Source organism: Diorhabda carinulata, chromosome 8 (genome assembly GCF_026250575.1).
Source record: "Diorhabda carinulata isolate Delta chromosome 8, icDioCari1.1, whole genome shotgun sequence".
In the NCBI taxonomy this organism is placed as follows: Eukaryota; Metazoa; Arthropoda; class Insecta; order Coleoptera; family Chrysomelidae; genus Diorhabda; species Diorhabda carinulata.
The window spans coordinates 22,335,444-23,287,250 of record NC_079467.1 but is presented as its reverse complement, the minus strand read 5'-3'; the positions used below and the strand labels follow the sequence as shown (position 1 = coordinate 23,287,250).

The 951,807-nt window shown below is 32.2% G+C and overlaps 60 protein-coding genes, 4 long non-coding RNA genes and 1 other non-coding gene across 156 annotated transcripts; 36 read left to right on the top strand and 29 right to left on the bottom strand.

The window, feature by feature from the left end:
- The first annotated feature begins 4,041 nt into the window (after nt 1–4,041).
- LOC130896952 (epidermal growth factor-like protein 8) lies at nt 4,042–68,961 on the top strand. Its single transcript, XM_057805378.1, has 9 exons — nt 4,042–4,513; nt 56,470–56,589; nt 56,760–56,878; nt 64,534–64,641; nt 65,645–65,761; nt 66,092–66,313; nt 66,777–66,853; nt 66,978–67,094; nt 67,240–68,961. Exons 1-9 carry the CDS (start codon nt 4,206–4,208, stop codon nt 67,375–67,377), a joined length of 1,326 nt encoding a protein of 441 aa, XP_057661361.1. The 5' UTR covers nt 4,042–4,205; the 3' UTR covers nt 67,378–68,961.
- A 137-nt stretch (nt 68,962–69,098) lies between these two features.
- LOC130896955 (protein LLP homolog) lies at nt 69,099–69,747 on the bottom strand. Its single transcript, XM_057805382.1, has one exon. It carries the CDS (start codon nt 69,613–69,615, stop codon nt 69,166–69,168), a length of 450 nt encoding a protein of 149 aa, XP_057661365.1. The 5' UTR covers nt 69,616–69,747; the 3' UTR covers nt 69,099–69,165.
- A 577-nt stretch (nt 69,748–70,324) lies between these two features.
- On the top strand, nt 70,325–74,191 carry LOC130896958 (uncharacterized). The gene is made up of 2 exons (XR_009059637.1): nt 70,325–70,613; nt 71,738–74,191. It is a non-coding gene; the product is annotated as an uncharacterized LOC130896958 (long non-coding RNA).
- On the bottom strand, nt 72,669–78,653 carry LOC130896954 (caspase-1-like). Of its 2 annotated transcripts, none has more exons than XM_057805380.1 (5): nt 78,347–78,653; nt 78,041–78,291; nt 76,657–76,806; nt 76,447–76,599; nt 72,669–75,484 (listed from the first exon to the last, which is right to left on the bottom strand). In XM_057805380.1, the coding sequence occupies exons 1-5, from the start codon at nt 78,490–78,492 to the stop codon at nt 75,249–75,251; spliced, it is 936 nt and encodes a 311-aa protein (XP_057661363.1). In that variant the 5' UTR covers nt 78,493–78,653; the 3' UTR covers nt 72,669–75,248. The 2 variants fall into 2 exon arrangements, with proteins under 2 accessions (XP_057661363.1, XP_057661364.1); XM_057805381.1 differs by having other exon boundaries at nt 72,669–75,454.
- A 477-nt stretch (nt 78,654–79,130) lies between these two features.
- On the top strand, nt 79,131–79,866 carry LOC130896957 (histone H2A). Its single transcript, XM_057805384.1, has one exon. The coding sequence runs from the start codon at nt 79,212–79,214 to the stop codon at nt 79,629–79,631; it is 420 nt and encodes a 139-aa protein (XP_057661367.1). The 5' UTR covers nt 79,131–79,211; the 3' UTR covers nt 79,632–79,866.
- Nucleotides 79,867–80,984: 1,118 nt separating this feature from the next.
- On the bottom strand, nt 80,985–84,151 carry LOC130896956 (eukaryotic translation initiation factor 1A, X-chromosomal). The gene is made up of 4 exons (XM_057805383.1): nt 83,861–84,151; nt 83,178–83,365; nt 82,267–82,552; nt 80,985–81,304 (listed from the first exon to the last, which is right to left on the bottom strand). Exons 1-3 carry the CDS (start codon nt 83,874–83,876, stop codon nt 82,310–82,312), a joined length of 447 nt encoding a protein of 148 aa, XP_057661366.1. The 5' UTR covers nt 83,877–84,151; the 3' UTR covers nt 80,985–81,304; nt 82,267–82,309.
- On the top strand, nt 84,069–96,015 carry LOC130896948 (NAD-dependent protein deacetylase sirtuin-1). Its single transcript, XM_057805370.1, has 8 exons — nt 84,069–84,226; nt 86,780–87,066; nt 87,473–87,665; nt 87,719–87,947; nt 88,004–88,299; nt 88,363–88,624; nt 89,635–90,135; nt 90,193–96,015. The coding sequence occupies exons 1-8, from the start codon at nt 84,076–84,078 to the stop codon at nt 90,356–90,358; spliced, it is 2,085 nt and encodes a 694-aa protein (XP_057661353.1). The 5' UTR covers nt 84,069–84,075; the 3' UTR covers nt 90,359–96,015.
- Nucleotides 96,016–96,743: 728 nt separating this feature from the next.
- LOC130897610 (uncharacterized) lies at nt 96,744–104,052 on the top strand. Its single transcript, XM_057806544.1, has 12 exons — nt 96,744–97,021; nt 97,075–97,152; nt 97,210–97,317; nt 97,419–97,699; nt 98,400–98,567; nt 98,658–98,824; nt 101,823–101,929; nt 102,189–102,260; nt 102,357–102,437; nt 102,490–102,878; nt 102,971–103,141; nt 103,622–104,052. The coding sequence occupies exons 1-12, from the start codon at nt 96,961–96,963 to the stop codon at nt 103,793–103,795; spliced, it is 1,857 nt and encodes a 618-aa protein (XP_057662527.1). The 5' UTR covers nt 96,744–96,960; the 3' UTR covers nt 103,796–104,052.
- On the top strand, nt 103,869–106,965 carry LOC130897609 (tRNA-specific adenosine deaminase 1). The gene is made up of 4 exons (XM_057806543.1): nt 103,869–104,442; nt 105,066–105,390; nt 105,775–105,932; nt 106,940–106,965. Exons 1-4 carry the CDS (start codon nt 103,869–103,871, stop codon nt 106,963–106,965), a joined length of 1,083 nt encoding a protein of 360 aa, XP_057662526.1.
- Nucleotides 106,966–108,780: 1,815 nt separating this feature from the next.
- Nucleotides 108,781–118,271, top strand: LOC130896953 (glyoxal reductase-like). Its single transcript, XM_057805379.1, has 6 exons — nt 108,781–109,246; nt 111,287–111,367; nt 112,248–112,355; nt 113,499–113,788; nt 115,174–115,341; nt 118,045–118,271. The coding sequence occupies exons 1-6, from the start codon at nt 109,126–109,128 to the stop codon at nt 118,219–118,221; spliced, it is 945 nt and encodes a 314-aa protein (XP_057661362.1). The 5' UTR covers nt 108,781–109,125; the 3' UTR covers nt 118,222–118,271.
- A 1,218-nt stretch (nt 118,272–119,489) lies between these two features.
- LOC130896949 (choline transporter-like protein 1) lies at nt 119,490–137,497 on the top strand. Of its 5 annotated transcripts, none has more exons than XM_057805373.1 (14): nt 119,490–119,830; nt 125,421–125,467; nt 127,129–127,251; nt 127,353–127,516; nt 128,213–128,293; nt 128,725–128,815; nt 131,576–131,639; nt 131,691–131,799; nt 131,866–132,106; nt 133,478–133,710; nt 134,617–134,873; nt 135,837–136,003; nt 136,644–136,736; nt 136,813–137,497. In XM_057805373.1, exons 2-14 carry the CDS (start codon nt 125,426–125,428, stop codon nt 137,014–137,016), a joined length of 1,869 nt encoding a protein of 622 aa, XP_057661356.1. In that variant the 5' UTR covers nt 119,490–119,830; nt 125,421–125,425; the 3' UTR covers nt 137,017–137,497. The 5 variants fall into 5 exon arrangements, with proteins under 5 accessions (XP_057661356.1, XP_057661358.1, XP_057661354.1 ...); XM_057805375.1 differs by having other exon boundaries at nt 119,745–119,830; nt 125,424–125,467; XM_057805371.1 differs by lacking the exon at nt 119,490–119,830 and adding an exon at nt 124,295–124,413.
- Nucleotides 137,498–141,240: 3,743 nt separating this feature from the next.
- Nucleotides 141,241–159,905, top strand: LOC130896951 (choline transporter-like protein 1). The gene is made up of 13 exons (XM_057805376.1): nt 141,241–141,530; nt 145,415–145,458; nt 150,197–150,328; nt 150,652–150,791; nt 151,051–151,143; nt 152,662–152,819; nt 153,699–153,807; nt 153,989–154,202; nt 155,320–155,552; nt 155,632–155,861; nt 156,943–157,109; nt 157,190–157,279; nt 157,381–159,905. Exons 2-13 carry the CDS (start codon nt 145,420–145,422, stop codon nt 157,519–157,521), a joined length of 1,746 nt encoding a protein of 581 aa, XP_057661359.1. The 5' UTR covers nt 141,241–141,530; nt 145,415–145,419; the 3' UTR covers nt 157,522–159,905.
- Nucleotides 159,906–163,788: 3,883 nt separating this feature from the next.
- LOC130896947 (phospholipid-transporting ATPase ABCA3-like) lies at nt 163,789–190,616 on the top strand. The gene is made up of 21 exons (XM_057805369.1): nt 163,789–164,054; nt 169,199–169,496; nt 172,329–172,553; nt 173,374–173,501; nt 174,631–174,923; nt 176,520–176,763; nt 177,585–177,764; nt 178,551–178,760; nt 178,821–179,266; nt 180,602–180,767; nt 181,281–181,498; nt 182,167–182,324; nt 182,425–182,549; nt 183,382–183,731; nt 185,012–185,534; nt 187,098–187,223; nt 187,418–187,669; nt 187,732–188,162; nt 188,930–189,236; nt 189,315–189,754; nt 190,367–190,616. The coding sequence occupies exons 1-21, from the start codon at nt 163,967–163,969 to the stop codon at nt 190,403–190,405; spliced, it is 5,247 nt and encodes a 1,748-aa protein (XP_057661352.1). The 5' UTR covers nt 163,789–163,966; the 3' UTR covers nt 190,406–190,616.
- LOC130896960 (uncharacterized) lies at nt 173,304–176,751 on the bottom strand. Its single transcript, XR_009059638.1, has 3 exons — nt 176,673–176,751; nt 174,144–174,398; nt 173,304–173,950 (listed from the first exon to the last, which is right to left on the bottom strand). It is a non-coding gene; the product is annotated as an uncharacterized LOC130896960 (long non-coding RNA).
- Nucleotides 188,200–188,722, bottom strand: LOC130896961 (uncharacterized). The gene is made up of 2 exons (XR_009059639.1): nt 188,495–188,722; nt 188,200–188,307 (listed from the first exon to the last, which is right to left on the bottom strand). It is a non-coding gene; the product is annotated as an uncharacterized LOC130896961 (long non-coding RNA).
- Nucleotides 190,617–193,021: 2,405 nt separating the features above from the next.
- Nucleotides 193,022–216,165, top strand: LOC130897129 (phospholipid-transporting ATPase ABCA3-like). The gene is made up of 23 exons (XM_057805757.1): nt 193,022–193,336; nt 196,621–196,912; nt 196,996–197,196; nt 197,269–197,396; nt 197,836–198,113; nt 199,119–199,362; nt 199,438–199,617; nt 199,711–199,920; nt 199,980–200,192; nt 201,299–201,694; nt 202,537–202,754; nt 203,703–203,860; nt 204,478–204,575; nt 205,335–205,690; nt 207,204–207,396; nt 208,013–208,124; nt 208,182–208,396; nt 208,485–208,610; nt 210,703–210,963; nt 211,032–211,462; nt 213,191–213,497; nt 213,758–214,206; nt 216,011–216,165. Exons 2-23 carry the CDS (start codon nt 196,626–196,628, stop codon nt 216,053–216,055), a joined length of 5,106 nt encoding a protein of 1,701 aa, XP_057661740.1. The 5' UTR covers nt 193,022–193,336; nt 196,621–196,625; the 3' UTR covers nt 216,056–216,165.
- A 1,071-nt stretch (nt 216,166–217,236) lies between these two features.
- Nucleotides 217,237–220,250, top strand: LOC130897211 (MORN repeat-containing protein 5-like). Its single transcript, XM_057805955.1, has 5 exons — nt 217,237–217,569; nt 218,108–218,249; nt 218,324–218,424; nt 219,127–219,351; nt 220,158–220,250. The coding sequence occupies exons 1-5, from the start codon at nt 217,308–217,310 to the stop codon at nt 220,190–220,192; spliced, it is 765 nt and encodes a 254-aa protein (XP_057661938.1). The 5' UTR covers nt 217,237–217,307; the 3' UTR covers nt 220,193–220,250.
- Nucleotides 220,251–226,496: 6,246 nt separating this feature from the next.
- Nucleotides 226,497–243,394, bottom strand: LOC130897121 (luciferin 4-monooxygenase-like). Of its 2 annotated transcripts, none has more exons than XM_057805737.1 (7): nt 243,268–243,394; nt 237,481–237,717; nt 235,285–236,013; nt 234,905–235,198; nt 231,783–231,892; nt 231,450–231,628; nt 226,497–230,551 (listed from the first exon to the last, which is right to left on the bottom strand). In XM_057805737.1, exons 2-7 carry the CDS (start codon nt 237,607–237,609, stop codon nt 230,292–230,294), a joined length of 1,701 nt encoding a protein of 566 aa, XP_057661720.1. In that variant the 5' UTR covers nt 237,610–237,717; nt 243,268–243,394; the 3' UTR covers nt 226,497–230,291. The 2 variants fall into 2 exon arrangements, with proteins under 2 accessions (XP_057661720.1, XP_057661723.1); XM_057805740.1 differs by having other exon boundaries at nt 243,324–243,367.
- Nucleotides 243,395–245,182: 1,788 nt separating this feature from the next.
- Nucleotides 245,183–254,519, bottom strand: LOC130897117 (uncharacterized). Its single transcript, XM_057805733.1, has 8 exons — nt 254,477–254,519; nt 252,716–252,855; nt 251,258–251,561; nt 249,695–249,911; nt 249,090–249,249; nt 248,051–248,347; nt 246,468–246,713; nt 245,183–245,503 (listed from the first exon to the last, which is right to left on the bottom strand). Exons 1-8 carry the CDS (start codon nt 254,493–254,495, stop codon nt 245,231–245,233), a joined length of 1,656 nt encoding a protein of 551 aa, XP_057661716.1. The 5' UTR covers nt 254,496–254,519; the 3' UTR covers nt 245,183–245,230.
- A 2,697-nt stretch (nt 254,520–257,216) lies between these two features.
- On the bottom strand, nt 257,217–266,017 carry LOC130897116 (uncharacterized). Of its 3 annotated transcripts, none has more exons than XM_057805730.1 (8): nt 265,615–266,017; nt 264,917–265,056; nt 263,642–263,945; nt 261,888–262,104; nt 261,282–261,441; nt 259,525–259,821; nt 258,983–259,228; nt 257,217–257,572 (listed from the first exon to the last, which is right to left on the bottom strand). In XM_057805730.1, the coding sequence occupies exons 1-8, from the start codon at nt 265,631–265,633 to the stop codon at nt 257,300–257,302; spliced, it is 1,656 nt and encodes a 551-aa protein (XP_057661713.1). In that variant the 5' UTR covers nt 265,634–266,017; the 3' UTR covers nt 257,217–257,299. The 3 variants fall into 3 exon arrangements, with proteins under 3 accessions (XP_057661713.1, XP_057661715.1, XP_057661714.1); XM_057805732.1 differs by having other exon boundaries at nt 265,968–266,009; XM_057805731.1 differs by having other exon boundaries at nt 261,930–262,104; nt 265,615–265,751.
- Nucleotides 266,018–266,947: 930 nt separating this feature from the next.
- LOC130897115 (uncharacterized) lies at nt 266,948–274,386 on the bottom strand. 3 transcript variants are annotated; one of them, XM_057805726.1, is made up of 8 exons: nt 274,174–274,385; nt 273,443–273,582; nt 272,344–272,647; nt 271,140–271,356; nt 270,233–270,392; nt 269,877–270,173; nt 268,596–268,841; nt 266,948–267,828 (listed from the first exon to the last, which is right to left on the bottom strand). In XM_057805726.1, the coding sequence occupies exons 1-8, from the start codon at nt 274,190–274,192 to the stop codon at nt 267,556–267,558; spliced, it is 1,656 nt and encodes a 551-aa protein (XP_057661709.1). In that variant the 5' UTR covers nt 274,193–274,385; the 3' UTR covers nt 266,948–267,555. The 3 variants fall into 3 exon arrangements, with proteins under 3 accessions (XP_057661709.1, XP_057661710.1, XP_057661711.1); XM_057805727.1 differs by having other exon boundaries at nt 273,886–274,364; XM_057805728.1 differs by lacking the exon at nt 268,596–268,841 and having other exon boundaries at nt 274,174–274,386.
- A 626-nt stretch (nt 274,387–275,012) lies between these two features.
- Nucleotides 275,013–278,583, bottom strand: LOC130897118 (protein PFC0760c-like). The gene is made up of 3 exons (XM_057805734.1): nt 278,341–278,583; nt 276,504–277,760; nt 275,013–275,704 (listed from the first exon to the last, which is right to left on the bottom strand). Exons 1-3 carry the CDS (start codon nt 278,343–278,345, stop codon nt 275,623–275,625), a joined length of 1,344 nt encoding a protein of 447 aa, XP_057661717.1. The 5' UTR covers nt 278,346–278,583; the 3' UTR covers nt 275,013–275,622.
- A 2,735-nt stretch (nt 278,584–281,318) lies between these two features.
- Nucleotides 281,319–295,481, top strand: LOC130897114 (myosin-9). Of its 3 annotated transcripts, none has more exons than XM_057805723.1 (7): nt 281,319–281,376; nt 286,876–287,041; nt 290,550–291,067; nt 291,201–291,424; nt 291,932–292,293; nt 292,353–292,720; nt 294,403–295,481. In XM_057805723.1, exons 2-7 carry the CDS (start codon nt 286,894–286,896, stop codon nt 295,228–295,230), a joined length of 2,448 nt encoding a protein of 815 aa, XP_057661706.1. In that variant the 5' UTR covers nt 281,319–281,376; nt 286,876–286,893; the 3' UTR covers nt 295,231–295,481. The 3 variants fall into 3 exon arrangements, with proteins under 3 accessions (XP_057661706.1, XP_057661707.1, XP_057661708.1); XM_057805724.1 differs by lacking the exon at nt 281,319–281,376 and adding an exon at nt 281,383–281,503; XM_057805725.1 differs by lacking the exons at nt 281,319–281,376; nt 286,876–287,041 and adding an exon at nt 288,180–288,476.
- On the top strand, nt 283,880–284,978 carry LOC130897120 (mitoferrin-2-like). Its single transcript, XM_057805736.1, has one exon. The coding sequence runs from the start codon at nt 283,938–283,940 to the stop codon at nt 284,898–284,900; it is 963 nt and encodes a 320-aa protein (XP_057661719.1). The 5' UTR covers nt 283,880–283,937; the 3' UTR covers nt 284,901–284,978.
- A 456-nt stretch (nt 295,482–295,937) lies between the features above and the next one.
- On the bottom strand, nt 295,938–300,430 carry LOC130897119 (dnaJ homolog subfamily B member 12). Its single transcript, XM_057805735.1, has 6 exons — nt 299,948–300,430; nt 299,420–299,713; nt 298,162–298,427; nt 297,988–298,103; nt 297,747–297,910; nt 295,938–296,737 (listed from the first exon to the last, which is right to left on the bottom strand). The coding sequence occupies exons 1-6, from the start codon at nt 300,078–300,080 to the stop codon at nt 296,625–296,627; spliced, it is 1,086 nt and encodes a 361-aa protein (XP_057661718.1). The 5' UTR covers nt 300,081–300,430; the 3' UTR covers nt 295,938–296,624.
- A 410-nt stretch (nt 300,431–300,840) lies between these two features.
- On the bottom strand, nt 300,841–317,967 carry LOC130897112 (lysosomal alpha-mannosidase-like). 10 transcript variants are annotated; one of them, XM_057805721.1, is made up of 18 exons: nt 317,448–317,967; nt 311,668–311,807; nt 310,630–310,739; nt 310,497–310,574; nt 309,588–309,773; nt 309,286–309,491; nt 308,889–309,025; nt 308,283–308,416; nt 306,363–306,591; nt 305,636–305,835; nt 305,360–305,577; nt 305,103–305,299; nt 304,204–304,535; nt 303,825–304,095; nt 303,635–303,767; nt 301,816–301,937; nt 301,595–301,744; nt 300,841–301,162 (listed from the first exon to the last, which is right to left on the bottom strand). In XM_057805721.1, exons 2-18 carry the CDS (start codon nt 311,776–311,778, stop codon nt 300,872–300,874), a joined length of 3,105 nt encoding a protein of 1,034 aa, XP_057661704.1. In that variant the 5' UTR covers nt 311,779–311,807; nt 317,448–317,967; the 3' UTR covers nt 300,841–300,871. The 10 variants fall into 10 exon arrangements, with proteins under 10 accessions (XP_057661704.1, XP_057661696.1, XP_057661699.1 ...); XM_057805713.1 differs by lacking the exon at nt 308,283–308,416 and adding an exon at nt 308,446–308,579 and having other exon boundaries at nt 317,448–317,611; XM_057805716.1 differs by having other exon boundaries at nt 310,497–310,578; nt 310,634–310,739; nt 317,448–317,608.
- Trnag-gcc (transfer RNA glycine (anticodon GCC)) lies at nt 301,972–302,042 on the bottom strand. Its single transcript has one exon. It is a non-coding gene; the product is annotated as a tRNA-Gly (tRNA).
- Nucleotides 317,968–320,537: 2,570 nt separating the features above from the next.
- Nucleotides 320,538–324,970, bottom strand: LOC130897111 (uncharacterized). Of its 2 annotated transcripts, none has more exons than XM_057805710.1 (3): nt 324,687–324,970; nt 321,788–322,260; nt 320,538–320,752 (listed from the first exon to the last, which is right to left on the bottom strand). In XM_057805710.1, the coding sequence occupies exons 2-3, from the start codon at nt 322,210–322,212 to the stop codon at nt 320,578–320,580; spliced, it is 600 nt and encodes a 199-aa protein (XP_057661693.1). In that variant the 5' UTR covers nt 322,213–322,260; nt 324,687–324,970; the 3' UTR covers nt 320,538–320,577. The 2 variants fall into 2 exon arrangements, with proteins under 2 accessions (XP_057661693.1, XP_057661694.1); XM_057805711.1 differs by lacking the exon at nt 320,538–320,752 and adding an exon at nt 320,820–321,211.
- Nucleotides 324,971–327,970: 3,000 nt separating this feature from the next.
- Nucleotides 327,971–545,798, top strand: LOC130897163 (ankyrin-3-like). 43 transcript variants are annotated; one of them, XM_057805835.1, is made up of 33 exons: nt 327,971–328,215; nt 328,993–329,630; nt 381,273–381,374; nt 381,823–382,119; nt 382,576–382,731; nt 383,805–384,131; nt 384,194–384,470; nt 385,767–385,927; nt 385,991–386,194; nt 386,406–386,627; nt 386,761–386,985; nt 387,105–387,401; nt 389,687–389,873; nt 407,988–408,077; nt 412,622–412,886; nt 413,180–413,197; nt 417,663–417,887; nt 419,419–419,579; nt 419,653–419,864; nt 429,127–429,331; nt 440,149–440,308; nt 440,896–441,244; nt 441,429–441,724; nt 442,080–442,327; nt 443,114–443,656; nt 444,611–444,694; nt 502,521–502,595; nt 511,108–527,304; nt 528,493–529,050; nt 537,956–538,018; nt 540,936–541,040; nt 544,229–544,274; nt 544,851–545,798. In XM_057805835.1, the coding sequence occupies exons 2-33, from the start codon at nt 329,031–329,033 to the stop codon at nt 544,927–544,929; spliced, it is 23,034 nt and encodes a 7,677-aa protein (XP_057661818.1). In that variant the 5' UTR covers nt 327,971–328,215; nt 328,993–329,030; the 3' UTR covers nt 544,930–545,798. The 43 variants fall into 43 exon arrangements, with proteins under 43 accessions (XP_057661818.1, XP_057661823.1, XP_057661822.1 ...); XM_057805836.1 differs by having other exon boundaries at nt 328,015–328,215; nt 389,687–389,870; XM_057805845.1 differs by lacking the exons at nt 327,971–328,215; nt 328,993–329,630 and adding exons at nt 348,262–348,568; nt 355,064–355,187.
- On the top strand, nt 352,699–354,603 carry LOC130897165 (aquaporin-like). The gene has a single exon (XM_057805877.1). The coding sequence runs from the start codon at nt 353,745–353,747 to the stop codon at nt 354,480–354,482; it is 738 nt and encodes a 245-aa protein (XP_057661860.1). The 5' UTR covers nt 352,699–353,744; the 3' UTR covers nt 354,483–354,603.
- Nucleotides 545,799–547,533: 1,735 nt separating the features above from the next.
- Nucleotides 547,534–550,055, top strand: LOC130896996 (ubiquitin carboxyl-terminal hydrolase). Of its 2 annotated transcripts, XM_057805455.1 has the most exons (7): nt 547,534–547,691; nt 547,751–547,762; nt 547,820–547,948; nt 548,984–549,129; nt 549,312–549,465; nt 549,526–549,657; nt 549,763–550,055. In XM_057805455.1, exons 1-7 carry the CDS (start codon nt 547,659–547,661, stop codon nt 549,847–549,849), a joined length of 693 nt encoding a protein of 230 aa, XP_057661438.1. In that variant the 5' UTR covers nt 547,534–547,658; the 3' UTR covers nt 549,850–550,055. The 2 variants fall into 2 exon arrangements, with proteins under 2 accessions (XP_057661438.1, XP_057661437.1); XM_057805454.1 differs by having other exon boundaries at nt 547,751–547,948.
- Nucleotides 550,056–551,593: 1,538 nt separating this feature from the next.
- Nucleotides 551,594–557,180, top strand: LOC130897098 (zinc finger protein 26-like). The gene is made up of 7 exons (XM_057805689.1): nt 551,594–552,452; nt 552,506–552,843; nt 553,391–553,565; nt 553,659–554,216; nt 554,299–554,567; nt 554,646–554,842; nt 555,593–557,180. The coding sequence occupies exons 1-7, from the start codon at nt 552,021–552,023 to the stop codon at nt 555,751–555,753; spliced, it is 2,130 nt and encodes a 709-aa protein (XP_057661672.1). The 5' UTR covers nt 551,594–552,020; the 3' UTR covers nt 555,754–557,180.
- A 302-nt stretch (nt 557,181–557,482) lies between these two features.
- LOC130897050 (haloacid dehalogenase-like hydrolase domain-containing protein 2) lies at nt 557,483–558,951 on the top strand. The gene is made up of 4 exons (XM_057805556.1): nt 557,483–557,782; nt 557,837–558,139; nt 558,246–558,459; nt 558,701–558,951. Exons 1-4 carry the CDS (start codon nt 557,697–557,699, stop codon nt 558,866–558,868), a joined length of 771 nt encoding a protein of 256 aa, XP_057661539.1. The 5' UTR covers nt 557,483–557,696; the 3' UTR covers nt 558,869–558,951.
- Nucleotides 558,890–566,233, bottom strand: LOC130897047 (serine/threonine-protein phosphatase 4 regulatory subunit 4-like). Of its 4 annotated transcripts, none has more exons than XM_057805548.1 (13): nt 566,051–566,233; nt 565,916–565,995; nt 565,204–565,513; nt 565,025–565,137; nt 564,660–564,892; nt 564,096–564,325; nt 563,001–563,181; nt 562,577–562,902; nt 562,195–562,426; nt 561,405–561,710; nt 561,159–561,270; nt 560,096–560,771; nt 558,890–559,139 (listed from the first exon to the last, which is right to left on the bottom strand). In XM_057805548.1, the coding sequence occupies exons 1-12, from the start codon at nt 566,231–566,233 to the stop codon at nt 560,096–560,098; spliced, it is 2,982 nt and encodes a 993-aa protein (XP_057661531.1). In that variant the 3' UTR covers nt 558,890–559,139. The 4 variants fall into 4 exon arrangements, with proteins under 4 accessions (XP_057661531.1, XP_057661530.1, XP_057661533.1 ...); XM_057805547.1 differs by having other exon boundaries at nt 560,100–560,771; XM_057805550.1 differs by lacking the exon at nt 565,916–565,995 and having other exon boundaries at nt 560,100–560,771; nt 566,051–566,214.
- Nucleotides 565,914–576,705, top strand: LOC130897049 (cap-specific mRNA (nucleoside-2'-O-)-methyltransferase 1). Of its 4 annotated transcripts, none has more exons than XM_057805553.1 (13): nt 565,914–566,010; nt 566,451–566,575; nt 566,656–566,811; nt 567,817–567,984; nt 569,411–569,572; nt 570,478–570,780; nt 571,422–571,605; nt 571,726–571,960; nt 573,268–573,458; nt 574,231–574,362; nt 574,631–574,853; nt 575,691–575,917; nt 576,521–576,699. In XM_057805553.1, the coding sequence occupies exons 2-13, from the start codon at nt 566,471–566,473 to the stop codon at nt 576,640–576,642; spliced, it is 2,208 nt and encodes a 735-aa protein (XP_057661536.1). In that variant the 5' UTR covers nt 565,914–566,010; nt 566,451–566,470; the 3' UTR covers nt 576,643–576,699. The 4 variants fall into 4 exon arrangements, with proteins under 4 accessions (XP_057661536.1, XP_057661534.1, XP_057661535.1 ...); XM_057805551.1 differs by lacking the exon at nt 565,914–566,010 and adding an exon at nt 566,201–566,393 and having other exon boundaries at nt 576,521–576,705; XM_057805552.1 differs by lacking the exon at nt 565,914–566,010 and adding an exon at nt 566,215–566,393 and having other exon boundaries at nt 570,490–570,780.
- An 867-nt stretch (nt 576,706–577,572) lies between these two features.
- Nucleotides 577,573–591,005, bottom strand: LOC130897222 (DNA topoisomerase 2). 2 transcript variants are annotated; one of them, XM_057805973.1, is made up of 22 exons: nt 590,799–591,001; nt 589,876–590,152; nt 589,575–589,814; nt 589,200–589,483; nt 587,950–588,223; nt 587,526–587,792; nt 585,675–585,960; nt 585,314–585,561; nt 584,892–585,232; nt 584,383–584,761; nt 583,181–583,453; nt 582,824–583,019; nt 582,282–582,528; nt 581,414–581,546; nt 581,012–581,229; nt 580,724–580,738; nt 580,312–580,473; nt 580,070–580,214; nt 579,748–580,010; nt 579,229–579,610; nt 578,660–578,956; nt 577,573–578,230 (listed from the first exon to the last, which is right to left on the bottom strand). In XM_057805973.1, the coding sequence occupies exons 1-21, from the start codon at nt 590,811–590,813 to the stop codon at nt 578,664–578,666; spliced, it is 4,938 nt and encodes a 1,645-aa protein (XP_057661956.1). In that variant the 5' UTR covers nt 590,814–591,001; the 3' UTR covers nt 577,573–578,230; nt 578,660–578,663. The 2 variants fall into 2 exon arrangements, with proteins under 2 accessions (XP_057661956.1, XP_057661957.1); XM_057805974.1 differs by lacking the exon at nt 580,724–580,738 and having other exon boundaries at nt 590,799–591,005.
- Nucleotides 591,006–591,104: 99 nt separating this feature from the next.
- Nucleotides 591,105–595,547, top strand: LOC130897105 (N-acetylneuraminate 9-O-acetyltransferase). The gene is made up of 6 exons (XM_057805695.1): nt 591,105–591,700; nt 591,757–591,853; nt 591,911–592,156; nt 592,208–592,475; nt 592,823–593,058; nt 594,087–595,547. Exons 1-6 carry the CDS (start codon nt 591,574–591,576, stop codon nt 595,504–595,506), a joined length of 2,394 nt encoding a protein of 797 aa, XP_057661678.1. The 5' UTR covers nt 591,105–591,573; the 3' UTR covers nt 595,507–595,547.
- Nucleotides 595,548–595,628: 81 nt separating this feature from the next.
- LOC130897106 (condensin complex subunit 2-like) lies at nt 595,629–600,901 on the bottom strand. 2 transcript variants are annotated; one of them, XM_057805697.1, is made up of 11 exons: nt 600,391–600,901; nt 599,348–599,564; nt 599,017–599,257; nt 598,775–598,936; nt 598,567–598,685; nt 597,779–597,998; nt 597,464–597,631; nt 597,164–597,353; nt 596,727–596,828; nt 596,565–596,663; nt 595,629–595,909 (listed from the first exon to the last, which is right to left on the bottom strand). In XM_057805697.1, exons 1-11 carry the CDS (start codon nt 600,661–600,663, stop codon nt 595,694–595,696), a joined length of 2,007 nt encoding a protein of 668 aa, XP_057661680.1. In that variant the 5' UTR covers nt 600,664–600,901; the 3' UTR covers nt 595,629–595,693. The 2 variants fall into 2 exon arrangements, with proteins under 2 accessions (XP_057661680.1, XP_057661681.1); XM_057805698.1 differs by lacking the exon at nt 600,391–600,901 and adding an exon at nt 600,065–600,247.
- Nucleotides 600,902–601,882: 981 nt separating this feature from the next.
- Nucleotides 601,883–606,615, top strand: LOC130896924 (kinesin-like protein Nod). The gene is made up of 7 exons (XM_057805319.1): nt 601,883–602,134; nt 602,186–602,380; nt 602,669–602,831; nt 603,460–603,625; nt 603,871–605,154; nt 605,209–605,334; nt 606,373–606,615. Exons 1-7 carry the CDS (start codon nt 602,036–602,038, stop codon nt 606,485–606,487), a joined length of 2,148 nt encoding a protein of 715 aa, XP_057661302.1. The 5' UTR covers nt 601,883–602,035; the 3' UTR covers nt 606,488–606,615.
- A 530-nt stretch (nt 606,616–607,145) lies between these two features.
- LOC130897201 (uncharacterized) lies at nt 607,146–609,269 on the bottom strand. The gene is made up of 3 exons (XM_057805940.1): nt 608,933–609,269; nt 608,320–608,454; nt 607,146–607,335 (listed from the first exon to the last, which is right to left on the bottom strand). The coding sequence occupies exons 1-3, from the start codon at nt 609,169–609,171 to the stop codon at nt 607,182–607,184; spliced, it is 528 nt and encodes a 175-aa protein (XP_057661923.1). The 5' UTR covers nt 609,172–609,269; the 3' UTR covers nt 607,146–607,181.
- A 776-nt stretch (nt 609,270–610,045) lies between these two features.
- On the bottom strand, nt 610,046–610,835 carry LOC130897197 (transmembrane protein 223). Its single transcript, XM_057805934.1, has 2 exons — nt 610,422–610,835; nt 610,046–610,365 (listed from the first exon to the last, which is right to left on the bottom strand). The coding sequence occupies exons 1-2, from the start codon at nt 610,804–610,806 to the stop codon at nt 610,070–610,072; spliced, it is 681 nt and encodes a 226-aa protein (XP_057661917.1). The 5' UTR covers nt 610,807–610,835; the 3' UTR covers nt 610,046–610,069.
- A 5,178-nt stretch (nt 610,836–616,013) lies between these two features.
- LOC130897327 (actin, muscle) lies at nt 616,014–620,204 on the top strand. The gene is made up of 3 exons (XM_057806119.1): nt 616,014–616,141; nt 617,116–618,070; nt 619,414–620,204. The coding sequence occupies exons 2-3, from the start codon at nt 617,146–617,148 to the stop codon at nt 619,617–619,619; spliced, it is 1,131 nt and encodes a 376-aa protein (XP_057662102.1). The 5' UTR covers nt 616,014–616,141; nt 617,116–617,145; the 3' UTR covers nt 619,620–620,204.
- Nucleotides 620,205–620,746: 542 nt separating this feature from the next.
- On the top strand, nt 620,747–623,777 carry LOC130897328 (transcription elongation factor, mitochondrial). The gene is made up of 6 exons (XM_057806120.1): nt 620,747–620,977; nt 621,030–621,154; nt 621,279–621,531; nt 622,183–622,332; nt 622,392–622,645; nt 623,281–623,777. Exons 1-6 carry the CDS (start codon nt 620,909–620,911, stop codon nt 623,558–623,560), a joined length of 1,131 nt encoding a protein of 376 aa, XP_057662103.1. The 5' UTR covers nt 620,747–620,908; the 3' UTR covers nt 623,561–623,777.
- On the bottom strand, nt 621,394–625,705 carry LOC130897329 (uncharacterized). Its single transcript, XR_009059689.1, has 2 exons — nt 625,380–625,705; nt 621,394–622,042 (listed from the first exon to the last, which is right to left on the bottom strand). It is a non-coding gene; the product is annotated as an uncharacterized LOC130897329 (long non-coding RNA).
- Nucleotides 625,706–625,739: 34 nt separating this feature from the next.
- Nucleotides 625,740–686,059, top strand: LOC130897326 (probable E3 ubiquitin-protein ligase RNF144A). 4 transcript variants are annotated; one of them, XM_057806116.1, is made up of 8 exons: nt 625,740–625,963; nt 640,735–640,771; nt 649,894–650,183; nt 652,513–652,858; nt 659,180–659,450; nt 667,331–667,493; nt 668,411–668,763; nt 672,892–679,255. In XM_057806116.1, exons 3-8 carry the CDS (start codon nt 649,952–649,954, stop codon nt 673,135–673,137), a joined length of 1,611 nt encoding a protein of 536 aa, XP_057662099.1. In that variant the 5' UTR covers nt 625,740–625,963; nt 640,735–640,771; nt 649,894–649,951; the 3' UTR covers nt 673,138–679,255. The 4 variants fall into 4 exon arrangements, with proteins under 4 accessions (XP_057662099.1, XP_057662100.1, XP_057662095.1 ...); XM_057806117.1 differs by lacking the exon at nt 672,892–679,255 and adding an exon at nt 684,108–686,059 and having other exon boundaries at nt 625,800–625,963; XM_057806112.1 differs by lacking the exon at nt 625,740–625,963 and adding an exon at nt 627,208–627,445.
- A 4,875-nt stretch (nt 686,060–690,934) lies between these two features.
- On the top strand, nt 690,935–724,519 carry LOC130897199 (SPARC-related modular calcium-binding protein 2). 2 transcript variants are annotated; one of them, XM_057805938.1, is made up of 9 exons: nt 690,935–691,314; nt 717,425–717,639; nt 718,234–718,515; nt 718,595–718,842; nt 719,590–719,694; nt 720,301–720,437; nt 720,971–721,197; nt 721,396–721,631; nt 722,544–724,519. In XM_057805938.1, the coding sequence occupies exons 1-9, from the start codon at nt 691,255–691,257 to the stop codon at nt 722,618–722,620; spliced, it is 1,587 nt and encodes a 528-aa protein (XP_057661921.1). In that variant the 5' UTR covers nt 690,935–691,254; the 3' UTR covers nt 722,621–724,519. The 2 variants fall into 2 exon arrangements, with proteins under 2 accessions (XP_057661921.1, XP_057661920.1); XM_057805937.1 differs by having other exon boundaries at nt 721,393–721,631.
- Nucleotides 724,520–725,474: 955 nt separating this feature from the next.
- LOC130897301 (tRNA-dihydrouridine(16/17) synthase [NAD(P)(+)]-like) lies at nt 725,475–755,107 on the bottom strand. 2 transcript variants are annotated; one of them, XM_057806076.1, is made up of 8 exons: nt 754,900–755,107; nt 729,544–729,740; nt 729,307–729,466; nt 728,847–729,042; nt 728,246–728,494; nt 727,530–727,779; nt 726,437–726,592; nt 725,475–725,657 (listed from the first exon to the last, which is right to left on the bottom strand). In XM_057806076.1, exons 2-8 carry the CDS (start codon nt 729,703–729,705, stop codon nt 725,496–725,498), a joined length of 1,335 nt encoding a protein of 444 aa, XP_057662059.1. In that variant the 5' UTR covers nt 729,706–729,740; nt 754,900–755,107; the 3' UTR covers nt 725,475–725,495. The 2 variants fall into 2 exon arrangements, with proteins under 2 accessions (XP_057662059.1, XP_057662058.1); XM_057806075.1 differs by lacking the exon at nt 754,900–755,107 and having other exon boundaries at nt 729,544–729,900.
- Nucleotides 730,608–736,287, top strand: LOC130897302 (uncharacterized). Its single transcript, XM_057806078.1, has 3 exons — nt 730,608–731,597; nt 732,395–732,551; nt 735,204–736,287. The coding sequence occupies exons 1-3, from the start codon at nt 731,436–731,438 to the stop codon at nt 735,284–735,286; spliced, it is 402 nt and encodes a 133-aa protein (XP_057662061.1). The 5' UTR covers nt 730,608–731,435; the 3' UTR covers nt 735,287–736,287.
- On the top strand, nt 741,515–755,406 carry LOC130897300 (uncharacterized). The gene is made up of 8 exons (XM_057806074.1): nt 741,515–741,716; nt 749,124–749,335; nt 750,379–750,682; nt 751,150–751,398; nt 751,476–751,665; nt 751,720–751,950; nt 752,724–753,137; nt 755,269–755,406. The coding sequence occupies exons 1-8, from the start codon at nt 741,606–741,608 to the stop codon at nt 755,307–755,309; spliced, it is 1,752 nt and encodes a 583-aa protein (XP_057662057.1). The 5' UTR covers nt 741,515–741,605; the 3' UTR covers nt 755,310–755,406.
- Nucleotides 755,407–776,116: 20,710 nt separating this feature from the next.
- Nucleotides 776,117–794,295, bottom strand: LOC130896915 (annexin B9). Of its 4 annotated transcripts, XM_057805284.1 has the most exons (8): nt 794,072–794,295; nt 793,374–793,421; nt 784,743–785,124; nt 781,986–782,065; nt 781,171–781,417; nt 780,796–780,977; nt 776,835–776,934; nt 776,117–776,526 (listed from the first exon to the last, which is right to left on the bottom strand). In XM_057805284.1, the coding sequence occupies exons 2-7, from the start codon at nt 793,398–793,400 to the stop codon at nt 776,884–776,886; spliced, it is 969 nt and encodes a 322-aa protein (XP_057661267.1). In that variant the 5' UTR covers nt 793,401–793,421; nt 794,072–794,295; the 3' UTR covers nt 776,117–776,526; nt 776,835–776,883. The 4 variants fall into 4 exon arrangements, with proteins under 4 accessions (XP_057661267.1, XP_057661264.1, XP_057661266.1 ...); XM_057805281.1 differs by lacking the exon at nt 776,835–776,934; XM_057805283.1 differs by lacking the exon at nt 794,072–794,295 and adding an exon at nt 793,479–793,515 and having other exon boundaries at nt 776,117–776,934.
- Nucleotides 794,296–796,045: 1,750 nt separating this feature from the next.
- LOC130896912 (heat shock protein 68-like) lies at nt 796,046–798,312 on the top strand. The gene has a single exon (XM_057805277.1). It carries the CDS (start codon nt 796,147–796,149, stop codon nt 798,058–798,060), a length of 1,914 nt encoding a protein of 637 aa, XP_057661260.1. The 5' UTR covers nt 796,046–796,146; the 3' UTR covers nt 798,061–798,312.
- Nucleotides 798,313–798,944: 632 nt separating this feature from the next.
- On the bottom strand, nt 798,945–803,035 carry LOC130896913 (protein Pixie). The gene is made up of 10 exons (XM_057805278.1): nt 802,713–803,035; nt 802,366–802,582; nt 802,098–802,313; nt 801,839–802,046; nt 801,587–801,773; nt 800,575–800,696; nt 800,094–800,378; nt 799,886–800,001; nt 799,569–799,765; nt 798,945–799,388 (listed from the first exon to the last, which is right to left on the bottom strand). Exons 2-10 carry the CDS (start codon nt 802,576–802,578, stop codon nt 799,106–799,108), a joined length of 1,827 nt encoding a protein of 608 aa, XP_057661261.1. The 5' UTR covers nt 802,579–802,582; nt 802,713–803,035; the 3' UTR covers nt 798,945–799,105.
- A 29-nt stretch (nt 803,036–803,064) lies between these two features.
- LOC130896914 (prefoldin subunit 1) lies at nt 803,065–803,703 on the top strand. Its single transcript, XM_057805280.1, has 3 exons — nt 803,065–803,172; nt 803,223–803,335; nt 803,403–803,703. Exons 1-3 carry the CDS (start codon nt 803,143–803,145, stop codon nt 803,623–803,625), a joined length of 366 nt encoding a protein of 121 aa, XP_057661263.1. The 5' UTR covers nt 803,065–803,142; the 3' UTR covers nt 803,626–803,703.
- Nucleotides 803,704–804,090: 387 nt separating this feature from the next.
- Nucleotides 804,091–814,716, bottom strand: LOC130896909 (DNA-directed RNA polymerase III subunit RPC1). Its single transcript, XM_057805274.1, has 22 exons — nt 814,502–814,716; nt 814,152–814,287; nt 813,515–814,089; nt 812,966–813,055; nt 812,731–812,908; nt 811,836–812,171; nt 811,469–811,705; nt 810,390–810,587; nt 809,953–810,232; nt 809,400–809,508; nt 809,132–809,331; nt 808,742–808,855; nt 808,176–808,333; nt 807,642–807,750; nt 807,414–807,582; nt 806,943–807,218; nt 806,760–806,889; nt 806,551–806,669; nt 805,936–806,089; nt 805,030–805,214; nt 804,453–804,621; nt 804,091–804,387 (listed from the first exon to the last, which is right to left on the bottom strand). Exons 1-22 carry the CDS (start codon nt 814,543–814,545, stop codon nt 804,169–804,171), a joined length of 4,185 nt encoding a protein of 1,394 aa, XP_057661257.1. The 5' UTR covers nt 814,546–814,716; the 3' UTR covers nt 804,091–804,168.
- Nucleotides 814,717–814,755: 39 nt separating this feature from the next.
- On the top strand, nt 814,756–824,757 carry LOC130896910 (mediator of RNA polymerase II transcription subunit 24). The gene is made up of 9 exons (XM_057805275.1): nt 814,756–815,241; nt 815,327–815,559; nt 815,921–816,612; nt 816,663–816,978; nt 817,385–817,724; nt 817,961–818,091; nt 818,608–818,936; nt 823,708–824,143; nt 824,572–824,757. Exons 1-8 carry the CDS (start codon nt 814,931–814,933, stop codon nt 824,110–824,112), a joined length of 2,757 nt encoding a protein of 918 aa, XP_057661258.1. The 5' UTR covers nt 814,756–814,930; the 3' UTR covers nt 824,113–824,143; nt 824,572–824,757.
- On the bottom strand, nt 819,141–821,455 carry LOC130896911 (heat shock protein 70 A1-like). The gene has a single exon (XM_057805276.1). The coding sequence runs from the start codon at nt 821,178–821,180 to the stop codon at nt 819,237–819,239; it is 1,944 nt and encodes a 647-aa protein (XP_057661259.1). The 5' UTR covers nt 821,181–821,455; the 3' UTR covers nt 819,141–819,236.
- Nucleotides 824,758–824,921: 164 nt separating the features above from the next.
- Nucleotides 824,922–827,168, bottom strand: LOC130896908 (heat shock protein 70 A1-like). Its single transcript, XM_057805273.1, has one exon. The coding sequence runs from the start codon at nt 826,954–826,956 to the stop codon at nt 825,019–825,021; it is 1,938 nt and encodes a 645-aa protein (XP_057661256.1). The 5' UTR covers nt 826,957–827,168; the 3' UTR covers nt 824,922–825,018.
- A 1,338-nt stretch (nt 827,169–828,506) lies between these two features.
- LOC130897000 (heat shock protein 70 A1-like) lies at nt 828,507–830,598 on the top strand. Its single transcript, XM_057805458.1, has one exon. It carries the CDS (start codon nt 828,566–828,568, stop codon nt 830,507–830,509), a length of 1,944 nt encoding a protein of 647 aa, XP_057661441.1. The 5' UTR covers nt 828,507–828,565; the 3' UTR covers nt 830,510–830,598.
- A 1,304-nt stretch (nt 830,599–831,902) lies between these two features.
- Nucleotides 831,903–885,045, top strand: LOC130897552 (BTB/POZ domain-containing protein 8). Its single transcript, XM_057806474.1, has 9 exons — nt 831,903–833,180; nt 865,862–865,944; nt 866,917–867,265; nt 876,747–877,006; nt 878,273–878,426; nt 878,839–879,071; nt 879,155–879,301; nt 879,363–879,727; nt 880,538–885,045. The coding sequence occupies exons 1-9, from the start codon at nt 832,215–832,217 to the stop codon at nt 880,912–880,914; spliced, it is 2,934 nt and encodes a 977-aa protein (XP_057662457.1). The 5' UTR covers nt 831,903–832,214; the 3' UTR covers nt 880,915–885,045.
- Nucleotides 885,046–885,132: 87 nt separating this feature from the next.
- LOC130897553 (uncharacterized) lies at nt 885,133–894,936 on the bottom strand. The gene is made up of 8 exons (XM_057806475.1): nt 894,797–894,936; nt 894,614–894,733; nt 892,306–893,514; nt 891,810–892,048; nt 886,800–886,978; nt 886,310–886,590; nt 885,869–886,092; nt 885,133–885,394 (listed from the first exon to the last, which is right to left on the bottom strand). Coding segments are annotated over exons 2-8 (2,142 nt in total). The 5' UTR covers nt 894,616–894,733; nt 894,797–894,936; the 3' UTR covers nt 885,133–885,386.
- A 1,677-nt stretch (nt 894,937–896,613) lies between these two features.
- Nucleotides 896,614–902,960, bottom strand: LOC130897239 (ATP-dependent RNA helicase p62-like). 3 transcript variants are annotated; one of them, XM_057805994.1, is made up of 6 exons: nt 902,633–902,960; nt 900,232–901,341; nt 899,586–899,824; nt 898,063–898,241; nt 897,129–897,285; nt 896,614–897,023 (listed from the first exon to the last, which is right to left on the bottom strand). In XM_057805994.1, coding segments are annotated over exons 1-6 (1,695 nt in total). In that variant the 5' UTR covers nt 902,635–902,960; the 3' UTR covers nt 896,614–897,015. The 3 variants fall into 3 exon arrangements, 2 of the variants coding, with proteins under 2 accessions (XP_057661977.1, XP_057661976.1); XM_057805993.1 differs by having other exon boundaries at nt 896,614–897,285; nt 902,633–902,835; XR_009059676.1 differs by lacking the exon at nt 896,614–897,023 and having other exon boundaries at nt 897,142–897,285; nt 898,624–899,824; nt 902,633–902,835.
- A 135-nt stretch (nt 902,961–903,095) lies between these two features.
- Nucleotides 903,096–904,701, top strand: LOC130897238 (HIV Tat-specific factor 1 homolog). Its single transcript, XM_057805992.1, has 2 exons — nt 903,096–903,368; nt 903,422–904,701. The coding sequence occupies exons 1-2, from the start codon at nt 903,317–903,319 to the stop codon at nt 904,672–904,674; spliced, it is 1,305 nt and encodes a 434-aa protein (XP_057661975.1). The 5' UTR covers nt 903,096–903,316; the 3' UTR covers nt 904,675–904,701.
- A 2,602-nt stretch (nt 904,702–907,303) lies between these two features.
- On the top strand, nt 907,304–921,031 carry LOC130897519 (uncharacterized). 8 transcript variants are annotated; one of them, XM_057806423.1, is made up of 9 exons: nt 907,304–907,566; nt 907,723–907,813; nt 909,096–909,296; nt 909,979–910,184; nt 910,975–911,501; nt 911,605–911,800; nt 911,890–912,111; nt 912,663–913,136; nt 916,122–921,031. In XM_057806423.1, the coding sequence occupies exons 2-9, from the start codon at nt 907,779–907,781 to the stop codon at nt 916,424–916,426; spliced, it is 2,166 nt and encodes a 721-aa protein (XP_057662406.1). In that variant the 5' UTR covers nt 907,304–907,566; nt 907,723–907,778; the 3' UTR covers nt 916,427–921,031. The 8 variants fall into 8 exon arrangements, with proteins under 8 accessions (XP_057662406.1, XP_057662402.1, XP_057662404.1 ...); XM_057806419.1 differs by having other exon boundaries at nt 912,663–913,208; XM_057806421.1 differs by having other exon boundaries at nt 911,878–912,111.
- A 1,863-nt stretch (nt 921,032–922,894) lies between these two features.
- On the top strand, nt 922,895–930,847 carry LOC130897055 (venom allergen 5-like). Of its 2 annotated transcripts, none has more exons than XM_057805567.1 (5): nt 922,895–922,936; nt 927,644–927,802; nt 928,809–928,890; nt 929,713–929,863; nt 930,515–930,847. In XM_057805567.1, exons 1-5 carry the CDS (start codon nt 922,910–922,912, stop codon nt 930,774–930,776), a joined length of 681 nt encoding a protein of 226 aa, XP_057661550.1. In that variant the 5' UTR covers nt 922,895–922,909; the 3' UTR covers nt 930,777–930,847. The 2 variants fall into 2 exon arrangements, with proteins under 2 accessions (XP_057661550.1, XP_057661549.1); XM_057805566.1 differs by lacking the exon at nt 922,895–922,936 and adding an exon at nt 924,643–926,293.
- Nucleotides 930,848–933,231: 2,384 nt separating this feature from the next.
- LOC130897415 (uncharacterized) lies at nt 933,232–936,129 on the bottom strand. The gene is made up of 2 exons (XM_057806254.1): nt 935,782–936,129; nt 933,232–933,613 (listed from the first exon to the last, which is right to left on the bottom strand). Exons 1-2 carry the CDS (start codon nt 935,986–935,988, stop codon nt 933,410–933,412), a joined length of 411 nt encoding a protein of 136 aa, XP_057662237.1. The 5' UTR covers nt 935,989–936,129; the 3' UTR covers nt 933,232–933,409.
- Nucleotides 936,130–951,807: the final 15,678 nt, after the last annotated feature.

Here is a 951,807-nt window from a genome sequence, read left to right as displayed (position 1 = left end):
TATTTAAACGCTCAATTTTGAATGGTACATTCTCATAAATAATTCATGAGACGACCTGATGATCCAAGTCATCGATGTCGATCGATAAAAGTGGTAAATGTAGACGTAGATTTCGCATATACTGTCAAGAAGATAAGAAATATAAAACTGGAATAACTGACTACAAATTTAATAATTAGTATGTATTTATTATAAATAAGTAGATAATAAAAGATAATATATATCTTGGCGCAACATTTACGACATAATTACACACACCCATTCCATTCACGCAACTTGTTTAGTTCAATTTATCATTAAGTGCAATAAGCACAAATCTTCTCAATTCTACACTAATTAAATCTGTAGTTTCCTCTATTTCGTTATCATTATTTTTTGATAAACGATATAGCACCAGATTACTCTTCTCTTAGAAAACTTTCTCTATTCTTTTTGAATCTGGTTTGATTCTTTTGTAATTGTTAATGCTTTATCTTTCTTTTTAAACAATATTATTTTATCTCATGACCATAAAAACCTCAAATGATTCACATTTCCATTGATATCATTACTATTTTCTTACTATTGTGATGTAATGATTGTTAAGTAGCTTTAGTTTTAATGATTCACCGTTTAATAATAAAAATGAACGTTTAATTGTTCGAAAGCGTTCGTAGAAACCTAGAAAGTACAAAAAAACTGAAAGTAAGCTAAAAGTGCTGTTTAAAATAATCACAATCAAAGCTTTTTAATCAAGTTTTTGATAAATTTTTACATTTTGGTACTAAGAGTTAGATTTAGGGGTGATTCGCATTGTGCACTGAAATCTTATGAAAAGTAATATATTATACTTTCAAAAAGAAACTGTGAAACAACAGGGCTCGATTCTCTATTCTTCTTATCGAAGTTTTAACGAGAATAAAGAAACGGAATAGGATCACAAGGACTTTGGATGATGTTCATTATCTGTGGATTCATATAGAACTGATCCAGCTTCAGGCTTTATGTGTGTCGTTCATATTTTATTGTAAAGAACTACAGGTTGGCTACCATTTCTGTTGCTGATCAAATTGGGCATCTTACTAACGGCGACAATTAACTAATGAGAAGCTCGAGTTCAGTTTTTCAAACCAAAAGTTTATTTATTTTTAAATGTAAAGTTACTACATACTACTAGTAATAATTATTTGTATGCCAAGGACTGAAAGTGCTACTTTATAGGACGATTTTGAAAATTTATAACTCCAAACGCGGCGTACACAACATTTTTTAGACGACGCATAAGATCAAAAACTTTTCTCAATTACACTGAGGAAGGAAAATAAATAATAGAGAATCATAAACATCGAGAATGTAGACCATAAAGTAGAACCTTTTCAGATTTTGGATTTTCCTGAAAAATAAGCGAGCACTACGTTTTCCGTTGGGTTTTTCGTCTTTTTCTGGTGACACCACTTCATAAAGAGCTCGTACTGTTTTTCGTACCTTGCACGAATTAAGGTGGCGTGGATTCGAGTAACTCTTCATCGCTGATGTTTTCTTTTTCATCATCATTCATTGTTATTCATTAATTTAGACAAAACTTCGGATAAAACAAATAATGTCAGAAAATTAAAAATTTAAGGTTATGTAAAATCATCGAAGTGAAACGGTCAACTGTCGACATTAGTTAAAGTTAAAGTTAAAGTTGTGTACTCCGGAGCGTCCCGAAAGTGTTTTGCAGTACGGAACTGTCACTTTCACTACATGGAACACTCAAAACGCAACTTTCGGTATGTAAATGTATACAGAACGAACAACTTACAGAAAACAAATGGAACGATCGGGGGATAAGGACAACTACAAACTAAAGACCTAACAAAACAATGTTATTAAGAAACCTGAAATAACCTGAGATATTTTCAATGAAAGAGGTACTTATTAAAAAATTTTTTACACCATTATGAATATCGGTAGATCCGCTACTGACATTCACTTTCAGTGATATATAATGTAGGCGTAAAATTATTCCAATAATACAGGTGTTACACATAGTATCTTCTTTAGCTCGAGGGTTTTGAATAAAGATTACGAACCGAGGTTGTATTATTTCGCAAAGAGATCGTATCTTTCGCATTGTATTTAATTAAGAATTCCAGATCGGTCTCTGATAAAGCAAAAGTGATTGGTTGTGGGAGGAAGTTAGTTGTAAAGTGCCAGATTTCCAAATTGGGTACATGCTTATTTGTTTTAAGTGACACTGGTTCTCGATAATTTCATTAAAAATAAACAAAAATCTAAGCAATAAATATTACACTAAATAAAACAGGAATTGCGATAATAATTATTATTTGCATTATTTAATACAAGTTGCCACAAAGATTTTCCTGTGTATGCTATGAGGACGTGTTTAACTGGAACATACGGGATCGTGATAGATTTCACACCTGCCAATTAACATCCACTGAACTATGAAACTATAGTGATGTGGTCAGACCGCTATTAAGGCATTGAGCATTCAGGTCATAGAATCAAAAATGATCCTAAAAGAGCCCGTAGGAAAATCGATATTAGGAAGAGCAATAAGGTCGTTTGGGTCACTGGTAATTCGGAAAAGGAAATCAGAACGTCGATATACTTATAAAAGAAACCAAGAAACTGTTTGTAACATAGAAAAATGGACGAGAAGAAAGAATCACTTAATTAAAAAAGTTTTTGAACCTACTGCGACATCTCACTGGGTGTTAGCTACCTCAACAAGTACCTATGTGATAGTAAGTCTAGCTAAAAGAAAATATCAATCTAACGCGTAAATGTCGTAGGAGCGAAGACGTGTCTATAAGCTCTATAACTGAAAAGTGAGTGAGTGAGATGGTTGAACGCCGAGGGCAGCTCTAATAATAATAAAGACCAACTTCAATGTTTGCTATGTTTCTAAATTTACGGCAGCTATAATCATGCTTCTGGTGAAATTGGTAATAAACTAATAAAAATATGAAATGTTACGAATGGTACTCGTATATCTGGAATAAAACTTTTTAATGCTATGGTATATGTTATTGATTCAATCTCCGAGTTCTCTATTCTAGCAAATGTACTCGTACAATATCGAGTCGAGACAATATCGAAATAGGAATGTTCTTATTGAGAAGCAATTTACGTGCAGCTGTGCATTTATTTGTTTTCGCTAATATATTGTGAAAAACGAATATATGAGAAAGAAAACCTAAGAAAAAAGTGTTATGCTCAATTTGTGTGTTAGTGAAATTAGTTTATAAAAGCAGCCAGCATGAGCTTGGACTGGAAACCTACCATAAATCAAGTTCATAACTTTATTAAAAGCATTATCAACACTTTATTGATATAATAACCCATTTATATTCAATAAGCAATTAATTACAACACATTCTGAGTTATACTTTCAATTAGAGTATTGAATAAAAATTTCTAATCTTTCTTTTCTTGATTCGTTCTAGTGATTTTAGATTTGGTTAGTTTTAGTTAATTTTGGTTAGTTTTGTGGTTAGTTTTGTGGTTAGTTTTGTGGTTAGTTTTGTGGTTAGTTTTGTGGTTAATTTTTTATGATTTAATCAAATTAAGTTAGGACAATTTTATATAACTAATAATTGTGTTTAATCCCGGTGAGTATTAGTTTGTTTTAGTTTAAGCTGGCTTTGATAAGTTTTTGATCACTTTTAGACATTGTTGATTCATTTTGATCGTTTGAATAACTACGTTTGATTTATTCTAGTTTTGAACAGTTTTAAAATGCTTTAATTGCTTTATATTTTGTTAAGATATTACTCTACAAATTTACAAGTAGCCGTAATAATACAACAATACAACTGAATTCAAACCTAACCTAAACAAAACAAGTTTGTCTTGGCTAGAACATTATTTTGACTATGAAGAAATAACGATATTTATGCGGAGGAACATAAAATATCGTAAAGAACCATAAATCAAAACCAACTTTGGGTATCTTCATCTTGGTACGAATAATTTTCTTCATATTAATTCGAACACCCGGTACATTAATATGCATATGCAATTGCACCTAAAAAAATTAAATTGTATCCACTACCAAGCGGCATTCCCATCCTACTAGCCGTGCATTTCCCATTCACCGCTACGAAAACAAAACAAAACATAGATTGGTACGGTCGCTACGGTCACGTGATCGCGCACAGCCTCCTGAGACACCACGAAGACAGAAGGCGAAAGTGCTCACGTGCACGCGGTACAAGATGCACGCTACTTTAGCTGCGTTCTCCGGTCTTCTTATTTTCGTTCACGTGACGGCGGTAACCTACCCCAATTGGAACGGAAGTGATAGTAGGGTTCTAAGAAATTTTCCGGCACAGAGGAACCACAGCTCTACGCATAGACATTTAGGGGTACATAGGCACGGTTATAGGGCGGTTAATAAAAATGGTAACGGGGGGGATGAAGGACACAGGGTGAAAGGAGGTGTTAGAGATAGTGAGATGGAAAAAATGGTTGTAGACGCCAACACTGGTATACAGTATAACCCTTATGCTAAACATCATCCAGGGTAAGTTCAAAATAATTATTTTGAATAATTGTTTTTAATGTAGATTTTGGGAATTGTCGTACCGAGTTTTGAAAACACACCACTTTATATATAATAAGTATCAAAAAAGAATATTCACTTACATAATATGGAAAAGTAGGAATCTGTTTTATCACATATTCATTTTTAAAATTGTTCTACATAAGTTTTCTCACGACTGAATTATTTTGGTGATTAGAGAAACTAATAAAAGCATTTAACAGTTATTCATATTTTTAAAACCGGTATGGCCCATTAATGGAGTTTAGTAGATTTGTAAAAACCTCATCGACCTAAACCTGCTTAAAAAAATGGGTTTCCATATACTCCCAGCAAATATTATCTTAAACTGCTATTATCCGAAATAATAATTTTTCATTACATTATATTATAATAATAAATGTTTCACATTGTTCACATGATAATACGGATAAACAATAGTTTATTGCTTTCGGTGCTTTATTCAGTTATATATTATATATACTTAAAAAGTAAAGTGAAAAAAATAAAAAAAAAAAAAAGAATTAGGGTTAAAAACTTGAAAATTACGGCGGAATATTTCTGGAATTCATTTATTGAACTTAAACAGATAGGGAAATTGAGTCCAGAAAGTTGGTAACACTTCGCGATGTTGTCAAATTGACATTATTAAAATACTGCCATTGTTACTTACCATAATTGGTTCACATTTATTCATTATCATTCATTTCGTTTCATTTGGTTCTTTTATACTCATTGTTTTTATAAAAACAGTAATTTTTATTACTAAACAATTCTTTTTCGAGCTATTCATTGGATCTGCCGGCACTCAAGACATTTCAGATACATATGGAATAACAGGAAACGTTTTCAGTGATACTAAACTTTTATTTGAAAGGCGTTAGCGTAACCGAAATAAAAGCTGAACTAGATTTTACTTTGACCAAATGAGATGACTGGATGATTGGATTGAAAGTGGACAATTGGACACGAGAAAGCTTGTGTACAGCTCACGATGGAACAAAGAAGATGTTTCCATCAAATTTTTCACAGAAATAAACTTTTTGCACCGATTCATAAACAAAACGAAACAAAAGAACAATCAAAAGTGAGAACCGGCTTCGAAGAAGACAAAGACCGCAAGGTCATGGCGTCGGATTTTTGGGATGCGCGCTGTATAATTTTAATTAACGAATGAAATAAGTACGTGAATTTTTCTATGAATAAACATGTCGAGAAAACAATAAAGGTCAGTAACCCGATTATAGTTTTATGAATAGGACAGGTAAAATTGTAGTTTTAATGATCAAATTCATATACACAGTGAAAAAAATATGTATTTATAAATAGTGTATAAATATGTGAATCGGTCATAGGTGAAAAGACATTTTGCATAACAATCAGTTGGCTAATTTCAACTTTATCCCTCTGGAATTGTCCGATTACAAATATTGAGAGTATTTGGATTACTTTTGAAGTGTTTCTATCAAGCATCGTCTAAATTGACAATTTATTGCTTTAATTTGTTATAATCTTTGGTAGACTTTATAAAAATTCAAACAAACCATCATCATCATCACACCAATATGGGTTGTCATTAAGTAAGGATTTTTATATGATATTCATAAAATATTCCATCATAATATCCTGTGTTATTGAATGGCCGTTATGGTACTTTTTATAGTTGACTGTTGGCTTATTTTTATTATTTCCAATCAGGTGAAACTAATTTTCTTTTTCAAAACATCCACGAAACTTACTTTTCACTTGCGGCATTTGTTCAATGATGTCTACCAATCAAATATCAGTATGTTATACATTCAAAATTATTGATTCTAATAATAACCTCAAACATAACCTGATTAAACAGCCTTTTACTAATTCAACCCAATTTCCGTGTCCTCTAGTTATGCTTTTAGATTCTCTATCTTTTTTTAACAAAGAGCAGGTTGGTTTGCCTAACAAGCTTTCATATCGTTAGTCTTGTTGCGATTGAAACATTAAATTCATTAACAAATCATCATTTTTATTTTGTTTCAAGTCGTTAATTATAACATTTTACTACTGACTTTGATAATCGTGGCATTTTCAAAACATTCAATGTTGATTTAACTGTGTCAATAATGGATTTAAAATCAAAAGTGTCGCAATAATAGACAACATATATATTTCTGGTAACATTAATTAAACATCACATTACGAATAATAACATAAAAGAAATAGTCCGGGAGCTGGTAATACTGAAAGCTCTACTGACAGGCCGTACTAGAAAACGTAATTTTAGACTGTTAAATCATGGTGGAAAATGTGGAGAAAAATTTCTTTCTAGTTTTAAAAACGTCGTATTCGTTTTCAAGATGACGGACAATCTTTGCAATCACTTCTGGATATCCTGAGATAAAATTACGTTATATGTCATCGATGATACTAAACATAACCTTATTTGATCATTGGAAAAAACCTACATAATTAAACATAGTTTGAGTTTTTTAAATTTCTTGTTCATACCACAAATATTATACACATAACTCAAGAAAAAAGTAAAACTCTAAGTATTTAACTTATTTAACCGGAAACGAATGCAATGAGAAATAAATTATATGTTTACCTTTTTCACAGAAGATCAATAGCAAAATTTATTTCCTCCTTTTTATTAAAATGTATTCAAAAAACATTAAAACTTATTTAGTTAGACCGCAGGTTATCTAGACCTCCACGCTGGCAGAGAAAGTGGCAAAATGTCTGATCTAACTAACATCAAAACGACCTTACACGACTACGCACGATTATAATTTCCTTGGTCTGCTTTTAATGGTTCAAAAAGACATTAAAAGCATCCTCAACTGCTCTTAAATTTCGAAAAGAATTTAATAAGAAACTTATTTTGTAAGTGTATAAATTGGAATGGATTTTTGAAAAAAGGTATCCAGTTTTGAGGATATTCGAAAATCCTTACTGGTTGACGTTAGACCTTTCGCTAGAGAGAGAAGAAGCAGTCCATGTCAAAATCTTCATGACCCCTACCAGAAATTTTTTGTTTGGATGTTTATTACAATTCTCCAGAGCAATTACTTCGCCCAGGTCCATCTACTCTTGCTTAAAACTCGCCTGGAAGAATTAAGATGCCTGTTCCATGAAAGGAATACAATGTTGTGTATTTTAAACATTCTCTTAAGCTAGTTGCTCAAATAAAGAAACCATAACGGCTCCACAACTCTTTTAAAAACAAACTTGACTATGTACCGGCTAAACTGAATGTGGGCTTTCTTCGATTTTCGTTCCAAGGTAAGATTTACAATATTACCAAATCAATATTTTCATAATGAGAGATATGGAGAATACTCGTTTGGAATTTTCTGATTCGTGAAAATAAAAATTTCGTGATAATCTGTGAAAATTGGAAAAAACTCTGCCTGAATGCTATAAATTGTTGCAAATGGTCTATGGGGACAATTCTCTATCTAGCGCGCGTGTTTTTGCGTGGTGTAAGGACTTTAGTCAAGACCGAGAAAGCACTGAAGATGACCAGCGCCCAGGTCGCCCTGTGACTGTTCTAATTCCAGTAACAGTGACCAAAATGTGCGTGGGGATCGTCGAATGATTGCCGATGCTGTAAACCCCGATAAAGAAAAATTTCACACGAGAAATTACACATGACAAAAGTCTGTATGAAGTTGGTGCCAAAAAATCTGACTCCTGACCAAAAGCCATTGCGTGAACGGAGAGAAGACTTCCAGCACTGCTTCGATCAATGAAAAAAATGTATGGAAAAGTGTGTGGCGAGGGTAGGGGAGTATATTGAAGGGGAGCATTCGTATGTAGAATAATTTTTGTAATGAAACCTTTTTTCGTACCCAGTCTCGTTATTTAATAGCTGTATACCGCTCACAGTGTATATTCTTGAAATAAAGTAACCCATCACTCATAATATCTGAAAAAAAAATTTTTAAAGGCACTAATCACCAGCATATGTTTCTGCTATTGACACAAGTCGTTAGAGCAACGAATTCCAATGAAACAAAATTTGTTTAAACCGTGAAGTAAAAATTGAATTTATTAAAATACACAAGTAGCAAGTGGAGCAAAAAAAGTTCCATACGAAATTTTTCTTTATCTTTACGCTTTGTAATCTCAAATTACAATAACAATTGTGTCTTTACTTTATTTTGTTCTGTAAAATGTTTAATGATATTTGTCTATTTCATATTTGTATTCGTTATATTTGACCTTAAAACGATATAGTAAAGAATCGTATTGTTGAAGACTTTTCATTCATTTTTTCCTTTCTTCTTTTTTCTATAATCACAATGGTAAGCAAACTAACAAAAACTAATGTACCAACAAATAAATAAATAATTCATTCAATTATTTTATTTGGAAACGATTCCAAATTTAGCGTTGAAAATTTGTATAGATTTTAAATTTTATATATCAAAGACCACGCGTGTAAACTTCCGTTCTAAATTTAAGCACTATAATCAAATCTTTGTTTCTGATATAAATAAGATTCTATACATAAATATGTACGTCGAATTTCTACGCTGAGTGATGTATAACTTACAAAATATATTCAAAGGCAATAAAACAAAGAACTCCCCAACTGTAGAATTTTTGAAAATTATTTTAAGTGTATCGAAGAAACACTTCAGTCTATATATCAGAAGGCATTTACTTAACTAAGTTAACTGAATTGAGCAAAGTAAAACAAAGGTAAGATAATAGGCATCAGGGATGCGGGTTAACCACGAAAAATATAGGTCGAGATTGCCCGTACCAATTTAACCTAACCTAACAATAACGACTACAATGTATTCAATGCCTGTATGTTGTTTAAATAGCGTTTATTCAATGGAGAATTAATTATAATCCCAAGAATGAGAATTTGCACTCTCTGATGGTTTTTCCTCTTTACCACAGCTTAAGGTATCTGCGAGTAACCGCAGATAAGGATTCTGTCAGTGATTGAGAGGCTCCAAGCTCTCGTATGTCTCTTCTTGTAAAGAATAATAGTACCTAAAGATCCTTCTTCTATTAAACTTATTAGATATACAATTCTTTGCATCCACCATGTCGTTCAATTGTTGTTAGATCATCAGCCATTTTGTGAGGTTGTTGATATGCACCTAATAATTAGCCACTATTAACTTCTACTTGTAAACATTTTTTTCTGATTATCGTATCGTCGTTCGACACTTGCTTCGGTCGTTAGGACATTTTTACATAATCCTGCTTCTACAAGCGTGATTAGAATTGGCGTCCCTGATTTCCAAATCGATTAGTAGCAGCATCTACCTAACCTAACATAACCTAACCAATATTGGTGCAATTTAACTGTTTCAATTAGCATTATTAAAATTTTTTGTAGTTGTTTTCCGGAAATTTGGGGTTTCTTGCGTCAACTCTTTTGTGTATATATTTTAGTTTTTTTTTTACATTCTAAACCGGTTAATTTTGAAGAAGTTAAACGTACGTTGGAAGAATATAACGATGAAAAAGTATGTGGTAAAAGAAAATGGAGATTCTGAAAACGAAAAGGAGTTTAAGAGATAAAAGTGTTAAGGAAACTGAAGAAGAGAACGAACTACGTTTTTTTCCCTTTGGGAGCTATTTATGCTTTCCTAGGAAACACAGGTATTGTAAAAAATATCCAAAAAGTAGCTAATTTTTGAAATAATGAAACTAACAAGTAAAAAATCGTCGCACTCTCGGCGCGAGAAACTATAGCGCATTTTTCACCATTAGCAATGATATCAAACGACATGAATTTGACGTCCATTGTCATTTGATGTTGATCGATGTCTATTGATTTCGATTCATGTTATTTCAGGTCATCTGATCAATGGTGTCACAAATTAATGAATCTAATTAATTTTTTCCTAATAATACCCCACATTTCTACGGGAAAATTTTGTACCAAAGTTCAAAATCCTGTTACGTTGTTTTTAATGGTCCATATCGCAAAATGTGACGTATTATTTTGATGAATAATTTCTGCAATTTTCATTCTAAATAAATGTTAATAAATACGCGTTTCATTTACTCAAGGATATGAATGACGATAAAAGTTTATTTCAACTTTACGGAGTTACCTAAGAAGGATTATTTTGTCAATGTAACCCGCAAATTCAAATTCCAAAGTTGTCACGTATTTAAAACTCGTTTATATTATCATTGTGTCATGAAAGTAGAAAAAAAAAACAGATTTAAAAGCAGAACACGTTCCAGATTGACAATGTCTCATAAAAATTTTTACAAAAATTATACCGTTGCTTATTTGAATGATAACGAACGTTTGTAAAGTCTAAGCAGAAAACGTGACTGGTTACAAATTAACCTTCTTTTTAGAAACTTTCTTAGATAAATCCTTTTCATAATATGATATAACCTCTAAAATGACAAATCCTATTTGATGGAATGGATTCTTCAAGACTAAAAGAAGAAACATTCATATTTGATTTTTATATACAAAGGGGACTTAAGAAATGCGTAATCAGAGGGAGACAAATGATGCATCAATTTTAACGCACTTCGGCTAAGGGATAGTCACATTGTAGTGGTGGAAATGTCTTTAACAAATGCGGTGGTTTTTTATGATGTAAAACATTAAAACGTATCAGGGAATTAGCATAATATTTATCAGTTATCATTGATTAGTTAAAAACTATTTGCTATTCCAAAACACTTAACTTAATTTCTGGAAAAAATGACTTTCTTTATGTCATCTGATAAAGCTTATTATTTGCACCTTCACCTTCAATATACTCCACTTCCCTCGCCACACACTTTTCCATACGTTTTTTCCATTGATCGAAGCATTGCTGGAAGTCTTCTTCGGTGAGCGCCTTCGGGAGCTCTGACCTTTTTTGCTTTATCGCTACCATCGACTCAAATCGGGTCCATTTCAAAGCAGATCTTTTTCTAACCTTGCAAGAAAATCTTAGCAGATCCGTTGACGCAAAAGCTTTTGATCAGTAGTCAGATTTTTTGGCACCAACATCGCACGGACTTTGTAACTCCTCGTGTAAAATTCTTCTAACTGTTTTTGGTTACTGTTTCCGGAGTCGAAACAGTCACGGGGCGACCGGGGTGATGGTCATCTTCAGTGCTCTCTGGCTAAAGCGCTTACACCAGTCAAAAACCCGCGCACGAGATAGAGAATCCATGCCTCAAATTGAATCATACAACAATGTTTCATTTGGAATTAAAAATTTTGATCATGGAAACTGCTACCTACTTTTTGTCCGTAAGATATACCAGAAACCCCTGGTATTTTTTTGTTTATAAAATAAACATGTTATTTAAACAAACATTCGGAAAGCTACCTACTTATCAACTGATAAATTGATTGTCATCTCGACAGCTTCATTGGCGGAGATTGATTGCGAGTCGATGTTCTTCATATTTTTTTTCTTTTCAAATTTTAATTCAAGATCACAGCGGGTCAGACCTTTTTAAAAACTAATTTGTCAGAGGGAAGCTGTTTCTGATTGCAATTTTGTTCACATACAATTACTCGCCATTTGGTTGTCTGTTCGAGAATAAATAATTAATTCGATTTCGTTTTTATAATTGACAATTAATCTCTGGGTTAAACGTTTTGAATTTAAATACTTCGGTTATTGTTTGGGAGTTAACAAATTGATATGTAGTTGTATTTAAATAAGAAAAAGTTTTAACTACTAGTGAATAATAAAAAGCTTTAACATTGGAAATATTTTTCGATCGAAAATAGTTACACAATCTTCGTACCAGTAATTATCCAAGTTAATTGATCCAAAGCAATCATTAGGCAGTCAAAATGATTGACTTTTGGCTGTATCACAAAATAATGGACTATTTCGCATTCCAGCATATTACAAACCGTGTGTTTAATCTGATAGCTATTACCATTCGTAATGACGCAAGGATACAAATTACACAAATAGGTAGGTTGAGTGAAAAAATGTTCTGTATATAGGGCTTGAAATGAGTAATTACGTCCGAATGCTAGATAGACATTGTTAAATTCGTTATATTCAACTTACGATTAATACTACAAAAGAAAAACGAACATTTTGTGAAAACAGCCATTTATTTTTCAAACAAGTCTTCTTTTAGTTCGATCCAATTGACCCAGTATTGTTTTAACTTCTATATCCGTTTTCTCGAGGTCTGGAATGTAGCGATTACATCCTCCTTCGGCCCAAATTTCTGCCAAGTTTGGAAACAAAAACTTATCGCATGGGGTCAATTCTGGAGGTTAAGATGTATGGGGCTGCAGTACCTCCAATTTGAACAATTTAGCCGTGGTAAGGATAGGAGTTTGAGCCAGTGCGTTATCCTGATAAAACAGCACATCCAGGGGGCAAACCAGCAACAGTAGCCATCGTTTTTCTAGCCAATAGGGCAATCCTCGACTTCTTTGTTGTTTGGTTGTTTGGTCTCTAATGTATACCAGTGGATCCATGTTTCGTATGTCACCTAGAAACGTCTTCGAATTGCAATCAACATACTCAAAAGTAGTCACACAACTACGCCTGTTTTTCGGAGTAACCAATCGTAGCACCAGTGCCCTGTACAGCTTCCTCATATCCAAAATTTCATGCAAGATATGTTAGATAGCTAGCACATTCTTTTTTTCCATTTATGTGAAAATCCGATTCAGCTCCAGTAGCCATCTATAAAAATGTATTACACAATATTAAACTTCTCTAGAGATACTGGTGCCATCGAGCAATCAGACTACGGACTTAACGGACGGCCCTCGTATATTATATAGTGCTTCATTTAACTGCTGGGGTTTTACTACATAGGATGTGTTAAAAATATGGATGGAATGATTGGAATGGGAAGAAAATAATTCAATTTAACCCAACTAATTTAACCAATATCTGAAATCGTTGTTAAATAAGTACAACTTGAAAAAGTTTTACAAAAAATAACTGTACTCACAAAAAAAGTGGACCCAGATCGGTTTCCAATAATTTTTGACCTACTATTTTACTCCAAATTGAAATGGTATTGGTTACCATGACTAATTTCGAAGATTCTAAAAAAGTTATATAACGTCTTTAAAAGGTAATGAATCGCTTCGGAATAGCTTCAATTCTATAAATAATTAACAAACAAGCAATGAATGAACACTTGGTAGGTATTTCCAAAGGCTGATATTTCAATATGACTGATGACACCGATTATAAGGAGGCAGTTGTGATAACGATTCCAAATACATCAACGAATTTTTTGCAGAAAAAGTATTCTAAAGATTCTGATTGGAAACTATACCTATACATAGTGGATGCCAGAAAAGCTACAAGCGCTTCCAGAGAAAAGAAAAACGAGATCGTGTGGCATGACAACCCAGCAAACTTAGGCTTACCAGAAGTATCCAGTAAGTTTACTACAGAATAACACTCGAATCGATTGTTCTCAACTCCAAATCCGAATTGGGAGAAGTCAGGTTGAAGAATTGTCCAATAGGTATTCATCAACTCAGTAAATGGACACTCTTAGATGCGCAGATATCATGTTTCAAATTACTTTAATTTCTTACTGAATCTAAAATTTCTATTCGGTAGTAATCACATTAACATCATTATACGACAGAAACTACCAAGCCGTCAAATTTTGATCAATATTATCAATTATCAATATTTTTTGATTTGTAGATTTATTATAAAAAGCGATAGACGAAATTCATTATCATTTATTTCTGTTAATAAATAAATCAATGTTCGTACTGTTTATGTTAAAAGAGACATCAACCTTTTACCTTCCAAGGACATTTTTTGTACGTCGTCAGTTAAAACCGCATGTGAATTGCCTCATTTTCTTATTTTTTTCACCGAGACACAATAGCTTGAAGGGTTGAAGTCCAGTTTTCTTATTGTACAATTTAATTGTATATATATATATATATATATATATATATATATATATATATATATATATATCTATATAAACACAAGCCGCAACACATCAGAAATTTTACAAGGGTAATAATTTATTTCCGAAGATTGACAACATAAATTGTTAGTTTCCTCCATGTTTATGTGAAATTTTTACATAAATCTGACAGATTAATTTTCATATTCGTATGAAGAAAATTATTCTTGGTATTAGGTCATAATTGAACATTATTTTTCACACGAGAAAAAGTAAATGTTACACTGAAAGTACTCGGTTCCATGGAGTGATTCGTAGCTGGTCTTAAAAGTGATCGTATGAATACGGATGATGCTGATGCTGAAGAAAAACCTGGTTAATGTCATACTAATTTTGTTCTATTATGACAATACGCCTGCCCATTCGTTCAGTTTTGTTAGTTAGTTAGTTAGCTAAACTACGTTAATATTTATTCCCTGAGCCGCCATATTCGCCTCATTTAGCCCTCTCGTTTTCATTAGAAATCCACTATTCTGGTAATTCGCTTTCGTATACTGATTGTGAAAATTTAAAAATCGGAGATAATTTCAAAGTGAAACCCAAGCAAACTGGAGGGAAGTCATTAAACATCTTATTTTCATTTATTTATTCAAAAGGTCAACACAATATTAGAAAGTAACTAAAGAGAAACTAGAAACAAACTAACCTCAAGGTTTTCTGATTTTCCTTTCTGAGATCAGGTTTATTACAGAGTAATAAACAGATGTGCACTGTTCTAGTATTCTACAGATTCTATTTTTATTAATTTCTAAACTCTTTTACTTCTTCTTTTTCCTATCCAATACCTCAAAATTCTCTCAATCCCTCTTTTATTACCTTTCCAAGTTTTCCGAGTTTTGTCAATTTCATATTTCAATCAATGTCATCTTCTAAATTTATAAAAAATACTCCTAGTAAACATTTAAAAGCTCATATTGTATTAAATAATGTTTCAAGCAATTGAAATGTGAGCTTTTAGAAAGAAAGAAACGAGTAATATAGAAACCTTCCTAGATCAAAAGCCCCAAGTTCTTTGCATAAAATTTTGAGTGAATTGGAATAGTAGCCACGTCTTCTCAGGAAAACAATAAAACATGAAAACGTGCATTGACGTTATCACAGTAAATCGTGGCATCCGAAGTACTTACCTAGTACCGCGGGACCATTATTTCTGTCGCATAGTACTTGTATTGAATAAATACAATTATGCGCGACTGTCAGTTTGTCTTAAGAGAGTGTTGTCGCAGCAAGTCTTGTCGAAGAAGATGAAAATGGTTCTGGCCATGTCACGGTTACTTCTTCTTAGTGGCTATTTAATCGTTTACGTCATAATAATAATAATAACATATTCATTATTATTTATTCTTTTATTATTTATGACGTATAAATAATAAAGAAGAGGAGAGATACTTTGTTTATTATATAATTTGTGTTTTTCCTCACCTAATTCTTCTGGTTTAAAAACGTTTTTACTAATAAAATCTTCTGTTTTTGTCATATTTACATAAACCTAACAAAGCATAACAGATTATAACCTCAAAATCATAAAAACATTACTTGATAAAGCTGATTGATTTACACCTTCAATTTCAATTCCAATACATTTCAATCTGTGCGAAGCCTTAGTCGGGGGGTCGCCAACTGAAAGAAAAAGGCAAGGAACACAATAAGAACATAATTTTAGTGAGAAGAATGCGCTTGTTTATTTTTCAAAAGTTTATCAAATCGTGGTGTTATTTTTGAAACTTTAATAATCAAATCATTTTCTGATTGCAGTCTATTTCTCTTTTTAGTCTTAATGTCTGCCATTGCAGAAAACGTCAGTTCACACAAGTATGAAGTGGCGAATGGCACTAATAATTTTAGAGCTTCCCTTGCTAGCTCTGAATATTCGTGTTTTCTGTTCATCCAAAACACGTCGACACTTTGGGAATAAAATTCCATTTCAAGCATGCCATCAGCAGCTAAATCTAGAAGAGATTCATTCATAGTTGTGGTTGTGATGTGAAGTAATAACCTCTTTTTATATCCAGTCATTATATTTTCATCATATTAAAATAATATATAAAGTATTCGTCCGTTAACGTGTTCTTAGACACAATATTTCTCAGCATCTCTTCTTTTCCTCTTTCTTCGCGTGTTTCGATAGTATACTCAATTAGAATTAGTAATTTTTTCTTTAAACTTCACTTTTAAAGCTTTCAGTAATAACTTTTTTTCATATCCAGTCATTCTATTTTCATCATATTAAAATAATATATAAAGTATTCGTCCGTTAACGTGTTCTTAGACACAATATTTCTTAGCATCTCTTCTTTTCCTCTTTCTTCGCGTGCCTCGGTAGTATACTTAATTAGAATTAGTAATTTTTTCTTTAAACTTCACTTTTAAAGCTTTCAGTAATAACTTTTTTTCATATCCAGTCATTATATTTTCATCATATTAAAATAATATATAAAGTATTCGTCCGTTAACGTGTTCTTAGACACAATATTTCTTAGCATCTCTTCTTTTCCTCTTTCTTCGCGTGCCTCGGTAGTATACTTAATTAGAATTAGTAATTTTTTCTTTAAACTTCACTTTTAAAGCTTTCAGTAATAACTTTTTTTCATCTCCAGTCATTCTATTTTCATCATATTAAAATAATATATAAAGTATTCGTCCGTTAACGTGTTCTTAGACACAATATTTCTTAGCATTTCTTTTTTCTTCTTTCTTCGCGTGCTTCGGTAGTATACTTAATTAGAATTAGTAATTTTTTCTTTAAACTTCACTTTTAAAGCTTTCAGTAATAACTTTTTTTATATCCAGTCCATATATTTTCATCATATGAAATAATATATAAAGTATTCGTCCGTTAACGTGTTCTTAGACACAATATTTCTCAGCATCTCTTCTTTTCCTCTTTCTTCGCGTGTTTCGATAGTATACTCAATTAGAATTAGTAATTTTTTCTTTAAACTTCACTTTTAAAGCTTTCAGTAATAACTTTTTTTCATATCCAGTCATTCTATTTTCATCATATTAAAATAATATATAAAGTATTCGTCCGTTAACGTGTTCTTAGACACAATATTTCTTAGCATCTCTTCTTTTCCTCTTTCTTCGCGTGCCTCGGTAGTATACTTAATTAGAATTAGTAATTTTTTCTTTAAACTTCACTTTTAAAGCTTTCAGTAATAACTTTTTTTCATATCCAGTCATTATATTTTCATCATATTAAAATAATATATAAAGTATTCGTCCGTTAACGTGTTCTTAGACACAATATTTCTTAGCATCTCTTCTTTTCCTCTTTCTTCGCGTGCCTCGGTAGTATACTTAATTAGAATTAGTAATTTTTTCTTTAAACTTCACTTTTAAAGCTTTCAGTAATAACTTTTTTTCATCTCCAGTCATTCTATTTTCATCATATTAAAATAATATATAAAGTATTCGTCCGTTAACGTGTTCTTAGACACAATATTTCTTAGCATTTCTTTTTTCTTCTTTCTTCGCGTGCTTCGGTAGTATACTTAATTAGAATTAGTAATTTTTTCTTTAAACTTCACTTTTAAAGCTTTCAGTAATAACTTTTTTTATATCCAGTCCATATATTTTCATCATATGAAATAATATATAAAGTATTCGTCCGTTAACGTGTTCTTAGACACAATATTTCTTAGCATCTCTTTTTTCTTCTTTCTTCGCGTGCCTCGGTAATATACTTAATTAGAATTAGTAATTTTTTCTTTAAACTTCACTTTTAAAGCTTTCAGTAATAACTTTTTTTCATCTCCAGTCATTCTATTTTCATCATATTAAAATAATATATAAAATATTCGTCCGTTAACGTGTTCTTAGTCACAATATTTCTTAGCATCTCTTCTTTTCCTCTTTCTTCGCGTGTTTCGATAGTATACTCAATTAGAATTAGTAATTTTTTCTTAAAACTTCACTTTTAAAGCTTTCAGTAATAACTTTTTTTCATATCCAGTCATTCTATTTTCATCATATTAAAATAATATATAAAGTATTCGTCCGTTAACGTGTTCTTAGACACAATATTTCTTAGCATCTCTTTTTTCTTCTTTCTTCGCGTGCTTCGGTAGTTTGCTGTTATTGTCATCCTTACTAATTTATGAGAGGTTCATGTAATGGCGTCGGTAAAAAAACACGGTTTACAACGGGGGGTATTGGATATCTTAAATGAAATTGGAATTTTATGTGGGTATAAATAAAAATTTGTTGTTCAAGGTTTGTTTATAGAAATAAAATTTAGTTATACAAGTTTCATATTTTAAAAATAAATAGATTGTACTAAAATCATACTGTTATTTTCACTAAATAATTCGTCTATTTTCAGAAATGTGGGTGAATATAGCGAGAAACATATATTTAAAACTTTATTAGAAACAGTTCGCATTTAATGTCCAAGATGTTATATTACATCGTGATGCAGTTCGGGTACTAATATGCGGGTCAAGGAGTGCTTATCTCACAAGGATTCTTCGTGCTACAATTAAAAACATTCCACCAAAAGTTAGAAAACGAATAATTTATTTTATTAAAATTAATGATTAGTTAAAATTGCCACTACATTAATTCAGTTAGCTCGGGCTGAAATGTAAACAACTTTATCTTTCTCATATAAAATAAGTACCATACACAACGCAAAGAATATTTTTTCACTATCAAATAGTTGTTCACAACTGTTAACAAATTTTAAATTCTGGAAGTATATAGATAAAAAATTCCTCATCCTTTATCAGGAATAAACAATTTAATTTATATTTTATCGAATGTATCTGTTGGGGGAATTGCTTAGGCAACGTTTCATGGGAAATGTATTAAAATATTTGTACACTCGTATCGTTAGAATGATACGGAGGTTTATTAAAAACAGTGTCTACACCTGACAGGAAGTTAATAAATAGATTGAATGTTATTTTAGCAGTTTCAAGAGGCTAGTCTATAATTTGTAGATGACTTTTATGTCTGCAAATTGAAATGAATGCACATTACTCAATCGAAGCGTTTGCACGGGAAGTTGAGTCAATTTTCTCTATTCTAAATTAACAATATTGATATCATGTCAAAATGTATTTCCTATTTATAAATTAATTAAGGAATATTTTGAGAAACAATATAAAAGAAAGAAGTTGATTCGATCAAATCAGATCTGGTGCAGTTATAACCATTTGGAAATGGTTATAAGTTTTTGGCATTAGAATCAAGCGCAGTCTTGTTCAAACCATGGATTGTTGTTTTCAGAGTCCTTGGAGGAGTAAGGAATAGAGGCTTCCATACCTGCCAAGAATCTCGTTTGCACAAAATGAAGGATCATTGGATAATTCTTTACAAAATTGTGACTAATAAAATTGACTCTCCAGAATTGCTTTTTAACCAATATGTCCAAAACTGTTTGAATATTTTTTACAGTATTATTCCTAACGTAAATTTTCTTTTTTCGAATCTATATTATTAACATTTCATCTATGGGGTGGTGTAAATAAATATATAAATAAATACACCCTCACGTTCATTAATGGATATAGAAAAAGTTATTATGAAAGAAACTCACAAAAATCTGATAAATTATTGTGCAATTTGAACCACAATATAATCAAAACCAGCTGTATTTTTATAAAAAAAATCCCCTGTGTATTCCAGAAAATGATAAGCGCTTACAAAAAATGCCTATACTACTTCAATTTCGTAGAAAAAGGATTAATGTCCGCAAGGAAGAATTTATGCTTTCTTGAACGATTTTAAATTGCTGCAACGAAATTATCTTCTCAGAATTCAGTAATGTCTAGACAATAAAAAAGTACATGGGACGTAATTTACTTGATTATTATATGAACGATTAATAGATTTTTTTTTCAAGAGAAAGTCAAAATTTCATCTGGAACCATGACAAGATAAATTGCAGTCAATCAATTGACAGAACTTCGTCTGTATTGTGATCAGGTTGTACCACATGCAAATGGGGTTGTTATTTGATTACTATCACACATTCATGTCATTACATTCAATTTTCATCGTGTATTTTCAATTAAAACAATTCGTCGTGTGAAATATTCACATTCCTACACTTCTTACACGCAAACAAAAGAAGTTGTTTGAGTAAATGCAGTGCCAAAGGCAAGTTCGGCGCATTGGCAGATTTTTTTTAATGTAATATATGTGTCTAGGTTTACCTTAGGCTAACATCTCGAGCATCGAATGCTTTAGAATGCGGGAAAATAAGATATAAAGTGAATATTATCGGAAAATAACAAACTAAAAATGAAATTAGTCGGTACAAATACAAGGTTACGGATTTTATCAACCCTTTATGGAAAAGTTATCAAAGTAGATTGCTCAAAACAACTCACGTACGGGATTTCATGTTTGCACGATTCCTTAATGTTTTACAGAATATATCTTGCATGTAAGTTACAAATTTAAAACTGGGAAATTGTAAGCAGGTAATTCCACGTTTCCAAGCATAATTTACAAAGTTTCGAAACACTTACAAGTCAAGTTTATAATAAATATAAGGAGTTGACTAATTTCATTTTTATTTTGTTAAACTATAGTAAAGGTACTACGTATACGGAGACAAGTTAATAGTAAAATACGAAATTTGTTTAAGATAAAATAAACAAGTTTAGAAAGTATAAAATTTTTTCTTAATTTCCGAAAAAGTGCTCATGTAAAGTTACGAAACGATTTTCTAAAGGATAAAAATGTGTTAGATGGCACTTTTTTTATTTATTGATGACTCTACTCGCTAGAAGTTGTCACATATGTATAAAATGTCGACTATAAGGTGGGAGTTTGATCATATAAATGAAAATTCAAAATTAATAGCGCACGAAGATCCAAAAAAAAAAATGTTATCATTTAAAAATAACACCGAGACCCAAATGCATCTATTGGAGTGTGGAAATTATAAAAAAATAAAATATTAACAGAAATTACATTTATTTTAGGTGAGTGTTGAAGATTGACTCACAAGCAAAAAAACTACGAAGCGATTTGAAAAAAAAAACATGTACAAACGAATGTTTCTCAATATTTATTCCCACTAAATTAATTTTTTCATTATATGTTATAATGCAACATTTTTCTTATTTATTTAAACGATTTCTATTCTTGGGGTGAATTAACACTAACTTATAATAATTCACTATCACTATTACTTAACTAACTTAAATAATTTATTCAAATTCTTCGATTAGTTTGCTAACTCGTTCTGTTTACTAGGACTTTTTATTATAAACTGAATTAAAATGTGCTACATTAACTCCTAAAAGAATTCTAAAAACTTCTAGAAAATAAAGAAACAAAACAAATAGATAAATGGACCTTCCTCGAAATTATTCAAAAGAAACAGTATAAAAGAACCGCCTGCTATATAAAAAAACATCGAACGAATCTGGGTATTTCAAACGTAAATTAAAGGTTGCCGTCTTAAGGAACAATTTCGCGAACTTGTTCGTAGGAATACATCTAAAACATTAATTTCAACAAACAATTAGAGTATCAAAATCATTAGAGGTGATCCATATCTGGGTGATTCCGTTCTAACTGTGATTTTTTGTATTCAAAATTTCAAGATTTTAAAATTTAACTTTTCTAACTTTTTTATGCATATTATTCATCTATTTTACTGTAAAAATAAAACTCTAAGAGGAATTTACTACAACTTCAAAGTATCACGAGCAAGACACAAATGTCGGATTTTGAGTTCCACGGTACTGACTCATTTATCCACGGTACTGACATGGTAACTTAAGATATTAAACAACAAGTGCATCAATTTTCCTCAGTTTGATCATAAACATTAGAATTTATAAGGTAATTAGTTTAAATCATTTGTTACGACAAAAAAAATTAATAATTTATCGGTAAATTCTAGGAATGGACATGACACGGTACTGACATTCAAGTGATGTAGTATAAGTTTTCTTTAAGTGGCAAGTTATATTGTATAAAAATAATGTTTAAATATCTTAAGAAATATTCAATTAACACAAAATTTTTATTAATTGATTATTAATTAATGACTAGTACAAAAAAACAATACAGGACATTGAATATCACAGTTAGAACGGAATCACCCATCTACTAGGTATAGCCATCAAATGAGACTGGCATTTGCGACTGTGAAACATTCTATTACGAATACAGTGCCTCTCGCTACTATAAACAAATTAGTTTAGCCGTAGACTTTATTCTCGGAAGCATTGTATTTTTTAATTGTTCAGTATATAATCGAGGATCCAATTGTTGTTAAAACTTATAATTTATTTCTCACAGACCTGGTCTTGATATATGTTTTGATTGCCTCATCACTACTGAAGGCTATCGACTGAATAATGCTGAACAAATTCGACCTTATTTGGTTAGAGTTATAGACAATGCAGCATCTCAAGAAATTACAAACAAGTGCCTGAAGCTAACATGATAATTGGTTTCACGAAATAAATATATTTTCGAAATATTTTTTAGTTGGATGCGGTTTAGTGAAAAATTAGACGAGGTGGGCCCAAAATTTTATGCTCTACGACTTTTATTTCACCCAAAAATTATATTCCGTGGTAGTTATTAATTTAATTAAAAAGTTAAAAACTTTTCTACTCTACATACAGTTTGGTACTCAAAACACGTGTGTTGAATGAAAACTCTGTCCTGTCATCTATGGTACCATGTTCCAGAATTGTTGTTTGACAATTTAATCTTGATTCTGTCAGCGCCGGAACCATTGAAAGTGCGTCTATCTCTTACAGTATTTTACTTAGTTTTGACAAAATTTTGGGCCAAATTCGGTTACAAGTTTCTAGTCTTCTGATTCTATTCCATACTTTCACAAAGTTTAATAATAATGAAACGGAAATTATAAAAATTCAAGTTACCGAATTTTTATTTTAATAATTCAGGATCATACAACAGATGAAAAGATTTGACGCCGGTACTATAAGTAGAAATAATTAACAGGACTCTATTTTATCTTTGACAAGGGCTCTTTTTTTTTAGCACTTTTTTGAAGTGATGTTTTTTTTTTATCTTTATTCATCCAAACGTGCAGTTTCGCGCTACATTTCCCTACATTAGCGTATCTAATTGAGGTCAGGAGAATAATTAATTTTCATTCGTTAAACGAAAAAAAAAAGGAAAACTTTTCCATTCAATATTTTCCATTTAAAAACGTGTATTTTCAAGGAAAAATGCCATTTATATTTTAATGAGGATATATGTCGGAATATAAAAGCTTTGTAAAGTGGCTTTATGAAAAGTAACAATCTTTTTATTAGATTAATAGAGTGGCATTGAGAAAATATTTCATCATTTAAGCTGCATTTTGTTTTTCTTACAATAATGCATTTATCAACATTCTAGCATTTCTACGCTTTACAAAAAACCAACTATTCTTCTGACTTTATGTCTCTAGTCTCTCATTTTGAAGAAAAGTTTTTTAATTGAATCGGTTTTTTCTAAAAAGGCGTAAGTCCACTTCCTCTATGGCTTCTGGACTTTCGCCTGTTATATGCAGCCTTAATGAGGTTTACACTTTTCTTAATGAATACCTAAAATCAGTACTAACCCAATTCACTGAGCTACGTCTGTTCAGTGATAACTGTTCAAGCCAAAACAAAAACCAAGCGATGTCAAGGTTCAGCTTCAGAACGTTTTCAGAAGGTCAATTAGTATTTCCCTGTTCGCGGCCACAGTTTTTTCCCGTGCGACAGGGATTTCATATTAATATCTAAAGCTTTAAAGAAACATTTTTGATGTTCACTGTTCACGAGGTTACATCAAATGACAGTTTTAGATTTCAAGTTAAAAGGATGGTGTTAAAGCCTATCCTACACTAAATGGTATTATTCATCACAACTTTTAGGCTTACCAAGGTCGAGTGCCAATAAAAACTACGAAGATATTAAAAATCTGAGAACCTACATTCCGGACGAGCATCGGGGATTTTTGGGAGAAATTTATAACTGGTGAACTGGTGACAGATCTCAAGAGATTTCGAGGTCGAAGAAACCAACGATAAATCAGAAATATTGCCTCAAATCTACATCTTTGATTTTTTTCCGCTTTTAAAATCCTTTAAGTACTTTCCTAGTTTCTGCTTGAATTGATTTTTCTTAAAAGTTTTACATTTTTAGAGCTATATAACTAAATTATGGATAAAGATACGAGTGCAAAGTTTTGAATCTTGTTGTAAATTGAATTTCTTTACACGTTGACATTTTTTGTTAAATATTTTGATTTAAACATTTTTTTTTTTTTCGGTTTTCCGAGTTTACTTTCTTCGACTTACGTGAAGAAATGACATATATCTCCCTGAATTATTTTGATAATTATTGATTTCGATGCTAATAAAATCACAGGGGAATAGATAACTCAAAAATTGAAGTAGGAATCCAGCTTAGCTTACAGGAATTGAAAAAGTGTATAACCTTATTCTGTATCGTGTCAACTCAGAGTAGTTTTTGTTTTTATTCTAACGAAATTATTATTAATTTCGTTATTATATCGGGGTCGCCGTTTATTTATCAAAATATTTTGCAATCTTTGCGTTTCTACAGCAGCATGTTTACATTTGCCGCTATGATTGTAAACACAGCAAATTTGTTAAACAAAACGGTTGCAGTCGATGTGTAAAATAAAAAATTGTTGATAGTAGAATTGTGTCTTCAGGACAGGAGCTCGATTTTTTAAATAATAGTGGGAATTCTTGGAGCCCTTTTCATCCCAAAATCTTCTCGAATTTCAAATGTCAATTTCGAAAAAAACTTCGCGTTTCACAGATTTTTTCCAAAGTTTGACCCTTCATCTACTGAACTAATAGAGATAAACATCAAATTAAACGAACTAAGTGTTATTTATTCCGAGAGGCGTATATATCGTAAAAATTTAACGCTGTATACGCAATATTAATTCGAACGGCCATAACGTATTGGCTATAAAATTTGAAAAGACACTAAAATTTAAATTGGTACACGTTCTTCAAAGCATTATACTTTATATTAACAGGAAGCTCCGGTTGTCTTAAGACATCCATTCAATACAAACATTATTATTCAGTATAAATATATACAGTTCAGACTTTGTTTTAACAAATTTAATATTACACAAGTATAAAGAAATTCTAAATATTGTCGCAGATTATTAGCGACTCAGTTTGTTAAAATCAAATAAATACAGTCAAAAGTAAACCTCAATGTACTTTCCATACTAAAATTGACTATCCATATTTTATAAATCAGTTTTGAATCACCCTATATATTAGCCCTACAAGCCTATCTGATACTTGGTTTCAAAATATTCTTTTCTTTCAATTTTTTTTGTTTTTCTATTATTATAAATGATGATTTTCAAATTATATAAACATTTATAAACCTTAATAGTATTCTGGGATATTCTAGAAAAAAAAGGAGTTTCTAAAAAGGCTAATATGGTATTTCAGCTAATATAACAACTCGCTTTTATTAAAAAAAATGATAAAAAGGCTGTTAAAAGAATGTTTTTCGTGTTTTTGTGACTTATCTATTAAGAAAAATAATATAGGAACTTGTGATGGATGATGAACTTTATAATGAATAAAACTATTTTATCCTTTAATAAATCTTCTTCGGAAAGTCGTTGTAATGAACGTGAGAAATGAGTTGGGATCCCTTCAAAACCAATTTGCAATATATCACGAGATTGGTGTTGTATATAGATATTATTACAAATGAGAATAAGTATACGAGGGCGGTTTGTAGACTTTTCATTGAAAACAACACCTCTAATATATTGATAGTTTCCTCTACGTTTCTAATTCCATCTGTCAAAAACTTTAGAGAGCCTAAGAACTAAAAACTAAATATTTCTCTGATTTTATTTTTATATAGTGCTATTTTCAATAATTTATCATGAAGCTAGAATAGATCCAAAACGGGACATGATTTGAAACTAGTTTACACGAATGTATACCTAGATATATTACGAAATTTTTGATACCAATCTGATGAATAATTCGTATATAAGCCGACAAAACACCTGTCACTGATAATGACACAAACTTAACATCGAAAACCACTTTGTTACAACACTTTTTATATCTTTCAAGATAAGAAAAAAAAAATGACATTATTAAATTAAATTGTAATGTTGTAGAAATAATATCAAACAAGAATTTGAGGATGCAAGTTCTAGACTTTAAAATATTTGTATGGAAAGCTTAATAAACTATAAATTTATTATAGTAGAGAGATTTTGTCTTGGTATCAACGTTGATATTAATAACATCTTTAGTGAAATGACAAATATTTGACTCTTGTTTTCAATTTTTGAATATTTTAAAGCCATATTCTCTAATTAATTAAACGTTAATTACTACATCACATGATCCAAGACATCCCAACTACAAGATATCAGATATCTTCTGCTGTAGGGGTGCGTTTTGCCGTGTTATATCGAGATTTAAAAATCAAAGACAACTCCATGATAAAAATCTAGATATCGTGCTGTCCGTTTGCAATGGGCGCGAAAGCTTAGCTTGGAGATTAATTGGAGGATCTGGTGACAACTGAGTCGTCAACAGCGATTCAATTTTCCCTGCAAAATCACTTTCTACTAAGTGTGTACTCTAAGGTTCTAGAGATATGAGCGACATCGCTAGAGAAAGGTTCAGAACGCACAGGAAGTTGGATATATTAGAAGATTTAATTGGTCAGCCAACCATCCTGATATGAATCCGAACAAGTAGATCTATTCACAATTCTGTCAACCCACTTCATATTGCAGATGAGCTAGAGAAATCGAGAAACTATAAATCATTACACAAACATGAAAACATCGCTGGCTGGAATCACTGGAAATTAATGTGCAGATCTCCAGACAAAAGAAGCCTCCATCAATATTTTTGAAGTCTTAGTTTAGGTTGATAATAATCTCAAAAACCTCTTGACGCGACATAGGTACTTTTCACCAGTTCACTTCACGAGTCGTCCTGTCAGCCAAAGTTATTACTTTCCTCTGTCTGTCACGCAAATCCATTTTAATCTGAAACCCACCTCAAAGAGACACGTTCTGAGTACGTTGACATGTCACGTCTGACATGACAATGTCAGATATGACATATTCATATCAGTGTTGCCATATTTCAAAATTTAAGTATCACCCCTCGTACACTAAACTCGTTCTCATCAGAAACGTTTTGTTGTGCAGTTTTCACAATCTCATTATTCCACATATAGTGTAAAACGAAGTAGGTATTTTATTCATTCATTTTGATGTTGATTTCAGTATTTCTTATCATGGATATAATATTTCTTTGTCTTCTTAGATATAACTTTCTATTTTAATGTTCTAAACCTTTGTAATATCCTTGATTCCACGGCGTAGCAAACAAAATGTAGAATGAACATTTAATTAAGTTTGTTCTGTAGTGACAAGTTAGAGGTGGGAGCAATTATCAAATTTTGGAACCGTTCTACATTATTGACTTTTCATAACAATACAATACGATGTTCGATAATTTTTGTTCAGATGTTAAAATATGAAAAAATAACGAAAGTGGACACAAATTCATTGAAATCATATTCAACGCGTAGCATTACACGAAGTTTATTCACAAATAAAACTCATCATCTAAATGTTTTGAATACGATCTCAACATTTTCGAAAGTTCTATTTGCATTGGATTTATACTAATAAATAAATCAATTTACACATTATTCTAACTCAATAATACCTCTTAAACTGTTTATATTCTATACCTGAAAGCACTACTAGATCTTAGTAGATTTTTTCCAAGAACGAATCAAATCTTGTATGAGTTACTACAATCAACTAACCCTTGCCTGGTGATGTTTGAAACTTTGTTGATACAACTTCAAGAACAAATTTTTGATTGCTTGTGTCTACTCTTAGTTTTTGTTTGTTTTTTATCCAAAATATGGAAATTTTACGTATATAAATCGATTAATGCAGATTTTCTGTTAAACTTGGCAATAGTACATCATTGATAGCATAAAATGTGTCTTCATACATGAACCTCGCAACAACGCGTTCTTTACAATGTATAAATTCTATAAATGTTAAGTGATACATCTACAACGCAGCAGTGCTTATTAATTTGAAACTTATGTTTAATTATTTTGATTATTTCTTCAATATTGAAACAAAACTTAAGCCGTTGCAGCTGGCGATTGATTTCGAGTATTTTTAAGTCGTTAAAAAGATATTTGATCGGTTATTCGGTTCAATAGTTACAAAATGCGTCCTATCTCTAAACTACACATTGTAATGGAAACAATGAACGATGCATTGTTCTCTGCAGGTTTTTTTTTTGAATAAATACATCAGCTACAAAATAGATAGTTGCTAAAGAAAATAATTAATGAAGTTAATAAATGGAAAACTTCGCATTACGAATAAGCTACGATGAATTCTATTTATTCACTTTGATAACACAAATAACTTCCTAATCTTCAAAGCAAATGGAACGTGTAAACCCATATATTCAGTGTCTGGTTTGTGATGATCATCATAGGAAAGTATATGGACGTACTGGCGATCGATGTGCTCAAAATAATAGTTGGACTGTTCCTAAAGTAGCATCCACCTAAAGGTCTAGATAAACTACGATTTTTCCTTCGTTCGCGACCTGTAACCGTTATCGATCGTTGGCTACCATGTTGACTATCAGATTGACAATAAAACAAAACTAATTGGCGTATCTGCCGACCAACAAATCTCGCAATTGATACTCCCGCAGGCAATAACTTTTCCAAATCATAAAAACTTTTTGTATTATAGTTAAATAGATTGATATGTGGTTCTACTGGTTTATCGAATAAATTAAAGTGATTTAAGTCTTATAATCTCCAATTATGCTAACAGCCTCTTTAATGTCGATAACAAAAGTTTTTACGATCGTTCGAGCAATCATTAAACTACATTTTTGATCATTTTGTTGCCATATAAATTTCATGTACATGAAAGGGTATTTAAAAATACAGTGATGATTTGTTGATGCTGCCTTTATAATTAGTCTGACTGGCGAGTCAAACAAAGAGGCTTTTAGACCATTGGTGTTTTCATTTCATGTTCTTGATAAGTACTACAGGGTTATACAAATAAATACTTTTCTCAAATTACGTATGAATAAATATATAGTATAGTTTTTCTTTAGATTCCAAATAATATGAATTATATGACTGTAAATAATATATAAATAATAAATTAATTAAATTCGCCTCTAAAACAGAATTACTATTCATTCAATCCAAACTAAAATATTAGATAATAAGTAAACAATTATATACGATTTAATTCCGCATTCTATATCAAAATTATCAGTCTACTTCGTTATTAACGCCAGCCGAAATATTTGAAACGTTTCTAAGAAATACCTAATATGGATACTTTATGATTATGTATTTTTTAAACAGCTGGATCAAGATAAAATATAATCTATAATGTTTTCTATACTAAATTCAATTCATCCAATAATATCTGACGAAAAGAAATAAAAGAACTGCCAATATGTTCCACTATATTAGAGTCTGGTGGATATATAGCGATCGTTTTCGTGTTTGGTTACATTTCGTCCGACAGATCGTTAATTAAAAAGCCACAAACATGTCAATTTAAGACCATATTTTTGCGTGTAGCACAGTTGGATACGGTCCTGTTTTATTTATGCATGCGTGCTTGGGAAGTCGAGGAGAGTATCTCTAAATTAGCTAAACTATGCAAATTACATTGATATTGGTATGCATATTTTATTATTATATCCATTTTTATTACCATATAGTGAGAATGGTAATAAAATATTTGTGTAACAGTGCTCAAAGAATATGAATTTAATGCCCTGGAGCTTTGAGAGAAGAATTGACACACTCCAAAGACTTAGTCGTAAAATTTCATGTCGCTCGTTTAAAATATATCAGTAAGATGATAAACGTTCGCTAAGGAATTTCGGAAGTGGTTGACCACTACACCAAAAATTCAAAATTACACTGTTTGACATGCGTTTCGATAACCAAGTTATCGTCTTCAAAAAAAGAAGTTTAACAGCCACAAAATATGATTTTGTCGCTTAATTATACGTAACGAATTTCTCATAAAGAAAACATTCTACTAATTCTTAATCTATCAGTTTGTAAATCGATAATTCAATTAACAAAAACACAAGTTCGCGTCAATGGAATGGAAATACTGATAGCAATTTATGAAGCTCCAATATAAAAAAAAAATATTCCATATTCTCAAAAAGAATTACAATAAGCAAAAAGTTTACCACCAACTAAAGAAGCTTCAGAACGAATTTACAAGATAACAAATGGATGTCGAATGATTTACCCCCTGTAGAATGGGGAATGGGGAATACTTGGTGCTTTAAGGTAATTTTATACTTCCTTTCTTGACCTACATATAAAAATCTATCTGTAATGTATCCGCCTGATTTCTAATCAAAAGCTCACGTGCATTAAGAATCAAAACATCATAAAACATCAGAAACGAAAACAGTTATTATTATAAAAACTTATTTGGTTAATTTTTTGTAATTAACGTCGCTCTCTTAACGAAGAACTTGTTTCCAAAATAATGTACTCACATCGCGTATTATTCCGTTCGTATTGAATGTCGTACATATTACAAACAATACAAAAGTACTAACTACTACTGAATGACAAATAATGTTTTTTTAACTCAACATTGTCATGGACACTATGCGAATTAATGACTTGCATTGTGTATATTATGCTAACTGACTCAAAGTTTACGATTGAGATATTTCTGTCCCCATAAATACCAATTGAATGTAAATTCCCTAAGGTTAATAATGCCTAAGTGAACGAAAAGAAAATAAACTTTCTACGATATTAAATATGTGTGATGCGTCTGTTCAATTATCATTATAAAGTCATCAGCTTAAGAAAATATTCTCTTCTGTTTGTAGTTCTAAAAATAAAAATCGGGTACGGCTAGAAAAAACAGAAAATAATTTTTCAGTTAACGCACTTTCTATTAAAGGTCGCTTGACATGATGCCATACAACGTGCACTGCAATCCGAGACGCCATATTTGTTGCTCAAAAGCATGCGCAGATGAAATTCAGCTGATTGTTTCATACAAGAGGCAGTAGCGGTTAGTTCATTACCCTTTTTTTTTAATTCTATGAAATAATGTCATGCAATTTCTTGAACGTTTTCACCATGTCAAGCTCCCTTAATAAGTTGTACGACCATTAGTAAAATTCCTAACCTCAAATTTTGTTTAATATTTTGTGACCGATTTAAAAATGAGAATAACAAAACTAAGTAAGAAAAAAGAGGTCAATGGATCACCGTTGATGATTATATCTGCTGCTGCAATAAAAAAAAACATCAAATTTACTCGCAGACCGTGGACCTGGGTAAATACTCATTTGCATCAAGTTATAACTTATTTGACGTATAGAAGAGTTTTGAGGTTATGAAAATATTTAGATTTTGACATTCACTTTTAATACTGATTTAATAACGGCAAAAAAAGATTTAACACAAAAAGAACTAGAAGAAATATTAGAAAATAGTGATTTTTATAGCGATATTGACTCTGAGACAGAGCCAGTTCCATCGACAAGTAGATACATTGAAGAAGAGGTTGTGCTCGATGGATATGAGTGTCCATTATACAATTTCGTGAAGAACTGGTACTGGCTTTGACTGAACTAGATGACAGGACATCACAACGAACAGAAACTAATCACTGTCTCAAAGATATCAAGCAACGTGGAAGGTGTTCATCACGCTATAGAGATATTGCTAAAAAATTTGGACGGGCACGGGCTATGACTGGTGCTAAAAAAGTGTCCACAACCTGTATTTATTCCATGCAAAGATCTTAATAATTTTATATTTGTAGCAAATGTTTTTTTGCTACTCATACTGTTTCAGTCAAAAAGTTGGTACACATGAGCCTGTACAAAGTCAAACCGACTTTAACTCTCTTTAATTTTTTTAATTTATGTTTTACACATATTACACGTAAAGTTTTTCTTATCGAAACACGAAGCAAATAACATTTGGCAAAAATGAAAGCTCTATACTTTCGTCCTGTTAATTTTCTCTACGATTACCGATTTAGATAAATAACTATGAAATGACTTTGAATAGTAATTGCATCACATCACGCCGCCGTGTAGAATGCTTGTACCGTACCCGTACACCTACATTATGTATTTAGTGAACACAACAAATAAGATACGATATCCTGATCGGATCGAGAATCTTTCGACTTGTACTTGAATAACCATTATCCTACAGATTCACGATTTACAGGGTCGCTAATAAAACCTTTATAATATCTACTAGATTCCATTTAATCTGAGGTTTACCTGATACCGAGTATCATTGATAATATCAAATCGGAGTCCACCTATGGAGATGTCGACCACAGCTGCTGAAACCCTTTGCTCCGCTGGGAGCTATATGACGACGATGATAATCAATCTACAGATAAAGTCGTCAGCAGGTAGGACTCAATGTGACTGGTAAACACTTTGACGTCAGGTTTATTATAGCTTGTACTCATCCGGGGTCCATTGGAGTAACGTCATGAGATCTTATTACTAATTCAGGTCAATACATTTGAAATCGGGAGAACAGCATTCTCATAGTTGAAATCACACAGTTAATATCATCAGTGTTCAATTTCCTTGATATGTAGGGTGATTCTCTAGGTTTATCGATGCATTTACAACCCGACTGCGATATCTAATACTTTCGAGGTTCTTGGGAATTTTTTTGGTGTTCCGTTTTTGGCCAATGTAGTTATATGACTTTCCAGACTTCCTTTTTGTAACCCATAGCATGCAACACGTTTTATTGTTAGGATTCTCATGGATGGTGTAGTATTAAGTCCAGCTAAAGATAGAAGTTCTGTGAGTTGATCAAATTAGAAGTTGGGGAACACTTTTGTAAATCTCTCTAAGTATTCTTCATGTTTTATACTCTCCATATATAATTTAATTTAAAGTTGCGTTTACCTCTGAGTTCAGGATTTATCGTACCACGTTTCACCAAAGCATCTCTTCCTGATGAATTCCTAACGTGTAATTTCTTTTGACACCCCAGACGATCTGTATATGACGCGACCGTTTGATGCAACAATATCGAACATAAAAGTAAAAAATAGCCATGGCTAATCAACGAATTATCTCACTAATTCTGATGGGAACCACTAATCACCTAGTTAAGCGATGCAAGGTATACCTTATTTCACCTGCCATTAACGACCGCTCCTAATTGGAACCAACGTCAAAGTTAAGTGACTCAAAATGACACTTAAAGCTCCATTAACGTATCAAATTTGTAAGTTTTATTCCAACGACCATAGGATTAGTATTTAAGAGAGTATTTAAACACGCATAGTGTGTTCTAAATAGTCTTGACATCCAATGAGTACAGTAGTCAGATTATTTATTTATATTTTTTTGTTTGATAAACAGATTTTTTCAAAGTTGTGAGTGTTATTTAACCAGCTTGTTCCTATATTGGAAGGATAGTCGTAATTCTCCTTATAAGTATAATTACAAGTAACTTATTTCTAAAAATGTCTTGGTGAAAGAAAAATAGTTTATCATCGAGGATTAATGGATTTGCTGTAAAACGAACAAACAAAAATTAATCATCGAATCAATAAATTTAAAGACGTGACCATCGGAAATTATTTATTTATAAATTTCCCGGGGTTTTAGTAATGTTTGTTTTGTATTAAGTGCACAAACAATCGCGAAGAAAATATTTTGCTAAGGTTTTATGATTTATTGATGCCAAGAGACGGAATAAAATGATTAATCGTTAAATAACTTCACTGATGTTTGGAGATCTTCTAATATGGTTTATTCGGTAATAGCAGATAAATTTGATATAATAAACATTCATTTCACTTTTTACTTCTTAGAACTTTTTATGTGTCATTGGAAACGATGTTAATGGTTTGGCAGTCAACGCACTTCTTCATCCTCGCTCCTCGCTATGAGCTTTCTAAGCGGTGCTGAAAAGTACCCTGAATATTTCCCATAACGTCCACATGGAAAATTATATGGTTCATTTCGTTCTGACCAAAGTAAGTCATCAGAATCGAAATACAAAATATTTAGTTAGTGTTTTACACATGTTACATTTACAAAGACATCTAGACCAAGACATTTTAATAAAATTTATAGAAAACATCTTTTCCTTCATGTCACGTCAAATTGTTTATTTGTAAATTATCAAAATATGTTGTATTTATGTATATTCATTTATCCAAATCCATACAAATTGCACTAAAATTCAACTCAATGATATCCAGCAGTTTAGACAATTTTTTGTACTGAAAAAATTGATTGAATTGAATAAATAATTGTTACAATGATTTTAATTTCCAAATATGTTTACCGGTATTTAAGAAAGTTCGATTTAAATAATTGCTACTACTTTATAAAAAAGGCAATGAAGACGACGGTACCGAACTTTTTAAGAACACCTGCTGCACGTTTTAAAACATTAGAGACACGCAATCTAAGTACTAATTGGATCCCTAGTGTTCGAGTACCGGTCACGAAATACTTATAACGGGTGTTGTTGCTATATTCGAAAATAGGAAAGAAATGTTAGTTAGAGTTAGAAAGTTAATTCATAATACGCTTATTTTATTATTACTAACATCAATGTTTACTTTTGTAGATTGTTAATTCTTTTATTTGCAGAGCAGTTTCTTAAAGTCATCTACATAAATTCCTGTGGTTAGTTGCTTGCAAGTATTTTTTCAATTTAAGCCATAGACTTTCTATGGGCGATAGAGCTGGGCTGAAACCGATTCTAAAAATTGTGAATATAATTTTTATTTAATTAATATAAATTTTCGGTAATTATCTAGATTAGGTTACAACTCTTCGATTTCGTCAAAATTTTAGTGTGTTATAGAGAAAATTATGCTGAAAAATTTGATATGTACATATATGTAGGGCGCGGAAATTGTTTGTCATTGTTTAGCTTTGCATGTTTTCGTTACCTAATAATGACTACATGTATCATATCATAAAATTTGCAGAGAATTTAGTCTAGTTTGTTTACATACGACTATCGTTAGTAAATCTATCAATATAATGTTTTTTATTCGTGTTTGACCATGAAAAAGATAAAATTTTATGAATTTTTGTGTATTACTGTTTATTTATTGATATTATATCAATATTCTTAGTTAAAATTAGTGATTTGGTTAGGTTAGGTTGGGTTAGATTAAGGTTAGGTTAGATTAGGTTAGGTTAGGTTAGGTTAGGTTAAACATGCGAATCAAAACTATGATGTGTAAATTATTTTTATTTTTCTGTAACCTCAAAGTTGAAAAACTATGTGAAGAAATGATTTCCGGGCCCTACATATACGTACATATCAAATTTTTCATAATTTTCTCTATAACATAATAAATTTTTAACGAAATCGGAGGGGTGTAACCTAATCTAGATAATTACCAAATTTTCTAATTTTAGTAAATAGTAACTTTTAAAAAAATTGTACATATAAAAGTTTGTTTATTTATTATATTTCGTACAACAATTTTATTTGATTGACAATAAAAAAAAAAAAAGTGAAATATGTATTTGATTTTAAGTAATCGTTAACGTAATTGATATACACAATTTTTTTTTATTGTTAGTTCAATTTCTCTGTCTTGGAACCAACAACGAATTAGTTACAAGGTAAGTCACGAAGTTAGGCTACCCGCTATACAGGTGAACTGATCCCTTTACCACTGACCGGGAGCGTGCCGAGACGCACCCGCCTAATTATCGGAAATAGGACCTTGGGATTTTTTTAATCATTTTTTAATCCAAATTAATGTTAGATCAAATAATTTGTATCAAAAAACCTTTCCGTCAGAGCCAAAGGTTTATCTCAAATAGCCCCGTACTCAGTGATAATGTGTCAAAATGGCTATTGAATGGATTAAACGTGTCTCGTCCAGTTTGAAACGGTCCCGGAGGATAGCGTGACAACAATCCACGATCTCATATTGGCAGGGTCATATCCTATATGGAATTTTGGTCACGATAACTTTAGTGTTATATATATCCAAGGTTACAGACTGTACTCCCAAATTTAGCGAAGAAATCAGCGCTTTTCCACAACCTGCCTCACCACGACCAAATTGGACCTAGAACTACTGCCTCATTCACCGTATTCTCAAGATTTGTTCTCGTGTAACTTTTTTCTCTTCCGAAATTAATATTACAGATTGAAATATATGCCAAGAACTGCTTTTTGCTACATATTTTGAAACGAATAATAAATGAGAATCGGTTTTGTTGTCATTGTCATTGTCAACCTGAAACACTAGTCATTTATTTCACACTCGGAGTCCTGGATATCAATAGGCACATAAATGCCATCAACAAGAAACGAAATATTTCTCTAGGATATTTGCTGAGTTATTTGAGGAAAACGAAGACTCCTGTGGCTATCAAAAAGCTTTTGCTTAGAAAAATGTTCCTCCGATGTGGCTGTACTATATCGTTTTCCCAATGTCGTACCTAAACTAAAAAGGCTTCAGAATAACCAATATTTTAACAAAGTAAATAACAAAATCATACTGAGCTTATTATTTTTTCATCTTTACACCAACCTAATGACAAAATAAACACTCTGTATATCACGAAGCTATTCTCCCATATAGTTTTCGATCTCATTTCTACATTCGAGACTTGTCATTGCATTTTCTTTATCTCTGAACGGTGCGGTATTTAATTAAGACGGTGATTTCGACTTCCATTTCATTAAATTTCAACTTAATCAACAGTTCATTACTGTAACTACAATTTTTGTTCTTTGGTGATTTATATCGATACAGTTCATTGAAATGGAAAGCTTGAGGGCTGTCGACAAGATCGTACTAATTTATGGCGAAAATAGTATTGATAAATGTTTGTCGTCAAACCACACTCTCTTAAAATACTGAAGTGTCTTTGTTGAAGTTTGTTCTGTCTCTTGTACAATGTTGTCACAAATAATGATTAATAGAAATCATAAGTTATTATTATTAATTGGTCTTATGTGATCTATAACACAATATTTTTAGAATAACCCTAAATACAACTCTACGAACGTCCACTGTCAGTAATTGAATTCAAACTAGACGAGCCTCGAGTCCAAGAGGGCCCCATCATTTGAAAAACATTTTGTATTTTATGATGTGGTGATATCACAACCCATGATCGTATCTAATGTAATCTTTAGCACAAAAGAAATAAATAAGCAATCAAAAACGAAAATTGTATTGGTTTTTTAACCGTATAATTCACGGGAAAGCGTGCGCGTGAAATTAAGGATGCTTATCCGAATTCCTTAAAGGGGCTCCGTCATTATTTTAGCCCCGGGCCTTATAAATCTAAATCCGGCCCTGAAACTAGATCTTGTTCCTTACCAGGGTAATTACTAGTAAAATTCTCAACATTTAAGCGCCTCTTCGAAACTCGCCCCAGCGTATCAGTTTTGTGGAATTCTTTGATACTTTTTAAAATCCTTCAACTAAGAATAGGTTATTCATCTTACTCCATATAGAAATCTTGGAATAAATCCGTTTACAATATGATTCCAAATGGATATAATGCAAATCAGGAAAACAGAATCCCTGCGAGACTTCGAGGTTGTTGTGGTTCGTTACGACACCACTGCACAAATCGGGAGATATGGGCAAATTTTTTGAAAATACAAAGAAAAATAATAACTATTTTATTTGATTCTATTTTTAGTCCGTTTTAACGTTGTACTTACATCTGGTAGTTCAAGGTAGCACATTCAACCAACTAATATTTATTGCCGCTAACAAATTTACTTAACACTTAATAAAATTGTTAAAACAAACGTTGAAAGTTTGCTGTAAAATTAAACTACTGAGCGTTCCAAACTAAACAATTCTTCACTTACAGAATAGACCATTATTCCATTATTTCACTTACCAGGACACAATTACAGCAGACAAATATTAAAATTTGTAGAATAATTCAATTCCAAATTTCCAATATTCATATATGAGTAGAATAGAATATACTGTTTGATATCACAGCAAAGCACAATCCACTAAAATCGAGAAGAAAAGGTTACTGAGGAATGCAACAAGACAACAAGAAAATCGATCCATCAAAGTTAGAGGCTTCAATACAATTAACGATTCACGATACTTTTGGTTCCATTGAGATACACAAACAGTTTTCTCCCTCAAAACACAGTATACCTATTGTTTGATAATAAGATGGCCAACAAACGTTCAGATTCATCATCTTGTGATTTTTCGGAAGATAGAATTAGTTTTTATTCTAATATAAATATAAGTTGTACTGTAATAACAATAGAAAATATCGTTTATAAACATGAACGTGTGAATATCATCATATCAATTAAAAATGTTGATTATACTATGAAAATGGTAGAAAAGAATAGAGAAATTTTGAAAATATCATGAAACAAATGTGGGAAAATATATAGAAAAGCAATTTTAATCTAGATGTGGCTCAATATTTGTTCTATTAGAACCTTCAAATGAAAGAGGATGTTAAGTCAAGTCATTCTTCATATTGGAGCTGCTTTCATTATTTATACAACCCTGGTATGATTTTTTATTACAAAATTATAAAAATAATGTTCTCGGAAAGAATACAAACACGAAACAAAAGAAAACAGAAATAAAGAAATAGGAAAACAAACGCTTTATTGAAAATTTTAACGGAAATGCAGAGGAATCTACTAACAACAAAATGGTCTATGGAAGATGGTAAAGAAATATATGAAAAACATGGAAGAAACTTAACAGAATGATAAAAGAAATGATTAATAACGTAATACAAAATATATGACAAAAAATGACGAAAATAGATATAAATTTAGAAGATATCGAATTACAAATAAAAGAATCGAAAAAAAAATGCGCAGAAAAGTCAAAACATCAATTGTAATCAAGAGGTGGCTGTTCTTTGTTTCTTTAGAACTCTATTAAGAAAACTAAACAAAGAAATATATAAAAGATATAAAACAAACTGAATGATATAACAAAGATGATGAAAAGTATGAAGGAAATAGAAACTGCAGAAAGATATGAAAGTATCAGAGAAAAATTTGATAAAAAATAATGTAGGAAATGGCTAGATATCTAGAAAATATCAAGAGACAAACCGAAGAATTGAGTACACAGAAAACAATGAAAATGATACAAGTTGAGAAAATAAAAACCATCGAAATAGAAAATGGAAATGAAATGGAAAAAAAATAGATGGATCCTAACTAATAGGGCAAAGTGGCAAGACAAGAATTAAAAACGGATATGAATAATAACAGTCGTGTTGAAGCAATAGAAAAAAGAAGAGAAAATATTAGTTATGTAGAACCAGAATAAGAGTACTGGATTTAAAGTTAATACAGATGAAATTACATTCAAAAATATATTTATACTCATATGATTCGTTGCCTGAGAAAAATAGATTAAAGAAGTTAATGATTTTTCTGTCGATACAACTAAAACTTTTATTTGTTATTGATATGATAAAAACACACTGAATATTTTCAGTCATTATTTTTACAGTTTTAAATATCAGTGTGATGCTTAACCAATGCACCAATTACCATTATAACGCCTCAACATATGAGGAAGGAAACGATAAAATCATAACAATAAAAATAATATTTTGGCTCACGGTAGATTTGAATTTTTATTGTAAATTAGTATAACAAAATCTTGTGACACGTTTCCATATCTCATCACGGGTGTAACAACATGAAATATTTTTTACAAAGCAGCCAAATCTGACAGGTGGCCAGGTGGTCTCGATCCCTACCCACGTGCTAGTCCCAATAATCGACTTTTCAATTTCAAGACACTCCAGATCCAATCATCTTTTCAAAACTCTCTTAATGAATCTGTTTGAATACCTAATTCATTTTATATGTACAAATGTTTATTGAATTGATAAGCGAATGATTAATGAAAACAAACGATAGATAAAATGATTGGTAAGGATCAAATAGTTTGTTGATTGATGCGTGGAAATGGGCCGACTGAGAAAGGTTATGGGAAAGTATACGTTCAACTAAAATATAGGGTGTGTGTAAAAACGAAATAAATCGCTTGATAATATTCTCGGAATCCTTTAGATTATTAAATTAATTTTCAGGTAATACGAGGTGTGATCTATAAATAATTTTATTAATAACAATATTTCAATTCACCTATCACGTTCCATCCGCGACAAGAATCATTTATGGAGCTATAAGTCTCATGATATTAAATCTGGTAAAAAGAAGGATGATTATTGAAGCCATTTAGTAATGTATACATCATCACCCGAGGCATTTACGGCCTATAGTTCAATCCTTCCATACGTGAACTATTTCCTGTCCTCTTATAAACCTTCTTAAGTGCTGTTGTTCGATCAGGTACCGCAAAACTCAAACTGTATTGCCTGCGATCATCATATTTGCCATTTCGTGAATTCCATCGTGAAGTCTATAATTTCTTTATAATCATTTTCGCATTAGCAAATGACCTGGACCAATAAAAAAACTGTATTATACCAAAATACTCACCCGGTTGATTGGTGAACACTTCCCTTGTTTGGGTTTTTTGAAAGGTAATAATCACTTAATCAACAGGTAACAATAAACCAGGACAACGAAAAACATTAAATCGAGAAGATAAAAAATGGTTTACACACGATAGGCACTTAGATTTGATGGAAGTTGGCTGTGGTTGTTGATGAATTGTATTGTGGACTTGGATCAGCATGCACTGCATTAGCAATGGGTTTTTTCATCATTTTGCGTGAAAAAAAATCGATTTTTTTGGCACTTAGATTGTCCCGGAACGCTCCAAGTTGTTATCAATGTTTCTCAAATAAGCAAAAGTCTGTTTATATATATATTTTTTAACAAATATCTTAGTAACCTAGAAATATAATCATTATGACTGCCATTCAAATAAACTTAATGACAGAAATCAAAGTGTTCCTTTAACTTTTTCAACACGCATTCAAACTCATCTAAAACTCATTTCGAAGCAATGCAAACACACCTCATTTCGTTCCATCCCATTTTAACACGTCTAAATTCTCAATTTCTCATATATCAACAACATTGTAACTGTCTGAAGTGACTGCAATTACACAACGCCTTACATCGTTGTCTCGTATGTACCGATGAAAAAACACATATGGAAAATACGGTTTGTATTGAATTTCGTAACAACATCCCGAGGCATTAGATTTTAAACAAAAAAATAACAACGGTATGATGACTGGCATCATACCAATGAATTAAAATAAGATGAACATCACTTATAGAACGATTAATTTAGAATTTCATTAAGGTAATATATAAATTATATTACAGTTATTTACAGGATCTAATAACGCCATGAGATATACAGGATGTATTTATTACTTGTTTTCGAAGGACAGATATGTTAAAAATAACAAGGACTACTGTATTTACGTTTATACTAGACTGAATACCTATGATGTTTGTCTTTACTTTTACTATGTCTTAGAGAGCCCATTTTATTTCCAAGTCCCACTTTTGTAAAGAATGGTTTTTAAACTATGTGATAATAATCAGGACATTTCATAAAAGCAGTTTAACACAAAGCAAAGTAATGGTTGATTTCTTGCAATTGCACTGGTTTTACGCCATTTTTATTATCTGTCAGTGATTTAAGAATCAGTCAAATGTCAGTCTAACTATTTCCGTAGTAAATCTGATTTCTTATTGGTGATTTTTATTGCTGGCCATTAGACAACTTACTCGTCATTTTCGACGAGCTACAAACGAGGGAAAAGGGTTAGTTTTGGTTAGCAGGAACCTTCAATAATGTCAAACAGCGTCAAGTCTGTCCTTATAAAGAAGTACATGCATTCTTGAAAGAACTCCTTCAGCCCAGCCACCACACAATATATTCTTGTTAGGCCAAGTAATATTCCGTAATTGTCCGTGATTGCACTTTGTTTCTGATATTCTTTAAGATAAAGCCCTGCTTTAGTTTGTGGGGGATACTAAGAATCACTCAGCTTGCTACCAACCACATAGAAGATATGTTCTTTTGGAGACAGATTTCGAGATATTTATGACCAAGATGTGAATAAATTCTCTAACAACTAATGACCAATAACTAATTAGCCAACACCTGTAGTATATTGGGTAAAGATCTGTTGATCCTATTGGAAACTTTTCGTAGCTAACAAAAGTTCTGTAAGTATTTTTGACATATATTAAATTGTGACGAAACTGTAATTTTATAAAAATGACAACTAGTCTAAGTATGAAAAGTGTGATGATTTTTCGTTCAAATATAGACTAAAGAAATGAAATTACTTTCCATGTAAAATCTATTAAATGAAAAGTTATTTGTTGGTATGTGATAACTATCATTCAAGAACACGTTCATGAATATATATCAAGGCCATTTGCCGATGGTCATGTTCAATTTCTGTACCGTGGTGTTGTTGATAAATAATAGTCAGAACATGAATAATATTGACATAGGTTATTCGCGGACATGGATTTCAATCTCTATACCCACTCAGAAAATACAGGCACATATCGAACCAGTTACAATGGTCGTCATTTTTCAAAAAAACAACCTTATAACGTCAAATACGAGGGTTATTCAAGAACTAAGAGTCGTAAATTACATATTACAGAATGTATCATTTCACAAATAAGCTATAATTGAAATGTGTTATGTGCTAAACTAAACTAAATCATCACACATAATAATCTAGACATCATCAATCCGTTTAGAACAAGCTACTCCACATAATTTTAGTGAAAGAATGTCGAAATGATAAATACTGACCGAATCACTAAACCATAAAAATCGATTCATAAACTTATACGTTCACGCACGCGCTGAAGCCCTCGCTCGCGTTACGTTCGACTTCAAGTTCGCGTTGGAAACTATTTATTTCCAACTTTTCTTGATCGCAGACTGCACCGACATTCTAATACCTTTTCGGTCGTGATTACTGAAAGTTGAAAACATATATAACACCGAGGTACATCGCACCAGACAGAAAATGGTTAAATTTGGTTATTGCTACTTCAAATGGCCTGTTTTCATTGGCTAGGCGCTGGCTCGCGAGCTTCGAACGTAAAAATTGATCATTTCCCAGCGCGAACTCGACGCAATCTTGAATGCGATCACTCTTTTATTTAATTCATGCTCAAGTCGAACAAGGGCGTCAACTCGGGTGCAAAAGTAAAAGTTTACAAATTGACCTTCATTTTATACAAAAAAAGACAATAGGTGACACAGGGCTGAATCAATTTTCTAATTAAGTTCAGAGCCCTAGATGGATCTGCCAGTATAAGTAGATATTATCTGTCAAGTTGTGGAATTTGACACAATAGACATAATATATGACAAATAATATACATTTCATTCAAGTTTTATTTTCATCTCAAAATAAAAATGAAGAATAATGTATATCTGGATAAAATGATTGTCATCGAAACAGTGAATATAAAACTAAACACTCGTAAAACACATCATTTGTTTTTCAAATATTTGCAGCTTACACATTCTATTTTTCAGTTTGCAGAATGACCGAGTAGACAAAACACCATTGCGTGAAACAGCCGCAACGTATACAAACAATGAAACAGGGCAACAATCATTCATATATGTAATAATAATTCCACTTGGCAAGTGTATACATAGGTATCTTATTTTTATCTATAGTTGTATTTATTATTGCGGCATTCGTTTGAGAGGATAATATCTACTGAAAGTTCAAGCTGTCAAATCGATTGTGAAATACTTTAGAGGTGGGTGTTGTTGTCTCTAAAATTAACAGTTCCATTGTTGCGAGTTAATTTCTATTTTTAAAACAACAGTTGTTTGTTTGCATACAGGGTGCGCGCATTTTGATTTGAGTCAGTGATCGACGCCCTTTTGTGGAGCGTTCAGTTTTAGTAGTAATACACCGTTCGAAATCGTGTGTATTTCAAATCGTTTCATTCGTTTCTTTTTTCGGAGAAACGCCACAGATAAATGTCACTTGAATGAACAAGCGGTATTGTTGCTTTTTGGCAGCTAAAAATCCACTTTAGAGTCGTCTAGTATGTCGAAAATTCATATCATGATTAAGTATGATTTTAACAGGATAAACCTACAGATATAAAACATATAAAAGTCGTTAGAGGAATTTTTCCACTGGATTTCATTCATGGTTCGATCATCTCCATTGACCTACACTGTCGCCGTATTTATAGCACGAGACTTTTTTGAAATTCTGACAAAATTCACTTCGAAATTTGAGAAAAGATTTTCAAATTGTATAAAGGTAGTTTGAAAAGATGTTTCCGGTGTTATTTGCATAGATTTATTGAGTATTTTGTATTTCTGATCAATTCCCAAATTTGTTTGGTGATATAATTTTCAAATGAACAAAATTCATTTATTATAGTATTTTTGCAAACAGTTATTATCATTTAGAATAATTATCAAATCGTATTTTTGTTTGTTTCAGTTGTTTCCATTAATTAAACCATCCCCTACAAAAAGCTCTGTAACCAACTGCTTCGCACTCCAAACAGGGGATTATAAATATTATAAACGTGCTTTGCTTGTATAACTTTAATTTGAAAAAAAAAAAATGAATGAATATATATATATATAAACCCACACGTCGGATTAACTTCGGTTTCAAGTACATTGAAAATCCTTTCTCACTGTTTAGGACCAAATTTATTTATATTTTGATTTCCATATAAGGGATTGTGTGCAGTATAAATTCTGTACGTTAATTCTTATAGCACTAGCACTAATTTATTTAAAAACACCAAATTCTTTACTGACTACCCTGCTGCTAGAGACTTTCTATATACTTACATCACTTTCTGGAATCTTCGATTTCCTGGAACTCTCTATTTTGTCGTAATCAAAACAGATAGACCTTCTTAAAAAATAGTAAGGAACCAATAGGAAACAAAATAGTTTAAACTAGTACGATAAAGAAAGGAACATGGACTCCTGAATTGTGAATTCGGATAAACATTTTGTAACTTCTACGGATTAAGCTAGAGTTTAGAATCCAAGTATAGATTCCGAATCTATGTATGCAGATTGCTTTATTTAGCAATCACTAATCATCATCATCATTTAGCAGCCGTTCTGCTTTGACTTAGGTATCTTGGATCCTTTTGTCGTTCAGAAAAATGTACATTTCTTTTTTATATAATAGATTATTATAAAAGAAAAAACACAACCCCCTGTATTTCAACATTTATTTGCTCTGAAATATATATAATGAAAATATGGAAGTATCTTGAATACGACACACATTTATAATATCGAGTTACATTTTAATTATTGTTAAATAATAAATTTGACTCGATGAACAAACTTTTAAAACGCTAATTAATTATTTTCGATATCAAAGCAACGAAGAAATATAAATGTATCCATCTGAATTTATCAAATCTGGGTTATGCTCTTGAAAAACAATTCATCTTAAAATCCAACCTTATTGCCAAGTTTTGGTTCTATAAATATTCACTTTCTAGTCTGTTCTTAGATGTAGTAACCTTAATTTAAAACTTTCTGCCTAGTCACTATAACTAAACACCGTTTGTTTCGCTAGCTATTTCATTTTATTTCATCCCCAAATCCTTAAATTTAATTCAATTATTTATCGGGTGGCGGAATCACACACCGAGCAAACGCTACTCAAGAAAAATTAGAAATCATTCAAATACTCGTGTAGGATGTTTATAGCACTTGTGGAAATGCCGATCTGAGCTGCAATTTCTTTTATATTTAGGCGCAGGTCACTTTGAACAATTTTTTCTACTGATTTAATGTTTTTTGGAGTCACAGGACCTCCTGCACAAGGGTCAACTTCTAGTGATTTCCGTCCCCAACGAAACAACTTAGACCAATTTGTTTTGGAGTTAATTGAGAGGTCGTTCGAGCTCTATACGACGAGTACTCATGGAGTATATTTGGAGTACAAATTTACTAACATCGATTCAATAACATAAATATATTTTATTTACATATTTCATAGAATAAAAAAGTGATGAGGCCCATTATATTTCAACAAATAATATAATTGTTAATATGGTAAATAAAAAACCCTCATCTCTTATTCTGTTGTCCGTTTGTATCAAATATATCGATCTATAGACGGCAGTAAATAACTTAATAACAATTCATCATCAGGTATAGCACATACCGTGGTATTGGAAGATATCAAGTTTGAAATCTTAATTGCCTCTTGAGGCCAGTATGACTCCTCTAATAACTCTATCTGAATTATAGAAAGTATGTTTCGTAGGCCAGCTCAAGAACGTACAATTTCGAAAAAAAATCAATGCCCGTTCAAAAAATATTTAACTAAACCACTTTTTCAAAGATCGTTTTCATTTTCGGGGAACCCAAAAGACAGCCAGAGAGACTTTAGGGTTGATTAGTACGAGCAATCCAGATCTAGTATTGTCATTGTTCACTTGAAGACCTGAGACTTTTGGTATGGAATATGGTCATGATATTTTTCTTTGCATACCGTTTTACAAATATTGTAGTACCCCAATAACCTCATTGAACTAACAAGTTTGTCCACTTTCAACATTTTTCCATCTGTTTTTGATATCAGAGAACTTCTTGACACTTGCTTGTACTTAACTGACTTGATACGATTTTCAAATCGCTTTTATCACTAGTAAACATTCTCCAAAGTTACTACATTACCTCCATAGACAAATTTTGATAGCTTTCGAGCTTCCTTCGCTCTTTTTAGTCATAAAACAAAAAATTGTTTATTCACTTAGAAAGTTCTGATAGTTGTTTTACCTTAACTGACTCATTTCCATTTTTGGAGATTTTGGAAGATGGTTGTGAGGCGTATGCAATTACAACTGAGAGATTTAAGAAACTCTACATCAAGAAAGTGTGAACAGAAAAAAATCCGTAGATTTGTTCATTGTCGATATCTGATTGAAGATTGAGAACAACTTCGCCTAAAACATTGACTAAGTTACTAAGACCCATCTAATGGGGTTCCTACATTAAATCGTTTTGAAATCCAAACGTATTAAATGTAAACGTACTGTTTATATAATAATTTATAACGAATTAGTTACTCATTCACTTATCCAAAGAATCATGGAAATTAAATTTGAATTTACAATATTTTTTTTTCTGATTCTCATTTTTAATATCGATTTTTAGTTTGTAACTGTTTGTCATCGTAACTGGCCTAAATCATAACATTAATAACAGAATTATTTTATGGGAATTCGGTCGTAGAATTGAACAACCGACATAAATATTATTCGTTATCTGTAACTTACGGTTGTGAGAAGGTTATTACCATAGTTATCACAGAAAAACATTAGTTTTCCGATATTGGTGACAATACTCTTTTTTACTTTCCATTCTAGTAATTATTCATAACCTTTTTAATCTTTATTTTGAGGTACTATACTCCACAGACGCTGGTACCTTATTCTGAACGTTGATTGAGAAAACAGTATTGCTAGAGATGGTCATATTATTGTAAATCATAATCTCATTCTCCCCAATTGAGCTTTGAAGTTTACAAAAGTTTCTACAACTGCTCTGAGTAATCTGCAAAACTCTGTATTTGAACTAAACCATTCGCTAATGTTCTATGAGCGGTCTCAGTATTTTATTGTTGATTGGGGACTATATTACTAATAGTTTCCATCTACCTGGTCCGTCAAGGAACTCTTGACGAGCGCGTCTACGTGGGCATGAAGAGATTGATCGGTGTCGAGACGGCTCATGGCTTAACGCCTCCGGATCCCAAGGCTGCTTCGATCTCCACCGCTCCTCAACACTGGGCTTCTAGCCCAGAGGCCTATTTATATAGCCCAACGAGTTGGATCTAGAAACCGTTAAACTGTATGCCCAGTAAAACTCTATGCTAGTTACGCGAAATCGGAGGGATGTTTCATAGATGCGGAACTATGTCACCACAGTTTGTATCTCTTCTACTGGTTATGAATCATATCGTATAAAGGTGAAAGCGACTCATTGATTTTGCAAAAGACATCGACCTTTGGAAATTTCAAGTGAAGCACGACGGGCCTTGGTTGTCCACTATACTACTATGAGCCCACCTAATTTTCCTTTTGGGACTTTAAGGTAAATCAAATTTTCTTCATCTACTGAACGATGGCGTCCAGCAAGTCATCTGTAAAACCCAGTACTTAAATAAACCTTTTGTTAATGTACTACTAGTCGAAATTCAACAAGTCTGACCGCCATTTCGAGAGCCAGATTAAATTGTGTACATGAAATGGCGTCGCATCAAACAATGTATCATAAAAGTTATTCTACACCTTATAAACTTACTCGATGCTTTTATTGAAAAAATGTTGAAATTTTAGTTTGGAAAAACGAAGGATTTGACAACAATGTAAATTCCGAAATCCTTACAAACCAGATACGGAATTCCATCGTTAAGTTTCTAGTTAATTTATTACCATTTCCAAAGCATATTTTATAATATACCTATTTGTTTATATTAGGGTGAAGAATAAGCTCGTAATGATTGTTATTTAGCATTAATAAATCGAATTCACGGCCTCATTAGATTTCTTAAAGAAAAAGATTTATTCGTTGGGTAGGTCTTGTAGGATATAACGATCATGATACAAAAGGGATACTTTGAAGGTTGGATAAGTTATGGAGATTGATGGTACAAATCTAAAAGAATGGTTGGAGGTTATACTCGGCACGTTTTGAATTTAAAACAGGATAAGATATAATCTAGCAGGTTTAAGTTGTTTTAACGCCAGCCGTTTAAATAACTTTTAGATCAAAGTATGAACGTTAGTTAATTCTCAAACCGCGTTTGAGGCTAATAAAACAGAAATTATTTCAATCCTAGTGCACGTGTATTAAAAAAAAATTGTTTAGCTAGAAAAACCGGTCTCAGACACACACTTATATAAAAATAAGTAGCTACAAGTCCACCTAATAATATTTAATTATTGAATAGGTGCTAATAGCACTTGGTGTAGTGGTATAACATTGCAGGTCATGTTTTTATTGCGTTGATGGTACACTTTAATAACTGTCTCGTTTGATACGCATGAGCAGTAAAATAATTTACCGTTTCTACGCATTAGTGCCGCTGGCTGTCAAGTCTAAAAACCAATTTTATCGATATCACGGTCCATTATGCAAAGCTACGTCATTGATGTATTTACTAGTCATAATATTAGCGCAAATCCATTTCTTATCGCTTAATAATCTACATGCAGGTGATTGATACCCGTGAAGATGCATTAAAGAGCAGGCAATACACAAAAGACAATGAGTGTAAATTGAAAACAGATTGGATTCGAACAATATTTAACATAGGCGTGGTACATGAATTTAAATCTAAATGTTAGTTTTAAAACGACAACATAAACTGAATTAAAACGTTATATCAATCCAGCCTCAATGTTTTACATTATCTTTATCTAACCTCACAGTCTTACAACGTTGACAACTAATTTTATAAATCTTTGTAATGTAATTGAATAGTTCTAAAGTCTTCTTCACATTTCTAACCTCAAATAACTTCTGCGTTTGTACCAGTGACCCCACAGTTAAATTTGGAACTTGAACATACTAGTTTTTGGAGGACATATTTGTAATATAGTAACAAATACTCATATAATTGAACCATTTTAGTTAAACATTAAGCCGGTACCAAACGATGCTTCTAATATTGGACGCTGATATGATTGGACGCATCGTATGGTCGTAGTGCGCATGTCATTCGACGAATGTTCTCCTTTCAACGTTGGCCATAGAAAGTCGTGAGAATGCTACGTGTTTAATATGAAAAACCAAAGTTGTCAGTGTCACGCAGTTTATTTTAAAAGAATTTATATCTGGCGTATGCTGTTCATCATTTTTGTTGATACGTTTTTTATTTCTTTAACACGTTGAGCTCCAGTACGGTCCATAGGCCCCAACTGCCCTGAGCTGTCCTATGGACCGAACGACGTATTTTATTTCGAACCTTCTCCGCGGCTCAAGGAACTATATTAAAATGTGTTTTACAGTTTGGTTGAACTGTCCTTGGTCCTTGAAATATTACCTTACACTTGGTCCTTTTGTTTTTTTCAAGATTTTTATACTGTACCCTACACAATCTTTGCTTACCTTGTGACTTGGACCTTCTTTCTTCACTAGGCAATGGGTTGTTTGGTTTCGGCGTCTCTTAATCATCAGCAGCCTTAGTTTCTTTCGTCGATAACTTCTTTGCTACCAACACTGATTTGAGAATCAGTGATTGTTATATTCTTTTTTGTTATTCTTTTATAAAGTTTATTGGCATTTTACCATGTCTGTACCAAATAACAGCTCAATAGCAATTTTCCTATACCTCTTCAACGTCCTTCTCAAAGAAGTGTTGTAGCTTGGCATTTGATCAGACAGATCTACATTCATTTCTGATCGTCTGTCAATGCTTATTGTTTCATCAGCATACTTTGTAGAAAGCATCATTATTCTTCCATTTTCGTATTGTTATTCCTTTATCGTTTTCTTTGCTAGTACAGCTTCTTTTGAACAATGTCTTTCTGGCTAACTCCAAACTTGTATAATACACACAAAAAACATCATTTTTTGCACTTGCACACCCCATATGAACCCTGGGGAAACTTTATCAATTTTGGTTGGGGCTCAACGTGTTAAGAAAGTTTAGGTACGGTTCCAGCCTTCGGAAAAGTTCATTTTTCGACCATTTTCAATTATCAACTACCTCAATAAAACAAAATTTCTCCGCCATCCGACTGAAAGAGGCTTGGTAAAGGTTGCCTTTCTTTTATATCCTCTCCAATATACTTCGTAGCACGTTTCAGGACAAAGCAACATAACAACGTCTTTCTACCTTCCACGCTATTTCATGACACATCTTGAACGATACTCGAACTACGCCGCTAGATGTTTGGCACTACTTCGACAAGTTTAATTTAACACTTTGTAGTCGCTTGAGTTTTACGACAACTTTGGCTTATTGAAACTTCATTTAATAAACGAATTTTATGTATTTAATTGAACTGTTATTATTTTATTACTCCTTCACAATTTTATATTGAAACTTCCACATTCCAATACTGTGTAGTTTTATGTTTTCTGGGACATTAACAAAAACTTATAAATCAAATACTTCAGCTCGGTCTTAAAATGACACACCCTTCTAGGAATGTCAAGTATTTTTCTATAACATGAATTTGTCTACCAGCGATGGAAACTGCATTATAAATTCAATTCCCTTTATGTAAAGGCATCAACTTAAGAGCTTAAGGAATTTGCTTTGCGGCAGCTTGCGATTTTGTACTTTTTATTATTTTTAAGTTGTTTTTGATCTGTGCGTGACGGTTTGTTGTATACAACGACTTCGTCAAGTGTTGGCGGAGTTCCAATTTTTACTGTCGGTCGTTCTATTATTGTAAGCGAATAATTGCAAGTTTAGAAATATACAGGGTTTCACCATTCACCGAAGAAAGCATATAATGAAAAATTACACGATAAAAACGGTTGTGTTCATTTATTAACATTAATTTAATACTGTCACAAATTAATTTGATGAATGGTACTCGTATTAACGGGCAAGGTTAAAGTGATCGGATTTCGAAGCAGTAAAATCGTTCATTTTACTATCTATCAAATAAGTTTATCACAAATAAATAATTTGTATGGCAAACAACAGAAAACGTAAAGACAGATATTCCTATTGCGCATGTTTGTGACAAATTTAAAGTTAAACAAAAAGAAATAACTATAAGCTTCCACTGTCGGTAAAAAAAGATAGAATGTATACAGACAAGTGACGTATTGTAAGTATGGGTTCCTAGTGACAATAAAAAAGGATAGAATGTATAATGACAGGTGACGTACTGTAAGTCTGTGTTTTAACCATGAACAGTTATTAACGTCAAACAATAAGGATGTACATAATGTTTATTTTGTAATTATGTTCTTATTTTAAATAAACGTTTCATTATTATTTATATACAGTCGATAACATAAACACTGTCAAACGTTGCAACAAGGACGGCATTCCATCTTATTAATAGCAAAGCTGAAAAAAATTTAGTTCAACAAGACGTATTGATAAGATATATATTTTGTCTTGTTTATGTTGATTCTAATATAATATATTTCGATAATATGATTCTAAAAAGGCTAATTACTATTATCGCCCAAATTGTTACCCCTCATAAATTATAAAAATGGAAAATAATTGAAATGAACAACGTGAATAGAATCATCCTGTAATAGCTGCAAATCTTTCTGTCTTCTACTTCGCGAGTTAATTTGAAGCCGACGAGAATGCTCTTCAAAAATATTTACTAGGAAATTTCAATGGTATGCAACAACAAATTGGGCGTGTCCAAAGTTGTCCCGCTTGAGTTGAAAAAATTACGATATTTGACATAAAAAATTACGTGTTAAATGAGAATGAGGTGTTTTTAACATTAATTTCACTTAATTATATATTTAATTTATTGTGGATGTGCGAAGAAATCTTACTAACTTGTCAACAAGAATGCACATCAAATGAATTTCAAGTTTGAAATGATACGTAAAATATTTTGTTTAATTTTCTCTTTACAAAATATTTTTATCAAAGTCCAAACTCAAGGTTCACTGATTAGTCAATCCAAACCATCCTTATTACGGTGTTTTGTATAATTTGATATATTAATTGGTGCACGTGCACCCCAGAATACAATTCTGCATATTATCAATGTCGATTGCTCAAAAAAAACCTTTCGTACTGGATAAGGTTTGTAGGTTACATCTTGCATCTAAGTTACAAGTTATAAACTTCGAAATGGCAGGCAAGACAACAGAAAGTTTTTATTTGGTGAGATATGGAAAGAAGCGCATACAAAAGAATTTCAGTAGTAATTAAAGTCAACCTTAATCTCGTAAATCGGTTTTAAATTGTATTGAAATTCATGTCTGCAGCTATTTTGAACAGGAATTATCTATAATATAATGTGCCAACTATTTTGTATAAAATATTGATTGATGGCTCAAACATTATTGATAGCGCCGAAATACCCTTTGGACTACTGAATGAAGGTACTCAACGGAGCCTAAAAAAAGATGTTAGGAAGTACAAGGAGCAATTCTCAAGAAAAAACTCGCGAAAATTAACATTAGAAGACTAAATATATTATATGAACCAAATAAAAAGGAATAAATCTCTGATTAAGATTTCACTTACTTAATGCTTTGGACTTTTCCAACTTTTATCGATCTTACGGATGTGTGCATCAATTAAGCATGTGATTAACTAAGAAAAACACATTTGTTTGCAAGAAATCGATTTTTTCATCAGTGCAATCTCCTTACAGTGCAATGCAATCATTCCAAAGCTTCTCTAACTTCTCGATGACGAGCTTGTAGAGAAAGATTTGTCTTTTGCCTCAAAGTAGGCAATTGCTTCTTCATTTGAGCTGAACGGCTCGCGGACGAGAATTTTTTTGAGATGAGCCAGATCTAGAATACCATCGTTGCCATCGACTTGTGAATCGTTGCATTCTCTAGGTTGAAGCAGTGCTTTTTTCTTCGATATTTGAGGCCGTTTTTCCTTGATTTTCGCATTCAAACAATCCAAGCGTTCGCTATTGATTGTCTATCCCATTTGGAGATAGTCGATGAAGAATATTTCACGCGCATTCCAAAGTACTGAAGCCATAACCTTCCCAGCTGACTGTTGTGCCTTTGGATGCTTCGGAGGAGGTTCACCGGCTACAGTCCATTCAGATGATGATAGTTTTGATTACGGACTGAAGTGATGAATCCATTGTCGTATATAGACGCAAAAAATCTGATTTATTATGTGTAAACATGGCCAAACACTGCACACACTCCAGTTTGCACACAAAAAAAATGAATTTCACATATGTAATTTGAAGTGGCTTTGCCATATTTAATATTGATGGTTTTCCTAAATGTAATTTTGTCAAAAAATGGATTCTTCGGAATTTATTTGAAAAAAAAGTGGCATATACGGCATTTTAATCTTATTTTATCAAAAAATGTCTTTTCCCGGTCTAGAAACGCTTTTCCCGGAATTTATTTTGACCAAATAAATTTCAACAAAACGGGGTTTTCTAAGTTTTTAAATTTATTTTGTAAAGAAATGTTTTTCCTAATCTTTTTCAGAACTTATTTGTATGGTAAGCGGATTTTATAAATTCAGTTTGGACATCGACTGGCTTTAACAAATTTAATTTCCACCGAAAAAGGAATTTATAAATTTATTTAGACAAAACATTTCCCGCATTCTATTTATACATAAATTTAATTTTGTTAACAAATAACTTTCCTATAAGTAATTTTTTCAAAAAATGACTATGTCATAAATTATCTGGATAAAAAAACGCTTGTCCGGTTTTCATTTAAACAAAAATGGATTTTTCATATTCATTTTATCAAATATCGTTCTCTGAAATCTATTTTTGACAAAAAAACACTTTTCGCAGAATTTATTTCAACCAAAAGAGGCTTCTGCAAATTCAATTTGGTCAAAAATGGCTTTCCCAAATGATCTTTCAAATTTCTTTTATTTCTAGTAGCGGGTTTTCCAATAAGAGGTGTTATTTTGATATTCAAAGAAAAATGCCATTTTTTGAGATAAATGATCGGGTGTTTATTTCATTATAAAGAGGAAGGTATGCCGTTAATAATGGAACACAACATCAGCCAAATGGCCACCACGACTGCGCTTACAGAACCATATCCTTTTCATGAAATTTTCCGTAACCAAACCGCAAAGCGGCTGCCCTATGTTCTCGATAACCTCACGAATTCCATCTTTGAGGTCTTGAATCGCTGGACAGTTGGCGTAGACCTTATCTTTCACGTGACCCCAAAGGAAAAAGTCGCAAGGTGTTAAATCACAAGATCTGGGTGGCCAATTGAGATAACACGGTCCGGAAATTTTTCCCGTAAAAGATCGATGGTTTCGTTGCTTGTGTGTCACGTAGCGCCGTCTTGTTGAAAGTAAACGTTGTCCAAATCTATACCATCCAATTCCGGCCATAAAAAATCATTAATCATCTTTCGATAGCGCAATCCATTCACCGTAACTGTTGCTCCAGCCTCATTTTCGAAAAAGTAAGGTCCAATGACACCGCCAGACCATAAACCGCACCAAACAATTACGCGTTGAGGATGGAGAGGATTTTCAACAATAACTCTTGGGTTTTCCGAGCCCCAGATTCGACAATTTTGTTTATTGACGTAACCACCAAGGTGGAAACGCATTTCAAGGACCCAATCAGCAAAGACACGACGTTGTTGATGATCGACCGGCTTGAGTTCTTGTGTTAACTGTCTTTATGCAAAATACTGTGTAATGACGTTTGTCGAATGGCTAATTCAAAAGAACGACGAGGAATGGACAAACCTGGGTTTTCTTCAACACTTTGGGCTACAGCAGCAATATTCTCAGTTTGTTCTTGGGCGACGTCCACCAATTTCTGTATTGCGGTCCGAGATGGTGCTTCACGTCGACCCAAAAATGTTTTAGTTTTACGAACCGTCTCTGCCAAACTTTCACCGTTTTTGACTTTTTTAGTGACTTTTAATAATTTCAATGCGTTGTTGAAGCGTGTATCGTTCCATTTTCATTAATGGCGTAGTTTCTACTTGTCAAATGTCAAAAAATGACAGCTTCAAAAGTGACATTTACCGAAATAGCGGGCTGTTCAAAATAACACCTCTTATTGGAAAACCCTTTATTAAAAGAATTTGTTTTCTCCAAATCTAGTTTTGACAAAACGCTTCTACAGCTTCTACATATCCAGATCTAATCATCAGATCGTTTATCAGAAGTTTCGAATTAAGGTTGATTGCGCTAATATTTTTAAAATTTCAAACTAATTTTATTTCCTGATTAATGAACTGATTTCATATCATTATTTCAATTTGTAGGAACAGCTTTGACCTGTATCAAAAAATATTGCGAATATTGATGTAAAATAGTTTCTAAAATGGTAAAATTTCACTTTCTATTGCAGACGCCATGTGTGTACCCGACATTCTGAAAAACCAGTTAAATCCAAACAACCTTATTGTAAACCTACATTCAAAAACTATGTGATACGATGCCAAGGCAACCAAATTTGTAAGGGTGTGAGGTGAGACAACGATATAAGTATTTTTTAGTATAATTAAAACCCGTAAGTTGTTTTATTTCTTATCAAATTAACAAAATATTTTATTTTGACGCAATAATCAAAAAATCCGGTTCATCATCTTGTTTGTATCTACCCATTGACATCAATAGATGTTTTATTTTTTATTCTAGATTAGTTTATGAGACACATTATAAAGATGTAGTTACAACAAAAAGTTCTAGCGATATGGTTTTTACGTGCTGCCCAGGATGGACCCAAGCTACCAACAAAAGTAACGGATGTAACAAAGGTAGGATCTTGATAAACAATTCAAATAGTTAGTTGAATATTTTCGTACAAATATAGCATGAATATTGTTATTATATTCATAATGATGCATCTTCTCAACTCTTCTTTTATTTTCATAACACATCCTATCATTACAATCAAGTAAATGTCATAGAAGTGACGTAATTGCAGCTACTGACTAAAACCAGTAACATGAACTCTTTCTTTTCGAGGGATGAATTAATAAACATTGTCTCTTACGTACTTCATTTATTTACACAATATACAATACACTTAACTAATTTACTTATAGATATCACTTAAACAATTTCTACGATTACTTTTAATAATTCGTTCATTTAAAACTAAATAACTGCACTACATAAACATATTTATATACCACAAATAGAATTATACAAAGTTCAAGAACGAAAAGAAATAAATAAATAGGCTTTCCTTGAAATTATTTAGAAGAAATACTGTAAATTAACCGCCTTCGATAATAAAAAATTCATCAAAGGCACATCTCCCATTTATAAAAAACAAATGAATTCGCCGAATTTTAAAATTCCACTGTAGCTGAACAGGGCCGGCCTAAGGACCCATTTCGCGAGTTTGTTCGTAACAATATGAATAAGTAAAACAAAACGCAGGTGTGAACTAAAACGTACGTCAAAATTTAAGCCACGAACTTACATCGTCGGTGTTGCAGGTTTTCTGCGGTTTCCCTACAACCTGTTGAACAGGTTCCCTATCAAAATGGCCGACGATACGAAATAACGCAGAAGCGGCAAATTTAAAAACTCCAAAAACCAAAAAGAAACTCAAACCGAGAAGAATAGTTTTTGCTTGCAAGCTCTCTTTTCGTTTTGTTCTAGCCAAAAATTCTAAATCTCCGCTTTTCCTCCTCTAGAAAAGTTAGCAAACACAACCCCGGAACCAGAGGATCAATTCCTAATAATAATTATCATTTCCACAAGTAATAAATTGTCATGAATAAAAGTAGCTACTACGCAATGTAATATTTGAAAGTGTTTTATGATGTAAGTATCCCTAGATAGCAGCGCCGCGCCATATCAATTCCATGAACTTGAAATTTGTACAACATTAGAACCACGCCGCTCTGTAGAAATTGGTTTCGGTTTCATGACCTAAATGTAAGACCGCGACTTTAAAGTGCACGCGATACCTCATTTAAATGTCAAATTTTAATAATAACACTAGTTTACATGGTTTTCATACCTCATCTGAAAGGTATTCTAGAGAATGTCTCATAAATAATTACATATTACCCGACAACGAAAACAGTATTCTTTATAAAACCGTTAAAACTAACGTACTTGTCAAATTCATGTAATTTTGACAGATGACATCAAAAGTATGGCGGAAACTAACAATACAAACATCGTACACTCATACACTACGGCGACTTTTACGATTATTTACAGTTTTTTGTATTCTACCGAACATAATATTTACGAGTAATTTTATGAGGTCGTTAAAGGCAATTTCTTGTCATGAAAAAATATTATAAACAAAAAGAATAGCTTGCTATGTGATTTATTACTTGTTCACGACAAAAAATATTCTTTAAAAAGAAGAAGAATCTTCGTAAAGAAGATAAACCGGGTATCTAATACACAACTCATATATAATAGACCAATTGTGACATTGACAACGTAATAGAGCGGCATTCTTTTCAATTTTCATACAATTTTGTATCTATAAGAGGTTAACTAATAGTAATAAAAGACGAATTATTATACGGGTAGTAGGAGACGAGAAATATAAGTTTATAACTTCTCAAATTTCATTTGAGATTCATTTAACAGCAATAAGTGACCAATCTTACCTCTTTCTCTTTGATGACGAGTATTTATTTGAGCTCCATGGAGAATATCGATCAACAACTTTGGAAACAACAGTAATAAACAAAAGAGAAGAAGAAGAACTTAAAAGAAAGATAATGAGAACTATAACAGGCCCAAAAATAACACAAGAAGGAGAAAGAAGGGCAAATAAAAACGAAGAAATAGAGAGGGAAACTGGTGAAGGAGAATTTAGTGAGAAACATAAAAGCGCAGAGGCTCAACTGGGCCGGGCACATAATGAAAATAAAACCAATTGAAACAATCAAAAGAATAACGCAATGGAAACCATTGTGGCAAAGATAAGAGAAAAACTTGGAGAAACGAAATAGAGGAAGACTCGATATTGAAAACTGGAGACCAAAATGGCGGAACCGAAAAGAAATAACACAACAAAAGCTGCCAAAACAAACGACAAACTATAAAGAAAATAAAAACTAGAAAACGAGGAGTAATCCACCTCAAAAAAAGGATTGAAAGGCTTGATGATGATGATTCTCCATACCTACATCTTGTCCAATATTTAGCAAATTGTATCTCTTCAATCTTCCACATTGTTTAGATGAAAGTATATCTCCCGATTCACGTAATATTTGTTCTTCTATAAAATAATTTATAGAGTCACCTTCCAAAATAAATGTAGATCTATTATGACACCTTCCTATTCAAACCAGCCTCAAAAATTTCTCGTATATCTATCATAGAGGCGTTCACAGAACAAATCTGGTGTGTTATGTGGATGCTTTGCTTTGCTTCGAGCCTCTTTAGCGTTACGCAACAATCTTTGTTGTCAAATCGTGTTACGGGAATTGCTAATTTACCCAAAACGGGTTCTGTGTAGTACGCTACGTATAGTGATCGAAATAATATGGATAAATTTACGAGTTGTAGATAATATTGTTCTAATTCGTCAATTGTGTACAACGTATACATAACAATTTTTTGTTTTTCTTTCGTCAACTAAATGACAACTTTAGTGGAATACTCTGTTTCGATGCGTTCATGTGTTTCATAAACCAAACAACTTCCTTCGTTGTGCAATTAAAACTTTATACTATAATAAAATTTGAATAGAAATTACATACTTGGTCACTATTAAAACAAGTCAATAAATTTGATTATTGCACTCGGCTAGATAACTAACAAAAACTGAATTTACTATTAGTAGTATTAACTACAGGAACCTTTGATCTCTGTAAAATGAATAGTCCATATCTAATTGTACAAGAAATAAATATTTACCTTCATCACTATGTACGAGGGGAATTTTTGAAATTAGTACTACTTGCTCAAAAAGTTTCTTAATGCACCTTAATACTAGTCCAAGCGCTGTAGCCAAAATTTTACTAAAAACATTACATCAAAACCAAAAGTAGTGATTTTTGACACACAAGTGGTTTTTGAAGAAAATTTTAAAAAGCGAGCAGCCATGGAAAATGGAAAAACCACCGTTACCACTGGTATTTCGTCAATAACGTGGAAGAAATTGAGAAATTCGATCCACGTATTTAGAACGAGAAAATTCTCACTCTCTCTTCATGTTTTTTAGAAAAATAGTCAATTTTGGAGATACGTGGATCCGAATTGTTGTTTATCAGTAATGAACCCCTGGTGCGACAGTTGCGGCGCGCATGCTCAAGTTAATTCGGCTCTAACTGTGTGATTTAAGTTTACCGAAATCAGATCTTCATATTAATTGTTATAAAGTTGATTTTCCGATCATCCAAAATTGATATTTGTGAACTCGCTTCCCGATTCCGAAAACCTTTGAGCTTTGACATGCTTTGACAGTTAGAATCATTTATTTTTGACTTAACAGTATTCCAAAAAATTTCAAAAAAATCTTCTATTATTTATAGTTCCACATCGATTAAAATAAATTTCTTAAAAGTGTGAGACCGAAGATTATAAGATATTGGAATTTTCGAACTGGAAGATGTGTTAATTAAACTCAACCGATTTAAGTGTTCAGAAACTCAAAAGAAAGAAGGTTTTTCAGCGAGTGTTCTTAAACCAAAACGAACTCTGTAGCTATATTAGAACCTGAGATATAGATCTTTGAATGTAGAAAAATTGCCAAAAAGCTACAAAAATCCATAACTCCACCTTGAATGTCCGCGCCTAGCTCCTCTCCAACTCAACCGATTTAAGTGTTCAAAAACTCAAAAGGAAGAAGGTTTTTCAGCGAGTGTTCTTAAACCAAAACGAACTCTGTAGCTATATTAGAACCTGAGATATAGATCTTTGAATGTAGAAAAATTGCCAAAAACCTACAAAAATCCATAACTCCGCATTGAATGTCCGCGCCTAGCTCCTCTCCAACTAAACCGATTTAAGCGTTCAAAAACTCAAAAGAAAGAAGGTTTTTCAGCGAGTGTTCTTAAACCAAAACGAAGTTTCTATCTTGAATAGAACCTGAGATATTGCGGATAGAACGTGTGTATGTGAAAAACTCCCACAAGTAAATCGCATTTGAGTATAACTTGAGAATGGTGGAAATTAGATGAAATCTGATGGTGGATGGCTGATCTGTGCATCAATACCTTTCATTAAAAAAAAAAAATTAAGCAAATCGGTTGGGTAGAACGCCTGGAAGGACTCGGAATGGAAATCATCAATTTTTTTAATATGTATATAAAGATTAACCAACACTCAGGCTATTCCGAAGCAATTTGTTTTATTCTCGAATTTACTGAATGGAGATTTACAAAATTTCAAATGGTGGAGAGGTGCAAATTCGTAGTTTCCCGAGAAGTTGATGTTTGAGTAGATATCGTAGGAAATCATAGAGTTGCACCTGTTTTTTTAGAGACTAATTCAACTTGTGAGAATTATCTGCAGATGCTGCCAAATCCAATAGAACCTGAATTTCATCAGGTAGATACTTAATTGACGAATTTCAATGCCATAACTAACTTGATTACGAGACCTCACACTAAACTGTTGTCAAAATCTCGTCTTGTTCGGAGAACCAAATCGAGATCGAGACTAGAAGATTCACGAGCTTGTGTTAAACCCTAATTCAATTGTACTAAACATTTGATTCAGAATATGAATGAAGTTATCACTAGACAAAGTAAAAAAACAATTCATCGGGAAAATTTGTCATTTCCTTTCAATGCACTCCACGCCACTGACTTTATTAGTCTACAAATCACTTGCGGCCGCCTAAAGACAGACACACCATACTACAAGATGATTTACTTAGCTTCGGGTTTCATAAAAAAAAGATTTCGGCAAAAACTCCCCGATATTATTCGATACTGACTACTTATTCTTTTTGTCGCTGAAGGCGGGCTCCACTTGTTACTTTTTAATACGAAGATGATTTAGTCCGATAGCATTAAGCGAGCAATACTGTCGAAAGTTAAAAAAGGTAAATATATGAGGTTCCAAATGGAAAAACTTTTTGCCATTGTTATACTTTGTTCGTGACAGGAGAAAACCTTTTTTCAATAGTCCTTTCTCGATCAATACAAACTCTTATATATAACAGATCTTGTTATCCTTTCTAGAAAGTAATTTTTCTTATAATTTGAAACAATTCCAATAGAGACAAACATTCCAGATCAAAAAAACAAGTACGACCAAAAAAAATGAAATTATGATTAAATTTTAAAAACACTTGTCTGACTCTAGAGAATCAATAGGAAGTCAAATAATACTGACAAGCTGGTCCATCAAGTGAAACAGTGAAATCGTCTAACAAAACAAAAATTAATGAGACGGAACACTACAAGCAAAGAATCAAATGTAGAAGAATGGTAGACCACCAAAATATAAATATTTTAAATAAAACACTGGAAAATGTATAGAAATATATATTCCTGAGCCAATGAATACACAAATCAGAATCTCAGTTTTCAAAAGTTAATAAATAAGTCAAAAAAGAAGATTACAATTCAATATTCCTACTTTACCTCAAGAAAAATCCTGTCTTTCACAAGTGAAACTTGGAAATTAAAAAAGATATTGTAAAGAAAAACTACATGTTTTTATACAATCTAAAATTAGGTTGGTATTCACTTTTTTTATCTAAGTTGTCAGTACTGCTGTAAGTGGATGTGTCATCAGGTGGGTGAGACAACGACACGGAAGAATGTTTTAGTTTTTTCAATTAATCTTGTTCTATAGTAAAAATAAATTGAATATTTACAATTACTATTAATAAGGCTAAACAACAAGGTAACTCTAACTATGGAGAGAATAATAAAAAGAATCGAGTGAATAAGACCGAATTTATAGGCCCAGATATAACCAGGCGAACAGTTTTTACCACCGGTCACTTTTTTTTATAATTTCACTGGAGTAAAAAATGTTATCCGCATCACCATATTTTTATGCCAACAATAAAATGATGGATGAATTTGATACATGCTGTAAATCTGTTTTATGCACGGTAATGCTTTAAAACTCAGTTATGATATGAAGAAAATAAATTAGTGAGTGGACGATTAATATCTATTATTTTGACATGATGCATATAAACCAGCTGAGGAGGATAATCATGTTTATTTCTTTAAAATTATACGTAAAATACGTGCAGTAGTATGAGATCCATTTACCTATATATTGGATTTATGAATTTAAACAACAGGTAAAAAATTAAACGACTTTTTTCATATGCTACGCCGACCATAATAATAATATTATTAAATACATCCCCAAAAACGATGACTGGATCCCAACTCTGGGTCAATAACCCAGTACAAAGTTATAGATTTTGTTTTAACGTACAATATTGAGTGTCAGATTTACTTCACCTGATAAAAATTGGACTTTATTTGGAGAAATACTTCGTTGTGGTAGATTGCAGGAAAATAATTATTAAATACAACTTCCACAATATATATATATATATATATATATATATATATATATATATATATATACAGTTTTTGTAGTGGGATTCGGTAATATATTAGATTTAGTACACTATGGTATTCATTTTCGCCACAATCCCACTATGAAAACTCTCATATCTAGCTGGCAAATCACAACAATAGTTGACAACGTCATCTTCACCTGCGTCATTACCCTTTCAGATGCACTCTTGCTACTAATATATTTATAATAGTGACAATTGAAAAAAGTATACGTTTATGAAAAGAAAAATATTTGTGTCAACATAAAATCGAAATAATTGTACCCAAAATTCCACGGTTTTGATGACTTAGTTCCGATTTTATGGAATATCATGCTTTATGAATATCCTTGTTGGTGTAGTCTCTCCTTCATTTCAAAATAGTCAAAATGTAAACTGTATAATCTTTGAAATTAATTGTAAGTCGAGTCTTACTCCTAGTGTAGATTTAGTGATATTGTTTTCAAAAAATGTTAATAAGCATCCACTTATGGAAAGATCTTGCATTGTATCTAAAAAAAATTTATGTAAATCCAAAAGTATCTTTCTACGGGTAAACAAAATTGAGGTTATGTTATGTATGAATATCAGCTGCTTTTAATTTACATTCAAGTGATCTAAGACACTCAGTTATGTATCTTATACTCAGATACCCACAGCAAAAGAAACGACATAACTAAAATAATATTTATTTATAATAGTATTCACATCCATTACTGTTTGTAATAATTTAATATTATGTGATTACTTGCTTGTCCTCAACCTCACTTTCAATCTGAGTTCACAAAGCACAAGGTCTCAAACTTGAGCAGATTGCGGGTAAAACACAGTTAGTTCTCACTTGTGAGACTAAAAAGGAACGCGCATTGAACTGAGTTATGACGTTTCAAGTGAAAATAATCTGAGTTTATGTTTATATTCAGTTAATATGTATTTCCTTTTTAGCAACATGTAGCAAACCTTGTCTAAATGGTGGTAAATGCGTAAAACCAGAAAAATGTGCGTGTCCAAAAGGATTTGCAGGACTACAATGCGAAATTATTGTTAATAACCGTAAGTATTATGCAAAATTCACCAGAACTGTTGGCCTTTATATTTATCCAGTTCAATAATTTTTAATTATTCCTTTTCATCTTTGCATAGAGCTCTGGAGTCCTTTCTAATTTATTAACTTGATAAAATTATCTATTAGACAATGTTATCGAATTTAATAGCGCAAATTGCTGCAAAAACCAGGCGTAAAAGGATCAAATTCCACAAAATAACACCAGAAATGGCTATTTTAATCAATTGATTTTAAGCATATGTTTTACAGCAAATTTTTTCACTTTTAATAAAATAACAGGGACTTCATTTTATATTGTATTATTTTACAAAAAATGCAATAAAAAACGTAATTGTAGGTTTATAGTCCAGTCAATTTAGACATTCGAGGTTACATAAATGCCCACCAAGATGAAAATCAGTAAAATTGTTTAAAATAAATGTGTAAATGCCAGAGAACAAAACAGTCCGACTTTTTTGCATCCCTTTTTGCAGTTGCAAAAAATTGTGTTCGGCAGACCAACATCCAGTCTGTAGGGTCTAGCTGATAACCAAGCTACACTTAAACTTGGTAATATACCTGAAAAAGATGTTGATGAACAGCAACTGCATATCGTTACTGATCTAAACAGGTAGTTTTTCATGAGCTACGTACATATTCCACCTTACAGTTATGGAGCTTCAGAGATTGTATTTGCTAATAAAATGCTTAATCGATTTTCTACTTTTCACAATATCCTTCCCATTTCCATATCAATGTATTTGTAAATCATTGATACGAATAGTGAGAATCCTAAACCTAAGCACCAAAAATCACTGCATAGTTCTGAAGTATGTGTAATATTCTACGGAACTTGAAAGTTGAATGATACTGAATTCTAAAACTTGGCTTCGACGAGACGGAGTGAACAGTCACACGTCAAATGATAGAATTCAAAAATATACATTTACGAAGACTCATCAATACTTGTGAAGACTTCTCTGATAAAATTAATTAATGTTAATGTTCCAGCTGACTGCCGAAAACATTGTTTCAACGGAGGGCAATGCTTAAAAAGAGATTCAATAGATATATGTAATTGTCCAAAAGGTTTCGATGGTCCCCAATGTGAAATTAATTTGAATAAACGTAAGTTTTTCTTACAATTTCCACATTTTTATATAAAGAAGTAAACTTTGCCGGATCTAAAATATTAATAATGAAGTATCTAAATCTATGATGTTTATAGTAAATTTTCAATGTTTTTTGAAAAATTTATCAATAATATAAGCCATTTTTCTAATTGAGATTACCATAGAATATACACAAGTAACATGTGGAAGAAAAATAACTTCACAAAATGCTTCATTCACTATAAAGCTGCCTAATAAAAAAATTCTTTGTTTATAGTACAAGAATCAAAATCAGTTAATTTGACCTAGTATTGAAATAACCAATAACATTGATTATATTTTTTAGCTTATTGTACAAACGGTTGCGAAAATGGAGGAATTTGCATACGACATGAATTATGTCTCTGCACAAGGGGATTTACAGGAAAACGATGTGAAATTGATATAGATGAATGTAGAGAACAAAAACCTTGCGATCAAATATGTTATAATACACCTGGTAGTTATAACTGTCAATGTAAAGAGGATTTTATACTGCAGACGGATGGACAGAGCTGCAGGAAAGAAGGTATTATCATCATAAATATCTCTCCCTGATCGTTCCCTCAGTCATTGGGGCTGTTACCTCTTTGGAATGTTTCTATTCTTTTTTTTTTATTGTATCCTTCCATGTTTCCCCATCTTTAGCCTGATGTAACGATACGTGAAAAGGTTGTTCTGTCACTTGTCATCTCGTCTTCTATCTACATGTCCAATTGCAACAATTTCTTCATGAGTAATAATGACAATCTAGTGGTCACACTTGACTCTTCCAGTATCGACTGATTAATTATGTTCGCAGTTCAGGGAATATCTTGTAGCTTTTCTTTTCAAAAGAATTCATCAGTGGGCGAGTTCTAACATAACTTGCTCATAAATATACTTGTTGCTAATGCTACCCTTTCTACCAAGTAGCATAAGGCGTTTTATGGATCGAACTATAATGAAAACATCACTGAAAAAATTAGATTAGATTTAAAAAATTTTTTTAGATGATGGAGATGTCGGTTTGGAAGCTAAAGATTTAGAATTCGAAATACTGGATAAGAGGCTATTGAAACTCGAAACCGTAAGTCAACTGCTCTAATTTATAACAAATATAATACAAACTGATAAGAAATGGAGACTGGGTCTGTATTAAGTTAAATAAATTTTATTTACATCAAATATTATTGTAAACATTTATCTTTTAGATGATGGATGAAAGTCACAAAAACGATGTATCAAAAGATGATTTGCAACACTTATACCGAGATATGAATTCGATTTCTCAAGATATAAGCAGTTTGAAGAACAAAATCAATGATGTAGTGAGTATATAGATATTGAACTGGAATAAAATATGTATAAAATCATATTTAGGTATACTTCGATCTATATGTACGACGTTGTTATTTAATTACAAATCCATCTCTTTCTTTTTGCTGCTTATTTGTATTCAAATTTTATTTTTAGGAGAATTACAAAAACGATATGTATGTGTTCAAAAATAAATTAACCACGATAGAGAAGAAAGCTGAAAAAGTAGACGAACTAATGTTGAAATATGACAGGATGAAAAAATGTGCTTTTTACAACAAAATATGTATGTGAGAAGTTCTGACTGATTATTTTAAGCTAGAAAATACTCTGTGTATATGTAAATCTTTAGTTAAGTTAGAGGAAATATTTTAAATTCAAAATATTTTTTGAACCTTACTTATATTTTGAGAAGCCTCGTTACAATATGAATCTACCAGTACTTAGTAAAAATTATATAATTTGTCTTAACTTAATTAATAGTAAACAGCATTTATATACCATCATAAATGGAAAAAAACTTAAATTGACAATATTTCATTCGAATCTGTTTGAATTTAAAAGTTTTCCTTATAATTATCCTTGTCCAGTGATATTTTTATATAAGTACATATAGGATACATACCTACTGAAATAATAAATAAAATTAGACAATAATATCAACAGAAATAATAAAACTGTGGGTGATTTATGAAAAATAAAATTGTGAGATGACTAACGACAAGTTAACATGTTTTTCAACCCCTATAATATAGTATATTTCATTAGGAGAGTAGTACAAAATAACCTAGTAAAGCTACTTTGAGATAATGCTGAATGTTAATTAATTATTCTGAATTTCTAGAAAGAAAGTGCCAATTATCACTTCTTTCTTTCTCTGTTCTTATTCTTGAATTTCTAGCGCTTTATTTTAAAATTTACATTCATGCGATAGTAGCGCCTCCCTAACGTAAAGAATTTTATGGACACTCTGTAGCACAGAGATGGTTCTCCTTACCTCTACCCTCCCTACTTTAATGTAAGATATATTACAAGCAATATTCGAAACATATCGATAATTAAATTTCGATTCCTGAAACTTTTCGATTATAGTAGTTATACAACACTTATAAGTGTAGTACCGTAATGTAGGTCTCCCTATTTTAACTTAATTTTCTGTTTCAATCGCCTAATAAATACTGTGTTATATATAAGAATATTTTGAATATACGTAGTTATTAAAGCAAGTCGAAATAATATGAATGTTACTCAATTTCCTATTCGGATTTAAATATATCAATTCCTTGCTTTAAATAATTTGACAAAGTGAGTATATTCTTTGTTGCTGAAATTAGGCCATCAAACTATAAGAAATTTTCGTAAACTATGGTCGCATAGCATAGCGCTACTAGTACCTACCGAAACCTTAACTTGGTAACTTATTATATTTTTTTTAATATCAAATTGAACTATCCAAATATTTATGTAAGTTGAAAAACTTTTACCCTTAAATTAAATTTTCTACGGATGACAAATCAATAAGACCAACTGACCTTTTATGACCAATTTCTGGCCTTTCAATGATATAATTGTATACTTTTGAGATAGGGAACATGTTAACAATCGTTAATACAATAAATTTTAATGCATTATAATTTAATTTTTTAGTATTTTTCAAATCAATTAACTAAATTGTTAGTTAACACAAAATTTGAAATATTGAATCAGTTCTATAGATCTGTACTTCTTGCAAACAGTCCCTTAAGTTTGCTTAAAAATCCTTCAAATTCTTGAATACATTTGATTACGCGTCTTGTAGTTATGTATACCCATTTTAATACTTATTATACCTACTGCCACTGTAATATTTGATTTTTAAATAAATTTTATAATAAGTTGTGATTTTATTTCTTTTTACCCATAAACCTGTATCAAATCGAATTGAATAAAAGATCAATAAAACTTTATTGTTACACTGAGCAGAAAGATCTGTAGGTATACTTATTAAATGTGTAGAAAATATTCTGTACAAAAAATCATAGTTTGAATTTTCTATTTATTGAACTAATATAAAATATTAACACATCATTAGAATCTACAAACTTAAGATTTTGTAATAGTTTTCTCGATTATTCCTTTCTTTATTTTCTTAATAATTCTGCCTTTGTTGGTTTTCTTACTTTTCCGTTTATCTTTATTCGATTTTTTACATTTCCTAATCTTACGTGGGTGTACCCAAATTGGATAAGCCCCGTTGTCGTTCATCAAGGTTTTAGAATTAAATTTTTTCAAATCATCTACTGTACTCTGATCCATTACATCTCTTTCGTTTTGATTCTCTTGATTCTTTTTCTTTATTTCTTCAGCTGTAGTAAAATTAATAACCTCTGACAATTCGGACATATTAACATCAACAGTATTTGATGCTCCTTGTCCTTGAGTATCTTCAATACCTAGAGTTTTCTTCAATCTTTCCAGCTCTTTTTTGCCATATCTTTCGCGTTTAACTTGACGCATTTTTCTCTTCCATTTACTTCTTAAACTCTTCGCCATGTTGAAAGTGAAATGTAATTTTTGATAATGTTAGCACGAAAGTTCACACAAGCAAATATTTACGTGAATCAAAACGGAAAACTTTTTGTTATTTGCAAACATGAGCACATTGATTTTAACCTAAAAATTTGAGAGATTGTAGGTAATATTCGAAACATATCGATAATTAAATTTCGATTCCTGAAACTTTTCGATTATTCTATTTATGCAACACTTTTTACGTTGTAGCATCGCTGATTGTCAAAGGTAGCAATACCATTATGCGGGTTTCTCTATTATAACTTAATTTTCTGTTTCAACCACCTAATAAATTTTGTGTTCTATACAAAAATATATTTTAATATATACGTAGTTATTAAAGCAAGTCGAAGTAATATAAATCTAAGATTATATACCCGATATAAATGTTACTTCAATTTCGTATTCAGATATAAATCTATCGATTAGTAGTATCGATACGTTGCTTTATATAATTTGACATATTATATATGTTCTTTGTTGCTGAAATTAAGCCATCAAACTATAAGAAATTTTCGTAAACTATGAAAATATTGAACGATCGCAGTCAAGACACCTACTTTTATATGTATATAAAAATGTTTCTTATCTTCATAAACGAATTCAATTATATTTATTCTAAGAAAGGTTACAACTTGACGTTTAATCACAGAACACATTCTAATTAACAAATTTCTCTCCCGCTACCACTACCTATCACAAATTAAAAGCATTCCGAAACATGATGTTCGCCCCAAAACGTGTTTGTAGTGTATGTATCACCGAACGATCCCGTTAGGGTTCTACAACATTTGCACAACGGCTTCGTCCGCTGAATGCGACGTAAGAGTGGGTTAACCCCATCATGATCTGAATATACGAAAAGTAATCCGGATCCCGTTTACTGTTGTTTGGAAAATGTACGAAATCATGGAGCGACACCATACGATCATATAATTAATATTACATCTAGAGAATGCGAGGAATCGGAGTTGGTTCAAGTGAGTCCAACTGATCCTAGTGAGAAAACGTACATCGGTTTATCACTTTTTATTTCAGTACATAGATTTAATATGTATTATTTGAAGAGAGAAAGAGCGTCGCTTTGCCTCTCTAATCGCTTTTGAGCAATCTAACGAATTGTCAAAAACAGCTGATGCCTATTTAAAAATGGGTAAAAAACGCCGTGGGGTAAACAAATGCTTTTGCCAAATTATCTGTGTGATTTGTGAAGTTACTTGTTGGTTTTAGACCTTATTATTTCGAAGTGGCTTCTTAAAGAGTTGCTGCTCGAAAAAGTACGAAATTTTCTCTAGAAAACGCGGCTTTATTAACACAGTTGCCACAATTTTGATGTAGATCAGCTTTTTTCTGAGGTTGCTTAATTAAAATCAAAATTTGTTTTTCTCCTTTGCTGTTCTAACCACTAGAAACTTCGATTTTATGGCAATGCAATCAAAATAAATCAGCAATTCGTGCCCTCTCAAACCTGGCTCTCACTATCTTTAACTTTAACCCTATGACAAGTTTTGATTTGAATATCGGATGATGTGTCTCTCTGCTTCAATAGTACTATGCCACTTACATAAATCTCTCCATCTTTAATATTAAATCTATGAGCCTATACCAAACATTCTAGTATGGCATTAGGTGATGGGTTTTATAGTGAATCTTCAAAAAAAAGTTTTGTCAGGAATTAAAGGAAACACTGTCATTTTTTTATAATTTTATTATTTGGAAAATGAGCAAGTATCTGGCTAAATCATTTAAAATAAGTACAAAAAACTAGCATAAATCAATTGGTTTTAAAACATTCAATAAAATACAATAAATTTCATATCAAATATAGCGACCAGTGAAAACCAATCAGTTGGTACTAAATGTATCCAAAAATATAATTATTAAAATTGTTTTTCCAAAAGTAATAATATGTTTTAAAAAGGTAAATACCTTATTCTATTGTACGTATATAATATATAAAACATGTAAATATATATATAAAATGCGCGCATATAAGTGAAAACTTTCACAGTTTTGTAATAAGCACATATGTCAGCAAAATATAATCGAAACATGTATAGTGATGTCTAAGAAAGACAAATTTGATATGTTATTTCGTTTATAGATAATAATACTACTTATTGGAATAAAGTATGCAAACCTAAGAAACATACAGGAAGAATAATTTAAAACTCAACGGAAGATCTAGAGGTATCTTATTAAAGAGGAACAGCATCAGAGGTTTTCGGGAAGAATAGATTTGTTACACTAAAAATTCCAGAAAAAAATCCAAACTCATTACAGAAATTGTTTAAAGGGACCTACTACATTTTTCTATGGAAGAGTAAAGGCAAACGAAACAAGTTAATGAATCGAATAACTTTAAAATAAATAACACAGATCTACTAATTTGTATTTTGTTGCTGTTTTCAAAATTATTTGTAATTTTTTGCCCGATTCTCAAAAATTATTATCTGTGAATAGTTTCCACTTTTTTCAGCATAAAAAATATTCTCGCAGGTTATCACATTGCACCAAAAAACATTCTACATTATATTTTCAAATTTATTTTGTCCAGGTTTTTAAAAACACATACAGGCTTTGTTAGTGAACCTAAAGGAACAGAAAACTACTACATTTCAGATTGTGATCTAATAAGGGAGAGAGGAAATAGAAAACAGTTGCCCTAGATGAAATGGAGAGATTGGCAGAAAACAAGAAGGAATGGAAATATTGAACAGAATCCTCTTCCAATAACTGAAAATGTAGAAGGAAAATGAAGATTCTTTGTATACTTTTTTTACAAAATCTCTATTATCAGAAATTATCTATGAATAGTTTTCAAGTTTTCAAAACATTCTACATTATTTTCTTGTTAATTTTGTATAGTATTGTAAAAAATGACTTTGGGACAGAGAACATATAAATTTGATGAGGTCAGATTCAAATATGTAAGGGAAATAGGGGATAAATAATAACCCTAGATGAAATAAAGAGATGGGCAGGGGACAGGAAGGAATGGAAACATTCAACCAAAGCAGTCTTTCGACAAACAATTAAACCGCTAAAAAATTATATTGAACATATTTTACAATTTAGCTATAATGTCATAATTGCCAAACAGTTTTCAGAATTATAAAATACAAAATCTATTAATTTCTATAAAAAAATCACCATAATAGGAATCAATTTTGGTATCCTACAAGCCCTTACTAAATCACAAATTTGATTCTTTACTAACTTTCAACCTATGTGATTAAAATGTATGCTAACGCAGACAAAATAAATCCATCACACATCTTTTGAAATAATAAAATTACTACTAAGATAATGGCAGTTAATCTAAATCCTTTTCATTGGTTTTTGCAAACATAAGCTGAAGAGTGTAAATAAAAAAGGTACTAAGTGTCATTTTAAAAACAATATTTTTGTAAATGCTACAACTGAAATATAAAGTTGTGGTGGGGTTGTGTTGATTTTCCTTAGAAAAGTACTAACAGAAAGCCGATCATTAACTGCAGTTGTTCTCTGTTGTACAGTGAGATTTGAAAGAAACTTGAAAGTTGTTTAGAAACAACTCAGATGTTTAACTAAATAAGAAGCAATTTTCAAAGGACTAGTAGATGAGCCTGCTGGATATGAAATCAACTGATGTTAACGCCTAGGAAGCAGATGGCTAGTTCCACGATTATTTCAGATCTTTTATTTTTTGAAACTTAGTCCTTTTTTATTTCGGCTCTTCATCTTCATCATCTGATAATTTTTCATAAAGTTAATAACCTGAAAACCCCAATTATATCTAATATTAGTTATAAACCATAATCAGTTCTACATAGCCAATAGGCAAGGCAAGTATTCTAAATTTATAAACTTTTTTTTTTCTGAAAAATATGTTTTAATTCCAGCATATACTCAAATAGAAAATAATATTAATATATTAAAAAACTATTGAACCAGCAGTTGATAAAATATACAGAGCATCTCAACTAAACTATAAATATGTTTTTCGTGATGAGTCGTCTCAAATTTTAGGTCTCTTTTGATAGGAAAATAATATGTAACAATTGACGTTTCCACTTATTTCAGTCTTTATCAAAACGAAAAACATATAAAAAGCTTCAAGAAGTAAAAAGTTAAAAAAAACTATAAATATGTACAGAAAAAATTTAACTAAGCTGTTAAATCTATCATCATATGGAAGCTATCAAATGAAATTTATGAATTTGACAACAAATCAACAGATCAACTGTTTATTCTGTGCCAAATTGATCCAATGATTCTAAAGATTTTTTTGGTACAATAATTTTAATGAGGTTACTAGTACCAACAAAAAAAAATAGTGTTAAGAATTAACTTTGTTGTATAATGTAATCTATATAATAGAAAATCGAAGTAAAATAAAAATGAAACCATTTAGTTTTATATTTATATCAAAATTTTAGTCAGAGTTTACTTTGCAGTGATAATCATCTCATACTGAACGATACTCCGTATATTCTCAATCGCACTCTACTACACATGTTTTAATATCACTTATTGTTATTCTGGATTACAAATTAAATTGATTTATAAATTGCAATCAAGTTTTTCATTTACCCAGATGGTATGATACCTAATTTCATATGAAACTTGGTTTTAGAAAAGGAATTAAGCTATTTTGGTACTATAAATGAAAAAAAAAAATACCTAAAACTATAATAATTATTTATATGTGTACTTATAAAGGAACCTATGTAAACATATACATCAGATAAAATAGTTCAAAATCAAAATTAAGATTCAATGCTTCTATTAAAAATAAACATATCAGAATTCAATTCTCTCAAGTGAAACTTCAATCAATTAAGTTTACCATTCTTAATATTGACAATATTAGTACAGTGCAATCTCTTTAATCTGAACGCCACCCTTATGATGACATACTTCAACATATAATCCTGGAATTAATTTGAAGAGGTCATTTCTTTTGTTTTTCATATGTTTTACTACACTTTTCCTAACCTAGAATAAAAGATGCCCAAAAGAAAACACCAACGAGTTTCAAGGAAGTTGGCTTTTGAAATATGATAGATTAAATATCCTTTTTTTAATTAATATTTAATAATCAGAATACTTTTCTATAATAGACTGTTCGGGTTTAAAGCGGTCCTACTTTATATGATTTGTGTAAAATCTTTGCGAATAAGAATAAAAAATTATAACAAATAATTCTAAAATTATATATTGAATATAATAAGTGATAGTTTGCTGCAGATCCCTGATTTAGAAGCATTATTTCTCCATTTGATTTATAATAACAAAACATTCAAATATTCCAACATTAAAAAACTCCGTTAAGGAATTCATTGCGAAAAAGTTTTATTTATAATTAATATTTACACAATAAAAAGTTACAAGAAATTAAAACTTGTCATGGCAGTCATGGATGTAATTAAAAGGAAAAAAAAGTAAAATAATAATTTGTTACGTTACATGCAAACATAACACAATTTTCAAAATAATAGTACCATGTATATGTCAATATAAAACATTATTGATTAATACTATTATTAATTTTTTTTAATTCTTATATTGTACACAACCCCATGTAACCAAATAAAGAATAAAACTTTTTCATAACAAAATCATCTTATTTTTTATATTGGTTTAAACTGAATTAATCTAGTGAGCATACTCATAATGCACGGTATTTGTTTTTGGCGATGCATAGTGATGTTGTCCGGGACGTTGCTCTCAAAATCTAGCGCTACACGTTGAGATACAAAAGTAAGTATAGTCAACAGATCCAGCTCGAAGGCTTTTGTCTTCAATTCTTGGCACAGGGATTGAATGAACCACGATCCTTTGGTTGTGTTACGCCAAGAGTAATAGCCTTAATTAAAATGTTATTTGATAAAAATGATATGATTATGAATAATATGAACAGGGAAAATTACAGTTTTTAATTTATGCATTATTGGGGATAATTATTACAAATTATTTTGGACTTTTGTTATATTATCGAGATTTAAAGATGTAGATATTTTTTTCTAATTTTTATCGGTAATATTATCAAATACCTATATTACACTATTTTCAAAATGTTTTCTGAAATAACCAAGAGCGGATTTAAGGTGGGGCCGTCGCTTCCCCAAGCGAACCATCACGATATAAAAAAAAATTAGAATAAATGATATTAATAAGTATTATTATTTCATAAAAGTTATCACATACTCTATTTCTTTCCCAAACTATAACCCCCCATTCCGGTCAGTCAGTAAGATATATAAAAAAAAACATTTTAGTAGGCCGCTCAGTTGAAGCAAGAAACAAAATTCACTAAACGTGTGATAAGATTAAACCTGTGCAAGCACAAGCTGATTTTTGTTGACAGATGCTTATAATTGTAGTTCTTGTTGCGTTAATTGGTTTTGACAGAAATAATGAGTGTAATAATTAAATAATGGGAACAAAAAGAAATCCAGAAAAGCCTGCAAATAAAAAACCATTTCTCAAATAAAAACAAACACTTGTATCTGATTTTTCCTTCAAAGTCAAAATGGTACAGAAAGGCTCTATTAAGTATTCATCTTGACATAGAGTCAAACCTATAAAATAATATTGACACATTTGCTCAGAATAAACACTCTACCCTAAAATACTAATTTTTTTTTTCATTTATACCTTCTCGTTTAACTTACAAAGAATATCAAAACAGAGTTATATTCTCTTTGAAAGATCTCTGGATCCGCCCCTGGAAATAACTGTACTGGAAAAGTCTCTGTGTGAACTGTTTTAATAAGTTTGTGAAAGATGGGGAGTTAAAATGATATAATAAATATGTTAAAGACATACCCTTTACTGTAGAATAGACTATGAGAAAATCAGCTTGCACTGGTATTTTGTAGGTATTATGGATTTCCCCATCAGTCTCTGTTTTTGAGAGGTTGACGCCTCCATCAAGTTTGTCACCTTGACAGGCTTGCAGGAAAAATATTTTTGGTTTACCTAAAATGCGATTAAAGCAAAAACAACACTATAGGATTAGATATGAAAAAAACAAACCTGCTAAAGAAGGACACCTATCTGCAGTAAATTGCACCCATAGGTGGTCAGGTTTGTATGGCGTATCTTTTGCATAAATAATTCCCGATTCTCCATGTGATAGAATAGAAATTATAAGGCAGTCATTATCACTATGATCCATACGAGCAGCTGGTAAAAAAAAAACAATAACCAACAATTAGAAACACAAAAATAATTGTACAGAATGTGACCTTTTCAAATGTCATAGAAAAATCACAAACTTTGGGTGTTATAAGTGATTTTATGGCATAGATTCTGATAAAGTCAATCCCTGGAGTATGGAAAAAATAATTAAAATATTCAAATGACCTAAGCTTCGAGATATTAAAGGTTCAAACTCGAAAAATCTTTAATGCCAACGCCTTAAGATATGAAAGCTGAAACATTGATAAATTGAAGAATCCAATGATTCATTTCTTACGTTTTCGTGAAAATGATTAAACAAGTTTGAGTTACCTTCTTTTTGATATATTGAAGGTTAAAAGTCAAATAACCGGTTTTTTATAGTTTATTTATTATTTAAGTGGTTTTAAGCATTACTTTAGAACTGCTGTACAGATGCTCAACACCCATATATTGCTTTGTGCTATCTATACCTATACAGATCGTATCTGGATCAACATACTTACTTTTGAAGGACAATATAAACCTTGAAGAAAAGACCGATCTTGTCCTCTTTGTAGTACAACTATTATCATCTGCTCAATAATTCACCCACAGTGGTACTTCCGTTTTATCAGAAATATTTAGTCTACCTAGACTGTCTTGTCATTTCCAACAAGTTTAATATCTGCCTAATCTAACTTAATGTTGAAATCATTCAAATTTAATAACTCATTTACAAGTTTAAACCTTTGACATCGTGAAGCATAGAGTTTTTTTAAATTATTTTACTCCCAATTACTATTAAAAACAATAGTCATATTTATGAACTACAGAAATTGTAATCTATCTGTACATTCTATAAGCCTGAGGAATAAATTGTTGATTATTAACCTTAGTTTTGTATTTCTGTATGTAAGTAAGTACAAACTTGGATAGTAAATTTGATAAAAAAATTGTAATTTCAATTTTTCCATACAAATTTTACAGTAACATTTAATGATTTTAGTGATCTTTATAAACTTTGAAAAAATATTTTTATAAAATTGTGTTCTAGCAATTTAGTTTTAGACAAATTTATCAATTATTTATAGCTATTATATACAAATGTATTGATTATTGTTCTACCTTATCAATACATATCCTTATCAGTTAATAAACTGTCTTTAAAATAAAAAAATATTGCAAAAACAAAAAGATAATGCTAATAATAAAAAGTTCATTTTCATATCAGATTGTTTGGAATATATTAATTATTTACCTTTCTTTATATGCAATTCTATATCAGAATAATTTAGATCTTTAAATACATGCACATCAAACCCTAGAGCAATAAGGCACTCCTTAAGATTTCTGCAGTCTTCATTGGTACCGCCTCTTGGTTTTAAACTACCAACTTCAAAGAACTCGTGATTAAATATGTAAGCTAAACCTCTCCTCTTGTGGTTCATTTTATAATGCGTTGAATACTTTGCTACTGGCATTTTCGCATATAGCTCTCCAGTAGCATTACTTGAAAAACAGATTATGAGTATTCGTAATTGATGTATAGTAGAAAATATTTTACCCTGGTTTTCCTAGTGCATCTCGTTCATCTCTTTTACCATTACTCATTTGGCCAAAACACTGACCATCTTGGGCATCCTCAAAAGTCTCTTCAGCTGTGCTAAATCCATTACCCACTTGATCTGTACCTTTATTATCCATTTTCATGTAAACATTAAATGATAAAAATGGTTAAACAAGCGCTAATACAATTATAGTTCACACAAAGGAATTTGAAAAAGAGCGATAGTACTCCAAACAAAAATAAACTACTTATTACTGATAATCTACAGTTACCAACATAATTCTAAAAGTCCAACTTCAACAATATACCTGTAACCAATAAGATTATAATATTTAAATCATGTGATAAACAGTGTCCAATGATAGAAGTACTACAGTCAAGTTTTAGAAATTCGTTAATCCCCTATTCAAGAGGCAAATTTTGACGAAGCCTTTTGAAATACCGTTAAGTCTAATATCCTTAGCTAATACATTTTCAATTATTCTTAAGATGATTTCACAGTGGTTATGTCTTAAAACGCATTGATGTGAGAATAAACAAAAATGGGTATTTTCACATCCTTTGTCATTATTATTAATAAAATTGGGCTTTAATGTAATTTGGCGTTATTCGTTATAATAATTCAATTTTTAACAATTTGTTGTTGCGCTTGTGAAATATTTTTCTATCTAAATGCAATGCAATTGAAAAATGAATATACGTCATATAAAGCTACCATAATCATCCCTTCTACAAATTTCTCTAGCCATGCTTTTGACTTTGACGTTTTGTTTTTATTTCCCGCCTATAAGTTGACCGTTAATCAAGCTGAAAGGTTAGCATTCATTTGTTGGTGATTTGAATCGAATTTTTGCCATAAAAAATGTCAGGACGTGGCAAAGGTGGAAAAAGTAAAGCAAAATCGAAGTCCCGTTCAACCCGTGCTGGACTCCAGTTTCCTGTGGGAAGAATTCATAGATTATTGCGTAAGGGGAATTATGCAGAACGCGTTGGGGCAGGAGCTCCTGTCTATCTCTCAGCTGTTCTGGAATATTTAGCTGCAGAAGTTTTAGAATTGGCTGGAAACGCCGCCAGAGACAATAAAAAAACAAGAATCATTCCGAGACATTTACAACTAGCTATAAGAAATGACGAAGAATTGAACAAACTCTTATCTGGTGTTACTATCGCACAGGGTGGTGTTTTACCAAATATTCAAGCAGTTTTGTTGCCAAAGAAATCGGGAACTGCAACTACAGCAACTGGTGGAAAATCAACGAAGACACAGTCTCAGGATTACTAGTAATTTACTTATAATTTGTATGTTAGTGTTCATTTTTTTTGACTACTTAGCATAAACTTTGTCAGATTAACTTGTTTAATGTAAAGCATCTATTTTGCCAAAACTGGAAGTTCATTAACAGTTATTGGAATCGTTTAAGACAGAATCGTTTTTGATCCCTTCCTTAATAGATTAAACATTCAGGCTAGGTTTATGCTTATTAGAAATGTCTTTTAATAAATAATAATGTTATGAAGTGTTTGCTTTTCAAATATATATCTCACTATTCCTATTCTTCAAAATGTACGGAGGCTTGTAATTTTTCATTTTGTTGTATCTAGTTCTACACAAGTATTTCCAACAACCAATGAAAAATATTAAGTATTTTATGTTAGTTTTCTAAAAATAATATTCTCGGGTGATTAAATGCATGCAGATTTTAATACTCAGAAATGCTGATGCACAAACTGTCCACTAAAGCAAGAATTAATGAAGATTAAAGAATAATTGTTGTGAGTAGAGGTTCACAGTGAATTTAAGCGGGAATAGCTCTATCAAGAAGAGATTCTTGAAGGATGCAATTTAAACAGATACTAAGAACACGAGAATTAGATTTATGCAGTTTGTAAAAAGATCCTTTGAAATTTTTGGGTCTGACGGTAGTGTTCTAGCAGGGGTCAAAAAAGGAAAGCATATGTATTGTGGTTTCAATTGAACATATATAAAGATCTATGACAATTATTACTTGTTTTCTTGGAAAACGTTTTGACAAAATCTGTAGGAAGGTTTGAAACTTTTTGAGATCCAACCAAAAGCAACAATTGGACAAAATCTTTCTTAAATACTCATTTCTCGCACAGTCTAAAGTATAAAATGTTGAAGTAGTCAGATTCATCTTTTAATTTTTCACCATAACATACTGCCTCTTAAAGTCCAGCTCTAATTCTACATCAATTTCATTTTAGCCTAACCAAGATTTGCATAGTTGTTACTGCGTACAATACTTCAAAATGCGCGTTATTCTTTTTGTCCTCATCTTGCTGAAGCAGTGTTGCGACAGGAAAGTTTTCAAATTTAGACCACTGGCTCATCAAAATTCTATCAGTGAATCGAAATTTGCTGATACAACTTCCATTTGAGATTGAAGAATCTACATTCTTTAAGAATTTTCTATCAACAATGGATGAAAAGGCCTTAAGGGCCCCCTCAGACTGGAACACTTTGTGATCGGTGACCTGGAATTCATTCATACATGTTTTGAGTCTAATACACACTAAACTTTTGATCATTTGTCCGAGGTGTTTTCTTTGTGTAATTCCCATAACTTTGAATAAAAATTGAAATCTTATAAGGAAATAAATGAAACAACTGGCATAAATTTTGTTCTTTTAATTATGCTTTTACAATTTTTTTTGGGTGTCATTAAAAAAAAGAAAAACCGAATTGTACAAAATATTACACATATATAACAAGTCTAATCCTAGAAGGATAACCTTCCACAGAAATAACATCTATAAATAACAGTTCGACACAATTTAGTTATAATCGGATTTTGTTAAATTTAATGAAAAAAAAAATTGTTAGAGGGAGAATTATTTTTGTATACTATTTTTTAAAGTAGATCAGGTTAAATGTCCATTTGTTCCACTTAATTTCAATTTACTGTTATACTTTGGAAAAAGATAATTCGATAGCTGAAAAAGAAGAATTTATTAGAAAAATTACAAATGCCATTAGACAAAATTTAAACATGAAATATTGAGATTTTGTAAAACATGTGAAACAAAATTCTATTTTATTAGCACATAGTTTATCTTCTGGCAGATTAACAGCTTACGTGAATCTGATGACAATCTATTAGAGCTTAAAGTAACTATCAAACACATTCAAAACTACATTGACATTAGTGTCATTAGCTAACTATATTTCATACATTCATTTCAAGGTAATTATCGACTATAACCATCATTGTCATGCACGGAGAGAGAAATTTTCTTCTACAAAAGTTATGACTCCTCTTTCAGTTATTACCATATCGATGTGGCCCTCTATACCTCTTCTGATCCTTCATCAAATGTAACTTTGGTTGTATGCAGCATTGCTTAAACCTTTTGCTCTTTCTTCTGTACACTGGGACATAAAGATCATTGTGAAATAAGATAAAATGTGTATTCATTCAGACTTTAAATCACTGTAGGTCCATCCAGTCCAGTTCTTTGATGTTCTTGGGTTAACAAAGGTCCATTTGTTGTAGGCACTCCAGATGTCAAATTGAACTCTTGAAGTCGTCTCCATATTGTACCTTTATCTCTTGTTGATAGAACCACACAAAATTTTAGCAAAAGAAAATAAACATAAGAAATGTTTTTCTTTGTGCTTAATTCTGACTTTATTTCCTGGAACCTTCTCAATGCTCTACGAAGTTAGAAATATTGTATTTGGGTCCTAAACTTTCAAATATTGTTCGCGGTAGATTTGATGATTATCTTTCTGCTTTAAAAGAATGACACTCTGCGATTATGTGCTTTATAGTAAATTTGTCAAATTTAGAAAAGCTTCATCTCTGAGATTTTTGTGGCACTGACTATGGTTTCACAGAGTATTTCACTTCACAAAGCTTGTATGTTGATATATTGATTTAAAGAAACTGAATCACCTGTATATATATAAGCCTGATCTACCAGTGATTGGCTATATCATCATATACCATCAACAGGGTCAGCTTCATCTGCCGAACTGATATCGTCACCAAATTCAATATCTTCATCAAAACCTTCTTCAACAAATGTGACGGTTTCATTAATCCTAACAGATTCTGGAAATTCTCCATATGTTTTCAAGTTACGTGCCTCGTCTGGTGTATATTTTAGAATAACATCCGCTTTGGCGTCTTGATAATCCCTTAAACCTATGAGGATTATATCACCTTGATTTATCCAAACCTAAGAAAAAAAAACATCAAAAACTTATACACTACAAGTTATAAAATGATCAACAAAACAATAGTATACAATCAAAGAAAAAAAATAATTAATTTCAAAACATTTTAGTAATTTGCATTTTCAAAACAGAGAATTGTTTGTATAAAATGCATACAAGTATCCAAGAAAATGAACAGACCCAACTGAGTTTGGAGGAGCATTTCTGTGGTGTGGGACAATGGATTTATATAAAAAAGCTAACTTAAGAATAAAACAGCTTAAAAGCATAGCGAAAAATTTCGTAATATGGCACTCAATTTTCTACTTATTGTTTTATCTGTCGGCTCATATTGCTCTGCTAATTGTTTTCAGTATTATCAAAATATGAACAAAAAAACATGAGAACATGGAATGTTGAGAGTGAAGCTTGAAAAAATCAAAATCCTGCTGGATGCTGAAATAATGCTATTAAAAATGGAGTTCTATTAAGCACTGATAAGAAAAAAGAATAAATCTATATAAAATTGGTCTCATGCTGTGGACACATGAACATTAAGAACTTGGAAATAAAAAATACATTAAGATGTATGGAGGGCAACTGCCCAAAGTTTTTATTACATTCTTAATACAATTTTTCATAATTTACCTTCTTCCTAAGTTTTCCTCTAATGTGACATAACCTCTTAACACCATCAAAGCACATAGCTTCTAGCCTTCCATTACCTAGCATTTTTGTAACTTGTGCATACTCCTGTCCATCTTCTTTGAAAACCAACTCACGTTTCTCTGTTTCATTTTCATTCTTCCCTCTTCTGCGGTTCTTACCTCCTTTTCCTAAAATACCACAAAACTCCTTTCATAATATATTGTTATATCCTCAATAACTAGTATCATTAGTATTGAAAGCAATGATTCAATTATATACTATAGTTATTGACCATTACATTTCTAATCTATTTCTGAGCCTAGTAGAAATCTTCTATATAAGATTATATTAGTGGTTTAACTTCGAATCGAATAATATATTGAAGTTTAGTAAACAAAATAAAAGTATTCTAGTCGAATTACCTGTCTACATCAATTTGTTCTTAATTCACCAACTTTTAGGTTATGTTACAACTTTTAATGATGGAAAACTCAATGAATTCCATTATTAACGACCAAAATGCATACAATTATACATATATGATTATAGAGTGGCAAATTGTTAATGTTTTTCAGAAAATTATTTTTCAAAATGTCAATAGGGGTGCAAGATTCCAATATGCCATTGGAAAAGTTTACAGTGCATATGGAATATAAAATGGTATATTAAAGATTAAATTTTACCTTTATTCTTCGGCATTTTGGTTTTTTAACAATATCACTTTAATTTGTATGAAAAATTTCAATTTTTTGACTTTTTCCAGTAATTGTTGAAAATATAAGCCAGACCCCTGACTTGACAGGCAACCAGAATGAAAGAATTCTATGATCGCGCGCGCATACGTCTCTTCCGGCTACTTGCTTTTCAGATCTTGAAATGATTTTTATTCGTGTCAAAGATGGATTCCTATCCTGACGTACAGGAACACGAATCTTGTGCAAAAAGAATTAAACTTGATGTTGGCGAGTCTAATATAGGTGAATTGTGCAAAGGAATAGGATTTTCCTGTTTTTCCACATCATCAACGGGCCCGATTGACATTACTGAAGGTAAAATTTGTAAAATATGTTTGGTTGTTTAGGGAATAATTTTCTTCCAATATGGCGACCAGAAACAAAGGCGAACTGCGGACATTTTGTAGGCGTGGTACACTTGGATTTCAATTTGACTTTTACAAAAAGTTCGATTTTTCATATTTTTTCCACAATTAAACATCATTTCAAAACATTTTTTCGTATCAATTTCAATTATAAAAGTAATACTGAAGTAATAAATTTCGAATATTTTTATAATTTTGTGTTTTTATTTACCTCTTTTTCAAGGACATAAATGACAATAAATAATTTTAATCTATCAGTGTTTGCCTAATGATTATTAGTCGCCTTCATAGAATAAATAAAAAGTATTATTTTTCATGAATCATTTAAAAAAAGTACCAACACAGTGTCATGCGCACAAATTTGCTGTCAAATTGTTATGATTTTATATTTAAAATTTGCAAATTAAATTTTTAAATAAAAAAGTAGATAGATTTTATTATACATATTCCTATACTAAAAACAGTTCGCGGCGAGTATTAAAACATATTTTTGCATATTTTGAAATTTTAAATATACATTTTTTAACCCAAGTGAAAGAATTGTTTTTAATTGCAAATATTTTCAAAAAAAGAGGCTTTGCATATTTGGTTGTCTAGTTACAGGCATTTGAAAGGCAAATTAGTCTGATATATAGTTACTTATGTTTTTGAAATGGCAGTTTAAGTTCTAAATCATTTAAATAATCAAGTTTAGTGAAGATGTATTTGTATATATTCCTCATGCACATATATATGCAGGTTTAAAAGAAAACAACCATTTACTCTTACTATTTGTAGAATATATTAAAAGAGTTAATATCTCATGACATCCATCCACTTGATATCAAAATTTATCCACCTCTACTCAAAAATTCTTTAAAATATATCATCTGAACAGATAAATGGTAAAACATATTTTATTAATAGTTTGCAATGACTATTCGGTCAAAGACTGTCATTCATTATTTTTTTTGATATTTTTGAACTACTTGGATATATGAGTGTATATTTTTTGTTCTTCATTCTTCAGAGAAGAAATTATTTAAACAGTATAATAAGATTGAATATCTAATGTAATGTTTTATGTCTTATATTTTTTAATCCCCTAATATATATAATTTTGTGAATTCTGAAGTAGGAATTGTTTAGTTGAAAATTTTAAAATCAAAACAAACATAAATAAGCACTTTGGAAGACCAGAAGTTGGACAATAAAAATAAAAAGTCTTTATATCAATAGAATGAAATAATTACACAAATTTCAAATAAAAAAGTTAAATTTACATGTAGATTCAAAAATTAATAATGAGGTTTTTTACAAAGAAAAGTGTAGGATGCTGTACATAAATAATATAAAATGATTCCTACAAACCCTTTAAATGCCAATTTATATCACAGAATTTAATCCTTTATAACCTAAAATCAGAAAATGAAACATTTAATTAATTGATTAATACAATTGCCTATCAACTAAAATTGTTAATACAATTACAATGTACAAATAGATGCTGAGGTTTAAAAATTAAAACTTACAATTTTTGTTTGATTTCACGTAATATGTATGAAGCTTTACTCTGTTTTATGGAGTGAAAAGAATAAATATACATTGGAAAATACCTTGCAGAAAATTTATTCTAAATTTAGATAAACCTTGAAATAATTGGCTGTATTACTGTATAATCTTCGGTAATCTGGGTTAAAAAATATTTATAAGAAAATGACTTGAATTTAACAATAATGAAAAACAAAAGAAATAGATCAGTTCTTTATATTTTATATTAAATAATTTATTTATTCCCAAACTTACCAGATCTTTTTATCACAACTTGAAATTTAGTGAATATTTTACAAGTATACTGGAAAAAACCTTATCTAATCATTGCTTGATATATTTATAGAGATTATTAGTCAAATATGTTGAGTTTGGTCACGTTTTTTCTCAATCACTTAAATTGTTAGGCTAGTCACATGCACTCCTCACATTATTTATATTCAAACTTCAAAACCGTTTGGAATGTTTGGAAATATATATAAAATAAAAACAAACTTGATTTGCTATTTTAAACAAATAATGCAATTATTAACAAACCAAAATTTGACAGGATCATCATAATGAAGCTGTTAAATCCTTGCAGATTTTTACTAATTCATCCATTTATTGAAAGGGATTATTCAACTGCTTATATTTCTCCAATTTTCACATTTATTTATATTTTCTTTTCATTTCCTTCTATTACATTTTCCCACTCTTTGTCTAGCCCAAATTGTGATCTTTCATTTTCCTGATTATTTTTTTGTGCCTCTATAAATCCCACCTTCTAATATTTCAAGACTAGTTTTTATTGTACTTTTTTTTTTTAATTTTTTTAATGTGTTCACTTTTCATCACTGTTGCAGGTTAATCCATTTTTTTCCATATCCAGTTGATCTGGAGGATTTTTCTGTTTCAACATCTTTATAAAAAATAATAAGAGGGATTATTGAAAAAAGTTGTAATTTTATGATTTGTTTGCTTTACTTTACAGGTATATCAGCAGATTGCGACTCAGGATATGAAGCCTCTACACTAGAATCAATGCCCACTCCCCTTCATCACACATCCCCTCGAACAGATCCAGGAGATATTCAAGAAAGTATGTCAAGCATTTCCGAGTCCTTCACACAAACACCGACTCACACAGATCAACACGACGTATCCCAGGATAGCCTGGAAATTGAAGATGACGATAACGCTTCCACTGTCAGTGAATTAAGCGGCCTATCCGAATTATCTGGTCAAGATTGGAAACCCATGGCTGGAAGTATGATCTGGGTAAGTTGGGGTAATATATCAACAAACCAATAAGAGTTGTAGATATTTATTTAGATGAATAGCTTTGTGGGAATTCTTGATCAACATACATACAATAAATAACAAGGTTAACAATTTTATACTGTTTTTCTTTTAAATTTTCCTATGAACAAATAATTTCAAATATTCCTTACAATGTTATTTACTATTCTTCGAATCCTCCTAATATCCAAAATAAGTTGGAATTTATTGAAAAGTTTTTTGATATTCATATTGAATACAATCACTCTCATCCAAACTAACAATGAACTGTCTTGTGTACGTTTGATAACCAAGTTATCATCATCAGGTGCTAAAAACCAACAAAATGATAAATTGATTATTAAAACGATGATTTAGTGCAGTATAACAAAAGTATCAATTTTAGATTCAACAACAAATGCAAAAAGGTGTTAATCCTAGAGAAATTTTGGCAGAACTAGGAGTGGATGGACAAATTCCTGACTATGTAGATGATCTTACAGTATGGAAACTTATCATTAACATGTTATCTGAACCTCCACGTAGAAATAAACTTAGACATATCAATACGTTGGATGATGTTGTTAGATTATTAAGGGGTACTTATTAGATGTTTTGACTTTATGAATTGTACTAACATGATATTTTTTAGGCGCACAGAATATTATAGTCTTGACAGGAGCAGGAGTATCGGTTTCATGTGGTATTCCTGACTTCCGTTCTAGGGATGGTATTTATTCCAGACTAGCTATCGATTTTCCAAATCTCCCAGATCCTCAAGCTATGTTTGATATCAGTTATTTCAGTCAAGACCCCAGACCTTTTTTCAAATTCGCCCGAGATATTTACCCAGGAAAATTCCAACCCAGTCCTTGTCATAGGTAAGTAACTAAAAGAAGTTTGAATTTTACATTTGTTGTAATAAATATGTTTACAGGTTTATTAAATTATTAGAAAAACATAAGAAACTCCTGCGAAACTACACCCAAAACATTGATACTCTTGAAAAGGAAGCAGAGATCGAGCGAGTAATAGAATGCCACGGTTCTTTTGCCACAGCTACATGTACAAAATGTGGACATAAAGTAAGAGCTGATCAGATTAGAGATCACGTTTTGGCCCAAAAAATACCTCTGTGTCAAGAATGTCATCCTAATGTGGAAAGTTATGTATCTACCGATGATGTCAGGACAAATCAAGAGGGTATGGACTACAGAGAACTTGTTCAATCAGGTTTGTAACTCTATTTTTCGCTAAATTTTGTTTTTTATTTAAATCAAAAATATAATTTTGTAGGTATAATGAAACCGGATATAGTTTTCTTTGGCGAAGGTCTTCCAGATACATTTCACGAAGCAATGACAGAAGATAAGTCACAGTGTGACTTATTATTAGTTATAGGAAGCTCTTTGAAAGTCCGACCGGTGGCGCTGATTCCTAGTAGTCTACCCTCGCATGTTCCACAGATTCTAATCAATAGAGAACCCCTGAATCACTGTCATTTTGATGTAGAGTTATTAGGAGATTGCGACGCTATTATAAACCACCTCTGTAGACTGTAAGTATGAAGAACTTCGTTAATGAAGATATATTCGATTGTAATAAATTAATTGACAAAATTAGATTATAAAAACTTCTGTATAATGCACTGAGACACAATTCATTTTAAGCTACAAAAGGCTGGTTGATAAACTTTAAAAAGCACCTGGACCCTGGATTCAAGAATATTAGTTGTGAGAAAGCAAATGTGAATAACAAAATTTGTGTTTACTAAAGGATTATGAAATAAACGAAGTGTTTAATGCCAACGAAACTGGACTATTTTTGGGCTGTTCTTACCTGATAAAACGCTTATTGTTAAAAATAAAAATCGTCATGGAAGTAGCACTGGAAAGAGCAATTAACAATATTGTTAGCAAGAAATATGACAGTTCAAAGAACTTGATTCATTGCTTATAGAAAAGGCTAAAAAAACCTAGTTGTTTTGCTATTTCTAAATTTCTACCACTGGACTGTGATGTTAATAAGGAAACCCGCACAACATCAAAAATATATGAAGGATGGCTCATTATTAAAGTTGAGAAGAAAATTATTAAAGAGAAACGTTTATTTTACATAGACAATTGAGACAGCTCACAATTTAATTGCTCTATTGAAAGCTGTGGAAGTAAATTCTTACCACGCAATATAACATCTAAACTTCAACCTTTAGAATCTTTGAATCAAACCTGTTATGAAAAGGAAGTTAATAATTGTGATAATTATTAGAAAACTAGGACTACAATAGATTGTTGTTCTTGTACATGTTTTAAATTATACAAGGTTATGAATATTTTGTCAACCAGTGGTTATAACTTTTGAAATGCCCTTTATAACATATTTCACAATTGCATTGGTGTAAAGTGAAAGTGAAGAGAATGTTGAATTCAAAAAAATACAAAGATTTTAATTTTTTTAAATGTGCAGCTTAAAGTTAAAAAAAATTATAACTAACAGTTTGATATATCATTTAACAACAGATATAAAAGCTGGTAATTTACTAAATTAATGAATTTAATGCTTTTCTAGTTTGGGAAGTAATTGGGAAGAAGGTGTCTACTCTTCCCAAGTCTTGAAGCTAACGAATACACTTCTACCCCTAGAAGACCCGCCTCCATTGGAGGTGCAACATAAATCATCAACACTGGACTTTACCCGCCCTATAGAATCAGAATCCTCCCGATGTTTATGTACGAGTACAAACAGTAGTTCCTTAAGTACAGAAGCGAATGCAGAATCGCATTGCACATGTTTTCACTACAAGTCAATTAATCATGATAGCGAATTAGAAACTAAGATTGTTAAAGAGAGACATATGAGTATAGATTCAGCGAAAGATTCCGGTATTGGAGACAATTCCAATTTCACCGATAAATACGATGAATCAGATGAGAATGGAGAAGAGAAGAGTAGTAGTTTTTGCTTGGAAATATGTAACGAACCATCCACGTCTTCGGAGAATTTTAGAAAAAACACATCAGATTTGAGAGGATACTGGCAACCGAAAGTTAAGAAGAGCTTAGCCGATAGGTAAGTAAATGCCGGGTTTGAATTTTTATATGATTAATAATTTCTTTAATCATTTAGGTTACCAGAAAATTCGTTCCATCTAATACCCCCGTGCCGATATATATTTCCCGGAGCGGAGGTTTACTACGATCCAGACGAAAAACTACATTACGAAGGTCATTCATCAAATTCGGAAGAATCAGAAAACGGATCAGAGTGCGGAAGTCAACTTGATTCATTGTAGTCTTTTTCACTTTCCCGTTTTTATTATCTTTAAGTATTCCCTCGTTGTTATTTTTATATTTTTTATGAAAGGAAAAAGTCGTAAATGTGCTCATGGTGTATTTGTTGTTAGTAAAGAGGTTATGTATATTTCGTGTGTGAGTTACGAGAAAGTCTTGTCCCATAAAAAGTGATACAGTATAAGTAATTACCCGAATTTATGTAGTGCAAACCATAATACGAACATTGGTTAGTTCTTTACTAAGCTACAGGTTGATTAAGTATATTTTACTGTGATATTGAATCAGTCGCCTTCTAAATATGAATTAGAAGATGTGAGAGGAGTAATTATATTCATAAGAATTTCCACACTTTTTGTCGCTTAAAACTATCTAAAATAGTCCATTTTGGCATTTGATCAAATTTTGAAAAAAATAAGCTGAAAGATTGAACTGTTTGAAGTTTAGAGCTTTCAACAAGTTTTTAACAAATATTTGCAGATACATGTTGGGAGGTTTTGAACTAGTTTGTCTTATGAAATGAGGACAAATTTTGAGGAACACCGACGGAAAAATTGAAGCTTTTCAAACAGGGGGTATCAAACTACTCATTCACATAAATATTCGAAGCATTTATGGAGACATGTCTGTTGAAGGGTATTAAACTAATAAATCTTTAATAGAGGGCCAAAATTTGATGTTTGAAACTATTGAAAATATTTGAAGAATATATTAGTAGGATGTATTTAAATAATTTCTTTTTGATAATAATAATTGAGGCAAAAAATTGAAGCGTTTCAAATCAAATTGATTTATAACATTTTTTTTCTAATTTCAAATTTATATTTGATATTTTATTTTGCTTCCTATTTCCGATTCTTTTTTTTTTTTCTACCTAAGCTATAAATTTATCGAGAAATAGAAAAAATATCGAAAACAGTTTCTCTTATCCATATATTGAAAAAATTCATTACAAAAAAGTAAAAGTTGTCAAACTAGAATTCGTCATGACTACTCCTCAAAATATTGAATCATATAGTTCAGGGTCCATTGGAACACGTAGTTGTTGGTTCAAAATATATGGGTGAAAATAGGGATTTTCACGTAAAACACACACTTTGTTTACTGTGGCACTTTATGATTATTGTTTTTCTGTTATTTTTTGTAAGTGGCTGTTGTACGGAAGCCTTTTTTTCTAAATATACAATAAAAGGCACTCAATTTGGTAAATGAAAATACAAATTATCGAAATTCTGTATAAACAAAAAAAATTAGTTGTAAAAAAACCTCGTTGATCTCTTTAACAAAATGTGAAATTATTCCGTTTTCTTTTTTTTTTTTTTTTATTTTCTTCGATTTTTGTTGAATGAATCGGTGACGTGATTGATTATTTATTGGAAACGTGTAAATGGTTGAGAGCCGGGACTACTAGGAACCATTTAATTTAGGCGGATATCCTTTTGATGTCCCGCTCCTAAGAATGATTGCAAATGATGTGTACCTTATTTTTTATGTATAAAGGATAGGATATTGATAGGTCTTGATTTATCAGGATAATTCCTGGAAAATCTTGTTGCATTTATATTTCAAAACAGGGTGTTGCAGCATTTTGATATATTTGTTCGACTAAGTTGGAATTTATGGAACCGTTGATTATATTACTACTGAACACACTGTTTACACCAACACTCAATAACTACACTGTGTGACACAGTTTACTTTCAGTCTCTGATGACGATAACTTGGTTATCAAAACGCGCGTCAGACAGTGTAATTGTGAGTCTTGATGTAAACTGTGTGTTCAGCATCGAAATAGAACAAAATTGTGATTTTCAACGTTTACTATAAATTTAAACTTAATAAATAAAAATGTTAACTACAATAGTTGATTTGTAAAATTTACTGACTCCATTCATCTCGATTTGTAACTAACTAGTGAAATTAATTAATTAGTCTAGTTCACTAGTTCTAAATTGTAAAAAATGAAGGTAAAGCTTATAAAAATAGGAATTAACAGGTCCTCTAATTGGTTTCTTGTTCTTTTTAGTGTTGGTCTTCATCCGATCAGTTTTCCTGGGAATGCCTGGTCAGTTTGTTTTTTTCGGTTATATTCAAAATGAACTAAAAGACTGAATCTTTTTTTAAATCACCCTGTAAATGTATAACTATGTTTAGTTCGATATAAAATTTGTTGCGTCACTTTTAATAATATTTAATCGATATGATTTTAATCAAAATAATGTTGCAACGCCTCGTTTAATTGTTAGTTATAAAAATGATCTTAGATGCAAGGTTTCAGGTTTATTCGAAATTTTGAAAACAATCTCACAAATATGAAAGTTATTTATACGTTGAATTTATCTATGTTACAGTTAAAATCCGTTTTCATTTAATTCTAGTCACACGAATTTTAGAATGTTTGAATCCCTACGTCCTTATCATATGTTATCACATTTTAATAATCCCCTCCCCACCTTGATAAGTTTATGCATATATTTAAGAAACAAACTACTAGTTAACAAAAATAAACGACTAATTTAATTGGTAGTAGACATGTGACATCACAAAACTTCCCTCCTGGGTCCTTGTCATACATTGTCACATTTCGGTGATACCCTCCCTCCACATTTACGTGTGACCACAAAGGGAAGATTAGTTATAACAAACCCATTCCGTTAAAACTTGTTTTTATAAGTCAAAACTAGTTTTTCTACATTTTTCACTAGGAAATACTAGAATTTGCTAGTTTTTTTCCATTTAATAGAATGTCCAGTTGAAACTAGCTTTCTTTGAGGAATTTGGCTTAAGGAAAACAATGTTTCCGGTTGAAAAATTTATTGTTTTAAATTTTTTTCCTAGTAGAACACTGAAAAGTCAGAATTTTTGAAATTTTTGTACAAACCGCGATTATAAACAGGAACATATTGCCTTCCACCTGAGTCTGTAGATGATTTTTCAGTAGCACTGCGAAGTTATATCTGGGACTCCATCCAATGGTAGAAATACCTCTGTATATGCAATGAATTTAGACCTATAATAAGGACTATAAAATTTTATTTCAATTGACTGTAGTTTTCACTACCCGATGAAAAGATGTAGTTAACTCTAGTTTGACTAGTAAAAGCTAGTTTTAACTGAAGAAGTTTGTTTCCCTAGTTAAAACTAAAAAGGGTTTTAACTGTAACATCTAATATATCAGCTTTAATTTGATTTTTTTCTATTTATGTTGTAAAAATTTTTTTGAAAGTTACAAAAAAGTCGTTATCTGCTTAAAAGCTGCATTCTCAAGTATGTATCATTAAAACTATTGCATCTAAGGATTTTGTTACTTTTTATTGTATTATTGTTCATCTGGATATTCCTTATTTTTTTAAAATACATGTCATGTCCCTGTTTTTTTTTTTCGAAACTTCAGTGACTATACTAGTTGATACGCCATCTCTCAACATTTCTTGAAAAATGTAATGATGAATATAACTACACTTTTAAATTTCATTATATAGAAGAAATAATTAGTTCGGTCAATTTGAACATACAAGAATATGGAATTAGCTTAAAGATAAAAATTTGTGAGAATGTTAAGGATATAAATGAATGATGAAAATCTAGAAAATATTTATTCCATGCTATAGGTCTCAATAATGGATTTTTCAATTTTTAGAATCGTTATATCTCAAAAACTTAGTTACTTTTAGAAAAAAATGTTGAGACATTTTTGTAAATAAACAACAATTTGTGTCTAACTTAATTTCATGATAAAACGTTTTACTTAAAAATGAAAAAACTCGATTTATCAAATCTGATATTTAAAAAGTTGTTTTCCGGGTACGGTATCGTTGGGGATAGATTTTTGTAACCCTTACTATCATTTTAAGGGGTAATTGGATCGGATTGATGGGCCAATAAAATGAAGATTCGAATTATAGTACGAAAGCATGTATTTTTTAATATGAATTGATTTCAGAATACATTACAAGGTTTTATAATAAAAAAATGTTGAATTTTATTGGGGGATGGAAAAATAATTAAATAATGACTAAAAACATCTTGAAAAAAAGTTTCAAACAAAGACTTTAGACTTTACTAAGAATAATTTCAGAGATGTAATTATTGGTTTTATTAATTCATGAAAAGTTATAAGCATTCATATTTGATTTCACCGTTTATTGAAAAATGGAGTAGTTTGTTTCTTTCTCTCAAATAAAATTCAATATTTCATTTATAAATTCCATGACTTTTTGTTGAAAACGACTTTTATAGAAAAATACAGGCTTGTCATTTTTTAACTGTTATTTTATTGGACTATAAATTCAAGATACGAGCCCCTCGTCGCATACTCTGTCACGCTTTCTAAGTTGATAGCCGTCATGATAATATTCGCGATTACTGCTCTGCTGCTCTACAAATTTATCTTGAAAAAAACGTTGCAAACGAAAATTTAGGTTCCCCTCTTCATAAAAAAAGGAAATTGAACTTTCCATCTGTCATTTATTTATTTCCTTTGCTTTTTTCCCAAGTTTTTATTATTAATAGGCTACTATGTTACTGCTGAAAATATTTGATCCGCTATTCGTTGCTTGTGCATTACTTTCATTTTTTTTTAAAGGTATACAAGTTCATGATGTATATTAATAGTTCATAATTGTTAAAAACGTATTCTCAAAATTATATTTTTATAAAAAATTTGATGTTAAATACACTCCCAAATTTTCAAAAATGTCGATTGTAAACATGGAAAAATTGTAACATTATATTTTCTTTGAGGCAATTTTGATAACCCACTGTAGAAGAGTGTTAATTTATAAGTACAGGGTGAACCAATTTTTTTATCAAAATATTCATTTTATTTTATTAACTATATTGTTAAACATAATAAATTTTTATAATTTTTCCTCGTTATACGACATTTTAAAGCACCTCTAAAGATGTAAAAAAGGAATTTGGTTATAGTTTAGGAGAATGAAAGTTAATATTTTTGAATAACAAAAAAGTAATTGTAAAAGCATAAACCCAGTTTTTAGGTTCGAAAAGTCCAGTCATTCCAAAAGATCTCGATAACATATCAATTTTATTTTAGATGTTAATTTATTTAACAGTCGATTCCGTTCATTGAGTTGTAAAAAACAATTTTTCCATATCTGAGTCTAGATCAAATTCTCAATTAAATCCGGTGATATATGTAAAACTTTCATTCTCCACATTGTATATGTATATGAAAATTCGAAAACCCATTAGTTTACATTGGTTATCTATAAATAAAAATATCCAATGCTAACTGCAAAAATTAAAAACAAATAATAGATTTTTGTGATTGGGGTTCAGGTTTTAAAAATTTCAGTTCTTGATACCAGATTTTGGTTAGGCTTCAACCTATTTTTGAATTTTCAATAACATTTCTCAGTATGAACAATAATTCATTGTATTTTTCATTCAGATTTAAAAAATTACTTGACTTTTTTATGTAAATTCCCTACAGTAGTAAGTATATTTTTTAATATTATTTTTGTACAAGTATTTATTTAAATGTCAAGTCTTTTTATTAAATAAAGAGTTGTTAGTTCACTGATATTATGGACCCTATCCTTTGAAATATATTTTGTAATAATTTTTCTATTATTTCTTATTTGTGTGTACATATTAATGGTACTAAAGCAATAAAATACATTTGTTTCTTATAATACTGGTTGTTTTTATTAAATACCTATTTTACGAACCCAAGTTTTAAGAAAAAAAATGTATCCTAGAGATTTTCTTAGTAAAAAACTTTTTGAAATCTAATACTTGAAAAATCTACCAAAATATGGTGTCTTAATTGTATGAGAGGTAAAAAAAAATTCGTTGGGTTCTTCGTGGATGGGATTAGGACATGGCCCTGATATAGAATAGATTCCTCTGCAGAGCTAGAGTTATGAGGAAGGTTTGTACTGCAATAGGCTGAAAGACAAAAGAAGAGTGAAAATGAAAGAACCGCTCGACAAGAAAAAATATGGAAATAAGATTTCTATACAGTAATAAAAGCCTAGAAGTACATTCAAATATTTGAATATATGTTGACATATTTTTAGAACCTATAATTTAGTTATATGACAGTGTGACCAACACAATACATGTCTATATACAGAGCTTATCTTGTAATATTCACTTCATTAATGAAATATCCATTGATCTAATTTATTATGCTAGAAGTAGAAAAATAGTTTTGTTGTCACTCACGGACCAATCACATTTACTTCATGTAAAAGTTTTTCTTTCGATCATACATAAAATTCAAGATAAAAGAGAATTTTCTTTCTCTAGATATTAGTAAATTAGAATAAAAATAAAATCAAAAATGTAAAAAATACATTAGATAATCATTAGAAATACGCTCATTTGCTCATTTAGTACTAATGACTGATTTTGACAAATAGGCATGACTCATGACGTTGGATATAACCTTAAATTGAACTTGGAAACAAATGTAAACACAAAAAATATCCCTGAAAAGTACCTATCACCAGATTAGAATATAATTCTGTGGAGTTGTCTAATTTTAAGTGTTTCTACATAAAAAAATCTTTTTAATGTTGATACACTCACATAAGTGTAACTTTCATATTAACATCTCTTGAAATTTCCTTTAAAAATGTCTCTAAAAGATTTAAAATATACTCTCAATAATGGTAATACGCTATTTGCTGTTGGATGTAAGTATTCATTTAACATAATGAAATTTTAATGTTCAGCCATTGCTATTTAGTAGGAACATGGTTGTTGAAAGGAGATAGTTTATTGAAAGCAATGGATATTGCATTGGAAGCTGGATATCGCCTCTTTGGTAAGATATAAAATATTATACCAAATTGTTCTATTTTTAAACTTATTTTGTGTTTAGACACAGCTGCTATGTATGGTAATGAGAAAGATCTGGGAGAAGCATTGAAAAAACTGCTGCCAAAACATAATTTAAAAAGAGAAGATGTTTTCATTACAACAAAATTATGTGAGTAGATTCAACATTAATGTTTTGATATTACATCAATCTCCATTATCGTTTTGTTTTAGTAATTTATTGTAATATTTTTGTTTGTTCATAATTTTCAGATCCATCTGAACAAGGAGATAAGGCATTCAATGCCATTAAAGAATCCTTGGATAAATTAGATTGTCAATATATTGACTTGTATTTGATTCACTGGCCTGGCACTTATGGGGTCAGTTCTAATAGTAAAGAAAACGCAGTTTTGAGAGATTTGAGTTGGCAACACATGGTGAAAGCTGTAAATTTAGGACTAATAAAGAATATTGGCGTCTCTAATTATACGACTAAACATTTAAAAGAATTGTTGAATAACAATCATGGCATAAAACCAGTTGTGAACCAAGTAAATCATAATTTATTATTTGCTCCATTTTTTCAATGACCTTAATGTAATGTACACATATTTCAAGCTGCTTTGTCATTGATTATTGAAAGGAGAGTGGATAGTCAAAATTACAGGAAAATCCTTAGTAGTCATTCAAAGTTTGTGTATGTGTCGAATATACTGCTCATAGGTAAACTCCTCAGGTGTTAGTGGTTCTATAAGGCATCTACTAAGGCTAAATACTTTTTGCATCTAATGGTACCAAAATTCCGAATGAAATTTTTGGAGTAAAGCACCATATCAGAATGCTTCTCTTTCTGTTTCTTCCTTCTTCTGAATCTTTCATTCAATGATTTTCATGCATCACAGAAGCCATTGAGGCCAAATAATTTTTACATCTAGTGCTACCAAAATTCCAAAGAAACGCTCCTCTGAACCTCTTCATCTGTGTGATAAGGAATCCAAACTTAAGAGACTCTTGTTATTCTAACCTATTTCTTTGGAACTCCTATGTCAGCATTAAGTCTATGACCTGGGATCTAGGTGCTTTTGTAGATACTTGAATATTGGAATGAATCACTATGTAACATTTCTGATAGTTTCTTTTCATGCATCCTCAATTATAAGCATTTATATCTATAAAATTCTCACTATATCTTCACTCTTTTTGGATCATTTTCTAATTTTGTTAATTTCTTAATTAGGATGATTGTTTTAGATTGAATGGCACCCTTATTGCCATCAGAAAATATTGTATGACTTCTGTAAAACTGAAAATATACAATTGCAAGCATATCAATCACTTGGAGGTGAAGGTAATAATGATCTTTTGGAAAACAAAGTTATCAAAGATATTGCAGCAAAATTGGGAAAAACTACAGGGCAAGTAAGTGTAACCAACGTATTTATAGTAAATATTTATTTCATACATAAAACAGCCAAAATCAATGCCATTTTAATTTATTTTTGGTTTTAGTTACTCCTACGTTGGTCCATCCAACAAAACATTGCCATTATTCCAAAGTCAAAGACGAAAGAAAGGATAATCGGAAATATGGAATTAGATTTCAATATTCCTGAAGAAGACATGAAAACTTTATTTAGTTTTAAGCAACAAAAGTATGATTGGGACCCAGAAACCATATTTTGAAATTATGAAGCACAATAAAATAAAAAATAATCTAATATTAATGAAGTACCTCCAAATTTATTATACATTTCTTTTTATTTTATATATTGTTAATTATTTGTTACATAAAAATTATTAAACAACCTCAGTATTTATAGTTTTATTAATCATCACCTAGATTCATAAATATACAATGTGATTCATAAAAAATTGATGTTTCCAAATGAATTGGTATTGTAGGGAGCGTACACATATGATTTCATCAATTTTTTACAAAAAATTTATAAACTTGATGTTTCATTGCCGTTTTGAAAGAAAATAACATATTTTCATAAACTAAAAGGTTTAAAGTATTTAAATAAAATACTTAATGGCATTCTAAAAAAAAGTTCATACAGCAATATCAACTCTAATTTCAAATTAAATATGGTAAAATGGAACATGTAAATCGGCTACTAAATGAAATAAATGTAGATTTTGAAGCTCAGCAGTCTTCCAGGACCCCATACAAGCCTTCAACAAAGTATGGCTGAAGGATTATACTACAAACACAAAATTATCTACCCTAACCTCAGTAGGACTTATAAAATACTACCTTGCTAATTGCATTTCCTGGTAAAATACAATAACAAACTCACTACTCTCTATCCAATTCCCCAAGGAAGTGCCATAGGACCTGTTTTGTAATTAATCTTTACAGCTGACCTACTAGCAGTTTAATCTAAACAAGATCAAGATTTGGCTCAAAAAATAGCCCGTTAAACTCAAGTAAACAAAGGTAGTACATATCAGTTTACCTTCATTCTCTGAAGACGATAACTTGGTTATCGAAACGCGCGTCAATGTAATTATGTGTTGGTGTATGAATGAATGAAATCTTATATACTAACTGTGCTAAATAACTATGACTTCACTAAGATCCAAGACTAACTTAACACAAAAATATATTCACCAAGTGGGAAAAGTTATAATTTGAACTAAACCAAATTTACGTGCGTCACGTCAACTGCGTCAAAAACATAAATTCAGTTATTTGGAAAACAACAAAATCAAAGAGAACATGAACCTGTAAAAATATTGGAAGGAAAAAGTAATAAAGATTAATTTTTTAAAAATTGTATTTATTTACTTGTAATAATATCCATTTCGCCTAAAAACTTGATAAGTTTCTTGGGTTATTCATATGATACTTATTATAAACTTCTAAAGTAAGATTAAGGATTTATTTCAAGATTAGCTCTGACTGCAATTGGTACGTTTATATATTAGCACTTATTATTCAATACACAAATAATACACCCAACATCAAAAGATTCAAAATACAAACTGAACGCTGAATGATATAAAGTTTGGCACGTTCTTGACGCACACTTTCTAACCATGCGCCGGATGCGGAATTCAGTGACGCATGCGTCAAGGTGCTGATTGGCTCCGTTGAACGGAGTCCGTTCGCAAAACGCTTAGGGCAGATTGTTAAATAAAATTTCATAATTTGCAACGAGATGTTGAAATGAAAACTCAACATTTTATATTCTTATTTAATGATAAGTAGATGGATAAAGATTGGATGTAATTGGCAATATCACACTGTATTCAATCATTTTAATATTTAAATCCTAATAACATTGAGTAATAAAAAATCTACTCGTTATAAAATTTCAAATAATACTTGTATAATGATATGTCAATTCAGTTTGCAAAATGTTATAGATCTAATTTCATTTTAATTCCCATTAATATACTGTATTCAGGATAAAAAAGCGTCAAGGTTATAATCAGAAATAATCTCATAAATATACACAGTGAAGATTTGAAGTTTTGAGAATAAACTAAGCTCATAAACTACAAAAACTACAGCAAGGTGTATAAGACAAACCACAAGAATACAAGCGGTTACATACAACTTATTCTATTTTATTCAATCAAATAAGATGTTTGTACAGCTTCATAAGTTCAATACTCTCGAATATAGTTGTAAAAGAAGTAAACATGAGAAATACTAACTCGAATTTTTTTTAAAAAAATCCTTATCTCTCACAAGTTGCTTTAAATATTGACTCTGCATCTCGAAAAATATTTTATAACATAATAAAGACAAATTAACCAGAACAGAGTTTAAATTCTTTCAAATGCTTGTCATAAACAAACTAACCCGATCAATAAATCAATATTAGCTTAGTTCGCTGGTAGATAATTGAAAACATTTCGAATGTATTCTGGACGTGTCAAATGCGCATGTATTGTTCAGACTATGTTCTGAACATACATTCTTCCACGAACGATTTAAAAACATCTATATTTGATTTAAATAGTTCTAAATAGAGAAATACGAATGTACGTTATTTTTTTTTTGTAATAAATTTATCTTAATTTGAATAAATTATTACGTGTACATATGTATTTTTATTTATTTATTACTAAGAAAGTTGACTAAGAATACATAAAAGAGAGCAAAAAATAAGGGAAGTAAATCAATTAACTATTAGTTTTCATAATCCTACTCTATCCGAGCAAGGTCGACTTAATTGCTTTTTGGGTACTTCTTTAACTTTTCCTCGACAATACACGAAATTTAGCTTCATCCAATAAAAGTATAATAAATACCTGCATAACCTTATTAATAAAAAAGACGATTTATAAGACAAAATAGTTATACAAAAAACCAAAAAGTTCTTAAATACCCACTTAACACACACAATACAATAAAACAGAAATCACAAGAAAGATAAAATAGAAAAAACGAAGTGAAACTGTGAAGTAAATAAACAATGAGACACGCAGTGACATCAAAAATATAACCTCAAAATGTAGGTATTTTTCCTATGTATTGAAAACTTGAGAAAATAAAGTTTATTCTGTAAATCTTTTATTTCAAAATATTATATAATAAGTTTATTCTGGTAACACTCTATTAAAAAATTTTTTTGTCCGTACATAAAATAAAAACAAAATATAAAATGTCACTAGTCAATTGACTATTCTTCATATACAATACAAACATATAAAGTGAAGAACCAACTACCATATTTTACTAGTTAAAAAAGCATTAAGAAAAACTATTGTTTATACTGTAATTACCTTATCAGTATTTTATAAAGTATATTTTTATTTGAAAATAAGTATGTATAATATCTATTTTATTTAAATTTTTGCCACCCTATGTATATATTCAAATGGCTTAAAACCAATTAAGTTATCATGTATTTATTGAATAAATTTTCTGATGACTTGTTTACCTTGGAAACAAGAATATATAGATAGAATTGTTCACTTACATTAGCCATTAGTTCTTTTGCTTCCTATTCTCTTTAACCATGATAAAAACTTGGGTTTATTTAGTCCCCCTCTTTTTGTTCACGTTTGATGTAACGTTTTCAGAACAAAAGAATCAATTAGCAAAAGATATGAAGTTTACTCTGCATAGTGGTGATTTAATGCCCATGGTCGGATGTAAGTCAATTTTTTAATAGTTAGGTCTAGTTAAATACATTAGTATTTTCCCTTTCAACATGAATAAACTTCTAAACTTATAACCTTACTTTTTAGTTGGAACTTACCTTATTCGTGGAGACGATTTGATAAAAACAACGTTGGATTACGCGTTGGGTGCTGGGTATAGACTGATAGGTAATTATTAAAAAAAATCTAATTAATTTTGTAAAAAATCTTTTTTAATTAGATAGTGCCGCTGTTTACGGTAACGAAGAATCTATTGGTAAAGCATTAAAAGAATTGTTACCCAAGTACAATTTGACTCGTAAAGATATTTTTATTACAACGAAATTAGCTCCTAGTGATCAAGGAGAAAAAGCTTATAGTGCCCTCCAAAAATCTCTTAATAATTTAGATTGTGAATATCTCGATTTATACCTCATCCACTGGCCAGGGGCGCAAGGTATTAAAAGTGAAGGAAAAAATAATTCTGTACTTAGAGATGAAAGCTGGCAACAAATGGTTAAAGGCGTGAAAAACGGATTAGTGAGAAATATTGGAGTTTCAAATTATAATGTTAATCATATGAAACAGTTGCTAAATAATAATCATGGTATTAAACCAGCAGTAAATCAGGTAAGTAATTATTAAAATTATTGTTTTTAATACAAAATAAACTATTTTAGTTTATATCAGAAATGAAATATTTTAGTGAAAGTTATTTTTAGGTTGAATGGCACCCTCATTACCATCAAGACGACTTACAAGAGTTATTGAAAAAAGAAGGAATTTTGCTTCAAACTTATTCGTCTTTGGGAGGTAATGATAATAAGCAACATTTATTAACGGATCCAGAGGTTATAAAGATTGCCACCAAATTAGGAAAAACTCCTGCTCAGGTTAGTTAGACTTGGAGTCGTTTTACTCCTTCCCTCCATCTATTATTGTTCATGACAACTTCAGCCAGTTCTCAATTCCTATCATTTTAAAATCTCCCTACATGCTTTTATCCATTTTTTTTCTTTTTGCTCCCCAACAAGGATCTTTTCACTATCTTTGATCTTTATGACTATATGTCCTATAGAACCGTAATCTGTAAGCAACATTAAATCGCCACCATCAATACTGTTCTTGAAAACATTCTGAAGTGGATCTGATTGGGTTTAATATGGCAAAGGCCAAGGCTGCTGTTTTCACAACAAACAAGAACCGGGAGTGGAAAATAAAAGCAAAAAAATAGGGAATCACTTCCAAGCTATGGGCCTACAATCTTGATTTTGTTTATTATTTATTGGTGTAGTATTCTGATGGAATATTATGAATTTTTACTAATTTTTTAGTCTGTTTGTTGATTGTTATTTAATTGTTATTATCTGTAGGTTTTACTGCGCTGGGCTCTACAACAAAATCTCGCCGTCATTCCTAAAGCTCGTTCTAAGAAACACATTGAAGAAAACTTTGATCTCGACTTTACCATTCCAGAGGAAGATATGAAGATTTTAAGCAATTTCAGTCAATCGAAATATGCTTGGGATCCGGATACAATTGCTTGAATTCTACTTACTTATTATTATTATTTACTAACATAGGCTGTAAGATAATTTAACTAATTTTCTCGTTTTCAACATGAGTACAAATATTCATGACAAAGTAGCAAAATTAAGTTTGGACTGTTTTAAAATATTGCCTAAATCTGGTAAACCCATAAGTACGGAATGGACTGTATTATCTTGTATAGTACAAGATATTGATGGCGAATTGACAGTTGTAGCCTTGGGAACCGGATCCAAATGTATAGGAGCTTCAAAAATGTCTGAAAAAGGAGATATTTTGAATGATTCCCATGCGGAAGTTATGTGTAGACGATCATTTCTTAGATACATTTATGATCAGATGAGTTTGGAGTCTAAAATTATTAAATTCAACAAGGATGTTTCAAAATTTTTGCTGGATCCTCGGGTCAAATTTCATTTTTTCACTACAATGGTACCTTGTGGAGATGCAGCTATTTTTCCAATGTACGATAGCAGTGAATTGGGTGATATAGTTGAAGATAATGAAGACGATCTAAATCCAAATAAAAGAAAAAAAATTGATATTTTCAGAACTGGTGCGAAATGTTTAGAATCAAGTGATAAAATTGACCCAAAGCTACCAGGGTCAGATTTCCATGTCACAGGAGTCGTGAGAACAAAACCGGGTAAGTTTTAATTCCAATTTTATAAATCTTTTGTAATATAATTTCTCAAAATTCAATTTGATGGAAAAATTGGTTTATTTTGTAAAGAATTTGTTTCTTTATGTTAAATTTGGGGAACAATTGGCTTTTCCACTTGAATTGTGATATATGGATTTCCTGAATTCAAATCAATCAGAAATTGACTTTTCTAAGTTTAATTTTACTTTTTATTTGTCTAATTTGGTCAAAATTTGACTTCTCTCAATTGCTTTTGATCAAAAACTTGTTTTCTCAGTTTAGTTTCATCAAGAATTGTCTTTGACTTTCAGTTTTATCAAAAAATGGCTTGTGTAGGTTTTTATTTGGTCAAAATTTACTTTTCATAGTTTCCTTTGATAATAAATTGTGTGTTTTTACTTATAATTTCATGCAAAATGATTTTTTAAAATTTAATTTGATAAAAAATTGATTTTTGATAAACGATTTTGTATCTAGTTAATGATTGGATTAGAAAGTCTTGAGGGACTGCAAACCATTAAGATCGAATATATGAATATATTTAACATAACACGTCTCTTGTTAATAATCATTCAATCAATCACTGGACTAATCTAATGCGATAGTTTATTATTGAAATGTTTCAGGAAGAGGAGACCGAACCCTGTCTGTATCTTGCAGTGACAAACTGGCCAAATGGCTTCATTTAGGCGTTCAGGGTGCGCTTCTCTCAATTCTCTTAGACAGTCCGATTTATCTTTCCAGTTTCACATATCCATCTAATACGCCATTTAATAAAGAGGCATTGGAAAGAGCATTTTATGATAGATTCGGATTAGTACATTTTAAGGATCCTTACAAGCAAAACAAAATTATTTTCGGTAAAAGTTCAGTTCATTTTGATTTTTTTAAAGATGACTCTAAGCAACCGTGTCCTTCGAGTATATCATGGTATCTAGGCAAAGGGAAAAGGTAAGCATTCAACTTAGTTTTTTAACTGATTGTCAATTCAACAATTAATATTTTGTTAAATTATACAGAAATTGTATTTTTCAAGTTGATTCGATCAAAAAATGGCTTTTCAAATTTATTTTGTACAGCAATTTAGTCAAAAGTTGGAGTCTATGTATAATTTGATAAAAAATTGGCCTTTTGAATCTTTAAATGTGAATAAAATAGGCCCGTCTACATTTAATTTGATGAAAAATCACTATTCGAAGGTTTTAGTTACATCTAGAATAGGTTTCTCAATATAATAAAGTCAAAAATAACATAATAATTACTTTCCAATGTTTTCGTGATACTTCTGTTGTAAAGTAAAAACAATTCACTAAAATTAGATTTTCTATGTTACAGACTGGAAGTAGCAGTTGAAGGCAAACGTCAAGGAGTTACAAAGAAAAAATTGAACAACAAAGCTGGACGCCTGAAGATTTGCAAGCTGGAACTATTCAAAACTTTCATGGATATTTGCGAAACCAGAAAAATCCAACTCAAACCCGACTGTGATAACCGTACTTTGTGTTATAAATATGTTAAATTTTTAAATCAGGATTATCAACAATCCTGGCGATACCTTAGGCAATGCTTTAAAATGTGGCCCGCCAAAAATGACGTTTTATTAAATTTTTTAGCAAAATAAAATATTTTCCATTGTTGACTTTTTTCAATTATATCACATCTGTTGTTTTTTATGGTGAGTTGCAATTTCTGGAACCCTCAAAATTACATTATGTGTTGCGCGTTTCGAGAACCAAGTTATCATCTTCAGAGTAGTGGTAATAGTAAATAGTGTGTGCAGTATTCCACGTTAAATCATGTCACCACCTCAGAAAAAGGAATACATTTTTCAATTTATCTTTAAAATGCTTAAAATATGTTTCATATTTATGTAATATAAGAAAATAATGTTGAAAACATCAATTAGGACTATAATTGAACTATAACTTCAACGATTGAGGCATTTTGATGTTCATTTCTGATTCTTCTAAAACAATGAAAATTGTTTTCAATTCTTGCGAAACAATCTAAAACAATCTTCGACCAATAAAAGTTTTGAAATCTTTTTGGAGTCGTTAAAAGGACACAAGAAAATATAGATTCCTGTATAGTCATTTAAGGTTAATCCTTTTAGGTGTTCTGCTACTTTCTAGGTCGAAGTAGGAGTCATGTAACTGTTTAGTCTGATAAATGGCTACTACACCACCCTATTATATGGATTTAACTACTAGTGAAGAATATTTATTGTTTTCAAACTTGAAATGGCTCGCTGAAAAGAGATATGAAAACCTAGACCACGAAAAAAGGGGAAAAATAAACGTCGAACAAATTTTATGAAGCTGGAAAGGAAATTGTGTTGAAAAATAAATGTGTAATGAAAAAAAATCTGTGTTTTATTTAAAAACTCACGAACTTTTTCACTCTCCTTTATGATGGATTTTACTATGTAATATTAATTAATTATGTCTGATACAGAAACTTTTATGTTTAACTTGGTTAAAATTTGCTTTTCTATTTTTAGTTTTATTACAAATTTACTTTTGGTAAAAAATGGGCTTACCTATGTATAATTTTGACAAAAGTTTGTTTTTCCGAATTCACTTTGGTAAAAAATTGATTTTTTATGTTTAACTTTGTCAAAATTTGATTTTCTATGTTTAGTTTGGTCAAACATTATTTATTTTTGAGAGTAAATTGGTTAAAAATTGACTATTTCGTTTATTTTGTTAAAAAATTGGTTTTCTCATATATAATTTGGATAAAAATTTGTTTTATCAAATTCAGTTTGGTCAAAAATTGGCTTTTTTATGTTTAACTTGGTCAAAATTTGATTTTCTATGTTTAGTTTGGTCAAAAGTTGGCATTTCAATTCAAATTTGATTAAGAATTGGCTTATCTAAATTTTTATTTGATGAAAAATTGACTTTATAAATTCTAGTTTAGTTAAAAATTAACTTTTCCAAGTTTTGTTTGTTGTTTGTTCACATTTCGTTTGCTACATTTAGCTTTGTCAAAAATTTGCTTTCCTACGTTTAACTTGGTCAAAATTTGCTTTTCCACGATTGGCTTTGTCACAAATTTGATTTCTGTGTAGTAAAAAAAATTACTTTTGAAAATGTAGGTTGGTTAAAAATTTTTACACCAAGCCTAATCTTTTTTTGATGTTATTTTCAGCATCTTCTTTTGTACCATCCTGCTTTTAAAATAAAATTGCCCGACTTGCTTTATTTCTCTACTGCTGTTTCGTAATATTTTCGTTTTTTTTTCTGTTTATGTTCAGTCCAACTAGTGTTCTATTTCTTGTTATTACACTTAAGTCATCCGTGAATTCAAGTTCTTTCAGTATTTCATATAAGTTCTAGTCTATTTATCTGGTAGTCTATACGATTATAGGATTTTTCACATTACTATGTTTATCGAGTCGAATGCTTTTTCGAAGTCTCTAAAATTAACCAGATATCTTCGATTTGCTTCAATATTATTCCCAATGACGTAGTAATACTTGACTGCGAATCAATTAAATTCGAGCTCCAATATTTGAACGAGATACAAAGAAAGTTAGTTATAGTTATGTTTGTCAAATGTTAGAAGCATTCCTTGTATTGCACAGCTTCCAACAAAATAATTCTACTTTAGACCTGAGACTGTTTCTTTCTAAACTATATGAATCACCCAGTCAAGTTTTATTATGTCTTTGTTTAACACTAATCTAACCTGATCTTACTAAAACTAAATCACGTTACTTAAGCCGTTGCTGTTTATTCTGGAACTATGAAATGATTATTAACAGTTAACACTATAGGAAATATATGCCTCGCCCAGCTTAAAACTATTAGCGGAGTACTAATAAACAACCCTTAATGCAGGAAAAAAATTTTATTGGAGCCCCACTAACTACTAAATATTCACCATTGCAAAAACAATTGTATATAACTTTACCCAAATATGTATAACTATTAAATGGTTTTCATTGATGACAGTTTTCATTCGATTTACAATACGAGAAGATTCTAACCTATAAACTGGAATTTAAATAGAATATTTTGCCTCATCGTCAATTTATAATATTGTACTTTTTATTTCGTCTTACCTACGTTCTAGTTCTCCAACATCATCTTACGATGTCAGTGAACTTTAAATTAACAAAATCAATATCAACAAATCCGGTTTAACAGGATTGCGTAATGTAAAAGAAATATATATATACAGAGTGGAACCACCAAAACGGATTAAATAATTATTGAATTTCGAAGCGTGAAAATTTTATCCACTTGTCGTATTCTTTTTCTTAAAAACAAAATACCGTCTTCCATGCCGAAGTATTCGCTGTGATGGAATCTGATCGAGTGGTAATTGGTCGAAGCCATAGAGCAGAGCTGCTATAAAAGCCGTAAGGAGGAAGAGAATGCAGACGTCATCAGTGATTTTCCAGCATTCACATGTGTGGGGTTCAAACACTTGGTCAAGCCTTACCATTTGCCGTGTGTCGTTGATAGATTTAAGTTGTGGTGGAGTATTTCTATTTAAAAATGACATTCGACGTCTTAATGTCTGACTGAAATTGATATTCTACCAAATAAGCTGTTCCACGCTGTATTATTGAAATCATATTAAAATGTGCGAGGTGGTATGGACAGTATAAATATAAATAAGCTTTGCATTTAAGTTTTATCATTCAACCAGTCTAATAACGTTTCTAATTCAAAAATGATTGAAAAATTTGTGAAGTTGTTATCGTTTATTTTATTAATTTATCCAAGTAATGGGTTATTGACTAAAGATCTCAAAGCTACGTTGCCTAGTGGTGATCAGATGCCGATGATCGGTTGTAAGTATATAAATAGGGATCTCATGTATTTATGTTTTATTAGGTATTAGTTTGAATTATGTTTGATTAAGTAAAAGCGAAAAATAAATCCTTTGAATCAAGGTGCAGAACTGGCCAATGACTTACTAAGTGTCAATCTACATTACTAAGAATTTAATACAATTCAACAAAGAAATCATATTTTTTTATAGATTTTTTGAAATATTTTTGTAAAAAGCGATGAAATGAAACCATTTTTGAGGATTTCCAGTCTTTGCTCCTTTAGGAAATCGAAAAGTTATATAGTAACTGTATAAATATGAGTTTTTTTTATGTAAAACGTCTAATAATTTCAATATAGTATTAGTTTGTCACGTTTGGAAATCGTAAAGGTCTAATATCACCCTTCTGACCTATTGTTCTTAAGAATTTTTCAAATAATGAAGCACGTCCTGTATCGTTCTCTCCCTCCTCCGACCGTTCCAGTTAGTTCTGCGCATCTTTTGCGTGCACGAAGCATGCGCAGTATAGTCAGTCCTTGCACCTTGGGAATCAGACTCAGATGTATTAGTTATAAAAGTTAGTTTTAAATTTTCATAGAAAGCACCCCGAGTATTAATTATAGTGATATTAATTTTTTAACCAGTAATTTGATTATCATTGAAATCTCTTTTTTATTGAAACATCGCTCCATTTCGTTATTTTTATATGCAGTTTTGGTACACTATTCATTGGAAATGACGCTTGGGAACACAAACTCTCGTTTTCCCGCACTCAAGTAAACCTTTATTCCGTATATATATATATATATATATATATATATATATATATATATATATATATATATATATATATATATATATATATATATATATATATCGATATTTTTAAGTCGATTGAAACCATTGAGGTTTGTATTATAAACGATTCTGTTTGGTCCGTTGTGAACCGTTTCCAGGACGGTATTTTTGATATTTGGATGATAGCACGTGCAGTTACAAGAAACAGATTGCACAAAAATGTCATTTAAATGTTTCCAATAACTGTTCCAAGAACGATTCCGATTAGTAGGTTAGAATAAACATAATATAATTTTGAATGTACACAGACCCCTAATACGCAAATAACGAAATTAAAAAAAAAATGTACTCTAGACCTTCATTCAGCTATACAATTACGATATACAATAATTGAATTGTATATTTTAATATAAACAAAGTTAAATATGAGAAATGTTACGCGTTTAATTGGAAAATAAATTTATTTGATACTTACATAACATATATGCAAATTTCAGGTAATAAAATATTTTTTCATTGTAATCAAGTTATTACTAACAAATATCTATAACTATAAATATCAACTACGCAAAAACAATAAACAAGAGTTCCTTATTATACCGGGTGATTCACTTCAAGAAAAAATATTGGTAGTATCACCACCCGTAGTAATTCTTGATCTACTGTGGATTCTTCAGTACTACTCTTGCAAACTAGTTACTCCAGTATTGCTTATAAATTAAATAGATTCACCTAGGGACCTTTGGTTATTTTGTTTATTCATCAAGTTCTGTATGTATGTTTATCTATATATCTATAAGATATTTACTAGCCATATTTTCCAGTTTAGACTATCATAAAACGAGTTATATTATTTATATATTGTATTTTTGGCTATATTTAGTAACTATGTATTAAATATTAGGATGAAACATACTTTTATGGCCTATTCATAAGCTTAACTTTCCGTTACCGTTGACGTCTGAAATGCATAAGATCTTTCATAGTTGACGTTTGATGTCAATGTTTGCTGACAGGTCTGCCTTAGGTGATTCTCAGCACAAGCGTTATCTTTTTCCGTCCGTCGTTCGTAGTAACTTTCGTAGCAAAAGAAAAAAACTAATCACGTTTGTCCCAATAAAAATATCACGAAAAATAAAAGCAGTACACACGTCAAAAAGAATAAATAAACGGCTGTAACGTCAACTTTATAAATAGAGTGTAGAATTTGCTACGAACGTCAAGTCAAAGTCAAGCTTATGAATCGGCCTTTAATCTTTAGTAGGAACCAGCAGAATTAGAGGAATAGGTAATGTTAGAAATGCAATAGATGACGCTTTAGCTGTTGGATACAGACTTTTTGGTAAGTATTTGTGATATTAATTTCTATATTTAGATTAATGAGTCTTTATTAATGAATACATAAAACAGATCACCTTTAATTAAATGATTTTATGCCCATATTATTTATTATGACCGTGTTGACGACATCTAATGGTCTAAAGCTTAACTACTAATTTGACATCCCTTACGAAGATGTGAATATTATTAATAGTGTGAAATTTGAAAGTTAGGTAAGGTTAATCACCAATAACACAGAACAATTAATTTTGTTCAAAATAGTTTTAAGTTACATATTTATATACGAGGGTTGCTACTAAAGTTTTAAGATATGGCAACACTAATGTAAACAATGCATAATAATAATCATGTTCGTCTACTCCGTATACCGTTCGGTTGTTTGCAGTATAATTTTAAATTCAAATTAAAATTATAATCTCATTTAGAATAAATAAATATGATAATTCTATCTGCAAAAACAAGACAAGTTGTAAAAGGTTAAAGTGTGTTTTCAAGGAAGATTTTAATCTTTATATAATTTTGCATCCATAATATGGGAACAATTCGCTATTCTGCTATTATCAGTTTCAATGAGAATAGTTTCTAAATGACTCAGATAAAGGTTGCGACAACATTTTTATGAACTGTAAGATAGGAAAACCACTTGAAATTGAATTAGTATTTTAAAGTTCATAATAGTTTAACGGTTATCCAACAGTAGATGGAGCAACCCACTATATTTTATAGTTGGCGTGCGGCTGTGTATCCGTCACTGTATGAATAAAATTAACAGTACCGGAGATCCCATGAGTAAATTTCGATATATGATTTTGTTGTCACAATTAATCTTTATTCTAATTTAAAAAAAAATTGATATGAAAGCAGACCTTTTGGCATTTTAGATACCGCAGCGTTTTACAAAAATGAAGAAGATCTCGGAAAGGCCTTTAAAGAACTTTTGCCTAAATATAATTTAACACGTAAAGATATTTTTATAACATCGAAATTAGGTAAGTTATTATGTGAGGTGTTTTGGGGAATAATCTTTTTTATAGAAATTAGTTTACAAGACGACTTGGAAACCATCTGTTCTTAGAAATTTAGTACATAATATACATAATACGAATAAACTATAGCAGTATTTAAAAAAAATCATCATTATGATAAAAATAACAAAATAGATTTTACAAATTATGACATTATTTGTAGTGACTTCAATTGCAACTAAATTTGAAATGGGTGGAGGTGATAAATGGTTGTTGTGGAATCTGGGTGAAGGATATTTAATATTTTAGGGCTGACGCTCAAAGTATAGTGTCCTACAAACCAATTAATTATAAATAATTTTGTTTTTATATCTCTATTCATTCAAAATTAAAGGTACACTACACTCATGAAAGTAAAATGGTTTTACAGAATTGAAAACCTCAAAATTTTGTATTTACACACACGTACACACTTAATTTTTAAACACACCTTGATCAAATCAACCCCTTCTTAATTGCCAAAATTTAGTGGAAGCGTCCGACTATCCATCGACATTTATGAGAGTGGAAAACGATTGAGAAGACGAATGAGTGGCCGTCTACTCAATAGGCTCGTTAACCATGTAGATGCACAAAACATACCTAATCTTAGGGTATGTTCTGTGGTTATATTTAATGGTACTTTTGTTCAAAATGTTTGTAGCAAATCTTGTCATTGCTAGATGGCACCCAGTTAGCAATCTTGAGATTATTAATCCAAGAAAAACGTTTCAGAGGATTTTTCAATGGCATTAATGACATTTCTCGTTAGTGTGGCCCCAAAGTAAGATGTACTCAGTATTCCAGCAAAACAGTTGATTTTTTTTAGAAAATAATGACTCAGACTTATTCAATCAACGACAACTGACAAAGTTGTATCAGTTTCAATAAATTCATCCGCGTATAATTCAGTTATTGCAGAAACTGAATGAAGAAATAGATTAGTGACATTCCACATGTTTATAACCTCGAAATAAGATAAAATAACCTGTAAGGAATCAAAACCTTTTTTAAACCAGGATATTTTACAATTATTTGATATAATAGTTACACCTTCGGGTACGTTTTCGTTGGGAAACTTTCTTTACGAATAGATGTTGGAATTATAAAATTATTAATCAATTTCAGCGCCGACCGAAGAAGATTTTGGGAAACACGCTTATAGCGCGTTGGAAAAATCGGTAAAAACAATCGGCTGCGATTATTTGGATCTTTATTTGATTCATTTTCCTGGAATACCTAGTGATAGTGGAAACAATTCGAGAAATTTCTCCCAATCACGAAACGAAATCTGGCAACAATTAGTTAAGGGTGTTAAAAATGGTTTGACAAGAAATATTGGCGTATCTAATTATAACGTCAGACACTTGACAGAATTGGTAAATAACGATCATGGAGTTAAAGTAGCTGTAAATCAGGTAAATTATTGAGAATATCAAGTTTGATTGAACAATTGTTTTGTTTTAAACTGTGATTTAACATTATTACTCGTCGACAAAAGCTGTCTTATAGTCGTCAGGAATCGAGTTTAGTCCAGGCTGAAACTATTTTGGTTCAGTCTAACCCAGTTTTTCGAAAACAAGCGGGCTTTTATTCACAATTTTCTAAATAATGGTGCTCCAATTTAGAATAAATGTATGTATCACCGACCTCAAAACTCAACAACATGAAACACCACAGAAATCAGTGATCAGTTAACTTTATTCCTCATAATTATCAACAATGAGTAACAAATAGAAACCAATAAAAGTCAGACTCTACTCAGATGATCTCGGCATGTACGTTGAAGTCAAAATCTATCAACAATCTTCTAATAATAATCTCACTTCTTTGTAGCTTTGACTAACCTAACCTAAAACCACTTCTCGAACTAAATGGTGGTTCCACAGAAAATATCCTAAAAAGAAACGCAAACTAAACAATATGGCTGATTTTCGATGCCAGTACCCTCGATGGTACGTGGCAGAATTAATCTATTTTCGCGGTTCATTTAAATATACAACCCAGAATTATCTACTGTACTTCGACGATCATATCAGTGTCTATTAAATCTGTATTTACACAATAATAATGTTCTTGGTTTATGTGATATGTGATTTTTATAAATGGAAGTAGACGATAGATGGTATAGCTTTTGTGAAATCACATAATTTGACGTTGAGCATTGAATTTTGCAAAATTCTTCCCATTTACAGCACACATCAAGAAAGCGTTTGGAAAACTGAAAGAATGTTTATTTATCTTGACAATTGACAGTAATGACACATTTTTATTATACTAGCGCCACGATTGGGAAGTGGCAGAACTAAATTTGTGATGCCGAAATTTACGTTTTTTGGGTGGCTTTCTTTTCGCACACATCTCTTGTAACGATATTCGACAATTAAATTCGAATGAACACATTAAGAATCTATTCGTCAGATGTCAGATCGAGAGACTCTTGATCTACAGGCAACTTATTAGATTCAAGATGGTTTATAGGTTCATTTCCTAAGTACATGTTAAAATGTTTAGATGCTAAAATAAATCAAGCATAGTCCATCATCTTGGGAGCTTACAGAAAATCTCCAGTCGAAAGCTTACAAGTAGAAATAGAAGATTATATTAAGAAGGACCTTTCTTTGTTCCCAATTATTTTCGAGGCCTCAAATGATTGCATTTTAGCATTTACAATCCTGGTAAATTGTTTCATTATCTTTTAGTTTTTTTTTACGTTAATGCTAGTCATTATTATTATCGATCTATCTTTTCTGTATTTTTGCTATTTTGAACAATTAATAGGTTAAATATAAACCTTTTTTAGGTGGAATGGCATCCATATTATCATCAGGACGATGTTTTACAATTTTGTAAAAATCATGGAATATTACTCCAAGCATATTCGTCGTTAGGAGGAAGTGGAAATGCAGATTTGTTTAACGATACCACAGTAAAGGCAGTAGCTGAAAAGTTGAATAAACCTCCAGCCAAGGTGAATATTAAATTGTTCTCTAATTTTCACTGTTTCCGTATTCTTTATACTCTAAAAACTCTCGAATATTTTTATAGCATTTGTTGTGATTTTTATCGGAATGGAATTTCTTTCTACATTCACATTCACACAATTAGGGGCACGGATTTTCGAAATTTTGGGATTTGAAACTCAAAAACGTGAATAACATGAAAATTTTGATTCGAGAAAAGCTGCCGTAACAAAAAATATAGAGTACGAAACTCTGTATAAAAAAGTATCCCAGGCATTTGTTCCTAACCTCAACATTTTCACTTTAAAATGGGTTTATACACTCAAAAATATGTTGAATCGCGAATAACTCGAAAAATACGAGGATTTCGACACAAACTGCCTGGACAAAAAATGTGGAACAGAACATTCTGTACAAAAAAAGGTTACAATTCTTTTCCTAACCTCAAAATTTTCACCTTAAAATGGGCTTATACGCTCAAAAATATGTTAAATCGCGAATAACTCGAAAAAACGAAGAATTCGAAAAAAAAGTGTTGAAGCAAAAATGTACAGCACAAAATTCTCTACAGATTGGTCTTCAAGCATTTTTTTCTAACCTCAAAATTTTTACCGTATAATGGGTTCATGTACTAAAAAACATTTTGAATCGCGAATAACTCGAAAAATACGAGGATTTCGACACAAACTGCCTGGACAAAAAATGTGGAGCAGAACATTCTGTACAAAAAAAGGTTTCAATTCTTTTCCTAACCTCAAAATTTTCACCTAAAATGGGCTTATACGCTCAAAAATATGTTAAATCGCGAATAACTCGAAAAAACGAAGAATTCGAAAAAAAAGTGTTGAAGCAAAAATGTACAGCACAAAATTCTCTACAGATTGGTCTTCAAGCATTTTTTTCTAACCTCAAAATTTTTACCGTATAATGGGTTCATGTACTAAAAAACATTTTGAATCGCGAATAACTCGAAAAATACGAGGATTTCGACACAAACTGCCTGGACAAAAAATGTGGAGCAGAACATTCTGTACAAAAAAAGGTTTCAATTCTTTTCCTAACCTCAAAATTTTCACCTAAAATGGGCTTATACGCTCAAAAATATGTTAAATCGCGAATAACTCGAAAAAACGAAGAATTCGAAAAAAAAGTGTTGAAGCAAAAATGTACAGCACAAAATTCTCTACAGATTGGTCTTCAAGCATTTTTTTCTAACCTCAAAATTTTTACCGTATAATGGGTTCATGTACTAAAAAACATTTTGAATCGCGAATAACTCGAAAAATACGAGGATTTCGACACAAACTGCCTGGACAAAAAATGTGGAGCAGAACATTCTGTACAAAAAAAGGTTTCAATTCTTTTCCTAACCTCAAAATTTTCACCTAAAATGGGCTTATACGCTCAAAAATATGTTAAATCGCGAATAACTCGAAAAAACGAAGAATTCGAAAAAAAAGTGTTGAAGCAAAAATGTACAGCACAAAATTCTCTACAGATTGGTCTTCAAGCATTTTTTTCTAACCTCAAAATTTTTACCGTATAATGGGTTCATGTACTAAAAAACATTTTGAATCGCGAATAACTCGAAAAATACGTGGATTTCGACACAAACTGCCTGGACAAAAAATGTGGAGCAGAACATTCTGTACAAAAAAAAGTTTCAATTCTTTTCCTAACCTCAAAATTTTCACCTAAAATGGGCTTATACGCTCAAAAATATGTTAAATCGCGAATAACTCGAAAAAACGAAGAATTCGAAAAAAAAGTGTTGAAGCAAAAATGTACAGCACAAAATTCTCTACAGATTGGTCTTCAAGCATTTTTTTCTAACCTCAAAATTTTTACCGTATAATGGGTTCATGTACTAAAAAACATTTTGAATCGCGAATAACTCGAAAAATACGAGGATTTTGACACAAACTGCCTGGACAAAAAATGTGGAGCAGAACATTCTGTACAAAAAAGGTTTCAATTCTTTTTCTAACCTTAAAATTTCATAACTCAAAATCGATAGTAAATGGTTCTAAGTAAATTTTATAAGAAATGAGAATTTCGAGCTAAATCTCTTCTCGGTCTCTTGTCGTTTCGCTAACTCGGATATAAGACAACGAGAAATGAATCAACATTGAAATAATCACTAGCAACCATTCCAATATCTTCATTAAGTGTTCAATCAAATTTTTTTGTTGTCTTTTTTTCGTTTCTCTAGAATATTCTTTCTATACGCTCAACACCATCGCTTTTTCTTAAAATTATCTCGTTCTGCTCCTCAAAACTCATCTTTCCAGCTCGAGCAATAATTTTTTTTTATCTAATGCATCGAGATAAAATTTGCTAACTAAGTTACAGCCTGTTGGTGAATTCACCACTGCTCAATTGTACTGCAGATATCTTGTAATTCCATAGGAAACAATGACACTTCGGTTCTTCAAGAAACAAACAGGTTGACTTTGATTAATCTTGCGTTTTTGAGGATTCCATTGAAATATTTCTATAGAGTTCTAGATTAAGAAACTTCACAAAGGTCTAAAAGTGGTTTTTACCTTGCAACTCAGAGGTTTCCATATCTAAAAATTACTGGATCAGAATATTTATTTCATTTATAGGAATTTCTCTCATCCAGTTTTTGCTGATTTAGGTATAATTATATGTGGTAGACTTTTTACTGACACTTTGTTCAACAAACGATAGTAGGGGTATTGTTTTAGATACTTCTACGATGGGCACTACAACAAAATTTAGCGATCATTCCAAAATCAATCAAAAAACAAAATATGGAGTCTAATCTAGACTTAAATTTCGAAATCCCCGACGAAGATATGAAGCTTTTGAGTAATATACCTCAAACGAAAAAATATAGATGGGATCCAGACATTATTATATAAAAAATCAAATACTGAAGTCTAATTATCGTAATAAAATGTTTACTTTGAAATTGATTGTATAATTTGCATCCTTATCCTTAACAAAGTAATTTGGTACTTACATATCGTAAATTTGAGGTCTGGCTATTCAATAACGAGAGGTTTATTATAAAAATTTATTCCCTTCCCTAACCACACACCTTTCCAAACGTTTTTTCCATTAATCGAAGCAGTGCTGGAAATCTTCTTTGGTGAGGGCCATTTTTTGCTTTACCGCTTCCATTGTCTCAAATCGGGTCCTTTTCGAAGTATATATAAAAAAAATCGCACGGTGCCAAATTTATTGATAATTGATTATTTCTTTATTGTGTTTCATATCTCAAAACTTTAGTAGCAGCCCTCGTATATGCAACAAACACAAAAAGAAGCGATAAATTCGCATAATTCAGTTCCACAAATTCAGTTTATTGTTTGTTTTAAACAGTATTTACTTACAACTAAAATTTCATAGCATCAAATAGAAACCATGATGTAAAGACTACAAGGTGTGTTCTTACCGAAGACCAATTTACGACCTCTACTGCGCAGTCTCACTTTCCGCCATATTGGTTGTCACCAGCTGACTGACTTATATTTATTTACATTGAGTGTATAGTTATTGAAATTAAAATGTCTTATGCACAAATACAATACGAATTGTAGAGGTGAAGATATCAGCTTCCATAGATTTCCTATAAAAGATATCAAATTACTCAACGAATCGAAAAAAAATTGTAGAGAAAGACATGGTAAGTGGTAAAGATGTCACTCTTATAGTGAGAGAGAAATCGAAAAAACAGTAACACGTTTTGTATCACATTCGCTGCTTAACGTTTCGTTCATAACAATCTTAAAACGAAAAGATTCAAATTCCCGCATTGAATTTATTGGCCAGAAGAACAATATGGCCGATAGTGGGAAAGGCCTCTCATTGACAGTGGCTAACCGGCTGCGCAAGAACACACCTTGTGGTCTTTACATCATGATAGAAACTATCAAAGTCTCTCTGTAGTTGTAGCTTATTATTTGTTTTTGTTGATATATCGTCTCACTTTTAGGTATCTTCTTATTAAAAACTGTTATGCAGTGAATTAACTTATTCATTGAAAAGTCATTCTTCCTTCATACTTTCCTCGTATAGTAAACACTCGTTACATCTTTTATACCCGGAAAGATAAAATTTGTTAAATAAAACTGAATGAAGTTTAATTTATGTAGTTAATATGAATATGAATAAACTGGCCGCATTCGAATTAATTTTTTTCCTAATACATACACCACGTTTCCATAACAATGTGTATATTGTTTATACAAGCGCCCTTCGTATTTCCTTACCCGACGCTATCATTTTCCCTAGTGTTTATGTATATACAAACATAGTGTTGAAAATACATTGCATTACCAACTACCTTAGAAAACAGATGTGATTTTATTCAATTGACAAAATGATGGAAATTTTAAAAGACGAAAATGTGATTACCAACCCACGACATGTAGTTTAGCCGTTTAAATATCTTTCAGTCGACATTGTGTTCTACATGGGATTTTCTAGTTGATTACTTGTATTCATCGTACTGTTTTTTTACTAAAGGTAAGGGTGTGTGTAAGTGTGTTGATTGAATTAGAAATTTTTTTATTTTAGCCACAATAAATAATTGAAATAAAGCACTATTTCCACGCGAAAATGAATATTTTTTAACAAACATAAACATAACACTTTTATTTTTAAATTACGAAAACGATAAATGAAACATACAAAAAATTGACACAAATATAATGGCTTCTATAGACAACTGGAAGATCAAGATATTATGGGAAGTGTTAATTATTTTTCCATAAAAATCTTTGAAGAATTACTTAAAATCTTAGTTTTTTTTCTTTTGTTGTAAGTTTTCTACAACGAAATTGTGATTTGAGAATATTATAGAAACATCAGGTAGATGGCGCAGGCTACGCCGTTTGCGTATATGCTTGAATCTAGAATACTAACCTCTTGATTTTAAAGTAAATTTAGGAAGGTTTTGATTTATAGTGGGGAAGGCAGATTATAAATTTAATTTGTTTAGATATTATGTAAAGTGTTCATTAGTTGAATATAAAAATCCTTGAAATATTACATAAAATCTTAGTATTTTTGTTTTGTTGTAAGTTTTGTACAACGAAATTGTGATTTGAGATACTATAGAAACATCAGGTAGATGGCGCTAGTTACGCCGTTTGCGTTTATGGTTGAATGTAGAATACTTAAGCTTCTTAAATTATATTAGCAAGTTTTTGATTTGTAGGAGGGGGAGGGAGATTTTAAATTCAAATATAAAACTGAAATAAATCACAATGTCATACTACCTAAAATATAATAATATGTCAAAGAAAGACAAGTTTTTTCAATGTATAATAAATTAAAATAGTTTTCTATGCAACAAATGTGTAAAGTAGCATTTTTTCAACGATTGTGAAAATTGCGTCAATAACATGTGACTTTTTACTTTTAAAAGTATAAAATATATTATATATTTATAAAGATTTTGAACATTTTAATCAAGATTAGAGCTAGTTAACAAAACAACAGGGGAATTAGTAGTAAATAAATGATAGTAAAAAAAAAGTAGCATCAGTGGGATTTGAACCTTGGACCTCCTTCATGTAAGCCTCATACTCAAGCCACTTCACTACGGAAACCTTCAAAATACAACATCTACGCACTTCTACTTAAAGTATGTTTCTTAAATGAGTAAATTGAGTGGTATAGTTTGTGATTTTGTGAGCTAAACTGAATTATTTATTAGTAAATTTACAAAATGGTAAAATTAACAAAAAAGTTTCTTATTCGTGCTTTCAGCTCTTCAAAATTTACCGGTTTCTTCTTAGACCTTCTTCGAAAAACCCAAAAAATTGATATATGGGTATCTCAGTGGTCATTAAATAATATCTCTTTTATCTTTCCTCCATCTGTCTGGAGATACAGCATCTAGATAATCGAGGATAATCAGGATTATCTTCAAATAATTCCTGTGGGATTATGGAGTTGCTAAAGATACATTTATGAATGAAGACTACTGTCAAATGAAAGAAATTGATGTTTTATTGATAATTTTATTTGTATTAGTATTAATCATCAGTTCAAGATCAAAATAATTAGTGCTGTATAAGTAAAATCATTCAAGAGCTAATTAAATATGTAATTGAACGTTACCAAATGATTTATTAGGTAATTAAGTGAGATATAAACTTAAAACTATTAAAAAGAAATGGTAAAGATTGAGAATACTACTTGTTATTGTTTTTTGACATATACACAATACCGCTACTATGTATTGAATAATTCAAATAATAAACAATTTATTGAATAACTACATGTAGTAAGGATGAAGATTTTGACTGATTAATTCGTTTCGTTAAATTGAAAGCTTGATATTTTAAAAACGTGAACGTGTGAACTCTATTCAAGGTTACTAAGACGATGCAGTGTCTAGAAAGTGAATAATCACACCTTATTTCGATCAACGAAAATATATTCTACTTGAATTATAAACAAAATAATTTACATATTCATCATTTTCAATATTAGCTAAATAACAAGATTCACTTTTAATTTATACAGTTATTTAAACGCCAAATTATATAAAAATCAAAATGTTTCAATAAATTCGAGTATAAACTATAAAAAGAAGAATATTTAGAACCTAACCTAACCTAACCAATCACTTAACTAAATGAAAAAAATGAACACAACAGTGAAAACGAAGTCTCTACCTTAGGTTTTTCGGAAACTATGAAGTCAGGTAGATTATATATCAGCTGATTATGGATCTTAACCCAGAACCAGATTTGGATCACAGTTTCCGAACGTCGCGTTCAATTTTCGGTTGAAATTTCAAACATTATCTACAAAAATTTTTTATAGTTTTATTACTTTTTTCTGCGTTAATTTTTGCATGATATTTATTTAGTTGAATAGATGTTTAATAATTGTTTCAAAGGACGTGTTTGCGTTAAGTTCTTTTTTAGGTTGATTAGATTTTTTTGTTATAACATTTTTTTGGGTATTTGACATATCGATGTATGAAAATCGGGATGATTTTGTTTGTTTGTAAATCCACTTGAAAATCCAGAAAAAACAAATATAAAGTTCCACAGAAATAGCTAACATTTTTGAGAATGAAAAAGTAAAAGTGCAAAATAGCAAAAAGGAGGGATTTTTTTTTTAGAAAATGAAATTATACGTCCGAAGATTGTTTATTAAAAAAATTTTGATATAATCTTCTCCTAAAATCCTTGAAGCCCAACTGTCGATACAACTATGTATATTCAAAAAATTATATTTTTGTATATATACCTATGAAAGCAACAAATTGCTGTAATTTCAGTATCTAGTTGATTGTTCGTGCGAGGTATGACATCATTAAAAGGACATTGCTCCATTGTTTGCTATAGATTGTATGAAATATGTATTTTCTATAAAGGGTAGTTTCCCTACATATATCAATACTTTCGAAGGTTAAAAGGAAATATCGAGGTTTAAATTGATTATAAAAATAAATGGAAAATATGAATAGCTTTAATTTCCGGACCATTTACTATAATTACAAGGGGAACTGTTTAAAGATGCTAATGATAAATAATATTTCATTATTTGAAAGGTTGCAATTAGGAAAATTTCCAATTCTAGAATTACTAAAAATAATAATGAACTGTTAGTATGGGTTTTGTTTCTATCAATAATAGTATCAGTCCAGTTACCAAATGGTAAAAATAGGATATTACCTCGCAATTTTTTCGAAAAACATCGATTTGTATAAAAAATTGGAATTAAGCTTATTTTATAATCATTTTATAAACCAAATATCACTCAAATGAATAAAATAAATATTACATAGTACACGTTAAGTATTCCTTTATATTTCAGAGTGAAAATTATGATTTTTTTTGAGCAAATTAACCAATGGAAAATCCACCATTAAGTGAAATTTTAAAGAAAAAATTCATATTTAAACTCAAAATATCTTAACAGAGTAGTAATAATGAATATTACACTTTTTAAACCACCCTTATTGCTTAAATATTGTGAAAATTATACAAAATATTTTTTATTAAAAGTTATAATTGTTTTAAACTGTTATATATGTTGTTAAATGTATGTTATAGTTTTCAAGTTTATCAAGTTTTAACACGTGTTCATTCTTTCGATTTTGGGTATAAACTGGATCCTAAATATACATAAAACTATTCTTCTCAGAATTTAACACACATTCAAAGTTTATCTGTTGAGAAACAGTAGCGTAGAGAAGCCGTAGCGATTTATGTATATATAAATAAAACTATGGAATTGGAATTAAGAGCTCTATATTAAGCTATATTAAGTCCAAACTTTCGGAAATTTTTCTTCCTATCATCAGTAAAACTACAATATAAAACGAATAGAATGTTTATTTTGAAGGAAGTGAATCAGTACAGGTAAGTTTTACAAATAGCACCACCAGGTACTTTCCAAAACCGTCAGCGAGAAGATATGAAGTGACTAAGCATCTATGGGTATCGTAGACACGAAAAAAATGTTCGGTTTAATATTGCACAAACTTTTTTGGTCATAAGCAGGGCCGGATTAAGCTAGGGGCTTGGGGGGGGGCTATAGCCCCGGGCCCCAGGTCCAAGAGGCTCCCATCATTTGGAAATCATTCTGTATTTTTCGATGTGTTGATACCACAAATCTAACGTATTGATATTATTTTGTGAATTTTTCCGGGTTTTCCAATTCCTTAATCATTATTTTAGCCCCGGGCCTTATAAATCTTAATCCGGCCCTGGTCATAAGTCCCGAATGAGAGTTATGTTTTAACAAATAAACTATATATTGCTTTATAATCCTGTATGGATTAAATCTCAAATAAAGTAGTCTGTTTGCAAACAAAACTTGTATGTATTAAAAAACTGCTACTACACGAACTATTTCTGTTTCAATTGTTAAAATGACTACTCGTTTTATCTCAAATTCATTCTTTTTATCAATTTCCTTTTTCCTCAAATGTGTATTATTTAAAGAAATTGTGATAAAAAATTCAGTTTTGCTTTCTAACTTGTGAATATACTGTCGAGTTTCTTTATATTAAAAAAATAATCAAAAAGAGTGGTTATGTGTAACTGTTGTGGTGATTATTGAATTTTTAAGATATCTAAGTAAGCAATTTCTTTGGTTTTCAATATATTCGGAATTATTGGGTCTATAACTTAATTCGTGCGGTTTTTTTTTTCAAAATTTGAACGTTTATTTACGAAAAACGTGTACAATGGTATTATTCAAAGTATTGTCCATCTGAAGCTATGACCTTTTCCCATCTTTTTTGAAATTTGTGGATCCCATCCCAATAGAACTGCGCCGGCTTGGCAGCCAAGTATGGGAAATGGTTACTCGCATATTAAATAATTTTTCTACGCCCATGTCTGTAAACGTCAAAAATCGCACTGTCAACATTCCTTGCAAATGACATTTAACAATAACGTGGATGTCATAACATACACGTGCGTTTTGAGAAGAAAACTTCTTGGTTTAATTAAATTATAATAAAATTTTTATTTACGTAAGACTTTATTTACTCTATTTACACGAATTTAGTCAATTAAAAAACATAAAAACTTTTAGCATTAGCGAGATATATTTAGGATTGAAAGAGTGATGCCCCTAAATGTAGGCAGCACATTATGCAATTTCTTTAAAAAGAGGACACGTTTTCTTAAGTAGCATGCATGAATGGGCGTAGAAAAAGTATAGTACGTTACACAAGTTGTAGAATACACTATTATTTCCAACACTATGAATTTGTTTGTTCGAGATATTTTAAGCGACAAATAAAATAAAAATTAAAACAATAAAAACTGTTTCGTAATTTTTGTTTTTAATTTCTAATCCATAATTTAGTTATTCACTGTATATTTTAGCTATCACATTAATGAATGTTATGATTAATTTATAGTAAATAATATTGTAATTTGATTAAAGTTAGCAGGAACGGAACTCCATATCCTGATTTTGATAAGTTTTCGAATCCCTGATATTATTCACAAAAATATTGCTAAAACAAAGTTCGTTAGGTAAAAGATGTTGATAACGATCTGAATGTTTTCATTGTGCTTTATGATATATGTAAATCGAACTTTATAGAAACCTAATTTTTTGCTTTTATTAGCAGATATGGGCGGTGGATTTAGCAGCGATAGAGTGCAACCTGACGAAGTAAGTTTTTTAACACAATGTATGAATAAAAATGTATTACAAATATCTACTTTTATGGACACTATATTGTTTAAAAAAATAATAATTATTACTTTCAATTTGAAGTGATTAGTTGGCCTAAATCATAATTTTTATCACCTTCCGAAATTAATGGATTTCCCTTCATGATTTTACTGTTAATTTTTATCTCCTTCCGGAAGGATAATTCGCTGGAATGTTTATACATTTTCTGTTGAAAAATATACGAAAAAGTATTCCCTTATAAATCTAATTATTTCAAAGGACTTTTAGTTTGGAAGCTTTGATGTTTGTCTCTAAAGAATTGCGTGATGTGGTTAGTTGTTTGGTCGAAAACTACCAACGCTTTGTGTCCAGTTTGTATCCAGTTGCAACTACATTTCTTTCTCTTCAATTTAATTAAATTTATTAATTAGAGGTTTTTTGAGTTTGCAGGATATACGCAACTTTTTTATTACGAAAAAATGTTGTTTCTCATAAAAAGTTCTGCTTTTAGTAATATCGGAAATTATTATGATGAGAATTGTTGAAAATTTTACGAAATAAACTTTTTGTTATTGGAAATTTGATTACTTTCAAATATTGCAAACTTGTAATGTACAATTATTTGCATAAATATTCTTACAAACAACTCAAATTAAATAATTCACGGTAACTGAATCTGGCAACCATTCTAGCCAAATATTTATAATAATCAATGATTTTTTAAGAGGTATAGGATTTTATTTTGAAAATAACCACAAAAAATTGATGAAATCTTTATTGGAATAGATAGAACGATCAGTATAATTTAATTTTTGAATTTTGAAGGCAAATATTGGCCGCGGCTGCGCTTTAGATAGCCCATACGTAAGGTCCAATTCTTCCATCGTTCCATCGTTCGTAACGTTCCGGCCATCGTCGCTTTTGAAGATGATGCCACCGGACCATAACCCACACCAAACAGTGACTTGCTATGCTTCTGGCTGGTCTTCACTCCAGATGCGGCAATTTTAGTTGTTGACGTATCCATTTAACCAGAAGTGAGGTTTGTCGCCGAACCCAATTTTTCGATAAAAAAGTCCAATTTTGTCAGCGCCCATTCATCAAATATTAGACGTTGTGGGAGACCGTGTGGATTCAATTCTTATAAGGTTTTAGACCCAAATCCTTTCGCAAAATTTTCACGGTCATCAGTAACACTGACGGATACAACCGCAATATTTTCTTCGGTCCTCACTGTACGTTTGCGTGTTAGTGGTTTAATGTCCAATAGTGTAAACTGGGTCCGAAATTTAGCTTCGGAATAGTTCCCCAGTAGACCGGCCAAACTACCTATAAATTAGAAGAATTGCATGAATTTCGATGGTGAAATTCAATAATTTGCAAGCGTTGTTCGTTCGTAAATCGATTCGTGGTTAAATTATAGACCAAACAGAACAAGTTTGACAATGACACATGACACGTTTGACGCGTGAACAGTGTTGCCAGCAAAAAAATCACTCGTTAAAATAAAAAAACGATATCTTCATCTTTAAGGAGACGTATCCTTTTCTTGATAAAAAAATTATGTAAATATCATCAATTTATAATGAAAAATTTGATAATTGTTAATTGTTTATCAGAGTTGACTTGATTACTCTTAATTTAAACTATTTTTTTAGGTAAATCCAAGCGAAAATTTGAAAAAATCGGAATCGGAAGAAACCGAAAATTTTCAAATCAAAAATCGATCGTCTACAGATGTTTTCTTTTTGATAGTTTTTTTAATTTTTTTAACGGCTTTGGTAAGTTTAAATATTGGATCTCTTATACGAGGTGTGATGAAAAGTAGTGTTTCATGTCCTCGTGTGTTTCAAACTATTTGAATGATTTTATGAAATTTTAGATTTGCTCTCTAAGCTATTGTTTCTTTTATGGCGACATCTATAGAGTAATAAATGGATATGACAATTGCGGAAATATTTGTGGAAGAGATAACAAAAATCTCAAAAATCAAAACGATGGTAAAAAATCACCACAGTGTTTGGGAACTGATAAAGTTAATGAACCGTGAGTATTTCTTTTGGAATTTTTTCTATTTCTATAAAAAAATTACCTTGAAACTTGTCATGATAGATGTCGCCACTCGGTACATTTGACGAAATTTCCTACAAGTTATTCTAACAAGCCAACTCTAATTATTGATTAACAATTTCATTCCTAAAATGACACGATCGTTAAAAACTTTTAAACCTTTGATATATTATACAAAATTTGGAATTAAAACCTTGTCAACTAGTTTATGAACGTGATTGTTATGGGATTGTGGTAATTAAACTCCAAAATGTACTTTTTTAAATACGTTTTAAATGCTCGATTAATTAATTTGAGGAATTGATCAAATTCGGGTATCTTTATACGCGTATATAATAGTTATATTTCGACAATATGCGGTTGCGGTTTCATTGCCACAATCGCACAATTACCAACAATTATTTTTAATACAAATAACCCCTGATGAGCAAAAGTTATTACATGCTTTTGAAAAATCGACACGTACTAAGTCGGTATAAGAAAGTGCGAACCCTCTTACTTAATCTGTTCGCAATCCTGGACCCTTCCATGTTATGGAAATCACTGGATTGCTATTGCTTCTACGTACATCAAGATATTAAAGATTGTGGTTCATTGATGAAGCAAATTTTTATGAATAAGTGTATAAGAAAATCTTTCAAATGAAATTTACTCTTTAAAAAATTATTTTAGGTATCACATAGTTTTACAACAACAATCGTCCAAAGGGATGAATAGAATTTGTACTTCAGACTGTAACCAATATCCAGGATAGTAAGTATATTGATCTGAAGGAACAATTATTGACAATTGATTTTATTACTAGTTATGACTCATACGGATGACAATTTGTTATAATTCCGTTTAGCACCATCAATAATTTAAATACAGATGATCCTAGTACGGACCTGTATACTTGGAAAAAAATCCTAGACTTTCCTATTTGCAATCATAAACTACTTTATACGCAATTAGTTATATTTATTTCTGTTTTTATCTATTTCTTAATCTATTATTCACGAGGGGTGATAAAATTTACATAATCAAATTCCTAAATCATTTCTTACTACTTGTAACCAAATTTTTCTTAAAAAGCTTTGTTCGTTATTTGGTTTATTTCTTCCATATGAGATTGTTTCTATTTTTGTTATAAACGAATTGTTTTCATTCGCAGGATGTAAACAAAAATTTCATTTGTATTTTAGCAGAAAATTCTTCAATAGATGTATGCCGAATCAAAGCGAAGCTGTTGTTAATAAAGTATTTTCCAGGACTGGACTTAGTAATTTTTTCACTGTAAGTATACACAAAAGGTTCCAAATCTGGTACTAGAAATTCATATATAAATTCATACCTGCAAGATTTTTATTTACTGCAAGTAAAATCAAATTGGAAACTGTTACTAGGACAACAAACTTAGCAATCTGGAATTAAACAAAAAGACGGTTTTGTTGTGGTTTTTAATAAGTAATCAAATCTGTGGACGTATAGACGTAAAAGTAGAAGTATGAGACAGAATGTTGGTCATCATGGGGTTTTTAGTCACAAAATAGCTGACCAGATCAACTATGGACATAAAAGTAGTAGTATGAGACATAATGTAGATCATCATGGGGTTTTTAGTCACAAAATAGCTGACCAGATAAACTATGACCGTAAAAGTAGTAGTTCAAGGCATAATGTAGATCATCATGGGGTTTTTAGCCACAAAATAGCTGACCAGATCAACTATGGACATAAAAGTAGTAGTTCAAGACATAATGTAGGTCATCATGGGGTTTTTAGTCACAAAATAGCTGACCAGATAAACTATGACCGTAAAAGTAGTAGTTCAAGGCATAATGTAGATCATCATGGGGTTTTTAGCCACAAAATAGCTGACCAGATCAACTATGGACATAAAAGTAGTAGTTCAAGACATAATGCAGATCATCATGGGGTTTTTAGTCACAAAATAGCTGACCAGATAAACTATGACCGTAAAAGTAGTAGTTCAAGACATAATGTAGATCATCATGGGGTTTTTAGCCACAAAATAGCTGACCAGATCAACTATGGACATAAAAGTAGTAGTTCAAGACATAATGCAGATCATCATGGGGTTTTTAGCCACAAAATAGCTGACCAGATCAACTATGGACATAAAAGTAGTAGTTCAAGACATAATGTAGATCATTATGGGGTTTTTAGCCACAAAATAGCTGACCAGATCAACTATGGACATAAAAGTAGTAGTTCAAGACATAATGTAGATCATTATGGGGTTTTTAGCCACAAAATAGCTGACCAGATCAACTATGAACGTAAAAGTAGTAGTATGAGACATAATGTAGGTTACCATGGGGTTTTTAGCCACAAAATAGCTGACCAGATCAACTATGGACATAAAAGTAGTAGTATGAGACATAATGTAGATCATCATGGGGTTTTTAGCCACAAAATAGCTGACCAGATCAACTATGGACATAAAAGTAGTAGTTCAAGACATAATGTAGATCATCATGGGGTTTTTAGTCACAAAATAGCTGACCAGATCAACTATGGACATAAAAGTAGTAGTATGAGACATAATGTAGATCATCATGGGGTTTTTAGTCACAAAATAGCTGACCAGATAAACTATGACCGTAAAAGTAGTAGTATGAGACATAATGTAGGTTACCATGGGGTTTTTAGCCACAAAATAGCTGACCAGATCAACTATGGACATAAAAGTAGTAGTTCAAGACATAATGTAGGTCATCATGGGGTTTTTAGTCACAAAATAGCTGACCAGATCAACTATGGACATAAAAGTAGTAGTATGAGACATAATGTAGGTCATCATGGGGTTTTTAGTCACAAAATAGCTGACCAGATCAACTATGGACATAAAAGTAGTAGTATGAGACATAATGTAGATCATCATGGGGTTTTTAGCCACAAAATAGCTGACCAGATCAACTATGGACATAAACGTAGTAGTTCGAGACATAATGTAGATCATTATGGGGTTTTTAGCCACAAAATAGCTGACCAGATCAACTATGAACGTAAAAGTAGTAGTATGAGACATAATGTAGGTTACCATGGGGTTTTTAGCCACAAAATAGCTGACCAGATCAACTATGGACATAAAAGTAGTAGTATGAGACATAATGTAGATCATCATGGGGTTTTTAGCCACAAAATAGCTGACCAGATCAACTATGGACATAAAAGTAGTAGTTCAAGACATAATGTAGATCATTATGGGGTTTTTAGCCACAAAATAGCTGACCAGATCAACTATGAACGTAAAAGTAGTAGTATGAGACATAATGTAGGTTACCATGGGGTTTTTGGCCAAAAAAATTACATCAAATATGAACGTTAAGGGAGTAATATTGTACAGGATGTTTGTATTCATGAAGCTTTGTCCAGAAAATATCTGAGCTACGGACATGTACAATGATTAGTATAGTACATAATGTAGTAAGTAATCATTAAATACTTGGTCAAAAAACAGCTGAATGGATAAATTATGAACGCAAAAGGAATAGTATGGGACAGAATACTGGTCATCATAAAGCGTGTGTGAACGTTAACATTTTTTATTTTTGCTAATTTGCAGCTGCTAGACCACGGTTACAGAATAACCAGGATCGCTGTTGGTCCTCGAGAAACTCAAATTCCAAAGTCTCCAGTCGGAGATATAATACAAAATTGAAAACATTGAGCTGTGTGAGATAACTCTAGCCATATTTTGTGCTTGAAATGAAAGTTAATAAACCATATTTCCAGAATTAAAATTGATGTCGAATAGTTCCTACAGTATTTATATGGGTTATTCGTGATGTTGTAGTATATAGTCTGCTGTCAAAACCAATGAAACAGAGTTCAAATTTAGACAGGAGTCAAATAACAAACGCCTGTTGACAAAAACAGTGTTGCCGTTTCACTTAAGCGGCGGGAAAACTTAAAAAGTGACGGACTTGACCCCATTTTCATTTATTTACATATCAATACTGTAGCTTTTCCGAAACCTATAACAGCTAGAGTTATAAATTATATTTAAAATTGAAATTATATTTTCAGGAAGTATCAGAAGACTTTCAAATATGTTGGACTGAAATTTGTTACCTTTGCCTTATTGCTCTAGGTAAACTTATAAAAATTATCGCGGTTTATATTTAAAAAAACGTATTTTTAGTATTATCATGTTTACTTCTGGCACTATTCAGATTCCTTGTGGGATTTGTTGTTTGGATAGTTCTGATGGGATCATTATCAGCATGTGTAATAGCAACAGTTGTTTTATGGTGTGTAAGCGTTCTACAAGGGCTTCAATACGGATCTTTGTGGTACACTTTTCTCTATTTTTTCAGGATATTATGGAAACATTCCAAGAACTATATGGACGATATACCCGATAACCTTGTACCTGATGTTGACGCAAGAAAAACCAATACTTACTTGGTATTCGCCATTTTGACGACAATAGCTACAGTTATTATAAGTCTTATTATTTTTGTAATGAGAAAAAGAATCGAATTGGTTGTTCAGTTATTCGAGGAATCTGGAAAAGCGATTGCCGCTATGCCCATTTTATTATTCCAACCGATTCTTGTGAGTAATAACTTGAAAATACATTCAATAATCGGTAAAATACCAATCTAAAGTTAGTTTATTCATCTTCATTTTCTTTAATCATTCATTTAGTAAAAGAATCAGTCCGGCCTCATTATTCCCTGAGGTTTACCGAGCTCTGAGGTTTTATCTCCATGAAGTAATTGAGTTGGCATATTACACTGGTTTAAGGCGATGCTAAACATACAACCCGAAACAAATTAATCAATGACCGCCAACCATGAGTCAATAAAGATATTCCGCAAGGAGCTGGAATGGGAATTTTTCATTCAAAAGCACTTTTACAATAAGTAACCCTAGTGAGGCTACCGGGGTATACCCAGCAAAAAGAAGCGGGCAGCTTTGCCAAAAAGTAGCAAGGATTCAATATTTTGGACAAAATTTCATGTGATATCAAATCAACAACGAACTAATGGATGGCGGATAGATCAGTCTTACTGGAGAAATATTTCAGACCTATGACAACCCGAAAAATTCTTAACCATATCAACTAAAACGTCTGAGGAATTTCTTGGAATGTCATGAAGTCACTTAAGATACTAAGCATGGCAGAGAACTACAACTACAACCTTTAGTCTAGATTTCTTTTTCAAAAAAGTGGATATCAATGAGAAAAAAACTTCTGTAACGTTTTCCACTTATAATAATTTACTTAAATAATTTATTTTTACTTATTCGTCCTTTTCACCACGACTTTTTCTTAAAAACAAACTGCGTATAAACAAATCATTTATACACCTAAATAAAATTCTACGAAGTTCTAGAACAAAAAGAAAGAAAAGAAATAAATAAACATCCTTAGAAGTTATTTAGAAGAAATAAAAACATAATTATATACAAAAAAACATTTAACGAGTGAAAGACGCCGCCCGAAAAACGCCGCGCGAATTCGCCGAATTTTTACAATTTCGGTAGATGGACAGGGCCGGCCTAGGGAACCATTTTGCGAACAAGTTTTGAGAGAAACTCGTTATATTTATATGAAGAAAAACCAACTATTTTGTCATGACCAGAAAGGACGTAATTAGCAGAATGGTGTTTGCTTCCATCCTGCTTTTGATTTTTTTCTTTGTTCTCGAACGAAAGAAGGATATTTCAAATGGTTCTTTTTCTGACACATTTTTGATCATAACCAAAATACGGGTTTATATGAAAAAAAAAGCATGAATTAGTATGAAGATGGGTTTGGTAGCAGGGATGACGCAAATGAAAACGTGAACGGATATCCAATAGTTTCGGTTCTCAGGTAGTATTCTACTCCACTAAAGGTGTGAAAAAAAAATATGTTTTGAATTAGAGATGATTTATTGGTTGGATTAATTTTTATATAAATAGCAATTTTCATTTCAGACTTTCCTCTCATTAGGCACAGTCGTTGCACTATGGTTCATATTTTCTCTTTTAATAGAAAGTTCTGGTACATTAAGTGAGTATCGTCTTAACGTTTTTTTCTACGAAAAAGACGCTTGGATGAAATTTACAAGATGGTACAACTTTATCGCGATGTTATGGATGGTGCAGTTCATAATTGGTTGTCAGCATATGATTATAGCCGGAGCTGTCAGCATTTGGTACTTCAAACGGTAAACATTGTTTTCACTATAATTTTGTTTGTTTGCTTAACGCAACCAATTTATTTGATGATGATATTTCTTCTTGTTATGTCAATAGTTACCAGTTGACAAAAATCAATGGAAATTGTTAATATTATTCTATTATTTTTACTGTAAATTGATTATTTTTTATAAATACCTTTGTTAGACAGAATGCTCCAAAGTTTCCGAATATTAATATTAGTTAGGTCGAGTTAATATACAGTGCGTCCATGAAATAACGCGTACATTCATTATCAGCTAAAAAAACAATCATTTTCGGAGTGTATTTTTAATTTTCTGCTTAGTTTGGCATTGTGTACAATAAAATTGTGGGGCCTATTCTTTTGGAATGAGTTTTTTCTGCTGAAGCATTGAAATATCGCCTCCGTATAGATTTGATCTTTGGATTGATTATGGTGCATGGCCATCGCATAATCTGGATTTGACACTGCTGGAAAAGCAAGAGTAAGACGGTTGGGACACATATGGGGAGCTGGACTGGAAGCTGAGGAAAAGAAAGAGAAAGACAGTGGTAGAGAAGGATTTGGAAAGATTAAGGGTGAAAAACTAGAAACAATTAGCTTTGGATAGGCAGAAATGGAGTAGGTGTAAGAAGAGTGGTGGGTCTTCCCTGAAAAGAGCTTCGCAAAGCGACCAAATTTCACATGATAGAGGTCATGTTATTGTCTATACATATATCTATAACAATTTTAAAATGAAGAGGCAATTAATCATGAAAACCCCATTATAATATTAGTAAATATATTATTGTAACTTTATTTTACTATATTTTAATTACAATTCTTATTTTTTTATTCTGAATACGAACCAAATTATCACTATACACTCCTATTCAACAAAAAATAAAGTAACAAATTAATTTTTACTTTCTAGAGACAAATCTTCTTTGGGTACACCTGTTATACAGAGTACTGGAAATTTGATAAGGTTCCATTTAGGATCTGTAGCTTTAGGTTCATGTCTTATTGCAACTGTACAATTTATCAGAATGTTGATGAAGTTACTTGAAAAGTTTTTGCGAAATAGGGAGGGAAAAATCGTCGACTGTTTATTAAAGTGCTGTCACTGTTGTTTGTATTGTTTCGAAAAGATACTGAAATATTTAACTAGAAATGCTTACATTGAAGTTGGTAAGTACATATTTATTTAGCTTATCTATAATTTATTCAATAAATCACGAATCGCGTTCAATTTCTTGAAATAGTAAATTATTTGACACCTTATCCTAAATCCTAACCTAATTGTTCGTGGTTGATTCGTTTGGTTGTTGAAACAAATTCATTGCGTTGCTTTATAATTCGTGAGTGGTATTAAATAAACAGTTCAGTATAAATATCTAAGAACACTTAGATTTGAACAAAAATTCAGAATACCGATTTAGCTGTCATGTCTGGGCGTGTACAAGATGCCCGTGGGGACAGCTAAATGTCCCGCTTTAAAAGTTTGATTCAAATTTTCATATGAAAATATTCATTTATTATACATAGCTAAGATCGTTTTAAAAGGTATATAAAAAAATAATCTCTCAACTAACAGAGAGTGTGATGTTTGAAATGCATTACATCGTGAAAAATATATGCGTCGGTGTAGTTTCATGAACAATATACTCATAAATTGGTATTATATTCTGTTTGGGTTTGATTACAAACTCTGCTTTACAATATAAATTACTTTTTGTAGCAAACTTCAGCTTTGGTCCCAAAATTATGACCACCTTAATCAAAATAAGTATTTGGAGGTAAAGTTATTTTGAATATGAATGAATATAAGTTTAGATGAAATATTTTGGTATAATTCTACAATAATTATTCGTTTACTTACCTTAAATCTCTCAATTAAATGAAATATTATCTCCGTTTTGTATAATTCTGTGTTAAATTTATTTGCTTGGAATTCGGACACTGACCTACACTAACTTTCTACATCACGCTAGTCATAATTTATGAGGCAAATTTCAGCAAAATATTTTGACGCTAAACTTCAAGTGTATCCTATTTTATAGGTAAAAATTTCATTTAAAGTAATTATATGAGTTAATGATTTTATTTTAAACATTTTTCAATTGGAATATTTTAAAAATAAATTACTTTCAGCTATTTTTGGACTTCCTTTTTGTAAAGCAGGACAGCAAGCCTATAAGCTCCTTACTGCAAATATATTGCGAGTGGCAGCAATCAATTCTGTTGGTGATTTCGTATTATTTTTGGGAAAAGTTGTAGTGGTCATAGCAACTGTTCTAATAGGAATCAAAATACTTCAAGTAGGTCATGTTTTTGTGAAATTCCTGTTTATTTATTTTAAGTAGACAAGATAGAAACAAAAGCACGCCCGTGTCATTTCGTACGCACGTGAACCACGGAAGCGAAACCATAGAACAGGACTGTACTTTATAATAGAATATGAGTTTTTTATAATGCTATAGTTGAATTCGATATAAACATCCGCAGAAAAACAGCATAATATATAAACTTTTGAAAAATAAAACTACTCACTTCACTATTTATTTATATGATTGAAATCGATAGAACTACATTATCTGTACACCTTTAAAAATTATTCGTCTCTCATTCAGTATGTCATTATTGATACCAAATAATTAGATTGGATTGTTTGGTAAGTCGTTTTGACTTTCCAGCTGTGCATAGTAGATGCATTGCACTTCTGGACATCTCTAGAAGTTTCTCGGTCGACTTGAATTTATACACACGGTGTATCTTACATAATTTATTTATACACTAACTATTCACTAACACTTACACGCTAAATTATTTACTAATATTTGTGTACATACTAAAAACTTCATCATAAACCAAATTTTATTTTCCTATCAATAATACAACATTTTTATTCTAATAATTCAATTTCTTGATGAATTATTTGAATAATTAATCATATTTTAGGATAAAGAAGGTCTTCAGCACATGTGGGTACCAATTACATTATCTGGTTTATTTGCATATTTTGTCTCACACTGTTTTATGACAGTATATGAAGTGAGTATTTCGAAAAATATGATTGAAATAAAAAAAATGAACTTGACTCAAATCAACTGTACTATTTTTTTTTAAGATGGTGATAGACACAATTTTTTTGTGTTTCTGTGAAGACTGCGAGAAGAACGACGGCGAAAACAGACCGTATTTTATGTCAAGAGGTTTAATGGAATTCGTGGAAAATTCAAAAAGGGCGTTAGATTCTAAAAAGAAATCGTCCACCGTAGAAGCGACTATACCTTCCATAAGTGAAGATGTTAGTAGAAATTTTTCGGGATAACTTCCAACGACTGATTTAAAAGAATAATAATTGCACTTCAATATAATTAGATTCAAAATAGTAGATATTAAATACCTAGGACTTTATTTGACTTTAGTTAACGACACTGATGCTAGTTTATTTTATTTGTGATTAATCAATTACACATTACAAAATACTGGACAATTATCCTCTCTAATGAAAACATCTTACTGTTGATACTGAAGATACAATAACGTGGATTTATTATCAAAAATATATAAAAGTCTTTGCCTTAAGAATTTCAATATGACAACATTGCTTTTGTCGTTAGTGTGGGGGTTATTAAAAAAGAATAGAAAATAGCAATAACCGTAAGGTAGAGAGAGATATGTATCATTCAAAGAGACTATTTCCTAGGTCCTCGTAACATTCAGTAGCGTATCATTATATTATTTATATCAATGTAAATGTAATATGACGATTAAATTGTAATTCAAATAAATGATGAATTGATTAAATATTTATCGAAATACACTCAATAACGGAGAGAAAATAATATCTACTCCATCTTTCAAAAGATTCCCAGAATTTTTATTTGTGTTCCAAAAAGTATTATTTTTTCGGTATTATTTTGATTTGATAAAATTAGCCAATAGAAATTAACGAATTGATCATATTTACCGCGAATAAATAAGTGATTATACACTTGGCAACGTGGTTTTTACCAATATCACAGTTTTAATGCATCTAGATGTTCTTGATTTTAGGTCTCTTCTATTTTAAAATTAGGTTTTTTTATAGTTTTAAGCATTAATATAAAAAAGGTCTAAGAAATAAGAAATAGAAGAAATTTATCACAGTTTTTCGGTGGGCCCAACCATATATGTTGCTATAGTAACCACTTTTGAAGCTTCTCAAAAAGTCGTCTTAAACTCGCAGTTAATCATTTCAGAATAGCTTCCAAGTTTAGATATAAGCAAATCAAATTGATCTTTAATGCCGCTGAGCAAGCAGAAATGCGTTTGGAAGCAGTTTTCTTTATTTTTTGGGGAGAGAAAGTTCTTTATTATATAATGGTAACGAATACCGCCCGAGCAATCGAAAATAATCGATTATTTTCTAACCTCTTGTGCTTATGAATGATTATTTTCCACCCACAAAATTTTGAATTGAAGGAAAGTTCGATGGTTAAAAATTTTATTTGAGAAATCAGAATGTAATTTTTTTGGTGGTAGACTCTAACAATAAATAATCAGGAATCAAAAAGCAAAATAGAGAAGACATAAATGAAATTTCTAAGAGAAATTAAACAAGATACGACAAAATAAAGAATAACATTATGAGAGAAAATTTTAATTTGAAACCAATTCGAAACAAAATCCAGGAAAAAAACTAAAATATCTCAGCCACGTAAGGATAATGGGATAAACATATATATTCTTACAAAAACAAGAAAGGAAGACTGAGAAGAAGCTGGACAGAGGCAAAACGAGGAATAACACGCAAGAAATAAAACAAAAGACACAGGATAGGCAAGAGCTGGAACAGCTGTAGAAAAAGGAAGCCACGAAATGACTCAACTCCAGCAAGCCTTACTCCTGAGCAGGTAGAGATGTATCAGGATTCAGAATTTACTTCCTTCCTTCCCATTTATAACATGATATTCGAATCGAAACGTCCATTATACTAACTTGATCCCACATGTTGTCTTCTTCGTTCATAGTAAGTTCAATGTAATTTTTCCAAGACTTTGGCATTTGCTTTTTCTTTACCTAACACATCCTTCCCCTCGTTTATTCCTCGTTTATTCACGCCATTTGATTCATATCACCTCATTAAGATTCGACTCACATCGATAAGGAGGGATGTAATTCACAATTATAATCTCGAAGAACCATATTTCGTCGATAACATATTTTTTTAAACTGTGTCCTTGTTATATTTACTAAATACACGTTGAACATAAATAATTTATCAATATTAATATAAATACAATATCAATTCAATAAATGACCTTCTATTCATTATATCAAATTTACATACGCCACTGGAATAACGTGAGTCATCACCATTATTCCTGAAGATTTAGTATCTACTATTTAACAAACATTCTGTAGCACAAAATATATATTAACCACAGCTAGAGATAAGTTATATAATATTTTGTTTTTATTCTATAGATGTTATGCACAAATGTTATTTATTTCTATTATATATGAAATTTCCATGAAACAGAATTTCTAGTTTTTATTTCCCTTAAAAACTGAGATGACTACAGTCGAATACTACAAGCAATGTTGCCACAACCTTGTTATTTTAAAGAAAGTTCACCTTTGTATTGCTTATTGCGTATATTGCGGTTCGTGATGATCCTGACCTTCCTATACCGAAGCGTGAATAGATCATCATTATTATTTGGGGCTGCACATGTCAACTTACAAAAAGTGCCAGAACTGTTGTGTTCGAGCCACATGTGGCAACACGGTTTACGATTTTAGAGGCGTAGTGAATGAGTTTTATTTTTAAGTTTGCCCTTTGCGGGTTTGAGAAGAAAGGAAATAGAGAAGCCACAGACGTGCGGACATAGTTAAAAAATAATCTTCATCATTTTAGAACGGATCGGTTATCACCAAAATTATTTTCTAATTTAAAAGGTGTAAATAACTTATTTGAAAATATAAAAAACTTCATTTTAATCTACATAATTACTTAAGGGTCATCAATACTATCTTCACCTATAGTTTATTCTTAAACCCGACTGTGCAATAAATTAATCAGTTACCCATTTTCCATAAACGTATTAAATATGATTTTTACAATGATTTTTCTCTATTTTGATATTAGATTAACGTTTTTCTCGCACTCATTTTCTTAAACGATTTTTGGTAATTTTCTGTATTGGTTAGGTCTCTGAATAACAGTTTCATTTTGACATCTGACTGGACGATGCTTTATTCGGTCATGTGAGGTTATTTCAATTTTAAGATATTATTTACATTCAATGTAATGAGTTTCTAGGAAAAGTGAATGTATTCATGAAATATGGACAAAACATAGAAATCTACAGTAATGAAATTTCTTGAAGTCATCTAACCTTGAAATGAATATGAATAATAATTTACCTCTGTGAAAAGGTAAATTATTTATCGTGGAAGGGGCTACGTCTCGTAATTCTATTGGTGTAAAATCAAATAATATTTCTAAAGTCAACTGTCAAACATGAATCAGTGCTACCAACCGAACACCTAAGTTACGGTGTAATTTCCCTATATATATATATATATATATATATATATATATATATATATATATATGGATATTTTTAAATTTTTCGATTAAGAAATAGTGTGAATATAAGCCGAAACAGAGAAAATAGTATAAAACCTCGTAACAGAAGGCCATTCCACCATTCCTTTCATTGGAACTCTTGCTAGAATGAAAAGCGTTCTGTTATTCATTGTCAATATATAATGATGTATTCAAAATATTAATTTCATTCTTACTCGTCCAAGTTAGGTGTTCAAACTAGTTATTTACAAGTGTTTTATTTTTGTTCACTCCGAGCTGAATAACTGAATGCGGCTCTGGATATCGGCGTCTTCTCATTTCGTTGGCCGATGGTGTTTGGGTTTATTTAGAGGTGTGTTAACATAATTGCAGTTACACTCTACACCATCGTGAATATACGAAAATATTACGTAATTTATAATTTGGCGCCAATATTTCGTAATCAAATAATACGATTCCTTTAAAGGATCAAGGTTGATTTCGCTGAAAATGATTAATTAATCTATTCAATTATTTACAAACTGATAATATTAATTATTGTTTCGAAACTTATTTTGGTTTTTTACAGCTAATGGACCATGTTACCCTTATTGATTATTCTTTTGACATTAATGTCTAGATACCTCCATCTTTTTTATTAATATCGACCTTAGAGTTCCAACTTCCTCCGGTTATGTTTGAAAATACCATAACAAAAAAACTCCAAGATATTCTTATTAATCTATGAAAAATATATTATTTTAATAATATATTTAATATTATTTAATAAGTTACAATACCACAGCGTTCTTGGTTCGTGATTTAATTGAGATTTTGAACTATTTTCTTATTTCTAATCTCGTCTCCAGTGATGTCATATTTAATACTCATGATTATTGATCAGTGAGGATAAAATACCTATTAAAGAAAGCCTAAAGTAACCGTAGATTAATATAGAATCCAAATTAGATTATTAAATTATTCAGCAGATTTGTTTTCTTAATACTTTTTTAGTTAATCCTCAATTTATTTTGCTGTAAAATTTAGAAAAGTCTGTACTTTATTTATCAGTATTAAGCCGAAAAATCCGGCAACAGCGCGAAAATAGCTTTCCATCTGCTGCCCTCTTTGTATTGGTTTTTGGTATCTTGGCTTGTTCGGTTCTGAATGTGCGCGTTTATGTTGAACGCGTTGTTGAATTAGTTTCGAAGTCGAATCTAAAAAGCTGAAGTAGCGTCATAGTTGTGTTTAGTTGTTTGCCACAAAAGGATATTGGTTAAAAACCGGTAAGTCAAACATCACTTCAATTCAAGTAAGCGTGTATTTCAATGTATTATTACGTTTCTGAATAAATATTTTTGATAAATTGTTAATATAATGGTAAAACTCAAAAGTTTTATAACAAATGGCTCATTTAATGTTTGTACATACGTCATATTTTGAAAACCAGTTTTTTTAATAGTGGGCCTCTGGTTTCTTTAATGTACAGATTTTATTTTAAAATTTAAAAGAGAGAAAATTTAAAGAACCGCTAATCGGTCTATATTTGCCAATAAATTTACATATAAATACAATTATAAGAAGGCTGGGTAGGTATAAAACTTGATTGGTTTACAGCTTCCTATATTATTGATTCTAACTGTTCTATTTGTGTCATTAGTTCCAATAATTTCGATAATGTTAACTTTTTCGTTAACTGAAAAAAAATTGACACAGTAGTATGCAGTTGCTTTTGTAAAAACCCGTCATTATGTTTTTACTATTTATTTCAACTATGTTCTATTTTTGAATTTATGAAGCTATCGAAGTAAAAATAGGAGATAGAATTGAATTTCAAATTTATATGTGGATATTATTGTAAGCTGTAGAAATGCAGCGTGTGTACTGTTGATATGTTCTTTCAACATAGAAAGTTCCAACTTCCGTTATTCTTACTCCTAGTAGACAGTTGATTTGGTTCAACATAAATGAGAGGTTTAGATCGAAGGCGTCTGAGTTTGAATCGGGTTTAATAGACTTTTTATTGGGAAACTCACGAAAAAAATATTATTACCTATAAATTGGAAAGAAAATATTTACTTTTGTAGTAAACTTATCTGTTATGGCCTCTAGTTTATTTTTGTGGAAAATTAATTATCTAGTTAATGTTCATAGAATTACTGTAATTAAAAAACCATTATTTGTACATGCTGGAAACAAATAGAATAATTATTATCGCATGTTTGTTTTGATAAGTTCGTTATTTTTGATTATTTAAAATATTTATTTGGATATAAAATACTTACTGTTTGATAAAGATATTACTGCTATCGAGATTTTTAATTTTTCCGAACCTGATGGAACCACCCATTTTAATTTACCTCGCTTGGTTTGTTCACGCGGTTAATTTCTATGTAAATTCAATTTTAAATATTTAGTAACATAGTAAATCAAAGATGGACGCTGCCATAAAATGGCGGTTAACACATTTTTTCCACCACCCTCTAATATGTGTGTCAAATAAAATAATTTATTTGAGAAAATGTACTAACAATATAAGTTTTAAAATATATGAAATAAATAAGAAAACTTTTACATCTAAATGAAATTATGTTGTAGAGAGCGTGCTAAAAGTTTCAGTTTATTCGAAAATGCATTAAAGCAAAGGACAAGGACTTTGCAGGGCTTTCAAAAAAATTGAGGACTTAATTAGTACTCATCGAAAAGAAATTCTTCTTCGTAGTCGACTTCTAATACCTTAATACGCAATTTAATAAAGTCGACCAGTTGCATAATGCAGTATTAATATTCATCTGGTATACGTGAACTTGTTACTTGTTATGCGCTATCTTTTCATGACCTCTCCGTAAATTATTTCTCGGTTGCGAATTTTTTACGAAATATCGCACTTTTCGGAAATAATTGAAGCTTGTGTAAATTTAGGTTTATATTATTAAATGTCAATTAAAAATCAATTTAAAAACTTCTGATTCGTTATTCTGTGTTGAAAGCTTATTAGAAAATTTGTGAACATGATTTGGTGTGAATATATGTTCGATAAGGAACTTGAAGGCATCCATCTTGTCAACGTGAACCTTTTCAAAGTATGTCGTAATGTCTGGGAGACACTACGATTCCAATTGTGAGTCATACAACTAGACAATGCTGTAACTTCTACTGACTAAAAACACGGTAGTTTCTTGTAGGTTAAGTAGTACTTTGGGGAATTTCACTTGATAATTATACATTAATTTAACGATACATCTTACCAACTTTAACTTTATTTAGATAATTTAAATAATAAATGTTTTATTACGCCGTGTACTGGCGGGCTATAAGAGATCTGCTACATATTATAAATTAAAATGTGTTTGTTATATTTGCATTTCAGTTTTATTCAAGGACGATCTAAACACTTTGTATCTGCCTACTAATCGCCCATGTTATCTTTTTATTGCTCGTATTGCTGTTCGATAAAAACTTTTGTAATACTCAAATGCCGTTTGCGACCTTTACTTTGCCGCCTTCAGCTGCGTCTTTCCCGATATAAATTGACGTATGTTTTTGATCACTCGTTCCAAATCAGGATTAAAAAAAGCAATAATGATGCAGCGTAAATTTAAGTTTCTTTTAATTTGTTCTTAATAAAATAATTCGCAGTATTTTTTGATCCTACCTCGTACGTGCAGTGCAGTGTTGCCATATAAAAATTCTCAGTTGATTGAAGGTAAAGATAATTTGGAAAGATTTCTTATCATACATTTATTACTATGAAAATGTTTTGATTCGTGAAATTATCAGTCCTTGAAATGATTTTTTCACTAATTTATAGCTGAAAATGGAATCGACATTAAAACCTGCCCTAGTTTACTCACGGCGACCTTTAAATGCTTCGTTTGATATTTCAATCATAAATTCTACGCAAAGTTGTAGCAATTACATTAAACTAAAACGTACAGGTATATCTTTTTTATTTTACTTTTTCCTCGACCTAAATTTAATACTGGAACACGAACACTAGGATCGAATCTAAAATTAAACCAGCCAAACCCATAAGTACAGTTGAAACAAAGTATTCTACTTTTCTTTATACACACAATCTTTTCTCAATAATTTTATATTATCGACGGCATACAGAGTCCAAACCAAATAAATTTACGGTATTTTCTATAGTTTTCAGTTCTGTCACATTGTGAAAATTAAATATTTGTATAAAATTGGACAGGAATTAGGGATGGGAATTTCTATTGTCCATTTTTAGTTTATCAAATCACGAAAAATTGTTTGATATACATCCGGATAATTTTTTATTGTTTTACGTAACTCAACATTTGCTCCCTATATAATATTTTCCGTTACAATGAATTCCATTAATGTAGCATACCGGAAAAGGAAGTGCAAGCGTCCAATGGAATTTTTAATACCTGTACAATTATGTAAAAAAGTGTGAGGTGTGATCACAACAATCTTTTCTATTTTGAAGTCAAGGTAAACAAAATGACGAATCAAATATTATTGTTTATTATTTGATAACAACACAATTTGAATATATATGATACAAAGGGCCAAAAAACTGAATTAGATATTATAAAAATATCTTAATCTAAGTAAGGAAAATTGAAGTACGTATTTATATGTAAATTTATATTTTCAAATTTGTACAAATACAACTAAATTTGAAAATAATGAAAGAAATGTCAACTAAAAGTTAAACACTATCAAGTAATAACATTTTTCGAAATGACTCTTAACATAACCTAATATGTGACATTTCTTGGTCGAATTTACCTTTGAATTTGAAACAATCTTCGAGATATCGTAAGACAAGTAATTAATTTAGTCTAATTTACATCCTCCGTTATGAAACTATCAACGATTTTGTCGGTGCGCACGCGCAACGATATCGCTGCGAATAACAAAGTGGACGGCATTTTGTAAGTAGAGAATTTAGAAATCGTACTTAAAAAAAAAGAATGTGAAGAGGATAGAATGATTACAAAGTGGTAAATGATAGGAGTGCCGTTTGGTATTAGTGGGTAAAGAGCGGTTAAACAACATGTACGTTACGTGTGAACGTATTTACCGAGGGATTCTAAAATATACGGATAGATGTCATGTATGTCATACACTGATGGCATAAACAGATGTATTTACCAATATGATTGACACATTAAGTTTCCATCTATTTCAGGTACGATGGGAGAAGGTCTCAGTAAAGCTGTCCAACCGGAGGATGTAAGTAGAACTTAGACTATTTTTTTATTTCATTTTTTTCTCTTATTTTTTGCTGTCAATATATTTTACAAAAATTCTTATTCTAATCACAACTTAAAATACGATCTGGATGCCATAGATTCCTAGAATTCTAAGAAACCAATTCTAGAATTTTCTAATATTTGGAAATTAACAATCAGCATCTATTGCTTTTGTTATTTTAGCAACCGTAAACGTGTCTCAAAATATAATTAATCAATCAGATATGTTGTTAATGCAATAAAACGACCAGTTTATTGAGAATTTTTATTGGGATAAAGCAGATTAAATAACAAAAATATTTTACAGATAAAAACGACTTGTCGGAAAGTTCTACATAACCATATAATCACTGTACTTAGTTAACAGTTAGTTGGTCTGATCACAAAATAAGAATTGTCAGTATTATCAACAAGATATTGATACTGATTCTCTTTTTTGGATTTCAGTCAATAGATTGTGAGATATTTCCGCGAAATTTATTTTTATTAATCGTGAAATTTTTTTAAATCGAATTGAACGTCGATGAAAGTCAACCGTATACCCAAAAATAGCACTTGTTGTCTAGACTACTGTATACATTTCCATGATTTTATTTGAGTTATCGGCAACATTGTAAATATATTGATTACGAATTAAATGTCTATTTTTGATACAAAACGTTAAAAAATTTATCGACTTGGTTGTTTCCTTGGTAATACAGATTATATATTGGTAGTTAATTTATGTTTTGATTTTGCCGGCAAATATTTAAATTTGGTGATATAACAAAACACAATAAACACAAAATCTGTTTCAAATATCAAAATTCTGTAATTTGTAATTAATTAAGAATTTAAAAATTATCAATCTTGCATCATTTTGCCTTTTACAAACAAATTGTGGACATATGGAAGTTTTTACTATATAAGAAAGTGACTAGCCTCCAGATAGAATAGACTCTACCCTTATATTTATACCTGACCCCAACAGGGTCGGATTATGTATGGAGACTGTGTAGAAAAAATCAGAGAAACAAAGAATCTTCAATTGAATCAGTTTCCGATATAAACGTCATTTGAAGCAAGGCGGATTGACATGATGCAATACAACGTTATTAAAAGCATGCGCAGATGAAATTCATATGATTGTTTCATACAAGATCTTCACATTATCGGTTTTGTACCACTTTTATTGCATGCAAGTTACAATCTACTAACTTTTGGCTTAACAGATCAGCTGACTTTCGTAAAACTTTTTTATTTTCATTGTTAAACTGTGCACAAATTATAAGATCAAATTTGAGGTTAAGAATTTGTTTACTTTTACTGTTTATTTGCATGCAATTTGTTGGGCGTTGTATTGCATTATGTCAAGCGGCTATCACGACCATTTCGTAGTAGACGTAGCGAGCAACTGAATAAATCGAGTGTGAATTCAGTGTTGCCACAATTTAAAAGCTGAATGTAAAAATTGAACTAGAAAATGTACTAGATTGTACCAACAAATTTAATAAAATTATATAGATGTATAAACATACGTTTAAATTAAAATTTTTTTTCCAAAATGTTATAGACTGTGTCAATTATTATTTTAAGGATGAAAAATTTATATAAAGTTTACCGATAAAATTAGCAATGCAGTACAAAAATCACACGCTCTAAATATAAATCAACTTGGCTCTGTTTTCTAATTATTGTTACGATCTAGTACAATTTCTAGTTTATTTTATTAAACGAAAATATAAAATCACTTTATATTTGCGAACGCAGGGAAAATGTATTAGAAAAAAGGAAAAATGTACTTGCGTATAAAATGTACTAAAATTGTACAATTGTACTAGCTCTGGCAACACTGTGTGAATTGCTAGAGCACTTTTTTCGTCTCGTGTCAGAGCGTCTAGGAGGCGTCTTGCGTTTACTGGATCGAGCATAAAATGTAAAACAGTAATTCCAAAAACCTAAGTATACGAAAATTGTGTTATTTAAATTTAGGTAATTTATTTGTTTACGTTAAAACTATTCATAAAAACTGTATTAAAACGACAATATCTATAATTAAACACAGATAATATAATTTTTTAAAAATTACATTCGTAGTTATTAAGAATCTTGCGTAATACTTGGAATAAAGGAGCTTGTTTAATTAAGACGGGTTGTATAAACAATTAAGGCAATTAAACAAATTGAGATGCAATGTACAATACAGCTGTTTTTTCATTATTTATCTCATTTTAGATGAAAATGTCGCCACATAAAATTTGAATTATACTATTTTTATCTAGTTCAATTTGTCTTATTTAGGTAATATACTGGATGTTTCATTTATAGATTTCAATTTCTTTTGAATTAAATTCCCACTCGATCATATAAACAGGAAACGCAAAAACTAGTTCCAAGGTTTTATTATTTACTAAACAATAAATCACTCGAGTGCCATGTAAAATAAATTGTTGAGCTTCTGTGGTGGAAGGTTTACATTTCTGTATCTTACTTTTAAACGTCACTCATTTTCTATGGCGGTTACCGTGCTTCAAGATTAACTACTAGCTATATTTTTAACAGAATCTTGAATAAAATATAAAAAAATGCTATTGCACAAGAAAAATTTTGTACAGATTTGGACATATTAACAAAAAGACGTAAGGACTAACTACTTTTCGTGTTGGAGATTGATAAATAGTTTTGCATTATTGCGCCAGAAATATAAATAGCAACATTCGTAAAGTATAAAAATACAGAATGTTAACTGTTTTGTAAATTCCTCCACGAACGATTTATAAACATCTAAAATTATAATTTGAATTCAAAACTAGCTAGGAGAGTAAAATGTATACATTTAGTTAACTGGCCGAAGGTTTATTATTGGTATTTGTTAGTATAAAGTCAACTAGCACGTTTTATTAAATACAATTACATAGAAAACCACTTAGGTTAGAGGTTATTTCGCGGTAAATATCACATAAATGATGAATGCACATGCGCCAGATTAAAAATCCTTCCCAATGTCCGAGGATATATTGGAGGTAATCGGAGCACGTTGGGAATTACAAATTTTTTCTCAACGAACACAGGATTTCAACTCCTGAACATGTTTTATTAGCGCCGCGAACGCATCATTTCAAACTGCGCATGAATCTGGTGACAGAACATGATAGGTTATCTACCGCGAACAAATTACTGTGTAAATATAGCAACCAATAGAAAAAAGTAAACAAGACATTCATAAACAAGTTTTTACATACATAAACACAATAATAACTATTTGTCAAGGGCGTTTAATACAACAAAACCCGTTTACTGGAATTGATAGTTGTCGATGTCTCTCGATACTCATATAAAATATTGATAAAAAGATACAATTACAAATTATTTACATTTGCACATTTATCATATTAAGTACAAAAATTATTAAGTAAAAAGTCTCAAACCCAATAAATAGTACATGTAAATTTTCTGAATCTTAAATCTCGATGATCTGGCGAGAATCTAAAAACTACGATGATGGTTTTTTTACGTTGTTGATATAAAACTATAAATGCATACGCCCGCAACTAGTAGATTCATTCAAATAAACTAACTACACGACAAACTTTGTTAACTAGCTAAATTTTATAGCCTATTAACATATTTATATTTTTAATAGCTAACCAGATTATAGGAAACTGTAAATGCAAGATGTTCCAATGAAGCATTAATAAATTTTATGTTTATTTTTTATAGTTTTAATGCTTGTTTTTCGAAATTTAAACCAAAACCCTGACCAGTGGTTATGTCGTAAATTGACGCTATATTGATAAATTTATTCGGAAACGTTGGCCTGTACTGTCTACGTCATATTCATTGACAGCTTTCTACGCGGGTAAAATTAACGCTCCATTCTGAATCTAGTGGTAACCAATTTAGAATCGTTGTAATGCACATATATAATATGTTGATTTATGGTGAACAATGGAAAATAAACCAAAGAACACAGAACTCAGAATTCAGAACTGAGTTGACTGTGAACGACAATTTTGAAAGTGCGCATGCGATTGGTATATAAACTAATTCGGACCCTCGAACAAAGTATTACTACGCCTATGGTCGTATTTGTTTACAACATTGTGAAATATTCAAAGTAGGGCTCTTAAAGTTACAAATGTAGTAACGAAAAATTTTGAATTGTAATCTTTGTCAAAAGTATTGAGAGTAGAGAGAACAATTTGTGCATATGATAAAGTGTGTTTAATAAAGGTAACGCTATATTAGCATCAAGGTAAATTTAAAAAACTATATTCACGCTCTGGACAACTTTTTACACATTTGTCAAACGCAAGTTGTGAAATTCTCAATAATGAACATTGATATAATTCCCTGTATCACATTATATGGTAATAGCTACAAGCCGTATCATTTTAAAACACAGTAAAAAAAGTCACTACTAAAATATTGTTTATGGCTGTACGTCACATGTCGTTTTTCACCAGTACAATATGGCGTCAATTTTTGAAAACATTACATGGCAAACAAACTATTTATAGTTCTCTCATTCTTATAACTTTTATTCTAACAAGAATCAATAAATAAATACGATATACATTTTTCCAATAAGTGGTTATTCATATCATAATGTAATTTTAAGTTAATGCATAGGAATGGTTGACTCTTCTATTTTAAAAGGTCTATTATAAAAACAAATGAGCATATGATCAAAATAAAGTGTTTTATGAGATTTTTGAGGTATTGTTTTTTGTTTTCAGTTGGCTGTATTCAAAAAATTACCAGCGAATCATAATTTGCTGGAAAACATCCAAATTCCAGAAAAGCCCGAAAATAGAAGACCAACTGATCGAAAGTTTCTCATTGTATTTATAGTAATAGTATTACTACTAGTAAGTATTTTGATTCTATATATTATTACAATACTACTAATATATTAGATGTATCAACCTATTTTATTATATTACTATTTGTTATTTTTTTTTATTTTTACGTTTGAACTGATCTGGTACATTATTGATGAATGGTTTTTCTTTATTTCCTGTTTTTTTAATTGAAACAAATTAAGAATTTTGGGTTTATTACATCCCTCCTTCGAATTAGTGTATGTTACAATATAAAAATTAACAATAGCTTTCATGGATTCATTAATTCAGCTTTTCAAATGTTAAACTGCTATTATACATACATCTTTCACGTTACTTTCCTCTTTCAGTTTCCATTTTTGATATATACTTTAGTTAACTCAGACTGGGACCGAATTAGAGGATATGATCAATGCGGAAATGTTTGTGGCGAAAACAATACTAAATATAAAGAATGGCCTTGCACAGGAAAAGATGAAACCCATAATGTGTGAGTATTTGTGTGTCTGTTTATGAATCAATTGAGATGACAACCAAAATAACTCGGAAATTCTTCGTTTGTTACGTAGGTGATCCAGTGGATCTTGAGTATTCATCTATAAAGCTACATAGTAAAATGTCCAGTAATTACTACTGTGGTTTTCTGGATTGAATATTTCGTGAATTTTACTATCTTGTTTTTTATTTTTCTGTATTGATCCTTGATCAAATCGCCAAATGTGAAACTAATAATCTCATATCTTTTTTAGGTACTTGCAAATTGACACTACCGATGATACCAAAACTTTCCAAGATCTTCTATTTTATCCTAGAAAATGCGTTCGTAGATGTGATTTCGACTAGTGAGTTTGATTTATGTCAATTTATTTATTATATATCATATCTAAAGAATTTTTAAAACAAACAGAAACCAGAGAAAGACTATCTAGAGTTATGGATAAAGGGGATATAGAAGATATCCGTAAGGCACAATGATGATATTTGTGCAGAAATTGGTGAATCAAAAATGGTCAGCGGAGATGTTCGTTGAAAAAGAGCCTAATAAATTGTCCTGGATTTGTAACATTGAGAAGTGATGTCTGAAAAGAAATTAAGCTCAAGATTATGAGTTTGTAATATATTATGAAAAATGGGCAACAATTATGTTCATTTAAACAGAACCAAATAAACATGTACAGGAATTGGTGACTTAAAAATGGACAATTGTTGATTGAAAAAGAGCCTATTAAACAAAAATGAAGGTTATAATGTACCCTTTACATTTATCGAATTCAGCCCATGTTGTACATAATTTATATTTGGAAAACAAGAAAGGCTTCAGAAAGAATAATGAGTGAAAAGAAAAAAAGAATAGGATCTAAAGATCTAAAGAAAAGAAACCTCTCATTCAAGAAATGGATAAAACTAAATTCTTACCGAGCCTAGAACAAAATTATCTATCGCTTTCAATAAAGGTTGTACGAAAAGTATTTGTACGGCACAAGGACTGTTGATAGGTGCAGAAGAATTGAGAAAAAAGGCCAACCTGAACAGAAACATAAAAAGACTAAATAATTCGTTAATAATAGAAAATCCTCATTGATTGAGTAATATTTAAGAGACAAAAACCAGAAGAAGACAAAACTAGATTGAGTTGAATAACTAATTATTAATATAATTTTTATATAGTTGGATTGTTGCTGTGCATTCTAACAAATCTGTAATAATTTTAAAATTCACACTATAAAAAAGAAAAATTATATTAAATGAGAAATTGAAGAATGATTCACTTGATTAGTTATCAAAACAACTGGAATATTAAGTGAAAAATAAGTGATATTATTAACAATCATTTTTAGACTATTAAATCAGCTTTTCACTTACGTATGATTGAGAAATGTTTTAAAATTAGAAAGTTCTTTTCTGTAATTATCTCTTTTTACATTAAAAATGCTTTTTTAAGTTAGTTGTTGTAGTCACATTAGTCATTTAATCACACATTTGCAAAAGTTCTAAAATATTTAAGTACTTTTAAACTGTTCTTGAATTATGACTGAGTTAGAATATTAACTAACCAAGAAAAACGTTTTTTAATTATTTTTATTAACTTATTATTCAATAGGAATAATTATATTTCAAGCTTTTAATATAGATCCTTCAATTGTGTTACTATTTTGACGTGCAGACTACTATTTTGAAACTCAGAGGCTACTAAAGCAACTCTTTTAGTATTTTGTTGAGATTATTCCCTAATTCTAGTAAATATAAGTAGAATACCTTTCAAAAATTTTAAATTTGTGATACTGAACATATGAATGAGCATATTGTTGAAAAAACTAAACAGAAGGATCTAATATTTGAAATTGTTGTGTATTTTTTAGCCATCTGTCATTTGGGAAATGTTTCAAAGACAAAAGTGATTCATCAAGATATCCAAGAGATGTAGATGGCGTATCAGAAAAGGTTGGCTCTAAAAGCGTATCCGAATATCTGAATAAAGTAGCCTGGAGGATTGTTTTGGCATGTGCTTTATCTCTGGGTGAGTTTTAAATACAGTTCTTAATACTTATTAATATATTGTTCTTATATGATCGTTTTTGGTTATTCAAATTTATTCCATCACCCATAAAAACCTATGAAACTTTAAAAATATGGTGACTTATTAAAAATAAAGTATGAAGGTAGCATAAACTTTTTACAAGTGTATTTATTCAAGACTGTAATAACAATGACTTTCATCTACCCTGTTGCTATCTTCTAAATAACAGGAATGGTGTCAAAACGTTTCCATTTTTCCATATTTTTATTTTCTGTAAGAGGCAGAAGTACTAAATCTGGATGGACAAGCAAAAATACTGTAAACAGCCAAAAACAATCAAAATTGAGTTAAAGCTAGTATGGAATAGTACACAAGAGAAAATCAAACACATAAAATCCCATGTCTGAAAGAAAGAGATGGACTGAATCCTAAAGGTTCTTTCATCAAGAAAAAAGGAGTTGAAAGAACATTTTTGCTCATTTTTTCAGGAGTTACTAGTATGCACACTGGATGCTGTTTGCTGATGTACCACCTAAAGAACATTGGAGAAACTTCCGTCAGCTCTCAAGGAAATAAAGGAAACAGCCGAGTACCTCCTCTGTGAGTGCGAGGCAGTCCATCGACAAAGTTTACGGTACTTACACTTCTTAAAACCAGTTGTAGCAAGTCGCCAAGCTCATTCTGCAAAGTCGCTAGTACCTAACCGGTAAACAGTCTGGGATATACCATAGATTAATTGAAGGTCTTTACGCCTTAGCTTAATCTTATAGAACACAAATGAACATGCTTGAGCGATTTCAGCAGTTATTAAATCCACCAATTCAATCTTCTCGGGCTACTTAGAGAGTCTCATATTTATTTTTCATTATTTTCTTTCAGCTGTTGGAATAGGAATGTTGGTTCTTTTCAAAGTTGCTACAGCGGCTGTGGTTTGGGGAATGATAGGAGGTGTTCTTATCTTTGGTGGCATAGTTACAGGGTTAATGTGGTAAGTTCCATATAACAGCTAATTTATATTTCAAAACAACATTGTAGAATAATTTGAACATTTTCCAAAGTCTTGAAAGATACATAAATGAAGGATTTGTACATAGTTCATAATTTTTATTACAGTATGGTTTACAATAGATATTTAGAATGGTTGTGTTGAACATTCTTTTTAATTACAGGTATGGATACTTCACTGCTGACAAATGGAATCAGAAAGATCCAAATTCCAAAAAAATGTTATTATTTTTTGCGATTTTCCTCACAGTTGTCTTACTGATTCTTTTTTGCATCACAGTATTTATGTTCAGGAAGATTCAATTGATTATTCAATTATTTAAAGAAACCACTAAAGCAACTTTTGCTATGCCAGCACTGATATTTGTTCCCGTACTTGTAAGTATTTCTTTAAAAGGGATATCGATTCATTTTTGAAATGGATATTATTTTACATAAACTTGAAAATGATAATTTCATGAAAAATTATATAAAAAAACTGCACAAATAAAAATAATTTTCAAAATTCTGGCCAAAACGATCCACAATATCACCCATACCGTCATAGTTGAATAATTTCTTAGGAATAGCTTGAATAAAAGCATTAAACGGTTCAAATGTGGCACAATTAAAGAGGAAGAGTTCTTAATAGATCACCTAGGAGTAAATACATTTTCTGGTTTCTAATTTTGGTCAATATCACGAAATGATGAACAATCAGTTACAATTACTTCCTTTGTTTTGATAAATTCACTGCCCATTGTGATAAAAATCGTTAATATTCCTTGAGTACTTAATTTTATTAGCATCAAATTAAGTATGTGGAAACTACAGAAATGAGAATTATTCAAATGTTGAAGATTATTTGTGAAAACATATATCACAAAATCCAAATAATCCACTTTTAGTTGAACAATATCCGATGCCTGGATAATTTTTTCCTTCAAATCATAAAGATTCAAAATCTTTCAAATCCTTGTCGATAAACATTGGTTATTTTAGTTACCGCTTATTTCTCAGTAATTTATACACTTTGTTGGAATCCCTTTATTTTGGAATCAGAATTATAAACCAGATTTGCCATTAGTGAAGTTATCGAGGTCTCTACGCACAGTCTATACTGTGAACACAGACTTGCGTCAGGGAGACCCACTAGCGACAACACTGTTCAATTTCTCACTGGAAGTTACCACAAGGAGCATCCTAACGAATCCTGGAGGAACTATTTGCAATAGGTTCACACACCAACTCGCGGATGATGTTGACATCATGGTACCACTTCGGCTCTTTCAGGAGCGGTTGAGGAATTGAAACGAGCAACTCGAGCTCCTCAAAATTAGTACTTGAGTACCTCAGATAAACTCAGCCTACAAAATGCCTTTTTTGAAGATTAGTCCGAGGTGGCCTTACATATTATTAAATTTTCTGGAGAAACCGAAATAAATATGTTCCCAAATTGACACTTTGCTTGACAAAATTTTTCTTATGAAGATTTTTTACTTATCATATTTTTCAGACATTCTTAGTGGAACTAATAATACTAGTACTATTAATAATAACGACATCATTGATTTATACATCCGGTATATTAACAGAAATAGCTCCAGAATATTTAGCTTACAAATCAAATGTAGTAATGCAAATTACATTGATCTTAAACATCATAGTTGCATTCTGGGCTACGCAGTTCGTTATTGGCGTTCAATATATGATCATTGCTGGAGCAATAGCCAAATGGTATTGGGCAAAGTAAGTGCAATTCTAATTAATTCGTCTATTCTAGTCTCATTATTAATTTGAGAAATAACTTATTGCTCATTTGTTTTAGGAACAAGAACTTTTTGGACAGTCCCATTGGTACAAGTGCGAAGGTTGCTTTCAAATTTCATTTAGGCAGTGTCGCATTTGGATCTTTGATCATAACTATTATTGCCATCATCCGATCTATTTTACAATCTCTCACTAAAAACAAAGCTGTCAAAGCTGTTGTGGATGCTTGTATTGGGGCTCTTGAAAGTTTTCTCAAGTTCTTATCGAAGAATGCGTATATTTTGATTGGTAAGTATTGGTGACCAATCTATCAATCTCATTATATATTTCAAAAATCAATGAGGATTTCGAAGAAAGAATAGTGTAGATCCTTCCATTTTTTGAGACTTAATTGAATAACGATTTCTTCTTCTATAGATTCTTTCATACTATTTTCTCTTTTTCTTTTTTTATCCATTTTTACCACTCTTTTGTTTTTTTCTTTCTTCTTTCTGTACCACTTGTTCTAACCAAGTTATACTACGTTTCCATTCCCCTTTTTGTGCCTTTTTGCTTGTCTCTTTTCTTATGAGGTTTTGAGATGCTTTTCTCTCTATGTATACCGTACCAGTTTGAACATTTTTATATTATTTTGTTTCCTATAGGAGGCTTTTCCTTTTCCCTGCTGCTATCATCTACTCTGTGTCATTTTTTTCATTACCCAGGTTTCACTTCCATGTAGTCAGTCTCATTATTTGTTCTTTGTCCTTTCATTATTATATCTACCTCAAGCTTCTTTTTTTGTTGATTTAATACCATTCTGTTACATTTTTTGATACTATTTTCCATTCTTCAATTATCTTTATCCATTTCTCTGCATTTTCTTAAATGTATCTGCTACTATTACTATATTGTTTGCATATTCTAATTCTGTAAACAATCAGTTTATAATTCTTTGATCTTCTTCCATCTATTTCAATCTTCTGTCTTACACTTTCATATATATTTCTGTTATCTCTATTATTTTTTCAGGGATTCCTATTTTTCTCATACTATTCCATATCATTATTCTGTCTATTGAATCGGATGCTGATTTTGAATCAATAAATGTAATATGTAATTCTTTCTGTTGCTTTATTTTTCTGTATATTAAGCTCCTTAATATGTATATTTCGTCTATAGTTTGTTTCCTTTTTCTGTTTGTACTTTATTCCACCTTTATTTCCTCACCTTCATCTCTTTGATTCTCGTTTATATATTCAAACCAACTGAAGATAAACATGTTACTGACGTAGTTGAATTGATAACAAGACATGAAAGGAATTTTCTATATTTTATTTTCAGTAGAACAACTGAATTCTGCCAATATAATATTTTTTTTTCATTTTAGCTATGCATGGTAAACCCTTCTACAAATCTGGTAAAAGAGCAGCTAAGATCATTTTTCAAAATGCCGTTAGCATAGTATCGATTAATTATGTTGGTGACTTTATTTTGGGAATGGCACATCTGTTGGTCATATTGATTTCTATGATGATCACTGTTGGAATTATGACCGTAAGTATCAATGTGAAATATGTATAAATTTTAATATATATGTATAAGAATAATTTCTTCAATTTTCATTTTTGTTACAGGGCGCAGACACAGAATATTCCTTCATTGTATACCTAATCGTATTTTTAGTTTCACTCTTTGTTGCAATGACTTGTTTCTCAACATTTGAGGTAAGCTACTATCCATTGAATAGTGCAGGTTTTGTTTCCTCGATTAATTTTGATGTGATGTTTGGGAAATGTATCGTTTTTCATTCTAATTTCTTTTACAGACTGCTATTGACACAATCTTCCTTTGCTTTTGTGAAGATAGTCTTCTAAATGATGGCATGGCCCGTCCGTATGCCATGTCTCGGGATCTTATGGAATTCGTAGAGAATTCAAAGAAATTGTACGGAGAGAAAAAAGAATAAAACAAACATATTTAAATATATGTTTTGTTGACTCAACAAAACTAATTTAACACAAAATAATGCACTATTGTACAACGAACAATGTAAGCTAAGTAATCTAAATGTTTTTTGGACGAGGTGTATTGTATATTCTGATACAATATTATTATGTACAAAATAACCAAAATTGCAAAGAACTGATATTATTTTCACCAAATTTCCTAAATACTTTATTGTAATGAGTAAAGAAAGAAACTACAAAGTGTCGAAAAATAACATCAATTTGACACATACCACAAAGTAATATTTCCGGCTTCAAAGTATTATTGACTGAAAATTGAATTTCCGAACTGCATCTTTTATCCATAATCTTTAGAATGTACATTTGACGAATGTAAATTAACGAAATTTTTAATACAAACTTATTACTAATAATTAGTAAAAACTATGGTATTAAAAATAATCATCAATAGAAAAATGTTGATAATAAAAAATTAGAACACCAGATTTGTGTGCCTTTTAAGTTGGATGGATGGTTGTAACCATTGACTGTTGTTCAAATGTACAATAATTGCACTTGCACTGCTAACTACTTTTGTGTACGGTAGTAAACTTTGATTTAATGTGACGCGAAATGCCTTATTTATTTTTTGCCTTCCTTCGAATTCTCTTTTAATTGCTATTAGTAAAAACAAAAGTAGTAACAATGATAGTCACTAAGTTTATACTAAAAGTTGGAAATTAAAAAACTAGACCATCAGATATATGTGCCTTTGAAGTTGTTACCATTGATAGTAGTTCAAATGTACAATAAATGGATTGTTTTAACACTCTTCTAACTATTTTTATTTACAGTAGAGAAACTTTAACAAATAGTGTTATTATAATGCTACATCATTCGTTGTTTGCCCATAAACTTTTATTTAATGATTTTTTTATTAGTAGGAAACATGATTATCAACAAAAAAATGTTAATCTTGAAAAACCAGATTTCAATAATTGTCGGTTGTCACTATTTCTAGTAGTTCAAATGTACTACACTATTTTTTCATTTAGTAGAGAAATTCTAATTAAATTTACATTTAGTTATTAATTAGTCATACAACCATTAATTTTGAGTCAAATTGTTTTATATCCAATTAACAAAATAGTTCTCTTTATCAAAAAAACCTCCACTAATTACATAATAAAATTGTGGAAAAAAAGTGCCAATAAAGGAAGGGTGAACTGTCACTCAGTGATGTCTATGTATATCATAATAGAGGTATAAGGGGTGTAACTTTGTATTGGGGTAATTACACTGGCTTATATTTAAAATATTTGTAATTTTGGTGATTTTGTACAACACATCGCATTTATATATATATATACATATATGAATTGAAATATGTTTTAATTTTGAAGTCTTCTCAGGAATTATATTTTTATGAACAATTTATTATATCTTTACTTATAAATATATATAATTTACAAGCATTGAATTGTCAAAAGTAAATATATTGAATAGATATTGTTTTATTAGGTAAATAAAATTGTAAACTTATTAATGTGTTGGTAAAACAGTGTCTTCCAAAAATGTTTTAATCAATCACACGTACTATTGAGATTAAGGCCCACCGCTCAAGTTGCAAATGTTTTGAAAAAAAAGTTGCAAACCAGTTGATCTTGCATCGGTTTGGCCAACTCGGTAACATATAACAGCGGGGAGACGCACACTAGGTGATTGATTGCAAAACTGTTGCAAGCTCAACTGGTTTGCAACTTTTGTTTCAAAACAGTTGCACTGTGGGCGGTTGGCCTGAATTGTTGATATTGGTATATAAATGTTTTTGATGTGGCTTTTGCATTATCTTATTATTCTGGTTCCTATATTGGAGCTTATTGTTAAGCCAAAACGTCCGATGTGATAACTTTGAGACTAACGGAGGCATTGTGGAAGACTAGTATTTTATAGTCCAGTTAAATATAGAGTTCATAGTAATAAATAAGTAATTGATAATGATGCGCCACTGTGATAAGGGCCACTTTGAATCACATAACTCTATTTTTCAGCTCTTTGGGAATTTATGCAAAGGTGGACTTTTATTTTGACTGGGCTATTGAATGATTTTAAATTTTATGGTTTTGGCAGCCTTGATTGTAACTTTCGCTTTTATTTGTATACATGTTTGCTACTATTTTAGCTTTTATTGTCAAATGTGTATTTGTTACTCATATACAACAACATTTTTTTTCATTTAGAATTAGTTTTAATTTTTTTATATAAGATGTTCTTCCCATATTTTTGACAATAATGGCGGACTGAAAAAGATGTTTTATTTCAGGACACCTTTTAATTTTTTTATATGTTCACTTGAATAGTTTTGTATATTCAATAAATTTCCAAATAAAGTTCTAATGTGTGATAGTTTTTTTATTTTGTTTAAAACCTTATCTATCCAATTCGATTTGAGTGGTAGTTGAACACAGCTGGCCACGTTGTTCTCAGTACTACAAATTGTGAATTTCGTTAAAGAAAATCGAAGTTACACTGAAAAATCAACGATATTTTTTAATATATCCTCAAAATTAGCGTGTATAAATGAAATACTTTTACCCCACACTGTATGTATAATTATTTTCATTTTAATTGATTCTGAACTAACGAATTGTGAATTTTGGTAAATAAAACAGATGATACACTGAAAAAACAACGTTATTATTAAACATATCTTCAAAATTGGCGTCTACAAACGAAATACTTCTACCCCACTCTGTATGTATAATTAATTACATTTGAATCAATTTTAAAATAAAGAATTGTGAATTTGATTTAATAAAACGGAAGATATATTGAAAAAACGTTATTATTCAATATATTCTTAAAATTGGTATCTATAAACGAAATACTTTTACTGGACCCTGTATGTACAATTAATTACATTTCAATTGATTCTAAACTAACCAATTGTGAATTTTATTAAAAAAAAATGGAAGTTACACAGAAAAAACAATGTAACACGTGGATAAAAGAAAAATATTGAAATCTAAGTAGAAGTGAAATTATTTCTACTGTACCTCTGTTAAATATTAAGGCAAAAAAACATTTCTAGTACAATGAAATACAATTTTTCAACTTTTCAGAAAGTAAGTAAATACCAAAAATGTAAAAAGAGAATGCAAAATACTTTGGAATTTATTTGGACTGACCACTAACCTGGAGCACATACATACTAACCAGGAGAAAGAAATTGGGCCTTAAATTCATTAAAGTTTAATAGATCGAAGATCCCAACTAACAATCAACAATAAGCTGCTAATATACAAAGTCAACCTAAAACCCGTCTGGAAAAATGGGCTAATAAAAAATTTCGTATGTGATCTATTTCATTATTCATATTTCTCTTATCTGTGTTTTAATTATCATTTGTTATTAAGTAGTATGTTACATGAATACGCATCTTCTTCAAACTTCACTTAAACATCATACTTTTCAGTTTATCTGTGGATGTTAGCTTTTTCTCTACAAACACACTGTTGTACTAGAACAGAACATACCCTAAGAAAATATAACGCCATGGATACATTGACAAATATCATGATTCAATTTTGATGGTAGTTAAAACTAACATTTTTCTTCATAATCATTATATTGCAAAGTTAATGGGGTTTTCTCGAAATTAAGAGGCTTAAGTGGTATTGACTCAAGCATTAATGCAAACGACGTAGCTATAGCAATCTACCAAAAAATTTTGAAATCTTCTTAAACATAGAAAATTGAAACACTATGAATTAACAACTATCTATGACTTGGTATGTTCTGTGGGTACTAGTGTTGCCAAACTGCTTCATGAATACTATTACGTTACACGTACCATTTTAAGCCACTGAATATGTCTAAAAATTGTGTATACTATAAACAAATCTGACAATAAATTTGAGTAGTACTTTCTCATACCACAAAGCAACAACAGCTACTTTATTTTGTTTTTCTTGTCTATTGGTTTCATGTTAATTAAACATGACATCAGTGCTGAAATTAATTTGATGTAGTGTATATATCTACGATGCCTCAGATTTAATGAAGCTCATAAAAAATCAAGGCACCAAGCTACGTGCAATATGTCCCATGTCTCAAATAGAACTAAACGATAACCCATAAATATAAGCTTCAATTATCTGTGATTAAACATTTTTTACCGGAATGAAAATCTATTTTTTAGAAGCCCCCTAATATCTGGGAGGTCATAAATTTGTTTTAGGTACAAACCAGATGTGAACGATTTGACTTTTGTGTTTTTTATTGAAAATATTTACTTTACTGTACGTCTGGTTTTTACCAGCGGCGTTCGAAAGTCAAGTAAAAATATTGAGAAAAATTTGTAAGACAACAGCAATTTAATAGTGATATTGAAATAAGTTTTTTCAATTAAAATTATTAAATTAAAGCATTTAAAACAGACAATATGAGAGGGTCTAATGAAATTCAAAACTTTTTTTTTTAAATGTAGAAGTGACAATGTATTCTATTACATATTCAATCTTGGGGTGTTGAAATATACTCAATTTTTTTCTTTATTTTTTATAATATAAATACTATATTAAGTAAGATATTTTTTTGCATGTATTTTCTTACCAAAGTCAATCATTAATATTCGACATATTAAACTTATTGTTTTATGGGAAAAATTGATCGAAATCACGTTAACATTTTTTTCAGTTTGGGAGCTTTTCACGGTCAATTTTCACTTTCAGGAGCGCACGCGTTTCAGATCTGCATCCAGGTCGACCTAACCTCTGAAAATCATTACATTATTTTAGAAAAAAACGTTACTATTTATTGTTTTCGACCCGGTCACTATTCAATCGGTTTGAAGTGATGTTTTAATTTATTTATAGTGATACATTTTACAATAAGATTCTGAATTACAAGTAAGTTCATAGTGCTATTTATTTCAGTTACGAATATCAGGGATCTTTTGGTAGGATGATTTGCGTTTATTTTCATATTTCATATCTTATTTTGAATAAATTATATTGATTATAGGTATATATTAATAATTAACTTGATTAAAACGTTTTTAATTGAAATAGATCAAGGTGATTTATTCAAGATAAGTCCATAAAAAATGTCTAAGACGTGAGAGATGGAAAAATTATTCTAAAAATAGTTTTATCCTATGAATTTTTTAAAACGCATTGTTACTACATTTTAAATCTAATAATAGTTTTTTTAATATAGTTGATTTAAATAATTCAAATATATAACAATTAATATTGATATCATCTTCTTGAAGACAGATTCGTACCCCTAAAAATATAAAATCTATTTATCGAAGAAAAATAGTAAACCAAAATATTTTCACGCACAGTGCACGTGATCAGTGTTATTTATTTATAATAAGGGGCTCAACTTGCACATCACTATTTTGGTTTCAATTTCGAACACTTCGTCATCATTTTCTTGCATTTCATTTTTATAAATATTCACAATCATTTGTTTTTCGCTAGCGTTAAAATGAAGCTTTTTAGTTCTCTTCTTACACTACAGGCAAATATAAACATTCTCTCGGCAGTACGATTCCCACCCTGTACTACACCTGAACCAACAGCTACTTCAGCGATGTGGCGCTCCGCCTCCCACGCGGATTTTTACTTGTGCCGCGTTTCGCCCGGGATAATCACGTGCTGATCACGTACTTATCATTATTTTGATTTACTATTTTTTCCCCTTTCAGAGGGATGAATCAAATAGTTTCTTCGACGTCGCCTATCTAGCACTTAGAAAGCGGAGGGTCGTACTGTCCCGAACAATATTAGGGATTTAGATATAGGATATAAATAATTATAATTGTCACTTACCTATGAAATATTACATGATAAAATGATTTTGATCACTTGATCAATCTTACCATTAACTAACAAATTCCTTTGGATTGCTCTTAAACACTGCCCTAATGTGGTTTCACATTCGTTATTCTTCTTCGGATTGAGTAAACACGGCACCATCGCATCGACAACGGATCCGTTAAGTACTTATCGGACTGTCCACGTATTTTTAACCTACATGATTGATTTATACCTTCGATTCTTTTTCATACAGTTCGAAAAATTTTCAATTTAGTTTTAAATACAATTCGGGAAGTAATTAGTTTTCGGTAAAATTTTTATTCGGTGTGAGCAGACTATATAACATTTTATTGTTTTATTATATATTATTATCTCTAAACAATTTCTGTTCGCGATAATAACAGTTGAGCAAACTAATCAATGTTCTGACCTTGCGATTTTAAAACTCTCGTTTCCTGGAGCAACAAACAGTTAAAACCCAATGATTCAGCAAACCATACACATGGTCGTGGCAGGTGGGAAAATGTCAGTGCGTCAGTCGATTCTCGTGATTCTCTCTTGAAAATGTAAAGAATTTCTAACAGTATTCATTGATTTAAACGTTTGCTGTAATCGGTTAAAGTGCTTTAAATCATTTATGATGAGTACATCCAAGTTTAATAGGAGACATTCTCCTTATACCTTGGTTAACGATGGAAATCATGTTGGATATGATATACCGCAAGGTAAATATTAACAAAACTCTATGGTGAATAGCGCGAATGATACATAACAATATGTAGGTAGATATAGAAAGCGTTGCCATATTTCCAATTTGGATAATAATGAACGACTGAATAAAATATGAAATGAAGATATTACAATAAATTATAAGCGAGTAGTTATTTTATTTGAGAAACAATATTTAAATAAAGCACATTTCGTAAACGAATTTGAATTTATATATACATACCAAATAATTAAGTCATGAAAATATAGATCTTTTAATTAACATATTGTGGTACTATTTGAACGATTTATCTTTGACCTGGCCTTGACTCTTTAATATTTGTCTAGCATGCAATTCTAAAAAGAAACTAAATACAAAAAATATTTATAGGAGAAAGAAGTTTTGATTAAGAAGAAATTTATTGTGTTAGCACACAAAAAACTTCTGAAACAATAAATTATTGAATTAATTAACTCGAAGTAATAAAAATAAGGTTAGATTTCATGAATTATTACTGCCCTTTTTAATAATGTGGAAGAATTTATTGTAATTTCTGGATGATAATAATAGTATTGCCCATAATACCTACCTTCTGAAGAACATGGTTAGTTGGATAGATACATTAAATAATTGACTTTATTATTTAATAAGAGCAAATAACAAAGAAAATAAAACTATATCTCAGATTTTTCTGTAAATAGCTTCAACTCCATGTTTTAATTCAGAGGAATTTAAAAATAATTAAAACCTTCGAGAACGAAGGGATCCGAGAATTGAAATTTAGTTCTATGTACTTAGAATCAAGAATTTCTCTCCATGCATCTAAAACTGTCATTAAATTATGAACTACGAAGATGCGTTCAGTTCATACAGGTGATAATTTATTACTGTCAAATTTTTTTATAATATGACCTTCAAGTTTTAAATACGTAAAGAATCGGCACTTTTGTTATAAAGAAAACTGTTACCGAACGACTTCTTTTCTGTTTATAAAATTTATTATTATTCAATTATTTATCTCTATTTGACCTTGACACAAGCTTATTAATACGTAATATATCCATGATGCGCAACCTCTATTAAACACAAACGGACATATTATGACAATCGCTGTTGCCGCTGTTTTCTTCTTTTACTACGACATTGTAGGAATTTTATAGTCTAGTCAATCTAGTGATTGATATAATGTAAAAAAATAATATATTAATGTAGCTTTAACTGAAATGACGAAATGAAAGTATTGTAAACAAACTAAACGGAAGGGGTGAACAATTAATAATAAATTGGACGCCAATGAAGATTAAATAAACTAAAACTATCACCGAACATTATTATCCAAATTAATATTTATTGCTGTGAATAATAGCAACAAATAAATTTATTGAAAAAATAATGAATTCACATTAACGACGACATTAAATAGTGTAACGATTAAAAAGCGGTTGTAAATTGAAAACAACTCAGATTTATTGAGAATATTAAAAATAAGAGAGGGATTAATCTATGGAAATCTAGGATGGTTACTGAATTCCCAAATGTCGTAGTTGAATTTGATGCTTGTGATGGGGCACCGGTTTAATTCCATTGTTGTGGTTGAAACTGTCAACCTGGCAGCTGTAGAAATGCGGAAAATAATTAAAAAAAGAAGGAAACGGGAAGACAGATAGAAATTAATAAAGAAGAAACGAGTAGAAAGAACAGATTTGAATAAAAAGGAGCATATGCTGTAACATATAAAATATAAATATAACCAAACAAGAATCTGTTTTGGTTAAAACAAAAGAAAATTAATAAAGATAAACGGAATTTTTGTGAATACAATAATAAGAAAACAAAGTTGAAAAAAAGCTTACTAGCTAATATAAATAATGAATTTACTTTGATTTAAAGGAGTGTAGATAGGTAGAGGACGATTTAGAATACATTCAGAGATTTTATTAAATTTCTCGATTGGAGTAGGAGGTCGATAACAAATTAATTTCTTCAAAAAATGTCAGAATATATGAAACAGAAGTGACTACTGTGCCACAATACGTGAACTAAGGAATATTCAAAATGTTTAAAGAAAAACGAAACAAGCCGAATGGCATGTTACATTATGTTTTAGTAGTTTTTAAAGATACAAGGAGATTTTCAAAACGTTATTTAAACAGATGTTAATCGCCCTATATAAAATTATAAATTAAACGGTTATAAACGAATATACGTTGAAATTATTGAAATTAATTAATCATTTGACCTTATTTAGCAAGATTTGCACTATTTGCCTATTGCCATCTTGGAGTTTGTTTGTGAGTAATTGGTGTGAAAAGATATTGCAGGTACTTAGCCTTCTTACATTTAATATTATTTTTTGTACATAAAAATATGTATTTTTTTCCTATATAAATATTTTGATACCATTTGATAGGTAATTTCTAAACGCATCTAGCAGGAAAACTCGTAAATACTTCAAAAATATTTTACAATCTAAAAGCTTTATTTGTTTCTCCTCAATAATTTTTTCGAAATTTGATATCTGGCCGATATTTCAACCCTTTATTAAACAAAAAAACAGTTCTTCATTCAATTTTTTTCATTCCACTGTAAAATTGGGTGTCAAGAAGTTGCGATGTTTGAGACTTGAGGGCCAGTTTTTCTGCCAGTTGTCACAAATATAAACAAAATTTTTATGGTATTTGTTTTAAAGTTTAATTGTTTAAGAAAATTGTATTAACAAATAACAAAAAATTCGTGCAATTCCTATGAAGTATTACTTTTGGTTAACCTTGTGAAGAAATACAAAGAAACAATCGAAAATTGGGAGAAATTGGCAAGGGAATTTAATGATGAAAATAACAAAACCGGTCAGGTTTTTGATGGGACAATTTTAAAATTCGCTCTTCGAATAACTTTTTGTTTTCTCGACGCATCCACAATGTTCATAATTTCTTCGTCATCATCGTCGAGTTCATGAAATATAAAGTGCGAATCTTCAATCATTCTCCCAAACTCTTCATAATATTGTAAAAAAGTAAATTATAAGAAAAAGGTTCGAATCCTCCGTTTTATGTTAAACTGAAGTTTTAATTACTCCCAGACCACCAGTAACCGAAGCTTGTTTGTAAACGCCATCTATAGAACGGTAGCTTCCACTGGAAGGTCTTAGAAAGGACTCTTCCACAAACAATTGTTTGATCCTGTAATACCTCTCGTTGTTGTAAGGCAACAGGAATACAAAATTTGCCGTATAACTTACTGAACCGACTAAGTTTAGAAAAATAATACATAAAAGAATTCTAGCAGCAAAATACTATGCTCAATTCTCGAATGAAAATTTTAACCATTGTGATCTTGTCAATGTCACCAAGATTAAAGCTTTCGTACGATGGCTGTAATTTGTGAAATCACAAAAGTGGATTGTGTGGGATTAATGAAAGTAGAATGTCATATTCTTTGTAGAAGAATCCTTGCGCAGAAACGACGTTATTTATAGATCCAAATTGACCAAAGGAAAAACTTGCTGTTAAAAAAAATGAAAACTCGTTTTGTAAAACAAACTCCTAATTTACAAAAATATTATAAAGCCAATTTGGTTGTGGTCTTATCCGAAGAAGCCAATCTCAAATCTACGTATGAAAACAAACGCCCCCTGGTAGGTTTCAAACCAGACTTTTCACGAAATCTTCTACATACAAAAAGTAAATACAGAAAAAACACTATAAAGACTAGAGTTGCGCGTCAATGTCATACTCTATCCACTCTTAAAACCCCGTACGGACAAAAAACTAAAAAGAAACAATCCCGCTGACCTGAAAGATGATTAAAGAGGCCCTATCATTGGAGATGAGCTTATCACGCCAATAGAAGCTTAACAGTACACAAAGCAATCAATTAGCTTATAGAACTATTGTGAAGTTTGTAATGCATAGTGTGATAAGTTTGATTTTTTCACTTATTTTATCCACGAAATTCCCTTCAATGCATTTAAACAAACTTCAAATATTTCACAGAGGAAATAATTGAAAATGAGTTGTATTTATATTGATTGACTTTGACATTGTATCAAAGTAATGTTCTGTTAAGGGCGTTTCGTACAATATTCAATTATGTTTTTATCATATACGTGGGTTTCGGATAAAAAAAAAAAAAACATTAAATTTTAATGCCGTTCTCAAATTTATCGTCGTAGTTGATTCGCTGTGCCCATTTCAAATTTATCTACTGGCCTTTTGTGTCGTTTAAGCTGAACATATTCTCTACTAGTGTAAATGTAATTAATTGCTCATTAGAAAAATTTCAACTCCTCTGCAACATGTTCGTGCCGCAAGATAAAGCAAAATATTTTTTTAATAAAGGTGTCTATCGTTTAGCAAAAGGTAAGAAACATTCTAATTTGTTAATCAAAATTTGTATTTTATTTTGATTAAACCTTTTTTGCCTTTGTCTTTGTGACATAATAAAAATCTTTGGTTATGTTAACGTACTGAAAGGTTCGTTTCGAAATCTAAAGCATCGTACTAACGTCTACCGAACATATTAAGCACCATCTATCCTTTAACATAATTATTTTTCTTTACAATATGTTCCAAGTATGAAGAACTACGAATTCTCTTGTGAATAAAGTAACGTCTACGTACCTGCTTTACTTGATCTTGTCTCCAATCGTTTACGGTTTAGTGAAGTAGTTAGATCTTGGTACAACGCATTCTTTATTTTTGTTTATATCAAGTGGAAACACCTAGCAACAGGCAAGCTTGTAGATGGAATCCAAGCGTTTGTTGCGACTTGGATCTTGTGGACGGTTGCTAAACTCTTACTTCTCTTTGTCTCTGTATCACTGTCATCATCATCTTCTGTTTTATTCATACGTATATACTGATCAGTAATGGTTTGTTGTGGGATTAATTTGAAGGCTCATTTGACCTTGTTGGAATAGATTGGGGGCTTACAACACAAGGACACTTTCTTTTATGCATGATAATGTTGAGCGAAACTTAATTGTGTGGTGATATTTTTAAGGGGCTAGAATTCCAGCCATGATTTGGGAACTTTGTAGTTTTCTGTGGGCTTTTCTCGACATTTAATTTTATTTGGATATATGAAAATATCGAAATAATTGTCAAGTGTTTTAACAGACTATTATTGTTTATTTAGAAAGTATTTAATTAATATTTGCAGGACCGATGGCGGAGAAACTAGACAAGTTTTTACTCCTCATGTGGAAGAACTGGCTGCTTCAATATCGGAAACCAGTCCAAACTGCAGTCGAAATAATTGCACCTGTTTTGTTTTCAATATTACTGGTGGTAATAAGGAGTCTGGCAGATCCGGAGCTCCACAAGCCTATTGTATATCCGCCGTTTTGTACTATTCCTTTAGGTATAAAAGATAACCAATCTGGAAAAGCTTTATGTCCAGCTTATGATGGAATACCGTATATCGGACAAAAGATGTTGGAAAATTTGAATCCCTATGAGTAAGTATTATTTAAATTGTTACCACAAAATCGTGTTCCGCATAAAAGTGGTACAATTTACATTACGTTGAGTCAGAAGATGGTCTAAAATCGTTTCAATTCTTCTTCAATGAAATTTGGAATGTTGTAGAAACTCTGTATGGCATTTACCTTCGTTTATTTGAGTTTTCAACTTCTTGTAGTGGTGTCAAAAAAAAAATTCATTGGAATTCTTAGAATTGTAGACCCAGAATCTTCATTTACTTATGATTACTTTCGAATCAAACTACCATTTATTTTTGACAAATGTTACTTTAGATTTTTCCGTAAGAAAATTAAGAATTTCGTTCATTATTGTGCAGTATTCATTTCTATTATGTAGCCACTTCCAAGGTCTATACCAGAAATATTGTTAAACTGGATGAAAGAACATAACCTCACAAATCTTATTTTCCCCCTAAACTTGCAATGCTCTATTGTTATAATATGTTAGATGTATGGACTTGAAAATTCGACTTAGGAAGTGTTAAGAGTAGTTAAAACACGTTTAGATAAAACGTTTCCAGTTTCGTTACTGTTCTCACATACGTCGTCGTTATTACACAAACTGCTTTTCGTGATTTATGTTCTTTGTTCATTCAAAAAAAGGGTTGTGTGTTAACGATGGTGAGGGTGAGGAATCTACTTATTAAAATAAAAATGATTGATAGAAATTGAATACACTATTGAATATTTAATGTTTTAATAAAATTATTGATAATTTAGCGAGGAAAGTCCACGTAGGAAACGAGATTTAGAATATACTACGTCGGATACAAGGTTTAGGTATGATGTTTTTTGAAAAAAAGCAAAGACTGTACATCACTATCACTTTATTTGTATATTTAGTTCTAGTCATTGTGCAATTCACCAATTATACCACCATCACTTAACTCGTAGCTTTTTGTATTTGCTTTTGAAATAAATATTGTTTTTATATCATAAATCTGTGATTAAACGTATTTTGTAACGAATTTCTTAAATTTTAAGTTATCATAACTTTGTTAAAAATTATTTGAAAGCATTCTGAATCCTGTAGCGTGGATGTTTTTTTACATAAACAAATCTCTAATAATAATATGAATTTTTGTAGTCAAATGTATTATTTAATAATGTTAATAATAATTATTTATCCCTGGAAATAATTTTGTTCCATTTCGACTGTTTTGTAAATGTATTGAATTTACCGACCTCAAGGTTGTTTGCAACCCATACAATTCTTTGCAATTTATAAATAAAAGTTAAAATTCACAATTCAAATAGTCGAAGGAGGTACTAAGACTTCGTTCTTATGGAAAAGAATCTACATCAAAAAAATTTCTTATGTGAACATATTACAACCTATCGGTCAGTTTCTATATTGCTGATTTGATTTAGATAAGCCACCGAGCTACAAAAGCAGGTCAACAAGTCCACGATTTATCTGATTTCCCGCCTCTTGTCAAAAGGTGTCTGTCATTTAACTCCTGTCAAAATGTGTGTCGACACACCTTAGTTGACATCCATTAATATATTCGTAATTTGAGGTTATTTGTTTTTTTCATATTTTAATTTATCAACATAACTTTGAAACAATAATCAATTATATATTTACGTTTAGATCGACTGTCTTGTTTCTAATAATAATATAATTATTATTATATAATTTTTCATCAATCAAATTTCGTCATTATTTTTAAGAATACAAAAAAATCAAATGAAACATTTGATTGCAAACAATCAGACCAGGCAAACTTTTAAATTTGAAAATGTTTCCCACAGTTTTCCTTCCGCTATTTCATTGCAAATCTATACCATTAATAGATATTTACAAACCAATTTAATTGTCTCCCTATAATATTTGTATTTGTGTTGGCTTATTATAATTTTATATTTTTCCTTTCTTTTCCAAATAAATTCCATTTCCATGATTATTTTACTTTGATCCTTTTTTTAATCTGCCTTTTGTGTCTAAACTACGCTACTGTCACAAATAATAATATTTAAGCTGTTTGCCCAATATCGAGGTTTTTAAGCACTGTAATGATTTAGGTCAAGATTGAGAATCTTATGAGCTTTACTCCATTAAAGACTCCAGTCAGATGGATTCAGTACATCATTACAACTGACCTGGAAGATATCTTCCATAGAAAAAAGTTAAAGATTATTAAAAACTACTTAAGAAACGATATGAAGCAGGATCGACAATCATTCGAAGTCCATTTGGCAGCAAAAATTAATTGTAAATCCTTATTATAGGACTTCAATAAAGCAAAAAACCATTTTCCAATCTACATATATGCTTTTTAATATCATGAGTGGGTGGGCAAGCCGTAACAAAGCGTGTTTGGGAAGATCAGGGCCGGATTAAGCTAGGGGCTATAGCCCCGGGCCCCATCATTTGGAAATTATTTTTTGAGGTGTTGATACCACAAATTTAACGTATTGAAATTATTTTGTGAATTTTTCCGGGTTTTCGAATTCCTTAAGGGGGCCCCGTCATTATTTTAGCCCCGGGCCTTATAAATCTTAATCCGGCCCTGGCGGATGCGACTCTGCCCACGTCTATTTTAGTTCACGCTATTCTACTTTGATTCAGAATGATTTACGGGGCTCATTTTGTATCTACCAGCACTTTCACATATTTAATATTTCCGTCGTTTTTTTTTTAAATAATTCACTGCTAAATTTTATTTTGTCATTTATTGAGTCAAATCGGACATTTCGCTTTTAATTTGTTATATATATTTCGATGTAATATTTTATGTTACCGAAGAGTTTTCATCTGTATTTTCTCAACTTTAATATATGAAATTGATGTTCTAATTATTTCAGGAAATTTGTTTTGGTCTATTCACCAAAAAATCCCGCAATTGACCAAGTGATGCACTACTTTCATATCGCCTTTAAAAATATAATTCCTTTCAATAATTCCCACGACTTGGAAAATTATTTCGTTACAAATGCAACAAATATGACGTTCGCCGGTATACAATTTGATGATTCTTACAAAGATATAAAAAATTTGAGCGAAATTAAACATATGGATATCTCAATAAGGTAAGAGTAACATCAGAAATTTGAGTTTTCTTTAAAGACGCTTTACTTATATTAGACTTTCAGTTGACTTTCAGCTGACTCATAGTCAGCTTGCACGATCTGCGGTCTTGTCCATGCGAGAGACCCTTTGGTTTATTTTTAATTGGAATAGAGACATTTTTGTGTAAGATATGGACATTTTTAGGAATGGCTCTGATATAGGAAAACTTTTCTTCTGCAGCGCTGGAATTAGATTATAGGAGAGTTGTGTAATGTCTCGACGAACTAACTCATTGGAGGGCGTGATAGATTTTGTTTCTTGTGCGGGTACAGCTGCTTCTGTCGACCATTTGGTTAATGAACGGGTTTATCAGGTTACAGGAACAACGAGTAGGCGAGGTAGACAAGGTAATTTTCCTGGAGATCTTCGAAGGGCGACGCTAGAAGCTTAAGAGGGAGATAAGGAAGTTTCTTCTCTGTGAGAGAGATCAACTTAATTCCAATATTCTTTTATAAGATATCGCGATAAATTTTAATAAATTTATGGTGTTTGATGGAAAACCAAAAAAAGAGGCATTGGAATATTTGGAAACAACAAAAATTAATTACTCCTTCAGATATTTGCTTCCAACATGCTAAATTATCAGGTTAATTTCCAAATGATCTTCTTTGGGATAATTTGAGCAAAATTTTTGGTTTAGAAACTAAACAGCTGAGAGAAATGAGGTTATCTCTGCATCTCCAAAAGCAAGGCAGTCAAAGAATGGAGTATTGATCCTTTAGAATAATTTAATTGAATTCCTTTCAATACAATATATCATTGATATAAACTAATTTTCAGGTTTCCAGGCGAAACTAGGTTTAAAATAGATCCATTTAATATTAATAACTGGAGGACCAATCTTGTTTTTCCTTTATACCAGTTTCCTGGTCCTAGACTGTATAATTATACAACTGGAGCTGCTCCTAGTAAGTAAAATACTATTTAGAATAAATTCAAACAAGGTTCGTTTTTTGTTTTTGTTTCTTTTACCACTTGATACATCCCTCTTTCTGTTATATACATATTGTCTTTTTTTAATCTATAGGAAAACTTTCAATGCCTTTTTCCAGCTCTTTTCCCGTTTTATTTCAATACTCCGGATCCGCTTGGACTGCAATCTCAGTTCCCATGAATTCAAAAGGCATATACTAAAAATAATATGTGTCAAGACTAAATTAATCATCAGATGTTTACATAAACTGCGATTCAAATATCTTCAGACAAACTGAGGTCTTCCCAGTAGTTCATTCCAATCTTCACAGTTTCTGATACAACTTGTCAACGTTTTGTTGCTTTAGCCGATTCCACCTACTACCATTTCGAGATATTTGTTTGATTTAGACTTTACCAACCGGGTAGTAAAATTGTATTGGAGCTGAAAGTAGAAATGAACCGTTTGAGATGAAGAAGATGTGACTATGCACACGAATCAGATTCAAAACAAACGGAAAATCAAATACTAAACAGCAAATTGAAGACTTTGATGTATAAAAAGAACAGATAGGTACTGATGAAGCAATGAGGCTCCAATATTGTATAAATAGTGCTGAATAATCACGAAGACTCACTCGCCAGACTGGGATCTGCGAATCCACCAATGGGCGGGCTCGGCAAAGATGGATAGAGACGCCTGGTATGAGACAAGCTAAGACCTGACCATGTCTTCTCCACACCATGAGCATCAAGGACGATCCGGAGTGCCGTTGGTGCATGGAGGAGAGGACGTTATCTGTGAGAGCCCTGCACTCATACGAACGCGATTCGAACCTCGGAACTTGCCGAATGACATCAAAGAGTTCAGCCAAATTTCAATTTATAGAGACCTAAAATAAAATTTATCAACAAAATCAACATAATATCAAATTGTCCTATTGTCCTATAGGCTCTTAATAAATATTAGCCCAGGACGAATTGACGTACATTTTTCAGGTACATATGGAAGATGTAGTTTTCCATAAAAGTGTTTCAAAGGACGTTAATGTGAAAATGAAATAAAAGTTTTTTTCGTATTCGTAAGGTTTTTGGTAAATAATAAAACTAATAATTTATTTTTAGGTTACTACAGAGAAGGATTTTTGGGCATTCAATACTTTTTAACGTTAAGCATACTATTAGCAAAAAATAATGTTACATACGCCACAGATGATTTTTTTGATTTAATAAGTTGGTTAATAAATAATGAGTTTCCTCTAGTTAACATGCGACGATTTCCATACTCAGAATGGTATGAAGATATTTTATTGACGGCATTAAAATCGATGATTGGCATTATTATCATGTTGAGTTTCGTTTATACTTGTATAAATACCGTTAAATGCATCACTACAGAAAAGGAGAAACAATTAAAAGTAAGAATAATGATTATCACCAATATTGTTTGGTTAGAATAGAAATTAGAATACAATAAAAACTACTGCAGCTCCAGAGCTACAACCTCCGAAGTTCACTGCATTACATGTTATATTAGATACTTTCGTATGTGTTTTGGTCTTGAACAAGTTTTTAACCACAGCAGCAATATATTACCCTGAACGACTTTTCATAGAAAAGACTAAAGAAAAATTGTTTAAGAGAAAAATGTCGAGAGATACAAGAGCTGGAACGGAGACATGACAGCTTTAACTTACAAGAGTCAGCTATACTAACAGGAAAAGACAGGTCGGAATGTTGGTACACGACGAAAACAACAAGATCGTTATAGACAAGGAAGAGCGATTGGAGATATGGGAAACCTCCATCTGTTTACCGATGATCGTCATGCAATGAACACTCTTGATCTGGACGGACCCGAGATAATGAAAAGTGAAGTAATAAAAGCCATAGAACAAACAAAAGATGGGAAAGCAACAGGATGCAATGAAGTACCGGTTGAATTTTTGAAAGTTATCGATGAGAATAATCTGAATATCGTGTTGAGTCCCACCCTGAAGCTATGAGACACGGGATCTCCTCTTTGCGATGCGGGGCGAACTTGATTCAAAAATACCTAATTAACAAAAAGATATTTATGCTTGCTTTATTGATTACGAGAAAGCATTTGTCACTGCCGACTACGACAAACTTATAGAACTATTATATCGTTCAGGACTCGACACCAAGGATATTCAGATTATAAAATATCTGTATTGGAATTGAACAGCACTTATCCAATAAGGAGACGTGAAAAGCCAGGGCATAGGTATTGCTAGAGGAGTTGCTATTCAACTTGTACCCGGAGCACATATTTATAGAGGCACTTGAAGAATGTGATAAGGGCATCGAAATTAACTGTGTACCAATCAACAATCAACAATGATACATCGAAGATCTACAGATGATTCTCAATAGAGTAACTACAATGGGGGACAAAGCTGGTCTAGAGATCAACAGAAAAAAAAAACCAAATTTTTGTTGATTAGTAAGAGAAAAGATCCCATTGAGAGAGTACACCGCTTCAAATACTTGGGTTATACAATAAATGATGAATGGACGCCCTATTTAGTAATTAAGATTAGAAATGAGAAAGTTCTTGAGCAACCGCAACTTGAGTTTTGGTACCCGATGGCGGGTCACGAAATTACGGTGTGGATGTGGGGACACTAAAAGGAGCAACAATGATAGAATTAGAAGCTTTTGAAATGTGGTTGTATAGACTGATAGAGTTACCAAACGGAGGTACTAAGAAGGATGGCTAAAGATTTTTAGAATTGCTTGTGACTATTAAGAAAACAAAAGCGTCCTGCTCAGGTCACATATTTCGGAATGAACAATTCGCTACAGCTTATCGTGGAAGGCAAGATCTCAGGTAGGAGAGGGTTAAGTAGAAAGAAAAAATCTACACGAATGGTTCCAAATACCAGAAGCTTCGAATATAATTCATGCGACACTGAAAGGAAAAAAAAAAAGAATGACCTAGCCACGCGACTCTTTTAAAAAATATTCAATAACAACTTTAGTATTTTTAGGAAGCTATGAAAATAATGGGTCTGCCTAATTGGTTACACTGGACAGCATGGTTTGTGAAATGTTTTATTTTTCTTCTGATATCAACAATACTGATGGTCATACTGTTGAAAATGAAATGGTACACTAACACAGATTTCACTGTTTTTACTTACGCCAATCCTTTTGTGTTACTGCTGTTTTTGATGGTCTACAATTGTGCCACCATCACATTTTGTTTTGCAATCAGCGTCCTGTTTAATAAAGGTAATTAAAAATATATATATAACTTGTATCTTGTAGAAAAATTTTAGTTGCAAAAAACTTTTTTCAAAATCTAATTTCCATTAACTCCTTTACCATGGAATTTCATGAACAGAATGAATCTGTCTTTCTTCTAAAGTACTAAAATACGAAATAATTGAATACCCCTCAGTTGACTCACATAGTATACAATAATTTCTTTTTTCTAGTCAATAACATCAAAATATTGATCATCAATTTTTATGTTCTTAATTCTTTTTACTGTTTATACTGTTTATCAATAGTTATTTCTATATTTAACACCAGTTTCCGTTGGTAAACAAAACCGATAGTGTTATAAAAGATAAAGAGAGCGGAATGTGGAATTATACTATTGGAAGAGAGATAAATATCTTCGGTTTCGACATCATGGCGATTCAATTATAATAAAGAGAGATAAAGAATAGTCTACCCATATATGTAATCCTCCTATTTGGACAGTTGGTATGGGAAAAAAAGTCGCTACGTTACGGTACCGACAGTATTCATTTTCTCTCTCGTTCGAGACGCTTTATCTATACTGCGCATGCTTGAGAATGAGCAGAACCGAGCTGGAACCTCGGAGGATAGAGAAATCGTTGTCATTCTATCTTCCTTAGTCGGAACAACTTCCACTTATAAAAACTGTCCATATAGGAGTATACCGATGTTTTTTCTCACTCTTTCAGCAGTTTGGAACCACTAGAATAATATCTCACCTTGCTCACTTTATATTTAATATTATTTGTATGACAAAACCTCACAGTGATACTGTAAATTCGTAAAGAATTCATTTTCTTTTATAGCAAACACTGCAGCAACTATTGCAGGTTTAGCCTGGTTTGTATCGTATGCACCATACTTGTTTATGCAAGAAATATATGACACTTTATCTCTCTCTTCAAAATTAACAGCAAGTTTGGGCTCCAATACTGCTATGGCATTTGGATTTCAAGTCATATTGATGTACGAAGGAATAGGAGAAGGTACAGTATACGAATTATCGTTTATATCTCAATAGAAACCGAACAAAGTACTCGGGTCATTGCTAAATGATATGAGACTTTGAATGAGAGTTATAAATCAGATGGAAGGAACGCAACGCCAATTTTAAGTTGCTTTTGATTATTAAATGATGACATTTTATTTTCATTTAACTGAATTGATTTCAACACTGTGATTTTTACGAACATTTACCCCACCTCACCCTTTAACTAGATACAGAAAAAAATTAGACATTATTCAATTAATATATAATTTATCGAAGCGCAAAAAGCGATGTTTTTAAATAGATAAACTATAACTTGTTCAATTGTTATATGGTTAAAAATAAACAGCAAGGGTAACAAAGATTTGTTTTAGATAAATGAAATTCGGCAACATTGTCAGCATAATCGCTCGTCAAATAAATTATGACTGTTGAAGTTCAAAGTCTTGTTTCATCAAGAACTTCAAAATATTAGACTTTGTGGAATAAATTAAAGCAATTTCAAAGAAAATATAAACCGATTTGATAAGTAAAATCAGTATCTTTTTCTGGGTTCTATAGTATATGATAAAAAATGGTTGATACACAAGACCAGATTTTAATTTAACTTGAAGATGAGTTATTAAAGCAAAGAATTGATACTGACTCATTTCTTTGTTGTTCTATTGGCCATTCATTCAACCATCTAGTGAAAGTTTGATCAAGCAAATAAAACTGATCCCAGCAAATATTATCTGAAGACTTATTTTAGTATTTTGAAATATGTAGGTTATGTTTAATTCAGGTATTCAATGGGGAAATATCTTCAGTCCTAGTACGCCAGATGATTCACTAACTTTGGGTATGATAATGTTGATGTTAATATTGGATTCCATAATATATTTATTATTCGCTCTCTACATTGAAACTGTATTTCCTGGAGAATACGGCGTTGCACAGCCCTGGTACTTCCCATTCACCTCACAATTTTGGTGGGGTATACCAAGATACAAAGGTATGTAAAAGTAGTCAAAAAGTATAATGTGAAAATGTAGTGATACCTTCCAACTTTTAGGTGTCGAAGACTTTCATGACACAACTTCGCAGGGGGAGTATTTCGAAAGGGATCCAGAAAATTCGATACCTGGTATACAAATCAGTAACCTCAAAAAAGTATTTAAAACTAAAGTAGCAGTTCGTAATTTATCTCTTAATATGTACGAGGATCAAATAACCGTATTACTAGGTCACAATGGTGCAGGAAAGACAACGACCATGTCAATGTTAACCGGAATGATAACACCAACTTCTGGTACTGCCAAAATAAGCGGATACGATATCAGAACCGATATGGACGGTGTTAGGAAAAGTTTGGGGTTATGTCCCCAACATAATATCATTTTTGACGAACTGACGGTTGCCGAACATATTTATTTTTTCAGTAAACTTAAGGGGTTAAAGCGAACAGAAACTGATAGAGAAATTGATAAATATGTTGAACTATTGGAGCTGGAACCTAAAGTAAGTTCTCAATTGATAGTTTGATTTCGAGAAATCTAGGCAGGTGGTGATTAAAAGTCGTTTTTTGAGCAATTCTATGAAAACCTTCGCTTTCTTGTCTCGACGGTAATCGCCAATTTGTTTTGATTCTAAGAGACAAGTCATCAGAATAATAAAATGTCCACCTTAACCGGGAGGATCATTTGATCCAGTGGACAGCCATTATGAATGATCTGCTCTGAGAGTTGTAATGTTCTATGGACACATTATTTACATTATTGCTTGCATTAATCCAATTATTCACAAATGACTCCAGATGAATCTTCTAGTATCCATGGCATAATTGACGGAGGTTTACACAAATTTATAAAGTAATATCTAACCTCCAAAATTTTGGAAATATGGTGAAAATCTAGTAGTCCACCGAAATAAGGAATAATACCAGAAAAAAGTTTGCTCCCGAGATTTGGGATGTTGAAAAAATTTAAATAGATTTTTGTAATTGAAACTTTTATTTCTTGAGATAATGGCTTAAAAATTGGGTTAAATCATATTAGAAATAAATTTTTTATAAGTCAACATCTGTATACTACCACAAGCAATCAATATTTTCTCTGTGTACGAAGTCTGGCTATTAAATAACGAGACTGGTTACGAAAAAAGTTTTCATTACAAAAATTATTCTACATTCGAATGCTCCCCTTCAATATACTCCCTTCCCCTCGCCACACACCTTTCCATACGTTTTTCCTTTGATCGGAGCAGTGCTGGAAGTCTTCTTTGGTGAGCGCCTTTAGGAGCTCTGCCATCGACTCAAATCGGGTCCCTTTCACAACAGATTTTATCTTCGGAACCAAAAAAAATCGCGCGGTGCCAAATCTGGCGAGTCCGGTCAAATACTGCTTCACAGATAGCGCGTTATGGGCAGGTGCAAAATCGGGCCGTTTTTTACAAACTCGTTCTCGCAGTGTTGCCAAAAATGATGAATAGTAAGTCTGGTTGACAGTCCGATCCTTTGGAACCCATTCAGTCAACACGATACCGTTAATGTCGAAAAAAACGATCAACATTGCCTTGAATTTCGATTTGCTTTCTCGGTCTTCACTAAATCGCTTACACCACTCAAAAACACGCGCACTAGATAGAGAATTGTTTCCATAGACCTCTTGCAATAATTTATAGTACTCAGTCGGAGTTTTTTTTTCAATTTAACGAGACGGAAACTTATTTTCGAACGTACATAGACAAGATATCTAGATATCCAATTATTTAATAACCAGACCTCGTAGATCCAATTTTCTCTTTTTATAACATTTTCGACAAAAGAATAGATCAAAAATTTTTATATTGCTCTAGAGGAATTCACAATCAAGAACTTTGTCTGGTGGAATGAAAAGGAAATTATGCGTAGGGATAGCGTTGTGTGGTAACTCTAAAGTTGTAATGTTAGATGAACCCACCGCAGGAATGGACCCTGCTGCAAGAAGAGCCCTTTGGAATTTATTACAAACCCAGAAAGACGGTGAGTCCGAGAATCTTTTTGTCTATTTGTATGTTAAATAAATGGAGTAAAAAAATACTAGGTGAAAATCTGATGTATTAGGTAGTTATGTTTTATGATATCAAAAAACTAATAACTTCCACACAGTATTATTGTCGGCGCTTTTATACTGTTTAACATTATTCATTTCATTGTTAGTTGTTACATTTTCAAGAGATCTAATTATACAAGTGAGTGAATTCGAAACTTCATCTCAGGGTGTTGAAAACGAGAAAAACTTTGATGTTCCATAATCTTTCAAGTAGCTTAGAACAAGGTTGAATATGAATCTACTTCAAAATAGTTGATCCAACTTCCCCTGGTTACTTTATGTTTCCAGATTAAAAAAAATCCTTTCTGGAAAGCGATTTTGAACGAATGAAGAAGATAGTAACTCGTTGCACTAAGTAGAGTGTTTTTTCACAGTTACTTTTCCGTCAAACCAGCCTCATATTACATCATAGTGATTTAATAACTATAAATTTATGTTTGTAGGACGAACTATGCTTTTAACAACTCATTTCATGGATGAAGCAGATCTTTTGGGAGATCGGATAGCCATCATGGCTGGTGGTGAGTTGCAATGTTGCGGTTCAAGCTTTTTCCTCAAGAAAAAATACGGTGCTGGATACAGTCTTATCATGGATAAGTCGCAGGAATGTGATATTGGAAAAATAACTCTACTATTGAAACAATTTATTCCCGACATTGAAGTGAGTAAATTACATAGTACCTTTCCACTTCCACCATACGAAATTATTTCCTATAACTTGATTTATAGCGTTCTTCCATGCTAATGGTGTAGCTTCATCTATTTCACTATGTAGCAAACACTTAATACGTAATCAAACAATTGAATGGAATTTGCTCATATTTATATATTTAACACCAATTCAGCTTTGATTGCAGTATCATTGTATCCAATCCTATTTTTCTCTGGAGATCCTCTTCCACTTTCTATATGAGTTACTGTCTGCCGCTGTTAGTCTTATAGCCATCTTGTTAACTCATCAAAGGTAACGTACATTTTGGAGTGGGATACCATTTGTGAGAGATGTCATTAAAGTTCGAAGTTGCAAACACCACGACAGAAAGGAAAATCACCCAAAAGTCCTATTACAACCACTACTGGAATGAAACAGTCTTTGCAGACTACAAAAGAAGCAGACCCTGACTTTTTTCCAACTATTAAATAAAAATAAAATTATTGTCCTCATCTTTCAAATATTTAACTGTTTCATTAAAAAACAAATAACAAAATATAATCAAAGCAAAATCTATTTATCGTTACAGTACTTCGATTCGATTGTTTTTATGTACCGATGATTACTGATTAATTTCATTTTTAGTTTGTTAGATTTGATTTGAATTTACTTCACAGGTTTATAGCAATGTAGGTTCGGAATTGACGTACCTTTTAGTTGAAGATCAGGTCCGTGTATTTGAACCAATGCTTCGACAATTAGAAACAGAATCAGAACGATTGGGTATAAGAAGTTATGGAATCTCATTAACAACATTAGAAGAAGTATTTATGAAGTAAGCTGAATAGATAAGAATCATGATTATGACATTCACATTATCTCCACGATAAATCTGTGTGGAATATATACATATATTAGTTTTTAATCTTATTTAGAGTTGGAGCTGATCACGGTCAAGAAGAAATGTATGACGCGGCAAATAGAAATGCGGTACTAAATGGTGGATTACAAAATGGATTTTTGCAACTTCAGAATGGAAGTACAAAGAAAACAAATACCTGTAGGTACTTCTGTAAATTATTCATACTCTATTTACGTGGGTATTTTTTTGAGTAATGAAGTAGGAGAAAATTTGGTTACAAATGTAAAACTTATGACCAACTAAAACGTAAATATTTAAGTCGTCGTATCTCATCATCAAAGAAATCTAATGCCTAACCGTTAAACTAGTTTTATTTAACTTATCATCATTCGGCGAATTTTTTCACCAATTTTTTGTCTTTTTTCAATTAAAAAGTTTAAACATAATATAAACTTCAATAAGCTACTTCTATTTTTCTGGACGTAAATCTTGGTAAACAATGATTTAAATAATAGATGATGAAAGATGACAAAGTTGAAAAAGTATATTGTGAACATAAAGGTACAGAAATGTAAAAGAAATTTAGTCACATATTGACTGTTGCTACTAATTAGAAGGAAACTCTGCTATTGAGTAAAGTTAAAGTGGGATAAAATTTAAGATGTAAATCTTAACCAAAACAATTCACTTTTTGTTGTTTAGAAATTTTAATCATTCCTAAGACAGATAAGTGCTACTTAAATTGATCTTGAATTGTACATGAATTGAACTAATTAGTATTTCTATAAATTTTAAGAATAAAAACTGGCACTGCTTCATGGCGTTATATTGGGGTCATAAATATCCATTTTATAATAAAATATAGTTAAAACATAAGAATAAAAGAGGTATCTCATTCTGGAAGCTTAGAAGGACGATATATATCAAAAAGTAGATGTGATAATTAATTCTTACTTTAAAAGACAACACTCGTACATTTTAATCAGAAGTTAAAATCAATAATTGAAAATTAAAAAATTTTTCTTTGCAGGTCATGTTTCTATGGCACCCACCTACTCAGGAGGAATAACCCTTCTGGTTAATCAAATCTTAGCAATGCTAATGAAGAAAATTGTTTCGACTTACCGTTCTTGGATACTTCTTGCGATTCAAATAGCAATGCCAATGTTATTTTTAATAATAGCATTTGTAGTGAACCGTACTCATAAATTCACTGGACCACTTCCACCTATGCCATTAACTTTGAACAAATTTGAAAATCCTGTGACATTTATGGAGAAAACTAATTCTAGTTATGCTCAATATTATACTAAAGTTTTGAAAGATTATGGATATTCGGTTAATGTTGTGGATAATCTCACAGACACCTTGTTACAAGTAGTAAGTTCTGGATTTGTTTTTATTCCTTGTAAAAATCACATCGACCTATTGTTTGTCTAATTAAGTGATAGAGCTCTATTTCTGAGACTATTTAATTTCCACTTGAAGCTCATAACGTCCTTGACTGATGAAATTCAACTTATACAACCTAGCCACATTTTTTTTATTTTTTAAAACCAGACCCAAAAAGTGGTTAAACAAATCAAACATCTAATTTTTTAAATGGAACGTCCTATATTTGATCACATTTTCAAATTTTGTTTATCTGTAACCCAGATAGACAGCATTGGATTTCTATTTACAATTTATATATTAGTGAAACATTTTATAAGCGATGACCAAAATTGCCATGGATTTATTTCTACAAGTTTTCTAATACCTATGTTACTACATTCTATCATCTACTAACCTCAAAAACATAAGTCAAATTCTTCTTTTTCTGTTGACCACAGAATTATAGTTAATAAGAGAAGCATGCACTTAGTAAAAAATGAATCTCATAAAAATACTTGCATGTAAATAGGTTTTTACTCTTTTCAAAGTAGATGCTTGCATTGATTCGTTTATTGGATTGTATTTTACAATATGTCTGATATCTCGATTGATATTCTGATTGATTAATTGTAGTTGAGACTGGAAATTTAATATCTGTTAATTTAACCTTTATTTTTACGTCTCTGTTTTTCGACTTCTCTTTTACAACAATCCTGAAGGAATAGAATCAGAGATTCTTGAAGTTTCTTACTACCAGCATTAAATCGATCTAAAATTACATTCCAAACAAAGACTCGAATGGCTGTTTCTAAATGGTGAAACTTTCGCCGTAATCCCGCAAATTCAGATCGTGTATTCAGTTTCTCATCTCTACTTCTAGCATTAAATTCCAGTGCATCAGTTATTGCAGACCATTCTTTTTCTAACGTGTATAATGTCGAGCAGATCAACGAGTTCGAGAAAGACTTTTAAATTTGTAAGCCGCACCAATATTTCCAAACCATAAATTAATTTTATTTTTTAATGTCTTTTTTGCCATCCCTCTAGTCACGCCTTAGGCCCGGGCGTCGCGAATCCATCACTGGTTCTATGATTATATCTGTTGTTGTACTACTTATTATCTTTGATTTGTTCACGTTTATCGTTTATTCAACATTCTTTGCTGCCCTGTTAAGTTTACCAATAGCACTTGAAATTGGCATGTTTGTGGTGATCTAATTTTAATGTTTTATATGACGTCTTCTGAATATAGAAAAATCCAACTTTACCCAGTTATTTTTTTATAGACCAAGAATCATCCGATTCTAGTTCGGCGAAACTACGTAGCAGGAGCAACATTTGGTGAAACATCTCCTTCTGCTTTGCCGTTTACTTTACCAAATTTAACAGCTTGGTTTAATAACGACCCTTACCACACACCCGGAATATCTCTGTCACTCGTATTAAACAGTATTTACCGAAAATTAGGAGGCTGTGATGATTGTACTATAGAATTTACGAATAGACCTTTGGCATACAGTGTAGAGACGCAAGTGACGCAATTATTAAACGGACAGAGCACCGGGTTCCAACTTGCTTTTAATATTGCCTTCAGTATGTCCTTTGTGGCATCGTTCTATGTTTTGTTTGTAGTGAAAGAAAATTATTGCAAATCTAAACATTTACAATTCGTATCCGGGGTTAAAGTTTATATATTCTGGATGACATCAGCATTTTGCGATATGTTAACCTATTTGCTTACCATTTGCGTACTGATGATCACTATGGTTCTGTTTCAAGAAAACGGATTTAAAACCGCTGATGATATTGGTAAGTTAATTCAGATTCTAAATTTATGTGAATGTAATATTACAAGAGCCTAACCAAACTTGATTTAACCATGATCAATACTTGCTTGAAATAATGATTGGGATGTAAAAATACATTGAAATTAATTGATCAAACACAAAAGTAATTAAAAATATAGCTGACAGCTATATTGTTGTGTACACAAAATAAATACGTAATACTTTATAACTACGACAATTATTCTGATAAACAAATAAATATGTAGCATTTGATAATAAGAAAAATAATTAGTTTGATGAAATTGAATATACATATAAGAGCAATGAAAACTTACCTTCACTTAATTATTAAGAAAAAAACAGTTTTAAAAAAGCACTCGTCAAAGTCTGTGTGAATATGAATAAACAAGGAATAACTATAAAAATAAAAAGAATAAACTTTAGACTTCAAAATTATGAATCATTTAAACTGTCAAAAGTTAAAATCAGCTGATTTTGAGCCTTGCATTCCGAACAAAGGACTTTTTATTAGGCCGCCTTTAGTGAATTAAGCATTTTGTGAGGTTAATTCGGTATTATTGGAATTAATTTTTTGTAGTTTTATAAAATGTGGTAACAATAAAGTCAGGGTTGTTGTATTAGGGAGAAAAAAGAAGCAACGTTGTTTCTCGTTCAAGAGTTTATAGAAGACTATTCACAAAAATCAAATCACATAACGGAAAATAGATAAACTTGTTGTCATAAGACAGTACAGTTTACAATACTCTCAACTAAACTGCTTCGGTAATATACACATAGACTGCGCTACTACTACTACTACATTAATTTTAATTGTTGATACAATTGGCGAAAATTACGAAGTGGGGCGACATCTGTTGGTTTTCTTTCAAACTTCAATATAGGTGAGAAACAAAGCCTGAGTACGAACCAATTTTTATAAACAATAGAAAGTGTTATTTGAAATTTTAGCCTAAATAGGCAGATAATATAAGTATACAAAATGCTTTTCTGATATAAAAACAACTACACATGCATAAGGTACACTTCGAAAAGAATAAAAACGTGGTGAAAATTGTATTCTTGTGTCCAATATAACTCTTGTATCCCTTTTTGGTAGTTTCCTGTAGATATTCAATTCTCTTCCTCCCGTCTTACATGAACAAAAGTATTTCCAATATTTAAATATATAATTCAGATTAATTGTTATCTCATGAGGTTGAAAAATTAGAGCTGACGTCTGTAGACACAAACCTTTAATAGTTTTCAAAATTGCACCTTCTAGTCCACATAATACTAGGTTTCACCTTCTTTTAACATGATGTTAAAAAAGGGTTGCTTCAATTTTCGTCATTTTAGACAGATTTTTAACCACAACTTTTTGTTATAACCAAATAAACACGTTTAGGGAATAACGGTAGTTAGGTTAGGTTAGGTTGAATTTAAATATACCCTATTATTTAAATTATTTGTTGTTTTGATTATTATAAACAAACGTATAAATACAAATATTTATTAATACTACCGACTTTTTTTATGTATAAAATCTTATTATAGACATAAGGATGATTTTTGAAATTGTTTTCAGGTCGAATGTTTTTAATTTTGTTTTATTTCGGATGGGCCTTTTTGCCGTTATTCTATTTATCATCTTATTTCTTCGAAGTTCCTTCTACCGGATATACCAGGATGACTCTTATCAGTATTTTTGGCGGTAAGTATTTTAAATGACAAATTTATGACTAGTTTTCATGAAAATATTTTATAATTACGCCTAATCACTACTCGCATTTATGTTTCATTATCAATAAAGAAACCTTAACGTAATGCATAATCATTATTTTCGAAATATAAACGTTTTTGTTTTTTAAAGATAGTTTGCTTAATTTTTGTGTCACCAATTTTTAGGCAACGCCGCTTTTCTTGTCATCCAAGTATTACAGACTCCAGGTCTCGATTTAGAATATATCGGAAATGGTTTACATTGGATTTTCCTCATATTTCCTCATTATTCTTTAGCTACAGGAATTAATGAGAGTTACAAAGTTTATATGTTCCACTCTATATGCACGACAATTTTTAAAACATGCGAAGAACAACATATATCGAAAAAAATGTGCATGTCCTCGTTAAACCAAAGAATTCGCGATATATGTGAAGGTAATAATCTTACAAAAGTAATTGATATCGAATATTGTGATGATGGTTCTAATTATTTTCAGATCCAGACTTGAATTATTGGAAATGGAAAGCTCCAGGTATCGGAAGGAACTTACTGTATTCGTTCCTAACAGGATTATTTCTTTTTGCTTTATTAATCGCCGTGGAGTACAAATTATTTTCGAGATTATCTTATTCGATTTCACAGAAACTTTTCACGAAACGTCCTAAAACTGTATTAAATGAAGATGATGATGTTATCGAAGAAAAAGAACGAATGCATGTGGCAACCGAGAGTGGAATTAAACAGAATTATACTTTAGCAATTAAAGATTTGACGAAGTATTACAAAAATCACCTGGCTGTGAATGGATTGTGCCTTGGAATTAGAAAGTTTGAGTGTTTCGGATTGTTGGGTGTAAATGGGGCAGGTAAAACTTCAACATTCAAAATGATGACTGGGGATGAGAACATTTCCTACGGAGATGGTTGGGTGAGTACTTTATCGTATTGAAAAGGACCCCATACAATTTATTTTAGTGATTTTATTAATATTTATAACAATACAAAACTGTACTTAGTAAATGTTAATGGGTTGCAGGACTAAAATACCTAAACTTCGAGTCCCAATCAGTTTCCTAAAATTGATAATATATTAAAATATAGAGAATAGTAGGTTAGGTTAGGTTTTCTCAAATTTTGAAAGTACAAAATGGCTGCCGCAATCGACAGAAAAGGTTGTCGATATTAAATGGGTTTTCAAGAACTACACATTTTGCAAAAAAAAATTATACTATACATATTGCCTACATCACATTTACTTACGTTTCGATAACCGAGTTTTCTTCTTCGGAGACTTTTCCCGCAAGACAAATTCTATCGTTTGAGTTTGTTGGGTTGTTGAATCCAATCTGTTGTGTTGCTCCGTCCACCACGACCGACGCTTAACCGCCGCCCCACTATACTATCGTTACGAACGCTAAGACAACATTCGCATCTAGTAGTTTTATTAAATATATTTACGTTATATATTATATAGTGTTATAAATATAAATGAACCGTGAAAATATATTAGTTCTGCCATCTATCATCGAGGGCATTGACATAAAAAATCCGCCATGTTGTTTCCACTTAACAATAAAGTTTGTACAGTACAACAGGATTTCCTTAAAGTTTGGACAGTTGATTTTAATTTATTGCGACGTTCTAATGGAAATTTGTATGCCGCCCTCCAATGTGATGATAGTATTTTCATTTTAGGTAAATGGTTACAGTATTAAACGCCAACTTAAACAAGTTCAACGTATCATTGGATATTGTCCGCAATTCGATGCCCTTCTAGATGATATGACAGCTGAAGAATCAATTATTATGTTTGCTTTGTTGAGAGGAGTTAAATTGAAAGATACCTTCAAAATTGCAGATTATCTATCGAAGGACTTCGATTTTCATAGGCATTTACATAAAAAAGTAAAGGAATTGAGTGGCGGAAATAAAAGAAAATTAAGTACAGCGATATCGTTAATTGGAGATCCTCCTTTGTTGTATTTAGACGAACCTACAACTGGTAAATTATTTTTTGTTATATATATATATATATATATATATATATATATATAAAAAAATCATGAATAATTCCTTTTAGGTATGGATCCAGCAACCAAGCGACATCTATGGAACGCTCTATGCAAATTACGCGATCGTGGAAAATGTATAGTATTAACGTCCCACAGCATGGAAGAGTGCGAAGCGCTTTGCACGCGTATAGCCATTATGGTTAACGGTAACTTCAAATGCCTCGGATCAACACAACATCTCAAAAACAAATTCGCCGAAGGCTATACGTTAACTATAAAATTGAAAAAACTGTCAGAAAATACAATTTCTGATACTGAATCGATAGAACAATTCATTCACTACAATTTTCCTGGAGCTCAACTCAGGGAAAAACACCAGGAGTTACTGAATTATTATATAACTGATAAGTCAGTTCCTTGGTCGAAGATGTTCGGAATATTAGAAGAGGGTAAACGACGCGATCTCGATATAGAAGATTATTCCTTAGGTCAATGTAGCTTAGAACAGGTGAGCCTCCAATTATTATAAATATAATTAATTTTTACAGACAGATTTCGATGATCAAATATTGATTGACTGATGTAACGGCTTTGTTCATAGTCTTTAAGTGTATTTAACAATCTCTATCTTATATACCAATCGCAACTTCTAAGTTCCTGACAAGAAACTCATATTTGGTTAAAGTTGAAGAACTTACAACAAAACAGTGCTATAGTAAAACAACAACTCTCTCAAGGGTGGTAATAAATTTTCAAAGGAATCCTCTTGGATTCCAAATATTAGGATAACTTTCCTCTGGGTGGTTATAACAGTTTGAATACTTTCTAATTTACCAAAATAACATTTCTTAGAGAAAAGGAAAAAGTCAGTGGTACTTATGTTAAGTGAGTAAGGAGGCTGAGGAGCAACAGGAAAGTTTTTATTGAGCAAAAATTCGTTTATTAGTATTATGCAAATTTATGATTCTCAATTTATTAGTCAAAATTTTATTAACTATGCTAGACTCATATTCAAATGTTCCCTGGTTAGGGATTCTATCAACATTTTGATCGGTTCTTGTAGTTGAAGACTTTTTGCTGCTTTGTTCACTTTCTATTTAATTTTGTTTTTGGGTTACAGGTGTTCCTGACATTCACCAAACACTCTAATACTTCTTAAATTTAGTTAGTCTCACTAATTTTGTGCCTTTTTCTGTGTTATTTGTTTATTGTGATATATTTACACTATTTTTTTTTTTCAAATTATATGAATACTTTTTTTTATTTGGTACCACCAAAGAAAACTTGTATTGTATAGAATGAAACTGAAAAATGTAAGAAATAAGATATTTTTTTCTGTATTATTTTAATAAAAATATTTATTTGAAAAATGTCTTTTATTTGATTTTTTGAAAGGTTTATACATCACTATCATCCATTTTTAATTTACTACTTTTAGTCACCAGATAAGATAAAATAATGATTACTAATCTTCTAAAAAAGATAATTTATTGGAGGACTTTCAAATAAGTTTTGGTAGCCATATAATAATATATTACTAGAGATTATTAATAGATTATTTATTGACAAAATTTATTATATTACTATGATAATAATTTACCTCAAGTGGTTCAAATGAGATTCACTTTTGTGTCAGGGGGATGTATTGAATGTTAAGACACAAATGATATAAATGTCCTCCAATGTACATCTACAGAGAAATCAAAAATATTTGAGCATCATGATATTGATAGTTTACGACCAATTTCCATAATCCCTAATTGGAACTTTAACTAAAAGTTCCATAAAATTAACGAGCCCTTTAACTTAGTCTATAAAGTAATCCCATAACCAATCTGTGAATGCTCCTTTAAGGCTTTAAAACAATGTTAAAGATGAGAAAGAACTAACTACTTACGATAAGTAAATATTCTAGGTTTCTATATTTAAAACTATACCTGGTTTCATGGGTCGAAAACCTACGAAATAAATAAATTCTTTACAAGACAATGTGTTTACCATAACTGTTTCCAAATAATTTTTTCGATGTCGATATATTTTTCATCTTCGGACAATAATATTTTCCTCTTCAGATGAGCTTGAGCTCGAACTTAATGTAGCACGATATCTAGCCGTTGTGCCGTAAGCCTTTTAATTTTTAAACTTATTAAAAAGATACATCGGCCAGCTTAGAATTCAAACATAACCAAAGTTTGCATTTGACGTTTGACGCTAAAGGAGACTTTAATCTGCTGACTTCCGACTTTACCATAAAGTTCAAATTAAAAGAACATTTAGGGTAATTTGAAGGAATACCAAGAGTATGTTAATTGAATATTAAAAATCCTTACATTTAAAAGACTGTAGTGTTGTAACAAAAAACTTCCGATTTGAATTATTTATAGAGACACTTCACATTGAAATACCAGTCATACTTTTACAAGCGATTATTTGAAGGGGTTTTTAAACTCTGTACAAATTTTACTAAAGTTAAAGCAAATCAATGGAGTAAAAATGTGAAAACTTTGAGGTCTTTTGGAATAGACCTCGCTTGAAAGTTGTATGAGATCATAAAAATCACTATCACAGATCATCTATATAATACATAGGCGTGGTTACAATAATACTTGGGAATCGAGCCTATTGGGTATGCAACCATTCATATTTTCATTTAAGTCATCTTCATGTCCAATGAAATCTCAACTTTAAAATTTTTTACTCATTCAGATTTTGTTCTTGCTGGAACTTCTCAAATTACTTCACCTGTGCATATCCCATTATTACTAATTACTGACAATCGGAAGACCAAGTCGCTCCTAATTGTTGTTCATCCCATCACATGAAAGCAGTCCAGAACTGGAGAATCCTCCATGCCTGTGTTTGCGTTGTTCCGCAATCTATGAATAATGTTAGGTTGGATTATTAGTAAACTTGATCTAACATAACCTTACATAATTCCTAATTTATAAAAGCTTGTCGCGGGCTTTAAGAATCGTCACCTGAGCTGTAATTTCAATTTATGTGTTTTTTTTGGGAAATTTATATAGTGTGTGAATAAAAACATCTCTAAATTTTGTCTTTTTAATTATTTAGTCCCTACAGTTTGCATTAATTAATTATAGAAGCCTCTACGGTAAAATATAGAGTTGTGGGTTTGAATTTTTACTAGGATTTCACTAAAAATTGAATCGCTACAATTTTTACATTTTTACAGCAGCACTGAAACTGTTTCTTTAGGAAAATACGCCCAAAACCCAACAAGCTATCGACTATAGGTTCGAGTTAAAACTGAAAAAGAACTAGACAGTGATGCCATGCTCTGACTAAATTCCTTGAACTCATTGCTATACTTATATAAATATATAAATTATCTAGCGAATTGGTTTGGGGGGATAAAAATATCAAATCGTTAAGTACATTCCTACTCACTAAAAATACACACATATTTAACTTATTATTATAAAAGAAAGATAAGGTCAAAGTAAATATATTATGGAAATATGACGCTGGGATTATTATTGTGTGTATAAGGATGTACATTATTTATTTAAGTAATTGCTTTTTCGTAACATGGTATTTAGCATTGAATATTTCTACTTATGTTTTAAAATAAACGTCACAAACATTTATATGTAAAAAAATTTTGTAATTCATTTGAATAGGAAATGTGTTTGGTTCAGTACATAAATATTTTTGGCAACAATCGATTTTGATATTTTGACTCCTTTTTAAATGCTTGTGTTTGCAATTTCAAATGTGCTCTCAGGCGTAGAATCTAGTGACATTTCTTCGAAGTAGTCAAAGTCAAAAAATGCGAAACGCAAAGTCAATTGCAGTTTCGACTTTCTAGAGTTTATTTTCTGAATCACAATGATATTTAAGTTCTTTTTTGGGTAATATTTTATTAATTGAACTGTCGAATTATCATGTCTGGCAGAGTATTATAATAGATTTTTGAGAAGAATACGAATAAACGTTTATATTTATCAGAATATTATCAGTTTCTCTTATCTATTTAATTAGATCGATATTCATGTGAATTTATTTTCTCTGGCATTGAATAGTAGAGTGAGCCAAATATTTCTAGTGGTATTGGTGAAAAAATTTGCAGGTGAAGTAATTTATATTAATTCATATTTAATTATAATATTCAAAAAAAAAAACATTGCATTTAAAACAAGAAATATACCATATTGTGTCCAGAAATACATTTTAAAAGAAATTTATAACACAGGAAAGATACAGTGAATAAATTCATTTCTTCATTCATATATATTTCAAATGCAATTGAGGAATCATAAAATTCATCAAACTACAATTTTTTAATGAATTACCCCTTCAATTCTTAAGGGGTGATATTTAACAGAATCATAAATTCCAATAAAAAGGTTGACACGTGATAACTGATGTTAAAGGATTTGAAATTCTGGACGCGGAGTAAACGGCCCTCAAAAATTGAGGAAATTTATTGTCGATTCCAAAATTTAGAGCAACAAAATTTTAAAGGGCAAAATATTTTTTAACTGTTAAATACTAAAAACGGATCATCAAATCGTTTTTTCCATCTTTTTTATCTTAGAATGAAATTAAGCGCTATTATAGATTGATAAAACAACAAAAAATAATAAAAAAGGATGTTGAAACAACGGTTAATATCCTGAATACACAGTTTACACCAACACTCACGATTATACTGTCTGACGCGCGTTTTGAACTTAGTTCACCTTCAGTCTCTGAAGACGATAACTTAGTTATCGAAACGCGCTTTAGACAGTGTAATCGCGAGTGTTGGAGTAGACAGTGTATTCAGTATGAATATCGTCAGCGGTTCCAGAAATTCCAACTCAACAATTAATATCCTTTGTGACCTCTATTTGCACCTAACACAGCATCGCATCTCGATATGCTTTTAACCAAGTTGTCGAATAAATTTTGTGCGATATCTGCCCAAAGTTGTGAACGAAGATTTCTTAGTTCTTGTATTGTTTCTGGTTTCTATTTTATAAAAAAAAAATAATAGAAAACAATAAAATAATCCTGGAAAGTCATCTCCCGTCGCTTCTTGCTACAAAACCTTGGAAGATGCTCGATTTCGGTATCAGATGTTTGGTTTTAGTTTGTCCCATATATTGATTTGAATGTTGGCTAACCCATTACTGCGAAATCAATATCTTGAAAGAAAATTTTCACTGTATAATGCTTGGTATTATCCCGCAAGAATCAGAATTCATCGTAAATGTGCCGGAATATGAAAACACTTGCTCTTCTGAAATATCTTCCACCGAACGGGGGCTTCTATTTTTGCATAGTGTGAAATTTCTCCCGTGCACCTGCAGAATACCTCCGTAAGCAGTTGTTTCCTCTATCCAACAATGTGCCAATCGTTTTTTAGCACGACTGTAAATTCTTTTACGTCTATCATTTCCATGAAGGCATTTTCTGGTTTCGTCAATTGTCAATTGCTGAATAGTGTACTTGACATGTTACCTGAGAAAATGAAGTCTAATTTGTCGTCCCAATATGACAGAAACATTTCTTTCTGAAGTGGCAGCTGTAATGGAATAGCATTGTTTCTCCGATTTCTCCGACTTAATACCAAAGATTCATTTTCTCGGCCGATAGTTGCTGACTCCGACTTACTTCTTAAGAGGCTATCGCTTGAGCTGCTCTTATTGTTTGTTATGATATCTTATTCAACTTTTATATGTGAACTATCAGAAATATTCCATTGAAATGTGATAAAAAAAGGATCAAAAAAGGAAACAAAAGTCACACGTGAAAGTGAGTTATTATTGTCGCGGTTTATTGAAGTCTGGATAAGGATCTAAAGATCAACATTCCAGGTGATAAAAGCTTTATCCATACCTTTTGTTTACGAGAATTCTCAATAAGAAAGAGTGTCACCGGATACTGAATCGGCATTTAAGTTTGAGGATCTCAAAAGAATATTCTGATATTCTCCCAATTATTCTCATTTCGTTCTCTTTTATTATAACTGGAAACGCATTATATTCAAATTAACGAGATAATTCGTCATTCACGTCATATATTTGCCGATTGTTATCGAATTTGATAAGATCTAAATCAATTAAATGTGATACCTTGACCGGGAGTAAATCAAACACCCTTCAAGTATAATGAATTCGTAGTATCAGTAAATAAATTTATCTACAACTATCACATAAAATGTGTATTATTAAGGAAATTATTAACAACTAATAAGAGTTTTTACTCTTGTCAATTCAATAAAATTGTGTACAAGATGAATACTTTAACAATTGTCGAAGGTTACACCTACGATAACATAAATAACAAAAAAAAAACTGTGAAGTAATTAACATGAACAGTTGACAATGTTGACAATTCACAAGAATTAATAATATATTGTGTTTTTTCTGAGGGCGTACCAAGAATAACTGCTAATCTATTTATAAATATGAAGAAATTCCTTAATCCTTTCTTATAAATAAAAAAGGCAATAATTGATCCCATATAAGCTCAGATAAAGAATAAAAAAAAGTAATTTTGTAATTTAAATTATAGATAAAGAAACGCGCACAGAAATTTCAAAACGTACACGTGGATAGGAGATTATTGCGGTATCTGAATCTGAATAAATGTGTTTCCTTTGGGAATTGAGTTTTATATGATTCGTATTTGCCACTCCTTGCAATTTTGTACATTTGCAGACGTCTTTATATTCTGCAGCATAGAAACAAACTTGCGATTTCTGGAGAAACCCATAAGTTTTTTAATTGCATCGGCAACCGGCAAATATGTTCAATGGGATTCATATCAGGAAATAAAGCAGACCGGTACAAATAGTTGATCCCTTCAGTTCGTATGATAACGATGATGATATCGAGTGTTATAGTTCATAATAATGGATGGAAACACATAATCCAGAATTCTTCCGGTAGATCTATGATTCGGCAAATTTAGTGCTCATGTTTCACTTTGAAAAAAAGTTAATTACGAGCCCTAAATTGGGAAAGGCTGGATTTTTCTATTCAGTAATCATATGTCCTTTACTTGATTTTTGGTCGTCACTAGAAATATTTTGTTCGTTGATTATTTCCTTATAAATATTTTATCCTGTGTGTCCGTTTGGATATGTTTCTTTGTTAGTTTTAAATGCTGATATTACAATGTTAAGTAAGTTGGTTGCATTATTTAATATTTTCAGGAGGAGTCCTTGTACCCTGTCTTCATTATTTGCGACCAAAATCTTTATTTTTTTGACTCCATCATACCAATAAACGTACCGAAAATTTTAAATTTTATTTGTTTGTTGTTTTAATAAGTTTCGATATTAAAGGTGCCTCTCAGGATAAAATCCTACATGTATACAACAAATGTTTCTGTATATTTAATATTTTTGATTAATATTTTCAGATATAATGGGGGAGAAAGTGGATAAATTTCTCCTTTTGATGTGGAAAAACTGGATTCTACAATATAGAAAACCGATTCAAACTGCAATAGAAATTTTGACACCAGTGATATTTTCTATTCTTCTAGTTCTTATAAGAAGCTTATCGACACCAAAACTTGAACACGAAAGAATATATGATCCTTTTTGTACATTTTCTACCGCCCTTTCGGATTTTTCTATCGATGGTTGTGCAAATCCCGATGGTAATGATGCTACGTATGCGGGTTTATTGGATTCGATTGGATCTGAACCGTAAGTATGTTTATTACATGAAAACAAACTGAACTATGGACGAATCGGGCAAAAAAAGTATAGAATATATTTATTAATTTTAGTGGTCCAAACTTAACGATAATTTACACACCAGTAAATAGTAGTTTTGATCAAGCTATGAACTATCTGAACTTTACTTCCTTAATCGAAGTAATAGGCGTGGAAACAAGTCAGGAACTTGAAGAAGCTGCCTTAAGCCAAACGTCGTCGTACTTTGGTATTGAATTCGAAGGTGATCTCGACGATCCGAAAGTAGCAATAAGGTAGAGATCGTAAAAATGCACGCAATTGAATATTATAGTAATATAGGATATCTAATTTTCGGCATTTTCTAGATTTCCAGGCGAAACTACTTTCCAGTTAGATTCTATAGGTTTCAAGAATTGGAAGACAAACTTAGTTTATCCCATATTTCAAAGTGCAGGTCCTAGGTCGCCTGATAACAATACTGGTTCGGTTCCAAGTAAGCAACAAATACTTTAACTTCACCCATCGGTGTATGTATGCATACTCGTTTTTTCTACAACTGAACTAAGGAAGCGAAATTTTCAAAAAGTCTCACATCTCGCGGGTAAAACGGTCTGGCTTCAACTAGATTCTAGTAAAAGTAAAGAAAAAACCTTGGTTAGATGGATAATTTAGTGTAGTAATTACCAAAGAATTGTTGGGGAATTTTTGAGGGATAAAAGCAACAAAAGATTTCGTTTTAAAATCTACATAAGACCATGAGAGATTCTCTAGAAATTTCTTTTGTAATTTCTTCATGTTCTGATTTGCGGTCCATTTTTAAATCCATGACTAATGTTGATTTCAGATTTCAGATGTTTTTTATTTTGATATTTCTTGGATTTGTCCTAGTCCAACTAAAATTTATTTCATCTTACTATTTTTTTAATTCGTAGATTACAACGCTGAGGGATTTTCATTCATTCAACATCTAGTAACTATCACTTTAATTCTTGCTAAGGAAAATGTTTCCTCGGACAATGCCATTGAGTATCTTTCAGAAAATCTATTACCAATAATATATATGAGGCGATTTCCAGTAGCTTCTTGGTATTCGGATCTTCTTATACAGGCATTGTCTACTTTACTTGGAATGATAGTTATGCTTAGTTTCGTATATACCTGTATAAATACTGTTAAAATGATAACAGCGGAAAAAGAGAAACAACTAAAAGTAAGTTAACATAATTTTCCTTATTATATTCTTATAAAAGCAATCTAACAGTTTTTCAAATATATGAAGAAAGAGAAATGTTGTTTTTTATATTTTCCATTAATCGATTTCATATTTCAAATGCTCTATTAATATTATTTTTCTTTATATCTTGGTCGAAAGTATGCATCAATACAGGCAGAAAGTTAAATATTTGTGCTTTGGTGAAGCTGCAGCTGTCACTACACGGGCAAAAGTTTAACAGCTACTCGAAACTAAACTAACCATCCGGTAGTACCTGGTAACATTTGAATTTGTACAAACTTTTTGATGGTCGTTTGAAGTTTGATCTCTACATCTTAATTGCTTTTTCTGGCGTTATTCACTATGGAAAAAGAGTTTAGCAACAAATTCGCTTGAACTTTCATGTTTCCAATGGAGTTTAGGCTACGGTATACGCGGGAGGTTTCTTTACCGCAAACACAAAGTATTCAGTGAGGGAAAAATTGGAGGAAATGATGCTGGAAAATCATTGTGTCAACATCTGAGAGATAGCAGAGACTCTCAACATCTCTTATGGATCGACATATTTTGGTTTATGTTCTGGGTATGAAGCGGAGCAAACCAAAAGACCTGAATATTTTATAAAACAACGACGTGCAAAGGTCGTGACGATACGTAGTTTTTTTTCAATAACTGGGATGTGGTTCACCATAAACTTGTTCCAGGTGGTTGAACGTAGTCAGAGGAGTAGTACTCGGCCGTCCATGTCAACCAATTCGTCGTAAACGACCAGATTCTAGCATGATTGTGATTGTCATCGCTTAGTCCCCGTATTCGACAGATTTGGCTTTCCGTGATTTTTTCGAAGATCAAAAGTCCATTGAAGCAATCCTAGTCGAGGTTTACAACAATTGTATGAAAAATTGGATTCGCCTAAAATTTGAATATGAACTGATTTAAGGCATACAAAAATTTGTGATTTTATTGTAATCCATATAATGATGAGATTTTATTCAATTTTAGGAATCGATGAAAATAATGGGTCTTCCAAATTGGTTACATTGGTTGGCGTGGTTCATAAAATGTTTCGTATTTCTTTTAATATCAGTGGTTCTTATGGTAATTCTTCTCAAAGTTAGATGGTATCAAAATACAGAGTTTACGGTATTTACACACGCGGATGCATCAGTGCTTCTTGTATTTTTATTGTTGTATGCATGCTCTACCATAACATTTTGTTTTGCAATAAGTGTGTTTTTTTCCAAAGGTGAGTTTATTCTTTTCAAGCGATTCTTAATACTCAAAGACGCACTTTGTACAATTTGTACATTTTCTTTTGTAGCAAACACAGCAGCAACCCTGTCAGGATTAATCTGGTTTTTGACATTTGCTCCTTATGCTTTCATGCAGAATAATTACAGTGAAACTAAGTTTTGGAATAAATTATTACCCTGTTTGTTAACTAATACGGGAATGGGCTTTGGTTTCCAGATAGTTATAATGTATGAAGGTACAGGAGATGGTGAGTAGGTTTTTGATAACTTAATTTGAATGTTGAAAAAATTTTGAACTTATTCAATTTAGCGGTAATATATTTCTGATTTTATTCCTATAGGAATCCAATGGAGTAATTTGTTCAAACCAAACACACCTGACGACGACATGAGTTTAGGTCTCGTATGGATAATGTTGGCACTCAGCTCATTACTTCATATGCTTATTGCTCTTTACGTAGAAGCGGTTTTTCCAGGAGAATATGGTGTACCACAAAAGTGGTACTATTTCGTTACCAAGAAGTACTGGTTTGGTGACGATGAAATTTTGGGTGAAGAAAATATTTATAAATCACCAATATTAATAAATAATCGATAATTTCGTTTCTAGATAATTCAAGCATGTCTAAAGAAAATTTTAGCGAATTCATTGAAGAAGAACCAAAAAATCTCAACGTTGGTATAAAAATATTCAATCTTCGAAAAACGTTTGGTAAAAAAACAGCCGTTAGAGATTTGTCACTTAATATATATGAGAATCAGATTACAGTATTACTAGGACATAACGGAGCTGGAAAAACTACAACTATGTCAATGTTAACAGGTAACTGAATATGATAATATAAAATACTAATATCGTTTTATCTGCAAAACAAGTACTATTTTTAAAATTTCACCTTCTTTTTTCTCTTTTCATTACTTATTTTTACAGAATAAGAACAATCAAAGTCATTCAATTAAAGAAATTATCACTAAATTCGATGAAACAAAAGTTTACTACATAATAAGTAGATAATCGAGAATAAATTACAATAAGCAATTTTAGAATTAAACATTTCACATCTTGTCGTCTGCTAACTCGTCAAGCATATTGATAGGATTTGGTCTACACTACACTAATCAAATTCCGGGCCAGATGTGATCTATGGAGCTCATGTGTGGTGACCAGGCAGTTCATTCCTTTTTGCCAATACCGCGAAGCTCTAATCTTTCTGTCACAAAGCGTGCACAAGAGAATCGTCATTAATTAAAAAGAAATTGTCGCCTATTGCACCCGCAAATGGCCTAATAATTGGGTCAACGTTTTTATATCTGTATATCTCTAAGCGGTCTTTGTGGTATCAAGCGGCTATTGGAACAAATTCCATCCTAAATGCTGATAGAACTTCTTATTTATTCATTATATATATCTGTAAAGATACATCGCAGTACTCAGATGGAGCCTGGGCTCCTCTTCAATAAACAATTTCTCTATTCATTGATGGTCCAGTCGTGCTTCCTAGGAATCCGTGAATGTAGTACATTCCTTTTTGCCATTAAATCAGTCATACGAAACCTTCTGACAGTTCCTTTCGAAATTATTGAAGAGAGAAGCATGCAGTAATACGCAGACAACGGTCCTAACATTTGAAGCTACATAATTTGTCACATAGTGATTGCACGTGCCGCTTAGTATACTTAGCGCTAAATTCAAATGTATAATTTGATGCGTATGGGTGGGTTTTAAGTGATTTTGAAGTATATTTTACGAAAACTAATGCTTACCACCAGAGTTTTTATCAATTTTTTAGTAAATATGATAAAAACATCCTAGATATGAGATTTCTTTGATTGTTGAAATAGTTTAGTGAAGCTCTAACTTTCCTACCAATATAGATTAGCGAGATTTATATTTTGATTCAGTTCTTTTGATAAAAAAATTGTTTTTAGGTATGATAACACCTAGTGAAGGCACTGCAATTATAAACGGATGCGACATAAGGACAAATATAGCTGGAGCTCGTGCCAGTTTGGGGCTTTGTCCACAACATAACATTATCTTCGACGAATTAACAGTTGCGGAACATTTTTACTTTTTCAGTAAATTGAAAGGATTATCAAAAAGTGAAATTAACCAAGAGATTGATAAATACGTTAAACTTTTGGATTTAGAATCGAAAAGAGATGCTAAATCTGCAACTTTATCTGGAGGAATGAAGAGGAAGTTGTGCGTAGGTGTGGCGTTGTGCGGCAACTCTAAAGTTGTCATGCTGGACGAACCCACAGCTGGAATGGATCCATCGGCAAGAAGAGTGCTATGGGAATTGTTACAAAAACAAAAAGATGGTAAATGATGATTTCTGATACAAATTTTGATATTGTTAATAGAAATAATTTTGTTTTGTTGTATTACTAGTTTCCGATCTAAAACAGTTTTTTTTTAAACGGTATGTTTATCAAGTATTATATTTTAACCTGGAAAGGTTTGCTCGATGGAGCAAAGGCTATTGAAAAGTTTTATAGCGTCTTTTACCCTGAAAACTCCAACATCATTGATTGGTATGTTTAGAGTCAATTGTACAGAAACCAATGATAATCAACGATGAAGTTAGACCAAAAAACATCAATAAACTCCTGAGAATAGTTATAGAATTAGAAGAGGTAGTAGATATCATCAAGATATCATATGGACCCTTTCACATGAGCGTATCACCTTGAACAATTTTTTCTAACAATAGATTCATAGTGCTCATTGAAGATCATCCAAATAAAAAGTATGTTTGGCATCAATATGAGACCAAGGACACAATCTGCTACCCACCATTGAAAACCTGAATCAAAACGATACTCATTCTAGTGACCTGCATCTGGTGAAAGCCATAAGAAGCATGCAAAAACATAATAATCGAATCTGCATTTTAATAAACACAATTTGGAAAAAGGCAAAACAGTTAACAGTGATTTTTACTGAAGATTATTGGTCAGAACGAAAACGTAAATCACATCTCATTTGCTCTCTTTCAGCAAGATAATATACCGTGACTAAGTCGAAGAAAACCTTTGGAATTTGACTAAAAAGCTTATTTTTTAGACACTAAATCGGGGACTATCATAATAATAATAATGCAATATGCAAAAGGTATAATTTAATTATAAAAAAAGAAAACTGAAAATTTTGTTTGTTAAAGATCGAACTATTCTTCTGAGTACCCATTTTATGGATGAAGCTGATCTTCTTGGCGACAGAATTGCTATTATGGCTGGAGGTGAACTACAATGCTGCGGTTCTAGTTTTTTCCTTAAGAAGAAATATGGCGCCGGTTATAGTTTGATAATGGATAAAACGAGGGAGTGCAATCCACATCAAGTTACCGAATTATTAAAGAAATTTATTCCGGATATTGAAGTAAGAATACTATTTTTCATATACTGTCAAGAAAAATCGTTAACTTTTATCGTACTATATCCCGAATCTTCAGATTGTCTCTTATAGCTTTGCTTCTTATTTGATCTCTTAGGCTCAATCCCTCAATTGTTTTTAATGTTTCGATCTCTGCTGCTCTCATCATGTTCTTCGTTTTCTTAACATTAATTTTAACTGCGTATTAAGAGATCACCACGAACACAAAGTTGTTTTCGATAAAAAACAACGTTGAGTGAAAAGAAACGGAAGTTATCTGAGGAAAGTCAGTTTGGTTGCTGCCTTCACTTGTGCTTTAAGTTGGTGAAGATGCCGACATTGATGACGTAAAAGTATAAGCTTGGTTGATATATGACAGATTGACCAACTTTCCAGATTAAGAGCACAGGGTCTTGCTTGGTTCCATTCAACCCACACCATCTTTATTAATTGATCACCAAGTTTTTCTTTGAGTCTTCTCTCAAGACTTCTAGAACATATTTCCTTGTTTTTTATAAATCAGCATTATTATTTGAGTTCCCCCAGCTCGATGGGTATCTTTCATGAAGAGTTTGTCTCCCAAATCTTCCATGTATTTAATTAATTATTCCGATGGCCTCCTGTAGCTCATTGAGTGATATCTTTTGGTCTTCTACTTGTTCAATAACGTTGCTATTAGTATCTTTATTATTTTCATTCGGTATTTGAATTGAAATACCGCTTGCAAGAAGTATTATTTCCACCTGCTGTTATTTGATTTTTTTTTTCGATATCGAGATTTGAATTCGATTTATCTCATTTTTTGGAAAATATCTCGGTTAGTAATAAATTTGCAGAGCCGGTTATGGTCTCAAATTGAAGTAATTTTTTTTTATATATGAGAAACTATCTGAAAATTCATAATTTCCTCAGACTGTGTCAATTTTTTTGACATATCGTTTTACTTATTCGTAGATACAAAGCAACGTTGGTAGCGAATTGACTTATCTCCTGACAGAAAGTAATGCACCTGTATTTGAAGCAATGTTAACACAATTAGAACTGGAATCGAAAAAATTGGGAGTTCGGAGTTACGGCATATCACTTACGACCATGGAGGAAGTATTTATGAAGTTAGTTCATTAATTATGTTAAGCAACTCGAGTGAATTCTATTGCAGGGATTTTTCTTTTATATTAATTTTGATATTCTCTATTTTGGAACGCTTTAGAAAGCATTTTATCTCACTAAGTCTTTTTTTGTTTGATAAGCACTTTCGATTACACCAGATAGGAAACACTGGAGAGAAGATCTTCTCTATGCTACAGTGTTACAAGGAAAAGTCATACTAGGCTTCGGTGATAGGACACATACTAGGACAATCAAAAATATATAATATCCAAGAGGATGTTAACTTGACCAACACATTTACCATAGTCTGAGTACCTTAGTGATCTGTTAAATGAAGAGGCCGATATTTTAGCCACAGCAGAGCATCAACACATATTATTTTATTTTCAAGAAAAGCCACAAGCTAGAATTAGAAAGGATTCGTTATCTAAGCATATTATTTTGCTTCTGTTATTTTTTGTTATCATTTTTATTGCTTGTTATTTATGCTCTGATTGTGGTCAAAAAGTTTACCATACATTGGACTCAGTTTTCAGACGTGATGGTTTTATACGGTATTAGTTGTAGTTACTATAATAATAATCATAGATAGTTTCGTATTCATCTGAAACACTTTTAGAGTTGGGGCTGATCATGGTCAAGAAGAAATGTACGATGAAAAAGAGAATGGAATGAATCAAAAAAAGGCATTATCCTCCGAGGGAACGATTCTCGTAGGTAAGGATGCTCTAATGAATACATTATTACATTAGAAAGTTGGGTTATTAGTTAATAAATAAGAGAATTGCCTCAGGTGTAGCACTTGACAGTTCCGTAGTCTTTCACACTTCACCGATTAAGGCGGTAATGCAACGACACGACTCCTGTCAATATTAATAGTATTATTCTTGCTTAGATTGATACATTCAATATTGATTATGTTGATTATAGGTTTGGCTGTCTCAATCCGCCTAGTAATTTATCATTCTTCTGTTCCAGTATTAGATTTCACAGAAGGGTTAAGGTTTATCCGGTTTATTTTAACAATTAAATAGTCCAGGAATTTTTTAACCACCTGGGTTCTTATGAGCTCAAAATCCTTAATGGTTGATTGGCTATCGGACAAGATAATAATTTCCTATCTGAGATAATTCGTGTTTCAAATTGAACATAATTTTCGATTGGAAATATTGTTGCTTCGTGTATTATACAAGAGAGTTTGGTTCTTGGTCCATACTCTAGTTTTATTTGCAGTTTTGGAACAGCCAGCGTACGATTTGATGGCGTTTATGTTCATTTCTAATACGTTGTTTTGATCTCATTTGCTTCAACAGCTTAGTTTCCAGGTAAATTTTCTATCGAGACTAAATTTTTTCGCTATTTCGTTATATCTCAGATTGAATCAATTGAGGGAGTTTGAGCCTATTCCTGATATAACAATAAGTAGCAGAATTAAATTTGTGTTTAATCTTTCAGTGATTTCACTTATTATTACAGATTCTGTGTCTTTACAACCAGTTTATACGGGCGGTTTTGATTTAGCAGTCAACCAATTTTTGGCTATGCTTCTAAAAAAAGTAATCGGAACTTACAGATCATGGATTTTGATAACAATAATGATATTGTTTCCTGTTATTAATATGATAATTGTTATGACTATACCAAATTCTTCAAGTACAACTATTCAGCCCGAGATGCCACTCGATTTAACCAGATTCACCGACCCTGTAACTTTAGTTGAATTTGACGAAAATGAGTCTTCTTACAGTTACGTTGATTGTTATAATGACGTTTTGAAACAATATGGATTGTCAACGACTAAAAAAAATATAACAGACGAAATGCTTTATTTGGTAAGTAAAAATTATTATGTTTAAGAATTTAAATACACGATGCATTTTTTAAGACTGAAATATAACGTGAAAAATCTATTACAAAACTAGATTTGGTCTGGACATGTATGCTACTTGAGACGATTTCAAGGAGGTAAATTTCCTCACTTTAGATCTTGGTCAAACCTAATAACCGAGCAGGGGTATCTGTTTTATGTTTCTTATCCCAAGGTGTCATTAGAAACCCTGTGAGAATGCGAAGGGTTATTCGATCTTTTAAGCTTATGTTTCATGGGTTTAGCATTCTTGCAAAGATTAAGCAATACGTCGATCTCGTAAAATCACAATTTTTTACAATTTATAACCGATTATCTATGGCTAATTGTGAGTTTAGAAAGAAAATATCTACCATACAAGCGATTAGTGAAGCCTTATTACTACGAAACAAATGATGCACTCATCACCTCATACGTGAAAAATGCTTCCAACTCAGCACCATATGCTCAGTTTCAGATCTTCTCTGTGGAGGCATATGAAATTTTAAAATTGTTGTTCACGTCCAAACCATACCAACCAAGGAAACGAAATATCTTGTGGACAAGTTATTTCTTATAATCCTGGAACTTATTGAAGCGGAGATGCAAAAGGTTCCAATGAATTGGACTTTAATTGAAATATAACCTTAAAAGAAGTGAAACGGAAATTTTAATGGCCACGGACATAACAAAAATCACTCCAAATCCAAGAAAATTGGTTCCACATAAATTAAAACAAACAAGATAATCTATTACAAACTTTGTGAAGTGACTGTAGCGAAACAGACCATCACATAGAGCCCTATTTGAGTTCATTTCTATCTTCAATTTGAACATTTTCAATTTTAGCGGCCTCAGGTCTCTAAAAAACTTATTTTGGTTAGGTTAGGTTAAGTTAGGTTAGGTTGAATGAATTTAGAAGTTTAACGTTAATGGTAGTTCTACAAAAAACATTTTATGACATTTATGTTAAAACTGATTTCATTTTCACGAAATAAAACATCACTTTCAACACTCACATCATAAGCGACTATTTTTCTGTCGTCGACGCCAAAAATTTTAGTCTCCAAATTATCTTGTGTCAGCATCATATGCTTGCTTGTATTTATAGAATGTCGTAATTGTTTTTTCTTCGAACTAGACGATAATGCAACATTTTGCACCTCTTCTACTCTTCATCCTGTTGATTTTCACGAATTATACTGAAATTTGTTGGTCTGGAATCTAGATAATGCCAATGCGTTGTGTTTATGATACTTCAACGCGCTTCGAAACTTCTTCGTTTTAATGATATCAAGATATTAATGTCGTATTAGAGGTAAGATTTATGCTAACGATACAAGTGGTTGATTCACATGTGCCGTAATATTTTATCTAGATAACATAAGGAAGAAATAAAATAAACGTTGAAGGCATTCGAGGAAGGGAAATCGAAAAGCATTCGTAGGAATAATTTATTAACAAATCTAACTCTGCAACTAATGATTTTTTTATTTAAGACTAGAACGAATCCCAACTTAGTTCGTCGGCGGTATTTGGTGGGTGCATCATTCGAAGAGCAAAGCATTCCATCAATCAATGAACATTATCCCAAGATTACAGCCTGGTTCAATCATGATCCGTACCACACGCCCGGTATAACCCTCAGTTTTGTGTTATCTGCGCTATACAAACACCATACTAATGTTACAGGTAAATATACGTTAAGCAATTTGATGGAATGGTTTAGAAGTCCTTTTTGCGGGCAGTGATAAAAATAAAAAATAATGAAAATCACCTTTTTACTAAGGTACTTACTCCCCAATACTTACAAATACTTCCGGTGCTAAGAGAAGATTTGCTGAAACTAACAGAGTCATTCCAAAAGATACGTAGACAGATTTAGAGATGTGGGCCCCCTGAAATAATTTTTCAAATACAATAAATTTTTTATAATGACTAGGGTCGGATTATGTATGGTCCCTCTTAGTGTCACTTCATTTCAAGCCATGGAATAGTGTGTATTAAAATCAAATAAATTTTCTAAAATTCAAATTTTTCTTTACACTTCCCCGTATTATAATATAATAGTGGCATAAGAAGAATTGTTAAATGAAAACTTATCAGCGAATATAAGGGATAATATCACAATTTACTAAAATTTACTTTTAATATTTGTTGAGCGTTGTAGGTAGAGGACGTTTTAGAATAGACACAAAGGTTTTATTGAACTTTTCGAATTGAGTGGGAAATAACAGGCCTGTCATAATATTAATGGCTATTATAATTTGCAGCTACACTAAATTATATAAAAATATTACGATTTTAGGTTATCTCAAATTTTCAAACAAACCGCTACCTTATAAAGCTGAAACACAATTATCTATGATTGTAACAGGACAATCTCAAGGATTCCAAGTGGCGTTCAATATTGGTTTCAGGTAATAATATTTAGGTACTCTTATATCAATTAGTTTGTGAATTATACTATTTTTTAGCATGGCGTTTGTGGCCTCATATTTTGTGATATTTGCGATAAGAGAAAACGTATCAAAGTCGAAACATTTGCAGTTTGTATCAGGAATAAAAACTCATATATTTTGGTTTGTTCATTATTTGTGTGACATGATAACTTATATAATTATCATCGGAGCTCTATTAATTACAATTGTGTGTTTCCAACAAGACGGATTTAAAACGGTGGCTGATATGAGTAAGTAAAAAATATATTTCGGTATAATGTAGTGTCCTGTTACAGTGGTATATTTTATTTCTACTGTTTTTAACTGTTTTCATTTTAGGTCGATTATTTTTGATTTTATTACTTTTTGGCTTTAGTGTCATTCCTCTTTATTATTTGGCTTCATTGGTATTTGTGGTTCCTTCAACTGGTTACACAAGAATGACAATGATTGGAATTTTTATAGGTAAGCCATATATATATTTTGAAATATAATTCCAATCCCTTTTTTTATATTCAATTTTCATAAATTTTCAAACGTGATATGCCGTTTACCACCGGTTTGGATATTTTTGTGTCTCATCAGAGCCGTTCTACTACATCTTCTCGTTCAGAATCTCCAATCCGAACTGAAGACAATGTCAAGTATCGCTACTATTTTGTTCATCTCTAACGCCATTTTAATATCCTACTGGAGCCCATCTTTACGAACCATAGACACTGATAACATGAAATTTCTGGTGTTAGAAATCACCTTTATTGTTTCGAACATAGACTGTCGTCGCTCGAAGGACATTTTTATCGAAAGGAATGTCCATATATATTACGAGGATATATTGAAAAATTCTTAGCCTACTATAGAACTAAACAATGTCAAAATATTTTATTACTCAACATATTCTCCTCTAAATTGGATACATTTATTACAGCGAACCTGCAGCGTCTCTAGACCTTTCAAAAAAATGTTTCTTCTTGCTCTGCAAACCATTACCTCCTCGTTGGAAGAAAATTTACGACCTTTTAAACTATTTTTCAGTTGAGGAAAGATGATAGTCGGACGGAGCCAAATCTGGTGAATAAGGGGGGTGTTCTAGTAATTCAAACCCTAAATCACGAATTTTTTGCATGGAAACATGAGATTTGTGTGCAGGGGCATTGTCCAGCGAAAACAAAATACCTTTGGATAGCTTTATGCGTCTTTTCTCTTCAATTTTTTCCCGTAAAGTGGTCATTGATCTCGAATAGTAATCTCCAGTTATTGTTCTACCCTTATAAAAAAAAATCAATTATGATTACTCCATGGCAATCCCAAAAAACTTTTCCAGTAGATTTTTGAACACGGAACTTCTTAAGTTCTGGAGAACCAGAGTGTCGCCATTCCATCGATTGTTGCTTTGTTTCTGGATCGTAGAAATTTACTCAAGTCTCATCCATAGTAACAATTCGGTTTAAGAAATCTACATCGTTTTCAAATCGAGCACAGATCGCAAGCGATGCTTCTATCCTTGCACGCTTTTGGTCAACATTAAGCATATCTTCGTAAATCTGCTCTACCTCTTAACCCTTTTAAATACAGGTACTTGATGATGGCTCGATACTCCAATTTTTCTATTTTCACAACTTCGGTGGACATCTTTTTTCTTTTAATTTATTGCATTTACTAGTTCACTTTTTTGACGTAAAACTTTACACTGACACTTCTAATAAGTTATTGTTCGTGGCTATGGTAACGCAATATTTTGTTTATGCACGGAACTGGTCTAGGCTAACTAGATATCAATACATCCTTATGTACGATAAGGTTTTATGACTGGAGTTTTTTTAAGTATTTTTGACTCTTCTTCTTTGTCTTTTAATAGAAACCTGTCTTGTTTAATTCTGAATATCTAGACTCCTACTGATTTCTTCCAGTGACACTGAGCTCCATCTCTCATATCAAATTGTTGGTGGTCTCCATGTGCTCGGTTTCTGGTTTTTTGCCCAACTGATTTCCTGCATTCGTTCTACAACCTCGTCCACGTCCTCTAAGTAAGTCATCTCATCACATTCTTCAACATCCTGATCTCTCATTATATTTTTAGCCCACAAAGTTCGTTTTAGATGAAACGTAATTAACAATGGTCAGTAAACTTATACTTTTTAAATAAATCTAACTTTGAAAAAAAGTTTTATCTAAAAATTCGAAACGGACATATCTTGTTGAATATGCAGGAGACTATAGTTTTGATTCCCACCAGTATAATCGACCACATTGCATCAACACTTTGATCAATTAATCTATTGTGTACCTCGAAGGGTTTACCATCTAGGTAGCAAAAACTTACCAGTTAGGTAGCTCACTTTGTAGGGTTACTTCTTTTAGTTTTAAGAGTACTAAATGTAAGTACCGTTTGTCATTGGAAAGTCTCGTTAATACATTTAACTCTCCTTAACTTGTCGTTACTTAATGAAAGGATATTTTGGGTACAGTTGGTTTTATTGCATGTTTGTGGTCTCATGAAAGGTTTTCAGTTGTTGTTCTATTTATAACCTAGGTAATAACTTGTTTCATTTTGTAGGAAACGCAGCATTTTTAGTAGTACAAGTATTAAATTCACCTGGATTAGATTTAGAATATATTGGAAAGGCATTGGATTGGGTATTTTTAGTTTCTCCTATATATTCGATGACATCCGCCATCTTCGACAGCTACTTAAAATATTCTTACCTCAACATTTGCGATAAATATTACTTTCCAATTTTACAACAATGTATTGAAAAAAATCCCGTAGAAGAATGTTTGGAAAAATTGGGAGCTGACATTGTAAAGATTTGTTCGGGTAAGAAGGATTCGATTATAAGACGATACTTTTTATCTATTAGTAGGAAAATAAATATTGTTTTCCAGACATTAACGATAATTATTTTGAGTGGCAATCACCGGGTATTGGAAGGAATATCGTATTCACTTTATTCACATGCTTTTTTTGGATACTACTACTTTTAATCGTAGAATATAAAGTATTCTCCAGATTGATCTATTATGTAAATCAAAAATTATTTCCACGTCATCCCATTGATATACAAGACGAAGATGACGATGTTGCGAGAGAAAAATTGAGGATACACAACTTAACGGATTCGCAAATCGTCAATAATCATTCTTTGGTATTGAAAGATTTAACAAAATATTATAAGAAGTTTTTAGCTGTCAATGGTCTAACATTAGGTATTGAAGGATCCGAATGTTTCGGTTTACTTGGTGTTAATGGAGCTGGAAAAACAACTACATTTAAAATGATGAGCGGAGATGAAAACATTTCATATGGAGAAGCATGGGTAGGTAGATAAACAAATTCAAATCTAGATTTAAGTTTCCATATTCCGATTCTTTCTCGATCTCACACTTTTCTTGTAAAATACATTTTATAGGAATCGAATAGTTGTTTCCGCTTTCTTCGGACTGGTTAAAAGCTGGCGAAAGGTACAAAAGCTCTTCTTGGTTTGTCCTAGAATTAAATTGTTCAAAGAAGATAAGGACAAAAGCCAAAAAATCTTTAATCAGTTAAAACTTCTATTTTATATTTATAACTTGTAAAAATGCTTTATTGGAAGGACTTGCAATATTAAACAGAGCTATTTTAGATACTAAATAAGTATACTTGGTGTGACCTCATCTCTGAGAATTGTAGATTAGAATATCATGTTTTCGAGATGCAGGGCATCGAAAAACAAAAATTTTATTCATTTCTTACCATTTTGCCCAAACTACTGGCAATATTGTTTTGAAGAATATGTTTTGGAATCTTAGTCATCCCATAAATTTGTTTTTTTATCTGACTTTCATAGAGGGCGCTAGCTGCACAGTTCGTACAAAGTAATATTGAACATAATTGCTGATTTCGGAATATTTTCATTTGAAAATTATGAATGAATAACCGATGCTGGTAAAAAGTAATGTTGAAATAATTATTTTATGTTATTATTGATTAGTATACAGTGAATTAGAAATTTTTCGTCGTGTGATAGAGATTTCTTTGATAAAACTATAATAAAATTTTTGAAACCTTGCTATCTGTAAAATTAGATATTGTTATTCAAAACATGTTGAATAAATGTTTAATTAACCGAAGCGAGTATTTAAGAAACTCTAACAGTTATGAGTTATGCAGGAAAGTTTCCTAGAAGGAACTTACCAAGTAAAAATTCATTTCGAACTATTGAACAATGTTTCTGAGAAACTGGAAACGACAGCCCAAAAAGATTTAGATTTGGCATTAGGAATATGGTGATGATCTACTGGTCAGAGTGGTTTTTTGTTAGATACTGCAAGAAATATTTTTAGGGATAAGGCTATCCAAACGCGTCAAGGTATTTGAGCTCTCTACTGGTGTGATTAGAATCCACAAGAAAAATATTCAACTGAAAATTTAAATAGTTATATACACTTGAATGGAGTTTCATCGCACTTTGATAGGAAGTGTCATTATTGGTTGAGTCATCATTTTCCGATTCGATGGATTGGTCGAAGTGCAGAAGCTGCGATTCATGGGCACTTCTTTGGATTACATAGTTTGGTCGTATCTTGAGAAAAAAGTTGTGGTGCACAGACGTTAAGAATTGTAAATTTTTGACTTCATAGCTGATCCCCGACCATTTAAAAAATGGATGGACTCTTTAAGAAAAATGATAGACTTATATGCGTGTCTATTAACAGCTTTCATGGCTTGGTAGGATGACACATCTAGTAGCAGCGTTCTGTGAAACCCATGATGAAGAAAGTATGGTTCTTCTTGCAAAAAATAGAAGATTGAAAGACACTGTTGTTACACAAAGTTAGCAGCGAAGCTAAGTTTACCAATTATTGCCTATTGTTTGGGCGAAGAATTTATATGTCAACATGGTGTCTTCACCAGCTTTGACGTGATTACGAAATGAATTTTTAAAAATTGGGATGTTGTGGTCTTTGAATATCGAATTCAATATTTGATCTATTAACTTTACAGCTCAATTTGATGAATGATTGAATAGAAGAATCGTATAGTTAAACGTAGAAATTATTTTTAGATTGGAGGTAAGAGCGTAAAAACAGAGTTAGAAGAAGTACACCGTAAAATTGGTTACTGTCCTCAATTCGATGCATTATTGGATGATATGACAGCTAAAGAGACTATAATCATGTACTGTTTATTGAGAGGTATTGAATTGAAGCGTGCAAAAATGACAGCTGTATATTTGTCGAGGGAGTTTGATTTCTTCAGACATTTAGATAAAAAAGTGAAAGAGATGAGTGGTGGTAATAAAAGGAAGCTTAGTACTGTTTTATCCTTAATTGGAGATCCTCCTGTTATATTTTTGGATGAACCCTCGGCAGGTACGTAGCAAAGAGTTGTTCTACGTACTAAAAATGACAAAAATTTCTAAAAAAAAGAAGGTGTTAAAGCCGGTATCACTGCATTTTATTAAAGTGTTTTAAATATATTTAAAGAAAATTAGTTTGAAGAAGAAGACACAACAATTCAATTGAAATCTCGTTCTTTGTAGTTCATTCCGATAATGTCTTGTCTTCTGGCTATTCCATTTCATTGAATAATGATCAAAAATAGAATAATATACATTAATTTGATATTCAAGGTATGGACCCCGCGACTAAACGGTATTTATGGAACTCTCTCTGTAAAATACGTGATAGAGGTAAATGTATTGTTTTAACGTCGCATAGTATGGAAGAATGCGAAGCTCTCTGTACCCGTATAGCTATTATGGTAAACGGTAATTTCAAGTGTCTCGGTTCTATCCAACACCTCAAAAACAAATTCGCCGAAGGATACACGTTGACTATTAAAGTTAAAAAACCACACGAAAGTTCGGGTTTACATCACACCGAAACCGAACCTATTGAAAGATTCATCAAAGATCATTTTCCTGGAGCTCAACTTAGAGAAAAACATCAAGAACTTCTTACTTACTATATAACCGATAAGTCGATGGCGTGGTCTAAAATGTTTGGTATTTTGGAAAGAGGCAAAAGGGGGAATTTAAATTTAGAGGATTATTCATTGGGGCAAAGTAGTCTTGAACAGGTAAGATCTTTGTGTTATAATTTTATTGAAAGAAAATTCCTACTAGGGAATTCGGGAAATAGTAAAAGGATGATAAAAAAATATTTTGATAAAATACCAAAAGCTTTCTAAATGGTGTGAAGAAAACATTATTCGTAATATAAATTATCAACTAACTACACAAACTAGCAGTCAAAATCGAGAGAAGAACAAGGTAGATGTGGCTATCTAAGATCCAAGCATCCATCAGCCGAAACACCATCATGATAAGGCTTGAGATCGTTTATGTGCCACTTTCCTGCTTTAGTTCCCTCAACATTAGTCAATTCACAAGCAACCTTGGAATATTTATTTTTAACAATAGAAAAAATATACTTTGAAGCTAGTTTTGCTGTAAACTTATTTGCAACAAAGAATTCAACATCTCTTTTTGAATTTTTCACATTAGCCTCTTTTTAACATCAGAAAACACATTTTTTTAAAGGTTCTATGTCCAAAACTAGGTCCCTCGCTTTTTAACGAAGGGAACTTATATCTACTTCTTCATCATCATCATCATCTATCAGCCATCTTCCATCCACTGCTGGATATAGGCCTCCTCTAGTTTAAACCATCTATATCTATCTTGAGCTGTATGTATCCAATTTCCTACAATTTTCTTTACATCTTGTTGGCGGCCTGCCTCTACTTCTCTTATCCATTCTTGGCCTCCACTCCAATATTCTTTTCGTCCATCTATTATCCGTCATTCGGGCTACATGGCCTGCCCATTTCCATTTCTTTTGGGCTATAATTTCAATAATGTCCTTAACGTTTGTTCTTCTTCTTATGTTCTCATTTGTAATTCTATCCCTTCTCGTAATTCCCAACATTGCCCTTTCCATTGCCCGTTGCGCCACTCTTATTAGAAGTCAATTAACAATTTTATATTCCAGAATTTTTGAAATCGGCGGAAGGCTCCTTTAGGCCGGCTAAATGCCGCTTCTCAAAAATCTCACGCTAGAACGATCGCTGACCAAAAAAACAAAGAAATATCACGACTTTTTGAGTAAAATCTAGCCAGGTGCAACAATAGCTCAATTTCGAAAACACCAGCTAACTCATCAAAACAACCTTTCAACGGACTGAACAACCAAAAATCAATATCCGCAAAATTTACAAAAATACTGCACGAATAACTTAATTCGGGAACAGTTCACTAGATGTTGCTCGAACCTTCTAAGGGGAAGCAACTTGGCTCTTACAAGCAACATAATTCTGCAACCACGTCTGGCAAATCTCGAATAACGCTTGCGTACTGTAGACCAAGACTTAACCTCAAAAGAAAGTAAACCAAACATTCAATTTGTTTATATAAAAATGATTCAACAAAAAGATAAATTAAACTGTGCTAAATAAATTCTAGGAACCCAGTATGTCACCAACAAGTACATATATACAAAACTACAAAAGGAATATGAAATATAATAAGTAAATATTTCTACTCAAAGATAATATGACAAAATATTTTATAAAGAAAATTATTTACAAAAATAAGTTGGTAGGTTTATGTCGTATAATGTTTATAACAACAAAAGTAACGCAGTGAAAACGTTACAATGGGAATATAAAAGTTAAATTTAATTATTTAATATGACTGAAATGATGAATGATAGACAGGTTGTAATGGACATTTCTAATAACAAAAGATCCAATAGAGATTTCTTGATGTGTGTGCGTGCTAACAATTTTTAATTTGTATAATCTTTATTGAAAGTTTAATACAATTTAGTAACTTTATCTTTTCCTTAAATCAGTGTTATCCAAATTTCATTTGTATTTTCAGGTCTTCTTGACATTCACAAAACATCAAAAACCAGAAGGCGAATAGAAAATTACAGGAGACACATTTTTTTTCACTATTTAACTTTATTATTTATTTTCTTATGTTTAACAATAATTAAATTGAATGCGTTAATAAATAATTTATTTATATTCTAATGATTGTTTTATTTATTTTTGTGTTTATATAAGCGCTACTCCTAACTGACAGTCCGTTGTCATACATGGTAGATTTGGAAGAGTTGATTTTGCAAAAACTTTCCTCAAGGAGCTATTTGGGATAAGCGAGATAAACTTCATTTTAATAGAAAGTATGTGGAAAACTTCTGACCAAACCACTTTCGCTGAACTAGCACACAAAAAGAAGATGTCAATGTAAAGACAACATTCCTTAATCTTAATTAATTATTGTTAAAGTTACAAAAGTTGTTGCCAGCTCCATAAAATAAACTTTGTATGAAGTCGAACCAAAGTTGTAAGGAAAATATTTAATTCTACCAATAGTAAACACCGTATACTCAAATTATTTATGAGGAAATAGTTTTATTATTAGAGAAATCATGCGACAAAATTCAGGATGATGTCGTCTTCTGAGGTCTTCATTTTTGTTGCTGCATGATCCTAGTCACATTCAAAATCGGATTAGATCATTTTGCCTTTTGTTTTGAGGTAAATAAATTTTGTAAAAGTCATATTCGTATGTCTTCATAATCCTCTGTGAGGTGCTTTCTTCAGCTACGTTTCTTAAGGTAAGTAAAGAGGTTAATAACGACATACGATAGCACTTCTCATTGTTGTGTGGTACATGGGGTTTCTATGGAAATGAGTGGCATTAACGAAAACGTTCTTTGTATAAACATCGTCTCTTAAAAACAAAATTGTTACTTCAATTCTGTGAATTTAAAACACATAAAGGCCTTAAGCAATTTTCCATCTTATAAGGATATTCAGGTTACTTCAAAACCAAAGTTATTTTCTTATCAAATTTCCGAAATATTGCCTGCATGACATAACTTGTATATGCCAGCAGACGCTGGGTAGAGTCCAAGAAGCATTTCAAGTCAAAAACTAGAACCTTCAAGAGACCTATCGTCTCATATGATACAGAAATCTCGGAAGACTCAATGAACATGAACAATCCAACGTTCTAATTTTCTAATTGGTGTAGATGTGTCATATTGTTACCATGTTTATCGATTTACCATAGGAAATCTATCCACGAATCTTTATTGTTGTTGATTTATACTGTCAAATTTAGACAGAATATTTTCGTTGAGTTTTTTACTGATAATTCAATTTTGATGCCCAGTTCGATTGATTTTAGCAAATGGCAGTGTACCATACCCAAGACAAGTATAAAGGTATTTGGAGATTTGTGCCATTTGCCTACCTTATTACCTATAATCGAACTTCCTTCGCATGAAGTCGATAGGAAAAACTGTACGAACAGCAGATATCGAGGAAAGGTTAACGACTTGGGTTTTACTGGTTATGGTAGATACGTGTACCCACACGGTGTAATCTATGAAGGTTATTTCAAGGAAGGAGAATTTGACGGAGAAGGTGAGTCATATTGAACATATTAATTTATGTATTGAGCTATTAAATAAAAAAAAATCCTCAAATTTTCTCTCTAAACTAAATTGTATGCTTAATATTATAGACAAAGTTCTAATACATTATTTTTCCATTTTCTTCTTTCCAATTAACATAATGTTCCTAGTTTTCCATAACACTTTGTTTTCATTTCGTCTTTTTCTCTATCAACATTTTCTGCTATATCATTTTTACATCTAACATGCCTCCAATGTCTCTGGGTTCTCATAATACTCACACCATATGATTTTTTTTTGTACAATATCCGGTACTCTAACTCTAATTGCTCTACTAATATGATTATTTAATTCAGATACACAAATTGGGATTCATTTGGAACTAATATTATTTAATTGTTGATATCGCGAAGGACAGTTTACTCGTGAAAATCCTAGGTGATCAAATCCTAATTTTTTTTGTGGCTACAAACTTTTTACCTCCCTCTTCAGTGTATATTCACACGAATACTTTGTTCTTCACATTCAAATATCGTGTAAAATTTCAGGTGTACTTATTTATCCTAAAGGACAATCTGTGCAAGGGATGTGGAAGAAAGGAAAACTCGTTGAAAGTATTTTCAGAACGAGCGATGGTCTAGAATATGATAAGAATAAACCTTATTTACAGATACCAGATAGAACTTACAGGTACCATTTCTCCTCAATAAGTATTATCAAACTAAGTTAAGCCCTTTTGAATTTATAATATTCAAAATTTAAAGGGACGAAGTTAGACCAGATGGTACTTTGAGAATTAGACTACCAGGAGAAATATCTACGAAAAAAGGCAAAGCAGATATACCAGAAGGAGCGTATGATACAGGTATGAAAGTTTTACTTTTCAGATGAGTCTTGCTTTTTATAACAAAACATTTTGTAGTACTCAATTTAGATTCCATATATTGGATACAAAAGTTGAACTTTTATTGAGCGACAGATAAACTGACATAAGAAGCACGTTCAAAACTTTAAATCTGTTTTCGCATTAGGTATATTCTTCGAATGAAGCTCTTCACTTCAACTACTTATAGATAATGGTTCTTTTAAAGTTGTATCGAACTTTGCGTTATCCAATTTAAGATATATGTGTTCAAAGCTCTAAAACATCACCGATCATATCTCCTTGAACGTTTTTTAAGAAATCAGTAGTTTGCCGTCAAGAAAATCTTCTGGGCTTCCAATATACAAGAAGATTGGCCTCAGTTCTTCATTTGATGGTGGATTTGGTCTGTCCAGGAATATTTTTAAATCGTGTTAGAACCGTAAATATTTTCTTCTTCAGGAAACAACATCCTGTTGGTTTATTTGGTATATTTTGCTTATCTAACTCATTTCTCTCAATAATTTCCACAATGTCTTGATTGTAATGGAGAATATTGTAGAAACGTTAGAGGAGAAATCTGTATGTAATTCAAAAACTCAATGCTATATTTAAAGATATAACAAAACATTTAATCATGGTTTTTATTCGTCTGGTAGTCATTTTTTTTCTGGTTGCAAATGTGATTATAAATATATTTTTCAGGAAATGGTTATTTCAGAGACAGTACTAAGTTAATCTACGATTTGGATCATAAAGCAAAAAGTATAGTTACCGATATTGATGAAAAAATCATCAAGAGACACTTCCGCAAAAATTCTGACGTACCGGTTAATTTCCTACCAGAGATTTACGAGTTTTGGACATCGGGTAGACAAACCGAGTACCAGAAGATAGTGAGAATCGTTGAAACACAAAAATCATATCGCCGTAAGCTTTATTTTGAAACATCTAACTCTAGATAAAGGGAAATTGAAAAACGATTATTCTGATTCATTTTTCTGACAGCTATGCTCTTCCATATATTCCATATATGATTCCAGTCTTGTTTCTAAAACTCTGATTGAATATATCAGTTTGTAGCTTGCATTTATCATCTATGCTATTTCTCATTTTTATTTCATTAATTGCGTTTCTAACTTCCTCTTCTATCTCATATTTTCATTCCAGCTTTTCTTTTGTTATTATCTTTTCACAATATTGTTTCTATGTAAATTTTATATTCTACTATTTTTATTTTCTATTTCGTCTTTTTATTTAGGCTTTCTTTTAAATTGTCATTAAATTCTATATCATTCTTGAATTCTGAAGATCTTAAATATGATTTGTACTCGTAATTTTTTTTTATTTGTTTTTTATGGTGATACTTTACTGCATTGCGTTTTATTCTTTCTCTGTTATCAAGAGTTTATTGTTTGTAGCTAGCAATTACTTGATTCTGTTTCAGATTAGTTTCTTATGTCTTCTGTATCATTTCTTACAAGCTTTCTATCTTTGCATCCTCAAATTGATTAACTGATTGATATAAATAACTTTGTCATATAGCTTGAGAAATTTCTTCCCATAAGATGTTTGCTGATTTATTCCCTATGTTCAATTTGAATTGATTAAACATAATTTATAATTCGAATACTCAAAAAACAAGCTACGTATTTGTTAATAATTTTCCTTAAATCATCCCTTTTGAAACTGCATGCAGTCATGAAGAATTTTATTAATCAATTAAAATTTTTCAGGTGCTAGTAAAAAACATAGCTTGAGGTCGTTTTAATTTGAGAATCTGTGTATATTAATCAATAATTACGTAAACAATAAAGTCTGTTGTGTAATTAGTTCTTTTATTTTATTCCCTCACATCGATTTCTCTTTCTATTGATAATTTTTCGTCAACATTAACCCTCGTATACTCTCTACAATCAATAATTGATTTTTAAATTATTTCTCTAGAGAAATCGATTCCTAAATACGATAAAAGAAGATTCATTATAATTTTCTAAACATATACATTAGAGTAATTTAATATCCATTTGTAATAATTACCAATATTTGATAATACCTAATGATCGAGAAGGAAAACTATACATAAATTTCCATTTGATAAATCGATAAATCGATTCAAGGTATTAACATTTGAAAATGACGTCGGACCTTTAGCCACCGCTACTATTTTAGATGACGTGTAATTTTGATTAATTTCAACGAGCTATGCTAGTCGCATGTTATTAACCTGCAAGGTGCTAGATTCTTAGCACAAACGTGTTTTATTAAGACATGTCCAATCGCACAATCCATTTGATTTTAATATTCTATATAGTTGTATTCGAGGGAGATGCAGCGATTTGTCTTTAGCCTTAAAAAGGGCTTCAATGTCGGCTATAACCGAGTAAAAATCTGACCTGCGAGCATCCTCTTGAGGTATGAGAACACAAAAAAGTCCCTGGGGGATAGATCTGGTCAATAAGATTCATAATCAAAGCCCAATTAATGCAGTTTCGTCATCGTTTCTATTAATTCGTGACACGATGCATTATCTTGATAAAATACACTTTTTTTTTCAAAACGGGCCGTTTTTCCGTAATTTTCACTTTTTTATTTTAGATAGTCGATAAACATTATCATCAAGCGCATCTCAAAATACTCATGCCATAACGTCACCAGCAGACTTTTACATCTTTCAACATTTTGGAGTCGGTTCATCACGTGTAATCCATTGGATTTATTTTCCTGTGCAAATAATGTTTATAAAGACAAGTTTCAGCATTAATAGTATTTTTTTTTTTTCCAAAAAGCAATGCTTTATCAACACACAAGATTCCTTTTAATCAATTTTTTTCAAATTAATCAAAGTTGCTTCACTCAAAATGTCACTTGTCACGTGTCAGAATGTCAGAGCTAACTGAAGCTAATTAACTGTAACGTTTTTCGTATTTATACATATTTTTGAGATGAATTTGAATACTGTCTCTTACGTTCTTAATTTATTTAAACACTACACAATGCACTAATAATATCACTTAAATAATTTCTGCGACTACTTTCGCTAATTTTTTCTTTTCAATATGCGTATTATATTTATTTAAAACTAACTAACTGTGTTTACACAAATCGTTTATATGTATACCTAAATAAAATTCTACAAAGTGCTAGAACAAGAAATAAATAAATAGACTTTCCTAGAAATCGCCGAATTTTAAGAAATCCATAGTAGTTGGACAGTGCCGGCCTAGGGAACCATTTCGCGAACATTTAATAGTAGTAGTACTATATATGTGTCAGCGTACGATTTTTAGGCCAACTAATAGATATAAGGATGTTTGTCACATGAGCTGATCACCTTGTATAATTTTTCTAATCAAACATCTAGTCAGAACGACCTCAATTACATTATTTGAATAGTGAGATACAACGTTACCGTGTTCCACTGATAATGGAATGGACAGATAATGATTTATAGTACAAAACGTGATTAAACAACGGCTATGGCGGATCTACATAACTGTATGCCATGTATTTTAAGACAAATATTTCCCATGGGTTTTCCTTTAGTAATGTATATAAGTTTATTTTGTCGGCATAATAGTTCTACCAAATATGCATACATAAAAAAATCACCGGCAATAATAATACATATGATATTCGCTGTTTGTCTCACGTTGGAATGTTCAGCTGTAATTCTAAGCATAGAGAAAATGAGTAGAATGTCGTCGATTAGAGAAATGTATTATGACGCTGCTGCAACAGGAATGGGTATAATAATAATTTCGGAAATGGTATATTTTATCATATTCTACAGAATACATTTTGAATATTTAAATATAACTATACGGTTAATAGAACATAGAAGATATTTCAATATCGAATCACTTTTAACCGAAACGTATGTTAGAAATTCTTTGAGATATGCGAAATTCATAATTGGTTATGAATTTTTTCATCACACGGGCTTCGGAATGTACAGAGTGTACTTGGACGCTTCGGCCGCTAATTGTATCATTCAAATCGGTAGAGCTATTTCTGATATAACATTCCATTTCATATTTGTCTATGGAGGTTCTTTGATAATAGCTTATAACGAAATGTTTAGAATTCTATTCAAATCTATAGAAACTACGTTGACTGATATACTGAACGGAGGAAAAGAGGAAAATAAGTTTAAATTCCAACAGTTACGTAATATGGTATTATATTATCTTTTTATGAAGAAAAATTTTCAACACCATGTTACTGAAATTGGATGTTTATGGGTGTATATTATCGGTTATGGGTTTGCTGTCGTATCACCGGCAACGTTTCTTATTGTACTTTATAACACGTTGGGCGACAAGAATACAAATTTGTTGCTTTTATATGATTTTGGGTATAATTTTCACATATTTTATAAATTTTGTGATTACTTTTATTTTCTGACTGCACAGAAGATTGGATTTTTGGTAAGTTTCGCTTTAATAGTTGAATTATAAGAGAGAAATGCTTTATTTTCAAAAAATTATCACAATTCGTAGACAAAAGTTTGTAAAAACTAAAAAACAAACATAAAAATAAATAAATAAAGATACAAAAAACAAAATCCCAAAATACAGAAGAAAACCATAACGAATAAGAAAATTATGGGTAATAGTAATAGATAATAATTAGTATATAAGTCTATAGAAAAATTAAACTAGTATGCAGCATGCTCGGAATTAAATATTATTATTAGGATAGTCGTTTACCTAGTAGAAGGCACTTTCCAGTCAATATGTCCTCAAATTATTGCGAAATGCAGAAAAAGATTATTTTATTTCAATTGGCAAATGATTGTACATTTTTTGGCATTGTAAAATATTGAGCCCGTAAATAATCTTTTGAGGAAATCCCTGCAGTGAGCCCTGCTGTTTAGTCCGAGTAAATATCTAACAGCTTTATTTTGTAGTTTGAAGATTCGCTCAAATTTAGTCGTACCACACGTACCTCAGAAGGGAAGGGCATATCGGAGATGTGACTCAATAAGGGCATAATAAACTGTTGGATAACTAATCAATAAATAAATAAACATTTGTAAAACATACTATCGAAATCACATTATTGGCATAAGGAAAAACTTGAAAGAGATTAATAATTATTTTTCATCTAGTAAGTTACTGTCAAATACGTGATATTCAATTAAAAATTGCAAATTAAATTGTCAATTGTCAATTATCACGTCGTATTAAAGTTTATATTTGGTGGAATTCACCTTTAGTGAATATGCCGACATGCATTTGATACAACTTTAACTACCTATAACTCAGAAACGGGGAAATTTTTTTATATCACAGCATTATTATCACGTCATCTACTCACCCTCGAATTTTTTGCATCAATCTTATCGTAAAATTAATATACCGTTAGTTGAAACTGATAAAAGATAACGATACAACCAAAAATGTAAAAATGTTGTATAACTTTAATCAATGCAATTTTAGTGTCAACAGTTGACATAATTCCTAACAAACAACGAACGTTACTGATTATGATTAAATATTTGTAGCTAAATTGAGACCAAACAGCAGTCGAACCAATGAGTTTCTTTCTCGAGTTGAATCAGTGGTTAAGATGGATATATTAACCAATAAAATTATCAGAACCGTTTTTTCATGTATAATCTACTAATAAATACTATGCCAACTTATTGCATAATTTAAATGTAGAATCGGAAAGCTGATCATATGAATTACGATAAGAATTCCTCTTTTATCCACTCTATTATCTGGATTTAGCTCCAAGTGAATATTTCTTGTTTACAAATTCGTTGCTCGGAACAACGGTGAAATCATCTCGAAATCTGTTACTCAAGTTGATAATCATAAGAATCATTTTTATCCGAAAATATGAATTTAGAAATAATTAGACAGTGTGGTATGTGAATAATAGTTCAACTGATTTTTAATCATTGCTCATTATTGAAATGGATAGTATCCAAAGAAAAATATTTTTTGTTTCAGAGTGAAGATTTGATATCATTTTTATACAAATATCCGTTAAGTAAACTATCAGAAGACGAAGCGTGTCAAGTGAGTTGAAGGGAAATCAACACATTTTCAAAGTTTTATGTTGAAATATTTATTTAACTTTTTCAGAGGATTATCTTATATCCTGGATATTATAATCGCTCATAAACTTATCCATAAGTGTCTGAAATAGTTCGTTCTTCAATTTTTTGACCATTCTTAATTCACATTCATTCTTCTTATTATTATTTTATTGGAAATATGTTTTTCAACTATCCTTGAATCCATATCTCATTATGGTTCATCCAATCAAGTTTTCAGTATTAAAAGAAATGGACTGATTATGGTTTTTATCGTACTTGCGTTTTTCAAGTTTGACCATTTTTTTCATTCTACTCGGCCAGATCCGTCCTTTTTAGAATGCCCACAATGTTCATTCTAGTGTACCATAATTATCCAGAAGAGCTCGGAAACTTTTAGTTATCATTTTTTTCCTAGGTAGAAATGGTGGTCACAACACTAGTTCTTGAAAAGCCCCAATTGAGGGCATCGAATATTTATAGTGTAGGAACGAATTTGATATCTTCGGTAAGTATAGTTTAATTATATTATCGAGATAATTATCGTAGTGATTCATTTTGATAAACATGATGAAACTGAAATGTCGGATCAGAATCATTTTTCTTCGCTATTCATGAGTCCTCTTCGTAACTTCTTGGTATTCATAAGTAAACAAGTTCAACAAATTCACTTTGGTGAAAATATAGCCACTAAATTTATTGAATATGCAGACTAAGCTGAAACATGAGGACTAGGCATAAAAGAATTACTATTTTCAGTGAGAGTCAACTGCAACTGACTGAGGGAGGAGCACAATAGACATTTTAGGTCTAATCGACGCACACATACCCAATTGTTCAAACAATTAATTTTTGGGAGTGGGAGATCACTTCGTTGGGCCACTAGAATAAACAGATCGGTCATGAAACCTTCCATCTCTGGATTTTATAGTGGGAGTATATTAACAGCGTACAAAAACCTCCATGAAATCTACCTCAACTTCTTAGACAACTCTTCCATATCCATAAGATAAAACCCTTTCCCACTCACTTCGTCGATCGTTGGGGGTAGCAGTTTTTCTACGGTTTCCCTGTAGTCTAGTGAACTATCCCCAAACCGAGAACAAGCGTTTTTTACTTATCTAGAGCTCTCTTTTCGTTCTCTTCCGACCAATGGTCGATCGTTTTTCCTCCTTTCAGCTAGGACAACACAACCCCACGCAACCACCACAACCCCAGCCCTGCAGAGGAGCATGAAAATTTTTCCTTATCCAATCAAACACCATCCAAAGAATTTCTATTCCTCTATTTTGAATGAAGTTCTATTGCAGACTGGATCACTTTTCTAAATGTGATTTTTGGAATAGAATGATAAAATTTAATTCTTTACCTAATTATTTTATTTTTATTATTTTATAGATATCTGGAAATGTTGTTAGTTACGTCTTGGTTGCAGTGCAATTTAACGCTGCTTTTTCGCAATAAAATTGTTTCAAGGATTTCAAGGACGACGGTTATGTTAAATAAACAAGCTTTAGTATTGATTTATACATATACAACGTCTTTTTCACAACACATCATTTGTTTAAATTGATTTTTTATTCAGTTGTAAATGATGGTTTATCCTTCACTAATAAATATTTACTTTTGAGGTGGTCCTTTGTGTTTTGAATATATATGTATAATACAGTTATTTTGTGCGTATCTTTTATCTATGACTGCGACGTTGTACGATGTCCGATACTTTAACGAAATCGTACGACACAGACAGACACAGATTGCTGCAGTACAACACCGTCAATTGCAAAGATTTTTTATGCGCTAACCGGTTCATTCTTGTAGAAATATTAAATATTGTTTTGTCGTGCGTATAATCATTGCGAAAAATGGCGTATACGAAGAATTTTTTGAACTGTACCAATCATTTGGATGCGAAGCGAGAAACGATAAAAAAATTTCATTTTGGTCTGATTTGACTGAAGACTGCGGCTTCTCGTACTTCTCTTTATTTTGTACTTTTCGTTTATAAAATAATAGAATATAGAACTGGTGATTTGAATATTTTATTTATAATAATACGAATACGAAAGTTAATAAATATGTTTATGCTACAGATTAGGTTAAAACAAGTTAAACTAAATATTACCCGGTCAAGATCAAAATAACATTTTTAGTTGGTTAATTTCATAATATGGAATAGTATAATAGACTTGGATACTCTTAAATAAAAGAAGAATGACAATTTGAATATCTAATTACTAACTCAAATTACGATTTTCAATAATTATAGAATAAATGAAGTTATTTTATGAACATACTGTATAATGGACATTCAGCTGGAGCTAAATAAAGATATAAAATTTGCAAATTTTATTTAGAAAAAAAGGCGCGATATTATTTATTGAAACTTGTCATGGGCGATTGTCATGTTTATTTTTTTTTCTAATTTGACAAAAAAACTAGAGGTGAGTCAGCAATTTGGTTTAAATATAACCTTAACGTTACATTTCTGTTAATTTCTATATTAACCGGATAATATTCACATTGTTCAATTTTTATGTTTTACCAAAAAACTTATATAACAAATTTTCGTTCTTTCTTTTTATTAACGACGTCATTAGCCGTGTCCAAGTGGAACAAATTATTAATATTAAATTTTATTAGAGTCATCCATAAATTACGTCACACGAATTTCATGATTTTTTGCCCCTACCTTCGTCCTGGTCACATTTTTGAGACTCCCTTGGTGTGGCGTCACATATTTTGAAAATTACATTTAAAAATTATTGAATGGAAACAGCGGTTCCGAAATCACTTTTATTTCCATTATAAATTATTGTTCAATCAAATTAACATCAAATCTTCAGTCTTATGTATTATTTATAACTGGTATGGCAGCCATTTCGTTATCGTTTGAATTGTTAATATCGGCATCATCGTCATCATCCACTCAAAGTTTTCTGGCACGTCCGGCAGCAATTCTTTAAGGACGATAGGTAAAACTCCTTGTTGCCTCTTATGTTGATTATTAACTTTGTATGATGCAAAATATAATTTACAATAAAGAATACCTAAATTAATTTTTTTATTCAATTTTGTTGAATATGTTGTTGAGGTTTTCGTAAAGTAATAGTTTGAAGATTTAGTTTCTAATAGATTTTGAAACGTGACGTTGAGAAATTTAGGACCGTTTCCACCCCTTTGTCAATGTTAAAATTCGCAGACCCCCCTCCGACCCCCTTAACATGCGACATAATTTATGGATGGCCCCATAGCTATATCGAATTGATGTAGGTACTGCTAATTGCGTTAATAAATCCGACTAGATCTTAAGTACATCAGATGATTTCGTTTATCCTTTGAAACATATTAAGTATTAAATTTAGAGCTTATTTTAACGAGTATTTTAGTTTATTTTATCAAATTCCTATGTAATTAATTTTATCTAAACGAGGTTACCTTTATCATGGATGTTTGTATAGATCAAATTTTTAAATTAACTTCATTTAAGTAGGAATTAATAACAAAAAGGGTGAATTGTAATTATTACGGGACCCTTTTGTTTTACTTTCAATATATAATTAAAAAAATATAATATTAAGAGTATTCCCACTACAGGGTAATTATCGGAATTGGGATTTGCTTTTTCTCAAATTAATGATACTGATAATTTTGTATATTTCGTGCAAAAGCAATGATTATAATATGTTTTGAAATACGTAGTGAAATTAGCAGAAAAATATATATTTCGAGATTTACTTATTATGAAATATAAGTACTTATTTTTTCAGAAACATTTTTTAATCTTAATGATCTTAGTGATGTTTTTTCCTAGAATCAATAGAATCAGATAAGAAAAAACATACAAGATCTCTATTGTTTTTATTCTCAAAGTATTGCATTTAAAATCAATTTTTTATTTTATCCAAGTGAATTAATAATGAATATGGTAAACGTTTCTAATTAATAGAAATTTTTGAAAACTACCAAATTCGCAAAATTTACAAAATTTCAGGAGAACAAACTTACATCGTAGAAAATAATATCTCCAAAGGAAGTGGAATGAGGAAATTTTTTTATAATTATATATATATAATTTTGAATCTATGTTGTTTGCGTTATTAAAATGCTTTACAATAATTTACAAGATCAATTTTCTAACGAAAAGATATTACATTGAAGTTGCTTACTCAAATTTCATTACAAAAAGTCATGACTTAAAAAATCGTTAAATTCAAATTATCGAAACAACTATTTAAAAGAGGTGCTCGAAAATTTCACTATGCTAATAGCATCAATAAATTTTGATCCATTAAAATCATACTACCTCTGGGTGTGGCATGTAACGTTATTACAGATTTTGCAAGGTAAGGACTTTGCGACGTCTTAAAAATAATCGCTACGATTTTATAAAAGTTAAAATCGGCGTTATTCACATGTCTACGGATTAGTTTAACATGAAGAAGCGACAACAAATAGGTTTCAACTTATTATTATTTTTTTCATTTGTCAAAATAAGGAAGTTTACTAAAATCAGGCACATAGTTGTTTTCTATCAAACAATATTACTTTAGATTGAGTACGTTTACAAGTTGATTTGACGAAATAAAAATTAAATCATCAAGTCTTTTTCACACCTAATCTTTCAACAAAATAATATTTTATGTAGTTATAACTGGAACAATTTTACTCACTAATTTTTTTTTCATGAGAAATCATATTTGCACCACATTAATTGACTATATTCCTATTGTGTAATATAAGATACAAATTTACTAAGTAGGTACTACAGAAAAATCGTTGTTTTATTGCAGAAATTTCAATTTTAATGAATAAATTTGTAACACGTCATTCGGCTTGTTACTTTTGACTTCAAACGTTCCTTTGTTCACGTATTGTGGCCCAGTAGCCACTTCTGATTTATTTAGTAAACTTACCAGTCTACGAAGAAGCCAAAATAACAAGAATTGAAGAATCTGAATGGGAAGATTAAGAAGAAAAAAACATATATGTTAACAAGAGCTGCTTTTTTTGCTACAACTTTGTTATTATCGATATAATAATATAAATGTTAATCTCGTAAATCCAATACTAAGTTGGACCGGTAAACTTAACCAAGATATGAAATGTTTAACACTTCCATAAAATATACGGTTGAAAATTGAAATGTTAAACATCTTAACGATAAGATACGAAAGGAAACTATTTACATAATTCATGAAATCACCTTTCATGAATTCATGACCTTTAACTATACTAGAACAGCCTCGCGATTGGTGTCTTAATGTAAACTAATACAATTTCTTATTTGACTAAAAATATGTCTGTTTATACAAACATACATAAAGAAAGATAAAAAAGCATTGAGAATACAACAAGGCAAGAAATGAAGTGGGAGGTCGATAACAAATTAATTTCTTCAAAAATTCGAATGTCAGAATGATTGAAATAGAAGTGACTACTGTGCCACGATACGTGAACAAAGGAATATTCAAAATATTTGAAGAAAAACGTAACAAATCGAATGGTATGTTAGAAATTCTTTCTTCAATTGTCATTTGAATGAATAAATTGTAAAGTTCAAATTCAAACAAACAATTATTCTCGTTCTTGTTTTTTGATTTGATATTCTTTTTAACTTTGAACATTTTATTATACTGTCATTATTTTCGTTGGATTGTTTCGTGTAATAAGAAAAATATCATATCGTCCATTTAAAATAAATAAATAGAAAATGATATATCATAAAATATAGTGTAAAATACTCGTTATCAGCTCCAAAACTATATAAATTCTCCGTGACTTTTATCGTTTTAATATGGTTTGCTGAGTAATTCATATTTTACGAGATCGATGGTCTTTTAGCATATTTCCAACAGTGATGTTCGTTCGCGAGTACTTTAAGTTCTTTTCTTTTCACCTTGCCAGATGGAGTTAAAGGTATACTGTCGATAAACATAATCCCTCCTCTCAGCCTCTGCTTATCTTGCACCCTACTCTCGATGTATTTTTCAATTTCTTCTTCAGTTATTTTACCTTTGTAGCTTTCTTCTAGAACTATTAGTGCCATAGGGTGGTCTCCATCTTCTTCATGCTTCCTTCCTATAACAGAAATAAGACAATTTTATATCCGAATTTTTGTTTTGCCCGAAAAACTAGATACAGTGTCAACAAATCACACACCCATGAACACAAATATGCATAGAAAATAGTATAAATTCAACTAAAATAAAAAATCTGTCTTAATTTTCTTCAAAGTACTACCCTTTCGTGGCCTGGAATGGTAACATTTTCTGTGACATAAATCACATAGTGCTACATATGCCGAATGAAGTAGTTGTGGATAAACAGAAAGACTTTTAGTTGTCAAAAAATGGCTAAGCAAATACGACTTGTAGAAAAAATAGGTGTCACAAGAAAAAATTAAGCAGTTTGCCCACTTTTTATGGCATTTTTTCCGCACACCGTTTCGCAACCCCCTTTGTAACACCTAGCAGGTAACTGAAGTTCTCTTAGAACAAACTCTAACCTAAAATACCCTCACAATTAAAGGAAAACATCACGTGATTTAAATATGATCGTTATAAACCAAATTTGTATTCCCATTTTCACTCACTTTGAGGTTAGGTACGTTTTAATATCCTACGCTATTTTCGTTTTGTTTTAAAGTGAAAAATGCATGCTATTTTGATTGAAAAAGGAGCTGGGTATTATTTATTTACTAAAATATTTCAATTTCAAAACTTGGGACTCCAAAATATTTATATTGATTCGGTATAGATTTATTGTAGATAAACAACTTTAAACAACGTGTGTTATATGCAGAAAGTAGTGTATGTTGGAAAACTTCGAAATTTTATGCCACTTAATACCGTGTAGTCAAAATTTGAAAGCCACACGTTTATTAGATCAGCTAAATATAACTTTTGTGACATATTATACCAAGTTAAAGAATATTCAAAGCTTTCCTATTATTTAAATTAGAATGATGTTAAATTACCTATTACTACTGATTGTCGTACTGCAGGAAGATGTGATAATTCCAGCTCCAAAATGGCCGGCGGAATATGCCACCCTCTATATTTCAACATTTCTTTCAGTCGATCTACTACGTAGAAATAGCAGTTTTCATCATACATTACAACGTCACCAGTTCGGAACCAATTATCTTTGTCGTATCTTGAAAAAATAGAATGGAATTTGTACAAGAATTTTATAAAATTATTCTTCATACCAAGATCTCTGAAGATGACTTGGTTATAAAAACTTATTTTACAAATTTATAAACATAATATTTGTTGGATTTTCAGTTTAGATGTTTGTGTAGAATTACCTATTTGAAAAATCTCTATTGTAGTAACCGTTCATGACGGTTTTTGCTTTAACTCGTAGTTCTCCCGGTTGATTTGGACCAAGAATTTCTTCAGTTTCCGGATCTACCACCTATAAAAAATAAAAAATAATTCATATGCGTATTTCGAACCAAAGGATTGTAAATAATTTCCAAAGGAAGGCAGTCGAATCCGTACCTGACCTCTTCGAGAGGTGCCAATTGTTTGTACTAATAAGTCCCGTTGAAACTACTGAATATTTTTTAGTTTCAACAGAACAAGATAGAGAAACGATTACTATCTATTTCTTAGTTAAAAAAAATAAAAGGATAAGGCTCTGAAACTATTTGTACAACTGAATATATTGGATAAAAACAAAATTTACCAAAAAATCCTTGTTTCTTTTATAAATCCAAAAATGCGAGTGGTACTAAACATGACAATTGCGTAAATTTTCTTTTATTTTTGCACCTCTCATTCCTTTTCGTTCGGGTGTTCAATTCTGTAGCTTATGTCATGCTTTATTTAATGACGAGTTAAAACTCAGTTTTTCTTGAACTATTAGCAATCTTGTTGAGTTTTTAGATTCAGGAAGATCAACTGTAGGATTTTTTAGTACTTTAGTAGAGTCGTGAATATAGCCCATATTACTCGTCGATAATATAGATTTTCATTAGTGAAAAAACAAATCTTCTCTCTTTATAATTTTCGTATGAATTAAAAAAGTTAAAATTTCAAATTTTCTATAGGGTATTTCCAGAAAGTACCTTCAACACTTTTGTAGCCTTTATATAAAATAGTTATTTATGCAACAAATAAGTGAAAAAAAGTTAATTTACTCACGAGTTCCATACAAATTTTTTTCTACGTCCATGGACTTTATTTTGTAATAGTAATATTCCAACGGTCCAACTGTGAGCATTATTAATTTGAATCACTATTACTACCTACTTGAATTGGCAACATTTAACGAGTTCAAAGAAATACCATCGTCTATAGTTGTATTACTACTTATTGGATTGTTGATAGGATCGTGAACATTTACAATATTGCTTCAAGTCTAACTACGGTTTTGATGCTTTTTGACCGATTCAGAAATTACATTCTTATTATGAATGCAAATGAATGAAAAAAAAAAACGTGAATATTATAACGGACGTAGAAAAATATTATTGTGATTCACTTTCTAATGATTTGCGATTTTATAATCAAATTCCTACAATGATTTGCAATTTTCAAGAATCTTATCTCTAGGAAAATACTTTTGACAAAAAAATCATTTTTATGATCTGTCATTGGTACGTATGAAAGCTTATCAAGTATTTATATGGTATCACGTATTTTTGATAAAATTAATTTATTTCTAGATAAGTTTGAATTGATTTTCCGAAAAGAATACGTATTTGAAAATCAGAAAATTTATTGCGTTAGAATTAATAAAAATTTTAAAAAAGAGAGGACATCGAATGAAGTTAATACAACAGAAACTTTTTTAAACAATAGACAATTCAAGTAGATAACACTGACATAGAAAAAATTCTGCAAAATTTGAAAAATACTTGCACGAAATCTTAAAATGCATATGTGCAAAATGATTTGAGTCTGTCGGATATATTTCATCACATTTTCATACTTTCCCTTCAAAGTACCATATTTCGAATGATATCCGTAAAATTTTGAGCTCATTCACACCAATAATTCATCCGCGATACATTTTGTAAATAACAATTTTCCAGTTTTTTTAAACAAAGAAGACAAATCAATTCTGTTTGTTGACGAAGCTTTGTTTTGTAACAGAAAAATTACTATTTGAAGAAAAACATTTGAGTGTATTAATATGGTAATTGAACACTATAAAAAAGTCATGAAAATTGTGAAGGAAAAGTTCAAAGTGGGTGGTAGTAGACAATACGAAAATATCTGATTATTTATTACATTTCAAATTGGCATACGACCGTGAAAAAGCTGCATGTCTGATTCAGAACGTTGCTTGGAACGGCTTAGATAAAATAGAAATGATTTATTGCTTGGATTCATCACTACATACCATCAAAATGCTACTCATGTTAAAGGCGAACAAAAAACTTTTAGCAAAGGTTACGGATTCTGCATTCGGAATATACCTGATATATTTTCTACCGATTATTTGATATATGAAAAACTAATGACGAAAACAATGACCAAATTAAATTAATTGAATTCGTAATTCCTCACGCAGATCTTTCCGCCAACAATACTATTTTCACACCTGAATAAATTAATCATCTTAAAAGCGTTTGACTAATTGTATTTGTTTGGTTGAAAAACTTGTTTTCTGTTTACTAGAGCGGAATTATTTATCGATATGGTTTAATAAGCGAAGCTAAAAAATATATTTTGAACACTAATTAACTGTCGGGGTTTTCGGGTGAACTTGGGAAGTTATTTGCTTTTAGAATCCAACATATACTGAAGGAAATAATGTATCAATCAATAATTAGAGGAATTAGAGTCATCATTCTCTAAATCGTAAGATTCTTTGTTTCCAAAAAAGTAAATCCATGTATTTATTAAGAGACAGGTCACACAAAAAACAAATCCAGGAATATCAAGGCTAGTTAGAATAAAAACCAATATATTGAAGGTTGCAGCAAATTTTGGAAAATGATAAGCTTCGATATATTGTGCCGAGCACACAATTATGAAAAGGACTAAAACAAGTATGCGGCGTATTACCCACATCTTTCAATATATAAATTGAGCAGGCCTTAAAGAAATGAAACAAGAAATTAGAGATAACAAAAAAAAATATTTCGAAGCGTAATACAGATTGTCAACTTATATGGGAAAAAAGTATAAACCAATGACAACAACAATAAGAAACGAAATCAGGACAGTCGCGAATTTGATTATATGAGAACGTGTCTAAAAGTCACAAGAAAAGTCACAGAAATGAAGTGGGAGTAGAAACAAGACCGTTTGGATGGTATGGTCACAAAGTATGTCAGAGCACCGGAGGCTCAAGCAAATACTGGATTGGGAACCTCCAGAGAGATGATGACACATGCATTGCACATGCGATAATAAATTTAGATCTGAGAGTAGAAGATTGGAATGAAAGAGGATAATAGCGGATAATACTCACTTTGTACCAAATTCCTCTCATCGGCAATCCAACAATATCGGGATTGCTTTTATACAATTCTCTTTGAGTTTTATTATGAAGTTGAAAACTAGTTAGAACACCTATTTCCGTTTGTCCGTACGTCGGTACTATATCGGTTTCCGGAAGAATTTCCTGCAAAGCGAAAATATATTTTTTGGATAAAGCCGCACCTCCTGTTGAGATTCTGACTAATGTATCACAGCTAGCGTCTTCGGGTTTACCGCATTTCACCAGTTCTGTTACTTGAAAAGGGGTTAAGAATACCCCCGAGACCTGTCAATATAAATAATTTGATAAGTTCCCTTCGTTAAGAGACAAAAACCAAAATATATTACGTAAAAATATGGTTTATAACTTACTCTATATTTGTCAACCAAGTACCAAAATTCCTTAGCGTCGAAAGTGCTGCACAAAAGTCTAGTAACTCCAGTAATAGCAGACAAAAATAATCCTGCACCAGAAGAATTCCAATATAGAGACCCATATGTTAAGAAACTAGTACCAGATTTTTTTATGTTCATTTCATATATTTGTCTCAGTTTATCCACATCGTTATTTTGAGCTGGCGGAACTAGCGGCGAATGATGAAAATAGTAATAATGATTCAAACATATACCTTTAGGGAAGCCGGAAGTACCGCTACTGAAATATATAGCGGCGGTTTCCATGGGATCTTTGATAAATATAGGTTCGAACTCATGCTCTTCTTCTTGCGGTTCTATAAACTCAGAGAATGCTGTGAATTCCTCCGTAGGACCGAAAACTACTATTTCCGTTTTCAATTCCAATTTTTTCGTAAAATATCTGATTTCTTTCAAAGTACTTTGTACTGTAAAAATAATTTTCGGCTTTACATCCGAAATTAATTTCTCAAGTTCAATGTTAGATAAAGTTGGATCCAGAGAACAAGGAATGGCTCCGATCATGTGAGAAGCAATTATCGGAACGCATGCGTCCAGATGGTTATCTGAGCATCCTGTGACTATGTCTCCTTTTTTTATTCCTTTTTTCCGTAAAACAATGGCCGTTCTTATACATCTTTGAAGAAGCGAATCAAAAGTGTCTTTCTCTCCCGTTGGTGCGTATATCTAAAACGGTAATGGCAGAAGCAATTTATATGAAAGATTGACAATATTATACCCCTTATAAAAGAATTTTTTTGTTAACAACAACGGTAAATATCTCATTATAGCAGCAACTAAGTTACTTTACATTTATTTTGTGTTGCAAATTGACAAAAAATTTCTTAAGACTACACGAAATGCTGAAATTTGTCTATGGTGATAAAGAAGTGATATGTTTGATTTAAAAGAGAAAAGGAATAATTTGAGGACGAGCAACAGTCTTTCGATTTCAAAAACAGATGAAAAAACGTACAAAAATTAGAAAAACTCGTTACATCAGATTATTTGAGAAAATTCTCAATAGAAAACCAATGTGACTTGAATATGCGCGTCAATCAAAGACATCATAGTTTTCTTCGAAGTAGAGAGAGATTGGGAGTTGATTCCAACGAGATACGTGCACGAAACAATGTGCACATCTGTATAAAATGTGCCTACAGATAACATTTCTGACACTGAGAGGCGCGTCAATTAAAGTCTTCATAGTTTTCTTCAAGAATGGGGACAGATTGGGAATTGATTCCAAGAAGATACGTTTACAATTAATTTAGACATCTGAAGAATATCAACGAATACCATTTTTGACAATTTTATGTTACATTTGAAACTTAACTTAACATAACTGAATGTTGAGAAGAAAATTACCACTTGTATGGAGCGGAAAGTGATCTCGTTACTGCGATGCATATTTCGAAGACATATCAAATGCATTTTTAGGTTATTGTGATTTGTGAATTTTGGTTGAAATGGCAAGCAAATTGATCGGGTTTAGAGAAACTCTCAAAGTCCATTAACCAGCTTTGATCGATCATCCAAAAACATTTGCAACAGATTGACAAAGTAAGCAAAGGTTTAGGTCCTCCATAATCTTTTTGAATAGAACAAAGCCAACAGATCCATCACACGCAAAGTATTGCAATATACAGAATCGTTTTTTGATCACTCGTTCTTAGTAGTCTCTCTCGAAGTAACGCGAAGCCGGATTTCCATCTCAAGAAGACATATTCTCGAGATATGGTACACAAAAACCGATTGATTTTTATCGATCCGGGGTTGAAAATTTGCACATTAGATGGCAAAATGTTGTGATACTTATAAAAAATGAAAATAATGTATTCAATGTAATCAAGCTTTCATGCTTACCTTAATATGGGTGTTTTCCCATAAAAAAAAACTAATGAAATATTGTAAACATTAGAACACTTGGTTTCTCTCAGATAAGGACAAAAAATAGTGTATCACTGGGGGGTTTTTCAACACTTAGAGATCGTTATTTATAGAGGATCTCACGCGGAGATTGGTGTATCATTTATAAGGGTGAAAATGTTAATTTGATGAATTACCAGGGACTCGTTATTATAATCATCAAAAATGATGGATTTCTTGCTTATCCAGAATTACTTTCACTTTAATTAAATACTTAATACTTACCTGCGCAACTTTGGATCCGTTCTGTTTCATTCGTTGAAAAAATACATTTCCTATTCCACCCAAGTGATCGGCGGTAAAATTAACATCCTGTGTTTTAATAATATTGCCTTCTATCCAATAGTTACTCATTTTTTTGATAATATTATGCAAATAGTGAGTGAATTGAACAACACTTTCAACGTAAATATGCAGCTTAATTTTCAACGAGTTGACTTGAAAACATAACGTTGACTTAACCTTGAATATTTAATAATTTATTGTTGATGATTAGAATACAGTGTAAATGATACAAAAATGGGAGATAGTACCATCTACGCGTAAATATTCGTTGGTAAACAATTTCGTTTTGAAAATAGAAAAAAATTATATTTTTAGAATGGATGATGCCTGTGGTTGTACCATAAATAATTTTGTGTGAATGTTTAAAACGCGCCAACTATTTGAAAAACAAAACATTTATAAGTTTATTAAAATGTTGAATATTTTCTTAAATAAATATTTTATAAAAGATTTTGGAGCTTGACCTTCACAAACATATAACTTCACATTGACAACCCTAACATATAAATTAATCACTTATATTTTAAAGATATTCGTCGAAATTTCATTTTTTTTGTGTACTAATAAGATTCATAAATAGAAATTGAAACTTTGTTAGAATTATTCATGGCCTTGTTATTATTAATAGTTGTTTTTTTTTTTATTTTAATGCAGTTTTATCGTTTTTATAACTTCTTATTCTATTTTCTAAACATTGCGATGTCTGTCCAATGTTAACAGCAACACAATTATTACAAGGAACCTCATACATGTTATTAATCGATTTTTCTTCCAATACAGTTCTGCTTTTCCATCATATAAACTCAGATTACTTCGTTAAATAGTTCAATTTGTATTATACAATTCTGCTTTTTGTTTTTGTTGATTTTGTATACTGTGACATCAAAAAATTATTTTGTTCATTCCAGATTATCTATTTTATGGTAATAATTGGATATTTGGATTCTTTTTGGTATAGTATGATATTTATTTTGCTTCTAAGATGTTTTATTACAAAATTATTTGGATGCTCCCATGGCTAAGCCATCAATTTTTGTATATTTCATTCTCAAATTTGAAGGGACTATTCAATTCAAATTATATGAAATTGGATTTATCCCATGAACTTATTTTTGATGTAGTTAAAATATTGTGTAAAGTAGTTTGCAAATGATTACGTAGATGAGTAGCCTACGTTTCAATTCCAATTGATCGAAGATGTTAAGTTCAATATGGGAACCATTCTATTTTAGACGATTTTTTTAAAGTTTTACAAATGTTGGTTGAATAAAAATTGTTTGCTTATTTCCGATTCGAATTCCTAGGGTCCTGTTTTTTTGTAAGCTGTCTACATTAATCATTATATAAATAAAATATTGTGTTTTATTATTATTTTATTATATCATTTTCTCAATATTTCTTGAATATACATAGGGCAGACATCCCAATATCTAGAAAATGGATTAAGAAGTCATCAATTCGACAAAAATGAATGAAACTGCATTAAAAAACGTCTAAATAGCACAAAAAATTCTTTCGGGCCCCACTATATATAACTAATTATTTCAATTAAGCATTAAACAGTTAGTAAAGGTGATAAAAACTTGATAATGAAGATAATTAAAAACAATGGATTTGTAAAGGATAATTCTATCAAAAAAAAAGCGAAGCAGTGAGGGTTTGAGTTTAAATGAAGAGAAAAAAATATTCATTGGTTTGCGGTATCGAATGATACCAAAGGGAGTAGTTGCCAAATAACGTCTTAATAACAGAACCAAATGGTGCACTCAACTTTGATTAGCTCATTCAAAAGCAACATTTATATAATAGTATCTAAATAGTTAGGTTAGGTTCGGTTAGGTTATTTGTACTAACATCAAAATTTTAAATCTTCACATACGTTTCAATTTGACATTTTATAACTTTCCAAGGAATGTGTAGCGCAAAAGGAAGACGTAAATTTTGTATGAAACGATTCCCAACGATTAGTCATTCTTGTAACCGAGATACATGTCATTTGTAGGGACCCTTGAATTCAACGCGATAAATAAATGTTTATAAGTTGGATAAATACGTATTACGAAACATTTTTCAGAAATTATTTCAAAACAATTGGGAAAAACTAGTTTCCTATCGATAAAAGATTAAACCATATTTGTTTCTTTATTGTGTGATTAGTTTATTTACTTAATGTATCAGTGATATTGCAAAAAATACCCGAATGATAATTTGTAGTCAGTTGTCGGTTATTTTTCAAAATTGACTTTCTTAATCTCTCTCCAAAGACAGTTCATAGTGAGATATGGTTTCCACAAATTAGATTTTTCGCTCAAAGCAGGTTTATTATATCTTTTATAGCAATAAAAGGTTTTTACCTGTTAAATTTAATGCACTAATAAGTGATTTAGTTAATCACTTATCCCTAGAAGGATATTCCACAATAATTGATAAAAAAAATGATGTTTCGATCGTGATTTGAAATAAATTAAAATACATTATAACATTTTTATACGATTAAGACCACGTTGTGACTAATAAAATTGGTTCTCAGAAAACTCACATTTCTCGGTACAGAGGCACAGAGTGATAATCACAAATGCAAGTAACAAAGGGCACTGAAAAAAAAATACAACTGTCTACCTAAAGCTTAATAAATATTGTTTGACCTAGAGGAGGGACAAGGTTTGACCAATCCCGGTGAATAGCGTTTAAAGTCAATTGCATACCGAGACTCGCAACATTGGGTATAATGTTATAGCTGGATATGTGAAGAGCCTAGGGCAGGTTCGGCACGTTTTTAATGAAAGGGCTAATAGCTGAGAGAGAAATTTCATTTTCTACTTTAATTTATGCCGAAGAGACATTGTGTTAACAGCTTGAAAAACAGTTTGGATATATGTATAATAGGACGTAATGAAAAAAAAACAGACTGGAACCAATTTGTTCGATTACTTTGAAAACACGTTTTGATGATTTAACAATATTGTGTACGAGTATTTTGTATATAGTAAGAAAATTTCGTTCGGAATCATTTTTTTTTTGTTCGTATAAGACAGGTTAACATAACATAAATTTGCCTGTACCAGGATACACTCGAGTTTATTGTTTCAGTGAATCTGCATTTGAATTTTGAGGTACTTTGAGGCACGGAACATTATTGTTTTGTTTTATCTTTATTCCATTATTTTAATGTTTGTTTTTTAGTTTTTACAAGCTTTTGTCTACAAATTGTAACAATTTTTTTAATAATAAGCATTTCGTTGTCTCTTTCTCTATTCTCATAAATACCGTCAGTTTTAACTGTCAGTTCATATATTCCCGGGTAGTTTCTACTAAACAAAAATCAAAACATTGCAAATTATTTTCCAAAATGTTAATTACTAAGATAGCAGTGAGTATTCAATCGTCATATCAAAAGTTTTGCCATGGGCATACAAATTGATATGTTTCTAAAAGGTGGGAAGTAGCTGCCGAAGATTACTTCGACGACAACGTAAATAACAATTCATAGCGAAGAAAAAATATTGTGGAAGTATTAACAAATAATAACGGTAACATACAAATGATGAAAATATATAATGTATTGTGTACTGTTACTATTAGTTGAATAGTTAAAGAATTCTTTACATGTTTGTATGTATGGATATATACAATGCGACCCAAAGAATCTATTATGTCCCCCTTTATTGGTGCGATACCGGAGAACCCAGATTCTTTACATTCAATTTATACGAGAACTGGTTTTTCTTGTTTATTTTCTGCCCATTTGATCCGGCATTCCATATTTAATTTATTAATATGATCAGTTTTCACCAAGTTATGTTTAGAACTTAGAACAGTTTCTCTTTCATGGGGGTTATTTTTATATGTTGTAAGAACACAATTTGTGATTTATGATTTATATAGAGGAATGAAAAAAGTGAGGCATTTTATCTTTCTATTATTTAGCTGCTTTCTGTAATTTCTTCTGATGGTGTCAATTGGTTTTGTTTTATTTTCTTCAATATCTTCGTCGGGAGTGACTAGTGAAGAAGTTATTAATTTCTTTGATAGCTTTTTTATGACTGGACAAGTTTTAGAACGCAATTAAATAAAAGTCATTTGAAAACTCAAATTTTCATTCATTGTTATTTCTTTTGGGCAAAATTTGTCCAACTTCAATAATATAGAATAATAAGAATGATTGAAAAAAAATTTTATATGGTGTTATTTCCAAAATGAACACGACAAAAAAAGACATAACGACTGAGATTTCTCGAATAATTGTTGCAAATGTCATTTTTATCTAGGAACATTTAAAACCGAAGTAGATTATGATATTTTATACAAAACCCAATAGATTTGAGAGGCCTTTTTGCGGTTGTGTCTCCTTATTTTCCTTTAGAAATACTTGTATATCTTTTTCTGTGGAATTTCTGTGAAGTAAGATTAATAATTTCGCATTATTCATAATTTTTATGCTACTTATCAATCGAACAATTTTTAAAACAATCTAGGGACAACTAGTATAGAAATCTGTGGATTATATTGTTAATATGCATTTGAGATATCTCACATTATGTGAATGTATCCTTCAAGCCAACAATAACAAGTACTTTTATAGAAAAAGTACGAGTAAGTGCCGACAAAAATATTTATATTCTCATTTAGTATGCGCCAAAATACGTCATGAGTTTGGGTGCAAACAATCCATTGAGGACTTGTATATAGAATTAGTATTCACATTGAATTTTTACTATGGTATTAATAATATACAATCCACAACTAAAACGCACGAACCCTGGTCTCCCAGATGCACACGAAATTGTTTCATTTGTGTAAAAAATATAACGAGTGGCGCAAAAAGAACGCATGAATTTGAGTTTAGTAATTGTAGGGCGGTTAGGGCGTCCAGTTTTAGTAGCAATGGCGCGCTTTCGTTGTTGAAAATTTTGCGCACAGAGTTCAATGTTCCTCGAAATGGTTGGCTTACTTCTTTTCGCAAAACTGGATTAGTTATAAAGCATGATTGTCAAATGGAACGGAAAACTTCGAAGAAAGACTTTTGCTGTGTATCGACGCGGAAAGACGCCATCTGTCTGATGTAAAGTCATAAATTGGATAATCTAAACAATGTATTCATGTGAGACGATTTTGTATGTATGTAAAAAGCAAATTATACTGGTTTTCAATTCGTGCGATTTTTTGGCGCCACTTTTTAATAGTATTCGGCCAATTATGGATTCAAGCAGTATTTCCGACCGTTAAACTTATTCTTCTTCTTCTTCATCGTATTAAGACTTAGTGTTTGTATCATCAATGGTTACCTAGCTGCAGCTGGAATGATGGAAACCAGTTTTCATACCAATTTGTTGGTGGTCGTCCTGGTTTTCGGGATGTATTCGGTTTTTCATTCTTTGCAATCTTTGCCAACCTGTCATCTGCATTCTGTCCACGTGGTCTCTCTATTCCCTTCGCCGATTTCTCGCCCATCTCACTACATCTTGGATGTCACATATCTCCCTTATTTCACAAACTTGTATGAGTTTTGTCAATACAGTTTTTTCAAGTGAATAAAAATCTTGTTAAAATAAGGAATTTAACATAAAAATGGCCAAAAATTCTTACGATTCACTAACATTCGTGTTTTATGCTTCCTTTGAGGTATAAAATCCACATTTAGGAATAAATTATCATTTTTCGGAAATCGTATTTAAAATCGTTTTCTAATCTATACAATTCACATATAAATTTTGTTTGTTTGCTTACCTATTTATAGAAAATTATTATTCACACATTACGTGATATTTAAACTTTCTACTCACGTTTATTCGATTTACCTACATCAGAGCATGATTACATGTTTTCTGGCTCTGACATAGAAATATCAATGAATTATATTTAGAGAGAAAACTTATATAAATCCATATTCCAGGAACGTATTTCATGAAATTTTGAACAAACGCATTTTTAGATATTATTATTTTGTAACAAAAATATCACCACCGGAGGCAGCTAGTTTATATCTAACGCAGCATCAGTTTTGATAAATATTTCCTATTTCCCAGTAACGATTTGAAAAAAAAAACATTACTCGGAGAACTATAAAATTATTAATTTGAATAATCCTTTAAATCTGTCTGCCTATCCAAGGACGTCCAACTGAAAAACTGTAAAGTGTCTAATACGTCATTTGTCCAATCTTATAATTGAGTAAATATAATACGTGGGACAAAAATAGTGTCAAGTTAAGCTAAAAAATCTACTAACAAATCTAGCTTCTTCGCAAAGAGTGTTAGAGACTGTGGTTTTCCTATAGAATTTGTTTTGTTCAATTTTTCTCTTTTCTTAAACTACTAAATTTTATTTCACTCTACATAGTTTACGGACACACACATACACTGAGCCAGTACCACACAAAAAAACCCAAATCTAGCTCTCCAAATTATTTTTTTTCTTTATCGGGATCTTTCCAAAAGAAGCTGTATCCCATATAAACATCCCGCCATTTTCTTAAAAAAAAAAAATAAACAAATCACAAGAGATTGTCTTTCTGTCCTCTGATCTCATCTTTGCAAAGTAATGATATGCGTTTATTCATTTGCAAATTCTTCATTTTTGAACAGAAATAAGAGCTTAAAGCATCAGGAAAGCTCTTGATGTCAATGTGTTAACTAAAACTCAAGCCGGCCAAAGAAAAATCATTCTTATTTTGTCTACTACTTCGTTAGTTTAATCAGCTACAAAGACGTGTTATTCTGTAGGAAAGAAAAACGCCGGAAACATGTTAAAGACTCATAAGTTCGAAAGGACAAAATTCGTGATATTTTAAATGAAGCAAAAGATGTTCAGATTATTGAACAAAAATGAACAGAGAGTATTCGCAAAAGGAGTTTAACAATCGATCGTTTTTCTGGACCAATACGATATTGAAAGAAATTGTTAAGGAAAGATTGGACTAGAGAAACTACGACCAGTAGAAACCTGAAGAATGCCTTAAGCTTATCTGTATGAAGAGTTTTAACAGATGTTACACACCACGTTACTGTAAGGAATAGACAAACTCCTTAATTCCAGCGATTCGTCTCTGCTTTCAAAATGAACTACAACATAGTTGGATTGGTTTTTAAATAACAGCGCGTCTCTGGTTACCACCCAACATCATCGGTTTAGTTTGAATCAGGAAGGCTGCATTTATATATTAAATGAATACATCAATATTCGGATTTTTGTGATGAGAGTTCTGTTGAACTTAATCCCATCTTATCATATTTGTGTTGTGCACGGTTAATTGAACTATTTCAAATGTGATACAGATAATAAATTAACTAGTACAACCCTGAACTTCATTGTGTAATAAAACTGATAACACATAAAGATATAATATCAAGATCATTGTCATTATAAATATTATAATAGTTATAAAATCAAAAAATACTTTTGTAGTTCTTAATGTTTATAATAATAAATATATAGAAGTCTCGACGCGTTGTACTGAATATGGAATATGCAAGTTTTTACAAGTAATTTTACAGGTAACAGTCGATTAATAAAAATGAGGATTGAAGCTGGCGAAATGGGTGAAGGTATACTATTAGTATGTGGATATTCCCCACGTCCTTATCTCCCAACAAAATTTTCTAATCCAAGTGGAAAGTGAGAAAGTTTGAACAATAAAATTAACTTTTTTGTTATTATACGACAACCTTTATTAATAATTCATACAATTTTTCTAATTCTCTCCTTTTAATATCATATGTTTCAATTCAACTCTCTTAATTTTTCCTGAAGGAGTCATTGGAAAACTATTAACAATTTTAATGCCCCCCCTGAGCTTCATTCGATCCGGTACACGTTCTTCTACAAAGTTTATAATATCATTTTCATCGATATTTCCAAGATATGATTCATTTGGTATTATAACTGCCATCGGATGATCACCATCTTCGTCGTGGGGTTTGCCTATCACAACTACTTGGGACACCGCAGGGTGGTTCACTATAATCTAAGAACGGAAATAATTTTTAGAAATACTTTAATCATATAAATAAATAATATATCATAAAAATTAACTTTAAAAACCACATAAGTGCACTAAAAAGTGCAAATAAGGATAGGGTAGGAATCGTGGTGGTTGATACGTCAGAAGTATAATATCTTGAGTAGCTTTGTCAAATGATTTCAGTTTTTCTTTGCATGTTTTTCGGTTCTATAAATGATCCACCGCAACCCTTTCGTGACTACAAAATTTATTTACTATAGTTAATTCAGCAAGTCTTATTATAATTGCAAGATCAGATTGCTGAATATTCTCCTTTTTTAAACATTCGAATGTATTTAAAATAACTTGCTGTGTTTGTATATCTAAATCTTTATTATTGAATTCATACCTGTCTTTATTCTCACTACACTGTGCAATTTCATTGTCTTCATTCGCATGATCTAAAGAACGTCATATTTCTATTTATTTAAAGATATTTATGAATTAAATTAATGTCACCAAGCCACGCCAATGCTTATCGCAGACTGTCTAGCAGGAATATTGCGAATAAATTGTGTACATACGCCTTCCGACAACTTCGGCCAATAGAAATGCATTTATGTTTACGATTCGATGATTTTATTGGTAAAAAGTGGTGATGATGAATTTTGTCACACATTCATCAAGTCCACGTGGACGGAAGGTTTGTTAGATGTTTACCGAATTTTATACGGGGAGTAAACTTTATTTTTCATTCTTATAACAATACTAAAAGTGCTGTCGCTTTGTGAGAGGATATAAGACAACATATACTATTCTTGATACAGGTCACACGTACCAATCTTGTTTGCCAAGACTGTACTGTTCAATTTTCGCGAATATCGTCAATTTTTTGGACTCCCACCACCTTAGTCGTTTCACATTATCTAGTTTTCTTCCTTGTTTTATAAACTTTTATTTTGAAGTGTAAAAAACAATGTATACATACCTCCTCCAACATAGCCGGGCCTATATGCCAGAGTTTATATTTGAGCAGTTCTTTAATTCTATCGACAATGTAGAAACAACTGTCATTGTCGTAATAAACAATATCACCGGTCTTAAACCAACCGTTCGAGTCGAAAGATTCGGAACAGTCTCGGTTATAAAAACCGTTCATGATTGATTTTGTTTTTAATCTTAGTTCTCCTTGTTCATTGGGTCCACATGTTTTTCCAGTATCTACATTCACAACCTATGAAATGTATCATCTTTATAAAAACTTACATGTATCTTCAATAGATTATAATGCACATATTTTCTTAACAATGTTGCTTGCAGTATAATTTACTAATCTATCATGAATAAATGCTGGAAGAGTTGAATTTTGGTTTTTATATTTTTATAGATATAAAGAAGTAGTCTTTTAGTTCTTTAGTTTTAATATGGTTCACTTTATTTATCTGTGGGTTGTGATATCTATGATAGATCTGTCATGGATGTCACAAATGTCACTGTCACAAGTGTCAATTTTGATTGATAAGAATAAGATAATACAGGTTAATTAATGTAGGTCAAGAAATATTGCTTATTTAAGAAAGAGCTGAAGAAATAAACATTAAATGTCGTTTCCTTGTTTTTTAGGTAAGATTTAGTTATGTAATATAAAACAGTTTACAATTATTTTCACTTATGTAGTGCATTTGTCATAAAAATAAAATCTTTGTTTTTCAGAGCAACACATTTGTTTATTTCAATTAATTTGAAAATCATCTTATATACAATCGAAAATGTCGATACAAATTTAAACAATAAATTATCCTACTCAAAATTTATAGATGATTTTTATTTCAAAATATCAGTTTCTGCAAATATATTGTGTGAGGATATTCGGCGAACAACGATTTTTTCGACTGATTGTGTGATTAAAGAAACAAAAAAAAATATTGCCCAATCAAAAATGTTTGTTTGACATTATATACAAGATTCTCGCATTACATAATGGCTACAACTAACCAAAACTAACCCCTCTTCTGTATGGCTGACAAACCTCTACAATTAAAGTAAATACCTAAATGTTAGAGTTAAGTAATCCAAAACAACCCTTTTCACAGCAGCGCATCATTATCATCATCAATTACTTATTTATTATTATGAATTTTAGCCTCATTAAGTTATCATTACTATAAATTGTATGTCAGTTTTATAGATTTATCTTCAACCCCATTAAGGTATTGTTTTCAATTATTTATTATTTAATTATTATTAATTAATTTTATAATTATTATTGTATAAGATCAGAACTAATATATAAAGAAGCTCGTAAAACCAATACTTGATTCATTCAATTTGATATTCGTCTAGTACGCCAGTCAGATTAATGTAACTACTTGTAACTTTAAATTATTAAATCCTCAGTTTAATTCTAGTAACACATATAACGAACTCATAAGGTTAGTTTCCCCAGAAGGGATGAAATTGTATATTGAAATTGTACATGAGTGCCAATGGATCAGTTTATATGATTGAACCATTTTTCATATTAATAATCAAAAAATTTTATAAAAGGAAAACAAATTGGCCTATACTCACTTTACACATAATATTAGGTAAAAGCATGCCGACCGAGTTGGGTTTGTTATGTAGACACAGCGTTTGTTTCACATTTTTCACATCAATCCAAGTTGCAGACCCAGCAATTTCTGTTTGTCCATATGTTTGAGAAACAACAGTTTCAGGTACAAGATCCCTGAGTTTGAAAAAGTATGCCTTTGGTATTGGCGCTCCGGCAATCGAAAATGTTAACAAATTGCTAGTATCAATATTTTCAGGGCGACCTGTTTTCGCTAATGATATTGCGGCGTAGGGTGGGGGAAAGAGGTCCGTTACCTGCCAATAAATAATTTAATAAAACTAAAGTGGGGTTCAATACAGTAGAATCAGTTCTCAGCGACCCTGTAACTATTATAAATATTTGAACTGATTAAAGCTAGGCATTGGTAAATTTTTAGTATAGTTCTTCCAATATCAATAGCAGAAGACGAATCAATATTTCATCAACACGCACGGCACTCATACCAAATTAAGAAATGGAAAATAATATTTGGTCCCCGTATAAAATCAGGTAAACATCTTGTCAGACCACGTGGACTCATCATCTCCCAAGCTTTGGAAAAAATCTGTTGCACATGTTATCAAAGAAGAAGATGAGTCTGTGGTATCACCCTGTTCACAACCCATCATAATTCAATCAAATGATGACTGTAGTTCAGACGATTCTTTTTTTTTCTTTTGTTTTATTTGCAAATAATTTATTTTCCTTTATGGTTTTTGCTTTGGAATTTCTTTTTCCAGAAAAAAAAAACGAATTGGTCACAAAAAGAGCTGAATTCACGTCTGGTACCCTGTTTAAACCAAACGCCCTTACAGGCAGGTACATTTTACTCGTCTATTTACATTTTATAATTTAATATTCAGTTGTAGCAAGTTAACGAGGAATAATAATGATTTTTTTTAAATTCCAAGGACTACTATTAAGTGCAGATCAAACAATATTGTCGGCAAGGGTTTCGAACCGGTTTTTATAATCTGCAATTGATATTGGAAGAACTATACGTACGATTGAGTCTACCTTATACTTATCAAGTAAACGCCAACATTCATGAGGATCGAATTTTGAGACCATGACATTGGCTGCTCCTATTTTATATAATGCGGTTAAAGACATTATTCTTGTTATCCAATGGAATGAAGCATACGATAAATAGACTCTGTTTATATTATTCGTATGTCTACAATAGAGGAATGTTGAAAATAATTTGGAGAAAGTCCAAGCAGTGTTTTATGACTAAAGAAAGTTGTGAGCTTTCATTGAGTACTTTATACTTTTATTTACCAAAGTTTATTTATTATATCTGGAATGAAGTATTTGTTGATTCCAAAAATTAGAAAAAGGACGAGAGTGAATAATAGAAAGTATCAATTTGAGCATGTTTCATTACGTATTTTAAACTTTTATTGGGTCGTTATATTTTGTTACTTTTTTATTAAAAGAGAAGTCACGTTTAAGAAAATAAAATATAAAAATACGTTAATTCTTTTTAAAACCAAAAAAAGAGTGGTGCTAACCATGAAGATGAACATGTACTTTTCGATATTGATTTGATTTTGATGTACTTATAACAACTACTCTACAACTTTCTCAATCACCTTATACTTTCTTATCTGATTATTTACATTAAATTAGCTGCTTGTGACATTATAGCGTAATGACTCAACATAATTCCTTTGGGGAAACCAGTCGTACCGCTACTCATCAGAATCACCGCTGTATCAAATATATTATCAACTTGTTTCGGTTCAAATGTATCTTCATCTGGATGAGGTTTCAAAAAACTTGAAAATGTTTTGTATTGATCTGATTCGCCAATAACTATTATTTCTGTTCCAATTCCTGGAAACAAAATAATTAAAACAAAGCGTAAAGATTTCGAAATCCACCAAAATTTCTGATTTACCAGTTCAAATTTCACAAAACTCTGATAGCTCAATACTATGTTGGTATCTACTTTACTCAGAGATTATAGATTCCAAAAATCAAATTTGGGATATTGTATCAATTTTTGTAAATTGGTTCAACAAAATAGGTGCTGTATACGAGGATGGTTTCAGAAGTACCTGGCCCAACAAAGAAAACACAAAAATTTTGGCAATTTTCAATAACTTCAACACTCTTTTTATAATAAAAATCGTCAAGCTCCTCAAAATTGTCATTAACTGACGGCATCATTTTGAAAAGTCTTTAACCATCGAGCTATTTTTTCAAGTCTAAGAAAAGAAAATAATCCGAGGGTGCTAAATCTGGTGGATAGGAAGTATTAGGAAGCAATTGAAACTTTAATTCATTAATTTTGGCCATTGCAATAACGGATGTGTGAGGTAGTGCATTGTCTTTATGAAACAACACTTTTTTCTCGGCCTAATGCGGCCGTTTTAGCTTAATTTCTTCGCCCAAACTTTGCGATAAGTTCGCAATGTACTCGCCGTTGATAGTTTTTCCTTTTTCAATATAGTCAATGAAAATTATCCCACGCGCATCACAAAAAACCGACGCCATGGCCTTGCCTGCAGATGGAACGGTTTTTGCCTGTGCGAACTAATGGACTCACGTTTCCTCCATGGTTATGAAATTGCGTAAACATTCGGCTTTATTTCTGTACAACATTGCCAAACACTCGATGGAAACATCTTCACGATGCTGTTTTTTTTATATTGTGAGCAAACGCGGCATCCATCTTGCGCACAGCGCTGTCCAAATTTTCAGTTAATATGCGATGTACCGCACTTTTTGAAATTCCTACTAAGTCTGCTAGCTCACGCGCTTTCAGTCGACGATCATTGTCCCACTTCAGCTTTAGAGGCGCTGATAAACCTGCTACCTTCTTCTTTTTGTGGTAAAAGAGGCATTTAGCGGGGTCTAGACAGAAAAAATGAAATCATGAAATCTGAAAAGTCATCTAGGAATTCTAGAATTGATAAAGCTAAAAAGCAGAGATCGTAATCATGATGCGAACTTCAAGAACACTATGAGAAACACTGTATTCAATTCAAGTGCTGAATTAATTCATTCAATCAATATCAAGAAAGTTTATCGTAATAAGATGAATTAAGGGAGTTTAAAAAAATTGTTGCTAGGAAAATTAATTTCTTAATGTGTGTGCTAGTAAGTCCTCATCATTCACGTCTTTGTCCCGTTGTGTTACCTGTATCTAAGTATATAATAATGTATTAACGACTCACCTTCATTTTGCTTTGAGGTTTCTATTTTATCAACCACTTCAGGTATAACAAATATAATCTTCGGTTTGATTTCTTTTAATAAATAATTAAACTCTAAAATTGACAACGTCGGATCTAAAGTAGATACAATTACATTTAGAAATAAACTTGCTATAAAGGCAACAACAGTGAATTGATTGTTGTTTGAACATATAAGAATGACATCTTCTTTTGTCAAATTTCTATTATTCAGATGAAGGGCAGCTCTAACACAACGTTCCAATGTTTCTTGGTATGTATCTTCTTTTTCCGTATCGGCAATATACTGAAATAGACTCTTTTTCATAATATAAGAAAGGTAACATGACAATCATAAAACCATAACCAAAACAATTATTTATTAGAAGGAATACTGGAAATTAGTGAAGCAAGGATGTGAGGTGTTTAGAGAATTTATTGGTTATACATGTGATAAAGTACTAACCTGGAGTTTTGGTGGGCAAAACTGTCGATATTTATATGATATGAAAATATTTTATGAGTTCATTCGAATAACAAAAACTGCTAAAGAAGTACGAGAAGAACTATTACGAATCAACGTGGTGGGTTAATTAGTCTTTAACGTATTTTGACAACGACAAATTTGGGAAGTTGTAATTCGGTATAAGAATGTGTAAACAGGAACTTTGAATTAAACAACAAATCATTTGCTGCATTTTTACGGGTGAACAGGTACAGGAACTGATGATCATGAGGATTGGAAGTTTTGCCACAACTTACCATAAATATGCTACAAAATGTTAATATTTAACAAAGCTGATAAAAAATCTGTAGCATTATACGTTGGAACCAACCGTAGGAATTATTCTGATTCTAAAATCGTCAGCAAAAAAAAAATGGTAGTCAAAATATTTTAAGTGCTTATTCTGTTAAAGTATAGATATTTTGGATTAAATCAGATAAATGATGGAAAATCAGAATTCATTTCTTTTTTTCCTAGGTAAAAATGTGACAACTGAGACATTCGACGATAAAAATCTACCACTTAACATAAACTAGAAACGTAACGAATTAAGATGTTGACTATCGATTAGTCAAAGTCATAAAAGGCATAAAAATTTGCATGTTCAAAGCCTCACCAAACATATTAAAATTGGCCATAATTTTTTTTGGGAGGAAATTAGTAAAATAAACTTTAAAGTACGCGTATCAATCAATCAAGATTATAGCAAATTTATTGGTGAAGCCATTGGAAGGAATTTAATTTTCAAAATGGATTAGAAAACTAGAACTTATTTTACAATCTTGCAATATTGATAACGGGTGTCGATGGTTTTAATATTATTAATTTTTTTTTACCTTTATCCAAAATAATAAATAGCAAGATATTCGATTCAGATCGAGGAAAAATGTATATTCATAAATAAAAAGATTGAATTATAGAAATTTCTTAAAATTTGATTTTGATATAATACATACTTGATTAATCTTATGACTGTGTTTTCGCATGTATCTGAAGAAATGATATCCTAATCCACGTTCCTCACATTCAAAATCTGAGTGTTTGAAGAATATATGATTTTCTTCGTCTGCTGCATAATTGGTCCTCAATTGTATTTCTAAAATTTTAGTTACTCGTGTATACTGAATAATATATTTCACGTAGAATATAATGTTTTAGATACTTCTAATGGTATTATTATTTAAAATAATATACGTCGTCTTAAAAAATAAAATATCTGGTGACTAATCTTTGGTAAAGAGCGACTGAAGGCTCTAATAGAAGTATAGAGGTTTCCCCGGATTATTTTTGATATTTACTAGAAGCTATAAAAATGATTTTTACATAACTTTGTTTTATCTAAAATATTGAATGAGCTCTCAATTCTTCTGCTGTTAACGCTGGTAATTATTCATTTATTACAATATTCTCCCGAACATTTATGAATAGTTCTGTAACTTTAGAAAAATTACATGTTACAGACAAACATTTCATAACTTTCGCAGTCAACATTGACTGTTGTCTTAACATCTTAAGACTTGTTGGCAATCTAGAAACTTGGACAGCTTATAACATACAAGAAAGGTTGCTCGCACTGGGTATCTAGTGATAATTGAAAATCAAATTCCCTGGTATTTTTCCAGGTTGGCACTCACTTTTATGATGATGAATATTTATCCAATCACAGGCAAGGCTGGACACGTGACAAACGAATAGAGATCGGGAATATCCCGGTAAATCAGTAAATCGGGACAATTGGTATGAATTATTTCAAGTGCGGATAAGGTAATTGAATTTTTTGACAAACAGGTATGTTTTCTAGTCATTTTACTGAACTGGATTCCGAAGGGAACATCGAGCAACAACTAATGGATAAGAATATTCCTCGTTTGGAAGGACTGTCTTTGAACATGCCCTAAAGCTAGGCAACTATAGATACGTGAGTGCAGTCACGAGGGAGGTTCAATATGATGCGATTTTCGAGGTCAGTCGGAAGGTTTTTGAGCTGTATACCAACATCAACTTGCAATGCCTGGCAGACATTCTGTAACCTGACTCAGTTCCATTGATAGTACCACGACAGATACCCTTCCGAACTATTCAACATAATCCCACCTATAGCAGAGTACTTGCAAGACCTACTTGATAAACAGACGCGGCTCATGAATGCCGAGTTTGCCTGCCGACGATTAGAACGTATCGAGACTCCTTCCTTTGGAGAAGAGCAAACCTGGGGAATCATCTGCCATGAACGTTTTCAAAACTACAACCTATAGAAGTTCAATATACACAAGTATTGACAATAGTCGACGACTTTTCGACCCTGTTTCGGTTTAACTCATTGGAAACAACTCTTGAAGTATCTCACTGCGTTTTCAAACAGATCTACTTTATATCTACGCGACCCATCTCTGAAAATTCGCCTCTAAAGGTTTATTATTATTTTTAATTTATACAGTATTTAATAATGGATTTTTTCGTTAATTTTGGAAATCCAATTTTACCGTGTAGTTTGACTAGCTTATTTTTGCTACTGAGATATTCAAAAAGATATTTCATATCTTCTCTAATGATTAGTGAGCTGTATTCGTGATTAAATTGAAAATTTTTTACAAATTGAAATAATATTTTCACTTTTTTTGCCTAAAATTTTCTATAATAATTTCAGCAACGATAATTATGTTACTTGATACGACTTAGCTGCCAAGTATAAATCTAAGTAATCAATGCTAACTTACCTTTAATGAAGCTAACCATTTGGATATTTTCCTACAAATGGAATAATACCCACAGTCCTTGTAATATTTGTAATAGTTATGATAAGAGAAATAATTACAATAATGAACGCAAATATTATAATGTTTACCTAATTCCGGTACGTATTAAATAGAGAATATATTAAAATAAATAAAAATTTATACCATTGAAAAAATTATAATTGAATTGAATTTTTATATTTCATGGTTCGTTAATGCAGCTCTATTTTTTTTATCGTATAGATGACCTCTTAGTCTATTTTCTAAATACTGAGATGTCTGCCCTATGTAGACAGCTTCACAATTAGTACAAGGCACTTGATGTATAATATTAGTTCTTTTGTTTTTTGGTGTTTTAGATTTTAATGTAGTGAAATATTTGGATAATGTATTATGTCCTCTATGACTTATACTAATATCATATTTATTGAAATAATTCGATAATTGTTGGGAAAGTCCTTGTACATATGTTAAGGAAAAATGTTTCATGTTTTGATGTTTCGTTTCCGTTTTGTTTTTTAATTGATTGTAGTAACTGTTTATCCTTCTCTTGAATATGTTATTTATCATTTTTTTCGGATAATTATTTTCTTTCTGTTTTTCCTTTTTTTTACCTAAGTATCTAATTCAGGTTCTGATAGTTGGATAGATCTATCAGCCAAACTCATTATCACTAATCTTGTTTTGACATAGGATGACACGAATTGAAGTTTAAATATCTTGAGGACCAAGGTCTTCTTGACTTAAAGAAAAGTCGAAACGTCAATTTTCATCTATCTTTTAAAAATTATTATAAAAAACTAATTTTGAAACAGAAGCAACCTAAAATAAAGAACATTTAGAAATCGCATCCCGCATTTCGTTCGCCACACTTTTCTATTTATCCACTTGTTTTCCCGGATAGCTCTGTCTTTCATAATTTGTTAAATTCTTTTCTTCTGGGTCCTTGAGGGTGTTCCTCGTTTTCTTCTATCTTTTGGTTGACGCATCAATGCTTTCTTCGGACACCTTTCTGCTCCATCCTCATCATATGTCCGTACCAGAGCAGTTGCTTAATCTGTATTCTCTCTGAGGTCGTTTATACTCGACCAGTTCTTCGTTATATATTTTCATTTCGTATTTGCTCAGTTCTGTAATTATGGGAAAGCGAAAAATTCGTGCCAAAAAAGGGGAGCAGTTAAGTAAAGAGGCGCTGAAATTGTTAGCATCGGGAGAGTTTTCGGATATTTCATCGGATGAATCTGATTCGGAATTTTCGGAGAAGCCTTCTAGCAGCGCAAGTTGTTAAATATTAATGTTATAATATATCTACTTAGTAATAAGCACAATTCATTATATTATGTAATTAAATATATTATACCTGAAAAAAACGTATTTTCTGGCACCAATATACCTTTTTTTTAGGAAAATTTTTTCTCTTATCCGCCATTTTGTATTTTCAAAATGCAATTTCATTTTTACAGTTAAAAAACAGTAACCAGCATAAAAAACCCAATATTAAAATAAAAAATCCATTTTATAATATAAATGGCAGCCATTTTGGGTCCGCCATTTTGAATTTTGAAAAACAAATTGCATTTTCGAAATCAGCGACCCGAAAAACATAAATAAACAAATTTTCATAAAAAGTGTTTTTGGCCACGAAATCGGGAAAAGGAAACACTGTGCGGCACCGTATAGGCCTTGTAGAGATCGACAAATATGAGGTGAGTGGCTAATTTCCTGGCTTTGCGTTTCTCCATGTTACAGGAATGTATTGTAATGTTTTTGAAGAAATAAATTAATAGAATTTCTTAGAAATTACTTAAAAGAAATACTTTGAATAAGCCGCCGTCTATTTATAAAAAATAGTTGAAAAGGCGCCGCGCGAATTCGCCCAATTTTAAAACAGGGCCGGCCTAGGGACATATTTCGTGTATTTTTTCGAAACAATATTATCAATATATGAGCGTCCTGCACGAAATCAGTTCTTCTATATCAATCATATTTTTTTCACTTCAAATTTTCAAAACTTTGTCGTACAACCTTCCCATCGAGCTAGTTACACTAATGCCATTATAATTGCCACACTTTTTCTTACAACATTCTTATCTAAAACTGCACCTATAACATTCTTCTGCTTATCGTGAAATATGAAATAAGAATTTGCAAATAAATCGCTGATGTAACGAATAACTTGTGCAATTGTTTTGTTTAGAAACAAACATATCTCAAATCGTGAAAGAAAGTGAATATAAAAATAAAACAAGTCATAGAAATTTCAATAATAAAACGGGCGAAAGAAATTTTGAGTTTCAAAGCTTGGAAACGTATTTTGACCGAAATAGAAACAATATTTTTCCAGAGAAGTACCACGGGTAGAAAGCGAAAAGATTTGAGGGAAGATAACAATAAGTCGTATCATTTGAATAATTTAGATATTTCCCTACATTATAATTTATATTAAAGAGGAGTAGAAGTAGGTTAAGTGAAACGAAATGTATAAAAATGAATTAACTAATTGACTTACTAACTGATAAAGTTATAATTTAAATATTACTAACTAGAAATTAGGTAAAATATGTATGTATAATTGAAGTTTACAAAAGTTTTGGTATACGTATAAATGAACAAATAAATAATTTACATTAAGTTGGGAATTTTTTTAAAATCCGTAGACAACCAATAACACCGACTAGATACTTCTGGATACTGAGTAATGTCAATTTAATAAAATATATAATTTATGCTATTGCAGATCTACATCTATTATTAATAAATTAGTCATAAAATTTCGTACAATCGTTTGTAATGTTTATTTATATCTCAAATCTCTCCATTCAGTATCATAGATTTTAATAGAACTCTTTTAATTTTTCCAGAAGGAGTCATTGGAAAACTATTAACAATTCTAATGCCCCCCCTGAGCTTCATTCGATCCGGTACACGTTTCGCTACAAAATGAACAATATCATCTTCATCGATAATTCCAAGATACGATTCATTTGGTATTATAACTGCCATTGGATGATCGCCATCTTCATCATGAGGTTTGCCTATTACAATTGCCTGCGACACTGCTGGATGTTTCTCTACAATCTATATAATAATAATACATAAATGTCACATAATTTATACAAATATACTATATAAAAATAATTGAATGAGTTCTGTAGTAAAATATGTATATAACAATAATGTCTCGTTAGTATGATAATAAGTAATCGTCTTTATAGATTGAAGATAAACTAAAACCTATTCACTTTTTAACAAATTTTCCCACAATTGAACTTCTTATCCCTAAAAGCACTTTCGGCAGAAAATTTCACAACCAAAACTTAACTAATAAACTAAAAAGAGCTGTAAGGAGAAGGTCATTTGTCTCTACTTTTCTCTTTTTACATTTATCAATATCAGTGCTTTCAAATGTATTCGAAAATTTATAGTTTAATATATTTTTTAACAATTTTATACTTATTCACATTTATTTTATGATTATGACCGACAAAGACCCGATTTTTCTATTTGTGCATATTTTAAATGAGCTATGTGCTCTTTAGACCGGAGATAAACAAACCTATTAGTCGGCCCGATATTTATACCTTTGTATTTATGAAATTAGCTGTAATGATTGTAACAAGCACTATATTGGGTAGACTAAGATGTCTTGTGAATGATCAGTTTAAAACGTATCAACATCATCAAAAATATAAACAAGCACGCTGCCAGTCAAAGTAGTAGAATCAATGTAAATATATTGTTATCATCAAGATTTGGCTGCACCTTGGACGGCTAGATTGAAAAACGAAGAAATTCTGAGACGTATCGGCAAACAACGTGATATATTTGAATTAATTAAGAAGAGAAAAACGGCGTACCTAGGACAGATTATGCGAAATATCAATTTTTGCACCTACTGAAGGTAAAATTTAAAGAAAGGGAGGGGTCGGAAGGAAGAAAATATCTTGGCTGTAAAACACACAGGCAGTGGACAATAATACACGATATACAATCCTTAAAACACATCGTAAGAAATAGAAGAAGAAGAATGTAAAATTGTTGATTGTTGAAAATTGATGGATACATTTGAATGCAGTGTAATTGTGAGTGTTGTTGTAGTGGTAGTGTAAACACTGTGTTCAATATGAATAAAACCAACGGTTCAAGAAATTCCAAGTTAAACGTCATCGTAGACCACATTTAAACGGGTGACTTTTTGATCATTTTCAAATAAAAAAAAAATGAGTAACACACGAAAGAAATGATCGATTTTTGTCTTGGATTTTTCGTCTTTGTATCCTAAACTAGTAGTAGTACTTGAAGTATATTGAAACCCAATTTATACCTCTTCCAATATAGCTGGTGCTACATGCCAGTTTATATTCGACCATTTCTCTAATTTCGCCACGATGTGGTAATAAGTAATATCGTGTGTCGTCAACCAATCACCCGAGTCAAAAGGTTCGGATTATTTCTTAATTTTAGCACAGACAAATTATTTGTACCTACCTTTTCTAACATGGCTGGGGCTACATGCCACGATTTGTATTTGAGCATTTCCTTAATTCTATCGACTATATAAAAAAAACCGTCTTCGTCGTAATAACATACATCGCCTGTTCTCAACCAACCATTCGTATCAAAAGAATCGGAACAGTCTCGGTTATAAAAACCGTTCATGATTGATTTTGTTTTGAATCTAAGTTCTCCTTGTTCGTTAGGACCACATGTTTTTTCAGTATCTACATTTACAACCTATGAAATTTATTATTTTATTTATTATTTTTACGTAAACTTAACCCTTGAATCGTTTGCAATAATCCTATATTTTCAACAATGTTGCTGGCAAAATAATTTGAAAAACTATGCTCAAAGTTACAATTAGAAATATCCAGATATTTACCTAGATATAATATAGGTAATTTCTTGTATTGGAATTTTTAAATTATTCATTTTGAAGTCTAATTCCTTTTTAGTAAACTATATTTGTGGCAATATCATTGAATTTATCTTAATGAACAACAATTGACAACGAGATAACATATACTTACTTTACACATAATATTAGGTAAAAGCATGCCGATAGAGTTGGGTTTGTTATGTATATACAAAGTTTGTTTAACGTTTTTTACATCAATCCATGTAGCACATCCTGCAATTTCTGTTTGTCCGTATGGTTGAGAAATAATAGTTCCAGGTAACATATCCCTAAGTTTGGAAAAATATGCCTCTGGCATTGGCGCACCGGAAATTGAAAGGGTTATCAGGTTACTAGTATCAATATTTTTCGGACGACTAGCTTTCACTAATGATATTCCGTAAGGGGGCGGTAAAAAGGTATCAGTTACCTGCCAATAAATAAATGAAGGGAATTGCGTTTAATTTTCTTAATATTTAGTATACGTTAATTGAGTACTACAGACCTAATAACACAAGAGACAAAATACTTCATTGATTAAATGCATCAAAAGGCGATCTAACATCGTGAACAACTAATGAGTGCAAAAAGCAGAGGGTTATCTTTGTCAGCTTAGATTCGTTTTCCGGCTGCAGGATATGTACCTTCTCATGCCGCCAGTGATGTACTGATTAACGACCAATTTTACCATAAATAAAACATTTTGTTTTTTTTTTTAATCTTTCGATCGAGCTAAGGAAATAATCTTATGTCGAGACTAGGTTAGTTGACTAAATTTGAGAACGGCTAATTATTTTCTATTATATCTATTTTATTTCAAAAAAACTATATTTAAAAAAAAAGCAATATTTATATCACGTATTTCGTATCTAAAAATAACAATTTAGAATTCCCTCGGAAACGCTGATTAGTGTCATGGCGTCTTGAATAACGTCATGGCATGCAAAACAAAATTGTTCACATCAACTGTCAAGTGTAAACGGTTTTCTAAAAATGAATCCCCGTTTTACAAGTATTGTATTATGCCTCAGTGTAGTACTACACACAATATTATCTACTTAGGTAATGCAAATGTAAAATAAAACTAATGTATTTTGTCTAAGAATATACAAAAATGCTAAAAACGTAAAACAGTACGGGGTACCCTGCTCTGTTAGGTTAGGTTAGGTTAGGTTAGGCTCTGTTGTATGAAAATGTCAACAGCAACAATGATGTCTTGTGTGACATAACACTTTGATTGGTCGTCGCAGTCAAGTGACTTAATACCTATTTTCATCATCGAATTTATTTTCTTAAAATATTAATAATCATTGATTTTTAAGAGGAGTAGACTGTTTTTTTCTTACCTACGTCCCTTCATTTATAATTAGAAACTCTAAACCAAGAAATTCGGTATTGCATAACCTAAGATATCTACTTTAAAAAGGAAAGTAAAAGTATTAAACTAACGAGATTTATTAAAAAAAATCTCGAGGATAATTCCTTGATTAAAAATCATAGGAAATATACACACTAAATATCATTTTTTCTGGCCAACAAAAATATCCAAGAAACTGGTATTAATGATATGAGGTAAAAAACTATTTCAATAATAGTAACAACGAAAATAGCCCGCGACAATTTGAACTCTTCTGTTATTAGGTCTGCGTTGAATACTAATTCAAAATATCATAGTTTAAGTAGTTATTATTTTCTTCTCCACCTTTCTAGCAAGTATTTTTCAGGTTGGTACACTTCACTCATATACATTGAAACCAATGTAAATTATAAGCAAAGTAGGTTATAATGTCAATAAATTCGGTTGAATATAATAGAGTCATTGAAACTATCTCTATCTCTGTGATTCACTATTCTAAATAATCTGATTTTAGTAATGAGAATTGATTTTACCTTATACTTATCAAGTAAATGCCAACATTGTTGAGGATCGAATTTTGAGACCATGACATTGGCTGCTCCTATTTTATATGATGCAGTTAAAGACATTATTCTTGTTATCCAATAAAATGAAGCATACGATAAATATACTCGGTTTAAATTATTCGTGTATCTACAATAGAAGAATGTTAATGTCAATATAGTAAAGCGGGTTTGAGAGAGTCCAAGCAGTGTTATGTGACTAAAGAAAGTTTTATGAGCTTTTTTCATTGAGTACTTTCAAATTTGATTGACCTCTTTAGGGTTATACTGAACACACTTTTTACACCAACACTCACAGTAATCGTGAACAGTTTGTTCAGTATAAATATCACCAACGGTTTCAGAAATTCTAACTTAGTCACTTTAGGATTATTCCATTTTAGTTGTTTTGTTAATTGTTTATTAATTTCAAAAATAAAATAAAAGAAAAATTAGAACCGAAGTCACTCAACTACTTATAACAACTACTTTGGAAAGTACTATATCTTTACAAACGGTTACATTTCTCTCAATAACCTTATTCTTTTATAAAAATCAAAACAATTCAATAATTTTTCTCGTTATCTGATTATTTACATTAAATTAACTGCTTGTGACATTAAAGCGTAATGACTCAACATAATTCCTTTGGGGAAACCAGTCGTGCCGCTGCTCAGCAGAATCACCGCTGTATCAAATATATTATCAACTTGTTTCGGTTCAAATGTATCTTCATCTGGATGAGGTTTCAAAAAACTTGAAAATGTTTTGTATTGATCTGATTCTCCGATAACTATTATTTCTGCTTCAATTCCTATAAATGAAATATAATGGAAATATTCCGAAATTATTAAAAATGCTATTATATGTATTAGTTGAAATTTCAGCGAACATAAACAGCTTAATACTATGAGGAAATTTAGTCTCACTTCATTTAAACTAGCAGCGTAGGAGTGTAAGCAACTTCTAAATGCACTAATTAACAGGAAAAAAGTGACTCTAATATCTCTACCAAGCTCCAGGGTAGATTGGGCAATGATGAAATAGACAGAATGTCTGAGTAAATTTTAGAGGTTTCTAGAAACGAAATTAAACTGGTAGTCGGTCTTCTGACAAGTCACTGTCCTGTTATACGAGGATGTATTGATATCTAGTTAGCCTAGACCAGTTCCATGCATAAACAAAATATTATATAAACTTATTAAAAGTGTCAGTGTAAATTTTGACGTCAAAAAAGTAAACCAGAGTTAAGCAATAAATTAAAAGGAAGAAGATATCCACCGAAATTGAGAAAATCGAAAAATTGGAGTATCGAGTCATCATCAAGTACCTGTATTTAAAAGGGTTAAGAGGTAAGCACGTTTACGAAGATATGCTCAATACCCTTGGTGATCAATGTCCTTCGTGTGCGACCGTGAAACATTGGACTGCAAGCTTCAAAAGAGGTAAATTTTCCATTGAAGATGATGACCGATCGGGAAGGCCAGTTTCTGTATCAGTCCTCAAAAATATCGATGCAGTTCTTGATATGATTTTATCAGATCGTCGAATTGGTCTAAAACGGATATCTCAAACACTAAATATTTCATACGAACGCGTTCATCATTTAGTTCACGTCAATTTGGACATGAGAAAAATTGCTGCAAAATGGATCCCCAAATGTTTGGATGTGGACCAAAAGCGTGCAAGGGTAGAAGCATCACGTTCGATCTGTGCTCGATTAGAAAACGATGTAAACTTGCTTCAGTTTTTTGGGATTGCCGTGGAGTAATGATGATTGATTTTTTGGTTAAAGGTAGAAAAATAACTGGAGATTACTATTCGACAATACTGATCACTCAACGGGATCACTACGGGAAAACATTAAAGAAAAAAGACGCGGAAAGCTATCCATAGGTGTTTTGTTTTTGCAGGACAACGCCCATGTACACAAATTTCATGTTTCCATGCAAAAAATTCGTAATTTAGGATTTGAATTACTAGAACACCCCCCCTTATTCACCAGATTTGGCTACGTCCGACTATCATCTCTTTCCTCGACTAAAAAAAAGTTTAAATGGTCGTAAATTTTCTTCCAACGAGGAGGTAATAAAAGCTGTGGAGGTCTGGTTTGCAGAGCAAGAAGAAACATTTTTTTTGAAAGGTCTAGAGACGTTGCAGGTTCGCTGTAATAAATGTATCCAATTTAGAGGAGAATATGTTGAGTAATAAAATATTTCGAATGCTTAATTGTTCAAAGTCCGTGCTAGTAATTGACAATGCTGTTCTTAAAGTTAAGGTCTAAGAGTCCTCATCATCTTGTTCTGTTATTTGCAAGTATCTATCTTTGTAATCATCTTTTAACGACTTACCTGCATTTTGCATTGAGGTTTCTATTTTATTAACAACTTCAGGTATAACGAAAACTATTTTCGGTCTGACTTCTTGTAATAAATGATTAAAATCTAAAATTGCCAACGTCGGATCTAAAGTAGATATCGGTACATTAAGAAATAAACTTGCTATGAAGGCAACAACAGTGAACTGATTGTTGTTTGAACATATAAGAATGACATCTTCTTTTGTCAAATTTCTATTATTCAGATGAAGAGCAGCTCTAACACAACGTTCCAAAACTTCTTGGTATGTATCTTCTTTTTCCGTATCAGCAATAAACTAAAATAGATGGAAGATGTTCGCTTTTTGTACACCTTTGTTTGTGTATATGTCATAACATGAATTCAACAATCGCTTAAGAATTACTTGGGGATATACAAACAACGGTAACATGATAATCTTACAAGCACGATAAAAACAAGAATTTACAAGCGAAAGTACTGAAAAGTAGTTAAGCAATACTTATCATGACGGATGATCATGGGGATTGAGAGTTCTGTTACAACTGACCGGCAGGATCTATCAATATTCAAAGGAGCTGATCAAAAATCAGTATCATAAATCAAAATCTTCGGTAAACAAAAAAAAACGGAAGTCAAAAGTGTCTATTCTCTCAATAACTATGGACATTTTGAATCAACTTTATAGGCTCGGGAAAAACCAGAAAATTTTTGGTGTCTATATTCAGGGTGTCCTGCATCTGATATCACACATGAATACGTTACGAAAGCTTATCATAACTGAGACAATCGGTAACAATAATCTGCCACAACATAAACTAGAAACATAATGAATCAATGATGTTCACTATCGATTAGACAAAGTGACAGAAGATTTGTGACAACAAAAAACAATGATTAGTAACATTGTTAATTAATGACAGGGAAATAGCAATTCGAAAATCCTTATTGTTACATTAGATGAAGAAATTGTTGGATATTAACCATTCATCAAATATACTTATGCTGGCGATCATTTTTTGGGGAAGATAATTAATAAAATAAAGTGTCTCCTATGTACAAACTAAAAAGTAGATTTGAACAAGAAGCCATTGTAGAATATTTTATTTTCAAAATGTATATATGAAGTCAATTTAAAATATTTTTCGAACTAATTTTAAACAGTATTATTTTAGTGACCTTCACCTAAATTATTACATTGTATAATATTATATTTGGATTAAGATAGAAATTTATATACACAAATAACAAGATGTGTTTTTAAATTAAACTAATTTCTTCAATACATACTTGCGCAATCTTATTACTATGTTTTCGCATGTATTTGAAAAAATGAAACCCCAAACCACGTTCCTCCAATTCAAAATCTAAAGGTTTGAAGAATATATGATTTTCTTCATCTGCTGCATATTCTGTCCTCAATTGTAAATCTATGATAGGAAAATAATATTTTTTAATTAGAATGGAATATTTTTGATCCTTTTGATAATAATATTATTAAAGAGTGACTGAAAATTCTAATGTTCTAATTGAAAGCTATAAAGAAGTAACTAAGAGAATTCACAAAAAAATAATTCATTATCCGACGCTTTTATGTAACACCCTGTAACTATATAATTCCCTCATGCGTAATAAGAAAATCTAAACGAAGAATTACAATTGATAATCAAAATAAAAAAATTCTGGTTACTTAATGGAGATTTTGAAATATAGACCAAACACAATATTAAAAAACTGCAGTCATTTTTTCGATTAATATTATTTAGATACGTTCATTCTACGATATTTTATTCATTTTTTTAATTACTTTCTATTATTTTAATGCGATACATAAAGTGCTCGATTCACCACAAAAATTGACGTTTAATTGGTGAAAACTTCGAAAATGAATATTGAGATATATGCGTGGTATAAAGTATGCCTATAAATTTTTGCATTTATTTTTAATTTCATATATAAATTGAAATAGGTAATCAATGCTAACTTACCTTTAATTACGTCAACCATTCTGATATCTTACAACAAATAAAATAATATCCAGAGTAATTACAAATTATGTCAATGTTCTGAAAAGAATCTCCACTCTACAGATATCGATGTTTTGAGGTCAAATAAACAGTTAATGATTTGCAACAATTTATACACTCAACTCTGATTCTTATCAGATAAAGAAACATAACATAACCAAAAAAATTATAACCAATTAAAAAATGATAATGACTAAAATATATTCCTCATAGTGGAATACTAACAGAGAATTTGTAAATAAATGAAAAATAGTTTATGCTGAACTAACCTTGCTAATTGTTTAAGAAATGTCGATGTTTAAAAACAAACATACCTCAAATTGCGAAGAAAAGATACAGTAGTCGTATTATTTGAATAATTTAGAAGATATTAAACGTTTGGCATCCTAATCGATCTGAATTGATATATTAGAATGTCAGGTTCGAGTGATTTTTCAAAATATACACTATTTTTTTATGAAATTTGTAAAAATCTGGGTATCTTGAGATGTAAAGACATCAGTGAAAACAACTCTTGTTTCATAGTGTTCAGATTTTTGGAATTTGATTGATAACGATATTTAAAGCATCTTAAACGATTTTTATAACTGTTCAACGTAAGTATCACGATTTAACCGATTTATAACCTATCGTTCGTAACCTTTTCGAGTACATTTGTTAATAGATTCTATACGCACGTTTGAGTTTTTTATTAAATTCAGTCTAGTAAATTAAAAAAAAAAAAACATTTCAGCATTCACATCATATCTTGTATGTTTTTTTATAATAAGTATATTTTCTTTCATTTTCTATTTAGGTGGATGTTTGTTCTCTATTAATTATTTAATATATTGTTGTTAAGGTTTGAAATCAACGTGTTACCCGCTCCCGATTCCCCGGTTTACAATAGGAAAAGTGTGTTCAGTAAGTCCAGAGAAACTCGACCAGGTTTACTTGGAACACAGAGTAACCCGTCAGGCAGTTTTAAGCCTTGATCAACTACAACGTTTCCATAGGAAGTTTAGTAAACCTTGAAGATCCCTGTTCGGTCGGACTAACGGCCCACTCCCTCTTAATTGAAGGGTAACAGATATATCTGTCTTAAATTTGATGTTGAAAGGAAGGAAGCAGTTATTTCTCATTCAAACAGCTTCTGAGATAACGCATCATATTTAGATTGCTCTTTTTTGATTTACTAAACGGCTGAACATTAAACTACAGTTAGAAGATACTTCTGTTAAGTATTATAATGTTTTTCGTATTTTTTATATATTTATACTCTTTCCATTCGCGGGGTGAATTAATAAACACCGTCTTTTACGTTCTTAATTTATTTACACACATACAATACACTTAACTTACAATAATTTACTTATAGATATTCTTTTCACTACGACTATTTATTTAAAGCTAACTCACTGCGTTTATATACCTAAATAAAATTTTACAAAGCTCTAGAACAAAAAAGATACATTAATATATTTTCCTAGAAATTATTTAGAAGAAATACTGTGCATAAACTGCCTACTACTAGAAAAATTATATACAAATGACCATCAAATCAGTTCCGCCATTTAGAAAAAAAGAAAAAGCGCTGCGCGAATTCGCCTAATTAAAATTCCATAGTAGATGGACAGGGTTGGACTAGGAAACTTTTTTGTAACAGTTGGTTGATTTCTGATGGTGCTAATATACGATTCTTTTCCTCTGCACAGCTTGGTTGTGTGTTAAATTTTCCTAAATGGGGATGTTCCGCGTGCGAGGCTCCAGTGGTATGTTACATATGATATCCGCAGACAAGATTCTTCTGGAAACTGGATCATGCGAATTTAAAAAAAATAATACTCATTTATGCTATTGAAAAACTACATACATCTATTCTTAATAAATCAATTATAAAATTTATATATTTTCGTTCGTTTCTCAAATCTCCCCATTTAGTATCATTTTTTTTAATAAAACTCTTTTAATTTTTCCCGAAGGAGTCATTGGAAAACTATTAACTATTTTAATGCCCCCCCTGAGTTTCATTCGATCCGGTACACGTTCTTCTACAAAGTTAATAACATCATCTTCATCGATAACTTCCAAATAAGATTCATTTGGTATTATAACTGCCATTGGATGATCGCCATCTTCATCATGAGGTTTGCCTATCACAACTACTTGCGACACTGCTGGATGATTCACTAAAATCTAATAATTAAATTTTAACATATTGTTTACCAACTTTTGTTTTGTTTTGAATACTCGCAGTACAACAATTTTGTGAATGTTACTTCTGAAGGGATGAAGGTCATACACAGTGTGAAGAAAATGAAAATTGGATAGGGCTGGTGTTCTTGGGTATATTATTAGACCTTTAATCATTAAAAAGATCTACTTAATGAACTGTACTGACATTTGATGTAAGATATAATAGACTCCTAGTTGGCAAGAAGATCTTGTTAATGCCAATCGGATGGAATTCTACCACGTTACTTAGACAGTGAAAAAGAAGTACTAGAATGACCACTACGATAGCCCGACTTAGTACCTTTAGATATAAAAAGTATAACAGCTGTGCGTACATAAGTTTTTCGAACTAATAGAAAAAAAATTGTGAGTAGAACCCAATATTTGGAAAATAACGTGGAAAATTTCGAAAATTCGATAAAGCAACGTGTTTTTTATTATTTTTGTATGGATTCATATACGGTGTACAAAATTGATAAAAATTAAAATCGAGAATTTGTTATTTTCGAAAAGGTACTAACACTAAAATAACTTTTCAGCAATAATTCAATTGAAAACGCAATTCTATTCTATTCTATTCTACGCAAAAAACAATTGATAATTGTTGCGAAATACGCGACACGTTTTTATCTCAACTATGATTTTGTTAGTTTTGTAAACAAATCTCGACTGGTTATTTCTTTAGAACAAAATAATTATTCCATTTCAGGAGCTCGTTTTGTACAAACCTTCTCTAACATAGCTGGGGCTACATGCCACGATTTGTATTTGAGCATTTCCTTAATTCTATCGACTATGTAGAAACATCCGTCTTCGTCATAATAACAAACATCCCCTGTTTTCAACCAACCGTTTGTATCAAAAGAATCGGAACAGTCCCGATTAAAGAAACCATTCATAATCATTTTCGACTTGAATCTGAGTTCCCCTTGTTCATTGGGTCCACATGTTTTTTCGGTATCTACATTTACGACCTGCAATTGTGGGTTGCTTAAGACCGCTTGACATGACAATACAACGTGCAATGCAATACGCAATATTTATTTATCAAAATCATGCGCAGATGAAGTTCATCTGATTGTTTCATCTAAGATCTTGACATTATCGGTTTTGTGCCATTTTTCTGGCATCTAGTTACTTACATTAGATAAAATTTGAGGTTAGGAAATTGTTTACTTTCACACTTTACAGAGACTTGCATGCAATTTCTTGCACGTTGTATTTCATGATGTCAAGCGGTTTTACTTATTATATTGGTGCGTTTCTACGGGACGTGAATTACACTTTCGTGAAAAACGTTTCTTTGGAAAGCCAAGATGTCTTTACAACAACGTGAAGTTATAAAATTTAATAGCAATGAAAGATGTTGAAATGAGATTTGAAACTCTCTAAAATGTATTCAAATTGAGATTAAGTCATACGTATAATGTTTCCAAAATTATATGGAAAATTGCTTTTTAATTCTGTATCGACCAAATTTGATGCTTCTTAAATTTTTCTTCGCAGTATTCATTTTCTAACCTTAAAGTGTCATTTTTCGTTTTTTATCAACTAGCTCTCGTGAATCACATCCCTTGGGAGCACACCATTTTATTTTTTTTTATATATTACAATCTTATTTAGTCCAATATTGTTAATACAGAATCTTGGGAATATTTATTCTCAAAACTATATAACATATTTGTGAAAATTAATAACTAAAAGTTAGGATGTATCAGTTTAGCCTTCATCCTGCAGCATATGGATATTTAAATGTTTTTTCTGTATTGAAGATAATTTATGGCAAATAGAATGGACGTTTTATTATATTTTCCATACATTTTATAATGTAGTATCAGCAAAGCGAAGCATTTAAGCCTTCATATCACGTCAAAATTTATCCATTAAGAAGATTATAGAAACACCACTAAAATGTTATCAAAATAATACCACCCTAGAAACTTTTAAGCTCCATTGTATGCTATTGTTGTTTATTGTAGAATACGTGAAAAACTTGTTTCCTTACTTACCTTACACATAACATTAGGTATCGGTAGACCAACAGAATTGGGTTTATTGTGCAAATACAAAATTTGTTTAACATCGTTCACGTCAAACCAATTTCCGGCTCCAGAAATTTCCGTTTGTCCGTATGCTTGATAAATAAAAGCACCTGGTAGTAAATCTCTAAGTTCTAAGATATATTCTTGCGGGAGTATAGCACCACCAGTTACGAAAGTTAATAAATTGCTAGTATCAATGTTGTCCGGACGACCAGCTTTTATTAAAGATATTGCTCCAGAAGGCGGGAGAAAAAGATTGGTTACCTATTAAAAAACTGGATTCAATTTCTATGAAATTAAGGGAAGTTAGATAGAAAAATTACCTTATACTTATCAAGTAGAAGCCAACATTCTTGAGGATCAAATTTTGATACCATAACATTAGCCGCTCCGATCTGGTACGTAGCAACCAAGAACATCACTCTTGTTATCCAATAGAGCGATGCATAAGACAAATAAATCTTGTTTATATTATTTGATAGTCTAAAAGACGAAAGGAATTAATAGGGTGGTTAACTTTTCTGGTTTCTACCAACGAACAATATTTTCAAATATTAACATTTGTTATTTGAGAAGGTCAGCTAAAATCAGTTTTGATTCAGTGAAATATCGATGCTGTGGGCAACATTATTAAAGAAGACTCACTTGTGATTTACAGATAGAAGCGTCTCTTCAGCTTTTAGTTTTGAGAAAGATATCTTCTAGATGGATTTTGCATGCCAGATCTTCCAAAGAACGTCAAAAAACTGATTATTCGACGAACAGTAGAAAAACTAATAAATAAGACCAAATCAGCTGATCCACCAAAAACCAAGAAATTTGTGAAAACTATATAATTGATTCATGTACGATTAAAATAGACAAAAAGTCAGATTGAATATTATAAAATTGAGATCCATGAGAAAAAATTGTTCGTAGGAAAGATGAAACCAGAAACCAAATATTTCAAGAAAAATAATAACTAGAAAGAAAACTGTGTAATAAAGATTAATAAAATGGTTGAAATACCAATGGATTTTAAAAAATATTCTAAACAAGAAAAGTAGAAGAGACGAATATTAGTCTACGGGATTAAGTTATTTGAAAGAAAACCAAAATAATGGACAAACTCCCAAGTGATTAAAAAGCAGTCATCATCACTTTGTGCAACAGAAGATTGCGGAATTAGATAGAAGCTTTAATTAAATGATTAGGTCAAGATTCTATACCATATTTTATGATAGTATTTACATTGTAACGGCTGCTTGGGCCATTAAAGCGTAATGAGAAATCATAATTCCTTTCGGCAGACCAGTAGTGCCGCTACTGAATAAAATAACTGCTGTATCAAATACGTTTTCTACAAGTTTTGGTTCAAATGTTTCTTCATCCGGATGAGGTTCCAAGAAACTTGAAAATTCTGTGTACACATCCGATTTTCCTATAAGTATTATTTCTGTGATGATTCCTAAAAATTGAATGTTATATAAGGAAAAATGTCTAGCCTGTACGCTGGGTACATTAATCTAGAACCACGAATCCATCTATCTGAATGTGCTGTTTGACAGAGAGGAAAAATAGAGTTTACTTTCTTTATTTATTTTAATGGTTTAATATAGCATTTCACCTGAGATGTTTATCTCCGAAATTTTCAAGTTATGAGAGGGAATGAAAGAAAAAACTTGTTTTTGATGGTTTTGCAAAACTGCAATAATAGGTATAAACATATATTGGTTTGGATTCGACCGTATTCGGAATTCATAAACAAATTCTGCACAAAATGAAGAAGACACCGACAATTTCGAGCTTTAGTTTCACAAGATTATTAAAAATAATTTCCCGATGAAAGCACTTCATGTAAATACGTAGATAAATGTTGAAAATAAGCAATTTAAAAAATTAGAAACCAGAGACTAATTTTTTCTTCAGTAAAGCTGCTGTAATTCTTATCATTTTATCACATTTATTCTTCTTTAGCTGATCTATGTTTCTCGAGGGCACCATGGAGTATGACGTCTTTTCGAAATCACTCTGTCTGGAAAGATTTTTTTCACAACCACCATGGATCCATTTGATGTGTAACTGGTAGCTTCGCAACCTATAATTTACTATTTTCGAAATTTCAAGCTCTGGAGCCAATTATTGCAACATAGCGTTCGGTATTACCAGTTAATAATATTATGCCCAGGCGCTTTCCCATAGCAAAAAGGGCCAATTAATTCTCTGCCCGATATTGCTGCCCATACTGTTACTTTAAGACTTTGCAGAGGTTTCTGGTTCTTGAGTTTCTGATTCTCATTGTTTGTAACGAAAAATTTGATAAGGATATTTTTTGTTTTATGTACGTTGCATATTCAGAACGTATTTATTGTTACAAATATGAAGATTTTGCCAAAAACGAGTATATTTTAAATAATTTCTTTGTATATAAATATCAGCCTTAGTAATCACTTACCTGCATTTTGTAACGAAGTTTCCACCATTTCAACCACTTCTGGTATGATAAAAATAACTTTGGGCTTGACCTCTTTTAATAAATAATCAAAATCTAAACATGACAACGTTGGATCTAAAGTAGCTACCGGTACATTTAGAAATAGACTCGCTATAAAGGGAACGACAGTAAATTGATTGTTGGTTGAACAAATAACTATAATATCATCTCTTGTTAAATTTCTACTACTAAGATGTAGAGCAGTTCTGATACAACGTTCTAAAACTTGGTGGTAAGTATCTTCTTGTTCTTTATCAGCAATGTACTGAAATACCAAAATGTTTTACAATACCAATCGTTTGAGATTGGAAGTAGGATTTTCAAAAGAAAATTTAAACCCATAGATTCAATATTAGCGTATAGTTGGATAAACTTTAAGTGGAACCTTTAGAAACTAGAACTGAGACGCAACGTAACGACACCAGAAAATGCTGGAATGGTGAGGGTGGAAAAATTGTATCCCAACAAAACGTTGTTGAAACCAGAACTAAGATGACGTCGAATTTTCCTGCAAGCGAAATCACACACCTCAAATATTTCAAATACATTTCGTAGATACATACTTCAACGGTAGGTTATCCCACGTTTTGGAAACACTCAAAGACAACAGTGGCAGAAGAGAGATGACTTCAAAACGAGCTCATGCAGTTATATGAACAAAAGTCATCAAAACTGAAGACGTATAGTTTAGATAGAAAAGAAAAAGAACATGGAGATGTAGTTAGCACCTGATCACTGTAAACTTAACTTCATTGAAGTTATCTGAGGATAAACGAAAAAAAATATCGGTAGAAATAAATAATACAAGTGATCGTCAACTATTATGTGATTAGTGACAACTTGAAAAACTATGTAATAGCAAAGAGAATAATAGAAGAAGTTATTATTTTTGTTGGAAATGATGTCGAGGAAAACGACTAAATTATTTAGGTAGAAAGTGACTAATTATTATGATTAAAGGTTCGAGTTAATGTTGTATTATAAATCTGTTTAGTTAACAAAAAATTTTTATTTCCATAGAATTCAATTTCTACAAATAAGATTTTGTTGAAATACATACTTGTGCTACCAAATTACTATGTTGTTGCATGTATTTATAAAAATGATATCCCAAACCACGTTCTTCATAATCAATATCTGAATGTTTATAAAATATATGATTTTCCTCATCTGCTGCATATTCTGTGCTGAATTGTAAATCTATAATAGTAAAGAAAATTACTTTTTGATATATCGAACTAACAATGTATATTTGAAAGGTATTTCAAAATATAGCGATTACACATTCGAACACAAATTTAATTCAGAATATGTAATTCTCTTTGTAAGCCAAATAATACCACTGTGATAAAATAATATCGCATATAAGAAGACATATGTCCTTATATCTGACTTCACCTCTTGTCTTTATTTTTTTTTTCTCTCTGGTAATCTGAATGGTAATCTGAATTTAGTCATTTGGGGGACGTGTCCCAGTCATCTAACTCTTCGTGCCCTTATTACCTGGGGAATTGATGATTGATCTTATTAACCATTATTTCTTCATTTGTTCTTCTTCTACAGCCCCTTTCATCAGATTGAATTGCTCCAAAAATGTTTCTCAATGTTCTCCCAGCCAGTGTATTTGCAGCCACATTCGATAATATCCATAGTTCGCAGCAGTGGTTTAACTATTGGATGAATATCTATTTTATAAACTGTTATTTGCTGATCTTGATAATATCTAGGAATTTAACACTGCTATAAGTAGATACCTAAGAAAATTAAAGAGTTTTTATAGCACGTACTCACCTTCAATTACGTTAACCATTCTAATATACTAACTTTTACAAACTTTTTTAATATAATAACGGACCGTTTCAAGTTAGTTTCACACAATATTACATTACATGTTTTGAACGACTAAAATGGAGAAAATTCTACAATTCGATACTTATCCATTTTTAAATAACATTGATTCTAAGGTACACTGAAATAAAACGCTAATTCTAATCAAATAAACCTGACAAGCAATTTTTTCCGCTATTTATTCAATCTGATATGGAAACGCAATTTCATGGATACAGTAGATTCAATTCGAAATGCCGAAAACATATAAAAGTTCAAAGTAATCAGTCTCGATAGTACCTAATTATTTTCTACAATTTTCAATTATAAGAGAACTAATATTTATTGGAAAAGAAAAGTTACGATCAATCAAAGAAATTAGATTCGATATAAATTAGATTCAAGTCAATGTTGATCGTTTTTTTCGACATTAACGGTATCGTGATGACTGAATGGACTCCAGAGGATCAGACCAGATTTGTCAGTCTTGGCAACAGTGCGAGAACGAGTCCTTAAAATACGGCGCCGATGTTGCACCTGGACAACGCCCATAACGCGCTATTTGTGAAGCAGTATTTGACAAGTAAGCGCACCCCAGTCCTCGAACACCCGCCGTACTCACCAGATTTGGCACCGCACGACTTTTTTTGTTTCCGAAGATAAAATCTGCTGTGAAAGGGACCCGATTTGAGTCGATGGCAGAGCTCCTAAAGCCGCTCACCAAAGAAGACTTCCAGCACTGCTTCGATCAATGGAAAAAACGCGTATGGAAATGTGTGTGGCGAGGCGATATAATAAAACAATTTTTCGTAACCAGTATTGTTATTTAATAGCCAGACCTCGTATTTGAGACATCATAATTGGTTTTTATAAAGGCCTCTGCCAAAGGAAGGTGTGTAAGATTACAAATATTCAGAATATACGATTAATAACCATTTTTCGATAAAGTTCAACCTTGAAATTACTAGAAAGTAATAGCTGGAACCAATAAAAATAAAATGTGAAATAATGGGTGACAAAACTCAATAATTCCCGAAGTTGTAATCGCAAAATCAGGCAAAATCTATGACAAAACCTTTTCGACTCTCTTTCATATTCATACTCAGTTTAATTCAAGATTAATCTTTATTGCTTTCAAATGAATGGACTATAACAATAATTAATAAGAGTAATTAATACTTATATACATCTATATATATATATATTTTTTTTAATAAAAAGGATATTTTTGGTTATTACACTTTGGAAATTCGATAATTATTATTTAAAATCACAGACACTGTCATTTTTTGTTTTGGTATTGGGTAATGTAGAATTGAACTACTATCAATTATAAGTAAAAAGTTTTTTATGTATAACTTGTCCAATATTTTTTGTCGGACGTATTTCCACTATATTTTTTTCTACAGAAATTCAATAATCTTCTTCATCGGTATTAAAATGAAATCTTTTTGGAGGACCATCTTCATTCGAGTCCGTATCAGCGTCGTCATCTCTGTAAGTGGAATAAACTCTGATAATCAGAAAAAGACTGCTATGGATGTAAATAAAAATAACTGCCAATATTCAGGAATGATTTATATTAAAGAAAGGCTTGTTTTGAACGATGCAGAACCCAATTTGAACATATTGAAAGCAAAAATATTAATTTTTAAATTGGATAACGCCATCCCCCATTATCTTTAATAACCCTCGGAAAGAGGGATTCAGTGTATCACATGCCTTTTGTTTCCAATCACCTATTCAGAAAGATGTCTCAAGTTTTTTGTCCCTTATACTTTGAGGACACATGACAGCACTTTTCGCTCGCTCGTTTGCTCTTTCATAACCTCTGAAAAATTTGTACCACCTTAGATATGATAATCACTTCCCTAGTACCTCAAGAGCTTATTGATTGTCACAGCAGATTCCTCCCGAACTTTCTGAATGAACTATAGCAATAATGCATTATTGATAAAATAGATCATTGTGTAAATAATTATTTTGTACCGCGTGGCACCTATCGAGACGTGTCTTGGGGATATTAGTGCTAACCATCCACACTCTCGATTTATTCTTTATTCACATCGTTCTTAGACTCGAATCTGAGAGCTGACACGGAGCAGAGCGACAGGATGGCGAGCGCCATGTCCACTCACTTGTGTAGACTCGAGGAGAGTGTGGATCGGGCATGATAAATCTTATGGATACTAATAAATTGTTTAATTGAAGAATAAAATATGAGATCGTATAATATTGAAATTAAATGAAAACCAATTGAGTAGTTTTTTATCGAATTCATAATAAGTACTTACTGAAATTTTCTTTTCTTCAGCCTGTGGATTTTTCTCAGAAAATTGTCATCTTTATTAGTAGGATTTTTATTTTTCTCGTGACGATATTTCTTTATACTGATAATTTTTTTCTTACGTGAAAACTTTTCATTTTCTTCGTTACTGAAATCCTCTTCACTGTCACTATCGACAATTCGGTTTTCTGGTTTTCGCTTTTTATCTTCTTTAGACGTGTCTTCGTTGTCTTTATCTTCTTTAGCATCTCTTTCATTATTTTCATCAAAATAACTTTCATTATTATCGTCATTATTATCTTCATTTTCATTTTGTTCTTTGTCTTCGTTGTCATTAGTCTGCTCATCATCAGTTTCAACTGTAGCAAATTCCGATGATTCTTCACTTTCTGTTAAAAGCTTAAGCCCACTAGGATTTACAATATTTTTTTGCCATTTTTTATTTTTTCTATAATTAATTCCGTCATTTTCGTCAGAATTATTGCTATCTTGTTTTTTAAATTTTACTTGTTTTCTCATTTTACCTTCAATAGCTTTAACATTTCTGTTGTATTCTTGTTCCGCTGAATTTTCATCTGAATCATCATTATGAAACTTCAATTTATTTCTGGTATATTGTTTAGTTATCATTTGATCTTTTTTCTTTTCTTTCCCTCTATTTTTGTCTTCATTCTTCCTTCTTATTTTCTTGACTTCTATATTATACTTTTCGTCTTTCATATTATTATATTCTAGTACATCATTTTTCGCGAACTTTTTATCATCATCTTGATTAGAATCTTCACCAGAATCATATTTCTTTATATAGTTTTTCTTTTTATATTTATTGTCATCTCTGTCTTGCTTTTTATTATATTTATTTCTTATGGAATTAGAGCTACCATCATCTTCTGTATTTTCACTACTTTCATCGATAATTTGTTCAACATTTTTTTTATTTCCCTCATATCGATTACTCCCTTCTTTTTTATTTTTTGGTTCTCTATATCCTTCTTTTTCATTGTATTCATTTCGGTATTTAGCTTTGTTGAACTGTTTACTATATTTTGAAAATGTTTCATGGTGGTCTTCGTCGTTATCATATCGATCGTAATTTTGATATTTTTTACACTCTCTTCCATTACAAACTTGTTTTTGAGCATCTCTATCTGCAGCAGTTAATGATTCTACATCTCTCACATCCGATTCATACTTTTTGGTTTTTTTATTTTGAGCAGAAACTACGACCAATGCACTCAGCAAAACTAGAATATTTACAAAAAACCTAGAAAAATTAATATTTTCAGATTATCAGAATTATTTTGCTTAGGAGACAATTCAAACTGTCTTTTATAAAGTGAGTAAGCACGAATGCAAAAAGTGCCATGGCCATAGCGGGACATTGAAGGATGCGTGTAATTTATATTTGACCAATCATGTATTTACATATATGTTTAAAAGAAAAAAAAAGAGCAATCGTCTTTCTGGGCCTTTCTAGATGAGCCAAATTCAAATTTATTTGCAGAATAAGCATATCAGACAAGAGACAAGAGACATTATGACAATCCAATCTTTCACACATTTGATTTTTATCAGTGAGATGTGCAAGTTAATGGTTCATCCATCATACAGCCCTGATTGTGCACACACTGACTTTTATTTCTTCACTTATTCGCCGGATCTTGTACCGTGCGATTTCTATATGTTTCCTAGAGATTCCAAGGAACAAGATTTGAGACTGATAAAGATGTAAAAGAAGAGCGACAAGTAAGCTTAAATTGGAAAAGACTTCCAGTACTAAATGGAAGAATTAGAAATGGAGCACCAGGCACATCTCGTATATACAATGTTAATATTATACTTACCTCATTGTCTTAAGAAACTAACAAACTAGAAACCGGAAGATTCTTTTTAAGTGAATTACAAATTACATTTTTTAAGTGACACTATTGACAATCTATTAAAGCACGTGTTTATTATTTATCATTCTGTCGCGAGCCAATATTATTCATACGAATGATGTGTGAATTCAGATAAACTGATATGAAAAATCATTTTCAAAAAATTATTGCTGACGTAGGTCACATGGCGAGCGATATGTGTTAAATAATTTTATCCAGACTATTACTTTCCTTTACTCTTTACGAGCATTGAAATGAAATGGTGTTCGCTATATTTTTAAAATCTGGCACGTTTAAGTTGGCATCTCAGTGGCGTAACGGCTTTATAAATTATCTTTTATAAGAAAACGTTTTAATATATCGGTTCTTAGCTTAAATAGATCCCCTATAAACCTAGATAGAATCAGTTTAAAGGTTTATCGTATGGAAAGGCCGTTTATTTAAGCTTTAAGAAGAAGCTCAGATGATTGTGAGATCTCAAAAGACTAGATCTCGGAACCTGGAAGTCGACACCAACTTCCTCAACTGTTCAGCTCAATATATAGATGACGCTTTGATTTTCAAGCTACAAAACCTCCACTTTGAGAAAATAATTTTATTTATTTTCAAACTAATATCCACCTGAATAATTACCCTTCTCTAACCGAGGCACTCACAATTTGAAAACTGAAGGTCAGTCATATTTTGAAATGCTCCCTAAAATTTATGAATTGCTCCATCTGAATAACAACCAAAAGTATGAGACGAGGCTGACTCAAGAACAAGTTGATGCACCACATCAGTTTGCTGTAATTATTCTAATCAACTAATTCTGTACCAAGAAAAAAAATTGCGTATATTACTTTTTCAATAGATTTATGCTTTTTCGTTCTTGTTGTTCTTGGTGAATCCTCGTGAATCCGCACACGGTTCTTCTAGCGAGTAGGAATATCATCACTTGTTATTGCGTTACGTTTCCTCCACGAAGCCTTTTGGAAATAGTTGCACCCAACAGGCAACAACTTTTTTCACACGAAAATGACCATGTAAACTTGAAGTAACTGTTACGGATCCAATCCCTTCATAGGTGGTTCAATAGGTGCATCTTGGATCTTCTTCTATAAGACGGAAATTAGGATTTACCAGCAAGTGTTTCATCCCCTTTGAAATTCGGAACCAAATGCGCGCTGCAACCTCTTGTGACTTTGTGTTCGCTTAAACAGACTTTGAAATCATAGTAGATCATAGGGCGTACTTGTTCTCTTAACAAATTTATTTTTCGATAAGAAATCGCATATACAACTATTCAACTATTAACTCTGTTGTAGCAGCGACCCAATTGCAGCCAGATCATACTCGTTCAGAATGGTGGTTATAGCTCTAACTTCTCTAGTTCGATAAAATATATGAAAAAATTAAGATTTTTATTGATAAAACCTCCTATGAAAAAATATACTTCAACTTTGTTAATTCCTTTTTCAGTTTGTCAAGCAAAAAAAGAGATTTAGTTCTTAACGATCTAGATATCTCGGATACCAATAAATTTCTAGATAATAATTTTCTATAATAAGCTACCAAAACATATCGAGACTTGGTATGAGAATATTTTCGCAATATTAATCATATAATTGCTGTGTTGCGGACATTTTGTAGATATAAAAATTTTCACAGACAAGTCGCCAGTGGAATCTATTAAATTTCCATGAATGTTTTTGTTTTTTTTGCTATTCTTATGTCGAAATGCAAAAATAAATTCGGAATAGTTTACTTTTATTTCAAATTAATGAATTGGCAACGTCGTAGCCGTTGACACAAGTAGATAAAACGCCGTTGAATTTAAATAAAAATTGTCGAAATTGTAGAAATTCTTTATAACAGATTTTATTACGGATTTAACAAAAGAGTACTAGAAAAGTGGAGAAAAAGTAAACATTTACTTTCGCTCATTAACTATAAAGTTAATTTGACTGTTTTTTTTTTGTATAGAAACACATTCACGAAGACTATTTTCTTATGTGAGAAAAATATTTTGAAACGAACACTGATACGACAAAATTAAATGCATGGTTGTTGATAACCCAAACACTTGTGCGTCTTGAAAACTATAAATGTTGATTATAACATTTATTCCAAAACTGGATATATTATATCAGGTTTGTTCTTGGTAGCTGCACTGGCAGAACTATTTCAGGAAGTGTACACTAAAGCGTTCTTTTTAGCAGAACCAGCGCTAGTGTCGCTGTTCTTAGTAACAGTGCAAGAGAACTACTCCATCCAGTTCACTCCACTGCTTGCACTGGGTCTAGAGTCAGTTCTGCAAAGCTTCGACATCGGACGAATGTAAAATATCAAAAAGTTCTAAAACGTTTTCCATTATTGTTAATACTACAAGGCCTGAATCACATCAAATAACCTCAAATACTTCAGCACTGAATCGTTCTTTGTACTCGATCGAACTGATTCTCTACACTCATGAATTGGTCTGTACTGGTCCAGTTCAGTACAGTTTCAGTGCAGCTACCAAGAGTAAACCTACATTATCAGATTTCTTTAGTTTCTTATTTCTTAGACCCTCTCATATGTTTTTGTCGTTATATTAATCACTTATTCCAGTAATTACAGTAAATTTGAAAACATATTTGATTCTTCAGGTTCAATTATGTAAACGTGTAAATTAACTAAGCTAAATCGAAAATTTTTATTAGATAACCATCAAAATCATATTGTATGTGGAATATAACGCGATATAAATTTGAAAAAAAAAACGTCCAGACACCTTATTTGTTAGCTTAATTTTTTGACTAATTGAAAAGTCGTATGCGCTAGATACCAGAACAAACTTCTATTACATAATTTACACTGTTCCAAATATAATTAAGAATAAATCATTAGTTAATCCCTGGCAAAGGTAAGCGTTATATAAATAAACATTAAAAACCAGGTATTTGTTAAAATCCTACCGTCCTGTTTCACCATCCGCCATTGCTACTTCCTGACGTAGCTGTACATTATGAAAGCTATGTGAGTGTCTTATGCTAAAAATAACCTTTCTTTAAACTTCAATAAGCAAATCTATCTTTAAAATTTTTGTTTTAGTGCTACTTTCGCGTAAAACTAAAACGTTGAACTCGATAGTGTTTAATATTTTGTAAGTTTCAGTTTATTTTTCAATTCAAGTGCAGATTTAGATCCGAATCGATCGGTTGTTGTGAGTAAAAGTCTAAATCCAATAACCCAACATTGCAGTCTTCGCTATAGAAATATATTTTTATTAAATATTTTGATTAAAATAATAAACGTTGCTTTCTCTACTACTTACGTAAAAGTAATTTCGGGAGACGTTTCGTTCAGAAATATCAGCGAATTTGAATAGATTGTGCTACAGAGATTGGTATAAGTCAGATTTCATTAAAATAAATTACAAAAGGGTTCAAATTGATACCATCTTGATCAATGCATTTACATCAACGTTTCTCGATGGAGACGCAAGTCGGACGAAGCTTGCCACAAGCTGTCCGCGAAAAGTTTCGATGTTTATGTATTCTCGCGTTGATTCTATTTAATATAAATTGAATTTATTTATTTATTTAACTAATTTTGAATGTCTACCGTCGATGAGCTGGAATATTTTACCTACAAGAGTACAATAACCTCCTATCTGACCGATAGATGTCAACACAAAGTAAAGTTTTCTAAATTAATGTGTACTGTGATATGTATATTGATTGAAGCTAGACTTGGAAAGTATAATGGCCAGCAAAATCATTTACTGTTGTTGTTCAAACGTAGCTCTGTATAAGCTCGACTCTTAGGACGTCCAGAAGATGCGGTTGCACTAGGAAATGCGAAAAAAAAATAGTGATAAAACATTTGAAAGTATTGAGAACATTTTATGCTTATGAGTATGCAGATGTTGTGATTCAGGGCGCTGTTTAGAGCTGTTTATTCATAAGAGAATATATTTTTTGCCTCGAAATTTGATTACAGATGATACATGGATTCACACCCAAATCAACACCGTAAATATATAAGTGGACTGAACCTGTTGGGAGTCGTACAACTCCTCGGGTTAAAACACAATTAGATCAAATCTCATTTAAATTCTGCAGACCTGAAATAGTTTTTCCAAAGAAAAACAAATAATAAATTCGTCGTTGAAACAATTGAAAAAGGGAAGTACTGAGAATTTTTGCTGCACGATCAATTCGACGTATTGTAGTTTTAATGAATTTTTTGAAAATTGTTTTTTAAGGAAATTAATTTTATTGCGTACTAATGAATCTAAATCTACGTCGTTCAATTGTTTACTTCGGAAAATATTTTGTTTTCAGTCATTTACATGTTACTAAAGATTCTAGACTAAATCCAGAAATAAAACATCGCCAAAAATAGAATTTAATAATAAGTAACTACGTTTTGATACGCAAAAATAGAATTTTCTTTGTTGATTCCTACCAGACCGTACATTTGGTGCTTTATACCTATAAATATTTGTTTTAAACAGGGAAGTACAAATGGAGTTTTATCAATACCAAAGTTCTGACGCAAAATTCCAGTAAAAACATTTTTTAACTAAAAGTCATTAAAAGCAGGAAATAGAGAATCGTTTTGACGTTAATCCTTTTAGATGCTTTGCCATTTTATCTGTCAAAATATGAGACTATTTAGTCTAAGATTGTCATATAAATTAGACTAACACTCAACTTTTGACATGTGTCAGAAATATATTTGAAAACATATTTATTTTGTGTTAATTAATCTTATCTTATTATCTGTTTTTTTAAATAATTACTTCATAATTCACATATGACATCACATTTATAGGAAAAAATCAACAATAAGGTCTCTATGCCATGACCAGTATCGTGATACCTAACTTTTAGTATTTTGGAAGCGAAATTATACTGTTGTTTTTATTCCTATGTATTTAAACTGTTTTTAAAGGTGGGATAGATTTAAAAAAACGTTGTTTCTTGCTTGATTACGTAATTTATTTATGCACTAAGTACAGTACTATACACTATGACTTATTACTAAATATTAACATATTAATTTATTTAAAAAACATCAGATTATTTACCGACTTCTCGCTAATAAACAAGCGCTTATTTATACAAAGTTAATTTCTCGATAATTCGGTTTTAGAATGTGAACAAACAAAAACTGCAATAACAGTTTGTGAATAAATTACAAAAAACAATATCAAGACATTACCGCTGTGTACAAAGAAAACCTGCCCATCCGCCAAACTTTGGGTTCAATCAACATAATAGAAGAGGTCCGGCTTCACGATCTACATCAATAAACAAGACAAACTACTATCTTTTGACATTCAGTGACTTATTATTTACACAAGTTTGACAACACCAGCGCACTCTGACCGTATTTGTAAGCTAGAATTTCTGAAACCGTTCGTGATATTCATGCTGAACACACTGTTTTCGCTACCACTACACCAACACTCACAATTATATTATCTGACGCGCGTTTCTATAATCAAGGTAAACTCTTCTCTCACGACATAAACTCTGTGTGCATTATAAATGACATAAGTGACGTTTCCCGAATGTTAATAAAGGTTAATGCACGATATTATTTATAAGTACCCACAAAATACTCCAGTTTTATCTTATATTTTTCACGCCATATGTATGAGCGAAGACGAATATGAATCCATAAAACACGGCAGTTTTACTACTCATCTACTAGCAGGAGCTTCGGCGGGCATAATGGAGTTTTGCATAATGTTCCCAATCGATACAGTCAAAACCAGAATGCAATCAATATCGTTTAAGGCAAAGGAAAAAGTGATCCAATTCCTAATTAAAATGATAAGACAAGAAGGTCCTTTGAGTCCAATACGTGGTATGTCAGCTATAGCTATAGCAGCCGGTCCAGCTCACGGTTTATATTTCGCAAACTATGAATTAGTAAAAGATAAACTAAAACATTTCGTAAAAAATGATCAATATGATTCTATATGTCATGGTATAGCTGGATGTACGGCTACGTTCTTTCACGATTCTATAATGAATCCATCTGAAGTAGTAAAGCAAAGAATGCAAATGCAGAATTCCGTTTGTAGGAATACTTTCAAATGTGCCGTAGATATTTATAAGAACGAAGGAGTAAGAGCATTTTATAGATCATTTTTCACAACGCTGATCATGAATATACCATTCCAAAGTATACACTTTATGATTTACGAAATATGTCAAAATATATTGAATAAAGAACGGGCTTACAATCCTGGGACGCATGTTTTAAGCGGTGGAATAGCTGGGGGAGTAGCTTCGGCAGTCACCAATCCTCTAGATGTCTGTAAAACTCTGCTAAATACTCAAGAAGGAACAAAAAATGTGGAATCGCTGAAGCAAGCTGCGGGGATTGTATTTAAAACTAAAGGTCTTCTAGGTTTTCTTGGAGGTTTACAAGCTAGGATGCTTTATACGATACCATCAACTGCAATATGCTGGTTTACGTACGAATTTTTCAAGTTTTTCTTACAAAATAAAACACATATTGAACCAAAGAGAAAAGAATAATAAGTCATAAAAGATTTAGCAGTAATTTTTTTATACATTGAGTGTCTCTGTGTTATTTATTATTATAATATCAAGAAATTTTCTTTGTTATTATATTTCTTATCATGCCTTGGATATTTCTACAACTGACGGTATTGAACTTAAGGGAAAAAAATAAATTCTGCAAATAGAGAATCGAAGAATCTAAGAAAACCAGGTTTATTATAAACAACAATATTGAAGAGAAAAACGACATATTATATTTATATGGGTATATTTATCAGTTTTGTATTTGTGAAATTTTAATGTAACTGTCGAATTGAATTAAAAAGTTTTCTCGATGTAAATGAGTGACGTAAGTAACAAACATATAATTATCCGTTTTCCTGTATGATTTACAAAAGGTTACAAATTTGATTTCCCATAGACATTACCATATATAATTAAAGTAGTTTACAAATTAACAGTTTCCTTTCATTGTTCTTTATAAATTTCCAAAGAAAAATCGTTTTTTCTAAAAATAGAATACAGATTATACAAATTACCTAAAAATTGTAGTAATATAACCTTTTTAACGTCATTGGTAATTTCATAGACATAAATAATCGATAAGGTCAGACTTAAAGGAAGAACCAATGGAATTTTTCACATATTTATATATATTATATACGAAATTTTTGTGATAAACAATACAACAGTAGCTTTCGCGACTTAAATTCAAAACTATATTTAACAGCTCAAGAATCCAATCTGCTTTTAAATTGTGTGTGATAGTATCGACACTAAAGAAAAATAGTAAAGCAAAACAATGCTCAGTGCGTGATCAGGACGTGAACACCCCGAGCGAAACGCGACTTGGCATCGTCATTGGTCCAAATCGGTGGCACCTTAATAAACCACAAATAAAATGTCAAGTGGGAGAGGCCATAACGCTGAACAAGTCGTTAGATCAGATTTAGTACAGAGACGGCGTTGTGTGGTCCTGTTATATGCTCGGCTTTGGCGTTTACGGCCATGATAACGAGCACTATGCGTGAATATGTTTTGGTTCACTATTTTTCTTCGATGAATAGACTTTAACTTCCGCGAATAACAATAAAATACTTTCAAGAAAATAAATAACAGGAAAAATATGTATACGGCCCCAACAAAATTGCTTGCTACACCCTGTATCTTAACCAATAATAATAATATAGTGAAACTCACAAAAATAGTATACAATCATTTCAATTTATGTATCATTCAGTTACAACCACTTGCCAATAACACCTACGATTTCTCGTAAAATTATCAGTATGGATTCAAGGGAAAGCCAAAGAAATTAAGAATATTTTGGATGAATCATATCAAATAATATTTTTAGATTCAAACATTAAGATATTATCAAACAATAATATAAAATATGGCGTATACGTAATGAACACAATGATTTTTAGTTTTACATTGGCAGCGTCGCTAAAAACTAAAAGCTATAGATGAATAATAATTTGGTAATTTTTGCTACATTCTTCTTCTCGATTCATTTCACATTTCCAATCATTTCTTTCAACGTTATCTATCTTTCTTCTACTCTAAAAGTTTTATTTATTTGAATTGTCTTCTCTATTTCTTCTATTATTGGTTCTTGTTCTGTTTCTAATGCCTCCATAATTCGTCCAGCCCCACTCAGATTTCTTCGTTATTCTTCTTGGGTTGTTAATTTATTTTAATCACATGTTCCACTCACTCTGTATAAACAAATATTTCCAAACCTTCTAAAATTAATCTCATGGTAACATATAAATGTCAACGTTCTCAATTTGGAGCATTTTATTCATCCGGACTCTCCTTTTTTTTTAACTATTTTTCGATACAAAATCAATACCACCACTCCGAAGTATAAAGACGCCACTGTAAAAAAGCCAATACTCATGGGATATTTTTAGAGTTCACAATCGCCATTCTGTTTTCTCGTACGTGCTGGCAACTTTTCACGTCGAGATTTTTCTTTTTTCAGATTTCGTAAAGTGTAAACATGGGAAACGTTTCTAGTTCGTATTTCGAAGAAAAAAACGAAGACCCTTTTTGGTCCAACGACGCATCTAAATCGAAAATCGACGTAAAAAGTTCCACGAGTCATAATCCGATCAGTGCGAAAACGAACTTTAATGAAGCTGCAGCTGGTGAGTCATTTTTTATATGCATTTAACTGCAATTAGTCGACCAAATAGTGATTAGTGCGATATCCTTGCTTCGGATGTTTTTTTTTTTTAATTTAATATTTCATTTTCTAATTTTCGTTTCTTGGCTTCTTGGCTGTTTAACAAAATAGAAGTAAAAATTTATAGTATCACTGGAAAACTTACACTGTTTCCTTTTGACAACATTTTTCTTTTATTTTGGCTTTGGGGACTTTTTCAAAAATCGAGAATTGGTTCGTTGCTTTCGGCTCTTATTAGATTAGATTAGATGAGCTAGGACGTGAATGCAGTGATTTTTCAAGAAGAATTTAATTTCTCCAAACTTGCTCTGCAATGAATATATATAAAATTGTAAACAAAACTAACAACTATTTTACCAAAAACTTTTGGAAAAATATGGCTGGAACTTGGAATGAATTAGATCAGGATATCGCATGTTCAAGGACTAAGGATTTCCATCAAGAAATTTGCAGTCCTTGAGGTGACTCCCATCCTATTGAAACCGATTGTATCCATCGAATCCAATAGAATTATCGAGCTCTATCGAGTTATGGCCAAAACAAAAGGCAATGGAAAGCTGCCTAGATAGTGTGGCGGTTTAGTTCTGGCGAGGAAAGGATCTGTTTCGCGATTTTGCCAGAATGGGAACGTCTGTTAATGTAGATGAAACAGTCAGTTTCTTTGCTTTCTATATAACGAGTTATTGTAAACTGTTATTCCTCTCGCTAAATGATTTTTAATAGTCTCATGTCATCTCTTTAACGGAAAGCTTCGTATTCATGGTGGTTTTTTCTAATTCTAATTTATCAACCCAATAGCTAATTACAATCAATTCAATTACATTTTTCAAGTATGTTTGGATTCCATTCAGTTAGTGTTCATGTTTGTCCACTAAAAATTTGTTCAACTACATGAAACAAACACAACATTTGTTGATCAGCTAAAAAATTTTGCATAATATCCTTATCAATTTTAGCTTAGATTAGTAATTCAATATCTGAAACATTGAAAGCATACAAGTTTTTATTATTATTATTATCGCCAATCTGTATAACGGTGAATAAAATGAGGACAACCTGTACACACATCTATTCTCTTACTACCCGTTCCCAATGTAACCAAGTTTTTAAATGAATTTAACGAAAAAATAAGGCTTCTGTCACTTAATAAAGATTGATAGTCGTCAAGCAAATAGTTTTTCGTCTTATTTAGTTTTTAACGACCCTTTTTCTCTATGAACATAAAAAAATTATTTCAAAGGTCGGTAATTAGTTTACTGAAATTATTTGCAGTGGCCGTATCTCGAATTCTATTTGCATCTTCATAATATTTATGAAGCAGTTAATAAAATGTTTAATATTGTTCTCAAAATATTGGTTGTTGCTATTGTTAATCAATTTAACAACTAAAACTAAAGGTTAGTGATAATATTTATATATTATTTGCAATATAAATATTTATTATATGTAATTCTGCGACCATTCTACATTTTTTTCTATTAGAAAGGATATAAAAAAAAGTGTTTCCACACTTTTACAAGTTTCATATAATTTTCTTTTAAATGAAATTTTGCTTTTTCAATCTAGAAAAATTATTTCTTTTGTTGCGTAATAATTAGTAAAAGAATCGAAGAAATTCAATAACTATTCTTTTGTAGTTTTTATGTGTTTGAAATAAAAAAAGTCATTGAAACAAAAAATTAGATATATGGGAGACATTCGGCCAAAACTCATTAATATTTTTATAATGGACAGTATGGAATATGTTGTGGACATATTTTTCATTTCAATTAATTAATAATAGAATCGCGAATATTTAAGGTGAGGCGTAAAACGGTGGCTCTTGTAGACACGGAAATTTATATGAAAACGGATCAGAATGAAGGTTTTTTCCGTGTCTCTAAATCTTAGCATTTGATCCAAAATCACCACCCTCCACGGAAAAAACCGTGGTCTAATTTTAATCTTAGAAACACGGAAATTTTAAAACTAAACCAACCTAACCTAACCTTCTTCTTCTTCTTCTCATTCTGTCCTCTCATTGAAGGTTGGCGACCACGTTTTTAAATGCGTCTCTGTCCCTCGCAACATGAAACAATTATCCGACACGCTGAAATTTGTCCATTCTCTTATGTCACGGAGCCAGGATTTCTTCTTCTTGCCGATGCCTTGCCTCTACTCTGCCCTGTAATATGTTCTGTAGCAGTAGGTATTTGTCGTTGCACAAAATATGTTCTATGTAAGATGTTTTTCTTATCTTAATAATTGTCATCAGCTTTCTTTTGCGAACAATGCGTCTTAGTAGTTCGTCGTTGGTGATTCTGTCAGTCCAGGGTATCTTCATGGTGCGTCTATAGAGTCACATCTCAAATGCCTTAAGTTTTTTTGATCATTTGAGCTTTCTTGGTCCAAGTTTCCACTCTGTACACCAGTTTTTTCTGTTTGTAAACATTGAGGAGTTCTTGACAAATGCCTTTCGAGCCATTTCAATTCTGATCTTGATTTCTTTGACCGGATCCATTTCCTAACCTAACCTAATCATCTGTATCCAATTGTCACGGATATTAGTCACTCGTGTAACGTTGTGCACTATGAGCAAGCATAGAATAAGAGTCAGTGAATAAATTACGAGATATACATAGCACTATCATCAATTCATTATTACTAAGGCTACAATCAAATTATTTATTAATAATTTTTTTGTATAATTCGTTTTAAAAGGCAAATTTCATCTGTAAGTGGTGTTTATCCGTGGATAAAGCTTCATTCGGCGCATTTCTTTAAAAATGTGCGTGTCTCTAAAGTATATTAACCGCTTACAACACGTATTACGTACTATACTTTTTCTACGCCTATGTATCTTTTAGATTGAATAATAGTACTTTGGTAGATGCTTATAAAGGCGTTAATAATGAAGTAGACTGATAATTTTTATATACAATGTATAGAGAAGTTGTATTTAATCGCATACTTATTACCTGATATTTTAGTTTTGATAGAACATTAGTGCAGTAATTCTGTTTGTGTGCTATGACTTGAATTATTTTGTTTCATAATACATAATCGTCAATAGAATTTTTAGTGATGTAAAAAATAGATTTGGTTTATTTATCTGATGTACTTAAATGACCAAATGTACCAATAATTCATTTAATACGATGGTATTGTAATAGATCAGAAGAAAAAGTACTATGTATAAGAAAATAAAAAAAATCATGTGGTTTCTCATTTAAAAAAAACTGAAGTAACATTTAATACGTTCTTCATTTGCATATATTTAATTTTGTGATAAAATTTCTAATAAAAATAATTGATTCAGAGCTAATTTTGTGTCAAACATTTTCATTTATGTCTATTTATACCGAAATATTTGGTACAAAAGGTATCAACTTCACGAGGGTGTCTCTTTAGTTCAATTACAATTTCAACATCAACATTTTTGGAAAACCGAATTATCCATATTCATGTAAATAAAAAGTATTTTTTTACAGTTATAAAAAATATTTCCGAAGCAAACAAAGAAAAATTAAGTGAGTTCAAATTGGAATTGGGAAGAAAACACGAAAAAAGAAGAGAAATAATAGCTGGCAAACGAAAAGAAATGGGGGACTTACGAGCCGAAGTAGAAAGATTAAAAAAAGAAAATGAATCTTTGAAAGCGACTCGAGTAGATCCTTCTGACGATAATTTAACGAAATTCCGAGAAGAAATCGAGCGTCTTCGTCAAGAAAAAGCCGAAACCGATTTTTTACGCAAACAAAATGAAGAATTAAAAGAAATCGTTGAAGAGAAAACTGCACTTTTAGAAGAAAGTCAAAATATAATAGAGAAAAACAGAGAACTGAGAATAAACATTTCCGAGTTACAAAACGATCTTCAACGGCTTAATTCAGAAATATTAAACTTCGAAACAGAGAGAGAGGATTATAGAATTCATGTAGTAGCTCTTAAAGATGTTATTTCCGTTTCAAAACACATGTTACAGATAAGAGAAACACAATTAAAAGAAGTAAGTGAATTATCTTTTCAAATTGCTCATTACAGTCTTCAAAAAGTTAATCGTTTAATAATAATTAATGGTTTCCAGGTAAAGTAAACTCAATAGTTTGTTTTTTAAAGTATGTTTCCCATTTTCTTTTCAGTTGAAGGAAAAAGTGGAAAGCATCGAAAAAAGTCTATGTACTAGAGAAGCAGCCATTTTGTCTGAAGATCTTAGGAAAGAATACGAGCGACAGATTGAAAATATGAGAAATTTGAGGCTTTTGTACGAAGAAAGACAACGGGCCGAAAGAAAAGAGAAAGAAGAATTAAGATCACAATTAGCGGACGTGAAGAAAGATTTGGAACACGAACAGATGAAAAATGGGTAATTATTTCGAATAATCTAAGGTGTGCATATCAGCTCTCAATTTTTAAAGTTGAAGAAGTTATTTAACAAAAAAAATTTTTCTACGCCTACGCCAGTGAACGTCGACATTTCTTGTGGTATTAAAACAATAACATACACGTGCTTTTTGATAACAAAACTTATATTTCACGACTTAATCAAATGACAATCAAATTTTTATGTATTTACGACTTGGTCTCGTCTATTTACATTAATTTTGAAAACTTCATAACTTTACATTAGATTAAAAAGAGCCGTCCCCGAAATTCGACAACACATTAGACAATATCTCATAAAATAAATCTGCTTTTTAGCATGTTATGGATACATATATGCTTTGAATCAAATTATGAAGTCATTTTTTCTTTAATTCTTTATAAAGATACATTTTGTTCTCTCCTGTCCCGTATCCTTTGTTATGATCGATAAAATAAAAACGAGAAAACTAATAAAGTATTGCATGAAAACCTTAGAAATTTGTTTTAGTGAATTGGATGAAAGAATATCTCAGTTAGAATTAGATAATTCCAAAAAATACGACGAAATCAAAACATTAGAATCCAATCTTGGGCTGTCGAAAGCGGAAAATCGTGAATATCAAGAAGAACTAGCTGTAATCAATCAACTTTTCTCTGAAGCTTTACTAAGATATAATAAAGAAATAGATTTGGATAAGCTTCAAAAACACCTTGAAGAAAATCATGGTCTCTTAAAAGACATCGTTGTTAACGAAGTTTCATCAGAAGTATCGTATGCCTTACCGAAGGTTCTTCTAGAATTAATAAACCAATTGCATGAGAATGAAGAACAAGTAGGCGAAGAAAACGCGATATCGAAGTGCGATCGAGGTAAACGTATATCTCACATGTTTCAACTTGCATATATTTGTTTGTTAAATCGTTTATAGAAGGAACAAATAATTCAACCCGTCACCAAATGAGTAGTGCAGAAGAAATCGTAGAAAATCTACCAAAAGTATGGAAAGTGTTAATAGAACTTCTCAGTCATCAAATTGTTCCAACAAATAATCTAACCGATGAACAAAATAACGATAATCCCTGTTACAAGACCGTAGTAACTCCTAAAGGTACTAGCTTAGTATTAAGTGTAAGTCAAACGTTCATTAGACTCAAGGATCTCATATTGGAGAAGAAATCTCTAGAGAAAGAAACTGCACATTTGAAACATCTCAATTGTCACTTGGAAAACAGGCTTCAAGATCAAGAGAAGAGGTTAGAGGTGGTGCAGAGTGAATTATCAAAAACGTGGCTTGTCGTAAGTATCACTCTTTGGTATACGTTGTTCGAACTTAGTTGAAACTTCATGGATTTCTAGTTTCTTTGTAATATAATGAAAATAATTAAATAAAATATTTTGATTGTCCTTTTAATTGATTTGATAGAGTTTTAACAATCGTTGATGACAAAAGATTTCACTTTTTTCAACTAACTTAGATCATAACATGTTCATCGTCAGCTAACTAATTTTCTGTCACGACAAAGTTTATGTTAACTCTGATTAAATAATAAACTTAGTAATTACCTTCACTAAGATTCATAATATGTTGTATGTCAATCAAAAGATTGGTTTCAGCAATTATTGCGAGGTTCAGCTCGTTTTAGTGTCAAATCACTCGGAAATCAAGGGCAACAACGAGGCTAATTCATTCCATAGATTGGGATCCGCGATTGCTGCAACATCCAGCTATTTGATTGTCAATTCACTTGGAAAATAAGGTCTACAACGTGGCTAATCTGGTACAAAGATTGGGATCAGCGATTATTGCGATGTCTAGCTCATTTTAGTATCAAATCACTCGGCAAATTAGGGCAACAACGAGGCTACTTCACTCCATAGATTGGGATCAGCGATTGCTGCAAGATCCAGCTTGTTTGAGTGTCAAATCACTTGGAAAACAAAGGCTATATGGACTCTAATCCTCTCCAAAGATTGCTTTCAGCAATTATCGCGATGTCCAGCTCGTTTCAGTGTTAGATTACTCGGAAAAAAAGGGCAACAACGAGGCTAATTCATTCCATAGATTGGGATCAGCGATTGTTGCAAGATCCAGCTTGTTTGAGTGTCAGATCACTTGGAAAATAACGGCTATATGGAGTCTAATCCTCTCCAAAGATTGCTTTCAGCAATTATCGCGATGTCCAGCTCGTTTCAGTGTCAAATCACTCGGAAAAAAAGGGCAACAACGAGGCTAATCTGCTACAAAGATTGGGATCAGCGATTATTGCGATGTCCAACTCGTGTTAGTATCAAATCACTCGGCAAATAAGGGCAACATGGGGGTAATTCGTTTCAAAGATTGGGATTAGCGATTGTTGCGATGTCCAGCTCGCTTTGGTGTCATATCACTCGGGAAACAAGGGTACAAAAGAGGCTAATTCGCTTCAAAGATTGGGATCAGCGATTGTTGCAATCTCCAGTTCATTCAAGTGTCAGATTACTCGGACAGTAAACGAGATTATTTCGCTTGCTAGATTGAGATCCGCAAAAGCACCAGTAGGTTTACCGTCCAATCTTGGTGAAGCCAAAAGTGTAGCTTTCAGAGCTCTGAGAAGTCTGCGAGCAAGATTGAGATAAAAAAATACCTAGAATTAGTCAAGCTAAGGTACATGTAGATAGACTTTCTCTTGTCTTACTAATCAACTGCTCCGCTTAAACAGGTGCGAAATATGACTGGTCATTTATACGAACACGGTCACATAAGACGTCATCTTCGTGCTATAGGCATTACGGAAGATGAACTATGATTGATATGTTCATTGCAAAATCTTTCTAGCTTCTATATATTAGATGTTTGAGTGAGTTATTGGTCTTTTAAATATTTTGTATCTAAAAATTTGGAATCGAAAGTTTCATTTCTTTAGAACTCTTCTTGGTGGATTAAATATATCAACAAAATCTGTCTAGTTGCATCAATATTAACAGTATTTGTTCTTCAGGTCGGAAAACTTCAAAAACAACATCAATTGCTGCACACGCAAGAAAAAATTCTGCGTTACGAGCTCGCCCAGAAAAGAAAACTTCTGAACGAATTAAAAGAAGAATTAGAATATAGCAGAGAGAAATGGGCCCAAGCAAGAGAAAAAAACACCAGCACTGAGGAGCAATGGAGACAATTGAGAAGTGAATTTGCTAACAGAAGAAATACCACCACGGAAGACGTAAATAATAGCGCCGAAAGTGGATATAGTGACGATAGAGAGGGTTTAAGTGACGAAGAACCGGGATATGAGACTGATGTATCTGAATGTGCTCAAAAAACTGGAGAGGACGCTGATTTGAATGAAGATATTGTATCGATGAGTCAAATTGAGACTATAACCGATACTAACGAACAAAAGTCGGAAGAAGAAAATACACCGACTAATTTAGATAGTGAAAAGCAGCTGACAGATTTAAATAAAATTTCTGACATTGAACAGATTCACGAGGTGAATGGCGAAGAAAAAATATTGTCTTCCAATATAAATAACACAGAAATGCCAAGTACGTCAATTTCTAGATTGGAAGAATCGAGGAGAACATTCGAAGAAAGGTTAGCTAAAAGAGAAGAACGACTTAAACGGCTGGAAACCCAGGCCGAAAGTTTGGTAACTAAAACAGCTAACACAGCAAATAGAAGCGTAGAAATTTGTAATAAATTAGACGGTTTACACATAGCTTATGGTCAAAGTCAAGAAAGTATAGATACAACAACAGAAGACGACGTTGAACAAAATGATACCGAAAGTAGGCAACAAGCTCAAGATAAAGATGGTGGTGATTAAAAGAATTTTAGTGCTCGAGTGTCACATATCACGGAAACAAAGTATTTTTATAGTACCTAATATCAATTTTATGGTTACCTATAATTAGGTATTATTTTTCTATTGTTTTAGAATTTGTATTAATATTAATTTGAAGAATGTTATTATTATAATTTTGACATGTACTTAGACATATTTTATATGGAAATAAATTATATATTAATGTTGGAAATTCCTAAAAATTAAAAAAAAAAAACAATTTTACAACAGAAGGGAGAGTTTTTTGCTTATTGGTGATCCTTATTTGATGGACCTGCCAAAGGAGATTTATATCCTGAAATTTTGTCCAGACGAAGACACTAGTGTGCTACCGTCGGCGAAGCTAAAGATCGGATTTGTGATTTTGTCGAGTAGATCGTTGTTGTAAAGTAGAAAGAGAGTAGGTGACAAGATGCATCTCTGGGAAACGCCCGGATCAGTTTTTGAGAAAGCTACTAAACCAGTCGATGAGTGATCGTGTGATCTGAATTTATTTAGAAGGTTGACATGCTAAATCCTGTCAAAAGGCTGCGATTGCTCTGGAATTCCCCTCGTTCTTCTATAACTTCAGTCCATACTTTGATAACAAGGAGATCCCCGGTTGATCTATGTAGCCGTATTGATCACTTTCAATATTTTTTCTGCTTCGATCCAAATATTCTGATTCTTCACTTAAGAAAACGAAAATATTTTCCACTTACATTTATTAATAATATATTCACATAAATTTACAACAAATAAATAAATTTGACATTTTTAAAGAATTCCTGTGATATTTAACGAGATAAAACAATAAATAGTCAACAACCAGATATATCAACAAAACATTCATTACTGTCATTGTTGAAGATAGTTTGTAATTGTAATAATGTCATTGCAACGTCATTTTTCACAATATATATAAGAATGGTAGAGAATTTTTAAAGTCTTTCAACTTTGGTATACATTTCTTGAATTAATTATAAGAACTTCAACTGTAGGTTTAGTAGAGTTATAAGAATTCTTGTATATACAAAATTTTATTATTTATCTGGGATAACCTAAAACAGAAAACTCACACAAATTTAAACAAAAGTATTGAAGTCCGTGTCCGTAAAACGGCCACTGTACAGTGTATGATATTTGATAGAATATGATATATTTGAAAATTGACTAACAACTTCCTCTTATATTAATCCACTTGTGACAGTTTTAAATGTTAAAATTATTTTACACTCTTATCAAATATTTAACTATTCATACATAGACCTATATTTCTAAGACTTCCATAATAAAACCTCATAACGATTGGAAAAAATAAATAAGACTGTCGTTAAATAACCTCCTATAAATTGGTGAAGTAATATAATAATATATAATTCGTTATTTTATTTCAATTATCTATTCCTAAGGTTTTGTAGTTGTTCACAAGAAGGCATTTTCAAATTTTGGGCGTTATGGTATAGTTCTTGATCTCCGAAATTCCGTGCTTTCCATATCATCGATTCTTCTGCAAAAAAATAAAAAAATATATTTTACTTGGATCCTTGGGGTGCACGGCGACGCCACGCGAGGTCCATCTATTAAGCAATCATGACAACAAGGCGTCGGCCATGTTGTTGATGCGTTTCAAGGAGAGAGGACATTCCGGAGTATTACTAGTTATTATTGTTTGAAGAAGTAAAGGGGATATAGTGAGAAATTAACTCCTCATGAGCGTGAGCACTATCAGAAGAAAGTGTGGTTGTGACAAGTTTGAGCTGCGATACGAAGATATGGAGGAATATAAGGACCATTGGCCACCCTTGACTGAATTAGGACAGACTGAAGTACTTAGTTTCCGCACGAACTTTAAGAAGTTATAAAGAATTACATTTTCCAATGTATGCTTGTATACCTGAATTATTTGGAGCCCTACAAGTTGTTTCATGATTTTTGAAACTTTATATAAGGTCTCTCAAACAAAGTTTACCTTCACTTATTGTATGAATATTCAAAGGAGCGTGGGAGATATATATCAATCGGTAGGCTACCTCTTGGAAATTTAGTTGCTATTGAATTTTCTCGGGAGAAAACCGTACGTTGTGTGTGCGTGAGTTTTACTAAAACGATAATTCGTCGAGTATAAAGCAAAAAAAATGAAGTCAACTTTCTTTTCTATGCTTAATGTGAGGAATAATCTGTATTTTTATTCATTTGTCAATCCACTGAGAAAAGCAATCAGTTTACTCATTTCTCTTGAATAATAATTTATCCTTGCTTTCACTGTAACTTTTGTGATTTTCCATTTTTAAAGCATTTCAATTGTAGATATATAATAAAATAAAAGCTCATTCCGTTCAAATTCCTGTATTACCAAATATCACAGTTATTTATATCACAAAAAATAAATGGGTTTCTAATATTGATTCAATAGTTACTGCAATCATATTCCTGGGTTTTCAATATCTTGACAACAATTTGAACGAAACGAGTGATTCTCGAAAATATTTCATATATGACATAAAAAACGCAATTACTGTAGCTCTTTTCCCTGTAGCAGGCATGTTTTAACGTCTGTATATATTCTTCTTCCACTGACATCTCTAATCGTTTCACGGATCCTTGATATTCCAGATGGAAATTATCTTTTACGTAATAAGGTATGTTCAGATTGTATGTTTTCCGTAGTATGGGATATTTTCTGGAAAACAAAAGAGTTTCCTTAAAATTTGATAATATTATCAAAATAGCAGATTGATATGAGAAGATAATACTTACGAGCTGGCTTGTAAGCTATAAGCTGGATCAGAAATGAATAAACTTGATGCCATAGATAATAATATTGCCAACAAAATGGGTAACAGTTGAATGAATGCAGTATAACTACTTTGTTGCTAAAAACATATAAATAAAAACTTACTATACTACTTTTTCATTTTTCAAAGTTATTACCTCCCTGTGATGTCCATGATGTTCCTGATGTGACTGACTAGAAGTAGTTTGTCTTTGCCATCGGCCGCCTCTTCGAACATAAACATTTGAACCACTGAAACCTCCACCGAAAAACATATTGAATAACTCTTCGGCTGTCGCATCAGACTCAAATCCCCTCGTAAACGTATGATGATGTGAATGTGAGGATACCCTGTCTTCATCTGATCCATACAAGTCATACTGTTTTCTTTTCTCAGTATCTGTTAGAACGGCAACTGCATTTCCTGATAAGTTAAAAATGGTTAACACCTCAATAAATTCAGACAATCTTTGTAAGGCTACAGAACAGCTCTCTGTTTTTTTTATATCACTCAAAATCAGAAAAAACTTTATTGGCATGATTATTTTAACATCTCCTAATGGACTTTTTATTTCTTCTCACCAGCATGGCTAAGAGATTGTAAGTTAATTAGTTCATACTAAAGGAGTATAGTTATAGTTAGATTTTATATGATTCATTTCAATTAAAAAAAAATCAATTATTAGGACTACACCCTTCAATAAACTAATTTGCTGTGGATATTGTGTAATTACTTCTGTGTGACCATATACCCTGATGTATGATTCTGATTTCTGTGCCAATAGTATCTTCCAACAAATCCATTGGTAGTAGCACTGTAACTGCTTCTTTAGCATCCTTCTCCTTGCAGCCCTTTTTGCATTCATATGCAAGCTTATTTAGTGTCACAAAACTAGGAGAGTACCTCACAAAAGCTCATTAATTACCACTATCGATGCTATTGTTTTTGAGGCTGGCTGGCTATCCCTGTGGATTGTTGTATTTCTGATTGATTCAACACTTGTCAGCATCTTCAATAATATTAACTTCTATATGAAAGTTACAGCTTAGCAACATTTCGGTTTAGAACAAATTGAATATTTCACAAGACATATAAGATCCACATATTCCAATTTGTTATACACCCCTAGCCTTATTTTATTTTTACTTTCAGTGATATACTTGAATTACTGCTAGTTAGATTAAGATAATAAAAATATTTCATGTAAAATCTGCTATTCTTAGAAAGTATAAGAAAAGTCCGATATTCTGAGCAGTATTACATAGAAAGATAAAAAAAGTAACTCAAAATCAATTTTTAATTGTCCCTTTGGAAATTATAATTATTAAATATATATATATATATATATATATATATATATATATATATATATATATATATATATATATATATATATATTAAAATTTGTTACTTACCAACAGCTTTAAAAGCTTCAGATGCACCAGGACATTTATTTTTATCAGGGTGCATTTGCAGTGCCAATTTTTTATATGCTTTTTTAATTTCTGAATCAGTAGCATCTTTACTAACCCCTAAAATTTCATAATAATCTTTGCATTTTTTAATCCTCTTAACTGCTTCCTCCTGTTCTGGGGTATAATCAGGAGTTTTACTTTCTGTTTCTACTGGTTTCTGGGCTGTTGTTCTTTTTCTAGGTTGGGTATTTTCAGCATTACTCGGCGCCATTAGATTTATTTGAATCAAAAGATCTAGAAGTCACAAAGTTTCATCCTTGAATTTGGATTATTATTTAATTAGAATTAACTGTTTTTTCTTCATGTTTTAAACAAATAACTAGCTGCTTGTCATTGAAATACTCACCAAACAACTAAATCCCAAAAGTATCAAATATTTAACGATAAATATGCGAAATATGTATAAGGTTTTAGTAATTTGTTATTATAGATACATATATTTAATATGCAAATATTAGTAATAAATACCTTTGGCTTTATGCGTGGGGAACAATTTTTCGGCTTTCAACAAATATTTTTCAGCTTTTTCTCTGTTTTTATCTCTGATATATTTTTCCGCTAATTCAATACAATGTAGAGCTTCATCTTTATTTCCTTCCATTTTTAATATTAGTGGTTTGAAATGTTTTATTAGTACTTTTTGTGGATCAATTTAACATTTAACAGCTGATGTCATTCTTTTGATGTTGACAGATAGTTTATCTACTGACGTATTATACGCAAGCGTTATTGTTCAGTAAAAAAATTTTGTATTTTTTAATAAATTAAGCAAATTTTGATAACCAAGTAACCCACAAATTTAAATACTATGAAAATACTTGACATAAATCACATGACATTTCCAACATTTGCAACCTTTGGACATTAGACTATGGGTGCATTTCACTAAAACTCTTTTGTGACTACTATCGTTGTGATCGCGGCGAAATCGTCACTTTTGACGTCATGACTAACGTTCACGACGACCCATGACAAGAGAGCTTTGAAAGAATTAGAGAAATTTTTAAAATTCAAGCAACGCAGATTGCAACCATGAGTATCTATTTCATTATTTAATATGGGATATTATAAGTACTTTTGAAGCATTCTTGTGACGTACAACCAAATATTTTACCATCGCCGTAGAAGATATTTTCATTTTGCACCCTATTATATTTGTATATATCTGTTCATCTTTTAAATCGTAATATAGTTACCAATACGTAGACAACTCATTTTACAAATATGTGGGTGATGATTAGGCAACTCATTTTACAAATATGTGGGTGATGATTAGGCAACTCATTTTACAATTATCCTAGGGTACTAGGGTAGAATAACTTTAAAATACATTGTATTATTCTAGAATAAAACACGTAACATACGAGAAAAAATATATTTCATTCATCAAAATCATTTTTTAATATTTAAAATAAATGTACGAATCTGCATAGGATTAAGAAGAATTTTCAAATTATCAACATCGTCTGACAGATCTTTTGCTTCTGCTATAACGCGCTCCTTCAAATTTGCTTTCCATTTATTTTGCGCCCATTTTTGGTATTCGGAAATTTTTTCATCTGCCCACAAATCTTCAAGAGTTGAACCAACATTAAACTGAAGTCGGTGATTTTCTGATAACCATTGATTACCACCCAGAGTTGTTTCCTGCAGGTTTGATATTTCGAATGGTGCAAATAAGTCCTGAAATAAAAGACGTCAAGTGCAAATGAGTCATTATATTGAAAATGTGTCGTTTCACATTTGCTACAGGAATGGGGAATTTGCTACAGTAAAATCATGGATCCAAACATTTTGTAAACACATATAGTTTACAGTATTTTCGATATTATAAAAAATTAAGATACTTTACTGTTGACAATAATTCATATTTTTTTAAATCCCTCGTATACGGCTAAAAAAAATTTTAATAGCTGATGGCTGTTTTGGTGAATAATTATTTTGCTGCTAATCGAGATGGACACACTGCATGTACAAATCTCAGTTTGCAAAATACAAGAATGTATGAAACCTGTTTGACTTTTGAAGAATAAGGAATTAAGTCTATAAATAATAAAAATAATACAGGGGTAATATGAGTGTGTGTTATATTTCCAAAGATTTATTAGAACTTACTTTCAAATCAACTGTTACTGGTAAGGACAATTTAGCATCTTCGTGAATTTCTATCACGTGCTCTAGCCTTAATAAAAATGTGTCTGCTTTCCATGGTTCTAGAGTCAAAATTTGAACGTTATCTGGCAAACTTCGTTTCAATCCAGCATACTGAAAATGAAAAAGATAATTATTTTAATCCGAAATCATTCCCTCATTTTTGTATATATATATTTATTTACCTCCATGATATATTTGGTTTTATATTGTTCGAAAGATAAATTCTCCGTATCAGAGACAAATGTCCACGCTGATAATAATTTCTTTTGAATTAATTTTCTTTCTTGAGCTGAGGCTGTTTTACCTAAAATATATAATTATATATTTTAAAAAAAAATTGCATCGGCCGGGAATCGAACCCGGGCCGCCCGCGTGGCAGGCGAGCATTCTACCACTGAACCACCGATGCTGACGTTAGTTTGAGTGCATTAAAAATATTTATAGTCAAATTATTTAAATGTACCGTAGCATTTCAAAAACACGTCTGCAAAAACAAATTGTCGTCGTAAAATCAAAATTTCGTATTTTAAGTTAAAAAGTTAAGGGAATAAAAAAAGAAAAAATTATTTGGTTAGGTTAGAATAGGGCGGGGTGTGCTAAAAATTCAGAACAAATGTTCACATTTTCAAACTTTTCAAACACCCCCCGTGATTTTAAGAATGGTTTTGTTCAAAGAACTTTAATTATTACTTAATAAAAAAGTTACAAACGATTATATGTGAGAAAAGGTTAATTTTAAGAGAAATTGTTATTATTTTTAATTGTAAAAACATGATAAATCAACATTTTTGTATAATTTTTTTTCGATTTGTTCATTTTTGTGTAGATTATGAAATCGGATAATTTTTCGAGAGCCAAAAAACGAGGGGACCGCGAAAATATGAAATTACCAAAGAATTTTTCATCAGAGATTTTAGTTTGTTTGAAGAGTCGAATGTAAGCTATGAAGTTTATGAAAAACATTCAGTATCAGAAGAAGTAGCAAGAGCAAAAAAAACAGATAAGCTGAAGGCCATTACAGAAACATAAGTGCTTTCAAACTGTACAACTAGTACAAGCTGAAATTGTATATTTCAAACAAACACAAGCTTGTCATAATTACATCCTGTACAATTTTAAAATGAGGGAAAAGAAGGCCTCGTGAGAAGGCGCTTGAGGATGGTACAGGAAAATGGAATAGCCATATATTGGTGGAAACAAGAACCTTTGTGAAGAACCATTGCCCATGAAAAGAGATGAATCATCTACAATTTTTAAAAGCAGTTGATTACCACGGATTTTATAATCCCTTTGTTCACTAATTTCAATAAACTTTCAATTTAAAATAGAATCTAACTTAACGCAATGTATACCTGTTTGTTTTTTTATATATTTAACAAATAAACATTATTTTCTTCATTTTGTGTTATTGATTAGAACAATTTCATTCCCTTGCGTCTCATAAAGCTTTTAATTTTATAACATCGTATCTCCTATTTGTTTTTTTAGGAAAAGATAAAGTTTCCATTATTGACAAGGGTGGTATCAGCAGAAAAGAAATGTTGTTATTTGTTACACAGCAGTGTTGATTAAAATCAATCTAGGTCTTTATATACATTTTATTTACATCTTCATATATATACATCATCTATCACTTATATCTTATAAAACCAACCATGTGCTAAAAAACCCGGTAAAACCATATATTAACTTAACCTTACTTTTCTCAATAATACTCAACTACAAAAACAAAACTATGTACATAGAACATTAAACTACTATTTCTACAAATCAAGCGCCATCTCTATAAGAAAGCATTAACTTAAAATAACTCCTAAAGATTTCTATTATAACAAGAAAGATTATCGGAAAAGTGATCTCCGTGGCAGTGAGATGGAAATTAAAACGAAGAAAATATCATCAATTTGCTAAGTATAAAATACAGAAGCTTAGACCAATGCATACGACTTTTTGTAGCTAGCAGTATAAACATTTTTTAAAATTCTTATTTTGTGGACTTACCGTCTTTATTTTCGCGAACACTTCCCAAAGTAACATAGTGAGTACCTCTGGCAACTAAACCCTTACCAAATGCAGTTTCATTCAAAGCTTCACCAACACCAAAAGCATCATCGTGTAAACAATTTCTATGAATCTGTAAGAGAAATATTATTCCAATCTATATTTATAGATAACTTTTCTTTATACTTACCATTAGCTCAATTTCCCCATCTTTCAAACTGCTACCTCCTTCTGCTCTATCAGTTAGTATTGCTAATTGTACATTTTCATCCTTAATTGCTATTTTTGTCGTTACAGGATAATAATTTCCAGATACGTTTTCTTTTAATCTTAAATTCCATGTTGGTCTGAAGTTCCTTATCCTCATTATGGTTTCACGACCATTGGAATCAGTGTAGAAAGTCGAATTCGATTTTATTGAAGTTTTATATCTTGTAATTATCTCTTTACCATGCGAATCACTAAAATATTTGCAAAATGAATATATGAACTATAAATCGGGGTACATACCAACAGTTTATGTTGGTAACTGGTAATTATTTGTTGGTGCCTAGATATATATTACTTACTCAATTGGTATAGGTCCAATTAGCCAATCGAATTCAATATAGTTTTGTCCTTCGTATACTCTAATAATTTGACTTATCCAATCGCTGAATTTCTGATGAACCTCAGATACAATCGGACCTTTATGCACTTGGAATTCGGCTTTATTAGCTACCTTAAATGTGTCACCGTAAGGTCTAAAAATGTAGGCACCTGATGATCTATTGCTAAATATCGAATTGTTTCCTACAAATCCTTTGTAATAGAGGAATTCTTGAGCAAAATCTATCGTCAGACCGTTGGTGGTTATTTGAGTGATTAAACCTGTTTGAGGATCAATGTCGAATTCAGCTCCCTAAAAAGTATATAATAAATGAGAAACTTGTGGAATTATTTCATTATATTTTCACTGATTTTTGGATCTATATCCACTTTATTTACGTTTCTAGTAGACAGAGAAGTTTTTTCAACTGTTACATTTGTTTGATGTTGAAAAAAATTGACTAAATGTTGATATCTGTCTAGGGTTATCACCCCGAAACAATATTGTCTGAGTTTCCTCCGATAAATTCCAACTTAGTCATTGTGATCAAACGTGATTAAAGTTCGTACCAAAGGAAACAACTGCGACTTTTTAATCTTATATCCAAGAATCGCAATTGAAAAAGATTTCGAAGCTTTAACTTCAAGGCGCGACTTTGGACTACGATTAAATCAGCTTATTCACCTTATTGCCTCTGCAGTATCTCTTGAATTATCCTTATTCTCATTACCAATATTGTAATCATCTTTCTAACATTCCAAAACCCAGTTCTAACTTTTGTTTAAGCGTGTGTGTTTGTTTTGAATTAAATTTGAACAAAATCCCAGCATCCGCAAATTCCTTATCAACGTTTACGTATTCCTAATTTGCGTTACTTACTTCTGTTGTATCATTTTCAACGGATTGATATTTTGGTATATCGTTGCTTTCAATTGATTGTACGAAATATGACTTAAAACCAAGAGGTGGTATGTCTGCTGCCTGGAATACTAATTCGTTTTGAGCCCGGCTCTTTCTACCAGGTATTGTGAGAACCCCTTGGGAAACTGGAACTATTTGAGTTACTATTTCTGTACCTACAAGCGGAAATTTGCTTTATCAACTGGGAATCATCATGAGTTTTCAACAACAATTACCTTCTGGGTCCTTTACTGAATATTTATTACCAGTAATTGGTACTCTGATAAATTTATCAACGATTCTGCTCAAAGGATTGTATATTGTTACAACGAAATCATTGTTTGTTTCCGTAAAAGCGCATTGACTCATATTAACTAATGGACAAGTCGTAAATCGGGTTGCAGGTATTGGTCCATCACGCACATGGTTTTTGGTTTTCTGAACGACTAATTTACTACAAAAAAAAAAAAAGATAATTATTATCAATTTGTGTTTTAACGACTATTTCATACCTTAGAGCCGTTTTAGTTATCCATTCGCACTCTTGGAAACCATTTGATAAAATTCTAGTATAATCATTAGCGACATGTTGTTTTTCAGTACCTGTTATAGCGTCGTGATGTTGCATCACTCCCATCGCTTCACGAAGGACATTAAGATCTACTTTGTCGATAGGATCTAAGTCAGCTAAAGTATACAGTTGTTTGCATACCTATAAAAGCAAAAGGAAAATCAAGCATTAACTTAATAGAGTTTGATTGATTTTAATAACAATAGGTGATCCTTCTTTTTCTATTCTCCTGTGTCAACATGATATCATGCGCAAAACAAATAGACTCTTCCACTTATTCTTCGGATATGGTCGAAGTTATCCATTCTATATATCGCCCTCTCCTTTAGTTAAAAGAGTGAATGGTGTTCTCCGAAAAGAATCAGCAATGTAGACATACTACGAAATTGGTTTGATGAAAGTGGTTATTATATTGTTAGTTTCTGCGATACTTCCGATGTCATTTGTCAAAATTTTTATAACCATATAATGCTGATGAAAAGCACGCTCACATTGAAAATTCGAACATATTCCAAGTACATGTCACTTTTTCATTGAAAAATCTCTAGTACCCTTATAGGTAGGATACTAAGTATACTTAGTTGATAATAGCTGTAAATTTCTATTTATTTACGGTTATAAATATTGGGCACTAGAAAACTAAAGCGAGTCACATGTCAAATACTTACTTGTAAAAAGTTATTTCCTTCTCGTTCAAATCTTTTAATTGTTGGCCTTGAAGTGAAGTAACCAGTCCAGAAAGCGTGAGGATCGGATGCGTAAGGGAAGAAGTCGTCTTGTTTTTGGAACCATTTTTTCTTTCCATGGGTTTGATCATATATAGCTTTTATATAACAAGAAGGTGTGGAATAGAGTAAATTATATTTTGAGCCGTTAGCTTGTCTAGCGTTAGCATAACTAAAAATATCAATAACGTTGAATACGGAGCGAAAAAAATACAAAATGTCATTGATTAATTGAGCTGTTTCATTATGAATCCTTTCGATTGGAAACACACCAGTCCACCAAACTTATTTTTATAACAAAATATACCTCATATTATAGTTTGTATTTCTTTCTGCTAGTCCACTATCTACTTCGATCTTAGACTATTTTAAACAGATAGATAAAGTATTCGATTATTCAGATATAGATACTTTTAAAAAAATTCAAGATTGCTTGCAAAGACATCCATTAAACAACATTTTAAGCTTCAATTTATTTAAAAACTCAATTAGGTATTTATCTCTAAAATATTGGTATTAAATATAATAGTGTCCGCAATATCAAAAGAAAAAAATCATTGATATAATTTTAATGAAAAAATTCGGAATTTGTTAATTATTCTAAGCTCAATGCAAAGTGGAGACATTCCAGTTCCAAACGACAAATATTGATTTGTATTAAAATTTTTATTGTTGACGATTTATATAATGAAAGACGAAGCTGCCAATTTAAAACGTCATGTGTCAATGTCATATGTCTGCTAGTCTGGACCGTTCTTGGAACGATTATTGGAACGGTTCTTGTAACAGTACTTGCTATCAACCAAGTATCGAGAAGACCGTTTCGGAAACGGTTCACAAACGTACCTAAGTCGTTTGGAACATAAAACAATCGTTCGTATAACGGTAAATGCTCGGCTGGAACACGTAATCTCTATTGCGCAGAATCGTCACCGTACTAATGACAATCAAACCGTCTGAACTGATAACCATCCGTTTTTTTGATTTTAATGATTAATTGCTTTCAAATGTAAAAAAATACACTTTTCAGCATTCAATTATCTAAGAGTTCGATATGTTTTCAATTTAATAGCTCAACTATCGAGAGTGAGAACTGATAAAAAGTTTGACAATTGTAAATCTGAATTTATACACAACATCATATCAATTACTGGTTTTTACAGTGGGGAATATCAACTGCCAAAAATCAACCATTTTCTGATGTTACTACTACATCGGTAAACATCAATACTGAATATGATGATAATCGGTATAAAACATACCAGTCACTAGTTGATACTAAAACGATTTGTATGTCTTTTATTAAGTGACGGTTATAAAGTTATCTCCAAGAAATATATTTTTATTACCTTGTATTTAATCAAATTTTTAGCTATGATCTTAATTTATTGAAGATCATGTCTTAACTGATTCATTTATCATGGTATAGAAGAAACTACTGAAGCTATAATCACGAAATTTGGAGACTAGTATCCTTTCTATAACGTAACATGCAACAGAGAAAGAATTTTTGGTCAAATAGGAAACTTGTATGGGAGTCAATTTTGTTAGATCTTCCGATTTTATATTTGGGCTAAGCATTAAAAAAATGGTTAGGTCTTTGGTGTTTCCAAAAACAACTCTCAAAGTTTATTTTAAAATGTGTGTTTCCAATATAAATGCATATAATGGAGTGCGGTGATTAGAGTCTAAAGCCTGAAATGATACATAATCCATCTGTAGTTATCAAATTTTTTTACGTGCAATTACTCTTTTTTGTTTATAATGCAAATATAAAGATATGTAGTATATTATCGAAGCAATTGTTTAATAAGTAAAGCTAAAAAAATGGAAGCGGTATTTTTTTCTTTTTTTCTTACTTACGCAATCAACTTATCAATATTTTTGAACCAAGTATGGGCGTCTTGATAGTTAAAGTCTTCACCCATAGTAATAATAATATTGTTAGTATCATAAACTTTGGTAATATTATCGATCACTTCGAAGAACTCGGTAACCTGAAGAGGAAAAAAAAACAAATACAAACCTTATCAATTTGTCGAGATTTTTGAACCATGTTTCAGCATCTTGGTAGTTGAAATCTCCACCCATTGTGACTATTACGTTATTTGAATCGTAATAAATAAGTTGGCTGGTTATGTGGGCAAGAAATAGATCAACCTGATAAATTTTTTTCAATTGAAAATATTTTACTGTACAAGAATTAAACAAATATGGAATCTAAACAATTAATAACCTCACAATGTCTTTGTATCCATAATATCTCTTAAACAAAATGTATAGAAATCTTACGAGATAATTGGGATTCATTCTAAGTTCAAAATTTTATTTAAAGGAATTGAGCGCACTATGAAATATCTGAGATTGAGTTGCAATTAATCTTATGCAAAAGTGATTTTTCAAAAAATTCAATGATTGCTATGATGATATTTGCTAAATAATGTATTTATAAAATGTTTCTATGCTTACTCTTTTATCAACGTTGTAGTCAGGACTTTTTTTGTCATCTATGATGGGTTCATCTGAACATAATAGATCAAAACAAAATCCTCTGGGCGGAGAATATACATTGAACATAACTCCAGTGAACAGATCCGATTTTGATCCTAAAATTCATTTTGACTTTAACATGTACAAAAGAAAGAAAAAATGAGATATGTAAATAAATTTATTTTTCTAGCTATACCTACATTATTGAAACTTTATTGTTGACAAATGGCAAAATATGAATAACTACTAAATTTAAAAGGGTTTTTTCTTAATAGTTGATTTGCATTTCTGATAATGATTTTATTCATTAAATACGAGTGTATCACTGCAACAATTTTATTCGTAAACGTTCATCATACGAAAAACAGTTGATTACCTAAATTTTGACTTCCTCTCCATACCATCTCAGGTGTTCTTGTCGATAGTCTTTGAGTTTTGTCTTGATAATCAATTCGTCCAAATAATAAACCGTCAAATCCCAATTGTGCAAAAATTGAAGCCATTTCTCTGCTATGACCAAACGGATCGATCTGCCAGCCCATTTTTGGTCTACCACATTCTCCAAAAGAATCGTTCAACTTTCTGTAAACAAAAATAAAGTTGAAAAATTATACCTTTATTTTTATATTCATTATTCTTAATCTTGTTTAAGTGGAATATCATTCCACAATCCCCTACCGTAATCCCCAAGTCATTTGATCTATAATTGACTGATAATGAGTCGTAGCTTCATCATTCATACTCCAACCTCCACTTATAAATTCTAATTGTCCATTATTAACAAATCGTCTTACTCGTGCTTTGACGATATCATGTTGTTTTATCCACCATTTCCAGAAGAAAGCAGTTTCCACATAGATAAACCTGAAAACGCAGTAAATCTATTATTTTAATTAGAAATAAACACTGTAAAATGGAACAAATATGAAGAGCAAAAGCAAACAGCTTCTTTTCTATTTTGTACTATGTCATGTGTATTAATACCACCTTCAAACAACCCAAAAATATTTGATAATTTCAATTCTTCTTTAACATTTTTCAGTTGATAACAATCCACGGAAGTTGTGTAAAACAATGAATTGATCAAGCATGATTTTATTGATGAAGTTGAAAATAGACTAGACTCATAATGTCAGTACAAGTAGAAAGAAAGAAAATGTTTGTATTTAGCAAGACCGTGCTTTCTATACCTGTCATACTTCGATCTTTAACAATGCATTGAGTAGAAAAAAGTGCCAAAAAAACAATTGATAAACTTATTAGTTGGAGCAGGTGTTTTACCAATCGAGAGATTGGATTATTTGCAAAATTATATGGAAAGAAAGATGAATGAAAAATTGACCAACAGTTTATGTTTCGTGAGTTTCTGTCCTCTAAAAATAATCCACCAGATTTATCACTTCCAAGTCTTTTCGAACATTGAGAAGTTGCTAAAAGAAACATTAACATTATGAACGCCATAACAGTGTAGATGAAAGTCATTTCGAAAGAAGCATTCCAGAAATGTCTTGAATTCAGTGGTAGACACTGCTAGACATAGAAATTTGATGTACATATACACCTTATACATTTTATGAATTAACTAACCTTCTGTTTTCATCTTTTCTTAATGAATCCATAACCGAATCCAAAATATATTGAACTCCTGCGTTTTGAATGGTGTTTCTACCTTAAAAAGAATTGGTAGCTGCTTTTTGAACGAACAAATTTATTGGATTACTTACTGCCATAATAGTACTGATCCACCGTCTTCAGCCAACCGACATCATCATGTGTATGAGGAACAATATGGACATTGATAAAATCGCCATCTTTTATTGGATGACACGACTAAAAGTTAGAAGAAAATGTTATTTGAATAATCTGATGAGTTGATTCGAAATTTAAATTGAAAACAAAGTCATTGCTACTTGTTTCTGGTGAAGAGGCGTATTAATAATGGAAGGCAAAAAAAAAACAAACACAGGACACAATATGAAACAAAGCAAATGATAGATAAACATACGAAAGACAGAAATAACGAATGTGGGTGCGGTGCAGCAAATCGAACAACTGAGATGGTTTGAACACATAGTGAGAATGAAAGAGGATAGAATAGTTGAGGTGATGTAGTAGTGAACGAAAAGATAAAAAATAAAAGAAGACGCGAATTTTGAAGGCAATGTAATATCAGAAATAGCAAACAACCTGGAAAGGAAAGGATAAACTTGATTGGGGACAGGTCAAAGAAGAAGCAATGAATAGAACCAAATGGGGAAGGAATGTAACCTCTTCACCCATAGCAGACAAGGTTGCGGATTACAAAGTTAGTATAAATAAGCTTATTGGAATGCAATCGTTACTCCCTATTTTTTCATAGAGAAGTTTAATCCGAGGACAAGTAATTGCATCTAAAAAATGATCAGAAATCAAGGAGAACGTTGTTGTGATACCAACTTGGTTCTCACATAAAAAATAAACTAAGTATACCTACTAAATGTGCCGATTCGGGGCCGAATTTAGGGATAGAGCCCCTATCCCCCAAATAATTTATTATGAAATCAAATGGATTCTCTTAGAATTTAACAACCTTAAATTAATATGATAAACGATTTCGAGAAGTCACGAAAAATTTTTGATTTGAAAGTCTTTGTTGTGGAAGCCCTGTTTGGTGGAGTTATACAGAATTTGGAATCTTTATGATTCTTGTTATTAAATTGAGTTCAAAATTCGTCGATAGTGAATTAATGGTTATTTAAATTTTTTTTATGAAACTCACGTTATAACCACAATTAGTTTGAAACGTCGGTGGTGTAGGAGTCGTCAAAGGATTCGCATAAATCGCCGTTAGACCAATAAATACTGCCAAAAATAATAATAACGTCTTCATCTTTTCAGTAACTAAAATACAGGTTACATCTGGAATAGAGAAAAAATTTTATGACTATGAAACATCCACCTTTAATTAAAAAATTATTTATTTGATATAATGTGTGATGAAGCCATCATGAAATTTCTGAGATAGATTTTTGATTTATTCGAAATGCACTAACCTTTCCCTGAAAATTTTTGAAGGTTTCAATGATTCGACACAATGAATTTTAATACATTTTTTGTCGTATTTTTAGGGTTATAAACAGGAAAGTTGAGTATTGATTCTATTTTGCCGGTTATTGCGCACTTCATGTGAAAATTACATATCTCGAAATGTCCTTTCTAACATTATGAAGTCAAATATTTCTTCTTAATGATATCTTTCATTCACTTTGTAATTATATTGATTACTTTGATTAAATTTTGAGAAAAAGGAAAGTACATTTAAATTTTGTTATATATCTGCTCTGAAATATCTCAGTAAAGACAACTGCAATGGATATTGACTCGAGAATTCGAGGGATCTGGTCAAAAATAAAAGTAAAACATTAACTTTATTCTGTACACGAATTGCGTTGATTTATATAAAACATGAGTTACATACGAATATATATTTCCGATGAAATCTGTAAAATTTTGAAACGAATTTGACAAATAAGTCAGTTTTAATCTTCATATAAAGAAAAATGTTTTCGTTGTTGCATAAATATGGAGAAATTTACATATTTAACGAGAGAAACACATATCATTTTCTCGCGTGTCGTATACTATAATTTTTCTACGATTGCGTTTTTTTATGTGCGCAAAATGATCTTCAGAATTAAAATTCATAATATATATATATATCACATTATGTCATTGTTATATTTTAGTTAAAATTGTAAACAACAGTTTCTTCCTGTAGGTTTTTCGATTATTGAAACATTAGCCGACTTCGAAGTTAAAGTTGATTAGGAAACGTACTGCGCCTTATTGAATTCAGGTTTAAGTAGTGCTGGAAGCTACTATATTTATTGATTCGGTCATTTCGTTAATTATAAAATTAAGCAGCAATCCAATTCAGAGATCTGCAGTTGTATTAACTGAAATATTGGCAGGTGACCTTCAGAATCAGTGGCTTGTATATAATTCTGGATTCGGTAATTGCATGATCGAAACTTTGTATATTTTTTGTAAATTTAGTATAAATCCTCTCCTGTAACCTGTGTCGAATAGTTTTAATAAGAGGACAGAATTGAAATATTTCACATCAACAAGTTTTAATTTTAAAAATTCATCTCAACAGCATAAAAGCAAAAAAGCAAAAAACGAGCATAACTTTTTTAGAAAATACTTGTCGTCTTTTAGAATTTCTTCAGGAGTCAAGGTTTTTGATTATTTTGAAACAAGTTGTTCCGATTTTTGTTTTAAAAAGGTTAAAGTTGGTTATACCATCCAAAATACAGTCGTTTATATACACTCCATACGAAAAACGTGCTCTCAAGAAAGCAAAAAGTTGTTTTAGAAGTCCAAAGGTGTAATCTTTATTGATTATTTAGAAAAATAGAAAACGATAACTGACCAGTATTACACTGATGTGCCGACACGCTTTTATACCGAATTTAAAAAAGAAAGACCGCAAAACTTCCGAAATAAATAGAAAAAATTAGGACCTTGCTGGACTACGTATGTAGGGCTAAAATGAGATGTGGAAAAATGAAATATTTTTCATTGAAAAGTCACACAGTATTTTTGTAACAAAATATTGCATGTATACAATGGGAACTATTTTTATAACGTAGTAATATTTGCATTTTGCTTCCGAGAATAATTATTCTGATTTTATTAGCGGAAATATGAAACAATATTAGTCCTACCTATTATCTGCAGTCTTCTAATATGTCTTATAGGTATTAGTTGTTAAAAGGAGCGATCAAACTTGAAACACTAAACTACTGATTACCGACTACTCGGCTCATCGACAAATATACTAAACTGACAACTTGTTTGTAGCTTCTATAAAATTGATAACATTTGTATAACTGTCTTCGTCCCAGTAATTATTTCTACAGGATGTCAATCAATAGTTGTCTAAAGGTGGCTGTTTTAGATACTATTAGATACTTTCCCTCTTTGAAAAAAATTTCGTTCATGGATTTTTATTGTAAATGAAAGCTAGCAACAAAATTTATGGACCAACAAGGAAGATATATTTTCTACGGAGCATAGAGAAGTTCTATGAATAAATGTAATTTAATCGATCAGCTGATTTGATTGACTTTTGGATAAATGATATTCAAAAAGTAAGATCTCTTCTCAAAATTGCAACTTGCATGTAATCCATAATGGTATCAAGGACTTATCTTTTATGAATCAATGAATAGAGCTTCATTATAATCAAAACATATTATGTCTTAAGGCGCGTCCACACTGGAGCAACATTTTCCAACATAATACAACAGAAACTTGTTACAACATAAAATGTTTATATTTGTTAGAATATGTTGTGTTGCGTTGCATAAAGTTGGTGTTGCGATTCAAAATAAGTTGTAGTATGTTGCATAAATCCGTTTTTAGCGGTAAAGATCAAAGGATAATATGAAACAAAGTGAAACATTTGTCAACATTGCTTCGATGTGGACGGATTGTTGCAAGTTGAGACCTGCTGCAAATTGAGTGACTAGACTGTAGACAGACTGCCTTGTTTAAATTTACTTGACAATTATAGACAACATCCATGTATTTGGAATCCTAAAAATGTTAAATATAAATGTAGAGAATCAAAAAATGATGGTGCTCATCTCAAGGAGAGGCAAAAAGAAAAATCCGTAACTTGGTGGCTCAGTTTTATAAAGAGCGAAAAAAGTATCGCAGCATGAAAAAATCTGGAGCAGGCGCTCACTTTCATTCCAAGTGGTTTGCCTACGATGCATTAATATTTTTTCGAGACCAAAACAAAGTCCGCCCTTGCAAGGACAGTGAAGCCGTCCACCATATTCTTCCCTTTTCTTCAAACTTGGACGGACCCAACATTTACGCTTCCGTTTTCGTGAATCACCACACAAAATTAGAAAGCACGCGGTAGCAGTTAATAAGTCTTCCTCCATCATGACAAAACGTTGTCAAATATTCATTAACATTGTTTTATGTCAATGTTTAATGAATTTAATCATGTAGCAGCTTGTTGCAACATAAAATTGCTACAAGTTGGCACATGTTGCTTCAGTGCGGACATACCTTTACATTACATTGAACCTCGTCAAGCTTCAATGCACGCGAACTTTCCATGAGTTTCATCACTGTTTTGGGATTAGTGAGGAAATGTGATTCAGCCTAACACTTTTAGAGTTCAGTCAACATGACTTATTTGTCGATTTTAGATTTGTTCCAGCCGTCGATTTTGAGATCTCACTAAGAGATTAAGAAGTTACTTAGACGTTGTTGTGGGCAGTATCAGACTTTACATCATGTTCCAATGTAGCGTTATGAATACTAATACATTCGACTAGAATTAACAGATTTGCTTGATATATCGAAAATAAAAATATTAATTTGTTACAAATAAATTGGACCATGTACCAAAAAGACCGTTTGAAAAGTTCAGAACGACAAAATCAGAGTCCCACGAGCCGTCCATTTGCAATGAGGATATTTGGAATGAACCTCATATTTTTAGAATTTGCTTTAGAAGATAGAAAAAAGTAAAAAGTAAATTTTATTTTCGTTCTTCGTTGAGTTTTTAATCAATCGTTAATGTTCTTGCTCTGCCCTTGAACTATCCATGAATCAATCATAACGTTACATTCTTACCAATTATGTATACCTCACGCTGGAAACTGTCGAGCAGTGTCTACAGTAGGAGTCAATTTAAAAAAAAAATGTTCGTGAGTTCAATTGCAGTAAGAAGTAGAGTACAGACACCCACAATAGATGCTTCAACAATTCCGTGGACTACTGTTGCAAGTTCGACGTATAGTTTAATATAATGATCCCTCAAACCATTAGGGAAAATTTCGAGAGTAATCAGTCTTCGAATCTCACATAAAATTGATGATTCAAACTCGAATAATATACTTTATATCATTATTTACTGTCGAGGAATATACTACTGAATGCACACAATACAGCTAGAAACATTGAATGTATCCATCCTGTATAATACGCTTTATTGTATTATTATTTAACGATAAAGTTTGACCTCTGCTTACCAAACAAATTCTTCTTTATCTATTTCGTACTCAGATATTGTTATATCTTATGATATTTATATAATAAATATTTTTCTAGTTCAATAAACCGGCTAAAACTTCTAAACTAGTATTCTATTAATTTTTTTAACTTTGTATAGCGGTTGACACAAAATTAAATAGTAGTAAAACAGCATTTGTGAGAGCAAGACGTTTCAACAGAAAAAATATTTCTAACATCATCGTAATCAGACGTTCAGTAAACTTTGACACCACAGACATTGCATTCAGTCAATGGCCTTGAAAAACGTTACGAGGAAGCTGCGATTAGTTCACTCGCGTAATTGTGGACAGCAAAGAAAAATTGTAGATGTAGATAGTGTGATATTTACAATTTCAGCTTTCCTGAAAATAAATTTTGACAACCTATAAAAGAAACTAATGATTTAAAAGTACCAATGGATTCAATTATGAAAGCTTACTGACTTAAAATATTGCTTAAGTTTCCTCCAAAACAAATCGTCGCCAAATTGCTTAATTTTTGTTTAATTTCTACGTATATTGTAATAACTTTGTTACAATGCTGTGAATGAACTCGCAGTGGTTTTTCTTTTTGCCATAAACAACCTTCATTAGAAAGGAAATCACTTAATTTATGCTACCATGATGTCTTTTGGTAATCAGCACGGGAGTTGGAAATTTAGACATAAAATCAATGCATTTTGTACAAAATCGTCATTCCTTTAAGCAAGGAGAATCATTACTCGTTTCTTTCAGAGCAAGGAATATTTAAGAAACGATTTCTAGAATTATTAACCTCGTCTTACGTATCAAACTTCGTAAACATTCTGCTGTCAAGTTTTTTTATGTTCAAAATCACACTCTATCAAAACCCACTGAAATGTCTCTGAATATTTATAGTTATAATCAAGGTACGTACGCAATTTGTTCTCATATACAATGTATATATTACAGGAAAAGTGGATTCTCCAGTAAGAGTTGACTCTTCCTAGGTAAAGTCAACTCTTACTGGACTTTTTAGTAAAAGTTGATTAAAAGAGAAAAGTGATAAATTTTTGAACAACATTTACTAGACAGAGTTGACTAGACCTAGGGAAAGTATACTCTTACTGCCTTGAGTTAGTAAAAGTTGACTTTTTGCAAGGGGAAAACCGATTTGGCCTTGGTAAAGTCGACTCTTACTGATATTTTCAGGAAAAGTTGATTAAATGGAAACAGTGATGTTTTAATCAACAAGAAAGTTAACTATATCTAATGAAATTATACACTTACTACATTGAATTAGTGAAAGTTGACTTTCCGTAAGGAAAAACAGTCTTCCTAATAAATAAATAAAAAACAAATAAAAAAGCAAAAACTCCCAACCTAACCTTAAATTCGGAGAATCACGACACACATTAGGTAGATAACTTTACAACTTTAAACTACTTCGTTTACTGGGCTATTAATGAAGTTTTATAACAAACTGCAACTAATTATTGAAATGTAAACACTTAACTGAATCCTTGGTCGCTGTTGTTAATAGCATCAAATAGACACGTGAACGGGAAGACAACGGTAAAGACAGTAAACAACTAGAGCTGGAATAAACATAAACAAAACAAAAATATGCGCGCGCAGTTATATGAGAAGAGTAAAATCTCGGAATAAACTTTCACTAAACCACAGTAGGTACAGTTAAGTCTTCCTAGGTAGAGTTGATCTGTTTATTCTCATCCAACTTTTAGTAAGAGTCAAATCTCCCTAAAAATCTACTTTTCTTGTAATATGTACACTAAATTAGCTCTATAAAACTCATACACTAATTGTCCCCTAATGTAATTCCCGTCATAATCACCACAGCAAGTTCAAATATATTAGCCAAGTCATTATGTTTTAGTTTATCTTCAGTTTCGAACTTAATATTCCACTTATACAATCCGATAAAGAGGAAAATATGGAATTCAAGTTAATTGTTCAATCTGTTTAATAATAACAGCTGATCTGCATGCTCTTTACTAATTTTGTTATAATGTACTGAAAAATTAGTAGATCTAGAAACGTCGCTTCAGTACACAAGTTATGATGATGATCAACGACGTGATGTTATTTGCTCTGTTTGATTACGACAAATTGCATTTTCATTTTATCAATAAACAAACCAATCTAACTTTTATGACAAATAAAATACTGTTTGCTAAATCATAGATTCCTAAGAAATATTATCAATTTGACTAATCAATAATATAAATGATTATTTTGACATTATGAAATCTTATCTTTATTTACATTTTGAAATATAAAAAGTGCGGAATTCAAGTGTTATTTAAAAAAATTTCTGTCAATAGGGACTAGTATTTAATGTAAACAAACAATGACTATTTATTTGTATGCCAAGGACTGAAAGTGCTACTTTGTTTGACGAGTCCAAAACTTTTTCAATTACACTGAGGAAAGAAAATAAGTGATAAAGAACTCTTCATCGCTGATGTTTTCTTTTTCATCATAATTCATTATTATTCATTAATTTAAACAAAACTTCGGATAAAACGAATAATTTCAGAAAATTAAAAATTTATGGTTATGCAAAATCATCGAAGTGAAACTGTCAACTGTCAACATTGAAGTGGCTCGAGTCACATTTGAGGAAGTTAAAGTTGTGTACTCCAGAGCGTCCCGAAAGTGTTTTGCAGTACGGAACTGTCACTTTCACTACATGGAACACTCAAAACGCAACATACAGAACGAACAACAAATAAAAAAGTATTTTTATAATGTTGATTTGACAGCATCCTGGCTAGATAATACAGTATATAACATGTATATAAAATTAAAATTCGCAATATGCAAAGAATATACCATAAGTACCATATACATCCACGGGTATATATATAGAATGTCATCCGAATGTACAGAATGTACCAACTTTCTAGACTTAATTTCCCGTTCCATGAAGTGTTAAGCATCTTAGTTGTTATATACTTGAATACAAAAGCACTAAAAATATCATCGTCTTCTTAAATTTGTTTTATATCTATATCTATAAAATATTTTTCTAATATGTCTGAATAAATAAACAAGAAAGTTCATGAAAATAGTTTTTGTTTATTAATGAATAAACAGTTCAAATTTCAAAGGAAACGGCCAGCGTAAGAAAATAAGTAATGGAATTGAGATAAGTAAGTAATATAAATTCAGATTTGCTCTAATAAAGTTATTACTATCTAACCAATGATTAGAGTGGATTTATTCTACAAACTTTTTGTATTAATTACCAATAAAACCTTCTTCTTCTGTATGAAGATTTGCAGACTAGTCTTCCGTGAAGATAACCTTTCATTGAACTTTTTGCCCGCCCAGTAATTTGTCGGTTCCGAAACAAGAAGAAATCGGAAGGGACCATTTGGATGGTACAGTGAATAGGGTAATGGTTCCTAGTCCAGTTGGACACAATTTGAACGTAGCGAGAGTAGAGGAGTCAGCCGGGTTTGTTGTCTTGATGAAAAAGTACTAATTTCTTCATCAAATAGGGCAGTTTGTCTTTAATTCGGCGTTGAATCGCCACAACATCTTGTCGTAGCATAGCCCTGTGTGAATTCTAGAAAACAGTTGCCACTATCTTTCCCGACTTTTCCACCTTCGTTGGAGTACGTTATCCGGGTGAAATATGATGTTTGGACCAATGTATCAATGTTCCATGATACGATGCAAAAATTTCTTTTTAATTCGTTTAAACAGCGATAAGCACTGCCCTGAAATTGTCTCATGGTTGCGCTTGTTATCCGGATTGAAAAAACGCAACAATCATCACGCCAACACCTTTTTCTTGCAGGATATACCCCACGAGATTTTCTACAAATGTCTCCAATTATCTCGCGCAACTTTCCTCGGCACTCTGTCAATATGAGAAGAGCGATCACTTTGAAACTCGTTAAACCATTAAATCAATTTTTTTGTAGCTTCTTATATTGGACTGTTTTCAGATCCGCTTGCTTCAAAATGCTCTGAAGTCTTATCTCGCTGGAATTTTTACAGTAGTCGTCTTCATGAGTGACTAGAATAAACAGAAACGTGTATTTAAGTCTTTATTAACTGAAAAATATCTGGATACTGGAATGTGGTTTGAGAACATGCGCAGATGAGGCTGGTCAAATGTTTTATACGAAGATACAAATAAATAAATTCGACTTCTGCAGACAAATATTCTTGCGCTGCGTTATCATATAAACAAAAATGCTTAATAACATCCTATCTAGCACCATAGAAGTATCTCTTATGAGAAGAAATCTGAAAAAACGTGTAGTTGTATCCGATAAATAACTGTCCAAAAACTTTTCAGAATGGAGTTGATGTAAAGGGTAGCAATTGTAGATCAATTGAAGTAATCCGAGCTGAAAAATATAACTCAACAAAATTGTTATGAGAAAACATACACCCAGAATGATTTTATTTCGTATTTTCTCACTAATAATACTTGGCGTTTCCTTTAAAATTTACCCTGAACCTATTGCGGCTTACCCTTATTTCGATGGACACATTTCATATACGCAGATTTTTCTCTATTTTTCATAAGAGAATCTAAGTTTTGAAATGTAGTTTAATAAAGAAATTCAGTATACGACTCATAAAAATATATTATATTGCAAATTCTACGAGGTGAGGTTGATTAATAAATTCTTAAAATTATCCTGTCTATCAGCAGCTACTATAGCTAAAACAACAGTTAATACTATTATCACTACACATAATACAATCACTGTAACTAACAGTTTTCTCTCACACCGCGTCCTTTTAGCACAACAACAATATTGCTCACGAACGACCCTGAAAAAATATTTTTGTTTAGTGTTTTTATTACTAGCAAGGAAGGACCCAAAAATAAACAGAAATATTTTGAAAAAAATATTTAAATTCAAAGTATTATCCATTACAAATAATACATTCAACCTACTTGTACTTCGACTGTTCCAAATTTTTTGTAAATGGCAAATAATTTCTTCCTAGCTTTTTGTTTGCCACAAATCGGATCTTCTTTGACACAAACTTTCAAATAAAATGTTTGACGTTTTGACCTGGAGGAACAACACCGCAAATCTTTTTTGCTCAGTCAGAGCTCAAGATAATCTACATTTTCGTTAATTTGGACAGTCGATGGGCGTCCACAACCAGGTTTGTCATCAATCGACATCCAGCTAGTTTTAAAACGTGCAAACTACATGTACACTTGAGTTTTCCACGTAACCTCATCTTCTTAAACTATTTTCAACATTTCACAGCTGCATACTGTTGAGTTAAAATTGGCATTATGAAATATGAATTAAAATAAAATCAAAGTAGCTATTCTGGTTATTGTTGAGTCCCCGTAGTACTGCTATCTTAAATGGTTTCTTAGCATGAAAAACTAGAATTAACAGAGATCCAAAAACAAATTCTGCGGAAAAGAGAAAACATTTTATTTATTTCCAGGGTGAGTTATTTACTTATCTCGAACTTTATTGCCTGTTCTTGTTATCGCTCGGGCGAAAAATCGTTCTCGACTGCTAAACGTTACTTAAATCCCTTGTAGTATATGTTTAGAATAGTAGTTTCCACCCCCCAACGTATCATAGGTTATATCGAGTAAATTATAACAGATGAGACTCCTAAGCACGAAATTTTGCTGATTCTATTAGTTGAAAATGGAAAGATCAAAATATCCACAAAGACTGGGAAACATCCGTTAAGGTACTGAAAATATTTTGGAGAATATGAGAGATATGAGATAATTACTGATGATGTCTGCAAGATCCAAATTAGAAAAAAACATGGCCACTCGTTCGTTAAAGTTTATAAACAGAAATATATAATTTACATACGTACTCTAAACTTTGAACGCTAGGTTGCCTAGAAGATCCTGCTCTACTAGAAATACTCCTCTTATCTAAATTTCCTTCAAAAGCAGCGTTATCAAACGTATAAATAGATTTATCACTTTTTTTCGAAGATCTACTACTTCTTTTCTCATTTTCTAAAATAAATTGTTCTATTTTTCTTTCTGGTTTTGGAACAGGTTTTTTCGAAGAAGATTTATCTTCGCTCTCATTCTCTGACGATTCTAATATAACTGGTGAAAGTATTATTGCTTTTTTTAATTTTTTCTTTCCTTCTTGGTCATACCGGTATGATTGAGTATGTCGAAAGTTACTTTGCGCTTCTTCAGAACGATTGTGTTGTAAGCTGTGACGGTGGTGCATTGATTTAGCATTTACTGAATTAACATTGAAATTCTCTTTTTCTACAGACATTTTCTAGATCCACAACGTTCTCTTGTATCACAGGTCAATGGATCAACTCTGAAAATAAATAAATTTTTATTTCTTAGATATTTTTACATGTTTTTATTGATGAATCGTCGTAATTTTAGGTTTTTTCTAATTAAAAAAAATACATTCAATTATGAAAATTCGAATATTATTGAAACAGAATATAATTTTTAGAAATGGCATTCATATAAACGAAAAAAGTTATAAATTACTGACTAAATATGTAATACTATCGATATATTATGGTTTGTGTGATTTTCCGGACATTCATCACTAAAAATATCAATGACAACATTATCAACATCAAACTACACCATATTACGTAGCAGCAATACGAGTTTTTCCTTTTTAATGAATTGGTAGTGGCAAAATTTATATATAATTCAATGTGAAGCAGAAAATTTTAGTCAATACCAATTCTCAATTCAAACCCGTATATTGCAGCTCGGGTTTTTATCGATTGGAAGAAACTGTTATTAGATGAGTTGACTGAATATATTGCATCAAAAATGAAAAAATATGTGAGAGACTGATCACTATTCTATATTTATAACGGACTTTTCATTTGAAGAAGGCGACAATTGAAACTTCGTTATTTCTCGTTGCGCTAATTCAATGGATGGCTAAAACTTATCTAGCTTAGATATATGAGGATGGTCCCAGTATTAAAAAGTAAACAATCTATAAAGCATATGTCTCAAGTTTGAAGACGCTATGTTATTTGGCATCAATCAGCAGTAAAATAGTGTGTAGCAGAGTTTAAGTCAAGTCGCACGACCTGCGGAGACAAGCATCACAGTGGTCGACCAGAAATGTTGAAGAAAATCCACAAAGCAGTACTTGATGATCGTCGATTGAAAGTGCACGAGCTAGCAGGCATAGTAGGCATTTGAAAAATGCTGTACAATGCATATTAACTCAAAATTTGGCCATGAAAGAGCTGGGCGCAAAATAGGTGCTCACAATGGACCAAAAACTGCGCGGAGAAGATGTTTCCATCGAGTGTTTCACAGAAATAAAGCCGAATTTTTATATAACCATGTATGCGAAGAATAATTGTTTGCTTGGATAAAATTCTGATATAAACTTTGGAGAGAAAATCAATAATAATATTTTCGTGGTTTTTTAATTGTTATCTTATTGTGGAAATCAAGAACAAGTCCAATATTCGCATCAGAAACATAAGAGGTCTTCACAAAATTATCTTTTTCAAGAACAATTGATTATTTGTGAATTAATCAATGATAAAAATAATCAGCTCATGAGGAAAGAGATAATGTTTCTTATCGTTCAATAAATTTAATAAAAAACAAACATATGTCTTAGTTATACAAGTTCATGGTTATAATCCAATTTTATGCTAAGAATATTGCATTTACAGATAGCTACGTCACATTTGGGCTTCCTAAAGTCGAATAACTATAAACAAATGATCATGTCAACATGCCACCTTTCCTCTTTGGTATGGAACAACTTCTTTTGCGAAAAATTTGATCATTAATGTCCCATCCAAATTCTGAATTAAAATCCACTCTCTGACTTCTGTGTCCACAATTTTCGGGCGGTTATATGTCTGGGAAGTAGTCTGGTTACTTTCAATGGTCTAGATCGAATATGTTCTTCTAGAATGAGTTCGAACAGCTCAGACTATTATGGATCGATCAATTTTTTCATTGGTTACCCTAGCTCCACGTCTCTATTCAATACTGTTAGTTTCCTTAAGCACACTAAATTGATACGAGCCACAGGTGTAGTTCCGAAAAGACAATCCCTTCGATTTTGCAGAATTTTTTGCAATAGCTTGTCTTTGATTAGAGGAGATGATCTCTAGAAAGAATTTTGATCGTCGAGAACAAAGTTCTGGTGCAGCACGCCGGCAAGAGGGAGGGTGGCTAACTCTTGCTTACAAACTTGGAGGATATTGGGTTAGGTTAGGTTATGTTAGGATAGATTACGTTAGGTTACGTTAGATTACGTTAGATTACGTTTGATTACGTTAGATTACGTTAGGTTACGTTAGGTTACGTTAGATTACGTTAGGATACGTTAGATTACGTTGGATTACGTTAGATTACGTTAGATTACGTTAGATTACGTTAGTTTACGTTAGTCAATTTGACTATAGGTAAGTTCCTTTGGATCTAAAAGCTCAAAGAATAGGCTAACCTAAAAAGTCCAAATAACTTTTTTTGTAAAAAACTTAGAAGGGATCGTTGGTCGGTAAAAATTCTTTTCGTAACTTTATCCCTAACCACTTTGTAATCTAATATTGTGGGAAATTGTTGCAAACATTTTCAATTGGGGGCAATGGTGGAATAAATACAGATAAAATGTGCAAAAAACCAATCATGAAAATGATAAGTTTTAAAATTTAGGAGAGGTGTTTGAAGAAGTGGGTATAAAAAAATAGTGGAAATAAGTATTAATATTGAATTTAAACGAAACGAATAACTTACCATAAAATAAGAAACCAGAAACTTAATTTCATCGTTAAATCGTCCCACCAAAAGTATTTATTACCTTCATTGTAAACATTAACATACGCCAAATTGAATATTTAGCATGAGATAAAATTACACCCGATGCTTGCCCTCAAATTCAACTAAATCAGATCTTGTCGTATTTTATGTAGATGATAAGATAAGGTATAAACAACCATTTTCCGTAATAGTTCAGTATCAACTAAAGGTAAAACGTTTTTTTAACTTGTGATTGGATTATTTTATTGATTAGTTATGTTATGGTAGATAAATATTTAAAACTTTACATAGAACATTAGCAGTTCGAGACTTCTATATATCTATTCCAAATTATATCTACAATTCGATACCGTTTGAGAATATTTGAATTTTGAAAACTGGTTAAATTATTATCCAGAGATAATAAATTTTCATTCTTTGTCGTATTTATTAATCAAATCCCTTCTACACCATTTTGTAATCTTAATTTTCTCAATCACATTCCGTTTTTTACGTATACAGGAAACATCATTTTCTAATTTCTAAATTAAATTTAATTAAAAGCTAATTTTGAATCAAACGATACAGAGAAAACCTAAATTTCCGCAAAATTAAATTTGGAAAAGCTACTTAATTTCAAGTGGAAGAACCAGTTTTTGACCGAATAATATTAGAATAAGCCACTTTTTGGCCGATTTATCTCCAAATTATATTTGGAGAAGCTATTTTTTGATCAAATTTCGTACAGATTTACGTCCTTGGCCCCCATCTTTAAACTTTCGACACCATTCACGCAAAACACCATCACTCATACATACGACTCATTCTCCGATAGAGTTCTGCGGTACTATGGACTTCAGCCTGTAGAAAACGAATCACACTTCGCAATGTACACTTGGCGGGAGCATCAATAATGGCGGACATGCACAACGCCGACTGACGCCTGAATGTTAACAATGGCAAAGTGTGTAGTGCGAGAGCTTCGCAACCGCCTACAGCGCATGGCCGCTTCCTTCTGGTCGCGTAGCGTCGGTGCGGAGCGAGCGGAGGTTGAAAAAAAACGGCCCTCGTATATCTTCGAGATCCTCGTTAATTAACATCTGTGCCAGCTGATAACGAAGAAATAGATCGCTGAATAACTAACATGTTAAATAAAAACTATGAATTTCAATAGAGTAGATATAATTTAGAAAGGAATTATTATTTGAAATGTTGTCCATTTTGTATATTTTTCATTTTGTAATATTGTTGTAACAACGTTTAAAAAAATGATTTTATTTGGTACATCTTTTGCATAAACAACCGTTTTTCTTAATACAAATTTACGAGGGGGTTCAAATAAATGAATTTAGTACATTTGCCTTTTCCGTAGTGTATTTTTTTCGTTTTATATTTTATTCAAAAAAAGATTTAAATTTAATATTGTGAGATAAAACTGTCGTAAAGTGTTAAACAAATTTAGTAGACATAAAATTATTTGACCATTAATTTGATTCGTTAGTTTTCCAAATAATTGATTGCCACACGCAATTTGTACGTAATTTTCTGTCATAACGTTCAGTCAAAAAACATTAAGACGACGCTCATTTTTAATTAATTTCATTGTTGTTAGATTCGATTTGTTCAAAATGATTTCTCTCATACAAAATCCATCACAAAGTAATTACTACTTCAGAAATTTTGTTAAACTTGTAATTTTCGCGAAAAGTTTCATATGGTTTCATTTATGCCTGCATAGGCACCTCTAGGCGCCAAATACACATAAAAATTTTGGAATCTCCGTAGTTATGTCTAATAAAATTCTTAAAGAAAAAAGCAACAGAAAGATAGAAATTAAGTAAGTATATTTAATAATTATTAAGGTCCAGACTCGTTACCAGACAATCTTCTGCGCAAGTTACAACCCGGACATACCACAAACAGGGGCGTAGACGACAATATCGAATCGACATGTACGGACCCACTTGATTGTAGAGTGTCAAACCCTTGTGATTTTCAGTCAACTTTTACCTATGATCCTCCACTGAATAGGTATTGGTCCTGTACGGACAAAGCGAAAACAAGAGTGCGACTGGATAGAATCCAATGGCTCGCGTGTTTCAGTATCACAGGGTCCATGCGTATGGTCCCAACTGGGTCCCTTGACGTCCTACTGGTTCTCCTAACCTTGGATCTAGCGGTACAATTCGAAGCCATGAAGGCAGCAGCAGGCTAAGATCCACAAAGAACTGCAGGAGGAATAGCTTGGCCGGAGTAGTAGGCTTCTGCAGAGGATAGAGGTCTTCCAGGCCGAGATATTCAATTGCCATACAAGCTATAACGGTGCTTAAGAAAGTCCAACAGAATTTGATTAGTGATGACTGCAGATTCAGCTCGTTTGGTTGCCAGGTCATTCGGGCAAAAAAGGTAACGACGAGGCGGACTCACTCGCCAGATTAGTATCGGCTAACTCACCGATGAGCGTAGTACCCAGCTATCGCGTCTCTCAATGGTCTACTGATAAGGCGGGCTCCAGACAATGGGTAACGCGGACGATCTGGAGAGCCTGTCTAATGACATCATAGGGTTCAAGACAAAGCGCCTGATCGGCTTCTCAAAGGACATCGGCCTTTGGTAATATCAAGTGAGGCACGACGGTACTATATGAAGGTCTATATTATGCACAATGACCAATGTAATTATGAACTATGATGCCTTTCAAGTTTGTTTTGGCTGTTTTTGTCATTTGGATTAGGTTTTATCAGTAAATTCAATAGATTGCAAGTTTTGTAGATATTAGTTCGAAAGTGGTGGAAGCTAAAGTGAAGAATTTTCAAAAAAATTAAGTGGAAACGGTAAATTATTGCAGAATTAGGATGGATATCTATTGCAGCCTTGGCTTCTTAATTTAATATGAGATTTGATGCAACCTTCACCAAATTTTCGATTTGTCTATTTAGTAACGTAAATTAAACTGACTACTTGAAATATAAATACAGTAAATTGCCACTGACAACAGCTGATTTGTGTAGTGGTACTTAACAGATTACTCGGGACTTGCCCTCCGCGACATTTTTGATAACATGGTTAGAATAGTTTCAACGCAACTTGGCAACTTATATATAAAGTTCAAAGAACCAAGCGTCAATTTTCCTTGCCACTCAGCTATAAATATTCTGTGTTCCATTAACAGCTTTAAAAGAAGCTATTTTTCAAAACTTATAACGCCCTTATACATCCCTTAGCGCACCGCCCCTAGTCAAGTTCGTATTGATTGTAAGGTTAGGCGGGAAAATCCCAATATTTTGTTCCGGGAATGCTCCGGAGAGTAAAAACTCCGTTTCTCAGAGTCTGATTCTCATCTGTTCTCGGTCTTCTTGATATGGAGCACCTATCGGTTACTAAAATGAACTGAAGACAATAATTAAAATTACTAAGTTAATATTAATGTGAGAAATAACAATAAACTAAGAGAATTTAGTATAATTTTAGTGAATTGTTGCTGTTTTAGTGAAATATAGTGGATATTTTGTGACAAATTTATTGGGTAACAATTTTATATTAGATTTTTGGAAGTAGTTCTTTGAGATTTTTGCCGGAAAGGGCGCTGTCACCGATAAAAATCATCTAAAATTTTTTATTTTCATACTAATTTCTAATTTCATCAATCTGTCATGATCACATCTAATTTTATTTTTGAGGGTGTGAGATTATTCCACTTTGTTAATCCGTTTACTTAATACAATTCATTTTATTGTTGATTGCATACTAGGAACACTTCAATTTTATCATTTTTTTATTTATTTATTATCCTCAATAGATAACTAAACTCTCCAATTAACAGGAAAGTATAACTGCTCGACAATTTTGTCATTATATCGGAAATTTTCTCATTTTAGTAAAATAGTTTTGCGCTCATTGTTTGAGTAATTTCTTCTTCAAAAAATAGAGTCTAACCAATTTTGTTCTTCACGATTGTGAAAAAACCCTAGTGTTTGTTAAATTTTTCATCAATCTTCGTATAAAGTATATAGTATTTTTAACTATAGTTCAATTGTTAAATACTAATTGACTAGAATATTAAATCGTCTTATATTTCGCCTTTACACACTTGTCAATTTAAATAGATCCAGTTCTTTTGTTTGTGTACCGTCTAAAGACCGTAAGCAGCTAATTGCTATTACATAAGTTTGTCCAGAAGCATACAGACATAACGAGGAAGAAATAATTCAAACCTGATGATTCTGATAGGAAAAATTTTGATATAAAATTGAACTATTTTCCAAATTTTTTACTAACCAAAATATCCACCATTTTTCTTTAGAATTTCAACATGTTTAAGTAAGCTGTAACTTTTAAAAAATGGCGCAATTCGTCACCCACATCCAACCAACTTTGGTGGAATCTTCCCACCATCACGTTCCACATGTACATCATCACAAAGAACATCATAAAGAACACCATAAAGATCATCATCACCACGGAAAAGAACATGGTAAGGATCACGGAAAAGATAAAGAGCATCATCTATCAAAAAGTCCTCACAAATCAGAGCACCATTCCCATGAATATTACTTATCAAGTCATCACCGAGAATTCCCGGTACTTCCACAAGTTCCTGGTGACCATCACCACGAGGATCATCACCATCACATTAATGGGGGAAATAAGAGAGACTCTGAATATTACGAGCATAGTAACAGCAGCGGATCTAGTAAAAGAGATTCCGGTCATTATTTAGATTCGCACGGTATTTCCCATGAATTCGAATTGCATTTTATCGATTCTCAAGGTATTCATAGGGATTTTCACGGTCATGGAATTGATGAAGATCATCACATTATGGAGAAGGATAAACATCATAAGAGGAGCGATAAATCGCCTTACCGGGAAGAAGGTAGCAGACCTACGCCTCCTCAATTCATCAATATTCAACCAGTACATCTGGAGAACAAGTTACAGGTAAGAATTTTCAATGATAACATATTTTATGAGTAATAAAAATAAATTTAACATTAAAATAGCCTAATGCTTATATTGATTGTACGAATTTCAAATGTTATTGATACCAAAGTATAATTGGATTAGGGATACCATATGAATTTAATTCCATAGAAATAAACGAGATTTATTCATTATGTTCAATTGGAAAATTTGCAAATTATAAATAGTAATAAGGTCGATTTTTCATATTTTGCTTTGTGGTATATTTGCTGATGTTATTTCAAACCATTATAATAGTTAATATCATCGAATAAACCTGAAAAAATTGGATCTGGATAATTCTCTATCAGTTTATGATTAACTTGATGTCCATTTCTATTAAAATCGCAATCAAGAAATCGCGATACTAAAACATTAAACCAGTCATCTATCAAAACTATCCCTTTTGATTTGAATCAACTTGTATACTGACTGCCTTTATACATGTTATAAAAAGGTCTGGAAAGCATTGGTATAAACATAATAGAGGTTTGGAAGCGACCTTGATAACGACATTGTTGTTTTGCAACATCCTAGTAATAAAACTAGGGCACTTCTAGAAATGTTAGTGATGAAATTAGTGTGATAAGCTTGATGGAGCCAAGGATATTTTTCCATAAACAGGAAAAAGTCTCTGGCGGCTAGATCTTGGTGAATTAATAAAGTGTGAGAAGGGTGGTCATGATGGTAAAGCAAGTCGCTTTTCTGCAATTTTTCGTAATAATTTTCTAATATTGTTTCACCTTTTCGAAGATAGTCAATGAACACCATCCCATGACTATTCCAAAAACGGTGGCCGTCACTTTTTTCGGTAGGTTTGCTTTTTGCAATCTGCTGTTTTGACTGTTATATCGTTGTAGCGGTGGATCCAAGTTTTATCCGCAGTTATGAATCGACGAAAAAATCTAGCTGATCTACCACGCGGTAAGCAACGTTCGGATAGCTTATGTAAGCATAATTCTCCAGTCAGTATATGGAAAATGTGTTGTTTTGATATGACGATAGTCTCTTCTATATTTCTAACCTCAATTCGATGATCATCCAGTTCGTTAAACTTCGTTTAAAATTATCATGTTCTTATACTATTCTGATTATTTGTCTTACTGTTATTTTCTGCCTCTTTTATTATATTTCTTATTGGTGTTTATCATGTTATAAATAACCAGCCGCCATATTGTCTTGGAGGATGAATATAGCGTTATTTGTATTAAAATTATGGTTATATTGGTGTTTTCTTGTTTTTTGGCCAAATATATACATTTCAATAAAAAAAAACCGTTCTAAAAAATCAATTTTCTTTATACATTCTATATGAAAATGAGAGTTTTTGATTGTTCACCACGAGAAAATGGCCGACGTCTCAAATCATGTTACTCGAATATTAAATATACTCATATTTAACAGTGAATATATTCCTAGTCATAAATGTGTAAATATAATCAATTCTTTTTTCAAATTTTTCCAAGACACAAATTTATTTTATACATTAAATCAATTTTCACGTTCTAAGAGAAATTTTCCTATTGGCCTGATATAAAAAGTCAGTAGAAGGATAATGTGCCGTCAGTTAGTCGCCTGTATAAGGATAAATGACCTTTCCGAGGATGTAGCGTCGTAATGGCTGGCGTCAGACTGTCCAAATGGCGATAGTTTAACAGGGTGTTTGTTACATTGTCTTTAAAAATAGGACAATTACAAATATTCATTTATAATTTGAAAAATGATTGTTATATTTTAAATATTACGAAATGTTTTCAGTTTTGAGAATTGTGAAAGTAGTAGTAGTAGTACATCAAGCGCTTATTGTTCCGTACATGCTCAATAGGGTTTAAGTCCGGGTTGCGTAAGGGCCAGTCTAAAACTACTCTTGAAGGTACTGGTGTACATTCTACCGACATGGGGACGTATTTTATCATGCATTCACACGAAGTCATTGTCTATAAAAGGGGCATGAAGAACAGCATGTGGTTCTAAAATGTCTTTAATAGAGCCCTCACAACAAGATAAACAGGTATTCTGAAAAGTACATTAGCCCAATCTTGAATATTTCAGTTCGCACGTTCTCGACCGTTTCTAACCTAGCTGCGGTGTTTCTTACTCTGTTGAACAGCAGCGTCAGCTACTCTGGCTGTAATTCCGGCATTTCTTCTTTCTTATATTGGGGGCTTCAGCTAACTCTTGAAGCCATTACATGTCTTCGTCGTAAAGTTTGCAGTCTCGAAAATCTATTAATATGCAGATCGCTGACTATGCGTTTGATCTTTTATCAAATTCTCCTATCTTTCGATGTCTACTTACTACCCGGGACTCAACAATTATTCTAATAGTGTAACAAGAATAAAATTCCACAAACGCTGTTTTTGTAAGCAATGTTGCCAAAGTTCATTTCTTCTTTAACCGTTGCAACCATTTTGTAATGATTTTAACCTTTTGACCTTGTAGTGGTTCTTTACATAATTATCAGAAAATAATAATTCCTATGTGACTAACTTGTCTATAATTGAAATAATTCTAAAAAATCAATTGTGCCAAGGTGTAAGTTTTATTTTTTATTGCATTCTAAATAAAATATTTTAATTTCCAATTAATGAACTCGGTAGAATACTGAAATAAATCAAGTTCGTTTTTGTTTATAGTTTTTTATATAAAGAATTGCTGGAAGGAGGATTTGTAATTATTTTGATAAAATTTGTTATATACTATTAATAATTGCTTCATGTTAGTATATATATACTATTTCAAATAAATAGTTGATTCAATTTTTTAGAAAATGAGTCATAGTGTCATCTAAACTATAGCAGTAATAACACTTTATCGCCTATAGAGAAATCGATTTATTTTCAGTGCAGCTTTATTCTAACAGATGGCCATACTAGTGAATACACCAATTTCTCTAATAGATGGCCATAGTATATGCATCAACTTATAGCAGTGATCGATAACTGATGTATGTGAATCTTTTAATAAATTTTTATATGTAAATGCAATGCATTTATATTGGAAAATTAATTACCTTATAAGGCGAAAGTCGCAAAAAAAGATCTTTAGTTTAATAGAGTACTGTAGTTAGATTGATTATTATAACTTTAACATCAATAGAGCAGCAGACTATGAAGGAATAATATTTTTCACAGGTTCACAAAGTTATTCAAAGTAGTAAAACTATTTTTTTCATTAGTTGGGATAATAATTACAACAGAGAGAACAGACGAGAAGAAAGGATATATAAATGCAATTGTTTTTTGTTTCATAATGATTTTTTAAACAAATATGAATATTAGAAGAAATGATTTTTTGTGTATCACAATATACTTTCCGTCATTTACATGACAATACGTATTTTTGTGACCTGATTAAATTCTTTTCTATTTTTCAAAATTTGTTTATGCCGGTTGGGATGTAGGAAGTTTGCCAAGAACAATTTTCACAAAGAGAAATGTGCCAAAAAAAGCTTCTTCTCGTTTGTTTTCTGCTTCTCCGACTATTTTCGGTTCTTTTTATTGAAATTCGTGTGTTGAATTGGATACATTAGGCAACCTTCCAAAAAAGTCGAGAATTTGTGTACTGCAGAATTTCTGTTCGATGTATTATTCAGTTTATGGAAGAAATGTGCTAGAAGTAGGAACATGGGGTACGATTAACAACGTTTCTCGACCTATTACGCATGTATGGAAAAATAAAACGAATAATTACTATTGTATCAGTCGGTACTGTCAAATTTGAATATAAAATTTATGATAACCTCATCGGCATTTAATCAGAAATAACTTCCATAACTATCAGTTCCTTGTCTGTATTCAATCTTTAGAACAGAAAATTTGACTTCGCAAAGGTAGCCGTTGAAAACGTAGTAAAAATAAATTTTCATCAAAATTCAAAGCAAGGTTTATCACTAAACTCTCATTTGATTTAGTCGCTGATGCTACCGGTTTTTCATCTTCCATCTTTTGACATATTGACATAACTTTCTACAATCTAACTTAATCAAATCACATATGCATGAATGCTCCTTGGAGTTGCAGATTCAGAGTATTTAAATTGTCGAAACTTGTTCGAAATCTCGTTTCCTTCTAGAAAAGTGGCAGATAAGTGGCGGACAATAATAGCATTTGTAAAGGTGAGGAGTATAAGTTTACTCCAAACATAGTTTTAACGATTTCCATGGCAGTTATCTATATTGGAATTTTCTGGAACCGTTGGTAATATTAATACTGAACACTTACACTACACTACACTACACTACACTATACTCACACTGTATTTTTGTCGTTTCGACATCCAAGTTATGTTAAAAGTCTTCAGAGACTGAAGGTAAACTTTGGTTAAGAAAAGCAGATGTAATTGTGTATTGTTCCTAATTTGTTTTGAAATGATGTTTCCAAATTATGTTTATTAGATGTCATGTTGCCTTCTGCTACTCATCAAAGCTCCATCGTTGTTGAATACTTCCATAATATTCAAAATCATGGTGGAAATTGGGCAGGGTTGGAGTCGGGGTGAATCATAAAAAACATTATGACTAATTGAGGCCCAAAGGTGAATGAAGACGAACATAACAGATATTTTTTAATAAAATTAATTCTGGATATATTTATTTATTTCATTACTCATTGTAAATACTTTTTTGTTATTATGATTCCACTTAAACAACAACACTTAAAAGTGGATAAACTTACAGACTCCATCTAAACGATGGAGGAAATTAGTTTGTACAGATTCATTAAATTGAAAGTGAACATACTTATAAAATCGGCATAATCTTAGTGGTTTTATTGTGTAAAATGGATATTTACAAGATTATAGATATTTACACGAGAAATCGGATAGAAATTGAGGTTAGGTTAAAGCTATATATATATATATTTAGAAACGGCATGATGAATTTGAAGTATCTATTACTTATATACTTTCCAATCAAGCAATTTGAAAACTTTATTCACGTTTTTTGAAGATTCACTACATTTAAAAACAAAGTATTATAAAAATTAACCCATTTAAAACAATTTTTTTTGAAATATACACGCCGCTGTTATTTCAATAGCATTTTAACAACCTAGCTGCATAACATTTATGATTTTATTTCCTATAGAGAATAGTAATGCTGATGGATGGATAATAATACCACACAAAGCATCTTCAGGATCATAAAGAAACGAATAATACCACCATGCGTGAAAGGACAACTTTTATTTTATTTTTTATTAATGCCATTCTTGAAACTATTAAAAATAACAATGATATACCATTTCACCGCCGTCTGAAAATAAAAGTGACATAAATAATGCTCGGTAATTATTTTTAATAAATCAGAATTAACTCATGACCTATTTTTACGTCCAACTGGCCTACCTAACGAAGTAACGCCCAACTTTATCCGGAGTTTAATTAGTGAAGAATTGGAGGTATGCGAATAGGTCGCAAGGTTAATTGAGATACTTGCGTTTTATTTTATACGAAGCATTTATACCTCGAAGTGTAAATACAATACACAGGGTGTAACAAGTATGTGTTTCATAAATTGAAGGACATATTGTCTAAAATACATCCATCGAACAATTAGTTTATTGCATCTTTTTCTTACATTTTGCGTAACTTTTCTAAAACGTCAGATTTGATCGAGGTTGTTTTTCTTCTGGTAGCGTCTCTTTGGTCCGAATGTTGATGACTACCACGGCTATTTTAACTTTGTTGGAATCAGCCCGAAATATGGTAGAAACGACAAATCGTGGCCTTACCAAGAGTCCCAGTCCTCTATGGCCGTATATTTTGCTTTGAAAAATTAGCTGCTGCAGCATAACATACCCACTATTATTTCTTGTTATGTGAACCAAATAGTCTTTTCTTTTTTCGTCTAAATATTGATCCATCCATGGTATTCTATATATTCATACGAGATAGTTAGGTAATCACTTATTATTCACGTCAGGTAGTAGCGATTTGAAGAGTGAGCTTTTCTGGGGCCTATAGAGCTTACCTCTCCTGGTTTCAAGAATAGTAAATGCTAATTCCGTAGCCTATCACGATGTACACTCTCTCTGTTACAGAGGAAGCACTCGGCTGTTTCCTTATAAAAACGACAAAACTTATCGGGAATTTATTAGCATTTTTTCCTTCAAATGCGGTGCTTTCTTGCAATATCTCTTCCCCCCTTATCGATGAACACAAAAAGATAACTATCCCAAAAATAGTCGTCAACACTTTCCGAGCTATGAAACCGTCTTTGCTTTTTTCGAAGAAGGTTCGCCCTTTGCTATCTTGACTGTTTTTTCATTCCAGAAGTGTAGTGATGAATCCAAGTTCCATCTGCAATGATGGAACCCTCAAATTAAATCAATGGGGTGAAACCAATCTGATTGGATTGAGTTTAATGCAGTAAAGACCTAGGGTGCTATTTTTACAAAGAAGGCTGGCACTGCAGCTCAGAATTTGGTCAGCTTCTAATCCTCAACAGAATCGCCCATCTTTGGAATATTGTTCGCACATTTGGAGCTTGGCTGCCAAGCATTTCCTTAAAAAGCTCGACTCAATACAGACAAGAGTAGTAGTAGACTTATAGGCGATGCAGAGTTGACCAGAAAATTGGACACCTTAGAGCAAAGAAGAGAGGACCTGACTCTGTTTCGCATAGAGTAGTTTTTGCATGAACACCGAGATCACCTGCAGACGCCCAGAAAATCAATTTATCGTGACTTATTATGAGCAAGTCTCTGGAATCAGCTACCAAAGCACAACTTTCCCAAGCACTACAACCTACAGAAGCCAAGATCAATATCCACAAGCATCTCCACAGGGCAGGCAACACTCGAATTACTTGAGGTTAGAAAGGTTCACCCTCTTGTGTTTGCTTTTTACATAAAAAAATAAAAATAGTGTCAAAATTTTGATTGATAACGAATACGAAATTGTGGGGGACTACTAAGAATTTTATGGGGTGTATAGATTTTGTTGTTTGAAGTATATTTTTAAATTGAGGAAGCTATAAACCTTTTTGTATCATGAGAATATAGCACTACAGGAAATATGGGAAAATTGACTTTTGTTTTAAACTTTCCAATTCACATTTAGGTTATTCAATGTAGTCAATTTTGAAGCCATAATATATGTGGTTCAATTAATGACCTACTTTTTTGTCAGACCCTTTAGATCTAGATAATGTTTATTATGTTTTTTGCAATACTAGTAATGGATCGTTAGGGTGTTAGCTTGTAATTTAATGATAGAGCTTTCTGGTAATATAGTCGATTCAGCTGAGGTAAAATTAATTAAAACGTGATAATGATAAATTTGGATCAATATTTAGTAATCAATGTTGACTGTACATAGTAAAAGTATAATGATACTATTTTAAGATCGTAAATAATTAACTTTTTCCGTGAAAAAGATCTACTATTATTTCTACAAGACTGCTATGATTACACAGCTGAATTACACAGCTCAAATTCACATTGTCTCCTTAGTTATGATCATTGTTGCAAACTTTCGTCGTAACAGACATAATAAACTCGAATTTAGTCGCTCACTACGAAGGAATGCCAACCTAGAATTGCAGTTTGCTAGCAATAAGAAAATGGCACCAATCCGATGATGCTGCAAGTGCGAAATCTTGCAGGAAAAATCAGATGAACTTCATCTGCGAATGGTTTTTATCACGAAATATTGCGCCTTGCATTGCATCATATCAAGCGGTCTTAAAGATGTAGTATGTAGTAGTTTTCAAGCTCAAACAGGCGAAGAGCGGTTTATAATCCTTGTCTGAAATAACTTTGAGAAACAAATAATGAAGATATAGTTTTCTGTTTCTAATCAAGATACTGATTTAAACATACTTATGATTTTTTTAAATATGGAAGGGTAAAACATTAGCTAAAATTTGTAAAAAGGAATGTTTCCAGATATGAAAAGCAATTGAACATATTTACCACGTCAAAGGTCGTTATTTAATTCTTCCTAGTAAGAGTCAATTTTCTCATACAATTTACTTTGTTGTATGCAAGAATATATATGTTACAAGGACTTAATCGACTTTATTAGTGTCACTGAACGATTCGGTTAATCCATTTAAGATAATCTGCCGGATCAATTTCTCTACAGGAAAATCGAAAAACATATTAATTACGGCTTATTTTATGTTCTATACAAAGTATTCTTGCAATGGAAAAATATTTACTAATCAAATAATGAATAGAAAAACCTAAAAACTCAAAGACTCTCAGTTGTTCATTGAGGTTAGGCTAGAACTGAGAGATATAATAGAATAAAATTTCAAATCGTTCTCAGGGAGTAGTGTCACCGAAATTTGCCTGCGGTTCTAATGATATTTTTCTTGGGAAACTGTCCAATTCATCTCTATCTGAGGTCCTCGGAATATTATTTGGAATACTTGGAATATTTGGAGCCATTAATAATCATCAGAGCATCGATCTTCATGGTGCTTTGCAAAATCTAGAAATACTATTTCAAATAATTTATTATCTAGTAGAACTTTCACATAAATGTAGCATGAAATATGGTTGTTACCTCATTGTTCACTAAAGAATCAGATATGTCTTCTATGCATGTAAACTCCCAGAAAATTGCTACAACATAGATATTTTTATTTAAGGTTGTCCTAGAGAAATATTTTCACTCTTTCTGTAATAATTTCCGTTAATCTATTATGTATCAATGTCGAAATCTTAAAATGGATTATTGGACTAGTTGCGAACACTATATCCATGAACTACACATTAAGGTTTTGCAGAATTATGTTTCCAATCCCACTAAATTGGAAATTTAGTGGAAATTTAGTGGGATACCAAACGATACCTTTCCTAGTCTTTTAAAAGCTTTAGTAGCAAAATTGTTTTAAAATAATTGTGATTAAACCTTCAGATGCTCTTTTCCGTTTATTCTGAATCTAAAGCATGACAAAACATCTTTCAAAAATTGAATGCAATGTCTATATTCAGGACAAAAGCCTTTAATGCTATATTCATATAAAAAATAAGCGTACCAAAGTTATAAAAGAGACAATTTTAGGACTCAATATCTCACCATGCATCTTAAACAAATCATGCCTATAAACTAATTTGGATTTAGAAATATTAATGCATTAATAAATAATAGTTTCAGTGCAGTTATTTTTACAAACTCACGTTTAATTATCAAGAAACACTAGCTTTTACCCGCGGCTTCGCTCGCATCGAATCCATTAAATAAGTATCAGAAATCATTATAATAGAAAAAAACGAACTCTGTAGCTAGATTAGAACCTGAGATATAGATCTTTGCATGTAGAAAAATTGCCAAAAACCTACAAAAATCCATAACTCCACATTGAATGTCCGCGCCTAGCTCCTCTCCAACTCAACCGATTTAAGTGTTCAAAAACTCAAAAGAAAGAAGGTGTTTCAACGAGTGTTCTTAAACCAAAACGAACTCTGTAGCTATATTAGAACCTGAGATATAGATCTTTGAATGTAGAAAAATTGCCAAAAACCTACAAAAATCCATAACTCCGCATTGAATGTCCGCGCCTAGCTCCTCTCCAACTCAACCGATTTAATTGTTCAAAAACTCTAAAGAAAGAAGGTGTTTCAGCGAGTGTTCTTAGACCAAAACGAATTATGTAGCTAGATTAGAACCTGAGATATAGATCTTTGCATGTAGAAAAATTGCCAAAAACCTACAAAAATCCATAACTCCGCATTGAATCTCCGCGCCTAGCTCCTCTCCAACTCAACCGATTTAAGTGTTCAAAAACTCAAAAGAAAGAAGGTGTTTCAGCGAGTGTTCTTAGACCAAAACGAATTATGTAGCTAGATTAGAACCTGAGGTATTGAGGATAGAACGTGTGTTCTATATGTAATGTACAGGGGGAAATTGCATTTGAGTATTACTTGAGAATGGTGAAAATTAGATGAAATCCGATGGTTGATGGCTGATCTGTGCATCAATACCTTTCATTGAAAAAAAAAAAAATTAAGCAAATCGGTTGGATAGAACGCCTGAACGGACTCGGAATGGAAATCATCAATTTTTTTAATATATAAGATAAATATTCGTACTATGGTAAGTTTACGGTAGTCCAAAACATTTACTGAGAAAAACAGAAGACTTATTTTTGGGAAATAGATCAATTTACTATAACTGTAATAACTGTCAAACACATATTCACCCAACTGCTCCACTAAGATCAAGCAAGTTGAGAAGTCTTTCGATGTTAATGACGAAGTTAATGAATGTCGAGTCAAGTTAAACTTGAAACAAATAACGGACTTAAATTCTTTTCTTTATTCCTTAGCTCAATTAATTAAAATTGTGTGGTTTGAAAAAGGTTTTTCCTAAGACATGTGCGTGGGTTATATATTTTCATCCATCAAATGGGACATAACAGTCGTGACGCACCTTACTTCCCACGCTCAAACGAAATTCCATCCTTTCTAGCGCAAATCCTCGAAAAACAGCTGTTGAATTTCCTCAGACATTGATTATCCTTAGCTGTCCTTGATTCTTGTATAAAGGCGTGGTTTGGAAGGAGGAACAACCAATAAAAGCTAACTGGCAACTTACAATATATATCGGTGCCATATGGAAAATATTTTCAGTAATTCTAACAGAAATAGATCACAGTCTAATGTTAGTTTGTCAAATTTTTATTCGTTTATCGTAACGTAAGACTGTGCCAAAACTGGTTAATCACTGCAGTTAGTTTAGCTTCAGGCGCATTGCACCGGATACGGTTCACGTTGTAGCATTGGTTAGAGCGCGGACGTTAGTTTCGGTCCAAGATGTTAGTTTTTAAACTACTTCCCTACTGTGAAGACTGAATATTTCCGGGAAAATCATCACGCCCATTTTGGTATTTTGATAATGATTCCGAGATAGCGATTATGAATGATAACATTCAATTTGAAGTAAGTAGAAAAGTTTTTTTCTAATCTGTTGCTTTAATAACTTATATCATAAATTTAAATGAAATTGCAACAGTTTTTATAGCCCATACTTATATACAGTGTGTAAAAGCCGCATGGAATGAATTCCTATCTCTGTTACTGTACACATTCTTTAATGATCTCATTTAAGGGTAATGCGAGTCATTAATTGAGGATCATTAAGTGAAAAATTGCATTTATCAGAAAACATAACGTCTCCTAATTGGATAATATTCTCCTCCATTCGTTCACAAATATAAGTAGTTTTATCAAAATCGTCTTCCATGATCTCCTGAGTAGCTGTCAGTTCAAAAATTTGCATTCTATTTACTTTTAATGTGCTGTCGATGTATGGCTAATATTCATTGTGGTGTGTTCAATGAATGTGGGTTTTCATCAAACCTTAGCATCACATCTAATTTGATTTCAAGACAGTCTTAACAGCTGTTTGTTTTATTTGCCTCACATGACCAAATTCGCGAAGCTGCTTCTTCCTTTTACTTCTTTGGAATATGAGTAGTAAATCAGGAATTTTCTCATTAAATAGACCAATTAATTTCTGTTGCGTTTGGGATTTATCTCTGCCACCAGCTAAAACTGTTATTTTATACATTTCAGATAATCCAACTATTTTCCAGAATTGTTAACGTATTTTGAATTGAAGTTATAATACTGACAACTTGTAATTACAAAGCGTTGTAAGCAAAATAGAGAAATAGAAATAGAAATGCCTTTCAAACGATATACGAAGATAGCCTGAAAAGTTTGTTCTCTCGGAGAGGTATTGTCGGACTCTCACTGACTAAGCCCCCACTTTGCACTTTACAGCGGAATCCGCTCTCGCACTCCATCGTTGTAAATGACTCAACCTTAAGATGTCAGCATTTGGGAATTATGTTTGCACATTCGTTGAGATATTCTCTACGAAATTCTAGCCATTTTTGACGCTAGCTTTCTGTTTGACTTTCGTATGAATGAGTCACTTTAAATATTTTTTTGAAAGTGGAAAAAACTGAGTGTCGAGCTATCATTAAATTTTATGTTTACGAAAAGCTGTACGTCTACGCAAATAAGAAGCTGGATTACTACTCTTATTTTCTTCAAGAGAAACATTACTTATTAGGATTCTTTCCAGTTTCTGAACCATGAAAGCATCGAATACGCTTTTCAATTCATGTGTAATCATTTGAAACAAGCGATGCAATATAGATGTAGAATTCTCTCTAATGATGCAAGATTATTTTGATGTTAATCGTTTTATTTATTTATCGACCAAAGTAGGTATCAAGTAGGTCTGTATTATCTAATGCCTTGTATTCAAGTATGAAATCCACCCAACGACAAAACATTCTGTATTTTACGAAAAGTATTCATTCATTCGCTTTTTGGATTAAAATTTTTGAATTCAAATAACTCATATTAACGCATATATCTGAAATTTCTAAACAAACTCAGATTAACTTAGCCCATGATCTAAAAGTGCATCTTACTTTCGATTCCCATAATAAATTCCGGAAGACATATTCACAAATCAAAAATTAAACGACCAGAGAATTATTAATAGGCTCTGGGATATGGCTGAAGTATCTTTGAACTTTTCCAGACTACCTAACGATTCAAAGTGTTTTTTTCGGCATTTTGATATATTATAACGGGAGATGAGTATTTTTATTAGTAATAGTAAAAATAAAATGAAAATGTGAAGCTATTAACACATCCAGTACTTTCTTCAATAATAAACATGGAAAATCACAAAACTACACTTTGTGTAAATTATGTATAAACAAATATGTTATGTTTATATTCATTTCAAACATAAATAAAAAAATTAAATTTAGAAGAGAGGAATTCTGAGTACTACACATTTTTATTTATATGAATATGGAAGGAAAGCAAAAAACGTTCTTCTAAAAACTGTATTCAGAGTATCGAGATTTTTTTTTATTTTGGACAAACATGAGCACGGGGGAAAGTAGTTTCACCCTATTTTGTGTTAAATTAATGGAAAATTCCTACAATAAATGTGTAATAATAGTGTAAACAACTTTATAGAAAGTAAACATCGTCTGAAACATGTCAAATTCATCTCTTATTATTTAATAAACTATTATTTTTCGAAAATTTCATATTCATTGTATGATAAACATAAAATCAGTCGTTAATAGTTGAAAATAGTTTATTACTCTTCATATTTATTATGAAAAATGTCTTATTTATTAAATTTTACCTACAACTATAATGTTCAAGCTCCTCGACTAAATTTATGATCTATGCTTGTTCTAAATATTATGTTGCATAGCAGAGATGCAATTCACATATCCGCATTCAACAGATATAATGAACAGATTTAGACGAATTGCGATCATTACTCAAATTTTAACACGACCGATCATCGTACAAGATGAACTACGGTTAATTTAGAGCAGATATGTAAATTTTATGTGCAGTACGTTCATAGATAAATCGCGGAATGTTTCAGCAAATATATTAAAACTTTCTATTCATATCAATAAAATTAATTTAGCTTTGTTCTCTCCTAATATATATATATATATATATATATATATATATATATATATATATATATATATATATATATATATATATAAGTTTTGTCAAACAAAAATACAAACATACAAACAGTAGAGAGTGGAAAATGTGCAGTGTTCAGTCATCGTAAGCCTGATCCAGAATCTCCTCAAAGCTATACGAGAGTGTGGATGATTAACACTTATGCCTTCTGCACTCGTCAAGATTCGAAAGTTTCTAGGAAGCGAAATTTTGAAACGGGAAAGAATCCATATATAACTGTTATTATAAAAGGAATTCATACGAATATTCATACTTTATTTCTGTACCTTCAGCGTTGACGTAATTCGACTCCTGCGCCTTAAAAACGACTATCTAAAGAAAAAACTGCTCTATCAAGAAAATGAAGTCTCTTGACTTTATAAAGCTTCCCCAAACAGACCTGATTATCCTCAATACATTAAATTCAAAACGATTTATAATTCCAAGAATGAAGTCCGGTTCTCGAGAATTGCAACTCTCGTCGATTTTTCTGTGGTGTTCTTATATCCAAAGTTTATGCTTAACTAGCTAAAAATCTTCAAGACCTTCGATAAAAAATTGTTATTGGAATATTGTTGAATTGCTTCATAAATGCTGTGACAGATTAGAGAAACATTTGAGAACCAGTACTTTGAAAAATGAACATTACATAAATAATTTGTTTTTGTTTGAGTTTTCTTTCGCTATAATCTAAGCAGTCTCAAAAGTCCCAAAAGTGGAGGCTGTAAATGATATATTTGAAGATGATCATAATCGCAGAATGGCATTTTGTGAACTCATCACGCAAAAAGTAGATGCAGTGCCTCATTTTACAATTTAGCTAGTTTTTTCGCGATGAAACTTTTTAGATATATAGCATTAAATTTATTAGACTTTTCAGACAGCTTTTAAAAAAACGAAATGAAGGTTTACAATATATAGTATGGTTTAACTAATAATTCCGCGTTCTTCTTGATGAAATATTCAATTCTACTTTAACAGTTTATAGTGTTCTCTCTCTGTACTTCTTAATCTTGTGCTCAGACTAAAATATGATCAAGAGAGAAGAAAACTTAATGCTAAATTTGAATGGAATAGTGCTATTTGATAAATCTGTGGTTTGCTTAGTTTGTTCCAAACTATTTTAATTTTCGTTTTAAAATGAATATTCTGTATATTAAAATAACCATTCTTTTTTCTAACAATAGAGTTTTGAATTGAATTAGCCTATAAATTACATACATTGGCTAATACAATGCCCACTCATATTGAGATAACTACTATCATACTATTTCTAAACTATATTACATCATTTTTACCGTACAGTTGAGATCATCTGCAATTTTCAGCAATTTATATAAAAATTAAATCAGAAGGACAAATTACGAGGAGTATTTAAAAAAGTTCTACTTCTTTGCAATAAAAATTATAGCAGAGTTAGTAATTAGTAACGGTTGAGAACCAAATTTAATACATTCTACTTTTTTGTTAGTTTCGAATATCCTGTCAACGAAAAATTAGAAAACGTGGCTTTAAATCTTATTGCAATATTAAGAACAGGTTATTTTCCAATTTTGCGGAAGGTAGCCCAAATTATACTAATCCCTAAGCTAGAGAAATTCCTTGAAGACACTACTTCTCACAGACCAATAAGTCTATTGAGATAATAGAACAACATGCACAAAAAGTGTACCACCAATCTTTTGAAGATAAAGAATACTGTTCGACGGCCTTTTTAGATATCGCTCAGGTATTCGACAAGGTCTGGCAGCATACAAAATCAGGAAGAACCTCCCGCATTTTTCTAATACCTAAAATCCTACCTGCAGAACAGACACTTCAATTCATAATCTAAGAAGTGCACTTGGCACGATCCTCTATCTTATGTACACAGCTGATATACCCACACACAACAATGCATCTAACCAGGACGTTATTTCCTTGAGAATAAAAGTAAATGGATGTGCATGTTACCCACACCCAACGGAGAGGAACCTGCCCCACTCTAATACTAAACGGGCATCTTCCGCAGCAAAAAGAGAGTGCAAAAAACTTTGGAGTTCATCTGGACCGACGACTAACCTGGAGCACACACATAATAACCAAGAGAAAACAATTAGGTCTAAAACACAGCCAGCTGTAGTTATGGAGTTATGTTATTCAGCTAATTGGGGTACTGCATCCAACTCAAGTATAGCAATTCTAGAAAGATTTCAATCAAAAGTACAAAAGATTTATTGTAAACACTCCTTGATATGTACTCAACAGCATTATCGCTTGTGATCTCCAAATTAAGTCAGTTAAAGAAGAAATATCTTCCCCCAAAAATATTCTTACCTAGTATAGTAGTATAGGAAACCTATACTACTGTTGGCTCAACCTCTAATGAGGCCTCCCACGCAGCGAAGGCTTAGAAGGCACTTTCCGTGTGACCTGTGAGACAGATTTTAGTGTCATAGTGATGTGTTGTGTGGTTATCCCTCAATCAATCGATTTTAAACCATTTGCTAATTGTAAAATTTTACGGATTGCAAATAAAAAAGGGGTTTGAAAAAATCTCAACAGCCTTTCCCGTTCAAAATAGTAATCCTGCGAAAATTTTTCTTTTCACCTCAACTTTTTTCTCTGTCTAAAAAATTATTTGAATATTCCTCGTAATGCTTATCAAACAAAATGTAGGTTTGCCACAAGTGACCGTGAATGAACGTTATTTTTATTACAATTTTTAGTTTTTATAGCGGACGTGCTATGATGCTATACCATAATTTAATTAATTCACTTCGGTAAATAGCGTAATGACCAAGCTACAAATCAAGTTGTAATGAGAGTCACACACTACAGTTGGGATCACGTATTCGGGTAAAATGAAACTATCTAGTTGTTGCATATTAATTTTTCGGAAGTACGGAACTGTAAATATTTATTTATTCATTCAATGAGAATACATTATACGATTCAATTCAATTATTTGTAGGTAATTAGAAACTTATTGATTGAATTTAGCTTTTACACATTCACGTTTCCTTAACTAAGTTACTACATCAGAAATGATGTTCTTTCCTGTAACTTTTCTCTCATCATCCATGTTTCTATCGATTATTGCTGTATTACTTTCATTAGTACCGACTTTCCGACCATAATTTAAAACTGCGGGGTATATATCTTCAACACCTCATCTTTAACGTATTCGGTTTGTTCGGATGAAATTTTCTAATCAAATTTTCAAGATTTGATTAATCTTTTAAAGAAATGTCCAACAATAAAACGTAATTTAATTTGTTTCCTGAAACAGATTGCTATAGAACTTTTATATTGAATTTTAAAAATTCTCTAATAGATAGCGCTAGCCAAAATCAATATACCAGAGATAAGGAATCACATTTTACACAAGAATTTACAAATATCTGCTCGCATTCAGATCAGGAGGATCCTACTTAGATCCAGTATTTATCCTACGACAACTGGATGAGATGATGCACCTAAGACAAGAAACAAAAACACGAATTTACAAAGCAACGTTTGGAGACCTCAGAAATGAAAATTCTCAGACGAATCTCGGGTACAACACTACTACTAAACGGGAAAACATCAGACTATCATATGATGTAGATAAAATTAATGAATGGGCGAGAAGCAATGCAACCAGCATCTAAATCTGAAGACAGACGATAGACTGGTAGAGATAGCAAAGGTTAAATCTAGTAGAACTAGAGTACAGAGCGAATACGAAAGAGCTGAAGTGATAACCTAGAGCTAGGATGAGGATAGGTATTGAATTAGTAATAGGCTATAAACCTACAAGAATTAAAGATTGATAAGTCCACCAAAGGATAATTTTTTCAATTTCAAAGTTATATTTATTAAGAAAATTGAAATTATGGAAAATATTAATTATATTAATAGCATTGGCTTGATACGAGTTTTTATTGATTGTTGAAACTTCTTAATTTTATTAACTATGATTTCATATATGAATTTTGTCGCTCAACGATTATTTGCAGCTTTGCAGCATCTAGCATCTTCCCGGTATTCTGCAGGTATTACGAGGATTTCCATGAGATGTACGTTCCAGGTAACGATCATCAGTGGCAGTTGTTACTCTGGATTTTCCAGTTAATCGTTTAAGCATCCTCGTAATGACACTTAGAGTCATTATTAATTATCGTAGACCTATCTTATGTCAAGTAAATTTCTAAGTGAATACCGTCCTGGTCCATGTATTTTTTCTGTTGCTTTGGTATGTCTGCTATATCCCAGTTTCGTATTTTATATTTTTGATTGAAGATGCCAGATGCTGTACAGATGAGAAAATAAAAAATTTATGGAAATACCGCAATAAAAAATTGGTTGAAGTCAAATGTATTTAACCTGTACACACGAATTCTATTACAATATAAAGTAGGCATAAAATTTTAGAAACATAATTGTTTAATAATAACACCGAAGTGGGTAATTTATTTCACCTACACAGCTCAAAAGTTTGAAACGAATAAATAGACCAGTTATTGAGACAAAGAAATTAATTTCACACTATGTGATATGAAGAAGTGATCACTTTCTGAAATTTTCACTAGATGCTCACTCATATACACAAATTTGTGATAAGTAAATACAGAAAACAAAAATTTTTTCTATTAAATATATCGATATAGATCAAAGCCTTATTAACACAGTTTAAGCAAATTGAACCGGTTTTTTGCTTCAATTCATAATTTTTGTAGGACCTAAGGCATGCTAGGAATAACAGGCAATGCAGGGGTGGGTTGAAAAATTGGAAACAAATCGTAAATAATAGAAAGGAATAGAAAATCGCACTTCGAATTTATTAACCACCCACCGCATTTATCAGATCTAGTCCCCAACGACTTTTTCCTGCTTCCTGCTTCATAGAGTTTCACTTGCAGGAGAGATATTGCATACATACATTCGGAAATGCTTTATTTTACTTAAAATATTACATATTATGGAAATGCTTATCAAAAACTGAGATTTCAAAAGACAATATGTAGAACAATATATTTGATGATAACTTCTACAAGTTGCGTTTAATTGTATCCCAAACATAGGAGAGCGGATTGTTTTTTGTGGACTGGCCTATCGGCCTAATAAACATTCTTTTTTTCAACGTTAGACGAATAAAGTTCTGCAGTCGACATGAAGCTGCTGTCAATGATTACGAGTCCGCTATTCGCGGCCCGCGATATGGAAATAGATCTAGTGAAGCACCGCTAAAAATACTGGACGAGTTTTTTGCCAGTTTCCTTCTTACTGCGGCCTAACACTATAGCGGTCGGTTAGAAAGTGTTTTCTTTTTTGTTATTTTTTAATTTAAACATTCGAAAAGTGCGTGAAAATCGTAAATAAAACTCCGATCGAAATAGTGTGAATCTGTGGGAAAATTGAAATTTTCGTTGAATTATTTTTTACTTGCTTCATTATTTTTGTTCTATAAAGGTTTGAGCTACATAGATTTATTTTGTTTGGACGCTCCAATATTTTATTGTCGATCAACAAATTATTGAAAATTAGATTCAAATTTCCAATTTTTAGTTTTCAATCAGTCAATGCAAATTATTCTATTACTTAGAAAAAACGTAAAAACGTTTTTATTTTGGAATTGCTAGATATTTTTTATCAATCGATTTATTTGTGAATCAAATTTCATTTTCGTGCAAATATATGTGGGAATACTTTTTTGAGTCAATAAGGTTCGTAATTTAAATGGGTATTGTTTCGAATAAATTTTCTCACTCGTTTAAATAAAAGATTTCCAGTTACATTTCCACAAAATTAATTGATATATCAGCTAAAAATAGATGACCTAGTTGTTATTGCCTGTAGTAAAGAAAATTTCAAATAAAAGTTGGGTGGTTATGACAGATTCTTTTAAATATTATAATATACAAAACTCAGTAGCGTGCTAATTTTGGGATTTGGAACAATAATATTTTTAATATAGCATTGAACACTTTGATTTGTGTTTTATACGTTTTTTGTTATATTTGCTTGGATTTTGAAAGCTCCCTGTAAATATTTTGTAACCAGAAGTTACTTTGATTTCATTTTGTATTTCATTTTTAAATGTTTTCACTTTAAAGAATATGAAAAAATAAAAGTTTAATATATTACTAATATTTTTGGAGAAAGTCTAGTAATTCTTTGATTACTGCACAAAACACTTCAGATCTTTGACTAATTTCTAGTTTTCAGAATTTTCATTTCCTGTGATACATCAACACTGATAGTTTGTCCCTTTGAGCTGATTGGCTTGTGAATCTGTTACTATAGCCCATGGTATTGCGAAACACGGATTTTGAACAACGTATTAATTCAAACTTTGATTTCAAGTTAAAAAATATATATTTAAATCTATCTATAGTAACTTCGAGATCTGTTTATAAGTGCTATAAACTATTTATATGTGAAAATGAGTCAGTTAGGGACGAAGAACTGGAAGGACGTTCTTTTACCTCAAAAATAGATTTAATTCCACAAGTAGTTGTTGATTAGTCTCTGTTCAAAATCCGTCATGTAGATTATTTGGGCATTTTAGCAACTCTGCACCTATATCTAGAAGATATTTTGTACAAGATTCTGCATCTCATTGCTCTGCCTTCAAAATACGATTCTCATATTCCCAAGGTGTTAACCCTGCATCTTCGAGGTACCTAAGTCTTTGGATAAAATGGACAAGACATTCGCATGTTAAATACGACATCTATGGTTTGCTAATAGAATCTACAGTTGTCATTCTTTGCAATGCCTATTGTGTTTAGGTGATATTTGACGGAGCAGTAGCCTGTCAGAAAACTGGCCACCAGTTTATAAACATCACAAGATCCTCATACTGATATGGTCATGAATATTGTGGATTGTTTCAATTTTGAGTTTTTCTCCAGTGAAACTCCATCTGATTCTCTAGCTATCCGTTCAGTTCGTTTTGGTAACGTTACAACAAAGACTAATTTTGCTGTCTTCTACATATGTGACTGACTTATTAGCATTTTTGATTTTTGACCTCGACACATTCATACTTATCCATCTAAGAACAAAAACGCATACAATAATGTTTAAAGTAATGTCCAAATAAAAATAAAAAATTGGTAGATCAAATCAAATTTCGAAAACACTGGGTCCAGAGGTTTTGTCTAACTGTCATCTTTAGGATATAATCATCTATTTTCAGTAGCTTACATACATAAATAATTATTTCAAACGGGAATAAAAACTATAATTACAAACATTTGGGAATATAGATCTAATCCTCTTGAAGAAACTAATATTTCCTTTCTTCCTCAGTCCACTGGACCATCGCGAAGTAGAAATCTATCGTAATATTTTTGCCATAGAACTAATTTCTATCAAATAGTTATTCAGTCAGTTATGCGATGGCTTGGTTCGGAAAGATTGCAAAGAGAATTTGGAACACATAAATTAAATGTGTCTATTATGTCATGTGATAGTTAAATTAGGTTTGCTTATTACAAAACTCCTGCAAATATCTAAATATATCAACAATCATACCTGTACAATTACTATACATGCAGAACCGTATACAATACGAAAATATTCCATTCTCAAACATCTCAAACCAAACACAGCATAAATCTAAAAAAACAAAATGATCAAAAATCGCTTTCTCTGGAAATTTTTGGAAATTTATATTCTATTTACAAGTTTTAGATCCCGAGTTCGATAGATTCTAGTATTTTTCCTCCTTGTTGGTCAGTCCATCTTATAAATTAAAAAAATTGATGATTTCCATTCCGAGTCCGTTCAGGCGTTCTATCCAACCGATTTGCTTAATTTTTTTTTTCAATGAAAGGTATTGATGCACAGATCAGCCATCAATCATCGGATTTCATCTAATTTCCAACATTTTCAAGTTATACTCAAATGCGATTTACTTATGGGAGTTTTTCACATACACACGTTCTGTCCTCAATATCTCAGGTTTTATTCAAGATAGAGACTTCGTTTTGGTTTAAAAACACTCGCTGAAACACCTTCTTTTTTTTGAGTTTTTGAACACATAAATCGGTTGACTTGGAGAGGAGCTAGGCGCGGACATTCAATGCGGAGTTATGGAATTTTGTAGCTTTTTGGCAATTTTTCTACATTCAAAGATCTATATCTCAGGTTCTAATATAGCTACAGAGTTCGTTTGGGTTTAAAAACAATCGCTGAAAAACCTTCTTTTTTTTGAGTTTTTGAACACATAAATCGGTTGAGTTGGAGAGGAGCTAGGCGCGGACATTCAATGCGGAGTTATGGAATTTTGTAGCTTTTTGGCAATTTTTCTACATTCAAAGATCTATATCTCAGGTTCTAATATAGCTACAGAGTTCGTTCTGATTTAAGAACACTCGCTGAAAAACCTTCTTTCTTTGGAGTTTTTGAACACTTAAATCGGTTGAGTTGGAGAGGAGCTAGGCGCGGACATTCAATGTGGAGTTATGGAATTTTGTAGCTTTTTGGCAATTTTTCTACATTCAAAGATCTATATCTCAGGTTCTAATATAGCTACAGAGTTCGTTCTGATTTAAGAACACTCGCTGAAAAACCTTCTTTCTTTGGAGTTTTTGAACAATTAAATCGGTTGAGTTGGAGAGGAGCTAGGCGCGGATATTCAATGTGGAGTTATGGATTTTTGTCGGTTTTTGGCAATTTTTCTACATTCAAAGATCTATATCTTAGGTTCTAATATAGCTATATAGTTCGTTTGGGTTTAAGAACACTCGCTGAAACACTTTTTTTCTTTTGAGTTTTTGAACACTTAAATCGGTTGAGTTGGAGAGGAGCTAGGCGCGGATATTCAATGTGGAGTTATGGATTTTTGTCGGTTTTTGGCAATTTTTCTACATTCAAAGATCTAATATAGCTACAGAGTTCGTTCTTTTCTATTATAATAATTTCTGATACTTATTTAATGGATTCGATGCGGGTAAAAGCTAGTTCTGATATACTTCTCATAATAATGGTCAATTTTTGTTGGTAATTTGATAATAATTTATTATAAGTATTGTTTATTTGCTCTAATTCCCATTATGGATGCCCCTGAGTGAAAATAATCTATTTTGTTTTTCATAACTTTTTTATAGATCACTCAATTTCAAGTTATTGTTGTTACTTCCGTTGAATATTAGAGTTGGCAGCAATCAAATTTAGGTACCGGTTGAATGGATTAGAGTGCGGTTAAGCGAATAGTACCACAATGTATAATATAATGATTTGACTTAACCAAGATTTTATTTTTTATTTACCACCAATAATTCTGTTTGTGGTTATTATTTTCAATAAGTTATTACTTCTTACTACAATGCATATACACTGAAAATAAGTAAAAGCAAACTGGGACGATATAGTGCAGTTTTCAGGAAGTGAGGTTAAATAGGATAAATATGGCACACACAAACACTAGGAAAATTTTGGAACCCTTTCAAAATATGTAATAAAAAAATTTATCGCAGTTTTTTTGTCATTAGATTTCAAATTTTGAACAAAACAAATTATTCTGTACCAAAACTTGCGGTACGTGTCTAATTTTGTACGCACAATCCAAAATAACTGCCCCAACAGTCACAAGGTTGATTTCTGAACGTACCTTTCATCGAAAAATTGCTGCTACTTCTAATTGTTAATTTCCAGAAAAGACAGGACATATCTGTTAAACATCAATCGTGCAACCACATTACAAAAACATTTATAACTAAAACGATAAAAATTAAATGTAGTTACTGACGACAATATAAATAACAAGCTAGAACGAGAAAGAGGAATTAAAAAGATCGTTCATTGCTAATTGAATCAATTATAGTTTTAATCTAAATAAAATCAATATCAATTGTGGCTAAAAAATTGATTTCTAGTGACACAAAACCATTCATATTTATACATTTTTTAATATAAACATCGTTTCATTAAATCGTTTGCTCTATTTCAAGCACTCCAGCTACGTCCGATTTCAAATTGAAGATGTCAGCACTTATGAATTTTAGTTGGGATACATATATGCGCATGCGTTGAGAGATTTTCGATGGTATAAGGAGTCGTTGGGATTTTTTTGATAATGGAAACAACTGAGTAAGGAGCTGTGATTGAATATTTGTTTCTGACACTGACAATACGTCTACGCAATTGAAAGGGGAGTTAGAAATTGTGTACGGAGACTCTACACCATCATTTACGATCGTAACATTTTGGAACTCTTAATTAAAACACAAAACTACGACAACCATCGAAAAATTATAGAGATAGAGAAACTAATAACATATTAGAAGAGGGTATTTGCCACATATTGATTGAAGAATTATTCATAACATTTCCTAGGCCTTATTAATGCGTTTTACACAGATTTCTTTCATGGATTCATAACCTATCTTGTTTCTTTGTTAAATTGAAAACCAAATCCTCGTATATGAGCTCGTACCAAATCAATTTGAAAAGCATAAAAGACAATTGTCATTTCGATGTTAATTCCATTCGACCATGTATGGCAACTAAAATTCAAGGCTCTCTACATGATATTTTGACAGAAATATTTTTGACAAAATGTCATATGTGTTTATCGGCGTATTTATTTGGTAGTGCCTGTTAAATATTTTTTTCAATATTCAAAATAAAATTGAAAATGTGTGTAGACGATAAAAACGAATTCCCATCTCCGCTAATAATCGGACTATTCACAGAAACAATCGGAACTTTCATCATGATGTTCATAGGATGTATGGGATGTTTATTTCAATATGGTATCGGACCAGTTATCCCATCATTTGCATTCGCTTTCGCTATATTGGCCGCTTTGCAGATGCTCCACGCCGATGGACCCGTCCATTTGAATCCTGGCGTATCCATAGCGTTTCTAATAGTTCAGAAAATGTCCTGGAAGAGATTTTTGGTCTATGTAGTAGCACAATACATTGGGTGTTTTCTAGGATGGATCACACTATATGTAGTTGCACCCGACGAAAGTCAAAATATTTGTTTGTTACGTCTCAAATGGGAACTTTCACCTATACAAGGATTTGTCATCGAAATGCTAGGTGCAACCGTTTTGATCTGGATAGTACTCGGAGCTATAGATGCTAAAAATTCTGCTTTGAAAGATTCTCTACCAGTCAGAATTGCGTTGGGCGTTTGTGGTATAATTTTTGCTTTAGAACCATTGACAGGAGCAGGTCTCAATTCAGCCAGATCGTTCCCGCCTGCGGCATACTATAATAATTGGAAAGATCATTGGCTGTATGAATTAGCTCCGATATGCGGAACATCGATCGGTGCCGTTATTTACAGATTTATACTTGATGATGAAGATAAATATTCTTTACATAGTTACCTCAAGAAAGCTGAAGAAGGTGGTGAAGCTTGATGTGTCCTAACATATGCGAGATTTTCCAAATTTGACCAGTTTTTTTTTCTATTTATCATCAGAATTATTCAAAGGTAACAACCGTTATTATATGTTTTCATCTTTATATAAAAAGAATAAATCAAGATTTAAATCAGAGCACGAAATTTTCATGTTAAAATTGTTTATATTGACTCAAAAATTCTTTTTCCTATACTATCAAAATATTGATGATTATTTAGATACAATGAAAATATGGTACTTTTCATCAAACTGGAAATTAGCACTAATAATAACGATTTTAAAGGGATAGAAAGAACCTGGAAGCGTAAAGGCCTATTAGATGGTTGCTACAGAAGCTTATTTCGAAACCAAAGAAAAGTTATTGCATAATAATGCTAGAGAAATACGGAAAAAAAATTGTATCACTTCCTATAGTTTGATGATTAATACAAAATTTGGAAAATGTAGATTTTTGGACATTTCGGTGATCAATGAACAATAATTCACTTCATACTAATTATAATTATCATATTATAACGAAAAATTTGAATTTTTCCACAGATAATAATTTTGAATTTTATCAATTATCCCTTCCTTAGTAAATTATTATTTTTGACTATTATATTTGTGAAATAAGTGCGTTGGTTATCGTAATAAAATATTTAAAGGATGTCACAACTCATGAAAAGAAGATTCCCGTCCATAACCAGCATTGACGTTGAGGTAAGAATATTCTAATCAACAAGTTTATGTTGAATGTTTTATGTTACATAAAACTGTTATTTTATTAACGATTATGATGGGTTCAGCAGATTTTTTTCAGTATAAACTACCCACGTTTTATAATATAACATAGAGATGTCCATAACATATAACATTAACTCTTTTATTTAGTGAGTTTTTAACATTTTTGTATGAAAATACTAATTACAAATATCAGTAACAGTATCAAATCAAAATATTATAGTTAAGGGTCATCAGAGTTTACTCAAAATGGTTAAACTATTCACGTGAACAAATATAATTTCGAGATATAGTACGTGACAGATGACTCCTACGATCCAGAATATCCATTCCTGGACTCAGACTTTATTAAATAAGTCTTAGCAATCACAAGAGCTTATACTGAAATATGTGGCAGAATTTGCGAATACAAAAACTTTTTGTTTGAATATCGGAGGCTTTTGAATTTCCAATTCAAACCATTTCACGTTTGGTCAAAAAACCACAAAGTGACCATGCACAACGGTTTTTATTGCGTTATATCATCAAATAATTTATAACAATAATAATACCCGAGGTTAATCCAGTTAATCTTTTACCCAAATTCCTATTTTCTATTTCCTATGTCCTAGAGCAAGGCTGCTCAACCTTTTGAAGAGTCGGGCCAAACGGTGGATTCAGTCGGGCCACTTACATTTCCTGTTTCAGTTACTCTCAAGACAAGTGCAATAAAAACTTAATTATTAAGAAAATAAAATTGAATGGTAAAGCCCCTTTCTGCTCTAAAAATAGCGACACCTGCTCTCGCAAGTTGAAGAAATGTTTCAACATGCTGCGCCTTGAAAGCCATTGCACAACACAATGCAGTTGTAACTCTCCATATTCTCTGATTTCTTCTTCAACTAATAGCCTGAATTGACGTCTGTTAACGAGTTTTGCACGTATGAAATTTATGGTGCGTATTTTTAAACCACACGTGCGCGGGCCACAGTGTGGCCCGCGGGCCTAGGGTTGAGCAGCCTGGTCCTAGAGCTATGTTAGTCCAATTATTTCTTCTTTCGTCAACACACAAACAACACATGGTCATGTACTAATCACTTTTGAAGTACTGAGTACTGGAATTATTTAGAGCATGCTATGCAAATGTATATGTATAAGATATAGTTTTGATCTGACATTATAAAAATCAGTGACGTGAAGTTTCGTAAAATGGCAAATCGACTAATCGGTATATTTATTCTTGTTATTCATAAATAACTGGGAATTAAGCCAAGAGACGACAATAAAAACATGAAAGATTCCTAGCTGCATATGTTTTACAGTGTTTACAACTTATTGAATTGATATTAATATAACCAAAGATTATATTGCAGGAAGAAGTTAATATTTTTCTTCTGATATGAAAGGAAATTTTTATAACCTAAATACAATTTAATTAAAATTATCAGTTAGCAAAGAAAAGCCCATTCGTCATATCTAGACAGAAACAAGTTGGTATTTGTCGTAAATTGATGAATTGAATGGCCCTTTTTCGATTCACTGTACGTGGCGTTCCTTCCTGTGCTTTTTTTATTTTTATTTTTACTTTGCGACCAGCAACCGATTTATAATTTTGCAGCTATGTGAGAATATTAAAATTAAAAAAGATTAATCACGAAAATTCAGTAATAGCTGATTGAAAAGTGCCCAAAGGGGAACAAAGATACGAGGCGTGATGAAAAAATATAGTGAATTAATTATACTTCCAGGCTTGTCAGTGTACCATTATAGTCGCTTTTTTGAAATTTTGTTTATAGTGTCTTTTCTAAAACTTTAAACTTTCATTGTGGTTTGTTACAAATAGAATAGAAGCGTCAAGGCAACTCTGTGACTGTGTCAAAATGTCAAAATGAATAAGTTAACGATGAGAGACATCTTTTTACCTTATAAAACAGGTTAAAATATTCTAAAAGCCGACAAACTTTTGTTTAAATAGATAAATGGTGTGAATAAACATTATGAAAAATTTTTAAAAGGAGAGAGACTTGGAAAATCGGTTATTTCGGCAGTCGTCAATAACGAAGCAAATTGATAATTTTATATAGATTGGACAACTAAGTTTTAGTTTGGATAAGAGATAACAATTCTGTTTGTACTATGACTAGAATTTTTCTGTTGAATTATACAGAATAATCAATACATTTTCTATTAATGTCAAAGGAGGATTCAGGATTCAATCTGTTTAATTGATGTGCAAAAAAAATGTTATTTTAATGAGGTACTACAATTATTTTGTATAACTGAATACTAAGTTGAGGTTGCACAAAACAAAATATGATCTAATATGAAATCAACTTGTGTGAATAATAATATATGAAAAACAAAAACGAAGGAAGAGCTGGCACGCTTCCAGAATTTACACATCGAAAATATTGTGTCATCTTCATTAAATTTTCAAAAAATAACATATCCCTGAAAATTTGAGCGATCAAGTGGGTCATAGTCCAGGTATTCTACACAAACAATGTTTCACTGATTATTATTGTTTTTGATTTGCTTAACGAGCCCAACTATTTTATCTTGGTGCAAGCAATGGAAATAAAGACGGAATTTTATTAAAAACGAAAAAGACATTTGACATTTAAAAGAATATTCTATTTAGATGAAAAGTGGATGAAAAGCACACCCTCACAAATGTCTGGTAAGAAAAAGTAGTTGAATTCCGAGGAAGCTTTTTAGCGTATTACAAGCGTTTTGTTTTTCCGTCCGTATCAGGAATATCTCCTCTCAGAAAGCATGTAGCGAGGTCGGGATTTTTAAATTTAATTCCTGTATAACTGAAGATGTTATTTTTTGATTTCAATGCTACATTCCTCAATAGCGCTGGTCATTGATACACAAAACAGAAATATTGTTACAAAATTTCTTGGAATACATAAATTATCTTTTCTGATATATCTTGGTAACTTCGAGTAACTTCTATTAGGTCTTCTAAAGGTTAGTTTTCAGATTAAACTGATGGTATGCGGTATTTACTGCAGTGAGGATGTGCTTGATGGACAAAAGAATGTGACTAAACGACTCTTTGTGATCGAGGTATCTTTCACTCAAACATTTTGGGACAGGTGAGAATAGAGAAATGTATGTTATGTGGTGATGTCGTAGTCTTACTCTATATATTGCACCAGAGTCCTTAGATGAGGTTTCTGAAGTAAAGACCATTATCAAGAAAAACTAAGATTTCCGATTTCAATTTTTGTTAAATTATAAAAATAGTAAATGTACGATCGAGGAATACGTATGAACAAAAAAGTTTCTATAGAAAAGCGTATCGCTATATTTTTGAAATTTAAAGACAGATTTGAATACATTCCGTTCCGAAGGATCTTCTGTAACTATTTTTGTAACCGTAGGTAGGAACGATAGATTTCAAAATAAATTAACAGCAATTACAAAGCAAAACCTTGTATTACCTCAAATTCCATTTGAACAGTTCTATGACTCTTATTCAAATTCAAACGACAGTTGAACGAACGAATTTTATCAATTCTAATGTAATTATTGATAATTAATATTAAGATAAGTAAATGAACATCAAAATATTGTTTATTTTTTTTAATTTTATATACCTAGTTTTGGATAAAATATAGTATTCAACATGTGAATAATGGCTCTCTCGATACCCTGCTATTATTGATAAAATATTTTTACCAATATATTTCTGCAAACTAGTACATCTATAAACGAAGCGGACTCGACAGTAAGGCTATTTATAATTTAGGAATTTACAAAAACATAACCTAATTAACAGACATCTTTATTACCAATTTATGCCAAACAACGTGATCATTGTATATACTATCGAGTAATTCCCCATTTTATGAATCGATTCCAAATGCTTAGTCTATATACATCGGAAGCGTTGGGGTTGAGTGGTTTTAATTATTTATTTGACTAGGGAAATGACTGCAAACTCGTGTTTATAAATAAGTGTGATATTATTAAACTCATTATATGTTGAATTGAATAACATTTCCGGCCATTACCGTGTGAAATATAATTTAAGTAATAATAATCGAATTGGAATAATAAACAGGATTTATCTTTAAATTTAAGAATCGAAGATTATTACAAAAGTGAAAGATACGACGTTTCGCTTATTATTCCCGATAGCTGTTCCACGAGTCTTGGAATAATTATTCTACATTTAATTATGACCCATTTTTAAAACATGTAACATGCCATTCGGCACTTGTGGTGATTTTCTTCTTTCTTATTATTCTACAGCTGCAAAGTTGAAAGTTTCCACAACAATTACCAGACTACAAGATCAACCTCAACTTTAACATCTGGGAATCTAGTTGAGATCTGAAACCATCCCGGATTTCCCTACATAAGTCCCAGCCTTATCTTTCAATAAATATATTTGTTGCTGAAACTTTTTTACTGTTATTAGCAATAAATATCAATTTGGATAATCGTGTCCGGGAATAATTTTAACGTCGTTCATTGAAAAGCTGGTGGTATCCAATTTAATATCAATTGTTGACCCCATCTGAATTTTTATATACTTTTACTGAGGCCGAATACCAGTTCCTGAAGAAGATTCGGCGTTACAAAATTCTTAAAGAAATTCAGGAGCATTTTAGAAAAATATTCAGATCTCACAAGAATAAAATATCACGTACTTCTACATCAACTTATTCCAGAAAAAGTTTATTAATCATGGTAGAAATCGACCAAGCGATGTTTTTTTTGTGATCACAAGTGAGTTAGTTCTTAACTGTGAATTTTATTTATCGCTATGTTCCACTTTTCATACTGTCCATTTTCACTTAAACCATTTCGATATTAACTTGATTATGTAGTGTGTCTTCGAGGTGTTGATATCTACATTTAGTACATTGAGGTACCTGTGTTTTCAATTTGATATGAATCATCCACAAAACATGTCGTTTCAAAATTTTTGAACGGGACCTGTGCTAGTCGATCTGACAGTTGTTGTCTATATGTTTGGTTTTAAAATCTGCTTGTATCTAAGCAGTTTATTAAATGGAATTTTCTGTATATAATCCAATACATTGTTTTTTATATTTTTTATGTTTAGATCTCGGTTTAGAATTGAGAATCATTCCTAGATAGTTTATATCGAATCTCCGTTACATTAACTGATATTCACTGATTCATCAAATTCAATTCTCTACTTTTTGGATCAGTTGTTGAATCAATTATCGGTTCTTCGAATTTTTAGTGTTGCTTTTTCCTCATTTGCTGCTTTTGTAAGGAGATGCAATCTGCTAATTTGACGACTTTTACATTATTCATATATTTATTCTATACATAAGATTGGGTCTAGTACAAGTGCCGAGAATAGGGTTACAACGTTTATTTTCTTGCACATTTTCAACTTCGGGAAGATACAAAAATCGTATGGTGATTAATCTGGTGAAAAAGGCGGCTATTGATAGACAAAGAATGACTTTTATCAGCAGTTTTTAGTTGTTAATTTTATCGCCCCTCGTACACACGATCGACATGTAAATAAAACGGATCCATTTGATAGAACACCTACAAAAATAGTAACGAAAATAGATTGTTGTATTTGTTCGAAACATGTATTTCGGTAAAGTTTAGAAAACATGGAGTATCTCCCTTCCCCATAATCAAAATTCGTCGTGATGACGTGAAGGAAGAATAATAATTATCTACGTACCTGCCACGTGAGATAAACCAGCTGTTTTTTTTTTACTTCTAAGTGCACATAAACGTTACGTGAATCGGTATTTAAACGCCATGTTATTGTTTATCTTTATTTATACGAGCATCATTAAATATAGAACGAAATGATTTTTTTAGGATAGGGTTCATGCAAAACAAAATAATAGTGAACACCAATACAAATATACTCAGTTACGTTAGAAGAATTATCCTCAAAATTAATATCTTCAACTTGTCTATATTTAGAGAATATCATAGCCAATAATACATATGTTATCAGTTATTACGAATTATCTACATTAAGGAATATCATTATAGCTTTCAGATCTAAACCAGAAAAAGTCTACAGTGGGAATTAGGAGTGCCCTTCTGTAGTCTAACGCAAATAGTACTAAATACAAGAATTTTAATAAATTAGAAAGACTTTTCACTTAAAAACTGACGACACTAAAAGCCATCAGATGTAATGAAGAATTACAGCGTTCTTTCAACAAATTGATTTCTGTCCACCAATAGTTTACTGAATTGTCACCTATAGCACGGAAACCTAGTAGTTGAAGATTCAAAATTGTGACAAAACTCTAACTCTAAAACTCTAAAAGTTCAAGTTTATAGAGACCAACATTTTCTTGTTACAAAGATAAATTTCTTCAATTTTTTAGACTTCTTAGACCTTTTTTATATGGTTTTGTTGATAAATATTTTGGTAAAAACCGCAATAGTTTGAAATCGAGGTAATTTATCAACAAAAGCTATAAAGATAAATATACAGATGCCTCTAAATCGATTACAGGGTTATAGACAGCTAAAAAAACAATCACCTCATCCTCATAAACTCCCTCTATTCCCAACACTATTTTTCAGTACAGATTCAAGTAGAATAAATGTACTTAACCTGTTCCTATTAGCAGCCGAGGAAACGTCTACCTAGATATAGATCAAACTAATGTTTTTAGTGTTTCTTTCTTATATTCATATATATTTGATATTTATATTTGAAATTGTGATCAGTGAAACTATAATTAGTATTCCATAAACTTTTAGTTTTTGAGCTCAAAATTTATAACTTAAACTTTATATTCTTGCTGAATTGCTCCCGAATCCCCGAAACGTACATACGTAAAACTGAAAATCAAATCGTAATTATGTGAATCCTTATCCTTCATTTTATAAGTATAAAATTATGTACTTATATGAATCATACAAACTGTGCAATTTCTAATAACCAGATCTACAATTGAAGTAGCCAAATTTCTTTGTCAAAAACTTCTCTCTCGACCAATAAAACTTCCTCGAATGACGAAGGTCACACTTCGCTTAAAATAATAAAATCATTCTCTTTCTCATTCTCTTCTTTGCCAGGCAAACTCGACCTTCAAAATTTCTCAGAGGCGGACTTAATCATCACAATTATATAATAGTAGTCTAAAGCCTAAAACTACAATTTGTTTTATAATCTGCACCTTTTTGATGTGAACGTCTCACCAATTTTAATTATAAATTAGAAATAGTAACAGAAAGGATTTATGATGAAATTACAATAAAAATTGGTAATAATCACAGGTGTGATATTTGACATTGCAATTTAAACAAATATTTACATTCTTCTCTCCACGGCTTCATTGTTTGATTGTAAATGAATTCACAATCTCTCCACACAAGTCTCATTTGAATTTAAAGATACATAAACACATTAAATCCATCTCAAATTTGGAATAATTACTTTAGTTTTTGTTTCTAATACTTTATTTAGATTACCAAAGCTCGCTTTAGCCGCAATAATTAATTGCACTAATGCCACGTGAAACTGAAACTGAGCAAAGTTAGATACTTTTGATACTTCATATCAAGTGTTTTAATAAATTAGGAACCGAGCCGAAACTCATTACGAAATTAAGAAAACGATTCAAATTTTGCCGTAACCTTATTTCAAAAGATTTAAAATGTACAAAAAGTCTAGCATCATTTTTAGTAATAGTTCAATGTTTTGTGAGTTATTTATTATTTATTGAAATTATAACTGTTACGTAAATATTCCAATCTAATTTCCTTCCACCCTAAAAGCAATCAAATAGAAATATTATCTCTTAAAACAACCGATACCGAGCCTGTAACGTCAAAAAAATATTCCTGCTAGGAAAACTCTTTCCACGTCTTTTTGTTATCAAACCTACTTTCCGGTCGATACTAAGGGTTGCTAACAGCTATTGGCTCGCATCCCTTCCACACTTATTTCCATTTTCCATAGCTGCTCTTTCCAGTGGCAAAGAGCTAGTCGACATAGTTGGTCGCGCGACTGAATAATGCCGGTTTATATTAGTGAACATTCCTGAGATTTGCTCAATCTAATTGACTAATTGTCTGTCAGTTAAGGGGTTAGGTTTCTAAATACCAGCAATGGTTACAGAAAATGGACAGGTGAGTTTTAAAAGTTCTCTAATTCGCTATCGGAAAAACATGAAAATAAATTTTATATTGCAATAGATGAAGTTTGAAAAAAAAAAATATTAAAAATTACTACAATCAAATTTGTTTTACTAAATCTATCATACGTTAATAACTGATATTTTTATATGTAGTTGCAAGTTGGGATTGTATAAAGTTGCGTATAATACACCGGTAGTCGGGAACTATGTATCTGCAGTGAACCTGCATGATTAGATAATACTGTAGAGGTCGCTGCTGCTTGTTGCTCGTAGTTGGAAGTTTGTTGTAGTGGAACTATGGTTTCTATAAAGGGATTCTGGTGGTTATCCATTATATGGGTTTTTGAGTGCTTAAATCGGTGTAAAATTATCAAAGGTTTTTCGGACACTTATTTAAATGGAAGCATTTTCTTCATATAACACTTTTCAAACAGTTTGGAATGCTTAAACTTTGACTTGTAATAAATTTTAACAATAAACAACGGTAATTTTTAAGGAACTTAAATAAATAAACATCCAGATTGAACGTTTTACTTCACTCGCGTCGAAATTTTTTTTATTAAAATAAACAGTAGTTACCACGCGATTTATATTGAGACAAACAACTAACATGTTGTATAATATGTAAACAAAACATAAGTTATTTTAACACATTCTTTAGTCTATACTGCGAAAAATATAGAAATGGAAGTAATGCTTTTCTCAAACTGATGAAGTTCTGATGAACTACCTTCTACCTATGTAGAAATCTTCGACATTCCCTAAAGAGACTAAACATAATTAAAGCTCCCAGTTCCCTTTAATAGTTCAAAACTCATAATACTTGGTCCTCTTCACCGGAATGTATAATATGACGGAAATTTCCAAAAAAAGATATTGCCATACATAAAATTGGTAAATGGATGGAACTAGAGCTAGCACCTGAGAAAACGAAGGCAGCGCTACGGGTCAAAAATAAGACAGCTGGACGTGTCATTTTAAATGTGTTAGACACAGATATAACAGAGGTCAAATACATGAAGAGAGGTTGGAGCTTCCGGAATGGTTATTCGTTGAATTATACCAATCCGGGTTAGACCTACTTCTAAACGTGGTAACTCACTTATTTGCGCTGTATGGAGTAACAGTATAGAGCGAGGCTCTATACAAACTTTGTATAAACTGATATTCCTAGGTACTAATTGATATTCAGGCTGCAGAGTGAAAACCCACACATGGTAAAGACAAGATATCGATGAGGGTGAATAAAGAGAAGGAGATTGAAAAAACAACTGCTTCTAAGTCTACTCTGTTTACACCATTCTTTGTCTTTGAGCTGGTACTTTTCTTTCCAGCCTCACGACTAGCCTTTACATTGGAGCTAATCAGTCACCATTCTTCTTGAGATGATAATATCTTCTTTGTTTCTATACTGCTTCAATACCTGTCAGTCTCTTCGGTTCTATTCACTAGTAATAACTTTTCATAGACCTGTGACCGAACATTTTCATTTTCTGCGAAGATTTCATAATTGAAGCGTATCCTACACTTAAAAATGTTAACTTTACCAATTTAACTTTACCGTTTGGTAATTGGCGTCTCGAATATTCGAAAGAAGTCGAGTAAGGTTAGGTTATGTTAGGTTAGGTGCTTTATTTTATATATATCTGATTGGTAATGTAATATTTTTTCGTATTCCTTGTTCGCGAGTATTTCATACGTTTCCAAGCTCAAAAAGTTAGTTAAGAAAATGCAGGGCTCATGTAAGAAAACTCTTAAATAAATAATATATGGATGTAAAACTTAACGGAGAATATATTGGCAATAAACATAATAAAAACTAAGATAAATGATGAATTGTGGAGTGAAACAGCAAAACGATTGTGTTGTGGAAATTCAAGCTTAAATGAATAACAAAAAAAACCAAATATAAACCAGATTTGACGCTCCAACTGTTGGATATTTAGTACTGATCAAACCATATAGAAATTAACTCGTTATTTTGGTATTTCTTCCTGTTTACGAAGGTTTATTATTAATTACATCTAATTAAGAAAGACAATCGTATTGGTTTCATAAACTATGATCAAACGCCGTCTTTTTCTCAGAAAAAGAAATAAACAAATCCAGATTTTTTCACAATAAAATCTCCTAGACCTATTAGAAAATTCCCTGGATCTAAAATTAGATCTACATAGAATCGTAAATAACAAATCGGTATATCGCGTAATCGTTAGTTCGGAATCATCTCAAATTGATTGGTTATATTATAATGTGTATTATGAGTATACGAGATCTGTTTCTCAAGAAAGGTACGTTTGAAATAAAAATAACTACGACATTTTGTTTAAAAAAACATTCAATCAATTCCTCAAATGTAAATTGGAGATTTCGGGCTAGTTTCAGTTCCCCTTTTCTTTTTATCTAACACATTTGATCCCTTTTCGAGCGACAGAGAACTGAAGTTTCAGTTTTTATTCTCCTTTTATCTTCCACTGTTATTGAGTTGTACACCTGTTATATTTTCCCTGTTTCTTTTTTCCCCGAGGATTCAAATTATAGAAAAAGTTCGTTTTTAGCATTTACAGATACTCTGTTCTTAACGTCTAAAACGAGGTTGGCAGTTGACTTTTTAATTTTCTAGATGACTTTTTGCAGAATGAAATAGTTAATTAAACACGTTCTATTGAAGTTTACACTAGTAAACTCTCATTTTTTTCACTATTATTTTAATTATATATCTTCTCATTTTTTTTTGGGGGATTCAATTGGACAAATTGTAGTATGACCTGTCTACTTTTAGTTGCATGCAACCACATATTAAAATAATGAAATAAAAGGGTGCATTGATGTATCGTGTATGACATCATGTTTGTATTCAGTAGGTTCTTTGCGTGATAGTCTATAATAGAAGATTTCTGATAACCCTATGCTAAAATTAGGATAAAATTAATTTTATTACTAGTTTTTATCGACTTAAAAAATATATTATAAGAAGAAAATAAAACTTTCGAAGCGCTAATGATAAGCAGGCAGTTCATTCTAATATTTGGCAGCATTCTTTGAAGTTAATAATAATATTTACTCTAAGGGGGATTATACATATATGTCAACCACAATTAGTAGTATAAAAAAAATTCTTGGCATAAGAATAACATTACTGACGAGAAAACATAAATCCGTTTTCTATGACATTTTTAAACTAACTTTACGTTTTGTAACCAATAGATCTTAGTCTGATTCACAGTCAGGGTACACCTGAACATTATTTACTGAGTAGTTTATTCTACTTTTCACCATTTACCTAACTCACTCAAAATGTTGATATCGAAGTTTAGAAGTCAATGTCACTCGTTGTAGTTTTTACTAGTTCCATTTCTAAATCCAAAGTTGGTTCAAAAAAAATCATAGAAAGCACCTTACGTTTGATTATTGCTATTGGTGTGTTTTTTTGTTTCTTCAACTACAAATTATTTAGATGACGCGCTTCGCAATGTTTTTACTGTGTTTTTGGTTTTTGTTCAATTTGTGATGTTTATCCGTTTTTAATATTTATATAATATGTTGGGGGACTCCGGACTATATCTTTCTTACCTTCATACAAAGGATACGGAGAGAAATTTTTGAATCTTGTCACTCTTAGACAAGTGTATAAAGTTTAAATTTAATCTGATATTTTGAATTAAGACAAACTCGAGGAGAAAAATTGGTTATAAAGATGCAGTTGAAGCGAATTAATGAAACGCAAAGCGAATAGGTTGAAAATGCGTCATCTCAATAAATTAAGATATTTTGTGAATACTTTTGAAATGCTATATTCTATTGCGGAGCTATTTGAGACTATTTTCATATTTTTGAAAACGGGTGCAAAAGAAAAGCGAAGTGATTAAGTGCAATTTTAATTTCCTTTCATATAATTCGAACAAGTACCAACAATTAATTTTTTGTCGAAATTTACAGTGATATAAATTTATCTCGTTCAGTGGTTAAAAAAAGTTATATAGCATCATAATCCCGACTCAATTATTTTAAAAATTTCGCTGGAACTAAAATTAGATCTTCTTTAAGTTTACAACTTGCTTTACGACCACTGTGCTTTGGTACGGGAATTCCTGTTTGGCATACTGGAAATTCAAAGTTTTACAAGTTAATTAAAATTTTAATATTCTGGTTTTTTATTCAGACATAAATGTCATTTTTTTTGGTGGTTATTACAAGGCGAGGAAGTTGACATTTAGATTCCCAAAATTAGACCTTAAAATCATCCCAATAAAATCAAAATTGATTAAAAGACCAGACAGCAGTCGTTGAATAATAGATTTGAAACAGTAATAAGAAATCAAGGTTAGAGATTAAAGTCATTTTTGACTCTCGCCAAATTAGTGTATATAAAATCGAAAATATGATGTAGACTTCGGTATAGATAAAAACTCTACTTGAAACGTACGAACCATGACCAATAAAAAGTACCGCACCCATACTAAACTCGTCTCGTACTTAATAGGTTCCCCTAACTGTCAATTTAGTGGAATACGATGAGATTTCTTCAGTTTTTGACTGACTGACTATGTTTAACCGATACTACCACGGCAAATGCTCTTCTGAGCTGTCCAACATAATACCACCTATAAGCAGTATTTACAAGACCTAATCGCTAGACAGAAAAACCTAATCGACAGGCAGACGTGGCTCATAAGCACCTAGCAAGGCAAGATCAATATCCACAGACATCTCTACAAGGCAAGCACCACTTGAACTATACACGAGTGTAATAGGGTGCTTTTTGTTTACAAAAAAAGGCTACAATGAATTTTTTTGTTATAAAAAAATCTTATAAGTCATACTTTATTTGGAATGCATTAAAAATGAAAGTTTTGACGTCTTTCCCGAACACTACAATCTACAGAAGTTCAAGATCAATATCCACACGGCAGGTACCACTCGAACTACTCGATTGCTATAGGGCATACCCTCTTGTCATGCTTTTTACATAAAAAAAGTGATAATGTACAGATCTCATCCATAATATGAGAATCTAGATGATTGTTAAGGTTATGGTCTGCTATAAACGCCGTCGGCCGCGTACAGCGTCACGTCGTACGCCGCGTCACTACGCTTACTATAGAATTGTACTGTTGTGTTCTCTTTCACACGCTGACGTTGGCGTGTGGCACCATTCAAACGCTTTGCGCCGCGCCTCTAGTTATTTCGAACCATTGCAGCATAAACGTCGTATCTGGCGTCAGTAGAATATGTCGAAATTCGATAGGGAAAAAGACATTATTAAAAGAATCATTGTTATTGTGCATTATACAATAAAAGTGACAGACAACTTTTAATGTTTTAGAAACTGGACGAAAATATACGAAGCTTGATAAAAAAAATACGATAAATGAAGTTTTATAGGAGAAAAAGTAGCCCCTTGTCTTATCACACGTTTCTCAGGTAGCAATATTTGTATGTATAAATGTAAACAGATTTTGATACTCTTGTAGTTGGTAATTTATCAATTCATTTAATTTGATAAAAATCTAGAATTCTTTAAGCAAAGAAATGCGTTATTTATTAGAACAGACCTTATTCAATGTATTTAAGAAAATAAATATGAATAATATAACTTTCATGTTTACTGATCGCAATTTCTATTACTATTTTCATATATTATACTTTACTTTTGACTTTTATATCGATTTAAAACATCTGTAGATAAAGTATATGAAATAGAAACATTTTTTTTTGGATCTCTGAATCATCAATAACCTGTAATAACAAAATCTATAAATATAATTTTCGATTTTTTAATTGGCAAATAATCACGCCAAAAGATATTTGGCAAAATGCCAAGTGAATTGAGAATTCAAGAGCTTTGAATACATCTTATATAAACCGAATTGAATTTGAACATATATAAGTGTTTTTTTAGGTCACGGTGGTAAATCTTTTATGAAATACAAGTCTATAAAAACGAAAAACCAAAAATTGAAGTTTTGTCGATCAATAATTACGTATATACCTAGATGAACCGTTGCTTGGCCCCTGAACAATTTATGTATCAGAATAATAATTGATTCTTGAAGCAAAAATGTGGTAAAATGAAAAATTACAAACGATTTTGTCGCCTTCAAAGGAATCGCATTGTTAAAATAATACTTCTTTTGCTATCAACCTTTTCAGCGAAGAAGTAAAGAATTTGAATTAATAACATTATATTTGACATATTACATCCATTATATCAATAAACTATAGATTATCCCTTCATTGCTTCAAATCTTTGGTTCCGAAAGTTATTTGTTCCATTAAACTTTCAAAATTATTCTGGCCCCCTGCAGCTACATTAATACCAATTTCCAAATCTCGAAAAAAAGTAGATTATCTCTATTTTTGGACACTTGCGTTGTGTCTGAAGGATCAACAGTATTCGAAAAAAAAAAGGCTAGAATTGATTGTTTGATAGTGTTAATTATTTGATAATAAAATCAACTTAACAAATATTCAATTAAGACTTAATTGATTGTGCTGTGAGTGGATATGAAAAAAGCAAATTTGGCAAACCGAAAAATTACTCCATCCAACTTTTTTGAGATCCACAAGAACAAATACTCACCGCAGATGTTCAGTAAAAATTAATCATTTTGGATAATTGTTTCCGAAAACGACTGTATTAATTTTTGTTTTTACAAAACGGTTCTACAAAAACTTGTCAGTATTTTCTCAAATAAATCTTTACAGGAATGGTTTTTTGAAGGAAATCTCATGATATAGACCATAAAAAAGCATACAAATGATATAATTTCGTACATTAACACGAGATACTATTTGCCAGAGTTTTTGGAGCTCCTTTTTTTCTGAAGAGTTGGATCAAATAATTTGTCAATAAGAAGAAATACTCCCACACAGAGAGATAAATTTGATCTTTTGATTTGGTTATGGTGCCACCATTTTATGGTCATCAACTTATCTGGATTTAACGCCATTGGATACGTTTTTATGGCATTGGATCGAGAATTTATTAAGAACCACAATGTGGCATTTTTCAGCAATTTTTTAAGGATTAATCCATAGAGGAAAACACCTCCTGCGAGTTCTCTTTATCTTGAATCGTTAAAATATCCGAATTCCAATTAATGTATGTCAGAGGGGCAACGAAATATTTCCAGAAGGGTGGACTATTATTGGGGGTGGCGAAGAAACAACAGACGCGCCGCCGCGACGCAAGTATTGACCGATGACGTAAGAAGGCGTAGGCAACCAACGCATGGACTTCTTTGGGCCAGGGTGCATCCAGTGTAACCAGATATTTAACAATTGTTGTTAATTTCATATGACTGTGATTACGACGAGCTACTTCTTATTACTATTTTCATAAATTTCGAAATAAAGGTTTTTCCAAATTATATTTATATTGAATAGTGACTTTAGTCGTTTGTGTACCTGTTGAAATTTTATAAGATTTTTACAAACGGGATGCTGAGGAAGTTGAGATGCCGGAGAAGCATAGTGTGCTAGAATGAGGTGTTTTGTATAATGTCGTTGTGTTTAAAATTTCTACGGATGGTGAGTTTTTTTATCACATAATTTAGTAGTTGATGAAATATTTTTGTTATTATTGTATTAATTTTTAAATCTATCTCAACAAAGAAGGATAAATGATGACATTAGAGGATCATTAACTGCAAAACGATAAAATGGAATGAAAATAATTATAGTTGTAAAATTGAAATGAATCAAATTATAAATAAAATTATTAATAAATAAATTAAATATATGTTGAGATATTTACAGAACTTAACTAAAAAAATCTGTTATTCAGATGAAGATTGTTTTCACATAGTGTTAGGCAAAAAATTTTTTACCAATTTAAAAAAAAATTATCATTTAAAAGTTCCTTACATTTAAAAAACAACCTCACTTTTTGCAGGTTACGTACATAACAATCAAACACTATTAATATTTTATGAAAATAAAATATTATTATACGGTGATTTTTTGAATTTTTGTTTTGGTTTCTACATTTTTCTATTATTCAAAATATTCTCAAATTATGGCCTTTTCTTAAATAGACAAATTTATTATTCCCCATATGAATGATATCCATAAAAGCGACAACTATTATATGTTAGACATACCAATCTGATGTATACAACAAGTTATTGAAATCACTTCTCGACTTTTAGAAATTTTTTCCATGAATTATAAAGTTTTTTTTGACTTATCACCTCTTAAAAACTATAAATCTGTAATATCTGCTGAAATTTCATTCATTCAATCTATTATCATTCACTTAGAAATTTCCACATTTTTTTAAAGCCACGTCTCTTTTTCAATTCCAAATATACATGGAATAATGAACGAAAAATCATCCATAGACATTGTACTAATAGAGTGTGCACTTGATGACATTCTTGTTCCAATATTAGGACAAAATACAAAAAAACTTATGGTATAATTGTCTCTCTCCATTCCAAATGTGGAATGCTCTAACTACTCATATCTTTCTCTTTCGACTATTCTATTTTTAACTCAGACTAGATGATCTTCTAAAGTTGCCTATTGCCAAGGTCATAGAGAATGTCGTTGAACAACAAATTTTGAGTTATCTTGAGTCTAACATTATGGAGAAACTCATGCAATCGCTCTGGACAAATCGAAGGATTTTAATAAGGTCCGGCATTCCAACTTTCTAAATAAACTAAAATCATATTTCAGTTGGGTTTGAAATACATGCTGGTGTACATCTCGTTGACAATAACAGATCACTACCATCAATATAGATCCAGATACAGATACAGAAAATTCTGGAATTCAGGCTGCTGGTTTTACAAAGAAACAAGGTGTTGCGGCTCCGGATCCTGTCTGGACATAAAATTACACTATCACTGCAAATTAACCTGTTGGGTATTGAGGTTGGAAGTAATATGACCTGACATAGTCATGTGGTCCAAATTATTTAAATATTTTGGGATATTCTTCGCATAGAGTTGTTAAGATCTGTTGTTGATCTGCTTGTAATGAAACCAATTTGATATAATCCTAGATACTGCCTCATTTATCAGTATTATTGCATTTCAAAGATTGTTTTCAATAATGTAATGTCTCTATAGCTCTAGAGTTCTTGTTCAAAATGTATATTATACTCTGAAATGAAATGTTCACCTCGAAAATTAGACAAATTAAATGTAACAAATAATTTATTCAATAATGTAATAAATTATGTTATTTTTAACTCAGTAGTGTTAGTACTTCGTATAAAAATTAAATATTTTTCTCAATTATTGTGCCAAAAGGATCTGGATACATCACACTTGGGGAGCTATTTATAATCGATTTGTTTCAAATGCCTTCGCGTCATTGCGAATAATTCTGAATTTTATAGATTTTCAATATAATTTAAGTACATACAAAACGTTCGTTACTATAGAAATCAACGTTGCAAAACATTACGAAAATAACTGCTCAAGAGTTGAATTTCAAAATTTCTAATAATGCCAACAAAAACATCCATAAACCCAAACATAAACAACCTTAATTGAAATACACGTTTAAAGTCACGTTACATGAATTTTATTAGTTATTTTCTCAGATAAATCATCTATAGGTTAATCTTATGTGAAATAATATATAAACTATTTCATAAATTGTAAATAAACAAAGGATGTGTTCCTTAAGCTAACTTCCTTTAATTGAGAGAGAAGCGCCAATCTTTAGATTTATGAAAAACGTTTATCAGATTTTGATCCAAAATGTGTCTTAATCATAAAACGACATAAGTGTTTAATAAAGATTACTGATCTATATGAAATATTAAATGTTTTATCACTATCCTAACATAAACAAAGTAACATGTTCCAACCTCGGATACAGAATGGGCAACAAAAGAGTTAGTGTGGTATGCTACGCCGATGATGCAGCAATCAGAAACACAACTCTTCCAGTTCTTCTTAGTAAACCGCCAACTCAATATGAATATTTCTATCAGCAAAACCAAATGTATGACAATCGCGAAGGATCCGCTCAGATGTAAGCTGGTGGTGGAGGACAATCCCATAGAACAAGTTATGCAATTCAGATATCTAGGCATAGACATATCAAGTACCCACGACCCAGTTAAAGACCTAAGAAGCCAGATTAACAAAGCATCCGCACTATCAGGATCCCTACGAGATATAGTCTAGTCCAAACCGTACATGCGCGAAGATAGCAAAATTAGAATCTACAAGACTTGTATCAGACCCATCATGACGAAACAAATGCTGAGGGTGGCCGAGATGAAAATACTGAGAACAATAGTGGGGAAAACAAGAAGAGACAGAGTAAGAAATACAGATGTCAAAGAGCAATGCGGGATACAAGCCATTGTGAGATGGTACAACCATGTAAGACGAATGGACGAGAACAGACTTCCGAGAATAGTCCTAGAAAACAATCCGCCCGGCTCAAGGCCTCCCGGGAGACCACCTAAAAGGTGGAAAGATAGTTGGCAATCCACCTCTCAGGAAAAGATGCTGAGGCAGCTTCATAATTAACAGGTCGACAGATCTCCAAGAAGTAGAAGAAGAAGAAGACTATCCTAACAGCGTGTTATTGCTACAGAACAATTTAATCTCAAAATCGATAATTCCCTACTTATTCCATAAGTGACAATTGATTACTGCCAATGGCCAATGAATAATCCTTAAATTATTTCATTTGTATATATAAATAAAACAAATTCTTTCCGTTAATTCCTCAATTATTATGTAAATAAAGTACTTAAATTATTTTCATGGATTTGAATTTATTATCCCATTAAAAATCACTAATAGGCAATTAGCTCGAGGAAAATTAGGAGTGGAAAATAGGTCAAGAACGAGACTTAAATAGTGTGCAAATTATTATTATCTCATTTATTAAAAATTGAGTTCGACACGGACAAGGAATAATGAAAAACTACAAAAATATTGTGATCAACGCGGAGCCCAACCTTTATCTGCCTACCCCACGTTGAGAATTAGTTGAGGGCTCAATATTTTACAATGCAAAAAAATGCACAATCACTTGCCAATTGAAATCGAATCGATAGCATCTTTTCTCGCATTCCGCAATAATTTCAGGACACCTTTTACTATTACCTATAATTTTATTACTCATTGTCGTTTTTTCTATATATTGAAATTTCATTTTATTTGTATCTGATCCCACTTATTGAAAGTGAAAATCCTGAGAATGGAAAACGACTTATTAACATTGTCCTGGCGCAGGGTACAGCTACTAGCTCTTTGAATCATCTCGTATTTTTCGTATCCAATTTAAAATAGCTACATCATCATTTCCCATAAATCATCCACCAAATTGATACAGATGACAGATAATAGTCATCAAAAAAGCAACATTTTATATATGTAAGTCAGCTGCTTATATAGAGGAACCCTACAAAATGAAAGAGGGTTGCTGCTACACACCTCGAAAAGAGACTCAAATTATTTGTGTATTTTGTATCCCACGCAACAAAAAAACTGTTCTCAATTAGAGTAGTGTTAATTAATTTTAATTTATTGTACGAAACATGGTCTAAATACATTGACGGAGAAGGTATTCCTTTAATTATGCAAATTATACAGAGAGTTACGAAAATTTCTTGCAAAACGCAAAGCACAGATATTAGATATGATTTTATTTTAATCTACCTTACCAGAAGATAGTTTTTAAAGCTAATCTCAAAATAGTCGTACTGAAAAAACTTTGAACATATATAAACTTGTAGAGATAATGATTGCTTGTATTTTTAATTACCGTCTCAATATGAAAATAACTGGTGAATTCCATATAAAATTCATTGGTAAAATCCAGATCATTTAAGGTTCAAATATTGAGATTTATTCATTCAGTTTTACAACTTTGAATTGATTCAAATTGCACTGTTTAATATTTGTTTATTAATTTGAAAAGTGGTGGAAAGTTCTTGTAGGTCAATATGTCGGGCTATTTTATGTAGGTTTCTCAAACAGATACTTACATTCACCCATGTTCAATTTTTATCGTTTATAACTATACCTCAAACTATTTATAACATATTTTATTTTGATTTGATGTTTAATCGACATCTTTTATTTTTATATGTCAAAGTATCTGTTTCTAGAGCTTATCAATAACACAACTATAAAAGAAATGTTGTGAGTTATGAGATAAAGTTTATAGAGAGATATGATATGTTAGATAGAATTATCGTTCTAAAGAAAATTGAATAAAAACACGAGCAACACAGATTTATGAAGCAAGACATCTTGAAAGTAATTATATCTGTCAATATTCAGGTGGTATAGAGGTAGTTCATGGTACGTTATTAAATCCTCTGAAACCTCTACCTGGTAATGCCTCAACAGATGATAAGATAATATATGAGAAAGCCTTGAATGATTATAAGGGAGCAGATACTTTAGTAATCTTCTTATTCATATTAAATGTCACTCTAAACAGTTAGAGATATTAATAACATATCCAACCGCTAGAATAAAAGGTTCTAGTTCCATGGATTGTTCAATGGTCAAGCTAAAGATAAGAGATTGGAACTATATTGACAGTTCCTCTACTATCCTCGCAGATCAGTGGAAAAATCATCTCTAATGTTGTGTGACTTACTTTGAAAGAGACACCATTTAATTGTAATTTCCACATAAGTTAGATTATGTTTGTCACTCAATCGAAACTGACAAGCTATTGTTGTTCCTTTCGTATTGTGCTTTTCGAAAATTTTATTTGTTCCTGAATGTGTTGTTTACATCATGGAACAATAAATCGAAACTACAAGAAACAGCATAGCAACTAAGACAGGTTGTTGCAACAAGATGGATGTTTTTCTCTATTAAAGCAAAGAGCCACAATATTTTTTTCGTTGCGAATAGTTTGTTGATCTAGAGGAACTTGATTATAATCCATCTATTATAATAAATTTACACTTTGAACTTTGTATTAGCATAGATAAATTTAGTTTGCAATCGCGTGTAAATGAAGCTTCTAAGGAAATCATTCGGATAAAAAATTCATACCTAACTAGTGCCAAATGTCATTAGAAAATACGTGTCTATAAATAAATAATGGATGTCTGATAATCATTGTCGACAGCACGCGAGACAGTTTATTACCATCAGCATTAATTATAAATCAATCAAAAGATTGGTGTTTGGTCTGATCTAGTTGATTATTAAAATTTTATGACTTTCTATAATTAATTAGCTTGTAAAAAATAGATTTGAATGGAATTTTCATTAAAAGTATCACTTTTAATCGTAGATCCATTAATTTATCTAAATCTTTCTTGATGAGGAACTTGTTTTAGGTTAGAAAATTTCAAGTGATAAATCTAACTAAAACAAAATCACTCAACTTTTGAAACTATTTGAAATCACTACATCATAGGTTATGTTAAAATCTATCGTACTGCATGTGATTATTCGCATAAAATCCTAGTCGAATCAATACTTTCAAAAAAATGTGCCAAAATCGTAATGTGCCTTCTTCTTCTTCATAGCATGCCATATCAAGTCCCCTTGACGTTGACGATCAGCATGGCAGAACTCTCTCAATGTTGAGCTAGTCTAAATAACTTCAACCAAGAGGCTTGTTTCCTTCCAATTCCTCTACGACCCTAATGTATCTACAACTCTATTTTTTGTATATACAGGTATTCTTGTATAACCAATTGATGCAAGAAAAATATTTTCAATTATATTTTCAATGTCAGGTGCACCTGGCAATCACAATGAAGAGCTGATCCATGCCACTGCAAACAATTGTCATACAAACGTGAAGGGTCTGAAGGATTCCTAGCGAGTAACTGAATATTCAAATTCGTGAATGCTTCAATTGTGTAATCATTTTGCAAAAAACTGCTAAAGTACGAAATTCAGTTGGTGAAAAACTCCAAATTAACCAAATGAATTCCGGTAACGAGAAATTTTACCTTTAGGTAATATTATATTTAAAAAAAAAAAATTCATAGTTAATAAATTAGCATTAACAGTAAGAGTTGAGACTTTTATCGCCTTCATATCCCATCTGTACATTACGAAATCAATAGATTTATGTACTCAAATTTTCTGTGAACTTTTTATTTTGAATACTTGAGAAGATCTTTTTAGACCGCTCTGTATTTATACTGATATAATATAAATGTTCCAAATCCTACTATAATTTAATGAAAAACTGAATTGAATAGGAATCACGTGACTGATAACAAAAAAGCACTTGTTCAACTAACACCCGCTGAGGGTGGGAAGTATCTATGAGGGATCGAAGTCACCTATGCAAACGGGGTCTAAATTTTACGGAGGGTGATTTCGATCGAAGCGATATTGATGTATGAATCTGGAAAATCATTAAAAATATACAACTGACGTGATGAATTGGAAGCGTGATAGTGATTAGTCATTCGATAGTGTTGAGGGGAGACGCAGATATTTTATTTGCTTGTTTCATATGTTTAAATGTATTAATTTGTTTTAAAAAGTGAAAACGCATAAGAACATTTATAGTTGCCGTTTGCTGATCGGTCTACCGTTGGTGACTTTCAAAATGAACGAATTTTATCTTTATCCCGTCGGCCATTCGTAGCAATAGAAAAGAGCCAATAACATCCGTTTGCGTATGTCAAGTGATTTTGACGTATGACGTTAGAGCGTGATGTTGAGGTTATTTCTCTCTATGGTTGTTTCTTTATGGTGGTTTTTTCTCTTTGCTTGTTTTCTCTTCGTTATTTTCCATAATATCGACTATAAATACCTAATTACATACAAACATATCACGTCAAAAAAAAAAAATAACAAAATTTTTAGGTTAACGGCAGTAACGTCAAGTTTATGAATAGGATATAGAAGTGACGAATGTCAAACGGCAAACGTCACCAGCGAACGGCAACGGCTAAGTTTATGAATCGGCCTTTATAGTTATGAGAAGGAAATTCATACAAAAATTGGTGTAGTTTGGGTAGATAGAGTATTAGATATTGGCAGAGAGTCGAGTATATAGTAGGGACAACGATTGATTAAAATCTTTGAGTTTCTGAATCTCACTAAATTCCGTAAAACGTCAATGACAACAACATGATTATTAGTATCATTTTTTCATTGGTATATACCATATATATTACCACGTTGCTGGTAAATAGTGATTTAAATAAAAATTTTCTGCACTTAGTATAACATCTTTTAAGAAGTCGGTAAACACCGTACAGTTGTACCTGTTTTTCCAATCTGATACCAATTATCTTTGCACCTCGTCGGACATCTAAACTCTGCAATGTTTATGACGCAACCATCTCCAATAATAACGCCAACAATACTGGCACATAACCATAACACTTTTTATTATCGCACAAAATATTTGTTCACAATTCACTGGTTAAACTCACAAGATTCTAAGAAAATTCTATTAGAAATTTTTACACTTACTTCATCAGTGAAAAGTAAAATCGTCCTCGTATAGTGCAGGAAACTACTAATAAGTCTTAGGAAAAAGGAATTATTTTCCAAAAACATGATTTTGAAATATTTTGACTTCTTTTAACCTCGATTTTTGAAGAATTCTTCACGTACTCACCGGGAACGCCATCATCTTTCTGTATTCAGAATCTTGTCGAATTATGTTTTAGAAATAAATCTTCATGTACCATAATGTGATTCAGTTTCATTGGAAATTAAATAAAAAGTTGACTGAAAATTGGGAAAAGCAGAGAGAGAATCAGCAAGTAAATTATGTGATACCAAGACAATTTTATAACTACAAACTTTATTGGATACAATTGCTTTTTGAAATATTTCTGTAAAACGTGATTTTAATATTAAAAATGGTTCTCTATGTAAAAAAATAAATAAAAAATAAATAATTAAATGAAAAAAGTTGATTAACAAATTGAACATTAAACATTGAACTTAAAATAAACTCTGTACAAATGAAATCGGTCAAGATATTTGGTGGTGTATACGATGTTTCGGTTTGTCTGAGTTCGTCAACCATAGAACAGACAAATCGATCAAATATCGTGACTACCGCTTCCTGGCACAAAAATTTATTGTTGATTTATTCATAGACGGTGTATTGCGTTTACTGCATATGCAAATAAAAGATTTTTACGACTCCAACCAGTAACAATTTCCTTTTTTTATATTATGATATTCGAAAAAAAAATAATATAAATTCATATTTACAGACAAAAACAGAAAATTTAAATTCGCGTATTTCAAATATAATCAAAAAACAAATTTGATCAAAAATTATAAATTATAAATATTCAGGTTCTGTTGCATCCTACTGGTTTACACATATCAAATAATGCATTATATACACTGGCGGGTACATTTAAAATTTCCTAATAATTGTAAATATCATTCAGTTCTATGTAACATCTAGGATGTAGTGAGACGGGCGCAAAATCGGCGAAGGGAATGGAGAGACCACGTGGACAGAATGTCAGATGACCGGTTGGCAAAGATTGCAAAGAAAGAAAAACCGATTGCGTCCCGACCACCTACAAGATGGTATGAAAGCTGGTCTTCATGCAGCTGCAACTAGACAACCATCGATGCAAACATAGGACCAAGTCCTAACGTACGATGAAGAAGAAGAAGAAGAAGAAGATCATTCAGTACTCTTCTCTTTTATACTTTTTTGTTTCTGACCTTTGTGGTTAATGCTGCATCAAACAATAAAATCAAAAATACTCACATTGTTGTTGGAGTATTGAAGGTTATATATAATTTTTATTATGAAGCAAATCTTTATTATCTCAATAAGAATTTGAATATAAATGACCATAATTTTATGTTAATTTGGATAATAACATAATGTCTCTAATTGAAAGTTAAGACAATTGAAAAAAATCCAAATATAATATAATTTCCGAATTAGTATAATTACAACGATTAATTCATTAATCAAAATGTTACACAAGTGAAATGATTTTTGATACTATGCTGACGAAATGCTGATGAAAAAAGACAAGAAAAATGTTTATTCTTTGACGATTGTCAACGTCTCTCAGAAAATTTGAGACCGAATTCATTCTTATATAATGCTGTAAAAATTAAAAAAGTTATGAGTGAAATATTCTGCATTTTTCAGGAGATATTCGTTGGGTGTTTTTCACAACTTTTAGACGATTCATTATAACTAAAACCGACCCCAAATGGTTGATTCGTTTGATAAAGCTGATCCAAATTGAGATTCTGTCGATCAACTATTGAGCAAACTGTCTAATAGGTGATCCCTCTTGGTTCGTTGCTGTTTTATTTTCGTTCTGTATCTATTATGTAGTTCATCAACTATTATCGCTGTTGGAATGGGTGGTCGATTCTTAAAATATTGATCTGGTGATCCAACTACTGGATACTGATGTGCAAATAAGCATTCACTCATATTCTGCTGGGTTTTGGGCTTCTTACAATGACTTTTGACTGTGTATCCTCTTTTTATAGACAAATGATGAGGTTTCGATAGCTTTGAGTGTCTTCCGGTTAATTCTACCAGACCTCCTCTTGCCTATGTTGATCACTACTTGCTTGATGCTGATCTCCACCAGTCGCCAATTCTACTAACGGCTTTCCGAAGACTTTGGTGCTCTCGATGGCTAAGGCAGTGTTCCCTACGTAAAGGTCCGTTAGGTTTCTGTCCGTATTGGTGATATTCGCCGTGAAGATGCTATCGAGTATCGGAGGAAGATCTGATCTATGTAGTACAGCTACCTCGATCCATCTCTGCTCGTATTTGGTCCTGTTGAACTTGTTCTGGATTCGTTAGCTTTTGTTAGTATACTTTGTTGTTAGAAAAAAAACTTTGTCTCCTTTCCACTCTTCAATGTTATAAAATCGTTGCGTCAAGTTTTGAACTATACAAATAATACTATTTAACAATAATAGTACTATATATATAGTTAATAACAATATTATTCTTTTTGGACATGACATATGCTTTATTTATTGATATTCTGTATTTTGACTTTGTTATTTTTTTACAGTCTGACGGAAATACGTCTTTCCTGCGTGCAGCACGAAATGGCCAACTCGATAAGGTCCTAGAACATCTAAAATCGAATATTGACATTAACACAAGTAACTCTGTAAGTATTATTAAATCCCATTTTCCGTATTCAGTTGAATATCTACTTTATATTTTCATCAATACCATACGATAAATCATTTTTAAGTGTATAAATCTAGGGCGAGATTCCTTATATTGTACTCCGGTAATATCCTGTCTAATCCTTATATATCACAACTTCAAGTATCGTCATTCACACCTTTATCGAGTGGTTGCGAATTTGTAGATTGTTTGTGAAAACAAAAATTGAATAGCTAGTTTTTTATACAGTTTTTGTTGAAAATTCTCATATATATTTGTTAGTTTTTCATGACAGGAGTTTGATCCTTATTTTTTCCTTTATCAATCTCATTATTTGACTGTAACTAGCACTTTCTATTCGAAATACTAAATCCACTATTTCGTGATGAAATAGTATTCACATGAGCTTCCATATATCTTGATACTTGATAATTTTCTCATTCTAGAACGGCTTGAACGCTCTTCATCTAGCTTCCAAAGACGGCCACGTAACCATAGTCGAAGAATTACTTAAACGAGGTGCTGTCGTCGATGCGGCTACAAAAAAAGGCAACACAGCTTTACATATAGCTTCATTGGCTGGTCAAGAAGAAGTTGTTAAATTGTTAGTTCAGCATGGTGCCTCCGTTAACGTACAAAGTCAAAATGGTTTCACACCTCTATACATGGCCGCCCAAGAAAACCACGACAACGTTGTTAAATACCTATTGGCCAATGGAGCGAATCAAAGTTTATCTACAGAGGTAAATTTATATTTTACTGTTAGCGATGAACTTATGAACCTTTATGAAGTAAAGTGACATAAGATCTCAACTTCAATATGACCACATTTGTAATTAATATTGCTATTACAGTTTTCTTAAATAATCAGAAACTATTATCGAACGTATTTTTGAATACATATCTTCAAATATCTCCAAATACTAATGTCAAGTCTGATTCCAAATTTGAATAAAAATATTATTGTATTTTACTGAAAAAAAACACGCGTTGAAGCATTAGTGGTCCTTCTAAATACTCATAAAAAGGGAAAATTTCTCCTGCAACTAGAAAAATAATTATTGTAGAACAATTCAAAACATTTTAATGTACATTCAACTTCTTTGGTATGATTAGTTTCATGCGCAATTGGGAATTTCCTTTCAGTACATTTTCTTCTGTATATACTACTGCATCAAACACTTTTTTTTATTTTTCAGGATGGATTCACACCATTGGCGGTGGCTATGCAACAAGGCCACGATAAGGTGGTGACAGTTCTATTAGAAAATGATACAAGGGGTAAAATAAGACTACCAGCATTGCATATAGCAGCTAAAAAAGATGACGTCAAAGCAGCAAAGCTACTCTTAGAGGTATATACATAAAATAATTAGTATCGCTTTCTAAAAAAGCGAGAAATGGTTTTAATAGATATATTTAACAATGTCATTAATTTGAAGTGTACACACTTATCATCATTAAATGGCTTACGCAATATATCCATAACGCTAATCGTTTTCAATTTAAACCAGATTTGTGAAGGTTTTCATTGATGAGATCTGTGGATCTTCCACCACTCGAGTCTAGAAGTCGTTTCTGATGAAACCGAGCATCATCTTGAGCGCTTGTTTGACAAACTAAATCCGTTTTTCATGACACATTTCTTGTCACCAAAGCAATTTTAACTTGATATTCATTTATCAATGATTGATTCAGATCGTCATGATGTCAAGTAGGTTCTTCTATTGAAAGTATCACTATCCGTTGGTAAGTGGTAATATGTTCATCATAGTACGTGCTACAGATTAGTCGTAGACTATTATACTGAACCCTGTACAAATTCAAATCTGGTTTGTATCAAATTCCATCAATAAAACTCACATGGGCTCAAACCTATAGATAAAATAAAATTAAAATTGCCTAGATATCGATTTTCTCCTTGCTTCGATGTGAGTAAGTTTAGTCAGGTTAGTTTTCTCAGTACCAGATCCCTAAAACATCGATTTTTCACTTTATCGTTATGTTCCATCGAATAATTTAAAATGATTCCGTTATTTTTTTCCATTTCATTCATTGATTGATTTCTATCCACGTATAAATCTTTGATTTTATTCTTGACAGCATTAATACGTCGCGATATACAGAGATAAATTGCAAAATAAATATTGCCGCTATTTCCGTTATTATTTTTCTCTACCTCCATGGTTTGAAGAAGATAACTGAGATCTTAGTTGACGAACAGCATTGCTTATTATCACATCCAACATTTACATTGTTTGACCAACATTTCAAATAAGTCTGCACACAAATACATTTAATAAGAAAATTAACAAATAATTTGACCTTGTAATAAGCTTCACAGTTAGATCTCACCATTCTACAAATTGTAGAATACAAAGAAGTTATTATAATAATAGTCTCACAGTAGTAAATTCCAATATTTTAGAACGAACACAATCCAGATGTAACATCAAAATCTGGTTTCACACCTCTCCACATAGCTTCACATTACGGAAATCAACAAATAGCCAATCTTTTGATTCAAAAGGGCGCCGACGTCAATTATGCAGCTAAACATAATATTACTCCTCTTCACGTAGCTGCTAAATGGGGTAAAAGCAACATGGTGGCATTACTTTTAGAACACGCAGCCACAATAGATGCTAAAACAAGAGATGGTTTAACTCCATTACATTGTGCGGCAAGAAGTGGACACGAACAAGTCGTAGATATGTTACTAGAACGAGGGGCACCAATTAGTTCAAAAACTAAGGTGAGTAATGTTTAACATATTCATCAAATCCAGAATATTTATGTCTGATAATTCAATTTTAGAACGGATTAGCACCACTTCATATGTCAGCTCAAGGTGATCACGTTGACGCTGCGCGCATTCTCCTTTATCATCGAGCACCAGTAGACGAAGTAACAGTTGATTATCTCACTGCCCTTCACGTGGCGGCTCATTGCGGTCACGTGCGTGTTGCAAAGCTGCTTTTAGATAGACAGGCCGACGCGAACGCGCGTGCGCTCAATGGCTTTACACCGTTACACATAGCTTGTAAGAAAAATCGAATAAAAGTAGTGGAGCTGCTACTCAAACATGGAGCAAGTAAGTTGAAAATGTGATAAATAAAATACGGAAATTATTCAAAGTAGCAGTTATTTACGGATCCTCTGTCAACTATAGCAGACATCCTTTATACCCGTTCTAACTGTCCCTCTGTGTTTATCAAATATGGATCTTTAATAACATTTTTCACATCAAAAAGGCTACTACAGAATAGGAAACTATTCCGAAAGAAGCCTCTCATAGATACTTCCAGACATAGATTCAACAAAAGAATATAGAGCCCATGGAAGCTTAGAAATTTATCTACTCTTACCATTAGAGAGCTGTGGCGGTACAGTATTTGGTGTAGTTACAAAGAAAATTTAGTAGATGTTGATCATCAGTTGGCCGAATCATATTTACGCATAAATTTATACAACCGCTTTCTGATCAGGTCAGGGTAGGTACTATAAATTTAATGGTACGCAAAATCATGGTAATAATCTTCTAAGGGCTCTAAATTTTTCAATTCAACATTGGGAACATTTTTAATCAAGGATAGTTACAATGAAACACCTTAATTTACCTTTTTTATTTACTACTTACTGATATAATAATTACCGTATTTTTCACCTTACCTTGTATGTCGTGAAAAAATTAAAATAAAATATTAAATGAAAAACTCTTTCTCTATTCTTCGAATATAAAAAACCCCACTGTGTACTCTCCAAAATAAAACAAAAGATACTCGTAGTTATAAAGTGTCCTAGAGCTTTTTTGTTATTTATTCAGCCATTTTTCATTTTGTCATTGGCAGATGCAAAAAAAATTTAGAGGAATATGTTCTAGGGTCGTTGAAATTAGCATCTATTGTTTCAATAGAAATTCGTCACCCTCATAATTTAGGGGCACTTTTATTGTACAATGCGGTCTTTTTTCTTGGAATAAAGACCTAAAAGAAGATATAAGACTAAAACTCTACAATTTTCTGTTTTGAAATTGTGAACAAACACCATCACCTTTAAAATTTTTCCAATGGTTTCTATATCAAAACAAACATTCCGAATAATGAGTTTTATGAAGCAACTTACTCTTTTTTGATTATTATTATCCAGTTCTATTTTCATCACTTTCTAGCTCAATCCATATTTTTTCTGTCCCCATATTTCTATCAATAGTTTCTTCGTTCATTCCATTCAACAACACTCTCTAAAAACTTCGGGAGTCTTCTCTTGGACTTCAATTATCTGCTTCATTATTTGTAATTGTCCTTCTCGATTATAAATTAACGATTTCCCATTATTTTTACGTTTCCACGATGATTTCAAATTTGCTATAATATACACAATGTTTAAGGTATCGGCGCCACTACAGAAAGTGGTTTAACTCCACTCCACGTAGCTAGTTTTATGGGTTGTATGAATATTGTTATCTACTTACTCCAGCATGATGCTAACCCTGATGTTCCAACCGTAAGGGGCGAAACGCCGCTACATTTAGCAGCTAGAGCCAATCAAGTGAGTAATATCTAGTTGCCCAAATGAAAGTTGAAATAAAACATTTTCATTGTTTTTTTACAGACTGACATCATAAGGATTCTACTTCGAAATGGTTCTCAGGTTGACGCTAGAGCTAGAGAGCAGCAAACACCTCTTCACATAGCTTCCCGTTTAGGAAACGTTGACATCGTTATGCTACTTCTTCAACATGGGGCTAAGGTTGATAATACTACCAAAGATATGTACACTTCACTTCACATAGCAGCTAAAGAAGGACAAGACGAGGTATGTTATTTATTTTGAGCAGATCTGATCATATTCCAGTTAATATTTACTAATTTCTCATCGTTTTATTCTTTGGATCATTAAAAAAGTTTTAACTGTCGATCTTATTCTCAAAAAAACTTTATTTACTGAACTCTCACAACTGTCGGAGCAGATCTTGTTTGAAGACGAATAATTAGAGAACAATATTTATGTTTGTGATTGTCGACAGGTTGCAGGAGTTCTACTAGAAAACGGGGCATCGTTAGACGCCACTACCAAGAAAGGTTTCTCTCCTCTACATTTAGCTGCTAAATACGGACACCTCAAAGTTGCTAAGCTACTCCTCCAAAAAGAAGCTCCTGTAGATGCTCAAGGTAAAAATGGGGTAACTCCACTCCATGTAGCTTCTCACTATGATCACCAAAACGTCGCCCTATTGCTATTAGACAAGGTAATTCTTATCAACTATTTTCATCAGAATCCTAGATATTTTATCATGAATTACATATTGAGTTTTTGATTTTGTTCTAGGGTGCTTCATATTTTATCATGAATTACATATTGAGTTTTTGATTTTGTTCTAGGGTGCTTCTCCACATGCTGCAGCTAAAAACGGTCACACTCCTCTACATATAGCAGCACGAAAGAATCAGATGGACATTGCAAACACTCTCTTAGAATACGGAGCCAAACCCAATGCAGAAAGTAAAGCAGGGTTTACTCCACTACATCTCAGTGCTCAAGAAGGACATGCTGATATGTCTGCGCTACTTTTGGAACATAAAGGAGATGCTAATTATGAAGCAAAGGTGGGTATATATGTATAAATGATAGATTATTACACATATAAATGCCCCTAAATCCAAAAAACATTACAGAGCATTATGAAAATCATAACAGAATATTAATATGATATGTTTGATTCCAGAACGGTTTGACCCCTCTTCATCTCTGTGCCCAAGAAGATAGGGTACCAGTAGCGGAAGTACTAGTGAAAAATGGCGCGAATGTAAATTGTGCTACTAAAGGTGGCTATACCCCACTTCATATAGCCAGCCATTACGGTCAAGTAAACATGGTGAAGTTCCTTCTCAAAAATGGTGCTGATATCGAATCGAAGACGTCTCTGAATTATACACCGCTTCATCAGGCAGCCCAGCAAGGTCATGCGACCATCGTTAACATTCTTTTAGAGCATAATGCTGATCCCAATGCAGTTACAACGGTAAGAATCAAGATTGGTCAATTTCTACTATTGTTAACAATAGTGTTAACAATAGTAGAAATTTAGAAAAGGTTAATATATAAAAAAACAAAGCAAAACGAACTTTTGACATCTAAACTATAAACTAGACCAAACATTAGACTTTTTGAAAACCGTTTTCAACTGATCTGTCTGATTGACATATATTCTTCTTCGTTTGAGGCATTGCTCTGCTTTCTATCCTTTTTTATCTGGTTTTATCTCTTAAATGGAAAGTATCAAGCTTGAATCCCAAACTCCCGAGATACAAGAGTAGTCCGATATATACTTAGCCCCACCGTCCGATGGGAGAAAAGCAAAATTGGTTGATGATTATGTTAACCAATTCCAACGTAGTCACACGTCGGTTGTTAGTTGTTGGACACATCCAAGTACTCTGAAAACGGCTACTACGGAGGATAACATAACAAAAATCGACAAATTCGTATTAGTAGATTGTGCGCTTGATCTTCTGTATGAAATTTTGACTATCGGCGCGTTTGCTCATTCTAAGATCACTTCAGTATATTGTTTGACGTGCAATTTGAAGGACAAATCATGGATCCTCTTGTACATAGCAGAAACCAAAGAATAGTGGGTTTCACCCGATGAACGTACTACAAGGAAGTCGAAGACTGTCCTATCGGTCAGATAGCTACCGTTTTCTGGTATTTACAAGATGCAATTCGACGCCGAATTGAAAAAATACAGTCGTATTTGGTGAAGAAAAAAGTGCTCTGCCACTATGATAACGTTTTCTCCAGATTTTGCGTCGTGTGATTTATTTTCGTTTCCAAACTTGCAAATATTATCATCGGTCATCATCGCCACGAAGACCTACTTTGCAGACCTCTACTAAACAAATTTTTCAGACTTCAGACAGGTTGAAGAAGTTGGAAATTACTGGGTCAAGTTTATTGAACTAAAAGACGGCTATATTGTAAATATATCGCCTATTTTTCAACATTTTCGTTTCTGTTTTGTAGGCTACTTATCGGGCAACTCTTGTAAACGGATGATTTGTGTCATTTGAAAAAATTCCAACAATTTTTCATAAGGTAGCTCTGTATATAATCGTTAACCATCTATTATGTGAATCAATTAAAGTTTACACATCCATTAAATGGTCGTGCCAAATAACTATTACTAATATGGCGAGTTTGTAAACAGATACATCTAGAAAAAAATTGTGGTCCAAGGACTTACGATAATTAGATTTAATACAATTTGATACGTCGAAGTTAAAATAGAGAATAATTGTTTCTATTTTTTGTTAAAAAATTATATGGTGTGGAACAATTAAAGTAAAAAAACAAATCTACGCAAAAAATATGTCCAGTTTCCATACGAATCAAGTTTCTGAGAAATTCATGTTATAATGCCCGAGGGTTTTCCACAAAACATCGAATCACATGCAAGGATTTTTCATCACTAGTTACATTCCTTGGTCTACTAGTTTTAGGGCGATTTCAATTGCACACATTCTTCTTTCAGACAATTCTTCAAATCACAAGAGTTCTCTGAAAAGTTTTCGACCGACCAAAAATACCAAGAAATTGTTTTCCTGAATCATAATATAATTTTCCAGCATAATATCCTGCTAAAGTCCATATACCAATGCTCTAACCTGTATAACCCTCTAAATATTGAGTTTAGGAAACTAGTTGAAGTCGATGGGGGTCAGATCTGGTGAATATGGTGGGTGGTCAATCAATTTGGAGTTAAATTCGTAAAACGGGATGAACGAAGTGTCAGGAGGTGCGTTGTTTTGTGAAAAGCATTTAATTTTTCTCAATATGCGATCGTTTTTTTTAAATTTCTTCCTTTATCTTACCAAGCAATGATGCGTAATACTATTCTGTAATTGTCGAACACAATACTATGACTATCTCAAAAAACGATCGCCCTTTGTAATCCACTGTTGACTTTTCTTACGTTTTTGGAATGTAGTGGTGAATCCAGTATTCATCCACAGCTATAAATCAACGCAAAAATCCGAACTCTTTTTATTTAATTCAATATGGGGATTAATCCGAGGCTGGTTCAGTATAATTTGTTGAATTTTATCGATTATATCACAATCGCCTTTGAGAACCTCTCAACGTATGCGCAAATATTCAGGTTGAAGACTGAAACTTTTCAAATAACCTTTTAGCATAATTTGTAAATAAACTTGGCGTTACAGAAACTAACTTACAATGCATATATGCATATTGAGTATCAACGAAATTATTTAAAGACTTGAATTTGCCTTTCGATTATTGCAGAATGGACAGACTCCATTGAACATCGCCCAAAAATTAGGGTATATCACTGTGATCGAAACCCTGAAAGTTGTAACAACAGTAACCAATATTACAACAACTACAACTATCAATATCGAAGAAAAATATAAAGTACAAGCCCCAGAGCTGATGCACGAGACATTTATGTCGGATTCTGAAGAAGAAGGTGGTAAGCTTTTGTATTTTCATGTTGCGTTGTGTGCTGCTAATGCTATTTTTATATATTAGTTGAATTTCATGTGCATGTGCTCAATAGTCAGAGATGCAATAGTTTTTGTAAGTTGTAATCTTCTTCGTTATTGATAAAAAATGTGAATAATGAAAACATAAGCTATAAAAAACATTTAACTGATAAGAATCATCAAAATATAGCTTTCAAAAAGTTCCTAATTTATATATTAGCTCTTCAATTTAATATCCCAATATGTTGTATTTCTATCATTACAAAAATTATATTTTCCGAAATTTTGGTTTTGTAATATGGCCGATATAATAGTGTAAATATTGTTAGATCTTTCTCACGGAAAATGGCCCCATTTGAGGGAGAAGCAAGAGCTAAAAATTATACGATCATTGTATTCAATATGAAAATAAATTTCTATCAAAAATCAAAATATTTTCTATGCTATGCTACGCACTTTTCAGCTTACCCGTTATTGACGTTACTTCGAGAATTGACAAATTAGTTTTGTAGCCAGTGACTACCATTTTGGATCAATGGTTACGTAAGTTAATAGCATTGTAGATATTGGTGAACAAAACATCGCGAAAATCCTCGATTCAATTTCAATAATTTACATTCTAACTGAAATCGTATGGGCATGGAAAACAAATCTTCATATGTTTGTGTCATATTAGTAGATCATCCACATATCTGTACTACATTCAATGAATTTAATAATTAGAACGAGAATTTTGGATGATAATAAACTCTTTGCTTCGAGATTTCGATAGTGACATCATGAAAAACTTCTATGTAAAACATTTATAAAACATCGTTTGAATCAAGCTCTTTTACAAATTTCAAATACAAACCAAAATATACAACAATCGTGAAAGGCTTTTCGATATATTTCAGTTTTGATAAACTATAAACATAACTAATGATGAACTAATAATAAAATACGCGTTGCATAACAATTTATTACGTTCAAACAGACAACCTTGGGAATCTCTATTGTACATTTTTATATTCATCATTTATCCTTGACAGTAAATAAAAGAATCTTTATTGAAATCACTCATTCGGAAAGAATTTTGTTGTGTTCCAGTGGAATTGGCGCATCTTTATAATTACAATTCATTCGTTGAATAGTAAACAATATAAGCTGTTAGATTGTTAGATATTTAACGATTAGATTATGTGGAATCCAAAGTATTAAAAAATGATAAAAAAATCTTCTTTTTCCAGTATATTAGTAAGCAGATTAATTCACTAGCTGAACTATTATATGTAACATTATTCATTAAGAAATTATCAATCAAAACTAGTTTTGAAATGTGTATTTCTTTTTGTATTTACTAAATTGTGTTTAAGAGACTAGTATGGATGAAAATCTCATTTATTTACTTTGTGTTTTCAACTTAAAAACAACAAGTGTTTAACTACATATATGTGACTTTCAAGAATTTTGATGAATAAAGCATTATGAATTGAGCTTGTATATTTCCTCGGATTCTACTCAAGACGCGTATTTAAACACAAAGTTTTTTGTTTTTCGTAACTTCTTCAACTGTGGCGATTGACTTTATTTATTTTTACATTATGTATTGTTTTTATAATGCTATGTTTCCATCCAGAAGTTATTGATAAGCTGATACAAATCACCAATAATTCCTCAAAAACATTGGCATTAGCTTCGGTAACTATTTCAGAACAGCGTTCTTCATGGTTGCATCAACAAAACTGATAAAGATGATTTAGAAGCTCGGAAAACTTTATAGTGCTAGGTTGGATGATGATCTTCATGCATTCAATGATAAAAAGTCTACTTTTATAAATTCAGTTACGTTTCGCACATTTGAAGTTCAGTATTCAGTTCTTAACTATTGGTCAGTTGTGTGTGACTAACAGGAGTTTCATTGAATCACTTTGCGAAACTTTAGCCATCAGCTAGTTGATAACAATCGTTTGAATGTTTTCAATGCCACAAAATGACGTCTCTTCAGATGAGTTCTTAATGTAGAAAAGAGGAAAAGTCGAGAGACCTCACGTCTGATAAATGAGGAGGTTTTTTTTTTTAAATTTCTGAGCGATTAAGCCAATTTCATTACGCAATATCCAAGTATTCTTAATCATACTATTAATGTTGATTAACTCTGTGGCCTTGAGACACTCTTTGTGGATAATTATCTGGTTGACGAATGCTCACTCTTGCTTACTTTTTTTAAGAGTCGGGAACCATTCCATGTTATTTCTAGATAAAAAATCTAACTCTTGTCACCAGTGAAAAAAGGTATGATATAAGTGTAATTTTTAATCTATTCTGAGAAGTTGAGTTAGTCAACGATCTAAACGGATGAGCTATCAGATTCTATCGGCCTTTTCATAGGTTCTCGTAGTTAAAACCCTTCTACTGGGTGTTTCATCATCCATCGACTCTCGTCCTTATGAAAATGTGGAAAGAGAAAGATATAAACACATAACGAAAATGGTGTATAATCACGGAAGCTAACTCTTCACGAAACTCCTAGTATCCCTCACAGAACTAGAAGACTACGCGCGAAACATGGATGAAATGTCCTCTTTTGCACCCACTCGCGAATTTGGTGTGTTAGAATTTCCTTTATAATTCAAATTGATATTCATTAGTTATAATACTATTTACATTAGTCCCATATCTAACTTGAAACTAACACCCGTGCGTCGATCTTCATTAGATATAACAACCACTCGATTTTCCTACGACCCACATGTACATTATTTGTTAACATCCTAATTCCAAAGATCCAATTGTTCTCCACGCTTAAAGGATAAAAGCAACTCATGTGGTTATTTATAAAAATGTTGATACTAAAGAAATATTTCATTGGAGTGCTTTTTATTAGCAGGATCAGTAGAATACCAAGAACAGAGTGAGTAAAAATGATGTCATTTATTAAATATATAAATTTTATATCAATCAGTAGCGTTTCAAAATAGTTTATACTGAAATAAGAGGCATTGTTTGGGAATTAGAAAATGATTTTGACTTAATTGGGTTAAGATTCTGTGAGTAGTAAAGAAAAAAAATCAACTTGTGTAGGAGTACATCCTCTCTTAAACTAACTACAACTTTGAATGAATAAGGTACACAATAGATCCTTTGGAACGCAGTATCTATGACACCTTAAATTACCCACAAGAATAAATGGGACCTACGGTATATGATAGCATAAAAAACGTGTCAATCAAATCGGAACATTGAGGAACACAGTTCGTTCGTTCTTGGGAACACAACTGTGAACTCTGAACTTCGAAAGTACTGAAATGATGCCAACGACTCTCTTTTTCGACACGATAACCAGTTGTGTCAATTAACACTTTTGATACCCGAGTTTTTGGACTCTAAAAGTCTTCCTGTAAATCTAAATCTACTTTACTTACCAGATTTAGCATGTTTCGACACAAATTTCTTAAATTGAGAAAGTCATAACAAAGTGAATGAAAGCAATTTCGAATGAAGCCTTTTAAAAATACTTCTAGTCATGGATTATTATATTATTATAATAGTTTTTACTAAAACAGTTTTTCCATTACAACTCTCTATTCATTAATACATTCTTGAAACTATTTGTTTGTGCTACAATTAAATTTAATATCAAGGATAGTCTGCCACTGACCATATAAATGATGTAACAAATTGATTATATATAATTAGTAAGAGTAGATATCGATATCGAAATACGAGGCGTTTTTTTCATATAAAATAAGTGTTAATGTACTCTATAATCGTGCAGTTGGAATACGTGATTCTCAAACATAATCCTGGGAATGATGACATAAGTTTCTACTCTGGTCTGAATAAAGGATAAAAAAAGTATTGTTAAAGAGAAAAATAATATAGAATTAAAAATAAGAGTTTTATTTATCAGATTGTTGAATTAATGTTGCGAAGGCCGAAGTTTATTTTATAATTTTTGTCATCTTTCACCGTTAGAAAATGTAAATCAACCTAAAACATACCGTTAACCGTGTCTAGAATATAAAAATTTTGTGTGGTTAACTCAGATGATCTTAATGAACATATTTCGTTGCATTACTTTAGCTTCATCTGCGTTCCATGGCAAATCTTTCAGGTTTTGGTTGCATTTTACTGTTTAGGTCCCAGGGTAGTCCATGAAGTACCTGGCCCAACAATAAAACCAATATTTGAAAAAAATATACTAATTTCGGCTCTATACACTTTTCCCGGCGACGTCCAATAAGTTCGATATCCCTTTTATGATAAGAGTCGTCAATCAGTCGACATCACCTCTTCATTGTTGGAAAATCTTTTACCAATAACCTATTTTTCAAGTCTGGGTACATATAATAATCCGAGGGGGCTAATTTTGGCGAATAGGTGGCATGAGGTAGCAACTTTAATTCATAAATTTTGGCCATTGCAATAAGGTATGTGTGAGCTGGTGCGTTGCCTTGATCAAACAACCCTTTTTTCTTAGCCAAATGCTTGATATCTTCGCTCATACGTTGGCCAAAATACTCGCCGTTTATAGTCAATGAAAATTATTCCACGCTAATCCCAAAGAACCAACGTCATGACTTTGCCTGCGGATAGAACGGTCTTTGCCTTCCTTGGAGCCGATTCTCCCTTTTCACTCCATACTTTTGATTATTCTTTTGTTTCGGGTATGGAGTGATAGACCCAAGTTTCATCTATGGTTATGGAACGATGCAAAAAAACGGCTTATTTCTGTGAAACATTGCCAACCACTCGATGGAAACATCTTCACTACGCAGCTTTTGATATAAGCTTAATGATTTCTAACTCTGCAACTTTTTGAAAGCAAACATATAATAAATGTGTATAAAAATAACTCGAATCATTATATTATATTTTGAAATTTTCAACCTTATTATAAATTATACATATTTTTATAATCATTCATTATTCGCAGTTTATTTTGGCATTAATAATATATAACCAAGCCTATTTAAATTTATTTACATTCATAGTTACGTCCATTAAATATCTTAACGTTCACCAATATGTATTTGGTAATTTTATTACATAATTATCGCTGTACAGGATTTTTTAATTTATTGTGCCTACAGTCGTAATCAGAAGTAAAGATTTTTTAAAATCACATAAATTTGCAAACAATGTTTTAACCTTAAACTTGTACAATAATTTTTCTGATCATACGATCAAAATGTAAAAATAGTTGTTTCCATTAAAATGATAATAAATACAAATAGCAAAATTCATTTCTAAGTACGATGATGCATCAAATGATAAATATGATCTTTACTTTTGACTACGTCACTTTCAAATCCACAACATGTGGCCACCAAACTTCAAGATCGATTTCTTATCGTCGCTCAGCATGCATGTTCAAATAGCACGATTACTACTAGGTGTAGGCATATAATAGCAAGCTTATGCAGAACTGGCTTTTTCTCTAGCGGAATCATTTTTAATAGATATACAAGGTTCACTAGTCTGTATGAATCATCGCCATAATTAAACACTCTAACTATTACCTTAGAACGAAATTATAAACAATTTGTTTGTGTTCGCGTGAGATTTCAGTTTCGCGATTTCGTCAAGGGGAATCTGAAGCGGCTTCGAATATAGGATTGTGCGCATTTTTAAAATCGAATTAAAAATTTTTGAGCGTTATTTTTTTTTCTGATACTATTTTTATAGAATTCAAACGTAAATTCTGATTTATCTATAAACAAATCAGTGTTAACCAAGTTTTTTTAATTGTAATTTTTGGGTGAAAATGTGGATTTAGTGGAAATAGTTCACTTGGCGGAATATAAAAAAAGGAAGATGGTAAAGAAAACGGCGAAACAAATACATATTAGAAGAGTTTTGAGTAAGTTAATTGATATTGTATAACTCAACAGAGATTTACTAATTGTTTCGTCGCACTAGATCTATTAATAGTACAGTTAGTGTGAGATATTAACACTAATTACAAGATTTAACACGTTCTGTTTTAGACAAACATATTATCAAAAGAATAAGTTCAATAAATTCATCTGATCTCTTGAAACTTGACTTGAGCTAACATTCATTTCTAGTTTTCTGATTATTAAGTGACGATTGTATTGTTTCATCTTATATATTAAAAAAATTGATGATTTCCATTCCGAGTCCGTTCAGGCGTTCTACCCAACCGATTTGCTTAATTTTCTTTTTTCAATGAAAGGTATTGATGCACAGATCAGCCAACAACCATCGGATTTCATCTAATTTTCTCCAGTTATACTCAAATGCGATTTCCCCCTGTACATTACTTATCGGAGTTTTTCACATACACACGTTCTATCCTCAATATCTCAGGTTATATTCAAGATAGAGACTTCGTTTTGGTTTAAGAACACTCGCTGAAACACCTTCTTTTTTTTGAGTTTTTGAACAATTAAATCGGTTGAGTTGGAGAGCAGCAAGGCGCGGACATTCAATGTGGAGTTATGGATTTTTGTAGATATTTGGCAATTTTTCTACATTCAAAGATCTATATCTCAGGTTCTAATATAGCTACATAGTTCGTTTTGGTTTAAAAACACTCGCTGAAAAACCTTCTTTCTTTGGAGTTTTTGAATACTTAAATCGGTTGAGTTGGAGAGGAGCTAGGCGCGGACATTCAATGTGGAGTTATGGATTTTTGTAGGTTTTTGGCAATTTTTCTACATTCAAAGATCTATATCTCAGGTTCTAATATAGCTACAGAGTTCGTTTTGGTTCAAGAACACTCGCTGAAAAACCTTCTTTCTTTTGAGTTTTTGAACACTTAAATCGGTCGAGTTGGAGAGGAGCTAGGCTCGGACATTCAATGCGGAGTTATGGATTTTTGTAGGTTTTTGGCAATTTTTCTACATTCAAAGATCTATATCTCAGGTTCTAATATAACTATATAGTTCGTTTTGGTTTAAGAACACTCGCTGAAACACCTTCTTTCTTTTGAGTTTTTGAACAATTAAATCGGTTGAGTTGGAGAGCAGCAAGGCGCGGACATTCAATGTGGAGTTATGGATTTTTGTAGGTATTTGGCAATTTTTCTACATTCAAAGATCTATATCTCAGGTTCTAATATAGCTACATAGTTCGTTTTGGTTTAAAAACACTCGCTGAAAAACCTTCTTTTTTTGGAGTTTTTGAACACTTAAATCGGTTGAGTTGGAGAGGAGCTAGGCGCGGACATTCAATGTGGAGTTATGGATTTTTGTAGGTTTTTGGCAATTTTTCTACATTCAAAGATCTATATCTCAGGTTCTAATATAGCTACAGAGTTCGTTTTGGTTCAAGAACACTCGCTGAAAAACCTTCTTTCTTTTGAGTTTTTGAACACTTAAATCGGTCGAGTTGGAGAGGAGCTAGGCTCGGACATTCAATGCGGAGTTATGGATTTTTGTAGGTTTTTGGCAATTTTTCTACATTCAAAGATCTATATCTCAGGTTCTAATATAACTATATAGTTCGTTTTGGTTTAAGAACACTCGCTGAAACACCTTCTTTCTTTTGAGTTTTTGAACAATTAAATCGGTTGAGTTGGAGAGCAGCAAGGCGCGGACATTCAATGTGGAGTTATGGATTTTTGTAGGTATTTGGCAATTTTTCTACATTCAAAGATCTATATCTCAGGTTCTAATATAGCTACAGAGTTCGTTTTGATTTAAGAACACTTGCTGAAAAACCTTCTTTTTTTGGAGTTTTTGAACACTTAAATCGGTTGAGTTGGAGAGGAGCTAGGCGCGGACATTCAATGTGGAGTTATGGATTTTTGTAGGTTTTTGGCAATTTTTCTACATTCAAAGATCTATATCTCAGGTTCTAATATAGCTACAGAGTTCGTTTTGATTTAAGAACACTCGCTGAAAAACCTTCTTTTTTTGGAGTTTTTGAACACTTAAATCGGTTGAGTTGGAGAGCAGCAAGGCGCGGACATTCAATGTGGAGTTATGGATTTTTGTAGGTTTTTGGCAATTTTTCTACATTCAAAGATCTATATCTCAGGTTCTAATATAGCTACAGAGTTCGTTTTGGTTCAAGAACACTCGCTGAAAAACCTTCTTTCTTTTGAGTTTTTGAACACTTAAATCGGTCGAGTTGGAGAGGAGCTAGGCGCGGACATTCAATGCGGAGTTATGGATTTTTGTAGGTTTTTGGCAATTTTTCTACATTCAAAGATCTATATCTCAGGTTCTAATATAACTATATAGTTCGTTTTGGTTTAAGAATACTCGCTGAAACACCTTCTTTCTTTTGAGTTTTTGAACAATTAAATCGGTTGAGTTGGAGAGCAGCAAGGCGCGGACATTCAATGTGGAGTTATGGATTTTTGTAGGTTTTTGGCAATTTTTCTACATTCAAAGATCTATATCTCAGGTTCTAATATAGCTACAGAGTTCGTTTTGGTCTAAGAACACTCGCTGAAACACCTTCTTTCTTTTGAGTTTTTGAACACTTAAATCGGTTGAGTTGGAGAGGAGCTAGGCGCGGACATTCAATGTGGAGTTATGGATTTTTGTAGGTTTTTGGCAATTTTTCTACATTCAAAGATCTATATCTCAGGTTCTAATATAGCTACAGAGTTCGTTTTGATTTAAGAACACTCGCTGAAAAACCTTCTTTCTTTGGAGTTTTTGAACACTTAAATCGGTTGAGTTGGAGAGGAGCTAGGCGCGGACATTCAATGTGAAGTTATGGATTTTTGTAGGTTTTTGGCAATTTTTCTACATTCAAAGATCTATATCTCAGGTTCTACTATAGCTACATAGTTCGTTTTGGTTTAAGAACACTCGCTGAAAAACCTTCTTTCTTTGGAGTTTTTGAACACTTAAATCGGTTGAGTTGGAGAGGAGCTAGGCGCGGACATTCAATGTGAAGTTATGGATTTTTGTAGGTTTTTGGCAATTTTTCTACATTCAAAGATCTATATCTCAGGTTCTAATATAGCTACATACTTCGTTTTGGTTTAAGAACACTCGCTGAAACACCTTCTTTCTTTTGAGTTTTTGACCATTCAAATAGGTCGAGTTGGAGAGGAGCTAGGCCCGGACATTCAATGCGAAGTTATGGATTTTTGTAGGTTTTTGGCAATTTTTCTACATTCAAAGATCTATATCTCAGGTTCTAATATAGCTACAGAGTTCGTTTTGGTTTAAGAACACTCGCTGAAAAACCTTCTTTCTTTGGAGTTTTTGAACACTTAAATCGGTCGAGTTGTATAGGAGCTAGGCTCGGACATTCAATGTGGAGTTATGGATTTTTGTAGGTATTTGGCAATTTTTCTACATTCAAAGATCTATATCTCAGGTTCTACTATAGCTACATAGTTCGTTTTGGTTTAAGAACACTCGCTGAAAAACCTTCTTTCTTTGGAGTTTTTGAACACTTAAATCGGTTGAGTTGGAGAGGAGCTAGGCGCGGACATTCAATGTGAAGTTATGGATTTTTGTAGGTTTTTGGCAATTTTTCTACATTCAAAGATCTATATCTCAGGTTCTACTATAGCTACATAGTTCGTTTTGGTTTAAGAACACTCGCTGAAAAACCTTCTTTCTTTGGAGTTTTTGAACACTTAAATCGGTCGAGTTGTATAGGAGCTAGGCGCGGACATTCAAAGTGGAGTTATGGATTTTTGTAGGTTTTTGGAAATTTTTTCTACATTCAAAGATCTATATCTCAGGTTCTAATATAGCTACAGAGTTCGTTCTTTCCTATTATAATAATTTCTGATACTTATTTAATGGATTCAATGCGAGCGAAGCCGCGGGTAAAAGCTAGTTTTATTTTATTTCTGAAAAATTTTATATGACAGCAAAAATTCCTTCGTATATCAGCCTCATTACAAAACAATATTAATAAAAATCGTGCCAGCTATTTCTGAGATATTTGAGTTGATTCAAACCCAAAGATCAGTCTACATTGAGCAAACTAATCTGAACCAAATATGAAACACTCGGATGCATTGCTGGAAAACAAAGAAGTTAATAATTTAATATAATTCTTTGTTTCGAGTTTGATTGATGTAGAAAATGAAAATATAATTATTTAGTGATCTTAACTAGCCCTCGTAATTCGAACCAGATAGATTACGATATTTACTCACGAGATAAAACAGTGCACCGTTTCTTAATACAAATCTTATCCGATAGTGCAATGTCTTACTTCCTTAAAAAATGTAATTGTTGATAACCTTATTCAAAATATAACAAATAGTTCGTTGAATGACGGTTCAACAAATGCACCATGTTGATTCGTAGCCTTCCGATCTAGTGTTGTTTAATTTCGGCACAAAAATGGATCATCTTAGCGAATATAGAAGAGAATTTTCAAAGGGAAGGGGTAGGTAAAAGATAACGAATTTTTACCATAATTTTGTAAAATTTCTACAGAATACCTTGTTGGAAAACAAATTCTCGGTTTTTGTTCTGGAGATTTTTCACTAACATTTTAGCTCAACTTTTACTTATATTATCATTCAAATCTACTATAAGATCCTTAATTTATATTCGCATTAATTAATAGGTAAATATGAAATTAGAATAAGTCATAAAAAAATATTTCCGTAGTTTAAAATTTACATAGTACAAACATCTCAATATTTAGAAAATAGATTGAGAAATCATCAATACGCTTAGTACATGAAATGCACAAAATAGCAAAAGATAATTATTTCATTATAAAATTACAAATAAAACGCAAGGAGAAGTTTTATAAATGTGATATATACATAAAAATAATACGTAATGATACAAAATATAAATTTCAGTGAGTTCACAAAAAAGTCTTTTCTTATATCGATATTTAAAATTAAGGAAGCTTTGTTATGGTGTATTTTGATGTTCATTTTGTACGAAATCTATTAATTATTCTCAGTTTATTTCCTCGATGATTTATAGATTTTCCTACCAGTTTTGTATCCACTTTTATCTAAGCACAAGCATTTTAAACCATTCTGTATTAATCGCATTCCAACTAGTATAAATACATTATTTCTTAAAAATCTGATTTTTTCCATCAAGTTTTCAACACTTTCTGTAGAACAATGTGTCGTTCAATAAATACTTCAATTTCGGTAATCATTTCTTCATTGGAGCTAAATATTTTCACCTGAAGCATATGTTGTAGTCAGAGGAGGGCCAGTAAATCACCACGGCCTTAAATATAGTGAACATTCATCAACTGGAAATGCAATTTGTTTAGTTTTATGAAATAAAAATCTACAGTTTCTGTATTCAACCAATTTAATATTCAGTGTTAGATGTTTTATCTTTGTCATGACAAAAGATACACATGGTATAACTACGTTAGCTGAGTTTTTAGATGCTTTGGGCAACTGCTGTCCATTGAATTCATAAGCACAGTGATGAATTAATATTTCATCCATTGTCATATATCGTAGCAAATATCCATGTTTAAACAGTTCCAAATAGCGCTTTGAATCGATACTCAATTGTCTTTGATCAACAATATCCAAACGCAGAACCCTTTACGACCAAATGTTCTCTCATTCGTTCAAAATCGAAAATGTCCTATCGTCTGCTATCTTCAACTTCTCCTCTATCTAACGTTCCGTCGATTTGATATGATTCAATACTAGTTTGAGGACTTTTTTATATTTTTTGAACAAGTGTAGAGCATTCATCATCAACTTACTACCTTCTAATACTTTTTGCCGATGAATCAGAGTATGAAAAATTTTTATTAAGCCGGTGCTTTGCTTGTACACTACCTGTTCTCATCAAAAAAACGACGTTTAATCGATATATCAAACTGATTTTTATCAATTTCCCAAGCCATAACAATAAGTCGACCCTAAAACTCTATTATCTCAATCCACACTCAAACAAATGATTTAATTTTTTATTGTTTTATGGTCGATACCATCTGTGTATCTGTCCCAAGGCTTATTGAGTAGTACTACCGCCAGTAGTACTCGTATCTACGTCAGTAGAGTAAAGGTAGTTCTCTATATTAAAAATTAGAACCGATAAAAATTATGCTAAGAATTTTCATTTATATAACATAAGGATATAAATTAAGGGTTGAATGTAGTTTTGAAGATCGTATCATAAAGAAATAAAAGCATAAAAATATTGTTTATAAAATAAAAAAGTGAGGGGGGACCATTACCATTTAGGGGTATGAAAAATAGATTTTCAACCAATTCGGAGGAAATTGCCGAAACGAGAATTTTATATGTAACATTAGTGATAGACAATTGATTATTTTATTTAAAATTTTTTACTTAAATGTTCTTTCTTATCCTAAAAATATTCATGGAATTCATACAAGTATAAATTTTTTTCTCTTAAAGTAGTTATTTCTTATTATATTTGACTCATATCCTCGACAAATGGAATTCTTATCACCCCATTAGTAACTAACGTTTCCGGAAAGAATTATAGAAACGGATTTAAAAAATAATTGAAAAATGATAAATAAATGTGTATTTTTAATAATAGTGTCAAAAAAATTCACGTAAAATTTTCATACCCCACTATTATAATACCTGGAATTTACTTACTGTTTAAAGAGAAAAAGAGAAACTATTTTCTGGAGTCTTTAAAGTAGTTTAAGAGCTTGGCTGGCTTTCCTATACTATAGTTAACTATAAAAATAAATATAAGAAGTAAATTTTCAATGACTTTTTGCATCCTATGTATCCAGCAGCCGATTAATTCTTTGATGAAAATCGGTGATACGTAACTATCGAAGAAATCATCTCTAACTTTGGTAAAAGCATTATTTTCAATAGGACTGTGGCTCGTTAAAAAAAAAAAAAAATTTATAGCTAGTTTTCTTATGTCACAAAACTTAATTATTAAATCAATTTTTATGTGTAAAGACGGTAAAATAATTTTCACAGATTTATGGTTTGTTTTTTACATTTTTCTAACAATGCTAAAAACGGAATTTTAAAGGTCAGCTTGTTTTATAAAGTGATCTGAAGACTGAAAGTGCTCTGCTATCCCATGCACAAATATAAAAACAATAACCAGTTTGCAACCCCAAAATTAAAGCTACTACCTGTACTTCTATGCAAGCATATCATTTCTATTCTTTCAATTGAAACTCATATGCAATATGCAAAAGTATAATATCGTCATTTGATACAAACGTCTGATCTAAAGCTGCTGAACACGAATCCATCTTCTTTTGAATGAAACTTAGCTAGAGAAATATATATAACGATTTCGATGCAGACGATGCGGTACTGTTGGCGGAGAACGAGGACGATCTGCAAAGGCTACTGTACCAATTTAACAAAACAGCAAAAAAATTCAATATGATAATATCAGCGGCAAAGACAAAATCAATGGTTACTTCCAAGACACCGATCAGATGTAAGCTTGTGGTGGATAACAAAATAATACACCAGGAAATGAAATTTAAATATCTGGGAATCGAAATATCTGGACACGGAGACGTGGAGACGGAAGTAAGAAACCAAGCTACAAGAGCCTCAAGAGCAGCAGCATACCTAAATGACACATTCTGGCGAAATAAATACATTCGAAGTGAAGCAAAAGCCCGCATTTACAAGACCGCAATCAGACCTATATTATCCTATGCAGCAGAGACCCGACCTGAGACCTCTAAAACGAAACGGATATTGGAGACTACAGAAATGAAAATAGTTCGAAGAATAGCGGGAAGAACACTACTGGATAGAGGAAGGAGTGAAAACATAAGACGAACATGCGGGATAGATAATATCAATGACTGGGTACTGGATAGAAAGATAAAATGGAATGAGCACATTGACCGCATGACGGAAGAACGAATTGTGAAAATATCAAGGGACAAATCACCAGCAGGACAAAGAAGCATTGGAAGACCTAAGAAAAGATGGAGTGACAACCTCCCAGGTGACTGAGCAGAGGCAATGACGTGAATAAAAACAGGCAATGATGCCTATACACAGCAGGAAGAAGAAGAAGAAGATTTCGATTAGATACAATTTTGAATCCAGTTTGCAATAGATTCGATTATTTCAATCCCGAACTTGATATTAAAGATTTTTCTCCGGTCAAATATAAATGTCTGATAGGGTCTTTTCACTAATAGAAGAGTCAGCTTAGTATTATTTTTCCATAGAACAGGAAGTAATAATCGTATACTTGATTTTTGGATTCACGCTACTGCACTTGTTCACCAAAAGGCATCTGTTTAATATTATGTGTCAAATATTTATAACATTGTAAACAACACACGATTTGTCTTGGTTTTTAATTTTGAAATAAGCTCCTCAACACTTTTCAAGGACAGGCTACGTACGGCTTTTTCAGCTTTGAAGAGTAAATTAAGATAAAATAAGCTATGCAAATTAACACGGCATTTTCAAGATTTGTGAGTAATCGAAATGTTTTGATCTTTGTACCCATCAATAATATAATTTTACCTCTTTTTCTATTCATGTTTAAAGATGTAATATCAAATAAATTTTTTCTTTGTCCTTTACTAAGTATATACACATAATACGAGTTACTACTTGGCATTCAAGTTGTTTGTAAACGTTTCATTGATGCGTGGACTAAATTATTACTAGTACTATTTCGTAAAATAACACGAAAAACATTATTAACTTCGTTTTAATCCTACAATCAAGGACTCCATATTCTAGTAGCGCCTGAATGAGATTTTAAAATAACATAAATATCATTAAAGATTCAATATTTGTACATCCATCAAATCCCGATGCTGTTTATAATTAATTAATTATACTAAAAACATTACATCACGGTGAAGATATTTGCTTCAAATGTAAATACCTCTCCCTGAAAATGTTAATTTTCATATCGTAAATCCAACAGTTGTAGCTTTTACGTTGTAATATCAACAAGATAGTGGAAATAAATAGGTTAGTGTAGTGGTATCGTCTATAAAACGAATAGTTGCGAAAAACCAAATAAAAATCAGTCTTGTGTATTCAAGGGAGCACCTGATTGTCTTGTCGAAATCATGACATAGTATTCAAGGTAAATGTGATGAATTAGAAATTGTGGAACAGTAGAACGTAAAATCTTTTTGTTATACAAGGTACCGTCAAAGATATATCAGGAGTACCATATATTCTTCATTTCAAACAATATCATCAGATGAATCCACACCATTGAAAATATTTGAAAATAAAAGAAACACTTAAAAATTCATTTATGCATAGTTTTTCTTGTGAGCTGTCTGTCCATCTAATAATTCCTATACAAGGCTTGTCTGAAAAGTTGCCAACCTAACAAAGAAACATGACCTTTTTTCCCATTTTCAAAAAGTCTCTTGTTAAATCTGGTGATTACGGTGGGCGGTCAATCGATTCGAAGTACAATTCGTGAATTTCAGCCGGTGTGGAAGGGTGTGCGTTTTCCTGATTTATTTATTTACCAGAATAATAGTACATTGCATTACAAAGTAATACAAATTACAAAATAATCCGACAGCGGTAAACGAGTTTCTTGTTTGTCGGTTTTCTTCATATGCTGTGGTTTTTGCAAATTATCTTTTTACTCTGTCAAATAATAATGCGTGATAGTTTTTGTTATTGTTTTACCTTTTTGAAGATAGTCGATGAACCCAGTCCTATGTTTTGCCTCTTTCGGAGAACTTCCATATCCAATATCTTGACTATTTCTATGATTTCGGGAGCACAGTGGTGAATCCAGGTTTTATATACAAAAAAACTGGCTCATTTGACTCAAACCGCATTGGCAAGTCATGGGAAAGTAAGCAAACATAGAATCCAACGTCCAGACAGCTTACACGTGCCAATAGTTTCTTTTATTTCTTTAACTTTTTCGATAATATCGCTAGTTGTCGCAGTTTTTGGTCGTTCATCAAGTCACGTTTCAATTCAGCTAAATGATGGTGTAGACTTCTACTCTAATGTAACAGTTTCTATGGTGAAAATCCTTACTTTCTGATGTGTCCCATTCTCCAGATTCAATTCCGAGTTATTATTTTTCTTCTAAACGCGGAATAATGTATTGGCAGAAAAAGAGACTTGACTCCATTTCATGATCCATTTTGATGACAGTGACAAATTTAATTCTTTTGGAAAGGGAGAAAAATTGAGGAAAGAAAGCGACTTCCATGTAATTCATAAGTTATTAGGAATAGTTTCTAGAAATTTCAACAAATCTACTTATACCTTAGTTATATCAAAGACTTTATAAAATAGAAACATTTAGTTGATATTTTGCTTTACGCTTGTTGTGCTTGATGTAAACCCATAAAAAATATTCCAAATTCAGCTGAAATCGTACACTCTGAAAATCCGTTGGAATTATAACCTTTTTCTAGGATGTATCATTAGATTTGATGATTAGTACGGTTTCCGCTCGAGTTGAAAATGGAAAAGGAATAATCAAACACAAATATAAATTCCTATACATATACTTTTATGCATGATTTGAAAACTGGAGGTTATTTTTTTTTTCTATAAAACGGTGAATATGTCAAATATAGAACTATTACTTTTAAATCTCCACATTACAACTTCGGAGCGTCTATATTGTCACCAATATTTCATTATAAACTCGTTCGTACGGCAATAACCGATTGGACGTGTTGATTCGTAAACGACATGCGTTTGTATATAATATTTTTTCTTCCGTCCCATCTTGTAATTATAAAAAATTACTAATTTGTATCTAATTTAGCACCAATCTTGGAAAATCTAGATATATTATTCTCCATAGTCGAAGCGTCCTGAAGACCACAAGAGGCCCATTGAAGTCGAAGCAAAAATACTATTCGATTGAGATTAATCGTCGTGACGAGATACTTAGACCCACGATCTAAAATAAGAGCATAGTGAGGACCTGGAAGGAGGCTCGTGGAACAATATTTAACAAAGCACCAAATCGTGAAGGCGTGTTAAGCCCCGATGTAGTTTCCTGCGACTTAGTCCTTGGATCAAAATGACGCTGAAAGGATACTGGTTCGATGAAAAAGATAGGGCTGCAGCTAATACGATGGGAGCACATGGTCAGAAAAGAAAATTCGTGTTTTCTGATTTTGGGAAATAACCGCCAGAACTAGAACTGACTATCTCTGTTCGACATGGTTATTTAGGAGTTTTGAGCCTACATGTCGTAATAATGATTATTATTTATTAGAAAAAAAACCTTCCGTGTTCAAATCTGACATTTATCTCAACTGCATTGGCTTTATACCTACCAGGTTTTTCATTATAAATTGACCCCCTCCCAACTTTGTTTCACAGAAAAGTTTGATTTAGAAGTATATGTAATATATACAGTAATGCATTTTTATTTTTTATGAGTATATTTTTCTATTGTTTTGAGGATATTTTTGCAGGAAAATTTGCAGCTTTAAGTATTTCAAATTAGGTTAATTCAATTCCACAAGGAACGGAATTTTTATCGTTATTAAATCACAAGGAATGTAATTAATTTATTATAATTAATTCTTTCAAAGAGTTTTTTGTTATGGATGGAGTAAATAAGCTTATTTTCATCTCAACTAATTGTTGTTTTTAGATTTCCAAATAACAGAAAATTTCAATTGAAGTCGATTTTTATGCTCAGGCCCAATTTTTCTAAACTATTAATATGAAAATAAGTCTGCTAGTATCGTTTCTAGACCAATATCATGTAGAACAGCAAATAAATCGTTATGTTACATATATGATTAAAAATGTGAAAAAACTGGCTTCGTTTCGAACAAAAAACATGATCATGAGCTTCATATCTGTGCTATAATCTACTAAATCTCTTTAAGACCTTCAACAAAGAATCGTAACTGAAAGATAGAATGTGTACTTTATACAAAGAATTAGTTGAAATTAAATTGTTTTTTTTTACAATAATTATAATAATCTGAGCCTTTTTCTCGAAAAGATTCGTTCTAAAAGAAAGATACTGGCTCTTTATCAATACTCTCTTACTTACTTATTTCAAATTAGGCCAAAAAGACGAATCAATAGAAAAATATACAGTGAACTGCATCTAAATAATTGTTCCGCATTTTGTATTCTGTTCTCTGAAATTATTTGAAAACAATGAGTAATTTCGTACAGTTTTGTATCCATATTAGCAGGGGGTCAAATTATAATAAAAAATCCATTACATAAAATTTAAATCGACAATCCTTAACAACAGGGGAGGATGTTTTGGAGATATTCGGTGGTACTGCGCCACACGAACGCCACGTCTATCTGCCATATTTCTGCGGTACTTCAGTTGTAAATCGTAAGTGATAATAAGAAAAAAAATATTGTACCAACAACCGAAAACCTGAAAGCCTTAAGCGTACCACTTCTATCTCCACATAAAAAGCAAACATTTATAGTATTTAAACTTTTAATACACATTTAATATCATGACTTGTTCATGAGTATCAATAGCTCTTTCTATAAAATTATAATTGTAGCAGAACCTTATTAAATATTCATATTAAATGAACAAGAAAATCTAGAAATTGCGCATACGTCGGATCAAATCAGTACCTTATAAATTTGCTTCTTTGTTTAGTCTCTGTACAAGAAATCAACAATCACATAAATATTTTTGGAAAATATCTATTTCAAACTTACTAAAGTCAATTTATTACAGATATGTGTTATGAAGAAATTATTTTTTATTAGACGTTCACTATAAAAACTGTTATTAACTGGTAATAATTAAACGAAGATGTACTCGATGCCCCTGACATGAAAAAATACATAGATTTGTTATTTGTATTCAATTCGAGTAAAAATACAATTAATTCTTTTATTTTTGAAATATGATGAACCAGTCATGATTATTTATAACATTATCTACAGATTCCGTTGTTCCTAATGAAAATTCACAATTTTAATGAAATGAAGTCTCAAAAATTTGAAATACGAAAATAAACTTTTAAACCAATAACAAAATATTTCTCTCCTTTAAGCACGACTTCAGTTCACACTATTTTCTTTGAATAATCAGCCATCATTAGACTTTGAACGGAAATAAAGCACCAGACTGCACCAGAAATGATGATACGCAACGAACAGAACGTCCAAAATAAGTGGTTACACCAAAAAATATGTAAAAGTCCTAATAATAATGATGGAGAGAAGCTACTTTCCAAATAGGTGCCGCGTTTCCTCACAGTGGGATAAAAAAACTGCAAATGTATGATTCAGAATACTATTTGGTGCAGTATATGCAAAAAAAGGTTTTTTCTTTCATAAGATTATGATCATAATCATAGATGAGACCTGATTTTACCATTATGCGCTCGAACTAAATCAGTACCCATCTGAACGAACATCATGGCATCTGTATTTGAAGATGATGGTTGAATACGATGAATTTAAATTCGAATCACTTCCGCACCTACTAAACTTACGACTGTAAGTTGTTTCAGTACCTTAGAAGGAGAATTAATTGAATCAAAAGCCAAGAAAAAATGCTCTATAATAGAGAAGTTGGAAAAGTGTTGGGCTGTGTATTAATCAATAAATCTTTCTTGATGAATATAACGAAGTTTGACTAGGAAATTTTCTGATTTATTATATTCATATATATCTTTTCAAGTATGTTTGCGAGGTCGCCAAATTGACTATTCGTTTATTAGATGATATTACATTGAAGTCAAATCCATCAAATCGTTTTTTTAGTCCTGGAAACAAAAAATAATCACTCGGATCTAAATCAGGAGATTTAGAACCAATTCGTTACCTATAGCTGGGTTTTTTATATGAACAATAGAAATTGTTGTACATTTATAGAATCCCAGTGCAAACGCGGTCATTTTTTTGCAAAAGCCTCATTAAATGAAATAGAATGATTGAAGTAAGCTAATATTTTCATTTTTCAACTCATGTTCGTGTCAGGAGGTAACTTAAAATGTAAAAGAAAAGGGTGTCTTCGATGATCGAGATACCGTTATTATAACTGAAAAAATTATCCAAAATTATCAAATCAGAACTTTTGAAAAGTCATTTGGTAGATGAAGAATTTATTCTTTATGTTGATCCACCTCATATTTTGAGGATGAAGTTTCTAGAAAAGATTATATTGGCATTCTTACTAGGAGCTCACAAAAATGGGCTCATGTTAGAAATGAAACAGTAAATTGAGGCTTTCAAGTTCTTTTATTTAACTAATGGTTTATACCCTCTGTGTAAACATTTGTCTTTGCTCACTGTTAAAAATTTTAACAATTTCAGCAGATTAATCCTAAATATGACACACAATATTTCATGTTCAATACCTCAAGAGAAACAGAGAATGAAAAAAAATGTATAATTCGCAGGATTTGTCATACAACTATTTTATAGATATTCATAGTTTCCAGATAGTTATGAATAACTGGAATGGTAAGATGCTTAGAAATTTGATCTTGTTCCTACAAGAAACAAATCAATAATGGAGAGGAAGCACCTTAGATCATCAACAACAGGAAAATTCAACGCTATATTATATTTCTCGTTTCCTACGTTGAAGCCACAAGGTTTTTTTCAGACAATTATTAGAAACATCTGCTCAAAACCTGGCGCACTAGGCAGAAACCTGATTTTTACTAAGATGGATTGAACAAGTTGGTTTTGCGTTCTAATAAATGCTTCATTTTGTTATTACACAGAAAATTGAGGTATTTAATGAGGAAATTGTGATTATTTAGGCTTCTTGAATTCATTTGATTGAAGCCACATCGAATTAAAAGCGAAACGATCGATACAGTGCTAGTCAGATACCAGTATTACGAATTGGAAAACGTACGAAGCATTTGAAATCTCTTATTCTTCTACATCGGAAATCTCGTAATTTATACAATATTTTATATTTATCCGCAATCTATTATTCATTTTAGTGTGCCTTCTTCAGTAATCTTCATGCTACCCAAGTAGCGAAATGTCTCTTGGGGTTCTTTGAACAAATTTTTGAATGATCTCGTAAAACACGCATAGCAAATTGATCACCTGCAACTCGCTCGATTGTAAATGATTTTGAAGTCGCCGCCTTCACGTTTAATGTTTACAAACACTACTTTGCGTAATATTTGAAAATAAAAGCTTCCGAAATAACGAGTTTTTTTTAGTTTCATTTATAGATGTCGATTTAATCCACTTTTTCTATGATTTCATTCACTCAATTAAAAGCAATAAACTCGTCTTGTTATAATTCATTTTTCGTAAATAGTTTCTTGTTATAGCGATTTTTCAAATGTTTTTTTATACTTAAACGATAGTTCAATTATTCACAATCTGTTAATTCGTAATATGTTTATTCTACTATTATTACCAATCGAATTTTCTCATGACGGGATCTGTAGGACATCCTCAATGCCAGCTGTTGATTATTACATCAAAGTAGTTTCAAATGGGGCTTGAAAAATGAAAATGTTTAATATAATTTAATCTCTATGTTATGAAAAATTTTTTATTTCAATTTTCAGGATAAATAATCTTAATTTGGGGTTTCGGTTAGGATATAAATTATTAAATTATCCTATTAGATGAAATATCCATTGTAGCTTCTAGCATAACCATTTTAATGAATTATTTCAGCTTTGGAAGAGATATTGCAAATGTATCTAAGAGTATCGAAATTAGATATAGGGATGAAATGAAGAATATTTCCAGTTATATCGAAAAAACTAAATCCGGTTAAAGAATTTGAAATTTGGGAACAACGTTTTCGAACATTCCAACATTTAAATGAGGCCGAATTTTGAAAATCTATATTAAAACAGATCTTAAATCAAGATTTGAAAATATGATATCCTGAAAAAGACTTGATTATTCTTTATCAAAGATATAAAATTTATTTCATATACTTTCGATCTTCTGCTAAGGTTTTGTTTAATTAAATTATGTAATTAAATATTTTGCTTTCATTCTAGAAAGACTCAGAAAAAGTTTTAATATATTTGATTGTAGTTCACTGCTTCTTTCACCAATTCCGCTTATATTTTCTTATGTTTTTCTTTCAATTCCTCTTCTTAATCATTTTGAGATCCTTTTGTATTTTTTTTATGACCAAGGAACTGAACATTTCTTTCTTTTTCTCTCTGGTCATATGTTAACTATTTTTAGTTGTCCACTTTTCCTTTTGTTCGTTCAGTTTTATTTCTCCCTGCCCTGTTTTTGTATTCCCTTCTTTATGACAATTATTTAGAACATTTTATTTCTAAATTATTTTTTGTGTTGTTCCTATTTTCTATTTGTCTACAATTTCCAATAGTTCTTATATATTATTTTCTAATATGCTTAATATTTATCTGTATTAACGCTTGGGAGATTCGATTATTGTTTCAGCATTTTCTTCAAACTATTTACAAAAAAAAGGGCTTAGAGAAATTTAGCGTAGATAATCCCAACAACTGGCATTGAGACAAACGCATACAATTATTCCTTGGTTACTTTAATTTGCGATGCAACATGCTTTTTGTGTTATAAAATTTGTTTCATGTAGTTTGTGTGAATAATACCATTTTTGAAATTATAAGATTGCGATTATTATAAAATAAATGATAAAGCTTAAAGCTAGCTCACTAAAGGAAGAATGAACGAAGTAATATTATGGCTGCTTTTTTTAGAATATTTGCTAGACTACTACTACAATAATATCTATCTGCACATGAAGGAAATTAGTCCATCAGAAAATTTTGGGATCAGAAAACAAGTTGTCAAAAGAATAAAAATCTTTTCCTCTCTCTTCAAATTCAAAATTACATGGAACAATCTTCTTGTACTCCCTAATTCAATTGATTCGTCCCTTCCGACATAAACTGACTTTTTTGTTTTGTTTTTTTCCAGGTGAGGACACCGTTCTAGGTGATCACACATACAGATACCTCACTGCAGATGAAATGAAATCATTGGGAGATGATTCTCTACCCATCGACGTCACTAGGGACGAAAGAATAGACTCCAACAGAATGGTTTCTAGCTCTGATTCTATGCCTCCACTCATTATAGAAGATACTGTTAGTCCTGAACACATTACTCAGAATTATGTGGAGTACTTGAAAAAATATGCACCAGATAATGTTGATATTAACAAGCTTCCAATAAATATAGGGTGAGTTATGTTTTTGTTTATATTTTTAGCTATACGTGATAATGTATTTTCAACTTGTTTTGATTTCTCCTCTGTATTTTTCAAATAGCAGGAATTCACGAAATACTGCCTTTAGGCTGTTTTAATGAAACTTTTATAGCTTATATCCTTGTTTTAATTAAATAATGAGATTATTCTCCAATTGAATCAATACAGTACACGTGAATGAAAAGTCTTGTCAATCGTCATCATCATTTTGTATGTACCTATCGAAGAGAAAATAATATTTGTTTTGTTTTTTTGTAATGCTTCAGGAAACTACACTGGAAAAAGTAAGTTTTATTAATTATTGTTACATATTATTAAAAAAATGATGAAATATTACGTTAAATAAAGCATGATATATTAGTTTTCAATGATAAAATGTACGTACTTCGTGTCACTGCATTTAATTATCCTAATTTTTTGTAATTGTACCTATTCATTAACATAAAACAACGACTGAAAATTATTTTATTCCGATAATACTCCACACACCAACTCTAAAAATAAGTTGAAGATCCTGGAATAATGGAAAGTCAACAAAAATTAAAAAGAGCACTATAAAACCTAGCCCCAAGCTTGAAAGATGAATTTGTGTCTTGTGGAAATAGTCCAAGGTTTGTTTGGCTGTATAATATTTTTTATCTAACAATTTTGATAACAATAACTCCAAATTGAGTGTTAGCTTTGCCTCTTTCTCATCTTCGCTAGACCATCATATACGTCTAAGTTAAGACTATTCCTGATTCTACGACAGTCGTTTATGGCACCCCTGAAGTCGATTTCTATAGTGTACCATTAGAGCTTATAACTTTAGGCGACAATATTGATTATCTCTTCACTCGATTACTCATCCTTTCATTCTTGAAAGCGATACTGAGCACACAAATTTATCGTTTTGAGAAACCGAAGGTAAACAATTTACTTTTGGTATCTGAAGAAGACAATTTGGTTATCGAAACGCGCGTCAGACGGTGTAATTATGAGTGTTGGTGTAGTTAAATAATATTTACTGAGTGTTAGGGTTTCTACGTCATACAATATATTGAAAGTAGACCGTAGTATTTCGTAAAAAAGTCTTAAACATAACCAAAATTTATTTTATATTTTAATATGGAAGTTTCTATCAACAGAAATGAGATGAACACATTCTTTACTAAAGATTTTTGTAGTTAATTGTTCGTTATTCATTTTTGCGGATTTATATCAGCAAGAACCTAATCTAGATAAGAATAGGATATGAGGTTAACTTATACTAGTCATGTAAAAACATTAATCAACCAAACCCTGCGGTTTTGAACTGTAGTAAAACGAGGATTCTTATCGATGGCCATCAAAATCTTCATTCGCAAAATATACTAAAAATGACAGTGCACAATTTACTTATGGCGTTCTCAATGTTAGGTGTGGCGTGAAAACTATTCTCCAGCACTTTTTGTAATTTTCTGGAGGAGAAAAGAGCATGGTGTTAAATCTGGTGAGTTAGGCGGATGTGGACAACCAGTGGGAAATCAAAAGTGATTGTGGCACTGATTTTTCATGACTCTTGATTTGCACGTCATTTCGTATACATTTCAGTGTTATAATTAAATGTTTGAAAGAGCAAGTTCCACTTTTTATATGTTTTCATTTGTTTTTAAGATCAAAGAACGTCTTAACAGTTTTATCATACTACTCCAAAACAATCTTTCCTGGTTGAAAATGTGGGACGTATTTTTTCACCACACTTTGTACAATTCTTTATTGTCAAACAATTATCATATGTTTAAATCGCAAAATCCAGTCACAATGAATAATAAACATTAATATATTCAATCAAAACAAATTAGTTACATTCATACATAACCTCTAAACCGATTCCTATTACTATGCTAATAACATTCTCGATGATTCAGTAATAGCATCATTGCTAATCTAACTACGATCTTGTCATTTTTTTCTTCAGTTTTCACGACACCTTCTCTTGCGAACGTTCGTGAACTGTGAAAAGCGATTTTGGTAGTGCGAGGCTTCCGCGTATGAAAAGTGTGGTTGAATTTGAGTTAAAAGTAGGCGACAGACACCATCTTAGGATTAGATATTATTTGTGTAGAATTAACGGGAAGTTCAAGCGTTAATTATTGAAAAAATTGTGAGTTAATTTTTTTTTTAATACTATTTATGAAATCTAATAATATGACGAGTATTTCTGACAACAAAAACTACAAAAAAAATTATATTTCACCAATCCTCTGATCCTCATTTCCTCATGCGTTGCTCTGTGTTTTTGACTCTTGACGATACGAAATTACAACTTTTGTTTTTATATGAAAACGCTATATGTTAAATGTTTTTCTTCCCTCCTATTTTTATTTCTACAGCGGCTTCAAATAAACAATATTAGTTATCACTATAGAGATCATAAATTTCTTTGTATTCTCCAATCACATTTAGTTGATGTACAATAAAAAATTTAAAATTATTTGTATTAGATTTAGGTTATTTATAAAGATATAACCTCAATTTGGTTTCTTATCAAAATCGTATTTACTCCAAATGTATATCGTGCGATAAAATTCAATAAATGTTTATAAACATACAAATTCTGGTGTCTCAGAAGTTATAAAACACTTTCAAATTGCGTTATTATCCTTGGTGCACCAAGTCATGATATCATCACCCAATTTATGTATTTACGTATACTTCTAACAAATGCGACTATAATATTATTATTTGTTGTTTTACAAGGTTATGATATTTGTCGAATTAGTTTAGTTTAGTAAGTTTGAAAAATGGACAATAATAATTCATTTCACACTTTTATTTACTTATTAAATCGTAGACTAACCATTCATTCTTACTTATATACCTGAAGAAGACAACGGACTTGACTCAAAACTAATAATTTCCAACTCATTCAATTCTAATTAAATAGAACAATAAACATCCAAACTTTCATTTTCAAGCAGGCAGAACAAAAAATGAAGAAATGGAAGTTACAATACAAAAACTAAAAGCTAAAACAATAGGGATAACCAAGCTATTAGGTGTTTAGTGAGGGAACGAAGAAGAATTAAAAAGTGGTACGATGAGGTTGATAACGAAAAGAAGAAGAATAAAGAATTTTGAAATAACTCTCACTAACTAATCAGGAGGAGAATAAGATCAAATTCATACATAAAATAAAAAAGTTTGTAGACCAAAAAAAAAAAGAAAGTGAGGACAAAAATTAAAAAGGCATTTTTAAATTGAGAAATAAGATAAAATTACCAAGAAGTATGTTTATTTTGTATCAAAGTTGTACAAAAGGTGAAGTAGAAGTAGAACAGTATATTCCAAATTAAATAAGCTTGCAAAAAGAGAAGAAGTTTTTATACTATTCGATTGCTTACCAGCCATTGTTTCCATTTTAAATATAGGTGACTTAGATATACCAAATAAGTTATTAGACTTCTGAAAACGACTCTGAAACTGAAGCATGAATTGGTCACAAATCGACAGAATTTGTGATCAAGCTAAGTCTTACATTTCGTAGATTGTGAGCCTCAAAGTTCCCCAGATCAAAACTGCTTTTATAGAAGACCATTTATAGATGTACAGTTATTAGGAACCGCAGTATCGAGGATGACTTCAAGGAGGTCGAATCCTTGGCAAGACACTCTATAATCAGATGAATCAGAATTTGTCTCTTCCTCAAAACTTTTCGAGATGGAAGTGTGTTGTAAGAAATCCAAAGAGTAGATGTGGTATAATTTGGTAAATATTTCTTTGATCTCACAGCAGTTAAGTTACAAAGAAGTAGTCCAGACCTCAGATTCTTCGTATTTATTAAATTTTCCATTTTTCTATAGTCGATATAATAAACAATGGAATAGTGTGAACCATTATGTAATTATCATCGATGTCTGGCGCTGGCAGACGACTTAACTCTGATAGCAAGAACAAGAAAGAAGTTATAGAAGTTAAAAAACCATAACCTTGGTGATAAGATATGTCAAATATCGAGATAAAAGACTTTCTGAACCACAGTAATTACACGACTTTGTGGTACTCGTGAAATTGAAATTAGACAGATAGAAAAGAAAATCAATAAGGAAGAGTGAAAAAGAAGAACCAATAAAGAACTGAAAGATTTATTTATAATGAGGAGAAATGTACACTGACAGAGATGGTGGCTTTGATGACAAAAGAAATCTTTGGACTACTTAATTGCCATAAATGTCACTATTTGAAAGGTGAAAACGAGAACTAGAAGAGTAGTGTTATCATTTATATATATAATAAAATATGTTTTATTGAAAGAAATTGATATTTTATTTCAATTTCGTACTTTCTTACTTATGATAAATTCAAAACACGTCATATAAATATCGAAAATTCACAATTATATTATCTGAAGCGCGTTTCGATAACCAAGTTATCATCCTCAGAGACCCTGAGTAAAGGTAGTGGTAGAGGTAAACAGTGTGTTCATTAGTAGCTACGTTTCGAATTTTTAATATTTCTTTCGTTTGTTTGTTGAACGTTACACCATAATAATCGCGTAATGCTAATAGTTCAATTTGTATAGAAAAACGTGGTAATTAATCCACAAAATCTTAACAATATTTGACATCAAATGAATTCTTAAATAAGTTTGTTTCTAATATTTACTAAGGAGTATCTTCTAATAGATATCATGCTGATAAGATTACAATTACCTATTCTGAACGATCGATCCGATTCATTTCAGTTTTTGTTTGTTATCATAATAAAAACCTAAAATTTTCTTTGCAGTTTCCTGGTTTCGTTTCTGGTTGATGCTCGCGGAGGTGCGATGCGTGGTTGCCGACATTCGGGCGTGCGAGTGATAGTGCCGCCAAGGTGCGCCCCAAGCCCCACAAGAATAACATGCAGATATGTGAGGCCTCAAAGAACGCCTCATCCGCCGCCGCTGATGGAAGGAGAAGCGCTGGCGAGCAGAGTTTTAGAATTGGGGCCTGTGGGCGCCAGATTTTTAGGGTGAGTATTACATTTGGAAACAAACATAATTCCGATACACCTCATTATGTTTTAACCACTAAAATATTGTAAGAAAAATCGACAACCAACGACATGGTCAATTTCATAATGTTTTATAAAAAATATAACTAAATATCGGGATTTTCTATTATCTACTCAGTTAATATCCTTAAAGACACTATTTTAGTTGACTAGTTTACAATCAAGAACTAATTGTAGGATTTGAAAACGTGTTAAAGTATGCAGCCCGACTATATTCCATTCACACTACGACCTGCGTTGATGGAGGTATAAAATAAACAATAAATCTCCTGGTTATCATTCCTTTAGTTCCTTATTTCAAGCAGATATTTAGATCGTCAAGCTACGATAACTTTGTTTCAAAAAACTGTTCCGTTTTCTGCCTTCACATCAAAAAATACAATACAAGGAACGCCTTTTCCAATAGAATGTCATTTTGGTATTCGATAAATTTTTATAGTTGTTAAATTTGTATAAGATTATGAACTTTTTCGTAGTGCGATTAGATTCATTAACTTCAAAATTCAATATTCATATTCTCTAGAATCAATTCGCTTAATATTTCTATCGATCAATAAAAACATTCAGGAAAAATTTCACACATGCGGATCTATTTTCTTTGGATTATTATTTTTGTTAGAAAGTATCTGCTTTTCCAAAATATAAGAATGACGTTGTATATTTGTGAAAATGTCACACAATTTGTTACTAATTTCCACTTCAATTAGATACGAGAAATAATCAAAAAGTTGAATAAACAAAACAGATTGGACATATCAAACCTGGATGTCATTATAGATTTTACTTTAAATTTTTTTTCCATATATCATTCAAATTTATTCCTTTTCCTCACCTCGGATGACAAAACTTCCTACGTCCTTTCCTATTATGTAACATTTCTAACAATTGTACAATTAATATTGAATCTAATTCTTCTTTATCTTCGATTCTTAATTTTTGGAAAGATGTCTCTGCGATAGTTTCTCAAGAAATTTTTTAATGTGTTCTGTTAATATTGTTCGAGAGTTTTTTGAGCGATGAATAGCCATCAGTATTTTTTAATTTATAATATGAATATTTTCTTTTGAAAAAAGGCAAACTCTCACCAGTACCATAACCAAAGTGGAGAAGATCTTTTTAAGAAAAACTAAAAACTTTTTTATAGAGGTACTACTCTTTCGTTTTTTTCTATTTATTAGGTATCAAGTTTGATGAATTTGAATTCAATTTTAATGTTCAATGAGACAATTTGGGTTCGAAATTTAAATACAAGCTAAAGGAAAAGAGATTACAGCCATTAAATCTACAAACTGACGGAAAAATTATTGTAAAGTACGATCTAGTTTCAGATAGAAACATCCAATTTCCTTTTTTATAAAATCCTTGTTTTCTGATCCATATCGAATACCAAATAACCGTTTTTTCTGTCGTTAAATACAAAGAAATATGAAATAAATTTAATGTTTTCTGAGTATGAATGCATGGATATAGTTTTATTTTTTACTTTCAGGCCAGTAATTATAGAAGTACCTCACTTTGCTGCTCTGCGCGGCAAAGAACGAGAAATCGTGATACTTCGATCTGATAATGGAGAGTCATGGAAAGAACATTCGGTGGATGCTAGCGAAGAAATACTAAATCAAGTCTTACACGACAGCTTCGAAGCAGATGGTAAGCATTAATTTGAATCCAATAAACTTAGGCCACGATTTTTCAGACAGTTTATCTATTCATTCGTTTCCAGATTTGAGTCAATTGGAAGATGTATCTTCGGGAAGAATAACAAGAATAGTGACTCAAGATTTTCCGCAATATTTCGCGGTGGTTTCAAGAGTAAGACAAGAAGTACACGCCATAGGCCCAGAAGGCGGTATGGTGTCAAGCACGGTAGTGCCTCAAGTTCAAGCAGTCTTCCCAGAAGGAGCTCTTACAAAGAAAATTAAAGTTGGCCTTCAGGTAAATTTATTCAAACCTCGTAAAGGGGTCCCTTTGGATAAATTGAGAAAAATTACTGTTAATCATATACCAAAAAAGAAACGGTGGTCTTTGATTTGGTGAATTTTTTTATTGATGTTTGATACATTTTAAAAACATGTTGAAATACATTTTCTACTAGAAAAGATCGAATAAAGGATATTAGATAGAAGGCTTCTATTATTTATTAGAGACTGAATATAATATCATATATTTTGCTCCAGATTTTCTCTGGAAAAACTAGAACTACATTAAGTGTTAAATTACAGTGGTCTTTTAAGCCCAATAGAAAAAAAATTTTCATTCAAAAGGTCGATTATATTTTAAAATAATTTCAAACCTATGTATTCTGAATTTCTGAACTTCCAATTTTGAGCCCCACGAGAAATAATCGGTAGGTGTCGAATAGAATATTCTTAGATGCCATTTTCGTAATAAATTTACACAATTTTCAGGGTAACTTTAAATTCTAAACGATTCTAAAATGGAAGACAGATGCGACTGGAGAGAAATATTGAGAAATACTAAATTTTTTGGAAAATTGGTAGAAATTCTAAAGATATTGGTTAATTGTGAGAAAAACAAGAGGAGAAGAAAGAAGTAGAAGTGTTTGAGGAGAAGCCAAATGACACACCAAAGATAATCTAAAAAAGACAAATAAGTAGAGAGGAAAGTAGAAAGAAGAAAACGACAAATAATTGATAGAAAGAAATCATGGGAAAATTTTTAACAAAAGAAAATTGAAATGAAAATAAGGAAAGTTTAAAACGCAGTATGAAGGAAGAAAGAGAAAACGATACGTCAAATGGAATGGATAGAATGACAATAAAAACTAAAACTCCAGCACTCTGACGATCGGAAGGGCATAAAGAGTTCTGGAAAAGAAGTTTGACAGTTAAGCCTTTCGTGAGTTCTATCGGGCTTAAAAGAATATCGGCCAGCAAAATTTTTAATACAGAAATTTCTTAGAATTGTTATGGAAGCACTAAATTGTATCAAACATCAAAAAAAATTATTTTCTAATTTTTACACAAGCCAAATTAAATATGTAAATACAAATTTGTTAGTATTTTTTCAAAAAAAAAATTGAAAAGAGAATTTTGAACACATTTAGAAATTTTATATTCCATATTTTACCAAAGAAAGTACAACTTATTTTTTTAATAAGGTAGCGGTGAGTGTTCTAGTCATTTTTTGAAAATGTATTCTCATGTTAATCTATCTATCGACCTAACTGCCTGAAGTTACTTAAATTATCACAAAAATGTCATAAAATAACGTTTTGTGTTCTGATTAGGCTGATTCGAATTCATATGTTGAATAATAAATAATCAAGTTCAAGTGAATTGGAGAGAATTAATCATTTATTTAATTATTGACAATTCATGTAGTTAGAGCAGGAGATTAGGGATCAAAATAAATAAAAGAAAGTCTAAAAGCTGACTCAAGTAGTAAAACATCTTACTTCGAACACTAATTCTCTCTCTAATCTCTAAATCGCTGCTGGATCAGTTTTTCCATCCTCGATTTCTTATTTGCAACATATTGAATTTTACTGGTTTTCCGTTTATTTTTTAGATTTAGATAATGCTAAGTTTATACTGATAAGGCCCGAAATTAAGTTTCAAATAACTTCATCCAAAACGGTTGGAGAGAACTAGCTTTGTTTGCTTAACTCTAGCATTATCCACAATTCGAGTTTCATAATAACTAAATGACATTTCAATGCGAGTACTTAATTTGTTCTAATTTGTAAAGAGATGTAATTAGTAGGCACTTTATTAGAAAGTGAAAGAATCGGGCCTCGCAATTTAGTGAGGATTGCAATTTGATTACATGAATGAGGGGCAGTAATTAAACAACTGATTGCATGTAAATATTATTCTTTATTTGGGCACGTTGTTATGTGAATAAAACTCCCACAAATATAAATTGACGTAATAATTTAAGTAACGATGTCACCGAGTTGTAACTATTTATTAATTTTAATGAATTGGCATAGTACAAATATTTTAGTAGGGTATTAAAAACATGACAACACGTAGAACGTTATGATTCCTTTTTTAAAGTGTTTTAATTTAGAGATTGTATCGAAACTTGCTTTAAATATTCCACATTCAAGAGTTTACAAGTTTGCAGTAAAAAAATCCTCAAGTGGTAACAATTATATTTTTGTGGAATATGTTCGATATACATACAAGGTTTGGGATAATCAAGCAAGGCGGCAATACACGACTTTATTAGCAAACTGACGTTAACCATATACATAAATAAGACAAATCATAACTTACTTGTAAACCAAATCATGTAATCTACATAGAAGTGACGTTGTAACGATTGCAGTTAAAATTTTAAAGAGCTCATTAAGTAGTAAAACATATCAAAATAAAATGTGGGAAGTAACTTAATTATATAAATATTTACAGTAATTCAAATTCCACAGAATTTCTAATATACAATCGGTGTCTTAAGTATTTTTGTAAAATGGTCGAAATTATCATGGTATTTACATTGGTGCCAGATCTTTGATTTTTTCAATTAACGTTGTTTTTCGAATAGATAATTATTCAATGTTTTTCATTTGATGTTTTCTTTGACTTGTCATAACAAATTCGCGAGAGCGTAAAGTGTCAACAATAAAATTACTAAAAAATAAGTTTAACAAAATAATAGAGCAATAAATAAACCGTGTTAGTATAACCAGTTTCAAGATAATATTTATGTCACTTGTTCTCGGTTTTTTCAATCATTAATCACGTTTAAATTAACAATCTTCTTTCTACATATTCTCCCAACAACGAAATCAGTTATCTTGGTAGAAATATTGAATTTCGCTTATTATTAATAATCGTGACTACAGGGTAAGGTTCAATTTCATGGACTGTATGTATTAGTTTAACAAAAAATACTGTTATTTTTGTATCTGCACTTAATAAACTAGGAATAATCTCAAATAATATATATCTTGAAAAAATTACTGTCTAATGAATTAGTAAAAGTTTCATTTCATTAAACAATATACAGGGTTTGTCCGGAAAGTAATAGGAATGATTTTCTTCCGCCGCGATTGTACTTCAGAGCGTGCGCGCACCGACTGGATTCGGTAGAGGGCGTTCCTAGCTAACAAACGAGCGGCTGGTCAGTTGTCTCCGAGCACCTGGAGAGTCAGGACAGGCATTTTCGCGCGACGTGTTTCTGTGAGTTGTGCAAGCCGAAAATGCAGCGTTCGTTAGAGCAGAGGTACGCGATTAAATTCTGTGTGAAACTCGGTAAATCTGCGACAGAGACGTTTGATATGATCAAGCAGGCTTATCCAGATGTTGCTTTAGCAAGAAGTGGTGTGTTTCGGTGGCACCAGGCCTTTTTGGAGGGCCGGGAAGAGGTCGCCGATGAAGACCGTGCTGGAAGACCTTCGACTTCGACAAACACCGACAATGTGACTCGTGTGCGCAAAGTTTTGAACACAGACCGTCGCCTAAGTATTCGTTTGATAGCCCAGATGTTAAATTTACCAAAATCTGTGGTTCATGACATTGTGACGGAGCACCACGACAACGCCCCGGCTCACACCGCCTTCCAACGCTTCCGAAGCCGCCCTACAGCCCAGACTACAACCCCCCCCCGGACTTTTTTTTGTTTCCTCGCCTGAAAAGGCCGATGAAAGGCAAGCATTTCGAGACGACAGAGGAGATCCAAGCAGCATGCACCGCGGCTCTCAAGGCTATTCCGGAGAATGCCTTCCGTGACGCCTTCAATGCTTGGAAATCGCGCTGGCAGCGCTGCATCGACGCAGAAGGAGCCTATTTTGAAAGTTTTTAAAAAATTGTAACGATTGGCTCAATAATTTTTTTTTAAATCGACTCAGTCCTATTACTTTCCGGACAAACATGACATTCTATGATTATTCTACCTTACAACCTCTAAATATAGCAGGTTTTGCTTTACTAAGAATGAATGAATGAACCAAATAAATACACACTTTTCTCAAGTTCTAGAAGCCACATTTTTTACGTAAGATTGAATTTGATATTATTCAGATATATTTTATTTCCTAAAAGTTCCAGTGTATTAGATACTTGGATTTGGAAATTGTCAAGCTAATTAAAGTGTATTTGGGAATGAATTTGAATATACGGCACCAATTAAGCTCACTTTAATGAATTAATGTTTTAATCAGACAAATCTTGATTCAACCATGTTTTATATGAATGAACACACCAATCTGGTTGAACTTTGCTGTAAATTACTCATAAGATTATTAATCTTAAAAAAGGTTGATGATGTTTTGGCGATTTGTAGCTTCTCTATTGCAGTAATCGAGCCTATTTACTAATAATCCACTATTTTTGATTCCCCGAATCTTTAAATAGTTTGGTTGAGTTACCCTCTGGAAAACAGCTGGAAATTATATTGACCTTGAAGCTTATAATCATAACACAAATCATTCTTTTCTAGACACACACAATTTATTGCAACTTTCAATAAATACATTAAAGATAACGTTAAAATTATCAATTATATCATTCAAGTATATGAAAATATTTTTCATTTCTAGACAATAACAAATTATCCGATTATAAATACCACTATAAATAATGCAAGCAGTTTTCGAGATAATTGAATCATTCTATACTTTTCTGTATATACCCAAATGAAGCATGCGACGAAAATATTTGTGTTACCGTGGAATGTTTATATCAATAGTATGTAAAAGTTTCCAGTTTCTAATTTTTGTTTAGATAATTAAGAATTCTGGAAAATCTGAAATTTAAAATACACTGCAATCATCTACAACGTACTTCTGTTCGTTTCACTAATAATTAACCATTCATGTATGATTATCATTTCGCCGTTAGCCGTTAACCATTTAACATTGACGTATGAAAGGTGTAGAATCCTCCAGACCGATTAAAAAACTTTCAATGATCTAAGAGAGATTTACTAATAAAACTATCAATACTGATGGCTTTTATAATCAATGATATAGTTTATTAATATTTCAATTATCTTAAAAAATAGATTCAAATCGAATAAGAACACTTTTTCAAAAGTACTGTATTCGTCTTTAAAATCCATGGCCGATTTGTCTGTCCGACATTATTTTAGCATTGAGTAAATGATAAAACTATGAATATTCCATCTTTCCAAATAGATTCAAACAAAACTTACTATAGGAGCCACATTTTATCTACCAATCACAAAGTACTTTTGTAGTAGGGGAAGGTTGCATTGTGAATCCTAAGATATCGAAGTTGCAGCAACAATTTGTAGCACATGCTTCGAATGTAATGCTAAAAATACAATTTTGCACGTAACTTAATATTAAATTTAAATATAGACATAATCGATTGGACCCTTGAACAAACGGCACATCTCGGTAAGAAATTCCTCTTATTTATTGGGGTCGTCAGGTCTTCTTTTTTATTTCTAAAAGAGTGTAATTGACATATTTGGATATCCACTTTAGGATAGTGGTAAAAGTAACAAACTACCTCATAGATCTTGTTATTCTTTTATGGAGCAGCTGACTTCTTAGTTGATGGTTTTTTCTCTTCTTCTTGGTGTCTATTGCAGAAGTAACAAATAGACCTGTACCTTGAGTGAATCAAGTTAAATGTTGAAGTAATTTTCTTTTGAAAACAATCTATTATTTTCAACGGGGATTAAATATGAAACATTTTACTTTTTTGGATCCTGATAAATGAATTAATATAACCATTATACTATTGTGGCTACAATTAAAATAGTATCGAAATGTCGTAATTGGTCCTAGAGTACCCTACACTATTCATTAATTTGTGCTAAATTGGTTGAAGTTAATTATTTCGCTGACTGTAGGTCGATGTTGTGATGTAAGAATAATATATAAAATGTAAGTTCTAACAGTATTTAGTTGAAGCAGTGAAGAAATATGTTTCAAAAACGGCGAATAATGATTACAATGTAGTATAAATACAAATTCATCACTGGATTTTTTAAGACTCTTCGATGTAAACAGTATGAGTGCCCAATAAAATTTCAGTTATACTAATAAACTAACGTTTCATTTTTTTAAAATCACCAATATTGATATTTGGCTACAACATTTAGAAAAAACATTAGGGGTATATATCAAAGAAGTAAATTAGCGTCTAATAAAATAAAATAAAATAAAAAATAACCCAGAAACTTTCTAAACAGATAATTCTGTCTGGTTTCTAGCTTTTCGATAATTTTAGTAAAAATGCATTGACAGATGGGACAATTAATCAAATTTAACTTTATTTCGAGTTAGGGTCACTAAAACATTGTTAAAGTTCGATGAAAAGAGAAGTTGGTGATTTCTCATCGTTAATAAAAAGTTATTTTACGACTTTCGAAATATCAATGAAGTTATGGTACGGTCAAATTACATATGCAAGATTGCAAAAGCTCCCATTATTCTGAAAATATTTTTTTAAGCGAAAGCTGGCGAAGTTTTATCAAAAGCTTGGGCAAGACAAAAATTGTACACTTTATAATTATCTACAAATAATTGTCTCGACACTTTTTTGTTTGTTTTTTGAGATAAAACTGGTCAAAATAATTTTTTATTAGGATATTTCGATATGCCTATTTCACAGAGAAGAAATCCATAATCGTATAATACTTTTCTTGTTTCTGTTCTTTTTCTTCTTGTAATAAGAGCGACATCTTCTTGATAATATAGTATGAATACTATTTAGATGGCTTTTCAACATTTGGATACAACTGTCTTCTTGAAAACTGGTACTTCTAGACTGATTCAAGCAGAAGCAATTATGGATGAAGAATAAATCGAATTTCATTGCAGATTCCACTTTTGTAATAGAGTTACTTATTTCGAAAATTACTACATATTCTAGTTAATCTTGTTTCGCATACAAGTTGAGACTTTAAAATATTCCTTCTTCATCACAACCTAGTCTGTTTTAATTGGCGAGTTTTTGGCAATTAAAGTATTTATAGGTCCCAAGGTTGTTCTCGAAAATAAAAAAGAGCGAAACGTTTATATATCGCACTTAATCCTGAAAAGACCACGACAGAATAGACGAAAACAATTCCAAAGGAAGACTTTCAGTAATGGAATATATTGCCAGTCCAACGGCAGTGTTTTGGAATAAGTTAATTGAAAAGTTATCTTACCAGTTCTCACAATTTCTCATAAGAAAAAGTATTGAAACAATCTTTGTAGATAATTGAATGATCTACATGTTTTGTATAGACTAATTTCATGGTAAAACTAATCGTTTGGCTGTAAAACATGAAAAATAGAGAAAACAAAAATTTTCATATAATTTGACAAGACTATTAACTGATATTTGCACTTGTAAAGTCCCAATTGATATTTTCTTTATTTTAACTCAGCCAAATTATCCAATAAATTCTTATCTTTTATAACCAAATTCTTTTTTCAATTTTGATTTGACTCATAACTGTCTGGCTTTTGAAATTTGAAGAGGATTTAAATTTAAATTTCTTAGCTTATTCTCATATTCCTTGTGCCTAGAAATTATGAGTTATTTCATTTAGACTCCATTTTGTTTTTGTTTCACTTCAAGCATTTACTGGATATAAGAGATTCTGTGAAAATTAATTCATTTCCTTCCAAATATTTTCATTCGAGACGCTAACAAAATGACTTTTCTTACTTCCCTTCGCCAATTTCTCCTCTAATTTTTTCAGTAGATCTTCCGAAGTCGTTACAGTCATCTTCGACGTTCTCAATCAATGCAACACTCTCTGTTCCACTCGGCTTTGATTTGTACAGTTTTGCTGGTTAATATCCGATGTGTTTCCTCAAATACTGCAAAAATTATTTTTTGGATCCTATTCATCATGTGCATATGTTGAGAGTTATTGTCAGAAATCTCACCTTGCTTCATAGTATTTTGACATATTTCAGCTTCAGCTACCCCGTTGCTTTCTTATTTTTTATAGTCCCAAACACTGAGCTTATTTGAATGTTCATATTTAATGAACGCTTGGTTTTGCTGGATCGAGTCATTGGCATGAGCGGTAAGCTCAAACTCCCCCATTTTCTTTTTACTTTAGCCCAGTTGTGTTAGAAATCCTTTGAGGAGGAATATATAAGATGAAAATATATCTACTCCTTCTTTTTTCATCTCATTTTTATCACTTACACTGGTTTCACGTTACATTCAATGTTGTCATCTTGTATATACATATTTTTTACATTCTAGTTTATTTTTGAGTTTGAGAGTCTTAAATTCCTTGTTGACTATTTGAAATACTATAGTTTTCTTATTCATTTTGTTCTCTAAAACCGTAGCTGTATTCATATTGAAGTCTATTTTAAATATCGGTATCATAGTTGATATCTACGTCTTCTTTATGAATGAATACCTTTTTTATTTTTTGATAATGGATAACTTCATTTTAACTAAATGTTGTAGCCGAAATCTGACAAAAACAAAGCACGGTTCGCAGATGTTCTCGCGAAAACTTTTACAGATTATCAACTATTTTATTGGGTAATCTGCTCAAAGAAAATGTCAAATTACATCACACCATCATTCCATTTCATTTATTTACTTTTTCTTTTGCACGCCACACAGCTATTTGTATTTATGTTCGCTGTCGAGCCTTGCTTTGTGTCACACCCTTCTTCCTTATCCTTTCTTCCTTCATTTGCTACTTTGCTGTGTTTCTCTTTTTAAGGTAAGTATACGCTTGTGCTGTTCTAGTCTCTATCATTTCATATATTTTTTATTACTGCACATAAAAAGGTAAATAAATGTTTTGCTTCCACTGTTATCAATTTGAAAACTTTCTCTATTTCGGCTTCCAAGAAAAAATCAAAAATGTACAAAACCAAGTCAGACTTTTTAATGGATTCAAGTAGATTATATTAAGCGGGGCCAAACACAACCCTTTAATAAATCAAATTGAACTGATATATCTCGCACCAAACGTCTTGCAATGAAATTAAATTATTTGAAAAATAATCATAAAGTCTACTTTCGAACTTTTCTCCAATATTTCTTCCTCAAGCTCTAAACACGTAGCATTTTTTGAAAAATATGCGAAATAGATGTTATAGTCGTCCAGGGTCTAAAAATTACGCCTAATTGAGGACCACGATCCCCTCCATTCAATTTATGTTATCAACTTTGTTATTTACCAAGCCGTTAATCGTTAGTTCATCTTCTAGTTAATTTGTTGATGTTAAATAAATAAATCTACAAAAAGTACCCCCTATTGCAAACGCAAAATTTCTCTTTAGGCTCAACCAATAGATCCTGAACTAACGGCAAAACTTCTCGGACATGGCGTAGCCGTTTCTCCAGTTGTAACGGTGGAACCGAGAAGAAGGAAATTCCACAAAGCCATCACATTAAGTATGCCTGCTCCTCGTGCTCATTCTCAAGGGATGATAAATCAATATTCTGGATCTGCTCCCACATTGAGACTTCTATGTTCAATAACCGGTAAGTATCACAAGGGTAATAATTTATTTAATATATAAATAAATGACAAAAGGGGATTTGGGTTCTTGAATTTAAGAGATAGATAATGAATGAATATCACACACAATTCCGTTCCATATAATTTGATATATTCATCTGAAAAATTACTCAAATCTACATTAATTAGAACAATCCTTGACATAAATACTTTTAATTCAATACGATGACGTCCTAACCAGTTACCTAAGTTCAAAAAATTTCTTTTTTGACACATTCATAATTAAACATTTATTTTGTTTCATAAAGTCTTTCAAACAGCCTCGCAGTCAAGTTTCTTTTTAAATGAGAGAGACAAAGAAGTTGTAATTCGTTTTTGAAGATAAAAGTTTTATCTTGGATAGAAATGGTCCTGATATAGGAAAAAACTTCCTCTGCAGAGATAAGGATTTGTGGCTTTTTTAAGGCGTATGATTTTTATTTAGGGGAGCCTTCACTGTGTTTATCAGCTATCGTGGATGAATTAAAATTTGCAGCATTTATAAATTGATAAATAAAACAAAATAAAATGGCTCGATGAAACCAACCGTGGTTGGTAGTGGGTGGGTACAACTCCGGACATATTATTCCCTATCGTCGGCCATTTTACTGATGATAGGGTCCACCAGGTTACAGAAAAACCGTAAAAAACCTGTCATACCGTCGAGTGGACGGGTTGGTTTGGAAATACATTTGATAGCCGAATGGAAGGACGGGGATAAATTGAATGTATTTCCAAACATCCTGAAAAAGAGAACTAACGTGTTTTCTCATATATTTTGAAATTGATATAAGCCACAGGGGTATATTTAACTTGGTGCAATTCAAAAATCACTTGTAACGAAATATAGACGTCAACGTTTTGAAAACAGTGAACAAACTAATGTTCTTTTATTTATATTATTATCAGATAAACGCCGTCACTCCCTATTGAAAAAAATATTTCAAATCCAATATACTAATTAAAAGAAGAAAAATAAACCAAAAACGCAGCATCTAAAGGACTAAATAGGTTTTGATGAAATTATCAAATGACCCGCAAACCTAAAAAAGTTGGTCGTACCTGCCTTAAACTTCTCTTCAGAATATGATCCTCTGAAGACATGATAATTTGGTTATTACTTCATTATTATAATTATTCCAAAAGTTACTACTGAAAATTTTTGACATAATTCATATTCATTTTCGTTCAATAAGACTTGATTGAAATGTACGACAATAATCCTCCATTTTGTATCCCAAATTAGCTGACGCGCACAAGATGGATACAAACTATGATTTTAAATGAAAATGTTGACTCTATTTTAGCTTGACTTCGTAATGCAAGCTATTTATTCATTATCTTCTCTTACTTCGATAAGTGGATTATCAAATTTATAATAACATGTCTGACAGAGTTTATATCAAAAAGAATAATTGAATAGTGTCTCGTTCGATACCTTATACATCAATTTATATAATGGGACAAGTAATTGATGAAACTTCGTTAAATATACTGATTTTGAAAGTATTAATATTAAAATGAAAATATATGTGGCCAATATTGTGCAAACTGTATTATAGATAGCAGAGAATAATAAGTAATAATAATAATAACGATAATTTCACTTTCAATAGATACAGTTTGTATAGAAAAAGTTGTAGATTTTTCTGTTATTATTTATAACAATGAAATGTTTCACATTTCATTAGTGAAAGGTATTCAGTACATCAACATTCAACTATATTTAAGAAACAAGAAAAAAAAACGATTCTCGTAATGAGAGATTACGGTAATAGTAAAAGAATTTATGAACTTGTTGAAGGAGGAGGTTTAACTAAAACTCCCACAAAACCGATCGATCAAATCCCTTAAATAATTATGGAGAATATTTGAGCGTTATTTCAATTTTTCAATTTGAAACTATATTACAATACAGAATCCTTTTGTAACATTATTAAGAAGAATAAGTTTCGTTCTCCGCAGCAAAAAGGAATGCAATAGATGCAAACTTTAATGTTGCTGTTCGAAATTACTTTAGTAAAGTTTTCAAATATATCTAAAGATTTGAGGAAAATATATAGTAAAGTGATCTACCAGATCCCCTAATTCATCACCTCCGCACTATTTTCCAGGAATATCTAATAAACATTTTGTACAAAATGAAACCTGATAATCGGGAATATTTTTTTGAACCTAACAAAAATCGAAGTTACGTTTATTCGTGTACACACTGTGGTGTACTTAATGGTCCTTCGGGGTGACTAATTCAAATAACAACGAATCCTTTTCGGATCACATTTACTCTAAATGATAATGTGTCATGCCAAACAGTACGCACTCAAGAAGCTGTAGCCGCCCTATAACGAAGCATTGAAGAAGATTCTAACCAATAAACTTGCCGCCAATCTCATGTATTGGAGTGATTTTCCGTTTTATGGAAGTAAAATTTTACGACAGCAACTTCGCTCAAAAGCTTTAGAGATTCAAATGATTATCGTATGTGCCGCCAGTGAATTTTGAACCTTTGGCGAAAGAATAATTCCCGTGAAGATCCAGTTAATTGAACACCTACAAATTCAAAGAATTGCGCCTTCTACGAGCTAGCCATTGGGGTCGTATGCCCGAAATCAACTTTAATACGACATAAATTTGTGTAACTGTAGAAAAAGTACCCCTCATAATTATTTTAGTACGTTAACTCGAGAATTATTCCTTTGTTCATAAATAAATCCAATTCACATTCTACTGCTTGACCCATGATATAATTGAATTAATCAGACTTAAATTTCGATTAAACGAAATTTATTCTTATTGTTTATAAACTCTTATAAAAATTAAAAATATCCTTTCCAAACAAACAGTATAACAAATCCCCAAATATTTTCTTTATTATTTTCGTTATTTTCCTTTCTGTTATCATCAAACAAATTATTGTCTTGATGTTGTGTTGTGCCCTGTATTTTTTGTAAATTGTTTTTGTCGTTAAGGGGTTGGCAAGCTTTTGTTACAAGCGGTAGATGAGTGAAATAGTAGGATAGATTTGTAGATCTTAATAAGTATTTTTTAGAATAGACATTTTTCATAGTATAGTTTACTTACCAGGTCTGTTCTGTAAATTGCGATTCAATTAGCAAAGGAGAGTAGTTTTGTTTCAAGGACATTAACAATTAAACAATTTATAGGAATACATTATATTTATATTTACCAGCAAGCTGAGTGGGCTGTAACCTGGGGTGATAAGTTTAAAAGGGAGGCAAATTTTAGAGTTAAAATTAACAATATGACAATATAATTAACGATTTTTCAAATTCAAATGCCGCAAAATTGTATTGTAAGATTTTATCGAATTGCAGAGGTCTACAGAAACAAATAAATAGCCTACAGACGTCAAATCGGTAAATTCGCCATTGACTGTTTCAAGACTGTGGAAAATTTATATAAAAAGTGGCCTGGACTTTTATCGGATAAGTGACATCAGAAATACTCAAAATTTTTTCTTTCCTTTTTTAACGGTGTTCCGTTTTGTGAGTGAGCCCGAAATCTCGCGGTATAATTTTATAAAGTTATTAAACGTAAATTCCGGTTCACCTGAGTCCTCTTTCTCTTCTTCCTTCCATAAAAGTTCCAACGATTCTTCCTTCTTCAATATCTCTCCTCGTAATGGCTCTAAACTATCTCTCCGCCTCTTTCGTGGTCGACTTATACATCGTGTTCCAATTGGAGATCTATCCCTTGCTATTTTCACCAGTCTATCGACTCTCGTAAGACTAATACGTTGGTTGATGTTTTCGCTTCTTTCTCGGTCTAATAATATTTTTCCAGATATTTTATTTCTGTGGTCTCGTTTTGATGCTTCCTTTTTGATGTTTCTGTTCCTGTTTCTTATATCCAGATCAATATAAGTCTGATTGTCGATTTGTAAATACATATCTTAGTTTCTTGTTTTAGTTGTTTGATCCGCCATACTACTGAAGACATCCCGCGATCTTATTTTCTCCAGGTACCTTGTCTGGAAATTTCTGGAAATAGTTATTTCGCATCAAGATAAAAGTGGTAACTTCGACAAAACTGAATTGAAAAAAATCACGCCAGTTGGCGCCATATAAACGCGGTTAGTTTAAAGAAATATAAGAATATGTTATTATCAATAGATTAACCAAATTTTAGACAAATCTACTCTCAGTTGTAATAAATGATTTACAGAACCAACCTATGAGCATGTATATATGCTTAAACATATATAGTTAAAATATTTGATTGAAGATTGAAGGTGTAGTCAGCTAATCCATGTACAGACAAAAATTAAAATGACAATTTTCCGCGGATCATAAAAGTCAATCGGAACATACCTAAACTAAGGGACAGAGTTTGCCAGCCTCGTGCTTTGTGTTTTCAATCAAACGAATGACGTCATTGTGACGTCACAAACAAAATGACTTCAGGCAATACAATCATATTTAAATAGTAGTTCAAAGGTCAAAAATAAACGTTGCTAGAGAAATTCAACGTTGAATAGCATTAGAGTGTATTGAAAAATAGGGAAATAATTTTAAATTGACTCCATACAGAATTGTAAATTATATAACTTGCTACATTCTACAACTCGCTTTATATATTCCGAAGAATTGTTTTCGAATTCTATATCAAACTAGATATTTGGAACATGTCCATGACTGTTTGCAATTGGGATTGTTCTAATAATGAATAAACAAAAATCGTTCCTGATTCATAGCTGGTTCGCAGCATATTTTTCAATTACGCTTGCATGAAAAATTTATGACGTATCAATCGCATATCAGCCGGACAGATCCCAGCTCAAAGTGGAAGGCTCCCGCCGAATGCGAGATTCGATCGTTGATGAAATTCTGAATGCACGAAACAACACATGAAACACTGCAGATATGACGACGTATAGTTCATAACAAGCGACGAGGAATGCTTACTGCAGGTGTTGGGGTCCTCCACAGCAGTAGCAGTTTAGATGAAATTTAGCTGATAACTGTCCAATCATCCACCGTACAGTCCCTATGCTGCATTCCTGTCCTACGGTGACCATTATTGGCGATGAGAGCTGAAAACGTGTGTCGCACGCTGTTTCCAATCGAAGGCGATAGTACGAAAGTTGATTCTACGATTTCCGGTGATGTTGAGAAAAAGAAGACTCATTTCTTTACTTGTCAGCAATATTTAAAAAAATTAAAATACTTTCTGCGTTTCCATTCAATACTCCATTGCTTCAGCTCTTTCGTAATAACGCCTCAGTTTTATTAGTTCAGCAGCGCTCCCGCAGGAATCCCGCACATCATAGTTTCCTGATGAAAATATAGAAGCTGCTTTGATTTCCATTGGACAGAGCTCAAATTTTATAAAAGATAGAAGGCTTCCAAAGGATGTTGTCGTTGGGAAAAAGGAGTTTCTATGTTTTTATGTTAAATGCGAGCACAAGAGGATACTAGTGCACTAGAGTAGTTAGAGTGGTGCCTGTAGATATAGATCTTCAATTTCCGTAGATTGTAGTGCTTTGGTAGGTGGTTCCACAGGTCCTGTACTTCTACAGGGAGTAATTCCGAAAAATTGATGCTTTGAGTATCTGCAGCCTGTCGAGTAGGTCTCCTGTTGTAGTAGGGATTATGTTGGATAGCTGCCGTTATAATAACGGTAAAGCACGTCGGCCACCTTTCTTGTAAACTAAGGAAACTGTTTTGAAGGATAAAGTATTTTTTTATGTTTTCAAATGTCCTATCTGAATTTAGAATAAATTTAGATAAAAGTATTGAAAACCTTTCTGGGGAAATTGATATCAAAAACACATTTTTTTTATTTTTCTCATCAATCATGTAATTGGAGATTACATATAGTCATTAGATCTAATTTATTTAGGGTGTGAGTTGAATTATTTATAATTTTGTATTGGAGTCGTTAGATTGTGAAAGTAAAATTTTCATAATGACGTCATGATGTCACTTTTCTGGTAAAAACTAATGCGCAATTGTTGAAAATTTTCACGTGCGTACCCAGGGGTGTTTCGGAAAAGATCTCTCAAAGGTAACTAACTGACAATTTTGTGGGCTGCCCCCCTTTTAGAATGTCTTATCTTAATCATTTTATTTGTTAGGTATTTTTGAGAAATGAATGTACGCAGTTATTGGAAATACGAAATATAATTGATATCAAATATTTGCTTGAATTGAAACGGTATTCGTTCTAGAAGTATGTTATTTCATTTTAGCATGACCATCGGAATCTGATTAATCAAGTTCTATAGGAATTTCCTCTATTACTAAACTGAAAATTTTTTATTTTGAATATGTTGTCCGTAGAGGTGATTTATACATTACTTGAAATAATTGAAATAATCAGATAAACACTGTAAATATTCCCTAAAACTGTGTATCTTCACTTCGATATTTTGAATCTATGAATTCATATATATATATATATATATTTTATTTTGCCTCTAGTCGTAACTTTTATGTTATTTTACAAACAGATGATAAAAATCACGAAAACACAAATTGCAATATTCACCTTCTAGATTTGCTGCATTTGTTCGTTACAATATTTTTTATTTTATGTTTTTTTTGACCCTCCTTCGTTAGATCAGTCGTTTAAATTGAAACTATAAGTGAATCGACAGAGACTACACTAAGTTAGTTGCCATTCGACTGGTCTTTTCTGAAACATTTAAACTGAATGCTTTGCTTATGCTGCTTTTGACCACTGCATCGCTTCACTTAGTCAAAAGAAAAAATATGGATGGCCTTAGTGAATGTTCGAAAATGCTTTTAGCTTTTTATGCTACGTTATTATGATCTCTTACGTTAATGATTCCTTCGAAATTATCACTGAACAATTTAAGAAAAGTGTAAAATATTTCATATTCTATTTCCACTCGTTTTGTATCAAAAATTAGCAACTAAACTAGAATTTTCTGTTGGAGAAATGTTGGAGGTGTATAATGAAAGATAAAATTCCACTTCCACTTTACTTTAAAAGACTGTGTTCACTTTTACTTAACAATGAATCTATGAAAAACTTGGCGGAGGCAGTAAACTCCTCGATTGTTTTGTTTCCAGCCTCCAATTTGTTTTTTCCCACTTTTTACTATGCTTCAAGTTCTTCTCGATTGCATGAAGCCTTAAGGTGCGAAAAAACCCATCAGCTGATCGTATTTATCCACGATGTAACAGAATAGAATCCGGTTTACTTTCCTAACATTTAGGGGTTAATTCAATCATAGTTTCCGAAAATCCCTTGTGCTATGGAGCGAAATAAAGTTGATAATTTAGAGAAAATGAAATTAGACCAGCATACTGATTGAGATAGACCCTTGCTACAGTTATATAAACTGGGAGAGAGGTATCTTTTACTTTGTAATGTAGCGATTCATAATGAACCAAAGAAAATGAAGAGAGAAGGGGATGCATCAAATCAAATCAAATAAAAACTCAAGTTAAATATTTCTCAGTAGTATATAAGACAAATAGTGATCTGAATGGGAGAATGCCACATTGAAAGCACTCTCAAAAGAAAACAAGTATGAAGACGTAGTAGTCGATGGTACTAGAATAACAATATGCCTTAAGAATTTAATTTTGCGAACAAAAGGTACGTACACTCCTCCATACATGGCAAAGCCAAGAAGATTTCTGAAGATTGTAGATTGAAGAACATGTAGGGGATGATCTGTGAATACGGATACTGAATCGAATGATCCAGTGGAACAGGCATTGAGAAAACGGGCTGGGAGCACAGCTCGAATACATTTGCAAATAACTAATAACGAAATGAATACAATATTTACTAATAGATATTATTAAAATTCGCATAGCTGGGCGCGATAACAATCGATGGTTTGAACGTCATCCGGCATTTAATTTGTACATTATACTTCATTTTGGACGATACGAAATATGACAGCAATTCACTTTTCGTTTCTTTCAATACCTCAAATTGTTATTTGGTGTTATCGGTATTCAATCGACACTATATAATAATGGAGAGTTAGACTTCAATAATACAAGGTTACTAAAGTCTAAGGCAGATATAATAGCGATGGTCAAGCTTTGAAATTTCTTCGTCAAAAATTGTTGACACCTGCGATCTCAGCGACTCAATGACGCCTACCGGTAGTTGTTTGTCGCTGTATTGGCCCATATTAAATACTACAGATATGCGAAACGCCGTTGGGACCTAGGGCACTTAAATCATTTAAGTCGAGGTTGAATATTCAGTCTCTTACTTTGGGTATCTTTCGTTTGTCTATCTAATTGAGACATCTGTAGTATTTAATCTGGGGTATTGCTAACCAGTTCTTTATTCAGGGAAATTTGTGAAAATCGCAAAATACACGATTGGATAACGATCCACTTGAATAATTTCACGAATTATTGAGTATGGTTTGTTGTATGAGGTCGGGCATCCTATCAGCGGCAGTTTATTCATCAAATTCTCAGTAATTTGTATAATTAAAGAAATTAAGATGGTTTTTAATAAAAAAATTAAATTCTTACCTAAAATTTGGCGGTAAACACCTACCAGGAACGCTTTATATCATCATTATATTCAATTATCTATCAACTATTTATTTTTCGATTAACATAAGATTTTAGTTGCTAATTTTTTGGTCGTAACTGATTTATTTCGGTACCTTCTCAAATATTTGATAATCGTATTTATAAAAACTTAATTTCAACAAAGGAAAGCTACTGCTTATGATTATCGCTTGGGTGAGCGGTGTGTTCACTTTTTAGTACCTCTGTAGTTGCACTATGGTTTTGGAATTATGTTAAAAAATAATTTGAATGTCATTTTTAAAAATTATTCAAATGGAATGTTCAAAGTGAACTTAGAACTAATATGTGAATTGAAATATTTGATATGATAAGGTTGATGTTAATATTCAACCACAAAATATATGAAAAAACTGAAAGTAAGTTTCTAAATGATTTCTAGATATAGATGATGATTTCTTTTTGACGGATCATAGCATCCAATTTCTTCAAATGGCACCAATATTACCCGATGGCGGCGTCTTATTCCAAAAACTGGGATTTAAATACAATATTCAAAAAATTTTGCAACGATTTTTAACGAGAATCATAATTAAGCCTTAAATTTTTGTTCCGTCCATTTTCCCCGATCTTTTATAAATATAAATATATATCAATAGAATATTCGAATTCTACTCTTACTTTTAAAAACAAACAAAAAAACAAAACACAAATAAATATTGATTCAAAAGTAGATAGTGTTTATGAAAGGTAGAATTTTCTATCGCTGGACGATGCCTCAAGTTCAAAGAAATTGAGTTTTAGAAATTTTGATAATTCAATTATCATATTCTATGGAACCATAAAGTTCATAATACATCGTAGCATTTGAATAAATTGTTACATGTTAATGTAAATTATTATTATTGAAATATAATAAAGTCAACGCTAATTTTTGTCTCCATTGTAGAAAACGAATACAACCGCATGATAAAAAATATAGAATGTACGTAACGATCATTCCACAATAGCATGTCATTTTTTAGATCAAATTATTATCGAAAATAATGACCCATTTCCATTTTATTCGAGATGACCTCCATCTTAAAATCAAGATTAGTGAGATACGAGAAAGTAGAGCTTTACCGGGAAATGCCGTCGATATTTGAGTAGATTTCAATCGATTATTACATAATTTCTATGTGGGCAATGCCGAGAAGCGTCCATATTATCAGTTCATCCTTCAGCTCCCCCTAGCCACAGTAAATAATTTGTTGTTTCCAATATATCACTTTAAGATCTTAAATTACTTTAAAATCTTAAGTTAAGTAATATCTTATTGAAGTTTGAAAATATATTCTAACTTAATTCTACTACCAATAATAAACTTTTTTCTATCCCTACCTTGGAGCCAAATTCGAGTCAACTACTATATTAATTGCCCCCTTCCTCAATTACAAAACGTATTTATAAAGTGCAATATCACTTGATCCCTTCGAAATTCAGATACTAATATTTTCTTTAAAGGGTAAATATCAATTTTATCAAGAGAAGGAAAACTCTTCATTCCAAATTTATACCAAAAAACACTCTCTTCATCGCCGCATCAACCCCCAATATTTCCATACACAAAGCATTGCAATTTGCTCCTATTTACGAAGTAACTTTGACGATATTTTGGATTTGACGACTTTGTTTTTAACCCTTTCAACTGATTTCTCAATTTGGAAAACTTTTGAGGTCTTCAAAATTCAACTCAAAATTGTGTCACGAGATTGCGGACTCACTTCCAAGCAAACAACCAACAAAGGAAAGATATGAAAAATTGGATTCGATATATAGATGCAGTTAAATTTCATAATTCGAATTCTTGAATGGAAATTCGTCCTCCTTCTAATAACATTTGACGTATTCGTTTACATTTCAAAGATACTTTCGTTTACTGAGTTTCTGGGGGTCAAATTTTCTCTGGAACAGAAATATATCGCGAAACTTGGCAAAAAATTATTATTATTATTTGATTGTGTTAATTGATAAAGTGACAACATTCTTTCTCGTGAAATGCTCTCAAATAATTGTTGATTATAAATATCCAATGAAGAAGGTATAATGGGGGTTTAGATTTAATTTTACCAATCATGTACTAAGAAATGGGTTTTTATTCTCTTGGAACCGCATGATTCTATAATTGAAGTAACAAATACCCAAATGTACAAATCATAATACAAATTTTCAAATTGGAAAATCTGCATATTTTCGTGGAATGATTGACGTATCTAACAGACGAAATACGAATTATTTAAACGTGACTTTTCCATTTTCTTCAGGTGGAACAACAAGAGCGCAGTGGGAAGACGTAACTGGATCCACACCCTTAACATTCGTCAATGATTGCGTATCCTTTACAACAACCGTGTCAGCTAGATTTTGGCTGATGGATTGTAGAAACATAGGAGACGCCACGAAAATGGCAACAGAATTATATAAGTAAGTATACCATGATTAGAAATACAATTGAAATCTTGCAAATCGGCTCACGCACCATTCCGAGAAGAAATTCAAACTTGGGTTTAAGACTTGCATTGTGCGCCTTGGCTGTTTCTTGTTGGAACCACATGCTCTCTACTTCTAGTTCGTTCAGCTTATGATAACCGTAAATGCAATACCTGAAATGTTCTAACCGGCTTCATGTACAAAGAAATAAGCTAATCATTCCAATCAACCAAAGATGTACTGCTGACTGTTTGCTCTTTCCATTATGCCCAAAACGATAAGAGTTTGGTTGCAAGTAATATTCGTGTAAACTGTTAATAGCAATGCTACACAACCATCCACAATGCGACCAGTAAGTAAAAGAATGAACATGTTTAGAATCCAGACTATTCTCAAGAAGTACAATGTATACAGGTCGAGTCTAGCCATAAATTTCTTAAGATTTTCCAAGGTAACTTTCCTTTTCCTCCATTTTCTACCTCGCTTTTCTCAATTTAAACTTGGCCCTATCGATTACGATAAAATTAATTCCTTTCTTTCTATGTTCTAATACATGTTTTCGATCTGAACAATTTTTTCAGGGAAGCCATACACGTACCGTTTATGGCTAAATTCGTCGTATTTGCGAAACGAGTTGATCCTTTGGAGGCAAGACTGAGAGTATTTTGCATGACCGATGATAAAGAGGATAAGACTTTAGAACATCAGGAACATTTCACTGAAGTAGCAAAGAGTAGAGACGTAGAAGTGTTAGAAGGTAAACAACAGTTTGTAGAATTCGCTGGAAATTTGGTGCCTATCACGAAGAGCGGTGAACAATTATCATTTTCCTTCAGAGCGTTCAAAGAGAATAGACTCCCGTTTTCTGTTAGGGTTAAAGATCAACACGCCGAGGCTGTCAGTAGGTGTTTGTTCATGAAAGAACCAAAAGTAAGTACATATCATTTTCAAATAGATAATGTGAGACAGTATATTAATAATTTTGTAATCTTACAAAGACATTAAAATTGTCTTGTAACAGAAATAATAACTGTTTAATCTATTGGTAGAGATAACTAGAAAAAATAGTAGCTACGAATTCATTTAAATTGTTTCTCAATAAATTCAATTTCAGGTACCGAAAGGTGAGCCGCCACAACAACCGATTTGCATTCTCAACATAGTCCTACCAGAAGATATAGTAACAGATACTATATCCCTTACTGATAGCGACTCAGTTAAACACTACAGGTTCTTATCAGAAAACTTCGACTACTACAGACCTGATCCCAGACTGGCAGACATGAGCAATTTATTAGGCGAAGATTGGGTATCTTTAGCTAACCAACTTGGACTTACCACATCAGAGATCAATGTAATCAAATCAGAGTATCCTGATAGTGTAGCTAAACAGGCGCAGAGCATGTTGAGGTAATTTGTAATTTGAAATTTTGCACTAATTATTTTTCAGATAATTGTTGAATAAAAAACTAATACAAAGTAGTTCAAAATTCTGATGTGAGTGTCAGATATAGTTTTATCAATTTTATCCCTATGTTGTTGGACTTGACTGGGCTTTAGCTCCTCGTAGAATTTAGGTTAATATTACGATTTGATACAGCTTCATATGTGGTAGTGAAAAAGTAAAACAAAGCAGACCAAACAGACATTCGTTTATTGATATTAGTGCATTCATAGCGAAATTCAGTAATTTGAAAGAGATTACTACAAATTTTATGTTGTTTCCACTTTGTTTTTCATAAAATAACGAAAAGTTTCATTTCAGAATGTGGTTGTCACAAACCGGCAACAAAGCACAGACGAACACACTAGAGAACGCCCTTAAGAGAATAGGAAGAGAGGACATAATACCTCAGTGCCTAAATGTTGACCAAGGAGGTCAAACAATCACTAGGATAAAACAAGAGGAGATAGGAAAATATAGACTGAAAAAAGATGTAGATAGTATAGAGAAAGAAAAAGGTGCTGTGAAAGAGGACGTTGCCCCAAGGGCAGTACTTGACATACAAGAAGGTAAGTTACCCTTCACACGAGTTCATAACTATCTCGCCAAAAATTATCATCAGTTTACAAGATCGTGTTCAAAAATGGTTCTCTAAAAAGTTCCTAGAACTCATAATACCTTTTCGAGAATCAGCATATTGGGGGTTTTAGCTTTGCCTTCATTTTCTCATTCTTTCTGGTTGTTTGCTACTTCATTCATTTGTCGTATTCTTTTCCTGTTTCTTCTGCGTTACTGTGTTATCGTTCTAGCCAAGTTTTCTTGGGTCTTCTTCTCTTTCTTTTCTGAAGACTTCTTGCTTCTGGCCCTATGTTTTATTTACATTTCTCAATCTATTCCCTATCCCTATATCCATTTTTCCATCTTTTATGAAAATCACTCAGGTATTCAAATTTATCACTTCATTATTAAATCTTTCTTATGCTCTCATAATCCTATTTGCTATTTTTTATATTTAGCGCACTACCACATCTCCAGGTCCTCAATTGTCTTCATCTAGGGGTCTCATTTTCACTGGTTCTAGGTGTCGTGTAACAATTATTGTTTCGAGTTTATATCCATGACCAATATTAGCAGAAACTCCTTGTTTCATGTTCCATGATAACCAAAAAAATGTGGATTGAGCTCTCGATTGTTAATAATAATCTTATTTTTTATGAAAATTATTAATCAGAAAAAAACATAAAAAGAATGTTCAGGGAGTATCGGGGTCTTTGGTACAATCTAGAATTATACCTGTATGTCTCAAATTTCAAATATATATATTATTAATATCAATGAATAATTCATTTTTTCAGTTAATCGGTTTGGCATTAAAGATAAATATTCAGCTGAAGAAAAAGTGTTTGTTAAATCTGACGAAGACGAAGAAGAAGAGCAATTCGATAAACCAGTAGCAGAACGAAGAGAGAAAATAGTAAAACGTCTCTCGGCCGAAAGAACAATTCCAGCGTCTTCGCAACGCCGCGAAATAGTTCAAGAAATAACAACAATTAAAGAACAAAACCTCGTCGAAGACAAAATAGCAGAAGTGCTAGGAAGAGAAAAAACCACAGACGATATCACCACAAAAACGATAACAAAAACAATAGTAACGCCGGAGATAAAGACGGTTTCTAAAACAGTTGGAATAAAAACCACACCACCATCTGAATCAACAGTTTCGGAACCAACTTTGTCTCCAGAGCAAACGCAAGTTGGCAAAGCCACTGTAGTTACAGATACACGCACAATCCAACTCGAAGAACCGCACAAGCTGTCTGAAGACGCGGAACTACTGGAGAAGGTGACGCAGAGTTTCGAGAAGAAGAAGCCGATACCAAAGTTGATCGCAGATGAAGGTGAGACCTTATCAATTTTTTCTCGAATCTGTCTGTCTGTATATAGGTAACTATCCATAATTTGCCATCAGATTTCTTCTTAATTTGCTTCAGAGTTCTAAATTAGTGGATATTCATTCAAAGTTTCTTTACAAGTCAAGAGAAATGCATTAATCTCGTACAATTCGCCTGTTGTGACATGGAGAGAGATCGGATTGTTGGATTAAGTGAAACTTGTCTATCGGAAAGAAAAGTTTCCAATAGGACCTTCAAATCCGTACGCTCTATACTGCACAATCAACGGGCGAGGGTTTAACAGGGCCGAAGCCATAGAATGACCATAGAATATTAAGTTCGTCAATTAAAGCTTCTGTACGATTGTCGGACGATGTGTTTAAAGATGGGATCCATAATTTGATATAGAACGTTACAGTAAGACGTTGTAATGTATGTGGTAGAAAATAGTGGAGCCTTTTCATGCCAAACCATGCGTGACATATCACATTTTATCAAAGAATCCGCAGTCTTCCCAATCCACCGATCACTTTGACTATCAATTGATCATGTCTGCCAATTGACTGGACATAGGCAGTTAAATTTGTAGCAGACTTCTAATTTTAATAATAATCTGCAATTTTCGATGGAGTTAAGGTAGCACGGGATATAATGGAATGTCAGGCCCAATAATAAGTACCTCTTCATGTCAAACCATGAGAAATCCAAAATTGCATATTGCTGAGCCAGCTGTCTCAGTAAGCTAGCCGAAGAAGCTGAACATCTAATAATTTGAGTAAAGATCAGTCAATATGTTTTCTAAAAGTTTTCAAATTTGGATTAACATATATGTGTTGTCTGTCAGTATTTGGATGAAATACTTAATTCCTTTTATTTTTTCAAATTGCTTGTAAATATTCATCCTAATTCACACGTATATTTAATGGAATCATATTCCAATATGCTTATAACTATTTCCAGATCCCAAATCACCAAAATTCTCGAAGACACCACCTCCTAGTCCAGCTGATTTTATAACAAGAGAGCAGGTTGCCTCAGTACAAGGTGAGTTTCAAAATTTTGATTACGCTTGGATTTTTAACATAGTGCTTTTTTAGTTGTTCATGTGTATAGAATACTCGTAATTTAATAAAAAAAAAAACAACTTCTGTTACAAATTTGGAAATGAGTATTCTTTACACCAAATGTGGCATATCAAACCCCAAATTATCCGATTACTAACAATTTTTTTGCTCTTCTTGATATATTATTTACCAAGATGATAATTTATAATAGAAAATTTGGGAATCAAATAATTTTTACGTATAAAAAGGGTACGTAAGTCTTAATATTGTTGTATCTGCACTTTACCATCATCTTTCAATAAAATGGTTGGATTAGAAACGTAAATTTACCTTAATGCTATTTAATTCTTCAAAACATCAACAACAACAACAATACAATTCTTTGATATATGGTATTTTCTTGAACAAATCTACCACAACTTTCCTAATGAATCTCAGAACGAGATTTATATCACAGTAGAAATGAAAGATGGCACAAAAAAATCTTACAGTGGAATATATTTATTACTACATTGCAAAAACATAGAGACGAGATTTAAAAGAAAATAGGAAACAAAACAGGGAAGGTTACCGAAGCCAAACATAAAACTGGGACAAACTGATACAAATTTTTAACGTGGTTCATATAGATTTCGAGTGTTGTCCTCAGTACATTATTCGTGGAATATCTAAGAAATGTATACATTTCCAGTCATCAACAAACAATAACTAGAATGTATTATGCAAAAGTATCACAACTTTTATCACAAAAGTGATATCGATTATACTATTCAAAATGATGACTTTGAACGTGTATATTTATTTAATTAGGTATAGACGTTTATACAAAAATGAGGTCAAGTAAATAAGTATCAAGAAGAGAGAAAAAAACTGTGAATATTTAGTTTGAAACGTGTAATTCGATTAAAATCCTAGAATGTAGCATTTAAGGATTCGTAGGGGAAAACATATGAGTGCACGGTATAACTAAAGTGAAATAAATTTTTATCATTAGAAATGACACACAGTATACATCTAGTATTGATTAGTAATAGTTATAATAAATATACACCACTATATAATAGAGATTTTAACCTATTTTTAATAACCATTACGCTCCAACAATGAAAATTTATAAGTACACAATTATAAAATTAAAAAATATTCATTAATTCATTTCAAAACATACCCCCTAACGTCATAATAAACACAAAATAATAAAAACCAGATAATCAATGTCTTTGACAAACATTAGAAACGCAAAACGAAGTGGCTACTGTTACTTTGACGTATACGTAAATATTTTTTTCCATTCTCATGTTTTTAGAATAGTGAATACTTATCGTATCAATAATTGATTAGTTTCACATTCCTTTGAAAATTGTTCAATGTTTCAAAACAAAATTTTGGAAAATGATAGCTAGATAAGTTCTAAATGAATGCTTATAAATATAACCTAATTAAAGTTTTTTCTCTGAACCTTGCGAGGTCATAAAACGGCATCGAACAGAATCATTCCTTAACTTGTATGTTAAAGATTCCTTTTTATTTTCTTTCTGATCGATGTAAATTTTCTATCAGACATTGGTGTTGTCAACCTCAATTTTTCTTTCTTGTTAAAATCAATAAAGTTTTTACATCATCATTCCATAATACATTCTGTTTTATTATTTGTTTCAAAATCTTATGTCATTAATAGTGAGATTTTCTTTTCGATTTATTTTCGAATATTTAATAGATACGACATTTGATACTAGATGGAGCTCATATACATTACAATTTGTGTTTCTACTGTGAATAGTAAAAGATAGAATGGATAGTTTGTAATTTCATCTCCGATAGTGGCGTTAGGGTTAAGATCAATTTGATCGACTGTTTTTTAAGAAAATATTTTAAAAAGTCGTAAATTGATGACACTTACTGTTAATCATCTTGAAGATAGGATCTCAAAATTTCAAATAGGTATGAAAAGCTAAAAGTACAACTTGAATTGTAAAGAGAAAAAGAATAATTATTACATGTGATTTTCGTTAAAAATTAAATCTATTGATCTTCTTCGTTAGGTTATATCACAGTCATACGTATGCATGACTTAATTATGAAGGTATTATATGGCCTCCTTTGGACTAAATTGGATTATGTTTCAGTTTATACGTTAATGATTTGAAATTCAGTTTAAGTAAGATTTTTTTCGCGTTCGGTTACTTGTTCTTCGAGTAAAATTCGCCGTTTATATTGAACAAATTGGATATTTTTGACATTTGTTTATAGGTCTGCTAAAGTGGTAAGTAAATTTGTTTAATTTTGAAAAATACGTCAGCCCTACAAAATTAAATAACTACAAAAGTAGATTTAATGATGAAAAAAAGAATATTGAATATACTATGAATAAATTTGTGGATAAAAATATATTTTTTTATCAGTACTAGTGAGACATATTAATAAAATAAAGTGGAACATCGACATGGTTCTAATTGTTTCAGAAATTTCTGCTTAACTAAAAAAATTTCTTATAAATATAGAGTGTAAAAAATTTTTCTAACCTTATTATTGATGTTATAAATATGTTAGAAACTATTATCTAATACACTTAAATGTCACGTTTTTTCAAATTACAGCATATAATTTGTTTAATCAAATGCATAAGCCTGTATTTTTCCAGTTTTCGAAACCCTCGAGTAATGAACAATATTTTTCATGTTATATTCCCTATACCTAATTCCAAAGTTATTTATCTTGGCGTTTTGACTAACATTTTAGAAAAACTATATAAAAACAGTGTACTATACGAAAAAATAAAGACAATTTAAAAATAAAAAGTCGAAAACAAAAGTTTTAATTTTGATTTCTAAAGCATTAACAAAATTCCATCTTTCCAAGTGCTTCATTGTACTGTGACATCTGAGCTAGATTCTTCCTTTTCCAGTAGACTGAAGATTGTTTTAGATTGAGGACATTCTGTCACAGAACTTCTATCAAATTAGTTTCAGATATCTTAAATTCTAGTTTATACTGTTCTGTACCTTTCAAGTAAGCTAGGATTCGCTCCCAATTTTGCAGCTCCTAAGTTGTGATTATGACTGACACAATTAGTAAAGCTTCCTACTACGTTTTGATACAATATTCTCGTTATTTTCACTTCTTGCTAATTCTTTAATGACTGATGTTTTTCTTACCTTCTCAGCTGCAGCACATGGGGTTACCACTTGCTACTTGAATTTCCTTTGTTAGAAATTTTACTATTGATTATTTCCACCTGTTCGTTATCTTTCATCTTGAACTTTTAGCTTCCTTATCGTTTAAGGGAACTATTAAATCATCGACAATAATTTTAGTTGTCAAGGTTGAAAGACTAAAAAGCCGCGTTAATCCGAAATCTTCAAATGCTGCTTTTAATTTATCACATGCTTCATTAGCTGTTTACGTCGTCGTATTTATACGCTTTTCTAGTTCTATATAAATCTTTATCTCTTATTATAGCTCAAGCATCTCTTAAGACGTTTGCTCTAATTAATTTATCGTCAAAAAGTTGAACAAATTACAGAGCTCAGAGCTTCGTTTGTGTCTTTCACGTCTTCGGAGCCACCTGAACTCCAATTTTATGTACATCTTTCCAAAATATCGGTTATAGTACAAAAGAATTTCTAGAGATAGTTTCACGGATCTATAATAACATAAAATTTTAATATTTCTGTTTTCATAACGAAAAATGACTTTATATCTATTTTTGTTTTCATGCACAAAGGAAAGCTTTTATAATTATAATTAGTTGGTATTACTGATAAGAAAATATATTTGTATCAAATATTTTTTGATAGATTTGAACAGATCGTTTTCATTTTTACAATTTTTGAACACTATGTATCCCCTACCGTGATATGCCACATTAAAATGGAGTTTGCAAGTCGGTTAAACCAATTAGATTTTGTTTAGTTATTGAGCGTTTGAACAACAAATAAATTCAAACGCTGAGTAGTTTTTTTTTAACCTTATTTATGAAAAATTGTGTTTATATTCCCTTCCCTTACCTTAAACAATTTATTATACCCTTCCTCGAAATGACAACAACAGGTATATTTGTTAATAATTCCAGCAGCAGTGTTGTCATTTTTTGGAACATTTTGTACTTATTCAAAACACTGACCAAAGAACACTGTCAAATGTGCAACATGCTTTTGGTGCGAAATTGGCTTAAGCTATTCAAAAGTTATAAACCAAATTAATAACGACAAAATATTCCTTTGGCCCTACTAATACAAAACTAATGTTCATTGTTAAAACGATTAACCAGAAAATAAATCATTTTAAGGGCTAACTAATAGTTTTTAGTATACTCTAAATACCGCTTACAGTTCTCAGCTTTCTGTTATACTCACAGCTTTCTGTATATTGCCTATTACTGTCAGATTATAAAATAGGTCTCAATACAATAGTTATAGTAAATAAAAAGAAATTACTTCAAACCAGTAGCTAGTTTTTTTTATTTTTTGGTAGAATTTCAAGTTATTAAAACCATGGTATCAGCTGATTGATGGTTCTTCACCTGAGGTAGGCAAACTGGGATTAAAGAATCGGTCATTCCTAAGACTGATAAACGATTCTTCAATACTCACCCCATCCATTCTCCAAAATGTCAGAAAAAACGTCGAATTTTATGCCTTAATTCTCGTATATCCAGGATATCTCTCCATTATTGTTCAAATCTGTTATTATGGCCACTTCTTCTTCTGTATGCTTATTTATTAGTTTTCCTTCTCGATAACTCATTCCATTTTTTTGCGTCTGTATTTAGAAGTCGCAACCGTAAAATAGTATTGACACAATTATCGTAAATCGCACGATCTTGGTAATCGCCGAAGTATAGATCTGGGTGTCACGGTTTTCATCAACTAGTAACACGTTGATGTAACAGAGCTCACATCAGCTCTTCATGAGCTCTCAAATCGCTGGTACAGAATGTCTAATGTGGCACGAGCTATGTGGCAAATAACGTCGTCATGTTATTGGTGTCTGTATCTCTCAATATAGGCCAAAAAATTGGTAATTATAGAGCTATAGCCGTTGACTATGATGATCTGGAATCGTTCTCAAAGAAATATGGCGCTGCCAGTACAAAATACACATTCTACAGTAGTTTTTTTTCCGATCTTTCTTGGATCTCACGTGGATAAGTTTCGTCCCAAATTCGAAAATATTCTCGGTTGACATTCCCATTCACTCAGAAATAAGCCTCGTGATTTTACCTCTAATTTATCTATAAATACCATACATACCTCGATGTTTATCACACTTTATAGATAATTAAACTAGATTGTAAGAACGTATCACCTGCATGAAATTCACTATGAGAAAACATATCGAAATATTTTTTAAATTCAATATAGACCGAAGTAAAATCGAAACGTCGAAAAGCATGTACTTAAAATCATTTTATAATCTGACATATTGTAAATTAATGTTACACTGATTTCTATCGAGCTTACAGAAAACACTTTTCGCTTGAGAGTGTCCCATGGTTTAACTAACAAAGCCAATTTTCAAGCACTATCACCCCATGGGACACTCAACATTGTTTAAGCATGAAGTTTTTTTTTTCATTTTTGATAATAAAATCCCATGCTGCGTTTTTATTAGTGCGAAATATTGTTTAACGTCGTGATTGTGGTGTGGTATGAAACATTTTGTGTTTTTATGTTCTTTCATTTCGTCACTAACATATTCAACCACTATTTTTCTTATATAATAAATTTTTAATAATACACAAACAGATATTTATACATGTTAAATTTATAACATCTACAACTTCGATGTTTACTGCAAACAATTTAGATTATAGCTTTGATCCATCCATCCATTCATTGAGCCATCGGAGTTGGTTAGCGATATCGTTCGTAGAAGCGGGAAAAAGTAGATTGTGGTACAGGGATGAGGGTAGCTAGGGCGGTAAAGAGAATCGGACATTCTGACACGAATTCGACAAAATTATAAGGATTTATAAAGTAATAATTATTATACAAAACGTCTTCAATTTATAGTGATTTAAAACATAATTTTGAAAAATACAGTTAGATATATGTATTTACTTCGACTCTCGATTTTTTCTAAAAGATAAAAAATTATCGATTTCAATTTTTATTTTTTAGAATCAGTCTTGCATAATACTTTTAAAAATTGAAATATCTGTTGAAATGTACTGCCAAACTGCAATGTTAAACACAGAAAGCATTCATTATAAGGAGAAAGAAACAAAAGCTTATAATAAAACTTACGTAGTAGCTTTAAATTCAATAGGTGCAGACCTCAAAATGTCATTTATCTACACTAAGTCAAATGTTGTGACACTTTGGAAGAAAATGACGAAGGAAGTAAATTTCACTGTTCGTCTCTATAGGAGCTAATTTTAGAAAACTGAAATTTTCATGGATCTATAATTATTTCTCGCGAAATTATTTTTACTAAAAATTAAAGCAAGAAGGCAGTCATTCAAAACAGTGAATGTTTTGGAATGCCATGTCATATGAGCTAGGAATTATTTTCCAACCATTTTCACTGGTAATTGAGGGTTTCCTAAATCAGAATATAAATTTTCCAGGTTGAAATCATTTTGGAGTAGTTACAAATTGCTCTCAAGGATAAAGGGACCATCGACTTGGCTTCCAACAATCCCTGCTCTAATATTAATTTTTAAAATTGTTAACTTATAACTATAAAACAATTTGAGGCAAATTAAACAAACTGAAGTTGCCACGAAAACTCTTCAAATTATTGTCAATGAATACCAATCTGAGTATATTACGAAGAATTTCTGTAATCGTATTATTTCAATTTATTCTAAAATTGAAAACGATAACTTTGTTGAAAGGAAAATGAAGAGGCCTCTCAAACGATATATCACAAGCCTATAATTCCTATTTCAAAAAATTTGACGTGTTTTACAATTTTCACAAATAGGTACAATACCCGAAATAATTGATTTATAATAAAATATATTTCAAAAACAATGATATTTATACAGAAATCTAATTTCCATTTGCTTATTACAAATGAAATGGTTCCATTTAAAGATACTATAAAAACTACTTTCAATTTTAATGATGTTAGAAGTTGAATCAACATCTGTTTGTGTATTCTTTACACTTTTGGTAATTTAATGAGATGAATATGGTATAAATAGCAGATTAACAATTTTTAATTCGATACCGATGAATTGCTCCATGAAAAAGACAAAAATTTGCCTTTGGTTATTTAAATTTTTCACAGAAATTTTGAGGTTATGCGAAGAAAGTGTGAATATAAAAGTTGTCTATAACTTTTTTCCATTGGACTCATACCAGAAATCGAACGTTTTTTACCTTTGAAAACTCACCCTCATCTGTAAATTACTTTTCATTTCATTTTTGTTATATTTTCTTTCTTCTCCAAAATATTCCATCCTACTATTATTTTTTTTTTGGTTTCAAAAATTATCGACCCTGGTCTAGTGTTGCAATTTATTTCAACACTTTTTGAAAGAGAAAAACCAAAAATTAGGTTATGTTAACTTTTTAATGTACAATGCCAAGGACCCTTCAAAAACAATTTACAATAACCCTACAAATATACCATCTTCATTTATTGAAATTTACAGAGTGGTGGATAGAAACTGGTCCACCCCTATATTTAGCAGTATCTAGTAGATTTTAAGTGAATGGGTTGATTTTTGTTTATAAGGTAACATTTCAAATATACAGACATTTGTCTTTTGTTGATGCCCTACTTTTCCCACTTTCTCGAATTATTTTTATTGGCTAGATAGTGTACTTTGTAGCACATCATTGGAAAGGTATTTACGTATAGTATACAGATATAATAATCATCAATTATTTTTTCTAACAAGTTTTAATTAATTTAATGAGTAACATCTTTTGAAAATGAATCGTGCTAATTCATTTTTTAATTGCAAAAATACCCAGGAAAAATAATAGTACAAAAAGAAAAAAGAAATGCAAAACGATACACTAAATGATGATAGACTGAATGAAATGGAACAAACTGGAACCCTGATACTTCCAATAGTTCTAGAAAAGATGAAGAAGAATAGGATAATTTTCTAATGTGACTCGTGTTTCTTTTCTTTATATAAGCAGCACTGGAGCTCTTTGTTTTTAATGACCATAAATTCATTTGAAATTACGATAAATAAAAATATTCTAGAACTCAAAACTAATTTTTTTAACTATTTATATTAAGTAGGATTATTTCCATTTTTAATATTGGAAGTGGCTTTAAAATATGAAAGATTACTGTGTTAAAAGGGCGTGTTGAGAGAGAAATGACAAATTTTTGTATTCATTCATAACATGTTTCAGCATTTACTTGTAATTTAATTATTACTGCCAAATATAGAGGTTAACTGCTTTCTGTGAATCATTCTGTGTAGTTTTATATAAATCACTGTATTATTCATCCCTTTTTCCCATAATATTTTACAATAATTATTAATTGTTTTTTTTTTTTTAAAGAAAATCTTTCGAAATACTTACAACATTTTGTTGATCTTTTATTGGAATTTGTATATATCATAACAAAAATAATATACATTAGTTTCTTTTCATTATAACAGGACATTGAAAAAGTTCAACAAAATGAAAGTATGTACTTCAAATGTATTTCTCTAATAAACTTCGTCCATGCCATACTAACACCAGTCCATCTCATAGACACTTCCCAAAATATGTTTATCTTCAACTGTTACGTGGAATAAAAATTCTAATCTTCCAATTAACGGTTGTTATAAATTTCCTCATTCTCCTTTTCCCTTCTGATCACTCAGCTTCAGATATGCGCTTAGTGAACCGTAATTGCAAACTCCATAAAGTTGAAAAAACAACAAGGTACCAAAATTTCAAATATGAATAATTGTGTATGCATGGAATCGCATCCCATTCACTATTGAGTTTCTGTGATGGTGAAAAGAAAATTATTGAAGCTAATTGTGAGAGGGATGTGAGGAGTGTGAACTCGGTCAAAAATCTAGGCCTCGGGCTTCACGTAGCTAAGGCTACAAAAGGTCAGTGAAAATTTTAGTTCGCTTGATTGGGAAAAATAAATTAAACTCAATCCTCAAATATAATAAAGTATATTGGAATTTCTTAATTTATTTCGCTCAATTTTACTTAAGGATTTAAATCGCTACTAGTTTGGGCATAAAGAAACAATCGTTTTCGCTTTCGGGACTTTTGCGATAAATAGTAGACGCTTATGGAGATGTGGAATGCCTATAGAAGGCTTTTTTATAAATATAAATAAATCGCTGTCGTATTCCTTCACATCCTGCTCCCATACCTACACTTTACACTTTGAAAACGTTCATACATTTCATGTTATTATTTTGAATGTGCTAAGATTGAAAAGGGGCTACATAAGCTCCGGATAATGATTTATTTTCTGAATACTTGATTAATAAGAATTTAGTTGCACATACTACCCTACCCAACGTTAAAAAAACACGTTTAATACACTGAAGTTAGCCCTATCACCACCCTTTGTTATTTTTCCCTGCGACAGCAAGTGCATCGCCTCAAGACGATGATGATTCGCTGGACACAGACGGCTTCCGAGAAGATCAGTATTTACTTGAAACACCAACATCTGGTGAAGAACCAATTTCTTCTCAAGAATACTCTTCCTATATTACTAAAGATATAGATAATCAAGATGTAACAGATTACGATAATATCTACCAGTATTACCAATACCAAGCTAAGCTCTTTAACGGGCAACGCAAACGTTTAGCTTCCACGGAAGACCTAGACACAGATGTGATAGATTCTACCTCTAGTTATCTGCCTTCCAATATACCTAATAGTGATTTACCTGGAATTGCGAATATAGATTTAGATAAACTGAAATTAATGGAATCCAAGAAACTTATATTAGAGAACGCAAATATTTACGATTCGCCTGAAGAAAAAGGATCTAAAGATTCGAAACGGCCAGAAGATTGGGAACGTAAAGAGAGAATAACTGTACAACGATTACATGGCGGAGGAGGAAAAGAAAAAATTCCACCCTCCGAAGAAAAAGTGACACTGAAAACTACCCCCGACAAAAAGGTTGCTTTGGCATATTCAGAAGACACCAAGACTGTCAAAGAATTAACCCATAAAGACATGGATCAAGCAGTGATTAGAACAGCTCAATCTAGTAACTTCTCAGAGCAAATTCTTTCAAATAAAACCATCGACGAAAAAAGGAAACAATATAAAACAAATGAAGAAAGAGAAAAACCGATTCAAATACACCGAAGTACTTCTCCCTTATCCAAAAAAGAAATGTCGCCATCTTTAGACGGCATTCCCCCGACTGTAACTGACGAGAACAAACCTACCTTAGAACTAATAATCGGTCGTAAAGAAGTTAGGACCAAAGAAGCTTTAGCAACAGCGGAAAGTAGACTGACTTTATACGGAACAAAAGACGTTGAAATTTCTATCAAATCTCAATCACATATTTCTGTAACAACAACTAAACGTGATAATACAGGTAACAAAACGTGTCATAAGTTCGATGTTGGAATGTGTACGACAGCAGGAACTGAAAAAGACGTTCATACTGCTTTTATTGATAAGCAGGATTCTTATATTATACCACCTGTTACGGAACCTACTTATAAAAAGCGCGAAGAATCTGTTAATTTCAGCGGAAAAAAGCAAATCTTCACCTATCATGATACCGATGACCCATCATCTCAAGTAGAATCGCCTATAAGTGACAGCATCTCTCATCACGTAACAGACACTGGAATCTCTATCACTAGAGGTACCACAACAGGTACTATGTCTAGTCCTGCTGAACAATTTCAAGGAACTCTAATTCAAACGACAGGTTTTATATCAGACATTCCAGTAGAAGAGGAATTTGAATGTACCGACGCTGGATTAAGTCCTATACAAGCTGACGAATTCCCACCTCAAGATTTTGACGACGACATCAATCAATTCACAGATATGGGTACCAGCCCCATTGAATTTCCAGAATCAGCATCTATTCCTTTATCTCAAGTAGATACTTCAGAAGCTGGAACTATCACAGATCACGTAGATATGAAAGATTCGACGTGTAGTCCAATCCAACCAGAAGAAACTTTACATATCTCTGCTGCTGAAAAAATTAAAGACGAAGAAATACTTGCAAATAGAAGAGGTTCGGGTGATGTAAAAGCCAAAATAAAATTTCTAGAAGAACAAGTAAGTAGATCACCTCAGAAAGATTATGTACGAAGAAAACGTGAGATTGTTGATTCCGAAGATGAAATGTCTAGTATGAAAGACGAAGAAACATGCAGGGGATCTACTGAAACTTTAGCTCAAATCGATGATGATGAATATAAAATGGAAACTATTACCGAACATGCAGTTAAAGAAAAAGCAGAAGAAAAATCTTTATCAATAAAAGAAACCATGACTAAAATTCAAACAACAACACCGGGTCATATTAAACACGTTGGTAAAAAAATTGCGGAACTTCAAAAAATATTTTCGAGTGACACTGAAACTAGTTTCGACGATGATTCAAATAAATCTCCAATTAAAACTAAATTTAAGCCTAAAGATGAAAAACAACCAATGCAAGATATTCTAAATCACGTTACCACCAAAGAAACAACCCAAATCCAAAAGGTAACAGAAGTTGAACCAATGGACGATGATATCGATGAAGCTTACAAAAAATCTGTTAAAGACAAAAAATCAATGTTCGAAGAATTAATCTCTAAATCGCAGGAGACTACTCCTACAAAAAAAATTCGGCGTGACACGTTAGGAGAAACCAAAAAGCATATTTCAGATTCTGGGGAAAAACATATGAAAACCTATACAACTCAAGCACCGCTACCAGATACCAAAACGATTTGTGATGTACACAAAAAAGAATATACCGATGATGAACTGAAAGAATGTATATCAAATTTAGAAGAACAAGTCCTGGCTGAAAAACATAGAAAAAATATTCGAGCAATTATAAATTCCATCGAAGAAAGGCATAAAAAGACTGATGACCCGAACATAGAACCAGTCTGTATAAAATTGAAACATGTACCTCATTACACCGAGGAAGAGGAGGAAATATTAGAATTTACTGAGCCCAAAGCTGTACCGAGCGGATTGAGCAAAATGTTCGACAATCATATCAAAATTATTGAGACTATTAGCGGTTCAAGCTTAGCAGTTTGTGAAGAGCCTTGTACTAAAAAAGAAGTGTGCAAATTAGATGATTTCACAGAAGAACAAACAAAAGTTATAGATATGATATCGAATGACAATGACCAAATAGAAATCAATAAAAACGATTCGGGGCTAAGCGTATTTGAAGAATTTATTAAAAAAACTGAAGAAAGTCCATTAGTTACTGAAAAATCATTTAGCATGCGGACGCCTCAGAAACCAGACAAAGATAATGAAATTATTGAAAATGGGATAATGAAACCTGTTGCAGTGACATCCTTTAAAGATAAACCCACGAAAACGCTCGATCTGAAAGATTTTCACGAAAAAATTCCCAGGAATGAAATAGAAATCAGGAGAATGATGTCAGAAGCACTAGAAGCGTCTAAACAAATCCGTCAAGAAGTAAAAGAATTAAAACCGGATTTAACACCAACTCCTGAAGGTCAATTGGTAACAATACTACCAGAGACAGAGTCCATAGGCCTAACAAAAGCCGAGAAAGATCTCGAAAATATTCGCTGGTCAAGTAAAGGATATTTAGATGAGGAAGCTACATATTCGATTGAAACTAAAGAAGTCCCAATAAAGAAAAAAATATTAACTGATGGAAAACCAGAAATTATCATTGAGAGCAAAGCTCAGATAAAGGAACTGAGAGACATGGAGAGAATCAAATCGACAGAAGTAATTTCTCAGAAAACGATTACAGTACGGAGACAATCAGACGAAAAGAGCGATAAGGATATTTCGAATATACGCAATGACAAAACAACTGCTACCCCTTTAGAGAAAACAGATGCAAATATAGACGTTGACATGGATGATGGGATGCGGGAAACTCACAAAAAACAAACACGTGACAGAGAGAAAACACAACATACATTAATACCTGAAATAAAGCCTACAGAAATAACAAAACATGATAATGAACAGCCTGATGGATATCTATCTATTGGTGTGATACTAGTTGAGAAGGAATCACCCAGTCCAACACCCTTGGCACCAATGTCACCAGTAAAACCCGTTGAAAAAATATCGATAGAACCGATCACTGATAAAGAAGGTGAAAAGCATTCTCCAGTTAAAGAAGATGACAAATCAATTGAATCCACGAAAAAACCAACAATGCCAAAGATAACTGACATTGATTATAAAGAACAACATGACAAAATACCTGATGATAAAGACGTTAAGATGCAGAAATCTACAATTGCATTGATAGGAGACGAGGAATCTCCCATCGAGGAGGTACGAACTCCGTCTTCACTTAAAATGGAACCCACAGAATTACACAAACCTGACGATAAACAGCCAGCCGAATCTCAACCTTCTAGTATAATACTAACTGACAAGAAATCTTTTGGTCAGACAATATCATTAGCACCAATGTCACCAATAAAACCCGTTGAAAAAATATCGATAGAACCGATCATTGATAAAGAAGGTGAAAAGCATTCTCCAGTTAAAGAAGATGACAAATCAATCAAATCCACGAAAAAGCCAACAATGCCAAAAATAACTGACATTGATTCTAAAAAACATGACAAAATACCTGATGATAAAGGCGTTAAGATGCAGAAATCTACAATTGCATTGATAGGAGACGAAGAATCTCCCATCGAGAAGGTACGAACTCTGTCTTCACTTAAAATGGAACCCACAGAATTACATAAACCTGACGATAAACAGCCAGCCGAATCTCAACCTTCTAGTATAATACTAGCTGACAAGAAATCTTTTGGTCAGACAATATCATTAGCACCAATGTCACCAATAAAACCCGTTGAAAAAATATCGATAGAACCGATCATTGATAAAGAAGGTGAAAAGCATTCTCCAGTTAGAGAAGATGACAAATCAATTGAATCCACGAAAAAACCATTAATGGCAAAAATAACTGACATTGATTCTGGAGAACAACATGACAAAATACCTGATGATAAAGACGTTAAGGTGCAGAAATCTCCAATCACATTGATAGGAGACGGAGAATCTCCCATCGAGGAGGTACGAACTCCTTCTTCACTTAAAATGGAACCTACAGAATTACACAAACCTGACGATAAACAGCCTGCCGAATCTCTACCTTCTAGTATAATATTAGCTGACAAGAAATCCCCTGGTCCAACAACACCATTAGCACCAATGGCACCAATAAAACCCGTTGAAAAAATAGCGACAGAACCGATCACTGATAAAAAATATGAAAGGCATTCACCTGTTAAAGAAGACGACAAATCAATTGAATCCACGGAGGAAGCAACAATGCCAGGAATAACTGACATTGATTCTAAAGAACAACATGACAAAATACCTGATGATAAAGACGTTAAGATGCAGAAATCTCCAATTGCATTGATAGGAGACGGAGAATCTCCCAGCGAGGAGGTACAAACTCCTTCTTCACTTAAAATGGAACCTACAGAATTACAAAAACCTGACGATAAACAGCCTGCCGAATCTCAACCTTCTAGTATAATATTAGCTGACAAGAAATCCCCTGGTCCAACAACACCCTTGGCACCAATGTCACCAGTAAAACCCGTTGAAAAAATATCGATAGAACTGATCACTGATAAAGAAGGTGAAAAGCATTCTCCAGTTAAAGAAGATGACAAATCAATTGAATCCACGAAAAAACCAACAATGCCAAAGATAACTGACATTGATTATAAAGAACAACATGACAAAATACCTGATGATAAAGACGTTAAGATGCAGAAATTTCCAATTGCATTGATAGGAGACGGAGAATCTCCCATCGAGGAGGTACGAACTCCGTCTTCACTTAAAATGGAATCCACAGAATTATACAAACCTGACGATAAACAGCCTGCCGAATCTCAACCTCCTAGTATAATACTAGTTGAAAAGAAATCCATTAGTCAAACAACACCAATGTCACCAATAAAACCCGTTGAAAAAATATCGATAGAACCGATCACTGATAAAGAAGGTGAAAAGCATTCTCCAGTTAAAGAAGATGACAAATCAATTGAATCCACGAAAAAACCAACAATGCCAGAAATAACTGACATTGATTCTAAAGAACATGACAAAATACCTGATGATAAAGGCGTTAAGATGCAGAAATCTACAATTGCATTGATAGGAGACGAAGAATCTCCCATCGAGGAGGTACGAACTCCGTCTTCACTTAAAATGGAACCCACAGAATTACATAAACCTGACGATAAACAGCCAGCCGAATCTCAACCTTCTAGTATAATACTAGCTGACAAGAAATCTTTTGGTCAGACAATATCATTAGCACCAATGTCACCAATAAAACCCGTTGAAAAAATATCGATAGAACCGATCATTGATAAAGAAGGTGAAAAGCATTCTCCAGTTAGAGAAGATGACAAATCAATTGAATCCACGAAAAAACCAACAATGCCAAAAATAACTGACATTGATTCTAAAGAACAACGTGATAAAATACCTGATGATAAAGACGTTAAGGTGCAGAAATCTCCAATCACATTGATAGGAGACGGAGAATCTCCCATCGAGGAGGTACGAACTCCTTCTTCACTTAAAATGGAACCTACAGAATTACACAAACCTGACGATAAACAGCCTGCCGAATCTCTACCTTCTAGTATAATATTAGCTGACAAGAAATCCCCTGGTCCAACAACACCATTAGCACCAATGGCACCAATAAAACCCGTTGAAAAAATAGCGACAGAACCGATCACTGATAAAAAATATGAAAGGCATTCACCTGTTAAAGAAGACGACAAATCAATTGAATCCACGGAGGAAGCAACAATGCCAGGAATAACTGACATTGATTCTAAAGAACAACATGACAAAATACCTGATGATAAAGACGTTAAGATGCAGAAATCTCCAATTGCATTGATAGGAGACGGAAAATCCCCCATCGAGGAGGAACGAACTTCGACTTCATCTGTAATGGAACCCACAGAATTACACAAACCTGACGATAAACAGCCTGCCGAATCTCAACCTGCTAGTATGATACTAGCTGACAAGAATTTCCCTGGTCCAACAACACCATTAGCACCAATGTCACCAATAAAACCCGTTGAAAAAATATCGATAGAACAGATCACTGAAAAAGAAGGTGAAAAGCATTCTCCAGTTAGAGAAGATGACAAATCAATTGAATCCACGAAAAAACCAACAATGGCAAAAATAACTGACATTGATTCTGAAAAACAACATGACAAAATATCTGATGATAAAGACGTTAAGATGAAGAAATCTCCAATTGCATTGATAGCAGACGGAGAATCTCCCATCGAGGAGGTACGAACTCCGTCTTCACTCAAAATGGAACCCACAGAATTACACAAACCTGACGATAAACAGCCTGCCGAATCTCAACCTGCTAGTATGATACTAGCTGACAAGAATTTCCCTGGTCCAACAACACCATTAGCACCAATGTCACCAATAAAACCCGTTGAAAAAATATCGATAGAACAGATCACTGATAAAGAAGGTGAAAAGCATTCTCCAGTTAGAGAAGATGACAAATCAATTGAATCCACGAAAAAACCAACAATGGCAAAAATAACTGACATTGATTCTGAAAAACAACATGACAAAATATCTGATGATAAAGACGTTAAGATGAAGAAATCTCCAATTGCATTGATAGCAGACGGAGAATCTCCCATCGAGGAGGTACGAACTCCGTCTTCACTCAAAATGGAACCCACAGAATTACACAAACCTGACGATGAACAGCAGGCAGAATCTAAACCTTCTAGTATAATATTAGCTGACAAGAAATCATCTGGTCCAACAACACCATTAGCACCAATGTCACCAATAAAAATCGTTGAAAAAATATCGATAGAACCAATCACTGATAAAGAAGGTGAAAAGTATTTTCCAGTTAAAGAAGATGACAAATCAATTGAATCCACGGAGAAAGCAACAATGCCAGAAATAACTGACATTGATTCTAAAGAACAACATGACAAAATACCTGATGATAAAGACGTTAAGATGCAGAAATCTCCAATTGCATTGATAGGAGACGGAGAATCTCCCATCGAGGAGGTACGAACTCCGTCTTCACTTAAAATGGAACCCACAGAATTACACAAACCTGACGATAAACAGCCTGCCGAATCTCAACCTCCTAGTATAATACTAGTTGACAAGAAATCCCCTAGTCAAACAATACCAATGTCACCAATAAAACCCGTTGAAAAAATATCGATAGAACCGATCATTGATAAAGAAGTTGAAAAGCATTCTCCAGTTAGAGAAGATGACAAATCAATTGAATCCACGAAAAAACCAACAATGCCAAAAATAACTGACATTGATTCTGAAGAACAACATGACAAAATACCTGATGATAAAGACGTTAAGATGCAGAAATCTCCAATTGCATTGATGGGAGACGGAGAATCTCCCATCGAGGAGGAACGAACTTCGACTTCACTTAAAATGGAACCCACAGAATTACACAAACCTGACGATAAACAGCAGGCAGAATCTCAACTTGCTAGTATAATACTGGGTGACAAGAAATCCCCTGGTCCAACAACACCATTAGCACCAATGTCACCAATAAAACCCGTTGAAAAAATATCGACAGAACCGATCACTGATAAAGAAGGTGAAAAGCATATTCCAGTTAAAAAAGATGACAAATCAATTGAATCCACGGAGAAAGCAACAATGCCAGAAATAACTGACATTGATTCGAAAGAACAACATGACAAAATACCTGATGATAAAGACGTTAAGATGCAGAAATCTCCAATTGCATTGATAGGAGACGGAGAATCTCCCATCGAGGAGGAACGAACTTCGACTTCACTCAAAATGGAACCCACAGAATTACACAAACCTGACGATAAACAGCAGGCAGAATCTAAACCTTCTAGTATAATATTAGCTGACAAGAAATCCCCTAGTCAAACAATACCAATGTCACCAATAAAACCCGTTGAAAAAATATCGATAGAACCGATCACTGATAAAGAAGGTGAAAAGCATTCTCCAGTTAGAGAAGATGACAAATCAATTGAATCCACGAAAAAACCAACAATGCCAAAAATAACTGACATTGATTCTGAAGAACAACATGACAAAATACCTGATGATAAAGACGTTAAGATGCAGAAATCTCCAATTGCATTGATGGGAGACGGAGAATCTCCCATCGAGGAGAAACGAACTTCGACTTCACTTAAAATGGAACCCACAGAATTACACAAACCTGACGATAAACAGCCTGCCGAATATCATCCTTCTAGTATAATATTAGATGACAAGAAATCCCCTGGTCCAACAACACCATTAGCACCAATGTCACCGATAAAACCCGTTGAAAAAATAGCGACAGAACCGATCACTGATAAAGAAGGTGAAAAGTATTCACCTGTAAAAGAAGATGACAAATCAATTGAATCCACGAAAAAACCAACAATGCCAAAAATAACTGACATTGATTCTAGAGAACAACATGACAAAATACCTGATGATAAAGACGTTAAGATGCAGAAATCTCCAATTGCATTGATAGGAGACGGAGAATCTCCCATCGAGGAGGTACGAACTCCGTCTTCACTTAAAATGGAACCCACAGAATTACACAAACCTGACGATAAACAGCCTGCCGAATCTCAACCTCCTAGTATAATACAAGTTGACAAGAAATCCCCTGGTCCAACAATACCAATGTCACCAATAAAACCCGTTGAAAAAATATCGATAGAACCGATCATTGATAAAGAAGTTGAAAAGCATTCTCCAGTTAGAGAAGATGACAAATCAATTGAATCCACGAAAAAACCAACAATGCCAAAAATAACTGACATTGATTCTGAAGAACAACATGACAAAATACCTGATGATAAAGACGTTAAGATGCAGAAATCTCCAATTGCATTGATAGGAGACGGAGAATCTCCCATCGAGGAGGTACGAACTCCGTCTTCACTTAAAATGGAACCCACAGAATTACACAAACCTGACGATAAACAGCCTGCCGAATCTCAACCTCCTAGTATAATACTAGTTGACAAGAAATCCCCTAGTCAAACAATACCAATGTCACCAATAAAACCCGTTGAAAAAATATCGATAGAACCGATCATTGATAAAGAAGTTGAAAAGCATTCTCCAGTTAGAGAAGATGACAAATCAATTGAATCCACGAAAAAACCAACAATGCCAAAAATAACTGACATTGATTCTGAAGAACAACATGACAAAATACCTGATGATAAAGACGTTAAGATGCAGAAATCTCCAATTGCATTGATAGGAGACGGAGAATCTCCCATCGAGGAGGTACGAACTCCGTCTTCACTTAAAATGGAACCCACAGAATTACACAAACCTGACGATAAACAGCCTGCCGAATCTCAACCTCCTAGTATAATACTAGTTGACAAGAAATCCCCTAGTCAAACAATACCAATGTCACCAATAAAACCCGTTGAAAAAATATCGATAGAACCGATCATTGATAAAGAAGTTGAAAAGCATTCTCCAGTTAGAGAAGATGACAAATCAATTGAATCCACGAAAAAACCAACAATGCCAAAAATAACTGACATTGATTCTGAAGAACAACATGACAAAATACCTGATGATAAAGACGTTAAGATGCAGAAATCTCCAATTGCATTGATAGGAGACGGAGAATCTCCCATCGAGGAGGTACGAACTCCGTCTTCACTTAAAATGGAACCCACAGAATTACACAAACCTGACGATAAACAGCCTGCCGAATCTCAACCTCCTAGTATAATACTAGTTGACAAGAAATCCCCTAGTCAAACAATACCAATGTCACCAATAAAACCCGTTGAAAAAATATCGATAGAACCGATCATTGATAAAGAAGTTGAAAAGCATTCTCCAGTTAGAGAAGATGACAAATCAATTGAATCCACGAAAAAACCAACAATGCCAAAAATAACTGACATTGATTCTGAAGAACAACATGACAAAATACCTGATGATAAAGACGTTAAGATGCAGAAATCTCCAATTGCATTGATGGGAGACGGAGAATCTCCCATCGAGGAGGAACGAACTTCGACTTCACTTAAAATGGAACCCACAGAATTACACAAACCTGACGATAAACAGCAGGCAGAATCTCAACTTGCTAGTATAATACTGGGTGACAAGAAATCCCCTGGTCCAACAACACCATTAGCACCAATGTCACCAATAAAACCCGTTGAAAAAATATCGACAGAACCGATCACTGATAAAGAAGGTGAAAAGCATATTCCAGTTAAAAAAGATGACAAATCAATTGAATCCACGGAGAAAGCAACAATGCCAGAAATAACTGACATTGATTCGAAAGAACAACATGACAAAATACCTGATGATAAAGACGTTAAGATGCAGAAATCTCCAATTGCATTGATAGGAGACGGAGAATCTCCCATCGAGGAGGAACGAACTTCGACTTCACTCAAAATGGAACCCACAGAATTACACAAACCTGACGATAAACAGCAGGCAGAATCTAAACCTTCTAGTATAATATTAGCTGACAAGAAATCCCCTAGTCAAACAATACCAATGTCACCAATAAAACCCGTTGAAAAAATATCGATAGAACCGATCACTGATAAAGAAGGTGAAAAGCATTCTCCAGTTAGAGAAGATGACAAATCAATTGAATCCACGAAAAAACCAACAATGCCAAAAATAACTGACATTGATTCTGAAGAACAACATGACAAAATACCTGATGATAAAGACGTTAAGATGCAGAAATCTCCAATTGCATTGATGGGAGACGGAGAATCTCCCATCGAGGAGAAACGAACTTCGACTTCACTTAAAATGGAACCCACAGAATTACACAAACCTGACGATAAACAGCCTGCCGAATATCATCCTTCTAGTATAATATTAGATGACAAGAAATCCCCTGGTCCAACAACACCATTAGCACCAATGTCACCGATAAAACCCGTTGAAAAAATAGCGACAGAACCGATCACTGATAAAGAAGGTGAAAAGTATTCACCTGTAAAAGAAGATGACAAATCAATTGAATCCACGAAAAAACCAACAATGCCAAAAATAACTGACATTGATTCTAGAGAACAACATGACAAAATACCTGATGATAAAGACGTTAAGATGCAGAAATCTCCAATTGCATTGATAGGAGACGGAGAATCTCCCATCGAGGAGGTACGAACTCCGTCTTCACTTAAAATGGAACCCACAGAATTACACAAACCTGACGATAAACAGCCTGCCGAATCTCAACCTCCTAGTATAATACAAGTTGACAAGAAATCCCCTGGTCCAACAATACCAATGTCACCAATAAAACCCGTTGAAAAAATATCGATAGAACCGATCACTGATAAAGAAGGTGAAAAGCATTCTCCAGTTAGAGAAGATGACAAATCAATTGAATCCACGAAAAAACCAACAATGCCAAAGATAACTGACATTGACTCTAAAGAACAACATGACAAAATACCTGATGATAAAGACGTTAAGATGCAGAAATCTCCAATTGCATTGATAGGAGACGGAAAATCTTCCATCGAGGAGGAACGAACTTCGACTTCACATGTAATGGAACCCACAGAATTACACAAACCTGACGATAAACAGCCTGCCGAATCTCAACCTCCTAGTATAATATTAGATGACAAGAAATCCCCTGGTCCAACAACACCATTAGCACCAATGTCACCGATAAAACCCGTTGAAAAAATAGCGACAGAACCGATCACTGATAAAGAAGGTGAAAAGTATTCACCTGTAAAAGAAGATGACAAATCAATTGAATCCACGAAAAAACCAACAATGCCAAAAATAACTGACATTGATTCTAAAGAACAACATGACAAAATACCTGATGATAAAGACGTTAAGATGCAGAAATCTCCAATTGCGTTGATAGGAGACGGAAAATCTTCCATCGAGGAGAAACGAAATTCGACTTCACATGTAATGGAACCCACAGAATTACACAAACCTGACGATAAACAGCCTGCCGAATATCAACCTTCTAGTATAATATTAGATGACAAGAAATCCCCTGGTCCAACAACACCATTAGCACCAATGTCACCAATAAAACCCGTTGAAAAAATAGCGACAGAACCGATCACTGATAAAGAAGGTGAAAAGTATTCACCTGTAAAAGAAGATGACAAATCAATTGAATCAGAGAAAAAACCAAAAATGCCAAAAATAACTGACATTGATTCTAAAGAACAACATGACAAAATACCTGATGATAAAGACGTTAAGATGCAGAAATCTCCAATTGCATTGATAGGAGACGGAGAATCTCCCATCGAGGAGGTACGAACTCCGTCTTCACTTAAAATGGAACCCACAGAATTACACAAACCTGACGATAAACAGCCTGCCGAATCTCAACCTCCTAGTATAATACAAGTTGACAAGAAATCCCCTGGTCCAACAACACCAATGTCACCAATAAAACCCGTTGAAAAAATATCGATAGAACAGATCACTGATAAAGAAGGTGAAAAGCATTCTCCAGTTAGAGAAGATGACAAATCAATTGAATCCACGAAAAAACCAACAATGTCAAAGATAACTGACATTGATTCTAAAGAACAACATGACAAAATACCTGATGATAAAGACGTTAAGATGAAGAAATCTCCAATTGCATTGATAGCAGACGGAGAATCTCCCATCGAGGAGGTACGAACTCCGTCTTCACTCAAAATGGAACCCACAGAATTACACAAACCTGACGATAAACAGCCGGCCGAATCTAAACCTTCTAGTATAATATTAGCTGACAAGAAATCCCCTGGTCCAACAACACCATTAGCACCAATGTCACCAATAAAACCCGTTGAAAAAATAGCGACAGAACCGATCACTGATAAAGAAGGTGAAAAGCATTCTCCAGTTAAAGAAGATGACAAATCAATTGAATCCACGAAAAAACCAACAATGCCAAAAATAACTGACATTGATTCTGAAGAACAACATGACAAAATACCTGATGATAAAGACGTTAAGATGCAGAAATCTCCAATTGCATTGATAGGAGACGGAGAATCTCCCATCGAGGAGGAACGAACTTCGACTTCACCTGTAATGGAACCCCCAGAATTACACAAACCTGACGATAAACAGCCTGCCGAATCTCAACCTGCTAGTATAATACTGGGTGACAAGAAATCCCCTGGTCCAACAACACCATTAGCACCAATGTCACCAATAAAACCCGTTGAAGAAATAGCGACAGAACCGATCACTGATAAAGAAGGTGAAAAGCATTCTCCAGTTAGAGAAGATGACAAATCAATTGAATCCACGAAAAAACCAACAATGCCAAAAATAACTGACATTGATTCTGAAGAACAACATGACAAAATACCTGATGATAAAGACGTTAAGATGCAGAAACCTCCAATTGCATTGATAGGAGACGGAGAATCTCCCATCGAGGAGGTACGAACTCCGTCTTCACTTAAAATGGAACCCACAGAATTACACAAACCTGACGATAAACAGCCGGCCGAATCTAAACCTTCTAGTATAATATTAGCTGACAAGAAATCCCCTGGTCCAACAACACCATTAGCACCAATGTCACCAATAAAACCCGTTGAAAAAATAGCGACAGAACCGATCACTGATGAAAAATATGAAAAGCATTCACCTGTTAAAGAAGATGACAAATCAATTGAATCCACGAAAAAACCAACAATGCCAAAAATAACTGACATTGATTCTGAAGAACAACATGACAAAATACCTGATGATAAAGACGTTAAGATGCAGAAACCTCCAATTGCATTGATAGGAGACGGAGAATCTCCCATCGAGGAGGTACGAACTCCGTCTTCACTTAAAATGGAACCCACAGAATTACACAAACCTGACGATAAACAGCCGGCCGAATCTAAACCTTCTAGTATAATATTAGCTGACAAGAAATCCCCTGGTCCAACAACACCATTAGCACCAATGTCACCAATAAAACCCGTTGAAAAAATAGCGACAGAACCGATCACTGATAAAGAAGGTGAAAAGCATTCTCCAGTTAGAGAAGATGACAAATCAATTGAATCCACGAAAAAACCAACAATGCCAAAAATAACTGACATTGATTCTGAAGAACAACATGACAAAATACCTGATGATAAAGACGTTAAGATGCAGAAACCTCCAATTGCATTGATAGGAGACGGAGAATCTCCCATCGAGGAGGTACGAACTCCGTCTTCACTTAAAATGGAACCCACAGAATTACACAAACCTGACGATAAACAGCCGGCCGAATCTAAACCTTCTAGTATAATATTAGCTGACAAGAAATCCCCTGGTCCAACAACACCATTAGCACCAATGTCACCAATAAAACCCGTTGAAAAAATAGCGACAGAACCGATCACTGATAAAGAAGGTGAAAAGCATTCTCCAGTTAGAGAAGATGACAAATCAATTGAATCCACGAAAAAACCAACAATGCCAAAAATAACTGACATTGATTCTGAAGAACAACATGACAAAATACCTGATGATAAAGACGTTAAGATGCAGAAACCTCCAATTGCATTGATAGGAGACGGAGAATCTCCCATCGAGGAGGTACGAACTCCGTCTTCACTTAAAATGGAACCCACAGAATTACACAAACCTGACGATAAACAGCCGGCCGAATCTAAACCTTCTAGTATAATATTAGCTGACAAGAAATCCCCTGGTCCAACAACACCATTAGCACCAATGTCACCAATAAAACCCGTTGAAAAAATAGCGACAGAACCGATCACTGATAAAGAAGGTGAAAAGCATTCTCCAGTTAGAGAAGATGACAAATCAATTGAATCCACGAAAAAACCAACAATGCCAAAAATAACTGACATTGATTCTGAAGAACAACATGACAAAATACCTGATGATAAAGACGTTAAGATGCAGAAACCTCCAATTGCATTGATAGGAGACGGAGAATCTCCCATCGAGGAGGTACGAACTCCGTCTTCACTTAAAATGGAACCCACAGAATTACACAAACCTGACGATAAACAGCCGGCCGAATCTAAACCTTCTAGTATAATATTAGCTGACAAGAAATCCCCTGGTCCAACAACACCATTAGCACCAATGTCACCAATAAAACCCGTTGAAGAAATAGCGACAGAACCGATCACTGATAAAGAAGGTGAAAAGCATTCTCCAGTTAGAGAAGATGACAAATCAATTGAATCCACGAAAAAACCAACAATGCCAAAAATAACTGACATTGATTCTGAAGAACAACATGACAAAATACCTGATGATAAAGACGTTAAGATGCAGAAACCTCCAATTGCATTGATAGGAGACGGAGAATCTCCCATCGAGGAGGTACGAACTCCGTCTTCACTTAAAATGGAACCCACAGAATTACACAAACCTGACGATAAACAGCCGGCCGAATCTGAACCTTCTAGTATAATATTAGCTGACAAGAAATCCCCTGGTCCAACAACACCATTAGCACCAATGTCACCAATAAAACCCGTTGAAAAAATAGCGACAGAACCGATCACTGATGAAAAATATGAAAAGCATTCACCTGTTAAAGAAGATGACAAATCAATTGAATCCACGAAAAAACCAACAATGCCAAAAATAACTGACATTGATTCTGAAGAACAACATGACAAAATACCTGATGATAAAGACGTTAAGATGCAGAAACCTCCAATTGCATTGATAGGAGACGGAGAATGTCCCATCGAGGAGGTACGAACTCCGTCTTCACTTAAAATGGAACCCACAGAATTACACAAACCTGACGATAAACAGCCGGCCGAATCTAAACCTTCTCGTATAATATTAGCTGACAAGAAATCCCCTGGTCCAACAACACCATTAGCACCAATGTCACCAATAAAACCCGTTGAAAAAATAGCGACAGAACCGATCACTGATGAAAAATATGAAAAGCATTCACCTGTTAAAGAAGATGACAAATCAATTGAATCCACGAAAAAACCAACAATGGCAAAAATAACTGACATTGATTCTGAAGAACAACATGACAAAATACCTGATGATAAAAACGTTAAGATGCAGAAATCTCCAATTGCATTGATAGGAGACGGAGAATCTTGCATCGAGGAGGTACGAACTCCGTCTTCACTCAAAATGAAACCCACAGAATTACATAAACTGGACGATAAACAGCCTGCCGAATCTCAACCTCCTAGTATAATACTAGTTGACAAGAAATCCCCTAGTCAAACAACACCTATGTCACCAATAAAACCCGTTGAAAAAATATCGATAGAACCGATCACTGATAAAGAAGGTGAAAAGCATTCTCCAGTTAAAGAAGATGACAAATCAATTGAATCCACGAAAAAACCAACAATGCCAAAAATAACTGACATTGATTCTGAAGAACAACATGACAAAATACCTGATGATAAAGACGTTAAAATACAGAAATCTCCAATTGCATTGATAGGAGACGGAGATTCTTGCATCGAGGAGGTACGAACTCCGTCTTTACTCAAAATGAAACCCACAGAATTACATAAACTGGACGATAAACAGCCTGCCGAATCTCAACCTCCTAGTATAATACTAGTTGACAAGAAATCCCCTAGTCAAACAACACGTATGTCACCAATAAAACCCGTTGAAAAAATATCGATAGAACCGATCACTGATAAAGAAGGTGAAAAGCATTCTCCAGTTAAAGAAGATGACAAATCAATTGAATCCACGAAAAAACCAACAATGCCAAAAATAACTGACATTGATTCTGAAGAACAACATGACAAAATACCTGATGATAAAGACGTTAAGATGCAGAAATCTCCAATTGCATTGATAGGAGACGGAGAATCTCCCATCGAGGAGGAACGAACTTCGACTTCACCTGTAATGGAACCCCCAGAATTACACAAACCTGACGATAAACAGCCTGCCGAATCTCAACCTGCTAGTATAATACTGGGTGACAAGAAATCCCCTGGTCCAACAACACCATTAGCACCAATGTCACCAATAAAACCCGTTGAAGAAATAGCGACAGAACCGATCACTGATAAAGAAGGTGAAAAGCATTCTCCAGTTAGAGAAGATGACAAATCAATTGAATCCACGAAAAAACCAACAATGCCAAAAATAACTGACATTGATTCTGAAGAACAACATGACAAAATACCTGATGATAAAGACGTTAAGATGCAGAAATCTCCAATTGCATTGATAGGAGACGGAGAATCTCCCATCGAGGAGGAACGAACTTCGACTTCACCTGTAATGGAACCCACAGAATTACACAAACCTGACGATAAACAGCCTGCCGAATCTCAACCTTCTAGTATAATATTAGATGACAAGAAATCCCCTGGTCCAACAACACCATTAGCACCAATGTCACCAATAAAACCCGTTGAAAAAATAGCGACAGAACCGATCACTGATGAAAAATATGAAAAGCATTCACCTGTTAAAGAAGATGACAAATCAATTGAATCCATGAAAAAACCAACAATGGCAAAAATAACTGACATTGATTCTGAAGAACAACATGACAAAATACCTGATGATAAAGACGTTAAAATGCAGAAATCTCCAATTGCATTGATAGGAGACGGAGAATCTCCCATCGAGGAGGTACGAACTCCGTCTTCACTCAAAATGGAACCCACAGAATTACACAAACCTGACGATAAACAGCCTGCCGAATCTCAACCTCCTAGTATAATACAAGTTGACAAGAAATCCCCTGGTCCAACAACACCAATGTCACCAATAAAACCCGTTGAAAAAATATCGATAGAACAGATCACTGATAAAGAAGGTGAAAAGCATTCTCCAGTTAGAGAAGATGACAAATCAATTGAATCCACGAAAAAACCAACAATGCCAAAGATAACTGACATTGACTCTAAAGAACAACATGACAAAATACCTGATGATAAAGACGTTAAGATGCAGAAATCTCCAATTGCATTGATAGGAGACGGAGATTCTCGCATCGAGGAGGTACGAACTCCGTCTTCACTCAAAATGGAACCCACAGAATTACACAAACCTGACGATAAACAGCCTGCCGAATCTGAACCTCCTAGTATAATACAAGTTGACAAGAAATCCCCTGGTCCAACAACACCAATGTCACCAATAAAACCCGTTGAAAACATATCGATAGAACAGATCACTGATAAAGAAGGTGAAAAGCATTCTCCAGTTAGAGAAGATGACAAATCAATTGAATCCACGAAAAAACCAACAATGCCAAAGATAACTGACATTGACTCTAAAGAACAACATGACAAAATACCTGATGATAAAGACGTTAAGATGCAGAAACCTCCAATTGCATTGATAGGAGACGGAGAATCTCCCATCGAGGAGGTACGAACTCCGTCTTCACTTAAAATGGAACCCACAGAATTACACAAACCTGACGATAAACAGCCGGCCGAATCTAAACCTTCTAGTATAATATTAGCTGACAAGAAATCCCCTGGTCCAACAACACCATTAGCACCAATGTCACCAATAAAACCCGTTGAAAAAATAGCGACAGAACCGATCACTGATGAAAAATATGAAAAGCATTCACCTGTTAAAGAAGATGACAAATCAATTGAATCCATGAAAAAACCAACAATGGCAAAAATAACTGACATTGATTCTGAAGAACAACATGACAAAATACCTGATGATAAAGACGTTAAAATGCAGAAATCTCCAATTGCATTGATAGGAGACGGAGAATCTCCCATCGAGGAGGTACGAACTCCGTCTTCACTTAAAATGGAACCCACAGAATTACACAAACCTGACGATAAACAGCCTGCCGAATCTCAACCTCCTAGTATAATACAAGTTGACAAGAAATCCCCTGGTCCAACAACACCAATGTCACCAATAAAACCCGTTGAAAACATATCGATAGAACAGATCACTGATAAAGAAGGTGAAAAGCATTCTCCAGTTAGAGAAGATGACAAATCAATTGAATCCACGAAAAAACGAACAATGCCAAAGATAACTGACATTGACTCTAAAGAACAACATGACAAAATACCTGATGATAAAGACGTTAAGATGCAGAAATCTCCAATTGCATTGATAGGAGACGGAGATTCTCGCATCGAGGAGGTACGAACTCCGTCTTCACTCAAAATGGAACCCACAGAATTACACAAACCTGACGATAAACAGCCTGCCGAATCTCAACCTCCTAGTATAATACAAGTTGACAAGAAATCCCCTGGTCCAACAACACCAATGTCACCAATAAAACCCGTTGAAAACATATCGATAGAACAGATCACTGATAAAGAAGGTGAAAAGCATTCTCCAGTTAGAGAAGATGACAAATCAATTGAATCCACGAAAAAACCAACAATGCCAAAGATAACTGACATTGACTCTAAAGAACAACATGACAAAATACCTGATGATAAAGACGTTAAGATGCAGAAATCTCCAATTGCATTGATAGGAGACGGAGAATCTCCCATCGAGGAGGTACGAACTCCGTCTTCACTTAAAATGGAACACACAGAATTACACAAACCTGACGATAAACGGCCTGCCGAATCTCAACCTTCTAGTATAATATTAGATGACAAGAAATCCCCTAGTCAAACAACACCAATGTCACCAATAAAACCCGTTGAAAAAATATCGATAGAACCGATCACTGATAAAGAAGGTGAAAAGCATTCTCCAGTTAAAGAAGATGACAAATCAATTGAATCCACGAAAAAACCAACAATGCCAAAGATAACTGACATTGATTCTAAAGAACAACATGACAAAATACCTGATGATAAAGACGTTAAGATGAAGAAATCTCCAATTGCATTGATAGCAGACGGAGAATCTCCCATCGAGGAGGAACGAACTTCAACTTCACTTAAAATGGAACCCACAGAATTACACAAACCTGACGATAAACAGCAGGCAGAATCTAAACCTTCTAGTATAATATTAGCTGACAAGAAATCCCCTAGTCAAACAACACCAATGTCACCAATAAAACCCGTTGAAAAAATATCGATAGAACCGATCACTGATAAAGAAGGTGAAAAGCATTCTCCAGTTAAAGAAGATGACAAATCAATTGAATCCACGAAAAAACCAACAATGCCAAAAATAACTGACATTGATTCTAAAGAACAACATGACAAAATACCTGATAATAAAGACGTTAAGATGAAGAAATCTCCAATTGCATTGATAGCAGACGGAGAATCTCCCATCGAGGAGGAACGAACTTCGACTTCACTTAAAATGGAACACACAGAATTACACAAACCTGACGATAAACAGCCTGCCGAATATCAACCTTCTAGTATAATATTAGATGACAAGAAATCCCCTGGTCCAACAACACCATTAGCACCAATGTCACCGATAAAACCCGTTGAAAAAATAGCGACAGAACCGATCACTGATAAAGAAGGTGAAAAGCATTCTCCAGTTAAAGAAGATGACAAATCAATTGAATCCACGAAAAAACCAACAATGCCGAAAATAACTGACATTGATTCTAAAGAACAACATGACAAAATACCTGATGATAAAGACGTTAAGATGAAGAAATCTCCAATTGCATTGATAGCAGACGGAGAATCTCCCATCGAGGAGGAACGAACTTCGACTTCACTTAAAATGGAACACACAGAATTACACAAACCTGACGATAAACAGCCTGCCGAATATCAACCTTCTAGTATAATATTAGATGACAAGAAATCCCCTGGTCCAACAACACCATTAGCACCAATGTCACCGATAAAACCCGTTGAAAAAATAGCGACAGAACCGATCACTGATAAAGAAGGTGAAAAGTATTCACCTGTAAAAGAAGATGACAAATCAATTGAATCCACGAAAAAACCAACAATGCCAAAAATAACTGACATTGATTCTAAAGAACAACATGACAAAATACCTGATGATAAAGACGTTAAGATGCAGAAATCTCCAATTGCATTGCTAGGAGACGGAGAATCTCCCATCGAGGAGGTACGAACTCCGTCTTCACTTAAAATGGAACCCACAGAATTACACAAACCTGACGATAAACGGCCTGCCGAATCTCAACCTTCTAGTATAATATTAGATGACAAGAAATCCCCTGGTCCAACAACACCATTAGCACCAATGTCACCAATAAAACCCGTTGAAAAAATAGCGACAGAACCGATCACTGATAAAGAAGGTGAAAAGCATTCTCCAGTTAAAGAAGATGACAAATCAATTGAATCCACGAAAAAACCAACAATGCCAAAAATAACTGACATTGATTCTAAAGAACAACATGACAAAATACCTGATAATAAAGACGTTAAGATGAAGAAATCTCCAATTGCATTGATAGCAGACGGAGAATCTCCCATCGAGGAGGTACGAACTCCGTCTTCACTCAAAATGGAACCCACAGAATTACACAAACCTGACGATAAACAGCCGGCCGAATCTAAACCTTCTAGTATAATATTAGCTGACAAGAAATCCCCTGGTCCAACAACACCATTAGCACCAATGTCACCAATAAAACCCGTTGAAAAAATAGCGACAGAACCGATCACTGATGAAAAATATGAAAAGCATTCACCTGTTAAAGAAGATGACAAATCAATTGAATCCACGAAAAAACCAACAATGCCGAAAATAACTGACATTGATTCTAAAGAACAACATGACAAAATACCTGATGATAAAGACGTTAAGATGAAGAAATCTCCAATTGCATTGATAGGAGACGGAGAATCTCGCATCGAGGAGGTACGAACTCCGTCTTCACTCAAAATGAAACCCACAGAATTACATAAACTGGACGATAAACAGCCTGCCGAATCTCAACCTCCTAGTATGATACTAGCTGACAAGAAATCCCCTAGTCAAACAACACCAATGTCACCAATAAAACCCGTTGAAAAAATAGCGACAGAACCGATCACTGATGAAAAATATGAAAAGCATTCACCTGTTAAAGAAGATGACAAATCAATTGAATCCACGAAAAAACCAACAATGCCGAAAATAACTGACATTGATTCTAAAGAACAACATGACAAAATACCTGATGATAAAAACGTTAAGATGCAGAAATCTCCATTTGCATTGATAGGAGACGGAGAATCTTCCATCGAGGAGGTACGAACTCCGTCTTCACTCAAAATGGAACCCACAGAATTACACAAACCTGACGATAAACAGCAGGCAGAATCTAAACCTTCTAGTATAATATTAGCTGACAAGAAATCCCCTGGTCCAACAACACAATTATCACCGATGTCACCATTGAAAATCGTTGAAAAAATATCGATAGAACCGATCATTGATAAAGAAGGTGAGAAGCATTCACCTGTTAAAGAAGATGACAAATCAATTGAATCCACGAAAAAACCAACAATGCCAAAAATAACTGACATTGATTCTGGAGAACAACATGACAAAATACCTGATGATAAAGACGTTAAGATGCAGAAATCTCCAATTGCATTGATAGGAGACGGAGAATATCCTATCGAGGAGGTACGAAATCCTTCTTCACTTAAAATGGAACCCACAGAATTACACAAACCTGACGATAAACAGCAGGCAGAATCTAAACCTTCTAGTATAATATCAGCTGACAAGAAATCCCCTGGTCCAACAACACCATTAGCACCAATGTCACCAATAAAACCCGTTGAAAAAATATCGATAGAACCGATCACTGATAAAGAAGGTGAAAAGCATTTTCCAGTTAAAGAAGATGACAAATCAATTGAATCCACGAAAAAACCAACAATGCCAAAAATAACTGACATTGATTCTGGAGAACAACATGACAAAATACCTGATGATAAAGACGTTAAGATGCAGAAATCTCCAATTGCATTGATAGGAGACGGAGAATATCCTATCGAGGAGGTACGAAATCCTTCCTCACTTAAAATGGAACCCACAGAATTACACAAACCTGACGATAAACAGCAGGCAGAATCTAAACCTTCTAGTATAATAGTAGCTGACAAGAAATCCCCTGGTCCAACAACACCATTAGCACCAATGTCACCAATAAAACCCGTTGAAAAAATATCGATAGAACCGATCACTGATAAAGAAGGTGAAAAGCATTTTCCAGTTAAAGAAGATGACAAATCAATTGAATCCACGAAAAAACCAACAATGCCAAAAATAACTGACATTGATTCTGGAGAACAACATGACAAAATACCTGATGATAAAGACGTTAAGATGCAGAAATCTCCAATTGCATTGATAGGAGACGGAGAATATCCTATCGAGGAGGTACGAAATCCTTCTTCACTTAAAATGGAACCCACAGAATTACACAAACCTGACGATAAACAGCAGGCAGAATCTAAACCTTCTAGTATAATATCAGCTGACAAGAAATCCCCTGGTCCAACAACACCAATGTCACCAATAAAACCCGTTGAAAAAATATCGATAGAACAGATCACTGATAAAGAAGGTGAAAAGCATTCTCCAGTTAGAGAAGATGACAAATCAATTGAATCCACGGAGAGAGCAACAATGCCAGGTATAACTGACATTGATTCTAAAGAACAACATGACAAAATACCTGATGATAAAGACGTTAAGATGCAGAAATCTCCAATTGCATTGATAGGAGACGGAGATTCTCGCATCGAGGAGGTACGAACTCCGTCTTCACTCAAAATGGAACCCACAGAATTACACAAACCTGACGATAAACAGCCTGCCGAATCTCAACCTCCTAGTATAATACAAGTTGACAAGAAATCCCCTGGTCCAACAACACCAATGTCACCAATAAAACCCGTTGAAAACATATCGATAGAACAGATCACTGATAAAGAAGGTGAAAAGCATTCTCCAGTTAGAGAAGATGACAAATCAATTGAATCCACGAAAAAACCAACAATGCCAAAGATAACTGACATTGACTCTAAAGAACAACATGACAAAATACCTGATGATAAAGACGTTAAGATGCAGAAACCTCCAATTGCATTGATAGGAGACGGAGAATCTCCCATCGAGGAGGTACGAACTCCGTCTTCACTTAAAATGGAACCCACAGAATTACACAAACCTGACGATAAACAGCCGGCCGAATCTAAACCTTCTAGTATAATATTAGCTGACAAGAAATCCCCTGGTCCAACAACACCATTAGCACCAATGTCACCAATAAAACCCGTTGAAAAAATAGCGACAGAACCGATCACTGATGAAAAATATGAAAAGCATTCACCTGTTAAAGAAGATGACAAATCAATTGAATCCATGAAAAAACCAACAATGGCAAAAATAACTGACATTGATTCTGAAGAACAACATGACAAAATACCTGATGATAAAGACGTTAAAATGCAGAAATCTCCAATTGCATTGATAGGAGACGGAGAATCTCCCATCGAGGAGGTACGAACTCCGTCTTCACTTAAAATGGAACCCACAGAATTACACAAACCTGACGATAAACAGCCTGCCGAATCTCAACCTCCTAGTATAATACAAGTTGACAAGAAATCCCCTGGTCCAACAACACCAATGTCACCAATAAAACCCGTTGAAAAAATATCGATAGAACAGATCACTGATAAAGAAGGTGAAAAGCATTCTCCAGTTAGAGAAGATGACAAATCAATTGAATCCACGAAAAAACCAACAATGCCAAAGATAACTGACATTGACTCTAAAGAACAACATGACAAAATACCTGATGATAAAGACGTTAAGATGCAGAAACCTCCAATTGCATTGATAGGAGACGGAGAATCTCCCATCGAGGAGGTACGAACTCCGTCTTCACTTAAAATGGAACCCACAGAATTACACAAACCTGACGATAAACAGCCGGCCGAATCTAAACCTTCTAGTATAATATTAGCTGACAAGAAATCCCCTGGTCCAACAACACCATTAGCACCAATGTCACCAATAAAACCCGTTGAAAAAATAGCGACAGAACCGATCACTGATGAAAAATATGAAAAGCATTCACCTGTTAAAGAAGATGACAAATCAATTGAATCCACGAAAAAACCAACAATGCCGAAAATAACTGACATTGATTCTAAAGAACAACATGACAAAATACCTGATGATAAAGACGTTAAGATGAAGAAATCTCCAATTGCATTGATAGGAGACGGAGAATCTCGCATCGAGGAGGTACGAACTCCGTCTTCACTCAAAATGAAACCCACAGAATTACATAAACTGGACGATAAACAGCCTGCCGAATCTCAACCTCCTAGTATGATACTAGCTGACAAGAAATCCCCTAGTCAAACAACACCAATGTCAACAATAAAACCCGTTGAAAAAATAGCGACAGAACCGATCACTGATAAAGAAGGTGAAAAGCATTCTCCAGTTGAAGAAGATGACAAATCAATTGAATCCACGAAAAAACCAACAATGCCAAAGATAACTGACATTGATTCTAAAGAACAACATGACAAAATACCTGATGATAAAGACGTTAAGATGAAGAAATCTCCAATTGCATTGATAGCAGACGGAGAATCTCCCATCGAGGAGGAACGAACTTCAACTTCACTTAAAATGGAACCCACAGAATTACACAAACCTGACGATAAACAGCAGGCAGAATCTAAACCTTCTAGTATAATATTAGCTGACAAGAAATCCCCTAGTCAAACAACACCAATGTCACCAATAAAACCCGTTGAAAAAATATCGATAGAACCGATCACTGATAAAGAAGGTGAAAAGCATTCTCCAGTTAAAGAAGATGACAAATCAATTGAATCCACGAAAAAACCAACAATGCCAAAAATAACTGACATTGATTCTAAAGAACAACATGACAAAATACCTGATGATAAAGACGTTAAGATGAAGAAATCTCCAATTGCATTGATAGGAGACGGAGAATCTCGCATCGAGGAGGTACGAACTCCGTCTTCACTCAAAATGAAACCCACAGAATTACATAAACTGGACGATAAACAGCCTGCCGAATCTCAACCTCCTAGTATGATACTAGCTGACAAGAAATCCCCTAGTCAAACAACACCAATGTCACCAATAAAACCCGTTGAAAAAATAGCGACAGAACCGATCACTGATGAAAAATATGAAAAGCATTCACCTGTTAAAGAAGATGACAAATCAATTGAATCCACGAAAAAACCAACAATGCCAAAAATAACTGACATTGATTCTAAAGAACAACATGACAAAATACCTGATGATAAAAACGTTAAGATGCAGAAATCTCCAATTGCATTGATAGGAGACGGAGAATCTTCCATCGAGGAGGTACGAACTCCGTCTTCACTCAAAATGGAACCCACAGAATTACACAAACCTGACGATAAACAGCAGGCAGAATCTAAACCTTCTAGTATAATATTAGCTGACAAGAAATCCCCTGGTCCAACAACACAATTATCACCGATGTCACCATTGAAAATCGTTGAAAAAATATCGATAGAACCGATCATTGATAAAGAAAGTGAGAAGCATTCACCTGTTAAAGAAGATGACAAATCAATTGAATCCACGAAAAAACCAACAATGCCAAAAATAACTGACATTGATTCTGGAGAACAACATGACAAAATACCTGATGATAAAGACGTTAAGATGCAGAAATCTCCAATTGCATTGATAGGAGACGGAGAATATCCTATCGAGGAGGTACGAAATCCTTCTTCACTTAAAATGGAACCCACAGAATTACACAAACCTGACGATAAACAGCAGGCAGAATCTAAACCTTCTAGTATAATATCAGCTGACAAGAAATCCCCTGGTCCAACAACACCAATGTCACCAATAAAACCCGTTGAAAAAATATCGATAGAACAGATCACTGATAAAGAAGGTGAAAAGCATTTTCCAGTTAAAGAAGATGACAAATCAATTGAATCCACGGAGAAAGCAACAATGCCAGGAATAACTGACATTGATTCTGAAGAACAACATGACAAAATACCTGATGATAAAGACGTTAAAATGCAGAAATCTCCAATTGCATTGATAGGAGACGGAGAATCTCGCATCGAGGAGGTACGAACTCCGTCTTCACTCAAAATGGAACCCACAGAGTTACACAAACCTGACAATAAACAGCAGGCAGAATCTAAATCTTCTAGTATAATACTAGTTGACAAGAAATCCCCTAGTCAAACAACACCAATGTCACCAATAAAACCCGTTGAAAAAATATCGATAGAACCGATCACTGATAAAGAAGGTGAAAAGCATTCTCCAGTTAGAGAAGATGACAAATCAATTGAATCCACGAAAAAACCATTAATGGCAAAAATAACTGACATTGATTCTGAAGAACAACATGACAAAATACCTGATGATAAAGACGTTAAGATGCAGAAACCTCCAATTGCATTGATAGGAGACGGAGAATCTCCCATCGAGGAGGTACGAACTCCGTCTTCACTCAAAATGGAACCCACAGAATTACACAAACCTGACGATAAACAGCCGGCCGAATCTAAACCTTCTAGTATAATATTAGCTGACAAGAAATCCCCTGGTCCAACAACACCATTAGCACCAATGTCAACAATAAAACCCGTTGAAAAAATAGCGACAGAACCGATCACTGATGAAAAATATGAAAAGCATTCACCTGTTAAAGAAGATGACAAATCAATTGAATCCACGAAAAAACCAACAATGCCGAAAATAACTGACATTGATTCTAAAGAACAACATGACAAAATACCTGATGATAAAGACGTTAAGATGAAGAAATCTCCAATTGCATTGATAGGAGACAGAGAATCTTCCATCGAGGAGGTACGAACTCCGTCTTCACTCAAAATGGAACCCACAGAATTACACAAACCTGACGATAAACAGCAGGCAGAATCTAAACCTTCTAGTATTATATTAGCTGATAAGAAATCCCCTGGTCCAACAACACCATTAGCACCAATGTTACCAGTGAAACCCGTTGAAAAAATATCGATAGAACCGATCACTGATAAAGAAGATGAAAAGCATTCACCTGTTAAAGAAGATGACAAATCAATTGAATCCACGGAGAAAGCAACAATGCCTGGAATAACTGACATTGATTCTAAAGAACAACATGACAAAGTACCTGATGATAAAGACGTTAAGATGCAGAAATCTCCAATTGCATTGATAGGAGACGGAGAATCTCCCATCGAGGAGGTACGAACTCCGTCTTCACTCAAAATGGAACCCACAGAATTACACAAACCTGACGATAAACAGCCTGCAGAATCTCAACCTGCTAGTATAATAGTAGCTGACAAGAAATCCCCTGGTCCAACAACACCATTAGCACCAATGTCACCAATAAAACCCGTTGAAAAAATATCGATAGAACCGATCACTGATAAAGAAGGTGAAAAGCATTCTCCAGTTAAAGAAGATGACAAATCAATTGAATCCACGAAAAAACCAACAATGCTAGAAATAACTGACATTGATTCTAAAGAACAACATGACAAAATACCTGATGATGAAGTCGTTAAGATGCAGAAATCTCCAATTGCATTGATAGGAGACAGAGAATCTCCTATCGAGGAGGTACGAACTCCGTCTTCACTCAAAATGGAACCCACAGAATTACACAAACCTGACGATAAACAGCCTGCCGAATCTCAACCTGCTAGTATAATACTAGGTGACAAGAAATCATCTGGTCCAACAACACCATCAGCACCAATGTCACCAATAAAAATCGTTGAAAAAATATCGATAGAACCGATCACTGATAAAGAAGGTGAAAAGCATTTTCCAGTTAAAGAAGATGACAAATCAATTGAATCCACGGAGAAAGCAACAATGCCAGGAATAACTGACATTGATTCTGAAGAACAACATGACAAAATACCTGATGATAAAGACGTTAAAATGCAGAAATCTCCAATTGCATTGATAGGAGACGGAGAATCTCGCATCGAGGAGGTACGAACTCCGTCTTCACTCAAAATGAAACCCACAGAATTACATAAACTGGACGATAAACAGCCTGCCGAATCTCAACCTCCTAGTATGATACTAGCTGACAAGAAATCCCCTAGTCAAACAACACCAATGTCACCAATAAAACCCGTTGAAAAAATATCGATAGAACCGATCACTGATAAAGAAGGTGAAAAGCATTCTCCAGTTAAAGAAGATGACAAATCAATTGAATCCACGGAGAAAGCAACAATGCCAGGAATAACTGACATTGATTCTAAAGAACAACATGACAAAATACCTGATGATAAAAACGTTAAGATGCAGAAATCTCCAATTGCATTGATAGGAGACGGAGAATCTTCCATCGAGGAGGTACGAACTCCGTCTTCACTCAAAATGGAACCCACAGAATTACACAAACCTGACGATAAACAGCCTGCCGAATCTCAACCTTCTAGTATAATATTAGCTGACAAGAAATCCCCTGGTCCAACAACACAATTATCACCGATGTCACCATTGAAAATCGTTGAAAAAATATCGATAGAACCGATCACTGATAAAGAAGGTGAAAAGCATTTTCCAGTTAAAGAAGATGACAAATCAATTGAATCCACGGAGAAAGCAACAATGCCAGGAATAACTGACATTGATTCTGAAGAACAACATGACAAAATACCTGATGATAAAGACGTTAAGATGAAGAAATCTCCAATTGCATTGATAGCAGACGGAGAATCTCCCATCGAGGAGGAACGAACTTCGACTTCACTTAAAATGGAACACACAGAATTACACAAACCTGACGATAAACAGCAGGCAGAATCTAAACCTTCTAGTATAATACTGGGTGACAAGAAATCCCCTAGTCAAACAACACCAATGTCACCAATAAAACCCGTTGAAAAAATATCGATAGAACCGATCACTGATAAAGAAGGTGAAAAGCATTCTCCAGTTAGAGAAGATGACAAATCAATTGAATCCACGAAAAAACCATTAATGGCAAAAATAACTGACATTGATTCTGAAGAACAACATGACAAAATACCTGATGATAAAGACGTTAAGATGCAGAAACCTCCAATTGCATTGATAGGAGACGGAGAATCTCCCATCGAGGAGGTACGAACTCCGTCTTCACTCAAAATGGAACCCACAGAATTACACAAACCTGACGATAAACAGCCGGCCGAATCTAAACCTTCTAGTATAATATTAGCTGACAAGAAATCCCCTGGTCCAACAACACCATTAGCACCAATGTCACCGATAAAACCCGTTGAAAAAATAGCGACAGAACCGATCACTGATGAAAAATATGAAAAGCATTCACCTGTTAAAGAAGATGACAAATCAATTGAATCCACTAAAAAACCAACAATGCCAAAAATAACTGACATTGATTCTAAAGAACAACATGACAAAATACCTGATGATAAAGACGTTAAGATGAAGAAATCTCCAATTGCATTGATAGCAGACGGAGAATCTCCCATCGAGGAGGAACGAACTTCGACTTCACTTAAAATGGAACACACAGAATTACACAAACCTGACGATAAACAGCAGGCAGAATCTAAACCTTCTAGTATAATACTGGGTGACAAGAAATCCCCTGGTCCAACAACACCATTAGCACCAATGTCACCAATAAAACCCGTTGAAAAAATAGCGACAGAACCGATCACTGATAAAGAAGGTGAAAAGCATTCTCCAGTTAAAGAAGATGAAAAATCAATTGAATCCACGAAAAAACCAACAATGCCAAAAATAACTGACATTGATTCTGAAGAACAAAATGACAAAATACCTGATGATAAAGACGTTAAGATGCAGAAACCTCCAATTGCATTGATAGGAGACGGAGAATCTCCCATCGAGGAGGTACGAACTCCGTCTTCACTCAAAATGGAACCCACAGAATTACACAAACCTGACGATAAACAGCCGGCCGAATCTAAACCTTCTAGTATAATATTAGCTGACAAGAAATCCCCTGGTCCAACAACACCATTAGCACCAATGTCACCGATAAAACCCGTTGAAAAAATAGCGACAGAACCGATCACTGATGAAAAATATGAAAAGCATTCACCTGTTAAAGAAGATGACAAATCAATTGAATCCACTAAAAAACCAACAATGCCAAAAATAACTGACATTGATTCTAAAGAACAACATGACAAAATACCTGATGATAAAGACGTTAAGATGAAGAAATCTCCAATTGCATTGATAGCAGACGGAGAATCTCCCATCGAGGAGGAACGAACTTCGACTTCACTTAAAATGGAACACACAGAATTACACAAACCTGACGATAAACAGCAGGCAGAATCTAAACCTTCTAGTATAATACTGGGTGACAAGAAATCCCCTGGTCCAACAACACCATTAGCACCAATGTCACCAATAAAACCCGTTGAAAAAATAGCGACAGAACCGATCACTGATAAAGAAGGTGAAAAGCATTCTCCAGTTAAAGAAGATGAAAAATCAATTGAATCCACGAAAAAACCAACAATGCCAAAAATAACTGACATTGATTCTGAAGAACAAAATGACAAAATACCTGATGATAAAGACGTTAAAATGCAGAAATCTCCAATTGCATTGATAGGAGACGGAGAATCTCGCATCGAGGAGGTACGAACTCCGTCTTCACTCAAAATGAAACCCACAGAATTACATAAACTGGACGATAAACAGCCTGCCGAATCTCAACCTCCTAGTATGATACTAGCTGACAAGAAATCCCCTAGTCAAACAACACCAATGTCACCAATAAAACCCGTTGAAAAAATATCGATAGAACCGATCACTGATAAAGAAGGTGAAAAGCATTCTCCAGTTAAAGAAGATGACAAATCAATTGAATCCACGAAAAAACCAACAATGCCAAAAATAACTGACATTGATTCTGAAGAACAACATGACAAAATACCTGATGATAAAGACGTTAAAATGCAGAAATCTCCAATTGCATTGATAGGAGACGGAGAATCTCGCATCGAGGAGGTACGAACTCCGTCTTCACTCAAAATGAAACCCACAGAATTACATAAACTGGACGATAAACAGCCTGCCGAATCTCAACCTCCTAGTATGATACTAGCTGACAAGAAATCCCCTAGTCAAACAACACCAATGTCACCAATAAAACCCGTTGAAAAAATATCGATAGAACCGATCACTGATAAAGAAGGTGAAAAGCATTCTCCAGTTAAAGAAGATGACAAATCAATTGAATCCACGAAAAAACCAACAATGCCAAAAATAACTGACATTGATTCTGAAGAACAACATGACAAAATACCTGATGATAAAGACGTTAAAATGCAGAAATCTCCAATTGCATTGATAGGAGACGGAGAATCTCGCATCGAGGAGGTACGAACTCCGTCTTCACTCAAAATGAAACCCACAGAATTACATAAACTGGACGATAAACAGCCTGCCGAATCTCAACCTCCTAGTATGATACTAGCTGACAAGAAATCCCCTAGTCAAACAACACCAATGTCACCAATAAAACCCGTTGAAAAAATATCGATAGAACCGATCACTGATAAAGAAGGTGAAAAGCATTCTCCAGTTAAAGAAGATGACAAATCAATTGAATCCACGAAAAAACCAACAATGCCAAAAATAACTGACATTGATTCTAAAGAACAACATGACAAAATACCTGATGATAAAGACGTTAAGATGAAGAAATCTCCAATTGCATTGATAGGAGACGGAGAATCTTCCATCGAGGAGGTACGAACTCCGTCTTCACTCAAAATGGAACCCACAGAATTACACAAACCTGACGATAAACAGCCTGCCGAATCTCAACCTTCTAGTATAATATTAGCTGACAAGAAATCCCCTGGTCCAATAACACCATTAGCACCAATGTCACCAATAAAACCCGTTGAAAAAATATCGATAGAACAGATCACTGATAAAGAAGGTGAAAAGCATTTTCCAGTTAAAGAAGATGACAAATCAATTGAATCCACGGAGAAAGCAACAATGCCAGGAATAACTGACATTGATTCTAAAGAACAACATGACAAAATACCTGATGATGAAAACGTTAAGATGCAGAAATCTCCAATTGCATTGATAGGAGACGGAGAATCTGCCATCGAGGAGGTACGAACTCCGTCTTCACTCAAAATGGAACCCACAGAATTACACAAACCTGACGATAAACAGCCTGCCGAATCTCAACCTTCTAGTATAATATTAGCTGACAAGAAATCCCCTGGTCCAATAACACCATTAGCACCAATGTCACCAATAAAACCCGTTGAAAAAATAGCGACAGAACCGATCACTGATAAAGAAGGTGAAAAGCATTTTCCAGTTAAAGAAGATGACAAATCATTTGAATCCACGGAGAAAGCAACAATGCCAGGAATAACTGACATTGATTCTAAAGAACAACATGACAAAATACCTGATGATAAAGACGTTAAGATGAAGAAATCTCCAATTGCATTGATAGGAGACGGAGAATCTTCCATCGAGGAGGTACGAACTCCGTCTTCACTCAAAATGGAACCCACAGAATTACACAAACCTGACGATAAACAGCCGGCCGAATCTAAACCTCCTAGTATAATATTAGCTGACAAGAAATCCCCTGGTCCAACAACACAATTATCACCGATGTCACCATTGAAAATCGTTGAAAAAATATCGATAGAACCGATCACTGATAAAGAAGGTGAGAAGCATTCACCTGTTAAAGAAGATGACAAATCAATTGAATCCACGAAAAAACCAACAATGCCAAAAATAACTGACATTGATTCTGGAGAACAACATGACAAAATACCTGATGATAAAGACGTTAAGTTGCAGAAATCTCCAATTGCATTGATAGGAGACAGAGAATATCCTATCGAGGAGGTACGAACTCCTTCTTCACTTAAAATGGAACCCACAGAATTACACAAACCTGACGATAAACAGCAGGCAGAATCTAAACCTTCTAGTATAATATTAGCTGACAAGAAATCCCCTGGTCCAACAACACCAATGTCACCAATAAAACCCGTTGAAAAAATATCGATAGAACAGATCACTGATAAAGAAGGTGAAAAGCATTCTCCAGTTAGAGAAGATGACAAATCAATTGAATCCACGAAAAAACCAACAATGCCAAAAATAACTGACATTGATTCTGAAGAACAACATGACAAAATACCTGATGATAAAGACGTTAAGATGCAGAAATCTCCAATTGCATTGATAGGAGACGGAGAATCTCCCATCGAGGAGGTACGAACTCCGTCTTCACTCAAAATGGAAACCACAGAATTACACAAACCTGAAGATAAACAGCCTGCAGAATCTCAACCTGCTAGTATAATAGTAGCTGACAAGAAATCCCCTGGTCCAACAACACCATTAGCACCAATGTCACCAATAAAACCCGTTGAAAAAATATCGATAGAACCGATCACTGATAAAGAAGGTGAAAAGCATTCTCCAGTTAAAGAAGATGACAAATCAATTGAATCCACGAAAAAACCAACAATGCTAGAAATAACTGACATTGATTCTAAAGAACAACATGACAAAATACCTGATGATGAAGTCGTTAAGATGCAGAAATCTCCAATTGCATTGATAGGAGACAGAGAATCTCCTATCGAGGAGGTACGAACTCCGTCTTCACTCAAAATGGAACCCACAGAATTACACAAACCTGACGATAAACAGCCTGCCGAATCTCAACCTGCTAGTATAATACTAGGTGACAAGAAATCATCTGGTCCAACAACACCATCAGCACCAATGTCACCAATAAAAATCGTTGAAAAAATATCGATAGAACCGATCACTGATAAAGAAGGTGAAAAGCATTTTCCAGTTAAAGAAGATGACAAATCAATTGAATCCACGGAGAAAGCAACAATGCCAGGAATAACTGACATTGATTCTGAAGAACAACATGACAAAATACCTGATGATAAAGACGTTAAAATGCAGAAATCTCCAATTGCATTGATAGGAGACGGAGAATCTCGCATCGAGGAGGTACGAACTCCGTCTTCACTCAAAATGAAACCCACAGAATTACATAAACTGGACGATAAACAGCCTGCCGAATCTCAACCTCCTAGTATGATACTAGCTGACAAGAAATCCCCTAGTCAAACAACACCAATGTCACCAATAAAACCCGTTGAAAAAATATCGATAGAACCGATCACTGATAAAGAAGGTGAAAAGCATTCTCCAGTTAAAGAAGATGACAAATCAATTGAATCCACGGAGAAAGCAACAATGCCAGGAATAACTGACATTGATTCTAAAGAACAACATGACAAAATACCTGATGATAAAAACGTTAAGATGCAGAAATCTCCAATTGCATTGATAGGAGACGGAGAATCTTCCATCGAGGAGGTACGAACTCCGTCTTCACTCAAAATGGAACCCACAGAATTACACAAACCTGACGATAAACAGCCTGCCGAATCTCAACCTTCTAGTATAATATTAGCTGACAAGAAATCCCCTGGTCCAACAACACAATTATCACCGATGTCACCATTGAAAATCGTTGAAAAAATATCGATAGAACCGATCACTGATAAAGAAGGTGAAAAGCATTCACCTGTTAAAGAAGATGACAAATCAATTGAATCCACGGAGAAAGCAACAATGCCAAGAATAACAGACATTGATTCTAAAGAACAACATGACAAAATACCTGATGATAAAAACGTTAAGATGCAGAAATCTCCAATTGCATTGATAGGAGACGGAGAATCTTCCATCGAGGAGGTACGAACTCCGTCTTCACTTAAAATGGAACCCACAGAATTACACAAACCTGACGATAAACAGCAGGCAGAATCTAAACCTTCTAGTATAATATTAGCTGACAAGAAATCCCCTGGTCCAACAACACCAATGTCACCAATAAAACCCGTTGAAAAAATATCGATAGAACAGATCACTGATAAAGAAGGTGAAAAGCATTCTCCAGTTAGAGAAGATGACAAATCAATTGAATCCACGGAGAAAGCAACAATGCCAAAAATAACTGACATTGATTCTAAAGAACAACATGACAAAATACCTGATGATAAAAACGTTAAGATGCAGAAATCTCCAATTGCATTGATAGGAGACGGAGAATCTTCCATCGAGGAGGTACGAACTCCGTCTTCACTCAAAATGGAACCCACAGAATTACACAAACCTGACGATAAACAGCAGGCAGAATCTAAACCTTCTAGTATAATATTAGCTGACAAGAAATCCCCTGGTCCAACAACACCAATGTCACCAATAAAACCCGTTGAAAAAATATCGATAGAACCAATCACTGATAAAGAAGGTGAAAAGCATTCTCCAGTTAGAGAAGATGACAAATCAATTGAATCCACGGAGAAAGCAACAATGCCAAAAATAACTGACATTGATTCTAAAGAACAACATGACAAAATACCTGATGATAAAGACGTTAAGATACAGAAATTTCCAATTGCATTGATAGGAGACGGAGAATCTCCCATCGAGGAGGTACGAACTCCGTCTTCACTTAAAATGGAACCCACAGAATTACACAAACCTGACGATAAACAGCCTGCCGAATCTCAACCTGCTAGTATGATACTGGGTGACAAGAAATCCCCTGGTCCAACAACAACATTAGCACCAATGTCACCAGTGAAACCCGTTGAAAATATATCGATAGAACCGATCACTGATAAAGAAGGTGAGAAGCATTCACCAGTTAAAGAAGATGACAAATCAATTGAATCCATGAAAAAACCAACAATGCCAAAAATAACTGACATTGATTCTGGAGAACAACATGACAAAATACCTGATGATAAAGACGTTAAGTTGCAGAAATCTCCAATTGCATTGATAGGAGACAGAGAATCTCTCATCGAGGAGGAACGAACTCCGTCTTCATTCAAAATGGAACCAACAGAATTACACAAACCTGACGATAAACAGCCGGCCGAATCTAAACCTTCTAGTATAATAGTATCTGACAAGAAATCCTCTGGTCCAACAACACCATTAGCACCAATGTCACCAATAAAACCCGTTCATAAAATAGCGGCAGAACCGATCACTGATAAAAAAGGTGAAAAGCATTCCCCAGTTGAAGAAGATGACAAATCAATTGATTCCACAAAGAAACCAACAATGCCAGAAATAACTGACATTGTTTCTGAAAAGCAAGATGACAAAATACCTGCTGGTAAAGACGTTAAGATGAACAAATCTTCTGTTAAATTGATAGGAGACAAAATTTCTCCTATCACTACTTCTTCAGATTATCTCGAGGCGGAAAATGAAGACCAACGGCTTCGGAATATGATGGATAAATTTCCAGAACAAACATCTAAAAAGTGTACAGATACAAGAAAGTTTTCGGAAACTGATATAGAACCGTTGTCATCAGAAACTGAATCGTATCATAAGATGGATCGTATCTCAATCCCTCCGTTAGAGCTTCATCAAAAGAAATGCTCTCAACAGTATGACGTTTCAACTTCTGACATAATTATGACGGGTGATATGTTGGAAGTAACTCTCACTGATCACGACGAGAATAAACTTCATTCGAGAAAGAAACAATTTGCCTCAACTAGATTAACTACTCAATGTAAAGTACCAGATGAGGAGCATGGTAAAAAGAAGGTATATTCCAGGCAAAGTCCAAAATTAAAGCCAAGAAAACTTAGGGCTGATTCAGATTTGAGTTCGGATGAGGAAAAATTGATTCAGACTAGACAAATCACAAAATCAAAAAACATAAAGAAAAGTTCAAAAACTAGAAGTGAGTCTATGGGTAGCTCCAGCGCAAATATACATAAAGTTGTCAAAGAGAAACCAAACTGGGATGATCTCGAAATCAGGAAACTACCAGGACATGAAAAGTTACGTACCGAAATAAGAGAACCATCTAAAGGTTCTAATGAAGTTCATAGTCAAACAAAGAGGTCTGTAACTAAGTCAACAAAGTATGATGGAACTTGTAAAGAATTAGTGAACGATACGTCAGGTAAAGCTGCGAAAGTAAAAACTGATAACAATTCTAGTCAATTTGGTAAGCGATCTTTGACAAAATTATCAAGTCACGATAGTGTTTCTAAAGAGGCAATGAAAATGAAATCAGAAAAAGTAATTAGGCGGGCTTCCAATACCAAAACATCCGTAACAAGTATGTCGAGTAGTGAAAGTATTTCTTCAGTGAAACCTGCTATAAAAATATCTTACAAAAAAAAAACAGTTGTTCCTTCTGAAGTCCCGGTATCACAACATGTTACTAGAAAATACGATAATACCGTCCACAGGTACATGATGTCAACTGTTTCAAGAGATATGAAAATAGAAAAAAAAGATAAAACTAAAACTAAAGATAAACGAGATATAGATAATTCTAATGAAAAATTGAGAAATAAACAAAATATCGATGATAGAACTAAAGAAAAGGGTCCATATCCTAAAACTAGCATTTCCGATGAAAAAAAATGTACGCCAGTCAAAGAAATCAAACTCAAAGAATCATCATCAATACACAAAATTAAAACCCAATCAACTCCGACGACTCCTAAGAAAAAAGTACAAAGCAAAATAATAGATTCCAATAAATTAACTGAAACTAAAAATTGTTTGGCTAGAGAGGAAACGAAAATATATAAGAGAGAGGTATTTACGCGAATAGAAAGTCCTAAACCGAGTCCATCCCCAACTAAATTGCGTCGTACCATTGTAAGTGATCATATCAAAAAATTCAGCGATAAACCGTCCTACGATAAAACCGTCCAATTTGCCGACCGTACCAGAAGTCAAAGTGTAATTCCAACCTCTTACCAAGAACTAGTAGACGAAGGACGTAAAAGTACCAGTCCCACTTCACTTCCAGGTAGCCCAATTAGAGTACGATCTGCAAATGGTAACACAAAACTAATAACTTCGGAAGTTTTTACGAGAACACAAAACTACACAGGATCCATTGAAGTAATTTATCGGCAACCTTTCGAAAACATCAGAAGAGTAGCCTCAACTTTAAGAAATGAGACAGAAATATCTTTAGTTGATACTACGGATTCCAGCTTATCAGAATCAGTGGCACTACCAAGTTCCCCATCAGATCACGAAGTAAGTTCTGATGCAAATGGCCGATTCAAATCTTTATCTCCTACATCGCCGAAATCGAGAAAATCCCTAGAATCTATACACGAATCGTCTCATAGAATATCAGATTTAATTGCTTGCGCCAACGTACAAGAAGATATAATGATTCAAGAAACGGAACTACCGAGAAAGTTAGTCATGTCTCAATACCAAGAACTCACCCATTCGGAAGCTACTTCTGAAAAAACAACCGATGGAAAAGTTGTATCACCTCCTCGAAGAAAATACCCTTTCCCATATGTAGAAGGAAGTTCTTCAAAAGGTAACACTTCCTCAGCGCTACCCGAATCTATTGCGATGTCCTCCTACAGCATGGCTTCTCGAATAGACACAAGTAAAGAGGTATTATCCCCAAGTCCAGTAGGTGTCGCTTTTAGATCAGTAAAATTTTAGTTGAAATAGAATCTTGAATTCAGTTTTTTATGAATAGGCATTTAACTATTTATGTAACTGCCGTTTACCGAAGTTGAATCTTCAATAATAAATACAATGTGACTAAAGTAAAAAATAAAATATAGTATAGATATTTTTATACGGTGCGTCCACAAAAAATTCCCGAAACTATTAAATACATAATAATCTCATAAAATGAGTAAACGAACTTAATCAACTATTTCCTTCAATGAGCTAATACCAAAAATTTTAGTTGTTTCCAATTAATACAGGGTGAGCAAACATCAAAATTCCTAGCCACTTAGAAACTACCACAAATCTGCAACTATTCGTCATCTGAAAGATCGTAGTGCTATATAATAGGCTACATAATGTTAAAGAATGTAATGCCGGTTCTGTCATAGTCTTTTCGTCATTGGAAAAACATTTGTACATGTCATCAATTTTCGTTTGTTCGTTGTTGTTCTATTGTAATTCTATTCAACGTGGTGTTTATTACATTCAGTAAAATAATGAATTCAAAAAGACTTTTGTATGTTCGCCCACCCTATAACAATATGAAACAATATGTTACACATTTTACCACACGAAGATGGTTCGCTTCATATACTAGATCATAATTTTAAAAAACAATTAATTAAAGTGAAAAATCGACTTGTTTCGAGAACATCTAAAACTTATTATCGCTCATTTAGCTATTAGGGAATTAATGCTTTACTTTATAGACGCACTGTATAAACAAATCGCTTTTAACTGTTTTCAATTTATTTTCAAAAATGATAATGATTGAGGACCTTCATGGATAATCCAAATGTTTTCAATTCAACTCTTGTTTGAAAGTGTTTTTTAATAATCTCGTTAGAGACAATAAAAATTAAAAATATAGTTCTCCAATTTTTTTATCTGACTGATTTTTTGTTAAATTTGAAAATTTACATTTTCTTTAATACCTTGACAGGTTTCTAATGAAAGGAATTCAATTTTACATTCTATTTTACACTTTTTTTGAAATCTGTTTCTCACGATTATCTTGGAAATCAATATTTCCTCGGTTTTCTTTTCACCTATTTGGTGTGAAAATTTATTAACAAATTTCTGCGAGCAATAGCTTTGAAGATAGAGCACTCTATACATTTCGAGAAATTCTGAATTTATAGATTCTTGTAAAATCTTTTATACCTAAACTTGCCCAAACTAGTTTCACAGCTTGCTAGAATAAACTAACTAAGATTCTGACACTAAAATACTAAAATATACAAGTTGTTTCATAGTTATACATTCTGTAATGATAAAACTCAAGTTTCTGTTTATGATGTGTACATCTGGTATTCAAAACTTGGAATTTTACTTACATTGTACATGATATACCGCGATGTATAGAAAACTACTGATAATATTTCTTGGCGCAAGGGAATCTTTATTAGTAACGCTAATTTGGTATTTTCGAGATCCCAGACGTCAGAAATTACTTCTTTCGGTATAACCAATGATTGGATTGGTTGAATTCAGCTTTTTGAAATGGATTGTTCCTTTTGATTCGAATTTCATAAAAAAATAGATTATCTCTAATCGAAGTTAAGTTATAACCTCACTTAAACTAACCAGAAAATGGATCCGTTTCTAGGTCTGCTTAAGAACATCAAGAGAATAAATAAAAACGTGAACGATGATTTTTTTTAACTTTTATCTTAGTGTACTTCTTTCCTATCTTAAACCAATCCGCCATCTCTTAAAAATAGACCCATCAATCAAACCGCTTCTTCAATTTCTCAATCCAGTTCACAAAGGGAAACTAATCCAGTTATTGGTAAAGCTCATGGGAAAACTAACAAATATATTTTTTTAAAATATTACTAGTAATTTCCCTTATATATGATTTCACAAGCTAATAAAATATACTGATACTCTTTTATGAAACACCTAGTATATTCAATCAATTTTAGTGTTAAGATCCTCTTAGAATGATGCATACTTTAGGAGAAATAAGGTAAGTACAACTCGTTTTAAAAAAATCAAATAATCGTTGTGTGGATCTGATACGATGACTAAGGTCAATATTTCATCATTTTTTGAATAACTAAACAAAAAAGTTAGCGACCATCATTCATTGTTTTATTGGACATTTGTAAATATTTTCCATATTATCCTATGCGAATTTCCATTATTTGATTATTAATATTAAAAATGCAAGTATCAGAAGTAAAATTTTTTAATTCGTTTCCAAGTTTCGTCGAAAAATATCAATCTTTTGTTACTAGCCCACTTGCAGTCCATTTCTAAACGAAGGCAACATCCCAAATTAGACGCCTACTTCAATTCCTTTTCCACGTAATTATAGCTTTACCCTCGACTAAGTTATGAAGGAATATTCTAATTTCTTTTTTCGTTTGTAAAATATTCTTTATCCATGTAATACTAGTAACAACCTTTAACCTCATAATTTGTATCTGATCCACAAACGATTTACAGCATTATATAGTTTTACCTTACAAATATCGAAATATCTGGGGATACGTAGTGGTATGAAATCAATTTCTGAACTACTACTTTTTGAATACAGGAATACTCATAAATCAAGATGTCTGCAGCCGTACCACGAATAGCCGTTACTCAAGAAGAAGATAACGATTATGATATCGATAATGGTACTAACCATTTATCGTTAGCAGAAGCGTTGACTGATATGGAGGATTTATACGAAGACGATGATGACAATATAGTTAAAATACAGAAGTCAGCTAGGAAATCAAAACTAAAGATAAAACTCACTCACGATGACGCTTTAACAGATCTTGAAGATTTTGAAGCTTCAAGCGAGGATGAGAATAATGCTATAATAAAGCATTCGCAACCTATATCTATGGAAGATTTAGACTTGGAAGGTGGAATTTTTGAAGAATCTTATAAAACTAACAAGACATCCAGGAAAGGAAAGAAAAAACTCGAAACGCAATCTTCAACTATACAAAAGAACGTTGAAGATGTAAATTATGAAGTATTTGAAAATTATACTGACGAAGAATTGTTCGATACAGATAATGAAATATCATCTGAAATAATCCCCGATGCTAATATTGATCTTGATACTTATAATCGAGAAAATATGAATGTTGCTGACAGTTTTAACAAAGATGATACAAGAATGTTCTCTCTAGCTCCATACAAATTAAATTTCAATGATTCAGGTCATTTTCTAAGCACCCTTTCTCCAAATTTATCAGACTTAACTGATATGGAATTATTGACGTCAGATCATGAGGATGGAAAAACTACCAAAAAGCTGAAACACCGAAAAAGGAAACAAAAAACTAGTAGACGACAATCTTTAACTGACGTAGAAGATTTGCACGTATCAGATAATGATGAACGATTTAAATCTTCAGTTTGCAATCCCAAAAGGAAAATGAAAAAACATAAAGTAATCAAAAAAAGTTATTCATTAGCATACGATTCTGATAACGAAGATAACGCTCATTTACCTTTTCCGATCTGCAAAAAGATAGCTGTGAAGAAACAGAATGTGCTTAATATACCGGAATTGAGTACAAACTTCCCTACAGATATTGAAGATTTTGAAGATGTAACAGATAATGTGGTATCTCCAATTTATGAAGATCATGACGAAGCGTTTCAAAAAAGATTAGAAGAAATGGCAGAATGTTATAGCAAAATCGATGAATCACACATTTCCATTAAAAGAGACGAAATTCGTGAAATCAATTCATTTAGAAATAGTGATTCTGGTAAATCTAACAGTACCGACAGTGAGAATTATCAAACTGAGAATAATGATTCAGGTAATAATGAAGAGGTTACTGATTATGACATCAAATTTGCTGGCATCTTTTCCGCGAAAGAAAAAGAGAAAGTTGATAAATTAGTGATTCCGATTCAAACAGAAGAACCTATTACAGATTGTGAAAACGTAAATAGTTCTGATGACGAAATCACTAAAATAATACCGATAGCATTTGCTAAACAATTAAAAATGCTCACCGACGAAGAGGAATTTGTTGATGATTCAGATGAAATTGGCAGTTTTCCGGACATAAATTTACCCCCGCCATCACGAAATCTAGTTATACTTAAAGAAAATTGTTCCTTACCAACAGTGCAAATTGTACCGATGGAAGATATCCCAGCTGAATACCCAAAAGAAGAATTTCCAGTTGCGGAAACAGATGAAGAAAGTGTTTCTGAAGCTGAAGAAGCTGTGGAAATTCCCAAATCAATATCGGTATCAGATTTCACTTTGCCAGATTGTGGGTTTGTTGAAGAAACTGAAAATAAATCAAAGAAACTGCCAGTAACTGCAAAAGGTGAGGAAGATTTGACAGACACTGAAGAATTGGAGCTAAATACTCCGAAAAGACGTCGTGCCCCAAAATTTAAACATCTTCACGAAAAGTTTTTAGCCGAGAAAAATAAGCTTTATGTTAAAATGCCTGAGCCAAAGATTTCAACTGATACAGATGATGTTTATCTAAGCGACGACAATAGTGAATACCACAGTTTGTCTCCTTTATTGAATATTCCAACCTTACCGGCACCGGAAGGTTTCACTGATGTAGAAGTTGTAGGAGATTCATCCGATGATGAGCCTAATTTCAGAGCGTTGTCATGTACTCCTCAACAAATGAGGGAACTGGGAGGGGAAACGATTATGTTGAGAGAAGGTTCGGGGCCTTTTTCAATACAAGATCGTTTGGATATAAATAAACCCATGAAAATAGCGTCAAACTTCATAACTAGCCCTGTGCACACAGACACAGAAGAATTGCATACTTCGGGAGATGAACCTGAAACATATTCTAGAGCGGAAACAGCCACTCCCAATCAGATCCATTTTGAATTGAATCAAGAAAGTGAGATCAACGTTGTGAATGAATCCAAAATAAAGCTGGCTTCTGAAGGATGCATGTATTTAAAAGGAGGCGGTTACATTGAACCACTCTCTGATATTGAATACTTTTCTGCAGATGAATTAAATTTCGATTATCTTCCGAAACCGCTTAAGCATGATTTTAGTAACGAAATTTCATTGAACTTTCGCGATGGGTCAGTATTCTACAAGCACCAAGAAGGTAATGAATATATTTTCATTGCATAAACACATATTTGTTTGTTATCGTTACAGATAGATGTTGATATGTCTATATCTAGCCGTTTACGAATTTTGTATATATAAACATACATTCTCAGTTTCGGGTATAGACTTTTTATAAATTTTAGGTTGTAATAGTTTCCTAATATGGTCGAGATTATGTTGATATTCACATTCATTAACTATAATGAATCATCCTATATCTACATCAAGTGTAGAGTAGTAGTCTTCTAGTCTTCTTTTCATACAGCTTATCCACGCCATGATTTAGATAAATTTTTCACGTAATCAGTTTGGTTCAACGTTTTTACTAACGTAGATCTAGTCATGTGATTTCGGTTAGGATATAAATTATTAAAGATTTTCATGTTCACTTCTACGCACGTCGGTTGTCAGTTTGAATAGACCTCAACATCGTTATGCAAAGAGGGTAACGATGAAGTTGTTTCCATAGTATAGTTGATCCAAAAAATCGCTGTTATATGGAAAAAGAATAAATTGCAGATACGTACGAGGTATAAATATATGCGCAAGCTTTACAGATTACCCAGTCACATTAAAACGTGTCTGATTGGCTCCACCAAGGATATAGACCTATCAGGAGCCCCATGTACACAACAGTTTGTGATTGCACACTCTCACAAATATTGTTGTCATCAAAACCATCTGAATAGCTCCAAAATCTAGATGAATATTCAGCATTTCTGGAGGGTGTTAAAAATAATAGAGGTGTCATACTTGAAAAGCAAATTATTTGCAGAAAAATTAAAGATTTGTTTAAAATGTGAATACTACCATAATATCGAAAATATTGGAAAACTGAAATCTGAAACCAGAAATTATAAAAACCTGTTTTGGATATAAAATTTGTAACAATAAAAGTATGTTGATGTTTTTGTCATCTGATTTTTTCTAATATAATCACTTGGTGAATGTTCAAGCAAAAATTATCTGAAAATTATCACAGAGGTATTTAAAAGCAAGTAATACCAAACAACTTAGCCACTCATTTAATAACACTTAAAAGCTGAAACTAATGATTTTCTTGAAATCTTTATATACCTGAAACAACTCATATGTTACTTTTTCTATGGAATAAAGCATGTGGTTTATAGGGCTAGGATCACGGTTCTGCGAATGTCCTAAAGACAATCTATTTCTCTGTAAAGTTGGATGATGATGCTGTAACAGCTCATTGAGCTACAGGATTTTAAACTGAATCAGATCATTTGATCCCTAGAGAATAATTAGTCTATCTTTGACCGATTGAGATCCAGAAGCGCAATTTTCGTCGTGGGAAATAAACATTCTCGATGGCAACTTCTTCCATTTTTGTTCTATCACAATTGAGTATGGGGTTTGTAGGTTGGTTGCTTTATTGATGAATATAACTGAAAACATATATTTTGAACCATTCTAAGCAATATTATCAAAGAAAAGAGAGAGATGACAATAAGAATAAAAAAAATACCAAAAAATTTCCTGAAATAACCGAAGAAATGACAAAAAATCGTTCCCAATGATTGAAAAAACATCATAATCTTTGCTATATCCAAAAAATAAGCAAAGAAATCTCAAAAAACGTACTTATACCTTTTATAATAAGAACACTTTTGTTCAAGTATTAGTTAATAAAAATTTTACAAAGAGAACTTCCTTTATCCACCTACAAATCTCTCCTCTAGGAAGGGACAGAAAATGGAACTCAAACAGAGAAAGACAGAAATATTACTTAGGACAGACTAGGAAGAGTCACTTGGAATGGTAGAGCGCAGACCCCGCGCTCTGTTGGTAGACCTTCAAGGAGGTGTATAGAATCGTGGATCTTATCATCCCAAAAGAGCTGACTTGACTTGAATAAGCCTCAAGGAGGAAAGCAGAACGATTTAGGTTCAAGTTTTCTATTTCGTCACCTCCTGTGCCTTCAGACAAATATTTCGTTAGTATTCTCTCGTAGTTTGAGCCATAAAAATCGTCTCGTCTAAATGCTTGTGCTTTTGTGATAATCGTCATCAAACCACAATATTTATTTTTGAGTGAAATTTCTTATGATAGTTGTCACAGTCCACCGTCCACCTTTATCTCGAGAATGAGTTATTTTTTCGTACTTTTATCGTAAAATATTTAGATTCTAAATCAATATTGTCCGTAATAAAACTTCGAATATATGAATATCTTCTAATTGTATTTATGATGAAGAAAATAAGATTCTGCAAAGAAAATCAGTATTTTCGACTTTCAAGGCGACATTGAGTTGTTTGAAAATTCATTGCAGATATCATACTTATTTTAATTGTGAATTGAACATCAACATACTTTTCAAACAATTTTAAATAGAGGACGCAAATCATGTAAGTAACAAAATTGTTTTTTCCAAATTTATTTACTAATTAAGCATGCTAAAGCTCAAAATTTTGTTTAATTGGCACTAGCAATTGGCAAAACAGATATATAGAATCAAATGGTAAGTTATACCGAGGAAATGTGGAAAAATTCATATTTATTTTATTAAAATCTTTTAAAAGCAGAGAACCGCCCGCAAATCATTCAAAGGGGTGGAGCACTTTCAGGATAATATTTATTTAACTTTTCATTGGTTTTTCCAATTGTTTTTCCATGTAAAAAATCATGTTTAATTAAATTTTCGCCCCAATTATCCAACAATGGATACAATGTTGTTTATATGAACACAAGTGACATATTTATGTAAAATTTTGACAGACAACATTAAAAACCTGGCTGAAAGTGTTGCTGTCCTCAAAAAAGATATTCTTACGTCAATATATTCAATGACATTCCAACTTTTCAATTAAATTCAATTCAATTTTTTTCTCCCTTTCCATTGAAAATAATTAATCAATTAAACAATCGTTTATACTTTATACCCCTTATAATTAGTATTAATATAATTTATGCCTTTAAAAAAATTCATATGAATTTTTCATAGAAAAATGATAATGACGTAACGAATGATGTTGAATGTTAAAAAAATAAATAATCACATTGGATATTTACTAATTATGATAATTGTGTTCTTATAGAGTGGGAAACCACAAGACAGCCGCTTAACTTGGAGCCAACAGCTCCACCAATAGCCAAGGACGCAGCACAGCAAGGTAAGATTTTTCAAATGATGTTTTTTTATTGAATATGACATTTTAATCAAAACAAAATTCTCAATATTTGATACAACAAATATTACAGTAAATCTGTATCAGGTGTGGTATGGATGGAAGTTTTATTTTTTAATTATCTATGCGTGGTGATAGTACTTGAAAATTAGAATATTTGTAATCTTTGGAGATCATTCTACGTAGTTTTACTAAAGTACTTTCACTTATAGGTAACAATATGTATGTAACAATAAATTTGAGTTTTGTCGTTTTCTCACGAAGTAACTTCAGTTGTACGACGATATAAGAATTGGATTTTGTTGTATTAAATGTATTTGTGGGAATTCTGTATTGGAAAAAAATCAACTTTATACTGATATTGATTGGCAAATTTAAATATATCTTATTGTCACTTTATCCTAAGCTGTTACTATTTTATTTTTTTACTTTTTCACACGTCTTCTTATCGAATACATATTAGAGACTGCTGATTTGAATTTGTAGCACCGAGAAATTTTCTAGAGTTTTCACATAATGCTATAATGCTCTAACCAACCTCCTATCCTCAAAAAAGACTCTTTGAATTAAGTTTCGGATTCGTTGCGTTCTGGTAGGGGGTTATAGCCTTATAATGAGCTTTATCCGGAAGCAAAACAAGAAGTCAAGCCAATGGATGGAGCCCTGGGTATTAAATTTTTGCACCAAATTAATTTTTCTAACGGTGTAATGACGATCTATAAAAATTTGTAACGTAACGTAAAAACTGATTTACTATGTACGGGTTTGGCTACTCATAATAACCTGTAGTTTCATATTTTCTGATATTCAACCAATTTCTTCAAAATTTTTGATCCGTTGATAATGAAAACCCTGCAAAATCATCCCTTTCGTTATTCGTTATTAAACTTTATATTGAGATACCTTATATTTAATGCAGATTAATTAATTGGACAAATATCTAAAAAAAGGAGGACGATTGTTAGATTAGAAAGTATGATAAAGTGACAATAAGATACTGATGATTTATATTAATTAACATGCAGGTATTTCGTAACTCTTTCATGTCACACTAGTAGCACCACCATCAATCGCTAATTTCATCTTCATCTATCATTTATTAATTATTTTTTATTTTGTTTTAATATCTCTTTTTTATTTATAAGCCGAAGGATGCTCTTTGTGCATTATTAACACAAAACAATCACACAAATCGCTTTAATTAATTTTTCAGCATAGTCTAACGATTTTTTATTATTATTACCGTTTACTAAACTTATTTATTGTCATTAAAATAAAAATAAAATGAGCTTTTCAGCTTCAAAGAGGCGAGTAACCTCTATCATCAACAGGAGCGCCTCGTATATAATAATAAAAGTTTTTAAAAACATTTTGACTTTCATATATATAGAAAAACATAAACCATTACAAAAAAATATAGCGATACGATCCTGTCTATCAGCTTACAGCTAAAAACTATTGTACTCCTAATGCCTTTTCGGAATTTTGAAGTTTTTCCGTAAAGTTCATCAATTTTAATTTTAGTCATGACATTATATATTGTCTCTAATATCTCTACATACTCTACCGACTATTAATAAAACTATTCAAACGATTCTACTAAGTAAAAATGAAATAAATCATCTGCGTTATCGGTATATAAAAACATTCGAATACAAGCGCCAATTACGAAAAAATAGCAATAATTAGTATCACAAACTATGAGAGATAAGTATAACTAGATTCAAAATAAATTAGAATTTTGAAACGAGGGTTGATTCCTTTGTACTATCCCTGACCCTTTTACAATTAAAGATTTACAATGATATCTTTATTTTTCAATCTAACCCCCATTACGGTTAACACATTTCTAATGTGTCTCGAAGGATTGCAAATCACATATTATCCAAAGAAAATCATTCAGTACGCAAGGGTTCAAGTTTCGAGAGCAAAATCTGGAAAACAGCGGATGATTTCAAAAACAAAAAGAAACTACAAAGTTTATAATATCTCTAGAAAAACGACAATATAAAATAGATATCACCAAAATATCGCCATATTACAAAACATAAACCAAAATTTATAAAAACCTGTGTGGTTGGAATAGTGAACTCAATTAATGTTTCTGTCAACCCTAATTTATTTTTTTGATATAATGACATAGCTAATTAGGTGAAGTCTCCAATTGCTGTGAGCCCAATCTGGAAAATTGAAATCTTAAACTATAGCGGCTCGTGCAATGGTGGATCTTGATTGGATGCGTTAACTGATACAAGAAATCCCTTATGCTCCACGTTTTTCTTTTTCTATGATGTTACAACCCGCTGGGGGCCTTGACCTTGATACTTTTTTTCTCTCCAATTATTTCTGTCTGAAGCTGCCCTCCTCCAATTGCGTACATTTAGAATACCGTCTTCTGCGACTTCTTCCTACCACACCTTCCGAGATTTTCCAATTGGCATACGACAAAATTGGATTCAGGTACTTTCACCCATTTGTACTATACGACAGTCTCTGTACTCTCTACATATTCCGAGATCCTTATATTCCTGATATATATCTCGGGTTATTTCTCAATCCTTATGTGTCTGGTTGATTATTTTTTTTTCTTACATTTCATTTCCATCCTTGGTAATCTCTATAGCCAGTTAAGTGAAATCTTCTTGTCCTTTTTTCCTACGTTGACTGATCATACCTGCTTTGGTTTAACGTGCAGCTTCATTTACATGTCTTTAATCGTTGGTAGTTGTCTCCCCATTATGTTGCTTGCAAAAGCTGCTATTTGTGATGATCTATAAATAAAGATGTTTCTAGGATAAATTGTCATATTTCTGATGATGTTTTTCGTAGTTATATTGGACGAGTGCTAAACCATCAACCTGTTATCTCGAATTGATTAGTCAGCAGATTATGTATAAGTACATATACTATTATAACTTTTACATACATAACTTTACACCCTTCTTATCTCATATCTCAAAAATGGTTCGATGTTTGGAAAATTATTGTATTTCACAAGATTTCATGCGGTTCTTCAAACAATTTTTAGTATGCCAAAACAGACTTTCGGCCTACTACAACTCCTACCGAAGTTACTACCTTTATTGAACCGATTCCAACTTTAAACATACTTAAATTTAAAATGCAACAATTTTACAACAACATTATAGTTTAAGAACTGTGCAGCTGTCTAATTTCATTTCTAGTTTGTTATATTATATGGATAACGTTCGACGATTAAACCCATAATAATTGAAACTGATCAGTTGCAATACAAATATGGGCGCAAATGTGTAATATAGTTGTAATTTGTAATACTTATTTTCAATAAATTCCAAAATTTATAAGATTGTTCTAAAATTTCTATTCGAATAGAGTATATTCTATTCTATATAACATTATCTTTCATTTGGAATTGATGACAAAATACATTTCATTTTTTCTGCTCGTTTGTTTTCGATTAAAATTTCGATTAAATAAATTGTTAAAATTCCGAAGCGGTATTGGGAAGCCAAATTTTTAGTCCAATTGTGCTTAGATAAACTCTGATTAAACGAGGATGAAAAATATTTATAACTGCAGTAAAAATATTTTAAATTTAAGCACAAACTTCACACAGAAATTAAGTACTCAAAAAGGACGAAATTGAAGAAATAACACCAACAATTTTAAAATTTAATCCTTACACTAATTTTATATAAAATGTATTCGGTATAAAAATATGTGTTGGTACAAGTTTTTATAATATTGGCACAAATTTGATTGATCAAAAATCAAGAAAATTTATTTTCTTATATACAGCGTGTCCCATTTAAGAGGAAAGCACCTCCATATTTTCACAAGGTCATACAGGAGTAAAGAAATTTAAAATATTGACATTGAAAAATAAGGACAATTATCAATAACTTGCTTGAGGTAAAGACGAAAAATCACACATGTTTATTTGTTTATTCTTTTTGTTCACAAAATTTGCCCCAAAAATGAAACCATATGAAAAAAAATATTAGCAAAACAAGTAATTTTTCATAGAATTTCAGATAAAATAGTTTTTCAGTCATATACGTGGTTTTTCAAAAGAAATAGAATCCACTCAACAGTAAAAAATCTTTATAACTGGCAATATCAAAAATTGTTAATAATAAAAAGGTGACCAGGATTGAAATCTTCTTGTTCAAATAACATTTTGTTATTTCAATCTTGCCAAGGCACGTATAACTCGCCCCTAACGATTCGTGGCGAATTATTATCATAATTCTTACTATTAATGATTAAATTTTCCTTATCACAAATTTTAAAAAACATGGACTTCAGTTGATACTTCCAAAATATAGTATAACATTTAAAAAAACTTCTTTCAGTTGAAATTTGTTTTAAAATGAGGTATATACATAATTTCTTAAAAAAAAATAATACCACATAGATATCAGCAAATTGATAAAACATTGAAGCTTCTAGAAGTACTGAAATGTCTATGAAAACCCGAAAATTTTTTCAAAATCACAAATCAGAAGAGTTTCATATAAATACGAGGTTCAATAAAAAATATGGTGAAATATTGTACCAAAAACATAATAAAAGGGGTAGCAATTCATTTATCCCAATATTGAATTCGTGGCTTGAGCATTTCTGTTCTGTTATATGTTCTGTCGTGGTCTCCAAAGGTGCTAATTGTGGTGAATAAGATGGACGTTGACAAAAAGACTTCTAGCAACACAAAAACTGGTGTACCAAAAGCAATTTGTGACATAGCGTGTTGTTATCATGAAGAAAAAACCGTTGGTTCATTTTCAGGTCTTTTTCTTTGTAAATCATTTCGCAAACTTTCCAATTCCCTTTATGAAATTTACACATATACAAGTTTGTCCACTTTTATCATATTTTCACTATATTTTAGATATAGAAGAACGTCTCCACCTCTTCTCGTCCTCATTTTTATCTATTTATAAAGTTAGTGGGATTGACGTTCGTACGCGACAGTACAAAATGGCGTCCACGCTGTCATTCGCGACGATCTGCTGCGCGTGCGCGGCGTAATCGTTACGCACTCGCTCCGCTTAGACATCATAGACAGATTTTAATACTTCATGAGCTTCCGTTTCACTTTTTCCAATTTAATGACTTGGATGCGATGCATACTGTAAGCATAATCTTACTAAAGCTTCTATAGTAGCTTACCGAGTAACTTAATAGGTTCAAATTTGTAATTGATTGCTATTATAAAACTGTATTCACATTTTCTTATCGCACTTTGTAGTCAAATGAATCAATGCTGATGACTTTAAAAGCTTCAAATGTAGAAAAAAAAAGTTATGTTATGTAATATCGATTTATTCGTTTCTTAAGAGTACTTAATTACTGAGTTGGACGTACGTCGGATAAAAAGGTCTGCACAATAGCATGCGCATGCCAAGGTAATTAAATGTTCAAAGAAAGAAATTGATTCAAACAATTGTGCAACACCGGCACAGCTTCAGCAACTCCGGCGATTTCAAAATTCATTCTTCAAATTCACAGATCATTCACTTCTCATCGGCAATTATAACATACCAAATTAACAAATAACAACTAACGAAGACGAAAAATGTTATGACTACACTTTGGTTAATGCAAAGATATTATGAAACTTCTTTATACACCATGGACCGCTATGTCCAACTGTCGACGTCAATATATTTTAAACTTTTAAAGTATTATATAAATAAATTATAGATAATTTCAATTGATATCTGTTACCAAAAATTTGAAACGCTGGTATGCATTTTTTTTTTTTGATAATCTGCTATTAGATTCTTCTATTTTAATTAGAATGTTTTCCATATGATTATCATCAATCGCTCTAGAGGAGGAGTTGGATTCTAGATTTAAAGATTATGAAATTTCGTCCAAATGTTTACCATGCTTTCTATTGATTGCTGGATTTAGTGAACCAGACTAATGTATGAATTATCTCAGGTTTGAGTACATGATCGTTTTGTTTAGGTTCGCCTTCAGGTCTACTTCATGACTAACGAGGCTGAGCTCGATGATCTATTGTTGTAGTTGTAGTCTATCCGTGATTAGGACAATATCGTTGGTGAATTGGTTCAGAGACTCTCTATCCACCTTTAGATTTGATTTGAATGTGTGTAGCATAATAGCTGCGAATTAATCTTGGAATACTATGTCATACTGGTCAAGATTTTAAATGTCAATATACCAAATGATCCCTACTGTCCCCTTTGTTACGTTATAGTAACTGTAGGGATGAAAATGTATATGTCTCTAGTTGCCTCGTGATTGATGGATCGATGCAATACCTTTTCAACTTACAGGCGAATGTGAAGGAATCACCTATGGGTTGCAAATGGTACTATTCTCGTAATGTATACACAATCCAGTCTTTGCACATCCTGGAGTTACTTAAAGAGGATAGATCTGAGGGATTTTTTTTTATAATCTTATCTAATAAGTCTGGAGCAGGTCATTAATTTGTAAGTTTTTGTGAAATCAATTCATGAAATTATACAGAACTATATTTAATTTATTTCATCTTCTTAATCTATACCAGTGTCTCCTGCGCATTACCAGAAATTCATATTATCTTATTTGACAGTTAGACTGATGAGTACCATATATCTTTATCTGCAAATTATGAGAGCCATATTAAAGATCTATTTTTTTAATAGATATTCACCTACCTGGCACTCAGTTTGTTACATACGAAAGCGTGCTTTTACCTAATAGCAGTATGACTTCAGTTCCTTTAGATCCGCCCTTATTGCATAGAACCACCTCCTATACCCAAATAGACGCTATGCTTGAAACTATGTTGTTCGAAGTGCAACAACAAGAAAAACTGTTTGGATTAGACTTGGACGTATTAGAGCCTGAGCCACAATGTCTCAATACTTTAGAATTACTGCCTAGTACTGATGCAATAATAGAAGTACCCATTAAAAAGATGATACGTAAACCAAAAATATATGAAACCACACAAGAAATAATTATAAATCAGGATGAATCTCCTTACGATTTAATTTCGTTTACTGGAAATCCGAAAGCTGAATCTGCTCATGAGTATGATGAGGTAATTTTTAAAGAAAACGTAATAGATCTAGAAGAAATAACCAAAAACATAGATAAGTTAGTAACAACTGTGGAAGAAGAAGAAAATAGACTACTACTCACTAATCATCCAGAAGATGAATACCTGGAGAAACCTTATACTTTTAAAATTGATTTCCAAAGAGCAAATACTGCGTCTAGTGAATCTTTAAGTGATCATAATCAAGATAGTCCGAATGGAACAAATGAACAAAAAGAATCATCTGCTGATGAGGATTATGAATACATCGAAAATACACCATTATCACACGCTATGCATATTAGAGACAACAGAACAGGAGATGATATTTGGTGGGAAGGAACTTATCGCAACCTTAGTATTGTACCAGAAGAAGACGAAGAAAATCAAAGCTTACTAGGCAGTTGTTATTCTAACAAATCTTATTCTACTAAAGCTTATTCTCCATTAATTGAAACGACAGTTTTTGAAAGATCTCCTATACTAAACGCTCCCAAAAGTGAAGCTTCCGTCGAGATTAATGAATCGAGTGATGAAAGTTCATCCGTTATTTCTTCCAGTTCCGAAGAAGGAACATACGAAGTAACTAATAAAGTAGTTAAGGCTGAAGTGAAACTTTTAGTTAAAACGTCAGATAAAGGCAAGGAAGCTATCGAAATTCGATCGGTACGAGAATTTCTAAACGAACCTATTCAAAAGATCAATAACCAAGATCTTAATAAGCTTCAAAAGCAAAAAAGCCAAACTTTACCTAGTAAGTTGAGTGAAAAATTGAGCAATTTCACCCAAAAGTTTACTGGATTAATTGACAAAAAGAAATCCAGCTCATATTCACTTTTGATGGATAATAGAACGAAGGAAAACAAGGATAATTCGTCGATTAAACCATCATATGTCCTACAAAATTTGTTTATCAGAAATATAGATCAAGATAAAAAGTCTAATTTGTTGGCTTCAAAAGAGATATCGCGCAGTAAAACTGAACTCCTTGCTACTACAAACAAACGTTTTCCTTTGAACTATGATCCAAGTACTTGTCCAGAGGAACAAGATTCGAATTCGAAAGTTGATCTTTTTGCCAACGTACCTTTCTATCCCTGTTACGAACAATATACTAATAAACCTGATATTCCCTGTGTAACTGAATTTATTTCTAATCCATTCATCGAGACTCCCGATATCCCTGAAGCATACTGTGATTGGCTACACGCAAAAGAGGATGAACATATAGGTAACGTTGGTGATTTAAAATTGCTGAATTTAACTCGTGCTGACTCATACGCATGGGTTTGGATTGTAGTTATTTGATTTGTTAACTAATATTATGAAACATATCGTGCATTAGCCAAGGTAAGAATATTATTTATAGATAAGAATCTTTGATAAAAACTATATTTACGGTTATAAGTTTTTGGTAGTTTAGAAAAGCTTGTTGGATATTGCATGTTCTTACAGGAATACCGACTATAACTCGTACCGAAGACCGACCGTTCGTTAATAAAAAATCGCTTTACGATTTAACTAATGCTCTAATTCAATCTGAGTCACGCGCCGAACCTTATCATACCCACACAGAAAAATATTATAAACACGATCTAGAAAAACCGCTCGCCGACGATGATTCAACTCCTAAAGATGATAAAAAACGAAAAAGAGGTATTTTTGGCACTCTCAAAAATTTCGTTAGTAAATCCATCGATTCCGATTCCGATTCCGAAAAATCGTCCCCTAAAAAAGATAAAAAGAAGAAAGATAAAAAGAAGACGTCAGTTGATGTTCCTCCTGTACCACCGCCAAGAAAACCCAAACTTCCAACTCCTCCAATAGATTCCAAATACGATGATATTCCTTATTTCGAAACAACTCCGACAGAAACACCCGAACACGCTATCAGAGTTACTAAATCTTACAAACCTTCGTCTCCAACACCAGTTACAGATTCAGATGATTTACTCACAGAAGTACCAGTCAACATAACTCACAAAGCTAAAGAAATTGTTCACGCAGTACTAACAGATGGAGAGCAGAAAGCTAGAGATAGACGATCGAAATCACCGAAAAAGCAAAAAACTGTAATCCTCGAGGAGAAAGTTATTAAAACTTTCTCTCCATTAACTGTCGAAGGGGAAGAATTTACAATAACCATAGATCCTACGAAAAAGGATTCGCCAAAGAAAACAAGGGAAATATTCACTCTAAACATTGACGAAACAGATGCCCAAATCGAAAAAGAAATATTAGAAAAGTCTCCAATCTTACCCGAAGATAGTTTGATTAAACCGTTCGTACACATACAAGAAGAACCCTCTATACCCATAAGAAGTCATGTATACGAAGATATTCTAGAACCACAACTATGTTTATACCCCGTCAGAAGATTTGATTCAGCCGAAATTAAAAAGCTTACTAATGATTTAATCCAAAATGAAATGTGTTTTACTGGATGGGCTGATGATAAACACAATATATTCAAACCACTTTCTATTCCACCTGAAGAAATAGAAGATAAAGAAATTAATAGTAAGATAACAGACAGTCAAAAATTGAAACGCAAACATAATGCTAAACTCTTTGGTATATTTGGAAAAATTTCTAAGGACGATTCTGATGATGATAGTAGTAGAAAAGAAGTAATCGAAAAACAAGATAAAGAAACGTCTAAGGAAATCCTTGTCACGCCCGAAACAGTACAAGAAGATTCATCAAAATCTACTAAAGTTAAGAGAACTAAAAGTAAATCTAAGGATGACAAAAAATTCTTGGGATTATTTAAAATAAGCAAAGCTGACGAAAAGAAAACTGCTTTTTCAGATACTGTTATCAAAGATATGATTGAATCTACCGCTTTTCTCAAAGAAGAAGTTGACAAATATCACGACGTTAGACCAGTAGAAAATATAAATCGACAAAACGGGACTATTCTAACTGAGCCAGTTTTTAAACAAGAACATATTATTGAAAAGAAAGATTCTATCAAAAAAAGCAAGCCTAAAATTATACTGACCGCTAACGCTACTGAAGATATACAAGACGAAACTAATGACATGAAACAGAAAAGAGGAAGTAGTCCTTCCAAGATAATTACAACAATTGAAGAATCTAAGAAAACAATTAAGAGGACAGAAATAAAAATTGAACCAGTTGTTCCCGATACAATTTCGAAAGTACCTACAGAAAAACTGGAAAATAAAGATGAACAACAAACTAAATTTAAAGAAACAACAAATAAAACAGTTGAATATTTAGCAGACAGTAACGAGTTTTTGATAAATAAAAAAGAAGAAATCAAAAACACTTATGACGTTACAGGTTTGGTAGCTCATGAAAAACCAATAGTTGAAGAAAACATCGAAATTACAGAAACGGTTAAAGAGCCAAAAAAAGCAGATGAATCTTCTAAGAAATCTAAAACCAAAGGAGAAAAAGGTGGCTTCTTTGGTAAATTCAAGAAAAAAGAAACATCTGTCGATAGAGATAATACAAATGAAACAGTTACCTTATCGGCAAGTGTTGTGAAAGATATGTCTGACAGTGATACTTTCTTAAAAGATGAAATTGAGAAATATCATGATGTTCGTCCTCTAGTAACGACTCGACAATCCGAATTCGACGACCCAAAACCAAACATAATACCCAGAAAATCCAAAAGTAAACAAGGAAAGATTGATGCAATTTTAGATATAAACAAAAAGGAAGATGAAAGCAAACCATCTCCAGCAACAATTAGGATAGAAACTAGTGATGCTGGTCGTTCGAAACTTATTGCAATAGAAGCGGAACCTATTAAATATAACACAACAAAAATTGTGGAATTAACGGAAGAAAAGTCTCCTAAGAAATCAAAAGACAAAGACGTTGGAAACATATTTGGAATATTCAAAAAGAAAACAGGGTCTTTGGAAAGAGGTACTAAAATTGAAACTGTTACTGAAAAAGAAAAACCTGCACTTTCTTCCATTGTTATCAAGAATATGGATGACACTAAATCATTTTTGAAAGATGAAATTGATAGATACCATGATGTAAGACCCATTATACAACAGCCTATTATAGAAGAACATGTTAAAGTAGATGTTAGAACAAAAGCTCTGAGTAAGGATCAAGGTGCAGAAAAATCACATAAAACATCTAAAGACAATTCAGGAAAAGATACTGGAAACATCTTTGGAGTATTCAAGAAAAAATCCGGATCGTCAGAAAGAGGTGTTATTGTGGAAACGGTGGAAGAAAAACCTGCGCTTTCAACAAATGTTGTCAAGGATATGAAAGATACTGACACATTTTTAAGTAATGAGATAAATATTTATAATGACGTTAGACCTTTGGTACAGAAACCTATACAAGAAGAATATATTAAAATTGATGTAAAAGCAGCACCAGCAACTGAGCAGCCTGCTGAAAAAGTAGAAAAAAAGCTTAAAGAAAAATCAGAAAAAGAGAGTATATTTACGAAAATCAAAAAGAAAGCAGGAACTTTAGAGAGAAATGTTATAGCAGAAACCGTAAAAACTAAACCTGAGCTTTCGACAACTGTGATTAAAGATATCAATGATACTGACACATTTTTAAAAGAAGAGATAAATATTTACCATGATGTTAGACCTGTGGTGAAGAAGCCCGTGCAAGAAGAGCATACTAAAGTAGACGTCAGAGCGGTGCCAGTAATCGAGGAGACTGCAGAAAAAGAAGCTAAAAAATCTAGGAAACAACCAGAAAAAGACGGTGTCAGCTTTTTCGGAATATTTAAAAAGAAAACTGGATCATTGGAAAGAGGTGTTACCGTTGGAACTATTTCTTCACAAAGTGAGCCCGCTCTTTCAGTCACTGTTATCAAAGATATAAATGACACTGACACATTCTTGAAGGAGGAAATTGATAGGTATCACGATGTGAGACCTATCGTGAGGCCACAAGTTGTAGAAGAAAGAGTAATCGTAGGAGACAGTGGAAACGTCAAAATAAAGGAGAAAACTCCAGAAAAGTCGGAAGACAAACGTGAAAAAGAAGGAAAAGGAGTGTTTGGCATATTCGGAAAGAAAGAAAAGCCAGTTAAGAGTGATATCAAGAAAGAAACAGCGGTTTCACAAGAAAAACCTGCTCTTTCAGCCACCGTTATAGAAGACATGAACAAAACTGACACATTCTTGAAGGACGAAATCGATAAATACCACGATGTCAGACCCATAGTCACGCAGAAGGTTCTAGAAGAAGAAATAATCGTCCATGATGGCAAATCTGTCGCAACCACAGAACAAACTCTAGAAAAGTCACCGGAAAAGTCGAAAGAGAAACGTGAAAAAGAAGGAAAAGGAGTGTTTGGCATATTCGGAAAGAAAGAAAAGCCAGTTAAGAGTGATATCAAGAAAGAGACAGCGGTTTCACAAGAAAAACCTGCTCTTTCAGCCACCGTTATAGAAGACATGAACAAAACTGACACATTCTTGAAGGACGAAATCGATAAATACCACGATGTCAGACCCATAGTCACGCAGAAGGTTCTAGAAGAAGAAATTATCGTCCATGATGGCAAATCTGTCGCAACCACAGAACAAACTCTAGAAAAATCTCCAGAAAAGTCGAAAGACAAACGTGAAAAAGAAGGAAAAGGAGTGTTTGCAATATTCGGAAAGAAAGAAAAACCAGTTAAGAGTGATATCAAGAAAGAGACAGCGGTTTCACAAGAAAAACCTGCTCTTTCAGCCTCCGTTATAGAAGACATGAATAAAACTGACACATTCTTGAAGGACGAAATCGATAAATACCACGATGTCAGACCCATAGTCACGCAGAAGGTTCTAGAAGAAGAAATAATCGTCCATGATGGCAAATCTGTCGCAACCACAGAACAAACTCTAGAAAAGTCACCGGAAAAGTCCAAAGAGAAACGTGAAAAAGAAGGAAAAGGAGTGTTTGCAATATTCGGAAAGAAAGAAAAACCAGTTAAGAGTGATATCAAGAAAGAGACAGCGGTTTCACAAGAAAAACCTGCTCTTTCAGCCACCGTTATAGAAGACATGAATAAAACTGACACATTCTTGAAGGACGAAATCGATAAATACCACGATGTCAGACCCATAGTCACGCAGAAGGTTCTAGAAGAAGAAATAATCGTCCATGATGGCAAATCTGTCGCAACCACAGAACAAACTCCAGAAAAGTCGCCGGAAAAGTCGAAAGAGAAACGTGAAAAAGAAGGAAAAGGAGTGTTTGCAATATTCGGAAAGAAAGAAAAACCAGTTAAGAGTGATATCAAGAAAGAGACAGCGGTTTCACAAGAAAAACCTGCCCTTTCAGCCTCCGTTATAGAAGACATGAATAAAACTGACACATTCTTGAAGGACGAAATCGATAAATACCACGATGTCAGACCCATAGTCACGCAGAAGGTTCTAGAAGAAGAAATAATCGTCCATGATGGCAAATCTGTCGCAACCACAGAACAAACTCCAGAAAAATCTCCAGAAAAGTCGAAAGAGAAACGTGAAAAAGAAGGAAAAGGAGTGTTTGGCATATTCGGAAAGAAAGAAAAACCAGTTAAGAGTGATATCAAGAAAGAGACAGCGGTTTCACAAGAAAAACCTGCTCTTTCAGCCACCGTTATAGAAGACATGAATAAAACTGACACATTCTTGAAGGACGAAATCGATAAATACCACGATGTCAGACCCATAGTCACGCAGAAGGTTCTAGAAGAAGAAATAATCGTCCATGATGGCAAATCTGTCGCAACCACAGAACAAACTCCAGAAAAGTCGCCGGAAAAGTCGAAAGAGAAACGTGAAAAAGAAGGAAAAGGAGTGTTTGCAATATTCGGAAAGAAAGAAAAACCAGTTAAGAGTGATATCAAGAAAGAGACAGCGGTTTCACAAGAAAAACCTGCTCTTTCAGCCTCCGTTATAGAAGACATGAATAAAACTGACACATTCTTGAAGGACGAAATCGATAAATACCACGATGTCAGACCCATAGTCACGCAGAAGGTTCTAGAAGAAGAAATAATCGTCCATGATGGCAAATCTGTCGCAACCACAGAACAAACTCTAGAAAAGTCACCGGAAAAGTCCAAAGAGAAACGTGAAAAAGAAGGAAAAGGAGTGTTTGCAATATTCGGAAAGAAAGAAAAACCAGTTAAGAGTGATATCAAGAAAGAGACAGCGGTTTCACAAGAAAAACCTGCTCTTTCAGCCACCGTTATAGAAGACATGAACAAAACTGACACATTCTTGAAGGACGAAATCGATAAATACCACGATGTCAGACCCATAGTCACGCAGAAGGTTCTAGAAGAAGAAATTATCGTCCATGATGGCAAATCTGTCGCAACCACAGAACAAACTCTAGAAAAATCTCCAGGAAAGTCGAAAGACAAACGTGAAAAAGAAGGAAAAGGAGTGTTTGCAATATTCGGAAAGAAAGAAAAACCAGTTAAGAGTGATATCAAGAAAGAGACAGCGGTTTCACAAGAAAAACCTGCTCTTTCAGCCACCGTTATAGAAGACATGAACAAAACTGACACATTCTTGAAGGACGAAATCGATAAATACCACGATGTCAGACCCATAGTCACGCAGAAGGTTCTAGAAGAAGAAATTATCGTCCATGATGGCAAATCTGTCGCAACCACAGAACAAACTCTAGAAAAGTCACCGGAAAAGTCGAAAGAGAAACGTGAAAAAGAAGGAAAAGGAGTGTTTGCAATATTCGGAAAGAAAGAAAAACCAGTTAAGAGTGATATCAAGAAAGAGACAGCGGTTTCACAAGAAAAACCTGCTCTTTCAGCCACCGTTATAGAAGACATGAACAAAACTGACACATTCTTGAAGGACGAAACTGATAAATACCACGATGTCAGACCCATAGTCACGCAGAAGGTTCTGGAAGAAGAAATAATCGTCCATGATGGCAAATCTGTCGCAACCACAGAACAAACTCTAGAAAAGTCACCGGAAAAGTCGAAAGAGAAACGTGAAAAAGAAGGAAAAGGTGTGTTTGCAATATTCGGAAAGAAAGAAAAACCAGTTAAGAGTGATATCAAGAAAGAGACAGCGGTTTCACAAGAAAAACCTGCTCTTTCAGCCTCCGTTATAGAAGACATGAATAAAACTGACACATTCTTGAAGGACGAAACTGATAAATACCACGATGTCAGACCCATAGTCACGCAGAAGGTTCTGGAAGAAGAAATAATCGTCCATGATGGCAAATCTGTCGCAACCACAGAACAAAGTCCAGAAAAATCTCCAGAAAAGTCGAAAGAGAAACGTGAAAAAGAAGGAAAAGGAGTGTTTGCAATATTCGGAAAGAAAGAAAAACCAGTTAAGAGTGATATCAAGAAAGAGACAGCGGTTTCACAAGAAAAACCTGCCCTTTCAGCCTCCGTTATAGAAGACATGAATAAAACTGACACATTCTTGAAGGACGAAATCGATAAATACCACGATGTCAGACCCATAGTCACGCAGAAGGTTCTAGAAGAAGAAATAATCGTCCATGATGGCAAATCTGTCGCAACCACAGAACAAACTCTAGAAATGTCACCGGAAAAGTCGAAAGAGAAACGTGAAAAAGAAGGAAAAGGAGTGTTTGCAATATTCGGAAAGAAAGAAAAACCAGTTAAGAGTGATATCAAGAAAGAGACAGCGGTTTCACAAGAAAAACCTGCCCTTTCAGCCTCCGTTATAGAAGACATGAACAAAACTGACACATTCTTGAAGGACGAAATCGATAAATACCACGATGTCAGACCCATAGTCACGCAGAAGGTTCTAGAAGAAGAAATAATCGTCCATGATGGCAAATCTGTCGCAACCACAGAACAAACTCCAGAAAAGTCGCCGGAAAAGTCGAAAGAGAAACGTGAAAAAGAAGGAAAAGGAGTGTTTGCAATATTCGGAAAGAAAGAAAAACCAGTTAAGAGTGATATCAAGAAAGAAACAGTTGTTTCACAAGAAAAACCTGCTCTTTCAGCCACCGTTATAGAAGACATGAACAAAACTGACACATTCTTGAAGGACGAAATTGATAAATACCACGATGTCAGACCCATAGTCACGCAGAAGGTTCTAGAAGAAGAAATTATCGTCCATGATGGCAAATCTGTCGCAACCACAGAACAAACTCCAGAAAAGTCGCCGGAAAAATCAAAAGAGAAACGTGAAAAAGAAGGAAAAGGAGTGTTTGGCATATTCGGAAAGAAAGAAAAACCAGTTAAGAGTGATATCAAGAAAGAGACAGCGGTTTCACAAGAAAAACCTGCTCTTTCAGCCACCGTTATAGAAGACATGAACAAAACTGACACATTCTTGAAGGACGAAATTGATAAATATGACGATGGTAAAATATCCTATTCAATACAAACAACAGAAATAATAAAAGCGGAGAAGGATTGTGAAACTGCTGTGGCTGATCAACCAATAGAACAATCGACACAGTTTGACAAATCTGAAGATGTAGCTGAAAATGGTTCCGATAAATATTATAAAATACGTCATATTTTGGAAAAAGCTGAAAATCAAACAGTTGAACCTGATTTTGTAAAACATGTTACATTGGAACCTGAAAGAAAACTTGTCACAATTGAAAGAGAAATCACAATAGAAGTATTCGATTTGGAAGGTAAGCCTGAATCTACAGCTATACTTAAACAACAATTACCAGGATCTGATAGTTTTCTAAATACTGAAATTGATAAGTACGATGATGTTCGACCAATTGTCCAAAAATCCCATGTAGAAGCTTCATCCAAAGAATCAAAAGCAACAGCAGACAAAGTAGGTTTTGGCTTTTTTGGATTATTCAAGAAAAAGGGCTCCGAAGAAAAATCAGAAGTCACTAAAAATATACAAGACAACGAATCTTTAATAGTTGAAACAGTGAAACAAGAAGTTAAAGAAGAACCTAAATTAGAAGTTGCCACAATGGAGATTCAAGGAGATGTTTCCAAAACCAAAGAAATTGTTGATGGCAACAAAACTGGACTTTTCGGAATTTTCAAAAAGAAACCCAAAGAGGAAACGACAAAAGTAAAAACAGAGGTTTTTTCAAACGAAGTTCTTGAAAATATGAGAGTTTCTGACTCGTTCTTAAAATATGAAGTCGATAAATATCATGATGTACGTCCCGTAACAGAAATTGCTGAATCCGCAGAACCAGTTATTAGAGATACTATCAGTGTCACTGTAGAACAAAAGGAAATACCAAACAATGACGCAGAAATCAAACGTATACCAGAAGAAAGAGAAAAAGTTGTTTCTTCAACAATAACCGAGTGTGAAACTGATAGAAGCGGTTCTCCTGAGCTGAAATTAACCGAAAATACAGTTATGGATTCGGAAACTTCGTCTAATGTACCTAAGAAACATAAAAAAGACAGTGGTCTCTTTGGCATTTTCAAAAAGAAACCACAAGATCATAGAGCAGTTACTAGCCCACTACCTTTATCTGAAATTGTTATTAAACACATGCAAGATAGTGATAGATTTTTAAAAGATGAAATAGAAAAATATCAAGATGTTCGCCCAATTATTAAAGAAACCATTACAGGAGTTTCCTCGGTAGAGCAACCAGTTACCATGAAGGAAACAGAAACACAGTATCCTGGTGGACAAAAAGGTACAGAAAATCAAGAAGAAAAAAGCGGATTGTTTGGTATTTTTAAGAAAAAGTCAGGATCATTGGAACGAGATGTTAAAGGAAGTTCAAAAGATAAAGAAGCAGAAATCACAAACCTACAGAAAGATAAAAGACCAGAAAAAAGAAGTCCTATATTTGGTATCAAAAAACCAAAAATTGTACTGTCAGAAGATACTATGAAAAACATGTCTATAACTGACAGTTTCCTACAAACAGAAGTCGAAAATTACCATGATGCCAAACCAATTATTGTGAAAACCGAGTCAGAAGTTGTCGGTAATGGAGAAAAAATAACGAAAAAGTCGAAGGATCAAAGTAATGAAACTGGAAGAGTAGGTATTTTTGGCATTTTCAAAAAAAAGACCGAATCTCTAGAAAGAGATAATAAAGTAATTACCCAAGGTTCATCACCGGAGATCGAACATCCCGAAAAACCTCCTAGACAATTAGCCACAAAAGATAGAGGGACTGAAAAAGCAGAGTTTCCATCTCAACCTGATATAGATATTGAAAAGAAGCCGAAATTATCCACAACTACACAAAAAGAGTTTGACCAAGTCAATACATTCTTGCAGACGGAAATTGATAAATATCATGATGTAAAACCAATTATTTTGAAAGAAATTGAAGAACCTTCAATTACAGCAGTTGTTACTTCACCTCCATCAAAAGAAAAGGATACCAAAATGAAAGATGGCAAAGGTTTATTTGGAATATTTAAGAAAAAGTCAGAATCGGTTGAGAGAGAGATTAAGCAAGAAGATTCTAAAGAAAAATCCGAGAGTATCGGAACCAAATCTGTAGTCGAAAACGAAAAACTACCCTTATCAGAAAAAACAAAACAAGAAATTACCGACAGTAACAAATTTCTACAAACAGAAATAGATAAATATCATGATGTGAGAACCATTGTTGAAACAAAGAAAATGAAAAGCTTGGACGAATCACTTCCCAAAGAACTTTCTGATCAACAAACTGAAACGCCTGTGAAAAAACAAAAAGATATGAGAAAAGGGGGCTTATTTGGTATCTTCAAGAAGAAAACTAGATCATTAGAAAGGGACGTTAAAGGTATAAACAAAGATATAGCAGACCAGCAAACTAAATCTGACGCAACTTCTGTTTTTTACGATATAACTGATAAACAAGAACCAACCAAAACTGCTATTGAAGTAGTCGATAGCGATACATTCCTTAAAACCGAAGTTGACAAATATCATGATGCCAAACCAGTTCCACATAAAGATATTTCGTTGTCTGTTGAAATACCAACACAGTCATTAACGACAACAACTGACAAAATCGAATGTGATGCTACAACTAAAAAGTTATTTGATCAGTTGAAGGACGAGAGTCCGAAGAGAACAATAACCACCACCGTCACAAAACAAGAAATACCTCATGGAGAACGAACTACAATAATAACAAATGATCTAGTAACAGGTACTATTCAATTACCTACAGATACTTTATCTGATATAGAGAAATTAGAAGAAGAAATTAATACAAAACTTGAATTGTTAAAGAAAGAAGCAGATGCTACTTATGATGAGGTTAAGAAAGAAACAGTGATTGAAAAAGCAGGATTTCCATCTCAACCTGATATAGATATTGAAAAGAAGCCGAAATTATCCACAACTACACAAAAAGAGTTTGAACATGTCAACACCTTCTTGCAGACAGAAATTGATAAATATCATGATGTAAAACCAATTATTTTGAAAGAAATCGAAGAGCCTTCAACCGCAGCAGTTGTTACTTCACCTCCATCAAAAGAAAAGGATACCAAAATGAAAGATGGAAAAGGTTTATTTGGAATATTTAAGAAAAAGTCAGAATCGGTTGAGAGAGATATTAAGCAAGAAGATTCTAAAGAAAAATCCGAGAGTATCGGAACCAAATCTGTAGTCGAAAACGAAAAACTACCCCCATCAGAAAAAACAGAGCAAGGCATTACTGACAACTTTTTACAAACTAGAGAAAAGGTACCTGATGAACAAAAAGCTAGTAAGCAAAAAGACAAAAAAGATAAAAAATCTGGTCTTTTTGGTATCTTTAAAAAAACAGATTCGGAAGTCCAAACACCCTTAAAAGATTCAACAGAAGTATCTGTTGAAGAGAGTGAAAGTGTAGACACATTTTCAACATCTGAAATAGATCGCTACCACCAAATTCGACCAATTGGCGAAAAACCAGAAGAAACAAAAGTGAAATTCAAGGAACCTCTCATTACAGAAATACCTCCTCCGAAAGTAGCAAAAACTTCAGAGCCAAAATTAATTAAAACATCCCACATAACTCACGAAATATATACTACAGAAACGCCGCATAATAAGTTGGAAGACGTCGAAAAACTAAAAAGTGAAGTCGAATCATGTCTCCCACTTGGAGCTAACATAGTTCAAATACCTGTCGATAACAAATCATTTGAAGAAACAATTCCTAAAGAAAATCTTACTTACCGAGAAAGTATCACTGCGGCTATGAAAGATACTGACAATTTTTTGAAACAAGAGGTTGCAAAATTCCACGACGTACGACCTCAATTTACGTCAACTTCAAAACAGAAGTTACCTAAGGATTCTGTAACTAAAGAGATCAAAGGGTTATTCGGTATTTTTACTAAAAAGGAATCAGAGGAGCGAGAAGATGAATCAAAAGCAGAAAAATCAGAACAAGGAAAACACAGAACCGAAGATATCAAATCAATTAACGATTCTGATAAATTCTTAAGAAAAGAAATTGAAAAATATCACGACGTTCGTACTCAAGAGAGAGTACCAAGTGCACCGGAAGAAAAAGAAATTGATACAACTTATAAGAGCGATGTTAAAGCTAGTCCTTCAAAAATAACTAAAACGGAACCAGGAGGAACAAAACAAATAGTCATAACAGAAAAACACTTTGTTAAAGAAGGAGGATATTTAAGTGAAGTATTCGTTGAAGAAAAAACAGAAAAAAGAAGTTATTCACACGTGGAAGCTGATGATATAAATAAAAATTTAAATCAAACCTCAAATTTCCTCAATACCGAACTTGACAAATACGAGGATAATTCAAGTGGTAAAAGAGAAAAGTCCAAAAAGAAACCAGATGCAGATGTTCAACCACAATTTTCTAGAGAAGTAATAGCGAATATGATAGCTTCAAGTGACTTTTTGAGAGAAGAGGTTGCAAATTATCATGATGTCAAACAAAATTACAAACAAGAAGAACCACCTGTAAAGGAAAAGACCAAATTATTCGGAGGACTATTTTCTAAAAAGAAATCATCCGAAAAAGATTCTGAACCCAAATCTGGCGAAGAAGAACAATCCAAAATAAAAAGTAAAAAGAAAACGAAGAAAGGAAAAGACGAGACAGCTAAACCTGAAAGCAAAGATTTCTCTAAGATAGAAACCGACCGCTATCAGGAAGGTAAAAAATCAAAAGAAGAGAGTACTAGTTTCTTTGGTCTGTTTTCAAAGAAAACTAAACCTCAAGAACAAGACAAGAACGTTGATGAACAATTAACACAGCAGCTGTCATCTGAAGTCATTCAACATATGAAAGACAGTTCTAACTTTCTAAACACAGAAATCGAGTTGTACCAAGACGTTCGCCCAGATTTTGTTGATAACTTTCAGCCTGTCACTTTATCACCTATAAATATACCAGATACATCATTTGTTTTGAAACAAGAAGCTTCTCAAAACGACGCTCCCCTGATATCAGGACTCCATACCAGGCAAGAAGGATATCAAAAAATTGCCGAATCTTTTACCACTCCTACAGTTGAAATAATTAAAGAAGAAAGTCCAAAACGAACAGTTACCACGTATATAACAAACGAGGCAATACCTAGAGGAGAAAGAACTACAAAAGTAAAAACTGAGGTTATAACCGGTTCTATTCAGTTATCACCAGAAATACTGGACGATATTGAAAAATTGGAAAAAGAAATAAACACGAAACTAAACGAGCTCCGACAACAAACTGATCCTACTGAAGATATAATCGAACAACCTTCTAAGCTCAGTGAAAAGTCAACGGAAATGACACCTCAGTCTCTTCAAAAACAAAAAGTTGTTTCAGATGCTCAAGTTAAAAAGTCAGAAATACCAGACAGTCCACTTCCTGGAAAAATAACTGAATTATCTTTCGATCAACCTCCCAAAACAGAACAGAAATTAAACGAACGAATATTAAAACAAATGCAAGATAGTCATAGTTTTCTCCTAACTGAGCTAGAAAATTATGACAATGGAAAACCAGTGATGGTGACCGATCTTGATGAAGACCCTAAAGTTAAATCTTCAGGTTTATTCGGAATTTTTAGTAAAAAAAGCGAAAGTCCAAAAATCACTAAGAGAAGGTTGAAAAAGGGAAAAGAAAAACCAATAGATGAAAGTGATAAAGTAGGTATTTTAGATAAAATAGGACGTAAATTGACTGGTGGGAAATATGACGTAGAAGAAGCATCAAAAAGTATGAGCGATAATGCTACGAGTGAAATATTAAGAAAAACAGATGATACTACAGATTCAACATCTGCAAGCGTTTCTAAGCATATCGATTATGTAAAAGAAAGTTCTAGAAGAGAACACGAATCAATAATTACAAAAATAATAGAAGAAGGTGCAGCTCAAACCGACAAAGTGCGTGAGTCTGCGAAAGATAACGTTAAAAGAGCAGAACAATCAATTACTGATACCAGCAGTACTTTTAAAGAAGCGATTAAAGAAAAATCAGTGATCGAGGATGCTGCAGCAACAGTTCAGCAAACGGAAGATAAAACTAGAGATGCTACAAAAGAAGGAAAAGTTACCGCAGATAAAGCTGGTAAAAAAGCAACTGGCTTTTTCAATAAAATATCTGGAAAAAGTGAGGAAAGCGATACCAAAAAAGATAAAAAGAGCAAGAAATCTAGTGGTATATTATCTAAATTAGGAGGAAAGGGCAAAGTTTCGTTTGAATACCCAGAAGCAACTATTATAGATGAAAAAATAATTTCTACTGATACCGATTCAAACATAACAGATGATATAACAAAAACGACACATTCCACCCAAGAAATAGTGAAATCAGAAACTTTTACTGAAGACTTACTAAAAAGTTTCGACGAAAAACTTGAGCACGTAAAAGAAGAAAGAGATTTGAAAGAATCCGCTGCAGGGGGCATTAAAGAATTTGAAACGAGAACTGAAAATATAAAAAAGGGTGTATCAGAAATGACTCGAAAACAAGATGAAAAAGGCAAAGTGATAACAATTCCAGAAAAAAATGTTGACTCTTTTGAAAAGAAAATTGATGAAAAATTTAGCGAGACTATGAAATTATCTAAAGAACTTATCAAAAGACATGATGAAACTGCGAAAAAACCAACTTCGCCTTCACAAAATTTATTAGAAAGCCAAAGGAAGAGAATAGAAACAGATGTTAGTCTTTTAGAAGACGCTATCAATAAAAAAAGTAAAGAGATAAAAGAACAGCTTAGTGATGAAATTATTTATGTTCAAAAAGCTATAAAAATAGAAAAAAGCAAATTGGGTGAAATGGGAAAAGATGTGGGGAAGAAAATTGGAAAAAACGTCGAAATAGGTATAGCTTCAACAGTTCAGAATGTAGAAAATGCTGCGAAAATCTCAAAATCTCCTGAACAGTCTTCTTCCAAAGAAATCGTTGAACAAATAGATGATTCAGTCAATGTCATTCATAAAAAACTAGAAAAGTTACCAACAACTAAAACAGATATTGAAGAAATTATTAAAGCAGCTGATAGAAACGTAGAAACTAAAACAACATCTACAGTTGAACGAGAAGCTGCGAAATTGATAGAATCCACTAAAGCTGATATTGAAGGTGCTAGTGATGTTACTAGTTTTTTTGATAAACTCGAAGAAAAAATGGCAGAAAAAAGAAAGAAGAAAGCTGTTGACATAGATGAATCGATTGATAATAAGATATCCGATGATTTTAATACAAAAGTCCAATCTGCAACGAATGTAACAATAACGAGTGTGAAAGAAGATCCATCGAAAAAACTAACTGAGAGATCAGAAAAATTTGGAAGTGCAGATAAATACAATATTGGATATTTTCAACAAATTCCACCACTAAAGTCAGACATTCGACAAGAAACCATGACTTTTCTTGAATCTGAATGTCAAAGAACCGATGATCCAGGAATGAGTCGGGCAGTATCTGATTATGGTTCCCAAATAAAAACTGGCGTCAAAGATCGTACTAGAAACATCTCAGAAGCTGATATTGACCTTTCCAATTTATCTCAAGAACATGAAGGGGCGACAATTTCTTATATAATGACACCGAGTTTTAAAGAACGCATTGTATCTACGAGAATAACCCAAATCGGTAAACCTCAAGTGATAGAAATAACATACGATTCTTCTTTAGATAGCAGTAGTGACAATTCATATATAGTAACTGAACCAGATGATGAGTTGCCAACGAAAACACCTCTTTTTCAAATGGAATCGGGGAGTTTTTCAAGATCTGGACTTGCTACAAGTTCTAATATATCAGAAACATCTAGTGAAAGTAAAATCATACTTAGTGACTCAACTAAACCTATAGATATCGTATTAAAACAAGAAGAAGAGCGGTTAAAAGAACATAAAAAAGAATCACAAGCAGAAGTGGATATAATAGAAAAAAAATTGCGTGACTTAGATAAAGCTTTAGATTCATTAGAAAAAGTAGAAATAGAAATCGATGATAAAATTGACAAAAAAACAGAAAAGAAACTGCGACGAGTAGAACGTAAATTCGAAAGAATGGCATCCGAAGCTTTGGATACCGATACAAAAGAAGGAAAAAAAGTACAATTGACCAGTCCGGAAATAGAAATAAAACGCGAAAGTGACTACCAAACATTAATATCGCAGCTAAGCATCGAAGATCTCAGTGACTTTCAAAAAGAATACAGCCACTTGTGGGACGAACACACTTTCTCAAAAAGCAGTGACCGAGAGTCAAAAACGCCGGACAGCCAAGCAGACGCGCAAGAGCTTCCACAAGGTAGATGTTAGATGTTGCTTTAAAGAGTCTTTCTTCTCACAAAACCATTTTTCACGCCTAACTAGATACTTTAATACCACTAATATTAGCCCTTACTTCAATATTTAAAAAATAAAGCATGATGTCGAATTAATCTATCGTTCCCCCCACGAAATAGTGCTGCAAACATATCGGGACACGCCCTCATTTTAGGATTAAGTCAAACATAATAACATATGACAAGTAAACTAATAGTTTAATATCTTCATCGACAAGGTTCTAATGAATTAATGAAATAAAAGAATTAAAGGTAATAATAACTATTCAGTGAGTTTAATGATGTTAGAGCTCTTGCAACCTTGCAACTTCAGAGGTTATTTTTGACGTAATCAACCCTCATTTTTGTGTCAAAATATCTTAAGATGCCAGCGCGATGTAGGGAAAAGTATAAGTTAATAAAACTTTCGCTACGGTAGTTATATTATTACTTTCGATCATGTTTCTAATGTCATTTATCAAAATTTCACATAAACGTGACAAATAGTTAGAACGATAACTGGACAATGTTATTTTTAACGGTTGAAACGGTTTAATATCATTTGAAAATAATCCGCTATTATTACGATGTTACCTATGTTACCTATTTACCAGCTACATTATCGTTATATAAAAAATCTAAATTATTAATAAGATTCTAACATATCTATAATTTGAAAAGTTGGTTATAGGTTGTTTATATTTTTCTGCTATGTTTTGTTCTCATAATTTTTCTAATTACAAACATAATGCTACTTATCTATCACTTCCTATATGAGTTACTATAAGATACTGTCCTTTGACTGTGAAACCTGTGAATGAACCTTCAAGAACACTTTCCAACTGCATTTTCCGAGCTTGGTAGTGAAATTCTACCATTTTTAACCACATCGTCATCGTCATCAAGTTTGTATTTGCTTTGCTTGAGCAAGGAACAACTCATTCTGGAAATTAGATTGCAGCAAAGATTTCCTAATATGGAATATGACATACAATTTTATTTTGATCCGTCCATCTATCAACTAACTACCACATCAATAGTTATTAATCTGTAAGAATTAGAACCTTGGTTGACTTAATCCTAAAATGTTCACCACCACACTGGAAAAATCGTTCATTGTACAGCAGAAGCTTCAAATAAAAATCTCTCTCCGATAATGAATATTCCCGTAGGTGAAATAGTTTACATGGGCCCTGTCAATTTAAATAAAGATCACACAATAAACAAAGCAGGTGTCGAAGTAGATGTAATTCCAATTATGCGATCTCCTTGTCCATCTCCTAAACCGAGAAAAAAAAATCCAACAACACGCTCAAAATCAGCGATGAGTTACTATAGAAACGAAAGACTGAAAAATGACGAGAGTGGTAGTTTACCAAATTTAAAATCTTCATCTTTGAAAAGCTCCCTAGTTGACCTAGTGATACAGATGGATCCGAAAAAATTCACGAGTACGCAGTCGTTGATTAGCGGCGAAAGTGGAATCAGATCTAAGGAAAGTACAGAATCTCTTCCAAAAGGAACAATAATGAAAGCTGTAGTTAATTGGTTGGAAAAATCGAGTCCTTTCAGTTCAATTGAAAACCTCGATAGAAGTATACCCGATCTAATGGAAACAAGTTGTTCTTTAATTGACGACGAACTAGAATCTACAGACGAAAGATCCGTGTCGAAATCAGATTGTATAATACCCGATATAAACATATTTTGTGAAGACGATTTAGACCAAGGTAATATTAGAGTGTGTTCAAACAATAAAGTGTTTAAATAATTAGTAACTAGACCCGATAGTATGACGGGGCCCGATATGTTTGATTTTTTACTTGCATGACTATATACACAAACTTTTTCCATCAAAAACCAACAAAGTTAGCACAAGCAAACTTTGGCTTTTTTATCGTTTTGTTTATTATTATTATTATTATTATTATTATTATTATTATTATTAATTCATTTCCTTTTTCTTTGTCTTTCATGTTTTTATTTTCAGTTAAGTAGTTTTATAATGTATTGGTGTACTTTGTTTTTTTACGGTAAGTGTGGTGATAGGAAGTTTCTACCTTCCCCTACATGTAAAACGAACATATGCCTGTATGTAAGAATTGGCTTTAAAAGGAAAATTTACTCTAAACTGTTTATTGTACTGCTAGTATTCCCCTAACATTTAACCGCATTTTTAGAAACCAGCTGCGACCTACTAACAGAAGCAGCTTCCCCACTAACATCTGAAACTAAACAATTACCACAACCCAAACCTCGAACCACGACCAAATCATCAGACGCGCCACTAGAAATTATCGAACCACACGAAGATAACACAAAAGAAGACAAACCTAAATCTCCTGTTAGAGATGATCTATTAGATACTGACGATACACTAGAAACTTATTCCGATAAAAAGAAATTCTGGGAAAATGTCACTCAAGAATCACAAAAGCGAATTAATCTACAAGAAAACGGTGTAGTAGAAAAACCGTTGCTAATTAAAAAAAGAGTTTCCATTCATGAACTCGGAGCACCTCCTGTTCCAAAACCAAGAACCGTGCTTCAAACGTCTAAAAGTTTAATAGAATCTGATTCGGATATTACTTCAGATCTATTCCAACCTTCACACGATGAATATAAACAAGTATCAGTTAAAGATAGAACAGTTTCTTTCGAATCTTCTACCAGCGAAAGTAGTGGTCAAGTTCAGACTGATCTAACAAGAATATCAGAAAGCGACACGTCATTCCAAGAAGAAAAAATAATGTCTGAATACCAGGCTTCTTACCAAATACCGTCCGAAAGAAAAACAAGTCCTAAATCCACCGATTTACATAAAACTGAAAGTATAGATTCAGACAAAGCTCAAAAGGGAAGTAGTCTAATGGACAATACTGGATACATATCAGACAGCGAAGATGTTGAGCATTATATATCCGATTCAGAGATAGAAGATAGAGTGCCTCAAATTAGAGATAGATTAATGAGCGTTTTCGTTCCATCGGCATCATCCACAAGAAAATCTTTGTACGAACGTTCCGCCTCTTTACCTACCGAAGATCTCTATGAAGTATCCGCTAGAGCTATCAAAGCTCGAAAAGATTATTACGAAGAACAGATTCGAAAAGAGATGATTGAGGAACAACTTACAAGCGAAATTGAAGAAGAACCATCTCCAGAAAGAAAAAATCTTCTAAGTTCTATGGACGATGAACATACAGATGCAGACGCTAGATCTATTGGCGAAGATACTGACGAACTTGTTGAAGAATCCGCTAAAACTGTTAGCAAAATAGCTGAAATGTTTGAGTTATCCGCATCTTCGGATAAAACTAGTGAAGAAAAGAAAAGTGTTGCAAAAACTTTCAAAGAATCGATGGAAGACAAGGAATCTAGGACACAAGACTCAGATCTAAGTGAACAAGAAGATAAGGAACCTATTAAAATGTCTGTAAAGGATCTAGCTAAAGGCTATGAAAAACAATTAGGTAACGTAATCGCTGGTCAAAGAGTCAGCTTTCTAAAAGAAACTACAATAGACAAACAAAAAGACGATAAAGAAAAATATGAGACTCCTCCAGATGTTGTAAGTTTCATCGAAAGTACTGATCCTGCAATAACAAGTCACGAAACGCACAAAACTCTGCAACTCGTTGAAGATCAGCTTTCACTATCACCCACAATTTTATCTAAAACGCACAAAGATAATGAAGCTGATGATCAACACCCGAACATTTATGAAACACAACAAAGTGTTTCATCGGACAAGAGTACGGATCTACTAGATGGTAGCTATTCTACAAAAATAGATTCCATGGAAGTTCTCGTCGATAAAAGCGAAATTGAAGATACTGAAAAGATTTCCGATATAGATCCAGATTTAGAAGCTAAATCTTTCGATTCTCTCGATCAAGAACATTCACCTAAACAAATACCAGATGAAAGTATTCCAGAAATAACCGTAACCTTGTCGGGTAAACAAAGGAGAATAAGCGAAGAGAGTGATGAATCTGAACCAAAAGTGGAACAAGTCGACATTCATTCACCTATAAAAGAAAAATCAGATGACGAATCACCTATAAAAGTACCACAAGAAAATATTCAAGATACAGTTTGGGAAGTTTCAATCGAATCTCATACTGGAATGGAATTTACGGAAAGCGTGAAAGAGCTGTCGGAAAAATTTCCAACATTTATAGATGAAAAACAAGATAAATTTACAGAAATACAATCGAATCTTAAAAAACGAACATCCGAAGATGATTTATCAGCTGATATTACACAGAAATTTATTTCAGAAGAAATCAGAATGGCTCAAAAGATTGCAAAAGACGAAGAAGATGATTTGCAAGAAATAGCCAAGGAAAAAAGACAAGAAATGATGGAAGAATGTGATGACTTACGAGAAATGCTGAATGAACAACAAGAAATTTCCAGTTTACTCGAAACAAAGTTGTTACACCAATCGGCTGCGCCAATTGATGATTCTATTAATACGGAACCAGCAGAAGACAGTTTAAAATTTTCTGCTGAAAGAGATGATTTCAGTAGCAGTGCTAAAGATGAATCGGAATTGGGATCTGAAATTCATCAAGATCATTCAGATTCTTTTGAATTAGACAAGATTAAATCTGACGCTCAAACAGACATCGAAAAAATAATTTTAGACAGTTTATATCAACAAAAAGTTCATCCAGAAGAAGCGAAAAAAATCGCGAGTGCGTTAGTGGAAGAAATTGAAGCCGAAATGCAAAAGCGAGATGCTTCTCCTCAAGAATTTATTCAAAAATCTATTCAAGCGTCAGAAAAAGGACAAGTTGCCGACTTTCTAAAGCATTTGGCTGAGACTAAAGGTCTAGATGAAAGGGAAATCGAATTGGTAGAATCTGTGCTAGCTAGAAGACAGAGAGAATTGGGAAAATTAAGTAGAGGAGATACGCAAGCTTCTAGTATGGAAATTACTGATGAAGATTTGAAATATAGTGGAGCTGAAGCAGACTACTCTTATATATTAGAACAGATTAATCAACTTGAAGCTGAAAAGATTGGTGATGTAAAGTTAGAGGACAATACTTCCGATGACCAAACTAAACGGTTTCAAGATCGAACTGAATATGTAAATAAAATAGATGAAGCACGCACGGAGGAAACTAAATCATTCCAAGACTTCATGAGTCGCGAAGATTCAAAAACAAAAGCAATCAAACAAAATATATTCGCCGTATCTAGCGAAACAGTAACAGCTGAAAAATCACTTTCTGAAACTACCGATGTATTTATCTCTCCCGATAAAATTTTAGCCGATATGCTTGCAAAAGAAAAAGAAACCGTCAAAACACACCTCGACGTCGAAGTAGAAGAAACAATACATGTGGTATCAGATGAAAGAGAAGTCTTAGAAAAGGAACTTCAAAAAATTGATGCTTCGCTAGAGCAAGACACTGATAAAATAACAAAAAAAGGAATTTTGTGTACAGATACAACTACATTTGAATCACTAGTTTCTGAAGAATCAAAAAAAGATACATCTCTTATAACTACTAAATTTGAAACTGATTTAAAATCAATTGAAAAAACTGGGACATCAGTCACAGAAACATCTATTAAAGTAACAACTGAAGCTGATGAAATATCTTTAGAAGAAGAAATCAGCACTTCGGAAAAAATTGAAATAACACATAAAGATGAACATAAAGAAACAGAATCGAACATCGAAATTGATAAAACTCACTTGGTGAAAACGAGTACTATTACACAAAAAGATCAAACCCATAGGGAAATTACAGTATCTACTACATCTACGAAATCGCCAGAAGAATTAGATAAAGTTTTAACAACATCCGAAATTATAAAAACACATGAAACAATAAAGAGAACATCTAGTAGTGAATCTAAATCAAGCAGCGATATCAAATCTCCAAGTGAAACTATTAAAAAAGACGAAACTGATGCTTACAAATCATCTCCAGTTATAATGAGAAAAGGTATTTCTGAACCAGAATCGAGTAGTAATAGCTCTAATTTAAAACCCGACAGAAAATCCGGAATTGAATTTGAAAGTTATTCCAGTTCGGGAGAAAGTCACTACCATAGTTTCGAAATTGATAGCAGTAAAAGTCGACCTTGTTCTTCCGACGTAGAAGGACTCATTGCGGCCGGTTCGTCTGAATACGAAAGCGCCCTCACTTCCCAAGATTACTCAGCAAGATCGCACATAACGTCAACAGAATATCAAACTGCTGTAAGTAGTATGAGCTCTAAAGAAAGTATGAAGAGTTTAGACAGTGAAAGCTCTGGGAATCTGGCAAGTGTTGAAGCTTCGGAACATTCAGAAACGTTGGTACCATCGACAAGTGACTTAGACGATATTCTTGATTCGGTAGATCAACAATTACTTGACGAAGTCGAACAAAGTTCCGCTTGGACTGCTCATGGTCCTGCACGACAAAGTACCGAGGTTAGCGATTCGGAAATACTTTCTTATACGGGAGTTGGAGAATCGGTAGATATATCGGAAGAAGACGAGGTACATATCCCTGATACACAGTCCAAAATGAAACGATCTCATGAAATGACTTTCCAACCCGAACCTAGAATACTCGTACCGGAATCACCTCAAGGTGAAACTGAAGATAAACTTGGTACTAGTGTTGATGAAGGTAGTTTACTAAGCGTCAGTGTATCCAGTACATCAAGTACTGGTGCACAAAGAACTGTCATTGAACTTTCTAGAGCAGATTCTGAAAGGGGTAGTTTAACGGTCTCCGGTACTTCCGAACATCTCAGTTTAGACGATGTAGATAACATAACTAGGGGCAGCAGAGAAAGTTTGATCATAACACCAACTTCGCATACTACGGACATAGGTACTTCAACGGGTTATATTCAACACGATTTACCAGTGGAATCAGTCACTTTAACCACTACAACTATAGATGAAAATGGTATTCAAAGTGTAAGTACCCAAGTAACTTCAGAAACTCAATCACCAGTTGATGAACAAGTAACAATCGTGAAATATGAAGAACCTAAAAAGAAGGGTCACAGACGAAACGAGAGTACATTCGTTAGTTCTATGATAAGTACTAACACCAGAGCAGAAGTTGTAAGAAAAATTCAATCTGATTTAGCAGAAAGCGACAAATATACCTCAAAACTTAGTTTTAAAGAAACAAGTAACGATGAAAAGAAAGATGTCGACGAAAGCGAAAAAGATGAATATTATGAGACAGAAGCCGATCAAGGCTTCCATAGGGATTTACGTGAAGGTCGTTACTTTGAAACTGAATCGGACAATGAACAGGACAACTTAGATTTATCACGACCGCAATCTCATCTTAGCAAATCTGATTCGGAACGTCCACCTTCAACGGGGGATTCCGAACTTGCTGATTTAGTAAAATCTTCAGATTGTACTGAAATAACGGATCCCATAGAGAGACCTGCTTCTCCCGATCCTCTCGACAAACACAAAGATGATACTCCTGAATTAAGTTCTGAAGATAAAGCAAGTATAGGGGAATTAGAACAAGAATATTCTTCAGCTGTACTTAGATCCCATGAAACACATTTTGAAACTAGAAGATCCATTTCAGATATTTGTCCTCCGAAAGATGCATTAGAAAAACGCGACTCCCATGGAAAATCTAGTAGTACTTCTAGTGAAAAATCCAGTTTCGAAGAGGCGGAAGCTGAAGCTGCTTTTAGCATGGTAGCACATATTTCCCCAGCACACAAAATAAAACAAATTTGTCCCATTTTGGAAGACGAAGATGCGGAAAAACATGAAATAGAAACGAGAGAAAGAGCTCAAAAAGAATTAGAAGAACGTAGAGAAAGAATGATGAAAGACTTAAGTCCAGGTTTTGTTCCCGATATTAAAATAACTCAGCACATGGCTCCATTAGTTGACAAGAGTTTCCGTTACCCTGAGCTAGAATTAGAAGCGAAGGAAAAACTAGAAGAAGATTCTCCAGCAGGACCCGATACCCCTGCATCTGTTTCTAGCAAAAGCTCTGAAGAAACTGATCAAGGCAGAGAATATGTCTTGGATCAAACAATCTCCTCAATTTCCGAGGAACCGGAAAGCAAAATGATCTCTAAAAGCGAAGGAGTAACAGCAATTGAATCTACTGTAAGAGAAGGATCTGAAAAAGGAACGGATACTCCTAGCAGTGATTCATTCGAAATGTTGGAAAAACCAGACTTAATTGACGATTTCGTTGTCATTGAAGAAGTAGGCAAAGAGGCACATGAATTTGATTCCGAAGGAAAAAGCGTACAAATCGGTAAAATTGCTCAAAAAGAAAAACACGATGTGGAAGTTGAACGCTATTTAGCACATTCAGCTCCCACGCCTCTGACGAAAATGACAGACATCAAATATTATCCAGATGGTACATCTTCTAGCGAAGAATTAGCCTTTGACTTTGAAGAAAGTCCACCACAAGATCAAAACGGTTCTAATAGAACATCAACAGTAGATTATGGAACCGAATATGACAGAGAACTTGAAGCTAATAGAAAATGGATGGAGCAACAATTCCAAGGTGACCAAGCTGCTTTAAGAGCTGCGGGATACGGATACGAAATGGAATTCGAAAGAGGTCCTCTAGAAGATATTAAAGAAGAAGACATAAATGATCTGGCTGCATCTAGCTACGGATCTCAAAGAGATTCCGGAGGAAGTATTAAAGATTCTTTCTCAAGTACACCTGAATATGATGTATTAGCTGGTAAAAAATATTTCACTCGATCCGGTGACCACGATGATATCTCAATGTCGAGTTTACAAGAATTTGAAAACTTGGAAAAAGCAATGTCATTAGAAATGCGCAGATTCCATCAAGGATCACAAGATTCATCGAGTAATGGTAGTTTCAAATCTAGATATTTAGCCAACAAAGGAGGACAAGGTGATGATATATCCGTAAGTTCTCTAAAAGAATTCGAAGGTCTCGAAAAAGCGTGCATTGCCGCTCACAAAATTGAAATTATAGTTAAAGAAGAAGAAGCTTTGTTAGCTCAAATTGAGGAAGGTCAAGAAAGTATAACTTCCGAATCGGAAAGCTGCGAAACCATTTCTGGTACTGAGAAGAAGATAATCGATACAGACGATGAGGAAGATTATGAAAAGAGAATGTTTGAAATCGATGAAATTATTAAACAAGCACAATCTAACGTTGAAAGATTCATAGATCTTAAGGAAACCGATAAAACAGAATCACTCGGAAGAGGAGATTCGATTGAAGAGGTATCGAAAGTCCCAGAGCTTGATTTAGACGCACCGTTAGTTCGTTCAACAGTAAAAGTACAGTGGAAAGAAGCTGACAACGTAATGGTAACCTCTACAGATTCGTTAGATTTGAAACCAGATAAACCAAGTCACCATGATAGCACAGATAGCTTAGACCAAAAGACGGGCGGCGACGTAATGACCGCTAGTACAGATTCAATTGAGTTTCAAGTGCAAAAATCTGCTAAAGATATTATGACCGACAGTATAGAAATAAAACCAGAAGATAAAAGTTATATGGTATCAAGCGATTCACTAGAATTAGCTGCAGCTACCAGTTCAGGTAACAATGTTCTTCTAAGTGATTCCATTGATGAAGACGGATCGAGAATTGGAGGATTTGGAGATCATAGTAGTTCAAGTACAGGAAAAGATTTTAGTTCTTCTGGTAAAGAAGATGAAATCGAACACGATATGGTACAAAGTGTAACAAGCTCGACAGCCACTCATGCCACTTATCAATACGATACTGACTCGGTTTATTCCGGAAGTTTTACTAGTGGCGGTTCGAATACTATGGTATCATCAACTAATTCCATCGATCAAACAAGACAGTCGACGTCTGTAGATGTTGCAGCTGCTGTAAAAAAGGTCTGGTTCGACGAAGATGTTAACGGTCGAAGGACGACTGAATATGTAGACGATTCGAAACCTTACGTAACTGAAATCATCGAACCCGTGGAAGATGAATCATTTTCCCACATTGTCCATCGAAGAATTGACTTACCACCAGACGTAAAAAAAATTACATTCACGGGTTCCGAGGCAGAAGATCAAATGAGACAGTTTATCCAAAATTTCAACGAAGGCGAACAAGTTTTCGAAACTGAAGAAATTGACGAGGCTGGTAATATCCACGTCAAAAGAGTAGTTCAAAAGAAATTCATCGTTAGAGACGACGGTTCCGATCAACCCTTAAAAGGTTCAGAAATCGAAGATTATTTCAAGCGATTGAACAAACCTGAACTTATTCAAGGACAAGGTGTTATCAGTAAAACAACGGATGCTCGAGGAGTTATAACTAAAACCGTTACAGATGGACAAGGAACTACGACAATGACTCAACAATTCGATCTGCCCCAACTAACAACACTAACAAGAACAGGTTTGTTGATATTCCTACAAACCGAAGTAGATCAAATTGTATTTCTTTTTATTTTTAGCTTATTTTTCTCAATCGTTTATCTAGGTTTTTTGTGATATAAATAGTCATCATTTTTAATTTCTAGTAAGTTATTTTGAGTTTGCATGACGTTGATTTACCTTTCTGCATGCTTCGGTGAGTATCATCTCCCCTATTTAAAGCAAACGTGTTACAATAATAATTGTTAATAATTATCTATTTTATACTATAGGTGCCGATGGTACGGCAACTTCCCCTTCTACTAAAGACACTGCAGCTCCATCTACAAGTCGACGTAAGTGAAGTATTACTATTATTATTATTATTATAAGTAATCATCATCGGGTTATTATTGTCCGATTCTCTAATTTTTATAATTTATTAGAATATGAATTCCATCTTAAACTTGATGAGTCAAATTTTTGCTCCTAGCTACAGCACTGTTAATTGAAAATATTAATAATTTTCATGAAAAGTACACTGCTCCGCAAAATTAATTTTAAAAAATATTTTCAAAATTAAAACATATTTTGTAAAATGAGGAAATGTCTGTAGACCTTCGTAGCTGACATTTTCTGTAATATAACATGTGCAAATCGCTCGCTCCTACGACGATCAGCACTACAGTCAAAATCGAAACCCGTTTTTAAACAGTCTATTGCTAAAATCACGGCTGCACAGTTCTCAGGCAAACTGAACTCGTTTCCTGTGATTGTTTACGGTTAGAAGAGGACCAGTTGTTGCTTTACCTATATAGAAAAATACTGTTATATGTCGGGCTTCCAAGTACTATATTTTGATTTATGAGGTAATTTTCAAAAATCAATATTGATTCGTCGCTCTGTAATGTCCTTATGCAAGTCTTCTTTGGTTCGTTTCAGTCTCTCTATACCGTGTCAGTGCCCTAGAGATAGCAGATTAGTCCACGACATAACAGTTGTTGGGTACAGTTAAAGAATATTATTCTCAAATGGAATTTTCAATTTTACAAAATATGCATTAATTTTGCGGCACAATGTATACCCACAGATAATTCTAATTTTGAGCAACTAAATAAATTATCCCAAGAGACACTTAGCAAGACTGATAAATCATTCGTATAATAATTATTCTCCAAACCAATCTTTTTCTCTCTTATTCTCATTAGGGTCCAATGTTATGCCACCTTCATATATAGATAATGAGAAAGTTTCTAATTTGGTGTAGACTTTTTGAAACTCGGTTTATGAGACTTTGATGAAGAGATGTTCCTAATACTGGAGGCATTCTATAGAGAATACATTTATTTAACAAAAACTATACGAATACATTGAATGTTTAGAACAATTAGAAGTTTAAGCTAACAAATTTAGATTTCCTCTTTTGTTAACATTTTTATTATTATCATAGATCACCTATATTTAGATGGTTATGACAATGTTATTTCTTCTTTCTAAATCTGCGCCATCTTTAGTTGTAAAGCTCAACCACCATTTTCTCAACTATCACAAATAAGAAATTACTAATTTTTAATATTCAAAATAAATATTTATATATATATAATTATCATTCGGATCAACGCGCTATTAATAAAATTTATATTTTTTAACTAATGTTAATGTTTAAAACCCCAGATGACGCGCAACAACGACCAACTAAAAAACTAGTTCTGTGATCAACAGCCTAAGCCAAATCTATTTCGAAACATAACCTCAAAATTTATTGTATTGTTTCTCTGAATAGAGCATAATTTGTACAAACAAAAAATAGCCCCTGTGAACAATATGAACCCATTTAGTTTTAGTGTATCAATCCAGTAGACTTCCCAAAAATTGAAAATATGGTCATTATTAGTTATTTAACGTGAACCAAAAGTTACAATAAATAGCAGAAACAGAACGTATATAAAAGTTTTAATACTTCTAAGTATTTTGATGCAGTATTTGTTAGTAACTGTGATAGTCAAAAGGTTGCAAACCACATTATTATCAGGGCCGAAGTAAGCTCCACATTTTTAATTAATCATATTTAGAGCATTCTCTCACGTATAAAAGTTTTCTTTTTTTATTAAAAACAGCATTGGAACTAAGTATATTTCTAACAAAATTCTACACTCAATGAAGGCCCATGTTTGCAAATTACTTACAATAATACTGAAATAACTTCACAAAATGCTTCAATCACGAAAAGACTGCCTAATAAAAAGTTCTTTGTTTACAGTACAAGGATCAAAATTGGTTGATTTTTATGTTAACTTGACAGTGTTTACTACCATTTATAAAATAGGTGATTTGTAACTTCAATCACTAGTTACTGTGTTTTCCTGTAGTTTTGGTAACAAATTCAATTCACCTCATATACAAAATAATTGACTAAACCTCTGTGCTAATACATGCTATGAGAATAAAATCTATCAGTATTGTTAATTGTCTCTTCAATATTTATTTATACATATATTCATATCCAGATAAATATACTAACAATGATGTATAAAAATGTTGGATGATGTTCATTTTACCTACTAACGATTTTGCGTTTTCCATTTGATGTGAACTTATTAATTTCAAGTAGATTCATATACATAATAAAAACATAGACAAAACATTGCAATTTTATTAAAAAAACGAAGTATGATGAATAGATTAGATTAGTGGAACTGTATAAGACAATTTATTACATCTAGTATAGGTTAGGAGAGAAGTCTTCTAATGGGCTGCAAATGTATTATGACAAAAAAAGGTATGAAATAGAAGATCTCTGGCATCTAGAGCTGTGAACACTGATTTCCCAAGTATCTCGAGGGGGACAGGATAGATCCTCTGGGTCGCAACGTATATGATATCCCAATATCCACATGCGAAGGGTTATATAATGCCACAAACTTCCTCTTCAATGAAATTGTCTTTTATTTTGCCTATTCAATATATTTTTTTTCCATTTAAAACGTATCAACTAATTTTAAAAAAATCACATAACTGTACAAGTTTTTAATTTAGCTGAGATGGTATTCAATATTCCTTAATAATGTTTTATAATTTTTATCTCAACGAAAATTGTTTAAAATTTTCATTTTAAAACTATGTTTTTTTGATAAACATAGGCAGTTTTTTGCATTCTACCTAATCAGACAGATGTACACTGAAAAAAATATTTCAGATTAATAAATTTTTTGTTCACATCAAATGGTACTGAATGAATGATGTAGTATATTTTGATGGTTCTGTTTGGTGTAGCCCAAGTAACCCGTAGAAGACCTCTGCGTTATGAGATCAGTGTCGAAGACCAAACTGAGGTGGATCCTAGGGAACACGATTGGCGTTTTAATTTACCCAAACATGGTAGATAGGCTGATGTTCTATTTATATATAATTGTTACACCCTTCAAATTTACATATTTATATCACGAGATTGACTATTGGTAAAATGCATGTTTTCAACTTTCATCATCATGTTTGCAATTATTTCATCTCAATGCACATTTAATCAAATCGACCTCTTAGTGCCTTTGGTTTCTTGTAGCAGGTTTACAAAATTCCCAAATTGTATATATTCCATATATTTCATACTTCTATATGGACAGTTTCTATAAGTTGTTCCGACTAATGAAGACAGAATGGCAACGATTTCTCTATCCTCAGAGGTTCCAGCTCGGTTCTGAGAAAATGAATATTGTCGGCACCTTAACGTAGGGATATTTTCTCTCATACCAACTGTCCATATAGGAGTATTACATATGTGGTATATTCATTCATCTACACCCAATGCACTCAATTCCTTTGTAGTGCAAGAAGAAAAATTTGCAACGAAATCTCAAATTATAACAGAGGGTAGCTCAGCAGATTGATTTCAATCTAGGTTAGATAGGTATAGAAACCACCATTTTGGGATATTATAAAAGTTAAACAAAATGTTTGTAAATTGATTTATTTCAAAATATATTTGAAGTAGGTAGTTATTCTAGTCATAAGGCTTATTTGTGCTGAAATTTAGGAAATCTATTATAAATATTGTGATGTTGAGATAGATCCAATTGTGACATCTGAAGAACGAGCAAAACTAAAAACTGATAGTAAGATTTATTTTTTTATAGGTTATACTACTAGTCAATCCCGCTATATATCTAATAAGTTTGAAGTTTACATTTATGTTCAGCACACAATTTCCCACTTTTTTTCATGTTTTTGACATGTTTATGTTGAATATTTTCAAGTGTTTCAATATAGTGTGTGTATTTTCTGTAACTAGTCATGTTTTGCACATCGTATTATACCTTCAATGAGGACAAAGCCTTGCTAGTGATTTGGAAGTGTACATAAGTCTAACATGTAGCAAATTTCAATATTTTATTCAATGTACATTAAAATAAGAGAGAGTACCTTCTACATGCTTTCATATAGAACTAGATCTTTATTTAAATACTTTATTAAATAATTCTTATTTTCCCCCCTTTCATGTGATACGTATAAAAAATAATACAAAAAAATAACTGATGTTGATTGTTGTTGTCAACAAGTACGTATGTTCAAAATATGACTATGTTCGAATTGTATTGTTTCACATGTATATAAACCTTAAAAAATACATACACTTCTTATCTTCTCGCAACCCATAAATACTACTCAAAGTAATCGAGAGTAATAATTCCAAATTCAAAGTTTTTATCCTGTTTGCAACGAAATTATACAATCAATTTTATATTCCAGTAATATTGAGTTTCTTGTTAGCTAAAATTTAATTCAACGGAAATTTCTTTGTAGTCATTAAAAAAATTAAATTCCAATACAAACTAGTTACTAAAGCTAACGAGAATCAGTTTCATGTACCTAATAAACATTCAAATATTGTATTATAATAAAACCAGATAAATTGGTGAATATTAAAAACATCAGAGATTCAATGCATACTGCATACTCTTCTAGAGTTTGAATTCAATATTATGAACAAAATTGAAATATCTAATTATTATTATTTTTCATAGTTACATCTCACTGACTGAATAAAAAACAATCACAAGTAGTTTCTGGGTTTAAATAATTTTCATTAAGGCACATAATACACAATCACTCGTCAATTTCATATTAATATTCACATTTTTTAATAAAAGATCACTGAAAATTCACATATTTAGTATTTCAAAAGCATATCAAACACTAAAATCGGAAATGCAGCACAATTCACAATAAATGAATTCACAGTTCGCAGGAATCTCCATTAGTAGACATAGTAAATGTATTTCATTTAAAATAGGAAATTCCATGAGAAAAAAGAAAATAGTTATAAATTTAACAACTTAGAATTTCAACTGATCAAAGATTTTGGAGTTTTTTTTATTTCATATTCACTGGAAAATGTTATCAGTAGCTATAACTACAATAATAAATGTAAATTATATTAATGAAATAAATACAGGTAATTATACAAAAAATTGTATTGGAAGTATTTCTGATATGGATCTCAACTAATTCACAATTAGACTGTGATACTATAAAAATTATTTTGTACTCCAAATTTTCAAAACTACCAATATTCCCAATAAAATAGTTGAAAAACTAATTTGACTGAACTCATGATGAGTTTTTTTAACAAGTCTCCTTAAAATATCAAAGTGCAATGAAGAATTGTGTAAATTTAATTTTTTCAAAATTAAATTCTTCTAATATTATGTAAAATAATTTCATGTTAAAAATATCAGATGTATGTAAACCTTTTCGTCCTCGTTGTATATAATTTCAAGAAGGCAAGCTGTTATGTTGCATTTTTTAAAGCCCTCGTATATGGGTAATACCATCTTTAACTGTCGTCAGTCAGGAAGCTTTGAACAGTCAAATATTTTTTATTTTCCCACCCATATTGAGTTTGACATCCTCAAAACACCCAAAAATGTTTTTTTAAAAGAAAAGTTTCGAATAAAAAATTATTCCAGTTTTGAATCTCACTAAATAATTGGTTGATTTTGGTTTTGTAAATATTTAATACCACAGTAATTAGTAACCTACAGTAATTTGCTGAAAATTGTTTCTTCAGTATAATTCGGAGATGTAAGAGCCAAACCATTGTATAAACTATAAAGAATACAATAGTCAAACACAAGCAAGCTAGAATTAATTGAGATAACTGTTAATTTAGAAAAACCTTTACCTACCTGCTTTTTGTAAATAAACATTAGTTGATTATGAATAATTTGATGGTTACCTTCATATTAAAATTGTAAATATTTATCACTGTACATACTCATTACTCTTTTTAATAAGTAGAGATAATTTTTTTGTGAATGTACATACTTTATCATTTGTGTTCATATACTTAACAATCCTTTTCCTCTCACAAACTAAATACCCAAAGTTTTTCCTTCATACTCTTCATACGAATTTATTTCCTTGAAATATCTCTTATTGTTAGTTTTTGGTTAACTCTTCTTTTCAGATTTGGATCATTTGAAGTGCACTTTCATATTTTTTTAAAATTTGGCATGTTGAACCTCCCCACGTCAGAAAAAAATGGTTAATACTTTTTTTTTATTTTGCAGCCGAAGGAGAGGAAGGAGCGGAAAAAGAGGAAACGGAACATGAAAGGTAACATCCCAAATGTTAAAAACATGTCAAACTAACACATTAGACGGCTTTAAACGAAATTTATTTATAAGCTCCAACAGTACAGAGACATTTTTTACACACAGTAATAACAAAAAGAATATCGAATAAATACTATAAAGTAAATAGAATATTTACGTCAATCTTGTCAATAAATGATCGGATCCTAATGCGAATATTCGGATTGTAATCTCGATCGTGGTCACTTCTGTTTGGAAACTGAACTAAGTGACCGGATCATGTTTTTCATAAACATACATATTTATTTATTTTTTTTTTAACTAATTTCTAAGAAGTTTTTTTTTTATTTTTTTGTTAGCACTCAAGAATTCTAGAAATGTCCATTCTGTTATATATTCGAGCTTGTTTAACGGAGTTAGTTTATAATAAAAAGTCATAGAAATAAAAAAGTAACTTGTGGACTTGAATAAATTATAAGTTAGGTTAGTTAAGTCTCACGACAACGACAACAAACATACTTTCTCCTCATTTTCGAATCCAAAAAATTCGCCAATATTTATATTTCCTGTTTATTATTCTTTTTTTTTTTGTTTTCAGAAGAGTAGCTGATCAACATCAACTTTCCGAAGAAATGAAGCAGCTCTTAAAAGAACTTGAAAAAGAAACAAAGCAATAAAGAAGTCAAATCAAGATATAAAATTAATAATATTGACATATCCCTATATCTTCGTAAAAATTCCAGATGTGACAACTAAATGTTACTATTTGACAAAAAAAATCTTGCATTTCAACTTATGCTTTAAGCTTGCTTATTTATGTTTATTGAACTTATTGTGGAATACGACATTTGGTCCATTTTAGCACTTTCCTGTCGGAAATATGCCTTTTGGTCCATTTTATAGCACTTTCCCACTTGGAGAGAAAGCCGTTTCCAAAAAATTACCACTAAATTAAAATCTAGTATTTACTGAAATTTGATGTTATATATATTTTTAAAAGCAATGTATATTTCAATTATTATTTATGTAACGAAATTCTTCAGAATTGAAGCTCGTAAATATTTTTGCCTGCTAGAATTTTTCAACTTAAAGTTTTTTCAAAAAAAAAAAGAACAATTTTGAAGGATTTTTGAGAAACGACGTACTTATAGAAAGAAGTAAATAACACTAACTTACAATAATTTTGAGAGTATTATTATGCTGAATAATTTGTTTTTGTTATAGCTGTTATTTTTATATATGTGTATATTACTTTATTGTAAGTTGAGGTTACGTGTTTGTATAAAAATGAACGAAAGCAAGAATGACCATTTTTTAGATTTAATAATGTTATTTAGCTTTTACGATTAATGTTTTTCGTATTGTGACTTTTCTTCAGTTTCTTTTTATATTTAAAAATGTTTACAGGTTTGTGGTTTCTCCTGGCGAAATTAAATTAGAGAAACTGATCAAAAGACACTGATTTCAACGTTATTTTATTTCAATTCAATGTGAAATACCTGAATATTTAACCTGTGTATCAGAAATAAAGCTTTCAATATATAAATTCGCTTTTTTATTATACCATTCCTCTAAGTATGCTGATGACATCGCACTGATAGCATGAAACGCAGCATATTGTTACGAACTCATCTCCGCCCTGGAGCCGGTCCTGTTTAGATATAGTAAAATTCGGCGAAGGTACCGTGCCGCCTTTGATAAAATACCCGGAATTCGTTTGATCTTTGTTTGTATAGCAGGCGGTTTATTTACACTGTTTCTTTTGAATAATTTATAGGAAGGTTTATGTATATATTTGTTTTGTTTCTTTATTTCCTAATAAAATTCTTTTGTATATATAAGAAGTTCATGTAGCCCAGTTTAGATTATATTAAATGGTCGTATTGAATAGACCGAAATAGAAAGTAATCGAAAAATTTAAATAAACTATTAAAGTTAGTTAAGTGATAAGTGAATTATAAGTTAATGTAGTATATAGTGTTCAAATAAATTTTGAACGTATAAAAATCGTACAAATAAATAAGAAAAACGTTACAATATGATCACTCAAGCGGATAAAACGTCCAAACAGTTGACCTTGCAATAGATAACCGAACCTTTGAGGGAGTTCATGCTATTATTCTTGGTCTCTTAAGAACCCTCAAGCAAATATAGGCCTTCTAATAGGCCCCACTTGACACTGACGCATTGACTTGAGCCTTTTATATCATTAGACAAGCTATGAGGCTTGCCCAACTATTTAAACCGCGGTCGAGTGAGTTCTGAGCACTCATAGATGACGTGGTCTACCGTTTCATCCTTCTACCTGCGCCAGCAGCACTCCGGATCGTCCGTGATGCCCAAGGTGTAGAGAAGGCATCTTAGATGACCGTATCTGGTGAAAAGTCCAGTCCAATTCCTATTTTTAAAAAAATAATATAGATCCAAACGTCAATTTTTTTTCCTGTTATAAAACCTAACTTTCATTTAGAATAGACAAAACAATTTAGCAACAGATTGTCAATATATTGATCGTGTAGGGTCTGCTATAAAGTTATATATTAACGTACCAAATTAAAGCAATAAAAATGAAAACTTTTTATAGGTTATAATAAGTACTCATTACAACGGAATCTGCTACTTCACGACCATATTACCAAATGCGCGAACTACTAAAGAGAGTTTCTTACGAGAATGCACGAGAATTTGAACACGTATAACTTTGTCGAAGCGAGTATTATAAAATGATCACTTGAAACGTATTTTGAAAATTTATTAAGTTCTTGATCCTAATGGCAGTTATATTTACCACTATTGATAAAAATTGAATTTGCCAGTATTTTTCCACTAATATCAAATTAATAATCTGTCATAGATAATTTTCCTCACTTTAATCAGCGATCAATATTTTCAATTAAATTTAAAAAAATTATGACTGAATCATCGTTAAACTCTAAAGTGAAATGACTGTGTGTTAGCAATCAATTTATATTATTTTAAATAATGGCTTAAACACCATAATAAAGAGCCTCATCTCATTGCCAATATATTCAACTGATAATTAAGAGTCAACTTATCTAGATCCTTAATTTTCTACTTTTAGAAAAGCATGGGGAATGCCACACTTATTTTTGATAATCGATTAACCGAAAAAAAATTATAGTGTTGAAAATTCTAAAAACTCATTAAAGTGAAATCAAGTGAAAATGGGTGATGTGAATCATTTTTTTTTAAACTGATTAATAAATTTTTCTAGTACCTCACTGAATTGGAGGATCGGGTGGCATCGGAAAGCTGGGTCTGACAGATATCACTCAATACGCCATATTTGTAATATAAAGCTTGACGTCGGCTTTTCCGAGCAAATCGATTTATTTCATTAAAAAATTAATAGTTTCAGTCCAAATTATTCAGATTTAAAATTAAAATGTCCCTCTTTCCTTTGGAATCAAATCCAGATGTGAGTAAACGAAATGTATTCAACACATATTTGAAAATTCTAATATTTGTTTGTTTTAGGTTATGAATAAGGTAAGTTTGATGTTTATTTACGCCGCAATCATCGTATTAATTTTCGAAAAATTGCAGTTCATGCACGTCTTGGGTGTACCTGAAAAATATAAAGTAGTCGATGTTTACGGTTTGGATACTGATGCTCTTGCATGGGTTCCTCGGCCAGTAATAGCTCTTATATTGCTTTTTCCTTGTAGTGAGAAGGTAAGCAATTCATCAATGTATCGATTTATCATAAAGTATTCCACATTTTTTTAATAGTTTAGTTAAAAAATCGATTATTTTAAAATAAATATTTACTTATATAGCTATTTTTGTGTCAGGACAGTATTTATTTATTTTCAAAATTTATAGACGCATTAGTTCCAAAATTAGAGAATGAAATGAAAATGAAATATTTAAACTGTTCATTGTTCAGAAAGCATGAAAGCATTGCTATTTAACCAATATTTAACTACCAAGATATACATTAGCTTATACCTCAGAATTGAGTTTTTAATGATGAAAAAAACTAATAAAATAAGATAATATAATAATGGGCATCTTAAAAGTGGTCACTTGAAATTTGATGTGGCAGTTTAAATGAATGGTCTTAGCTTACCAATTTTTTATTGTCTTATATTGATTTTACCTCATACTGGGATTGATCCGTACTATACTATTTATTGAAGGGAATACTGACCAGTGTGTGGGATATATTATGGTAACATATTGTTGGGATTTTTCTAAGCTTTTGAAAGTTAGAAGTTGGTTTCTTTGATACTGCCCAAACATTATTGAAACATCTATATTAAAAAATAAACTAAATCAATTTTCCGTTATTTTTGTTATTGCAATGAGTCTTCTAATATTGTTCTTCGAAATTGAGATTTGTATCTATTTTTTTTTTGTTGATATGACTTTAAAGATCAATATTCTGTAATCCACTTCTTCCTATTAACCACCAAAGGTCAGTTTTACAGAAAATATTTCAATACCTTGTAACTTCTGAATTTAATGTAAAATTTATAAACAAGTTTGAAGATTCTTTGCTTTGAAAATTGGACTAAACAGTGTCACCATCTTTAATGGGCGACATTCTGTAATGAGTAACTTTTGGAAAAGTTCACCTTGGATCCAAAGATACTACATGAAATTAATTCTATTTATCTTAGTCATATGGCTATCAATTCTTCTGGAAATACATCGCAATTTCCAAATTTAAGAAGCATCTCAACATAAAAATAATTATATTTGTAGTATTATACACATGCACAGAAAGAAAAAGAAGAATTGCTTAATAAAGGACAAGAAGTTAGTCCAAATCTTTGGTATATGAAGCAGAAAGTATCAAACGCTTGTGGTACCATTGCCTTGATCCATAGTATTGCAAACAATGAGGAAAGGTACAATTTATATTTTAAGTTTATAGAAAAGTTTTTTGTTTCCATGTATGTTGGTTTTCTATGGTAAATATGATCCAGTTAAAGACTGGAGCTATTAATAGAATATTATATATTTAAAGAAAAATAAATTGAAATCAAGAAAAATAAATATTAATAATTAAGTATTTTAACATGCTTTGTAGAGTACAACTTGGTGAGGGTGCATTTAAAAAACTATTGTCTGATTCAAAGAATATGTCACCTGAAGAAAGGGGGGATATATTGGTAAAAGCTGAAGATATAGCTTATAAGTTGATTACTACTCATCAAGAATTGGCTATGGAAGGGCAGACAGAGGTAGATTTTTTTTGTATTCAACAATTGTTCTAATATATCAAATACACCTTATTTTTTTAGGTAAATCCCGATGAACAAGTGAATCACCATTTTGTAGCCTTGGTGGAAAAAGATGGCGACCTGTACGAATTAGATGGAAGAAAAGATTTTCCTATTGTACATGGTAAAACCACACATGAAACTTTCTTAGAGGTATGTACAAAATTGTCACTTTAATAATAAAATTAACAGCTTCTTCAGGTAATGGAAATAGCAGTCTATATTTCAAAGGTTTTAAGCTTAGGAAATATATTTTAGGATGCGGCTAGGGTGTGCAAAGAATTCATGGAGAGAGATTCTGAAGACATTAACTTTACTGTGATGGCACTAGTGGAATCTGAATAAATCCAAATCCAAGGCGGAATAACAAATATGGAAACAAATACGAATTTGCTTACAAAGCTTACTTTAATTTTTTATGTTATTTTCGCTTATTCTCTGTATTCTTTTTTCGATGTAGCTTTTCCACGTGCCTTGTTTATAATTGTTTTTTCTACTCTACATTTAAATTGTGATATGAGCATTGAAGCCAAATAAATGATTATTACTTTTGTTTTATTTAAATCATTTAAATTTAGTTTATTTTGTGAATTAAACAACAAATGATTGTAGATTTTTTGGGGAGTCGTTTTGGCTTTTCACCTTTAACTTTCCACCTCTAACTCTACTCTTTATCTCATTGTTATATGCATCTAAAATATGTATACTTCTCCCAATGGATGCTATTTTTGAGCGTTCTTGTGTCCCACTTCCCAATGGGTTGACAGTACTCTTCGAGGTACTAAGCCTTCCATATCATCTTAGTATTTAAAGGTGGTGGTGATCTGTCAGAAGATAGATCATCTGTTTAATATCGTTTCTGGACATCACGGTAAGTTCCTCAGATTCCTTCACTGATATGGTTATAAATTTTTTTATTTGTCTTAGACCTGGAGTGTTTCTATAACGAAACTTTGGCTACTCACTCAATTCCTTAAACAAACAAACACTCCTGAGCACAAATATTTATTGCTAACAATTCTGCCTGAAAATATTGAGTGATATACAGTTTCTGGTCGAAAAATGCCCAATCTAGCTCCTTGAGCTGGCGTTGAACCATCTATATATCAAAGAAATACATTTCGAAATTGCAGAAGGCTGATGACCATTGGTTACCATTTTGAATAGGATATTTGTGTTTATCATGCTGTGCGTTTGGTCCATTAGTTTCTAACCGCATTTCTACCTTAATAATTTCTAGAATTTATAAGTGACCTGTAAGAATTCCTGTCTTTAATTCTTCTATCTGGATAAGCATGTAGGCTCCACTAAATGCCTCTTTTCACTATACGGTGAAGGAAAGGTAAGTTTAGCAGTGCTTCTAAGGTGATATAGGGGCAAGTTGGACAATAAAGACATTTGATATAAAAGAGAGAAATTAGAATAATTCTCATATTTGATCAAACCATTTTTAAGAATTAGCAACTTTTGATACAAGTCTTAGTATCAAATTGTTTACTACCACTTAACCAACATTCACGATCGTATCCAGCTCGGAGTACTTCATTTGGTTACATTGTATAAAGAATAACTTTACAAACTTTAAATATGATGGAAATTAAACATTTTATAAAAAATGATTCAATATTTTGTTCGGCGTAACTTCATTATTCTCTGATTTGTTATGATTAATAAAATAAACTAACAAAAATTTATTTTGAAATTTTACCCTTTATCATAACACATGTTATATTATTAACGAAAAATTAATAATTTGTCTGTAACTAACTCGTAGCATAGGCATTAAGTGAAGTATAGCAATTATGTTGGCATCAGCACAGAATTGATTTTTTCTGACATTCATTTTGGCATAGAAAAAAATATTTTATAACAAAGAAATGGTATGCTTAATTTCAATCAAAAAAGACTATACTACTACATCATTTTTATTTTAAAGCGAAATTAATAAAAGCGTTTGTTTATTTATGTACGAAAAAGCCACAGAATACACCATAAGCATCACATATCACATAGAACGTTTAAGCGCTTAGAACATAAAGTAGTATTATGTTCTAAGGTTAAGCGTTAAATATAAACAGGGATACCACTTCATCAGAACAAGTAATATATATTCAAATATATCTTTTATGCTGAAAATGGATCCCAAAGTTACAAATTAGAATTAGTTTTAAATAAAATATTCAGTACTGCTATTCAGCAACCGTTTTGTACATTTCAATTACATATTGATAAGGATATGGGAATAAATGTAGTACATTAATGGACTTGCATCGCTTGTTTGATTTTGAAGATACGCTGACAGACCAATCCAGGGTGCTACATGGCAAAAAAATTGACCTTGAGTAATCCGTGGGAACTGTGGTTTGTCCCAGTCAACAGCGTCTGTCAATGTATTTTTGGCAGTATTCAAACAAAACATTTATAATTGGTAAAACGATTATCAAAATTTAAATAATAATTCCAATTAAAATAATAACCTTTACAAAAATAATAGTAGTTTAGGAATAACATCCACGATGGAAGATAGAGCCAATATCCTAAGGCAAATGAAGGTTTGTCGATTTTGTCTTTGTAATGAAGAAACAGACTTGTTAAATATCCACGAAAAGCACCCACAAGATCCCGAAATACCAATTCCGTTACCATCTCTACCACTGCGAATTATGGGCTGTATTGCTATAGAAGTAATTCAAAACGATGGAATGCCGCAATATATATGTAAAAGTTGTTGTCACTTAACAACACAAGCATACATATTCAAAATGAATTGTAAAAAAGCAGACGATGCATTAAAACTTTTTCTTGTAACAGGCCAACTTTCAAAACCTTATATGCAAAATGCTGTTCAAATTAAAGTTCAACTTGCTCCAGATAAGTTTATCACAGTAGTTAATGAAAATGAAAAGTCTAATGCAGCTACAATCCAACAAGAATTTGAAAATAATAAGGTTTGTATAAATCAACATATCCCATATTTTGCATAAAATATGTTTTATTTTAGGAAATTGAAGTGGAATTCCAAGACGGAGAACAACATGAAACAGAAAGGGTACTCTATAACACTAATGATGAAGCTGAAGCTACTAATGATTCTGTATCAAAATATACAGAGGTTGAAAAAGTGGAAACATCCATATTTCCTTGTGAATATTGTGAAAAAACGTTTCCTTTGAAACAACTTTTGGATTTACATATGTCTCAACATAGCAGAGAACGTAATTTCATATGTGAAATTTGCAAGTGTAAATTTTATACTAAATATGATCTTCAGAAACATATTCGTACTCACAATCCCATAAAAGAGTTTTCATGTTCTTTGTGTGATAAAACATTCAATAGGTATGTGGAAATTTTTATTTTATTATGTATCCAAATGTTAAAACAAACAAAATGTATCAGTCAAATTATTTGTAGTTGTATTAGAATTTACAAAATAGAGCTGTAAATTGTACTTACATTGTTACTTTTTTATCATTGATAGCTTTCTCCTTATGAATCTGAAGCTTTTCTAAAAATTCTCTTTTACGTGTATTTGATTCAAAAATTTTTGAATCTTTTTAATTGAATTGATCTTTTTTTATATTTATTGGTTTGTTAATGCAGTTTTATTTTTTTATAATATTGATAACCTTTTAGTGTATCTTCTAAATACTGAGATGTCTGCCCTATTGACAATATAATTCAATATAAGTGTTTCTTTGTAAGGAGTTTAAAGTAGTTATCTAATTAACTTTTATCATTATTAATTACATAATAAAAACCAGCATCATGATCTTCTTTGGCATTCAAATGTACTGCCTGGCTGTTTGTTAGTAGCATTAAGTATTGGAAAGCCTTGTTTGTTCTAATTGCCTGGATAATCCAGTAAAATGATTTATAATTTTAGGGAACCACTTTTAAGGAGACATATAAAAACCCACGATAAAGAACCTAAATTTACTTGCCAAGTATGTAATGTTGCATTTTTGCGAAAAGAACTTCTAGAATATCACATGGAGAAACACAATAAAAAGAAAGCATTTACTTGTAAAATTTGTAACAAAAGTTTCGTCTTTAAGCAGGTACAACTGAAAAAAATATTAATAAGGACTTCTATTTATATTAATTAAGAGAGACATAAAATTAACCAATTAAATTTTTTATTGATTCTATAGGGTCTTGAACGTCATGAAGCTGTTCATAGCAACAACAAACCTCACAAATGTAATTACTGCGACGCCAGCTTCATATCAGCCATAAAGTTGACCAGACACATCACCTCTCATGCAGGGTTACGACCCTATCCTTGTAAACTTTGTGGAAGAACATTCCTTCTCAGCCATCATTTAACAAGACATATGCGTGGTCACTATGCCACAAATGACTCAATCGGTCCATATAAATGCCACATTTGCAGCATGTCATTCCGAACATCAGAAATTTTAATTAACCACAGTGCTATTCATTCTATGGTTAATCTCAAATGTGTCATTTGCAACACTACATTTGAAACAGCAGAATTGGTTAAGGAACACATCACTACACATTTGAGTGGTCTTCCTTATAGCTGTGGTAAATGTGAATATAGCTTTGAAACAGAGATGCAATTAGAAGAACACGAATTAGACCATGCAGAAATGGAGTATGAAGAACAAATCGAGAAAGAGGTATTTAAAGGCTCCTCTGTTGATGGGGTTGATGATGATGAGCAAAATGATACAGCAGAAGATGAAGTAAGAAAATTAGTATTTGTATTTTTTAATTCACAACAAATACTTCTAGTATTTTCATGTATTACAAAGAATTTATTTACAGGCAATGCATTTCACAATAGATGTGGACAATCCAGAACTTACTTTACAACTTACACAAAAATCTACTGAAAAAAAATCTGAAGATGTAAATAGACAACGCATTGAATTTTTGAAGGATGAAGTTGATTTAGAAGAAGATGTCCAGGAAGAAGGTGGCGATGAAGAGATGGAAGTTGTAGAAAGTGAGCCTATTAAACCTATTGTACGCCAAGAAGGAACTAAGGTTTACCAAAGGAGGAATGCATTTAACAAAAACTTACCAGATGTGAGGTAAATTAGCTTCAGACTTTAACCATTGCCGAAAATTCACAATGCTTTTGGAATTTTTCGTTCATTTTATATTTTTAGTTCTAATCCCTTGAAACCAACACCAGCAGAAACGGTGCAACAAACAGCTACTACTGCACATGATACTTTGTTGGATTCAACAACTTTACAGGATAATAAAGTCAAGATGGGTGACAAGATTGTCAAAGTTCAGAAATTTATATTCACCAAGGACGAAATGAAAGCAATGGCAAAACAAGGAATTTTAGAAGTTAAAGGTATATACTTTAAAAAAATTTGGATTGAAAGGCTTTTTTTTTCTTTTTTATATTACCGAATCCAGCTGTCATCTCTCTAGGTGTCCATACCATTCCAGCCTCTTGTATGCCGTCCTTTATCTCTTTTAATCATAATTTTCTCTATTTGCTATGATGCCAAAGCACTTTTTCAAAACTGTACTCACTTATGGTTGTTTCATTTATTTTTCCATCATGTATTTGGTCTTTTTTCTTTTATGTCTAATCCTTTTTTTTGCTCTTCTTGTTTTAGTATTTTATCACAGCGGGCGGGTGCAAATGCTGTAAGTTTGTGTGGGATTCTTACCCACTAAACCACCCTCCTCAATCCTCGATTTTATATCATCTGCATATGCTACTAACCATAAGGATGTTTGTGTAAGAGTCCTTTTAATCGCAGCACCTTTATTATTATCTCTTCTGTCAAACCTTTTACGGTCAGTACTTTCGCTTTTGATCTTACCATTGTCATTTTTGTTGATACTTCCTTGTCTTTCATGTCTCTCTTTAGCTTTTTTTGTGCATACTATCAAAGACTTGTTTAAAGTGGGATCACCCTCCTTTAAAGTCATGTTGGTATTCTCTAAGTATCTCTTTCATGTACTCCACCAGTTTTTGTAGTATTATTGTAGTTTATATTTTGTATATAGTGTTTAAAAGCATAATTCCTCAAAATATTTTCTAATGCTGTAAATTTTATCAAATTTGATACATAACTAATAACTATTTTAGGTGGACAAGTAGTTTTGAAGAGCGCAGGTCAGCAGATTCTCAACGCCTCGCTGAAACCGATGCAAAAAAATGAAATAGATTCTTTGTTAGACAAAAGAATTAACAGTGGAGTTCAAGTTAGAAAATTTGATAGGAAAAGTGATAACAGTGTTGATACATAAAAATCTTGTTGTATAGAATGAATTTAGTATTTTGTTTGTCTCAGCCTGTCTATAAGTTTACTCAGTCGAATTAGAGTGATAAATTGATTAGAAGAAAAATTCAGCAGATACATTCCATGAGCTTCTAGGTAACTCTAGTTTTATCTTATTACAGAACATATTTTCAATTATTGATAACAAAGTTCTGGTATATTCTGATAAAATTCAGTCCCTGGTACAAACAAATGTTTTTTGATAATATATTGAACTGCTGAATATTTTTTTAGTAGTTTCTATACAACAAGTAATTTATTTTTAGAAAATTATTACTATTATAATTCATATAAAATATTTGGAATTTAGATGTTAGTTTATTGTCTTAACGACTATATAGAATATAAAATTACATTTATGAACTTTATATAGGAAAAAATTGATATATGAGGTGTGATTATAAAATACAATGATTTATTTCACCAAAACAAATAAGAAGATAGCGGAAAATCTTCTTCAAAGTACTAAAAGATGCCTGAAACAATTTCTATAGTGCTTCTTTTAAAATGGTTTTCATGTACTCTCTCACGGCATCTCAATTTTATGAATGGAGTTGAAACGTTTCCAGGTACCGTGCTAGAAGTCACATAGTGATAAACCTGGTGAGTAAAGCTGATGTGGACTTACTCGCATTTCATATTGGAAACATTCCAGTATCTCCTTGTAAAATTCCAATGAAATTTCTGCCCTCAACTTTTGAATATTAATGGTTATTTTTAGGTCAAAGTGAGTCACTTGTTTTTCAATGAGACATCCAAATTTATACCCCTTAGGCCATTATTTTTGTTCACTTCTCAAGAATGCTTTGTATGAACCTCTAGAAGTTTGTAATTCAGCTCTTAGATAGTCAATTGCTTGTTTGAATGAACAAGTTTGTCCAAGGCGGAATTTAACATTTTGTGAGCTTCTTTTGCACTTTTGTCAATTTGAAACAAAACTTAATATGTTGTTAACGATATTTATTTTACAACAGACACGATCTCACTATAAATTAGTAGACTACCAATTCAGAAAGGGTTCAATAGTTGAAGGTACAAAACACAATTGTTCAAATAGATGCAACTAAAGCAATTGCTGTTATAAAAATCCATTAACCATATTTTTTGATCACACATCGTACGTGTTAGCAGGATCAAAATCTAATATTTATTCTATCCCTCATTTTTTTCATTTATTTGTGCTTCAAGTGGTTTAAATCTAGATGAATTATAACCTTTCTTTCGATACTAATCCAAATTTATGTAAATGCATGTTTAATCATTATGTGTTTGCTGCTTTTTACAATGATTTTTTAGAAAACATGTTTTATATTGAGACTTCTCAGTTTTTATTGTTGCAAAACATAAATGTACTGTATTTATAAATCGAAATCGAAATAAATGTGTTTAAACACAGTGCGATTTTATTTTATTTTTTTTTTTTCTCCACAATTTAGGAAATGTATGATAAGCAATTTAAATCTGAATCAGTGCTGCATTAATGTATAATTAGAAGAATCATTTCCATTATTTAAGCGTTAGAATGGAGTAATCATAGTCCAGAGAAAAAGATGGGTCCGAGTTCATTTTTCCTTGGATTTTGATTAGTCTTGAGCCAGGCACGGCTAACATAAGAGATTGTTTACGTAAATCTTCTTTTTTAATAACTTTATTTGGAGAGCGCTAGAACTACTAACTATCCCTACAATATTCGTTTGGTTTTCATTACTAAATATTTAGCTCTAGATTTAATTTAAATTTCATGAAAATGAATTTATATGATACTGGAATATCATATATCGCCTTTGTGTGGTATTATTCCCGTTTTTATAATCTTTATCACAATAAAGTATTTAGGATTGCATAATCCTGAACATACAACTCTGATTTGAGGTTAGAATACGGTTTGTTTTCAAATTAATAGAAATAAAAATGATAAAAGCTGTTTTAATAGATTTGAGTGGTACCTTACATATAGAAAATCAAGCAATATCTGGATGCGTTGAGGCTTTGAAAAGGTAAATATTCTAATCTTAATTGTTAAACAATTTTTTCAAATTACTAAATTTCAGGCTCCGTGAGAAAGAGCTTTATATAAAGTTTGTGACGAATACTACAAAAGAAAGCAAAAGAATTCTTCATCAAAGATTAACACAATTGGGATTTGATGTAAACAAGGAAGATATTTTAAGCTCATTGACAGCTGCTAGGAATCTAATCGATCAACGTAATTTAAAACCTATGTTAATGCTTGAACAAGCAGCTCTAGAAGATTTTGAAGGGGTAGCATGTCCCTCAACAGACACTCCAAACGCTGTAATTGTTGGTCTTGCACCAACAGAATTTCATTATGAAAAATTAAATGAGGCTTTCAGGTAAATCACTTCAATTGAAGATAAATATTAACATTCTAGGTGATTTATCAGAGGTTAGTAAACTGAGCTAATAGTAAATTTATTAGAGGTAATATTTGTATTACAGACATTTACAAGCAGGTGCGCAATTGATAGCCATACATGCAGGAAAATATTACAAAAGGTCTGATGGTCTGGCACTGGGACCAGGATTTTTCGTTAAAGGATTGGAATACTCAGCAGAATGCACTGCTGAAGTAGTTGGTAAACCAAATAGTTCGTTTTTCCTATCTGCTTTAGGTTCTCAGAACAAACCAGAAGAAGCTATTATGATAGGAGATGTAAGCAAACTATTTACTTTCAATCTTTTAAAAGCATTTTTCCCAAACTTTGTTATTTTCTTATTTTATGATATTAATAGCTTCACTCTTTTGGATAGAATTTCAACCTTAGTATAAGTATACAATGTGTGGACATAGAATCACCACTAGTATCCATAGTTAAAATTTGGCTGGAGTTTACTCTATATAACTAAAGTTTATTATATAAATAAATAAAACTATTGAAAGTTTTTTTTTGTAGGACGTGACTGATGATATACAAGGTGCAATGAAAGCAGGATTACGTGGTTATCTCGTCCAAACGGGAAAGTATAAAGTTGGCGATGAAGGCAAGATAAGTCCACCCCCTTCAGCTGTATTTCCAAGTTTCGTTGAAGCCGTTGAAAATATTTTAACACAAATTGAATAATTCATTTAGTAATAAGTAGTATTTAACAATTTGTATAATATATTTATAAAACTAATCTATTAAAGTATTAATATATGACAAAACTCGTTTCAATAAATATTTAAAAAAAACATGTAAAGTTCAGTAACATCTAAAAATTTAAATAATATATAAAAGTTATACGTCTATAAAAATATGAATCAACGATGTTAGTTATGAGTTGTTTAAATCCTCTAGTTTCGATTATCTGGTAAATATACAATTTTTTCATTTTGTGCTGGAAGCTGCACGTCTGCAACAAAAAAACAAACATTTAAATGAAGTTTCCATACATTTTATTTATCAATAGATGTCAGGTTTATCCTGTAACCATTAAAAATCACAAACCACCTATTTTATATACATTATAAACGGTTCATGCTGTTTATTTTATTTCAGAGCTGTAGATAAGTCTACCAGAGTAAAATAGCATTGGCAATAACAATATTTATACAAACAATAAGCATATTTTAGCTTTGTTAAAAATGACATGTTTGTCCAGCTAGTTATTTCTAGAAAAATCCAAACGTCTTTAAAAATTAAAATGTAAAAAGATTGTATTTCATAAATACTTAATCAGCGTTTATTTCAATATAAATAGATTGTCTGTGGCACTTTGTAAATGTTAACCCTTTTGATATTGTTTCATTTCCTTCTTTAATACTGATTTTTATAAAATGTACTTAAATAAAAGAATAAGCGATTTCAAAACATTTTCAAATATTTATCATAACACTACAAAGCAAAAATATCCAAATTGATTAACTGGAGATTTCCAGCTTACAGTGGCTTGATACAAAATTGTAATCTCCGGTTTGATTTCCTAATAAAGGTCTAGTTAAGGACACAACTTGAAAGAATATGTTGGTATAAATCCATTTAGTGAATAATTGACATCATAATGTAAATGATATTTTAATCTACTTATTGGAGAATTCCAGCTTACAGTGGTAGAAAGTGAATATAAGTTAGCGGTGCCTCAGTTCATGTGACTCTTATTAGGACCCCGATAAAGAGTAATTAAATAAATAAATAGCACAAAATGGAGACAAGGGATGCCGAAAAAAATAAGTTACACTATTACATTTCAATTACTAAAGCGAAATAGGTTATCGAAACATGCGGAGTTCAGTTTAATTATTATTTAATTTTAATATAAGCAAGATATTGAAGGGAGTTTAGGTTAAGTAAGGAAAGAAATATACATACTTACTTTATTAATACTGGTAAGTTAGATACTTTGGCACCATTACTTTGCTTTCCGACTACTTTATCCTTAATACTGCTATTATTTGTTCTATTTTCCTTAACTTCTGTATCAACTAAATCAAATTCACCGACAACTTTGGTATAAATGTTTGCATTATCGTCTCTATTTTTATTATTTTCAGTTCTCATTGTTGGCTTTTTTAACCTCGAAGGTTTTTCCATTTTAATTTTACATCCAACTTTTTCAGGTAAATTTCTGCTTATTACTGGAATCCTACTGGTTTCCCCACTACTAATATTTAAACTTCTACGTTTCAAAAAAGCACCGTTATTACTTTTTGGTATATCACTTGAGAAAAGACAAGAATTTCTTTTATTTCTCTTTTTAACTCCCTCAGAAGACAATCTACTGGCCTTTTTTTCAATATTAACTTTAACATCGTCAGTAATATTAGTGGTGGAGATTTTCAGTTCGAGCAGATCTTCGTCCGACATATTTTCAATGTTGGTGTTTTCAACAGAAACTGTTGATATGTTTTCCTCTTGACTTTGAGGAGTATCGACAGAAAGAAGAGACATATTTTCGTCAATAGCTTGAAGAGACGAGTTAGAGGCAGTTTCTGGTAGCGCTACACCTGCGTCTATGTAGAAGTGTTGATCTAAGAAGCTCATTTCGCTAAAAACAAAAAATAAGCACTAAGCTAGAATAATAAGATAGATAGAAATAAGAATAGACATATTTCGTTAACCTAAATACAAGTTTTCGATGTAATTACAGTAAATTTTTTACAATTTCTGAAGAGCTAGGTCCATATGTATATGAGAAACAACTGGTAATATTTTTATGAAAATTAGGAGCTCAGTTCAGTTGAAATATTCATAGTTCTCTATGGCTTCCATTTATAACAAAAGTGAATATATGAACTTTGTTTTTTTTGAGATTTTTGGTGCATTAATCAAAATTTCATATGTCCAAGTTTTAGTTTTCAGATGATTAAATTTTTTGAAAATGTTAACCAAATTTATCAAAAACAAATTATCTCTATTTCCTCAATTTACTTACCTCACATTAGATGAAACACTTTGAGCCCTGGATATTATGCTAGAACTTTGGCTTTGAAGTGACAAAGACCGACGATGGTTATTATCTCTTCCAGGTCTACTTGTAAAATATGCTGAAACATACACACAAACAGAATCAATTTTGTGGCTTTTCAAATACATATACTACAGTAAAAAGAAAATAGAGATTCATTCAGACAGAATCACATCAAGAATAGGAGGCTTGCCTTGTTTATACTTTACTTACTGCTTTCTTGTTCAGTTCTAGATAAAGAATTCGGTAGAGATTTTCCCAACATTATTTTTTCTTCTTCTTCTATTTTTCTCTTTTCTTCCAGTAAACATTCTTGTTTGTTGATCTGTGGTGATCGCATTTCTTTCAATTTTTGCTTTAACGTAGAAATCACATCTTTATCTTTTTCCAACATTTCAATTTTTGAAACGAAATTTTCCAATTTCATTTGTAGATTACGGTCAATGGGCATCACAAGCATTTGTTTCAAAGTTGGACATATTTTGACGACACAAAGGCGTATCGTCGATACTGGATCATCTGAAATTGAGATAAATGAATTAATTATGAAAGTTTTTACAAATTTTCAGAAATGCACAAATACAATGGTTATTCAGTCGATGTCCACAATCTGTAAACTAATAACAATAGATATATCCTCTTCTCATGGAGATTATTATATTTGTACAAGTATTTCCAGTTTCATAGTTCTTGAAAATGTTTGAAGCATCTTCATTAAACTCTAAGTACCTCTTCTATACTCTTCTTATTTTAAGATATACATTTTTGAAATATCAATTGCAAAACCTTTAACCAACTTAATTACAATTATCTACCCATGTAACTTACTGTTTTGTTTCACGAGCCAGAGATTCCTGCCCAGTATCCCTATATTCCACCAAGCAATAAAAAAAATTGTACAAGTGATTATTAACTCATTTTTTCCAAATTAACTTTTTTTCTCTATCTTGTTTTTCTTGTTTGGTAATTGATTACCACAATAATTTTATAAATAATACGTTACCTCCCAAACTAAGAAGAGGTAAATAGAAATGTTCCTTGAAATATTTCCAGCTGAATATTTTAATAGCATCATAACACATATTGATAAATATGTGCCTGGTATAACAAGAATTGGATTGGCATAAAAGTTTGATTAAATTCTCACGGATCCATTTTCTATGATTTTCTTTTATGTTATATCTGAGGAAAATCAAAAGTGTTCTAGCCGCTTGTGTCCTTACTGGTCTAGCTCGCTAAAAAGAATAAAATATTCTATAGATTTATCAAAATATATGGCAATAGATTTTTTATTATAAAATTTCTAGATCTACCTTGTGGATGTCAGTTTTCTTTCATTACTATACTGAAATTATGATTTAAATATATCATATATAGATACTTACGGATTCTATTGTCAATTTCATAATAACGGGTGTAAAATGTTGATGGATAAAATCTGCTGGCATACAAGTAGGCAAATTCTCCAACTGTTGTAAGAATGCCTTCCTCCTACGCCAATTATTGTTGCTATATATTTCTACTTGACATTTTAACAAAGCTCTGCCAATATCCAGAGTAGATTGGCTTGTTGCTTCTCTTGATAGTAAACCTGCGTTAGTGAACAGGACTAATGTGGTACCTATGTTTGGTACCAACCCATCCAATACTTCTTCAGAATCGTCACGAATAAGTTTTAGCAAATCAGGCAGAATTTTTTTGCTCTCAGCTCCTAGAATATATATATATATATATATATATATATATATATATATATATATATATATATATATATATATATATATATATATATATAAAGATCAAAATTACCCAATATTTTTGTAATTTCATGTATGCAGACAGCCACACTTTTTCTTACTATATAACAAGGATCTCCAGCCAAATCTTTGAAAATAGAATACCATTTATTCATCTCTGATTTGAGGAATGTGACAACAAAACGAGTCACAGCTGGAAGATTAGATGCACAGTATTCCCTGCATGTTACTGTCTAAAAAATTATAAATATATATAGCATTGAATTGGCAGCTTTCATAGTGATTGAAAGCTTTATTTTGAATTGTGGTTTGCACTAAATTTTCCTTTAAAACGTGTACAAATACAAGGTGATTCAGAATTATGTACATCATATTCTCATAGTGCAAGATTACTGTTTCAAAGATCCGCCAAATGGTTTCCATTATACAGATTATAAGACATTATGAAAACTAATTTCAAGCTACCATCAACCCTATCCCAAATGGAATACAAAGTACTTTTGAAAGTAAATGAAGTTTTTTTAGGTCATAGTTTCCTTTCAATTTTTGAATACTTGAATAAATTCTCTCAAAACTTGTTTCCTCAATCTTTCCTATACATAAAAGGTGTTCTTGTAATGATTGTTATAATGTTGTACATGTATTTTCACTTAGTCTATAAAATTTCCCAGAATTCATTTGATATGATGATGAAATTAATATTAAATTAATAATTCTGTCTTATAATTACTTTCAAAACATGGGCTCCATAATTAAAACCATATGGCAGATGTTTGAAAAAATAAGACCCTCAATTAACCCCTTTCATCAGTTGTGACACCCTTATTACTTATATTCAGGAAAAACAGTAAATCTTTCTGTAACAACTTGTATAAACAGTTGTAACACTATAAACTATATAAATTAATATACGTAATACTGGACGACAATACCATTGTCCAGTGCGGGTTATTAATGATAATAGGGATCATAGGTACTCGCAGGATTGTTCCCTCTGATAATTTACATGAAAAACGATTCAATTTTAAATATTTTTCTGGGGAGGGGTCCAATCCAAACTATATTATTCTTATACCCCCTGAAAGTCTCGTGCGCACTGTTAGGTAATATGGACATAATATTAGAAATAATATTGAAATAAAAATACCATTCCTGGATCTATATCAACATCTTTTTTATCTATTGATAATCCTCTTCTAGACAATTCTTTATAATTATCTAAGAACCATACACGGTCTCCATCTGATAAGTGTGTCTGTAAATTGGTTAGTAATCTGCCATAAATTTTTGCTACAGATGGGAATGTTAGATCTCCTTGTTTTCCACATTGAATGCATAGTCGTTTTACTAAAGGTATTGCTGTAGATGTAATTGTTTCTAAAGAAAAAATATATATATTTGATTAGAGTCACATAAAATATATTTATCATAGATTGATGAGTCTACATACACACCAATATTGAGGATTAAGTCAAATAATAATTTATTGAAAAAAGAAATTCACATCTTAATATCAATTAAAGCCATTAAATTTCTCTATTTCTATATTGAAGAATAATTTCAAAAATCAAAGGAGCAGAGGTATTAGCTTCTCAACAAAGGGTTATTCCTTTTTAACTGTTATTCAACAACAAACTTTCCTAATGAACAATCTACAGACATTTCGGAAAGGTACACATTATCAAGTGATACTCTACAAATTGCAACTCACCTGCATTTAAAAAAGGTATGAGAAGAACAGCTGCATCTACAGCTGCTGCTCTGACTTGCATATTTTCATCACTTGATAATTCTACTAAACATGGTAAAAGGGCGATTTTGACATTGATTTCATTTGCTATACCTTTGGCTATATTAGGCAACTCTGAACACATAGCCGCTCTAACTTCATACATGCAATCTTGACATAAACTCTGTGTCAATGGAACTATGTCTTTTTTTACACTGAAATATCATATTTTAAAATCAAATGAATAAGACAAGGTGTTGGATGACTAAATTCATATGGTTAGTGAGTCAAAATGAAACAATATACCAATAATTATTTCGAATTTTTTATTATAAAGCAAATCTTACTCAAAAGGTGTTATTTTTGGATGAATGGCTACTTGTCCAAGAATCTTACATGAAACTATTCTATAAAAAGTAGGCCTATTTAATTGAGATAGTTTAACTGCAAACGGTAATACCTATAAACAACGGTTTGACTTATTAATTTTTGTGAATAACTATATTATATAAATATAAAAACTTACATCAGTTCTGAGCATAATATCTGATAAACATTTAATGACTTCAAGTAAAGTTTCACTCCAAGCACTTGCCACAATAGGATCTTTACTATCTATACCCTGAAAAACTGGACGCATTAAATTCATATCGAGTTTCATTTCAATAAGAACTTTAAACATTCTACTTGTAACCAAATGAAATTCCGATGATGAATTAACTGGTAGTTCTTGTTGAATTTTCGGCAAAATTCTAGTGACGGTGCCATTGCGATCTGTTTGTAGTAATGTTGGAAGAGCTTGAATTACGCTCAACTTCTGGAGATCATCCCCTTTCCTGGAAAAAGTTTAATTGAACCGAAAATATATTTATTACTCACATTAATTACATATATAAATCTTGCCATAGTAGATTTTTTGATTCTTCAACTTCATCAGTTTCCATTTTTGTAATGCATTGTTCTACTTTTTGAAAAAATCAACAATTAACTCGAAATGATGTACATGACATAATTTATTTATTTAAATTGTCAAATGGAAAGTATGTCAAAATACTGTGTACTTGTACAGTAGAAGACCATTTCATAATTAACCCAAAAAATTGAAGAATCTGCTTTAGTTCTGTGGTTTAATGAAAAAGCGCCACATCCATATTAATTTAAATATTTAAAATTTGGTCGCGATCAGAGTATTGTTTTGTTTAGTTATATTTTGTGTTTTAATATTAAAAAAAACTCACGTGAGAATATATAGAGTTCTTTCTATGGGTTTATTATCATATTGTGGATCAAGTGAATGTCTTTGGATTTGAGCCGTAGACTTAAAAATATAAAAGTGATTGATTATTTATAGATATTTAGTATTTATTACTTACTTTTCCGGCCGAGGGTCTATCAAGTTGTAAACTTTGTAATTCTTCATCGATTTTTTGAACTTTTGACTTGGATGGTGAAAATTGCATAATAAAAAGTTTTTTAAATAAAAGCAAAGTAAATGTCAATTTATATAAATAATGAATCTTTTGTTTTATATGCTTATGACGACAACATCGATTCATTTGAGGGTAAAAACTCTTACAAAGCAAAAATTAGAGTATTTTGCTTTTCATCGAAAATTCTTTCTTTTAACAATGACATCCATGATGTCTATAACCTAATTTTTTAAATTATTTAAATTATACAAATATTGTTTTGAAATGATTAATGAGAATATAATAGGTAGTGTTTAATATATTATTGGAAACAATTCATACAATAACAATTCTTTTTACTTAGATCGTGAAGAAAACTTGAGTATGGAGTGCCAAAATTTGAACATAAACAACACCAATTTACTTTCTGGGGCCCATCAGATTGAAACCAATGAACCCCACATTAATGATACAGCTTTACGGATGATGGTAATAATAAAACTATTCATTAATATTAATCTTTTGATATAAAAGAAACATATTAATTAAATTATTTTATTTATTGATAGCAAAAAATGGGCTACAAGAAAGGATCTGGATTGGGAAAGAGTGAACAAGGGATTACGAAAAATCTAGATGTTCGTTATCAATTAGGTAAAAAGGGATTAGGTTCGAAATTGCGGAATATAGAAGATGTCATGGAGAAGTGGAATTTTTCATTGGAGGTCAGAACGTACCTTTAGTATATCTTCAATAGAAATGCAAAGTAACGAATGTGATACTAGTCTACTTTCAGAAGTGCTCAAAAACGCCTCACAAATCAGTGCGTGGAAGTTATTTCCTTGATTTACAAGTTACTACCCTTTACAGTGAATTAATATTTGCAAATTTGCTTCATCATTCATCAATTCTAAATGAATAGTAGTTGTAATTTTTTTAATGTTTATTCTATAACAATTAGAATTTACAATTCTATACGTTATTTTGTTGACCTGGAGGCTACAATGAAAAAAACCTGGCATATGTCCTGATGATACTTTTCCAGTGAGAAGATCTCCTCTACACCTCATGTTAGGTCTGTTGGCAGTTTCTTTTTAGTCTTCAGCATCTCTTGTGATTCCAGCCATTGGTAATGCATTAGGCTTCTCTGTTGTATTGTTTTTTATACTGCAATTTGAAGGTCTACATGTATCATCTGGTTTGAAACATACCATGGAGCTTCAACACTTGCTTGCAAAATCTTAAATGATGACAATCTTGTACAATAAGATTTTATTTTCTAACAATATTTATGCTTAACTACTAATATAATTATCTTATGTAAAGGTCTATATATTTGCATTTATTTTTAATGTCTTCTCTCCAGTTTATTTGGCGTCTAGGTGCATTCCTATATATTTAATTCAATATAATTGTGGAACTTGTATGTTGTTAATGTATACTGAAGGACATTTTTATTTTATTTATTAGTGTAAAAGTTATGTTACATTTCTCTTTCTTTAATATTTATTCTACACCTTTTGAGCAATTCTTCTACTTCAAATATATGTTCTTGTAGATTTGTGTATGTTAGTTATAAATTGAAAAAAAAATGATTTTTCACATTCTATACTTTGCATTTGTATCTACTAAGAATATACAATTAAATCAAATTGGAAAATTTAAGAACTATGAATATAACATAATATCTCTTCCGCTTCACAGAAATTCACACTATTACTTGTCTTTAGGACGTGGCAGTTAAAGAAGAACTACATTGGCTAATAAATAATCACATTGTAGATTGCACAGAAGAAGAAATGATAACATGGATTAAAGAGGGACAACCAATTAATGATGTTAAAAGTGAGTGCAGGTTTTGTGATCAAGAAATACTTCATAATGTTATCGATGCAAAGGTAAGAAACACTTGAAATTAAGCATAAAAGCTACTTAAAAACCTATATATTGCAGATTGACATAAACCCAATATAGAACAATTTGTAGACTATGCCATCAAAGAAATTTATCTAAGTCTGTCTATGATTTCACCTCTAATTGAAACTCACATGAGTGACATAATTTTAATATTTTGTTGCAGAAGAGAATCCCAGGTAGTAAATTTGATTTGTTCTGGGGCATCAGTAGTTTTATCAGATAATTGGGAGATGGGGGTTATTTTTAATCAAAACACTATTTTGTCTTGATATTGTATAATCGAACTTTATTACTGATTAGTATTTTGAACTTTATTACTAAGGTCTAAGTTTCTAAAACTATTAAAGGGTTGACTTTGTCAAAAATCTATTAGAATGCGTTCATGGGCCTATTTTAGTTGGTTGCAGCAGTTAAAATTATGTGTCTGACTTTAGGGGTGATCGGCATCACAGAAATTTGCCTAGACTCACTTAAGTAAGAAATAGGACTCAGGGAAAGCCTAACTGGCTCTACTATAGGAGGGCGTTGTAGGAAAAGGTTGAATATAAAAAAAAATGGTTTAATGCATAGCAGAAGTCTTTTTCCAGTAGCAGAATATCTTAAGCTATTGAATATTGAACTTAATTGGTTATGTTAATAGCTAAGCATATAAAAGAACTTTATAAGGAGTAATAAAGAAGACTCTAAACGGAAATACATCACTCAAAATATTTATATAAAAAAAAAATAAATGGTATAAATACCAAATACTCATCGCCAGGCTCCTCTCCGGATATCTGCAGTCAGAATACCTTACATTTTAAAGAGAAACTCATTATTAGAAATGTGATAGAACCCAGAATGATAGAGTCTTTATTCTGGGCTCTGGTCATACAGGAATAAAAGAAATTAAAGAGGCCGACACACTTGTCAGTAAAGGAAGTGTATGGGAAAATTCCTATAAGAAAGTTTCATAAAGAGGAAACTGAAAAAGAAGCAAAATCAATCCTGAAAGAATTTTGTTGAATCCAAAAATGATTTAGCCTCAATGGCCACTGCCTTGCAGTAGAACTATCAAATTGAAAGCTGGAGTCTAAAATAACTTTGTTAGGGTTCAGTGTAAACCTTAAGGTTGCAGTATAATTTAACCCCTCATTAAATGATAAAAATTGAGTGTTTTCATGCGACCAAGTTATTTTTTCGAAGATCAGATTCCTTTCTCAGGTATTTATTTTGAAGAGACCTGTGTTGTTTTTCTGATTTTTTGATACAAAATTACTTATTCATTCCTTACTGTTGTATACCTCAAATCTTCTTATACCATAATTAATTTGGTACTGTTGCTTAGTATAAAACTGCTTGTCCTCCAGCCATTATCTTTTCACTTAGTATATTATTTATTTGAGTAAGATTTTATGATCTTTTCAGAATATATTCGATGAAATGGATAATCAGGAATTATGTCAAGCAAGAGCAAAATCGAATCCTTTCGAAACCATCCGATCTGTATTTTTTATGAATAGAGCAGCTTTGAAAATGGCAAACATTGACGCTGCGACAGATTTCATGTTTACAGATATTGACGAAAATGTATGTATTTATTCATTGTTCTTATAAACTAGATGTTGATTTTTTATATTTTGATAACAGCTTTTTAAGAAGTTTTGATCAATAATGGATTTGTTTGTTAATAAGAAGGCACTAGGTACCAGCTTTAGACTCTATTTTTTATATTAATCAACAAATAAACAAACTTCACAACAAAATAATATAATCCACTCTGTTACCTTCCTTTACTTTCAGGGCTTTTGGCTGCTCTATTAGTTTCCTGTTCACTCTACCAAAAGCCTTTTTAAAGTCCACAAACATCACATGCTGAAACAGTGCCAGTAGTCTCCGAGTTTTTCTTCAATGTTTAGAAATGTTAGTGGTCTATAACTGTCGATTTTTTCAGGATGAAATAATCAGTCCCATTTCCATTCTGTTGGCATTGTTCTTTTCCCATATATCCTTGATAATGTCGTATATTTTTGTTATTATATTTTCTCCTTCATTCTTTATTAAATCATACGTAATGTCATCTAGTCCTGGCGCTTTCCTATGTCTCAGGTGCCTCATATGATGGTACCTCTTCGTGTTGTCATCTTCATCGGTTTCCTCTTGGTTACTTTCATGCTGTTCGCTCGTATCTTTAAAAGCGGCTTCAAAGTATGTTTCCCATTCCTTCTTTTCTATTCTCGATAACGCACTCCTGGGAGTATTTGGTGCTCTGATGTAGCGGAAAAGTTTTCTGCTCTCCTACAGTATAGCATTTATTCATTGACTTTTCTTCTGCCATGCCTGTTTTTTGTCCTGGTATGCATTTGGTACTGTTATCAAATCAGTTGAGCTTCCCCCCTCCCAATGAGTATGTGATCGATTTGATAATGATATAAATCAGCATATTTATTTGGCTCTTTTATATTTACTTCAATAACTAACATATCCTTTTTAAGGAACATTTTCAGGAGCACAAATATCCAATTTATTTCGCAGACGTTTGTGCTGGACCAGGTGGCTTTAGCGAATATGTACTATGGCGAAAACAATGGTATTTTAAAGGATTCGGATTAACTTTAAAGGACATAAATGATTTTAAGCTAAATGAATCGACTTGTGCAAGTGGGGCTACATTTCAAGCTCTTTATGGTAAAGATGGAGATGGAAACGTGTGTTCTCCTGAAAATATTTTAGATTTTAAGGCAAAAGTTTTACATGAAAGCGACCAACAAGGTGTTCATTTTATGATGTCTGACGGGGTATTTAATACTTACATTTTATATTATGTTAGTCATTTAAGTTGTTAATTCCCCTTGGTATGTACCAAACGATGTAATACATAGGGACCTAAAAGTTCCTACAGTTGAGGAAGAGATCGTGAGATACAGTGTAATTTATGTAAGCAGGCTGGAACCATCTAGTGAATAATAAATTCTTACTTTACAAAGAGATTATCAAGCCAATTTAGTGCTGTTGGTACTGCATGTAATTCCAATATCGATATATTGGAAAGATTTCAATCCAAAACATTAAGACAAGTTGTTAATGTCCCTTGATATATGCGTGATATTTAGGGACCTAAAAGTTCCTAAGGTCAGAGATCGTGAGGTACAGTACAATTTATGTAAACACGCCCAAACCATCTGGTGGTGAATCTACTATACAATAACTACAAACTAAACTGAGCAAAAACACTTGATTAAGTTCATAGATTTAAATAAATGTTAAAATAGAAAAAATATTGTAAATGTGATGCCGGGTCTCTAGCTTAAACTAGAATTTTAAAGAGCAATCAATGGATTTCTGAACTTTATGTTCAAATCACAATATTTTTCTTGATTACAAGTACTAAAAGAAAAAAATATGTCTAATTAGTGAATAAATTTAATTTTTTTTCTAGGGATTCTCTGTTGAAGGTAAAGAAAATTTTCAAGAAATTCTATCCAAACATATTTACATTTGCCAATGTCTGGTGGCTCTGGAAATAGTCAGATCACACGGGCATTTCGTAACAAAATTATTTGATGTTTTTACTCCATTTAGTGTAGGATTATTGTTTCTAATATACAAATGTTTTGAAAAAGGTTAGTAAAACCATCATAAAGTTATAGGTATATCTTTTACATATCGTTTAACGCTACACCAAATCTAATATCACATCGTAACCAAGTTTAGTGTTAACCGGTTATCTTTATTTCTTTTAGTGTCTATTTTCAAACCAAACTCTTCGAGGCCTGCAAACTCGGAGAGGTATTTTATTTGTTCCAATTTGAAACGGGACTCTTTTTATGAAAAAGTAAAAAAATTTTTATGGCTAATAGTTAACAGGCTATGGGAAATAAAAGACGATAAGGATGTAGATATATTGGAAATAGTTCCATTAAATCTATTAAAAAATGACCAATGTTTTTATTCATATATTGTGAAATGTAATGAAAAGTAAGTATTTTAATGTTGTTATCTATTTATAAAAAATATTTTTTTTTGGTCGAAACAAGATTTTTTTTGATTCATTGAAACTGAAATCCAATAAACTTAATGATAATGTATTATAATATTTAAAATAATTTTATTTGTGCTTGCCAAGAGTGAACTAATATTTATTGGAATAAGAAAGTAAAGACCAATCAAAGAAATGGATATTTAGATTTTTCATGCACTCCAGAAAAATATTAGTATCACTTATCTAGGATAATATCTATAGAGTTATCCAATTAAGAACAAGGCAATGACAGTTCTTTGATAAAAAATGAAAATCATAATATAGGAGAGTTTTAACGATGAGAATTAATAGAATAAAGCCAGAATAACGTTTTGAATTCAAATTTAACATAAAAATGTTGTAGTGGAGTTCTGTACTATTCAATGAAATTACCTGGTTACTTCCTTGGAATGAGTCCCTATTCTGTATACCAAATCTATCTACGGATCAACGCCCAGTAAGTTTTTCCGAGAATACAGCTCTTTTGTATGTATCGGAAAAGAATATAGTCATTCAAAAACAGATTTAAAATGTAGGTGCCATCATAGTAGGGATTTGAACCCAGTCCTATTATCTCATCGTAAAGAATAAGGGGACTTTGGATCAAGGAACAATAGACCTCAAAAATAATGGAAAATCGATAGAATTCCATTATTTCCAAGTTATTTCTATGCCAACGTCAATTTGAACTCTACCAAGGATCATGGGATATTACAGCGAAAGAAAGTTTATCTATGGCTACTAGAAGAAGTGATACCGACATGAAACTATACTCGATTTGCTCCAAAATGTTAGCTTTTAATGTCTGAATCTTATAAAAAAGGTTATCTATATTTGTAAAATGGTACGGTGTTATACACTATCTTGAGAAATCCCATCTACAATCTCCAGAAAATGGAGATAATCTTCATATATGTCTCTTCTGTAGCTTTTACGGTTGCCATTTTTTAAATTCTTTAAACACAGTAAATGAGAAGAATGTCTCGTTACTTATGATAGCAGAGACAATAATATTGTATAAAACCTATCGCGATTATTGTTTCTGCCCTGTTTTTAAACACAAAATGACCTGAATTATAGGTTAGAAACTGTTTAACTGAAGATTAAATCAGTTAAGCCCCCGATTTCGAGGGTTAAATTTAATGATAGTTTAAAGACTTCTAAATTTGGTGCAATTCAAAAATTTAATTTAAATTAGTGTTAAATTTACGGTGAAAGTGGTCATTACTGTACTATCAAATTAATTACCATGTGTTTTGTTTAGTTTAGCTCTTAAACAAACTGTAGCATTAAGAAAATTGGCTACGTTTTGTCGAAATCCAACATTGATTGAATTCAGGCAGGACGAATTAAGAAAAAAATGTCTTGAGCTCTGGAAGATACCTGATAAACCAAAAACAACTCCATCTCCAATCAGCGCTCATGAACTTATTAATTCAACTATAGAAAAAATAGGTAACATACTTCTTCAATTAATTATTGGCAATTCTTGTAATTTATTGACATATCAGTTTTATGTGGTTGATTGTTGTCTAATTTCTTGTTTAAAAGTTTTATTTAGAAGTCAACAAATTTTTCTACCTCTAAATACTCCTTGCTTGATGTTTTCACTGAAAATCATTTCAGGCGCGTTCCATTTAACCACCGCCATGACCTTGGCCACAGATAAAATTTCAGTAGATTGTTCTTTTGTCTCTAGTATGATATGATTATGGTGTAATAAGAAATAACTTCACCATTATGCCCTTAATACCGCTTCCATCTTGCGTACCACTTCCCTTGTCCAAATTACTTGATATATGATATGCACCGCAATTTTTGTAATGTCGAATATCTTTTGATTTCTGAATCTGAACTATTTTGTAGATTTTCTTTGCTATTTCTGGACTCGTTACTGCGATCCTCATCTTGGTAGTTTATACAGCTCTGGTACTCAATAATTTACTGTTGTCAGCGATGGAGCAAGGCCATCCAGAGAAAAGTTTAGTTTTAGGTTCATTATATTGAAGCTGAAAAAAAGTTTATAAATAATACTCAGTAAATCAACGTTTATACAATAATTATGTACAAAAAAATAAGTATACTGCTTCCCACCTTTGACTAATTTATTTTTTAAACCAATATTTCACCATTACATCATGGATAAACAATTTGGGATTGAATCAAAAATTTGATAGTAGTTTTTAACTGAATCTGAAATTTTATTAAAAATTAATTACTGTTTCAGAAATTATTTCAGTACAACCAAGAAAAGTGGACCATATACAAGCATTTAATAAACTGATCTCAGATATAGAGGACTGGTATTACTTTCCTTTATACAGCTCTCAGAAAACAAATAACTGTAATTTTTATACAGGTAAAAAGTTTTTATTTTTCCCAGTATAATAACCTATAAATATTCCATTATATTACTTCAGAACCAACAATGCAATCACAATGTGTCTCATTTTAATTGTTTGCATCTCCCCAGTAAGCCCATAAAAATTTTAAAATTCTACCAATGAGAATAAGGAATTTACGGGAAAAATTTAGTTCAAAATAGCCAAAACAGAAAAACTTCCATTTTTATATTTTTTAATTTATTCTATATTGAGTTATCAACCTGCCTGTTAATTTTATTTTAGGTACCAATGGAAAAGTGTATAGGTTTCAAAAAGGAAAATGGATAAAAATTAAAAATATCCAATTATGTAATGGAACTGTCGTATATGCTGAATTTGTAAACGAAAAATGCGTTACAAGAGTGAATGGAAATAAACGTTCTGAAAATACCAGATACAGTCTACATATTATCGACGGTTTACGCTTAGGCGAAAGAAATTTGGCAGATCTCACATTTTCTCAAAGGTAACTATTTGATTTGATTCAACCTCTTATACAATAACAAAATACTTACGACAAATCATAAATTTGGTTTTATTTATAAGGTGAATTATTTTATTAAGACCAAGTGAAAGTGTGTAATATACCTTAAAGTACTGCCCTTTGCTAGCAATACACTTACAAAACACAAGAAGCATTTCTGAAAGGCTTCTTTCAGAATGACTTTTATCTGCAAACGATCTACGATTACCTTGTGAAATTTGAGGGAACATATTTCACCAGTTTTGCACCCGTTTTTGAAGTTAAGGATTCTCTGACGATTCCGTCAAATGACTCATTTTAATTTTTAAATCCCTCATACCCCATCACCATAAAAAGATTCTAGTATTTCGTGAGCTTATTTGGCATTTTTTTCAACTTAAACCATAACTTGTTAAGGCTTTGTATGTGAAGTATATTGCACACACGATATCACTAAAGCGGTTATCTGTAGGTGTCCGCATTACCTTTTTGGGTTCTTTACTATCTTTTATAAGATAGATTGTTTTCTTCCTCTATCCCTTATAAAGTTCTGTGATGAATGCTCTAAAATTTTATCTAGTATCCTACCTATATTAGCTCTCTAGGTAATTCCATTTCTTTTCATATTACTCACATTTCTATCTACAGAATCAGAAGGCTGATTTATCCATTGTTCTTTCTATTAAGTTCCTTACTGGGTATATATAACCAGAAAAAGCAAAAAGCAAAAACTTTTTTTGTTTGAAACAAAATTTTTGAAGATTAGTAGTACTTAATAAGTAAATATTGTGTGTAGTGTAGTTCAAAAGTATCATCTAATGTGTTCTATTTGTATTTTAGACGGGAATTGTTAGAAAACTATTGCAAATCAGTTAATAAGGAGAGTCAACCACAAACAATAAGAATTCGAATGAAAATTATGGATCATCTAAACAATATCACTTCGAATTGTTTGATTTGTCAAAGTAAAGATGATGGTACTTATTCGAATTTACCCTTATTGGGTTATAATTCATTATCGGAAACGTTCTCTGTAAATTCATTACTATTATTAAAAGTTAACTCAAGTAAGTTTTGGCATTTTAAAACGATACATTTATATATAAATGTATTATTTGTCAAAAACGGAAGGTTCAACTGAATTGTAATGATTGTTTTAAAAAGATTAAGTTAGCGAAAGCTAATTAAATCATTGAAGAAACATCCACAAAATGTATTACTGCACTTGTAATGTGATGTTCAAAATAAGTTTACAACCACCACACTAATTTTTCACATTTATATCTCTGTTGATGACTAAAGTTATAAGAAACATCAACTTGTAAGTTCATTGGCATATAAAATAAAATTTGAAAACAAATCTTTTTGATTTTTGAAAATAAATTCCATTTACCAGTTCAATCAAAAGACACAGGAAATAATAAATACACCACGAGTGTATATGTACATCGGACAATAATGACAATATTTTTCTGTATATTGATGTTCTATCATAAGCTTGTTTCAGTTTACAACGTTATACTAAAAGTATAAAACGTCCCCATTCGTGGAAAAAAGCGTGAATTTTTTTATTATTGTTTTTACTTCAAATTTCTTTATTATATTTATTTTTAAGATACTTAACCAATGTTATAGTAATTATTTTTAAATTTAATTTTCATATTTTTTAGGTCAATTTTTCCAATGCGCATTTGTATTAAGAGTAGCTATTTTTATAACAAATAATGATGAAAATAATGAAAACAGTTTACTTTTAGAAGACATTATCAGTGAAATAAAACGAAAAACCTGAAATATGTGCAGCTGTACATTTTATACTTTATTTGAAAAATAAAGAGGGCATGTATTTAAATAAGATATTTTTTTATTTAAAATGGAAATACGAGGTGTTGGTCCTCTAAGCTAGAAATGCATGTACCCTAATGTATTCATAAGAATCATTTCTGGAAAGCTTCTTATCTGTCAGGTATATTGTCATAATACGTCATTTTTAAAACATTTCTTATTATCTGGAAAAACTGATGTCTAAATCTGACGTGTAGACGTGTTTCATGTTAAAGAAAGTCGTTGACTCTTGCAAAATTCGTTTTTGAGGTCTAACAACATCTCTCTCACACTACTTGTACAAAATCACCAAATTTAATGCATCACCATACCGAGATTTTAACATATTGTGAGGTTCTTAGGCAGTTTTTATCAACTTGAAAAAAATAGTTGATCAAGATTCATGTTTAACTATATACTTCAAACATTTCACTTTGTTGGTTGGTTTAGTATATTCAAGTTTCACAGTTCTCACTGTAAAGTTCCAGTATTAGACTAACAACAAAAAATGCTGTTGATATATCAAAAAATTAGCCTACAGTGAGGTAGTCTTCAATCCTCTACAATTTTTTTTATTCACCCACTTCCTTTTCCAACTGTATTCAACAAAAAACCGGAATTATTTAATGTTTTAGATCATGAAATCAGTACTGTTGTATGATATTTTCTGATAATTATTTTAGTTACACCAGAACTCACAATTTCGTTGTCTGCCTTGCACTTTGATAACCAAATTATCTTCAGTAGAGGTAGAAGATAATGTGTTTAGAATTAATATCACCAACACGCTGTAAGATGATTATTTGAGTGCATATTTGGGCTCGGCCTTCAGATTATGATATATATAATGTGGAAACTTCAAAATTATTACACTAAAGGTACTATAAAAACACGAGCAAACAAACTATAAAAACAATTCTGTTCTTTATTTATAAAATAAAATAAGAGACATACTGATAGAATGCGTAGAAGGCGCAAATTAAAAATTCACTTCATTTATCAATATAAATATTATAAATTATACTAAAAACTATATATAAAAAAATATAAGATTATTTAAAGAGTTCTGTTGATACATATTTATATATATAAATTATTATAATCAAATAATGAAATTGGTCCGAAATACAATCAACACAATTTTTTATTTTCCCCAAAATATTCTTATCGTTTGATAATACATTTTTCCTTTTGGTATGAGATTATTATTAGAAGGGAAACTTATATAATCTACAAAATTATTTGTTAAAGAATACAAGAACCAATTAAAAAATTTAAATAACTTCTAATTTTCTGCTTTCTTTGTTCGCCAAATAAATTCTATCTATCTATCAATCAGTCTGTCCCAAAAATTAAATTATTCATAAAATAGAGTTAGTTAATAAATACAAGATAAAAATTGAGTAATTATGAAATTAAATACAAAAATAAATCCCATCTTAAAAGATGATTTCAACTGTAAATGAGAAATCCAAGCTATCTCACTGAGAGAGCGGCTCCAAATTCAGGTAAAAACACTTTCACAATTACTACTATGTACATTACCTATTGCAGACCTGAAACAAATGGAATTTTTTATACTTTATGGCCAAGGTTGGTTAAATTTAGATAAAAACAGCTTACAGCTTTTATTCTTTATCAAGGGATGTATTTTATATTTTTCTGGTTTCTCATTTGACATTTGATAGAATGCCTAGGAAATGTGTGAAATATAAATTGTTTCTTATATTGACGGCTTGTTTAAGGCATTATACACAATGCCTAGGTAATCTATCGATAGCCAGATTTCAAATACATACTTTTTTTAGAATTACAATACAGCTTACGACGTTTCAATTTTAACATTTATTCATAGCAACTTTATATTAAAACTTACCCTGGAAGATTTGAAGTTGGTTACAAATTTAACCTTCCAATACCATATAACAATCAACAAATTTGAATTGGAGGGTATTGAAAATTTTGAAATAAAAACAATAACATACCTTCCTAAATAGATTCATCAGAATCATCAAATGTATATTTAGACTTTGCAACATTCCTTCCTGCCCTTGCTGGCCTTATAACTTCGGTGGTTTGAGCTTTATTATCTTCATTGTCACTTTTACTAAGACCAAAATCATCATCGGATGATGCTGCTATCTTTTTTCTACCTCTACCTTTTTTTGGAATTGCGTCACTCAATTTAAAATCATCGTCGTCATCGGAAGGCGAATTCTTTTTCTTTGTTTTTGTTTTCTTTATTGGCGTATCATCGTTAATAACAAAATCATCATCATTATCTAAAACAGGATAATCATCATTTAAGACAAATTAATCGATTAATCTTTAACAATATAAAAATATTTTCATGACTTTAACGGACGACTATATTCGCCCATCAAAACTAATGTTCCTTTGTTATTTTGAGCCGAAATAAAAAAAAAACACAATTTCTCAAAAGATATTAGCAGGCCAACCAAAATATTTCAAATATACAAAAATGCATACTGGAATAATAGTTTATGGCGGGCTGTAATTATCTCAATTACAGTCATCCATCAGAGTCATTTACCTTTGTCACTTCCATCTGAAAAATCTTTCTTCTTCTTAGCTTTGACCTTTTTGACAGGAGCGGAATCCTCGTCATCACTAGTCTTCTTCTTTTTCTGTCTAGGTTTTTTAGGTTTATCTTCCTTGGGTTTAGCAGCTTTAGACTTCGATTTGGGTTTTTCTTTCACTGGTTCAAAAATATCTTCTTCGCTAGAATTGTCCCAGTTAGACTTTGATTTTTTCGCCGTGACATCCGAATCTGATTCATCAGATTTCTTTCGTTTGTTAGTTTCTGATTGTTCTTCTTCATTGTCTTTTTTTCTACCTACTAAATTATCAAACATATCTTCCGACGTTTCGTGTCTTGGGGTAGGTTTGGTTTCATCATCGGAACTTACTAGAGTCTTAAAAGAAATAATTTAAATATTAAAAGTATAAAAAGTCCAAAAATTAAGATTCTTTGTTATGACACATTGTTGACAAACTTTCATTTAAAAATATGTACTTCCTAATGTTTTGTGTGGCCATGTACATTCTTTACCTCTTTATAATCGTCAGGTTGTATGACAGCGTCATTATCAAACAACTCTTCCTCTTTATCCGATAATTTCTCATCCTCATCATCAGAAATAGCGTATTTAGTAACTTTTGTAGCAGCTCGTCTGTTCATAAATCTTTCTTTTACAGTTGGACTAGGCGATGAAAGAAATTCAACATCTGAGCCTGACCCTGAGAACTCCAGTTCATCTTCATCCTCTGATCCCACTTTCTTTTTACGCCCCTTCTTCTTTGGTGTACCATTAACTGAAAAAAAATCAATATTTATATGAATGACAAATTTAAAAAAAGTGTCCACCACTTACTATTAGGAAAATTGAGTTTAGATTGTTTCAATCCATCCCCTCCTTCTTTCTTCTTCTTCACTTTCTTCTCAATTTCGTCTGGAGTACCCAATTTGTCTTTAAGAGTTTTTTTGCTTTTCACCATTGAATCGAATTCATCTTCTTCCTAAAAAAATTTAACAACCTTCTAATAGCAAAACAACATATCAATGGATTAGATGTCTACTTGCTTGATTGAAAGTTTTAATATGAATTTAACAAACCTCTTCAGCAATATTTTCTTTCTTAATGCCCTTATTCATTTTATTGGCTTTAGTTTTTACAGCCATTTGAATTTTCTTTTTTAAATCTTCACTAATTGTTGGTGCAATTCTTTCTCCCATTGGTGAAGGCATTGTTTCACATAGTTTCACTTTTTTTCTGCCCTAAAAAACAAAATATATCTCTTATATCTTTTCCTACACAACATTTTGTTTTCTGATTAATCTAAGTTTACTGCCACCGCGATTCCCTCATCTCAATCCAATTTCAATCCCATTCATGATATTGTCAAATAGTCAATGGACACCCCTATAAGCATTTGCTTAATTGAAATTGAATTTGATTAAATAATTTGATTACTTGTTTGTTATTTGAAAAGAAAGGAATATTCCAAGATATAACATTATTACATACCTTAGTTGGTTTTTCCTACATGGTAAGATGTAACAGCAAAATAAAATGTCAGTAATGCTAATACACAATTAAATATATTCATATCAATATATCAGGCTTTACTAATATTAAGAGTCAAAAGTGAATTTATATGCTAACACAGTATAGGATTTGTGAAAAACGTTGAATGGAAGAAAAACAATTGCACTAAGATAAAATCTGGATCAAATAAATTATTGTTTTACTGAGGTTAGTTCCGTTATTCACTGTATAATTTTTCTATAAAATATTCATTTATTCAATACTTACCGCTTCTTTCTTCATTTGCATCTGATGTAGTTCCTTCAAATGTTCATCTCTCTCTTTCTTCTCGATTTTATCTAAATTTTCAATAAAAGCGTCTAGATCTTCTCTCCATAAATCAGAAGGAGACTTCTTCTTCAAAATATTCAATTCTGTTAATTTATTATCTTTTTGATTTAATAACTCATTTTTTCTTTCTTCGGTTAACATCCACATTGACATACCTAACACATAATGCTCTCATCAACATCACTAGATTCAAAGAGACTGATAAGGGTACAAATCCAAAACCTTCCATGTTCTTTACACTTTGTATTTTTATTCAAATGGTAAGATTAATAATAGTCTAATTGAAAATCTACTTGTTTGACTAAAAAAACAAAATATAAAATATTTCCATCATCTTACCTAACAGATAATCGAATTTTTTAATATCTGGATGATTTGCTGGGGTTTTCTTTTTTTTGGAAGGATCCTCGTTTTCGTCTTCTTCGTTTTCTAAAGTATCTTCTTGTTTTTCTTCATCCTCTTCATCAACATTCTTAAATAAATGATATATTTTAAATAATTACCACTAAATGATCAATTGCATCATTGATTTTTCATCTTCAGAATTAGTAAGTTCACAGTTCATCAAATGCTACCTTAAAACCTAAAATAGGCTGGAAAGAGGATGACAAATGCAGATTTTGAGAGCAAGCTATAGAGACAGTAGAATATCTACTCTGGGAATGGCCTGCCAATTCTAGCAAAAGGCTTAGAAACCTCCAAAGGTCTATTATAGTACTAACAACTTAGGAGAACAAAACCTAAAATAGCCTCTTTTGGGAAAAGTCTATGTATTTTGGAACCAAACAATGAGATGTTGAGTCTTCTACAAAATATTTTTCTAGATATAGGTGAAGGGCGGCTGGACAGCCAACACAACTTTCCAAAAAATATAAATCTAATAAAGTTCTCAAAATTTCATGTCAATAGATTAAATGCCTAATATAGATTTTATATCTATAGGTGAAGCATTTATTGTTAAAAAAATGTATCTATCCATTCAGTTGAAAGTTGTAGAGCTACTTTTCACAAATCCTCTATACAATGAAATCTAATGTCCTCTGAAGATATTTGAATAAAAAGTTGAACAAAGATTTTCTCAAGTTGGACTAAGCTTCTTCCAATTATTTACTGAAATAACCAAGATTACCTTCTGTAAATTGGCCAAAATAAACAATTATCTTCCAAATATAACGAATTAATTAGAAAATTTGCAGAAAATTCTTACCTTCTGTTTCCATTCTTGCACAGGATCAGCGGGGTATCCTCTTTTGATCAATTCATCTACAATGGTTTTTCGTTTCTTATTTTCAACAACCAATTCTCCATTACATTTTTCCATAATAAACCTAGCTTGTGCAGAAAGTTTTGCTGCTTCAGCCCCAAGCATCCCCGTAAGCCAATCTTTTCTCATTTCATAAAACTTGAGACGAAGGACGTAAAATTCTTTAAGGATGGTCATAACAGAATCATACCTAAATAAATAACAAGAATATAGAAAAATTGAAAAAACGAGGTGGAAATTGTACTAAGTACACAGTTAATATTATGGACATATCACAAATCTTGGTTTCTTGATACCAAACAATTACAATTTCCCCAAATTAAGTAAATCTCCTGAAAAATCCACTCTTTCTCATTAGATACTATTATATATGGATTAGAGGTTATATTGTACTGCAAGATCAAGTTTTATTGTGCCCCCTACAGCTCACCTTCCAGTTCCATAGTTTTAATTATTGTGCTGGTTTCATGGAGGATAGATCTTACCTTTTGAGGCATCCATATTCGTCAAAAGCGCACATAGACGTAGTATGAAGAAGTGATTGTAATTTAAATGTTTTATGAAGTCCTTCCTTTTCCATAATCTCCATTTGGCCATTTTGAAGGGTAATGACGTATTTTATTGTGGTGTCTGTTGTATAATCTTTATAATCTGAGAGGACGGCCTTTATTTTTTCAGAACCTTCAAAATATAAATAAATTGTATGTGTTATCAAATAATTTTCCAAATTTTTTATAAATATTCTAAGAAAACTTCAAAAGTTAGCAATGTAACCTTCTACCAGAGTAACAAAAAACAAAATCGCATCGAACTACATTTGAATACAAAGTTCCGATGCTTACCATGCAACATGGGCTCCAACACATTTTCTCTATAATTCTGTGTCCATGTACCTACAGGTAACTCTGTTATTTCGATTTGGTCCCTTTCCAATAAAGATATTTCTCCATTAATTACATACCTGGAATCTCCACAATATTCTATAGTACCTGTGAAATTTTTGTACCATGGTAGTAATTCTTTTGGTTCTTCTCCATCTAGCATGCGTCTCACATTTGCAACAATATCTCTTGGATTATAGTTAAGAATTTTCGTCATCCATCCAGTACCAATTCCTTGAATGTAAAAAAAGAATTAAGGCCTGTGAATACTTAACACATATTCCAATATTGAATATAGGAATCTTTTTTCATATAACTACTAAAAAAAAATTGAAATAAATTGAATTCAAATATAAAAAACTGAAAAAATAATGAAAAAAGCACAAATCTATCTAAGAGCAAAACAATTAAATTTTACATCTACATTTTTCATATTGAACACATTGCTAAAATTTTTGTCCAAAAATAGTAGATATTAAGTTTATAAAGCTTTGTGGGTATCCCAAGCATGGACAAATCTATGGACAACATAAATATACTCAATGTGTTGCATCTAAAAGATGAAGACAACTCCATAAGGAATTTAGATTCGAATTTGTATACAGTCATTTTCAAAGATAATCAATTCAGATTTAAAATTTATACCTTGCGCACTACGATATTTTTTTTTCACAAAATATCGAAAAAAATTAAAACATTAGAAAAGGTCATTCAGAATGTTATATTGATCCCATGAACCGATTTTCATGATAAAATTAGCATTTTTTGTTTTGGTTTATACACCAAATTAGCTAACCCCTAATTAGAGCACCAGATAGGGATGGGTGATTGTAGCAATAACAGAGAAGAATGAAAATGGCTGAGGGAAACCAAACGTCCAAAATGGACAAAAAAAATCAGTAAAACTAAATATGTTGAATGATTATTAGCATACAATGTTTACTGCAAATATAAAACAGCAAAAAAAACCTTGCAGCTCCGATTTTAACATATTACTTACTCAGCCACTAAGAATAATTTTATTATTTATAGAAGTCGAATATGAGTGAATAAGTAACAGCACTCCTATATTTTACTCTCTTAACTGAAAGTAGAATTCAGCTAGAATAGAACGAGTAGGTGCTAATAATAAGCATTTGACTAGAAAATAGCAGTATATTTACCATCAGCTCCATTAACAAGTACCATAGGCAAAATAGGAATATACCATTGTGGTTCAATCTTCATATTGTCATCATACTCATGCTTCAACAATGCATCATCATGAGGATGGAAAATTAATCTGGTCAAAGGCGACAATTTGGTAAAAATATACCTAGGACTAGCTGAATCTTTACCACCTGCTAATCTGGTACCAAACTGTCCTCTGGGTTCCAATAAATTGATGTTATTGCTGCCAACAAAATTTTGAGCCATATTGACTATGGTCATCGCTAGTGAAGTATCACCATGGTGATAAGCTGCTTTTTCCATAACAGAACCCACCAACTGACTTACTTTCACTTCCTTCTTGTCATTACGTTTTAAAGCGACGTAAAGAATCTAAAAAAAAAATTTTTAAGTTACTATTTTAGAGACAGAGACTGTAGATTAAAAGTAGCACAAGACTAGTTAATAACTCTTAAAAATACACTAAATGTTATCTCACTTATGAAAAAGGTGTATAACTAACCTTCCTTTGACCAGGTTTCAATCCATCTACCAAACAAGGTATAGACCTAATATTATCTCCATTAGAAAACAGTACAAGTTCCATATTGATAAAATCTGTGAATGTCACAAATCTTGTATCTTTAGCATAAAGATATTTTTCAGGAAGTCCTATTTCTTTTCTTCTTCTACTCTCTACCATAAAATTCGTCAACCATTCCTTCCTGTTTTCTATTTGTTTCTTGCTAAATGCTAAAACTATATGATCGTCATCTTGTTGGCCGCTATACTTAAATCTTATCCTGTGTCTATCGATATTAGTAAAATATTCTCGACCTTCCTTCGCATCGGAAGTACCCAAACCTTAAAAATAACAAATTTGTAAATTAATAATCCAGGATATGTAAACCATCCAAGCTATGTTTATACAAAGAACAAAAATACCTTTGTAATATTTGACAGAATACGTATTACTATTGGGCGTGTTAGATCTCCATTCTTCGAATTCCGGCAATGAATAGAAGGACAATACTTCATTCTTCTTACGAGCTTTAACGATAGGTGTGATGAACTGTTCGATAAAATTCTGTTTGAGCAATTCTGGCCAATTGTGATGTATAAAATTAATAAGTAAACCTTTTATATGAGAACCATCCTGATCCTGATCAGTCATTATCATTATTTTTCCGTACCTATTAAACACAAATAAGAAAGCTACACATTATACCACCATTTAAATGTTACTTCTTAATTTCATTTGTTACAACTGAGAAATTGCAAAAAAATTCTTTCATATTATTTTTACCTCAAAGTTTTCATATCATCCGGAGAGTTATATTTTTTCTTGTACTGTAGACCCATTATTTTGATGATGTTGTTGATTTCTTGATTTTCCAAAATCTGTTTGTGTGTTGCTTCCCTAGTATTTAGCAATTTACCTCTTAGTGGAAAAACACCGTAATAGTCTCTACCTACCACAGCTAAACCAGACATTACAGTACTCTTAGCTGAGTCTCCCTCAGTCAATATTAGAGTGCATTTCAATGCGTTTTTAGTACCTGCTTCGTTTGCATCTTCTAACTTCGCTATGCCTACAATTAAAACAAATTAATACTGATGAAAAAACAAGAAATTTTATACTTAAAAATGTTGTTTTGCCTAGGCTAAACTAGTTCTTCTTATATACGATAGAATTAACTAGTATAGCTTTGGTTATAGAAACAATCATACTTTAACAAATAAGTGTTTTTTTAATAAAAGCAAAAATTACATCTCAATTTTTAAATAGTTATTTTCCTAACAAGTGCGGAAAGTGATACTTTCCCGCACGCGACTGCAGTTGTCCCGAACGACGCGGAGCGGAGTTCGGGCAAGCGGTCAAGTGCGGGAAAGACACTTTACGCGTGAGTTAGGAACATTATTTTTTCTACGACCGTATATACAAAAAAGTATAGCAAACCATTTTTCTAAAATTATTTTATTCCAACAAACATAATAATATACAAAACTTTAACTAAAAACTACTAATTATTATAAATATTTATATTGAAAACACAATTTGTTGTATTCTGTAGACTCGTAAGAATTACCGGTCCAGTGGAGTTATTTGGTTTCAACTGGAAGGTAGATGACGTCGATGAGGATGGCATCGGTTGCAGGTCGCATAAAGATGACGATGACGGTGACGGCAACGGTTTTAAGTCATTTGGCAGGTAACAGCTCGGAATTAGTTCCATTTGCAGCCTTCAAAATGGCTTCGGGAAGTTCTTCGTCGGATAAATCTATTAATATTATTGTATCGGATTCGGTTTAATGTGGTTTAATTTACTTTGGTCACTTCGGTCACTTCCATGACGTATTGAACAACTTTGACGTTTTAGTAACAATTACATGGTTATATAAAAAATATCTGTATTATTTTATATTTTCAAAGAATTAAAAATGCTACAAAAAGCTAGAAAAGGTTTAATTTTTATTTGATGGACTATTTCGTAAATATTTATTTACCTTTAGTAACAATAGTTATAATCTCAGAAGCAAAAAACTATCTTATAAGGTAAAAATTTGCATAATTTTACTTTCCCGCACTAGTGCGGGAAAGTGGGTTAAAACGCACGGTCGTAGAAAAATTATTTTTACACGGTGTGCTTTGGTTGCACTTAGAATTGCAGAGTATCATTGCCTAACCTAACCTCATTGATAACACATGATAATGAGAAGACTTTTTACTTTCACTTTGTAAAATTTCTGTCAAAAACTTCTCCCTCCAAATTGAAAAAGAAGAAAACTTTATAATGTAGTTTAATAAGTAAACTTTCAATTTTAAACTGCAGTTATTAGCTAAATATGTTACGCATGGCTGGCAACTAGAAGCAAAATGTACAAGTCCTGACATGTTTTTTCAATTACTTTCGACTCTGCTAAATTGATTTAGATTAGTGTACTAGTTTATTCTAGAGTGTAAGTGTTTATATCAGGATCAACTAGTTTGACCTAGGTTAAACTGGTTTATCCTATTGGGCTTAGGACAAATTAGTTTGGACTAGTCAAAACTAGTTTATCCTGCAATGATGTTTGAACAGATGAACACAATTTCTGTCAATAATTTAAATAAATAAAGATAAGATTTATTGTTCTAATACCAAATATATTATACCTTTTAATCGACTTTGTTTCTTGCCACTAGTCTTAGCCAATTCATTTTGTGCTTTTAATTTAGCCCACGACAATACAGTTTCCACTATACCGCTTTTGGTAACTTGATTAATAAACTTTTCAGACAAATTGCATTTCGATCCAAAGCTCTTCATTTGCAATGTCATGTTTTCTTTTGTTTGTGAATCGAAAGTAGGATTTATAATTAAACAATTCATGAATAGCCACATATGGTTTTTCACTTGAAAGGGCCTGATATTAATACCTCCTAAAATAATTAAATAATAAATAAATAATATATGTAGTATAATTTATAAAGACAGCAACAGGTAGGTTGAAACATCAAATCTTTAAAAAATTATAAAAAAAAACTAATTTTAAACAGACCTGAAATCAAGACGATTTAGAAACATAAATATTTTTACCTTTATTTTTCTTTTTCAAAACCTCTATCAATTGTTTAACAATCATATCTGTGACATAATCAACATGTCTACCCCCTTTTGTAGTGGCTATACTATTAACGAATGACACTTGTTGAAACCCTCTATCAGAAATAGTAAGAGCAACTTCCCATCTTTCGTTTACTATTTCATGAATAACTTTTGGCTTCTCATCACTATCATCTTTTCCTTTTATATACAAGTCTATATAATCTTTGAAGTTTTTAACAGGAAGTCGTTTGTTGTTTAAAAATACCTTCAAGGATAATACATTAGAAACTGAAAAAACCACTAGCAAAATTCGTTTAAAAAGTAGAAGCTTTTATAATTCAATTAAATCATTAACAATTCATATTTGTTTATAACTGATCAAAAATACACCCCCCAGCAAAATTAGCTTATTATTTCTAGCATCTGGATATGCTTTAAAACTCATTTTTCAACTTGTCAAAAGTAGTCCATATTTAATGTGTTTTAGAAATGGTTCATGTAAATTGTGAAGCAGATTTTATAAAGCTCAGAAGTGGCTATCAATTATATCTCAGAGGTTCTATTGAACATTGGTCATGGCTATTAGTTGGTCATACCATTGTCAATATTGAAAAGCGAAGGGTACTACTTATAATTTTAATATGTCAACAAGGTGCTCTTCTGTATATTGAGATCCAATAGGCAAAAACATTATATAAGATCATTGGTTAGGTCGTCCCAATCCAAACAATCTCTAGCGAAACGTAGTGATGTTTCAAGATGAGCTGAGGTTTAAGAAAGTCCAGTTGTAGGCTCTCTGGATTTCAAATCATAAGTTCAAATTATTTCCTCATAGTTGTGATTATGATTTCTGGATAACCCTGAACCAAATCTTGACATAATTTTGTCTTGGCATTTTAAGCTGCAAAAATAATTGCTAATTTCCATCTCTGATACTCACTGAACAGGTGTTCATTCCCATTCCTTTAAACTTTCCTAATGCTCTAAAAATTGACCACCTGAACACATGTACATGTGAGAAGTCTTCTCTGATTAACACAATAAGTGCTAAATACTGGGTAGTTATTATTTGGGCAAACAATCATTTTCAAATTTGAATTAAGTCTCAGAGCTAGGTCATAAATCATCTCAATAAATATACTTAAGACATGTAAATTGCAATCTAATAAATTATGTATTAATTTTGCTGGAAAATGTATAATATCAAATCAAAATAACATATTAATTATCCATAAACATACTTTGACGCCTCTAGCTGATGCAGCTACATCATAAGCTCTTCTAGACATTAGTGCAACTATATCCTGGTCCAGTTTTTCCATTTTAAATTTAGATAAATCTGGCATAAAAGTGATTTTAGTATAATCTTCCCCTGACGCTTCTTTTATTTTAGGTTCAGATGCTTTTGTCATATTACTACTCCAAGTTTGCTTGAACTGTTTTTTATATTCTTTGGAGAAAGTCTCAACTGTGAATTTAGTACTAAAGATGTTGCAGAGTTTAGCACCATAACCATTCCTACCACCTAAGAATTAACAGCACCCATCAGTTACTGTCATTCATTTCAAAAAGTCATTTCTAAGTTGAATGAAACAAGATTGTTTGAAATTATATACCTGTTACTTTTTCTTCATTATCGTTATAATTTGATGATGTTAAAAGTTGACCAAAGATCATAGTTGGTACAAACATTTTTTCTTCTTTGTGCATTACTACAGGTATACCTTTACCATTGTTCCATACAGATATTATGTTTTCTTCAGGTTTTATTTCAATTTTAATACAGTCCATTGATTTGTCACGTTGTTTGTTATCAGCAGCATTTACCAATATTTCATCAAATATTTTATACAGACCTACAAAATTCACACAATATGTGTGATTAAAGCTACTAATTCATCAACTTGAAAAGTATACCTGGTACAAACTCAATTTCTTTTTGAACCATCTTTTCACTCTCAGTGTCATATATCCACATGGTTTCTACACTTTTTTCAACAGACCCAATGTAAGTATCAGGACGTAAAAGAATATGCTCCAATTGAGTTTTTTTCTGATAAGTTTGCTCAATAATCTCCTTTTTCTTGGTTGATTTTTGAGGTGGAGCATCACTAGGGGAATTTTCCTCATCCTCAGTTTTGTTATCTGCATCTCCATTGCTGCTAGATGAAGCAGCCATTTTGGAGAACATACTCTGGAAACAAATATTTTTTTAGTGGCAGTTCAAATAATTGGGAAGAGAAGATGTATATTTCAATTTATTATAAATACATTTAATATAAATATTTCACTAGCTACCTACGATAATAAAAACAGATAACAAATATGAGCAAAAGTTGCAAAATATCAAAGCAACTACAAAAATTAGGCTATCTACTGAAAATACAAATGCAAAAATATAAAATAGGATATAGATATTTTCAAAAGGATTGATAATTGATTAATGGACTTATAGATGTCATATTAAACAAATTAAGTTTTAATAAATTCTCAATTTTTTGCTTTGTTCACATTTACATTTATTATCTAGTATCTCATGTTGTTTTATTTACTCACATGTTGAGTCATTAAGTTAGGAAATCACATTAAATGTGATCAGAAAGTGGTAAATTTCACATAAATACACAATGATATATCTTTACCTTGTGAAGAAGGAAAATTTTATACTTTTGTAAACTTAATATATTACTTGTTTTAAACCAATTTAAGTACAAGTTAAAAATTTTCATTTTCAATTATTTTTCCAAAACAATTTCCTAAACCGCGTCGGAAAATGAGCATTTTTAACCTCAAGTGTGGCGTCGGTACTGTTTAATTTTATAAATACATTAGAAACCTACCTTTATGTCAGCCATCCTCTCAGCGGAGCTTCGATAATGTAGATCTGATTAAAAGAACAAATGTTTATTGAAACCACATAATAGTCATACAAAACTGTTTAAACATCTATACATATAAGAAAAACTCGTTGCTCCTCTTGTCTTTAAGACAACGAAAATGTCTTAGGCTCGGATTAGTTCGTTATATTTCGGATAGAATTTAAGTGTAACCAGTAAAAAGATTTAATTTTAAATTCTCCCTTGAACTCCACCAATCAGATTTGAAGATATGAAAATTGAAAGAATCCAGAACCGGTTTTATCTTTTAAGTATAATCAATATGGTTGTTGTTTTGTTTTTCTTTTGCCTTTTGATTTATAATTGCCGAGAGATGTTAAGATCTTTTATAATTTATTCTTTATTTTTAATGCGAAAATAAATTATAATTTAGAAACATATTTAATTGAAAATAATCCATATTATATGATTACGTTATAATTTATATTTTAATCAAAATATTCTGAGTAATGAATTAGAATGTATGCCAGATAAATTTGAACGAAACATTTATAATAAAATATGTTCCGTTGTTTAATTTGAAGAGCAAATAATATTATCAATCAAAATTATGCGTAGTTCAAATATTCCAAGACGCGTTAGTTGTCAAATATGACATTTGTCACACTAGCTGACTTCAAGTCGAGTGACATTGTTGTTATTCATTATTTACTACAATAATTTTCCCGCAGTCGTTTTCGGATAGAATGAACAAATTGAATGTAGAAGGTATTTTATTATGACCGTAGAAAAATCACGAATTGAAAAAATTATCGATGAAATTAACTCAACAAATGCTAAAAAGGTAGCTCTTTTTCTGGTCTTAGGATTTGCCTGTTATCATGGAATACTTCATTTGAAATTTGGTATATTTCATATTCATATAATCACATATTAAAAATGCTGAGGATATTTGTTTAAGGTACTAATTCATGTAAATGGTTGTTAACTGATGGAAGATATAAAGGAGATAAAGAATGGCAACCTTATGGATGTATGCTACATCAATATACTAATAGGTATATAAACTTATAAAATGTTTGCTCGATTGAGGATCATTATTATCTAATTTTTAGTGATACTAAACGATGTCTCCGTTACTTAGCTTATATAGGATTGGAAACTCACTTTGTTTTCATAGGAGATACAAGAATTGGAGAATTATATTATGCTTTTGTACAACATTTGAATCAGAAAGAAGATGTTAGTCAAAAACCACAAACCCTTTTTATGAACTATACACATGTTGATAATAGATTAAAAATCAAAGTTGATTTTATTTGGTCACCTTTCATCTCAAGAGACATAGTGGATATTTTTAGGTGAGCACTATTATAATTAAATAAAAATATTTCAGGCACTGATTGTTTTAGACAATGGGATGTTTCAACCCATCCTCCTTCAGTAATAGTAGCTGGAAGTGCTTTATGGCCAATAATGTCCTCAAACGGATCAGAATCAAACATAAAGGAATATCAGATGAATTTAACGAGATTAGTTCAACCTATAGATAATTTATCTAATAGAAAAATATGGATACTTTGGGCATTGCAAGCTCCTGTAAATGAAGAAAAATTAAAAGCCCATGAAAAAATGATTACCAATAGACTAATTGATCTTTACAACACAGCCGCAATTGAAGTATGATTACTTTAAAAACAAGTTAAAATTCCTTTTCCACCCATCCAGATATTCCTAATAATTACACAGGTACACAGTAGTTTCTTATAACACTGTATGTTATGTAATATTTGATAAATGTAAATAATACATTTTTGATTTAGTTTTTAATTATTCCTTCTTATAATTTCAATAAAGGTTCTTTCCATTTCCTTATTAACTTTCTGCTTTTTTTTCTTGAATGCTTACTACACTAATATATTTCTGGACTCACACTCATTCCAATATCTTTTTTCCTGTCCTTCTAAATACAAAAATAGTTTTTTTTGTAGTGGTTTTTTCATTGCACAACTTTAATTTTATTTCAGGTTATATCACATTCTGCTGCAGATCTGTGGTGGAGTACTTGTCTTGTAGGTAGAGGGATGCTGCGAGATAGTCCTGATGGTATACACCTTGCAGAAAGACCGCGTAAACACAATACACAAATATTGCTCAACTTGTATTGTAATGATAACATGAATTTTAATGATGGTACTTGTTGTAGTTCAGTCGAACCACGAACTACCTTACAAATTGTTACTTTTGCTGTAATGGCTATGTGGTAAGTTGAATAAATGGTTTGAATGATTAAATACACTGGTGAACTAGCTCTCGTATTGAGAGATTTTCTAAAACATTGTTAAATCATCCATTTTTCAATCAATGGATGTTACTGGTAAGAATTTTAATTGCATCCCCCTAATTCGCAAGTCCCTCTTAATCCTAGCCATCACAGTAAAGAATTTACATGATTATTGCTTTACAGTCCTTTCTACACAAACTGTCTAGACCAAATTCCTTGCTTGTTTCTCACTTGAAGTACATCTAACACTGTGAGCTTTGTTATTTCACATATGAAGCGTGTTGCTTCAAGCATCTCAACAGGATTTAGTTTACTGCTGGATCAAGAAGATTAGCTGCTAAGTGAAATTGTGCCATGTCAAATTCTACATTAGAATTGCCTTCTCTTCTGTAGTTTACAGTTGTAGAGAAAGCTTCTCAATAAGAATTGCTTCCAAATTATTGAACTTTGTGATTATTGTATAAATTTATTATATATAAATAGAGTTGTCATCATTTATCAGCTCGTAACACTTTGTCTTTTCTCACCCAGAAAACTTCATCATGCATCCTCTTCTTTATTTCTTGCTAAAGGTATGATTGAGTGCAATTAAGATTAAAATTATTGATTTTTCGATTTCATAAAGTTGCAAAAGTTGGGCGCTTAAAAAGGCTTTGGACAGATTACAAATTTTAAAAATGTCTTGCCCATTGGGCATTTGCCTAGTCCACATCATTATTTTCCTGCTCACTTTGTATATTATGTGTAACATTGGCACTTTTTAAGATATTATTAGCCCATTTTTCTAAACGGGGAGCATCTGTCTTCATTTGATGATCCTAAGATATCGAGGAGGGGTTCCACTTCTTTGTTACCTCTATATTATCAAAAGGCAACTGACCAGCTGGTCGCAGACCTCTTACTAATTAAGAAAGTTGTAGGTGTATTTTTATTTGGTGGGTTTTCTGAAACCTCACTAGTTACGGGTCGAGTGTTCAAATTTGATAATTTTTAATTTTTTTTTTCAGTGTAACCACGGCAATAGTAATGATAATTCGGCGGATAATTCTTAAAAATTTTGGCAAACCGATCTACGATTATCATAGTTTACCAGAAAACGATATCCAGCCTCATCAACCCCTTACCACACACAACTATTACTTTCTCTTCAAAAACATATCAAAGATGTCACTTATAGTAGCATACTTCTTCATATGCGACAGGACTAATTTCTTCATGAAAGAAAATAAATATTATTCAGAGTTTAGTTTTTGGCTGCCGATCGGTTATATAACAGTTTTAGGTTTATTTTTTATGGAAGAAAGCAAATTTAACAAAGTGTTACATAGAGATCAGTTGAATGAATGGAAAGGATGGATGCAAATTGTTATTTTGGTGTACCATGTTACAGGAGCATCTAAAGTATTGATGATAAACATGCATATCAAAGTACTTATTTCTGCTTATTTATTTTTATTAGGTTATGAACAATTTTGCTACGTATGGTATAGAAATGACGTCGGTATAATTAGCTTTTGTCGGATGTTGTTTCAACTCAATTTCGTAACTGTTACTTTATGTCTTAGTATGAATAGGCCTTATCAGTTTTATTATTTCGCACCTCTGTTGTCTTTTTGGTATTTGATGATTTACTGTTTTGTTGCTTTTCCTCCTCACATAACCGCACAAACATCCGAGAATAATGTGATGCAATATTTTTATCTTCTTATTAAGTTCATTACTTTTTGTAGTGTGATTACCATACTTTTTATGTCGGAAGTTTTTTTCGAAAAGATCTTTGTAACGAGACCTTGGAAGGCTCTATTTGTTACAATAGATGATGATATTCACGAATGGTGGTCAAGATGGAAATTGGATCGTTACTCGACAATGTACGGTATGGTTTTTGGTGTTATAATGATTTTATCACATAGATATAACATTTTTGATGATAACAACCACTCTAATTTATTTTCTAGGGGTATAGCTTTAAGTTCGACTTTGTTAGCTTTAGTCGGAATTGGTTCTTACTTGATGTTCACTTTTCTTTGTCGAAATGAATTAGAATGTAGCGAAATACATTCTTATATAGTTTTTATTCCGATAGTAAGTTTCATTCTTCTGAGAAATATTTCAGGAGTGCTTAGGACTAGATATTCAAGTCTTTTTGCTTGGTTCGGAGATATTTCTCTCGAGTTATTCGTTAGTCAATATCATATTTGGCTGGCCGCAGATACCCATGGGGTTTTGGTACTCGTACCTGGTTATCCAGTGTTAAATTTGATTATAACGACGTACATATTTGTTTGTGCTTCACATGAGGTGCATAGTATTACAAAATCATTAATTCCATATGCTGTACCGAATGATTGGAAATCTGCTTTAAGAAACCTAATTTTGTTTCTTGCTGTTTTAGTACCGATCGGTATAAATGACGGGATGTTTTAAGAAGTGTAACATTTTTGTGATAAATACATTTTTAAGTATGATTATATGTTTTATTCGTTGTCAAAAAAATGTGGATTATTGATTTTATAGACTCAAGCATGCCGTAAAATTGAAACAAGACATGTTTTCAATACATTTAATTAGAAAACACTAAAAATAAAAATATATTCCAGTTGATAGAGATAATTTATGTTGTGTAGTATTCCGGTCCCATTATGTAACAGTCTTTATTACCAGACAGTTGTTTCAGATAGAGATTTTGTTCATTTGCCAAGTGCAATAAGGCAAAACATGCCAGGGGACAAGAAAGTTTCTCCTTTTCTTTACTCGGCATTAATTCCGGCAAGGCTTTGTATAATTCGGAAAATGTCTGAGGAATCAATTTACTTCGATTGTTTTGGCCCTAAAAACATAAATATAAAATGTGTTCACAGATTATTTTTACATGAAAACAATGACATTGAAAGACTAAAACAGGTTACATGTTTAATGTTGCATCACAGGACATCTAGAGATATATTCTTTACTAGAGAATGTAAGAATGAAATTCCAAAAATTGGTATGGGTCTTTTATCTACACTAAATATAATAAATTTCACTTAATAAAAAAGATTTACAATTATTTTTTCTTACTGAGGATGCTCAGTGTTCTGGGGCAGCTGTTGGACATGTTCTCGTGGCCCTATTTATACATATAAAGACCAGTCTGAACATTTGAAAGTTTGAGTTTCTTGGTGTTCCATAGCCCCAGACCACTGCCCCATGGGGCCTTACTTTCGCAGTTTACATCCCTTTGAAATTTCTACACATTGTCAGGGCTGGTTATATTATTTTCTTGTTTATTCCAGAGGAATTTACTATCTTGACTCTCAGATATTTCTTTTTGATTCATGTGGAGTATTATCAAAGGCACTTTCTATGTCCAAAAATATATATAATACATTTTCGTTGTCAGAATATCACTTTATAAATAATGCTGTGCTGTGAAATTGATTTTCAAGATAGTTTTCAAAATAGTAACGTTTATGGATTATAATAATTCTAAATCTAAATTTTACCTCTACTTCATTGGTTAATTTATACCAAATGGCCGATTTCAGTTTCTTCATATCTATCTGCTTTGCTTTTGAAGCATACTGAATGTAGGTATTGGGTACCTGTCAAAAATAAAAAGATAAATAAATAAGTTTTGAAAAAGCATTATTCTTATATAAAACTACCATTTCGGGGTTGTCAACTAAATGTTCAGCTAGATTTCCTGCGTTTGCTAAAATATGCTCTTCATCATCTGCAATGCTGTCTCTATCTCCCATGTCGTCGTTCTAAAATAAAAACCCAGAAGATCATGAATCATTAATTTGATTAGCATGAATAAAATTATTAATTATAAATATAACAAATACTGCATGTGATATGTTAGAACACATAAACTCACAGTTGGCAATTATACTTAAACATAAATATTTAATGTTCAATTATTGGTGACATATATACAGATATGATGAAAAGTAAAACATGTTCAAAGTAACTGTTACGATTATGATAAAGTGAAGACTTCTGTCTTCTGTCTGTGTCACAAGAAATATTCTTCTTGTGTTTTAGATCACTCTCACCTTGAACACAAAAGAAAAAAGTTAAAACTACTTATGTGACTTACTTGTGTCTGAGAACAATACAATGAATCATTTGGATTCTCGTATTTGTAAGGAGTTACTTTAAAATCTTCTTCTTCCAAGTCTGTAATTTTTTCTTTCTTCTCTATGGGACATACTCCTGGTTTTACCATTAATTCTTTGATAGTGGCCATTATCCTGGCACATGATTGGTCCATAAGTGGTAGAGTTATCCTGAGACAATATATACATAAAACCAACATCAAGTATAAATTTGTATTCGGTACTTGATATAAGGATGTGAGATGATAAGTTTGAGTAAATAAAAATCTAATAATTCTTACTTGTCAACGTCGACCTCGAGTCTCTTTTTGATTACAAACTTTTTAGAAAAATCAACTTCTGGAGGTTCTGAATCAAAATCAATCATTACCACTTGGTTCTTTTTTCTTCCTTTTGACAATGCTTTAACAGTTGTATTTATAGTCTGACCAGAAAAACGTGGAACAGACCTAAATTAAAAACATAGAATCCATTGAACAGGTATGGGTAATTCTAATTCTTGTTTATATATATTATACTACTATGGAACTTAGTCAATAAATATTTTGAGGAAAGACTAATAGAATCATAACATTAAAAAACATTTGAAAACTTACCGTCTAATAAATTTGAGTTTCCAATGACTTGGTCCTGCCCAAATTCTATCGATGTACTTTCCATTATTTGTGGTTACAACTGGATTGAAAGAATATTCTGAAGAGTAAATAGTGCTTTCCATAGGTTTGAAATCGACAACGTTTGCCACTCCTACACGAAGTTCAGGTCCCATAGAATTTCCATGTCGTATTTCTATGACTTCGTCATTGTCTGGATCCACTGGTTACAAAAATTTCTATTAAAACTTGTTATAGAACAAATGGAGAATGTGAGGAAATTGTTACTTCCTAATTGACTCTCTCAAGAGGACTACACATACATAAAAGCACAGAGAATATAGATATTATAAAATAATTTCTACTGCTATATCTTTTGAGAAATGATCTTTCGCCTAATTTCAATCTTGTATGATAATCCACTATTTCTATTATACATATTCATCTGCTTTTTTTCTCATATCTTCTCATGTGTCAGATGAGGGCTTTGGTTCCTCTTTAACTCATGTCTGTAACTGTATTTTATCATCCGCTCCAAATATTTTTCTTTATATAACTTCCTTCATGTATCACTGTAAAGATTGCCTTAAGCTAGTTTTCTCCTTTTCGATCTCTTCCAGCTTTTTTTGCTGGTATTGCCAGTTTATAACCTGTTTTGGTAATCTTTATAAATGTTTGAATCTATAAAACTGTTCTTAATATCATCTACAATTTCTTTGTTTGTATGTAGCACATTGTAGGATAATTGGCTATTTGAATCAATGAATAATCATTTACTGAGATATACTTACTGTCAACATCATTTGTTTCAAAAATATCATGAATTGAACCATCTAATTCAGCAACTGGAAATCCCCGTTCGTCATAAACTACTGGTTGTATTTGAGACAAAACTGTTTTATCACTGTCTCTGAAATTACAAAAAAATCAAGTGCAAAGAAGAATTCTACCTATAAAATATAAACAATTTTTTACAATTAACCAGTTAAAAAGAATTACCGTTTCTCCTCTTGATCAGGATCCCACTGGTCTACTATGAAATCATTGAAAGTTGGGTTGATATTAAAAACTTTGTCAGGAAAAGTAAATTTTTGTAAAGATACTTTAAAGTCTCGTTGCACAATAGGGTCAGATTCTTCAATAAATTTTTTTCTTTTGTCTCTAAAACAAAATAATACAATTCTAATAGGAAAAAAACAAAATATTCTTTAAAATTGTTGGTGATTAAAACACTTACTTACAATAAAATGAAAGAGTACGAAGTCTCTTTAAGTGAATTCGTAAATAGGTTATCGATGGTACCTGTGTCAGCATTAATCCGAGTAGTGAAATCTGTCGGTTCTAATTTTGGCAACTTTCCTAGATTTCCTTTTGGATTTCTATTAATAGTGCTTTTAAACCCAGTCTGGGTAGCTTTTTTACGTTTCTTTTTTTTAGCAGAAGCGGGTTCTTGTTCGCCCTCAGAATTTTCTGCTCCTTCATCTTGTAAAAAATCAAAATATAATAATTAAAAATAATAGAAGCATTAATCCCACAACTAAATATAAAAGTAATAACAACTTTTCTACTAACCATCTTCAGGAACTGTTGCAGATTCTGCTACTCTGGCCATGTTACTGGCCAATTTTAATCCTTCAGAATGCACATCATCTACTCTAATACCATACACTTTTGCACTAATATCAATGGAAGTACTGGCTACTTGTAAAACATCTTGTCGAGATTTTTGGCACAAAGGCCTAAGCATATCAATGATTTGAAGTTTCCAGGCATTTTTTGATGTTATTTTCTAAAAGAAAAATATTGTTGGTATTAACAATTTATTACCACTCTGTAAAATTAGAATTATTAATATTACAATATTCCGCAGCAAAATTAATGTACCATTTTGATAAAAAAATTCCCAATTATAAAATTAATATATTTACTAATTTTTATCACTTGTACAAAGCAGAGAAGATTTATTTAAAATTTACAAAAAGGAGCTTAAAGTAAGATCTAAAAAACAATTGAGAGGTCTATTGGCATTAGGAAATTATTAACTATATCCCAAAGATCTACTAGAGATGATAGCCAAAATACAAATTAATTTTGTTAGAGTACATATAGGAAAGGTAAATAAATAGAGATATCACAAATTGTTTAGTTTGAAATTCTATCATTACAAATATAAATTATAATAAAAAACAATTTTTTTTATAAGATAATATGTAACACAAATCTGAAAAAGTAAATAGAGACATAGAGAGAATTGATTCAAAACCTGAATTTATAATATTAGGATGTTACCTCTTTGAATGTTAAAATTTCTTTCTTGACTCTTGTAAAATTTGACAAGTAACTATCTCCTCTACATCGAAAAATATCTGAAGATGTATATATAAAACCCCTTTGAAAATCTCTCATTTGTAAAAATGAAAGGTTTAAATAATATTTTAACAAACATGCAGAAATGTCATTTCATACTATAAAATATATAAAGCTTTTGTTTATTTAAACAAAAACTTCAAACTAAACAAAGTAAGCAAAAAAATACTAAATTATTTAATAGATCCTGGAACTGCTTTCATACCAAAGTTTTAAGGTGCTTATTTGTTTAATATAAATGGTCTTACATTTTCAGTAAACAGATGGGTGTACATTACAAACTGTTCCTTAATGTAAGTTTCGTTCAAATTAACTTTAGGAGTTGAAATACTTGATAAACGTTTTTGAATTTGAAGTTGACTTCTCCTATCTGCTCTCTCATCTTCATCATTGGACATTTCTACAGTCGATCCGTTCATAGAGACATTTACAGATCTTCGTAATGGAGATGAGAGATTTTGCATATTTACTAATAATGTCCGCCTTCGCAAATCAACATTCATTGGAGTTGATGTATCCATCTTTTCAATTTTCACTTAAATATAGTAGATGAAGGAATGTCCAATAAACTTTGATGATAAAAAGTCGTCAACTGTTACACTGTCCTTAATATTGTTTAAATTTAACATTAAAATTATAAAAAAATTATTTGTTATAAATAATAATAAATACAAATTACACTAAAAATCTACAATAGCAAACTACAACCGTTGCAGCCGATTTTATATTTTTGATTTAATGACACATGGCAGTAGAGTCAAATACAAAAACCGTTGAATAGGCATATTTTCGAAGGATTCACGAATCTTTTTCCAATATCTCTTTTGTTATGATGTACCGTAAGTGATAGATGTATTTATCTTAGAAAAATTATTTTATCAGTATGTGTGAAATAATAATGTTCAATGATACTCTAAACACATTTGAAATTCAATTAAAAAGTTATTGTGTTAAGAATGGGCTAGACATGACATTTGTCTAAAATATCAATTCAAATACCGTGCTCGGCTATGTTATTTTTGTAAGGGACAATCCCTTATGATATATCTGATATAATTTATTTTCTACAACAAAGTTACTTAGTCTTAGACTAAGAAAGTAAGTAAGTAAGTAAGTAAGAGTGTAAGAAAGTATGAAACATTTTTAATAGATGGTGGTATTTACGCGGCTTGTTTAATGCTTAATCAACACCACTTACGCCTCTTATTTTCTAACGAGTATCAATAATAAATCGGTATATCTTGATGAGATATCAATTTTTTTTTAAAATTAAACCAATAGTACTCATAGCACATCATTCTTACATCCCCAAACACCAAGTATGTTGAAGAAGAATAATTTGTTCGTTATCGTTCGGCAATCCCATAGAGATATTACCTAATATCTCTATGGGCAATCCACTTTATTTCGATCTCACTGCTCGGATGTGTAAGGTTATATAAATTTTTCAACACTCTGTCATCGAACTCTATAAGGATTTATCGAGTTCGATGTCTGAGTAAAATCTCTTTGTTCCGAAACTGGAAAGAGAGCTCCCAGATTTGTTTTGACTTTTGACGTTTCGTTTGATATTTCAATGCTTCTAAATTAGCAATTTCAATAGAGTTGTTTGTACTAATGTGTTGTTTTTGTAGCAAAGTTACTGTTTTGATCAGCTGACTTCAATTATTTTGGGTAAAATTTTTTCATTTACTGTTCTGCAATTACCACGTCAATCTATACAACCTGCTCTCTGCTCGTGTTGTGTTCCATGAACAGTATTACAGAACGCAACATCAGTAAAAATTAGTGAAAGTGACAATTCATTTAAATTATAGCGTAAATAACTGGTCACAGAACATAACCTAAGGGTATGTTTTGTGTGTGTAACGGATTTTTATTTTTCATTTTATTATGGAGACTAATGAGGAGTTTGTGAACGTTGCAATTCGTATTAAACCTGTTTTTGATTACGAGAAACAAAATTTACGTGTTATTAGCCACAAACCACCTGTACGTTGCTTTAAAAGTTGTACTGAAAAATATTACCTCCTTTTTTTGTAGGTTTTATTACTAATAGATCGTTCTCAAACATTTACATTTAATAAAATTTTTACTGAAGATGTCTCTCAAGAATCGATTTATAATTCAACAGTTAAGCCTTTGGTTCAATATGTTAAACAAGAGTACAATTGTACCGTGTTTGCTTATGGTCAAACTGGGACCGGAAAAACATACACCATGGGGACCAATTCAAATGTAAATAAATATTTCTTTAATTGATAATTGAAAATCTAAAGTATATATAGTGAATTGTTATTGTATAGTTGATTATTTTGTATTAATCACCTTTGATCTAAAACTATTGCATATTAACAAAAATAGAACAAACAATATTTCATTATTATTTTTATTTTATTTTTCCAGTATTGCATTTTCATACTTTTCCTTCTTATGAAGATCTCTGAGTTAGTCCGTTGAGACTGAGTTCTAAACTGCTATTTAATTACCAAAAAATGCGACAGGAACATTTTATATTTATTTTAGGTATCTAATGAAAAAGAGATTGGTTTAATTCCACGTGTTTTAAACCATTTCTTTGAATGTGCCAATGATGAGAATACAGGAATTGAAATATCTGTGTCTTATATTGAAATATACAATGAAAAAGTATTTGATCTTTTACAAAATAAACCACTGCAGTTCAAAGGTAAGGAGAAATGATAAAAATAAATAAATATAGTACAATCCCATGTAATATCACTCCCTAAATCAAATGGTTTTGGTTTGTTTGGATTGCCTTCTATAGAACAATACTACTGTAAATAGTATTACACACACTGTCAACAACAACAAGAAAATGTACCTTCTAAGTTCTGGAAATTTTTTTTATGGTTTTATTATCTTAGCCCATAATAGACTTTACTGTCAGCATCATGCATACTGATCTTTCTAATAAATTACAAATTGGGATTCTTAGCATGTGTAGACTGTTGTTGATCATGACTGTAGCTATCATATTCTTAGCTGCTCACAACCTTTAAACTGTGTATATGTCCAGTAAAAGTAAATTATTGTGAAAAGACAAGAAACTTTTACTTATAAATGCATTATAAGCAGCTACATTATTGGAAACACACTCACTCTATCACAAAGATGTCTCAATGTCTCTTATATTAATAAAATAACTAAAAAAATAAATCATTCATTTTCAAGATAAATTGGTTTATGTTAAATGAGTGGTTATTTGAAAAGTTCAATTAGAGTTTAAAAATCTAAAACTAATATTTTTGTATATAAAAAACTAATTTTGGCTTGATTCTATATTCAATTTTTAGGTTTGAAAGCTTTGGGATGTAGTACAGAAAAAGTTTTTAATTCTCATGAAGCCAGACATTTTTTAAATACTGGCGGTAAGAATAGACACACAGGTGGTACTAAGCAAAATTCCCAAAGTTCTAGATCCCATGCAATTTTCACTATTTATTGTAAAGTTAAACACAAGTAAGTTTGAAATTATAAAAAGTTTTCCACACTACATGATTACCCGTTTTTGTATAATACTTTATATCAAAATATAAGAAAGAAAGTTGTTCTTATTACTTTTTATAAGAACTTTGCAATGAAAGTAGATCATTTATCAGATTTTATCTTTAAGAAATAATTATAATTAATGTGTTGGCAATTATTTGAATTACTTCACTAATAGCTTTTGAAACCTTTTTGTTTTCATGTAAAATATTTTTTAGAGATGTGGTAACAACTGCTAAATTAAACTTGGTGGATTTGGCGGGATGTGAAAGTGTGAAGAAGACAGGTAGTGATGGTAGTACTTTCCAAGAAGGTATCAATATTAATCGTGGCTTATTAGCCATTGGACAAGTAATGGATGCATTGATTAATAATGCCACATTTATTCCATACAGAAGATCGATTATTACTTCTTTATTACAAGATTCATTGAATAAGCAAAACTTTGTTTCATTGATAGCTTGTGTAAGTCCTTCAATTGAAGATACAACAGAAACTTTACAAACATTGGAGTTTGCAAAAAGAGTTGGGAAAATACTAAACAGGCCTGAGGTAAACGAAGTTGTTTCTCTGTATAGAAAAGAAAATCCAATGCTTTTTAATGGGAAACCAAATACACCATTTAAGAGACCTCTTTTGACTCCAATCCATAAACACAAACCCTTACAGCCAATACTTGAATCCAATTATTCCACCGATACAGATCAAATTCATAGTATAAAATCCTTATCTCCAAATATATCTGTTAATTCAGATATGACTCAGCAACTTTTAAGTCCTATTATAAAAAAATATATGAACGCAATGGAAAATTCTTTAATGAATAAAATGGAATTGATGCTCAAAACTTCTATGAATGTACAATCTAGAAAAAGTGGAGTTAATAAAGAAAATATAGTATTAGAAACCCCAAGTGTAAATTGGAATTTGATTCAAAATCAAGTTTCAAAGATCGTTAGGTCAGAAATGGTACAGTTGACTGGAAGTATATTTACAGCAACCAGTAGTCCAATCGGAGACCAGGTAAACAACGCAAGAAAGTGTTTAACTTACGACGATAGCAATAATAGCGATTCTGGTGATACAGAAAATGGATTTAAAATACCTTCTTTAACTATAAAAAATATATCAAAAAAAGATTCACTTGTTTCGTCACCAAAAGAAAATATTACATACAGACGTAGTGAAAGGTTATCTATGAAACGGATGTCCCTTAATAAAACTAAGTATTCTGATCAAACTGTTGTAATACCAGCTAAACGTAGTGTACGTTTGTTTATGAAGCAAGCTACTATTTCTAAAGTAAATTTAGATATGTCTGCCAAGGAAGATTTAAGTGGATATTCTTATTGTAATAAAAGACAATCTGTCATATTAAGGAATAAAAATATTAAAAGAAAAAATCAATCTACAGGGCCAGAGCAGAAGGTTGAAAGCTCTAGAACTAAAAATTTTAAAATTTTAAAAGTTCCTACAAGGAAGAAGTTATTGACAGAATCAAGGTAAGTATATTTTAATGTAAAATAAAAAGTATCTTTAGTTATTTTTATATTTAGAAACGATAGTCCACGTACAGCCCACACCAAAGAAGTCTTGTATATTCTTAATAATGGAAAGCTTAAAGAACTATTAAAATTGCAAACAATCGGTGAAAAATCAGCAGAACAAATGACTTTATTTAGGTACGTACATATACAAATAACTTCTTTCCAAGCTATAACTAATGACGAGTATTGAAGTAGATTTCGAGTATTTAATCAAGTTATCATTCAATTTACTTCTAATTGCCAACCGAAAACGAGAAGCTATCAGCAATCATCTGAAATCACGGAATTTTCAAAGAAAATGGAAGAAATTCTCCAGGTGATGATTTTGAAGTTAGACGAAGGAATGTCTGTTAAGGATGCCTTAAAACAAGTCATATTAAAAGATGTGTCGTACACCTCCAAGCACTTATTATAAACGGTAATAGGCGCCATTAGGATAATGCCCATCAAAATAATTGGAAATTCACCTAGAGTCCAGATTTTTGCATGGTCATTTCAGCCTGTATGCTGTCTTTGTGGCTTCAAATTGTATCGTTAGATCCAAAGGTAGAAGACCCAGTAAAACGACATGAAAAGATGTAAAGACCTAAAGACATTTATTAATAAGAAGCAATAAAAAAACTGCTTGGAATTTTGTAATTTTAATCAGTTTTCAGAAAAGAAATGTAGAGTTGAATTTAAATCTCAGAAAACTATATCTAAGAGAAGTTAAAAGAATTACTAGAAAATAAAGAATTCAAACCGAATAGTAGAACTGAAAATTAAACCAATTTTAGATCACTATGAAGAAAGACAACTGAATTGGTGGGGGCGCATCTACTTAGTTATTAAAAGACCCTGAGGTAGAGGAAAAGAAATTTGTGGCAATAAAACGTAACAAAAGTAACACAAGCTGAAACATAAGATAAAAGGAGTGGTCAAAGGGGATTCATATATTAATTTCTATAAGTATTCTTAAACAAATGAAGTGACTTAAAATCCACTCCTTTCAAATGCTTAAACTCAAATTTTTCCAGGCTATACAATGTGTCTAAAAAATGATCTAGTTAATATATTTTAGTAATTCGTATTGGTAGCGTATCAATCATAACAATTTTTTTGAAAATAACAATTTATTCCCACTTCACAAAACATGTATAAAAAAATGAAACATGTGAAATATTTTATTTTCAGAAAAATTAAAGGCCGTATAAATAAAATATCTGACTTGAAGGGTATGCCAGGATGGGGAACCAAAAAATTTGAAAACTTCGTTGACCAGAATTTTTTAAAAAAAGAATTAATATAATTCAATAATATTTTAATTATTGATTAAAAGGAATATAATTTTAAATCGAAATACAGATAATATATTTCATTCATACAAATTTTTGTATTTTAATTTTTATATAAACTTTCCATACACCCTGTGTTCTATACATTTATTTATTTTATTAATTGTTCGCCATCCACTTTTTCCTTCGATCCTGACTTGACCTATCATTTGTTACCTTTTCTATTTTTTCACTTCAAAAATTCTTTCACCAATGGAAACCTGCATTATCAGATTACTGGAGGGGAATATATAGAAAAAGAACGAACCGAGAAATAACTGGCGAAGATATGGTAAAAAATTCTAAGTTCAGCAAACTGGAACAAAATCAAAAGCTTACAATATGATGCAATGAAATTGGTAGAAAAAGATGTGGCAGGATTAGGACAAAATAGTTAAAAGAGGTTGAAGATAACCTAAGCTGAAAAGGAGTTAGACAAGGAAAGACAAGAAACAAGGATTTGTTACATGGGAAAATGAATTGAGAAAAGTTGCTCATTACATGATAAATTGAAAAATATAAAAATCGAACAATTCTGTTTATTAAGTTGGAAGGTTATTTGTTTATATCCATGTACTTTTTTATTGCATACTTTACATCATTTCGAGTTTCTAGTATATAAATAAAAAAACGTTTTATTAAATTGTTTATTGAATTATATAAATATTTTCAAAGTAAAGGAAGATTCTTGAGTTTTTTAGACCATTTCTTTTCTAAATTAGTGCACTCTTCTTTGAGTTTCTCACGTAATGCAGACTTGAAATCTGTGGAAGCTTTACTGGTATTTTTCTTCTTTACCTCAATTTCCAGATCATCTGTGAGTCTAAAATAGTAATTTATGACACAAACATGAAAAGTAGTTTTTTATTCGCATGAACACAAATAATGAAGTTATTTCATTCAAAAACTTCAACAGATAAAATAATAACACCAGACTAAAAATGTTGAACTAGGTTTACAAAATTTGAATCGTCCTTTATACAAGGGTTAAGAATTATAATAACAATAAAAGTGTGACATTAGTGTCAATTGTCAAATAAATAATCTAAGTTCTAAGACACATTAGGTTTGTTCGAAGTTAGAAGTTGCATTGGAACTGTACTGAGCATGAATGTATAGAATCAGTTCGATCGGATACAAAGAACGATATAGTGCAGAGAGTAGCATTTGTTGTTTGTTGTTTTTGAGGTTATTTGATGTGATTCAGGCCTTGTAAATTAACAATAATGGAAAAACGATTTAGTATTTTTTTATATATTACATTCGTCCGATGACGAAGATGTAGTTCCAGATTACACTTATTGCACTGCACAGGCTGAACTTATTCTAGATCCAGTGTAAGCAGTACAGTGAACTGGGTGAGTTAGTTCTTTTGCACTGCTACTAAGAACAGCGAAACTAGCGCTGGTTCTGCTACAAAGAACGCTTTAGTTTACACTTCCTGCTAGCTGCCAGTGCATCTACCAAGAACAAACTTATTTAAGAGCTAAACTGCTTAAGAAAAATGTTTCCTTATCTCGACGCTCCATAGTATAATTAAATTGAGAATTAATGTATATTGAATATTCGTAAATATTAAGGGATATATTATATTAAATATACACGGAGCAAAAAATTCTATTGCCGCCAGTCAAGGACCAATCAAATGTCGTTTTTTCTATCACGAAACATCAATTCATGCTTTAACTAGACCATAAAGCACAAAGTGATTTCGATTGCAGAATCCTCTTAAACAGTTATTTGTAATATAATTAAAAAAAGTTTATTGCAATTATAACAAAATTTCACTTGGTTCATGTTTACTTACGATTTAAATTTTGTTTCGTTGCGTTTGACATAAACGACAACTGGTACAATTCTAACTATCTCATAAGCTCCTTCTTCACCAGACGACATGCTATGTTTGTGATATAATTTTTCTTTTTTTATACGACATATTGTGCTGTTGGAAATTAATAAATTTTATTATCTCATCGATAGGTGTTGTTTGGAAAAAAATTTCAACAAAAATAGATAGTTTTATATCGTAAATAATATATTAATAGCACAGATATATAAAAGAAAAAGTTTTGTTCTGGAAAGGTAGGAAGTCGATTTTTTGTGTGCTACATCTTATTAAGGCATCAAAATAATCTTTTTTTAAATGATAATCTAAAGTGAAAAACTCTACATCTAAAATAAGTCAGAAACGCCATTCTTTAATCCTTTTTCCATATTCTGTTTCTGCATAAAAAAATGACTTCGTAAATAAGCTTTTCCTTCTCAAAAACAAAATCTGGACTTATAAAAGGATTATTTTAAATATTCTCTGCACATTTTTATAGTCATTTTTCTGTTCATTTTTTTATTTTGAATAGTTTAAAACAAATATCTGCCAAAAAATGAAAATATTTACATGTAGTTAACATGTAGATACTTACGATTTGGTTTTTTTCTCGAAAATTTTAATATTATTCTTATTAGGCAAAGAATTACAAGTTTTCACTTTTCTGCCAATGGGTAAAACATTAAAAGGAATTGGGGGCAATGATCTAATTCTTCTTGACCATCTTTGAGGAATCGAGTCCCGCTCTTTTTTAATTCTTCGTTTTGGAATTAATGACAGTTTTGGCCTAATCGCGTGAATAACTTTAAATTTTGTCTTTAATCTCCCCTGCATGTTTTTATGATATGTCACCCTTTACAAAAAATGAAAGGAAAATGCTGTAACTGTCATTGCAACAAATACAATCTTGATCTGTGCTATTTTTATAAATATGAGATTCTGGAGAAGGTTCAAAGAGAGTTTTGAAAACACTCCAAAAGTGAATATATATAAATTTTTTCTTGATAAAACGTCTCTTTTTTTATAGAAAATTAGTTTCAAGAGAGCAGATATTTCGGTCTCAAAATCAAGACGATTTATCGAGAAAAACGAAAGGGCCTAAGGAGTAAAAGAGATTTATAAAAAAGTCTGATATTCTCGCACCTAATCATTTGTCGAAAAAGTTGAATATGAATGGAAATCAAGTAATTTTTTATACATTAAGATAGAATATTTATACAAGCATGACTAGACTATAAAACAGTTTATATATATACCCAGTTTTTGTATTGTTGTACAATTATGCTATTCCATTATCTAGAAGAAATACTCGAAATTTATCTTACAAACTTATATAGAGTCAAAAATATTAAGTATTTTGTGATGGTTATTGGGAACAATGATATTATATTTATTGTCAAATTAACTTCTTTACCTGCTCCTATTTTTATTTTAATATATGGCACAATTTTAGTTGTTGTGTTTGTCAAGCTTTTTTAGACATGATCTTTTTCATTATACCTTGAGAAATGTTTTTTATCACATTATGTTTTGTTTTATTTAAAAGTACTTGAAAATTAATTTCTCAAAGGTAGCATGATAGCAGCGAACCCCATGAATCTTATATAAAGTTATTTTTTTACACATATGCTGTAGCAAAAAATTGTAAATAAATATTGTGAAGTAAATGAAGCAGATATTCATTATCAAAAAATTAATTGCTATTAAATGAAAAACAATACAGAATATATTTTTATTTTAAAGTTCTTCTCAAACCTACAGTATGATCAAATAAAATAGGATTTACAAATTCTCCTTTCATATCTACAATATAATACATGAAATGTCCTTTAATTTTCAATGCCAAATGTGTCTGGGCTGTTAATCTCGAATCCACAGCACTAACGTTGTTCAAATTCAATGTAAACATACGATTTGAAGCAACAGGAGTATATGTTACCACTGTAAGTTGATTCCCACCTCTCCTTAGAATTAGATACCTCACAGATCTCAATGAATACATCCAAACAATTGATAAAATACCCCATCCTACAACAATCAAGCAATTTGAAATAATGGAATATAACGTACGTATTTAATATTACCTACAATACCACAAAATAAAGATATTCCGTTTCTGTATTTATTTTCACCCAAATTAATTTTTTCCCACCAATGATCTCCTGTAGTTTGATCGACTGGAGCATCTCTTAATGTTGTGTAAGCTGTTAATGATAAATAAGACCAAAAACCGAATTGAGCAAATGCGAACAAGTTCATTAGTTTAAAGTATCTTGAATTATCAAATTTGTACAAGATCACATCTTTAACGACATTCGTATTAACATCTATAGCCCGTTCACTAAAGTATCTTTGACAAACAAATTTTCGAGGAGGATTATATTTATTGAAGATATTTAAAAATGTCCACTGTTTTGAATAATTTTTGCAAACATTCCAATACCGCAACATTTCATCTATATGTATCATTGAACTTATTTATATAACTTATAGGTTTATTTGAGGTTATATTTTTTGTAGATCAAATATATCAAAAACATGACGTTTGACCTACAGAATGAAATCTTCAAACTCGTCATATTGTGGCTGTTTAAAGTAAAAATAAATGGATGCATATTTTATGGAAAATAATAAAAATTACAACAAGGAACATTTCATCTATGTGTATAACTGAACTCATTTATTGAATTCGTAGACAATAATATATACATTATAAAATGTATAGATTTATTTGAGGTTATAATTTTTTGTAGATCAAATATATCAAAAACATGACGTTTGACCTACTAAGTGAAATAATAAAATGAGTCATATTGTGGCTGTTTAAACTGAAAATTTAAACCAAGGAAAATGTAAATAAAATCTGGTTTTGATGATATTCAACAATTCTTTTATGATTAAATATCGAATTTGAATTAATATTGACATAAAAATAGTTGATGTGTGACAGCTGACAGTCGACTGTTTTTCAGTTATTTGCTTACAATTTTAAAATTTTTAAGGGATTATTTTTAATAATCAGTCTGTTTAAATGTAAAACATGGATAATGCCGATATGATAATTAAAAAGAGACCTTCTCTTTTCGACTGTGAACTCGAAAAACCAGTTCTTAGAGAATTTCCAGAGCAGGTTAACAGTGAATTAGTGTACCCTTTAGACTATATAGAAAAAGTAAATTCTGAAATTAAACAGTGGAAAGAGCATTGTTCAAATTTATTGGAAGAGCAGGCGAAATTTAAGAAGAAAAAAGTTGAACTAAAAAATACCATATTTGACGAGACTGTTCTCTCCGAAGAGCATAAGGATTTCTTGAAAAGTTTGAAGTTTGATCACTATTTAAAACATGCAGAAAGGTTATGTAAAATGTTGATGATTGCAGCTGATTTGAATAATTATAATAATTCTTTTAAAACTGAAAACTTATCTAGAATGTATGAAAATGTCCAAAAACAAATTGTTTCTGATTTCAGAGAAAAACATTTTAAATAATATATGTTTTATTTACAAAGTATTACCTTTTTATACCTTTATTATCCACTGACATTTGATCTAAAAATTTTATAAGTTCATTATGAAATAGTAATTATTGTTTTTTGTGGTGGTAGAATTTAAGAATTGTATTACAAAACTTTTGTAAATGTATATTATGTGTATGAACCATGCAATTAAACTGCAATAAAGACTTGTGTATGTTAATTTTTGAATATTCTAGTACTATAGTTAAACAATAAATTTTTTAAGACAGACAGATAATTACCACAAAACTGAACTTCAGGGTGTGATACCAGTGATTAAAATTTTATAGCAGCTTAACCTTATGCTCCTTATTTCATGTAGTAGGTCTCATACCATCATGTATTGGGACAAGTAGTGATCAATATGAATCATTCTGCAATGTGTGACTGCTACAATAGCTGCTTTTGTGAAATCATGTTTTTTTCGGGACATATAGAACTGTAGTTCTGTTTTAAGAACCAAAGATGCTTATGATAATATGATAGTATTGTAATTGAATGTTTTGAAATGGTATGGGTGATTATAAAAGTGGAAATGAATCAGTTAAGAACAAGGAATGGTCAGGATGCTCTGGACTTTACTATGAAAAAAGAGCTGAAAATGGGCCAGGAAGTATATTGACGAATCTCCAAAGTATTTTTGTTCACCTAAAGGTGAACTAACCATGATAAGTATAAATATTGCCAAACTGAATGTGTTAGTAGAAACACATTTTGTAGTATTCAACTAATTAATATTGGAATTGAACATATCTCAACAGAACTTTGAATAAGTTATAAATCAAACTTTTATAATTGGCTATATATACTGTGCATAATTCTTCTAAAAATAAAAGAATTGAAAATATATGAGTTTACTCTTAAGTACGCCACTGATGTATACTATAGCCAATAGATGTTATGGATAGTGTACCTCCATTAGCGCAAATTTGATCGCTACAGCTGTTTTCATAATCTATAGCATGATTTAAAGTGAACAAAGTAGCGGAATGTAAATTTGTTAGAAAATTTTGATTCACGAGAGCATTATGAATGTGAACAGACAACTGAATTTCTATCATTTTTATGACATAAAAGGAATGTCTTACTTTACGACCTTGAAATGTAAATAACTAACTATCGTCGTTATAACGGAAATAGAATATGAATCGGTGAGTTTTTAGTCTCCAGTATGTGCATTATTTCAAGATATTTCATCGTGGCAGCGACGCATCTTTCGACTATTTTTAGGGCAGTTTTATTATTGGACATTAGACACACTTTCAACATAATATCGATTATTTTGGTTTGGCGTATATAGAATTTGATATTATTTTTAAATGCCTCGTGTCTTATTTGTATAGCCAAAGATTTTTACGAGGCGATGAATATATAATCGAAACGCGAAAATTATTATTATTAATAATTGACCTAATTAATTGTTCTTTATTATAAAAAAATGAATATCAACTACTTTTTACACGTACTAGAGGAGTGAAGCTCAAATCCCTACACAGAGAAAAATTAATATTTTCTCATTTAAATTGATAAGTGTGTAAGACTGCTTTATTCAGGTATTTTCGTCCTTTTTTATAATTTCAAGTTGTTTCACGTTGGCGAGGTGAGCATGTTATGAAGTAACGCCAATTGACTTGAAATATATTAGTCAGCGCGTTGACGTCATATATGAAATATTAACTCTACAACTATGATCGTCGGTATTGTAGGTGTTCTGCGGTTTCTTGTAACCTGATGGACCAGTTCACCAGCCAAATAACCGACGACAGAGAATAATACAGCCGTAGCTGTACCCGCCATTACTTTAAATAACAACTCAATCTATTACAAACCCAAAAAGTAGTTTGCCATCACTCCATTCGCCAATAAACCAACGAATCTCTTTTTCTCTGTACAACTATAAATCTCATTTTTGACTTGTCTAACGATTCTACTGGTGACAGTTATTTGTTGTGGAATTTATAGAAAAGAAATTCCAATAGTTCACTATTATTACTATATTACACAACATTATTACTATTAGCCATGGTATTGATGAATGTTTATGATTACGAACAATATTAGTTAATGTTTGTTCATAAATTCTAATTCTTTTTAGATGTACATAGACAACTGTCGTTTGTCTATGAACTTTGACGTTGACAGTATCCCTAGATATTTCCCCTTTTTAATGATTTTATTTAACTAGCTTTTTTGTAACTATTTTACTTATATAATCTATTTATTAAAAAGAAATTGTAGGTGCTCATTTTTATTTTTTCGAAAATAAATAACAAAATTTACTATTATGAGTCATTCATTTATTGTAAACTAAAATTGAATAATTTTATAAAAAATTCTGACTATTCATAATCTTTTCAACCTCCCACGCGTTTCTAATATAGAAAATAGGTGAGTTTTAACTGTCTAATTTTCGTTCTCTCGTGAATTCCACAAACTATAAATATTCTGTAAACTTTTGATTTTAGACATATTTCACCACACGCACGTTTTGTGTGTAATATGCACGTGCTTACGATGTCTCACGTTCATTACCGTTTTCCAAAATAACTTTTCTTTTATTTCTTTGTATAGATTCGGTTTTTGAGATAAAACATTTTGAGCAGTTGGGGATATTTACGTCGTTTAAAAATAATTTTCAGACGGACTTTTATTTCTAAATATATAAAAAATATAAATTAGAGATTTAGAGGAAATATACCAGGGTATGTGAGAAAGTACATTCAAATGGAGAAAAAAAGTAGACAAAAATCGTGTACTAATAAAAAAATTCAAAATATTTATGCGAATAACTACGTCACATAATGTACAGTGTGTTTTTTTGTTTACAAAGGTTAAAATTTACATACTTTGATGAACATTTTGAGCAGTTGGGGATATTTACGTCGTTTAAAAATAATTTTCAGACGGACTTTTATTTCTAAATATATAAAAAATATAAATTAGAAATTTAGAGAAAATATACCAGGGTATGTGAGAAAGTACATTCAAATGGAGAAAAAAAAGTAGACAAAAATCGTGTACTAATAAAAAAATTCAAAATATTTATGCGAATAACTACGTCACATAATGTACAGTGTGTTTTTTTGTTTACAAAGGTTAAAATTTACATACCTTGATTAAAATTGAATTGGCCAGGGACCAGCTGGGAGGGAATGGATTTAATCCGACGAAAGTTACGTTGACGACGACAACATAAATAACGAGTTTGAACGAAGAAGAAGAATTGTGGTTAGGTTAGGTTAGGTTATTGTGGTTTTTTCCTGAGAGTTGTACATAAAGTTTAGTATTCTATTCGCGAGAAATGGGTATTATTTATTCGGAAGAATTACACTCAGAGGGTTGCAAAAATTCATGAATTATCACTGAACGATCTGGAAGTAAAAGAATAATCGGAAAACGCCGTGGCGATCGCAACATTCACGCTCTAATTGCCTCAATGTTCTCAGGTTATCTAATAGACCGAGGAAGAACTTCAGTTCTTAATTTCGTTCCACTTGCAGTGTATCTAAACGTATTCACCTGCATAACAATTTATTTACGGTCCGGAATAGGGGTCAATGGGGCTATATTATAACAATATCGAAAGGTACTGGATTGCGATCACAAAACATCAGCTCGTATAGTAAGTACGACTCCGGATATTACGGGTTTAAGGGTTTCTTAGTTATCTCATGTTTTATTTTTCTTAGTAATTTTTCAAATGGCAAAACATGAATTTAGATGTTTTGCATTCTAACATAGATTCGGGGCGCCTGTTGGGGGGTCCTTATCTACTGGAATGCGTTTAAAAAAATAAAGTTATGTTGGCGCACCCTGTATAAAGGTTAAGTAACATAAAACATTAAACATAACATAAAATTCGTAATATGATTAACAAAAAACTGTTCTAAATATAAAAGATTATTCGAAAATATCAATTTAATTAGTATATTATCGGAAATAGTTCAAATCGAAAGCGAAATGTATGTTTAAAAAATTCAATTATCGATAAATCGAATATAAAATGAATAAATCAAAGTAAAATTACCCCGAAACCCTTTCGAAATTTATTTGTACGCTAATGCACCAACGGCAAACTTGTCGTAAAATTCCTTCTGAACATCATAGACTGCTGCCATAATTGGCCGACGTCGTTATCGATGCGTCTTGGCCACCCTGTTCCCATATAAGGATGCTCGACGTGTTATTTTTAAGTGCACTCGAAAATCCCTATAAAAACGACGCCTCGCGTCATTAGCACACTCGTTTATAACCTCGCTTAGCGTCGAGTCCTTTCATTTTTTTAGAGGTTGGTACATGTTTATCGGATTATGGGGTAACTACCCCTATTGATTAACGGTAGATTCGTGATTTTCAATCATCGAGATATATTTAAATAAGTGTAAACAGTGTTATTTTTTTTTTAAATTAATTTAATAGCGAATATAGGGGTAGTTTTCTTCCAATAGTTTAGTGTTTTTGTGGAAGTGTTTAGTTCTGATTTTTTTTTCAATTAGTTATTGATCAGAGGGTAAAGTGTAATAACCTATGGTTTTATTAGTACATATTAATTGTGATATTTGAGTCAAATTTTCTAAACGTAGTGATTAATTACCATCATTCGTTGTTATACAGTGTGTTCATAAAAATTCAAGCGAAACTTTGAGTTCCTTGCTCTGTCGGAAAATGATTGTTCCATTAGACGCATTGTTGATGTTTTTTGGTTGAATTATGAAGGTTTAGTGTACTTTGAAATCATTCCGAGGTATATCGAAGACAACTGATGCGAATGTATTAGGTTTTATCTGACAAATATCCGGATAAACCGCATACCACGAAAGTTACGGTTTTACCAAGGTCTCAAAAAGCTCGCTGAATACGATGGGTTATACTTCTTTCTTTTTGTACAACTATTGAATAAACAAAGTGAAAATTTGCTTTTAATGTACTCCAAACCGTTTCTATAGGATTAAACACACAATAATTCGTAGAAAGGCATCAGGACCAAGTATCTACGTCGTGCGTATCAAATTAGTTTCGTCTTGATGCTCTATATTTCTGTTTGAGTCTCAGTAGGTCTTAATATTTCCTATATATATTATGTTGTGCTATTTACATCGGGCAAACAACGCAGTAATTTAAATATAGAATCAAAAGTCATCAAAACGACAAATTTAATTGTCTTAGTCTTTCTTTTTCGAATATTTTTGGTTTATTTGAGCTAACAACTATTTTTTCGTGCATTTGCTATTTACGTTAGTATAGTAGTTTAATTTGTTTCAGTCGCTGTGCCATCAATAAACCGATAGAAACATGTGTGACGACGATGTAGCGGCTCTTGTCGTCGATAATGGCTCGGGAATGTGCAAAGCCGGTTTCGCCGGTGATGACGCCCCACGTGCGGTATTCCCCTCAATCGTAGGTCGCCCTAGACATCAGGGTGTCATGGTAGGTATGGGTCAAAAAGATTCCTACGTAGGAGATGAAGCTCAAAGCAAAAGAGGTATCCTCACGTTGAAATATCCTATCGAGCACGGTATCATCACCAACTGGGACGATATGGAAAAGATCTGGCATCACACCTTTTACAATGAACTTAGAGTAGCTCCCGAAGAACATCCTATTCTATTGACAGAAGCTCCTCTTAATCCGAAAGCTAATAGAGAAAAAATGACTCAGATAATGTTTGAAACTTTCAATACGCCCGCTATGTACGTTGCAATTCAAGCTGTATTGTCGCTTTACGCTTCTGGTCGTACGACTGGTATCGTACTTGATTCTGGGGATGGTGTTTCCCATACCGTACCAATCTATGAAGGTTACGCTCTTCCTCACGCTATACTTCGTTTAGACTTGGCTGGTAGAGATTTAACCGACTATCTTATGAAAATCTTAACTGAAAGAGGATACTCCTTCACCACTACTGCCGAAAGAGAAATTGTTCGTGATATTAAAGAAAAGTTGTGCTACGTAGCTTTAGATTTCGAACAGGAAATGGCTACTGCCGCAAGTTCTACCTCATTAGAAAAGAGTTACGAGCTTCCTGATGGTCAAGTTATTACCATTGGTAACGAAAGATTCCGTTGTCCGGAAGCTTTATTCCAGCCTTCATTCTTGGGTATGGAATCTTGTGGTATCCACGAAACCGTCTACAATTCGATAATGAAGTGCGATGTTGACATACGTAAGGACTTGTACGCTAACACTGTACTCTCTGGAGGTACCACCATGTACCCAGGTAAGGACAATTTCAAAAAAATTTTGCTATACTCAATTATTGGTTGGTATTCTCCAAGAAAGTGTCCTGGGACCGCCACTCTTCCCGATATTCTCTTCAGAATATTAGAAACCAATGACCTCATTTTATAATGATGTAACTATAGCAAATCACCTTGACTCATCCAACCAATGCTATACTAAGTGGCGACCACAAATCAAAAACATCAAATGAGTCTAAATAACCTTTAATATGCGCCAATTTGCCCTCCAATAACTATAAATAATGCACAAATTCCATTAGTTACGTAAACGAAATACCCAGGTCCCCATCAACCAGAAACTACCCTGGAAAAACGTATAGAAACTAAAATCAGACTATTAGACACAAAGTTTCGTTAAATGGAATTCAGCTTTGGGGAAGTGCCAAACAAATATAAGTTAACATAGTTCAAAGGTTTCAATCCCAGGCACTAATAACTTCAGCAAATGCTAATGAGTTTTCAGCTAAATCGTCATATTTTGGGCTTCCTTATACGCATCTACGCTGTGTTATTTCTTATGCGAAACACCCTGTATAATGCTATATTCCAAGTTTCATTAAATTACTTTTATTTTTGTAAAAATTTTAAAACTCGTTTTTTCTCGTAAATAATTTATTATTAATTTTGTTTTTGAATCAAATTTCCCGCCGTATGCTATAACCTATTCAGGTTGCTGGTATATCCGATTTTGTTTCCTCTGATTTGAACTTGACATCATGACCATCTAAACATCAGACAAAAAAACGAACAATGTTAGTTAAATAAAGTGAAAATGCGAAATATATATTTGTGAAATATGAATGAACTTTGTAAGGTCGATGACAATGAAAAACATTATTTGGATCATTGTCAGAAGCGTGGATTACTTAATGATTGTGTAACCTTTGGACGGGATCCAATTCGATTTTCACAATTTTGGAGAAACAAAGACAATCGTCATTATATCCCGTTGAAATATAAAATAACGATCAAAATCTGAAGATACCTAATGATAGGCTCTCTGCATATTGGTCAATAGGTTTGTAGAAATTTTGATATCAGAAAACAACATAAAAAGGGCGTAGTCAAGAACATCATTATTTCTTAATCTTTCAGAACCTCATTTGATTAAGAAAAGAAAATTGGTTAAAACCTTTGTTTATTGTTTACAAGATGGATATGTGGTAAAGCAGACTGCGAAATTCAAATCCTTTTGAATAAATTATGAAACCATTTAAACACGGTAGACAACTTAAGGATTTATTAAAAACAATGCTCAAACTAGGCTTAAACATGCGCACTTTATTCACTTGACTAAAATTTGTTTATTACTTTATTAAAGGTATTGCTGACCGTATGCAAAAAGAAATCACCGCCTTGGCTCCGTCAACAATCAAAATCAAGATCATTGCTCCACCTGAAAGGAAATACTCTGTATGGATCGGTGGTTCCATCTTGGCATCACTATCCACCTTCCAACAGATGTGGATCTCCAAACAAGAGTACGACGAATCCGGCCCAGGAATTGTTCACCGCAAATGCTTCTAAACCACTTATTGCAATATTGTTTGTGTATTTATTAAGTACAATACTGGAAATGGTGTTACTTGTTTTCATATGTTAATTCACCGGTATCTTGAGGAAGCAATTTGTTGTAATTAAAGATTATATTTTGTTAAAAACATATTTTATACTTTATTTTATTGTCCAATTATTAAAAATTTTTAATTTAAATATGAAACATCTATGTTTAGAATTATATAGAAAGTGAATAGATCAGTATTGTACTAAATGAATATTCATATTTTTATAAAAAATATTATCCTTGAGAGGCCTTACATCCTAGAAGACTGTTTCAAACCTTCAAGAAACTTGTAAAATCTGAATCACTACACTGTTTTTGTAACTTGAATTTCAAAACGTATATCAAAATTGTAATAATTAATTATTATTTAATGTAATTCTAACCTACTCTTGATAGTAATTAGGCATTTGAAATCTAATCCAAAAATTGGTTGTTTATATTTTATATGAATATTTATAGTAGTAGGTGTAAAGATTTCAATTGCAAAAAGTTACCTGTACTGTTTAGAATAAATTAATATTCCAAAATAAAGTTTTGTTATATAGTGATTTGTTCATTAATTTCTACCTCTAACATTTTCAGTTTTTGAAACTGATTTTCATTTCATTTCTTCACGAAAACTGGTAGCTTAGATAAATAGTGTGTAGGGATAAACTACGAGTTGCTTTACCAATTGTGGGAATTTTATTTTAAGCAATTAATTTGAAGACTGTTAAGATAATTAAAAAAAAAATAATTCGAAAAAACGCATTTGTTGCAATTTTTTATATTGACTATTTGATCGTCATCTGATCTACCCGATCCCAAAGATTCCTAGGTACTCTTCGGAAACTATGATCGGGTCGACCCGAAGAAAAATACTATTTAATAATTTGGCCACCGTGCTCTCTGAAAATGTATGCTTCTGATAAAAAAATGGAAAATTTAAAAATTATTTATTCCCCTTGAATGGTTTTATACTATTAATTCTCATCAGTAGTATTTATTATAAAATATGGAGGAATTAACGCACAAAAAAGTAATAAAAATCAAAATTGATCCTTAAAGATAGGCAACTAGAATTATTCAGGATTATATACATATTAAATATCTAAAAATGATTGACATCCTGATGGACAATATTTATTTGTGTGATTTTAGAGAGAAAAAAATAATTTTTTATTGTGTTACTGAAAATATTGCTGTCATTGAATAAAGTCCGAATTCTAACCTCTGAATTGTGACAGCAATAAAGAACCACATAATTTTTAGCATGCATTTGAAATGCTTACTGCAAAAAACGTTTATTACTAATTTAACTAAATTAAATATTATACGAGTGGTAAGCAAAATAAAAATGTTTGGATTATTTAAAAAAGCAGTTTGCATTTTAGGTTAAGTATTCAGTTAGTTCCTCGAATGATGCGAACTCTTTTTACTTTAAATCAAATTTTTCGAAAGAAGAACAAACCAAAATTTTAAATACGTTAAATGACTCCAATACTAATCACTTATCAAGGTAAATATTTTCATTACAACATGCATAATGAATGCTGGATACTTTATTAAAGAAAAAACTTCAAAATCACTTCCAATTCGACTTTATTCAAGTTCTCTAAAATTCTGTAGTTTCTAATTTCAAGATTTCGTGTTCCAAAGAACAGAATTAAAAATATTCATTCATGGAAAAACAAGAAAGGTCCATTTAGATCCTTACACGAAGTACTTGAGGTGGATGGTTTAGGTGAAAAACTATTGCACAGAATATGCGAAGATATAATAAACGAAAAATGTGATAATAATACACTTGATTCTACAGAATTAACTAAAAATAATTCAAAAAATAAACGACAGAAACAGATTATTACTCCACCTATTAACGGACAAATTTTAAATGTAAGTAGCAATTCAAATGAATAGTTAAAAGCATTAAATATTGAACTAGCATATAGTCACATTTACTTTTGATAAGAATTTTATAATTTTTAACAGAGACGGTTCTAGCCATTGTTGGGGCTCTGGGCAGGCCTTGGGAGTTCTTGGGCCCGGTCCTACCCTACTGGATTCACATAGGACCTGCCATATATTTATATCCTTACTAAATAATGGAAATATAGTTGTAGGAAAAAAATACCCCTGCTCAAGACCAGCTTCTTCTTTCATTGCCTTATCCATTGCCAACATTGGCTATTCTTATCTTGTTTATTCACTGTGTTTCTAAATAGATCAACAGATGAGACTCCGAACCACTGGCACAGATTATGCAACCATGAATGCTATTTTCTCCCTGGTCTCTTCTTACTATCAATGGTTTTGGCCAGGTTTTAATATGTGGTATAAATACTATAAAGACGGCTTCCTTCTCTTTTCCTATTCTCTTCCAGTAGTTGTGGTCCAAGCCTCTACACTATTGAACAAAACAGATAATATGTAGCACCTGACTTAGTCTTTATTTTAGTTATAAAGAAATAAAATCCGGCACTGAGTTTTAACTATCTAATATCTATGTATCTAGTGTCATTTTTGAAACCAAATTATTGTTTCTAGAAACTTACATCTGCAGTAGGTGTACATTTGTCCCCCATAGGTATAAGTTGGGCTAAATTATCTCAAGAACAAAATAAATTAGTGAATTGGAATTTTGATAGTTTTAATAATTTACCTAAGAAAATGATGCCTAACGATAATTTTGATATGGTAGGTATTTAAAATGAATATAGTAGTTCTTTTTCTCAATGAAGACCGTATGATTTTAGGTTATTAACATTATTAGAAAAATACCATCGAGTGATGTTTATATTTTTGAAACTTCACCCTCTATGGGTCCACAAAATCAAACTTCAGCATCAGCTTATTCCCAACAACTCGAATTAAGTGCTATGTTATTCACATTACTGAATACCAGCGTGCATCACAATGTTACTTTACGAAATGTTAATGATACAAATACACCGTCACCTACGTCAATTGAAAATAGAGTATTTTATCTTAAGTCCAGGTTATCGGCAAGGTAATTTTAGATATTAATAATAATTTTTCTTGTAATAATAACAGTAATTGGTTTTATTTACCATGAGGTAGTTCATTCATCTTATTACCCATTTGCTAGCTCTAATGACTTTATTCTTTTTGACCTATGAAATAATTTATTGTTATGTTATTTATTGTTATAAACTTTTCCCTGTGCACAAAAATTTTTTTTGTTTTCACTCCATATTCAAGGAAAAATTTCATTTGATTATACCTTTTTCTTTTCCAACATTCTTTTATTATGTATACTTTTTTGAACTCTATAATAAAAAATATACAACCCTTTATTGAGTTGAACTGAGAACCTTATTTTGAAAATATCTGCTAAATGATTTTGATTGCACATGAATATGGAATGGATAGGAAATTAATTATCGTAATGTCTTTTAATCGCTCCAAAAAAATTCTGTGGTTTTTGCTTCCAAGCCATTTTCTTACCCATATGCATACATCACTCCCGAAATATGCACCAATTGGCAAATATTTCCAATTCAGCCCTTTACAGGGTTTTATCTCATTTATATTTAGAGAAATGAAGAATTCATTATTTTTGAATACACCTAAAGAGGATGAATAACCATTTTTAATTAATATATTTATTTTGTTCGGTTGTAGATTGTTCAGTACATTAGTGGGACAAGAAAAAGTGGCTGCTGTAACTACAATAAATGAATTATTAAACAATAATGTAGAAACCAGTAAACTATCTCTACCTTGTACAAAAATTATGGTAGAACAGCAACTAAAAGTTGCATTTGATTCTCAAACACCAGTCAATAAAGAATTGTTAGGACAAGCTTTGATGCTAGTGATAACGTTCATGGATTTATGTGTTTACAAAAATCCAGCTGCATTAGATGCTGTTTTTTCTGTATCAAAGAAAAATAAAAAATAAAATGAGTATGTACATAATTGTTGTATGATTTCTGACACCCCAAGACTTTTTTTAAATACAGTATGGATTCAATATAAAATATGACAAAGCTAAACTCAATTTTGATGTTTCTTAAATTCTCAAAAAAATGTTAAAGTGATGCTTAAAAGTGAAAAAATATGCCAAAATTGGTCTCAATGGAAGTAGTTGAAGGGAGAGAATGTGTAAAGATGATAAACAAAAGAAACATAAAAAGCTCCTTAAAGCTTGAAAGAGCGGCCAAGTTCCACAGAAGGAACAGAGTGGGACAAAAGGATGAAACACTGAATCGAGATAGCAGAGCAGACTTTATAGGCCCAAGGCTGGAAGTTTCTCTACTGCTTTTCTCCATCGATGCATTGCGCTAGTTCGCTATCCCTAACTTCTGTAAGTCTGTTCCATACTCACATTTCTTTTGGATAAGAAATGTTCATCAAAACAAGATTATACATAATCTAGTTTTGAAGTTTTCGTTACTTCAAATATATTATAAATATCCTAGCATGCTTCCCCGAAAATATTCAACAGTAGAGCTACTTTTATCTTTTCGTCTGCAATGCTTTTTCCAGAAGTTAACAAAAATATTTCAAATCTTTGCTCCCATTTTAGCCTTCTATGTGGCTCCTGTATATTAAACGCTTCCGGGGGCTGGAAGTATTCCATTCTTCACTACACTTTTGATACTTTGGCACGATTTTCTTTTTTTTAACTTCTCGTTTTTTATTACATTTATTGAAGGGATTTTTTTTTCTTTTTGAAGCTATCGATGATTTTCGACTACACTTTTTATACCATATTTCGTTGTTTATTGTTCCATTTCTTGTTTTTATGTTTTATTAAAACTAAATTTATTAGTACTTTCACTATCAGTTTCATGTTTTTTTATTACTGTCGTCCTCTCCTCTTCTTTTATTTATCTTTTTGACAGGACCAAAACTAAATAACTAAAAATGCACATAACTTAAAACTGAGGAACACTCAGGGTATATGCCCCAACCAACGCAGTCTTTTTGCCTTTACTATATAGTCGATCTCTGCCTGACCATATCACCTTTGAATTTCTGCATTCGTTCTTCTTCTTTTTTATTCATGACCCAGCAATCACTACCATATAACATCGTAGGTTGTATAACTGTCCTGTAAATTCTTAGTTTTGCTACCCTTGAGATATCTTTGAACCTTAATAAATTTTCTATAGCTCCAACTGTTTCTTTAATTTGGTCATATCTGCATATGTTAGTTCCAGGACTTTGACCTCCTCCATATGCTAATGTCCCCAAATGTCTAACTTTTTTTTATTTCTTTTATACTCTCATCAGAAAATGGATCCTCCATATGCCGCTCCTGTCTATTTTATCAAAAGCTTTCCCAAGGTCTATGAATCTTCAATTACTTTTCGCAGTTTTTCTCCATCAACCTTGTATACAGTAATAAATTCAGTAAAATACACCTGAAATTTGCTTGGTATATAAGTAAACTATCACCTGGACATACAAGAGTGATTCAAATATAAACCGGAATTTTTTAATAAACGGGCGAAAAATTTAGTGTCCTAAAAGTTACTGTACTATTAATAAATAAAAAGGTTGAAACGATATTATATAATAGTGCAGGGAAATAAATGAAGAATATTTAACCACTCTAGGTATCTAAAGTTTATGACCTCCCTGTAGATTGGCATGATTTATTTTTGGCCCCATTTTCATATTTTTTAAACCTTTCAGATAATTTCGTACTTATAATAATGAAAAACCATAATAGAATAATTAAAAAAGTACGGTTTAGAAAACCACACACTTACCTTTACTTAATTATTCGCAAGAGCCAGTAAGTTATAAAAAAATCACTGAGGTACAAAACGGGATTAGAAGTTCCTGTGAATACAAAAAAAAAACAGAAACGCGAGAAGAAACCACCAATGTGAAAAAATAAAGACTTAAAACTTAAGTAAACACTATGTGACGCCAAAAACATAACCTCGAAATAAGAAACTTTTTTATATTATATTCTGTTGGTTGATTTTAATTGACCCAAAAATATATCTTGATTCAAATACGAAATTTTGAAAATATGTGTATTGTATTATGACGAACGTTTATGATTTTTCACCCATGCCCTTTCCCGCGTTCTCTACCACTGATTTTCAAGGATTATATCGATCAGTGCGGTAAAATACTCCTAGGGACGTATCGGCGCCACGCGTCCCGACACGGAGAAAACACAGACGTTGGCAGTAAACCTGACGCAGTTCTCTAAAACCTACCGCGATACTTTTTTCTTTGACTCTACGCGACTATTTTAATAAAAAGTGTATCTCGAATATGCTCTAGTTGTATCTCATTTACCAAAATGGATGTGGAATTTAGGTTAACTGTCATTGTAAATGTAAGTAGTTTTTGGTTTGTTTTCTTAACGTGTAATAGTTTTCAACGATGTTACTAGAAAATGTTAATTTAATTTTAGAATTATTTATTTGGATTGTAGCGCAACAGAGGCGTTACTCGTTATTTGTCGAAGGGTTAAATAATATATAAACAGTAAGAGAAAAGGAAGAAATTCTGTTCTAGTTACAATTATATGTAATATATACTGAAATTTTACCTTTCATATTCTTGATGAGAACACAAAATTGATAATTTAGATCATTTTTTATACAAATTTTTGGATACTAAAACATTCTATTGAATTCCAATTATTTATCGAGAGGTGAATTATTGTATGACTAAATCGCACTTATGATATTAATGAGAAAGTTTTAAAAAAATATAGTATCATCAATTATATGATTTGTTAAAAATAACATTCTATCTTCTTATACAATCTATTAGTGTATTGGTAGAATGATGAAATTTATTCATATTTTTATCATAACATAATTTCCGTTATTTTTAAAACTGATATCAAAAAAATAGTTATGTCTTTAGACGATGGAATACTGATAGACAGTGTTAGGAGCTTTCCACGTTTGTATAACAAAAAGGACCCTTACAGAGAATTTCTATTGGCTTACCAGTAATTTATAATAATCTTTAATTTAATGCATAAACTAAAAAATTAACAACAAGAAACTTTAGTTTGATGTTAATTATAATTTAGTTTTAATTTTGGCTGCATAAACCAAGCTCAAATCGATTTTATTGACTAAATTCTACTTTCGAAAATGAAGCAATCAGTTATTACTACAAATATGGAAAATATAAAATATTCTATATTACTGGTGACGAAAAAACGAAATTTAATTATTATTTGATAATTATGGGTAATAGTAATTAATTGCATATACCTACAGATTTTTCTAATCATGCAACTTGATTACTACATATATAAATATTAAAGTTCCCTACAAAAACATTATAATGCAATTAATAACTTTCTATAACTAGAATATCACTTTTATTTAACTTTATTTAAAACAATGGAAGTTCATGTTGAATTATTGAATTTCTTGGTGCTTATTTTTTATTTTATTTAAATTTAATATAGAAGTATATTATGGTATCTTATTATTTGGTATATATCTCTATTTTGAAATTCATAAAGAAGTAGTACCGTTATTTAGGCAACCCAAACAACAGTTGTGTAATATGTGCTGTTAAAGAAAATTTCTCTTATAAAACGAAACATTTTCCAGATATTTACAGTTCGTTGTGATGTTTATGCAAGGGAGGTAGCGTGAACGTGGCATTTATCCGAAAAATTATCGTTCAGTATATTCGCGAATTTTGATAAATTGTACATTAGGTAACTACAGTGTTTTTCTATCGGTTCATACAGGTGGTATTTCGTGTTTGTAGTGTGAAATTAGCGGATTTCAGTTTTAGTGTGGATTATTTCTGATAAATTATTTGACAGCCGTCTTCACAACAGGTAAATAAACATTTCCATTACGAACTATTTTGTTCTTTTGCTACGACTTACCTGATTTGTTTGTGTACGGTTTCTTGTGATTAAATAGAATTTATATATTTCAGTAATTATATTTATCTTTATGTTGGTAAACAGTTTGGGAATGTATAGATAAATCAGATTTACCTAAACAATTATGGTGAGGATAATCATGAGGATTTAGATTAAGTTATTTTAACCTTGAAATAGTTCTGCTTTACACTTGAGTTTGCATTTTTATTTCTTTAAAATAACCGTTATTTAAACTAATCTATTTTATGTCTGTCATTTGTATTTGACTGTGAAACTGTGAAAAATTTTGTACAAACTGATTTCCATCGTGAAATATAATAGGTAGGTGTTATATATACATATAAAATTCAACTAAAACAAACTTTATTATTGAATAAACAAAAGTTGATAAGTGAAGCTGTAATATTGAGGTTAATATGTTATCTTATTTTTTTTTAATTATATTTAAACAATAATATGAAAGACATTAAAGGATACTTTTGATATTCATAGCGAATTTGACTTTCAAAAATCGGAGATATTGATTTATATTCTAGTCTAGAATAATTACGTGCTTGCAAAATATTCATTTATTAACCCAATTAAATGATATATAAATCAACCTAATAACGTCGAATATATCCAAAAAGAACTATAAAAACTGCCATCTAATAAATTTAATAGAAAAAAATTATTGAAATGAAGGAAGATATTTATTGCTCAATTAACATTTGATTTGAGTTAGATATGATTGAAATTAAGAGGGTCCCGCGTCTACCAAACTAGTTATCTTGAAATTGAAATTTATTGATTTTTATTCCACATGTATTTATGTTTAAAAATCTAAAATTGATTGATTATGAACTAAAACAATGCATGAAAGTTGCTAAATTGTAGGTTAAAATGTTTTTACAGTGAAATATATTTAGTGTGTGAGTAAAAATGAGACAAAAAAACTGTACAAAAATGTGGTTAAATTTCGCACGTTTTAATTGAGTGACAGAAACAATATGGCCGTTTCCCCAACTTCCGCTCAGTTATTGGATATGCATTGAATTATAATAATATTTAGTTAATAATTCTTATTGTTGTTCGATAACCGTTATAACGACTGACACCATTAGAAAAGATTAATTTCTTACCAATCAAATATATACTCATATATTCAAGGGTACTGTTGAATTCGTCATACCAATATCAAAAATATATATCTTGTTTCACATTTCCCGCGCGAGCCTCCTTAAGGTAAAGTCACAATTACTTATAAAGTGGCAATATGGTGGAAGCCTAAATATTTCGGGACCTGCTTACTTTGGAATTTTGATCATAAACGTATTCCTTTGAAAAATTTCACTTTTTATGCATTATCCAATCACATTCGGTGGTATATTCGGCCTAAATTTATTTTGAAACCAATTTTTGAAACATACCCATGCTTGTATCGAAGTGATAATCCAGGTTGGGATCGGAAATATTCTTGCCTACTAAACATATTGTTTACTCTCTACGTACCAACACTCAAAATTATATTTTCGTTGAAAATAAACAGTTTACCTTCAGTTGAAATGTGGCGTAGGAATTTTTACATATTAAAACCATTGTATATCATATATTTAGGATTGATTTTACTTAGATACCTTTTTTCTCGTGAAAATATCGTTAATTTTGCTTTGACTACGAAAAAAATATTGCACAGATCCAGCAGAATACACCGATCATCTACTATGATGCTATGATGCACTGCGCATGACACGAATCTATTACGAACACGTATACAACATTGTTGCTGGAACACCACGTTTAACGCAGGCAGGAAAAAGAAGAAAATATATTCAATTCAATATATTCAACTGATGTACTGAAACAAAATAATTCATTTCAGGATGTTTGATTTCAACCGATTAAAAATATTCTACAAGGAAATTCATAGTTGATTTATGACATAAAATTTTTGTTGCGCACTAAATTATTCACGAAGTTTATGTGCGAAAACGATTATTATAACCTAACTTTCTGTAAAATCATTATATGCGGGTGTTTATGCATACCGCGAATCGTAACTCATTTTGAATAAATTCAACAAGTTTGTATGGTTAACAGGATGCATGTAGAATTTATAATGACGAAGTCCAATCATCGTATGGAATTTTAAATACAATTATAAATAAAAATTACGTCCCTGTTATATCAATTAAAAAATATGGCATGTTGTTTATTGCAAATATTTCTGCAGTACTTACGCAAAGATATTTGCGTAGAAAAAAATCTTGATAGAAATTATTAAGGTGACTAATTATACTGGATGTTTCACGTAGATTTCTAAAAAAGGATGTCGATTTCTCGAAAATAGTCCATTGTGTGTCATTAGGAAGCGAATACCGTCGTCAACGTGTTACTTGAGAATTTCGGAAACCATTTAATTGTTTACTGTTTTTATAACTAACCACATTTTACTTCGTGTAATATAATGAGGTTAAGTTTATGTAAATCAATAAATATTTGGTATTAGTTATCAAAATATGTGGAGGAAAAACCAATTTTGAAGAAACAAAAAGACAGTTATATAATAAAATAATATTTTTCATTTATTTATTAATAATTGAAAAGTATTTACATATTTTTACTTAATATAGCGTGGAGGACTTGTTTTCAAGAAGGGTGGCTTGTCGAGGACGTTGATACCCCTTACCGCACTGCAGGCTTCACTTGCACACGCCCATTAACTAATTTTTGAATAACTAGACAGGAAAAGACGCGGAAATATAATAAAGTTTTTGACCATCTTGAACCATCTTAAAAATGAATCTCAATGTGAACACCTACTTGAGTTTACTGACGCCAGAAAGCTTTCGCAAGAGCTAGTTTCTGGCTCGCTTATTATAACTTGAAACAAAAAACAGATTTCGTATTAGAAACCGATTTGTTCTCTCTATGAAGAGGGCGGTATTGTCAGATTAATGACCCTTATTCGTTTTTTTATAAATAGCGGAAGGAATAAAGGTTGATTCATTTCGTTATACTCGATTGGGAAAATCTCGAGGTCTCTTTTATTTGTTCCGTCAAATCATAAATTGCTTTAGTTGCACACCGCAACTAAGTATCTACGTAATAAATAAAAATTGTCAATATTCGAGGTTAGGCGACCGGTTCTTACAGTTATTTCCGTAAATCAAGTAGGAAATAATCGATGTATGACGGATTTCTAAGTTAAACTACATAAAAGTTTCTTTCGTACAAGGAGATTACAGATACAGGGCGAGTTACTAATAGTATTGTTAATTGTTCATTAGTATGATGTCTGTAGGTTACACAGTCTACAATAATATTGGCCCCCCAAATATATATACGTAGAATTATCTCTAGTCTTTCAAGCAGAAATATCTCCGTAACTTATTTTTAATTCTGAAGGTAGCGGGTTAAATAATTTTTTGGTATTAAAGATGATGGAATTTTTTACCAGATCAGAGGTGGGTATTGTTGAATAAATGACCAAAATTTGTCTTCTAGTAGGATAACTATGAACGAGTGTCTCAGTTGAGTTGTGAAAGTGTTTGCAAACCAACAAACGAATTCTAAAATGGAGAAAGCAGCTGTTTTTTGTAAGTTGAAGATAGATTTGGAAAGGTGTAAACTACAGGATCCCCAGAAAGGGAAACAATAGCAAGGATGCGATTCGAACGAGTAGTAAGTTGTTGAAGCAGTACGAGAATCGAGGTATTTAGACACAGATTCAATCGCAAAACAAACAGAGGATAGTTTTCTAGTCTCTACATGAACGGACCGTTGAAGGGCACCGTTAATATGTAGACCAAGAAACTCGATCGAATTTGAAGATCGCGTATTAAGTCATTGTAGAGTTTTGGAGGTTGTGAAACTCCTTTGTAGAATAAAACTTTGAAGTTTGAAGATAAACCGAGTTAACCTTCAGTTTCCAAATACTACAAACAACGAAAATCTTTTATTTTCAAATTTAAAGTACGCGTTTGTTTTATAACTTTAATAAATTAATTTCGAAGTAGATATATTCTTTAATGTTGTCCCATTACATTACACGAAAATTTTTCTATAACGACATATTTTTTGTGAATTATTTGTTTTTATTTCATTGATTTCGGAATAAACTTCAATGACCATGAACTGGGTGCTGAATTAAATCCCAAACTAGAAACTTTCCAAATCTGAATTATTAGAACGTTCTTCAAAAAACAGGTTTTACTAATAAAGTAAAAGCACTTCTACAACTACAAAAACAATTAAATATCTATTAGAAATCTAGAAGATACCCGATAGTGGAACAGAACAGACAAATATCACATACAATCACATACGTGATTGTTCCAAAGTCGTTTCAAATGCCGAAAAAGGCAGATCCTTATTTAACTCTACGAAATTTGAAATTATTATTTAAGAAATGTTTTTTTTTTTACTTTCTTTGCGGTTGTAACATAATCTACTTGCTTTTTTCCGTAAAGAGTTAAATTTGTCGAGAAATTAAAGTGGTGGGATATACTAACAGTAATAAGTTATAAATGAGAGTTACAAACAAAAAAACTCACATACAGATGAAGCTAATTTAAGCGTGTTAAAAAAGTTCTTCATCTTTAAACTGAAACGTGTAGAACGACCAAATGATAATAAGGGCTTGGAGGCACACATAACTGACCGCGAGGAGAGGAATGGTGACTACAAGCCCGCTGTATTGAACTGGCCGGCGCAGGTTTCTGCGAGGGACACCCCAAACTAAGCGAAACTCTTTCGTTTTGGGGAACAAGCTACCGTCTTCGAAGCCAAAGTTTTCGCTGCGATGGAATATACAATCGAATCCACAGGAACACAGTAATTTCGATCTGCTCAGACAGCTGAGCTGCCATACAAGCTATAACAGCTGAAAAGGTATGCTCAAGGCTAGTGCTTGGAGTGTAAGAGAGTTCTTCAAAATCTGGTGAGTGATGGCTGCAAGATCCAACAAGGCAGGCTTGGCGGAGATGGATGGAGACAAACGAAGGCCTATATTGATGGAACCCCCTCGTCTTTCACCGAACAACTGCTCCAGCTAAATAGGCTCGAAATCAGACTAGTGACAGGACTTCTAACCGGTCACTGCCATCTAAGACGACATCAAAGGGTTCAACCAAAGCGACTCTCGAAGAAAATCGGACTTTGGTAACGTCAAGTGGGGCACGACGGGCCTATATGAATGACTATGAACTATGAACGTGTGATTATGTTCAAAAATTCAAATATTCATTCATATATCCAAAAATTAATTGAAGTATCTTAGGTAATCTATTTCTGTAGTTCTCTTACCGGAGAGAGCTTCCTTACTAACTTTATCGAATCTCCAAAAGTAATTAAACAAATTCAGGAAGTGTCCGTTCACCTAAACCTTCATCATTATAATTATTACATATGCAAATGTATATTTCTTAGAGAAAATTACGATATATTATATTCTCTGTCATTGTCATTAACTTTTAACTTTCACAATGAACGTAACCGGCTACAAGTAAACCACTTTCACTTCGCCGTTAATCGACGATGTATTACTCAATATTGAATTCGCTATAAGGTATCTACAAATTTTGTTTTTTCAATTTGAGAGTGCAATAACCTGTAAAACGTTTATCAAAGTTCTGTTAGTGTGGTTAAAATTGATTGTTTCCTGTTGTTTATAATGAAATTTAGCAGATATCCTGCTGCTCGAATAACTCGAAATTTTACTTATCTAAAGAGGGTATTGGAACCGTCTAAATTGAATACCTACTACAACTCGTGACGATCTTTAATCCGTTGAGATAAGGATGCGCCAACTCATAGATTCATTATTACCTGGAATTTACTACCTAATCCGCTTATTAACATTGGAAAATCCAAAAATTAAAACCTGGAATTTCTAAATCCTTACATAACCTAACCTAAATTCAAAATTTTATAGATAATAATAGAAATTGATCGAGGACAATATTGATTATTTGACTATGATATAAAAACTCAGCAACATTTCATTGTCCCAAGTAATTTTTCCATCGATCTTTTGCCTTTTACCAAATAAACTTTCAACAACGTACATTATTAGAATCCCGAGCTGCATAATCTTCCGTCACGAGTTGTTTAATCTTCATGGCCACCACGATCACGAGTTGGCTATTATTGATTGGTACTGAAATCACGAGTTTGACGCACGCTTCTTATTTTCTTAGTTTTCTTTTATATAGATAGATCGAAAATCAAAATACTGTGATCTACAAAGGTTGTCTGAAAAGACATCTCGACTAAAGATGCTGCCAGGTACCTCAATCGCACATGCAACTCGCAATATTATTTTTACTTTGATTTTGTCTCAAATTTTTTATGAAATAACGTTTTCTTTAACTCTTGAAAGTTTTTTACTCGGGGAAATACAGATTCGTGCTAACCATGCGACTTTTCCTTCCCATATTTTCATTTTTTAGTAGAAGCAATTGATATTGAAAACGGTTCTTCAGTATCGCTCAATCTCCTTGAAATGTTGGAAATTCCTTTACGTTAATTCTTTAATTCAATTCAACCCAATCGTTGCTTGTAAAAACTGAGTACAACATTTCCTTTCTTTGATGCTGTGATTGATTTCGATGAGGTTAGGAGTTGTTTTTACAAGCCGAAAACTACTTACTTTATATACGCTTCGTGCTATATTTTTGATTTATTGGGATGATGCAGGGTTTTATCAAATGAAAATAAACTAAAAAACATCTAAATGGTTTTTTGGTTAGGTTAGGTTAGGTTAGGCTAGGTTAGGTTAGGTTAGGTTGGCTCTAGAAAATCGAAATCGAAATCGGATTCCATTTTGCGGCGGATTTATAAAAAAAAAAAACGAAAATTAAAAAAAATAAATATTTTTTACAGTTTCATGAAATTAACTTTTTTGAATTTTTTTTTCAAAATATTCATTTTTTTATGTAAATTGCGAAAAAAAATATACGAACTTGATTCCACGACGTCAGAAACAGTTACGAAGGATTATATGTAGAAAGTCATTTTTTTGCATTTAAATTCATGAAGCTGTAAAAAATATTTATTTTTTTTAATTTTCGTATAAAATCCGCCGTAAAATGGAACATTTTGAGACCAAGATCATTAAAATCCATCCATTTTTCGATTTTCTAGAGCCAAAAAACCAGGTGACCGCGAAAGTGTATAATTACCGAAGTTTTTACTGTAATTTATATGGTGTTATTTCTATAATGTGATACCAAACATTAAATTCTTAATTTCAAGTTATCTTTCACATCAAATTATCTAAAAAAAGAACCATCAATATTTTTGTAAACACCGAGAATTTATCAAAAAAAAAAAAAAATAAATTTCAATAAAAAATATACGTGTATGTAGATATATTATAGCCCAGTAACTGTCAATTCAATTTTTTTTTTCTGAAAATAGATCAAAATTATTGGAATCGAAAACGCGAGGGAGTTTACATGATAAACAATTTAAGTAAATCAATTTTTTTCAACCGGGAGAGTCAGGTAAATATTATAAAATGTGTCATTAGGGAGAAACTGATTAATTCTTCCGCATTTGTGGTATAGAAACAATTTGGGTAACACCATTAACCCCAAGGACTGTGAAACAGGTTTAACCAACAATTTTTTGCACGAAAGTCTAGGCAAATTAGACTTTTTTGAAAAGATGGGATGCCACATGTTTTTTCTTGTTCAATTCGCTGCTGTAGAAAATAAAGATCATAATACAGTTAAAAATACTTAATATCGGTATACATTTCTCCGAACAAATTTTCTCAATAGAACGATAATTCGTCTACCTCTCACTGAATTGATACCTGACCCAGGACGTTCTAAGTAACCTTCCTAATGTCCTAATAGTATACAATTGAACTAATCCTATACCTGAAACATTATTTTGGGAGAATTAAATACCTACTAGCTGCTTATCGTTCCATAGTTACACGTAACAAGGCGAGGCGTTTGGATTCGAGGAGAAATTCGTCTCGAGACAGCGAAGCGATCAGAGCTCGAACGCCAAAGTCTAAGCGAAACTGTTTCGTTTAATCTTACGTTTTATATATTTTTGTGTATATAGTTTTGTTGACGAATTTCTCCTTCGTGCTAATACCACTTTTACGAGGATTAACTCTTTGATACGTCTCACCAACTGGCCCTCGGACTATGAAGATTATTTGGTACATTTACATGGAAGGAATTCCATTTCCATTGGTGCTAGACCTACCAGATTCTTCTTCAATATATCAGTTTAAATTCTAAATTTGCTTAAAGTTTTTTTTATAACAAATTTATTTTCCGGTGTTTACTTCAGGATTTCACCTTCGAATTAAATGTAACTCCAAAATAATTTAATATAATGACACAATTTCAATTCAAAATGTGTAAGTTAGATTTCAAACAAGGTGTCTATTAATTATCTTTTGTTTGAAGGTTAAAAACCGTCAATATTGTAACTGGGAACGTTTACACTGAAAAAAATTGTACAATATATTTACAATATTTAATGTTGAATAATTTCTGAAAATTTTTAATTCTAGACACGAGGGGATTTAAACTCTTTTGTACTTTACGTTGATGTTCGCGTTGTAAACTATTTATAAAATTTTGATTTTCTTTTATCGCTGGCGTTTAACACCAAGGTAGAGGACACCAGAAAATGGTTGAATTTCGTTATTGCTGCTGCACATGCGTGAGGATATGAACTAGCGAACTCAGCGCAGACTTGATTACGAGCATGCGCGGACACAGACACACTATGTTTACAAGGTGTACAAGTTACCACGAGAAAGTTTTTTTCAAAGTGGGTACCGCGTTGACTCACAGTCGATCAAAAACTAGGCGTTGATTATTCAGAGGAGTGTTTATTCACGTTTATAGGTAATGAATCAGATTTTTTGCGCCGATATGTGACAATGGATGTAACATGGATCCATCAGTTCACTCCCGAATCAAAACGATCATCATCTGAGCGAACTGCAGCCGGTGCACCACGTCCGAAGCATCCAATGGCACAACAGTCAGCTGGGAAGGTTATGGCTTCAGTATTTTGGGATACTCATGGTATATTCTTCATCGACTATCTCTGAAAAAGAGAGACAATCAATAGCGAATATTATATCAAGAAAAAAGGCTTCATATATCGAAGAAAAAACCACCGTTTTACCAAGACAGTGCACTGATTCACACGTCGATGGCAACGATGGTTAAATTGAACGAATTACACTTCGGATTGCTTCCTCATTCACCTTATAGTCCAGATCTGGTCACCAGTGACTACTGGCTATTCGCTGATCTCAAAAAAATGTTCAAATGAAGAAGCAATTGCTGAAACTGGACAAATCCTTCTAGAAGCAAGTTAGAGAAGCTTGGGAATGATTGTATAGCTCTTGAAAGAGATTACACTGATGAATAAAATCGATTTTTAGCAAAAAATGTGTTTTTCTTAGTCACACGACTTGCTGAGTGAAGGGCTTGGGTGGGGCATGACACAAAAAAGTTTGGGTACACTGCTCGAAAAGTTACAAACCTCAACATTTGTTGACGTTTTCATTTGATTATAGTAATTAGTCATTTTACGCGTCGCGATTCTATAAAAAAAATTTGTCTATCGGTATTACTTGATATACAAGTGTTTGTCACGTCTATGTTTGTATTATTTATAAGTGGGATTCGAACAAATTTTCTTTTTGTTTTATTTTAATTACTGTTTAAATTTAACTTTAGAACACGTATTTTATGCCGTCTTTTAAAAATAACTAAACGTATAAATAAACATATACAATAAGAAATTTCAACGTATTTTACTTAAAAATATTTATTTCAATTATTATTAGTTATTTGCGTTGTATTTAATTTTTCACTGAACAATAATTCGTCGCAATTTTCTATATCTGTGTAGGCGTCGAAATTATAAATAAAAGCGGCGTTGAAAACTAAGCGATAATCATCGTAGATATACGTTTATTTTATTCCCTTTTTTTATGTCAAAGATAATTTTCGGACTTGCGGTTCTAACTTATGGTGCGCCCAATTTTCAACACTCTACCGTATTGTAAGCAAACATATATAAAGAAAAAGTTGTGATGTTTTTTGAATTAAGAAGTGAGAAATCATTTTTACTCCTCATATAAAATTCGGTAAACATCTAATAAATCGTCAGTCCACGTGGACTCATCATCTCCACTGTTTACCAATGAAAACATCTAATCAGTTTCCTCGGAATATTCCTGCTGAAAAGTCTGTGATAAGCATTGGCGTGACTTGGTGAGATTAATTTAATTCATAAATTTCAACACACCATGGGCGAATGAAGACAATGAAATTGCATGGTGTAGTGGGAATAAAGACAGTTATGAATATAATAATAAAGATTTAGATATACACACCAAGTTATTTTAAATATATTCGAATGTTTATAAAAAAGGAAAATATTCAGCAATCTAATCATGCAATAATAGTAGTAAATAAGTAAGTAAATTTTCCATTCATCGAAGAGTCACGAAAGACGTTGCTGTGTGGATAATTCACAGAACGGAAAAACATAAACATGTAAAGAAAAACTGAAATCAGTAGACAAAACTACTCAAGATTTTATACGTAGAACAATTTAATGTTATGGAGTACAAAAAAGACTCAGTTCACGGCTGGTACCCTGTTTAAACCAAACTCCCTTACAGGCAGGTACATTTTACTCGTCTATGTAAGTTTTGCCTTTTAACGAATACCTTCTTGCTTAAGATAAAAGTATTTATAAAAATAATAAATTTATAAAATGAGATATCAAATAAAATTGTCGAGAAGGGTTATTTATACTTCATAATTGTGTTAAGTTTTTGGATAAATTTTCACAGAACGGAAAAACATGTAAAGAAAAACTAAATCAGTAGACAAAACTACTCAAGATTTTATACGTAGAACAATTTAATGTTATGGAGTACAAAAAAGACTCAGTTCACGGCTGGTACCCTGTTTAAACCAAACTCCCTTACAGGCAGGTACATTTTACTCGTCTATGTAAGTTTTGCCTTTTAACGAATACCTTCTTGCTTAAGATAAAAGTATTTATAAAAATAATAAATTTATAAAATGAGATATCAAATAAAATTGTCGAGAAGGGTTATTTATACTTCATAATTGTGTTAAGTTTTTGGATAAATTTTCACAGAACGGAAAAACATGTAAAGAAAAACTGAAATCAGTACACAATCTCCTTCTATCCATAGGCGGTCGAGTCCTACGACAGCAGTTGGTGGCTGGTAACCCCCAAAATCACCTTCAAATTCGTACATAGACTCAAATATAAGTGAAATAAGTGTATCTGAAAGGAAAGGGGGTAATTCTTTTGGTGTGGATAGAGTATGTGGTAAAAACTTGAAGCCAATCGGTGGGATCCCGTTGGTATAGCCAATAAACATGTTCTTGAAAGGGAAATAAACTTTTTGGTTGCGCCTCGTATATTCGGTAGACATTAAAATATTTAAACTATCCCTTCCCTAATAATTTTTAGTGGGAAATAGTTGAAAACCACCGGATTTGCCGAAACAATTGTTAACGAAGGTTAGAAATAAAATTCTATCTTTGAAACTCGGAGGATTATTTTTTTAAAAAAGTAATATATCTAAAACAGGTTTATAAGCACTTGGAACAATAACTAATTAACTATAAATGCTAATGCTTCTGATAATAATTCTAACTACGTGACATAACTATTCATATCGGTAAAAAAAGAACCTACTAAGATAAGACGTTTAAATTTATCTTTTTTATGAAGGTCTTCTTACTTCGTCGCAGACATAACTAGATAATATATTTGTTATCCATTATAAATTTACTAAAAAATTTGTCAGAAAATCTTCAGAGACTCACTGCCTTTTATAAATAAAATTCTGTTACGAACTCGTCCCCGAAATGAAGCCGGCCCTGTCCGATTATAATGAAAGTCTCAAATTTGGCGGAGCGGAATTCGTTTGAGGTTTGTTTTTATCATAGAAACGATTTATTTACATTACTTTTTTTTTGAACTAATTTCTAGGAAGGTATTTATACTGTTTTGTTTGTTTATTTTCTAGAATTTTCGAGAATTTTGTTTTGAGTTTATAAATCGAACATGTAAGTTAGTTAAGTGTAGTGTTGGTGTTTAAATAAATGAAATAAGTAAAAGACAGTGTTTATAAATTCACCCCACCAATAGAAATACAAAGTATATATATATAAATAATAAAAACATGACTAACTACATGTGCAAATTAAATATCACGTAGTTCGACAATGAAAAACAAGTTTCAGTTAATATTTATCTCAAATGTTGAAGTTTCCATGAGAGGAATTTAATTTTCGCGGTCAAATGTACTACGGAAATTGCAAAACTGTCAGTCATGTTATTGAGAGACAGTAGACAAAAAACTTATCTATCAAGAATTGTTCAGTACTATTTGCTTTGCAGATTTTTTCTAAAGCCCTTTTACTACTAGAAAGAATCTTTTATTTGACCTTGAATCACTGAACAACGTTCCGACTTTGTAAATCACGTCTGGCAGACATGTCGCAACATTGGGCAAAGTTTCTGCAACATATTCTTACGGGTGGGGTCTATTTTCATGAGTTTTAGATCTCTAAATATGAGAATTTAAAAAAAAATTACTTAAGAATTTTGAGACGTAGTCAGAGCAACGCAGCACGGGGTAGTTTTAGCGACTTACGTGTTTGTTAGAGCGCAAGGAAACGAAACTAAAAAGATTATCATCATCATCATTTATCTCCAGAAGTTGAACTTTACAGCATTCCATTGCTATTGCCACAAGTAAATCTTCAAAGCCACATCTACTGGGACATTTGGTCAAAGTCTTGATGCCAAAACTGCTGACGGAAACAAAACACGGTTATTTTAGAGCACGACGATTTCATCAGACGAGGAACACGGAAAAATTTGCGAAAAAAGGATTATGGATTGTGGACTACAAGCTTATCTGGAGCGTGTTTGAAGAAGAATTGGATCCTACTGGTCAAAAGAACTCAAAAGGCTTGTTCCTATTGAGTCTGCTTTCTAGGTTGGTGATTAATGATTACCACGACGATTATTAAATTAGATCTGCTTCGAACAATGGCTATTTCATTGTTATTAAAAATTCGATTATTGTGTTAAACGCACAAAAGGTTTTTTAATCAAATACTAATTCATAATCAACATTGTTTTCATAATTTCTATTATTCTGCAATAATTATTTCCAATTAATAAATTTACGTTCATTGTTTCAGGTTTACCCAGTCGGTTCTGATGAATTTGAATACAATGGTAAGTCTTGTTTTTGTGACCTCCGTTTGTATCGAGAAATTTTAATTTAAATTTTAAATACGTTTTTTTCAAATGCATTATTAAATATTTAACAATGTTTCTCGATTTGGTTTTTTTTTAATTATAAAAAATAAAAATAATATGCGCCCATTTTTTGAATAAGTGCCTTCTGAATCATCTATACACCCACATCCAATTACTCACAGATCTTTCCTAATCTGTCGAAGTTGCTTTCTCTTGGAATTGTTTCTCGCGGGAAGCGATTGATTGATGGGAGAATTTAGTGTATATTGTGTCCTCGTTCAAATCAGCGGATCCAATAGATTCGCCACCAGATCCCTCCTAACAAACCATTATCATTAATACCATTTTTGAAGGAAACATTCTGAAAACGGGTAGAAGCAATTTGGAGCAATATGTCCTTGTATTGTCATGTGATCGAAATAGCTTCACAAAAACTTATTTAAGCACCAGAGTCATCATTCGACTTATAGAAGATCAAGAGTTAACCAAAAACTTGCACAACTTAAAACCTAGAAGAGAGATCGCTGACCTGACAATCTTTTAACGATAACACCCCCGCAGATTCCCATCCGAGCTGTCTATGATATTCCTACTTAGAGGAAGATATACTCAACAGACAGAAGTGGCTGCAAACGCCCAGATCGCCAATTTATCTGGACTCTTTCTTCTGGAGAAATCCAAGCCTCTGAAATTCAATATCAAGTACAATATCCACAGGCATCTTTACATTGCATCCACGACTTACCGACTGTTCCAGAAGTTTTAATTCAGCGGTTTATCTACATGAACTTACCTTAGGTTTCAGATAACCCCATAGAACAAAATCTAGAGGTATAAGATCTGAAGATCCTGGAGGCCACCTTATTGGTCTTAGTCTTCCAACCACCTTCCAGGAAAACCCTGGTCTAAAAACTCGAAAATCAAATAAATAAACGTATTGGCAAGGACTTTCGTCATCCAGCGAGGATTATCCTCACTTCAATATCTGCATTTACGTCGATCGTCTGAACCTTATAGTCAAAATGAAGCGTCATCAGAAAACGTCTTCTTTCTGCCACAATAAGTCTATCCCACGCACCTTCTACGATATATTTCGTCAAAACGGACTGAGTAGAGGCCGTGAAAATAATGCTGTGATATAAAAAAAGTCTCATACGACCCCTAGTTTCTATTCTCTCAGAATTATGTTTCTAAAATAATGAATTTTCTCCATAATTCAGCAGCACTCTGTATTTCCCCTTAAATGAAATGATTTATTTACATACTACACCTACGAACTTCATAACCTAATTTTTTTCAAGGTTTGCCATGAACTGTGCGTGATTCGAAATTATCAATATTAACCTCAATAGAATGTTTGTAAAATTCATTTTACTCGCTAATATTTTTTAACGGCCACGTGCTTATCATCCGATCAAAATAGATATTTCCAAAGATCTCAAGTTTTCCAAGGAAACGAAACAATTAGAATGAAATTGCGCTAGAAGTGAATGTGTTGATAATCTCGATATAAATTTCCTAAATCAGCAGTTGTGGTGGTCTTAATCGTAGTGTTGCTTAATTAGATTGTCTTAACAAAATTATTGGTAAAAATGAATCCAAATTGCTTTTGTGATGTTATAGCACAAGTTATACGGATTCGCGATTATCCGACCGTCAGTTATACGGATTCGCGATTATCCGAACGTCAGTTATACGGATTCGCGATTATCCGACCGTCAGTTATACGGATTCGCGATTATCCGACCGTCGGTTATACGGATTCGCGATTATCCGACCGTCAGTTATACGGATTCGCGATTATCCGACCGTCAGTTATACGGATTCGCGATTATCCGACCGTCGGTTATACGGATTCGCGATTATCCGACCGTCAGTTATACGGATTCGCGATTATCCGACCGTCAGTTATACGGATTCGCGATTATCCGACCGTCAGTTATACGGATTCGCGATTATCCGACCGTCAGTTATACGGATTCGCGATTATCCGACCGTCAGTTATACGGATTCGCGATTATCCGACCGTCAGTTATACGGATTCGCGATTATCCGACCGTCAGTTATACGGATTCGCGATTATCCGACCGTCAGTTATACGGATTCGCGATTATCCGAACGTCAGTTATACGGATTCGCGATTATCCGACCGTCAGTTATACGGATTCGCGATTATCCGACCGTCAGTTATACGGATTCGCGATTATCCGGTCCTCAGTTATACGGAAAACTTTAAACAAGGCTTGGAACAGAGAACTTAATCGGGAAAATGAAAATTCGATAACCAATACGGATGATTCTATTTTGGAGTATAAGAATGAACTAATGTTAAAGATACAAATATGCCAGGATTACGATGATGATGATATCAAAGAGTGGGTCACATGTGACAGTAATGATCAAGGCTTTCGGATTAAGTCTCGGATGACTGAATCTTAGAAGAGATATTGCAGATAAATGAACAACAGGAAATGCAAGGAGATTAAACAGAAGAAAATCTAGACGTAGAGAGTGATACTACGGTTTGAAACGAATTCGTGTCATAGCACCAATGAAGAGAAAAATTAGCTTACGTCAAATTCCAATTACCAAATATTTTAAACAAAATTAGAGTTATTATTATTTTCGATTATTAATATCATTATTTATTGATAAATATTACTGTTATTAAACTTATTTTATTTCACAAAACCCGCTTTTCGTTATACATTCGATAATCCGGACTTTCGATTATCCGAATCCCTAACGACAACAATTAATCCGGTTAATCGAGTTTTCACAGTTTGTTTCTTCAGCTTCCTTCAGTTCACTTGTAAAATGGGCGCGAACTTGAGAGATTTCAAACTACAGATACTGAAAAATTAGGGCTCAAATGTCACTGACAGTCTGGGGGTAGTTTGAACTTCAGTTTAACATGAAACTGAGGATCCGAACCAAACATTTTCAAATTGTTTAATTTTTGGTGGATTGACTGAAGATTCGCAATTTTTTGATGAATTTGACGATGATTATGATGAAGAAAAGGTATCCGTTTTAGAGGGAATCTTTAAATTGTCACACATTTCGTAAATATGTTGTGGTTATGTCAAAAACATGACCATTTTTGTCATTCTCATCATTAAATTCCTTTGCTAACTCCTCCCAATTTTTTTCCTTTTTCTCCCAAGTTATTGTATCAGTTTTTTTAATTCGACTGCACTACTTTATAGAAATTGAATGATTTTTTTTGTTCTTTGTTCATTTTTGTTTATACAACTTTTCTATTTCAACTTTGAAACAATTATCGGAAAAATGTTTGTTATATTCATGATAACTGTGACTTGTAAAATAGAGCAACTTTTTGTTTAAACTTCAGTTCAATCTCCAGTTTTACCTTATGTTGTAAAATTAGCGTTTAGTAGATTTGATTTCCGCTACAAAAAAATCTAAACTAAAGCAAAAATCCAATGAGCGTCTGTCACAGCGGCCATCGGAGTAATTTATTTTTAATATTTTCGAAACGATATTTATGTAAATTGATTTCCTGTTTTGTAGAAATTGATTTTACACTAAACAAGGACGGATTATTTTTTAACGAAGCAACCTTTTATTACCTTGACAGAATTTAACGATTTTCGTCTGGTTTCAATTACTTTGTTTTAATTACCTCAAATATGTGTTTAAACTATAAAAAAGATCAACAACATTGAAATGCCAATGACAATCTTAATAAATATTGTATCGATTTAAAAATGTTAAGTGCGTATTATAAACAAATATGGAATAATTTCGTATAGCCGGAATTCGACGGGAATTTTCAATAATTTTGATATACAGCTCAAAAACCTTCAATTCAATTGAAACATATCGAACCTTCCTCGTAAATGCGTTCATATAACTTGAGAGTATGTTACAAACCAAGAATGGTTTTAACGCAATTTCAAAGAACTTGCTGATCCGATATATCTCATTTCTGAACTAGATAGTTAAGCTATAAAGAAAATAAGATTGATACGACGTGGAGAAGAATTTCATTTTGAAAAATTAATTAACCATATACGTAATGCATAGTTCCTATAAGTGAAACAAATAGCGTATCGTTCTCTCTCTCTCCTCCGAGCGCTTCAATTAGTTCTGCGCATCATTTGCGCGCACGAAGCATGCGCAGAATAGATTAAGTGTCTCGAACGAGAGAGACGACACCTTAACGTTTGTTCCCATACCAACTGTCCATATAGGAATTAAATTGTTTACGAATATTGTATTTAATAACGTTTTATGCTAGAGTAGCGATGCACTAAACAACGAAAAAAACATTGTAATGACAAGTTGTTATATTGCAGTTGTTGTATTAATTTATGGTCGATAATTATGTTTTTAGATTCATTTCATTGTCGGTTTTGTGTTGTAATGATAAAAATTGCGACATTAATTTACACAACCATTATTCGATGGTATTTTATTAAATTAATAAATCACAGCCGTAAAATATTTATCGTAGACATCTTTCGATAAATCAATTTTTTTAATTCTATAATTTTTCTAAGAAAAATTAATCATAATTTATTTAGTGTATTTCTATATATTCCTACCATTCCCATCTTGATATTTATCTGAGCTCGGACTGATTATACAGGGTCATTCACGGAAATCGGATGTTTTTGAAGTGGGGCTCATGGTGGGAGGGACGCGTCACTGTTATCTAACGTTTCCTTTGTCCTCAGTCATGGAGATAGAGCCGTGGACCCTAGAACAACGCTTGTACGCGTACGACAGCTTTTCAGCGAGATTTCCGCCGTTAGTTTAATATCGCGGAACCACCGGGTCCCCAACGAACTGCTATCACTCCGGAGAACATTGAACGAGTAATGGAAGCCTTTGACAGAAGCCCGCGCCGCTCTATTAAGAAGCATTCAGCAGCACTTCAAACGAGCACAAGTACGAGTTCTGCATACGGATCTAAATTTCCATCCTTACAAGATAACCGTCGTGCAACAGTGCAAGATTCCCAGCAGCGATTACCATTTTTGAAGAAAATGAAAATTTGATATTGTTAATGCATGACGAAGCCCATTTTCATCTGAATGGCTTCGTCAACAAACAAAATTGTCTAGAGAAGATCTACTGAATGTGTGAATCTAAGTAAGAACAACTTACGAAGAAGTCCTATCGCCTCGATGCACGTCTGAAAACGCTAGACTTGGTAGATAATGCAGCGTGCTGATTCTGTTGCGCAGACGACGAAACCTCTATCCACATTCTTTGAAAGTGCCAGACACTACGGAACTCTAGAGTACTAGATCTGGGAGGGAATCCAACATTCAAGTCAATACATATATACATGCAATGAACTTGATTAACTATTAATTCAAACCGAAAATCTCTGATAAACATCATCGTTATTATGAATTGTAGTTCAATGGAATAAATTTTATTTTTTTGTAATGCCACTTCAGTATTAATTTGCTTATTAAAATAAACAACAGATAAAATGTAAAACAATCCTTAATATAGTAAATGTTAAATCAAATCGCTTTGTATTACAACTGATATCTTATCTTTTTTTATTGTAATTGCGAAAGTAAGTAGGTATACCAAAGCGTATCAATTTTTTTTTTACTCAGTTATCGTTCTTAACGTTATCGAAATTGTCGTATATGTACGTTGTGTATGTTTCATTTAAACGTATTTAGTAAGTCCTTGAGAAATTAACTATGAAATTTTAATCGATTTCAAATTTATACTTATTTTAAAATTAAATGAGATATATCTTAATTTTGTCACGACATTTTAGTGTTTTTTCTCGGCGATAAAGTGTAGATGTTTTTGTATATCCAATCCGATACGAAAACCTTTGACATAAACTGCGGCGAAAACTTTTTCACGCATTTGAGGTGGTTTCTGAGGGTACAAATACTAAATTTAAAGCGGGAAAAACATATTATTTCCATTATTTTAGACATTACATGGTACAACCTAACCAAGATGGTAATTATTTAGAATTGGTTGGTCTTAAAACACTCGTCAGTTAGAAAGGAACATCTAGGTCATATTGAAAAGAAAGCTTCAAGCTTATGCGGGTTTCACCGCCAAAATTTTCACTCGAAATGAAAGTTGAATCTATAGCTATGACACTGAGACAAAAACTTATAGTACTTAAAGGGAAATCAATGACTCAAGTCGCTCTAAAATGACTCCTAGTAGAGTTGAACATCAAGGTCAAGGAAACCCAGTGACTGACCTCGCTCTAGAAAGACCTTTTAATCAGGGAAGCTTCATGCACATACGGTTTCATCGCCACAATCGTTACTTGAGTTGAAAGTTGAATCTGTGGCTATGACACTCATACAAAGGAAAAATAATGATTCGACTCGATCTAAATATTATTTAGGAAATGTAGTTCTTGGAAGACGCTTCTCTATAGTAAAGGAATTTGTCATTTTTTCATGAATCTATCACGAATTCTGAGAAATCCAAGTTTCGTTACCTAAATACAAGACGACTGGAGAATCGACGTAATTCAATAGTTGGCTAGTTTCGCAACTAGAACCGCGATGAATGAATATGAATTAGTAAATAGTGTATCTAATACACACTATATCACAAAAATGTTTATAGTTTTGGCTGATAGAGCTATCAAGCTATGAGATCTTGAATTGAGACGCATAACTGAAAAAATGATGAATGATAATTAAGGGAAAAGATAAGCAAATACCATAATCGTTCAAGAAACCAAATAACCAAACTGATCATCAGATCAACCATTTCTTATCATATGTACAACGACTTTTCCAATAACTATCAAATTATTCCGATAAATTAAATTAAAATCTAAAACACCCAACAACAAACTAAACAAAAGTCGTAATATTATATATAAAGTACCTTATAATGATTTCGACACAATTTACATAGGACAAATATCTCATTATTTAGAAAATAGATGAAAATGTCATCAATAAAAAACTGCATTAACAACCCATGGAATACCGAAAAAACACATTCAATTATAAAAACTTTCAAACGGTATTAAATACACGAAAAAAAAAATTTAGAAAAAATTGATGGGTGCTTATTTATTTTTGTTTTATAACAACTCATAATAATCTTTAAATTCACCACACCCATTGGCATTGGGTGATTGTGAATAAAGAAAAAAAAAACGTTACAATTCAAATGAATGACTAAAAAAAAACCAGCGAGCAGTTTGCAGCTAGTCTATCATATTAAACAACAAAGGAAACTGTGTTAACAATATAAACATGTATTTAATTTATTTCGCCTAGGAAAATCCGACACGCTTGAAAACGATATTTTATTATTAATTGCTTATCGAAATAAACCATTAACGATTTCTACTACTCCATTATTAGTTTTTTATTACATTCGTTGAGTCCATCGCGTATTAAACATATAACAATACCAAGATGAATCATCAAAACGTTTAAACGGCAAAATAACTAAAAATAGCACTTGTTTAAAATTAATTCTTTGGTTTAATCTATTTTTTTTTTAAATATCATCAGGTACCTTTGTTGCGAGGTTCCCAGTTCCAAGTTTGTTTTTTTATATGAACGTTTTGCCGGGCGTTCACAAATTGCACGCTAGAGCTAAAGTTAATCCGCCTGGTGGTCTGTTTATTGTGAGGATGCTATAAATTTAACGTTGTGCCCATCCGCAGAAATATTTACATTACATAGAATAGATTCATTATTCCGGGTAAATCGAATGTAAACTATTTAAAACTTTCTTCAACGTGAAAATGCGATCCCCTTCGAATGATGGGTACAACCCCCAATTTTTTTTAATGGGAAGTATCGAAAACTGCAAAATCTATTAAAATGTCAAACACTAACAAGAACTATAAATGTCAATGAAGTAGATGTTCAAAATACTCACTGAGAACTGAACTAAATAAAAATGTTTTCTAACCTTACTTAGTCATTTATTTATATCAAACTTAATGTCCGAATGAAATCTAATACTATTGGATCGGGTGAACGCGCGGGCCATTTTATTGATCCTCGGCTCCCTAATCACCAATTTGGAAATATTGCAATATTCCTCGGTGAAATTCCAAACAAAATTTTTACTAATGAACGAATAACACCCCTATCTTGAAAATGGCTTCAAAGTAGAAGCCGAAACGTCGACAGTTTTCAAAATTCCCGTGTTATTTTGAAAATTCTCGACGTTTCATATAACAGTTATGTTATTAATGATTATACTTTTACTTAGTGTCAAGTGTTGACCCTAAGAATTGCTCGTTAAACTCAACAGTTGATTTATGATTCTTTCACAACAGTTTGTTAATCGTACACCTTGACTTATAAATGCACATTACGATTACTCAATTTGAGATATTTGCAAATCTTTTTTCTTTACTTTGTCTTACGTACTCACGATATTAATTTTTAATTTATAGACTGTCTAATGTACGAACCACAGTTTGTTAGAAATACCGAATCGAATCGAAATCGAAAATCGAAGAAAAATAGTAAACCAAAACATATTCACGCATACAACACGTGATCAGAGCTGAAAACGCCAAAGTCGAACATGTTCCAGGACCGCAATCAGCACTTGAGAAATCATACAACAGATTAATTATATAAATCTACATCGATAAACATATTTTTTCATCCCCAATCATATGACATTGAGCTTCCGCTGCATTCGGCATTTATAATAAGGGGCATCGATGGTTTCAACGTTTTCCTGGACTATAGTTTTTCAACTTAATCAAGTCTAATTCTTTGATAGCTTCACGAAAAAGATTTAAACGTATTTCGGTAGACACTTGAAGATGTTTATTCGATCTAATAGATGCAAAGTCGATCATGCTTCGATCACGCATCGATTGTTGTTTGTAAATTATTCGGATAAGTAATTAAATGACCAATTATATATTTGTAAACAAATTTGGTTGTTTTTATTAAAATGAAGTTACCAATAAATGAAATATGACAGTTATATAGCTAATTCATTAGTTAATCTGGTCCTAACGGGATCATCTCCTCAACATTATCATGGTAATGCTAGATCCTGACAGTTATGATATTTATTCGACTTACGGTGTGACAAATGCCTCTTATATGTTTATATGTTTCTCTTTTCAGGATTCGTACGAAACACCACCTGCTCGATCGTCGAATTTGAGTAATAAAAAAAGACGCTATGACTCTCCCTACGAAACCGTTATGCAGCGATAAGCAATCGTTGCCTCTGCGAGCAGCAGGTGGCGTTGCTAAACGAAGACAGGCCTGTTTAAGCGCAGCCTGGGCCGATCCGCCTATTATCAGAAGAGAGAAACGTAGAGCTATCTGTTCGTGGTCGGTAGGATACGGTACTCTAACCGAAGCAGACGAAACGTTGTCGGACTGTCAAGATACCACTAATTACAACGAAGGTGAGTTTATTACACGTACTATATATTTTTAAATAAAATAGAATAGGTAATTATTAGGGTTAGTACACTTTGGTGTTTAATTTTGCCACAATCCCACTACGAAAACGCTAATAATTCATTCGAAGGTCTACCGCCATCTTTAGGTCGGGCCAGATAGTTTTAGACCATCCTCGTAAGTGTAAAAATGATAAGAAAAAAATGTATTGTTCCTTTGTTCGGTCGGGAACAAATCGCATATCGAGAAATCTTAATCTTGATTTTTTTACCGTAGCAGCCACGGAATCGTGACGTTTATGAATCTTAATGTCAACATTGGTATTAGACGGATATTATTTATATATCGGTATCTGTTTAAATGTTTTAAGATTGCATTAGAATGGTGGAACTATTGGAACTATAAGGTAGCGCTCAGAACTGCGGATACGTAAATTAATTTAATAAATGTTTGTGAAAGTAGTGTGTAATTATTTAAAATTCTATATCGCTTTTATTATTTTATTTGTGTTCGACGAAATTTTCTCATTCGTTCATTAGGTAGTAGAAAACAATACCAGAAGTATAATTTCATTGTCTATTTTCACATCAATTAACATCTTCCCACAACGGCACACAAAAATAGAATAGAAATTTTTATGAATTCGCAACAACTAACTAACTAACTAATAACGTCAGGGTGAAAAGTTAGATCATCGATACATACAAACAAGTGCGTAAAAAGAAATTTTTCATACGTCCCTCGTAAATGTAACAATTTTCATAATTCAGATACACGTATTCAGTTTATCAAGAAACAAAATGAGTAACTACCAAAATTTGTTGACAAAGTTTTTTCTGCACTTGCACCATAACTCACTTGATGAATTACACGTAATTTATGACCTACATTACCGTTCGTTGAATAATATACTATTATCAATAGAAATTTAAAAAATACTTGGAACAAAGTCAACAGGCGTTAAATCCATATTAGGAGGGTGTCTGGAACAAAGTCAACAGGCGTTAGATCCTTTATGGAGGGTGTCTGGAACAAAGTCAACAGGCGTTAAATCTTTATTAGGAGAGTGTCTGGAACAAAGTCAACAGGCGTTAGATCCTTTATGGAGGGTGTCTGGAACAAAGTCAACAGGCGTTAAATCCATTATGGAGAGTGTCTGGAACAAAGTCAACAGGCGTTAAATCTGTATTAGGAGAGAGTCTGGAACAAAGTCAACAGGCGTTAGATCCTTTATGGAGGGTGTCTGGAACAAAGTCAACAGGCGTTAAATCCATTATGGAGAGTGTCTGGAACAAAGTCAACAGGCGTTAAATCTGTATTAGGAGAGAGTCTGGAACAAAGTCAACAGGCGTTAGATCCATTATGGAGGGTGTCTGGAACAAAGTCAACAGGCGTTAAATCCATTATGGAGAGTGTCTGGAACAAAGTCAACAGGCGTTAAATCTGTATTAGGAGAGAGTCTGGAACAAAGTCAACAGGCGTTAGATCCTTTATGGAGGGTGTCTGGAACAAAGTCAACAGGCGTTAAATCTTTATTAGGAGAGTGTCTGGAACAAAGTCAACAGGCGTTAGATCCTTTATGGAGGGTGTCTGGAACAAAGTCAACAGGCGTTAAATCCATTATGGAGAGTGTCTGGAACAAAGTCAACAGGCGTTAAATCTGTATTAGGAGAGAGTCTGGAACAAAGTCAACAGGCGTTAGATCCATTATGGAGGGTGCCTGGAACAAAGTCAATAGGCGTTAAATCCATTATGGAGGGTGTCTGGAACAACATCAACGGGCGTTAAATCTGTATTAGGAGGGTGTCATGGAATATCATCTCTTTTCGAAATCATTCTGCCTGAGAACATCTGCTCACAACTACCATCTAGGTCGTTTGATGTGTGGTAGGTAGCTTTGTCTTGTTTCAAGTTCTGTAACCAAAAAAAAAAACTTCGCGTCCGGTATTAAGAGTGACTGTTTTTCAGAAAAAAAAGGTCCAATTATCACCCTGAGTATTCTACTCATAATGCGACTTAAGGACTATGTAATGGTTTCTGTTGATTGAATTTGGCCTTCATACTGTTCACGTAACGACAGTTTTGACGTTTACAAACCAATTGTTATTGAAATGAGCCTCATCAGAGAAAAGAATGTTTTCAAGCCTTTCTGTGAAGTTAAATTCTTTAATTTCAAATGTTAATTGAAGCTTGTACTGGATGCAGTTTAAGATTAAATTGTAGATCTTCTCTTATAGACTCAATAATACTCTCAATGTTATCTTCAGTTCTAGTTGCTTTAGGGTTGTCCAACGGTCGATCATTACTATATTGTGTTGTTGTTATTGTTTTCAGGAAAAGTGGCTGAACACGCTTCCTTATTAGAGCCGCGGGGTCGCCGTTTAGTGACTACCTCGATTGCAGTACCCCATGCGTCTCAACCGATCGTTGCATCACCGAGTACCCCTATCATTAATAGCCACCGTTCCTCACGTACCAGACCAGAACATTTATTCGGTATGCCTGGAATCAAGTCCCTTTTGGGCGCCAGGCGAAGAAACAACGGTCTAGAAGGACCCAATTCCCCTTTGGTGGCTAGGAAGGAAAACGGATCCTCCGCCATGCCTACCGTTAGACCGGCAGCGAGTTTAGCTAGTCTTAGAAAGTGCGAGACTGTTTTGACTCTTACAGGATATCTCAGGTGAGTTGACGAATTTGAATTAGGAAATCGATAATTTTGAATTATAAAACAACAAATGGGAATTTTTTTCAATTCTGGATTTTCAGAAACGTGTTCAAACTGTTGTACTAATCAAACAACACCAAAAAACCAGTCAACAGTCAGATAGCATTTTTATTTTATAGTTTTAAGGTTATAAAAAAAGTTTTTTTAAGAAAACACACAGCAATTTAACAACATTCAAAATTAAACAGCTTGGTACTATCACTAATCAGATCGTCTAATTACATATTTCATGTACTACTAAACATGAATTAAATATATTATTTGTAGTTCATGTTTTTGAACATTATCCTTGTTGTTAACCTTGTTGTATTGTTAAATAAACCAAAAATGTATTATGATCAAGAATTTTTGGAGGAAAGCAGACAGAGTTATGATGGGAGAGAAAAGCAAATCATGAAATTTTATAATGGAGACAACCTCTTGAAACGAGTTGCATGGAAGATACCAGAAGGCAAGAGGAACAATAAAAACGGTGGAAGAAGATCTTAGAGAAAGAGAAACGTCCAGAGCTGGAGAGAAAAAGCAAGGGGATGAAAGAAATGGGGAGAAATTACAAGGCTATAGACCTAAATGATCGACGAGTTAAAACTATTTTTATATAGCAAAATATTTATAGTAAAATCATGAAAATTTTAAAATGTTTTAAAAAAAATACAATAATAATTTAAAACCTCAAATATCTCGGAAACTACTAATAAGTTGGAATAGGATTAGTAAATACAATTTGATTCAATTTTTTCACAGAACTTGAAAAGATAAAGAAAAATCCTTTTTTTATTCCTTTGTGCTTGTATCAACTGGTCAAGCCGAAATGGCATCTCCAAAAATTTACAGAAAACATTTAATATCTGCAGGTTTAAGGTTCAGGTATAGAAAAGTATACATGATTTACCTTATTTTTTACTCCTGGATGCATTAAAATTGAAAATACCGCGTGATTATATTGAAAAAAATAAAGAAATTTGATATTTGTGAAATGAAACTTTGAACCTTTTTTATACACACCCTGTATAAACTGAACAATTTTTCAACATAGATTCAAATACGTCTGACTTTGCTAAAAGCAACCGATCAGAAACCATTTTCATATCTTTAAGGGTATTTTCGTAAAAAAACAATTTATAAGGGTCTGCAACGATTAATTTTTTTACAAAAAAAAATAATAACTCAAAAAGTTTTTAGACAAAAGTATACTAAAATTTTACGTAGATTCCAAAAATGTATTAATATACAGGGTGTTCCATTCAAAATAACAAGATTAAAATGTTTTCGTTAAAAAGATCGTATCCGAAAACCCAAACGTAGAAATTTTCATGATTTAAGAGTATTTTCCCATATACAGATAGTTTTAACTCATCGTGGGACACCCTGTATATATTATAATCAAAGAATGAAAAGTATCAAATTGATTGTAGATCGTTTCCAGAGTCGTTTTGCACCTATACCTAGAAAATATTTTGTTCATAATTTTGCTTTCAAAACACGTTGACTCCTAACAAAAGAGGCTGTTTTTCTGGTTTTTGGTCCCATTTCCCAAGCTCTTAGGTAGTACTCCTTCGAGGTACTTAATCCTTTTTGCTGTCTCTTTTGATTGCCGTGTCCGGTTTGACTTTTCCTTTCAGAAGACCGATCACCAACTCAATGTTAAAAGTCCTTCCTGACGGGAAGATTACGATCTAAAAGAAACCAAAAATTTGGGAATATTACTCGTAAAATATCGATACTTTTTAAACATCTGCAAATTATGGAAATACAACCATAAGATCGATCATATTATCACCATGAATAATGTTTAAATCGATTTGAGAATAATTCTAAAGTACGGTCATGTAGACCGTTGATTTTCAATCAACCTACTTCCACTACATCATGTGATTATAATTAAAAAATGAGTCAACTATCAAATTTGCTATGTTTGTTGCCAATATTGATGTACCTGATATATTGTTAAGGTAAATAATAGTTTCAACACATAAAGCGATAAAATTAATGGCATTTTAATTGTTTGAATATAATGTCGAGGTCAATTTTTCTGTTACAAGTTGTAATAGTGTGTGTTACTCTTCCAACACTTTTCTAGCTTAACTACAATTAAAAAGTGTTAAATTAATTACAACTTTAGCATCAGGAATTATTTCTTATTTCTACCTACGAGGTGCGGCTATTAATTAACGAGCCGAACGCTGCTACAGCAATTGCACGCGTGCGCCAAAGGTTAACGACAGACATCTGAAGCCTAAAAGTGCAAACAATGCAACTGAAACTTACAATTTATTAAAAAAAGTTTAAACCGAGAATATCTTTGAAGAAGATTCACGTTCGAACGCTCATACACGCGAAAAATTGATGGAAATGTTGAATCTATAGGAATTGACAAACTGGTGCCTTAAATTCGCACATTTGATCAAGAAGCTCGGAAAAATATTGCAACGACTCAAAATTATCAAAAGACAATAACATGTAATAAAATCTGGATTATAAAGAACAATATTTGAGTGTGTTGAAGCTGTGAAAGACAAAACGGCGCGCCTTCTGAAGAGTCAGACAGATGTCGCCATCTTGTACACAACTTTACGACAATCATATTATTCATGAACTCGTTTCATTATACTTTATCTTGTAACCTTGTAAAAAATAATTAATTCGCATCAAGTGTGTATCCGAAAGAGCACAACGAATAAAAGCAGTTATAAATGATCAACTGAGTTTCCAGTTTTTGAGGTTCAATTCCAACCTGGCAGCTGTAAAACTACGAAAAAGAAAATAAATGAAATGATAAAGGAAACGTGAACGCAGATGGAAAATACTGAAGAAGGAATGAGTAGGTAGAACAGATTAGAGTAAAAAGGAGCTTATACTTAACATAAAAAAACTGAATTTATATTTTTTTTTTAAAATAACTAAACAGAAGATACGAATTTACACGAAAAATACAAAATGTGCTTAAAACAAAAGGAAATTGTAACCTCGCGGTCCTGGAAACGTTTTAATGAAAAAGCCGGCTGGATATTTCAAAATAGACATCCTAGGCTTATATACAGACCATTTAGGTCCATAGCCCTTCAATTTCTCTCCTCTTCTTTCGGTCCCAATCTTTTTCTTTTTAGCTCTGGATGTTTGACTCTCTAAGATATTCTTCCACCGTCATTACCCACCCTGACTGTCAAATTAGTAAAATATTTCGTTTGGATTCAACTATTATCAGTGAGTTATATGAATGTCACCTGTCACATAAGTAGTATGGAATGAACGCGACTTGAACCTGGGACCATCTTCCTTATACTTTAGCCACTCCGCTACGGAGACCTTGCGCACTAATCCACAAAGTATGTTTCTTTACGCATTCGAAATAGTATCAAAAGTACGTACTTAACGCTCGGTAACAGTAAAAAAATTTTTTTTTCTACTAAACGTACTTTAGATGCACTTTCGAGTGTATAAAACATTCACTCTGGTGAATATCGGCAGAACTTGTTTAACGTTTATTTGTATATAATTTTTTAGTAGCAGGCGATTTATTTACAGTGTTTCTTCCAAATCCAAAAGTCTATTTATTTATTTCTTTTTGTTCTAGAACTCTATTTAGGTATATAAATGATTTATCTAAACACAGTTAGCTTTAAATAAATAGTCGTAGTGAACAGAACGAATTAGCAAAGTAGTCGAAGAGTTTAAATAAATTACTGAAGTCATAGTGACAAGTGAATTATTGTAAGTTTAGTGTAGTGTATAGTGTGTAAATAAATTGAGAACGTAAGAGATTGTGTTAATTATTCACCCTACGAACATTAAGAGTGTGAATAATTACGAAAAACGTTACGATAGACTAGGACGCATATAAGTCGGCTGTGAGTGACTAAAATATCTTCTTGTATTGAATCTGACGTTTAAAATTCGAATTGAAACATATATCCGTATATCTATTTTGAATTTTCGGTGCTAGAAAAAATATTATTTGAATTTCGTGCGTAAAGGACATTTTTCTATTCACGTGATTGTGATTACAAGTTGTTACATAAATAACTATATCTTTGTAACCATTTTCAGTGAAATTTTCATCAAATCCACTTAATAAGTTAACAGAATTTTCACTATTGATTCATTCACCCACCAACCAGCTATTTTCCTTGATCTGCCAATTTTCGTCATAAAATTTTGATATGCCACGAAATATTCTGCATCCTACTGATCGTAAATCTTATTAAACTTGATTAAACGCGATTTTGAACATTAAACTCCAACACGTGCTTGTGTGATATCTAAGCTATCTTTATCTAATTATATCTTTCCGTATAATTTTTTAATCGAACCAATTTTATTGAAAGTATGCGAATAGAACGGGGGATTTATCTGTTTACGTAATTGCTGCAGTATCCTATTAGCGTAAAATCATAATCCGCATTAATGTCTATAAATAGATAGAATCTATTGCTGGAGGAAGTGGGATTTCATCATTACAATGTAATATTTATAGACAGTTTGGAATTCTGTTCAATCAACTACGGTTTGATTTGACTTTGACACCATTTCACGCCCAACGCCATCACTCGTGAAGTTTTTCACATACACGCGATTCATTCTCCGATGTATGTGCAGCACAACGCCGACTGACGCCTGAATGTCACCAATGGAGGAGTGTGTAGAGCGAGAACTTTGAAGTTGCCTACTTTGCCTAGTTTCTTCTATCCGCGTAGCGCCTGCACGGAGCGATCGGAGGTTGAAAGAAAAACGGCCCTTTTATTATACAAATAACCAAAAGTCTTCTATTATCTCCAAATTCAAAAATATTTGGAATTGAGTGCCGCGTTTAGGTATACAGCTGAATAACCCGACTAGATTTTTTTGGAAAGACCCGATTAGGACCTTGACAAGGACCTGATGAGGATGTAACGCAGATCACTAATTAGGTCCTGTTCGGTTTTACCTTATTTTAGTATAAAGTTTTACTTTACTCCTAATAAAATATATAGAGTACAGTACTTCTGTTTAGATTTTATTTTTTCAGTTTTTGCCTCGTTCGATTGTAATCAGTATTCAGATATGCAGTTATTCGGTTGTTAATTAATATACATGTTAACACATCACTCAATAAGTCTTGTGTCTAACTAAAATCGATTGTATTCATCAATCTTTCAAGAGCAATACAATCATTCCAACGTTTCTCTAACTTGCTTCTACAAGGATTTGTCTTTTGCCTCAAAATATGCTCAGTTCCAGTAATTGCTTCTTCATTTGAGACGAATTTCTTACTGACGAGCATTTTTTTGACATCAGCGAATAGCCAGTAGTCACTCGGCGCCAGATCTGGACTATACAATGGATTACGAAGCAATTCCAAGTGTAATTCGTTCAATTTAATCATCGTTGCCGTCGACTTGTGGATGGGTGCATTCTCTTGGTGAAATAGTGGTTTTTTCCTTGTTTTTTGCAATTAAACGATCCAACAACTCGATGTAGTATTCGCTATTGATTGTCTCTCCCTTTTAGAGATAGTCGATGAAGAATATTCCATGCGTATCCCTAAATAATGAAGCCATAACCTTCCCAGCTCACTGTTGTGTCTTTGGACGCTTCGCACATGGTTCATCGGCTTTAGTCCACTCAGATGATGATCATTTTGATTCCGGAGTGAAGTGATGGATCCATGTTTCATCCCTTGTCGCATATCGACGAAAAAGTTTGATTTATTACGTGCAAACATCTCCAAACACTGTTCCGAATCATCAACAAGTTGTTATTGAAAAAACACACTGTCTTCGGATATCTGTACGGCCTCGGCTATCTCTCGCAATTTACGGTTAGGTATAACCAGTTTGTGGACTTTTTCGATGTTTTTTGGACGACCAGCACGTTCACATCGGTGTCTGTACGACCACGTTTAAATTCAGCAAACCAAATGGTTTTTTTCGATAGAGCAGTGTCCGGATAACACTTTTGAAGACATTGCTAAGCTTGTACAGTATTTTTTTTTTTCATCAACAAGCAATGATTAATTAGCACACGAAATTATGTTGAATCCATATGAAAAGTAGTTTACTTTTAAAAGTTGGTACTTCATAAACGTCATATGAGTTTGACAATGACAGCGCCGTGTGTGTGTCAGTCATATGATTTATTGAGTGATGTAAGAGCATTTTGTATGGACATTAATAAAATCAGCATTTGTCAAAAGGTAAAAAAGAAGAATTATTCAAATGTCACTTGGACATTCGTATTATTTCGATAGTGTACGACAACTTTTTATCTAATACATTAAAATTAGACTTTTTTTTACAGAAATGCGTCGTCTTCTAGCAGTATAGAACCACTTCAACCCGTTAACAGATTAAGAGTATCGCCTAACGATTCCCATTTGCGTATGTGTTCGCGTTGTTCCAGTCTATTAACTTTAGCTTCGAGTTCGAGATATTCTTTAAATTCTTCAACGGGAGGTTTCGTTGCGGTACCACCCGGCGAACCACCGACGTTATGCAAGCTCTGCTTGTCCGAGGTGCCTTCGCAGAATGTCATGCGGATCGGGCAGTGTGAGTGTGCCTTTTGCTTAGAGGTAAGAATCTTATTATATGTAACAAAAGTCATCGTATTCCGAAATTTGATGCGATACATTATACCTATTTGTTACTAATTAAAAAATCTATTTTTGTCTATCCGGTTAATAGTAAATTCAATTAGAGATGATCAAAGTTAGACTCTATCCTCACTATAATGCTGTGCAAAGCTTGTTCTCGATCCGATCTCGGTTTGATCAAGTATTATCAAGTAAAAAATATGATATCATACGAAGGTAGAATCGGTGTCTTGCAAACGCAAGTACAGGCTTATTTGTTCGTCATTATTTTATTGTGTCTTCAGTGTTCACGATTGTAGTTTAGTCCCAGCTACACCCAGACTTCACATGGGTGAAACCAAGGAACTATCGATTGAAATTCGTGCAAAAAATCTCAATCTAGGCACAAGTGACAATACCTCGACGTACCGTGAACTACAACATGAAAAAATATGGACACCAGGAGCTTTGGCGATTGTATTTATCAGTAAACGTGATCGACGACTCATGGGCCCAGAGATCTCATTGGGCCAACGAACATAAAAAGGCAGAAGATGGTTTAGGGATGTTTAGGAATAGGGGGGTAGTATGTAGTACGTTCTGGCCACCGCCTGTTGACAACGATCCCAAGGATTTCTCGAATAGTTCTGAAAGAAATACCTCGACGTACCGTGAACTACAACATGAAAAAATATGGACACCAGGAGCTTTGGCGATTGTATTTATCAGTAAACGTGATCGACGACTCATGGGCCCAGAGATCTCATTGGGCCAACGAACATAAAAAGGCAGAAGATGGTTTAGGGATGTTTAGGAATAGGGGGGTAGTATGTAGTACGTTCTGGCCACCGCCTGTTGACAACGATCCCAAGGATTTCTCGAATAGTTCTGAAAGAAATACCTCGACGTACCGTGAACTACAACATGAAAAAATATGGACACCAGGAGCTTTGGCGATTGTATTTATCAGTAAACGTGATCGACGACTCATGGGCCCAGAGATCTCATTGGACCAACGAACATAAAAAGGCAGAAGATGGTTTAGGGATGTTTAGGAATAGGGGGGTAGTATGTAGTACGTTCTGGCCACCGCCTGTTGACAACGATCCCAAGGATTTCTCGAATAGTTCTGAAAGAAATACCTCGACGTACCGTGAACTACAACATGAAAAAATATGGACACCAGGAGCTTTGGCGATTGTATTTATCAGTAAACGTGATCGACGACTCATGGGCCCAGAGATCTCATTGGGCCAACGAACATAAAAAGGCAGAAGATGGTTTAGGGATGTTTAGGAATAGGGGGGTAGTATGTAGTACGTTCTGGCCACCGCCTGTTGACAACGATCCCAAGGATTTCTCGAATAGTTCTGAAAGAAATACCTCGACGTACCGTGAACTACAACATGAAAAAATATGGACACCAGGAGCTTTGGCGATTGTATTTATCAGTAAACGTGATCGACGACTCATGGGCCCAGAGATCTCATTGGACCAACGAACATAAAAAGGCAGAAGATGGTTTAGGGATGTTTAGGAATAGGGGGGTAGTATGTAGTACGTTCTGGCCACCGCCTGTTGACAACGATCCCAAGGATTTCTCGAATAGTTCTGAAAGAAATACCTCGACGTACCGTGAACTACAACATGAAAAAATATGGACACCAGGAGCTTTGGCGATTGTATTTATCAGTAAACGTGATCGACGACTCATGGGCCCAGAGATCTCATTGGGCCAACGAACATAAAAAGGCAGAAGATGGTTTAGGGATGTTTAGGAATAGGGGGGTAGTATGTAGTACGTTCTGGCCACCGCCTGTTGACAACGATCTCAAGGATTTCTCGAATAGTTCTGAAAGAAATACCTCGACGTACCGTGAACTACAACATGAAAAAATATGGACACCAGGAGCTTTGGCGATTGTATTTATCAGTAAACGTGATCGACGACTCATGGGCCCAGAGATCTCATTGGGCCAACGAACATAAAAAGGCAGAAGATGGTTTAGGGATGTTTAGGAATAGGGGGGTAGTATGTAGTACGTTCTGGCCACCGCCTGTTGACAACGATCCCAAGGATTTCTCGAATAGTTCTGAAAGAAATACTTCGACGTACCGTGGACTACAACATGAAAAAATATGGACACCAGGAGCTTTGGCGATATAAAAGGTTCAGGGCGGCCTCAAAAAACCACAACCGCTGAAGATAAACGTATTGTATTGATGAGTAAACGTGATCGACGACTCATAGGTCCAGAGGCCCAGGAATAACAACTCAGATCAATTAATCCAGGGATCTGCGTCGAAATAAAATTAAGACGTTGCAGTGGGTCCAAGAACATAAAAAGGAAGAGGTTTGGGGATGTTTAGGAAGAAGGGTGATTGGAGACCCGTTAAAAATGGAAAGGATTTTGAAAAAAGATGGCTATACTTAGGGAAAATATAGGACGTTCTGGCCACCGCCTGACGACAACGATCCCAACCATTCCTCGAATAGTTCTGAAAGAATTGGACAGGAGGAATCTATTGAAAGTAATGATTTGGCCGTCACAGTCGCCTTATCTCAACCCGATTGAGTTGTGGGACAAATTGAACAGGGAAGTCAGAAAGCAGCGTCCTATATCAAAATCAATCGTATTATTTTTATTTGTTATCTATCACGCCAAGTATAGGGTGGGTAAAAACTATTGATCGATAGTCTACCAAGTTCGCGAATATTTATATCAGCAACCGTCACCAAAAAGTCGTTAAATCGTCGTAGCGTTTAGTGGAACGATTTTCGTAGTTTGTGTATCCTTCATTTTTTGTAATTTTTTAATTGCAAATTCGCCTTCAAAATCGGAATACAGTAAGGATTTTTTAATTGTCTATGATTGGCTCCGATTTCAAATAGATAAAGACGGATATTTTGAATTCCGATTTTGACTTCGATTTTCAACAATGTCCTTTTTAAAAATATATCGGATCTTCGGTAGAAAACGATTGGCAGGTGCGGTAAATTGAAACATTTCTAGATACTCTACATAAGTATGTTCGAAATGTTCTGTTATGTTGAATAAAATTTTCTTCGACGTACACCAAACCTCCAGGAACATAAAATTGAATGATAGAATAAAAGTTGTTTTAGACCAGATAATTTTAAACTTAATTTTACAAAATTGTTCATCTCTAACGGTTTCTTTCATTAGGTTTTAACATTCCAACGCATTTAATTATGTATTCAACAATAATGAATCTATGACGACATTTCATATTTTTTCAAATTTCGTTAGCCTCCTGGGCACACTTGAACTTAGTATATTTACATTAATTAGCTTAAAGTAAACATCAACGATAACTAGCCAATTTTAACAATAACTCTAATCAGTAGCCTGGAAAATTATGTGTATACGAGGGTCATAATAAACTCCTCCTCATAGTAGGCTCGTTTTTCTTTACATTCAATTCCTGTATGTAGCTGTGGATGTACCGAAACGAAAGGTTTTTAAAAAAAAATCAATCAAATTAACCACAATGTGCTTTTTGCCATACAAAATTTCACTTAAACTTCCTACAGATTAACCCAAAAATTTGTTGCGTCACGATAACGTCATACTTTGTGAAGATCTGAACCAAGATCTCACAGCAACCGCCGAATTAAGATTGCTAAGGGTAAAAAATGCGCTATAGTCTTTTGCGCCATAAATTTTTTTGTCCAAGTGAAAACCCTCTCGCCGCCTGCGTTCCTGAATCTTGCCTCCTCATATTTTCGAAAGGTCTTCTGGACATAGCACCTGGTATGCTACATGTAAATCCCGGATCCACCAGTACACTCCTGGAACGAAAATAAAAACAGTCAAAAGAGCGAACCGACTCGAAAAAATGCAAAGACCGTTTCATCGGCCGTTTTTTGAGATATTTGATAAAAAGGAAACGAATTGACATTGTTCTTGAAATTGAAAAGACCACGACAAGGCAGATGAACCTCGTATTTCACGTTTTGTTAATCAGAGACCATTTCATCGGCTGTTTTTGGGAGTTGTCATGGGATTGTGTGCATCGACAATCTTCCAAAAGCTAAAACAATAACATGAGATGATTATCTTTGATTGATAAGGGAAAGTTGCACCGAAATGATCGCGTTAAAAATAAAATGAAGCGCTTTCTCATCAAGACAACGCACTTTTGTACATTTGGATCTTCGCTTCAGCTAAAATTCGCGAATGGCACTTCGAATTGGTTGACCATCCACCGTATTCACCAGATCTCAGCAACATTTATATGTTATGCATATGTAAACGTCTATTTTATGGAGAAAGACGGTTAGGGGTGTTAAAAATATTAGAGCATGGCTGGACTTATAAACTCAAAAGGATACTATGTTGAAAACAAAAAATTATTATGGAAAAAGGTATCTTGTTTCTTTGTAAGGGAATAAACATTTTAGACAACCCTCGTATGTTTAAATCCATGCAGTTAAATGCTTGTAATGACGTATAAAAATCCAATAATCAATTATAATAATATAATTTAATGAAAATACTACTACCAATAAATTATCAACATTTATAATATCATAAACAATCCTCTGTTCTCAATTTTGAATTTAATGTTGTCGTAAAGGTCGAAAGTGGGGCTCTTCTCAAGGCAGATTGTTGGGGCGACGACCAATTTTTTTCAATCCATTTTTCCGTTTTAAACGTTGAGAGGAAATTGTCTTCGGTCGTTTTACGCTTTTTTTTTTAAATCATTTGAATTAGTCTGAATCTTGTAATGTAATGAAAAAAAAAAAAATATTTTCCATAATTAAAGAAGAAAGTTCAAATTTCTCACGAATGTCAATGTGAAACAACACGCGTTTATAAGAAAGTTCCGATGGGTCAAGTTTTTATTGGTACTTCTGTTATCGAATTAAAGACAGTGCAATAAAATAAATGAATAACGATAATATTATTCCATTTAAATATCTCTATCGTTATTGAATAATTTATTTTTCAATATACGAGGTTGGTTTGATAATAAACGTGGGACAGAACACTTCCAATATTCCATATTTTTTTTTGAAACGAATCAAAAGAGGCCTAAATTCAAAGAAGATGTGGTATGCACTAAGAAAAACATAAAAAGGTCTGTGAAATAAAATACTCATACTCAAAATTTGTCTCTTCTCCATGTTTACCAAACAATTTTAACCGTTTACTAATTTACTGTTAGTTTATATAGAATTTCGTTTTCGCAACATATAAAAATCAAATTTAAACGCCCGTGATTGAAAAAAATATTAGTGACTCACCCTAAATGCCAGTAAAGCCGCAAGAGCCCTTATTAAGTACAGAAACGTCGTAGGGAAGAGTTGGGTTTGTACTCAAAGATACTGCTGTTAATATACACGACGATAGTGACGAAAGCTTCATGTTTAGAGCAGAGGTGTCAAACTCAATTTCGCAGAGGGTCGTATATTGAATTTTGAATTCGTAGGTGGGCCATTGATTGAAAATAAAAAAGTTATAAAACATCCGTAGAGGAATCGAATGCAGTCTAAAAGCTCTAAACAACATGATTCTTCTTTCTGTGACACATTGCGATCGAGGGCCTTATTAACTCTTGAGCCTGGCCCTTTGACATGACTGGTTTAGAGAATAAGTCATCAGTGATAAACGGAGACAGACTTGGTATGACCTAAATCCTTCTGTTGGATTGGCTACCTTACAAAAGAGAAAACTATAGAAAAGGAGGTACACAGAAGAAAACAAAAATACTTCTAGGAATCTATAACTGAAGACTACAACTTGAGTAAGAACAATTCAGGAATATTAGGAGTCTTGTTGGGATGTTGCTACTTCAATGAACACCTGAAGATGCAACGTGCAGATTCTGCTACGTAGAGTACGAAACCTCAATTCACAATCACTACACTACAATCTTTCGCAGCTAGAGCGATCCCACATTCTAATTATTATGAAAAAAAGATCATCTATAAACACTGAGCATACCCAGAGTCGCAGCAAGAAAAGGGATGGATCCTTTGGGTTGCAGTACATATGACGTTCTGAACTACATGCAACCCCTGAGAACTTAGTTTTTCTCCAAACTGCACTTGTACATAATATGCTGGTTTTTCACAGTCATTACTGATATTTAAAAGTCTAGCAGATGATAAAGTGTATTGATGTAAATGGTGGGCATTTTGAGCATTTGCTTTGAATTTTTTTATTTTTGTTTACAAATTCGTTATTGTTACATATTTAAGGAATAATCAAATTTTTTTATTGATTGAGTTACACGAATCAAAGAAGAGTAACTTTTTTTTTGTAGAATTTAACGCCTTTTAATATTTTTTTATTATTTTAGTTGTAAGTTTAGCCCAGAAAAAGTTTACTTTGATTTAATATAACAAAAACAAGTGTAACTAGCGCCCTCTATTACCAAAGTGCAAATTATGATTCCTCGTGCCAAAAAACGTGAAATTGCCAATTTTCAAAGAGAAATTGTGAAAACATAAAAAATTATTGCGAAAATCAAAATTTAAATTTAAATTTTGAACACACCGTAACTCGGAAACTAGCAATATTTGCATGAGGCATGTTGAGCAGGATCATCATATTTTGAGGTCCAGAATCTACAGTTCGGAGATTGGATATTCTTAATGAATCACCCTGTAATTTTCGAACTGTTTACACAAATAATATGATACAGTCCAGTCAAACGAAGACTTGGCTATCGGAAACATACACCACAGGCGAGTATATAGCAGGTTTCATTTGAAAATGTATGTTGCAATAATTTCCCTTTTGGTACTTTCTTTATTTACGGAAAAAGTCGCATAGTGTCGAATCTGGTTAAACAGTAAGTTGTTCCCCTTCCAACCTTAGTTTATATCATACCTTGTACATTAAATTTTGTTACATTGTCATTGAAATCATACAAATATTCACTACCGAAATTAAAATTTGAATAAGGAGCCGATATAATTAGCTTTGTTCGCACAAGCAAATCCAGAACTAGTTGAACATTTTTCTTAGTGCAAAAAATACGGTTTGTAAGAAGTCGGTGACTGATTTGTTTTTCTTGACAATCGCCTTTCAAATTTTTACAAAAGGGAAACAGAAACGAACAAGTTCGGAACAAACTTCTTTTCGAAACGTTTACCCTTAAGGTCTATAGATTTTGCATATTCTTAAATCAATTCTGAATTCCACTCTGAAAATAGTGACAGTGATAATCATACGTGCAGGTGCTTGTTTGGGACAAATTGGGACTCTATTGTTTCTTTGACCTGCAGCTTCTACGTTGATTTTTTCTCCATTACTTGTACTACCTCCCATATTGACTTGTTCCAAATTCGATTCCTTATTATTTCTCCTCGGTCTTCCAGCAAATATTTATTTTCAGTTGTTCGAATTCGAAAATACTCAAATTGGTAACGTTTTCAAAAATTGGCTAATTTGGCGCGATTCCACAAGTTTCTTCTGTCACTGACTATTTCTTCTGACTATTGAACTCTCGGTTAGAGCCTAATTAAATACGTAAGCTATGGATAATACATACTATTCCAAACGTCACTTATTCAAAAACATTTCCTTATTACACTATTTAGTTGACTTGTCGCGGTATTAATCATAATGACAATAGTTGATGCTAATGTCGATGAATATCAGTCGTCCGCTATATCGATTGCAATTTTTAATCCAAGTTGACTCACTTGTGGGGGGAACTGTTTCGTCCCCGCTTGGTTATTAGTCTGGCACAGCTTTATAGTTAAATGATTCATCGTATTATTATAAAACGATTAACGATGCAGTCAATGGAAAAACTGGTTTATGTCGGTCAATTTTCATTAATACTCGTAGGTCTGACGCACTGAAAACGTGTAAAATTCATTGTTTATATTTTCTTTTCAGTGCATGAAGGCTTATGCAGAATTCGAAGTAGGCCAAGGTGCTTATGACATTTCGTGTCCCGATGCGCAATGTTCCTCTCAGGGAATTTTAAATGAAGAAGAGATAAAAAGACTGGTTGGAAACGATTTATTAGACAAACATAAAAAGTATCGACTTAATAGAGGTAATTGTACATATTGAAAAATAATAATCGCGTCAGGTGTCATCCATAAATTATGTCACACGAATTTCACGATTTTTCAATTACCCCTTGACCTTGTCGCGTCCGTCAAACGTTTGTAATAGTGGTTTGAACAGTTTTCAATTCTTTATTCAGTGGTCAACGGAATCGAATGTGTGGGAATGTGCGTGGTCCAAATGGAAAAGCACTTTTTCTTCAAATGCGTTTCATTCCTTGCAATTTCCACCTTTACCGTATCAAGGGATGAAGCGTAGTCCTCGCCTGTTACTGTTTTGCATTTTTGAAGATGGTCGATTAAACTACGAAAGCGTCTTTTGCAAATTGTTTATTCGTTTCAGGAGTGCGGATCCAGTTTTTATCTAAAGCAGAAGTTCCCTCTTAAACCATTTTCAGAATATTTGTTATCAGTTTTAGTCGATACATTCAAATACACTCTTGTTGTAGAGCTTCTCTTGGACCCTTGGGGATCCACTCGGACCACTTTCGGAATCACATCTAAAACTATGAATCGAAGCAAAAATTTGAGGTACGATTTCTGTTTAAGCTGTTGGCAGATTTTGGTAAGGAATTCCGTCTAGATCTAACCACATCTCGAATAGATTCGATTTTGTATTTCGTAGCTTCCGATAACTGACATTGTACAACGCGCTTTCACCTCAAAATCCATCGATACGTGCATTGAAATTCGTCAGTATTCGTAGAACATGCCCAAAGTGTACCCATTCTAATACATACTTGAACCTCAAGTTTTTCGAGGTTTACTATTTCAATACTTTAGAGGTTCCAAGGCAGACGACTCCGCGTACCCTTTGTCACACTTTTCCTCTCAAAATGTGACGTAATTATAGATGGCCTCCAATCGTTTGTGTTTTATATTATCTATTTTTATATTATTGCAGAAGTAGAATTAGATAAGTCGCGTACGTGGTGTCCTCGAGCGGGTTGCGAGACCGTCTGCAATTTATGCCCCCAACAGAAATGTTCACCGCAAGGGGTGTTATGTCCCACGTGCACGTCGAAATTTTGCAGCAATTGCAAACTTGAATGGCACGAAGGGCTTTCCTGCGATGAATTCGCTAAACAGATGTCGAAAGAAGGCAAAAGCGAAGAACTCGGAATACCATTCGATTCGGATCTCATCAAGTGCTGTCCCATGTGTAACGTTCCTATTGAAAAAGACGAAGGCTGTGCCCAGATGATGTGCAAAAGGTGTAAACACGTTTTTTGTTGGTACTGCCTCGCCAGTCTAGATGTAAGTACATTAAAATTTTGTTTATTTAATTCACAGGTTAACATTAAATCAATGTGATAAGTGTCTAGTATAGAAAATTGATTAAACTTCATGTTACCTTCGCGGCAGCTAGATATGGGCCGGTGTTTTGATACCGTAACTTTGCCACGTCAATACTGCCAAATAAAAATATCAAATTATTTTATATTTATCGTTCATACCATGCCTACGAAGAAACATTTCGAGCATTCTAGGCTTAAAATATAATTAATATCAATTTCGGGATTATATTTGTATGACGTAATCAAATATTATGATCAGCAATGATTTTTTTAGATATCTACACTCAATTAAATGAAAATACAATGCAACGCCTCGGGTGTGCTAATTTATGTGTGTCATTTTTTTCGTATTAAAATATACTCGATAGAAATATTGCAAAAAACTAGAGTTATTGATATTTTTTAGGTTAAGTTAGGTTAGGTTATACTTCATACTTACTTTTTTTCATATCAAGAGTCCCTTGATAGAAATTTGGAAAAAAATCTGGGATTAATATTTTCAAGTTAAGTTAGGTTAGGATTTCTTTTCTTCGTGTTTCTTCCTTTTTCTTTGAAAATCACGCAACGTTACAAAAATTTATATTTGTTAAGCTAGATTATGCTAGTATCACCTTTCTTCATACGTTCTTTCTTTGAAACTAACGTAATGTTAGAAAAATACATATTTTTTAGGTTAGGTTACATTTCCCCTTCTTCGTTCTTCATACTTACATTTTGTCATATCAAGAATTCCTTGATAGATGAAAAAACTAGGGTTAATAATATTTTCAGGTTAAGTTAGGTTAGGATTCATTTTTCTTTGAAAAACACGCAACGTTATAAAAATTTATATTTGTTAGGTTAAATTATTGTAGAATTACCTTTCTTTATACTTTCTTTGAAATTCACATAACGTTACAAAAGTCAAGATTTTTTAGGTTATCTTGGGTTAGGTTTCCTTTTCTTCAAATTTCATGCTTCCTTTCTTTGAAATTCACGCAACGTTACAAAAATTTATATTTTTTAGGTTAAGTTAGGTTAGGTTATACTTCATACTTTTTTTTTCATATCAAGAGTCCCTTGATAGAAATTTTGCAAAAAAACTGGAGTTAATAATATTTTCAGGTTAAGTTAGGTTAGGATTCATTTTTCTCTCACGTAACGTTACAAAAATTTATATTTGTTAGGTTAAATTATTGAAGAATTATCTTTCATTATACTTTCTTTCTTTGAAATTCACATAACGTTACGAAAGCAAATATTTTTTAGGTTATCTTAGGTTAGGTTCCCCTTTCTTCAAAATTCATGCTTCCTTTCTTTAAAATTCACGTAACGTTACAAAAATTAATATCTTTTAGGTTAGGTTAGGGTTCCCTCTCTCTTTCTTCGAAATTTAATATTGGTTAGAAAACATGAAGCATAAACAAAGGGATTGCTAACCTAGCCTAACCTAAAAATATTAATGTTTGTAACTTTACTTGAAATTCAAAGAAAACATGAAGCATGAAAAGAATCCTAATATAACCTAACCTGAAAAATATTCATTTTTTATGAACACTTCTCAAACTTAGCAATTTTTTAAATATGCGAGGTAAATAATTGACAAAATTTAATGAACAGTCTCTAGTTTTATGGATTTCCAAAATGTCTAGAACTTCTTCCTTACATTGAAGTTCATCCGAGCATTATTTTTTTTCGCAAAGTGAAAAAAATCCTTTAGACAGTGGGATATATAAACAATTACGCCAAAAATTATGATATTCATTATTAACATTGAACGTGCTGAACAAGAACAAAAAATGAGACATCCATATATTAATTTTGTTTTGAACAAAATCTTAATTTGACTGGACTAAAGTATCCATGATAATGAATGTCAACTTCATTCGACAGCAGATTTACGCCACAAATTTCTTCTTTTTTATTGTAATTTCACAAAAAGTAAAATTTAAAAAAAAAATTGAGAATATATTTCTTATTAACGTTTTTGTAGTTCAAAGCTCACTCAAAAATATTCTCTACAAGTTTTTTTCAATTTATCTTCACACAAAGCTATTAATAATTTATATAATAAAACAAATGAATTTATATCGATATACGTACCACTAAACTGTTCATGTAGATAACGATGTGCTAATCCCATTAACAATACGACGTTCTCAACACCCAATCCGAACATTCTTGATACTCCAGGCCAAACATTGACATCGCCTCTTTGATATTTTTTATAAACGTAACGCCCATCGGCAATGTAAACAAAGAACAGAGCCGGCTCCGACGCTTCGCAGAATATTACGTTTTTATTTCGATAAAATATTTTCTTCATTTTATGATATAATGATTTTTTCACAACTAATTATGAAGGTAGTTTACCCTAAAATTGGACTATCTTTCTGTTACGTATTGAAACATCGATGAGTGATAGTTTCTAAATCAAGATATTTTTCTGGAACTATAGTTACCTTCTTCTTTCTCCAACAACAAAATAAAAATACAAGTATATTCTAATATTCAAATAAAATTTTTGACTTTTTTATTAAAAAATATATCAATAAACAAAGTATTGAGGTTCCTACGCCTTTGGCGATTGAATTGATTGATTTAGAATGTTTTCATGCAAAGATAACGTAGCTGAGTAATTTCAGTTCAAGTTTGTTAGACTTTATACATAAGTCATGCCGTGGATGAACGTGATGAAACTTTATTAGAAAAAATGTAATGAAACCCTCAATACTGTTCAAGGGTTCATTTTTGAATATGTTCCTTTTGTCTTGGCAGTCTTCGTTTAAGTTCAAAAAATATCATTTATCTAAAATTTATGTAAATAATCAAATCTCAAGTTATCATATCCAGAAAAATACGTTGATATATTTGAAAATTATCAATTTTCAATATCTCGTCATTTTGGCATATACGTTCTCTATGGCAAATTTTAAAACGTGATCGATTAGTAAATACGAAACCCCTAAAAAATAATTTGTTGTTTGTATGTTGAGTTCGACTGTCTACGGAAGGCCTGCCCTGTGAGACATTAATTCTTCCATAAAAAAATATGTTTCTGTCTGTTTTGAGTGATTTATAACCATGTTAACATTACACATAATCTTTTATTTTAATGTATCACAATATCTCAAATATGTATGGAATAAGGTCAAAAAAAACCTTTGACCTATTTATCGGTCTTTAACTGCTTTTACAATGTCTCTCCTCTATCTCTCTCTAAAGTCCAAAGTGGATTAGTTTTTGTTGATTCTATTTCGACCTCATTTGATTTTTTTCATTTTTTTTATTTGTTTCTTCTTCTTTTTTGAATGGGACCCGAACCCTTGCAGAACAATGGAAAAAGCACTTGGAAAGAAGGTAGAAGCAAAGCCTGCCGTGGCTGAGACAGGCAAAGACTCTTCTGGGAAACTATAACCGGAGTACATCTGCTGAATGTAACAACTTGAGTAAGAACAATCTACGAATACTAACGAAGAGTTCTATCGGGGCACTGTCGCCTTAACAAACACCTGAAGACGCTAGAACCAGCAGATAATGTGGCGTGCAGATTTTGTTGCACATTCTCTCGAAGTGTGAGGAACTCCAGAGCACCACACCTGGTTTTGAATTCTTAGGTTGTTGGGTAGTTCTTTTTCTCCAAAGTCCCCCATTCGTTTTTATTTCCCCAAAGATTATCTTCAACATCTTCTTTTCGCATATAATCAGTTAAGTTTGTTAAAACCCATTGGTTGGGGCATAACTTCTTTTCGCTGTACTTTTATTTATTTTACTCCTTTCTTCGATTTCATACGTCGGTGTTTCTATTCGAATTCACAAACTTTTTCTATCTTCCGGATCAATCATCACTACCGACCATATTGAGCATCATATAATTTGTTTTTTCTTTTGGTTTATTCTAATTTACGCAACGTCCTTTCCATTTTCCTTTTCTGTTCTTGTTATGAAAGCTGAATCGTCTGTATGTAATTATTATAAATTAAAAATATCAATAACAAACAACAACGTCACAACAATGATATTGATATTAATTTTATTAGACAATATTTAAATGATTATCAATAAATGCAAATATTTTAGATCATATATTTAAACGTGATGCTTTCAGGACGACTTCTTACTCAGACATTACGACAAGGGGCCTTGCAAAAACAAATTAGGACACTCCAGAGCTTCAGTGATATGGCATCGAACTCAAGTAATCGGCATATTCGCCGGTTTCGGAATTCTTCTCTTAGTAGCATCACCGCTTCTTCTTTTAGCCGCACCTTGTATAGTGTGTTGCAAATGTCGCGTGTGTAATGGCGACGAAAAACCGGAAAACGATGAGGAAAACCCCATACAGGAATCATGATATGCGAATCTCTCGAAATTGTCGATAGCCAAATGAAAATGTACAGGTTTAAAAAAAAGAAAAGTTTTTTTATAGAAAGTTTATTTGATATTCATATCATGGTATTTTGATAAAGCTTTTAAATTTCGACTGTATTTTAGAATTTCAGTTTTTTTTTTGAATTTAAAAGAATACCTGGATATAAAGTGACATGTGATACATTACTCTGGAGGAAAGTTTATTTTTTCCCTGTACATTTTTCTTTGTACGAAACTAAGTAATAAATATTCGTTAGTCATCGTTTGGTGGTTCTAACATTGAATTATTAGTTTGGTGATGACAAGTGACTCGAGACGAAAAAAAAAGAATATTTTTTTGATAATACATATATTTGATTTTGAGATTTTCGTAATTTATAATTCATAAAAAAAAAAATTTCATGGAAAGTATTATGACGTTTACAGTTTTGTTGATATGACTTTGACGGTATTTGGTTTTTATTGTTACCGAGTGTCACAAAAAACTACTATCAAAATGTATCCTCTCTGTTTCAAGGATAATTAAAGAACATTTGCAAAAAAAAACTTTCTCTCATTGAGCTAATAAGCTAATTTCCAAAATAAACCCTATGAAAAACCGTCTAATTTCCGATGCCCCTGTATACTTTCCAAACTATTTTTCTAATTTGAGCTTAAACTTTCACCATTTAATGTCAATAGATAATATTATTTTAATGGTTTTGCAGTTTCTCGTGGTGTTTAGAACTTTGTTGGCGGAAAATCCCAACTTTCCGACACTTACTGTGTTGGAATTTCTGGCAACGTTGATAATCATATTGAATATATTATTTCCTACCATTACACCGACACCCATAACTATTTGACATTCGTTTCGATAACAAAATCTTCCGAAGGAAATTTTCAATCTACCTTATGCCTCTGAAGACGACAGTATGTTTATCAAAACACCACCCTTCAGACTGTTTAATAGTTAATGTTGGTGTAGTGATGGAATTTTCATCATTTTCTCCAAATTAGTCTTTTCTTTCTTTAACCTGCGCTACGTTCCCTTGAGAACCAGGGCGCCTCCTCAACAATCGACTCCCAATCCTTTCTGTCCTGAGTATGACATCTCTAATGTCGAACCTCTAGCTGGATCAGGTCCGCTTCAATCAATACACGGCTCCTTTCCACGTGTCACCGCCCAGATGAACGCCATACATCTGGTCCAATCCAGCATTCCTCCGGAATCTCCACGCACCGTTCTCGTAAACACGTCCAAAAATATTTTGAACTTGTCGTCGTCATAGTCCATCTGTATGTGTCTAAGGGACGAATTATTGTCTTTTAAATTGTGAGCATTGACCTTCGTGAGAGCCCTCTAAACATTACCGCTCTCTGGACTGCTCAGAAGCATCTGTACCCCGCAGCAACTCTTCCCTTGATCTCTGTATCGTTATACATAAGAAAAATAAGCACTCTTCCTCCTTCTAACGTTGTATACTGAGGAGTTTTTGTGAGCTCAGTTTGCCTTTTCTAATTATTAATATATGTTTCCCTTAATCATTGCTACCCACCCACTACTAACTTCCTTCTTCCGGCTTTTCCCACCCCACGTGTCGAATATGTGTGCATATTCACGCACAGATATTCGACTTGTGGCGTGGGGTGGCGTGTTGCTAGCGGTTTTCCTTTACATTATCTGATGCTTGTTTGGATAAAAAAGTTATGCATAAGTTAAACAGTCTCTGAAGACTACAACCTAATTATCGAAACCCTAGTAAAATAGTGGAATTGTGAATCTTATACCGCCTACAATTCAAAAAATTCCAACTTATTAACCTTCAATATTTATAGTCTGTAAACGTTTCCATGGCTTTGTGTCTTGTGAGTACTTTTATTCTTAATAGTAAGTCGAACCTAATGGAAGACTGTCATCAAACAATGTTGTAGTTATTATCAGATGGTAGGGGTAAATATCTTGATTAGATGTTAGTAATAATGATTTTTTTCTTTTACAAAGTAAACGGGATATAATTACCTTCACCAGAACGGGTTTTTGTACTTACTACTTACTAATTTCTAGTTTTTTGGGACACTTGATACATAGACAAGGTGAGAGTATGAAATAACATGTTTCTAGTGCGTTTGAAAAAAAAACTGTGATAAAATTACGTAACGACACTATTGTGTACTCATATATATATATATAGGTGTATTAATACACAAGCGGTCACTTATTTATTTTGATGTACTGTTATCTCTTAGACTTGGAAAATTTCCTATCTTTGAAAATAATATCATATGAAGCAATTTTTTGATGTAAATTAGCAAATAAAATATTTCGGTGATTATATACAGAGTGAGGTACCATTGGTGCAAAAAACGATGAAAAACAACATCAAATATTCTTCATCTAAACTGACTCATGTCTTTCCATTTTTAAAAACGTGTTCAAGGTTATATCTTATTATTATATAAATTTCAATCTCATACATTTTTAATTTTGAATCAAAACAATTTTTGTTTTATGTATTTAGGTTGAAAATTATTTTTCCCATAATATTATTTTTGATTATCAATTAAACAATTTCAAATTTGAATATATTATGGTATTGTACTCCTCAATTATACCATAAAGGTTTGAACTATATTTCTATAAATTCTATCGTAAGTGATTAGCATTCAATCTTCTTCACATTCAAAGCAATGATCTTAAACAAAGTGATCAATAATAAAAAAATAAATGTCCAAAAATAAGGTTAGGCGAGCTTTATGTACATTTTTTACAACTATGGAGTGAAAATAGGATGTAATGTTAATGGTAAAGAAATGTGTATATTTACTCAGTTTTCCAATTTTATAGAAAAGGGCCTTTGGATGGTTATCAATGTTTTCTTACTCCGAAATAAAGGTATATGGATTCAACATAATCCTCAATAATTCTATCAACAAATAATATTAAAAGTCAGGTTATGTTCATCAAAATTTCTCTTCTTCACTTTTATAACTAAGGAATCGTCTTCAACAAGGTTATCCAGAATTACGTACTAGTTTTTCAAATATGGTAGTAGAGGGACTTATGTACAATTTTTTTGGAACTGCCTCATACATGATAATTTTTATATACAGTTAATGGCAAAGAAATATTTCGTTCGATTTATAGAAATGGAACTCTGGGACAGTTCATCGTTTTTCGATATAGGTATAAATATTGAACTACTTCTTTAATTTAACAAACTACTTTATCTTAATTTGGGGTGTGTAAGATAATACCATGGAATTAACTATCCTATTCGTAATCACTCCCAAATTATGTAAATGAAGCCATTAGAAAGATCGTGAAAAAAATCAGACTTGAACTTATTCTTTCTCATTTTCAAATTTAAATATATATTATAGTATTATGCTAATTAATGTTAGTATACGGGATCAACATAACCCCTCAAGCATCATTTTTTTTTTTAAATAAAAAAATTAATTTGTATTAATAATAATATGACAAGTCAATGTTTATCGAAATGTCTCTTCTTCATTTTCATAACTTGGTAATCTTCTTCAACAAGATGATTCAGAATTAAAGACTAGTGGGAGTACTGAATAAACTGTTTACACCACCACTACACCAACACTCACGAAGTTCACCTTCAGTCTCCGACAGTGTAATCTTGAGTGTTGGTGTAAACAGTGTGTTCAGTTTGAATATTGCCAATGGTTCCAGGAATTCCAACTTAACTAGTGGGAGTAGAGGAACTTTATCATGAGACGTTATGATGATTAAATTCCATGCCACCAACTACCCCATTTTTCAATTCAGTTAATGACAAAGAAATATATAACAATTGTTTTTGATATGATTTAATGTACTCCTTTAATTTAACAAACTACTCTAAATTGGTTAGGAGTGTTATAGGTGTTAAAATATTTTCCATTCCGTTAAATTGATGGAGAAGAATAGTTGTCACCGTTTTTAATATATTTTGATCTACTTCTTGAAGCTACTCTACTCATTTGGGATGTGGTAGATGGTAACATGAGATTAATTATCTTTGTGTGTCATTAATCACTTGAAATATGTTGAGGAAACCATTTGATACATTTTTAAAAAAATAATATTTCCTATTCACCCTTTTAGAAGGTTGTATATTCCATATTATTTAGTTTAAGAAAAAAATGCACATATAGAAGTACCCTGTGTACTTAGTATCAGAAATTATAAATTGAAAAAAATACATTTAGAAAATTTGTTTTCGTTTATAGTAGTATCTCTTCTTGTATATAATATTACCAATCAATTAAAACTGGAAATTTGTACCTGAATGTGCTACATATCACCTGAAAAGTTTGATAACTTTTTAGTTGAGATAACAGTACTATTGAATTTTGAAATGACTGGCTTGTACGCTTTACTGATTTTTAAATTGGCTTATTACTGTACATATATTCGAAATAATTTGTTGAACGTACGAAAAATTAAAATGTATATTTTTTCGCTGAATAATAAGAATTTTACTTTGTAATAGTGGTGCTTATCCAAGATTTCACAGTAACGTAAATATAAATGATGATAATAAAATAATTAAATGATATTACATCATGTCTAGTAAATAGAAATAGACATAGTCGTAACTTATATTTTTAGTACAAAAAAAATTTAATTTCACATCTTTGATAAGCACTAACACGCAAATTTATTTTCACCAATATGCTTCTAACCGATTGAAATGAATTGAAAATTAAAAGTCATCATCGTTAAGTTTAGTCAATTATACATTTTTATTTTTCTTGATGTTTGAAAATACATGACTGTATTTTTTACTAATAAAAGTCACGAAAAAAGTACAGAGTATGATACTTATTATTTTATATGAATTTCTTGTCCACAGGAATATGATTTGGATGCTTAATAATGACAAATTTTGTCTAGTATTGGGCAAAATTCTGTCCACATAAAATTTTATCCAAAATTGTTGAAACTTCTTCAGTTTATTAGATTTATTTATTTATTTTCTTGTATAAATTGTCTTGATTCAATATATGGAAATATATTTAACAATTTTTTTTCAGCTTTTATAAAAATACAGTGGATAGAGTAGTCAAATTACGATTAAAAGATTCTTTCATCTACGAATCATACTACTTAGACCAGGTGTAGAATTTTTGTTAAATGAATCAAACATTTTATGCATTATATATTAAAAAGCCTTTATTTACCTCTAAATACTTCACAATTTGTTAAAACCTCAAATTAATTGGCTCTATAGACGTCGTATAGTCATTAAACATATGCCATATCGATTTTTGATTCCTTTCCCTTTGAATAAACTTTTTTTCATTAGTTTTTTTACTGTCAAGGTAAAACATGTATCCCTTGTCTGTTTCTTTCCAAAAAGCCAATGGGAAAGTCGAGTAACAAATGATCTGAATAAAATGGGAGTCCGTGGATGGTGAAGTAATACCCAGGACAGGATAAAGTGGAGAAAAATAGCGGAAAAAGTCAAAACATGCAATGAATTTTAGTTTAAAAAAGAAAATGGTTATAACGTGCATTGACTCACCACAATAAATGAGTCAAAGAGCTCTTGATGGAGCGGTTACTAGTCCTACTGGAATGTACAACATAAATTTGGATTTAGAACGTCCTACGACAATGTCCGATGCCTCATTTCCACTCTTTCCAGTCGTAGCTGCTCTTATCGTACCCTCATTTATTTTCTTATTCCATTCAACCATTATAATCTTGGTCTTACTCTCTCTTTGTTCCTGTGGGATCCATTTCATTATTTTTTGGGAATCTTTACACCCTTCGCCCTCCCTATCATTGCACGTACCCGTATCTAATCAACTGTTGTTCTATAATTGTTTCTTTCAGGTTTGCTTTTTTATTATGTTGTTTCTGACCCGATCTAACCATGACGCTCTATTTGCTCTTCTTGAGGCGTCCATTTCCATTACTTCTATTTTTTCTTTAGTTGTTTTTTTTATTCTCAACGTTTCAATCCATATAACAACATACTCCTAATTATTGCATTGTAGATTCTCAGTTTTCGCCGTTTCCTTTTTCCAGTATTCCACAATACTCCATTTAGTGATTTAATTATTGTTCTTCCTATGTTTTTTTTCTTCTTTGTCAAAAATAACTTCATATTTCTTACATCTCGCTAAATTTTCGTTGTTTTCTAGTTGTTTCCTTTCCTATACACAAATACTGTGTATTCTACTTCCATCTGCAGTCGCCATTTTCTGTATTTTTCTTTTAGTTTGTGTACCATGTATTCTAAGTAATATCTGTCGCTAGCACATATTACCTGATCATCCGCAAACTGAAGAGTGGATAACCAGGTGTCATCATCGATTTGCATTTCTTCTTCCAAGTTGTTATAGGCTTTTGAAAAGTGTTATGGAGATGCTGCAACCTTGTATCAGGCCTTTGTTGACTGTGTTTATGTACCTACTGTATTTTTTAAATGGTATTTGTTAAGATAAAACTGATTTATAAAAAAATTTCTTAGTAACACAATTTTTAGTTATGTTGGTTAGGTTAGGTTAGTTATGTTGGTATTACTGAGATATTCATATTGAACACAAAACCAACACTCACCCAGTTACCCAGAGAACGATGGTGAACTAACTTTGGTGTCAAATATGATAACCTAATTGGACAGTGTAGTTGTGAATGTTGATATTGTAGTAGTAAACATATTTTCCATTTATTCCGTATGTTACACGCCACTGGGTACAGATTAAATTTTGACCCTTACAAGGTCGATGACTAATATGAACAATCCATTTATAAATAATAAGTAATAAAAATGAAAGTGAGCAAAATAACAGTTTATGTTTAGATTATACAAGTTGATTCTGAGAATTCAATTGTTCGTCGTTGCTAAAAAATATTATTATAAATAAGTTTATCGAATTTTCAGATAGTGTCCCATTTCATTATTATATAACAAAATTTCTATAACTGAGTAAAAAGGGAGATACTCTACTACCACTGACACTACGGCACCAGTCATCACGGTACAACGCTTGTCGTCTCCACCCCCAGGATGGGGTAGAAAGTGGAATGAATTTATTCTACATAAATAATTGTTCATATACATAAATCTGAATAGGCTAGTTGACAAAATTTGGGAATTGGTTTAAAACTATAGCCTAGCATCTATTTCACCCCAAAAATATATTATTTTAAGAAAAATAGGTTTTTTACGTTAGTATTTTGAGTTTTTAGAAAGGAATTTGAAATTGACCGCGAAAAAGGCCGAGACTGTCATGGAGTTTTGAATGACGTGAAACAGCTGTGTTTGTTTATGACAGTCAATTGTATTTTTTAATAATCAATGAATTAATCGTATTATAAATACTGTATAGTGCCCAAATGTGAAATTACAACGATAAAACGCCAGACAAATGATTCATATATGTTCCAACAATAAAGAAATACGAAGAAAGTGGTTAAAAATGGCAAAGAGGCAATACGCTCTTACTTTGTGGAAACGAGCCTATTATATGGGCGTTGGTACTGTATCAAAATATTTTACACATGTTCTAAATTATCCAATTTATACCTTTTCACAATCAAATAAGTTGTACAGGGTAAGGTGGCCCATGTAAGGTGTGACATTTAAAAAAATGACTTTTTGCTATTTGCAAAATTTGAAACTAGACTTGAAAATCATTTAAAGTTTTTTTTAACTCTTACAGGTTTGGAGAAAAGTTTTTGACACCCTGTACATAGTAATTATATAATATGTAAAAAATAAACAAAAAATAATATGCAGAAATAATTTATAGTTACTAGTGTATCAAAGTTTAATTTCAAATGTCAAATACTATTAATTATAATTATTACTAACTGGTTTAGTAAGTTTTTAAGTTTAATATTTAATTAATGCTAAAAATGAGATGCTAAATTTGAAAAATTACCACAATTTTGTTATATATACATAAAAAAGTAGTGTTTGAATAAATATTTATGTGGTCAAATAGCCATAGGATGAGATTTCATTATTTTTTTAATAAAAATAATGTGAATATAGAAATTTTCTAATAATAAATACTCATCAAATCAAAATTTATTTAGAAGATGAATTAATTTCCATTAAAAAATGAACCTGCAAGATATTAATTGAACACTCTGCATAATCGAAACAAATGTTTTGTCATTTACCTAAATTTTTTAAAATGAAAAATCCATTTCAGAACTACCATAGAGCTTGTAACATACGTTAGGGCATTTTAACAAGTCGAAAAAATCTTTGACATCAAAGCAATTAGTAGAATATTAAATTATACCATAAACCTAACCTAACCTAACCCAACCATAATCGCTTAGAATAATGAATATATTGAGAAATGATTTTAATAAAGAATTAAGAATATTAAATATAATTAAATATCAATTAAAGAATAAAGAATTTTAATAATAATTATGAAATAAGAGAAAATTACACGGAAAAAATTTACCTTCTGAAGAGGATCCTGTTGAAAAACTTCTGGATTGAAACTGTAGTTCAATTGAAAGTTGTTTATCTTAAACACCAAAAGAGTTGATTCTGAGTGTTAAGGGGGTATTCACGTCTAGAAGCCTAAAAACATTCCCACTATTCATTAAAAATTCAAAAAAAAAAACAATTAAAAACCCAGAATTTCAACGAATTTCAGTCCGGTGAAGTGGGGGCTACAAAAAAATGGGTCATCCTGGTTGACATAATTTGGAACAAAAAAATTTGAAAAATTCTTAATCTGTAAATATGTCGCTATTAGCAAAAAAATCATAAAATGGCGTCGACATGTACTATCAATTTTCTTGCCCCCTTTTTATTAACCTTTTAGAATTTTTTAAAAAATACTCCACATTTTTAAAATCCAAGTCAGGCGCGACCAAATTTCAAAGGAATCGGTCGGGTAGAACAGATATCATGTCAATCACTTGAAAAAAAAAACGTTTTAATTTTGAGTAACAATCTATAATTATATTTGTAGGTCCTACACGCAGAAATCTTAAGCCTTTCCTATTTTTTGCTTTCGATTGCCATTCCCGAATTCCTCAGTCTCTCTCTTACGTCTTCTATCACATCTGCGTACCATCTTTTCCTTTTAAGGAAATCTGAGTAGACCCCCTTTGGTCAGGAGTCAGATTTTTGGCACAGATTTTTATCATGTGTAATTCCTCGTGTAAAATTTTTCTAACCGTTTCTTTATCGGCGTTTACAGCCTCGGTAATCATTCGAATGCTCATTCGACGATCTGCACGCATAATTTGGTTGATTTTGGTCACTGTTTCCGGAGTTGAAACAGTGCGACCTGGGCGCTGGTCATCTTCAGCTCTATCTCGGCCCTACTTAAAGCGCTTACACCACTCAAAACACGCGCACGAGATAGAGAATTGTCCCCATAGGCCTCTTGCAACAATTTATAGCACTCAGTCGGGGTTTTTTAAAATTTAACGAGAAATTTGAGATTGATATGTTGCTCTAGTTTTTTTGTCACACATGGTTTTCGGCACGAGAAAAAAACACCTTCGTTTCTAACTGCTACTGCACAAATACTATAATAGTGACGGAAACGCACTATTCGTTTTTTACCCCACCCGTCTAGGGCGTCCTCTGTGCGTTAAGTCTCGTTATTTAATAGACGGGACCTCGTAGGTCTTTCCATAGCATTAGAACTGTTAATTTTAACTCAAACAGAAAGCGAACAGAAGAAGTATCCAAGTTTCAACAAATTTTGAAAATAATCTCATACGATCGAAAATGTTATTCATATTATTTAATAACACCGATCATACTCTGTTTGTATCTTTTGAACTTGAACGATTTGTTGACTCTATATTGGTCATTGTACTTTTTTTCGGTCTAGTCGTTTAATTAAATTCAAATCTTTCTTGTATAGATGCGTCTACCTACATCACTTTCACACACGTACAGTTATATTTTTGTGAGTTTTAACATGGACGGAATCTGTGATAGAACTGTGATTTATTATAACCGTCTGTGGCTTAAACTCGTTATATCGCATAATATTTATTTATACAAATTGTTCAGTTTTTGTAAAATTATTGAACATCAATTACGAAATTGACATTATTTTAGGTTTATTATAGAAAAAGGGCGTATAGGAAACAGTGATAACGGTGTTAACAGTCCTGTAGCTAAGTATCAAGCACCGTAGCAATTATAAATCAAATGATTTACTCTCTTAAAGCAAATCATCATCATCATTCCGTTTAATCTCTCGGATTATGGCTAGTGTTTATTATTGGAGTGTTTACATATCCCTTTATTGGGGTGGTTGACTCCCTTTGTTTTTTTTTGTTATAATTTGTTGTTAGTCCTAGCTTTCCAATCTACTATTTCTAGGATTCTGGTATTTTCTTCAATTTGGTATTTCTTAGTCTTCGCCATAGAGGTATCCATTGTGTTATCCTCCTCGCCATTTCTCTAAGTTTCCTTCTCGTGATGTGTCCAACCCAATTTAGTGTTTGTGCTTTTACATACCTCATTATATATTTCACCTCCGAGTTCTTCTATTTCTTTATTCTCCTTTAATCTTCTCTCTCCATCTCCTGGAATTTGTGTCCAAGTTCTCAGTTCTCTCGTTTATCTTCAGGTCTTCTTCTCCCTGTTCTATACCTTTTTTTGTAATCTCGTCTTTCTTTAAACGTGTGTCTTAGATAATTGAAAAGGATACAGTTTCAAATAATTTCACTGTACATTCTTCTATCGTCTTCATATATTTGGTTTTTTCTTGGTTTAGTTCTAGACCATCTTTTCATGCTTCTGGTTCCAATCTTTTTTTGCTTTTCCCATTACGTTCTCCGAAACAGGATTTGAGACATCGAGTCACCTTGTTTGACTCCTTCGTTTATTTCTAACTTTTATTAGTATATCCAATTTTCTGGGTAGTAGTATTTAAATCTTCTATCATCTTTAGTTATTATATTCCCTTATATTTTGTATTATTATTATTATTATTATTATTTTGTAGATTGCGTTGATTGTGGATCGTCCTGGTCTGAATCCATTTTGGTAGTCTCCCAGTTATACATTCTTCGTATGATTTAGTTTTGTATTTATTAAGTTGGCGTGTATTTTAAGAAATGCTACATTTTTACATTAATTGTTGAAAAAATTACAATTACATTGGGTACTTTGAAAATTTTATCTTTATCTTACTTAGCTTCATTTATAAACGACCATTAAGCTGTGGTGTCATTCTTTCTGGTAAACCTGTACATTAAATTGATATTGTTCAGCTTCCAGTGTTCAACAGAACATTATAATAAAGTCTGTGGCCCAATAGCAACTTCGTTTCAGTTCATTTTGTATATTTGTTGCCCTTTTTAAAACTCTTGTATAGATATTTAATTGTTTTGTTAAATATTTAGAATTGATGTTCAACATTATGATTAGGAATCTGAAAAATTTTATATTATTCTAATTTACTTTTGTTATTTCATAAATTTCTTAGTTCTGTTGTGTGACTTATTTTGTTTAGACCCAAGTGTAAATATAGGAACAGAAGAAACTTGATAAGTGAAGTACAAAATAGTTTTTTTTTTCTTCAAAATATATATTTTCTTTTGATTCATGCGTTATAATATACGGTGTGTGCAAAAAATACTATAACGGATTAATAACACATGTTATTAAGCCGTTGTTTTACTTTTGGAACACATTATATATAGTTTTAAATTTTAGTAAATAATATTTTCTATAAAGTACATTTACACAACTAAAACGTAGAATTATTTTCAATTTGGTTTGAAATAAATAAAAGTTGTAAATTTTTATTTAAGGTACAAAAAATTGACATCAATAAAATGAATTAATATTCTTAGTATCGTCGATGAAATATTTCATGCTTTTTCGTTAGTGTCAAATCTTATTTTGAAAATATAATGAGTTTTATTATTTGAAATCCTTATATTTCTTATGGCATACTGTATCTTTGATTATTACGAACAACCTTGAACTTTTGCTGTTTACTTGTTAATTATTTTATTATTTGCTTAAAATGTTCAATGCAAATATTATTTATTGACAAATATGGAAAAAGCCCCATTATATTAATATTCATATTATGACAATAATTTATTTTATTTCTGGGAAACCAATACATATTTTTCAAAATTTATAACACACCTTATTTGTTGATTTGACTTACCTGTAGACGAACTACCTTTAAAAAGATGATTAGATGTTTTTCCTTTACTGGTGAATGGAATACAATTTTATTGGTGTCAGTTAACTTGAAAATTGTTGAAATGTTGTAAAATCTGTTTGAGATATATAAAAACGAACAGAATTATTGTAAATATGACAAAAATATGGTTATTTTATTCCAAATTAATGTTTGGTCATCTATTTTATAAAGCAATTGTTAACTTTAATCCGTTAGTGTTTAAAACAGGAAGTAAAAAGTACTATTTGTTTATATTGCTTTTGTACATTTCTAATTATGTTCGAAATTATTAAAAAATGGAATTTTATATTATGGTGCAAAATTGTTATGTAGAGTTTCCTTAACAATATTTTTTATATTTATATTTAAATATTTTCTATTTTGCTTAATGACCTCCTGCCATAAAATTTCTGGTCCTTATCAGCAAAATACTGAACCAGGTGCGATTGAGGGTCATCGCCATTGGCATCACTTCTCAACCAAGCTCGAATAGTTTCCCACGAGTTGCCAAAGATGTTTGAGGCCAGCATTATCATGGTGGAACACTAAAACTTTCCGATTTTACAATTCTAACAGAAAACATCAGAATTGATCGCTCGGTTCCTTGGAAGCAGTTCATATTTATAATCTCACGACTAACAGCATAAGATTTTTTGTTGTTTTTCAGAACCGTTATATGATCCTCTTCAATTATGCCTTTGATTTGTGCACTCACTTAAAATTAACCCACAACTAATAGCTTTAAAAAAAAATAACGCACCACTTGCTTCTAAAGTTGCGTCAATGTGACCAGTATCAGGTGACAGCAGAAGCGAAAGTACTTAATTGTCCACCTTATATTATCAGCAGTTGCCATTTCTGTAGCATTGTTTTATTTTCTTAGTGTTATTGGTTCAAGAAACTCTACAAAAAACGTAATATTTTGTTATAATCTATTTTTAATCCCGGCAAGGTAACTCCTATTTGAAAAATAGACATTTACTAGCTAATAATTCTGTGATTCTGACATAGTTTTATATTATAAATGTTAATCACACTGTAGAAAAGGATAATGTTGTTAAACTGAAATTTTGACTCTACTTAATAGTTTGCATTTGAAAAATTGTTAATATTATAAACCGAATTTCAGAAAAGAATAAAAATATTACTACCTTTTGTTTAATTTTCAAGGCATATGTATATATACTGTTGAAAAAGTTATTGTTAGTTTACAAAATTAGGTACTATGTACTTATTTATGATTAATAAATCAACTAAATATTAGTATGTGTTGTTTTCTTTGACCATTTCCCTCCACAAATTTACAAACAGTATTAATTTCAATACAAGCTCTCTTCAAATTATCATAATTAATGGTATAGAACCAAGTATAATGAAATATTTTCTACTTATTTTCTCGCTGAAACTTGATCCATCCATAAATACTTGAAATTATGCAATACAACGTGCAAAGCAATGCAAGGCGCAATTTTTCTTAATAAAAAGCATGCACAGTCCATCTGATCTTTTCATGCAAGACTCTAACTCGCAACATTATAGATTTGGTACCATACCATACATACTTTTGGCTTAACAACCAAGCTATCCATCAGGCTCCAAAACCAAGGCAGCAACAGGTATAATTATTGACTGTAATTCACTAACTACTTTTTCACTTCGTTACTTGAGGCCGCTTGACATTATGCAAGACAATTTATTTGCAAGAAATTACATGCCACGAATATTCCACGTTATTTACCTAACATTATGTAATTTCTATGCCATCACGTCATTATTGCCACTAATCAAAATTCCATAAGTAAAAGTAAACAATTTCCTAACCTAAGATTTTATTGATGAAGGAACATTTGACAAACTTCTAAGAAAATAAAACATAAGATAACTAAGAAGCCCTAACCCAAGGGGTAGTCAATGGGTTTTAGAAAAATTCTGAAAGAAAAAATTCTTGAAACTAATATATGCTTTGAGCCAAGGAAAACGGAAATTTAAAAATCGCAGGCCTATTGGAAATACGAGTGTAGTTATGACAAATAAAAAATGGAATGTGAAGATCTGAAAGCAGAATTCGTTACAAAATTGCTACGCCTGTAAATACCCATCTGATTCTATGAAATATTTTTGAGTTTAATTAGGAATTCAGAGAAAAATTTGTCTATAACGGGTGTGTCTAGAAAGCTAGAGGTTAAATCAATTTAATTAAATGTAACAATTGCTGTTAGTTTGCGACATAATAATATAATGGAATCTTGAAAGGTTAGATAAAATCATTTTAAATTGCTTTTACGACACCACACTGGTAGATTCAACTCATCGGCGGTTCTAAAGGATTTTTGATTCTTACCAATAAAATATTCTTCATTCAATGTGCTCTCATATTTTTTATATGCAAATTGCATATGTCACTGATGGAAAATACTTCATTAATAGATTAGTATCAATGCAAAAGCGATTGTTTGAAATACGTCACCAATTTTTTTAGTTTTTTTCAAAAAAATATTCAGATATCGTGCTGTTTCGCGCCACGATCTGCTAATTTTTTTTTCAATTTTTTATATGCCTACAGGCATATTTGGTCCTTGGCTGATGTTTCATTTTTTCTGTTTTTTGCCTCATTTTGCCAGTCTCCCCCTTTCCACTGTTGGTAAATCTCTTCTAACTTCCTCCAACCACTTTTTCCTTGGTCTTTCTCTTCCTTTCTTACCGTTTAGCACTCGTTTTACCGATCTATCATTATCATCTTATTATTATTTGGTACAATCTTATTTTAGCTTATTCTATTTGTTTTTCTATTCTGTAACTATTATTTCTATTCCAATTTATAGTTATATCAATTTTCCCATTGTTTTTTCTTGCCATCTCTTTCAATAGCTTGAATACAATTTTAAGTTATATCCTGGATCTTACCACTTTCCTTAAGTATGACTTCTTGAACTTGAAGAGGGTTGTGGATAATGGATCTTCCTGTCTCTAATCTGGTATATTTAACTAAATGTCTGTGATGAACAGCATATGCAGACATTTTGTTCTAAAACATTCTCTTGAAGTTTTTCTTAATAAAAATTAAGTCTATTGTCGATCTCACAACTTTCAAACCTTCTTGGTTTTTTGTTATGTGCGGTAGATTTTACATTCTTTCTTGGGACCTTTTTTGTGTCAAGAGAATTATTTTTACTAGAAATAGCACGTATAAATTTGTAATTAAAATTTCGCATATATTATGAAGCATTGAACGACTTGGTGCAGCCATACTTAACACTTTTTTGTTTATAAATATAAAACTTTATGTTCTCTATACAAACGGCTATTAATTCCAGTTTGACGACATAACATATCTTTTAACAGAAGTTTGAATCTGTGCCTGACTATTGGTGAAACTATTTTCATCATATCAATAACAACCAGTGTAGGACAAAGCGATACCGAAAATGATTCATTCTAAAAATCACGTGCAAATCATATTTAGATAGGCACAAAGGAGATTTGCAAAGATAGTATAAGAAAACAAGAGATGAAATTAATTGAAAGTAGAAAGAAAAAAAAGGAGTGTAATTTCCTATAATAGTAACAATTAACGAAGAAAAAAAGAAACATAACAAACGAAACTAAAGCACATAGAAAAAATAGCTTCTCACCGTTTCCTAAATATTATTCCTGAAGACATTATTAATCCCAAAATAATTAAGCAAAACATTTGTACTTAATCATAAGTACGAATGAAACTGGTTTATTTTTGTTTATGAAACTAAGTTTTATGAATGAAAATATTCACCTGCCCCTTCAAACAACTAGATTTAAATAGTGTGACGGCTCTTGAATCAGAAAATTTCAATAATTTATCTGCCACTCACAGATCACAGATGCTATTGAAGTTAGAGCTCTTATCATGATTCTCACGTTAGGTTAGTTTAGGTTAAGTTACCTGCAGCATAGCAGGATATTCATTTACCACCAAAGGAAATATTTGAAATTACTTCAAACTGACCTGAGCGATTCGATTACAGAAATTTTGAGGTGGTATATCGAGTTTGACACTTGAGACCGAAGAAAGAGAAGCCGCAGGTTGTCCTATCACAAAAAATGAAAAATTTTGAAATATGCTCGTTAGCAAAACATAGGAGAAGGAAAAATACAAGTGCAATAAAATTTATTGAATAAATCATTGAGTAGCGAATACAAACTTCTTTACCTGTCACAAATGAAATAGTTTTTTCCAAAATGTTAATTTTTTTATTTATTCTATATCTACATTTTGGTTATTCAAGCTTTTTATGTGTTCTAGTTTTTATTTCGGTTAATAAATAATTGTTATAAAAGAATAAGATTGAAGAAATGAGTTTTTTATTCGATAAAACCTTAGAAAACTACATTTGTCAGTATAGTGGTAACGACGAAGGTAATAAACATTGAAAAAAAAGATTAACTTTCTTAATACGGACCTGGTAATATGGCGCCTAAAGTTTTCTAAATACTCATAACTATATCAACGAGATAATTATCCAATTTCAATGTATATTATTCGTCTAAACATAAATCAGACACAACCGCAAAGTTGTGAAATCGATTTTATATTGGTGAGAAATAAACATGCTTATTTCCGAATAAAAATATCATAGACATTGCAATAGATTCGGTTTACTGTCACTGAAACTTACTTTACTTATAATTCATATTTGAACTGTTTTTTTTTCAACATTTTTAGAAAGATAATGCAGATAATCTATTATTACATAAATTTATATATGCCTATTCAATGATATTTTAGTAGTTTTTTGAAAGCGACTAATTAACCGTTATTTTTAATAACAAAAAGCTATCCAGAGCTCATACAACATTTCGAATCAATCTATTAATAATATTTTTTCAATCAATGCGGAATTATAGATGTTTTATGTATATTTTCCATTAAATATTGTACACAGTTTTCAGTTTTGTTTGTATTAACTCAACGGTGATTCCGATTGAAGAGTGACAACTGACAGTTGACATATTCATTACTCAACGGTTACCACTTTCACGACCTTCCATGGGAATGCTTAATCTTTTTAAAAACCAAATATTGTTTATGTTTTAATTAAACGAATACATCAAAATCTTTATTTAAAATTTTATATTAAAATCATAACAAAGACAGTTCTAATGTTGTGATGATGCCAAGTGGAAATAATAGAGCGGCTCAACTGCCATTATCTTCCATATATACAACATCAAGGTTATGTTAGGTTAGTAGGGAAAACCTGGATCTAGATTGGTCATGGCTTTCTTGGAGACTTGAAGCCCATCGAGTTTATTTCCCGCGATCTGGAAACTTGGTTAACTGATTAACCACCCTATTATCTTTTTTCATTTCTTAATGTTTTTAATGCTCCGTATGTAGGTATTGTGGTATTTACCCAACAACGAAAACAGTTTAATCATAAGAGTTTTGAAACTAATCGATCTGTCAGTTTTATGTGAAATCTCAAATTCCTTGTTTTGGTATACTGTACATTAATTTAGAAATACATCGTATTCATTTTATTTATCAAAATAAATTATTTTCTACCCTGTATATCACCACATAAAAATTTAGTTTCGGAACCACTTCCCTAGTTCAATCTGTGCTAATTCCTTTAGTTCCCATCCGAGTCGGTGAAAGAGGTCGCAGCCACCGTCCAGTGGGTGTTGTGTACTGTTCAGTTTTGTGTTTACCACTTCTCACTTCTCGGCATCCATACAGATTTTCATCTCACGACCATTTAGATGTATTTCGAGTCGCAGTGGTAGAATAGCCGCAGTTACTAGTCGGTAACGTTCGACAAGATTTTTACGCGAAGAGCACCAAGAGTGTCGAAATAAACGACGGTAACGATGACCACGCGCACGTGGTTTTAGTGATTAAGTGGACGTAGATTAGTGATTTTTTTAGTAGTGATGAACTAGGTGATAAGAAATAAAATACTCCCGTTCGGAGATGTTGTCGAATGTTGTTATCCCGCTGTTGGGCTGTTTCGTCGTCTTCGTTTATACTACGGTAAAATTTTTTAATCGTAAAATACAAAAATTTTTTTATTGCTACACCTTATATATTATAAATGTTAAATAGCAAATCAAACATTTCTAATTAATTAATTTAATAAACTAAAACATTTTAAGGCAAAAACTTGCATTACTACGGATATTTTGTCTTTGAATGTTTATATGAGAAGGGTGTCAATTCATTAAATTTTCGGCTGTTTAGTGGACCTCGCAGTTATATTTATATTGTATAATACTTATAATACAAATTAAACTCATAATAATATATGTATCATTAAATTAAAAATCAATATTTCTAACAAATTTTTTTGTACGGGATCTACGTTAGTTTGGACTATAGTGCTTGTAAAATTGTGAACCCATTATTTATTCATACTTACCCAGCAGGTATAAACCTGTAAAAGTGTAGGTGAGATAAATAACTTCTAAAGAAATAAACATTACTAACGAATACATAATTTTCTCTAAATACTAAAAATATATTTCATCTATCTTTTAAATTAAATAACTGACATAATTAAATTCTAATCAATTTAAGATTTTATAATACTCAAATTAAGTATTAATATTATTCTAACCTCAAATTTATGTTATCGAACTTTCAAAACTATTCATCATTTTTCGGTTATTTCCGTCAAGAGATTTTAACTTGTGGTTTATTAAAATCATCATTCAAATTGGACACATATAAAATTTTATCTTATTCACCGATTTTACTCAATTTTTTCGGAATATTGAATTATAAAACATCTACTCTGGTACAGAGTTTATTTCAATTTCCAAAATTTAACAAATTTATATTGAACAATGGAAATTTGCTTTATTTTTCCATAATTTTTAAAATAAATTACCGGTGATGAAAAACATATTCAATAATAACATGAATAGTTTATAAAAGAATCGACTTACGAGGGTTGATATTTGAGTTTTGAGATATACAAGAAAAAACAAATAATTATAATTGGATATGGCTTTATCAAAATATTCTACATTGATTTTAATCCACTTTTGCATGCGTTTGAACCATTTTCTTTCCATTCCCACTCCTAAACATGCGATTTGAATGCATCAACCGCTTCTTTAGGTGTAGAAAAACGTTTTTTTTTTATCTGCGGGAATAAGAAGAAATCATTGAATGCTATACGGCGGATGACTCATTAATTCGATGTTTTGACTGCTCAAAAACGTATTTGTTTGAACTGATGTTTATTTGATGAACTGATCACTGATGAACGCTGGTTTAACATTCAGAATTGGAATAATTTTTTGAGTGACAAAACCCTTTTCAGTTTACTGTCGCGTTGTTTAATCTGTATGCTAAACTATTTTTTCGATTTAACTTGAAATACATTAATTCTAGGTCGACACGGTTTTCAAATTAAATGACCCTCTCTTATCTTACAAGAATTCTCCGGCTGACCGACCGTAAGCAATTAAGTTTTTATAAAAATTGCAACAGGTAATATATTAAAAAAAATATTTTATTGCATTTGTACTTAAGATGGTAATCAGTTGACTTAACAGTTGTGGGTACGTTGCAATTTTACGTGTAAGTCTTATTTTTGTTGCTAATAAACGTTAAAGTTAAAATTGACGTTATCTATTATATATATTATGATGCTGTATAAACTCCGGGACCCAGAGGCGTATTATACGTACTGTCACTCTCAAGATCTCTTAGTTTTGGAGTAATCCCAAGTTTTTTATTTCTTTCTCATGAGTGAAAAGAGTGAGGTTAATAGAAAAACTGGATTTACTCACATATATTTATTCATGAAATCAGTAGAATTACTCAATAACTTTAATTGAGATTGTGATTTAAAGAAAGCTAGGTTAGGTTATATCTTGAGTAGCAACAGAGTATATATTCTTTAAGGTACAAATAAGTCTAGAAAATGTGTGTACAACTTAAATTTTGAGATGAGAAAGTGGAATCGTTCGCCCCTTTATTGTAAAAGATGTTATAAGGAATTGGAAAGTACCAAGAGGTTAACATTTATAAGGTTTACCTGAATAATAGGTACGATGAAAATATTCCTATATTAGGACCGAAGAATTAAATCTCTTATCTAACCCAAAATTATGTCTTATGTCCTTTTTGTCTTCCTTTTCTTTTATGCTTTATTATTTTGATTTTTATATTCTTTTTGTTGACATCACGTGTTTTCAGATGTTTTATGTGTCAATTTGAGAACGTACCATACTTTACATGGATAATACTTACGTTTAAAAGGGATACTGATTTTCAACTAAATTAAATAAACAATAGTACTTTTGGAGACGTCTAATAAAACGGTGAAACCTTTTCATGTACCAAGTATTTTGTACACAGAAAATGATTTAATAAAATGCGTTTAAAACTAACCTAATCTAACCTAACCAAAGATTTGATATTCTCAAGTTTACATGTGTTAACGTTTTATTTGAATATGTACGTTTAGAAACATCTAGATATTTTTTTGAAAGCTTGTTGGGTAAAATTTGAACTCTACAGTGAATAGCCATAATTAACATTTTTTTTTAATATGTAATAATTATTAAGCTTGTTTTTAGAACTGACTTGTTTCTTTTATTTGGTATTGAACTCTAATTTGAATCGGTTGTAACTAATTCTATAATTATGACGTGAATCCTTCAGTTTGTGAGAGATCCAAATAGACAGCTTGGCCCCGATGCCTGTATTTCTAAGAATATACCTCGTTATTGTTAGAGTATCCGAAAAGGACAGGACTTCTTTCGCGATCTTTCAAAATATCGATTTCATTACCCAACTGGTACTCATAAATTAAATATTGCACCTGTAGTCTACAGAGTGTTATATATAAATTATATTTTAGTTTAGTTACACTCGATAGATTCTGTTTTAATCTGAGAAGCTCATTCTAGTCAAAATTATTCTTTAAAATAACCAATATAATTATTACGTGAACATAAATAGTTTTTACATTCATACTTTTGAAGCTAGATCTGTTATATTCGAAACAAAATTATGGGTAATAATCAATATATAAGTCGTATATGAGTCCGTAGCAAAAATTAAGCCAGTATGCCCGGAATTAAATATTATTATTAGAATAGAAGTAGATTTCAGTTTAGAAGGCACTTTTCAGTAAATATGCCCCCAAATTGATGCGATATCGATTTGATTTCAATTGGCAAGTGATTGTGCATTTTTTTTGCATTGTAAAATATTGAGCCCTTAACTAATTCTGAACGTGGAGTCGGTAGGTAAAGGTCGTGCGGTGCAACAATGTTTCTGGAATTGGAGAAGCGAATTAAGCATTGGATGCCGAGTTTGCTCACTTTGCGCATTCGAATGAACACTTCCCAGGCTATATTGATGCAGTAGAAGCAAAATGAGTCGGGTTTTTGCGTCTATTCATAAATACAAAAAAACCTGGATCCACCACTACACTCCAAAAACGAAACAACAGACAAGACAGTGGATTCCATGGGCCGAGATGTACTGAAGAAAGCAAAGATGGTTTCATCGACCGGATAAGTGATAGCGATCGTTTGTGATCATCGACTATTGACTGATTAACATGAAAATACTTTTTCGGTGATCGCTATGGCTAAATTTCACCGTCTGCATCAGATCTGGACCCCAGCGACATTTTTCTGTTTTCTTAGTTCAAAGTTTAACTTGCAGCAGTGAGATTCCTATCAGATGAGGACGTTGTCGCATATATAAACGCCTTTTTTGAAGAGAAAGACGGCAAGTTCAAATATTGCTCCGATTTAAATTTTTGGGTTCGATTCTCATGCTGTACTTATAATTTTTTTTAAACTTTTAAAGAAGCTATTCACATTTTATTTACCTTATATACGGTAAGTTATGCACGAAATAAATCACATTATTTATTATTATATTGTTTGTATACATTACGAAGTGAGGCAATGTTATGTAATCGGCTAAGTAGATCGTCCTATGCTTTGTGGAAGAGTCCTTGATTTCGAGCATATTTTAAAAATATCAACATAACCTCAATGTTCCACATTTCCTTAATCTCCATTCTATTACTAAAATATGGCAACGTCGTTCAAATGTAACCTAGTTACTCGTTGATGTGCATCGATTTTTATAGTGTAGCACATTTTTGTAAATTAATGTAGACAATAAGATTCTAGAATACATTTTACGTAAAAAATATAATAAACATAATACAGACTCTTTTTGTTCAGAATATTTGTCGGTATCGTTTAAATTCTTGACATTGACGTATAGAAAATTCTTCTTTTTTTTTTGGTTCAAACCAAAGCTAAACTTAACCTATAATTTCTTTCCGAAATAGTATATTCTCACATTTAGGATATTTACCCCATAACCTAAATATTCTGATTTATGTAGAAACTAATTTTCCTTCATATGATTCATTGACTCATTTACCTTTATTTCATTTCGTAAACCATAGAATACAGTTATGATCTACATTTTTTTGATTAAGCAAATTTGGAATTTGTGTATTCTGATTGCCATTTCAATACATTATATGACATCAAACAATTCACTACCTTAAATATTACTGAAATTACTATTCGATTCGATAAAATTAATGCAGAAAATTGAACGCACTTGAACGTGTCAGTTAATTGTATTCAAATAAAATGTCAAAATGTAATGTATTTCAAACTGTATAATCAGTGTAATTTTCAAAATTTCTGGTAATTTCCTGTAATGTATTTCGAACTGTATGAACAGTGCAATTTTAAAAATTTCTGGTAAATTCTTAACATGTTAAATATTTCATTATGGAAGTTGTGAAAAATGAATTGGATTTTTACTCCAAGTTCGCAGGTCCCTTAATTTTTGCTCTTCCCGAAGCTAAAGACCGAGCTTTGGCCGCCTCGTGGGTCAAAAAAATCAAAGAAGATGAAAATACTAACGAAAAATTGAAAACGGACTACATAAAACTATTACTCTTTGCATTACAAAGAAGAAAACTGGTCGGAATTTTTACTGATGATCCTACTAAATATGAAACACTCGAGGAATTCCCAGATGAGTATGATCTCAATGCTATGGCACAGGATCTCATAGAAATAGAACAAAAAGAAAGGCGTACTAATATAAGAAGACAATTGCAAGGTGAGATGGGGGATTTCCCTCCTTACACCACCGATATTTCATCTGATTTGCGAGAATACGTGGCTGCACAAGATATCCCTTGTTTTGGTGTACATTGCTATTACGCCATATCAAAAGATCCTATTACCAGTTGGTACAATGCTGAGAAGGGAATATTTCCTAAAGCTGCTAAAAGTGCAGTTAATACAGATAGCCCACTTCCTCCAGACCTTAGTCCACCTGATACGTGTGCTTCATGTCCTGGACCTGAAGGAAAAGAACCTTGTTCGCCGGGATCTCCTTCACCAGATCAATCAGAACCAGATAAAAGAAAGAAAAAGTCGAAAAAGAAATTGGGAGATACTCCCCCCGTTAAACCTCTAGTTACTGAAACTCAATTAGAAGAGGAAGAAACGAGAAAACCACCAACATGGAGTTCCAATTTGATAGAAGTGATTGAAAAACCACGAACTGCAACTGGAGCAATACCAAAAGTGCGTTCGGCAAAGCAACTTCGAGAAGACGATCGATTTGGAGATATAGATTCCGAATTAGAAGAAGATTATAATGAAATGGAAAGAGCTTTGAAAGATTTTCAAAGAGGCGACATTCGAGAGCAGCGAAGAAAACGGGAAAAACGAAGTAAAGCGGATGATTTAGATGTGGAAGAATCTTCAGAAGAAGACGGAGAAACCGTTGAAAATGTTGAAGAGAAAAGTGATTTGGAAAACTTTTTAGATCTAAACGAAACGGAATATGAACAAGAACTCAAGGAAGATGCGTTACTTGTTAAGTACTTCCGGGACACTATAAATAAACGGATGATTCAAAAAGACAAAGATAGTTTCAAGGACAACATTAGAGGTACGTTGCCAGCCCAATCCGGAATTCCTTTGACAACACCTAAACCATCTGTAAGTCCTAAAAGGTTGAATATATTCCCGCCCATATATGCTTCTGAGGAACCGCTGCTAAAAGATACAACAAAACAAACAGATACAGGTAGTCCAAAACCTACATGTCCCTATTCATGTAGTGGCAGAGATGCGGATATGGACAGAATATTCCAAGAAGCTTCTGCCATTGCCAAATTAATGGAAGACGATTTAGAAGCCGATTACAGCGATACAGAAGAACGTTATGTGGAAGAAAAAATTGATGAACAACCACAGTTTCCCGAACCTGAAGTTCCACCTAGCGAACCTACACAACCAATTACTAGGGGCTCTCCAGCTGCTCACAAAATATTCGCTGACGTTATACCTCCTTTAATGGAACAACTAAAGCCAGATGATACCGCTCAACAACGACAATATCCATCAGAAACATCAGAACAAGATAAAAGTATGAGCATGCCGATGCCAATTCCTCAAGAACCAACCACGAATCAAGAATACGATTACTTAGATTCGTTGTTTGAAAAGGATAAGAAAACAGCCAATACCCTTAAAAACGTTTCACATATAATATCTGACTTGAAGCAAGACCAAGAAACGTCATTTATGACTAGTCCTAGACAACAATACAGTGATCGACAAACTCTCTCCCAAACAAGACAAGAAATCAAGTCTCCTGCAATTACACCTAGTAGACCAACAAGTACAACGAAAATCACCCAATCTTCTACCAAAATAACAACTTCTGTACCAGCAGCTAAACAGAAAGAAACGCCTGCATCTGCAGAGGATGATAGGATATTTGATTTTGCGAGGGGCTATGTTCCTCCTGAATATATATCTCCCCCTAGATATAAGTCTCCTTCTGCTGGCGTAGGTTCGGAATCACCTCCTTATTTTATGTCTCCTGGGAAGGATGGGAGCCCGCCAGTTAGAACACAAAACATCCCTCCGCGTCAGTCGGTACCACCTGTAACTTCACCACCTGCTGGAGATCGTACATGTCCATCAGCAAGACGTAGATTGAATTTTGCCGATGTTGATACTGATACCTTTTTAGCACAGTCTACGGCAAGACAACAAGGTTTTCTCCCTTTATCTCCTATGCAAAAACCTAAAATGGGTTTTCGTGATATGGATACTGATACTTTTCTAAAAGAAGCTATGTCAAGGCAAAAAGATTTACCGCCACTCTCAACGGATACTTCACCGCAAAGGGGTATGCGGACACCTCAAAAAGAAGGCTTGACAGGAACGGGAAGACCCTCACCGACATCCGCTCTTTTCAAAACTCCTCCTTATTCGCAAATGCTTAGTAGCGAACAAACTCCTCCTTTCTTTGACTCTCCACAATCACCAGCAACACCTCCATTTGTTGTACCACAATCAAAAGTCGAAAATTTATTTGACACATCAATGGGAGATCAATATTTTTCTCCTCCTCCTGTATCCCCTGGCACGCAACAAAGGTTCGATAGAGGAGCAAAATCGCCCCCTTTTCCTAAATCTCCCCAAACAGCCGATAATTTATTTGACACTTCGATGGGTGATCGATATTTCTCCCCACCTCCCTTATCACCTGGAATGCAACAAAGATTTGACGGAGTAAAAACACCTACTTTCACTAAATGTCCTAAACCACAACAATTTTCACCGTTGGATCCTGGTTTCGTTAATTTAGCGGATACATCATTGGGTGATTTATATTATTCTCCTCCAGCATCTCCGGACATGTCTCCCGGAATGCAACGGATGCAACAATCACCACCAATTCAAAGCTTTCAGCCTCGGAGTGCTGAACGTGCTAAACAACAAGGTGTGCGTGATATGCAACAATCGATCAGAAGGTCACCTCCCCCAAAAATTGCTGGTCCTTCACCTCCCTTAGACAAATTTGGTTTACCTTCTGTGGTGCAATTATCACCATTATCGAAGGTTGATTATAGTCAATTATATGAACGACATCCAGATCTTCAGTCACCTGGTCGTAGACAGCCCCCATCGACAAGAACTCCCCCTGCGGCAGAGCAAGCGCCTTCAGCAAGACCTCGATTGGGTATTTACGATGTAGACACTGACACTTTCCTTGCAGAAGCAATGGCCAGACAAAAAGATTTACCTGCGTTGCCCGCTGATTACCCAACTCCAAGTATGCGAACACCTCCTAGAAGAACGTGGGAATCACCAGAAAGGCCCTTCTTACAAACACCACCTAATTATCAAATGCTTGATGCAATAGAGACTCCTCCGTTTTATGATTCTCCACGAACTCCTGGCGCATCACCTTCACCTCAATCTCCCGATGTATCTCCTGGAATGCGACAAATGTTAGAGCAATTACCACAAGCTCAAAGTTTTCTCCGTTGTAAAGGTACTAAACCAAGTACGAGTGGCGCACAAGCATCAAGCAGGTCAGGACCATCGCGCAGATCGGCACCATCCCGTAGAGCTCCAACTCCTTTACCGACAATTGCTGGCTCTCCACCTTATGCTGATCAATCTGATGTACGTTATCCTACTGAAAATGTTCCACCTTCGGAGAGCACTCGTCGTTCAAATGCTCAAAGTGCTAGACCTAGTCAAAATAGATCCAGTTATCGACCATGTCCAAATCCCCAAGAGCGTCGAAGAAGTGGTCAACGTCCAACTCGATAGAAAATTAATGTTTTTTCAGTCGATGTCCATGTTTACAATAATATAATAGACCTAAACACTGTCGATTTGTATCTCGCCCAAAATAAAGCGAATTAAAGAAAATCAATTTGATTTTTACTTATTGTAATACTGCGAAAGTTCTAATGGTCCTAATGTCATCTTGAGTAGCTTCACAATTTTTTTCGGGATTCCTAGTAGATAGAAGATAGATTTTTAAAGAGGTCATAAATCTTTAGAGAACGTCAGTCAGTGAATGGCGTCATCCAGCCAGACTCAAGACCAAGCTGACAATCTCAACATGCATGGTTTTGGTATAGATATGGAGTTTTGTCGATTGAGTTTTTATGCAGCAATAAACAATCATAAATACAACTGTATATATGTATGAATGCAATTCGTAGTCTTCTATTTGTTACCATCATCATTCACAACCAAAACCTGGGCAAATCTTTTAGTTAGGAACAGATTGACCACTCAAAGAACACTCTAAGGGCAGCAATTGAAGACTGGTTATCCTCACAGATGGCAAATGACTACGTCTTAAGTGTATAGAAGCTTGTACGACAAATTTTTAAGGCAAATATGGCAACTATGTAAAAAAAATAAGAGTAAACAGACCTTAGTTTCCAAATTACCTTCGTATAAGTTTTAATTTTGTTGAATCAACTAATAGGGAATTGAAATTCCTTTTAAATCAGATGTCACATGACATACAATGTTAGATAATAATCGTAGGTAACATAATATGTACCTACATAAAAATAAAAATCTAAATCATTCTGTTTCGGGTATAATCAATTCAGTCCGTAAATAAGGGTTAGAGATATACGAATATTTCTTTTCAGCTTAAATGTAACTCAATTTGGCAGATCTGTTTCACCTATCAACAATTTTCGATTCTTTGAGGATAATATTCGTGTATTTTGTAAACCGAATGTTTAGTTCACAAATATCTATCTAATTCTTCTATTAAAATACAAATAAATTTTTGTTGATACCTTCTCAATCTATAGCAAGTCAAAATTCCTAATAAAACAAAATAAGATTTGATATAATACATGATATTTCATATTAATAAATGTCAAAACATTCAGTACAATATGCCATTAGAATAAAACTTATTTAAAAATTTTGATAGTGTATACAGTCGATTCTGGATTCAAAAATGTAACTCGATTTATTATGGAATTTGCATCGTGTGAAATAGAAGGTCAAAATTTAACACATATATATCTATATATTTAAAAGTGTAATTGGTTAAGAAGGGCTTTCAAATATGTCTGATACTGTAGAATTAACTGCAGTACCAATTGATCAAGAATACTTCGATACCTTGTTCTTAGAAGATAGAGCAACTGCTGATGTAGTTCAAAAACTTGTTAGCAATATGTCAAATGAAGAAAGGCGGTCGCCAACCATAACAAATCGCACTCCACTTCCTCGTGGATCTTCACATACAGGACATTTTTCACGAATACCTAGACCGGGACAAGCAACAAGAATGGTTCAACAGCAATTCACAAATAGACCACCTCTAACCACTGTAACCACAGATTCCTCTGAATCCCGCCAACCTTCCAGAATAGCTAAGTATATACCTATAAAAACGACCCAAGCAGTACATGAAAGTGGAGGGACTCCTAAAGTATCAATACATGAAAAAACTAGACAAGTACAAAATCTAACTAATAAACCACCAATATCAGTAACCAGATCCAATGCAGATAGAAGAATTCCACAAAAAACTGTTACGAAGGTGCCACCATTAAGTGCTAGTAGTGTTATAAATAAAATACCACCATCGAGTACTGATAGAAACATGAGAAGGATACCTCAACCAATTGATAGAAGAAGTATTGCAAGATATGATGAAAGAAAAGAAGATGTATCACAATTAGATTGTCCCGCAACACCATTTATAGCAAACGAACAGAATACATTAGAATCCCCTTCTTCTGATCTAAAAGATTCTAACCAGCGCGATGGAGAACTTCCAAGTGTTAAAATATTCAGTGCAAGCTGTGTAGCAAAAGAAGAACCTATCAGATCTTTTACATCACAGAAGAAATATATATCTTCTTGTAATTTGAAACAAAATAATAATCGCGAGGATTCTTTAGACCCGCCAATTCCTCAACAATTACCGACACCATCACAAATACCTAACAAGTCCTCTGATGTGCCAAGAACTCGAAGTCAATTACCACATTATCCGCAATGTAACAACTCATATTCAGATCCAAAAAAATTCAATCGTGTGCCTAATATATCAACGAGGCAGGATATGATTGATCTCCAAAGAAAAAAACCGACAAGAAAATCCGCACCTCAACCTACAATGCCAACTATACCCGCTTCCCCACCTTTAAATAACATATTCAGGTTATCATCACATAGCAAACATTCCCCATTGTTCTCAGATTACCCGAGATCAAATATTTATCCATTTCCGCGTAGTCAAAGTACACCACGATATACGCAAATTAAATTAGCAAGTCCAGAATTGACAAGCAAGTCAAGAAATCCGTACGATAACATCCGTCTAGGTGTAACTAGTCAAGCCGGTTCGGTCTTTCGTCGGAATCTATCAAGCCAGTCTGCTCTAGTTACTCAATCCAGAAGTGCTTCTAAGACAGCGGGTGGCATTCCAACTTATCGATTTGGACCAACTAATCGCACGATTCCCGGCAATTTCTCAAATACAGGTATATATGTTAACAATAATCGCATTATTGAGGAAGACACTAAATCTTTTAATGGAGTCAAAGCAATGGAACACCCTCAGTTTCCTGAAACTAAAGCTACAACTAAATACTCGAGTGACATATGTTTCAATAAGTCTGTTTGTTATTAGTTGGACCAAAGAAGACTTCGCGGTAAATATGATTATGTAATTGTGAAATATGTTTGAAATATAATCTACAAAATATTTCTATCAATCTTTCCACTATTATTAATTCATATATTAAGTATTCGAGCTATTACTGGCGAAAGGATTCTTGGAATTATTAAATTATTGTTACATTTGGGAAGTTATTAATTATATTACTTGTTGATGTGTTCTAAAGGAATATTCTCTCAGCGACGAAATTACTACATCGTTAATTGAACAGGTCTATTCAGACTATTTTGGATTTCCTGTGAGGAATCAAGATAAAACCTGAGCTCCACATAAATATTGTGTAAAGTTTGTGCGACTGCTATTATGTTGGGCTAAACAACATCCCAGCAATTTGCTATACCAATGATTTGGGATTACTACTATCCAATACGCAAACAAATTAATCCTACTCAGGGCTGAATTGCCTCGTCGAAGACTCCAAATCGATCAGAAAGTCAGAATTCTACTCTGGAACTTGTACCACATCAGCATGATAAAGTATCTGAGTCACCCAAGTTATGATTGGCACTTATTCACCCAAAGTGATTTTAATCTGTCTAAAACACGAGAGAGTTTGGGGTCTAGGTTAAACGAATGGAATTTACTTTCTCCTGATACGAAAATTTCTTATTTTCGACGTCGTGACGATGGAATAAAACTTTATATTTCTAAAACAGGTTGGATAAGATCCAAATCAATGGTATTTATCCTTCAAAATCTAGTTTGAAAGCAGTGTTGCTGCATAATGGAAATAAACTTTCTTCACTGCCTGTTGCTCATGGTTCTGATATGAAAAAGACTTACAAAATTATCCTTTAGTGAACCCTGATGACATTCTTTTACTACCGCAGCTCGATCTGATAAAAAATATATAAAGATGGCAATGCCTCCATATATCCGAATGAGAAATTCCCTAAACTCAGTGAGGCAAAAATTTTGGTTTTTTTTTGTAGTGCGTTGGTGCCACTGAACAACAGTTTCATTTTGACAACTGACTGGACGATGCATTCTAAGGTCAAAACATATAAATCCACAGTGAAGACCTAACCTCGAAATGAATGGATAGCTAAATATATTGAAATTATTATGCGTCCGTCTCTAAAAAGATAATGTAATTATGGCGGTAGAAGACACGTCTCGTAATTCTAGTGGTGTAAATTGAATATCTTCAACCGACCTTCCTCACATGAGCTTCTAAATTTAAATAATATTTCCAACTGTCAAACATGAATCAGTGCTACCAACCGACCATCTAAGTTAGGGTGTAATTTCTCTAATGTATATTTTTAAGAATCTTTCTATAATTAAATAATGTGAATGTTATATGCATCCAATATAAAACTGGAATAAATAAAACACATTGCAGAAAAAATTGATCCATAAATATTCGTGAAGAACGTGCTTCGCTCGATTCAAAATTTTCAAAAGAATAACGTTCACAAAATGAGATTTCTTTTTGAAACATCCCGTACGTTCTAAGAAATTTCAAGGTGTTGGGGCCAAGCTGTCTGGTCGACTCTCGAACTAAGAAACAGGCCCTTTCATTCTCGAGAACACTGACTGATACAGCGTTGCACGTTTTGAATAATATCTTTATAATGGCCCATTGTATAACGAGTTTTATTTTCATTTTATGGCATTTCTCAAGGCATATAAAGAAGAATGGCATGGGAAAGATTTGCTCTTGCATGACAACTACTCTATTTTTAGTTGCATTAGGTATTATCATGGTTGTCTATTTAATAATTTATTTTTGTTGGAATCGTTGGTGGAATAATTAATATCATCATTTATCTGTTATTTTTTGGACTGACATTATTTGTATTAGTTTGAAATAAGCCAAATTTTCGTTTACGTCACCAATGTTATATTTCTATTGCGTGGCTACAGTTCTATGCAGAAACGTATATACAGTTCTATGGAAAAGTGTATATATACAAAAAAATTACTTATAAACATAAAATAATGGTTAAAAAAACGTTTGTATCGATACATTGTACACGCTTATAACTTTTTTGGCTTAAACACTTATCAATTAGTTGGGAGTCATTTGTGATTTTTCTTCACGTAGTATCATACATTTTTGAGGTTATAGTTGAATGTTTTATGAAATTCGAATAGTGAAGATGGTGACATTAATGTTAAATTAGATCGAGAAAATGGAGTCGAATTCGAATAAATACGAAAACGTGTGTTTTGTTGATCGGAAAGATAAACATCGAGCTAGACACCCAGACAGGACCAATATACCCAATCAGTTTGCTTCTGCACCACCAGAATGCTTTCAATATCGACCAGCGGGTTAATGTCTGCGGAGGTATAGATCTGGTTGGCCTCTAAAACATGACAGGGGAGCTGACAAGATGCATCTCTGGTGAAAGCCAGCGTTTACTTCGAACTCTTCTGAAATGTGTCTATCGAAGGCGTGATAGATCTCGTCGAAAACCTTCGATAAGTCAAGAGCGGTTACCCGGGATTTGTCAATGACTTTTTACGAAATCCGTACTGATGACGTTCGTGGACTCAAGGTAACTCAAGGTTTGCTGATTAACGATTTGACAATTACTGGGACCAAAGCAATCGAACGTTAGTTGTTGGGAAACGACTTATTTCCATTTCTAGGTCGAAATGGAGCAAGTTTCCAAACTGCAGGAATAACATTTTTTTCGTTTTGTAGGGAAAAGTTTGCATAGCGGACTTATTAGTTCAGTTGCGCAATTTTTCCATACAATTGGTGGTATTTCATCGAGGGGTTTTATTGTCCAAGCCTTTCTGGCATCGATGAACCTACAGCAGTTCTTGGAATCGGAGGGGAAACTTTCAGACCTTGTGGAATAATGTAGCAGCTACATACTGACCTGTCTGTTGCTTGAGGAACTCAAACTCCTTCCAAAATTCAATCATCATCAGTTGTGTGTTAACAAATCTGATCAGGGACATTTTAAGAGTACTTAATGTTGCAGTACAGTTGTTTTATCAATTTGTGATTCAACACAAACAAGATTATCATTAAAGGGGAGAATACTGTTTGGTATTTTTCAATTTTTCACCACTGTTATAATGAAAAATAATTTTCAACTGCAATTTTTTACTTCTAATTATATTATATCGCATGGGTGATTTCATTGTAATTATTGCATTCATCTCGTGGAAAATTGCCTTCAATGTAGTTCTTCAATAAAAATATAATTCGTAAAATTAACAACTAGTTGATATTGTTAATAATCACCACGTATTTTAACAGGAAACACTGTTATGTGGATGACCTGTAAATTTCTATTAGATTAGTGATGTGGGCGGATGCTTATTATGATGTTAACTAAACTATTTGATATTTTAATAAATCAAAAAGCCCACACGGAGTGAAGCTTTTAATCTGCATCTGTGTACAATACAAAATTTGAAACAAAATCAATTCTTATACACGTTTGTACAGTTTGGCAAATACAAGAGTGAATGTCGACAAATGTACGGTAAATAATCAAAGTACTCATTCTGTACTCCCGTACTAATCCCTACTACCATCATCTAGTAACTGCTTTTTCTTATTAACTAAGAATTCGCAAAGAAAATTCATTCAAAATGTAAATAAAAAATGCTGCTGAAGCCTGCACGTGTTCTCCAATGTTAAATTGAAGAATTACGAGGAGTCTATTTCAAATTAATCTTATTGAGTATTAATCCTATTGGGTTACAACTTCTAAATGTTTCCTATATCTAAAAATGTTTCTTGAGTGATTTTTCAATGCAGAACAGTCAAAATCTAATGAACAAGGGGGACTCAAATTCAACTATTCTGGTCGTTAAAACAAACAAACACTCGGATTCTATTGCAGTTAAAATGTTTCTGCTACGGGTCATCTTTCATAGACTATCGACCTTCTGAAAATGCCTTAAGCCTTCGAAACACCTAAACTCAAAATACTATCTCCGTAGACTTGCAAAAGTTTCTATTGGATTTTGCACATGATTGAAGTAAAATGAAAAGTTCAGTTGAAGCATTCTTTCTTATGATTATTTAAAGAGTATATAAAGAAGGGAAGAGTTTGGGATGGTATTCTTGGAAATAGTATTACTGGAACTTGTTTCATTGAGGAAAATCTAACTAGGGAGCATTTGATTCAAATGACAATAAACCCCTTAATCTTATTCATTTGGATGGAAAAAAAAGGTGACGGAATGGTGCTAAAATCGTTGTGTACATATCCGAGAGACATCAGAGACTCTTAGCATCAATTATGGATCGATTCAACATATTTTGGATCACGTTTTGTATAAAGGTTCCAATTCTGAACTATTCTACATCAAAACTTAATGATAATGATGTCGAAACTGTCCTACAATTTAGCAAAACACGCTCCAAAAATGAGCTAAAACCACAAAAACCCCACCAATGTTGCTCAGCTATCATGATAATGATCTTCGATTACTGTGGTGTGGTTCATCAGGAAATCGACCCCGAAGGTCAAATGGTGAATAATGAGTTCTTGTCATGTTGAAATAATTCGTCGTAAACAACCAGATTTTTGAGTACACATGGATTTTTCACCATTACTCACCGTATTCACCAGATTTAGCTCCCTGTGACCTTTTTTTCTTTTCTAGACTCAAAATCCGCTTCGTGGATAGCGCCATGGTTCCATTGAAGCCAGGGACGGATACAGAGATTTGAGTTTCGGAGAGGGGCTTAAAATCTTAAAAAGAGGGCGTCGAAAGGGTCATTAATTGCGATTTATATTATCAAAATTATTATTACTTATCATATTGATTTATCGTATAATACAGTGTTTCAATCAAATTTTAAATATATATGTTTCTCAAGCGCTAACTCATTTTGAAAAAATAATCAAACTGAGACATTTTTCAAAGTGGACAAAGGAATGCAGCAGCTCATTAGATATGCATCTCTTCAATGCGCAAAACGTGTATCCACTTGTGGTCATTCTTGAAATAAATTTAACAAAATAAAAATCGGAAAAGAAATGGTTTGTGATAACGCGACGTGTTAGCAGTTACACCAGAATCCGTCTGCCTGTTTTTTTTTTTATATTTTTCGGAACGTTATTTTAATTATATATACACAGAGAAAAATATAAACAAATAAGCTAACTGACGCCAAGACCCATTAATATTGTCTCAGGATAAAGCGGTTAATTGTTATAGCAATATTCAAAGGTTCTATTTGGAGTACTACTCGTAATTTTCGGTAGTAAAACCATAAAAATCTACATAAACAAAAAAAAACCTTTTCAATATCATAGGTATTATCATTATATATAATTTTGATCTAAAGGTATGCATCAATCATTATTACACCTTATTTATAAATTTGACGTTGCTGCCTTTAACCTAAAAATGTCTTTTTTTTGACGTGTGTATTGCTTTTTGTTTTTTTTTTTGATATTTTTGTTTTATTCTCCGTTATCAATGGACGATATTATGAAAAATAACGAAGAAAAAATAAACAAACCCAAAAGATCACCATTAACAAACAAACAGAAAGAGAAACATCAACATCACGCTCTAACGTCTTACGTCAAAATCACGTGATAAACGCAAACGGATGTGATTGTGAAGTCACCAACGGCAGACCGATCGGTAAACGGTAAAGGTTCCGCTTTGTATTTTTTCTTATCGTCTTATTACTTCTCCACGTCTTTTTAATATTCCCTCTTTACTTATTTGTTGTTTCAATGGAAATTTAATTTGTGTCAACAAATCTTGAACTACAGAAACTATTTTGTATGCCGTGAATCGATGTTTACGGTATATCGATCTTTTCAAATCGATTTTAACCAAACTTGATATAATCTTGTACATAGACACATAGACCCCTACCCCTACTGAACTTTTCAACAGTCGCTTGAAAATAAAAATAAAAACAACAAGCAGTTTTTCTTTTTTTTTTGATAGAAATAACTAAATTGGTAGCATACTTTATTCCAACACTGTATAGTGACAGATGCAATAATAATTAAACGTCCAGTTTTTGTTAGTAGACCGTAAGCTTGTCTAAGATTTGATATAAAAAAGTTAAATCGAAGAAAAGGCATATTTCTTGAATCACCTTCAATTTTAAATTCCAAAATATTAATTACCAATTCATATTTTTCGGTTGTCCGAAAACTGTAATTAAATACCTGTTTTTCGATTAATCCTTATAAATAAATCATTGGCAATCGATAGTTAAGAAGATTCTGAAGATAAAATTTCGAAGTATAAAAATAAAAAGATTGAAAATTGGATATTAGACGAAATAAAAGAAAACAGGCTAACAGATTTTTTGAATTTAAAGTATCTTTTCAGGTAGACTAGTAGAAAAATAAAATTTATGGGATTTCTGAGGCTAGTATCACAAAAATTAGTAGTATTACCCGAAAAATTCAAAACTAAATATAAGTGGTCTGACCTAGGATACAAGAACAATTCGATTTTATCATTCAATAAAGTTGCCTTCGAGGGCCATATAAACGGTCATACAATATTTCTGCATCAAAACAGGCCACAATTTTAACAATAACCTCTTCATCAGCGCCAAATTTCTGCCCAGCGAGCGTTCTCTTGAGGCCAAAGTCGCTGAGGGCCAAATCTGGACAATACAGCGGATGTGGAAGCATGTATGTCGAAGCCCAATTTATACAATTTTGCTAACGGTTTCATTATATATAGCAGTTCCTTTTTCTTCAAATGGGGATGTTTTTTCTCGATTACGTCCAGCAAACACTCCATCCACATCACTGATGCCATAACCTTGGAAGTATAGTTTTGCTTTTTTACTCGATTTGGAGTTGGTTCATTACTTGTCGTCCACTCACCTGATTGTCGATTGGACACCGACGTAGCTAAAATTTGGGATTATTATGAATGAACAGCTTCTAAAACTGCTCATCGCTGAGGGCCAGATCTGGACAATACAGCGGATGTGGAAGCATATCGAAGCCCAATTTTGCTAACGGTTTCATTGATTTCTGCCACGATGCTTTGTCTTGACGAAACACAAGTTCCTTTTTCTTCAAATTGGGCTGGTTTTCTCCATGTCGTCCATCAAACACTCCAATAGTGCTACATAATAGACGTTGTTTATGGTTTTTCCTATTTTACCATCCGCATTCCAAAATACTGATGCCATAACCTTGGAAGTATAGTTTTGCTGACTGTCGATTGGACTCCGATGTGAAATGCTGTAGCCAAACTGTTTTTTTTTTGTTTTTGTCGATAACAGCCTCTTTGGACAGTCCTCTGCGTACATCGTTTTCAGTGCTTATTTCACCATGTCTCAATTTAGAAAACCACTTCTCAACTATTGATTTTTATGGAGCAAAGTCAAAGTTTTCATTGCTAAAAAACACTATTAACACACAAATGCACTAACTGAAAATCATGTGGATTTAATAGTAGTAGCGCCATCTATGTATCGACTCTATGGACTCTATATTAAAAAAAGACACTTAATTAAAACATTAAGCACTTTTGTAAGTTTTCAAGTAAACTTTGTATATTACGTACACAGGTTTATTTATTACAATTTTATTGCTCTTCGCATGAATCAAATGAACATTGCACGGCGCGAATTTCTCGTAATTGACGATCATTTGTCATCACGCCGCGGAATTATCGCTTATAGCGGTTAATGTCAGTTGGTTTCCGGTTTTTCTATTGGGGATAAATGATTGCATGGGTGAAATGTTGTCAGCACTAGGTGCCAGTGAGAGGTATGCATGTAGGAAATATGTATACCACAGTATTAAGTTTATAAAAGAAGGAAACTTATAAGCAAACGTTAAAATTTTTTATTTTCCTCTGTTTTATAGATTTTTGTTAATAATATCTGCCATAACGCACTTACACGATGCTAAATTTGTATATGTTGTGATGCCACTAAACGTCTTAAGTTGAGCTGGCAGCACTGCATTTTTAGATTATTAATTAGTAAGTTCTTACTGCTAGAATAAAGTTTAGAACGATTACAACGCGCATTTGCGCATTTCACGAGCAGCTACATTTCCGTGGTAGGGCGAATTCAAAAGGGAAAGAATACTAATGAAAACATTGAGAAAGTTTCAACAATTCAAATTGCAGATTTTGGAGTAGAGGAAATTCTAGATTGTAGATTGTTTGGAGAATCGTTTCGACTTTTCCTAGAAGATATCTTGTACAAGACTTTATATCTCATTGTTCGGCCAAAATACGTAGACTCTTCTGTGTCCAACTTTCCGAGATATTAAACCTACTCCTTCAAGGTACTTACGCTTTTGAATTAAGTGGGTGGGACATTCGCAGAGTAGATGCTTTGCTATTTCCATGGTTTGGTTTGCCATGCCTATCGTCTTAAGGTAGTATTGGGCGGTCAAAAGACCGATGACTGGTTCGATGTCATTTCTGGTCATCACGGGAAGTTCCTTAGACCGGGGCACACCAATTTTTAACCGAATCGGTTCGGTCGTTTTCAATTTCAATTTTCAATCAAAAGAGATCTAAATTGAAGACGATTTTTCAAGAAAAAAAAAATGTTTTATACGCCTATTGAATTAATCATCTTTCTAAAAAATCTGTACCTATTCATATTCCGAGAAAATGAAAGGGATTTGTGTTATAAATTCATCTTTCGTCGTATCGGCTGTTTATATTAAAATTTAATCTCTACGTAGAATCCATTTATAAGAAATTTATTTAGTTTCCGAGATCAATCGAAAACAAATTTATTGCTTCAACATATTTTACACAAATCTTAGTGGGTGCGATTATTTTTCAACATCTAACAAGTTCGACCTACTTTCTACTGCATTTCCAAAAATTTTTATCAGGTTACTTATCACGGAAATGGTCCTAGAATTGCTTAGATCACTGTACATGAGGATAACAAGTGAATGTCTACCTTTTGCACACAAAAAACGATTCATTAAATTTTACTATTCAAACACAATTTTATTGGACTAGTTTTAATAGCTTTACACCAACAGATGTCTTAAAAAATGGTACCCAAACAAATAAAGCGTCTGATTAACTTGAACATTTATTTTTGTTCTTTGAAAATTGTGGTATACAGTTAAGTTTGGCTTATAGTCATCCACTTGGTTCATTGGCGGGTAGCTAGAGGTTGTTTGCGTTCAGGAACATTTTGGTGATTTGTTCATTTTGTGTAGTATTTTTAAAAATGAAAAATCCTCCTATTGGTGAAGAAATTAAATTTTAGAAACAAAAATCCTAACCTTAGAAAGCGGACATGAAGACCGCTATTCAAAAACAAACATTCGATTTTTTGGATAAAACGCTCTATATCTATTCAAAATTTTTATTTCTACATGGAAAATTAGCTAAACTTGGTTTCACCTATCCAAGTTTGTTGGGCTACAACCCTCGTTGGATACTAATTACGTTTAATGATTAATTCAATCACGTCTAATGTCCAGATTTTACAAATGGCGCCTCGATGATTGGAGTAAAGACGAAATATAAACTAAATAAAGCGATTGAAGGAATAATTATTCATCTGGTTTTCTAGTAATCAAATGACCAAAGAAGATACACCCGCAGCTATGGAATTCCACATCTCAATTTGGTATTAAATCATTCAACATGGGCACAAGAAATACTTTTTTAGATCTGTAAATGAAATACTTGATTTCCTTCCTTATTCGTCATAATATACAGTTATTGCTTTCGGCCGAATTGCATTCATTTCGGACTCGTTTCAACTTCCCATACAGTGTTTTCATAACACACTATCCATACAAGGAAAATAACGATGTTTAAAGGAAACTTGTTTGTAAATTCAACACTACATCAAGGAAAAAACTAATTCCATTCATTACTGACTTGTATATATTCGCAGAGAAAGTGGATCTGAGAATTAATTTCAATCTGAACGCTAAAAATTAAATTTTACTAGTATACGAACAAATACGCTGGTTCACAACTATGGGGTTGTACTAGTAAAAGTAATCAAAGAAGAAGAAGAACGACATCATAACCACGATGATCAAGACACAATCCTCAGGCACAAACGCACCAAGCATTTCAAAGTTCTGTAAAAACCAAGTACGCAGAACTTTAATTTATTAAGTGAACCATTGGGACTACTAAGGACAGCAAAGGAGTGAGTATCAGTTTAAAAGCTTGCAACAATAAGTTAATTCTATTTGTGTCAATCTCATATAAACGTTTTAATGTCTTCAATACCTCTAAATAAAATAACAATCCAACAATCGCCTCAGTAGTGTTTTGGGATCGGAAATATTGATCAAAGACCTTCAAAGGGAGTAGTGCTTCATCTGGATGCTCGACACCGCGTCGCTTATCAAACACTAGTGCTTTTTAAGAACTTTGCCTGTTCTTATCTTCCAGCGATTATTACCTATTCCACAAATGAACACTGAGGTCACACGTTTCTTCAACGGATCGTGGAAGACTTCTTCGAGTCTTCAAAAATGTTTTTAAAAAAATGGAGACTAGATTAAAAATAGTTAACACGAAAATGGTTACTTTCGTTTTGGTGACTTTCATTTGATTATTTTGTATACATCCTCGTACATTAGAAGACTTCTATCGTCTTATCTGGATTTTGCGATCTTCCGAGACAAAATGACGCCACATTATTTGAGAAAAAAGGACCGTTGCATTGAGAGTACATTATAAACGCTAAAAAAGTTAATTGGCGTGGTAGGATTCTAACCTAATTTTGTACCAAAGATTCATTTGTACCATATATAATTTGATTTGATTATCATAATCAAAGAAGGGTATTAAAAAAAAACAATGAGGGCGTAGGGCAGGTATAACCAGTTATATATCCCGAGCAAATACGATAGTTTGACAGTCAGTGCATGATGGTGTGTACAGGTGTGAAAGGCATTGTATTCGAACACCTGTTCACAATAGCGGTCGTCGGAATGTTGTAGACGACTATGAACACCTGTGATACGATATCGAGGTTCTTATATTGTTCAGGATACCACCGTTCGTTCTCGGCTCTTCTTCAGCCGATATGGCGATGCGATAGATGCAGTTGATAACGTTCTTAGGGGAGAGTAGCGCGAATTTTTTCCAGATTTTTAGTTTCGCGCTATTTATTTACATAATTTGAATATTATACAGATTTCTAATTAATATTTTGACGTTTTTTCTAAAATTTATCTTATAATTGTATCCAACTAGAAGCACTTAGACTTATTTAGAGCAGTTCCGGACCGGGATATTCCAGAAAGAAAATTTATCTAATCTCGTTACAAATTTCTAATTTTGTACGAAGACTTTGGAAAAGCTTGATCAGCGAAATATTGGAATATAAGGTTTTTAAAAGTCGTAAGACGATTTATATACTTTATATACTTGAAAAAAGTATATTACTCGCTAAAACTTGAACATTCCAAATCTTCAGAAAAGAAAACTTTTTGATTTCCACGTATAAAGGTTTTCTATTAAGGCGAGAGTATTAATCAGAAAAACATGATGCGTTTGATGAGATTTCTTATTTATAAAATGTTAAATTTCAATGTTAATGTTGGAATACAATAAATTATTCTGCTGTGAACTGTGCAATGGATTTATCTCAATGACTTGATGGATTTCTGAAAGGTTTATTTCGGAATGACATTGATTTCTGTATCGTGGCCTTCTCAAGATCGCAACTGGTTCGAGGAAGAGGCTTTTTAGTTCATTTTCTATTTTCGTGAAGATCCAGAAGTCGCTTGGTGCTAAATCTGTTAAACATTAAAACGATTTTTATCGTTCTTTTTTAGATCGACCTAACTACCTCTTGATTTTTATCTTGGAATCTGAATACATTGTTTAAAATATATATTTCACGACATACAAGTTCTCAACAAGCTGTATTAACTGACTTACGAGCCGAAATAGTTTTATCGCTGCTTTAAAAATTCATAAATCGTATTTCATGATTGCACCTCGTATAATAGCGAAATGTACAATAAGATGATACACCTTTAAATATGTAAGAATCATATCATAATATAATATTATTTTGTATTCTAGTTATTTGTACAAAAACTTTGTAGTATTCAAATTTTGTTCCTATTTCCCCTACAAGTGTCCTCCTCCTACGATACTTTGGCAATTTTTGCCCGACAAAAGGATCGATTTCAAGGCACCCACTTGTTAAGAGAAGAAGACAGAGTCTATTTCTTTTATTTAATAAATCATGTAAGTCGATTGTTTCCATGAAATCCGTGAGATTGACTACAACCTACAGAGTGGAATAAGTATTTAAATTTGTTCGAATCAATCAACATATTGGTGTCTAAATTTGTATCATACGGTTATTATAAAACTAGGCGAAACAAAATAATTATCTATAAAAAATGACTACCTTTTCCTTTACTTTACTTTACTATGCACGCTTAATATTATTTATGCCTTTTTGATTCTTTATTTTAAAATTTTTAGCTCTTTTCAATCATCATTATCCATATTACGTCTAGTAAATTACGAGAAAATGAAAACATTTTTATAGTCACTGTTTTGGGACAACTCTGTTATTCATCTTCAACTGGGAAGTTGTTTGACTTCTCCGTTGACCCCTAAAAGAAGACCCGAATCGTGAGATCCCTTGCATAAAAAACATTGTATGTGTATATGTGTGTGTGAAGTGGTTTATGCTCGAGGCCAGATGGTCGTTTTATTCTTTTCTCATTTCAAATAATATGCTGATTTTATGGTGGTCGATGTCGGATCACTTTTATGAAAAATAACAAAAAAATATACCGTTCTGAAAAGAATAATCGATATGAAGAACTCGATCTTTTAGTGAACGTCTGGGAAATTATTCAATTTCTCGTTATATAATTTTATCGAATATACGCGTATTACAACCAGTCACTGCTTAAAATCGTCAGATCTGTGGTAGGAAACAGGACTTCCCAATTTATGTGTCGTGAAACTGTAGGAGGTGCATGAGCTAACTGACGCATTCGTGGTACATTCCGTGATTCAAAAACCACAATAAATCTTATTTATTCACTTCATTAGATTGTACATATAGGAAAGAGACATCCTTATCAACATTGTCTTCAATTATGATGATTACAACATTCATTTTATAGCTTATAATAATTTATTAGTGCAATATTCAGTTTTTTTATCGAACTAATTAGATAAAATAGTTATTTTATTTACACACGAAAAAAGATTATTTGTTATTATTCGGGTTTGATTGAAAAAACAATTTATTAAACACCACTACTAATAAGAATTTCAATGCAAATAACGCAATATTTATCCCACAAGACAATATGGCGGCTTGTTGCACGTCACCCGGAAATGACCTGTTCAATACTATAATCGTCCGTTCTTTTTGTATAACGTCGAATAGTTCGGATCAGTCTCTTCATTAATTAACAGCTGTCAGTTGGCAGTGAAATTCATAAGTTGGTAATACGCGAATTCATCTTGTGATAAACGCAAGCGCAACAAAAGTCTTATTGAATGGCCTCCGAGATCTCAATTCTTTGATATTGTGTATATTTTTAAACGGTATGATGAAATATTTTAAAAAAACTGACTTAAAATAATCGTTCCAATATTCAAATTATGCTTTTATGAAAATACTGATTGTAATAGAAATATTTTAAACAAATTTATTTATTTATTCAGAATTCGTTGCAATTTAAGGTTCTAATGCAAATAAGTATTTTTTGTTTTTAGTAGAGACCATAGAAAACATGAAGAAAACAATTTCACCATTGATCTTCACCTGGAATATACTTATTAACTATTGTCATATGTTTACGAAATTTTTGTGTTGATATTCCAAACAAACACTTTCTGGTATTAGAAACTGAATTTAATTTTTCATCCTTACAAAAACCTCCATCCTAACTGATTCGTAAGCAATAATTAGATAAATCAAAGTGACCCTCGTAGCGTATACGACCGAAGCCAAAACTGATTCGGAGTCAGATCCGTCAAAAGTCAAAAGTTATTGTCGCGAATTTCGCTCTGTTCTTAATTTGAAGGCTTCTTTAGAGTTTTTGAAACTGGCGTTAACAAGAGATAACAGTTTTTAAGGAAATAATTAAATACTTATTTCGTTTCCAATCATCTCATTTTGTTTTCAATTTGCCAAATATAAATAACGACCTCATATTTATGGAAACAAGTTTATGTGAGACATTCTTATCAAAATTTTGTTGTTTTTAACATGATGGTTACAAAACAATAACATACCATTTATAGGTTTCCAACACATTATTCCAATAAAAGATTTTCTAATTTTATACAAAACTGTTGATGTTGATAAGAATGAAATTAATTAATTGAATCTATAGTTATGCAATTGCGCCATTTATATGAATTGTTTACATTAATTCAACGATTTTTCAAGAACGAAAGATACTCGTTGAAAAACTGAATTCGTCTTAATACATTTTATTATATATGAATTGAGTATTTCTTCTACTTTTCATGCTACTGTTATTAGTGCAGTCATAATTTATGATTTAATAAAAATATTAAATGATAACAGTTAAAAAGAAACCCAAAACATTTGCCATCTCTAAATAAATAACCTCAAAAGTATTGAACACACTTCTTTAGATTTCCAATATCTTGAAAATCTCAAGTTACCAGCTCTAATTACTCTGTTTTTCAGGATATATGTAATCCAAAAGCGTGTCAACGAGACGGTGATAATCAAAAACCAGTTTGTGGTACAGATGGGCTCACCTACCCTACCAGATGTATATTCGAAAAAGCCCGTTGTAAAAACAAAAATGTAACCATAGAAAAAAGAGGACCTTGTAAAAAAATTCGACCATGCTCTGAATGGAGTAGTTTCAACCTACAGAATCCTATATATAATAATACGTAAGTATTCTATTATTCTATAATTTCACTAACCCATGTAGTTGTGGGTGGAAATTTGTAGAGAGATTATTCAGAAATCAGTACAAAGAAAAATTAAAAAAAATAATAACTTCAAATTGTTTACTGTGTAACCTCAAGTGTAATAGTTCATGATAGGTTTTAAATTTTTAATGTCATGACTATCTAATCGTGCTGTTGCCGCTCTTAATGAATTATAATGTGTGAGATTTATATAATTGGGATAGAGTAGTGCAAGTCGACGTACTTAACATTTAGAAATAAATAAAATAATAAAATATTCAGTTTTATGAAACACTCATTCAATAACTATATATTGTAACTCTAATAATAATATTACATCATTCAATAAGTCGTGTGACTCACTCTCAGATGGCGCTGCCATTGTCAAATCCATATGACGTTTCTGAAGTACCAACTTTCAAAGACTATGTGTAAAATTTCATGATATTTCGATTAGTCAAAAAAAGTGACAGCCAAGTGAAGTTATTATGTCGCGTATATTTATTATGTGTTTATAATTTCATAATCTCATATTTTCATAACTACATTAACGTTATTATCTGTTATTTGAAGCTTCTCACCAAAATGTCGACCAGACGGAACGTACGATTCGGCACAGTGTCATTATGGTGCGCATTTTTGTTGGTGCGTAACACCAGAAGGAATACCTCTACCGTATACCTCATCGAAACTGAGAAATGACAAAACCCCAAAATGTGGAAGAAAGAAATCTACAAGGAGGAGATCTTCTGCGTCGGGTCAACAAAAACAACAGAGAAATAGGATATGTAAACGGCAGGATAAATCGATGATGAATAATAACTTAATAGATAGCTTTCATAACGAATTTACACGGTAAGAAAATTTCATCATTAACTTTTAAAATCCAATCATTATTTGTGATGTATCAATTAAAAAAATCCCAATTTTGCAGGTTTTCTGGAAGAAATGATAGTGATACTGTAATAATTACCTGGAAATTCCAGACGTTGGACCAAAATAGCGACCACATTCTGGATAAATTCGAATATAGAGAACTAAGGAAAGTTGTTAGAAAAATAGTTAAACCCAAAAAATGTTCCAGACATTTTCCCAGATCTTGTGACTCCAACAAAGATGGAAAAATCAATTTACAAGAATGGGACGACTGTCTTACGAGAGTAGCAAAAATGGATTTGGACGGTAAGTGTTTAATTTACTAAAATATGGGTTTTTGTTAACTTAGAAATGTTGGAATATAATTTGTAAGGTTGCTGTCTTTTATCAAATAATTTTATCATATACATCACTTATGAAGTATGGATAAGTATAAGGGCTTAATTACGATCTAAGAAGTCCCAATTTCTGACGCAATTTCGAAAATCTGTAAACATACTCCCGAAACAAGTACAAGGGTGAGTACGAAAGCGATACTCATTTCGCGCAGTAACAACCCGCCTTCAGAGTAATAAATTTGTTAAAAACAGTGGAATACCAACCACATTGTTGCGCGTTTAGAACGCTGGGTTCTTAAGAACCTGACAAATTGGAGAAAATTCTTCATATTTCAACATTTTTTTCGTAGGTACAAGTTTGTTTGATCGGGTTTCTATCTGTAGAGTTTGTTTTCTCTATTAAACGAAAGCTTAAAAGACAGAAATCTTTAGATAATAGTAGAATCACCTCAACCCTGCCTGTACATGTACCAATTGGCTATTATTAATGTTGGTTAAAACAACAAGGCTCGTGTTCATTGATATATAAATAGGAATTTAGTATGTACACTTTTCAAAATTAGATTAAACCAGTAGGTAAATTATAAACCATTAATTTAATTGCTTTGTTAACTCCTCCTATAGATGAGACACTAACCTAGTTAGGTTTAGCATTCGCGTACTTTGTTTTGAACTTAAATAGTTTCTTTGCGTGTGTTCTTGTCGCTGAATCCAGACGGGCGCAGCCAGAACACATCCAACGACAGCGATGGCGAAGATAACGACAATAATGATTATGCAGAAGATCCATTCGGACCTGGAAAGTCAACACCACCTGAAGGTACGTTAGATATTGTACTTATTAGTTGTTTCTACTTTTTCCGTACAAGTATTTTCTGAATAATAAAACAAGTAAAAACGTCGTTGCAGTAAATATTAACAAAAAAAATTATAACAGGGAGTTTCCATGAAAAATAAAACAAAAAAATATCAATAACTTCATCTATTTAATGATTTTGTCCTCATTATTTTATGAGAATGGGTGCGGGTGTACAGCAATTTTACTATATGTGCACAAAATGGTGATAGTTTAACATCTAGGTTCTAAGACCACCACAAAAATAGACACGTAAACAGAAATTCAAATGAATTTTACTATTTAATCACGAAACAACCAAAAACTAATCAAAAACATAATGAATAATGAAATTTCACAAAGATATAATTTGAGCTTATAATAAAGTTTCCTTTATTGAAGCCATATGTAAAATTCAAATAATAATTGGTAAAGTTTTCACTTAAGTAGTTTGAGATGTGATAATCATTTGTGTGTAATATTGCAATGTTATTATTGAAGTAGATTTCCATTAATTTTTTTAAACAATTCACATCATCGCAACCCTTCAAATGATTCTACTTTTCGTGTCATAAACTATTTTCTCATCAGTTCTAGGAAGCTTTGATGAAGAATCTCCTGAAGTAACAGAAGATCCAACTGATTGTTTGTCTGATAGAAAAACAGCGTTAGCAGAAGGTTACCAGTTGTATGTACCTGAATGTACACCAGACGGCAGATATCAAAAGGTAGGTTAAACAAATATTTTGTTGCTTCTTATTTTGCAGATATAGTATCGAAAATAGTGCATAAATAGTAAGGTTAGTGAATACATAACCTAATAAAGACTAAAACGCCAAATATAAAATGTTGACAAATTGTTATTGTTTGATTTTTCAATGTCTTTTTTTATTATTCAAATACATTGGATGTGATATTAATCCATATCATTTGAATATTTTATTTCGGACTACCAATATACCATTTAGTAAATATATAAATGAATTACTATTTTAGCTATTCTTTCAGTTCTAAAATAAAAGATTTTTTCCACTCAGTGAATAAAATCGACCACTTTATTATTACATAATGTGCTCTTTAGATAATAAGTGTTCAAAATATAATAAATTATTTGAAATTTATGAAAAACAATTTGTATATTTATTAATATTCGTTTTATTTATACACTTGTTGGTTAATTATTTATCTTAATTAAATAAACAACTGATATAATTAAATAGATAAAAATAAAATATTCCATGCAAATAAATTAATATTGCAGATTCAGTGCTACAAATCTGCGGGATACTGTTGGTGCGTGAACGAAGATACCGGAAAAAATATTCCGGGGACGTCAGTGAAGAATGGTACCCCCAATTGCGACCATTTGAAAGCAAATACCAAAGTTATGAAAGGTTGTCCGGATGATAAGAAATTTATATTTCTTAAAGAACTCATTCAGTTCTTATACAATAAAATGACGGAGATTACCAATGGTACAAATACTAGGTATGACTTTTATTATTTACTAAACAAAAGTCAGATCTGACTTTTTTAACCCACAATCTCGTACTAGATGATTTTACTCATGAAATTACTACACAATGTATACCACCAGTAGAGTAAAACTCACAATTACAATATTTAATCAAAGTAATTTGAAATTATTTTTTTGAATTATTGTAAATGCACAGTTTTTTTCAGTAGCTTTAACAACCTCGCCTGGAAGAAGGATGAGCAAGTTGCGACGTGGAGTTTTGTCATTTTCGACAAAAATAAAAATAAAATGTTGGAAAGAAGTGAGTGGAAAGCATTTAAGGATATGGTAGGGGGCGTTAAAGGGTTAAGAAAGTGCGGCAAAAAGTTGCCGAGATACTGTGATAGCAACAAAGACAGACAAATTAGTATGACAGAATGGCTAGAATGTCTTAGTATAAAACAAGGTAAATATGAATTGTGTTGATAAAATTTTATAGTATAATGAAACATTTATTAACAATCTCTTTATGTTTATAAGTTTTCTACCAACTTTTTAAATTAGTTTTAACTGTTTTGGTTTCTGTTACTGTTTGACTCATTTTCAATAACATTTTAGCTTTTGTTCTTGTCTCAAATTTCTTTTGGTCTTCTTTGGTCTCAGCATATTATTTTTACCACTTTATTATCTTCCATTTGATGTAGGTGGATACACAAACTCAGTTATTTTTCTTCTAAGTCATCTGATTGGGTTTATTTTCAATTCTACCTCTATAACCCTGTTCTTTATTATTTTTTTCCTAATAACCCTTTTGTTCTATATTTAAATGTACCCATGGTATATGATTGTTGGTTTAAAAACTGCATGGAATAGTGTCATTTTGTTCTTTCTTGGAATGTATTTGCTAACAAATTCCATATTTATTAATTGATGTGTCATGTCATAATATGAGAATCTACGCTGATTTAATCTTTAGTTTTTTTTTTGTTTATCTATGTTACAAATTGAACTTAGGGCTCCTCAATGTCTTAACGCATCGTGGGCTACAAATCCTTCTAATGTTGTTCTATTTTTGTTCAATTCTTTTCCACTTCAAAAGGCAGATTTTTTTAAATAATTTGTTCAGTTTTTAGATATTTATTGAATTTTTACACTCAAAATTCTCCAAAGTTTTGCTTACTATCTATAAGAAAAGCCAAATGTAAATATTGGTTATATTACTTCCTTGTGTTTAAATCTTTCTACACAAAAAGTCAAATCTTTAGTAGTATCATTATTTCAAAAGTTTCTCAATCTCTAATCTCTACCCACAGAATCTGTATAATAGACAGTTGTACTTAAATGAACTTATGAATATTTATTAGTATTTTACTTTCAGGTGTCAGTATTCCAAATTTACATGCATCACCGAGAGCAGGAAAAACGAACCCACTCAATATGTTAAAAGACGATTAATAGTTACAAAACGAAAATAGTGTTAAGTGAATTAATTAGTGAACTTCGAGAAATTAATCATGTATTTATTACTATCTACAAAATAATCTAAACACCGTTTAGTAGGTGCAATTTGTATATATTTATATATTTCAGCATTGGTTGAGAAATGATAATTTATGTGTTCAAGAGATTTTGCATAAAAACAATATTGTCAATATCATTTAAGTGATTATTTATTTGATGGACTCCAGTGGACACAAAGACTGGTTAAGTTTAACCAATGAAACTGGCTGCAATGCCTTCTCGAGTCTTGTGATTATAGTGTAATGTATAGCTTTTTTCTTTGTGTGCGAGTTGAACAAATGTATTCAAAAAACCTAAATATGGCTATATCTAAATAATAGTGTAGTTGATAATAGAAGCAATATTGGCAAAACCACTTCATCTTACAGTTCAAACAGTAATATGATACAAGAATTAGAAAACATATATTGACTTCTTTTTAAGCTCATGAAAGAGGTTTTGTAGATGTTTTACTCGATCTACTTCCACATTTTTTTGAATAAATTTGATAACGACACACAAAAGCCTATTTTATATGTATATATTATAGAATAGAAGTTGTGTTAAATTATTGAACAATAAAAAGAACATCTAATAAGTTAATATGTGAAAGCTATTTTGAAAATGTTTCAATTTACTACCACAAACTTTTAATTCGAGCCACTTGAAACTTCGATGCTATAGCGATCCATTTAAAATAAAACGAGGGTATCCTGATGTCCTTTTTTCCTCTAATAGTTGTTCATGGCTACTTGAATCTTGTTCTCTATATCTTTAATAGTAATTCAATTCATATAACAAATTAAAATTTTGCATTTTTATAAGCGATGACCAAGATCGTCATAGATTTATTTTCTACAAGATTTCTAATAAGCACGTTATTACAATCTACAATCTACCATGATGTAAAGACATCATGGAATCTACTAACTCCAAAAATGACAAGTTAAATTCTTCTTTTTTTGTTTACCACAGAATTATGTTTAATAAGAGAAGTTTTCTAATACGAACGTTATTACATTCTAGAATCTAACCCAAAAATGACAAATCAAATTCTTCTTTTTCTGTTGACCACAGAATTATGTTTAATAAGAGAAGCATTATACTTAGTAACAAATGAAGCTCATAACATTTTCAGTATGGTTATCAAACCATAATTACTAATCTAATCTTTATTTATTTTAAAAACATACTCGACATAAACTGTTATTTTTATAACTATTTCTTTAAAAAATGCAAATCTACTGAAAATAATGGCTTTAGATAAAAGTTGAAATTCAAAAATTTCTCTCGCGGCTAGATATGGTCATATTAGGTTCAAATTTTCAGGATCGTCTCCAGTTTATATGTACTTTCGAGGAAAAAATCGCTGACTCAAGTGCGCACAATTTCGTCGAAAATCGATGGATCTGTTCATATGTCAAATGTCACATTAAGATGAAACTAGCAAAGTCAAGAAGATCTTGCTACACAATAAGACAAAATATAATCAATAAAAGAATTTAAATGATAAAATATAATAATTTAATTTCAATAACATAATTTAATATATGTCTAATAATTAGTATTGATCCTACTTTTTATGTGACACGGTATTAAAATCTTAATAATACTAATAATTTCTGATATAGGCATTTTCATATGGCTACAATTATTTATTTATTGATCGAGTATCTTGAAAATAAGCAAATTTTACTTTTTAATTCGCTTTGTATTATATAATTTTCATAATAAATAAATAAAACAATAAACTTGTCCCTGATTCTACTATGAATTTATAAAAAGCCCAATATAACTATTGTAGTTTGTTTATATGCCTTTTATATTAAAATTATTATGAATTAAGTAATAAAAGTTGATGTTATCCTTTCAACACCCTCGCACAAATTATTTGAGCTGCTCAAACATTATTTAGATATAATGGGACTTAACCAAGACTGAACTGATGCACATTCTAACTTCTATAACTCTAATATACTACAATTGAAAGTATGGCTAATAAATACATGTCATTAATATAAAAAAAAATTTAAGACGCAAAGATTAGTTAGAGAAACACAAATTAGCATATAACGAATACAAATCACCAATGTGTCTTTGTTAAAGTATTTCAAATAAAAATAATTTTTGTTACAAAATCTGTGTTTCAATTCCTCACCTCTGTAAACACATCAAACATGTTCCTGTTCCACTTAATCTAGAGCGTTCAGATCAATATTAACGAATGGCAAAACAGAAAAAACAAAGCGAAAGCTTCAAGAGGTTATGTTATAATTTGTTAGTTATTGAATTTTTTGGTGCGACGCTTAACTGATTAATATTAAAGTAAAATTGAAATATCTTCGCCCAAAAAAGTATTTCAAGCGCCGCGAACACCATTAGAAATAGCATTTTGTAGGATAAGTCGAGCTTTTAACAATTTCACATACCTTGGACATGACATTAGAACTTATCTCTCAAAAGTTCAAATACTATGTGAAAGAGGTTGAGAGTAAAGCTACCTAGTTTTTATTCAAATGAAATTTTATTAACCCTCTACTGTACATATGGTAAAGCAGTTTTAATATTTTTTTCACGTTATATTGCACAAGTAATAACTATGATTAACCTAATCTAACCAAATTTGTATATAATAGACTGGTTTCCACTAAGGATGTTTTAAAGTTTCTAACGATTAACCATAATAATTAGTAAAAAAAGAATTTTTCATTAAAATAATAAAAGATTGATAATATTTTCGGAAAATAAAAACGACAAACACCAACACCCATTAAACACCAAACACCAGGATTTAAAAAAGCAAACAGCGGTAATTTTATATATTTTATTACTACGTAATAGAAATATTTTTTTCCATTTCTTGACTAGCATACATTTTCGCTACTTCCCTTCGCGTTTTCACTAATATTCTGTGTCCTTTACAATCTAAATCTTCGATATAACATTTAACTCTGCAGCATTTTTTGCACAACCTATATAAACATTTCGAACCCTAAAAACGAGAAGAAATATTATTAAGAACAGTGTTGATAGGATTCATTTCATATCAGAAAAAATTTTCACCTATTGAAATTTTTTATAAGGAGCCAAGTCCTGGAGAGTGTCACAATAAGTAATAAATAATTAGTATCCTGAATAAAAATGTTATCATTTTTGGTTATCGAATGAAATAATAAATATATTAGATACATTGACCAAACTCAAACAGAAGCGAACTGTTAAAATTTAATACTTAAATAAATCTGAATCACACTAGAAAAATGAGTACTAAGGTCGTTGTAGTTTAGAACCTATAAGCAACAAGACCTAGGAGAATTTAATAAACGTTTTTGTTACAAACAAGTCCGCTATGTGGTTGTCCAAACAAGTCCGCTATATGGTTGTCTGATTGTATGTAATTCTAAAATACAACATTTCAATCCTTTGTCTCCGATTCAGACCAAATTATGCACAAAGAGAGTTTCAATTCCGAAGAGGATTCCAAAAAAGTTGTCAGTTTTCGGAAAAAAAGTTCATGATTATGGGAAAATCCATGAAAATTGAATTTTTGTGAAAACCACATAAGAAAAACCCAGGAAAACTTGGTTGGAACAAGTATCACAGGAAGGAAAAACGAATAAATATGAGATAATGGGAAGTAAACGATAGTTTCCTTGAAATTCACATATATTGAGAACAAATTAAGAAGTAAGGAAAGTAACTGATGAATGGTCTATAGGTGGACATAATATTATCTCAGCGTAAATACTCAATGTCTCAAAAAAATCTTACCAAAGGGTTAACACAATTTGAACATTTATCTGAAGGTCTGTCTGAAATATTATCTGGTTTTTCAGGTCTCCTATTTATTCTTCGAAGTTTTTTCATTTTCTTTCTGCTGATAGTATTTCCTTCAGAGTCTTCATAATGTCTTTTGTTTACTATTTTCTAAAATAAAATTGAGAAAGTACAAATTGTGTTCATAAATCAATTTTATCCAATATTAATATATTAAAGATGTCTGGGATTTGAGTTTAACAAGATACTTTCATGACAAATTCTGTTTATTTATTATAATTCAACGATAGAAAATAGATCTATGTCTTCAATATAAGACATATTTATTATTGTAATATTTAATATAGTTTTTTTATAAAAAAAAACATTAATTGAATTTAGTCTTTGTGAGTGCAATGTTCACAGTATTAATATAAAGTTTAGTGCCACTTCAAACAGTGAACTACCATTTCTGAAAACTTCTCAACAATAAAACATTTTACTGATGAGTTAGTATTGGTAGTGATATGAATTAAGTATATAATAGCTGGTTAAAACCCTCTAACTAGCAAGTAGAAAAAAGATTTTTCATTTTCATCCAGAATAAGTGCAAATATTTTATACCAGGGGAATCATGAACAGCGCCTTCTGTTATTTCAGGAACAGTTTACAGAAAAAATTAAGTGTCTATAAAAATGTCTCAAATTTAGAATACTCTTAGTCTAGACCAAGAGTTTCTCCCATTTGGCAACCTATTAAGCTGCATATAAATTTCAAATTTCATCTGAATATTTGTGAAACAAAAGGCCCAACACCCTTATTATTGATTATTAAAACATTTAAACTTGTATTTCTTCAAATAAAGAAATAATGTAGGTATCATCTTAAATGGAAGACACTGTATAAGAAAGCTTTTCAAATGATGTCATTTTCAATCTTATTCTTCTTTTGAAATATTTTAAACTGATTTTCATTATCGGTTCATAATTTGATACCAATAGTTATATATTTTTATCATTTTAAAGCATCATTCTTATATGTGTGACCCAAATTTTTATTTGGGCATTATATCATTTAACGAATAATCTAAGTTATTACAATTACTTACATTATCATTTTTCTTTTCTTCTATTTTCTTTATATGGTTTTCGGGAGTTTCTCTCACATATGATTGACACAGCCATGGAGGTAAAATAATATTTTGATTATCTGCTTCAGTAGTTTCGACCCATATTTTCAAACCATTATGATATGGTTCATACATATTCCTAATTTCTTGTACAATATTTCTAAATTGTTCCATAGTATTTGCAGCACCTAATCTAATTCTTAAATAGTTGTTCTCAGATATTGATAAGCTGAAAAAGAATATTGAAAACCTACTAAAAATCAACAAGTGCATCAAAATTTTAATGATGTGATAGTCACATTTATACAAATATATATTAAATCCTTGTGAAAGTAATTTTTGGTTTTAACAAATACTTCTGTTTTTTTCCATAATTCATAATCAATTTCATTATTCTGAGCAGTATAATTCACAGATTGATAAGGTTTGTGGTTTCTGTATTTTTTTGGTATTTGGACATGTACAAAATTTTGTCGGTATTGTTATAAATTCTTGATAAATATCTAATAAACAAAAAATGGAAAATAATAAAGAAAATCAGAAAAGGTTTTTGTAAGTTGGTTTAAGTATGAAATTTTCATCAAACATCTGGTTCAGAACATACGATGTTGGGTTAACCACGATTTATCTGATTCACAATCACAGTCAACCCTTTTAATAACTAGGTAGTCTTTAAATATGTATTATATGCTTACATGTGTTGAAACAATTTAAATAAATGTCCTCTTATATAAGATAATGGACATGGATACTTCTCTGCTAAGTTTAGATATTCTTCTGCAGGTATCCATGCTGGTGGATTGTCTCCCATAAAAATAGCTGGATTGTATAAATTACCTTCTGCCGTCATTACACCAACAGCACCTGTCTCTTCTAAACATCTAAATACATCTTGGAGACATTGGATATTTCCGTTTGATATGACTGGAATATTTACAACTTCCCTACGAATATGATTGTAAAATTTTTTTTCTAAGTTAGTATTTTATATTTTTTTCATTTCAAACTATTTTATATTGATGATTAAGTAGCCTTCTACTTAAAAGAATCCTTAATAAAAAAATGAAGACACCATAAAAAACTAAGAAAGAGCAAGAAAGGAAAGGATATATCTAATAAAGGAACTGGTGTAACAAAAAGATGACATTTTAGATAAATGGAAGACATCATCATTGTTGTATATAAAGAATTATAAACTTATCCAAATTTTCAATACTAAGTCAGACAAAATATGTGTTTACTACCATTGCAGTTGGGTTACTAGGGAATAATAAATGATAGTAATAAATTATTCACCTTACTGCCTTTACGTAACTCCAATCAGCCACTCCAGTAAGAGGTCCTTTTTGTTCTCTGGTTCTACCATGTACAGTCAACATTTTGCATCCTGCAGCTTCCAGCATTTTAGCATATTCTATGGTTTTCTCTTTACTTTCTAATCTTCTTATTTTACATGTTACAGGTACTTTTAAATTTTTACTTAAAGTACAAACTACAGAAAAATTTCATTTAATATGTTGTTTTGTTACAATAAAAGATCCTAATTAACAGACTAAGCTCTACTAGATATTTAACTTAGCAAATAGCAAAATAAGAGAAAAAAAATCCATTTTTGTTTATTTCTTACTCTCCTTAGATAAAATCAGCAAATTTTCAAAATAGGTAAAAATTATATCTATACTAGTTTTTGGAAATGCATATTTTTTATAATTGAATTATAACTACCCTATAATAACTTTCCTTATATAATACTCACCGATATTTTCCAACAAAGGCCATTCTTCCTGCAAAAAAGCTCCATAATGACCCCTTTTTGCTATAGCTTGAGGACACCCTAAGTTAATATCTATAGCTGAAACATAATCTTGAGCTAGTAATGCAGCTTCTAGCATTATTTCTGGATCGTTTCCACAAAACTACAATAAAATATCCAATTTTACACATGTTATAGTACAAATACGAATGTTAACTTTGTACAGATTTCTTACCTTACCTGAGCAATCAATGGTCTGTCTTCTTCGCAAGAAGCTAAAGCTTCTTTTCTATATTTGGGATCTTTAGTAAATATAGCACTATGTAACATTGGTGTATAGCAAAGTTCGGCCCCATATTTTCGACTTAATAATCGCCACGCCAATTCACTGGCATCTACCATTGGAGCAACTATTTTGATTGGAGAGCCAAGAACGTCTTTCCAAAATTCCATATTATAAGAATTAGAAATAAATTAATTTATGATAAAAATATATATTATATAAAATTCAATTATAACCTAAATTTAAGTAATTCAACAGAAATGCTTCTTCTTTCGTCAGAAGCCATTTACTATGATAAACAACCAGTTACACGTAGCAATAAATTAAAAATTGTTTACGTCTTGTTTCACACAAATCTAGAAAGGAACTAATAAAGATGTATACGTTTTGGCAACTTATAATTTTCTATAAAATCGAGGTTATTTTTTGAAATAATTTCGAAAAAAATGATTAACTATGAGTAATTTTTGACATTTTAGTTACTCTCATACTTTATTATCATTTTTTGTTTCTTGACCATTAGTCTTATGTAATCTTGAGCAAAAAATAAGGAGAAGATAGGACCTCCCCTTGGCTTACTCCTACACAATTAATTTCATCTAGTCACTCACCTCGGAGTTTTGTTTCGCAGGTTTCTTGAAACCTTGCATGATTCACAAATCACGTTAAAAACATTTATGTTTAAGTTTATTGTCGTTGATACCATACAGTTAAACTGTACCCATTTTTAGAACTAATTTACAAACTTGTGTAAGAGTTATTCTAAAAAGAGCTGTTTTGTTCGTTTGAGGACGTTACCCAATTACTCAGGTGTCGAGGTGTCAGTCCAACGTGATAAAATCAGAAATGATTATAAGTAAACAGTTTTGTTATTTCTACACAGTAAAATATCATTATTATCACTTAGACAAATCACGTTAAAACGTAAAGTAACATATACGACAAATCAAATCAAATCAAAATCATCAGAACAACGTACAGAATAGAATATTCACTAGTTTTTAATTTAAATAGAAGTAGAAGATGAACAGAGACTGTTTATGTGTCAAAGTTCTTAGATACCTTCATAGGAAGGTATCTATTTTATGCGTGTCCAGTTTGTTGAAAATGCACAAAGCAGAGAAATGAGTACAAAGATTAGCATATATAAAACAACAATAAGGCCCGTCATGACTTATGCTGTAGAGGCAATGAGTTTGACAAAGAAAGAGGCCGAAATAATGCTGAAAATAGTACAATGGGAGCGAAAAAACAATGTGACGTTTACAGGAGAAGAACAAATAAAGAAATATAAAAGAAGTGCTAGAGAAAGAGAATGTGATAAAAGTAATGAAAAAAGGAAGAGGTGGGCGGAAGTTTGGGAAAGAATGATTGTAGACTGGACGTAGAGTGCATGGATTAGGTGGTTATGGATTTTAAAAGAATGGATGTATGAAGAACTGGGTCTCCCCGAAGAGGACTCTACAAAGTTCCAAGGAACGGTCAAGTTCCACATAACGGACGATTTATAGCGAAACCAAGTTCATTCTCTGAGTATTTAATAAATCTAATCGCAACTTATCTGAAATCAAAGTGTAGAGATGGCGTTGAATGTACTTTCCCACCAGGTACTAATATAACGTAGGTGGTTCGAAAGGAATTTTCACTAGTTCATTATTTTCAAAGAGGAATTCGATTGAATATCCATCATGAATTTACAGTGTACAAATATGATGAACTTATTTCACCGCAAATTGAGAAGGGGTGTATATATAACTGACGTAAAAATAACTTTAACTGGAAAGAAATGATTTTAATCAACATGTTCATATGAATTGTCGTGTAGTATATTGACACATTTTCGACTGAAATGTTTAAAGTCTTTGTGTTCCTTTTAATGGTTTTTCAATCTTCTGGATATTTAAATAAAGTTTCTTTGTTTATATTTCCAAAACTTGTGCAGGTGGTTGCTTTTCCACCGAATTTGGAAAACTTGTTTCCGGTTGGGTTACTAGATACTTTTCTTATTTCGGTAAGATCATACTACTTTCCGTTTTTGAAAAATAAAAACTTACATTTCCACAATAATATAATCTTTATAAAAATTTAGTGATTTCAATGCGTTTTGTGGTTTAATGACAAACATTTACAACTACGAACAAAAGTTTTTGAAAATCAACTAAACTGCTATCAGTACACTATCAATATTTAGCTTAACTTGATCTTTTGTAAAAACGCCGCTTGATACGAGCTAATAAACGTGCAATGCAATATGTTTCACCCAATTAGCTGATTGATTAAGACAACATCTTGACCAAATTTATCGGTTTCGTGTCATTTTTGGTTTAAGAATCATCCAAATGTCGCTCATATCAGCTGATCTATTATGCAAGGCTCTGATTGTTCAAATATGTCTACAACTAACCAAAAACTAGCCCTTCTCATTTCTATGTGGCTGCTAACTCACCAGGATTGAGGGACAAGTAAATAAATGCTAGAAACAAACATCTCAAATCAAATAGGAAGTTTTATCCACCAAATGACGTGATGTGATCAGATTTGTCTCAATTACAACTAGCATGAAATTATATCGGCACCAATCAATGGAAGATCTTTCCTGAATTGATTACCTGAGTTTCATCTGCGTCAGCTTTTGATCAGAACACATTGAAATGCAAATCAAAATACGTAAAAGTTTTGCGTATTAAAATTGCAACTAGCCGGTAAATAATTTTTATGTTGTATTGCGGCTCGTAAACTAACATGTCAAGCGACTTAAAACTTTTTGTATAATTTTAGTGATTATATTTATTAAATTATATTTTGTAGGACCAGAAAAATGAAGAAGAACTTAACGTGATGTCTCGTATTCAGGACATCAATTACAACAAATTCAATAACAGATTATATTTTGGCCTGAATAAACAGGAACAAACAGGTTTTGTAATCAAGGTTGTCCAAGAAAGGAATAAGAGATTTTCCACTTGTGAGTGAAATTAATTTCTATAATTTTTTTCATTATCCAGTACTTATAAGTTAGTATAGGTTAATGTTAACTCGATACTTAAAGCCAACCATCTGAAATGATTCAAAAGAATTGATGAATTGCTTCTCCTCAATCTCCTCCATCATCCTCGCTCTCTTAATGATCGTATCGATGAAGCTAAGAAGTTTCAAATATTACAGAGTGCATCGAAAACAGTGGAGCTCAACATAAACACGAACAAAACAAAATTTATGACCAATCTTGTTAGTTGCGAAGGTATTTCGTTGAATGGTACCTTTATAAAGCAAGCCAGCTCGTATAAATATTTATGGAATGAAATCCACATCGGGAGATACAATCAGACCTATGGTATGAAGAGTCGAACTGATTTGGCATGTGGTGCATTTGGAAAAGTAAAGCATAACTTCAAATCGTATATCCCAATATTCCCGAAGAGAAAGTTTATTGATGTGTTGCAGAGAAAAATTGATGCTGGGTCTTTCTCTTAAGGACAAACTTCCTAATATAACTAATTAAGAAGCGAATTTCATAATTAAAATGGTACTGGGTACATTTAAGAGAATGTAATGAATACCTCAAAGAGAGGACACCAGGTGGATCTAATTATGTGAGGTTTATATCCAGCAGTAGACCCAGATGAGTTGAATGATGATGATGATCAGCAAGTCAACTGCAGTCAGAGTTTACTAGTTAAGGTTGGTGATATTTCAAAATGCAGTATTGCTACATGTAACTTCTTCAGATTCGTTGTTATTTCAAAATATACAGAGCGGCATTAGAATAATGCTAGTAACAAAGATATCGATGGATAATAACTTGTTGAGAAAGGATCGTTCCAAAAGTTCCAAGTAGTACTTTCGATTCAATCAATCATATCGAAATCGATAAAATTGTTTCTTTTTAAATGAGTCCGTACATCTACAATCTAATTCAAATTTAATATTAACAATTTCGAAAACTCTTTCGTAATTTGGAATATTGCGGTATGATTCTCTTTGAAATATGAAATGAAATTTACGTAACTTGTTGCTTTTATTTTGAATGGTTCGTATTTTAATTACTAAAACTTACATAAATCAACTAATGGAATAATATGTAACACAAATCACGTTTAGAATACGTTAATTTAAACCAAATTTTTGATTCAAAATAATGCATTTGTACCGATTAATCTGAATTAAAAGATTTCTTTTTGAATTAAATTCATGCTCAAACAAATTAAAAATGAAATTAGTCAGTCAGCAACTAGTAAAACAGATAGGTACGATTTTGTTCGTTGGTATTCCGATGTTTGTTTGCATTTTCCCAGTGGAACAGTTTACATATTGAAGACATAAAGAAAATAGGTAGAAGCATTAAATAAACAAGTTTGACGTAAGTGTCATGGTCCATCAAAAAGAACATCGTGGTACTACAAAGACATGTACAAGGACAACAAAAACCTATTAAATTTCATAAGATTGAAGCTAATAAATAATACATTCGATGAAAACGACGTAATTTCCAACTTTACTTTTGCCAAGCATAACAGAAAACACAAAAAATTATATGACGACGAAGATAGCTCTGTAAAATGGCAGTTTTTCGCAAACCAAAAAAGTACTTAGACCAAACATGGTTGAATGTTGTACATACGAATGACTATGGGTTGATCCAACCACCACAAGCAGTTGAAAAATAGTTTATTCATATAGTAATTCAAAGAGTAGGGATTTTCCTTGAGGTGGACATAAACGACCCCCATCAACCATGTGATCATTAGAAACTTTCAACCAATACGATAGTGCAAAAAAAGTTGATAAGCATGAGCAAGGACTAAGATCTTAAAATACAAAAGGATGAAGGAAAATATCCCGGGAAATGAAATGAGGCAAAAGAAGAAGTTAATAGAATAGTTGGAAAGTACTAAGACAAATAGCAGATTCAACCAAAAGAAAAAAACAGAAGATTTTCGACAAAAGAGAAATAAGATTAAAAATAAATGCAAAAAATAAAGATACATGGTAAATACAATCAAATGAAAATGGATCTATGATAGTACTACATCAAAATATAACCTAGAAAATGGAGAAATGGAAGAAATAATAAAGAGGAAGTTGAAGACGCAATAAACGAAATAAAAACTGGGAAAGTTTACGAATATTAAGAAAAAATGTTGTACTAGTAGTAAGAGTAAAAATAGGTTACCTAAAATAGAGACTTTTAGTTTATTTAAAGCTATAACCAAACGCAAGTAGCGTTAACATACACGTACTCAGAAGACTCAGAAGACTATAAAGAAAAACCCAGGAAGGAAGAGAATTATATCAACATGCATAGATACGGCAACGGCTTTTGACACAATAGGTAAAGGAACTTGTGGATTTGCTTAGAGGAAAGTGAAATACCAACGTAACTAGTGGAAGTAATAAAATGCCCCAAACAGTAAGAGGTCAGATACAAATTGGAAGAAGAGAATAGTTCCCCAAAAAGGGAGAGAACTAAATAAATAAGCAAAAAAAAAAACGTATAAATCGTATAAATTTATTTTTCAACAGCAATATTGTGGAAATTTCAAAATATTTTGTATATTTACTTGATATTATCAATTAATTCCAAATCAAAACAATTAACGATAACATTTTCTTTTAGATTTTTCATATTGTCCTTTCAAAATATGCAAATTTGGAACGAGAAGAAAAGCTACAAAACTTATTACTAATAAACGTAGTTAATGTCAATTGTCATCAAGTTACTGAATTTTGCAGGGCCGGATTAAGATTTATAAGGCCGGGGCTAAAATAATGACGGGGCCCCCTTAAGGAATTCGAAAACCCGGAAAAATTCACAAAATAATATCAATACGTTAGATTCGTGGTATCAACACATCAAAAAATACAGAATGATTTCCAAATGATGGGGCCCTCTTGGACCTGGGGCCCGGGGCTATAGTCCCCCCAAGCCCCTAGCTTAATCCGGCCCTGGAATTTTGAAAATAAAACATTCGAAGTTCGAACAAAATACTTAGATTAAAATAATTGTTATGAATCTGTATGAAATGGATGTGGAATCATTTACTGAAAAAAGTTAATTCATTAACAATGAATCTTATATGCTCAGAAATTTTGTTATGTAAATAAATTTATACCGCTCGAAATGAATTTACACGGCTTGTTGTTTTGAAAAAACTTATTTCAAAGTACCTACATGTGTAGTGTGCATTTCATCGTAACAGACATCTACATATAGATTCAGAAGTTGTTTATGACACGAAATTTTCAAAATCGATCGAATTATTTTTAGAAATTGGCTGTAGATCGTTAATACTGCTTAATTTCAATCACGAAACAACATTTGTTTGTTTATTTTTTTGTCTAGTAAACATTTATTCTAAAAACATTTCAATTATCAAAAAGCCCGACGATGTCTGCGTATTGTGCTTATCAGATCAGTAATTATTGAGGATTATTCCGCTATTCTCTGTCTGTCCCATTCACCAGATCTTGAAGACGACTTCTAGGTGGATTCCTAGTGCTCTATCTGCTCTGGAAATCATAACCAAACCAGGTTCGATAGTGTTAATATCAGGGGATGGAGCAAGACTGTCCAAACTATTGATTCATTCCGTTTCAAGCTAACGATGAGGCTCAACAGCAGCACGTGAAGATGAATTATGATGAATATTGCTTTTAATTTTCATTCTGTTCGATCATCCGATAACTCTTGTTTGAATTTCTAATAGCGTGTGTTGCCGCACCTCGTTCTAATTACAGCTTCCATTCGTCTTGGTAGGCTTCTAAACAGGTTCTGGACGTATCCTTGCGGCGTGTTTACCCAGAAGTTAAAAAGAACATTCTGAGGATCATCTAGTGTTTTTATTGGTGCCGGATGTTGCTGAATTTGCCATCCTAGATGGTCCCAGATATGCTCTATTGGGTTAAGGTGTCTGCTAGTGCAGGCCAATTCAGGGTGGGTATCTTCTAAGTACTGCCGAACCACCTTAGCAGCATTATCGTGCATTAGCATAGAGTTGTCACCGATATGAGGCGTATATGGCAGTACAAGGGGTTCTAGGATATTGGTTATGTACCTGTCAGCATTTAGTCTTCCATCATTCACTCTGTACGACCCTCGAAAGAAATTCCTCCCCAAACCATGATAGAGCCACCACCTAAGCTTTCAGTTTGACAAAAATTAACCTGATCACCACGATGAATACAGATAAAATCTTTGCGTGCTCTCGAGCAAATTCCAATTTTGCTACTCGATGTTCTTTTGGGAAGACGTGGACCTCTAGTTGGCATTCTGGCTCGTATATCTGCTTCTCTCGGCCTATTTCGAACTGTTTGTAGGCTTATGTTATGTAGTGGTATGCCTAATTCTTAGTTACCCTTCTGCGGCCTTGTCCGGGTCTTCTGATTAGCTACTCTGTTTCTTGGTAGCGAATAACAACTCTGGATATGGTGCTTCGTTGACCCCCCGGTGACGTATCTTTGACTGCGGCCATCTTGTACGAGCGCGATGTTTCTAGCGGCTTCTTCATTCGTCACATGTCTTGTTAAATGTTGAGGCACATCCATTATTAACAAAATAAATTCAAATTTTCACTATACAATAACACAATTTGCTTAGAAAGTTCTCGATCTCAAGACAGAATTGATTTTTGCTTACAAAAAAATTTGTAAGAAATTGTTTTAATTGTTTGTAGTGTTCTGCTTAGTGTAGGTAAGGGGTAAATATAAACTGAGAAGCTAGCATAATGAAAACTTGTGGAAAATGACCAGGATTCTGACTGATGCGCACCTAATAACTCCACTTGAAGCTTTAAGTTTGTCCTCATACTTTTCAGCTGTCACTGGGTTACCATTTTGCAACCTTACAAGGAAACACTCAGTTTGATAAACTGGCTCCAAAGCTTACTACAAAAATCTTGTAAAATTTTTACTTCGTCGTTTCGTTTCTTGTTCTAACCGGTACCAAATGAATCCATTGTATTTAATTCAGGGGAACGTGGTGGCCATTCAAGTGGACTTCTTCGACCAATCCACCTATTAGGAAATTAGTAATATGATCTTCGTTATTATGTAGTGTAAATGTTCAAGGTTATGGTTTAAGTAATATTGTACCAATATTGTGTCTTAACTCTCGAGTACCTTCAAAAACTACTGTTCATAAAATAAAGCCCTTCTTCCAGTACCTGCTTCATTCTAATGAAGGTTGGCAATCATCCTTTGGAATTCCTCAAGATCTTCAGATTTATGAGCCAATCTAAACCAAACCTTCTATCTTCCCTTCCATGATCAGCTGTCACAAGGCTTTGCCTTCTCTTTCTGGCGGTTTACTGGTAATTGTCCCATGTCAAACCATTGATTTTCTATGTCCTATGCAATTCGCTCATCAACTTTGTCTTCCCCTCTAATCTCACATACTTTTCTTGCTGCCACGGCTGCTATAAGCTTTTGTTTTTAACCAAAGCAACAGTATCTTCTATATCGTAATCGATAATATCCTATAAAAAATTTGATTACGTCGGACTAAATGTTAATGTTGTTCCTTTAGATTTATGTATAACTCAATAAAAGTTTGCTGCATCTGGGCATTGCAGTACAGCTGATGATCCCATGTCGTCGCTGGGGATCTGAATTGTAAGGATTAAAAAAGTATTTTTTAATGAAAATGTAGCCATGAATGTTTCCTTGATTATATATTTCATCAAAGCCAGATGGCTTTGGGTTCCGTGTCTATCTAGTCAAAAATGCATCTTTCTTTTATTCGATTTATATAAGATGTTATCAGATGGATAAGCGAAATATTGTAAAAGCATCTAGAGAATAATGTTTGGAACTACGTCCCTAGATGTCAACATCTATAATTTGTTTATATGTTAAATGTAAAATTTAGATATAATAAAATAGTTATAAAATTTTTTGGTTTCAATATCACTTCTCCGCCGAAATTTTTGATTTATCACATGAAAATTAGAAACAATAAAACATTGAGGCATCTAAGGCAAAAGAGATAGAAAAGGAATGAAAATAAACGCAATGCTTAGATACGCAAACTGAAACTAACAGTTTAACAAAAATAAACACGCTGAATTACGTCGGGTACTAAACTTACTAAACTCATAAATAAAACGACTAAAAAGGAAAACAGAAATGAAATACTTGAGAAGAATACAGTTTATCTATTCGTCGATCGCCTGTTTGGATTGAAATCCTACCTGGAAACCTTACCTCCAAGAAACGCTTTTTCCTATCTTTCTCAGCTTCAGCCTTCAACCAACATTCACAAATTTTGAAAAACTGGTTAATAGAAGAAAGAAGAAGCCTCCAATTATCAAGCCAAACTCAAGACGTAAGCAACAACTGTAGTTGCTGTTTAAACTTTCTAACCGTATGCGGTTAAGAGCCGATAACTGAGTCTGAGACTGAGTCCTACTACATAAGCTTGTCCAAAATAGAGAACCTTGATTAACCATACAACATTATAACCTATAAACAGTCGATATCCAGCTCCGAATGATAATTTTCGGTAAATATTTCTTTGGACTTAAACCCATCTTCCGGTAGTTAATATTTATTAAGATACTGATTTAATTACGGTCTCGGTGCAGTAGATTCGGTTTGTTATATTGTATGTCCGGAAAAAGGACATCATAAACTCAAATGTTTCTGATAAGGACAATGGGACAAAGTTATTAAATTAGTGTAGCTTCTTGGTTAAGTGTAAAAAACTGCGAATTTATCAGACAAGAGAAGTGAATGTTGATTATAAATAAATAAATATAAGACAAACAGTAAGATCTCTTGTTAAATTTATGAAGGAGCACGAGCTTGATTACCATTTCCCAAAATGTTGTAGAACAATTTCAACCAGAGCAAAATATCGAGAGTTGTGTACTTTTCTTCGGTTTCAGTTAAAGTATAAACGATTGGTACTTAGATGGATTGGGGCATTAATATGAAATTAGATACCACCAGCTTTTTATGAATCGAAAATAACGAGTTGAAGATAAAGCTGGAAACATCTTATAAGCAATAAAAACAAAAAAAATAATAATAATAAAAGCAGTAATAAGGAAAGTTTTCGCAAGATGCTGAGTGGTTGCGGCTCTCAATTTTTTTGATCTAAGGGTTGGTGGTGAAGTAAGTAGTGGTGGTGGTGATTCATTGTATTTTCCAGACGGTTGAGAAGGAAAGTGGAAAATGTACAGACAAATTGATGTGTTAAATTGTTCGATTTTTTCAATACGATGAGAATTTTTGGTTTTGGTAACCAGAGAATTGATTTAAAACGTATTCCTTTGTTATCGACATATAGAAATCTATTGATAAAATATTTTCTATAGTATTATATAAAATCGTTGTTTATTCCACAAGTGTCTGAGGGTATAAGGGCCAGGCGAGATACCGGTAGTGGGTTCAATAGATATTCAGTCTGAACGATGCCACTACTACTACATGGCATGGTAATCAAATAATTCAGTTTTCATGTTATGTCGCGTGCCACTACCGTTTAGACGAGAAGGTGGCTACAAATTCGTCCAACTTTAATGATTTAGTATGGAATTATTTATATATTTGTATCAGTCTAGTCCCAATTAAACATCAACTTTTGTGCGGAATCCTATTTTGAAGCGAATCGATTATAATCAGACGATACAAGTTAAGACACAAATTGGAGAAGGAAAGACTAATAGGTTGAGAAAGAAATGTTGATTTCTACATTTTCAAATTCACTTTGGTCTCACACAACGTATCTGTATAGATAATTTTATCTTTGTTCTTCTGATTAAAGGCAAAGGTTTTGGTTGGACACATATGTAACAGTAATTTTCGTGGTTGCATGTTTTCCTCTACATCATCCACCTACAGCACAAGATCTTATGATTCTGGTACATACATACTTTTAAAATTAACTCCTACATGAATTAAAAATTCATTATGAGGTAATTTTGTAAATATCTGAGATGGTACTTTTCTTAGAAAGCTGCAACAACAAAAACCTTTTCTTCCGAGTATCCTTCCCAATTTATCTCAGTGGGATTGTAGCTAATCCTCATCTATTTTGTGCTAATTTGAATCAGTAAACAATCAACCAGCACCAGTGCGTTAATGAACTGCAAGATCTACCGGAAACATTGCCGCTGCCCGTGGAAATGTGGAAAAGATCCCGAAGTAGTCGATTTCACGTAATGACTTGGACCTGTACAAAATTCAAATATCCAGGGCTGAAGGTAAACGACAATAGATCACAACGTGAATTTACTGAGGAAGTTTTGAAGCAGTTAGTAACGAAAAATCCTCTTTATCTATCTAATTTGAAACGATATCAATCCACATGAGATCCTTGAGTGTCCAATGCTTTAGACTTTTCCTTAGGAGGTTTTTCTGAAGCTGCCAGTATTATATTCCAGTTAAGGCACAATCTCCAATGGCCCTCAAAGTCAACAAAACCCAGGCTATCGGTCAAATTTAGATTGATTCATGTACGAAATGCTTGCAAAATTGGAGAAATCGTGGCAGACATTTGATTGATGTAATATTCCGTGCCAAATGGCATTTATAGGCATTCCAAAATAATTAAAAATATCCTTTGTTTAGTTTTATTTAATTTTAAAGGTAAGAAGCGCTCCATAAACTTTGGAAACAAATGTATTTATATTTTCCAAAATTTTTAATAAATCAAAAATATGATTAAACACTTATGTCAATAATCTGATAAGTATATTGAAAGTATTGCATAAAACACCCGGTAGATCGGAATTAGGATGAACCTAAATATATTCTTCGCCAGATCTCTAGACTGTCACATCCTGCAGTTGTACAAATTGCAGCAGGAAGTCGAATTTACTACCACCTTATGTAACCCATTGCGCTGCTTCCAACGCGCCTCGGATCGATACTCTTTCGTGCTTTGACGTCGAAAGGTGCTTTTGACTCTTTGTCATGACACCGCTTCCAGTATGCACGTGACTGAACGCTTATATACCACGAGGAGCCACCGCTATGGATTCGTCGTTATCGTCGTCATCTTCGTGGGTTTTCTGCGATGTTAAACACGGAAAACGGTAAAGGCAATTTGGGAGACGGCGGTAGCGTCATTCAATCCAACAGGCTCCGCCGTCAGCACGGCTTCCAACTGCCGTTGCATCCCCTGCAGGTGAGAAACCAGTTACTCCCTGAAGATGATATCCAGATTTTTTGCACTGTTTGAGCTTTGCTGTATTTTGCAGGGTAATTATATTTTTTTGTTATTTATATTGCACAGTATATTATTAAATACCAGGCTTTTGTTTATTGTCAATGAAAACAATTGGACTTTATGCTTGTATATTTTTTGTATCGCTGAAAATGTTTGAATAAAGGCTACGTATTCTAGTAATAACGTTTGTTTTGCTTTTAGCAATGCTTATTGATGCTATCTATTATCAATATTTATTATTCACATATATATAGCATTTGATTTGCCGCCATTTTATAAGAATAAAAACAGTTTCAGTTGTTGTAATACAATAAACATATTGGAAGATTTTATACTTTGATACTATCCATATATTGGATTATTTTATGACTGTGCGGGCATTAAAACAGTTCTCCAATAAGTTTTTAAAGTAGCTGAAGGGGTTGACTCATAATCCATTGATGATTTACTTTCTAACTTATCTGAAAACTCATTTTTTCTGGCAACTATTATGCAACAAGTCGCTTCAATGCAAAACGAACAGTGTATTTTGTAATAATACTGAATGTTTTACCCAAAATGTGATATTTCTAACAAGATGTAAAGTACAGCGGCCGTCCAAATTAATACACCCAATTTTTCTGGTTGTAAATCTTTTGCTTTTCGAATTTCGAAATTCAAAAGAATTTCGAATCCAACCCACAACGTACTTTCTACAGTACAACCCATTTTCGCTTTCTACGGCATTTTCTGACGTCTCCACAAAAATTGTCGTATTTTTTGGATTTTCTTGGTAACAAATTTCGCGTTGCCTTTTCGGCGTTCTTTGCAATTTCGTCTGGAACTCCAAAATAATTCTAGAATTAAGACTTTTGGCCTGTCCAAACAAGATCGAAAACTTGTATAAGCAAATAACAGAAAACGAAACATACTTATCCAAGTTTTAATAGTTTTATTATGATTTTTATTTTGGTATTTGTCACATGACACAAATGACTACTAAAAACTCGCTAGACCTGAGCTGATATCAACAAAACTCGAATTAAGGTCTAATAACAGGGTAGCGGAATTCAGAACACTTGATTGATGAGGTTATTTACCCTGTCTTAAAACCAATATATTAAGGATAATCGTACTCATAAGTTCTTATTTTAAGAATCTAACTACTCCATTAACTGGGTTCAACAAACCCCCAAAATAGATAAAGTAGAAATATAAAACATTTTGAATTTAATACATTCTAAAAATCCATATAGCCAGTAGCAAAAAATCAAGTTCTGCAATTTCCAAAAAAATGATTAATTTATCACCTACCACGAAAGTAAACGTGAAAGTTGACTTAGACCACTTAGAACATTAGCCCTTTGATCTGTTGCTGGATAATAATGTTTATAAAAACCATTAGAATCTTTCTTATAAATTCTGCTAAACTATAATCACACAATTGCACTCTATATAAACAATAATTATTATACTTCATAATATTTTGTTTTTAACCGAAGAAAACGAAATATTAAACAAGTGGAAGGAACGATTCAAAGAGTTACTAACATCGGGACGTATAGAAGCAGAAAAAGACCAAAGAATAATCAGAAAGAAAAAACGGTTATACAACAGGAACAAGCGCAATATCTGCAGAGCCAGGACCAGAAATGAAAAAGCGGTTGATTTAGATAAAGCCTCCGATAGTTTATTCCATATATACCAGAATGTGGTACGATTTATAGGGAAGACGACAAATAGTTTAGTAACTCATAGAGGAGTGCGACAAGGAGGCGTTTGAAGCCCGTTATTGTTTCTAATAGTCATGGACAAAATAGCTGAAGAAGTGAACTGAGAAGGTAAGAAAAAACACATAGGATACAACACATTGAAACCAATCTACATGGTCAAACTAACGTATGCTGAGGACCTACTCAACAAAATAGAATACAGAAGTGATGGAATGGAGCAAATAAACGTACAAAAGATAGAAATAATGAAAATATCAATCAAACCAGAAGAAATAACGTTAGAAAAGTAGAGCTTTAACAAGCAGAAGTATCTAGCGACAATCTTAACACCAGATAGAAGAACTGAGGTAGCCAATAGGGTGAATAAGACAATATCTTCATATATAGGCCTGTGCAGAATATTCTTCAATAAAAAAGAAATAACGGAACGTACAAAACGATAATCCACGAATCAGTACTACTACTAATGCTGATCAATGGTTGCAAAAAATAACAACATGTGAAATGAATATAATGAGGAAAATAGCGGGCGTTGGAAGACTCGATATCATAAGGACCGACAAAATTAGAGGCGAATTAAACGTAGTGAGATGGTTTGGACACACATAGTGGGAACGAAGGAAGACAGAACATTTAAAGTGATATATAAAACCCAATACAAACGAAAAGAAGAGAAAAGGCAGTCTTAGAAGCAAAAAAATCTGGAAAATGTGGTGTGAACAGAAGACCAGCTAAACAGGAAGCAAAATATAGAATTAAATATATAGATACAGTCTACCGGTTACTTTCATAAAGTCAAAGTTAATTGAATGATCCTTCGTGTTTTTCCTCTGACTTGAACTCCTTGAAAATTCGACCAACAATTCGTCAATTCGTAACTAAGATCATTTACAACAATCTGATTTTGATTGACAGTAATTGAAAATACACAGTTGAAAGTTACATCGAATTGGTTGGCTTTCAATCTGAGAATTCTTAATGACAAGTTGGGATAGTCGATTTGAATAATTAGTACCTACTTTAAAAATCGATTTAATAAAATAGAAATTCTGTAGTGCTTAGAATGTTAATTCCGTTTACTTGTTGAATAATGAAGCTATTTATAATATCTGCTTATTCATGAGTTGCAATCTGGTTATTCTCGGTTATGTATATTAGGAAGAATTACAACCACCTTTGGATGTGTTCCAAATAAAGTTAATTTCCTTAACGGGCGAGAATAACCACAAATTAAATGTTTGCAGGTTAAAAAAAATGGTAAATATCAAGATTCAAGAGGATGTTAGGGAGAATTTATAATTTCAATAATTTAGTTAGTGACTAAGCTGTATTTTTAAGTTTTAAACAGAAAATTAAATGTATAGAGCACAACCAACGCTAAAACTATGGATAGATAAATGATAAATACATCAAATATGAGGACTTTACAATAACTAGAAACAAAATAATTGAATACTATCATAGAGATATGAAAAAACTGATAATACTGGTTAAAAATCTGATTGAAATAGAAGTGGCGTTGACAAAATCAAAGGAGGTACGGTCATATAACCTAAAAAGGTTCTAAAGTGGACACCACAAAGAAAAAGAGGAAGAAGAGAGCCATTTGTGGACACTGGCTTATCAAGGATATCATTCCAATGTCTCCTGTCTCGAACTACCAATTTCTTATACCGAGTTCATTTCCGTACGATCTTGAGGGAGCTCTATCATGATTCATACGTGCCAGATGTCTCGATTTTCCAGCTCAAAATTATATCGACTCCTCCATCTATCACCTCCACAATATACGCCGCAAGAGCAGTAAGTTTTCATCATTCTTTTTTAAGGCCCAAATGAATACTAGGTGTAGGAGTTGTTTCCGTAGAAGTCTAAGTAAGCCATGACAAAGTTGCTCGCCAGTATGATCCGCTGCCTTATTTCGGTTGTTGTATCACCGAGGGATCGTCTACAATCTCTGATCATCATCATTGTGTACCGTATTTCCTTGTAGATTGCTAATAGTTTCAATGTACTTAGTCTTAATATCGATAATCTAATTCCATTCTTGCTGCTTGGGCTTTAAAGTTAGGAAAAATTTAATGAGTACGTCCGGTGAGATCCAAATCATCTACGAAGCCAGGTACTTAAACTAATCCTTTCGCTTATGTTTTTCTTATCTTATTTCCTTGGAATTATGGAATCAAAATTGTTATTTTAATTAATTACACATGATATGAAAGCAATATAATTATTTGAAACTTTAAGTGAGTGCAAAACATACAGACGGTGCTTGTTCTAGCAGCTGTCCCAAAAGCTCGCTCTTAAGTAGAGCTTTTTGTAGCAATAAATTATTCATGTCTACTGAAGCGTTTTTATCATCCTTCTTAATATCTTTATTCCACGTTTTCATGATTTTATACGTCGAGCAAAAATATATAAATGTTAATAAGTCGACGTTCTGTTTTTGTAACTACGTCATTGTATACAAGGTGTGGGTATTACTTAACGAAATTTACGCTATAAACTTTGTAAACCTTGTGTAAGATATTGCTGGTGGTCTTCATCAGAAAACTTACAGCTTCAACAGACTCAAATATTGTTTCTATTTACATACTCGCAGGACGCAGGTAAAAATCAAACAATGCAAGTTCTGGCTAATGCCACAGATGGTCTAACACTGGAATTAGTTGGACAATGAGCCGGCGCATTGTTTTGATGTAAAATTTTCTTTATTCTTTCACAAAGCTCAGCAAAAGCGTGAAGAATCTTGATTAATAGTTCAGGAATCTAGTGAAGGTACAAAATATCATAAAGATCAAACACAAAGACTTTGAACATCGATCTGGTTAATTGATGATCAGATTCAATCAGATTGTCGATTTGTTATTCTGATGAGAATCATTCGACCACATTGAAAATCCCTAGAAAACACGCCATAGACACTCATTTACGCAATCCCTATATTTAGCGGAGAACATCTTGCTTTTTAGAAAGTATTCGGCAATCTACTAGACCTCGAGAGGAAGTTTTTATTTTAGCTGGAGGTGCACATTCTAGACATCCTCTTCTATTGAAACAAATGTCATTTGCAATCAGAATTCGTTTATTCAAAACAAATCAACGCCCTGTAAGATACAGAATCGCGCCTAGTTCATTTTTAAATCATATCTTTTATTTGAAATAACAAAAACCGATTTTTTTATTAAATTAAAATCCATATCCATCATTTTTCCAACAGCTGCTATTCTCAAATTATATATTGTAGCCCCAAATATTCAAAGATGCATTATCAACAAAACATTACGTTTTGTTGGTTGTTGTCATAGCAAAACTTACAGAACCGGAAGTAATTTGATATCCCTTCATTCCTTTTACGCTTGGTCGATTACCCAAAACATTTGAGGAGCAGACGGGAAAACGATAAAAGTCCATTAAGTGACAAATTTATTGGTATACGTCAACAGCCAACAGCATCGGTCGGTACCTAAATAAAGTGGAAGATCAATAATGGTCATATTTGGAAGAAACGATGAAAGTCCATGCGTGATTGATTTGTATTTGACTGGTCGTTATCAATATTCTACGTCTCAGATAGCAAGATTTCTTTTATATACGATGTTTTCCAAATATCCTCAAAAAAATAATCTAAAGACGATAAATCGGGAAATTTGATTAACGACTCTATTCTTCCAATCGATTTGTCTTGGAAAACTAACATTTAAGTAATTTCAAACAAGGGTGGGGATGCCCGATCCTGTATTCGATGTTCCAATCCATCTAGGATTAGTATAGCTCCAACATTCACAATTGTGAGGATTAAATTCATAAACGTGGATTCAGTGGAAAATACTGTCTTATTTGTAAAAATAATTGTATTTAAACATTTATTTTGTGAATAGAAATATCTGAAAGGTGAATTGGTAAACACTATTTTTACTTTTCGAAGGTATGTGTTCACCAAAGACAAAAGAAACAATCTCAAGATCAGTCTCAGACTGTTGTCTACTTGAAACAGATTCAAGAGACTCCACAGCAATAATAATCTCCAGACTTGGAATTTTTAATTCGTGTAATTTTTGGAAAATGGATTCGTGACAAAACGCTTTACTTAAGACTTCAAAATTTCCAAGCAACCAAACATTGACAAAAGGGTGGACTGGTGAGGAAAAACGTTACGGGATGTGTGCAGTGCAATTCGGACTGGCTACTGATTTAGAGATCGTCAAGCGCGATATAAAATTTGATTACGTAGTGCTTCTATTTCCTGTTATTTCTATCTTTTGAACTACATATCACCATTTTTCGGCTTGTGCTTTTTTTCCATTCCGTGAGATACTTTTTTTAAGAAACCCTTGAAGGTCTTCTTATCATTGTAATCTGGTCATCACAACGATCAATGTTCAATTACTATCGTAAAAATAAGAGTCTCACTCAGTGGGAGTTTCTTAAATTGTTCCACAAAATAACACCAGCACTCTGTTTTTACACTAAGCACTTGGATCTTCTTTCTCTGGGTCTCTATAGTCGAGGAACTGGATTACCTCGACATTACGATTTTTGACAACTTTAGTGGATTCCTATTTTGAAAATATCAAGGTGTATCAAGAATGTTCCTTATAACTTTATCATTGATTCTCTATTTTGGTTGGGTGTAGTTTTTGCTTGCAAATGCCCATAGTCAAATCCTGTAGGTCCAAATAGGTTTCGGATTTGATTATATATGGTACTTGGTCACCGTCTTTTTTTTTGTATACATAATGCTTCTTTTTCTTCTTCATTGTTTAAATCTCATGATCTGTTAGTTTTGCAGGTTCGTCTGTATCTGTTCCTGGGAGGTGGACTGCCAGCTGTCCATCCATCTCTTAGGTGGTCGTCCGGGTTCTCTTTTCCCTATTGGTTTCCATTCTTCTCACGTGGGCGTACCAGTATCCCCCCATCTTACGATGTCTTGCACCCCACATGCCAGTGTTCCTGATTCGATATACTCTTGTTTTTGCCACTATAGTCCTAAGCGTTTTGTTGGTTACTTCTCTTCTTTACGATTTTTGGGTACAATTATTAATTTATTCGATAATTGATTTCCTTCAAATCTGGGTATCTTCTTACTTTATTATGAAGACTCATGCATTATACGACTCTTAACAGGTTTGCTTATTGTCTAGGCAAGGTTTGTTCGGTTCGTATTTGAGACCTTCATGCCAAACTTTGTCAAACGCCTCTGGCACGTCTAAGAAGAGCAGACCTTTTCTTCTAGTGATGTTTCTATGACATCAGTTATGCAGTGTACTTATTTCGCAGGTCATGAATCTTTCGTTTCCATCATAAATGTCAAAATTTGTATCAAACACTCCAAATTTCCTGTTTTCTTGCCACGAATAAGATAAAATTTGCTCCACATTCCAACCAAAATGTTTTTCGCATCAGCTAGAACTTTTCTACGATACTGTACTCAGAGCCATGTCCATCTACAAGCTCAGCCTCATGGCTACCTTCAAAACTATTTTGCCTCAGGTGTACACTACCATATTAATACTTTTTTTACTGTTCATACATTCTTAAATTTGACCGTGTTTTCTCACAGGTATGTTACTCTATATAACTCTAAATAACATTTCATATTTATCAGCTTCTGTTAATCCAGAATTCGTAGTAATAAAATTATCTATTTCAGCTTACAGGTTGGCTGGCGTTAGCTATCCTCTCGGGTGGTTCATTTTTAATATTGATTCCAGCTTTGCCGATTCACGTCCAACCACCAGTTCTAGCAGTACTATCTTTATTGCTGTTACTCCATCTCACGACTCATCTGGGCGCTGCATTGGTCGATCCCGCCGAAGCAGCATTAAGAGAAAGAGAACCTGAACCAGTACCACAACTTGATAGGTATGTACCGTCTTATTATTATAAGTTAGTTTGATATTTGAAGCATTGGAAAAAAAAGCAGAATAACGGAAGTTCAATTCAAAAGGGGATAACAATCCAAAATAAATTTCTGTAAAAACGAGAACAAAGAAAAGGTGAAGAAAACAAAAATAATTGAAAGGTGGGTTGGGTAATTTGGAGAGCTACTAAAGAATGAAGATTCAAATAATGTGGAGCTAGAAATAAATGTGTCAAATAGTGTCAAATATGTTGAAAACTGTGAACTATCAACTTTTTAGGAAATAAAACAAGGCACAAATAATGGAAATTCACCACCAAATTTCATCAAAGTTACTGAAATAGGGAGGGGAAAGCCTCACAAGGATACTTAATAATTATTTGATTACTGCGTGGAAACAAAAATCAATGCCAAAGTCAAAATTCTGAGTAACTCAATTCAAGTATTTTGGCTCAATCATTACTGAAAGAAATGGATTAAATGTAACTTATGATGGTAGCTAGCAACTGATGCTGATTTCCAATTATTAATAACGGACGTTAACCAATAAAAAATTTGGAGTAATTTATAAATGAACACACTGTTTATAGACGTTTCGTTAACCAAGATATCGTCTTCAGAGACTAAAAACTAAACAAATAAATTAGATCAGACATCTGCAGCGAATTAATGAAGAAAGTGCAGCAAAGAAGATTTAGAGAAGAAGATTAGAAGCGAAAAGAAAGATTGGACGCGCCAGAAAAAGTGGTTAGATGCAAGAACTACTAGAACTAGAGAGAATGAAAGTTAAAAATTGGAAAAACGAAACCAGGAATCGAGCGAAGTTGGTGCTGTGTGAGGAAGGAGGCCAATGTCATCAATATACTGTAGTGAATAAGTGAATAATGTCCTAGTATTTAGAAAGTTCTTTTGTTGGTTGAAAAAGCGAATTTTCTCAGGGATAAAACAATAATAATTGATAATACAACTAACAATAAAACGATAATAAATGTTTTGATATGATTATTTAATTCGAAATCATTCCACATAACATTCAATTTTTCAGAACAAAATACGCCCACGTGATCGAAAGCGGCAACTGTCACTTGTGCCTAATTCTGATCAGCGGTCCTAGAACGAAACATTGCAGCTCCTGTAACAAGTGCGTTGCACGTTTCGATCATCATTGTAAGTGGTTGAATCATTGTATCGGCGCAAGAAATTACGCACTTTTCGTAATGTGTGTTTCTACGGCGGTCGCAGCCGCCGCAGTAGTAACGGCGCTAGCCGTCGCTCAATTAGTTTTGCATCATTCCTCGTGGTATTGGAGTAATCAGCAAGAAGAAGGGGATTCAACTACCGACAAAAAGGTAAGCGTCTTCAAAATGTTGAGAATTTAGTTAGAATCATAATTTTTAGTATACAAATCCTTTGAAAAATTATCCAGAGCTATTTTTTAAATATATTCTTCAAATAAACAATGTCGACAAGATATTGAGAAGCAAACATATTTTTAAATGTTAAGAACAAGCTAGGAAGCAACTTTACTAGATGAGATGTTGCACAAAAGCGATGGGAAGACCTTGTCACGTATAGGGCTTCTTGGCCTTCCTACAATATGAAACGTAGCTTTTCAATAGGAAAGAATGTTAAAAATGACGGATATATTCATGGGTACACCGTCTATTAGAAGCTCTTCCTTCTCGAGTAGGTTTCAGCTCAAATGGAGAGTCAATCGAACGTTCCGATTGGCTTAAGAAAGATAACACTCCAGATCAACAAACCTAACCTAACCTAGCTATATATTTCAATAGAGTAAAATGAGCGTATTTTCCAGGATTCGTTTATACCTGATATAAACTCAACAACATCCTTGCCTCCGTCCTCACTGCCGTCCAGTGATGCCGCTTTTCTAGCAGTTGTAGCAGCCTTAGGTCTTCTGGCAGCCATTACAGCTGGCCTATTGCTGCATCTGTGCTTTTTTCACATATACATTTCATTTTTGGGTCTCACCACCTATGAATACATTAGAAATCAAAGACAGAATCCGGTTCCTGCTACCAGTTCGCAACAAGAAGAAGTGCAGGTATATAAAAAATTATTAATACCGTATTAAAACTCTTAGTTTCTCAGTTTGCTTTAACAAGTTATCTTTTATTTCAGATAAATAATAACCCAAATCTCAGACATAGACCTATAAATTTAGGTTGCGGTGAACAGAAAACCAAAACCACGCTATTTACGTGTACAGTTTTGGAGGAAACTTTCTCAAATTGTAACGTCGAACCAACACCGACTCCACCCAGTACACCACAGGATTGCCAATTGTGCGTTATGTCCAATAATTCTATAGGTAATTTAACTCTATCAATCTAGTGCGGTAAAAATATTTATATATTTCTTACAGCTCCCGAAATCAAGCCAGTACAACAAAAAAAAGTTAGAAAAAAGTGGAACTGTTGTGTATCGGTGCCAGATAGTCCGGACGATCCCCATAGTCCCTCCGAGCCAAAGTGTCTTATATCTTTATGCAAGCACAAAGCAAAAAACAAGAATCTACCTGCACTAGAAGGAAGATCTCATCGAACACACGGGCATTGGTCGAGTGCTAAATTAAGAATGATATTTAGGGTGCTGGGTAAGTGAACCAATCAATATGTTAAACTTCCGTCTTATGTTTGCCGTTGTATTCGTAGAAAGTAGTCATTATAATTAGTCATCCCTTTACAGTAACAACACACTTCACCCTCTACTCCCAACAAGGCTAGAAATCTGCCGATGTTAACGTTTTTAACAGCTAGTCGACCAAAATCGATTAACTTTCGTTGGTACTTTCATTTATTTAGCCAGAAATCCATCAGGACCGAATCTGGGTTGTACATAGGTTATGAAAGCGTTACAATATTATGTCTATTACCAAAAACCGCTGTTCCCTTAACCACGAATTCGTTGGCTCGTTTTCTTGTTGAAGAATTCACTGTGACGTAGCTCTAGCCGCGGACACGTAACCTAGCACATAGCAAACGGACAAACATTCGTAAACGCTCAATATTTTACGATCCTCTTTCTCTAAACGGATTTGTACCCGCGAGGAGTCGATAAACATTCCTCTCCGTACAGTTCTTTTCTTCTGTTTTGTCAAACTCGCAATTCTGTGTTAAGTTTTTGTGTCACTCATTTTGGTAACACTTGATTTACATACACTTCACTTAAATTGAACAATTCTTGTTTTAACGTTGATCGCATCGGCATTTCGTCAGTTATTTGTTGTTTAATCGCACACATCGTGTAACTATGATTCCTTGCTTCCTGGACTCTTTAATATCGGTATAAGAACTATTATAGTTAGTGATTAATTCTCCGTTCTCTAGATATATATATCAATTACTACTGTAGAACTTTACATTCTAGGTAATTTGGGACACAATAAACGAAACCCTAGCCAACCCACGCAACTAACTAGAAACAACCAAGTGGTGCCTAATTCTGACCAAATCCTCTCTACTCAACCCATTCAAACCATCAACAATCTAGTACCTGTTACCTATCCAGAGGTAACTAGAAGAGCTAACACTTTACCAGCTCTTCCAGCCCCTCCGCGTCGTAGACTCATAAGTGAAACAGAACTGGCAAACGCGCTTTCCGTGTTACAACAGCAACAACAACGTTGCGGTGCCAGAAGGTCTCTTTATCGTAGAAGAAGAAGGAGCGTCGTCCATAGACCCAAAACCCCAGCCCTTTCTCCTATTAGAGAAAGCGGACTGTCTAATCCTGCGTCTCCGTCCCGACAAACTTGCACCGTATCAGCATTAAGTGGAACTACGGGTAATCGTCCATTTTAAAATGTGAGCTAAAGAAAATATTGAATTGTCATTTTTTTACACTTTAACAAAAGTAAGTTCTCCAAACTATCCGCCATCCTCAATTCCGGAATCAAAATCAAATATTTTGCAACCATATGAAGGTTAGAAAATCCTTTAGTGAAAAATTATGCAAGTCTCAATCGATTTTAAAAATTGACCATTCAATAATTTCAATTAATGCATTGATGTGTGAAAGTCTATATCGCTGGTATTAAAAACCTCTTGTAAGGTCTAACAATTGTATTTTTACTATAAAAACTTGCAAAATTCAGTCAAGATTTTCTTCATTTTTATTCCATTTTGACATTCATATTCGATCTATTTGTTATTCTGAATTTATTTCACTCTCATTACTCATGTCTAGCTGTTACGAGTATAGAAAATGATAATAGAATCCCTAACGAGGTAAGTAGAAGACATACAAAACTCACAAACATCATAAAGTGTAAGTCAAAATGGAGATGGATAAGTCATGCTGGAAATCAAGACAAAGAATAATCGACCATAAAGATCACAACATGGCGACCAAGATAGACCAGAAATAGGAAAAGATTTTTTGTCTAGTGACTACAGGCTACTGAAGGATGTTGGTAGATTAGAAAATCGAAGGCAACCAAATAATATCTGATAGGTAGATCCTGTAAAATTAAAATTTAAAAATCACTTGATTTGCCAAAAAATTATCAATATATTTTCCGATATAATTAACAACAATTAGATATTTTTGATGATTCAGAATTAGATATATTTCTTACAAAGTTTAAAAAAAAACGTTGAATTTAAAAAAATATAATATCAAGTAAATCGAATATATCTATGAATTAAAATTTTTCCTCACACTGAATTAGCTGTTGTCAAATTTGATAATGTTTTGCAGAGTGTTACAATATTTATCGACTTGGAAACAACTTTTCAGTTAATAAATAAAAAATACTGCACACTGAAATAACAAAAATGAGGGTGCTAAAGACAAATATTAAAAGTAACACCTGGGAGTGTATGAAATAGAAGACAAAGAACTTTATAAAAGAAGTAGCAAGAAAGGGGGAAACAATAAGTGGCAGTGTAAACTAGACCCCAAATTCATACATACATACAACCCGAATTAATGGGGAAATATATTGTGAAAACATATTAACGTCAACTTATTATTCAATTTAAAATAAAAATTTATACGCAGTTTTTTTCCAAATGTTTCTGGGTTAAAATAATTTATTCATTATTGTATTGATTTATTTATTATAATTTTAGAATTGAAACAGAAAATAGTTTGTAATTTAAGTAGGAAATCTGAATTCGTTGGTGATTTTCATCCTGTTTTCGTTACCACTACACCAACACTCAAAATGACACTGTCTGAGTTTCCCTTCAGTCTCTGAAGACGATAAATTTGTTATCGAAACGCGGGTCCAACAGTGTAATTGTGAGTGTTAATGTAGTGGTAATGTAAACAGTGTATTTAGATTTTAATCAAATAAGGCTTTTAAGACTAATTTTAATATAAAATATAGGAAGTTTTCAATTGAGGATATTAAATATTGTAACACATTTAAAGAGTTGAATTGATAAATCTTATAAAACAGAACATGTTTATATAAAATGTTTTAAATCATTTTTTACTCGATCAAAATATATCAATGTTTTTGTGTTGAATTGTTAATAAAATTATATTGATTACAAATGACTCTTTCTTTCGTATCAATATGGGTTAATCAGATACTTACTTTTGACTAAATTGAACTTATTTAAAAACTTAACTGCACTATCTCATCAGTTTGACATACCACCATATAATTATTTCTATTATTCTATTTATTTTAAATCAAATATTGCCATTATTTCGTTGTTAAAAAATTTTCATTATCCTTTTGTCATATTTCTTAACTATTTATAGGTATAAAAGTATTTCTAAGCACTTGGCAAAAATTCAGAGGTAAATATGGAAAATTTGAGTATATCTTGACATCACTAAAGGGTGCATTCCGCTAAGCGTTCACGGTGCCTGAAATACTCTTTTGGGCGTTCCACATAACGAGTACTAAAAACTCAAATTATAATATAACCTCTTAAAGCTTTCAATTCATTTTTTTCAGTTTTACCATTCCACAATCTCAACGCTCAAAACGCCTCGTAATCAATTCCACTTGGGTTTACGATTATGAAGGTGGATTTATAAACTCTTAGACTGACGCTTTCGTTGCGTTACGTTCGACTTCACATTGGATCTGCGTTGGAAAGCGAGCGTGGGCGTTTGTGTTTTTTAATCGCAGTTCGAAATATGTTGAACGCGAACGATGGCGCGGGCGTGAGAGTTTCTAAATTGACTTTAACGCTTTGGACTAAGTGGAACCTACCAATCGTGACGCTAGTGTAATAAAAATGTGTCATTACAACCAATGTATCAAATACAAATTCAAACAGTTGATTGTTAACAGTATACTTAAGTTTATGTAAACTTTATTTATTAATTTATTTATAATACCCAAGTCCACTAAAATTGGTAGATCGCTTGAAATTGGTTCAAGATTATTACAAAAGCGGATAGTCAAATTAACAAATTACAACTGGCAATCTACCAATGTTTAAACACTATTAGTTTGAATGTAATATTTACTACATTTTAAAAAAAAATTCTTTAGTTTAACGTTAAATTTTGAAATACGGACTATATTTTTTATCAATTGATTCTTTTTCGTCCATAGGAGTAATGGGTAAGATGGGAAAATCATTTTTTTCTGTTTTTAGTATATTGCTTTTAAAAGATGGTCTTATAAAGCACAAAACTCATATCTCAAAAAATAAAAATGAAGGCGACCTAGAAAGAAAAGAAAATAGGCCCGTTACCTATTCATTTCCAAAGTTTTTTATTAATTTGACTATATTTTACAGTTACATCTTGCATTATCCACGTAAATTCAAGTTCATGACAAAGAAAAGTCAACCTAAACATAAATAAGTAAAGATATTTTGAAAAAATTTGAAACAGCCTTTCTCAAAGTTTGAAAAAATTATTTTCGCCAAATTTGAAACGAAAATCAAATAGAATTTACGTTAGTAACACGTTAAAGATGACAGTAATACTGGTTTTTAGTACAACAAATAAATTTCTAGTTGATGACTAATATTGATTTATAGATAAACCGGTATTACAGGTAATTTTCAAATTAGTCATTACGGTGGCGCACATCTATCGGTGTGTATTGGATATACAAATATTAGTTTCTCTCGAGATACGGTCGAGGTCGGTGGTGTCGATTGCTTTGTTGTTAAGGACGCCGGTGAACAGTTTTATAATTTCATTGAAATTGTGTTGTTGGTTGCATTAAAGGATTATCTTCAGGAAAAAGGTGAGTCTTTAAGCTTTCTATTAACGAAAATTATACGTTTTAAATTCAATTTAAATTTTATTTTAAGACAATTTAAGTACTTTTTAAATCTAGTAGACTTGCGCTCTGATTAGCAGTTGTTTACATTCAATTTGCTTTGTAACTGCACTTTGATTTCTTTTCCTTTCCATTTATATTTTGAATTTCTCTGTTTCCTTTTAGCTCAAACTCAATTTTTCCAGTTTTATTTGATTTTATTTAATACTTCTTTTTAATCAATTCACAAATTTTTCTTCTTTTCTCTTTCTTCTCTCCCATTTTATATTTTCAATAATTCTTTTCTTTCCAATTGTTTTTTTAATGGTCATTTGTATTTTATATTACTTATTCCCTATTATTTATTTTCAATTTACTGTAACACACAACACTTGATAAAATTTCTTCATCATTTTCATTGTCAAATAGATTTGACTTAGTATATACATACAACTTTTTTCTGTAAATAATAATTGATATTACTCATGACAATAACAATGTTATTCAATTTTCAAAAACATTACAATTTCCTAAATTCTTCGTTTACTTTTGAGCTATGTGCTATTTGCAATTTTTGTTACTACCTTTCTTGTTCTCTTCTTCTAAAATTTTATTCAATTTAAAGGTATAACATGAGTTCTTGGTATGGATACATTTGTTGGGTGAAGGGAATTTAAAAAGATTAGTTTAAACTTTAAGATTATATTGGCGGTTGAAGAACTCACACATGGTTTTTGTCTTTTTTTTTCAGGACTCTCGTCAGTGATTAAAGAGAGATACCTGCCGTTAATGTAAGTATTTTGGATTTCTCATATCTGTTTGAATAAGAGGTGGTCGTTCTTTTTTTTCTTTCCCAGCTCCATCCTTTCTACTGGTATTCCTCGTGCAAATAGAGGTGGTCGTTCTTTTTTTTCTTTCCCAGCTCCATCCTTTCTACTGGTATTCCTCGTGCAAATAGAGGTGGTCGTTCTTTTTTTTTTCGAACAGAATTATACAGGAATCATTTCTAACAGTATTTCTCTTTCAAAAAGGGGTAGTTTTCCATTTTTTCGTACAGAAACACGATCGTCACCATGAAGTGTTATGGGTAACACAGCTCAACCGCGTCGTTCAGACTTGGTTTCAACCCGGGCAGTCGCACCTGAGCTCTTACTGCAAACACTATGGAAGACTGAGAGTGTTTTCTGTTTCTTTCCAAACTCCATCCTTTCTACTGGTATTCCTCGTGCAAATAGAGGTGGTCGTTCTTTTTTTTTTTCGAACAGAATTATACAGGAATCATTTCTAACAGTATTTCTCTTTCAAAAAGGGGTAGTTTTCCATTTTTTCGTACAGAAACACGATCGTCACCATGAAGTGTTATGGGTAACACAGCTCAACCGCGTCGTTCAGACTTGGTTTCAACCCGGGCAGTCGCACCTGAGCTCTTACTGCAAACACTATGGAAGACTGAGAGTGTTTTCTGTTTCTTTCCAAACTCCATAATTTCTACTGGTATTCCTCGTGCAAATAGAGGTGGTCGTTCTTTTTTTTTCGAACAGAATTATACAGGAATCATTTCTAACAGTATTTCTCTTTCGAAAAAGGGGTAGTTTTCCATTTTTTCGTACAGAAACACGATCGTCACCATGAAGTGTTATGGGTAACACAGCTCAACCGCGTCGTTCAGACTTGGTTTCAACCCGGGCAGTCGCACCTGAGCTCTTACTGCAAACACTATGGAAGACTGAGAGTGTTTTCTGTTTCTTTCCAAACTCCATCCTTTCTACTGGTATTCCTCGTGCAAATAGAGGTGGTCGTTCTTTTTTTTTCGAACAGAATTATACAGGAATCATTTCTAACAGTATTTCTCTTTCGAAAAAGGGGTAGTTTTCCATTTTTTCGTACAGAAACACGATCGTCACCATGAAGTGTTATGGGTAACACAGCTCAACCGCGTCGTTCAGACTTGGTTTCAACCCGGGCAGTCGCACCTGAGCTCTTACTGCAAACACTATGGAAGACTGAGAGTGTTTTCTGTTTCTTTCCAAACTCCATCCTTTCTACTGGTATTCCTCGTGCAAATAGAGGTGGTCGTTCTTTTTTTTTCGAACAGAATTATACAGGAATCATTTCTAACAGTATTTCTCTTTCAAAAAGGGGTAGTTTTCCATTTTTTCGTACAGAAACACGATCGTCACCATGAAGTGTTATGGGTAACACAGCTCAACCGCGTCGTTCAGACTTGGTTTCAACCCGGGCAGTCGCACCTGAGCTCTTACTGCAAACACTATGGAAGACTGAGAGTGTTTTCTGTTTCTTTCCAAACTCCATCCTTTCTACTGGTATTCCTCGTGCAAATAGAGGTGGTCGTTCTTTTTTTTTTTTCGAACAGAATTATACAGGAATCATTTCTAACAGTATTTCTCTTTCAAAAAGGGGTAGTTTTCCATTTTTTCGTACAGAAACACGATCGTCACCATGAAGTGTTATGGGTAACACAGCTCAACCGCGTCGTTCAGACTTGGTTTCAACCCGGGCAGTCGCACCTGAGCTCTTACTGCAAACACTATGGAAGACTGAGAGTGTTTTCTGTTTCTTTCCAAACTCCATCCTTTCTACTGGTATTCCTCGTGCAAATAGAGGTGGTCGTTCTTTTTTTTTCGAACAGAATTATACAGAAATCATTTCTAACAGTATTTCTCTTTCAAAAAGGGGTAGTTTTCCATTTTTTCGTACAGAAACACGATCGTCACCATGAAGTGTTATGGGTAACACAGCTCAACCGCGTCGTTCAGACTTGGTTTCAACCCGGGCAGTCGCACCTGAGCTCTTACTGCAAACACTATGGAAGACTGAGAGTGTTTTCTGTTTCTTTCCAAACTCCATCCTTTCTACTGGTATTCCTCGTGCAAATAGAGGTGGTCGTTCTTTTTTTTTTTTTCGAACAGAATTATACAGGAATCATTTCTAACAGTATTTCTCTTTCAAAAAGGGGTAGTTTTCCATTTTTTCGTACAGAAACACGATCGTCACCATGAAGTGTTATGGGTAACACAGCTCAACCGCGTCGTTCAGACTTGGTTTCAACCCGGGCAGTCGCACCTGAGCTCTTACTGCAAACACTATGGAAGACTGAGAGTGTTTTCTGTTTCTTTCCAAACTCCATCCTTTCTACTGGTATTCCTCGTGCAAATAGAGGTGGTCGTTCTTTTTTTTTCGAACAGAATTATACAGGAATCATTTCTAACAGTATTTCTCTTTCAAAAAGGGGTAGTTTCCCATTTTTTCGTACAGAAACACGATCGTCACCATGAAGTGTTATGGGTAACACAGCTCAACCGCGTCGTTCAGACTTGGTTTCAACCCGGGCAGTCGCACCTGAGCTCTTACTGCAAACACTATGGAAGACTGAGAGTGTTTTCTGTTTCTTTCCAAACTCCATCCTTTCTACTGGTATTCCTCGTGCAAATAGAGGTGGTCGTTCTTTTTTTTTCGAACAGAATTATACAGGAATCATTTCTAACAGTATTTCTCTTTCAAAAAGGGGTAGTTTCCCATTTTTTCGTACAGAAACACGATCGTCACCATGAAGTGTTATGGGTAATACAGCTCAACCGCGTCGTTCAGACTTGGTTTCAACCCGGGCAGTCGCACCTGAGCTCTTACTGCAAACACTATGGAAGACTGAGAGTGTTTTCTGTTTCTTTCCAAACTCCATCCTTTCTACTGGTATTCCTCGTGCAAATAGAGGTGGTCGTTCTTTTTTTTTCGAACAGAATTATACAGGAATCATTTCTAACAGTATTTCTCTTTCAAAAAGGGGTAGTTTCCCATTTTTTCGTACAGAAACACGATCGTCACCATGAAGTGTTATGGGTAACACAGCTCAACCGCGTCGTTCAGACTTGGTTTCAACCCGGGCAGTCGCACCTGAGCTCTTACTGCAAACACTATGGAAGACTGAGAGTGTTTTCTGTTTCTTTCCAAACTCCATCCTTTCTACTGGTATTCCTCGTGCAAATAGAGGTGGTCGTTCTTTTTTTTTCGAACAGAATTATACAGGAATCATTTCTAACAGTATTTCTCTTTCAAAAAGGGGTAGTTTCCCATTTTTTCGTACAGAAACACGATCGTCACCATGAAGTGTTATGGGTAACACAGCTCAACCGCGTCGTTCAGACTTGGTTTCAACCCGGGCAGTCGCACCTGAGCTCTTACTGCAAACACTATGGAAGACTGAGAGTGTTTTCTGTTTCTTTCCAAACTCCATCCTTTCTACTGGTATTCCTCGTGCAAATAGAGGTGGTCGTTCTTTTTTTTTCGAACAGAATTATACAGGAATCATTTCTAACAGTATTTCTCTTTCAAAAAGGGGTAGTTTTCCATTTTTTCGTACAGAAACACGATCGTCACCATGAAGTGTTATGGGTAACACAGCTCAACCGCGTCGTTCAGACTTGGTTTCAACCCGGGCAGTCGCACCTGAGCTCTTACTGCAAACACTATGGAAGACTGAGAGTGTTTTCTGTTTCTTTCCAAACTCCATCCTTTCTACTGGTATTCCTCGTGCAAATAGAGGTGGTCGTTCTTTTTTTTTCGAACAGAATTATACAGGAATCATTTCTAACAGTATTTCTCTTTCAAAAAGGGGTAGTTTCCCATTTTTTCGTACAGAAACACGATCGTCACCATGAAGTGTTATGGGTAACACAGCTCAACCGCGTCGTTCAGACTTGGTTTCAACCCGGGCAGTCGCACCTGAGCTCTTACTGCAAACACTATGGAAGACTGAGAGTGTTTTCTGTTTCTTTCCAAACTCCATCCTTTCTACTGGTATTCCTCGTGCAAATAGAGGTGGTCGTTCTTTTTTTTCGAACAGAATTATACAGGAATCATTTCTAACAGTATTTCTCTTTCGAAAAAGGGGTAGTTTTCCATTTTTTCGTACAGAAACACGATCGTCACCATGAAGTGTTATGGGTAACACAGCTCAACCGCGTCGTTCAGACTTGGTTTCAACCCGGGCAGTCGCACCTGAGCTCTTACTGCAAACACTATGGAAGACTGAGAGTGTTTTCTGTTTCTTTCCAAACTCCATCCTTTCTACTGGTATTCCTCGTGCAAATAGAGGTGGTCGTTCTTTTTTTTTCGAACAGAATTATACAGGAATCATTTCTAACAGTATTTCTCTTTCAAAAAGGGGTAGTTTCCCATTTTTTCGTACAGAAACACGATCGTCACCATGAAGTGTTATGGGTAACACAGCTCAACCGCGTCGTTCAGACTTGGTTTCAACCCGGGCAGTCGCACCTGAGCTCTTACTGCAAACACTATGGAAGACTGAGAGTGTTTTCTGTTTCTTTCCAAACTCCATCCTTTCTACTGGTATTCCTCGTGCAAATAGAGGTGGTCGTTCTTTTTTTTTCGAACAGAATTATACAGGAATCATTTCTAACAGTATTTCTCTTTCAAAAAGGGGTAGTTTCCCATTTTTTCGTACAGAAACACGATCGTCACCATGAAGTGTTATGGGTAACACAGCTCAACCGCGTCGTTCAGACTTGGTTTCAACCCGGGCAGTCGCACCTGAGCTCTTACTGCAAACACTATGGAAGACTGAGAGTGTTTTCTGTTTCTTTCCAAACTCCATCCTTTCTACTGGTATTCCTCGTGCAAATAGAGGTGGTCGTTCTTTTTTTTTCGAACAGAATTATACAGGAATCATTTCTAACAGTATTGCTCTTTCGAAAAAGGGGTAGTTTTCCATTTTTTCGTACAGAAACACGATCGTCACCATGAAGTGTTATGGGTAACACAGCTCAACCGCGTCGTTCAGACTTGGTTTCAACCCGGGCAGTCGCACCTGAGCTCTTACTGCAAACACTATGGAAGACTGAGAGTGTTTTCTGTTTCTTTCCAAACTCCATCCTTTCTACTGGTATTCCTCGTGCAAATAGAGGTGGTCGTTCTTTTTTTTTCGAACAGAATTATACAGGAATCATTTCTAACAGTATTTCTCTTTCAAAAAGGGGTAGTTTTCCATTTTTTCGTACAGAAACACGATCGTCACCATGAAGTGTTATGGGTAACACAGCTCAACCGCGTCGTTCAGACTTGGTTTCAACCCGGGCAGTCGCACCTGAGCTCTTACTGCAAACACTATGGAAGACTGAGAGTGTTTTCTGTTTCTTTCCAAACTCCATCCTTTCTACTGGTATTCCTCGTGCAAATAGAGGTGGTCGTTCTTTTTTTTTCGAACAGAATTATACAGGAATCATTTCTAACAGTATTTCTCTTTCAAAAAGGGGTAGTTTCCCATTTTTTCGTACAGAAACACGATCGTCACCATGAAGTGTTATGGGTAACACAGCTCAACCGCGTCGTTCAGACTTGGTTTCAACCCGGGCAGTCGCACCTGAGCTCTTACTGCAAACACTATGGAAGACTGAGAGTGTTTTCTGTTTCTTTCCAAACTCCATCCTTTCTACTGGTATTCCTCGTGCAAATAGAGGTGGTCGTTCTTTTTTTTTCGAACAGAATTATACAGGAATCATTTCTAACAGTATTTCTCTTTCAAAAAGGGGTAGTTTCCCATTTTTTCGTACAGAAACACGATCGTCACCATGAAGTGTTATGGGTAATACAGCTCAACCGCGTCGTTCAGACTTGGTTTCAACCCGGGCAGTCGCACCTGAGCTCTTACTGCAAACACTATGGAAGACTGAGAGTGTTTTCTGTTTCTTTCCAAACTCCATCCTTTCTACTGGTATTCCTCGTGCAAATAGAGGTGGTCGTTCTTTTTTTTTCGAACAGAATTATACAGGAATCATTTCTAACAGTATTTCTCTTTCAAAAAGGGGTAGTTTCCCATTTTTTCGTACAGAAACACGATCGTCACCATGAAGTGTTATGGGTAACACAGCTCAACCGCGTCGTTCAGACTTGGTTTCAACCCGGGCAGTCGCACCTGAGCTCTTACTGCAAACACTATGGAAGACTGAGAGTGTTTTCTGTTTCTTTCCAAACTCCATCCTTTCTACTGGTATTCCTCGTGCAAATAGAGGTGGTCGTTCTTTTTTTTTCGAACAGAATTATACAGGAATCATTTCTAACAGTATTTCTCTTTCAAAAAGGGGTAGTTTCCCATTTTTTCGTACAGAAACACGATCGTCACCATGAAGTGTTATGGGTAACACAGCTCAACCGCGTCGTTCAGACTTGGTTTCAACCCGGGCAGTCGCACCTGAGCTCTTACTGCAAACACTATGGAAGACTGAGAGTGTTTTCTGTTTCTTTCCAAACTCCATCCTTTCTACTGGTATTCCTCGTGCAAATAGAGGTGGTCGTTCTTTTTTTTTCGAACAGAATTATACAGGAATCATTTCTAACAGTATTTCTCTTTCAAAAAGGGGTAGTTTCCCATTTTTTCGTACAGAAACACGATCGTCACCATGAAGTGTTATGGGTAACACAGCTCAACCGCGTCGTTCAGACTTGGTTTCAACCCGGGCAGTCGCACCTGAGCTCTTACTGCAAACACTATGGAAGACTGAGAGTGTTTTCTGTTTCTTTCCAAACTCCATCCTTTCTACTGGTATTCCTCGTGCAAATAGAGGTGGTCGTTCTTTTTTTTTCGAACAGAATTATACAGGAATCATTTCTAACAGTATTTCTCTTTCAAAAAGGGGTAGTTTCCCATTTTTTCGTACAGAAACACGATCGTCACCATGAAGTGTTATGGGTAACACAGCTCAACCGCGTCGTTCAGACTTGGTTTCAACCCGGGCAGTCGCACCTGAGCTCTTACTGCAAACACTATGGAAGACTGAGAGTGTTTTCTGTTTCTTTCCAAACTCCATAATTTCTACTGGTATTTTTCGTGCAAATAGAGGTGGTCGTTCTTTTTTTTTCGAACAGAATTATACAGGAATCATTTCTAACAGTATTTCTCTTTCAAAAAGGGGTAGTTTTCCATTTTTTCGTACAGAAACACGATCGTCACCATGAAGTGTTATGGGTAACACAGCTCAACCGCGTCGTTCAGACTTGGTTTCAACCCGGGCAGTCGCACCTGAGCTCTTACTGCAAACACTATGGAAGACTGAGAGTGTTTTCTGTTTCTTTCCAAACTCCATCCTTTCTACTGGTATTCCTCGTGCAAATAGAGGTGGTCGTTCTTTTTTTTTCGAACAGAATTATACAGGAATCATTTCTAACAGTATTTCTCTTTCAAAAAGGGGTAGTTTCCCATTTTTTCGTACAGAAACACGATCGTCACCATGAAGTGTTATGGGTAACACAGCTCAACCGCGTCGTTCAGACTTGGTTTCAACCCGGGCAGTCGCACCTGAGCTCTTACTGCAAACACTATGGAAGACTGAGAGTGTTTTCTGTTTCTTTCCAAACTCCATAATTTCTACTGGTATTTTTCGTGCAAATAGAGGTGGTCGTTCTTTTTTTTTTCGAACAGAATTATACAGGAATCATTTCTAACAGTATTTCTCTTTCAAAAAGGGGTAGTTTCCCATTTTTTCGTAAAGAAACACGATCGTCACCATGAAGTGTTATGGGTAACATAGCTCAACCGCGTCGTTCAGACTTGGTTTCAACCCGGGCAGTCGCACCTGAGCTCTTACTGCAAACACTATGGAAGACTGAGAGTGTTTTCTGTTTCTTTCCAAACTCCATAATTTCTACTGGTATTTTTCGTGCAAATAGAGGTGGTCGTTCTTTTTTTTTTCGAACAGAATTATACAGGAATCATTTCTAACAGTATTTCTCTTTCAAAAAGGGGTAGTTTTCCATTTTTTCGTACAGAAACACGATCGTCACCATGAAGTGTTATGGGTAACACAGCTCAACCGCGTCGTTCAGACTTGGTTTCAACCCGGGCAGTCGCACCTGAGCTCTTACTGCAAACACTATGGAAGACTGAGAGTGTTTTCTGTTTCTTTTCAAACTCCATCCTTTCTACTGGTATTCCTCGTGCAAATAGAGGTGGTCGTTCTTTTTTTTTCGAACAGAATTATACAGGAATCATTTCTAACAGTATTTCTCTTTCAAAAAGGGGTAGTTTTCCATTTTTTCGTACAGAAACACGATCGTCACCATGAAGTGTTATGGGTAACACAGCTCAACCGCGTCGTTCAGACTTGGTTTCAACCCGGGCAGTCGCACCTGAGCTCTTACTGCAAACACTATGGAAGACTGAGAGTGTTTTCTGTTTCTTTCCAAACTCCATCCTTTCTACTGGTATTCCTCGTGCAAATAGAGGTGGTCGTTCTTTTTTTTTTCGAACAGAATTATACAGGAATCATTTCTAACAGTATTTCTCTTTCAAAAAGGGGTAGTTTCCCATTTTTTCGTACAGAAACACGATCGTCACCATGAAGTGTTATGGGTAACATAGCTCAACCGCGTCGTTCAGACTTGGTTTCAACCCGGGCAGTCGCACCTGAGCTCTTACTGCAAACACTATGGAAGACTGAGAGTGTTTTCTGTTTCTTTCCAAACTCCATAATTTCTACTGGTATTTTTCGTGCAAATAGAGGTGGTCGTTCTTTTTTTTTCGAACAGAATTATACAGGAATCATTTCTAACAGTATTTCTCTTTCAAAAAGGGGTAGTTTTCCATTTTTTCGTACAGAAACACGATCGTCACCATGAAGTGTTATGGGTAACACAGCTCAACCGCGTCGTTCAGACTTGGTTTCAACCCGGGCAGTCGCACCTGAGCTCTTACTGCAAACACTATGGAAGACTGAGAGTGTTTTCTGTTTCTTTCCAAACTCCATCCTTTCTACTGGTATTCCTCGTGCAAATAGAGGTGGTCGTTCTTTTTTTTTTCGAACAGAATTATACAGGAATCATTTCTAACAGTATTTCTCTTTCAAAAAGGGGTAGTTTCCCATTTTTTCGTACAGAAACACGATCGTCACCATGAAGTGTTATGGGTAACATAGCTCAACCGCGTCGTTCAGACTTGGTTTCAACCCGGGCAGTCGCACCTGAGCTCTTACTGCAAACACTATGGAAGACTGAGAGTGTTTTCTGTTTCTTTCCAAACTCCATAATTTCTACTGGTATTTTTCGTGCAAATAGAGGTGGTCGTTCTTTTTTTTTCGAACAGAATTATACAGGAATCATTTCTAACAGTATTTCTCTTTCAAAAAGGGGTAGTTTTCCATTTTTTCGTACAGAAACACGATCGTCACCATGAAGTGTTATGGGTAACACAGCTCAACCGCGTCGTTCAGACTTGGTTTCAACCCGGGCAGTCGCACCTGAGCTCTTACTGCAAACACTATGGAAGACTGAGAGTGTTTTCTGTTTCTTTCCAAACTCCATAATTTCTACTGGTATTTTTCGTGCAAATAGAGGTGGTCGTTCTTTTTTTTTTCGAACAGAATTATACAGGAATCATTTCTAACAGTATTTCTCTTTCAAAAAGGGGTAGTTTTCCATTTTTTCGTACAGAAACACGATCGTCACCATGAAGTGTTATGGGTAACATAGCTCAACCGCGTCGTTCAGACTTGGTTTCAACCCGGGCAGTCGCACCTGAGCTCTTACTGCAAACACTATGGAAGACTGAGAGTGTTTTCTGTTTCTTTCCAAACTCCATCCTTTCTACTGGTATTCCTCGTGCAAATAGAGGTGGTCGTTCTTTTTTTTTTCGAACAGAATTATACAGGAATCATTTCTAACAGTATTTCTCTTTCAAAAAGGGGTAGTTTTCCATTTTTTCGTACAGAAACACGATCGTCACCATGAAGTGTTATGGGTAACACAGCTCAACCGCGTCGTTCAGACTTGGTTTCAACCCGGGCAGTCGCACCTGAGCTCTTACTGCAAACACTATGGAAGACTGAGAGTGTTTTCTGTTTCTTTCCAAACTCCATAATTTCTACTGGTATTTTTCGTGCAAATAGAGGTGGTCGTTCTTTTTTTTTCGAACAGAATTATACAGGAATCATTTCTAACAGTATTTCTCTTTCAAAAAGGGGTAGTTTTCCATTTTTTCGTACAGAAACACGATCGTCACCATGAAGTGTTATGGGTAACACAGCTCAACCGCGTCGTTCAGACTTGGTTTCAACCCGGGCAGTCGCACCTGAGCTCTTACTGCAAACACTATGGAAGACTGAGAGTGTTTTCTGTTTCTTTCCAAACTCCATAATTTCTACTGGTATTTTTCGTGCAAATAGAGGTGGTCGTTCTTTTTTTTTTCGAACAGAATTATACAGGAATCATTTCTAACAGTATTTCTCTTTCAAAAAGGGGTAGTTTTCCATTTTTTCGTACAGAAACACGATCGTCACCATGAAGTGTTATGGGTAACACAGCTCAACCGCGTCGTTCAGACTTGGTTTCAACCCGGGCAGTCGCACCTGAGCTCTTACTGCAAACACTATGGAAGACTGAGAGTGTTTTCTGTTTCTTTTCAAACTCCATCCTTTCTACTGGTATTCCTCGTGCAAATAGAGGTGGTCGTTCTTTTTTTTTCGAACAGAATTATACAGGAATCATTTCTAACAGTATTTCTCTTTCAAAAAGGGGTAGTTTCCCATTTTTTCGTACAGAAACACGATCGTCACCATGAAGTGTTATGGGTAACACAGCTCAACCGCGTCGTTCAGACTTGGTTTCAACCCGGGCAGTCGCACCTGAGCTCTTACTGCAAACACTATGGAAGACTGAGAGTGTTTTCTGTTTCTTTCCAAACTCCATCCTTTCTACTGGTATTCCTCGTGCAAATAGAGGTGGTCGTTCTTTTTTTTTCGAACAGAATTATACAGGAATCATTTCTAACAGTATTTCTCTTTCAAAAAGGGGTAGTTTCCCATTTTTTCGTACAGAAACACGATCGTCACCATGAAGTGTTATGGGTAATACAGCTCAACCGCGTCGTTCAGACTTGGTTTCAACCCGGGCAGTCGCACCTGAGCTCTTACTGCAAACACTATGGAAGACTGAGAGTGTTTTCTGTTTCTTTCCAAACTCCATCCTTTCTACTGGTATTCCTCGTGCAAATAGAGGTGGTCGTTCTTTTTTTTTCGAACAGAATTATACAGGAATCATTTCTAACAGTATTTCTCTTTCAAAAAGGGGTAGTTTCCCATTTTTTCGTACAGAAACACGATCGTCACCATGAAGTGTTATGGGTAACACAGCTCAACCGCGTCGTTCAGACTTGGTTTCAACCCGGGCAGTCGCACCTGAGCTCTTACTGCAAACACTATGGAAGACTGAGAGTGTTTTCTGTTTCTTTCCAAACTCCATCCTTTCTACTGGTATTCCTCGTGCAAATAGAGGTGGTCGTTCTTTTTTTTTCGAACAGAATTATACAGGAATCATTTCTAACAGTATTTCTCTTTCAAAAAGGGGTAGTTTCCCATTTTTTCGTACAGAAACACGATCGTCACCATGAAGTGTTATGGGTAACACAGCTCAACCGCGTCGTTCAGACTTGGTTTCAACCCGGGCAGTCGCACCTGAGCTCTTACTGCAAACACTATGGAAGACTGAGAGTGTTTTCTGTTTCTTTCCAAACTCCATCCTTTCTACTGGTATTCCTCGTGCAAATAGAGGTGGTCGTTCTTTTTTTTTCGAACAGAATTATACAGGAATCATTTCTAACAGTATTTCTCTTTCAAAAAGGGGTAGTTTCCCATTTTTTCGTACAGAAACACGATCGTCACCATGAAGTGTTATGGGTAACACAGCTCAACCGCGTCGTTCAGACTTGGTTTCAACCCGGGCAGTCGCACCTGAGCTCTTACTGCAAACACTATGGAAGACTGAGAGTGTTTTCTGTTTCTTTCCAAACTCCATCCTTTCTACTGGTATTCCTCGTGCAAATAGAGGTGGTCGTTCTTTTTTTTTTCGAACAGAATTATACAGGAATCATTTCTAACAGTATTTCTCTTTCAAAAAGGGGTAGTTTCCCATTTTTTCGTACAGAAACACGATCGTCACCATGAAGTGTTATGGGTAACACAGCTCAACCGCGTCGTTCAGACTTGGTTTCAACCCGGGCAGTCGCACCTGAGCTCTTACTGCAAACACTATGGAAGACTGAGAGTGTTTTCTGTTTCTTTCCAAACTCCATCCTTTCTACTGGTATTCCTCGTGCAAATAGAGGTGGTCGTTCTTTTTTTTTCGAACAGAATTATACAGGAATCATTTCTAACAGTATTTCTCTTTCAAAAAGGGGTAGTTTCCCATTTTTTCGTACAGAAACACGATCGTCACCATGAAGTGTTATGGGTAACACAGCTCAACCGCGTCGTTCAGACTTGGTTTCAACCCGGGCAGTCGCACCTGAGCTCTTACTGCAAACACTATGGAAGACTGAGAGTGTTTTCTGTTTCTTTCCAAACTCCATAATTTCTACTGGTATTTTTCGTGCAAATAGAGGTGGTCGTTCTTTTTTTTTCGAACAGAATTATACAGGAATCATTTCTAACAGTATTTCTCTTTCAAAAAGGGGTAGTTTTCCATTTTTTCGTACAGAAACACGATCGTCACCATGAAGTGTTATGGGTAACACAGCTCAACCGCGTCGTTCAGACTTGGTTTCAACCCGGGCAGTCGCACCTGAGCTCTTACTGCAAACACTATGGAAGACTGAGAGTGTTTTCTGTTTCTTTCCAAACTCCATAATTTCTACTGGTATTTTTCGTGCAAATAGAGGTGGTCGTTCTTTTTTTTTTCGAACAGAATTATACAGGAATCATTTCTAACAGTATTTCTCTTTCAAAAAGGGGTAGTTTCCCATTTTTTCGTACAGAAACACGATCGTCACCATGAAGTGTTATGGGTAACACAGCTCAACCGCGTCGTTCAGACTTGGTTTCAACCCGGGCAGTCGCACCTGAGCTCTTACTGCAAACACTATGGAAGACTGAGAGTGTTTTCTGTTTCTTTCCAAACTCCATAATTTCTACTGGTATTTTTCGTGCAAATAGAGGTGGTCGTTCTTTTTTTTTCGAACAGAATTATACAGGAATCATTTCTAACAGTATTTCTCTTTCAAAAAGGGGTAGTTTTCCATTTTTTCGTACAGAAACACGATCGTCACCATGAAGTGTTATGGGTAACACAGCTCAACCGCGTCGTTCAGACTTGGTTTCAACCCGGGCAGTCGCACCTGAGCTCTTACTGCAAACACTATGGAAGACTGAGAGTGTTTTCTGTTTCTTTCCAAACTCCATCCTTTCTACTGGTATTCCTCGTGCAAATAGAGGTGGTCGTTCTTTTTTTTATCGAACAGAATTATACAGGAATCATTTCTAACAGTATTTCTCTTTCAAAAAGGGGTAGTTTCCCATTTTTTCGTACAGAAACACGATCGTCACCATGAAGTGTTATGGGTAACATAGCTCAACCGCGTCGTTCAGACTTGGTTTCAACCCGGGCAGTCGCACCTGAGCTCTTACTGCAAACACTATGGAAGACTGAGAGTGTTTTCTGTTTCTTTCCAAACTCCATAATTTCTACTGGTATTTTTCGTGCAAATAGAGGTGGTCGTTCTTTTTTTTTTCGAACAGAATTATACAGGAATCATTTCTAACAGTATTTCTCTTTCAAAAAGGGGTAGTTTCCCATTTTTTCGTACAGAAACACGATCGTCACCATGAAGTGTTATGGGTAACACAGCTCAACCGCGTCGTTCAGACTTGGTTTCAACCCGGGCAGTCGCACCTGAGCTCTTACTGCAAACACTATGGAAGACTGAGAGTGTTTTCTGTTTCTTTCCAAACTCCATCCTTTCTACTGGTATTCCTCGTGCAAATAGAGGTGGTCGTTCTTTTTTTTTTCGAACAGAATTATACAGGAATCATTTCTAACAGTATTTCTCTTTCAAAAAGGGGTAGTTTCCCATTTTTTCGTACAGAAACACGATCGTCACCATGAAGTGTTATGGGTAACACAGCTCAACCGCGTCGTTCAGACTTGGTTTCAACCCGGGCAGTCGCACCTGAGCTCTTACTGCAAACACTATGGAAGACTGAGAGTGTTTTCTGTTTCTTTCCAAACTCCATCCTTTCTACTGGTATTCCTCGTGCAAATAGAGGTGGTCGTTCTTTTTTTTTCGAACAGAATTATACAGGAATCATTTCTAACAGTATTTCTCTTTCAAAAAGGGGTAGTTTCCCATTTTTTCGTACAGAAACACGATCGTCACCATGAAGTGTTATGGGTAACACAGCTCAACCGCGTCGTTCAGACTTGGTTTCAACCCGGGCAGTCGCACCTGAGCTCTTACTGCAAACACTATGGAAGACTGAGAGTGTTTTCTGTTTCTTTCCAAACTCCATAATTTCTACTGGTATTTTTCGTGCAAATAGAGGTGGTCGTTCTTTTTTTTTCGAACAGAATTATACAGGAATCATTTCTAACAGTATTTCTCTTTCAAAAAGGGGTAGTTTTCCATTTTTTCGTACAGAAACACGATCGTCACCATGAAGTGTTATGGGTAACACAGCTCAACCGCGTCGTTCAGACTTGGTTTCAACCCGGGCAGTCGCACCTGAGCTCTTACTGCAAACACTATGGAAGACTGAGAGTGTTTTCTGTTTCTTTCCAAACTCCATAATTTCTACTGGTATTTTTCGTGCAAATAGAGGTGGTCGTTCTTTTTTTTTTCGAACAGAATTATACAGGAATCATTTCTAATAGTATTTCTCTTTCAAAAAGGGGTAGTTTTCCATTTTTTCGTACAGAAACACGATCGTCACCATGAAGTGTTATGGGTAACACAGCTCAACCGCGTCGTTCAGACTTGGTTTCAACCCGGGCAGTCGCACCTGAGCTCTTACTGCAAACACTATGGAAGACTGAGAGTGTTTTCTGTTTCTTTCCAAACTCCATAATTTCTACTGGTATTTTTCGTGCAAATAGAGGTGGTCGTTCTTTTTTTTTCGAACAGAATTATACAGGAATCATTTCTAACAGTATTTCTCTTTCAAAAAGGGGTAGTTTTCCATTTTTTCGTACAGAAACACGATCGTCACCATGAAGTGTTATGGGTAACACAGCTCAACCGCGTCGTTCAGACTTGGTTTCAACCCGGGCAGTCGCACCTGAGCTCTTACTGCAAACACTATGGAAGACTGAGAGTGTTTTCTGTTTCTTTCCAAACTCCATCCTTTCTACTGGTATTCCTCGTGCAAATAGAGGTGGTCGTTCTTTTTTTTTCGAACAGAATTATACAGGAATCATTTCTAACAGTATTTCTCTTTCAAAAAGGGGTAGTTTTCCATTTTTTCGTACAGAAACACGATCGTCACCATGAAGTGTTATGGGTAACATAGCTCAACCGCGTCGTTCAGACTTGGTTTCAACCCGGGCAGTCGCACCTGAGCTCTTACTGCAAACACTATGGAAGACTGAGAGTGTTTTCTGTTTCTTTCCAAACTCCATAATTTCTACTGGTATTTTTCGTGCAAATAGAGGTGGTCGTTCTTTTTTTTTCGAACAGAATTATACAGGAATCATTTCTAACAGTATTTCTCTTTCAAAAAGGGGTAGTTTTCCATTTTTTCGTACAGAAACACGATCGTCACCATGAAGTGTTATGGGTAACACAGCTCAACCGCGTCGTTCAGACTTGGTTTCAACCCGGGCAGTCGCACCTGAGCTCTTACTGCAAACACTATGGAAGACTGAGAGTGTTTTCTGTTTCTTTCCAAACTCCACAATTTCTACTGGTATTTTTCGTGCAAATAGAGGTGGTCGTTCTTTTTTTTTTCGAACAGAATTATACAGGAATCATTTCTAACAGTATTTCTCTTTCAAAAAGGGGTAGTTTCCCATTTTTTCGTACAGAAACACGATCGTCACCATGAAGTGTTATGGGTAACACAGCTCAACCGCGTCGTTCAGACTTGGTTTCAACCCGGGCAGTCGCACCTGAGCTCTTACTGCAAACACTATGGAAGACTGAGAGTGTTTTCTGTTTCTTTCCAAACTCCATAATTTCTACTGGTATTTTTCGTGCAAATAGAGGTGGTCGTTCTTTTTTTTTTCGAACAGAATTATACAGGAATCATTTCTAATAGTATTTCTCTTTCAAAAAGGGGTAGTTTCCCATTTTTTCGTACAGAAACACGATCGTCACCATGAAGTGTTATGGGTAACACAGCTCAACCGCGTCGTTCAGACTTGGTTTCAACCCGGGCAGTCGCACCTGAGCTCTTACTGCAAACACTATGGAAGACTGAGAGTGTTTTCTGTTTCTTTCCAAACTCCATCCTTTCTACTGGTATTCCTCGTGCAAATAGAGGTGGTCGTTCTTTTTTTTTTCGAACAGAATTATACAGGAATCATTTCTAACAGTATTTCTCTTTCAAAAAGGGGTAGTTTCCCATTTTTTCGTACAGAAACACGATCGTCACCATGAAGTGTTATGGGTAACACAGCTCAACCGCGTCGTTCAGACTTGGTTTCAACCCGGGCAGTCGCACCTGAGCTCTTACTGCAAACACTATGGAAGACTGAGAGTGTTTTCTGTTTCTTTCCAAACTCCATCCTTTCTACTGGTATTCCTCGTGCAAATAGAGGTGGTCGTTCTTTTTTTTTCGAACAGAATTATACAGAAATCATTTCTAACAGTATTTCTCTTTCAAAAAGGGGTAGTTTTCCATTTTTTCGTACAGAAACACGATCGTCACCATGAAGTGTTATGGGTAACACAGCTCAACCGCGTCGTTCAGACTTGGTTTCAACCCGGGCAGTCGCACCTGAGCTCTTACTGCAAACACTATGGAAGACTGAGAGTGTTTTCTGTTACTTTCCAAACTCCATCCTTTCTACTGGTATTCCTCGTGCAAATAGAGGTGGTCGTTCTTTTTTTTTTCGAACTGAAACTTAAACGTTCTCACATTGTGGAAGACCGAAGGTGTTTTATGATTGTTTGCAAAATTTCTATTCATTTCTACTCTTATTATATTCCCTACGTATTCCTTTATTATTTCTGTCGCTTTCGATCTTATGATCATTATTTAGAGTAACCAAAAGGATTCTAGTAGATCGTGGAATAGGCCTACAGGGGAAACCACGTTAAAAAAAACGCGCCGAGTATACTACCTCGTAGGTGGTGCGGAAAAGTATACATAAAAGAACTTCTTCTCAACATTCTTGTTCGTTGCATCCTGCAAACTTAAACTTGCAGGAGAAAAAGTGAAATATTTTCAAGGGAAGTACATGATCTTCAATTTTTGTGGAATATTTTGCTTGAAACGTGCTGCTACGGATTTTTAAGGCCAATTTTTCACAAAGTATCGTAATATTTTTGAAAAATCTTATAAGACTATCATGAAGATTGAAGTTAGATGAATAAAAATATATGTAATTTTGAAAAGAGTTTATTCATAAATAACATCTTTAATTATTACTAATTGAGATTCAAATCGTTCTCGTAATCAATATATAAAAACATTATCTACTTTATAGTTTTCACACAGGAAATATCTGCGACAAAGTAACACATCTAAAAAATGTATCATTTTCTATATTTTGCACAAATATTAACTAAAAAAGGGGTTGTTTTTTGTTCCGTTCCAAATTTCGCTTAACTACCCTTAAGTACAAGAAACTTTACCCTTTTTTGTAGTAGTTTACGAGTAATATGTCTAAAACTGTTACCAGTCTAAATACCACGAGGAACAATTTATCAAATGTACAAATACTGGCTTGCACATGTTACTGGAGAGTCTGGCAGAAATAGCATCACTCAGAATGTTTAGAGACAAAATCACCAAAGAAAAACCGCTCATGAAAAATGAATACTAATCAGTAGTAGTAAGTGGGATCGAAACACCAAACGAGAAATGAACAGAAACATAGACTCTAAAGCAGCACACAGAAATGGAATAGAAGTGTAAGGGCCCAGAACTAAACACTCTGAAAACCTGGGCAACACACAAAGTATTTTTCAAATAGAAATTACTTTGGGAATGCCTAGTCGAATTCAACGAGCTAGGCAAGAAAAATAAAGCTACCCTGCTTTGGATTCCAAGACAAATCGGAGTGGAGGGAAACGAAATAGGTGACGGATCAGCTGAAGCAGGTGCAGACAAACTCTTCATAGGACCTGAACCCTTGTGTGGTATCTGCTATAAAAGAATAGAGAAAGCTTTGGAAAAAAGGTAGCTAGGAATATAACCATCTACTGGGAAACCTACAGGGGTTGAAATAGACAAATACACTTCTGGAAAGCTATAACCAGAGAAGATATACTGAATGTATCAACTAATTTTTTTAACTCAATTAAAATTTATGATAATTTTCTTCAGAATGTCTCTTTATGGCGAACGGTTTCCTTGGCATGTACAACGATCTAAAGATCTACATATTTCTTAAACCATCATTTTATCGAGTTAAAAAAAGAGTGGAGCAGGTCCATTTATATGTGCCTTTGCTTGTCTGTAGTCTGTCTTGTAGTTCAAAAGAAACTAATCGAGATTATCCGAGCAGTAATTAGATAAATCATCGAGAGTAAATAAAAAATTTTGCTTTTGTCGTTCTATTTGTAAGAACTATATCCTGTAAGTTGTAAAAGGGATAATTTAGGATAATAAAAATGCATATAGCTTCTCAACATAGTTTACTGTTAAGCACCAAAAAAAGCACGTTTATAAACTTTTGTAGAAGATGAGGAAAACATAATTTATATAAAAAGATTTTTTAAGTAGTAGAATGAAAATGCCCTACACCCTCTCAATATATAAACTTATAAATACAATAATCATTAAAATTGGTACATGAAACAACGATTTTTTAAAACTCTTACAATAAAGCTCTGTGATATATTCTCAACAATTAAGGCCACCTAACTAAATAATTAAATAGGTATGTATATAATATATTAATAAAGAAATATTGTAAAAAAGTTCTTTTTATAGTTTGAAAGAACGTCGACAACCTGAGTGAATTGGACTTTCTTTAACCGTAACATATCAGCTGTATGAAAACGTACTTTAATTCACTTGAAGACTCGTCCTGCAAATTTACAAAATATTGTACACTGAGAAATGTATCCAATTCAATAGAAATGTCAGTTGTGATCGTAGTCTAACTTATTTTCGAATATTTTTGTAATTTGTACTCAATCGAAACGTCAGTTTCACAAGGCAACTCTACTTTTTACATTTTTTCATAAGTTAGGCTATGTTCAGATTAAACATATGATAGATCTCAGTGTATGGGTGACTTACATCAAACATCAAAAATCGAGTTTAAACTAATGGCAGTATGACGAAAGCTAATATATTTTATTTATTTTTTAAAATTTTAATGTAAAGGCGTACATTTGAATTTAAGATTACAGTTACAGTGCTTTTTGGTTTATTGTGGAAATTAGTCCAAAATGGCCAAAAGGACTCTCTTGTAATCACCAGAAGTATCGCCCTGGAAAGGATAGGAATGTCAGTATAATACATGCAATGCCACGGTAAATACTTAAGCATAAGCAGCCAATCTCTAACTTATACAAACACCAGTGCATTATATAAAAACTATTAAATACGATAATAACATCAATTTTGATCCATTTTTAATTGTATCAGTGACAATTTAAATTTTACTATACTCTCGGTTGATGATTATTAACCTACAATAAATAACATATTGTAACCAACCAAGGTATCACTATTTATTCTTTTTATAATGTTGAAGTTTGTCTCATTTCATCCCTCAACTTCACTTCTTTCCTTTGGTGCTTTTATAGCCAATCCCAGGCACTAGAATACAGGGCCGGATTAAGATTTATAAGGCCCGGGGCTAAAATAATGACGGGGCCCCCTTAGAGAATTCGGAAACCCGGAAAAATTCACAAAATAATATCAATTCGTTAGATTTGTGGTATCAACACATCAAAAAATACAGAATGATTTCCAAATGATGGGGCCCGGGGCTATAGCCCCCCCCCCCAAGCTCCTGGCTTAATCCGGCACTGCTAGAATAGCATCAAAAAATCTTCCAGAACATTTTCGAACCCTCCAGAATATTCTAAACTTTGTAATGGTATAGAACAAAGTCCATTCATATATGTAAGAAGAATAATATAAATAAATTTCTTTACATTCTTATTTTTCAGACATTTCATCGTGAATTGCATTGTGACGTTGCTAAAAAGAATGTCTGCTGCTTTGCTTCTTGATGATCTGAATCAGATTTTACATGGCTCCATACCTATAATGATCTGAGAGGCATTTCTGGTTCATCTATTCTCTTTTTTAGTTTCTTTAGGTTGGTACTGTCTGTTAGAAGAAGCTATTTTTTGCTAATTCAAACTAGGCACGTGTTTGGGTTCCCTACTCTCTACATTTAATCAGCTTCTCTTCAACTTGCAATCAATATCTGGTACCTGTGCACTAGAATCTTATTTTAAGTAAAAACTACTTCATTATGATCTGCCGTTCCATGTCACAACCTTTTTACATGTACATTTGAACAGAGATTGACTAAAAAGCAATAATACAGTAAAAGTACAAATAATGCAAGGAGTGGGTATAAAGCTGAAGTTGGGAAATTGTCTTCATTTTTGATTTCTAGTGTTTTAAATGTTTGCACTGTGTGGCCTACTAAATTTTAAATATCAATGTTTGCAATTTGATGTCTACTGAATATTAAACTTCAAGCAAGTAGCCCCATTGTTTTAAACACATTTTCTTTGCATACAATTCAACCAATTCCATATAAAAATGTTATGAAATTTAGGGATATCAATGTAAAATCTTCAACTTGAATGCCATCTTACAATATTTCAATAGAACTTGATTAAAGGATAGAGGGATTTGTCTTTGGCTAGCATTTGATTTAATTTACAGTCCAAGCGGTATAAGCGAAAATACTGTATAGTATATAGTAAATGATGTATATATAGGAGGAGAAAAATTGGTTTCAAGTACAAACAATCCCAAACTAGTTCCCTTGCACAATATCAAAAAAAGCGCAGATATGGTTTCAACAAATTAATGTCCAACTCACAATAAATTTGAGGTTAATAATTACTTGGAAAATACTTTCATTAACGATTTAGTCGAAAGATGTGGAACCTTTTTTATTTAAATTTATTTCTACTTCAATTCCAAGACATTACGAAAGAAATTTCTAACAAATTTTTCAATCTAAAGTAATTATTACATTTCTTGGCAAATAAAATCTTTCAAAACAATAGATTATTGTCGAAATTAATATTTTATATGGACATACACAACAACCCACTCTTGTTTTAATACTGAGTACTGTATTCAAAGAGGAGAGTGGAAATCCAGTGGAGCAGTTGAGTTTATTATTCATATAATGTATCATAATATCTTTAAAATTACACTGTTTGACTGGATTTTACACTGATGTCATATCCTAAGTTACACACATTTTTCAAGTAGATAATGTATTTTCAGAAGAAAATATTGAATAGTATGAAGCATATGGCATGAAATATTTTAAGGTTATAAGCAATCTTATAAACAGTTTAGATATCCATGATTAAAAAAAAATTTTCAATAATTCTCAGCTTATTCTAAAAATTTATTGCGCTCATAAAAAGTAGAGATTAACTGCTCATATATGTCACCATCAAAAGCTAATACGAGAAACAAATATTTTACAGTCACACTTCAATAAAACAAATATGAATCATTATTTTTAACCTTCACCTAATTTTAATGAATAACATCTTATCCACACCAAATAAATTTTTATTTATTATTATACAATATGAAGATACGCTGATTTCATTTTATGCAATGGGAACTGCTTTAACTTAATCGTCAAAAATGAAACAATTAGTAATGCCCCTAGTGTGGAGAAGGCATCATAAATGACCTTGTACGGTTAAAAGTTCATTCGCTAATCCAATGTCGCGCCTATTTAATTGGAGCAATTGTTTCATAAGAGGCAGAATGTCTATTTATGTGTGTCTTAGCTTATTTCATACCAGGTATCTCTATTCATCTTCGCCGAGTCTACGTTACTTGAAAGACGTGATAGAAACACTTTGGGCTACACCAAAACAGGTCTGGATGAGTGACTGAGTGACTTACAACAGAGAATACTTCGACTTGTAATTCAGTATAATATTCCTTAAACGAGGAAAATTCATTTATTTTGGGGTGCTCTTAGAGTCGCCAGTCCACTGCTCTCCAAAAGATGGTCATTTGGTTATTGACCATCAAAATGGCATGGCCAGTTGTTTCAGCCAGCAATTCTCTGAGGATGTTGTCTTCATGGCGTCAAATTGTATCATTAGATCAAAAAGTGAGACTCAGTAAGACTACAAGGTTCCTAGTTGGGGTCGAACATATGGACCCTGTGATACTAAGACACTCGAGCTGCTGTGCTATGTCCAGTCACATTTAATTTTAAATCCAGTGGAGAAGCTTTGGAAAAAGACCAGTTATACCACCAAAGGCCCTTCTGGATGCATCCAAATGTATTAAACTAACTACCGAAATAAAGATTAGTCGACAGTATATTTCAATTCACCTTGATAAAGGATTGTATCTCCTTTATTTTTCAGTTATAAAAAACTTTTCAAAGTACTATCAGCTCTAAAAATTAACGTACATAATTCTGGATCCTTTTGACTATATATTTTGGGAAAAATATTCAACGATAAGCATTTTTGACACATTCAACTAATGATTCACATATATCCCAAGAATTCAGTTCACAATGAATAAATTACATGCAATGATGTCATAATGATACCATCACCGAATTCGACGAATCTACTTTATTGGTTAATAAATTATGACTGATTTGAAAATAAGAAAGTATTTAATAAATTATAAAATATTAAATAACTCATAACCTAAGGTAAGGTTTTTAAATAATATAAGCTATTCAATACCACCTTGTATATTTTTGAAAATATTAACAAGTGTTTCTATAAGAGACAAATGATATACTTTATGAAGTTGAGTTTTTCTACAACAAAGTTTCTAAGTCATAGATAATTATTAATTCGTAGAGTTTTTAATTTTTCTAAGTTGTAAGATAGTTTCAAATTTGTTTGATAGATAGCGGTAGTTTGCATTAATACTTGTGTCTATACCACTTAACCCTCTTATTTTCGAACAAACAACTCGAAGCATGTTAGCTTGTTGGGTAAGGATAGTTTATTTTTATTGAAGAAAATCTGTTAACTCATCCAATGATATGTTAATCTTATAAATGAAAAACTATCATAATTTGTAATTTTGAAAAAACAACTCAAAAATATACAAGGATATAATAAATATGTGAAACTTCGTTGATATTTACCTGTACCCAGCTTTCCAAAGTCTTGCCGTATTTATCCAAAAAGGCTTGTTTGATGTCAGCTAAATCGATTTCAGATCTAGATACAATGATACGAATTAAAGTCTTGTCATTTGTTCCCAAACCAGACATAGCGTCGTGGAGACGTTCAGCGAAGTAGCCGACTTTGCTCTTCACGCATTTCACTGAAGTAAAAATAACATTAAATAATTAAGGATATTAATATATAGGACATACATAATAATAATTGATATATGTCCTCAATTACACACTTAGAATTAGTGGCGAAATATTTTTTTAATATTGAAAATCACGTTTTCTCAATCTTAATTAATATTATCTGCCAAAAAATATAAATATAAAAAACAAAATATATACCAATTCCTAATAATCCCTTTTCAACATTTCCTGAAAATTCTTTCTTAATCGACTGTTCAATATCTTTGCCTGTTAACCTCTCGTATTCGGCAAAGGTGGCTCTCAATTGTTGGTAGCTTCTTGTGATCAAGATGGAATTGAAGATAGATTCTTCTGTGCCCCATTTTCCTTCGCCGGCTTCAATTAAGGCTTCGGCATCAGCTAAAGCTTGTTGTTCATTTACACCTTGATTTTCATCCCTGTTGGCCTAAAGGACAGAAATAATTCAGATTAACTTGGGAACTTGCTGGTTACTACAAATAAACAATATTCCAATTTGAAAACCATTCAGAAAAAAAATATGAACTCTGAATTGGTGAGTTGGTTAGAATATTTTTGAAATTACTTTTCAAATTTAACTTAAACTTGAATTACTACTTTTCTAAATAAATGTACTGTTAAATAGGAAAACAAAGTTTTTCAGACAGAAAATTTTGTATGTACAGATTCTCTACTGTCAAAGATGTTTATCATCAACTGACGCAGACCATAACTCTTTTGGTTTCTAATTTTGTACTTTGAGTTCTACATCTAAATCTAGTGCTCCGCACCATACAAGGGCGCAGACTAGGCACGGGATTCAGTCTTTGTTTCTCAACTCAAGTTGTTACTATTGAAACCCTTTTTCATTCTAACGAAAGTGGCTCTTGCTTCCTCTTGTAACAGTGATAATTAAACGTTCTGCATAAGTACCCAGTAAGTAGAAGCACCTTAATTTCTATTTATAAGATAATAAATGTTATCATTAACTAAATTTTTCAAAAAAAGTCACTTACTTGTACTAGGGAAATACACAGTCTTTTAAAGTGGCCGGAAGTATCTCCTTTCAAGTCTTTTTCTAAAGTTTTTCCATACACTGCAAAAAAAATGATCATAAAACCATCTGTGTGTATTGTGATTACTAAAACTGAATTATAATAAAATATTTATCAAAAAATAGATATTTTTAGTAAAAGCAGATAAATAATTATCATTTTTTTGTGAGCAAAATTTGTTTTGTTTACTAATATGTGTATTTTGATGGTAATATTGAGACGGTAAATGTTTGGGTCATAAAAAATCAAAAAATTATTATTTTCAATAATTTTTTGGTTTCATTTATTTTTATTTTTCGGCGCATTTAAGATAAAAATGAGAATAAGTTTGAAAACCAAAATTTCCACACTTTTTTGGGGCCAAAACCCCGACAATTTCTTACAAAATTATAAAAAATACTTCAACTATATCAAATATCAAATGATTATGTTAATTATTTTTATAATTAATAATGATTCCCCCAGAGGTCAACGTTACGTGTATGGTAAAGATAAAAATAACACATCTTAAAGTAGAAAGTTTTTTTCCATTATACGTAAACAAACATCCAATAAAATAACTTAGGTTATCATAGGAATAAGTCGTTTTCGATAGAAACAAATATTATTGGAATAAAGACAACTATTAAGCTTTATCAGTACACGTTGATTATCCATAAATTCTAATTTGAACATAAATCGAATCTCATTATTGTAACCTGTAACCACCTCTCGGTTATTTTCAAACTGTTAGAGTTCTAAGTAGTAATTCCCATCTTTACTACGTTCACTAGGACCTCGAAGTAACGATTATTCCATAGCAATAAAAATTTATATCAGTAAAAATAATTCGTAACTAATATTTGCTTTTAATTTTATGGCTTAAATAAAAATTATAAAAGCTTCACTATGGTGGTTTATTATAAATTTATTTCTGATGTTCTCTTCGCAAATTGTGTGTATATATATATCATTTCACCTGGGGTAATAGATGTCAAGTTTCATCCACAAAATATTGGTCATTTGTTACAATATAAATCAAGCATTTTGTTAAGAATGCAATAATAATTTAACGAGGAATCCATGCGAAATATTTATTCATTTATCTATTTATCTATTAACTAAGACGCCATTATTGTAAGAATCCAAAACTAGACATGTGCGTTCCACGTGTAACTTTCGCTTAGAAAGCCCACCGACCAGCCTCGTTCTAAGCGTCTTCATATTTTCGATTTTGCCAGTTATTTATTTCTAAAAAACGTTTTTCGACGATCAACTAACTCTCGGTTTCTCGGTAAATAATTAATAAATTTTCACTAAAATTTAATGACGCATCCTCTAATCACTTTTAAAGACGATGAAACTTGCCCGAAATTTCTGACTTATAAGGTACGATGTAAAAAGTTGAATAATATTTTTAATTGTGTACATCTTAAAAGTTTTAAATACCAGGGTGTCGTTGGGGGCGAAATCTGGTGAATACCGATTTTGCTTCATATCATGTTTGATATATTTATCTTTTTGACATAGTTAAAGTAATAATTTTCCCGTTAATTAAAGAAGCTTCAACTACCATGTGAGAATGTTTTATCACAAATATTTGTTAACACTTTTTACTATATGAGAATTACATCACAAAATTGCTGTAATCTAGGTAAGTCTCTCATCGTTATAACCTTGACTTGAAAATGTATCGAAACCAACAACTAACAGAATCATAGTAATCACCTCCCAAAATAAATTCACGTACAATTGTTTATAAAATTATTCAAGAGCGCAAGCGTAAGCTATAAATATGTGGTTGGGGTAATAATAAATTTAAATTATGTTAAGTTGCATCGAAATTTGTAAAATAGAATCATAAATTTTGTTCAAATTGTTTTTTATCACTGATATATTTTTTATTTATAATCCATATATACAAACAATCACGTTTTTTTCATATTTGACTCTGTTTACGCATTTCGTTGAGAATTTTTATAATTAATCGTATGTAGGTTCATGTTTTTAACTCCAACTAGTGACCGTTACACTTTTGGTAGTTTAGCAAACTTTTTACATTGTTTTCTCGTAATTTGTTTGTGAGTGACTCCGCAGTTTCATAACATATTTTAATTTGAATGTTCAGGTACTTAAGGGGGAAGATACAAATAGAATTAAAAAAAAACATTTTTTTGCATAAAATGTTAGTTTGAATCTTTATAAATATGTTTGTAAATTTTTAAAACTGAATTCAAAATTCCGGGTTATAGCTGTCGCGTAGCAGGCGGTCGGCAGAGAGAGAGAGAGAGAGAGAACGACGTACGGAGAGAGGGGAAGAGAGAGAGAGAGAACAACGTATGGAGGGGAAGAGAGATACGTAGGGAGGGGCGGGAGAGAGGGGAAGAGATAAAGACGTAGGGATTGAGGGGAAGAAAGAGAGAGAGAGAGAGAAAGACGTAGTGACAGAGGGGGAGAGAGAGAGATGGAAAGAAAAGGAGAGAGTCCAGTCCAGACTGCTTCGTTTTTCAAGGCTACTATTAACAGAAATTGAAGCTTCACCGTATATCGCTGATACGACTCCTTCCGACTATTTTTTGTTCGCAAAGTTAAATGCCGAGTTATTAGGTAAAAAATTTAATACGGACAATGAAATTGAAAAAGCGGGGTGTGCGAACTCATGGATCGTACTACGTACGTTATTTTTAAGTAAAAACAAACATCATATAGAATAAATATTAAAAAAATGCGGGTACTTACGTTGTTCATAAAACTGCGCAATAGTACGGATACCATAATTGGACAAAGTGCACAATATTTCGATGATGGCTTCTTCATCAGTACCCAATCCAGCTACGGCATCGTGAAGTTCTTTGGCATAAAATTGTGGTAGCGGTGTCATAAGGGCTACCATAACATCTTCGAATTTTCCACCCAATTCGCTCTTCAATTCAGAAACAAGATCTTTGCCGTATGATGTTTTGAAGGTTTCGGCGATTTCGAGACGTTGAACGATACCTCTGCGTGCCAAGACGTCGATGATGGCTTTCTCGTCCGTACCGAAACCTTTCATAGCCTTCTTTAGAGTAGCGGCATCGGCTACGGGGTCGAAGGGATCGGCCGGGTAGACAGTGGGTGTACACTGCAACGGATAAACAAATTGTAGATATAAAAAATGTATTTTTACTTATTTGTATAACAGCTTTAAAACAAGATTCAAGCATGCTAGCTTAGAGAAAATAGTCTTTTTTAGATAAAATTCTATTCTGTCACAATAGGCTTTAGGCTAGCAATGTATTGAGGTCTGAAAACTGAAAAAAGTCGATGGGTACCAAATCTGGAGAATACAGTGGATGCGGAAGAAACTCGCAGCCCAATACATACAATTTGGCCATTATTTTAATTGATTAGGGACACAGTACTTTCTTCTTCTTCAAATGGGAAAGTTTTTCCGCGATTTCTTCGTTTGTACTCTCCAATAATTCTAAGTAATAGTCGCTGTTTATGGTTTTTCCAATTTCAAGATTAGGTTTATTACAATCACTGAATTAAAACAGCTCTAAACAATCCTAAGGGTCAACAATCACTGCATACGGAAATATCCAATCACAATATGTCCAACAAGCTCCTTTGATATCTTCAGGGTTTCAGTTATCTCAGTCATTTTCACTTTACAGTCATCCAAAATGATTTTGTGGACTTTTTTGATGTTTTATTAGGCGAGTCTCTTTGGAACGTCCATTTAAACTGAGATGTCGATTATTTTTTGGCATTAATTAATAAAAATTTGCGTTTTTAATCAAAACGTAACGTGGGATCTTTGTAATTGATTGTAATGCTATTATTACAATAACCTAACCTAACTTAACCTTATGATTAAGTTAGGTTAGGTAAAATAGGCAGACCAATGCCCTTTCCGATTTATGTGTGTTTTTTTGCGAAGCGCCTGCTATCTACAGTTTGTATCGAATGGATGGAAATAATAAATTTTGACCCAGCAATATATATATATATATAGCTTTTACAACCCTGTTTTTCTACGTGTCTTTTTCATTATTCTGATTTATTACCCCAGACTTACGATTCTTTATAAATAATTTATACATAGAGGAAGTTTTAACGTGTTTAGGTCGTACATTTTTTGTTCGACGGCAAATTATTTATGTTCTTGTTACTATTTCATTCATTACAAAGCTCGTTTCTAGGGAAAAGTCGTAAACCGAGTATTTTATAACACGCTAACGTTCCTAGTCTTGTTGGCGCTCTAGAATCCATAGTTTTGATAAGCTAGATCAATAAAGCGGGTCAAATAGAAATATCGTAGGCGTTATGCGCAATTTGTTATAGATTGATTTAGATCGAGTGATACAGACAAATAATTATGAAACCGACATCTTATTCCTAAAATATTGACACGTTTTTTAACATTATTAGTACAGAGAGGACAAGATAACAAGTTGTAAGTACTTAGTCGACATATTGTCAAATTGGTGAAGAGAATTTGTATTTCAAAAGATTTTACATACTAGACATACATGACTGAAATGTGAACATTAACCTCACATCTTCGCCCACAGATATTCAAATCAATATTCCAATAACGTTCAACGTGGCATAATTTCTCATTAATAAATTAAATACGTGAGTATTTGCCGCATGACGTAATACATATTCATACCGTAAACTGAACAAGATTGAAGAACGAAAATAAGAAGGAAAAAGAGCTAAAAATAAATAAATTGCCGTAACGTTCGAAGGTTAATTTCAGATCGGATGAGTCACAGAAGCTTTGCGGGGAAATATTCAAGGTACATACCTATAACCATCTAGAATCAAAAGTGAAACTTTAAGAATGTTGTTTCATTACGACACGTCATTGTTTATTTGTGATTGCATTTATAAGAAATATGTAATTATTACATTTACAGGAAAGTAATATTCTCATTTTATTTTAACAAACTTTATTTCGCTGTCTGTTTAAGTGGAATTTTCTAAGCAATTTTTCACCAACATGTCCAAAAATTCGAGAAAATTAATGGTGGGGTTTTTGAGAAATCAATTTTTGCAAAAAAAGTTCATTTTTTAGTTTTTTCGAGTAAAAAACGTACATTTTAGATAAAAACGGTGCTGGTAGGTCAATTTGGGCCATAATAACGGCCGTTTGAAATGAGTGTACCACTTGAAATGCTTAAATTTCAGAAAAAACCATTTTTCCTCGAATTGAATATAGAATGATATCCCAAAGTTTGAAAAAAATCGATTTTTTTGCCTTATGAATCCATTTAGAATGGGCCATTTACATATCTCCATAGAAAGTCTAATAATGCAAGTTCAGGAGATCGCGCTGGCCATTCCAACGATCTTCGCCTTCCTAATCAATATTGTATTGCGGTACTGTCTGACTTTAGTAATTGTGGTGCTTCATCTTACTGGAACGATGTCGTTTTCACTGGAATCTGAAGGTTTCCTGGATTCCTAACAGTTTGAAGTAGATACGGATTTTCGGCAATCCCTGCCGAAACATCTAGTCCTGTGAGTTGACCAATAGCGGCAATTTCGCATAACATAATCCTTATCCAACAAGTAAAACTTTCTCACAAAAATAAATTCTATCGAAATCATCTTCCAAACTAAAGCATAGCATCTAAATTGATTCCACCGAGCATTGGCAGCTCATTTTTTATTTTCCAATATCATCAAACTCGCAAAACTGCTTCTATATTTTACAAATTCACTCTTGGGATGCAGACGGTAAAGTTTCTAATGGAACAGGAGTTTTTTCCTGTTGATTTCAGGTTTTATCTCCGTAATCCACTTTTTTCACAATTGAACTTTCAAATTATTATTTGATTACTACACTTTCCGTTACAATTCAGTATTAGTCTCTATCGTCAATCATTTGAAACAGATACCGGAAATTTGTAAGGTAATTAATAATATCAATAACTAGATCATTGTTTTCCTTTTTAAAAGTTTTTAAATACATTCCAAGACCGGATAAAAATATCTAATCTGCTCGAGTTGAATTTGAAATATCAAAAAATGAATAATTACTTCCTTATTCATATTTCCTACAATAGGCAATACTGATAAGTGTAATCAAAATAAGGATACGTGTTTGTTTAAGTATTACAATATATGTAAATACGAGAAGTTATCGGTAATTTATTGTTTTTTTTTTCTGTTTGGGGTTGGAGGACTTTTTTCACTAAAAATGTTTTGTCTCGATTATTTTTAAATACGTACACAAATGGGACAACCTTTAACAAGTACGAAGGGACGGGATTCTAAAGTTCCTATGACTTAATTTATTGACATGCGTAATCCGCTTCTCATCGCCTGTAATCATTGTTTTGTGGTAGACGTTTAGATATCGGTTTATTAAAATTATTTCAATCAGATCGCGACTTTTTCAAATTTTCCACGACTAAGGCGAGAGTTATCTTTAAAGTCAATGTTCCCGAACGAAATATTTCATAAGTATACGGATTTCTGATTCAGGCTATGTTTCAAACAATCAACAACTTCCCTGCGTGCGAATTCTACCCAAAATATCAGAAGATAATTTTGTGTGTTTTTGGATATTGTTGTCTATTCCGATTAAACCAGATTTAAAATATGTACATACGCTTTTAGATGTAGCCAAGCTGAAATAATAGCTTTTTTATGAAAAAGTAGCGGAGCCGAACACTTCAGCTATTGCATTTGAAAAATTAAAAGCCCCTTGAGAAAAGTAACTGACGCCACAGTTGGAAGTTATTTTATATATGAGAAAAGTTTCTAATCTATTTTTTAACAATAACGAACTGGGGTATTCACCAGAACAACCAAAAAGAAAAATAGGGAGAAGAAAAATACAAAGTGAAGGCTATAGGTGATTATAAAAATTATAACCTAAAACACCTGTTCAGTTAATAATAAAATCGTTCATCATCGAAATAAATGTTACGTATAAACATTTATATAAGACTTGACAGAAGAGTGACTTCCGCTACGTTTCTAATGTCATCTGTCAAAATTTCGTATAATTCTAACAGGTAGATTAGTTTTTATACGCATATACAAAATTTTGTTTTATTTTTGTGTAAATATGAAGAAAACACAATATTTAGTATTAATGAAACCAAGGAAAAGTTACATAAATTATATTCTAAAAATGCTACCGTCTCAAAAAATATTTGTAAGTGGTTATTTGCTTATAAATGCTGATATCCGGGGCCATAAGGAATCATATTGAATTAAAACTTTCTCAAAATGAATTCTCAATAAATACTGAGCGTGATTCGTACCCTATTGAACGTCAACATAAAGATTTGACATTGTTTCAATTGCAGATACTTCTAATGACAGCTGACAAGTTGGTTGGAAATTCAATACCAACTACTACTGGGTCAGTTCAAATCCTGTTAGGTTGGATCTTTGAATGAATAGATGTTTAATAGTCCTGACAAGATGTGCTGATCATAACAAAAAATTGAGGTTAGAATAACAGCTGGAATGTTACGTACATGATTAGACAATTATTTGTAAATCTTTAAAGAATATACAGCTGGAAATTAGTTGCGTGTCTAAGTTACACAGTAATCAGTTTTCGACGAAGCTGATTTTATTTTTTCTAGAATGTATATAATATAGACGATCGTGAAGCAGAAGTTGTGTCAGTGTCACAATTCTGATACTTGGTACAAAATGACTGACAAGCAGTGAGAAGTGTCAAATAGATGAAGTAGTTAGTTGGATAAAAAAAGAGTCGGAGTAAATTGGACCGTCTGGTTGAATCCTGGAAGCATGGCCAAAAATCACAGGAGATAAGAAACGTTGGGAAGAAGACGCGAACTATAACGATAGCGAAATAATTGGCAATTTATATCACAGTAAACACCGAGTAGATCGGAACCAAAAAATCGATATTCATTCTTAGAGAAGTACATAAAAAATAATCCGTAAACAAAATTCGTGATGTAGCTCCGGCTACTTTTCTCATTTTAAGCTACATCTTGAAAAATCCGTTTGCGGCTTTTTTTATTTAAAGATAACATACTTACTTCCTCATAGCTCTGATGTCTTTCACGAGATTTTAAAAAGAATTTCCAAGAAAAAAATATATCCCACAAACACATCGTTTTTCAATTAGCCCAGGCAACTTCAATTAGATGTGAAAATTTTCAACAATCTAAGATTCACAAAAACTATTAACGATTTTTTTAATGTCAAATAACATAATACCTACTACGGGACAAAATTTTGAATGTTTATACCGATTAGAAATCGAGAATTGTGCAGATTTGTTAGTGCAGACTTTAGATTTTGAATAACCACATAAAAATAAATTTATAGGTCTCGGATCGGTAGATCTAGGCGAGTAATTCCACTATTATATGATTAGGGATTGAGAATGCAGTTATTGAAAAACAAAGAGATATCCTTCAAGAAATTATCAGTAGAGATGTTTGGATGAGTTATTGCATTAATTAGATATAAATCAATACCTTAATTCACAACTATTGGTTGGCGACAAGTAAAATAAATAGTTTTTAATCGATTATGTATTCTCCATTTTGCCCAATGACCTTTTGCCATCTTTTTTCATCTTCATGATTCCGCAATCATAAAATTTCTGGTCCTTATCAGCTAAAAACTGAACCAGATGCGATTGAAGGTCATCGTCATTTGTGAAAGTTTGACTTTTATTCAAAGAATTCTGCAAGCTTCGGAATAAATATTAATCAGACTTCCCAGAAAAGCTCCAATAGTTTTCCACGAGTTGCTAAAGAAGTGCAAGTCCTTGCATGATCATAGTGGAACGCTAAACCCTTCCGATTTGACAATTCTTTGTAATCGCATCAAACTGATAGCATGAGCTTTGTTTGGTGTCCTTGAAGTTTCGATATGGTTTGTTCTGGTTCATCGTGTTTGCTCCATGATCGTTTTCGAACTATGTTACTGTACAGTACCCATTTTTCATCACCAAGAAAGGTATCAAGCTTCTTAACTAGCCCAAGACATTTAAGTGTGATACATGTAGCCTCTTCGTAACCTCTCGAATGATCTTTTCAATTATGACTTTGATTTGGTCATCATCAACTTCATTAGGCTGACCAGAACGTTGTTCATCTTTAAGGGAAAAATCTCCAGAACGGAATTTTCTAACTGTCAGTTCAAGAAGCTTTTTGATCTTTACTGTGATCAGTTGTTACAACTGGGGAGTAATAAGGTTGCCCTACTAGATTATTTTAATGTCTATGAAAATTTTTCAAAAGATCATACAATGTAGATACTATAAAATTTCTAGGAAACAAATAACTGTACTTGCATAAGCGATTATAATATGTAATTTTAAATATTTATTTAGAATACATATATTTAGAAATAATAATAAATGTTCTTGTAAATATACATATATAAATAATTATTTTAAAATGGTAAATTAGATTTACAAATTTAGTTGAAGTTAGATTTATTTAATTACTTTGGTTTATAAACACATTCTAAATTTAATATTTGTATTTGTTAATAACTATAACATTTAACAGACATTTTTACAACATAATATCAACAACTTTCTACAGCCAATATTTTTTCATGAACTCATCAAGTCATTTATATGTTTCTATTATAAACTAGGAATTATTAATCTACAAAGACAGGTTTTTATGTATTAAGTTAAACCAAAAATACAGTAATCCAATCGCCAATATAGAAAAATTCACTCGTATAAAGGATATTTTAGAAAAATATAGAGTAAAGTACCTTATAGACAGAACAATCAGTCAAGGAATCTGTCAGGTCACCTAAGGATTCTAGATGCCACCTAAAGTTCCTAATAAAACATTGATGATAAACTTTCTTCACTCACGTATAAGTTTTATTTAAATGAAAGTATCAACTATGAATTTAAGCCTAAATATCTTTATTTGAATGATGAGTTAACCCCTAAATATTTTCGCTGCAACTTTAGTTTACGTCATATTAAAGAGATGCCGTTCATGTTCTATTTAGAATAAGGCGATTGGTTAAGCTAAGAACTTAATGGCGTCTCCAATAAGAGAAGCGCGCGAAACAGTGGTCTATTCAAATGATCTAACAATGTTATTCACTATTAAACTAAAACATAGAAGTTTTATGGACATGAATAATGAAATTACGAAAAGAGACGAGTCAACGACAATGTTTGAGTATGCTATATACCATATAAAAATGCATGGGGGCATTTTTAGAAAACATTCATATTTAACAAACGTGAAAATCCGATTTTATCTTTGAAACACTTCGAGATACAATGCAACCAAATATAACGCAAGCAAATGAAAGATTGGTTTATTGTATTTACATTTGAGAGACCACGTGATGTAGAGATGCGTTTGATTTCTTGAAAGGAGAGAATAGAAAAGGACATAAAATTCTCTCTCTTACACATGAGCGTTATTGCTCGTGTCCAGACTTTCCTATACAGGGACTTTAGTTTAAAACAGTTGAAACAAGCAATCAAAACAAAGCATGTAGTATACGATGGACCAAAACCACGTTAATTCCTAACAATGTCAAGTCCCAAAAATGTCAAGTCAACCTTTGGATAAGTTATCTTTTCTATTTTCCAAACAAAATAAGATTTTTTTATTTGCTTTACTGAATTTATTCTAATTTCTTGTCTAGAATATAAAACAAAAAAAATCGAAATTTGAATTTTATTTTGGTAATAATTTGAAAAAGTACAAAAAATTAACTTTTAAAAAAAAGAATCTAGGCGTTAATGAAATAAGCTGGCCAATAACAATTAGATCATTTGAGGGTGGAACAATAGTAGGGAATAAAACAAATAAAAAATATTAGATGGAATATCTCCCAAAAATGTACAGAATAATTTTTCGCGTAAACATTCTAGCTAAAAGCGCAATAATTACCACATTCTCCTGTACAAAATTTCTTATTTGCTTTTTTGTTTAATCAATTTGTATACTCATTTCACTTTAAATCATTAATTATAATTATTATCAATTAATTTGCATTCAATATAATTATTGAAAACTAGATCAGTATGAAAAATTCTTCAAAAAAAATGTAATAATAAATTACATAAATAAATATAATAAGTAACATTTTCTCTAAAAATTTAGTCATTTCTTTGCATAATTATAATTTTTTTAAATAGTTACTTCTTAGTATATTTAATGTAATCAAGTAACATCTATTAATAAATCGTGAATCAGAATTACTATCAATATATCTGAAAGACTTTCATGAAATTCGAATTCAATTAAATCTGCTATATATCAAGAATCTATAAACATAGCACAATTTAAATTACATCAAATATATTTTCTGAAAAACATAACGCCCATATATTGTATAAAAATTGAATTTTTCCGAAAAATAATAAAAAAAAGTACTTACTTTGAAAGGATAATACTGTTGGGTCATATTTGCTTGAGTTACTTGTGACTAGAACGTAAAAAATACCAAATATAACTAAATAATATTTAATAAAAAATTACAGACTTGTGCTAGTTGCTAGTTAAACTGTTATTGATGAACTGAGTCACAGACCATGAAAAATGCAAATATATTTGAGTGAATGAGACCTCCAAGCATGACATCATAGTTTTAAATAATTATTACACTATAAACCTAGTGAGCAACAACATATTATTTAAGAAGAATTTTAAACCAGATAAGTTATTTGATTCATCATTAATTACTACATATTTTTTTTGTTAATCATAAGTTCAATATCATGTTTTTATATCATTAAGATTATTTAGAAAAAAAGGAATCTAAACTATTACGTTTTATAAAGAGAAATTTATATCGTAAACCGGTTTGTAATCTATTTATAAAACAGGTCTAAATTTAACTAATTCTGGAATAAATATTGTAAATGAAGTAATTTCTTACAATTTTTTTTATATTCAATTAATTTAACACGATATTTTTAACGAAACGAAAATCAATAACTGCCTATGAGGCAGACATAAAAAAAAATTACTAAACTTAATCCAAATTTATTGGTAATTATTATTATTATATATATATAAATTATTATAGATTCAATTGAATAGATATATTCCAATAAAAATCCATGAACTACTTACAAGTTAGGGATGAATATAAATTGAGTCACACCCACCGAGTTCTGTGTCACAAATGCTGCTAAAGAAATTCTCTTTTCGTTCACTTGTCATACCAAACCGGCTACGGTGTTTCAATGGACGGTGTTCAAATCGTTTATTTTAAGCGTTGCGTTCACTTGACTTTCAAACGATACCACGTTATCTAAACACCAGCCTACTATTTTGATAAGTCTATCATGTATTTTTTCATTACAGGTTGATTTTATATATTCTGGATATTCTAAAAATACCATTTACTAAAAGTACCAATGTCGAGGTCATGTCAGAAGTACCTTAATATCTATATTGGTATTTAATCGTACTCATAAGTAACGTTATTAAATGTGATTCTGATGTATGAGTAATTTTGAATTGAATCTATTATTTTACAAAATAAAAATTAAGTCTGTTTCCATTATTCTAGGAATTTATGGTTCCGATATTTTAGACAAATTGTACTAATACTAGACTAAATTATATATTCATTGTTTCCAATATGAAATAAGACTAAGTTACTGAATATTGATTTTAAAATTTTCTCTTAACACAATTTTTGTCTTAGAAAAGTACTGCGAAGGTAATGATAATAAAATTGAATTTGAATTGCGTCTCATTTATAACAATAGTCAGCTATGTGTACAAGTAACCATAAATTTTCGTTGTTAAGGTTATTGTAAATAGATGAATTGTTAAACAATATAAGTCAACAATTTTAGGAAATACATAAAGTAACTACCATTTAGTGGAGGCATTGTGAGCTAAACGTAATAAAGTGATAATTGCAGAGGATACACATTCATAATATGCATAAATAACTAGTTATTTTTTTCTATTAAATTCGCATATGTTATATAAAATGTATAGAATTAATACTAATTTGTAAGTTTTAAAATCTTTTTAGTTTAATAAAGATCTTTTATCTACTATGTATGCAACACAAAATACAACCTTCGCTTATTGTGAATAATGAATTGTAGTAATTATTATTTCAAACGGTATTATTTGACGAATCGAGTAAAAATTATGGAGTAAATTAAATGAATTTTGGATGCGCATGAATTCTATTTTCATGCCTATTTGAAGCTCTATCCTTTTATAATTAATTTACGTATATATGCTAAAATGATGCTATTTGCATAGGTATATGGTGTAAATGTTTCCTAATTATTATATAAGCATAAAAAATTTTCTGGGCCGTACGCGTATTAGTTCATTTCCGAGCTCTAATTACAATGCTGTTTCTTACTAATGCCTACGAAGCAGTCACAAAGTCTATACAAAACACATGACTAAATAATTTAGTTCCTACTGCCAATGATACATATTTCTACGTCTTATTACTTTTGTAGAACGAAAGAAACTACTTCCTTTTTCCGATACTTATGAATACTTGCCAATCCACTCAATGAGTTACTGATATTTATTTTGAATATTCAAGGCAATGAAATTTTTAACAAATGCTCTTAAAATAAATGCAAATATAAAAAAGAACTTGAAATATCCTCTGACAATTTTCTTTAATTGAAAAAGATTAGAGCCGGTTCTGTTGGGATATAATTAAACATAGAAAATTCCATGCGAATGCTTCTCCAGCGATGACATACCAACTGCACACATATAGTTAAATATTATATTAGGAAATAAAAGTATTGATAAAATTTTAAAATAATTGGAAAAAATAGTCGTAAGTAAAACGTAGGAAATCAATATCTAACTAAAATAAAATTTATAACACAAGAAAGTATTCCAGATTTTTTACATAACGCTTCAAAAAATTATTGTTAAAAATTATGTGCAATCCATCTTTCATCCAAATTTCTAGATGTGCCTGGAAAGTTTTGATAATTGGCACTCCTGATTCATGAATGTTCGGAAACGTTCGAGATTATTCGAGAATGTTCGTCTTGAATTTACAGTTTATATAAAAGCGATTCAGGTTGGCGGCAGATCAGTACATTCAAATACGTGAAGTGTATTAGTCACTTGTCGTGTGTTGTAACTGTGAAGTTTATTGCGATTTAACTCCAATAACATTTGTCAATACAAAAACAAGCAGAATGGTAAAGTCTCCAGCAATTGGTATTGATTTGGGCACAACATATTCCTGCGTAGGTGTGTGGCAATATGGAAAAGTAGAAATAATTGCCAATGATCAAGGAAATAGAACAACTCCAAGTTATGTGGCGTTCACCGATACTGAACGACTTTTAGGAGATGCAGCGAAAGGTCAAGTGGCGTTAAACCCCAGTAATACAGTTTTTGATGCAAAACGTCTAATTGGTAGAAAATATGACGATCCAAAAATTCAACAAGACATCAAACATTGGCCGTTTAAAGTCGTAAATGATGGAGGAAAACCAAAAATTGAAGTTGAATTTAAAGGACAAAGAAAAATATTCGCTCCAGAAGAAATAAGTTCCATGGTCCTCACAAAAATGAAGGAAATTGCAGAAGCTTATTTAGGAACCACAGTTAGAGATGCTGTTATCACAGTGCCAGCGTATTTCAACGATTCGCAAAGACAAGCTACAAAAGATGCAGGTGCAATAGCTGGTTTAAATGTTTTACGAATTATCAACGAACCAACTGCAGCAGCATTGGCATATGGCTTGGATAAGAATTTAAAAGGTGAAAAGAATGTCCTTATATTTGACTTGGGTGGAGGTACTTTTGATGTATCCATTCTAACAATAGATGAAGGTTCCTTATTTGAAGTAAAGGCAACAGCCGGTGATACCCATCTTGGAGGAGAAGACTTTGATAACAGGTTAGTGAATCACTTTGCTGATGAATTTAAAAGGAAATTTAAAAAAGATCTAAAAAGCAATCCAAGAGCACTTCGAAGGCTAAGAACTGCTGCCGAAAGAGCTAAACGCACATTATCTTCTAGTTCTGAAGCCACATTAGAAATTGATGCACTTTTCGAAGGTATTGATTTCTATACTAAAATTAGCCGAGCAAGATTTGAGGAATTATGTTCAGATTTGTTCAGAAGTACTCTTCAACCTGTGGAAAAGGCATTAACAGATGCAAAAATAGATAAAGGACACATTGACGATATAGTTCTTGTAGGAGGTTCAACGAGGATTCCAAAAGTTCAACACCTACTCCAAAATTACTTCAGTGGAAAACATTTAAATCTTTCAATCAATCCAGATGAAGCAGTGGCATATGGCGCTGCGGTCCAAGCAGCAGTTTTGAGCGGAGAAACGGATTCCAAAATCCAAGATGTCTTATTGGTTGATGTAGCTCCACTCTCCCTTGGTATTGAAACAGCTGGCGGCGTAATGACAAAAATTATAGAAAGAAATGCAAGAATACCATGTAAACAAACTAAAGATTTCACTACATATTCTGATAATCAACCTGCTGTTACTATTCAAGTATTCGAAGGTGAAAGGGCCATGACAAAAGACAACAACCTTCTAGGAACTTTCGATTTAACTGGTATTCCTCCTGCACCACGTGGAGTTCCAAAAATTGAAGTTACTTTTGATCTAGATGCAAACGGTATATTGAATGTTTCTGCTAAAGATACAAGTTCTGGAAACTCCCGTAATATCACTATCAAGAATGATAAAGGACGTCTCTCACAAGCAGAAATCGACAGAATGGTATCAGAAGCAGAAAAATACAAAGAACAAGATGAACACCAAAGACAACAAGTTGCCGCTAAGAATCAACTGGAAAGTTATATTTTCCAATTAAAACAAGCTGTTAGAGACAACGGAAGTAAACTGTCTTCTGCAGATAAATCTACTGTTGAAAACGAATGTGATAGTTGTTTGAAATGGTTAGACAACAATACGTTAGCTGAGAAAGAAGAATTCGAAGAGAAACAAAAGGAACTGAGTAGAATTTGCAGTCCAATCATGGCGAAGATACACCAAGGATCCCAGGGAGGAGGAATGCCCGGTGATTATAGGGGAGCATCAAAGGAAAGTGGACCAACCATTGAAGAAGTCGATTAATTTTTTTTCTCATTATTTTTAGACATTCCAAAAATTGTTCAATTGACTTTTTGTATGCACACTGTATGCAAGTATTTTTCAGTTAGTTTTTTATATATACACTGTATCCAAAGTATTTATTTTTCAGTTGAGTTTTTATATGTATATAAATATTTTTCATTTGTTTTTTTGTATGTACACTGTATTTAATATTTTTTTGTTTTATTTTTATATGGTATATTGTTGAAATTCATTTAAATAAATAAATCCAACTCGTATCAGAGTTTTAATCCACCTTTTCCTATTTTTAATTTTATTGTTTACATCAAATTATTATACTTTTCAGATTCAGTCCTTACTCACTTTCCTTACTAGTATTTTGAAAAATAATTCCACTCTTTGAATATCTTTTAAAATATGAAGTACAGTACAAAAATAAACAAGAACAATCAAACTTATAGAATTGGTTGTTTTTATATGTTGTTTACAATTCATCTAAATGTACCATTGTTCATTTGTTAACTCTTACATAAGTCTTTCCCACCTCTTAATTGGCATCGGGATGTAAATAAATAAATAAATACCAAGGCCAATCGTTCACTATTCGTGGTCTCAATTTGTCTCGGGAAATTATAAGCTTTTCTCAATTATTGTACCTAAAATGAACACTAATTACAAAATGTTTTGCTATCATAAGGTGACTCAGAAAAAGCTTTGGGCGAAAAACTTGTAGGGGACTTGAAGCTTGTTCAACGAGGCTGTTTTTCAAGCTGTAAAAGATCCAGTGAAGAGTGGAACATTGATTGGGGGACTTAACAAACCTTGGAGTCCCCAATATATATTTTTTAAATCTAATACTCAAAATACATAAATTACTAGGGTATAATGAAAAAAAAAAACAAAGCTTGATAACTGTCTTTTTAATCATGTTGAATACATTTTATAAAATAATAAAAGATTTCAAACTCTCTTGATATTCCTGCGATATAACACTTTTATTAGTACATAAAATCCTTCAATCATCCTAGAGACATTAAAAAAATGGCGATACGGTCCAAAATAAATATTAATCCTCCAAAAAGAAATACTGTCCAGCCCGTTTTTGTTCGACATCTTTAACAGACTCCAGCTTGTTGATCCTTGGTCTAAAGTTGTTTGGATCCCGTCTAAATGTGATGCCTAGAAGTTCCAAAAACCGGTTCATACCGGCTAAGAGAGTTTGTGGAGTGTGTGCAGTTGTTTTCACAGAGGGTGAACCCTCGAACACGATCACGCGATCAGCTAAATAGGTCGCCATAATGAAATCGTGTTCTACAACGAATCCAGTTTTCTTTGCATGAAGAATGAATCTAAAAAAAGATGAAAAAATTTCTTCATTAGTAAATACTTTATTAATATATTAAAAATAAGGGCATTATTTGGAGGAAGATAGGTTGGAATTTAGCTTACTTAAGCTCAATTTTTATAATCTTTTGTAAGTTTTTACTAAGTTGTCACAAAGAAAGTTTTAACAAAGATTAATCTCTTACCGTTTTATAACTTTAGCTGCGACTAAACGTTGTTCGGAGTCTAGGTAGGCACTGGGTTCATCAATGAGATAAACATCAGCTGGTTTTCCTAAACAAAGTGTCATAGCAACTCTCTGCAATTCTCCTCCTGACAGATTTTGTACTTCTTGATCAATTATGTCTTCTATCTTCAATGGTTTCATTACATCTGCTATAAACTGAAATAAATTCAAAATTTCTTATTTTAGAAGCACACATTTTGATTTTAAAACATGGGTAATATTTCACCCTTAATACCTAATAATAACTAATACAAGAGCAGAGTATTTTTTAATTACCTGTGGATGAATATATGCATCTCTAATTTTTTCATGTAACAGTTGCCTAACCAATCCTTGAGATTTTGGACTAATCTTTTGAGGTTTGTAGCTTATGTGAAGTTGTGGCAAATCACCTTAAAAATTACCTATTTAGCACAAGGGGTACCTTCAAGAAACTTTTAGATCTAAAATTCCATTTATTTTTTATGCAATAAGCTTTCATTACCTGAACCGCTATCAGGTTCTAGATTTCCCGCAAGCATTCTAATAAAAGTTGTCTTTCCAGTCCCGTTTTCTCCAAGCAATACTAATATTTCAGAGTCCGAAAATTGTCCCTGCACAACTTTTAATTCAAAATTACCCATAGTTTTTGTCATAGCTGGGTATTCATAATGATTCATACGCTTAACTTCTTCTTCTGTAGCAGATTCTGCTACTTTGAATACTAAAGATTCATCTCTGAATCGAAGATTTTCTGTTGGAACAAAACCATCAAGGAAAATGTTGATACCTGCAAAAGAAGATATGATATATTACAAACTCATGGAGTTAGAAAAATATTTTTAAGTGACAACAGCTTAAAGATCAAAAATATATCTCAATAGACAATAATTTTAATTCATAATTCATACTTCCAAATTGACAGTGGTTTTTGATCACTGTAGGAAGATAGTTTTAAATGGATTTTGAAAGAAACTTTAACTTACCTTCACGAACTGAGAAAGGCATAGTAACTACACCATATGCACCAGGCACTCCGTACAGGCAGCATATGAAATCTGATAGATAATCCAGTACACTCAAATCATGTTCTACCACAATAATAAACCTATAAGATAAAAAATAAAAAATTTATAATACAATTTGTTTACTTATAGTATTGGAACATTTTTTAGTTTAAAGGATCTGAGGACTAGTCCATTTTTTACAATATAAATGTAGTATATAGTATCAAGTTGAATATTCACCACAAGACATTGGCACAACTGCAGACAGTATAATATTGATTGTGAAACAGAAAAAAATTGAATCAAAAAATTTTATAATTAGTCTTATACATCAATGGTAGATTCAAGTATATATTAGATTGAAATTCTTATCTTAATCAGGTATACTAATACTTCTAATCAATACTTGTGGATTCCCTTGTAGAATCATTAGTTTTTATTATCACAGTACTGAAAATCACAGTAATGTTACTAATAAGATTTACAGTATATTTAACAGACAAAATGCATCTAATTTAAAGAAGAGTCTTCAATCAATGCATATTACCAGGTATGACATACGGATGCAAAATTTGGACACTCAAGACTGAAGTTAATAAGAAACTCCAATTTCCCTAAAGATCAAAGGAACACAACATGCTAGATATAACAAAAAGGAATCGTAAGAGAATAGAAAAGATATCGCAAAAAGCCCAGTGAATCAAATCCCTCAAATGGCAATGGGAAGGAAACTTGGCAATGAATAGACAACAAAAATGACAACATAATCCCCATGAGACATTGAAAGACCCAGAAGAAGACCTAATGTAAGATGGAACCATGATATAAAGAAGCTAGCATGTACAACTTATGCCCAAAAGTAGACACCAATGGGTTTGAATGAAGGATCAATAAATAAACATATATAAATGAGGCTCCTATATGAAAAATCATAGATATAGATGATGATGATACAGTTTAACATAAATTTACTGGCAATTTCAACACTTACTTGCTAGGATGAAGCAATGAACGAATTGTTCTGGCAGCATTCAAACGTTGTTTGACATCCAAGTAAGAAGATGGTTCATCAAACATAAATATATCACCATCTTGGATGCATACCATAGCACATGCAAAACGCTGTAGCTCTCCTCCAGAAAGTGCAGATATTTCACGTTCCTTTATATAATTCAGATCTAATAAACAAAGTAATATAATTACTATTCAATGATTTATTACAGAAATATTTTCTAATACTTACCCAGCATGGTACAAATTTGATTTAAATTATCTAATTCACTTTTTCTATCCAAAAGTTGACCAACAGTACCTTTAACAGCTTTAGGGATTTGATCAACATATTGTGGTTTGATTAATGCTTTTAAATCGTCCTCCAAAATTTTTGTAAAATAGTTTTGCAATTCACTACCTCTGAAGTGGCTCAAAATTTCAGTCCAATCAGGAGGGTCCTACAGCAAAATATTATATATTATATTGAATAAAGAAAAAAAATTGCTTACCATGAATCTACCTAAATTGGGTTTTTGTTTACCAGCAAGAATCTTTAATGCTGTAGATTTACCAATACCATTAGTTCCTACAAGTCCTAATACTTCACCAGGACGAGGAATGGGCAATCTATGTAGCTTAAAAGAATTTTTACCATAGCGATGAGTAGTTTCTTTTTGTAAATTACTAGGCAAATTGATAATAGCAATAGCTTCGAAAGGGCATTTCTATAAAAACATTAAATCAGATAAAAAACGTTATTAAGAAAGTATAACAAACCTTAACGCATATACCACAACCTATACATAATTCTTCAGATATAGTAGCAATTTTGCTATTGGGGCTAACTTCAATACAAAGTTTTCCAAGACGAACTACAGGGCAGGATTTTTTACATTCCTGTCTGCATCTCTTTGGTTTACACTTATCTACGTTGACAATGGCAATACGAGTGAGTTTGTCGGACTCCTCCATTCCTTTTCGCTTGGACATTTTTCTATAACAAGGAAACAATATGTTCAGTAATAGAATTTCATTTCTAACCTCAAAAAATAATTGAAATTTTATATGGATTCAATAAATTTGTATCAACCTTAAAACTAATAAATAATTTATTAATTATCTACCTGTCGCGTAATTTCTTTTCTAACAGAAAACAATATTCAAAACGTCATCAAGAACCGACTTGCCATGAGGAGACTATTGGAAAGGAATCATTTGAAACTTGAAGTTAGCCGATAAAAGAGTTGTCAATATATTTTCTTCTTTTTAATTTATTCTATAAATAGCCTAATGAACGCCAGAACTACTTTTTCATTTCTTGAAAACTCAAAATATATTATCTTTGATACTATAGTATTATAGTATTTAATTTAAACCTCACTTGTCTTGAAATACTTTATTAATGCTTTTTTGAAAAATCAACTTTATAATTATTGAATCATGGGATATTTTGTTTTTATTCAATCTGTCAGCTTACCAGGTTAATCTTGTCATCTGTCAGTTTTTCTCAATTCAATTTTGGTTAGGTCTTTATTCTTAGATAATTTATTAAAAATGGCTAAAGTTGACATGGAATTAAAAAAAGTAAGCAATTTTTCAATTGTCCTTACACAATGCATATTCATCTATTTCAGGCTTTCACAGAGTTACAAGAAAAACAGCTAGAAACTACACAGAAGTTGAGGATAGCAGACATTCAAATAGAAAGTCTGAAAAGAACAAAACAGCATGCGTCAATTACCGAAAGGTAGTTTTGAATTCATACAAGAATGTTCTTATAACAATTAATGATCCACATTTTATTTTTGTCTTAGAGAAATCAGTTCTTTAAATGAAGGCACCAGGACTTATGAATCTGTAGGCAGAATGTTTTTATTAACTCCCATTGGAATGGTGAAACAAAATTTGAAAACCAAGCAAAGCACTGCAGAAGAGAAGATTAAAGTAATAGAGAATAATAAAACATACTTGGAAAATTCCCTTAAGGAAGCAACAAATAGCTTACGTGAACTAGTACAAACTAAAAAAGAATCTTGAACAGTTGTAACTTATGTTTAATTTATTGTATGAAATTTGTACTGACAATTTAAAATCTCAATATAACATTGAATTAAATTATATTTGTTACTATTTTCCCCTTTTCCAAATCCTATACAGGTTTAGTGCTGCTTTCTTCGTTTTGTTCAACATATTTGCAGATCTTTACAGTTCCCAAATGTTGACGATTTTGTGGGGTAGGTATGGGGTAAAGGTAGTCATACTTTGAAGGTTTCATCTATGAACATTACATTTTTTATTTGTTGTTGGTTTTCTTTTTCTGGAAAATCAGAAGTCTATTTTTCTTGATTATATTTGTTAGTCAAAATCACCTTTTCAAAATTTGAATAACTTATACCAAAATATTATATTTATGGGATGGGGGAGGGCTTTGCAAATATGAAGACACATGTGCAAATATATTGCATTATTGGGAAGGTCTGGCAATAATCAAAATTCACCATCTTAGGAAATACTTTTTATTTCAAAATATTTTTTACACTTTATCACAATTTCTGCTTTTGACATAACATAAAGAAAACATTAATTACATTGTATCATCAATTCCTTGATGGCCTCTTCAAAAAGCAATGGATCTGATTTTGGAGTATGCTCAACACTGGAAGGTTTATTGAGAAGCTTGAAAATTCCAGTTCCTATAGCAGCAGGCATTCCCATTATAATATTTTCAGACACGCCGCTAATCTTATCACTTTGGCCATAATAAGCTGCATCGAATAAGTGATCTGCCGTTTTCTCAAACTGAAAATAAACAAAGTTATATTAATGAAAGATATTTCTAGATTTTATCATATTCGAATACTTACAGAGGCTAAATTTAGAACAGATTGTTTCATTTTAGACAATCCTTGACGTGTTATACCTAAAACTTCACCAGTATGGGTCATTTGAGCTGCTAGTAACATAATATGTCTATAATCTACACTCATACCATGATTCTCCATCACCATTTTAATTTCTGACATGATTGTTTCCCTAAATTAGAAAAACTAATTGAATCGAGCAAAATATATGAAGTGTGATCTTAACATACAATTAATGAATTTCTGTAGTGAGATCTTGAAGGAAACATTAACGTTATGTTTAGTTTGACATAAAAAATGCCAAAAATAAAAGATGTTATGAAGTAGAAGTAGTTTTGAGACTGATAAAGTTACGAAAGAGTGAATGAAAACCATTCTTAAAAAATGCTGTAGTCATAAACTGTTACCAAAAATATTTTCAATTCTTACTTTCATGTCTTTTTTTTGCAGTTCATAATTTAAATGATATGTAAGGGTTTCAAATTTTCAATAAAAAAATAAAATAAAATTACACTAGTTTACATTGGAAAGTATTTGAAGATTACACACTTGAAATGCATATTAAAAACGTCTTATTTACCTAGCAGCTTCTATCCCAAGTGTATGATAAACTTCCATAATATTATTAGACACAGTTCTTTTACCGTCTACACCATACGTTGCCATTACTTCCCGTAGATTATTTCCTTCGACACAAAGACTATAAACTGGTCTTCCATGTTTATCTTCCCTAGCTATAACCGCCCTATTAACTGTCGGCAAACCCTGAAACATGTAAGAACATTATCGTTAATGTATTATATATTGATGCAAAAATATATAACTTGATTTAGTTTAAAAATTTGAACCAAAACTTTACTGTATAAAATTTAAGTGTATTTTCGTTATTAGGTGAGTTGAGAAAAACATTTTTATATTTAGGCAACACCTGTTAATACTTAATATTATATTTATTGAACTGTTAGATATATGATGTAGTGGTGATGTAAATTAATTAGTACACGTCCAGACAACCTGCAACTGGACATCTGTTAACCCCAGTACATTGAAGGATACGACTACAGTTTGTTATAGATTATTTGGTCTGAAAAGGCTACTAGTAGTCAAATATGAAGTTCTCCGATAAGTACCTAAGCCTATTTGACAACGATCGACGTGTCTTAGTTTGCAGAAAAGTAAATGGTGCATACAACAAAGATAAGCATACGGAGGAGAATCAGTAATGGTATGGAGTGGCATTAATGCAGAGAGCCACACTACATGGTGAACATACATACTTCGAAGCTCACAGGAAATGTTTTTCAGGTTTTTTATTTTATTCTACCTTCACATAGTAATTTTTTGCTCAAATTCTTTGCAGTATTTTTGAATATAAATATAGAAATGGTCAATAGAAAGATTGTATAAAGATAGACTATGTCTAGAAGCGATATCGAAATTTTCATATTGATATTTAGACTACAAATTTTTTTTACAAAAAACTTACCTTAACTACAACGTTTGGTATTTGCTCTTTCAACTCACTAAGAGCAAAATTCAGCCTTCTAGAATGTTTACTTTTATTTGGATGAACGGTTATTATTGTATCACTTTCTACACAGACATCTGCTGGTTTCAGTTTCAACTTTGATGTACATAAACTGAAATTTATTAAAATATCTACATGTTATTCAGGCAAATATAATTGTAAAATAATGGTAACACAATAAGATCTAAGAGTCTGAGTGAGAAATATCTCAACATTGATGAGCTATACAGTACTAAGTTGGAATTTCTATAACTGTTGATGACATTCTTAGCTCATTTACTACATCTACACCAACAATCACAATTTCTCTCTGTCTAGGGCTTCCAGGCTCGAAAGACCAGACAGTGTAATTTATGATGTAGTAGTAGTAGTAATAGTATATTTGTTTATAATGTATAAACTAAGATTATCGTATATTGGTTTATTGTAGCCTTATTTGAACTTTAGACACAATAGGAAAGAAGCAAAACTTGCAACATAGAATAAATTAATTACCATGCAAAGAGAGATTATCAATAAATAAATGTTGAATTAAAACTATGATAAATTGTAAAATCAAAAGCAAAAATTTACCTGTATCGAATTGTTTCTGCATTTACTTCTAATTTTAATAATTTTATTCTTTCATAGTTCAACTGAATTAATAAGAATGCACCTGTTTTGGTATAAACATCATCAATAAAAGTTGATATCTGAAAAAAAAAGGTATTTGCTATGTGTTACACAAAAAAGATGTAATTAAACAGAGCTTTTAACCACTTAAACTACTCTAGCACACTAACCTCTCCTAAAGTAGTTCTTTCTATTCTTCCTTTCACCTCTCGAGCAAACCATTGATCAGTATCGTTTACCAAGCTAGCTGTAATTATTGGAGTACTTATATTCTTACTAGCATTTATAATTTCCTTTATCCTAACAAAATAATAAATGAAAATATGTTTGTACTATATAAAATGAGCACTTACCTAGGTACACCCTGTGTAATGTTCATACTAGCGACGCCAGCAAAATGAAAAGTTTTTAATGTCATCTGTGTACCGGGTTCTCCTATACTTTGAGCAGCTAAAGCGCCAACAGCAGTACCTGGTTCTATTATGGATCTAGTATATTTTTGTCCACAAGTTTCTAAAAACGTTACCAACTGGCTACAAGTCAATCGCTCTATTTCTTTAGCAACGAGGCTGCTACCAAATTTTTTAGTTACTCTTTCGACTCTATCCGCCACAGTATTCATGAAATTGCTAAAAATGACGTTTATTATTATCCATATCATTTTTTATAATATAAATGTAATTTCCTTCGATTTGCCATTCACTGTTTTTCTTTCCTCCCTTGAAATACATGCGATTTTATTATTTCTTACTATCTTCATATCAATTTATCCAGTATAATACTTTTGTTTTGATATATTAGATACTGTGAAATAATGTACTTACACTAATTCGTTTCTGAAATCTTCACTGCACTCCTCAAGAGCATCAGTGGCAATAAATGCTTTTGTTGCCCTTCGTATTTGATCTCCATCCAAAGATACTTCTTGCCTATAAGGACACTTCGCCTTAATATGTTCCAATACCCTTTCAAAATCAACAGGACAGTCTTTACCTATAAACAACAATTGATATTTGAGAGAAAACTTTAATTGAAGTTATTATTTGCAGTACCTTCCATGTAAGTTGGGTCCAGACCATCACAACCATAATTCAACTGAATAATATCTCCTTCTGCATTTCTCACCGATCTATCATAATGTACCACAAGATCTTCTAGAGCCTGAGAAAATAAATATTCTTTAAATAAAAATATATTTACAACAAAACAACAACCGTCCACAGCATGAAATAAATAGTCTCTAATAATCCTTTGGATGACTTAAAAGATGATATTTTTCGAATTAAAAAAAGTAAAAAGGTATAGTAACAACCTTCTTATTTTTCAGAAACTGAAAATTTTCAAGGTTTTTTATCTCTTTTAGATCAAATCATCCTTAAAAGTTTTATAAAAATATGTAGCCATTTAACCCATGGTAAAGAAACATTAGATCTAGAGAATACTCAAGTAAACCCAAGATATAAAAAATCACCTTATAATATTTTGTAATTTCTAAATACTAATTTCACTTATACTGTGGATAAGCAAGTTGAAAAATAAAATATGTTGAGGTTAAGACATATCAATTATTGTATCTTTTTTCATACCTTCACTAATCGTCTCTGCATGTATCCAGTCTCTGCGGTTTTTACAGCGGTATCCACTAATCCTTCTCTTCCGCCCATAGTATGGAAGAAAAATTCCGTAGGAGTCATGCCGGAATAAAAACTATTTTCTACGAAACCTTTTGCTTCTGGAGTTTTGGCTAAAATTAACAATTATATATGATAGATTTATTTATTATCAAAGAAGTACTATATTAAGGTTCAAGGTTCAAGAAGGTTCAAATATTAATGTTTCTCTTGTACTAAACTGAGTACAGAAGTTGAAATAAATTCCATTGTAACACACAAAATGTTTCAGGTGGTTCTGTTACAGTCTGGTCTAAGTATTTGTATTCCTTCTTAGAATGTTTTCGGCTGTGTAATCATGAGGTAACATGTACAAGCATTTTGAAGCACAATTCTTAAAAATGAGGATTTATGTGTGAGAAATTTTGTTCTCCATCAGTAAGTACATAAAAAACAGTTTTAGAGAAGTAAAGAAGATACTTGAAGTCAAAATTTAACATCCACAACATAAAATCACCTACTAATAAAAATTTTATACTTACAATAACGTTCGAAATGTGGCAAGGAGCGATCATCAAATCCATTTGGTACCCTTTTTCCATTTAAGGCTTGTTGGCCAACACAAGCAATCATCTGAGATATATTAATAAAAGAACCTAAAATAAACATAAAAATATAAATTAACTAAATTCATTTCTTTTTCAATCTCCAAATCAACGAAGAAATTACTAATTGCTCAAAAAAATATGTTTCCAAGAATGAACATGATACGAATAATCTTATAAAGAGCCTAATGGTGGTCACAGCCATCAGAAGATGGTTGAAAAAACTATCCCAAAGGTTCTAGAAAAAGTCAAACAGTTTTACTTTATTTTATTTTAACTAGCTTTAGAGATTGTCAAAATATTAGATGACATTATAATTCAAAATACCTTTTGATCCCGAAAGTGCCATAATAAGAGGACTATTAGTAGAATGTAACTCAGCTACACAAGCTTGACCTGCATGTTCTCTTATCACAGACAATTCTTTTAATATAACAGCTTCCAAAGATTCTTCTACAGTACAACCAGGTTGAGTAGGCAGTTTTCCTTCGTTCATTTGTTTGATATATTCTTGACATTTTGCATAACTGAAAAAGAAAATTGTCATTACTTATTCATTAAATATTACATTTGTGTGAGATAGAAAAATATTTACCCTGTATTGAGGAGTTTGTTTTTTCTTCTAATTAGATTTTCCCCTGGTGTCACGTCTCCTATTCCAATTGAAAATCCAGTATTCATTAAATAATTTGAAGCTAATCTGGCTGCCGAAGAAATTGAACATAAATATTCTCTTGTTGTAATAATGTGGTCATTATTGTGATGTTTATCTATTTTATTTTCATCATTGATAAGTAGTTATGCTTATTTGTTATTGATTAGTTGTAGAGAATTTATTTTCTTGCTCCAACCGATTTCTCAGAATTAAATTTTGTTTAGTTTTGCAGTTTTTAAAAATGCATTTCAATATAATTTGAATTTTTTACTAATAGATTTTCGTTATTATAATTTGTCACAGAGCCAGCAATAAAATATTTTTTATCTGGCCTACTAATGTATGTTCTCTTTATTTATACTATTTCAATCTACTATTTAAATACCCCAAAATAAAATAAGGACACTTAGTGAAGTTAATGAAAATTTGTGTCATCCATCAAACAAAAGCTGCTTCAACTCATTATATATAAGATATAAGACAAGCTACTCACCTAACCTCCACATTGCTGTAATTGCATATTCTTTCCCAAAATCTCTCAATATTACATAAAATATATTGCCTCCTTTTCCTCCATTACCAAGATGACTCTTATCCAAAGTTCCAGCAATCAATTCTGAATTTCTTATAAGAACATAAGAATCTTTAACGCACATTTCTCTATTTTTTGTATAAGCTTTACCCTTTGCTTCCAGATTGGCTTTTACTGGATACTTTTTGTTGGGGCGGAAAATCAAACTGCAAATTTGTTTACCAGACCACAAAGGCACAGGCTGAAATATAGGATGAAAGTATTACATACATCTTATAATATTTACAACTTAAACAAGAACAAAGATGATTCATAATACATTATATTGTACAGGATATAACCATTTCTGTTTATAAAACTTACATTATACTTTAATAAAAATCACTGCTGGTATTTACCTTTATAATACAAGGAGTTGGCAAATCTATATTCATATGTGTATCACTGCCAGCTATAAGGGTTGCTGCTAATTGGGTAGCATGAGAGAAATCTAAAAATGTATCCTTCTTCGTTAACAAATAACCCCCAGTGAGAAAATCTTGGGTGGCAGCAATTAGAAGTTCTCCATTCCTAGGTGTAACCAAATTACTTTTATTCTAAAATCACGAATGTTTTCATTAAAAACAAATTTATTGATTTAATACAAAAAAAACATTTCATTGTCGGAAGATCAGTACATTCAAAAACCATAAAGAAAATTAAATCAACATTATTTTACTCGGTCTCGATTTATGTTTTTGTTTGTCAATAGCATTAAAATATAAGCCCGAGGTTCATCTCTTTTGATATCCACTTTTTCAAATATGATTTTTCTTCAATATTTCAGATTTCAGAAGCACCTAGATGTATCAAAATCTTTTAGCTTATAAAAAAATAATAGCATATTCTGAAAGAAACATAGACCACAACAGGAATAAGATTTATAAACAAATAATATTAGAAATTTATTACAGAAAAATTATAATTCTAATAGAAAAGAACAATGAAGATCAACCAAATGTTTCAACAAGTAGTAATAGTGAGGAAAGTATTTGAAACTAAAGCATACAAGAAGACCCAGATGAAAATAGTAAATGTAAAAGCAGTAACTAGTAAAAGAAATGTAAAACAAACAAAGGACAGAAATAGTGGAGAAAGTCAGAAAAGAAAACCCACATATGTAAAAGTACAAATATTTAATTATTTTAAATGTTTAGTTTGAACTGTTAATGTCAATAATAGCATTACATAGAAGATAACTGAGACTGGAAACACCATTCAAGGTGAAGAGAGAAACGAAGGATGACATGGATAGATCAAATTAAGAAACTATGGGTACGAGAGGGACCAGAGCTTTCATCCGACACCTGAAAAGGTAAAAAGAAGAGCAGTTACTAATAATAATTACTCTTCCATTACAAATATTTTGTAATGAATAATTTACACATAACTATATTTTTGATTGTTGACAATAGTGAAGCAAATTTATAGTACTTACTCCCATCAATATAAGTGCTTCAGCTTTAGCTTCCTCTGTCTGTGGTAAATGTAAGTTCATTTCATCACCATCAAAATCAGCATTGTAAGGATTGCACACACATTCATTAAATCTGAATGTTCTATTATTGTGAATTTTTGCTCTGTGGGCCATAATTGATAATTTATGTAAACTAGGCTGACGATTAAACAAAACTACATCATTATCGTGAAGATGTCTTTCGACCATATCTCCCAACTAAAATTAAAATTAAGTTTAATTAATTGTAGTGGTAATAAATAGAAAATTCATTGCTTATAATACTGACTGTATGAAGACCACAATACCTAATAATTAGAAAGGAAATTCATGAGTGTCGATATCTTACCTTCAATTCTTGTGCCAATTTTTCACGGTTACCATACTTCAAAAACTTTTTAAACTGGGATCCTTTTTGTTGTACATAATTAGCTCCGGGCCAAACATCTGGACCATTTATAACCAATTTTCTCATAGCATTAATATTAGCATGAATAACCCTTTCAGGAAAAGTTAAAATTTTAGCAATATGTTTAGGAATACCTACTTGATCAATTTCGAGATTAGGATCAGGAGAAATTACTGTCCTGGAAGAAAAATCAACTCTCTTGCCAGATAGATTACCCCTAAATCTACCTTGTTTACCTTTAAGTCGCTGAACTAACCCACGACCTGGTTTTTTAGGCTACAAATTAAACAAATTTTTGACAATATTATCAAGAAAAAATTGCTGAGAGCAATAATTTTAATTTCTAGATCTTTATTTCATCATGTGCACTTTTTATATAAATATGAATACCATCTGAGATATAATGATTTTAAAATATTAGAATAATCAATTTTATGTTATTAAATACCACATTTTATAAGAGTACTGGGTAGTTTTTAAGGGTAAGTAACTATTATTACATCAAATGTTTTAAATTTTTAATAATTTGAAAAAATTATTTTGAAACATGTTTCCTTACAACTCCCTATGCAAAAGGTACTTTTGTAATAATTCAATAGATATTTCCATTTTCAATTCCGACTTGAAGGAATACATGTATCTTACTGTAATAAAAAATGTGACTTAATAACATTCATTTACCCTCCGAAACTACCCTGCATTTATATGTAATTGGATAGGCAATAGTATGAAATCAATTATTTAAATGTCTTATAGTAACTCTCAAAATATGAAGGTAAAATGATAAGAAAGATTTAAAATATTATAATTGATTGATAGGTCCAATATTTCTTACCATCATAGCTAGAGGTATTCCTGATAATTCACTATTAATGTAAAGAGCAGACTGAAGTTGTAAAAAATCCCAACCTTCTTGGTACATATTTACAGAAGCACCTGATTGTTTATGTTTTTTGATAACATCATTAATAAATATTATTTCAGATTGTTTCATTGTTAAATCATCTTCATTCCTAGAACAAAAAAGGATTTCACACACCAGTTTATAGAAGAATAAACTGATTTCTTACGTTCCAGCTTTTAATTCTGATATAACAGAAGGTCTAATGGTCACTGGTGGGACTAACATTCTAGTTAAAATTAAATCTTTTGGTTGAGACCTAGAAATGAATTGTTTAATAAGCATATATTTTTTAATGTTACTTCTCAAGAAGCCTACTGATAATTCAAATCTCCAATAGCCACTATTCACAAGTTTTTCCAAAATCAATTAAACTTAGATATAGGCATGTAAATATAAACACCTCTTAGTTTTTTGTGCAAAATCCACTTGTGTTGCGAAAAAGTTAAGTTGCTATTGGACAAAAGGGAAATACATAATTTTTCCCCTGCCTCTTTTTGTTTGTTAATAATCAATTTTTTAGTGCATCTGATTTAAAAAAATCGGAATAACTGAAAAAACTAGATTCTAATAAAGTGATAAAAATATTTCTAAAAACAATGTTAGGTTTTACTTATGATATAAACAAACAAAGGAAAAGATTTTACAAATTTTTAGAACAAAATAATTATTGAAATCTACTAATGCTAAACAAAGGTACTCAAAATATTTGTCATACCTTTTTGGATCCATAGCTAATAAAAGAATATCATTTTCAGGAATTCTTTCAAATAATTTCAAGACATCAATTGGAGTTAGAATCTCAGCAATTGGACTTCCTGTAAAAGCTGATTTAATATCAGGGTTACTTTCTATGGCAACAGCAAATTCTTTTAGCTGATCATTTAACAATTGTTGTTTATCTTTATCTCTGTTTCTTTCATGAACTATCTTTAGTACAGAGTTGCCAGTACTACCTTTAGCAGTCATCTTTTTAACAAATCCATTGTGTTCCTTACAGTTCAAACATTTTGTATTTTTTTTGCACTTATCTATAATTTTCTTTCTTATAGCTTTTTTTGTCATATAACTTAAATGAGGATTAGATAACCTAATTCGATATTGATGCTTCTCCGTTTCGTCTAAAAGAACATGGGCACATTTTTTACAAATCGATTGTAAAATGCATATAATACTCCGAAAATAACCAACATGAAACACTGGCAATTCTAAATCAATATAACCAAAGTGACCAACACATTCATTAATATTTTTTCCACAGGTTTGGCATGGCGAGTCTTTTGAGTTAGTTCCCTAAAACAGAACAATATTTGTAACATTCTATATGTAAGTTAGATATAAAAAGAGTAAATTACCAGTCTTTTGTCAAGAACTCCGTATGGGACAGGAGTTCGTTGGACATCTTGATTATATAGATTTTTAGCTACTACATGAATATGAGACTGTTGTTGCATACTCTCTGCGCTTTCCACACCAAAAGTAACATGGGAGCTACAAAATAAAATAGTTGTAATTCTATAATAAAATATGAAACACGCCGCCCCAAAAAACTCAAAAATAATTGGTCAATTAATCTAAGAAATGATTGAAAAGAATTTTTTGCTTAAAAAGAACTTATCACTCATAAGAACATGAAACTTTTCTGGAGACAATAAAGTAAGTTTTTACTTTTAATTATTAATAAATAAACAATGACAATACTTACATTTTTCTGGCCACGTCCGTTTCCCGGTACTGTTCTTTAGGCATTTTAGAAATTAATAAAAATCCAATAAATTAAACAATCTATGTAATTCGTTTTAAGCTTACCACATCTTACAACAACTTTTAATTCATACTACATAAAACTTTAGAATGTGTTGTCAATTAAAATAAAATGAGGTTTAAGTTCTTCATCTTTTTTTATATAATATCTTCTTATATTTAAATGATCAATTTTCATACTTTACTTTTATAATTTGGCTCCCCTGAATAAGAAGAAGAAGAAAACACATTCATTTTCGTGACAAATATAAATAAATTCCTTTATGGGGTTATGATTAATTATATTATGACTTAGCTTCCAAAAGCATTTGGATCTACTTCTAGGGGTTATAAATATGTGCTATTTTATGTGAAAATACTAAAACTAATCATGGTAATGGAATCAAAAACAACTAGCAAGACTAGTTGCTTAAAAGCTTTATTATTACGAGCTTGGAGAGAAAGATGGTCAGATTTGCAATGGGGTATAAATATAAAAACTGTTCTTCCTCGAGGAGTTAGTGGAGATGTATACAATTTAGCAGATTGCATTTTGCAGCAAGCGGTTGTTGGTGCTGGAGCAAACCAGTTAGTTCTCAGCTATTTAAGACATTCTCTGAGTGCTCAACTTGTTTCTCATGCAGCTGTTCTACAAAGATTAAGCAAATATAACCAATTAAGCAAAGTTCATTGTGTATTCAGGTGAAGTTATTTAAATAGATCCAATTTTAATCATGTGCTAGATAAATGTTGTAGTTTGATTATATTAAATTCATGTATCTTTCAGTCTCCTTGAATTTTTGGAGGGAATGTTACCAGGTATTACTGTTAGCTGTGGAAAACCAGAAGAAACTGTACTTGCTACAGCTGTCTTGTCAGTAGCCCTATGGTTATTGCATATCTTACAACATTGCCAATCTGATACAATTATTATTAAGAAAGCATCTGAACTGCTTAGAATAATTCTAACAGATGATTTCTATATATCCATGATGTGTCTTGCAAGGTATAATGACCCGGGTAAGTTTTAGTTTTTTGCAATTGACTCAAATAACATTAGCTTTAGAACTGCTCCAAAAACTGCATTGTTTCAATTATTGTTTTTTGAAGTTTTATGAATTTTAAATAATTGTCTAGCAATATTTATCATACAATAACATAACAAACTGCTTTTCTTCATTCATTCAATTAAGTGTCCAAATGTTTATTATTTGAATGAACAGAGACAACTATTGGTTTAGTTAATCAAGTCTTTGCTATAGTAGTAATGCTATACCAATCCAATCATTTGTTTCAAGTTATTTTAATTGTTTCATAAAAACACCAAAACCACAAAATTTTCTTAAATATAGTTCTTAACACCTATGTGGGTTATTTTTAGACTTATTTGCTGAAACAAACAGGAAATGTCTAGAGTTAGAAACAATTTTCAAAGAACAAGATGAAATACTCCCTTATATAAGAAAACTTGCTAATATAGATGTAACTATTCTTCATTTGCCAATTAAAACTGAAACTTGGCCAGGTTCTTTAATTCAATGTTGGTTAGAGGTGAAACTAACTGGAAACCCTGGTACTTCGACTACTATATTGGCACAACAACTTAAAATATTTAAGAAATTGAAAGGATTTAGCAATGCTAGACTATATGCTGAATTAATGAGAGGTAGCTTGATGTCTCTTTATAATGTCAGAAAGACTACACATGAAAGTCAATGGGGTGCTTTTGCTTTTTTAAAAGTACCCCACATTCTTCTGGAATTAGCAGGAAGTTCAGATAGTATTAGTATTGTAACTGCACTAGAGCTGATGTTGCAGCATAGTCCTTTGCTGGATGCCATGGATGCTAATAGTTCTTGTTCAAATTTTGAATGTTTATTAGATGAGTTATCTAAAAATAAATTGTTATCTGAACCACAAGTCAAGATGTTTTTGGAAAAGAGAAAAACACCCCCATCTTTGAAAATGGATTCAGGTCCCGGGAATAATATGCCAACTTATTGGCATATTTGTGCAGAGAGTACATTAACTGGTATACTAAAAACACTTTCTTCCGATTATCAGAAAATTCAGGTAAAAAACTACAAAAAGCAGTGAAATTTTTTCTAAGATTATCTTTCTAGGATGCTCTCTTGAAGATGCTACATCAAGTTCTTGCTGGAAACAGCTATGAACTGATACTTGCAGTGGCAACTGTGCAAGACAAACTTGGTACCCTGGTAAACAGATTAATTAAATTCAATGAGTGTTCAAAATCAGCTGGTGAGGCTAAATCTCAGCTCTTTGATATAACATTTGTTATGTTGGTGACCATTGTTCAAAATTATGGAGCAGCAGCAGTATTGGATTCTGATGGAGAGTCATTATTTGAGCAGTGGGTAAGGTCATGTATGGTAGAAAGGCACAAACCAAAAGCTGCAGATCAGATACTTAGATTAGGTGAGCAGACAGAACTTTGATAACTTTGAAGTAGATATAGAAAGTTGAATATTTGAGAATTCCCTTCAGTTTGTATTTGTTTCGACTTAGCTCCAATCTAATAGTATACATTTCAATATAATGTGCAATAAATTGTAAAAAACTTAACTGTTGCACTTTATAAAGGTGTAGTTTAAGTCCACAAGAATGGGAATTTTAAAACATTAATTTATTGATCATAAAATGCAAATGCCAGCTAAAGGACAAATCCTCACTAACATATTCCCACTACCCTCTGGTAAAGTGGATGGAAATACAATGGAATAGTTAAGTTTATTATAATTAATCGATATAGTCTATTGAAACTTAATTGAAATAATGAAATTTGAAATTACCATAAAATGAAAATTTGCCTTATTTATTTTAGGTGACCCCATTATTATTCAATCACTGTTAGAGCAATTCAACTCAGGAGAATCTGAGTTCAAGCCAGGAGTGAAATGGCAAGAGATCCTTTTCAATATACCTGGTGTTATGCATGAAGTTCTGGTAGCTTGGGAACAAGGTGCTCTTGTACCTCAGGACGTGAAACGAATTCTTGATGCCGTTAGAGGTAAAATGTGTTGCTTGCCGATTGTTGCTGCCGCATGGTTGTGTGCTTACATGCGAACAGCACCACAGGAAACTCTACTCAAACCTATTAATATGGTGCAACAACTTCTAAATTTGAATATAACTGCCACAGAAGAGGATAATTTGAACGATAGGTTATGATTATTTAGTATTTAATATAAATAAAATGTGGATTAATCAAAATTAAAATATAATCTATAAATTTTCTAATTGTATAGTATAATTTTTGACCATAAACTAACAGGATCGCGAAGAGCAAATCTGTTTTAAATTTAATCAACTTTAAAAGTTGATAGAGACTATAGAAGACTGATTCATCACAACTTTTATATTTCAAATCGTCAAATTCTATTGTGTATTTGTGTTTTAGATGGCAGTTGACCTGTGAGATTATTAAAAAGATGCAAAGAGATGTACAGTTGCCACTGCCTATAAAAACGGGTCATTATTTAGTTTCCAGACAACCTGCAACTGAACAATTAGGACAAGCTTGGAAATTAGGTATGTCTTTAAAGAAAAAAAAAACCTTGAGTGCAATTTTCGATGGTGATCTTCTATCTTGATAATTCTCAACATTTTCCATTCATTGTTTTTCTAATAAACTCTTTCTGAACACACTGCTTACTACTACACTGACACTTGCAATTATATACTTGGACATTTTTTTTGGTCATAAAGTTATCCTCTTCAGTAGTAAATTGTTTTAATATGATACCTTAGTTATTGAAACGGTATTCATCCCAATTACTTTCATTATTTTATTCTTTTGATCTTCTTAATTTTCAATGGTATTTCCAGACTTCATTGTTTTTTCGTTTATGTAACCATCTTCATTTTTACGATTATTGTTTGGTTTTGTTTTTGTGAGTTTGAAAAGTGGAAAATTTTCATTTTCCCTTCAGATTTATAATTTGATTATGAAAAATCTTGATGGAATAATATCCATCTGTCATGTTCCATTTTTTCTATTTTTAACTATAATAAAAATACAAGTCTTGATATTTTTTAATTTTTGAGGTATATCAAGAGGTTGGTTGGATAATAACTCCGCCGGTGCCCTTCACTGTTTATTAGAAACAGCTGGTACAAGGTGGCTAGTTTCAGCAGTTATTCATGAATTAGTAAAACTTCGTTACAGAGATCAATTACAAAGAGGCATTGATCTGGCTTTGGCTATGTTTCATGTGGACATAGTGGGATGTACACAGCAATTGTTGTCACACGTTTTACCACAATTATTATATAATGATGTACAAGCTGATGGTCTGATGGAACCACAATTGCCTGCACTGGCTTACGTTACTAGTTATTGTGTTTATACTGCTTGGGACGCTCTATCTTCAGAGGTAAGTTTTTAACACAAAATTCTATCTATAAATACTAATTCTTTCAATATTTTCTGAGTGTCTAAAAATATGTTCAACTGTATAATTGATTCCCAAATTTTTTATTTATTTTTTTGTGACATATATCTTATCTAATTACTCAATTTTATGTCCAAGTCTTTTCATTATTCTGTTGATAACAGTAGCAAAAATAAAACAAACAAATCAAAAAAGAAAAAATATATATTGTATAACAAATATAACATAAAATTATGTACAATAATCAGTCTTTACAAAAATAAATTAATACAATTGAAGAATTTAATCCACTTCTTCAATGGTCGGACCACCCTGTCTGCCTCCAAATCCGCCAGCTTGTTGACCACAGCTACCGGACATTCCACTTGAATATTGGTTATTATTTTGATTTCCTTGATATAATTTGGCCATTATAGGACTACATACTTTGGTTAATTCTTTTTGTTTTTCTTCATACTCTTCCTTATCAGCCAAAGTGTTGCTGTCTAACCATTTCAAGCAGCTGTCACATTCATTTTCAATAACTGATTTATCTTCAGATGATAGTTTATCTCCACAATCTTGGATAGCTTGTTTCAATTGGAAAATATAACCTTCTAATTGATTCCTAGCAGCGATTTTCTGTCTTTGGCGTTCATCTTCTTCCTTGTATTTTTCAGCCTCCGAAACCATTCTGTCAATATCTTTTTGTGAGAGACGTCCTTTATCATTCTTGATGGTAATATTGCGGGAGTTTCCAGAGCTTGTATCTTTGGCGGAAACATTTAATATACCGTTTGCATCTAAATCGAAAGTGACTTCAATTTTTGGAACTCCACGTGGCGCAGGAGGAATGCCAGTCAAATCAAAGGTTCCTAACATATTATTGTCTTTCGTCATGGCCCTTTCACCTTCAAATACTTGAATTGTGACTGCTGGTTGGTTATCTGCGTAGGTAGTAAATGTCTGTGTTTGTTTGCATGGAATTCTTGCATTTCTTTCGATGATCTTCGTCATAACTCCCCCTGCTGTTTCTATACCAAGAGATAGTGGAGTTACATCAACCAATAAGACATCTTGAATTTTGGAATCAGATTCACCACTCAAAACTGCTGCTTGGACAGCTGCTCCATATGCTACAGCTTCATCTGGATTGATGGATAAATTCAAAGATTTTCCGTTGAAATAGTTTTGAAGCAGTTGTTGAATTTTGGGAATTCTTGTAGAGCCTCCAACCAATACTATATCATGGATTTGTCCTTTATCCATTTTAGCATCGTTTAAAGCCTTCTCAACTGGTTGAAGCGTTCCTCTAAATAAATCAGAGCACAATTCTTCAAATCTTGCCCGGCTTATTTTTGTATAGAAATCAATACCTTCGAAAAGTGCATCAATTTCAATAGTTGCTTCAGAACTAGATGATAAGGTACGTTTAGCTCTTTCTGCGGCAGTTCTTAGTCTTCGAAGTGCTCTTGGATTACTTTTCAGATCTTTTCTAAATTTCCTTTTAAATTCTTCAGCAAAGTGATTCACTAACCTGTTATCAAAATCTTCTCCTCCTAGATGAGTATCACCTGCTGTGGCTCTTACTTCAAATAAGGAACCTTCATCTATTGTTAGGATGGATACATCAAAAGTGCCTCCACCCAAATCGAATATAAGGACATTCTTCTCACCTTTCAAATTTTTATCTAGTCCATATGCTAATGCTGCTGCTGTGGGTTCATTTATAATTCGTAAAACGTTTAATCCGGCTATAGCACCTGCATCTTTTGTAGCCTGTCTTTGAGAATCGTTGAAATAAGCTGGTACGGTGATAACAGCATCTCTGACTGAAGTTCCCAAATAAGCTTCTGCAGTTTCTTTCATTTTTGTGAGCACCATCGAACTAATTTCTTCGGGAGCAAAAGTTTTTCGTTCTCCCTTGTACTCTACTTGAATTTTAGGCTTACCACAATCGTTAACAACTTTGAATGGCCAGTGTTGAATGTCTTGTTTAATTTTCGGATCATCGTATTTTCTTCCGATAAGACGTTTTGCATCAAAGACGGTGTTACTGGGATTCATTGCGACTTGATTTTTCGCCGCATCCCCCAAGAGACGTTCTGTATCTGTGAAAGCCACATAACTTGGGGTTGTTCGATTTCCTTGGTCGTTAGCAATTATTTCAACTTTTCCGTGTTGCCACACACCAACACATGAGTATGTGGTACCCAAATCAATACCAATTGCTGGAGCTTTAACCATTTTGTTGATTTTAATTCACTTCCAAATACTTTTACTTCACTGAATTTATTTTTACTATCAAACTTTGTAATAATAATGCACTTGATTCACTGTAACTTTTATGTTTACTTTTCGCTTTATTCGAATATACTGAATAACCGGCGACTCCAGTCGCTTTTATATATAACGCAAAATCGACTCGAATATTCGCGACTAATCTCCCGAAGTTTCTCGAACAAGGGAAGCATCACATCCAAATGAAAATAAATTTCTAGAAGTGATGTGATTGTACCAATTGCACAAACAACTTTTTGGATTAATAATGTACATTTTTGTAGATGAATTAATTTGGAGTTGAACAACACATTATTTGGTGAATCATTTTATAATAATTCTACTGGTTAAAGCGCTAAATTTATAATATCTCATTTTCTAATACTTCATGTATGCACATAAGAATATTTAAAATATATTTTGCTTGTCATAATATCATTATTATTTAACATACCAGAAAATTGTCAAATTCGAAAGTAATCTAATCTTAGATTATAAATCATGAACATCCATTAATTGCTCAAATAAAGTATTCCATTATTATCCACTCATAAATGTATTGATTGACTTATTTGAATCTTCAAATGAAAAAAACTTTGATATCATTATAAGCATTTAACTTGTTCTTAGTTAGAAGAATGACAAAGTGTATTTATATGTTAATCTCTATTCTTCAATTATTATTGTTAATATTGAAAATTTTAATTCCCAAAAGGATTGGCTTAGAGAAAAAAATGGGATGAGTAGATGTCTCTTCTCAGCATAATCTAATGATTTACACTTATTAGACAATTCTATTTCTACCGTTCACTAAATAGATATGCTAACCATTAATTTAATATGTATGTCTGATATTTGTAAATTCACTATCGTTATTTTGATACAACTAATAGTATAATTTCCATATATATTTTGGATGTAATTATTGTTAATCCTAAAAGTCAGTAGTGCAATTGATCGATACCTAGTTGAATGTACTCTAGAAATGGGCAACTAAATCGATGTTCGAGAACGAAGAAAAGTCGAGAATATTCGGTCTATTTTGAAGTTTATATGTAATTTGAGGTTAGTTAATTGTTTATATGTATATGAAACGTAATATGAACAATTCGGGATAAATTGTGTTATGCGTAATATTTGCTAATTTTTTTGTATAGTGAGGGAATAGGATTTATTATCTTCGTCTATTAATAAGTATAATATAAAAGTTTGAGCAATATTTTTTGAGACCAACTACTGTGTGAGTGTATGGCAACACGAAAAATTTAAAATAATTACCATTGACCAAGGAATTAGAAAAACTCTATGTCAAATGTTTTTGCTAAAACATAAGCTTAGGAAATTACCATTAACATCACTATCAAGATTAAAAAAATATCGGCGGAATGGTTTTAGAGGCTAAAAATATAAGTAATACAAGGAATTTCATATATAAAAAATTGTTACTAGAAATCAATTCGGAAGTTGTTTTATTTTTCAAATAAAATACACTATGCAAAATTGTGGAAACGGTTAACAGTGGAAGATAGATCAATAGTTGAAAATAAATGCAAAGGCTGTTAGAATACTCTAGTGAAAAAAGAATAGTACGAAAAAAAAATAGGAAGTTATAACTAAGTTTTGCCAAAATTATATCAAGGATAGAAAATAGTAATCAATATTCACTAGGAATGTTTGTGATCAGCAATCTGGTAGATTTAGATAAAAATGACTGATCCAACAGATGAAGAAGTTGATTGAACTTAGACAAATAGTTTCAAGTATTTCTAAAAATACTGATTCTTCTACAAAATAATTTTTTGTTTTGCAAGCTACAAGAAATAAATATCTTTTTTATAAACATATTTTCTTTATTGATATTATTCATTCTCCATCACATTAAAAATATATTTTTCTTTGTTGTATTACTCTTCTAAAGTTGATAATTTTTAAATTTTTTTGGAATAAAGTCTATCTGATAACTATTGTCTATTTACATTTAAATTCCTTGGAAATAAAACGTTATCAAATGGAGAAGGAAAAATGCTAAATATTAGTAACATTGAGAAATATCTGGAATATAAAAAGTTATTTACTTATTTTTATAACAACTAATATGGAAAAATTTGTTGAAATAAATTCTTATGGGATAGTTGAGTAGACAAAAGAGACTTTTACTGCTTAGATAAGGAAATAGGAGAGGTATACTATCCCTAAAAACTAAAACGCCCAGGAGTCTAGAGGTGGGCACAGTCCGGAAAAGGAGCCAAATGGGTGACCATAGGGCAGATTTTGGTTGATATCAATCTCTTAGAATTGATGAGAGATTGTCATGCCAGATCAAGACTCGATGTCCTATATGGGACTCTACACGGGGAGGTTTGCTGTGTAGAACTTGATCAGGAGAGAGGGGCTACAGTTCCTAACCCAAGTTTAAATTTACACTTATGTGATCATAACCGAATTTAATCAGAATATATTTTGAACTACTATTATTATGTATTTTATGTTTCAGGACTTTGACACAGAACCCCCAGTAGCAAAAATGAGTCGTTTATCCGACACAAAAGAAGAAGAATCTAAACCTTTGGAACAATTGATAATTTCACTACGTCAACTTCTACACATGTTTGAAGGAGTTATTCAAGAAGGATCTATCACCCAACAAACATACTTTGCTTTTTATTTAATAAAATCTCTAGTAGAAGTAAAAGTACCATCTGCTAGTGCAGTTTTGGGGGCTATTCCACCTTCTTTGATATCCGATTTATTGAAAACGATGCCGGAATTGTTCAGTTATCCACTTTTATTACATATCCATGATGTTGCAAGCACTTCTGGTAGAATCAACATGGCAAAAGATCTTTGTATTTTAAGAAACTACCACTTGAAAAATGTAAAGGATAATAATAATCGATAAATACTTGGAATATTTACAAGAGCAGTACCAGGTATAATTTTACGAGTTATTTTTTGATATCAGCTCAATTTGAAATGAATCAGATCATTTGCAAAAAGAAAACTATGAATAAATTATTTTGTCAACTTCATTACCTCAATGTGTGTTTAACTCAAAATCTGGTATTTTGACTTTTAAATCGAAATTTAAAAATAAATAATTCACAACAATATTTAATTGTTGGCAAGTTAATTTAGAATTTATTAATTCTTACAATTTTAAGGCATTTGAGGAGAAAATATATTTTATTTGAAATGAGAAATACTTGTGTTACTTACCAGTATTTGCTGCACCCTCTTTTATATATGTTATAAATGTGTCAATTTTAATTTTTGCTGCTATAGCTAATTTAAGCCAGTGAAATTTAGCAACTTCTTTTGTACTAAGTACACAGTACAAATACCTTTTCTATTTTTTCAGGATAGGATGAAAATGAAAGGCCTCTGAAGAGATGGATGAAATGAATGTTAAACAACCACCATATGAAGCTAAATATGATTTATAATTTTATGTTGCATGTGTATTGTATATAAAAATATGCTTATGATTAGTCTTGACTTGATTACTTGAATATATGAATTTTAATATTAATAAAAACTAAGTTTTCATGTGCTTTTGATTATAAACCAGAATTTCCATTTACAATCTATATCCCAGCAGATAAGAAAGACTAAGTCACCTTTTTGTATTCTCGTTACTTGGATATAAGATAACCAAAAGTATTAATTTATTGAACGAATTGTTTAAAGGTTGAGTAAAAAACAAAAAACTTGAATAAAAAATAAAAATTTATTTTCTTAAATAAACTAAACAATAAATAAATAAAAAAAATCAGTCTTTTACAAATAAAATATTATTTTATTACATCTAATCAACTTCTTCAACTGTTGGACCACCCTGTCTTCCTCCAAATCCACCAGCTTGTTGACCACATCCACTAGGCATTCCACCCGGATATTGATTTTGATTTCCTTGGTATAATTTGGCCATTATAGGACTACATATTTTGGTTAATTCTTTTTGTTTTTCTTCATACTCTTCCTTATCAGCCAAAGTGTTGCTGTCTAACCATTTCAAGCAGCTGTCACATTCATTTTCAATAACTGATTTATCTCCAGATGATAGTTTATCTCCACAATCTTGGATAGCTTGTTTCAATTGGAAAATATAACCTTCTAATTGATTCCTGGCAGCGATTTTCTGTCTTTGGCGTTCATCTTCTTCCTTGTATTTTTCAGCCTCCGAAACCATTCTGTCAATATCTTTTTGTGAGAGACGTCCTTTATCATTCTTGATGGTAATATTGCGGGAGTTTCCAGAGCTTGTATCTTTGGCGGAAACATTTAATATACCGTTTGCATCTAAATCGAAAGTGACTTCAATTTTTGGAACTCCACGTGGCGCAGGAGGAATGCCAGTCAAATCAAAGGTTCCTAACATATTATTATCTTTCGTCATGGCCCTTTCACCTTCAAATACTTGAATTGTGACTGCTGGTTGATTATCTGCGTAGGTAGTAAATGTCTGTGTTTGTTTGCATGGAATTCTTGCATTTCTTTCGATGATCTTCGTCATAACTCCCCCTGCTGTTTCTATACCAAGAGATAGTGGAGTTACATCAACCAATAAGACATCTTGAATTTTGGAATCAGATTCACCACTCAAAACTGCTGCTTGGACAGCTGCTCCATATGCTACAGCTTCATCTGGATTGATGGATAAATTCAAAGATTTTCCGTTGAAATAGTTTTGAAGCAGTTGTTGAATTTTGGGAATTCTTGTAGAGCCTCCAACCAATACTATATCATGGATTTGTCCTTTATCCATTTTAGCATCGTTTAAAGCCTTCTCAACTGGTTGAAGCGTTCCTCTAAATAAATCAGAGCACAATTCTTCAAATCTTGCCCGGCTTATTTTTGTATAGAAATCAATACCTTCGAAAAGTGCATCAATTTCAATAGTTGCTTCAGAACTAGATGATAAGGTACGTTTAGCTCTTTCTGCGGCAGTTCTTAGTCTTCGAAGTGCTCTTGGATTACTTTTCAGATCTTTTCTAAATTTCCTTTTAAATTCTTCAGCAAAGTGATTCACTAACCTGTTATCAAAATCTTCTCCTCCTAGATGAGTATCACCTGCTGTGGCTCTTACTTCAAATAAGGAACCTTCATCTATTGTTAGGATGGATACATCAAAAGTGCCTCCACCCAAATCGAATATAAGGACATTCTTCTCACCTTTCAAATTTTTGTCTAGTCCATATGCTAATGCTGCTGCTGTGGGTTCATTTATAATTCGTAAAACGTTTAAACCGGCTATAGCACCTGCATCTTTTGTAGCCTGTCTTTGAGAATCGTTGAAATAAGCTGGTACGGTGATAACAGCATCTCTGACTGAAGTTCCCAAATAAGCTTCTGCAGTTTCTTTCATTTTTGTGAGCACCATCGAACTAATTTCTTCGGGAGCAAAAGTTTTTCGTTCTCCCTTGTACTCTACTTGAATTTTAGGCTTACCACAATCGTTAACAACTTTGAATGGCCAGTGTTGAATGTCTTGTTTAATTTTCGGATCATCGTATTTTCTTCCGATAAGACGTTTTGCATCAAAGACGGTGTTACTGGGATTCATTGCGACTTGATTTTTCGCCGCATCCCCCAAGAGACGTTCTGTATCTGTGAAAGCCACATAACTTGGGGTTGTTCGATTTCCTTGGTCGTTAGCAATTATTTCAACTTTTCCGTGTTGCCACACACCAACACATGAGTATGTGGTACCCAAATCAATACCAATTGCTGGAGCTTTAACCATTTTGTTGATTTTAATTCACTTCCAAATACTTTTACTTCACTGAATTTATTTTTACTATCAAACTTTGTAATAATAATGCACTTGATTCACTGTAACTTTTATGTTTACTTTTCGCTTTATTCGAATATACTGATCTACCGCCAACTTCAGTCGCTTTTATATATAACGCAAAATCGACTCGAATATTCGCGATGTGTCTTCGAAAGTTCTCGAACAATAAGTATGAACGACAGCTGGTAAACATGGTTCTAGAATGGAGAACGGTGTATACCAATTACACAAATATAATATAAAATAAGTAGTTTTTCATTTTATATAGTGTTTTACCATTTTGCTGATATTAATTAACTCAAAAACTTTTTAACTTCAGGAATAAACGTATTTAACAAGCAATATTACACACAATTTATTTGTTTACTATTCGCTTTCTTCGAATATACTGATAAATGCCGCCAATCTCAATTGATTTCATATAAATATCAAAATCGACTCGAATAGCTAGCATTCAACATGGCGGTATATCGTCGCCCCAAAATTACATGGTTGTATGTTACATTTTATGAAAAATCCAGTTATCAATGTAACAATGTTCTACGTTTCATAAGCTTTCTTCTGCTACTATCACATAGATAATAGCACGTATACAAAACTAAAATAATAAAATTGTTTGTTTTCAAATATTACGATTGGGTTAACAGAGTATGTTACAACTCTCAAGTTCTCAAAATAGAGTTTTAACGAAATTGTTTTGGTGTATGTTATAAAAAACAATATGTGATATTCTCTCAGGTAGTTCAACTTTAAGGTTATGTCAAAACGTTTCATGTGTTGATGCGAGGAAGAAATTGGAAAATTAAATTAAAATTAAAGAAAAAGAAGGTACAGTTTCTGAATATGAAAGAAAAAAATATAAATTCCATATAACCGAAAAAGAGAGCATGAGGAATGAACGAAAAAACGATAGAGAAGGGGAAACAGCTGTTTTGTTTTTTGATCTACATAACGTCCTCGTGTCCAAAAACTAATATTAAAAACTTCTTCTATAAAAGTAAACTAAACGTTTATAATATGACGGCCCATTTAAAAATAGGGAAAAAAGTATATTGCGCAGTATGGCCGAAGACTTTACAAGGAAGAGTAATGTAAGTGTAACGGTAGTGTGTTTCAGTATAATTAGACAGAAGATGATAATTTCAATAAAGAATTTTCAATCTATTATTGGTCTTAAACTTAAATGTATCTATAGAAATTTTATAAGTTACTGTAGACTATGAATTATTGTTGAGCTTAATGATTCACTAGCCTAGTTATATATTTAAAAATAATATTCGAAATTCTACCGTCAGATATTAATACGAATATTGATGTGTGCAATTGGTATTCCTCCATTCCAGACGTTTCTAGAAATACCTAACTTCACTTTATATATGGTTCGACAAACTTCGAAAGTATTCGAGAATATTCGCGTCGATTTTGCTGTTTATATAAAAGCGATCACATTTGGCGGCAGTTCAGTATATTTGAATTAAACGAATAGTTAACAAGAGAGTTACACAGCGGTTTATTGTGCGAAACTTTGAAAAAAATATATAGAAGTAAAATCAACAAAATGGTTAAAGCTCCAGCAATTGGTATTGATTTGGGTACCACATACTCATGTGTTGGTGTGTGGCAACACGGAAAAGTTGAAATAATTGCTAACGACCAAGGAAATCGAACAACCCCAAGTTATGTGGCTTTCACAGATACAGAACGTCTCTTGGGGGATGCGGCGAAAAATCAAGTCGCAATGAATCCCAGTAACACCGTCTTTGATGCAAAACGTCTTATCGGAAGAAAATACGATGATCCGAAAATTAAACAAGACATTCAACACTGGCCATTTAAAGTTGTTAACGATTGTGGTAAGCCTAAAATTCAAGTAGAGTACAAGGGAGAACGAAAAACTTTTGCTCCCGAAGAAATTAGTTCGATGGTGCTCACAAAAATGAAAGAAACTGCAGAAGCTTATTTGGGAACTTCAGTCAGAGATGCTGTTATCACCGTACCAGCTTATTTCAACGATTCTCAAAGACAGGCTACAAAAGATGCAGGTGCCATAGCCGGATTAAACGTTTTACGAATTATAAATGAACCCACAGCAGCAGCATTAGCATATGGACTAGATAAAAATTTGAAAGGTGAGAAGAATGTCCTTATATTCGATTTGGGTGGAGGCACTTTTGATGTATCCATCCTAACAATAGATGAAGGTTCCTTATTTGAAGTAAGAGCAACAGCAGGTGATACTCATCTAGGAGGAGAAGATTTTGATAACAGGTTAGTGAATCACTTTGCTGAAGAATTTAAAAGGAAATTTAGAAAAGATCTGAAAAGTAATCCAAGAGCACTTCGAAGACTAAGAACTGCCGCAGAAAGAGCTAAACGTACCTTATCATCTAGTTCTGAAGCAACTATTGAAATTGATGCACTTTTCGAAGGTATTGATTTCTATACAAAAATAAGCCGGGCAAGATTCGAAGAATTGTGCTCTGATTTATTTAGAGGAACGCTTCAACCAGTTGAGAAGGCTTTAAACGATGCTAAAATGGATAAAGGACAAATCCATGATATAGTATTGGTTGGAGGCTCTACAAGAATTCCCAAAATTCAACAACTGCTTCAAAACTATTTCAACGGAAAATCTTTGAATTTATCCATCAATCCAGATGAAGCTGTAGCATATGGAGCAGCTGTCCAAGCAGCAGTTTTGAGTGGTGAATCTGATTCCAAAATTCAAGATGTCTTATTGGTTGATGTAACTCCACTATCTCTTGGTATAGAAACAGCAGGGGGAGTTATGACGAAGATCATCGAAAGAAATGCAAGAATTCCATGCAAACAAACACAGACATTTACTACCTACGCAGATAACCAACCAGCAGTCACAATTCAAGTATTTGAAGGTGAAAGGGCCATGACGAAAGACAATAATATGTTAGGAACCTTTGATTTGACTGGCATTCCTCCTGCGCCACGTGGAGTTCCAAAAATTGAAGTCACTTTCGATTTAGATGCAAACGGTATATTAAATGTTTCCGCCAAAGATACAAGCTCTGGAAACTCCCGCAATATTACCATCAAGAATGATAAAGGACGTCTCTCACAAAAAGATATTGACAGAATGGTTTCGGAGGCTGAAAAATACAAGGAAGAAGATGAACGCCAAAGACAGAAAATCGCTGCCAGGAATCAATTAGAAGGTTATATTTTCCAATTGAAACAAGCTATCCAAGATTGTGGAGATAAACTATCATCTGGAGATAAATCAGTTATTGAAAATGAATGTGACAGCTGCTTGAAATGGTTAGACAGCAACACTTTGGCTGATAAGGAAGAGTATGAAGAAAAACAAAAAGAATTAACCAAAGTATGTAGTCCTATAATGGCCAAATTATATCAAGGAAATCAAAATAATAACCAATATTCAAGTGGAATGTCCGGTAGCTGTGGTCAACAAGCTGGTGGATTTGGAGGAAGACAGGGTGGTCCAACTATTGAAGAGGTTGATTGAAGTTAGTTAAATTGTATAAATTATGTATTTTGTAAATATTGAAGTATTTATTTAATAAGACTGATTTTTGTACATAATTATTTATTACAAATAAATTGTTTTTTATATTTATTGTCTTTTTTCTCCACTTATAACTGGAACCAAATAATACATTCAATGTATTGATCATTAATTTAATCAACATTTTTACCATGCAATTCAGCCAATCTAAAAAATTATTGATGGTAGGAAAATATTATGTTCCAATTTCTATTAAACCTATTGTTTATCTTAAATAAATAAGTGATAAGAGAGTAAATTCACAAATAATCGTGATCTTTCAAATCTTATACGAAACTGTTGCGTTATACGTGAAACTTTTTCCAAAGAATGTGTATTGTCATCTTCGAATGCTATATTTAGACAAATTCTTACATCTTACGTCATATTCACAATATTTACTTAAATTATTTATTCCCAATCATTTAAACAACGAATTAATAATTAACATGATCAACAACGAAATAATTTCTGCACTCTATATACACATAACCTACAGACATATTTTAATATATTAAAAAATACGTTTGCGCCAGTTTTATTTTGAGTTATCTATTTGAATAATCGTTGAGACTAATCTTGAAAAATCCAGTTGATTACTTGATTAGAAGTTATTTCTGAATTATGTATACAACCTGACGTATGTACTTTAATTAAATTTTAAATTAATACTGTATGAAACCGTATAGTGCGCCATATACGTAAGCATGCGCTTGATTCATCGGGTCCTCTCGACTCTATCAACAAGAAATCATTAAATTCTAACCACATGAAAAGTTACGTTGCCAAATTGTACGATTTGTCGTGTATTTGAAATATATTCACTAGACAGATATTTATATTATTAAACATTAGTTGGAAAGATTTTTTAACAATTTCTTATAAATTTTCAATACTTCAAAAAGAAATATTTACCGAATTTTAATATCATTAGTTTTATTGAAAATCTCAAGCTAGTGAATCGATTGTCTACAATAAGGATTTTTTTTTAAATTTGTGATAAACAAAATGAACTTAGTGGTAAATAATCTCAATATATACCAAAGAAACAAAAACAATGGTTTGTTGACGAATCTAAAACTGAAGTACCATAAAATTTCATATTTAGCACAAATAAAAAAATTCGAATATTTTAGATTAAATAGCCTAATAACAAATCTCATCTGGTAATCAAGTAGATTTGTAAAAATATAGATGTATAACGTGTTCAATGCAGTGATTAAACTTTTTTGATTATGTATAATACGTAGAATTAAAAAAATAATTTTAATAATGCAAATGATACAGGCAGGTATAAATTAAAAAAAAAAACCATGACAACGTAGCTCAGTATTCCCACTCCTTATTACTGACTATTCAAACTCTGGACGCAGTCGCATGGAAACCGTTTTTATTATTTGGCAGGAAACCTGTTCAGTTTTTAATTGTTTGGTCTTGTAGCTGTATTTATTTATCAATGATCGAATCGTGTAGTGGGTATCGAGCGATTGATGTTTATGAGATACAAAACAAATATTCCTCTAAAGATGAATTGAACTCTTCGTTCGGGTTATCTAAAATCATAGTGTAGGTGTCGACGGACAAAATTTTCATGTATTTATTGAAAATTAAATCGAAATATAGGTAATAATATTAACGGGTCATTAATGTGTACGTGCCACCTCCGATGAATAAAAAGTATGTGAAAAGTGACATGGATTCAGGTCTGGGTAGCGATGAAGACCGGCGAAGTCGGACTAAAGAACAAAAACAACTCCATAATCAACAACTCCTCAGCGGTTGTTTTATTGATGCTGCCAGTTTATCAGATGAGTCTGAAATTGTCGTCGATCAAAGAAGAAACGATGAACGCAGGCAAGGTGCTTTGTTATTTCAAACATCAGTACCCCATTTTTCTATGGTTCAAATACCAAACGATGAGAACTTTTCTTTTCCATCAAATAATTTGAATGCTCCCCAATTTCCTGAAACTAGTACCCCATACAATTCTATAGTGCAACTTGATTCTGACGAAGCAGCAAGAAAATCTCCATTAGGTTTTTATGTTGATTTGAATGATGTCAATGAAAGCCCATCATCTCTGCCTAATCCATCAGTCAAGAAAAATATATTTTCTATGGTTATAGATTTTGAAGGTCCAAAAAAAGAGAAACCGGTCAAGTTGAGCTCTTCTTTAATTTCTTTCCGAAAACCTAAGCCTACTAATAAATCCAATTTATTGGGTAAAAGCAGTGGTAGTTTGTCCTCCAGTGTCAGTTCTATAAATTCAAATAGAGATTCTAATTCTGTAGCTGGAACTAGCCGGCAGTCAGAAGAACTAGAAATCAGATCAAATGGTAAAGGGGTTAGTATTGAAGTACTAAGTGCTTCACTGATCAAAAACCTTTCGGTTACCTCAAAATCATCTAGTAGTAGCGAAAATGCCCCTGAAAAAATTAGCGATGACATTGATAGAGATTCTGCTAAAGAATCTGTTGATGAGGAGCACCTTGAATGTGATAGTATCCCTGAAAATGATAAAAACAGATTGGATACTCAGAATGAGCCAGATTTCGGCAATGAAGAAGGAAATAGAAAGCCAGACAGTAGCAAACTTGTTGTTAAAAAAACAGGAATCACTAATGGCTTACAGGTAAGTGAGAAAAAACTTGTTGGCGTTTTTAATTTGTTAATTTCTTGGAAATTTTAGTGAAATATTTGCATGTTGAATGAGTGGTACATTTGTCATATCTACAGAATGTTGAGGTTGTTTAAAGACACTTGAATTTTATAATAAGAAAAAATAAAGAAACTTTGATTATAAAAACATCCTTATTTTTAATTGAAACCAAAAAGAGGTATATAACTGATTATGATGTTAAAAAAGAGATAATTTTCAAATTAAACAAATTCAAGAATAAGCTCAATAAAATAACTTAAAATCTTAAGCAATGAAATTTTGTTTTTATTTCTATTTATATAGTTCAAAAAAATTCTATTTCCATTGTAAAATTAGATTTTTCCTCATAAATACTTAAAAGTCTTTGACTTCCTTAATTTCTTCAATAAATAAATCTTGAAATGATTTATTGAAAATAATTGTATAAATGTTTATATTTTAAAATTTTTTGCCATTTATTGACAATCATAATATTCCAATCAACCCAGATCAAATAATTTTAAATATACTTTTCCTATATATAAGGCAAAAAATTAACAAATAATGTAGAAGTTGAACATTTTAATTTTAATAACTGATATGAAAGTTTCAATTTACCTAATTCAAAATCTAATCACCCACCAATTATAATAATGAATTAAGTTAGTATTTTTATGAAAAAAGTAAAATAAAATAAAAAAATGTAAATAAAAAACTCTTATACCTTTTAATATTATTATTCTTACTTCATGAATTACATGTAATCATAAAAAATTAGAAGTTTCAGTTTGTACAAAATTCTTGTAATATATAACAAGTAGGGATTGCATTTCCCACCCTTAGATATAGGAAGCAATCTCACTAAGTCAGGGTAGTTGTATGTAACCAATCTTTAGTTCGATCTTTAGAAAAATACAATAATAAACAAATTATAAACTAAATACTTATCATTTTATTAAATAGATCCTTCGAATACAATGACATTTGGTCCTTCGAACTGGATTTATGTCGGAATTCATTTAGGAATTTTGTTTATCACTTATTTTAATTCCTGTTTTTTTGTATTAGAAATTTTATAAATTTGAAGGGGGCAGCAAGTACGAAATTCTTGTAATATATAACAAGTGGGGTTGCATCTCCCACCCTTAGATATAAGAGGAAATCTCAATAAGTCAGGGTAGTCGTATGTAACCAATCTTTAGTTCGATCTTTAGAAATATACAATAATAAACAAATTATAAACTAAATACTTATCATTTTATTAAATAGATCCTTCGAATACAATCGACATTTGGTCCTTCGAACAGGATTTATGTCGGAATTCATTTAGGAATTTTGTTTATCACTTATTTTAATTCCTGTTTTTTTGTATTAGAAATTTTATTTATTGAATTTTATAAATTTGAAGGGGGCAGCAAGTACGAAATTCTTGTAATATATAACAAGTAGGGATTGCATTTCCCACCCTTAGATATAGGAAGCAATCTCACTAAGTCAGGGTAGTTGTATGTAACCAATCTTTAGTTCGATCTTTAGAAAAATACAATAATAAACAAATTATAAACTAAATACTTATCATTTTATTAAATAGATCCTTCGAATACAATGACATTTGGTCCTTCGAACTGGATTTATGTCGGAATTCATTTAGGAATTTTGTTTATCACTTATTTTAATTCCTGTTTTTTTGTATTAGAAATTTTATAAATTTGAAGGGGGCAGCAAGTACGAAATTCTTGTAATATATAACAAGTGGGGTTGCATCTCCCACCCTTAGATATAAGAGGAAATCTCAATAAGTCAGGGTAGTCGTATGTAACCAATCTTTAGTTCGATCTTTAGAAATATACAATAATAAACAAATTATAAACTAAATACTTATCATTTTATTAAATAGATCCTTCGAATACAATCGACATTTGGTCCTTCGAACAGGATTTATGTCGGAATTCATTTAGGAATTTTGTTTATCACTTATTTTAATTCCTGTTTTTTTGTATTAGAAATTTTATTTATTGAATTTTATAAATTTGAAGGGGGCAGCAAGTACGAAATTCTTGTAATATATAACAAGTAGGGATTGCATTTCCCACCCTTAGATATAGGAAGCAATCTCACTAAGTCAGGGTAGTTGTATGTAACCAATCTTTAGTTCGATCTTTAGAAAAATACAATAATAAACAAATTATAAACTAAATACTTATCATTTTATTAAATAGATCCTTCGAATACAATGACATTTGGTCCTTCGAACTGGATTTATGTCGGAATTCATTTAGGAATTTTGTTTATCACTTATTTTAATTCCTGTTTTTTTGTATTAGAAATTTTATAAATTTGAAGGGGGCAGCAAGTACGAAATTCTTGTAATATATAACAAGTGGGGTTGCATCTCCCACCCTTAGATATAAGAGGAAATCTCAATAAGTCAGGGTAGTCGTATGTAACCAATCTTTAGTTCGATCTTTAGAAATATACAATAATAAACAAATTATAAACTAAATACTTATCATTTTATTAAATAGATCCTTCGAATACAATCGACATTTGGTCCTTCGAACAGGATTTATGTCGGAATTCATTTAGGAATTTTGTTTATCACTTATTTTAATTCCTGTTTTTTTGTATTAGAAATTTTATTTATTGAATTTTATAAATTTGAAGGGGGCAGCAAGTACGAAATTCTTGTAATATATAACAAGTAGGGATTGCATTTCCCACCCTTAGATATAGGAAGCAATCTCACTAAGTCAGGGTAGTTGTATGTAACCAATCTTTAGTTCGATCTTTAGAAAAATACAATAATAAACAAATTATAAACTAAATACTTATCATTTTATTAAATAGATCCTTCGAATACAATCGACATTTGGTCCTTCGAACAGGATTCATGTCGGAATTCATTTAGGAATTTTGTTTATCACTTATTTTAATTCCTGTTTTTTTGTATTAGAAATTTTATTTATTGAATTTTATAAATTTGAAGGGGGCAGCAAGTACGAAATTCTTGTAATATATAACAAGTAGGGATTGCATTTCCCACCCTTAGATATAGGAAGCAATCTCACTAAGTCAGGGTAGTTGTATGTAACCAATCTTTAGTTCGATCTTTAGAAAAATACAATAATAAACAAATTATAAACTAAATACTTATCATTTTATTAAATAGATCCTTCGAATACAATCGACATTTGGTCCTTCGAACAGGATTCATGTCGGAATTCATTTAGGAATTTTGTTTATCACTTATTTTAATTCTTGTTTTCTAATTATTTTATTTGCTTTATCCTATTGTTCAATTGAAACATATAAATGAGAATCAGGCTGAGATCTATTGGTTACAAAAAGTTAGTTTATAATTTTATATAATGCTCCACACGTTTTTTTAAATGGCGACATTAATTTTAATCTTGTGCCAAAAATTATTTTTCAGTTTGATTATTGCTAAAATCGTGTTTTTTTTTCGTTTATCTTAACCTATAATTTATTTGATTTATAAAAGAAGATTGATTACTTTAATTTCATGGATCTAATGATGACTTTATATAATCCATATATTTATTTTTTTTATAACATTCTGTTCATACTTTTCGAAAAAATATTTTAACTGATAGAATTTTTAATCTTATCTTATCTCCTTAATTGCACTTTCCGACTGAATGACACTTACAAATAGAATATATTCAAAGTTTTTTATTATTAATTTTGATTACTTGAAGACAGTAAATTATAATATCTTAAATAAATAAACGTTATTTACGACTGTTTTGCTGATTTCAAACAAAAATGGTACTAGGCTATCATCGAATTGAGGTTAGTTTGGACCAAATGAATATTTCTTTTTATTGAAGTGAAACCAAACGAGTAGGATTTTTTTACGTTGTAATTCTGGTTCACAACTGTATCCAACACTACACTACAGAAACGAAAATCAGTATTACGCACACTAGCTTTGGAGAAGTTGTACATTTGAAGAAGAAGAAATTGTTTTACCGTCAGGAAAACGCACCTTCTTACATTTCGGTGATTGCTTCGGCTAAAAATCATGAATTGCACTTGGAATTGATTGACCATTCACCGTATTCACCGTATATTTCCTATAATCTCAAAGTTTCATTTGTAAGAGAGAGATTTCCGTCAGTCGAGAACGTCATCGCATACGTAACCGCCATTTTGAGTAGAAATATGGCAACCATTCTTTGGAAAGGGATTATGTGTATAGACTATATTGAAAAAATAATGATTTATTAAATTTTTGGACAACCCTCGTGTTCATAAATAACAATTGAACATTATTTATTATTATGAGATTTGTATTAACTATTTTAATGATAATTTTATCTCTGATAGGAATGTTTAACGTTTTAGACATAATTATATACTAATCCGTCTATTTTTACGGGTTCTAGGAAATTTCAAAATTACTATTTAAAAAAATTACAGTAGTTAGAGGTTCTTTGAAGTGGTTTCGAATGAGATGCGAACATTATTCATGTGGGTAGAGGGATATTTTAGGCAGGGCTGGATTTGAGTTGCGGACCGAAATGAACAGGGTTGCCGAGAGACTTGTGGTGGCGCTACAAAATGAACAAAATTTTTTTCTTGAACTGGCCCAACGTTTCATTTTTCCGAAGTCCATCTAAAATTCAGTAAAAATGCGTGGCATGACCTGAGCTTTCCTGAAACATCTCTTGACCAATATATTAACAGACTTACAAGATTAAAAAAATGCAATATAACTCACTGTTTTACCTTGGCGTATAATTTCAATCTTTTCACAATTACCCTGAATTAAAAATCCATTAGAATTTGTTTTTTGTCTTAATTCTAGCATTTACGTAGTACACCCTGTAGAACATAATAGTATGTACGTTGCATTCAAATTAATATTCTAATACCTTCACCTTTGATACCTATCGGTGTGAGTCTGAATGTTTTAAGCTTAGATCATCATTATGTCATCTTTTTGTTTATACTTCTCATAATTTTTAACAATTTCTACTCATTGTTTATTATTCATTCCGAAATTACAGTGGTTACAAAATCTTATTTTACCCAGAACTAATTGTAAATACTACGAAATAACCATTGAGAATCAGAATATCATAGTTTTGTATGCCATTCGATCTATTATGCCCGATCGACACTATACGAGGCATGACGGTCCGTTTGCCTCCTCTCGCCTTCACTCACCTCGCCTCCCTGTCGCTCTGGTTTGTGTCTGTTTTTCATGCGGACGTGACGTTCTCGAAAACTCGTGTCGAGAGTCCCTAGGGAGTCGCCGCAGTTATACTCCAACCTGCCAACAGTAGAACAACAAATATAGGGAATAGTTTCATCACAAATTTCCTTTTAATATGCGTTGTAGGTAGAGGACGTTTTAGAATCGGCACCTAGATTTTATGTTACAACATACATTTCGATCGGTTTTTCGAAGGCTTGCAAAGTATTTTCATGCTTGGGCTTAATAGAACAAATAGATTTATTATTTGACATTTCACAATTTTTTCAAACCATCTAAAAAGGAATTCTTCACGTTTGTCTCTGCCATCACCTCTCCATTTTTCTGAATTCGCTTGCCACCAATTCGTTTTTTTAAATTTGGGAACAATAAGTGATCAGAAGGAACCAGATCTGGCGAATATAGCGAATGAAAAAATAAATCGTAAAAGGTTTTTTCTTTTTAGTGAGAGATTAACTATCTATTCAACATTCAACAACTTACATATTTTTTTTAACAAAAGAACTTCACTACAACATGTTATTAACTTAATCCTTTTCTACATACCTGGTGGCGCGTTTAAGGAAAAACCAACTTAACTACATCCCTCTACCATGATATCCTATTTCTTACGCACACGAACTCAAACGTGACGTTTTGGATTTAAGTGTTAAAGGCAATATTCCACGGGGAAGCAAAGCTCTAAAGTTTTATGAAGTTAATCGTTTTTGATTTTTGTGTTACTTCTCCACCATCCTCTACCGCTGCTACCAATACAAGTGATGATTCAGTCGCAGCAACACCGTCATTGTCAACTTAGACATAACCTCAATACGGAGTTGCTTAAATGACTTACAAGATTAATTCTCGCCACTTGGATTATGGGTTCAAAAGCTTGATGCATGTCTGGACTAAGTGTTTAAACTAAAAATGATTATGAAAATGTTTTGTTTCTTTGGTAGGTCGTAAACTTTTCAGACAACCCTCGTCTGGAGAGGATCGGCGAAGTTGATTATAAAAAAATTGTGGTACTGAAGATGCGGATGGTTATTACTTAATTTTTGTTACTTAATCTTTAAAAAAATCTTAATTATTTGGATAGATAAAAAAATAATGCTATTAATAGTAGTTGGCAAATGATATGTCGATACAAAAACATTTGTTAGAAGTACTAATTTCATTAAGTCGCCGAGCATGACTGCGAATGAATCATTTTCACATCGATTTGCATAAATTTCAATAGCCGACAAAATTTTCAACATCGAAATTTAATTTATTCGTCTTGTCACGTTTATCTAAAACATACTGTTAGTTTTGACGTTCGTGGTAATCAAACAAAAAGTAATTTTGATATTTTATTATCGTATTATCAACGATTGTTCCATGACTTGTTGACACATTGAAAATAATATTTTAGAATAACTAATTACGAGGTGAAATATTAGAATTAGTCTCCTTCAAAGTAAAGCTAGTCAAAATGATATTAGACAATTCACCCAGTAGAGTAACCAGAACGAAGGAAAATCTGATGAACTAGAAGATGCTGCAAAAAATTAGTAAACAAAGTAAATGGCGGTAAAACAGAATATCGTTGGTAGAAAGGGATACAAATGAAATAAAGCGGGAAAAAAACAGAACATATAAGATAAGAAATTCGAGCAATACTTACAAAACAAAGAACAGATTGAGATAAATAAAAGAATAGTGGGTTTTAATGACGGTAGAGGAAACAAAACTGGTTTTACGGGAAATGAAGGTATCGAGGAAAGGTTTCGCTTACATAACACAGTTTCACTTTCGACTTTTTTCAATTTTACTTTTTAATATACTAGCTTTTACCCGCGGCTTCGCTCGTATCGATGTTTGAATATAGAAAAATTGCCAAAAACCTACAAAAATCCATAACTCCACATTAAATGTCCGCGCCTAGCTCCTCTCCAACTCAACCGATTTAAGTGTTCAAAAACTCAAAAAAAAGAAGGTGTTTCAGCGAGTGTTCTTAAACCAAAACGAACTTTGTAGCTATATTAGAAACTGAGATATAGATCTTTGAATGTAGAAAAATTGCCAAAAACCTACAAAAATCCATAGCTCCACATTGAATGTCCGCGCCTAGCTCCTCTCCAACTCAACCGATTTAAGTGTTCAAAAACTCAAAAAAAAGAAGGTGTTTCAACGAGTGTTCTTAAAACAAAACGAACTTTGTAGCTATATTAGAACCTGAGATATAGATCTTTGAATGTAGAAAAATTGCCAAAAACCTACAAAAATCCATAGCTCCACATTGAATGTCCGCGCCTAGCTCCTCTCCAACTCAACCGATTTAAGTGTTCAAAAACTCAAAAAAAAGAAGGTGTTTCAACGAGTGTTCTTAAACCAAAACGAACTCTGTAGCTATATTAGAACCTGAGATATAGATCTTTGAATGTAGAAAAATTGCCAAAAACCTACAAAAATCCATAACTTCACATTGAATGTCCGCGCCTAGCTCCTCTCCAACTCAACCGATTTAAGTGTTCAAAAACTCAAAAAAAAGAAGGTGTTTCAACGAGTGTTCTTAAAACAAAACGAACTTTGTAGCTATATTAGAACCTGAGATATAGATCTTTGAATGTAGAAAAATTGCCAAAAACCTACAAAAATCCATAGCTCCACATTGAATGTCCGCGCCTAGCTCCTCTCCAACTCAACCGATTTAAGTGTTCAAAAACTCAAAAAAAAGAAGGTGTTTCAACGAGTGTTCTTAAACCAAAACGAACTCTGTAGCTATATTAGAACCTGAGATATAGATCTTTGAATGTAGAAAAATTGCCAAAAACCTACAAAAATCCATAACTCCGCATTGAATGCCCGTGCCTAGTTTCTCTCCAACTCAACCGATTTAAGTGTTCAAAAACTCAAAAAAAAGAAGGTGTTTCAACGAGTGTTCTTAAAACAAAACGAACTTTGTAGCTATATTAGAACCTGAGATATAGATCTTTGAATGTAGAAAAATTGCCAAAAACCTACAAAAATCCATAACTTCACATTGAATGTCCGCGCCTAGCTCCTCTCCAACTCAACCGATTTAAGTGTTCAAAAACTCAAAAGGAAGAAAGTGTTTCAGCGAGTGTTCTTAAACCCAAACGAACTCTATAGCTATATTAGAACCTGAGATATAGATCTTTGAATGTAGAAAAATTGCCAAAAACCTACAAAAATCCATAACTCCACATTGAATGTCCGCGCCTAGCTCCTCTCCAACTCAACCGATTTAAGTGTTCGAAAACTCAAAAGAAAGAAGGTGTTTCAGCGAGTGTTCTTAAAACAAAACGAAGTCTCTATCTTGAATAGAACCTGAGATATTGAGGATAGAACGTGTGTATGTGAAAAACTCCCATAAGTAATGTACAGGGGGAAATCGCATTTGAGTATATGGTGAAAATTAGATGAAATCCGATGGTTGTTGGCTGATCTGTGCATCAATACCTTTCATTGAAAAAAGAAAATTAAGCAAATCGGTTGGGTAGAACGCCTGAACGGACTCGGAATGGAAATCATCAATTTTTTTAATATATAAGATTTTTGTGAATATTTTGTTTTTATGGTATATATGTAGTATTTACACCTCTAGAGACGCCAACGCCCAAACGCTTCTCCCTGAAAATCTGAAACTAGAGAAAAGATAGAGTATTTGAAAATATACTGTACTTTAATGTATGTATCAAAAAAGGTGAAATTTCGAAAAAGGGTTATAATGACGATGAAAAATTTCGATAGTTCATAAAATTAATGTACATTATAGATACAGACGAAACTAATGAAAGCGTTCACTTCATCTATGTGAAGTGTACATTTGAAACTTAAAAATATTGACGCACGACGTCGTAATATTAGTTAAAATATTCTATTCAAATTCATTTTAGATCGTAATCTCATTTTCGATGGGAAAAATACAAATTACCATTAAAATATGGCAAGGGCTCCCATTTGAGTAAATTACTGGCAGTTATTATCGAAGGCCACGCATTCATGTGAGTTTGTGATGACATAATTTGTATAGTTCTAATGGAAAAAAATACTGTTTAACGAGTCTCCATATTTGTTCGTGATCTATTCGACCATGGCAGAATTTCGATCTTTTTTCAATAACGCATGATTCGTAAATTAAAATTAATCTATAAAATTAACTAATTGCATGTCAAGGAAGGAATATACGTATTTTAATTTCTTCTTCTTATCATCTCATTGAAGGTTTTTCTCGCAACATGAAACAATTCCTTGTCGCTGAGATTTGTCCATTCTTTTAAGTTACGGAGCCAGGATTCCTTCCTCCTGCCGATGCCTTTCTTTCCCTGCATTATGTTCTGTAATTCGTCGTTGGTGATTCTGTCAGTCCAGGGTATCTTCATGGTGCGTCTATAGAGCCACATCTCGAATGCCTCAAGTTTTTTTCATCATTTGAGCTTTCAAGGTCCAAGTTTCCACTCAGTACACTAGTACTGACCACCCATAACATTCCATCGTCAAGTTTACATAGATGAAGTGTTTGTATGTGTATCGTAACATTAAATCTCGTAAGGTAAGAGTTTAGAAATCTTCCTTTATGGTATAATTCTTCCATTTGGCTCATTTGAGAACAGATTACGCATCCTGTCCAAAGATATCAGTTCAAGGTTCGTCCTTCTATTCCAGTCTTACTTACGACTTAAAGATTACGTTTCACGCCACTGTTAGCGTTGGTTGTATGTTTAAACCCCTTCGTTTATCACAATATCGATTGATAATCCCACTGTTTCGACCTTAGTGCATATGTTTGAACCCAAGAATAATGCTGAATCAAGTTCTTGCTATGAGTAGCTTTGAGCTAGTTCTTTCGTGCAAAACTAACTTGGTAGACCTTGTTTAATTTCACTCTATCTCTCAGCCTTGAATACGCTCGGGAACATAAAGTAAAATCAATCAAAAAGATGCTGCTGGCTTCTTAATTCAATAGTCTTTGAAGGAAACTGTCGGTGGTCCGGAATTGTGCATCCTCGACACGTCAATTTACTATTCGGAATTCGAATTTAATTTGTATTCATCTATGATATTAAAATAAAAAAATGTACTTACTCATATCTAGCAATACGGGTTTGTAATAATAATTAGTACAAACTTTGAATTACACAAATATCGATTAATACAACTCGTTTGAGTGAAACTATACATATATAATTAATCTACATTTACTAGGAAAATAAGTTTATCATGAAGCAAATGGAAATAAATAAATAACCTTAATTCCCGACGAAGTTACAAAGTAAAGAAGAATAATATCGTATTTAGCCTCGTTATACTACCCCCTATTTAGAAATATTCCTCCTGAAGTGACCGTGCCTACAGAACGTTAACTTTTTGGACTCATCCTTACTCACACTAGGCAGCCGACCGACAACAGTCTTCTGATCGACTCTAGAAGCATTTTCAGTTCAATATTTCGCGTGAAAAGATGGAATCTACTGTTCTAAATGTTCTAAACAGTCTTCTAAGAGGTTTTTCGGAATCATTTTAGTATATAACTTTCTTATTGCGAAATATTGAGTTAATATCTGTAAGTCTTCCACGCTTCAGGTGCTTTTCTTCAACATTTTATGCTAACCAAACACTTTAGCGCGACTCAGAATGATCACCAAACATTTTACTGTAAGTTTGAGTCGTCTTCTCGCACAAAATTTGATCGCGATGCATTGTTCGAGACGAGCACCACGAACATATAACTTAAAGAGAATTAATGATTGCTCGTAGTTTCAAATAAATGTCTGAATTCGTATTCAGACTTGTTTAAAATATGCGGAATTCAAAAAAAACAAAAAGGAACAGTTTCTGTTCAGAATCAGCAAGATGGAAGCTACTTCCGGAAGTTTGCCTTCGTAGATGTCCGACCTGAAGACTCCTATAACTGTATCTTGTAGCGAAGCAAGTCCAATGTCCTAAACAGTCTTATACGAGGTTTTTCGGAATCATTTTAGTATATAACTTTCTTATTGCGAAATATTGAGTTAATATCTGTCTGTCTTCCACGCTTTCAGGGCTTTTCTTCAACATTTTATGCTAACCAAACACTTTAGCGCGACTCAGAATGATCACCAAACATTTTACTGTAAGTTTGAGTCGTCTTCTCGCACAAAATTTGATCGCGATGCATTGTTCGAGACGAGCACCACGAACATATAGCCGAAAGAGAATAAATGATTGCTCGTAGTTTCAAATAAATGTCTGAATTCGTATTCAGACTTGTTTAAAATATGCGGAATTCAAAAAAAACAAAAAGGAACAGTTTCTGTTCAGAATCAGCAAGATGGAAGCTACTTCCGGAAGTTTGCCTTCGTATATGTCCGACCTGAAGACTCCTATAACTGTATCTTGTAGCGAAGCAAGTCCAATGTCCTAAACAGTCTTATACGAGGTTTTTCGGAATCATTTTGGTATATAACTTTCTTATTGCGAAATATTGAGTTAATATCTGTCTGTCTTCCACGCTTCAGGTGCTTTTCTTCAACATTTTATGCTAACCAAACACTTTAGCGCGACTCAGAATGATCACCAAACACTTTCAGTACTTTATTGTAAGTTTGAGTTGTCAACTCGCACAAAATTTGATCGCGATGCATTGTTCGAGACGAGCACCACGAACATATAGCCGAAAGAGAATAAATGATTGCTCGTAGTTTCAAATAAATGTTTGAATTCGTATTCAGACTTGTTTAAACTATGCGGAATTCAAGTAAAACAAAAAGAAACAGTTTCTGTTCAGAATCAGCAAGATGGAAGCTATTTCCGGAAGTTTGCCTTCGTAGATGTCCGACTTGAAGACTCCTATCACTCTATCTTGTAGCGAAGCAAGTTCAATGTCCTAAACAGTCTTATACGAGGTTTTTCGGAATCATTTTGGTATATAGCTTTCTTATTACGAAATATTGAGTTAATATCTGTAAGTCTTCCACGCTTCAGGTGCTTTTCTTCAACATTTTATGCTAACCAAACACTTTAGCGCGACTCAGAATGATCACCAAACATTTTACTGTAAGTTTGAGTCGTCTACTCGCACAAAATTTGATCGCGATGCATTGTTCGAGACGAGCACCACGAACATATAGCCGAAAGAGAATAAATGATTGCTCGTAGTTTCAAATAAATGTCTGAATTCGTATTCAGACTTGTTTAAAATATGCGGAATTCAAAAAAAACAAAAAGGAACAGTTTCTGTTCAGAATCAGCAAGATGGAAGCTACTTCCGGAAGTTTGCCTTCGTAGATGTCCGACCTGAAGACTCCTATAACTGTATCTTGTAGCGAAGCAAGTCCAATGTCCTAAACAGTCTTATACGAGGTTTTTCGGAATCATTTTAGTATATAACTTTCTTATTGCGAAATATTGAGTTAATATCTGTCTGTCTTCCACGCTTTCAGGGCTTTTCTTCAACATTTTATGCTAACCAAACACTTTAGCGCGACTCAGAATGATCACCAAACATTTTACTGTAAGTTTGAGTCGTCTTCTCGCACAAAATTTGATCGCGATGCATTGTTCGAGACGAGCACCACGAACATATAGCCGAAAGAGAATAAATGATTGCTCGTAGTTTCAAATAAATGTCTGAATTCGTATTCAGACTTGTTTAAAATATGCGGAATTCAAAAAAAACAAAAAGGAACAGTTTCTGTTCAGAATCAGCAAGATGGAAGCTACTTCCGGAAGTTTGCCTTCGTATATGTCCGACCTGAAGACTCCTATAACTGTATCTTGTAGCGAAGCAAGTCCAATGTCCTAAACAGTCTTATACGAGGTTTTTCGGAATCATTTTGGTATATAACTTACTTATTGCGAAATATTGAGTTAATATCTGTCTGTCTTCCACGCTTCAGGTGCTTTTCTTCAACATTTTATGCTAACCAAACACTTTAGCGCGACTCAGAATGATCACCAAACATTTTACTGTAAGTTTGAGTCGTCTTCTCGCACAAAATTTGATCGCGATGCATTGTTCGAGACGAGCACCACGAACATATAGCCGAAAGAGAATAAATGATTGCTCGTAGTTTCAAATAAATGTCTGAATTCGTATTCAGACTTGTTTAAAATATGCGGAAATCAAAAAAAAAACAAAAAGGAACAGTTTCTGTTCAGAATCAGCAAGATGGAAGCTACTTCCGGAAGTTTGCCTTCGTAGATGTCCGACCTGAAGACTCCTATAACTGTATCTTGTAGCGAAGCAAGTCCAATGTCCTAAACAGTCTTATACGAGGTTTTTCGGAATCATTTTGGTATATAACTTTCTTATTGCGAAATATTGAGTTAATATCTGTCTGTCTTCCACGCTTCAGGTGCTTTTCTTCAACATTTTATGCTAACCAAACACTTTAGCGCGACTCAGAATGATCACCAAACATTTTACTGTAAGTTTGAGTCGTCTACTCGCACAAAATTTGATCGCGATGCATTGTTCGAGACGAGCACCACGAACATATAGCCGAAAGAGAATAAATGATTGCTCGTAGTTTCAAATAAATGTCTGAATTCGTATTCAGACTTGTTTAAAATATGCGGAATTCAAAAAAAACAAAAAGGAACAGTTTCTGTTCAGAATCAGCAAGATGGAAGCTACTTCCGGAAGTTTGCCTTCGTAGATGTCCGACCTGAAGACTCCTATAACTGTATCTTGTAGCGAAGCAAGTCCAATGTCCTAAACAGTCTTATACGAGGTTTTTCGGAATCATTTTGGTATATAACTTTCTTATTGCGAAATATTGAGTTAATATCTGTCTGTCTTCCACGCTTCAGGTGCTTTTCTTCAACATTTTATGCTAACCAAACACTTTAGCGCGACTCAGAATGATCACCAAACATTTTACTGTAAGTTTGAGTCGTCTACTCGCACAAAATTTGATCGCGATGCATTGTTCGAGACGAGCACCACGAACATATAGCCGAAAGAGAATAAATGATTGCTCGTAGTTTCAAATAAATGTCTGAATTCGTATTCAGACTTGTTTAAAATATGCGGAATTCAAAAAAAACAAAAAGGAACAGTTTCTGTTCAGAATCAGCAAGATGGAAGCTACTTCCGGAAGTTTGCCTTCGTAGATGTCCGATCTGAAGACTCCTATCACTCTATCTTGTAGCGAAGCAAGTTCAATGTCCTAAACAGTCTTATACGAGGTTTTTCGGAATCATTTTGGTATATAGCTTTCTTATTACGAAATATTGAGTTAATATCTGTCTGTCTTCCACGCTTCAGGTGCTTTTCTTCAACATTTTATGCTAACCAAACACTTTAGCGCGACTCAGAATGATCACCAAACATTTTACTGTAAGTTTGAGTCGTCTTCTCGCACAAAATTTGATCGCGATGCATTGTTCGAGACGAGCACCACGAACATATAGCCGAAAGAGAATAAATGATTGCTCGTAGTTTCAAATAAATGTCTGAATTCGTATTCAGACTTGTTTAAAATATGCGGAAATCAAAAAAAAAAACAAAAAGGAACAGTTTCTGTTCAGAATCAGCAAGATGGAAGCTACTTCCGGAAGTTTGCCTTCGTAGATGTCCGACCTGAAGACTCCTATAACTGTATCTTGTAGCGAAGCAAGTCCAATGTCCTAAACAGTCTTATACGAGGTTTTTCGGAATCATTTTGGTATATAACTTTCTTATTGCGAAATATTGAGTTAATATCTGTCTGTCTTCCACGCTTCAGGTGCTTTTCTTCAACATTTTATGCTAACCAAACACTTTAGCGCGACTCAGAATGATCACCAAACATTTTACTGTAAGTTTGAGTCGTCTACTCGCACAAAATTTGATCGCGATGCATTGTTCGAGACGAGCACCACGAACATATAGCCGAAAGAGAATAAATGATTGCTCGTAGTTTCAAATAAATGTCTGAATTCGTATTCAGACTTGTTTAAAATATGCGGAATTCAAAAAAAACAAAAAGGAACAGTTTCTGTTCAGAATCAGCAAGATGGAAGCTACTTCCGGAAGTTTGCCTTCGTAGATGTCCGACCTGAAGACTCCTATAACTGTATCTTGTAGCGAAGCAAGTCCAATGTCCTAAACAGTCTTATACGAGGTTTTTCGGAATCATTTTGGTATATAACTTACTTATTGCGAAATATTGAGTTAATATCTGTCTGTCTTCCACGCTTCAGGTGCTTTTCTTCAACATTTTATGCTAACCAAACACTTTAGCGCGACTCAGAATGATCACCAAACACTTTCAGTACTTTATTGTAAGTTTGAGTTGTCAACTCGCACAAAATTTGATCGCGATCCATTGTTCGAGACGAGCACCACGAACATATAACTTAAAGAGAATTAATGATTGCTCGTAGTTTCAAATAAATGTCTGAATTCGTATTCAGACTTGTTTAAAATATGCGGAAATCAAAAAAAAACAAAAAGGAACAGTTTCTGTTCAGAATCAGCAAGATGGAAGCTACTTCCGGAAGTTTTCCATTCATATTGATCGATAATTTCAGATTTTCGATATTTTCCATAATGTTTAATTGAAATTTCGCGACCAACCCCGTATAATCAGGTAGTTTCGATTTGATTTATTGGAGTACATTTGAAAATTGGTCATTTATCATTATTATAATAATTATAGGGGAGTGGCTATTAGATCGAAAACAAGGTTCTATGAACTTGCTAATACGATGTTAACGACCGATTTCGTAGGAAATACACATAAGAATTAATTGATTGTGGTAAGTAATCTCAGCGTCAACATTTTCTAAAAAGCGACAGGTGATTGGATTTTTTTTTATATCATCGTAATTTAATGCATCGTAATAAATTGGAAAGTGACAATCAATGTTTCTATCTTTAAAAACAATGAACAGAGGGTGTATAACGAGCAACGGTTTCACTGGAACAAGCACCACTAACTAACTAAGGAAGACAGAATGACAACGATTTCTCTGTCCTCCGAGGTTCCAGCTCGGTTCTGCGCATTCTCAAGCATGCGTAGTAAAGATAAAGTGTCTCGTACGAGAGAGATAATGAATATTGTTGGAACCGTAACTTTGGGGTTCTAGTGAAGTAATCGAAACGGTCGTTCAAGGAATTTTTGATGGTTAAATGTTAATTATGGAATATCTATTGAGAAGAATCAGTTGCACTTAATTCTTATGTGAAACAAATCGCCGAATTAATTGATGTTTATAATTCTTTTTTTAAACCCGAAAAGTAATATTCTAATTGTGTTTATTACTTTTTGGGTGTGATAAAATAACAAAAATTCCCTGAAAGCCAAATATAGGTGGTGCTACAAAAGTTATTCGGTGTCAAATGTCAAAATTTGAGGTTTTATCAAAAAAAATTTCGAACCAAAATTGTACATCTTAAAATTCTCTACAAAAACGGTATGTATGATTTTTTTTCTTAGAGTTACCATTCCTGAGATATCGCGATTCTAAGATTCACATTGTATATTTCTCAGATTCATACTCTTTTAAAGTCTACTTGAACAGTTATGTCTTCTTCGGCTTCTTCTTCTTTCTTTCTATTTCTTCTGCTTCTTCATAAATTGTTCAAATGTGGATGAGTCATTGGTCTCTTCATTAAAATCACAGGAATCTTCTTCTATTTTACTCAACTCTACGATTTTTCGTCACCTATATGTTTGATACGTTTTTCAATATCCACTTATTTTTTTTTTATTGTTTATTTTCTGAGAAAAATCTGTAGTCTGTCTTACCTACCACGGCGGGTCATTTGACTGGTAGTACGATTTGTTTTTATTTATAAGATTCAATGCCAAAACTATAAAGTGCCTTCCAGAACATGGATAAATTCGCTATGATTCCCCAAGTTTAGTACAACTTTATAGACAACAGTTGAAATTGTTATAAACTAGGACCATTTATTACTATTGATAAACAATTGTTTCCAACGAAAGCAAGGTGTTTTGTATTATAGTTATTATTAACACGTTCACATTAACATTTATTTGTAAGAAAATTTTTTACATAGCTTTAACAACAGAACTTATTATATATCTCATTTCTTCCATTCGATCAGTAGTCGGTTGGTCGGACAGCGTTGCCAGTTTTCATGAGTTTTGAATTAATTCTGGCGTGAACATACTCCCCGCGTTGAAAGCATAAGGATGGCTTTCAAAGGTCAACTGGAAGGGGGCAGATTTTTTGAAAGCTTCTTTTGATGATTTCTCCAGAGGGAGTTCTTATAGAAGCGACCCTAGCGATACCGTCAGGGCCTCTATGGAGCTTGCTGATTCTACCTAATAACCACTGAGTGGGCATAGTGTTCTCGCCTTTCACTAAAACGAGAGAATCTTCTACTAGATGGCCTTGGTTGGACTTCCATTTGGTGCGTCTTTGGAGCTCCGCAATGTACTCAGATTTCCATCTGTTCCAGAAGTGCTGTGCTAATTGTTGTACGAGCTGAAATCTGGAAAGTCGATTCATTTTTATGTCGGTGACATCTTGATCAGGTGCTGCAATTATTGGTCTTCCAATCAAGAAGTGAGCTGGGGTAAGAGGTCCAAAATCGTTGGGATCAGAGCTCAGTGGGCATAAAGGACGCGAATTCAAAATCGCCTCGATTTGTGCGAGAACTGTGGCAAATTCTTCAAATGATAAATGAACTTGGGTCAAAACGCGCCTTAAATGATGCTTTACGCTTTTGACAGCTGCTTCCCACAAACCTCCGAAATGAGGAGAGTAGGGTGGTATAAACCTCCACTCTATATTCTGAGAGCTACATTTCTCGATTATAGTGTTGCTGCCATGTTTTAGAAAATCCTTTAGCTCTCGCTGTGCCCCGACGAAGCTTGTTCCATTGTCGGACAATATTTTTGATGGTTTGCCTCGTCTAGAGACAAAACGATATAGCGCTTGAATGAATGATTCTGAAGAAAGGCTAGAAATCAATTCCAAATGGACTGCTTTAGTTGATAAACAAATAAATACGCCAATATAACATTTATTTAAACGACAACCTCTACCTTTCTTATCGTTAATCATAAATGGCCCCGCGTAATCAACTCCCACTATTGAAAATGCACTAGAAGGATTAGTTCTATCGCGCGGTAAGTTGGCCATAATTGGCTGTATGGTTTTAGCATTGAATTTGAAGCATTTCACACAATTCTTAACAGTCTTTCGTGCAAGATTTCTACCGGATATAACCCAGTAATTTTCTCTTATAGTGCTTAAGAGCAGCTGAGGGCCGCCATGCAATAGGCGTTCATGTTCTTGTAAAAATAGTAGCTTTGAAAAATGATGCTTTGAATTGATCAAAATTGGATGCCTTTTGTCAAAGGAGTAATTTGAATGTTTTAGTCGCCCTCCTACGCGTAGCAAACCATCGGGTTCTAGAAAGGGACTAAGACTTAATAGATTACTATGGGAGCTCAAAGGCTTGTTATTTTTCAATGTTTCAATTTCGGTAGAATACGATTGAGATTGACAAATTCGAATGAGACATTTTAGAGAATCACTTAACTCCTGTACTGTAAGAGAACCGCCTCTTCTGCGATTTCTCTGAAGACAATTATCCTTAAATCGTAAAATGTATGCCATTGTTCGTTGCATTCTTGAGAAATTTGAGAAACGTTCAAAGGGAAAACTCAGAGTAGGGGGCGCAACATTGGTCAGAAGACTGGATTTAAGTTCAGGTAAATCATGAACCACCTCCAGCTTGTCATTGGGCCAAAAACTTGGGTCCTTAGCTAGCCAAGTAGGGCCGCGCCACCACAAATCAGAGTTTAAAATTTGACTAGGATATATTCCCCTTGAAGCAATATCTGCTGGATTATCGTGGGTGGGGATGTGCCTCCAATCGGCGTGTTTAGTGAGAGACTGAATTTCTGCCACTCTATGGGCCGTGAATGTTTTTAGCAGATTCGGGCTTGTGCGTACCCAAGCTAGAGTTATAGTTGAGTCCGACCAAAGTGTGAAAGATTTGAATTGAATTTTCAAAGCAGTTTTAGCTTTATCTGTTAGGCGGGCTAGAAGCAATGCTGCGCATAATTCCAACCGCGGGATTGGTATTGTTTTTATAGGTGCCACCTTTGCTTTGGCGCATAACAGGGATACATGAACCTTTTGATCGGAATCAATACTTCTCAAATAAACACAGGCTCCGTAAGCCTTTTCCGAAGCGTCAGCGAAACCATGCAGTTGTAATTCAACAGCATTCTTGCAAATAGCTTGTCTGTTTAACTCAAGATCGTTCAAAATAAGAAGCTCCTTCTCCAACCTTACCCAATTTTCAGATATAGCTTTTGGAATAGCGTCATCCCAAGCTAATTTATTTTCCCATAATTTTTGCATTATCATTTTTGCGATAATAGTACATGGGCTTAGTAAACCAAGGATGTCGAATATTTTTGATATAGTAGATAAAATTGTGCGTTTTGTGACCTTTGTACCTATAGGATTGGTATGAATTTTATATTGAAGCTTATCGTTATTGCAAACCCATATCAAGCCTAATGTTTTTGTTTTGCCATCATGCGCAAATTCTAGTATATCGGATTTTAAATCATTTGAACTTATATTTTTGAGCGCGTTGGTGTCGTTAGAGCACCATTTTCGGAGTGCGAAACATCCCGATTTAAGAGTGTCACTTATCGCTTTACATATGTATTGCGCATGCTCAAGTGTAGGTGCACCTGTTAACAGGTCATCTACATAAAAGTCGTGCTTAATGATTTCGGCTATTTCCGGGTTCATTTCTTGAATATCCTCAGCGAGTTTAGCTAAACAGCGTATTGCAAGATAACTGGCAGAGGCTTGCCCGTATGTAACGGTATTTAGCTGGTAGACTTCCAGGTTATCACTCGGATTTTCGCGCCATACAATTTTTTGCAAATGCCTTTGCTCGGGCGTTATTGAAATTTGCCGGTACATTTTAACTATGTCTGCCGAAACTACATAGTTATATTTCCTAAACCTTAAGACTATTGATAGTAAATCGTCTTGTAAAACGGGTCCAATGACTTGAATATTGTTGAAGGATAGACCGTTGCTAGAGGGCGCTGATGCATCGAAAACTACCCGTAGTTTTGTGGTCAAACTCTCTTCTCTCAAAACTCCGTGATGCGGCATGAAATATTCGAAGCTTGAATCATTGCCGTTACAAATTGTCATATGGCCTAGCTCTTTATACTCGTTCATAAATTGTATATATCTGCTGTGCAGCATTGGATCTCTCCTGAATTTTCGTTCTAATGCATAGAAACGTTTTTCGGCTTGAGCTTTCGACTCACCTAAACTAGAAGGTTGTTGCTTCAAAGGTATAGTGACTGTAAAACGTCCGTTCGCGTCTCTGGTAGTAGTTTTGATGAAATTGTCCTCGCAGAATTGTTCATCTGGAGAAAGTTGTCGCGTGCTAGATATTTCCTCGATTTCCCAAAATTTGGCTATTGAATTTAATAATTCCTGGTTTATACTTAAATTACAAGAAGCCTTTTCAACGTTGTTAGTACTTATTTGCCCAGATACAACCCAACCTAGCACTGTATCAATTAATAGCGGCATATTTTTTCCTAACGAAATTTTGTTATTGCTTAAGATTGTCCAAAATAGGTCCGCGCCAATGAGCATGTCTACTGGTCCGGGAATATTGAATTGTGGATCAGCTAGCTTTAGATCACCTGGAATCGCCCAAGATTGCGTGTTGATTCGACAACACGGCATCACACTTGTAATCTCTTTTAGAATATAACAATTGCCATGCGCTTTAAAATTGGTATGTATAGATTTAAATGAAACCTTACACCTTTTACTGACCTTTGAAATATTGTTTGAAATTCCGAAAATTGAAAGATCTGTTTTATGTGTCGCAATATTCAAACGCTTTTGCAAATCCTCCGTTATAAAGGAAGTTTGAGAACCACAATCTAATAACGCTCTTGCTTTGTGAAAATTATTGAAATTGTCTGAAATGAGTAAACAGGCGGTAGATAATAGCACCTGCCCCGCCGCTGGTACCACTACGCCACTGCTTAGTGCTGCGGAACTTGAGCTCGCGTTGTCCGCTATCTCGAGTTTTTCATGCAAAATTGTATTGTGCCAAGCTTTACACACTTTGCAAGGCCCTAATTTACACTGTTTGACAGAGTGACCCGAACGCAAACAGTTATGGCAAAGATTTGATTTTTTGACAAAATCTTTTTTTTGTGTTATTGTTAATCCGAGAAACTCTGCACAACGATATATTGAATGCTCTTTCTTGCAATAGGAGCATGTATATGTACTTGAGGTCAATGACCTTACTCTACTTTGTTTATTGAATTTATTTTCCTCATTACTAAATTTTGAATCTGATTTATTTAAACTGAGACTGTTCTTTGATTCTAACATATTAAGAAAATTGGAACGTTTTTGTAAAAATTGTAGGAATTTATCTAACTTTGGCAATTCTTCCTGATCTCTATTTTCCCTTTCCCATTCAAGGTTTGAGCTAGTATCTAATTTATTAGTAATCCAAAAAATTAGTAGAGGATCCCAATTAGTTATATTTTGCCCCAATTGTTCAATAGATCCCAAATGTTTGTGAATATCGTCAGCTAAATTTTGTAGTTTTTCAGCTGTCGGTTTTTGTATATTTTCTAATGAAAAAATAGCTCTAATATGTTCATATATTAATTTTTTAGTATTGTCAAATCTTTTTGAAATTGTGGCCCATGCCACTTCATAATTGTCGGCCGTATATTTGATTTTGGAAATGGACGCCGCTGCTGTTCCTCCTAGTGCACTTCGCAAGTAATAAAATTTTTGAATATTATCTAATTTTTTACTATCATGAATAAGGCATTTATATGTGTCCCTGAATTCTAACCAATCTTCAAAGTTTCCACTGAATTTAGGAAGTGATATATCCGGAAGCTTTATACCCTCGTTTTTACAACAAGCTTTGTCTGAAATCACGCTAAGATTTGTATCATTATCGTGATTATTGTAGCTTTGTAAAATGTTTTTAGCAACAGCGATTGCATCATAATATGAATTTTCAAATCTCTCTCGTTCGATTAATTGCTCATCTAAATTTATATCATCCTGTAACTCTATTTCTAATTGATATGATTTGAATTCGTCAAGATAATTTTCGGCATCACGTAACCTATCTTTTAATTTTGTAACTTCTGTTTGGCTTAAATTAGATATAGTTGCAAATTCATTTACCGCTTTTGTGAAAATAGTTAACTGAGCTTTAATTACACCTCTTTTCTTTATTAGTTTGCCAAGTTCTGCCATTTTATATTATCAAATTGTTCAAGCACAAACAGAGAAGCTTTGAAATCGCAAATGGAAAGAAAAATTCGGAAATAAATAATTTGGAACAAACTCACTCTGATTTCGGTCGAACTGCCTGATTCTTGCAATTGAACTAGTCGGCCAGTTGAGTTGATGTTTGGTCGCCGTGATATTGTATCGACTACTTGTTTGGTCGATCACTTTGCACTCGTTGATAGTTGCTTGCAGCACGTGGTAAATTGTTTTTGGGTTATAGTTGTTAATAATATATTGTTTATTGCGAATTTTCACTGGTTTTGTTTATAATCCGCTCGTAAGGACCATGTTTTGTATTATAGTTATTATTAACACGTTCACATTAACATTTATTTGTAAGAAAATTTTTTACATAGCTTTAACAACAGAACTTATTATATATCTCATTTCTTCCATTCGATCAGTAGTCGGTTGGTCGGACAGCGTTGCCAGTTTTCATGAGTTTTGAATTAATTCTGGCGTGAACACAAGGTGTAGATTCATTCAATACGTACCTAATAAATTCCTTAGTCAATAAAAAATGTTTTTGTTTTTATCCACGGACTCTCTTTTCCGATACCACTCTATGGAAACTCCTTTGTATGGCAGATTTGCCGTCCTAGGTTTCAGCCTGTTGGTAAATCCAACACTGGTTGTCTTGGTTGGTGCTACCAAGATTGAAGGAACTAATAATCGACGACATTGCACTTTTCTCAACCAAACTCTATCGCTCAAATAATTGTATGTTGATAGTTTACAAAGCCAAGTCAAGAAATGAAGTTATGATTCTCAGTTCAATGCACTATTCCGTACTAGTCGAAGAAAATGACACTAACACCGGAGACAATGCAAAATCCAACTGATCTATTACATTCTCTGACCCTTATTTCAAAATTTATAAATGTAGGAATTTTATTTTCTCTTGCAGAACGTAGTAAGGAACCTTTGTATGAAAATTAAAAATTCTCAGTTCGTTTCCTTCAAACACCGCTAACACCAATTTCGAACTGTAACAGTATTTTCTGTGACGAGTGTACGTGACTCACCAAGTAACCCATTCGCCTTTTTTTGGCTAGTCGTCCCCAAAAAAATTTGTACTCGGAATTATTTTGTTGTAATAATTTTTTGAGTTTCGTTTACGGTTCGCACTTCTAGACCATCGGACCGAGACTTTTATAGTATGGACGATTGTGTACATATATAATTTAATAACCGTTTGCCCTAAAATATATTTGCGCATACGGGGGTAGATTCTTACTAAAATTTCAGCCATTTCGGACGGTTAGTTCTTGTTTAATAATGGGGGGATGGTACGATTTCTGTGGCGACGCGTTTTGGTTTAGTTAGGCCAAAATAAATCGAAAACGAAGATATCTCGCTTCGTTTTCGAGATATCGATACTTAAAGTTAGTTCAAAATTCGCTTTATTGAGCAGATGGCGTTGAATATTTCCTTTTAAATGAATTTTCATCACTCTGTTATGAATATAACTTAACATACGTTGTTTTTCATTATATATAAAGTAAAAAAAATATTTAATGATAGTTTGAAGATTTAATTAGTAATTTAATGTAAAAATATCGAGCAAAAAGTATGTTCTGAATGAAGTTATTTATTTTCGTTGAGTTTATAATTGAAAAGCCAAACTACTGAAAGTATTTTACAATTATCTTGGAAAAGGCGAAGTCCCCCATAAAAAAATGATAATAAAATAAAACTAGAATAATCCTCACGCGAAGAAAATTTTTTTAGACAATTTTGGTTGTAAAAAATTCACGATTTTTACTTTTTACACTCGAAGCGCGCCACGAGAAGGGTAGGTTGATATATATATACAAATATTAATTAAAAATAAATTTTTCCAACTTCAAGTATCGATATCTCGAAAACGAAGCGAGATATCAAAAATTTTATTGCCTATTTTCGACTTATTTTGGGTCGATTTACAAAATGGCACCACAGAAATCGTACTCGTAAATGGTATAAGTGAGTCGTGGAGATTTTTTAAAAATCGAGTATTGAGCTGTCAATGAATATATATCCAGATGAGAGCTATTTGGTGGGTGTTCAATATCTGATTTTTAGGATTCCATCTTATTACTATTTTGTTTTGGTTTAAGAAATTATCGATTATACAGAAGCTTCCTTACTAAATTTGTAGATAAATTCTTACTCATTCTAATGCTTTTTCTAATTTCATTCCAAGATTTTTCATCATTATCTACTAATACATATTAAAGTGCCAGTACCACCATCACATCAGACTTATTGAAATTATTGTTGCGTTCTACAACATTCTATTTAGTTATCGTAAGGAATGTAATGTACAATAAAAATTTTTTAAATATGGTCAGGATATTAACAATGCGTATATTATTATCGCACTTAGTGGCCTAATAAAGATATACATGCTTCGGACGTGTTAACAGTTGCATTTTTGTTTTGTTTTTGATGTGTTGTGTTTATCATATCGAATGGATTCTACTTGTTGTATCGAGGTTAGTAAATATTTTAGTTACTACACTTTTTGATTTCTTTTAATGGTGTTTTTTCACGCCAAGTATCAAAAATGTAAGGGGGCTTAAAAAATTAAGAAAAGTGAACACAAATAACTCTAAACTCTGTTTAAATGACTTTTTATCAATATTCAATATGACTACTCGTAATAATTTAGAAAAAAAAAAAAGAATTTATACACACGATCTATCTTAATTACATTATTTATTATTCACTAACACTTACACACTGAACTATTCACTAATATTTAACATCTAATTTATTTAAATACATAGTTTCCTTGAAATTTCTACTTTGCCGTTATAAAACAAAGGTCTTTTTGAAATCGACATGAGATTGTTCATTTGATCATTGGTTGAAAACAGCCAAAACAGCCTTAACATGTTGTAGTATTTTATTTACACCGATACAACAAAGTCCAGACTTCTTAAACTTTACACCATTGTCTATTATATACTGCTTCAACTGTTTTCTTCTTTTCTTCACCTCCATTTTTCGAATCAACTAATTCTACTATCGAATCAAGACTGACTGACTGATCAATTGACCTCGTATCGTCCCTTTTATATAGGTAATTCATCTGATCTCGAATTTTCATTCAAAACAATATCTCAGAACTGATTGCGAAGTGTCAAAATATCTAACCTCAAAACTAACAGTTTCACGTCATTGGTAGAAGGATGGCGAACTCTCAGGACTGATGGCGAAGTGTCAAAATATCTAACCTCAAAAATAATAGGTTCTCGTCATTGGTAGAAGATTGGCGAACTCTCAGGACTGATGGCGAAATGTCAAAATATCTAACCTCAAAAATAATAGGTTCTCGTTATTGGTAGAAGAATGGCGAACTCTCAGGAATGATTGCGAAATATCAAAATATTTAATCTCAAAACTAACAGTTTCATGACATTGGTAGAAGGATGGCGAACTCTCAGGACTGATGGCGAAGTGTCAAAATATCTAACCTCAAAAATAATAGGTTCTCGTCATTGGTAGAAGATTGGCGAAGTGTCAAAATATCTAACCTCAAAAATAATAGGTTCTCGTCATTGGTAGAAGATTGGCGAACTCTCAGGACTGATGGCGAACTGTCAAAATATCTAACCTCAAAAATAATAGGTTCTCGTTATTGGTAGAAGAATGGCGAACTCTCAGGAATGATTGCGAAGTGTCAAAATATCTAACCTCAAAAATAATAGGTTCTCGTCATTGATAGAAGATTGGCGAACTCTCAGGACTGATGGCGAAGTGTCAAAATATCTAACCTCAAAACTAACAGTTTCATGACATTGGTAGAAGGATGGCGAACTCTCAGGACTGATGGCGAACTGTCAAAATATCTAACCTCAAAAATAATAGGTTCTCGTCATTGATAGAAGATTGGCGAACTCTCAGGAATGATTGCGAAGTGTCAAAATATCTAACCTCAAAAATAATAGGTTCTCGTCATTGATAGAAGATTGGCGAACTCTCAGGACTGATGGCGAAGTGTCAAAATATCTAACCTCAAAAATAATAGGTTCTCGTCATTGATAGAAGATTGGCGAACTCTCAGGACTGATGGCGAAGTGTCAAAATATCTAACCTCAAAACTAACAGTTTCATGACATTGGTAGAAGGATGGCGAACTCTCAGGACTGATGGCGAACTGTCAAAATATCTAACCTCAAAAATAATAGGTTCTCGTCATTGATAGAAGATTGGCGAACTCTCAGGAATGATTGCGAAGTGTCAAAATATCTAACCTCAAAAATAATAGGTTCTCGTCATTGATAGAAGATTGGCGAACTCTCAGGACTGATGGCGAAGTGTCAAAATATCTAACCTCAAAACTAACAGTTTCATGACATTGGTAGAAGGATGGCGAACTCTCAGGACTGATGGCGAACTGTCAAAATATCTAACCTCAAAAATAATAGGTTCTCGTCATTGATAGAAGATTGGCGAACTCTCAGGAATGATTGCGAAGTGTCAAAATATCTAACCTCAAAAATAATAGGTTCTCGTCATTGATAGAAGATTGGCGAACTCTCAGGAATGATTGCGAAGTGTCAAAATATCTAACCTCAAAAATAATAGGTTTTCGTCATTGATAGAAGATTGGCGAACTCTCAGGAATGATTGCGAAGTGTCAAAATATCTAACCTCAAAAGTAACATATAACACATTTATAACATATGTTATAAATGAGTGCAAGCAACGTTTGGCTTTGAAAATTTAAACCGAAAATATTTTATCTAGTAAAAGACTGGTTTTTTCGTAGAGTTGATTTCAGAGATATAGTTTGTTCAAGCTGGCCCGACCTGCTGATAGAGAGAGAAAGAACAACGGTATGCTACTCTCTATCTCTCTCTACTCTGTTCTGGTTGGATTGCCATGACTTCGAAGCTTGGAGTGAAGGTAATGACAAAGGAATCAAAAGCGATTAGCGAGAGATACGAGAGTGATGAACCAAAGTTGTTTCTCTTTTAATGTAATAGTACAATCGCACTTTAATGTTTCTTTCTCTATTTTTGATATCAATTTATGGTCGTTTCATCTATCCGAGGGCACATATAGGTACATCTCATATTGTAATTATCATTAAAAATAGATGTTACCATGATATCAATATCAAATCATAACCTTGAAATTTTCATATCGTTTATCCTAACACGATATCATATAGGTCAGACTGTCTTTATGTACACTGGACAACACATAAAATTAACGAACGTATAATAAAAATTTTATTTATTATCTTAAACTTAAATTTACGTCACTTTCGTCGTAATTCGGTGAACCCTTTCATGAAATGTAGGTCGATGTCCTTGAGGGTGTGACTCTGTCCATAACCTTGAATGTATACTGTGGTCTTGTACCCGTGGGTAGATTTAATAATAGTTCGTCGGGTTGTTATTGTTGGAATAGAAACTCGATTTTTTAGATAAGAACTCAAACAACAGATTTCAATTCGTGATATATTCGTTATACAGGTCCAATAATAAACGCCTTGCGTAAATTTTCTGATAATATTGTTTGTATCCATATTTATTTACCTGTTATTTCATTGGCGGAGAGATGAAAAATTATCCGATAGAATTTTTACACAATCATCGATACTAATTGTGCGTGTTGGTGTAGTGAAACCTACAGTCTCTGAAGATGATAACTTGGTTATCGAAACGCGCGTTATACATATGTAATTATGAGTGAAAGGGTAAAGATAAATCCTGGGCTCCACATATATCTCCTATCAGGTGGGCTAAACGAGAATCTAGACATTTGCCTTTTATTCGAAGAGAAATTTCTCAAAAATCAAAGAGAAAATATTTAATGGTGCGGTATCTAATGAAGGCTAAAAAAAAGTCGTCTGGAAATATTTTGTGAATGTTTCCTTGGAAACTATGAAGGCTTTATCAATGTACTTTTCATAGGAAGCTTTAGGATGTAATTTAAAATACATATCTTGCACTATTATCTGGATTTCTTCCTCGAGAATTTGGGTACTGGGAATGACGAACAAGGAGAAAAATTTCCTTAATAAAAAAAGTTCTATCAAGGACAAAAAGTCTGCGTAAGCAGTTTTATCAGCATGTGGTTTTAAACACAAAAATTGGCGTCAGATAAAAGACTACCGAAGTTCTAATAGACACATAATTTGTCTAGATGAAACATAGTTTGATAGTCAGGATGTAGAAAATTTCGGTTGGGTTGACAATAGTAAAAATGGCTGTTTGAATGGGCCACGTTCTAAAGGGAAACGCGTTATGATAGTACACTCTGGAATCGAAGAAATAATTTATTAATATCTGGTAAAAAATTGAAAACTGTGCAGCCACAAATAGTAATAGGAACAAAGCTCAAATTTTAGCATTTATGTCTGAAAATATTCCTGTCAACGATCGTTGAGGCCCAACAAACAAAAAATTCCCTACTGTTATTGAAGGTAGAGGAAATTTATTATATTGACAAGCTGGGCAAAGCTTGTAACGTAAAATCAGAATTACGAAAATGTGATTAGTCTCCAGAACCGATAAAAGAGGTTGTAGAAGTCGCGAAGAAAGTTTGAGAGCTTTGGAAAAACATGTTATCAAAGAAGAAGATGAGTATGTGGTATCACCCTGTTCACAACCCTTCATAATACAATAAAATGAAGACTCTAGTTCAGACGATTCTGACTACCATTATTATTTATAAAGATATAAACGAATTGAAATGTTTTCTTTTTCTTTCGTTTTATTTTCGTTTGTGGTTTTCGCTTTTAAATTTCGTTTTTCAGAAAAGAAACGAATGGGGTATGAAAAGGGCTCAGTTCATATCTACTACCCTGTTTAAACCAAACTCCCTCACGGGCATGTATATTTTACTCGTCTATTTACGTTTTATAATCTAATTTTCAGTTGCAGCAAGTTAATATGGTTTGTATATTAGAACCTGAGATATAGATCTTTGAATGTAGAAAAATTGCCAAAAACCTACAAAAATCCATAACTCCGCATTGAATGTCCGAGCCTAGCTCCTATACAACTTGACCGATTTAAGTGTTCAAAAACTCAAAAAAAAGAAGGTGTTTCAGCGAGTGTTCTTAAACCAAAACGAACTTTGTAGCTATATTAGAAACTGAGATATAGATCTTTGAATGTAGAAAAATTGCCAAAAACCTACAAAAATCCATAACTCCACATTGAATGTCCGCGCCTAGCTCCTCTCCAACTCGACCGATTTAAGTGTTCGAAAACTCAAAAAAAAGAAGGTGTTTCAGCGAGTGTTCTTAAACCAAAACGAACTTTGTAGCTATATTAGAAACTGAGATATAGATCTTTGAATGTAGAAAAATTGCCAAAAACCTACAAAAATCCATAGCTCCACATTGAATGTCCGCGCCTAGCTCCTCTCCAACTCAACCGATTCAAGTGTTCAAAAACTCAAAAAAAAGAAGATGTTTCAACGAGTGTTCTTAAACCAAAACGAACTCTGTAGCTATATTAGAACCTGAGATATAGATCTTTGAATGTAGAAAAATTGCCAAAAACCTACAAAAATCCATAACTTCACATTGAATGTCCGCGCCTAGCTCCTCTCCAACTCAACCGATTTGAGTGTTCAAAAACTCAAAAGAAAGAAGGTGTTTCAGCGAGTGTTCTTAAACCAAAACGAACTCTGTAGCTATATTAGAACCTGAGATATAGATCTTTGAATGTAGAAAAATTGCCAAAAACCTACAAAAATCCATAACTTCACATTGAATGTCCGCGCCTAGCTCCTCTCCAACTCAACCGATTTAAGTGTTCAAAAACTCAAAAGAAAGAAGGTGTTTCAGCGAGTGTTCTTAAACCAAAACGAACTCTGTAGCTATATTAGAACCTGAGATATAGATCTTTGAATGTAGAAAAATTGCCAAAAACCTACAAAAATCCATAACTTCACATTGAATGTCCGCGCCTAGCTCCTCTCCAACTCAACCGATTTAATTGTTCAAAAACTCAAAAAAAAAAAGGTGTTTCAGCGAGTGTTCTTAAATCAAAACGAACTCTGTAGCTATATTAGAAACTGAGATATAGATCTTTGAATGTAGAAAAATTGCCAAAAACCTACAAAAATCCATAACTCCGCATTGAATGTCCGAGCCTAGCTCCTATACAACTCGACCGATTTAAGTGTTCAAAAACTCAAAAAAAAGAAGGTGTTTCAGCGAGTGTTCTTAAACCAAAACGAACTTTGTAGCTATATTAGAAACTGAGATATAGATCTTTGAATGTAGAAAAATTGCCAAAAACCTACAAAAATCCATAACTCCACATTGAATGTCCGCGCCTAGCTCCTCTCCAACTCGACCGATTTGAATGGTCAAAAACTCAAAAGAAAGAAGGTGTTTCAGCGAGTGTTCTTGAACCAAAACGAACTATGTAGCTATATTAGAACCTGAGATGTAGATCTTTGAATGTAGAAAAATTGCCAAAAACCTACAAAAATCCACAACTCCACATTGAATGTCCGCGCCTAGCTCCTCTCCAACTCGACCGATTTAAGTGTTCAAAAACTCAAAAGAAAGAAGGTGTTTCAGCGAGTGTTCTTGAACCAAAACGAACTCTGTAGCTATATTAGAACCTGAGATATAGATCTTTGAATGTAGAAAAATTGCCAAAAACCTACAAAAATCCATAACTTCGCATTGAATGTCCGGGCCTAGCTCCTCTCCAACTCAACCGATTTAATTGTTCAAAAACTCAAAAGAAAGAAGGTGTTTCAGCGAGTGTTCTTAAACCAAAACGAACTTTGTAGCTATATTAGAAACTGAGATATAGATCTTTGAATGTAGAAAAATTGCCAAAAACCTACAAAAATCCACAACTCCACATTGAATGTCCGCGCCTAGCTCCTCTCCAACTCGACCGATTTGAATGGTCAAAAACTCAAAAGAAAGAAGGTGTTTCAGCGAGTGTTCTTGAACCAAAACGAACTATGTAGCTATATTAGAAACTGAGATATAGATCTTTGAATGTAGAAAAATTGCCAAAAACCTACAAAAATCCACAACTCCACATTGAATGTCCGCGCCTAGCTCCTCTCCAACTCAACCGATTTAATTGTTCAAAAACTCAAAAAAAAAGGTGTTTCAGCGAGTGTTCTTAAATCAAAACGAACTTTGTAGCTATATTAGAACCTGAGATATAGATCTTTGAATGTAGAAAAATTGCCAAAAACCTACAAAAATCCATAACTCCACATTGAATGTCCGCGCCTAGCTCCTCTCCAACTCGACCGATTTGAATGGTCAAAAACTCAAAAGAAAGAAGGTGTTTCAGCGAGTGTTCTTGAACCAAAACGAAGTCTCTATCTTGAATAGAACCTGAGATATTGAGGATAGAACGTGTGTATGTGAAAAACTCCCATAAGTAAATCGCATTTGAGTATAACTTGAGAATGGTGAAAATTAGATGAAATCCGATGGTTGATGGCTGATCTGTGCATCAATACCTTTCATTGAAAAAAAAAATTAAGCAAATCGGTTGGGTAGAACGCCTGAACGGACTCGGAATGGAAATCATCAATTTTTTCAATATATACCTATGATAATAATGATTTTTTTCCCAAGTTCCAAGTGCATCTGTCTAAATAACGTCATATAATGATTCGATTGCCTTTTAACGAATACTTTGCATAATATACACAAATTTTTATAATATGAGGTTTTTATAATCTTCAATTGATATTGGAAGAAATATACGCATTGATATGTTAGACTCATGGACCGCACAACAAAACCCCTCTCGTGAATCATTCTATCTGGTGGTCAAAACCGCACGAAAATCCATTCAGTAGTTTTAGTAAAGTATCAGTAAAGACAGACAGACGCAGTTGATCACTTTGTGTTATATGTAGTGACGATTCGAATTTAGTTTCAATCGATTCGTTAGCCGCTACAAAAATACGTCAAATGTGCTAATTATACGTAGTATTATATTGAAACACGAGACCATAACGTTTCAGTCTAGATAAGAAATTTCTACCAGCACTGCGCAAATTGCTTACCACCGGTACAATTCCATGAAGCGAACATAAATAACAGTGATGCGGTTCACGTCGTTATCAAAAAAAATAACGAAAATAACATAACTTGTGTGATTTGATATGAATTAGTCTAATTTTTATTTATCGAGGTAAAAGAATGGCTGTTTTGTTACAGACCTGTCCACAGTTCGTTAAACTATCTGATTTGGAATGTCAGAAACCGAAAGTGGACTTAAATTTCACACCGAGGATGAGCAGGTAAGGATTACAATATCAAATTTGATTCTTTCGCAAAACCTAACCTATTTTAACTAATACATTTGTCCCACTATTGTTCTGTTCACTATTTTATATTTATATGTAAAAATAATAACATAATGATTTAAATATACGAGGTATATCCAAGTTGTAAGCTCCGTTTCCATTTCAGCAGCGCTGCGTTCGCAGATCAGAGCATGCGCGGCGGTTACTCTGATTTAAAGCGGAAGAAATGTTCGCCATTTTCGGATCGATGCTGATGACGTGTTCTTCGTAACGTTTCTTGTGAAATCCGTTCTGTTATTGCTATTAGTTATGGGTCGAACAGGTGGCGGGAACGCCCGTGTTTGTTTACTGATAAACTGGTTCCCGCATTTAAAGAAAAACTGTTTGTAAAGTTTGCTATGGAATATCCGCAAAACTGACGATCACTAATTCACGAAAAATTACGTTGGGTATCCAAAATTGGGCAGTACACATCGAAAGTTAAGTCTAAGATAATCTTAACACTTCGAAAATTTATGTGAGCTGGTTTTTGGCTTTTTTCATTGATTTCTTACTATGAGGTCAAACAATCAATGCACCACACAGGCGGCTATATTCTATGAAGAAGACATTCAAAAACTTGTTCCACTCTATGGCAAATATTTCGAAAATTTCGAAAAGTTTTTGTAGGATAAATATTTTTTTATAATCAAATGGTTATACCTCGTATTTTTTTGGTTTTCTCATTTTGTTTATAATCCAAAACGGTTTCTTTGTTTATCGAACTTTTATTCAAAAGTCAATAACATTTTCTCGATATGTTTTAATGCAACGCTTATCATTTGGGCGATAAAACAAAGTTTAAATGTTTAAAGGTTAACAATATTCAACTGCATCAACTTTTTTTATAATTATTTGTGGTCTAACATATTTCAAATAGCGGAATAAGCGAAATTCGATAAGGGTAGTGACGCGTCCACTTTTCAGATCCATCCCGGAGAGCTCATGGGTGGAAAGTCCTCTGCTGATGTCACATTCTGTGGGCTACAGGAGCGCGCCACACCCATTGGAACCTGAACACAGCGATAATAATTCAGATTCTGAAAACGCAAAGAAAAAGGAAAATTCATATTCGCAACCAAAGAAAAGTGTCAGGAAATTAGGAACGGATCTTCTCAGGATGTTTCTGGAAGAAATCGGACCCGATGTTGTTGTAGAAGTCGATGGTCATAAATTGAAGGCGCACAAGTGTATTTTGGCATCGAGATGTCAATATTTTGCGGCCTTGTTGAGCGGAAATTGGTTGGAGAAGAACGGAAACGTGATTTGTTTGGAGGTAAGTGATTTACAACAATTCTAATATTAAGAATTTGGGGTAAAGTTAAAGTAAACTGTTATATGTAGGATAACAGCGTAAAGGGTAAATCTGGGGATTAAATACTTCGGTTTCAACATTACCAGCGGTCTGGGGGTAGTTTAAACATCAGTTTAACATAAAACGGAGGATCGTGAATGTTTCAAATTGATTACATAATTTGAACTCGACGATGATAATGAAAAAAAAAAGTTATTGATGCGAAAAAACAAGAAGAAAAACACGTTTTTGTTATTTTCATAATTTGTTTATACAACTTTCTTCAACAATTCAACTTTAAAACAAAGATTTCGTTCATTTTTGGTTTAAACTATGGTTTTTGTAAGTTGAGAATGTATGCTAGGGTGCTTTTGTGTCAACTATTTTTTTTTCTGCCACATTGTGAGGTTTTGTTACAAGTATCCAAAAAAAATTTGGGCTCTTAATATTAAGTAAGAGGGTTGACGAGATTTCCCCTTAAAGAATACAGAAACTCTGATTTTTTAATTAATCTATAAACGTAAAACCCTTTTATACAATCGATGTTAACAATTTTCGATAAAAATTTGAATTTACAAAAAGTTTATCATTAAATATCTCCGAAATTATCGATTTCGGCCACTTTGTGTTTCGGACCTTCAAATTTTTTTGTAGCCCTTGTCAATCACTGCGAGTTTCTGTACTTTTTCAAGGGAAAATCTTTGCACCCTTCGGTCGAGAACTTAATGCAACAAAATTTCAAGATGGCACAGAAAAAAAAAGCACCCTAATGTATATTTAAGAACACCGGTAGTAGAATTTCCAGCAATTTCCTGCTCCAGTTAGACGGAAGAAGATATATTCTTGCATAAAAGGAACATAAAAAAACGATTCTTAAACTAGCTTTAATATGTCCACGTTTCCATGCCATTTTTAAACGTGGTTTTCCCAGTGTACCCCTTCAGTCTCTGAAGAGGGTAACTTCGCGATCGAAACGCGTGTTAGACACTGTAATTGTTGGTGTAAATTGTTGGAGACCCTTTATAATAACCAATGGCCCTTGTTTAACATAAAATTATCCATAATTCGAACTTTATCCATAACTTATGCAAAACGTGAGTCATTATTAAAATTTAACATCTATTACATATTACCAAAAGTGTCCTTCAACTTGTATGAATAAGATAATTACGTTTTTTTGTCCATTATTTCAAATATACCTAATTGAATCACGAGCGCTGATTTTATCTATAGATTACTAATGAAGTGTTAAATTTAAATTTTTTTGTTAGGTGAACAGGAGCGGACTGGGTTGTTAATTGCGAGGTTATAATTCAATTAAAAACGTTTAATTTGATCAAATTGACAAAATATATTAGATATTAGCTCTCGCAATCGCCTTACGATCTCAAAGGACCGAATCAGTAAAGAAAAAAGGGTTAATTTTATTTTATTTTGCTTGCAACGTATCAATCGTTTGCTTACGTCACCAGCGCCGATCGAATTTCGCCCGTCAAACTACAGCAGGATCCATGCCGCGTTGTTTTACCATCCTATCGCGTAGTGTTTTATCAAGTACAAGTAATCGGTTTTGTTGTAATAAATAGGTACTTTCATTCTTTCAATAGCAAATTCCAAACTTAAAATTTACAATACATATTATTGTAATAATAATGTAGTAGTTTTAAGGTGTTACTTGTGATTTGATTTTTTTTTTGCATTGGCGTGTCGTCCTTACGGGATCCACCCTGAATATTGTTAATTCAAAAAAAAGGTGCCACAAGTTTTTTAAAACTAATAATTTTCAAAATTCACGTTAAACCTGGTGCAAATTTGACTTTTAAAGTATTTCTTTTAAGTGAAAAATAAAATGACATTTCTTATGTAAGTTGGTTAACACCTTTTGTTAGTTAGTTAGTAATTTATACACCATAAGTCCAATAAAATCGTATTTACTCCAAATTAAATGTAATATATTTGTTTAAACTTTAACAGTTGGTATCTCAAAATCAAGAGGTTCCGTGCATATAAACACTTCTTGTTTTGCCCCGTGAATATGTCATTCTATCGATCTGTCTGTTCATCTGGTACATACCGCGGATTTTAATAGTCTTAAAATAGTTATTTTTACCAATGTAAGTGGCCTTTGCAAAGGCAAGTCGTCTGAAGACCAACGAAACAACCATTTTTATCAGAAAATCAACTCTTTGTCGTCAAAATAGCTACAAGTCACTCTAGCTAATAGCATTTTGTCAAACAGACCGGCCGCTCTCCTACACAATCGGCGCTGATGACGTAGTACCTATGTGAAACGGATCTTGGGCGGTATAAAATATACTTCTCGAGTTTGTTAATACTAATCCTAGTCCATTATGCAGAATCAACCCATACAGCACTTGGCCTTCATTCCACAGTTACAAAAAGGTGTTTAATTCACTATGTCGTAGCAAAAACATAGATTCGGTTTGATTACCAGGTATCAAGGCCAATCGTGGTCAAATATTGTATCTCCAACAGAATAAAATACTTACATCAACGACGAAACAACTGAAGTGTCGTAATTTTTATCAATTAAAGAAGATAAATCAGAAGAAAGGAAAAATTAATTGAGATATTTGATTGAAATTAACAGACCTACACTTGAAACCATTTCATTTTCTAAGATCCCAATGAATGTCATATTTTAAATTAACTTTATCCTCTCGCCTTTACCGACAGCATTATAATCTCATAATAGAAATATTTGAAAAGAAAATAATAACAAAAAGGTCAATTCTCTAATAGCCACTGAACACAAAATAATATCAAAAACACACTAAAACCCAGTAAATACGAACAAGTCCAACCTAATCTTAATGGACAAGAAAACATTCTGATTCCAGCGTGACGTCATGCGCGAGGCATGTCAAATTTGAGTGTTCAAAACGAAGTTAAACATGAGGTTTGTTCCAACTGCTAGTTTGGAAGCGTTCAAAGGATATTTTCTGTGCAATCTCCAGCTGTGCACAGTACTTTCAAGTATCGATAAACCGTCTATTGCGCAGAATCGTAACCGTACCAAGAACGGTTTTTTGATAGGTTGGAACGAACCTATGATATTACTTTTTTAGTTTCTGATCTAATGATCATGATCTAATAAACGAAACCATATATAATTTGATTAAATAATCTGGTTACTTATATCAGTATTTTGAAAAAAAAAAAAATAGTAAATGTGTAGTCTTTTATACAAATTAGATCATGTTCTAATTATATTACTGAAAATTAATGGTGGTCTGTTGTTACAGACTTGTTCTTAAAATAAATACGTTTTACGGAAAATGCGGTTTCTATAGTTCAATTTAGAGAAACTGATTTAAATTTACGGAATATTTATTAGTTTCGTAGTTGCAGTTGATTGATTATTTTTATATAATGAAATAAATCACCTTTAGACATAATATTTATGTTTCAGTTCTTATTTTTAGAAATACAGTAGAATTATTTCTGATTCTGGGTTAGGTATGCAATCAATAATGGAAAGCTTAGTTGTAGGTAACAGTCGATAAGTGAAATCTTATGAACGAGAGATTTTGCAGATGGGTGTGTTTACATATTTCTTAATTCTTAATATCTCCTATCTAGGTATATATTCTCGTGAATGAACGGTCTTGATTTATTGATAATGTATTTTTTTCGACCTAATTGTGATATGTGCAAAAGTAGCTACCAATGTAGTAGGGGATAATATGAAAACCCACAAAATTCTTATCAAGCCAGCCATCAAGTTTTCGAAGAAGAAAAACAAAATGCATCCATATAAAATGATACCAATTCATGACAAGACGATTTCGATGGGGGAACATATTTTTGTAAATTGTCTAAATTGCCCTAATTGGTCGAACTGGAAAGAAATACTTAATACAGGTACAGAATTTCCCGATATTTCACCCATACCCTATCCAGGGTGTTCTAAGTTACCTTCTTCTGGGAATTCCAAGTTTCTTTTAAAACCTCCTTATGTCTGTTGTGCCTTTGGACGCGGTTAACCGGCTGCAGTCTCCACTCAGTCCACTGATGATCGTTTTGATGTCGAAGTAAAGTGATGGATTCTGATTTATTACGTGTCAACACCTCCAAACGCTGTTCCGAATCATCAAAACGTTGTTGTTTTTTATCGACGCGGCATATACTTTCAAAGAAACTTTCTGGTCGAATGTGCATGCATAATTGTAAACACACTGCCTCCTGATGTCTTCACGGACTCATCTATCTCAAGCAATTTTAATTTACGCTTAGATATAACCTCAATTGAACGACCACAACGTTCACCATCGTCGGTGTGTGTACGACAAAGTTTAAATTCAGTAAACCAGTACCAGTAATTCTTTTCGATAGAGCAGAGTCCGGATAACACTTCTAGAGCCATTGCTGAGCTTGTACAGTATTGTTTTTTTAATCAAAAACCAATGTTAAATTAACACGACATTGTTTTGAAAATAACTAGAGTAGTTTCACTTAAACGACTGTCACTTGTTACTGACTGATCGAAACGTCATGAAATTTTACACTTAAGTTGGTACTTGATAAACGTCATATGGATTTGGTGATAGCAGCGCCATCTATGTGTCAGTCACACGACTTATTGAGTGATGTAGTAGTCGCCGCCATTAAACATAATTATTTTCGATCTCAACATTTAATCCGTTTTTGAATCGATTTCTCTTTGACCCATTTATATAAACAAGATCTTAAAACGGGAAAGTATGTTTGTAGTTATTAACAATTATAATTCTTAGTTTATATATATCGTCATCGCGTCAATAAAGTAATGGGAATATGATAATTAATTAATTAGCAATATTGCAAGTCAATGAGAGGATACGAAAGTCGTTGTTTCCAATTTATTGAATCGTCAATTGTTTGTCGATAAATCATAAAGAACAATTACGAGGAGTAATTGATATTCGGACAATTTTGAACAATATTAGATTATTTCTCTCCGGCACGTGTTGATTGATATAATGGGTGTGAACGAGGGAAGTAAACAATAAAAAAAAGATCAATTTCAAGAACTTCGTTAAGTATAAATGATGATAAAGTTGCATGTCTTTTATTATGGTTATTCAATCAATCGATCACCTATCGACTGGGTGCGTGGCGAAAACGACATCTGACGGTCCATATTAAAAATAATAGTCTCAAACAATAATTTGTAAATTGATATGTATTAAAAAAAACTTCGATCGTGTTGCATAAGTTAAAAAAGTGATAATATTGGAAAATTCAGTGTAAATAATCGTGATATATCACGAGTGAAACAATAAAAATTGCTAAAATATAAAAATTTAAGTGATTTGCAGATTTATAACATTTCAACTGGGTTGTCAATAATAGTAAAGGGTTTATTTCTATGAAACGAAGGGATTTTATCTTATTTTCGTCATAACTCCCTTATTTTATATATTACAAAGTCTTATAAAAACTCATTTGAATTGTTTTTTAACGTTCTTTAAAAAAGATTGAATACATTTTTCTCGTAAAATTTACCGTTTTCGACTTATTCAATTTTCAAAATCTTCGAGTTCCAACATTAATTAATCATAACTCGGTTTGTATATATAACAAAAAAAACATTAAAAACATAAAAATTCTCATTTGTAACAAAATTTCAACCACGAATAAGTCAAAAAGTAATGATTTTTCGAAAAAACTGGCATTCACCCCCAGAGTAAAAACATATATGAGCACAGGGTGAACTTTGCTTTTCATGGTATGTTTTTCAAGCAAATCTGGTGGAAATCTGAGATAAAAACCGTTGTTCACTGTACTATAATAAAAATACATATGTATAACCTAAAAAATGAAAGTTCCCGCCACTTTTATTTTGATTAATAATCGCCCATAAAGTTTATTCCGTTTAAAATGTAAACAGAAAATTACTATGGAGAATATACAGATAAAATTTGGTAAATAAAAACTAATTAAGGTAACAATGTAGACAAATTTGATTTATAACGTCAATAATATTTGTCTAAAATAAACTTCATTGTTTAACAAATGTTTGATTGTTTGTTATTCGTTGAATTCACGCTCGTAAAATATAATAGTGTAAATAATTACTACTGCAGACGTTCGAAAATATTATGAACAAATAATTCATTAATAATATTGCTCAGTTTATGTTTTTACTTTTGTTTGTGAATTAATCACTCAAAAACTTGTCTGTTCGAAGTATAGCCTATCGTTTTATATGGTTTTAACTCAAGCTCTTTGGATCTGAATAAATAGTAATCAGACGGGTCAAGATCCGAACTAAATGTTGGATTGGTGGGAGTTCAATCTATTATCCCCTTCAAAATACGATTTTGCCTGCAGTACATCGATCTAATTACTCTCAATGTCAAAATCACAAGGAACTAAATCGGTGACTCTCGTTGCGTATTTGCCAAAAAAATTAGTTATAATCATGCTGGAATATTACGGGGTTTTATCCTGGTGGCTATCCATGGATTGTCTAAGTACAATTTGAGCCTTTATTATTAATTGCTTCAGTTAAACGCTTCATAACGGGCAAGTATTCTTCTGGATTTCATGGTGAACCACATCATGGTAATTAAAGAAAACGGCGAGCATCTGGGCTGATTTTTTTTTGTTTAGGCTCATTTTTGGAACCCAAATCATTTGTTCAATTGCTTTACAACGAAATAAAATGGGAGCCATTGAGCAAAGTGGTTAAAATGCAGATTTAACAACTTTATTTATGTGTGAAAATTCTTTTTGAAAAATCGTATTTTCAGCGATCCATAATTTTTTAACTGTAATCATCATCAGAAAGACCATTTTTGGGTGAAATTTTTGATGATGAATTTGTTCATTCCAATTTTCCAAAATGTCGCAAACGTAATTTTTAACGATCTATTTCGTACTCTTGAAAGTAACTTATATTTAAAATTCAGGAATTAACCTAAAATTCGTATTGCAAGACCCATTTTCTTGACTTATTTGCGAATCTGAGAAGCATTTAATACGGTTAGCGCAAAATAAATGCGGTAGAAAATATCCTATTCTCTAAAATAATCCAAAAATAACGTTCCTGTGACTCAATGGTTTATCATATTACAAAGCGTATTTTTAACTTTCTCAAATGAAAGATTTAGTCATCCTAAAAAGTCCATAAGTTTAACTTTACTCAGACGCTAATAAGTCTGAGCTATTCTAAAAGTCTACTATACATTTTTTTAAAATTTTGTTGTAACGAGTCACCAATTTTCGGTAGTCCATTGTATTACTTACTTACCGCGTGATCGTAGCGGCGGAATATTTTTCAGTACTTTAGTAAACATTCTTTTGAGGATTGATATATCAAATAATTAGTTTAGTATAGGATTATCCTTGTTGCGAATTCGATTCGATAGTTACTATTCGTCTTATCTGCCATTCTTCTAGTATTTCACCTTTTTTTATTTACCCAAGTTTGTGCATATCAGTATTGACATTGACATTAATTTCATCACTTCCGGGCATTTTGTGCAAATAAAATTTTTACCTGCATGGACATCACGTTCTTCATAGGGGATGCAATTCAACATTCGTCTCTTTATTAGCCAGTAGTTGTTTTCTCCTTTAAAGAACGGCAAATAATAATTTCGAATTATTAACCTCGTATAATTACATCTTTACTTCCGCTTGTAGACGGTAGAATGGCGCTCCTGTCGGACGAGATATCATATGATCGTTCAGTTCAGTCTTCCGTCCGTCTTATTTGAATGTGCAGTGTTAAAAAATTTTAAATGACTAGAATCGTCGTTTTATTTAAAATTTTGCACTTACATGACCAGTACAACTTTATTAGCTTCGGTTCGACAACTTTTAAAAGTGTCAGAAACTGTAACCCGGGTTCAGGTAGATCAGAAATCAGCTGATTGCGGATTCTAACCCAGAACGAAATTTAAATGACAGTTTTCAGTGAAAATTACAAACTTGAAACATGGTCTGTAAGAACTTTTGATATTTATTACTTTTTTGAGCGTTAATTCTTCAATGATATTAGTTGTATAATAGAATACAGATGTTTAATAGTTGTTTTTGAGCAGTTATCAACGATTTAGCCCTAAAATTTAATACTAATCAGCTATTTTATGATGAAATGCGGAAGAGTATAAAAACCGCAAACTTCAGTACCCTATCAATGACGCTGATCATAAGAATTAATAGTAAACAGCTATTCAAAGGGAATAAATAAGATTCAAAATTCAAAAACCATAGACACATGAAACAATCCATTAGCCGATCTCATTTACTTCTGGGTTAGTTTCAGATCCGTATCGTGTTAACCCAATAATAGTTTCCGAAAAATCCTATACTACTCATGACGAGTTTGTCGACTATAACACCGATATAGACGAAATAACCTTTTTTCGCATTTTAAAAAAATGTTGAGACTTTTTATTTCATCATAAATTCTCCACAAATATGACAAAACTTTCGCAACTGCGACGCTTATGACTTATAATATTTTTACTTTTGTCGTTTTCTAAACTACACCGAGCATTCACTTTGAAACTCAAATGTAAACTAAATAAAGAGAATAAATGACCCATTCTATGAAAACTTTCTGCTCATAAGTACAGACCAATTTAATGACACCTCATAAAATTTACTATCTGCAAATAAAACAGGTTCTAAAAACCATTATTTCGTGTAGGCCAGTGTAATGAACAGTGGCGGCGCCCCGTGCGAGGTGAGTTAGGGGGGGTGGCTTCCCTGGAAAATAGCAGTTTCGCGATTTAAAAAGTTTGATTTCATACTTCAAAACTTGCGGGGCCCCAGACTTTAAAACATTAAAACCGCGTAGAAAATATTTATTTTTAAGTATAATTTTGAAATAACCTCAGAATAGGGGAAATATTAGATAAAACCTTCACAGCTTTCTGAAAAATACTGACAGATTGATAGCCCTGTGCGATCGCACAGCTCGCACATGCCCGGCGCCGCCACTGGTAATGAATAACAAAAAAAAACTTTCAATTTTGATAACCATATAAAGCTCATAAATGTAACTAAACGTAAGTAAATTTACTATGATTGGTATACACAACTTTCTAAAATGACATCTAGAAAAATTTACATTTATATTTAGTATTTAATATTTGTCGGTGGCCGTTTCAAATTTATTCCTTCAATAACAATAATTAAGAAAGTTAATTTCCAAAGTTGGTTGGATCGTTGTAAAAGTAATAAATGTTTTCGCCCGAAAAGTATACGATATAGCTTAGAAAGATTAATTTATCATATATAGATATACGTACGTGAAAGTTGAATGAAGTTAATTACAAAACTTTTACTTACATTTATCCTTAAACGATTGGTATCATTTAAAAATTGTATATTAAGACAAATCAGTACATAGAAATATACATTTGTATAGTTTGACGAATCAGAATGAAAAGTTTTCGATTTCAGAAATGAAGAAGAGACAGTTTATCGCTTATATTCGTTTCAGGGTTTTTCTTACGAATCTGTGTACTTCGCCCTATGTCACATTTATAGCGGCGCTGCACACGTTCCGGATTCTATCAGTTTAGTTGAACTAGCTTCTTTGGCGGACATGTTAGGATTAGAAGGTCTTAAGGAAGTTGTGGAACACGCCTTGAAACAAAGACACTGCCATAATTTTCATAAGCCTTGCGCCGGATGTTGCACGGGAGTTTTAGAAGTATTACCGCTATCAGCTGCTTACGGATTAGATGATTTGTATAGAAGGTAAATTATAAAAAAAAGTAACAAATCATTAGCACAATATATTCGAATTATATTTTTTTATGTTTTGATTCGGGTTGAAAAATGGGGCGGGTAGCCCTTTTTGTCAAAAACTCTCCCCAAGACACTATTATAAAGCTGCCCAAATACTGTTTAGCCCTCAGGAACATATTCTCGATGCACCGTGCCGTAGATACCGAAAAAAAATTTCTTTCAGTCGTGACCTCGATTTTGTTTAACTTTCCTAGTTTCTTCGTTCGCCGGTTTCGGGTTTAATTTGAATTAAATCGCGATACTTTGTAGAAAAAAACAGTAAAAGCATCAACTTTTATAGGTAAGATGTTTAGTAACATTCCAGTTGTTTCAAGAGTTCTAAAACTCTAAAAGATGAGTAACCAGGTGAATAATAATTGGGTGAATCCCTTTGTAAATGAAACTTCATCAGGTAGCTTCAATTGATATGGATTCGCAAAGCCAATTCCGATTTTTTTTAATTGAAATGTCACGATAAACTGGACAATATTTTCAATTTGATGACTTTATTTAATGAAATTTTGGTGTAAAATTGACTTCATTAATTTAATGATCTAAACTATCTTCATATTATTGTTTAGATAGACTATAAAAGTGATAGAAACAGTCAAAATTTTATTTTAATAGTACTCCAAGTACTGTTCATAGTTGGATTGTGCGTGATAGAATCGTCGTACCCTACTTAAAACAACCAAAGGCCGATGTTCTTCCTAATCGGCCACCTTATCTTAACATTTTAACCTATAATAAGGAGATGTCGTCTGAGATGACCAGGTCCGGCTAAGAGGCCAGTCATCTTTACGAATTTTGCGCCTGTTAGAGCGGATCAATTGATTGGTAGAAGAGGTAGAAGAGGCAGAAGGCCCACCTTGACTTGTGTGTCATACGAGGCGTCTCCATACATCTCCGCAAACACTTTTATCCACACCAAACCACGTTGTTGCTTTTCTTGCGCTAGTGATCAGGCGCTCTGCTGTCTGACCAGATTGAGATCACTGTCGTTCTATGGTGTCAATTACAACAGCGATTACTTCGACATTGAACTCGGTAGCGTGTTTCCCAAGCGAGAAAACTTTTCTTATTTTGGGGTGTCCTTCGCAGAAGCTTGCTCCGGTTAAGGTCATTCATTCAGAAGCCATATGTGTACCAGGTGTCTTCATTACTTAGTATTGCGGACTTTGTCAGTGAAATGTGCCTCCAACACTCATTATTTATAATTGGGGATATTTTTTTCAGTTGTTTGCAGTGGATAACTCAACATTTTGTACGAGTATGGCCGAGCAGAGCGTTTGCCAGTCTGCCAAGGGATGTGAGAGAAAAGTGTTACCAACAGCATGTTGTTCATATGAATGCGGACAAAGTTTTGGAAACTATATCATCTTGCGATAAGGTATGGAAATTTAAATTACAAAATCCGGAAATAACTATCAAATATTTTTAAAATTTTTCAAATATTTGTTAAATTTCTGACAACGTTTGCGTCTAGAGAATATTCCAAAAACGTGTCACAACTAAAAAACTATATGGCTAAATCTGAAGGAACCATCGGGATCCGGGGTGGAAGTACAACTTCACCATGAAATTTTCCACTTCAAGATTGGTACCTATGATTTTTTTTGAGTAATCTATTATAAACGAGCCAATTTTCAATCGCAAATTATGTGGTGACATTCCCTTCATAGTAACTCCAGTGAATTATAAAATTCTACCTAACTAAGAGGACTGAAAATATTTATTGCATCAAATTTTTAATAAATAATGATTTTATTTTGTACCTTTGTACTCTAGTATCTTAATTATAGATTCTTGCAACTCTACCGGCGATGCGTTGGGCCGAACCTGTCAGTCAGCTAGTATTGCAGTTAACAGACGCCTGTCATTTGTACCATCGTCAGCATTTCTCAGCGGTTTTGGGTTCACAATACGTTTTAGGATTAGATACTGGCTTGGGTTTTGGTGTATGTCAGATAGAAGATCAAATGGTATCGGCCGCTAGAAATCTGGGAGTTGAACAAGCGTGCCGAAGTTATGCCAGGTAGTAGATTTTTTTAAACGGTCGCTCACAATATAAAATTTGATATTAAAACGTTTTTTTTTTTTATTTATATATATAATTAGATGTTGTAAAATGTTGGATCAAAAATGGACTAGACCGTTTGCTGATATGTTGAATAAAGTAAAACTACAATTAGAACAATGTCTCGTCAGTCAAGCGGATAGGTTAATAAGAAGCAACGCCTGGTTAAGACTCGATACCGCCTTGAGGTATATTTGAATATTTCATAAACGAATTTTGCGATTATTTCGATTTAATTTTTTTTTCTAGGACTCGTATTAAAGAATTAACTCCTCACCTTGAACCGACTAGTCGTCTACCTCGTTCGACGATGTTCCGTAACAAGAAACCCAACAATCTAAAACCGAACGTTCAAACTACCGCCTTAAGTTCCTCAGATTCGTCTCGTAATTCAAGTCCAGGCGTTAATCAACAAGTACGTTTAAATGGAACTAACGGTAGTTCTTCTTTACGTCGAAGTCTTCTTTTGGCTGCAAAAGCTCCACAAGTCCCTCCGAGTCCATCCATAAACCGTAGAAGTACTTTAACCCAACCTACTGCCGCCAGTGCTGCCAAATCCACAAAAGGATCTATCAAAGCTGTACCAAAAGCTAATATAGGCAGAGATAGGAGTGGTGAGTTTGGATTCATAAATATCGAATATCGTAGAAGAATTTTTTACATTGTGAATGAAGTATAATTTAGAGCTGCCTACTATTTGTAGATAGTAAATTAAAAAAAACAAAGCTCATAATTTTCTGCTTGAAATTTTGACGTTTTTTCATTTGTCAACCTCTGTTCTTATACCTGCAGTTCCCCTTGACACGTCGTCCCCACTTACGCATTCCATATTCTTTCAGTGAGCGTAATCGCCGTTTCCCTTTCTTGAAAGGTTGCGTCCATTCCCTTTATCGTCGACATACCTTGGATGTACTTCATTGTATACAACTTAACGTCATATCACCTCTAATTCTAATCCAATCCTTATGAATTCACCATACCACTTCTGATTTGTACTCCTTGCGCTTCCAGCTTTCTTGTGAGTTTCGCCATCAACAATTACTTGATTCCTGCGCGCTGCTTCTATAGCGAATCCGTGACACTTGTATATTCTTTTAAGAACTTTACAGCCTTCCAGTACATTTTTATGTGTCCTTCCTATATATATATATATAAGGTAGCTGTGTAGGCGTAGAAGCAAAAGACAAGTTATGGGAAAAAGAAGAATAAAATTATTTGAATTAGGCAATTTAAGAAAACAGCTGATCTATGTCAAACTGCATGGTAGAAAAATATCGACAAACAAAGATATGTTTCCGGTAGGAAATTTCGCGCTTCTTTTAGTAGCAATTTCACAATAAAACTGTTAATATTAAAGTATAAAATCGAACAAATTAATAATTTTAGTTATTTATAAATCAACTGAATACTTTTTTTGTTAACAGTTACTATCAAACCTCCAATACAAGTGCCCCCTCCCAAACCATCCACGTCCAAAAGATCTTCCACAACAGTTTCCAGAAATTCAAGCATGGGTAAAAAAGACACCCCAACGTCTCTAACGACCAAAAGACCTGACAGTAGATCCAGCTCCCCACTAAAAAGCGATAGCCGCAATAGTTCGCCAAGAAAACTAGATAGTAGGGTTACGTCTCCAATAAAAGCTAACGTACGCAGTCCCTCGCCCTTAAAGGACGCCAGTAATGCGCCGCGAAGGTTAACGAAAGGAACGCAGGCAGCCAAGCCTGTTCAAGCACCTACGATGCAGAGGTCTAGCACGTTTTTGAAAGAAGAACCTACTGTTATTGGCAAGGTTCTGTAATTTAGCATTCCTGTTAGGCGAGACTTTGAGAATGTAAAAAATAAATATTAAAAAAAATGTTGTAGTCGAAGCTATTTAAAATTTTATTGTGAAAGCGTGGAAGGTCCTTTTGATAAGGACCAAATATCAATAAAATTTAAATAACCTCCAATCTTGTTAAGTCATAAAAATGTATAAAATTGATATAAATTTATTTAATATACCAGTAGTTTTGAGACGAATCTTTTTCTTGAAAAGTTTATTGTTGAGGTAGATTATTTAAAGTATCGAAAAAACCTGTTGCACATTCTCCGAGTTTACCCTACTAGTCTCTACATTCCTAGTCTTTTTTTTTGTTTTTATTTTGATCTCGTTAGGATTTACAATTTAGAAAATAATGTTATCGTTTGTGATATTTTAAACATCGTATAATTTATTTTCGTTTGAGACAGTTACCAAGAGAAGTGTCCACATAATTATGAGTGAATAATAGATATAAATTTTCTTTCAGTCTCTACAAATCAGTATTACAAAGTGTGTCACCAAACTAAAAATTCTGAATTTTATCACCATCTGAACAAATTACTTTCATTTTATGATATAAAATTTGTTTTTAGTACATCAATTTATCAAATGCTTTATTTCAGTAGCATCTCATTTATTGGTTCATTTGAACGGTTCTTTTTTTGGTTCACTTTTGATGGTGAAACTGTAATGAAATTATTTACTTATTTGAAATGAAATAATTTCACACCAACTTGTGAACAAGTCTGAATTTGTTCCCTTGGATAAAAAAATAGATCTATGATAAAAAAATCATAACCACTTCTCTTGATGATTGTTGCTTAACATCTTGGTTCGATAAGAAAATAAACATGATAATTATATTTATAAAAAATTGCTATTAAATGTAGGCGTTTTTAAAATTAACATGTATTTTCTTCTGATTGACTTATTTTAATTTGTTTTAAATAAAATTTTGATATTCTGATATGTGGTCGGTACTGATTCTAAGATATAGGATAATCTGAGATAAAGCAACCATTTTAAAGAAATTTATGCAACTTTTTTAATATCATGCTAATTACAAAAATATTAAAATAAGTAAACAGTTACACAAATGTCTCAAAGACTGAATTGGATTATTGAAAACTTATGTTTTATACAAAAAACAAAAATATATAATTGAAGTTATGTTAGAGGTTATATTTCCATTTTCTTTTTAAAATTGTTTTCATATATTGTAATTCAGGGTATCATATCCACTACGACCTAAAGGATATTATGGTACAAAAAACCAAAATCATGTTGCAATCAAGAATTTTTGAATCCAAATATTTAGACTCAATTATTAAAAAAGAAGTTGACAGGACATATGTAGTCTTTGTGTCTGACAGTCAGATATCTGACAATAATGAAAAAGTCGGAAAAAATTTGAGTAAAATTTATAAATTTCATTTATTTATATAATTTAAGTTCATAATTACTTCTTTTTCGTTCATTTAAACTTATTTATTTCATCTTATTGTAATGTTTTTCTTATTTATTTATACGATTTCTATTCGTGGGGTTGATTAATAAATACTGTCTCTTACGTTCTTAATTTATTTAAACATTTTACACTACACTAACTTATAATTCACTATCACTTAAATAATTTATTTAAGATCTTCGATTACTTTGCCAATTCGTTTTGTTCACTATGATTATTTATTGTAAACTGAACTAAACTGCGCTACAGAAACTTCTTATATACATCCCAAAAGAATCCTAAAAGTTCTAGTAAATAAATAAACCAAACATGCTCTGTCGATTTATCTCAATAATATGTTTACAGCATATGATCGAACATTTTGGACGTGTAAAACAAAGGTTGCTTATTTGAAGATTATAAACAAACTTAACTTAAGAAAAATTCAATATTCACTGGTTTAATTAATGCCTTTTCCGATTGTGATTGATCTAGGCTTAGTGCCATCGGTGAAAACCACAGTTAACCTATTTTCTTGAAATATACTTCACTTTCTAATAGTATATAATGGAACTGATGGTTTATCTTTGTATATAATTGAATTGGTTTTATAATATTCGTAAGAATGTGAAGTATTAGAATACATAGTAAATAAAAATGTTATATTTATGTGAATTTTGAAATTAATATTTATACCTTTATGAATAAGATTCGTATATATAAAAGAGATTTAATTAAAAAATTATTTTTGCTAATACATAACCTACATAGAAAATTGTGCTTGCTGGTGTAATCAAAAAATTCATACTGACCCACTTCTAGTATGAAGTTCTAAGAATTTTTTTTAATCCTGCTATTTTTTCATATGTATGGATATCTCACTACATATATTTTCAATAGCTCCTAATTATTTCTAGTTTGATTGAATTTGCCCAAAAATTTATATGCTCTTATTTTTCATTTCATTTCATAACATCAATGTTTTACGCTTATATCTAGGAATTGATCACACAATTTCTTCCTCATTAGTAATATGTAAGACTACTTAATGTTTCATTAACTCAGTACGAATTTTATTCCAGTTTTTCATTTTAGTGAGTTTCACTTTAGACTCTTTCAAGCTCATGGAAATTCCAGCTACAGGTTGTAACCGTACCATTATTTTCTAATTTATTTTCCAGTCTGTAAATGTGTTTGTATACTCATTAGGAATATTGTAAAACTTATGACTTTGACTAACACATTTAATACATTCAACGATCCGATTTCCCTGGCATTCTAGTCTAGTTACTCACTTTTTGGGTTATCTGTGTATTGAATAATATACTAGTTTTTATTTAATGTTTGATCCCAAAGTTTTTTTTTATTTGATAAACATTTTCTATGTAGGAATTTGTGTATGTTACATTGTGCAATTTGAATTTAAAAAGATGTTAGCTGGTGCCATCTAATGAATATTTTGTCACACATATTTCGCTTTTCTTTTCAATATCAGTTAAGGTTCCGGGCTCTTTAGTATCCATTTTTTTTCACTGTTTTCTTCTTGCTTCCAGTTCGTTTATTTAATTATTTTTTTTGTTTTAATAAGGTGTTACCTTTCTCGTTGTTTTATCTATCTTCATTCTAATGCATACCAATTCAACTATTTCTTGTTTATTTCAGTTACTGATTCTCCAGTTGTACTTTGGTAACGTTTTCGTTTTTTATATTGCCCCGCCTAGTTTTTACTGCTATCCTGGGGTGTTTCATTTGCATTACGTATATTTTCGTGTCCAGATATGTTACTGTTCATTCGGTAGTATTTTTTTTTCCTTTATTCATTCATTAGTTATTTCTGGATTTATCCGCCCACCATATCAGTAGACTTCTTAAGATATTTTTATGTTGTTTCTCTTTTTTAAATTTATATCCTTATATTTACTTCTTTTTTATATCGGTCATTTTGAATTTATGACTTTGGTTTTTCTTGCATTGACTTCTACTTTAATTTTTTCAATACTTGCTTAACCCTCTATAAAAGGAAATCGTTCATAAAACAGAAGTTGCACAATTTCAATTTGTTCTCTGTTTTTTAGATAGTTCAAATCATTAAAACAAAGTATTATTTTCCCTATTTTTCTTAAAATAGTTCCATTCCTGTAATACATACTTACTAAATTCAATATCTTATAATAAAAATTCATAGTTTTTACGTCTTCTTTGGCTATGTGCTAAATCTAAATCGCTTTCTACAAATCTTGAAGGTTTCTAGATATTATTTAAATTTATACCTTTGTATTGCATATAATTTATAATAAATTGAAAAGGCTAATGTACTTCGCTAACATGTTTTTATCATACGACATTTTCTAAAACATTTTGTTTGTATTATAAGTGAAATACATATTTTAAATCTTAGGTGCTGTTCTTAAAAGCTATTTATTTAGTCACGTCTGTGGTAATGACTATCCCTCCCAGGGTATTTTGTAAGAATAGCAAAAATAATGAGATTTCTTCATTTTAAAGGAAAGCTTTCATTTTTCTATCTTATTTTAAGCCATAGTTTTAAACTAGACAATATCGAGGTCTCATTATTTCTTGTTGTACAAGATTAATATATTTGTATTTTTTCCATTAGAATTCTTTATGAAGAATCTCTGATGTTTTGTTTGTTGTATAGTGAAATAAATTGAATATTTTTAGCTGTCTTTGATTTAATTTGAACAAATTACTAAAATCTTAATAGTTCACAGGATACAAAGCAAATAGAATGAAAAGAAACATAAATAATATTATAAATAATTCTGTATTAATATCTATTTTAAGTAAAATAAGTTACAAGTCAAAATTAAAACTGTCTTAGTCTAATCACAGTTATTACATTTTTTCCATCGAAATCCATAAAAAATATTCTAAATAAACATAAAACATGCAGGACATGTTGAAGAGAGACGGCATATCAATTTTATAGAATGATCTATATGGGACGCACGGGAATGCATCTGAAGAATACTGAAACATCGAGTTTCCTCTAATCATCAAACTAGTATGCTAAAAAAAAATAAAATAACTTATGACTATAAACAACCTTAATAATCAATATTTGAATAAAAAGTAAATTCCAATTTACTAACGAACCGGCAAAAGATTTTCAATTGTTAATGTTATGCTAAAATTTATCAAACAAATAGTTAGACCCAATTAAAGATCAGTATTAGTTGAAATAGTTTGATTGTTATTGCAATTAACATCAACATTATATGTGACTTTTATTATTAGTGGCTCTTCTTCTCTAACTCAGTACTGATACATGTAAATATACATAGATAATGTTGAAATTTGAAGTTACTTTGTGCAATGGAAAAAGGGGTACACATATTATTCTTCAAATTTCTATATAATATAGCACAAAACGAACCATTTACCTGTGACAAAATTGAAATTTGTCTAGTAACCCAAAGTGTGCAATAAAATTAGTTCAATTTCAATCTCATTTCAAGTAAATTTAATATTAAAATTACTTACGAGCTGATCTATTAGCAAATCCATTAGTAGCAGCAGATCTATTTCCCACTATGGCACCCGGTCCACCTCCCATGCGATTTCCTGGGCCTCCACCGAGTCCGCCACCTCCCATTCTACCTGGTCCACTGCTATTGCCCACACCAGAACCACCGCCCATTCTTCCACTACCTGCATTACCGCCTGAACCTCCACTAAATCTAGTAGGTCTGCCGGTACTATTATCCCTAAAAAATAAAATTTGCAAGTAGGAGCCGTTATTGTTACAAATCGAAATTTGTTATGTATCTCAAAGTGTAACTTATATAATATTTGCTTGTACACAAAGAGTTTCTATATAATTTAGCAACAAAATCCAACCTTAAGTAAAATAGATAGATATTCCTTAATGGCAACCAAAGTGCATAAAATTAACAAATGAATTAAGTAATTGGTTCAGCATACCTAGATCTAAATCCTACACCTCCACTGGTACTATCACCTCCGGGTCCTCCTGCTCCATTTCTAGGACCTCCTGGTCTACCACCACCTCCGCCTCCCAATGACCTACCGCCTCCACCAGATCTATTACCTCCAGGTCCGTTTCGGAGGCCGCCTCCTCCTCGGCCACCTCCACCACGACCACCGCCTCCCATACGATCTTTACCACCGTATTTACTAAAACCTCCACTTTTTGCGAAACTAGAAGGTCGATTCGCGATATCAGCAAGTTTTGGGTTTATCACCTGAAAATATTAATCAAACTCAATTAAATCAGAAAAAAACTTTAAAAATCAAAATAAATTACAAATTGATTATGAAAAGTGATGCACCTTACGAATTTTCAATGCATACTCTCACATATATTAATATAATTGAGAAACAAAAATCAGCTACCTCAATTTTGTCTTAGAATTTTTTGAACATCAATTTATATCTAGTAATTTCTAGTTACCTGATTAGCTTCCTTCAAAACTGATAGAAGATCTCTTGCTTGTCTTGAATTGGCTGGAGTAAAGAAAGCATAGGAAGTACCAGTTGTGTCTGATCTTCCTGTTCGACCTATCCTATGAATGTAGTCTTCGGAAGAGTTTGGATAGTCAAAATTTACAACATATTTTATTCCATCCACATCTAATTAATACAAACAGATTAGATGATGTACCACAAAATGAGTTACATCACTTTTCCAGATGGACATTTAGCAATTTTTACAAGTTCAATGTACAATAACCGCTCATTTAAAAATAAATTTTTGTATTACATTAAAGAAAAATTCTAAACCAATATATCAACTTGTTATAAATACAACAATCGCTTCTTATCAATTAAGGTGTAGAAATCTTGGTTAAATACTTATTTTAAAAAAGAAATAAACAAAATAACCAAAATACCACTTTAATGTAGCACAATTCCGACACCTAGATAATAAACGGTACATTACCTTGGCTCTAATATGTGCAAAATAATATGTAAAAATAGCTTTTTTGGAAAAGTGATTTTTTTTTCAAACACTAGTTGAATGTTTTCGATTTTCCAAAAATTGTAAATTTGTAGTTATAATCGTCTGACAACAAAGCTTTAGAAAATGGTTGTATGGCTTTATTTACAACTAGTTATTAAATTCTAATATAGTTGAGAACCACGACAAATTATATTATCCAATGGCGTTAAAAATATTCCCTGTGGAGTAATTTTACCTTGGAAATTACTAGGAAAAGTTCATCATGTCCCAAAATTTCCTGATTATTTTCAATATCCATTTTTATTTTCACAACAAGAGATGAATAAAGTTAGGGAACACCGTGTATGATAAGAGAGATTGCCAAACTAGAATTAGGCTTCCGTAAAGGTGCATTTAGATGTTAACCTATTCCCCTGTTCTAGACCTTTGTTGTTAATTAAAATTTTTTACTCTTAACAAAATGATGTTCAAGAATCAAATTTGTGTCAACTTCATTTGAGTAATCAAACCAATACATTTTTCAGAAATTTACCGATATTATAAAAATGTTTATCAATTATTATAATTGTAACTACATATTCAAATCAGCTTCAACACTAACCAACAGTTTCCTACAAAATTAACGCATAATTTGTAATTTGGAAAAAATTATGAAAGAACTTTATGTTTCTATTACTGGTTTGACTTTGTGGCTAAAGTTCGTCAAAATGATAATCTCACCATCCCAAAAGAATGTGTTGCAGATATTGCGTTAATTGGAGAATTCTTCTCACAAGTAAAAGTAGTAAAATCTTCGATTTCTAGAAGGAGTGTCCCAAAAAAACAGGAAGACATTAGACCAGGTCAGGAATCATGACAGATATTTGCATCTTCAAACACTAGGGCAAAATTTTTTACATTGACCTCGGTATGTATCATGTATTTAGGAGATTCCAAAAAATGTTTTCAGCTTTTTTGAGATTCTCATGTCAAGAAACCCCTTTGTGTTCAATATGACAGGAATCATAGGTAAAAGATTTTTTTCATTTACTAAAAAAGGGGTAACCTTTGAAAATTGGGCATACTGTGAATGTAGTCGAAAGCTATATGAAGTGCCTGAGACTGGACCTTCCTACTGTATAATGAGAACAAATTTTGCGTATTTGGCAATTATTGACGTGTCCCAATATACAAATTGAACAAAAAACTTGCACTATGTTGCATACAACTTAAATATAGTGTGGCACTGGATTAGCAATGGTATGTAGTGACTTTAATACAGACCAACATCATAATTCGTATGGGGAAATTATTTACTTATTAAAATCTTTCACTCGGTTTGTTAACAGAAAAATCTTGAGCATAAAAAGCTGGACCACATATGGAAAAATTATCCAAGAGATTATAATCACAGCAACGATTTGACCAGCTAGCTAATAGCCCAGATTTCAATCTTTGGAATGTGATCAATAGTCACTAGTTTTATCAAAAACTCTTCACATGTTACTCGAGCTATAATATTAGAACCATTGAATTAAAGAATGCTCGATCACCAAAAATTTTTTTAAATAAAACATTCAACTAGAACTAAAAATAGTAACAAATAAAATGGAACGAGAATACTAACCATAAAACTGAATAAAAATCCATGTTGCTCTGAAGTTTTTAAGAATTCATTGTGTTAACAGCTATAGTAGCAATTGTAAGTTGGCTGCTGCAGTGTTGGGATAGTGACGCATACTATTTCTTGCGTAACTTAATACATTTGAAAAAATCAACATTCAGGTACGCATCGACGTCATATTCCTTTTTATTCACTGCAGGACCGACAGGATGACATTTTTTCTGATATGAAACGCAGCTCGGCCAATTTTAATACGATTTCCTGGAAGGTTGACCGATAAGCCGAGCTACATGCAATGGGGCACTTTTATTTCACTTCTGGCTTTAATCCTATCAGTCTTCGATGACAACAGATTTTATACAAACAAGTTTTTATATAAATTTCCCTATAAAACTATCTAACAAATGGAACTAAAATCGTTGATCACATTTAAATATGGGGGGCTACCACATAATCCAGTTAAAAAATAATCACGAGTTTAGAGCTCTAAATTACAAAATACAGTCATAGATTTTTCCAGTATAAACATATATTTGGATTTCTAAAACATTGAAGAGATAAAGAAAATAAAGAATCAGTTTTCCAGCTGTTGATGTAATTAGACATATTTAATACAAACATAATAGTGTAATGAGACATTGGTTAAATTAAACAATGTTCAGTCATCTTGAGTCACTCAATAGATGGTAATTCATATCTTTCATTAAGCTGGAAATTCGTAGTCAAACTAATTTGACCATAACAACTGTATATTTACATTTCTACTATTCTTATAAAATAGTAAAAACGAGTTGTGTCAATAATTACCACAAAAATTCCTCTGATATACTCAGATAAATTGAGTCAAAATTATGTAGAACTGATATAATATTGAATCGTATAAAGTAGTTCATATATTTGATACACAATAAGTAAAGTTGTGAACGAAATATTTTTGTTTTATCTTGGGACTAACACATGAAGCACATTTTTATAAAAGTCCATGAGAAAACATCATCAATGTATTTTTGTCAAAATAAAAGCTAATTCCTCCTTATTCAGCTCAATTCCTATCAATTTAACACAATCATTAAATTAATTATTGTAGTGGCAGCCCTCAAGTAAGCCAGAAGTGTGTAACAGGTTTTCAATGTTTGAAGTGACAGAGTGCCCCAGTAGTTGTATTCTAAGTGCCATATCCCCATCGGTCTTCTGATCCACTTCAAAGTGGGGTGCAGACAGCCAGAGGCACCGCAAGAAACAGAATTGCATCCTTTAAGTAAGAACACAACAAAGGCGTATCATAAGCAAAACGTTTTTGTTTTCGTTTCATATTTATATTTAATTGCTATGTACGCTCATCCTGCATGTGCCTCTGAAACAAAGGAATAAACCAGACTGATTAATCAAGTGTCAAAATAAAATATATCTATAACTTAATATTAAAAATAAATATAAACTGTTATTATTGACCTCGCAAGCCTAATATCTAATAAGACTGCTCTATAGTGAAAGTATCAAAGTAGAAACTTCTATTTTATTAACCAACATCTTTAAGAAATTCACTTATTCATTTTGTCAAATGTAAGCACAAATTAGTATTCTTAGTTTTACAAAAAAGTTAAAAAAGTAAGTAGTAGAAGTATGGATAGATAGAATAGATTAAAATGTCCCTAAATACACACCACTCATGTATTTTTATGTAAAGTAGCTGTTGTACAGTGAGGTCTCAGAAATGTGATGTCACTATTGGTACAATGGCTTTAATGCATAATTATCAGATACGAAATGTGTTTTAACAAATAAACAATTGCCTTGAGGGGTCTATTTGCCCCTCTGAAAAACTACTGAGCATCAATCTAACAAAGTTTCATCATTTAGAAACTTTTTCCACCGAAAAAAAAAATTCTAGTAAAAAGTAAATCCTCATTAATAATGTATACCAAGAGTCTTTAATATACACATGTTAATCCTGAATATTCTTAGTTACTTAGAAAAGTTGAACAGAATTTAATTTGTAAATCAATTTTCTATTAAAGAGAAATAATTATAGAACTTAACAAAAGACAAATCAAACTATTAGAAAACTCAAAAAACAACAATTTGTATTAATGGCAATAATGATTTTTGATATACACATTTGATTGTGGTAGAAAATATTTTTCACGTTCCCGTAATTTGTAAACTAATGAAGATACTAACAAGTAAGTAAAAAAACAAAACCAATAATTTTTTTCAGTTCCAAAGAGTGGTAAGATTAGTGTAATACATTTTTGACTGAAACTTATTAATTTAAATTTAATTTGTTGGTTGGTTAGTAGAGAACATGTAATTAATGTCTAGCTTAAAACCCAACCCAAGAAGAAAATACAAATTTGACATATTGTCATTTAGGCTTCATAGACCACAGTATTAATTTTGATATTTTCATGCTATTTACTAGAAAATCAGAGTATCACAAAGTATATACAAAAAATAAGATGATTCCTCACCTGAAAAGTTACTATTTGAAAAATTTGTGATGTTAGAACTCAGAGACAGCATTTAAATGTAACAAGCATCAATAACGAAATAAAATCTATTTGTTTTTTATTATGAGAAAGACAAGAGATGATTACAACCTCCCAAGTTTTTTTTTATAAAATGAAACATTATTATCAAAACAATGAATAAAAGATATAAAATCTAGAATTCAGTATGTCAATCTACTGCATTGTATGAAATACGAAAAGGATGTGATATCTCAGCATCGGGGAAAAAATATATAAATATCAGCTCACCAAACCAGTCTGGAAATCCCACAAAAAATGCTACTATAGACAACAGTACCCAAATTTTAGCACTGATGTTAATATGCAAAATTTCAAAACTGAACATGGTTCGATTCCTAATATCATTTGCATGAACTTAATGCTCACCTAATCCTCTAGCAGCTACATCTGTAGCAACCAAAATAGTGGATTTTCCATTTCTAAATTCATTTAGAACAAAATCTCGTTCTTGTTGGCTTTTATCTCCATGCATGCATACTGCTGGCCAGCCAAATCTTTTTATTGCCCTTGTTATTGCTTCTGCCTTCTTTTTAGTTTCAACAAAGATCAAAATTTTGGCATCGGGCTCATTATTATTTCCTATTTCTTGCAAAAGTTGATTAAGCCTGTAAGAGTGCAAATTTTTATTGAGGGCGGACAAAATTGAAATTTTTTTTACAAAATTTGTGACTGTATCAGTTTGTTCTATTCTAATTAGGAAGTTTATTAATTTTACTGTTTGATATAAACTTCCAATTTATAAAAACATAAACTCATATTATTTTTTTACTATCTATTGCATTTTTCAATATTGATGTTATTTTAATAATTGTGTCATAAAAAAACAATATTTTTGTTACAAGTATAAATTATTGCTACTCACTTGAATTCTTTTTCAAATTCTTGACAAACATCAACAATTTGGAGTATATTATGATTGGCCGAAAGCTGGAGAGATCCAATGTTAACTTGTACATAATCTTTTAAAAAGTCTGTAGCTAGTTTTCTCACTTCTTTTGGCCAAGTTGCGGACCACATTAAAGTTTGTCTGTCGGGTCTGATTTGTTCAAGAATTTTTCTAATTTGTGGTTCAAAACCCATATCCAACATTCTATCAGCTTCATCAAGTACCAGGTATGTGCATCTTTCAAGATTTGTTGTGCCTTTTTCAAGAAAATCAATGAGGCGACCTGGAGTAGCTATACAAATCTCAACACCTCTTTCTAAATCTCTTGCTTGCGGCCCTTTTGGAGCCCCACCAAATATACAAGTATTTCTAACATAGGAGGAACTTCCAAAATCACTGGCCACTTGTTGAATTTGTTGGGCCAATTCTCTGGTAGGAGCCAAAACAAGTGCAATTGGACCATCACCTCTACTTATAGGAGGTTGGTTGTTGATATGTACTATTGCAGGAAGTATGTAAGCCAGTGTTTTACCAGAACCTGTTTGTGCAATACCAACTAGATCCTTTCCACTCAATGCTATTGGCCATCCTTGAGCTTGAATTGGAGTAGGTTGATCATAACCTTGATTTGCAACTTCTTTCATAACATAATCAGGAAATACAGCTTCATCAAAATGTTGTATGGGATTGGGAGCGTTTCCATCAATGGTTATTTCCTTTGCTCTACGATACTGCTCAACTTCATATGGTGATCTATTAGCTACTGAAGGATGAGGAACATAAAAATCTTTTTTAAATGGCCTCAATTGAATGTTGTCCCATTGGGGTCTATAAAGACGGTTTCCTTGAGGGCCTCTATTAGCACCACCTCGGCCCCCACCTCCTCCGAATCTACCTCCCCCACTGCCGCCTCCGCCACTTCGAAAACCACCACCTCCCCCTCCTCCACTTCTAAATCCCCCACTTCCTCCACCTCCACTTCGAAAACCACTTCCACTGCCTCCCCGACCTCCACCACTTCTAAATCCTCCACTATCATTCCCACGAAAACTGCTGCCGCCTCCAGAATTATTGCGACCTCCACCTACACTTCTGTCATTTCCACCACTGTTGGAAAAATTATCACGACCTCGAAATGAGCCACCACTACTTCCAGCTCCTCCACCACCTTGTCTTCCAAAGGACCTAGAAATAAACATTATACTAACCACATTGAAATTTTCTTAATGTCTTTCTGTTACACACTATATACACATTCCTTGTATTATCTTTAGAGAATATAACATGATTTATTGAAATTTTCCTAACTGGTGAAAGAATAAGAGACTTTAATGTAAAAATGAGTTCGCAATTTTCTAATTATTGTTTTTTACACAAAGGCAAAGGAAAAGAGACTGAGTATGAAATAAATACAGGGTTTCCAGGAACTCTCTAATCAAATGCAAATGTTTAGTTCAAGTTTATAACATGCTGACACTTGAAACAAATGTCTAAAGAAGAAAAGTATTTTGTAGTTTTGTGAAATAACATTGTACCAATTAGGGCCAGCCAATTAAAACTCTAACGACAAAGGAAATTCAAAAACTTAATTTGACCTGAATTTACTACAGAATTTGTTAAATGAATGATATACTAAACATAATTGTAAGCAGTACAGCCAGATTTCCCTGTCTTCATTGCTAGTGCTATTTAATCAATCCACAATTTTCTAAGTTTACATTCTTGCAATATGTTTTCCACTTATCTGTCTCCCATTTTACAGCTAAATCGCAAATTACCATTTCTTAATCTAGTAAGTGTAACCACTTTGTTCAAACACTATATAACAGTAGCCCATTTATCTGATATAACTATAGAACTTGTTCCTTGTCCAATATAGTCACATCTAACACCACATACTGATTTTTCAAAATTAAAAATCTGCATAATTTCACGACTCGAATAATTTTATTTTTTCAAGCACATACTTCAGAACAAATTTAAAGATGCTTGTTTCTGATTGACTGAAAATCAATCAAATTAAAATGTCAAAGGTCCAAAAAATTATTTCCCAAATATGAGCATAATTAACATTTAAGGAAGCAACGTGTTGTTGTTTCGATCATTATTTTATAAATATATGAAAATAAACACCACTTTACAATTTGTAGTCAATAGCTATGATAACGAATGCTTAATTCACACGGCCATTTTGTAATGAATGTAAAATATTACAAATACAGTGAATCAAATAGTAAAATATACGATGAATAGAAATAACCAAACAATGAAAAATAAGACTCACATTTCAAAACTTTCAGATGAATGAGGGAAACACGTAAATATTCTAGATTTTTCTTTACGTCTCGAATCGCCAATCGCGTCAATGAATAATCATGTAATTGAGTTACTCTTCGTCATTCACCTAAATAACAGATATAATTACAATTGACATTAAAATACATAACTATAAGTTTTTTACTTTTACCTAGAACTTTTAATGATTCATAAATCTTCAAATTTTATTCCTTCAACAGAACTGACGTATTTGCTACCACCAAAATATGGCAGAAATATAACAGGAAAACGGAAGATTACAGTCTACGTTCGTTTTGAAACTCAAAGTACAAAGGAGCGAGGGAGAGAGAATCATATTATATATGTTAGACGAAGATAACAAAAACCTTTCTGCCAATCACGGAACTAGCTACAGTTCTCCGAAGAGATCGCTGACTCATTCTAGAACCATTGCAAAAAGAAACATTAATAGAAAATAGTTTATTCGACCTTCTAGGAAAATGTGAAATAGAGGTAAACTGTAAAATTTAAGAATGCCACTGTATGTTTAAGTTCTAACGCATTGATAATAATTATATAAATGGCTTTTCGGAAACTAATAGGGTTCACTCGATCATGATCTGAATGTTAAAATGTAATCCGGATCGCGCTTCAGTTGTTCGGAAAGTGATCGATGACTCTAATCACTTCATAATAATTGGTGAATAACTAATTTATTAATTAATTAATTTATTCCCCCTTCACCTTCCAGAATGATAATGGTGATGACAAAGGATTATGGTATAAATGTAGCAATTGTAGATGAATTGAAATATATGGAGTTACAAACCTTAATATCATAGTTTATTATTGAAATATTTTGACAGATACTTTTTCATATACAAATTCAGGTAACTGTGAAGACATTCCATCTGATTTTGAAACCGTTTACCAAGTTTTTAAACGAACATATCCCTACATGAACTGAGCTGACAATAAATAGAGTTAACATTAAACAGAGAGAGAGAGAAAAAGTGTTGTAGCTTGTTCAAGTGAGCCCAAACTGCTGAAATAAAGATTATCGGTATACATTTATGTAATAATCCTATATTGACAGTTCTTATGGGAACAAACGTCTCACGTTATGGTGCCGACAGTATTCATTTTCTCTCTCGTTCGTGACAATTTATCTCTACTGCGCAGGACCGAGCTGAAACCTTGGAGGATAGAAAAATCGTTGTCATTTTGTCTTCCTTGGTCAGAACAGCTTCCATTTATAGAAATTGTCCATATAGAAATATTACATACATGTCGATATAGTACTTTCTAAATCTCTTTACTATATTCTGATTAGATCGCCATGATTGCCAGTGGTGGAAATGAGGAAAATAACTGTTGGTTTTAATAGCGCATAGAAAGAGTGACAAACCGACGCTTTCCTTTTTATTATTTGTGTACAAAGTCAACTACACAAAACCTCTTCGCGCGAACGACGATTTTTAAAGTGCGTTTGCGGTCGGTCCTACACTGATTTGGAATAAGACCCGCGAATATTAATAGTATTTCACTGTAGCTGTTTTAATTCCAAATCAATTTAGGACAGATTGCATGCGCCCTTTCAAAATTGTAGTTCATTTCTAAATACTTAATTTCCATATCACACATATTCAGTTAATCATTGATTATGTTAATGCCAAATAATAATTTGAATATTTTCGTACAAATGCGCATTGGTGATCATTAATTAAACTGATTTCAGGTAATCTAAATTGATTGTTGAACAAATCCAAATATCGGAAATGAGTAACGAATCATACGCATTCTAAATTGCTAGAAGCTAGATTCGCTTAACAGATTCCCATAAATTTTATTTCTGTTCACATCTTAAAATGTATTTCAACAAATTTGGAATTTTTCAAAGTTCCATTGCTTATACGCAGTTTAATAAAAATTCAATAGATTTATCTATTTCCTTAATTTAAAATTCATTGATTATAGGATGGAAGAATAAATAATAAAACGACTTCATACTCTTTAATCTGCTTTATTGTGTACTTCGCACATACAGTCAAAGTAATCTTTTAATCTAGAAATAAATAATTTATCACAGAATTACAACCACAAAAAAAATTGTGTAGGACAAAAGGTTCTGAGTAACCAATCAGATATGGAGTCAGATTCTCCAGTCCCATCAATAAGAATCCTACAGTTGATCGAAATTTTTAGTCTCCATTCATTGGGTAAAACTAATATGAGAAAAATCAACAGAGGGATTCTACATAGGGAGTAAAACTGTTCTAAATACTACATGTCATATCAAATTATAAAAAAAATTATTTAACGAAAAATGCATTTACAATATGCATTCTAATACTGATAAATATTTAAAAAAATCCAACGTAATACACCTGTATACACGATTACACATACTTAATACCCTGAAACAAAAAGAAAAAAATAATCAGTGACAAGAAAATAAATAATCTTCATTCAGTGAAAATAAATTTGTTTCTGGAAACAATGGAAATATTTGAATATCTCACCATTGTTGTATCCTTTCTGGTATGTATTGGGAACACTGAATTTCTTAAAACCCTGATTATAACCACCCTTATTAAATCCACCGTTTCCCCAACGGGAACCCCCTTTACCGAAATTATTCGTTTTATTGGCTATTTCATTCAATTTTGGATTTACAACCTGAAAAATAAAATACAATTTACATAGAAAAACATTTTAGTTCAAATTTAACGTGTAATTGATTAAAAGAAGTAATTTTTGATTAAATGTAGGGAAACTTGAGGATGGGATCCAGACAGTAATGGTGTGGACACCGAAGGCATATTTCCCAAATTAATATCCCTTTCAAAAGCACTCATGCTTAACCGTCAGTCTCAGCTAAGGCATGCCAAATTGAAAGGACAAAACTTTTGATAGAGTGAATATTGAAGCTATTTCGAGATTTTAAAAAGTTCACAAAAATTAATCCAATTTATTACCCATACTTTTTCTACAGCTTGAATTATTTACAAAAAATTTTTAGAGGAGCAAATTTGTTGAAAATCAGAGGGCGAGCAGGGGAAATTTCGGTAAAAAAATTACAAAAAATAATTTATGGAGATTCTCTTGAAATTATATAAATTATAAATATAAAATTATATAAATAATAAATAAAAAAAAGAACTTTTGATGTATTAATATAAGTTTATTTTGGTGACTACATTACCTTTTCTTTTGTAGCTTTATTTGTGAGAAGAAAATTTAAAATTGTGTCAAAAAATGATTTTTCAGAAATTAATTAGGCAATGAAATGTAATTTAATTTGATCAAAAAAATTAAGACAAATACACTACCGGTCAAAAGGTTTTGACCTACTCCATAATCCATTCATTTAATTACAATAATGCACTTCCAACAAATTTGACTGATAGTGTAAGTGCGAATCTTTGTTAAAATTTTACAAATTAAATTATTTACCTGGTTAGTTTCATTGAGGACGGACACCAAATCCCTAGCGTGTTTGAAATTGGAAGGTGTGAAAAACGCGTAGGATGTACCAATAGAATCGGAACGACCAGTTCTGCCAATTCTATGTATATAGTCTTCAGAAGAATGGGGATAATCGTAATTTACAACGTATTTTATCCCTTCAACATCTAAATAATGAAAACAAAGTTATATTATTTGTTCAACTAAAACTGAACTAAAGAAATTTTTATTAGAAATAAAACAAAATATATTTCAAGATTTTGTATGATTTTCTTTGAATATTTCTTTAGCTCAGTGACCAAAAATAATGTTAAAATATCCATTACAATTATAATGGGTTAATAATAGTTTGTCTTATCAAGTTTAATCTGTATAAATTTCTAGTCCCTAAATAAATAGAAAAATAAATTTTTAGAAATAAAAATACTTAAATGAATTGAGTAAAATAAAAATTTCATACTTATTAATTGATAGACAATTTTTTGTTTATTTAATAGAAATATTTGAATCAAATTAAATAAACTGAAAAAAAATTGAAAACATACTAACCAGTTTCAAAGGAAAATCCATGAAGTTGTGATGTGACAGTGAAAACCCGATTTATAAAGGTATAGTAGCAAAGAAAATTCCTGCTTGCTTCAGTTGACCTTCTGCGCCACCAAACTGGCGACTCAAAATATTTGGTCTACTCAAACATGGCAGAAAATGACCAATGGTAAGACATTAATGACATCTGTTTTCAAGTGCTCAAAAATCCCACGTCGTAGTAACTCAGGTTTTCTAAGCAGTAGGTAGGAAATAGGAACAAGGAGGGTGTAGAGATGATCACCAAGAAATATAAATTGAAAGGATTTTCAAGAGTTATGAAGTTTATCAAAAGATTTCTTATTGTATAAATACTGGAATGTGATTAAAGGATTGACAATTTAGTGATCTATTGGGAAGGTTAAAACAAGTGCCATATCATTTATATATAAAATAATCTCTTACAAAGGTCTTCAAATTTTCATTTTTCCAGCTGAACCGTCCCGATTATAGGGCGAGACAGCCTTCATAGAGGCACTCGCATGAAACAGAATTGCATTCCTATCATAGAACACAAAAAAGGCAAAAACTTAAAATCGCTCATCGTGCATGTGCCTCTGAAAAAATAAAAAAAGGGCGCCCAGACTGATAAGTAAAATTAATATAAACACGCACATATTTTAACTTTCAATCCATCAATAGAAACAGTACAGTTTCAGTATGGATTTAAATTTAGAAAACGATAGTGTTGTATTGAAAAAGTTCAATATTTAAATTATGTGTTAATAGGAAGTTCTGTACTTCCATAATAAAACAACTGTAACCAGTCTGAAATCCCCAATCCGAAATGCTACTACGCCACAAAATTTTTAGTTACGTCTTCCCCAACTGAAGGGGTATTAAAATAAATCACAAATGAACATGGTATAATTCCAAATGAACCGATTTCATTGTTTTCCCGCCCGACATTCAAGTTTGGAACTTACCTAACCCACGCGCTGCTACATCAGTAGCTACTAATATAGAAGATTTTCCTGATCTAAATTCTTTTAAAACGTAATCACGTTCCTGTTGGCTTTTATCTCCGTGCATTGCTAATGCCGACCAACCTACACTTCTTATAGATCGTGTAATTCCTTCAACTTTCTTTTTAGTTTCAACAAAAATTATTATCTTGGAACCAGGTTCCGGGTTGGCGTTAATTTCTCGTAGCAGAGATCCTAACCTTGAAATAAAATAAAAATTTGTTGTACAAAACCGAAGTGTTTACAAACTCTATCAAATATTTGCGATGTTAAATCAGGTCTTCTTAGAGGTAATAGGGTGTGCAGTACAAATAATCACAGATTATTTCATTTTGCCGTCTCATCATGTGAAGTAAGGATTTTGTGAAAAAATGATAAAAACAATTTTCCATTGGAAACTATTTGGCTCATTATTATATACATTGAATATAGAATTACAACTTTTTAGAAAAATTGAGAAAATGTTGGATATTAATAAAAAACATACATGGTTTTACTGGTACATTAAGAGTTAATCTAAAAAAACTTCAAGCTCTGAATTATATTATTTAACTGAAAGTGGTTCAAAATTGATATTTTTTTACTTAAATAAATTTTGTCAACTTACTTTGTTTCCTTTTCGTGTTCCTGGCAGACATCGACGATCTGAACAATATTGTTATTAGCAGATAAATTCTTGGATCCAACGTTAATTTGAATGGGATTTTTCATGAAATCTGATGCCAACTTTTTCACTTCTTTGGGCCAAGTAGCTGACCACATAAGCGTTTGACGATCTGGTCTCACCTGACTAAGAATTTTACGAATTTGGGGTTCAAATCCCATATCCAACATTCTATCAGCTTCGTCCAAGACTAAGTAAGTGCATCTTTCTAAATTGGTGGCTCCCTTTTCCAAGAAATCAATCAAACGACCAGGTGTAGCAATGCAAATTTCAATACCTCTTTGTAGATCACGAGCTTGGGGCCCCTTGGGAGCGCCGCCAAAGATACAACTATTACGAATATTAGTTGACCTACCAAAATCATTGGAAACCTCTTGAATCTGTTGTGCGAGTTCTCGTGTAGGAGCAAGGACTAAAACGATTGGTCCTTCACCTTTATTCAATGGAGGTTGGTTATTGATATGAATTGCAGCAGGTAATATGTACGCTAACGTTTTTCCTGATCCTGTTTGCGCAATACCTACCATGTCATGTCCGCTCATGGCAATCGGCCACCCTTGAGATTGAATAGCGGTAGGTGCTTCATACCCTTTGTTAAAGATTTCAGTTAAGATGTAATCAGGAAAATTGGCTTCATCGAAATTCTGGATAGGATTAGGAGATTCACCTTCTACAGTGATTTCTTTTGCTTTACGAAACTGTTCGACTTCGAAAGGCGTTCGGCCTGCTACCACGGGATGAGGTACATAAAAGTGTTTCTCGACGGGGCGCAAATTTTTAGTTCCCCATTCTACTTTTCTCAAACCGTTCCTCTCATTATCGAATCTATCGTTTCTAAAGTTATTCTGATATCCACCCCCGTTACGATTCTGGAAATTATTTTGCCCGTATGGTTTAGAATACGAGTCATTTTTATATCCCCCACCGTTACTATTAAAATTACCTCCCGATTTATTATACCCACCCCCATTTCTGAAACCGCCCCCAGAATTAAAATTGGAAAAACCGGAAGAACGAGGTTGGAAACTTCCACCACTTTGTTGATTGTAAGACCTGAAATAAAAGTAGAAGTTATCGTAATGTTTGACGGTTGAAATTCCGACGTTTCAATTAATACCAAATATTATGTTCGTATTAGAAATATTGAATATAACATTAATGCGCAGTTTGAAATATAATTTTTGATGTCTTCGAGCATAAATTCCTAACCCCGAAATTGTTCTGAATACATCCACCAATTGTATCCTCAAAACTGGGTAAGGGTGTTCAATCCAGCAAGGTACTTGCCATTTTTCTTATATTAACCTCTAATTGTAATTATTGTTCGTGGAGTATGCGCATTTGAAACATTCAGAAAATATCCTGAATTAATTTAAAATAATTACCGCTAACAAAGCCACCAACACCATAGTATAGTTTCTACAAAATGCCTACCGATCGTCAGAAGTCTGATATTCTCAACAACGTTGTGGGTCGAAACGGGAGATCATAAAAACATGGCGGCAATTCTAACAAAACTTATTTGATCGTTGCAGTTGGGAGTACAGTCAGCCAAAAATAAATAAGAAGTTACGAAAATCCATGTGGAACTAAATTTCACATGGATCGATGCGAAATATTTATTTCAAATTTCACATCAATACTAAGCAGACATATTTAAAACCTTGTAAATTATCAGTAGACGCAAACTTGGCGATTGTAGACCGTAACATATTTAATACTGCGCATGAACGTGAGCTTTAAGAATTGTATTCAATTAAATTGAAATAAATATAAATACATATTGATGAAAAGGAACTAAATATTAAAAATACTAGGAAAACAAAAAAAAGTCTTTGTATTAACCTGCTTCCGCAATCACCTAAATAATCTTCGACCTTTGATAATCTGAAGTCTAATATTAATTGATTCTACAATCAATATTGTGTGGAGCGAGTTTGAATTCCTACCCTTCAGAGTATGCGCTATTTGTATTGATTGTAGTTCAAAGGATGTGTTGGCCTCTAACTAATAAAGGCGTGGCAAGAGAAACTGCTTAGCAACAACTATTATCACAAACCTAAATACACCCAGTTTAAATGACTAATACAAAACCACCAATTTATTTCAAATAAAAATGGCGGCTACAATTACAATTTTTTAGTAATTTGTAATTAGAATGAAATTCACAAAAATGAGATAAAAATTACTATTTGGAAAAACTTAATTGTCTATTTAATTTTTTGTTTCTTTAATGTTTACCTAGTTATAATTTTAATGACAAAATTGAGGAATCACGTACTTAAAGCAGACATATTGGAAAATTCCAAGCATAAAATTAAATATAAAAATTATTAATACTCACATAATTACTTTCTTTTGAACAAACCACGAAATTTATTTCAATTAAGACGATATTAATACTTCAAATACACTTGAAAATGTAAAATTCAAATTCAATTGAATAGCTGAAGTAACACGACCGATCCCTTCGAAGGTTCACAGCAAAAGAGAATGATTCAGGATGAAAATGTAGAACATCGACTCTGACGGAAGCGGAAATGACGTCATATTGACATAGTGTTTAGTTGATTGCTAGATTAGAGCAAATTAATGTTCTTGAGAATTTTAATTTATTCATGGTGAATAAAAAATTTCACAAGATATTTCATGGAATGAATAATAATCCATTCATAATTCTTCATTGTCCTGAAAAGTAATTCTATAGTCGGAATTCTAAAAAGGTAATTTCTCACGGTTGGTATGAGTGAGAAAAGGATAAATGATACTAGTGGGAGTACTATTAATAGAAAATAATTGAACAACAAATATAAAAAAAATTAATTAGAAATTTTAGATAAATATTTTTACTTACTTATATTGAAGATTCTAACTTCAATAAAATATAAATAGATACAAACTTTTGTATTATAAATTATGGGAAAGTTATAATTTTGATCATTCGGGATGATGAACATCATGAGACAAATTGTGGTTAAAATCTTGTCAATATTTAGTATCTAAGCTAAAAGATATATTAGATTTAAAAATGAGTGATGAAAATTTAGAAAGTAATACAGTCAGTAGCAATACGAAAGATGGTATTTTTCAAATACTTGAAAAATATCCTTGTATAAACTATTTTTTATTTCAGTTGAAAAAACAGAAAAAGATGAATCTGTAACTTCAGAATCAAACACATACGACTCTAAAAATGTTTCTTATGATGGTGATATTGCAATATATACAGATCCTGTTACTGGTAGCCAATATACCTGGGATAAAGATAAAAATGAATGGGTATTAAAAAATGATGTTACATATGATTTTGAAGATGATACCCACGTTTATACAGATGCAGAAGGCGTGAAGTATTTTTGGGATAAAGAAAAAAATGCATGGTTTCCAAAAGTAGATGACGATTTTATGGCAAGATATCAAATGAACTACGGTTTTGTGGATAATACAAATTTAGAAGTCAAGAAGGAAGAACCTCAAATGAAAATAGAAGAAAAACCAAAGAAAGTTAAAGGAGAAAAAAGAAAAGCTTCCGAACCAACTTGGTTTCAATTAGATGAATCACAAAATACCAGTGTATATGTATCTAATTTACCTATCGATATAACTGAAGAAGAATTTATAGATTTAATGCAAAAATGTGGTTTGGTGATGAGAGATGTTCAATCAGGGAAGTTTAAAATAAAATTGTACAAAGATACCAGCACAAAAAACTTGAAAGGTGATGCTTTATGTACATACATAAAGGTGGAATCTGTTGATTTATCTTTAAAATTATTAGATGGTTATGAATTTAAGGGCAACAAAATAAAAGTAGAAAGAGCAAAGTTTCAGATGAAAGGTGAATTTGATCCTTCTCTTAAACCAAAAATGAAGAAAAAGAAGGATAAGTTAAAAATAAAAAAACAACAAGAAAAACTGTTTGATTGGCGTCCTGAAAAGAAAGTTGGAGAAAAATCTAAGCATGAAAGAATAGTTATAGTTAAGAACTTATTTGATCCAAAAATATTTGATACAGATGTTGGTCTAATTTTAGAATTCCAGCAGGATTTAAGAGAAGAATGTTCCAAGTTTGGAGAGGTGAGAAAAGTTCAAATATATGACAGACATCCTGAAGGAATAGCACAAATAAATATGAGTACACCTGAAGAAGCAGATCAAATAGTTACAATATTAAATGGTAGATGGTTCATGAAAAGGCAACTTTCTGCTGAAATATGGGATGGTAAAACTAAATACAAAATAGCTGAAACAGATTGTGAGATAAGTCAGAGATTGGACAACTGGGATCAATTTTTAGAAGGTAACGAAGACAAAAAAGAAGAAAATAAAGTTAGTGAGAAGAAGAGTGAAAATGAAACTGATCAAGATGCGGAAAAAATAATCTGAAATAAAATATACTTTTTAGATTGACCACTATTTGTTAATTTTTTTCCCGTTTTTATTATAGCCATTTAAATGTTAAGATTTCTGGAATCATTGGTTATACAGCTGAATACACTGTTTACACTACCACTACACAAACACACAATTATACTGTCGCACATTTTGATAAACAAGTTATACTTTTCAGTGACTGAAGGTAAACACCAACCTACCTTTCTCTAGATATAATCCGTGTTTCTATAACCAAGTTATCATCTTCAGATGTTGAAGGTACCTTCACCCTCTGAAGAGGTAAACTTTGTTATTGAAAGCACACTAGGGAGTATAATTGTGTTTGTTTAGTGGTAGTATGAACAGTTTATCCACTATGAAACCTATGACTTTGTTTTGAAGATGATAAACATTTTTAAATGTCATCATACATCTAGTAGAGTGAAATATGGCAAGTCAGTTTGAGGTGTCCAATATTTTTTTATGTAAATAGAAAAAATAAAAAAGAAACTTGATAATTATTAATTTACAAAATCGATTACTTCTTTCTGATTTGGATTAAAAACTATCATATTTTGTTAAGTTACACCTCACATCAAACAAATTTGGTATGGCAAACCAAAGGAGTTGGAGAAAAGCCGTAGAGAGACTTCCAATGAAATAAATGAGAGGAAAACGCTTAGACACGTCGATTTGTATTTAATAAATGATACAGAGTGTGTTATGTGAGAGCGTAAACTCTCATATTCCATAGGCAACCCCCCTATATTTATTTATTTTTTATATTCTTCAGAAAATTCAACAGTTCATTACCTATCTTTAACTGCTTCTGAAATAACGTTTGTATCGAAATGTCTTCTACGTTACTCAGGCGTGATTGATGTAATAGCATGATTCGTCTTTTTAAGACATATAAGTTACGGGGTTTAGTTTTGTATACAGTACTTTTCATACATCCCTACAAAAAGAAATCTAATGGCATCAGTTTAGGAGATCTTGATGACCATTCTATTGATCTGTATCTCCCTATTTACCGATTTGGAAAAATTTGGTTTAGAAACTGCCGGATACTGAATTGGTAATAGGACAGACACGACACTATTTTGGAGCAGTGGTGGCGTTTTAGTAGATTTTAAAAACTGCGTCTGACATTAAAAGAGTAGGATAGTAAATTAAATTCTCATTTGAACGTCATAACTATTTTAACAAATCTATCAATATACAAATTCATTCAAAAATTGTACATAAAATATATAACTGCTAAATTCATATCATTTTCACTTGCTACACTAGTGCTATTTTGGTGATTCTTCGAACAATAATTGACAGATGGGCACTTTTTTAACTTTTCTCTCATAAGAGATTCTCCCACTTATATCCACCCTCCATGATACAATCTAGGAGAACATATGATCATAGTTTAACTATTATATTAGTTACTCCATTAAAATGTAAGCGCTAAATCAAACGTTGTGGAATGGACGTGCATCACGACTATTATGGTACGGAGAGAGCCAATCAGCACTTTGACGCATCTCTTGTTACGCGATTGTTTGGCCCACTATGTTCGTATGGAGCGGATTAGATGCGGAGCGAAATTTTTTTTTCAATCAAATTAAATATATTGAAAATATTTGTTTTATTCTGATTGTTCATTTTTGTAATAATTTATTACGTGTGTCACGCTAACTGCGTCAAGAAAATAAATTCAGTTATTATCTGGAAAATAACAAAATCAGAGAGAATATTAAGTTGTAAAACTATTGGAAGGGAAAAATAATAAAGATTAAATTGTGAATAATTATATTTAATAACTCTAAAAAATATCAATTTCATCTAAAAACTCATATTAATTACAATACACAAATAACACAACAAAATACAAATTAAACGATGTGACGTTTGACACTTTAATGACGCACATGTACTGCAATGCGGAATTCAGTGACGCATGCGTCAAGGTGCTGATTGTTCATTCCGCACTGTCTGATTGAAACCTAATATTTTTCATCACAGATATTTAATAACAGATAAATGACATAGAACTATTATAGTGTAATACCGGCCTTAGGCAATAATTTGAACCATATTTATAAGGCTTCACGAAACTTGTTTCTTTTAGTTTTCTGTACAATTAGACGAAGTAGATTTAGCTGGTTTTAAATCTAGGCTGCTTATATATTATATCTAGCTCGATTGATTGAATAGGTTAGGTTGAAATTATATTCTAAAATAAGTATGTTTCTTAATTAATTTATCGTACTTATCCAAGATTAATATATTAAAAGGTCTATGGTGGTCGTGTTTAATTCGAAATCATTTCATCGTATTGTTTCCCCTCGCCATATATTTATACTCTAATATACTTCGTTTAAGATGTGCCCTGTATCTATTATAAACGCACTTAACATATGACAAATAAAGATACCTAAGAAAAAGAAGAGTAATTAACATCTGTTTAAAATGTGAATTCATACGTTTTTTCCTGGCAGAAAATCATACTATATACACTAATGTCTTTTAAGCTTCTTTACTATAAATTTTGCTATGTTACTCCAAACTTCAAAGGTTGTACAAGTATTTCCTACATTACATTTAATTGGTGGGTCTTGGCTATTAATGTAATGAAAATATTCTTGAAAAGCTTTTTAATTTTATTGATATTATCCTACAATTCAGTTTCGAATGATACAGATATTAATCTCTGTTCATCAAATATTCCCCACACAAAATTGATTTCTCAGCTTTATTTTCTCTTTTTGTCCGGGGCGCAATTGTGCGTAGAATGAGAAATACGAAAATTTGCGCATCGATTCGCTCAAAGTTCGGTTATATTCGGTTGCGCCTAATCGCTTTGCGCACTTTGTCAAGTATCATTTTGTTGGCCGGCCTGGTTGGAGCAAGGTGAGGTTCTGCATATGTTAAAATATTAATTTGTTCGAAATGTTTTATAAATCCTAACAATTTAATGAAATCTTTACTTTGCTTGTTTCTAGTCAATAGAATGTTTTCCAATATCTAGAATCGCGGATAGCTTTCTAAATCCAATTTTTATTATAGATTTTTTATATTGGAAGCCATTATTAATCAGACCTGCTGTCAAATACACTGCTATAATGCAGTACAATAACGTTTATCAAAATAATACTGTGTAAGTATACATATTTCGTTATTCATATTTCAATATTATTCATTTAAAACTTTGTTTTTCATTATTAAAAAAATCTTTGAAAAATTGTGAAAATTAGTATCCACCATTTTGAATTTTGAATATGAAAGGTAGGTGTCAAATAAGAATATTTAATTTAAGAAAGCAAATTATTAATATCAGTGACCTCTAGCCTTATAATTGGTTTTAACTTGACGAATAAAGTTAAGATCCACTAGGTCACTATGTTGAAATCGGTTAGACTTTAATTTAGATAAATATATCAATTGAACATAGTTTCAATTTATTTTTTTAAATACTCCACAATTATTCTTTGGTCAATAACTATTACTTTTGAAGCAATACACATTTATCTTGTAATTATGATCAATCTCTTATGCTAAACGAAATCTATAATATTCAATTTTTGAATCTTTAACATAAAAAGGGAGAGCTATATATATATATATATATATATATATATATATATATATATATATATATATATATATATATATATAGTTTTTTGTCCAATCAGTATAGATATTTCAAATCAATTTGTGCTAGTATTTTCAAATAAGGCATTCAATGCTTGATACTTTTGAAATATAAATTGTTTTTTATTCTTTCCTGAGGAATTAGCATATGCAGGTTTTAATTTAATAAAACTACAATTTTTATTTAAAATATAATAATAGTATAAAGAGGCTAGAAATTTTATATAAGAAATATTGTTTAAAACCTGCAAAATCAACAAATTTTGAAGTTTTCAACTTTGCTTGTAGCTATTCTTCACATTTTGAATTGAAACTTTTGTTACTAGTTATTTGCTTCAATAGAACCATTTTTATTGTCTGCACTATTTATAGAATACAATTAAGATTACGAATATAACAAATCAAAGTTTGTTTCTATCTGATTTATAGTATATTAGAAATCCAATTTTTCTTCAATAGTGTTTTCATCCAACAGTTCCAAATATATGAAATAATTTGAATACAAATAGGTACACTTAATATTACCAGTCAACTTTTGAACATTAATAGTCCTCCATTATATTTGCTTCAGGAAAATTTTTACATTCTTCAGCACTTAGGAAAATTGTATTAAGCATTAATTAGAGATTTGCGATAAAAGATTTTCAAAAAATTTACTAAAACTGAATTGATGGAATAGTGCTTGTGTTAAGACAAGAAATAGGAATAACATTATTTAATTTTCTGTTTTAAACTGATATTTTTTGTTTGTTTGAAAATATATCGCCCTATTAACTAAAAAGGTTCAGACCTAGATCTGATAGAGGCAATGACCATCACTTCAACAAGCAACAGCAACAGTCCAATTATTGGTGTGGACCCCCACATGTTATGGCAGCTGTGCAAGATTTCGGAGGCCCAAAACAGCAATACAAAAAGAAACAGAAGCCAGAAAATACTTTACAGTTAAGTGTACCCATGTGGCATCAACAAGACTTGAAACCATTTAGGTAAGTTTTTGTGATTTTCTATAACTAATGAAGTTTCTTGGATCAATGTAATTTTTCTTGTGCCATATTCCATATTCCTATCGAAAAACACGGTTGCCATTTGGGGCCCATTTATTTTGGATGATAGATATGACTCACAAAAAAAAATTGGATAAATTTCACCTTTTACCTAGGTACTAGAGACAGTATGAATACAGGTGACAAAATTTTTTTCCTGCTGGGTTATTGTCAAAACATCACAAAAACAAAAATTATGTAAACTTCATCACAATTTCCTCTTCCTGTATGCTAGGCTTAGTTATGTGCTCTGCTCAATTTTATTTTGCCAGGACATATATTAGGTGAGATATTATTCTATATTTTCATTGTAGGAGCATTATCCTGGATCCTGTCACAATTTCAATTTAATCAAGATTTATTGTTAATCTCCATCTATTGACCCAATATCATTCAGTTATAGTCTTGACTGTATTTGTTCCATTTCTAACATTGTGTCATCTACAAATTGCATTAAGATGCTATTACTCAGTCCAATTAGAACTTGTGAAAGTCCTTGTTGCATGGAGAATGACAGGGAAAATATTGAATCTAACTGTGGACACACCTATGATTTTTGAGAAAACATGATCTGTGGTAGCAAATTATATTTATGACTTAACTAGATTATGTTTATTTTTTTAAGGAAAAACTTCTATGAATTACATCATACGGCTTTAACTAGGACACAAACTGATGTAGATAATTACAGAACTAAGATGGATATTATTGTCCGAGGTAATGATATCCCTCAACCAAATTTTTGTTTTGAAGAAGGCAGTTTTCCTGAATACATTATGCAAGTTCTATTGAAACAAGGATTCAATGAACCCACCGCTATTCAGTCACAAGGTAAATTTCAGTCATATCCAAATTTTTAATTACTTAACTAGTATTTTTATTTAATTACAAATTAATATTTATTTCTTCAATTTTTTCTCATTCTTATGTCTTATGTGTTTTTTTGTTATAAATAGTCTTGAATTTAGGTCTCTTGATAAAAAAAATGATTTAAAAAACAGAAAAATTGAAGTTTCGATCTATTTTGATCTATATCAAAATCAAGATGATTTTTCCAGAAAAAATTATATTTATAACATTTTTCTGGTGTAATGTTTTATGTGCACAATAGACTTTTCTTTATTTCCAATACTCAATTTGCTGATGAAACTATGGTGTATGGTGTACTACTGAAGTCTACTATTTTTAACTGGCAGCTAAACACACTTTATAAATGCAAATCTGCAAAATTTTGTATATGTTAATTCAAATAAATTTATTATAACAAAAACATTTTGGTAGGAACACTTGTTTTATTTCTAATAACAATATAGAAAGAAGAAATAATTTATCGCTCCTTCAAATTCATGATTCCTGTTTGTCCTTAATCAATTTTCAAATACACACAAAAATTTTCAATTACATTTAACTATTTCTGTTTTTTTTCCATTTCCATGTTCTTTTTCTTGCTTATCATCAATTTATATTGTAGGCTTTCTATCCTACTCTTCTTCCAATTTTTTAATTGACTTAATTTTGAATACTACTAGTACTTGGGAAATTCTGTTCTTAATGTAATGTACATTTTGGGAAATGAACATTATCAAACTAATTTTCTTGTAATTGTTGTGATTCAATTTAGGCTGGCCTGTCGTCCTTTCGGGGAGAGATTTGGTGGGTATTGCTCAAACTGGTTCTGGAAAGACATTAGCATATATGATACCCGCGGCGGTTCATATCAACAACCAACAGAGACCACAGCGAGGTGAAGGTCCTATTGCACTCATTCTTGCTCCAACTAGGGAATTGGCTCAACAAATCCAAAAAGTAGCACATGAGTTTGGTACTAGTACAATGATTCGTAATACCTGTATATTCGGGGGCTCCCCTAAAGGACCTCAAGCAAGAGATCTTGAAAGAGGTGTGGAAATTGTGATAGCGACTCCCGGTAGATTGATAGATTTTTTGGAAAAAGGTACCACGAATTTATCAAAGTGTACTTATTTGGTGTTGGACGAAGCAGATAGGATGTTAGATATGGGTTTTGAACCTCAAATTAGAAAAATCATTCAACAAATTAGGCCGGATAGACAAGTTTTGATGTGGTCTGCCACTTGGCCTAAACAAGTCCAGGCTCTTGCTGAAGAGTTTTTGGAAAATTATGTACAAGTAAGCTCTTTTTTCATTTGATTAAATTGAAACAAGCAATTTAAAAGCTTTGTGGATAATTTTTTAATTCAATTCATATGAATTAATTTTTTTTTTTTCGTAGGTAAATGTTGGAGGTTTGTCATTAGCTGCCAATCACAATATAAAGCAAATTGTAGATGTGTGTGATGACTCAGAAAAAGAAGACAAATTGATTAAACTCTTGAAAGAAATTGGATCAGATAGACAAAACAAGATTATTATTTTTGTAGAAACTAAGAAGAAGGTGGACGACATAACAAAAATTGTTAAAAAAGAAGGTACATCTCTTTAGATAGAAGAGTTGATAATTATGAATAGCTTAACATTTTTGTTATAAAAAAAATTGTTTAAGTAGTGTATTTTTCAGGCTTATCTGCTATTTCTATGCATGGAGATAAATCACAACCTGAACGTGATTACGTATTGAATGAGTTTCGATCTGGAAAGTCTTCTATATTAGTTGCGACTGATGTAGCTGCTAGAGGATTAGATGTTGAAGATGTCAAGTATGTTATAAACTTTGATTATCCCAATTCCAGTGAAGATTATGTCCATCGTATTGGAAGAACTGGTCGTTGTCAACAAGCAGGTAATATATTAACTCTTTAGGAACAATAGTTTGGCCAAGGGGCCTTAAGATAGGTCCGTCGTGCCCCACTTGACGTTACCAAAGACCGATTTCCTTTGAAAAGTCGATCAGGCGTTTTGGCTTGAACCCTTTAATGCCATTAGGCAAGTTGTGAGGTTTCCCCAAATGTTTAACTGTGCAATTTCATTTATAAAGAAATTTGTTCAATATTTTCCTTACTCAAATAATTGTCTCAAAAAAAATTCAAAGAGTAATGACAAAATCAATAGAGACAATGTGCTTGAACCTAAAGAGGTGTTTGGTGGTTGGCATGTTAAAACCTTATGATCTCATATATAATAGAAGGTAAAATGATGCTTGGTGAATACTTTACATGAAATTGTGAATATTAACAAAACCTTTTTGAGTGTCACAGTTTTAACATGAACCAGGTCTAGAGTAAACCACCATATTAATTAATAGCAGTACTTTCATTGAATATTATGAAATATTTTTCATAATAGTATTTATTTCTTCTTATCTGTTGAGTAATAGTATTTTTTACTTGATAGGTACTGCATATGCTTTCTTCACACAAAACAACCAACGGCAAGCTAAAGATCTAATTGCTGTACTGGAAGAAGCAGGGCAAGTAGTCAACCCCAAACTTATGGAATTAGCACAACAAGCCAAAAATTCCAATCAGAAACAACACCGTTGGCAAAACCGCAACAAAGACAATTCATCACCAAGTAGCCAGAATTCAATGGGAAAAGTTAAGACTTGGACCAATTCCAAAACTTTTGTTAACGGAGAATTTAAACAAAACAATGGACCTAGATCAAATAATAATTCATTTAGGAATGATGGGATGCAAAGAACTCAACGAAACAATTACAATAATTATTCTCACTATCAAAATGGACAAATGTACCAACCGTCATATAGTCCCAATAGTATGTATCAACAACAGCAACAACAGCAGCAGCAGCAACAGCAACCACATCAACAACAGATGTTGGGTAACGGAACACAAAGAAACTATGGTAAGGAATTTTATGGTGGCTCCGTTTTATTTGATTCTGACAGACATTACGAATCTCCCAAGGAATTTATTTGTAAGTAAAAAATCTTCCAAGAAATAACACCTCAAAATTTGTGTAGTTGACACTTGCAACTAATGGTTCCATACCCATTTCATTTTGGTTCATCCTTTTTTTTTTCATGACCAAAACTGTGTAACAAATATAATTAATTAGTTTCTGTAATTGTAATAAAAGTAATGGTCAAATGGCAAACACCTCCCAGCGATTTTTTAATGTTTAATTTTATATTTGACTGAAACTTAATGAAGGAATTTCCAAAACAAAGTTTTTTTTTGGTTTCTTTAATTGCAAGAAATAGTGTATTTAAAAATAATTTTATGGAACACAAAATAAGCAATTATATGCTAAGGATAGAGGTAAGGACATCCGTATATCCAAGAGTATGACTACAGTTTGCTAGAGAAGTTTTGGACTGGAGAAACCATAGTCTGTGAATGATGACTCCATTTGCTGAATGTTTTGAAATGATCGACTGTATTTAACAAAGGCAAATCAGTAGATGTCTGGTTTGACATTAATCCAAATCAACATTGTTAATTTAATACAACTCCAAGTAATTCTTTTCCCTTTTTTTATAAGAGAAAATTTAATTGTGTTAGTGCTAGACTGGATGATATGGGGTTGAATATTATTTTTATATATAATAACAGAAAGATGTTCCAGAAAATTTAAATATTTATCAACAGGTGCCCACGAACTATCTGCAAAGTTTCTGGTCAAATTGATCACCTTTGGAACACAACAAAACAGGAGAATATAGACGTATCGATTACAAAGCGAAAATGGAGATGAATAGGTCATAAACTACGGAAACCAACAACAAACATAACCAGACAAGCATTTAATTATGATACAACGGATAGATCGGTATGAACATGGAGAAGAACTATAGAGAATGAACTGCAACAGATATAGCCAAAAACAGAAAAGAATGGAGAGTCCTCGCCAATAAATTATAGGAAACCCACAAAACGACGCTAGAGGATAGTGAAACAACTGTTGAAACAAAGAAACATGTCAACCACTTCAAAAAAAGTAGTTTCGAGAAAAATGCGTTTAAAATTTGTAAATAATACCAGTAGAATAACTCGTCCACTCGGCCGGCTTAGTCGTTACATCACAAATTGTACTGTGTCTCCGGAAATAATGGAAATTTCTAAAACTCCGTTCAAGGATATATTCTTAAGGGTTTAAGATTTGAAAATATGCAAAAAAATTGGTTATTTCAAACTTCTAAACCAGAATACCCACTTAAAATCAATAAATCAACTGAAAGTTTATGGATGTTGGATAATTATTATTGTTTATTGTGTAGAAAAGCAAAAAAGATGTTCTTCAACATTTTTTGGAAATAAAAAATGTTTTACAGTTAATCACTTTTATTAATGAAACTATATAGGTTCTAAAAATGTTTTTCAACATAGTAGATTATTTGAAATAAAAAATAAAATAATTATTTATATTTGTTATCCACTGATATCATTCAAATTTGTTTTTCATCATGAATTTTTAAGCAGTTTATCATCTTAATAAGAAATGTTTAAATTACAACAACAAATTGAGAAAACGAATGAATTCTTCCATTTGATAAAAACATTGATAACTAAAAATGTCCTACTCTTCTATGATACTTTCTAGAAGACTTTCATTCATACAAATCAATTCTTATTCATTTCTGTGTAAGTAAACATTTCTTGTACAATGTTCATCTTGCTTAATCATTTAAATTTACTGGGAACTGTCTATCACAATTGAATGAAATGTTTAATAACCATATTGTCTAGAGACAAATTTCATTAATGAATATGCACTAAACAACATTATTTAAGATATGCAAATATTTATATTGTTCACTCCAGTCTATCGTGTCTATTTGAAATAACTACTTTTCTTAGTTTAGTATGAAAAATCATTTTATAGTAATAATAGTTCAGTGTTAACAAAAATTATGTTATGATAGATATATTTATATTCGTTATACATTGTATTAGAAAGTTTTTTTGTACACTATATTTATAACAGAAATGTTTTGTTTCTTCTCCAAGGTTTTCACTTATAAATTTTCGTGATCTCTGATATGGAGCTCAAAAACTCATCTGAGCTACTTGACAGATTTATTTCATTCCCTTCTGACTGTGATGATTCCAGTTGGTTTTATTGGTTTTTCAACTAAAATTCCAAGGCGGTAATTTCAATTTATTTGGTGCCATAATGAAATTTTTGAATGGAAGAATTTTATGAAAACTTCTAATTACTTTAGTGTACTTCATTAATTGATACGTAATTTGTTGAATTCGTATTTGCAAGTATCTTTCACAATTTTGACAATTTATGAGCCTTTCTGTTGGCTTATGACTGGTAAGGTTAGTTTAACCTTATGCATATCATGGTTGCCGATAAAGTTTTATAGTTTTCTATCAGATGGTAGACTGATATTACAACACATTATGGTTGAAAAATCAGTAGCCAATATATTGAGTATTGGTTGTAGATACATAAAAGATGGATAAAGTCTATCTATGGTTGTATATGTGGAGTATTTGTCCACAGTGTAATGATGATACATTATTAAAATTTGAGCTTTGTTTTTAAGAACTTCTAAAAAAAGCATAATTAATAGCTATTTTATTCAAGTTTTAATTAATTTGACATAGTTCAGAAGCTATAATTGAGTTTATTTGGCATAAGACTTTGAGCAAAGATCATTTTGGTGTAGTCACAGAAAATCAATTCTCTCAGATATTTAACAAAAGTACCTATATAAAATAGTAAGGGGGCTTATACATTGCTTATTTTTCAAATTAATGCTGTTAATAAAATAGTTTTGTTATAATACCCATTATTAATTAACAAAATTTGAGTAAATTTGTCTCTAGCCAAGTTTTCATAGGAACCAAAATTCATACATATATTATCTTTCACTAGGTAATAATTCTCGTTCATACGGAAATCAACGCTACAACGATCGCCAATCCTACCAAGCTCCTCAAACCAACATGTACACGATACCAACACCATACATGATGCAATCTCCCGCTGCAGATGGTATGCAATCAATAATCAACCATAAATTTTTCCAAAGCCGAGGATTGCCTGCTACAACCAATCCTTGCGCATATCAATCGATGGGTCAAAGTCAACCTACTCCGGCCTACAATCAATACGCAGGTGGTGTACCGTATGCAACTTATCAATACACACAGCCCCCTACTGCCGCCGTGCAGCAGTAATTATTTTTATTTGTTTAAATATTTTCATAAATTTATATTAATATTGGTTAGTCTGTGATGACATCGGAAGATAATATTTAAACGTGAATAAATTATTGTGAAATGGTTAAATATCTATATATATATCGGAAATTTATCACGATTAGAGTGACTATTTTTTACTATTTATGGTTAATCTAAAATCTTATAATACGAATTTTTTTCTATTGCCAAAATTTTTATTCATGTTTAAACATTAATCGCAGACTGGTAGCATAATACTAGCACGTCGGAAGTCTCTTCCTAAGTTTAACTGCTTGTAATTAGAAATTTCGGTGATCTTTCATTTGATTTTACAAGAAATATATTTTCCGGTTTTAAACCGTACGAATTTTATTGTATATTGATAAATTTTCAGTTCTAAAGTTTGATATTTGATCATGAAACATTGAAAATATGGAAAGTTTATAAAAATGAGAACTATATTGCTTTTTTGTACAAATATATAAATAAAAAAATCATTTACGTTGGAAAATTAACGTGGAAAAGGTTAAATACTGAAAACTTGAAATGTTCATAATGGATTTTAGTGTTTACCAAAGAAACGTACTCGATATTTAACCGACGTGGTGGTATATTTTCAGTGTTAGTTCTATCGTTCCCTTGAACCCCTTAAGAGGCTCTCCGTCTAGCTGTTTGTTTGCTGCTACGGTAACGACATTATGCCTTTCCCTGCTGATGTTGGCCGTTCAGCAGTCGATGTTTATATATCTTAAGAACTGGATTTCAGTAATAACGGATTCGTTTTTCTATTTACAAGATTGTTTATTATATTCATTTTTGTACTTCATGTTCAAAATATTAAAGTATCTGCCTTCCTTTTCTCGAAAATAAAGGGATTATTAGAAATGTCATTTTTATCAGTAAATTCGAAAAAAAATTCATCGAATAGCTAAGACCAATTTCATCTGAAGCAAATCGACCAAGAAAGTAATTATTCTGGAAATATAGGAAACATGAATAAGGTCCAAATTCTTTAATAATTATTAAACAGAAAAATATTATCGATTCTATACTTACAAAGTTCGTTATTATGGGAATCCACTAAATTAGTATGTACTCAGTGTGAGTTGTTAGCTATTAGTAAACAGTAAATTGTCTGTATGCTGTTGAAATGCACGAAACGTATAGAAGGGGAGTTTTGGGCTTATTTCGTTATAGTATTTTATACAATATTGATGCTTCTTTGTATCAATCAGAACTAGTTGATATAAAGATTAAAAAAAGAGTTAAATAGATAAAAGCAGTCAAAACTTTATATTTCGTATTTAATAGGATTGTGATATTTACTTATTCCTAGGGACATTAAATTTTTTATTGAAAACTATTTATAGTAACTATTAACTCCGGAAATAGTAGAATCGAGCCGGATTAAAAGAGTCATTAAAACAGGGTATAGTACATTTTTTCTCTCTACTTTTACACTGTGATCGTTACACTAACAAAATAATGTTTAAATACTGAATTACTATATTATATTGTCCCAGAAAATTTAAATACAAATATATATTTTAATTTATTCGGTAAATCAATTATAACTAAACTTGTGATTTATTTCTGTTTATTGATATTTAAATATTTCATTCTTTGTAAAATTTTTCAACTCCGAAACTGGTTGAATTTATTTTCTATATTAAATAATACATTATTCCTCTTTAACTAGATCTTTTTAATTGATTGATTGAAGTGAATTTTGAGCTGCTAAAGCTCGCAGAATTGAGATTTGGTGACTCTAAACTATTTATTTCGAATTTTGATTACTGTCTAAATGTCATGCGAAATTAGATAATAGACAAATCTCTTGAGTTTTGTGTTACATGTCTTTTTAAAGCTAGTATAGACTAGGATACAACATTTTTTGTTAGAAACATCAGCTTGTATCTGCTACAATGTTAAGCATCCACACTAAGATCAGAAGAACATTTACAACTATCAGTAATTTTGTTATGATTGGTAGTAACTTAATGTACAAATGGAACAGTGAAATATGAGTAAGATCTATACCAGTTTTGGGGCTATGAAAAGAATCACAATGTTGTAGTTATTATTGGTTAACTAAGAGATTGTATTTAAAAAAATTGCAATATGGCAATAGCTTTTGAAGTATGGATGTTTGACTGTGCTAATTAAGCCGGAGTGAGAGAGTTGTTACGATTTTTAAAATAGTAAGCGTCGGGTGCTAGTGACTCTCGATCGATTTTTTGATTTTTTTTATATTACGGATCTTGACATGACTGCTTGTGTCGTGTAAATATTTGTAGTATTAAGTATATTTAACTCGTTCGTCGTTTAGCGTGGTGCTTTAAAGCGCGCACGTCCATCTGTGATATTTTAGCGTGTAAAGGTAGCAAAAGAATAATATAACTTTTTCCGAATCGGGAGAAGCGCCCAGATAAAGCGTCGATAAAATAGATCAGTCAATTTTGATGTTTATAGTTTGTTGGAACTATAATATATGGTGCCAGTTGTCGAGAATTTATAATTTTTAAATTATTTACTTTAAAAGATCGGTTTCAATAATTCTTATCACTTTAGTTGTCGCAATACTGAAAGATCTTGGAAAGTTGTTTTCGATGTCTGCCAAATGTCTAGTTTCCACCAAGCGGACAGGACGAAAACAAAACATGTATTGTCTATTTGAACAGAAATTTCGAACAGTTTTGTTTTGAAAAGGTTTTAACGCTGTTGTGGGTCCCCAAAGGACTGCGTGTTTACACCAGTCACGAACAGAAATTAATAAAAACTGTTTGTTTTAAATTTGATTCAGTTTACATATAGACATCGGACACCAGTTGGGAAAGTGTGCCGCGCAGTAAATTTGAGAAAACAAGATGACGAGGATTGATTTTTTCTAGGAGTTACATATTTCATGATAAAAAAGTGAATGTCGGCTTTGAAGTAGGCCATCTTTAAGGCAAATAGGAGGAAATATTACATCTAAACTACTGCAAGATCTTAGAGAAGATAAAAGTATCAGAGATGAAGTTTTAAGAACTTTTTAAGAATGTCAAGCACATATTTTGATGATCTGATGCATTTATTTGGCCCTATCATTAGCAAGAACAATACCATCAAATTATAGCTCATTAAGGACGAAAGGGAGAAGCTGCTGCAAACTTTTTATAATTACGTTTTATCGATATTGCGAATTTATATTGACTTAACTTCAACGGTGGAAAGCATCCTTTTTCTTCATTGTGTTTTTGTAGTTTGTGTGACGTTCCACTGTAGATCAGTAAAATGAATTTATTATCAATATTATATATCTTATAGTCTTCTATTTATTTAATTGTTGTTTTTTGCATTTTCTTTTTCTGTTTAAAATCGCATTTTCCGACTCTGAGCACCAAAAGTATTCCAACAAATACGTTTAATAAAATTTAGTACCTAGTGACTGATGTAAAAGCAATGTGATTTACATTGGATGGAATGTGATATTTTCTATTAAGACTGAAATAACTGTATATTTTTTTTATACTGAACGGTTACTAAGTAAAACATGTGAATTCAACTTGTTTTATTTAGATCGTGTTTTTGTTGAATTAGAAAAATATAGAAGAGCGATTCTCTAAAATCGGATTATGTGCAAATCGAAAAAATAATATGCACAAAAAGAAAGTTATTCCATTATTCTATAATGTTATCAAGTTGCGCCATTGCATAGTAACGATTGACGATTTTATATAAGATTTTTGATATTTTCTTTTAATTTTTTTCCAGTCGGTAATATAATTATATATTCTGGAATGTAAAAATCTCGAAGATACCTCGTAATTATTAGGTGTAGACCAGAACTGCATTAAAATCTAATAGTAATTTATTGATACGCGCGAGTTCCGGTCAGTATTAGTACATAGTATTATCAGAGATCGGGGTAAGGTTTCTACCCGTTTAAAAAAAACGAAGTTTTAGTTGAAATAGATAGAACACGATATTTTATTGACAATTCATAATACCAAATTTGATGTCTGTATTAATAACTATTGTGTTATATTTTGGATAAGAAAAAGAGAAGTAGATCAATGATACGATCAATTTTGATACGCATTACCCTTTGGATAGCAGCCTCCCCTTATCACTACACCATTACTGCTAAGTTTTAATCACTTCTTTTTGCCAGTTTTGGTTACTCATAATTTTATGTTGGAATCCGCTTCAATTTTCTACAGCTTCATAAGAATCTAAAGAAATTACATAATTTTATAGGCACTGTCAAAAAGTTTTTGAAAAATTGCTCGCTTTTTCTGGAAAAAATCCCCTCGAGAAATTGCTTGAATTTTCGATATGATCAAAATAGTGATCGAACTTTTGTGAGTTTGCTTGGATTTTCTATCAAACAAATTGCTCGAATTATGTAACCATCTACTGTGCACTGACAACAATTCATTGTTTAAACCTTTAAATTAACGCCCTTATGGCGATACCAAAACTCTTTATTTCCGTACTTACATTGAGTTTGTTAATATGAACATCTTATTATATTATGAGTTATAAAAATTATTAAAGTTTTTCCAACGTTCATATTTTCACGTAAATCTACCAGCGGTGACGATATTTGCATAAAAATTGATGTTTTACTAAAAAAAAAACAATGTCCGATCTCTGATATGATTTTAAAGAAAACGTGTTCTTAGTTACGTGGCCCTCGCACGATGAAAAACTCTCTAAACTAATATAATAATTATTTATATACTCTTCTGTAAGTTTCCAGCAAGTGCATTTCTTGTATGTAATACAGTATTAATATTCTAGTTGTAACTTTTTAATTTCATTTAAATTTTGTTCACTGTTTTCGTTTTATTTAAAATTGGATGTATAAAACAAGTCCATGAAAAATTCAAATAAAGGTTTAATTATATCAATGTTTGTTCTTTATTTGTTAAAAGAAACATTCCTGGTAGACTAGTTTCAGGAATCTTTCTTTCTGGCACTAAGTACCTAACCTAACCTACAAGTTCTCATCCAGTCTGAAAGGCTTTTGATAACTTCAAACACGGAAAACTTATCGAAGTTCTCAGAAACATTGGCACTGACGGAAAAGGTATCCGTATAAATGCAATTGAATTAAATGTATCCAGCTCATCATAGAAAGGAATTATAGCCAAGCAGTCATCAGAGCTCTAAGCTTCAATGTAATGAGATCCAGACTGGTTTGAGAATACCTGGAAGTTTTGAATGAGTTAAGTAAGAAGAAAAAGTTATCCTCCAACGGATTCCGGGACGCACTGGAGTGGAGAGTAATGGAATTAGATGATAGACTAAGATGACAGCTACAGAAGAATAAACAAACATTTGAAAAGAAGGTAGATAGGAAAAAGACGTAGTTACTGGAACAAGCTACAGGGTTGACATATTTCTGGGAAATTATAACCAGGGAAGATCTGTGGAATGTATCAGTCCAGACAAGAATAATATACAAATACTAACAGGAGTCTTGTCTACAGAACTCCAGAGCATTATTCCTGGTAGCGTATGAAATAGAAGACGATTTCTATCAGCTAGAGCTATCCCATATCCTGATTTTTTTAAAATAAGTAGGTTTAATAGATCATAGTTTCTCGAGTACTACAACAGATATGGGCTCTTCATTTTAATTGGACGGTACTTCTCTTCAAAATAAATTTTTATCCCTTCTGTATATTATCTTATTAGTATTTGATCGTGTAGAACAGCGTCACAAAGAATTTGTATGAAAATCACTGCTCTACTTAAAGAAAGATGTGAATCTGTTTTTGGGTACAGCGCTATGACCTTGACCTTAAAATATATTTCTGGGATTATTCAGACTATGTCCATGTATATTTTTAACGCTATCTACATGGGGCAGATATCCCAGTATTCAGAGAATAGACTAAAAGGTCATCAATACGATAAAAAAACATAAAATTCAATTATTAAGATTAAAAAATTCTTGGAACGGAATCTAATACACGAAAAAGAAGTTTTAGAAATGGTTCCCGTTCATAAGAACAAAAAAGATCTAAATAATTTAAGTAAAATTTATAGTTCTATTTTGTAAATTCTAATAAAACTACAAATAATTTCATAGATGGCTGCTATATATTTTTGTGATTAAATACTAAGGAAAAAATTAATTTTATTTTGATATTCGTGGTGTAGGTGATCAATTGAATAATATAAGTATCCAAATTGTAAGTGTCAAATCATATTTTGATAAAGACTGAAAGTAGTCGAAATATCTGTCTTTCAAATTTATAAAAAAAACAGAAGGTACCTAAAATTAAGACGATTTAGAAACAAAAATGTATATTTATATACGGCACTCATACCTCCTCCATATTTTTTTCTGGTGAAAATATTTCCAATTTTTCATTATGCACTATGCTCATTGTTCCCGTCGGTGTAGTTGGTACAAGTTATAAGATAGATTTCTATTTTTTCGGTATGTAGTCTAGAAGGAGAAGCATCTCAGTGTACCAAAAAATGTTCATTGAAAGGAATCGAATTAAGGTGAATAAATTAAATTCTTATTTGAAAGTCATAACTATTTTAACAACAATAAATTCACAAAAATATATTAACCAAGGTTTATAAAAATCAGTATCCACGTTTTTTGAAGAATTTAATTGTAAGTAGTTGAGATTTTAAATACTTTCTATTTCTCAACTAAATAAGTCGTGTAAAATATTAAAATTTTCAACCTAATCACTTCACTTTGTTTATAATTGCTAATTTCATTTACCACTTGCTGCACTAGCGCTATTTTGATTAGTCTTAGAAAAATAATTTTCTGTTCACAAATGGACACTTTTTCGGCTTTTCCTTCATTCAAGATTGTACTTACATTCTACACTCCGTACTTTTAGGATACAACTAACCCATGACCTTGATCTTGAAATACACTACTACACCGGACGCAACTGTTCGTAATCGTTCGGACACATACGCTACAAACTCAACACGTGAGAAAAGTGAACTAAAACTGAAAGAGAACCAGACTAGAAATTTGTTAAATCAACTGTTCAATACTCCTGATCACACTACTATAATCCAGATATTTCTGATTTTACTTTAATGTAAATCAGTTAAGCACTCCACTAAAAAATTGAGCAACTTACAAATTATAAACTAACCTCTTAAAGCTTTCACTTTATTTTTTCTGTTTTGCTTTTCCTTAATCTCAACGCTCAAATCGCATCGGAGTTTTTTACTTTATGTTCGGCAGGTCTGATGGACTGACTAATATTTTGATAATTTTTTATCCTTCGCACGTTTGTGAAATAGTTTCTTAACAGTACAATCACTCTTTCAATCAGTTAATAAAAAACTTTCCAACAAAATTTATTGTTATTTTTAATTTTTTAAAACAGACGAATGTTAGTAGCTGTGTGGCATAATTAATTCTCTATTGTTTAAGAATCGGTGAAACACTCAAATTAATATTAAATAAATTGAATCATAACTGATAAAAGTTCATAATATATGTTTACACTTTATGGATGAATTTTATTTTTATTTACTATCAACATCTCTAGAATTACTAATCGGTTAGTAAGAGAGGAAATATGTCACAATTATAAATTTTCATTGTTTCTTGACGAAAATAGCCCGTTTTCACATTACATTAAATTTTTCGTGATTCGGATGATTCACATTAATGAATATGCATTTTAAAATGATAATTACGTTTTTTTGAGTATAGTTTACGAATGAAAAAAAATTTTTCATGATGTACTCATTCGATTTTACCCAAAATATCTTGATATCTACTATAATTACGAGGTGTGATCCAAAATTTATGTGAATGAATTTCCATATTAGTGATCATAATATAATTTCAACATTTGAATCAATAATATAAAATTAAATATAACACATTTTGTGCTCGAATCGACCCTGCTCTTCCCTGTTTCCACGCAGTCGAATACAAAGTCTTTAGTTGTAATTTTACTACCTAGAGCAAAACTGGATATTAAACTGAAGTTAAATTATAAGTTAATTTCTATTTTACATCAAGATTTACAGTCCACAGGAAATATGATTCTAGTTTTCGAAGACTAAACAAACTAAGGTTTCCAATTACTACAGCATCGAGAGAAGATGCTAAGCTAAATCCGACACCAGCGCCGTGCGCAGTAGCTCCCCCACTCTCGAGCCCAGTCCGCCTTTCGCTACGTCGCTTAGTATATATATATCGTATATTCGTTTATAATCTTAGCTCAGTATTTACTTGGCAACCGTTTGATGTGGGAGTGCTGATCGCTCATCCCAAATAAATCGCGGACTTAGCTTACAGTGTTTATCTCTTCCACAAAATAAAGAAAATAAAGATACGTTATACGCTTAAATTGGTTTCAAAATATATTAAATGCGAATGAACCAAAATGCTTTTGGTTAACTTTTTAAGGAATGCATAAAAAGAGTCGAATAAAAAAAAACGTGACTTAGAAGAAAGAAAAAGGTTGGGATGTGTTGAGAACAACAACAAATGGGAACATTGAAAAAAAAACTAACTATAAAAGTTTGCAATTTTTTAACACTTGTATAAATAGTGGAGTGATACATTTTATGTAGTTATTTGTAGACATCGTTTACAATTCTGTCCTCTTCAATTTTGTAGAATCAATGTTCTTTAATGAATCTTTACATGTGTGGTGATAAGAAAAAGTTATACAGGGGCAGGTCAGGCGGGTAATTACACTATTTTTAGCCAAGAACGGAAATGGCTGTGTATGTATTTGCATTGACATGGTACAACAACCAGTCTCCTGTCTGCTATAAATCATTTTTTTTTAACGAACGCTTTTCAACACTTCCAAATAAACGGTTTGATTAACGCTTGACATAAAAAGAATTGTTTTAATGTTTCATTTCACTTGTAGAAATTGCTTTGGACAGGATGTAGAGGGAGCTTTTCATTGGCTTGGTTTGTTGCTTTGATTTTCGGTCATAATCATATGATTCATCTTCATTAATGACATTTGTCAAAAGATCCGGATTAGTTTTGAGCTGTCCGTAGTTAAATTTGGCATCATGTAGAACGAAATAAAAACAAAAAAACCTTAGAAAAAAATCACAGTAGGGGAGAGGCGGGAAATCACACACAGCATCATTGAATGTCGACGCAACTTAATTGTCAAGTGTCACAACTCTGTTGTAACTTTCTCTTCTACGCTTGTGTTTTTTTGGAGCATTTTTGTATGGAATTTAGCGCCTTACGATTCTCTGCCCTTCAAGAAAATAGAAAAGGGAAACATTTTCAGAGCTTTCCCGTTATTTAGAAAGAGTATGTGAAATACAATTCGAAACAATTCTTCGGGAAATTAATTTAAGTTTTGGAAAGATAGTATTTTGTGGGGCTAGGTTTGGGGTGATTTTTTGGCCTTGAGATGGCTTTTTTTGGTTTGGCATTTGTTCAGTTTGTGTGGAGAAAAGGGCAAATCCCATCAAAGGTGTGCATCTCGGATTCTATGGTTTACTAAAACACGTATACACCATACAATAGGTACTATCTTGGCAACCTAGGTAATATTTCAGGTGGTCATGATTTATGTCCAAAATACTTTCAAAGAAAATGTGAATTTTATCGTAAATATCGTGAGTGGAGGTTTGTTATTCAAATATTTTATAAATTCCATTAGTTCCTGAATAGTGACTAATTGTACTCTATAAATGAGTGCGATTGTTCTCTGGATTGGATACATCTGCGGAAAACTCGACGTAGCCAACATGACTAGACTAATAATCGTTTTGATTATTTCTATACATTTTGCTATGTCTAAAAAAGTTACAGACGATCAAGGTGTTGATTATTGCAGTTTATCTTGTGAAAATAGTGCACATACAGTATGTATACGGAGAAAAGCGGTAAGTAATTTTATTTTTCTTTCGACAAATCACTATTTAAAAAATATAATTATTTATTCGAATGTTAAGTTATGAAACAACCTATTAGTTCGATTAATTAATTTTTATCACAATACAAACATTTATAACAACATATTTGTTTATCAGAATAATGTATAATTTGTGACTTTATGTGATGTGAATAGTTTTATAACGTTTTGTTCCTTATTTTGCTTCGTTGTTTGTTTGTGAGTGGATAAAAATAAAATCCTCCGTAAAATTAAATTGGATGCATTTTCCGTTCTTAATATTCGTTACTAATTTAAAAAGCTCACTCCAGCGATAATAATGACAAAATATTCAACCGTATATTTTATGAGACTTAATAATTAACGGCTTAATAACTAACAAAGTGTATAACTTGAACTAAATGGAGGGGCATGTGCTTGTGCATCTGTTTTTACAATTGTTCATAATTTTGGGCTTGCAGCCTCCCATTATACACTTTGCAAGATAAAAGTGCCTAAAAATCTTCGGCTGGACAAAACTGAGGTATATTAGGAGGTTATCTTCTATAATGACAGTACACTAAGTCCGGCCAAAACATTATATCGTTTCTAACGTGATGGTGACATACAAAATCAACTAATTTAGTGAGACAATTGTTAATATTAATTTCAGAATAGACATTTATAAGGTCTGGATATCCCTCTTGCCGAAATCGCACACCATGCAAGGTCTTTACCACCGAATTTATTATTTTTTTAATTTTACTTTGACAATTTCTTACTTTCCGCGTTACAGAACTCTTTGAAGTATGGTATTTATGCGCTAATTTTCTTAAAGAGACTCCGACTCTGTTTTTTGCTCTTCTTCGGGTAAAAATTCTTGGTTTCCATCTTTTTGGATGGTTCAAACATTGTATTCCGTCTTCACATTCGGCTATACCACGGTGAATACTTCTGCGTGAAATATTTTGGCAGTTATTCAATCAAATTATAAACTTTTTTTCTTATTTTCGACTTCTAAGATATTTTAATTTAACTGACACTTGTATAACTAATATCAAGAACATTAACTATTTTTTGTGTGCATTATTAGGTTTCAACATTGGCTCGCTTGAATCTCTAATCGTACAACGATTTTTTTAAAAAATATTTCGACTGTTCAGGTCGTCGCCTTGCAGTCAAATGGTCGCGGGTTCAAGTCTGTGAAATGTTCTTTTTAATTGAATTAATTCGATTTCATGAATTTTAAAATAAATAATTCATGTAAGCCGTTAAGTAAATGTAAATCCAATAAAAAACTATTTTTAGTATCAAAATTATAAATTAAGGTTTTAGTAATCAGAATTAAATATTTTAATCATAGAGATGCGGACCGGCAGCACATTGTAATTCATTTATGGAGTTTTTAAACGACGAATCCAGACAATACATTTTGGATATTCACAATCATCTACGAAATCAAATAGCTCTTGGATTGGAAACGAGAGGTTTTCAACCTCCAGCATCAAACATGAATGCTCTCGTAAGTATATATTAGACATTCAAGAAAAAAAAAATAGATTCTATAGGTTTCTAGTATATTTATTTCTGAGAATAACAATATTATTACCAAGAAAAATAAGTATTGTCTGAACCATGTGGAATATAAAAAATTTGTAACTGAATTAAAACTCTTACGCCTCTTGGTACATCAGTAACCAACATATCTACCGAGAACTGTACCACCTCTACATCTAACAGAGAAGATTCCACCAAGCATCTAAGGGAGAAATCAGAAGAATCACAATCAACAGAAGAAATAGATCAAAGTATCTTTCTAATCCGAGGTTTAATAAGTGAAATTATTCTTTAAGGTGTTTCTATTCGTAATAATATTTGATAGATAGCGCTAGCTACGCCGTTCGCATTTATGCTTGAGTGTAGAACACTTATTTTCAAATAAATTTAGTTTCTGATTTAAAAGCAGACGGGGATTTAAATGTAAAAATAAAACTTGGAGTAAATCACTACTATTTCATAATAGTTTTTCAGAAACAGATATAACTGAGCTCAAATTTATTGAGTTATAAAATTACAACACTGCATAGTAAATTTATTGAGCATCCTTATGATAAATCTTTGACTGAAATTACTAAATGTTTTGTAATCTTTTCATTCGGAATTTACTTAATTGTTGTGCGTTAAAACTCTCTACACATTTTTGGTAAGATTACCAAAGAAATTCTTTACAGTGATGACAATGATAGTTCAAGGTCACCCGCTAATCTTCCGACTTTACTTGTTCATTTTCGTTTTTTTTATCATCAAATGATAATTACATTCTTAGTTATTTATTATCTATCATTTGCTTTATGTAGTCGATTGCCTATTTGCGCTTTATTAGTTCTTTGGAGGGTACTAGTGACTTGATATATCAATCTCTCACCTGTTTGATTTTATCCGTAAAAATAAAGTTTATTGATAAGGAACTTCGTGATAAACAGTTTCATTGTCTAGTGCCATGTTTATTGTTTATTTTATTTTCACAGGTTTATAGCAAAAATTTGGAATATGTCGCACAATGTTTAACAAATACTTGTCAATATGCGCATGACGTTTGTCGAATAACTCGTAAGTATTATTGAAATACCACCAAATTTGACTCGCCTCGCGCATGACGTCACGCTGGAATCAGAATATTTTCTAGACCGTTAAGATTTAGGTTGGAGTTGTTCGTATTTACTGAGTTTTAATGTGTTTTCAATATTTTTTTTGTGTTAAGTGGCTATTATAGAGTTGACCTACTGTTATTATTTTCTTTTCAAATATTTCTTTGGTTTCCAAAAGACTAGGCGAAGCAGTTGAGAGGACCTTGTGGTCGAGAGGGTGAAATTAATTTAAAAAATGGCAAACGAATGTCGTAAATCACAAAATAACAAACACGATTTGTATTTTTTCCCATAATTATACTTATTTTGTGTTTTTGTCGATTCTCTTGTTGAATTTCCAACAAAAAGGGTTTCAGGTTTCAGTCTACCCAGAAATATTTAGATAAGATACCACTTATTTATGTGTTATTTATTTTAGCGCGTGTTTGTTCCAACCAAAGGGATATTTTCATATAATACAAAGTATCTAGGCTTAAAACATTGTTAATTTACCTATATATGATTCGATCAAAGAAATAAATAAAATATACCCATAATATATCACAAAAAATATTATTAAATTGAATAAATTTCATAATTATTGCCAATAATATTTTAAATAGTCTCTTATTCCACGGAACGCGCTGGAAATTATATTCCTTGTAAACCGCATGCGGCTTTAAGATCGTACTTCACATTTTGATTCCAACGTGACGTCACATTGTGCGAGAAATATGGCGCGAGTCTACGCATAAGCATATCGTTGTATGTGTGTCGTGTATGACACGATTGCTGTTGTTTTTAGATAAATATCCTAGTGTTGGACAAAATATAGGAGTAAAGTGGTTCTCTGGCAAAAAATATGATAATTACAAAACAGTTATAAACGAAACAATCTATTCATGGTACGAACAAGTAACGTCTTTTAATTCCTCGTGGGTGGAAAATTTCCCAGAGTAAGTTCTTTATTAATCGATTCTAACAAGTTTTAATGCGAAGTTTTTATAAGAAACGTTTATATTTTGTTAGTAAACAATCAATAAACAATTGTTTAGTTTAAGAAAGAACTGGTGGTATCTGTATGAATTTAATGAATGTTACAAACTCATTATCATACAAATGAGTCTGGGTTTAAATATCCATGAGTGGCCGGTTCTTATCCTTCTTATAATGCTTAATTCATGTCTTAAGAGGCCTAACCTAACCTAACCAAGACACTTGGTGAACGATAGAATGTAAGAAAGTAATAATGATGATCATGCTTCGCTGTTAAGCTAATCTGGTTTTTCTTTTTTGAGATTTTAACTCGTTACGGATACTTTGTACGAGTTGAAGTTATTTTTGCCCGTTAATCTGCTAACTTGTTACTTACAATACCAATGTAGCAGGGAGAGTGCATGCCTCAGGAGTCTACACATCCGAGAATAGCATTAATACGATTTTTTTTTTAGTTTTGCTCAGTAGATAGATATTTTATATCGTTTTGTACTTATATAGCTTAAACCCAGAAACTAGAGCTAACAAAAATCTAATTATATATTTAAAAATAATTTATTGTTTAGCAATAAAATCCATGTTAGTATCTGTATTAATAATATAATTTTCAGTGAAAGAGGAATCGAAGCTTACGCTCAATTGGCATGGGCTAACACCTTAGAAGTCGGATGTGGATTGACGTTCTGGTCGGAGGACGGTTGGCATATATATTTTTTCGCTTGTAACTACGGTCCCGCGGGAAACTTACCTGGAGCTCCAATGTACGCGATTGGCACCGCCGCTACCGATTGCTCGGATGGTATGGAACCCAATAAAAAATTCAAAGGATTGTGTGGACAAGATAGAATCAATAAGAAGGAATCACTTTATTGATGTTTTTATCAAATATTTGTTCGAGTTGTAAATTGATAACATGATAAATTAATAAAGTATTTTGTTTTTAATTATATTTCTAATCGCACGATGTCTTTTATATGTAACTCGGTCGCTCAAGCTTTGTGGAGATCTTTTTAAGAGATACTCAGGCGTTTTGTTATACCTTCAGCTCGTTTCCAGTCCTTTCTAGCTCTAGCTTTACGAATTGGTCTCCATTAATTCTTGGCGTCGCTAGACAACCTCTACGGAGATGCATTGGACAAAGTAAGGAACACATAGATAGTATTTTTGATTCAGACACTACAATGACTGATATTTTAACCGGAGAAGGTTATTTAAGTCGCTATTTCCTGCTACAGATATTATGGTCGCTGCTGAATGTCGCTGGTGTTTAGAGGAAGAAGAGGTACCCAATTGACCGCCGGTTTATCGCTGGCCATTGTCTAAATTATGAACTGTGTATTTGATTACGTGTGTAACCAAATATTTTGGAAAATTGGAGTTATTGGATTTATTCACGGTCGTATTTACGTATTAGTAATACCCGTAAATGATTTATTGTTGGAAAAATTGAACAATAAATAATAAAAAAACGTTTTTATCAGGTAAACACTCGTTTCTCTGATTTTTTTTTGCAGCGTCATACCCATATATTTATATAAACTTTATGAATATTAACCGATAAATCTAATAAATAAAACTGGGATTTTACAAGTCATTCAAATTATCAGTAAAAGCCCAATGATTTGTGGGAAACACTTGTAATATCATGTAGTCATGAATTAGATTTACGCATTTAATTGCAAACTTGTAAATTGAATTTTGTGTTGAGTGCCAAAAACGAATTATAAAAACTTGTATATTGTATAAAAAATTGTATTTGAACAAAAGTTGATATTCTTCGTTGGCCACCATTTGTTCCTATTATAGCATCACATCCTTGGCATAGTTTCAACCAAGTTGAAATTTTCTTTTATGAGGATGGTCCCAGAAGTACCTGGCTCTACCTAGAGATGACGGTAGCTCCGTGAAAAATACCAATGTATTGGAAAGTATACAATCTATACACCATATGTTTCATTGCTTAGTATTTGTTCGGCAGCCATCGTTATGTCATAAATACTTTTATTTGAAAGAGTTTATCCCGACCAATATAAAAGGTAAACTAGATTCTACTCTGGGTGAGACTGCTCTTTCGTTGTCAACAGTAAAATATTGGGTAGCGGAGTTTCGACGAGACCGTACGACGATACGAAGATTAGCAACGTAGTGGTCGACCAGAAATGTTGAGGAAACTGGATGATCGTTGAGTGAAAGTGCGTGAACTAGCAGACATAGTAGGGATTGCAAAAAGTGTGATACCACGCATATTAACTGAAAATTTGGATATGAGAAAACTGTGCACAAGATGGGTGCCGCGTTTGAACGAAATTTCCATCGAATGTTTGGCAATGTTTACATAAATAAAGCCGAAAGCCGAAACGTCTGCTTTTGGCTAAGGAGAAAGTGTTATTTCGAGGGTTGCTGACAGCCTTGAACGTATAGGTGGTGGAGGTTAAAAATGAAGGCGCCCACGTGACATGACAGCTGTCACAGCATTTCACACATTGAATACTTGGTGGTTCAAGAAGATTAAATCTGAAGCTTCTGACAGCAAATCTCTTGATGATCCCTTGAAATTTTTCGATTTATATATTATTCATGTAATATTGTAAAGTGTAATAATACAAGTAGGAATTTAGGAAAAGTTTGTTATCAATTCATTTCATTCAAAAGCTATAATTCGGAAAAAAGTGTTGTCTATTTTTTTATATTAAAATATCGAATTAAATGAAAGACAACATATCACTTAGCTCCCCAAAAGAAAATTTTAGTCGCAAACTGTTAGATTTATCCGATGAAGCGGGAGGATCATACTCAGTTTATTTTCAAGTCAAATGACAGTTAGAAGGATCCGTCTTTAGTGGTTTTTGGACGTTTTATTATCCTATATATAGTATTAGAAGACGATGGATTCAAGGTTACTAGAATAACAGAAGGTTTGTGACATGCGCATGTTTTTGTAAACAAACCATCAGCTGCTAGAACACCAGCTACGTCATTATGTCATTATGTTTACATTTTTATTTTGTTTATATGTTTATGTGAAACAGAACCTCACTAACATTATGTTCGAGTTATGAGGATGTGTGTTATCTATTGCTGATCCGGCTATACAAACGAATATATTTGTAACTAACGAATTTATTGAGATTCACAGTTGTGAAGAACCGGTGACGTCACTTGTCTACTGCGCATCATGTTATTGTCACAAACCTTCTATTATTCTAGTAACCTTGGATGGATTGTTGCCGTTCGAATTAGAACAAGTTGGCGATTACCGTCACGACGTGAAAGCGAAGGTTTTTGAATATTGGTTCGAAACAATGCCAAGCAGGTTTAAATGAAAAGGTTCTGAGCGATTATGATTTATTACTTTTCTAATTAACTATACAATATAATTTAATCAAGCACAAAATAATTGAAATGTCAGTCACAAATTTGTTAATAGTATCACAGAGTAGCTATTATCACACTTTATGTCCCGTTAGTAATAATCACAATATATGAATTTAATAAATTGATATCTATCATTTTTTGATAGATTCGTCACTAATTTTTTTACAAACACAAGACGTATGGTTCGTCGCTTTAAACGTTTTATATTCGTCATTGCTACCAATATAAAACGTGAGTAATACGCTTTCGTCGGATGCCGCTTGGCATCTTTCGTTGTAATGTTTACAACATCCGGATCCTTCGCATCTATGAAGAATTGTTGCGTACGGTCTCATCTGTAATAAAACATACAAATAATCAAACATTCAATAACTGGGTTATGGAAAATATACAAAGTGGAATTGTCTTATGAAAAAGGCTGATACTGTTCTTACAGTAGTAATAAATCAAAATTAGTATTCTTCTATTTACCATAATTTAAGTGTGTAATGCTAAATGACGAAAAAAAAACACTCGGTAGAATTTATTTAAACGAAATAGGATAAAATAATCAGTTATTTGACAAGAAATCTTTCTAATAAGATCAAATATTAGGGCGAATCTATTTCTTGTCAACAGATGACGCCATAGCACCTCTCTGTATGAACTGACATGTTAAAATGACAGCTGTAGGGTAAACAATCGATTTTCTCCTATACACCCGTATTAGCTTAGCTTCTCTTGATTTTTTTCGATATGTCGGTTGTTTTGTATTGTTTTTTTTTGCTTTATGGTGCTACGAGGACTTCATGGATACTTTTCAGATCTATTTTAATGAAATTAATACATCCAAAAGTGAATATTTTTGCAGTTTTTTATTCAGTCTGCAAGTAATTGTTACTGTTGCCTTCAACTTTATCGTATAAGGACAAGTTTCCTATATACTTGGTTTTCAGACTATATTTACCTACATTAAACACAAACAGAATGTCTGAAATACAACAAATAACTTCACAATCCTGTTTGTCCCACAGCGGGTGTTTTTAAAAGGATACAACTGATTTTGACAATTCGTTAGATTGCTGAATACAATAGAAACAATTTTTTAATACTGTGCTCACATTCCACATGTTACATTAGTCTACATTAAAGATAAGTTGATGAACTAAGCCATTTTTACTGATTTAATAGACAAATTTAACCTATAAATTTCATTTTGTTGATGGCCAACATCATTAAACATTATTGTTAATAATGCTTCACTTTGATTCGAACACTTCATGTGTGGCTAGAGGAAGATTTAGAATAAATTCATAGGTTTTATTAAATTTTTCGAATGGAGTCGATAACAAAACTCGAATGTTAGATTAAATAAAACAGAAGTGACTATTGCGCCACAATACGTGAACAAAGGAATATTTGAAGAGAAAAGTAACAAGCTGAATGGCATGTTACAATCGGTGTAATCAAAAAACAAATAATTAATACTCAACAGTTTACCTTATTATTTGATCCATAAAACTGTAACGCTATGTATATATGTACAAATCATCAATGTTTTAATTGTTTTAATTTAATTATAAATGTTTATCTAGAGGAGTTAAGTGAATTTATTATTGGTTTTATCTGCTTTATATTGACCGTTTTCCAAAAAACATTTGTTATTTCCGTATCAGAGATAAATATTATGTTGGTTTTAATCAGTTTTCTCTAAAATTTATGAGTATAACAGCCTTAACAAAAGATAATACGTTTTTTTAGCTGTAATTTTTAAATAAGGATTATTGATGTGAATTTATTATAAAAATATTGACTCATTGCTTTGTTTAAATTCTATCGGTGCAACGTGTGACCTTCCCTTAAAGATGTAACTGATCGAGGTATCAAAAAAATGTTTTCAAAGTTAATTGAATCGTTATACTTGGTTATACCTAACTTGCTGGTTAGGTTTGGTTTGTAAAGTTATACAACACCCTGTATAGTCCGAGATAACTCAAAATTTAACAAATAAATTCATGGTATTACTTTCTTTATTTACTCTTACTATTATTCCAAACATTATAATCATTTTTTGATAATTTTTACATTATGGTAATATACGTTAGTATCCATAAAATATCTCTACCCAAATGATCATTTTTCCTCTAGATTTCCGTACCTATTTGTTTGCACTATATTTTTTCAACTTTCCCATTTCCATTTTATTTTAAATAGAGAGTAATTTGATTGGATTTCATTCAATTTTTTGATACAAGACAAACAATAGTTGTTAGTGTGGAAATCTGCATAGAAAAATTGACTTTTTATAAGCCTTATGCACGAACCATTGAGCTATCGAAGTTATTTTACATATTTTACCTAATTCCGTAAAATCATATAGTGATAAAAATGCAAAAAATAGCATTCACTTTAATAAATAATCTAATTAAATTGTGGGATAAAGTGCGGTACAAATATCTTCACTTCCTTTTCATGTTTACCGAAAAAATTTTATTATTTATGTATTAAAAATATAGACGCTCACCTTTCTCATATATTCCTTGTAGGTACTTTCCCATGCCTCATTTCCAATAATCTCTCTCAAGTATACAACGCGGGGCTGTGGTTCTTTACAAGGGAACATTTCATAAGAAACTCTTTCCATGTGCAACGACCAATCATCACTAACCAAACTTCTACAAGTGGAAATGGCCATATTAACAAAAACTATCACTCTTATAAAAAACATCATTTCGAACCAAAAAATGTACACACACAGTTGCCCTCGATTATAGATTATGCGTGACTGATATTTACGTGAAGGTTACCGCAAACGCCGCGTGGTCTCAATTTTAAATGAAACAAATCTCATTCGAAACCGGCATTTTATTTATTTTCGTTGGTAGTACCTATCCAATCAAGTGTTCGTCGAGTATGTTGGTCGGATGGGGAAACCTCTTCTTCTAGCACCTGCGCGGGAAATATCACGACACACACACGGGGAAGTGATGAAAGATAAATGGAGAGTGTAAATGACTCCGAATTCTGGGAAAACCATATTAATAAGTAATAAGTATGGAATTGTAAGAATCTCGAATCGGTAATCTGTCTACAGTCGCATCATAATTTTTACATTGCGTTGGATTTTTTAATGTTAAATAGAAATGTGTTGGTATAACTGATGGAATACAGAATATAACTGATCGTAGCATTAATTGAGATAAAAATGTTAATGAAAGATGGAATATTTTAATGATTGTTATATTTATACGTAGAAGGAGAAACCAGTATAACGACTAATGTTAATACTGGTTTTGCAATCTCATCAACAGGATTAACAACAATGAAGATAATATTAGGTCCATAGCATTGGACTACCAAACTGGTTTTATTTCATATAATATAATATGTAGAAATATGCACTAAATTCTCATATTTTCAATGAATATATTCAGAGTTAAGTATTGAAATATATGAGAATCCCTTCCAAGTTGACATTTCAACTGATAGAAATATCAAGGAAAACTAAAGTTCTACGGTAACATAATATGATGACACAGAAAAATTAATAATAAATAAAGGAGGGAAGCAAGGCGATGCACGGAAAGGTAACACTGAGAAAAAGTCAATAAGAAATAGAGTGGAGTCTAGTATAGTAGGAAATAATTAAGCTGTGTAATGAAAGAAATGTTGTCGAACAAAGGGTATTCAAATTACTTACTTAGTTACTTAATCTTAAGGCATTTGAAGCTGTTGACTTTTTCATTCTTTCCTATCCTGTGTCTTTTGTTTCAATATCTGCCATCTTAATTTTTAATTTTCCCCCGCTATCTTAATTTCTTCTGTCTTTTTTTGTGCTTCGTATATGTTTCGGATTAATCTTTCTTCTCCCATTTGAAACTGTTGATTTGTTCCATATTTGATTCTCCTAATTTTATTTTCTGTGTCTTCTTCTTTCGGTTTATTATCTTCGTTTAAATTTTGTGTTCGTTAATTTTTATATTCGTTATCATTACACTGTCGTTGTATATTTTCAAAAGCCTTTACTCCGTTTATTAGTTTTTCGTTTATACAAATTAACATATCAAGAAGAGAAAAGAAAGAAAATACAAAGTAAAAAATTGTGTTTGAAGTGTCGAAGAAATTCAAGTATTTGAACGAAGGAGATAGAACAGAAGATGTGAAAGAGAAGACATAATAGAGGTTAATACTGAAAATGAAGACTAAGATCAATATTGTTGGATGGATTTGGAAAGAATGCGAAGATGAATGGCAGAAGACGGAAGCGAAAAAAAGGATATTTATTGGTAGATTCTTACGTGGAAATTATTCTTATTTGTATTACTTCAATTACTTATTTAGAGTTGAGTGAGCTTTTTAAAACAAACTCTAAACAAATATCTACAGTTTTTAAAAAATATTTGACGTGTTCAATTCAAATCAACATTGTGTCTTGAGATTGTAATTCATTCACAAATCAACAAAGCGAAGAAGAGAATGTGATTTTTTTTATAAATAAATTCTTACGGTATTTTATTTCAATATATCACTGAATCTATACGTTGCAACGGGTTTTCAAATCAAGATAATAATACATCGACCCAAAATTGTGCAAAATTGATAGTCGCATAGTGTAAAAATTTCGACTACGGAGACATGTCAAAGAACTTGGTGTGACGACATCTTCGCCAATAAACTCGTATTGTGGAATTTTGTTACTAATTATTTACATAACGTACTCGAATAGGGAGGTATAATTGAAGAACGTATTCATACAGCACTGAACTTAAACTTGGTCATATCAGTTTATTGTGGTCAAGGATCAACAATTTTTCATCGCCGGATGTTTGTTCACATTTAAATTCTAGAAAGTGATTTTGTGATCTCCATCTAGGACTACGTTTTCGTCCAATTATTTCTTATTATTCACGGAGTTCAAGTTAACCTAACCTAACCTAACCTAACCTATATTTATTTAACAACATGCACTTTCAAGCTAAAAAAGAATCGACCGGGAAAACAATTAATTACGATTATATACCGGCCAATATTAATATTTATGGAAGTGAGTGCTGGAGATGAAGTACTTAAGGAGACTAAAGGAAATAACAAGTAAAGACAGAATTAGAAAACAGAAGAAGAAGGGACTCAGCACTACCTTTGATTAGACATAGGGTTATGTTTATATTCTTTCTGTTGTTAATAAATATTGTATATAATGAATATTGTAATCTTTTTTTGATCCACTGAAGAAGTCTTATTTATAACTGGGTGAAGAATAAATTGGAATTTGCGACTTAGTTAAAAAAATGTCGTGCCATACCGACCTTACACTACAATTAATAGTCCTATGATTAAACTACTATAAATAAAAAAGTATTAATGGGAAAAAACGTTTTTTTAGAAACTAGTGAAGTCCAGACAGTCTTAATTAATATTGATTGAGTTGAATTAATGTATTAGATACATTCATAAATTACTACAAACATTTTGTACGGGATTTTAGGATGTAGTTCTGAGGAATGAGGTAGATTTCAAAATGAATTTGGCAAAGGCAAAAGTGATGAACAACGAACCGGATATACCAAAAAACAATAAAAGTGGAAGTAATTAATATGGCGCGTATTCGGCAAAAAATTGATTATGTTCAAATCGAGAATGCCAATCTAAGTCAAGAAAAGAGTGTTTTACCATTGCGTACAATCAGTCCTGAAGACTGAAAACCGACATAAGAAAATACCAGGTTATTTTAGTACTTTTGCCGTACTTGCTCCTCCAATTAAGAAAAGAGTTACTATAAGTGGTGGGCCGAAAATTTCGTAGGCTAACATAGAAAAAAAGTTATTTACAACCATCATCAACCATCAACGTCATTGAAGGCTAGAATATCATATTACACATCTCTTATTGCCTTTGAGAACAATACAATGATTATAGTGGTCATATAATAAAAATTCTGCAGTACGATTTGTCTTTAGCATCCAAATAGATTTCAGTTTCGACAATAACCTCTTGATCAGTGCAAAATTTCTGTTCCGCGAGCATCCTCTTGACTTTTGCGAATAGGAAAAAGTAGCTGTGGCCCAGATCTGGAGAATACGGAGGTCGCTGAAGTGATTTGAATGTTAATTATTGTAATTTATCCAACGTTTGATTGATTTGTCTTGATAAAACAGCGCGATCCTTCTTCTTCAAATGCAGCAGTTTTTCCGCGATTTCTTCCTTTAAAAGTTATGCTGCGTAATAATCATTGTTGGTGATTTTATTCCTTTTTAAGACAGTCTATGATATTATACCTTGCCAGTTGTGTTTTGCGTCCACTCCGCTAACTGTCGATTAGACTCCGGTGTCAAATGACAGAGCCATGTTTGAAATAATATCATATATCTATGCCAAATTTGGGTTTATTACGTTCAGCTCAGAATCATCGATTCATTACGGTTATTCAACATTATTTTGTGGACTTTTTTGACGTTTTCGTCGGTGAGAGCTTCTTTGAGATGTCCACTGCGTTCAACGTCCTTTAGCTACTTTCTCCTGGTTTAAATTTAAGTTACTACTTCAAAGTAATGCTTCAACACATAATGACAGATGTCAAATTTATACTCGTGTCTTTTGAAAGTGAGAGTTGTCGATGCCAAATTTGGGTTTATTACGTTCAGCTCAGAATCATCGATTCATTACGGTTACTCAACATTATTTTGTGGACTTTTTTGACGTTTTCGTCGGTGAGAGCTTCTTTGAAATGTCCACTGCGTTCAACGTCCTTAGCTACTTTCTCCTGGTTTAAATTTAAACTATTTCTTCAAAGTAATGCTTCAACACATAATGACAGATGTCAAATTTATACTCGTGTCTTTTGAAAGTGAGAGTTGTCGATGCCAAATTTGGGTTTATTACGTTCAGCTCAGAATCATCGATTCATTACGGTTATTCAACATTATTTTGTGGACTTTTTTGACGTTTTCGTCGGTGAGAGCTTCTTTGAGATGTCCACTGCGTTCAACGTCCTTTAGCTACTTTCTCCTGGTTTAAATTTAAACTACTTCTTCAAAGTAATGCTTCAAAAGATAATGACAGATGTCAAATTTATACTCGTGTCTTTTGAAAGTGAGAGTTGTCGATGCCAAATTTGGGTTTATTACGTTCAGCTCAGAATCATCGATTCATTACGGTTACTCAACATTATTTTGTGGACTTTTTTGACGTTTTCGTCGGTGAGAGCTTCTTTGAGATGTCCACTGCGTTCAACGTCCTTTAGCTACTTTCTCCTGGTTTAAATTTAAACTACTACTTCAAAGTAATGCTTCAACACATAATGACAGATGTCAAATTTATACTCGTGTCTTTTGAAGGTTAGAGTTGTCGATGCCAAATTTGGGTTTATTACGTTCAGCTCAGAATCATCGATTCATTACGGTTACTCAACATTATTTTGTGGACTTTTTTGACGTTTACGTCGGTGAGAGCTTCTTTGAGATGTCCACTGCGTTCAACGTCCTTAGCTACTTTCTCCTGGTTTAAATTTAAACTACTACTTCAAAGTAATGCTTCAACACATAATGACAGATGTCAAATTTATACTCGTGTCTTTTGAAGGTTAGAGTTGTCGATGCCAAATTTGGGTTTATTACGTTCAGCTCAGAATCATCGATTCATTACGGTTATTCAACATTATTTTGTGGACTTTTTTGACGTTTTCGTCGGTGAGAGCTTCTTTGAGATGTCCACTGCGTTCAACGTCCTTTAGCTACTTTCTCCTGGTTTAAATTTAAACTACTACTTCAAAGTAATGCTTCAACACATAATGACAGATGTCAAATTTATACTCGTGTTTTTTGAAGGTTAGAGTTGTCGATGCCAAATTTGGGTTTATTACGTTCAGCTCAGAATCATCGATTCATTACGGTTACTCAACATTATTTTGTGGACTTTTTTGACGTTTACGTCGGTGAGAGCTTCTTTGAGATGTCCACTGCGTTCAACGTCCTTAGCTACTTTCTCCTGGTTTAAATTTAAACTACTACTTCAAAGTAATGCTTCAAAAGATAATGACAGATGTCAAATTTATACTCGTGTCTTTTGAAAGTGAGAGTTGTCGATGCCAAATTTGGGTTTATTACGTTCAGCTCAGAATCATCGATTCATTACGGTTACTCAACATTATTTTGTGGACTTTTTTGACGTTTACGTCGGTGAGAGCTTCTTTGAGATGTCCACTGCGTTCAACGTCCTTAGCTACTTTCTCCTGATTTAAATTTAAGTTACTACTTCAAAGTAATGCTTCAACACATAATGACAGATGTCAAATTTATACTCGTGTCTTTTGAAAGTGAGAGTTGTCGATGCCAAATTTGGGTTTATTACGTTCAGCTCAGAATCATCGATTCATTACGGTTATTCAACATTATTTTGTGGACTTTTTTGACGTTTTCGTCGGTGAGAGCTTCTTTGAGATGTCCACTGCGTTCAACGTCCTTTAGCTACTTTCTCCTGGTTTAAATTTAAACTATTTCTTCAAAGTAATGCTTCAACACATAATGACAGATGTCAAATTTATACTCGTGTCTTTTGAAAGTGAGAGTTGTCGATGCCAAATTTGGGTTTATTACGTTCAGCTCAGAATCATCGATTCATTACGGTTACTCAACATTATTTTGTGGACTTTTTTGACGTTTTCGTCGGTGAGAGCTTCTTTGAAATGTCCACTGCGTTCAACGTCCTTAGCTACTTTCTCCTGGTTTAAATTTAAACTATTTCTTCAAAGTAATGCTTCAACACATAATGACAGATGTCAAATTTATACTCGTGTCTTTTGAAAGTGAGAGTTGTCGATGCCAAATTTGGGTTTATTACGTTCAGCTCAGAATCATCGATTCATTACGGTTATTCAACATTATTTTGTGGACTTTTTTGACGTTTTCGTCGGTGAGAGCTTCTTTGAGATGTCCACTGCGTTCAACGTCCTTTAGCTACTTTCTCCTGGTTTAAATTTAAACTACTTCTTCAAAGTAATGCTTCAAAAGATAATGACAGATGTCAAATTTATACTCGTGTCTTTTGAAAGTGAGAGTTGTCGATGCCAAATTTGGGTTTATTACGTTCAGCTCAGAATCATCGATTCATTACGGTTACTCAACATTATTTTGTGGACTTTTTTGACGTTTTCGTCGGTGAGAGCTTCTTTGAGATGTCCACTGCGTTCAACGTCCTTTAGCTACTTTCTCCTGGTTTAAATTTAAACTACTACTTCAAAGTAATGCTTCAACACATAATGACAGATGTCAAATTTATACTCGTGTCTTTTGAAGGTTAGAGTTGTCGATGCCAAATTTGGGTTTATTACGTTCAGCTCAGAATCATCGATTCATTACGGTTACTCAACATTATTTTGTGGACTTTTTTGACGTTTACGTCGGTGAGAGCTTCTTTGAGATGTCCACTGCGTTCAACGTCCTTAGCTACTTTCTCCTGGTTTAAATTTAAACTACTACTTCAAAGTAATGCTTCAACACATAATGACAGATGTCAAATTTATACTCGTGTCTTTTGAAGGTTAGAGTTGTCGATGCCAAATTTGGGTTTATTACGTTCAGCTCAGAATCATCGATTCATTACGGTTATTCAACATTATTTTGTGGACTTTTTTGACGTTTTCGTCGGTGAGAGCTTCTTTGAGATGTCCACTGCGTTCAACGTCCTTTAGCTACTTTCTCCTGGTTTAAATTTAAACTACTACTTCAAAGTAATGCTTCAACACATAATGACAGATGTCAAATTTATACTCGTGTCTTTTGAAGGTTAGAGTTGTCGATGCCAAATTTGGGTTTATTACGTTCAGCTCAGAATCATCGATTCATTACGGTTATTCAACATTATTTTGTGGACTTTTTTGACGTTTTCGTCGGTGAGAGCTTCTTTGAGATGTCCACTGCGTTCAACGTCCTTAGCTACTTTCTCCTGGTTTAAATTTAAACTATTTCTTCAAAGTAATGTTTCAACACATAATGACAGATGTCAAATTTATACTCGTGTCTTTTGAAGGTTAGAGTTGTCGATGCCAAATTTGGGTTTATTACGTTCAGCTCAGAATCATCGATTCATTACGGTTATTCAACATTATTTTGTGGACTTTTTTGACGTTTTCGTCGGTGAGAGCTTCTTTGAGATGTCCACTGCGTTCAACGTCCTTAGCTACTTTCTCCTGGTTTAAATTTAAACTATTTCTTCAAAGTAATGTTTCAACACATAATGACAGATGTCAAATTTATACTCGTGTCTTTTGAAGGTTAGAGTTAATAATAATTATATACATTTAATTCTAATGGCGTTCAATACGTACATAATTTAAATAATTCCTTTTATTAAGTTCTGGTTAACTATATTTCGTTTAAAATTGAGTTGTTTTTGGAAAAAATCTTCTCTTATCATAGTTTGCTAAACTTGTAGTGAATGTTTAACATGTCAACTATAAACAATAATGATATACAAAGCTATAAAATGATATCGGATTGAACATTAACTTTATACTGTTTATAATCTTAGCGTAAAAATGGTTGTATCTGAATTAATATTTGTATCATTATTTATTTTCGGAGTAGTATCTGGTAGGAATTCAACAGATATAGAGTTATTTTCTGAACATATCTCCTCTGTATCAGTTAATAGGTACCCATGTAAAGAACCACAACCAAGAGTTTTTCAATTAAGGGAACTTATTAACGATGAAATGTACGAACGTTATTACAAAAAGTATATAAAAAGTGTGAGTATTTTTATCTCAATATATTATCTGTAGTCTAAACACAAAATTTAGATTTCATAACGTCGTTTCATTCGCGTTATTATCAATCTGACTTTTGGGATGTTGTAGTAGATTTGTTTTTGTGCATAATTTGAGTAACTGTGATTTTTAACAAATAAAAAGAGTGATGAGAATGATGAATGCTGATTTGGAAACACCACGCCGATAATAAAACAAAAAAAAACAAAGTGCTATTTGTATTTATCTGTCTTTGGTACTAAATCGTAAAAGTAGTACTGTGTACATATGGATATACCGAACATGAATGTGGAAGAAGCTACACAAAAGATACAAAAAGTCACCAATAAATTCAACGTAACGACCAAAAAGTGGAGAATTGAACTCAATGAATGGAAATGGAAATGTCTTCAGAAAGCTTAGATGGAAGTAGCATGTGAAAACGTAAAAATCTAAATGCAAAAAAAAAGAAAATTATGTTTCAGTAGAGAGTCCTAAATTTTAACACATGTTCATACTTAAGCAAATGCCAGATCAATCAAAAATTTCAATACAAAGATCATCCTATTATTGAGGATGCACCATACGATATTTGAAATGCATATCTGCATGGGGACCTCGACGTATCAGTTAACAGTTAAGGAATAAATTGAGATATATCCCCAAAAGTACGAAGACAGGATACATGATGTTAATATCGAGATGTTTCAACTGATTGATCAACATTACCTAAACGGACCTGGTGAAATTGAATTTGATTTCATTCAAATGACCAATGGTGAAATTATGGTACGAATTTTCTAGTTTAACTCTATTTTATTCAAGAGGTATGATTAAAACAAATTCGATGTTTATTTACAGATAAGACCCTATGGAACAGTTCTCCACAGGTGTGAATTTTCCGGTTGTTGTGTAATATTCAATCAAACTTGTAGAGCAAAGGAAGAAAAACTATCAATCTTAACATTTTATAACGCTGAGCGAGACCAATATTTTCAAATAAAAGTATCTAATAACACTATGTGTGATTGTTATTAATAACGATTTTTTTCGTGTAGGAAGAAGTTGGTTTTTGTAAATTTTTCTATAATAAATAATACTTACGAATGATAATACACTTTTATTTTGCTTTGTGTACATGCTGTCTGATAAAATATCAAAAAAAGCCGTGAGCAGCAGAGCTCCATCGCGGAAGTCGAATTTTTCGTCGAATGAAGAATTTAACTGATACTCAAACAAATGTTTCCATAAAATAAATTTCTTGGAAATGACATCAATTCTCAATCTTATTTATTTATATGGAAAATTTGCTATTCCTCAATAACTTTTCATTTCACAAGTTAACTCTCACTCTCTCGAATGAAAATTCATTATTTCAATAGACCCGGTGGTCTCGAACCCTCTTGTTCAATTCCAATTGACAACAAAGAAAAAATTGTCATAATGACAAGAAATTTCGAAAATGGGAAGTAAAAAAATCACCCTAGCAACGATTCGTATTATTTATTAAATAGGAGGCGGTCCAGTTCAACAATTACAACGATCAAAATGATTTCGGGCGTTTTGTGCTAGAAGAACTGAAGAAGAAAACTTTGAACTTGAGAAAGACAATTCTTCAACATCACTCCTACTTGCGAAGTTCGAACTTTTTCTGGCCAAAAAATAAGAAAATATAACAAAAATGACCATAAAACGGAGAGCCTAATTGAGCCTACATGTGAAATTTCATTTTTCATTTGACCTGCAGAGGTGAGCAAAGGTCAAAAACCACTTTTTTTGCACTGCGACCCCTCGAAATATTCATTTGTTTTCAACCAAACTCTAATAACATCAATCCGCCGCCAAAAAAGCCATGTATGCCAATTTTGAACCAAATCGGACCCATAGCAATTGCTCAGCAATTTTTCCTTGAAAAATTCGACTAAAAATACAAAACTAAATGTTAGTCAAGCAATTTATATGCCAATATTGACATAGATGAGAAACGTGGACTCTCACTAATAGATTAAAAAGTGTTACAATAAAGGAAAGATTAACGTATGACCAATTACGACAAGATCTGGAAATCATATCGTTCAGGAAGATCATAGAACAAAGACAGTTGAGTTGGTGGAGTCATTTACAAAGAATGGAAGATTCGAGACCAGTGGAGAGCGTATGGGAAGCGAAATATCAGCACTTGATAAACAAGAATGTAAACTTAGACCACAAACCACATAGAGAATATATAATGTTACAAAGAAAATACTACGAGGTGCCAGGAAAAATACCGTGACCATTTTTTACTACACTTTATCAAACTTGCTCTATTAGTTCGTTTAAAGTGATTTTTCAAAACAAATAATCACTAACTTCTAAGCAACTTATTAACCTAAGTGTTTCGTTTTCAATTTATGTTATATAATGATGGTATTTGGTTTAACCAAACGAGGTTTCGAATGTAAAATTGCTTTGGCAGTTCACTGGTTCATAAACGCGGCTTAGAATATACAAAAAGTTTGAAAAAACCTTACTCAAAACTTATGAGGAAGTCGCAACTAAACCAATTATCGAAAATATGAGAAAAGCTTATTTTAGGTATTTTTGTGTTTTAATCGGAGATCAAGTTAATGAATTGTAGTTGTTATATGGTGAGATCCCACCAACCATTTTGATGATTGCTTTTCTTATATGACCAAAACTGAAGATTATTCCAAAAAACCTAAGCGTCAGATCGAATATCAAAATTTACCATCTGAGATCTATTTCGCACAAATTTAGACTTCACGACGACGATCACGCTTGGTTCCAATTTTGGTTAGCCACATTTAATTGTTCAAATTGAGATTTAGTAAGAGATTTGTGGTTGTCAAAGCAACATCCAGAACTTCTTGATTTCCGACCCAAGAAGCGGAACTTACTTGACAAACAAAAGTGAAATGACTTAAGGGCTTACTTTAATTATTTAATACGTCTAAAAGCGGTAAAATAGCCCATCAGTAACAAAAAATATCTCCATTGTATTAGCTGTTTTAAGTTTGGAATGGATTTGAGGTGTTTAAGACACATCGATATTACAGATTCAGTCACAAATAAACCAACAACGAAGCAAAGTGAACAAAATAATGTACATAATCTGTCCATTAGAAGTGAGATTTACATTACTTCATAAAAAAGCAGCTTCTGCAATTGTAAACGCAACAAAAGATACCAATTATCTAATGTTAAGTAACTTCATTATGATTTGCTTCAATATGAATAGTTTAGAAATCATTTGGTATTATTTAAATTATTTCACCACGTTTAACCTACGTTACCAGCCTGGTGATATAATGTATCATTTCCCGGACACAAACTGACGACAAAATGTAGTGATATATTACGACACAAAATGAAATAGTAGAGATGAGATGTCGTAACGGACGCGAAGCCCCCTACTCATAGTTATAACGATTCCGCAGGCATACATAAAAATAATCGAAAAATTTTCCCAATAAAATTTCCAAAACTGCCAAATGTATAGTTTTATAAACAAATTACAGTTTTTAGCTCCGTAGTTTCTCACGACATATTTTATGGTGCTTCTTTCCACTTCATAGACGCTTCCTCTTCACACGGCTGCAGAAAACGCGTGCAGATGTCCCAAAATTCAATAGTCATCCATCTGTTTAAAATTCCGAGTCGTTATATATACAGGGTGAGCCAGTAACGATTTTACAAACTCTCTTGCGTTTGAACGATATGAGAGGGAGCTGTGCGAGTGGTGGGGACGAGTAGCTCGTTTCTCGGAAATTTAGTCGCGATGAATCACCTCACCGGAGCGTAACGTGCGTTCTACATTAAACATTATTACAAAAATGGCGATTCGTGCGCTATTTTTTGGCGTTTCTTTCGACGTTAGTTTGGATTACATGACATAAATCGGTGTCCGAGGGTTCGTCGGTCAGAAAGTTCGAAGCTGATGGTTCGACTCTCAACCAAAAGCCTACGAAGCCCATTTTCATGTCAATAGACATAATTGCCGTTACTGGGCTGCAGAGAACCCACGTGCAAAACATCAAAAGCTTCTGCATTCGCCGAAAGTAATCGATTGGGCGGCCATATCAGCGCACGGAATTGTCTGACCCTATTTCTTCCAAAGTGCAATCTATCACTGTAAATTCTGAACGATTTGAAACCTATAATCGTACGACATGATTTCAACAAGATGGCGCGACATGTCATACTTCTAATGCCTCTTTGGCGGTCGTCTACCAGGTTTGCTGGGAAACTGATATCTCGCCGAGGTGACATTGCATGGCCTCCTAGAAGTCCGGACCTAATACTAGCGGATTTTTTTATATGGGGATACCTGAAAAGTAGAGTCTACTCCAATAACCCAGCCACGCTTAATAAGTTGAAGAAATAGCAGCAATGTGCCAGCGAGTTTTTACCAATTTGAGATCTAGATTCAAGGAATGTTTGCAGCGCGATGGGGCACACCAGGATGATGTTCTCTTTAAGAAATGAATACACTATGAGTACACTAAAAAGCGAGTCGATTAATCCATAGCGAGTGTCTCAATGACATAACTTAGTTTAAAAAATCGATATATTCGGCCATATCAAAAAACGTATGAACTATTATTGTTTCATTTTTATCTTTCAATGAGTTATGACGACGAGATGCTGTTGAATGAAAACCGACCACAAAAAACGTAAATAGTAAATTTTATTGCGGTATTATTAATGATGTTACAAAGATTACAAAGTTTGTGGACACGATAGTTACACAACGTGACGGTAATCGCGAATTTTCCTTGTTAGTGTGTAGCAATAGTTTATAAAATAATCTAATTTAGAAACATTTCACGGTGTTATGACGTTCGCTAAAAAACATTGAATTAATTGGTAAACCAAAAATCGCCTGGAATCGATAAGGATTCATCATTCGAAGTATACAAATACAGTAGCGAATGATTAATTTTCAAAGCTATACAAAATAGACTTGGACAAATTTGAAACACTTCTTGGTATACATGTATATTGACGCAAAATATTCGGGAGCCATGAAGAGACATACTGAGAAAATTTACAATAAATTGTAACTATTTATCCACTGTATTTTTATCAAAACAATACTCTATATTTCAAAACTATCTTTTATCATCGTGGCAAAAGTTGTCCAGAGTTTCTATCGGAATCCAGCAGGTTCGGTACAAGATTCTCAGCAGTGAGGATGTTGGTTGTTCCTCTGTGGCATATTTAAACAACATCCTCACTACTGAATATCATATTCTCGTGTATGTAGACAAATTGTGACATATATTAACACACACACTTAGTCCAAATCCGTCCCTTTTAAATTGTATTCCCTGTGTATAAACCCGATTCTGGGTGGTACCTATTTTTTTGTTTGTTCTTTTTCTTCTATTTAAATCACTTCTGGTTGCGATACTGGCCTCATACGCCTGGCGTACTCCATTAGCAACCTCAGTAGAATGTTGGAGGTTTTAAAATTTTTTTCTGACGGTTTCGTCCTTGTTATCTCTTGATCCACCTCTAGATAAATTCATTTACGGGTAATTAAAGTTCGTACAATGATCTCTTCCGGTACCGACAGATCGAGTTTTGTTTTGTAAGCCTTTACAAGTAACTCAAAACCGTTGGATAGTTGATACCAAGGCACCAATGATGTCCCGACAAGTTACATGCTGATCTACCTCGATCAGTTGCATAAAAATTTTCTACACGTTTTTGATGCGTCATAGATAGAACGAATGGATTGATGGAAGCCGACTTCAACGGAGGACAAACCAAAATAAGCATATTTTTGTTGCTAGACAAAAACACTACCGTCTTCTACTTGTTTTACAACTAAACTCCTAAATACAGTCGATGACTGGTTCGGGGGCGTAGTGAATACGCGGACTGAGACCGTGCCTTTCTATGTACTTGTACGTACTTCGGATGCGAACAAAACCCGGACCGTGTGACCTCTGCGTAAGACACCATTTCCATTGGCATCACCGTTGATCCGGAATGTCTTTAATGGGTGGAGGAGGACGAAACTGCGAACCACATCATCGATGAATGCCCAACACTAATACGTACGAGGACATCAAAAATATCTGTCCAAATTTGTTATGGTTTTAAACAAGCGTAACTAGTTAGTTTCAAAATGCTCCGAGCGGCTCTTGTTTCTGTTTCAATACCAAACGATTTCAATGAAATTTTCGTAATTATCTAGATTAGATTACACCCCTCCGATTTCGTTATAAAGAAACTTACGCCGAACAAGAATATTTTAAGTCTCTTCTGTTTCAAAATTAGCTTTTTTGATAGTTTTTGAAAAGAAAGATAAATTTTGACGTTTCGACTTTTCTTTAAGTCTTTATCAAAATTTTTTCCATTTCTAAAAATTCTCTTTTTCGTGTATTAGATTCCGTTTCAAGAATATAATTGAATTCATTTGATATTTCGTGGTTCGTTAATGCAGTTTTATTTTTTTATCGTATTGATGACCTTTTAGACTATTTTCTAAATACTGAGATGTTTGCCCTATGTAGACAGCGTCACAATTAGTACAAGGAAATTGTTGTTTGGAAAATTTTTTTGTATCCTTTTCTTGAATATGTTATTTATCATTTTATGTAACATACTAAAATTTTTTTAAAAATAACCTTTTTAAAGGGTTGGTAAACTTGATGCTGGAAATCTCATCTACGAAAAAATTTTGCATATTACTGTGGATTAGCATGTCGTAATGATTACAAATAAGTAATGGGAAATGCTACGTGGTTTTACCAAATTAAATCGAGTATAAATGCTGCGGTATAATATATGATAGTTTAATGATAAATTGAATCTCAATTGAACTCAAATAACTTTATAATTTTGGAGAAGTTTTTTAAAAAAATGGCAAATATTTTAACGATTGTTAGTTTTTGTATAGTAGTTACTGTAAGTGGTATACCAATAGAAAGATTAGATATGGAATTCGAAAACCATAACCAAAGAGCTAATTTCTCAAAGTATCCATGCGAAAATCCGCAACCGAGACTTTTTCACCTGGAAGAAGTATCCATGGAAGTATGGGAAGAATATAAAGACAGTCTCAGAGAAGTAAGTAATTTTTAATATTATTTGCAACAGTCTTTATTCAATTATTATTCTCTCTCTGTTAAGATATTATGGAATGAACTTTCCGCTTGTATTGGGATTAAAAATCTTTAGTCAGCCGAGTGTTAATCAAACTTTAGTATGAGAATGGGAAGTCCACGGGTATTTCAGTGAAAAAATTTTCCTTAAAACATTTAATAAAAGTTATTATATTTATATACCACCTAGTTATATAATCAATAAATTAATGTCATGATTAGCATTAGAATTTCCTTACACAAATGTGTAAAAGTTCTTCTTTTTATTTGGCGTATTAGTGTATTTTTTACCGTGATCAATCATTAAATATTGCAACGTTTTTCGTATTTATTTACGCTCTTTATATTCGAGTTAATAAACTCTGTCTCTTACGTTCTTAATTCATTAACACACTATACAATACAATAATTTACTTATAAATATCACTTGAATAAATTCTGCGATTACTTTCACTAGTTCGTTATTTTCACTGCGACTATTTATTTAAAACTAAGTAACTGCGTTTCCACAAATCATTTATATACCTAAATAAAATTCTACAAAGTTTTAGAACAAAAATAAGCGAAAGAAATAAATAAATAGTCTTTTTTAGAAATTATTTAGAAGAAATAATGTGAATAAACCGCCCGCCACTAAAAAAATTGTATATAAATAAACATCGAACAAGTTTTGTCACACGTTTATAAAAAA

Excerpts from the sequence above, each read along its gene's own strand:
- LOC130896948 (XM_057805370.1), top strand. The coding sequence starts at position 84,076 with ATGGATTCCTATCCTGACGTACAGGAACACGAATCTTGTGCAAAAAGA. Across the intron at positions 84,227-86,779 it reads CCCGATTGACATTACTGAAG|GTATATCAGCAGATTGCGAC; the intron begins GTAAAATTTGTA and ends TTTACTTTACAG. Across the intron at positions 87,067-87,472 it reads TGGCTGGAAGTATGATCTGG|ATTCAACAACAAATGCAAAA; the intron begins GTAAGTTGGGGT and ends TATCAATTTTAG.
- LOC130896947 (XM_057805369.1), top strand. The coding sequence starts at position 163,967 with ATGATGAGTACATCCAAGTTTAATAGGAGACATTCTCCTTATACCTTG. Across the intron at positions 181,499-182,166 it reads AATTTATTCCCGACATTGAA|GTTTATAGCAATGTAGGTTC; the intron begins GTGAGTAAATTA and ends TTTACTTCACAG. Across the intron at positions 187,224-187,417 it reads TCTTATCAGTATTTTTGGCG|GCAACGCCGCTTTTCTTGTC; the intron begins GTAAGTATTTTA and ends ACCAATTTTTAG.
- LOC130897116 (XM_057805730.1), bottom strand. Across the intron at positions 259,229-259,524 it reads TACCTAATATTATGTGTAAA|GTTGTAAATGTAGATACTGA; the intron begins GTAAGTATATGT and ends TAAATTTCATAG. Across the intron at positions 257,573-258,982 it reads CCCCAGCCATGTTAGAAAAG|ATTGTAGAGAAACATCCAGC; the intron begins GTAGGTACAAAT and ends ATTATTATATAG.
- LOC130897238 (XM_057805992.1), top strand. The coding sequence starts at position 903,317 with ATGAGTGATGAAAATTTAGAAAGTAATACAGTCAGTAGCAATACGAAA. Across the intron at positions 903,369-903,421 it reads CAGTAGCAATACGAAAGATG|TTGAAAAAACAGAAAAAGAT; the intron begins GTATTTTTCAAA and ends TTTTTATTTCAG.
- LOC130897047 (XM_057805547.1), bottom strand. The coding sequence starts at position 566,233 with ATGAATCGATGTTGTCGTCATAAGCATATAAAACAAAAGATTCATTAT. Across the intron at positions 565,138-565,203 it reads ATATTATGCTCAGAACTGAT|GTATTACCGTTTGCAGTTAA; the intron begins GTAAGTTTTTAT and ends CGTTGTTTATAG. Across the intron at positions 562,903-563,000 it reads TGAAATTACAAAAATATTGG|GAGCTGAGAGCAAAAAAATT; the intron begins GTAATTTTGATC and ends TATATATTCTAG.
- LOC130897120 (XM_057805736.1), top strand. The coding sequence starts at position 283,938 with ATGCACGATATTATTTATAAGTACCCACAAAATACTCCAGTTTTATCT.
- LOC130896913 (XM_057805278.1), bottom strand. The coding sequence starts at position 802,578 with ATGTCCAAGCGAAAAGGAATGGAGGAGTCCGACAAACTCACTCGTATT. Across the intron at positions 802,314-802,365 it reads GTTGTGGTATATGCGTTAAG|AAATGCCCTTTCGAAGCTAT; the intron begins GTTTGTTATACT and ends ATGTTTTTATAG. Across the intron at positions 801,774-801,838 it reads TCAAATTTGTACCATGCTGG|ATCTGAATTATATAAAGGAA; the intron begins GTAAGTATTAGA and ends TTTGTTTATTAG.
- LOC130896949 (XM_057805373.1), top strand. The coding sequence starts at position 125,426 with ATGGGCGGTGGATTTAGCAGCGATAGAGTGCAACCTGACGAA. Across the intron at positions 127,252-127,352 it reads TAATTTTTTTAACGGCTTTG|ATTTGCTCTCTAAGCTATTG; the intron begins GTAAGTTTAAAT and ends ATGAAATTTTAG. Across the intron at positions 132,107-133,477 it reads TATTATTCCAACCGATTCTT|ACTTTCCTCTCATTAGGCAC; the intron begins GTGAGTAATAAC and ends TTTTCATTTCAG.
- LOC130897119 (XM_057805735.1), bottom strand. The coding sequence starts at position 300,080 with ATGGAAGGAAATAAAGATGAAGCTCTACATTGTATTGAATTAGCGGAA. Across the intron at positions 299,714-299,947 it reads CCCCACGCATAAAGCCAAAG|ATCTTTTGATTCAAATAAAT; the intron begins GTATTTATTACT and ends TGTGACTTCTAG. Across the intron at positions 298,104-298,161 it reads ATCATGGACATCACAGGGAG|CAACAAAGTAGTTATACTGC; the intron begins GTAATAACTTTG and ends ATATGTTTTTAG.
- LOC130897165 (XM_057805877.1), top strand. The coding sequence starts at position 353,745 with ATGTGTGTAGACGATAAAAACGAATTCCCATCTCCGCTAATAATCGGA.
- LOC130896914 (XM_057805280.1), top strand. The coding sequence starts at position 803,143 with ATGGCTAAAGTTGACATGGAATTAAAAAAA. Across the intron at positions 803,173-803,222 it reads TTGACATGGAATTAAAAAAA|GCTTTCACAGAGTTACAAGA; the intron begins GTAAGCAATTTT and ends CATCTATTTCAG. Across the intron at positions 803,336-803,402 it reads CATGCGTCAATTACCGAAAG|AGAAATCAGTTCTTTAAATG; the intron begins GTAGTTTTGAAT and ends TTTTTGTCTTAG.
- LOC130896996 (XM_057805454.1), top strand. The coding sequence starts at position 547,659 with ATGTCCCTCTTTCCTTTGGAATCAAATCCAGAT. Across the intron at positions 547,949-548,983 it reads TTTTTCCTTGTAGTGAGAAG|TATTATACACATGCACAGAA; the intron begins GTAAGCAATTCA and ends TTATATTTGTAG. Across the intron at positions 549,130-549,311 it reads ATTGCAAACAATGAGGAAAG|AGTACAACTTGGTGAGGGTG; the intron begins GTACAATTTATA and ends CATGCTTTGTAG.
- LOC130897115 (XM_057805726.1), bottom strand. Across the intron at positions 271,357-272,343 it reads AACTTCGTTACAAAATGCAG|GAATCATCACAGAAATAATA; the intron begins GTAAGTGATTAC and ends TTCAATTTTTAG. Across the intron at positions 268,842-269,876 it reads TACCTAATGTTATGTGTAAG|GTCGTAAATGTAGATACCGA; the intron begins GTAAGTAAGGAA and ends CCACAATTGCAG.
- LOC130897163 (XM_057805830.1), top strand. The coding sequence starts at position 486,402 with ATGCAGAAATCTCCAATTGCATTGATAGGAGACGGAGAATCTCGCATC. Across the intron at positions 538,019-540,935 it reads AGCTCCATCTACAAGTCGAC|CCCAAGTAACCCGTAGAAGA; the intron begins GTAAGTGAAGTA and ends TGTTTGGTGTAG. Across the intron at positions 544,275-544,850 it reads GAGGAAACGGAACATGAAAG|AAGAGTAGCTGATCAACATC; the intron begins GTAACATCCCAA and ends TTTTGTTTTCAG.
- LOC130896911 (XM_057805276.1), bottom strand. The coding sequence starts at position 821,180 with ATGGTTAAAGCTCCAGCAATTGGTATTGATTTGGGTACCACATACTCA.
- LOC130897552 (XM_057806474.1), top strand. The coding sequence starts at position 832,215 with ATGAATAAAAAGTATGTGAAAAGTGACATGGATTCAGGTCTGGGTAGC. Across the intron at positions 878,427-878,838 it reads CTATATCATCTTGCGATAAG|ATTCTTGCAACTCTACCGGC; the intron begins GTATGGAAATTT and ends TCTTAATTATAG. Across the intron at positions 879,302-879,362 it reads AGACTCGATACCGCCTTGAG|GACTCGTATTAAAGAATTAA; the intron begins GTATATTTGAAT and ends TTTTTTTTCTAG.
- LOC130897609 (XM_057806543.1), top strand. The coding sequence starts at position 103,869 with ATGAGTACAAATATTCATGACAAAGTAGCAAAATTAAGTTTGGACTGT. Across the intron at positions 105,391-105,774 it reads TATCTAGGCAAAGGGAAAAG|ACTGGAAGTAGCAGTTGAAG; the intron begins GTAAGCATTCAA and ends TCTATGTTACAG. Across the intron at positions 105,933-106,939 it reads CAAACCCGACTGTGATAACC|TTTTATTACAAATTTACTTT; the intron begins GTACTTTGTGTT and ends TTCTATTTTTAG.
- LOC130897121 (XM_057805737.1), bottom strand. The coding sequence starts at position 237,609 with ATGAGTAACTATTGGATAGAAGGCAATATTATTAAAACACAGGATGTT. Across the intron at positions 235,199-235,284 it reads ACTTGGTTGACAAATATAGA|GTCTCGGGGGTATTCTTAAC; the intron begins GTAAGTTATAAA and ends TTATATTGACAG. Across the intron at positions 231,629-231,782 it reads AATAGAGATTTTTCAAATAG|ATACGACAAAGATAATTGGT; the intron begins GTAATTCTACAC and ends TATTTTTTCAAG.
- LOC130897050 (XM_057805556.1), top strand. The coding sequence starts at position 557,697 with ATGATAAAAGCTGTTTTAATAGATTTGAGTGGTACCTTACATATAGAA. Across the intron at positions 557,783-557,836 it reads TGCGTTGAGGCTTTGAAAAG|GCTCCGTGAGAAAGAGCTTT; the intron begins GTAAATATTCTA and ends ACTAAATTTCAG. Across the intron at positions 558,140-558,245 it reads AAATTAAATGAGGCTTTCAG|ACATTTACAAGCAGGTGCGC; the intron begins GTAAATCACTTC and ends TTTGTATTACAG.
- LOC130896957 (XM_057805384.1), top strand. The coding sequence starts at position 79,212 with ATGTCAGGACGTGGCAAAGGTGGAAAAAGTAAAGCAAAATCGAAGTCC.
- LOC130897415 (XM_057806254.1), bottom strand. The coding sequence starts at position 935,988 with ATGATGTTTTTTATAAGAGTGATAGTTTTTGTTAATATGGCCATTTCC. Across the intron at positions 933,614-935,781 it reads ACAAGGAATATATGAGAAAG|ATGAGACCGTACGCAACAAT; the intron begins GTGAGCGTCTAT and ends GTTTTATTACAG.
- LOC130897055 (XM_057805566.1), top strand. The coding sequence starts at position 926,099 with ATGAGTGCGATTGTTCTCTGGATTGGATACATCTGCGGAAAACTCGAC. Across the intron at positions 926,294-927,643 it reads TATGTATACGGAGAAAAGCG|AGATGCGGACCGGCAGCACA; the intron begins GTAAGTAATTTT and ends TTTTAATCATAG. Across the intron at positions 928,891-929,712 it reads TGACGTTTGTCGAATAACTC|ATAAATATCCTAGTGTTGGA; the intron begins GTAAGTATTATT and ends TGTTGTTTTTAG.
- LOC130897049 (XM_057805551.1), top strand. The coding sequence starts at position 566,372 with ATGATTAATGAGAATATAATAG. Across the intron at positions 570,781-571,421 it reads ATTTTATGATGTCTGACGGG|GGATTCTCTGTTGAAGGTAA; the intron begins GTATTTAATACT and ends TTTTTTTTCTAG. Across the intron at positions 571,606-571,725 it reads ATACAAATGTTTTGAAAAAG|TGTCTATTTTCAAACCAAAC; the intron begins GTTAGTAAAACC and ends TATTTCTTTTAG.
- LOC130897000 (XM_057805458.1), top strand. The coding sequence starts at position 828,566 with ATGGTTAAAGCTCCAGCAATTGGTATTGATTTGGGTACCACATACTCA.
- LOC130896955 (XM_057805382.1), bottom strand. The coding sequence starts at position 69,615 with ATGGCGAAGAGTTTAAGAAGTAAATGGAAGAGAAAAATGCGTCAAGTT.
- LOC130896912 (XM_057805277.1), top strand. The coding sequence starts at position 796,147 with ATGGTAAAGTCTCCAGCAATTGGTATTGATTTGGGCACAACATATTCC.
- LOC130897239 (XM_057805993.1), bottom strand. Across the intron at positions 899,825-900,231 it reads GAACACGAAAAGGAAACAAA|GTTAGGATCTCTGCTACGAG; the intron begins GTAAGTTGACAA and ends TTTTATTTCAAG. Across the intron at positions 897,286-898,062 it reads TCCTCAATGAAACTAACCAG|GTTGTAAATCCAAAATTGAA; the intron begins GTAAATAATTTA and ends TTTATTTTTCAG.
- LOC130897326 (XM_057806116.1), top strand. The coding sequence starts at position 649,952 with ATGACTCTCCCTACGAAACCGTTATGCAGCGATAAGCAATCGTTGCCT. Across the intron at positions 652,859-659,179 it reads ACTCTTACAGGATATCTCAG|AAATGCGTCGTCTTCTAGCA; the intron begins GTGAGTTGACGA and ends TTTTTTTTACAG. Across the intron at positions 668,764-672,891 it reads ACTGCCTCGCCAGTCTAGAT|GACGACTTCTTACTCAGACA; the intron begins GTAAGTACATTA and ends TGATGCTTTCAG.
- LOC130897105 (XM_057805695.1), top strand. The coding sequence starts at position 591,574 with ATGACCGTAGAAAAATCACGAATTGAAAAAATTATCGATGAAATTAAC. Across the intron at positions 592,157-592,207 it reads GACATAGTGGATATTTTTAG|ACAATGGGATGTTTCAACCC; the intron begins GTGAGCACTATT and ends TGATTGTTTTAG. Across the intron at positions 593,059-594,086 it reads TTTGCTGTAATGGCTATGTG|TGTAACCACGGCAATAGTAA; the intron begins GTAAGTTGAATA and ends TTTTTTTTTCAG.
- LOC130897211 (XM_057805955.1), top strand. The coding sequence starts at position 217,308 with ATGCCCAGTTCGATTGATTTTAGCAAATGGCAGTGTACCATACCCAAG. Across the intron at positions 218,250-218,323 it reads ATACCAGATAGAACTTACAG|GGACGAAGTTAGACCAGATG; the intron begins GTACCATTTCTC and ends CAAAATTTAAAG. Across the intron at positions 219,352-220,157 it reads AACACAAAAATCATATCGCC|GTGCTAGTAAAAAACATAGC; the intron begins GTAAGCTTTATT and ends AAAATTTTTCAG.
- LOC130896908 (XM_057805273.1), bottom strand. The coding sequence starts at position 826,956 with ATGGTTAAAGCTCCAGCAATTGGTATTGATTTGGGTACCACATACTCA.
- LOC130897222 (XM_057805973.1), bottom strand. Across the intron at positions 588,224-589,199 it reads CATCAGCTAGAGGCGTCAAA|GTATTTTTAAACAACAAACG; the intron begins GTATGTTTATGG and ends TTATCCTTGAAG. Across the intron at positions 585,233-585,313 it reads TTCTGTCAAATATTACAAAG|GTTTGGGTACTTCCGATGCG; the intron begins GTATTTTTGTTC and ends GTTATTTTTAAG.
- LOC130897112 (XM_057805721.1), bottom strand. The coding sequence starts at position 311,778 with ATGAAGACGTTATTATTATTTTTGGCAGTATTTATTGGTCTAACGGCG. Across the intron at positions 310,740-311,667 it reads AAACTAATTGTGGTTATAAC|TCGTGTCATCCAATAAAAGA; the intron begins GTGAGTTTCATA and ends TCTAACTTTTAG. Across the intron at positions 304,096-304,203 it reads ATTGGACCTATACCAATTGA|TGATTCGCATGGTAAAGAGA; the intron begins GTAAGTAATATA and ends CAAATATTTTAG.
- LOC130897111 (XM_057805710.1), bottom strand. The coding sequence starts at position 322,212 with ATGTCTGTAGAAAAAGAGAATTTCAATGTTAATTCAGTAAATGCTAAA. Across the intron at positions 320,753-321,787 it reads CCTAGCGTTCAAAGTTTAGA|GGTCGTTCGTGAGCAATATT; the intron begins GTACGTATGTAA and ends ATATTTTTTCAG.
- LOC130897328 (XM_057806120.1), top strand. The coding sequence starts at position 620,909 with ATGCATTTGAAATGCTTACTGCAAAAAACGTTTATTACTAATTTAACT. Across the intron at positions 621,155-621,278 it reads AATACTAATCACTTATCAAG|ATTTCGTGTTCCAAAGAACA; the intron begins GTAAATATTTTC and ends TCTAATTTCAAG. Across the intron at positions 622,646-623,280 it reads AAGTCCAGGTTATCGGCAAG|ATTGTTCAGTACATTAGTGG; the intron begins GTAATTTTAGAT and ends GTTCGGTTGTAG.
- LOC130897201 (XM_057805940.1), bottom strand. The coding sequence starts at position 609,171 with ATGCAGGGGAGATTAAAGACAAAATTTAAAGTTATTCACGCGATTAGG. Across the intron at positions 608,455-608,932 it reads TTCGAGAAAAAAACCAAATC|CACAATATGTCGTATAAAAA; the intron begins GTAAGTATCTAC and ends AATTTCCAACAG. Across the intron at positions 607,336-608,319 it reads AACGAAACAAAATTTAAATC|ACTCACAGATGATCTGGAAA; the intron begins GTAAGTAAACAT and ends TTACTATTTTAG.
- LOC130897327 (XM_057806119.1), top strand. The coding sequence starts at position 617,146 with ATGTGTGACGACGATGTAGCGGCTCTTGTCGTCGATAATGGCTCGGGA. Across the intron at positions 618,071-619,413 it reads AGGTACCACCATGTACCCAG|GTATTGCTGACCGTATGCAA; the intron begins GTAAGGACAATT and ends ACTTTATTAAAG.
- LOC130897098 (XM_057805689.1), top strand. The coding sequence starts at position 552,021 with ATGGAAGATAGAGCCAATATCCTAAGGCAAATGAAGGTTTGTCGATTT. Across the intron at positions 554,568-554,645 it reads AAAAACTTACCAGATGTGAG|TTCTAATCCCTTGAAACCAA; the intron begins GTAAATTAGCTT and ends TTATATTTTTAG. Across the intron at positions 554,843-555,592 it reads AGGAATTTTAGAAGTTAAAG|GTGGACAAGTAGTTTTGAAG; the intron begins GTATATACTTTA and ends TAACTATTTTAG.
- LOC130897114 (XM_057805723.1), top strand. The coding sequence starts at position 286,894 with ATGGGAAACGTTTCTAGTTCGTATTTCGAAGAAAAAAACGAAGACCCT. Across the intron at positions 291,068-291,200 it reads GAGAAACACAATTAAAAGAA|TTGAAGGAAAAAGTGGAAAG; the intron begins GTAAGTGAATTA and ends TTTTCTTTTCAG. Across the intron at positions 292,721-294,402 it reads TATCAAAAACGTGGCTTGTC|GTCGGAAAACTTCAAAAACA; the intron begins GTAAGTATCACT and ends TTTGTTCTTCAG.
- LOC130897106 (XM_057805697.1), bottom strand. The coding sequence starts at position 600,663 with ATGGATACATCAACTCCAATGAATGTTGATTTGCGAAGGCGGACATTA. Across the intron at positions 598,937-599,016 it reads TCGTACTCTTTCATTTTATT|AGACAAAAGAAAAAAATTTA; the intron begins GTAAGTAAGTGT and ends ATTTTGTTTTAG. Across the intron at positions 597,354-597,463 it reads CTCGAGGTCGACGTTGACAA|GATAACTCTACCACTTATGG; the intron begins GTAAGAATTATT and ends ATATTGTCTCAG.
- LOC130897118 (XM_057805734.1), bottom strand. Across the intron at positions 275,705-276,503 it reads CTGAAGAAAAGAAAATTTCA|AGATGACGACGCTGATACGG; the intron begins GTAAGTACTTAT and ends TTCCACTTACAG.
- LOC130897610 (XM_057806544.1), top strand. The coding sequence starts at position 96,961 with ATGTCTCTAAAAGATTTAAAATATACTCTCAATAATGGTAATACGCTA. Across the intron at positions 98,568-98,657 it reads TGGGAAAAACTACAGGGCAA|TTACTCCTACGTTGGTCCAT; the intron begins GTAAGTGTAACC and ends TTTTGGTTTTAG. Across the intron at positions 102,438-102,489 it reads TGCTGGGTATAGACTGATAG|ATAGTGCCGCTGTTTACGGT; the intron begins GTAATTATTAAA and ends TTTTTTAATTAG.
- LOC130897519 (XM_057806415.1), top strand. The coding sequence starts at position 907,779 with ATGCAGTACAATAACGTTTATCAAAATAATACTGT. Across the intron at positions 909,297-909,978 it reads CAAGACTTGAAACCATTTAG|GAAAAACTTCTATGAATTAC; the intron begins GTAAGTTTTTGT and ends TATTTTTTTAAG. Across the intron at positions 911,502-911,604 it reads TTTTGGAAAATTATGTACAA|GTAAATGTTGGAGGTTTGTC; the intron begins GTAAGCTCTTTT and ends TTTTTTTCGTAG.
- LOC130897197 (XM_057805934.1), bottom strand. The coding sequence starts at position 610,806 with ATGATACATATAGATGAAATGTTGCGGTATTGGAATGTTTGCAAAAAT. Across the intron at positions 610,366-610,421 it reads TTTATTTTGTGGTATTGTAG|GATGGGGTATTTTATCAATT; the intron begins GTAATATTAAAT and ends TGATTGTTGTAG.
- LOC130897300 (XM_057806074.1), top strand. The coding sequence starts at position 741,606 with ATGTTAAACACGGAAAACGGTAAAGGCAATTTGGGAGACGGCGGTAGC. Across the intron at positions 751,666-751,719 it reads TATGTCCAATAATTCTATAG|CTCCCGAAATCAAGCCAGTA; the intron begins GTAATTTAACTC and ends TATTTCTTACAG. Across the intron at positions 753,138-755,268 it reads AGCATTAAGTGGAACTACGG|TTTTACCATTCCACAATCTC; the intron begins GTAATCGTCCAT and ends CATTTTTTTCAG.
- LOC130896954 (XM_057805380.1), bottom strand. The coding sequence starts at position 78,492 with ATGAAAATGGATAATAAAGGTACAGATCAAGTGGGTAATGGATTTAGC. Across the intron at positions 78,292-78,346 it reads GATGCACTAGGAAAACCAGG|TAATGCTACTGGAGAGCTAT; the intron begins GTAAAATATTTT and ends CTGTTTTTCAAG. Across the intron at positions 75,485-76,446 it reads AGTCTATTCTACAGTAAAGG|GCTATTACTCTTGGCGTAAC; the intron begins GTATGTCTTTAA and ends ATTTTAATTAAG.
- LOC130896909 (XM_057805274.1), bottom strand. The coding sequence starts at position 814,545 with ATGCCTAAAGAACAGTACCGGGAAACGGACGTGGCCAGAAAAAT. Across the intron at positions 814,288-814,501 it reads ACGGACGTGGCCAGAAAAAT|CTCCCATGTTACTTTTGGTG; the intron begins GTAAGTATTGTC and ends TTTATTTTGTAG. Across the intron at positions 810,588-811,468 it reads AAGCACTTATATTGATGGGA|AATAAAAGTAATTTGGTTAC; the intron begins GTAAGTACTATA and ends TCGTGATTTTAG.
- LOC130897117 (XM_057805733.1), bottom strand. Across the intron at positions 249,250-249,694 it reads TCACAAGCAGCTAATTTAAT|ACATACGAATAATATAAACA; the intron begins GTAAATAATCAG and ends CCTCTATTGTAG. Across the intron at positions 246,714-248,050 it reads TACCTAATATTATGTGTAAA|GTTGTGAATGTAGATACTGG; the intron begins GTGAGTATAGGC and ends TACATTTCATAG.
- LOC130896953 (XM_057805379.1), top strand. The coding sequence starts at position 109,126 with ATGATTGAAAAATTTGTGAAGTTGTTATCGTTTATTTTATTAATTTAT. Across the intron at positions 112,356-113,498 it reads TTTTATAACATCGAAATTAG|CGCCGACCGAAGAAGATTTT; the intron begins GTAAGTTATTAT and ends AATCAATTTCAG. Across the intron at positions 115,342-118,044 it reads TGAATAAACCTCCAGCCAAG|ATACTTCTACGATGGGCACT; the intron begins GTGAATATTAAA and ends GTATTGTTTTAG.
- LOC130896910 (XM_057805275.1), top strand. The coding sequence starts at position 814,931 with ATGGTAATGGAATCAAAAACAACTAGCAAGACTAGTTGCTTAAAAGCT. Across the intron at positions 815,560-815,920 it reads TGCAAGGTATAATGACCCGG|ACTTATTTGCTGAAACAAAC; the intron begins GTAAGTTTTAGT and ends GGTTATTTTTAG. Across the intron at positions 818,937-823,707 it reads GGGACGCTCTATCTTCAGAG|GACTTTGACACAGAACCCCC; the intron begins GTAAGTTTTTAA and ends TTTATGTTTCAG.
- LOC130896956 (XM_057805383.1), bottom strand. Across the intron at positions 82,553-83,177 it reads GAGGAAAACTTAGGAAGAAG|GTTTGGATAAATCAAGGTGA; the intron begins GTAAATTATGAA and ends TTTTTTTCTTAG.
- LOC130897199 (XM_057805937.1), top strand. The coding sequence starts at position 691,255 with ATGTTGTCGAATGTTGTTATCCCGCTGTTGGGCTGTTTCGTCGTCTTC. Across the intron at positions 691,315-717,424 it reads TCGTCTTCGTTTATACTACG|GATATATGTAATCCAAAAGC; the intron begins GTAAAATTTTTT and ends TCTGTTTTTCAG. Across the intron at positions 719,695-720,300 it reads AAAGTCAACACCACCTGAAG|TTCTAGGAAGCTTTGATGAA; the intron begins GTACGTTAGATA and ends TTTTCTCATCAG.
- LOC130896924 (XM_057805319.1), top strand. The coding sequence starts at position 602,036 with ATGGAGACTAATGAGGAGTTTGTGAACGTTGCAATTCGTATTAAACCT. Across the intron at positions 602,135-602,185 it reads TTATTAGCCACAAACCACCT|GTTTTATTACTAATAGATCG; the intron begins GTACGTTGCTTT and ends CTTTTTTTGTAG. Across the intron at positions 602,832-603,459 it reads TAAACCACTGCAGTTCAAAG|GTTTGAAAGCTTTGGGATGT; the intron begins GTAAGGAGAAAT and ends TTCAATTTTTAG.
- LOC130896951 (XM_057805376.1), top strand. The coding sequence starts at position 145,420 with ATGGGAGAAGGTCTCAGTAAAGCTGTCCAACCGGAGGAT. Across the intron at positions 152,820-153,698 it reads GGCATGTGCTTTATCTCTGG|CTGTTGGAATAGGAATGTTG; the intron begins GTGAGTTTTAAA and ends ATTTTCTTTCAG. Across the intron at positions 155,553-155,631 it reads GCCAAATGGTATTGGGCAAA|GAACAAGAACTTTTTGGACA; the intron begins GTAAGTGCAATT and ends CATTTGTTTTAG.
- LOC130897302 (XM_057806078.1), top strand. The coding sequence starts at position 731,436 with ATGTTTAAAGTCTTTGTGTTCCTTTTAATGGTTTTTCAATCTTCTGGA. Across the intron at positions 731,598-732,394 it reads TAGATACTTTTCTTATTTCG|GACCAGAAAAATGAAGAAGA; the intron begins GTAAGATCATAC and ends TATATTTTGTAG. Across the intron at positions 732,552-735,203 it reads GAATAAGAGATTTTCCACTT|ATTTTTCATATTGTCCTTTC; the intron begins GTGAGTGAAATT and ends ATTTTCTTTTAG.
- LOC130896952 (XM_057805378.1), top strand. The coding sequence starts at position 4,206 with ATGCACGCTACTTTAGCTGCGTTCTCCGGTCTTCTTATTTTCGTTCAC. Across the intron at positions 64,642-65,644 it reads CGAAATTATTGTTAATAACC|CTGACTGCCGAAAACATTGT; the intron begins GTAAGTATTATG and ends TTAATGTTCCAG. Across the intron at positions 67,095-67,239 it reads AGAACAAAATCAATGATGTA|GAGAATTACAAAAACGATAT; the intron begins GTGAGTATATAG and ends TTTTATTTTTAG.
- LOC130896915 (XM_057805281.1), bottom strand. The coding sequence starts at position 793,400 with ATGACCCAACAGTATTATCCTTTCAAA. Across the intron at positions 785,125-793,373 it reads AACAGTATTATCCTTTCAAA|TGTACACCCACTGTCTACCC; the intron begins GTAAGTACTTTT and ends TATCCGTTGCAG. Across the intron at positions 776,527-780,795 it reads CTTTGGAAAGCTGGGTACAG|GACGAGTCTTCAAGTGAATT; the intron begins GTAAATATCAAC and ends GTAAATTTGCAG.
- LOC130897553 (XM_057806475.1), bottom strand. Across the intron at positions 892,049-892,305 it reads GAATTTGAAAAAGAATTCAA|GCTTAATCAACTTTTGCAAG; the intron begins GTGAGTAGCAAT and ends GCACTCTTACAG. Across the intron at positions 886,979-891,809 it reads TGTAGCTGCTAGAGGATTAG|ATGTGGATGGAATAAAATAT; the intron begins GTGAGCATTAAG and ends TGTATTAATTAG.
- LOC130897301 (XM_057806075.1), bottom strand. The coding sequence starts at position 729,756 with ATGGAATTTTGGAAAGACGTTCTTGGCTCTCCAATCAAAATAGTTGCT. Across the intron at positions 729,467-729,543 it reads ACAGACCATTGATTGCTCAG|TTTTGTGGAAACGATCCAGA; the intron begins GTAAGGTAAGAA and ends ATTTTATTGTAG. Across the intron at positions 725,658-726,436 it reads CAAATTGTGTTAACCCTTTG|GGTTCGAAATGTTTATATAG; the intron begins GTAAGATTTTTT and ends TCTCGTTTTTAG.
- LOC130897129 (XM_057805757.1), top strand. The coding sequence starts at position 196,626 with ATGGGGGAGAAAGTGGATAAATTTCTCCTTTTGATGTGGAAAAACTGG. Across the intron at positions 208,397-208,484 it reads TAAAACGGTGGCTGATATGA|GTCGATTATTTTTGATTTTA; the intron begins GTAAGTAAAAAA and ends TTTTCATTTTAG. Across the intron at positions 213,498-213,757 it reads TTTGGATGAACCCTCGGCAG|GTATGGACCCCGCGACTAAA; the intron begins GTACGTAGCAAA and ends TTGATATTCAAG.